The sequence below is a fragment of the Pseudophryne corroboree genome, chromosome 1 (genome assembly GCF_028390025.1).
Source record: "Pseudophryne corroboree isolate aPseCor3 chromosome 1, aPseCor3.hap2, whole genome shotgun sequence".
Lineage (NCBI taxonomy): Eukaryota > Metazoa > Chordata > Amphibia > Anura > Myobatrachidae > Pseudophryne > Pseudophryne corroboree.
In genome coordinates this window covers 1,125,607,212-1,126,760,644 of record NC_086444.1, presented here as the reverse complement: position 1 = coordinate 1,126,760,644, position 1,153,433 = coordinate 1,125,607,212, and the positions used below count along the sequence as shown (strand labels likewise).

The following is a 1,153,433-nucleotide window of genomic DNA, read 5'->3' as shown; positions in this document are numbered from 1 at the left end:
AGGGAGGGATGGAGCTGGAGAGATACAGGGAGGGATGGGGCTGGGGAGATACAGGGAGGGATGGCGCTGGGGAGATGCAGGGAGGGATGGCGCTGGGGAGATACAGGGAGGGATGGCGCTGGGGAGATACAGGGAGGGATGGCGCTGGGGAGATACAGGGAGGGATGGCGCTGGGGAGATGCAGGGAGGGATGGCGCCGGGGAGATACAGGGAGGGATGGCGCTGGGAGATACAGGGAGGGATGGCGCTGGGGAGATACAGGGAGGGATGGCGCTGGGGAGATACAGGGAGGGATGGCGCTGGGGAGATGCAGGGAGGGATGGCGACGGGGAGATACAGGGAGGGATGGCGCTGGGGAGATACAGGGAGGGATGGCGCTGGGGAGATACAGGGAGGGATGGCGCTGGAGAGATAGAGGAAGGGATTGCTCGGGGGAGACGCAGGGATGGTGCTGGGGAGATACAGGGAGGGATGGCGCTGGGGAGATACAGGGAGGGATGGCGCTGGGGAGATACAGGGAGGGATGGTGCTGGAGAGATACAGGGAGGGATGGGGCTGGGGAGATAAAGGGAGGGATGGCGCTGGGGAGATGCAGGGAGGCAGGGATGGCGCTGGGGAGATGCAGGGAGGGAGGGATGGCGCTGGGGAGATACAGGGAGGGATGGCGCTGGGGAGATACAGGGAGGGATGGGGCTGGGGAGATACAGGGAGGGATGGCGCTGGGGAGATGCAGGGAGGGATGGCGCTGGGGAGATACAGGGAGGGATGGCGCTGGGGAGATATAGGGAGTGATGGCTCTGGGGAGACGCAGGGATGGTGCTGGGGAGATACAGGGAGGGATGGCGCTGGGGAGATACAGGGAGGGATGGAGCTGTGGAGATACAGGGAGGGATGGTGCTGGAGAGATACAGGGAGGGATGGGGCTGGGGAGATACAGGGAGGGATGGCGCTGGGGAGATGCAGGGAGGCAGGGATGGCGCTGGGGAGATGCAGGGAGGGAGGGATAGGCGCTGGGGAGATGCAGGGAGGGAGGGATGGGGCTGGGGAGATGCAGGGAGGGATGGCTCTGGGGAGACCTAGGGATGGTGCTGGAGAGATACAGGGAGGGATGGGGCTGGGGAGATACAGGGAGGGATGGGGCTGGGGAGATACAGGGAGGGATGGCGCTGGGGAGATACAGGGAGGGATGGCGCTGGGGAGATACAGGGAGGGATGGCGCTAGAGAGATAGAGGAAGGGATGGCTCTAGGGAGACGCAGGGATGGTGCTGGAGAGATACAGGGAGGGATGGGGCTGGGGAGATACAGGGAGGGATGGCGCTGGGGAGATACAGGGAGGGATGGGGCTGGGGAGATACAGGGAGGGATGGCGCTGGGGAGATACAGGGAGGGATGTGGCTGGAAAGATACATGGAGGTATGGCGCTGGGGAGATACAGGGAGGGATGGCGCTGGGTAGATGCGGGGAGGGATGGCGCTGGGGAGATGCAGGGAGGCAGGGATGGCGCTGGGGAGATGCAGGGAGGGATGGCGCTGGGGAGATACAGGGAGGGATGGCGCTGGGGAGATGCAGGGAGGGATGGCGCTGGGGAGATACAGGGAGGGATGGCGCTGGGGAGATACAGGGAGGGATGGCGCTGGGGAGATGGAGGTAGGCAGGGATGGCGCTGGGGAGATGCAGGGAGGGAGGGATGGGGCTGGGGAGATGCAGGGAGGGATGGGGCTGGGGAGATGCAGGGAGGAATGGCGCTGGGGAGATGCACGGAGGGATGGCGCTGGGGAGATACAGGGAGGGATGGCGCAGGAGAGATAGAGGAAGGGATGGCTCTGGGGAGACGCAGGGATGGTGCTGTAGAGATACAGGGAGGGATGGGGCTGGGGAGATACAGGGAGGGATGGCGCTGGGGAGATACAGGGAGGGATGGGGCTGGGGAGATACAGGGAGGGATGGCGCTGGGGAGATACAGGGAGGGATGGGGCTGGAAAGATACAGAGAGGGATGGCGCTGGGGAGATACAGGGAGGGATGGCGCTGGGGAGATGCAGGGAGGGATGGCGCTGGGGAGATGCAGGGAGGCAGGGATGGCGCTGGGGAGATGCAGGGAGGGATGGCGCTGGGGAGATACAGGGAGGGATGGCGCTGGGGAGATGCAGGGAGGGATGGCGCTGGGGAGATACAGGGAGGGATGGTGCTGGGGAGATACAGGGAGGGATGGCGCTGGGGAGATGGCGGTAGGAAGGGATGGCGCTGGGGAGATGCAGGGAGGGAGGGATGGGGCTGGGGAGATGCAGGGAGGGATGGGGCTGGGGAGATGCAGGGAGGGATGGCGCTGGGGAGATGCAGGGAGGGATGGCGCTGGGGAGATACAGGGAGGGATGGCGCTGGGGAGATGCAGGGAGGGATGGCGCTGGGGAGATGCAGGGAGGGATGGCGCTGGGGAGATACAGGGAGGGATGGCGCTGGGGAGATACAGGGAGGGATGGCGCTGGGGAGATACAGGGAGGGATGGCGCTGGGGAGATACAGGGAGGGATGGCGCTGGAGAGATAGAGGAAGGGATGGCTCTGGGGAGACGCAGGGATGGTGCTGGAGAGATACAGGGAGGGATGGCGCTGGGGAGATGCAGGGAGGCAGGGATGGTGCTGGGGAGATGCAGGGAGGGAGGGATGGCGCTGGGGAGATGCAGGGAGGGAGGGATGGGGCTGGGGAGATGAAGGGAGGGATGGCTCTGGGGAGACGCAGGGATGGTGCTGGAGAGATACAGGGAGGGATGGGGCTGGGGAGATACAGGGAGGGATGGGGCTGGGGAGATACAGGGAGGGATGGCGCTGGGGAGATACAGGGAGGGATGGCGCTGGGGAGATACAGGGAGGGATGGGGCTGGGGAGATACAGGGAGGGATGGAGCTGGAGAGATACAGGGAGGGATGGGGCTGGGGAGATACAGGGAGGGATGGCGCTGGGGAGATACAGGGAGGGATGGCGCTGGGGAGATACAGGGAGGGATGGCGCTGGGGAGATACAGGGAGGGATGGCGCTGGGGAGATGCAGGGAGGGATGGCGCCGGGGACATACAGGGAGGGATGGCGCTGGGGAGATACAGGGAGGAATGGCGCTGGGGAGATACAGGGAGGGATGGCGCTGGGGAGATACAGGGAGGGATGGCGCTGGGGAGATGCAGGGAGGGATGGCGCCGGGGAGATACATGGAGGGATGGCGCTGGGGAGATACAGGGAGGGAAGGCGCTGGGGAGATACAGGGAGGGATGGCGCTGGAGAGATAGAGGAAGGGATGGCTCTGGGGAGACGCAGGGATGGTGCTGGGGAGATACAGGGAGGGATGGCGCTGGGGAGATACAGGGAGGGATGGCGCTGGGGAGATACAGGGAGGGATGGTGCTGGAGAGATACAGGGAGGGATGGGGCTGGGGAGATACAGGGAGGGATGGCGCTGGGGAGATGCAGGGAGGCAGGGATGGCGCTGGGGAGATGCAGGGAGGGAGGGATGGCGCTGGGGAGATACAGGGAGGGATGGCGCTGGGGAGATACAGGGAGGGATGGGGCTGGGGAGATACAGGGAGGGATGGAGCTGGAGAGATACAGGGTGGGATGGGGCTGGGGAGATACACGGAGGGATGGCGCTGGGGAGATGCAGGGAGGGATGGCGCTGGGGAGATACAGGGAGGGATGGCGCTGGGGAGATACAGGGAGGGATGGCGCTGGGGAGATACAGGGAGGGATGGCGCTGGGGAGATGCAGGGAGGGATGGCGCTGGGGAGATACAGGGAGGGATGGCGCTGGGGAGATATAGGGAGTGATGGCTCTGGGGAGACGCAGGGATGGTGCTGGGGAGATACAGGGAGGGATGGCGCTGGGGAGATACAGGGAGGGATGGAGCTGTGGAGATACAGGGAGGGATGGTGCTGGAGAGATACAGGGAGGGATGGGGCTGGGGAGATACAGGGAGGGATGGCGCTGGGGAGATGCAGGGAGGCAGGGATGGCGCTGGGGAGATGCAGGGAGGGAGGGATAGGCGCTGGGGAGATGCAGGGAGGGAGGGATGGGGCTGGGGAGATGCAGGGAGGGATGGCTCTGGGGAGACCTAGGGATGGTGCTGGAGAGATACAGGGAGGGATGGGGCTGGGGAGATACAGGGAGGGATGGGGCTGGGGAGATACAGGGAGGGATGGCGCTGGGGAGATACAGGGAGGGATGGCGCTGGGGAGATACAGGGAGGGATGGCGCTAGAGAGATAGAGGAAGGGATGGCTCTAGGGAGACGCAGGGATGGTGCTGGAGAGATACAGGGAGGGATGGGGCTGGGGAGATACAGGGAGGGATGGCGCTGGGGAGATACAGGGAGGGATGGGGCTGGGGAGATACAGGGAGGGATGGCGCTGGGGAGATACAGGGAGGGATGTGGCTGGAAAGATACATGGAGGTATGGCGCTGGGGAGATACAGGGAGGGATGGCGCTGGGGAGATGCAGGGAGGGATGGCGCTGGGGAGATGCAGGGAGGCAGGGATGGCGCTGGGGAGATGCAGGGAGGGATGGCGCTGGGGAGATACAGGGAGGGATGGCGCTGGGGAGATGCAGGGAGGGATGGCGCTGGGGAGATACAGGGAGGGATGGCGCTGGGGAGATACAGGGAGGGATGGCGCTGGGGAGATGGAGGTAGGCAGGGATGGCGCTGGGGAGATGCAGGGAGGGAGGGATGGGGCTGGGGAGATGCAGGGAGGGATGGGGCTGGGGAGATGCAGGGAGGAATGGCGCTGGGGAGATGCACGGTGGGATGGCGCTGGGGAGATACAGGGAGGGATGGCGCTGGGGAGATACAGGGAGGGATGGCGCTGGGGAGATGCAGGGAGGGATGGCGCTGGGGAGATACAGGGAGGGATGGCGCTGGGGAGATACAGGGAGGGATGGCGCTGGGGAGATACAGGGAGGGATGGCGCTGGGGAGATACAGGGAGGGATGGCGCTGGAAAGATAGAGGAAGGGATGGCTCTGGGGAGACGCAGGGATGGTGCTGGAGAGATACAGGGAGGGATGGGGCTGGGGAGATACAGGGAGGGATGGCGCTGGGGAGATGCAGGGAGGCAGGGATGGCGCTGGGGAGATGCAGGGAGGGAGGGATGGCGCTGGGGAGATGCAGGGAGGGAGGGATGGGGCTGGGGAGATGCAGGGAGGGATGGCTCTGGGGAGACGCAGGGATGGTGCTGAAGAGATACAGGGAGGGATGGGGCTGGGGAGATACAGGGAGGGATGGGGCTGGGGAGATACAGGGAGGGATGGCGCTGGGGAGATACAGGGAGGGATGGCGCTGGGGAAATACAGGGAGGGATGGCGCTGGGGAGATACAGGGAGGGATGGGGCTGGGGAGATACAGGGAGGGATGGCGCTGGAGAGATACAGGGAGGGATGGGGCTGGGGAGATACAGGGAGGGATGGCGCTGGGGAGATGCAGGGAGGGATGGCGCTGGGGAGATACAGGGAGGGATGGCGCTGGGGAGATACAGGGAGGGATGGAACTGGAGAGATACAGGGAGGGATGGCGCTGGGGAGATACAGGGAGGGATGGGGCTGGGGAGATACAGGGAGGGATGGCACTGGGGAGGTGCAGGGAGGCAGGGATGGCGCTGGGGAGATGCAGGGAGGGAGGGATGGCGCTGGGGAGATGCAGGGAGGGAGGGATGGGGCTGGGGAGATGCAGGGAGGGATGGCTCTGGGGAGACGCAGGGATGGTGCTGGAGAGATACAGGGAGGGATGGGGATGGGGAGATACAGGGAGGGATGGGGCTGGGGAGATACAGGGAGGGATGGGGCTGGGGAGATACAGGGAGGGATGGGGCTGGGGAGATACAGGGAGGGATGGCGCTGGGGAGATACAGGGAGGGATGGCGCTGGGGAGATACAGGGAGGGATGGGGCTGGGGAGATACAGGGAGGGATGGAGCTGGAGAGATACAGGGAGGGATGGGGCTGGGGAGATACAGGGAGGGATGGCGCTGGGGAGATGCAGGGAGGGATGGCGCTGGGGAGATACAGGGAGGGATGGCACTGGGGAGATACAGGGAGGGATGGCGCTGGGGAGATACAGGGAGGGATGGCGCTGGGGAGATAGAGGAAGGGATGGCTCTGGGGAGACGCAGGGATGGTGCTGGAGAGATACAGGGAGGGATGGGGCTGGGGAGATACAGGGAGGGATGGCGCTGGGGAGAAACAGGGAGGGATGGCGCTGGGGAGATACAGGGAGGGAGGGATGGCGCTGGGGAGATGCAGGGAAGGAGGGATGGGGCTGGGGAGATGCAGGGAGGGAAGGCTCTGGGGAGACGCAGGGATGGTGCTGGAGAGATACAGGGAGGGATGGGGCTGGGGAGATACAGGGAGGGTTGGGGCTGGGGAGATACAGGGAGGGATGGCGCTGGGGAGATACAGGGTGGGATGGCGCTGGGGAAATACAGGGAGGGATGGGGCTGGGGAGATACAGGGAGGGATGGGGCTGGGGAGATACAGGGAGGGATGGCGCTGGAGAGATACATGGAGGGATGGGGCTGGGGAGATGTAGGGAGGGATGGCGCTGGGGAGATGCAGGGAGGGATGGTGCTGGGGAGATACAGGGAGGGATGGCGCAGGGGAGATGCAGGGAGGGATGGCGCTGGGGAGAAACAGGGAGGGATGGCGCTGGGGAGATGCAGGGAGGGATGGCGCTGGGGAGATACAGGGAGGGATGGCGCTGGGGAGATACAGGGAGGGATGGCGCTGGGGAGATACAGGGAGGGATGGCGCTGGGGAGATACAGGGAGGGATGGCGCTGCAGAGATAGAGGAAGGGATGGCTCTGGGGAGACGCAGGGATGGTGCTGGAGAGATACAGGGAGGGATGGGGCTGGGGAGATACAGGGAGGGATGGCGCTGGGGAGATGCAGGGAGGCAGGGATGGCGCTGGGGAGATGCAGGGAGGGAGGGATGGCGCTGGGGAGATGCAGGGAGGGAGGGATGGGGCTGGGGAGATGAAGGGAGGGATGGCTCTGGGGAGACGCAGGGATGGTGCTGGAGAGATACAGGGAGGTATGGGGCTGGGGAGATACAGGGAGGGATGGGGCTGGGGAGATACAGGGAGGGATGACGCTGGGGAGATACAGGGAGGGATGGCGCTGGGGAGATACAGGGAGGGATGGCGCTGGGGAGATACAGGGAGGGATGGGGCTGGGGAGATACAGGGAGGGATGGAGCTGGAGAGATACAGGGAGGGATGGGGCTGGGGAGATACAGGGAGGGATGGCGCTGGGGAGATGCAGGGAGGGATGGCGCTGGGGAGATACAGGGAGGGATGGCGCTGGGGAGATACAGGGAGGGATGGCGCTGGGGAGATACAGGGAGGGATGGCGCTGGGGAGATACAGGGAGGGATGGCGCTGGGGAGATGCAGGGAGGGATGGCGCCGGGGAGATACAGGGAGGGATGGCGCTGGGAGATACAGGGAGGGATGGCGCTGGGGAGATACAGGGAGGGATGGCGCTGGGGAGATACAGGGAGGGATGGCGCTGGGGAGATGCAGGGAGGGATGGCGACGGGGAGATACAGGGAGGGATGGCGCTGGGGAGATACAGGGAGGGATGGCGCTGGGGAGATACAGGGAGGGATGGCGCTGGAGAGATAGAGGAAGGGATTGCTCGGGGGAGACGCAGGGATGGTGCTGGGGAGATACAGGGAGGGATGGCGCTGGGGAGATACAGGGAGGGATGGCGCTGGGGAGATACAGGGAGGGATGGTGCTGGAGAGATACAGGGAGGGATGGGGCTGGGGAGATAAAGGGAGGGATGGCGCTGGGGAGATGCAGGGAGGCAGGGATGGCGCTGGGGAGATGCAGGGAGGGAGGGATGGCGCTGGGGAGATACAGGGAGGGATGGCGCTGGGGAGATACAGGGAGGGATGGGGCTGGGGAGATACAGGGAGGGATGGCGCTGGGGAGATGCAGGGAGGGATGGCGCTGGGGAGATACAGGGAGGGATGGCGCTGGGGAGATATAGGGAGTGATGGCTCTGGGGAGACGCAGGGATGGTGCTGGGGAGATACAGGGAGGGATGGCGCTGGGGAGATACAGGGAGGGATGGAGCTGTGGAGATACAGGGAGGGATGGTGCTGGAGAGATACAGGGAGGGATGGGGCTGGGGAGATACAGGGAGGGATGGCGCTGGGGAGATGCAGGGAGGCAGGGATGGCGCTGGGGAGATGCAGGGAGGGAGGGATAGGCGCTGGGGAGATGCAGGGAGGGAGGGATGGGGCTGGGGAGATGCAGGGAGGGATGGCTCTGGGGAGACCTAGGGATGGTGCTGGAGAGATACAGGGAGGGATGGGGCTGGGGAGATACAGGGAGGGATGGGGCTGGGGAGATACAGGGAGGGATGGCGCTGGGGAGATACAGGGAGGGATGGCGCTGGGGAGATACAGGGAGGGATGGCGCTAGAGAGATAGAGGAAGGGATGGCTCTAGGGAGACGCAGGGATGGTGCTGGAGAGATACAGGGAGGGATGGGGCTGGGGAGATACAGGGAGGGATGGCGCTGGGGAGATACAGGGAGGGATGGGGCTGGGGAGATACAGGGAGGGATGGCGCTGGGGAGATACAGGGAGGGATGTGGCTGGAAAGATACATGGAGGTATGGCGCTGGGGAGATACAGGGAGGGATGGCGCTGGGGAGATGCGGGGAGGGATGGCGCTGGGGAGATGCAGGGAGGCAGGGATGGCGCTGGGGAGATGCAGGGAGGGATGGCGCTGGGGAGATACAGGGAGGGATGGCGCTGGGGAGATGCAGGGAGGGATGGCGCTGGGGAGATACAGGGAGGGATGGCGCTGGGGAGATACAGGGAGGGATGGCGCTGGGGAGATGGAGGTAGGCAGGGATGGCGCTGGGGAGATGCAGGGAGGGAGGGATGGGGCTGGGGAGATGCAGGGAGGGATGGGGCTGGGGAGATGCAGGGAGGAATGGCGCTGGGGAGATGCACGGAGGGATGGCGCTGGGGAGATACAGGGAGGGATGGCACTGGGGAGATGCAGGGAGGGATGGCGCTGGGGAGATACAGGGAGGGATGGCGCTGGGGAGATGCAGGGAGGGATGGCGCTGGGGAGATACAGGGAGGGATGGCGCTGGGGAGATACAGGGAGGGATGGCGCTGGGGAGATACAGGGAGGGATGGCGCTGGGGAGATACAGGGAGGGATGGCGCTGGAAAGATAGAGGAAGGGATGGCTCTGGGGAGACGCAGGGATGGTGCTGGAGAGATACAGGGAGGGATGGGGCTGGGGAGATACAGGGAGGGATGGCGCTGGGGAGATGCAGGGAGGCAGGGATGGCGCTGGGGAGATGCAGGGAGGGAGGGATGGCGCTGGGGAGATGCAGGGAGGGAGGGATGGGGCTGGGGAGATGCAGGGAGGGATGGCTCTGGGGAGACGCAGGGATGGTGCTGAAGAGATACAGGGAGGGATGGGGCTGGGGAGATACAGGGAGGGATGGGGCTGGGGAGATACAGGGAGGGATGGCGCTGGGGAGATACAGGGAGGGATGGCGCTGGGGAAATACAGGGAGGGATGGCGCTGGGGAGATACAGGGAGGGATGGGGCTGGGGAGATACAGGGAGGGATGGCGCTGGAGAGATACAGGGAGGGATGGGGCTGGGGAGATACAGGGAGGGATGGCGCTGGGGAGATGCAGGAAGGGATGGCGCTGGGGAGATACAGGGAGGGATGGCGCTGGGGAAATACAGGGAGGGATGGAACTGGAGAGATACAGGGAGGGATGGCGCTGGGGAGATACAGGGAGGGATGGGGCTGGGGAGATACAGGGAGGGATGGCACTGGGGAGGTGCAGGGAGGCAGGGATGGCGCTGGGGAGATGCAGGGAGGGAGGGATGGCGCTGGGGAGATGCAGGGAGGGAGGGATGGGGCTGGGGAGATGCAGGGAGGGATGGCTCTGGGGAGACGCAGGGATGGTGCTGGAGAGATACAGGGAGGGATGGGGATGGGGAGATACAGGGAGGGATGGGGCTGGGGAGATACAGGGAGGGATGGGGCTGGGGAGATACAGGGAGGGATGGGGCTGGGGAGATACAGGGAGGGATGGCGCTGGGAGATACAGGGAGGGATGGCGCTGGGGAGATACAGGGAGGGATGGCGCTGGGGAGATACAGGGAGGGATGGCGCTGGGGAGATGCAGGGAGGGATGGCGACGGGGAGATACAGGGAGGGATGGCGCTGGGGAGATACAGGGAGGGATGGCGCTGGGGAGATACAGGGAGGGATGGCGCTGGAGAGATAGAGGAAGGGATTGCTCTGGGGAGACGCAGGGATGGTGCTGGGGAGATACAGGGAGGGATGGCGCTGGGGAGATACAGGGAGGGATGGCGCTGGGGAGATACAGGGAGGGATGGTGCTGGAGAGATACAGGGAGGGATGGGGCTGGGGAGATAAAGGGAGGGATGGCGCTGGGGAGATGCAGGGAGGCAGGGATGGCGCTGGGGAGATGCAGGGAGGGAGGGATGGCGCTGGGGAGATACAGGGAGGGATGGCGCTGGGGAGATACAGGGAGGGATGGGGCTGGGGAGATACAGGGAGGGATGGCGCTGGGGAGGGATGGCGCTGGGGAGATACAGGGAGGGATGGCGCTGGGGAGATATAGGGAGTGATGGCTCTGGGGAGACGCAGGGATGGTGCTGGGGAGATACAGGGAGGGATGGCGCTGGGGAGATACAGGGAGGGATGGAGCTGTGGAGATACAGGGAGGGATGGTGCTGGAGAGATACAGGGAGGGATGGGGCTGGGGAGATACAGGGAGGGATGGCGCTGGGGAGATGCAGGGAGGCAGGGATGGCGCTGGGGAGATGCAGGGAGGGAGGGATAGGCGCTGGGGAGATGCAGGGAGGGAGGGATGGGGCTGGGGAGATGCAGGGAGGGATGGCTCTGGGGAGACCTAGGGATGGTGCTGGAGAGATACAGGGAGGGATGGGGCTGGGGAGATACAGGGAGGGATGGGGCTGGGGAGATACAGGGAGGGATGGCGCTGGGGAGATACAGGGAGGGATGGCGCTGGGGAGATACAGGGAGGGATGGCGCTAGAGAGATAGAGGAAGGGATGGCTCTAGGGAGACGCAGGGATGGTGCTGGAGAGATACAGGGAGGGATGGGGCTGGGGAGATACAGGGAGGGATGGCGCTGGGGAGATACAGGGAGGGATGGGGCTGGGGAGATACAGGGAGGGATGGCGCTGGGGAGATACAGGGAGGGATGTGGCTGGAAAGATACATGGAGGTATGGCGCTGGGGAGATACAGGGAGGGATGGCGCTGGGGAGATGCGGGGAGGGATGGCGCTGGGGAGATGCAGGGAGGCAGGGATGGCGCTGGGGAGATGCAGGGAGGGATGGCGCTGGGGAGATACAGGGAGGGATGGCGCTGGGGAGATGCAGGGAGGGATGGCGCTGGGGAGATACAGGGAGGGATGGCGCTGGGGAGATACAGGGAGGGATGGCGCTGGGGAGATGGAGGTAGGCAGGGATGGCGCTGGGGAGATGCAGGGAGGGAGGGATGGGGCTGGGGAGATGCAGGGAGGGATGGGGCTGGGGAGATGCAGGGAGGAATGGCGCTGGGGAGATGCACGGAGGGATGGCGCTGGGGAGATACAGGGAGGGATGGCGCTGGGGAGATGCAGGGAGGGATGGCGCTGGGGAGATACAGGGAGGGATGGCGCTGGGGAGATGCAGGGAGGGATGGCGCTGGGGAGATACAGGGAGGGATGGCGCTGGGGAGATACAGGGAGGGATGGCGCTGGGGAGATACAGGGAGGGATGGCGCTGGGGAGATACAGGGAGGGATGGCGCTGGAAAGATAGAGGAAGGGATGGCTCTGGGGAGACGCAGGGATGGTGCTGGAGAGATACAGGGAGGGATGGGGCTGGGGAGATACAGGGAGGGATGGCGCTGGGGAGATGCAGGGAGGCAGGGATGGCGCTGGGGAGATGCAGGGAGGGAGGGATGGCGCTGGGGAGATGCAGGGAGGGAGGGATGGGGCTGGGGAGATGCAGGGAGGGATGGCTCTGGGGAGACGCAGGGATGGTGCTGAAGAGATACAGGGAGGGATGGGGCTGGGGAGATACAGGGAGGGATGGGGCTGGGGAGATACAGGGAGGGATGGCGCTGGGGAGATACAGGGAGGGATGGCGCTGGGGAAATACAGGGAGGGATGGCGCTGGGGAGATACAGGGAGGGATGGGGCTGGGGAGATACAGGGAGGGATGGCGCTGGAGAGATACAGGGAGGGATGGGGCTGGGGAGATACAGGGAGGGATGGCGCTGGGGAGATGCAGGGAGGGATGGCGCTGGGGAGATACAGGGAGGGATGGCGCTGGGGAGATACAGGGAGGGATGGAACTGGAGAGATACAGGAGGGATGGCGCTGGGGAGATACAGGGAGGGATGGGGCTGGGGAGATACAGGGAGGGGATGGCACTGGGGAGGTGCAGGGAGGCAGGGATGGCGCTGGGGAGGATGCAGGGAGGGAGGGATGGCGCTGGGGAGATGCAGGGAGGGAGGGGATGGGGCTGGGGAGATGCAGGGAGGGATGGCTCTGGGGAGACGCAGGGATGGTGCTGGAGAGATACAGGGGAGGGGATGGGGATGGGGAGATACAGGGAGGGATGGGGCTGGGGAGATACAGGGAGGGGATGGGGCTGGGGAGATACAGGGAGGGATGGGGCTGGGGAGATACAGGGAGGGATGGCGCTGGGGAGATACAGGGAGGGATGGCGCTGGGGAGAAACAGGGAGGGATGGGGCTGGGGAGATACAGGGAGGGATGGAGCTGGAGAGATACAGGGAGGGATGGGGCTGGGGAGATACAGGGAGGGATGGCGCTGGGGAGATGCAGGGAGGATGGCGCTGGGGAGATACAGGGAGGGATGGCACTGGGGAGATACAGGGAGGGATGGCGCTGGGGAGATACAGGGAGGGATGGCGCTGGGGAGATAGAGGAAGGGATGGCTCTGGGGAGACGCAGGGATGGTGCTGGAGAGATACAGGGAGGGATGGGGCTGGGAGATACAGGGAGGGATGGCGCTGGGGAGAAACAGGGAGGGATGGCACTGGGGAGATACAGGGAGGGGAGGGATGGCGCTGGGGAGATGCAGGGAAGGAGGGATGGGGGCTGGGGAGATGCAGGGAGGGAAGGCTCTGGGGAGACGCAGGGATGGTGCTGGAGAGATACAGGGAGGGATGGGGCTGGGGAGATACAGGGAGGGATGGGGCTGGGGAGATACAGGGAGGGATGGCGCTGGGGAGATACAGGGTGGGATGGCGCTGGAGAAATACAGGGAGGGATGGGGCTGGGGAGATACAGGGAGGGATGGGGCTGGGGAGATACAGGGAGGGATGGCGCTGGAGAGATACATGGAGGGATGGGGCTGGGGAGATGTAGGGAGGGATGGCGCTGGGGAGATGCAGGGAGGGATGGTGCTGGGGAGATACAGGGAGGGATGAGCGCCGGGGAGATGCAGGGAGGGATGGCGCTGGGGAGAAACAGGGGAGGGATGGCGCTGGGGAGATGCAGGGAGGGATGGCGCTGGGGAGATACAGGGAGGGATGGCGCTGGGGAGATACAGGGAGGGATGGCGCTGGGGAGATACAGGGAGGGATGGCGCTGGGGAGATACAGGGAGGGATGGCGCTGCAGAGATAGAGGAAGGGATGGCTCTGGGGGAGACGCAGGGATGGTGCTGGAGAGATACAGGGAGGGATGGGGCTGGGGAGATACAGGGAGGGATGGCGCTGGGGAGATGCAGGGAGGCAGGGATGGCGCTGGGGAGATGCAGGGAGGGAGGGATGGCGCTGGGGAGATGCAGGGAGGGAGGGATGGGGCTGGGGAGATGAAGGGAGGGATGGCTCTGGGGAGACGCAGGGATGGTGCTGGAGAGATACAGGGAGGGATGGGGCTGGGGAGATACAGGGAGGGATGGGGCTGGGGAGATACTAGGGAGGGATGACGCTGGGGAGATACAGGGAGGGATGGCGCTGGGGAGATACAGGGAGGGGATGGCGCTGGGGAGATACAGGGAGGGATGGGGCTGGGGAGATACAGGGAGGGATGGAGCTGGAGAGATACAGGGAGGGATGGGGCTGGGGAGATACAGGGAGGGATGGCGCTGGGGAGATGCAGGGAGGGATGGCGCTGGGGAGATGCAGGGAGGGATGGCGCTGGGGAGATACAGGGAGGGATGGCGCTGGGGAGATACAGGGAGGATGGCGCTGGGGAGATACAGGGAGGGGATGGCGCCGGGGAGATGCAGGGAGGGATGGCGCCGGGGAGATACAGGGAGGGATGGCGCTGGGAGATACAGGGATGGATGGCGCTGGGGAGATACAGGGAGGGATGGCGCTGGGGAGATACAGGGAGGGATGGCGCTGGGGAGATGCAGGGAGGGATGGCCGCTGGGGAGATACAGGGAGGGATGGCGCTGGGGAGATACAGGGAGGGATGGCGCTGGAGAGATAGAGGAAGGGATTGCTCTGGGGAGACGCAGGGATGGTGCTGGGGAGATACAGGGAGGGATGGCGCTGGGGAGATACAGGGAGGATGGCGCTGGGGAGATACAGGGAGGGATGGTGCTGGAGAGATACAGGGAGGGATGGGGCTGGGAGATAAAGGGAGGGATGGCGCTGGGGAGATGCAGTGAGGCAGGGATGGCGCTGGGAGATGCAGGGAGGGAGGGATGGCGCTGGGGAGATACAGGGAGGGATGGCGCTGGGGAGATACAGGGAGGGATGGGGCTGGGGAGATACAGGGAGGGATGGAGCTGGAGAGATACAGGGAGGGATGGGGCTGGGGAGATACACGGAGGGATGGCGCTGGGGAGATGCAGGGAGGGATGGCGCTGGGGAGATACAGGGAGGGATGGCGCTGGGTAGATACAGGGAGGGATGGCGCTGGGGAGATACAGGGAGGGATGGCGCTGGGGAGATACAGGGAGGGATGGCGCTGGGGAGATGCAGGGAGGGATGGCGCTGGGGAGATACAGGGAGGGATGGCGCTGGGGAGATACAGGGAGGGATGGCGCTGGGGAGATATAGGGAGGGATGGCTCTGGGGAGACGCAGGGATGGTGCTGGGGAGATACAGGGAGGGATGGCGCTGGGGAGATACAGGGAGGGATGGCGCTGGGGAGATACAGGGAGGGATGGTGCTGGAGAGATACAGGGAGGGATGGGGCTGGGGAGATACAGGGAGGGATGGCGCTGGGGAGATGCAGGGAGGCAGGGATGGCACTGGGGAGATGCAGGGGAGGGAGGGATGGCGCTGGGGAGATGCAGGGAGGGGAGCGATGGGGCTGGGGAGATGCAGGGAGGGATGGCTCTGGTGAGACCTAGGGATGGTGCTGGAGAGATACAGGGAGGGATTGGGCTGGGGAGATACAGGGGAGGGATGGGGCTGGGGAGATACAGGGAGGGATGGCGCTGGGGAGATACAGGGAGGGATGGCGCTGGGGAGATACAGGGAGGGATGGCGCTGGGGAGATACAGGGAGGGATGGCGCTGGATAGAGGAAGGGATGGCTTTAGGGAGACGCAGGGATGGTGCTGGAGAGATACAGGGAGGGATGGGGCTGGGGAGATACAGGGAGGGATGGCGCTGGGGAGATACAGGGAGGGATGGGGCTGGGGAGATACAGGGAGGGATGGCGCTGGGGAGATACAGGGAGGGATGGGGCTGGAAAGATACAGGGAGGGATGGCGCTGGGGAGATACAATGAGGGATGGCGCTGGGGAGATGCAGGGAGGGATGGCGCTGGGGAGATGCAGGGAGGCAGGGATGGCGCTGGGGAGATGCAGGGAGGGATGGCGCTGGGGAGATACAGGGAGGGATGGCGCTGGGGAGATGCAGGGGAGGGATGTCGCTGGGGAGATACAGGGAGGGATGGCGCTGGGGAGATACAGGGAGGATGGCGCTGGGGAGATGGAGGTAGGCAGGGATGGCGCTGGGGGAGATGCAGGGAGGGAGGGATTGGGCTGGGGAGATGCAGGGAGGGATGGGGCCTGGGGAGATGCAGGGAGGGATGGCGCTGGGGAGATGCAGGGAGGAATGGCGCTGGGGAGATACAGGGAGGGATGGCGCTGGGGAGATGCAGGGAGGGATGGCGCTGGGGAGATACAGGGAGGGATGGCGCTGGGGAGATACAGGGAGGGATGGCGCTGGGGAGATACAGGGAGGATGGCGCTGGAGAGATAGAGGAAGGGATGGCTCTGGGGAGACGCAGGGATGGTGCTGGAGAGATACAGGGAGGGATGGGGCTGGGGAGATACAGGGAGGGATGGCGCTGGGGAGATGCAGGGAAGCAGGGATGGCGCTGGGGAGATGCAGGGAGGGAGGGATGGCGCTGGGGAGATGCAGGGAGGGAGGGATGGGGCTGGGGAGATACAGGGAGGGATGGCTCTGGGAGACGCAGGGATGGTGCTGGAGAGATACAGGGAAGGATGGGGCTGGGGAGATACAGGGAGGGATGGGGCTGGGGAGATACAGGGAGGGATGGCTCTGGGGAGACGCAGGGATGGTGCTGGAGAGATACAGGGAGGGATGGGGCTGGGGAGATACAGGGAGGGATGGGGCTGGGAGATACAGGGAGGGATGGCGCTGGGGAGATACAGGGAGGGATGGCGCTGGGGAGATACAGGGAGGGATGGCGCTGGGGAGATACAGGGAGGGATGGGGCTGGGGAGATACAGGGAGGGATGGCGCTGGAGAGATACAGGGAGGGATGGGTCTGGGGAGATACAGGGAGGGATGGCGCTGGGGGAGATGCAGGGAGGCAGGGATGGCGCTGGGGAGATGCAGGGAGGGAGGGATGGCGCTGGGGAGATACAGGGAGGGATGGCGCTGGGGAGATACAGGGAGGGAAGGGGCTGGGGAGATACAGGGAGGGATGGAGCTGGAGAGATACAGGGAGGGAAGGGGCTGGGGAGATACACGGAGGGATGGCGCTGGGGAGATGCAGGGAGGGATGGCGCTGGGGAGATACAGGGAGGGATGGCGCTGGGGAGATACAGGGAGGGGATGGCGCTGGGGAGATACAGGGAGGGATGGCGCTGGGGAGATGCAGGGAGGGATGGCGCTGGGGAGATACAGGGAGGGATGGCGCTGGGGAGATACAGGGAGGGATGGCGCTGGGGAGATATAGGGAGGGATGGCTCTGGGGAGACGCAGGGATGGTGCTGGGGAGATACAGGGAGGGATGGCGCTGGGGAGATACAGGGAGGGATGGAGCTGTGGAGATACAGGGAGGGATGGTGCTGGAGAGATACAGGGAGGGATGGGGCTGGGGAGATACAGGAGGGATGGCGCTGGGGAGATGCAGGGAGGCAGGGATGGCGCTGGGGAGATGCAGGGAGGAGGGATGGCGCTGGGGAGATGCAGGGAGGGAGGGATGGGGCTGGGGAGATGCAGGGAGGGATGGCTCTGGGGAGACCTAGGGATGGTGCTGGAGAGATACAGGGAGGGATGGGGCTGGGGAGATACAGGGAGGGATGGGGCTGGGGAGATACAGGGAGGGATGGCGCTGGGGAGATACAGGGAGGGATGGCGCTGGGGAGATACAGGGAGGGATGGCGCTAGAGAGATAGAGGAAGGGATGGCTCTAGGGAGACGCAGGGATGGTGCTGGAGAGATACAGGGAGGGATGGGGCTGGGGAGATACAGGGAGGGATGGGGCTGGGGAGATACAGGAGGGATGGGGCTGGGGAGATACAGGGAGGGATGGCGCTGGGGAGATACAGGGAGGGATGTGGCTGGAAAGATACAGGGAGGGATGGCGCTGGGGAGATACAGGGAGGGATGGCGCTGGGGAGATGCAGGGAGGGATGGCGCTGGGGAGATGCAGGGAGGCAGGGATGGCGCTGGGGAGATGCAGGGAGGGATGGCGCTGGGGAGATACAGGGAGGGGATGGCGCTGGGGGAGATGCAGGGAGGGATGGCGCTGGGGAGATACAGGGAGGGATGGCGCTGGGGAGATGCAGGGAGGGATGGCGCTGGGGAGATACAGGGAGGGATGGCGCTGGGGAGATACAGGGAGGGATGGCGCTGGGGAGGATACAGGGAGGGATGGGCGCTGGGGAGATACAGGGAGGGATGGCGCTGGAAAGATAGAGGAAGGGATGGCTCTGGGGAGACGCAGGGATGGTGCTGGAGAGATACAGGGAGGGGATGGGGGCTGGGGAGATACAGGGAGGGATGGCGCTGGGGAGATGCAGGGAGGCAGGGATGGCGCTGGGGAGATGCAGGGAGGGAGGGATGGCGCTGGGGAGATGCAGGGAGGGAGGGATGGGGCTGGGGAGATGCAGGGAGGGATGGCTCTGGGGAGACGCAGGGATGGTGCTGAAGAGATACAGGGAGGGATGGGGCTGGGGAGATACAGGGAGGGATGGGGCTGGGGGAGATACAGGGAGGGATGGCGCTGGGGAGATACAGGGAGGGATAGCGCTGGGGAAATACAGGGAGGGATGGCGCTGGGGAGATACAGGGGAGGGATGGGGCTGGGGAGATACAGGGAGGGATGGCGCTGGAGAGATACAGGGAGGGATGGGGCTGGGGAGATACAGGGAGGGATGGCGCTGGGGAGATGCAGGGAGGGATGGCGCTGGGGAGATACAGGGAGGGATGGCGCTGGGGAGATACAGGGAGGGATGGAACTGGAGAGATACAGGGAGGGATGGCGCTGGGGAGATACAGGGGAGGGATGGGGGCTGGGGAGATACAGGGAGGGATGGCGCTGGGGAGGTGCAGGGAGGCAGGGATGGCGCTGGGGAGATGCAGGGAGGGAGGGATGGGGCTGGGGAGATGCAGGGAGGGATGGCTCTGGGGAGATGCAGGGATGGTGCTGGAGAGATACAGGGAGGGATGGGGCTGGGGAGATACAGGGAGGGATGGGGCTGGGGAGATACAGGGAGGGATGGGGCTGGGGAGATACAGGGAGGGATGGGGCTGGGGAGATACAGGGAGGGATGGCGCTGGGGAGATACAGGGAGGGATGGCGCTGGGGAGATACAGGGAGGGATGGGGCTGGGGAGATACAGGGAGGGGATGGAGCTGGAGAGATACAGGGAGGGATGGGGCTGGGGAGATACAGGGAGGGATGGCGCTGGGGAGATGCAGGGAGGGATGGCGCTGGGGAGATACAGGGAGGGATGGCACTGGGGAGATACAGGGATGGGATGGCGCTGGGGAGATACAGGGAGGGATGGCGCTGGGGAGATAGAGGGAAGGGATGGCTCTGGGGAGACGCAGGGATGGTGCTGGAGAGATACAGGGAGGGATGGGGCTGGGGAGATACAGGGAGGGATGGCGCTGGGGAGAAACAGGGAGGGATGGCGCTGGGGAGATACAGGGAGGGAGGGATGGCGCTGGGGAGATGCAGGGAAGGAGGGATGGGGCTGGGGAGATGCAGGGAGGGAAGGCTCTGGGGAGACGCAGGGGATGGTGCTGGAGAGATACAGGGAGGGATGGGGCTGGGGAGATACAGGGAGGGATGGGGCTGGGGAGATACAGGGAGGGATGGCGCTGGGGAGATACAGGGAGGGATGGCGCTGGGGAAATACAGGGAGGGATGGCGCTGGGGAGATACAGGGAGGGATGGGGCTGGGGAGATACAGGGAGGGATGGCGCTGGAGAGATACAAGGAGGGATGGGGCTGGGGAGATGTAGGGAGGGATGGCGCTGGGGAGATGCAGGGAGGGATGGTGCTGGGGAGATACAGGGAGGGATGGCGCAGGGGAGATGCAGGGAGGGATGGCGCTGGGGAGAAACAGGGAGGGATGGCGCTGGGGAGATGCAGGGAGGATGGCGCTGGGGAGATACACGGAGGGATGGCACTGGGGAGATACAGGGAGGGATGGCGCTGGGGAGATACAGGGAGGGATGGCGCTGGGGAGATACAGGGAGGGATGGCGCTGCAGAGATAGAGGAAGGGATGGCTCTGGGGAGACGCAGGGATGGTGCTGGAGAGATACAGGGAGGGATGGGGGCTGGGGAGATACAGGGAGGGATGGCGCTGGGGAGATGCAGGGAGGCAGGGATGGCGCTGGGGAGATGCAGGGAGGAAGGGATGGCGCTGGGGAGATGCAGGGAGGGAGGGATGGGGCTGGGGAGATGAAGGGAGGGATGGCTCTGGGGAGACGCAGGGATGGTGCTGGAGAGATACAGGGAGGGATGGGGCTGGGGAGATACAGGGAGGGATGGGGCTGGGGAGATACAGGGCGGGATGACGCTGGGGAGATACAGGGAGGGATGGCGCTGGGGAGATACAGGGAGGGATGGCGCTGGGGAGATACAGGGAGGGATGGGGCTGGGGAGATACAGGGAGGGATGGAGCTGGAGAGATACAGGGAGGGATGGGGCTGGGGAGATACAGGGAGGGATGGCGCTGGGGAGATGCAGGGAGGGATGGCGCTGGGGAGATACAGGGAGGGATGGCGCTGGGGAGATACAGGGAGGGATGGCGCTGGGGAGATACAGGGAAGGATGGCGCTGGGGAGATACAGGGAGGGATGGCGCTGGGGAGATGCAGGGAGGGATGGCGCCGGGGAGATACAGGGAGGGATGGCGCTGGGAGATACAGGGAGGGATGGCGCTGGGGAGATACAGGGAGGGATGGCGCTGGGGAGATACAGGGAGGGATGGCGCTGGGGAGATGCAGGGAGGGATGGCGCCGGGGAGATACAGGGAGGGATGGCGCTGGGGAGATACAGGGAGGGATGGCGCTGGGGAGATACAGGGAGGGATGGCGCTGGAGAGATAGAGGAAGGGATGGCTCTGGGGAGACGCAGGGATGGTGCTGGGGAGATACAGGGAGGGATGGCGCTGGGGAGATACAGGGAGGGATGGCGCTGGGGAGATACAGGGAGGGATGGTGCTGGAGAGATACAGGGAGGGATGGGGCTGGGGAGATACAGGGAGGGATGGCGCTGGGGAGATGCAGGGAGGCAGGGATGGCGCTGGGGAGATGCAGGGAGGGAGGGATGGCGCTGGGGAGATACAGGGAGGGATGGCGCTGGGGAGATACAGGGAGGGATGGGGCTGGGGAGATACAGGGAGGGATGGAGCTGGAGAGATACAGGGAGGGATGGGGCTGGGGAGATACACGGAGGGATGGCGCTGGGGAGATGCAGGGAGGGATGGCGCTGGGGAGATACAGGGAGGGATGGCGCTGGGTAGATACAGGGAGGGATGGCGCTGGGGAGATACAGGGAGGGATGGCGCTGGGGAGATACAGGGAGGGATGGCGCTGGGGAGATGCAGGGAGGGATGGCGCTGGGGAGATACAGGGAGGGATGGCGCTGGGGAGATACAGGGAGGGATGGTGCTGGGGAGATATAGGGAGGGATGGCTCTGGGGAGACGCAGGGATGGTGCTGGGGAGATACAGGGAGGGATGGCGCTGGGGAGATACAGGGAGGGATGGAGCTGGGGAGATACAGGGAGGGATGGTGCTGGAGAGATACAGGGAGGGATGGGGCTGGGGAGATACAGGGAGGGATGGCGCTGGGGAGATGCAGGGAGGCAGGGATGGCGCTGGGGAGATGCAGGGAGGGAGGGATGGCGCTGGGGAGATGCAGGGAGGGAGCGATGGTGCTGGGGAGATGCAGGGAGGGATGGCTCTGGGGAGACCTAGGGATGGTGCTGGAGAGATACAGGGAGGGATTGGGTTGGGGAGATACAGGGAGGGATGGGGCTGGGGAGATACAGGGAGGGATGGCGCTGTGGAGATACAGGGAGGGATGGCGCTGGGGAGATACAGGGAGGGATGGCGCTGGATAGAGGAAGGGATGGCTCTAGGGAGACGCAGGGATGGTGCTGGAGAGATACAGGGAGGGATGGGGCTGGGGAGATACAGGGAGGGATGGCGCTGGGGAGATACAGGGAGGGATGCGGCTGGGGAGATACAGGGAGGGATGGCGCTGGGGAGATACAGGGAGGAATGGGGCTGGAAAGATACAGGGAGGGTGTCACAACTGAGGGCCTGAGCTGACGGAAGGCAGCCTCAGTTGTAGGGGCTGAGATGTACCGGAACCTGGGAGGTTGTATCAGACCCCTGGACATGTAAGTAACATGAAGAGAAACCGCCCGAAGGCGTGACCACGACAACTTGAGTAAAAGTCAATGATATTTATTTATGACAAACTCCATGCATCACAGTAGCAGTAAAAAGTAACATAAAAATCAGCAGAGAAATAATAATACAGTTCCTGGGTACTACAGGGTGGCAGGGGCCACAGAGCTCTGGTGGTATGAGACAGTTCTTATTATCTGCAAGTTGGAAAGTCCTTACCAGGCTCAACTGTAGCAATGAGGAAAGCCCAGGGTCGTACCAGCTGGTGTTCCAGGGAAAGCTGGACTGCTGTAGATAAAATGCTGCTGTGGGTACTGGTTAGAACCAGGCAGGTGTTGGCACGGAGTGGATACTGGCTGGAACCAGTTAAATAATAAATAAAGCTTGAGAGCGATGCAATGTAGATGAAATGTAGAATTTGAGAGCGGAGAAATAATAATACCGGTGGAGAGTGGTAAACTGCAGAAAGGACACCGGCCCTTTAAGAGAAGCTGTACACTGCTGGAAGCTGAGCTGGAAGCAGGTGATGTTGTAGCTGGAAACAGGTGAGTCCAGAATGGATCGGAGAGTCAGGCTACACCGCAGATGGAATGCTGGTGCGGGTCTCTATAGCAGAAGTCTGGAGACAGGAGCTGGAACCTGAAAGACATTCACAGAAGAGAGACAAACTGGAACTAGGTTTGACAACCAAAGCACTGACGCCTTCCTTGCTCAGGCACAGCATATTTATACCTGCAGCAAGGAAGGGGTTGGCTAGGCAATTATGCAAATCAACAATACAGACAGCAGATTGGTGGAAATGATCAGATGACAAAATCCAAGATGGCTGCGCCCATGCAGACACTTGGAGGGAAGTTTGTTTTGTAATCCATGTGAGAATTGAAGCAGCAATGGCGGCGCCGGCCACAGGAGACAGGAGACGCCAGACTGATGAATGCACATCCAAACCACGCGGGCACAGCGGAGGCCGCGGCTGACGTAATCGCCACTCTGAATGCAGAAGCTCAGGGACGGCGGCGGAGGCCGCGGGAGACGCCATGCCAAATGTATAAGGCGTTACTGTGACTGCGTCCAGAGAGACAGGAGAGGATGCGGGAATGTGCACATCAGGATAACAGATGGGATCCGGTCCTGGAGCGCTGAGCCAGCCTTAGGAGGCATCTGATAGGTAAGAAATGGCGTCCAGATACCCGGATCGTGACAGCACCCCCCCCCTTAGGAGTGGCCCCAGGACACTTCTTTGGCTTTTGAGGAAACTTGGAATGGAATCTCCGGACCAAGGCAGGAGCATGGACATCAGAAGCATTGGTCCATGAACGTTCCTCAGGGCCATAACCCTTCCAGTCAATAAGATACTGAAGTTGACCGTAACGGTGACGTGAGTCCAGGATCTTGGCTACTTCATACTCAACGCCTCGTTGAGTTTGGACTTTCGGAGTTGGAGGAAGTGAGGAATGAAACCGATTCAAGATTAGCGGTTTCAACAGGGAAACATGGAATGTCCTGGGTATCTTTAAGAAGGGAGGCAACTGGAGTCTGTAAGCAACAGGGTTGATGACTTGTTCAATTTTAAAAGGACCAATGTAGCGAGGTGCAAACTTCATACTGGGAACTCTTAACCTCAAATTCTTCGTGGATAACCATACCCGATCACCCACCTTGAGAGCAGGAACTGCTCGACGCTTCTTATCCGCAAACTTCTTGTACCTGAACGATGCCTTGAGCAGAGCTGATCGTACGCTCTTCCAGATATTGGCAAACTGATGCAAGGTGATATCCACTGCGGGAACAGAAGTTGCTGGAAGCGGTTGGAACTCAGGGACTTTAGGGTGGAATCCAAAGTTAGTGAAGAATGGTGTTGAAGCAGATGAAGAATGATACTGGTTGTTATGACAGAACTCGGCCCAGGGAAGTAATTGAACCCAGTCATCTTGAGAGGAGGACACATAGATGCGGAGGAAGGCCTCCAAGTCCTGATTCACCCTCTCAGTTTGACCATTGGTCTGAGGATGGTAAGCCGTGGAAAACTTTAGCTTGACTTGGAGGGCTTGACATAAACTTCGCCAGAATTTGGCTGTGAATTGAACTCCTCGATCTGAGATAATTTCTTCTGGAAGACCGTGGAGTCGAAAGATCTCTTGTATGAATATTTGAGCCAACTTGGAAGCTGACGGAAGACCGGTGAGAGGAATGAAGTGTGCCATCTTGGTGAACCGGTCAACTACCACCCAGATGGTATTAAACTTGTTGCACATGGGCAAATCTGTAATAAAATCCATCGACAAATGGGTCCATGGTCGACGGGGAACAGATAGTGGAACCAGTTGCCCCGCAGGCGACTGGCGGGATACTTTATGTTGAGCACACTTTGGGCAAGATGCAATAAACTCCAAAACGTCCTTTTTCAGAGTTGGCCACCAATAGGACCTAGAAATAAACTCCAGGGTTTTTTGGATACCTGTATGTCCGGCAAAGCGGGAAGCATGGGCCCAATGCATGAGCTTCTTCCTTAGTGTCGGCTTCACAAAACTTTTCCCTGATGGGGGCGTAGAGTCCATCCCTACCGTGGAGAATGCCAACGGACTTATAATAGGATGCTTGTCTGAAGACTCTGACTCATTTTCTTGCTCCCATGAGCGGGAAAGGGCATCGGCCTTGCGATTCTGAGAGCCTGGACAGAACTGGAGTTTAAAGTCGAACCTGGAAAAGAAAAGTGCCCATCTGGCCTGACGAGGGTTGAGACATTGTGCGCCTTTCAGATATAGAAGGTTCTTGTGGTCTGTAAGGATGGTGATTGAATGAGAAGCTCCCTCCAACAGATATCTCCACTCCTCTAGAGCGAGCTTGATGGCTAGCAACTCCTGGTCGCCAATGGCATAGTTGCGCTCCGCTGGGGAGAACTTCCGTGAGAAGAAACTGCAAGGATGTAAATGGCCATCTTTAGCCCTCTGAGATAACACCGCTCCTACTCCAACGGAGGAGGCATCCACCTCTAGGATGAAAGGAGAGTCGATGTCAGGCTGTTTCAGGACAGGCGCAGAGATGAACCTCTGTTTTAAAAGATGAAAAGCTTGCATGGCTTCTTCAGACCACTTGGACGGGTTAGCACCCTTCTTGGTGAAAGCAGTAATAGGCGCCACAATGGTGGAAAAGTCTCGTATAAACTTTCGGTAATAATTGGCGAACCCTAAGAACCTCTGGACCCCTTTGAGGGTTAAGGGTACCGGCCAATTCTGGATTGCTTGTAGTTTCTCAGGATCCATCTCTAGTCCGGAACCGGACACAATGTACCCTAGAAACGGAATGGACTTGACTTCAAAGACGCATTTCTCTAATTTGCAATAGAGATGATTGACACGGAGACGGGACAGAACCTCCTTTACCCAAAAACGATGTTCCTCTAAATTGTTGGCAAAAATGAGGATATCATCTAGATAGACCACGACATGACGGTATAGAATGTCTCTGAAGATCTCATTGACGAAATGCTGGAAGACAGCTGGAGCATTGCTCAATCCGAAGGGCATGACGAGGTACTCATAATGTCCGTCACGGGTGTTAAATGCGGTCTTCCACTCGTCACCCTCACGGATCCGGATGAGATTGTATGCACCTCTCAAGTCCAGCTTTGTAAAGATGGTAGCTCCGCTAACTCTGTCAAAGAGCTCAGTAATCAGGGGTAAAGGATAGCGGTTCTTGATGGTAATGTCGTTCAAACCTCTGTAGTCGATGCACGGCCGCAGACCACCATCTTTCTTTTTTACAAAAAAGAAGCCTGCGCCGGCTGGAGAAGAAGAAGGTCGAATGAACCCCTTTGCTAGGTTCTCTTTAATGTATTCCTCCATAGAATGCGTCTCGGGCAGAGACAATGGATAAGTTCGGCCTCGAGGTGGAACCTTCCCTGGAACGAGATCAATCGGGCAGTCCCATTCTCTATGAGGAGGAAGGATATCAGCAGAAGCTTTACTGAACACATCCGTGAAATCTTGATATGGAGGAGGTGGAACATCAGACGACCTGGGGGAGGAAGAACAGACAGGCAACACTTTAAACAAACATGTCTCAGCACAGGAGGGACCCCATGCCAGGATTTGCGTAGTCGTCCAATCAATTGTAGGATTGTGAAGACGGAGCCATGGAAGGCCCAGGACCACAGGATGTGTGGCTCTTGGAATCACTAAAAGTGAAATAAGTTCGGAATGAAGAACTCCCACTCTCAGACGAACTGGTAGAGTCCTTAGAGCAATAACTGTATCAAAAATTTTACTGCCATCCACGGCAGTTAAGGAAAACGAGGAAGGAAGTCTCTCGGTGGGTAGGGACCACCGTTTAACATAGGCTTCGGTAATAAAGTTCCCAGCTGCTCCGGAATCCAGGAGGGCAATGACGTTCTGATAACGTTGAGCAACTTGAAGCGAGACTGGGAGATTACAATCTTGAGGAGATGGAGAGGAGATCATTACTCCTAGCCGGCCCTCTCCTTGGCGAGCTAGGATTTGAAGTTTCCCGGACGTTTGGGACAGGCAAGAATAGTGTGAGACGGGGCTGCACAATACAGACAGAGAGACTCAGAGAGACGTCTTCGGCGCTCAGCAGGAGTTAAACGGGAACGGCCAATTTGCATGGGTTCATCTTTAGTTGGTGACAGTTGGCGAGGAGGAGCAGAAGATTTTGGAGCAGATGATCTTCCACGCTCAGTTGCTCTCTCTCTGAAACGTAAGTCAACTTTTGTACAAAGTGAGATTAGCTCATCTAACTTGGAGGGTAAGTCTCTGGTAGCTAACTCATCTTTAATACGCTCGGATAAACCATGCCAGAATGCAGCATACAGGGCCTCGTCGTTCCATGCCAGTTCAGATGCCAGGATCTGGAACTGTATAAGATATTGTCCTACAGTATGTGATCCCTGGCGTAAACGGAGAATCTCAGACGAAGCTGAAGTTACCCGGCCTGGCTCGTCGAAGATGCGCCTGAATGTTGACACGAATGCAGTGTAAGAAGATAGCAGGGTGTCGGACCTCTCCCATAACGGTGATGCCCAGTCAAGGGCTGAGCCACTGAGAAGTGAGATGATGTAGGCAATTTTTGTACGGTCACTGGGAAAATTGCCAGGTTGTAGCTCAAACTGAATCTCACACTGGTTGAGAAATCCCCTGCAGAATCTTGGAGATCCGTCAAATTTTGCTGGCGTTGGAAGATGAAGACGTGGAGCAGAAACGGGTAAGGTGGGTGGGGTTATAGTTGGAGTCACTGTGGTTGACGCCCCAGATGCGCCTGATCCACGGAGAGTTGTCTGAATCCCATCCAGCCGAGTAGAGAAATCCTGGAGACAGCGGATGATGTGGCCCTGTGCAGCCTCCTGATGTTCAAGTCGGGCTGCCAGTTCTTGCATCGGCCTGGCCGCTTGATCCTGGTCTCCGGCTGCATTCATTTGGTCAGTGCTTACTGTCACAACTGAGGGCCTGAGCTGACGGAAGGCAGCCTCAGTTGTAGGGGCTGAGATGTACCGGAACCTGGGAGGTTGTATCAGACCCCTGGACATGTAAGTAACATGAAGAGAAACCGCCCGAAGGCGTGACCACGACAACTTGAGTAAAAGTCAATGATATTTATTTATGACAAACTCCATGCATCACAGTAGCAGTAAAAAGTAACATAAAAATCAGCAGAGAAATAATAATACAGTTCCTGGGTACTACAGGGTGGCAGGGGCCACAGAGCTCTGGTGGTATGAGACAGTTCTTATTATCTGCAAGTTGGAAAGTCCTTACCAGGCTCAACTGTAGCAATGAGGAAAGCCCAGGGTCGTACCAGCTGGTGTTCCAGGGAAAGCTGGACTGCTGTAGATAAAATGCTGCTGTGGGTACTGGTTAGAACCAGGCAGGTGTTGGCACGGAGTGGATACTGGCTGGAACCAGTTAAATAATAAATAAAGCTTGAGAGCGATGCAATGTAGATGAAATGTAGAATTTGAGAGCGGAGAAATAATAATACCGGTGGAGAGTGGTAAACTGCAGAAAGGACACCGGCCCTTTAAGAGAAGCTGTACACTGCTGGAAGCTGAGCTGGAAGCAGGTGATGTTGTAGCTGGAAACAGGTGAGTCCAGAATGGATCGGAGAGTCAGGCTACACCGCAGATGGAATGCTGGTGCGGGTCTCTATAGCAGAAGTCTGGAGACAGGAGCTGGAACCTGAAAGACATTCACAGAAGAGAGACAAACTGGAACTAGGTTTGACAACCAAAGCACTGACGCCTTCCTTGCTCAGGCACAGCATATTTATACCTGCAGCAAGGAAGGGGTTGGCTAGGCAATTATGCAAATCAACAATACAGACAGCAGATTGGTGGAAATGATCAGATGACAAAATCCAAGATGGCTGCGCCCATGCAGACACTTGGAGGGAAGTTTGTTTTGTAATCCATGTGAGAATTGAAGCAGCAAAGGCGGCGCCGGCCACAGGAGACAGGAGACGCCAGACTGATGAATGCACATCCAAACCACGCGGGCACAGCGGAGGCCGCGGCTGACGTAATCGCCACTCTGAATGCAGAAGCTCAGGGACGGCGGCGGAGGCCGCGGGAGACGCCATGCCAAATGTATAAGGCGTTACTGTGACTGCGTCCAGAGAGACAGGAGAGGATGCGGGAATGTGCACATCAGGATAACAGATGGGATCCGGTCCTGGAGCGCTGAGCCAGCCTTAGGAGGCATCTGATAGGTAAGAAATGGCGTCCAGATACCCGGATCGTGACAGAGGGATGGCGCTGGGGAGATACAATGAGGGATGGCGCTGGGGAGATGCAGGGAGGGATGGCGCTGGGGAGATGCAGGGAGGCAGGGATGGCGCTGGGGAGATGCAGGGAGGGATGGCGCTGGGGAGATACAGGGAGGGATGGCGCTGGGGAGATGCAGGGAGGGATGTCGCTGGGGAGATACAGGGAGGGATGGCGCAGGGGAGATACAGGGAGGGATGGCGCTGGGGAGATGGAGGTAGGCAGGGATGGCGCTGGGGAGATGCAGGGAGGGAGGGATGGGGCTGGGGAGATGCAGGGAGGGATGGGGCTGGGGAGATGCAGGGAGGGATGGCGCTGGGGAGATGCAGGGAGGGATGGCGCTGAGGAGATACAGGGAGGGATGGCGCTGGGGAGATGCAGGGAGGGATGGCGCTGGGGAGATACAGGGAGGGATGGCGCTGGGGAGATACAGGGAGGGATGGCGCTGGGGAGATACAGGGAGGGATGGCGCTGGAGAGATAGAGGAAGGGATGGCTCTGGGGAGACGCAGGGATGGTGCTGGAGAGATACAGGGGGGGATGGGGCTGGGGAGATACAGGGAGGGATGGCGCTGGGGAGATGCAGGGAGGCAGGGATGGCGCTGGGGAGATGCAGGGAGGGAGGGATGGCACTGGGGAGATGCAGGGAGGGAGGGATGGGGCTGGGGAGATACAGGGAGGGATGGCTCTGGGGAGACGCAGGGATGGTGCTGGAGAGATACAGGGAGGGATGGGGCTGGGGAGATACAGGGAGGGATGGGGCTGGGGAGATACAGGGAGGGATGGCTCTGGGGAGACGCAGGGATGGTGCTGGAGAGATACAGGGAGGGATGGGGCTGGGGAGATACAGGGAGGGATGGGGCTGGGGAGATACAGGGAGGGATGGCGCTGGGGAGATACAGGGAGGGATGGCGCTGGGGAGATACAGGGAGGGATGGCGCTGGGGAGATACAGGGAGGGATGGGGCTGGGGAGATACAGGGAGGGATGGCGCTGGAGAGATACAGGGAGGGATGGGTCTGGGGAGATACAGGGAGGGATGGCGCTGGGGAGATGCAGGGAGGGATGGCGCTGGGGAGATACAGGGAGGGATGGCGCTGGGGAGATACAGGGAGGGATGGAGCTGGAGAGATACAGGGAGGGATGGCGCTGGGGAGATACAGGGAGGGATGGCGCTGGGGAGATACAGGGAGGGATGGCGCTGGGGAGATGCAGGGAGGGATGGCGCTGGGGAGATACAGGGAGGGATGGCGCTGGGGAGATACAGGGAGGGAAGGCGCTGGGGAGATACAGGGAGGGATGGCGCTGGGGAGATACAGGGAGGGATGGCGCTGGAGAGATAGAGGAAGGGATGGCTCTGGGGAGACGCAGGGATGGTGCTGGGGAGATACAGGGAGGGATGGCGCTGGGGAGATACAGGGAGGGATGGCGCTGGGGAGATACAGGGAGGGATGGCGCTGGAGAGATAGAGGAAGGGATGGCTCTGGGGAGACGCAGGGATGGTGCTGGAGAGATACAGGGAGGGATGGGGCTGGGGAGATACAGGGAGGGATGGCGCTGGGGAGATACAGGGAGGGATGGGGCTGGGGAGATACAGAGAGGGATGGCACTGGGGAGATACAGGGAGGGATGGGGCTGGAAAGATACAGGGAGGGAAGGCGCTGGGGAGACACAGGGAGGGATGGCGCTGGGGAGATGCAGGGAGGCAGGGATGGCGCTGGGGAGATGCAGGGAGGCAGGGATGGCGCTGGGGAGATGCAGGGAGGGATGGCGCTGGGGAGATACAGGGAGGGATGGCGCTGGGGAGATGCAGGGAGGCATGTCGCTGGGGAGATACAGGGAGGGATGGCGCTGGGGAGATACAGGGAGGGATGGCGCTGGGGAGATGGAGGTAGGCAGGGATGGCGCTGGGGAGATGCAGGGAGGGAGGGATGGGGCTGGGGAGATGCAGGGAGGGATGGGGCTGGGGAGATGCAGGGAGGGATGGCGCTGGGGAGATGCAGGGAGGGATGGCGCTGAGGAGATACAGGGAGGGATGGCGCTGGGGAGATGCAGGGAGGGATGGCGCTGGGGAGATACAGGGAGGGATGGCGCTGGGGAGATACAGGGAGGGATGGCGCTGGAGAGATAGAGGAAGGGATGGCTCTGGGGAGACGCAGGGATGGTGCTGGAGAGATACAGGGAGGGATGGGGCTGGGGAGATACAGGGAGGGATGGCGCTGGGGAGATGCAGGGAGGCAGGGATGGCGCTGGGGAGATGCAGGGAGGGAGGGATGGCGCTGGGGAGATGCAGGGAGGGAGGGATGGGGCTGGGGAGATACAGGGAGGGATGGCTCTGGGGAGACGCAGGGATGGTGCTGGAGAGATACAGGGAGGGATGGGGCTGGGGAGATACAGGGAGGGATGGGGCTGGGGAGATACAGGGAGGGATGGCTCTGGGGAGACGCAGGGATGGTGCTGGAGAGATACAGGGAGGGATGGGGCTGGGGAGATACAGGGAGGGATGGGGCTGGGGAGATACAGGGAGGGATGGCGCTGGGGAGATACAGGGAGGGATGGCGCTGGGGAGATACAGGGAGGGATGGCGCTGGGGAGATACAGGGAGGGATGGGGCTGGGGAGATACAGGGAGGGATGGCGCTGGAGAGATACAGGGAGGGATGGGTCTGGGGAGATACAGGGAGGGATGGCGCTGGGGAGATGCAGGGAGGGATGGCGCTGGGGAGATACAGGGAGGGATGGCGCTGGGGAGATACAGGGAGGGATGGAGCTGGAGAGATACAGGGAGGGATGGCGCTGGGGAGACACAGGGAGGGATGGCGCTGGGGAGATGCAGGGAGGCAGGGATGGCGCTGGGGAGATGCAGGGAGGCAGGGATTGCGCTGGGGAGATGCAGGGAGGGATGGCGCTGGGGAGATACAGGGAGGGATGGCGCTGGGGAGATGCAGGGAGGCATGTCGCTGGGGAGATACAGGGAGGGATGGCGCTGGGGAGATACAGGGAGGGATGGCGCTGGGGAGATGGAGGTAGGCAGGGATGGCGCTGGGGAGATGCAGGGAGGGAGGGATGGGGCTGGGGAGATGCAGGGAGGGATGGGGCTGGGGAGATGCAGGGAGGGATGGCGCTGGGGAGATGCAGGGAGGGATGGCGCTGAGGAGATACAGGGAGGGATGGCGCTGGGGAGATGCAGGGAGGGATGGCGCTGGGGAGATACAGGGAGGGATGGCGCTGGGGAGATACAGGGAGGGATGGCGCTGGGGAGATACAGGGAGGGATGGCGCTGGAGAGATAGAGGAAGGGATGGCTCTGGGGAGACGCAGGGATGGTGCTGGAGAGATACAGGGAGGGATGGGGCTGGGGAGATACAGGGAGGGATGGCGCTGGGGAGATGCAGGGAGGCAGGGATGGCGCTGGGGAGATGCAGGGAGGGAGGGATGGCGCTGGGGAGATGCAGGGAGGGAGGGATGGGGCTGGGGAGATACAGGGAGGGATGGCTCTGGGGAGACGCAGGGATGGTGCTGGAGAGATACAGGGAGGGATGGGGCTGGGGAGATACAGGGAGGGATGGGGCTGGGGAGATACAGGGAGGGATGGCTCTGGGGAGACGCAGGGATGGTGCTGGAGAGATACAGGGAGGGATGGGGCTGGGGAGATACAGGGAGGGATGGGGCTGGGGAGATACAGGGAGGGATGGCGCTGGGGAGATACAGGGAGGGATGGCGCTGGGGAGATACAGGGAGGGATGGCGCTGGGGAGATACAGGGAGGGATGGGGCTGGGGAGATACAGGGAGGGATGGCGCTGGAGAGATACAGGGAGGGATGGGTCTGGGGAGATACAGGGAGGGATGGCGCTGGGGAGATGCAGGGAGGGATGGCGCTGGGGAGATACAGGGAGGGATGGCGCTGGGGAGATACAGGGAGGGATGGAGCTGGAGAGATACAGGGAGGGATGGCGCTGGGGAGATACAGGGAGGGATGGCGCTGGGGAGATACAGGGAGGGATGGCGCTGGGGAGATGCAGGGAGGGATGGCGCTGGGGAGATACAGGGAGGGATGGCGCTGGGGAGATACAGGGAGGGAAGGCGCTGGGGAGATACAGGGAGGGATGGCGCTGGGGAGATACAGGGAGGGATGGCGCTGGAGAGATAGAGGAAGGGATGGCTCTGGGGAGACGCAGGGATGGTGCTGGGGAGATACAGGGAGGGATGGCGCTGGGGAGATACAGGGAGGGATAGTACTGGAGAGATACAGGGAGGGATGGGGCTGGGGAGATACAGGGAGGGATGGCGCTGGGGAGATGCAGGGAGGCAGGGATGGCGCTGGGGAGATGCAGGGAGGGAGGGATGGCGCTGGGGAGATGCAGGGAGGGAGGGATGGGGCTGGGGAGATGCAGGGAGGGATGGCACTGGGGAGACGCAGGGATGGTGCTGGAGAGATACAGGGAGGATGGGGCTGGGGAGATACAGGGAGGGATGGGGCTGGGGAGATACAGGGAGGGATGGCGCAGGGGAGATACAGGGAGGGATGGCGCTGGGGAGATACAGGGAGGGATGGGGCTGGGAGATACAGGGAGGGATGGCACTGGAGAGATACAGGGAGGGATGGGGCTGGTGAGATACAGGGAGGGATGGCGCTGGGGAGATGCAGGGAGGGATGGCGCTGGGAGATACAGGGAGGGATGGCGCTGGGGAGATACAGGGAGGGATGGGGCTGGGGAGATACAGGGAGGGATGGCGCTGGGGAGATGCAGGGAGGGATGGCGCTGGGGAGATACAGGGAGGGATGGCGCTGTGGAGATACAGGAGGGATGGCGCTGGGGAGATACAGGGAGGGATTGCGCTGGAGAGATAGAGGAAGGGATGGCTCTGGGGAGACGCAGGGATGGTGCTGGAGAGATACAGGGAGGGATGGGGCTGGGGAGATACAGGGAGGGATGGTGCTGGGGAGATACAGGGAGGGATGGGGCTGGGGAGATACAGGGACGGGATGGCGCTGGGGAGATACAGGGAGGGGTGGGGCTGGGGAGATACAGGGAGGGATGGCGCTGGGAGATACAGGGAGGGATGGCGCTGGGGAGATACAGGGAGGGATGGCGCTGGAGAGATAGAGGAAGGGATGGCTCTGGGGAGATGCAGGGAGGGATGGCGCTGGGGAGATGCAGGGAGGCAGGGATGGCGCTGGGGAGATGCAGGGAGGGAGGATGGCGCTGGAGAGATACAGGGAGGGATGGGGCTGGGGAGATACAGGGAGGATGGAACTGGAGAGATACAGGAGGGATGGCGCTGGGGAGATACAGGGAGGGATGGCGCTGGGGAGATACAGGGAGGGATGGCACTGGGGAGATGCAGGGAGGGATGGCGCTGGGGAGATACAGGAAGGGATGGCGCTGGGGAGATACAGGAGGGATGGCGCTGGGGAGATACAGGGAGGGATGGCGCTGGAGAGACACAGGGAGGGATGGCGCTGGAGAGATAGAGGAAGGGATGGCTCTGGGGAGACGCAGGGATGGTGCTGGGGAGATACAGGGAGGGATGGGGCTGGGGAGATACAGGGAGGGATGGCGCTGGACAGATAGAGGAAGGGATGGCTCTGGGGAGACGCAGGGATGGTGCTGGAGAGATACAGGGAGGGATGGGGCTGGGGAGATACAGGGAGGGATGGTGCTGGGGAGATACAGGGAGGGATGGGGCTGGGGAGATACAGGGAGGGATGGCGCTGGGGAGATACAGGGAGGGGTGGGGCTGGGGAGATACAGGGAGGGATGGCGCTGGGGAGATACAGGAGGGATGGCGCTGGGGAGATACAGGGAGGGATGGCGCTGGAGAGATAGAGGAAGGGATGGCTCTGGGGAGATGCAGGGATGGTGCTGGGGAGATACAGGGAGGGATGGCGCTGGGGAGATACAGGGAGGGATGGTGCTGGAGAGATACAGGGAGGGATGGGGCTGGGGAGATACAGGGAGGGATGGCGCTGGGGAGATGCAGGGAGGCAGGGATGGCGCTGGGGAGATGCAGGGAGGGAGGGATGGCGCTGGGGAGATGCAGGGAGGGAGGGATGGGGCTGGGGAGATGCAGGGAGGGATGGCTCTGGGAGACGCAGGGATGGTGCTGGAGAGATACAGGGAGGGATGGCGCTGGGGAGATACAGGGAGGGATGGCGCTGGGGAGATACAGGGAGGCAGGGATGGCGCTGGGAGATGCAGGGAGGGAGGGATGGCGCTGGGGAGATGCAGGGAGGGAGGGATGGGGCTGGGGAGATGCAGGGAGGGATGGCTCTGGGGAGACCTAGGGATGGTGCTGGAGAGATACAGGGAGGGATGGGGCTGGGGAGATACAGGGAGGGATGGGGCTGGGGAGATACAGGGAGGGATGGGGCTGGGGAGATACAGGGAGGGATGGCGCTGGGGAGATACAGGGAGGGATGGCGCTGGGAGATACAGGGAGGGATGGCGCTGGAGAGATAGAGGAAGGATGGCTCTGGGGAGACGCAGGGATGGTGCTGGAGAGATACAGGGAGGGATGGGCTGGGGAGATACAGGAGGGATGGCGCTGGGGAGATACAGGGAGGGATGGGGCTGGGGAGATACAGAGAGGGATGGCACTGGGGAGATACAGGGAGGGATGGGGCTGGAAAGATACAGGGAGGGATGGCGCTGGGGAGACACAGGGAGGATGGCGCTGGGGAGATGCTGGGAGCAGGGATGGCGCTGGGGAGATGCAGGGTGGGATGGCGCTGGGGAGATACAGGGAGGGATGGCGCTGGGGAGATGCAGGGAGGGATGTCGCTGGGGAGATACAGGGAGGGATGGCGCTGGGGAGATACAGGGAGGGATGGCGCTGGGGAGATGGAGGTAGGCAGGGAAGGCGCTGGGGAGATGCAGGGAGGGAGGGATGGGGCTGGGGAGATGCAGGGAGGGATGGGGCTGGGGAGATGCAGGGAGGGATGGTGCTGGGGAAATGCAGGGAGGGATGGCGCTGGGGAGATACAGGGAAGGATGGCGCTGGGGAGATGCAGGGAGGGATGGCGCTGGGGAGATACAGGGAGGGATGGCGCTGGGGAGATGCAGGGAGGGATGGCGCTGGGGAGATACAGGGAGGGATGGCGCTGGGGAGATACAGGAGGGATGGCGCTGGGGAGATACAGGGAGGGATGGCGCTGGGGAGATACAGGGAGGGATGGCGCTGGAGAAATAGAGGAAGGGATGGCTCAGGGGAGACGCAGGGATGGTGCTGGAGAGATACAGGGAGGGATGGGGCTGGGGAGATACATGGAGGGATGGCGCTGGGGAGATGCAGGGAGGCAGGGATGGCGCTGGGGAGATGCAGGGAGGGAGGGATGGCGCTGGGGAGATGCAGGGAGGGAGGGCTGGGGCTGGGGAGATGCAGGGAGGGATGGCTCTGGGGAGACGCAGGGATGGTGCTGGAGAGATACAGGGAGGGATGGGGCTGGGGAGATACAGGGAGGGATGGGGCTGGGGAGATACAGGAAGGGATGGCGCTGGGGAGATACAGGGAGGGATGGCGCTGGGGAGATACAGGGAGGAAGGCGCTGGGGAGATACAGGGAGGGATGGGGCTGGGGAGATACAGGGAGGGATGGCGCTGGAGAGATACAGGGAGGGATGGGGCTGGGGAGATACAGGGAGGGATGGCGCTGGGGAGATGCAGGAGGGATGGCGCTGGGAGATACAGGGAGGGATGGCGCTGGGGAGATACAGGGAGGGATGGAACTGGAGAGATACAGGGAGGGATGGCGCTGGGGAGATACAGGGAGGGATGGCGCTGGGGAGATACAGGGAGGGATGGCACTGGGGAGATGCAGGGAGGGATGGCGCTGGGGAGATACAGGAAGGGATGGCGCTGGGGAGATACAGGGAGGGATGGCGCTGGGGAGATACAGGGAGGGATGGCGCTGGAGAGACACAGGGAGGGATGGCGCTGGAGAGATAGAGGAAGGGATGGCTCTGGGGAGACGCAGGGATGGTGCTGGGGAGATACAGGGAGGGATGGGGCTGGGGAGATACAGGGAGGGATGGCGCTGGACAGATAGAGGAAGGGATGGCTCTGGGGAGACGCAGGGATGGCGCTGGGGAGATACAGGGAGGGATGGGGGCTGGGGAGATACAGGGAGGTATGGCGCTGGTGAGATACAGGGAGGGATGGGGCTGGGGAGATACAGGGAGGGATGGCGCTGGGGAGATGCAGGGAGGGATGGCGCTGGGGAGATACAGGGAGGGATGGCGCTGGGGAGATACAGGGAGGGATGGAACTGGAGAGATACAGGGAGGGATGGCGCTGGGGAGATACAGGGAGGGATGGCACTGGGGAGATACAGGGAGGGATGGCGCTGGGGAGATGCAGGGAGGGATGGCGCTGGGGAGATACAGGGAGGCAGGGATGGCGCTGGGGAGATGCAGGGAGGGATGGCGCTGGGGAGATGCAGGGAGGGATGGCGCTGGGGAGATACAGGGAGGGATGGCGCTGGGGAGATACAGGGAGGGATGGAACTGGAGAGATACAGGGAGGGATGGCGCTGGGGAGATACAGGGAGGGATGGCACTGGGGAGATACAGGGAGGGATGGCGCTGGGAGATGCAGGGAGGGATGGCGCTGGGGAGATGCAGGGAGGCAGGGATGGCGCTGGGGAGATGCAGGGAGGGATGGCGCTGGGGAGATACAGGGAGGGATGGCGCTGGGGAGATGCAGGGAGGGATGTCGCTGGGGAGATACAGGGAGGGATGGCGATGGGGAGATACAGGGAGGGATGGCGCTGGGGAGATGGAGGTAGGCAGGGATGGCGCTGGGGAGATGCAGGGAGGGAGGGATGGGGCTGGGGAGATGCAGGGAGGGATGGGGCTGGGGAGATGCAGGGAGGGATGCGCTGGGGAGATGCAGGGAGGGATGGCGCTGAGGAGATACAGGGAGGGATGGCGCTGGGAGATGCAGGGAGGGATGGCGCTGGGGAGATACAGGGAGGGATGGCGCTGGGGAGATACAGGGAGGGATGGCGCTGGGGAGATACAGGGAGGGATGGCGCTGGAGAGATAGAGGAAGGGATGGCTCTGGGGAGACGCAGGGATGGTCTGGAGAGATACAGGGAGGGATGGGGCTGGGGAGATACAGGAGGGATGGCGCTGTGGAGATGCAGGGAGGCAGGGATGGCGCTGGGGAGATGCAGGGAGGGAGGGATGGCGCTGGTAAGATGCAGGGAGGGAGGGATGGGGCTGGGGAGATACAGGGAGGGATGGCTCTGGGGAGACGCAGGGATGGTGCTGGAGAGATACAGGGAGGGATGGGGCTGGGGAGATACAGGGAGGGATGGGGCTGGGGAGATACAGGGAGGGATGGCTCTGGGGAGACGCAGGGATGGTGCTGGAGAGATACAGGGAGGGATGGGGCTGGGGAGATACAGGGAGGGATGGGGCTGGGGAGATACAGGGAGGGATGGCGCTGGGGAGATACAGGGAGGGATGGCGCTGGGGAGATACAGGGAGGGATGGCGCTGGGGAGATACAGGGAGGGATGGGGCTGGGGAGATACAGGGAGGGATGGCGCTGGAGAGATACAGGGATGGATGGGTCTGGGGAGATACAGGGAGGGATGGCGCTGGGGAGATGCAGGGAGGGATGGCGCTGGGGAGATACAGGGAGGGATGGCGCTGGGGAGATACAGGGAGGGATGGAGCTGGAGAGATACAGGGAGGGATGGCGCTGGGGAGATACAGGGAGGGATGGCGCTTGGGAGATACAGGGAGGGATGGCGCTGGGGAGATGCAGGGAGGGATGGCGCTGGGGAGATACAGGGAGGGATGGCGCTGGGGAGATACAGGGAGGGAAGGCGCTGGGGAGATACAGGGAGGGATGGCGCTGGGTAGATACAGGGAGGATGGCGCTGGAGAGATAGAGGAAGGGATGGCTCTGGGGAGACGCAGGGATGGTGCTGGGGAGATACAGGGAGGGATGGCGCTGGGGAGATACAGGGAGGGATGGTACTGGAGAGATACAGGGAGGGATGGGGCTGGGGAGATACAGGGAGGGATGGCGCTGGGGAGATGCAGGGAGGCAGGGATGGCGCTGGGGAGATGCAGGGAGGGAGGGATGGCGCTGGGGAGATGCAGGGAGGGAGGGATGGGGCTGGGGAGATGCAGGGAGGGATGGCTCTGGGGAGACGCAGGGATGGTGCTGGAGAGATACAGGGAGGGATGGGGCTGGGGAGATACAGGGAGGTATGGGGCTGGGGAGATACAGGGAGGGATGGCGCTGGGGAGATACAGGGAGGGATGGCGCTGGGGAGATACAGGGAGGGATGGGGCTGGGGAGATACAGGGAGGGATGGCACTGGAGAGATACAGGGAGGGATGGGGCTGGTGAGATACAGGGAGGGATGGCGCTGGGGAGATGCAGGGAGGGATGGCGCTGGGGAGATACAGGGAGGGATGGCGCTGGGGAGATACAGGGAGGGATGGGGCTGGGGAGATACAGGGAGGGATGGCGCTGGGTAGATGCAGGGAGGGATGGCGCTGGGGAGATACAGGGAGGGATGGCGCTGGGGAGATACAGGGAGGGATGGCGCTGGGGAGATACAGGGAGGGATGGCGCTGGAGAGATAGAGGAAGGGATGGCTCTGGGGAGACGCAGGGATGGTGCTGGAGAGATACAGGGAGGGATGGGGCTGGGGAGATACAGGGAGGGATGGTGCTGGGGAGATACAGGGAGGGATGGGGCTGGGGAGATACAGGGAGGGATGGCGCTGGGGAGATACAGGGAGGGGTGGGGCTGGGGAGATACAGGGAGGGATGGCGCTGGGGAGATACAGGGAGGGATGGCGCTGGGGAGATACAGGGAGGGATGGCGCTGGAGAGATAGAGGAAGGGATGGCTCTGGGGAGATGCAGGGATGGTGCTGGGGAGATACAGGGAGGGATGGCGCTGGGGAGATACAGGGAGGGATGGTGCTGGAGAGATACAGGGAGGGATGGGGCTGGGGAGATACAGGGAGGGATGGCGCTGGGGAGATGCAGGGAGGCAGGGAAGGCGCTGGGGAGATGCAGGGAGGGAGGGATGGCGCTGGGGAGATGCAGGGAGGGAGGGATGGGGCTGGGGAGATGCAGGGAGGGATGGCTCTGGGGAGACGCAGGGATGGTGCTGGAGAGATACAGGGAGGGATGGGGCTGGGGAGATACAGGGAGGGATAGGGCTGGGGAGATACAGGGAGGGATGGCGCTGGGGAGATACAGGGAGGGATGGCGCTGGGGAGATACAGGGAGGCAGGGATGGCGCTGGGGAGATGCAGGGAGGGAGGGATGGCGCTGGGGAGATGCAGGGAGGGAGGGATGGGGCTGGGGAGATGCAGGGAGGGATGGCTCTGGGGAGACCTAGGGATGGTGCTGGAGAGATACAGGGAGGGATGGGGCTGGGGAGATACAGGGAGGGATGGGGCTGGGGAGATACAGGGAGGGATGGCGCTGGGGAGATACAGGGAGGGATGGCGCTGGGGAGATACAGGGAGGGATGGCGCTGGAGAGATAGAGGAAGGGATGGCTCTGGGGAGACGCAGGGATGGTGCTGGAGAGATACAGGGAGGGATGGGGCTGGGGAGATACAGGGAGGGATGGCGCTGGGGAGATACAGGGAGGGATGGCGCTGGGGAGATACAGAGAGGGATGGCACTGGGGAGATACAGGGAGGGATGGGGCTGGAAAGATACAGGGAGGGATGGCGCTGGGGAGACACAGGGAGGGATGGCGCTGGGGAGATGCAGGGAGGCAGGGATGGCGCTGGGGAGATGCAGGGTGGGATGGCGCTGGGGAGATACAGGGAGGGATGGCCCTGGGGAGATGCAGGGAGGGATGTCGCTGGGGAGATACAGGGAGGGATGGCGCTGGGGAGATACAGGGAGGGATGGCGCTGGGGAGATGGAGGTAGGCAGGGATGGCGCTGGGGAGATGCAGGGAGGGAGGGATGGGGCTGGGGAGATGCAGGGAGGGATGGGGCTGGGGAGATGCAGGGAGGGATGGCGCTGGGGAAATGCAGGGAGGGATGGCGCTGGGGAGATACAGGGAGGGATGGCGCTGGGGAGATGCAGGGAGGGATGGCGCTGGGGAGATACAGGGAGGGATGGCGCTGGGGAGATGCAGGGAGGGATGGCGCTGGGGAGATACAGGGAGGGATGGCGCTGGGGAGATACAGGGAGGGATGGCGCTGGGGAGATACAGGGCGGGATGGCGCTGGAGAGATAGAGGAAGGGATGGCTCTGGGGAGACGCAGGGATGGTGCTGGAGAGATACAGGGAGGGATGGGGTTGGGGAGATACATGGAGGGATGGCGCTGGGGAGATGCAGGGAGGCAGGGATGGCGCTGGGGAGATGCAGGGAGGGAGGGATGGCGCTGGGGAGATGCAGGGAGGGAGGGCTGGGGCTGGGGAGATGCAGGAAGGGATGGCTCTGGGGAGACGCAGGGATGGTGCTGGAGAGATACAGGGAGGGATGGGGCTGGGGAGATACAGGGAGGGATGGGGCTGGGGAGATATAGGAAGGGATGGCGCTGGGGAGATACAGGGAGGGATGGCGCTGGGGAGATACAGGGAGGGAAGGCGCTGGGGAGATACAGGGAGGGATGGGGCTGGGGAGATACAGGGAGGGATGGCGCTGGAGAGATACAGGGAGGGATGGGGCTGGGGAGATACAGGGAGGGATGGCGCTGGGGAGATGCAGGGAGGGATGGCGCTGGGGAGATACAGGGAGGGATGGCGCTGGGGAGATACAGGGAGGGATGGAACTGGAGAGATACAGGGAGGGATGGCGCTGGGGAGATACAGGGAGAGATGGCGCTGGGGAGATACAGGGAGGGATGGCACTGGGGAGATGCAGGGAGGGATGGCGCTGGGGAGATACAGGGAGGGATGGCGCTGGGGAGATACAGGGAGGGATGGCGCTGGGGAGATACAGGGAGGGATGGCGCTGGAGAGATACAGGGAGGGATGGCGCTGGAGAGATAGAGGAAGGGATGGCTCTGGGGAGACGCAGGGATGGTGCTGGGGAGATACAGGGAGGGATGGGGCTGGGGAGATACAGGGAGGGATGGCGCTGGAGAGATAGAGGAAGGGATGGCTCTGGGGAGACGCAGGGATGGCGCTGGGGAGATACAGGGAGGGATGGGGCTGGGGAGATACAGGGAGGTATGGCGCTGGAGAGATACAGGGAGGGATGGCTCTGGGGAGACGCAGGGATGGTGCTGGAGAGATACAGGGAGGGATGGGGCTGGGGAGATACAGGGAGGGATGGGGCTGGGGAGATACAGGAAGGGATGGCGCTGGGGAGATACAGGGAGGGATGGCGCTGGGGAGATACAGGGAGGGAAGGCGCTGGGGAGATACAGGGAGGGATGGGGCTGGGGAGACACAGGGAGGGATGGCGCTGGAGAGATACAGGGAGGGATGGGGCTGGGGAGATACAGGGAGGGATGGCGCTGGGGAGATGCAGGGAGGGTTGGCGCTGGGGAGATACAGGGAGGGATGGCGCTGGGGAGATACAGGGAGGGATGGAACAGGAGAGATACAGGGAGGGATGGCGCTGGGGAGATACAGGGAGGGATGGCGCTGGGGAGATACAGGGAGGGATGGCACTGGGGAGATGCAGGGAGGGATGGCGTTGGGGAGATACAGGGAGGGATGGCGCTGGGGAGATACAGGGAGGGATGGCGCTGGGGAGATACAGGGAGGGATGGCGCTGGAGAGATACAGGGAGAGATGGCGCTGGAGAGATAGAGGAAGGGATGGCTCTGGGGAGACGCAGGGATGGTGCTGGGGAGATACAGGGAGGGATGGGGCTGGGGAGATATAGGGAGGGATGGCGCTGGAGAGATAGAGGAAGGGATGGCTCTGGGGAGACGCAGGGATGGCGCTGGGGAGATACAGGGAGGGATGGGGCTGGGGAGATACAGGGAGGTATGGCGCTGGAGAGATACAGGGAGGGATGGGGCTGGGGAGATACAGGGAGGGATGGCGCTGGGGAGATGCAGGGAGGGATGGCGCTGGGGAGATACAGGGAGGGATGGCGCTGGGGAGATACAGGGAGGGATGGAACTGGAGAGATACAGGGAGGGATGGCGCTGGGGAGATACAGGGAGGGATGGCACTGGGGAGATACAGGGAGGGATGGCGCTGGGGAGATGCAGGGAGGGATGGCGCTGGGGAGATACAGGGAGGGATGGCGCTGGGGAGATACAGGGAGGGATGGAACTGGAGAGATACAGGGAGGGATGGCGCTGGGGAGATACAGGGAGAGATGGCGCTGGGGAGATACAGGGAGGGATGGCACTGGGGAGATGCAGGGAGGGATGGCGCTGGGGAGATACAGGGAGGGATGGCGCTGGGGAGATACAGGGAGGGATGGCGCTGGGGAGATACAGGGAGGGATGGCGCTGGAGAGATACAGGGAGGGATGGCGCTGGAGAGATAGAGGAAGGGATGGCTCTGGGGAGACGCAGGGATGGTGCTGGGGAGATACAGGGAGGGATGGGGCTGGGGAGATACAGGGAGGGATGGCGCTGGAGAGATAGAGGAAGGGATGGCTCTGGGGAGACGCAGGGATGGCGCTGGGGAGATACAGGGAGGGATGGGGCTGGGGAGATACAGGGAGGTATGGCGCTGGAGAGATACAGGGAGGGATGGCTCTGGGGAGACGCAGGGATGGTGCTGGAGAGATACAGGGAGGGATGGGGCTGGGGAGATACAGGGAGGGATGGGGCTGGGGAGATACAGGAAGGGATGGCGCTGGGGAGATACAGGGAGGGATGGCGCTGGGGAGATACAGGGAGGGAAGGCGCTGGGGAGATACAGGGAGGGATGGGGCTGGGGAGACACAGGGAGGGATGGCGCTGGAGAGATACAGGGAGGGATGGGGCTGGGGAGATACAGGGAGGGATGGCGCTGGGGAGATGCAGGGAGGGTTGGCGCTGGGGAGATACAGGGAGGGATGGCGCTGGGGAGATACAGGGAGGGATGGAACAGGAGAGATACAGGGAGGGATGGCGCTGGGGAGATACAGGGAGGGATGGCGCTGGGGAGATACAGGGAGGGATGGCACTGGGGAGATGCAGGGAGGGATGGCGCTGGGGAGATACAGGGAGGGATGGCGCTGGGGAGATACAGGGAGGGATGGCGCTGGGGAGATACAGGGAGGGATGGCGCTGGAGAGATACAGGGAGAGATGGCGCTGGAGAGATAGAGGAAGGGATGGCTCTGGGGAGACGCAGGGATGGTGCTGGGGAGATACAGGGAGGGATGGGGCTGGGGAGATATAGGGAGGGATGGCGCTGGAGAGATAGAGGAAGGGATGGCTCTGGGGAGACGCAGGGATGGCGCTGGGGAGATACAGGGAGGGATGGGGCTGGGGAGATACAGGGAGGTATGGCGCTGGAGAGATACAGGGAGGGATGGGGCTGGGGAGATACAGGGAGGGATGGCGCTGGGGAGATGCAGGGAGGGATGGCGCTGGGGAGATACAGGGAGGGATGGCGCTGGGGAGATACAGGGAGGGATGGAACTGGAGAGATACAGGGAGGGATGGCGCTGGGGAGATACAGGGAGGGATGGCACTGGGGAGATACAGGGAGGGATGGCGCTGGGGAGATGCAGGGAGGGATGGCGCTGGGGAGATACAGGGAGGGATGGCGCTGGGGAGATACAGGGAGGGATGGCGCTGGGGAGATACAGGGAGGGATGGCGCTGGGGAGATACAGGGAGGGATGGCGCTGGAGAGATAGAGGAAGGGATGGCTCTGGGGAGACGCAGGGATGGTGCTGGGGAGATACAGGGAGGGATGGCGCTGGGGAGATACAGGGAGGGATGGTGCTGGAGAGATTCAGGGAGGGATGGGGCTGGGGAGATACAGGGAGGGATGGCGCTGGGGAGATGCAGGGAGGCAGGGATGGCGCTGGGGAGATGCAGGGAGGGAGGGATGGCGCTGGGGAGATGCAGGGAGGGAGGGATGGGGCTGGGGAGATGCAGGGAGGGATGGCTCTGGGGAGACGCAGGGATGGTGCTGGAGAGATACAGGGAGGGATGGGGCTGGGGAGATACAGGGAGGGATGGGGCTGGGGAGATACAGGGAGGGATGGCGCTGGGGAGATACAGGGAGGGATGGCGCTGGGGAGATGGAGGTAGGCAGGGATGGCGCTGGGGAGATGCAGGGAGGGAGGGATGGGGCTGGGGAGATGCAGGGAGGGATGGGGCTGGGGAGATGCAGGGAGGGATGGCGCTGGGGAGATGCAGGGAGGGATGGCGCTGGGGAGATACAGGGAGGGATGGCGCTGCGGAGATGCAGGGAGGGATGGCGCTGGGGAGATACAGGGAGGGATGGCGCTGGGGAGATACAGGGAGGGATGGCGCTGGGGAGATACAGGGAGGGATGGCGCTGGAGAGATAGAGGAAGGGATGGCTCTGGGGAGACGCAGGGATGGTGCTGGAGAGATACAGGGAGGGATGGGGCTGGGGAGATACAGGGAGGGATGGCGCTGGGGAGATGCAGGGAGGCAGGGATGGCGCTGGGGAGATGCAGGGAGGGAGGGATGGCGCTGGGGAGATGCAGGGAGGGAGGGATGGGGCTGGGGAGATACAGGGAGGGATGGCTCTGGGGAGACGCAGGGATGGTGCTGGAGAGATACAGGGAGGGATGGGGCTGGGGAGATACAGGGAGGGATGGGGCTGGGGAGATACAGGGAGGGATGGCGCTGGGGAGATACAGGGAGGGATGGCGCTGGGGAGATACAGGGAGGGATGGCGCTGGGGAGATACAGGGAGGGATGGGGCTGGGGAGATACAGGGAGGGATGGCGCTGGAGAGATACAGGGAGGGATGGGGCTGGGGAGATACAGGGAGGGATGGCGCTGGGGAGATGCAGGGAGGGATGGCGCTGGGGAGATACAGGGAGGGATGGCGCTGGGGAGATACAGGGAGGGATGGAGCTGGAGAGATACAGGGAGGGATGGCGCTGGGGAGATACAGGGAGGGATGGCGCTGGGGAGATACAGGGAGGGATGGCGCTGGGGAGATGCAGGGAGGGATGGCGCTGGGGAGATACAGGGAGGGATGGCGCTGGGGAGATACAGGGAGGGAAGGCGCTGGGGAGATACAGGGAGGGATGGCGCTGGGGAGATACAGGGAGGGATGGCGCTGGAGAGATAGAGGAAGGGATGGCTCTGGGGAGACGCAGGGATGGTGCTGGGGAGATACAGGGAGGGATGGCGCTGGGGAGATACAGGGAGGGATGGTACTGGAGAGATACAGGGAGGGATGGGGCTGGGGAGATACAGGGAGGGATGGCGCTGGGGAGATACAGGGAGTGATGACGCTGGGGAGATACAGGGAGGGATGGGGCTGGGCAGATACAGGGAGGGATGGCACTGGAGAGATACAGGGAGGGATGGGGCTGGTGAGATACAGGGAGGGATGGCGCTGGGGAGATGCAGGGAGGGATGGCGCTGGGGAGATACAGGGAGGGATGGCGCTGGGGAGATACAGGGAGGGATGGGGCTGGGGAGATACAGGGAGGGATGGCGCTGGGGAGATGCAGGGAGGGATGGCGCTGGGGAGATACAGGGAGGGATGGCGCTGGGGAGATACAGGGAGGGATGGCGCTGGGGAGATACAGGGAGGGATGGCGCTGGAGAGATAGAGGAAGGGATGGCTCTGGGGAGATACAGGGAGGCAGGGATGGCGCTGGGGAGATGCAGGGAGGGAGGGATGGCGCTGGGGAGATGCAGGGAGGGAGGGATGGGGCTGGGGAGATGCAGGGAGGGATGGCTCTGGGGAGACCTAGGGATGGTGCTGGAGAGATACAGGGAGGGATGGGGCTGGGGAGATACAGGGAGGGATGGGGCTGGGGAGATACAGGGAGGGATGGCGCTGAGGAGATACAGGGAGGGATGGCGCTGGGGAGATACAGGGAGGGATGGCGCTGGAGAGATAGAGGAAGGGATGGCTCTGGGGAGACGCAGGGATGGTGCTGGAGAGATACAGGGAGGAATGGGGCTGGGGAGATACAGGGAGGGATGGCGCTGGGGAGATACAGGGAGGGATGGGGCTGGGGAGATACAGGGAGGGATGGCGCTGGGGAGATACAGGGAGGGATGGGGCTGGAAAGATACAGGGAGGGATGGCGCTGGGGAGATACAGGGAGGGATGGCGCTGGGGAGATGCAAGGAGGCAGGGATGGCGCTGGGGAGATGCAGGGTGGGATGGCGCTGGGGAGATACAGGGAGGGATGGCGCTGGGGAGATGCAGGGAGGGATGTCGCTGGGGAGATACAGGGAGGGATGGCGCTGGGGAGATGGAGGTAGGCAGGGATGGCGCTGGGGAGATGCAGGGAGGGAGGGATGGGGCTGGGGAGATGCAGGGAGGGATGGGGCTGGGGAGATGCAGGGAGGGATGGCGCTGGGGAAATGCAGGGAGGGATGGCGCTGGGGAGATACAGGGAGGGATGGCGCTGGGGAGATGCAGGGAGGGATGGCGCTGGGGAGATACAGGGAGGGATGGCGCTGGGGAGATGCAGGGAGGGATGGCGCTGGGGAGATACAGGGAGGGATGGCGCTGGGGAGATACAGGGAGGGATGGCGCTGGGGAGATACAGGGAGGGATGGCGCTGGGGAGATACAGGGAGGGATGGCACTGGAGAGATAGAGGAAGGGATGGCTCTGGGGAGACGCAGGGATGGTGCTGGAGAGATACAGGGAGGGATGGGGCTGGGGAGATACAGGGAGGGATGGCGCTGGGGAGATGCAGGGAGGCAGGGATGGCGCTGGGGAGATGCAGGGAGGGAGGGATGGCGCTGGGGAGATGCAGGGAGGGAGGGATGGGGCTGGGGAGATGCAGGGAGGGATGGCTCTGGGGAGACGCAGGGATGGTGCTGGAGAGATACAGGGAGGGATGGGGCTGGGGAGATACAGGGAGGGATGGGGCTGGGGAGATACAGGGAGGAATGGCGCTGGGGAGATACAGGGAGGGATGGCGCTGGGGAGATACAGGGAGGGATGGCGCTGGGGAGATACAGGGAGGGATGGGGCTGGGGAGATACAGGGAGGGATGGCGCTGGAGAGATACAGGGAGGGATGGGGCTGGGGAGATACAGGGAGGGATGGCGCTGGGGAGATGCAGGGAGGGATGGCGCTGGGGAGATACAGGGAGGGATGGCGCTGGGGAGATACAGGGAGGGATGGAACTGGAGAGATACAGGGAGGGATGGCGCTGGGTAGATACAGGGAGGGATGGCGCTGGGGAGATACAGGGAGGGATGGCGCTGGGGAGATGCAGGGAGGGATGGCGCTGGGGAGATACAGGGAGGGATGGCGCTGGGGAGATACAGGGAGGGATGGCGCTGGGGAGATACAGGGAGGGATGGCGCTGGAGAGATACAGGGAGGGATGGCGCTGGAGAGATAGAGGAAGGGATGGCTCTGGGGAGACGCAGGGATGGTGCTGGGGAGATACAGGGAGGGATGGGGCTGGGGAGATACAGGGAGGGATGGCGCTGGAGAGATAGAGGAAGGGATGGCTCTGGGGAGACGCAGGGATGGCGCTGGGGAGATAGAGGGAGGGATGGGGCTGGGGAGATACAGGGAGGGATGGCGCTGGAGAGATACAGGGAGGGATGGGGCTGGGGAGATACAGGGAGGGATGGCGCTGGGGAGATGCAGGGAGGGATGGCGCTGGGGAGATACAGGGAGGGATGGCGCTGGGGAGATACAGGGAGGGATGGAACTGGAGAGATACAGGGAGGGATGGCGCTGGGGAGATACAGGGAGGGATGGCGCTGGGGAGATACAGGGAGGGATAGCGCTGGGGAGATGCAGGGAGGGATGGCGCTGGGGAGATACAGGGAGGGATGGCGCTGGGGAGATACAGGGAGGGATGGCGCTGGGGAGATACAGGGAGGGATGGCGCTGGAGAGATAGAGGAAGGGATGGCTCTGGGGAGACGCAGGGATGGCGCTGGGGAGATACAGGGAGGGATGGCGCTGGGGAGATACAGGGAGGGATGGTGCTGGAGAGATACAGGGAGGGATGGGGCTGGGGAGATACAGGGAGGGATGGCGCTGGGGAGATGCAGGGAGGCAGGGATGGCGCTGGGGAGATGCAGGGAGGGAGGGATGGCGCTGGGGAGATGCAGGGAGGGAGGGATGGGGCTGGGGAGATGCTGGGAGGGATGGCTCTGGGGAGACGCAGGGATGGTGCTGGAGAGATACAGGGAGGGATGGGGCTGGGGAGATACAGGGAGGGATGGGGCTGGGGAGATACAGGGAGGGATGGGGCTGGGGAGATACAGGGAGGGATGGCGCTGGAGAGATACAGGGAGGGATGGGGCTGGGGAGATACAGGGAGGGATGGCGCTGGGGAGATGCAGGGAGGGATGGCGCTGGGGAGATACAGGGAGGGATGGCGCTGGGGAGATACAGGGAGGGATGGGGCTGGGGAGATACAGGGAGGGATGGCGCTGGGGAGATGCAGGGAGGGATGGCGCTGGGGAGATACAGGGAGGGATGGCGCTGGGGAGATACAGGGAGGGATGGCGCTGGGGAGATACAGGGAGGGATGGCGCTGGGGAGATAGAGGAAGGGATTGCTCTGGGGAGACGCAGGGATGGTGCTGGAGAGATACAGGGAGGGATGGGGCTGGGGAGATACAGGGAGGGATGGTGCTGGGGAGATACAGGGAGGGATGGGGTTGGGGAGATACAGGGAGGGATGGCACTGGGGAGATACAGGGAGGGATGGGGCTGGGGAGATATAGGGAGGGATGGCGCTGGGGAGATACAGGGAGGGATGGCGCTGGGGAGATACAGGGAGGGATGGCGCTGGAGAGATAGAGGAAGGGATGGCTCTGGGGAGACGCAGGGATGGTGCTGGGGAGATACAGGGAGGGATGGCGCTGGGGAGATACAGGGAGGGATGGTGCTGGAGAGATACAGGGAGGGATGGGGCTGGGGAGATACAGGGAGGGATGGCGCTGGGGAGATGCATGGAGGCAGGGATGGCGCTTGGGAGATGCAGGGAGGGAGGGATGGCGCTGGGGAGATGCAGGGAGGGAGGGATGGGGCTGGGGAGATGCAGGGAGGGATGGCTCTGGGGAGACGCAGGGATGGTGCTGGAGAGATACAGGGAGGGATGGGGCTGGGGAGATACAGGGAGGGATGGGGCTGGGGAGATACAGGGAGGGATGGCGCTGGGGAGATACAGGGAGGGATGGCGCTGGGGAGATACAGGGAGGGATGGGGCTGGGGAGATACAGGGAGGGATGGAGCTGGAGAGATACAGGGAGGGATGGGGCTGGGGAGATACAGGGAGGGATGGCGCTGGGGAGATGCAGGGAGGGATGGCGCTGAGGAGATACAGGGAGGGATGGCGCTGGGGAGATACAGGGAGGGATGGGGCTGGGGAGATACAGGGAGGGATGGCGCTGGGGAGATGCAGGGAGGGATGGCGCTGGGGAGATACAGGGAGGGATGGCGCTGGGGAGATACAGGGAGGGATGGCGCTGGGGAGATACAGGGAGGGATGGCGCTGGAGAGATAGAGGAAGGGATGGCTCTGGGGAGATACAGGGAGGGATGGCGCTGGGGAGATACAGGGAGGGATGGAGCTGGGGAGATACAGGGAGGGATGGCGCTGGGGAGATGCAGGGAGGGAGGGATGGGGCTGGGGAGATGCAGGGAGGGAGGGATGGGGCTGGGGAGATGCAGGGAGGGATGGCTCTGGGGAGACGCAGGGATGGTGCTGGAGAGATACAGGGAGGGATGGGGCTGGGGAGATACAGGGAGGGATGGGGCTGGGGAGATACAGGGAGGGATGGCGCTGGGGAGATGCAGGGAGGGAGGGATGGCGCTGGGGAGATGCAGGGAGGGAGGGATGGGGCTGGGGAGATGCAGGGAGGGATGGCTCTGGGGAGACGCAGGGATGGTGCTGGAGAGATACAGGGAGGGATGGGGCTGGGGAGATACAGGGAGGGATGGGGCAGGGGAGATACAGGGAGGGATGGCGCTGGGGAGATACAGGGAGGGATGGTGCTGGGGAGATACAGGGAGGGATGGGGCTGGGGAGATACAGGGAGGGATGGCGCTGGAGAGATACAGGGAGGGATGGGGCTGGGGAGATACAGGGAGGGATGGCGCTGGGGAGATGCAGGGAGGGATGGCGCTGGGGAGATACAGGGAGTGATGGCGCTGGGGAGATACAGGGAGGGATGGGGCTGGGGAGATACAGGGAGGGATGGCGCTGGGGAGATGCAGGGAGGGATGGCGCTGGGGAGATACAGGGAGGGATGGCGCTGGGGAGATACAGGGAGGGATGGCGCTGGGGAGATACAGGGAGGGATGGCGCTGGGGAGATAGAGGAAGGGATGGCTCTGGGGAGACGCAGGGATGGTGCTGGAGAGATACAGGGAGGGATGTGGCTGGGGAGATACAGGGAGGGATGGTGCTGGGGAGATACAGGGAGGGATGGGTTTGGGGAGATACAGGGAGGGATGGCACTGGGGAGATACAGGGAGGGATGGGGCTGGGGAGATATAGGGAGGGATGGCGCTGGGGAGATACAGGGAGGGATGGCGCTGGGGAGATACAGGGAGGGATGGCGCTGGAGAGATAGAGGAAGGGATGGCTCTGGGGAGACGCAGGGATGGTGCTGGAGAGATACAGGGAGGGATGGGGCTGGGGAGATACAGGGAGGGATGGCGCTGGGGAGATGCAGGGAGGCAGGGATGGCGCTGGGGAGATGCAGGGAGGGAGGGATGGTGCTGGAGAGATACAGGGAGGGATGGGGCTGGGGAGATACAGGGAGGGATGGCGCTGGGGAGATGCATGGAGGCAGGGATGGCGCTTGGGAGATGCAGGGAGGGAGGGATGGCGCTGGGGAGATGCAGGGAGGGAGGGATGGGGCTGGGGAGATGCAGGGAGGGATGGCGCTGGGGAGACGCAGGGATGGTGCTGGAGAGATACAGGGAGGGATGGGGCTGGGGAGATACAGGGAGGGATGGGGCTGGGGAGATACAGGGAGGGATGGCGCTGGGGAGATACAGGGAGGGATGGCGCTGGGGAGATACAGGGAGGGATGGGGCTGGGGAGATACAGGGAGGGATGGCGCTGGAGAGATACAGGGAGGGATGGGGCTGGGGAGATACAGGGAGGGATGGCGCTGGGGAGATGCAGGGAGGGATGGCGCTGAGGAGATACAGGGAGGGATGGCGCTGGGGAGATACAGGGAGGGATGGGGCTGGGGAGATACAGGGAGGGATGGCGCTGGGGAGATGCAGGGAGGGATGGCGCTCGGGAGATACAGGGAGGGATGGCGCTGGGGAGATACAGGGAGGGATGGCGCTGGGGAGATACAGGGAGGGATGGCGCTGGAGAGATAGAGGAAGGGATGGCTCTGGGGAGATACATGGAGGGATGGCGCTGGGGAGATACAGGGAGGGATGGAGCTGGGGAGATACAGGGAGGGATGGCGCTGGGGAGATGCAGGGAGGGAGGGATGGCGCTGGGGAGATGCAGGGAGGGAGGGATGGGGCTGGGGAGATGCAGGGAGGGATGGCTCTGGGGAGACGCAGGGATGGTGCTGGAGAGATACAGGGAGTGATGGGGCTGGGGAGATACAGGGAGGGATGGGGCTGGGGAGATACAGGGAGGGATGGCGCTGGGGAGATACAGGGAGGGATGGCGCTGGGGAGATACAGGGAGGGATGGGGCTGGGGAGATACAGGGAGGGATGGCGCTGGGGAGATACAGGGAGGGATGGCGCTGGGGAGATACAGGGAGGGATGGGGCTGGGGAGATACAGGGAGGGATGGCGCTGGAGAGATACAGGGAGGGATGGGGCTGGGGAGATACAGGGAGGGATGGCGCTGGGGAGATGCAGGGAGGGATGGCGCTGGGGAGATACAGGGAGCGATGGCGCTGGGGAGATACAGGGAGGGATGGCGCTGGGGAGATACAGGGAGGGATGGCGCTGGGGAGATACAGGGAGGGAAGGAGCTGGGGAGATACAGGGAGGGATGGCGCTGGGGAGATGCAGGGAGGCAGGGATGGCGCTGGGGAGATGCAGGGAGGCAGGGATGGCGCTGGGGAGATTCAGGGAGGGAGGGATGGGGCTGGGAGATGCAGGGAGGTATGGCTCTGGGGAGACGCAGGGATGGTGCTGGAGAGATACAGGGAGGGATGGGGCTGGGGAGATACAGGGAGGGATGGGGCTGGGGAGATGCAGGGTGCAGGGATGGCGCTGGGGAGATGCAGGGAGGGAGGGAGGGATGGGGCTGGGGAGATGCAGGGAGTGATGGGGCTGGGGAGATACAGGGAGGGATGGCGCTGGGGAGATGCAGGGAGGGATGGCGCTGGGGAGATACAGGGAGGGATGGCGCTGGGGAGATGCAGCGAGGGATGGCGCTGGGGAGATACAGGGAGGGATGGCGCTGGGGAGATACAGGGAGGGATGGCGCTTGGGAGATACAGGGAGGGATGGCGCTGGGGAGATACAGGGAGGGATGGCGCTGGAGAGATAGAGGAAGGGATGGCTCTGGGGAGACGCAGGGATGGTGCTGGAGAGATACAGGGAGGGATGGGGCTAGGGAGATACAGGAAGGGATGGCGCTGGGGAGATGCAGGGAGGCAGGGATGGCGCTGGGGAGATGCAGGGAGGGAGGGATGGGGCTGGGGAGATGCAGGGAGGTATGGCTCTGGGGAGACGCAGGGATGGTGCTGGAGAGATACAGGGAGGGATGGGGCTGGGGAGATACAGGGAGGGATGGCGCTGGGGAGATGCAGGGAGGCAGGGATGGCGCTGGGGAGATGCAGGGAGGGAGGGATGGGGCTGGGCAGATACAGGGAGGGATGGCGCTGGGGAGATGCAGGGAGGCAGGGATGGCGCTGGGGAGATGCAGGGAGGGAGGGATGGGGCTGGGGAGATGCAGGGAGGTATGGCTCTGGGGAGACGCAGGGATGGCGCTGGGGAGATACAGGGAGGGATGGCGCTGGGGAGATGCAGGGAGGCAGGGATGGCGCTGGGGAGATGTAGGGAGGGATGGGGCTGAGGAGATGCAGGGAGGGATGGCGCTGGGGAGATGCAGGGAGGGATGGATGGCGCTGGAGAGATAGAGGAAGGGATGGCTCTGGGGAGACGCAGGGATGGTGCTTGAGAGATGTAGGAGGATCGTGTATCCAGCATGTTTGATCTGGGACGTTCACATTTACCCTACCCCAAAACTTTATCTAGTTGAACCTTTATTATATGAAGATGACATTATTATTCCTGTGCAGGACACATCTCCTATGCTGTATGTATACTGAATACCATCTCAAGACATTGTCTGCATAGGGATACTCCCCCGATGCAAAGAAACCACCAAATAGGTAAGAAAAGACCTAAACGCGGGATATACAGTGGTTGCAAAAAAAAAAAAAAACATTAAGTTACAAAGACTTGGATACCCCATATAAAAAACTATAAGGGGTGGCAGAAAAATAATTGAGTGGCATAGAACTATTTTATTTCTTTTTAAGTAACCTAACAGTGTAGTCGCAGCTGGTGGCAGGGGTGTTAAAAAGCATCTAGAATGTATTACACTCTATTATAGCCTAAGCGGCCCCCAGGCCCCCGGCCATTCACTTTCAATTTCCTATACACAAGTGTATTTAAATGTGCACATGACATTCATCCCAGGTGTATTGAGGTTTAACACCATGTTCTTGCGCTTACATTATTTGTGTTGTCAATGTGTTCAGTACCTATATATCTATACTGCCAACATTTTTTTATAGATATTAAAGGCAACATTTCTCATATTTGCCCTAAACACCATCTACCCTAGTTGGGAATCTGGCAGTGGAAATGCACCATTTCACTGTAGCTCCGCCTAGCACGCGGGGAAGAAGGAGGAAGGGGGTTGTTGGAGGACATTGGGGAGGGGGGCTGGCAATGATGGGTGAGTTCCACCACCTCTGCAGGACCACTTTAAGCACTGGCGACGGCTGTCAATTAATTTAATTAAATGGTGTCAATGAACACACGGATCGGGAGGAGAGGTGCCCCCCTACACAGCAGGAGCCCGGCGACAGCTGACTTCGTTGCCTCCCACAGTTACACCTTTGTATGTTTGCCTTTGTTGTGTAGGAATATAAGAAATATGCAGTTTAGCTCCTAATGGAGTACAGCATGCAGGGAAGGGTTTTGATGGGTGTACCATTCTAACACATAAAACAAACCATGTGGGTTTATACATACACATAAGCTGTTTTCTGTTAATTACTACAAACTTGATAAACTGCGATAAAACAAATTGAAATGTTTTGCCTGGAAACATTTGTGTTTAAACTTACAGTATGTCTATTTCTGCATTGCCTGCAGTTGCAACAACATGCCCTCATCAAACTTTGGCAACATTGGAACAAGCCAGTTATGCCACCTTAGTCACAAGTGGATATTTGACTGACATGGGTATGACTCAGTACTGCCCTTTCTTGTGTATGTTATTTTCTTGGTCACACGCAGTGCAAAAATACACCAAATATGCTGCATCTGTAATCTACACAATGCCGTACTTGGCATATACACAGCAAAGTGTACACATGTCTATAATCAGATTTGAAAACTTCTCACACAGGGTGGGATGTACTAAAGGAAAAATGCGGTAAAACCCCTGAAAAGAGGGGTTTTACAGCATTTTCAAATGTACTAAGACCCTACCGCCGGTATTTCGCCGTCCAGGGTATCGCCATCTCTGGTTGGCGATACCCTATAGAAGCCTATGATCTTCTTATCGCCGACCGCCGCAACCCGCCGCAGACCCCTCCCCCCGGTATACCTTCCTCCAGGCAGTCCTGGTACCGGAAGGTAATCTCCTCCTCCCCCTAGCAACGCCGCCGGAGGTCCTTCCGGCTGCAGGGGGGAGGAGGATGTGCCGTAGACAGCCTGCTGCTGCTTCCAGGCACGTGGGCAGTGTGGAGACCCCTGGGAGGTGACAGAGACTCCCCGCAGACTACCTCATAGGTATCGCGGGGGGGCCTCCGTCACTGCATTGCGATATTGACTGCATATGTTAGTACATCGGCGATGTATCTTAATACATCCCGCCCACAGTGATCTGTCCAACAATTCCCTGCCACATGGCCATCTTACCTGCATTTACCTCCACTAATCCATTGGAGGATAACACAACATTTACAATGCTCCTGACAAGATTTGTCTATCTGTCATACCCTTGGACATGTAGTGTAAGTTCATGAGTCTTACTTATAAGTGACTTTTGGAACGTTACTAACTACATCTGGCCTGAGCGGTGTGCATGTACTTTAGTTAGCACTGGCTCCCTAAGCAATATCTCTACCATTGGTGTTTATTGGTATTTTTCTTTCTGCCCTGAAAGAGATTTGATTAAAACACACATTTTTAGCTTTCCAGTTATGGCTGTTGAATAAGGAGAGCATCCCAGTGACTGCCACAGTACAGAGAGCATTTTAGTAACCACCATACAGAACATGGAGCATTTCAGCAACCAACATACAATACATAGAGCATCGCAGTGACCATCATACTGTACAGAGGGCTTCCCAGTGACTGACACACATTACAGAGTGCTTCCTAGTGACCACTATACAAAACACAGAGCATCTACATGAACTGTCATACAGTACACAGTGCACCTTACTATTAGCATTAAAATCCCAAGAGCATTTCTCTAGGTTCTACATACTGTAATACACAAAGCATCCCAGTGACTGACATACAGTACACTGAACAACCTAATGATTGGAAGATAATACAGAGAGCATCCCACTGACCACCACACACTACAGGTATACAAGTGTCACATACCGAATCAGTACAGTCTCCTGGTGCCTCCTAGCCAAATCACATTGCATATAAGAAATAATTTTGGCAAAAAAAATGTAAAAAATTAGCATTACACTAGCAGAGTCTCAAAGGACCTGCCATGCCAAGAGGGGCTGTTTAGCGCATCTGCAGCAAAGATGTATGAGAGCACATCTGGGGATGTGTATCACGTAACCCCCTGATAAATTGTCCTGTCTGGAAAACTCCTGATGTAACCTATGTCCAATCTGCCCCTGGTCATAGAATTACAGCTGGCATAACATACAGAGGGAGGAGTATCAGGTGTGGGTAGGATATGTTATAGCAGAGGTTCCCAAACTGTGTGCCGTGGCTCCCTGGGGTGCCTCGGGACACTTGCAGGGGTGACCTGAGTTGGTGGTCCAGGACCAATTCAAATTATTCATGGTCAATATAATAGGCAAAACCAGTGCTGGTGGCTGCCAATCATAAAATATGTGGCCAAACAGAAGCAAATCTTGTCCCTCACCACACAACTGACCCTAAGGATGACATATAAACGCAATCTTTTTAATGTAATATTTCTTTCTACATTTCTCAATAAGAAATTTTTGGCCTAGGGGTGCCGTGAATAAAATTCTGATATTCTAGGGCGCCGTGATTCAAAAAAGTTTGGAAACCACTGTGCTATAGTGAAGCTGGGATTTTTGAGAGAGAAGTTCACAAAGTTTGAGGAAGTTTCAAAGTTTTGAGCAGCACAGGAAGCAGGAGTGAGATATGGTTACCAGGGCCAGGAATAGGTGCAGTGGTTCTCAAACTCGGTCCTCAGGACCCCACATGGTTCACGTTTTCCATATCACACAGCAGCTGCACTGTGTATCACCATCTGTCACATTTTAAAAATCTACCGGTGACCTGCAAAACATGGACCGTGGTTTAGAGCAATGATTCCCAAACCTTTTTGAATCACAGTGCTGTAGAGTATCAGAATTTTTTTCACGGCACCCCTAGGACAACATTTCTTATTAAAAAATTCTGAAAAAATAAATTAAGTAAACTGTGTTTATATGTCATCCTTTGGCTCAGGTGTGCGGTGAGGGGCAGTATTTGCTTTGGTTTGTCCACATATTTTGTAATTGGCAGCTACAAGCTCTGGTTTTGCGTATAATTTGCCCATCAATTTAATTGGTCTTGGACCACCAACCAAGGGCACCTTTGCACGTGCCTGAGGCACCCCATGGCGTCACGACACCCAGTTTGGGAACCACAGGGTTAGAGGAAATCCAGATATTGTACTTGCTCTGCTGGACAAAAGGCCAGGAGTGCCTAACATATTGTAGGAGATATAATAAATGTTTTGTTTTATTTGTGTTTTCACTTATTTAGAGGCACAATTTCCTTAGTCTTCATTGTTTAAGTTGAATTTTGACATGGATTTTTTAGAACAACTATGAGCTGATACATACTGTACATTTCTTGTCCCTCTTACCCAAGATCCATCACTAGAAATTGTATGTGGCAATTTATTCGGCCCTGTCTCTATGCATTTAATGGGATGCACTTTAAAGCTTCCTGCTGTACTTTGAATGATAAAAGGATCCGTAGGTAAACTTCAACCAGAAGTGACAGACATTCCCAGCATCCCCTCATGCTAGTTTTATCTGTCTCCTAAACGTCTTTCATGGTGGAAAGAAAAGAGAGAGGAAAAAAAAAGCATTACACTTGACCCCATAACTATCTTTTAAAAGCTATGTAATCCAATATGCAACCAAATGTAAGCCCTCTGTATTCTGGTAAATAAAATTATATTTTCCTGTTGACACACAGATTGGGTATCTGCACACTCACTATGTATTTGTTTATTGTATTTCTTGTGAGTGTATGTGATTCATCACCATACATTCACTTGGCGAACCCCTTTCCTATATCATATATTATTAAATGTACTCAGGGGGTGCTGTCAACTACAGGGTATTGAAACTAGAATGTAAGAGGAAAGAAACAGAAGGAAATCTGTATTGTTGACGCACTAAGGAGATATGAATTTATTCTAAAATATAACCTTTATCTGATATGCATTAAAATAGAGTTGGATATCGTCCTGAACAGCAGTGAAACATAAGAGTTAAAATGACAGTACTAACAAATATGTGAAAAGACTGGAAAAATGTGAATAAAGAGTTAATAACGTGTCCACATGTGTTTCACGTCTAATTCTTAGGAGTTGCTGAGATGACTTATATATCAATAGTCTTTATCCAATATCAAAAAGGCTGTCACAATCTATGATGTTGGAACCCGCTATATTACATCAGTGGTCTAAATGTTTACTCTTCATGTGTGTATCTTCTTCACTCCATGAAGATTACCATCTGACGGGTACTCACAGGGCCGGATTAACAATGGGGCGGATGGAGCTGCAGCTCCAGGCCCCCCATTGAAAATAGGCCCACAGGATCTCCTGCAATACAGCCAGTGTTAACAGTAAAAAAAACACTGGCTGCATAGCGTTGTCCCCACAGAGGACTGCGCTTACCCCTCCACTGGTCCGGCTGCCGTGATCGGAGCTCAACCCCGATCAGGCAGCGTATGGTAACAGCACCCCGTGCAGCCAGTATCCCTGATGCTGCAGCCTGTGCTGGTGCTCGGTGGCTGGGCTCAGTCAGTGGGCAGGGCTGTGCAGCACTTCCTGATACTGAAAGCTCCGCCCACTGCATGACATCGTGCAGGGGGCGGGGCCAGGACTCGACACTGCTGCCATCCATGTCACACACTACTACGAAGGCAACATAGACACAACCCTATACTGAGCACTGTAGAGGCAGGAAAAGGTAAGAGAGAGAGAAGTAACATGGGAGGGAAAGTGAAAGGTGGAATGTAAGGAATGAGTGCAGTTGAGGAACAGTAATGCACCTGAGATAGACAGGTAGGTGATTAAGTTATGTTAGAAAAGTAAAGAAAGATACTGTGAGAGATTAGAAAAGAAGACAAGCATGTGATATGAGAGATTCAGAGATAGGCAGTTTTTGACCCTGTTTTAAAAAATGAGTAGGCCCTGCAGGACGTGCTGTGCAGTCAGTCTCTCACCGCTGGCAGCTATCTCATCCAATCGCTGCCTGAGACCAACGTCCTCCCCTCTCTGCCCACCAACGCACAGCATAACGTTCTACAATTTAAATCAGGTGTGCGTCGGGGGAGAGCTTGCTTCCCTTTGTCCCACACAGCATCTGTATCTGATCTGCCCTGTATCCATCCCGCACTGTATCCCACCCACACTGTGTCCTACCTACACTGTATCCCACCCACACTGTATCCCACCCACACTGTGTCCTACCCACACTGTGTCCTACCCACACTGTATCCCACCTGCACTGTATCCATCCCACACTGTAGCCATCCCACATTGTATCCCACCCACACTGTATCCATCCCATACTGTATCCCACCCGCACTGTATCCGTCCCACACTGTATCCATCCCACATTGTATCCCACCCGCACTGTATCCCTCCCGCACTGTATCCGTCCCACACTGTATCCCACCCGCACTGTATCCGTCCCACACTGTAGCCATCCCACATTGTATCCCACCCGTACTGTATCCCTCCCGCACTGTATCCGTCCCACACTGTATCCCACCCGCACTGTATCGGTCCCGCACTGTATCGGTCCCACACTGTATGGCAGATGATGCAGGAAGAGCTGCTCAAGAGGCTGTTGTGAACGTGAATGCGCAGGTGCAGCAGGTCAGTGTACCCATCCATTGTCTGCCCCTTCTACAGCTCAGTGTCCCCACCATTACTGATCCCCATCCCAGTGTCTCCCTGCGTTCCCTCCCCAAACAGCCCACTGCACCCATCCCAGTGCCCTCCCACCTAGAACCCTCAGTCCAGTCCAGTGGCGGGCTGGCCAGGGGGGCAGAGTGCCAGGTGCCCCCTGGGCTGTGCTATCGCTACAGGACGCAGCCTACTCCATTGCAAAAGGGCACAGGTGGTCCAGTGTGCGCGGCGGCAGCCATGTGGGCTCTCTTACTGTGTGTCCTGCAGGGCTACGGAAGCCCTGTAGGACACAATTAAAAGATACGCAATCTGTGATACGGCTGTACGCTGCTGTGCATAGGCGGCCATATCACACGAGGGGACTGTTTGCTATGGCTCTGTGCACTGTACAGCAAGTAGCGGGGGGCGGCGGCAGCAGAAGTGAGGTACTGACTGTGCTCAGTATATTAGTGACACAGCCACCATCCTGCTAGCGGCCTTGTCACCCTGACCCACCCTTCACAGATTACATAGGTGACCATGCCCCTATTGCTCATTAATACGCCCCCAGCAGGGTTAGGGCTAGTGTGTGTGGGGAGCAGGTGCAGGGTAGGGAGTGGTGTAGTGTGTACGGGGCGCGGGTGCAGGGTTAGGGGTAGTGTAGTGTGTACGGGGAGCGGGTGCAGAGTTAGGGGTAGTGTGTACGGGGAGCTGGTGCAGGATTAGGGGTAGTGTAGTGTGTATGGGGAGCTGGTACAGGATTAGGGGTAGTGTAGTGTGTACGGGGAGCTGGTGCAGGATTAGGGGTAGTGTAGTGTGTACGGGGAGCTGGTGCAGGGTTAGGGGTAATGTAGTGTATACAGGGAGCGGGTGCAGGGTTAGGGGTAGTGTAGTGTGTACGGGGAGCGGGTGCAGAGTTAGGGGTAGTGTGTACGGGGAGCTGGTGCAGGATTAGGGGTAGTGTAGTGTGTACGGGGAGCTGGTACAGGATTAGGGGTAGTGTAGTGTGTACGGGGAGCTGGTGCAGGATTAGGGGTAGTGTAGTGTGTACGGGGAGCTGGTGCAGGGTTAGGGGTAATGTAGTGTATACAGGGAGCGGGTGCAGGGTTAGGGGTAGTGTAGTGTGTACGGGGAGCGGGTGCAGAGTTAGGGGTAGTGTGTACGGGGAGCTGGTGCAGGATTAGGGGTAGTGTAGTGTGTACGGGGAGCTGGTACAGGATTAGGGGTAGTGTAGTGTGTACGGGGAGCTGGTGCAGGATTAGGGGTAGTGTATTGTGTACGGGGAGCTGGTGCAGGGTTAGGGGTAATGTAGTATATACGGGGAGCGGGTGCAGGGTTAGGGGTAGTGTAGTGTGTACGGGGAGCGGGAGCAGGATTATGGGTAGTGTAGTGTGTACGGGGAGCGGGTGCAGGGTTAGGGGTAGTATAGTGTGTACGGGGAGCGGGTGCAGGGTTAGCGGTAGTATAGTGTGTACGGGGAGCGGGTGTAGGGTTAGGGGTAGTGTGTACGGGGAGCTGGTGCAGGGTTAGGGGTAGTATAGTGTGTGTGGGGAGCGGGTGCAGGGTTAGGGGTAGTGTAGTGTGTACGGGGAGCGGGTGCAGGGTTAGGGGTAGTGTAGTTTGTACGGGGAGCGGGAGCAGGATTATGGGTAGTGTAGTGTGTACGGGGAGCGGATGCAGAGTTAGGGGTAGTGTAATGTGTACGGGGAGCGGGTGCAGGGTTAGCGGTAGTATAGTGTGTGTGGGGAGCGGGTGTAGGGTTAGCGGTAGTATAGTGTGTGCGGGGAGCAGGTGTAGGGTTAGCGTTAGTGTAGCATGTACGGGGAGCGGGTGTAGGGTTTGTGGTAGTATAGTGTGTGCGGGGAGCGGGTGCAGGATTAGGGGTAGTGTAGTGTGTGCGGGGAGCGGATTAGGGGTAGTGTATTGCGTGCGGGGAGCGGGTACAGGGTTACGGGTAGTATAGTGTGTACTGGGAGCGGGTGCAGGGTTAGCGGTAGTATAGTGTGTGCGGGGAGCGGGTGTAGGGTTAGGGGTAGTGTAGTGTGTATGGGGAGCGGGTGTAGGATTAGGGGTAGTGTAGTGTATGCGGGTAGTGGGTGCAGGTTTAGCGGTAGTATAGTGTGCGGAGAGTGGGTGCTAGAAGTAGTGTAGTGTGTACGGGGAGCGGTGCAGGTTTAGCGGTAGTGTAGTGTGTACGGGGAGCTGGTGCAGGTTTAGGGGTAATGTAGTGTGTACGGGGAGCGGGTGCAGGATTAGGGGTAGTGTAGTGTGTGCGATGAGCGGGTGCAGGGTTAGCGGTAGTGTAATGTAGTGTGTACGGGGAGCGGGTGCTGGGTTAGCGGTAGTGTAGTGTGTACGGGGAGTGAGTGCTGGGTTAGCGGTAGTATAATGTGCGCAGGGTGCAGGTGTAGGGTTAGCGGTAGTGTGTACGGGGAGCGGGTGCAGAGTTAGAGGTAGTGTAGTGTGTGTGTGGGGAGTGGGTGCAAGGTTAGTGGTACTGCAGTGTGTACGGGAGCGGGTGCTGGGTTAGCGGTAGTATAGCGTGTATGGGGAGCGGGTGCAGGATTAGGGGTAGTGTAGTGTGTACAGGGAGCGGGTGTAGGGTTAGGGGTAGTGTACTGTGTACAGGGAGCGGGTGCAGAGTTAGAGGTAATGTAGTGTGTACGGGGAGCGGGTGCAGGATTAGAGGTAGTGTAGTGTGTACAGGGAGCGGGTGTAGGGTTAGGGGTAGTGTACTGTGTACAGGGAGCGGGTGCAGCGTTAGAGGTAATGTAGTGTGTATGGGGAGCGGGTGCAGGATTAGGGGTAGTGTAGTGTGTACGGGGAGCGGGTGCAGGGTTAGGGGTAGTATAGTGTGTACGGGGAGCGGGTGCAGGGTTAGGGGTAGTATAGTGTGTACGGGGAGCGGGTGCAGGGTTAGGGGTAGTGTAGTGTGTGCGGGGAGCGGGTGCAGGGTTAGGTGTAGTATAGTGTGTACGGGGAGCGGGTGCAGGATTAGGGGTAGTGTAGTGTGTACGAGGAGCGGGTGCAGGGTTAGGGGTAGTGTATCGTGTACGGGGAGCGGGTGCAGGATTAGGGGTAGTGTAGTGTGTACGGGGAGCGGATGCTGGGTTAGGGGTAGTGTAGTGTGTACGGGGAGTGGATGCAGGATTAGGGGTAGTGTAGTGTGTACGGGGAGCGGGTGCAGGGTTAGGGGTAGTATAGTGTGTACGGGGAGCGGGTGGAGGGTTAGGGGTAGTGTAGTGTGTGCGGGGAGCGGGTGCAGGGTTAGGTGTAGTATAGTGTGTACGGGGAGCAGGTGCAGGATTAGGTGTAGTGTAGTGTGTACGGGGAGCGGGTGCAGGGTTAGGGGTAGTGTAGCGTGTACGGGGAGCGGGTGCAGGGTTAGGGGTAGTATAGCGTGTACGGGGAGCGGGTGCAGGATTAGGGGTAGTGTAGTGTGTACGGGGAGCGGGTGCAGGGTTAGGGGTAGTATAGTGTGTACGGGGAGCGGGTGCAGGATTAGGGGTAGTGTAGTGTGTACGGGGAGCGGGTGCAGGGTTAGGGGTAGTGTAGCGTGTAAGGGGAGCGGGTGCAGGGTTAGGGGTAGTATAGCGTGTACGGGGAGCGGGTGCAGGATTAGGGGCAGTGTAGTGTGTACGGGGAGCGGGTGCAGGGTTAGGGGTAGTGTAGTGTGAAAGGGGAGCGGGTGCAGGGTTAGGGGTAGTATAGTGTGTACGGGGAGCAGGTGCAGGGTTAGGGGTAGTGTAGTGTGTGCGGGGAGCGGGTGCAGGGTTAGGGGTAGTGTAGTGTGTACGGGGAGCGGGTGCAGGGTTAGGGGTAGTATAGTGTGCACGGGGAGCGGGTGCAGGGTTAGGGGTAGTGTAGTGTGTGCGAGGAGCTGGTGTGACTAATGAAGCTAATTGGAAACTTCAAATTATATTCTGTCTGTTTTTGTTTTGTTTTTTGTATCCTGGTTTTTACCATATTCGTTAATGCATATTTATTTTTTTTACATGGTAGTGGCATGTTAAAAGAAACTGAAAATGCATATTAGAAAAACCATAGCAGTGCATGCTCATTAATGAGTTTAGTCATAGGATAGTATTTTCTAAATGTTCTGGGGGGAAAATTTCCATGTGGATTGGACTGCCACCACTAACAGGTCTACGGATGGTGTGATGGTTAGCTTTGCTGCCTTACAGCACTAAAGTCATGGGTTTGATTCCCACCATGTCCCTAACTGCGTGGAGTTTGTATATTCTCCCCATACTGGCGTGGGTTTCCTCCCACAATCCAAATACCGTATATACCGGTACGTTAGCTCGCAGCATAAAAATAAACCATAGTTAGGTAAGTGGGTAGCTATGCCCTCCATGGTGCTAGCCACACCACACCCCCATATCGGTAGTCACACCCCCACCACGCTGGTCACACCCCCTGCAGCAGCGCACAATAGGCCCTCCATAAATTACAGCTCCAGGCCCATGAGGACCTTAATCTGGCACTGGGTACTCCCCCTTGTGCAGTAGAAATATGTGGACTATAGATTCAAATGAATGCACATATATCACCCAGTTTCAGATAAAATTATCTTTGAGTATATGTGGTTGCTTTAGTCTTTATTTCCCTATTGCTGTAGATATAATTCTCTACTGAAATACGGATCTCCAAGCATCAGGAGTCCTACACACTTACTGTCTATACCTTCAGAGGATCTATTATATGTGTGGGTTAAGTTGCTTCGGAGGTTATAATATTCCCCACTTTTATGGGAAACGGTCTACGTGTATATTAATACACATCGGTTCTGTTTTAATCTGTCAGGAGTATGGCTAGAAATTGCTTATATTAGGGGTATAGCAGCCCCAATTTTTCTTAGAAAGCAATCCACCTGTAGACGCAACTCATTTCCTGTGCGTCTGTAGTATATTAACACTGAGGATTATTATGTGTATCCTCAATTAATTATAGTGTATTTCTCATTTACATAATGATTTCCCATTAGTCAATGTAAATCACTGTTATGCCATTAAAGGAATAAACCTTATTTGATTGGTTAACAGTAACAGTGAGGTTAATGGTGGGGTATAACAGTCCAAGCTTTAATATAAAGTGACCCACATATATATTGGTTGTGGTAGCTTTAAGGAATAATTCCTATTTTTTGGCTACCAATATGTATAGAATAATAACTGAGAGGTATAGTACTTTTAATCCTTGTGTCACATAATTATTCTTAAATTGTTAGGCTTCAGGTATAGGGAAATTTATTTTTGTTTGTGTTAAATTTATTACATTCATCAAAAAAACCTTAGTTTATAAAGCAACCACTATATAGGGAGACCTGTTATAATTTTAGATCAGTGATAGTCCTAAAATAAAATTATGTATAGATATTGCGGGTATCTCAAAAAGTGTGTGTCATGATGTCATATATCCTGGCTGTCATTTATGCCACAGTCATAAAATTATAACTTTTATTAATGAGAATCACAACTTTAACATAGACTCTTTTGTTGGTAGTTGCTTCAATAATATCTTAGGACACGTAACTGTCCTCTGGCTCCTGTATGTTGCCAGTTCAATTGCTACAGTGTGTTGTGTTGTGTTCTGTGTATTGAATTGAGACATGCAGCTGCTACTGGCTTCTCAATGTTGCCAGTTTGTTACAATATTCCTGTCTCAGCTATCTGAATGTGTTACAATTATACACAGTTGCAACAATGCTCTATTACAACACTACTGATGTCTGTAGCTACCAGCACAGTGTCAAGGATTTGTAACACTTTACCAGCTATCATTAAGTATGTCCGTTTAAGCAGCTGGTATAGACTTAGCCGCAGCTTAATACAGTCTCCCTCTTCCTAAAGACTGTTAATGAGGACTATTAATTGTCACCATATTTAAATACATATATTTCTGGAGATTGGGCAATCAATGTCCCTTCATCTAATCTGTATATTCAGCCCTCTATGCTAAGATGTCCCTGTCACTCACGGCTAACAGCTAGTCTCCTATAATGATTCCTGTATTAGCATCATGACATTACACATAGTTTACAGCCCTCTGCAGTGAGTATCCTTATTGCTGCAGACTGCCAGCTAACATCCTATAATAATATCTTTGCATTGTAGCATTCACACACTAAACACATGTGGACACGCTGTGCCCTACACGCGTGTTTCACTGCGCTTGTTGCAGCTTCGTCAGGGAGCAAAAGCTTCCCTGACGAAGCTGCGACAAGCGCAGTGAAACACGCGTGTAGGGCACAGCGTGTCCACATGTGTTTAGTGTGTGAATGCTACAATGCAAAGATATTATTATAGGATGTTAGCTGGCAGTCTGCAGCAATAAGGATACTCACTGCAGAGGGCTGTAAACTATGTGTAATGTCATGATGCTAATACAGGAATCATTATAGGAGACTAGCTGTTAGCCGTGAGTGACAGGGACATCTTAGCATAGAGGGCTGAATATACAGATTAGATGAAGGGACATTGATTGCCCAATCTCCAGAAATATATGTATTTAAATATGGTGACAATTAATAGTCCTCATTAACAGTCTTTAGGAAGAGGGAGACTGTATTAAGCTGCGGCTAAGTCTATACCAGCTGCTTAAACGGACATACTTAATGATAGCTGGTAAAGTGTTACAAATCCTTGACACTGTGCTGGTAGCTACAGACATCAGTAGTGTTGTAATAGAGCATTGTTGCAACTGTGTATAATTGTAACACATTCAGATAGCTGAGACAGGAATATTGTAACAAACTGGCAACATTGAGAAGCCAGTAGCAGCTGCATGTCTCAATTCAATACACAGAACACAATACAACACACTGTAGCAATTGAACTGGCAACATACAGGAGCCAGAGGACAGTTACGTGTCCTAAGATATTATTGAAGCAACTACCAACAAAAGAGTCTATGTTAAAGTTGTGATTCTCATTAATAAAAGTTATAATTTTATGACTGTGGCATAAATGACAGCCAGGATATATGACATCATGACAGACACTTTTTGAGATACCCGCAATATCTATACATAATTTTATTTTAGGACTTTTACTGATCTAAAATTATAACAGGTCTCCCTATATAGTGGTTGCTTTATAAACTAAGGTTTTTTGATGAATGTAATAAATTTAACACAAACAAAAATAAATTTCCCTATACCTGAAGCCTAACAATTTAAGAATAATTATGTGACACAAGGATTAAAAGTACTATACCTCTCAGTTATTATTCTATACATATTGGTAGCCAAAAAATAGGAATTATTCCTTAAAGCTACCACAACCAATATATATGTGGGTCACTTTATATTAAAGCTTGGACTGTTATACCCCACCATTAACCTCACTGTTACTGTTAACCAATCAAATAAGGTTTATTCCTTTAATGGCATAACAGTGATTTACATTGACTAATGGGAAATCATTATGTGAATGAGAAATACACTATAATTAATTGAGGATACACATAATAATCCTCAGTGTTAATATACTACAGACGCACAGGAAATGAGTTGCGTCTACAGGTGGATTGCTTTCTAAGAAAAATTGGGGCTGCTATACCCCTAATATAAGCAATTTCTAGCCATACTCCTGACAGATTAAAACAGAACCGATGTGTATTAATATACACGTAGGCCGTTTCCCATAAAAGTGGGGAATATTATAACCTCCGAAGCAACTTAACCCACACATATAATAGATCCTCTGAAGGTATAGACAGTAAGTGTGTAGGACTCCTGATGCTTGGAGATCCGTATTTCAGTAGAGAATTATATCTACAGCAATAGGGAAATAAAGACTAAAGCAACCACATATACTCAAAGATAATTTTATCTGAAACTGGGTGATATATGTGCATTCATTTGAATCTATAGTCCACATATTTCTACTGCACAAGGGGGAGTACCCGTCAGATGGTAATCTTCATGGAGTGAAGAAGATACACACATGAAGAGTAAACATTTAGACCACTGATGTAATATAGCGGGTTCCAACATCATAGATTGTGACAGCCTTTTTGATATTGGATAAAGACTATTGATATATAAGTCATCTCAGCAACTCCTAAGAATTAGACGTGAAACACATGTGGACACGTTTATAACTCTTTATTCACATTTTTCCAGTCTTTTCACATATTTGTTAGTACTGTCATTTTAACTCTTATGTTTCACTGCTGTTCAGGACGATATCCAACTCTATTTTAATGCATATCAAATAAAGGTTATATTTTAGAATAAATTCATATCTCCTTAGTGCGTCAACAATACAGATTTCCTTCTGTTTCTTTCCTCTTACATTCTATTTTCCTGTTGAGACTTTCAATTTATTTATTTTATTTTCAGAAAACCTAAAATAGCACAATAATGCTAAATTGATCCAGTCAGGTGCAAAGTACTTCTTGTCATGAAAGGGCTGGCAAGCTCTGCTGTGCCGCCATGTTGTTCTTCTTTGCTTTGTTCACCTTCACCTTTCTCTGAAGGATGCAATGCACCATAGATTTGTACATGATAGGCAGAATGTCCTATACAAGCTCTTTTCTTCCAGCAGTCATTGCAAATACATACATAACGGTTATGTATGGTTAACCACACAGTGATAACTGAAACATTCATTAAACCAGCCATTGATGAGGTTCCTCAAGAATGGTCGCTGGTTAATTTGTGGGACAGTTCTGTAACCTGATACATTATATACTACCGTCTTTAATTATCTCATCATTCCTCTTTTCATGCTCTGCAGTACTTATACTGACTTTCAAGGTGACTGTTCATTATTGGAACAACATCAGTCTTTACTATTAGTGACACGTGTGATCCATCTCCTAGAAGTCCTCTCTGTCTGGTTTACTGTACGGCAGAGACGTTTTGAAAACTCTTAGAATATTTTATGGAGTAATCAATGAAAGAAAATGTACTTACCTGCAGCATAAACAAGTATGACTCAGGTTACAGTATATGTATTGTGATGGAAAATGTAAAGGTATCCAGATGATAGGTCAACAGTTTCTAAGTTGACAGTCAGTAGGTAGACACCATATGGTTGATGCATTAGGTCGACAGGGACAAAAGGCTGACACGTACAAAAAGTCGACAGATGAAAGATCGGCATGCTTTAGGAGTTACAGGTACAAAAAGTTGACAGATCCAAAAGATCGACATGACTGGTCAACACAAAAAGTTTTTGTTACATGTTTTCCCAACTTTTGCTTGATTTACTATCCAGATGGACTATGACTGGGAATAGTAAAAGTGTGGCAAGCAAAGCGAGCCCACAAGGGTACGTTTCCCCTGATTGTGGTCACATATGATGAAACATACAAAATGAAACCCAAAAAACATAAAAACTTGTGTCGACAATTGTCATGTCAAGCTTTTGACCATGTCTACCTCTTGTACCTATGACCTTATCAACTGTCTACCTTTTACCTGTCGACCTTTTGTCCCTGTTGACCTTTTAAACTTATCAAACTAATGCATGTTGACCATATGGGGTTAACCTAATGAGTGTCTACCAGAGCCGTAACTAGGTGTGTGCCGATGGTGCATTGCCCACAGCGCAAATGCACTGAGGCGCACCATCGGGCAACACACCCGCAGGGCCGCAATCTCCAGCCTGCCACACAGTCACTGCCGCTGGCGGCGCCGCCTGTGTCCAGCGTGCAGCGCCGCCTGTGTCCCGAGTCCTGACTCCCGCCTGTAACCAGTGTGCGGCGCCACATGTATCCCGACTCACGTCGGTGGTGCCCCCCTGTGTGTCGCTGGCAATGCTGCCTATATTCCAACTCCCGCTGGTGGTGCCCCCCTGTGTGCCGCTGGCGGCGCTGCCTGTAACCAGCATGCAGCGCCGCCTGTGTCCCGTCGCCCACCACCGGCGCTGCTTTTACAGTTAAGGATCTGGCTGCCGCTGCACTCACGCGGCTGTGATGCTGCTGCTCCGGAGAGATGGTAAGTATCAACTATTCTATCTATATATCTCTATCTAGCTATCTATCTATCCTGCCGTAATGAGTAAAAAGGGGGATGCTGCCTGCCGTAATGAGTAATAAGGGGGATGCTGGCTGCCATAATGAGTAAAAAGGGGGACGCTGCCTGCCGTAATGAGTAAAAAGGGGGACGCTGGCTGCCGTAATGAGTAAAAAGGGGGAGGCTGGCTGCCGTAATGAGTAAAAAGGGGACGCTGTCTGCCGTAATGTGTAAAAAGGGGACACTGTCTGCTGTAATGTGTAATAAGGGGGACACTGTCTGCCGTAATGTGTAAAAAGGGGGATGCTGTCTGCTGTAATGTGTAATAAGGGGGACACTTGCTGCCATAATGTGTAAAAAGGGGGATGCTGTCTACCGTAATGTGTAATAAGGGGGACACTGTCTGCCGTAATGTGTAAAAAAGGGAACGCTGTCTGCCGTAATGTGTAAAAAGGGGGACGCTGTCTGCCGTAATGTGTAAAAAAGGGGACGCTGTCTGCCGTAATGTGTAAAAAAGGGGACGCTGTCTGCCGTAATGTGTAAAAAGGGGACTCTGCCGTAATGTGTAAAAAAGGGGATGCTGTCTGCCATAATGTGTAAAAAGGGGACTCTGTCTGCCGTAATGTGTAAAAAAGGGGATGCTGTCTGCCGTAAGGTGTAAAAAGGGGGACGCTGTCTGCTGTAATGTGTTAAAAGGGGCTCTACCTGATGTAGTGGTGCTACTGTGCTGCGTAATTTGAATAATGGTGACTACTGTGCACCATTATATGAATTGGTATTATTTTGTGGCCACACCCCTTTCCCGTGAAGCTAAACCCCTTTTTTTTTTTGCACGCCTGCGGCGCGCACTGCCCCCGATTTACGTTGGCGGGGGGAGCGCCAATGCAGTTTCTTGCACACAGCGCTATGGCACTGGTGTCTACCTAGCCAGTGTTGACCATCTTTAACACCCACATTTAGACAGGAACTACAGTATTATCACTGTTGCAGTTACAAAAGAAATATTATGCAAGTTATTCATTGACTTCGCCCAAAATGTATGCATTCAGGGCCTGAGTCGCAGACAATGTTGATGCCACACGCAGTTGACTGATGTGAACATGCATCTCAGTTGCACAGCGCATACGTCCTGATTGTGAGCGCCAGGGGTGGATTGGGCCGCTGGGACTGCAGATAGGTGTGCTGGGCTTTGCCGGGTCTGTGGAGTCTCATCTCTCCCCCTGCATGATGTCTGCTATACAATAGCCAGCCGTAGTGGGCAGGTGAGATGTGTTATGGTGGGGGGCTATTGCACTGTGGTCCGCCAAAACCAAGGGTTCATATGAAGAGTGACTTAGGAGCAGGTATCTGGCGCATCCGCCATACACTGCAGTAATACTTTATTGCTTGTACAGTATATACATTGGCTAAAAGAACCTCTGAAATACACACTCCTTGTGCACAGCTTGTACAGACTGCTTATCTCATGATGGGGTAAATTTACTAAGATGGGAGTTCTAGTTAAGATGGGATGTTGCCCATAGCAACCAATCAGATTCCAGGTATTAACTTCTAAAAGGTGCTAGATAAATGAGAATCATATTGGGTGCTATGGGCTACATTCCATCAGAACTCCCATCTTATAATTTACCCCAATGTGTTCAGCTCTGAGAAGGGTACAGACCATGCAATTATCTGGCAAATGAGATGATCAGACAGACATTTGTATAATTTTGTACACGTACAATCTCCATGTATTGCAGATAAAACACGCTCATGATGGAATCTTCCCTCCCCCATTACACTTCTTTTGGAGGAGGAACAGCAAGGAAGACATACTGTATGCATACCTCCCAACTGTCCCGATTTTCGCGGGACAGTCCCGTTTTTTGGGGACTGTCCCGCTGTCCCACCCGCGGGCCGCAGTGTCCCGCGGTGGGGAGGGGGGCAGTTGGGAGGCTCTGTCTCTCGCTGCCCTGCTTAGCAGAGCAGCGGTGAATAGACGCTGTGCGCATGCGCACAGCGTCTATTCATTGGAGACAGAGGGAGAGGGTGCATGCCAGCGGCTCACAGAGCGCTGGGCATGCCCCTTCAGTGACGAAAACGGGGGCGTGGCTCGCAATCGCGGGTCCTCCGCGAAGCCACGCCCCATTTTCTTAGGCCACACCCCCCTTTTCGGAGTTCTATTTAAGATGGGATGTTGCCCATAGCATCCAATTAGATTTTACTTCTCATTTAGCCAGCACCTTCTAGAAGATAATACCTGGAATCTGATTGGTTGCTATGGGAAACATCTCATCTTAAATAGCACTCCCATCTTAGTAAATTTCCCCCATTGCGTCTGATTCAGAGGTGGATGTGCTGCCGATGTTAGCGGATTTGAGCAATCGCAGTGAGGATTTGATTGCAGAGGGATTGACGGTTAATGAGCATTTGTGGGAGGTAATGGGGTGGCGGGGGAGGGGGGAAGGGTTTATGGTGAGTCAAATACAAGTGTGTTACACCCATTACATGGGCATGTCTGAGCCTGTGTATGCAGTTACAATGGCTCTGATGGCTTACTTCCGGCAGGCAATCTGAGCAACCATAGGATTATTCAAATGATGGATGGTGAGACCAATGTGCATCCAATGGCAGTGTCGGACTGGGGCATGAAGGGCCCATCGGGGGAATGCAGTGGTAGGAGCCCACATACAGGGGTGTGGTCAGTATCCAGAAGGGGTGTGGCCAGCCACCACATTGGTTTGGCTAAACATTAGAGAGCGCATTGGCTGGGACCCTTGATAAATAAATATAGTAAATACTGCTAGTGCATACATGACAATGTACCAGATTAATAATACCAATGCAATGTAGAAAATAGACTTTAGTCCTGTGCAGTATAATGTAACATATGTATATGTATACAAGTACACAGTCTGGAACCTGATTCCTAGACAAAGAGGTGGGGGGCCCCGGGCAGAGGGGCGCCCGGGCGTTTCCCCTGTAATCCTGTGGGCCAGTCCAACCCTGTCCGATGTTGCTACTTTATGCGCCAGCAGCTGATCAGAGATGCCGTCGGTAAATGTCTTTTTGCAAATCCCCATGGCTGCGTCATTAGCATATTGGAGGTCATTCCGAGTTGATCGCTAGCTGCATTTGTTCGCTGTGCAGCAATGAGGCAAAAAAATGGCACTTCTGTGCATGCGAATGTGGTGTAATGCGCACGTGCGTTGTTCTTTTACAACGGCCGATGTAGTTTCACACAGGGTCTAGCGAAGTTTTTCAGGCACACTGCTGACTGCAGAGTGATTGACATGAAGTGGGCGCTTCTGGGTGGCAACTGATCGTTTTCAGGGAGTGTTTGAAAAAACGCAGGCGTGCCAGGAAAAACGCAGGCGTGGCTGGCCGAACAGCCCTGTCAAAACAGGAACTGAACAGTCTGAAGTCATCGCTAGCGCTGAGTAGGTATTGAGCTACTCTAAAACTGCACAAAAAAACTTTGCCGCCGGTCTGCGATCCTTTCGTTCGCACTTCTGCTAAGCTAAAATACACTCCCAGTGGGGGGCGGCATAGCATTTGCACGGCTGCTAAAAACAGCTAGCAAGCGAACAACTCGGAATGACCACCATTATCGCAGCACCGTTGCATCTGGAATCGCAGTCACAATGGGATTTGCATGCACCTCTGACAATATTACATGGAGTTTCTCATTTTTTGATGGTCAGTTTATTTTATTAACAATGAAAAAATTATATTTGTGCAAATAAAGAAGCAAAAACTTCCCTTAGACTAATAAACACAGAACGTGCGGCGCGCACACACTAGTTATATAGACTTCGTTGTGATATATTTTCTAGTAATGGCAGACTCATTATCTTCTTTTAAATGATTACTTCTGTTCCCATGTGCTAGCCTGTAAGTCAGATTTTATGAACTGATTTGACAAATGCCCTGCTCCAGTATGCTGTTACCTTGGCGTTTCATAGCAGAAAATCGCAATGATTCACTCAAGTGGAGATAACAAGGCCAAGGGTACAGATAATTCTGATATCATGTTGGAAATTGAAAATCACTTCAATAGAACACATGCAACAATGTACTGCTGCACAAAGAGCTCAAATATGTAATGCTTGCTGCCAGCTGCAACATACAGTAAATCAGATAATCCTCCATATAATGCATATAGATTACTCACATACCATATTTCCTGTGAGAAGCGTAAGTGATCAATGCCACTGTTTTTGCATAGGTATTGCTGTTGTGTTCATGTGCTTTGATTCAGTAAATTGATTCATGATTAATTTATGTTTTCTTTTCTTAATCCAGGGAATATCAAATACAGTAATGTGCAGAATCTTCTTTGTCAGACTCAGGTAACATACTCTGCACTATATAAATGTAAGGAGTGCTGTGCATATATTTATTACATTAATATATGGTGCCATGACTTACCAAAGACAGAGAAAATAGGAATTATCAACAATATATAGCTTATTATAAACTGAAGTTGTGTGCAAATAACTATGGTTCCACATGTGGCTGCAAAATGTTTCATATACAGTATTGCATGGGTGGGAACTTGGATTTAGGAGTTAATTCAATTGGTTACAAATTACTTGTGGCTGTGAGCTAGGGGGTAATTCAGTCTGGATTGCTGCAGTGGTAGCGATAGCAGTGTGAATCCCTTTGCGGAGTGCACCCTGGGAGCCCAGTGAGATGCTAACAGCATCTCTGGGCTGCGAATGCCTCTGCCTGATTGACAGGCAGAATCAGTCGCGGGAGGGCAGGGGGCGTGCCAACGACATAAGAACGCCATTTGGTGGGGCACGGTCTAAACAATGCAGGCGTGTCCGGACCATTGTGGGGGCGGGCCGCGGCAGCTGCATGACGTCACACGCAGCCGCTGCGACCTGGAACACGGTGGGTAGCCCCCTGCCAGCGAACAGGAGCTGCTCAGCCAGGGAGCTACTTGCCGGGTGCAAAAGCATAGCCGCCGTGCATTGCTTTTGCACCCATGCCGGGGGGGGGGAGGGGGGAGGTGGCAGAGCCAGACATGCGGGATGGACTAGTTTTATGCTGGACGTCCCCCCGCATGTCAGAGTAAATGATTGTAGATATGCTAAATTTAGCACATCTACGATGAGATCTGAATTGCCCCCTTAGTCCGCACTTATGGTATCTCCAGCCTTGTGGATTTTTGTGTGCAGCCCCATAGGACAGCGTACAAAAATTCATGGGGTACATTTACTAAGGTGGAAGTTTTTTTTAGAACGGCTGATGTTGCTCATAGCAATCAATCAGATTCTACTTAACATTTATCTAGCTGCTTCCAGAATATAATAGATAAAATCTAAAAAGCTCCCACCTTAGTAAATTTACCCCCATGTGTCTGGGGCAAAATTGGTCTGCAAGAGGGGGGAGTTGCTGTGCCATTGGTGGAGTTTCCACGCTAGTACAACGGCAACTCACTTCTCTTGTGTCTAATTAAATTGACCCCTTAGAGTATTCCCATCCATTCACACAGTGGAATGACTGGACAGTTGTGGGTTGGAAGACATTATTATTATTATTATTATCCTTTATTTATATGGCGCCACAAGGGTTCCGCGGCGCCTAATTACAGAGTACATAAATAATCAAACAGGAAAACAGCAACTTACAGTTGATGACAGTATAGGACAAGTACAGGGTAAATACACATAGTTACATCAGCAGATGACACTGGAATAAGTATCAGGTGGCAGAAGAATGCTGGATGTGGTGCAGTTGAAGATTATTAAAGTAAGACAAAGGATAAGCACATGAGGGAAGAGGGCCCTGCTCATGAGAGCTTACATTCTAAAGACATATCCTTCATATGGGTGTACTACGATTGGCCGGCTGTCGGGATCCCAGCCCCCAGCATACCAACACCGGGATCCCAACCTCCAGAATGCTGGCAGTGGGGTGAGCGCAAAAGAGCCCCTTGCGGGCCCGCTGCACTTGCCACGCTGCGGGCATGGTGGTGAACTATGCTGTCCACACTATTTATTCTCCCTCCAGGGGTGTCATGGACACCCCAAGAGGGAGAATAGTTGTCGTGATCCCGGCGCCGATATGCTGAGCGGGATCTTGACAGCTGGCATATCGAGTTCCTCCCCCTTCATAATCCTGAGAGAATTTAAACTACTAGGCTGTGTCAGAATACATTTAGGAACAAGGGTTAAAAATGTAAGTGGTGTCTCCTTTTTATGGTCTGATTTGCGTAGTCTTACTACAGTTAAGAGGGGAGTTTGGTGCTGAGTTGCTGGCTTATAATAGTGATTTCCTGGTTGGGGGGTCTCTAGCCTCTTTGGAAGTCCTCCACCCCCCTCCCTACCAGCTTATTGTAATTGTCAGCTTTATTGACAAAGACAGTGGCTGTCTTACTGTAGGTCTTGAGATGCTCTCTCCCCCCAATCCACAGGTATAGGCTGATTCTACCCTACTGGGGTCAGCAACACTTGGTGCAACTTTTTTTGTGAGTAATTGGCAGGTTGGAGACCTTGAGTTGTTGGCAATGGGATGGCAGTTGGCTCCCATCGAAACCTGTTATTGGATTATTTGGGCAAGATGATGATACTGTGTGTATGACCATTCTTTCTTTGACATTATATTTTTTACCTCCTTACAATAAATAATTAAATAAAACTGACTGTTTTCCATGCCAATGGGGTAAATTTACTAAGGTGGGAGATTTTTAGAACTGGTGATGTTGCCCATGGCAACCAATCAGATTCTACTTACAATTTATCTAGCTGCTTCTAGCAGATAATAGATATAATCTGATTGGTTGCTATGGGCAACATCACTAGTTCTAAAAATCTCCCACCTTAGTAAATTTCCCCCAATGTGTCTCAATGGGTGGGATTTACTAACCCAAAAGATGCAATCAAACCTCTTAAAACTAAAGTTTTTGTAGGTTTGCTGCAATCCCCATATGCATTACAGTGGTCCGCGCTGCAGTCCCAATAGGATTCTATAGGACTGCAATGTGCCAGTATGCACCAAGCTCCAGAAAGCAAAACTATCCGAAGCTTGAACCCAATAGGCAACGCCAATTATAGATGGTGTTGCCTGTAGATGCCTTCCCAGAAAGGAATCAAAAGGATACCTTTCTTTTCTCCCTCAGCTTGCACGTGCGCTGGCTAATGGCCTAATTTACTACTTTATGCCAACGAGAGATTCTGTTAAACTAATCTGAGTATCTGTACGCCCTCAATCTGACTCTTAGGTATGCAAAATTGCTCAAACTCTCTTCTGCACATGTGCTATAGGGTAAATCTGCATCCATATAAGAAGCTATGTCCAACTTAATGGCCCTACACGCTTGGCGATTTGGCAGATTTTGACGTCCAATGACATTATTGTTGGTCGATTTTTCATCAACGATTTTTAGCATACACACTAAAAGATTTTTATGGCCGATTTGGTTGATATGACATTACATTACATCGATATCGTCCAAATTGGCTTGCATGAATACACGATGATCGTCCAATGATGAACGTTTGCAGGGACGCTCATCGTTCATCATTGATGCATCCACACTCAATGATATGAATGATTTATCGTTCATTTTTTAACAATATCGTTCATATCGTCCATCAATATCGCCAAGTGTGTAGGCCCCTTTAGACTCAGGCCCTATATTTCAAAGACCACTAGATGTACAAGCGAAGATATTGAAATTTGTTTTGTTGTTTGCTGTTACAGGAAGTTCTAATAGGTATCTGCATGATTTGTGGAAATATTATTATTATTTTTGATCAGGCATTTCAGTAAAATTTATTTCCTTTTTAATATGCCAAACAATAGACCTCAGAAAACAAAGACTTTAAAATGTCATAAGAAATCAATATAGAAGTTTTGGGGATGAAACTACCTATATAACATCACATGTGCAGTTAGATGCTTTGACAACCTTAAACTTTTCCAATAAGTTTCATATTTCTCCAGTCTCTTACATTTGCAGAATACAGCCATCACAGTGTCATGATGTGGTGGTGGGGGGTAATTGGAACTTGCCTAACTCCCAGATGCCAGGAGAACTAGGTGAAAAACAAGTTACTCATACTGGAATGTGGAAAACAGTGATGTTGGGTTCATGAAGCTCATTGTTGGGGCAGCTCTTCTATGTATGATACGCTGAAGTGGTGCACATACAGATCAGAGTTACTTTGCTGGGGAAGTCTACTTTCAGCAATAGCTCTTATCTATACCACACCCCAGCAGAGAGGCAAGGATTTCCCAGACACAGAGCAAAGAAACACAGAGGGTAATTCAGACCGGATCGCTGCTGTACATTTTGCACAGCGGGTGATCATGTCCAAACTGCGCAGGCGTGTCGCAGGAGTACAAAGCGGATCGCTGCTCAGCGATGGGTTTGTGCAACAGAAGAGATTGACAGGAAGAAGGCATTTGTGGGTGTCAACTGACCGTTTTCAGGGAGTGTCTGGAAAAATGCAGGCGTGTCCGTGTGTTTGCAGGGGGGTTCCTGACGTCAATTCTGGTCCCGGACAGGCTGATGTGATCGCAGCGGGTGAGTAAGTCCTGGGCTGCGCAGAGACTGCACAAAATCTATTTGTACAGCTCTGCTACACATGCGTTCGCACACTTGCACAGATAAATACACTCCCCCTGTAGGTGGCTACTATCTGATCGCAGCAGTGCAAAAATCGCTTGCTAGCGATCAGGTCTGAATGAGGCCCACAGTTCAGATCAGAATAGATACAACAATATATATTCAGCAATCTGGTGTAATAATAAAATACTTCACAGATGGGTAATTAAGATAAAAAAAAATTGCATTAGAATCTAAAAAAAATTCATTCAGTTTCAACAAAACACTCTATTAGTGATAGTAAAGATTTTAGAGGTCTATCTCTACTGTATCTTTCTATATTTCAAAGATATTTACAGTGCACCAAAAAGCTAAGCATTCTATGCAAAATTAAATTAGATAATCACATATAAAGTAGCCTAAAGCATCCACTATCCCTAATCCAGGAAACAATTAACTAGCAGTGCAACTAAACACATTGATAGAAAGAGGAAATAATTAAGTGAACAGGTTCTTTATCAATAAATTACCGAAAGCTTGTAGTAAGGCCAGTTGGTACATGTAATAGCTGTAAGTTGGTGATAACACTAGCACAGGGAAGTCATCCATTCAGAGGATTAAAAAATATGTGTCTTACCTGCTTGTTAATTTCAGTGTATTTCTTGCATGTAGCCTGGCACAGCTGAAGGAATGTGACTGATCAAAACAGAGCAGCTATGGGGACTTCCTTATGAAGGCAAGGTGTAAGTGTCATTTGCCTGTCAGTCTGTGAGGGGGAGGAGGAGAAGGTTAAGGTATAAAATGACTGTGGCATTTATAGGTATGACAGACTCCGGAAAAGCTGGCCTGTGATTAAGGAGCTGATCAGTTATACCCCTTTCACACCAGCCTATTTTCCCGGGATGATCCCGGCAACAATCCGGGTGTACAGCTGGTGTGAAAGGGTCCCGGGACAAAATCCCGGGAACCATGCCTCGGCATTTCAACTCTGCTCTTGACCAGGGTTGAACCCGGGTTCAACCCGGCTCACTTTGCGGTCTGAACGGGAGCCAGGTCAATGCGTCCCGGCTCCCGTTCACTCTCTATGTACAGGCGGTGCTTGGAGATCATGTGATCTCTAGCGCCGCCCCCGCTGCGTCACCGCTGACATCAGCAACCCGGCAATATGCCGGGCTACTGACTGCGGTATGCAAGGTGTCTTACCCGGGAATGTCCCTGCATGATCCCGAGACCGTAATCCCGGGTAAAACCTGCAGTTTTAGGTATGAAAGGAATATCAGTGACAGGGCCATGAACATTTACTCTGCAATGGTTGCTGGGCAGGGATAAGGCCCGGCGCTACCCGCTCAGCAAAGGGATGCAGTGCAGGTAGGCGCCGGGCAGGAGATGCGCCTTCACTGCGTAATGCGCCTTCACTGCTCTGCATCCCAGCTGAAGTGCCGTCCTGTCCCGCCCTGCTGCTGCTGCTGCGCCTGCCCTGTCACACTGACAGGCAGCCGCAGCAGCGCCGGCAGCATGAAGCCTTCTCCTCTCTCCCCTGTGACAGGGAGAGGAGTGTCAGTGATCGGTCGGCTGAAAAGGGGCCGAGCTACACAGAACAAGGGGGCGGAGCTACACAGGATCATGCTATTGAAGATCTGGCCAGCATAACTGTGGTAAGTGGATGTAAAAAGAGTGAGAGAAAGTGTGTGTGTGTGTGTGTGTGTGTGTGTGTGTGTGTGTGTGTGTGTGTGTGTGTGTGTTTGTATTTATGTATATACTGTATTTATGTATGTGTGTATCTGTATGCAGAGCCGTAATGTGTAAAAAGGGACTCTGTCTGCCGTAATGTGTAAAAAGGGGACGCTGTCTGCCATAATGTGTAAAAAGGGGACGCTGTCTGCCATAATGTGTAAAAAGGGGACGCTGTCTGCCGTAATGTGTAAAAAGGGGACGCTGTCTGCCGTAATGTGTAAAAAGGGGATGCTGTCTACCGTAATGTGTAAGAAGGGGACTCTGTCCGCCGTAATGTGTAAAAAGGGGGACGCTGTCTGCCGTAATGTGTAAAAAGGGGGACGCTGTCTGCCGTAATGTGTAAAAAGGGGGATGCTGTCTGCCTTAATGTGTAAAAAGGGGGGCGCTGTCTGCCGTAATGTGTAAAAAGGGAAATCTGTCCGCCGTAATGTGTAAAAGGGGCTCTACCTGGTGTAGTGGCGCTGCTGTGCGGCGTAGTTTGAATAATGGAGACTACTATAATATGTAATATGAATTGGTATTATTTTGTGGCCACACCCCTTCCCCATGAAGCCACACCCCTAATTTTTTTGCGCGCGCCGCAGGCACGCAGTGCCCCTATTCTACATACAGGGAGGCCGCCAATGCCCTCTCTTGCACACAGCGCTAAAATGTCTAGTTACGGCACTGTCTGTGTGTAGGGCCGTAACTAGCGCTGCACAGGGTGTGTATGGGCAGAGAGTTCACATCCATAGGCTTACACGGATCTCCTGCAGCTCAGGGGCCCAAGAGGCCATGGTAACCCTCCGGCCCTGCATGTAAAGTATGGGAGGGCGCAAATTTATATTTTGCAGGAGGGCGCCGAACACCCTAGCACCGGCCCTTGCAGGGATGATCATGACTAAATAAGACTGTAGTGGAGACTTCCAGAGTCAGTGAGTGCTTCCACTACACAGCTCCTTTATCACAGTAGTCTGCGTTCAAAATGAATACATACTTTCAAATAAAAGTTTCTGGAGCTTCTGAAATGGAAGGTTACATTGTAGATGTACATATTAAAAGCCTAAAACAAAAGAAAGATCAATAGTCACCGCTTTTAGATCCCGTAAGGAACTCTCCTGCAAGGGAAAAAATTTGTCAGTTTTGCAAGGCAATTTGAGAGTGATCCGCAGCATTGTTGCACCTTGGGAGGTCAACGTCTGAGTCCACCAGATGAATCTTTCACTATAATGGCTTTTTTTGTTTTTTTTGTTACAAAGTGTGTATTACACTATGAAGTGTTTAAGGAAAAAAGAAGCAAAAATCAGGCATGATATTTCTTTGTATGGTACAAGTTATATAAAGTGAGGGAGACTTCTCCCACTGTTGTTTTTTTTTTTAATAAGAGTACAGTATGTGAGAATTAAGTAAATATCACTGGGCAGAACAGCAGCAGTGCCGTAACTAGACATTTTAGCGCTGTGTGCAAGAAACAGCATCGGCGCCCCCATAGTTAAAATAGGGCCAGTGTACGCGCAAAAAATATAGGGGTGTGGCTTTATAGGTAAGGGGCGTGGCCACAAAATAATTCATATTACACTGCACAGTAGTCTGCATTATTCAAATTACAGTAGCACCACTTATACACATTACTCCAGGTAGAGCACCTGTCACACATTACACTAGGTAGAGCCCCTGTCACACGTTATGCCAGGTAGATCCCCATTTTACACATTACTCCAGGTAGAGCCCCTATCAAACATTATGCCAGGTACAGTCCCCTTTTACACATTACAACATGTAGAGTCCCCTTTTCATATTAAGCCAGGTAGAGCCCACTTTTACACATTACAGCAGGTAGAGCCCCCTTTTACGCATTACAGCAGGTAGAGCTACCTTTTACACATTACGGCAGGTAAAGTCCCCTTTTACACATTACAGAAGGCAGAGTCCCCATTTTACACATTACAGCAGGCAGAGCTCCCTTTTACACATTACGGCAGGTAGAGTCCATTTTTACATGTTCCGGCAGGTAGTGTCCCTTTTACACATTATGGCAGACAGAGTCCCCCTTTAACACATTAAAGCAGGCAGAGTCCCCCTTTTAAACATTACAGCAAGCAGAGTTTCCCTTTTACACATTACAACAGGCAGAGTTTACCTTTTACACATTGAGTTAGGTATGCGCCAGGTAGAGCCCTTATACACATTACACCAGGCAGAGCAATATACATGTTACACCAGGAAGAGCACCTATACACATTATGCCAGGTAGAGCACTTATACATGTTATGTCAGGTAGAGCACTTATACACATTATGCCAGGTAGAGCCCTGTATACACATTATGCCAAATAGAGACAGAAACTACCCCCCTCCCCTCCATGAGACTGACTGAGGGCACTGACCTGCAGGGTGGGGGTACAGATACTGTCATGTGCACATGCACTATATTATAGTGCTGCACCTGCTGCTGGGGGCTGGGGTGGACTGTCCAATCTGCCTGGCTGCTCCGTTTCCGGGCTCTCCCTCCCACCGGAACACAAATCCACGGCTCCTTGTAGGGCACTGCATGTTTGTTGGGGGAAGGCTTGGAGAGACATCATGATGTCTGTCCCAAATATCAGGACAGAGGGAGGGGGCGGAGCTTACAGGCATGTGGCTGCAGCGCTGCCTGGATACAACTGCTAACAGTGAGAGAAAGAGCCGAGCACTCCTCTCCCTGGGCAGCTCTGCAGCTAGCTGGTGGGCAAGTAGTGTGGCAGGGTGGGTGCTGATGGAGGTTTTTCCGCTCCACATCGCATTGCGCTGTGGGCAAAGCACCATCCGCCCACACCTAGTTATGGCACTGAACAGCAGGTTTAAAGTAATGATTCCTATGATGTTTAGAAAAGAGCAAAGAAAAGCCTAGAGATTTAGTGAAAAGTTAAATAATAATGAAAGCTCAAACGAAAATGATTAATTTAAAGAAGAGAAAAAATGTTTTACATTTGAAAGTAAAGCACACAACACAGTAATGCTTCAGTTTTTAATTCTTGTGCTACAAATAATAATAATAATAATAATAACTAGCTTATTTACCTGGTTTCAACTGGGAAAAGGTATGCTGGGTGGCTGCAAATAACTGTCACAGTTTCCAAAACCCCCAGCAGGTAACATGTTCCAGATCACCCAGCAGGTACACAGGGAGAGTTCACCAGCTGTCACATTTTCCAGAGCAGAATGGTGATGCATTGTAAATGGCAGGGGGACATTTTGCCACATACTCTGAAACGAAGCAATCAATTACAACACTAATGTTTTTCTACAAATCTATGGACTAAGACAGTGGTGGCCAAACAGTCGATCGCGATCTGCCACCCATCCACCCGAGGCGAGGAGAGCGCAGCGCGTGCTTCTGCTGCCTGCGCCTTGCCTCTCAGTCTGGTCTCCGGCATTGACGGCGGAGTGTATAGCTCAAATCAGGTGCCGGTTCGTTCGCCAATGAGAGCTCGCGGACCGGCGCCTGATTTGAGATTAACACGCTGCCATCACCGCCGGAGACCAGGCTGAGAGGCAGGGCGGCAGGCAGGAGAAGCACGCGCTGCGCTCTCTACACAGCGGTGAGCAACACTGTCGGGGCATATGTGGCATTGTGGGGGCATATCTGTATCTGGCACTGTGGGGGCATATCTGGCACTGTGAAGGCATATCTGGCACTGTGGGGGCAAATCTAGCACTGTGGGAACATGGCACTGTGGGGTCATATCTGTATCTGGACTGTGGGGGCATATGTGGCACTGTGGGGGCATATGTGGCACTTTGGGGTCATATGTGGCACTGTGGGGGCATATCTGTATCTGGCACTGTGGGGGCATATCTGGCACTGTGGGGGCAAATCTAGCACTGTGGGCACATGGCACTGTGGGGGCATATATGTATCTGGCACTGTGGGGGCATATCTAGCACTGTGGGCACATGGCACTGTGGGGGCATATATTTCACTGTGGGGGCATATCTGGCACTGTGGGCACATGGGACTGTGGAGTCATATGTGGCACTGTGGGGGCATATGTGGCACTGTGGGGGCATATGTGGCACTGTGGGGGTATATCTGGCACTGTGGGCACATGGCACTGTGGGGGCATATCTGTATCTGGCACTGTGGGGGCATATCTGGCACTGTGGGCACATGGCACTGTGGGGGCATATCAGTTTCTGGCACTGTGGGGGTATATCTGTATCTGGCACTGTGGGGTCATATCTGTATCTGGCACTGTGGGGTCATATCTAGCACTGTGGGGTCATATCTGGCACTGTGGGGGCATATCTGGCACTGTGGGGACATATGTGTATCTGGCACTGTGGGGGCATATGTGTTTGAGGTTTTTACCTGTGGGGGCCAATGTGTTATTTTGTGCGAGACAGTCATTACACTCTGTGCAGCAAGGCTACGTCCCTTTTTTTGTTATACCACAGCCACTTTTTTGTTATACCACGCCCACTTTTTGTTATGCCACGCCCCTTTTTGGGGGCTATTATCCCACCTAGATAGATCACAAAAGCTTTTCAGCTTTCAAAGTAGATAGCCGACTCCAAAAGTCTGGCCACCCCTGGACTAAGAACTTTAATTTAGTATATGACATGCTATGCTCAGACAACGGCATCATAGAACTATTTCACTCATAAAAGTGGTCCTTCTTCTAATGATATATAGGGGAAGCATTCTATATCCCGGCTGTTGGGATCCTGGAGCTCAGCAAAACCGGCGCCGGGATCCCGACCGCCGGGATACTGACAACTATTGTACCTCTTGGGGTGTCCACGACACCCCTGGAGGCAGAATAAATAGCGTGGCACGCATAGTGAACCCCGTAAGGGGCTCTTTTGCACTTGCCCCAATGCCGGCATTCCAGCGGTCGGGATATCATAGTACACCTGATATATAGACTAGCTGATGTGCCCGGTTTTAACAGGGAAAAGGTTTCCTGTGTGAACATTTTACCTCTTTTCAACCCTGAAGGAGACAAATTTATAAAAATCACTGCTTAGTGGATGGCTGCAAATAACTGTCATAGTTTCCTGTCCACCCAGCAAGTGATCTGCAAATCTATGGACCAAGACCTTTAATTTGTTATATGTGCCCTGCACAGGCAACAACATCATAGAAATATGTCACTCATAAAAGTTGTCCTCCTGCTATTAATATATATGTTTAAGTTGTTTTAGATTTAAGGAGCTAAGCAAAATAGCTAATGCAAAGGTCTCATGTTGTTTTTGAAGATACCATTAAAAGTTATTTCGCAAGTTTTATAACATCATCTTTGTGGCATACTTGCCTATTTTTTAAAAGTAATTTCAGGGAGATTATAGATTGAAGTGCCATTAAGGGGGCATGTCATGCTCCTCCCAAAGGGCATGTCTAGCTCCACCTATGGACTTACCTATTGCCATTCAGAGGTGTGCCCTGCAGTGGCAGGTGAAAACTAAAGGACTAAGGGGTCTATGGGGCAGATGTATTAACCTGGAGAAGGCATAAGGAAGTGATAAACCAGTGATAAATGCAAGGTGATAAACGCACCAACCAATCAGCTACAATATGTAAATTTACAGTTAGGAGCTGATTGGCTGGTGCGTTTATCACCTTACATTTATCATTGCTTTATCACTTACTTATGCCTTTTCCAGGTTAATACATCTGCCCCAATGTTCTAATCCTTGGAGAGAGAGAAAGTGGACCAAGATAAAGTAACTTATGTTACAGGCTGGCAGAGCATACGCAGCCCACTCAGCAGGGAGGTGATGGGCTTAGGAGGTGCTTTCCCCATTCTGCTACGCTGCTGCTGCTGGCTGTCGCTGTGCCTGTCAAACTGTATGACAGGTATTGGTGCCAGCAGCGGGAAGCCGATTTCCCATATAGGTACAGCACACTCCCCCCTCTCTCCCCTCCTATGAACAACTGGACATATGTGACTGTAAGGGCACTATTACTGTGGGCATTATGTTTGGCACTACTACTGTGGGAGTTATGTGTAAGGGCACTACTACTGTGGGCATTATATGTGGCACATTATGTGTATAAGCAGGGGCAAATGCAGGATTTAGTCAGGGGGGCTTCTGTGTGTGTGTGTGTGTGTGTGTGTGTGTGTGTGTGTGTGTGTGTGTGTGTGTGTGTGTGTGTGTGTGTGTGTGTATGTATGTATGTATGTATGTGTGTGTGTATGTATGTATGTATGTATGTATGTATGTATGTATGTATATATTTGTAAAAATCCAAACAGTCCACTTCCTGGAACTTGCAGGGATAAACCAGCACACCTTTGCACATAGCCAAACACTTATTTAATCATCCTGTTAGCAGCACAAACATATAGCAGCATGGATATAGTCATTAACCTGAGTCATGTTTATGACTATATCCATGCTGCTATATGTTTGTGCTGCTAACAGGGTGATTAAATAAGTGTTTGGCTATGTGCAAAGGTGTGCTGGTTTATCCCTGCAAGTTCCAGGAAGTGGACTGTTTGGATTTTTACATATTAACTATTGCTGACCTTGCACCCACAGTGAACTTTTTTGAAGGAATCATGTGTGCGACCTTTTTGAAACTATATATATATATATATATATATATATATATATATATAAACAGTGCAATGAGGCGGCACTCCGGAGACTTTTCAAATAATTTATTGTATAGTAGCTCTCTGCATAGAGAATGTCCAGGGTGAGCTGCTGGCTGCGCATGCTCTGCCACAGCAGCTCCCTCCGTCCTCACAGTGACTGCCGCCATTCTGCTCCTGCCTCCCAGCCCCTGGTGGTATGTATAACATATACACTATGTATACTGTATATAAAGTTTGCGTGTTTTGTGTATGTATTTGTAGGTATGTAACTATGTAAATATGTCTGTTTGCTTGTGTATGTACGTATGAATTTGTGTGCTTTGTGTGTGTGTGTGTGTGTGTGTGTGTGTGTGTGTGTGTGTGTGTGTGTGTGTATGTATGTATATATATATATATATATATATATATATAACCTGCACAATGACCCGGCACTCCTGCGGTCCCCTCCGCCAACGAACAACTGCTCCTGGTGCCCTCCTCGTGGAGACGGTCCTCCCTCATACAAACAGTGCAATGAGGCGGCACTCCGGAGACTTTTCAAATAATTTATTGCAGTGTTCTACGTTTCGGGGACGCAGCCCCTTCGTCAGGATAAGTGTGTGTAACAAAAAACAGTGTTTAAATACCTGTATGAGATCACTCACGCCCGCTGCCTCCAGCATCGTCGCCCGGTTTCCGGCCGCGTCCTCCCGGTCCCACCGGAAATGACGTCACGCCGGCCCGTCCGGCTAACGCGCTGTGGCAAGGAAGAGGGAAACCATAGCAACATGTAAACAACACATAATATAAACATTAAGTCTGCTTCCATTCAACCATCGCATTATATGTCAAACATGGAAAAACAAGTGATCAATAAATAAATAAGACGATCTGATATATATAAAACTATACACATATACACCTTGTAATAATCAGAACGATATAAATGTGATGTATTTACTAATAGACAATATTAATGCAACAAGCCGCGGACTGCATTTTAAAATAAAAAATTAAGAACTTAGTGAACAAGAGTGACATAATAAATTAAAATATATCCATCAAGCTACCAAACTACTTTCATTGGGGACAGGATTAATTATTATCAATGCATATAGACCAAGGCACCATACTAACCCCAGTTTATACCGTGGGATCATATCACCCGCATACCGCACTGGATGCGTTGAGCACTTTTTCACGTGCACTTATCACCATTTGTATCACAGCACATTATTTATCCATCATGGCTGACACAAGCGACCCATTGCTGGAGGGTGCAATGCATTTCCTACAGTGTGATAATTCTGACACACTAAGTTTTAGTGAAGCAGAAGCAGAGAACATCTTATTTAAAACACCAGCATTTGATCCAGCGGTTGTGAACACTAGTGAGGACATTTACAGAGAACTTCTTAAACTTCATAAAAGAGAGATTGATTTTAAATATCATGGCATGACTCTGTCAGATTATTTTAGAGCCAAACAGATACCCCGTGGGTTTCGTGTTCATAACATGCCCACGATAGGGAGATATGACGTGACGTTCTGCAAAAAATGGATCTCGATCCTGAATAAATGTTCCATGGACTTACTATTATTAGTGATCGAGGAATCCGCACGCGAAATGAATATTGCCAAGCAAAAAATCACAGCTTTTGAAATAGAGCACAATATTACTAAACTTTCTCCACCAGAATGGCTCTCTAAACTGAATAGTGATCTGGAAAAATATACGACAGATCTCATTAAATTCAAAAAGCAAAAATTGGCACGCGTTCAGCAGGACTACGCGCAACATAGGGTTTACCTATGGCTTAACAGCAATAACCCCAGACAGAACCCACAGAGGCAACAACAATATAGGCGACGACAATCAAGACAGCAATACTCCAGCACGTCAGCCAGTGATGCCGATGAAACCCCGTCCAAAAGTGGCCAACAGACACAAGATGTCCCTTTAGGCGTACGCACCCGGGCCATACTGGCAGGCCGCGAGGTGCGCCCACGAGGAGAGGGGGGCAGACGTGGAGGAAAGCCAGGTCCCAAAGCAGGGACAAAGCCACCAAGGAGGGGTCGCAATTGATTATCAATCTTTCTTCCAAAGAACTAACACCTATAGAAACTAAGGTACTAAGCAAAGGTTTGTCCTTTATCCCTACCAGTTCGGTGGACCCGCTACAGTGGAAGATTGAATCGTACCGATTAACACGTTCACTTAAATTAAAGGAACACTATAACAAGAAGAATATGGACTCTAATCCGTTGATAGAATCTACCATTCCGGCACAGCTAAAAAAATTAAAAAAATCCATGTTTGAACCTATGTCACAAAACTCTTCTATTAAAACTTTTAGTAGAATGATGGACGGTCTTGGTGAAGAATCATGTGAGAAAATATGTGCCAATATATCCCGGGAAGAATCCGCAGCCCTGAGAAGTCTCGGTAAGAGACAGGATATTATTATCAGGAATGCGGACAAGGGGGGAGCCCTAGTGGTCCTTGATATTGATAAATACAAACATGAATGTACAAGATTACTGTCTGATACTGATACCTATGTTAGATTGAGCCAAGATCCCACTTGGCAATTTAAGAGGGAATTAGACAGCATGCTCAAAGAAGCAGTTGATCAAGGTATTATTACACAGTCTGTTTGTAAAGCCTTATCTAGTGAATTCCCTGTTGTACCTGTGTTTTACATAATTCCCAAGGTACATAAAGATCCCCTGGATCCTCCGGGACGACCGATTATTTCGGCCAGGGGATCGTTATGTGAGCCATTATCTGTGTACTGTGATGCCTTTCTACAGCCATGTATCCAAAACACCAGTACACACCTAAAGGACACCTCCATGTTACTCAGGAAATTTGCACAAATGGGTAAACTATCTGCACAGACTAGCCTCGCCACCATAGACGTTACGAGTCTATATACGTGTATACCACATGGGGCGGGGCTACAAGCTGTTAGAAGATTAATTACTAACAATCCACTGTATAAAGGTCCTGATGTTAATTTCTTTATAGCATTGTTAGAATTCTCCCTAACCCACAACTATTTTCTTTATGATAAGATCTTCTTTCTGCAGCGCACAGGTTGCGCAATGGGTTCGGCTGTGGCACCATCCTTTGCCAACTCATATATGTGGGAGGTGGAGTGTGATTTATTTCTACACAACAGTACAATATTTGACAGGATAAATCTATATTTTCGTTATATAGATGATATCCTGATATTCTGGATAGGCAGTCAGGATGACCTCAAATCACTAGTAGGTACACACAATGACACAGATAGTCCCATCAAATTGACCTTAACAATTGATGATAAAACCATCAACTTTTTGGATGTTTGTATCACGATTGATGAAGGAATGATCAACACATCACTGTTTGTGAAACCCACAGACAGAAATAATGTGTTGCGATATGACAGCTCCCACCCCAAATCTACGATCCGCAGTTTACCGTTCTCACAGTATTTGAGAGTGTGCCGTATTACTACTAAGCCACAGGAGAGGGAACAAGCCTTATTTAACATGACTCTAAAATTTTTAGATAGAGGCTATCCAATTAAACTGTTGAAGACGGCACGAAAGAGGGCATTGAGTCTCACAAGAGAACAGTTATTAGAACAAAAACCCCCTAAACAGCTACAAGGTCGATTTCCTTGGGTAACCCGCTTTAACTCTAGTAGTCACTATTTGACTAAAAGGACCAAACAAATCTGGCCCATTGTGGCCACTGATAAAGGGTTAGGTGAGGTGTTCCAATCTAAACTATTACCCAGCTATTCTAGAAATAGCAGTATACGAGATATTGTCATGAAGACCGACATTTCTCAATTTAATCAGGTTAAAGAACACTTTCTTAGCAGAAAAGCGGGGTGTTACCGGTGTAGTGGATGCACTACGTGCAGTTATATGACACCGGGAAATAAATTTTTGCACCCACATACTGGGAAATCATATAACATCAAACAGTGTTTATCGTGTGATTCGAAGTTTGTGGTCTACCTAATCACATGCCCATGCGGTTTATCATATGTGGGCAAGACGGATTGCGCTTTCAAGATCAGGATGGCACAACATAGGTATGCCATCCGTGAAGCTATAAAAGCAGGTGATAGCGAACAACCAGTTGCCCGTCATTTTGCTAAGAAACAACATAATATGGCCACACTTCGATATAAAATAATTGACCAGGTTCCCAACTCTCTAAGGGGTGGAGACAGATCCAGAAAATTACTACAATTGGAGTCCCGTTGGATTCATACATTAAATACCCTTGCGCCCAAGGGGCTAAATGAAGCCCTCAATTTAAGATGCTTTTTGTGAGAAGTCTGGTAAGCAAGTAGGTATCTCTGGGTTTTATTATAAAGGCGATGTAACAAGTATATGCATTGATAATAATTAATCCTGTCCCCAATGAAAGTAGTTTGGTAGCTTGATGGATATATTTTAATTTATTATGTCACTCTTGTTCACTAAGTTCATATTTTTTTATTTTAAAATGCAGTCCGCGGCTTGTTGCATTAATATTGTCTATTAGTAAATACATCACATTTATATCGTTCTGATTATTACAAGGTGTATATGTGTATAGTTTTATATATATCAGATCGTCTTATTTATTTATTGATCACTTGTTTTTCCATGTTTGACATATAATGCGATGGTTGAATGGAAGCAGACTTAATGTTTATATTATGTGTTGTTTACATGTTGCTATGGTTTCCCTCTTCCTTGCCACAGCGCGTTAGCCGGACGGGCCGGCGTGACGTCATTTCCGGTGGGACCGGGAGGACGCGGCCGGAAACCGGGCGACGATGCTGGAGGCAGCGGGCGTGAGTGATCTCATACAGGTATTTAAACACTGTTTTTTGTTACACACACTTATCCTGACGAAGGGGCTGCGTTCCCGAAACGTAGAACACTGCAATAAATTATTTGAAAAGTCTCCGGAGTGCCGCCTCATTGCACTGTTTGTATGAGGGAGGACCGTCTCCACGAGGAGGGCACCAGGAGCAGTTGTTCGTTGGCGGAGGGGACCGCAGGAGTGCCGGGTCATTGTGCAGGTTATATATATATATATATACATACATACACACACACACACACACACACAAAGCACACAAATTCATACGTACATACACAAGCAAACAGACATATTTACATAGTTACATACCTACAAATACATACACAAAACACGCAAACTTTATATACAGTATACATAGTGTATATGTTATACATACCACCAAGGGCTGGGAGGCAGGAGCAGAATGGCGGCAGTCACTGTGAGGACGGAGGGAGCTGCTGTGGCAGAGCATGCGCAGCCAGCAGCTCACCCTGGACATTCTCTATGCAGAGAGCTACTATACTCTCTGCAGCAGATCGCGGCATTTACTCTGTCTCAAAATTAAAAAGCTTTGCTCATCGGGGGGGGGGGGGGGGGGGTGTCCAGGTACTCGGAAACCCCCCCTGCAAGCGCCACTGATAAGGGACACTACTGGGGGCATTGTGTATACGAGGCACTACTGTGTAGCATATCGTTTATAAGGGGTGCTACTACGTGTCGTAACATGCATAACTACGTGTTTGTGTGGTATAATGTGAATCAGATTGTTATACTTTGTGGTGTAATTTGAATTGGGGGTACTGTTGTGTGGCCACGCTCCTTCCTTGTGAGTGGCACCGTCGAAGCACACTGTCCCTTTATTACACATGGGAGGGAGGTGGCAAAATGTTAGTTGAAAACCCTAGCACTTGCCCTGCAAGCTGTTTTTGAAAAATGACAGGTGCTGGTTGGTTAGTACTTTATCTTTGTCCACTTTATCTCTCTCCTTATATCTCTTAGCACATAGACCCCTAAGTGCAGTACTGGCTACACATTGACATTACAGCTACATTACATGGTTACATACTGACATCACAGCTACACTACAGACACTGACATCACAGCTATATTACATGGCAGGGCTGGATACTGACATCAAAGCTACACTTCATAGAAGACACTGACATCACAGCTATATTATATGGCAGGGCTGGATACTGACATCAAAGCTACACTACATAGTAGACACTGACATCACAGCTATATTACACAAAAGACTGGACACTAAAAGCACAGCTACACTACATGGTAGACACTGATATCACAGCTTTATTGCACAGCAGGGCTAGACACTGACATCACAGCTACTGTATATTACACAGCAGGGTTACAAACTGACATCATAGCTACACTACATGTCTAGACAGTGACATCACAGCTATATTACACAGCAGCACTGCATACTGTACTGACATTTAATAAGAAAACAGGAAAGTGTCTATAGCACTAGGAACGTCCTTATAACTAGAGTATTTAGAGTTAACCCTTTTATATTATGTTTAAATAAATACCATTGTTTATTTAAAAAATAGGAGTGCTACTACAGACAAGAAAAGGATAATTTAATACATATAAAGGGGGTATCCAACTAGCCGCGATAATGCAATCTGCGATCGCCACTGAAGTAATCACACCTATCTCCCCCAAAAAACAGCTTATTGCCAACTGCACACTCCCATTTCTCGCACCTATCCTATTCCAAAATGGCAAAAAATGGGATTTGAACGATAATTATAGCCGGCAGAACTAGAAATAAGTATAACAGAAAATGGGTAAATCTGCCTGTTCCCCCTAAAAAGCCAAACTAATATAGGAAAACATTACGGAAGTCTATTAGTGGCCATAATATAACTATTTGGTGTAATTAAATTGGATCAAATGGCTGTTATATGCAAATGATAGAAAACAATTATTTTTCAACAAAATTAGTGCTCTCATTAAATTTGGGGTACATAAAAATGGGTAGAAGTATATATTTGGGTAATTTTAGAGGACTCTAAAAAAAAAGTGGAAACAGACCAATTACTCCCACCTGCAAGTCTAAAAATATTTGTCCCACTCGTAAAGCACTCCAATATACCTGTCCCATAACTTTTACCCCAATTTTAATCACTTTGCATTTTTTGATCCCACAAATGATATGCTATTGTTGGCCAATTAAAAATAATTAAAAATATCTTACAGACCAATTAGTCATTCAGTGGGGTATCCCAGGGGTTCTGAACCAAATCCCCATATTTTTACCTTAAAATAGGGATTTTGCACTACTTATCACCTGCTCAGAGATGGTGAAGAGAAATCCACGATGAACCCTATGGAAACTTTTTGCCGATAACTTTGCAGCTATTTGGATAGTGAGACATTGCAAGTATGATTTAAAAAAAATCCCTGTTTTTATTGTGAGACTGCATTATCATAGCTAATTGGATACCCCCGAAAAAGAGAAAAGATGTCTGTAAAAGGTGACTGATAAATAAAACAGAAATTTTATTCAACAAATGGCTCAAATAGTTGAAAATGTATGTCAAATATATTTAAGAAAAAGCAGTGACATATTTATATTAAGACATAGTAGAAAATGAATAGAAAGAAATTGGTGATAATAAAATGTTTCCCAACTGTGTGACTGTCTTGTATTGAGTTTACTTTAAGGGGTTCTGTATACACTTAAAGAATGTTAAATGTAGATACAAGTGTATCTGAGTATAAATACTATACAGTGTTGTAATGCATTTATTCATTGTCGGCATATCTCCTATTTATTAGCCCAGATCTGTGACTTTGTGCTTCATTTGCTAACGCTGGGCGGATTCACATAACTGGGCGGAGTCACATAGTTGAGCGGACTGGCCTAATCTGGATCTGGGCTAATATATAGGAGATTAGGAGATAGCCATAGGAGATCCCTAATCTATATGTGAACAATACCTCACACTGTATTCTGGCCGCGATTGTGCAGACACAACTGCACCACATTAAGCCTCCGTCGTGGCTCCGCCCCCCCCTCGCCAGCCATTGGTGCCCACTCCTATGCAGGCCGCCCCCTCTCGCCAGCCATTGGTAACTACAAACTCCACTCCACACCCATGCAGCCCGCCCCCCCTCCCCAGCCATTGGTGCCCACTCCTATGCAGCCCGTACCCCCTCGCCAGCCATTGGTGCCCACTCCTATGCAGCCCGCCCCCCCTCGCCAGCCATTGGTAACTACAAACTCCAGTACATCCCCATGCACAACCACCAGCCTTTGGTACAAACTCCGCTCCGGAACCCCCCCCTCCTCCCCTCCGCAATCCCTAACCTATATGTGACCAACACCTCACACTGTATTCTGGCCGTGATTGTGCAGACACAACTACACCACATTAAGCCACCATCGCGGCTCCGCCCCCCTCGCCAGCCATTGGTGCCCACTCCTATGCAGCACGCCCCCCCCTCCCCAAAGTCCGTCCGCATGCAGCCCGCCCCCCCTTGCCAGCCAATGTTAAAAGCTCCGCTCCGGCACCCCCCCACTCCGCAATCCCTAACCTATATGTGACCAACACCTCACACTGTATTCTGGCCGCGATTGTGCAGACACAACTGCACCACATTAAGCCTCCGTCGCGGCTCCGCCCCCCTCGCCAGCCATTGATGCCCACTGCTATGCAGCCCGCCCCCCCTCGCCAGCCATTTGTGCCCACTGCTATGCAGCCCACCCCCCCTCGCCAGCCATTGCTGCATGCTCTGATGCGACCCCCCCCCCCCTCCCCAGCCAATGCTGCACACTACGCTCCGCCCCCCCCCCCCTATTCTGCCCACGATTGTGCAGACAACTGCAGCACATTAAGCCTCCCTCGCGGTTCCGCCCCCCCCTCGCCAGCCATTAGTGCCCACTGCTATGCAGGCCGCCCCCCGTCACCAGCCATTGGTGCACACTGCTATGCAGCCCGCCCCCCCTCGCCAGCCATTGGTGCCCACTGCTATGCAACCCGCCCCCCCTTGACAGCCATTGGTGCACGCTCCGATGCGCCCCCCCCCCCCCCCCCCTCGCCAGCCAATGGTGCACACTCCGCTCCGCCTCCCCCCCTCCGCAAATAACTAAGACTGTCACAGTGGCCGCGATTGTAACACATCTGAGGCTCGTGCTGGGGTTAACGGGTCGTAGCCTCTTGCAACGGTATTTTCTGTCTAACACCTTCCCTCTCTTTATCCTCTCCCTACCACCCTGCCTCTCCCTATCCTTTACCGATTGCACAGCGTTTCTGTACATTCCCTTTCTCCCCTCCCCTCCCCCCCTACGCCTCTCTATCTTTTCTCAAGCGGACACCATTTCTGTATGCCCTCTATACTGCCCTGTGTTTCTGATTCTGTTATCTACCAGCCTGTGTATGTCCAAAGGTGTGCAGGGGTTAACGGGGCGTAGCCCCAAACGACGGTGTGTGAAGAGCGCCCGTAGGGCGCGATGAATCACCTAGTTTCAAACAGTTCCGCATACACTGAAAGATAATCAAATGTTACAATTTATAGTTACAAGTGTATCTATTCAGGGGTATGGGTATCTGGGTCGACAGTGTCTAGGTCGATACCTATTGGTCGACAATGGATAGGTCGACACTAGAAATAGGTCGACACGAACAAGGTCGACATGAGTTTTTCATGTTTTTTGTGTTGTTTTCTTCGTAAAGTGACTGGGAACTCCAATTAGTGCACAGTGTCCCCTTGCATGGCTCACTTCCCTCGCCATGCTTCGGGCAAGATGCCTCGATGCGCTCGGCACAGGTTACTATTTCCAGTTTTAGTCCACATGGATCGTAAAGTATGAAAAAGTTCAAAAAAACTGTCGACCTTGTTCATGTTGACCTAATGGTCACGTCGACCTATTTCTAGTATTGACCTAGCCACTGTCAACCAATGGGTGTCGACCTAATGGGTGTCGACCTAAGTGGTGTCGACCCAGAGTCCGGATACCCTGTTCAGAGGGCTCTACAGTAGTTAAAGTTATGCAGGGTACACACTAGGCGATAAGTTGAACTATGTGCCTGATTCCAAAGGATCAGATCAACACATCGTTCAAATCATCCAGTGTGTACACACTATATCGCTGACAATGTGCGCTCCCGTGTGTCATCAGTGACATCCACTGTCGGCTATGGCTGCAGGTCCAATGGGTGACATTGGCAGCGAGGGCCAGTATGGCTCCTACCATCACTCTGTTGCTGCCGGCATCAGCAAATGTGTATGCACTGGCCAATGACGGCACTGCCCCCAGGTCCAGTTGCTGCCAATATTGCTGGGTACACCATCTAGTGTGTACCCAGCTTAAAGCTTGCTGGATCATATCTAAATGCCGCTGTATTCATCATTCTTCATCATTTTGTGAATTTGAGTTTAGGAAAACTTTTATCCTGAAATAATCGCCTTCTCCTTATTCAGCAGCAGTGTAGACTACTTACAACATTACTAAATTCACTGAAATAGCTTATATGTTTTATAATAACTGAATCACATTTTATGTGATCTTCCTGAATAAGTTTAATGATCTGCATGATCCCTTACAGCAGAGATTTTCAACCTTTTACAACTCGCGGCACACTGAACAAGATTTAAATATTGCCAAGGCACATTCAAATATAATGGTGATGCATGATGCGGTTGGTGTCCTAGGATGTCATGTCGCAGCTTCTCCATAGGTAACGCCTGAGCCACATCTGAGAAAGCCAGAAGAGCCCAACACTGCCTGGACCGAAAATTAGTACTGGCTCTGCAACCACTAAACCCACCAGTATTGATTGTTCCAGGGCCTCAGTAGCAGCAAAACACTGACGGGCCTGACTCTGCTTCTATGGCGGCACACCTGGAGACTGCTCAGGGCACACTAGTGTGCCACGGCACAGTGGTTAAAAAAAAACACTGCCTTACAGGATGGTCTGCTTAGATGAGCGCAGTGATCACCATGTGTTTAATGATACAGTGGAGTGATCTCTTTTGCTCCCTTAATTATCTTAACTATCATTTAACATTTCATGTCTCTCATACACTATATTCCATATTCATGTAGATCACATTGTATCTGATCTTCACCAATTACATTGAATAAGTCTGGTGACCAGCATAGTCCCTAAAAAGATGGTACAGCTATTTAAACCCGGGTTGGAGCCGTTCACAGTGCGCCCAGGTGCAGTGCCAAGGTTTGGAGATGACATCATCTCCAAGCACTGCAAACTCCTGGAACAGCGCACCGCCCAACCAGTGGTTGACAGGCGGCAGGTGGCGTGCGGGCACTGGCGGGCAGAGCGTGTTCGGAAGGATGCTGCCTCACTGGAGACAAACAGGGAGAGATTATAGCCTCCCCGCATGGTAAGTGGAGATGGGGTAAAATACGGAAAAGACTGGACCATATGGGGAGGCTGTAATCTCTCCATCCCTGGTGATGGCTGTCATGGGTGATGGGTTTTTGAGCCAATCAGCACATTGTAAACATGTTATCTAGGTCAGAAGACCTGGGTAACCCAATTCCACTGCAGCACACCTAGGTTTTTCACAGTTAAAATCCTGCTAGGTACCCGGGAATGATTCCTTGGTGACTAGAACCGGGTAGAGCTGTTTCCACTGACAAAAATCCCGGTTTGGTGTACATTCATGTGCAAAACCTGGGATTTTCATGTCAGTGGAAAAGAGGTACAAGATTGTCTAACTCTCTGTAGTATTGCAGCTATTAGTATTCAGCAATAAAATAACTATTGTTTCCATGATCAACTTGCAAATGACAAACACAGCATACAGGGGTTAGCAGCCAGGTCCCGGTCAGATGACAAAGATGATGCAGCCCAGTAAAACAGTCCTGGGGTGGAAGAAAGAAGCAGCCCTGGTTTGCATGCACACTGCAGATGAGGGAACCATCCGGATCCGTTGTTGCAGGTTGCCCAGTAAGGCCACCAGAAGTGCAAAGCCACCCCAGGTAAGTAGTATGTCACGCTTATGCCAGTGGTAGGGTGCCTCTCGCAATGTGATCAGCAGTACTGTATTTTCCAGTGCAGCACTGATTGAGAAGCAGGGGTCCTTGCCAGTTCCCGTCTCTGATGCTTCCTGGTTAGGTCAAGTCGTGTGTAACTGCAGTGGGTGGAGGATGCAGCGGGCTCAGGGTTGGGGCTTGCAGCTGGAGTCATGAGTTGGGGTCCTTTCATCCAGGCCCCACCACCTTCAACTCACAGACTCATGGCAGGGAAATCCAGTTTTTTTTTTATATACAATGCAGGGTAGAGGGAGACTCCACAGTAAATTGGGAGTCTCCTGCAGGATGCGGGAGGGTAGGCAACTATGCATTATGGACAATGCAAGATGATAGGAAAATAAAAATAATTAGTAAAGCTTTTTAATTAAATAAAGAAGCTGTTTGATTTGGGCTGTTATAGATTTTGTAGTGAGAAGGATTTTGCAGCTGTGTCAATTTCTCAGAATGTATCTTACATGGAGAACTGTTACAGAAACACAGTACAATGTTATGGGGGAATTAAATTGTGGGTGAAGGGTGTGCAGTGCCATTGCGGTGGCATTTAAACACTGGCACTGGCAGCCCGACTTGCACCCTTCGCCCGGCTTTTTCACACTCCATTTACAGAAAAGTACTTGCTACCCAGCAATTGAATACCCCTTATAATGTAACAATGATGAAGGAAAGTCATATGCTTGGTAGCATAGGGAGAGGAATCAGCAGTAGAAAGAAAAATGTAATAATGCCACTGTATAGGTCATTGGTAAGGCCTCATCTGAAATACTGTGCCCAGTTCTGGAGTCCATATCTTCACAAGGATATAAATACATTAGAGACTGTACAAACAAGGGCAACTAAAATGGTGCATGGTCTACTTCACAAAACGTACCTGGAAAAACTAAAAGAACTTAACGTGTCTAGTTTGGAGCAGAGAAGGGAAAAAGGGGACAGATAGAAACTGTCAAATATATCAGTTTTTTTTTTGTTAAAGTCAAGGAGGGAAACATTCTTCAAATGAAGAGAAGTATTAGAACACGAGTACATGGAGGGACGTACTGTAGAGTCAGGGGACATTTGAGGGAAAAAGGTGTTAGAGACTAATACACTAGAGCCATTTAAACATACTTAGGATAGTTATATGAATATCCTTACAAATAAATAATGATCAAATAAAGTTTGAGGTAACAATTAGAGATGAGCGCCTGAAATTTTTCGGGTTTTGTGTTTTGGTTTTGGGTTCGGTTCCGCGGCCGTGTTTTGGGTTCGAACGCGTTTTGGCAAAACCTCACCGAATTTTTTTTGTCGGATTCGGGTGTGTTTTGGATTCGGGTGTTTTTTTCCAAAAACACTAAAAAACAGCTTAAATCATAGAATTTGGGGGTCATTTTGATCCCAAAGTATTATTAACCTCAAAAACCATAATTTACACTCATTTTCAGTCTATTCTGAATACCTCACACCTCACAATATTATTTTTAGTCCTAAAATTTGCACCGAGGTCGCTGTGTGAGTAAGATAAGCGACCCTAGTGGCCGACACAAACACCGGGCCCATCTAGGAGTGGCACTGCAGTGTCACGCAGGATGTCCCTTCCAAAAAACCCTCCCCAAACAGCACATGACGCAAAGAAAAAAAGAGGCGCAATGAGGTAGCTGTGTGAGTAAGATTAGCGACCCTAGTGGCCGACACAAACACCGGGCCCATCTAGGAGTGGCACTGCAGTGTCACGCAGGATGGCCCTTCCAAAAAACCCTCCCCAAACAGCACATGACGCAAAGAAAAAAAGAGGCGCAATGAGGTAGTTGTGTGAGTAAGATTAGCGACCCTAGTGGCCGACACAAACACCGGGCCCATCTAGGAGTGGCACTGCAGTGTCACGCAGGATGGCCCTTCCAAAAAACCCTCCCCAAACAGCACATGACGCAAAGAAAAAAAGAGGCGCAATGAGGTAGCTGACTGTGTGAGTAAGATTAGCGACCCTAGTGGCCGACACAAACACCGGGCCCATCTAGGAGTGGCACTGCAGTGTCACGCAGGATGTCCCTTCCAAAAAACCCTCCCCAAACAGCACATGACGCAAAGAAAAAAAGAGGCGCAATGAGGTAGCTGTGTGAGTAAGATTAGCGACCCTAGTGGCCGACACAAACACCGGGCCCATCTAGGAGTGGCACTGCAGTGTCACGCAGGATGTCCCTTCCAAAAAACCCTCCCCAAACAGCACATGACGCAAAGAAAAAAAGAGGCGCAATGAGGTAGCTGACTGTGTGAGTAAGATTAGCGACCCTAGTGGCCGACACAAACACCGGGCCCATCTAGGAGTGGCACTGCAGTGTCACGCAGGATGTCCCTTCCAAAAAACCCTCCCCAAACAGCACATGACGCAAAGAAAAAAAGAGGCGCAATGAGGTAGCTGACTGTGTGAGTAAGATTAGCGACCCTAGTGGCCGACACAAACACCGGGCCCATCTAGGAGTGGCACTGCAGTGTCACGCAGGATGTCCCTTCCAAAAAACCCTCCCCAATCAGCACATGATGCAAAGAAAAAGAAAAGAAAAAAGAGGTGCAAGATGGAATTGTCCTTGGGCCCTCCCACCCACCCTTATGTTGTATAAACAAAACAGGACATGCACACTTTAACCAACCCATCATTTCAGTGACAGGGTCTGCCACACGACTGTGACTGATATGACGGGTTGGTTTGGACCCCCCCCAAAAAAGAAGCAATTAATCTCTCCTTGCACAAACTGGCTCTACAGAGGCAAGATGTCCACCTCATCTTCACCCTCCGATATATCACTGTGTACATCCCCCTCCTCACAGATTATCAATTCGTCCCCACTGGAATCCACCATCTCAGCTCCCTGTGTACTTTGTGGAGGCAATTGCTGCTGGTCAATGTCTCCGCGGAGGAATTGATTATAATTCATTTTAATGAACATCATCTTCTCCACATTTTCTGGATGTAACCTCGTACGCCGATTGCTGACAAGGTGAGCGGCGGCACTAAACACTCTTTCGGAGTACACACTTGTGGGAGGGCAACTTAGGTAGAATAAAGCCAGTTTGTGCAAGGGCCTCCAAATTGCCTCTTTTTCCTGCCAGTATAAGTACGGACTGTGTGACGTGCCTACTTGGATGCGGTCACTCATATAATCCTCCACCATTCTATCAATGTTGAGAGAATCATATGCAGTGACAGTAGACGACATGTCCGTAATCGTTGTCAGGTCCTTCAGTCCGGACCAGATGTCAGCATCAGCAGTCGCTCCAGACTGCCCTGCATCACCGCCAGCGGGTGGGCTCGGAATTCTGAGCCTTTTCCTCGCACCCCCAGTTGCGGGAGAATGTGAAGGAGGAGATGTTGACAGGTCGCGTTCCGCTTGACTTGACAATTTTGTCACCAGCAGGTCTTTCAACCCCAGCAGACCTGTGTCTGCCGGAAAGAGAGATCCAAGGTAGGCTTTAAATCTAGGATCGAGCACGGTGGCCAAAATGTAGTGCTCTGATTTCAACAGATTGACCACCCGTGAATCCTTGTTAAGCGAATTAAGGGCTGCATCCACAAGTCCCACATGCCTAGCGGAATCGCTCCGTGTTAGCTCCTCCTTCAATGCCTCCAGCTTCTTCTGCAAAAGCCTGATGAGGGGAATGACCTGACTCAGGCTGGCAGTGTCTGAACTGACTTCACGTGTGGCAAGTTCAAAGGGCATCAGAACCTTGCACAACATTGAAATCATTCTCCACTGCACTTGAGACAGGTGCATTCCACCTCCTATATCGTGCTCAATTGTATAGGCTTGAATGGCCTTTTGCTGCTCCTCCAACCTCTGAAGCATATAGAGGGTTGAATTCCACCTCGTTACCACTTCTTGCTTCAGATGATGGCAGGGCAGGTTCAGTAGTTTTTGGTGGTGCTCCAGTTTTCTGTACGTGGTGCCTGTACGCCGAAAGTGTCCCGCAATTCTTCTGGCCACCGACAGCATCTCTTGCACGCCCCTGTCGTTTTTTAAAAAATTCTGCACCACCAAATTCAAGGTATGTGCAAAACATGGGACGTGCTGGAATTGGCCCAGATTTAATGCACACACAATATTGCTGGCGTTGTCCGATGCCACAAATCCACAGGAGAGTCCAATTGGGGTAAGCCATTCCGCGATGATCTTCCTCAGTTGCCGTAAGAGGTTTTCAGCTGTGTGCGTATTCTGGAAAGCGGTGATACAAAGCGTAGCCTGCCTAGGAAAGAGTTGGCGTTTGCGAGATGCTGCTACTGGTGCCGCCGCTGCTGTTCTTGCGGCGGGAGTCCATACATCTACCCAGTGGGCTGTCACAGTCATATAGTCCTGACCCTGCCCTGCTCCACTTGTCCACATGTCCGTGGTTAAGTGGACATTGGGTACAGCTGCATTTTTTAGGACACTGGTGACTCTTTTTCTGAGGTCTGTGTACATTTTCGGTATCGCCTGCCTAGAGAAATGGAACCTCGATGGTATTTGGTACCGGGGACACAGTACCTCCAACAAGTCTCTAGTTGGCTCTGCAGTAATGATGGATACCGGAACCACGTTTCTCACCACCCAGGATGCCAAGGCCTCAGTTATCCGCTTTGCAGTAGGATGACTGCTGTGATATTTCATCTTCCTCGCAAAGGACTGTTGAACAGTCAATTGCTTACTGGAAGTAGTACAAGTGGGCTTACGACTTCCCCTCTGGGATGACCATCGACTCCCAGTGGCAACAACAGCAGCGCCAGCAGCAGTAGGCGTTACACGCAAGGATGCATCGGAGGAATCCCAGGCAGGAGAGGACTCGTCAGAATTGCCAGTGACATGGTCTGCAGGACTATTGGCATTCCTGGGGAAGGAGGAAATTGACACTGAGGGAGTTGGTGGGGTGGTTTGCGTGAGCTTGGTTACAAGAGGAAGGGATTTACTGGTCAGTGGACTGCTTCCGCTGTCACCCAAAGTTTTTGAACTTGTCACTGACTTATTATGAATGCGCTGCAGGTGACGTATAAGGGAGGATGTTCCGAGGTGGTTAACGTCCTTACCCCTACTTATTACAGCTTGACAAAGGGAACACACGGCTTGACACCTGTTGTCCGCATTTCTGGTGAAATACCTCCACACCGAAGAGCTGATTTTTTTGGTATTTTCACCTGGCATGTCAACGGCCATATTCCTCCCACGGACAACAGGTGTCTCCCCGGGTGCCTGACTTAAACAAACCACCTCACCATCAGAATCCTCCTGGTCAATTTCCTCCCCAGCGCCAGCAACACCCATATCCTCCTCATCCTGGTGTACTTCAACACTGACATCTTCAATCTGACTATCAGGAACTGGACTGCGGGTGCTCCTTCCAGCACTTGCAGGGGGCGTGCAAATGGTGGAAGGCGCATGCTCTTCACGTCCAGTGTTGGGAAGGTCAGGCATCGCAACCGACACAATTGGACTCTCCTTGTGGATTTGGGATTTCAAAGAACGCACAGTTCTTTGCGGTGCTTTGCCTTTTGCCAGCTTGAGTCTTTTCAGTTTTCTAGCGAGAGGCTGAGTGCTTCCATCCTCATGTGAAGCTGAACCACTAGCCATGAACATAGGCCAGGGCCTCAGCCGTTCCTTGCCACTCCGTGTAGTAAATGGCATATTGGCAAGTTTACGCTTCTCCTCCGACAATTTTATTTTAGGTTTTGGAGTCCTTTTTTTACTGATATTTGGTGTTTTGGTTTTGACATGCTCTGTACTATGCCATTGGGCATCGGCCTTGGCAGACGACGTTGCTGGCATTTCATCGTCTCGGCCATGACTAGTGGCAGCAGCTTCAGCACGAGGTGGAAGTGGATCTTGATCTTTCCCTAATTTTGGAACCTCAACATTTTTGTTCTCCATATTTTAATAGGCACAACTAAAAGGCACCTCAGGTAAACAATGGAGATGGATGGATTGGATACTAGTATACAATTATGGACGGGCTGCCGAGTGCCGACACAGAGGTAGCCACAGCCGTGAACTACCGCACTGTACTGTGTCTGCTGCTAATATATAGACTGGTTGATAAAGAGATAGTATACTCGTAACTAGTATGTATGTATAAAGAAAGAAAAAAAAACCACGGTTAGGTGGTATATACAATTATGGACGGGCTGCCGAGTGCCGACACAGAGGTAGCCACAGCCGTGAACTACCGCACTGTACTGTGTCTGCTGCTAATATATAGACTGGTTGATAAAGAGATAGTATACTCGTAACTAGTATGTATGTATAAAGAAAGAAAAAAAAACCACGGTTAGGTGGTATATACAATTATGGACGGGCTGCCGAGTGCCGACACAGAGGTAGCCACAGCCGTGAACTACCGCACTGTACTGTGTCTGCTGCTAATATATAGACTGGTTGATAAAGAGATAGTATACTCGTAACTAGTATGTATGTATAAAGAAAGAAAAAAAAACCACGGTTAGGTGGTATATACAATTATGGACGGGCTGCCGAGTGCCGACACAGAGGTAGCCACAGCCGTGAACTACCGCACTGTACTGTGTCTGCTGCTAATATAGACTGGTTGATAAAGAGATAGTATACTCGTAACTAGTATGTATGTATAAAGAATGAAAAAAAAACCACGGTTAGGTGGTATATACAATTATGGACGGGCTGCCGAGTGCCGACACAGAGGTAGCCACAGCCGTGAACTACCGCACTGTACTGTGTCTGCTGCTAATATATAGACTGGTTGATAAAGAGATAGTATACTCGTAACTAGTATGTATGTATAAAGAAAGAAAAAAAAACCACGGTTAGGTGGTATATACAATTATGGACGGGCTGCCGAGTGCCGACACAGAGGTAGCCACAGCCGTGAACTACCGCACTGTACTGTGTCTGCTGCTAATATATAGACTGGTTGATAAAGAGATAGTATACTCGTAACTAGTATGTATGTATAAAGAAAGAAAAAAAAAACCACGGTTAGGTGGTATATACAATTATGGACGGGCTGCCGAGTGCCGACACAGAGGTAGCCACAGCCGTGAACTACCTCACTGTACTGTGTCTGCTGCTAATATAGACTGGTTGATAAAGAGATAGTATACTACTAATATTATATACTGGTGGTCAGGTCACTGGTCACTAGTCACACTGGCAGTGGCACTCCTGCAGCAAAAGTGTGCACTGTTTAATTTTAATATAATATTATGTACTCCTGGCTCCTGCTATAACCTATAACTGGCACTGCAGTAGTGCTCCCCAGTCTCCCCCACAATTATAAGCTGTGTGAGCTGAGCAGTCAGACAGATATATAATATATATAGATGATGCAGCACACTGGCCTGAGCCTGAGCAGTGCACACAGATATGGTATGTGACTGACTGAGTCACTGTGTGTATCGCTTTTTTCAGGCAGAGAACGGATATATTAAATAAACTGCACTGTGTGTCTGGTGGTCACTCACTATATAATATATTATGTACTCCTGGCTCCTGCTATAACCTATAACTGGCACTGCAGTAGTGCTCCCCAGTCTCCCCCACAATTATAAGCTGTGTGAGCTGAGCAGTCAGACAGATATATATAATATTATATATAGATAATAGATGATGCAGCACACTGGCCTGAGCCTGAGCAGTGCACACAGATATGGTATGTGACTGAGTCACTGTGTGCTGTGTATCGCTTTTTTCAGGCAGAGAACGGATTATATTATGTACTCCTGGCTCCTGCTATAACCTATAACTGGCACTGCAGTAGTGCTCCCCAGTCTCCCCCACAATTATAAGCTGTGTGAGCTGAGCAGTCAGACAGATATATATAATATTATATATAGATAATAGATGATGCAGCACACTGGCCTGAGCCTGAGCAGTGCACACAGATATGGTATGTGACTGAGTCACTGTGTGCTGTGTATCGCTTTTTTCAGGCAGAGAACGGATTATAAATAAAAGTGGTGGTCACTGGTCACTATCAGCAAAACTCTGCACTGTACACTACTGAGTACTCCTAATGCTCCCCAAAATTAGTAAATCAAGTGTCTCTCTAATCTATTCTAATTCTAAACGGAGAGGACGCCAGCCACGTCCTCTCCCTATCAATCTCAATGCACGTGTGAAAATGGCGGCGACGCGCGGCTCCTTATATAGAATCCGAGTCTCGCGATAGAATCCGAGCCTCGCGAGAATCCGACAGCGTCATGATGACGTTCGGGCGCGCTCGGGTTAACCGAGCAAGGCGGGAAGATCCGAGTCGCTCGGACCCGTGAAAAAAAACATGAAGTTCTGGCGGGTTCGGATTCAGAGAAACCGAACCCGCTCATCTCTAGTAACAATATGGTTAGAAAAGGGGCAGACTAGATGGGCCAAGTGGTTCTTATCTGCCGTCACATTCTATGTTTCTCTGTCTGCATTTTATGAGCAAAAAAAATTTTTTTTTTAAATGAAAACAATGAAATCAATTGATATAATAAATTAATAAACAAGATATATTTAGATAGTTTGAGTTTGAAGGAGATGATGGAACCATTAGTACAGTAAATAATGAAATGTAGGCAGATCTTAGCCTGAACTGAAGATGTCACATTCATTTACTTAAAAATGTAAACATAGAACAAACTTCAGAATGACAAAGAATTATGGATAAAATATGAATACTCAAGGGACATGTACAACAGATGATATAGCAGAGATAGCAAACATTGGGTCCCAGTGAGAATATTCTGCCTTTTTCTGTTTCCCCTGTAACTAAGAGGATGGGGGAGGGGGGACGACATCATAATGCAATGTCCTAATTATTGAAAAGATTTCAAAGCTACTTTATACCTCCTGTACCTACATATCTTACTGAGTTCTTAATTCCCACGAGGCTGATTAAAATAATATATGATGGAACTAGATCGTTTAATATAGTAGTCAAAATTACACAGAGACAAGTGCAGGATAGTGTATAAAAAGATATGGAACTAAAACCCCTTCATGTCAGTCAATGGTGACTGTAACACCCTTCCTTCCCGCTATCATTACCTTAGCTTAAGACAGCAGATCATATGCTACGGGGAGGATAGAGGGTAATCACTAAGGAAATAGTAATAGATACAGGTTCCGCTGTATCTGTCAGGAGACAGGGCTATCAGTCACCTGAAAACGAAGTGTACACTACATTTGATTATATTCTGAACTAAAAGTGAGCTGTCTTGTTAATTTGCGATTCAGATGTCCATAGAGCAAAGCAAAGGAAAATGTTGTTTTTCTGTAGATATTTAATGTAATACTTGGATAAATCCTCATCTAGAAATGACAATCTTTGGTATGAATATTCTAGGATGTACAGACATCATTGCAAACCTTTTTAATTTAGCCCGTAGCAATAAAACATATCAATGCTCATTTTATTAGAGCGATTTTGGTGCAACTTTGTATTGCAAATTCAGAATCTGACATTAGTTTTCCTACAGTGGCTCTAATTTTTGAGATACATGACGATAAACACGAAAAACACAATAGATAAAATGAACCGTTCTACTGCCGAGTGTGATACTGGATCCTAGCGGTTAGTATGCTGGCGGTCACATGACCACCACCAGTATCCCGGCAATTAGAATGCTGTCAGGGGATGGGGTAATTATTTTAACCCTCCCCTGTCCCCTACCCTAACCTGCCTGGGGTGGTGGTTAGGGCTAAGATAGTGGGGGTGGGGGCTAGGGCCAAGTCTGCAGGGGTTTTGGCTAGGACTAAGACTTGGTGAGGTGGCGACTATGGCTACCCCCCTTCCCTAGTGCCTAACCCCAGGGGCGTAGCTAGAACTTGTGGGCCCCATAGCAAAATTTTGAAGCCCCCACCCATAGCTTCTATAGACAACTCTCTCCTCAGCGCTCCACTGGGTTGGGCAATCCTAATGATGCCCAGGGGGTGAGCTTACTGCCACTAATCATTTTAATTTATTAACATACCCATATTTCTTCAACTTCATATCACCATTAACTTATTCAGGTCACAGTCATTATACAGTATAATATCAAACAGCATTTTGAATGACATCAGCCAAATAAATAACCAAAAACAATTTTATTTTGAAGAATAAATTCAATCTTTTATTTAAAAAAAATCTTCAAAACTGCAGATTTTCTAAATAGAATCCAATACAGAAATAACCTGCAAAATATAAAGAGATGGTTATAAAGGTAATTTTGTTTACAGATTTTTAAATGTAATTTTACACAGTTTTGTTTATCTCTGATTAGTACAATGTCTTTGGCATATTAATGCATTTTGTCTGTGTTTTAATAATATTTAGGGGAAAAAGGGGGGAACCTGGATTGCACATCCTATTACTAAAGATATCAAGAGGCGCTATCATGCTGAGGCTTCTAATACTATGCTGGAGGAAGAGAGATGCTAAGAGTGTGCATCTGCATGTCTCTTCCCCCAGCATAGTATTAGAAGCCTCAGCATGATTGCCCCTCCTGATATCTTTAGTAATAGGATGTGCAATCCAGGTTCCCCCCCTCTTTTCCACTATATTTGTGTATATATTGTACACTGGAAGGCAAGGCTTCCTTCCTCTGGTATTGACACTCCTCCCATTCACCCTCAGGTGTTTTAATTAGCTGGGTTCCTGCATTTCAGATCACACATTGATAAGGCCCTATTTAGAGGTAAGTCCTGTATAAATTTATAGAATGTGATAATATTAGGGATGTTAGGGACCCATGTGATGAAGTCACCTGGCCGCGGTACATGGGCCCGCATATTTGCGCAAATGTGTGCTAAGAACTTCAATTATACTCCATGTTAATTGTGAGTGTTTATTTAAATTATTTTTATTATCAGTGTTCTTAGTGCTAAGAGTGTGCATCTGCATCTCTCTTCCCCCAGCATTTTAATATTTACTCAGACATTGCTTTCCATTCCTGAATCATCATCCACACTCCCCTCTCCCTAGCATAAATTAGTTAAACTTTTGGTTTAAAAAATATTCAACTCACTTGAAACTTTAAGTAGATAGGCATGTTTCCTGCAACGTTCTTCAAAATTTTTGAACTAAAAATGAGGAAACCTAAAGAAGTGAAAAACAATAAGAAATGTTTCTTGTTCTGCTATTTCTCTTAAGCATTTGTTGTAACATAATGGCATACCCCTTTCAGCCTGCCAGCTATGAACACGGGTTATTGGCACATGAGCAGGCATAACCCATGTTCATATGCGGTCTGAAATGTGCCAGTGGAAATATACTCGTGTTCAACGCGAGTCGATGCGACCCGTTTCCCGTTCACTGTGTGTGGACGGGAGGCGATTGGAGGTCATGTGATCTTCAAGTGCCACCTCCACCGCGTAACCGCTGACATCACCAACCCAGCAATATGCCGGGTTGCACACAGCGGCAGCATGGCGCCTGAGGCGGGTCACACCGTGGGAGCTCCCGTGTCAGGCTCCCGGGTGCGACCCGCCTCAGACGGTCTGAAAGTGACATAACAGGGTTGTAGAAATGAGGACTGCACAGGTTTTACTTTAACCACCCTTGGAGGGAGCTGATCCCACAGGTATGTAGGTAATTCAGGTGAGAGACAACCCCTCTGACCACAATACATAAAAATAAAATTTACAATATATTTTAAAAACTTACTTGAAATTGGAAGAAGTAGCTCAATATCCTTAAAAGTGCACAGTATTCAACCTTCAAATTTCAACTTTTGTAACTTTTAAACAGGCTGGCTTAAACACAATCAACCTAAAATGGAAGAGAAAAGCAATCAGGAATTCATTATGGTCTTAGCTCTTCCGTATGTTAAACATCTTCTCTACATTGTAAATACCAGTGCTGTTGGCTATGACATTCGATGTAATACTCACAAACTGAAAGTTGAAATATCCAAACTTACATTTTAACAAAAAACTCTCTTGAAACAAAACAGGAAGGGGCTGTAACCTAAAGAAGAGAAGTGACAATTAGAAATGCACTTGGCTTGATTATTCCTTTTTACACCCATTTCTGAATGTAGCTGGTTCTTTTCTATACATTTATGTATTAGATTCTTCTACATGTTAAGGCCACAAATTGTATACTGTAACTCTGGGTTGATTGCTAGCAGGAATTTGGGAGAATATTTGATTCACTGTCCATTTAGGAAAAGAGGGAACCTTGTTTAATAAGATTCCAAAACTGTTACATTTGTATGGAATTATGTAAATAATAAAGATGCAGCTATAAACAGACTTGGGAGAAAAAAAAAACTTTTAAAAAAGAACATAAGGGGGAAATTCAATTGTTTGAAAAGTTGGTTGGGTGTCTGTTTTTTCCTGTCTATTAGATACAGACACCCAACTGACTTTTCAAACATTTGAATTCCCCCCAAGGTGTATGTTAGTTCAGCTGAAAACGGTGTTAGTTCAACTTGAAACAGCATATTACTGTAGTACAACTGGAAACTTGTTAGTGAAACTTTCCAAATGTAAAACCTTCCCAACTCCCAATTAACTCTACACTTACATACAAGACCATTTTTTAGAAAGCGCGTCAGCGTTTTGCAAATGTTCTGCAAATTGTTCACAATGTTGTCTAAGTTCAGTTTCCTAGCTCTTTCATTTTCAATGCTAAGAACTTCAAGTCCTGATAGTCTTTGTTCCAACATGGTACCTTGTAAATAATTCTTAATCAATTTTAAATTAGAAAAAGATCGTTCTGTACTTGCTACAGTCACTGGAAGAGTTAGGAATAGTAGCAATGCTACGCACACATCTGGAAGTGTAGATGAAAGAGCGCTATTTTCCATCAGCAATACAGTAGGTGTGCAAGGTCATTCGCAGAGGATCTTCTGTGAATATCTTCCTGTAGTGCCGACCTGAAACTGAGGAGCTGACCAGGAAAGGCTGGTGATAGATCTTTCGGATATTTTTCCTGAAGATTTGATGCCGCTTTGAATAAATCATCATCCGATGTCAGTGCTAGTAGTATTTCAAACCTACTAAGAACCTGGTTTAATCCATTAAACTGGCATGAAAGCTGATGTGTTATGAGATCTAAACACTTGTAGAAAACAGTAATTTTAAACTGTTGCTCAGGATCTGCCAATCTCTCATCAACACACAACTCATCAAAATGACGCTTTACATTTCAAATTCTTTTGTTTTCAAAGTGGGTTGGAATGCCCCACTTTTCTGCAAGAGAGACTGAGTTTCGCTTGGCATTTTCAAAATTGTTCCAGTAAGTGGAATGGACCTCAGCAGCATTCTGTATTAGATGTGCTGCTTTGGACAAATCCATGTCTTTTGATTGAATCATTTTTGAAACAGAATTAACACTGTCCAAAATTTTTGTCTGCAGGACAACTAGAAATACAAATTGGAAAGATTCCATTTTTTTTTATGTTCATGGCATCATCTCTTTCCTTAGTTTTTTTTTGATAAGAGAATAATTTTAGATAATGCCTGCCTTATGTCTACAAAGTGAAAACGCAACGCTATCAGGTATTCATAGTGTGGTGACCTGCGTGTAGGACACAGTTTTTTCAGTGTGAGGGAGGATTCGCTAGTAAGAGAGGACAGAATTTCCCATCTCTTTATGCTTTCTCCAAAAAAGGTATACAGACTCTGTACAATATCAAAAAAACTGGAAATTTCTTTTATGTCAGACGCAGCATCTTGCAATACCAAATTGAGATTATGTGCTGCACAATGAACATAGAGAGCATTTTATTATTTTTGTAAAATTCTAGCCTGAACTCCAGAATAGATGCCACTCATTGTTGCAGCACCATCATATCCCTGACCATGGCATCTGTCTAGTTCTAGTCCTTTGCTCTCTATGCAGGCAACTGTGGGGGTAATTAAACAAGGAACACAAAACTGCAAAAATCGCAAAAATTGCGAAAATACGTAAAATCTGAGACAAAAAATAAAATTTCTGAGACAAAAAATACAACTTCGGAGACATAGCAAAAACTGCGTATGCACTACGAAAACTAGGCGTGTAGGGGGCGTACAAAAGGGCTGGACTCGCAAAAACTATGAGCAGGGGTGTGTTGTGAGCGTATGCAGATTTTAGATAGGCGGAGCATACACATTTTTTGCAACTGAACGCGCATTTGTGGTGTGCAGTTTCTGAGTGACTACAGGTCTAACCTAAAATCTGCACAAGCTGACCTCAGTTGTAGAATGTTGGATGTATACTGCAATCATAAACACCCAGCTGAAACAGCTCACACTGCTGACCACAATTCACTTTATTCAGCTGCATTAAAACTTCACAACATGTAAGGGAGCTTTAAACTATTTAACACATGTATAACTCTAAAATATGTTAGTAGTAACCTAGTAATTCTTTAAGTTAATAACAATGCTGGTTAGTCAATAACATACTTGTCTTCCTACAAACATGTACAATAACATTTACAAGCAAGATATAAATAAATATATATATATATATATATATATATATTTTTTTTTTTTTTTTTTTTGGTTAATGGCTTTTTGTTTAAAAGCTGTTTTTTTATGATTTAAAGCAACAAACAATTATTATCTTCAAAAATCATACCCACATACATGTGTAAGGTTTTTTTTTTTCCCTTAACAAAGAAACATATGTTCAATAACATCACCACAATAATTGTGATTTTGTGGACATTTTAATTAAGCACAACTTTTTTTTTATATTTTCACATTAAACAATAACATAAGGAATGTTAATGATAACAAATAAACATTAATATGTCATGTATGTAAACTTTCAACATAAAAAATTTTTTTTTTTTCCTTTTTCCGCCTGCGTTTGTGGATTCACCAGCGGAAGTAGCTCGTCTCATTGTTCGACGCATCCTGTCAGTAGGCATGGTTGGCTCAATGTTATGTGTGGCTGATGTTAAATTGTGACATCAGAAACCTTTACGCAAAAAATGCAACTAAGTGTAAGTTTTTCCCCCAAAAAATGCGGATTTTTAAATCTAATCGCAAAATTTGCAAATTTGACAAGTCCACCTTTTTTTGTAACATTAAATTAGTGTTGCAGATTTTCCATTTGGCCGTGCTTTCGCAGTTTTGCAATTGGTCGCAGTTTTTGCTAATTTGTACTTTTTACGATCCTTACTGAATTAGCCCTTATATCCTATTCTAGACCTGCAGCACTTTGGTCTTTAACAGGATAGAAACCAAGAAACACTTCATTTATATTAATATGGGTGGCTCTCTGATTCGCATCTCTGTCAACAGAAACATATCTGATGTTTTGACTCAGCTGATCTACCTTGGATATGTGCCGTGTTGTATCCATGATAACAGCATAAAACTGGGCCTGTTTTGTTTCTGTGACCATTTCATTCTGTACGTGTTTTGAAAGAATAGCTATCATTTCATTTTGAATTGTTGGACTTAAATAATTTACAGATCCTTGGGGTAACTCTAGAAGTTCCTTCAGAACTGGATCATAATGAGCAAGCAGCTCTATAATAGAGAAAATTCCCATTGTTAATTTGTCCTACTTGCTCTCTGTGACCACGGAATGCTAGGTTAGCCATTGACATAGTTAATGTGACATTAACAATTCTTTTAAGAACCTGTCATGAAAAGTTTTGTTCCCTTCTAATTTGATTTTCAGTTTGCTCATCAATGGTTCCCTTCCTTCTCCATTGATCATATACCATGCAGGCTTCAATATGAGCTTTGGAGCTCTCATGGACCTGAATTTTTGATGTCAGGATTTGACATTTCTGAATTCCTCTAGCCCAAGCTGGTTCAAAACCTTGCTTTTTACAGTCCCCAAACAACCAGCATGGTTCACAGTACACTGCATGTAATTTGGGGGAATAGCACAGCCAGGTAACTGGTAATGAAAGCCCTGTTTTTGTGATCCTCTCATAATAATGTGAAGAAAAGCATATTTTATTCTGACTATCTCTGGGAAATGGTCCAAGAGATCTACATGGGCCATGGGTAGTTATAAAGCGTTTTACAGTAGGATCAGTAATAGTAGCAGGATAATTAGCCCTATCAGTTACATATTTCCCAGCAGCAGTGTCACAATCTACAATAGTGCTGGTTGAAGTGCTGGCTGGTTCCTTATTGGTGGTCATCAATTCAAACTGTCCTGATTCTTGCTTTTCACTTTCTGGCAGGTTTTCTCCACTACTACACACGCTCATACTGCATTCTTCCTCTATTAAATCCTGATCTTACTGAGGAGTTTGGCTGGAAAGAATTTACTCCTGGGTTATTGTTCCACTGACAGGAGGGCTAAGACTGCCTGAGCTTGTCTACTCTACATCTTTTTCTGCTGAACTAATTCCAGGGATTTCATCTGTAACTTTAGCAGCAGTAAAAAAAACTGCTTATTTAAGGCATTTTTTTGAGCTTTCAAATTGTCTTCCCTTCTCTTTTTTCGTTTCTGAGCACCACTCTGATGTTGATAATTTGACATATTTTTTTTTCCCCTTTTCACCTTTTCTGTAAAATAAAGTATATATAATATAAGAGATGTTCTCTACAGGCCACAGTGTCTGTAAGTGGCTGCAAGGAAATGTACCTATACCTTGTATGTGTTGCACAGCACTGAGAAACATTCTGGGGTTTTATAAATAAGTGATAACTGTGGAGAGCATGGAAAGTAAAGCAGTCGCAGCACAGGCATATGAACATGAGCACAACAGACATACTTACCGACTTAGTGGCTGCTCTCTCCGGGAGAGAGCAGCCATGTCGGCTCAGCAGGGGGAGGGGCAGGGCAATGATGGGCAGAGGGGGAGGAGGCAGAACGTGAGTGGGACAGAGGCGGTACGGGGGCATGGTTGGCGAGGCATGTCATTTAAGCCACACACCCCACTCTGTAATGCCAATATTACAGGCATTATACTGCAGGGGGCGAGGCTATGATGACGCAATTTAACAAGAATTGCATCATCGACTGCCCACTTTACTCACTAAGTGTGCGGCCGGGAGACTTGCCTGCTCTTCCCGGGGAAGCGGGAGGGTCACCCGATTTTCGGGAGCCTCCCGGCCATTCCGGGAGAGTAGGCAAGTATGACAACAGAAAACCTGACAGGGCCAGGCAGGGCAGCCGTATGCAGTGTCGGACTGGGACATGAAGTTATAGGGGCCCATACTAAGGGGTGTGGCCAGCCTACAAAGGGGGTGTGGCCAGCCTCCACAGAGGCTTGGAATACACAATCATTTAGTGCAGTGTAATGCAGCATATCTACCATGTACAATACAAGTGCATAGTCTAGAACCTGATCCCTAGAGGAAGGAGTGGGCCCTCAGGCAGTGGGGCCTACCGGTGGTTTCCCTGGTACCCCTGTGGGCCAGTCCAACCCTGGCTGTATGTTAAAATACCTGTACTAATATGTTACCAATTTAGCACTGAAATAAGTTATTTAGAAAATCTGCTAACAGTTAACAACATGATGGCACTTTTGATGGCTTCAAATTGGTGCTATACCAACAAAGGGACTGATTCTGCGTTGGACACAGCCGCAAAACTGCACAGCATTGTAAAATCTCAGCCATCTGTGCATGCTTCAAATGATCAGAAGAAAAAAAGATTCCCTGTAGTGGGCACACACGGACTAGTATACTTTCTTAAAGTCAAATATCTTTATGATAGATGACCACAAATTCTAAAATGTAGCTTTTATTGTAATCATTAAAACATAAGTGAAATATGGTGCATGTGAAATAAATTGTGAAAAATTAAATAAAGTGAATTAAAAAGCTTGCCCACTGTAGTTATATATTTCTTCACCGACTCCAGTATCTTTAAACAATGTTTCAATATTTTGTAGCAATGCTAGTTGCCAGGTGTCTTGTAATGATACATTTGTATCTAGGAGTAAATAGCTCCTGAGTGTGATTTCATTGTACCACCACTGTTAATGTTTGCAGTGTGCGCATCACTGACTAATAATACACTCTGTTATAGATACTTTTGTGGTGGACCGTATAGTTTTCCAAAGTTCCTGCTGATGTTCAATATAAATACATAAATACATTTTTGCTGCTTCGGGGAACAATGTCCCTGTGCTGCTGTCCTTAATAAATGACTGTATGATGAATTGTGTGTGTTTAAATCTCTCCTTGCCTTAGGCTCCCCTTGTTCCTATCTGACAAAGGGATAGTCCACAAACAATTAGGGCTTATTCACATTCTCTCTACATACTGTGTGTGTATAGCATTGATATTGTGAGTGCTTCTGTATGGCAATGAACCGTATTTATAATTCCTATATCAACACCAATTGCACACACATAATGTGTTGTAAGGTTTTTATTATTATTATTATTATTATTATTATTATTATTATTATCCTTTATTTATATGGCGCCACAAGGGTTCCGCAGCGCCCAAATACAGAGTACATGAATAATCAAACAGGAAAACAGCAACTTACAGTTGATGACAGTATAGGACAAGTACAGGGTAAATAAACATAGTTACATCAGCAGATGACACTGGAATAAGTATCAGGTGGCAGAAGACTGCTGGAGTTGATGCAGTTGGAGATTATTAAAGTAAGAAAGGATAAGCACATGAGGGAAGAGGGCCCTGCTCATGAGAGCTTACATTCTAAAGGGGAGGGGTAGACAGACAGGGGTGACACAGATGGGGTACATGAAGAGTGTAGAACAGAGGGTTAGGATGAGATTTGGCTGGGTTTGGTGAAGAAGTGGGTCTTAAGAGCCCGTTTGAAGTTTTGTAGAGAGGTGGAGAGTCTGAGGGGGAGAGGTAGGGAATTCCAGAGAAGTGGTGCAGCACGTGAAAAATCTTGGAAGTAGGAGTGGGAGGAGGTGATCCGTAGGCAGGAAAGTCATCGTGCATTAGCAGAGCGAAGAGGACGTGTGGGAATGTAAAGGGAGATAAGATCAGAGATGTAGATGGGAGAGGAGTGGGTGAGGGCTTTGTAAGCGAGTGTGAGAAGCTTGAAATGGATTCTGAAAGGGAAGGGGAGCCAGTGAAGGTCTAGTAAGAGAGGAGAGGTAGACATAGTGCGTTTGGTGAGGAAAATGAGCCGGGCAGCAGCATTGAGGATAGATTGGAGTGGAGAGAGGTGTTTGTCAGGAATGCCAGTCAGGAGGAGATTACAGTAATCCAGTCTGGAGATGACCAGTGAGTGGATAAGAGTCTTAGTAGCATCCTGGGTCAGAAAGGGTCTGATCCTGGAAATATTTTTTAGATGAAAATGGCAGGTTTGTGAGGGGTGCTGACTGTGTTGTTTGAAGGAGAGGGAGGAGTCAAGGATTACTCCAAGACAGCGCACTTGGGGGCTAGAGGAGATAGTAGTGCCATCAATAGATAATGAGATTGTAGGAGGTGAGGTTATGCGGGAGGGAGGAAAGATGATCAGTTCGGTTTTAGACATGTTAAGTTTAAGAAAGCGCTGGGACATCCAGGAAGAGGTAGCAGAGAGACAGTTGGAGATACGAGTGAGGAAAGCAGGGGAGAGGTCTGGAGAGGAAAGATAGATTTGGGTGTCATCAGCATAGAGATGATATTGGAAACCAAAAGAACTAATGAGCTTACCTAGTGAGGACATATAGAGAGAGAAGAGGAGAGGACCAAGGACAGAACCTTGGGGTACACCTACAGTTAGTGGAAGTGAGGGGGAGGTGGAGTCATGAGAAGAGACAGAGAATGAACGGTCAGAGAGGTAGGAAGACAGCCAAGAGAGGGCAGTGTCGCGCAGACCAATGGATTGAAGGATTTGCAGTATAAGAGGATGGTCCACAGTGTCAAAAGCAGCAGAGAGATCAAGTAGAATAATTAGAGAGTAGTGTCCCTTAGATTTAGCAGCATGGAGGTCATTGCATACTTTTGTAAGGGCAGTTTCAGTGAAGTGGAGAGGACAGAAGCCAGACTGGAATGGGTCAAGTAGTGAGTGTGAGGAAAGAAAGGCAGTAAGGCGGTTGTAGACAATACGCTCAAGGAGTTTGGAGGCAAAAGGGAGGAGAGAGATGGGTCGGTAGTTGGAGAGAGTGTTTGGATCAAGGGTAGGTTTTTTAAGAATAGGAGAGATGAGTGCATGCTTGAAGGCAGAGGGGACAGTGTCTGATGAGAGGGAGAGATTGAGAAGGTGGGAAAGGTGGGAACAAGCAGAAGGAGAGAGGTAGCAGAGGAGGCGGGAGGGGATAGGGTCAAGTGGGGAGGTGGTGAGGGGACAGGAACGAATGAGGGCCATGACTTCCTCTCCAGTTGCATGGGAGAAAGAGGTCAGAGTAGGTGGGAGGGATGGGGAGGGGTGGTAAGGGATGGGTGAAAGCTGGCTACTGATGGTCTGGTGTGATGTGATGTCCTTACATATGGAGTCAATTTTGGATGTGAAGTAAGTGGCAAAGTCAAGAGCAGAGAGTGAGGAAGGGAGATGAGGTGGAGGTGGGCAGGGGAGTGAGTTGAGAGTGGCAAAGAGGCGCCGGGGGTTGGAAGACTGGGAGGAGATGAGGTTCTTAAAGTATGACTGTTTAGCAAGAGAAAGGGCAGCACTGAAGGATGAGAGCATAAGTTTGAAATGGAGGAAGTCTGCCTTAGAGCGTGATTTCCTCCAGTGTCGCATTTTTGCAGATATCTGGTGCATTTGGTGTGCCAGGGTTGAGGTGTTAATTTGCGAGGGTCAATAGTGGTTGGTGGAGCAACAGAGTCAAGAGCAAAAGTAAGGGATGCATTGTATATGGAAGTGGCTTGTTCAGGGCATGAGAGAGAGAGAGAATAGGAGAGAGAAGTGAGTCAAACAGGGAGGAAAGGAATGTGGTGTCAATAGTCTCAATGTTACGCTTAGTGATGGTAGCCTTAGGAGGTAGAGATGGGGAAGTCGAGAGAGATAGGTTAAAGGAGAGCAGGTGGTGGTCAGAGAGGGGAAATGGGGAGTTTGAAAAATCAGAAATATCACAGCGGTGAGTGAAGACCAGATCCAGTGAGCTCCCATTCACATGGGAGGGTGAAGAGGTCCACTGGGAGAGACCAAGTGAAGAGGTGAGGTTAAGGAGTTTAGAGGCAGGGGATTGTGTGGGGATGTCAATAGGGATGTTGAAATCGCCTAGGATAATGGAAGGAATGTCAGAAGAGAGGAAGTGAGGAAGCCAGGAAGCAAAGTTGTCGATGAATTTGGAAGCAACGCCAGGGAGGCGGTAAATGACAGCTACTCTAAGATGGACTGGTTGGAAGAGGCGTATAGTATGGACCTCAAATGTAGAGAATGCAAGGGATGGTTCTGGTGGTATGAGTTGGTAGGAGTAACTAGAAGGTAAAAGGACCCCAACACCAACCCCATGGCGACCCCCAGGTCGGGGTGTGTGTGTGAATACGAGGCCCCCAGCAGAGAGAGCAGCAGGAGAAGTAGTGTCAGAGGGCGTAATCCAATTTTCAGTAATGGCTAGTAGGTGGAGGGAGTTGGAAATGAAAAGGTCATGAGTGGGGACCAGTTTGTTACAAACAGATCTGGCATTCCACAGGGCACAGGATAGGGGGTATGAGTTTGTGGGAGAGATGTGAATGAGATTATCAGGGTTGCTGAAGCGATGAGGAGAGATTAACTTTGAGTGCAGGGATGATGAGAGAGTAGTGATGGTGCGGGTGCCAGAGCTAGGAGGGGAAACTGCAGGAGGTGGGTAGGGAGGGAGGTCAGTGTGATGTGGATGGGGGTGTGGGGAGGTGAAGGGGAAGGGAGAGAGGGAGCAGGGCTGAGTTGTGGGGTAGCAGGACCATGGGGTAGACGTGAGTGAAAGTGGGGTAACAGGAAAGGAGGGGAAAGTATACAGAGAGATGGAGGGGAGACAGAGGAGGGGAGGGAGCAGGAGGTGTAGGAGTCTATGGGGGAAGGATAAAGATGCATGATTAGGTAGACACTGAGTAATGTGGGGAGTATGAGAAAGCCTTGACATAGTGTTTAGTAGGTAAATAGGTTGAGGGAAAGTGGAAGTAGTAGTGGAGGCTGTAAGGAATTCAGAGTTGAAGAATTGCAGAAATGCAGATTAGAAAAGCAGTGTCGGCTCAGTGGGTGTAGATTTAGTATGAAATGAATCAGAAGTGTAGATAAAGTGGGTGTTGAGATGTATATGGACCGTATGTAATGAAAAGATTGTGAGGTTTAAGAAGCAATGGTGGTTCTGTAAGATTTTTTAGGTGTTTGTAGGTAAGATTGCATTGGTGCAGCTGTGCATGAAAAACAAAATTCCAATAATATAGATACAAGCATTTGTTGGTAAAATGGATGGTTTATGAAATGTCCAAGTAAGGTAGTTCCGTGCTATTTAATCAGATGCAACAATCAGGAGGTGAGTGGTCTGAAGAGTAAGTGACTCACATTTGTTATTAGTTCCTCTGGTTTCTTTGTTTTGTTCTGGTTTTTTTGTTACACATTCATCATCCAGCTTTTATTCACTATTAATGTTAGGACAGTTGTTTGTTCAATATGATGTTTAGCACGTATATTTTTCATGTGTGTGGTAGCGCAGTGTGTTTTAACTGTAATACTGCCTATATAATGCAGTTCACGCACCCACAGTGTAACTGGGACCTTTATGTGTCCCCTCAGTGTGGTGCTGCTCGCACACTGTGTACCAGGGAATCTTGAATAAACATAGGTCAATTTTAAAATTAGACCCGGATCTGGCCAAAGAACTGGGACCTAAACCATCCATGAGTTGGAGGAGAGCAAATAATCTAAGAGATAAAGTAGTTCACAGTCATTATAGCCCAAAGAATAAAATTACAAGAAAAGAGAGAGCGATCACATGGTCATACAGGTGTGGGGAGTGTAAGGCATGTGAATTCATGGAAAAAACAACGGAATTCAGGGATAAATATTGCAAAACAAACAAAATCAAGGATTATATAAACTGCAAGACATCAGGAGTAATATACTGCCTCACCTGCAGCTGCGGGAAAAGGTATGTCGGAATGACGACCAGACTCCTAAAACAGAGAGTGCTGGAACATGTAGGTTCCATTAGAAATTGTAAAAAAGACCACAATAAATTTAAACAATTAACAACAGTGGCCAAGCACTTCTATGAGAAACATGCGGGCAACACAACAGACATAAAAGCCTTCGGAATTGAACGAGTCCAATTGGGGGTAAGGGGCGGCAGCCTGGCCCAAGAATTGCTCAAAAGGGAAAGACGGTGGATGTTTTTACTGGATTGACTCCAACCTAATGGACTCAATGAACATATCAACTTCACAGCATTTTTGGAAGGATAGGACTGTAGGGAATAATCAGTAAGAAAATCATGTGGATGGTTAACGGGCAGGAGAAGAGACTTCTAGATCAAAAATAAAACAATGTGGTAGGGATGATCACTTAAAACTGGTCCATACTGCGATAGGCCAAAAGACCTAGACACATTGATACTTCAAGTTTATTTTAGTTTTTGTTTGCACTTTCACCTTAGTTTGGTTAGGATTTTAGTGTCACATTGTATCACAGTCTTGAAGTATAACAATACATACTCACCAGAACATACTAGGAGAAAGTATGACACACACTGGTTACAAATATATGTAACTCTTATAAGAATCACCATATCACTAGATATATGTCACAGGATTATGTACTGTGAATAATCAACACTTTTCTACTTAACAGGGGTACACACACACAGCACCAGTTTATGACATGATTTAGTTCGCTCACAAATCCCATCACCACATTATTTATTAACTTAAACCCAAATAAAGGGAAAGAAAGGATTCTCCCAGGGACATACGTCCAACATCAGACATTCACATCCCAGGAACCACAAGATGCAAATTCACTAATAATAACTTTAATAGAAACCATCTTCATATGAGTCCACCAATTATAGAACAAAAGAGATAGGATAAAATAAAAGGTTAAAGAGATATCTGAATAAGATATTCAAGAGAATTCAGACTGAGAAAGGGAGACAAATATTATAAAAAGTTGGTTGTAACATCCTAGAGTATAGACATGCAAACATACGCATCATTCTAAATATCCCTATTACAAAACTAATCCCAAGTGGAATGCTTGGTATAATGGATACATGATAATATACAGATGAATATTAGGGATATAATTCACGCTCTTCCTTGGGATTAGGTTATACCAAATCCATATAATATTAAATCATTTTCATAATAATATGGCTCCCCACAAAACTGGGACAATTTGTATTAATTAAAATCATGATTTCTAGACAATGGGCCAATTTACACCAAAATATAAACTAAGAATAGCCCATCACTGTCTATACACAAATAGAGATACAAATTAAAATACAAAATAACAAGATTATAATTCATAATCTATCAAATCCTTAACCAAGAAGATTAAATCTTGAAACTATTAGACATCCTGATTATATTCTAGACCACTTTCATTACTTATTTTAAAAAATATTGAAATATTGAAAATTGTATAATGAACTAATATTTGACAGGTCATCATAAAATACAGATGGTAATTGCTACAAGGGAGAGAAAATTTCCCTGAGGATATCAAGTCTTTATAATTTTAATATTGCAATCAGCAGCAATCAAAATATAAATAGAATATTGGATTTCTACACATAAAAAATGTTGATAGGTTACTGGACCTGTCAATCAAAATGAATGACGAATGAGGGACTGAGACAGGGGATATAGTTCCCTCAAACCCGGAAATCGGGTTTCCTATGATTAAACAAATGCGAAACGATCGTTAGGAGATCGGACGCAGATACTGTGTGTCCTATCCATTACCCAGCTTATAGGCCCTACACACATGCCGATATTCTGAAAGATATGAACGATCTCGTTCATAAATGAACGAGAACTCGTTCATATCTTTCAGTGTGGAGACTCCAGCGATGAACGATGCGCGGCCCCACGCTCGTTCATCGCTGATCTCCCGTCGGCTGTGCATGCAGGCCAATATGGACGATCTCGTCCATATTTGCCTGCACTTCAATGCAGCCGGGTGACGGGGGGAGTGAAGAAACTTCACTCCCCCCGTCACTGCCCCCCCGCCGCCGGGTTGCTCGTCGGCCGTATCGGCCGTCGGGCACCTCGGCGGCGCATCGCCGAGTGTGTAGGGCCCCTTAAGGCCCATACACACTTGACGATGCACACATCGTTAACGACTTCCCTTGAACAGCTGAGCAAACGACATGAGCATACACACTACCAACGACCAAAGACGAAAGACGAAAGACCAAAGACGAAAGACCATAGACCATTCATCGTTGAAGCATCCAAGCTGAACAGTTTATTAAAATAATGAGCTGGGAACAGGGCTGGTGAACAGTGGCTTGGTCGTTGGTCGTTGGTCTTTCACACCATACACATTCAAAGACGTCTCTGGTCGGTAACGACCATAGTGGAAATTGAGCATACATGCTCCACAGATAAGCAAGGGTCGTTAACGTCCCGCGGGGCCGCGCATCGGTGGTCGTCGGATGCATACACACTTGACTATATAATGAGCGACGTCGTTGATGAGGGCTGAAATGAACTACGTCGTTCATTTTATCGTCTAGTGTGTATGGGCCTTTAGCCACTGTTCAATTTTGCTGCCTGTCTACTAGTAGTGTTTATTTACTACAAGTGTCTGTGTTTATAATAGAAGCTGCAGCCGCCGCGGGTGCTATTGCTCATACACACCACTGGAAACGGCCTCTATTCAGTACACTCAGCCACGCGGGTGGTCTCACACACGAGAGCCGTGGTCAGTGGCTTTCCGCTGATACACGCGGCATGAGGGAGCTGAGGTCAATGCCGCTTTAGGGCTCCACTGTGTAAGATTTAAAGCGTGGGGGCCCCGTGAAACGGGTACACAGTGTGCGAGCAGCACCACACTGAGGGGACACATAAAGGTCCCAGTTACACTGTGGGTGCGTGAACTGCATTATATAGGCAGTATTACAGTTAAAACACACTGTGCTACCACACACATGAAAAATATATGTGCTAAACATCATATTGAACAAACAACTGTCCTAACATTAATAGTGAATAAAAAACCTTACAATACATTATGGGGGTCATTCCGAGTTGTTCGCTCGCAAGCTGCTTTTAGCAGCTTTGCACACGCTAAGCCGCCGCCTACTGGGAGTGAATCTTAGCTTTTAAAAACTGCGAACGAAAGATTAGCAGAATTGCGAATGGACACTTCTTAGCAGTTTCTGAGTAGCTCCAGACTTACTCGGCATCTGCGATCAGTTCAGTCAGTTTCGTTCCTGGTTTGACGTCACAAACACACCCAGCGTTCGCCCAGACACTCCTCCATTTCTCCAGCCACTCCCGCGTTTTTCCCAGATACGGTAGCGTTTTTTCGCACACACCCATAAAACGGCCTGTTTCCGCCTAGAAACACCCACTTCCTGTCAATCACATTACGATCACCAGAATGAAGAAAAAAGCTTGTAATGCCGTGAGTAAAATACCTTACTGCATAGCAAATTTACTTGGCGCAGTCGCACTGCGGACATTGCGCATGCGCATTAGCGACTTATCGCTCCGTTGCGAAAAAAAAATAACGAGCGAACAACTCGGAATGACCCCCTATGTATGTGCAATTGGTGTTGATATAGGAATTATAATTACGGTTCATTGCCATACAGAACAGAGCACTCACAATATCAATGCTATACACACACAGTATGTAGAGAGAATGTGAATAAGCCCTAATTGTTTGTGGACTATCCCTTTGTCAGCTAGGAACAAGGGGAGCCTAAGGCAAGGAGAGATTTAAACACACACAATTCATCATACAGTCATTTATTAAGGACAGCAGCACAGGGACATTGTTCCCCGAAGCAGCAAAAATGTATTTATGTATTTATATTGAACATCAGCAGGAACTTTGGCAAACTATACGGCCCACCACAAAAGTATCTATAACAGAGTGTATTATTAGTCAGTGATGCGCACGCTGCAAACACGGAGGTAAATTTTAACAGTGTTACTACAATGAAATCACACTCAGGAGCTATTTACTCCTAGATACAAATGTACCATTATAAGACACCTGGCAACTAGCATTGATACAAAATATTGAAACATTGGTTAAAGATACTGGAGACAGTGAAGAAATACACTGCTCAAAAAAATAAAGGGAACACTTAAACAACACAATGTAACTCCAAGTCAATCACACTTCTGTGAAATTAAACTGTCCACTTAGGAAGCAACACTGATTGACAATCAATTTCACATGCTGCTGTGCAAATGGAATTGATAACAGGTGGAAATTATAGGCAATTAGCAAGACACCCCCAATAAAGGAGTTGTTCTGCAGGTGGTGACCACAGACCACTTCTCAGCTCCTATGCTTTCTGGCTGATGTTTTGGTCACTTTTGAAAGCTGGCGGTGCTTTCACTCTAGTGGTAGCATGAGACGGAGACTACAACCCACACAAGTAGTGCAGCTCATCCAGGATGACATCAATGCGAGCTGTGGCAAGAAGGTTTGCTGTGTCTGTCAGCGTAGTGTCCAGAGCATGGAGGCGCTACCAGGAGACAGGCCAGTACATCAGGAGACATGGAGGAGGCCGTAGGAGGGGAACAACCCAGCAGCAGGACCGCTACCTCCACCTTTGTGCAAGGAGGAACAGGAGTAGCACTTTCAGCTCCAGCAAGCCACAAATGTGCATGTGTCTACTCAAACGATCAGAAACAGACTCCATGAGGGTGGTATGAGGGCCCGATGTCCACAGGTGGGGGTTGTGCTTACAGCCCAACACTGTGCAGGACGTCTGGCATTTGCCAGAGAACACCAAGATTGGCAAATTCGCCACAGGCACCCTGTGCTCTTCACAGATGAAAGCAGGTTCTCACTGAGCACATGTGAGTCTGGAGACGCCAAGGAGAACGTTCTGCTGCCTGCAACATCCTCCAGCCTGACCGGTTTGGCAGTGGGTCAGTAATGGTGTGGGGTGGCTTTTCTGTGGGGGACCGCACAGCCCTCCATGTGCTCGCCCGAGGTAGCCTGACTGCCATTAGGTACCGAAATGAGATCCCCAGACCCCTTGTGAGACCATATACTGGTGCAGTTGGCCCTGGGTTCCTCCTAATGCAAGACAATGCTAGACCTCATGTGGCTTTAGTGTGTCAGCAGTTCCTGCAAGATGAAGGCATTGATGCTATGGACTGGCCCACCCGTTCCCCAGACCTGAATCCAATTGAGCACATCTGGGACATCATGTCTCGCTCCATCCACCAACACTACGTTGCACCACAGACTGTCCAGGAGTTGGCGGATGCTTTAGTCCAGGTCTGGGAGGAGATCCCTCAGGAGACCATCCGCCACCTCATCAGGAGCATGCCCAGGCATTGTAGGGAGCAGTGCCGTAACTAGACATTTTAGCGCTGTGTGCAAGAAACAGCAACGGCGCCCCCCATATAGGGGCATGGCTTCATGGGAAGGGGCGTGGCTACAAAATTATGCCAATTCATACTATGCTGCACAGTAGTCTCCATTATTCAAATTACACCGAACAGTAGCACCACTTACACACATTACGGCAGGTAGAGCCCCATTTTACACATTACGACAGGCAGAGCTCCCTTAGACACAGTACAGCAGGTAGAGTCACCTTTTACACATTACAGAAGGTAGAGTCACCTTTTACACATTACCCTGGGGGAGAGAGGGATGGAGAGAGAGATATTGATTTTATACTGACATCCCTCCAGCCTAAATGCTGCAGACACAGGGGAAGACCAGCGGCGAAGCCTAATGAGGGACGGGAAGCTGCAGGCTGGGGTGCTGCTGCAGTGGTCAGTGTGAGCTTAGCTGGACTGAATGCTCCCTGACTGCCCGCCCGAACGCCGCAGCAACTCGTGGCACGGGGCACTGTGGGAGACAGTTGGGAAAGACGTCATCACGTCTCTCCCTTGCAGGTAGGAGGGAGGCAAAGCATCTGATTGGGCCAGGGGAGAAGGTGCTGCGTTGGTGCAGGTTGTGGGTGCGCTCAGCAGCAGAAGAGCTGAGCGCACACCACACACAGCAGGGGCAAACGCAGAATTTGTAAAGGGGGGTTTCCAGATTATATATTTATGAATCCATATCAGTAACGGCACTCGGAGTTGACATGAGACAAAGAAGATTTGTACTAGACAAGCGTTTTCAGGGCATGCAAACTGTTATTAAAACAACATAAATAATAATTGTGTGGTCTTGATTACATGGCGCATGCCCTGAAAACGCTTGTCCAATACAAATCTTCTTTGCCTCATGCCAACTCTGAGTGCCGTTGCTGATACTGATATGGATTCATGCTGATTATGCTATCAGTGCGCCGGAGTGCCTTTAATAAAGCAGTAACTACCTTCTTTATATAATATATATATATATATATATATATATATATACACACACAAACATACTGTCATATATCTATGTGTATATGTCTATCTTATACTGTGTGCCTCCCTTTAGTATATATATAGGGAGGCACACAGTATAAGATAGATATATACACATAGATATATGACAGTATTTTGTATATTTTATATATATATATATATACATATATATATATATATATATATATATATATTATACACGATATATAGAACAGGAGGGGGCAGGTAACCTGAAGTCAGCGCCGCAAGGGTCTGTCCATCTTTGCTGCCTTCATTGAGCCGGAGCCTGCCCCTTGAAGTCCTGTTAAGCTGGGAACACTGAAAAAGGAGGCAGCGGCGCTGGAACTGGGAGCACAGCAGAGTGTAGGTCAGCCCCGGTGAGAAGAGTGTAAAGGCCGCCCGGCGCCCAATAGAGAAAAATCCTTTGTGCATTGCTGTTTAGTGCCTGCCGCCACTGCCGGTTCTACCGCTTCCCCTGACGCCGGGTGCCCGAAGCTCCTCTCAGCCGTAGCACAGGAGAGCTTTGTTGAGCAGCACTCTCTATCTATAGGTGCTGCTGGCAGCGCCAATCACCGCTGCGGGAATCACTAAAGGAGACAGAGGCAGAGCAGAGGCGGATTTAGACTTCATGGGGCCCTAAGCAAGACACCAAGGGGAACCCCCCTTTCTCAAACAATCCTCATTGTGTGCTTGCAGTGTCTCACTGGCATGCCCCTTCCACAGCAGCGCGTTCCCCACTACACAACATCAATGCACTACACCCCCCATAGGCTACAATACTTTGCTGCACTACACCACCGCAGTACATCGCTACATTACATCACTACAGTACGCCTTCCTATACACTGCACTAGACCACTACACTACACCCCCCCCAATATGCTGCACTTTATCAGTACACGCCCCTAATACACTGCACTACATCACTATATTACATCACTACGCCCTCCTACATGCCGCACTACATCGCTACACCACATCACTACAATATGCTGCACTACATCCCCCTACTGTATATGCTGCACTAAGTCGTTACACCCCCCCATACTCTGCACTACATCCCCCTCCCCCAATATGCTGCACTACATCCCCCCTATATGCTGCACCAAGTCATTACACCCCCTTTTATACACTACACTACATTCCTCCTATATGCTGTACTTTCATTACACACACACACTGCATTAATCATTACACCCCCCCCCATTTGCCACATTAATCATTACCCCCCCCATATGCTGCATTAATAATTACCCCCCCATATGCTGCATTAATAATTACCCCCCCATATGCTGCATTAATAATTACCCCCATATGCTGCATTAATAATTACCCCCCCACATGCTGCATTAATCATTACACACACACACCCATTAACCATTCAACATACAGTAAATGTGCTACAGGCGCACTGCGGACACCCAGATCTCCGGAGTCTTACCCGGGCCGAGTGAGTCCTGGGAGGTAGGCTGGCAGCACATCCTTTCCCATAAGCTGAGAGCCTGAAGATCGGGATGATGCTCCTCACCGTTGTCTCGTCACCGGCGCTGCGGCGCACACACAGTGGGGAGGCCCGCAGGACGCTGGAGAGCAACCACGTGGAGAGCCAGTGTGTCCAAGGTTGTGCCTTCCTGCAGAGCCGCAATGGGTCCTAGGCCCCGCCGACTTCTGCCTAGGCGTTAATTGCTTTGCCGTAAATCCGCCACTGAGGCAGAAGTGTGTCCGTCTCAGGGGGGGTTTCTGCCTGCGTGCAGGAAAGCACTGCAGCTGCGGCCGGCGAGAGGCAGGAGGCAATTAAGAGTGGGCGGCGGGCAGCGGCCGTGCGGGTGATGCTGCCAGATGGTGCGCCCACAGTGCAGTTGCGCTGTGTGCAATGCCCCTCTGGCACACACCTAGTTACGGCTCTGGTAGGGAGATCATACAGGCACGTGGAGGCCACACACACTACTGAGCCTCATTTTGACTAGTTTTAAGGACATTACATCAAAGTTGGATCAGCCTGTAGTGTGATTTTCCACTTTAATTTTGAGTGTGACTCCAAATCCAGACCTCCATGGGTTAATAAATTTGATTTCCATTGATAGTTTTTGTGTGATTTTGTTGTCAGCACATTCAACTATGTAAAGAACAAAGTATTTCATAAGAATATTTCATTCATTCAGATCTAGGATATGTTGTTTAAGTGTTCCCTTTATTTTTTTGAGCAGTGTATATAACTACAGTGGCCAAGGTTTTTAATAGACTTTATTTAATTTTTCACAATTTATTTCACATGCACCATATTTCGCTTATGTTTTAATGATTACAATAAAAGCTACATTTTAGAATTTGTGGTCATCTATCATAAAGATATTTGACTTTAAGAAAGTATACTAGTCCGTGTGTGCCTACTACAGGGAATCTTTTTTCTTCTGATCTTCTATACTTACTTCATTCCTAGGAGCACCTCCCAACATGCAAAAGGTACATACCTGTACTACTGAACAGAAGGAAAAGGACATACACTACACATGAGAATATAAAATGAAAATAGGCGTCTGTGCGACTCTTCACTTACCTTGTAAACATACTTCAAATGAGCAGACCAGAGTCTCATGAGTATGCATCCATGTGTAGAAGTTGGCTGTAACAAGTTAGCAGGAAATTGGCTGTAACTTGGCAGGAAGTATTAGGATGCATGTTTTCATTACCATAAGACTATCATGGACTTATTTAAATTACATGTGTTTTCAGAGAGTGGAAACAGTATTCTGAGACCTTTTCAGATGCAGAAATTCCACCTAGCAGGGGCTGCTGTAAGTTAAGATACTAATGACGATGGGTGCTTGCTTACTCAGACACTTATACAGTGGGCAGGAAAGGCTAAGCAGCTAAGCATATGTGGTCACACTGACTCCCGATACACCAGTGACGTGCAGTGAGGTTAATGGCTGGGGAGGCACACATGGGGATGGGTCTGAATGCTGGGAGCCTGTCTCACCCCCTACTAACTGTAACTCTCCCCTCACTACCCTCAGCTACAGTGTCAATTGAGTCTCCTACCTCCATCCCTGAGTCTTCTCTTGCTGCTGCTGAGCTCTGACTACAGTGCACTTCCTGGTCACATGACACATCCAAGTGTCCATCAGTGCACAAGGCCCACCCCCACACTCAGAGGTATGCCTCTGTTAGCTCCCTTTCTGTGCAGCTTTACTGCACGTGGTATGGTCACGCCCCCAGCTCTGCAAGCAGTGTCAGACTGTAGCACTGAGGCAGAGCTGTTGCTGTCTTATCTCTCATTTTCCTGGAGCTTCAGGGAACTCCACACATCTGCTGAGTGTTAGCTATAAAAAGGATTACAATAAACACAGAAGATGTTTATGTTATACATGTTCGAGTCACATTATTATAACCACCAGCTAATAGCAACCACTTCAGAGCCCCATACACAGCAGGGTACACTGAACTGTCATGTTAGACACATGTCTGGTAGCCCCCAGGTTCATTGTGATAGTGAGCTGCTCCACTGTAGCGTGTCGGTCCTTAGTAGCCGACGTTAACCTCTCACATGAATGGTACTTGGTGCTCCGCATTTTTCACATCGTTTATTCACAATCGCGTCATTTGTCCAGTCACGATACACCGTCACAACAACAGCATATGAACAATTCACAAACTGCGCTGTATCAGAAATACTGCTGCCCTTGTCCCGAAAGCTAATAATCACCCCTTTTTGCAACTCGGATAAATTGCCCCTTTTACCCATGATGACAGCAATGAGTGATATGTGTGCAGATGGCCTATCGCACACCTTATATACCCACCAAGCCAGCGCACGACACGTAACGTACTTCAGGGGCTCCGCGCTGCCAACATCAAATGTAGGAGGTGGTCATAATAATGTGACTCGACTGTGTAAATATCTTTGTATTATTCTAATTGTTTTTATATAAGATCTGAAGTGTTTGAGCCTATCCTGACTGCGCGTCCCTGCGATACACTACATATTAGAGAAATTAAAAGAATCAGACACACAATGGGTACAGCTGGAGGTATACAACATTGCACTGTAATATACCATCATCATCATATGCTATATATTGTAAGGTACTACAGCATACCTCCCAACTTTAGCCTCATCCAGGGAGGGACATCATCGTGCACCTAAAATTAGGGGGCATGGCCTACTGAAAAGGGGGCATGGCCTCATGGCAAGGGCCGCGATCACAAGCCACGCCCCCAATTCCTTCATTATGGGGGCATGGGCAGCACTGAGAGACCTGATGGCCATGCCCCCTGTCCCTCTCTGCCGGGAATAAACGCTGTGCGCGTGCGCACAGCGTCTATTCACCCCTGCTCTGCTCAGAGCTGCGAGTGACAAAGGGGGGAACTCCCAACTGCTCCACCACCACGGGACACTGCGACCCGCGGGTGGGACAGACTGTGAAAAAGGGGACTGTCCCGCCCAAATCGGGACAGTTGGGAGGTATGCTACAGCAACAGTCACAGTACAGGCCTCCAAACACAATAGCATTTGTTGCAATTTTCATACCGTTTTGATATCAAGTTACATGATGTGAACCAACCAACAGTAAAACTTAATTCCTGGTCATTTATTTACAGGAAAATTATCAAAATCAACCCTCCCTGCTACCCACCACTCCCGTTTCATATTGTGGTAGTTAAAAGACCAGGCAGCTACCTATTGTCCTTTTCTGGGCTTGTGTTTAGCACTCTTGTTGCAAGTAAGAACAATCTGTCAAATATAAATATGTAGAATTATATATTCATGAAATGTACATTGCTGTACAATACAAAAAGTATATACAGTAGGCTACACTGTAGTGCACCAATGTCTTAATAGGCCAAATGTTAGTGGCAAAAAGCCATAATATGGTCCACAATAGTGTGCCCTAGTTTATTTAATGCCACATAGTACTTCCCCATGTGTATATAGTAGAGATGAGCGCCTGAAATTTTTCGGGTTTTGTGTTTTGGTTTTGGGTTCGGTTCCGCGGCCGTGTTTTGGGTTCGAACGCGTTTTGGCAAAACCTCACCGAATTTTTTTTGTCGGATTCGGGTGTGTTTTGGATTCGGGTGTTTTTTTCAAAAAACACTAAAAAACAGCTTAAATCATAGAATTTGGGGGTCATTTTGATCCCAAAGTATTATTAACCTCAAAAACCATAATTTACACTCATTTTCAGTCTATTCTGAATACCTCACACCTCACAATATTATTTTTAGTCCTAAAATTTGCACCGAGGTCGCTGTGTGAGTAAGATAAGCGACCCTAGTGGCCGACACAAACACCGGGCCCATCTAGGAGTGGCACTGCAGTGTCACGCAGGATGTCCCTTCCAAAAAACCCTCCCCAAACAGCACATGACGCAAAGAAAAAAAGAGGCGCAATGAGGTAGCTGTGTGAGTAAGATTAGCGACCCTAGTGGCCGACACAAACACCGGGCCCATCTAGGAGTGGCACTGCAGTGTCACGCAGGATGTCCCTTCCAAAAAACCCTCCCCAAACAGCACATGACGCAAAGAAAAAAAGAGGCGCAATGAGGTAGCTGTGTGAGTAAGATTAGCGACCCTAGTGGCCGACACAAACACCGGGCCCATCTAGGAGTGGCACTGCAGTGTCACGCAGGATGTCCCTTCCAAAAAACCCTCCCCAAACAGCACATGACGCAAAGAAAAAAAGAGGCGCAATGAGGTAGCTGACTGTGTGAGTAAAATTAGCGACCCTAGTGGACGACACAAACACCGGGCCCATTTAGGAGTGGCACTGCAGTGTCACGCAGGATGTCCCTTCCAAAAAACCCTCCCCAATCAGCACATGATGCAAAGAAAAAGAAAAGAAAAAAGAGGTGCAAGATGGAATTGTCCTTGGGCCCTCCCACCCACCCTTATGTTGTATAAACAAAACAGGACATGCACACTTTAACCAACCCATCATTTCAGTGACAGGGTCTGCCACACGACTGTGACTGATATGACGGGTTGGTTTGGACCCCCCCCAAAAAAGAAGCAATTAATCTCTCCTTGCACAAACTGGCTCTACAGAGGCAAGATGTCCACCTCATCATCACCCTCCGATATATCACCGTGTACATCCCCCTCCTCACAGATTATCTTCACGTCCAGTGTTGGGAAGGTCAGGCATCGCAACCGACACAATTGGACTCTCCTTGTGGATTTGGGATTTCGAAGAATGCACAGTTCTTTGCTGTGCTGCTTTTGCCAGCTTGAGTCTTTTCATTTTTCTAGCGAGAGGCTGAGTGCTTCCATCCTCATGTGAAGCTGAACCACTAGCCATGAACATAGGCCAGGGCCTCAGCCGTTCCTTGCCACTCCGTGTCGTAAATGGCATATTGGCAAGTTTACGCTTCTCCTCCGACAATTTTATTTTAGGTTTTGGAGTCCTTTTTTTTCTGATATTTGGTGTTTTGGATTTGACATGCTCTGTACTATGACATTGGGCATCGGCCTTGGCAGACGACGTTGCTGGCATTTCATCGTCTCGGCCATGACTAGTGGCAGCAGCTTCAGCACGAGGTGGAAGTGGATCTTGATCTTTCCCTAATTTTGGAACCTCAACATTTTTGTTCTCCATATTTTAATAGGCACAACTAAAAGGCACCTCAGGTAAACAATGGAGATGGATACTAGTATACAATTATGGACTGCCTGCCGAGTGCAGACACAGAGGTAGCCACAGCCGTGAACTACCGTACTGTACTGTGTCTGCTGCTAATATAGACTGGTTGATAAAGAGATGTCTATGTAACTATGTATGTATAAAGAAGAAAGAAAAAAAAACCACGGTTAGGTGGTATACAATTATGGACGGACTGCCTGCCGAGTGCAGACACAGAGGTAGCCACAGCCGTGAACTACCGTACTGTACTGTGTCTGCTGCTAATAATATAGACTGGTTGATAAAGAGATGTCGTAGTAGTATGTATGTATAAAGAAGAAAGAAAAAAAAACCACGGTTAGGTGGTATACAATTATGGACGGACTGCCTGCCGAGTGCAGACACAGAGGTAGCCACAGCCGTGAACTACCGTACTGTACTGTGTCTGCTGCTAATATAGACTGGTTGATAAAGAGATGTCTATGTAACTATGTATGTATAAAGAAGAAAGAAAAAAAAACCACGGTTAGGTGGTATACAATTATGGACGGACTGCCTGCCGAGTGCAGACACAGAGGTAGCCACAGCCGTGAACTACCGTACTGTACTGTGTCTGCTGCTAATATAGACTGGTTGATAAAGAGATGTCTATGTAACTATGTATGTATAAAGAAGAAAGAAAAAAAAACCACGGTTAGGTGGTATACAATTATGGACGGACTGCCTGCCGAGTGCAGACACAGAGGTAGCCACAGCCGTGAACTACCGTACTGTACTGTGTCTGCTGCTAATATAGACTGGTTGATAAAGAGATGTCTATGTAACTATGTATGTATAAAGAAGAAAGAAAAAAAAACCACGGTTAGGTGGTATACAATTATGGACGGACTGCCTGCCGAGTGCAGACACAGAGGTAGCCACAGCCGTGAACTACCGTACTGTACTGTGTCTGCTGCTAATAATATAGACTGGTTGATAAAGAGATGTCGTAGTAGTATGTATGTATAAAGAAGAAAGAAAAAAAAACCACGGTTAGGTGGTATACAATTATGGACGGACTGCCTGCCGAGTGCAGACACAGAGGTAGCCACAGCCGTGAACTACCGTACTGTACTGTGTCTGCTGCTAATATAGACTGGTTGATAAAGAGATGTCTATGTAACTATGTATGTATAAAGAAGAAAGAAAAAAAAACCACGGTTAGGTGGTATACAATTATGGACGGACTGCCTGCCGAGTGCAGACACAGAGGTAGCCACAGCCGTGAACTACCGTACTGTACTGTGTCTGCTGCTAATATAGACTGGTTGATAAAGAGATGTCTATGTAACTATGTATGTATAAAGAAGAAAGAAAAAAAAACCACGGTTAGGTGGTATACAATTATGGACGGACTGCCTGCCGAGTGCAGACACAGAGGTAGCCACAGCCGTGAACTACCGTACTGTACTGTGTCTGCTGCTAATATAGACTGGTTGATAAAGAGATGTCTATGTAACTATGTATGTATAAAGAAGAAAGAAAAAAAAAACACGGTTGGGTGGTATACAATTATGGACGGACTGCCTGCCGAGTGCAGACACAGAGGTAGCCACAGCCGTGAACTACCGTACTGTACTGTGTCTGCTGCTAATATAGACTGGTTGATAAAGAGATGTCGTAGTAGTATGTATGTATAAAAAAGAAAAAAAAACCACGGTTAGGTGGTATACAATTATGGACGGACTGCCTGCCGAGTGCAGACACAGAGGTAGCCACAGCCGTGAACTACCGTACTGTGTCTGCTGCGACTGGATGATAAATGATATAAAAAATATATATATATCACTACTGCAGCCGGACAGGTATATATTATATATTATATAATGACGGACCTGCTGGACACTGTCTGTCAGCAGAATGAGTTTTATTTTTATAGAATAAAAAAAACAACAACACACAAGTGAAGTCACACGACGAGTGTTTAACTTTTTCAGGCAATCACAATATAAGTATACTACTAACTATACTGGTGGTCAGTGTGGTCAGGTCACTGGTCAGTCACACTGGCAGTGGCACTCCTGCAGCAAAAGTGTGCACTGTTTAATTTTAATATAATATTATGTACTCCTGGCTCCTGCTATAACCTATAACTGGCACTGCAGTGCTCCCCAGTCTCCCCCACAATTATAAGCTGTGTGAGCTGAGCAGTCAGACAGATATATAATATATATAGATGATGCAGCACACTGGGCTGAGCCTGAGCAGTGCACACAGATATGGTATGTGACTGAGTCACTGTGTGTATCGCTTTTTTCAGGCAGAGAACGGATATATTAAATAAACTGCACTGTCTGGTGGTCACTCACTAGTAAACTCTCTGCACTCTCTACACTTCTACAGTACTCCTCCTAGTCCTAAGCTCCAGTAAATCTCTCTCTCTTATAATCTAAATGGAGAGGACGCCAGCCACGTCCTCTCCCTATCAATCTCAATGCACGTGTGAAAATGGCGGCGACGCGCGGCTCCTTATATAGAATCCGAGTCTCGCGAGAATCCGACAGCGTCTTGATGACGTTCGGGCGCGCTCGGGTTAACCGAGCAAGGCGGGAGGATCCGAGTCTGCTCGGACCCGTGAAAAAAACCATGAAGTTCGGGCGGGTTCGGATTCAGAGAAACCGAACCCGCTCATCTCTAGTATATAGTATGTGCCACAGCAGTGTCTCAGCCACAGTTCATAATAAGCCCCATAGTAATGTGCCCCAGTTTATTGTATCCTCCCTATATTATCTCCAACACATGTGCTATCTGCACCCTGTTCCATTTTAATAACTGTTATATAAACAAAACGGTATGCGGTCATCATACCGGCGTTCAGGATGCAAGCACTCGGAATACAGATGATGGCATTCTAACATCGATCTCACTGCTGGCACTGGAATCCCGACTGTTGGAATCCCAAATGTAAGTATGCCAGGGATGGGAAGGCTTAGGCTGTGGAAGAGGGAGGGGGGGGGTGCACTTAGTTGTAGGCTTAGTGGGCAGGATAGTGTAAGTCTGCGGGGAGGGAGGGTTAGGGTTAGGCTGTGGTGATGGGACAGTTAGGGTTAGGCTGCAGGAACGGGGGGGTGGGGGTTTAGGTTTAGGCACCAGCCATAGAGATTAAAGTTAGGCTGAAGGCGGGGAAGGTTAGGCTTAGGCTGCAGGGATGTAGGGTTAGGAGGTTAGGGTTAGTATAGGAGTTAGGGTTAGTTGTTGGGATCCTGCGAGTCAGGATGCTGCTATAGGTATTGTGACCACTGGTATCCCAGTACCAACCCAAACTGAGCTGTTGGTTCTTTTCATAGCAGAATTTTATACTAACCTACCGGTTGTCCTTTCCTGGGCTTGCTGTGTCTTTTACTCTTGTTGCAAGTGAGAGCAACATGTTAAACATAAATATGTAGAAATAAATATTCATTAAATGTATACTGTTGTAAAATAAAGGAAATAAATAGTCCACACTATAGTGGTGCCCCAATGTCATAATATGCACAACTCTAGCTCAAAAAATCAGTTTTGCTCATAGAAACGGTTCTATTTATGCCCCAAAAGTAAAGTGCTTTATTTCTTTTGATGCCCCATAGTAGAGTGCCTTTTTATACCTTATGAGAATAGTATTCTGCACCAGAAGTTCCTGACCCCAGTTCATATTAGAGTCCCATAGTAATGTGCAACTCCTATACAAGTGGTTTTTATCTGCCGTCAGTTTCTATGTTTATGTTTCACTGCTGACAATGGGGACCCAGCAATAGCCTTTCCGGCTGGTGCAAAGTCTTCCAAATGCAGCGTGTCTCCACTGAGTGAAAGTGCAATGTGCATTAGCCATTCTCTTGGTAGTGTTATGCTGCCAGCAACAGAGCGGATGATGTCGCAAAGGAAGTGAATGTAGTGGGACTTCCCAGGACAAGTGATCTTGGTGATTTATTAACATGCGGGTATAATGCTTACTACTTTGCCTCTTTACCAAGGCGAAGCAAGAAGCAGCAGCGCCGAGATGTATGAACAGCTCAGATGCTGAAGAGGGGGAGTGAAAACTCCCCCTACGGCGATCGCTGCTAGCTTACCCCACAGCATATCAGCCTAGTGCTAGTGTGCTGTGTCTGTCCCCAGCTGGCTCACTGCGCATTCCTGGAGTCTGGATACCTCCACATTAGCTGTAGAGATAGGGCAACACCACATGTAGCTGTCGAAATCGATAGCTGCAGGTGTCGGAACGGTCAGTGCTACTGACGGTTCATACACTGTAATATATTATAAAACTCACACTAATTCTACTTAGAAAGAGGCAATCAGGCGCACTTTTTACCAACTTTAAATAACCTGGATAAGGAAGATCTACAATGCTGCTCCCAATGAATAATCTGCAATTATTCAAACCGAACAAGAAATTACAATAATGTATACATACATGTGTACACAGGGAGCGCTAAATATTCATAATTATCTAATTTATTTAGACAATAAAAAATATAATGACAATGCACAATTTAATAATAATAACATATATCAATTAAAAAATTAAAAACCATATCAAATGGACATCTCTCGTGGAAATAAACAACTCAGTTGCTGGTGTTAAAGGGTCCAGATTAGGCTATTTAGCCAATAATTACTGAGCAAGTCCAGAATCCTAGTGTATCGTTAATGTCACCAGCAAGTAGCTTCTAACTGTTAAAAGATGTACTGTAGCAGTCCAATGCCACTTAAATTTAAGCTCACCGCTGTTGGAAGTGTTTCCAAACTCCCATCTATTGCTGTTCAGCGGTGTCCCCGTCTCCCCTACAGGCTTACCAGTGTGCGCTGATGAACCGTGGCCGCACAGCCGGACGTCTCCGGCAGTGATGTGGAGCCTGATTTGCAGACTGGGGGAGAGAGCTGGATGCAGGCAGCACAGAGCAAAGTGGTGATGGATAGATATAAGTTGATTTCCACAGAGGAATTGTAGGTTCCTTGACGCGTTTCTCCGCTATAGGTAGAGTAGCGGTTTCATCAGAAGGTATACTCAATGTCCACTTTGGAAGATATTTATACAGTGGCCATCCAATCAAAAGGCATTGTCCATTAAATAACAGGTGTAGAATAAACAGGTAATTACTTTGGTGCCTTATCCAGGATTTTGAAACACAATCAGTGTAAATAGAAATAAAACAACCTTTTTTATCATCAATCAAAAAGTCTCCTTATAGGGAGCTCCATTGAGTTAAAAAAGAAAGAATGTTTAAGATATTAAGAGCATAAAAATATTTATTAATATTCTATATATGGCATCGATCCGGAACATTGCACAATATACTTCAAAGGCAACCTAATATGATCATTTTGATCCAAGAGCTCTGGTGGTCTGGTGGGCTAATGCTGGAGAGCACCAATCTAGACAGATCAACCTCATAGGTTTGATTCCCATGACATTTTCTTAAAAACAAATGTGGGTCATTTTTTTCTTTTTTCTTTCTTATCTTATTATTTTGTTAACCCAAAAATTACTTCCGAGGAAAAAGAAAATATGAAAAGACTTTCTAATTGGCTACATTATTTATACCAGTTTGTGTTGTGAAGCAGACATAGCATAACTTAACATTGCACAATATAACCCAGTATATTTTCTTTATGACCAAGCATTCCAATAGCTTATTGGGCTAATTCAAGAGAGCACCAAAGTAGATGACTCAACCCTACAGGTTCGATTCACATATATACATTTTTTTAAAAACCGATACATACAAAATTGATATTTTGTTAATACCATATATTACATAGGATATAAGGAAAAATTAAAACAGGAAATTATGGGAGGAACCTCTAGTTAGATTTATTACACCATTCTAGGTTTTGATGCAGACATATCTTAAATTATATATATAGAGATATAATGAGGTAAATAGGTTTCCCAGATTATCGGGAGCTTAAAAGACAGAGAAGGAGAAAGAGCTTACTACTACTCCAATTTTGAGGTGATGCAAGGATTATTTGTACTAAGGAGAGCTAATTACATTGCATATGGTATATGAATACCATTTGTAGACATATGTATGTGTGTGTGTGTGTGTGTGCATGTAAGGCACAACTGTCGCCAAACACACACACACATACACACACACACACACACACACACACACACACACACATGACCATAACCAAACATGGAGGAGGAAGGTTGGCTAACTCTCGATGGAATCTAATGAAGCAAAAATAAAGGACTCTCGCTTGCAAGGTGAAGATGTACGAATTAACAATTTTTCTAATGGGAGGGCCACAATGATTCGTCAATAACTGGATATATTTAAACCAGCTAAGTCGAGCCATGTAAGAGGACAAACATCAGGGAACATTCAGATCTGATTAAATACGATACTTTCGTTAGATTTAGTGGGAAGGCCACAATGATTCGGCACTAACTGGATATATTTAGACCAGCTAGGTCGAGCCATATAGGTAGCACAACCATCAACAGGCACTCAAATCTGGTTAATTTCGATGTTTTCATTAAGACCTTGGGGGTAGAGAGTGCCCAAGGAAAATATCCAAAAGGCCTCCCGTTTGCATAACATGTTAAATCTGTCGCCACCCCTAGGGGTAATTTGTATAGGTTCAATACCTTGGATTTTGAGAGCACTCCTGTCACCTTGATGTTGATTCACTACATGTTTGGCTAAACTATGCAGACAAAGATGTTTCAAGACATTTCTCCTATGTTCCAAAAAGCGGATATTCAGACTACGTGTGGTTCGACCCACATATTGTAGTCCGCATTTACAGGATATCAAATAAACTACATAATCCGATCTACAATTAATGTAGGAAGCAATGGTGTAAGATAATCCTGATGTAGTGGAAGTAAATTGTTTGTTTACATCAATAAACTGGCACGTTATACATTTAAGTCTCCCACATTTGTAGCAGCCTTTTTTATTTCGTTTCAGTTCGCTCAGCCAGTCAGGCTCCTTAGTACAAATAATTTCATTCGTAGTGAAATGGCTTGGTGACAAGAGATTTTGTAAATTTCTAGCTTTTTTAAAAACTATTTTAGGTTGTCTTTCAAGGCAAGAAGATAGAATATTATCACCTTGTAAAATAAAGTAGTTTTTCTTTATGATTGAGCTCAACTGTTAATTCGTACATCTTCACCTTGCAAGCGAGAGTCCTTTATTTTTGCTTCATTAGATTCCATCGAGAGTTAGCCAACCTTCCTCCTCCATGTTTGGTTATGGTCGTGTGTGTGTGTGTGTGTGTGGCGACAGTTGTGCCTTACATGCACACACACATACATATGTCTACAAATGGTATTCATATACCATATGCAATGTAATTAGCTCTCCTTAGTACAAATAATCCTTGCATCACCTCAAAATTAGAGTAGTAGTAAGCTCTTTCTCCTTCTGTCTTTTAAGCTCCCGATAATCTGGGAAACCTATTTACCTCATTATATCTCTATATAATAAGATTTTACTTACCGATAAATCTATTTCTCGTAGTCCGTAGTGGATGCTGGGGACTCCGTCAGGACCATGGGGAATAGCGGCTCCGCAGGAGACAGGGCACAAAAAGTGAGCTTTTAGGATCACATGGTGTGTACTGGCTCCTCCCCCTATGACCCTCCTCCAAGCCTCAGTTAGGTACTGTGCCCGGACGAGCGTACACAATAAGGAAGGATCTTGAATCCCGGGTAAGACTCATACCAGCCACACCAATCACACCGTACAACCTGTGATTTGAACCCAGTTAACAGTATGATAACAACGAAGGAGCCTCTGAAAAGATGGCCCACAACAATAACAACCCGATTTTTGTAACAATAATTATGTACAAGTAATGCAGACAATCCGCACTTGGGATGGGCGCCCAGCATCCACTACGGACTACGAGAAATAGATTTATCGGTAAGTAAAATCTTATTTTCTCTAACGTCCTAGTGGATGCTGGGGACTCCGTGAGGACCATGGGGATTATACCAAAGCTCCCAAACGGGCGGGAGAGTGCGGATGACTCTGCAGCACCGAATGAGAGAAACTCCAGGTCCTCCTCAGCCAGGGTATCAAATTTGTAGAATTTTACAAACGTGTTCCCCCCTGACCACGTAGCTGCTCGGCAAAGTTGTAAAGCCGAGACCCCTCGGGCAGCCGCCCAAGATGAGCCCACCTTCCTTGTGGAATGGGCATTTACAGATTTTGGCTGTGGCAGGCCTGCCACAGAATGTGCAAGCTGAATTGTACTACAAATCCAACGAGCAATAGTCTGCTTAGAAGCAGGAGCACCCAGCTTTTTGGGTGCATACAATATAAACAGCAAGTCAGACTTTCTGACTCCAGCCGTCCTGGAATTATATATATATATATATATTTTCAGGGCCCTGACAACGTCTAGCAACTTGGAGTCCTCCAAGTCCCTAGTAGCCGCAGGCACCATAATAGGTTGTTTCAGGTGAAACGCTGACACCACCTTAGGAAGAAACTGGGGACAAGTCCGCAGTTCTGCCCTGTCCGAATGGAAAATCAAATATGGGCTTTTGTAAGACAAAGCCGCCAATTCTGACAATCGCCTGGCCGAGGCCAGGGCCAACAGCATGGTCACTTTCCATGTGAGATATTTCAAATCCACAGATTTGAGCGGTTCAAACCAATATGATTTTAGGAATCCCAACACTACGTTGAGATCCCACGGTGCCACTGGAGGCACAAAAGGGGCTGTATATGCAATACTCCCTTGACAAACGTCTGGACTTCAGGAACCGAAGCCAATTCTTTCTGGAAGAAAATCTACAGGGCCGAAACTTGAACCTTAATGGACCCCAATTTGAGGCTCATAGACACTCCTGTTTGCAGGAAGTGCAGAAATCGACCTAGTTGAAATTTCTTCGTGGGGCCTTCCTGGCCTCACCCACGCAACATATTTTCACCACATGTGGTGATAACGTTGTGCGGTCACCTCCTTCCTGGCTTTGACCAGGGTAGGTATGACCTCTTCCGAAATGCCTTTTCCCTTAGGATCCGGCGTTCAACCGCCATGCCGTCAAACGCAGCCGCGGTAAGTCTTGGAACAGACATGGTACTTGCTGAAGCAAGTCCCTTCTTAGCTCCCGAGGCCATTAGTCCTCTGTGAGCATCTCTTGAAGTTCCGGGTACCAAGTCCCTCTTGGCCAATCCGGAGCCACGAGTATAGTTCTTACTCCTCTACGTCTTATAATTCTCAATACCTTGGTTATGAGAAGCAGAGGAGGGAACACATACACCGACTGTTACACCCACGGTGTTACCAGGACATCCACAGCTATCGCCTGAAGGTCTCGTGACCTGGCGCAATACCTGTCCCGTTTTTTGTTCGGGCGGGACGCCATCATGTCCACCTTTGGTCTTTCCCAACGGTTCACAATCATGCGGAAAACTTCCCGATGAAGTTCCCACTCTCCCAGGTGGAGGTCGTGCCTGCTGAGGAAGTCTGCTTCCCAGTCGTCCACTCCCGGAATGAACACTGCTGACAGTGCTATCACATGATTTTCCGCCTAGCGAAAAATCCTTGCAGTTTTGCCACTGCCCTCCTGCTTCTTGTGCCGCCCTTTCTGTTTACGTGGGCGACTGCCGTGATGTTATCCCACTGGATCAATACCGGCTGACCTTGAAGCAGAGGTCTTGCTAAGCTTAGAGCATTATAAATTTGCTCTTAGCTCAGTATATTTATGTGGAGAGAATTCTCCAGACTTGATCACACTCCCTGGAAATTTTTTCCCTGTGTGACTGCTCCCCAGCCTCTCAGGCTGGCCTCCGTGGTCACCAGCATCCAATCCTGAATGCCGAATCTGCGGCCCTCTAGAAGATGAGCACTCTGTAATCACCACAGGAGAGACACCCTTGTCCTTGGATATAGGGTTATCCGCTGATGCATCTGAAGATGCGATCCGGACCATTTTTCCAGCAGATCCCACTGAAGAGTTCTTGCGTGAAATCTGCCGAATGGAATCGCTTCGTAATAAGCCACCATTTTTACCAGGACTCTTGTGCAATGATGCACTGACACTTTTCCTGGTTTTAGGAGGATCCCGATTAGCTCGGATAACTCCCTGGCTTTCTCCTCTGGGAGAAACACCTTTTTCTGGACTGTGTCCAGAATCATCCCTAGGACCAGCAGACGTGTCGTCGGAACAACTGCGGTTTTGGAATATTTAGAATCCACCCGTGCTGTCGTAGAACTACTTGAGATAGTGCTACTCCGACCTCCAACTGTTCTCTGGACCTTGTTCATATCAGGAGGTCGTCCATTTTCTTTGAAGACGAATCCTCATTTCGGTCATTACCTTGGTAAGGACCCGGGGTGCCTTGGACAATCCAACGGCATCGTCTGAAACTGATAGTGACAGTTCTGTACCACGAACCTGAGGTACCCTTGGTGAGAAAGGCAAATTTTGGGACATGGAGGTAAGCATCCCTGATGTCCCGGGACACCATATAGTCCCCTTCTTCCCGGTTCGCTATCACTGCTCTGAGTGACTGCATCTGGATTTGAACCTTTGTAAGTGTTCAAATATTTCAGATTTAGAATAGGTCTCACCTAGCCTTCTGGCTTCAGTACCACCATATAGTGTGGAATAATACCCCTTTCCTTGTTGTAGGAGGGGTAATTTTATTATCACCTGCTGGGAATACAGCTTGTGAATTGTTTTCAATACTGCCTCCCTGTCGGAGGGAGACATTGGTACAGCAGACTACAGGAACCTGCGAGGGGGAAACGTCTCGACATTCCAATCTGTACCCCTTGGATACTACTTGTAGGATCCAGGGGTCCTGTACGGTCCCAGCGTCATGCTGAGAACTTGGTAGAAGCGGTGGAGGGCTTCTGTTCCTGGGAATGGGCTGCCTGCTGCAGTCTTCTTCCCTTTCCTCTATCCCTGGGCAGATATGACTCTTATAGGGACGAAAGGACTGAGGCTGAAAAGACGGTGTCTTTTTCTGCAGAGATGTGACTTAGGGTAAAAAACGGTGGATTTTCCAGCAGTTGCCGTGGCCACCAGGTCCCATGGACCGACCCCAAATAATTCCTCCCCTTTATACGGCAATACATCTTTGTGCCGTTTGGAATCTGCATCACCTGACCACTGTCGTGTCCATAAACATCTTCTTGCAGATATGGACATCGCATTTACTCTTGATGCCAGAGTGCAAATATCCCTCTGCGCATCTCGCATATATAGAAATGCATCCTTTAAATGCTCTATAGTCAATAAAATACTGTCCCTGTCAAGGGTATCAATATTTTTAGTCAGGGAATCCGACCAAGCCACCTCAGCTCTGCACATCCAGGCTGAGGCGATCGCTGGTCGTAGTATAACACCAGCATGTGTGTGTATACTTTTTAGGATATTTTCCAGCCTCCTATCAGCTGGCTCCTTAAGTACGGCCCTATCTGTAGATGGTACCGCCACTTGTTCTGATAAGCATGTGAGCGCCTTATCCACCCTAAGGGGTGTTTCCCAACGCGCCCTAACTTCTGGCGGGAAAGGGTATACCGCCAATAATTTTCTATCGGGGGAAACCCACGCATCATCACACACTTCATTTAATTTATCTGATTCAGGAAAAACTACAGGTAGTTTTTTCACATCCCACATAATACCCTTTTTTGTGGTACTTGTAGTATCAGAAATATGTAACACCTCCTTCATTGCCCTTAACGTGTGGCCCTAAAGGAAAATACGTTTGTTTCTTCACCGTCGACACTGAAATCAGTGTCCGTGTCTGGGTCTGTGTCGACCGACTGAGGTAAATGGGCGTTTTACAGCCCCTGACGGTGTTTGAGACGCCTGGACAGGTACTAATTTGTTCGCCGGCCGTCTCATGTCGTCAACCGGCTTGCAGCGTGTTGACATTATCCCGTAATTCCATAAATAAGCCATCCATTCCGGTGTCGACTCCCTAGAGAGTGACATCACCATTACAGGCAATTTGCTCCGCCTCCTCACCAACATTTTCCTCATACATGTCGACACACACGTACCGACATACAGCACACACATAGGGAATGCTCTGATAGAGGACAGGACCCACTAGCCCTTTGGGGAGACAGAGGGAGAGTTTGCCAGCACACACCAAAACGCTATAATTATACAGGGACAACCTTTATATAAGTGTTCCTCCCTTATAGCATTTTAATATATATATTCATATCGCCAAATCAGTGCCCCCCCTCTCTGTTTTAACCCTGTTTCTGTAGTGCAGTGCAGGGGAGAGCATGGGAGCCTTCCCACCAGCATTTCTGTGAGGGAAAATGGCGCTGTGTGCTGAGGAGAATAGGCCCCGCCCCCTTTTCGGCGGGCTTCTTCTCCGGAGTCTGTGATATCTGGCAGGGGTTAAATACATCCATATAGCCTCAAGGGCTATATGTGATGTATTTTTCGCCATACAGGTATTATACATTGCTGCCCAGGGCGCCCCCCCCCGCGCCCTGCACCCTCCGTGACCGCTGTGTGAAGTCTGCTGACAACAATGGCGCACAGCTGCAGTGCTGTGCGCTACCTGATGAAGACTGAAAGTCTTCTGCCGCCTGGTTCCGGACCTCTTCAATCTTCAGCATCTGCAAGGGGGGTCGGCGGCGCGGCTCCGGGACGAACCCCAGGGCGAGACCTGTGTTCCGACTCCCTCTGGAGCTAATGGTGTCCAGTAGCCTAAGAAGCCAATCCATCCTGCACGCAGGTGAGTTCACTTCTCTCCCCTAAGTCCCTCGATGCAGTGAGCCTGTTGCCAGCAGGACTCACTGAAAGTAAAGAACCTAAAAACTTTTTCTAAGCAACTCTTTAAGAGAGCCACCTAGATTGCACCCTGCTCGGACGGGCACAAAAACCTAACTGAGGCTTGGAGGAGGGTCATAGGGGGAGGAGCCAGTACACACCATGTGATCCTAAAAGCTCACTTTTTGTGCCCTGTCTCCTGCGGAGCCGCTATTCCCCATGGTCCTGACGGAGTCCCCAGCATCCACTAGGACGTTAGAGAAATGTAATTTAAGATATGTCTGCATCAAAACCTAGAATGGTGTAATAAATCTAACTAGAGGTTCCTCCCATAATTTCCTGTTTTAATTTTTCCTTATATCCTATGTAATATATGGTATTAACAAAATATAAATTTTGTATGTATCGGTTTTTTGAAAAATGTATATATGTGAATCGAACCTGTAGGGTTGAGTCATCTACTTTGGTGCTCTCTTGAATTAGCCCATTAAGCTATTGGAATGCTTGGTCACAAAGAAAATGTACTGGGTTATATTGTGCAATGTTAAGTTATGCTATGTCTGCTTCACAACACAAACTGGTATAAATAATTTAGCCAATTAGAAAGTCTTTTCATATTTTCTTTTTCCTCGGAAGTAATTTTTGGGTTAACAAAATAATAAGATAAGGAGAAAAAAAAATTACCCACATTTGTTTTTAAGAAAATGTAATGGGAATCGAACCTATGAGGTTGATCTGTCTAGATTGGTGCTTTCCAGCATTAGCCCACCAGAATATCAGAGCTCTTGGATCAAAATGATCATATTAGGTTGCCTTTGAAGTATATTGCGCAATGTTACGGATCGATGCCATATATAGAATATTAATATATATTTTTATGCTCTTAATGCTGTTCTGAATAATGCAGGGTGGAGTGGGGTGAGTGGGAGATGGGCATGTTATATATATTTCTTCTTTATGATTCTCATGTACATACTAGCAACACAGTATCATTAGGATAGTGTGACTTAACTCACAGTCACAGCTCACCTTCAGTCAGTTTTCTGTCAGTTCTTTGAATGTCTCCACAGTCCACCAGTCTGCCGATCCTCCATTCACACACTGGTGCTGCAGTGCTGCTAGGAATGCTGGGACTCGAGGCTTGCAGATGGGGGCGGGGCGGGGCTGGGCTGGACAGTGAATACAAAGGGAGATTGCTGGCCCAGGTATGCTGGAAGTAGATGTGATGTCATCGCCCCTCCCAGTAGGCGGGCAGAAACTGCTAGGGGCAGGATGGATGAGGGGAGAAGACAGAAGGCTACAGGTTTTCTTGGGAGGAGGTGTGACCATCCCTCCCAGCATGCAGAAACAGGAAGTGCTGGCTGGCTGGCTGGCTGGCTGGAAGTGGAAGCTGCTTCTGCAAGGAATGACTCGGGAGCCCATGAGTCTGAAGTGAGAGCTTGGTGCATGGAGGTGGGCCCGGGGGCATGGCTAGAGGCTGCTGGGCCCCGTAGCAGCTGCACTCCCTGCACCTATGGTAGCTACACCCATGCCTAACCACTATCATCACCCTGATACTTACCTTTGGAATGTCGGAGGTCAGTGTTCCGACGCCAAGATTCTGAGTGGTTTTGGGATTCCAGCATCAGTCAATTAACTGTTGGCATCCCGACCACCGGGAGGTTGACCGCATCTCCTACTGCCAACCGATAGTGGCCAATCACTTATGTACGGAAGGAAAATATCCTAGAATGATCATGGCGTGAACACCTAGAATATTTGTACAGTATGTCTCACCTTCTAGAATGTTCCGGTAGATGCCCATACGCATGCGTTATACCTAAGTTCCTGATTGAAGGTATCCAATATCTTGATCTACAACCAATTTGGGGGAAAACTACTTTAATTTTTTTAATTCAGCAACCCCAAAATCCATAAATGCATTCAAATATCCTTGGCAACTAATAAAAAAATTTTTTTTTGGGCTGTACAATCAAAGCTTTTCATATTTATAGTGATTTCTAGCCCAAATTTGTGACATCACTCAAATGGGGAACACTGGGAAAGCTTTAGAACCTCTGTGATATAGTCTGGGATGTAATGGAAGCTTATTATGCTGCCTGGTAAAGAATCGCACCTCATCGGACATTACAAATGTGCGTCTATTTACCGGAACTCAGGCAATGTAGTGGCGTGCATATATTTCCCGTCTTCAATGTCTCAGATCCGATGTGTCGCGGTATTTAGACTAGAAAAAAACGTCCGATATTTACGGACCAACCGAAATGTGTCTTTTAGTGCAGGAGAACCACAGTGTCAGAGAAAGTCACCCATTTTTTCTCAAAAGTCCCATGATTAAAACAGCACACACCCTATAATCCCCAGTCCTCCAAGAAGCACAAGCAGTTTATGCTGATTTAAATGATACTGTATGCGGCATGGCTATATTCAGTGTGTAATTGCAACTTTATCTAATTATATTACAGTGTATGACTGGAATACACTGTAGCAGATCATTTTGTATGTAAATGCAGTTGCTATTCCACACAACATGCTGCTTGTGCGTCCTATTCACACTGCTTCATTTTAGAAGCAAAACAATGTGAATAGGACGCACAAGCAGCTCCTGCGGTTTAAAATTATATGCAGCATGCCTATACTGTATTCACAAGTACACACTAAATATAGCCATGCAACATATCACTTATATCAGCATAAGCTGCTTGTGTGACTTAGGTGGTCATTCCGAATTGTTCGCTCATTGCCGTTTTTTGCAACGGAGCGATTAGGTGGAAAATGCGCATGCGCATGGTACGCAGCGCGCATACATTAAGTAATTTAACACAAAACTTTGGAGATTTACACAAGCTCGAGTGACGTTTTTTCAACGCTCGAGTGATCATAGTGAGATTGACAGGAAGTGGGTGTTTCTGGGCGGAAACTGACCGTTTTCAGGGAGTGTGCTAAAAAACGCAGGCGTGCCAGGTAATAACGCAGGAGTGGCTGGAGAAACGGGGGAGTGGCTGGCCGAACGCAGGGCGTGTTTGTGACGTCAAACCAGGAACTAAACGGACCGAGGTGATCGCAATCTAGGAGTAGGTCTGCAGCTACTCAGAAACTGCAAGGAATTATTTAGTAGCAGTTCTGCTAATCTTTCATTCGCTATTCTGCTAACATAAAATACACTCCCAGAGGGCGGCGGCCTAGCGTGTGCAATGCTGATAAAAGCAGCTAGCGAGCGAACAACTCGGAATGAGGGCCTTAGTACATGCATTTGCATCTATGACGCATTTGTGTGTTTAAAAAATAAATAAAAAAACAAGTACAGTACGTGGAGTATTTTGAAATCATACACAGAATATAGGCATGTCACATATCTTTTGAATCAGCTGGAACTGCTTGTGCGACTTAGTACATTAATATGCCTCTAATACACATACGTACGTGGAGCATTTTTACAGATCAAAGGTTTTTGTTGTTATTTTTAAGTGTCAAAATATATTGAAAAGTATTTATTTATTGCAAATGTGCTTGAAAAGTGTACTTATAATTGATTTTTAACATTTTCATAACAAACTTGGCCAAAAAACACCTCTAAATTCTAAATTCTTTGAGAGTTTTAGAGCTGTTTTGTGTCCAACTTACAATATCGGACTTCATACATTGGCCCTCATTCCGAGTCGTTCGCTCGGTATTTTTCATCGCATCGCAGTGAAATTCCCCTTAGTACGCATGCGCAATATTCGCACTGCGACTGCGCCAAGTAATTTTACAATGGAGATAGTATTTTTACTCACTGCTTTTTCATCGCTCCGGCGATCGTAGTGTGATTGACAGGAAATGGGTGTTACTGGGCGGAAACAGGCCGTTTTATGGGCGTGCGGGAAAAAACGCTAACGTTTCCGGAAAAAACGCAGGAGTGGCCGGGGAAACGGGGGAGTGTCTGGGCGAACGCTGGGTGTGTTTGTGACGTCAAACCAGGAACGACAAGCACTGAACTGATCGCAGATGCCGAGGAAGTGTGGAGCTACTCTGACACTGCTAAGTAGTTTGTAATCGCAATATTGCGAATACATCGTTCGCAATTTTAAGATGCTAAGATACACTCCCAGTAGGCGGCGGCTTAGCGTGAGCAACTCTGCTAAAATCGCCTTGCGAACGATCAACTCGGAATGAGGGCCATTGGCTGAGTTGTATACTTAACACGGGCAAAACATCTGGGTCCAATTTTTTATCGGGCTCTCTACTTTAGAGCCGAAAGTGTCCAGAAAAGCCGCTTAGCGGGCACTGTTACATTAGCCAACTTTGCAAAATGCCCAATGTTTGTGGCAACAGCCGCAACAACAACGGGCATTTTGCCATTATCGGCTCCCATTACATCCAAGCCAAAGTATCTTAGTACTAGTTATCAGCCCATCAAAATGAACAACGTAACAGTAATGTCTGCACCAGTGGCTGTGTGCGCCCGAACGGAACACTTGAATTGCTCCATCGGCCACCATCTAGCATGAAAAATACTTGAATTCCCCCCATTGAGGTGAGAAGCAGCGTTTCCTTTTTATTATATAGGATGTGGAAAATACCTTTAGATAGATAAAGAAAAACTTTTAAATAAATTAGAATATTCTCACCAATATTTGTCAGGCATTACAAAATGTAGATTAAAAAATGAACAATGACAGGGTTCAACTGGTGTAAGTGCTTGTGGAATTTTCAGAAAACTGTTTTGCAAGTGAGAGAATTTACAGAATTCAATAGGTAGTGCACAGACTCCACATATCCTGAGCATATAAAACAATATCCCGTTATATCTTATGGAACGTCTACATGGACAGACTGCCCACGGAGGATGCAGCTACTAATACCCCTTTCAGACTTACTTAGCCGGGTCGCACCCGGGAATGTGTACACAGGTGCTTCCCAGGTGCGACATGGCTTGAGACCCCTTTTCAGACTTGTGGCCCGACTCGGGATGTTGCCGGGTTGGTGACGTCACCGCTGACGCTACCGGAGGCGGCGCTTAGAGATGATCATCTCCAAGTGCCGCCTCCTCCTATGCAGGGAACAGGTGCCGGGTCCCCGCGACACGGCTTACTCGTTCACACTGCACACATCCCGGGTCGTTTCCGGCTTCAACACAGGTTGCGACCTGGGATGAAATGCCGGGATGCTCAACCCGGGATATTGCTTTAGGACCCATTCAGACTAAACAAAATCCCGGGTTGATACGCGATCATGTGCAATAACCCGGGAAATGATTGCTAGTCTGAAAGGGGTATTACTGATGTTCAGGAATTGAGTTGTTTTAGCTACTGTAATTAAAGCTGAAACAAGATACAATATCTGATGTTATCGAAACAATAGAAAATATATGGGGCAAGGGTAATTGTACTGTAAGAGATATTAAAATCAGATGGAGAAAATAGGATTTTAATACCTACCGGTAAATCCTTTTCTCATAGTCCGTAGAGGATGCTGGGGATGCTTCAAGAACCATGGGGTATAGACAGGATCCGCAGGAGACATGGCACTTTAAGACTTTAAAAGGGGTGTGAACTGCCTCCTCCCTCTATGCCCCTCCTCCAGACTCCAGTTATAGGAACTGTGCCCAGGGAGACGGACATTTTGAGGAAAAGGATTTATTTAATTTAAACTAAGGTGAGATACAGACTAGCTCACACCTCAAACACGCCGTACAACATGGCATTCAACAACAACGCATGCAACGACATGAATAACGTCAGCAACAGTCTGACTTAACGCAACACAACATGTGTGTAACCAGGGCCGGTGCTAGGGTGTTCGGCGCCCCCCTGCAAACTCTAAATTTGCGCCCTCCCATATTCATTTGGCGCGCGCCGGGAAAAGGGGTGTGGTCTCACAAGTAAGGGGCATGGCCACACAGTAGTAAAATTACACCACAATGTAGCACAATCTTATTAATCTTATACGTAATGCCCCCCCCGTAGTAGTATCGTCCTTATACGTAATGCCCCACCCGTAGTAGTAGTAGCGTCCTTATATGTAATGCACCCCAGTAGTAGTAGCATCCTTTTACATAATGCACCCCCAATAGTAGTATCATCCTTATACATAATGCCCCCCGAGTAGTAGTAGCATTCTTATACATAATGCACCCACAGTAGTAGTAGCGTCCTTATACGTAGTGCACCCCCAGTAGTAGACGTGTCCTGATACGTAATACCCCCCAGTAGTAGTAGCGTCCTTATACGTAATGCCCTCCCGGTAATAGTAGCGTCCTTGTACATAATGCCCCCCCAGTAGTAGTAGCGTTCTTATACGTAGTGTACCCCAGTAGTAGTATCGTCCTTATACGTAATGCCCCCAGCCCCAGTAGTAGTAGCGTCCTTACACGTAATGGCCCCCCCAGTAGTAGCGTTGTTACACGTAATGCCCCCCTGTAGTAATAGCGTCCTTATACGTAATGCCCCCCCAGTAGTGGCGTCCATAGAGCGCGCGCACAGACATACCTCACACATACACACGCTTCTCTCTCACCCTCTACTTACCTAATCCAGTCTCCCTCTGTACAACAGCCAGGTCTGTGTAGCTCCGCCCCCTTATGGGCCGTTTAGCCACGCCCCCTGTCGTCCCGTATAGCTCCGCCCCCTTCTGTCCCGTACTCGGCGCTCTCACACAGATGAGATGAGGTGAAGGGAGGGAGGAGGCGTATCATGCTGCAGGTGCCCGCTGCCAGTGACTGTCACACAGTGACAGACACAGCAGTGGCAGCAGCAGCAGCAGGGGGGACAGGACGGCGCAGCAGGGAAGGGATGCAGAGTAGGGGAAGCGCCTATCCGTCCCATCGCCTCCCTGCACTGCATCCCTTCGCTGAGCGGGTAGCGCCGCCTCTATGTGTAACCATAACTAATAACTGCAGATACAGTACGCACTGGGATGGGCGCCCAGCATCCTCTACGGACTAAGAGAAAAGGATTTACCGGTAGGTATTAAAATCCTATTTTCTCATACGTCCTAGAGGATGCTGGGGATGCTTCAAGAACCATGGGGTTTATACCAAAGCTCTAGAACGGGCGGGAGAGTGCGGATGACTCTGCAGCACCGATTGACCAAACAAGAGGTCCAGGGTATCAAACTTGTAAAACTTCGCAAAGGTGTTTGTTCCTGACCAAGTAGCCGCTTGGCAAAGCTGTAATGCCGAGACCCCTCGGGCAGCCGCCCAGGATGAGCCCACCTTTCTGGTAGAATGGGCCTTCACCGATTTTGGTAATGGCAATCCCGCTGTAGAATGAGCTTGCTGAATCGTATTACAGATCCAGCGTACAATAGTCTGCTTGGAAGCAGGAGCCCCAATCTTGTTGGGAGCCCACAGGATAAACAGAGCCTCTGTTTTCCTAATTTGAGCCGTTCTGGTGACATAGATTTTCAAAGCTCTGACCACATCGAGAGACTTCGATTCAGCCAAGGCATCAGTAGCCACTGGCACCACAATAGGCTGGTTTACGTGAAACGATGAAACCACTTTTGGCAGAAATTGCTGACGAGTTCTCAACTTAGCTCTATCAGCATGGAAGATTAAATAGGGGCTTTTGTGAGACAAAGCCGCCAATTCAGATACCCGCCTTGCAGATGCCAAGGCCAACAACATGACTACCTTCCAAGTAAGGAATTTAAACTCAACATTACGTAAAGGTTCAAACCAATGAGATTGCAGGACATTAAGATTCCATGGTGCCACTGGGGGCATAAAGGGAGGTTGGATGTGCAGCACGCCTTTCATGAAGGTCTGAACTTCTGGAAGGGAGGCCAATTCTTTCTGAAAGAAAATTGATAAGGCCGAAATTTGTACTTTAATGGAGCCTAACTTTAGGCCCGCATCCACACCTGCTTGCAAAAAATGGAGCAAACGCCCCAGCTGAAATTCTTTTGTAGGTGCAGTCTTGGATTCACACCAAGACACATATTTCCTCCAAATATGGTGGTAATGCTTCGCCGTTACTGCTTTTCTAGCCTGAAGAAGTGTGGGAATGACTTCACTGGGAATAGACTTTCGGGCTAGGATTTGGCGTTCAACCGCCATGCCGTCAAACGCAGCCGCGGTAAGTCTTGATACACGCACGGTCCTTGCTGTAACAGGTTCTCTCGTAGAGGAAGAGGCCAGGGATCTTCTATGAGTGATTCTTGAAGATCTGGATACCAGGCCCTTCTTGGCCAGCCTGGAACAATGAGGATCGCCTGAACCATTGTTCTTCTTATGATCTTTATCACCTTTGGAATAAGTGGAAGTGGAGGGAACACATAGACCGACTGAAACACCCATGGGGTCACCAGCGCGTCCACCGCTATTGCTTGAGGGTCCCTCGACCTGGAACAATATCTCTGAAGTTTCTTGTTGAGGCGAGATGCCATCATGTCTATTTGAGGAATTCCCCAACGACTTGTCACATCTGCAAAGACCTCTTGATGAAGACCCCACTCTCCTGGATGGAGATCGTGTCTGCTGAGGAAGTCTGCTTCCCAGTTGTCCCCTCCTGGAATGAAGACTGCTGACAGAGCGCTTGCATGTTTCTCCGCCCAGCGAAGAACTTTTGTGCCCTCCGCCATTGCCGCTTTGATCTTTGTTCCACCCTGGCGGTTTATGTACGCCACTGCTGTTACGTTGTCTGACTGAATCAAGACGGGCAGACCGCGAAGAAGATGTTCCGCTTGCAGAAGGCCATTGTAAATGGCCCTTAATTCAAGAATGTTTATGTGCAGACAAGCTTCCTGGCTTGACCATTTTCCCTGGAAATTTTTCCCCTGTGCGACTGCTACCCAGCCTCGGAGACTTGCATCTGTGGTCACCAGGATCCAATCCTGAATCCTGAACCTGCGTCCCTCTAGGAGATGAGAACTGTGCAGCTACCACAGGAGAGAGATTCTGGTTCTGGAAGATAGGATTATTTTCCGGTGCATGTACAGGTGAGACCCGGACCACTTGTCCAACAGGTCCCACTGAAACACTCTGGCATGGAACCTGCCAAACTGAATGGCCTCGAAGGCCACCACCATCTTCCCCAGCAACCGAGTGCACTGAAAAATCGACACTCTTGCCGGTTTCAGAATCCGTTTTACCATGTTCTGTATTTCCAGAGCCTTTTCCACTGGAAGAAACACTCTCTGTAATTCTGTATCCAGAATCATACCCAAGAACGACAGCCGTGTTGTCAGAACCAACTGTGATTTTGGCAAGTTTAGGAGCCAACCATGTTGTTGCAGAATTGTCAGGGAGAGCGTAACGTTTTTCAGTAATTGCTCCTTGGATCTTGCCTTTATCAGGAGATTGTCCAAGTACGGGATAATTGTGATTCCCTGCTTGCGCAGGAGAACCATCATTTCTGCCATAACCTTGGTGAAAATCCTCGGAGCCGTGGACAGACCAAACGGCAACGTCTGAAATTGGTAATGACAATCCTGAACAGCAAACCTCAGGTAAGCCTGATGTGGAGGATATATGGGGACATGTAAGTAGGCATCCTTTGTGTCGACCGACACCATAAAATCCCCCTCTTCCAGACTGGAGATCACTGCTCGGAGAGATTCCATCTTGAATTTGAATTTTTTTAGATAGAAATTTAGGGATTTTAGGTTCAGAATCGGTCTGACTGAGCCATCCGGCTTCGGGACCACCAACAGGCTCGAATAAAAGCCTTCCCCCTGTTGTGACGGGGGTATCGTGACAATGACTTGATTTTGACACAGCTTTAGTATTTCAGCGCATACTACCTCCCTTTCTGGAAGAGAAGCTGGCAAGGCCGATTTGAAAAATCGGTGAGGGGGCACGTCTTGAAACTCCAATTTGTACCCTTGGGCCACTATTTCTAATACCCAAGGATCCAGAGCCGAGCAAACCCAGACCTGACTGAAGAGTTGGAGACGTGCCCCCACCGGTGCGGACTCCCGCAGAGGAGCCCCAGCGTCATGCGGTGGATTTGGTAGAAGCCGGGGAGGACTTCTGCTCTTGGGAACTTGCCACAGCCTGTGACCATTTTCCCCTTCCTCTTCCTCTCGTAGCAAGGAAGGAAGACCCTCATCCTTTTTTGTATTTATTGGGCCGAAAGGACTGCATCTGATAGTGAGGAGTTTTCTTTTGTTGTGCAAGAACATAAGGTAGGAACGATGACTTACCCGCGGTAGCCGTAGATACCAGGTCAGTGAGGCCGTCACCAAACAAGACACTACCGTTAAACGGCAGAGACTCCATAGCCTTCTTAGAGGCAGCATCAGCATTCCATTGATGAATCCACAATGCCCTCCTAGCCGAGACTGCAATGGCATTGGCCCTTGATCCCAAAAGGCCAATATCCTTAGCAGCTTCCTTTAGATAGGCTGCAGCGTCCCTGATATGACCCAGTGTCAAAAGCATGCAATCCCTGTCCAGGGAATCTATATCAGATGACAAGTTATCTGCCCACTTTTCAATAGCGCTACTCACCCATGCCGATGCAACGGCAGGCCTGAGCAGCGTACCTGTAGTGACATAAATGGATTTTAGTGTATTTTCCTGCTTACGATCCGCAGGATCCTTTAGGGCTGCCGTGTCAGGAGACGAAAGCGCCACCTTTTTGGACAGAGACGCGATAGAGCTTTGTCCACCGTGGGGGTTGACTCCAACTTTTTCCTGTCCCCAGAGGGGAACGGATATGCCACCGGATTTCTCTTGGGAACCTGTAACTTCTTGTTAGGATTTTCCCAAGCTTTTTCAAAAAGAGCGTTCAGTTCATGAGAGGGAGGAAACGTCACCTCAGGTTTCTTTCCCTTAAACATGCAGACCCTAGTATCAGGAACAGCAGGGTCTTCCGTGATATGTAATACGTCTTTTATCGCCACAATCATGTACTGAATGCTCTTAGCCAGTTTAGGATTCAATCTGGCATCACTATAGTCGACACTGGAATCAGAGTCCGTGTCGGTATCTGTATCCGCTATCTGGGTAAATGAACGCTTCTGTGAACCCGAGGGGGTCTGAACTTGCGATAATGCATCCTCCATGGATTTTCTCCATGTCTGGTTCTGAAACTCAGATTTATCTAATCTCTTATTCAACCGAGCCACATTTGCATTCAAAACACTGAAAACATTTACCCAGTCAGCCGTCGGCGGTGCAGACACGGTCACTCACCCAGTCTTTTCTGTCCCCACTCCAGTCTCCTCCTGGGAAGAGCACTCAGCCTCAGACATGTCGACACATGCGTACCGACACCGACAACCACACTGGGGCTATAGGGGACAGACCCACAGCAAAGTCTGTTAGAGAAACACAGAGGGAGTTTTGTCAGCTCACAACCCAATGCCTATCCCGGTACTGAAACGATTAAAATAATGCCTCAGACCTGTTAGCGCTTTTAAACTAATAAAACATCACCAAATTACTGCGCCCCCCACCGTTGTGCACCCTGTCACTTGTACAGCAGTGTAGGAGGTCAGGACCAGCGTCTCTGCAGCTCTGTGAAGAGAAAATGGCGCTGATTAGAGCTGTGAGGGCTAAGCCACGCCCCCTTAATGGCGCGCTTCAGCCCTACTATTTTTCAAATCTTTATACTGGCGGGGGTCTGGTTTTAATGCCCAGGCACTGTAAGCTTCTTTTGCCAGACTATTTATTGAGGTTTCATGCTGCCCAGGGCGCCCCCCCTGCGCCCTGCACCCTGTAGTGCCGCTGTGTGTGTGGGAGCATGGCGCACAGCGCTGCCGCTGTGCAGTACCTCAAAGCCGTCACTGAAGTTTTCTGATCTTCTTCTACTCACCCGTCTTCTGACTTCTGGCTCTGCAAGGGGGGTGATGGCGCGGCTCCAGGAATGAGCATCTAGGCGTACCTAGTGATCAAATCCTCAGGAGCTAATGGTGTCCAGTAGCCTAAGAAGCAGAGCCTTGAAACTCTCAGAAGTAGGTCTGCTTCTCTCCCCTCAGTCCCATGATGCAGGGAGCCTGTTGCCAGCAGGTCTCCCTGAAAATAATAAACCTAACATAAAGTCTTTTTCTGAGAAACTCTGGAGAGCTCCTCAGTGTGCATCCAGTCTCACTGGGCACAGAATCTAACTGGAGTCTGGAGAAGGGGCATAGAGGGAGGAACCAGTTCACACCCCTTTTATAGTCTTAAAGTGCCCATGTCTCCTGCAGATCCCGTCTATACCCCATGGTTCTTGAAGCATCCCCAGCATCCTCTAGGATGTATGAGAAAAGGTATTTTTGTTGATAAGATCTATGCTGATCTATTTGACCTTGGGAGGTATATAAGTTACTTGGAAAACTAAATGTTTCAAAACTGTGTAGAAATTCAAGATTCATGTTCCAACTGCTACACAATAATCTATAAAATAAATGGAAAAGTTAAGCCTTTCCTTCAGCACGTACTATGTTGATACATCTCCTCCAGACTGAGGGGGCAGTGAAAGAGAAGGTGAGGAGAAACTGGTGTGGGGAAGGATGAGAACATGTGTGGGATTCAGATTAAGGGGGTATTTAACAACGCCTGGAGAGAAATAAAGCACTAACCAATCAGCTCCTAACTGTCATTTTTTAAATACTGCCTGTAACATGAGAGTTTTGCTGGGTACAAACTAATAGATTTATCGTCCACTCCACTGAACGTGCAATATATCTGTAGTGCATCGGCCATACTTGCCTACTATCCTGGAATGGCCGCTCCTGTTCCCCCCCCCCCCGGCCCGTCCCCCCAGAAGAGTGGGCAAGTCTCCCAACCAGCCGCCTGCACCTCACCGCAGCCACACACCACCCTCCCGCAGCAGCCGGTGGGCCAATAACTCAATTCACGATGAATCGCGTCATTGTGGCCCCGCCCTCTGCCTCACAAAGCCGGGAAACGCGTTATTGTGTAGCGGGGGTGGGTCGGAACTGCGTATACACGTCGCCCACAATGCACACGCGCCGGGCAACGACCAGAAGAAAGTGATCGCTAGCGCGATCGCAAGAAGATTGACAGCGGGGAGGTGTTCCGGGGTGGATACTCACCGTTTTCCGGGCGTGGAGATCCGAACGCAGGTGTGTCCAGGCGTTTGGAGGGCGGTTGTCTGACATCAATTCCAGGACCTTCATCGCTGGATCCATCGCACAGGATAAGTAACTGCAGGGCTAGTCTTGTTCTGCACAAAACTTTATTAGCATAGCAGGGCTGCACAAGCGATCGCAGCCCTGCTATACTAAAATACACTCCCCCATAGGCGGCGTCTAGTTGATCGCACGAGCAGCAAAAAGTTGCTACATGCGATCAACTCGGAATGACCTCTATTGTAAGCACCATATTTAAACCAACTCTAGTGACTTTTTCATTGCTAGAACAACTCATTTCTATGGAATAGGATTATTCTCTGGCTCCAGATCCCACTTGCTCCTGCTTGGTACCTGCATTCCTTGCCCCACTCTGTTACAGTAAGTGCCTGACCTCCTGCAAGTATTCTGTTACACTTAGCATCTGCAGGGAGCCTGCAAGTGTCTGATTTCCTGCACATGCTCTGCTGCATTTGTGAAGGGGTGTCTAGGAGGGCCATGCGAAAAGCCTGCTACAGTGTAGGTGTGGTCAGGCACTTACCACACACCACTCGCTCTTACATTTAGGCTGTTGATGAGACTACAACACAGGTCAGATTCTTGTTGGACCCTGTAAAGAAAGGTGAAAGTGCCAAATAGGGATGACTTTCATGGGGTCAGTGAATAGTTATGATTGGAACTTTTGGTCTCAGACTGGTTACACTTTAGTGCGAATGACCAGGTGCAACCTTGATCTAAAACACTCATAGTGGAGGGGGTAAAAGGAAAACATACAATCACAGATTACGCACAAAACATGAATACACTCACCAGATGTAACCTTGTCCCCTTGCTGGGCGACTTGCGCTGTTCTTGCTACCTGCAATTAAACACAAAGACACAGCCCACCCACATGGCGATGATAAGAACTCCAGACTGGGTATAGTGTACTCCCTAGCACAGTACTCCTATACTTCCCAGCATATGCATCTACACAGACAATGCCATATTTCACACAATGCACTAATTATAACACAAGCACTTATGCCATTCCATGAGAATCCATTACTCACAAGCAGGTACCCTATCAAGAGCATACCTTTAATGGAGGCCTGACTGTATGCGATACAAGGATTTATCACAGCCTGCCTTTAATGGGGCCTGACTGTAGGGGGGGGCAAGGACTTACCAACAGCCTACCTTTAATGGGGCCTGACTGTGGGTGATGCGCTGATTACCGCAGCCTACCTTTAATGGGGGCCTGACTGCTTACAGCATAAGATGCACTACAAATGTGACTTCATACAGTGACTATAGAGCCTACTGCCTGCCCAGTGAGGGAATGATAATTTACATGGCCTCACGCCCTTTACACTTTTGCCTAGGTCCGACTAACATGGTAGCAACATCAACACCTCCAGGGCCTAGTGCTCTTTATCGCTGGGCCTAGTGCCTCCACATTCAATGCAACAATATCTATAGGGCTTAATACCTTCTGCACCACTGCCTAGTGCCACCTAATATGGGAGTCAGTCAATACTTACAGGGCCTAATGTCCTCTGCACCAGGGCCGGCTCCAGGCCTACTAGCACCCTGAGCGAGAAAATGTAAAAGCGCCCCCCCCCCCCCCCCCCATGCCGCTCCCGGAAAAGTGGGTGTGGCCTCTGGGAAAGTGGGCGTGGCCTCATAACTTCATATCATCAAACTATAACCATATTTTCACACAATTAGCAGCCTTACACATAGCCACAGTAGTGTTCCTTACACACAATGTCTCTAGTATAGTGCCAGATACACGACATGCCCCGCAGCAGTGCCAGCTACACATGACATGCCCCGCAGCAGTGCCAGCTACACATGACATGCCCCGCAGCAGTGCCAGCTACACATGATAGTGTTCACTTTTTAGGGCATGGTGCTGATCACAGGGAGGGCACATTTTTAAGTTAGGAGGGCAAAATGATGTACATACTGCTTGTTGTTCCCATACCTATATGACAAAGAATGGACAGTGCGCGCCGAAGGCGCGCAGCAAAAATTAAGGGGAGTTACTTCGTGGGGAAGGTACGTGGCCACATAATAGTGGCAATTTGCATTACACCACACAGTAGTGCAGCTAATACACACTGCACAAGGTAGAACCTCCTATACACTTTGCGCCAGGCACAGCACTGAGACACATTGCCTAGCCACAGACGCCTAGCAGGAACACTACATGACACGCCCCCCAGCAGTGCCAGCTACACGCGACAAGCCCCCCAGCAGTGCCAGCTACACGCGACAAGCCCCCCAGCAGTGCCAGCTACACGCGACATGCCCCCCAGCAGTGCCAGCTACACGCGACATGCCCCCCAGCAGTGCCAGCTACACGCGACATGCCCCCCAGCAGTGCCAGCTACACGCGACAAGCCCCCCAGCAGTGCCAGCTACACGCGACAAGCCCCCCAGCAGTGCCAGCTACACGCGACATGCCCCCCAGCAGTGCCAGCTACACGCGACATGCCCCCCAGCAGTGCCAGCTACACGCGACATGCCCCCCAGCAGTGCCAGCTACACGCGACATGCCCCCCAGCAGTGCCAGCTACACGCGACATGCCCCCCAGCAGTGCCAGCTACACGCGACATGCTCCCCAGCAGTGCCAGCTACACGCAACATGCCCCCCCCAGCAGTGCCAGCTACATAAATGGCCACAGAGTGCCAGATACATAAGTGCCCACACAGTGCCAGATATAAAAATGCCCACACAGTGCCAGATATGTCCCCACAGTGCCATATATAAAATTGCCCCCACAGTGCCAGATATGCTCCCACAGGGCCAGATACATAAATGCCCCCAGTGCCAGATACATAAATGCCCACACATTGCCAGATGCATAAATGCCCCCAGTGCCAGATGCATTATTGCCCCCCACAGTGTCAGATACATTAATGCCCCCAGTGCCAGATATGCCCCCACAGTGCCAGATATGCCCCCACAGTGCCAGATATGCCCCCACAGTGCCAGATATGCCCCAGTGCCAGATATGCCCCAGTGCCAGATATGCCCCCACAGTGCCAGATAAATAAATGCCCCCCACAGTGCCAGATAAATAAGTGCCCCCACAGTGCAGATATACCCCCACAGTGCCAGATACATAAATACCCCCACAGTGCCAGATACATACATGCCCCCACAGTGCCAGATACATACATGCCCCCACAGTGCCAGATACATACATGCCCCCACAGTGCAGATACATAAATGCCCCCACAGCGCAGATATGCCCCCACAGTGCCAGAAATGCCCCCACAGTGCCAGATACATTAATGCCCCCTCACAGTGCACAGATAAATGCCCCCCCCCCCCCCGCAGTGCCAGATAAATGAATGCCCCCCACAGTGCCAGATAAATGCCCCCACAGTGCCAGATACATAAATGCCCCCACAGTGCAAGATTCATAAATGCCCCCACAGTGCAGATATGACCCCACAGCAACAGATATGCCCCCACACTGTGCCAGTGCCCCCACAGTGCAGATATGCCCCCACACAGTGCCAGTGCCCCCACAGTGCAGATATGCCCCCACACAGTGCCAATGCCCCCACATAGTGCCAATGCCCCCACAGTGCAAGATTCATAAATGCCCCCACAGTGCAGATATGACCCCACAGCGACAGATATGCCCCCACACTGTGCCAGTGCCCCCACAGTGCAGATATGCCCCCACACAGTGCCAGTGCCCCCACAGTGCAGATATGCCCCCACACAGTGCCAATGCCCCCACATAGTGCCAGTGCCCCCACAGTGCCAGTGCCCCCACACAGTGCCAGTGCCCCCACACACAGTGCCAGTGCCCGGCCCCGACGATCCCAACATACCTGCGGCGACGCTGGGAGGGGACGTGCTGCTGTTGAGCCTGAGGGCCACCGACTGTTCCCGGCCGCTTGGTGCGCGCTGCGCGGCGTCAGACGCCGGCGCCGCGCAGCGCAGCGCACAGTTTTGAAAGGCCGGGGACGGCGGGGAGAGCTGCCTGCAGTGTACAGGGCCGGCTCCAGGTAAGACTATGGCGGCGCCAGCGCGCGGCGCCCATTAAGGGTGGCGCCCCGCGCGGCCGCTCTAGTCGAACGTGCCTAGAGCCGGCCCTGCTCTGCACCATGGCCTAGTGCTACTTACTATGGGAGTCAGTCAAAATCTACATGGCCTAATGCTTTCTGTCCAAGGGGGGAAATGCCAATTCCAATAGGGCCTATTGCCTTCTTATGCCTTCTAAGCCTAGTGCCCAACCTCAGAGTCCCATGCACCACAGGCCTAGTGGTCGAACCCTATTGGTGTAGGTGGGTAGTGGAATAGAACCAATGGACTTATTCTGGCTTAATAAATCCTGGCTTAGCCTTGCCCGCTGCATGGTCTTCGCTGGAGGTGAGACAACTCTCACCACCACCTCCAGGCTTCCTGTAGCCTTCACCAGAGGCAGGTTGTTCCCTACCACCTCAGGGCTTCCAGTAGTCTTCACCCAGGGAGCAGTCCTGGGGCTTCTGGCATCTTCACTGACTCCACTTCTGGCAAGCATTGGCTCTTTGATCTTTACCCGATGGGTGGTGGCCTGCTTAAGCTCTTTTACAATGGCCCCTGCCCTCCGTCTTCTCCAGCATCTTTTTTTCTTCATATTCCTATTTTTGCTCCCTCTCAACCGTCAGACAGACTTTCGGTGTCTGGCGCTGTCTATAACAGGCCAGTGTTCAGATCTCACAAAGCACCTGCTTCTCTACCAAGTACCATATGATAGAGAGGAACCACTGGTTACAAGTGCATGGACTCTAGTTTGGGATATCTATTTAGCTGGGGCTATCGCTGAGTTTCAGGTTCCAATTCCAGTTCTGCACTTCAGTATTCTGGTTTCAGGTCTGTGTCTGATTATAGTTCCTCATTTCTGTTTTCAGTTCAGAGTTTTGAGCTCTTGACTCCAGTTTTAGCTTATCAGGTCCTGAGTCTCTGTTGCCCATATGCTTCTGTTTTCCCAGTAATATGTTCCAGCTCCATGTTCCTGGGATCAGGTACTGAGGTTGATTTCTTCAGGATCATTTCCAGGTGCTATACTTTGGATTCCAGTTCTGTACTCTTGTCCAGTTCCTGTTCTAAGGGGGTAATTCCAAGTTGATCGCAGCAGGAATTTTTTTAGCAGTTGGGCAAAACCATGTGCACTGCAGGGGGGGGGGGGTTGGGCAGATATAACATTTGCAGAGAGAGTTAGATTTGGGTGGGTTATTTTGTTTCTGTGCAGGGTAAATACTGGCTGCTTTATTTTTACACTGCAAATTAGATTGCAGATTGAACTCACCACACCCAAATCTCTCTCTCTCTGAACATGTTATATCTGCCTCCCCTGCAGTGCACATGGGGGGTACTTCCAAGTTGATCGCAGCAGTAATTCTGTTAGCAATTGGGCAAAACCATGTGCACTGCAGGGGAGGCAGATATAACATGTGCAGAGAGAGTTAGATTTGGGTGGGGTGTGTTCAATCTGCAATCTAATTTGCAGTGTAAAAATAAAGCAGCCAGTATTTACCCTGCACAGAAATAAAATAACCCACCCAAATCTAACTCTCTCTGCACATGTTATATCTGCCACACCTGCAGTGCACATGGTTTTGCCCAACTGCTAAAAAATTTCCTGCTGCGATCAACTTGGAATTACCCCCCATGGTTTTGCCTAACTGCTAAAAAATTTTCCTGCTGCGATCAACTTGGAATCACCCCCTAAGTACCTGCCCTGTTACCAGATCTGCTTCATTCCTGGTGTTCCATAGATGAACAGAAATCTTATCAATCAGTCCAGTTTTAGTCCAGCTATAAGTATTTGTTTACAGATCTCAAACAAAAGATAATATAAGAACTGTTTTGTTTTGTAGTTTATTGGATAACATTGCTCAATCCTGTTTGGAGATATTACAGTTGTGTGATGGCAAACATGAAAGGCTTAATAGTACTGTGGCTGAGATTATTTTACAGTAATAATGCCAATAATTGTAGATGTACTGTAAACAAATCTGAATTCTATCCTTTGCCATCTGCAAAAGCATGTATAGAAGGCTACTGTAAGACCACATCAGAAGATTCCAGAAATGTACAGTATGTAAAAGAGATGAGAAGTGCCTTAAATGCAATTTATCTTGTTCCTGGAAAGAAAAAAATTAATGGTCGACCTCAGATTCTACAATTATTATTAGAGATGAGCGGATTCGGTTCTCAGAGAACCCCCCCCCCCGGACTTCACGTCACGATACCAGATCTGAGTCAGGCACGGTTTTCCCGCCTGACTCGGAAACCAGAACGACGCAAAACGTCATCATCCCACTGTCGGATTCTCGCGGGTTTGGATACCATATAAGGAGCCGCTCGTCGGCACCATTTTCACTCCAATTCCAGAGAATGCAGTGAGAGGACGTTTCTCCGTCCTCCGTGTATGTGCGGGCGGGAAAGTGGGGTGGCGATTATAGTGCTGTCTTGTGCTGCACAGTCCAGTGTAGTGTCTTATGCTGCATCAGTCAGTCCAGTGACCAGTCACAGTGGTGGTGTCCTCTGCTGCCATATGACCAGTGCTGCTGTATAAGTCCCTTACAGTGTTGCTGTGTTGTCATCATCCCGCTGTCGGATTCTCGCGGGGTTTGGATTACATATAAGGAGTAGCGCGTCCCCGCCATTTTCACTCAGGCAGAATGCAGTGAGAGGACGTGTCTCCGTCCTCAGTGGTAGTGTCTTGTGCTGCATCAGTCCAGTCACAGTGGTGGTGTCCTCTGCTGCCATATATGTCCAGGGCTGCTGTATAAGTCCAGTCCATTGCAGTGGTGCTGTGTTTTTCTGCATAAGTCCTTTGGTGGTGTCCCTGTGCTGCTGTATATGTCCAGTGGTACTGCCGAATAGGTCCAGTGATACTGCTGTATATGTCCATTTTTACTGCGATACATGTCCAGCGGTACTGCCGTATAATTCCAGTGGTACTGGCGTATACATCCAATGATCCTGGTGTATAAATCCAGTCCAGTGATACTGCCGTATATGTCCATTGATACTGCCGTATATGTCCAGCGGTACTGGCGTATAATTCCAGTGATCCTGCCGTATAATTCCAGTGATCCTGCCGTATAATTCCAGTGATCCTGCCGTATAATTCCAGTGATCCTGCCATATATTTCCAGTCTACACCTTGTGGCGCCCAGTGCGAAAGTTTCCACTGGCGCCTCCCCCCCCCCCCCCAGCAAAACAATTAGCGCGAGCCGGAGGCGCGTTTCAAAAATAGGGGCGTGGCTTCATAGGGGAGGGGCATGGCCACAGTTATGCCTCCAGATTTGCCCCAAGTGGTTGTGCCCCCCAGTTGATTTGCCCCCAGTAGCTGTGCCCCCTGTTGCTTTGTCCCCAGTAGTTGTGCCCTCTGTTGCTTTGCCCCATAGTTGTGCCCTCTGTTGCTGTGCCCCCTGTTGCTTTGCCCCCAGTAGTTTTGCCCCAGTAATTGTGCCCCCTGTTGCTTTGCCCCAGTAGTTGTGTCCCCTGTTGCTTTGCCCCAGTAGTTGTGTCCCCTGTTGCTGTGCCCCCAATAGTTGTGCCCTCTGCTGCTGTGCCCCCTGTTGTGCCCTCTGCTGCTATGCCCTCTGTTGCTTTGCCCCAGTAATTGTGCCCTCTGTTGCTGTGCCCCATTGCTTTTCCCCTAGTAGATTTGCTCCAGTAGTTGTGCCCCGTTTCTTTGCCCCCAGTAGTTGTGTCCCCTGTCGCTGTGCCCCCAATAGTTGTGCCCTCTGCTGCTGTGCCCCCTGTTGTGCCTTCTGCTGCTGTGCCCCCTGTTGCTGTGCCCCCTGTCAACACACACACACACAAAAATAATACCACTGCCCTGCTCCTGCTTCCCGACCACTGCTGCTCCGCCTGGCCGCCGCGGCTCCTCTCCATGGGAGAGACGTCATGACATCTCTCCCATAGCAGCGCCGCACAGACAATAGAGGTCAATCCTGACCTCTAGTGTCTGTCACTGGAGACGGCTGCAGCGGACGCCCACACAGCCCACGGCATCTGCTGCAGCTGGGAAGCGGGGTGCGGGTAGGCGGCGGTGCCTGCAGGGTGACTGCGGCTGCGCCCCCCAGGCCGCAGCTCCCTGGGCGCAGGCACTGCTTGTCCGCACCAAGGACTGCTCCTGATTCCAGTGATCCTGCCATATAATTCCAGTGGTACTGGCGTATAAGTCCAGTCCAGCGGTACTGCTGTATAAATCCAGTGATCCTGCCGTATAATTCCATATAAGTCCATATAATTCTGTATAACTCCATTCCAGTGGTGCTGCCATATAAGTTCAGTGGTGCTGTCCTGTGCTGTATATTATTTACTCCAAATAAAGGGGTTATTAATATTTAATCCAAATAATTTTCCCAGGGTTTGCCCTGTGTGGTGTAGAGGTACGCTCTCCTGTACCGCATAGTGTTATATAACTCCAGAAAAATAATGGAGAACAAAAATTTGGAGGATAAAACAGGGAAAGATCAAGAACCACTTCCTCCTAGTGCTAAAGCTGATGCCACTGGTCATGACATAGACAATGAAATCCCATCAACGTCGTCTGCCAAGGCCGATGCCCAATGTGATAGTAGAGGGCATGTAAAATCCAAAAAGCCAAAGTTCAGTAAAAAGACCCAATAACAGAAATGTAAATGGTCTGAGGAGAAACGTAAACTTGCCAATATGCTATTTACGAAACGGAGTGGCAAGGAACGGCTGAGGCCCTGGCCTATGTTCACGACTAGTGGTTCAGCTTCACATGACGATGGAAGCCCTCATCCTCCCACTAGAAAAATGATAAGAGTTAAGCTGGAAAAAGCACAGAAAAGAACTGTGCGTTCTAATATGGTATCACAAATCCCCAAGGAGAGTCCAAGTGTGTCAGCAGTTGCGATGCCTGACTTTCCCAACACTGAACGGGAAGAAGTTGCTCCTTCCACCATTTGCATGCCCCCTGCAAGTGCTGGAAGGAGCACCCACAGTCCAGTTTCTGATATTCAAATTGAAGATGTCACTGTTGAAGTACACCAGGATAAGGATATGGGTGTTGCTGGCGCTGAGGAGGAAGTTGATGATGAGGATTCTGATGGTGATGTGGTTTGTTTAAATGAGGCACCGGGGGAAACACCTGTTGTCCGTGGGATGAAGAAGCCCGTTGTGATGCTTGGACAAAATACCAAAAAAGCCACCTCTTCGGTGTGGAATTATTTCCCCACAAATCCAGACAACAGGTGTCAAGCCGTATGTTGCCTCTGTCAATCTGTAACAAGTAGGGATGTTAACCACCTAGCAACAGCCTCCCTTATACGTCACCTGCTGCACATTCATCAGATGTCAGTGTCAAGTTGTGAAACTTTGGGTAAGAGCGTAAGCAGTAAACTGACACCTAAATCCCTTCTTCCTCTTGTACCCAAGCTCCTGCAAGCCACACCATCAACTCCCTCAACGTCAATTTCCTCCTCAATCAGGAACATCAGTAGTCCTGCAGGCCATGTCACTGGCAAGACTGAGGAGTCCTCCCCTAACCGGGATTCCTCCGGAGGATCCTTGAGTTGTTCGCCTGCTGTTGCTGCCGCTGCTGTTGGGAGTCGATCGTAATCCCAGAGGGGAAGTCGGAAGACTACTTGTACTACTTCAACTAAGCAATTGACTGTCCAATAGTCCTTTGTGAGGAACATGACAGCAGTCATCCTTTTGCATAGTGGATAACTAAGGCCTTGACAGCTATGTTGGTGTTATACGTGCGTCCGGTATCCGCCATTAGTTCAATGGGACTTAGAGAATTGTTTGAGGTACTGTGTCCCCGGTATCAAATCCCATCTAGGTTCCACTTCACTAGGCAGGCGATACCGAGAATGTACAAGTGTCCTCAGTGTCCTAAAAAAAAGGTTGTACCCACTGTCCACTTAACTACGGACATGTGGACAAGTGGAACAGAGCAGACTAAGGACTATATAGCTGTTACAGCCCACTGGGTAGATGTATGGCCTCCCGCAGCAACAACAGCAGCGGCACCAGTAGCAGCACCTTGCAAATGCCAACTTGTTCCTAGGCAGGCTATGCTATGTATCACCGCTTTCTGTAAGAGGCACACCGCTGACAACCTCTTATGGAAACTGAAGGACATCCTTGCACAATGGCTTTCCCCAATTAGACTCTCCTAGGGATTTGTGATATCAGGCAACGCCACCAATATTGTGCGTGCATCACATCTGGGCAAATTCCAGCACATCCCATGTTTTGCACATACAATTAATTTGGCGATGCTGTCGGTGGCCCGAAAAATTGCGAGCCACTTTCGGCATTCAGCCACTGCGTGCCGAAGACTGGAGCTCCATCAAACACTCCTGAACCTGCCCTGACATCACCTGAAGCAAGAGGTGGTAACGAGGTGAAATTAAACACTCTATATGCTTCAGAGGATGGAGGAGCAGCAAAAGGAAATTCAAGCCTATACATCCACCTACGATATAGGCAAAGGAGGGGTAATGCACCTGACTCAAGCGCAGTGGAGAATGATTTCTATCTTGTGGAAGATTCTCCAACCCTTCGAACTTGCCACACGTGAAGTCAGTTCAGACACTGCCAGCCTGAGTCAGGTCATTCCTCTCATCAGGCTTTTGCAGAAGCAGCTGGAGAAATTGAAGGAGGAGCTAAGACGGAGCGATTCTGCAAAGTATGTGGGACTTGTGGATGGAGCCCTTCATTCGCTTTACCAGGATTCAAGTGTGGTCAATCTGTTGAAATCAGAGCACTACATTTTAGCCACCGTGCTCGATCCTAGGTTTAAAGCCTACGTTGTATCTCTCTTTCCGGCAGACACAAGCCTGCAGGGGTTCAAAGACCTGCTGGTGAGTAAATTGTCAACACAAGCAGAACGTGACCCCTCAACAGCTTCTCCTTCATTTTCTCCATCAACTGGGGCTGCGAGGAAAAGGATAAGATTCCCTAGCCCACCCGCAGGCGGTGATGCAGGGCAGTCAGGAGCGAATGCTGACATCTGGTCCGCACTGAAGGACCTGCCAACGATTACTGACATGTCTACTGTCACTGCATATGATTCTGTCACCATTGAAAGAATGGTGGACGATTATATGAGTGACAGCATCCAAGTAGGCATGTCAGACAGTCCGTACGTATACTGGCAGGAAAAAGAGGCAATTTGGATGCCCTTGCATAAACTGGCTTTATTTTACCTAAGTGCCCCCCCCCCCCCACCCCCACCCATCAGTGTGAACTCCGAAAGAGTGTTTAGTGCAGCCGGTAACCTTGTCAGCGATCGGCGTAGGAGGTTACTTCCACAAAATGGAGGAAGAGGATGAGGTCAACATCTTGCCTCTGTAGAGTCAGTTTGTGTAAGGAGAGATTGATTGCTTTTTTTTTTGGTGGGGCCCCATACAAACCAGTCATTTCAGCCATAGTCATGTGGCAGATCCTGTCGCTAAAATGATTGGTGTGTTAAAGTGTGCATGTCCTGTTTATACAACATAAGGGTGGGTGGGAGGGCCCAAGGACATTTCCATCCTGCACCTCTTTTTCTTCTTTGCATGTGCTGTTTGGGGCCCAGTTTTTTTTAAGTGCCATCCTGTCTGCCACTGCAGTGCCCCTCCTAGAGGGGCCAGGTGTTTGTGCCGCATACTTGTGTCGCTTAGCTTAGTCATACAGCTACCTCATTGCACCACTTTTACTTCTTTGCATGATGTGCTGTTTGGGTACTAGTTTTTTTAAGTGCAATCCTGTCTGCCACTGCAGTGTCATTCCTAGATGGGCCAGGTGTTTGTGCTGCACACTTGTGTCGCTTAGCTTAGTCATCCAGCTACCTCGGTGCAACCTTTTGTCCTAAAAACAATATTGTGATGTGTGAGGTGTTCATCATAGATTGGCAATGAGTGGAAATGAATGTTATTGAGGTCAATAATACCGTAGGATCAAAATTACCCCCAAATTCTGTGATTTTACCTGTTTTTATGTTTTTTTCAAAAACATCCAGATCCAAAACCAAAACACGAAATGGTGGTTTTGGCAAAACCAATCCAAAACCAAAACACGAGCGGGGAATTAGAACCAAAAGCAAAACACAAAACACGAAAAGTCCCCGCCGCACATCTCTAATTATTATTATTATTATTATTATTAAGCTTACAGATTCTACAGTTATCATTATTAACCTTACATAATACCCAATTCTATTGTATGTTATCCTTCCCTCCTACTCTGACCTTGCAGAATGATAAAACATTCAATTGGAGACAGATTTGCCTATGAGGGCGATTAAATATGATTTGAAAAAATGTTTATGCTTTTGTATTCGTATAGATTTGGCCTTATCTCTTTTGTTTTGTGAGCTATTACCTCTGTTTTGTATTATTTTTCAGTATGTCTCCTGATATTTGCTATTGGATGATTATTTCTCAACTTGTATCTCCCCTTTCTGTAAACCTCTGCCCCCCACCCACACTTTTTTTTTGTTGCTTTTTTTGTTCCTATAAAATCCTTTATAAAAATATTGAAGGTTGGAAAAAAAGTATCGCATAAAGAAAAGACAACACAGAAGCCATTGTTGCTGTTAGTTGTGTATGTTTATTTCATTTTATGAATAGAAATCACACAAAACAACTCACTAAACGTTGTGGCGAACCTGATGCCTCATTCATATTGTCAATGTGTTGTTTACTGTACAGTAATATAAACCCACATTTTTATTCCCAGTTCTCATCAAGTTTTTATAACTTACATTACTGCGCAGCCCAGGACTTACTCCCACAGTGCGACGAGAACAGGCTGATCGGGGCCGGAGCTGACGTCACACACTCTCCCTGAAAACGCTTGGACACGTCTGCGTATTTCCGGACACTCCCTGTAAATGGTCAGTTACCACCCACAAATGGCCTCTTCCTGTCAATCACCTTGCGAACGTCCGTGAATCAGTCCCTCGGATAGGAGTCCATCCGTGCTGTGTGTAAAAGTAATGTGATCACTAATGCAATCACTTTACTCCTTGCTTAGCGTTCGCTATCCATGTTACTGTGCATAAGTGATCATTAGACCACATGTACGAGTGGTCATTGCAGGTAGGATCCCTCGCCCATTAAGAATATAGGCTACAATGGCTAATGCCATCTTAACATGATGTTCGCTACCGGGGCTTGGTAAATTCGTCAATAATAATTTTTATTGATAAAAACAGCTACAAATGATGTAGTTTGGAGCTGGTTACATGCAATCCAAAACCCAAGTTCATTTTTTAAATCCGAGTTCCAAACTGACAACAGACCTGAGCCAGGACTCCGTTCTACTCAGAACCCTAAAATTATTCCCAACTGGAACTCAATTCAACTCAGAGCCCCTAAATTCGGGTGTGTTCATATTTCAGGAAAACCGAACCGCACATCTCTACCCTAAACATTTCCTAAGAACAGAATATTGTTTCATTCACTTCTAAGTAGAGGCATAATTACAATGTGACCGAAATTTAGTCATGTTATATAATGCTAATCTGTCCCTTCACACTTATCTTTACCCTATTTTTCTTTGCGTCTTCTCTAGTTCTCCACCATTATTCCTGTCATACGTCCGCTATACAAAATCATCTGACATATCATGTCTCATTTCCATGTATGTCTGTGTCATAATTCCCTCTGTTACTGCAGTTCCATTAAAACAAGAACATCTAACGGCAAAATCTAATATTCACACGTGTCTGCCATCATTTCCTCTATTAGTTCCTGTAATCCAAGATTATCTGATTGCAAACTCTGTATAATTTTAATGTCACACAAGACAGTTTAATGAGCGTTAAAAAGTTTTAAATTGAAAGATCACAGGCAACAATCTACATCTGCTATGTCCAAATGCTGTGTTCCCCATCTACCCTGGACAATCTGCCTGATCCAGTGATGGGGGCAATATCATTGTTGTACGCAGAGTAGCAATCTTTTACCACTACGATTGCATGTAAGGCGGACTGAGCCTGTGCCGCCGTGGTCTTCTGACGGTGGTTGCATTGAGGATTTATTTGCAAAGTGTTTGACAGTCAGGGAGCATTAGTGGGAGGTAACGAGGGAGTGGCGGCACTAACGCAGGTTTGTTGCAACAGTTTCAGGGGGTGTCACAATGCGACTGCAACCTCATACACGGTAAAAATGGCTCCGCCATCATACTTCCGATAGCCACGTGTATTCAGTGGTTGCGTCTTTGTATGTAAGTGGAGGATTAGAGATGTGAGTATGACTAGCCAGATGATATTGTGTGCTACCTGCTGCATTGTAATGAAGGATAGAACAAAATGTTGTTCCGTTGTTCATTACATTGGGCAAATTGTACCAGGAATCTTGCATGGTCCGGGACAAAGGGAATTTGGCCTGACCATCGACAAGATTGCTGGTCGGCCTGGTGTTTACCCATCCTAAGATGGTCACTTCTAAATCTAAAAGGCTTCTAAGAAAGAGTCGTATTGATAGTACATTCTGTAGCCTGAATTCATGATCAAGATTTCATTTTACCCTGCACTCTGTGTGTCATGAAATGCATTCTGTGGGCCTGGGTCGGGTGCTATTGGGTTTCCGGACACATCTCGCAGACTTCAGCATATTGCAAATGCGTTGTATAAAGCTATCGGCGACTGTGCATGAGTAGGATCAGGCATACACAGACATCGGTTACTATTTCTGTGAAATGTGCAGTTCTGTGTGGTCATTGGGCGGCATCTAAGCAGACGCACGGAACTGTTCCTTCTAGTTTTGAGCATGTACAGTAAGCCACCTTTAGTAGCGTGTGGGCGGAGAGGGTGCGCCTGTTTCAGACTGATCTTTTGCGCGCAGTATGGGTGCATATCCAAATACTAATAATAACAGTTGTGGCTGCAGAGGTCTGGACAACATTCCGCATGGCATACAATGGGTGGTTGCTCACATTAGCATAAGCCAGGGAGGAGGCAGCAAGGTCTACTATGCAGGGGGTGTGGCTCCACCAAGTGGGCAGTGCAGGGGGGGGCATGTGACTCATTTTCATCTTCATAGCCCCACCCCCACTGTGCAATGGCATGTTATTGTATTAAGTATTACAGTGTCACGGGTACACTATTGGGAATTTATAGCATGTTGAGGGCATGTATTATTTATTTATATCACCACAGGGTGTGAATATTTGCTTAGTGAGAGAGGCACTTTTTTTGACAATTATCATGGGCAACACTTGTATCTAATAATGATATTTGATAATCACTTTCCATTTAAACTGATTGTTCTTACCTTAAGACTACCTATATTTAGTAGGTAATCCAATTGATATTTTGCTATAAGTATCTATATTTTACACTGCTTATGAGCATGAACTACACCAATTATAACACATGCAAATTCATCCTCCAAAGCCTCAAAATCAAGTGGAGTGTGTTCACTTTATATTAAGACTTCATTTACCTTTTATGCAGTGTTGTGACAGCAAGATATTAGGGAAGAGAATGAAATAACAGTAATTACATCAAGCATACAGCATATGAAAGCCTGTCTGTTCACCTGCTTGCCTAAATATGGATATTTTCCCAACAGGACATTTCTAAAATGCAGCTGAACACATCAGCCGGTCCTGGAGACATAGCCACTATTTATACATATGCTTTGTTTCCGTAATTTACAAGCTAATAAAATATACTTCAACAGCTGTAAACTAGTATTTATTGTTCAACCCTGGAGATGAAGGTTACCTTCGCTCACTCAAACTGTAAGGCTAGGTGTCACAAGGGGCTGCAGAAACAGAAATTAGCAGCTAGAATTCACCAGAGAAGCCATGACAACTAACAACCACTATAAGCTACATCAATTCAAATGATTTGTGAACGAATATAACAATATTTACTCATCTCAGAACTAATGTGAAAAAGGGGGTTTTCTTTTCCCACCCTTTTCTCACGTTATTTTAATATCAGTAGAATGTACTAAGGGCAGTTGGGGGAGAATTAGAAAAAATTGCCCCCAGAAAGATACAGAAGGGAGCCCTGTGATAATAACAATATCTTGAGATAATGTTATCCAGGTATCCCTCCGGTTCCCTGACTCCTGCACAGCCTCCTCTGCTTGCTGACAGTGAATGCTGTGCTTGGATCTGGTCCCTGTGATCAGCCATGTGTGTCTGATGGACATACAGGCTGATCGCTGTGTAAAAAAAACACAAAAAAAACAAGTTATAAAAATATATTACCTACCAGCACCCAGGGACCAGTGATCTGGTTAGGGCAGCCCAGGTCCAAACTGCCCCCCCCCCCCTCCCTCCCCATTCCTTACCCATTGTAGACAGCATGTGGCTACTTGGGTGCAGGGAGAAAGAGGACTGACCTTGCTACTGCAGCAGACTCTCCCCAGCCCAGCACACGCTACTGTGTTGCACTGGTAGAGAGTGGCAGCTGCAGAAGCAGGAGGCAATAACGTTGCCGGCTGTCAGGATTCCGGCGGTCAGGATACCAACGCCAGAATCTCGACACCCGGTGAAATGCTGGCGGTCGGAATCCTGACTGCCGGACGGATCTCCCACTTTGGTGGTGGTCCATGCCACCACCTGAGGGGGAATAGATTAGTGTGGAGACTGAAGGTCACCACCAGGTCCAAAGCAAGCCCGTGAGAGGACACGCTGCACTCGCCACCAGTATTCCAGTGTCGGTCTGCTGAATGCCGGGATCCCGACAGCTGAGATTTCATACTGATTTCACAGACGCAATGTCCACTCTCTCCCTGCATGATGTGCGGGGGGGGGGGGGGGGGAGGGGGGGAGCAATCGCACTTGTTACCCCGGATACAATCCAATTTTCATGCACACACATCACATTGCCTAGTCTTGAGTGTGAATAGTCGCATGCCTGGCACAGCTAGTGCCATGATGCATATGAACGCTGCTATATCTGTAGATTCATGTAAGCTTTTATTGTACAAGTTTCACTATGGAAATATGGAATTCTCTCATCCCAATTCTGCACTGGTCATTTAGCACATTTTGCGATCTTTCTAATGCCACCCATAGGCGTTTCTATAATAGATGCAGTGTGTGCGGTGCACACCCTACACCCATATTTAATTAATTGCCTCTCTGGATTCTCACATCGCTGCTGCTGGAGAAATCACTCGTAAAATGGCGCTGCGGCTATTTTCCTGGTGATTTGCACATGTACAGTACAGGTTTGTCTCCGGTAACATGGTGGACGCCATGTTTTTGGAGACTCATGCATGCGCTCTAGTCTCTGGGAACACATCAGACACCTTGTTTCCAGCAACATGTGCATGTGCAGTGTCTACAGTGTGGCAGAGAGGAGTCCCCTCTTCTCTTAAGCCACTCCTGATGCCAAAAAACAAAGATGTAAAGACGGCGCTTCACTTCAAAGGTGCTGCAATCCACCAGACAGGATGGTCACCTGAATCCCAATGTAGTTCAATAAATGTTCTAATGTTTGCTGTGGTGCGCTCCCTGGGTTAAAGCAACAGTGTTCTTAATCCAATGAAGAGAATGTCCACAGTCACTATTTTCAAATGGAAGTTTGATCCGTAAAACTTCTGATGATTGATTGGAGGGACCTTCCACTGCCAGAGGGAATTCAAACAGCTAGCAACCCTTATCCGCTGACTGTCGCTGAAAATCCCGGGAAGTGACACCTCATGCGAGTTTGGGTGGGCAATTCTGACACCCCACAAGTTCTGGTCCGCTGGTCCGCCAATCTGTGGTGGATTTTAGATTTTTCATTTATTTGCCTATTTGCACATTCGTGGTTTTATTGCTAATTTGCATATTTGTGATTTTATGCCAATTGCACTTTATTTCATTGGAATATATTAAAAACTGTACTTCACTATATACTATTCTCTCCTTATATTTTTGGGGGTTCCCCATGTATTGGAGTGGTGAAGTATTGCTGAACAGAAGTTTTATGGATCAAACTTCCATTTGAAAATAGTGACTGTGGACATTCTCTTCATTGGATCAAGAACACTGTTGCTAGAACCCAGGGAGCGCACCACAGCAAACATTAGAACATTTACTGAACCCCTGATGCCACCATATATGTCCCAGCATTATCGGCTGGCACAGCTTCCTGCACAGTATGTTGTACCCCCTTTTCGTAATGTTTCTGCATCGATAGGATCAGTTGTGACTACAGCAGTGTAGCAGTCATCTTCTAGACCTTAGCCAATGGCGATTTCACTTTATCACAATATACAGTAGTTTATTGTTACGTTTACGTCCGTGTCTAGTTCAGTGACAAAATCTATAGTTATTGCTGATAAGCATCAACAAGAGTGAGGTAGTCTGTCTGTCTCAGCACCAGCCTATATGATGCTCTGAAAAGTGTAGCTACAGTATGTACAATATATGAAATTTCACAAAAAAGGTAATTTTTTTAAATAAGGGAGGATTTTATAACATTAACTATTTCACTGCATTAACCACTTGACTGGCATGGTCGCATCAGATGCGACCATGACTGCAAGTGCTTTATCTGACCTGGCCGCACAGGATGCGACCAGTCAGATAAATAGTGTTAGCAGTGGCAGGGAAGGGAAACCCCTCTGCTGCTGCTGTCAGGGGGACCGGAAGGTCCCTCTGCCTCCCTGCACTCTCCCCCACTGATTGCCATGCTGCCGATCACTGCTGATCGGTCAGCACGGCAGGACCCCCCTCCAGCAGCTGCAGACAATGGCAGCCGCTGGGGAAGTGTAAATTAACCCTCCCAAGCCACCCCTAGACCCCCCTGTATACCTGGAGGCTTTCCCGGCTTTCAAAATGAAAGACGCGATGGTCGCGATGTTCCGATGGTAGTGATGTTATTGATCGATGTTTCGATGTTTGGAAAATATAATTTCAAAAATAAAAATAAAAAATTTATTTTTGTTTTTTTAACTAAAATCATTTTGCATAGGGTTAAATTCATGTTCTTCACCTAATTCACAAGAAGAAGAAAAACTGACAATTTTGGAGCGTTTTTTTGGGGGGGGAAATCGTCAGTTAAGTGGTCAAAATGAAAAACCCTACAGTATTTCTGGGATTAATACTACTGTTATAGTTATTTCAACCACCCCAAAGACAGTGGAGAAAAGAGATTACTGTGTAAAATCCCTGAAAGTGCCTATAAGTGACCATTATAAAATGGGTGCTCCAATTAAGTAACAGACCAAATTTCCATGCAAGGTCATGTAGTCATTATCTTTATCCGGATAACATGCTACAGCCCCAAGATACCCAGGAAATTAAGGGGCTTTTTTAGACCTGATCTCTTCTCTGCAAATTTGCAGAGATCTGCGATCAGATAACCGCTGCCTAGACAGAGTGACAGACAGACAGACGTTTGCACATGGCTTGCAAAAATCTCAGCGATCGCCAGTCAGCTGCAAATCCGTTCGCAACTCACCCACCATCGAATGATTTTTCCAGTCTGTGTAGTCTATGCGTAGCCCAGGACCTACTCATACAGTGCGATAGAAACAGGCTAATCGGATGTTTGGGGGGTTCGGTTCTCAGGGAACCGAACCCGCTCATCTCTAGATTTAACCATAAGTAGAACCTTGATGCTTAGTGTGCCTTGGGGGCCGAGGTTGGGAAACAGTGATCTAGAGAGAGGAGGAAATCAGATGCATTACTGTCACATGGGATATGAGTGGCATGGTAATAGGAGCAAGGAAAAAGAAGTGATCAAGGAGAAGTCACGGAGGTAGGGTGCGGCAGAGGGTATAGTTTAATAGATCTACATTACAAAGGTCTACAGCCAATAGGTCAACCATGAAAAAGGTCCATGAAAAAGGTCGACAGGGTCAAAAGTTCAACATAAAAAAGGTAGACCGTAGTAAAGGTCGCCAGGGTCAAAAGGTCAACAAGGATATGGTCAACACAAAAAAAGGACTACACAATTTTTTTTGTCTTCTAATGTGTTTTTGAACCTGACAACCTTTTATACTGTCTCTTTTTCCATGTTGACCTTTTGTACCTGTCAACCTAATGCATGTCGACCATTTGGGGTTGAATTATTGACTGTCGACCTTTTTAATGAAGATCTAAAAAGTAAGTACTCAAGAGGTAAGTATGCACATACTGCATGATCAGCTGTGCGAGGTGGTGTTAGTATCTTGGAGTAGTTTTATTTTTATTAAACATAGTAATATATCACTTTTAAACAAGTGGTTTACACAAAAAAAATTGCTTGCTATTGTTTTAGTGACTTTTTTCATTTTTATTAATAAACAGTTTATATATTAACAGTTTCTTATATAGCACAGCAAATTCCCTTGCTACTGCTGACCAATGTAAAATAATGCCTTTCGGTTCAGTGATCTAACAAGTACAAAACATTTGTAAACATACAGTATAACTGCTGATTTGTAAAAAGAAATAGTTTAATATTGGTACATAAATTCAAGACTGCACAGAATTGCTTTTTGGCATCTTGTGGACCACGTATCCCGATGCCTAAAGATGTGACAGGTCCCTGGTGAATTACAAATTTACAGCCCCCAGATTTTGTCCTCAAGAAGTAGCTTGGAATATAAATTTGCTCCAAAAACGTGGCCCCAGTCAGTGTAAGATGCTGGAAGCTACTTCATGAAGCGATGGCTTGACATTCTTAAACTGATGAGACAGACCTCTGTGCACGCAATCTGTGCCCTGTGGCAGCCAGTCTAAAGGGAAGCTCTTATGGTCTTCAGCTGAATTAAATATAAAACTTGTGGACAGAGAAAGAAATTATTCTGCTTATTTCTATAAGATTCTAAACCATGACAGAAACATCTGTTAAGGCTTGTAAAATTTAATTTGTGATTTATAGGATAATATATACAGTGTACAGAAGGAAAGGGCACAAAGATAAAGCCATAGGCAGAGACTGTTTTGCTTAGCAGCAAACACAACTTAGAAAACAGCTTATTTAAAGGATACTGTATGTCATCAGGCGAGGTCTTTACATAAAATGTCTGGGTTTGTTAATAAGAGACAATCTCTTTTTTTTTGAGGGGGATGTACTGTAGTGAAATGTTCAATAATAACAATGTTGACATTCACATGTTGGTAAGGCTGCGGGGTGGTTTGGGGGGTATAGGGTTAGGCACCTAGAGGGAGGGCTAGGTTTAGGGATATGGGAAATATACTTACCAAAATGCTGGAAGATCACAGGTCTGACCCAGAAGTGATGGACACAAGACCATCGGGACCTATACAGCTGGGTACACAGTGGGTGATACAGCACATAGGGCGTACAGTTGGTGTGTCCACCCGATATGTTTGTGAATGGCGTCATTCAAACATATTGCGTCAGCTTCGCAGCACAGTCGATGGCCAATTTATTTGCAGATATATCGGCACATCCGGTGGTTTGTACAGGCAGCTTACTGGCCACCCGTACACTTGCCACGAGGACTGAAGACAAAACTGGGCAGGCACATTCAAATGCCCAACCAGCTGTGACATCAGGACGACACATCAAATGGCCAATCAGTAAGTGTAAATGCTTACCAGGATCGGCCGCACGGTCGGCACAATGGCGGGTCTGCTGATGTATTGTCCTAAGGTGTACCCAAGACGCCGCTTGAGCTGCCAGGACTAAATGTCAACATTCTAAAATTCCGACATTTCATCACTGTCTACATCAGTGGTTCTCAAACTGTGTGCCTAGGTACCCTGGGTTGCCTTGGGACACTTAACAGGATGCCTTGGATTAGTGGTCCAGGACCATTTCAAATAATTTATGGTCAATGTAATAGGCAAAACCTGTGCTGGTGGCTGCCAGTCATAACATATGTGGACAAACATAACCAAATCTTTTCCCTGACCAAACAATTGAACCTAAGGATGACATATAAACACAATTTACTTAATTTAATATTTATGTCTTTATTTCTCAATAAGAAACTTTTGGCAAAGGGGCACCATGAAAAATATTCTGAAATGCTAGGGTGCCGTGATTTGAAAAGTTTGGGAACCACTGGTCTACATGATGAATGTAGACATGGTTGACATTATAAACATGTCGACGCAGATGTCAACATTATGACTGTCGACATTTCTTACCCAACCCCTTTTTGGACCCAAGCTCCCTGTCCCTCTGCACTTCCAATCTGTCCCTATTTAGGCTCTGCTGTCTAAAACTAACATTTGCCTTTCAAATGCTTGTTGGACTCAAAACTGTACAGCAGCATCAGATCCATGAAGTACCTTGTTCTGTTTGTTGCTGTGTATAGAAACTTGTGTTTTATCATTTGTTTCACGAAGTTGAGACTGCAAAGGTCAAATTGTGTCCATGTTTGGAAATGCAAATGAACATTGATATCTATTAAACAACAAAAATGCCACAGTACAGCAGATGACAACCATTAGTCAGTTTGTGAGGCCTAGTGTCTAGTGAAACAGTGGTGACTGCTCCCTACTCCTAGTCAGTGTGCTCTTCATACAGGACTACGGGGTAAATGTATGAAGCAGTGATAAGAGTGGAGAAGTGTACCAGTGGAGAAGTTGCCCTTGGCAACCAATCAGCTGCTCTGTATAATTTGATTTTATGGAAATTATAAATGTTACGTCACTGCTGATTGGTTGCCAACTTGCCATGTGCAACTTCTCCACTGTCTCACTTCTCCACTCTTATCACTGCTTCATACATTTACCCCTACATGCCTTACATTATACCTCAGAATGACATCATTGAGCAACACTAAGAAGCCACTACTGTAAAATCCACACTGGTTAAATTCCTCTGGGACTTTAGAGTCCCTTTATTATAAATTAGAGATGTGCACGGCCCCCCATCTTTTGGTTTTGGTTCTAATTCATCATTGTGTTTTGGTAAATCCATCCTCGAGTGTTTTGGATTGGATTCGGATTTCAGTTTGGTTTAAAATCAATACAAAAATCATGTAATTTTTACAATCCAAATCCCAAAATTCAGATTTAAAATCCACAAAATTTGGGTGGATTTAGATTTCTGGAGAACCGAACCGCACATCTCTATTATACATACTGTATCTGTTAATGTATTAGTATATTCTTCTTTTAATGTACAGTATGAGCATCTATAATTTTTGTTTAGCGTCCTTTGATAAACCTTTTGGGTAAAAATGCAACACAAAAGCTATTTCTATTGTTATATACTGTAAAACTAAAATATCTAATTGAAAGTCACCTAGCCTTGAAGAGCTAGCCTTACAGTATATATTATTTTACATTTATATATTGTGTGCTACATAATTCTGTTTAAGTCAGCGCCAGTCGTGACCTAAAATACATAGACACTAAGTAGCATTGTGTTATCTACAGAAAAGAGCATTTCCTGAGCCTTATGTTATGTAGCTACAGATTGCATAATGCACGTTGCATAAAAAGTCACTTACTCGCCCGTCATTTCCCATCGTGGATAGGCACACGCAGTTTTGTCAGCCACTTCACACACAATGGCAGATTTTCACCTTCTTTAACCTTTTTTGTGCTAATAGGACACATGGATTATGTGCACTTAACATTCATTTGAATTGTGGCCTTTAAACTGTGATTGTCATCATTGAAGGCAAGCTCATGTGACTACAATTCATCCACATTTTTCCCAATGGGCCTAATTCAGAGTTGATCGTAGCAGCAAATTTGTAAGCAGTTGGGCAAAACCATGTGCACTGCAGGGGGGCAGATATAACATGTGCAGAGAGAGTTAGATTTGGGGGTGGTGTGTTCAAATTGAAATCTAAATTGCAGTGTCAAAATAAAGCAGCCAGTATTTTACCCTGCACAGAAACAAAATAACCCACCCAAATCTAACTCTCTCTACAAATGTTATATCTGCCACACCTGCAGTGCACATGGTTTTGCCCAACTGCTAACAAATTTGCTGCTGCGATCAACTCTGAATTACCCCCAATGTGGAGTGTTTTTAATGAGAACCCCCACTCCAACATGTAAAGCTAGGTACAGTACACACTTGTACAAACATACTGCTTTATACAATTACACTTACAATCAAAGGGGGTGACACCAAACTGTTGGCTCCTCCGCAGTGACCAGGAACCTGGTGCTGCACTGTGACATTATTGCGTAGTGCCTGGCTCCCCTGAGGAGGAGCCAGCAGTGCAGGGAGAGTCTCCAGCGGCAGCCCAGCATCTCCGGGAGTGCTGAGCATGCCCTCAGGGTGATGAAAGAGGGCATTCTGTAAGGCCACATCCCCTCCTTCTGAGGCCCTATTTTTGGTTATTGCACACAGAAGAATCACTGGGTGGCACCAACCAAGCATGACCACTACTAACACCTGAAAGTCCAGAAGAACATGCAGATTCATGTGTACACACTATTCCAATCTATCATTCAATCTGTGATCCTCATCTCTGAAAAGATTGTGACTGCAGGACCAGCAGTAGAAGTATTGGACAACAAGGCCTGTAGTGCCTGAACGCTTCAGATTTTGCCCAAGATTGTACTATGGCATCTGACAAATATTTGGAAGCCTATAAATCCTGATCTTCAGATGTGGTCAGTTTTCTTCTGACACAACATGGTAGTAGGCGCGTACACACTCTCAACATACTGTACTGTATAGATGTAGCCTCCGTTATCTTGACTGGCTGTGGCGTTTGTCCCGTTCAGGCATACGCAGCGTATCGGGGCGCAGGGAGGCACACCTAGTCACAGAGAGGCGTGCCCAATCGTACGGAGGCAGACAGAGCGTTTGGCGTTACCTTTATGTGTAATACCTGCGATCATCCACCAGATGTCGCTTTTTACAATCACCACTGCGCATGCGTGTGGTCTCCCGTAAACTACAATACTGAAATATATAGAAAGGACTACTTTACTAATGCGTCTCATTAGCTGCATACAGTAAATACTCATTACACTGCGTTATTTAATACAGTATATAGGGTACAGATGCAAATAGTATAGCATACAGTATATGATCCATTTACAGTACTTTATGAATATGTGAGCGTCCAAGTCCCGCAGACAAAACAACATAAAACCAGTAGTGTACACTGACGCAAATGGACGTGTTAGAAGTTCACTATTGCCTATTGAGATTAGGAATATTGTACAGTATGTTAGCGTCCTAATCCCGTAGTCATTACGGCATAATCAAAACCAATGGATTTATTCATCTGTCTTCCTATACTCATAGTCCGGGTTCGATTCCTAAAGTACGAATGCATGCTAGTTTTTTCCAGACACTTTATTATTATTTTTTATTCACATAAACCAGGGCAAAGCTGCAGGAGCGGTTCTACTGTTAAGGTTCTATGCACCGTATGGTACACATACAATTCTGTAGCAGGGCAGACTCAATTGAAATGGCTGCCACCTGTGACTCCTTGCCCCATGGAGTCCCTTGGCTACGGAGCAAGTAACAGCACAGATTTTGCAGGCTATGGGGCAATGCTGAAGGAACGTCACAATCCCCTAGCTAAAATACACAGGGGCGATAGGGATAAGCGAGGTCTATGCACATTACGGTACACCGGAGTCGATCGCATAGCACACTGGCAAAATGTCCGCCGCCCCTGAACCCCCACCACGTGGCAGCGCTTGGATATGGAGTGAGAGATGGCATAAGTTTTGCAGGTCACGGGGCAATGCTGAAAGAGCGTCACAATCCCCTAGCTAAAATACACAAGGGCGATAGGGATAAGCGAGGTCTATGCACATTACGGTACACCGGACTCGATCGCATAGCACACTGGCAAAATGCAAAAGCTTTTATACTCATTACCGCTGTGTATTTGCATTTAGCGTAAAGAATCGGTCCTGCAGATTTACTCTGATTTATGTGAAACCTGTGTGCACCCTTCCATTGAATGCATTAGGGAGAAAAAATAATAATATTAAAGTGAATGTCACGGGAACACATAAAAAAAAGGTTGGAATCCCCTCACCATTGGTGTTGGTTTATACCTTAGGGGACTCAGACGCTCAAACTTGTATTTCAAAAACACGGTATTTTCCACTGCCTCCCGCTAGCCCATCGTCCTTCCCCCCAGGAGCCTGCACAGGTCATGCAGTAGACAGGGAGGGAGTTCAGGTTATGTGCAATACACAAACGCAGAAGATCTACACTACTGTTTTGCTCAGTCAGAATACACTCATTTATACTCATTACCGCTGTGTATTTGCATTTAGCGTAAAGAATCGCTCCTGCAGATTTACTCTGATTTATGTGAAACTTGTGTGCGCCCTTCCATTGACTGTCTTACATAGAAAAAAAATAATATATACTGTAAGTGAATGTCACGGAAACACATTAAAAAAAAGGTTGGAATCCCCTCCCCATTGGTGTTGGTTTATGCCTTAGGGGACTCGGACGTTCATACTTGCATTTAAAAAGCACTGTATTTTCCACCGCCTCCCGCTAGCCCATCGCCCTTCCCCCCTGGGAGCCTGCACAGGTCAAGCAGTAGACAGGGAGGGAGTTCAGGTCATGTGCAATACACAAACGCTGTAGATCTACACTACTGTTTTGCTTAGTTAGTTGCATCAGAATACACTCATTTATACTCATTACCGCTGTGTATTTGCATTTAGCGTAATGAATCGCTCCTGCAGATTTACTCTGATTTATGTGAAACTTGTGTGCACCCTTCCATTGACTGTCTTACATAGAAAAAAAAATAATATGTACTGTAAGTGAATGTCACGGGAACACAAAAAAAAAGGTTGGAATCTCCTCCCCATTGGTGTTGGTTTATACCTTAGGGGACTCAGACGCTCATACTTGCATTTCAAAAGCACGGTATTTTCCACCGCCTCCCGCTAGCCCATCGCCCTTCCCCCCTGGGTGCCTGCACAGGTCAAGCAGTAGACAGGGAGGGAGTTCAGGTTATGTGCAATACACAAACGCAGAGGATCTACACTACTGTTTTGCTCAGTTAGTTGCGTCAGAATACACTCATTTATACTCATTACCGCTGTGTATTTGCATTTAGCGTAAAGAATCGCTCCTGCAGATTTACTCTGATTTATGTGAAACTTGTGTGCACCCTTCCATTGACTGTCTTACATAGAAAAAAAGTAATATATACTGTAAGTGAATGTCACGGGAACACATAAAAAAAACAAAAAAAGGCACTTCAGGACTCGAACGCTGGACCCCCAGCATGGGAGGTGGGAGCCTTCATCGCTAGCCCACGACGCCTCATGAGATATTCACAATTTCATGTGTAAAAGTACTGTAAAGAGCGACCCCTCCCCATTGGTGTTGGTTTATGCCTTAGGGGACTCGGACGCTCAAACTTGCATTTCAAAAGCACAGTATTTTCCACCGCCTCCTGCTAGCCCATCGCCCTACCCCCCTGGGAGCCTGCACAGGTCATGCAGTAGACAGGGAGGGAGTTCAAGTTATGTGCAATACGCAAACGCCGTAGATCTACACTACTGTTTTGCTCAGTTAGTTGCATCAGAATACACTCATATACAGTATACTCATTACCGCTGTGTATTTGCATTTAGCGTAAAGAATTGCTCCTGCAGATTTACTCTGATTTATGTGCAACTTGTGTGCACTCTTCCATTGACTGTCTTACAAAGAAAAAAAAATAATATGTACTGTAAGTGAATGTCACGGGAACACATTAAAAAAAATGGCACTTCAGGACTCGAACCCTGGACCTCCAGCGTGGGAGGTGGGAGCCTTCATCGCTAGCCCATGACGCCTCATGAGAGATTCACAATTTCATGTGTAAAAGTACTGCAAAGAGCGACCCCTCCCCATTGGTGTTGGTTTATGCCTTAGGGAACTCGGACGCTCAAACTTGCATTTCAAAAGCACAGTATTTTCCACCATCCCCATTATGCCTTAGGGAACTCAGACGCTCATGTACATGTATTTCAAAAGCACGGTGTTTATGCATTGTACATTCTTCCTTTTCCACAATTAGTTGCGTCTCCATACACAAACTTGCGTCTGCATACACAAGTGTTTTAACATGTTCATTTGTGTCTGTATATACTACAGTATTTACAGTATATTGAGAACTCTCACCGTCTGACCATTGGTCACCATCTATTAACATTACAGTCGTCACTGACCAATTGCCAGAGCTGTAGAAAAGTCCGCCGATATATGATCGAAAGTACTGGATTAGTGGAGCATTAGCCACCCAGTGGTGGAGATGTGTAATACATGCTGAGTATCTAGTATCGCCTCAACGCGCCTGCCCGTGATTAAACTCAGCAAGCTAAGCTATCGCCTTAGCGTGACTAAATGCCCGTCTAGGCGGAGAAATAGTCAAGATAACGGAGGCTACATCTGTATCTCATGAATGGGTTAGAAAGCAACTGTCCAATGATTGCATAGGTGTGTACCCATCTTCACTCATCACTATAAGTAAAGTTGTACTGTACTTTTACAGCACCAGACACAAGTGACACAGCACAGCACTAGACACAAGTGACACAGCACAGCACTAGACACACGGGACACAGCACAGCACCAGACACGTGACACAGCACAGCACCAGACACAAGTGACACAGCACAGCACTAGACACAAGGGACACAGCACAACACCAGACACAAGTGACACAGCACAGCACTAGACACAAGGGACACAGCACCAGACACAAGTGACACAGCACAGCACTAGACACAAAGGACACAGCACAGCACCAGACACAAGGGACACAGCACAGCACCAGACACAAGGGACACAGCACAGCACTAGACAAGGGACACAGCACAGCACCAGACACAAGGGACACAGCACAGCACTAGACAGAAGTAGCACAGCACTAGACACAAGGGACACAGCACAGCACTAGACACAAGTGACACAGCACAGCACTAGACACAAGGGACATAGCACCAGACACAAGGGACACAGCACAGCACTAGACACAAGGGACATAGCACCAGACACAAGTGACACAGCACAGCACTAGACACAAGGGACACAGCACAGCACTAGACACAAGTGACACAGCACACTTCAGGACTCTGCCAGTTGGGGTATTCCAGCTTCTACCAGATACACAGAGGTGCCTGTTAGAATAGTTACCATGCCATTTTAATTAAGTGACCCATTCAAACACTCTCCACCTTATGGCACTGATTCCCTACGGACGTGGAGTCGGCGGTAAATGAATAAAATTAGGTTTCCCAAAACAGGACAAGCCCTTTAATATATATGTTATACAGTATATGGAATTCCTGTATATATAAACATTACTTTTAGTGGTGTTCAGGATTATACATGTTTAAAAATAGGATACAGTTTGTCGACATTTATCATGTCAACATGAGAATGTCAACATGGCCATGCTTAGCATGTCGACATTCATTTTGGCGACACTGATGAAATGACAGCATTAGTATGTGGAAAATAAAGGCCCGGCGTTGCAGCGGTACAGGTGGTGTATTGTGGACCGGTGGTCAGCTGATGAGGAGTTCGGCGAACTCATGTGATAAAGAGGATCAGGAGGTGAGTAGGCTACCCCTATCCCTGGCCCTACTGTGAACCCTCCCCGTACTGCTTAACTCTCCCCCCAGCAACCTAAACCTCGGCTCCTGCTGCCTAATCCTAATGTTGGCAGTGTGTAGAATGCATGTCGAAATTTTTTCAGATATCAACATGGTCCATGTCGACACTTCAACAATGTCAACATCATAATTGTGGTGTCAACTTAATGGGGGGAATGTAATAGTGGGGCTGATGTATTAAGCCTGGGGAAGTGATAAAGCAGTGATAAGTTGAAGGTGATAACGCACCAGCCAATCGGCTACTGTCATTTTTCAAACCCGTAATGATTGGCTGGTGCGTTATCACCTTACACTTATCACTTCTTTATCACTTCTCCAGGCTTAATACATCTGCCCCAGGGTGTGAGAATCAGAAAGTGATATATTTTGTGAGAGTTCTCCTTCTTAAAGTGGCAATCCTTTACATGGCAAAACCAGGTTGCTTTGCCATGTAAATGATTGTCACTTTAAAAAAGCAGAACTCTCAGAAAATCTCTCACTTTCTGATTATTTTATTTATTTGATTGTTAAGGACACAATAAAGAATAAACATTTTCAATTCTGAAATATTAATCAATCGACACGTAAGAAGGATTAATGATAAGCCTCATTTCAGAAGGCAGACAAATGAAGAATGGCAATACGAGTTAAGTGGAGCCTTAGTGTTATTCCCTTTCTTGTTAGAATAATTAGGGTTTACAGTGGCACATGGGAAAGTACTGTATGTACATTGAAAAGAACATATAATGACATACAAGCAGCATTAAGAAGTACATTATATAGTACATTACAGACTCAATATATGTTTAATAGACCAATGCTGGGTGGAACAACGATTCTCCCACTCCGGAGATATATTTGAAACCAAAGGTTTTGTGGTTCTAAGTGGTGGGTCTCCGCACAATGACATTCATTATAAACTATGGAGAATTACAAATAGTATGTACAGGTAATAGTCATGATTTGTATTATCACTGATAGTAATAATGATTCCTGCCTTTCTTTGTAATGTACAGTACCAATATATTATACAGGGCCATAAACTAGATAATGTTTGCTAAAATGTCATCTTGTCAAAAGACAAGTATAACAAAAAACAAAACAAATAGAAAATACTGTTTGCAAATATATTATTAAAACAATACTGTAATAGTTATGAAATTGCTCATTATTAGAAAAAGTAAAAGTTAATAAAAACGATATATTTATTTTATTACACATAAATACAAGAAGAAAACAGTACTTATGCACAGGTTACATCAGACATAGCAATGTAATGGCAGCTCTAGGGGGGATCATTGTTCTCTCTATAGAGTATTGATTTTCTTTTGCATTTCTTTTAGTTTTACAATAGTTGTGATAACTTGTGAGGATAGCCGGAATTACTTCAATAGAGTGGAAACATGAAACTAGATAATCACACATGAAAAATGTACAATTGCAAACAGCCCTCATAGATGCCACGAAGTGAGTACATTATAATTAGAAACATTTTAGGACATTTAAGGGCAAATTCAGTAAGGATTGCAAAATTACAAATTAGCAAAAATTGCGATCAAAAGCAAAATTGCGAAAGCACGCCCAAACGGAAAAACTGCGACACTAATAGGCCCTACACACTGGCCGATATTCCTCAAAGATATGAATGATCTCGTTCATTATTGAACGAGATAACGTTCATATCTTTGAGGGTGGAGTCACCAGCGATGAACGATGCGCGGCCCCACGCTCGTTCATCGCTGGTGCCCCGTCGGCTTTACATGCAGGCCAATATGGACGATCTTGTCCATATTTGCCTGCACTTCAATGGAGCCGGGTGACGGGGGGAGTGAAGAAACTTCACTCCCCCCGTCACTGCCCCCCCGCCGCCGGGTCACCCGTCGACCATATCCGCCGTCGGGCAGCTCGGCGGCGGATCTTTATATGTGTAGGGCCCTTAAGTTAATTTAACAAAAAGAAGGTGGCCTTGTGAAATGTGCAAATATTACAAAAACTATCCTAATAATTGCAATTTTTGCGTACATATTACAAATGTACGCAATTTTTGCGTACATGTTTCTGATGTTGCATTTTCTGCTAACAACAGTGTTTATCCCTTAAAAATTGCACAACCTACTTTCCTGCACCCAAATTAAAGAAACTACTCAACAACTGTAAATCAATTCAATCATCACTTAATTGGTCAAATGATCTTGTGGTAATTTAGCAATTATTATCTTAAAGACACCATAGTGTTTTTCTTCAAACATTGATTAATGCCCATAACTGTGTTCAAATATATTCAACTAAAGAGAGTATGAATTCTAGCCTCTTAACCCTACACAACAGCAATTATTGGTATATGTTTTAAGAAACACACTTTTTTTGGAATCAAAATATTTTAATTCGGAAACAACAGTAACATTTTTAGCAAAAAAAAAAAGTGTTTTCTTGATTGTGAAGTGGTCAAACATTACATATTATTGTTTATTTGCTTTTATTTACATACCGTACTTTAAGGAATTATGTGTAAATATTTGTTTCAATAAGTATACAAATGGTATAGAATTTGCAAAACTTGAAAATAAAAAGATGGTGTTGCGGTTCTTCAACATATGTTTATGTGTGTAGCGCACAAATAAAATGTAAAAAAATAAAAAAAATGTATGTGGATATGTTTTGTTTAACAAAAAAATGTTGGTTGTTTAAAAAAAAAAAAAAAAAGATGTTATGAAGCTAAATGTCCTTCAGCAGATACTGTACTACTAAGCAAAATGCTTTTAAAGGTTATTTTACATTTGCTTCTATCAAATAGTGTGGTTATCAAACCTCGATTGTTAGTAAGTGTAAACACAAATCAGTTAGTAACATATATTTTCACAATCAACATGTGTTACAGAGTTAAACAATACATGTTTCTAAGTTCCATTACAGCTGAATGAAGTGATTTGTGGTCTGAGTTGTGGGCTTCTTCAGCTGGGTGTAATGAAGCTATGATTGCAGTATACATGCAGTCTACAACTGAGGTCAACTTGTGCAATTTTTAAGGTAAACCTGCAGTCACTCAGAAACTGCACATCAGAAATGTGCGATCTGTTGTAAAAATTGAAAATGCACCACCCACCGACCATCAGCATACGCCCACAACACGCCCCGCAACACGCCCCTGATCGTAGTTTTTGTGAGTCCTGCCCTTTAGTACGCCCCCTACACGCTTATTTTTCATAGTGCATATGCAGTTTTTGCTGTCTCAGAAATTATTTTTTTTCTCAGTTTTTGCTATTAAAGTTGCAGAATTTGCGTTTTTACGCTTTTTTTGCTAATTTTGCTGATTTGCAATCCTTGCTGAATTAGGCCCTTAATGTATTGCTGTTACGTGTGCTGTCTGCAGCTCTGTTTTGTCTGCTTAATTGCAGCTCTGTTCTGTCTGCTTAATTGCTGTAGCAGCACACCTGTTGGGAAATGCCTTGTTACTTTACTCCAGCATGTGGTTTCTTGTTAAAATCAGGAGCCTGGTGGATGTGCAGCAGCACAGTTGCACTGAGTTAGTAATTAAAGGGGGCTTGTCTGTACTGAACCATTGTCATTGGTTAGTGCTCCCTTTATATTTCCAGTCTGCCTATTATTCCATGCTGGTCATAGAATTGGGTTGCTGCGTGAGCCTTTGGCTCTCAGTATCAAGTCCCAGTCCTGTTGGAACACTGCTTATCTATAGTTATGCAGAATCCTTCTTTGTTTGTCCCTGCAATCAGTCCATTATTTATGTCCCTGTTTTATGTGTTTATGTGAGTGCATTGTGTGGTTCTTGTGAGAGACTGTCAGTTCCATTCTACTACAGTCTGTCTCTCAGGCCTCTCTGTGTACACAGTCTCAGCCCTGTCAGTCTGTCTTCAGACCAATCCCTTGTCTCAATATGTCCTTGTCTATCTTCTACACTGCTCCTTTGTGCTGGTATGGTGGTCGCCAGGAGTAACATCCACTGGCCTGGAGCATTCTGTGTTATGTCTGTTCTGCTTTCCCTCTCTGTATTCAGTTGTTATACACATCTGTGGTTGCCAGTAGCAATTACTGTGGGTTTGCAGAATTGCATGTTTATGTACCAGTTGATGTGTCTTATCCAGTCCTAATCCCACTGTGTGTTTTACTCCTGCCATTACCAGTATCTGCCAGTACAGCTTTATCTAGTCCTTGTCTAGTATGTGCGCATCTGTCCAGCTTTAACCCGCTCCATGCCAGGTGGGTGTCAACCCCAGCATATTTCCTTGCACTTGCCCAGCCTCCAATAGTTTCCTTGTCCACATTAAGACCTGGGATCATCTGAGTACTGGGTGGACCTAATCCACCTGGGAAAGGTGGCTGGTAAAGGTGAAGCTTTAGTACGCAGGAGACTTGAGGATTGCTGGCCTCGCACAACACTCCATCCAGATACATTCCCTGGATGATTTCTATCAACACTCAGTCCTGATATACTCCCCAGATCATAATTGCTTGTTTATTATATTCAATGAGGCAAAGCCCTATTGTAATGATATAATGGTACTGTCAATAAAAAAAACCTTGTATGCTGTTTTTGAGGTCCGTTCTGACTGTGCTCACCTGTGTGTACTAAATAAGTATGTCCTGACTGATTGTGTCATAGAATTATTATTAAGGGCAAATCTGTAGAAAAGGTGTAGTAAGACCAGAATTATACCCCTTTCTTACCAAAATCCTTGCTCAAGCCCGAATCATTGAACATGGGTTTCAAGTCATGTCACATCGGCTTGAAACTTGTTCATGCAGCAGGGTGGACTCATGTTATTACCAGGGCTTGTCCTCTACTGGCGCTTGGAGATGACATCATCTACAAGCACCAGTGAGCCTGCTTCTCATACAGTGTTAATGGGACTTGGGTCAGATTCATCTGCCCCCTAATCCAGGTTGTCCAGTGTCCAATGCATGTCGCTACCTGGATGGATTCCTAACCTACTCGACCCAGGGTGGTTTTCGGGGACCCTTTCACACCAAGACGTGACCTGGGTCAAAGCAGCATTGTGAAAGGGGAATTAAGGGATAAAATATCAGAAATATTAGAAGGTTATATTAATATTGCTGTTAAAGCATTAACCTTTGCTCACTGGAGATCATCATGATGTATGTGAAACTGTAAATTGTACAGTAACTGTGCACTTGAATTATACGTTATGTAACTTAAAACTGCACAGAACTACATTGTATTTTCTACAGTACATTGTTATTAATCTGTTACATTATCATTATACACGAGCAGTATTTACTACAGGTTGAGTATCCCATATCCAAATATTCCGAAATACGGAATATTCCGAAATACGGACTTTTTTGAGTGAGAGTGAGATAGTGAAACCTTTGTTTTCTGATGGCTCAATGTACACAAATTTTGTTTAATACACAAAGTTATTAAAAATATTGTATTAAATGACCTTCAGGCTGTGTGTATAAGGTGTATATGAAGCATAAATGAATTGTGTTAATGTACACACACTTTGTTTAATGCACAAAATTATTAAAAATATTGTCTAAAATTACCTGCAGGCTGTGTGTATAAGGTGTATAAGAAACATAAATGTATTCTGTGCTTAGATTTGGGTACTATCACCATGATATCTCATTATGGTATGCAATTATTCCAAAATGCGGAAAAATCCCATATCCAAAATACTTCTGGTCCCAAGCATTTTGGATAAGGGAGACTCAACCTGTATATACATATATTTATCAAGGGGCCCAGATCACGCAGTGGTTAGGCAAACCTCTTTGGCAGATGGCCACATCCCCTCTAGAGACTGACCACATACATGGGTCCCCATCACTGCATTTCCCTGGTGGGACCTTTATGCCCCAGTCCAAAATTGCGGATTGGCCATAGGGCTCACTAAGAAGATTCCTGGTAGGCCAATGTGTCTGTGGGACCTGTTTTGTGTGTTGTCTTGTGGCCCCCTCACATGACAGGCAGCCCACCGCACTCAGTACACTGCATTGTCCTCATCATTCTGTTATTCCAACTCTGCAGTACAGCAACTCCGCCATCCAGTGATGCTGTCATGGCTACACGGTATGTTATCCCTCTGGTGCTGCCCATGTTGGGCAGCTTCTACAAAATTTGAAAGGGCCACTTTTAGTTCCAAATCCGCCCCTGGTCTCATACACAACTGCAGCAAAAGACACAAGGAAGGCTGCAATTGCATACAATCATGCCCTATGATGATGGATCCCGCCCTCTCGACAGACCCAACTCCCTCATCAGGCCCCACCCCTATTAGGGCTGCTTCCATACATTTCCCAGGCTGGTTTTCCATCCCAATCTGCCTCTGAGCAGTCGTTTTCTGTTTTTTTTGTTTGTGCCGTCTGCGATGGAGAAGAATACTTATAGATGCACTTTATCCAAAGTAAAAAAAACAACATATATCCCAAATAAATCTTGATATCCCCTCACTCTCACAATGTGTTTTAGCAGAAAATTGAAAAGCTTTATTTAAAAAAAATTGGGATTCTAATAGGTTGGGATATTTATATTTATATATATTGTGACAATTACTTTATTGCGCAGTGCACCTCTGCAGTTTTTCCGGGTTCCAGTCACATGGTCGACTGCAGTTTTTCTGGGGTCCAGTCACATGGTCGTCAGTTACCATAGTTCAAGATGTCGACATCCTCATAATAGCACAGTGTCAACACCTGAGAAGTCACCATGTGACATGTCGAGATTCTCAGAATGTCGACAGCTAGATGCTGCCTGGAGGTTTAGGCTGCAGGTGGAGGTTAGGGTTAGGCTGTGGGGTGGGGAGGTTAGGGTTAGACTAAAATACTTACTGGAATGTCGCTTTTCAGGTGCCTGCAATGGGATCACCGGGAATGGTGTGTCGACAGTTTATCATGTTGACGTATTATCCGTGTAGACATAAATGTTGAAATGATCACTATTGACATGTTAGCATGTCAACAGTTTGCCCATGTTGACATTATTATGTCAACCTGATGCATGTCGACATAATTTCGACCAAACATACCTCACCCGATTTTCCCAACTCCTGTAAAACTAGTAAAACCGAACCCGCACATCTCTAAAAACTAGGCAAGATTTTAGTTTTCAGACGTCTCTTGGGAGTGGATTGTAAGCATGCACTTGAAACGAGCAGACTCCATACAGTAGGTGCTTTAGTACAAGACAAATTGTGCGGCACAATTCCAGTGGGTTGTATGAATGAGGCTTTCTGCATGGAGCACTTAGACTCCATTTAATAATTAGTTCTAAACCCTTTTTCACTTGTTTCTGATGCTAAATGACGCATTCTTATGTTTAGCAAAGGACAATAGTCTTACAGCAGTTCATCGCTGTTTCTGAAGAAACCTTCATGCCCTCTATAGATGCTGTAAGCAGTATGGTCCCCAGTGCCACCAATTGGGATCCAGCAAAGCTTTTCTGGAGCCCTTAGTGAAATGAAGCAGTGCCATATGATAGGATAAGTGTTTCCCCTTAATGCTATAGTAGGTGTCCCTACAAGCCATGTGTGATACCAGCCTTAGGTGTTTATGGCCAAAATGAATGCTCTCAATCTCTCCTTGACACAGTGCTTTGTTTCTCACTGGAGAATTAAAGTTTTCATTACTTTGTTTGACAGTAGCTAATGACTTCCAGATGAATTAATCAGGAACACCTGCAGTGACAGAACAGTCCATCACCAGGTCCCATAGCTGAATATGAGTAAGTGCCCAGAGATGCTTTTCTCGCCATTCAGTTTCTGCTCTCAATACGGCAGAGGCATTTTCTTAGCACACTCAGTTTTGCACATGCAACCTGGGCGCACATGCTCTACCAGCTCTTGTTCATGAGAGGCCCATTGGTGTAGGTGAACAGGCACTGAATAGTTTTGCCCATGTACAACAGACAGGACCTCATGATGTTTACTGATATTTCCCTGCTAGCACCTTTTCATAAAGTATAATGTTGGATAATTGTGTCAGAGCACAAGCTGGAAACTTCAATGTGTTAAAGCACAAGTTGGATACTTCTACATGTTGGATACGTCTACATGTTGAAGCACAAGTTGAATACTTCTACATGTTGAGCACAAGTTGGATACTTCTACATGTAGGAGCACAAGTTGGATACTTTTACATGTAGGAGCACAAGTTGAATACTTCTACATGTTGGAGCATAAGTTGTATACGTCTACATGTTGAAGCACAAGTTGAATACTTCTACATGTTGGAGCATAAGTTGGATACTCATATGCTTGAGTTCAAGTTGGATACTTCTACAGACTGGAGCACATTTTGGAAACTGCTATGAGTTATAGCACAAGTTGTACATTTCTGATTGACTATTTGGTATCCACCAAGAAAGATGGCAATATTAAATATAATGGTACACTAAGCTGGTCTTACACAGTTGAATCTTCTACATGTTGAAGCACAAGTTAAATACTTCTACACACTGGAGCACAAGTTGGATATTTCCACAGGTTAGAGCAGAAGTTGGAAGCTTCTACATGTCGAAGCACGAGTTGGTTTCTTCGACATGTTGGAGCACACATTGGATTCATCGACATGTTGGAGCACAAGTTGAATACTTCTACATGTTTGAGCACAAGTGGATACTTCAACATGGAGCACAATTTAGATATTTCTCCATGTTTGAGCACAAGTTGGATATTTCCACATGTTGGATCAGAAGTTGGAAACTTCTTCATGCTGGAGCACAAGTTGAATACGTCCACATGTTAGAGCAGAAGTTGGATACTTCTACATGTTTGAGTTCAAACTGAATACTTCTACATGTTGGAGCACATGTTGGAGCACAAGTTGTACACTTCAAAATGACTACTTGGTATCCACCAAGAAAAATGGAAATATTAAATAAAATGGTACACTAAGCTGGTCATACACAGTAAAATCTAATCATTATTAATTGAACTGTAAGTAAATGATAGCACCTGTGGGTGACAACGGAGTAACTATTCTCATACTGTATGTCTCAATCTATCTGCAACACACTCAGCAATTGTGTACATGTTAAAGTGAGGGAAGGTCTTTGACACATAATATAAAGGATAGTTTGTTTTTTATAAAATGCAATTGCAACACGTGTCTCATAGTTGAAAATGTAACAAACTTTATATAAAGTTAATCCCTAATTATACACATTAATTGCCATGCCTATGGCCAGATTTAGTTTGGTTTCTAGGCAGTAATAGTATAAATAGGAGATTCGTGTTTTGATAAAGTCTATGTTCCTTTCCTTTGGCACGGTCCCTGAGAAATGTTTCTTAGTCAAAAAAAGATATCTAGCATCATTATAAAATTCAAAAGGATTGTTTTATAATAGGATACAAATTATCATTGCGCATTTCATTTGTCTCCAGAGTCCTTACATGAAAATGACTAACCTACTTGTAACCATCAAGTGGAAACATTATTATAATAGCCTGGAGCTGTGTTTGGCATCTTAGAATAGGGATTTGAACATTGGCTTTCTGCGTGTTTTGCTACAGGGCTTAGCTTCTGTTCCAAGTACTGACACTGGTACTGTATGTGCTTTTCCTGCACAATACATACCTGCAGACAGAGGCGGATTGGCCATAGGGTTTACAGGGAAGATCCCCGGTGGGCAGATGCACCCGTGGGGGCCTGTTTTGTTTGAGGACATGTGGTCCTTTTTATAGACATAATGAATAAGATGCAAAATAATTTGCATATATGAAAATGACTTTGCCACTTAGCCTGTGATTGCAGATGATCTAGTGCAGTGGTTCTCAAACTCGGTCCTCAGGACCCCACACAGTGCATATTTTGCAGGTAACCCAGCAAGTGCACAGGTATATTAATTACTCACTGACACATTTTAAAAGGTACACAGGTGGAGCTAATTATTTCACTTGCAATTCTGTGAGGAGACCTGCAAAACATGCACTGTGTGGGGTCCTGAGGACCGAGTTTGAGAACCTGTGATCTAGTGCATAGGTTCTCAAACTCAGTCCTCAGGACCCCACACAGTGCATGTTTTGCAAGTCACCCAGCACATGCACAGGTGTATTAATTACTCACTGACACATTTTAAAAGGTCCACAGGTGAAGCTAATTATTTCACTTGTGAATCTGTGAGGAGACCTGCAAAACATGCACTGTGTGGGGTCCTGAGGACCGAGTTTGAGAACCTGTGATCTAGTGTATGCTCTGTCTGCCTGCTTGGCTGACATATAAGATTGAGTGAATAGTGATTGGGATACGGTTGGTGTAATAAGCAAGAAAATATGTCTTTCTAAAGAATGATATAGTTTCCTAAATTCTGAAGGTGTATCATATAATGTGCTCATAATATTTAATTTTATTTCTTTTTAACCTCCCCCTTGATGCTGGACATGCCCACTATCTGGAAAGTCTTGGGGGGAGGGTGCTGCTGCCATGGCCCATGGCTAGACCGTACACCTCTGATGCTGCCCATGTGGGGCCACTAGTACAAATTTTTCCAGGGCCGCTTTTTGTTCCCAATCCGCCCCTGCCTGCAGATCACAAAGTACTAACAGGTCATGTAAAACCAGGTAAACTGAGTCCCTGTTGTGCTAATGGCTTTTGCTCCCACTTAAGGACTCGGTTTTTAAATGTCCTTGGAGGAAGCAGCAGTGATCGCGCTGAGACCAAAAAAAAGTGGGTCCCAGGGACCCCTCACTTTTAAAAATTGGGGTCCTACCTGTCCTTTTCTGGGTCCCATCGGAATGAAGGTTTTAATTAGTCTTATTAATGATTCAAATATAAAAACACAAACTTGATTTGGACACTACAAAAGGGGTGCAAGGGGGAGGATGGGGTGACGATGCTGCTGGGCTGTGTAGCATACAGGACACCCCGCACTTTAGATGTAATTAGACATTTTGGTGACCTTGTGGCAGAAAGAGAATTGGTTCTCCCGCACTGACACTGAAAACTGCGACAGTGCGCGCCGAAGGCGCGCTGGAATTTTTTAGGGGCGTAGCTTTGTGGGGAAGAGGCGTGGTCACATAATAGTACCAATTCACATTATTCCACACAGTAGTGCCGCTTATACACATTGCACCAGGTAGAACCTCCTATACACACTGAGCCAAGGAGAGCACGTTATACACATTGCACCAGGCAGAGCACGTTATTCACATTGCGCCAGGCAGAGCACGTTATGCACATTGCGCCAGGTAGAGTACTTAACAATTATATGATTAAAAAACAGGACAACATTATTAAATAATACATTTTCTATATGTAATGGGTTTATGGTGCCGCTATAATAGAGCCCCAGACTGGATTTAGACACTACAAAAGTGTTGTGGGGGAGGGAGGGTGACAATGCTGCTGGGCTGTTATCATATCGGAAGTATGCATTCAGGATCCTGGCTGTCGGGATCCCAGCAGCGTAATACCGATGCCGGAATCCCGACAGCCGCCACAATACCAACGCTGGCATCCCGAGGAGATCAGGATCCCGGCAACGATATCCTGACAGTCAGGATCCTGAAGGGAAGTATGCACTGCCGCCACTGGTTTAGCGTGCGGGTGGGAAGGGGGGGGTTAGGATATGATGTTGGGGAGGTTAGGGTTAGGCTGCAGAGAGGGAGTATAAGTGTTAGGCACTAAGGGGGTGGGTTAGGTTTAGGCTGCGGGAAACGGAGGGTTAGGGGTGGGAGGTTAGGGTACCCTCTGCACTCGTCACTCTTGTCGGCTTTGCTGCGATCGGGATGCTGGTGTCTGTATACTAAATGCCAACATCCTGACAGACGACTTCGGACACTTGGTACAACCAATGGATTTGAGTCATCCTGCCTGTAATTTATGTGCTGACTGATCAACTTCAGTGACACTCACTGTGCTGGCTGCCTTTACAGTAACCAGCGGCAACCAGCAGTAACCAACAGCAACCAGCAGTAACCAACAAAGGCAGCCAGAACAGTGAGTGTCACTGAAGTTGATCAGTCAGCACATAAATTACAGGCAGCATGACTCGAATCCAGTGGTTGTATCAAGGGTCCTGTATGCTGCAGAGACCAGCAGCACTGTCACCCTCTCGCCTCACACCCACTCCATACCACAAAAATGTTGCGTTTAACACCTGTTTGCCGGCGCCATGCAGCCCCCATCTCCGCCATCCCACCGATATGAACAGCCCCCCAGCCGCCACCGCAAGTCCAGCTCACCATTCCGCACAGCACGCACAGTCCGCGGTCACCGGCGTTCAACTTCCCCGCAGCACAGTGTGTAGCGCGCCGCAGAGCCGTCCTTGCTCTCTGTCCGGCTCACGTGAAGCTGCAGCGGGTGATCGGCGGGAAGGGGGGGGGCCGTCCTCACTGTCTGTCCGGCTCCCTTGAAGCTCCAGCGGGTGATCGACGGGAAGGGGGGGGGGGGGCGTCCTCACTCTCTGTCCGGCTCCCTTGAAGCTGCAGCAGGTGATCGGGGGGGGGGGGGGGGGGGGAGAGAGAGAGAGAAGCCGTCCTCACTCTCTGTCCGGGGGGAAGGGGGGGCGGCCCGCGCAGCCACAAGAGGACTTAAACAAGATACAGGAAGCTTAAACAAGATGACCAGCTTCAGCGGAGCGCGTCCCCGGGGACCCACACAGTTTAGAAAAGTGAGTCCCCGGACCACAGATCAGGGTAAAATATGCGCTATAGCGCATATTTGCGAACACTGAGCAGTGATCAAGCCTTGGCCTATATTTCAGAGTGGACACTGTTGATCCGCCCAAGAGCATGTATACTGTAGGTGTAAATTGACTAATGTAATAAAATAATTTTCATGTATAAAAGTAACACATGGGATAAAGCTAAAGTTCTCTTCTGACTCTCCGTATTATTTTGAGACATAAATGAGACCGGTGGAATATTTGGGGAAAACTGCAAAACAGTTTATTGATGACGGGTAGGCCTTAAAGTGGTAGCAGGTTGGTCTTTAAGGTGACATGCAGATAATGGAGTATTAACAATGGGTACAGTTTGTGCAGAGTCATGGGCCCCGTGCCTCACACCCGCACACACAAATTGCTGCTAGTAGGCGTGGTTTTTGGTTCCACATCCCAACTCATCAGCAGCTCCGTAGCCTCATGCCATCAGTATCTCTTGGATCAGCCTGACCCACCACAGTCACTGCACAGCAGCTTTGGGGTGGAGGTCACTGGATCAGCCTGACCCACCACAGTCACTGCACAGCAGCTTTGGGGTGGGGGTCACTGCTGGACTGAGCTGTAAATTGTTCCTGGGGGGCGCTTGTGAGTGTTGCCCACGGACCAGTCATTTTTTAAAATGCCAGTGTGCAGACTATCAAAAAAGGCACATACGGTAATCATTAGCTACTCCTATAAGAGTATTTGCACATAATGAAAATCACAGTGGGGCTGGTTTGTAATTGACTCATGTTAACATAATGATCTTACATCAAAGCAAATCAAAAGACAGACTTCTAAGATTCTGGCCCTCATTCTGAGTTGTTCCCTTGCTAGCTGCTTTTAGCAGCATTGCACACGCTAGGCCGCCGACCTCTGGGAGTGTATCTTAGCTTAGCAGAATTGCGAATAGAAAATTCTTAGCAGTTTCTGAGTAGCTCGAGACTTACTCCTACACTGTGATCAGCTCAGTCCGTTTAGTTCCTGGTTTGACGTCACAAACACGCCCTGCGTTCGGACAGCCACTCCCCCGTTTCTCCAGACACTCCCGCGTTTTATCCTGGCACGCCTGCGTTTTTCCGCACACTCCCTGAAAACGGTCAGTTTCCGCCCAGAAACACCCACTTCCTGTCAATCACACTCCGATCACTTCAACGATGAAAATTCTTCGTTCGGACGTGAGTAAATCTACTAAGTTTTGAGCTAAAATACTTAGCGCATGCGCACTGCGTACCATGCGCATTTTCGCCTTAATCACTCCGTTGCGAAAATCGGCAACGAGCGAACAACTTGGAATGACCCCCTCTATTCCCAATGAGACTATAGCCATCTTCTCCATTCAGATCACAGTGGAAAATAATGTATCTACTTTGCAGGTAACAAGTCTTGTTTCATTTGAAGAATTATATAGGCTAAATGACAATTCTACTTAAAGTGTATTTTTATCTACCTCACTCCCCGTCCCATCTAGTACAACTATACGGGTCCAATACTTTAGACCATCAAGGGCCATGAGAACTCACCATTGCTCCATAAGCTGCAGCAGTAGGCAAATATTGCCTCAGTTAACAAATAACACATCATAGTTTTAATTTAAACTTTTCTGGGTTGCCAACGAGGGAACAACATAATTTGAAGCATCCATGAGGATGGGCTGACCACAGCCCTGCTTGTCGGTGAAAGCTAAATGTTAGCTAAAAAATACACTGGAATAATTCACTTTCTGCTGCGGGGTACACTGGGCTCCACAAGGATTAACATCGGGGTGTAGAGTAGGATCTTGAGCCGAGGCACCAACAGGCTCAAAGCTTTGACTGTTCCCAAGATGCACAGCGCCGCCTCCTCTATAACACCACCTCCCTGCACAGGAGCTCAGTTTGTAAGTTGGTGCCATGCAGTAAGCAGGCAATCAACATGGGGGCTGCTCTTGCAGCCCATATTATAAGCTGAATTTCAGAAGAAAAGAAGAAATTTGAAGACTTCAAGGGCTGCAGCTTTAATGAATGTCAGTCAGACATCCTCTGCTGCAGCTCCATCACTCCCCCAGCGGTGCTGTATACTCCTGTTCCCTGGTTGCCGGGTAACTACAGCGGAGGCTCCGGTGTCTTTCTTGGTCAGTCACACACACTCGCCGCTGCCCTCCGGGACCGCATGGCCGCAGGTACAAGGGGAGGTAAGGGGTCTCTTTGGCCTGCTGTTATCGTGATCCGGCACGGCCGTGGGAGGCGGGCCGCGCACGCTGGCTTGGACACTATAAAGGGCAGCCGCTCCACTAGCCATCGGGACACAGGGCACAGGGGGGGGGGGGGGGTTCTCTCTATAAAAACCCATTTTTATTATAGCCAGCGGTGCCCGGTGAGGAAGCCAGCAGGGTGATAAGGCCTAACCTGTAGCCCCTCCCCCAGCCCCAGGGCACCATTTGGGTAAATGTTCCCGCCCTGGAGCTGTATATCTCTCCCTCACTCCCTGTCAGCCGCCATTACACGGAGCTGTGCTGTTCCTGGGACTGCTGGGGCAAATCCTCCTCTGTAAAGCCACCTGCTCGCCAGCGCTATGCATTTTACAGGACACTTAAGTATTCTACCTGTCAAGAGACAGTGTTAGTTAAGAAAGAGTGCATACAGTCAGGGTTGTGGGGTACAAACACCCTGTGATATACATCCAGTTCCTACTGTGTTTTGTTATATCTACTATTTACATATATAGCTATACTGAGTATTACTTTGTATTGCTAGTCCAGTGCAGTTTTATGGTTTAGTATAATTTCTGCATTGTACACTTGTGACTATATATGTGTGTGTGCATGTAGCTGCTGCGTGGCTGCCGTCTCGTGTATTTCACTCAGCTTGCTACTCCTCTATTCTGTGATCTGAAGGGGCTAAGTGCGTCAGGTTTATTAACTGATATAGGTATTTCACAAGATATACTTGCTGTGTCTTGCATCTGCTGACCTTAAGTGGCTTTCCATTAAGGTTTTGTTTCTGCTGGCTATCGCTTCAGCTAGAAGGGTCTCGGATTTGGGTGCCTTATCCTGTAAGTCCCCCTATCTGATTTTCACCGTGACCGGGTGGTTCTTAGAATGCATCCGGGTGTCTTCCTTCCACCTTAATCAGGAGATTGTGGTTCTGGCTTTTAATTCTCCTGAGGTGTCATCTAAAGAGCGGCCTTTGGATGTGGTATGGGCTCTCCGTATCTATGCGAAGAGAACCTCCTCTATTTGGAAATCTGATTCTCTTTTTGTCTTGTTTGGTTTTCACAAACGTGGCTGGCCTGCTAACAAGCAGACCTTGGCCAGATGGATTAGAATGGTGATTGCACATGCTTATGTTCAGGCTGGTCTTCCAGCTCCTGCTAACATCAAGGCCCATTCTACTCGGTCTGTTGGACCTTCTTGGGCTAGCCGTGGTGCGACCCTAGAACAATTGTGCAAGGCGGCTACGTGGTCCTCAGTGAACACGTTCATAAGGTTGTATGCCTTTGATACATCCGCCTCCCAGGATGCTTCCTTTGGACGCCGGGTTCTTGTGCCTGCTACAGTGCGTCCCCTCCCATAAGGAACTGCTTTAGGACATCACCGATGTTAATCCTTGTGGAGCACAGTGTACCCCGCAGAAGAAAACAAGATTTATGGTAAGAACTTACCATTGTTAAATCTCTTTCTGCGAGGTACACTGGGCTCCACAAGGCGCCCACCCTGACGCACTTAGCTTCTTTGGGTTGGTATGGCATTAGCAGCTGACACCCTCTCCTAAAGTGAGTGTGTGGTGTATGTGGCTACTAGCGATTGTCGTCTCTGGTACCTGCTACTGCATTGGACTGGTTACCGAAACTGTGCTCCTGTGCACGGAGGCGGGGTTATAGAGGAGGAGGCGCTTTGCATCTTGGGAACAGTCAAAGCTTTGAGCCTGTTGGTGCCTCAGATCAAGATCCTACTCTACACCCCGATGTTAATCCTTGTGGAGCCCAGTGTACCTCGCAGAAAGAGATTTAACAACGGTAAGTTCTTACCTTAAATCTCGTTTTTAAATCAGTAAGGCCACAGACAGTCTGGAATGATTTTGACTGCCTGTAATGTGGGCAAAATGTTGGCAGGTTCTTTTTCCTTGCCTTCTTTCCTCATTCACCCACATTCCCTTTCCCTTGTACACTTTCTCTGTCCGGACCCATGACAGAAGTCCCAGCAGTCCCCCCTGATGGTGGCCCTGCCTGCATGCAATGGTATTTTAAGCTGAATTGCTCAAGTGTGACAGGAGAAAAGTTTAACCTTTCAATTCAATCTGACAACAGTGGAACAGCTTAGACTTTATAAACACTTATCTTGTCTAGTTGAAAACATAAAGACATTTAAAGCACCAGTGTCACACCACCCTAAAGCTGGCCACATGCACAAGAATACATTGGACAATATTAGGAAATGTAGTCAGTCTCACTACTGGTTCATTGGCAACAGTAAATAAAGGTTGTCTATTTTGGCCACCCGTGTGGCAGTCCAGTTGTCCACAGGCCCAGTCTAGTGCTCAGACTGAAGGACAGTATATGCCAGTGGTTCCCAAACCCGGTCCTCAAGGAATCCTAACAGTCCAGGTTTTAAGGATATCTATTATTGAGCACAGATGGTTAAATCAAATTGACTGAGGTATTAATTAAGTTACATGTCCAAGCATGGATATCCTTAAAACCTGGACTGTTAGGGTGCTTTGAGGATTGAGTTTGGGAAACTCTGGTACATGCTATATGTGAGTAGCATAACAGTGGTAGATTTTACCTAGGGGCTGCAGGCCCTTCCCCCAAGTAAAATATGTCAACCCAGTGACTGCACTGGCAGTGGCTTCCCATTGGAAGTACTCCTTGCTAATCATAACTGTACAGGCAGTCCGAGGTGGAGGTGTATTCTCCCCCTGGGACTGGCAGTCTGGACTGTGATAGCAGAAAGCTCTTACCATGGGAAGCCTCTCCCCTGTTTTCACAGCATTCCTTCCCAGCATCTAGGGTCTGCAGCTGAGGCAGTATCTAGAAGACAGCCGGCTTGTTTATTTGTGCACATCCATGCTATCGTGATCTCAAGAATGCGCATATTTGCAGACCGCACATAAAGAATCTTCAGACTACATCATTATCAGACTTTGAAAGGTGTTTTGCAAAGGATTGAGTCTACTGAAAAACCAATTCCTTACATGACACAACTTTAGTACTGTATTTTGGACTCTGAATATGGCCAAACTTATTTGCGGCCACACTGAGTGCATGAAAACAAATGGAATTCCACCTTTATTCAGAATTTTCTGTACCTTCGAGCCTCACTACCCTACTTGTAAAAGTAATTGTAATCACTATCAGCATATATTTGCCCCAGCCCATCACTGGTACAAAGGGTCCATCTGAAATCAGTCAGATCTCAGCGTACTCTCTGATTAGCCCAAAATTCTGTCTCCATGTTCCCATACTTATCCTACAGCGAACGACCTGTTGTCGCCCAGCTAAATCCATTTAGACACAAGTGAAAATCGTAGATCACAGATCCACAGAGCTGTGTAGGTCATTATGTCATTGAATAAAGTCCTATATGTTTAACAGTGTGTTAAAGAGATTTGCACAGTTTACAAGAATTAAGGACCAGATCTAAAATAAGCAATGTATTTTATTAAAAAAACAAAAACCTAGGGATTAAGAGAACATCATTTAAAATGGTTGCCATTGCTATAATTCTGCTTGCAGGACATCAACCATCATCATCCAAACTTTTCTCGACTTCTGGGACTTGCAATCACATTAATGCACCCACGCACTTCACATCTGACTTATTCTTTGCATTTCCAGATTGTTTTGGTCACTGCTGGGCACGCAAGAGTCATTTTGCTCTAACTGTTCAACCGTCTTCTCTTTGCTCGAACACTTCTCGGGCTCCATCGGTGCCGAAGAGATTTTATTTATTTTTGCAAATGCTTGGTCAATTTCAATGAAAGACTTGTTTTTCGTCTCAGGCAAAATGAAATAGAGATAGACGGCACCTACCAAGCAGATCGCGGCAAACACCAGGAAGCAGTAGTTGTCCAAACCATTCTGTAACGACAGGGAACCCAAGCAAATTACTGTAGAACAGGAAAAAAGTTTATGTATGTGCCTGCATTGTCAAAAAATTGTATTTGGGTTGTTTTTTAGTTAATACATATTCAGCATCTACAAGAAAGGCAATAAGGCCTATCAATGTAAAATGTAACATATATAGACATACTGTACAGATGTATCTGCGGACATCTTACACGCGATGCATACGCATCACGGTAAGAGAGCGGCGGCAAGTGTGTCGCTATTCTTACATGCGATGTCTATGCATGTGCGTGCACATCACATGTTAGATGAACGGGGACACATCTGTAGGAGCTTTATAAAGAGTTGGATGGAAAATTAGCATAAATGACTCCAAAACAGTGTACTCAAATATAATGTATTTCCTCCCATATGCAGAACCATACACATCAATACATCCATCGGCAGTATACTGAGTTAGATTAAGGGCACAGGGGGTGAATGCCTATGGTCCACTCCCTCCATGTTTCCCCTTGCCTGACCAGAGCACACTGCTGCACTGTGGCATTCAGTGGTGCCAAGGGCAGGGGGATACTCTTTACCCGCTGCCTTTCCCCTTCCCATTGCTGAAAGGGAGGACTGACTGCTAGTGCAGGAGCCACTCTCCCCAGTCCAGCACACTCTTCTGTGTGTTGGGGTGAGAAGCAGCTGCCGCAGCAGTCAGTCCTTTCTCTCTGCATGATACATGATCTCTCTGGGCATTATACACAGGTGCAGCAGTATAAACTCCTGGAACTTTGGTAAGTTTTGATCAGAGATGTGTGGAAAGAAAGGAAGACGAGGCACTGCTTCACCTGCCATAGACTTGATTCGAATATTTCACAGAAAATATTTCTAACAATTTTTTTGTATTTTTCATATACTTTATACAGTCAAAACTCTGGCACAAACGTTAGTATGACAGGAAAGTCTCTGCCTCACCCCACCGCACGTCACTGAAATTCGGCCATGCCCTCTCTACCAGGGTCCCGCAGAGCTGTAGGTGCCCTTGATGGCACTGTATAGTCCCGCAGTGAGGGTTGGGCAGATAAGCTCAGAGGGACCCCTCCCTGTTGGAGCTGCTCTGTCCCAGCTCTGGCACTGCTGGGAGAACTGCTGCTGGTAGACTGGCAGTGGAGAATGGAGACGAGCAGAATCAGACCTCGAGCTGCCCAAGAGGAGACTCCAGAGTCTGCCCCCTACTGCAGGATTGCAGGTAGAACTTGCACAGCTGCTGTCTCATGGAAACACGGGGTAAGGGGCACACAGCAGGCACAGCCAGAGGGGTGAAGGAGTTACAAGAGGGGTGGGAGTCACAGTGCCCTCCGGCCTTAGGCCAGTGAAGGTCATCATATCTGCCCCTGTATTATTCCTTGGCGACCTACAACTGCATATCCTTCTTCTTATAACAATAAACGGCAAATTCAGTATTCTCCAGTTTTAATGTATGCAAAAGCCATAGCAGATAAGGGCACATCTGCATACATACATGCATACATACATACATGTATATATGCAAAATTAAATTGCATTCTGGCTTTAAACAAGAACTAAAATTGCAGTTTGCTGACTATCTTACAGCCTTTATATTCATATATATTTTATATTTATATCTATTCATAGCTTTTATTTTAATTCATGAATATTATTTAAAAAAAAGATTTTGAAAAGTCTTTTTTTAACATAACAACCCTTGAAACCCCAAAACAATTGTTGGGAGTATAGCAACAGCTGGAAGGTGAATATTTATGGGAAGCTATACTGGAGGGACATTAGGTGGCGCTGTGTCCTATGCTGTGACTGTATTGTTTCCCTCTTTGGCCCTCATTCCATCGCAGCGATTTTCTGCTAATTGCGCATGCGCAATGTTCGCACTGCGACTGCGCCAAGTAAATTTGCTAAGAAGTTTGGTATTTTACTCACGGCATTACAAGGTTTTTTCTTTGTTCTGGTGATCGGAGTGTGATTGACAGGAAGTGGGTATTTCTGGGCGGAAACTGGCCGTTTTATGGGAGTGTGTGAAAAAACGCTACCGTTTCTGGGAAAAACGCGGGAGTGGCTGAAGAAACGGGGGAGTGTCTGGGCGAACGCTGGGTGTGTTTATGACGTCAAACCAGGAACGACAAGCACTGAACTGATCGCACTGGAAGAGTAAGTGTCGAGCTACTCAGAAACTGCACAGAAAAATCTTTTCGCAATATTGCGAATACTTCGTTCGCAATTCTGCTAAGCTAAGATACACTCCCAGAGGGCGGCGGCTTAGCGTGTGTACTGCTGCGAAAAGCGGCTAGCGAGCGAACAACTCGGAATGAGGGCCTTTGTTCTAAAAGTGTACTTTCTGTAAGACTCTTAGGGGTCAATCCATTTATGTGCGAGTTGCCTTGTGCGAGCTGTTTTCATGGTAAATTTACACTTGAATTGCATTTGTAATCTAATTACAAACTGACATTGATTTTTGGCATTTCTAATTGTATCTGTGATTTCTCAGGTGTATGCATTCATGCAAAGTCTTTCATGAAGCAAACTCGCTTTCGCAGAATAAGCTAAAGTTGGAATGCGAGAATAGGACAAACTCCCCTTTTATTGGTAATCCTGCATGTCATCTTACAGTAACTTACGCGTTTTACCTGTACTTGTCAGAGTAAATTTTACTCCACGATCTTCCCAGCATATTGTTGCTTGAATAAAGAAGCATAATCTGCAATGGGTTCGGGGCTGTAGGTGCCTCTAGCAACTCAGAAGTTATTACATTTAGCCCGCTGTGTTGTTCCAGAATGGAACATTGTGCCTATTGCATTAAACTTAATCGCCCCCTATTAGTGTACAACATTTTGTATTCATTATTTTTCAACAAATATTTGAGGTATCTGCAGACTTTTACGGTGTGTACACACGGTGAGATTTTTTCTTACGATTTTGACCTTGTAGTCAAAATTGTAAGAAAAGTGAGTGACCTTGCGAACCCAATGTGATGCCGTTCCGTGCGATGCGCTGTCCCGCGTGGTCGGCATCGCAAGTCTAGATAGACTGTGCAGGCAAGTAAATTTTGACTATCTCGTAGAAAAGATAGTCATAATTGACACTTCGTACATCTTCGATTTACACTTCGTAAATCGTACATAGTCAGTATCGCAGGCACAGTCATTATATGCTTGCAATACCGACTTAGTTCCTGTCGCACAGTGACAATCAGGGTTACCCCGAATCTCACCGTGTGTGTATGCACCTTTAGACTTTATTACATCTGCTTTTCAAGGGTAATTTCATTGTGTGGGGATAAAATGCCTATATAATAAGAATCTCTGATTAAGCCAATGCTCTTCCCCAAAAGCACCAATAAGGGGGTTGGGGGGAATAGATCGCACCATGGTGCCACCCATCCTGACACCAAAATGCTGACTCCTCCGCAATGACCGGGAGCTAGGTGCTGCAATGTGACATTATTGTGTATGGGGGCTTCCTGTCAGACCATGACCACTTCCTACAAGGCCATATCCCGTTTTCGCAGGGGGGTTGGTGATATTTGGCGCTCCAGGTGTCACTGCCACTGCTCTACCTTTTCATTATAACATACCACAACAATACAACTGTTCAAAATGAAAAAAGCACATTGGCTCCATCACTATTCTGTTAATAAATGTACTAAAAAAAGGTATTTACATAAGAGAATGGAAAACATCATATTGCATTATCGCAAAGGTCATTAACACAGTATCTCAAGACAATAATTAACATGACAGTGCCTGAAGGGAATTTACAAACATTTCTCTGTAAAACTGAAATATCCAATACATTGTACTTGTTCATAAGGTCATGAATGTTATCAGGAGGTTATAGAAGGACACACATGTTTTTTGCCAAGGGCTGAAAGTGTTCTCTGAGCTATGCCACACAATGACAAATAATAGAAGTATTTGGCTTTTAAATGTTGCAATCATTTCACTAATGTACTGAGAGGATTTTGTGCCACCCAGTAATTTATCCCTCCTAACAGAACTCATTGTGCGACATTCTGCAGAGTGCTATTTCATCCTCCTTTCTGAAGTCATTTATCTAGTTTTTTATAGCATACGCGCATTTCACCACCAGGATGTTTGTAATTGGGAGAAAGAACTTTGTAACTCTTTTCTGGTGGGTGCAGCCAGAGGCGTCAGAATGGGAAGGGGGGGGGGGGAGACAGACAAGCGGCCAGCATGCCCCCCAAATCATGAAATCATGAGAGGCGCAGGCACTGGGGAGGGGGAGCGCTTACCCCCAGATCACTGCGGAGACTCAAGTCCTACTTTAAAAAGTCTGCCGCCGCAGCGTCCTGCCCCAAGTCCTGTCCTAGCCGGCTCTTCACACACAGATACATTACTCAGCTCAGCATGGCCACGCCTCCTCACAGTAATGCATCTGTGTGAAGAGCCGGCTAGGACACGGGGCAGCACGTTGCGGCAGCAGACTCACAGAGTAAGAGGCTGAGCCTGCTCTTCAGCAAGCAGAATGCCTTTCTCTCCTACGCTGCAAGTGTGCTCCTCAGTGCCGCATGTTATGTCATCACGCCCGCCCAGGGGACATCTTCAGAATGTTCAACAACGGCCATGGAGAGCTGCAGCTGCGGGAGAGCCGGCCTGGAAAAGCAAAAATTCAGTCACCAGGGACCACCCCACATACCTGGCGTCATCCCAGCCAGAGATCCATCTCCCTCATGTTACACCCTATTCCTCTATGTTATGGGACTGCAAGTCCCAGCAGTATATATGGAACATGCTGAGACTTGTAGTTCCACAGCAGTACATAATGAAAACTAACATCACAGCCTGGATCCTGGCTGTCACCTGGGGGTTCAACCTATGTAGGGAAGGGTCCCACAGCACCCCCTACCCAGGGGCAGCCCTATTACGCATGTTACGTAGCTATGTAGAGCACCGCACATAGGGGGTCATTCCGGGTTGATCGTAGCCGCATGGCCGCTCAGGGCTATCACGGCCCGCTTGTCACTCCCCCCCCCCCCCCCCCGCAGAAGTGTAAAAGCATCACCCAGCGGCAATGCTTTTGCACTTTAGGAGTAGCTCCCCGGCCCGCAGCGGCTGCGTGTGACGTCATGCAGCCGCAGCGGGCCGCCCCCCCGTTCAGTCCGGCTATGCCTGCGTTGGGTGGACCAACGAAACAGCGGACAATCGCTGCCCTTCCGCTTCCCCCACGCCCAGCGACCGCCTCTGCCTGCGATCGTAGTGGCCCGACGGCCTACAACCGTCTGGCATGCGCCGGCGCACTGCGTTGGCTGGACCGCGCCCATGAAATGGCGGCCAAACGCCACCGTTCCGCCCCCCCCGTCCAGCGACCACCTCTTCCTGTCAATCAGGCAGAGGCGAACGTAGTGGCCCAACGGTCTTCGGCCGTCTGGCATGTGCCGCCGCACTGCGGCACCGGTGCATGCCCAGTTCTGACCCGATCGCACCGCTGCGATAAACTGCAGCGTGCGATCGGGTCAGAATGACCCCCATAGAGGGCTCTCTAGCTGCAACATGGAAGCCAGCTCAGCTGGCAGCTTGTGTCACACTGGAAACACTGCCAGTCTGCTCATTCATTAATGCTGCTAGGCGGATGTGGCTCCTCCCAGTGCATTCGCATGTAAAGTGCGACGCGGCATCATGACGTAATGCCGCACATTACAACAAGTTCAAACTGTTCTCAGGCCAGAATCCACCACCGCGTGGATGAGACATGTTTGAGCAGGGACGGGAGCGCATGCATTGACACCCATGAATCAGCACACACCACCGCCGCAGGGTAGAGACAGATAGGGACTTATTACAACCCCCGTGTGGGCCTCTCACCTGCTCTCTCCCTATCTCTCTCCCTGTGTGCTTCTCACCTGCTCTCTCCCTAGCCCTCCCCCATGTGCATCTCAGCTGCTCTCTTCCTACCTCTCCCCACCGTGTGCCTCTCACCTCCTCTCTCCCCCGTGTGCCTCTCACCTCTTCTCTCCCCCTGTGTGCATCCCACCGCTTTCTCCCGTGTGCCTATCACCTGCTCTCTCCCTATCCCTCCCCCGTGTGCCTCACTTGCTCTCTCCCTAGCCCTCCCCATGTGCCTCTCACCTCCTCTCTCCCCCTGTGTGCTTCTCACCTGTTCTCTCCCTAGCCTTGCCCCATGTGCTTCTCACCTGTTCTCTCCCTAGCCCTCCCCCATGTGAATCTCACCTGCTCTCTCCCTACCTCTCCCCCCGTGTGCCTCTCACCTCCTCTCTCCCCTGTGTGCCTCTCACCTCTCCTCTCCCCCTGTGTACATCTCATCGCTTTCTCCCATGTGCCTATCACCTGCTCTCTCCCTAGCCCTCCCCTGTGTGCCTCACTTGCTCTCTCCCTAGACCTCCCCATGTGCCTCTCACCTCCTCTCTCTCCCTGTGTGCTTCTCACCTGTTCTCTCTCTAGCCTTCCCCCATGTGTTTCTCACCTGTTCTCCCTAGTTCTCCCCTTGTGTGCCTCTCACCTCCTGTCTCCCCATGTGTGCTTCTCACCTGTTCTCTCCCTAGCCCCCCATGTGTCTCTCAACTGCTCTTTACCTAGCCCTCCCCCATGTACCTATCACCGGTTCTACCCCTGTTTACTCTGTCAGACACCTCCCCCTCTGCTTTTCTGACCCCAAACCCATCCTCGTTCTTGTGGGGGGCCCTTTCAAAATGTTGCTGTGGGGCCCACAAAGGGCTAGTTACGCACCCACCCCACACCTTTCATCTTCTAGGAGTCTTCCTACGGCAGCTCAGCTGTTCAGTAACAGCGGCCGCCGAGGAGCTCCTGCACAGTCAGTCTCACGGGACAGGGAAATCCTGCGAGACAGTGACTGCAAGCCGCCGGACATGGCCTCAGGAGAGGGGGGCGAGGACTTTGCCAGAAATCATAGGTGGGGGCCCCCGCAATCTATGTTGCCTGGGCACACACCACCCTTAATCCAACCCTGACCCGGAGGGCCCTTCATGCCCCAGTCTGACACTGGGTCCAACCCTGTGACCCCCTTGTCCTGTCCCTGCAGTACACTCACTCACCAGCATGCTTCCCAGCATTTTAACCATCTTGATCATCAGCTTCTCCTTCCTAGACAATTCCACTGACACTGCATCAAGCCACGCCCCCTCACTGATGCAGATCTGATAGCTCCTCCCCTTGTACTTTGTTTTGCAGTATTATTAGCCACAGTTCGAGCTTGTCCACAGCTCCAAGCAGTGTCTGACTATCACAGAGGGGAAGCAGATCATAGCTGTTTCACCTTTGGTCTGTGCCTGTCAGTCCCTGTATTTCCAGCAGAGCGCTGCAAACTTATTGAGTTTTGACTATACAAATTATGACGAAAATAAAAAGACGTTATTTATAAATAACAGAAATCTTCTTTGTATTATTGTAATCATTTTTAAAGTCACAACTTTGGAACATATTGGAGTACAGTATGACAGGTGAGGCTCTGCCACACATGCCTTTACCGATTTCACGTCACTGCTTTTAGTGCATAACCCTACACATCCCCTCCCGGTAGCCTAACTCTAACCTTCCCGTCCCACAGCATAACAATCTGGTCCCTGCAGAATGCCAACATTTCCTATTTCAAAATTCTTAATATATCGACACTCTGCAGACGCCAACACGTACAACATCATAACTGTTGATATTGTGGTTTGGAGAAAAGCAGGTAAATCATATGAAGAAAAGGCCACGCACCATTGCTAAAGCTTATGTGTTATGTTTGGGGTGGTTGGTCTGTCAGAGGCACAGGAATTACTGTCCAGGTGGAAGGAAAAATAGATTTAATAAAATATCAAGAAATCCTAGAAGTTAATGACCCGATGCAGCAAAGAAATTGAAACAGGGAAGAGATTGGATATTACTGCAAGACATCAATTCAAAGCACTGCAAAAGCAGCCAAAAAGCAGTTTTGGAATTAGTATACACAATCCCCAGGCCTGAATGTTATTGAAATCTGTTGGAAGATGTCAAACATGCATCGTATGCAGGAAGACTCAATACTAATTCTGATTTAGAAGAGTTTTGCACGGAAGGAAGGAAAAAAAGCCTTTAAAGTAAGCATAGAATGACTTTTAGCTGTTATTTATTGAAATCATTAAAATCAGCAAATAAGCATTAATTGTTCCAGACCCTGTAATACATCCGTGCAGAAGCCGGTTTGTGGGGCTTCAACATAGTTTGAATAACTGCCTCAGAGAATCCCTTGTCCCTCAGGAGTGAAGCTTCAAGAGCCACGCCATCAAAGCCAGTCTGGCCAGGTCCGCATAGACACAAGGGCCCTGAATGAGGAGATCTGGGCGTTGAGGAAGTAGAAGAGGACACTCTATTGATAGTCCCTGCAGGTCTGAGAACCAATGCCGTCTGGGCCACGCTGGAGTGACTAGAAGTAGTATCTTTTGCTTGAACTTCCGCAGTACCCTGGGCAGGAGTGACACTGGAGGGAACACGTATGGTAACTGAAAGTTCCATGGAATTGCCAGTGTGTCCACGAATGCCGCTTGAGGTTCCCTTGTCCTTGATCCAAAGACCGGAACCTTGTGATTGTGTCCATGATGTGCCATCAGGTCTACATCTGGTAGGCCCTACTTGTCCACTAGGAGTTGAAAGACTTCCAGATGAAGACTACACTTTCTGGTGTGAACATCCTGATGACTGAGGAAATCCGCTTCCCAGTTGAGGACTCCGGGGATGAACACTGCCGATATTGCTGGCAGATGGCGTTCTGCCCAATGGAGGATTTTTGATACTTCCAGCATTGTCATGCGGGTTCAAGCGCCGCCTTGATGACTTATGTACGCCACCGTGGTGGCGTTGTCTGAGTGTACTTGAACAAGCCTGTTCTGTACTAGGGGCAAGGCCAGTGTCAATGCATTAAATACCACTCGCAATTCCAGAATGTTTATCGGTAGGAGAGACTCCTCCCTAGTCCACCGACCCTGGAGAGAGTGTTGCTCCAACACTGCGCCCCAATCCCGCAGACTGGCATCCATTGTCAGGAGGACCCAGTTGGAGATCCAGAAGGGACGGTCCCTGCTCAACTGTTGGTCCTGTAGCCACCAGCTCAGTGACAAACGAACCTCCGGAGTCAAGAAAATCATTTGAGACCTGATCCGATGAGGCAGGCCATCCCACATGGAAAAGATTAACCTCTGCAGAGGGCAGGAATGAAATTGAGCGTATTCTACCATGTCGAAAGCAAACACCATGAGGCCTAGTACTTGCATCGCCGAGTGTATCGACACTCTGGGCGAGAGAGGAAATATCTGATCCTGTCCTGAAGTTTCAAGACTTTCTCTGAAGACAGAAACAATCGTTGGTTGTGTGTGTCCAGTAGTGCCCCCAGGTGCACCATGCTCCGAGCAGGGACCAGCGAGGACTTTTTCCAGTTGATGAGCCACCCATGGGCTTGTAGGAATTGGACCATCAGTTCCAGATGACTGAGGAGAACCTCTTGGGAGTTCGCCAGGATCAGCAAGTCGTCCAGATATGGCAGGATCCTGATTCTCTGACAGCGGAGAAGAGTCGTCATCATGGCCATGACCTTGGTGAAGATACGAGGGGCTGTGGCCAATCCAAAAGGCAGTGCCTGGAATTGATAATGTAGGTTGCCAATAGCAAACCGCAGATATTGCTGATGCGACATGGCAATAGGTATGTGCAGGTAAGCATCCTGTATGTCCAGGGATACCATATAGTCTTTGGGTTCCATGGCCAGCACTATAGAGCGCAGAGTTTCCATACGGAATTTGGATACTCTCACAAACTTGTTCAATGATTTGAGGTTGCGAATAGGCCGGAAGGACCCATTTGGCTTCGGAACTAGAAACAGGGTCGAATAATATCCCCTGCCTCTCTGAGACAGAGGTACCGGCACTACCGCTCCTGTATCCAGGAGGGATTGTACAACCAAGTGTAGAGCTTGCACTTTTAATGGATCCGCAGGGATAACCATTGTGCAAAACTGGCGACGGGGACAACTCTTGAAAGAGATTGCGTACCCGTGAGAGACAACTTCCTGCACCAAGGCATCCAAAGTGATCTTTAACCAGGCCTTGGCGAACTGCAGAAGCCGGCCTCCCACCCTGGGGTCCTCCAGTCATGCGGCAGGCTTGTCTTGTTTGGAAGCAGGCTGACGGGCTGCCCAGGATTGTTTAGATTTAGGCTTAGTGTATTTGGAAGCACGAGCCTGTCGCGGATACGCCTGACCCTTTGCTTTCCCTGGAGGTCGAAAGGAATGAAAGGTGGTACTCATAGCCTTCTGAGGAGATGGATTAGTACTTGGGAGAAACGCAGTCTTGGCAGTAGCCAAGTCAGTTACAATCTTGTTCAGATCCTCCCAAAATAGGATATCTCCTTTAAAAGGGAGAACCTCTAACGTCTTTTTGGAGTCCAGGTCCACCTTCCAGGACCTCAACCACATAATTCGACGAGCCAGGATAGACGTAGTAGATGCCTTGGCCGCCATTACACCTGCATCAGAGGCCGCCTCCTGAATATAGTGGGAGGCTGTGGTAATATAAGACAGATATTGTCTGAAAGTGTCACAAAAATCCTGGGGCAGCTCATCCTCAATTGCCTGAACCCATGCTTCAATTCCTTTCGCAGCCCAGGAGACTGCCATAGTGGGTCTATGTACCGCACCGATAAGAGAGTAAATAGATTTCAGGCATCCCTCCACACGCTTATCTGTCGGTTCCACCAGTGAGGTGACAGGCAGAGTAGATAACACCACAAGACGGGCGACATGAGAGTCCACCGGTGGTGGAGTTTCCCACTTGTTACTCAACTCTGCAGGGATAGGATAACGAGCTAGCATCTTTTTAGACAGGGAAAATTTATTTCCTGGCGACGACCAGCATTCCTGACGTATGTTAATTAAGTGGTGAGAATGTGGTAAGACTACCTTAGCAACCTTCTAACGTTTGAACTTATCAGGTTTCTTAGACGCAGTAGTAGGCTCGATGGGGGTCATTCCGAGTTGTTCGCTCGTTATTTTTTTTCGATGCGGAGCGATCAGTCGCAAACTGCGCATGCGCAATGTACGCAGTGCGCCTACGCCAAGTAAATTAGCACAAAAGTTTGGTATTTTACTCACGGCCTAACGAAGATTTTTCATTGTTCTGGTGATCGTAGTGTGATTGACAGGAAGTGGGTGTTTCTGGGCGGAAACTGGCCGTTTTATGGGAGTGTGCGGAAAAACGCGGGAGTGGCTGGAGAAACGGGGGAGTGTCTGGGCGAACGCTGGGTGTGTTTGTGACGTCAAACCAGGAACGAAACTGACTGAACTGATCGCAGTGTAGGAGTAAGTCTCGAGCTACTCAGAAACTGCTAAGAAATTTCTTTTCGCAATTCTGCTAAGCTTTCGTTCGCAATTCTGCTATGCTAAGATACACTCCCAGAGGGCGGCGGCTTAGCTTGTGCAATGCTGCTAAAAGCAGCTAGCGAGCGAAAAACTCGGAATGAGGGCCAATGTCATCATCTATTTAAAGATTTAGCTTAATAGCCTCCACTAGGTCAGGAACATCAACCTGGGTTGTAGATTCCTAATCAGAAGTCAGTGTCTGACGGATCAGTATATTCCCCATCCTCATCTGAAGAAATATCTGAAATATTAGTGGATTATGATGAAGAAATCGTCCGTTTAGACGACCCCTTGGCCCCAGAGGGGCGTGGGGCAGACTTTTGTCTAACCAAGGATTGATTTAATTGTCGTAATTGGGTAGACAGAGTATCCGCCCATGGCGGATTAACTACAGGGACAATATGTGGCTGCAATGGCAATGGAGCTCCCACAGGTGGTATAAGACGTGTCACAAGTGTACTCAGCATACTTGAAAATGCTGCCCAAGGTGGGTCCTGATTGACCACAGGTGCTGCAGGATGATTGGGTGTATGGCACTCAGCGCCTGAACCAGCAGCTAAAACTTCCCCCTCAAGTAAATCCGTGGTGCCAGTACTGCAGGATGCAGAAGCATCCGTGAATTTCCCGCCCTGTGTGGCAGACATTTTAAGTAATTTAGCATTAGAGCATTACAGTACAATATAGCCAGACAAACACAATACAGGTTGAGTCTCCCTTATCCAAAATGCTCGGGACCAGGCGTATTTTGGATATGGGATATTTCCGTATTTTGGAATAATTGCATACCATAATGAGATATCATGGTGATGGGACCTAAATCTAAGCACAGAATGCATTTACGTTTCATATACACCTTATACACACAGCCTGAAGGTAATTTTAGCCAATATTTTTTATAACTTTGTGCATTAAACAAAGTGTGTGTACATTCACACAATTCATTTATGTTTCATATACACCTTATACACACAGCCTGAAGGTCATTTAATACAATATTTTTAATAACTTTGTGTATTACACAAAGTTTGTGTAAATTAAGCCATCAAAAAACAAAGGTTACACTATCTCACTCTCACTCAAAAAAGTCCGTATTTCGGAATATTCCGTATTTTGGAATATTTGGATATGGGATACTCAACCTGTACCTGCAAAAAAAAACCTATGTTATGTGACAGTAAACACAGGACACGAACAGAGGATTTAAGCGGTATGAGGTGACTGAAACACACAGTAAAAATACCAAATTGTATATTCTGCGTAACACTATATATATATATATATACTGTATATATATATATATATATATATATATATATATATATATATATATATATATATAGATTGAATGGATGAAGCGGCACTCTGTCATGTTCAAATGTATTTCACACAAAGTGATCCAACGTTTCGGGGTCTATGCGCCCCTTTGTCAAGGTGAACAAAGTTCATCTTGACAAAGGGGCGCATAGACCCCGAAACGTTGGATCACTTTGTGTGAAATACATTTGAATTTGACAGACTCGGAGACATCTTGACAAAGGGGAGCATAGACCCCGAAACGTTGGATCACTTTGTGTGAAATACATTTGAATTTGACAGACTCGGAGTACCGCTTCATCCATTCAATCTATCCATCTTCATCTAAGAGGGCACCTGAGCATTGAGAGCTGGATGGGGGAGTGCCGGTCCTAGTAGACTTTGTATATATATATATATATATATATATATATATAGAGAGAGAGAGAGAGAGAGAGAATGCAGCTGCTCCGGCACTCCACAAAGTCCAATGCTGGACTGATGCTGCTCTGGTGCCCTCCCCAACCGGGAACAGGTGGTATGCAATGGAAGAAACGAGGCGGCACTCAGAGACTTTTCACTTCTATGCAGGGAGTCGGAATGGGGGGGGGGGGGGGAGCAAGGGGGCAGCTCGCCCCCCGCAAAGATGAGAGAGGCGCCTATCAATTGCACCAGAGGAGCGGCAGATGGTCAGGTCACGTGAAATACCGCTGCCGCACTCCCTGCTTCCTCATCCTCACTGGGGACCAGTGCGGGATGCACATTGTGCCACTTCCTCCCCCATACAGTGGCTCAGCCTCTGCACTGCGGTGGCTCCTTCGACAGTACTAGCCCAGGGTCGGGTCCTCATCAGGTGAGGCTTTCCTAGCCGATGCCTGTACTGTCCCTGTTCTTCGCTACGGGTCTCCTGGCAAGCCATCTGCACACAGGTAGGGGGATCACACTCACTCAGAGCTCCTCTGGTCCACGCTGGATCTTCCGCGCCGCCTCCTCAGCGGGATCACCAACAGCACCAGGGTCCTGATCATGAGGCACCGCTGCAGGCAGCCCTCACTCCAGCACAGGGGTCCTCCCAGCTCTCCTCCTCACAACAGTTCCTCAGTCAAGGCATTATGGGGAAAGGTTTTCCTGGTGAAGGGGATCTAGGCGCTGGTGACCCCAGCTAGCAATCAACTAGGGGTCATTTTCCCGGGCTTCTGGTGCTGCTGGCCACAGGGGAGTCTGCCTGAGGCTGCACAGACTGAGAGGCCCCAGGGAGAAAGGGTGTGGGGGTCACTACAGCCCTACTCTAGAATCCCATGGGGCTGCACCAGGCTTGCTGACTTTCTGGCTGGCTAGCCCATGTGGAATGGGGTAGCTGGGTCTGCATTACAGGGGGCATGGTCTCATTGGAGGTGAACAGTTCAGGGGTATGGACACCCGATCGCATCATCGCGGCTCCACCCCTGCTATTCAGTGCTCTGATTGGCGCCATTGAATAGTGGAGGAAGGACTGCAATGGCGTGATTCAGCACAGATTGCGTTCTCAGCCTCCCCGGACCACCCACTGTGAAGGACAGCTGTGGGGGTGAGGCTGGGTCTGGGAGTTTATGCTGTAGCATACCTCCCAACATCTGGTGGCTTTGACCCAGGACTCCATGCGCGGCGAAGCTGCGCGGCGCTGAAAAGGGGGCATGGCCTACCATAAAGAGTGCATGGCTTCACGTGAATGACGCAATCGTGAGCCACGCCTTCCATTTCCATCACAGTGGGGGCATGGCCAGTGCTCTGTGAGCTGCTGGCCATGCCCCCAGTCCCTCTGCCTCACTGGAATAGACGCTGTGCGCATGCTCACAGCGTCTATTCACCTCTGCTCTGCTCTGAACTGAGCAGAGCAGCGAGTGCTAGGGAGCCTCCCAACTGCCCCCCACCGCAGGACACTGTGGCCCGCGGGAGGGGCAGCAGGATGGACCCAAAAAAATGGTACTGTGCTGTGAAAATAGGGACAGTTGGGAGGTATGCTTTAGACTAGTCAGGTAGTGTATCTCTGGCTGCCCCCCCCCTCCTCTCTCTTTCTCCTCTCTCTCCCTGACACTGTCTCTCTGTCCCCTCCCTACACTCTCTCTCTTTGACATCATCTCCTTCACTCTCTCCCTCACTTTCTTCCTGACACTGTCTCTCCCTGGCACTCTCTCTCCCTGGCACTCTCTCTCTGTGACAATGGGCCAGATGCATCATCGCTTGGAAAGTGATAAAATGGAGAGTGAAAAAGTACCAGCCAATCAGCTCCGAACTGACATTTTTCAAACACAGCCTGTGACATGGAAGTTAGGAGCTGATTGGCTGGTGCTTTTTCACTCTCCATTTTATCACTATCCAAGCGATGATGCATCTAGCCCAATGTCTCTCCCTCTCTCAATGATGCTGCGTCTAGCTCTCTCTCCCTGATGGCACTGTCTCTCTCTCTCCCTGACACTCTGTCTCTCTCTTTGACACTGTCTCTTCCTCTCACTCCCTGACACTGTCTCTCCCTCACTCTCACTCCCCGTGACAGTCTCCCTCTCTCTCTGAGTATCACGCTCTCTCTGACACTGTCTCTCCCCGACACACTCTCTCTCTCTCTTTCCCTGTCACTTTCTTTCTCCCTTAAAGGGGGCACACACTAGGCAATTTTAGCCTAAAAAATAAACGATAACGACATAAATGTCGTTATTGTTTATTTTTAGGCTTATATCGTCCAGTGTGTATGGGGGCAATATCGGTGACCTATGGACGATGCGATCTCCCGCATGCCGTTCAGCAATCACCAATATTGAGCTGACATGTAGCTTAACCCGTCAATGTTGGGCTGTGCCGCGTGTTCTGGAATGCCAGCGGTAATGTCACTGATCGTTATCATTGAACGATAACGATCAGTGTGTATACACTATATCGTTGAACGCTATGTCGTTCAACGCCGGCATTTCCCCGTCACCTAGTGTATACCCACACCCTCTCTCTCTCTCGCTCCTATCTTTTGCTTATTCCCTTTTTTTTCCATGAAACCCTCTCTCTCTGTCTCCCTGACCTCCCTCTCTTTCTCGCACCCCTCTCTCTTTCTCTCTACCCCTGATACCCGCTTTGTCTTTCTTACTCTCTCCTGCCCCCCCGAGGGGCATTGAAGTGACAACAGCAGGGGTCAGGGGAGGCCCTGTCAACATATTTCTATGGGAACCACAAAGTTCTAGTTACGCCCTGCCTTATACCATCGTGCATCAGCCGCCTTGTCACTGCCTATCCTCCACTCCTCCCGCCTATCTCCCCCCTTCCCGCCACAGCCACCAAATATTTGCTGGACTACTGCCTACATGTGAGTGATGGCCTGGTAACCCGCCAGAGACCCTGCAGAACCGCTGCCTGGCCAGAGAGACAATGCAACCCCCTCCTGGAGACCTCCAGGTAACTGCTCTCCTGGGCACACATTCTGCTGCTGATTATATACTTCTCTCTCTCTCTCTCCCTATCTCTCTCTCTCCATGTGTCTCTCTCCAGGTCTCTCTCTCTTGCCATGTCTCTTTCGATTTTTGTTATGAGGTATAACACAGAGGGGGCGACATTTAGATATTTAGGGACGCCAAACTGAAACTATCTTGGCCCCCCCCAACCTAAAAATGTTCTGACGCCACTGCTTCTATGATATATTTGTGCAAATGGTGCAAATGGTCACATCAACGTTTCGGGGACCTGGTCCCCTTCTTCAGGATAACAGTGGTGCAAAACAAAAGTGTTTAAATAAGGTTGGAAACACTTACCCCCTGACCCTATTCAGTCACATGCTGCGGCGTTTCTCTCTGGCCGCCCGCTCAGGACTTCCGCCCCGGCTCACTAGCACCTCGACGGGACCGGAAGTGACGTCACGGGAGCGAGTCGCATCACCATGGCAACCGCTCGAGGCATACTCACTGTCTGAACGTCTCCTCCTGGTCGCGTCTCCCTCACTTCCGCCCAGACGTCCACCAGTACCGCGGGATCTGGAGCCACATCACGGAAGCCAGCTGCGTTACCATGGTAACGCTGTCTGCTGTGAGTAAACATAATACAAGACAATATGATAAGTGACAAAGTAAGATGACATGAACAGGTCAATGTGAAAGTGACATATCATAATAAAGTGCTGGTGCAAGCTACAAAGCAGTTGAGAACAACAATTAAAAACAACAATTAAAAACATCCAAAAGTGCAACAAGAAATGTACATAATGACACCTCTAGTATTATAATGACCTACTAATACATATCAAATATGGCAACAGCTTCCTAAAAACTCAAACATTTATTGGTGCCCCATGACTTATGGAGAAACGGTGAAAGCACGAGCGCATAGCGCCCATACTGCATAGCTTCACCTTTCTAGAATACTGTTGGCCAATTACTGCTGGAATGTTGACGGAAATCACAAAAAGTTAATTAACCCCAAATTTTCATTTAGACCCCCGGGTTTCAGAGTATTCAGCCTGTGGATCCACATGGACTCCTGCTGCAATAATTTTCGGCCCCTGTCGCCCCCCCGTATCGAATCAGGGACATGATCGAAGATGCGATGTTTGAACGTGGCCATGGAATGTCTGAATGTCACGAAATGTTTGGCCACAGGTTGATCGCCACTACCTGATGCCAAAGCATTTCGGATGGCCAGTCTGTGCTGGGCCATTCTGACTTTAAACTGGCATTCCGTCTTGCCAATGTAGTGCCGCCCACATGGGCAGATGATGGCGTAAATTACAAACTTCGTACTTCATGTGAGTGGCCATTTAATTTTGTAATTTTTCCCTGAAAAGCGGTGAGCTATGATGGTTCCCGGTGACATATGGGAACATGCTGTACAGCCAGTACATTTAAAACAGCCATTGCGCCTGGTCAAAAAGTGTGTGTAATTTACTCTAAGTTTTGCCATGTCAGTTTTGACTAAAATATCCCTGATACTTTTGCCTTTTTTGTAACTGGGCATAATACGCTTGTCATGTAGCATCTTCAGATCGGGGTCTGATGCCACTATTGGCCATAGCTGTCTAAGTTGGTGTTGCGTGTCCCTACTCGCCACATCATAATCACACACCCAGGGAATAATTTTGGACATGTCTCTGGTGCGCTTAGGCCTCACTAAGATGTCTTTCTGTGTAGCTTCTGCTTTCTGTCGGGCTGATCATACCAATGTCCGAGGATAACCTCTGGCCAGAAATCTGTGTTCCATTCATTCAACTGACTTGCCCTAATGGAGTCACTATTGTTGGCCCTGCAAACTCTCAAAAACTGAGAGAATGGCAGGCCCCTGATGGTAGATATAGGGTGAAAACTGTCATATCGCAGAATCGTATTGCAATCGGTGGGATTTCTATAAAGGCATGTGGTAATTTTGCCCTCCTGTAATTTGATTAAAATGTCAAGTAAACAGATTTCCACTGGGGCTGCTGGTCATCGTGAGTTTGGCTGGACTATCTGACTGGTTGTGTGATTCAATCAATGAACCCAACTCCTGTATATCACCACGCCAGAAAATCAACACGTCATCTATATAACGATAATAGACAAACAATCTGTTGGCAATGGCCTTATTAGCTAGAAATAATTCACGCTCTGTTTCCCACATGAAGGCATTAGTGAACGAGGGTGCCACGGAAGACCCCATGGCACACCCCGTTCGCTGCCTGTAGAACCTTCCGTCAAAGATGAAGAAATTGTGCGTCAGTGTAAACTGTAACAGCTCAATGAATAAATCAATATCTGGCCAAGTGTAATGCACATTCCCCACAATTAGACGTGGGGAATGTGCATTACACTGGGCCAGATATTGATTTATTAATTGAGCTGTTACAGTTTACCCTGACGCACAATTTCTTCATCTTTGACGGAAGGTTCTACAGGCAGCGAACAGGGTGTGCCATGGGGTCTTCCGTGGCATCCTCGTTCGCTAATGCCTTCATGTGGGAAACAGAGCATGAATTATTTCTAGCTAATAAGGCCATTGCCAACAGATTGTTTGTTTATTATCGTTATATAGACGACGTGTTGATTTTCTGGCGTGGTGATATACAGGAGTTGGGTTCATTGATTGAATCACACAACCAGTCAGATAGTCCAGCCAAACTCACGATGACCAGCAGCCCCAGTGGAAATCTGTTTTCTTGACATTTTAATCAAATTACAGGAGGGCAAAATTACCACATGCCTTTATAGAAATCCCACCGATCGCAATACGATTCTGCGATATGACAGTTTTCACCCTATATCTACCATCAGGGGCCTGCCATACTCTCAGTTTTTGAGAGTATGCAGGGCCAACAATAGTGACTCCATTAGGGCAAGTCAGTTGAATGAAATGGAACACAGATTTCTGGCCAGAGGTTATCCTCGGACATTGGTACGATCAGCCCGACAGAAAGCAGAAGCTACACAGAAAGACATCTTAGTGAGGCCTAAGCGCACCAGAGACATGTCCAAAATTATTCCCTGGGTGTGTGATTATGATGTGGCGAGTAGGGACACGCAACACCAACTTAGACAGCTATGGCCAATAGTGGCATCAGACCCCGATCTGAAGATGCTACATGACAAGCGTATTATGCCCAGTTACAAAAAAGGCAAAAGTATCAGGGATATTTTAGTCAAAACTGACATGGCAAAACTTAGAGTAAATTACACACACTTTTTGACCAGGCGCAATGGCTGTTTTAAATGTACTGGCTGTACAACATGTTCCCATATGTCACCGGGAACCATCATAGCTCACCCCTTTTCAGGGAAAAATTACAAAATTAAATGGCCACTCACATGAAGTACGAAGTTTGTAATTTACACCATCATCTGCCCATGTGGGCGGTACTACATTGGCAAGACGGAATGCCAGTTTAAAGTCAGAATGGCCCAGCACAGACTGGCCATCCGAAATGCTTTGGCATCAGGTAGTGGCGATCAACCTGTGGCCAAACATTTCATGACATTCAGACATTCCATGGCCTCGTTCAAACATCGCATCATCGATCATGTCCCTGATTCGATACGGGGGGGCGACAGGGGCAGAAAATTATTGCAGCTGGAGTCCATGTGGATCCACAGGCTGAATACTCTGCAACCCGGGGGTCTAATGAAAATGTGGGGTTAATTAACTTTTTGTGATTTCCGTCAACATTCCAGCAGTAATTGGCCAACAGTATTCTAGAAAGGTGAAGCTATGCAGTATGGGCGCTATGCGCTCGTGCTTTCACCGTTTCTCCATAAGTCATGGGGCACCAATAAATGTTTGAGTTTTTAGGAAGCTGTTGCCATATTTGATATGTATTAGTAGGTCATTATAATACTAGAGGTGTCATTATGTACATTTCTTGTTGCACTTTTGGATGTTTTTAATTGTTGTTTTTAATTGTTGTTCTCAACTGCTTTGTAGCTTGCACCAGCACTTTATTATGATATGTCACTTTCACATTGACCTGTTCATGTCATCTTACTTTGTCACTTATCGTATTGTCTTGTATTATGTTTACTCACAGCAGACAGCGTTATCATGGTAACGCAGCTGGCTTCCGTGATGTGGCTCCAGATCCCGCGGTACTGGTGGACGTCTGGGCGGAAGTGAGGGAGACGCGACCAGGAGGAGACGCTCAGACAGTAAGTATGCCTCGAGCGGTTGCCATGGTGACGCGACTCGCTCCCGTGACGTCACTTCTGGTCCCGTCGAGGCGCTAGTGAGCCGGGCGGAAGTCCTGAGCGGGCGGCCAGAGAGAAACGCCGCAGCATGTGACTGAATGGGGTCAGGGGGTAAGTGTTTCCAACCTTATTTAAACACTTTTGTTTTGCACCACTGTTATCCTGAAGAAGAGGACCAGGTCCCCGAAACGTTGATGTGACCATTTTCACAAATATATCATAGAAGTGAAAAGTCTCTGAGTGCCGCCTCGTTTCTTCCACTATATAAATATATATATATATATATATATATATATATATATATATATATATATATATATATGGGACCTAGACGCACCTAGCCCCTCAGGGTACAGTGATAGCAATATGTGATACAGGAGAATGGAATCCCACACAACAGCTACAGGCACACTCAGTGTACAATGCAGAAGTTGTTACTTATAAACAATAAAACTGCACTGGACTAGTAATCTACAAATAAAATGTATGAGTATAGATATAACTATGCACAGTAGTTACTGGATTTATATCACAGAATACTTGTACCAAATATTCAGATAGCAGTACACTTGTTCTTAACTAACACTGTCTAAAATAACATGTAGAGTACTTAAGTGCCTGTAAATGCACAGCGCTGATGAGACAGGCGGCTTTACAGAGGAGGCAGACCCTGCAGTCCCGGAGATCAGCCCAGCTAGTAGTGAAGATAGTAACATAGTATCTGAGGTTGAAAAAAGACAATTGTCCATCAAGTTCAACCTATTTGTGGTCTCCTATGCATGATGATTTGACTAAAATTTCTGACTGATGCTGCTGTCAGCCGTTGCATTTTATCCCTATTTATAGTAACTATAATGCATGACTATGCACCATACCCCTGGATATCCTTATCCATTAGGAATTTATCTAACCCATTCTTAAAGGTGTTGACAGATTCCGCCATTACAACTCCCTCGGGCAGGGAATTCCAAACATGTATTGTCCTTACCGTGAAAAAGCCTTTACGCCGTATTGTGCGGAATCTCCTCTCCTCTAACCTGAGCGAGTGTCCACAAGTCCTCAGTGTTGATCTAACCAAAAACAGGTCCCGCGCAAGCTCTGTGTATTGTCCCCTTATATATTTGTAGATGTTGATCATATCCCCTCTTAGTCTCCGCTTTTCCAATGTAAACATGCCTAGTCTTTCAAGCCTTTCCTTGTATCCCATCGTCTCCATGCCCTTAATTAGATGGCGCCAAAATCTCAGTCAGGGAGTGAGGGAGAGTGAAATGCAGCTCCAGGGCAGGAACACCAGCAGTAGATGGCTCCCGGAGCTGGGGGAGGGGCTACAGGTTAGCGCCTTATCCCCCATCGGGTACTGTTGAGCCTATATCCAACGGATTTTAGTAAATCCGACCTGTGCTCCCTTGCCCTGGTGGATATAGTGGGGTCCCTGTGTCCACGCCAGTGGCATGGTCCGTCTCCTGGGATCATGACTGGACAGCGATTAACCGGTAGGTGTCACCTGGCGGAACCTCTTTCCTCCTCCCTGATGTGCAGCCACGCGATCCTGGAGAGCGTCAGCGGTGGTGTGCCTGACGACCGGTGCGCCTCCGCTGCAAGTACCCGGGAACCCAGCCGTGGGGGTATGTAGCACTGTTGGGGAGGTGATGGAGCCACAGCACAGAATGTCATACTGACATAAATAATGCTGCGGCCCTTGATGTCTTCTTAAAAAGCTCTTTTCAGGGCTGCCTAGCGCAGTCCCACCTGTTAGTGACCTACACAGCAGGCACCCACTTACAAACTGAGCTCCAGTGCCTGGAGGTGGGGTTATAGAGGAGGCGGTGCAATGCATCCTGGGAACAGTCAAAGCTTTAGCCTGTTTGTGCCTCGGCTCAAGATCCAACTCTACACCCAGATGTATTCCCTGTGGAATCCCAGTGTACCCCGCTGCAGAAATTATTATTATTTTATTAAATGTATAATGTTTAAGTGTGTGTCCCCACAGACATTGTGTTGCTTATTTTCCCCTACACTACACATATAGTGAAACATGACATTTACCAGAGTAGCCCAATTTTGCATACAATTGTATAAATAAATAATCTAACATGGATCCCTAGCAGGAGTATGAGGTCAACTAATGTCAAACCCATCATACACCAATACATTTTGAAAAAACTCTAACTTTGCAAGACTTTTACCAAAGACCTCTGTCTGCCCTAACCTAATTGGTTTTTGCACGGAAGTCATAATCAAATGTGAGGTCACTGACTTGGGATTTTGAAGAAGAGGATCCATTCCAGAACAATATGAGGAGGGATGAGGAGTATACGAGTATTTAACCACTTCCTTACTGAGCCTACAGATGTATCCTCATACTGTCATCTAACCTAAATATGCTATGCAGCGTGAAATGACTGGCGCGGGGGAGCCACCAGGTTCCATGCAATTCTGCTTGCATTGGGCATCTTATTTTACAAAAAATGCATCTTAGTTTGAGATTCATACATGCTTCTGTGTATAAAAGTTAAGAAATAGTTAAAAATCCCTGGTTCAAAAAATACAGGGAAAAAATGTGTGTGGTTCCCATGTATTTTAAGAACCAGCACAGGGTTCCACTAGCAGGGGAGTAATGCCACAGCCAGGGGACACACTTGACGGGGTCCTGTAGCTGAAACATTCAGCCCAGGTCAGGGATTCCTGGAGAATTGGGGACCCCCAATAAAGGGGTCACCCCTCTCCAGGGCACCCAAGGTCTGTGCTAAAGCCCAGGGCTATCCTCGACACCCCTGGGATGTGAGGTTTGAGTTGATAACATTCAGTTTAAGTTTGAATAATAGTTTTTTACAGGACTACAGGTCCCAGCAAGTTTCTCTCACATGCCGGAGAACTACAAGTACCAGCATGCAAGTAATTGAAGGGCCCACTGGTACCTATAGTGCCCCCATGACAGTAAAACTTGAATACATACATGCACTCACATATACTCACCTTGTCCCTGGGGTGTTCTGTCAACTTGTCTATGTAGAATCTTCTAGATAGGTAGGGGCAAAAATCCATACTCACCTATCCCTGGTGTAGATCATGTCCTCTTCAGTCCAGGTAGGCATTCAAGTGGTTAAAAAAATAAATAAACCGAAACACCCGTTCTATGCCGAACAAGAGGAGCTTTATATGTATACACGTAGAGCTCCTCTATATAAATGCCGGGATCCAAGTAACTACTGTCATTAGGAAATCTGACAGCCAATCAGTGGCTGCTTCCATAGGAGCAGCCCACTAATTGGCTGTGAGCAGCCAGACTGTCAATCAACACTTTCCCCATTCAATTCAATGATGGGAACCGCAAGCAGGAATGTGCAGATGTCATTAATGATAAACATAATACAAAGAAGATACTAATGACACATATTCTGTTTCATAAGTATCTGCTTTATATTATTATATTATATTTACACTTAAATTTAGTTTAGGAGGCACCGATATTGATGCCTCACGTTGACATTGGGAAAGGGGCAGAAGCGTGGGGTGGAGCCAAGCCACTAGCACTAAAAGCCCATCGAAAATAGCTGTAAAAGCAGCACTTATAGAAGTGCCTCGGTGACAGGGACATGCTTTCAGTCCACATGAAAGCATGCCCCTTTCAGTGAGGCAGATATGATTGGACAGCGGATCCAACACTGGATACAAATGTCCAGTGATGGATCCACTGCCATCACTGGATGGAAAGCGGGCTATGCAGTGGGGACGTGGAGGGGACACGGCAGAGGTGCAATGTGCAATGGTTGGCGGTAGCGGGACCAGATGGGGATAGATGGCAGGGCAGCAAGCCTGAATCCAAGAGAATCTAGTCCCTGCCTGTCATCTTGCAGAGTTTGGCAACGAAGCAGTTCTAATTTAAAAAATGGCCCCTTAGCATAATTTTTTTTAATCTAAGATGGCCACTGCGAGCCATTCACGGCTCACCGCATCACCGCCCTGCCCCTCGGGACTAGCTTATCGAAGTCAGTGCGAGACAGCAGCTGACAGTCCCCTGGTGAGGAGGGAGTGTGCAAGATATCTTGAAGAAAGATGATGCCAGAAGCAGTGGTTGTGGCCATGCAAAAGAGCTTAAAGGCCCCCCCCCCCCCCCCGCCCCCATGTGAAGACAGAAGATGGCGAAAGCCCTGGAGAGGCGGCGGCCATGCAAAAGAGCTTAACGGCCGACCGCCCCTCAGTTAAAGAAAGAAGACAGAAGAGGCAGGAAGCCCTGGAGAGACAGTAGCCATGCAAAAGAGCTTAACGGCTGCTGCACCCAATTGAAGACCCTGTATAATAAACTTATTTTAAAACATTGTGTCTTGTATTTATTTAAAATACTAAGTTTTGGTTAAAAAAGGCAAACCCTATGTTGAGGGGGGGGTGTGAATCAACCAGTGCCTCGCCAGCCACTGACCCTCAATGCCCACTAATAACATTAGTGAGTTGCTAGACAAATCTGCACCTAAATATCTTGCGAGAGGGAGAAACTTTGATGCGGCAAATTACCTCACAACCTGCAGTATTACATTTAGTCCTAAGGGTGCTTTTGGCAAAACCAAAACCAATCACAGGGGTCTGCACTGCACTCGTCTCTAATAGATATATATATAATCCTTTATTTATGGGGTCTGCAGCGCCTTGCAGACTACATAAACAGAAACAATAATACCAGGACAAGAAAAAGGTGACAGAACATTACAGGACATGGACAAGGTTTATAAGCATTTCTGTTGCAGAAAAGATAGCACCCAAATCATCCCGAAATCTGGTGGCCCCCTGCAAAAGCAGGCAAGTCTCCCGATTTCAGGGGTCCCCGCCTGCCTGGCTGCCTACTTAGCGCGTAAAGTGGGTGGTCTGGGCAGGCGATGACGCGATTCTTGTTGAATCGCGTCATCATAGCCACGCCCCCTGCTGTATAATCTAGGTAATGGCGTCATTACACAGTGGGGGCGTGGCTTACATGACATGATTCCCACAGCCAAGCCCCCATTCCACCTCTGGCCCGCCCCCCTTTGCACAGCACGTCACAGCCCGCCCCCCTGCTGAGCCGACCTGGCTGCTCTCTCCCGGAGAGAGCAGCCATAAAGTCGGCAAGCATGACCAAAATAAGCGGCCAAACCAGAAAGTTTTATTGCTGCTGCTGCTCCTGGCAGGGTATCCAGATGATAGATTATCAGTTTATTAGTCAACAGTCAACAGGTCGACACCATGTAGTTGACAGGCATTGGGTCAACAGTGCTTAACTACTTAACTGACAAATTATTTTCTGAAAAATCATTTACAAAATGTTTTTTTTTAATGAGTGAATTAGTTGTAGAATGTGTATTTAACCTTATTCAAAATGATTTTAGTAAAAAAAATAATAATCTAGAAATGTTTATAAACCATGTCCATGTCCTGTAATGTTCTGTACTGTAAGTCACCTTTTCCTTCCTTTTCCTTGTCCTGTTCATATTGTCTCTGTCTATGTAGTCTGTAAAGCGCTGCGGGCCCCATAAATAAAGGATTATATATATATATATATATATATATATATATAAGTGATGAGCGGGTTTGGTTCCCTGAGAACCGAACCCCCCCACCTTCCCTCCTGAACAGCACGTCCCGAGCTCGGATCCGAGTCCAGCTTTGGGTTTTCCTGCCAGACTCGGAAACCAGAACGAGGCAAAACGTCATCATCCTGCTGTCGGATTCTCATGGGTTTTGGATTCCATATAAGGAGCCATGCGTCACTGCCATTTTCACTCCAGTCCTGGAGAGTGTAGCGAGAGGACGTGTCTCCTCAGTGTCTGTGTGGGAAAGTGGTGTGGCGCGTGGGGTGGTGACCTGCTCTTTTATGTCATTCCAGTGCTGTTTTGTGCTGCATCAGTCCAGTGGTGGTGTCTTGTGCTGCCATAAGTCCAGTCACAGTGGTGGTGTCCTGTGCTGCCATAAGTCCAGTGCTGCTGTATAAGTCCAGTCCAGTTCAGTGGTGCTGTCTTGTGCTGCATCTGTCCAGTCACAGTGGTGGTGTCCTGTGCTGCCATAAGTCCAGTGCTGCTGTATAAGTCCAGTTCAGTGGTGCTGTCTTGTGCTGCATCAGTCGAGTGGTGGTGTCCTGTGCTGCCATAAGTCCAGTGGTGGTGTCCTGTGCTGTCATATGTCCAGTGGTGCTGCTGTTTAAATCCAGGGGTACTGCCGTATAAGTCCAGTCCAGTGGTGCAGCCATATAAGTCCAGGGGTACTGCCGTATAAATCCAATCCAGTGGCGCAGCCGTATAAGTCCAGGGGCACTGCCGTATAAATCCAGTCCTGGGGTGCAGCCATAAAAGTCCAGGGGTACTGCCATATCAGTCCAGGGGTACTGCCATATAAGACCAATCCAGGGGTGCAGCCATATAAGTCCACGGGTACTGTCGAATAAATCCAGGGGTACGGACATATAAGTCCAGTGGTGCAGCCGTATAAGTCCAGGGGTGCAGCTGTATAAGTCCAGGGGTGCAGCCGTATAAGTCCTGGAGTACTGCCATATAAGACCAAGCCAGGGGTGCAGCCATATAAGTCCGGGGGTAATGTCGTATAAGTCCAGGGGTGCAGCCGTATAAGTCCAGTGGTACTGCCATATAAGACCAATCCAAGGGTGCAGCCATATAAATCCAGGGGTACTGTCAAATAAGTCCAGGGGTATGGCCATATAAGTCCAGTCCAGTGGTGCCGCCGTATAAATCCAGGGGTGCAGCCATATAAGTCCAGGGGTGCAGCCATATAAGTCCTGGAGTACTGCCATATAAGACCAAGCCAGGGGTGCAGCCATATAAGTCCGGGGGTAATGTCGTATAAGTCCAGGGGTGCAGCCGTATAAGTCCAGTGGTACTGCCATATAAGACCAATCCAAGGGTGCAGCCATATAAGTCCAGGGGTACTGTCAAATAAGTCCAGGGGTATGGCCATATAAGTCCAGTCCAGTGGTGCCGCCGTATAAATCCAGGGGTGCAGCCATATAAGTCCAGGGGTGCAGCCATATAAGTCCTGGAGTACGGCCATATAAGACCAATCCAGGGGTACTGCTGTATAAGTCCAGTCCAGTGGTGCAGCCATATAAGTCCAGGGGTACTGCCGTATAATTCCAGGGGTACTGTCGTATAAGTCATGGGGTACTGCTGTATAAGTCCAGTCCAGTGGTGCAGCTGTATAAATCCAGGGGTACTGCCGTATAAATCCAATCTAGTGGTGCAGCCGTCTAAGTCCAGTGATGCAGCCGTATAAGTGCAGGGGTACTGCCGTATAAGTCCAGTCCAGTGGTGTAGCCATATAAGTCCAGGGGTAATGCCATATAAGTCCAGTCCAGTGGTGCAGCCATATAAGTCCAGGGGTACCGCCGTATGAGTCCAGGGGTACTGTTTTATAAATCCAGGGGTACTGCCGTATAAGTCCAGTCCAGTGGTACAGCTGTTTACGTCCAGTGATGCAGCCATATAAGTGCAGGGGTACTGCCGTATAAGTCCAGTCCAGTGGTGCAGCCGTATAAGTCCAGGGATGCAGCCATATAGAGATGGGTCCACATTTATCTTGACCTTTATAAGGATTAACTGAGACTGGCCAGTCCGAGTTAATCCCCTGCTGTAATGACTTAATCCCCTGCTGTATTGTTCTCTGTATTGTATTGCAGCTGAGAACAATAGATGAAGGGTTTATGCTAATAAATCATGTTGTGCATAGGCGCAGAAAACTAGTCAAAATAACCGTGGACCCATCTGTAAATCCAGGGGTACTGCCGAATAAATTTAGTCCAGTGGTGCAGCCATATAAATCCAGGGGTGCAGCCATATAAATCCAGGAGTACTGCTGTATAAATCCAGTCCAGTGGTGCAGCCGTATAAATCCTGGGGTACTGCCATATAAGACCAATCCAGGGGGGCAGCCATATAAGTCCAGGGGTACTGCCGAATAAGTCCAGGGGTACGGCAGTATAAATCCAGTCCAGTGGTGCAGCCGTATAAATCCAGGGGTACTGCCATATAAGTCCAGTCCAGTGGTGCAGCCATATAAATCCAGGGGTGCAGCCATATAAATCCAGGAGTACTGCTGTATAAATCCAGTCCAGTGGTGCAACCATATAAGTCCTGGGGTACTGCCATATAAGACCAATCCAAGGGTGCAGCCATATAAGTCCAGGGGTACTGTCGAATAAGTCCAGGGGTATGGCCATATAAGTCCATTCCAGTGGTGCAGCCGTATAAATCCAGGGGTGCAGCCGTATAAGTCCAGGGGTGGAGCCATATAAGTCCTGGAGTACTGCCATATAAGACCAATCCAGGGGTACTGCCGTATAAATCCAGGCCAGTGGTGCAGTCATATAAATCCAGGGGTACTGCCGAATAATTCCAGGGATACTGTCGTATAAATCCAGGGGTACTGCTGTATAAGTCCAGTCCAGTGGTGCAGCCGTCTAACTCCAGGGGTGCAGCTGTAGAAATCCAGGGGTACTGCCGTATAAATCCAGTCCAGTGGTGCAGCCGTCTAAGTCCAGTGATGCAGCTGTATAAGTGCCGGGGTACTGCCGTATAAGTCCAGGGGTACTGCCGTATAAATCCAGTCCAGTGGTGTAGCCATATAAATCCAGGGGTAATGCTATATAAGTCCAGTGGTGCAGCCATATAAGTCCAGGGGTACTGCCGTATGAGTCCAGGGGTACTGTCTTATAAATCCAGGGGTACTGCCGTATAAGTCCAGTCCAGTGGTACAGCCGTTTAAGTCCAGTGATGCAGCCATATAAGTGCAGGGGTACTGCCGTATAAGTCCAGTCCAGTGGTGCAGCCGTATAAATCCAGGGATGCAGCCATATAGAGATGGGTTCACATTTATCTTGACCTTTGTAAGGATTAACTGAGACTGGCCAGTCCGAGTTAATCCCCTGCTGTAATGACTTAATCCCCTGCTGTATTGTTCTCTGTATTGTATTGCAGCTGAGAACAATAGATGAAGGGTTTATGCTAATAAATCATGTTGTGCATAGGCACTGGAAACTAGTCAAAATAACCGTGGACCCATCTGTAAATCCAGGGGTACTGCCGTATAAATCTAGTCCAGTGGTGCAGCCATATAAATCCAGGGGTGCAGCCATAAAAATCCAGGAGTACTGCTGTATAAATTCTGTCCAGTGGTGCAGCCGTATAAGTCCTGGGGTACTGCCATATAACACCAATCCAGGGGGGCAGACATATAAGTCATGGGGTACTGCCGAATAAGTCCAGGGGTACGGCCGTATAAGTCCAGTCCAGTGGTGTAGCCGTATAAGTCCAGGGGTGCAGCTGTATAAATCCAGGGGTGCAGCCGTATAAGTCCAGGGGTACTGCCGTATAAATCCAGTCCATGGTGCAGCCGTCTAAGTCCAGGGGTACTGCCATATAAATCCAGTTCAGTGGTGCAGCCATATAAGTCCAGGGGTACTGCCGTATAAATCCAATCCAGTGGTGCAGCCATATAAATCCAGTGGTACTGTCGTATAATTCCAGGGGTACTGTCATATAAGTACAGGGGTACTGCTATATAAGTCCAGTCCAGTGGTGCAGCCATCTAACTCCAGGGGTGCAGCTGTATAAGTCCAGGGGTACTGCAGTATAAGTCCAGTCCAGTGGTGCAACCATCTAAGTCCAGTGATGCAGCCGTATAAGTGCAGGGGTACTGCCGTATAAGTCCAGGGGTACTGTCTTATAAGTCCAGTCCAGTGGTGCAGCCATATAAGTCCAGGGGTAATGCTGTATGAGTCCAGGGGTACTGTCTTATAAGTCCAGGAGTACTGCCGTATAAGTCCAGTCCAGTGGTGCAGCCGTATAAGTCCAGTGTTGCAGCCATATAAGTGCAGGGGTACTGCCGTATAAGTCCAGTCCAGTGGTGCAGCCGTATAAGTCCAGGGGTACTGCTGTATAAGTCTAGTCCAGTGGTGCAGCCATATAAGTCCAGGGGTGCAGCCATATAAGTCCAGGAGTACTGCTGTATAAATCCAGTCCAGCGGTGCAGCCATATAAGTCCAGTGGTGCAGCCGTATAAGTCCAGGGGTACTGCCATATAAGTCCAGTGGTGCAGCTGTATAAATCCAGGAGTGCAGCCGTATAAATCCAATCCAGTGGTGCAGCCGTATAAGTACAGGGGTACTGCCGTGTAAGTCCAGTACAGTGGTGCAGTCGTATAAGTCCAGGGTTACTGCCGTATAAGTCCAGGGGTACTACCGTAAAAGTCCAGTGGTGCTGTCCTGTGCTGTATGTTATTTACTCCAAATAAAGGAGTTATTATTATTTAATCCAAATAATTTTTACAGGGTTTGCCCTTTGTGGTGTAGGGGTACGCTCTCCTGTGGAGCATACTGTTAAAAAACTCCAGAAAATTAATGGAGAACAAAAACTTTGAGGATAAAATAGGGAAAGATCAAGTACCACTTCCTGCTACTGCTGCTGCTGCTGCTGTTGTTGCTGCTGGGAGTCAATCGTCATCCCAGAGGGGAAGTCGGAAGACCACTTGTACTACTTCAACTAAGCAATTGACTGTTCAACAGTCCTTTGCGAGGAAGATGAAATATGACAGCAGTCATCCTGTTGCAAAGTGGATAATTGAGGCCTTGACAGCTATGTTGGTGTTAGACGTGCATCCGGTATCTGCCATTAGTGCAGTAGGATTGAGACAATTGATGGAGGTACTGTGTCCCTGGTACCAAATCCCATCTAGATTTCACATCACTAGGAAAGCGATTCCTGGACTGTACAGGGACATTAAGAAAAGTGTCCTCACTTTCCTGAAAAATGCGGTTGTACCCAGTGTCTACTTAACCACGGACCTGTGGACAAGTGGAGCAGGGCAAACTAAGGACTATATGACTGTGACAGCCCACTGGGTAGATGTATTACAACAACAGCAGTTGCATCAGTAGCAACATCCCCCAACGGCCAACTCGCTCCTAGGCAAGCTACGCTGTGTATCACTGGTTTCCGTAAGAGGCACACCGCTGACAAACTCTTACAGAAACTGAGGGACATCATCAAACAATGGCTTACCCCACTTAGACTCTCCTTGGGACCAATATTGTGCGTGCATTACATCTGGGCAAATTCCAGCACGTCCTATGTTTTGCACATACCATTAATTTGGAGGTGCAGATTTTTTTGAAAAATTACAGGTGAGTGCAGGAGATACTGTCGGTGGCCCGAAAAATTGCGGGCCACTCCTAGATGGGCCAGGTGTTTGTGCCGCACACTTGTGTTGCTTAGCTTAGTCATCCAGCTACCTCATTGCATCTCTTTTTCTTCTTTGCATCATGTGATATTTGGGGCCTAGTTTTTGAAAGTGCCATCCTGTCTGCCACTGCAGTGCCACTCCTAGATGGGCCAGGTGTTTGTGCCGCACACTTGTGTCGCTTAGTTAAGTCATCCAGCAACCTCGGTGCACCTCTTTTTTCTTTGCATCATGTGCTGTTTGGGGTCTAGTTTTTAAAAGTGCCATCCTGTCTGACACTGCAGTGCAACTCCTAGATGGGCCAGGTGTTTGTGCCGCACACTTGTGTAGCTTAGCTTAGTCATCCAGCAACCTCGGTGCACCTCTTTTTTTCTTTGCATCATGTGCTGTTTGGGGCTTAGTTTTTAAAAGTGCCATCCTGTCTGACACTGCAGTGTCACTCCTAGATGGGCCAGGTGTTCGTGCCGCACACTTGTGTCACTTAGCAAAGTCATCAGCTACCTCGGTGCAACCTTTTGGCCTAAAAACAATATTGTGAGGTGGAAATGAGTGGAAATGAATGTTATTGAGGTTATTAAAACTGTAGGATCAAAATTACCCCCAAAATCTGAGATTTTAGCTGTTTTTATGTTTTTTTTTAAAAATCATCCAAAACCCGAAAGAGTGGTTTTGGCAAAACCAATCCAGATCCAAAACACAAGCGGGGATCCAGATCCAAAACACAAAACGTGAAAAGTGCCCGCCGCACATCTCATATATTATATATTTTAGAGATGAGTGCAGACCCCTGTGATTGGTTTTGGTTTTGCCAAAATCACCCTTAGGGCTAAATGTAATACTGTACTATAGGCTTGCGAGGTAATTTGCAGCATCAAAGCTGCACCCTCTTGCACAATATTTAGGTGCGATTTGTCTAGCAACTCACATATGTTATTAGTGGGCATTGAGGGTCAGTGCCTGGAGAGGCACTGGTTGATTCACCCCCCCCCCCCTCCCCTCATCCCAACATAGGTTTCACCTTATTTAACCAAAACTTTATATTTTAAATAAATACAAGACACTATGGGGGAGATTCAAATGTTTGAAAAGACAGTTGGGTGTCTGTTTTTTCCTGTCTATTAGATAGGAAAAAACAGACTCCCAAATGACTTTTCTAACATTTGAATCCCCCCCAATGTTTTAAAATAAGTTTATTATACAGGGTCTTCACTTGGGTGCCGTTAAGCTCTTTTGCATGGCCACTGCCTCTCCAGGACTTCTTGCCTCTTCTGTCTTCTTTCTTTACCTGGGTGGGCGGTCGGCTCTTTTGCATGGCCGCCACCTCTCCAGGGTTTCCGCCATCTTCTGTCTTTACATGGGGGGGGGGGGGGGGGCCTTTAAGCTCTTTTGCATGGCCACAGCCTCTCCACTGCTTCCGGCATCTTTTTTCTTCAGGATATCTTGCACGCTACCTCCCTGCTGGTGGACTGCCAGCTGCTGTCTTGCACTGGCTTCGATAAGATAGTCCTGAGGGGCAGGGTGGTGATGCGGTGAGCCATGATTGGCTCGCAGCAGCCATCTTAGATTAAAAAAATTATGCTAAGGGGCCATTTTTTTAATTTTAAACAGGCAGGGACTAGATCCTCTTGGACTCAGGCTTGCTGCCATGCCAGTTATCCCCGCCGGGTCCCGCCACCACCAACCATTGCACCTCTGCCGTGTCCCCTCCACATCCCCACTGCATAGCCCGCTTTCCATCCAGTGATGACAGTGGATCCATCACTGGACATTTGTATCCAGTGTTGGATCCACTGTCCAATCATATTTGCCTCACTGAAAGGGGCGTGCTTTCATGTGGACTGAAAGCATGTCCCTGTCAACGAGGTACTTCTATAGGTGCTGCTTTTACAGCTATTTTCGATGGGTTTTTAGTGCTAGTGGCTTGACTCTGCCCCACGCTTCTGCCCCTTTCCCAATGTCAACGTGAGGCACCAGAAATACCAATTTTTTTCCCCAAACATTGAAACATCGGTCACCAACATAGGAACATCATGATCATCGGAAACATCGTGGCCATCGCAGCTTTCATTTTGAATGCCAGGACAGCCACCAGGTACACAAGGGGGACTTGGAGGGGTTCATTTATACATCCCCAGCTGCTATTGTCTACAGCTGCTGGGTGGGGGGTCCTGCCGTGTTGACCGATCAGCAATGATAGGAAGCATGGCAAACACTAGTGGAGGGTGCAGGGAAGCAGAGGGACCTTCCGGTCCATCTGAAAGCAGCAGCAGAGGGAAGTTTCTCTTCCCTGCAGCTGCTAACACTCTCTTTTTGACTGGTTGCATCCTGTGCGACCAGGTCAGATAAGACACTTGGTGTGGTCGCATCCAGGAGCGGATCTAGGCACGGGTAAGCACGGGACGCTGCGGCATGCGGGCGTGGCCTCAGCCACCCTGCAGGCGCCCGGCCTACCCGCATCCCGCACTTCGGTCTCCGTCTGCAGCAGGCGTCGTGGGCTGTGTGGGTGCCCACTGCAGCCGGTGCCATTGTCAGATGCTAGAGGTCATAACTGACCTCTAGTGTCTGTGCGGCGCTAAGGGAGAGACGTCATGACATCTCTCCCATAGAGAGGAGAGGGCGGCCAGAGATAGAGCAGCAGCAGCGGTCGTGAAGCAGGAACGGGGCTGGTGAGTATTGTTTGTTTCTTTTTCATCCACTAGGGGTCACTGGAGTACTCTTGGGATATGGACGGCTTCCACCGGAAGAAGGCACTGAATAAATTAATTTTGAGACTACTCCTCCCCTCCATATCCTGCAGCACTCCAGTGTTTTTTCTGTGCTCGACACAGTTAGAAGGCATAGTGGAGCTCGTCCACAAAGTATTGGAATTTTTTCTAAGTTTTTTTTTCTTCAATTTCCACGTCCTTTCCCCCCTTCTAACAGGCGTGGGTCAGGGACAGTGGAAGCGGCTGAGTAGCCGTGAGTGTCGGACCTCTCTGTAAAGAGCTCCCTCACTCCACTTGCAGGCTGCCTGCAGGAAAGCTGGACGGAGCTTGGATGAAAGCCCCGTCATAGACTTTTGTCACGGTCCAGGTATGTTGGGTTGGGGCGGTCAGCGCTTGCTGCCGCTCCACTGTTGGGGATTGTTGGGTACTCACCGCTGCCCGGAGCGCGTGTACATGGGCCGCTTCACGGTCCATGCGGCGCGCTCTCACTCTCCGGCTCCCAGCATCCTAAGAGACCGCTGTTCCCTGCGCAGCAGCAGCGCTGCTTGGCTACACAGACACGCCGCTATGCTGTGTGTGGCGGGCGGGAGCACGTGTGCATAGGCCGCTCCACGGCTCTATGCAGCATGCTCTCTGCTTCCGCCATCCGCCCGCAGCAGCCGAGGAGTTCCGTTGTCCGGGGTCTACAGGACAGGCCGCTCACACGGCCCTTTGCAAAACTTCCACAGGCCCAGACCCGGTGCTGTACACGGAGGTCGTGGGAGTGGGGGGAGACTTTAACAGTATTTGGCAGTGTCAAGCTTTTAGGAAAGACTTGGTGCTTAGTATGTTTAATGTTCTCCTGTCTGTTCCAGGTTTCCTATTTTACATCTCGGCTAAGAGTGGTACTAGGGGAATTTTGGGGTCAGTTTTCGTATTGCTGGCAGGCACTGCACTTGCCTAGATATATACCAGGAACTTTGGTGTTATTACTGAGTCGTGCAGTCTGTCTGTGTGGAGTTTGTATTGTCTGTCTTCATAATGAGTAAGACACCAGCAAAATCTAAGAAACATTTGTCATGTCATGTCTGTAAGAGTGTGTTGCCTGATGGATCCACCACATGTACAGCATGTGTTGTTAATACAGCCATAAATACGATTTCCATTCCAGAAGTAAAGCCAGCATCTCAGGACCCTCCATGGGCTTTACTTGCAGATGTATTAGTTGGTTTACAATCAGAGCTGGCCGCCTCTCGTGAAGAAAGAGAGGCGGCAAGATCTGAGTTTAAGATGAGACCATTTGAGTTACCTGGGGAGTCTCAAACTGGTCATAAGTCCACCTTGAGTGGAAAAGATAAGTTTCCTTTTCCTACTAATTTTCCTGTCTCTGGGATACTAGATCTCACTGAACAGGAGTATGAGGAGGGCGAAATAGAACAACAGTCAGAAGGTGACGACTTTGACAGCCCAGGTATTGACAATCTCATCAGAGCAGTTCGTCAGTCGCTGGAGTTTACGGAAACTGAGGAGCCACTGACGAATGATGAAGTAGTCTTTACTAAACGACAGAGATCTCCGATGTGTTTCCCTATCTCGGAATCTCTTAATAAAATGTTACTGGAGTCACGGAAAAATCCGGACAAACGGTTTTCTATTCCTCGTAGATTTAAATCGAGTTACCCGTTTCCAGAGGCCATGACAGCTACATGGGAGAACCCACCGTTGGTGGATTCATCCGTATCTAAACTTACGAGGAAGTTAACCATACCAGTACCAACTGCTACTACGCTTAAAGACCCTGCAGATCGTAAAATAGAGGCTATGCTAAGGTCCATGTATACAGCAACTGGAGTGCTGTTAAGACCTGGGTTGGTTGGCATTTGGGTTACTAAAGCTTTAATGGTATGGATAAAAGAGCTCAAATCGGCTCTGCAAGAGGATCATCTTATACTTCTCGCGGATCAAATCTGGGAAGCTGCTGAATATCTATGTACAGCTTCTACTGACGTCTGTCAGCTTACTTCTCGCCTGTCCTCATCGCTAGTCACAGTACGACGAGCACTTTGGCTGCGTTCGTGGCAGGCGGAGACGGAGGTTAAAAAAGGTATAGAGGCATTGCCTTATGATGGCGAGAAACTTTTTGGTCCTGAATTGGACAAATGGATTTCTGAGGCTACTGGAGGGAAGTCTGTTTTTCTTCCATCGCCTACAACTATACCTAAACGGAAATATTCTGGTCCGGCGTTCAAATCCTTTAGAACTCAGCCCTTTCGTGGGCAGGGAGGAGCAGTCACGCCGGGCAGAAGAGGTCGGGGACGTAGTGCCCGACAATCCAATGCACGTCGTCAAGACACCAAGACCACTAACAAACCAGTGGCATGACGGGCTCCCAGCCCATCTCGGATCTCCAATTGTGGGAGCACGCCTTCAGAGCTTTCAGGGGGCGTGGCTGCAGACGTCCACAGATGGGTGGATCCGCAATTTAGTATTAGAGGGTTACAAAATAGAGTTTGATTATCTTCCGACAGGAAGATTTTTCACGACAGGACTGCCTGTGTCGGACGACAAGAAAGCAGTTCTGCAGGTTGCCATTCAGTCTCTGCTGAATGCTGCAGTGATAATTCCGGTCCCTGTGCAGGAACAGGGGCAGGGTTATTATTCCAGTCTGTTTCTGGTACCAAAACCAGATGGCTCAGTCAGGCCAATATTGAACCTAAAAGGTCTCAATCATTACGTCACTTACCACAGATTCAAGATGGAATCTCTCAGGTCAGTAATTGCAGGGTTAGAGCCACAGGAATTCATGATTGCACTAGATCTCAAGGATGCGTATTTGCACATTCCGATCTGGCCACCTCACCAGAGTTTCTTAAGGTTTGCGATAAGGCGAGACCATTACCAATTTCAGGCTCTACCGTTTGGCCTCTCATCAGCGCCTCGGGTATTCACCAAGGTAATGTCCGTGATGACAGCTCATCTCAGGTCCCTAGGGGTAATAATTGTTCCGTATTTAGACGATCTACTCATAAAGGCTCCGTCTCAACAATTGCTTCTCCAACATGCCTTACTAACGTACAATGTACTAGTTCAGCACGGTTGGATAGTCAGTTTAAAGAAATCACATCTAATTCCGTGTCAACGACTTCAATTCCTAGGGATGATTCTCGATACAGTAAAACAAAGGGTTTTCCTGCCACAACAGAAAGTACAGGGCATTCGTCATCTGGTGCAATTAGTGCTCAAGCCACGCACAGTCTCAGTACATTTGTGCATTCGCCTTTTAGGCACAATGGTGGCGGCTTTCGAAGCACTTCAGTTCGGAAGATTTCACTCACGTCCGTTTCAACTGGAGGTGTTAGCACAGTGGTCGGGATCACATCTGCAGCTGCACCACAGGGTGAGGTTGTCACCACAAGTCAGGGTGTCTCTTCTCTGGTGGTTAAAAATACACAATCTATCTGCAGGGAGACGATTCGGCGTCGCGAATTGGATAATTCTGACAACAGACGCAAGTCTCAGAGGTTGGGGAGCTGTAGTTCAGAGTTATCGGCTCCAGGGCCTCTGGGCGGATCACGAAAGATCGCTATCCATAAATGTTCTGGAACTCAGGGCGATTTACAATGCTCTAAGACAAGCGGTGTACATGTTTCGTTTTCAGACTGTTCAGGTGCAGTCAGACAACGCGACGGCAGTCGCATACATAAACAAACAAGGAGGAACGAGAAGCCGCATGGCTATGCGGGAAGTAGCTCGGATCCTCAGATGGGCCGAATATCACCAGGTGATATTATCGGCAGTGTTCATTCCTGGAGTGGACAACTGGGAGGCAGATTTTCTCAGTCGTCGGGATTTTCATCCAGGAGAGTGGGCATTAAATCCAGAAGTATTTCAGATGTTGATCCAGAAGTGGGGTTACCCTCAGGTGGATCTAATGGCATCCCGCCACAATCATCAGGTGTCAAGATATGTGTCCAGAACAAGAGATCCAGGGGCAGTGGCGGTGGATGCTCTCACAGCCACGTGGCCATACAGCCTTGTGTATCTGTTTCCACCGTTTCCGCTGCTCCCGTTGGTGCTAAAACGGATCAAGAGAGGGTTCGTCACAGTCATTCTAATAGCGCCTCATTGGCCTCGGAGGGCTTGGTTCTCGGATCTCCTCGGGTTACTCGCAGACGATCCGTGGCCACTCCCACTACGTCCGGACCTGTTACAACAGGGTCCGTTCCTTTACCCCGATTTAGCGCGGCTGCGTTTGACGGGGTGGCTGTTGAAAAGGCCATCTTAAGGAAAGAGGGCATTCCTGAGTCTGTTATACCAACCATGGTACGAGCTAGGAAGCCGGTTACGGCAGCTCATTATTATAGAATTTGGCGTACTTATATAGGTTGGTGTGAAGCTCGGAAATTTCCGACATCGTCTTTTAAATTATCCCGTCTTTTGTTATTTTTACAAATGGGGTTAGATGGAGGACTACGTCTTTCCACACTAAAGGTGCAGGTATCTGCGTTGTCAATTTATTTTCAAAAGAAATTGGCCTCGTTGCAGTCAATACATACGTTTCTACAGGGTGTAAAGAGGATACAGCCTCCTTTCATTCCACCTACAGCACCATGGGACTTGAATCTGGTTTTAGATTTCTTACAGTCCGATTACTTTGAACCCTTACAACAAGTGGATATTAAATTTCTCACTTGGAAAACGATTTTTCTTTTAGCCTTAGCTTCGGCTAAGCGTGTTTCAGATTTGGGTGCCTTGTCATGCAAGTCACCGTATTTAATTTTTCATGATGACAGAGCGGAACTTCGGACGAATCCCGTTTTTCTACCAAAGGTAGTGTCGTCTTTTCACATCAATCAACCAATAGTAGTTCCTGTGTTAACAGGAGATTCTGGAACGTTGGATGTGGTTCGCGCATTGCGCATCTATGTTTCCCGAACGTCTACTGTGCGTAAGACAGATACGTTGTTTGTTCTCTATGACGCAGCTAAGAGGGGTTGGCCAGCCTCTAAGCAGACCTTATCCAGATGGATCAAACTGACTATACGTCAGGCTTACCTTTATGCTAAGTTACAGCCACCTACTTCAGTAACAGCTCATTCCACACGTTCTGTGGGGACGTCATGGGCAGCGAGTCGTGGGGCTTCTACGACACAGCTTTGCCGTGCGGCTACTTGGTCGTCAGTGCACACGTTTGTGCGCTTTTACAAGTTTGATACGTTCGCGGCATCAGCATCTAGCTTTGGCCGTTTAGTGTTACAAGTGCCAAACAGCTCTCCCGCCACGGAGGAGACTTTGGTACATCCCAAGAGTACTCCAGTGACCCCTAGTGGATGAAAAAGAAAATAGGATTTTGGTACTTACCAGGTAAATCCTTTTCTTTGAATCCATAGGGGGCACTGGACGCCCACCCAGAGCAGTTTACCTGTTTTAGGAGTCCAGTGGTTCTTATGGTAACACACTTTCACGACTGGTTTAAATTTAACAAGGGTTAATCAGTTATGGTGTCAACTGTTTAGTTGTCTGTTACGTTGTGTCAACTTTATTGTTGTCTGTGAGACTATATGTAATTCTCCTTTTGTCAATCTCTCTATCGATCCTGTTCGGCTCAGTAAAAAACACTGAAGTGCTGCAGGATATGGAGGGGAGGAGTAGTCTCAAAATTAATTTATTCAGTGCCTTCTTCCGGTGGAAGCCGTCCATATCCCAAGAGTACTCCAGTGCCCCCTATGGATTCAAAGAAAAGGATTTACCTGGTAAGTACCAAAATCCTATTTTTTTTGCATTTTTAAGCGGCGCTACTAGGGAGCACAACAAAAGGGGCACAACTACTGGGGGCATAACTACAGGGGCACATCTACTGGGGGTAAATCTACTGGGGGCACAATTACAGGGGGCACAACTACTGGGGACAAATCTACTGGGGGCACAACTACAGGGGGTACAACTACTGGGGGCAAATCTATTGGGGTACAACTACAGGAGGCATAATTACTGGGGGCAAATATACTGGGGACACAACTAGTGGAGGCAAATCTACTGGGGGTACAGCTACAGGGGGCACAGCTACAGGGGGCATAACTACAGGTGGCATAACTGTGGCCACACTCCTATTTTTTGACGCCATGTTTCACCCGCCAGGAAACTTATGACCTGGGCGCCACAAGGTCTAGAACCGGCCCTTGTCGCATCTGATGCGACCATACTAAGCAAGTGGTTAAGGACGACAGGAACAAATGGTCAACAGGTTCAAAAGATCATCATGACAACGGTTGACACACAATGGATAATGGGGATTCCACATGTTTACTCAACATTTGCTTGATCCATGTGGATATCTATTGGGAATAGTAATCTGTGGTGTGTGAAGCGGAGCGAGACACCATGGCCCTCATTCCGAGTTGATCGCTCGCTAGCTGTTTTTAGCAGCCGTGCAAACACATAGTCGCCACCCACGGGGGAGTATATTTTCGCTTTGCAAGTGTTCGAACGCCTGTGCAGCCGAGCTCTGCAAAAACATTTTGTGCAGTTTCAGAGTAGGTCTGAACTTACTCATCCCATACGATCACTTCAGTCTTTTTGGTGCCGGAATTGACGTCACACACACGCCCTGCAAACGCCTGGACATCCCTGCATTTTCCCTACCACTCCCAGAAAACGGTCAGTTGCCACCCATAAATGCCCTCTTTCCGTCAATCTTCTTGCGATCGGCTGTGCGTATGGATTCTTCGTTAATTCCATAGCTCAGCAATGATCCACATTGTACTCGTACAACGCACGTGCGCTTTGTGGTGCATACACATGCGCAGTAGTGACCTGATCGCAGCAAAAATCGGCAGCGTGCGATCAACTCGAAATGACCCCCCAATGCCCGAATCATGGTGAGCAAAGCTAGCCCGCAATGGAAGATGTTTGTACTGATAGTGGTTATATAACATGAAATATACAAGATTTAGCCAAAAAAAAAAAAAAAAAACTGTCAACCATTTTGTGGCGATCTTTTGACCCTATTGACCCTTTTAACCTGTCCACCTTACCCACTGTTGTCCTTTCACCTGTTGACCTTAGCCACTGTTGACCTTTCACCTGGTGACATTTTGTACCTGTTGACCTTAGCCACTGTTGACTTTTCACCTGGTGACCTTTTGTAGCTGTCAACCTTATACATGCCAATCTGTCGACCAATACATTGTCGATCTATTATACCACATCCTGCTGGCAGTTGAAAGTGGATGATCGTGTAAGTGAGGAAAGCTTTCAATATAATATATTATCACAGCTCTATAAGTTACTGGGCTATAAGGTTTGTAAATAGATAATCCCACAAACAAAAATAACAAAAATAACTGTACCCAACATCTGTGGGAGTGTAGATTAACAGTTAAGTATTAATAATTATCCTTGCTTCTCGATATCTATATATCCACAACAGGTGGTCTTTTTAGTGTAATAGGAAAATTGCTCATCTGTGGTATGAATTCTCCTCTTATCCAGTAATTATCCACAGGATATAGCTGGGAGTCATTCCGAGTTGATCGCTCGCTAGCAACTTTTTGCAGCACTGCGATCAGGTTAAAACTCTGCAAAACTGTGCACATGTGTATGCACTGCAATGCGCAGGCATGTCGTATGGGTACAAAGAGGATCGGTGCTGGGCGATGGATTTAATGAAGAATCCATTCGCCCAGCCGATCGCCAGGTGATTGACAGAAAGATGGCGTTTATGGGTGTCAACTGACCGTTTTCTGGGAGTGTTTGGAAAAACGCAAAGCGTGTCCAATCGTTTGCAGGGGTGTATCTGAAATAAATTCTGGGACCAAAAAGTCTGAAGTGATCGCAGCGGCTGAGTAAGTCCAGAGCTACTCAGAAACTGCAACAAACTTTCTCTTACGTCCTAGAGGATGCTGGGGACTCCGTAAGGACCATGGGGTATAGACGGGCTCCGCAGGAGACATGGGCACTATAAAGAACTTTTAGTATGGGTGTGCACTGGCTCCTCCCTCTATGCCCCTCCTCCAGACCTCAGTTAGATCTTGTGCCCAGAGGAGATAGGGTGCATTACAGAGGAGCTCTCCTGAGTTTCTCTGTTTAAAGAATTTTGTTAGGTTTTTTATTTTCAGGGTGCACTGCTGGCAACAGGCTCCCTGCATCGTGGGACTGAGGAGAGAGAAGCAGACCTACTTAAATGATAGGCTCTGCTTCTTAGGCTACTGGACACCATTAGCTCCAGAGGGAGTCGGAACGCAGGTCTCACCCTGCAGTTAGTCCCGGAGCAGCGCCGCCGTCCTCCTCGCAGAGCCGGAAGATAGAAGCCGGATGAGTATTAGAAGAAAAGAAGACTTCAAGGAGGCAGAAGACTTCAGATCTTCACTGAGGTAAGCGCGCAGCGGTAACGCCATTGCTCCCACACAACACACACAGAGTAGGCACAGATGGGTGCAGGGCGCAGGGGGGGGGGGTGCCCTGGGCAGCAATAAACCTCAAGGATGGTATATTAGACAATATTAGGCTGCGGAGGCAGTAAATAGATAAACCCCCGCCATTTTTGTAAATCAGAGCGGGACCAAAGCCCGCCGCTGGAGGGGGCGGAGCTTGATCCCTCAGCACTAACCAGCGCCATTTTCTCCACAGAAGCTGCAGAGACGCTGGCTCCCCGGACTCTCTCCTGCTGAACACGAATCAGAGGGCTGAAAAAGAGGAGGGGGGCACAATTATTAACGCAGTGAGTGGGAAAATCATGGGGGTAATTCTGAGTTGATCGCAGCAGGAACTTTGTTAGCAATTGGGAAAAACCATGTGCAATGCAGGGGGGGCAGATATAACATGTGCAGAGAGAGATAGATTTGGGTGTGGTGAGTTCAATCTGCAATCTAAATTGCAGTGTAAAAATAAAGAAGCCAGTATTTACCCTGCACAGAAACAAAATAACCAACCCAAATCTAACTCTCTCTGTAAATTTTATATCTGCCTCCCCTGCAGTGTACATGGTTTTGCCCAACTGCTAAAAAATTTCCTGCTGCGATCAACTTGGAATTACCCCCCATTAGTATAACATAAAAGCGCTATCTGGGTTTATTCCAGTGTCAGTTTGGCGCTGGGTGTGTGCTGGCATACTCTCTCTCTGTCTCTCCAAAGGGCCTGGTTGGGGATTTGTCCCCTTATAGTTATATCCCGGTGTGTGTGGGGTGTCGGTACGTGCGTGTTGACATGTTTGAAGCGGAAGGCTCGTCCAAGGAGGAGGTGGAGCAGATGAGTGGTGAGTCCCCGTCGGTGGTGCTGACTCAAGAATGGATGGATATGTGGCATATGTTAAATACAAGTGTAGCATCCTTACATAAGAGACTGGACAAAGCAGAGTCCAGGGAGACAACAGGGGGTCAATCCACGGATTGGACCGACTCACAGGGCCCTTCGGGGTCTCAGAAACGTCCCTTGTCACAAATAGTAGACACGGATACCGACACGGACTCTGACTCCAGTGTCGACTATGATGAAGCAAGATTGCACCCTAGGGTGACAAAAAGTATTCAGTGTATGATTATTGCAATAAAGGATGTTTTGCATATCACTGATGAACCCTCTGTTCCCGACACGAGGGTACACATGTTTAAGGAAAAGAAGCAAGTAGTAACCTTTTCCCCATCTCATGAACTTAACGAGTTATTTGAAAAAGCTTGGGAAACTCCAGATAAGAAACTGCAGATTCCCAAAAGGGTTCTTATGGCATACCCTTTCCCTACGCAGGACAGGGTACGTTGGGAATCCTCTCCCAGCGTGGACAAGGCGGCCCTCAAGGATCCTGCGGACCGCAGGCAGGAGACTACGTTAAAGTCTATTTATACACATACTGGTACCTTGCTCAATATATGAGAGACGTCCAAAGAGACATTGGATTGCTGAGTTCCAGAGCCAATGCCATGGCTATTTCTGCGAGATGATCCTTATGGACCCGACAATGGACGGGGGATGCGGACTCAAAAAAGCATATGGAGGTTTTACCTTACAAGGGTGACGTGTTGTTTGGGGACGGTCTCGCGGACCTGGTTTCCACAGCTACAGCGGGTAAATCTACCTTTTTACCTTTTGTTCCCCAACAGCATAAGAAAACTCCACAGTATCAGATGCAGTCCTTTCGGTCGCAAAAGTCCAGAAGAGGTCGGGGCTCCTCCTTCCTTGCCAGAGGTAAGGGTAGAGGAAAAAGAACACCTGCTTCGGCTGGTTCCCAGAAGCAGAAGTCCTCCCCGGCTTCTACTAAGTCCTCCGCATGACGCTGGGGCTCCCCTACGGGAGTCCGCACCGGTGGGGGCACGCCTTCGACTCTTCAGCCAAGTCTGGGTTCGGTCAGACGTTGATCCTTGGGCGATGGATATTGTTTCCCAGGGCTACAAGCTGGAATTCGAGGAGGTGCCTCCGCGCCGGTTTTTCAAGTCGGCCTTACCAGCTTCTTCCCCAGAGAGGGAAGTAGTGTTAACTGCAATTCAAACGCTGTGTCAACAGCAAGTGATTGTCAGGGTTCCCCTGGTCCAACGGGGAAAAGGATATTATTCGACCCTGTTTGTGGTTCCGAAGCCGGATGGTTCGGTCAGACCCATTTTAAATCTAAAATCTCTAAACCAGTACTTGAAAAGATTCAAATTCAAGATGGAATCGCCCCGAGCTGTAATATCCAGCCTGGAACGGGGGGATTTTATGGTGTTGCTAGACATAAAGGATGCTTACCTTCATGTCCCCATATATCCCTCTCATCAGGAGTACCTGAGATTCGCTGTACAGGACTGTCATTACCAGTTTCAGACGTTGCCGTTTGGGCTTTCCACGGCCCCGAGGATTTTCACCAAGGTAATGGCGGAAATGATGGTGATCCTGCGCAGGCAGGGAGTCACAATTATCCCATACTTGGACGATCTCCTGATAAAGGCGAGATCAAGAGATCAATTGTTGAAGAACGTGTCGCTCTCCCTGAGAGTGCTCCAACAGCATGGTTGGATTCTCAATCTGCCAAAGTCGCAATTGGTTCCAACAACTCGACTATCGTCCCTAGGCATGATACTGGACACGGAACGAAAGAAGGTTTTTCTCCCGTTGGAAAAAGCCCAGGACCTCCAGAACATGGTCAGAGACCTGCTAAAGCCAAAAAGAGTGTCAGTTCATCAATGCACTCGAGTTCTGGGAAAAATGGTGGCCTCCTACGAGGCCATTCCCTTCGGCAGGTTTCATGCGAGGACGTTTCAGTGGGACCTTCTGGACAAGTGGTCCGGGTCCCATCTACTAATACATCAGAAAATAACACTGTCCCCCATGGTAGCTCCAAAGTGCTCACCTTCTAGAGGGTCGCAGGTTCGGGATTCAGGACTGGGTTCTGGTAACCACGGACGCGAGCCTCCGAGGATGGGGAGCAGTCACCCAAGGAAGAAATTTTCAGGGACTATGGTCAAGCCAGGAGTCTTGTCTGCACATCAACGTGCTGGAATTAAGGGCCATATACAACGGCCTTCGACAAGCGGAGAGTCTTCTCCGCGACCTACCGGTTCTGATTCAATCAGACAATGTCACAGCCGTGGCTCATGTGAACCGCCAAGGCGGGACAAGGAGCAGAGTCGCGATGGCGGAAGCCACCAGGATTCTTCGCTGGGCGGAAAATCACGTAAGCGCTCTGTCAGCTGTCTTCATTCCGGGAGTGGACTGGGCATGATCTCCATCCAGGAGAGTGGGGACTTCATCAAGAAGTCTTTGCAGAGATAACGGGTCTCTGGGGAATTCCTCAAATAGACATGATGGCATCACGCCTCAACAAGAAGCTTCGGAGGTATTGTGCCAGGTCCCGGGACCCTCAGGCAATAGCAGTAGATGCCCTGGTAACACCATGGGTGTTTCAGTCGGTCTTTGTGTTTCCTCCTCTTCCTCTCATCGCAAAGGTTTTGAGGATCATAAGACAAAAAAGAGTACAGACAATACTCATTGTTCCAGATTGGCCTCGAAGGGCCTGGTACTCAGATCTTCAGGTCATACTCACAGAAGATCATTGGCCTCTTCCTCTCAGGGAGGACCTGTTGCAGCAGGGGCCCTGCATGTTCCAAGACTTACCGCGGTTACGTTTGACGGCATGGCGGTTGAACGCCGGATCCTAGCTGAGAAAGGTATTCCGGAGGAGGTCATACCTACTCTAATAAAGGCTAGGAAGGAGGTGATGGCGAAACATTATCACCGTATCTGGAGGAAGTATGTCTCTTGGTGTGAAACCAAGAATGCTTCTACGGAAGATTTCCATCTGGGCCGTTTTCTCCACTTCCTACAGACAGGAGTGGATATGGGCCTGAAGTTAGGCTCCATTAAGGTACAGATTTCGGCCCTATCTGTATTCTTTCAGAAGGAATTGGCTTCTCTCCCAGAAGTCCAAACTTTTGTGAAGAGAGTGCTGCACATCCAGCCTCCTTTTGTGCCCCCAGTGGCACCATGGGACCTGAACGTGGTGTTACAGTTCCTTAAATCACACTGGTTTGAACCCCTTCAAACGGTTGAATTGAAATTTCTCACCTGGAAGGTGGTCATGTTATTAGCCTTGGCTTCGGCAAGGCGGGTGTCAGAATTGGCGGCCTTGTCTCACAAGAGCCCCTACTTGATTTTTCATGTGGATAGAGTGGAATTGAGTTTTTGCCTAAGGTGGTGTCTTCATTTCATATGAACCAACCTATCGTGGTGCCTGTAGCTACAAGTGACTTGGAGGACTCCAAGTCCCTGGATGTAGTCAGGGCATTAAAGATTTATGTAGCCAGGACGGCTAGGATTAGGAAAACAGAGGCTCTGTTTGTCCTGTATGCAGCCAACAAGATTGGCGCGCCTGCTTCGAAGCAGACTTTGGCTCGCTGGATCTGTAACACGATTCAGCAGGCTTATTCTACGGCTGGATTGCCGTTACCAAATTCGGTAAAGGCCCATTCCACTAGGAAGGTGGGCTCTTCTTGGGCGGTTGCCCGAGGCGTCTCGGCTTTGCAGTTATGCCGAGCAGCTACTTGGTCGGGTTCAAACACTTTTGCTAAATTCTACAAGTTTGATACCCTGGCTGATGAGGACCTCGCGTTTGCTCAATCGGTGCTGCAGAGTCATCCGCACTCTCCCGCCCGGTTTGGAGCTTTGGTATAAACCCCATGGTCCTTACGGAGTCCCCAGCATCCTCTAGGACGTAAGAGAAAATAAGATTTTAAACCTACCAGTAAATCTTTTTCTCCTAGTCCGTAGAGGATGCTGGGCGCCCGTCCCAGTGCGGACATATTTCTGCAAGGCTTGTATATAGTTGTTGCTTACATAAGGGTTATGTTACAGTTAAGATCAGTCTTTGGCTGATGCTGTTCTTTGTTCATACTGTTAACTGGTTACGTGTATTCCAGGTTATATGGTATGTTTGGTGTGGGCTGGTATGAACCTTGCCCTTAGATTAACAAAATCCTTTCCTCGTATTGTCCATCTCCTCTGGGCACAGTTCTCTAACTGAGGTCTGGTGGAGGGGCATAGAGGGAGGAGCCAGTGCACACCCATACTAAAAGTTCTTTATAGTGCCCATGTCTCCTGCGGAGCCCGTCTATACCCCATGGTCCTTACGGAGTCCCCAGCATCCTCTACGGACTAGGAGAAAAAGATTTACCGGTAGGTTTAAAATCTTATTTTTTTGTGCCGTCAGCTGCAAAACCGTTCGCACACTTGCAAAGCGAAAATACACTCCCCCATAGACGGCGACTATCTGATCACAGCACAGCAAAAAGTTGCTAGCGAGCGATCAACTCGGAATGACCCCCTAAATGTAATGTTATTCACAGCGTACTACAAGGCATAATGAGCTGTAGATCCTGATGAAAGACATATGTGGCTGCTCATTCTATATAGTACTGTTTTCCTTCTGCATAGAAGGCTAGCTATACACCTGATTCTGTAGGGTCTTACATATAGTGACAGCTGAACTAATCATTATGCAGCTGTTCAGTCCCCATAACACTTCTGATACCATCCACCAGTGCGGGTAATCATCCGCACACCGACGGCATTCCTCCATCCTTGGACTTCATTATGATTTTTTAAGTACAGGGGAGTTCTCTGCTGATCACAAATGATCACCAGATAATGTATTTCTCTTTCAAACAAGGATTCAAAGAATGCACATTCTCTCTCCCATATAGTTTCTGGAAGAGGTGGAGCCTAATGACATCAATACCTCTCCCTTCATGATGATGGTGTTATCAAGCTCTGTCCCTCCAACTTTCAGCAACATAAACTATTAAGGAAAAGCTATTAGATTATCCAAGGTCATACATAGCAAATTGGTGGTGGTAGTGGTGGAACAGAGGAAAAATGATGTGCATGGCCAAGCCACGATGGCTGTATATCTGTCACTTGACAGATCACATGCATGTGATAGAGAAATAGGTAGAGAGAGATAAGGGGAGAGAGAGAGTGAGGTGAGGAAAAGAGAGGTAGAAGGATAGGGCGAGGAAGAGAGAGGAGTTGGAGGGAAGGAGAAAAAGAGGGAGAGAGGGATGGCATAGGGGAAAGGAAAAGAGGGATCAGGGAGAGCGTGTGAGAGGAAGAGAGTGAGAGAGAAGCAGAGAGAATGGGGGACAGAGAGATAGAAAGAGGGAGGAGAGAGAGAAGGAGAGAGAGAGGAGAGGGGGATGGGAGGGGGAGGGATAGGGAGTGGGGGGAGAGAGTGAGAGGGGGAGAAGAAGAGAGAGAGAAAGAGAAGGCAAGAGAGGGTGAGAGTGGGGGAAAGAAAGTAAGAGAAGGAAGAGGGAGAGGAGGGGGAAGAGGGAGAAGGAGAGAGAGAGATAGATAGATAGAGGGGTGAGATGGACAGAGAGAGAGAGTGTCATGATCCTGACTATTGTTCCCATATTTGTTGACTTACCTGTTCTCATATTTGGTGATCCTGCATCTTTTCTGCTCACTTGGATAAACAGCTTGCCAGTACCATGAGTTTCCTGAGTGCTGAGTTCTCTGCCTGGAAGGTGAGACTTAACAAGCTCCACCTGTGATGATTAACCTTCTTTGTGAATACTGAATTCAACAAGTCTTTCTATGCTGTGCCTACACAGCAATCATTGTTGTCATTATACTATATGCCTCTCTGACTCCACTGGTCACCAGATACATTCTCCACTGTGCTTGGCTCTCTGGAGTTTAGGCCTAAAAGTCAGCACCCTCTGTTCATTTGTAGAAGCTCATGCTTCAGTGTTTTTTTCGGCCTGCTAGGCCTCACTCCACATCAGAGCCAAACCTGGAGTACTGACATGACAGGATCTGATCACCTGACCTGGAGCTATCCAATCCTGTGCCAGCCTGAGACTCTCTGAATCACCTGATTCTGTTCACCAATCACCAAGGACCAGGAAGTATAAGTAAAGAGACTTGTGTTACAGAAGCTGCCAGTTCCTTGTGTTACACAGCTCAGTGTGCGCTTAGTAGCTGAGCTCCCTAAAAGGTAACACTATTACCTTAGTTCCTGTGAAACTCTGTTCTTTTGCTACCCAGTCCGGATTACAGTTGTTTTACCAGTTATATCCAGTATCAGTCTCATCTTAAAGACACAGCCGCAGTATTCTTCAGTCTCGTCTTAAAGACACAGCCGCAGTATTCTTCAGCCTCATCTTAAAGTCACAGCTACAGTTTTCAGTTATTCTTCAGCCTCGTATTAAAGTCACAGCTACAGTTTTCAGTTCTTCAGCCTTGTCTTAAAGTCACAGCTACAGTCTTCAGTTCTTCTTCAGCCATGTCTTAAAGTCACATGCAACAGTCATTGTTCTACTACAGTTGCATTTCAAGTTATATGTAGTACCAGCCAGGATTACAGTTGTGTTCCAGTTATACCGGTACCCCAGCCCAGTTCTCAGTCCGGTTCTCAGTCTCACCGGTAACCAGCCCTGCTCTCAGTCTCACTGGTAACCCATCCGGTTTAATGTCTTCAGTTCTCCTCCCATTTCTGCGCAATGCCAGAGGACCTATTTGATAGTAACCTAGAGTACACAAACACCTACTCCTGTGACAGTATATCTAGTTCGTTCTCACCAATACATTCACCATCCTGCTATCAACACCAAGTCCTTGGTGATCCAGTGGTTAGGATACGGCTCCCTCTGCCGAGGCCTGGTTTCGACTCCTGGTCACGGATTGCTCCTTGAGCTCTTTATCTCACTGATTCCCACAGACCATCCAATATACACACAGTCCTCCAGTTACTTGCATGGACATCACATACACGCCAGGTTCACAAAAACCACAGTCATTACAGAGAAGGGAGGCAGAGAGACATTAGGGGAGAGAGATGGGAAAGGAAGAAGGAGAAAGAGAGTGGGGTAGGAGGAAGTAGGGAGAGGGAGAAAGAGTGGGGTAGAAGGGGGAGAGGAATAGAGAGAAGGAGAGACAGAGAAACAGAATGGGAGAGAGGGTGAGAGTGTGGCAGAGAAAGTAAGAGAGGGGAGAGGTAGAGTGAGAGAAGGGCGAAGGAGAGGGAGGGTGAGATGAACAGAGAGAGAGGGGAGGCAGAAAGAGAGTAGGGTAGAGTAGTGAGAGAGGTGGGAAAGGAAGAGGGAGAGAGAGAAGGAGAGAGTGGAAAAGAGGGAAAGAGAGGGGTAGCTGCTAACAGGCTTTTTGAAACTCCTTTGTTTTATCTTAAAACTGTAGTACATTCTATTAAATGAGGCATGCTGAATTTTAATAACAGAACACACTCGGAGGAGAAAGGTTTGATAGCACCCACAACGTAATTATCTCCTTTTCTCTAATAGAAAATGAATCAGATTGTGCACATAAATACCATGTGGAGAGGAGTGATGCAATAGCAGGCTATGTAGGGCTGGGGTACACCGGTCATTTCTCTATACTTGGTAAATAATAATGATTACATGTGCAGATGTCCTCATTACTCGCCTTGATTTATTACATACTTACCTACCAGATAATTATCTCTTGCTGGTTAAAAATAGAAGAAAATCTCAGAAGGGCATTTGAGCTATTGAAGAAAAAACACAATTTAAAGACAGGTTGATCCCATTTGTAACAGTGCAAATTAACTAATCTCTCTGACAAGTGAAACATTCTGGGGATCTGAACGTTTTTTGTCCTTGACATTGACCACCTGTAGCTATTCATATCTCTTGTAATCTTGTATCAATCTGTACGTGCATTGTATGTAAAATTGCCCATACAAGCTGCTATTCTGCTGGGAATCTGGTCATTTTCACCTACTAAATGCATGAATAGGCGCAAACAGATCCCTCGTCCTGAAAATCTGATAGGAATTAGAAATGGGTACAAAATGTATTAATTTATATATTAACAGTTATATAAAAATCAGATTGGATAATATCATTGTATTTATGAACATTCTTATCCACTCTATGGACCTCATTTAGAGTTGGAAATAAATTCAAGTTGCAGCTTTATGTGTTCGCAGTGTTCTCTCTATTTTAGTGTGTATTCGTGACACTATTAGTTGTTAAAATATTTCCTGATAGTCCATGAGCAGTAGACTGAGGTTAATGATATGCTAAAATGGAATAAAGATATGTTCTCTAAAATTCTAGATAGAACCTAAAGTTTTAACAATGTTGTCACTTGGGGTTGCAATGGGGTCAAATTAAAACCTTACATAATACCAGCAGCAAGAAGAGAAGCAACAGAAGTTTCTAAAATGTTGGAGTCAACGGAGAAGTCTCATCCTCTTAGAACACAAACCAGAATAGACAGTACGCTTCTGCAATGACTTTCAGAACACTAATGAGCATGCACAGTGTTCTGAGCGTCTGATGCTGAAATATTCAAGAAAATGGCTCCTGATATGCCCTTGACTCCTATGGGCCCTACAAAGGGTCATCAAGAAAGAAACTGCATTTGCCACTTCTGATTGTTTATATCAGTGTTACTTTTTGGTTTACATGCCCATGGAATACTCCAAAACCGAATCCAGGGCTATTTTTGGTCCGGAACGCCGTTCCTGAAGCTTTTTTCTAAAATAACGTATCCAGGAACTGTAGTCTGGACCTTGCAGCCCTGTCTGCCCTGCTGTCACTGCTGCCTCTACTTCGGCGCTGCGCTTCCCCTGTCTGAGCCTGAGGGGAGGAGAGCGCACACCTCTCCTTCCCCTTGCTGTGTCCTATCTCCGGCGGCCAATCAGCGCTCACAGACTGGCAGCAGCAGCTCCTGATTGGTTGCCAGCCTGCGAGATTTGATTGGCTCAGAAGCTGGCGCCATATTTCAAATGAATGCCGCACCGGAGACGGGACACAGCGAGGGAAAGGAGAGACGCGCACTGCACTCTCCTCCCCTCAGGCTCAGACAGTTGAAATTTAAAGTGGAGCAGCGGACGGAGGGGTGAGCACTACTAGTGGTGGCATCGTTTAGCTGGCACTACTGGAGGGCAATTTGTAATTGGCAATACTGGGAGACAATGTGTAACTAGCACTACTGGGGGCAAAGTGTAACTGGCAAAACTGGGGGCAAAGTGTAATTGCCATTACTGGAGGGACAATGTGTAACTGGCAATACTGGGGGTAATGTGTAACTGGCAATACTGGGGGGCAATGTGTAACTGGCACTACTACGGGCAATGTGTAACTGGCAATACTGGGGATAATGTAACTGCCATTACATGGGGCACTGTGTAACTGGCACTACTGGGTGCATTGTGTAACTGGCACTACTGGGGGCACTGTGTAACTGGCACTACTGGGGACAATGTGTAACTGGCACTACTGGGTCACTGTGTAACTGGCACTACTGGGGGCAATGTGTAACTGGCACTACTGGGTGCAATGTGTAACTGGCATTACTGTGGACAATGTGTAAATGGCACTACTGGGGGCAATGTGTAAATGGCACTACTTGGGGCAATGTGTAACAGGCAATACTGGGGGACAACGTATAACTTGCACTACTGGGTGCAATGTGTAACTGACATTACTGTGCATATACGGCACAGCATAATGTGTGTATATATGGCACTGCTGGGGGCATTATGTGTTTAAAAAAAAAATTTATGCACCAATTGATGCCCCCCGCCCCACCTTGGTAGCTCCAACCACATCACCACCCACTAATGTCCACACTTCCTGAACCTGTTTTCCTACAAAAATAGCACTGACCTAAACAATATATTCTAAAACCTTGCTTCTGCATACATATCTCAATGTTGCAGTCTGCATCGCTAATCCTGACAAATACCCTATAGGGAAGTGTTTCCCATATTCAGTCTAACATAGCATGTTTTCCAGATCACATCTACTCACTACTGACTGACACATTTTAAAACATCTCCAGATGAAGCTAACTATTTAATTTGTGATACTGAAGAGTAGAGATGAGCGCCGGAAATTTTTCGGGTTTTGTGTTTTGGTTTTGGGTTCGGTTCCGCGGCCGTGTTTTGGGTTCGACCGCGTTTTGGCAAAACCTCACCGAATTTTTTTTGTCGGATTCGGGTGTGTTTTGGATTCGGGTGTTTTTTTCAAAAAACACTAAAAAACAGCTTAAATCATAGAATTTGGGGGTCATTTTGATCCCAAAGTATTATTAACCTCAAAAACCATAATTTACACTCATTTTCAGTCTATTCTGAATACCTAACACCTCACAATATTATTTTTAGTCCTAAAATTTGCACCTAGGTCGCTGGATGACTAAGCTAAGCGACCCTAGTGGCCGACACAAACACCGGGCCCATCTAGGAGTGTCACTGCAGTGTCACGCAGGATGTCCCTTCCAAAAAACCCTCCCCAAACAGCACATGACGCAAAGAAAAAAAGAGGCGCAATGAGGTAGCTGTGTGAGTAAGATAAGCGACCCTAGTGGCCGACACAAACACCGGGCCCATCTAGGAGTGTCACTGCAGTGTCACGCAGGATGTCCCTTCCAAAAAACCCTCCCCAAACAGCACATGACGCAAAGAAAAAAAGAGGCGCAATGAGGTAGCTGTGTGAGTAAGATAAGCGACCCTAGTGGCCGACACAAACACCGGGCCCATCTAGGAGTGTCACTGCAGTGTCACGCAGGTGTCCCTTCCAAAAAACCCTCCCCAAACAGCACATGACGCAAAGAAAAAAAGAGGCGCAATGAGGTAGCTGTGTGAGTAAGATAAGCGACCCTAGTGGCCGACACAAACACCGGGCCCATCTAGGAGTGTCACTGCAGTGTCACGCAGGATGTCCCTTCCAAAAAACCCTCCCCAAACAGCACATGACGCAAAGAAAAAAAGAGGCGCAATGAGGTAGCTGTGTGAGTAAGATAAGCGACCCTAGTGGCCGACACAAACACCGGGCCCATCTAGGAGTGTCACTGCAGTGTCACGCAGGATGTCCCTTCCAAAAAACCCTCCCCAAACAGCACATGACGCAAAGAAAAAAAGAGGCGCAATGAGGTAGCTGTGTGAGTAAGATAAGCGACCCTAGTGGCCGACACAAACACCGGGCCCATCTAGGAGTGGCACTGCAGTGTCACGCAGGATGTCCCTTCCAAAAAACCCTCCCCAAACAGCACATGACGCAAAGAAAAAAAGAGGCGCAATGAGGTAGCTGTGTGAGTAAGATAAGCGACCCTAGTGGCCGACACAAACACCGGGCCCATCTAGGAGTGGCACTGCAGTGTCACGCAGGATGTCCCTTCCAAAAAACCCTCCCCAAACAGCACATGACGCAAAGAAAAAAAGAGGCGCAATGAGTTAGCTGTGTGAGTAAGATAAGCGACCCTAGTGGCCGACACAAACACCGGGCCCATCTAGGAGTGTCACTGCAGTGTCACGCAGGATGTCCCTTCCAAAAAACCCTCCCCAAACAGCACATGACGCAAAGAAAAAAAGAGGCGCAATGAGGTAGCTGTGTGAGTAAGATAAGCGACCCTAGTGGCCGACACAAACACCGGGCCCATCTAGGAGTGGCACTGCAGTGTCACGCAGGATGGCCCTTCCAAAAAACCCTCCCCAAACAGCACATGACGCAAAGAAAAATTAAAGAAAAAAGAGGTGCAAGATGGAATTGTCCTTGGGCCCTCCCACCCACCCTTATGTTGTATAAACAGGACATGCACACTTTAACCAACCCATCATTTCAGTGACAGGGTCTGCCACACGACTGTGACTGAAATGACGGGTTGGTTTGGACCCCCACCAAAAAAGAAGCAATTAATCTCTCCTTGCACAAACTGGCTCTACAGAGGCAAGATGTCCACCTCATCATCATCCTCCGATATATCACCGTGTACATCCCCCTCCTCACAGATTATCAATTCGTCCCCACTGGAATCCACCATCTCAGCTCCCTGTGTACTTTGTGGAGGCAATTGCTGCTGGTCAATGTCTCCACGGAGGAATTGATTATAATTAATTTTAATGAACATCATCTTCTCCACATTTTCTGGATGTAACCTCGTACGCCGATTGCTGACAAGGTGAGCGGCGTCACTAAACACTCTTTCGGAGTACACACTTGTGGGAGGGCAACTTAGGTAGAATAAAGCCAATTTGTGCAAGGGCCTCCAAATTGCCTCTTTTTCCTGCCAGTATAAGTACGGACTGTGTGACGTGCCTACTTGGATGCGGTCACTCATATAATCCTCCACCATTCTTTCAATGGTGAGAGAATCATATGCAGTGACAGTAGACGACATGTCCGTAATCGTTGTCAGGTCCTTCAGTCCGGACCAGATGTCAGCATCAGCAGTCGCTCCAGACTGCCCTGCATCACCGCCAGCGGGTGGGCTCGGAATTCTGAGCCTTTTCCTCGCACCCCCAGTTGCGGGAGAATGTGAAGGAGGAGATGTTGTTGACAGGTCGCGTTCCGCTTGACTTGACAATTTTCTCACCAGCAGGTCTTTCAACCCCAGCAGACTTGTGTCTGCCGGAAAGAGAGATCCAAGGTAGGCTTTAAATCTAGGATCGAGCACGGTGGCCAAAATGTAGTGCTCTGATTTCAACAGATTGACCACCCGTGAATCCTTGTTAAGCGAATTAAGGGCTCCATCCACAAGTCCCACATGCCTAGCGGAATCGCTCCGTGTTAGCTCCTCCTTCAATGTCTCCAGCTTCTTCTGCAAAAGCCTGATGAGGGGAATGACCTGACTCAGGCTGGCAGTGTCTGAACTGACTTCACGTGTGGCAAGTTCAAAGGGCATCAGAACCTTGCACAACGTTGAAATCATTCTCCACTGCGCTTGAGACAGGTGCATTCCACCTCCTATATCGTGCTCAATTGTATAGGCTTGAATGGCCTTTTGCTGCTCCTCCAACCTCTGAAGCATATAGAGGGTTGAATTCCACCTCGTTACCACTTCTTGCTTCAGATGATGGCAGGGCAGGTTCAGTAGTTTTTGGTGGTGCTCCAGTCTTCTGTACGTGGTGCCTGTACGCCGAAAGTGTCCCGCAATTCTTCTGGCCACCGACAGCATCTCTTGCACGCCCCTGTCGTTTTTTAAAAAATTCTGCACCACCAAATTCAAGGTATGTGCAAAACATGGGACGTGCTGGAATTTGCCCATATTTAATGCACACACAATATTGCTGGCGTTGTCCGATGCCACAAATCCACAGGAGAGTCCAATTGGGGTAAGCCATTCCGCGATGATCTTCCTCAGTTGCCGTAAGAGGTTTTCAGCTGTGTGCGTATTCTGGAAAGCGTTGATACAAAGCGTAGCCTGCCTAGGAAAGAGTTGGCGTTTGCGAGATGCTGCTACTGGTGCCGCCGCTGCTGTTCTTGCGGCGGGAGTCCATACATCTACCCAGTGGGCTGTCACAGTCATATAGTCCTGACCCTGCCCTGCTCCACTTGTCCACATGTCCGTGGTTAAGTGGACATTGGGTACAACTGCATTTTTTAGGACACTGGTGAGTCTTTTTCTGACGTCCGTGTACATTCTCGGTATCGCCTGCCTAGAGAAGTGGAACCTAGATGGTATTTGGTAACGGGGGCACACTGCCTCAATAAATTGTCTAGTTCCCTGTGAACTAACGGCGGATACCGGACGCACGTCTAACACCAACATAGTTGTCAAGGCCTCAGTTATCCGCTTTGCAGCAGGATGACTGCTGTGATATTTCATCTTCCTCGCAAAGGACTGTTGGACAGTCAATTGCTTACTGGAAGTAGTACAAGTGGGCTTACGACTTCCCCTCTGGGATGACCATCGACTCCCAGCAGCAACAACAGCAGCGCCAGCAGCAGTAGGCGTTACACGCAAGGATGCATCGGAGGAATCCCAGGCAGGAGAGGAATCGTCAGAATTGCTAGTGACATGGCCTGCAGGACTATTGGCATTCCTGGGGAAGGAGGAAATTGACACTGAGGGAGTTGGTGGGGTGGTTTGCGTGAGCTTGGTTACAAGAGGAAGGGATTTACTGGTCAGTGGACTGCTTCCGCTGTCACCCAAAGTTTTTGAACTTGTCACTGACTTATTATGAATGCGCTGCAGGTGACGTATAAGGGAGGATGTTCCGAGGTGGTTAACGTCCTTACCCCTACTTATTACAGCTTGACAAAGGCAACACACGGCTTGACACCTGTTGTCCGCATTTCTGTTGAAATACTTCCACACCGAAGAGCTGATTTTTTTGGTATTTTCACCAGGCATGTCAGTGGCCATATTCCTCCCACGGACAACAGGTGTCTCCCCGGGTGCCTGACTTAAACAAACCACCTCACCATCAGAATCCTCCTGGTCAATTTCCTCCCCAGCGCCAGCAACACCCATATCCTCCTCATCCTGGTGTACTTCAACACTGACATCTTCAATCTGACTATCAGGAACTGGACTGCGGGTGCTCCTTCCAGCACTTGCAGGGGGCGTGCAAATGGTGGAAGGCGCATGCTCTTCACGTCCAGTGTTGGGAAGGTCAGGCATCGCAACCGACACAATTGGACTCTCCTTGTGGATTTTGGATTTCGAAGAACGCACAGTTCTTTGCGGTGCTTTTGCCAGCTTGAGTCTTTTCAGTTTTCTAGCGAGAGGCTGAGTGCTTCCATCCTCATGTGAAGCTGAACCACTAGCCATGAACATAGGCCAGGGCCTCAGCCGTTCCTTGCCACTCCGTGTGGTAAATGGCATATTGGCAAGTTTACGCTTCTCCTCCGACAATTTTATTTTAGGTTTTGGAGTCCTTTTTTTACTGATATTTGGTGTTTTGGATTTGACATGCTCTGTACTATGACATTGGGCATCGGCCTTGGCAGACGACGTTGCTGGCATTTCATCGTCTCGGCCATGACTAGTGGCAGCAGCTTCAGCACGAGGTGGAAGTGGATCTTGATCTTTCCCTAATTTTGGAACCTCAACATTTTTGTTCTCCATATTTTAATAGGCACAACTAAAAGGCACCTCAGGTAAACAATGGAGATGGATGGATACTAGTATACTTATGGATGGACTGCCGAGTGCCGACACAGAGGTAGCTACAGCCGTGGACTAACGTACTGTGTCTGCTGCTAATATAGACTGGATGATTGATAATGAGATGAAATCAATATATATATATATGTATGTATATATAATATCACTAGTACTGCAGCCGGACAGGTAGATAATATATTTATTAGGTAATGATGACTGATGACGGACCTGCTGGACACTGTCAGCTCAGCAGCACCGCAGACTGCTACAGTAAGCTACTATACTATAGTAGTATGTACAAAGAAGAAAAAAAAAAAAAAACACGGGTAGGTGGTATACAATTATGGATGGACTGCCGAGTGCCGACACAGAGGTAGCTACAGCCGTGGACTAACGTACTGTGTCTGCTGCTAATATAGACTGGATGATTGATAATGAGATGAAATCAATATATATATGTATGTATATATAATATCACTAGTACTGCAGCCGGACAGGTAGATAATATATTTATTAGGTAATGATGACTGATGACGGACCTGCTGGACACTGTCAGCTCAGCAGCACCGCAGACTGCTACAGTAAGCTACTATACTATAGTAGTATGTACAAAGAAGAAAGAAAAAAAAAAAACACGGGTAGGTGGTATACAATTATGGATGGACTGCCGAGTGCCGACACAGAGGTAGCTACAGCCGTGGACTAACGTACTGTGTCTGCTGCTAATATAGACTGGATGATTGATAATGAGATGAAATCAATATATATATGTATGTATATATAATATCACTAGTACTGCAGCCGGACAGGTAGATAATATATTTATTAGGTAATGATGACTGATGACGGACCTGCTGGACACTGTCAGCTCAGCAGCACCGCAGACTGCTACAGTAAGCTACTATACTATAGTAGTATGTACAAAGAAGAAAGAAAAAAAAAAACCACGGGTAGGTGGTATACAATTATGGATGGACTGCTGAGTGCCGGCACAGAGGTAGCTACAGCCGTGGACTAACGTACTGTGTCTGCTGCTAATATAGACTGGATGATTGATAATGAGATGAAATCAATATATATATGTATGTATATATAATATCACTAGTACTGCAGCCGGACAGGTAGATAATATATTTATTAGGTAATGATGACTGATGACGGACCTGCTGGACACTGTCAGCTCAGCAGCACCGCAGACTGCTACAGTAAGCTACTATACTCTATAGTAGTATGTACAAAGAAGAAAGAAAAAAAAAAAACCACGGGTAGGTGGTATACAATTATGGATGGACTGCCGAGTGCCGACACAGAGGTAGCTACAGCCGTGGACTAACGTACTGTGTCTGCTGCTAATATAGACTGGATGATTGATAATGAGATGAAATCAATATATATATGTATGTATATATAATATCACTAGTACTGCAGCCGGACAGGTAGATAATATATTTATTAGGTAATGATGACTGATGACGGACCTGCTGGACACTGTCAGCTCAGCAGCACCGCAGACTGCTACAGTAAGCTACTATACTATAGTAGTATGTACAAAGAAGAACGAAAAAATAAAAACCATGGGTAGGTGGTATACAATTATGGATGGACTGCTGAGTGCCGACACAGAGGTAGCTACAGCCGTGGACTAACGTACTGTGTCTGCTGCTAATATAGACTGGATGATTGATAATGAGATGAAATCAATATATATATGTATGTATATATAATATCACTAGTACTGCAGCCGGACAGGTAGATATATATTTATTAGGTAATGATGACTGATGACGGACCTGCTGGACACTGTCAGCTCAGCAGCACCGCAGACTGCTACAGTAAGCTACTATAGTAGTATGTACAAAGAAGAAAGAAAAAAAAAAAAACCACGGGTAGGTGGTATACAATTATGGATGGACTGCCGAGTGCCGACACAGAGGTAGCTACAGCCGTGGACTAACGTACTGTGTCTGCTGCTAATATAGAGTCTAGACTGGATGATAAATTATTGATAATGAGATGAAATCAATATAACATCACTAGTACTGCAGCCGGACAGGTACTATATATATTTATTATGTAATGACTGATGACGGACCTGCTGGACACTGTCAGGTCAGCACAGCACCGCAGACTGCTACAGTAAGCTACTATAGTAGTATGTATAAAGAAGAATGAAAAAAAAAAAACCACGGGTAGGTGGTATTCAATATTATATATATATATATATATATATATATATATTATATACAATTGTATATATATATATAATAAGAATTTACTTACCGATAATTCTATTTCTCGTAGTCCGTAGTGGATGCTGGGGACTCCGTCAGGACCATGGGGAATAGCGGCTCCGCAGGAGACAGGGCACAAAAATAAAGCTTTAGGATTAGGTGGTGTGTACTGGCTCCTCCCCCTATGACCCTCCTCCAAGCCTCAGTTAGGATACTGTGCCCGGACGAGCGTACACAATAAGGAAGGATATTGAACCCCGGGTAAGACTCATACCAGCCACACCAATCACACCGTATAACTTGTGATCTGAACCCAGTTAACAGTATGACAAACGTAGGAGCCTCTGAACAGACGGCTCACAACAAATAACAACCCGATTTTTTTGTAACAATAACTATGTACAAGTATTGCAGACAATCCGCACTTGGGATGGGCGCCCAGCATCCACTACGGACTACGAGAAATAGAATTATCGGTAAGTAAATTCTTATTTTCTCTAACGTCCTAAGTGGATGCTGGGGACTCCGTCAGGACCATGGGGATTATACCAAAGCTCCCAAACGGGCGGGAGAGTGCGGATGACTCTGCAGCACCGAATGAGAGAACTCAAGGTCCTCCTCAGCCAGGGTATCAAATTTGTAGAATTTTGCAAACGTGTTTGCCCCTGACCAAGTAGCAGCTCGGCAGAGTTGTAATGCCGAGACTCCCCGGGCAGCCGCCCAGGATGAGCCCACTTTCCTTGTGGAATGGGTCTTGACAGATTTAGGTTGTGGCAAGCCTGCCACAGAATGTGCAAGTTGAATTGTGCTACAAATACAACGAGCAATCGTCTGCTTAGAAGCAGGAGCACCCATCTTGTTGGGTGCATACAATATAAGCAGTGAGTCAGACTTTCTGACTCCCGCCGTTCTTGAAATATATATTTTCAATGTCCGGACCACGTCCAACAACTTGGAATCCTCCAACTCGTTAGTAGCCGCAGGCACCACAATAGGCTGGTTCAGATGAAACGCTGACACCACCTTAGGCAGAAAATGAGGACGCGTCCGCAGTTCTGCCCTGTCCGTATGGAAAATCAGATATGGGCTCTTATATGATAAAGCCGCCAATTCTGATACTCTCCTGGCTGAAGCCAGGGCCAGTAGCATGGTTACTTTCCATGTAAGATACTTCAGCTCCACCGATTTGAGCGGCTCAAACCAATGGGATTTGAGAAAATCCAAGACTACATTAAGATCCCAGGTTGCCACTGGGGGCACAACCGGGGGCTGTATATGTAGTACTCCTTTTACAAAAGTCTGGACTTCAGGAACTGAAGCCAATTCTTTCTGGAAGAAAATCGACAGGGCCGAAATTTGAACCTTAATGGACCCCAATTTGAGGCCCATAGACAATCCTGTTTGCAGGAAATGTAGGAATCGACCCAGTTGAAATTCCTCCGTGGGGGCCTTCCTGGCCTCACACCACGCAACATATTTTCTCCAAATGCGGTGATAATGTTGTGCAGTCACCTCCTTCCTGGCTTTTACCAGTGTAGGAATGACCTCTTCCGGAATGCCTTTTTCCTTTAGAATTCGGCGTTCAACCGCCATGCCGTCAAACGCAGCCGCGGTAAGTCTTGGAATAGACACGGTCCCTGCTGAAGCAGGTCCCGTCTTAGAGGTAGAGGCCACGGATCCTCCGTGAGCATCTCTTGAAGTTCCGGGTACCAAGTTCTTCTTGGCCAATCCGGAGCCACTAGTATCGTTCTTACTCCCTTTTGCCGTATAATTCTCAGTACTTTTGGTATGAGAGGCAGAGGAGGGAACACATACACTGACTGAAACACCCACGGTGTTACCAGAGCGTCCACAGCTATTGCCTGAGGATCCCTTGACCTGGCGCAATACCTGTCCAGTTTTTTGTTGAGGCGGGACGCCATCATATCCACCATTGGTTTTTCCCAACGGTTCACAATCATGTGGAAGACTTCTGGATGAAGTCCCCACTCTCCCGGGTGTAGATCGTGTCTGCTGAGGAAGTCTGCTTCCCAGTTGTCCACTCCCGGAATGAATACTGCTGACAGTGCTATCACATGCTCTTCCGCCCAGCGAAGAATCCTTGCAGCTTCTGCCATTGCTGTCCTGCTTCTTGTGCCGCCCTGTCTGTTTACGTGGGCGACTGCCGTGATGTTGTCCGACTGGATCAACACCGGCTGACCCTGAAGAAGGGGTTTTGCCAGACTTAGAGCATTGTAAATCGCTCTTAGCTCCAGTATATTTATGTGAAGAGACATCTCCAGGCTTGACCATACTCCCTGGAAGTTTCTTCCTTGTGTGACCGCTCCCCAGCCTCTCAGACTGGCATCCGTGGTCACCAGGACCCAGTCCTGTATGCCGAATCTGCGGCCCTCTAACAGATGAGCACTCTGCAACCACCACAGAAGAGACACCCTTGTCCGTGGCAATAAGGTTATCCGCTGATGCATCTGCAGATGCGATCCGGACCATTTGTCCAGCAGATCCCACTGAAATGTTCGTGCGTGGAATCTGCCGAATGGAATCGCTTCGTAAGAAGCCACCATCTTTCCCAGGACTCTTGTGCATTGATGCACAGACACTGTCCCTGGTTTTAGGAGGTTCCTGACAAGTTCGGATAACTCCCTTGCTTTCTCCTCCGGAAGAAACACCTTTTTCTGAACCGTGTCCAGAATCATTCCCAGGAACAGCAGACGTGTCGTCGGGGTCAACTGAGATTTTGGAAAATTCAGAATCCACCCGTGTTGTTGCAGCACTAGTTGGGTCAGTGCTACTCCGTCTTCCAGCTGTTCTCTGGACCTTGCCCTTATCAGGAGATCGTCCAAGTAAGGGATAATTAATACGCCTCTTCTTCGTAGAAGGATCATCATTTCGGCCATTACCTTGGTAAAGACCCGAGGTGCCGTGGACAATCCAAACGGCAGCGTCTGAAACTGATAATGACAGTTTTGCACCACGAACCTGAGGTACCCTTGATGTGAAGGGCAAATTGGGACATGCAGGTAAGCATCCTTTATGTCCAGGGACACCATAAAGTCCCCTTCTTCCAGATTCGCTATCACTGCTCTGAGTGACTCCATCTTGAACTTGAATTTTTGTATGTACAGGTTCAAAGACTTCAGATTTAGAATAGGTCTTACCGAGCCGTCCGGCTTCGGTACCACAAATAGCGTGGAGTAATACCCCTTTCCCTGTTGTAGGAGGGGTACCTTGACTATCACCTGCTGAGAAAACAGCTTGTGAATGGCTTCCAATACCGTCGCCCTGTCTGAGGGAGACGTTGGCAAAGCAGACTTTAGGAACCGGCGAGGGGGAGACTTCTCGAATTCCAACCTGTAACCCTGAGATACTACCTGCAGAATCCAGGGGTCCACCTGTGAGCAAGCCCACTGTGCGCTGAAATTCTTGAGTCGACCCCCCACCGCTCCTGAGTCCGCTTGTAAGGCCCCAGCGTCATGCTGAGGGCTTTGCAGAACCCTGGGAGGGCTTCTGTTCCTGGGCAGGGGCTGCTTGCTGCCCTCTCTTACCCCTTCCTCTGCCCCGAGGCAGATATGACTGTCCTTTTGTCCGCTTGTTCTTATAGGACCGAAAGGACTGCGGCTGAAAAGACGGTGTCTTTTTCTGTTGGGAGGGGGTCTGAGGTAAAAAAGTGGATTTTCCGGCAGTTGCCGTGGCCACCAGATCCGATAGACCGACGCCAAATAATTCCTTCCCTTTATACGGCAATACTTCCATATGTCGTTTGGAATCCGCATCATCTGACCACTGTCGCGTCCATAAACTCCTTCTGGCAGATATGGACATCGCATTTACTCTCGATGCCAGAGTGCAAATATCTCTCTGCGCATCTCGCATATAAAGGAAAGCATCCTTTAATTGCTCTATAGTCAATAAAATACTGTCCCTATCCAGGGTATCAATATTTTCAGTCAGGGAATCCAACCAGACGACCCCAGCACTGCACATCCAGGCTGAGGCGATGGCTGGTCGCAGTATAACACCAGTGTGTGTGTATATACTTTTTAGGGTAGTTTCCAGTCTCCTATCCGCTGGATCCTTGAGGGCGGCCGTATCAGGAGACGGTAACGCCACTTGTTTTGATAAGCGTGTGAGCGCCTTATCCACCCTAGGGGGTGTTTCCCAGCGCGCCCTAACCTCTGGCGGGAAAGGGTATAATGCTAATATCTTTTTTGAAATTAGCATTTTTCTATCTGGGTTAACCCACGCTTCATCACATACATCATTTAATTCCTCTGATTCAGGAAAAACTACAGGTAGTTTTTTCACCCCCCACATAATACCCCTTTTTGTGGTACTTGTAGTGTCAGAGATATGCAAAGCCTCCTTCATTGCCGTGATCATATAACGTGTGGCCCTACTTGAAAATACGTTTGTTTCATCACCGTCGACACTAGATTCAGTGTCTGTGTCTGTGTCGACCGACTGAGGTAAAGGGCGTTTTACAGCCCCTGACGGTGTCTGAGACGCCTGGGCAGGTACTAACTGGTTTGCCGGCCGTCTCATGTCGTCAACTGATTTTTGTAATGTGCTGACATTATCACGTAATTCCATAAACAAAGCCATCCATTCCGGTGTCGACTCCCTGGGGGGTGACATCACCATTATCGGCAATTGCTCTGCCTCCACGCCAACATCGTCCTCATACATGTCGACACACACGTACCGACACACAGCAGACACACAGGGAATGCTCTTATCGAAGACAGGACCCCACTAGCCCTTTGGGGAGACAGAGGGAGAGTTTGCCAGCACACACCCAAGCGCTATAATATATATGGGAACAACCTTATATAAGTGTTGTTCCTTATAGCAGCTTAAATATATCCAATATATCGCCAAAAAATGCCCCCCCTCTCTGTTTTACCCTGTTTCTGTAGTGCAGTGCAGGGGAGAGTCCTGGGAGCCTTCCTCACAGCGGAGCTGAGCAGGAAAATGGCGCTGTGTGCTGAGGTGAATAAGCCCCGCCCCCTATTTCGGCGGGCTTTCCTCCCGTAGATTTAGATGACTGGCATGGGTTAAATACATACATATAGCCTTAATGGCTATATGTGATGTATTCTTTTGCCATAAGGTATTAAAATATTGCTGCCCAGGGCGCCCCCAGCAGCGCCCTGCACCCTCCGTGACCGCTTGGTGTGAAGTGTGTGACAACAATGGCGCACAGCTGCAGTGCTGTGCGCTACCTTCATGAAGACTGAAGAGCCTTCTGCCGCCTGTTTCCGGACCTTCAATCTTCAGCATCTGTAAGGGGGGTCGGCGGCGCGGCTCCGGGACGAACCCCAGGGTGAGACCTGTGTTCCGACTCCCTCTGGAGCTAATGGTGTCCAGTAGCCTAAGAATCCAATCCATCCTGCACGCAGGTGAGTTGAAATTCTCTCCCCTAAGTCCCTCGATGCAGTGAGCCTGTTGCCAGCAGGACTCACTGAAAATAAAAAACCTAAAAAACTTTTCTAAGCAGCTCTTTAAGAGAGCCACCTAGATTGCACCCTGCTCGGACGGGCACAAAAACCTAACTGAGGCTTGGAGGAGGGTCATAGGGGGAGGAGCCAGTACACACCACCTAATCCTAAAGCTTTATTTTTGTGCCCTGTCTCCTGCGGAGCCGCTATTCCCCATGGTCCTGACGGAGTCCCCAGCATCCACTTAGGACGTTAGAGAAATATATATTAAACTGGTGGTGATTGATTATTAAACTGGTGGTCACTTCAGGACAGGTCACGTTGCAACTTGCAACTAGTACTCCGAGGCCTAAGCAGACAATCACAAAATATATTATTATACTGGTGGTCAGTGTGGTCACAACAATGGCAGTGTGGCACTGACTCTGGCAGCAAAAGTGTGCACTGTACGTTATATGTACTCCTGAGTCCTGCTCTCAGACTCTAACTGCTCCCCACTGTCAGTGTCTCCCCCACAAGTCAGTTAATACACTTACAGTCACACTATCTAATCTATAAATATCACTTCAGCAAGTAGTATAGTAGTATACAGTAGTACTCCTCCTAATAATGCTCCCCGAAAATACTGTGTCTCTCTCTTCTCTAAACGGAGAGGACGCCAGCCACGTCCTCTCCCTATGACTCTCAATGCACGTGTGAAAATGGCGGCGACGCGCGGCTCCTTATATAGAATCCGAGTCTCGCGATAGAATCCGAGCCTCGCGAGAATCCGACAGCGTGATGATGACGTTCGGGCGCGCTCGGGTTAGCCGTGCAAGGCGGGAAGATCCGAGCCTGCTCGGACCCGTGTAAAAAACCTGAAGTTCGGGCGGGTTCGGATTCAGAGGAACCGAACCCGCTCATCTCTACTGAAGAGATCTGTAAAACATGCACTGTTAGGTGTACCTGAGGACTGGAGCTGGGAAACACTGCCATAGGGTGCCTAGAAGCTAAATAACTTGACTACAATTTAAAAAAACAGTTTAGGTTATTAGAGTCTCATTGCCATTCATTAAGCTACTGTGGGGGTCATTCCGAGATGATCGCAGCTGTGCTAAATTTAGCACAGCTACGATCACTCACACTGACATGCGGGGGGACGCCCAGCACAGGGCTATCCCGCCCCGCTTGTCAGTGCCGGCCACCCCCGCAGAAGTGCAAAGGCATCGCACAGCGGCGATACCTTTGCACTTCAAGAGTAGCTCCCGACCAGCACAGCTTTAACGTGCTGGCCGAGAGCTACTCATCGCTCCCCGGCCCACAGTGGCTGCGTGTGACGTCACGCAGCCGCTGTGGCCCGCCCCCTGTTTGATCCGGCCACGCCTGCGTTGGGCGGACCACGCCCACGAAAATGGGGCCAAACGCCGCCGTTCCGCCTTCCCCCTTCCAGCGACCGCCCCTGCCTGTCAATCAGGCAGAGGTGATCATAGCAGCCCAACGGCCTTCTGGCATGCGCCAGCGCACTGCGGCGCCGGTGCATGCACAGTTCTGACCCGATCGCACCGCTGCGATAAAGTGCAGCGTGTGATCGGGTCAGAATGACCCCCTATGAGCTAGGGCTCTAGGCTTACTCTATTAGAACGCAGATACCAAGAAGACTTTTGTAAGCTTAATGCAATTACCCTGTTTTAATGGTTCATGATTAAAAAAATCTATTTATTTTTGCCATAGACACTTTCTCATAGATCTTGGAACAGTTCTGTCTTTTATAATAAGGGAGGAAGAACATCTGTTTATATTACTGCATTGGAGCTTACTACAGAGATAGCAGAAGCAGGGCTATCTTACCAGCAGAGTATGCCTTGGGCAAAGCAATGCACTGTGGACCCAAAACACTGATTCATGGGAACCAATAACAAACAAATCATAACACGCCCCTCCTGCTGTCCTGCACCATCTCTTCACATGCTTCCATACAGTGAATGGCTGTCAGCACTATGATTGGTAGATAGCTCCAGCCATTCACCAATCAGCATGCTGACAGCTATTCACTCTCTGGCTGTAGGCTGGGAGGCAGGTAGATATAGGGGGATGGGCTCTAGTCTGCACATTGTAATGAGAGGTGCTACCTTGCTGAGATTTATAGTACTTCACATAGAAAAAAGGGGGATATAGGTGCACTATGCAAAGGAACAGATCTAGGGGCAATTGCCCAGAGTGCTGCGGCCTGAGGACACAGCCGCAGTCACCCTGCCTGCCTACTCACCCTGTTAGCTCATTGTTGGAGGCAGTGCTGTGACCACAGCAGCTGCACCGGGAGATTACTAGCAGTAGGCAGGGAGTGAGACATTAGGATATTGGGTGTACTGAGACATACTTTGGTTACACCAAGCCATACCCCCAGGACATGAAGCTGCTGGCACAGGATGAGGTTCCGGAACCACAGGGACTGGGGATGCCTGGACACACGATACTGGAGAGAGGAATCTGGGCCCTGGGGGGAGGCCTTGGATTCAGACATATCTTGGAAAATAGAGAAAGCCGGTGAATACGTGGAGGGTGTGTTTGTGGGTAGCTGGGCTGCAGTAACACAGAAGGGCTATGGATCAAGGCAGGCCATGGAGGAGGCCATGGTTGGTGGTAACAATAGAATGGGGTGCCTATCGTAGCTTCAGGCTATCCTCTGTGCATATGGGCGCTTCCTGCATCACCTTGGGGAACACGTTCTACTGAGATTAGTGGCTCCTTCAGGAGGAGCTCATACTAACAACAGAGTTGGGAGGCTGGGCGCTATCACTGGGGCAGGGATTGCAGTGGGGTGGCATGTGTAAGGAGCAGGGATTGCAGGGAGGCATGTGTGGGGATTAGGGATTACAGGGCGGGGGCTTGTGTAGGAAGCAGGGGTTATGTGTATCTGGCTCTATACTGGGGGCATTATGGGGGTAATTCAGATCTGATTGCTGCTGTGCATTTTCGCACAGCAGGCGATCAGGTCCTAACTGCGCATGAGTATGCACCGCAATGCGCACATGCATCAGACTACAACAACGGGCAATGTCAGTCAGCAACGGGATGGTGATAAAAATCCGAACGCACCGGAGTTCGCAAGGTGATTGACAGGAAGAAGCCATTTGTGGGTGGCAACTGAGCGTTTACAGGGAGTGTCCAGAAAAATGCAGGTGTGTCCAAGCATTTTCAGGGAGGGTGTCTGTTGCAGCTCAGGCCCCGATCAGCCTCTTCACATCACAAGGTAGGAGTAAGTCCTGTACTGCGCAGAGACTGCACAAAGGGGATTTTTCCAGCTCTGCTTACATATGGGATCACACACTTGCATGGTGAATTTACACTCCCCAGGAGGCGTAGACTATCTGAACACAGGACAACAAACTTTGCAGCCCAGCGATCAGGCCTGAATTAGGCCCAATGTGTATTTGACACCATACTGGGGACATTATGTGTATCTGGCACCATATTGGGGACATTATGTGTATCTGGCAGTACTGGCAACATTACTGTATGTGTATCTGGCAGTACTGGGGCAGTAAAGTGGAGTAGGGTATAGAGAGGTCAGCGATGTAGTGTAGGGTATAGAGGGGTCAGTGATGTAGTGTAGCTTATAGAGGGGTCAGGGATGTAGTGTAGGGTATAAAGAGGTCAGAGATGTAGTGTAGGGTATAGAGTTATGATGTCGACATTGAACATGTCAGCATTTTATGAATGTCAACATGTTTGCAATGTCAACATGTACAATGTTGACATTCTCTACATACCAGAGGGTTCGGCTATGGAGGGGAGGTTAGGGCTAGGAACTGGGTGGAGAGTTATTGGTAAGGGCAATTTACAGCCGGAACTGCTGCAGGATGAGCCAGAAATCATCCTGACATCAATGGTAGACCCAAAAGACACTTTTGGAGCTTCCAGACCCACCAGACCACCTGAAATGTTTTGTCAACATTCTAATCATGTAGTGTTTTGACACTGTTCTTGTGTTACATAAAGTTTATAATGTCTTGCTAGCTGGGTCTGTTCACCCAGCTTCCATAGGGAACTAGATTTTAGTTTGTTTTGCATTGAAGAGTTTAGAAAAATGTTGTGGGTAGTAATTAATAACATACAGTATGTCTGGTGGATGGAATAGTTTGTACAGCATGTGAAAGCTTCCCTTTCCTCTCATACTACCCACACTACTATAACTTTCAGGTATATCTTCCTGAGGTCTATCCTATCAAATCTACTGACTTTCATACAGGGTCAATTATTGCCACTACTGTATATCCAACAACTATTTTGTTTGTTATCATTTGTTCACAAACATTTTATTAAAGCTTTGAACTTAACTCTAAACCCTACTCCCACTCATTCACTAGTACAGTTGCCCCCAGCCCCATCCCTGGAAATACTATCTTGCACACTGCTCCCATCTTTATTCTTGCTCTGAGTTCTCGGGGAAGATCCCCTCTGGGTGTCTAACTATATTCTTATCAACTGTAGATCAGCAGCACTCTCCTCATGAGTGCAGCACGTCCTTTCCTCTAGCTATAAGTTACATTGGCTCAGCTCCTTCCAAGGCTAACTGCTCAGTCACTTACTAACCTCTCTAAATTGCCGCTGTCCTACAGGTACAGCACGTGGCACAGGCAATATTTCTAAAAATAATTACTTGGATATCCATGCTTAATTTTTCCTGCTCAATATGCCAAACCCAAGCACACAGGTAACAGCAAACGGGCATACCTGGTGTGGGTGGCTTGTTATGTCATTTGTCAAGGGGCGTAGGAATGAAAATATTAATTGGGGGCAACAGGCCAAGGACTACTATAGTGCCTGGAGCCCCTTTTTCTCATGGTTGGTATCTCATTTTATGACGATTGTAACAGTGACTATAGATATATAAAGACACCCAATCCTACAATAACTTTTCGTCAGTGTTTCCGGGTTTGGCCAACCCTAGTTTCATTGTTTATTTTACTATAAAAATGCATTTATACATTATTAAATAGTTACAATTATTACTATCAGGAGGCATTCGATATGCCGGCTGTCGGGATCCCGGCGCTCAGTATACCGATGCTGGGATCCCAACAGCCAGCATACCAACAACTATTCTCCCTCTTGGGGTGTCCACGACACCCCTGGAGGGAGAATAAAATAGCGTGGTGGGCGTGGTGCGCGTAGCGTAGCGCACCACCGTGTCCGCAAGGGGCTCTTTTGCGCTCGTCCCGCTGCCGGTATGCTGGCGCTAGGTATCCCGGTGCCGGTATGCTGGGCACCAGGATCCCAAGAGTCGGTATAACATAGTACACCCATTACTATCAACTATCAATTAGTACAATGGGGGTCATTCCAATCCGATCGCACGCATCGGTTTATTGCTGTGGTGCGAACGGGTGCGGAATGCACATGCGCGGCGGGCGCAGTGCGTGTGTGTGACATTGCCCGGCGACAGGGGTCGTCGGGTTACATTGCGACTTACAAAGGAAGCGGTCGTAGAGCCGACCGCTAAGAAGATTGACAGGAAGGAGGCGTGGCTGGGTGGATCCGGGGCGTTTGGAGCCATTTTCGGGGAGTGGTGAGTATAACGCAGGCGTGTCCAGCAGAACGGAGGGCGGAGGAGTGACGTCAAAGCCGAGCCCATCATCGCTGGATCCATCGCACAGGGTAAGTAGGTATAGGGCTGGTCTTGTTCTGCTTGAAATTTTTTTAGCTTAGCAGGGCTGCACAAGCGATCGCAGCCCTGCTAAGCTAAAATACACTCCCCCATAGGCGTGTATTAGTTGATCGCAGCAGCAGCAAAATGTTTCTGGCTGCGATCAACTCGGAATGACCACCAATAGCTGTTAGAAAGATAGATAAATTCAGTTGTACATTGTCAAAAATTGCCTTGCCAACTTAGCCAATAGCTTTATTTGAACTTGTGAAACTTTTTTAAAATATAAATTGTTGTAGTATAACTACCAAATATTCTTTAATATAGTTTGCCCTAGTATACAGGTTGATTGACTAATTTATATAAAAAACTCTAAGTGTTCCATTCATAAACATTTAATAAATAGCCTGTATTGATGAGCAACTGTTCACTTTACTTGTACACTAAATTTGTTGTGATGTGTCCAGAAACAAACATTAGATACAGCAATTTAAATTTATAGCACATACCATTACCTGTGAGGCAGTTACTATAGATTTAAAAATACCTCCAATTAAATGAGATTAGGCTTTTAACGAAATCTTAATATAAAAGTTAATGAATAAGAAAAATGTACATATCACTTCATACCCATTTTCATTTAAGTTTATGGAGGTCTGGGGGGTAAAACATAGTCTTCGGCACCCAATGAAAATCATCTCCCAAGCAACTAACCTCTTCTTCACTGACCCAACCACAACCTGCTCAGTCAGAAGCAAACGCCACTTTGCATTTGCCTCAGCACTGTCAGATGCTCATTTAGAACTGAAATCTGAGCTTTCATATAGCAACTCGCTCACATATTGCAGAATTTATCCTCAAACATTTTGTCAGGAATCGGCGTTCAGTGGCATCTCACTTACCAGCGCGCTGGTGTGCAGGCCACCGGAGGTCACAGGCCTAGTCTGCGGCTGCATGAATGCTCTGTCTGCGGGCATGTGCCCATTGTCATTGTGTACCCCTGAAGTCCATCTAGTGTGTACCCACCATCTGTGCAGCATGGGCGCGGCCATGACACTTGCGGTCAGCTGACCTGTAAACACCCAATCCTGCGCTGTGTCTGCACACATGATTCAAGCATTCAATGCCTACTGACCAGGGGGTATAAATCCAGAACATCGGCTCAGTCTCATCGCCTTGAACAATGCGTCACATACAGTGTACAGTGTCTCCTGGCTCCAGTCTCCTATCTCCAGTGATTTCCTTGCTCCAGTGTCTCCGTGGAATTACAGGCTCCAGCCATCCTGCTCTGCCACAACTCCTTCCACAGTCAGCTTCCACCTCTGCATGCAGTAAGAGACTCTCTCCAGGTGCTACTTACCATTCTCACCTGTGTGTTGTTTATCTGCGTTCAGCACTGTGCTATTCTATTTGCCACTTAAAACAACCAGCTTGCAATTTGCAAACTGTATCCTGCTTTGGCCTTGCTTGGCTTTGTGGACTGTGTGAATCTACTGCTGTTGGTTTCCAGACCAATCTCCGGAGTTACTATTGCCTGTGTTCACTGTTATCAGCTGCATTACTATCGTTTGCATATTGTATCCTGTTACCATCGACTTCCAAGTCGACCATCGATGTTTGCCATCGGCTTACCGGCCGGTCATCACTGTTAATAATTTCACTGGTTTACGGATAATCAACTGTGACTGTTGTTATACCTCTGTCATCTTCTTTGTTCAAACCATCAGTATTGTTATTGTGACTGTTCATAACTCTGTGTGCTAAATAAATATCATTGCGCACATGAGCAGGAATCTTCTACAGCCTCCTATTTTTCTCCATCGTACCACCAATGATCCACTAGTGCCCCCTCCGGGTACAGACACAGTTACAGACCTGAGACATTTGTTCTAGGTAGCATTTTTAATTTATGAACTGCAATTTACTTACATTAGAGATGTATACTTACTCTAAATATTAATACAATGCACCAGAATATTATTAAAGTAGCTTTAGAAATGAACTACAACTACAAATCAATATTTTAACTAAAATATATTTACTGAAAACAATGTTGACTAAAAGAACCTCAAACTTTTACAGAAACATACAATTTTTAATAATTATAATGGTATGTGTGTTTTGTCCTTGCTTACATAATACACAATAGAAAAACAGCACTTTGCAGACAATTGTCCACAAAATGAATAGTACTGTACGGCTCAAAACCTTGACTCTTTTTGTACTTAGTATGTAAAAAAAATGCACTTCCATATGAAACAAAATGTTCTGCAGACCTCTTCTAAACAAGAAACCCCGATCGCCTCCCCCCCTCGCCTTAATGAGATACATCTATCTAAACTTGTATATATACAAATTAGAGATGTGCGCCGACCTATGTGTTTTGGTTCTAATTCATCATCATGTTTTGGTTTTGGCAAAACCTCCCTCAAGTGTTTTGATGGATTTAGGTTTGGTTTTAAATCGCTAACAAAAATTATAATCATTAATAAGAATCAAGAAAAACAGCTAAAATCATATAATTTTAGCAATCCAAAACTCGAAATCCAGATTTAAAATCAGAATTCCGGTAAGATTTGCCGTAAAATTCGAACCAGGACTTAGTTTATATTGGATCTTCTAAGGATATCCAGACCGGATTTTGCTTTGGTTTGGATTCACAAAATCGGGTGGATTTGGATTTCTGGAGAACCAAACTGCACAACTCTAGTAGAGAACTGATAGACAAGATCAAAATTTTACATATATAAATAATTACAGTGAGCAAATAACATGGAGAGACAACCAAAGAGGATCCTGCTCACAAAAGCTTACATCAAAAGAGGATATTGGTGGACAAAAGATTAGAACATTTGGCAGAGGCTGGGGAATTTGGAGTGGGAAGAAGTCTTAAATGAAATGTTTTAAGGGCACAATAAAATACTTTCTGCTGCTGAGTGTAATTTAGTGTGGGAGGGTATTCTAGCAGAAGTAAGTAATCCTAAAGGCTAGAGTGGAAAGTGGTAACCAGGAAGTACAAAAAAGGAGATATACAAAATTTATATTTAGGCGCTGTTATTTTTTGCTTCTCCTAGCAGCTGTAACGTATGAGGGGTAGTCAATCCGTCTCTGGACTTTTGCAAACAAGGAAAGAATATAAACAGCGCTTTTTGACACACTGATTCGTTAACACATACATTTAAACCACAATAAAAAGTTACACAGTTAAACATAAATTCATAAATACATAGAAATGAATGACGGAACTGATAACACATACCTAGCTGGATAATCTATATTGAGCATTTGACCTATATGTTTACTGACTGTCCATATATTTACCAGTTAATGGTGATATTCCACATTCGGACTTAATTCACTGGAGTCCACGATGGGTCTATTTTATTGAGACTGCTGCTATATTCATTCATTTCTATGTATTTATGAATTTATTTTTAACTTTTTATTGTGTATTAAATTTATGTGTTAATGAATCAGTATGTCAAAAAGCGCTGTACATATTCTTTCCTTGTAACCAGGAAGGAGGTGGGGAGGTCCAATAATTGCAGAGCAAAGTGAGCTGGAGGGAGTGTGTATAGAAATGAGTCTGGAGATGTATGGAGGCCTAGTAGAGTGCTTTGTAGTTTAGTGAGAGGACTTTGAAGAGGAAGCCAGTGAAGTGACTGGCAGTGGTGGACAGCAGATGCAGAGAGAAGAAAGAGGCAGCATTGTTAAAGGTGCAAGATGTTAGTTTGGAGGACCAGAGATGAGTCAATTACAGTAATCTATGCAGAAGGATGTGCAGAAAAGGGGGGCAGTCAATAATGTCAAATATAAGGTCTAAAAGGAGAATAGTAGATAAAAAGGAGGATGCTGTCATCAACCTTGGGTGATGGCAATTTTGGTGTAATGGAGAGGACGAAGGCTGGAATAAGTAGATCTAGGAGGCAGTGGGAGAAGAGGAAGGATGTGAAATGACTGTATGCACCCTGCTCAAGAAACATGGAGATGTAGGAAGAGAGGAGAAAGATAAGAGTAAGGGTCTATGGAGGATATGTTAGGAATGGTGGAAGCATGGTCCCAGAGGAGAAGCATGAGGTGATTAAGTTGGTAATGTAGGAGTGGACATCTGGAGCAAAGGACCAGATGAGGTGAGAGAAGATGGGATGAAGTGGTTAAGAGGAAGGCGGACAGTAGGAGAAAAACTTGAGAAGAACTTGAGACACAAGTGAAGGAAGACAAGGTTGAGGGGAAGGGGTGGAGGGAGTGGGATCTGAATGGCGGAGATTATCTTCAGTAGCTGACATATTCATATATTTTATAATAACATTACTGTAAGTGAATAGATTGCTGTGTTAATACCCTGTCCGTGGGCATGACATATATGTATCATTGTATGGTTTTACATTGTCATTTGTATTGTGGCCACATTTTGTAAAATAACTCCATAAGATTCATCTCTAGATTTAGTGGTTGCATCAGTTGGAGGAATTTGGCTGTATTTTTATGGGCATAAATGGGGTGGGGGGGGGGGGGGGTGGGGGGGAGAACTATTGAAGAGTATTTCAAATAAATAAAACCATTTTATTGGTTGCTGTGAATTGCATTACTTTTTTCCTACATACTAATTTTCCCCTTTGCTCTATCTGGCTTTTCCATGTGCCGTTACTTCTTCCAGCAGAATACAGTATATTATTTTCATCCAACTATAGATCTAAGATGAATCAGATTCATACAACACAGATCCGCTTTACATGTCAGATACCATATTTTTATTTAATGATATGTTCTGTGTGGATTAAAGATAATTGAAATTGAACAAAAGGCAACTGTGTTAACACAGTGCTCCGTCTTTATACCACCACTATAATACACAGGCCAAAACTGGCTTTGTAGCTTGAGTGGCATGACACAAAGGATGGGTCATAAACTAGTTAAAACATTTAAATGCATTTTTGTGAAGGGAATATACATCCTTGTAAACAAGGATGACATTATAAAGAGGAGGTCAGGTGTAAATAATGGTCGCTGTCAGTGTCTGCTGTAGAGGTGGGGCTGCAGTGCAGTTCAAAATTCAAATATGGGAGCCACACCAACTGCCAGTGAGTCCCAGTTGGCAGCGTTTGGAGTGGCAGTTGGTGCTGCCCCCCCTACTTGAATTTTGGACTGTGCAGCTGCCCCACGTCTGTAACCACCACTCGTCGTTGTCTATGAAGTCAACATCGTATTCTCAAGAACTTGCATTGCAACTCAGATAAAAGGTCCAGAACCTTTCGGACATGAACAGCTGTGCCCAGATATTTTGTGACATTGTGGCAGTTGTCTCTGCAGGACAAAAACTGATACTTGCACTTTTGGAAAGTCTCGCTTTCCCACTGGTAGACTTCTTGGGCCTCAGGTAGAGCTGGATCAAGTTGCGCAGATAAACCTGTCTATAAAAATACACAATTTGCAGACTATGAAGAGTGGTATATATCTTAAGATGCTTGCCACTGAGCATATAATGCACAATTAGTATTAGTAATTAACACTAAATGGTGTCAAATGCAATAATCATAGGTGTGCGCAGGAGGGGTTCCTGGTGCGCACAGGCACCCCCTAATGTCTGGCACCTTGATCTTACATGCCTGATATAGCGATCGCCGAGCAAGCTGATTACTGTCCCCTCTGCGCTGCACCCTGTCAGGACTGTATTACTGACCGGACGCCTGGGTTAATCAAGGGTGCCACTGCTACTGGCTTTCAAACTCCCAGCTCCACCTCCATGTACAAAAACAGTATGATGTGATGTGATTACCCGCCACACCCCCACCTCTCTCCTTCTATGCTATGTCAACGCCAGCCACTGATGAGGATCAGCAACATTGACACGTCACTCGTTTTTCCAGCAGCAGCAGTACTAGTCTGCGACTGTCAGTGTCAGTGAGTGGCTGACTTGTAAGTAAGCTGCTGCAGCTTGCAGAGGAAAGAGAGGGGGAGCCAGACCAGGCTGAGGAGGAGCAGTGTAATTGCAGTGAGTGCCATCAGGGGTGTATGTTTGGTGCACACCACAACATCTGACAATGTATCTGCTTTATTAGGATTGGTACAAGGGTAGACATTTTATATTGCGTTGACCATCAATAGATTGTGCTAGACACGCCCAAAAGGCGGTGCTAGACACACCCCTCCGACGGTGCACCCCCTAATAAAATGTGCTGCGCACGCCTATGACAATAATAGTGTTAGACACATTATGTGTCTTTTGCTAACAGTCCTTTACTTCAATGTATTACTTTGGGGATTGACTATTGTGTGACCCCAGATCCTAGTAAAACCTCACTTTATAAAATAGAGATCCCTAACAAGCCCTGCATCGTTTGTTCATCTTCTGTCAGATGATATATGGTCATTTTTCAAAAGAATGGGATAGGATTCTAAAAAGTAGGATGTAACAGTTGATAAAAAATTACATTCATTTAAACAACAGGAGGGCTTTATCAGTCTAGTCTTCAAAATAGTACAGAGAATAAAATCTGAAATTGTTAACAATAATAGTGGAAAATGTTTTTTATGAGATAAAAAGGATTATTAGTTGAATAAAATCAAATATTGGGGTAGCTTAATCAGCCTAAACATATGGCCATCTCAATGGATTGTAAAAGGGATATAGCCTTTAAAACAAGGTAGTACAGTACCTCTCTATTCTTTCTGTTGGACCACAAATAAATTTACAGTACAAATAAGAACACTAAAGAAAAAACAGCTGGCCCATTTTATGTATTGTTTAATGGGTATACCTCATTAAACAATAGCGTAACTTCCCGAAGTGGTACTTAAAAAGACTGTCAAAAAGATAAAATCTATGTAGCTTCAACAAAGAAGGGCAAAAGCGTGGCAGAAATGCAGAAAGGTGCCACAAAAAGGAGAAAATGTATTTCAGATGTTTTAAAATTATACACAATAATAAAATGTAATCATGTTAGAAGTAACAAAATAGTGTTAGTCAAACATAACTTTTCTTTGTCCCTTCTAATGCCTCTAAAGAGATCATTTTAATTATTTATCTAGGAGATAATCAATTTGTACATTTGTTCCAATGTAATATATTACAGTGTCTCCCAAAAATACATAAACGATTATAATATTCTTCAGTAAGGCCTATTATAGCAGGGACTAACATGTTAATTGCACGCCTCAGATTAAGCTAATTTTTTTAAATTTTCTAAATTGAAATATGTATTTAAAATTATAGTCTTATAAAAAAGATTCTACAGTGTTATTAAAATATTTGGAGAAGGGGCGTGGCTTGACTATGGAGGAGAGCAGTCGCAGCTTGGCATAGCTCCTGCTTCTTTACCATCTCTTTACCCTCCTAGCCCACTCAGACCCATTTTCCCGTCCCATCCCTCAGCTATTCCCACTCTCCCATCGTCCCTGCTACTATTACCCCATGGGCGCAGAATCGGGGAGCGTCTAGAAAGCTCCCGCAGATTGCGGCCCGTTAACAATCATTAAGCCGGGGCCTCGATTACACCACAGCCCCGCCGGATTTCCGGACTTCTGGACACACGGAGAAGACGGCTCCCTGGCTCACCTCTCGAGGGTCTAGCTGCCACCCGTGATCCCGACGACCGCTTGTCTAGCCGGACGGCTCTATCTGGGGAGCCGGAGTCTCCTCTCCCTGACGATGCGGCGGGACCTGGCGGCCATCTTCCTTCTCGCTGCGGCGAGATACGCTGCCGTGGAGCGCCGGAGACCCGAGGACGGAACACCTCCGCCACACATCCTCTGCCTCTGTTGTCTCTCCCCATCGCTGCCTGGGGACTACAGGACAGTACTGGAGCCGCTGCTCTGGCTCTGTGAAGGGCCCTACCGCTACACCACCACCGGAGAGCTAGGCTACCGGGCCGCAGCCTGTCACGCCTGAAGTTACAGGCGCCGACTCTCTGCCACAATTATCCGCTGAGGCGGCTGTCATCACCCCGGCTGGGGCACCCCCGTTCTGGCTCTCCTCCCAGTCATGAAGGAGCATTGAAACCAGGGCCCCTAATCTCGGCTATTGACTGCCCGGATTTCCGGTAGCCCCGTTCTGTATACAGCCAGACCCGCCTGACCTGCCAAGCAGTGCATACCCATCTTCCATACCCGGACGGGCCCTGCATGCACCAGTGGGGATTCTATCCCTACCATCCGAGGGCTTCTGCCTCTACTCCCCCCTCCCCCACGGTTCACGGGGACGGGCGGTCACCTTGCTCCGTTCCTGCCAAAGGAAAGAAAAAAGCACGGAGTCTGAGACGGAGGGAGACGGGAGCCGCACCAGCAACTCCACGGTGCGGTGAGGAATCCCCTGCCTCCCCCTAGCCGGATCGCTGCCTCTCCCCACCTGCCTTTACTGGCTCCTGGACTGCACCTCTACTACGAGGCTCTCACGCCTCACACCTCCTTTCCTCCTGGTGCATTGAAACCAAGATGAGAATGCACTGAAAGTATTTGTTTAATATGTGAGGCCCGCTACACCCTTCACTGCTTTGATTCTTTGTGATTGGCTACCTCATATCTATCCAGTTCTCTCTGCATGGAAAAGTTCCTGATTCCTCTGCCCGTGATGTCCGCAGGCACTACTCAGCACTCTCGAGACGACACCCCCTGTGGCGAATCATCCGACTCTGACCACTCGACTACACGCTCACTATCCCAGCGATCCCGCAAATCACGACCGCCTACTAAACAACCGAAGATGAAACACAAAGATCTGATAGCGGTCTTAGGCCCGCTTTAGATGAGAAATTAGCGGCATTAAAGATGCCATTGAGTCCTCTTCGACTTTGCTGAGTCAACATTCCACCCATCTAGATGAAGCAGAACAAAGAATATCGACCCTAGAGGATAATCTGGAAGAGGCACAACGTTCTCTACATGCTAAGCAGCTAGAGGTCACTGACCTATCGGAGAAGCTTGATGACCTCGAGAATCGCAGCATACGTAACAACCTGAGGGTCATAGGCATTCCTGAATCGGTGAAGGGTCGCGAACTCTTGGATCTCCTCTCATCAGGCATCCCGGAACAGCTATCTATGGATCTGAAAGGAGTTCCTCTTGTCATTGAGAGAGCCCATAGAATAGGACCCGAAAGAAGAAATCTTTCAGAACGCCCTCGCCCGGTCATCATGCGGATTCTGAACTATGCGGACAAATCGAGGCTTCTCGACCACTACCGTAAAGCTGCCAGCTTATACATCAATGGAGAACGCCTCCTCATCTTCCAGGACTTTTCCGCATTAGTAGCCGCTAAGCGCAGAGAATTTGCTCCTATCTGCAAATAGCTCTTTGACGCGAAGATCAAGTTTTCACTGCTCTACCCTGCCCACCTCAGGGTTTTTGAGGATGGTCGGCCACGTTTCTTTGAAGAACCTGAGGAGGCCAAACTGCACTTCACTATACCTGACACTTGATCACCATGTGACTATACCTGTTGTAAGCCCACCGCTGCTCGAGTCTGCATTCGGGCCTCACATACTGTTAATTAAGGAGTGTACTTGACATACACTCTTGATTTCTTGTTCACACCTCTTGTTGTCTAATGATGTTTCTGTTATTGATTATGTGTTTAGTTAATCTTACCTACCTAGGATGGAACCCCTTCCCCCCATTGGGGGACCCCCCCCCCCCGCTTGCTGGGACGGGGTGGGACCCTACTTTACTCATCATATTTTTTTCCTGTTCTTTTTCCCAGTAGGGGTGGGTTGACATGTCTACTGACACACACCCACACCCCCATGTAGACAGAGATACAACCACTACGTTACTCCGCATCGTTTCATGGAATGTTGAAGGCCTTAATCACCCGGTTAAGAGGAAAAAGGTGATCACTCACCTGAAGTGCATGTCTCCTCATATCGTGTTCCTCCAAGAAACCCACTGGTTAGATGATCCCAGACATACCCTTCGAGACCCTTGGATAGACAAATGTATCTCATCCTCATACCATTCTAAGTCTAGAGGGGTGGCGATATTGTTTCACTCTAATCTCCAATACTCTATTTTGAGGAAGCTACATGACCCTGAGGGTAGATTTCTGCTATTAGATGTATGTATTGACAATGTTGTTTATACCCTTCTCAATCTCTACGCACCCAACATCTCACCCGACTCTTTCTTTGCAGACCTTTTAACGACCCTTCTTACCTGAGGCAGACAGAATTTAATTGTCGGTAGAGACTTCAATTTAGTGGTCGACCCATCCATGGACAGATCCAGGGTAAGTGCTTCTGCCGCTACGACTCTCACACACCTTTTATCTTCCTTTTGCTCTCAGCTAGACCTTTTAGACCCCTGGCGGTTACTTCATCCCACTCAGAAAGACTATTCTTTCTATTCCCATCCTCATTCTTCTCACTCTCGAATTGACTACATTTTCACTGCCTCTCACCTCCTTTCCAAAGTCACCCACACCTCCATTGACAACATCATTATATCAGACCATGCCCCTATATCTCTACAACTAGCCATGACCCCTCGCAGCTCACCCCGCTGGTGCTTCCCTACATATCTGCGCCAATCTACTGACTTTCTCCTTCACATAAAGCAATCCTGGCTCAATTATGCTTCAGATAACAAGAATCAGTGCTTAGACTCACCGGTCTATTGGGGAGCAGCTAAGGCCGTCCTCCGAGAACATGTTATGTCATACACTCTCTCTAAACGAAAGAAGTTCTCTTCTCAATTACAGTCCTTGAGTACCACACTTACCTCAGCATATAGAAGTTACATTCAACATGATACCCCCGCCAACAAAGAAGCTTATCTCTCAGCCAAGCTTGTTTACGACACATTTCTCATGGAACGTGCCCAACTATCCTGCGATTATCAACGTAATAGACTCCACAGATGGGGCAACAAATCAGGCAAACTGCTGGCGAATCTGATTAAAGGTCCTCAAGCACGCACATGGGTATCCGCACTCAACAGCTCGGGCACGCTAATCACCGACCCCAAAACCATCTGCACTAAATTTAGGGAGTTTTATCAATCTCTATACACTAAGGGCCCTGACGACTTGGATGCCAACTTCTCCTTTCTGGAAGAGGCTGCTCTCCCCACTTTGACTCAGGAAGAGAGAGACTCTCTTGAGACTCCGATCACAGTGGAAGAAATTGTCGATATTATCAAGTCTCTACCGAATAACAAAAGCCCCGGTCCTGATGGCTTTGGCGCAGAGTTTTATAAAATGCTTCGTGATGAGCTAGCCCCTACTCTCACGTCTCTCTAAAACCATATTCTTACTTCCAAACAAACTCCACTCAGGTTTAACGAGGCCACGATTATAGTCATAGCGAAACCTGGAAAAGACCCTTCCCTACTTGGCTCCTACAGGCCAATTTCCCTCCTTAATCAGGACTTTAAAATCCTTACGAAATTGATGGCCAATAGATTACAACAGTGTCTCTCTCGCATTATATCACCTGCACAGCTGGGCTTCATTAGACATAGACAATCTGTACAGGGCATTAGGACCGCCTTGGCAGCCATAACGTACTCACGCTCTCATAACCTTATGGACAATGTTTTAATTAACCTTGATGCGGAAAAGGCCTTCGATAAGATTGCCTGGCCTCATCTCGCCAGAGTTTTGTCATACTAGAAATTTGGTGATAATTTTCGTGGCCTTGTTGACTCCATCTCGCAGATGACATCCTTCTTCTCACCTCCAACCCGCGACAATCCGTATGGGCATTACAGACCGCTATCACTCGTTTTTCCTCCTTTGCAGGGTTCTCGATTAACTTTGATAAATCAGAGGCATTGGCTATTTTTCCCCAGATTACTACAGGATGGGATACCCCTTTTCCATTTCGGTGGGCCCCCGCTTATATTACATATCTTGGAGTTACTCTCCCTTCTGACCCGGCTCGTCTTTACCCTGACAACATACACCCCATCCTCGCTAAAATTCAAACTGAATTGGCGTTGTGGCAAAAACTACCCCTTAATTTCATGGGTCGCTGTAACCTGGTAAAGATGGCTAGCTTCCCCAAACTGCTCTATGTCCTTCAGATGGTTCCTGTCATGTTCTCTAAATCTGACCTTTCCCTCATTAACTCATCATTAACTCATCTATCTCTAAATTCATCTGGACCAATAAACGACCCAGAATAAGCCTCTTCAAATTATCCCAAACGGTACAGAATGGAGGGCTAAATCTGCCGGACATAGAGCAGTACAATAGAGCTTGTCTTCTCCGTTTCGCAGTAGATTGGCTCAAGGGAACATCGATCTTTACTGATTCGCTGATTGATTCCCAACTCTGCGCCCCGTTGTCTCTTAGCTTCATCCTACATGCATCCAAATCTGACCTGCCGACTACTTCTCTAAACAATTTACTCCTAACATCCACTATGGTGGCATGGAAATTATCTAGAAAATCTCTAAAATTACAGCACACCTATTCCCTTTTTCTTCCTCTCCTGGGTAACCCATACTTTCAACAGGGTCAGGCCTAATATCCTTTCACTGCTTGGCACACTGCTGGTCTCACACGAGTCGGTGACTTCCTCGACTCTAGGTAAAAACCACTCTCCTTTACAGACGCTCTAGTCAAATATGACATTAACCCTAAACATGACTTCTACTTCTTTCAAGCTTCACACTATGTGCACTCAGTCCTCTCTCATTTCAGCTCATCAGACTTTGTTAACAGTTTGGACACGCTCCTACGCTCTGGGACATGCTCCATCTCATCTCTATATGCCCGTATTCGTATAGAACACATCCCCTCTACTGATTTGTCCCAAGTGCAGACATGGTCTTCTCGCATTCCTTCTATGTCCCCAGAAGCCATAATGGATAGTTTCACAACCTCCCTTAAACTTATTCCAGCAAGTCTATATCAGGAAATGTCCTACAAAATATTACATAGAGCTTATATCTCTCCGAAGAGGAGTCATATGATGGGCTTATCTGACTCGGCAAAATGCCTGAAATGCTCTGCGCCAGTCGCGGATCTTATGCATTGTTTTTGGCACTGTCCTCACATTCAGGCATTTTGGACTGAACTGCAGATATACGGCGCTGCCGAGTTGGGTCTGCCCTTCCGATGTACTGCCCCTTGGGCTCTCTTTGGTTACACCCTAGATCAACCCGACCTTTCCCCCCAGGACACAAAACCGATAGTGATTCTCTCAGCGGTAGGCAAGAAAGCCATTCTCCAGCAATGGATCTCTGACATCCCTCCTGTACTACCACTAGCTACCTCTAGACTCCCCTTCCTATTCACAATGGACTGGCTGGAAACGTCCCTGAATAAGGAACTACTAACCCCTGCGCTGTTTAAATGTTGGGGACGATTTATAAACAGGTTGCCCACCCTGACTAAATTGGCGGTTAAACAAAGTTTCCAAAGCACCACGTGGTATGGACATCAACTTTTATCTGATGGCCCTCCCATTTCCCTTCCCGTAACCATGAAATCCTCTCCACTTTGCTCCTCTGGCTTTCCTCTCTCTAATGCTACACCTTGTGCTGCTGCCTTCCTTGGCCCTCCCTTTCTCTTTCTCTTCCTTCTTCATTCTCTGTACGACTCTCCGCTGCCTACATAACCTCTCTTGCTTGGTTGATATCTCCATGGATGGGTCAGCGGTCTCCTCACCCTGGCAGGTATTGTTTTGTATTCTTTTGTTTTATTTGTTTTGTTCTGTTATTGTTTTGTCCTTTTCTCTTCTACGTTTGTCTTTTTGTTTCGTTTATTTTTAAGTTACACGTTCCCCGTCGGGGAGAACGTATTGATATGTTACTTGGTTTGTACTGTTTGTAACTTTATTTCAGCATCGAATGGATGTTAGATAGCTTTGAGGTTTGGCTTTTCCAGCACTTAGGTTACACTATCATCTACAATTTATTATGTTTTGTACTAAAAAAAATGTAAAAATGAGGATTTGTCTTAAATCATGCTGTTCACATGACTTGTAGATCTTGGGCCTTATTGGTCTCTATTTTAGCATAGGTATTGTACTTATTTCTGATGTGGATTGTTATATTTTCTGGACCTCAATAAAATAAGAATTTACTTACCGATAATTCTATTTCTCATAGTCCGTAGTGGATGCTGGGGACTCCGTAAGGACCATGGGGAATAGCGGCTCCGCAGGAGACTGGGCACATCTAAAGAAAGCTTTAGGACTATCTGGTGTGCACTGGCTCCTCCCCCTATGACCCTCCTCCAAGCCTCAGTTAGGATACTGTGCCCGGACGAGCGTACACAATAAGGAAGGATTTTGAATCCCGGGTAAGACTCATACCAGCCACACCAATCACACCGTATAACCTGTGATCTGAACCCAGTTAACAGCATGATAACAGAGGAGCCTCTGAAAGATGGCTCACAACAATAATAACCCGATTTTTGTAACAATAACTATGTACAAGTATTGCAGACAATCCGCACTTGGGATGGGCGCCCAGCATCCACTACGGACTATGAGAAATAGAATTATCGGTAAGTAAATTCTTATTTTCTCTAACGTCCTAAGTGGATGCTGGGGACTCCGTAAGGACCATGGGGATTATACCAAAGCTCCCAAACGGGCGGGAGAGTGCGGATGACTCTGCAGCACCAAATGAGAGAACTCCAGGTCCTCCTCAGCCAGGATATCAATTTTGTAGAATTTTACAAACGTATTTGCTCCTGACCAAGTAGCTGCTCGGCAAAGTTGTAATGCCGAGACCCCTCGGGCAGCCGCCCAAGATGAGCCCACCTTCCTTGTGGAGTGGGCATTTACAGATTTTTGGCTGTGGCAGGCCTGCCACAGAATGTGCAAGCTGAATTGTACTACAAATCCAACGAGCAATAGTCTGCATAGAAGCAGGAGCATCCAGCTTGTTGGGTGCATACAGGATAAACAGCGAGTCAGATTTCCTGACTCCAGCCCTCCTGGAAACATATATTTTCAGGGCCCTGACAACGTCTAGCAACTTGGAGTCCTCCAAGTCCCTAGTAGCCGCAGGCACCACAAATAGGTTGGTTCAGGTGAAACGCTGAAACCACCTTAGGGAGAAACTGAGGACGAGTCCTCAATTCCGCCCTGTCCGAATGGAACATCAGATAAGGGCTTTTTCAGGATAAAGCCGCCAATTCTGACATGCGCCTGGCCCAGGCCAGGGCCAACAGCATGACCACTTTCCATGTGAGATATTTTAACTCCACAGATTTAAGTGGTTCAAACCAATGTGACTTTTGGAACCCAAAACTACATTGAGATCCCAAAGTGCCACTGGAGGCACAAAAGGAGGCTGTATATGCAGAACCCCTTTTACAAACGTCTGAACTTCAGGGACTGAAGCTAGCTCTTTTTGGAAGAAAATTGACAGGGCCGAAATTTGAACCTTAATGGACCCCAATTTCAGGCCCATAGACACTCCTGTTTGCAGGAAATGTAGGAATCGACCCAGTTGAATTTCCACCGTCGGGCCTTACTGGCCTCGCACCACGCAACATATTTTCGCCAATTGCGGTGATAATGTTTTTGCGGTAACATCCTTCCTGGCTTTGATCAGGATAGGGATGACTTCATCCGGAATGCCTTTTTTCCTTCAGGATCCGGCGTTCAACCGCCATGCCGTCAAACGCAGCCGCGGTAAATCTTGGAACAGACAGGGTCCTTGCTGGAGCAGGTCCCTTCTTAGGGGTAGAGGCCACGGATCCTCCGTGAGCATCTCTTGAAGTTCCGGTTACCAAATCCTTCTTGGCCAATCCGGAGCCACGAATATAGTGCTTACTCCTCTCCATCTTATCAATCTCAGTACCTTGGGTATGAGAGGCAGAGGAGGGAACACATACCCTGACTGGTACACCCACGGTGTTACCAGAGCGTCTACAGCTATTGCCTGAGGGTCCCTGGACCTGGCGCAATACCTGTCGAGTTTTTCCCAACGGTTTATAATCATGTGGAAGACTTCTGGGTGAAGTCCCCACTCTCCCGGGTGGAGGTCGTGCTGAGGAAGTCTGCTTCCCAGTTGTCCACTCCCGGAATGAATACTGCTGACAGTGCTATCACATGATTTTCCGCCCAGCGAAGAATCCTTGCAGCTTCTGCCATTGCCCTCCTGCTTCTTGTGCCACCCTGTTTATGTGGGTGACTGCCGTGATGTTGTCCGACTGGATCAACACCGGCTGACCTTGAAGCAGAGGTCTTGCTAAGCTTAGAGAATTGTAAATGTCCCTTAGCTTCAGGATATTTATGAAGTGATGTCTCCAGGCTTGACCATAAGTCCTGGATATTCCTTCCCTGTGTGACTGCTCCCCAGCCTCGCAGGCTGGCATCCGTGGTTACCAGGACCCAGTCCTGAATGCCGAATCTGCGGCCCTCTAGAAGATGAGCACTCTGCAACCACCACAGGAGGGACACCCTTGTCCTTGGTGACAGGGTTATCCGCTGATGCATCTGAAGATGCGACCCGGACCATTTGTCCAGCAGGTCCCACTGGAAAGTTCTTGCGTGGAATCTGCCGAATGGGATTGCTTCGTAGGAAGCCACCATTTTACCCAGAACCCTTGTGCATTGATGCACTGAGACTTGGCTCGGTTTTAGGAAGTTCCTGACTAGCTCGGATAACTCCCTGGCTTTCTCCTCCGGGAGAAACACCTTTTTCTGGACTGTGTCCAGGATCATCCCTAGGAACAGAAGACCAGTCGTCGGAACCAGCTGCGATTTTGGAATATTGAGAATCCAATCGTGCTGCAGCAACACTACCTGAGATAGTGCTACACCGACCTCCAACTGTTCCCTGAATCTTACCCTTATCAGGGAATTGTCCAAGTAAGGGATAACTAAAATTCCCTTCCTTTGAAGGAATATCATCATTTCGGCCATTACCTTGGTAAAGACCCGGGGTGCCGTGGACCATCCATACGGCAGCGTCTGAACTGATAGTGACAGTTCTGTACCATAAACCTGAGGTACCCTTGGTGAGAAGGGTAAATTTTAACATGAAGGTAAGCATCCTTGATGTCCCGAGACATCATGTAGTCCTTCTTCCAGGTTCGCAATCACTGCTCTGAGTGACTCAATCTTGAATTTGAACCTCTGTATGTAAGTGTTCAAAGATTTTAGATTTAGAATCGGTCTCACCGAGCTGTCCGGCTTCGGTACCACAACAGTGTGGAATAATACCCCGTTCCCTGTTGCAGGAGGGGTATCTTGATTATCACCTGCTGGGAATACAGCTTGTGAATGGCTTCCAAAACTGTCTCCCTGTCAGAAGGAGACATCGGTAAAGCCGACTTTAGGAAACGGCGAGGGGGAGACGTCTCAAATTCTAATTTGTACCCCTGAGATATCACCTGAAGGATCCAGGGGTCTACTTGCGAGTGAGCCCACTGCGCGCTGAAATTCATTGAGACGGGCCCCCCACCGTGCCGGATTCTGCTTGTAAAGCCCCAGCGTATACTGAGGGCTTGGCAGAGGCGGGAGAGGGTTTCTGTTCCTGGGAACTGGCTGATTTCTGCAGCCTTTTTCCTCTCCCTCTGTCACGGGGCAGAAATGAGGAACCTTTTGGCCGCTTATCCACGAAAAGACTGCGCCTGATAATACGGCGTCTTCTCATGTTGAGAGGCGACCTGGGGTACAAACGTGGATTTCCCAGCTGTTGCCGTGGCCACCAGGTCTGAAAGACCGACCCCAAATAACTCCTCCCCTTAATAAGGCAATACTTCCAAATGCCGTTTGGAATACGCATCACCTGACCACTGACGTGTCCATAACCCCCTACTGGTAGAAATGGACTTAGACTTGATGCCAGTCGGCAAATATTCCGCTGTGCATCACGCATATATAGAAATGCATCTTTCAAATGCTCTATAGGCAAAAATATACTGTCCCTATGTAGGGTATCAATATTTTCAGTCAGGGAATCCGACCACGCCAACCCAGCACTGCACATCCAGGCTGAGGCGATTGCTGGTCGCAGTATAACACCAGTATGTGTGTAAATACATTTTAGGATACCCTCCTGCTTTCTATCAGCAGGATCCTTAAGGGCGGCCATCTCAGGAGAGGATAGAGCCCTTACAAGCGTGTGAGCGCTTTATCCACCCTAGGGGGTGTTTCCCAACGCACCCTAACCTCTGGCGGGAAAGGATATAATGCCAATAACATTTTAGAAATTATCAGTTGTTATCGGGGGAAACTTTCACTAAGAAGCTCAGGAGAGCCCCTAGTGTGCACCCTTCTCGTTCGGGCACAGAGATCTAACTGAGGCTTGGAGGAGGGTCATAGGGGGAGGAGCCAGTGCACACCAGATAGTCCTAAAGCTTTCTTTAGATGTGCCCAGTCTCCTGCGGAGCCGCTATTCCCCATGGTCCTTACGGAGTCCCCAGCATCCACTTAGGACGTTAGAGAAAATATATATAAAAAAAAAAATATTTGGAGAAGGATCAACAATTTTATATTGTTCGCTATTGATGTGCAATGCTTGTAAAGACCTCCATTGAACATGTGACATGCATTAGGGTAAACAAAACACAACTTTGGGTACTCTGTGTTTATTTAAAGTCATAAATAGTTTAAATTTCCACATACATTTTCTAAACATCTTTACAGAACAGTATGGGCCGAGTTTTCACACCCATCTATCCTGAAGTTTTAATGGAATCTGGGAACAATGTTTTATGTATGATAACAATCCCTGTTTAAATAAAGTCTTTTATTATTAATAGGTATAGTACATAGACAAGACTAAATTAGCAAAATGCCTTGCCTTCATTCATAATTTAAATTTATCTGTGAAATAGTGAGGATCAAGCTGAAGTGTGCGGCTGACAGTGGGGGAAATTTAGACCTGATCGTAGCAGCAAATTTGTTAGCAGTTGGGCAAAACCATGTGCACTGCAGGGGCCAGATATAACATGTGCAGAGAGAGTTAGATTTGGGTGGGGTGTGTTCAAATTTAAATCTAAATTGCAGTGTAAAAATAAAGCAGACAGTACTTACTCTGCACAGAAACAAAATAACCCACCCAAATCTAACTCTCTCTGCACATGTTATATCTGCCACACCTGCAGTGCACATGGTTTTGCCCAACTGCTAACAAATTTGCTGCTACGATCAGGTCTGAACAGTGTGCGGCTGACAAATGTGCAGGGCCGGTTCTGGCTGTGGTTGCGCCCCGGGCAAAACTATAGGGGCGTGGCTGCACACGGGGGCGTGGTCAGTAACGCCCCCATTTGTGCCCCCTGTAGCGCCGCTGGAATAATAATAATAAAAAAAAAAGTATACTTACTATCCCCATTCCTGATCCAGACCGCTGCAGACACCCTCGGCGCCGCTCCTCTCCTCAATCAGCATAGACACTAGAGGTCAAATATGACCCCTAGCGTCTGTGCCACAATGCTGTGCGGTGCGCGATGACGTCATCGCGCACCGTACAGCAAAGGTCCCCTCCACGAAGGGAAACTAGACGCATAGCGTCTGGTTCCCTTCAGAGCGGGGGACCAGCGGGGGGCACAGCGGCGGGGCTGACAGTGGGGGGCACAGCGGCGGGGGGGCACAGTATCGGATCTTGCCACGGTGTGGCGCCCTCCGGAAGGCGGCGCCCCGGGCAAAAGTCTTGCCCGTGGCAAGATCTGCTACTGCAAATGTGCCACTGTATAAGGACAATCAGTGCGTGTCCGTCAGCTTCTGCAGGTGCAGCCACGCTTAAGGATACTGTAGAACAAGTGGCTTTGCCTCCTGCCTCCCTCCTCCCGCCCTGTAAATACACTGCCAGGCTCCGAACCAGGTGCGGCAACAGTGATTAAAAGTAAACAAAATTAAGAAAATAAATAAATAATAATAATAAATTATAAAGGGTGCAATGGGATTTCCTTCAGGGCCCCCACATGCCACCAAGCCCTATAACAGCTTCATCCCCTGCACCCTGTATAGTTAGAGGGGCCGACCATGTCTGTCCACCTATGTCCCCCTCATCCACCCGTCTATGTCACCTCCCATGTGTCTGTCTATGCCTCCTACTGTCCGTCCCCCAGTCCATCTATGCCCCCTCCTGTCCGTCTGCCTGTCCGTCTATGCCCCATATAGTGCTATGTCTATCCATCTGTCCACCCATGCCCCCTCCCGTCCGTCCATCTATACTCCCATATGGTGCTCTATCTGCCCGTCTATGCCCCCTCCTGCCTGTCCATCTATGCCCCCATATGGTGCTCTGTCTGTCCGTCTGTTCACCCATGCCCCCTCCGATCCATCTGTCTATACTCCCTATATGGTGCTCTATCCATCAGTTTGTCTGTGTATGCTTCCTCTCATCCATCCGTCTATACCCCCATATGATGCTCTATCCATCCGTCTATACCCCCATATGGTGCTCTATCCATCCGTCTATACCCCCATATGGTACTCTATCCATCCATCTATACCCCCATATGGTACTCTATCCATCCGTCTATAGCCCCATATGGTACTCTATCCATCTGTCTATACCCCCATATGGTGCTCTGTCCATCCATCTATGCCCCCTTCCGCCCATCCGTCTATACCCCCATATGTTGCTCTGTTCCTCTGTCTGCCCATGCTCCTGTCGGTCCACCCCCTTCCCCCTCCTTCTGTCCATCTATGCCTCCACCCCCATCCTGTGATGTAGTCAAGTATTGTCTCTCCTGCTCCCTCCTTCCCTCTCTTTCTCGCCCCTCTCTCTCCCTAGCACTCTCTCCCTATCTTGCTCCTCTCTCTCTCCCTGACACTGTCTCTCTTTCTCTCATTCCCTCTTTTTCCATGAAAACCCACTCTCTCTTTATCTTTCTCCCACTCTAACTCTCTCCTCTCTCTCTCTCTCTTTTTCTCTCTCTCCACCTGACACCCTCTTTCTCTCACTTCCCTCTCTCTCCTGGCCATAAGAGACATTGCAGTATCAAAGACTAGTGTGTGTGTGTGTGGGGGGGGGGGGTATGGTTAGGGGGGTCTTTCAAGATTTTGCTCTGGGGCCCACAAAGGTCCAGTTACGCCCCTGTAGATAGAGATATATAGGTATCGGTGAAGCACTTGCAAATTGAGATTGGATTACTATATGTGACTGGCAACAGCCTTCATGATGTCACCCAGCTTCACTTCCAAAGACACATTCTAATGGTAAAACTGTCAGTTATTGCATGTATCTGCCAATATGACATTTTATAGTCTAAAGTAAACTTATTTGAGGTAAATAAATGGCCTAAAAATAATATTTCAGAGACAAATGGATGATACATAGATAATAGATACGATCGATCGATCGATCGATCGATCGATCGATCGATAGATAGATAGATAGATAGATAGATAGATTGATAAAAGATATCAGCTGTAAAATGCTTGCAGGTTGAGGTTTTTTTCACCCGAGTAGTCTGATCATGTGATTGGCTATCATCAGAAACAGCCTTGTAAAGTCACTTGGCTTTAGTGATAAAGGCAATGTTTGATATAGGCATGTGACTGATCAGCTGCAACTGCTAATACAACATATCACAATCTAAGGTAAGCTTATTTTAACCTAAATATTACATGGAAATAATGTTAGATTGCAAAACAGATATTAATGAAGAAAAGCATGCAGGTTGAAAATGATCATTTACATAGACAGATCATTTGACTGGCTAACGTCAAAAATAGTGTTTGTGATATCAGTCAGCTGTGGTACAAATGTCACTTCTTGGTGTAGAAATGTCAGCTATCATCTGTACAGTATCTGCTGATATGACATCTCTCTGTCTAATACAGGTTGAGTATCCCATATCCAAATATTCCGAAATACGGAATATTCCGAAATACGGACTTTTTGGACTGAGAGTGAGATAGTGAAACCTTTGTTTTTTGATGGCTCAATGTGCACAAACTTTGTTTAATACACAAAGTTATTAAAAATATTGTATTAAATGATCTTCAGGCTGTGTGTATAAGGTGTATATGAAACATAAATGAATTGTGTGAATGTAGACACACTTTGTGTAATACACAAAGTTACAAAAAATATCGGCTAAAATGACCTTCAGGCCGTGTGTATAAGGTGTATATGTAACATAAATGCATTCTGTGCTTAGATTTAGGTCCCATCACCATGATATCTCATTATGGTATGCAATTATTCCAAAATACGGAAAAATCCGATATCCAAAATACTTCTGGTCCCAAGCATTTTGGATAAGGGATACTCAACCTGTATCAGCATTTTGAAACAACATGCTATGTGTGGTATTCAGTTCTTTCACCCCCTTCCACACCCGTTCTGTTTCTCCTAATGGGCATGGTATAATAATTTCAGCTTGCTATCCCTGGGGTAGCGAGAGCACCCAACTCTTTGCGCAACTTAGGGGTACATTTACTAAGCAGTGATAAGAGCGGAGAAGTGAGCCAGTGGAGAAGTTGCCCATGGCAACCAATCAGCACTGAAGTAACATCTATAATTTGCATACTATAAAATTATACAGAACTGCTGATTGGTTGATGGGGCAACTTTACCACTGACTCACTTCTCCGCTCTTATCACTGCTTAGTAAATGTCCCCCTAAACCTGATTACTATGGGCGCTATATGTGCAATAACGGGGATCACTTTAGAATGGAGATTGGGTGTATATGTGTAAATAATACTTGTTGGACAGAGAAATAGATCAGTTGTGAAACGCATGCAGGTTCAGTTTAATTACCTCAGCAGGCTGATCATGTGACTGGCTATCATCATAAATAGCCTTTGCGATGTCACTACTTTGTATAATGTTATCACTTTTAACTAGAGATGAGCGGGTTCAGTTTCTCGGAAACCGAACCCCCCCGAACTTCACCCTTTTTACACGGGTCCGAGGCAGGTTCGAACCTTCCCGCCTTGCTCGGCTAACCCGAGCGCGCCCGAACGTTATCATCCCGCTGTCGGATTCTCGCGAGATTCGGATTCTATATAAGCAGCCGCTCGTCGCCGCCATTTTCACTCGTGCATTGGAGATGATAGGGAGAGGACGTGGCTGGCGTCCTCTCCGTTTATTGTTGAAGTTGATTGCTTTATTGCTTAATTGTGGGGAGGACTGGGGAGCAGCTGTTAGGAGGAGTACAGTGCAGAGTTTTGCTGATCAGTGACCACCAGTTTTTATCCGTTCTCTGCCTGAAAAAAACGCTCCATACCATATCTGTGCTCAGTGTGCTGCATAATATATCTGTGCTGAGTGCTCACACTGCTTAATTGTGGGGACTGGGGAGCAGCTGTATTATATAGCAGGAGTACAGTGCAGAGTTTTGCCGACAGTGACCACCAGTATACGTTGTCTGCCTGAAAAACACTCCATATCTGTGCTCAGTGTTCTGCTTTATTGTGGGGACTGGGGACCACCAGTATAATTAATATTATATAGGAGGAGTACAGTGCAGAGTGCACTGCTGTACCTACCTCTGTGTCGTCATCCATTAAGTATACTATCCATCTACATTCTATACCTGTGGTGCATTTTAGTTTTGCAGTTTGCTGACACAGTGACCACCAGTATACTATATATAGCAGTACGGTACGCCACTGCTGTACCTACCTCTGTGTCGTCATCCATTAAGTATACTATCCATCTACATTCTATACCTGTGGTGCATTTTAGTTTTGCAGTTTGCTGACACAGTGACCACCAGTATACTATATATAGCAGTACGGTAGGCCACTGCTGTACCTACCTCTGTGTCATCATCCATTAAGTATACTATCCATCTACATTCTATACCTGTGGTGCATTTTAGTTTTGCAGTTTGCTGACACAGTGACCACCAGTATACTATATATAGCAGTACGGTAGGCCACTGCTGTACCTACCTCTGTGTCGTCATCCATTAAGTATACTATCCATCTACATTCTATACCTGTGGTGCATTTTAGTTTTGCAGTTTGCTGACACAGTGACCACCAGTATACTATATATAGCAGTACGGTAGGCCACTGCTGTACCTACCTCTGTGTCGTCATCCATTAAGTATACTATCCATCTACATTCTATACCTGTGGTGCATTTTAGTTTTGCAGTTTGCTGACACAGTGACCACCAGTATACTATATATAGCAGTACGGTAGGCCACTGCTGTACCTACCTCTGTGTCGTCATCCATTAAGTATACTATCCATCTACATTCTATACCTGTGGTGCAATTTAGTTTTGCAGTTTGCGGACACAGTGACCACCAGTATATTATATATAGCAGTACGGTAGGCCACTGCTGTACCTACCTCTGTGTCGTCATCCATTAAGTATACTATCCATCTACATTATATACCTGTGGTGCATTTTAGTTTTGCAGTTTGCTGACACAGTGACCACCAGTATACTATATATCGCAGTACGGTAGGCCACTGCTGTACCTACCTCTGTGTCGTCATCCATTAAGTATACTATCCATCTACATTCTATACCTGTGGTGCATTTTGGTTTTGCAGTTTGCTGACACAGTGACCACCAGTATACTATATATAATAGCAGTACGGAAGGCCACTGCTGTACCTACCTCTGTGTCGTCATTAAGTATACTATCCATCTACATTCTATACCTGTGGTGCATTTTTGGTTTTGCAGTTTGCTGACACAGTGACCACCAGTATACTATATATAGCAGTACGGAAGGCCACTGCTGTACCTACCTCTGTGTCGTCATTAAGTATACTATCCATCTACATTCTATACCTGTGGTGCGCCTCTTTTTTTCTTTGCATCATGTGCTGTTTGGGGACTATTTTTTTTTTAAGTGCCATCCTGCCTGACACTGCAGTGCCACTCCTAGATGGGCCAGGTGTTTGTGTCGGCCACCTGTGTCGCTTAGCTTAGTCACACAGCGACCTTGGTGCGCCTCTTTTTTTCTTTGCATCATGTGCTGTTTGGGGACTATTTTTTTGAAGTGCCATCCTGCCTGACACTGCAGTGCCACTCCTAGATGGGCCAGGTGTTTGTGTCGGCCACTTGTGTCACTTAGCTTAGTCACACAGCGACCTTGGTGCGCCTCTTTTTTTCTTTGCATCATGTGCTGTTTGGGGACTATTTTTTTGAAGTGCCATCCTGCCTGACACTGCAGTGCCACTCCTAGATGGGCCAGGTGTTTGTGTCAGCCACTTGTGTCGCTTAGCTTAGCCATCCAGCGACCTTGGTGCGCCTCTTTTTTTCTTTGCATCATGTGCTGTTTGGGGACAATTTTTTGGAAGTGCCATCCTGCCTGACACTGCAGTGCCACTCCTAGATGGGCCAGGTGTCTGTGTCTGCCACTTGTGTCGCTTAGCTTAGCCATCCAGCGACCTCGGTGCAAATTGTAGGACTAAAAATAATATTGTGAGGTGTGAGGTGTACAGAATAGACTGGAAATGAGTGGAAATTATGGTTATTGAGGTTAATAATACTATGGGATCAAAATGACCCCGAAATTCTATGATTTAAGCTGTTTTTTAGGGTTTTTTGAAAAAAACACCCGAATCCAAAACACACCCGAATCCGACAAAAAATTTTCGGTGAGGTTTTGCCAAAACGCGTCCGAATCCAAAACACGGCCGCGGAACCGAACCCAAAACCAAAACACAAAACCCGAAAAATGTCCGGTGCACATCACTACTTTTAACCTACAGTAACTGTTAGATGGATGGATAGATAGATCCAGATGTGCTCCCATACACTTAGCATTTATATGCCATATTGCTCGAGACACCTGACAGACTGAGATGTTCTGAGATGAGTAGTTTACCATATTTTTTCAATTTTGCATCTTATTCGCATTGCAGATGCAGTGAAACACCACACAGAGTGTACTAGAGATGCTGGACGTGACTTTAACCACACAGGAATTAGTTTTAAATATATACAAAGTCACAGATGAAGCACAATATAACTTGGTGTGAGGAAAAGCCGCAGCCACTCGCATCAGAGCACTTCTTTCCCAGATTCAGACTCTGTCGCACACATCACATTGATCAGCTAGCAATGGAGTTCTGTTGCTCCCGGTTGTTTTATTTATGTGAATAAGATGCACATTTTGTAAAAGAAAGACATGCAGCTCGGCATCATGGCCAGAGACCTGGTGCCCGAGAGGGGCTATTTGACTAGAGATGAGCGCCTGAAATTTTTCGGGTTTTGTGTTTTGGTTTTGGGTTCGGTTCCGCGGCCGTGTTTTGGGTTCGAACGCGTTTTGGCAAAACCTCACCGAATTTTTTTTGTCGGATTCGGGTGTGTTTTGGATTCGGGTGTTTTTTTAAAAAAACACTAAAAAACAGCTTAAATCATAGAATTTGGGGGTCATTTTGATCCCAAAGTATTATTAACCTCAAAAACCATAATTTACACTCATTTTCAGTCTATTCTGAATACCTCACACCTCACAATATTATTTTTAGTCCTAAAATTTGCACCGAGGTCGCTGTGTGAGTAAGATAAGCGACCCTAGTGGCCGACACAAACACCGGGCCCATCTAGGAGTGGCACTGCAGTGTCACGCAGGATGTCCCTTCCAAAAAACCCTCCCCAAACAGCACATGACGCAAAGAAAAAAAGAGGCGCAATGAGGTAGCTGTGTGAGTAAGATTAGCGACCCTAGTGGCCGACACAAACACCGGGCCCATCTAGGAGTGGCACTGCAGTGTCACGCAGGATGGCCCTTCCAAAAAACCCTCCCCAAACAGCACATGACGCAAAGAAAAAAAGAGGCGCAATGAGGTAGCTGTGTGAGTAAGATTAGCGACCCTAGTGGCCGACACAAACACCGGGCCCATCTAGGAGTGGCACTGCAGTGTCACGCAGGATGGCCCTTCCAAAAAACCCTCCCCAAACAGCACATGACGCAAAGAAAAAAAGAGGCGCAATGAGGTAGCTGACTGTGTGAGTAAGATTAGCGACCCTAGTGGCCGACACAAACACCGAGCCCATCTAGGAGTGGCACTGCAGTGTCACGCAGGATGTCCCTTCCAAAAAAACCCTCCCCAATCAGCACATGATGCAAAGAAAAAGAAAAAGAAAAAAGAGGTGCAAGATGGAATTGTCCTTGGGCCCTCCCACCCACCCTTATGTTGTATAAACAAAACAGGACATGCACACTTTAACCAACCCATCATTTCAGTGACAGGGTCTGCCACACGACTGTGACTGATATGACGGGTTGGTTTGGACCCCCCCCAAAAAAGAAGCAATTAATCTCTCCTTGCACAAACTGGCTCTACAGAGGCAAGATGTCCACCTCATCTTCACCCTCCGATATATCACCGTGTACATCCCCCTCCTCACAGATTATCAATTCGTCCCCACTGGAATCCACCATCTCAGCTCCCTGTGTACTTTGTGGAGGCAATTGCTGCTGGTCAATGTCTCCGCGGAGGAATTGATTATAATTCATTTTAATGAACATCATCTTCTCCACATTTTCTGGATGTAACCTCGTACGCCGATTGCTGACAAGGTGAGCGGCGGCACTAAACACTCTTTCGGAGTACACACTTGTGGGAGGGCAACTTAGGTAGAATAAAGCCAGTTTGTGCAAGGGCCTCCAAATTGCCTCTTTTTCCTGCCAGTATAAGTACGGACTGTGTGACGTGCCTACTTGGATGCGGTCACTCATATAATCCTCCACCATTCTATCAATGTTGAGAGAATCATATGCAGTGACAGTAGACGACATGTCCGTAATCGTTGTCAGGTCCTTCAGTCCGGACCAGATGTCAGCATCAGCAGTCGCTCCAGACTGCCCTGCATCACCGCCAGCGGGTGGGCTCGGAATTCTGAGCCTTTTCCTCGCACCCCCAGTTGCGGGAGAATGTGAAGGAGGAGATGTTGACAGGTCGCGTTCCACTTGACTTGACAATTTTGTCACCAGCAGGTCTTTCAACCCCAGCAGACCTGTGTCTGCCGGAAAGAGAGATCCAAGGTAGGCTTTAAATCTAGGATCGAGCACGGTGGCCAAAATGTAGTGCTCTGATTTCAACAGATTGACCACCCGTGAATCCTTGTTAAGCGAATTAAGGGCTCCATCCACAAGTCCCACATGCCTAGCGGAATCGCTCCGTGTTAGCTCCTCCTTCAATGTCTCCAGCTTCTTCTGCAAAAGCCTGATGAGGGGAATGACCTGACTCAGGCTGGCAGTGTCTGAACTGACTTCACGTGTGGCAAGTTCAAAGGGCATCAGAACCTTGCACAACGTTGAAATCATTCTCCACTGCGCTTGAGACAGGTGCATTCCATCTCCTATATCGTGCTCAATTGTATAGGCTTGAATGGCCTTTTGCTGCTCCTCCAACCTCTGAAGCATATAGAGGGTTGAATTCCACCTCGTTACCACTTCTTGCTTCAGATGATGGCAGGGCAGGTTCAGTAGTTTTTGGTGGTGCTCCAGTCTTCTGTACGTGGTGCCTGTACGCCGAAAGTGTCCCGCAATTTTTCTGGCCACCGACAGCATCTCTTGCACGCCCCTGTCGTTTTTTAAAAAATTCTGCACCACCAAATTCAAGGTATGTGCAAAACATGGGACGTGCTGGAATTTGCCCATATTTAATGCACACACAATATTGCTGGCGTTGTCCGATGCCACAAATCCACAGGAGAGTCCAATTGGGGTAAGCCATTCCGCGATGATCTTCCTCAGTTGCCGTAAGAGGTTTTCAGCTGTGTGCGTATTCTGGAAAGCGGTGATACAAAGCGTAGCCTGCCTAGGAAAGAGTTGGCGTTTGCGAGATGCTGCTACTGGTGCCGCCGCTGCTGTTCTTGCGGCGGGAGTCCATACATCTACCCAGTGGGCTGTCACAGTCATATAGTCCTGACCCTGCCCTGCTCCACTTGTCCACATGTCCGTGGTTAAGTGGACATTGGGTACAACTGCATTTTTTAGGAGACTGATGAGTCTTTTTCTGACGTCCGTGTACATTCTCGGTATCGCCTGCCTAGAGAAGTGGAACCTAGATGGTATTTGGTAACGGGGGCACACTGCCTCAATAAATTGTCTAGTTCCCTGTGAACTAACGGCGGATACCGGACGCACGTCTAACACCAACATAGTTGTCAAGGACTCAGTTATCCGCTTTGCAGTAGGATGACTGCTGTGATATTTCATCTTCCTCGCAAAGGACTGTTGAACAGTCAATTGCTTACTGGAAGTAGTACAAGTGGGCTTACGACTTCCCCTCTGGGATGACCATCGACTCCCAGCGGCAACAACAGCAGCGCCAGCAGCAGTAGGCGTTACACGCAAGGATGCATCGGAGGAATCCCAGGCAGGAGAGGACTCGTCAGACTTGCCAGTGACATGGCCTGCAGGACTATTGGCATTCCTGGGGAAGGAGGAAATTGACACTGAGGGAGTTGGTGGGGTGGTTTGCGTGAGCTTGGTTACAAGAGGAAGGGATTTACTGGTCAGTGGACTGCTTCCGCTGTCACCCAAAGTTTTTGAACTTGTCACTGACTTATTATGAATGCGCTGCAGGTGACGTATAAGGGAGGATGTTCCGAGGTGGTTAACGTCCTTACCCCTACTTATTACAGCTTGACAAAGGGAACACACGGCTTGACACCTGTTGTCCGCATTTCTGGTGAAATACCTCCACACCGAAGAGCTGATTTTTTTGGTATTTTCACCTGGCATGTCAACGGCCATATTCCTCCCACGGACAACAGGTGTCTCCCCGGGTGCCTGACTTAAACAAACCACCTCACCATCAGAATCCTCCTGGTCAATTTCCTCCCCAGCGCCAGCAACACCCATATCCTCCTCATCCTGGTGTACTTCAACACTGACATCTTCAATCTGACTATCAGGAACTGGACTGCGGGTGCTCCTTCCAGCACTTGCAGGGGGCGTGCAAATGGTGGAAGGCGCATGCTCTTCACGTCCAGTGTTGGGAAGGTCAGGCATCGCAACCGACACAATTGGACTCTCCTTGTGGATTTGGGATTTCAAAGAACGCACAGTTCTTTGCGGTGCTTTTGCCAGCTTGAGTCTTTTCAGTTTTCTAGCGAGAGGCTGAGTGCTTCCATCCTCATGTGAAGCTGAACCACTAGCCATGAACATAGGCCAGGGCCTCAGCCGTTCCTTGCCACTCCGTGTGGTAAATGGCATATTGGCAAGTTTACGCTTCTCTTCCGACAATTTTATTTTAGGTTTTGGAGTCCTTTTTTTACTGATATTTGGTGTTTTGGTTTTGACATGCTCTGTACTATGCCATTGGGCATCGGCCTTGGCAGACGACGTTGCTGGCATTTCATCGTCTCGGCCATGACTAGTGGCAGCAGCTTCAGCACGAGGTGGAAGTGGATCTTGATCTTTCCCTAATTTTGGAACCTCAACATTTTTGTTCTCCATATTTTAATAGGCACAACTAAAAGGCACCTCAGGTAAACAATGGAGATGGATGGATTGGATACTAGTATACAATTATGGACGGGCTGCCGAGTGCCGACACAGAGGTAGCCACAGCCGTGAACTACCGCACTGTACTGTGTCTGCTGCTAATATATAGACTGGTTGATAAAGAGATAGTATACTCGTAACTAGTATGTATGTATAAAGAAAGAAAAAAAAACCACGGTTAGGTGGTATATACAATTATGGACGGGCTGCCGAGTGCCGACACAGAGGTAGCCACAGCCGTGAACTACCGCACTGTACTGTGTCTGCTGCTAATATATAGACTGGTTGATAAAGAGATAGTATACTCGTAACTAGTATGTATGTATAAAGAAAGAAAAAAAAACCACGGTTAGGTGGTATATACAATTATGGACGGGCTGCCGAGTGCCGACACAGAGGTAGCCACAGCCGTGAACTACCGCACTGTACTGTGTCTGCTGCTAATATATAGACTGGTTGATAAAGAGATAGTATACTCGTAACTAGTATGTATGTATAAAGAAAGAAAAAAAAACCACGGTTAGGTGGTATATACAATTATGGACGGGCTGCCGAGTGCCGACACAGAGGTAGCCACAGCCGTGAACTACCGCACTGTACTGTGTCTGCTGCTAATATATAGACTGGTTGATAAAGAGATAGTATACTCGTAACTAGTATGTATGTATAAAGAAAGAAAAAAAAACCACGGTTAGGTGGTATATACAATTATGGACGGGCTGCCGAGTGCCGACACAGAGGTAGCCACAGCCGTGAACTACCGCACTGTACTGTGTCTGCTGCTAATATATAGACTGGTTGATAAAGAGATAGTATACTCGTAACTAGTATGTATGTATAAAGAAAGAAAAAAAAACCACGGTTAGGTGGTATATACAATTATGGACGGGCTGCCGAGTGCCGACACAGAGGTAGCCACAGCCGTGAACTACCGCACTGTACTGTGTCTGCTGCTAATATAGACTGGTTGATAAAGAGATAGTATACTACTAATATTATATATACTGGTGGTCAGGTCACTGGTCACTAGTCACACTGGCAGTGGCACTCCTGCAGCAAAAGTGTGCACTGTTTAATTTTAATATAATATTATGTACTCCTGGCTCCTGCTATAACCTATAACTGGCACTGCAGTAGTGCTCCCCAGTCTCCCCCACAATTATAAGCTGTGTGAGCTGAGCAGTCAGACAGATATATAATATATATAGATGATGCAGCACACTGGCCTGAGCCTGAGCAGTGCACACAGATATGGTATGTGACTGACTGAGTCACTGTGTGTATCGCTTTTTTCAGGCAGAGAACGGATATATTAAATAAACTGCACTGTGTGTCTGGTGGTCACTCACTATATAATATATTATGTACTCCTGGCTCCTGCTATAACCTATAACTGGCACTGCAGTAGTGCTCCCCAGTCTCCCCCACAATTATAAGCTGTGTGAGCTGAGCAGTCAGACAGATATATAATATTATATATAGATAATAGATGATGCAGCACACTGGCCTGAGCCTGAGCAGTGCACACAGATATGGTACAGTATGTGACTGAGTCACTGTGTGCTGTGTATCGCTTTTTTCAGGCAGAGAACGGATTATAAATAAAAGTGGTGGTCACTGGTCACTATCAGCAAAACTCTGCACTGTACACTACTGAGTACTCCTAATGCTCCCCAAAATTAGTAAATCAAGTGTCTAAACGGAGAGGACGCCAGCCACGTCCTCTCCCTATCAATCTCAATGCACGTGTGAAAATGGCGGCGACGCGCGGCTCCTTATATAGAATCCGAGTCTCGCGATAGAATCCGAGCCTCGCGAGAATCCGACAGCGTCATGATGACGTTCGGGCGCGCTCGGGTTAACCGAGCAAGGCGGGAAGATCCGAGTCGCTCGGACCCGTGAAAAAAAACATGAAGTTCTGGCGGGTTCGGATTCAGAGAAACCGAACCCGCTCATCTCTATATTTGACGTGACTTGAGGAACTGTATAAATAAAAGGAAAGACAGACAGACAGACAGACAGACAGAGAGCTGGACATGTACTGTAGATATCAGTAGTAATATGCAGGCCAGTTTATATTTATTACTTTGGGGCCCGATTCAGACCTGATCGCTCCTCTCCGAATTTGCAGAGGTTTGCGATCAGATAGCCACTGCCTAGACAGAGTGAAAACCTGCCCTGTGCACGTCTGCGTACGCCTTGCAAAAATCTTGGCGATCGCCGGTCAGCTGCAAATCCGTTCGCGACTCACTCACCATCTAATGATTTTTCCAGTCTGCGCGTAGCCCAGGACTTACTCCTTCAGTGCGACAGAATCAGGCTGATCGGGGCCGGAGCTGATGTCACACACCTTCCCTGAAAACACTTGGGAACGCCTGCGTTTTTCCTGACACTCCCAGAAAACGTCCAGTTACCACCCCCAAACGCCCACTTCCTGTCAATCAACTTGCATACGCCTAGCAATCGAAAAAGTTTGCTGTTTGGCCTTGTGCATGCGTATTGCGGTCCGTACGCATGCGCTGTCGAATGATAATTGGCCACCTTGCGAATTCGCACAACAGTGATTAGGTCTGAATCGGACCCTTAGTATTGTAGGTTGTTCATGTCACAGAAAACATAATAGACAGCTCTGGGATGTCACTGAGCTTTGGTATTAAAATCATTGCTTTCTATACATATGTCAGTTATTAGTTGTACAGTGTCTGCTAATAGGACATCTTGCGGTGTAAGTTAAGCGTGTTTTAACCTAAATGTTTAAGGGATAGATCCATCATTTGGGTGTGGATCATAGGTTCGACCACACTTAGGTTGACAGTCATTAGGTTGACCACTATTGGTCGACAGTGACTAGGTCGACACCTGAAATAGGTTGACACAGTCAATAGGTCAACATGAACAAGGTTGACATGGAAAAAGATCAACATGGAAAAAGGTCGACATGAGTTTTTGAATTTGTTGGTGTCGTTTTCTTCGTAAAGTGACCGGGAACCCCAATTTGTGCACCGTGTCCCCTCGCATGGCTCACGAGCTTCCCATTTGTAATCCCCGAATCGTAGTCCACGTGGATCGTAAAGTATGAAAAAGTAAAAAAAAAAAAAAAAAAAAGTAAAGCATGTCAACCTAATGCATGTCGATTAATAGTGGTTGACCGAATGACAGATTTCTGCATACTGGATGTCACTCTGGGATCCATCCATACGGATGGAATGCCAGCAGTCATATGACCAACACTGGCATCACCCTCCCCCCTTATCCCCTATTCCTAACCCCCTCCTTCCCGCAACCTAAACCTAACTGTCCCTTCCTCGCAGCTAGACCTCCCCCAGCAGCCGAGACCTAACCTCCACCTCCCCCCTCCCTCCACGGTTTTCCAATCAGGAGTCCCGGCAGAGGTTGATTCTGGTGTGTTCGAACCATGGGCCTAATTCAGATCTGATCGCTCGCTAGCTATTTTTTGCAGCGCTGCGATAAGATAGTCGCCGCCTATAGGGGAGTGTATTTAAGCTGTGCAAGTGTGCAATCGCCTGTGCAGCCGCCCTGTACAAAAACAGTTTGTGCAGTTTCTGAGTAGGTCTGACCTTACTCATCCGCTGCGATCACTTCAGCCTGTTCGAGGCCGGAATTGACGTCAGACACCCACCCTGCAAACGCTTGGACACGCCTGCGTTTTTCCAAACACTCCCTGAAAACGGTCAGTTGCCACCCACAAACGCCTTCTTCCTGTCAATCTCTTTGCGATCGGCTGTGTGATTGGATTCTTGGATAAATCCATCGCACAGCAACGATTCACTTTGTACCTGTACATATATGCATGCGCAGTAGTGCCCTGATCGCTGCGCAGAATGTGGACATGTTGCTAGCACCTTCTAGAAGATAATAGACTCTATGGTTGCTATGGGCAACATCTCCACATTTGAAAATCCATACTTTAGTAAATATAAACCCTTAGGCGCACATTTGTTAACATTATTTTTACAAAAATAATGTGAAAACGGCAGAAAAAGCGATGCGGGACCCGGCTCCAGAGATCAGCTATGTGTGACCGATGGACACACAAGCTGATCAAAGTGTAAAAAAATTTTTTTTTTTTTTAAAACAGAACATACAGTTCTTACTGCTACAGGGAGCCGGTGTCCCCTATATGCTGCGATGTGACCCCGGTGCAGTAAAGTGATGCTGCACCGGGGCTCACCATAGCACACAGTAACCAGCACCCGGCAGCCCAGCAGGAGCAGCGTGGACCGTCTCCCTGGTCTGGTGAGCATATTATCCCGAGACGGGGAGGAAGGGGGGAGGGGCATGGCGCAGGGGGTAGTCATGATGGGGGGGGTCGACCTAGCGGCGGTAGTGGCGATGTCAGCGGGGGCAGCACATGCTCAGCAGGACATCTGGGTATTTTTTATGAACAATACCCCGATGATGCTGCGGAGTGTCATCGCAGGTACAGAGCGCATGCAATAATTGATACATCCCTGCGATGTAATCAATTATCGCAGTGCGAGTTTGGGCATTCAAGGATGCGTATGGTGATAAATAGGCCCCTAATTCTCTGTTCTTGCTTTTGATTGCATTTTAACTGCAGTACAGTGGTATTTAAAGCATACAAGACAGCGTAGGAGTTGCAGCTGGCGTGCAAGTGTAAATGTTTTGATCAAAATACAGTATGAACCAATTCCTCATGCTTTTATTTTGCTAGATACACACATACTTGTATTGGTGACAAGTGTCAACAACAATGGTTTCTCTGGTATTTTTACATAGGGCAGGCATTCCCAACCACGGTCCTCAAGGCACACTAACAGTGCAGGTTTTAGTGATATCCAGGCGTCACTGGGCTTCAGCACAGGTGACTTAATTAGTAGCTCAGTTATTTTGATTTAACCATCTGTGCTGCAGCCTAGATATAACTGGGAATGCCTGACATAGGGCATAATTGCAGTACATCTGATGCAATGCATAATACTGTATAGGGAAGAATGAGCACTACCACATTTCATAGATACATACCTCCCAACATGACCCTCTCCAGGAGGGACACAATGCTCAGCTTCTGGACTTCCCTCTTAATGTATGATTGCCATCACCTGTGCTGTAACACCTTTCTTATCCATTATCCTGTTGAACACAGGTGCCAGCAATCATAAATTAAGAGAAAAGTCCAGAAGCAGAGCATTGTGTCCCTCCTGTAGAGGGGCATGTTGGGAGGTATGTAGATCAGTGGCGTAACTACTGCCCCCGCAGTCCTCGCGGTGGCTTGGGGGCGAGGGGCTGCGGGGGCGCCACTGATTTACAGCAGACTGACATGCGGACGAGCGTCCGCATGTCAGTCTGCAGTCTCCTTCCCTCCGCCGCTTGTTGGAGGGACACGGAGGGCACACAGCGCGCCTACCTGTGTCCCTCCTGCTGCATCATCTCCGGCGGCCGCGGGTCTAATAGGGGGAAGTGCCGTCCGTGAGCTCTAATTGGCTCACGAACCGGCACTTCCCCCTATTAGACCCGCGGCCGCCGGAGATGATGCAGCAGGAGGGACACAGGAGAGACGAGCTGTGTCCCTCCAAAAAGCGACGGCGCGGGGGGGGGGTTAAATATCTGGCACTGGGGGCATATATGGCACGGGGGGGGGGGGGAGGGAGGAATATCTGTCACCGGGGCATTTCTGGCACTGGGGGGAATATCTGGCACTGGGGGGGGGGATATCTGGCACTGGGGCATATATGGCACTGGGGGGGAATATCTGGCACTGGGGGCATATATGGCACTGGGGGGGGGATATCTGGCACGGGGGGCATATATGGCACTGGGGGGAATATCTGGCACTGGGGGCATATATGGCACTGGGGGGGATATCTGGCACTGGGGCATATATGGCACTGGGGGGAATATCTGGCACTGGGGGGGGGGGTATTTGGCACTGGGGCATATATGGCACTGGGGGGAATATCTGGCACTGGGGGGGGGATATCTGGCACTGGGGCATATATGGCACTGGGGGGGAATATCTGGCACTGGGGGCATATATGGCACGGGGGGGGGAATATCTGGCACTGGGGGTATATATGGCACTGGGGGGGATATCTGGCACTGGGGGCATATATGGCACAGGGGGAATATCTGGCACTGGGGGGGAATATCTGGCACTGGGGGCATATATGGCACGGGGGGAATATCTGGCACTGGGGGGGAATATCTGGCACTGGGGGCATATTTGGCACTGGGGGGGAATATATGGCACTGGGGGCATATCTGGCACTGGGGGCATATGTGGCACTGGGGGGGAATATCTGGCACTGGGGGCATATGTGGCACTGGGGGGGTATATGTGTACCTGGCACATGGGGACGACGACTATATTTGGCACTGGGGCATGTAAGTACCTGGCACCGTGGGGGAATATCTGGCACTGGGGACATATGTGGCACTGGGAGCACAGCCCTAGCAACAAGGACTACCTCCTAGCAACGAGCATGACACCCAGTGCATGAAACACCTGGCAACGAGCATGACACCCAGTGCATGAAACACCTGGCAACGAGCATGACACCCAGTGCATGAAACACCTGGCAGCGAGCATGACACCCAGTGCATGAAACACCTGGCAACGAGCATGACACCCTGAGCATGAAAACCCCTGGCACCGTGCATGGAACCAAGAGCATGAAACCCCTGGCAACGAGCATGACACCCAGTGCATGAAACCCCTGACAACGAGCAGGTAATTGAAAAGTAATTAGAAGCCTTACTGTAGGACTTAATGTGTAATGGGCATTACGGTGTGTGGCATAATGTATCACGGACATTGCGGTGTGTGTCATAATGTGTCACGGGCATTACGGTGTATGGTATACTATATCGCGGGCATTGTGATATGTGGTATAATGTCTCAGGGTCATTGCAGTGTGTGGCATAATGTATCACGGACATTGCGGTGTGTGTCATAATGTGTCAGGCATTACGGTGTGTGGTATACTATATCACGGGCATTGTGGTATGTGGTATAATGTCTCAGGGTCATTGCAGTGTGGCATAATACATAACGGGCATTGCGATGTGTGGCATAGGGTATAACGGGCAGGGCATTGCGGTATGTGTCACAGGCATTACGGTGCATGGTATACTATATCACGGGCATTGTGGTATAATGTCTCAAGGTCATTGCAGTGTGTGGCATAATGTGTCACAGGCATTGTATGTGCTATAATGTATCGGGCATTGCAGTGTGTGGCATAATGTATCACGGACATTGCGGTGTGTGTCATAATGTGTCACAGACATTGTATGTGCTATAATGTATCAGGGGCATTGCAGTGTGTAGCATAATGTATAACGGGCATTGCGATTCCTGTCATAATGTGTCACAGGCATTACGGTGTGTGGCATAATGTGTCACAGACATTACGGTGTGTGGCATAATGTGTCGGGGGCATTACAGTGTGTGCATATTGTGTCGTGCATTATTGTGTGCGGCATAATGTCTAAGGGCCATTGCAGTATGTGGCATAATGTATACTGGGCATTACTATAAGGAGGAAAAATGACAAATAATGTAAGGGGCATGAATCAGGATTATTTTTCTTTCCTGTGGTGGCCAACGTATGGGCGTGCAGGTTGCAAAACTGGGGTATAAGGTAGTCTTTTCCTGCAAGGTCACGCCCCTTTATACGAAACCACGCCCACCACAACAAAACCACGCCCCTTTTTGGCGCGCGCGCATATTTATCCCTTTCTTGGTCCCAATTATGGAGCATGAAGGGGGGGGGGGGCGCCGAAGAATTTTTTGGCTTGGGGGAGAAAAATTTCTAGTTACGCCACTGATGTAGATATATGTGAATCCATTCAGTTATTCACAGCGAGTCTTGCCTGTCTCTGCTTTTGATTTGTGGTCATTTCTAGATCAGCTACAGTATATACAGAGCACTTTCTGTAAGCACTTTTATTTTCTATTAATATGTGCTTTTAGAACAAATGAGTAGGTTGTAGCACCTTTGAAGGTGAGAGAAACTCAGCCACACATCTTATTATCTGTAATTGAGTTGACGAATGATATATATTTGGGACATAAATTCTGTTTACGTTAAACAAAAGAGACGGAGAAGTGTTTTGTCCTCTAATCAGCCATTTTGTCTGAGTTGCACAGATTGCCTTCAGCCATTTGTCATCATAAATGTGAAAAAAGACCTTTGTTTTGTACAAAGGGAGAGCTAAAGGATTTTGATTAAATAATAGATACTGGTCTCAGCTATGTGTCAGATACAGGATCTGCAGAGTCCACTTCTATCATTAAACAGAGGTCACGCAGGATACTTACAGCTCAATACACTTATAATCGCCTGATTTCTATCTGCTGTTTAAAGTTGTATGAGGTACAATAACAACACTTACAGTATACCGCCTACACACGGTGCGATGCAGGGTAACGGCACATATTAACTATATTGTGGCCAGAGGCATGAACCTCCGATATAGTCAATATTGGCCCTGCCTGCACACTCCATTTTCTCCTTGCGATGCCGATCCCACGGAAATGCGCACTGCTGCATCACTATACAGCGCTATCACTGCTGCTTCCAAGCCAGTGACAGCCACTCCATCCACATCTGAATCAGGTCCCCTATGAAATCTTGTATGTTATAAGAAATGGTATACCCCTACAGAAAATGATGAAGGATTCTAGTAGTCACCTCATGTTGCTGTGGCAGTGGTGTGTATCTATAATTGGGGTAGGGGTGTGGTGTACAGGGGACTGTGTATGCATTTCTTCAACACTTACCTGTCTGGTGCCCCACGTCACTGGCAGCAGTACTATACAAATCACTGGGAAAATGGCACAGTGGGCATTTTCCTGGCATTTTGCACAATTAACATAGCTGTCCCATTTCTAAGGGGCCCTTTTATTAAATAATATTAAGCAGCGTGACCCAGCAGCCCCGGCAACAAGGAGCCGGCAGGGGAAAAGGGGGGGCGTGGCTGAGTGCTCACCTCCCTATGCAGCCAGGCAGATACGGCAGGGGGGTGAGAGCGCCGCTGCTTCAGCTGTCCTCTCCTGCTGGCAGGGGGAAGGGACAGCAATAAGGTGTCAGAGAGGCAGCTGGGAGACACAGGTGCACGCTGGGTCGGCGGGATGTGACAGGGACCGCCGCAATAACATGCCTGGGGAGGGGGAGTGTGGGCCACTGCAATAACATGCCCTTGGAGGGGGGTGCGGGGACAGGTGCAATGACTTGCCGCACCTGTCCATGCACAGACCGGCAATGAGGACAGAAATATCACTTTCTGAAAAACTGTCTCCACAAAATGAGCAGTTTTTTCGGAAGTGATACATTTAGGGGTAGCAGTAGTGGAAAAAGATTTGGGGGTGCTCATAGATAATAGGTTTAATAACAGTACACAATGTCAAAATGCAGCAAAAAAGGCAAGTAAAATCCTTGCGTGCATAAAACGGGGTATTGAGACAAGGGACGAGGATGTAATCCTGTCTGTATAAATCACTGGTACGTCCGCATCTGGAATATTGTGTTCAATTTTGGGCACCATATTATAAAATAGATATCGGGGAACTCGAAAGAGTTAAAAGGCGAGCTACTAAGCTGATTAAACGGTTAGAGACACTGGAGTACGAGGAAAGGCTCACTAGGTTAAATAGGTATACACTAGAAAAGAGGTGACTAAGACAAGACATTATTAATATCTTCAAATATGTAAAGGGTCAATACAAAGAGTTAGCAGGGGATTTGTTTATTAATAGAACTCTGTATAGGACACGTGAGCACTCACTGAGTCTAGAGGAGGGAAAATTCCGTACACAACGTAGGAAAGGGTTCTTCACAGTAAGGGCAATAAGGATTTGGAATTCCCTGCCAGAGAAGATAATAATGGCAGACTCTATAAATGCATTTAAATACGGATTGGACAGTTTTCTAGCTGAAAAAAGTATCCAAGGCTATAGCATTTAATATATTGACATTATGTATATGGGAGTGTTACGAAATATAGTAGTCAATAGGTACGAAAACCATTATTTCGGCTGGTGCACAGCTTAATACAGAATACAGGTTGAACCCAATGGGCTTTTTGCCTCTTTTCAACCTCATATCTATGTTACTATGTTACTGTTACTATTAGGCAGGGATGATAAATAAAAAAAAAAAATTGTGACTGAGAAGGCTGAGAATTGGATACTAAAAATGATGAATATGCCCCTTAGGCTCGAAATGTACAACATAAATTTTTAGAGGGCAACTGAGACAGAAATTATTTATTACATTATGATATAATAAGAAACTCCGCATGTCAGAGGCCAGCGCTCAGTGTGGGGGCAAAAACAAGGGACATTGTAAATACTGTATGAGTGACATTATGTCCCTTACAGTAGTATTATTATTATTATTATTATTATTATTATCCTTTATATAGTGGCACGAGGAATCTGCAGCGCCCAGTTACAGAATAAATAAATAAATAAATAAGCAAAACAAGAAAACAGGGGCAGATTTATTAAGCCTGATAAAGTGGAAGGTGATAAAGCACCAGCCAATCAGCTCCTAACTGTCATTTTCAAAACCAGCCTGTAACATGGAAGTTAGGAGCTGATTGGCTGGTGCGTTATCACCTTCCACTTTATCACTTCACCAGGCTTAATAAATCTACCCCACAGTGACTTACAGTTCAGGACAATGTAGGACAAGTACAGGGTATATTAACACTGAAATAAGTATGATGGTGGCAGAAAACAGAGGTATTTGGTGCCTTTAAAGGTATTATAGGGTAAAGGATGATTACAGTAATACCCCTTTAACACTCTCAAAAATATCCCGGGATATTGCACATGAACGCGCATCATCCCAGGATTTTTCTCAGTGTGAAAGGGTACAGGGACAATTTCACGGGACGAGCATCCCGGGATTTCATCCCAGGTCTCGACCAGGGTTGAATCCGGGACCGACCCAGGAAGCTGTGTAGTGTGAAGGGGCCCGTCCCGGGATTCACTACCCGGGACTGTTAAAAGGCCTCGGATTGGAGCTTTCTTGGGCTCAGAAAAGATGATGTCATCTTTCAGAGCCCAGGGGAGGGTCCTTGAAGCGTGGGAGCAAGACAGCATGGCGACCTGGACAGACCAGGAGGTAAGAGAGCTGCTCAGCATTAGGGGAGAGGAGGAAATAATGAGGCAGATCACAGGCACAGTGAAAGATGCAGTCATTTATAAAAACATATCCAAGATGCTTGAAGCCAGAGGAATTATCCGTACACAACACATGACTGCAGCAATGCTGTGAGCAGGCCCCACCCTCTTTGTTGAGTATTGTGACCAGGGCCGGCTCCAGGCCTAATAGCACCCTGTGTGAGAAAATTTCAAAGCGCCCCCTCCCATACTCTATGCGCTCCTGGGAAAGTGGGCGTGGTCTCCTGGAAAAGTGGGCGGAGCATCGCAACTTCATATTATCACACTATAAATAAATATATTTTCACACCCCCTTTACGCACACAATTAGCAGCATTACACATAACAGCTACAGTAGTGTTCCTTACACACAATGTCTCCAGTATAGTGCCAGCTACACATAATGTCTACAGTAGTGCAGTGCCAGATAGACATGACATGCCCCGCAGCAGTGCCAGCTACACATGACATGCCCCCCAGCAGTGCCAGATAGACATGATATACCCCCCAGCAGTGCCAGATAGACATGACATGCCCCGCTGCAGTGCCAGCTACACATGATATGCCCCCCAGCAGTGCCAGCTACACATGATAGTGTTCACTCTAGGATTGTTTTAGGGCAGGGGTGCTAATCACGGGGAGGGCACATATTTAAGTTAGAAGGGCAAAATGATGTACATACTCTAATGCTTGTTGCTCCGTTCAAAATCATGGACCTTGCGCGCCGAAGGCGCGCATCAAAAATTTAGGGGCGTTGCTTCGTGGGGAAGGGGCGCGGCCACATAATAGTGGCAATTCGCATTACACCACACAGTAGTGCAGCTAATACACATTGCACCAGGTAGAACCTCCTATACACACTGCGACAGGTAGAGCACGTTAGACACTTTGCGCCAGGCAGAGCACGTTAGACACTTTGCGCCAGGCAGAGCAAGTTAGACACTTTGCGCCAGGCAGAGCACGTTAGACACTTTGGGCCAGGTATTGCTCTGAGACACGGGAACACTACATGATATGCCCCCCAGCCGTGCCAGCTAGACACGACATGCCCCCCAGCCGTGCCAGATGCACATGACATGCCCCCCAGCCGTGCCAGATGCACATGACATGCCCCCCCAGCAGTGCCAAATGCACATGACATGCCCCCCCAGCAGTGCCAAATGCACATGACATGCCCCCCCAGCAGTGCCAGAAACATAATTGCCCCCACAGTGCCAGATACATAAATGCCCCCCACAGTGCCAGATACATAAATGCCCCCCACAGTGCCAGATACATAAATACCCCCCACAGTGCCAGATACATAAATGCCCCCACAGTGCCAGATATGCCCCCACAGTCCCAGATACATAAATGCCCCCACAGTGCCAGATATGCCCCCACAGTCCCAGATAGATAAATGACCCCACAGTGCCAGATACATTAATGCCCCCTCACAGTGCCAGATAAATGCCCCCACAGTGCCAGATACATTAATGCCCCCTCACAGTGCCAGATAAATGCCGCCACAGTGCCAGATACATTATTGCCCCCCCCAGTGCCAGATATGCCCCCACAGTCCCAGATAGATACATGACCCCACAGTGCCAGAAATGCCCCCACAGTGCCAGATACATTAATGCCCCCTCACAGTGCACAGATAAATGCCCCCACAGTGCCAGATAATTGCCCCCCCCCCCACAGTGCCAGATACAGTAATGCCCCCCCCCCACAGTGCCAGATAAATGAATGCCCCCCACAGTGCCAGATAAATTAATGCCCCCACAGAACCAGATAAATGCCCCCCACAGTGCCAGATAAATGCCCCCACAGTGCCAGATAAATAAATGCCCCCACAGTGCCAGATACATTAATGCCCCCCCCCAGTGCCAGATATGCCCCCACAGTCCCAGATAGATACATGACCCCACAGTGCCAGAAATGCCCCCACAGTACCAGATACATTAATGCCCCCTCACATTGCACAGATAAATGCCCCCACAGTGCCAGATAAATGCAGTGCCAGATAAATGAATGCCCCCCACAGTGCCAGATACATTAATGCCCCCACTGTGCTAGATAAATGCCCCCCACAGTGCCAGATAAATGCCCCCTACAGTGCCACATATGCCCCCAGTACCTGCTGTGCCGAGGGAGGGGGAGTGCTGCTGTGCGCGCCGCTGTCTGACACAGAACTGTGCGCTCTGCGGCGCCGGTGTCTGACATCAGACGCCAGCGCCGCATAGCGCGCACAGCTCACTATACAAGCGGGAGGACAGCAGGCTACAGGACAGGGCCGGCTACAGGCTCCGACATGGCGGCGCCAGCGCGCGGCGCCCTTTAAGGGTGGCGCCCTGTGCGGCCGCTCGAGTTGAACATGCCTCGAGCCGGCCCTGATTGTGACCTCATCTATGTGAGCCAGAAAAAAGGCCATTTCTAATGACATACATATGCATTTGCAGGGATAGCCTGGGATCAGTGTAAATGGGGCTGTCCCGGGTCGATCCCAGGTCTTAGTGCAGTGTGAAAGGGGTCAGTCCCGGGAATGCATACCGGGAAGTATCCCGGGAGTGACCCGGCTCTGTGAGTGTAAAAGGGGTATAAGTGAAGGAAAGGCACAAGTATGGAAGAGGGCCCTGCTTGTGAGAGCTTACATTCTAAAGGAGAGGGGCAGGTAGACAGGGGTGACATAGACCGGGCAGGCAGTGAGCGTGGGACAGAGGGTTGGGATGAGATTTGGCTGGGTTTGGTAAAGAACTGGGTATTGAGAGCACATTTAAAATTTTGTAGAGAGGTGAAGAATCTGATGGGGAGAGGTAGAAAATACCAGAGATTGGGAACATCACATGATCTTGGAGATAGGAATGGGAGGAAGTAAGGCAGGAGAAGAGGCGTGCAATTACGAAAGGATGAGAGTGAAAAGGGAGATAAGCTAAATGGCAGAGGAGTGGATAAGGGCATTGTGAGTGTGAGAAGCTGAAGGAGAGCCAGTGAAGGGCTCGTAATAGAGGGGAGGTGGACATAGTACATTTGGTGAGGAAGATGAGCCAGGCACCAGCATTGAGGATAGATTGGAGTGGAGAGAGGCATTTGTCAGGGATGCCACACACTGTAGGAGGAGATTACAGTAGTCCAGTCTGGAGATGACAAGTGAGTGGATAAGGGTCTTAGTAGCATCTGGGTGAGAGAGGGTCTGATACTGGAAATATTTTGGAGATGAAAATGGCAGGTATTCAGTGTTAAAGGGGCTTTCTAATTATTGTCAAACCCTCTGCAACATCCTACTTTCTTATATTGATAGTACAAACTCTTCTAGTAGTGTGGAGGCCAGTAAAATTAGCGAGATGTGTGTAAAAAAGTATTGTAACAAAGAGGTGCAATCGCTTGAAGTAAAATAACCATTCAGATATATACTTTATATATATATTGAAAAATAATGGTGTTCTTCGTTTTAACACTGGCCACAGGTCTGGTGGGCTGGTCCAGTCACACAGAGAGCCTGGAAGACTGTGCGCAGCACAGCTTCCAGCTCTGTGGTTTGTCCTCCCCCACCTCCCAAAGTGGCTGTTGTAAAGAAATATGAGGGCGTGCTGTGAGTACACGGCCCCCTGACTCGCGGCAGGCCACGTAAGCAGTGTCCGCGCACCCCTTTCACATCACGCACCCCTTTTACACATGCCCACACCTAAGGCGGGTGTGTACACGTGGATGCTAGGGCCGAAAAGTGGCCCCAGTCTCTCTCTAGCAGGTAGTGACATTAATGACAATGGCACTAACACAAACAGGGCATGTTGAGATTGTCTTGATATCGTTGTGGGGTTCTATGAAAATGATGCCAGCACGGCAGTTGTTGTTGCTTCATCTTTAGCAGTTTTTGGTCATCCATGTTTTGGTTGATCTGCAACTAATTTGGTTTCTTTAAATTTGGCAAGGAATTCAGCAACTGCACTGTGAGTAATGGGTGATCATTTGCAATAACACTTTCTCCAGATATCAAGACAATGAATAAAGATACGTTAAAACAAAGAAGACCATTGTTTTTCTTATGTAACTCTGTATCTGTTTGATATGTCACATGACTACCTTCCCAATTAAAAAATGAGAGTTGCATCCAACATAGCCGACTTCAAGATGGCTGCCGTAACTGGTGACATACACTAAAAAGGCCCTCCCCACACCTCCCCCTAGACACTGGATTAATATTTCCTTACTAATTTCCTTTTTATATGAGTATTTCCACACTTATAGACCGCCTTGTATATATATATGACCTCACACCCAAGAGTGGTATATCTATCTTATAAAATGGTCCTTGTTGTGACAAAATAGTTCTATGTGGAGATGATACAAAATAGGAGGACAAATACTTCAGAATAGGCTGTTTAGTTTGACTAATACAGTTAAATATTTATTCATTAAAAATAACAGCTTTAGGGGTCTTTTCGTGAAGCAGTGAAAATTGTGGAGAAGTGAGCTGGTGGAGAAGTTGCCCATGGTGACCAATCAGCATTTGATGTAACATTTCAAATTTGCATACTATAAAATAATACAGAGCAGATGATTGGTTGCTATGGACAACTTCTTCACTGGATCACTTCTCCACTCTTTTCACTGCTTCATGAATAGACCCCTAAGTGAATAAAACCCTCAGTGTTTGCTGATGCTGAAGTGGCTGCGCAGGGAAGGCCTTTTCAAATTCTTTGAATAGATCATCATTGTACAAGTCATGTTTGATGAGGTCTGATATGTGGTCATTTGAGTTATATGTTAAATTTGACATTTTGTGAAATTTTTCAGTAAGAAATGTGTGTCATAGTGATTCAGCGATGTGCTGCCGCCCTGTGAGTAGTGTCTCTGTGATAGCTGGAACTGTTTACACTTGTGGAGTGAGCAGTGGCTTTGTGATGATGTTTTGGTCTCAGTAGGAAGTAGGTCAGGCCTGAGGTGTGCAGTTGTTGGGAAATAATGCATGGCCATGTTTCTCTAATGTGTCCAATCATGTTGGTGAATTCTGTCTTAATATACCACACCATTTTATAAATATAGAGATTTATTCACATTAAACAGCACAGTAGTGTCCGTTATTCACATTACAGTGCACAGTAATGTCTGTTATTCACATTACACCATATAGTAGTGTACCTTGTACAAGTTACAACCCACAGTAGAGCCCCTTATACACATTACATCCCACAGTAGAGCCCCTTATACACGTTACACCACACAGTAGTGTACCTTAGTGATATGGGGGCATGACCGGTACTGATAGGGTGTCTGCATAAGGGGTGTGGCTAACATCATGGAGGGCATAACTACAAACATACATACATACATACATACATAAATAAATAAATACATTCACATACATTTAGACACTGACACAATTTTGGTTATTTTAGCTGTTTATCAAAACATATTTAAGTTACAGTTATATAATAAATATGGTTTTAAAGTGCAGACTATCATTTGAGTGTAGTCAAATCCAAATTGGAGGAAGGGTTTAGGAATTAGAGCTGTTTAATATGAAGCTTTTCTCGTTTACCGATGATCTCTCTACTTCATACCTTTCTCTTTCTCAGTAGCAGCAGATGGTAAGAGCCGGGTGGCAGCTCTGCGATGATGGTGAGAAGTCACAGCCCGAGGAATATGATACTCCTTGTATTTTCACATCATCTGGCTCACGTGCCCTCCCTTTTCTTGTGAGAGCTGCGCAGGGGAGATCCAACTCCCGGTACTGTATTTCTTCTGTATATCCTGCCTGCAGACAAGGGCTCTTAGGGCCATCTCTGAATGTGAAGCCCGATGTGCATGTGCAGCATTCCCTGTGGCTTAATCTAGCTATTGTGGTATGGCAGGGTCCTACCGGACAATGCCTATCAGCCCACTTTGGCATTTGCCACACTGCTCATGTCAGCGCTCCTTACCTGTCCCATCCTTATTACACCATTGGGTGGCAGAGTTAATAGGCAGGGCGTCGAATGGCCACTAGTACTGGCTGTGACAGGAATAGTTTTGACCCCTGGTGCACTTACTATTACATATTGTGGTGACGGTTTGTTCTGCCCATAGGGCACCTGCACTTTGTTTGATGTCTCCGGCCTCATCACTCTAGTTATGGCCCTGTGTCGATCAGTTGTTTAATATACAGGGGTGGGTCAGCGATGTGACCTGTGTTTTCAATTACTATTTCTTTACCTGGATTACAGGGAAGTTTGACCTCGATTAAGACAATCAGGAAATTTTCTCTTAAGTCAGTATTAACTTTGACATTTTCTTGTTACTTTAATAGTAAAAAAAAAAAAAGTGATTTATGGTAGACTTACCATGGTTAAATCTCTTTCTGCGAGGTACACCGTTTGCGGGCTTTCAACATAGTTTGAATAACCACCTCAGAGCATCCCTTGGCCCTCAGGAGTGAAGCTTCAAGAGCCACGCCATCAAAGCCAGTCTGGCCAGGTCCGGATAGACACAAGGGCCCTGAACGAGGAGATCTGGGCTTTGAGGAAGTAGAAGAGGACGCTCTATCGATAGACCCTGCAGGTCTGAGAAGCAATGCTGACTGGGCCACGCTGGAGTGACTAGAAATAGTATTTCTCTTTCTTGCTTGAACTTCCGTAGTGCCCTGGGCAGGAGTGACACTGGAGGGAACACGTATGGCAGCCGAAAGTTCCATGGACTTGCCAGTGCGTCCACGAACGCTGCTTGAGGATCCCTTGTCCTTGATCCGAAGACCGGAACCCTGTGATTGTGTCAAGACGCCATCAGGTCTACATCTGGTAGACCCCACTTGTCCACTAGGAGTTGAAATACTTCTGGATGAAAACTCCACTCTCCGGAGTGAACGTCCTGACGACTGAGTAAATGCGCTTCCCAATTGAGTACCCCGGGAATGAACACTGCCGATATTGCTGGCAGATGGCGTTCCCGCCCAATGGAGGATTTTTGATACTTCCAGCATTGCCATGCGGCTTCGAGTGCCGCCTTGATGATTTATGTACGCCACTGTGGTGGCGTTGTCTGTTTGTACTTGAACAGGCCTGTTCTGTACCAGAGGAAAGGCTAGTGTCAACGCATTGAACACTGCCCGCAACTCCAGAGTGTTTATCGGGAGGAGAGATTCCTCCCTGGTCCACCGACCCTGGAGAGAGTGTTGCTCCAACACTGCACCCCAACTCCGCAAACTGGCATCCGTTGGAGATCCAGAAGGGACGGCCCCTGCTCAACTGTTGGTCCTGTAGACATCAGCTCAGTGACAGATGAACCTCCGGAGTCAAGGAGATCATTTGAGACCTGATCCGATGAGGCAGACCATCCCACTTGGAAAGGATTAACCTCTGTAGAGGGCGAGAATGAAATTGAGCATACTCTACCATGTCGAAAGCCGACACCATGAGGCCTAGTACTTGCATCGCTGAGTGTATCAACACTTTTGGGTGAGAGAGCAAATACAGTATCTGATCCTGTCCTTGAGTTTCAGGACTTTCTCTGGAGACAAAAACAATCGTTGGTTGTGTGTGTCCAGTAGTGCTCCTAGGTGCACCATGCTCCGAGCAGGGACCAGTGAGGACTTTGTCCAGTTGATGAGCCACCCGAGGGGCTTGTAGGAATTGGACAGTCAGCTCCAGATAACTGAGGAGAATCTCTTGAGAGTTCGCCAGTGTCAGCAAGTCGTCCAGATATGGCAGGATCCTGATTCTCTGATGGCGGAGAAGAGCAGTCATCACGGCCATGTCCTTGGTAAAGATCCGAAGGGCCGTGGCCTGTCCAAAAGGCAGGGCCTGGAATTGATAATGTAGGTTGCCAATAGCAAACCGCAGATATTGCTGATGTGACATGGCAATAGGTATGTACAGATAAGCATCCTGTATGTCCAGGGATACCATATAGTCTTCGGGTTCCATGGCGAGCACAATAGAGCGCAGAGGTTCCATACGTAATTTGGATACCCTCACAAACTTGTTCAATGATTTGAGGTTGCGTATAGGCCGAAAGGATCCTTTTGACTTCAGAACTAAAAACAGGGTTGAATAGTATCCCCGGCCTCCCTGAGACAGAGGTACCGGCACTACCATTCCTGTGTCCAGGAGGGATTGTACAACTAAGTGTACAGCTTGCACGTATAACGTATCCGCAGGGATAACCGTTGTGCAAAACTGGCGAGGGGGACGTCCCTTGAAAGAGATTGCGTACCCGTGAGAGACAACTTCCCACACCCAGGCATCCAAAGTGGTCTTTATCCAGTCCTGGGCGAACTGCAGAAGTCGGCCTCCCACCCTGGGGTCCCTCAGGGGAAGGCCTGCCCCATCATACAGCAGGCTTGTCTTGTTTGGAAGCAGGCTGATGGGCGGCCCAGGATTGTTTAGATTTGGGATTAGTGGTTTTGGAAGCACGAGCTTGTCGCGGATACGCCTGACTCTGCTTTCCCTGGAGGTTGAAAGGAACGAAAAGTGGTACTCTTATCCTTCGGAGAAGAAGGATTAGTACTTTGGAGAAACGCAGTCTAAGCAGTCGCCAAGTCAGTCACAATCTTGTTCAGATCCTCCCCAAATAGGATGTTTCCCTTAAAAGGGACACCTCCAAGGTCTTTTTGGAGTCCAGGTCCGTCTTCCAGGACCTCAACCACAGAATTCGGCGAGCCAAGATAGATGTAGTAGACGCTGCCTTGGCTGCCATTACACCTGCATCAGAGGCCACCTCCTGAATATAGTGGGAGGCTGTGGTAATATAAGACAGATATTGTCTGGCAGTGTCAGAAAAATCCTGAGGCAGCTCATCCTCAATTGCCTGAACCCATGCTTCAATTCCTTTCACAGCCCAGGAGGCTGCCATAGTGGGTCTATGTACCGCACCAGTAAGAGAGTAAATAGACTTCAGGCATCCCTCCACGGGCTTATATGTCAGTTCCTTCAGTGAGGTGACAGTGGTGACAGGCAGAGTAGATGACACCACAAGACGGGTGACATGACAGTCCACTGGCAGTGGAGTTTCCCACTTGTTACTCAACTCCGCAGGGATAGGATAACGAGCTAGCATATTTTTAGACGACCAGGATTCCTGACGTATGTCAATTAAATGGTCAGAATGTGGTATGACTACTTTAGCAACCTTCTGACATTTGAACTTATCAGGTTTCTTAGACACAGTAGTAGGCTCAATATCATCATCTATTTGGAGAATTAGCTTAATAGCCTCCGCTACTGTAGGTCAGGAACATCAACCTGGGTTGTAGATTCCTCATCATAAGCAACTGTATCAGTGTCTGACGGATCAGTATATTCCCTATCCTCATCGGAAGAATTATCTGAAATATTAGTGGATTGTGAGGAAGAAATGGCCCGCTTAGATGACCCCTTGGCCCCAGAGGGGGGCGGGGTACACTTTTGTCTAACCAAAGATTGATTTAATTGTTGTAATTGGGTAGACAGAGTATCCGTCCAGGGCGGATTAACTACAGGGACAATATATGGCTGTAATGGCACAGGAGGTCCCACAGGGGACATAAGATGTGTCACAAGTGTATTCAGCATACTTGAGAACGCTGCCCAAGGTGGGTCCTGATTGGCCACAGGTTGACTGGGTGTATGGCACTCAGCACCTGAACCAGCAGCTAAAACTTCTCCCTCAGGTAAATCCATGGTGCCAGCACTGCAGGATTTCCCTCCCTGTGTAGCAGACATTATAAGGAATGTAGCTTTAGGGCATAACAGTACATTATAGCCAGACAAACACAATACCTGCAGATAACCCCCTATGTTATGTGTCAGGAAATACAGGACACAGAGGATTTAAGCGGTATGAGGTGACTGAAACACACAGTAAAAATACCAACTCATATATTCTGTGTAGCAGTATATATATATATATATATATATATATATATATAGAGAGAGAGAGAGAGAGAGATATAGATATATAGATATATATATATATATATAGAGATAGATATAGATATATATATATGGAACCTTGGCGCACCTAGCCCCTCATGGTACAGAATATAGAGATGAGCGGGTTCGGTTCCTCGGAATCCGAACCCGCCCGAACTTCAGCTTTTTTTACACGGATCCGAGCGACTCGGATCTTCCCGCCTTGCTCGGTTAACCCGAGCGCGCCCGAACATCATCATGACGCTGTCGGATTCTCGCGAGGCTCGGATTCTATCGCGAGACTCGGATTCTATATAAGGAGCCGCGCGTCGCCGCCATTTTCACACGTGCATTGAGATTGATAGGGAGAGGACGTGGCTGGCGTCCTCTCCATTTAGATTAGAAGAGAGAGAGTGAGATTGAGACAGAGACACTTGATTTACTGGAGCTTAGGAGTACTAGAGAGTGCAGAGTTTACTAGTGACTGACCACTGACCAGTGACCACCAGTGCAGTTTTATTTAATATAATCCGTTCTCTGCCTGAAAAAAACGATACACAGTGACTCAGTCACATACCATATCTGTGCTCAGCCCAGTGTGCTGCATCATCTATGTATAATATCTGACTGTGCTCACACAGCTTAATTGTGGGGGAGACTGGGGAGCAGTTATAGGTTATAGCAGGAGCCAGGAGTACATACATATTATTAAAATTAAACAGTGCACACTTTTGCTGCAGGAGTGCCACTGCCAGTGTGACTGACCAGTGACCTGACCACACTGACCACCAGTATAGTATACTATATTGTGATTGCCTGAAAAAGTTAAACACTCGTATAAAAAACTCATTCTGCTGACAGACAGTGTCCAGCAGGTCCGTCATTATATAATATATACCTGTCCGGCTGCAGTAGTGATATATATATATTTTTTATATCATTATTTATCATCCAGTCGCAGCAGACACAGTACGGTAGTTCACGGCTGTAGCTACCTCTGTGTCGGCACTCGGCAGTCCATCCATAATTGTATACCACCTACCCGTGGTTTTTTTTTTCTTTCTTCTTTATACATACTACATCTCATTATCATCCAGTCTATATTAGCAGCAGACACAGTACAGTACGGTAGTCCACGGCTGTAGCTACCTCTGTGTCGGCACTCGGCAGTCCATCCATAATTGTATACCACCTACCCGTGGTTTTTTTTTCTTTCTTCTTTATACATACTACATCTCATTATCAACCAGTCTATATTAGCAGCAGACACAGTACAGTACGGTAGTCCACGGCTGTAGCTACCTCTGTGTCGGCACTCGGCAGTCCGTCCATAATTGTATACCACCTACCCGTGGTTTTTTTTTCTTTCTTCTTTATACATACTACATCTCATTATCATCCAGTCTATATTAGCAGCAGACACAGTACAGTACGGTAGTCCACGGCTGTAGCTACCTCTGTGTCGGCACTCGGCAGTCCGTCCATAATTGTATACCACCTACCCGTGGTTTTTTTTTCTTTCTTCTTTATACATACTACATCTCATTATCATCCAGTCTATATTAGCAGCAGACACAGTACAGTACGGTAGTCCACGGCTGTAGCTACCTCTGTGTCGGCACTCGGCAGTCCATCCATAATTGTATACCACCTACCCGTGGTTTTTTTTTCTTTCTTCTTTATACATACTACATCTCATTATCAACCAGTCTATATTAGCAGCAGACACAGTACAGTACGGTAGTCCACGGCTGTAGCTACCTCTGTGTCGGCACTCGGCAGTCCGTCCATAATTGTATACCACCTACCCGTGGTTTTTTTTTCTTTCTTCTTTATACATACTACATCTCATTATCAACCAGTCTATATTAGCAGCAGACACAGTACAGTACGGTAGTCCACGGCTGTAGCTACCTCTGTGTCGGCACTCGGCAGTCCATCCATAATTGTATACTAGTATCCATCCATCTCCATTGTTTACCTGAGGTGCCTTTTAGGGTCGCTTATCTTACTCACACAGCTACCTCATTGCGCCTCTTTTTTTCTTTGCGTCATGTGCTGTTTGGGGAGGGTTTTTTGGAAGGGACATCCTGCGTGACACTGCAGTGCCACTCCTAGATGGGCCCGGTGTTTGTGTCGGCCACTAGGGTCGCTTATCTTACTCACACAGCGACCTCGGTGCAAATTTTAGGACTAAAAATAATATTGTGAGGTGTGAGGTATTCAGAATAGACTGAAAATGAGTGGAAATTATGGTTTTTGAGGTTAATAATACTTTGGGATCAAAATGACCCCCAAATTCTATGATTTAAGCTGTTTTTTAGGGTTTTTTGAAAAAAACACCCGAATCCAAAACACACCCGAATCCGACAATAAAAATTCGGTGAGGTTTTGCCAAAACGCGGTCGAACCCAAAACACGGCCGCGGAACCGAACCCAAAACCAAAACACAAAACCCGAAAAATTTCCGGCGCTCATCTCTAACAGAATATAGGGCGTAATTCCAAGTTGATCGCAGCAGGAATTTAGTTAGCAATTGGGCAAAACCATGTGCACTGCAGGGGAGGCAGATTTAACATGTGCAGAGAGAGATAGATTTGGGTGGGGTGTGTTCAATCTGCAATCTAATTTGCAGTGTAAAAATAAAGCAGCCAGTATTTACCCTGCACAGAAATAAAATAACCCACCCAAATCTAACTCTCTCTGCACATGTTAAATCTGCCTCCCCTGCAGTGCATATGGTTTTGCCCAATTGCTAACTATATTCCTGCTGCGATCAACTTGGAATTACCCCCATAGTGATAGCAAATTGCAATGTGTGTGATACAGGAGAATTAAATCCACACAACAGCTAAAGGCACACTCAGTCACATGTACAATGCAGAAGTTATTAAATATAAACAATAAAACTGCACTGAACTAGTAAAACTACATATTATAAATATGTATGAGTATAGATATAACAATGCACAGTAGATACTGGATGTATATCATGGAATACTTGTACTAAATATTCAGCTAGCAGTACACTTGTTCTTAACTAACACTGTCTAAAATTACATGTAGAATACTTAAGTGCCTGTAAATACACAGCGCTGATGAGACAGGCGGCTTTACAGAGGAAACAGAGCCCTGCAGTCCCGGAGGTCAGGCCAGCTAGTAGTGAAGATGGCGCCAAAATCTCTGTCAGGGAGTGAGGGAGAGTGAAATGCAGCTCCAGGGCGGGAACACCAGCAGTAGATAGCTGGGGGAGGGGCTACAGGTCAGCGCCTTATCCCCTATGCAGGTCCTCACCACCGGGTACTGTGGAGCCTCTATAAAACGGATTTTAGTAAATCCGACCTGTGCTCCTTTGCCCTGGTGGATATAGTGGGGTCCCTGTGCAGTGCAGTGTCCACGCCAGCGGTGCCATCCATCTCCCAGGACCGCGACCAGACCACGATTAACCGGCGGGTCCCATCTGGTGGACCCTCTTACCTCCTCCCTCATGTGCAGCCGCACGATCCTGGAGAGCGTCAGCGGTGGTGTGATTGATGACCGGTGCGCTTCTGCAGCAAGTATCTGGGACCACGGCCTCGGGAGTATGCAGCGCTGCTGGGGAGGTGATGGAGCCTCAACACAGAATGTCAAATTGACATAAATAGTGCTGGGGCCCTTGAAGTCTTCTTAAAAAGCTCTTTTCAGGGCTGCCTAGCGCAGCCCCACCTGTTAGTGACCTGCACTGCAGGCACCAACTTACAAACTGAGCTCCAGTGCCTGGAGGCGGGGTTCTAGAGGAGGCGGTGCAATGCATCCTGGGAACAGTCAAAGCTTTAGCCTGTTGGTGCCTCGGATCAAGATCCAACTCTACACCCCGATGTATTCCCTGTGGAATCCCAGTGTACCCCGCTGCAGAAAAAATAAATAACCACCATCGCCACTGACCCTCACTCTAGAAGCTTACTGAACAATGGGGGTCATTCCGAGTAGATCGCTCGCTAGCTAGTTTTAGCAGCCGTGCAACCGCTATGCCGCCGCCCACTGGGGAGTGTATTTTAGCTTAGCAGAAGTGTGAACGCGTGTGCAGCCGAGCTCTGCAAAAACAGTTTGTGCAGTTTAAGAGTAGGTCTGAACCTACCCAGCGCTTGCGATCACTTCAGCCTATTCCTGTCCGGATTTGACGTCATACACCCGCCCAGCGAACACCCAGCCACACCTGCGTTTTTTCAGCCACACCTGCGTTTTTTCAGACACGCCTGCGTTTTTCCAAACACTCCCTGAAAACAGTCAGTTGACACCCAGGAACCTGTCAATCTTCTTGCGGCCGCAAGTGTGAAGGAAAACTTTGCTAGAACATGAGCACAACCACAAAGAGCTATGTACCCATACGTTGCGCGTATGGGTACAAATGCAGTTTTTTCACCTGATCGCTACTCTGCGAAAATCGGCAGCGAGCGATCAACTTGGAATGACTCCAATGACAAGGACATTTTGACCAGGAAAACAAAAAAACAGGTTGAGTGGACAGAGATAAAGTACCAGCCAATCAGCCCCTAACTGCCATGTCACAGGCTGGGTTTGAAAAATGACAGATAGGAGCTGGTTGGTTGGGACTTTATCTCCGTCCACTTTATATCCATCCAAGGCTTAGTAAATAGACCCTAGATAGAGTAAAGTAAGTAAAAGTAAACAGAGTGCTCAGTCATTGCACCATAGAGAGAATCTGGTAAGTGGCTTACCGTGATCATTGATCCTGTATATGTCTGATGTACTGTATTACATTCAGTATGATTTACCGGCGGACAGGATGCCAGCAGTGGGGTGAGCGCAAAGAGTCCCCTGTGGGCTTGGTGGCTCGCTGTGCACGCCACAGAATCTATTCCCACTCTATGGACACCCACGAGTGGGAATAGCCCTGTTTCGCCGGGATTTCAGCTGGCGGGATTCCGGCGTCAGTGTCCTGACCATCAGGGTCCCCACAGCCACCAAATGAAACGCATCTTATATTACATAACCTGCACTTTGTTTGGGGCAGACTACAGCTTATTACATGCTAGATATGCCTCCTTCATGGGTTGCTGACTATCATTACAAAAGCAAACATATGGAAACCCCCGCTCAGAGGCGTAGCTAGGGTTTTTGGAGCCCAGGGCAAGATGGAAAATGGCGCCCCCCCAAAAAAAACAAAAAAAACAACAACCAGCAAAAGAAGCATGTGCGAGCGCCGAAGGCACGGGCGTCGAGAAAATGGGCATGGGCACACCCCAGAAGGGGTGTGGCCACTGAAAATGGCCCACAGTGCCAGTCACATTGCCTCACAGTGCCAGATACAATGCCCCACAGTGCCAGATACATGCCCCACAGTGCCAGATACATGCCCCACAGTGCCAGTTACATTGCCAGATACATTGCCCCACAGTGCCAGTTACATTGCCAGATACATTGCCCCACAGTGCCAGTTACATTGCCCCACAGTGCCAGATACAATGCCCCACAGTGCCAGATACATGCCCCACAGTGCCAGATACATGCCCCACAGTGCCAGTTACATTGCCAGATACATTGCCCCACAGTGCCAGTTACATTGCCAGATACATTGCCCCACAGTGCCAGTTACATTGCCCCACAGTGCCAGATACATTGCCCCACAGTGCCAGATCCATGCCCCACTGTGCCAGATATATGCCCCACTGTGCCAGATACATTGCCCCACAGTGCCAGATACATGCCCCACAGTGCCAGTTACATTGCCCCACAGTGCCAGTTACATTGCCCCACAGTGCCAGATACATTGCCGCACTGTGCCAGATACATGCCCCACTGTGCCAGATACATGCCCCACTGTGCCCCACTGTGCCAGATACATGCCCCACTGTGCCAGATACATGCCCCACTGTGCCAGATACATGCACCACTGTGCCAGATACATGCCCCACTGTGCCAGATACATGCCCCACTGTGCGCCCCCCCCCCCGGTCACTCACCGCCTGTAGTGTCTGTGAGGGGAGGAGAGCGCAGCGCCTCTCCTTTCCCTCACCGCTCCCGGTCTCCGGCGGCTGTGTGGCGCCGGTTCGCCAGCCAATCAGAGCTCGCGGACCGGCAGCTAATCAGGAGCTGGTCCGCAAGCTCTGATTGGCTAATGCCGGAGACCGGACACACGCAGCGTTGCTAGTGCTCTGGCGGCGGTGAGGGGAGGGAGAGACGCTGCGCTCTCCTCCCCTCTCATTTCGGCGTGATGGGGGCGAGTGGGGCATGATGCCCTGGTCGCCAGCGGCACCCCCCTCTCCTGGGCCTGCCAAGGCGCCCAGGGCACGTGCCCCACTCGTCCTACCCTTGTTACGCCTCTGCCCCCGCTACAGAAATCCTGCGTTTGCCCCTGTGCAGCATAATGTTTTCTATAAAGCCTTGAATTATACCATTCCTGGAATCAAGAATAATAACATACTGTAATCGCTTTTTACTTGAAAATGATGGATTTGTGTCACCATATGAGTAAGTAATTACCTGGATTATAGGAAAGAGAAGACCAACAGCAAAGTTGCTGATCCAATTCACTGAGCCTGCGACCATAAATGCAGCGGGGCGCTGAGACTGTTGGAAAAACTCTCCCACCAGGATGAAAGGAATTCCACCTTAAACAAGACAAAAATGATGGAGTTATCAGCAGAATTCCAAATCGTATAAAGCTGTGGTCATGCGGGAAACAGAGTAGAGAACTAGGTAAATAGGAGGCATGAGAACGTGTTTTATGGACTACAGCCTATCAAAAATATTCCTACAAAAGCACAGATTAGTGTATATCAGTGATGGGAAACAGGTGGCCCTCTGATCCCTCATCTGCTGCCTTCCTCTGCTCCCAATTGTAAAACTCAACCAAAAATGCAGGCGTAATATAAATATATTAATAACTATAGAAAATAACTGAAAAAACAAAGATATAATTAATATTGGGCCTAATTCTGAGTTGATCGCAGCATCAAATTTGTTAGCAGTTGGGCAAAACCATGTGCACTGCAGGCGGGGCAGAAATAACATGTGCAGAGAGAGTTAGATTTGGGTGGGCTGTATTCAAACTGAAATCTAAATTGCAGTGTAAAAATAAAGCAGCCAGTATTTACCCTGCGCAGAAACAAAATAACCCACCCAAATCTAACTCTCTCTGCAAATGTTACATCTGCCTCCCCTGCAGTGCACATGGGGGGTAATTCCAAGTTGATCGCAGCAGGAATGTTTTTAGCAGTTGGGCAAAACCATGTGCACTGCAGGGGAGGCAGATATAACATGTGCAGAGAGAGTTAGATTTGGGTGGGTTATTTTGTTTCTGTGCAGGGTAAATACTGTCTGCTTTATTTTTACACTGCAAATTAGATTGCAGATTGAACTCACTACACCCAAATCTATCTCTCTCTGCACATGTTATATCTGTCCCCCCCTGCAGTGCTCATGGTTTTGCCCAACTGCTAACAAACTTGCTGCTGCGATCAACTCAGAATTACCCCCAATGTCTATTTTAAATGTAACACCTGTTTAAAATGCCTGCAGGTATGTTACTATCAATAGATAGCTCTTTGATCAACTTTATAACTGAGATTAAGGGTGTATGCGGCCCATTTATAGATTAGAGGGCTGGCCATGCGCCTATGAGGATGTCCATCACCCTTTATACTGTATATGATCATTCCTAAATCATTATTAGCAGGAGCACTAGGGATGTCCATCGGTGGGTTATCCATTGATGGTCACCATCCATGGTACCATAGATGGATAACCTCGATGGTGTAAAACCATCTGTAAGGGAACCATCAATGGTTTTATCCATCGATGGTCACCCCTGCAAACTGTGGGCAGAGCTTCACGAGTGTCAGTGGCGGGGCTACGCTCCGTGCCCTGACATTTGGATGGGGGTGAGGGGGGCGGAATTCAGTAGCACTAAACCATCGATGGCAGGAAACCATCTGGTTCTCCCCCATCGATGATAAAAGTATTTGACATTGGCCATACACCATCGATTATTTCAAATCATCAATGGTCTATGGCCATCCATAAGGAGCACATAAAAAACCTAAACAATGGGGGTCATTCCGAGTTGATCACACGTAGCAACTTTTAGTTGCTCGTGCGTTCAACCTGACGCCGCCTGTGTGGGAGTGTATTTTAGCATAGCAGGGCTGCGAACGCTTGTGCAGCCCTGCTATGCTAAAAAAGTTTCAAGTAAAACAAGACCAGGGCTGCAATTACGGTGAGTATCCACCCCGGGACGCCTCCCGCCTGTCTGTCTTCTTGCGATCGCCGCTATGATCACATTTCTCACTGGCGTCCGCCATACATGGCCATTTCCGACCCGTTCGCACCGCAGCGAAGAACCGCTGTGTGCGAACGGGTCGGAATGACCCCCAATATACAGTAACATTTTTTTAGCAGTATATGCTGTTGCAACAAATGTCGAAACAGTTAATACAAGCAGACAGTAAAACAAGGGTATTATTGCTAGTGTGTTCATTTTTTATTTTATTCCTAGAGATTTAGAAGTTAGCAATTATTCATGAAGAGCACTTGAGATGCAAATTTGTATTTTATTACCACATTCTGCCAACATGACATGCTGAGGGTTGTAGTGCTCCATTATCAGTCTACTCATTACCTACAATACATATTTGGACTGGCTCATCGGTATGCGGTTAAAATACTGCCCGTCGGGATCCTAATACATATAACTCCACCGGAATACCGGCGAAGTAAGTGATTCCCCCTCTTTGGGTATCCACAACACCAGAGAGAATAGAGGGAGAATAGAACCTGTTGTGGGCAAAGCTCACCACCAAGTCCGCAAGAGGCTTCATTGCCCTTGCCCCCCTGCCGGCATTCTGGCACACGGGATGCCAATGTCGGTAAACTAACATTCGGCATTCCGTGCGACAGCATCCCATACTGATCCCGGCTCATCAGAAAAGTGTCCCAAAAAGCTATTTTCAGGTATTATATTGTCTCTCATTTTTAAACTTTCATTTCAATGTTGATAACCTAGTTGAAATCGATAACTGCCTATGGTTATTTTTGCTCATCCATATTACTTTCATGGAAATGGTAGCTAAATGTTATTGAAATGTTAATCAACCAGACTATAAATTATATATTTTATTTTGCACTTTAATACAATTATAAAAAAAAAATGTGAAAAAAAAAAATGTGAATAGCATAAATGGTGGATAAACGCACATAACACAGACAGAGGGCGGGATTCTAATCTTGCAGCTCCCCTCCTGCCCCCATCGCGCCCGCCGGCAGTATTCAAATGTTACTGCCGATGGGTGCGATATCACACAAGAGTGACCCCAATTAATTTCGCGGTTAACCGCAGACCGCAAAGTTCGCATCATTGGGTAGAATAGAGGAGCGCTCTCCTCCATTCTAGCCAGTGCACTCCTCCTGATTGACAGGCTAGGCGCTCACAGCCAATCAGGAGAGCGCCATGACGTGGCGCTCCCTGATTGGCTGGTGGGGCCTTCAGTGACAAGTCACGGGGGTCCTGGATTCGGGGAAAGGGGTTCCATGTGTAAACATGGAACCCCTTTAAGTGCGTGGATCGGGTTTCCGGTTTTATTATTTTATTCAAGACCCTGGATTACGTCGGATAAGAAGGGGGCAGATCTACACAGGATTGGTTGTAAGTATAATTTTTATATGACAGGTACCCCATGGATTCTACTTGACAAGGGGACCGAGGGGCTCTGTGGGACAATAGGTAAGTATGTGAGTGTGTAAGTGTGCATGTATGTAAATAAAAAGCTTTACTTTCACGGTGTGTGTTGTGTTTTTTGGGGGGTATTTTTGTTGTTGTAGAACTACAGGTACCAGCGGGCCCGTTATTTCCCTGCATGCTGGTACTTGTGGTTTTCCAAGTACCAGCTTGCGGGGAGGCTTGCTGGGACTTGTAGTTCTACAACAAAAAACAATATACTTATTTTTACACAAAGGCTATCAGCCTCCCATCCACCGCCCACGGATGGGGGGGGGGCAGCCTCGGGCTTCACCCCTGGTCCTTGGGTGCCTGGAGGGGGGGACCCCTTGATTTAAGGGGTCCCCACTCCTCCGGGGACCCCCGGCCAGTGGTGACTAGTTGGGGGGGGTTAGTGCCACGGCCGCAGGAACCTATATAAAAGTGTCCCCCAGCTGTGGCACTATCTCTCTGGCTAGTGAAGCCCGGTGCTGGTTTAAAAAATACGGGGGACCCCTACATCTTTTGTCCCCCGTATTTTTGGAACCAGGACCGGACGCAGAGCCTGGTTCTGGTTGTATAAATATGGGGGGACCCTACGCATTTTTCCCCATGTATTTTTACAAACAGGACCGGCTCAAAGAGCCCGAGGCTGGTTATACATAGGAGGGGGGACCCCACACATTTTTTTTTCTATATTTAACTCTTTAAACACTGCTCATAATGTACACAATGAAGCACTGCACGGATCTCACTGATCCGGCCGGCCTTCATTGTGTTATGTCCACAGCAGTGTTTTACTCATCACTCCCGTAAAACACTGCCCGACAATACGAATCACATCAACATCGGAACATAAGAAACAAGAAAACTCGGCAGCTTAGTAAATTACCGAAAATGGATTAAAAAAGTTGCAGTAAAATACGTCCGATAAAAATCGAGATTAAAATCCCATCAAATTGGCACAAACACGAATATTGGTAAATAAACCCCCTGGACGTTTTGGGAAAGTAGGCAAGTATATTTTAATCAGAATAAAACTTTATTGATCTAGGAAACAGACAATTTCTATTTTTGTGGTCAATGCAATTAAAATAGATGGAAGTAGTTTATTAATTACAGTATCTTCATTTGTATTATTTTAAAAAGATTTACGTCTAATGTATGTGTTTTGTTAGTGATAAAAGGTAAAGCAACTTTTATTTTCTTTGATTTGGCCAAACAAAAATGGGAACAAAAATGTTAGTTATAGAAACATTTACCATACTGTATATAAAGTAGAGATGAGCGGGTTCGGTTCCTCTGAATCCGAACCCGCCCGAACTTCAGGTTTTTTACACGGGTCCGAGCAGGCTCGGATCTTCCCGCCTTGCTCGGCTAACCCGAGCGCGCCTGAACATCATCATCACGCTGTCGGATTCTCGCGAGGCTCGGATTCTATCGCGAGACTCGGATTCTATATAAGGAGCCGCGCGTCGCCGCCATTTTCACACGTGCATTGAGAGTCATAGGGAGAGGACGTGGCTGGCGTCCTCCGTTTAGAGAAGAGAGAGACACAGTATTTTGGGGAGCATTATTAGGAGGAGTACTACTATACTGTATACTACTATACTACTTGCTGAAGTGATATTTATACTAGATTAGATAATAGATAGTGTGACTGTAAGTGTATTATCTGACTTGTGGGGGAGACACTGACAGTGGGGAGCAGTTAGAGTCTGAGAGCAGGACTCAGGAGTACATATAACGTACAGTCACAGTGCACACTTTTGCTGCCAGAGTCAGTGCCACACTGCCATTGTTGTGACCACACTGACCACCAGTATAATAATATATTTTGTGATTGTCTGCTTAGGCCTCGGAGTACTAGTTGCAACGTGACCTGAAGTGACCACCAGTTTAATAATCAATCACCACCAGTTTAATATATATATATATATATATATATAAAATTTTATATAATATATATATATATATATATATATATATAATATTGTATACCACCTACCCGTGGTTTTTTTTTTTTTTCATTCTTCTTTATACATACTACTATAGTAGCTTACTGTAGCAGTCTGCGGTGCTGTGCTGACCTGACAGTGTCCAGCAGGTCCGTCATCAGTCATTACATAATAAATATATATAGTACCTGTCCGGCTGCAGTACTAGTGATATTATATTGATTTCATCTCATTATCAATAATTTATCATCCAGTCTAGACTCTATATTAGCAGCAGACACAGTACGTTAGTCCACGGCTGTAGCTACCTCTGTGTCGGCACTCGGCAGTCCATCCATAATTGTATACCACCTACCCGTGTTTTTTTTTTTTCTTTCTTCTTTGTACATACTACTATAGAGTATAGTAGCTTACTGTAGCAGTCTGCAGTGCTGCTGAGCTGACAGTGTCCAGCAGGTCCGTCATCAGTCATCATTACCTAATAAATATATTATCTACCTGTCCGGCTGCAGTACTAGTGATATTATATATACATACATATATATATTGATTTCATCTCATTATCATCCAGTCTATATTAGCAGCAGACACAGTACGTTAGTCCACGGCTGTAGCTACCTCTGTGTCGGCACTCGGCAGTCCATCCATAATTGTATACCACCTACCCGTGTTTTTTTTTTTTCTTTCTTCTTTGTACATACTACTATAGTATAGTAGCTTACTGTAGCAGTCTGCGGTGCTGCTGAGCTGACAGTGTCCAGCAGGTCCGTCATCAGTCATCATTACCTAATAAATATATTATCTACCTGTCCGGCTGCAGTACTAGTGATATTATATATACTATGTGACAAGAACACTGGGATAGTGTTTGAGGGCAGGTATATTTGTCCCAGGTTCTTGTCTTACATGTTTTAGAAAATGTTAACTTCTAGGAAAAATGCTTTTTGTTTTGTCTGAACCTTTTCAGTTTGCTGTAAAAGCTGGGTAAAGGCTCTGAGAGAGAGATAAGGCGAGTTCTAGACATTGGGCCCAGTTCGGGTCTTTGGCCTCACAGAGGGCTAATCAGGGTTTCAGCTGTGTAAGAGTGTTATAGTGCTTCTAACCTGATTAGTATGGGCAGACTGCCTGGGAAGGCTGCAGGATCTGTGTGTGAGAGACACGCTTTCTGATGCAAGTAAGCTATACAGTATGTACTGAAGAACTCTGTGTTTTGTTTAGTGACAGTTAGGAATATCTTATGTTTAGTTAGTGCCGGACAGGCAAGGTATTTTTATTTTTGGGTTTTGTTTTATTTTCTGTTTCAATAAAACTGGCCGGGGTCAGTTGTACCAGAAACTGGACTTGTGTTGTTCCTCAGCTGCTGCGTGCGGCCATATTCCCCAGGAAAAGGCGCCTTGCACCCCTACAGTGTTACAACTTGGTGGAGAATGCGAGCACACCGTTCTGCGCATAAGTGAAAGCAGCAGCTTTGTGAGGCCTGCAGAAAACGGTGGTTTATGCAGATACAGCCCAGTGTGAAGTTACTGAGACTCACCCCTGAGGGTTTGATATATGTCCTGGGTGAAAGCAGCTACAAAGCCGCCTAAAAAATCTGTCGACATGGAGGATCTGCTTAAAGCCTTGCTGCAAGCTACAGCGGCTCAGCAGGAGGCCAACCGACAGCAGCAGGTGGCAATGGAAGAAAATAGGAGACAACAGCAGGTGGCAATGGAGGAAAATTGGAGACTACAGCAGGAGGCCAACAGACAGCAGCAGGTGGCAATGGAGGAAAATATAAGACAGCAGCAGGTGGCAATGGAGGAAAATAAGAGACAACAGCAGGCAGTTGTTGATGAACTTTACAGGCAACAGCGTCAGGATAGAGAGGCCTTAACAGAAGTGGTGCAGAGCCTTGCAGCCCGGATTGGAGATGTGGCCGTCAGTGCTCCGACCAGCTCTAGTTCTATACGGGCCAGTCACTTCCTGCAGAAAATGACAGAGGCTGATGATGTGGAGGCCTACTTGACCACGTTTGAAAGGACTGCAGAGCGTGAGAACTGGCCAAAAGCACAGTGGGCCAGTCTGCTGGCACCTTTCCTGTCAGGTGAGCCCCAAAAAGCTTACTTTGATTTAAGCCCTGCTGAGGCTCGGGACTATGATAAACTAAAGACTGAGATCCTGACCCGCCTGGGAGTCACGCTGTCAGTACGAGCACAATGGGTGCACCGTTGGCTGTACGCCATGGAGAAGCCTCCGCGCTCCCAGATGCACGACCTTATTCAGCTAACAAAAAAATGGCTACAGCCAGAGACATTAACTGGTCCCCAGATGGTGGAAAGAGTCGTCATGGACCGCTACTTGAGATCTTTGCCCATGGTCCTGCGCAAGTGGGTGAGCCATGGAAACCCGGGTACTGCTGACCAATTAGTGGACATGGTAGAGAGGTATTTGGCAGCAGAGGAACTACTGATGACCACCCAGCAACCCATAGATCCTCGACAGCGCCCTTCAGTAAAGACTGGTAAGACTGTTCCGTGGGAAAACGTTGCTGGGCGGTTAAGAGAACGCAAGGCTGGAGAGACTGTAAACACTGGCCCTGGAGACAGGCCAATGGGGCTAGAACGGTCTATGCTGCCCAAACGGGTTGATAATCGTGTGGTTAAATGTTTTAGGTGTGGTATGCCAGGTCATGTTATTGCCAATTGCCCAGTCACGCAAGAACCCATGCAATGTGATGCTGCCTTTGAATGTCGCAGAATGTCTTTCTTTGTTAGGTTAGCCTGTACTGTGGTACCTTCACCTGAGCTGGAAAAACAAATGTGTGATGTGTTCTTAGAGGGTAACCGGGTAGAGGCCTTGCTAGATTCAGGAAGTTTAGTTACCCTCGTGAAAGCTGGGTTAGTGAACCCCTTAAAGGTCCAGCAAATACCTATTGGGGTAACTTGCATACATGGGGATACCCAACATTATGCCACTGCTGAGGTGAATATAGAAACTTGTTGTGGGTCAGCAATGGTTAAAGTGGGACTGGTCCCTACCTTGGTGCATGAGGCCATAATAGGGAGGGATTTTCCTCATTTTTGGAAACTGTGGGAATCACGGTTATCAACAGATGTGAGAAGTAAAAAGCCAGTTGATAATACCGGTGATTTTATGGATGTACGTGGGTCTTCGGAACTTTCTGGCCCTTTGCCTTTTGCTAGTTTGGCTGGGGAAGTGACAGATGGGGAGTCCAGTGAGGACCCTCTTGCCGGGAACAGAGACATAGTAGTTAGAACTGAAAGCGTGCCTGACCTGGAGGTAAAGAAGGATCTGTTTGCGTCTGAACAGTTAAAGGATCCTACCTTAATAAAGGCTAGAGAGAATGTTAAGATTGTTAATGGGGAACCTGTGGTACCAGGTGACAGGGTTACGTATCCCCACATGGCCATCTGTAATGAGCTCTTGTACCACATTGTCAAAAGGGGTGAGGATGTGGTGGAACAGCTGGTAGTTCCCCAGCCTTATCGGAGAACGGTACTAGATTTAGCTCATAGTCACGTTACCGCAGGACATTTAGGGGCAGAAAAAACCACTGAAAGAGTTTTACAAAGGTTCTTTTGGCCAGGGGTTTATAAAGAAGTGTCTGAATATTGTTCTTCCTGTCCTGAATGCCAGTATCATGCCCCTAGACCCCATTTCAGGAGCCCACTAGTTCCCATGCCTATTATAGAGGTCCCGTTTGACAGAATAGCCATGGATCTCGTGGGGCCCTTGTTAAAGTCTGCTCGGGGCCATCAGTATATCCTGGTAATTATGGACTATGCCACTCGATATCCTGAGGCTGTCCCTTTACGCACTATCACAACCAAGGCGATAGCTAGGGAGCTGGTGCAGGTATTTAGTAGAGTGGGAATACCAAAAGAAATTTTGACTGACCAAGGTACTCCATTTATGTCAAGGATCATGAAAGAGTTGTGCAAGTTATTTAAGGTCACTCACCTCAGGACGTCCATCTACCATCCCCAAACTGACGGGTTGGTGGAAAGGTTTAATAAAACATTAAAAAGTATGTTAAAAAAGGTTGTTGAGAGAGATGGGAAAAACTGGGATTGTTTGTTGCCCTACTTGTTAATGGCCATCAGAGAAGTTCCTCAGTCCTCTACGGGGTTTTCTCCATTTGATTTGTTGTATGGTAGACACCCCAGAGGGCTGTTGGATATTGCCAAAGAGACGTGGGAAGGACAGCCCACTCCTTATAGAAGCGTTATTGAGCATGTAACACAAATGCAGGATAGGATTGCAGCCGTGGTACCTGTTGTCAGAGAGCACATGGAACAGGCCCAAAGTGCTCAACAGAGGGTCTATAACCGGAGTGCCAAGATACGATAGAGTTCTTGTTTTGGTACCCACTGTGGAAAGCAAATTCCTAGCTAAATGGCAGGGTCCATTTGAGATTAGGGAAAAAGTGAATGAGGTTAATTACAAAGTATACCAGCCGGGAAAGAGAAAACCCGAACAGATCTACCATGTTAACTTAATCAAACCCTGGAAAGATAGGTTGTCTCTGTCAGCGGAGCCTTGCCCTTCGGTGTCTTCACCCCGGTTGCTTCCCGCAGTGAAGGTGTCAGAGACATTATCAGCTGATCAGAACAATCAGGTTAAAGAATTTCTCATCCAAAATAGGGAGGTATTTTCAGAGCTGCCTGGCCGAACGACCATAATAAAACATGACATTGTCACAGAACCAGGGGTCAGGGTTCATTTAAAGCCATATAGGATTCCTGAAGCTCAGCGAGAAGCTATTTCTAAGGAAGTTAAAACCATGTTAGAACTGGGAGTCATAGAGGAGTCTAACAGTGAGTGGTCCAGTCCCATAGTGCTCATCCCGAAGCCCGACGGTAGCATACGCTTCTGTAACGACTTTCGTAAGTTAAATGAGGTGTCCAAGTTTGACGCATACCCCATGCCCCGTGTGGATGAGCTTGTAGAAAGGCTGGGAACAGCCAGGTTTCTCACCACATTGGACCTGACCAAAGGTTACTGGCAAATACCTTTATCTGATAGCGCCAAAGAAAAAACAGCCTTTTCGGTTCCGGAGGGGCTGTACCAGTATAAGATGTTACCCTTTGGGTTGCATGGGGCTCCAGCAACCTTTCAACGGGCGATGGATAAAATTTTGAGGCCCCATAGAAAATATGCAGCTGCCTATTTGGATGATGTGGTAATTCACAGTACAGACTGGGGGTCCCATTTGGTTAAAGTACAAGCAGTACTGGACTCAATCAGAGAGGCAGGGTTAACTGCTAACCCAAAGAAGTGCTGCCTCGCAATGGAGGAGGTCAAATACTTGGGCTTCACCATAGGCAGAGGTCTGATTAGGCCCCAATTGAATAAAGTTGATGCTATTCAAAACTGGCCTCGTCCAGTGAATAAAAAACAGGTAAGGGCTTTTTTGGGAATTACTGGGTACTATAGACGGTTTATTCCTAATTTTGCGACCACAGCGGTGCCGTTGTCAGACCTTACCAAAGGGAAGCAGTCAAATGTGGTGAAATGGAACCCTGATGCAGAAAAGGCGTTCCAAGCGTTAAAAGTGGCTTTGTGTTCACAACCGGTGTTGATAACACCAGATTTTTCAAAAGAATTTGTGGTACAGACAGATGCCTCAGAGGTAGGGATAGGTGCTGTGCTGTCCCAAACCAGAGATGGGGACGAACACCCTATCATTTATTTGAGTAGGAAACTCAATGAGCATGAAAAAAGGTATGCCATTGTGGAAAAGGAGGCTTTGGCCATTAAGTGGGCACTAGATACCTTGAGATATTACCTCTTGGGTAGACAATTCAGACTAGTGACAGACCATGCCCCTTTAAAATGGATGTATGTAAATAGAGGCAAGAATGCTCGTGTAACTAGATGGTTTCTAGCGTTGCAGGACTTTAAGTTTACTGTCGAACATAGACCGGGAACACAATTGGCCAACGCAGATGCATTGTCTCGCATCTTCTGTTTGGGGGCTACAAGTGTTCCGGCCCCTAGGTCGAAACAGGGGAGGGGGATATGTGACAAGAACACTGGGATAGTGTTTGAGGGCAGGTATATTTGTCCCAGGTTCTTGTCTTACATGTTTTAGAAAATGTTAACTTCTAGGAAAAATGCTTTTTGTTTTGTCTGAACCTTTTCAGTTTGCTGTAAAAGCTGGGTAAAGGCTCTGAGAGAGAGATAAGGCGAGTTCTAGACATTGGGCCCAGTTCGGGTCTTTGGCCTCACAGAGGGCTAATCAGGGTTTCAGCTGTGTAAGAGTGTTATAGTGCTTCTAACCTGATTAGTATGGGCAGACTGCCTGGGAAGGCTGCAGGATCTGTGTGTGAGAGACACGCTTTCTGATGCAAGTAAGCTATACAGTATGTACTGAAGAACTCTGTGTTTTGTTTAGTGACAGTTAGGAATATCTTATGTTTAGTTAGTGCCGGACAGGCAAGGTATTTTTATTTTTGGGTTTTGTTTTATTTTCTGTTTCAATAAAACTGTCCGGGGTCAGTTGTACCAGAAACTGGACTTGTGTTGTTCCTCAGCTGCTGCGTGCGGCCATATTCCCCAGGAAAAGGCGCCTTGCACCCCTACAGTGTTACAACATACATATATATATATTGATTTCATCTCATTATCATCCAGTCTATATTAGCAGCAGACACAGTACGGTAGTCCACGGCTGTAGCTACCTCTGTGTCGGCACTCGGCAGTCCATCCATAAGTATACTAGTATCCATCCATCTCCATTGTTTACCTGAGGTGCCTTTTAGTTGTGCCTATTAAAATATGGAGAACAAAAATGTTGAGGTTCCAAAATTAGGTTAAGATCAAGATCCACTTCCACCTCGTGCTGAAGCTGCTGCCACTAGTCATGGCCGAGACGATGAAATGCCAGCAACGTCGTCTGCCAAGGCCGATGCCCAATGTCATAGTACAGAGCATGTCAAATCCAAAACACCAAATATCAGTAAAAAAAGGACTCCAAAACCTAAAATAAAATTGTCGGAGGAGAAGCGTAAACTTGCCAATATGCCATTTACCACACGGAGTGGCAAGGAACGGCTGAGGCCCTGGCCTATGTTCATGGCTAGTGGTTCAGCTTCACATGAGGATGGAAGCACTCAGCCTCTCGCTAGAAAACTGAAAAGACTCAAGCTGGCAAAAGCACCGCAAAGAACTGTGCGTTCTTCGAAATCCCAAATCCACAAGGAGAGTCCAATTGTGTCGGTTGCGATGCCTGACCTTCCCAACACTGGACGTGAAGAGCATGCGCCTTCCACCATTTGCACGCCCCCTGCAAGTGCAGGAAGGAGCACCCGCAGTCCAGTTCCTGATAGTCAGATTGAAGATGTCAGTGTTGAAGTACACCAGGATGAGGAGGATATGGGTGTTGCTGGCGCTGGGGAGGAAATTGACCAGGAGGATTCTGATGGTGAGGTGGTTTGTTTAAGTCAGGCACCCGGGGAGACACCTGTTGTCCGTGGGAGGAATAGGGCCGTTGACATGCCTGGTCAAAATACAAAAAAAATCAGCTCTTCGGTGTGGAAGTATTTCACCAGAAATGCGGACAACATTTGTCAAGCCGTGTGTTGCCTTTGTCAAGCTGTAATAAGTAGGGGTAAGGACGTTAACCACCTCGGAACATCCTCCCTTATACGTCACCTGCAGCGCATTCATAATAAGTCAGTGACAAGTTCAAAAACTTTGGGTGACAGCGGAAGCAGTCCACTGACCAGTAAATCCCTTCCTCTTGTAACCAAGCTCACGCAAACCACCCCACCAACTCCCTCAGTGTCAATTTCCTCCTTACCCAGGAATGCCAATAGTCCTGCAGGCCATGTCACTGGCAATTCTGACGAGTCCTCTCCTGCCTGGGATTCCTCCGATGCATCCTTGAGTGTAATGCCTACTGCTGCTGGCGCTGCTGTTGTTGCTGATGGGAGTCGATCGTCATCCCAGAGGGGAAGTCGTAAGCCCACTTGTACTACTTCCAGTAAGCAATTGACTGTCCAACAGTCCTTTGCGAGGAAGATGAAATATCACAGCAGTCATCCTGCTGCAAAGCGGATAACTGAGGCCTTGACAACTATGTTGGTGTTAGACGTGCGTCCGGTATCCGCCGTTAGTTCACAGGGAACTAGACAATTTATTGAGGCAGTGTGCCCCCGTTACCAAATACCATCTAGGTTCCACTTCTCTAGGCAGGCGATACCGAGAATGTACACGGACGTCAGAAAAAGACTCACCGGTGTCCTAAAAAATGCAGTTGTACCCAATGTCCACTTAACCACGGACATGTGGACAAGTGGAGCAGGGCAGGGTCAGGACTATATGACTGTGACAGCCCACTGGGTAGATGTATGGACTCCCGCCGCAAGAACAGCAGCGGCGGCACCAGTAGCAGCATCTCGCAAACGCCAACTCTTTCCTAGGCAGGCTACGCTTTGTATCACCGCTTTCCAGAATACGCACACAGCTGAAAACCTCTTACGGCAACTGAGGAAGATCATCGCGGAATGGCTTACCCCAATTGGACTCTCCTGTGGATTTGTGGCATCGGACAACGCCAGCAATATTGTGTGTGCATTAAATATGGGCAAATTCCAGCACGTCCCATGTTTTGCACATACCTTGAATTTGGTGGTGCAGAATTTTTTGAAAAACGACAGGGGCGTGCAAGAGATGCTGTCGGTGGCCAGAAGAATTGCGGGACACTTTCGGCGTACAGGCACCACGTACAGAAGATTGGAGCACCACCAAAAACTACTGAACCTGCCCTGCCATCATCTGAAGCAAGAAGTGGTAACGAGGTGGAATTCAACCCTCTATATGCTTCAGAGGTTGGAGGAGCAGCAAAAGGCCATTCAAGCCTATACAATTGAGCACGATATAGGAGGTGGAATGCACCTGTCTCAAGCGCAGTGGAGAATGATTTCAACGTTGTGCAAGGTTCTGATGCCCTTTGAACTTGCCACACGTGAAGTCAGTTCAGACACTGCCAGCCTGAGTCAGGTCATTCCCCTCATCAGGCTTTTGCAGAAGAAGCTGGAGACATTGAAGGAGGAGCTAACACGGAGCGATTCCGCTAGGCATGTGGGACTTGTGGATGGAGCCCTTAATTCGCTTAACAAGGATTCACGGGTGGTCAATCTGTTGAAATCAGAGCACTACATTTTGGCCACCGTGCTCGATCCTAGATTTAAAGCCTACCTTGGATCTCTCTTTCCGGCAGACACAAGTCTGCTGGGGTTCAAAGACCTGCTGGTGACAAAATTGTCAAGTCAAGCGGAACGCGACCTGTCAACATCTCCTCCTTCACATTCTCCCGCAACTGGGGGTGCGAGGAAAAGGCTCAGAATTCCGAGCCCACCCGCTGGCGGTGATGCAGGGCAGTCTGGAGCGACTGCTGATGCTGACATCTGGTCCGGACTGAAGGACCTGACAACGATTACGGACATGTCGTCTACTGTCACTGCATATGATTCTCTCACCATTGAAAGAATGGTGGAGGATTATATGAGTGACCGCATCCAAGTAGGCACGTCACACAGTCCGTACTTATACTGGCAGGAAAAAGAGGCAATTTGGAGGCCCTTGCACAAACTGGCTTTATTCTACCTAAGTTGCCCTCCCACAAGTGTGTACTCCGAAAGAGTGTTTAGTGCCGCCGCTCACCTTGTCAGCAATCGGCGTACGAGGTTACATCCAGAAAATGTGGAGAAGATGATGTTCATTAAAATGAATTATAATCAATTCCTCCGTGGAGACATTGACCAGCAGCAATTGCCTCCACAAAGTACACAGGGAGCTGAGATGGTGGATTCCAGTGGGGACGAATTGATAATCTGTGAGGAGGGGGATGTACACGGTGATATATCGGAGGATGATGATGAGGTGGACATCTTGCCTCTGTAGAGCCAGTTTGTGCAAGGAGAGATTAATTGCTTCTTTTTCGGTGGGGGTCCAAACCAACCCGTCATTTCAGTCACAGTCGTGTGGCAGACCCTGTCACTGAAATGATGGGTTGGTTAAAGTGTGCATGTCCTGTTTATACAACATAAGGGTGGGTGGGAGGGCCCAAGGACAATTCCATCTTGCACCTCTTTTTTCTTTAATTTTTCTTTGCGTCATGTGCTGTTTGTGGAATGTTTTTTGGAAGGGCCATCCTGCGTGACACTGCAGTGCCACTCCTAGATGGGCCCGGTGTTTGTGTCGGCCACTAGGGTCGCTTATCTTACTCACACAGCTACCTCATTGCGCCTCTTTTTTTCTTTGCGTCATGTGCTGTTTGGGGAGGGTTTTTTGGAAGGGCCATCCTGCGTGACACTGCAGTGCCACTCCTAGATGGGCACGGTGTTTGTGTCGGCCACTAGGGTCGCTTATCTTACTCACACAGCTACCTCATTGCGCCTCTTTTTTTCTTTGCGTCATGTGCTGTTTGGGGAGGGTTTTTTGGAAGGGCCATCCTGCGTGACACTGCAGTGCCACTCCTAGATGGGCACGGTGTTTGTGTCGGCCACTAGGGTCGCTTATCTTACTCACACAGCTACCTCATTGCGCCTCTTTTTTTCTTTGCGTCATGTGCTGTTTGGGGAGGGTTTTTTGGAAGGGCCATCCTGCGTGACACTGCAGTGCCACTCCTAGATGGGCACGGTGTTTGTGTCGGCCACTAGGGTCGCTTATCTTACTCACACAGCTACCTCATTGCGCCTCTTTTTTTCTTTGCGTCATGTGCTGTTTGGGGAGGGTTTTTTGGAAGGGCCATCCTGCGTGACACTGCAGTGCCACTCCTAGATGGGCCCGGTGTTTGTGTCGGCAACTAGGGTCGCTTATCTTACTCACACAGCTACCTCATTGCGCCTCTTTTTTTCTTTGCGTCATGTGCTGTTTGGGGAGGGTTTTTTGGAAGGGCCATCCTGCGTGACACTGCAGTGCCACTCCTAGATGGGCACGGTGTTTGTGTCGGCCACTAGGGTCGCTTATCTTACTCACACAGCTACCTCATTGCGCCTCTTTTTTTCTTTGCGTCATGTGCTGTTTGGGGAGTGTTTTTTGGAAGGGCCATCCTGCGTGACACTGCAGTGCCACTCCTAGATGGGCCCGGTGTTTGTGTCGGCCACTAGGGTCGCTTATCTTACTCACACAGCTACCTCATTGCGCCTCTTTTTTTCTTTGCGTCATGTGCTGTTTGGGGAGGGTTTTTTGGAAGGGCCATCCTGCGTGACACTGCAGTGCCACTCCTAGATGGGCCCGGTGTTTGTGTCGGCCACTAGGGTCGCTTATCTTACTCACACAGCTACCTCATTGCGCCTCTTTTTTTCTTTGCGTCATGTGCTGTTTGGGGAGTGTTTTTTGGAAGGGCCATCCTGCGTGACACTGCAGTGCCACTCCTAGATGGGCACGGTGTTTGTGTCGGCCACTAGGGTCGCTTAGCTTAGTCATCCAGCGACCTAGGTGCAAATTTTAGGACTAAAAATAATATTGTGAGGTGTGAGGTATTCAGAATAGACTGAAAATGAGTGGAAATTATGGTTTTTGAGGTTAATAATACTTTGGGATCAAAATGACCCCCAAATTCTATGATTTAAGCTGTTTTTTAGTGTTTTTTTAAAAAAAAACACCCAAATCCAAAACACACCCGAATCCGACAAAAAAAATTCGGTGAGGTTTTGCCAAAACACGGTCGAACCCAAAACACGGCCGCGGAACCGAACCCAAAACCAAAACACAAAACCCGAAAAATTTCAAGTGCACATCTCTAATATAAAGTACCTTTACCCATCAACTAAATAACACCTGTGCGGTTTCCTAAATGTCGTTTCCTTCTCACACTCCGGCTGCTCGCTAATTATATGGGCAAAAAAGTAGAATTAATATAGTTATATATTGTATCTGCGTCATTGTGCTATTTTTTATTTTTAAACCAGGTTCGCATTCTACTACGTCTGAAAAATATTTGTGCTGCTCAGTCTACATTGTATGTTAATTCAGCACCGGCTGTTCCATAGAATAATAAGCAGACACTATAAGCACAGTATTGCAGTAACACAATATATTCAGGGACTGCTGAAGGTTAATTTGGTTATTTGTTTATTATTAATGTATTATGTTTAATGTGCACAGCACATCTTCAAAAGTGATAATAAATTATCTAGAAACGCATTACAAATATTCAGCCCTTTGCTATCACACTGTACTGCACAAGGGAAGGAGCGCAGCTCTGAACGGCTGCGCTGCGGGAAGACTCAGCGGCACACAGTGTTGGCGCTATGAGGGGCGTCCTGAGCCAGTGTCTAAATACCTGGTTACAGTCGCCAACCGGAGACTGAATCCTCAGGCTAGCGACAGAATCCGCAGTACACAGACGCTAACCGGAGACTGAATTCCCCGGCTAGCGACGGAATCCTCAGGCCAGTATAAAGAATTTGTGCGGGAAGACGCGCCATCTTTGGGAGGCGGAGCTTCTTCTCAGTGTGGACCCAGCAGAGTTCAGCGCTATTTTCCTGCCTGCAGCTCCTGTTCCACAGACTGCAGACGGTGATGGGGAAGTGCTGGGGGGAGGGGGGGGGGGGGAGGGGCAGCACCCCTTGCAGGGGATGCAGCACATGTTTGAGGCCATTAGAGATATGTTAAATATTGCTGACATGTCTCCTGAGCAGGTTGAGGAGGCTTACTTCGCAGACAATAGGAAAGCCTCGCTAACCTTCCCTGTGTCTAAAGTATTAAACGCTATTTGAAAAATCCTGAGTGAAAGGATTCCAGATCCCCAAAAGGGTTTTGGTTACATTCCCCTTCCCTAAGGAGGATAGAAAGGATTGGGAAAACCCACCCATAGTTGACGCATCTGTGTCCAGACTGTCAAAGAAGGTGGTTTTACCTGTCCCAGGATCTGCCGCGTTGAAAGAACCGGCATGGATTTCTAAAGCTATAGTAAAGTGGTCTGGCACGTTACTTGAGAAATTGGTTACAATTGCTAAAAGTGATGTTCTTACGTAACATACAGGATTCTGCGGGATTTACGGTGGAATCCATGAAAGACCTGGGTTCGATGGCTGCAAGAATATCTTCCATGTCTGTCTCAGCTCGTTGAGGACTGTGGCTGCACCAGTGGTCTGCCGATGCGGAATCCAGGAGAGGTGTAGAGACCCTACCCTACACAGGTTAGGCTCTCTTTGGGGAAGCGTTGGATGCTTGGATCTCCACGGCTACAGCGGGTAAGTCCCCTTTTCTTCCCTCAGCAGCTACTGCTACAAAGAAACCCTTTTCTTCACCTGCATCATAGTCCTTTCGGGTTACTAAACCGATAAAGGCCAAACCGTCCAACACCTTCTTTAGAGGTGGCCGTCCAAAATCCAAGAAACCTGCTGCGGTGGGTTCCCAACAGAAGGCTGCTTCAGGTACGCCAAAGTCCTCTGCATGACGGTGGACAGCGCGTCCTGGAGGTAGGGCAGGTGGGGGCGAGACTCAGACATTTCAGTCAAGTCTGGGTGTCGTCCGGCCTGGACCCCTGGGTTCTAGATTGTGTCCCTTGAGTACCGGCTGGAATTTCAAGATCTCCCTCCTCATCAGTTCTTCAAATCGGGCTTGCCAGCTTTGCCGGCAGACAGGGCTACCCTACAGGGAGTCATCCAGAAGTGGGTGGAGGGACTGGTCATTGTACCAGTCCCTTCACAAATGCAAAACACGGGTTACTATTCTAACCTTTTCGTGGTACCGAAACCGATGGTTCGGTCAGGCCCATTCTGAACTTGAAATCACTAAACCCCTTTCTGAGGGAGTTCAAGTTCAATATGGAGTCTCTAAGGGCAGTGATATCAGGTCTGGAGGAGGGGGAATTCCTGGTATCCCTGGATATCAAGGATGCGTATCTCCATATTCCGATTTGGCTGCCGCATCAGGCTTATCTACGATTCGCACTGTTGGACAGTCATTTTCAGTTCCAGGCCCTGCCATTCGGCCTCTCCACAGCACCGAGGGTTTTCACCAAGGTGATGGCGGAAATGATGGTTCTCCTCCGCAGACAGGGGGTGAACATAATTCCATATCTGGACGATCTGCTGATAAAGGCATTGTCCAAGGAGAAGCTGTTACGGTCCATAGCTCTCACGACCCAGCTTCTCAGGGAACATGGTTGGATCCTGAATTTTCCAAAATCACATTTGGAACCAACCAGGAGGCTGTCCTTTCTGGGAATGATCCTCGACACGGAGGTGCGTGCAGAGGGTGTTCCTTCCAGAGGACAAAGCTTTGGTGATTCAAACAATGGTCCGGGATGTCCTGAAGCCAGCCCGGGTGTTGATTCATCAGTGCGTTTGCCTTCTGGGGATGATGGTGGCCTCTTACGAGGTGCTGCAGTAGGAGATTTCATGCTCGGTTCTTCCAACTGGATCTCCTGGACAAGTGGTCGGGATCCCATCTTCACATGCACCAGAGAATACGTCTGTCTCCAAAAGCCAGGATTTTGCTCCTCTGGTGGCTGCAATTACCTCACCATCTCAAGGACCACAGGTTTGGGATTCAGGACTGGATCCTCCTGACCACGGATGCAAGTCTCCGGGGCTGGGGCGCGGTCGCTCAAGGGGAACCTTCCTAGGAAGGTGGTCAAGTCTGTAAGCCGGCCTGCCGATAAACATTCTGGAACTAAGAGCCGTCTACAACTGTTTTCTCCAAGCGGCCCATCTTCTGAGAAATTGGGACATTCAAGTGCAGGCGGACAACATAACGACAGTGGCTTGCATAAACCGACAGGGCGGAGCGAAGAGCACAGCTGCAATGTCAGAGGTACCAAGAATCATCCTCTGGGCAGAAAAACACGCATTGGCGCTGTCAGCAATCTTCATTCCAGGAGCAGACAACTGGGAAGCGGACTTCCTCAGCAGACACGACCTCCACCCAGGGGAGTGGGGTCTCCATCGGAGGTAACAGATCTTTGGGACGTACCCCAGATCGGCATGATGGCCTCTCGTCTCAACAAGAAACTTCAATGGTATTGTTCCAGGTCGAGGGACCCGCAAGCAGTGGCGGTGGACACCCTAGTGACTCCGTGGGTGTTCCAGTCGGTGTACATGTTTCCTCTACTTCCACTCATTCCAAGAGTTCTCAAACTCATAAGAAGAACAAGAGTTTAGGCGATCCTCATTGCTCCAGACTGGCCAAGAAGGGCTTGGTACGCGGATCTTCTGGATCTACTGCTAGAAGAGCCGAGGCCTCTTCGGGAGGACCTGCTGCAGCAGGGGCCGTTCGCCTATCAAGACATACCGCGGCTATGTTTGATGGCATGGAGGTTGAACGCCAGATACTAGCTCGGAAGGGAATTCCGAACAAGGTTATTCCTAACCTGATACAGGCTAGGAAAGTGGTAACGTCTAAACATTACCATCGTATTTGGAAAAAATGTGTATCTTGGTGTGAGTCCAAGAAGTTTCCTGCAGTGAAGCTTCAACTGGGTCGTTTTCTCCTCTTCCTGCAAGCAGGTGTGGATATGGGCCTGAGGTTAGGATCCATAGAGGTCCAGATTTCGGCCCTATCCATTTTCTTCCAAAAACAGTTGGCTTCCCTCCCTGAGGTTCAGACTTTTTTTGAAGGGAGTTCTGCACATCCAACCTGCCTTTGTGCCACCTACGGCGCCCTGGGATCTCAACGTGGTGTTGCAGTTCCTCCAGTCTGACTTATTCTGCGGTGGAATTTCACCTGGGATGTTTCCTGTTTTTTCTGCAGGCAGGTGTGGATGTGGGCCTACGTCTGGGCTCCATAAAGGTCTAGATTTCGACCTTGTCCATTTTCTTTCAAAAACAATTGGCTTCTCTCCCTGAGGTCCAGACATTTTTGAAAGGTGTTCTGCGCATCCAACCTCCCTTTGTGCCTCCCACGGCACCTTGGGATCTCAATTTGGTACTGCAGTTCCTCCAATCGGACTGGTTTGAACCATGACAGGAGGTGGACATAAAATATCTTATGTGGAAGACCGTCACAGTGTTGGCCTTGGCTTCAGCAAGAGGTGTGTCGGAGCTGGGGGCTTTGTCTCACAAGAGCCCCTATTTCATTTTCCACGAAGACAGCTGAACTCAAAACTCATCAGCAATTTCTTCCGAAAGTGGTGTCTGCGTTTCACATCAACCAACCTATTGTGGTTCCAGTTATCACCGACACTTCAGCTTCTTCAAAGTCTTTGGATGTTGTGAGGGCTTTGAAATCATACGTAAAGAGGACAGCTCATCACAGGAAATCTGACTCGCTGTTCGTTCTATATGATCCCAATAAAATTGGGTGTCCTGCTTTAAAGCAGACAATTGCACGCTGGATCAGGCTCACTATCCAGCATGCTTATTCCACGGCAGATTTGGCGGTTCCAAAATCTGTACAGGCCCACTCTACTGGGTCGGTGGGATCTTCCAGAGCGGCTGCCTGGGGGGTGTCTTGGCTTTACAGCTCTGCCAAGCGGCTACTTGGTCTGGTTCGAACACGTTTGCTGAGTTCTACAAGTTCAATACTTTGGCCTCTGAAGACCTTCAGTTTAGTCAGTCAGTTCTGCAGGAACCTCAGCACTCTCTCACCCAGTTGGGAGCTTTGGTACATCCCCATGGTACTAAATGGAACCCCTGTATCCTCTAGGACGTAAGAAAAAATAGGATTTTTTATTACCTACCGGTAATTTCTTTTCTCGTAGTACGGCGCCTGCCCGGTGCTTTGTTCTTCCTGCACTGTTAGTTGGTTAAGTATTGTTGGTTCAGCTGTTGCTGTTCCTGTTTATAATTGGGTTAGCATAGCTTTCCTCTGTATGTGTGTGCTAGTTCGGAATCTCACCACTATCTTTATCTATCCTTCTCTCAAAGTATGTCCGTCTTCTCGGACACAGTTTCCTAGACTGAGTCTGGAAGGAGGGGCATAGAGGGAGGAGCCAAGCGACACTATCATAATTCTTAAAGTGCCCTTGGCTCCTAGTGGACCCATTTATACCCCATGGTACTAAATAGAACCCCAGTATCCTCTACGGACTACGAGAATAGGATTTACCGGTATGTAATTAAAATCCTATTTTTTGCTGAATTTGGTTTGGTTAATTTTGAGAGGGCCACAGCTGACATCACCGTCATTTGGCTTTTGGCTAAACATAAAAGTGTGTTGTTCATTTTTATTTTTTTTATCTTATAAATGTTTATTAGATATTTAAGCAGATATACTGTATATGCATTGCGAAAAGATATGACAATGAATTTCAAATAGCGAAACAAATACAACTATATAAAAGGAGATCAGAACATTTACAAAATAAGGAGAGAACATTAAGACATGAATTTAATAAATGTTTTGGCAAATTCCATACTCTGAGATTAAAGTGTTTGTGGGTAATTGAGATAATTGGACATTTAGAACAAAAGTCTTAATAACTAGTATAAGGGATAAAAGAAAAGATAGAAGGAAAGGGGAAGGGGAACAGAGAAGTTTTACTTAGCGAGTCGGGGATAGGAGCATGGAGGTATAATTCAAGTTGTCATACTAAATGAGAAGTGTCAACTTAGACCCGGAAGGGGTATTTTATGATGAGAATACCAAGGCAGACAAATAGAATTTAATATCTTTACAGTTTTGCAGACTAGATATATATTTATTTTTTGCAACGAACCAAATCCTGTTTAAGAGATCCTGACGACTAAGGGCTTTTAATATTTTCCAGTTTCGGGCTATTTGGTACTTAGCTGCGCATGAAATGTGAAGGATCAGTTTATTAACTTCATTTGGGATTTGATCAATTGGAGCACAAAGGAGCAAATTAACTAGAGAGGGGGGTGTTGAAAGGGGAAGCAGTTAGCTTACCGACGGCCGGGAACCTTGCGGTAGATATACTGACGCCGGGATCCCGAAGAAGGACACTATCTAGCCGCCTACACACCTATGCCGAAAGGGAGGCCAGCATCACAATACCGACAGCCGGCATCCCAAACGTCCTGACAGCAGGACGTTCTGCCGAGCGCGCCGGGGGGAGGTTAGGTTTAGGCGTAAAAAGGGGGGTTAGGGGGAAGCGCAGGGAAGGTTAGGGACCGAGGAGGAAGGGTTAGGGTTAGGCACATAGAAGGGGAGGTTAGGGTAAGGCATTAAGTGGGGAGGGTTAGGTTAAGGCAGTGGGGAAGGGAGGGTTAGGGTTAGGCACCAAGCAGGGAAGGTTAGGGTTAGGCACCACAGGGAAGGGTTACGAACCCATAAGGGAGGTTTAGTAACATAGTAACATAGTATCTGAGGTTGAAAAAAGACAATTGTCCATTGAGTTCAACCTATTTGGGGTCTCCTAAATTTTTGACTGATGCTGATGTCAGCTATTGCACTTTATCCCTTTTTGTAGTAACTATAATGCGTGACTATGCCCCATAACCCTGGATAGCCTTATCCATTAGGAATATATCTAACCTATTCTAAAAGGTGTTGACAGATTCCACCATTACAACTCCCTCGGGCAGGGAATTCCAAACATGTATTGTCCTTACCGTGAAAAAGCCTTTATGACGTATTGTGCGGAATCTCCTCTCCTCTAATCTGAGCGAGTGTCCACGAGTCCTATGTGTTGATCTGGCCAAAAACAGGTCCCGCGCAAGCTCTGTGTATTGTCCCCTTATATATTTGTAGATGTTGATCATATCCCCTCTTAGTCTCCTCTTTTCCAATGTAAACATGCCTAGTCTTTCAAGCCTTTCCTTGTATTCCATCGTCTCCATGCCCTTAATTAGTTTAGTCGCCCTCCTCTGAACCTTTTCTAGCTCCAGGATATCCTTTTTGTAGTACGGTGCCCAGAATTGTACACAGTATTCAAGGTGTGGCCTCACTAGTGATTTATATAACGGGATTATAACACCCTCGTCCCTTGCATCAATTCCCCGTTTTATGCATGCTAGTATCTTATTAGCCTTTTTTGCTGCCATCCTACTTTGGGAACTGCTGCTTAGTTTGCTATCTATGAGAACACCTAAGTCTTTTTCCAGTACAGTATCCCCTAATGTTACTCCATTCAGTTTGTAGGTGTTATTTTTGTTCTTGCTACCACAGTGCATTACCTTACACTTGTCTGTGTTGAAGCGCATTCTCCATTTGGCTGCCCATGCTTCTAATTTAACTAAGTCATTCTGAAGAGATTCTGCATCCTCCTTTGTATTTATAGCCTTACACAATTTGGTATAATCTGAAAAAATTGACACCATGCTCTCTATATCTTCTGTTAGGTCATTAATAAAAATGTTAAACAATAGTGGTCCTAATACCGAGCCTTGTGGCACACCACTTAACACTTCAGTCCAATTTGAAAGCGATCCATTAACCACAACGCGCTGCTTTCTGTTATCTAACCAATTGTTGACCCAAGTGCATATAGTGCTTCCTAGCCCTATTTATTGTAGCTTATAGATAATTTGCATGTGTGGTACTGTGTCGAAAGCTTTGGCAAAGTCTAAAAAGATTACATCCACGTCTTTACACTAATCGAGGTTTGCACTTACTGTCTCGTAAAAACCAAGTAAGTTGGTTTGACAGGATCTGTCCTTCACGAATCCATGTTGATTCCTTTTAATGATTTTATTGGCTTCAAGGAACTTCTGAATACTATCCCTTAGAATACCTTCCAGTACTTTCCCCACTATAGATGTAAGACTAACTGGTCTATAGTTACCCTGTTCAGCTTTACTTCCCTTTTTGAATATAGGCACTACTTCCGCTATACACCAGTCTTTGGGAACCATACCTGATATAAATTAATCCTTTAAAGATCAAAAATAGCGGTTTTGCCAGTTCAGAGTGAAGCTCCATTAGAACCCTTGGGTGAATTCCATCGGGCCCCGGTGACTTATTAATCTTTAAATGTTTTAATCGGTCACAGACTACCTCCTCACTTAAATAAGTACCTATCTGTGGGATATTCTCATTATTGAGATTGTGTGTCAGTCCCTGAATTGGGTCCTCTCTAGTAAATACTGTTGAAAAAAATTCATTAAGTATGTCCGCTATGTCATTATCATTTTTGATTAAGACTCCCGACTTGTCTTTTACAGGGCTAGGGTCGGCAAAAGGTGAGGGTTGGGGGCCTACTAGGGTCTGTCAGTATTATGATGGATGGGATGGTACCTGATGGTATCCTGTTCATCGTCATTCATACTGATCCCGTGTTGAAACAGTGGCAATTTGATTTAACAAGTCTTGAACAGTGTTCCAAAATGAAGTGATTACTGGAAAACCCCACAATGTATAGCAAAAAGTGCCAATTTGGTCGCAGTTTCTCCAGCATTAGTTAGAGGTGCTAGGGTACATTTGATGCAAACGCTATGGAACTAGATACCATCAGGTATATACTTTGTAAAAGTTCTCCCGGGTCGCTACACTAAAGAACACTTAGAGATGGCCGTACATATAGAATCCCATTCTTCTGCATCAAGATGTTCTCCCAAATCTAATTCCCAGGCCTGCTCATGAGTCTCGAGTGAAGAAGACTCCAATGCCAATACAGAGTTATATAGGTGCGAAATAGTGCTATTGTCTGTTGGTCTATACATACAGAGGCTTGTAAATGGAGAGGGGATCCAAGGCATGTGAGCAGGGAATGAAGAAGAAATAAAGTGACGAATTTGTAAGTATTGGTAGTGGAGCGAGTTAGGGAACCCATGTTTTTTCTAAAAGTTGGCAAAGGTCTTGGGGGTAAAGTCCCTTACAATATGGTAAACCCTCGTAATGCCTGCCGAGACCCATGGATGAGAAATAGTAGAAGAAAGCCCAGGTTGGAAAGCTGGATTATTCCGTATTGGGGTAAGGCAAGATGGGTGTGTTGACAGCTTTAGTTTTTTATTAAGCTTTTCCCAAACATTGAGCATCAGTTGTAGAGATGAATGGAGGGTGGTGTTTATGGGGTAACCACGGTAGGTGGGAAATTGACGATGAGCCCACCAAATCACTTTCCAAATCGACCCATCTTTTAACATGTCGAGGAGTGTACCATGCGCCCATCTGACTTAACCGAGTGGCGTTATAGTACCGTTGGAGGATAGGTATTCCTAGTCCTCCATTATGTGTTTGTTTGGCAAGGATGTTCTGATGAATGTGTTTTTTTGTAGTTTCATATAAATTTACAAATTGAAGATTGAAGGTCATTAAGAGCAGGAGGAGGGACCTGTATGGTACCTCTGTATTACTCTAAGAGGGGAGGATAATTGGTTTTATAGAGGGAAATATAAGATTTGGTGATATGAACTTTGAGATATTTCAGTGAGGCTCTCCTCCATGTAAAATTAAAATTAAACTGTAAATGTTGTTTCGTACAGTCAGGAAGGTGCAGAGGTAGGGCCTCAGACTAAAGGTGCATACACACTGTGAGATATTGACTATCTCCGATTTTTACTTAGCTATTTCCCCTAAACTCCCCAGATCCCTGAACCACCAATATTGACTATCTTTACTTGAGATTTTGACTATGTGAGATTTTGACTAAGTGCCAATTTTGACTATACTATAGATTGTATGCAATATAGGCCCTCATTCCGAGTTGTTCACTCGCTAGCTGCTTTTAGCAGCATTGCACACGCTAAGCCGCCGCCCTCTGGGAGTGTATCTTAGCTTAGCAGAATAGCGAACGAAATATTAGCAGAATTGCTACTAAATAATTCTTTGCAGTTTCTGAGTAGCTCCAGACCTACTCCTAGATTGCGATCAGCTCAGTCCGTTTAGTTCCTGGTTTGACGTCACAAACACGCCCTGCGTTCAGCCAGCCACTCCCCCGTTTCTCCAGACACTCCCGCGTTTTTCCCTGACATGCCTGCGTTTTTTAGCACACTCCCGGAAAACGCTCAGTTACCTCCCAGAAACTCCCCTTTCCTGACAATCATTTACCGATCAGCAGTGCGACTGAAAAGCGTTGCACGAACACCAGCAAATCTACTAAGTTTTGTGTTAAATAACTTAGTGCATGCGCATTTAGCAACAAATCGCAGCATAGCGAAAATCGGCAACTAGCGAACAACATGGAATGACCCCCATAGTCAAGATTGACTTGCCTGCACATGGTGTGATTTGCACTAACTTTCCTTATGATTTTGACTATGTAGTCAAAATTTTAAGATTACATCGCTCCGTGTGTATGCACCTTTATTATGGTTGATCTTATATACCGATAAATTACCAAAAGAGGACAACTTGCGGAACAGATTCGGAAGAAGTGTACCGTTAAATTTGGTTTCTTTCCTGTCTGAGTTTAATGAGGTCCCCTTATGGATTGTTTTTGCTATTTATGGCTGCAACAATGTCCACCAGTTTTGGATTTTACTTGAGTGGCTCCAGGTTTGCAACTCCTTGGCGCACGGATTGAGTTTTAAGTGGTTTGACAAGAAACCTCTTTCTCCTTGAATTATTCTGAATTGTTGTTGTTTTGGAGATTTGCAGTGAATGCCTGTGTAATAAGAGCTTTATATTCAGGTGTGATTACCCTGGTGTAGCACCTGCTATTAATCATCAAAGCTGGTACAGTACATTTACTTGCACAGCTTGCTTAGCGTAGCAGACTGGGAAGATAGTTTGCCCATCAGTGCAGATGTAGATGTAGAGTGGGCATTGCATAATGCTTTCTTTTATATCATTCCGCAATTTACTTGCGGCAGTTAGATTTCACTATGGTATTTCATGGCAAGTATCAGATGGTTGCACCATTGAAATCAGCTCCAGAAGGTATGGTTATTTGGGATGATGTTTTAGTAAGTTAAAGCTATGTGCTGTGGAAATTACAGTGATCGAAGACTGGCCAGCTGGATGAGGGCAGCTGGGATTCCCTGGTGGCATCTGAGAACATTAGGATAGGCTCAGTGTATTTTTTGGGGGCATATTTGATCTGTGCCCAAATATGCTGGTGGTGCCTAGTTAGTTCATGCAGATGGCACTACTACAGTAAGAGCAAATATCAGTCTGGATTAGTGGATTAGGGCCCTCATTCCGAGTTGATCGCTCGCTAGCTACTTTTAGCAGCCGTGCAAATGCATTGTCGCCGCCCACGGGGGAGTGTATTTTCGCTTTGCAAGTGTGCGATCGCATGTGCAGCCGAGCGGTACAAAAAACATTTTGTGCAAAACAAGACCAGCCCTGTAATTACTTATCCTGTGCGATGATTCTAGCGCCGGAGGTCCCAGAATTGACGTCAGATACCCGCCCTGCAAATGCCTGGACACGCCTGCGTTTTCCCTACCACTCCCAGAAAACGGTCAGTTGACACCCATAAACACCCTCTTCCTGTCAATCTCCTTGCGATCGGCTGTGCGAATGGATTCGTCGCTAGAAGCATTGCACAGCAACGATGCTGTTTGTACCCGTACGACATGTGTGCGCATTGCGGTGCATACGCATGCGCAGTTTTCCATTTTTTTACCTGATCGCTGAGCTGCGAAAATCAGCAGCGTGCGATACCCCCCAGGTCAGGTATGGTTGGCAGTGTGTTTTTTCGGTAATCAGAAACTTGCTTTGGGTGGAGGGAATATACTAGATCAGTGATCTTGTGTGCATTTTTACTTTTTTCTTGGTGCACTCACATGTATTGATATGAATTTAAAACTGATGGGTTTCCTAATAATTGAATGGAGCAGTTGGATACCTAAAGATCTTTACAAAGGCACCTAGGGTGTTCTTCTGTTATTAATGCATTTTTGTTCTGGTTGGGGTTTGTATTGTTTGGGCTTACTCTGATACCTGCCCATCCTTTTCTGCCATCATGCAGTGTTTCTGGCTGATTAAGTTGTTAGATGACATACAACATTAGACATTCATCAACCATTAGGCGGTTTAGATGAACAGAAGGCTGCATAGGCCTAAAGTGGGTTAAACCTTGAGGTATAGGCTGGATTGTATTTATCTGAGCTGTTTGTAGTAGCCTATCAGATTTTGGCAGTGGTGTCACTAGGGCGGTACGGGCTGCACCGAGTGACCCCATCTGAGGGGGCGACACCAAAATAGTAGAGCTGCTGTGCTGTTTTGGTTTCACCCCCTCGTTGGGTAGCGGTGATGGCACGTGTCATCCACTATGCAGGTAAAGGCTGGGGGCTGCCCTGCAGCTTCTGGAGCACTGGGCAAGTCACACTTTATCGACAACAATTGTTTGTAATCGGGGGGAAAAAAATATCATGACATCGTTACTGTACAGTTGATATAATTGAGCTTTATAAGTAAATGATTATAATAAAAGCCATTTTAATTAAACAGAATATTAATTTGTAATAGTCCATTAACATAAATGAAAACAAATACAGCACAATGCTGATGTAACTCATCATGTTAATCCCTAGTGAGTATGTACTGCACACAATGTGCTCTGATACAGATAATAGTGACATGCTTTCAATTTACTTTAATGGAAGAAGAAGTGTCCAAAAGAAACAGGTCCCTAGGCAAATGCAAGGAGGTAAGTGTATGCATACAAATGGGAATGGTGAGATTGCACTTATCAAGCACAATGTTTTAATGCCAGTGGCAGGGTTGCATAAAAATCAGCTTTTTATTTTATTTAAAAAAATAAAATCAGATTTATTTGATTTAAATCAGTTTTTATTGATTTAAATCAGATTTTTTGGGATTTAAATAGGATTTTTTTATTAACTTTTTTTAAGTAAACTTGTTTTAGTAGTACACCTTGTTTTAGTAGTACATGAACAATTGAGAACAGTAACAAAATGAACACAGTAATAGAATACACTAAACAGTTGCATCTAGAAGTACAGTTAGACTCTGAATTTCACTGAATCAGTTGTTTGAGTCACACATGTACATGTCTTTGTCCACGTCCTCACATTTGTCCTCAACAGAAAATGCTCGGTAACATGCAACCAACTTAGCTGCTTTTTCATTTCCCAATCTATTGCGTGTTTTGGATTGTACAAAACCGTACGTTGAAAAACTCCTTTCAATTCCTGCACTTGATGAAACTGCGGTGAACATCTGCTTTAGAAGATTTACTACAGAAGTGTCTAACTGAAGTTGACATTTGTAGGACATCCACCAGGCTAGAGGAGATACTTGGCGTAAAGTGTCCACTTCAAACATGTATGGTGCAAATGGTTTCATGGATGCACGAAAGTTGATGATGACCGGCATAATTTGACTTTTTTTTATTATTGACATGAGCAAACTCAATTACAGTCTCAATTTCATCAGGACTAAGCTTTTTCCCCCCGTAGCTAGGATCAAGTAGATTAGCCAGCAAGTAGGCATCTGTGAGTGCAATTTTAGCTCTTGCCTTTGCCATCTTTACTACATTACTGTGGTGTCCAATCTCTTCAAGATCGTCTAACAGCTTCTGCCACACTTGTACGACCTAACTGATTTTGCAGTTGCATCTTTGTGCACGATCCAGGGCTACAGCTACAGGTTTCAGTTGAGCCAAATAATCTTCAGCACTCCGCTTAATACCTAAGTTATTAACTTTGTTAATAACTTCTTGTGGGATATCATCTTTGTTTTCATCACATACTCTAACAAGAATGGGCTAGGTTTTCAGAAAGGACTCCAAGCAGTCTGCTATAGTACTCCAGCGTACGTCACTTGGTAGTAAATACTTGGTAGAATCTCCTATACACCATCCATTATTCTCCCCAACTGAGCTAAAAGAAAAAAAGTACTGACCCCACCTACACGTCTCTTTCTAAGCAAAAGTTGTAGTTTTTTAACTTTTTGATTTAAATCATGATTTAATCATTTGATTTAAGTCATTGATTTAATCATTTGAGTTAAATCTAGCAACCCTGGCCAGTGGTAAGGGAGTTACATTATTATGACCACTAGCTAATAGCCAGAGTAACCGCTTTGGAGCCACATACGCAGCAGGGTTCGCTGAACTGACATTTTAGACACACGTCTGGTAGTACCCAGGTTCATTTTCACAGTGAGCTGCTCCACTGTATTGTGTTGTTCGGCCCTCGCACGCCTTCATAGCCAACATTCACCTCTCACATCAATAGCACGTGGTGCTCCAGTTTCCATGTCGGTCATTCGCAATGGTGCCTTTTTTCCAGTCACAATACACCTTCACCACAGCAACATGCAACCAGTACACAGACTGCGATGTGTCAGAAATACTGACACCCTTGGCCAGAAAGCCGATAATCCTCCTTTTTTGTAACTTGGATAAATCGCCCCTTTTACCCATGACAGCAACGAGTGATATGTGTGCAGACGGCATATGGCACACCTTATATACCCACCAAGCCAGCGCACGACACGTGACATATTTCATGGGCTACGCTGTACGCTGACTTTGTCAAATGTATGAGGCGGTCATAAAAATGTGACTCGACCGTATAAATCTAAAGTAACCAGTAACAGTGTCAATAGTAAATTATGTCACAATCCAGCAATTTTTGTGTAATCACCTCACACATTAATTCCCCTTTTAAATAGAGAAATATCTTTTTAGCATGCATCCAGAAATCTTTATATCCTTAATCAAAAACTCTATGAAGGGAAAACACGTACAGTATGGCTGCAAGTCACATACATGTCAGTCTGAAACACAGACACAGGGATTTATGTAATAGCTTGCGAGCTGCAGGATGTGCAGGAATTTCGGCGAGTCTGCCCGTATTTATAAAGCAGCAATCATTTACAAGACAAAACCAACCTAGTTTGACTTCTAAATGATTGCTGTCTGAAAAATACAGGCAGCCCCGCCAAGAAGGATGGCTGTTTGTGTTTAATGGATGTTACTGACAGATATGAACACTCAGCAAATTTCACTACCATAATTTATGAGATCAAATAGCTGTAACCACAGATATACAGGAGGAATATCTGCAGCAACCCACAGCGATAACGCACAGCTCAGTTTCATAAATATCAGTGTGAATCTTACTGCACCACAATCCCCATTATCAGTGGTGTAACTCCCACCCCCGCAGCCACTGCGGAGGCTTGGAGGCGCAGGGCTGTGCAGGTGCTGCCACTGATTGCTGATTGCTGCTGTGTGTGAGTTCGGGAAGGAGCTGGAGGGTGCAGCGCGCACCTCTCCTGTGTCCCTCCTGGTTCTCCGGCAGCAGCAGCGTGTCTGTCAATTGAAGTGCCGGTTCGTGAGCCAATGGACCAGCAGCCATGAGGGGCATAAGGGGGCACAGCCCTAGCAAAAAGCATTACGCCCTGGTAACAAGCATGACACCCAGCTCAATGAAATCAATGGCAACAAGCATTACCCCCTAGCAAGGAGCATGACACCCAGTGCATGAAACCCCTGGCAAGGAATGTTACCCCCTTGCAACGGAATTGACACCCAGCACATGATACCTCTGGCAACAAGCATAACACCTAGCGCATAAAACCCCTGGCAACAAACATGACACCCTGATCATGAAAACCCCTGGCACCGTGCATGGAACCAAGAGCATGAAACCCCTGGCAACAAGCAGGTAATTTAAAAGTAATTACAAGCCTTACTATAGGGCTTAATGTGTAATGGGCATTGCGGTGTGTGGCATAATGTATCACAGACATTGCATTGTGTGGCATAATGTATTACGGACATTGCGGTGTGTGGCATAATGTGTCACAGGCATTACGGTGTGTAGTATACTATATCACGGGCATTGTGGTATGTGGTATAATGTCTCAGGGGTATTGCGGTGTGTGGCATAATGTATCACAGACATTGCGGTGTGTGGCATAATGTATTACGGACATTGCGGTGTGTGTCATAATGTGGCACAGGCATTACGGTGTGTGGTATACTATATCACGGGCATTGTGGTATGTGGTATAATCAGGGGCATTGCGGTGTGTGGCATAATGTATAACGTGCATTGCGGTGTGTGGCATAAGGTATACCGGGCATTGCGGTATTTGTCACAGGCATTACGGCGTGTGGTATACTATATTGTGGTATGTGGTATAATGTCTCAGGGGTATTGCAGTGCGTGGCATAATGTATAACGGGCATTGCAGTGTGTGTCATAATGTGTCACAGGCATGACGGTGTGTTGTATATTGTATCATGGGCATTGTATGGGCTATAATGTCTCAGGGGCAATGCAGTGTGCAGCATAATGTATAACGGGCATTGCGATGCGTGGCATAATGTGTCACCGGCATTACGGTGTGTGGCATAACTGTGGTATAAGGTAGTCTTTTCCTGCAATGCCACACCCCTTTAAGCAAAGCCACACCCATTTCAGCAGGGCCTATTTTGCGACATGCGCGCAGATTCCTCACTTCACTAGTGGCAATTATGGGAGGGGGCGCCAGAGAATGTTCTGGCTTGGGGGAGAAAGATTTCTAGTTACGCCACTGCCCATTATGAAATGTTTACTGAATTTATCTATCCTGATATACGATTTTTAGCATTTTAAATACTCAAATAAATATTAACATATATGGGCATATGTAATAGGGTCTGACTTTGCCGGAGGTGTGGGAAGCTGGTCGCTCATCCTGAACATTTTTTTTTAAAGCTGCTATCATTTACAAGTTATGGTTTCACCTTGTGTATGATTGAAGCTTTAAAAAAAAACCTCAGAGATCGTCCGGCAGCAATGGATAATGGTGATCATTCTGACTTGATTGCAGCCAGCAACTTTTTGCTGCTGCTGCGATCAACTAGTCCATGCCTATGGGGGAGTGTATTTTAGCTTAGCAGGGCTGCGATCGCTTGTGCAACCCTGCTATTCATGCAGAACAAGAGCAGCCCTGGACATACTTACCCTGTGCCACGATCTCAGCAATGCTGGGGCCGGCTTTCTCCTGGACACGCCTGCATTTCTTCACCACTCCCCGAAAACGTCAGGCAACGGTCTGGTGACGCCCAGGAACGCCTTCTTTCTGTCAATCTTCTTGCGGTCGTCTCTGCGACCGCTTTCTTCGTTGTCCGCAACGTAACCCAGCGACCCTTGTCGCCGGCAACGACGCGCGTGCGCAGTGCGGCCGCCGTGCATGCGCATTCCGGACCCGTTCGCACCACAGCGACAAACCATTGCGTGCGAACGGGTCGGAATGACCCCCATTGCCCATTGGTGTGACAGTAAAATTAGCGATGTTGCTGTACCATAATTATCCATGATGTGTATGGCCACACACTGTGATTGCACTCTTTGGCAGTGTTGTCCAATTTGGGAGGCAGTCAATATACCGACGCCATCTGCAATACCGGCATCGCTGAGCTGAGATCAGGTGCCATCCTATGCTGATATGGGACACGTCTTGCACCTTTCTAGCTGCCCTTTGACAGAAAAGACAAATGCACAAAGCTGTGTGCCTCTTCAGATTCTTCCACCTCTCCACTAGAAAGCAGGCATGTACCTTAATGTTTACATGATGATAGACTATTCAGGTTCTGGGGTTCTAAAACGTACAAGTGGTGGCATTGGCCATAGCAACCAATTATATTCTATCATTTCTCTACTGCATTCTAGAAAATGATAGACTGAATCTGATTGGTTGCTAGGGGCAACACTACCACTTGTCTGCTTTAGAAGCTTTTGTAAACTCTACCCCTATCAGTCCTGTAGATGTGTTTGAACATAATAACATCTACTGAATGATTACAGGGATTTAAATAATTTTAGCAAATTAAATTTGGGCAGTAATTAAGACAAAGCTCAACGCCACCTGACACGGACACATCTATTAAATGACCCTACATTTCACATTTCACAGTTTGCAGCCACAAGAAATAGAAAGTCCAAGAATTCTTGTTATAAAGTAACTCTTAATTAGGGCAGCAATACATTCCCTGAGATCTATGCACATATTCGGCTAAAAGCTGGATTTATCATTACTCTAATAGAATGCTATAGATGCTTTCCGTCTGATGGACCTGACAAGATAATGAATGCAAGTGAGTGAATTGTATTTAATGTAGAAACTGAAGTTGTCAGGATTATTATAATAGGCATAGCTATCAAAGTGTGCGTTCAGTACAGAGCGGGGGAACTGTGCCTCTCTGGAGATATTTTACCTTGACATATTTTCTTTAATACATCCCCGAACTTGTCCCTTTACAAGCATTAGGAAAAGAGTTTACTAAATTCTGGTATGGAAAAGATCTTCAAATCTGGGAAATGCAAAATATACATGCTACATGTCAGTCATGTATGCAGTCAGGGCAGTAGAGAGCCTGGCTGTGCCCAGGTACTTTTCAGAAGGCGTGGCCTAATCACAGGAGGCGTGGCCATGCACCTTTAGAAAAAAGAAAAGAAAAAAAAATGGTATTTAACCGCATCCCTGGCCACACTGCAGCCAACCATACAGCACTGTGTGCTGGGCTGAGGAGAAGAGCTGCAGCTGCTGCTGTTGCCACGTAAAGTGGAGGGTCCCCAACTGGGCTCCTCCATCAGACCTGGGCCTGGGTAATCAGTACCATGAGTCCACGCCCCCATGACTCATGGCGCACCCCTCCGTGACGAGCGCGCAAGCAACGAGTGCCGGGCCAAAATGGAGCCCCAGTCCGTTACTGACAAAAGCCATCTGACTCATGTACAGCAGGTTTACTGAATGCAGAGCTGGACAATGGGGGTGATTCAGACCTGATCGTAGATGTGCTAAATTTAGCACATCTACGATCAGCTTCCCTGACATGCGGGGAGATGCCCAGCACATGGCTAGTCCGCCCTGCATGTCAGGCCCTACCCCACCCCTGCGGAAGTACAAAAGCATCACACAGCAGCGATGCTTTTGTACTTGAAGAGTAGCTCCCTACTGTCAAAGTCGAAAAATATAGCGACCTATGATGCCTTGTACTAACCCCATGCGCTTGCCCGCTGCACGTGCACATTCTCTCCCGTGCGTGCGCATATTCGCAGTTGCGTGACGGCGCCTCCACGGTCGTGCGCTCAGGCGCGTGGTATGTGCATTTACGGTAGAGTTTGTGTGCGTCTGGTGGGCGACTCGATCGTTACATATTTAATCCAAATAATGTATTTTATAGGTAATATTCCCTTTAATAATATCTGTAAGTATGATTAGTGTAACTGGTTCAGGGACAGAGAGATTCCTCTTTGCATGCTGGGAGGGCTAAGACAAAGGTTGGAGGGTAGTGTATGGTGTCCAGCTGTGGGGTATTGAAGGGGTGTTGTGCCTATGATAGTTCGGAGGGATTCGCATAGTTCCTGCTCATAGTTATGCACAGAAGTAGAAAATAAGATTAATTGCATTCCGAATAAATTACACATAAGTGCAGGGTAGGTAAATAGAATTCAGTCATTTCTTTCCCACAGACTGAATACAATAGCCTTATTTACACTAAGCTTTGAGATTCTATGAAGAGGGCTTACACCTTTGTTTATGAATAGAACCAGGTTTCTCTCCAGAATAATGAGTGCTGAGAAGTCAATTGTCTCAACTGAAGGTGGGGTAAACAAAGCCCAGAGACAGAGTTTGTTTGGAAGATCCAAAACAATAGCTTTCTTCAATATAATCAGACAAAGAGGAATATAGAATACTAACAAGTCCTAGCCATCGCTCACTTCTTGAACTAACCAATGATCCCAGGTGCAGTACATGTCCCACCCCCTAACCAATGGAAAGAGAGCACACAGTATCTATTGTAGTATGTCTTGAGTTAGTAAATAAATATAGCTTGCAATAGGCTTGGTGACACAAGACTCTGCAAGGTTTTCACACTGAAGGCTAGAGCCCTGGTCCAGGTTGCGCCGGCGAAGTCATTCCCACGTGTGTAAGTTTCTCTGTAACCAACTTATTCTCTGTTTTTATTTGCCACTCTCTCTCTCTCTCTCTCTCTCTCTGTTATTGTTTAGGATTAAGAAACTGTTGTATATTGTATAATTTCAGTTATTCTGTTTAGGTGTTTATGTTAGTGCTGTAGTGTATAAGCTGTAACTGTTTTCCCCTTTTACATACTAAAATCATCTAGATAAAGGTTTTGGAACCTTACAAGGTATTGTGTGTATCATTACATTGCTAAGGGTATTCAGAGCGTCTCAATCGCTCAAGCAGCTTTTATATTAACAAGGTTAAGAAGCGTTATATCATTACAGTAAAAGTATATCCCTTCATTGTGTTGCATACAAGGTTTACTGTGTGTCATCCTGTGAGCGTCTGCGCCGCTTGTGTTCCTCTGGTGGGCACAGCGTCCGCTACGCTAGTAGCGTAGCATTACGGTACTCGAACCGCCTATAGCGTGCTCGATACCCAGCGTAAGCCGTGAGCGAACGTGCCACTCGTGCGTCTCGACCATGGCCTAGCGTCTGCTACGCTAAGTGCGAACCCTTACGGTACCCCGTACGCCCATTGCGTACTGAGTCTCTTACCAATCTATAGTGAATGTTATAAGATAAATAATTGGCTTTATCAATTGGCCGCTCGTCCGTCCTCCACATATCCGCTCTAGCGAACACAAGCAGACTTTATCTGTCAGCAAAGGGCGGGAAGGCGTATCCCTTCGTATCCGTGTTGGTGGCGAGGGATACGGTAGTGCTGACTAGATAAGCGTCTGCATCGCTATGCTGTAGGAGTGCTGGTGGAATCCGGAACCGGAAGGTAAGAACAGTACGCTATTGTCTTTTAAAACTGTTTTATTTCTGTCTGATACACATTGCGTACGCAACACACGCACACACCTGCATTTTTCCTTTGTGTAATTTCACATCTCGCCTTCCTGTTTGCCATTTATCATTGATAACGTGCTGAGAAAGATTTGTTGCTATTGGTAGTTAAAAGTAAAATTAATACGTAAGGAAGTAATTTGTAAAACACGCACACGGCTTGCCTAAGATACAAGGAAGTTCTGTGTGGTGCTCAGTAAATGATTACAGTTAAATATCATTTGCATTGATAGAAACGTGTTACTTGTGTTACTGTGGACGTGTCTGGCCTGCGTACACGTGTCTCTAACAAAGGGCGGGACTAGCGTACGCAAGGGCTTATACACGTAGCGTATATTACGCAACGGAGCGAGTTCTCGTGAGGTACATTCATGAAAGTGACAGCGCGGTGGCTTGGGAGGCATCCCTTGTTAAATATTGAAATAAGAGCATTAGAGTATAGCAGACCAGGAGGTCACGGACCAGGAGGTCCAGAGACAGACCAGGAGGTCTAGGTACAGCGGACTAGGAAGTCCGCTATAGATAGAGTCAAGAAGCACAACCCCAGGAGGGTTGGTGCGATACCCATATAGGCCATTAAGCTCTGGCTGAAGGAATTCGCAGCCACAATTTTTGATTCCGTTGGTCGTTCCGCACATAAGATTAGTTGCTTATGTGCAGTACGATTGTACCGCATGTAATTGTGTGCATTAGTTTGTAACTTGACCCAGTACCATTTGCGTACGCTAGAGGGGTCATAAACGCTATTTGTACATTCTAACGTGATTTGTGTAATTTTTTATTTTAAGGGAGGTTCGCTGGTCACTCAGGAATTCTCCAGCAACTGATATTTACTGGGAAGGGTAAGTGCTCTTCGGATCACACCCACATGTTCCAGTAAATATAGGTTCAGGTTGCAGGGGCCCTAGGTTGAGTACGCCAGCGCTAAGGCAGTGTGTGGGCGTATTGGTCGACGTGGGCGAGTGAGTGAAGGTACTCGGTAAACTTTCACCGTCGGCCTACCCCGGACATCTTGGTTTTTGTAAGGGTTCGCTGAAGACCCTGATTTGGAGGTCAGAGGTAGTGAAAGCAACACCTGCAAAGATGGGGGCCAGTTGTTCAGGTAGGGGGCGATCAACCCTGGTTCAGGTTGATTTAGTAAACCGACCAATAGGGTCGGCAAGGTATATCATGTGTGAGAAATACGGTTCACACACAGAGGTTTTGTGCGATGAATGGGAAAGAATGACTGGGCATGACGGGGAAAAGTTCCCACGGGTAGGCAGTTTTAGCCCCAAGGTGTTACAAAATCTAAGGAGAAGGATATGTCTCATTAAATCTGCAAAGAGACGGATCAAATATTATGATTGTTTACTGTTATGGCAACGGGAAAGTGAAATACAAGGAGAATTAGCTTACACAGCTGACTCTCACTTTGGTAAGAAAAATATGGCAATGGGAGAGAAAGTGGTTACAGAGAATGGCACACTGGTGTATGATAAAAATGCACTTAGCAACTGTATTAATAATTATGGTAGTAGTAAATGTAACAATGATAAAAGTAAAACTGTTAAATGTACAACTGTTAACCTGTGCAAGTTGCACCCCATGTTAAACTTCCCTCAGGATTACAAGCAAGAAAGTGAGCCCAGCACGAGGTCGGCACCTTTTCCAGCAGCCATCATACAAGACATCCAGGTGGACGCGACCCAATCGGTAAAGGCAGTAGTCGAACCCCCTAACGGAGGGTCAGGTGAGGTCGTGTCCACAGGTACGTACGGTGTTATATATCACGCACAAACAAATGTACCTCATATTGTAGAACCAACACAAGATGATGTAGTTGAACTTAACCCTGTCGGGGTGATCGCAGTCCCAGATGGGAAGACTGACGCTCAGGGAATCATTCCCGCCAGGAGCAGTGCAATGCCCTGCCCCTGGTCCCGGACAGAATTAAGGACAATTATGTCTGAATTTCCTGATCCTAGGAGAGATCTAGTTGCATGTCAGAGGTTTATTAAAGAACTAGGAAACTCCACAGAACCCACCAACAAAGAGTGGCGGACAGTGCTGAGGGCATGTTTGCCTTCCAGTGTTAACCCTGCAGAATTTATTACTGATTGTAAATTAGACACAGAAGTACCTCGTACGGAGGAACACAATCAGGAATGTATTAAGCAGATCAACCAACAGTTAGGAGTATATTTCCCAGCCGTTGTCGAGTGGAAACATTTTTTCTCCATAAGACAAAGTGAGGGGGAAAGTACTTCTAATTATTTCAATCGAGCACTGCGAGTAATGGCTAGAGATACTAGGATCACGGACATTGAGAAAAATGCACAGCATAGAGATATAGCAGTTAAGGTATTAATGGATGGTTTACAGGAAGTGTTGAGAACAAGGGTACAGACCTCTCTACCTAACTGGAGAGGCGTCTCGGTGGCTGTCTTGAGAGAGTCTGCTATTGACCATGAATGGAACATCAAAAGACACCTGGAGTCACAGGGCAGTAAGCAAATGACAATCAGTAGACAAGCCCTGACAACGAAGCCACACCAGCTTAAGCCCCAAACCCCTGTGAGAAATTCAAATGTGATAGTTTGTTACCATTGTCACAAAGAGGGACATTTTGCACGAGACTGTAGAGTGAAAAATATACAAAAGTCATATAAAACCCCTAGGCAACGACATGAAAAATAAAATTGTAATCAGGTACCACATATGTAAAATTTTGAGCTACACCTATAATTTATGATCCGGAAAGTTGGTCATTTAACCTTGATAGTAAGCCTGAGGTTACAGGTAAGGATATTGGGAGGTCAGTCCCTTGTAGACACAGGAACGGCCGAGTAAACTTTGTAATTTATCTGTAAATGTTTCTTTTCCCCATCTCTGATGTTCATCGGCAGAACTCAAACATCACATAGCTACTTGGTCTTTGCAGAAGTCTACCTAACCCCAGTGTGACCTACCAACATCGGTGTGTCCTGGCCAGGCACAAAAGGGTGAAGTGTGGAAATACTGGTGGGGGAGACTGCGCAAAGATATCAATGGATGTGATGGTGTGACAGCCTGATGGTGAGCGGAAGATCTGACAATGTTTTTTTTTTGTTTGTTGTTTTAGGTAACATATATATGAATTGTTCTCTCTCTCGTTTGTTTTTTTTTTCTCTTTTCTCTCATGTTCTCATGCTTTACAGATGGTATGTCACACATCAGTTAGACAAATGGTAATGCAAGATTTTTGCTCCTTACAGAGAGATCGCAGATTTGGAAGGAATATTGTATCACCAGAATGTTTGTTTGGAAGACTGAGAGACAGACAGCACCTTTGAGATGACAACAGAGCAAGAAGAACAACAAGACTAGAGGACAAAAGCATCGTAACATTTTTCTTTCCCCTAAAATTATTTTTTGTACCCCCATTACAAATTTCTCTTTCTCCTCCTGTAAGATGGACTTGCCCCAAGAGACTGTGATCCGGATTTTCCAGTTGACCCTGTTGTTGACCAGAGCAGTCTGTTTCGGTGAGAGTACCATGGAGGTCGAGAAAGGATCTGGAATGGGTTCTGATGACCAGGATAGAGGCGTAAATTTCCAAGAGCAGCACAATCACCGAGTAAAGGCGAGTATCAGAAAGCGATCTGATAGCATTGACAATAGAAGGAATTGTGAAGGATTGTTAGCTGAAGAGAACTGCATCTGTAGGCATTGTGACAATATAGTTGAGGATGGGTGTATCAAGAAATGTCAGTCCAGTTTTAATGTCCACATGGACCGGCATCCATTGAGTGACTATCACTCCTTAGTGGGTAAAGTGTTAAATAAGTTGGGTGTGCTCACAAGTACCTCAAGGTCACAGCAAATCAGGGCTAGTACCATTCCCTTTAACTATAGGAGAGGTACTTGAGTTAAGTGGTGGGAGGCCGGTGGACAAGAGGTTTAATATCTCTAGTCCTCCTAGTTTGAAGCTCCACCAGTATCATGTGGATAGGTCGTTAGTATGCTTTAACATTTCCAATCCCCGAAAGCCGGGAAATTGGGAAGTGTCATGGAGTAATCAAACCATGACCTTTTCATACAGAGCCGATAGAAAGCCCATAGACACAGAGCTTATACGCCAGATAGCCGACAGTGGAAACTATTTCCGGTTTAGGTACACTCTAGGAAGTAGGACCATGCGAGTTGGAGAAGTATCACCAGGATACTGTGCACATATCGTACAACCGGATACATGTACTAGACAGATGGGAGAGTTAGGGTTAGGAGATTTCACATGGAAAATTTGTAACATGGTTATGTCATACTCCGTCCCATATGTTCTCCCCGATGATGCATATTTCATATGCGGGAGAAAGGCGTATAAGTGGCTTGCCCCAAACTCAGAGGGATTGTGTTACATTGGAAAAGTACTGCCTGAAGTAATGACTGTATCCCATATCAAAATGAAAGACATTCACCGCGGTGCCCAAGCTCCTTATACTAACACTCATCATGAGCACGTCGTTAAACGGCACCGGATAGAAAGGACAGAGCATCCGGCCTATGATCTGATCCATGAATCCACCGGGATTCAATTCCTGCTCGCGTTAGATATCACTCGTACCGCCAGAGGAGTGATAAATTATAGATATATATCTGCGCTAGCAAACTTGTTAGACAATATCACCGAAATGTATGACGACACGTTCAGGTACACTGGGAAAGAGTTACAAGCCTACAAAACAGAGCTGGTTCAACATAGGATGATTCTCAATTATCTCACAGCAGTGACAGGCGGGTATTGTGTCACCCTAGCAACTCAGTATGGAATAAAGTGCTGCACGTATATTACAAACAGCACTGAGGACCCGGCCGAGGTCATAGACCAAAAGATGGATGACATTTTGCAATTGAAGTGGGAGTTCCGAAGGAAACACAATCTTACACTCGCTGCTGTGGGTAATGAGCTGACCAGTTGGGTGTCATGGTTGAACCCACGAAATTGGTTCTCTGGTTTAGGAGAATGGGCCCAAGGTATTATAATGGACGTAGGGAAATTTATCTTGTGTATTCTGGGAGTCGTCATATTGGTTAGTCTGATATTTAGATGCGTTCGGGCTTTAACGAAGTGTAAAGGTAGTACCAGAGTGATGAGTCTGAGGAGCAAGGACACTGTAATAACAACAACTAATTTGATTTATGACCCAACGATAGAGACAATGTTGTGATGAAAATGTGATTCCACGGTCCGTTTCTTTCACCCGTTTCTCCTTTGTTTTCCTCCAAGGTACAAAGACATCCGCTTGGAAGAAGAATTTGACAACCTCTTTTATACAGACCATTGATGAACTATGTCACAGACCCCCAATATCCCTAGTGACTTTAACTTTTTACGAAAGCCCAATACTTTAGAGACTGTAATTTTATGGACACTGGAACAGCTTTTGCTCGCTATTTACAGCAAAAGCACCGAGAGACATCAGACAACATGTACATCAGACAAGACATCAGACAAGACCTCAATCGGCGACTGTTTATTTAAACTCACATAGTTTACGACTGCATTTATAACGATTGTTTCTTATCTTCATCTCTACAACCTCCAGGTAGTATCTCACATAGTCGACAGGTGTTTTTAACATAGTAGCATTCACATGTTACCCCCTTCATGTATCATCAACTAAATGTGCTCCCCCATTTGTTGCAACCAAAAGCCGAAAAGAGCTCGGTAGAGTTTGACAGCCCATCCACAGACCCTTGATATGGGATAAGAAGGATTCAAATGTATACTTCGCAATACCTCGAAGCTTGATTTAGAACACGTACGGCACGATGATACATGACCCCTCAGACATGGATTCATACTCACATGCTTTACTATCTCACTAGGTCATATCTTTCCCACCTTCTCCTCTCCTCCTTTTACGCAATCATAAAAAGGTATTTACATGATGACATATATTTTTCTGTTTGAATTGTTTAGGAAGTGGCAGTTATTGGTGACTGGCAAAGGGTGGACTGTCAAAGTCGAAAAATATAGCGACCTATGATGCCTTGTACTAACCCCATGCGCTTGCCCGCTGCAAGTGCACATTCTCTCCCGTGCGTGCGCATATTCGCAGTTGCGTGACGGCGCCTCCACGGTCGTGCGCTCAGGCGCGTGGTATGTGCATTTACGGTAGAGTTTGTGTGCGTCTGGTGGGCGACTCGATCGTTACATATTTAATCCAAATAATGTATTTTATAGGTAATTTTCCCTTTAATAATATCTGTAAGTATGATTAGTGTAACTGGTTCAGGGACAGAGATTCCTCTTTGCATGCTGGGAGGGCTCAGACAAAGGTTGGAGGGTAGTGTATGGTGTCCAGCTGTGGGGTATTGAAGGGGTGTTGTGCCTATGATAGTTGGGAGGGATTCGCATAGTTCCTGCTCATGGTTATGCACAGAAGTAGAACATAAGATTAATTGCATTCCGAATAAATTACACATAAGTGCAGGGTAGGTAAATGGAATTCAGTCATTTCTTTCCCACAGACTGAATACAATAGCCTTATCTACACTAAGCTTTGAGATTCTATGAAGAGGGCTTACACCTTTGTTTATGAATAGAACCAGGTTTCTCTCCAGAATAATGAGTGCTGAGTAGTCAATTGTCTCAACTGAAGGTGGGGTAAACAAAGCCCAGAGACAGAGTTTGTTTGGAAGAGCCAAAACAATAGCTTTCCTCAATATAATCAGACAAAGAGGAATTTAGAATACTAACAAGTCCTAGCCATCGCCCACTTCTTGAACTAACCAATGATCCCAGGTGCAGTACATGTCCCACCCCCTAACCAATGGAAAGAGAGCACACAGTATCTATTGTAGTATGTCTTGAGTTAGTAAATAAATATAGCTTGCAATAGGCTTGGTGACACAAGACTCTGCAAGGTTTTCACACTGAAGGCTAGAGCCCTGGTCCAGGTTGCGCCGGCGAAGTCATTCCCACGTGTGTAAGTTTCTCTGTAACCAACTTATTCTCTGTTTGTATTTGCCACACTCTCTCTCTCTCTCTGTTATTGTTTAGGATTAAGAAACTGTTGTATATTGTATAATTTCAGTTATTCTGTTTAGGTGTTTATGTTAGTGCTGTAGTGTATAAGCTGTAACTGTTTTCCTCTTTTACATACCAAAAACATCTAAAGGTTTTGGAACCTTACAAGGTATTGTGTGTATCATTACATTGCTAAGGGTATTCGGAGCATCTCAATCGCTCAAGCAGCTTTTATATTAACAAGGTTAAGAAGCGTTATATCATTACAGTATAAGTATATCCCTTCATTGTGTTGCATACAAGGTTTACTGTGTGTCATCCTGTGAGCGTCTGCACCGCTTGTGTTCCTCTGGTGGGCACAGCGTCCGCTACGGTACTCGGACCGCCTATAGCGTGCTCGATACCCAGCGTAAGCCGTGAGCGAACGTGCCGCTCGTGCGTTTCGACCACGGCCTAGCGTCTGCTACGCTAAGTGCGTACCCTTACGGTACCCCGTACGCCCATTGCGTACTGAGTCTCTTATCAATCTATAGTGAATGTTATAAGATAAATAATTGGCTTTATCACTACCAAAGCAGCTCCTGCGCGCTGGCAGGGAGATATCCGTCGCTGCTCGGGTTGCAGTGGCTGCGTGTGACATCATGCAGCCGCCGCAGCCCGCCCCTCCAATGGTCCGGTCACGCCTGTGTTGCCCGGACCGCGCCCCCTTAACGGCAGCCATACGCTGCCGGCCCATCCCATCCCGCCTCTGCCTGTCAGTCAGGAAGAGGCGATCGCTAGCCTAAGACAGCCGTCGGCTGTCTGGCATGCGCCGGCTCACTGCGGCACCGGCGCATGCGCAGTTCTGACCCGATCGCTGCTGTGCTAAAACGCACAGCAGCGATCGGGTCTGAATGACCCTCAATGTCTCCAGACAGATTCTGCATTTACTGTACATTGTGTCCTTCAGGTTTTAGCATTAATTGTCTAACTTGCAGAGATAAATAATGGCTTCTCACTCCTATTGGTTGTTTTCTGCTGCCTCTGGGTCACCTTGTTCTCTGGGACTACTTGTAAAAGACGCTTCTTTTCTGTCATTTTATTTAGTTAAAGAACTTTCACGTTCCTGTTCAGCCCACACTAGATAATTATTTTTTCTGTATAATGGAATGTCACTTTTGTTCACAAACCAATATAAACAAAGCTGTCTGAACTGTGTGTACTATTGCCCTGCAGAAATATGTGCTCAGACTAAAAGGCGAATATTTCACTTTTTATTTAAAATAAACAGAAAAAAATCTTTTTTGCATTTTTTGTTGGTGTCTAGCCAGAAAAGATACACTAAATATAATCTGCTCTCTAAGTTACATCCTTAGAGTCTCACTAACTTAAATCCAAATGGTTTGTTCGGGGCTCATTTATCATTAATCGCATATTCAATGTGATATGGACGCGATATTGGCACCAAGGATTGCATTGCGATATAAAATAACTTCAGGTAAATGTAGTAACCTGCACCTGCAAGGACAGGGGTCCAAAATAAGCCGGTCCCTGCGATGTGCTGCCAGGCTTCTTTGCACGCGTGGACCTGCTGACCACACATGTACAGCAGCCGTTTCCTGCGGGGGTTCCGGGGGAACTCTCCAGAACCAAATCCATGATGTGTAGCCTATAGGCTACAATGGGGGCTGTGGGGCAATCAACCCCAGTGCTGGACAGTCTTTACTGGTTTCCACTATAGCATTGCGTTCTCCTGCTGTCATAAAAATCTAGTGTATCTATGGTGGAGGTAAGGCATAAAACTGTGTGCCTCGTGCCTCTGCTTTATATACTGTATCAGGTGTTAAAGAAAAAAACTGAACACACAGAAATATAACAAAGTTTAACTGAATAAAAGGTCCCCAAAACCCTTGTCCAGCACTTTATCTACATTTATAAAAACCCAATACCACTGACTACTCACTGACTCATCATGAAATCTCCGGAACCATGAGGACTATGAATTTAAAATTTGGACAGTAGCTTTTTCTTGTGACGTAGGCATACACTTATAAGGGATTTTTCAAAAGTCCACCCCCAAAGGGGTGAAAAGGGGCAAAAAAAGCAAAATATCACTAACTGATTCACTGACTCATCATGAAATCTCCAAAACCATGAGGACTAGGAACTTGAAATTCGGGGGTGGTCTTCAGTATGCCGACTGTCGGGATCCCGGCGCACAGTATACCGGCGCCGGAATCCCGACAGCCGACATACCAACACTTTTTCTCCTCGTGGGGGTCCACGACCCCCCTGGAGGGAGAATAAAATAGCGTGGCGCGCGTAGCACGCCACCGAGCCTGCAAGGGGCTCATATGCGCTCGCCACACTGTCGGTATGCCGGCGGTCGGGCTCCCGGAGTCGGTATGCTGGTCGCCAGGAGCCCGGCTGCCGGCATACCATACTACACCCGAAATTCGGATAGTAGCTTTGTTTTGTGATTGTATCCCCCACTAAGAAGGGTTTTTTCAAAACTCCACCCCCAAAGGGGTGAAATGTGTGTTTTTCTTATATGAATTCTTCATTATCTAATAATCCAGAAAAGATTTGATTTGTTTTTTGCATACAAACGTTACCAAATTAAGTGCCTAAGTAGGTGTATATATTTTTAGCAGCATGTTAATCTAGGTTTAAAAACAATAATTTTTTTAACGATTCTTTTACCGACAATCTGTCGATTTTTGTTTCATTTTAAATAGGAGGATTATTAGGGGCTTCTTTAGCATCCACCAGAAACTGTCTTCATTCCGAGAATTCCTCTGATCCCATCAGACTACCATTTCCAGTTTAAATGGCTGCAGTTCCCAGTAAAGGTCTGCTATGCCATGACCAGTAACCAAGCTCAGTGGCAGAGTATGAAAGTGGCTGGTGTGGATCTGAGGAGTGACTGCTTCTCCCATGGCCAGTTGTATGTTGCCTGTTCCAGAGTCAGCTCCTCTGACAGCCTGGCCATCCCCCAGCCTGAAGGAAAGACTAAAAATGTAGTTTACCAGGAAATCCTTCAAAATTAAAGTTACACGCATGGAAGTACTTGAAATTCCATAGCTGAGCACCAGTATTCGGCTAGTAAACCATAAAATGAAGTCTTCATACTGCTTACTTCTTAATTATCCTGCATAGTTCATACTGAACTATATATATATATATATATATATATATATTCTGTTAATATTCTTTTTTATTATTTCTTCCTGCTTAATCTGTCGTACAGTAGTCCACAGTAATATGGCAAAAAGATCCTTAAAATTAACCACCAACTCTCTACAAACAAACAAATAAAAATTTGGAAATAGCCAGGACTACATTCCCTGCCAACTACAAGCAGACATTTTTGTCTTTATGTCCCACTAGTTGAATACCTGTGCTTCGCTATGGAGTTTCAAGTTCCTAGTACTCATGGTTCCGGAGATTTTGTGATGAGTCAGTCAGTCAGTCAGTCAGTCAGTCAGTGTATTTGTCTTTTTTCACCCGTTTAGGGGTGGACGTTTGAAAAATCTCTTTTTAGTGGGTGCCTACATCACAAAACAAAGCTACTGTCCAAATTTCAAGTTCCTAGTCCTCATGGTTCTGGAGATTTTGTAATGAGTCAGTCAGTGTATTTGGCTTTTTTCACCCGTTTAGGGGTGGGCTTTTGAAAAATCTCTTTTTAGTGGGTGCCTACATCACAAAACAAAGCTACTGTCCAAATTTCAAGTTCCTAGTCCTCATGGTTCCGGAGATTTTGTGATGAGTCAGTCAGTGGTATTTGGTTTTTATATATGTAGATTTGGACCACAAATCAAGAATACTTTGGGCCAGATGCATCATCGCTTGAATGGAGAGTGAAAAAGTGCCAGCCAATCACCTCCTAACTGCCATGTTACAGGCTGTGTTTGAAAAAGTGTCAGTTAGGAGCTGATTGGCTGGTATTTTTTCACTCTCCATTTTATCACTTCCAAACGATGATGCATCTAGCCCTTTATTTTAGTAGCATCAGCAGTCTGAGCAGAGGTTACTATTCATCGCTTGCAATACTCCTAACATGTATAAAGTAGTACAATTCTGTCATTGAGCCACCTGGAAGCAGGGTAATTAATATTGATCTTTAAGAAGCACATGTGATGTAATGCTCCTTTAAAGCGGCAATACGAGTAATGTTAACTTAAATGCTTGGGGGTAAATGTAATAGGGAACGGGTTTTTGCTGAGAATTTTAAAAGTGCCAATCATTTACATTACAATGCATAACCAGGTTGGTTTTGCCTTGTAAATGACTGTACTTTCAAAATACGTCAATTCTCAGACGAAATCCAGGACCTCCGACAACTTGGACCCATACTTACCTACCCTCCCGCATTCAGCGGGAGGCTCCCGTTTTTTAACTGAGCCTCCCGCTGCCCCGCAAACCATCCCTGTCCTCCCGGTTTTTCACTTTTTCTTTTCTAAGTACGGACTGCGCAGGTGCCTGTCCCAAAGTGACGGAGGCGGAGCCTGCACAGGATGAAGACTTGCGGATTTGGTACCCGTTAAGAGGAGCGGAGCACTCACACTGACAACAGGCAGCATGGTGGGAGGCTCTGATGGTGGTTTGTGGAGCAGGGGCACCCGCCAGCGGCTCAGCATTTGCGCTGTTACACGCCGCTGCCGGTCTGAGCAGAGATCGGGCAGCAGCAGGCAGGACAGCTCACACAGCTGAGCTGTGACTGCAGCGGGAGGAAGCACTAGGAGATGGCTACCAGTAATATAAACATGCTGCTCCATTTGGGCGGCCGCTGGCAGGGCAGCTCATTAGGCTGATATGAGCCGGCAGCAGCGGGGAGCGCCAGAGCGGATGCGCATCTGGCAATAGTAAAACCTGCCAGAGTGCGAAAGGGAGGAGGGGGGAGAAGGAGGAGAGAGGCTGCCTCTAACGTTAACTGGACCAGCTGCTGCCAGTAACAAATCTGGGCTCTGATCCTGGGTAAGTGCTACATGGATGCCCAGATGCAGCAGCTCCCCCTCCCTTGGGCACTGTGCTGTCAGCCAGCCATCGTGTCCCTCCTAGATCCTCCTGCCTATGTCCTGGGTCCGCTGGCCTCCCTCAGTGACACCCTGCAGCTCACCTCGATGTTGATTGGACACAATGTGGTGAGTAACCTGGTAGCCCTGTATGTGACCCCCTACCAGTGTGTGTGACCCCCTGTACCCCCTACCTGTGTGTGTGACCCCCTGTACCCCCTACCTGTGTGTGTGACCCCCTGTACCCCCTACCTATGTGTGTGACCCCCTGTACCCCCTACCTGTGTGTGTGACCCCCTGTACCCCCTACCTGTGTGTGTGACCCCCTGTACCCCCTACCTATGTGTGTGACCCCCTGTACCCCCTACCTGTGTGTGACCCCCTGTACCCCTACCTGTGTGTGTGACCCCCTGTACCCCCTACCTGTGTGTGTGACCCCCTGTACCCCCTACCTATGTGTGTGACCCCCTGTACCCCCTACCTGTGTGTGTGACCCCCTGTACCCCCTACCTGTGTGTGTGACCCCCTGTACCCCCTACCTGTGTGTGTGACCCCCTGTACCCCCTACCTGTGTGTGTGTGTGTGTGACCCCCTGTACCCCCTACCTATGTGTGTGACCCCCTGTACCCCCTACCTGTGTGTGTGACCCCCTGTACCCCCTACCTGTGTGTGTGACCCCCTGTACCCCCTACCTGTGTGTGTGACCCCCTGTACCCCTACCAGTGTGTGTGACCCCCTGTACCCCCTACCTGTGTGTGTGACCCCCTGTACCCCCTACCTGTGTGTGTGACCCCCTGTACCCCCTACCTGTGTGTGTGACCCCCTGTACCCCCTACCTGTGTGTGTGACCCCATGTACCTGTCTGTGTGAGACCCCATGTACCCCCTATCTGTGTGTGTGTGTGTGTGTGTGTGTGTGTGTGTGTGTGTGTGTGACCCCATGTACTCCCTACCTGTGTGTGACTCCATGTACCCCCTACCTGTGTGTGTGTGTGTGTGTGTGACCTCCTGTACCTTCCTACCCCTGTGTATGTCACCTTGTACCCCTATACCCCAGTATGTGTGACACCTTGTACCCCCCTAGTCCCCCCCGGGTGTTTGACACCCTGTACCCGCTACCTTTGTGTGTATGTCACCCTGTACCTCCCAACTCCAGTATGTGTGACATCTTGTACCCCCCTAGTCACCCCGGTGTTTGACACCCTGTACCCACTACCTTTGTGTGTATGTCACCCTGTACTCCCCCAACCCCAGTATGCATGACATTTTGTACCCCCCTAGTCCCCACGGTGTTTGACACCCTGTACCCGCTACCTTTGTGTGTATGTCACCCTGTACGTCCCAACCCCAGTATGTGTGACATCTTGTACCCCCCTAGTCACCCCGGTGTTTGACACCCTGTACCCACTACCTTTGTGTGTATGTCACCCTGTACCTCCCAACCCCAGTATGTGTGACATTTTGTACCCCCCTAGTCACCCCGGTGTTTGACACCCTGTACCTGCTACCTTTGTGTGTATGTCACCCTGTACTCCCCCAACCCCAGTACGCATGACATTTTGTACCCCCCTAGTCACCCCGGTGTTTGACACCCTGTACCCGCTACCTTTGTGTGTATGTCACCCTGTACTCCCCCAACCCCAGTATGCATGACATTTTGTACCCCCCTAGTCACCCCGGTGTTTGACACACTGTACCCGCTACCCTTGTGTGTATGTCACCCTGTACCCCCCAACCCCAGTATGTGTGACACCTTGTACCCCCCTAGTCCCCACGGTGTTTGACACCCTGTACCTGCTACCTTTGTGTGTATGTCACCCTGTACCCCCATCCCCCGTGTATGACACATTGTACACCCTCCAGCTTTGTGTGTCACCCTGGACCCCCATCCCCTCAACCCCAGTCTCAGGGGTAATACGGGTGATTATATTTTTGATCTGTGAGAGTGGTTACATTTGCTTTTTTATTGTAGTTTGTCCCCAACCTTCCTCTCCCTACTCATACCTTCTGTCCGTGGTTCCCAGTCAGCAACCACCAACTCCTCTGTCCCCTGGTCACAGCCCATCACACCACACCCTTTGCCCCCCAATCATAGTCCGTCACCCCAAAATCTCTACCTCACAGTCACAGTCTGGCACCCATAATCAAAAATATTGTCACCTCTGTCCCCCGGTCACAGAAAGCTCGGCCTCACAGTCACAGCCTGTCACCCCACACCCCAGTCTACCCCTGCTCACATGCTATCACCTCACACAATCTGGCACCCGCTCACGGTCGGTCACTCCACACATTTACCTACTTGACACAGTCCATCGCCCCACAATCTGTCCCCCAGTCACAGTCCGTCTACAACCTCTTTCCCCTAGCCCAGTGATTTCCAAACTTTTTTGAATCACGGCGCCCTAGAATATCAGAATTTTTTTCACGGCACCCCTAGGCCAAAATTTTCTTATTGAGAAATATTGAAAAAATATTATATTAAGTAGATGGCGTTTATATGTCATCCTTAGGGTCGGTTGTGTGGTGAGGGACAAGATTTGCTTCTGTTTGGCCACATATTTTATGACTGGCAGCCACCAGCACTGGTTTTGCCAATTATATTAACCATGAATAATTTTAACCGGTCCTGGACCACCAACCCGGGGCGCCCCTGCAAGTGTCCCAAGGCACCACAGGGAGCCACGGCACACAGTTTGGGAACCTCTGCCCTAGCCTGTTACCACACAACATCTGACACTTTTAAATGTATTTTATGTGAATATGGCATTTTATGGTATTTTATGTTCAATGTTTTATGTGGATGTGGTATTTTCAATGTATTTTTGAGGGCCTCGCTTTTTTAAATGTATTTTTATGTGGATCTGGCTTTTTTTTTTAAATGTATTGTTAGTATATCTTATGTTTTTAAAGTATTATGCGGATCTGGCTTTTTGTAACATATCTTTATGTGGATCTGGCTTTTTCAATGTGTGTATGGGTGCTGCATTTTCAAAGTATTTTCATTTGGATGTATCTTTTTTTAATGTAGGCCAGAGTTTTACATACTCCGCCATCCAGTCCAGGTTTTAAGGATAGCCATGCTTGAGCACAGGTGAATTAGGGACTAATTCAGACCTGATCGCAAAAGCAAAATCTTTCTCTAATGGGCAAAACCATGTGCACTGCAGGTGGGGCAAATGTAACATGTGCAGAGAGAGTTAGATTTGGGTGGGGTATATTGTTTCTGTGCAGGGTATATACTGGCTGCTTTATTTTTACACTGCAATTTAGATTTCAGTTTTTGAACACACCCCACCCAAATACTGTATATATCTCTCTGCACGTGTTATATCTTCTCCACCTGCACTGCACATGGTTTTGCCCATTATAGAACATTTTTGCTGTTGCGATCAGGTCTGAATTAGGCCCTTAGTTAGTAACTCAGTCAATTTGATTTAACTATCTGGATTCAAGCATGGAAATCCTGAAAACCTGGACTGTAATGTCAGAGTATGGGAAACTCTGATGGGACCCATAGTAGCGGTGTCATCAGTTTAAATTAAAGGTGATGAGATCAATCATCACTCTTCAAATCGATGGCGCGCCACTGTGGCTACATCTCAAGCTATTTTCTGCTGGCTGAGCACAGCATGCTGGGAGGAGGGATGGGATTATCTGCTAGGGGCACCAACAAAAATCTTGCCTAGAGCATCAAATTGTCTAGGACCATCTCTGCGGGTGGGGCTCTGATATATATGAGTGACAGCACTGCAGGGTACGTGAGTTGTTTTTTTTAGCTTGTTGTAGTTCCTCTCTGGAAGCCGGAGTGACAGAGAGAGGCGGGAGGAGAAGCAAGACAACCTCTGGGACTCAGGTGAGGGATCTATGAAGGGTGATATAATAGGTACTAGGTGATTCATCGCGCCCTACGGGCGCTCTTCACACCGTCGTTAGGGGCTACGCCCCGTTAACCTCTGCACGCCTTTGAACATATGCAGGGCGGTAGATAACAGAATCAGAAACGCAGGGCAGTATAGAGGGCATACAGAAATGGGTTCCGGTTGAGATAAGATAGAGAGGCGTAGGGGGAGAGAAAGGGAATGTACAGAAACGCTGTGCGATCGGTAAAGGATAGGGAGAGGCAGGGTGGTAGGGAGAGGATAAAGAGAGGGAAGGTGTTAGACAGAAAATATCGTTGCAAGGGGCTACGATCCATTATCCCCTGCACGGGCTTCAGCTGTGCTATAATTGTTATTATATGGAGTATTACCTGTTGTTGTTTTTTTATGGCAGTGGGTAAATATTGTAAGGGGGGAGGGCGTGCGATTGTCAAGGGGGCGTAGGCCTTTGTGAGGGCGTGCAGAGTGGCCGCAGGGCACAATGAATAACATAGTGTAGAGTGTAGTATATATTGCTAGTGTCTGCATTATGAAGTACCAGATGAGTAACAGCAATGCACTGTAGATAAGATACGAAGGTGCTGTGGCCACAGGTAGCAGAGCCGCTTATACACACAATGGCCACAGGTAGCAGAGCCGCTTATACACTCCATACCCACAGGTAGCAGAACCGCTTATACACACAATGGCCACAGGTACCAGAGCCGCTTATACACACAGTGGCCACAGGTAGCAGAGCCGCTTATACACACAATACCCACAGGGGGCAGAGGCGCTTATACACACAGTGCCCACAGATAGCAGAGCCGCTTATACATACAATACTCACAGGTAGCAGAACCGCTTATACACACAATACCCACAGGTAGCAGAACCGCTTATACACACAATACCCACAGGGGGCAGAGGCGCTTATACACACAGTGCCCACAGATAGCAGAGCCGCTTATACACACAATACCCACAGGTAGCAGAACCGCTTATACACACAATACCCACAGGTAGCAGAACCGCTTATACACACAATACCCACAGGGGGCAGAGGCGCTTATACACACAGTGCCCACAGGTAGCAGAGCCGCTTATACACACAATACCCACAGGGGGCAGAAGTGCTTATACACACAGTGCCCACAGGTAGCAGAGGGGCTTATACACACAATACCCACAGGTAGCAGAGGCGCTTATACACACAATGGCCACAGGTAGCAGAGCCGCTTATACACACAATACCCACAGGTAGCAGAGGCGCTTATACACACAGTGGCCACAGGTAGCAGAGCCGCTTATACACACAATGCCCACAGGTAGCAGAGCCGCTTATACACACAATACCCACAGGTAGCAGAACCGCTTATACACACAATACCCACAGGTAGCAGAGGCACTTAAACACACAGTGCCCAAAGCTAGCTGAGCCGCTTATACACACAATACCCCCAGGTAGCAGAGGCGCTTATACACAGTGCCCACAGGTAGCAGAGGTGCTTATACACACAATGGGCACAGGTAGCAGAGCCACGTGTACACACAATACCCACAGGTAGCAGAGCGGCTTATACACACAATACCCACAGGTAGCAAAGCCGCTTATACACACAGTGACCACAGGTAGCAGAGCCGCTTATACACACAGTGTGCACAGGTAGCAGCGCCACTTATACACAATGGGTACAGGTAGCAGTGTTGCTTATACACATAATGGCCACAGTATTAGTGTTTCTAATTAATCCAATGTCCATTGGTAGCAACTATACTCACAAAAGTTTGGAAAGGGGGTGGGTTCAGTGAGGTTCCTATCCGTGGGAATCACTTGTAGCGGCTGTGGATGGTGATTCGAGGTGCTACGTGTGGTGGAGAGTTGGGTGTGGGAGGGGGTCCAGAGGTGTTGTGGGTGGCGGAGGGGTGGGTGCAGGGGCATGGATGGCGTAAAGGGTGCAGAGGTCCTGTGGGTGGGGGAGGGGGAGGTGTAGAGGGGGCGCGGATGGGGAGTGTAGTTGCTGTTGGTGGGGGAGGGGTGGGGGAGGGGGACTGTGGATGAAGGAGGGGGTATGGAGGTGATGTGTGTGTGGGAGGGGCGATGTAGGGGTGTGCGTTTGGAGGTGCAGGGGGGGTGAGCTTAGGTGATGGGTTTCAGAAGTGCTGTGGGTGGGGGAGGTGTGGGATGGCACGGATGGGGGATGTAGATGTTGTGGATGGGGGAGGGGTGGATGCGGGGGAGCTGTGGATGGGGGAGGGAGTCCGGAGGTGGTTCGGGTGGTGGTCCATAGGTGTTGCGGGTGGGGGAGGGGCAGGTGTGGGAGGTCCGCAGATGTGGAGGGTGCCTGTAGATAATGCGGGCGGGTAGGTGCTGTGGTTGTGGGAGTGGCGGGGGTGTTGCGGGTGGGGTACGTGATCTGGATGGGGTAGGTGATGTGGATGTGCGGTAGCTATGGGAGGGGCGGGGATGGCACGGATGGGGGAGGGGGTCCGTGGGCGCTGTGGATGAGTGAGTGGTGGGTGTGGGGTTACGGCGGTTGTAGTGGGCCAGGTGTGCTGCTGCAGTGGGTGGGGGAGGGTGCCGGTGCAGGGATACCGCAGTTGGGGTAGGGCGGTTGGTGCAGCTGCGGCGGGTAGGGGAGGCGCAGGGGAGGGGGTGCGGCGGTGGGGAAGGGGCGGGTGTGAGGATGCTGGTCTGTAGATGCTGGTGGTGGAGGGGCAGGTGCAGGAGGCTGTGGATGAAGGAGGGGGTCTGGAGGTGCTGTGTGTGGGGGAGGGGCGATGTAGGGGGAGTTGGGGTTGCAGAGGGGGAGGTTGGGTGATGGTTTGTAGAAGTGCTGGGGGTGGGGGAGGTGTCTGTAGATGATGGGGGTGGGGGAGGTGCTGTGGGTGGGGGACAGGTGCGGAGGGGGGGCAGGGGCTGGAGCAGTGGTGGTGCAGTTGGGTGGTGGGAGGCAGCTGCTGGGGTTCCGAGGGTTGGGGAGGTGGTGCGGGTGGGGGAGGGGTGGGTGCAGGATGGGGCAGTTGCGGTGGTGGTGCGGGTTGGGTGAAGGGTGCAGCAGTGGGGAGAGGTGGGTATGGGGGAGGGGCAGGGTTGCAGTGGGTGGGGGAGGGGCGGGGGGTGCTGCAGGTGTGGGAGCTACGGGTGGGGGCGTGAGTGTCGCGGGTGGGAGCGGATGTGGGGGATGCGTTGGGTGCCGCAGGGGGGGCCAGCGGGTGTTGGTGCTGTGGGTGGGGGAGGGGGCAGAGTGCCACGGGTGGTGCGGGTGTTGGTGCTGCGGGTGGGGGAGGGGGTGGAGTGCCACGGGTGGTGGGTGGATGCGGTGGGTGTCGCGGGTGTTGGTGCTGCGGGTGGGAGTGCCACGGGTGGGGGGCGAATGCGGTTGGTTTGCCTCGGGTGTTGGTGCTACCGGTGGGGGAGGGGGCGGGAGTTCCGCGGGTGGGTGGCGCGGGTGTTTGTGCTCTGGGTGGGGGAGGGGACGGGAGTGCCGCGGGTGGTGGGTGGATGCGGCGGGTGTTTGTGCTACGGGTGGGGGCGGGAGCAGTGGCGCCACAACGTGGGTGCGGGCCGCACCCGGGTGTTACCCTCTGAGGGGTGACACCAAAGTGCCGGCTCCTGTCACAGTGCAGAAGCCAGCACTGCAGATTCAGCAGTGTCCGGGTGAAGGCCGTATGCCCCGACCCACAATGTGCCGAAAACGGGGGGTCGGGACGCGAAGCCACGCCCCCTTCCGCGAAGCCACACCCCCTTTTCACCCGCGACCGCGAGTAAGTGACGGGTGGATGCCGCGGGTGGGAGGCAGATGCGGGTGGTTGCCGCGGGTGGGAGGGGGGGGGGGGGCGAGTTGTGCCGAAAACGGGGGATCGGGACGCGAAGTCACGCCCCCTTCCGCGAAGCCACGCCCCATTTTCACCCGCGACCGCGGGTAAGTGACGGGTGGATGCCGCGGGTGGGGGTCAGATGCGGGTGGTTGCCGCGGGTGGGAGGGGGGGCGAGTTGTGCCGAAAACGGGGGTCGGGACGCGAAGCCACGCCCCCTTCCGCGAAGCCACGCCCCCTTTTCACCCGCGACCGAGGGGTAAGTGACGGGTGGATGCTGCGGGTGGGAGAGGGAGCGAGAGCAGCTGCCAGTGCTCAGCATGTCCCCCTGAACTCTGCAGCAGCCGCTAGTCTGTGAGGCGGGCAGTGTGAGTTCCGCTCACAGTCAGCGGCTGCGGTGTCACCAGAGAGAGTGTACGGGGAGAAGGGAGACAGGGGACTGGGCGGAGATGGGGAGGGGACTGGGCGGAGAGAGGGAGGGGACTGTTCCTGGCCAGATCTGTGCCTGTGACTCCGCCCAGCGTTACGGGCACAGAGTCACAGACTTGGGCAAATATATAGGAGATATTATAGTGAGTAGGGTATGCAGGGTGATATAATAGGTATATAGTGAGTAGGGTATGCAGAGTCATATAATAGGTATATAGTCATACTTGCCTACTGACCCTCTCCATGAGGGAGAAAATGCTCTGTTCCTGGACTTTCCTGGTAATGTATGATTGCCATCACCTGTGGTGAAACACCTTTCTTATCAACTAACTAGCTCACCACAGGTGATGGCAATCATACATTACCAGGAAAGTCCAGGAACAGAGCATTTTCTCCCTCATGGAGAGGGTCAGGTAGGCAAGTATGTATATAGTGAGTAGGGTACAGAGAGTATATACAGTATATGGATATTATATCACCCTCTGTACCCTACTCACTATATACATATTATATAACCCTCTGTACCCTACTCACCATATACGTATTATATAACTCTTTGCGGTATGCTGCTCTTCGTACTGTAGTTTTCACCTGCCACTGCAGGACACACTCCTTAGTGGAAACAGACACGCCCATGGGTGGAGCTAGACATGCCCCTTTGGCTGGAACATGACACGCCCTCTCAACGCGCTCCTTCAGTCTCCCTGAAACTACTTTTCAAAAGTAGGCAAGTATGCTTGGACCCTATTACATTTACCGCCTGGTGTTAAATAGCTTATGCCGCATCTGCTCAATTATTTAAACCATAATACCATAGTTATAAAACAATCACTCACTATTTGTATTTACATGTTGTTGTGCATTTCCTAATTTTTTTTTAAATATTTTATAGTAGATTCCAGCAGCTGTTATGAGCCTGTAAAATAAATAAAATCCAAGCCATGTTATTACATGTTTAGTTCTGGTTGGTTGAACTCATTATCACATCTCAGATACAATAATTGTATGGTTGGTGCTTGGGTTCTTTCCAGCTGATACAGCTTTCCAATCTGCAGGACAATGCTTACTACATGCAGTATTGTGGATACTGGGCCTGATTCTGTGCTGGGAATAAAGGCATACCTTCCAACATGACCCTCTCCAGGAGGGACAGAATGCTCTTCCCTCTGAATTTATGATTGCCCTCACCTGTGCTGCTACACCTTTCTTATCCATTATCCTGTTCAAAACAGGTGCCAGCAATCTTATATTAAGAGAAAAGTCCAGAAGCAGAACATTTTGTCCCTCCTGGAGAGGGTCATGTTGGGAGGTATGTAAAGAGGCTGATTCTGATGCCGATGTTGACGCAACTGAAAGATTATCGGAAGACTACGCATGCGCCATGACAACACTGCGCACATGCCAAGCTACTATTGCGATGCCGCTTGCAGTGAGTTTTTAATCACAGAGTGACTGACAGGAAAGGACTGCTTGAAGGAGGTAATGGGGAGTGGCGGCAAAAGTCGAGGCGTGTTTCTGCCTTCAGCTGCCATCTTGTACATACAGCAACATGGTGCCAGCGTCGCTACAGCCGCATCCAGTCTGCGTCACTGTAAACTCACTCAGGGAGTCGATGTTCCTCACTTTTGCATCAATGCTGCGTATGTGTATGCAGCAACTGCGTTGGCTCCGGTGGGCGTGGCTAGTCATTTCTGGGTGGCAGCTTCCCTTGCGTTGCTTAGCAAATCCGTAGCCTGAAAAATCGCAGTTGTGCAGGGTTTTGTGTACAAATGGGAATCAGGTGCAAAGTTATGCCTCCTACACACTCCTGCGAGTTGTCAGTGAAATCCTCTGGGGGCCACAGCAGCAGGGAGCTTCGGTGACCAGCAGGCCTCCATGAGCACCAATTCCTGCCCCTGGTGAGCATAATTAGCAGTGGGGAGGGGGGGTTGCCGCAGTGTGGGGGGACAGGTCACCGTAACAAGGGGGGGGGGGGGGTGCCCGGCGGTGGCAGTAGTGTCAATGGCAGCACTGGTGCATGGGGGTATTTTTTTATGAAAAATGCCCCAATGTGTCTGCAGAGTGGCAACACAGAGACAGAGCCTTCTCGCAAGCTCTGTCCATGCATGCGATTATTGATAGATCCGTGCAATGTAATCAATAATTGCATTGTGAATTGGGTCGGTTTTATCACAAGCTCATCCTCAGATGTGGATGGTGATAAAGCTGCCCCTAAGAGCCTACAATATTTCATAAAGTGCCTGGCCCTGTTACAAACGTGGAAACAATAGTATGTGTTGTGCATTTTTACGTATCATACAGTAGCTATTTATCCAGAGCCGGCCCTAACCAATATGATGCCCTAGGCAAGATTTTGGCTGGTGCCCCCTAGCACCACCACTGGTTCTGCCTCTGACCTTGCACCTCTTTCCCAGCACCATCACCCCTCACCCATAGCAGTCCTTGTACCCCCTATATTTTAAATAGGAACAGTTCGCACATTTGACGCACAGCCCAAAAAGGGGCATCTTCTTGCTGGGAAGGGGCATGGCCACACAATAGTAACCCCAATTCCAATTTCACCACACAGTACTGCAACTTTATTCACATTTTATCTTGCGATAGTGTCCATAATTCATATTACATCCCACAGTAGTATCACTTTACCTTATAAACGCTACTCCTCACAGTAGAGCCCCTTATTCACATTACATCACACTGAATTGCTCCTTATTCACATTACACCACACCTTATTGCTCTTTATTCACAGTAGACGACACAGTAGTGCCCTTTCTATATGCAACGCCACATAGTAGAGCACCTTATACACATAATGCCACACATTAGTAATGCATTTATACACAATTCCACACAGTAATGCCCCTTACACATAATAGACACATTAATGTCCTTAGAAACATAATGCACCTTACACATTATGACAACCTTTATTAATGCCCTTTTACGCATAATGTCCCTTACACATATGCCGCACATTATTAATGCCCTTATACACATAATGACACACATAGTGCCCCCTACACATTTGCTGCACATTATTAGTGCCCCTATACACATAATGACACACATACAGTAGTACCCTGTTACACATATGCCGCACATTAAAACTGCCCTTATACACATAATGACACACATAGTGGCCCTTTACACATATGTTGCACATTATTAATGCATTTTTACATGACACACATAATGCTCCTTACACATATTCCGAACACTACTGCACAACCAACCCACTCACGTGCACACAGCACTCACACTGCCACTAACACTGTGACCTCTGCCTCTGCTTGGATACAGATGTGTCCTCACAAATCTTGCATCAATGCTAACGTCGGGCACCTTTTTTAATGAAAATACATCTTACTTGCATTGCTATGTGGCTAGGATGCACAAGCAGCTTCTGCTGATTAAGCTGATATGCAGCATTCCTATATACTGTGTGAGACTGTGGCTGTATCTGCATATGAAATGCTACATACAGAATATAGGCATGCCACATATCATTTTAATCAGCAGAAGCTGATGATGCCCCTAGGCATATCAAATGCCCTAGGCAATTGCCTAGTGTGCCTATGACTATGGCCGTCTCTGTATTTATCAACCTACTAACACAGGGTATATCATCTATATCTGCTGCATTCATTAAGACCACAATGTGCACTGCCATCCCCATGACGCAGGACCTTGGGGTTGGCACAGACGCTGGCTCACGACATCTGCACTTGTATGTCAGATGGGTACGGTTCTGCATGTGTATACAGCCTGTATACTGGGTATGAGAAATGCTAATTTGTATATTTTACACAGCGCAAACAGGCGTAGGTCCTGTTCCACATCATTATTTCTTATTACATGTATCAATCAAAGATCTCACAATAAAATAATGTTATCCCGAGTTAAAGTTCATCATTTTCTGCACATTTGTACAATGTAGTAAACAAATGTTTTCAACAGATGATAAACTGCTGCTTATCGTTACTGGAAAAAGCCGTCTTAACGATTGTGTTTGATGGCTGTAACATAAATATTTTGTTATTATATTATTACATTATTTTTTATATAATTAGTACATACTGTAATAAAGGAATCGTCCTGATCACCAACATACTGTAAGTCGCTAGCTATAAAAAAAATGCTATACCCTAATTATAAATACATATCCAACTGTGAAATCAAGCATTCTCAAGACCAGCAAAATAATTCTAGATCAAGAATTAACTTAATCTGCAATATTTACAATGAAAGATAATGAAGGGCTAAAACAAATTATTACATGTAATGCTGTGGGGAGATCTTTGTATGGCATTAGTGATTAATTTATAATCCGTAATTCATTTACCTGAAAAAGAACTTTACAAGTGGTTAAATTAACTACGTGATTTAGTTATGAGTCATCCTTGAAAGGAGTAATTCTAATTAATTTGACTTCTTTTTCTAAACTTATTTTAGGCTTAGTGCAGGGGACCACCACAAAGACTCACAGAGATACTATATAAGGGCTAATTCATCATACCCCTTTTACACTCGCAAAAATATCCCGGGATATTGCACATGAACGCGCATCATCCCGGGATTTTTCTCAGTGTGAAAGGGACCAGGGACAATTTCCCGGGACGAGCATCCTGGGATTTCATCCCAGGTCTCAACCAGGGTTGATCCCGGAACTGTCCCGGGAAGCTGTGTAGTGTGAAAGGGCCCATCCCGGGATTCACTACCCGGGACTGTTAAAAGGCCTCGGATTGGAGCTTTCTTGGGTTTAAAAAAGATGTAATCTTTCAGAGCCCAGGGGAGCATTCTGGAAGCGTGGGAGCAAGGCACCTGGACAGACCAGGAGGTGAGAGAGCTGCTCATCATTAGGGGAGAGGAGGAAATTATGAGGCAGATCACAGGCACAGTGAAAGATGCAGTCACATGGTACTCCGTCGGCCATGACTGCAGCAATGCTGTGAGCAGGCCCCACCCCTCCCTTTGTTGAGTATCGTGACCTCATCTATGTGAGCCAGAAAAAGGCCATTTCTAATGATATACATATGCATTTGCAGGGATATCCCGGGATCAGTGTAAATGGGGCTGTCCCGGGTCGATCCCAGGTCTTAGTGCAGTGTGAAAGGGGTCAGTCCCGGGAATGCATACCGGGAAGCATCCCGGGAGTGACCCAGCTGTATGAGTGTAAAAGGGGTATGATGTGGTGGACATAAATCCCAAAACGCAGCATTGGATTCAGAGCGTAAACATTGATTGGCCATCCGACATCTGAGTTACTCTCCAGTTACTCAGGATGTCCGACAAAACTACACTGCCGGGGCCAGAAAAAAAGTGTCCAAGGATGTAGCCACTGGCTTCTGCACAACCACAAAATGGGACCAACGCTCCACCATTGTGTACCATGCATACATAGTTCTCCAACCTTCAGCAAACTGTGTGAAAATGAAACAGCGCCCTCTCATGTATCAGTTCCATAGATTGCGGGCAGCCTAACTGTTAATGGCATATACCACAGATTCTTCTCATTGGTCACACGGTCACACGCCCCTAGTCTGTGTGTGCAGCACTACAGAAAATGTGGTAACTGGGAATGCTGCATAAATATATGCTTATGATTTCCACAAGAAGGGAGCATTAAACAGGGATGATGGCGGTCAGAATACCGACCGTGGCGTCCCAATGGTGGGAAACCCGACAGGGGAAAGGTCATTATACTTACCTTTCCCCAATGCCCCCTAACCCTCTCTAACCGCAGCCTAAACCTATTTCCCTACCCCCCCCTAGAGGATAACCCCAACCCTCCCCAGTGGCACCTAAACCTAGCCCACCCTTCTTGCAGCCTAAATGGATGTTGCCCAGACCCGTCCCGCCCTGTGGTGTTGCTGGGGCGCCACACACATGGGTACCAAAGCGAGTCCTGATGATTTTTCCTAAAAATAATGACTTTAGGAATAATCATACTTGGGGTACCAGAAATAAAAAAGGGCAGCAATTTCTATGGAATCAGGGTGACTTTACAGGACTTTCCATTAATGTCTGAAGTATGTATTTGTTAAAAAAATAAAAATAAAAAAACAATTCTGAAGGAAATCATGATTTAAAATCAACTGATGAAATGAAATCCTAAGAATTCAACTCCAAAGGGGAAATTTACTAAGAATTGATTTTGGGTGAGAGTACAAATCACCTTTAATTGCCCATTATTGCCCTAATCACTGGGACAAAAATGCATCTTTATCTTTCAATGGTGTATGTTGTCGATTTTTGGTGTGTGCAAATTTAGTAGATTTTCGCATGGGAAGTCACTTCAGAAGTCACATTTGAATGCGCATTAATTTGCAGTAGAATGCCTCAAAAGTTGCATACCAGCACAAACCAACCAACACTTCAATTTGCTCCACAAGTTGTACCTCAAACCTCACCACAAGTCGCACCTTAATTCATATTACAAGTTGCTGAAAAGCGTCAAAATACCTATACACATTCTGACTGGTCAAAACATGCACATGCTACAGTGACATCACCATGTTATTATAAAAATGCCCCCAAATCACCCTGCCTGCTGCTTCGTCTGTTCTGCTTCTGCTATAGCATAACTAAACTCAGCTGGTTGAGAGCAGAAAGTGAGTGCTACAGGTAATTTGCTAGGCTTTTATTTGCATTCTGATTGGATTACCCATAATTAAAATGGTTTTCACGTGTTGCTATTTGGAAGTGGTACACTGAGGTGCAATTTATGTATGATTTTTGTGTGAAGTTAGGGCTTTTGATGTCAGCGACAAGATAGTGCAAAAATTCTGATTGCACGGGCGTTCGCACGGTGATTGACAGGAGGTAACTGACCGTTTTACAAGAGTTTCCGGAAAAACTGAGGTGTTACCAAGCATTTTCAGGGAGGGTGTCTGACGTCAGCTCCAGCCCTGATCAACCTGTTCTCATCGCACTGTAGGAATAAGTCCTGGGTTGCGCATAGACTGCACAAACTGGATTTTAGCAGCTCGGCATACACATGCGATCGCACACTTGCACGGCGACGACTATCTGAACGCTGGACAGCAAAGTTAGCAGCCCAGCGATCAGGTCTGAATCACCCCCTTAGTAAAAAAATTGGTTTACACATGTCAAGATGCTCAAAACAATCAGTGCATTGACTTCATGTGTGATTTTTATGCGATTTTGGTGTGAATTTGTGCGTATTGCAAAGATGATTCTTACAATGTTATTTTGATGATGTTTGTACCGATGGTGATTTGTCAAGATTTGGAGTGCGAAGTCGCATTTGTCATGCGACTTCCATGCAGATGAATCCTTAGTAAATTCGCGATTCAGAAATTTGCGGCTTTTTCGCAAAAAAAAAAAGTAGCAAATAGACCAAAATCAACCTTTGGTAAATTGCCACCCTAAGGGGTAGATTTACAGTACTTTAGCTTTTTAAACATACCAGTGGCGGTGTTGCCTATAGTGGCCAATAAGATTCCATCTATCATTTTCTAGAATACAATACAGAAATGACATTTCCAGTCTGATTGGTTGCTATGGGTAACACCTCCACTTTTCATTTTTAGAAGATTAGTACTGTAAATCTACCCCCAAATCTCTCTAAAATGATTCATCTGCATCCTGAGCCGACTCCTGATCCTGCTACTGTACATCTCTATCCCATACTTGCCTACTCTCCCAGAATGGCCGGGAGGCTTCTTAAATCGAGTGGCGCTCCCGGCCCCCTCGGAAGAGTGGGCAAGTCTCCCCCGGCCAAGCGCCCACCACCTGCAACCCCTCCGCATCCCCTAGCAAACCCTCGGCGGCGCAGTTCAAAGTGGGCGATCTGAGGGTCAGATGACACGATTCGCGTCATCCCGGCCCAGCCCCCTGCCTTGCAATGCCAATATTATCGGCATTGCTAGACAGGGGGCGGGGCAACGATGACATGATCATGTGGCCACACCCCCAATCCTGCCCCTAAACGTCATCCTCCATCATCACCACGCCCCTACTGCTCCGACCTGGCTCCGAGGAGGCAGCCAGATTGTCGGTAAGTATGCTCCGTGCAAACTGATTCCTTTGAAAGACATTGACCTTATATAAGATGCTATAAGAGTGCTGTCTTGTAGATGTAACAAGCCACATAACCACATTGGCAACAGAGAGGTGACAAAAAGAAAGTGCTTAATACTGCAGGGGGATCTCATCTTAAAAGCAAATGTCCCAGATCTCATTGCATGGTGCCCACTTTGAAGTGTTCCTGCAAAAATATTTCCTTTCATACCTCCTAGCTATTTCAGAGTCTTCGGAAATAATTTATTCCGTGACATTACGTCATTCACTTTCACATAAACTTATTTAATTTCTTCTTCTTCTTTGAACTCTATTTCTGACCATTTCAAATAATATTGTAGAAAATAATTACAAGCAATAAAAGCTATTAAACCGGACTGCTTGATGTCTGATTATTAACATGTCAAGCGGTGCTCTGTGGGGTTCTATGTCTTATACAGTACTTCGTTTAAATACACAGAACAATCAATTTATTATATTCTGAGGCCGGTGTGACAATTGTGCTTTGTAATGTAGTTTGGGCTATGACTATGAAACGTAATTATTTTCTCTGTCTAATTGCTTGTTTTGTGAGTGCATTTTAGTCAGGTGGTGAAAAGAGCATTTTTCATATTTTCCTGCCAAATGATTTCTATGGCAGAAGCACAAATCTATAATGCTGTAAAGAAAATTAATTTCTAGTAAATAAAGCATAGTAGATGGAGGAAAAGTATCTAATTGTAGTTTTGAATTTTAGGAGGTCGTTTGAAATTGAATGACTACTGTACATTTCATGATGTTACATATATTGTACGATAATTCAATATGTTTTGCTAGAATTATGATTAATGACAAAGGTACAGTTTATCTTGTACACAACACAATATGAAAACTCATGTGGCCTGCATCATCCAAAATGTGATCAGGCCTCCCTACCATCCCAATTTCAGTCTGGATCAGAGGCAATTGTCCCTCTATCCTGGGGTCGGCAGTTGCTCCAGCTTCAGAGATTAGGATATGTAGTATTAAATATACTTCCTCAGGTACAAGTAAAGTATACAGCATGCTCCCCTGTTTTACCTCAGAGCGGACTGAGACCCAGATTTATCAAGCCTTGGAGAGTGATAAATAGCACGATGATAAACCGCCAGCCAATCAGCTCTTAACTGTCATTTTTCAAACACAACCTGTGACATGGCAGTTAGGAGCTGATTGGTTGGTACTTTATCACCGTACAATTTATCACTCTCCAAGGTTTGATAAATCTGGGCCCAAATGTCTACTACAGAGATCTCATTCCATCTCATATCAGAGATGCTTGATTGATTTTTATAGTGGTCACGTATACCCCTTTAACACTACTGCTTTGACCCGGGTTATTGTCAGATTTATCTCGCTAGCTGTTCGGTATGAAAGGGTCTCTATCTCAAGTCCGACCCTTCTTGGAACAGTGTTCCAAATCCTGAGTCACACCCGGTGTTTTGGTCTGAAATAGGAATAATTCAGTTTTTCAAATACTCTCCTGGTGTCAGTGTTTCTTTCACTGATACCCCTTTCACAACAAAATCCCAGGTCCAACCTGGGATTTGGAACACGGTTCCAATCTGGGTCAGTCCTGGGATAGAGCCTATTTACACTGTAGCCCCTGCACCTTGTCTGCTAGAAAGAGTTAAGCTGGATACACACTATAAGGTATATCGTACAATGTAATGTTCCAACACGGATCAGATTGATAAACAGTATCATACACATCGTATAGTGTGTACATTCGATCCTGTGTTCCCGTCTGTCATTCAGTACTACACTTATAAAATGGAACTGATATAAGATGCATCCAATTAATTTTATAGGATAAGACCTGATCTCAAAATGCTTACTCTTCGGCCCTCATTCCGAGTTGTTCGCTCGGTAAATTTCATCGCATCGCAGCGATTTTCCGCTTAGTGCGCATGCGCAATGTTCGCACTGCGACTGCGCCAAGTAAATTTGCTATGCACTTAGTAATTTTACTCACGGCTTTTTCATCGTTCTGGCGATCGTAATGTGATTGACAGGAAATGGGTGTTACTGGGCGGAAACAGGCCGTTTTATGGGCGTGTGGGAAAAAACGCTACCGTTTCCGGAAAAAACGCAGGAGTGGCCGGAGAAACGGAGGAGTGTCTGGGCGAACGCTGGGTGTGTTTGTGACGTCAAACCAGGAACGACAAACACTGAACTGATCGCAGATGCCGAGTAAGTCTGGAGCTACTCAGAAACTGCTACGAGGTGTGTAATCGCAATATTGCGATTACTTCGGTCGCAATTTTAAGATGCTAAGATTCACTCCCAGTAGGCGGCGGCTTAGCGTGAGCAACTCTGCTAAAATCGCCTTGCGAGCGATCAACTCGGAATGAGGGCCTTCATCTCATTATTTGATTTCAGTAGTCTCTCTAGTCTGGAATATCACTGTTGCACTGCTTTGTAGAGCTAGTCGCATTGCAGCACCTACTTCCTACACTGCAATGAACACCCTTCATTCACCCAACTCATCTTACTGGCTGGTGCAGACACCATGTTGCTTCACAACACTGTGTGATTTGGCGGCAATATACAGTAAGCACACTTGTTTAAATCAAGGAACCAAAACATCACAGAGGATTTTTAGTTGTGCCTTGAATGTTTTACACTCAGTGTCAGACTGAGGCATGAAGGGGCCACCGGGGGAATGCATTTGTAGGGGCCCATTCTTAAGGGTGCAGCCAGACTCCAGTGGGGGCATGGCCATGTTTGGTTAACCATTAGGTGGTACATGGTAAATATATAATAAACCATAGTCCTGTGAAGGATAATGTAACATATGTATAATGCCTAATTCAAGTGCAGAAGGATAGTCTGGAACCTGATCCCTGATCAAATTCTGAAAATACTGTACACACCAAAATTGCAATTATCCTGTATTATCTGGGCCTTAGGAAGGTATCCAATTATGCACATAATTTTTTAAAAACCCTGCAGCATGGGTTTTTTTTCCGCAACCACAGGGAACTGGAGAAAATGAGCATTGGTGATTTCTATAGAAATCATTGCATATTTTTTTCTCGCAACCCCAGGGCACGTCTGATTTCTCCTAGTATCATTATTATTAGGAAAAACTGATGGGGTTTGTTCTGGACCCCCTACAGGCCCCTCCCCCTCCCAATTGGAAGTTTCTAGTTAGCTTAATTAGTCCTTAATTACTCACCATCCGAAGCGCTGTGTTCTTCCTCTGGATTCTGACAAGCTGGTCTTCTACAGCAGTGGTGTGTGTAAGTAAATTATGTGTGAGTGTGTATAAATGTATGTGAGACCCGTCAGGTGTTTGTTTGTGTGTGTGTGTGTGTGTGTGTGTGTGTGTGTGACCCCCGGTGTGTGTGTGTGACCACCCCATGTATGTGCCCCCCCATGTGTCCAGAGGCAGCAGCAGGGAGACCTACCTCTCTCAGCAGCCACCTCCGCAGTGGAAAGATGGAGGGGAGATGACTGGAGAGCCGCGGAGACCAAAGTATCCAACTTTTTTTTTTCTCGTCCTGCGGGGATTTTGGCCACAAAAAAAACTGCAACAATTTTTTCATTTTAATTGGATGCCGTGGGTATCGGGAGTACGCATACCCACGGAAATCCAAAATTAGAGGTCCGCAAGGTTTTTTTTTATGTCAAAACCTCACACCTAATTGGATAGTGTTGTATATGGTTTATTATTTATTTGAGTATATATGTTTATATTATCTGGGCCAGTGTCATTTGTAAAGTTCCTGAGAATGTTTCTTTTCCCTTTATGTTCTGAAAAGAATGATTCATTTCTTTCTTAAAGAAAATTTGTTTAGTTTTTTTTTTTAAAGCCAAATTCCGGGGACTCAACTTACTTTGACTGTGTGGTAGGTTCAGTTCAGAAATAAAATATATTGCTAGGATTTGTTTTTTCATTCTACTGAATTAAATGAGCTTCATCATCTGTCCTCAGAATTCTGTGATGTTTGCATCACTTGAGTTAATGATGAAATACTCTGACTCTTCTCTTAGTGCTATAGTGGATGCTGAATCTGATATTCTACCAATTGCTTCCAATCAAATTAAGCTGTTCCACTGCATATCATTTCTCCAGGCATTACTAGAGTGAGTTGAATTTTTATATTTTTAATGGGTGCATTCACAAGGACACTCAGCTTGTCCTTGCTTGCGGAACTGACCAACTATTTGCTACGTTCGTCTTTCAGAGGATTTTGCCTGGGAAATAATATCATCAAGCTTCAAGTTTTATTTAGTTCTGATATACAGGCATATGTCCATAACATTACACAAACAGGGTCATTTATATCAGTAGCATTTAGTATGCCAAAAATAGTTATTCCTGCCCCTTTATTTATGTACAGTGGAGATTTAACCCTGATCTCATACCCTAGTGACAGTATTCATTAAACAACATCCAGTTCTAGGGTTTATGATGCCTCCCCATCTGTATAATAATCCCTACACACTGAGAGATTTGAGTGATGTGCACGTTGAAGGATATGAGCGATGAACGATTTTTCAGGTAGTTTCTAGTAACGATTTGGAGCATACACACTGAACGATATATATTGTTCATTTTTGAGCAATATCGTCCATATCATTCTTAAATATCTACCAGTGTACAAACAATTTGGCAGTTGCTCAATCATACCTGGAGATAATTATATATCACCTGATATATAATTATCTCCAGGTATGATTGAGCAACTGCCAAATTGTTTGTCTGCTTGTGTGCAAGAGGCATTGAATTGGGAGCAGCATTTGGAAGGCATGCTGTTCCTTGTAGTGCCAATGGGAGATCCTGGGGGTGGCTCCTGGGTAAGTTAGCTCTCTGTCTGGAAGTGTTTTAGTAATAGCCTTTATCATGAGGCCTACTGTGACAAATGACATGGCTCTATGTGGGCACTGCTATTATGTAGGTTAGGACTGCTGTATCGGAGAAGCCGTGACGTAGCCAGCAGCTAAACATGTGTTTGCAAACATTTGTGACTAATTCTCTGAATTTTATTACCAGATAGGTTCAGGGATGGTTACAGGTAATTTTCAGTGTGCGGAAGGGAATTTAGGGGTAGGGATTTGCACCCCCTTCCTCTCTGTCTGTTGTATATCTACCAGTGTGTAGGGCACTTTAGTTCACACTTTGAACTTAAAGAGCATTCAGTTGCAATATGTGTACTAAATAAAATCAACCAATCAGAAACTTACTTTCTTTATCCACGTGCACTAGACAATAAAAGGTATTTAATGATTGGTATAGCTCCGCATGCAGTAGCACAGGCAGGATTTCTACAGGGAAAGGGGGAAGGGGGGGCTGAGTTCCTGAGCATTGCTCATTCACACAGACTTACCTCATTAGATCGAGATTAAAAGTATACATTTTTTTCACACTATACAATAAAAATGTACATGTAATGAAATTAGCTGCATCAATGTGTGCATGTCAGTACTATAGTAAGCTGTAGCAAAACACATTTGCCATACAGACAGGAGTTCTTGATAGAACATACAGGATGGACAGACATACTGACTGTGTTCAACTCACCTATTTTCTCCTCCGAATGAGGCAGCTACAGACTCCCTACTTCCTGGCATCTCTGGGGGGGTGCTGGCCACACCCAGATGTCATACTTCTAGGGGGTGACGCAAAATGATGGCTCATCCACAGTGATTGGGGGAGCCGGGTGCTGTACTGTGACATTATGGTGTCACAGAGGAGAAGCCGGCAGCGCAGGCAGAGTCTCTGGGGCAGTCCAGCATCTCTGTGAATGCTGGGCATGCTCCTGGAGTGATGAAAATAGGGGCATGCCACAAAGCCACACCCTTCCTGCGAGGTCACATCTCCTTGTTGCGCTCGCACCGAAGGTGGGCACAGAGGTACTATGTGGCACACTGGGTGTCACTGATCCCTGTTGGTGGGGGGCGTTTTTTTGTCATTGACGGTGGATGGGGGTTTCAGGCACGGTGGGCCCCTACAGTGCAGGGCTCTTGGGCAACTGTCCATTAAGCCCAATATAAGAGACTGTTCTGGTACCAGTAGAGAACTGTCAAAGTTATCAACTCAAGGAGATCTCACTCCCCCTACCCCTGAATGCTACATAGACGGTTAGGAAAAACTCCCTTAACCTTTCACTGCCTCTGGGATGCTGTCCTAAGATCAATGTGTCTCAAATCTGGTCACTGTGAGTACAAGGTGCTCTTTGATGCAGATCTTCTGGAATTCAATGATGCCAGGCAAATTTGGTTAATATGGGAGTAGTTATGTAATAGGCAAGGGTTATTGTGTACCTTTTGCTCAAGAAACACAGACCCTGGTGAGAAGTAAGCCGGGTACACACTAGCCGATGTGTGTACCCGGCGATATTGGCTGCAGTCAGGATACATACTTGCCGATGCCGGTGGGGAGGGAGCGACGTTGGGAGCGGGGGCGATGCTGCAGTCCTCGTTAACTTGGTCCTCCCTCGTCTGAACTGTTCAGATGAGGGAGGGGGTCATTAACGATGTGCAGGAGCGTGCATCGTTAACGATGTTGAGTGTACACACTAGACTAGATAGTAAAAGATATCGCCCAGAATGGCCCATCTGAGCAATATCTTTTCTTTTCTCGTCTAGTGTGTATGGGGCTTTAGTCTTATGCTGGTCATATGCCTATACAATATTGTGTACCAATGCATGATTTTGATGTATCGTATGACGCGTTGTGTGCGTATAGTACACTTTTTATGGACCCTTACAATGTGATGCACGGCCCTGCGGTTCGTACATCGCATCAACTGATCATACGTGCTGCACATACAGTATGATCAGTCCATCCAGGTACGGATCCATTGCGGGTGGTATCATAGATTGTACAGTGCAAAAGCACCATACAATCTATCGTATCTTGGGGAGCTGTTGGGGGGGGAGGGGGAATCGTAGTACGGCTCGCATCTAATGTGAGTCGTATAGGTGTATGGCCAGCATTAGATTCCAACTCATGGTGGGTTGTCACATTTGTTTACAAAGCCATCATCAAGCCTACTAGAAAACTCTGACTTTTCAGTGATAGGACTGGGTAGAATTTAGTTGCAGTTTTCGAGCTAAACAAACTACTGTTTTGTGTTCTACAAATTGTCATAATTATTTCTGCACAGTTAATCAGTTTTATTTATTTGTGGAGAAGCTTTCACTTCTTTGAACAAGAGCATGTAGAGTATATAATAAATATCTGCGTTAAGAAAGCCACATTAGTCATTGGAATCAAGGAATCAAACTGTACAGTGCATATTACTACACTAAGTTTCAGTAATTTCCATCCCTGGTTTATCTTTCACATTAGTTTTGCAAATACGGTATATATTCAAATGCACTAGAGTTAGAGTCTTTAGTGCAATATTATAGTCCCTTTTAATCAGGGGTTGTTTATCCAAGTAGGCAGGGGCGTATGGAGGGTGGAGTAGGAGGAGATGACTAGAAGAGAGGGAAGGGGTGACCACCACACTGCCTGCATGTTCCATGTCACTGATTGCAGTGCAGAGAGTCCAGTGCAGTGTAGTGTGGTGTGTTCTTAGGGAAGTGGGGAGGTTTGGAGGCTTGTCAGAAGATAGATGCTTCCTGGCTATCAGGTATCTGCATTCAGTGATCTGGAACATGCAGGCAGTGTGGGGGCCACCCCTTCCCTTTACTAAGTCCTTTCCTTCTACCCATGGAGGCCCAGCCTGTCAATCACATAGAAGCTCCGCCCCTCCAGGCTAGAACTAGGAGCTGCTCTGCTGCTGCCCTCTTGGTGAGAATTAATGTGTGTATACTGTGTGTTTATGTGTATATGTCTGTGTGTTTGTGTAAATGTGTTTGTAAATGTGTGTATACAGTATGTCCATGTGCATATGTGTGTTTATGTGTATACATGTATGTGTGTGTTTGTGTATATATCTTTGTATACAGTATCTGTGTATATTTGTGTTTGTGTGTGTATATATCTGTGTATATGTGTGTTTATGTATGTATGTATATCTGTGTGTATATTTGTGTGTGTATATATCTGTGTATGTTGGTGTTTATGTATGTCTGTGTATATCTGTATATTTGTGTGTATATATGTGTGTGTGTATGTGTGTGTGTATATGTGTGTGTGTTTATGTATATGTGTGTATATTTGTGTATTTATGTGGGTATACTATATATATATCTGTGTATATATCTGTGTATATGTGTGTGTGTGTGTGTGTGTGTGTGTGTGTGTGTTTATGTATGTCTGTGAATCTATGTATGTATGTGTGGTGGGTGGGGGCGCCGTAACATGGCCCTACCCCGGGTCTCATGTCTCCACGCTACGCCTCTGCAAGTAGGTGATACCTTATCTGAGCTATCAGTCAATGCAAGATACGTGCAGAGTCTAGCAAGCGAGCAAGTCTAGCAGATGTCGGAGAGGATTCCCAAGTTATCGTTCAGTGTATAAAGACAGTATGCTGTTTATGAATTGTAATGATTGTATATTAAATTGATGTATTTTTGTTTATTCTTTATATGCTTGATTAATAATCTTATGCTTCCCACTGGTGAGTTTTCTCTCCATCTGCATTATTTACTGTTTATTTGATTTATTTAGTATTCAGAAATACTTATTGGGGAGGGGCATTTACATCTTCAGACGTGATCATTTTAATAAGAGTGTTCCTGGTGATTTTCTTGTATATATTTTCATTAAATAACATGCCATGGTATTACCAGTCTCATCAATATCCCCCATAAAGTCTATATGAGTCCAGAGGCAAGCACGCACACATGGCCCATGCATCTAACCATGTAATCCGGCTCACTGCTGCATTCCTCATGTAGCCTCCTCTTTCAGTCTTTGTTTAACCACTTAACTGATGATTTTTTCCCCAAAAAACAGCTTCGAAATGGTCGTTTTTGTATGAGTAAATTAGGTGAAAAACATGAATTTAACCCTATCCAAAATGATTTTAGTTAAAAAAAAATATATATATATATATATATTTTTTCCCTCCCCAAACATCGAAACATCTATCAGGAACATTGCGACCATCGGAACATTGGGATCATTGCGACCATCACGGCTTTCATTTTGAAAGCTGGGACAGCCTCCAGGTACATGGGGGTGCTTGGGGGGGGGGGGGTTCATTTACACTTCCCCAGCAGCTGCTATTGTCTGCAACCGCTGGAGGGGGGTCCTGCCATGCTGACCGATCAGCAGTGATCGTCAGCACGGCAATCAGTAGGGGTGAGTGCAGGGAGGCAGAGGGACCTTCTGGTCCACCTGACAGTGGCAGTGGAGGAAAGTTTCCCTTCCCAGCCACTGCTAACACTGTTCAGCTGACTGGTCGCATCCTGTGCGACCAGGTCAGATAAAGCACTTGCAGGCATGGTCGCATCTGATGTGACCATGCCAGGCAAGTGGTTAAGGGTTCCTGGCCGCTTGGCCAAGATCTCCACAAGCATGTTAGGGCTCTGGCTCTCAGTCACCCTGTTCCAGCAGGCAAATGCCATGGAACCAGCAAGCTACACCCAATGGAGTGATGCCGTAAACATGTCCACACAGGTGTCAAAGTCGAAAAATATCGTGATTCACAATGCCTTGTACTAACCCCAATGCACATGCCCGCTGCTCGTGCACCCACTCCCCCGTGCGTACGCATCCCCTCAGGTTGCGTAAGGGACGCTCCGACGTCTCCTGCGCATGGAGATGTGTATTTACGGCGGAGTTTGTGAGCGTCTAGCGAGCGACTCGATAGCAACATATTTAACCTAAATAGTGTGTTTTATAGATAGTATTTCCCTTAACAATGTCAGAAAGTATGTATAATGTAAACGGTTCTTGGACAGAGAAATTCCTCTTTGCATGATACGAAGGGTCAGACAAAGGTAGAACGGTGATGTCTAGTATCCAGCTGTAGAGTATTTTAAATGTAACATTTCGGTGTTGGTTAGGAAGAGATTGTTCGCTCCTGCGTATAGTTATGTTTAAAAGTAGTTTATAGACATTTACTGTATTTGCTGTTCATTACCCATGCGGCGGGAATCCTGAGGATACCTCCCACCTGAGCAGTTGGAGAAAGACACAGCCCACCTGTTCGAACCCACCTATGACCTTTTGTTATAATGCAGAGACACATTCCTGTGTCCAATGACCTATAAGATTATAGGGACCATTGTATTGTTACTGTATGTTGTTTATATAAAGGCCACCATTGCTGGACCAGCACTCACTCTCTCTACAAAGGTTTTCAACACTGAAGGCTGAGGGCTGGTCCAGGACGCGCTTGCGAATCATTCCCATGTGTGTAAGTTTCTCTGTAGCCATGTTGTTATTCTTTATGTACGCCATTCGTTCTCATTTTGTTATCCTTTAAGTGTTTGCCATTTTATTCTCTTTGTGTTTATTCTGTTTGCGATCGTTCGCTATTATTCACATTTATTTCTTGTTATTCTGTTTAGATATTGATGTTAGGTCTGTAGTGTATAAGCTGTAACTGTTTTTCCCCTTTTTATACTAAAGTATCTTCTACGAAGGTGTTGGAACCTTACCAGGTCTTGTGTGTTTCACCAGTTATTGTATAGGGTTTCTGAGCGTCTCAATCGCTCAAACAGCTTTCATATTATCAAGGTCAATAAGCGTTACATTGTGGTAATATTACAGTACTAAGGTTTACAGTATAAGCATACCCTTACAGTGTGTTGTTAAACAAGGTTTACAGTGTGTCATTCAATGAGCGTCAGCGCCGCTCGTGTCTCACTCTCACGGCACAGCGTCCGCTACGCCAACAGCGTAGCAGTACGGTACTCGGGCCGCCTATAGCGTGCTCGATACCAAGCGTAAGCCCGTGAGCGTATGTGCTGCTTGTGCGTCGCGCCCACGGTTTAGCGTCTGCTACGCTAAGTGCGTACCCTTACGGTACTCCGTGCGCTGATTGCGTACTAGTCCATAATAAGTATATAGCTTATGTTCAAAGGTAAATAATATTTGACTTTATCAATTGGGGGCATCGTCCGGGCCTCCTCATATCCGCAGCCAACCGGAACCAGGCAGACTTTTATCCATCAGCAAAGGGCGGGAAGGTAGTATCCCCTGTATCCGTTTTTATGGTTGGGGATACGGTAGTGCTGATTAGATAAGCGTCTGCTCCGCTTGGTTTGTAGGGATGCTGGTGGGATCCGGAACCGAAAGGTAAGAACGTTAAGCTATTGTCTTTTTAAACTGTTTTAATTTCTGTTTGGTGCAAATTGCATACGCAACACACACACCTGTATTTTCACTTGTGTATTTTCACATATCTACTTTCCTGTTTGCCATTTGCATTGATAACGTGCTGAGAAAATTTGTTGCTATTTTAGTTAAAAGTAAAGAGTAATACTTAAGGGAGTAATTGTAAAAACACGCACGCAGCATAGAAGACACTGTGTGGTGTTTGGTAAGCGTTTATAGTGAAATATCGCTTACATTTATAGAAGCGTGTTATTTGTGTTACTGCGGACGTATCCGGCCTGTGTACACGTGTCTCTCACCGAGTGCGAGTCAAGCGTACGCGACGCAAAGGCCTACACACGTGGCGTAAATTACGCAACGTGCGTACAGATACACCCACTAGATACAAACCACACGATAGCATTGTTTTAGTAAGGCCATACGGAAGCCTCGAGATAATAGCACAATTTCTTTCAGTTTCCTAAAACTAGTTAAAAAAAAGATCCTTCTCTTGCTGCATCTCCTCTAGGATTAACCTGTGTTACCTGATTGAAAGTAATTTTCTGTACAGAAAAAAAAAATAATCAAAGTATATTTGAAGTGAAAGAAGCGTGTGTATGCAAGTGAATTTTTCTTTGGGTGAACCTTGAGAAAAATCGGGATCTCGTAGAAGTACACCCGTGAAGTGAAGCACGTGGTGGCATGGGAGGCATCTCACGTTAACAGTGAAATAAGGTAAAAGGAGCAAGTAGTGTTACAGCAGACCAGAAGGTCGCTAAAATCAGAAATCCGTTAAAAGTACCTATACGAAGTTCTGAAGACCCTGACTTAAGAAAAGTCAGAGGTAAGTGAGCGCAACCCAGAGGGGGGTTGGCGCAAAACCCATATAGGCCCGTGTTGAGAATACGCTCCGGCTGAAGGTTTCGCAGCCTAAACAACCGATTCCGCTGGTCGTAAGGCGGATAAGTAATAGTTACTTATACAAAGTGCGACTGTACCGCACGTAATTGTGTGCATTAGTTGGTTACCTTGATACCCATTCAGTTTTTGTGGTATCATAAACGCTATTTGTACATTCTAACGTGATTTGTGTAGGTTTTTTTTATTTTAAGGGAGGTTCGCTGTTCACTCAGGAATTCTTCAACAGCCAATACTTACTGGGGAGGGTAGCATACTCCCACACGCCCCAGTAAATAGCGGTTCATAGGAGCCCTAGGTTGAGTACAGCAGCGCTAATGCAGTTTCTGGGTGTATTGGTCAACGTGGGCGAGAGTGGGTGAAGGCACTCGTTGAGCTTTCACCGTTGCCTTACCTCAGGCAACTTGGTTTTTTTGTAGGAATTCGCTAAGAAGGCAATACCTGCAAATAATGGGGGCCAGTTGCTCAAGTAAGGGACGATCAACCAAGGTTCAGGTTGATTCGAGATATATAATGTGTGAAAAATATGGATCACACACAGAGGTTTTATGCAATGAGTGGGAACGTATGACTGTGAACGATGGAGAACAGTTCTCCAGGGTGGGCAGTTTTGATCCTGAGGTGTTGCAAAATTTAAGGAGAAGGATAGGTCTCATAAAATCCGGAAAGCAACGGAATAGACATTATAATTGTTTACATTTATGGCAACAGGAAAGTGAGATACAAAGGGAATTAACTTACACAGCTTGTTCTCACTTTAGCAGGAAACACATGGCAACTGGAGAAACAATGGCTACAGAGAATGGCATACTGGGATATGATGATAATAATGCACTTAGTAACTGTATTAACGATGATAAGAGTAAATGTAATAAATGTTATAAATGTAATAATGATAGAAGGAAAACTGATAAATGTACAAATTCTAACCCATGCAAGTTGCACCCCATGTTAAACTTCCCTCAGGATTACAAGCAAGAAAGTGAGCCCAGCACGATGTCGGCACCTTTTCCAGCAGCCATCATACGAGACACCCAGGTGGGCACAGCCCAATCGGTAAAGGCAGTAGTCAAGCCCCCTAACGGAGGGTCAGGTGAGGTCGTGTCCACAGGTAAGTACGGTATTGTATATCATGCACAGACAATTGCACCTCACATTGTAGAGTCAACACAAGGTGGTGTAATTGAACTAAATTCTGTCAGGGTGATCACAGTCCCCAATGGGAGGACTGATGCTCAGGGAGTCACTCCCGTCAGAGACATTGCTATGCATTGTCCCTGGTCCCGGACAGAATTGAGGACAATTATGTCTGAATTTCCCGATCCCAGGAGCGATCTAGCTGCATGCCAAAGTTTCATTAAAGAACTAGGTAACGCCACTGAACCCACTAACAAAGGTTGGCGAACAGTACTGCGGGCATGTTTGCCCTCTACTATTGACCCCTTGAAATTCATTTCTGATTGTAGGTTAGACGAAGAGAGACCTCTCACTGATGCATACAATCAGGAAAATGTTAAGCAGATAAACATTCAATTAGGAGTCCACTTCACAACTGTTGTCAAGTGGAACAAAATCTTCTCCATAAGACAAAAAGAAGGTGAAACTGCTTCTAATTATTTCAATCGAGCACTGCAAGTAATGGCTAGATACACTGGGATCGCGGACATTGAGGAAAATGTACAGCATAAAAAAGTAGCAGTTTATGTATTGATGGAAGGTTTAACAAAAGTGTTGAGAACAAGGGTACAGACCACTCAACCTAACTGGAGAAGTATCTCGGTGGCTGCATTAAGAAAGTCCGCTGTTGGGCACGATCGGAACATCAGCAAACACAGGGAGTCACAGGGGGGTAAGCTGATGACAATAAGTAAACTACCTCAGTCTAAGCCCCAGACCCCTGTGGGTAAGTCGAATATGATAAGATGTTATAGTTGCCAGGAGGGAAGATCATTTTGCACGAGATTGTATGTTTAAAGATGCACATAAGGTATATAAACCCCCTAGACAACGACATAACGCACGTAATTGTAAGCAGGGAACATATAGAAAAGGAAAAAAAATTTGAGCCGCACCTGTAATTTGCAGCCAGTGAAGTTGATTATTAGCCTTGATAGTAAGCCTGAGGTTACAGTCAATGTAATTGGGAGGTCAGTTCCTTGTAGACACAGGGACGGCCGGGTAAACTTTGTAATTTATCTTTAAATGTTTCCTTCTAAACTCTGACGTTCACCAGCAGAACTCAAACGTCACATGACTACTTGGTCTTTTCAGAGGTCTACCCAACCCCAGTATATCTTACCAGCATCGTTGTGTTTGGCCAGGCACAAAGGGTGGAGAGTGGAAATACTGGTGGGGGAGACTATGCAGAGATACCGATGGACATGTTGGTGTAAAAAGCCTAATGGTGAACGGAAATCCGACAATGTTTTTCTTTTCTAATTGTTCTCTCTCTTTTTGTTCTTTCATGTTTTACGGATGGTATGTCACACATCAGTGAGACAAATGGTAATGCAAGGATTATGTTCCTTACAGAAAGATCACTGATTTGGAAAGAATATTGTATCACCGGAGTGTTCGTTGTGGGAAGACTGAGAGACAGCACCTTTGAGATGACAACTGAGCAAGAAGAACAACAAGACTAGAGGACAAATTATCGTAACAAGTTTTTTTCCCCTTCAATTATTTTCTGTACCCCCATTACAACTCTTTCTTTCTCCTCCTGTAAGATGGACTCGCCCCAAGAGACTGCAGTCCGTGTTTTCCCGTTGACCCTGTTGTTGACCAGAGCAGTCTGTTTCGGTGAGAGTACCAGTGAGGTCGAGAAAGGATCTGGAATGGGTTCTGATGATTAGGATGGAGTCGTAGAATTCCAAGAGCAACACAATCACCGAGTAAAGGCAAGTATCAGAAAACGATCTGGTAGCCATGACACTAATAGACATTGTGAAGGATTGTTAGCTGAAGAGAACTGTATCTGTAGGAATTGTGACAACATAGCTGAGGACGGGTGCATCCAGAGATGTCAGTCCAGTATTAATATCGATATGGACCATCATCCATTAAGTGACTATCACTCATTAGTGGGTAAGGTTTTAAACCAAACAGAATGCTGGGTGTGCTCACAAGTACCTCAAGGTCATAGAAAGTCAGGACTAGTGCCATACTCTTTAACAATAGATGAGGTACTTGAATTAAGGGGTGGGAGACCGGTGGACAAGAAATTTAATATTTCTAGTCCTCCTAGTTTGAAGCTCCACCAATACCATGTGGATAGGTCCTTAATATGTTTTAACATTTCCAATCCCCGAAAGCCGGGAAATTGGGAAGTGACATGGAACAACCGAACCATGACATTCTCACACAGAGCCGATAGAATGCCCATCGACTCAGAGCTTATACGCCAAATAGCCAACGGTGGAAGATATTTCCAATATAGGTACACTCTAGGAAGTAGGCCCATGCGAGTTGGAGAAGTATCAACAGGATACTGTGCGCATATCATACAACCTGATACGTGTACTAGTCAGATGAGAGAGTTAGGGATAGGAGTTTTCACCTGGAAGGTTTGTAATATGGTGATGTCATTTTCTGTCCCATATGTCCTCCCCGATAATGCATATTTCATATGTGGGAGGAAGGCGTATAGGTTCCTTGCCCCAAACTCAGAGGGATTGTGTTACATTGGAAAAGTGTTGCCTGAAGTGATTTATGACCCAACAATCGAGACAATGTTGTGATAAAATGTGATTCCACGGTCCGTTTCTTTCACCCGTTTCTCCTTTGGTTTCCTCCAAGGTACAAAGACATCCACCTGGAAGAAGAATTTGATGACCCTTTATACAGACCACTGATGAACTGTGTCACAGACACCTAATGAGCTTTTAGAGACTGTAAATTTTTATGGACACTTGAAGAGCTTTGCTTGCCACTTACAGCAAAGATACAGTAAAGAGACAAGACATCAGACAAGACGTCAACAGGACACCCAAAGACGACCACATACATAACCATATGACTGCATTTATAACGCATGTTTCTTATCTTCATCTCTACTATCTTCAGGTAGTGACACACATAGCCGACAGGTAATATAGGCACATATATTAGCACTCACATATTCTCCCCCTTCATGTATCATCAACTAATGTGCACCCCCATTTGTTGGAACTAAAAGCCGAAAAGAGCTCGGTAGAGTTTGTTAGCCCACTTACAGACCCTTAATACGGGATGAGAAGGATTCAATGTATACTTCGCAATACCTCGAAGCTTATTTTAGAACACATACGGCACGATGATACATGACCCCTCAGACATGGATTTCATACACACATGCTTTTTACTATCCCACTAGGTCATACATTTCCACCTCCTCCTCTCCTCCCTACTCCCAATCATAATGAGGTATTTCATGGTAAAATATATTTTTCTGCTTGAATTGTTTAGATAGTGGCAGTTATTATTGACTGCCAAAGGGTGGACTGTCAAAGTCGAAAAATATCGTGATTCACAATGCCTTGTACTAACCCCAATGCACATGCCCGCTGCTCGTGCACCCACTCCCACGTGCGTACGCATCCCCTCAGGTTGCGTAAGGGACGCTCCGACGTCTCCTGCGCATGGAGATGTGTATTTACAGCGGAGTTTGTGAGCGTCTAGCGAGCGACTCGATAGCAACATATTTAACCTAAATAGTGTGTTTTATAGATAGTATTTCCCTTAACAATGTCAGAAAGTATGTATAATGTAAACGGTTCTTGGACAGAGAAATTCCTCTTTGCATGATACGAAGGGTCAGACAAAGGTAGAACGGTGATGTCTAGTATCCAGCTGTAGAGTATTTTAAATGTAACATTTCGGTGTTGGTTAGGAAGAGATTGTTCGCTCCTGCGTATAGTTATGTTTAAAAGTAGTTTATAGACATTTACTGTATTTGCTGTTCATTACCCATGCGGCGGGAATCCTGAGGATACCTCCCACCTGAGCAGTTGGAGAAAGACACAGCCCACCTGTTTGAACCCACCTATGACATTTTGTTATAATGCAGAGACACATTCCTGTGTCCAATGAACTATAAGATTATAGGGACCATTGTATTGTTACTGTATGTTGTGTATATAAAGGCCACCATTGCTGGACCAGCACTCACTCTCTCTACAAAGGTTTTCAACACTGAAGGCTGAGGGCTGGTCCAGGACGCGCTTGCGAATCATTCCCACGTGTGTAAGTTTCTCTGTAGCCATGTTGTTATACTTTATGTACCCCATTCGTTCTCATTTTGTTATCCTTTAAGTGTTTGCCATTTTATTCTCTTTGTGTTTATTCTGTTTGCGATCGTTCGCTATTGTTCACATTTATTTCTTGTTATTCTGTTTAGATATTGATGTTAGGTCTGTAGTGTATAAGCTGTAACTGTTTTTCCCCTTTTTATACTAAAGTATCTTCTACGAAGGTGTTGGAACCTTACCAGGTCTTGTGTGTTTCACCAGTTATTGTATAGGGTTTCTGAGCGTCTCAATCGCTCAAACAGCTTTCATATTATCAAGGTCAATAAGCGTTACATTGTGGTAATATTACAGTACTAAGGTTTACAGTATAAGCATACCCTTACAGTGTGTTGTTAAACAAGGTTTACAGTGTGTCATTCAATGAGCATCAGCGCCGCTCGTGTCTCACTCTCACGGCACAGCGTCCGCTACGCCAACAGCGTAGCAGTACGGTACTCGGGCCGCCTATAGCGTGCTCGATACCAAGCGTAAGCCCGTGAGCGTATGTGCTGCTCGTGCGTCGCGCCCACGGTTTAGCGTCTGCTACGCTAAGTGCGTACCCTTACGGTACTCCGTGCGCCGATTGCGTACTAGTCCATAATAAGTATATAGCTTATGTTCAAAGGTAAATAATATTTGACTTTATCACAGGTGAAACAGGTTTTTTCAGCAGTCTAGCCGAATGTCCATTCCCTAATATCCTAGGTGCTGGTAGAGATCAATATCTAAACACCAGACTGGATCTATAATACACATCTAGCTGAACTTGTGATTCTCACACCTTCCTTCCATGAAAGTCCGAGGGTGGTGATCTCTGCTTATTGGAGTAGCAGAAATAGGGGTTGGAGTTGGGAGGGAGGAAGGCCAGGTTCTGTGCATGTTCATCCATGCTGATTCCCTGCCACAGTCCTACGGGGGAACAATAGATGCTAAAGGAGTTAACCTTCCTCCAGATCTCCCAAAATTAGCCCCTTACATGATTCTGTATAGAACCCGATTTTGACCTCATGAAGCCCTAGACAAGATACAGGTTTGGGGGCCCCCTACCTCAAACAATCCTCGGCACTATGGGGGTAATTCAGACCTGATTACTAGGGTGCGTTTTTTGCATCCCCGCGATCAGGTAGTCACCGCCTACAGGAGGAGGGTATTTGCTGTGTGTAGGTGTGCGATCGCATTTGTTGGAGAGTTGCACAAACATGAGTTTGTGCAGTCTCTGCTCAGCCCAGGACTTACTCTTCTGCTGTGATGATCGGGGCCGGAGCTGACGTCAGAAACCCTCCCTCCAAATGCCTGGTCCCTCCTGTGTTTTCCTAGACACTCCTACAAAATGGTCAGTTGCCACCCACAAACGGCCTCTAGCTGTCAGTCACCTTGCGATCGCCCGTGCGATCACTTTTTTCGCACCATCCCGTCGCTATGCACCGATGCCCGGTGCAGTCGTCCGATGCGCCGGCGCATTCTAGTGCATATGCATGCGCAATACAGACCTGAGCGCCCACTGTGCGAAAACTCACAGCAGCGATCGGGTCTGAATTACCCCCAATATTTTAACATAACCAGTAAACTTCTCTTTAATTACAATTTATCAGATGGGTAAAAATTGTTACTATGTACAGTATATTGTCAATATGTACAGTATAAAACATTCTTCTCTCTAATGAGTCTGGTTTCTCTGACTCATAGTTATGGAATGAGATTTCATGAAAGCTTAGTAAGAGTCACTTTTATTATCAGAGTAGATTTATAATCTGCACCAAGTGAAATATATTTTATTCATAATATGGGATGATCTTCCCATACTATTTGAAGTATATATCACACATGCAGTAGTGATAGAAATTCTATTCAGTCATAGGGAAATGCTATCCTCCATATACTGCTATTACTGTTGTGTCACCCCAAAATAAATACTTCATTTTTATTATTCAAATCAATTCCCACAGATGCTTTTCTGTATATGTTATTAGTACAAGTAAAGTCCCAGAGGAAATCATTAATCCTGAGATCTAGTGATTTAATGCAGAAAACTAGAGAATTCTAACAATTTGAAGCTTAACTTGTATTTTTTAGAAAAAAATATCAGCATTGCAGCTGAGCAGATCTATGTAGTGTGTGGCTGCAAGAGGTCGGATGTGTGGCTGCACACTACATGGATCTACTGAACTGCAATGCTGATTATTATTTTTACAAAGTACCAGTAGCTTCATATAGTTCTCATAGTTTTTATGCAAGATCAAATAGCTCAATGAGTAGGGGGTTTGACTGGAATGCAACAGGTTATAGGTTTGAATCCTGGGTACGGCAATATATTGAAATGTGTTATTTAATAAAGGGTATTGTAACTGAATAACAACGAGCTCTCAAGTTAAGAGCATGAATGTGGTATAAAGAGGATTTGTGTCCAAATCCATTTTCTTGCATTGGTTATATATATATATTTTGTGTCACTTGCATACAGCCTTGACAAAAGCGCCCTGCTCGGCGCTGAAACGTTGGCGCAGCTATGTCATTTGTTTGACCACTTTGCTTAATACACGTGTTGTTATCAAGTCCTCGGAGTGCCGCCTGTTCTTTCAGGATTGAGAGTGGGTTGAGGAACACCCCACTCTAGGAGAACCTCATCTTTTTATATATATATATATATATTATCAACAGTCCAGTCGGCACTCCAATCAGCCAATTCATACGCTCAGGTGCCCCTTCAATGATATAAATATCCAATCCAACATAGACGGCACTCTTTTGTATTAAGACACTCATCAAATTTTTGGGGGGCGTCCGCCCTATCTTCAGGACAATACAAAATCTACAGCAAGAGACAGACATACTCACCCACATAAATAACCCCAGCCGAATCCGCTTACTCCAGAGCGGGAAGCAGATTCGGCTGGGGTCATCACCAAGCGCCACCTGTCCACACACAGTGAACTGGAAACAGGTCGCATCAACCCGGCTCCCGTTCACACCGCACAGCGAGCCGGGTTGGAATACCGAGATATTTTAACCCTGGCACCTTTCAGACCATACATGAACACGGGTTATGCGCGTTCATGTGTCAATAACCCGTGTTCATAGCGGACGGTCTGAAAAGGGTATAACCGCATCGGTATGATTTGTCAAACCGTCAGAATGTTATAGCAAATGCAAAAACCGCTCAAACATTCTTGTCCTTCAGAGCTGTAATGTAAATATTATTGTAAGGCTATTGAAGCAACATTGTATCCACTTACAGGGTGATCCATAGCATAGATGTGTGTATTTAGCTGCATAAAATAATGCAATGTCAACTATTTTTTATTTTTTATGTTGATAAGGACTTATGGTTTACATACTACTCCGATGCTGGGTGGACAGCGCTTACACAGAACCTGTTCTGCACATGTACAGAATGCGTCCTGCATTGTTGCTTGCAGTGGCCCAAGCTGAAGCACGTTTGATATTCTGTGGTCATTTTGGGGTTGGAGATAAGGACTGTTCTACAAGACTTGTTGCCCCCGCTTTGTATATGCGTTGAGGCTAGGGTATGAGCCTTCCAACGCAGATTTCCCGGCCCCGGCAGAGGAGTTCCGGAGGTCATTCTGAGTAAGCCTATGCTTATAGATGCGCAGTGGTTGCAACCATCAGTTCCAATGCTTTGTCTTTGGACGCAGCACAAGAATCTGCAATGTCGACAGGAGGCATCTTGTTTCTTCAGATGCCTCCTGCAGCATTATCATTCTGCCGCATCGATTCTGCGTCCAAAGACACAACAGCGATGATAACTGCACCCATCTCGGAATCGCAACTTAATAGCTTTGCACCCCCACACCTGGTTTTGTCATAATGTAGAAAACACTAATTCTATGTAGCTGCTAGAAGCAGTTGTCCCTTTGCTGATCTCAAATTCTTCTGTACAAACATTTCTCATTATAGCACTATTTAATGCTGTGTTAGTTTGTATTGCTGTGCTATTAATCCTAGAATGCTGGTTGCTATTGTAAGTTGTTTAGAGAGGGGTTAATCTAAAGCAGGGGTTCTCAAACTCGGTCCTCGGGGGCCCACACAGTGCATGTTTTGCAGGTAACCCAGAAGGTGCACAGGTGTATTAATTACTCACTGACACATTTTAAAAGGTCCACAGGTGGAGCTAATTAATTTACTTGCGATTCTGTGAGGAGACCTGCAAAACATGCACTGTGTGGGGTCCTGAGGACCGAGTTTGAGAACCTGTGATCTAAAGCATTTGTTTGTAAGTGTGTAATAATGTGTGACTTTCTCGTACTCAAGCAAGCACCTGTTTCCATGACTATTGTAATGTGCTGAATCGAGAGTACACTTTTCTGTGTGAAAACTTTCTCTGCGCCCCCTCACAATATTAATCACTACACAATGAAGTCATGCATCACTTCTGCTGCTAACATCTGATTAAAAGGCCTTCTAGACTCATTTATAGCACTGGGGCTGCACGTAAATGACAGGGCAGCTCTGCCAACGTGCTGAGGAAGCTGTACTGGGAACATGAGGGGCAGAGGTCAGGCTGCTTTCCACCTGCAGAGTACTTATAGGGATATTCAATTTGGGCCGAAGCTGGCGGGTGATAAGTATCGCCGCCAGGGGCTATTTAATTGGGCCCGATAAGCCGGCGCGTGCCGCGGCTTATCGGGGGTTTCGAATCACCTTCCTCCAGCAGGCGAAGTAAAATGCCCGATAACAGCCCTGTTTTCATCCGAAAACGGGGCTATTTCACCCGAAAACACACAGGTTTCACTGAACCTGTGTGTTTACGGGTGTAAATGGACTTGTTACTGGCCGAGCTATTTAAATAACCCGACCGCAGCACCCGAAGAAACATCAGGGTTTTTTACTCCCGGTGTCTCTTCGGGCCAAATTGAATATCCCGGTTAGATTGTAGTAGCAACACCCAGATGCCCCCTGTAAGATAGAGGACAAAGGGCCTAATTCAGATCTGATTGCTGGGCTGCAAATTACATTGTCCAGCGATCAGATAGTCGCCGCCCAGGGGGAGTGAGAATTCGCCCCATGTAAGTATGCGAATGCATGTGTACGCTGTGCGAAAAATCCCCTCAGTCAGCGGACAGCTGCAAAACTGTTTGCATTGCACTCACCATCTAATGTTTTTCCCATTCTGTGCGTGTGTGCAGTCTGTGCGTAGCTCAATACTTACTCTTACAGCATACCTCCCAACTTTTCAAACAGTTCAGGCAGGATCTGCCAGGTCGGAGGCGTGGCCGTGCTCGTAAAGGGGGTGGGGCTTCATCAGGAGCAGGCAGGGCTTCATCAGGAGGGGCAGGGCCTTGTCACACGACCCCCATTTTTCATCATTTTGGGGGCGTGCCCTGAGCAGCAGGGCAGCCCCCGCTTCACTTCCTGCTTTGTTTAGATGACGTGCGCATGTGAACGGCATCTAATTCAGTGATCACCAGCTGCTTTGCAGAGCAGCAGTGATCACAGGATCTCCCAACTGCCCCCCCCCCCCCCTTCCGCGGGACACTGTGACACGCGGAAGGGACAGCGGGACAGTGTCCGAATAGAGGGACTGTCCCACTGGAATCGGGACAGTTAGGAGATATGCTCCAGTGCGAAGAAATCAGGCTGATCGGGGCCGGAGCTGACGTCACACGCCCTCCCTGAAAGCACTTGGGAACGCCTGCGTTTTTCCTGACACTACCAGAAAACAGCCAGTTACCACCCACAAACGTCCTCTTTCTGTCAATCAACTTGCGAACAGCCATGCGATCAGAATTTTCACACCATCCTGCTGCTGTTTGGCGACGCGTGTGCGCATTGCGGTGCATACGCATGCCAGAGCCGGATTAAGGGGGGTCCCCGGGGGTAAGTACCCCGGGCCCCCCTTTTTAAAAGGGCCCCCCGTGTCCCCGCAACCCACCACAGATCGGATCGATCTGCGGTGCTGTGCTTCCGGCTCCCCCTGCACTGCCAGATACTTGTGGGGCCGCCGCGGCGCCACAAGCAGGGCGGGCAGGCTTGCGACGGCTCTCCCGCCTCCCATCTGCATTAATTATTAAAATAAGAGCGCAGGCGCCGCACGGCATGTAGGGCAGCCGGGTTGCGTTGTATTAAGGAAAGACAGCTGAGCGACGGCTCAGCTGTCCAGTAATCTGTAAAGAAGCAGCCTGCGGCTCAGTCATTGGCTGGGCGCGCAGGCTGCAGGAGAGGAGGATGGCTTATCGAGTGAGGGGGGTTGTGTGGAGCCAGTGCCCAGCGGACAGGAGCTGCTTGGAGGAGAGACAGAGAGAGAAAGGAACTCCCGCTCTCCTATTATATCAATGTGACAGCAGCCTGCTAACAAAGGAACAGTAAGGCTGGCTGTACTATTTTTTTTTATAAGTTTAGGTTCGGTGTTATTATACTGTATATATGCATTTATGTGTATATGTGTGAATACATATATATATATATATATATATATATTTATATATACACACATACATATATACATACATACAGGATATAGCTCTAGATATATCTATCTTGGAATGGCAGTGGCACACACGGTCATGCAAGAAACACAATGGTAAATGCATCTAAGTTTCGGTTTTATTAAAAAAGCATTTAACATTAAGTTTCATGCATAATCGTGTGTGCCGCCGCCAATGCATTCTATTTTATATTTACATTGGAGGGCACATGGGAACTATTTATGGTATATACAGATTGGAGTGCCAAACATACACTATATATATATATATATATATATATATATATATATATATATATATAGATATATATATATATATATAGATAAATGGCTGTATAGCAAACAGCGGCACTCAGAGACTGACAAAGCCAAATGAAAATAAAGTGCTGGTGCTTTTTATTCCATGTTGCAGGCTACATGATACAACGTTTCGGGGCGCACAGGCCCCTTCTTCAAGGTGAGCCAAAATACAGAGTGACAAGAAAACATAAAACAGTTACCTTTATGGTGAAGGAGACCCACGGATGGGAAGGACAGCAGCGTGCGGGGGAGCGTGGTGGTTCCGTCCCGAGTGTGATGACGTGTGTGCGCCGTGTGCACGTGATCCTCCTGCGCGTCACGGACCATCGCGTTGCCATGGCAGCCCGACGCCACGGTTGTCCTGGATGCTTGTGGCTGACGCGAGTGTCAGGGTCGCGAAGGAGGAGTGAAATGGGCTGGGAACGTGCAATGGTGCAAATTAGTGTTGCAGAGATGGAAGAAACATTTAAGATATAACGTCAAATTAAAGAACATGGCTGTCTGAACTGTTTGAAAGCGGCATCTATTCTTGCCTGATGTAAAGACGTCACTTGCATGTATAAAAAAATTACTATCGTGACAAAATGATCCCCAGAGGCTTCCGTATACGTAACGTCCCTACCATTGGGAGGTTTAATGCAGAATTCTGTGACCGCTGGACAGGAATCCTCAACAAATGCAGCATGGATCTCATGCTGCTGGTGGTGGAAGAAGCCGGCAGGGAACTAAAAGCGACCAGGGACAAGATCCAGTCCTTTGAGCAGCAACATCACGCATTACTCACCATGGAAAGCAATCAAACTGCCATTAAGAAGTTACAAACAACCTGTGACAATCACAAAAAAGAATTAATCAAATTCAAACGGACTAAATTACAAACAGTCCAGGAGGACTATGAAACAAATCGTGTCTACCGATGGCTCTCCGGCGGGGAACCTGGCGACCACAAACCGTATAACCATCGATCCAAATTCAGCTGGCGCAGACGCAGAGAAGAACGAACCAGAGGTAACGCAACTTCAAACAGCGACAGTGATTTTGCCCTGGCTGATACCGAAGGTCCCACGACACCTCAGGAGCCCCCTTTAGGGGCAAAGCCTGCCGCAGTGGCAGGCACAAAAACCAGAGGACGCCCACCCGCAGGGGACAACAAAACAAAAGGCTCCAAAAACAACAAGAAGGGAACATGATATATAATCTTTCAGACCGGGTTCTTACTGATCTGGAAATTCAAGTCCTTAACCACGGTTTATCATTTGTCCCCACTAATAAGTTTGATGATCTCACCTGGCAAACTGAACTTCATAAGTTCACCCGCAAACTCCGTTTGCACGAATTCTTCCACGAGCAGTCATCCCCAACCACTCCAGAACCGCATCAGAATTTCATTAACGCGGTCCGGAATTCTAAGTTTGATCCTCCCTCATCCAACCCGTCAATTAAAACCTTTACACGACTGTTGGACGATTCCATAACAAAATACACTAGTGCCGACCAGAACCATCATTATAATATGTCAAGATCTGAATTTAAGGCACTCAAAAACATGGGCACTTACAAGGACATTGTAATCCGCCCCGCCGACAAGGGGGGCGGGATAGTTATATTGAACCTGACCGATTATAAACGTGAGACATATCGACAATTGGACGACACAACGGTATACGAAGCACTGGCCACCGATCCGACCAAACAATTTAAAGCTGAAGTAGATACCATACTTGACACAGCATGCTCTACAGGCCTCATATCCAGCAAATTATGCAAGGCCCTCAAGCAAGAGTTCCCGGTAGTGCCACTATTATTTTTAGTACCCAAAATACACAAGAGTTTGGTCCATCCACCTGGCAGACCTATAATTTCTGCGCACAACGCACTTTATCAACCGATTTCTATCTTCCTGGACAGCATTTTGCAACCACTCATTCTGAAACAACCCAATTACATCAAGGACACCACCAGTTTTCTTAATCAACTTAAAACAGTTGGCACAGTACCTACGGGGACCATTATCTGCACGGTAGATATTTGCAGTCTCTATACGAGCATCCCACACGATCAAGGGCTAGCTGCAATGAGGGCATTTCTGATCCAATCCAATATGGACAGCTTGGATCATGGACTATTCCTTCAACTACTTGAATTAACACTGACCCGCAACTACTTTTTATTCGACGGGAAGTTCTACCGCCAACTAAACGGCTGCTCTATGGGGAGCAATGTGTCCCCCTCTTTTGCAAATGTGTTCATGCTAAAGGAAGAACAGGCAATGTTCTTTAACAGTGGTGAATATATACAGTACATATTATACTACTCCAGATATATAGACGACGTCTTTCTATTATGGACTGGCGGCAAGGAGAAATTTGAAATGTTTATCGCCAGTATCAACAACAGACGTTCACCTATTAAAGTCACATCCCAGAGCCATTCCAGCAAGTTAAACTATCTGGATGTGAATGTTCTTATCTCGAACAACAACATAAGCACTGAGGTATATCAGAAACCCACTGATAAGAATACCCTTCTGCGTTATAATAGCCACCATCCTATAGCCCTGAAACGGGGGCTACCGAAGTCTCAATACATCAGATCAGCCAGAATCACCAGCGATCCTGCCAAACTCGAAGCATCCTTAAAGAATGTAACCGAAAGGTTTAAAAGCAGAGGGTACAACAGTGGAACACTACGCGAATGTGAGCTGAAAACAGCAACAATGAATAGAGAAGATCTCCTGAAACCTAAATACAAGAACGAACAGGCCATTATACCATTTGTGTCACAATACAATACTTCCAGTGCTGTGGTTCCACGGGCCCTCAAAGCCCTCTGGCCTATTGTTACAACGGACAAAAATTTGACCGATTTACGGAATAAAAGGCCCATGATGTGTCACACTAAAGGAAAAAGCATAAAAGAGTACGTGGTCCACTCAGACATCACAGGGTTTGATTCCATACCAGCCCCCAACTTCTTAACCAAATCAGCAGGTTGCTATAAATGCCTAGGGTGTGAAACCTGTAAATTTATGATTACAGGCTCTAAATTCACATCCACCTCGACGGGAGCAACGTATAACATCAAACATGTGCTTACTTGCACAACAACACATGTTGTCTATGTAATCACATGCCCATGCAAGTACCAATACGTGGGAAAAACCATACGCAACGCCAGGGAACGCTTTGCATTACATAGATCTGCACTAAAATCAGCACTTTCAACCAAGAAGTCTGAACAACCGGTCGCCAGACACTATTTGGAAAAGCATCACACTTTAAAGGATCTACAGTTTCAAATTATAGATCATATACCTTCCAACTTAAGAGGTGGCGATAGAGCCGGCAATTTATTTAAACGGGAGGCTACGTGGATGTTCAAACTGGACACCGTCAGACCAAAGGGTCTTAACGACAGAATACAATGGAGCGTTTTTTAAAATAAACCCCCATATTCAAAGTCATCCATCCAAATGACCCTTCCAAATGTTCATAACTCAATACAGTCGGAAAAATTATCCATATACCTCTGGGTCAAAGACCACCTAATATGTCTCTAATCGGTTCAACTTAAGTGTTTCCTTGTATTTATCATTCCAATTTACTGCCATTGTTTATGTATTTTTATACATGTAAGTGACGTCTTTACATCAGGCAAGAATAGATGCCGCTTTCAAACAGTTCAGACAGCCATGTTCTTTAATTTGACGTTATATCTTAAATGTTTCTTCCATCTCTGCAACACTAATTTGCACCATTGCACGTTCCCAGCCCATTTCACTCCTCCTTCGCGACCCTGACACTCGCGTCAGCCACAAGCATCCAGGACAACCGTGGCGTCGGGCTGCCATGGCAACGCGATGGTCCGTGACGCGCAGGAGGATCACGTGCACACGGCGCACACACGTCATCACACTCGGGACGGAACCACCACGCTCCCCCGCACGCTGCTGTCCTTCCCATCCGTGGGTCTCCTTCACCATAAAGGTAACTGTTTTATGTTTTCTTGTCACTCTGTATTTTGGCTCACCTTGAAGAAGGGGCCTGTGCGCCCCGAAACGTTGTATCATGTAGCCTGCAACATGGAATAAAAAGCACCAGCACTTTATTTTCATTTGGCTTTGTCAGTCTCTGAGTGCCGCTGTTTGCTATACAGCCATTTATCTGCATTTACTACTCCAGAAGGCACCTGAGCAGTTTGTTTCACTTTGAGGAGAGTGCCGATCCGCCACCAGTCGCTATATATATATATATATATATATATATATATATATTATCTGTCTATCCAAAATCAGGCACTCACATGAAAGTAATGCAATGGGCCAAGGTGCTGGACCAAAGCAAAGAATAGTACTTACAGTGGCCATCATTTCAGTGTTATTTTTTAAATAAAACTGAAATGACGGACACTGGTTCCAGTACCGCTTAATTTACAGATAAGTGCTAAAGTGCCACCCTCCTGTATATACTGTATATGTGTGTGTGTGTGTGTGTGTATATATATATATATATATATATATATATATATGTGCATGTATATGAATTAAAGTTTATAAGTCTTATATATCATTGTTATCGTGTGTATGTGTATGTACAGCAGTACTCATATGCTCATATGCAGGGACGTAGCCAGAACTTTGGGGGTCATTCAGACCTGATCGCACGCTAGTTTTTTTTGCAGCGCTGCGATCAGGTCAGAACTGCGCATGCGTATGCACCGCAATGTGCAGGCATGTCGTATGGGTACAAAGCGGATCGTTGCTGTGCGATGGGTTTTACAGAGAATCCATTCGCACAGCCGCAAGGTGATTGACAGGAAGAGGGCGTTTGTGGGTGGCAACTGACCGTTTTCTGGGAGTGTTTGGAAAAACGCAGGCGTTCCCAAGCGTTTGCAGGGCGGGTATCTGACGTCAATTCCGGTCCCTGACAGGCTAAAGTGATCGCAGCGGCTGAGTAAGTCCTGGGCAACTCAGAAACTGAACAAACTGTTTTTGTACCGCTCGGCTGCACATGCGATCATACACTTGCACAGCTAAAATACACTCCCGGTGGGCGGCAACTATGTGAACAGCTAGCGAGCGATCAGATCTGAATTACCCCCTTTGTGCGCCCAATAGCACCATTTTGAAAGGGCCCCTGTCCTAATGCTTTAGAGACACCTCTCCTCAGTAGTTGGTAATATTATGCCCTAATTACATAGTAGTGCCTTAGTTAATTTTATGCCCCATAGTTTATTTTATGAACCATAGTAGTGCCCTAATTACATTATGCATAATTGTAGTACTGCCAGTACACATTATGCCACACAGTACCTCCAATTCATATTATAATTTATAACTTACAGTGTCTCCAGTTCATATTATGCCACATTACAGTGCTCCCTTACCTTTATAACTTCCACTACACACACCTCTTACTGAAAATGGAATGTGAAACAATCTTAGGGCCCCCCCGCCTTAAGTACCCCGGGCCCCCCAAAGCCTTAATCCAGCTCTGACGCATGCGCAGTAGTTTGATAATCACCTGCTGTGCAATAAGGCAGGTCTGAATCGGGCCCAAAGATTGCAGATGATTGCAGTAGCTTGTAGAAAAGATTTTGATGAAAAAGTCCAGGATATAAAGTAGAGTTCCTGTGTAACAATGTTTTTTCCTCATAAGCAGGATTATGTTTTCCTCATCATAAAACACTACCATCTTTCCAGCAACATAAATACAAATTGCTAACACAACGAAGCGCACACCGGGGGAGTGAGTCATTAAAACCGCGCGGTAGGCTCCACATCTTAATAATAGAGACAGAGGATACAATAATACAGTGAAAAGAAATAAATACAACAAACCATCCTCATTATCTGGTAAGCAGCGTGAGTTCAAAGGAATTATATAGGTGCTATTATGATATTTTCCTAAAGTCATCAGTGTCCAGTATATACTGAACAGAGAGAGCCACGACAGGGATCTTCAAAGCAGAATATAATTATTACTTCTATACTAAATGATTATTGCAGCACTATTGGCACTTAAAAAATACAATTAATTGACAACTAGGGGGAAATCGATTTTGACAGAGTTTACAAATTGCCCATAATCGCCCCTTATTGTCCCTAATCATCGGAACAAAAATTGTAAATTTACTAACAAGCGTGATGTCTTTTGCTAGAGTATGTGTTAGAATTTTGGCGTGTGAGATTTTTATGTGATTTTGCGGCTTTCTCATGGGAAGCCACTTTAGAAGTCGCACATGAAAGTGCTATATGTCGCGCTAGAATGCCTCAGTAGTCGCATGCCACCACAAGCCAACTCACACCTCACTTTCCCCATAAGTCACACCTCAATTCACACCACAAGTCGCCGTAAAGCAACAAAATCCCCAAACACATTCCGACCTGCTGGTTCTTGTGTTCTTCTTGGCCCTGGGCCCTTTCAGTCAGCTGGTGCAGAACACATGAAATCACCGCCTGCATCCAGGCTACCCCATAACCAGGGCCGGTGCTAGGGTGTTCGGTGCCCCCCTGCAAACTATACATTTGCGCCCTCCCATTTTCCTTTGGCGCGCGCCGGGAAAAGGGGTGTTGTCTCACAAGTAAGGGGCATGGCCACACAGTAGTACCTCCATTTAAAATTACGCCACAATGTAGCACAATCTTATTAATCTTATACGTAATGCCCCACCCGTAGTAGTAGCGTCCTTATATGTAATTCCCCACCCGTAGTAGTAGCGTCCTTATACGTAATGCCCCACCCGTAGTAGTAGCGTCCTTATACGTAATGCCCCACCCGTAGTAGTAGCGTCCTTATTTGTAATGCACCCCAGTAGTAGTAGCATCCTTATACATAATGCCCCCCCAGTAGTAGTAGCATCCTTATACATAATGCCCCCCGAGTAGTAGTAGCATTCTTATACATAATGCACCCACAGTACTAGTAGCGTCCTTATACGTAGTGCACCCCCAGTAGTAGACGCGTCCTTATACGTAATACCCCCCAGTAGTAGTAGCATCCTTATACATAATGCCCCCCCAGTAGTAGTAGTATCCTTATACATAATGCCCCCCCAGTAGTAGTAGCATCCTTATACATAATGCCCCCCCAGTAGTAGTAGCGTCCTTATACGTAATGCCCTCCCGGTAATAGTAGCGTCCTTGTACATAATGCCCCCCCAGTAGTAGTAGCGTTCTTATACGTAGTGCACCCCAGTAGTAGTATCGTCCTTATATGTAACGCCCCCAGCCCCAGTAGTAGTAGCGTCCTTACACGTAATGGCCCCCCCAGCAGTAGCGATGTTACACGTAATGCCCCCCTGTAGTAATAGCGTCCTTATACGTAATGGCCCCCCAGTAGTGGCGTCCATAGAGCGCGCGCACAGACATACCTCACACACACACAATTCACACATATATACACACACATACACACCCACCATACACACACTTCTCTCTCACCCTCCACTTACCTAATCCAGTCTCCCTCTGTACAGCATACAGGTCCGTGTAGCTCCGCCCCTTAAGGGCCGTTTAGCCACGCCCCCTACCGTCTCGTGTAGCTCCGCCCCCTTCTGTCCCGTACTCGGCGCTCTCACACAGATGAGATGAGGTGAGGGGAGGGAGGAGGCGTATCATGCTGCAGGTGCCCGCTGCCAGTGCCTGTCATACAGTGACAGACACAGCAGTGGCAGCAGCAGGGGGGACAGGACGGCGCAGCAGGGAAGGGATGCAGAGTAGGGGAAGCGCCTATCCGTCCCAGCGCCTCCCTGCACTGCATCCCTTCGCTGAGCGGGTAGCGCCGGGCCTGCCCATAACCTTCCTCTGCCACGGCTCAGAGCATAAAGTGAGAGCAGTAGGTAACTTGGGCTTTCTGCTGCGGGGTACACTGGGCTCCACAAGGATAGACATTGGGGTGTACAGTAGGATCTTGATCCGAAGCAACAACAGGCTCAAAAGCTTTGACCTTCTTCCCAAGATGCATAGCGCCGCCTCCTATATCACCCCGCCTCCGTACACAGGAGCTCAGTTTGTAGTTGGTGCTTGCAGTACAAGCATGTAACAGGCAGCTCTAGAAAAAGCTTTTTCTGAGGAAAAAAGAAGACTACAAGGGCTGCAGCAGAGGCACAGATTGTGCTGGATGTCAGTAGACATTGCCTGCTGCAGCTCCATCTCTCCCCCAGCTGCGCTGTACACTCCCGTGCCCTGGTTGCCGGGTACCTACAGCAGGAGGCTGCGGTTTTCTTCCAAGTTAGTCACACACGGCTGGGGCTCTCCGGGATCGCGTAGCCGCGCTTCGGGAGGTGGTAAGTGGGTCCTGCTTGCAGGACCTGGTCTTTATCGCGATCCGGCGTGGTCAGTGGGAGGCGGGCCGCGCGCGCTGGCGGTGGACACTGTGGCAGTACAGGCGATCCCACTAGATCACCAGGGCATGGGACAGGTCAGGTTTTCTCTATAAACCGTTTTATTAGAGCCCACAGTACCCGGTGGTTTTGCCAGCAGGGGGATAGAGCTTGGACCTGAAGCCCCTCCCCCAGGGCGCCATTTTCTGCAAATGTTCCCGCCCTGGAGCTGCATATCTGTCTCTCCCTAACTCCCTGGCAGTGTCTGCGGCGCCATTATCCCTCAGCTCACTGTTCCTGGGAATGCTTGGGCAAATCCTCCTATGTACAGCCGCCTGGTTGTCAGTGCTGTGACTTTACAAGACACTTAAGTATTCTACCTGCCTTTTTTAGTCAGTGTTAGTTAAGAAAGAGTGCACTTAGTCAGGGTTTCCTAGTACAATTACCCTGTGATATGCATCCAGATCTTACTGTGTACTGTTATATCTATTGTTATATAGCTGTGTAAGCTAGTTCGTGCAGTATTATGGTCAGTAATAACCTCTGCATTGTACAGACTGTGACTATTTGTGTGTGCATTTGATAGCTGAGTGGTGTCCATTTCGTGTCTTTCACTCAACCTGCTATCCCTATATTCTATAACCTGAGGGGGCTTGGTGCGTCAGATTTTAACTAATATAGGATTTTCACAAAGATATACTGTATTACGTATTTTTCTCTGTGATTTAGTCACCATATCTCTCCTTTATCTCTGCTGGTGCTGACTACACTGCGCAGGGGTTTGGGCTAGAGGTATTATGCTGCTGACAAATTGTACTGTGTTACCTGATACTGCAAGTTATATCATGTCTGCTTCTGAGGGTAACGGTTCTGGGGCTGAACACACTGCCGGTGTTACTGAAGCCGCAGATACCTATGAGGAGATTATAGCAGCTTTGGGCTCTGGTTCTGGGGGCACCTTGCCCCCCAGTGGGACAGTGGCAACGGGGGCAAATATTGACCCGCCATGGGCCGCTTTTTCCACGCTTCTGCATACGCTAGTTCATAAACTAACACCCCCTATGGGACCCCCAATGCCGGTGCAACCGTTTGTGGTCCCTGCAGCTAACCCGCCGTGGGCGGACGATTTATCTGCTCAAATAAAGAAGTTGAACCAGTCCCTGACTACTAAAAAGTCGGACCGTCGCTCGCCTACGTCCAAGGGGTCCTCTAAGCGAGCGCTTGTCTCCTCACAATCCACTGCTGTCACTGACACCTCGTTGGATGAAGACGGCACTTACACTGACCCTACAGGTTCTGACTCTCAGATACGGCTGATGGGGAGGGTGGTTCACATGTGGATGTTCCTGATGTTTTGGAGGCTATTCAGTTAATTTTACAGATTACGGATGATCCCGAGCCATCCGTTCCTCCTAAGAAACCAGATAGGTTCAAGCGTCAGAAGGTGATTAAACAAGTTTTACCTCACTCTGACCACCTAATTGATATACGTCAGGAACCCTGGGAAAACCCGGGTACGAAGTTTGTGCCTCAAAAGAAGATGCTGGCTCGCTATCCCCTTGCGCCGGAGCTGTCTTAGAATTGGGAAACGCCTCCTCCAGTGGACTCACATGTGGCTAGGATGGTGGTTTCCTCAGCTCTACCGGTCACCACCGTCACGTCTCTAAAAGAGCCTACGGATAAACGTGTGGAGGGTTGTCTGAAAGCAATTTACACCCTCACGGGTGCTGTACAAAGGCCCACTATTGCAGCTACTTGGGCTGCAGAGGCCATTGAAGCATGGGCCTTAGAGTTACATGCTGAAATCTCCTCTGACCATGCTAGACAATGCTTGTCTTATATTGTCACAGCTTCTCGTTATATTAAAGAGGCGGCTTCTGATGCCGGTATCCTGGCAGCCAAGGCCTCTACTACGTCAGTCCTGGCTCGCCGGATATTGTGGCTGAGATTCTGGTCTGTGGATCTGGACTCTAGAAAAACCCTGGAGGTACTCCCTTTTAAGGGAGATATTCTGTTTGGGGAGGATTTAAATAAGATTGTGGCTGTCTTGGCTACTGCCAAAACTGCCTGTCTGCCAAGTACTGCTCCTTCTGTGTCGAAGGCTAAAGGTACTTCCTTTCGCCCCTTTCGTCCTCCAGGTAAAGCAAAAGGTCAGGCGTACAACAAGCAGACCCGCACTTCCAAACCTGGTAAGCCTAAGCCCAAAAGAGCCTGGGCGGCCCGTCAGCCAGCTTCCAAGACAGATAAGTCTGCTGCATGACGGGACGGGCCTCCCTCTGGGGGATCCCAGGGTGGGGGGCCGGCTTCTAGGGTATACCCAGGAATGGTTGAAGACCACTTCAGTTGCCTGGGGTACGTGAAGTCGTCACTCGAGGTTACGCCATAACCTTCAAAAACCGACCCCCTCATCGATTTTGCCAGACAGACGTCCCGTTGGACAAGACAAAGGCAAACACTCTACATTCGGTGGTACAGACCCTCCTGGATACAGGAGTCGTAGTACAGGTGCCTCTTGCACAGAGGTGCCGGGGGTACTATTCTCCGCTGTTTCTAGTCCCGAAAACGAATGGGTCCTCCCGGCCCATTCTCAACCTCAAGGCATTGAACAGGTTTGTGAAGGTTTCCAAGTTCCGGATGGAAACCCTTCGCTCTATAGTTCTGGCCTTAGAACCTGGGGACTTCATGGTCTCCCTGGATATACAGGATGCTTACCTGCATATTCCTATAGCAGTGTATCATCAGCAATACCTGAGATTTGCAATTGGCAACTGCCATTGCCAGTTTTGGGCGTTACCTTTTGGTTTAACAATGGCTCCGCGAGTCTTTACAAAAGTCATGGCGGTGATGACGGTGGTACTCCGCCGTCAAGGGGTCAGGATACTGCCGTATTTGGACGACTTGTTAATCCTGGCAAATTCCCCAGAACTTCTCCTGTGTCATCTAGATGTGACGGTCCGGTTTCTGCAAGCCCACGGGTGGCTTATCAACTGGAAGAAGTCATCCCTGATCCCTGCTCAGAGCATGGTGCATCTGGGAGCACTATTGGACACTCACAACCAGCGGTTGTTCCTGTCTCAGGAGAAAGTCCTGAAACTTCAGGACAGGATTTGTTGCTTCCTATCTCGTCTGCAAGTGTCGATACATTCGGCGATGCAGGTGCTGGGCCTCATGGTGTCAGCTTAAGAATTCTCAGGAGATGATGTTATTATTTGCGCCAAAAAACAACTGCAGCTGAGGTCCCTTCTCAGGTTCCACTGAGAAAGAGAACATAAGAATCACTTCCTGTTTGCGTTCCACAAGAGAGCGGATGTTAACGGCATCAACTTCCGGTCGACGATACTTAGTGTTACGTCCGGATATGAATTGCTGTGAACAGTGTAAGAAAAACACACACTGGAGACGTACCAACGATGCTCCTATTTCCGGATTCATATGGAACGCAAGCTGTATCCAGGACAACTGTTTGGCGCACTTTCACACCAATTACGAACTCGGTATACCGGGGAGATTTCTGGGAAGTAGAGTATGATTGGGCAGTTTACATAAATACAAGACATATTAAAACAGCGAGATGGATTCCAAGGTTAAATATACAAAGGAAATCTAAATCGTTATCCATATTTTCTGTATGTCTCAATTAAGAAGATTTTGCTATTTTAGATATTAAAGATATTTTGTATATAGATTATGTTTAAAGAAGACGGAAATATATGAATTTGCAATGTAAGGAAATATTAATTTCGCGAGGATGAACAGTATAAAGATGTTTTTAGTGTATGGATAGGAATGCTGTACAGTGATTGGGTAGAAGTCACATGGTGAGGTGTATTTGGTATAAAACTGTGTACCAGGCTTACACACTCCACACCCTGAGGAAGGAAACATTTCCGAAACGCGTTGGTGATACCAGTTAGAGGGAGGACACATCCCCATCCATATGAGGAGTAAGATCATAACCCGTAATATTCACCTTTTTGTCCTTCTCAAAGGGATCTTTGGGGACTTTATTGGCAGAGTGGTTAATGTTCTGAGTTCCTTATGGAGTGGAGTGATGTAATCCCTGAACCTTTTTAAGTGTATTTTATGAACGGATATCTTTGTTTTATGAATTAAATCAATTTTTTACGAAGAATCCAGAATTCCTATCCATATTTTTATTGCAAAATCCCACTGGCTGATCTTTGGGAGTGATACACGTTGCAGTTATAAAGAAACCTTTGGATGAATATAGGGCATAGACCAATGGTGAGTTCATGACCATATGCGCTTTATAGATGTTGATGTGTATGCTAGAGGAAAAGATACCTTTATAAGAGGAAATCTCACCTGACGTCGGTGAGTAAGGTATATCCAAAAGCTATCTTCCGTTTCTTATAAAGGTGTAAGAATGTATGTCATGCTGACCCCAATTGTATAAAGAAAAGATACCTTGATAGGAGGAAGTTACGCTGCACAGCGGTGAGTGAGGTACATCAAACAAGAAATATTCTGATTGAAAATATTCCTGTTGGTGGTTTGAAGAATAACATCCATTGAAAGACTCTCTGCATTTAATTAATAACAACAGCGCTGGTGGTCCATTCCTTTTTGTTTGTTGCTCATGGTGTCAGCATTCGAAATGGTGGAGTACGCTCAATTTCACTCTCGCCCTCTCCAGAGGTTGATTCTAGCCAAATGAGATGGCCTGCCTCACCGGATCAGGTCTCAAATGATCTCATTGACTCCGGAGGTCCGTCTGTCGCTGCTCTGGTGGCTCCGGGACCAACAACTGTGCAGGGGACGTCCGTTCTGGATATCCGACTGGGTCCTGTTGACGACAGATGCCAGTCTAAGAGGTTGGGGCGCGGTGTTGGAGCAACACTCCCTTCAGGGGCGGTGGACCAAGGAGGAGTCCCTCCTTGAACCTAGCCCAGCATTTAATTCAGAACCGTCCTGTTCAAGTACAGTCAGACAACGCCACCACAGTGGCTTACATAAATCATCAAGGCGGCACTCGAAGTCGGCTAGCAATGAAGGAAGTCTCACGGATTCTACAGTGGGCAGAACGCCATCTACCGGCCATATCAGCAGTATTCATTCCGGGAGTCCTGAATTGGGAAGCGGACTTTCTCAGTCGTCAGGACGGGCATGCCGGCGAGTGGGGCCTCCATCCAGAATTGTTTCAACTCCTAGTGGAAAGGTGGGGCCTTCCAGACGTAGATCTGATGGCGTCTTGACACAATCACAAGGTTCCGGTCTTCGGAGCAAGGACAAGGGATCCTCAAGCAGCATTCGTGGATGCGCTGGCGGTACCGTGGAGGTTTCGGCTGCCGTACGTGTTCCCTCCGGTGTCACTCCTGCCCATGGTAATTCGGAAGTTCAAGCAAGAAAGAGGAATTCTGCTTCTCATAGCTCCAGCGTGGCCCAGATGGCACTGGTTCTCAGACCTGCAAGGCCTATCGTCAGAGCGTCCAATTCTACTTCCACAATGCCCAGACCTCCTCGTTCAGGGCCCCTGTGTCTACCAGGACCTAGCCCGGCTGTCTTTGACGGCGTGGCTCTTGAAGCTTCCGTCTTAAGGGCTAAAGAGTTTTCTGAGGTGGTCATTCAAACTATGTTGCGGGCCCGGAAACCGGCTTCGGCTCGGATTTACTATAGGGTCTGGCATTCTTACTTTGTTTGGTGCGCATCTACCGATTATGACGCTTCCAAGTTTAGTATAGCCAAGTTGTTGGCTTTTCTTCAGCAGGGCCTGGACTTATGCCTGCGTCTGGCCTCCCTCAAGGTTCAAATATCTGCCTTGTCGGTGTGGTTTCAGAGAAATATTGCGACCTTACCTGATGTGCATGCCTTTACTCAGGGCGTGTTGCGTATCCAACCTCCCTATGTCCCGCCTGTGGCTCCTTGGGACTTGTAGGTGGTTTTGGAGGCGTTACAAGAGTCTCCGTTTGAACCTCTTGGTTCAACTGACCTTAATTGGCTTTCCCTTAAGGTGGTGTTTCTGCTGGCTATTGCTCCAGCTAGAAGAGTGTCGGATTTTGGTGCCTTGTCCTGTAGTTCCCCATATCTGATATTTCACCGTGACCGGGCGGTTCTTAGGACTCATCCCGGCTATCTACCTAAGGTGGTTTCTTCGTTCCACCTTAATCAGGAGATTGTAGTTCCGGCACTTGTTTCTCCTGATCTGTCTCCCAAAGAGCGGTCTTTGGATGTGGTACGGGCTCTCCGTATCTATGTGAAGAGAACTGCTCCTATTAGGAAATCTGATTCTCTTTTTGTTGTGTTTGGGTTTCACAATCGGGGCTTGCCTGCTCACAAGCAAACTCTGGCCAGATGGATTAGAATGGTGATTGCACATGCTAATGTGAAGGCTGGTCTCTCTGCTCCTGATCACATTAAGGCCCATTCTACTCGGTCTGTTGGACCTTCTTGGGCGGCCCGCCGTGGTGCAACCCTTGAACAATTGTGCAAGGAGGCTACGAGGTCCTCAGTGAACACGTTCATTAGGTTCTATGCCTTCGATACCGCCGCTTCCCAGGATGCTTCCTTTGGACGCCTGGTTCTTGTGCCCGCTCCAGTGCTTCCCCTTCCGTAAGGAACTGCTTTAGGACATCCCCATTGTCTATCCTTGTGGAGCCCAGTGTACCCCGCAGCAGAAAACGAGTTTTATGGTAAGAACTTACCTTTTTTAAAACTCTTTCTGCAAGGTACACTGGGCTCCACAAGGTGCCCACCCTGACGCACTTAGCTTCTTTGGGTTGGTATGGCATTAGCCGCTGACACTTCTCCTGTCGGGAGAGTGTGGTGTTTGTGGCAACTGGCAGTTGTCGTCTCTTTTACTTGCTACTGCATTGGGCTGGTTAACAAAACTGAGCTCCTGTGCACGGAGGCGGGGTTATTGAGGAGGCGGCGCTATGCATCTTGGGAAGAAGGTTAAAGCTTTTTAGCCTGTTGGTGCTTCGGATCAAGATCCTACTGTACACCCCAATGTCTATCCTTGTGGAGCCCAGTGTACCTCGCAGAAAGAGTTTTAACAAAGGTAAGTTCTTGCCATAAAACTCGTTTTTATTAGCATTCTGATTGGTTAACTCTTAATAATAATGGTTTTCACATGTTTTTTGGGGATCCAGTTAGGATCCCGGAAGTCAAAATACCAATGCTGGCATCCCGAATAGGGTCTCCTGCCCGGTGCTAGAATCCCGACAGCCAGGATCCCAGACGTTCATCCACCGCCATGCTGGAGAGGTAAGCCGCAAGTGGGGTGGGTGGGGGAATTAAGGTGTAGGCTGAGGAGGGAGGGTTAGGGTTAGGCTGCGCCCTGGGGAGGTTAGATTTAGGCTGCGGGGGGTGATGGATGGGGTTAGGCTCGGGGAAGGGGGAGTTAGGTTTAGGCACTACAGGGAGGGTTAGGATTAGGCTGCGAGGGGGGGGTTGGTTTAGGCTACGGAGAGGGAGGGTCTAGGGGGCATTGGGTAAGGTAAGTTTACTTACTGTCAGAAATTCTAACTATCGGGATGCCGCAGTCAGTACTCTGACTGCTGGCATCCCGACCGCCAGCTAATCAATCCCAACCCATTTTTTGGAAGTGATGCATTGAGGTGTGATCTTTGTGTAATTTTGGTGGTTCTTTTAATGGATCAAAAAAATTGGTATCACTGTCAACACCTTCAAAAACACCAGTGCATTGATTTTGTGCATTGAAGTACGATTTAGATACGTTTTTGTTGTGAATTTGTGCACATTTGCAAAGATAATTCTTAGTCAATGTGCAATTTCCATTGATACTAATGCTTTTTTGATGACATCTGTACCGATGTTGATTTTTCGCAATTTGGAGTGCGAAGTCACATTTGACATGCAACTTCCATGCAAAATGATCCTTAGTGAATTTGTGATTAGCAAAATCGTGTCTTTTTCGCAAAAGAAAAAAAGGCAAATCGGACAAAATCATTTCACCATCTTAGAGATGTGTCCTCATACATCTTGCCTCAATACTCCATGCAGCAGGAGATGCCTGGCGTTAGTGAGCTGACAGGTCCTGTGCAACTCCGTTAGAGCCAGGTGCTTTTTTTTGCTGAAAAATTATATTTGGCATGCCTATAATCTGTGTGCATTTACAACTGTAACTGCTTTCTAGGAAAACACTGTAGCATATCATTTCATGATGCAGATACAGCTGCAGTCGCACACAGAATATAGGCATGCCACATATCAATTTAAACAGCATAAGCTGCCTGTGAGTCATGTTCGCACCATTTTGTGAATAAGACGCATTTTAATGAAAATATTAGCTCGAAAAGATGCTCTGTACTGGCGTGACTGGAAGGGCTATTTAACATGGCAAGAGGCTAGGTGTAAGTGAACACATCTGTAAAATAAATATGACATATGGTGAAATGAATGTGATACATGGTGAATTGAATATACAGGTTGAGTATCCCATATCCAAATATTCCGAAATACGGACTTTTTTGAGTGAGAGTGAGATAGTGAAATCTTTGATTTTTTGATGACTCAATGTACACAAACTTTGTTTAATACACAAAGTTATTAAAAATATTGTATTAAATGGCCTTCAGGCTGTGTGTATAAGGTGTATATGAAACATAAATGAATTGTGTGAATGTACACACACTTTGTTTAATGTACAAAGTTATAAAAAATATTGGCTATAATGACCTTCAGGCTGTGTGTATAAGGTGTATATGAATCATAAATGCATTCTGTGCTTAGACTTGGGTCCCATCGCCATGATATCTCATTATGGTATGCAATTATTCCAAAATACGGAAAAATCCGATATCCAAAATACCTCTGGTCCCAAGCATTTTGGATAAGGGATACTCAACCTGTAGTACATGATGCATACAGTCCCGCTATTCGGACACTGTCCCGCTGTCCCACCCGCAGGTTGGGAGAGCCTGTGATCATTGTGGCTCAAAGCAGCCAGTGATCAACGAATGTGCACGGCATCTAATCAGTGTGGAGAGATGAGCCAGGGGCTGGCCAGCTGCTCGGGGAGCACTGGGCATGCCCCCAATATGACAAAAACGTGGGTCATGCGGAAAGGCCCCGCCCACTCCTCCCGATGCGCTTTAGAAGCTACAGAAGTTGGGAGGCTTGCATGATGACATGATTATGAGATATGGTGAAATGAATATGATATATAGTGAAATGAATATGACACTACCACAGACGGCTCCCCTGTCTCCATCACTGCAGCCCTATCTCCCTCTATGGCCATGTGTCCCTGCAGCTCACTTTCCCTTTATACAGCAGCAATCTCTATGGCACTTTCCTCCTCTGGAGTCACTGTGTCCCCACAGCCTGCTCCTCTGTATCCCACAGCCATTCCTCCAGTCCTCTCTCCCCCTGCAGCCTCTAAGTCGGCTCTGCCGGCAGTCCGCTCCCCTGTACTGTCTGTCAGTATCCCCGCAGTCCTCACTCTCCTGAAGGCTATTGGGTGCTGTACTCCATCTCATGATTACATCATTTCTGCATTCCCATACTAAAGTATAAGTGATATCTCCTGCATACTTGTTTTATGAATGACCCTGACAATTTGTACAAAAGTTGATGAAAATTAGGTGATAAAGAATTATATTATATCCATGTCACTATATATTATATTCATCTTGCTATACATTATATCCATTTCACTATACAGTATGTTATATCTAGAAACCAACAATTAGCATAAGTCATATCCAGAAATCTGTTATGCTGAATTGAATGGGCTCTCATACTACCAAACACCACAATATATTCTACATGTTAAGTATGTTTTATTTCATTCAACAGTAAAGCATCTCCATTATCTGGTATAATGGACATGGGTGGTATTCATGTGACCTGCGGTCAGGAGTCCGACGGTCACATGACCTCTACCAAAATCCCGCCCCCTCACTATCCCGATGGTCAGCATGCCGACCAACAGGGACTATTTCCACTCTGCGGTTGCCACTGAGTTTGCAGCGTGGCGACCGCAGCGAGCCTGCAAGGGGCTTGCTGAACTCGCCCCTCCCCACCGGGATTCCAGCATTGGTATGCTGCTGGGATACCGGCGTTGGTATGCTGCCGGGATCCCGGCGTCAGTATGGTGACCGGTGGTCTCCTGACCGCCGATCAGCCATACTGAACCCAATGGGCATATTGCCCAATACAAATGTTTATTACCTATTTTCAGCTCTCAGTAGACATGAATGTTTTTTGTGATAAATACTGTAGCTATTGAAGACATTTTCAAGCAACTGACATCTGCTGTGCTGTAAACCATATTTACTGAAGAACAACATGAAAGGGCATAAATGAATAAGACGTCTATTTCTCTTGAAGGGTATTCAATGACCTTTTACACTACTATATTACATAACGCTACTTCATAATACCGTAGCTGATTTTTCAAGGTTCTTTTTCCTCTGATAAAAAATGCCAGCATGTTCTCTGGTAAACAGGTACACGTAATGCATATTACGTATAGTATGCCGTAGAATACAGTGTCTAGATCAGCAGTATGCTTGAAGCTGTTAATCAGAATTCACTCTTCCTATATCAGGTCAATCATATTGGTAAATGTACCCCAGTGTCCTCTAGTGTACAATAAATAGAGGCACAAAGTTCATCTGCTGCACCAGTGGCAAACGCAGGATTTCTAGAGGGGGGTTTCCAGATACAGTCCATTATCTCCCACTCTGCAGAACATTGGAGCCAGTGCGGGAGTCTGGGCGGGGGGCGTTTGAAGAACCCAGTAACGACCCTGGATATTAATGTAAACATTGGTCTTTTTATACACCGCATACTGTACTGAATACAGTATTAACATTTAACACTATAGATTGTCTATACTAGTATAGGTTGTATCAAGCATATTTAAATAATATAAACAAGAGAAGTGGTCAGGAAATGGTTAAATAAATAATAATAAATAATAATAAATACATAAACATAATACAACTAGTACTGCTCTTTCTAAGCACACATTCTCCCACCTCAACGTAAGGTTCCTGTCTCTTCTTCCTGGTAGCTACTCTCTGTTCCAGTGCACTGATTGAGGACTCAGATCCACACACACAGCAAGCTTGGTAGAAGAAGCTGCTACTGGGCATGTGCAGCAGCTCTGCACTGTCCCTTACACTGCATGATGTAGCGGTAGCTTTAGTAATCGTACTATATACCATTGCTGTTGTCATCATTTGAGTCACTTGCCAAGAAGACGGGGGTTTCCGGGCAACCAGAAACCCCCCTGCGTTTGCCTATGTGTGCATAATGAATATAGTATAATATCTTGTTAATGTATTAATAGGAGTTAACTGGCCACTTTTGGTGGTTGTTTGAACCCCACAAATTTCCTCTTTACAATCTTCCTGCACCAATGAGGCAGTACTGTAGACTTACAGTAGCACTGAGCTTTTAATCTCTTAATCATCATTATTCATTTAAAAAAGCAGGGGTTCATAAAGGGGGGCTAGGAAATGTACCCAGGCCTGTCTGGTAGAACAGATGGGGGCGGGGCCTAGCCTGCCAAGGGTGGGTAGCCATATCCTCAAGGCGGTATGATCGTCCGTGTTCCCTCCAAGAAAGAATGTTTCCTGCTAGGCATAAGAGGGAGATCTATTTTAACATCATCTTGGAATAGCAGCATGGTTTTACAATAAGAGTGCACTTAGACTTGCCACTACTGGTGTCTGAATATGCTTCATTATCTCACAGCCAGGATGGGGGGTGCGTGAAAGAAAGTCTTTTTGGAGGTGCTTTTTTTTTTTTGTAATCCTAGGGGATGTGTTAACCAGCCTACTTGTTCCCACTATGGTCAGTGAACCCAAAACTGCACATTCATTTATTAGTGGGAAACAGTCCAGGCAACCTAGAGCAGGCGCTGGTTGCAGCATTTGGGGAAGGGCTACAATGATCATTTTATTGACTTATTTAAGTATTGAGCTTTCCCATTCATTTCAACTATCCATTCATTTCAATGGGGATTCTACAATTAGTGCATATTCTGGAAATGGCATTAAAATAAATGGGCTATTGACAAGAAACAGAAAAATCAAACCCATGTAAACCTATGTAGTGCATACTGTATCAACGGCATGCAATCCGCATATCAAGTGCATATTAGATGCATGTACAATGTGGTCTGCACTTGCATTTGTTTATATAAACTTTATATGCATTTGAAGCACCAGTGGGTAAGAGTCCTAACTAGCGGCACTCTGCTGTAAGATTACTGTATACAGGCTGCGTGGATGTCAATGGCTGATGTTTCAATAAGGCTAAGCAGTAAGATTATAGAGGAGTGTGGTGTTGAACCATTGCTGACCGTCATCATGGATCCTGATTGATCAGCTAAACCAGGGGTGTCAAACTCAAATTCATCGGGGGCCGCATCAGCAGTTTGGTCCCCATCAAAGGGCCGGTTGTATCTGTAGGTCTATCCAAAATTTACCGCTCCACCTGCCTTATATGTGCCCAGCCATCTGCCCCCTTTTAAAGTGCCCAGCCATGTGCCCCCTTTTATAGTGCCCAGCCATGTGCCCCCTTTTATAGTGCACAGGTCCCCATTTTACACATTGCGGCAGGTACAGGTCCCCATTTTACACATTGTGGCAGGCACAGGTCCCCATTTTACACATTGTGGCAGGCACAGGTCCCCATTTTACACATAGCGGCAGGTACAGGTCCCCATTTTACACATTGTGGCAGGCACAGGTCCCCATTTTACACATTGTGGCAGGCACAGGTCCCCATTTTACACATAGCGGCAGGTACAGGTCCCCATTTTACACATTGTGGCAGGCACAGGTCCCCATTTTACACATTGTGGCAGGCACAGGTCCCCATTTTACACATAGCGGCAGGTACAGGTCCCCATTTTACACATTGTGGCAGGCACAGGTCCCCATTTTACACATTGTGGCAGGCACAGGTCCCCATTTTACACATAGCGGCAGGTACAGGTCCCCATTTTACACATTGTGGCAGGCACAGGTCCCCATTTTACACATTGTGGCAGGCACAGGTCCCCATTTTACACATAGCGGCAGGTACAGGTCCCCATTTTACACATTGTGGCAGGCACAGGTCCCCATTTTACACATAGCGGCAGGTACAGGTCCCCATTTTACACATTGTGGCAGGCACAGGTCCCCATTTTACACATTGTGGCAGGCACAGGTCCCCATTTTACACATTGCGGCAGGTGGTGGAAGGAGGGAGAGAGAGAGAAAGAGAGGAAGGGAGAGGGGCTGACTTACATTTGAAGCGGTTCTCGCCGCTCTTCAGCCGCCTCTCCCTCGTCTGCGCGGCTCCCTTCTCCCTCCTCCGACGGGGTTTCGTTGAATGACGCGTTTGCGCCGTGACGTCACGACGCAATCGCGTCATTCCGCGAAACCCCGCCCCCCCCCGAGCTGGGCACTCGGGAGAAGGGGGTTTCATGGCGGCGGCACCGCGGGCCATCAGACGAGGTCTGGCGGGCCGGATTTGGCCCGCGGGCCTTGTCTTTGACACCCCTGAGCTAAACAGTGTATCCAAGGTAAGTAGGTGCTATCTTTTTTTTTATATTTAGGGGGAGACATATCAAACTTTATAAAGTGGTTAAGTGGAGGTGTTGCTCATATAAACCAATCAATCAGATTCTCCCAATTCAACCAATCACATTCATTTCTCTAACGTCCTAAGTGGATGCTGGGAACTCCGTAAGGACCATGGGGAATAGCGGCTCCGCAGGAGACTGGGCACAACTAAAGAAAGCTTTAGGACTACCTGGTGTGCACTGGCTCCTCAATCTATGACCCTCCTCCAGACCTCAGTTAGAATTTTGTGCCCGGCCGAGCTGGATGCACACTAGGGGCTCTCCTGAGCTCTTAGAAAGAAAGTAATATTTAGGTTTTTTATTTTCCAGTGAGATCTGCTGGCAACAGACTCACTGCTACGAGGGACCTAGGGGAGAGAAGCGAACCTACCTACTTGCAGCTAGCTTGGGCTTCTAGGCTACTGGACACCATTAGCTCCAGAGGGATCGAACACAGGCCCAGCCTCGGTCGTCCGGTCCCGGAGCCGCGCAGCCGTCCCCCTAGCAGAGCCAGAAGCAAGAAGACGTTCCTGGAAATCGGCGGCAGAAGACTTCGGTCTTCATTAAGGTAGCGCACAGCACTGCAGCTGTGCGCCATTGCTCCCCAGGCACACCACATACTCCGGTCACTGATGGGTGCAGGGCGCTGGGGGAGGGTGCCCTGGGCTGCAATATAAGTACCTTACTTGGCAAATTAACACATAATATAGCCTTTAAGACTATATATGTGTAAAATCCCCTGCCATAACTGTATAAAAAAAGCGGGAGAAGCCCACCGGAAAAGGGGCGGGGCTATCTCCCTCAGCACACTGGCGCCATTTTCCCTCACAGCTCCGCTGGAAGGATCGCTCCCCAGGCTCTCCCCTGCAGTTCCAGACTACATAGGGTAAAAAAGAGAGGGGGGGCACTAAATTTAGGCGCAATCTGTGATATATAAGCAGCTATAAGGGGTAAAATCACTGTGTAGTGTGTATCCCTGTTTTATATAGCGCTCTGGTGTGTGCTGGCATACTCTCTCTCTGTCTCCCCAAAGGGCTTTGTGGGGTCCTGTCCTCAGTCAGAGCATTCTCTGTGTGTGTGCGGTGTGTCGGTACGGCTGTGTCGACATGTTTGATGAGGAGGCTTATGTGGAGGCGGAGCAGGTGCCGATAAATGTGATGTCACCCCCTGCGGGGTCGACACCTGAGTGGATGGATATGTGGAAGGAATTACGCGACAGTGTCAACTCCTTACATAAAAGGTTTGACGACATATCAGATGTGGGACAGCCGGCTTCTCAGCCCGTGCCTGCCCAGAAGTCTCAAAAGCCATCAGGGGCTCTAAAACGCCCGCTACCTCAGATGGAAGACACAGATGTCGACACAGATACTGACTCCAGTGTCGACGATGATGAGACTAGTGTACATTCCAATAGAGCCACACGTTACATGATTACGGCAATGAAAAATGTGTTGCACATTTCTGATATTACCCCAGGTACCACAAAAAAAGGGTATTATGTTTGGGGAGAAAAAACTACCAGTGGTTTTTCCCCCTTCTGATGAATTAAATGAAGTGTGTGAAGAAGCGTGGGCTTCCCCCGATAAGAAACTATTAATTTCTAAAAAGTTACTAATGGCGTACCCTTTCCCGCCAGAGGATAGGTCACGTTGGGAGACATCCCCTAGGGTAGATAAAGCGCTCACACGCCTGTCAAAGAAGGTGGCACTACCGTCTCCGGACACGGCCGCCCTAAAGGAGCCTGCTGATAGGAAGCAGGAGGCTATCCTGAAGTCTGTTTATACACACTCGGGTATTATACTGAGACCAGCTATTGCTTCAGCATGGTTGTGCAGTGCTGCAGCTGCGTGGTCAGATTCCCTGTCAGAAAATATTGATACCTTAGACAGGGACACTATATTGCTAACCATAGAGCATATTAAAGACGCAGTCTTATACATGAGAGATGCACAGAGGGATATTTGCCGGCTGGCATCTAAAATAAGTGCAATGTCCATTTCTGCCAGGAGGGGTTTATGGACTCGGCAGTGGACAGGGGATGCAGATTCTAAAAGGCACATGGAAGTTTTGCCTTACAAGGGTGAGGAGTTGTTTGGGGATGGTCTCTCGGACCTCGTTTCCACAGCGACAGCTGGGAAGTCAGCATTTTTACCCCATGTTCCCTCACAGCCAAAGAAAGCACCGTATTATCAGGTACAGTCCTTTCGGCCCCAGAAAGGCAAGCGGGTTAAAGGCGCGTCCTTTCTGCCCAGAGGCAGAGGTAGAGGAAAAAAGCTGCAGCATACAGCCAGTTCCAAGGAACAAAAGCCCTCTCCCGCTTCCTCTAAGTCCACCGCATGACGCTGGGGCTCCACAGGCGGAGCCAGGTACGGTGGGGGCCCGTCTCAAGAACTTCAGCGACCAGTGGGCTCGCTCACGGGTGGATCCCTGGATTCTACAAGTAGTATCTCAGGGGTACAAGCTGGAATTCGAGACGTCTCCCCCTCGCCGTTTCCTCAAATCTGCCTTGCCAACAGCTCCCCCGGACAGGGAGGCAGTGCTGGAGGCAATTCACAAGCTGTATTCGCAGCAGGTGATAGTCAAGGTACCCCTCCTTCAACAAGGAAGGGGTTACTATTCCACAATGTTTGTGGTACCGAAACCGGACGGTTCGGTGAGACCCATTTTAAATTTGAAATCCTTGAACACCTATATAAAAAGGTTCAAGTTCAAGATGGAATCGCTCAGGGCGGTTATTTCAAGCCTGGAGGAAGGGGATTACATGGTATCACTGGACATCAAGGATGCTTACCTACATGTCCCCATTTACCTTCCTCACCAGGAGTACCTCAGATTTGTGGTACAGGACTGTCATTACCAATTCCAGACGTTGCCGTTTGGTCTGTCCACGGCACCGAGGGTATTTACCAAGGTAATGGCCGAAATGATGATACTCCTTCGAAAAAAGGGAGTTTTAATTATCCCATACTTGGACGATCTCCTTATAAAGGCGAGGTCCAGGGAGCAGTTGTTGGTCAGGGTAGCACTATCTCGGGAGGTGCTACAACAGCACGGTTCGATTCTGAATATTCCAAAGTCACAGCTGGTTCCTACGACACGTCTACTGTTTCTGGGGATGGTTCTGGACACAGACCAGAAAAGGGTGTTTCTCCCGGAGGAGAAAGCCAAGGAGTTGTCGTCTCTTGTCAGAGATCTCCTGAAACCAAAACAGGTCTCGGTGCATCACTGCACGCGAGTCCTGGGAAAAATGGTAGCTTCCTACGAAGCAATTCCATTCGGCAGGTTCCATGCAAGAATCTTTCAGTGGGATCTGTTGGACAAGTGGTCCGGATCCCATCTTCAGATGCATCGGCTGATAACCCTGTCTCCAAGGACCAGGGTGTCTCTGCTGTGGTGGCTGCAGAGTGCTCATCTTCTAGAGGACTGCAGATTCGGCATACAGGACTGGGTCCTGGTGACCACGGATGCCAGCCTTCGAGGCTGGGGGGCAGTCACACAGGGAAGAAACTTCCAAGGGCTATGGTCAAGCCAGGAGATTTCCCTACATATAAATATTCTGGAACTAAGGGCCATCTACAATGCCCTAAGTCAGGCAAGACCCCTGCTTTAAAACCAGCCGGTACTGATCCAGTCAGACAACATCACGGTGGTCGCCCATGTAAACCGACAGGGCGGCACGAGAAGCAGGACGGCGATGGCAGAAGCCACAAGGATTCTCCGATGGGCGGAAAATCACGTGTTAGCACTGTCAGCAGTGTTCATTCCAGGAGTGGACAACTGGGAAGCAGACTTCCTCAGCAGGCACGACCTCCACCCGGGAGAGTGGGGACTTCATCCAGAAGTCTTTCAGCTGATTGTAAATCGCTGGGAACGGCCACAGGTGGACATGATGGCGTCCCGCCTCAACAAAAGCTAGAAAGATATTGCGCCAGGTCGAGAGACCTTCAGGCAATAGCTGTGGACGCTCTAGTGACACCGTGGGTGTACCAGTCGGTTTATGTGTTCCCTCCTCTTCCTCTCATACCCAAGGTACTCAGGATAATAAGACGAAGAGGAGTAAGAACTATACTCATTGTTCCGGATTGGCCAAGAAGAGCTTGGTACCCAGAACTTCAAGAGGTGATCTCAGAGGACCCATGGCCTCTGCCGCTCAGACAGGACCTGCTGCAGCAGGGGCCCTGTCTGTTCCAAGACTTACCGCGGCTGCGTTTGACGGCATGGCGGTTGAACGCCGGATCCTGAAGGAAAAGGGCATTCCGGAGGAAGTCATCCCTACGCTGATTAAAGCTAGGAAAGAAGTGACCGCAAACCATTATCACCGCATATGGCGAAAATATGTTGCGTGGTGTGAGGCCAGGAAGGCCCCAAAGGAGGAATTTCAGCTGGGCCGTTTTAGGCACTTCCTACAGTCAGGGTTGACTATGGGCCTAAAATTGGGTTCCATTAAGGTCCAGATTTCGGCTCTATCGATTTTCTTCCAGAAAGAACTGGCTTCACTACCTGAAGTTCAGACATTTGTTAAGGGAGTGCTGCATATTCAGCCCCCTTTTGTGCCCCCAGTGGCACCTTGGGATCTCAACGTGGTGTTGAATTTCCTAAAGTCACATTGGTTTGAACCACTTAAAACCGTGGATTTAAAATATCTCACTTGGAAAGTGGTCATGCTGTTGGCCTTGGCTTCGGCCAGGCGTGTGTCAGAATTGGCGGCTTTATCATGTAAAAGCCCTTATCTGATTTTCCATATGGATAGGGCGGAATTGAGGACTCGTCCCCAATTTCTCCCAAAGGTGGTTTCAGCTTTTCATTTGAACCAGCCTATTGTGGTGCCTGCGGCTACTCGTGACTTGGAGGATTCCAAGTTGCTGGACGTAGTCCGGGCCCTAAAAATCTATGTTTCCAGGACAGTTGGAGTCAGAAAGACTGACTCGCTATTTATCCTGCATGCACCCAACAAGTTGGGTGCGCCTGCTTCAAAGCAGACTATTGCTCGCTGGATCTGTAGCACGATTCAACTTGCACATTCTGCGGCTGGACTGCCGCATCCTAAATCTGTAAAAGCCCATTCCACGAGGAAGGTGGGCTCTTCTTGGGCGGCTGCCCGAGGGGTCTCGGCTTTACAACTTTGCCGAGCAGCTACTTGGTCGGGGTCAAACACATTTGCTAAATTCTACAAGTTTGATACCCTGGCTGAGGAGGACCTAGAGTTCGCTCATTCGGTGCTGCAGAGTCATCCGCACTCTCCCGCCCGTTTGGGAGCTTTGGTATAATCCCCATGGTCCTTACGGAGTTCCCAGCATCCACTTAGGACGTTAGAGAAAATAAGATTTTACTCACCGGTAAATCTATTTCTCGTAGTCCGTAGTGGATGCTGGGAGCCCGTCCCAAGTGCGGATTGTCTGCCATACTTGTATATAGTTATTGGTTAACTAAAGGGTTATTGTTGAGCCATCTGTTGAGAGGCTCAGTTATATTTCATACTGTTAACTGGGTATAGTATCACGAGTTATACGGTGTGATTGGTGTGGCTGGTATGAGTCTTACCCGGGATTCTAAATCCTTTCCTTATTGTGTCAGCTCTTCCGGGCACAGTATCCTAACTGAGGTCTGGAGGAGGGTTATAGAGGGAGGAGCCAGTGCACACCAGGTAGTCCTAAAGCTTTCCTAAAGCTTTCTTTAGTTGTGCCCAGTCTCCTGCGGAGCCGCTATTCCCCATGGTCCTTACGGAGTTCCCAGCATCCACTACGGACTACGAGAAATAGATTTACCGGTGAGTAAAATCTTATTTTTGTAATATACATAAATCTTAGCTGGAAGCTGATTGATTGCTAAGAGTACTTTCATTTAAATATGTGTAGTCCTTTATATCCACTAACTAAAAGCTGTTCCCTCCCATCTTCTGGTCTGCTGCTGAGTTATAAAATATCCCTAAGTGAACGCTGTTTATTACAGAATGTGGTTACTCAGAAAATGACACAAAAACTGTTAAATCTATGTTTCTGAAAAAGGAAAACATACAAATCCACACGATAATATTTCTGATGGCAAACTAGGTCAATGTGTTGCTTTTAGCTAAACCCTTTATCCTGCAGAGATGCTGATTTAGATTTTGCCCCGTGACATACATACACAATTCTGCTCACACAAAATATTTAATAGAAGTAATAACCTAATCAATTATACATTTAAGAAACTAACAAATAATGATTGGAAGAGAATTAATAGATGGTGAAAATTATAAAGAATGAGATTTGTCACATACTGAAACAGTGATGACGAAATCATAAACTATAATTTAATTATCAATAATTTCTAACAAAAAATAATAACAATTCCCCAAAACTGCTGTTGATGATTACTTTTTTCCCCAAGAATGGTGAATCTATTGTTGACCAAGGTTGGAAAATTTAAAACTGTAAACTGTTCCTGCAATCTATTTGTAATTGACCACATTACAGCTCAGCAGTCTTTTTTTTTTTTTTTTGCCTTTTAAAAAAAACAAAATCTGTATTCATTTTCAAATAATAATACAAGCAAGAAAGCAAATATGTCTTGTCAGGAAACATATACATAATGCAAGTGTGACAAAGATAAAACACACCAGTCGGTGAAATACCAAAATCAGCCATCGAGACATGGCGCAAAAGAGTGATACAGGTATAGCTCAAACAATATCAAAGAACTATGGTAGTAAAGCACCAAAACAATCAGTGACTGGTACTTAATAAGTAGTGGTACAGTTAATCAGTTACCGAACATAAACATGCTAACAGAAATCTATATCGGTTCAAGAGAAATAAGTACTCTGAGCAGCCAATAACTACAATGGAGTATGGTCCTAAACCTCAACAGAAGGAAAATAATAAAAAAAACCATATAATCTGCAATCCCATAGATTCATCAAATTACGATATATAATTTTTAAAGAAGAAAAAGAGGGGGGGTAGGGGGGTAAGGTAAGGAAGGGAGCACACACAAGGGGGGAGGGAAGGGGCAAAAGAGACATCTCATAGCATAACTTGTGATCCGTGAAATCTGAAATTTAAGTCCAGTATCACAGTTGTAAAAGAACATAGAAAGTATGAAAACCAAAAATCAGTGAGAAGGGTCAGAGTGTTGAGACTTCTAAAAGCCGTTTATGAAGAAACCATTCTGTGTGTTCAAATACTGAAAAAATTTGGGTTTGTGTGGTCTGATCACGTGAGTCAATATAAAGGCCCCATTTTTGTAAAAAGATTTAACTCCAGACTCCATATTTACCTGGGCTGATTGCCTATCAAAATACAAGATATGTAAAAGTTTCCCATGTACTTCCATCAGTTTTGGGGTGGAAGCCGAGAGTCAATGAGTTAAAATTATTTTTTTGGACACCGTGACCAATATGGTTAGAAACGGTAAAAATTTGCGGCGGGATGGTACTAGATCCCATTCATTAAAGTTTGCACATAGGCAGGTCAACGGTGAAGCTTCAACCCTCAAATCCAGTAAATGATTAATAAACGCTACGACTTTATGCCAGAAGTGACGAATCCGACCACATTCCCAAAACATATGAAAATAGGAAGCATTACGGTCATGACATTTGGGACATTCCCCTGATTGAAGTGGTTTAAATCTAGCGTGTTGGTTGGGGAAATGTAAGCTCTTTGGAGGGTACGTAGGTGAACCTCCTGCAAATATGGGGAAGTAAGCCATTTCATTACAAAAACACTGGGGTATATTTACTAAGGTCCCGATTTTGACCGAGATGCCGTTTTTTCTTCAAAGTGTCATCTCATTAATTTACTAAACTCAAATCACGGCAGTGATGAGGGCATTCGTATTTTTTGGGTAGTCCATGAAAATAATTACGAATGAATACACCATCGGTCAAAACGCGGCTGTTTAAGTATGAATCTCGGTCATTTACTAAGAAGTGCAAAGCAAAAAATAAATAAAACACTGCCGTGAAAAATTACAACTCGTAAAAAAGTGCTAAAAAAAAACAGACCTGCTTTTTTAATCCGTGATTGTATAGGCATGCAGGGATCCATGAGATCCGTGCATGTATATCAGTGGGAAGGGGTGGGAAAGTGGTTATTTTCTAAATAAAAATTGCGTGGGGTCCCCCCTCCTAAGCATAACCAGCCTCGGGCTCTTTGAGCCGATCCTGGTTGCAGAAATATGGGGAAAAATTTGACAGGGGTTCCCCCATATTTAAGCAACCAGCATCGGGCTCTGTGAAAATGAAAAGATATTGTTTTTAGTAGCAGTACTACAAGGCCCAGCAAGCCTCCCCCGCATGCTGGTACTTGGAGAACCACAAGTAGCAGCATGCGGCGGAAAAACGGGCCCGCTGGTACCTGTAGTACTACTACTAAAAAAATACCCCAAAAAAGACAAGACACACACACCTTGAAAGTAAAGATTTATTACATACATCCACACAAACATACAAACATACTTACCTATGGCCCCACGCAGGTCGGTCCTCTTCTCCAGTAGAATCCAAGGGGTACCTGTTGAATAAATTATACTCACCAGCTCCAGGGTCCCAGGCTCCTCGTAGCATCCATTTGTAATCCACGTACTTGAATAAAATAAAAAAACGGACACCCGAGCCACGCACTGAAAGGGGACCCATGTTTGCATGGGTCCCCTTTCCCCGACTGCCAGAAACCCACTCTGACTTCTGTCTAAGTGGGTTTCTTCAGCCAATCAGGGAGCTCCTGTACTGACTGACAGGCGGCACACGGCAGTGTTACAATGTAGCGCCTATGCGCTCCATTGTAACCAATGGTGGGAACTTTCTGCTCAGCGGTGAGGTCACTTTCGGTCAACCGCAGGGCAGAAAGTTCCCACCATTGGTTACAATGGAGCGCATAGGCGCTACATTGTAACACTGCCGCGTGCTGCCTGTCAGTCAGTACAGGAGCACACAGCCGATCAGGAGGGTGCTACAACGTGGCGCTCCCTAATTGGCTGAAGAAACCCACTTAGACAGAAGTCAGAGTGGGTTTCTGGCAGTCGGGGAAAGGGGACCCATGTGCAAACATGGGTCCCCTTTCAGTGCGTGGCTCGGGTGTCCGTTTTTTTATTTTATTCAAGTACGTGGATTACAAATGGATGCTACGAGGAGCCTGGGACCCTGGAGCTGGTGAGTATAATTTATTCAACAGGTACCCCTTGGATTCTACTGGAGAAGAGGACCGACCTGCGTGGGGCCATAGGTAAGTATGTTTGTATGTTTGTGTGGATGTATGTAATAAATCTTTACTTTCAAGGTGTGTGTGTCTTGTCTTTTTTTGGGTATTTTTTTAGTAGTAGTACTACAGGTACCAGCGGGCCCGTTTTTCCGCCGCATGCTGCTACTTGTGGTTCTCCAAGTACCAGCATGCGGGGGAGGCTTGCTGGGCCTTGTAGTACTGCTACTAAAAACAATATCTTTTCATTTTCACAAAAGGCTATCAGCCCCCCATCCGCAGCCAATTGGATGGGGGGGACAGCCTCGGGCTTCACCCCTGGCCCTTGGGTGGCTGGGGGGGGGACCCCTTGATTGAATGGGTCCCCACTCCCCCAGGGTACCCCGGCCAGGGGTGACTAGTTGGATTTTTGATGCCACGGCCGCAGGGCACTACATAAAGTGACCCCCGGCTGTGGCATTATCTGTCCAGCTAGTGGAGCCCGGTGCTGGTTTTAAAAATACAGGGGACCCCTACGCTTTTTGTCCCCCGTATTTTTGGAACCAGGACCAGGCGCAGAGCCCGATGCTGGTTGCTTAAATATGGGGGAACCCATGTCATTTTTTTCCCCATATTTCTGCAACCAGGATCGGCTCAAAGAGCCCGAGGCTGGTTATGCTTAGGAGGGGGGACCCCACGCAATTTTTTTTTAAGTTTTACAGTGTTTATTTAAAAAAAAAAAAAATGAACCCCAGCACGGATCACACAGATCCGGCCGAGATTCATTTTGAAAAGTCGGCAGTGTTTTGCTAATCACTGCCGTAAAAAACAGAAAAAAAACACGATTGACATCGACATCGGAAAACCCGAAAAGGCAAAATACGGCAGCTTAGTAAATTAGTCGTAATCAATTCAAAAAGTTGCAATTTTACACTGTCGATGTCATTCGTGATTGAACTTTGACCTTTTTCCGAAAATTACGAATGTTAGTAAATATACCCCATAGTGTGCACTAAATTGGTGGTAATCCGTAAGATGAAGTATGTCTTTATTCCATTGAGATAAGAGTTTATCTCATCTAGTATCAGTGGTAACCGACGTAAGAGCAGTATAAAGCTGTCTAATGCGTTTAGGACCCTGTTTATGAATATTCAGAGATACCTGCAAAGGACAAGATAAGCTTAATACTACCCCAGGTATTTTCTGACTACCAAGACTGAGCTGAGGTAATGACGGACTTGCAAATACATGTAAAAATGTGTGTGCGGGAGGTTAAACTTCTCCTGGAGGGTCGAGAATTGTAAGAGAGGGCCCCCAGGATTGAATATTTTGGAGGAGTCCTTCAAATCCTTCTCTTTCCAGACAAGAAAATTGGAGTTGGTAAGGGAGAGGGGAAATGCAGGATTACCCCACAATAGGATACACGGTGCGGTGAAACGGTTACAACTAAATTTTTTGTGTAAAACATTCCAAGCATAATAGATATCATGGAAAAGGGGATTGTGGAGTATGTGAGTTGGGATTGAGAAGACTTTGGACAATAAAAGAGCTCCAGGTGCATAAGGAGAAAAAAGTGCCTCATCTATGGCTGGGTCTGTGAAAAGGTTCCTGTCAAACAGCCAGTCAGCAGCACATCTAAATAAGGAAGCTAGAGAGTAGGATGCATAATCTGAAATACTTATCCCGCCCGCCGATTTTGGTGCCATAAGTTTGTGCAAAGCTATATATGTCTTCCTACCTTTCCATAAAAATGTTGTCATTATTGTACGCAAAACTGTAAGTCGCTTTTTGATAGGCCAATCGGGAGCATTTGCATTAGATAAAATAATTTCGGGAATACGATACTTTGAAGGGCAGCTACTCTACCTAGAAAGGATAATGGAAGCAACTTCCAGCTATCAAGAAGAGTTGTGATACGGGTCAACATGGGAGCAAAGTTTTCCTCAGAAAGTCTAGTCAAGTTAGTCGGAATCTGGATCCCTAGATAAGTAATTTTTGAACGGGCGAGCTGGAAAGAGAGATACGGAAGGGAGGTGGAAAGTTTATGGAGATAGGTTCCCAAGGGAAGGAGCTCCGATTTGGTGATGTTGATCCTATATCCCGCCCTTTCCCCAAAAGCTCCAATCAGTCCAAGTATTTCAGGGATAGAGGAGGCTGGGTTGGTGACAAATAGCAGCATGTCGTCAGCGAAGAGAGCGAGACGGAGATATACACCACCCAATCGGATTCCATAAAACTTATCCGACCGCCGCAGAGCAATTGCCAGTGGCTCCAGGGCTATGGCGAAAAGTAGAGGGGACAGGGGGCAGCCCTGTCTGGTGCCTCGACCTATCGTGAAAGGGGAGGAAAGTACTCCATTAAAAGATACCATAGTTTGGGGGTCAGAATATAAAAGCCTTAGAAGTGAAATGAAGGAATCTGGAAAGCCAAATTGAAAGTGGTTCCATTCGACCATGTCGAATGCCTTCTCAGCATCTAGGGGGAGGATTAGTGGGAGGTCAGAGGGGGGTAAATTGTTGGATATATGAATTGCAGAGAGTACTCGGCGAACATTGATTTCAGAATGTCGACCCGCTATGAATCCGGTTTGATCTGTATGAATAGTATGGGGAAGTAATAGTTTAATACGATCGGCCAGAATTTTGGTAAGTAATTTTATAGTCAAGATTGAGGAGCGAAATAGGACGGTAGAAACCAGGAAGCGATTTTTAGTAGTTTTTAGTATAGCTGTGTTAAAATGGAGAGGGAGGGATGCGGAGGAAAACAAAGCATTCAACACTTTGACTAGGGTATTACCTAAATGGGGGAGCAGAATTTTATAGAAATCCGCACTGAAACCGGCCGGCCCAGGCGCCTTATCTTGACCAAATAAACCTAAAATACGACTGATTTCTTCTAACATAATAGGATCCAGGAGCGTTTCTACCATGGAAGCTGGGAGACGTGGGACAGGAAGGTTGTCCCAAAAGGTAGGTGGCCAAGGTGAGTCCTCTTGTAACCTTGTAGAGGGAGGAGGGGAAGAGGCAGAATATAAAGCTTAGTAAAAGGATTTCATGATTTCTGAAATTTCCTGGTTAGTAGTGGTTAATACACCCGATGCGGTACGCAATGGGCGGGTAACCATCAGGGGGCGGGGACCATTAGGCAAATGCGTCAGTAATTTCCCTGTTTTATTACCAAACTTGTAATATTTATAATTTAAAGAAAATATATATCTATCCCCCATTAGTTTCAGAAATTCATCAAAATGTGTCCTAGCATCTAGGCACGACTGTCGGTTATGGGGCGTTGGAGAGGATTTGTATTGCTGAAAGGCTGTCGACGGGTTCCCTCTGAATTCCATATATTGGGAGGTGCATTTCTTATTTGTGGCAGAAACATAAAAAATAATATCACCCCGAAGGACTGATTTGGCCGTCATCCAAAACAGGAGAGGGTCATTATCGAAATGGGGTAAAGTGGCATTTTTAAAGGTCTCTCAAGCAGATTCTAAGCGTTGCTGGAATTTAAGAGAGTTCGTTAAGTGTGAGGGAAATCGTCACAATTTAGGAGACGTGGAAGTGTCTGGAAAGTGAAGGGTAGTTAAGACCAGGGCGTGATCGGAGAGGGCAATCGCCTCAATGTGTGAAATTGTCACCTGAGGTAGGAGACAATGGGCCAGCAATATATAGTCTATCCTAGAGAGGGTGTGGTGCGCGGCCTATAAACAAGTAAATTCCTTGTCTATATGGTGGAGGGCTCTCCATATGTCTACTGCTTGTAATCTCTCAGCCAAAAGAGGGACTCCTAACTCGGGCAAAGTAAGGAGAAGAAATCAAGTTTAGGTCACCACAGAATATCAGAGGTTCCAAAAAGCAATGGACACAGTTTGGAGAATAATATTTGAAAAATATATTTTGAATATATATTGGGAGCAAATACATTGCACAGTAAATATGGTTTATTCTGAATCTAAACTGATAAAATTACATAACGACCCTGTGGTTCAACTATGGAGGATACAATCATAGGCAAATGCAGGGGGGTTTCGGGTTGCACGGAAACCCCCATCCTCTTGGCTAGTGGCTAAAACTATGACAGCAATGGTATATAATACGATTACTAGAGCTGCCGCCATATCATGCAGTGTAAGGGACAGTGCAGAGCTGCTGCACATGCCCAGTGGTAGCAGCTTCTTCTACCAAGTTTTCTGTGTGTGGATCTGAATCCTCAATCAGTGCACTGGACCAGAGAGTAGCTACCAGGAAGAAGAGACAGGAGCCATACCATGAAGTGGGAGAATGTGTGCTTAGAAAGTGCAGTACTGGTTCTATTATGTTTGTGTATTTCTTTCTTTCTTATAGTATGCTTAACCTTTTCTTGACCACTTATCTCATTTATATGATTTAAATATGTTTAATACAGCCTATACTATAGACCATATACAGTGTTATATAGTCATATAGTATTCCATACAGTATTCAGTGTATAAAAAGACCACTGTTTACATTAATGTCAATGGTCGTAACTAGGTTCTTCTACCATTCCCCCAGACTCCTGCTCTAATGTTCCACAGAGTGGGAGATTGTGGATTGCATTTGGAAACCCCCCTCTAGAAATCCTGCGTTTGCCACTGACAATGTCATACGTAAATTATGTTTAATCAGTATTACTACCCCACTGGCTTAGGAGTTATACCTGCCAATTTAAGCAAGCCAGTTTTGCAGTCTCTTCCAGCGTCAAATGTGTTTCCTGGAGGAATGCCAGGTCAATATGTTGTTTAGTGAGATAAAGTACGACTTTACGTCTCTTGTCAGGGGAGTTGTAGCCTCCCACATTCCATGACCCCACCATTAAATCAGGCATTACTCAGAAGAGATTGCAAAAGGACGGTAGCTGAATCAAACATAGTTCGGATCAAGAAAGACATTTCTGCAAAAGAGTGGAGGGGGAAGGAGAGGGGGAGGAGAGAGACAGACAACGAAAAAGGGGGAAGGAGTGAACATAGAAATAAGCAATTGTACACAGCTATACAATGTCAGAGATAACAAAATCAAATAGAAAACAATGAGCAGAGCCCGGTGCTTTCAACTAGCAGGCATGTGAGAGCTGTATACCATCATCCAGCCCACACACGAATGCTATTAACCAAGCAAGAGAGTGGGGCGCTCCATCCGGCCACCCCGCCATATAAACACAGTAATATACAATAATATGACCTTAAAACAACAAAAATATAAACAGAAAGAGTTTCAGGGTGGACTGCCCAGCAGCAAAAAAGACCTGCAAAAAAGGGATAATGTAAAACCTGCGAGAGGATTCCAGGCTGCCATTAATGAGTCACAGGAAGATTAAGCATGTTATAAAGAACGGAAGTGTTCCCTGCACAGATAAACTTGGGGAGGAGTTTGTGAGTCAGAAACAAGAAAACCATGATACTGTAATCCAAATATGGGAGGACGTGGAGGGAGAAACCAGTGTCCGAGATGAGGAGTAAAGCTGATTAGGCCATAGATGAGGAATATGAGACTCCTGTCTCAAAAAGGAATTGAGGTTTGGGTAAACAGCAAACTAGAGGGGGAGAGTAAAACTACAAAGAGCTAGTGCATATGAGTGTTCAGGTGGCTGCAGCAGGAGGATCAGATATGTCTGAGTGATCACTTCTAGAGAGGTTGCGTAGATGAGCAGCGGCATCAGCTGGTGACAAAAAGTCTTTGTGGGAAGTGTCCTCATACAGGCCTATGCAGGGTATAACAGGCCAAACTTGCGGCCCTCTGACACCAGTTGAGAACATATAGGGGAAAATGATTTCCGGGCTCTGGTCAACTCCACGGAGTAATCCTGAAAGATGAATAACTTATTCCCTTCCCATTGGATATCCTTCACTCTACGGGAGGCAGACCAAAATGCTACCTTGTGAAGGTAGTTTAGGCAGCGAAAGAGGGTCACACGAGGCCGCTGCCTATTTGGGGTAGGGATCGGTCCCACTCGATGAACTCGCTCAATCACGAGATCCTGACATTCCTGTTCAATACCCAATAGTGATAGGAGGGTGATCCGTGTAAAATGAGCTAATGCAGTGCCTTTCACTGATTCTGTTAAACACACAAGGCGTATATTATTTCTCCTCGACCTGTTTTCAATATCATCTAATTTATTCTAAATTTGGTAGTTTTCAGATGTTAGTGATTTTACAGAATGATGCAGGCCCTCTATATCATGATTAGCAGCATGCAGTTGAGATTCAGTGAGAGTGACCCGCTGCTGCAGCTGCTGTGTGATATCTGATACAGCCTTGGAGAGGAGGGGGGCCATAGTGACCCTGATGGCCTACACAACATCACCATATGTGACATGGGCCTCTGGTGAGCGGCATACTTGGGAGGCAGTGGAGCCTGTGGCTTTCGCAGCCGTTTTCTTGTGTGCAGGAGTGAGCGCTTCTGAGGTGGTATCTGGTGTCATGTTCCCAGCCACTTGGCGATTCTCTATCCATGCCGAGGCTCCGGCTGGAGGCTAAGGTGCCGTGGTCACGGGCATCACAGGGGTCACAAAGCGATCCATTCTGATCGCGGAGGTAGCAGGTCCGATCCTGGGAGCTATGGAGGCTGTAAACAGCCTAGAAAAGGTAGTTTGCGGGGCGGCGGGAACGGAGCTCTCACAACAAGCTCCCTATCACATCCAGACTGGAACCAGAAGTCCAGCTCAGCAGTCACAGTGATCGCGCTGAGCCGGAAAAAAAAGTGGGACCTCTCACTTATAAAAATTAGGGGTCCTAACTGACCTTTTCTGTGTCCCATCGGAATGAAGGTTCTTATTAATCTTATTAATCTTATTAATGATTCAAATAAAAAACACAGACTTGATTTGGACACAACAAAAGTGTTGCAAGGGAGAGGAGGGGGTGATGATGATGATGCTGGGCTGTGTAGCATACAGGACCACTGCACCAGAGCTGTAACTAGACATTTTGGTGCCCTTGTGGCAGAAAGCCAGACCCTCAAATATTCGAAAGTATGGATATTGCACGCCGAAGGCGCGCACAAAAAAATTAGGGGTCTGGCTTTGTGGGGAAGGGGCTTGGCCACAAAATAGTGCCAATTCACATTATACCACACAGTAGTGCCACTTATACACATTGCACCAGGTAGAACCTCCATACACACTGTGCCAGGCAGAGCACATACACATTGCACCAGGTAGAGCACATTATACACATTGCACCAGGCAGAACCACCTATACACATTGTGCCAGGCAGAGCACGTTGTACACATTGTGCCAGGCAGAGCGCATTATACACTTTGCGCCAGGCAGAGCACATTATACACTTTGCACAAGGTAGAACCAGTATACACATTGTGCCAGGCAGAGCACGTTATACACATTGCGCCAGGTAGAGCACATTATACACATTGCACCAGGCAGAACCACCTATACACATTGTGCCAGGCAGAGCACGTTGTACACATTGTGCCAGGCAGAGCGCATTATACACTTTGCGCCAGGCAGAGCACATTATACACTTTGCACAAGGTAGAACCAGTATACACATTGTGCCAGGCAGAGCACATTATACACATTGCACCAGGTAGAGCACATTATACACATTGCACCAGGCAGAACCACCTATACACATTGTGCCAGGCAGAGCACGTTGTACACATTGTGCCAGGCAGAGCGCATTATACACTTTGCGCCAGGCAGAGCACATTATACACTTTGCACAAGGTAGAACCAGTATACACATTGTGCCAGGCAGAGCACGTTATACACATTGCGTCAGGCAGAGCACGTTATACACATTGCGCCAGGCAGATCACGTTATACACATTGCGCCAGGCAGAGCACGTTATATATATTGCGCCAGGTAGAACCACCTATACACACTGAGCCAGGCAGAGTACATTATACACTTTGTATGGGGAGCAGCTGCGGGCAGTGCGATTGGACGGGGAGAAGCTGCGGGCAGCGCGATTGGATGGGGAGAAGCTACCGGCAGTGATTTGATGGCAAGAGAGGCACTGAAATGGTATTATTGGCAGAGACGCACTGGTCATTTAGAGACAGCGTGTCCCGCGAGACCCCCTCATTTAAAAAATAAGAGTCCCTCTCTGCTTGTAGTGCGTAAAAACGCGCTAAAGCGCATATTTTGTGATCTTTGGGTGTAGTGGGAAGAGAGTGAGGTGGGTGTAGTGCGAAGAGAAAGAGGGGGTGTAGGGGGAAGAGAGAGAGGGGGGTGTAGGGGGAAGTGAGAGAGGGGTGTAGGGGGAAGAGAGAGACTGACTAAGAGGGGGGAGACGGACAGAGAGCGGGGTGACAGAGAGGAAGAGAAAGAGATGGACACAGAGAGGGGTGGGACAGACAGAGAGAGAGAGGGGGGATGGACAGAGAGAGAGGGGGGGGAGACGGACAGAGAGAGAGAGGGGAGAGATGGACAGAGAGAGAGGGAGAGACGGACAGAGAGAGAGAGGGGGGAGACGGACAGTGAGAGAGAGGGGGGAGACGGACAGTGAGAGAGAGAGGGGGGAGATGGACAGAGAGAGAGAGGGGGGAAGAGAGAGAGATTGGGTAGACGGACAGAGAGAGGGGGATAGACGGACAGAGAGAGAGAGGGGGGAGACGGAGAGAGAGCAAGAGAGAGAGGGGGGAGATGGACAGAGAACGGGGGGAGACGGAGAAAGAGAGAGGGGGAGATGGATAGAGGTGGAGACGAGGAAAGACAGGGGGGAGACCGAGAGCGGGGAGAGATGGAGGCAGAGGATAGGGAGTGAATGAGAGAGGGGCTTGTACTACTGTAGTATTGCTTTTTCCTACCTGGCCTGAAGACAGTGGTGTATACAATCTGTGGCTGCTACTGTGCATGGACATGGCTGCCAGTGCCTCTGCGCATCGCATTCCTCCCAGGGACTTTTGGCGCTGGGGATAGTCAGGACAGGGGTGTAACAGAAGTAGGCAAGGGCTGAGTGAGCGGCCCTAGTCCTCCCCTTTCAGCACGGTGTCCGTGTCAGCAGCAATAGAAGGGGAGTTTAGAATAGTAAAATAGGTAAGACACAGGCAGCATTTGAGTCTGGGGGGAGGAGAAGGAGAGTGGACCCTTTGCTGGCCGGGAGACAGGACCCGAGTGACTGGCTGTGCAGTGGCCGTCTTATTACACAGGCTCTGGGGCACTGGCGGCGGGCAGGCGAACAGGCACAGCGCTGGTGGCGGCATATAATGAGTCACTGAGACTCATTGTAATGCCGTCCCTGAACCAGCCCCACCGCGGGCTGTCCCTGAGATAGCCCCCCTCTCCCAACGCCACTTGTAACCGCTTAACGCAAAAGCTCCACCGTGAGATCATGGAGCAGGTTACCCACTGTCACAGAGGAACAACTCACCAAATCGCATAGAGCTGCCACGGAGCTGCGCTGTCCTGTCCGGACTGGCAAGCCCCACCTCCTGTTTTTAAAGCCTGCCGCCGGGCCGCCACGCCAATCAATCTGCCAGGCTAGGGATTGGCTGCAGCGGAGCGCGTCCCAAGGACTCACGCATGTTGGAAAAGTGAGTCCCTGGACATCAATACCGAGTAAAAAATACGCTATAGCGTGTTTTTGCGAACACTGAGTTATCTAAACACATAAACTAGGGATGGATTAGAAATCTATGGTTGCCAATCATTGCCATTCCCTACTCAATGCTTGTGGTTTTTCCATTTAATGTTGGGACTGCAATGGTCGTTAATCCTTGCATGCTAGTTTTAAATGGCTCATCCAATATTAACTATATGGTGTCCGCATAACATATTTGCCCATGCGCAAATTTCTAGCACTTACTGAGAATGTGCAATACATTACCATCAAAGGTGCTATTACAAGACATGTTGCTATGTTTTCAACACAAGCACTATTCAATGGCCATATTCCAAACAAAGCCAACAAGTGCTCGGGTGACCCATGGTGCTGAAGGGGAGTGACCACATGTGGGGGTGTGGCTACACCCCATGGTACTGTCTCCTCTGCTCTCTCCAGCCTCCAAACAGGCACCAGCTAGGCGTAAGCATGTAGCTTAGTATGTGCTTTGGGGCTTATCTTCTATGGGTCAGGGTGTTACTTGTTATGCCCCAATTTTGCTTCCATAAATACATAAGGGGAGAGGGGGGAGATTTGATGGTGTACACCGTCAGAACTTTCAGTAATACATACTTCATTATATCCGCCCTGGTAAAATTAGCAATAAGATAAATTTATAGGTATATTATTACTGCTGGTGTGTTAATACCCCACGTGGTGGGTACAGTAAAAAGACCATCATGTTAATTTATTTAAACTTTTTAATACATAAAATACTGGAGTCATTTTTGACTAAAACAAGGACTTCCTATTTTAGAAAGGTTCTACATAATTGATATGTGCCAAAATCATTCTCCACTGTAATTCTAAAAGAAATCTACAGAAGATAATGAAATATATTACTAATTAACAAAAAGCAATGTACTTCCCTTCTGAGCACCAGGATCTTTTTCCCATATATTTGTAATTGAAAGCTGTACATACAATGTATAATGGTGGGGGAATACATTTTGTCATCATGTCTACTGTTTTTATTTAGAACCAGTAATGCAAATAAATGAGGATATAATTATGGTAGTGCAGCATGTACGGGTTACACAGCAGTGCACTCACCTCTGACATTGGCTGTGTGTGATATAGAGGGTGACTGATCATTGTCAGAGGCTGAGAAGATTGAGAAACTCTTGTAACGCTTGATTTCGTGACACAGATAATTGTCCTTTTCTGTAGTAAATCAACCTAAGGACTCATTGTACGCTGTGCGGCTTGATCATAAAAGGTGATATTAACACCAGAATCAGTTCTGCAGGATAAAAGCGGACTACTCTTCAGTATTTCTTAATTAACCTACTTCATGACATACAGTACTAGGAATGCAGGGATGAATTGCTTATTACTGTATCTCCTACTGAGTGTCATATAAATGTCACCTTTCTGTGAACAGAAGCCCTGTAACTGAGCCCTTCTTATACCACCACTTTATCTATTAGCCGGGGACATTTTGATGGTAGCAACATCACTACTGCCTGATTCGATAGATTTGGATGGAATTTGGGAAAGCGATCACGTCATAAGATTTATTGAAACTGATGAACAATAATAATACTTCATGTCAGCTCTTTATAAATCAACAATAGCCATTAAGAAATATACCTGTGTTGCACAAAACACCCTGATGGGCCACCCAATTACTAAATAAATTACTAGCTTTCCCCTGTTGTATACCTCAGACCAGTGGTTCCCAAACTATTTTGAATCATGGCGCCCTAGAGTATCTGAATTTTGCTTCCCGGCACCCCTAGGCCAAAAGTTTCTTATTGAGAAATTTAAAAAGAAATATTAAATTAAGTACATTTTGAATGTCCTCCTTAGGTTCAAAAGTGTGGTGAGGGACAGGATTTGCTTCTGTTTGTCCACATATTTCATGATTGACAGCCACCAGCACTGGTTTTGCCAATTACATTGACCATAAATAATATGAATTGATCCTGGATCACCAATCCAAGGCACACCTGCAAGTGCCCTGAGGCACCCCGGGGTGCCTAGGCACCAGTGATGTGCGGTGAGGTAAATGGCTGAGGAGGCACTATCTTGAACCAGAGCCAGAGTTACCCATAATATATGAGCCCAAGGCTTCATGTGGGCATCATACACAGGTGCAGCAGTATATACTGCTGTAAATTTGGTGAGTTTTGATCAAATATGTGCAGAAAAGGTAGTCGGGTGGCAGTGCCTCACCTGCCATAGACTTTTTACTCCAGAGTTTTGACTACAAAAATTAGTAGAATAATACAAAGAAGATATATAATGTATTCTTTGTATTTTTCATATACTGTACATAGTCAAAACTCTGGCGTATACTGGAGTATGAGAGGAGAAGCTCTGCCTCACCTGCCTCACCTGACCACACGTCACTGCTAGGCGCACAGTTTGAGAACCACTGCCTTACATGATTTCGGTGATAGTGTGATGCTTGGTCATTTACTTTGGAGACTTTAGGATGTAGCGACTTACCTAGTGATTTACAATTTGGTAAATTTGGCAAATATGCAAGTGGCCAATTGTCATGTCAGTTTCTAAAAATAGCCCTTGTCTGCAAATTGCCCTTTACTACATCTTCATCTGTAGCTTCTTTCTCCAGCCATATATCCCCAGGTACTCCAAGGAATGGGGAACACCACTTAGCTGGCAACATAACTTGCCACAGTCCCCCAAAACCTAGCTCCTTAGGTATCCCTAGTCTTCTTCACCACAAACACTATGGGACAATATGTTTAGGGTTTAAAAATAACTTACTGCTGACTTCTGTGTTCACATGGAAAACATAAATTACCATATACTGTAACAGGACATTGCCAACCATTTATTATTAATTCTCTGGTACCTACCTAAGGGGCCAATGCAGAGTTGAACTTATGGTTGTTGCAGGGTGTATCTTCCATATTTTCCCACTGCGCCTGGCCGGAAACTGATGGATGATATGCGGGCATGGACAGTTGCACGTACTTCAGTCACATTGCTTAAGGTAAGGCGTTAGTATTAGGGACCTCCAGTAATAGAGCAGCCTTGAAGTGGCCAGGAGGCTTATTATATTTTTTGCAAAATATATGTAACCAAGATCTCTACATTTTCAATTACCATACAGTGTACAGGTCTTGTTACTAATAGCCCATAGGGTACATGGGAAAAACCCTTTTGTTTTTTTCTTAGCATTGAAATAAGTATCAAGTGGCAGAAAACCGCAGGATTTGGTACAGTTGAAGATCATTAAAGTAAGAAAAGGATAAACACATGAGGGAAGAGAGCCCTACTCGTGAGAGCTTACATTCTAAATTTAACTTACATTTAATTGCAGTTAACAAATAAGCAAGTATGTACAGTATTTGTGAATATGATTTTATATGTTTTAAATCTTTTAAAATGTGTTGCAAGAAAATGTTGACCTATGTTATTAAAACACAATTTGAAGCACATATTTTAAAGTTTAATTTCGCTGTTTTAAATATAACTTCAAAATGACAGGTATTAAGACAATCTAGCACAGTGTGGAGTCATGGGAACAATACCCTTAAACACTAATTAGGAGTGTGGAAGTTCCCTGAAATCTTTGGCATTGAAAAAAATAACTACTGTATACACTACAAACTAAATTCTGACCTTTCACCATAGGTGTGCGCAGGGGGGGTGCCTGGTGCGCACAGGCACCCCCTAATATCTGGCACCCCGATCTCACATGCCTGATGCAGCGATCGCCGAGCAGGCTGATTACTGTCCCCTCTGCACTGCACCCTGTCAGGACTGCATTACTGACTGAACGCCTGGGTTAATCAAGGGTGCCACTGCCAGCGGCTTTTAAACTCCCGGCTCCACCTCCATGTACAAAAACAGCGTGATGTGAGGTGATTACATCATGCTGCTCGCACGTCCACCTGCCACATGGCCACCTCTCTCCTTCTATGCTATGCCAATGCCAGCCACTGATGAGGATCAGCATGCACTCAGTGTTGCTCTTAGTAAGACAAATTCAATACTGGCAGGCGGTCGGCGGCAGCATTGACACGTAACGCGTTTTTTCAGCAGTACTAGTCTGCGACTGTCAGTGTCAGTGAGTGACTGACTTGTAAGTAAGCTGCTGCAGCTTGCAGGGGAAAGAGAGGGGGAGCCAGACCAGGCTGAGGAGGAGCAGTGTAATTGCAGTGAGTGCCATCAGGGGTGTTTGTTTGGTGCACACCACAACATCTGACAATGTATCTGCTTTATTAGGATTGGTACAAGGGTGGATACTTTATATTGCGTTGACCGTCAATAGATGGTGCTAGACACGCCCAAAAGGCGGTGCTAGACACACCCCTCCGACGGTGCACCCCCTAATAAAATGTGCTGCGCACACCAGTGCATATAGCCTGAGACTAGGGGTGTGCACCAGGATATTTTTCGGGTTTTGGTTTTGAATCTGGATCTCCTTCGTGTTTTGGATCTGGATTGGTTTTGCCAAAACCACCCTTGCGGGTTTTGGTTTTGGATCTGGATGATTTTTGAAAAAAATCATCAAAACAGCTAAAATAACAGAATGTGGGGGTGTTTTTGTTCATACAGTATTATTAACCTCAATAACATTAATTTCCACTCACTTCCAGACTATTCTGAACACCTCACACCTCACAATATTGTTTTTATCCAGTTTAGGCCAAAAGGTTGCACCGAGGTAGCTGGACGGAGCAGCAGCAGCCCTTTGATGTAAATACTGGGAGGACGAAATATTTTAAAAAATAATGTATTTAAAAAAAGACACATTAGGCAAGGCTCAAGATTTCAGTCCACAAAAAGATGATTAAGGCAAAGAAGAATAAAAAAAGACATTATTTTAGATTTTATTTATTTTATTTCAATTTATTTTAATTTATTTTATTTATTTAGAATCAAATTCTTCATTTCCTCCAAGACAGATACCGACCCCGCTGCGTTTATATCGCCGCCTGAGCCGCTTTCAAGCACCGCAAGGGAGCCGGGAGGCAAATTCCCCCTCCAGCTTGTATACTGGACGGTACAACTTGGCCCACACTTGGATGGTTATTCTGTACATTGCGCTGTGTAAGGACATCACACAGAGCACCTTAGGTCCAGGTGGACTTCTACAGACATCGACCCCGCCGCGCCTACATCACCGTCTGAGCCGCTTTTTAAGCACCATAAGTGAGCCGGGAGGTGAATTCCCCTTCCAGCTTGCATACCGGACAGCACAACTTGGCCCACACCTGAGTGGTTATTCTGCACATTGCGCTGTGTCAGGACATCACACAGAGCGCTCCAGGTACATACGGGGGGACGAAAAGTCAGCTCCCCGCTAATCTACAGTAAGGATTACAATACATTATCCAATACGAGACCCGTGAATTGGCGCAATACGGCTCAAAATTAAACAGCGGGTACGGTCTCATATCACTCAAACCAGCGGCGTTGATATATCAAGCTGGCTACCTGCTGGATATTAGTCATATGGGGAACCATATTTCATATTAGAACAAACGGCCTCCTTGTCTGCAACGTGCCGGTATCCACCTGAACCTGGTAATTATAAGCCATATACGTTAGCAATCAGTAATAACCTTATCATCTTGAGCAGCTCATAAAGCTAATTGCATCAAAATTCCGGGGACGCCCGGTATGATCCATTAGTTTTATTGTTATTTGAACATTTGCACTGATATATGGACTTGATTTTTTTAGTTTTTTTAAACTGTTCTGGTATAATTGATTGAGTAATGAAACTGAGTGTTATTTATATATATATATATATATATATATTAGATAATTGATTACATAAAGAGTATAAAATAACAAACAAAAGTTTGGTTTTAATAAATATTTTTTTATTCATTAATTGGACTCCTTGGCTGGTATATCTGAGATACAGTGCATATGGATATATGAGTGCCTCTATTAATTTCTTTTTGTTATGGGAACAATACCCTTAAACACTAATTAGGAGTGTGGAAGTTCCCTGAAATCTTTGGCATTGAAAAAAATAACTACTGTATACACTACAAACTAAATGCTGACCTTTCATATAGCCTGAGACTAGGGGTGTGCACCAAGATATTTTTCGGGTTTTGTGTTTTGGTTTTGAATCTGGATCTCCTTCGTGTTTTGGATCTGGATTGGTTTTGCCAAAACCACCCTTGCGGGTTTTGGTTTTGGATCTGGATGATTTTTGAAAAAAATCATCAAAACAGCTAAAATAACAGAATTTGGGGGTGTTTTTGTTCCTACAGTATTATTAACCTCAATAACATTAATTTCCACTCACTTCCAGACTATTCTGAACACCTCACAATATTGTTTTTATCCAGTTTAGGCCAAAAGGTTGCACCGAGGTAGCTGGACGGAGCAGCAGCAGCCCTTTGATGTAAATACTGGGAGGACAAAATATTTTAAAAAATAATGTATTTAAAAAAAGACACATTAGGCAAGGCTCAAGATTTCAGTCCACAAAAAGATGATTAAGGCAAAGAAGAATAAAAAAGACAATATTTTAGATTTAATTTATTTTATTTCAATTTATTTTAATTTATTTTATTTATTTAGAATCAAATTCTTCATTTCCTCCAAGATATCTTCGAAAGTTCACTATATGAGGGTGGAAAGTTTATTTATATGTATTTAATTTAAATTTATCTAATTTATAATTATTAATAATATTAATTTGAATTAATTACAATGTGGTGATAAGAATATGAGCTACCGTCACCACACCCTGAAATGGACGGAGCACAACTGGATGTATTCTGGGAAGATACAGCACAAACTATAAAAAAAAGTAAAATAATGTCTTCTAATTTTGGTGGACTGACAGAACAGCACAAAATATTAATTTAAATCTCTCTCTCTCTATCTATCTATCTATATATATATATATATATATATACACTTGTCCTTATGGATCGGCACTCCACCCCGAAAAATCAATAAAACTTTGTTGCTGTAACAAGTCCTGCAGTGCTGTTCCGTACATTCACACATTGCATAGGTGTGGTTCCACAAGCTGACTATATATACAGTATATATATATATATATATATATATATATATACACATACATACATATACAGTGCATCCGGAATGTATTCACAGCGCTTCACTTTTCCACATTTTGTTATGTTACAGCCTTATTCCAAAATGTAATCAATTCATTTCCCCTCCAAATTCTACACACAATACCCCATAATAACAATGTAAAAAAAGTTTTTTTTTTAGATTTTTGCAACTTTATTAAAAATAAAAAACTAAGAAATCACATGTACATAAGTATTCACAGCCTTTGCCATGAAGCTCAAAATTGAGCTCAGGTGCATCCTATTTCCACTGATCATTCTTGAGATGTTCCTACAGCTTAATTGGAGTCCACCTGTGGTAAATTCAGTTGATTGGACATGATTTGGAAAGGCACCTGTCTATATAAGGTCCCACACTTGACAGTGCATTTCTGAGCACAAACCAAGCATGAAGTCAAAGGAATTGTCTATAGACCTTCGAGACAGGATTGTCTCGAGGCACAAATCTGGGGAAGGGTACAGAAAAATATATGCTGCTTTGAATGTCCCAATGAGCACAGTGGCCTCCATCATCTGTAAATGGAAGAAGTTCGGAACCACCAGGACTCTTCCTAGTGCTGGCCAGCCATCTAAACTGTGCGATCATGGGAGAATGGCCCTAGTCAGGGAGATGACCAAGAACTAGATGGTCACTCTGTCAGAGCTACAGCATTCCTCTGTGGAGAGAGGAGAACCTTCCAGAGGACAACCATCTCTGCAGCAATCGACCAATCAGACCTGTATGGTAGAGTGACCAGACAGAAGCCACTCCTTAGAAAAAAAGCACATGGCAGCCTGCCTGGAGTTTGCCAAAATGCACCTGAAGGACTCTCAGACCATGAGAAACAAAATTCTCTGGTCTTATGAGACAAAGATTGAACTCTTTGGCTTGAATGCCAAGCGTCATGTTTGGAGGAAACCAGGCAACGCTCATCAGCAGGCCAATATTACCCCTTCAGTGAAGCATGGTGGTGGCAGCATCATGCTGTGGGGATTCTTCGTAAAACCCATCGCATAGCAATGATCCGCTTTGTACCCGTGCGATGCACCTGCACATTGTGGTGCATACGCATGCGCAGTTCTGACCTGATCACAGCGCGGGACAAACCTGTAATCAGTATTAAAGTGTGATTAACCAATCAGAGGCCTCAAGCTGACTGCGTAGATTTCCCATTATGATGGTTGACATTTTAAATGTGGAAATCAGAACCACATCTTCTGAAAACCTTCCTGGCCCACACTGAATAACTGCGAGAGAGAAGGCCTGATTCGAAGGTGGATGCAATGCACAGGTTTGCGCAGCTGGCCTATGTTCTTTGTACTAAGCCTGCATCAGAGATGCACGGTGCACGTGTGATGATGGCGGCAGTCCTAGTGAGGATCTGGACACAGAGTGATGGTCAGTCAAGGAGTGCTATAGGAGGTAATGGGGGGTTGTCTTGGGAAACGCAGGTGTGTCGCAGGCATTTAGTGGGTTCGAGACAGCCTGTGACTGCGTCTTTTGACATCCTAGTTCTGACACACATTCCGAGGAGCCATAGAGATGCTCAGAAGTTCCATGGTGTGACTGATGTGCATCTGATGTGGCGTCTTTGTACACAAGTGGTGGATCAGAGACGTAACCTGTGGGTGTCTCTGTAATATATACAGTGGCTGAGGCATTAGCTTCATTTAACAGCACCGCTGCATACAAAGATGTGGTAGCCATGGGATTTGTGTCCACCTCTGAATCAGGACCAGAGAAGGCTGGCCAGCCCTGACCTTTATCTCTCTCCCCACTCTATATTTGCCTCTTATTGCTGCGCCGACTCACCTGCCAAGCCGATCCCACCTATGTCTTCTCTTCCTATATCCTCTCAACAGTAGTAACAATATTTACACAGCAAACAACAAGCCAAAGCATCAACTTGAACACAATCTTCTCTTACCACCATGAAGTGGCTCTTATCATAAATCAGCAGTACACCAACGTGATTCTGGGGTTTATGTACAAGCCTTTGAGAGAGATAAAGTGGATGGAGATAAAGTACCAGCCAATAAGCTCCTGTCATTTTCAAACACAGCCTGTAATATGGGAGTTAGGAGCTGATTGGCTGGTACTTTAGCTCCATCCATTTTATCTCTCTCCAGTTTTGCCTTTCTGTGGGCGGTATTCAATTCTTTTCACCCTCTTCCACACCCGTTCTATTTCTGCTGGCGGGTGTGGTATCATCATTTCAGCGCCCTGACAATGTTAAATTCCTTTGTCGTATAAACAACCCTTAATGAAGTCTAAGAACACAGTACGCTGTTTACTTAAGAAGTACCGTAAGGGTACGCTAGTTGCGTAACGATCGCTTAGCCGTAGGCGAGACGCTCAAGCGTCACGTTCGCTCACGGCCCAGTGATCACAGGACAGCACGTTATTGGTGATGACTAGAGTAATGATTCGCTATGGCGTAGCGGACGCTCGAGACCACGAGGAGATCACCAGCGGCGCCGACGCTCACAACGCTATACCTTTATGTCTAAACCTTTTATCAATGAAATACACAGAATACCTTAATGTGAATACAGGGTGTAAGTGCAACCTTGTGTAACCTGACTAACTACAAAGCTGCTTGAGCGGCACCGACGCTCAAGTGAACACTTGAAACTATAGGAAATACACAGATACTGGTTTAGGGTTCAAAGCTTATTAACTGTATTATAACTAATATACTTGTAAAAAGGAATCACAGTACAAATGATACACTACAATATAACAGAGACTTCCTAACCGAATAACTATACAAGAAATACAATACAATACTATGCTGATCTAATACAATACAATACTAGTCAATGGGAGATACGAGAGAAAGAGAAGGGCGAGAGAGAGAGAGAGAGACGGAGAGAGAGAGATTGGCTCACGGAAAGACAATATGATTACGGAGAAAAACTTACGCACAAAGGGTATGATCGCATGCGCCTCTGGACATCCAGCTTCCCGATTATCAGCAATGAGAACCGTTTGATGAGAAGTGAAAGCTGGATGCCACAGGCCCGTCTTTTATGCTACTCACACAATGCAATCTAATGGTCCCTACAACCTCATTGTCCATTGGACGCAGGAATTCGGCTTCGCATTATAACAAAAGGTCATAGGGTGATTCATACAGGTGGGCTGTGACGATTTCAAACAGCTCAGGTGGGTGGGAAACTAGGTTTCCCGCCGCATACCTGAGTAAGAGTAAATAATAGTAATGGACATAAACTTCTTATGTCCATAACTATTCGCACGAGCGATTAATACGCTCCAAACCAACACCGGAATATTGCTATTTAAATACTCTTCCGATGGGTACCAAACACTACTGTATGACTCCTGTTAGACCCTTCCTACAATACAAAGAGGGATTCCTCCGTTCAGGGACATTCTATATTAACCAAACTTTCAGAATCTATCAAAGGGACCATGATCTACAAACTACATTAATTGTGGAAATATGTAACGATTGGGTCGCACGCTACGACTACATACTCCTTACCGTAAATACGCATACCGATGCGAGCGGGTGCACGCATCAGCGGGTATGCGCTATCACGGGAAAGCGCACGCATGCGCAGCGCGGACCAGCGTGAGGTGCAAATATGGCAGCGTGTATAGGGATATTTTTCTGACTTTGACAGTCCACCCTTTGGCAGTCAATAATAACTGCCACCTTCAAAACATTTCAAAAAGGAGAAAAATATAAGTCAGGGGTTAATTCATTTCCATGGTTGGGTAAGGAAGAAGAGAGGAGTAGGTGTGAAGAGGGTATGACCTAGTGAGATAGCAGAAGTATGTGTGTATGAGTCCATGTTTGGAGGGTCATGTATCATCGTGCCGTACGTGTGGTAAATCAAGCTTCGAGGTATTGCGAAGTATACATTTGAATTCCTTCTTATCCCGTGGTACAGGTCTGTGGATGGGCTGTCAAACTTTACCGAGCTCTTTTCGGCTTTTGAACAAAATGGGGAGCACATTTTAGTTGATACATGAATGGGGGAATATGTGATTGCTGATATCTGTGCCTGTATTCCCTATACTATGTGTGTCATTACCTGAGGGTTGTAGAAATGAAGAAAAGACATAATTACGGTAAATGCGGGGGTATTCTATGTCAGGGAAATGTACATCTGTTGTTGAAGTTTTGTTCGGTATCTGTTGAGAGTCGTCTTCTTTGCGCTGTATTGCTCCTTGGGCATGAGCAAATAGCTTTGTCAGTGCCATCAGATTTACAAAAAATGTTGGGCTAGCGTGAGTTTAAAAATACTAGGGAAACTGGGGATCCATGGCAAAGTTCATCAAAAGTCCATTTCTCAAGTGGTCAAAACTTCATCTTTGGTGCTTGTCTGTTGTCTGTATAGCGTCTCGTCAACTTCCTCGTCCAAGGGGGTCTTTGTATCTTGGGGAAAAGCAGAAAAACAGGTGAAAGAAACGGACCGTATAATCGCATTTTTCATCACATCCTGGTTTCTATCATTGGGTCATAAATCAAATCCAGGTTAATTACAGTTTCCTCACTCCTCAAGCTCATCACTTTTGTACTTTGTTTGCACCTCATTAAAGCCTGCCCGCATCTAAATATCAATCCAATAGATATAACAACACCTAAGATACATAGGAGAAACTTTCCAACATCCATTATGACTCCTTGAGCCCAGTCTCCTAAACCGGAGAACCAATTTCGCGGGTTCAACCATGACACCCAACTAGTCAGCTCATTACCTACAGCGGCAAGGGTGAGATTGTGTTTTCGGCGAAATTCCCATTTTAATTGGAGAATATCGTCCATCTTTTGGTCTATGACCTCTACCGGATCCTCGGTGCTATTTGTGATATACGTGCAACACTTTATGCCGTACTGTGTTGCCAATGTAACACAATATCCGCCTGTTACTGCTGTAAGATAATTAAGAACCATCCTATGCTGAACTAGTTCTGTTTTATAAGCTTGAAGTTCTCTTCCAGTGTATCTGAACGTGTCATCATACATTTCAGTGATATTATCTAACAAATTGGCGAGTGCGGAAATGTATCTATAATTCATCACTCCTCGAGCGGTGCGAGTGAAATCTAACGCTACCAGAACCTGAATCCCGGTGGATTCATGGATAAGATCAGAGACCGGATGCTCTAACCTTTCTGACAGTTGTCTTTTAACTCGGTGCTCGTAATGAGTGTGAGTATAAGGAGCTTGGGCACCCCGGTGTATGTCCTTCATTTTGTCATGTGTAACAGTCATCACTTCAGGCAATACTTTTCCAATATAACACAATCCTTCAGAGTTTGGGGCAAGCCACTTGTACGCCTTTCTCCCGCATATGAAATATGCATCATCGGGGAGAACATATGGGACAGAGAAGGACATTACCATATTACACACCTTCCAGGTGAACTCTCCTGACCCTAATTCTTCCATCTGCTTAATGCATGTATCAGTTTGTACGATATGTGCACAGTATCCTGGTGATACTTCTCCAATTCTCGTAATCCTATTTCCTAAGGTATACCTATACCGGAAAGATTTTCCTCTACTGGCTATGTGGCGTACAAGCTCTGTATCTGTAGGCATTCTATCTGCTCTGTGTGAAAAGGTCATGGTAAGGTTGCTCCATGACACTTCCCAATTTCCCGGTTTACGGGGATTGGAGATATTGAAACATAAGAGGGACCTATCCACATGGTATTGGTGGAGCTTCAAACTAGGAGGGCTGGAGATGTTAAACCTCCGGTCCACCGGTCTCCCACCACTTAGCTCAAGTACCTCCCCTAACGTTAAAGGAAATGGTACTAGCCCTGATTTGCTATGACCCTGAGGTACTTGAGAGCATACCCAACAATCTGTTTGGTTTAATACGTTACCCACTAAGGAGTGATAGTCACTCAATGGATGCCGGTCCATATGGATATTAAAACTGGATTGGCATTTCTTTATGCACCCATCCTCAATCAAATTGTCACAGAGCCTACAGATACAGTTTTCTTCAGCTAACAATCCATCACAATTTCTTCTATCGGATCGTTTTCTGATACTCGCCTTTGCTTGTTGGTTTGGTTGATCTTGGAAAACTACGCCTCCATCATCATAATCGGAACCCATTCCAGAACCTCTCTCGACCTCTATGGTACTCTCGCCGGAACAGACTGCTCTGGTCAACATCATGGTTAACATCAAAATCCGGATCACAGTCTCTTGGGGCAAGTCCATCTTTGAGGAGGAAATAGAGAAGAATGAGAAGGGGGAAAAAGAAATTTTAAGGGAGAGGGGATGGGAAGTGGAGAAAAACAATAAAAGGGGGAAGGGAGTCAACAACTGCTTTCGGTCTTCAAGGCTCAGGTGCCGCCTCAGTCCTCCTGGAACAGACACTCCAGTGATACAACCTCTACCGTCTGTTCCTTATCACGGGACTTCTCTGGATCAGCAACCTTTTTGCAGTGGGATGAATGGACCCAAGTCTCTCTCTCAGCAACCTTCAATGCTGTGGTGCTAGTCAATAAGACCTGGTATGGTCCTTCCCATCTATCAATAAGACAACCTGAGCGTAGAAAATTTCGTATCATTACATAATCCCCAGGTTCAATGTCATGACAATTACTATCTGGTAAATCAGGAATCACCAACTTCAGATTACCATTTTGATTCCTCAACTGCTTACTCATGTTAATCAAGTATTTTACAGTTACTTCATTGTTACATTTCAAATCATCCTGAGGGTTAATCATGACATGCGGTTGTCGACCAAACAGAATTTCAAAAGGGGACAGGTTAAGAGGGGACCTGGGAGTGGTTCTGATGCTATACAAAACAATGGGTAAAGCTTCTGTCCACGTCAATCCTGTCTCTGCCATTACTTTACTCAATTTATTTTTAATAGTGCTGTTCACTCTTTCGACCTTCGCACTCGCCTGTGGACGGTACGGAGTGTGCAGCTTGCTATCAATACCCATTAATTTACACATTCCTTGAAAGACATCACCGGTAAAATGGGCACCCCTATCACTTTCAATGATTCTAGGGATACCATATCTACATACAAATTCCTGTACAATTTTTTTAGCTGTAAACATAGCGGTATTTGTAGCTGCTGGAAATGCTTCGACCCAATTCGAGAAAACATCTATACAAACAAGTACATATTTCAAATTTCGACATGGGGGTAATTGAATGAAGTCAATTTGTATTACCTGGAAAGGGCCGCCGGCAGGTGGGATATGGGATGGTTCTGTAGGTATTGCTTTTCCAATATTCTTTCTCAGACAGGTAAGGCATGACATTGCTCTTTTACCCGCATGAGAGGAGAATCCTGGGGCGCACCAGTATGCTCTTACCAATTTGCACATTCCCTCCTTGCCTAGATGAGTCAACCCATGAGCTGCTTCAGCCAGACATGGAAGATATGCTCTGGGGGCCACTGGTTTACCATGTCCATCCGTCCAGAGCCCTGAGGACTCCTGGCCATATCCCTTTGCCTTCCAGACTGCTCTTTCCTGTGTGGAACACAAACTCTGCATCTCACACAACTTCTGTGTGTTGATGGTATTAAATACCATCAGTTGTGTGGTGTCTGTCTGTATGGGGGTAGCAGCTGCAAGCTTAGCTGCTTCGTCTGCTCGGCTGTTACCAAGTGACACTGGGTCTTGACTATATGTATGTGCTTTACATTTGATAACAGCCACTCTGTCGGGTTCCTGTATCGCTGTTAGAAGCCTTTTTATATAAGCTGCATGCGCTATCGGTGTACCAGCTGCCGTCATGAAATTTCTGAGGCGCCATAGGGCTCCGAAATCATGTACTACCCCGAAGGCGTATCTAGAATCGGTGTAGATATTGGCTGACTTACCCTTAGCCAATTCACATGCTCTGGTTAGGGCGACCAGTTCAGCAACCTGGGCTGAGTGAGGTGGACCTAGCGGTTCCGCTTCTATGGTGTCTTGGTCATCTACGACTGCGTATCCAGTACACAAGTCTCCCGAGTCTGACTGTCTATGACAACTACCGTCAGTGTAGAACGTGAGTTCTGCATCTTCCAGTGGATTGTCACTGATGTCAGGCCTTGCGGTAAAATTTTGGGTCAAATATTCCATACAATCATGTGCATCTTCCTTTGTATTAAATCCTCCTTCCCCATCACTCTCACCTTCCACCCTTTGTGTCTGACCAGGCACACCTGGGAGAAATGTTGCAGGATTTAATGCGCTGCATCTCCTTATGGTGATGTTTACTGGGGCCATTAATGCCAATTCCCATCTTGTAAACCTTGCTGATGAGACGTGTCTGGTTTGGGCAGAATTCAATAAGGCAGATACTGCATGTGGTGTATGGATTGTGAGGTTGTGGCCTAGCACGACATCTTCGCTTTTTGTCACTAGCAATGCTATCGCTGCAACGCTACGCAAGCATGTGGGAAGGGATCGCGCTACCGTGTCTAGCTGAGCGCTGTAGTATGCAACTGGCCTGCTGGCATCACCGTGTTTTTGGGTTAGTACACCTGCTGCGCAACCAGCACTTTCTGTTCCGTATAGTTCAAAGGGTTTCCCATAGTCTGGCATACCTAGTGCTGGCGCCTGCGTTAGGCACTGTTTGAGTCTCTCAAATGCTGTTTCGGATTCGTCTGTATGCGAGATCCTATCAGGTTTGTTTGAGGAGACCATTTCCTGCAAAGTTAACGCCAATATGGAAAACCCTGGGATCCAATTACGGCAATACCCACACATTCCTAAAAACGTCCTGATCTGTTGCTGGGTTTGTGGCAGTGTCATGTCTCTAATGGCTTGGATTCTATCAGCGGTCAGGTGTCTCAGTCCTTGTGTTAGACAGTGTCCCAAATATTTTACCTCAGGTTGGCATAATTGCAACTTGTCTTTGGAAACCTTATGTCCTGTGTCTGAAAGATGAAACAGGAGCTGTTTCGTATCCTTCAGGGAAGCTTCCAGCGAATCTGAACACAGTAGTAAATCATCTACATACTGTATCAATACTGATCCACTCTCCGGTTGGAAAGACTGTAAACAATCATGCAAAGCCTGAGAAAATATACTTGGACTATCTATGAAACCTTGGGGTAACCGAGTCCACGTGTATTGGACTCCTCTGTATGTGAATGCAAACAAGTATTGGCTGTCAGGGTGCAGAGGTACCGAAAAGAATGTGGAGCAGAGGTCAATAACAGTGAAAAATTTGGCAGTGGGAGGAATTTGCATTAGGATGACAGCTGGATTTGGCACTACGGGGAACTGACTCTCAACTATTTTGTTAATCCCCCTTAGATCCTGCACTAGCCTGTAACCCCTCCCCCCACTCTTTTTAACAGGGAAGATGGGACTATTTGCTGTGCTGGACGTTCTTACTAGAATGCCCTGTTGTAGCAAGCGCTCTATTACTGGGAAAACTCCTAACTCCACCTCTGGCTTCAGAGGATACTGTGGGATTTTTGGAGCTATCCTACCATCTTTTACTTGAACAACTACTGGAGCTACGTTTGCCATTAATCCAGTGTCCTGTCCATCTTTTGTCCAAAGTGACTCTGGTATCTGAGATGTCATCTCTTCTATTTGGGATGGATTCCTATTTGTCATAATGGGATGTGACATTAATTTTGATGGGGAGTCTAACATGTCTCGTACTTCCTGAGCGTGATTCTCAGGAATGTCCAAGAATACACCTTCAGGAGTACAATAAATGACGCAACCCATTTTACATAGTAAGTCTCTTCCCAGGAGATTGGTTGGTGCCGATGCAGCTAGCAAAAACGAATGCTTGGTATGCAAAGGCCCTATTGTAATCTCGGCTGGTTTGCTAACAGGGTAGTGCTGGACTACTCCTGTTACTCCAATGGCTGGAACTGTCCTACCAGTGGTTCTCATGCCCACTGTCGAATTTATCACTGACTTGGCCGCCCCTGTGTCTACAAGAAAGTTTAAAGTTTTACCAGCTACATTGATTGCAATCTCTGGTTCACTTCCAAGACTGGCAATCAATTTCACTGGCTGCAGATTACAGGTATGGCCACACCCCTATTGGGTATGCTGACCTCCCTGAATCCCGTTGGCAGCAACTACTTGTGGGGGAGTTAGCTGGGAACTACCAGAGGCATGCCAATCTCTGTTCGGGGGGTATCTTTTTGTTTCCCCTGTATGTGGCTCAAAACTCCGCCTCTGTGGACCCTGCTCCCAATGTCGTGTGTCGTGTCGTTGTCTAGGGGGTTGAAAAGATCTTTGTACACTCTTTGTTCTACAGTCTCGTGCATAGTGTCCCTGTTTGTTACAAGAAAAACATGTTATTACACTTGACTTACCCACAGGATTCGGTGGTACATACGCAGGCTGCCTTGTGGTCAGCGCCTGTATACTTACTGACATCAACTTATCACTTTGCGACTCCCTGTGTCTAGTGATGTTTCTGTCGTGATCAATAGCAGCCTCTCTCAATGTGGACACCGACAGACCTCGCCAACATGGTTGCGTGGTCTGAACCCTAGTCTTTAATGTTTCCTTTAAACCATCCATCAGTACAGATACTGCTACTTCTTGGTGGTTTGGGTTGGTCCTAATGTCTTCTATTCCAGTGTACTTTGCCATTTCTAATAGTGCCCGATGAAAATATTCTGTTGCCGTTTCGGACTCTTTTTGTCTAATGGAGAATATTTTGTTCCATTTAACAATGGCTGGGAAATACTCCTTTAGCTGTAAATTTATCCTTTTTACATTATCCTTGTTGTACACGTCTGTAAGCGGTACATCTTTATCTAGTCCACAATCGGCTAAGAATTGAACTGAGTCGACATTTGAAGGTAAACAAGCTCTTAGCAGTATCTGCCAATCCTTGTTGTTGGGTTCTACAGTGTTACCTAGATCCCTGATGTATTTTTGGCTAGCAACTAAGTCTTTCCTGGGGTCAGGAAATTCGGACACTATTGTTCTTAATTCCATTCGGGAAAATGGAGTGTACATGGCAATGTTCCTTATGGGAGTGGCTCCTGATACATCTGTTTTCCCATTGGGAACTGCTATTACTCTAACAGGGTTAACTCTAACAACCTCATTCTGTGTAGATTCTACAACTTGTGGTGAAATTGTTTCAGTATAATGCATGGTGCCGTACTTACCCGTTGACACGACCTCACCTATCCCTCCGCTAGGGGCCTTCGCTAATCTCGTGGGTGTTGCTGTGCCTACTGTGGTCTCTGCTATGGTGGCCGCTAGAGAGAGAGCTGAAATTGTTGCTGGATCGTCTTCTTGATCACACTCCTGAGGAAAGTTCAAAACAGGGTACAACTTGCACGGGTTAATACTTGCATGAGTTACTTGTTTAACATCATCAACATTTACAGGGTTACTAAGTGTTTGTGTTTTACAACCCAGTGCGTTTCTCTCCGTAATCAACTTCTCTCCTGCTATGTATGGTGGTGGCGGGGCTGTGGCTATCAGTTTCCTGACTGCCCCAGATCCCGCCGCCAGAGCCAAACCTCTCTGTATCTCACCTTCCTGGTGCCATAACTGTAAATAATCATGATGCTGAATTCGTCTCTTTGTTGATTTTATGAGACATATCCTCCTCCTTAAATTTTGTAACACTTCTGGACTGAAGCTACCTATTCTTGGGAATTTCTCCCTGTCTTGTACAGTCATTCTCTCCCATTCATCACATAAAACCTCTGTGTGACTTCCGTATTTTTCACACATGATGTACCTTGCCGACCCGACTGGTCGGTTCTCTGAATCAACCCGAACCGAGGTTGATCGCCCCCTACCTGAACAATTGGCCCCCATAATCTGCAGGTGTTGCTTACTACTCCTTTGATCTTTATATCACGGTCTTCAGCGAACCCTTACAGCAAACCAAATTATTCAAAATAGGCCGGCGGTGGCGGTTTACCGAGTACCCCACTCACTCGCCCACCTCGACCAATACGACCTGATCACACCGATATGGTGCTGGCGTACTCGATACAGGGCCCTACCAGAAACCTTCTGTTTACTGGAACATACGAGGGTTACCCGCAGGACACTTACTCTTTCCAGTAAAGGTGGGGTTGTTAGATAGTTCCTGAGTGACCAGCGAACTTCCCTTTAAAAATAAAAAATTACACAAATCACGTCAGAATGTACAAATAGCGTTTGTGACCACTTTACTCTAATGGTATTAGGTCAGATTACTAACTACTGCACACAATTACGTGCGGTACAATCGTTCAGTACATAAGCACTACCTGTTATGTACTGAGAGATCAATGGAATCGAAAATTGCGGCTGCGAATTCCTTCAGCCAGAGCTTCCAATGGCCTATATGGGTTTTAGCACCAACCCCCGGGGTTGTGCTTCTTGTACCTTTATAGCGGACCTTCTTGTACCTTGTGACCTCCTGGTCTTGTTCTGTACGACCTCCTGGTCTGACCTCCTGGTCTTGTATACTGGTCCGCTATACTCTAATGCTCATATTTTATTTAACCAAGGATGCCTCCTTAGCCACCGTATATGTCACTTACACGTATGTCCTACCCGATTTCTTTTTGGTTCAACCTCTAAGTTATATAAACTTATGTAATAAAAACACACTCACTCAACACATGTACACTTTCGTTTCTATATCTATTTCTGCGCAGAAATTTTCTTTAGCCCAGCTGTGTTACCAATTAGGAGCAGGATCTGTTAAACTAAATTTCAAATTTTCCAAAAATAGATTTGCGTTATTTACCGCGTCGCGTTACTTATCGCCTTTTCACAACTTGAGCTACGTGGGCGTAACCGGACGCTACGTTGCGTAATGTACGCTGCGTGCGTCTGCCTTTGGATTGCGTACGCTAGTCTTTGTTAGAGACACGTGTACGCAAAACAAAAGATCCACCGTAACACAATTTCTACTTTTATCAATGTAGATGATCCCTGATCATCTACCGCACACCACACTGACTGCCTTATCTCCCAGACAAGCCGTGTGTTGGTCTATACTTTAACTATTACCTCTACTATGAAATAACAGCAAATCTTTTTTAGCACTTTCTATCAACTATAAAAATTGGCAAACAGGAATAGTGATATACGAAATTGAAAAAGAAATGCAGATATATATGTATGCGTGCATGTATACGCAAGACAGAAGAGAAATAAACAGTTTTAAAGGACACAAGCGTTTTGTTCTTACTTCCGGTTCCCGGATTCCTTCAGCACTCTTTATCTAAGCGAAGCAGACGCTTATCCCGTCAGCACTGCGAGACAACCTCCCACCCTTTGCTGGGGGATAATGTCTGCTGATCTACCTAGTGCAGATATGAGAAGGATAGGACGAGTCCCCAATTGACAATGTTAAATTCCTTTGTCGTATAAACAACCCTTAATGAAGTCTAAGAACACAGTACGCTGTTTACTTAAGAAGTACCGTAAGGGTACGCTAGTTGCGTAACGATCGCTTAGCCGTAGGCGAGACGCTCAAGCGTCACGTTCGCTCACGGCCCAGTGATCACAGGACAGCACGTTATTGGTGATGACTAGAGTAATGATTCGCTATGGCGTAGCGGACGCTCGAGACCACGAGGAGATCACCAGCGGCGCCGACGCTCACAACGCTATACCTTTATGTCTAAACCTTTTATCAATGAAATACACAGAATACCTTAATGTGAATACAGGGTGTAAGTGCAACCTTGTGTAACCTGACTAACTACAAAGCTGCTTGAGCGTCACCGACGCTCAAGTGAACACTTGAAACTATAGGAAATACACAGATACTGGTTTAGGGTCCAAAGCTTATTAACTGTATTATAACTAATATACTTGTAAAAAGGAATCACAGTACAAATGATACACTACAATATAACAGAGACTTCCTAACCGAATAACTATACAAGAAATACAATACAATACTATGCTGATCTAATACAATACAATACTAGTCAATGGGAGATACGAGAGAAAGAGAAGGGAGAGAGAGAGAGAGAGAGACGGAGAGAGAGAGATTGGCTCACGGAAAGACAATATGATTACGGAGAAAAACTTACGCACAAAGGGTATGATCGCATGCGCCTCTGGACATCCAGCTTCCCGATTATCAGCAATGAGAACCGTTTGATGAGAAGTGAAAGCTGGATGCCACAGGCCCGTCTTTTATGCTACTCACACAATGCAATCTAATGGTCCCTACAACCTCATTGTCCATTGGACGCAGGAATTCGGCTTCGCATTATAACAAAAGGTCATAGGGTGATTCATACAGGTGGGCTGTGACGATTTCAAACAGCTCAGGTGGGTGGGAAACTAGGTTTCCCGCCGCATACCTGAGTAAGAGTAAATAATAGTAATGGACATAAACTTCTTATGTCCATAACTATTCGCACGAGCGATTAATACGCTCCAAACCAACACCGGAATATTGCTATTTAAATACTCTTCCGATGGGTACCAAACACTACTGTATGACTCCTGTTAGACCCTTCCTACAATACAAAGAGGGATTCCTCCGTTCAGGGACATTCTATATTAACCAAACTTTCAGAATCTATCAAAGGGACCATGATCTACAAACTACATTAATTGTGGAAATATGTAACGATTGGGTCGCACGCTACGACTACATACTCCTTACCGTAAATACGCATACCGATGCGAGCGGGTGCACGCATCAGCGGGTATGCGCTATCACGGGAAAGCGCACGCATGCGCAGCGCGGACCAGCGTGAGGTGCAAATATGGCAGCGTGTATAGGGATATTTTTCTGACTTTGACAGCCCTAACCCTTTACGCAGCTAAACCTGATTACTATGGGTACAATATGCGCGATAACGGGGATCACTTTAGAAAGGAGATTGGGTGTGATATATCATTTGAATACCACACTAGTATATGTCTCATGAGGTTCCAAGCTATTCTTAGTACACACAGGCGGTCACCACTTTGTTAAGAGTATTTGCACAACAATAGTAACAGCACTGTAGCAGCGACATCAATCTGCCAAAGATCCATTAAAAACCTTTAAGCCTAGATGCAAATAAGGATTTTTCTACTGTATTTTGCCCTTATATGATTAAAATACATTCATTATTTCTCACGAGCCTCACAAGCAGATTTCAGATCAATTCATTTGTAAAAGAGTACAAATAAGTATATGCCAGCCAGTGAATAGGTTTCTCATATGCAGCCAATGCTTTTGAGCAATTAAACAAATATGGAAATATATAAAAGTCTTTATGGGGCTAATTCAGAGTTGATCGTGGATGTGCTAAATTTAGCACAGCTACGATCAGGCACACTGACATGCGGGGTGACGCCTAGCACGGGGCGCGGTAGGGAGCTGCTTGTCGCATCCCAGGTCGCAGCGGCTGCTTGTGATGTCATGCCCCCACAGTCCAGGTCCGCCTGCGTTGCCCGGACGGCGCCGCCCAAAACGGCGGCCCAACGCCACCGGCCCACCCCCTCCCGCCCAGCGAACACCTCTGCCTGTCAATCAAGCAGAGGCGATCGCTAGGCTGAGATGCTGTTTGTATCTCTAACATGCACATGTGCACTGCGGCGCAAGTGCAGTTTAGACCTGATCAGCCGCTGTGCAAAAACGTACAGCAGCAATCAGGTCTGAATCAGCCGCCATGTACGCAGGAGACCATCTCCTACCACAAACCGGGAGCAAGTAAATAGCCTCCTAAATGTGCAGTTTCACCAACTTGAGTCTGGCCAATGCATCTTCTGCATTCATTCTTCAATACAACACTGGTTTGTGGTGGGTGGTATTCAGGTTGCCGGCGGCCGGGCTCCTGGCGACCACCATACCGGTGCCGGCATACCGACATCTTTTCTCCCTCTTGGGGTCCACGACCCCCCTGGAGGGAGAATAAATAGCGTGGCGTGCGTAGCGCACCGCTGTGCCTGCAGCATGGCGAACGCAGCGAGCCTGCAAGGGGCTCATTTGCACTCGCACAGCTGTCGGTATGCCGGCGGTCGGGATTCCGGCGCCGGTATGCTGGTCGCCGGGACCCCGACCGCTGGCAAACCATACTACACCCGTTTGCTGTAGCACCAATAGAATTACTTAGCAATTAGCCATCCAATGAACCATTGAATAATGCAGGCCTCTATGACATCACTATGACAAGGTCAGGCATATCTCTAATGATCCTGTGGACACTGGACCTCCTTAACTGTATGAAAGCTGCCGTTATAAACCTTTTAGCAAGTGCCCACCAGGATTTCCATTGAACAGCAGAAACAAGAAGCAGAAAGTATATTAAAATAGTGAATACATTTAATAAACAAAAACAGATCCATGTACCTACAACACATTAAAACAGCTTACATTGAATAAACTGGGCTGATTCTGAGTATGGAGTAAAGCAGAAAAAGTAAGTAACTTTGTACTGGAACAAACCATGGGGCAGATGTATTAAGCCTGGAGAAGTGATAAAGCAGTGATAAATGCAAGGTGACAATGCACCAGCCAGTCAGTTCCTAGCTGTCAATTTACATATTGAAGCTGATTGGCTGGTGCAGTATCACCTTGAATTTATCACTGCTTTTTCACTTCTCCAGGCTTAATACATCTGCCCCCATGTTACTTACTGTACAATGCAAGGGGTGCAAAGACATTTTATTCTACATTTATTTTTAGTTGTAGGGTAAATACTGCCTGATTCTACATATAACTCATGTGGACAGCTTGATTTTTCACTGCAGTCTAGATTTTGAATATGGACACCCTCCTCTAAATCTCTCTGCACATATTATATCTCCCCACGTACAATGCAACAAGGTTTTACTAAGGTGCATAGTTACTTATCTCACTTTGCTCTCAGCCCATAGGTATATAAAGGGCAATACACATGGGGGAGATTTCCCCAGTGCTAGATCGCTCAGCACACATCTCTCCCCCGCTCAGCACACAGCGCAATGTGTGCTGAGCGCCGAGCGAGTGGGGGGGTGGGGCGCTGATTTCACCCAGTGGTAAAATGAGCGACCTGCTAGATTGTGCCTGCATACAGGCCAATCTAGCTGTAGGGGATACACACAGAGAGATCCGTGCTTATCTTCTAAGCAATCTAGTTAGATTGCTTAGAATTTAAGCATGGATCTCTCCGTGTGTACCCCCCTTAACAGTCCAGAAATATAAGTCGCCTGTTACAGTATGTCGCCTCTTCCCTTCGTTTTCCTGCCACTCAGGAGAGTAGACAATTAGGATCAAACTGGACACCAGCCTTATCGAAAATAATTAGGCTCTGATGGATTGACCCATCCTTGGACTTCCTCAGGGGAAGGAAACACAGGTCTCCTTACTGTAATTGCTCTGGTATATACTGTAGTAAACATGTGCCAGTGGAGTGTGCTGGAGACCGCACATTCTCTAATGAGCAACTTCTAACCATGTGCAATTAGTAACAAGTGTAACAGTTGCACATGATTATTACTGTAGATGCTCATTACAGTTTATGCAGTCACCCAATGGCAGTGCCTGTCAATGCAAATAAGGATACGATCATTAATTCCCTATATAACAGTTAAGGAGCCTATTATCATTTTTTTTTTGCAAAGCAGTCATTTACTGTGTGTGCTGTAATACAATAATTATGTGCAATATATATATTTCCATTGGATGCCTGTTTTCTTTATGCTCATTTGCATAATTAGCACCTGAAAACAAGAGAGGTCAAAAAACACTGAGCAGTTAATTAAGTGATTTTATGTGTTTTTTTATTTTTGTGGTTTTGTAACTGTTCTTGTACCAAATGTTTTTATTATAGATATTGTTATTTTAATCCTTTTTACACTAACCTCATTTTAAATACTGTAATGTAATAATGCACTAATTGCCACAATCAACAGCAAAAGAAGCCTAACTAACTCAATCTGAGACTTCTGCACTAGATTATATAACGTTCTGGTCCAAACAAAAGAAAAAAACAAAAGAAAAAAAAAATATATATACACTGCTCAAAAAAAAATAAAGGGAACACTTAAACAACACAATGTAACTCCAAGTCAATCACACTTCTGTGAAATCAAACTGTCCACTTAGGAAGCAACACTGATTGACAATCAAATTCACATGCTGTTGTGCAAATGGAATAGACAACAGGTGGAACTTATAGGCAATTAGCAAGACACCCCCAATAAAGGAGTTGTTCTGCAGGTGGTGACCACAGACCACTTCTCAGTTCCTATGCTTTCTGGTTGATGTTTTGGTCACTTTTGAAAGCTGGCGGTGCTTTCACTCTAGTGGTAGCATGAAACGGAGTCTACAACCCACACAAGTGGCTCAGGTAGTGCAGCTCATCCAGGATGGCACATCAATGCGAGCTGTAGCAAGAAGGTTTCTGTGTCTGTCAGCGTAGTGAACAGAGCATGGAGGCACTACCAGGAGACAGGCCAGTACATCAGGAGACGTGGAGGAGGCCATAGGAGGGCAACAACCCAGCAGCAGGACCGCTACCTCCGCCTTTGTGCAAGGAGGAACAGGAGGAGCACTGCCAGAGCCCTGCAAACTGACCTCCAGCAAGCCACAAATGTGCATGTGTCTACTCAAACGATCAGAAACAGACTCCATGAGAGTGGTATAAGGGCCCGACGTCCACAGGTGGAGGTTCTGCTTATAGCCCAACACCATGCAGGACGTTTGGCATTTGCCAGAAAACACCAAGATTGGCAAATTCGCCACTGGCGCCCTGTGCTCTTCACAGATGAAAGCAGGTTCTCACTGAGCACATGTGACAGACGTGACAGAGTCTGGAGATGCCAAGGAGAACGTTCTGCTGCCTGCAACATCCTCCAGCATGACCGGTTTGGCAGTGGGTCAGTAATGGTGTGGGGTGGCATTTCTTTGGGGGGCCGCACAGCCCTCCATGTGCTCGCCAGAGGTAGCCTGACTGCCATTAGGTACCGAGATGAGATCCTCAGACCCCTTGTGAGACCATATGCTGGTGCGGTTGGCCCTGGGTTCCTCCTAATGCAAGACAATGCTAGACCTCATGTGGCTGGAGTGTATCAGCAGTTCCTGCAAGATGAAGGCATTGATGCTATGGACTGGCCTGCCCGTTTCCAAGACCTGAATCCAATTGAGCACATCTGGGACATCATGTCTTGCTCCATCCACCAACGCCACGTTGCACCACAGACTGTCAAGGAGTTGGCAGGTGCTTTAGACCAGGTCTGGGAGGAGATCCCTCAGGAGACCATCCGCCACCTCATCAGGAGCATGCCCAGGCATTGTACGGAGGTCATACAGGCACGTGGAGGCTACACACACTACTGAGCCTCAAAAGTTGGATCAGCCTGTAGTGTGTTTTTCCACTTTAATTTTGAGTGTGACTCCAAATCCAGACCTCCATGGGTTAATAAATTTGATTTCCATTGATAATTTTTGTGTGATTTTGTTGTCAGCAAATTCAACTATGTAAAGAACAAAGTATTTAATAAGAATATTTCATTAATTCAGATCTAGGATGTGTTATTTTAGTGTTACCTTTATTTTTTTGTGAAGTGTATATACACACACAGTATATGTGGGATGAACACAAGCCATGGCAATCCAAAATTGAGCTGTTACCCAATCAAGAAATTTGGTAATTTGGTTATTGGCATAAGGTCACGTTTCAGGTCCATGTTAGACCTATTTTCAAGCACATATAAGAGGACTCCATAGTTAAAGGGTTAATAATATAAGCTTACAATGGTGCCCACCGATCTCCTCATTCATTCAAATAAACAATATAGGCAAAAAAATCAATGTAAGATGTCTCAAATTTTGTGAATGAGTGCACATAAGCAGTTAACCATATTGCATCAATGTAAGCAACATACTTTGTAACAAGAAAGTATCACAATTAAATATATCAATATGGCAAACAAAATAATTTCAGATAGCAACACTTTATTACAATCTGGGAGTAATGACAGCTGCATAATATTAAAGGAACTTTCAAGAACCATATTTGTAATGTATAACATTCAACTGAGAGCACAGGTAAAGTCAGACAGTGCTATTGTGAGATGACATAACTAAATAATGAATGGCACAGTAAACATATTACAATAACAACAAAAAGTTGAAGGGTAAGCTCTTAAATATCACAAACGTGAGCATACAGTATAAGTCAGAACACCAGCAAAATGGTTGTTCCAAAGTAATAAAACTAGAACAGCTAAGATGGGCTTACGTTCTCTTTGTTTTCTGGCAAACAATCGCTGCAAAAGCTGCTGCTTTTCTTTACATCCTGGAATTCCTTGAAAAAGACCCCAGTGCAGGGGTGGAAACGCGTTGGAAGCAGGGACATTGAAAACTTGGGCAGCTGGGCGTGACTGCGACTGATGAGACCCAGATAAGCTGATCCAGCGTGGTGATAACATCGGTGGGAGCCCGGGACTCACATTACACGTGCTGTGACTGAACTGCTTTGTCAGTTCGCTGCTTCTGGTAATTTCATTATAAATCGCAGGCATTAAGGCTAACACTTGTTTTGTGTTGTTATGTGTGAAGCTTTTATGTGATTTTTATTGTGACATTTTATTGTACCATTTTAGATACGATATTCTATGTATTAAAATTCAAAAACTGTACTTCACTATATCCAATTCTATTTTATTTTTTGGATGGATACGAATTGAATAATTGAGAAATCGGAGGATTAGTGACAAAGGAAAATCATTTTGAACAGTAGCGCCAGATAAGTTTACCTTCTTGTTTTGTGTATATTGCTTTTCTTTACTGTATGTCAAGGGCGAGCCATTGTGTTGTTGAAAGTTTCAACTCACACATTTCAAATCACACAATATATTGTGTGGCAATATAAGCAAAGATGTGCTTATGAGCAGCTGATTCAGTGTGGGACTGGAGGGATCTGCCCACACAGGGAAAGAAAGGCAGTTATGACCACACTCAGTGGTGCTAAGAGAGGGGGAGAGTAGGTACTTATTACTCGATCCCAGGTCTGTTGGAGGGGCCCAGTGGGGGCCCTGGTCTTTACCCCACTACCTGGCATTAGCAGCTCTTCTCCCCAACCTACCACACACTGCTGTGTGCTGGGTTGCAGTTTGACCAGGGAAGTGCTTACAGTACAATTTTTTCTGTATTTTATTCTAAGGACCTCCTGGATTATGCCATGCCCCCCTGAAAAGTACCTGAGCCCGACTAGGTTCTCTACTGCCCTGAACACACCTAGAAGCAGCCTGTGGAGACAGTCAAAGAGGCAATCAAAGAATTCAAAAAAGAAAAGAAATGTCCAGTTTGTGGTGCACCGAAAGTTACACATTAGCTAAAATATAACCTTTTATTAGTATTCTGAATAAAAAGGTATTAATAAAAAGCGAAAATTCAATTAAAAAAGTGATAGAGTGTCAAAAGAAATTAAAAAAAGTGTGTTAAGAACATGTTATATGTGAAAAGACTCCATAGAATTCTTCTATAACTGATTCAATAGGTGGAGAAGGATCTGTGTTTAATTTATTTGTGTATTAAAATCTAATTTCAAACACAGTAACGTCTCCAGAACGTATTAATAGCTGTTGGATCCAGGGTACATTATGGGCTCATCTTTTTGCATGTAACTATACACTTTATAATATGCCCTACTGGGTAGAGTTCATAGTGTCCCCATAGAAGTGTCATACATCATAGTCTCTAACCTCACAGTTGAAGAGAATTAGCCAGAAATGGCAATTTCTATGTATAATGAATTTACAGGTACTAAAACCCACTGCTCAACCACATATGAATATGTCTGAATTCTAAATATGTATTTAAATCATAATTCAAATGTTATTATAAACTGCTCCACATTGGGGGCTTAGATTCCCTCCTATTTCGTAAAATGTGTGGCACAGACAGTGGATTAGAGATGGACATCAATGGTCCATGTCCATCTTCATTGGAAAGACATGCTCTCAGCACTTTAGCAAAAAAATACCTCCCTGATCATTCGTCCGGCTGATAAAGGCGGGGCAATTGTTCTGCAAGATGCTGCTGATTATGAAAAAGAGATTCACCGCCAACTAGCAGACACTACTGTATATAAAAAGTTGAAGGATGATCCTACCCCGTCTTTTAGAAAGCAGCTAGTAGAAATTCTGACTCTAGCCCATGATGCGTCATTGAGTGATGATAAAGTTTTATCTGCATTGGTACCTTCACACCCGGTCACTCCAATATTGTACACACTCCCGAAAATACATAAGGGGGTTAGCCCACCCCCCGGTAGACCAATAATCTCGGCACGTGGTTCTTTATTTCAGACAATATCAGTGTGGCTTGATTCAATATTACAACCCATTGTTCAGAGGCATAGACATTTCCTTTTGTATAGCACTATGCTACTTAACAAACTTGCACTATTAAGTAACTTACCGGATGATTTGTGGTTAATCACTGCAGATGTTTAAAGTCTATATACAATAATTCCACATAAAGTGGGAATTGCTGCAGTGGGAGTGAAGGTGTCAGATTGTGTTTGGGCTGTGTCCCCGGAGGGGGCGCTAGTGGGTCAGTGGAGGTAGATGGGAGAAAACGAGGAGGCTGGATAACGTTCCTGCGCATGAGCGCAATGGTATTTTATTTGGCAGATGATATAACACAGAATGGTAGCAGAAACAATAATAACAGATGAATAAAGTCAATCACTCAGTATGATAACTGAAAGTCTATGGCAATGGATGACAGATGACTTGAGAAAATAATATCCGGTAATATATAAACAGAAAAACAAGTGTTTGTGAAATGGTTCTGGTTTGGAAACCAGTGCAGGTTTTAAAACAGGAAACTTAGGCAGCAAGGTGTAGAATGGCAAACCTGAGCAGAGGCAGGAGTCTGACTTCACAGTGCAGGTGATGAGGCACTGGCAGCAGCAAGCTGTATCACAGGTGGAGGAATGAAACACACCTGGAGTCAGTCTTCAACTGCAGGCTGAAGCACACAAGGTGGTGATGAGTGTGAAGCCTTATTTGCAGGTTGCAGGTATTGCTGGGCCTTGAAGTTCCACGGAGCTGTGCAGAGTAACCAGGAGTACAAGTTCTTAAGCAGAGAACCAGGAACACAGGAGGAACAGGAACAGATCCTTTCACATGGGTCGCTGGAGAGACACAAAGTCCAGGATGCCTGCAGACTGATCCTGCAGTCTCTTATGTACCCCATGGTGCACAGGGATTGGATGAGTGAAGGAAAGTGGGTGCGGCCAAGCACCGGATTGGCCGCAGTATACTGGCTGTTTACAGACTGTCATGGCGGCGCCCACGCTGCGGCCTAGCAGGGACGCGGCGCGCTACATGCCCGCTGTCTCAGGAGTGTTCCCAGGCCCTTGATGATGTCCCATGGCAGGGGCATAGGTGACAGGTGACCGCAGGGAGCCAGGACGGAGTCCGCAACGGCGGACGGATGTCAGCCTGGTAAGTCGATTCCTGACAGTACCCCCTCCTTTAGGGGTGGACACCGAACACCCACGTGGCTTGGAGGGATGAGTGCTGTGGAAGACACGGACCAACCTAGGAGCATGGACATCGGACGAATTCACCCAACTTCTCTCCTCTGGGCCATAACCGGACCAATCGACCAGGTACTGGAGACGTCCATACCGACAACGGGAGTCCAGAATTTTGTTGATCTCGAATTCCACGCCCCGCTGAGTTCGAACCTTGGGACCTACTGGAAGAGTATTCTGAAAGCGGTTTAGGACTAGAGGTCTGAGGAGAGAAATATGAAAAGCGTTAGGTATACGAAGGGAAGATGGTAACTTTAATTTATAGGCCACTGGGTTGATGACTCTTTCGACAGGGTAAGGACCAATGAAGCGTGGTGCAAACTTCATGGATGGGACCCTGAGACGGAGGTTACGGGTTGATAGCCAAACCTTGTCCCCAGGTTTCAAATGGGGAACCGCACGTCTCTTGCGGTCGGCAAAGACCTTGTACCGACTGGAGGCCTTTTTGAGGGAAACGTGAATTTTTCTCCAAATAGATGAAAACTGAGTCAGAGCAGTAGTGGCAGCAGGAACATCCATATGAGGGAGCTCTTGGAAATCAGGTACACGGGGATGTTGCCCATATACTGCAAAGAATGGTGTCGTTTCAGTGGCAGTATGGTATCGAAAGTTGTGGGCAAACTCGGCCCATGGGAGCAGATCGAACCAGTCATCCTGGGAAGATGAAACATATAATCTTAAAAAAGTCTCAAGTTCTTGATTGACCCTCTCTGTCTGCCCATTCGTCTGAGGATGGTATGAAGATGAAAACTTCAGTTTGACCTGCATGGCAGAACAGAGGGCCCTCCAAAACCTCGCTACAAACTGTACCCCCCGGTCAGATATTATTTCAGAGGGTAAACCATGTAAGCGGAAAATCTCCCGTAGGAAGATTTGGGCAAGTTTTGGGGCAGAAGGGAGACCCTGGAGAGGAACAAAATGAGCCATCTTGGTGAATCTGTCCACTACAACCCAAATGGTATTATGTCCTTGAGAAGGAGGAAGGTCGGTGATAAAATCCATGGACAGGTGTGACCAGGGACGACTAGGGATAGACAGTGGTTGTAACTGACCTGCTGGAGACTGACGAGGAGTCTTGTGCTGCACACATTTAGGACAGGATGCCACGAAATCCTGGATATCCATTTTCATCTTTGGCCACCAATATGTAGCAGAAAGGAACTTGAAGGTCTTCAGGACCCCAGGATGACCAGTGAACTTGGATTGATGGGCCCAAGATAGCAACTTGGGACGGAGATCTGGGGAAACAAAAGTCTTACCAGGAGGAGGAGCTGGGGAGACTTGAGATGCAGCGAAAACCACGGGACTCAGGATGGAATGTGGCACTGAGTCAGATGTTCCTTCTTCAGATTCCATGGATCGGGATAACGCGTCAGCTTTCACATTCTGCGAACCTGGGCGGAAATGAAGCTTGAAATTAAAACGTGAGAAAAACATAGCCCACCTGGACTGGCGAGGGTTAAGGCACTGAGCTGCCTTTAAATATAGCAGGTTTTTATGATCCGTGTAGATATTAAACGGATGTTTGGCCCCTTCTAGGAGATATCTCCATTCCTCGAGAGCCAGCTTGATCGCCAGTAGTTCTTGATCTCCCACGGAGTAGTTAGCTTCTGCAGGAAGAAACTTTCGAGAATAAAATCCACAAGGGTGGACTTTCCCATCGGATCCCTTCTGGGAGAGAACAGCTCCAACCCCAACTGTAGAGGCATCTACCTCCAACTCGAATGGTCTGTTGACATCTGGCTGAGACAGCACTGGAGCAGACATAAAGGCTAGCTTGATCTTCTGGAAGGCTGCCAAGGCTTCTTCTGACCAGTTGGAATGGTCTGCCCCTTTCCGAGTCAGGTTGGTAATAGGAGCGATGAGAGTGGAGAATCCTCGAATAAATTTTCTATAGTAGTTGGCGAAACCCAGGAATCGCTGGATAGACTTGAGAGAGTTTGGAATGGACCAATTGGCAATAGCTTCCAATTTTGTCGGGTCCATCTGAAGATCCGATCCGGAAATTATATAACCCAGGAAGGGTATAGAGGGGACTTCAAAGGTGCATTTAGATAGTTTCCCGTAGAGCCGGTTCTCACGAAGACGTCGGAGAACTTCACAAACTTGTAGACGATGAGATGGAAGGTCTTGGGAGAAGATAAGGATATCATCTAAGTAAACAACGAGGTACTTATACAGGACATCACGAAAGATTTCGTTCACAAAGTGTTGGAACACTGCTGGGGCATTACTCAACCCAAATGGCATTACCAGGTATTCATAATGGCCATCTCGAGTGTTGAAAGCTGTCTTCCACTCGTCACCACTCCGGATTCTGATGAGATTATAGGCACCGCGGAGATCTAACTTGGTGAAGATGCGGGCTCCTTTAACTCTGTCAAATAATTCGGTAATGAGTGGTAATGGATAACTATTCTTGATAGTAATGTCATTGAGACCCCGATAGTCAATGCACGGACGCAGTCCTCCATCCTTCTTTTTAACAAAGAAGAAACCTGCACCAGCGGGAGATGATGACGGACGGATGAATCCCTTCTGAAGACTCTCTCTGATGTAATTACTCATCGCCTCAGTTTCAGGAACAGACAACGGGTAGGTGCGCCCCCTAGGTGGCTTCTTGCCAGGAAGGAGATCGATGGGACAATCCCATTCCCTATGGGGCGGCAGGATATCAGCAGCCTTTTCACAGAAGACGTCTGAGAAGTCTTGATAAGCTGCTGGGAGACTTGACTGTGTCTTTACTTCGGTAGACTTAATGGGACACACTTGGGCTAAGCAGGATTGATGACAATGTGAACCCCATGAGGTAAGCTGCAACGTTGACCAGTCAAACTGTGGATTATGTAGCTGGAGCCAGGGCATGCCCAAGACAATCTCCTGGGTGGCTTGAGGGATGACCAGGAACTTGATCAGTTCAGAATGGAGAAATCCAACTCCCAGAACCACTGGAACAGTTTGATGAGAAATGTTCCCCTTGGAGATTCGACTACCATCCACAGCAGTAATGTAAACTGGACAAGAAAGTTCACAGGTAGATAGGCAAAATTTATTTACCGCAGCTTGGGTGATAAAGTTTCCTGCAGCACCGCAGTCCACTAATGCTGACGCAGACTGGAGCCCAACTGGAGTCTCTAGCATCACTGGAAGGATGAGGTCTTGTTGAGAAGGAGCTTGACTGAAAGATCCTAACTTGACTCCTCCCTTACAAGTCAGGATCTGGCGTTTCCCGAACGCACCGTGCAGGAGTTAATCTGATGGCCCGCAGCAGCACAGTATAGGCAGAGTCTCTCACGTATTCTTCTTGCCCGCTCTTCAGGAGTTAGGCGGGACCTATTTATCTGCATAGGCTCGTCAGAAGAGGGAGACTGGAACTGTACAGAAGGTATGAACCTTGATCTGCGTGGCTCACTCCGAGCGCGTTCATTATTGCGTTCGCGGATGCGAGAGTCCAACTTAATGCACAGGGAGATCAAATCAGACAGTTGAACAGGAATGTCACGGGTCGCCAGTTCATCCTTGATCCGATCCGAGAGTCCGTGCCAGAAAGCTGCTACCAGAGCTTGGTTGTTCCACTGAACCTCTGCAGCCAACGTCTGGAACTGGATGACATATTGTCCCATGCTTCGGGTACCTTGACGAAGTTGGATCAGGTCTGCCGAAGCTGATGTCGCACGACCAGGCTCGTCAAAGATCCGTCTGAAGGTTGACACGAAGTCTGTGTAGTTGTTAATCAGAGGGTCAGCACGTTCCCACAGAGGAGACACCCAACTCAGAGCAGATCCAGAGAGTAAGGAGATGATGTAGGCAACCTTGGATCTTGGCGTGGGGAAATTATGTGGCAATAACTCAAACTGTATTTCACATTGATTGAGAAACCCGCGACATAACTTAGGACTGCCATCATACTTGCTCGGCACGGGCAGATGCAGACGTGACACTGGAGCTGATGCAGCCGGCATAGAAGAACTCACAGCACTGGCAGGTGCTGGAGTAACAGAAACAGTAGGAGAGAGTACACTAGGCAGGGATTGCTGTAGTGTATCTAATCGGGAGGACATCCCTTGCAGGAATTGAAGCATCTGCTGCTGCGCAACCTCTTGACCATCCAGACGGGAGACCAGATTTTGCAAGGCCTCTGACCCCACACTCCGTCCACCATCCGAGTCCATCGATCCTGGACTTACTGTCAGATTGTGTTTGGGCTGTGTCCCCGGAGGGGGCGCTAGTGGGTCAGTGGAGGTAGATGGGAGAAAACGAGGAGGCTGGATAACGTTCCTGCGCATGAGCGCAATGGTATTTTATTTGGCAGATGATATAACACAGAATGGTAGCAGAAACAATAATAACAGATGAATAAAGTCAATCACTCAGTATGATAACTGAAAGTCTATGGCAATGGATGACAGATGACTTGAGAAAATAATATCCGGTAATATATAAACAGAAAAACAAGTGTTTGTGAAATGGTTCTGGTTTGGAAACCAGTGCAGGTTTTAAAACAGGAAACTTAGGCAGCAAGGTGTAGAATGGCAAACCTGAGCAGAGGCAGGAGTCTGACTTCACAGTGCAGGTGATGAGGCACTGGCAGCAGCAAGCTGTATCACAGGTGGAGGAATGAAACACACCTGGAGTCAGTCTTCAACTGCAGGCTGAAGCACACAAGGTGGTGATGAGTGTGACGCCTTATTTGCAGGTTGCAGGTATTGCTGGGCCTTGAAGTTCCACGGAGCTGTGCAGAGTAACCAGGAGTACAAGTTCTTAAGCAGAGAACCAGGAACACAGGAGGAACAGGAACAGATCCTTTCACATGGGTCGCTGGAGAGACACAAAGTCCAGGATGCCTGCAGACTGATCCTGCAGTCTCTTATGTACCCCATGGTGCACAGGGATTGGATGAGTGAAGGAAAGTGGGTGCGGCCAAGCACCGGATTGGCCGCAGTATACTGGCTGTTTACAGACTGTCATGGCGGCGCCCACGCTGCGGCCTAGCAGGGACGCGGCGCGCTACATGCCCGCTGTCTCAGGAGTGTTCCCAGGCCCTTGATGATGTCCCATGGCAGGGGCATAGGTGACAGGTGACCGCAGGGAGCCAGGACGGAGTCCGCAACGGCGGACGGATGTCAGCCTGGTAAGTCGATTCCTGACAGAAGGTTCCATGTCACTGTGTCATATTGAGATTATTTTGCTGTTATTGGAATTGATTCTTAAGAATAATTTCTTTATGTTTGACAACAGTTATTACCTACAGCTAACTGGCTGCGCTATGGGGTCCTCGGTGGCAACGGCGTATGCAAATATGTTTATGTTTAAAATTGAGGAAGCACTGTTTTTTAGTGATCATAATATTTTCTCTGATATTCAATTTTATACTCAATTTATTGACGACCTCTTGATCTTTTGGAGTGGGTCCCAGGATAAATTTGTCAATCTGATTGAATCTCATAATCTGTCGAATAATCCAGTGAAACTCACGTATACTATGAGCCAGGAGGTAATTGACTATTTAGATGTGCGTATTTTAAAGAACAACAACACATTGGTGACTACCTTATTCACCAAAACTACTGATCGGAATTCATTACTTGAATTCCAAAGATGTCATCCACGTGGCCTAAAAATGAAGCTTCCCTACTCCCAAATGGTACGAGTCCACAGACTCAACAGTAATATTGATAGAACTATTGATCATCTTGATATTATGATTGTGTTAGGGTCTCCTGCTCTGTGCTGCCACGTCGTCATGGCAACCGGTAGACAAGTGCTAGCGGAGTAACCTGAGCGTAGCTGATACTCCGGTTCGGGTCTTTTGCTGTGCAGTGGTTACAGGCTCTGTGCACGGCAGGGGATCCGGTGCTGGTTTTTGTGCTCACAGTCTGTGAGGTCTGAGTGGGGCGTGGACAGCACCTGCTATATAAACCCTCTTCTCAGGTTAGGCAGATGCTGCTGAATCTTTGTTGGTTAGTCAGTTCCTGAAAGCTAGCTAGTACTGTGTAACTTTGTATTTGTTTGTTGCTTACTGCAAATAGGCCTTGGGATTTGGTATTACACTCTGCCAATCCAGACCTAGCAGTAAGACTGGAGTCAGTCGTTTAACCTGCTGGGGTTCTTTTGCTACTCTGTGAACCTAGCAAGTTTGCGGCTGTATTCTCAGACTTGCCTGCCAAAATCCTTTCTCACTGTGCAAGGTGTTCAGGTGTCAGTTTAGTGGCAGTAAGCTGAACCAGTGCACTGCAAGTGAGGACTAGGATTGTGGAGACTCTCCTTGTGTCTATTATTCCATCTCTGACCAAGGAGTTTACTGCCACACCCGTTGGTAACCCTTTAGGGTTTTGCTGTTGCCCTTAGCAACAGCATTTCGGGTTCTCTACGTATTAAATCACTACATCTTGCTTCTTTCCATCTGAGCATTCCTAATACTAGGGAGACACCCAGTTTCTTAGCCTTTGAGCTTCTCTGTTCACTTTGTGTTTATTTTGTTACCCTATCACCTTCTGTGTATGTAATGTCATATGCCCCAGTCTGTCTGTGAGTTCATTTGTTTTGCATCCATCACCGTTCAGACACCAGTACATTCCTGCTGGCACTGGTGCGCATAACATATTCAGCAGCCTAATACTCCTGTTGAAATTTTGTGGGAATATGGAGCATACCCCTCAAAATACTTTGCAACAGGTGGTCAATCAGGTGCAGGTCCTGACTCAACAATTTAATGATTTGTCCATTAAAATGCACACCTCGCAGGCCGCTGGCGGAGCTCCCGCAGCAGCAGTACCTTCAGGGGTTAAGGAGCCGAAAGTAAATCTCCCGGATCGTTTTTCTGGAGATCGCTCGCAGTTCTTTTGTTTCAAGGAGAGCTGCAAGCTATATTTCCAGCTTAGGCATCAGTCTTCTGGGTCGGATATTCAGCGGGTGGGCATAGTGATTTCCTTGCTACAAGGAGACCCACAGGTCTGGGCATATGGGTTGCAGCCTGACTGTCCGTCGCTTAAAAGTGTTGATGCATTTTTTACGGCACTGGGCATGTTGTATGATGACCCTGACAAGACGGCCTCAGCCGAGGCTCAGATTTCGATCCTTAAGCAAGGGCGAAAGCCAGTTGAGGTTTATTGTACGGAGTTTCGGAGGTTGGCCCATGATACCCAGTGGAATGACCCAGCCCTGAGACACCAGTACCGAAGAGGTCTTTCTAACCAGTTAAAAGACCAACTGGTACAATATCCCTTGCCTGATAGCTTGGATCAGCTCATGCAGTTATCCATTCGGGTGGATAGACGGCTGAGAGAGCGCAGGCTTGAAAGGGAGACCGAGGTTTCCTTCTTTCCCAAGGGAACCTCAGACTCTGAGGAATTTTCCGAGGAGCCTATGCAGATTGGGGCTACCCGCCTCTCCTCGCGTGAGAAGACGCGGAGGAGACAGCAGGGGTTATATTTGTACTGTGGGAATAAAGGTCATGTGGTAGTATCATGCCCAGAAAAGCCGGAAAACTTCAGGGCCTGAGGGTGATGGGAAATATCCTGTCAGGCCAGAAGTCAGAATTTCCCAAGAAGACTTTTATCATTCCGGTGACCTTGAAGATCCTCGGTCAAGCTGTCAAGACTGAGGCCTTTGTGGACAGTGGGGCCGACGGGGTTTTTATGGACCGCCAATTCGCCCTGAAACACTCTGTTCCCTTAGTACCCTTGGCATTGGAAATTGAGATCTGTGGGTTAAACGGGGAACCATTATCCCAGGGTAAAATTACCTCTTGCACTAGCCAGATTTCTTTGTTTATTGGAGCCACACACTCTGAAAAATTGTCCTTTTATGTGACTGTCTGTACTTTTGCCCCATTGGTGTTGGGGTTACCCTGGTTAAGGGCCCATAATCCTCAGTTTGACTGGGTCTCTGGGGAGATTCTTAGTTGGGGTACTGATTGTTTCAGGAGTTGCTTGAGCCTTCCAGTCAGGCTTTCGCAGCTAAGTTTGCCAGGATTGCCAGGATGTTATGCAGATTTTGCGGACGTGTTCTCCAAAAGAGTTGCAGAGGTACTACCTCCCCATCGCCCCTATGACTGTGCCATTGATTTGTTGCCGAATGCTAAGCTTCCCAAGAGCAGGTTGTACTCCCTGTCACGTCCTGAGACTCAGGCTATGGCAGAGTACATTCAGGAGAACTTGGCTAAGGGATTCATCAGACCTTCACAGTCTCCAGTTGGGTCGGGGTTCTTCTTCGTGGGTAAAAAGGACGGTTCGTTGCGACCCTGCATCGACTTCAGGGAATTGAACCGTATCACGATTAAAAACTCATACCCACTGCCTCTCATTTCGGTCTTGTTTGACCAGCTTCGTACTGCCACCATTTTTTATAAGATTGACCTATGCGGTGCGTACAATCTAATCCGAATAAGAGAGGGGGATGAATGGAAGACTGCCTTTAATACCCACTCAGGGCATTATGAATATTTGGTGATGCCTTTTGGGCTCTGTAATGCCCCGGCAGTCTTCCAGGACTTCATGAACGATGTGCTCAGGGAATATTTGGATAGATTCTTAGTTGTATACTTAGATGACATCCTAATCTTCTCCCATTCCCTGGAGGAACATCGGAAGCATGTACGCTTAGTCCTCCAGAAACTCAGAGACCACCGGCTTGGGGCGAAGCTGGAGAAGTGCGAATTTGAAGTTCAGCAAATCGCATTTCTAGGATATATTATCTCCCCAGAAGGTTTCCAAATGGAGGGTTCCAAGGTACAGGCAGTCCTGGATTGGGTGCAGCCCACTAGTTTGAAGGCGCTTCAGCGTTTTCTGGGCTTTGCGAATTTTTATAGACGATTTATCGCTGGATTTTCGTCTATAGTGGCGCCCTTGGTGGCACTCACTAAGAAAGGGGCGGATGTTGCTCACTGGTCTTGTGAGGCCAAAGCGGCTTTTGCCCGTCTCAAAAGGGCATTTGTCTCGGCCAAGGTGCTGCGACACCCAGATCCAGAGCGTCCTTTTGTGGTGGAGGTGGATGCCTCTGAGATGGGTATTGGGGCAGTGCTCTCTCAAATGGGGGTGTCTGATAATCGCCTTCATCCCTGTGCTTACTTTTCCCGTAAATTTTCGCCTGCCGAGATGAATTATGACGTGGGTAACCGGGAATTGTTGGCTATTAAGGATGCACTCGAGGAGTGGAGACACTGGCTTGAGGGGGCTAAGTTTGTGGTCTCAATTCTCACCGACCATAAGAATTTGGCATATTTAGAGTCAGCGAAGCGCCTCAATGCCAGGCAGGCACGATGGGCTTTGTTTTTTGCTCGCTTTAATTTTTTGATAACATATCGCCCTGGGTCAAAAAACATCAAGGCTGATGCGCTCTCGCGGAGTTTTGCTCCAATCCAGGAGACCACCGAGGAGCCATTGTCCATTGTGTCCCCATCATGTATTAAAGTGGGCATTACCCAGGACCTCTTGTCATTAGTCCTTAGAGCACAGGAGCAGGCTCCTCCAGACCTTCCGGTATGTCTTTTATTTGTGCCTCCTAGGTTAAGACAGCGAGTGTTCCTGGAATTCCATGCCAAGAAGTCGGCAGGTCACCCAGGTATTGCCAGAACTCGGGAGTTGCTATCTAGGGCGGTGTGGTGGCCCTCGTGGCTAGGGATGTGGATCAGTGGGTTCGGGCATGTGACATCTGTGCCCGAAATAAGACTCCTAGAGGGGTTCCTGTTGGCCCATTACATCCACTCTCTATTCCATCTAAGCCATGGACCCACATTTCAATGGATTTTGTGGTGGACTTGCCCAAATCCTCGGGGATGACAGCCATCTGGGTTGTCGTTGACAGGTTTTCGAAGATGGCGCACTTCGTTCCATTGGTTGGGCTGCCATCGGCCAGACGCCTGTCTGAATTATTTATGCTGCATGTTGTGCGCCTCCACGGGTTGCCACTTGATGTGGTCTCTGACCGCGGATCTCAGTTTGTGGCCAAATTCTGGAGGGCATTTTGTTCCGATCTCCAGATTTCTGTCAGCTTGTCGTCAGGCTACCATCCGCAGTCTAATGGGCAGACTGAAAGGGTGAACCAGTCCTTGAAGCAGTTCCTCAGGTGTTATGTCTCCAAGTGTCAGACTGACTGGGTTGCTCATCTGTCCATGGCGGAGTTTGCCTATAACAACGCGGCTCACTCTGCTACAGGGATCTCTCCCTTCCTTTGTGTGTATGGGCATCATCCTAAGGCCAATTCTTTTGACCCCCTGGACTCCACGCCTGGTGGTTCCTCTGTGGTTTCGGTCCTTAGAGGTATTTGGAGAAAAGTGAAGAAAGCCCTTGTGTCTGTGTCATTAGTGACCAAAAGGGTTTTTGATAAGCGGAAAAGACCCTGCAGCTTCAAATTAGGAGACTTCGTCTGGTTGTCTACCAAGAATTTGAAGTTGAGACAGCCATCTCATAAGTTAGGCCCCCGGTTCATCGGTCCTTATAAGATCACTAGGGTTATCAATCCGGTGGCATTTCAGTTAGATCTACCCCGTTCTTTGGGTATCAATAAAACATTTCATTGTTCCCTTTTAAAACGGGCGATTAGTAATCCTTCCAGTGGAAGACCTTCCCCTCTTCTGATACGTGGCCAGAGGGAGTTTGTTGTTGAAAGGATTCTTGACTCCAAGATGGTAAGGGGTCGGCTGTCATTTTTGGTGCACTGGAAGGGGTATGGCCCGGAGGAGCGGTCGTGGGTGCGCAGTTGTGATCTTCATGCCCCCAGACTGTTACGCTCTTTCTTCTCGCAGTTCCCCGATAAACCCGGTGGTTGGGGTTCTTTGACCCCTCGTCAGAGGGGGGGTACTGTTAGGGTCTCCTGCTCTGTGCTGCCACGTCATCATGGCAACCGGGAGACAAGTGCTAGCGGAGTAACCTGAGCGTAGCTGATACTCCGGTTCGGGTCTTTTGCTGTGCAGTGGTTACAGGCTCTGTGCACGGCAGGGGATCCGGTGCTGGTTTTTGTGCTCACAGTCTGTGAGGTCTGAGTGGGGCGTGGACAGCACCTGCTATATAAACCCTCTTCTCAGGTTAGGCAGATGCTGCTGAATCTTTGTTGGTTAGTCAGTTCCTGAAAGCTAGCTAGTACTGTGTAACTTTGTATTTGTTTGTTGCTTACTGCAAATAGGCCTTGGGATTTGGTATTACACTCTGCCAATCCAGACCTAGCAGTAAGACTGGAGTCAGTCGTTTAACCTGCTGGGGTTCTTTTGCTACTCTGTGAACCTAGCAAGTTTGCGGCTGTATTCTCAGACTTGCCTGCCAAAATCCTTTCTCACTGTGCAAGGTGTTTAGGTGTCAGTTTAGTGGCAGTAAGCTGAACCAGTGCACTGCAAGTGAGGACTAGGATTGTGGAGACTCTCCTTGTGTCTATTATTCCATCTCTGACCAAGGAGTTTACTGCCACACCCGTTGGTAACCCTTTAGGGTTTTGCTGTTGCCCTTAGCAACAGCATTTCGGGTTCTCTACGTATTAAATCACTACATCTTGCTTCTTTCCATCTGAGCATTCCTAATACTAGGGAGACACCCAGTTTCTTAGCCTTTGAGCTTCTCTGTTCACTTTGTGTTTATTTTGTTACCCTATCACCTTCTGTGTATGTAATGTCATATTCCCCAGTCTGTCTGAGTTGTTTTGCATCCCTCACCGTTCAGACACCAGTACATTCCTGCTGGCACTGGTGTGCATAACAGATTGAAAAGTTTGTGATGAGAGGGTACCGTAGACCGTTTTTAACTGATACTAAGAAGCGGGTTCTGGCTATTGACAGATGTGATCTTCTTAAGCGGGCCACTAAAGATAAGGTTAGTAATAAGCTTCCATGGGTATCCCAATATACGACGGCGTCTCCAATGGTCAGAAAGGTTTCTAAAAAACTTTGGCCACTTATTACCTCAGATTCGGAGATTGGATTAACTGACTATTCACTGATGCCCTGCTATTCTAGGGGGAGGAATTTACGAGATATTCTCGTTAAAACTAACTATTCTTCACCATTAGTCTCTATTAGAAGTCATTTTTTGACTAACAAAAAAACAGGGTGCTTCAGATGTGGATGTGTAACCTGTGGCTTTTTGTTATCGGGGGATACATTTAATCATCCCCAGACTGGTAAACCTATTGAAATTATGTATCACTTGACATGTAATAGTTGTTATGTAATATATCAACTGGTGTGTCCATGTGGATTGTCGTATATTGGCAAGACACAAACCAAATTTAAGGAAAGGATGGCAAATCATCGCCATGCTATTAGATCAGCTCTGGAAAATGGATCTAGTGATCAACCAGTAGCAAAACACTTTGGGACAAAAAGCATCCACTCTCCACTCTGAGATATAGAATGATCGATCAGGTTCCCCCTAATAATTGAGGTGGTAATCGCAGTAAAGCTCTGCTGCAAAGAGAAACATATTGGATATCGAAATTAGATGTTGTGGCTCCCCGTGGTCTCAATGAGTCAATTTATTTTGCTTGTTTTTTATAGTAACTCTTTATAATAATAGTATGTGCCACCTGAGAGGTCAGAGACAGGAGTTCCCTCCTGCTGTGCTCTTATCTCAGTTGTGCCACAGTACTTCTTTATAGGCGTTTTGATGGATCATCTTATTGAGTATAATTGAATGACATGAATAATGTTATTTATCTTGAGCACCATTTACATGTTTGCTTAAGATCAAATATTCATTGAAACACAGTGACCTAATGACGAATATGATCATTGTGAATACATCGATATAGCTATGTATATGTGATCTGATATTATATGAGTTTGTCTAAGTGTGGTGAATACGTTACCTCTAGGAATTATGTTAATACTATTATGGTCATCAATGTCTATAGTGACTGTAGGATAATGCATATATTACGAAAGATATTTGTTGAATCCTGTGCCGCTCATGGTTGCTTGGCAACTGCTGATGTGATGGTTCACGTGGTGTGCGGCGTAATGACGGTATTGTACGCGACTAAGGCGGCATGTCGTCATCAACAATGGACTAACTGAAAGCAGCGATAGCTGTTCACTATGCACGTGGTGATGGTGGAGGGTATATTTAGGTAAGTTTGTATTCATTGTGTTAGATTCTTGAAAACAGTCAATAAACTGAAACGTTGACTTTGAAGGTTTGCTACCAGTATCGCTCGTCTGTGCCCGTATCCTGAGTGCCGCATGGTTGGTGAGATTGTTTACATTATTTATGCTGGCACCGGATCAAGTTGCCTATGCTTATGTGAGTGGCGGACCTTTTCGTATATATATATATATATATATATATATATATATATATATATACACAGTATATACAACAACAATTCCAAACATTTGTTGTTTAAATAAATAAGAATTTACTTACCGATAATTCTATTTCTCATAGTCCGTAGTGGAATGGAATGGGGAATAGCGGGCTCCGCAGGAGACAGGGCACATCTAAAAAAGCTTTTAGGTCACATGGTGCGTACTGGCTCCTCCCCCTATGACCCTCCTCCAAGCCTCAGTTAGGTACTGTGCCCGGACGAGCGTACACAATAAGGAAGGATCTTGAATCCCGGGTAAGACTCATACCAGCCACACCAATCACACCGTACAACTTGTGATCTGAACCCAGTTAACAGTATGATAACACAAACGAAGTAGCCTCTGAACAGATGGCTCACAACAACAGTAATAACCCGATTTTTGTAACAATAACTATGTACAAGCATTGCAGACAATCCGCACTTGGGATGGGCGCCCAGCATCCACTACGGACTATGAGAAATAGAATTATCGGTAAGTAAATTCTTATTTTCTCTAACGTCCTAGTGGATGCTGGGACTCCGTCAGGACCATGGGGATTATACCAAAGCTCCCAAACGGGCGGGAGAGTGCGGATGACTCTGCAGCACCGAATGAGAGAACTCCAGGTCCTCTTTAGCCAGAGTATCAAATTTGTAAAATTTTACAAACGTGTTCTCCCCTGACCACGTAGCTGCTCGGCAAAGTTGTAATGCCGAGACTCCTCGGGCAGCCGCCCAGGATGAGCCCACTTTCCTTGTGGAATGGGCCTTTACAGATTTAGGCTGTGGCAGGCCTGCCACAGAATGTGCAAGTTGGATTGTACTACATATCCAACGTGCAATCGTCTGTTTAGACGCAGGAGCACCCAACTTGTTGGGTGCATACAATGTAAACAACGAGTCAGATTTTCTGACTCCAGCTGTCCTTGAAATATATATTTTTAATGCTCTGACAACGTCCAGTAACTTGGAGTCCTCCAAGTCGCTAGTAGCCGCAGGCACCACAATAGGCTGGTTCAAGTGAAATGCCGAAACCACCTTAGGGAGAAATTGAGGACGTGTCCTCAATTCTGCCCTGTCCGAATGGAATATCAGATATGGGCTTTTGTATGACAAAGCTGCCAACTCCGAAACTCTCCTGGCTGAAGCCAGGGCCAACAGCATGGTTACCTTCCATGTAAGGTATTTTAAATCTACCGATTTTAAAGGCTCAAACCAATGAGATTTGAGAAAATTTAGAACCACGTTCAAATCCCACGGTGCCACTGGAGGCACTATTGGGGGTTGTATATGTTGTACACCTTTGACAAAAGTTTGTACTTCAGGCACTGACGCCAATTCCTTCTGGAAGAAAATTGATAAGGCCGAAATTTGAAATTTAATGGACCCCAATTTGAGGCCCATAGACAATCCTGCTTGCAGGAAATGTAAGAATCGACCCAATTGAAATTCTTCCGTTGGAGCCTTCTTGGCCTCACACCACGCAACATATTTTCTCCAAATGCGGTGATAATGTTGTGCGGTCACTTCTTTCCTGGCTTTAATTAAAGTAGGAATAACTTCCTCAGGAATGCCCTTCTCTTTTAGAATCCGGCGTTCAACCGCCATGCCGTCAAACGCAGCCGCGGTAAGTCTTGGAACATACAAGGTCCCTGCTGAAGCAGATCCCTTCTTAGAGGTAGAGGCCACGGATCCTCCGTGAGCATCTCTTGAAGTTCCGGATACCAAGTTCTTCTTGGCCAGTCCGGAGCTACCAGTATTGTTCTTACTCCTCTTTTCCGTATAATTCTCAGTACCTTTGGTATGAGAGGCAGAGGAGGGAACACATACACTGACTGGTACACCCACGGTGTTACCAGAGCGTCCACAGCTATTGCCTGAGGGTCTCTTGACCTGGCGCAATACCTGTCCAATTTTTTGTTGAGGCGAGATGCCATCATGTCCACCTTTGGTTTTTCCCAACGGTTCACAATCATGTGGAAAACTTCTGGATGAAGTCCCCACTCTCCCGGGTGAAGGTCGTGTCTGCTGAGGAAATCTGCTTCCCAGTTGTCCACTCCCGGGATGAACACTGCTGACAGTGCTACGACATGATTCTCCGCCCAGCGCAGAATCCTTGCAGCTTCTGCCATTGCACTCCTGCTTCTCGTGCCGCCTTGTCGGTTTACGTGGGCGACTGCCGTGATGTTGTCGGACTGGATCAACACCGGCTGACCCTGAAGCAGCGATTTTGCCAGGCTTAGAGCATTGTAGATCGCTCTTAGCTCCAGTATATTTATGTGAAGAGACGTCTCCAGGTTTGACCACACGCCCTGGAAGTTTCTTCCCTTTGTGACTGCTCCCCAACCTCGTAGGCTGGCATCCGTAGTCACCAGGACCCAGTCCTGTATGCCGAATCTGCGGCCCACTAACAGATGGGCAGTCTGCAACCACCACAGGAGAGACAACCTTGTTCTCGGTGACAGTGTTATCCGCTGATGCATGTGCAGATGCGATCCGGACCATTTGTCCAGCAGATCCCACTGAAATGTTCGTGCATGGAATCTGCCGAATGGAATCGCTTCGTACGAAGCCACCATCTTTCCCAGGACTCTTGTGCATTGATGTACTGACACAGTTCCTGGTTTTAGGAGGTTCTTGACAAGTTCGGATAACTCCCTTGCTTTCTCTTCCGGGAGAAATACCTTTTTCTGAACCGTGTCCAGAATCATGCCCAGGAACAGCAGATGTGTTGTCGGGGTCAATTGAGATTTTGGAAGATTTAGAATCCACCCGTGTTGCTGAAGCACTACTTGTGTTAGCGCTACACCGACTTCCAGCTGTTCTCTGGACTTTGCCCTTATCAGGAGATCGTCCAAGTAAGGGATAATTAATACGCCTTTTCTTCGTAGAAGAACCATCATTTCGGTCATTACCTTGGTACAGACCCGAGGGGCCGTGGACAACCCAAACGGCAGCGTTTGAAACTGATAATGACAGTCTTGTATCACGAACCTGAGATACCCTTGGTGTGAGGGGTAAATCGGGACATGTAGATAAGCATCTTTTATGTCCAAGGACACCATGAAGTCTCCTTCTTCCAGATTCGCTATCACTGCTCTGAGTGACTCCATCTTGAACTTGAATTTCTTTATGTACAGGTTCAAGGATTTCAGATTTAGAATAGGCCTTACCGAACCGTCCGGTTTCGGTACCACAAATAGTGTGGAATAATACCCCTTTCCCTGTTGTAGGAGGGGTACCTTGACTATCACCTGCTGAGAATACAGCTTGTGAATGGCTTCCAAAACCGACGTCCTTTCTGAGGGAGACGTTGGTAAAGCAGACTTTAGGAACCGGCGAGGGGGAGACCTTTCGAACTCCAGCATGTAACCCTGAGATACTATCTGCAGGACCCACGGGTCCACTTGTGAGTGAACCCATTGATTGCTGAAAATCTTGAGTCGACCCCCCACCGTTCCTGAGTCCGCTTGTAAAGCCCCAGCGTCATGCTGATGGCTTTGTAGAAGCCGGGGCGGGCTTCTGTTCCTGGGCAGGGGCTGCTTGCTGCCCTTTCTTACCCTTTCCTCTGCCTCGCGGCAGATAAGACTGTCCTTTTGGTCGCTTTTTATAGGAGCGAAAGGACTGCGGCTGAAAAGACGGTGTCTTTTTCTGTTGGGAGGGGGTCTGAGGTAAAAAAGTGGATTTGCCGGCAGTTGCCGTGGCCACCAGGTCCGAAAGACCGACCCCAAACAATTCCTCTCCTTTATATGGCAATACTTCCATATGCCTCTTGGAATCCGCATCACCTGACCACTGTCGCGTCCATAAACTTCTTCTGGCAGATATGGACATCGCGCTTACTCTTGATGCTAGAGTACAAACATCCCTCTGAGCATCTCGCATATAAAGGAAAGCATCCTTTAATTGCTCTAGAGTCAATAAAATACTGTCCCTATCCAGGGTATCAATATTTTCAGTCAGAGAATCCAACCACACTACCCCAGCACTGCACATCCAGGCTGAGGCTATTGCCGGTCGCAGTATAACACCAGTATGTGTGTATATACTCTTCAGTGTAGTTTCCAGCCTCCTATCTGCTGGATCCTTGAGGGCGGCCGTATCAGGAGACGGCAACGCCACTTGCTTTGATAAACGTGTGAGCGCCTTATCCACCCTAGGGGGTGTTTCCCAGCGCGCCCTAACCTCTGGTGGGAAAGGGTATAATGCCAATAACTTCTTGGAAATTAGCAGTTTTCTATCGGGGTTAACCCACGCTTCATCACACACGTCATTCAATTCCTCTGATTCTGGAAAAAATACAGGTAGTTTTTTCACCCCCCACATAATACCCCTTTTTGAGGTACCAGCAGTATCAGAGATCTGCAAAGCCTCCTTCATTGCCGTGATCATATAACGTGTGGCCCTATTGGAAAATACGTTTGTTTCTTCACCGTCGACACTAGATTCATCTGTGTCGGTACCCGTGTCGACTGACTGAGGTAAAGGACGTTTTACAGCCCCTGACGGTGTCTGAGACGCCTGAACCGGTACTAACTGGTTTGCCGGGCGTCTTATTTCGTCAACTGACTTTTGTAATGTGCTGACATTATCACGTAATTCCATAACTAAAGCCATCCATTCCGGTGTCGACTCCCTAGGGGGTGACATTACCATCATCGGCAATTGCTCTGCCTCCACACCAACATCGTCCTCATACATGTCGACACACACGTACCGACACACAGCAGCCACACAGGGAATGCTCTAATCGAAGACAGGACCCCCTAGCCCTTTGGGGAGACAGAGGGAGAGTTTGCCAGCACACACCAAAAGCGCTATAAATGTATATAAACAACCCTAGAAGGTGTTGTTTACTATATATGCGCTCTTAATATATAAATATCGCCAATTTATGCCCCCCTTCTCTTTGTTACCCTGTTTCTGTAGTGCAGTGCAGGGGAGAGACCTGGGAGCCTTCCTCACCAGCGGAGCTGAGCAGGAAAATGGCGCTGAGTGCTGAGGAGAATAAGCTCCGCCCCTTTTTCGGCGGGCTTTTCCCCGGTTTTTAAGAAACTGGCCTGGGTTAAAATACATACATATAGCCTTAATGGCTATATGTGATGTATTTATTTTGCCACTAAAGGTAATTATATTGCTGCCCAGGGCGCCCCCAGCAGCGCCCTGCACCCTCCGTGACTGAGTCAGTGAGCCGTGTGACAACAATGGCGCACAGCTGCCGTGCTGTGCGCTACCTTCAAGAAGACTGAGGAGTCTTCTGCCGCCTGCTTTCCGGACCTCCGTTCTGCCGTCTCTTCAGCGTCTGTAAGGGGGATCGGCGGCGCGGCTCCGGGACGAACCCCAGGCTGACCTGTGTTCCGACTCCCTCTGGAGCTAAGTGTCCAGTAGCCTAAGACTCCAATCCATCCTGCACGCAGGTGAGTTGGAAATCTCTCCCCTAAGTCCCTCGATGCAGTGATCCTGTTGCCAGCAGGAATCACTGAGATTGAAACCTAAAAAAAAACTTTTCTAAACAGCTCTTTAGGAGAGCCACCTAGATTGCACCCTCTCGGACGGGCACAAAAACCTAACTGAGGCTTGGAGGAGGGTCATAGGGGGAGGAGCCAGTACGCACCATGTGACCTAAAAGCTTTTTTAGATGTGCCCTGTCTCCTGCGGAGCCCGCTATTCCCCATGGTCCTGACGGAGTCCCAGCATCCACTAGGACGTTAGAGAAAATGTGTTTAAACTGGACCTGTAAAGCCTATTTCTGATATTATTATTATTATTACATTTTATATATAAGGCGCCACATGTGTTTCGCAGCGCCGTACAAAGGACAGTACAGGGAGACAGTACAGGGATACACTACAGTTATCAGTTCATTTATTTGGATAGAAATGAGCCGGTTCAGTTCTCAGAGAACCAAACCCACCTGAACTTTGGCATCCAAGCTGGGATCCGAATCCGGCTCAGTACTTCACGTCTTACTCGGATCCCAAAGCAAGGTCGAACTTCATCTTCATGCTGTCGGATTCTCGCAGGTTTTGGATTCTATATAAGTCCCCGGTGATTGGCGCCATCTTCACTCCGGCTGTGGAGAGTGTACTGGACGGATGTGTCCGTCTCAGTACTGTGTTGTCTGGCGTGGGGCAGGTGCACTTTCTCTGCTGTATCTGAAAGGGGTGTACTGTCTGCTGTATCTGAAAATTGTGCTCTGTCTGCTGTATCTGAAAGGGGTGCTCGCTCTGCTGTATCTAAAACGGGTGCTCTGTCTGCTGTATTTGAAAGGGGTTCTCTCTCTGTCTGCTGTGTCTGAAAGGGGTGATTTGTCCATCCATTCAGGGGCTCCGCCCAAGTGTAAAATTAAAATAATAAAAGCGAAAAACAAATAGCCTAAAATTATAATTATTAAATATATATATATATATATATATATATATATATATATATATATATATATATATTAGAGATGAGCGGGTTCGGGTGTTACTTGGTTTTACCCGGATTTACTCGGTTCTCAAAATGGCATCTTATTGGGTATTCAAAACTCGAGACATCCGTGAGCGAATAAGATGCCGTTTTGAGAACCGAGTAAATCCGAGTAAAACCGAGTAAAACCAAACCGGCTCATCTCTAATATATATATATATATATATATATATATAAATATATAAACTTTTTTTTGTGCTGTACTCCAGTGTACTATACAATTTTTATTTTATTTTCATAAGTACTGTGACACTCCCAGTCAGACCGCAGTATTTTATTTCCTACTCATACACATATTGTGCGACTCTGTTCATGAAGTTAAACCGCAGTTTGTAATAATATATATTTCTGACTCATTTGTGCGACACTGTAACCGCTGGTGTGTGATATAAAAAAGAATACATATTTTTGATTCATTTGTGCAACACTGTAACTGCAGTGTGTGATATAAAAAATAATATAAATATATATATATATATATTTAAATTAATATTTTGTGCTGTGTCATCCCAGTATACATCCAGGGACTGCAGCTGCTCTGTCCATCTAGGGGTGTTCTGTCAGTCCACCCAAAATAAAAGACATCTTTTTAAAATATTTTGTGCTGTATCCTCCCCAGTATACATTAAAAGGTGTACTCTGTCCATTTCAGGGTGCTGTGTCTGTAGCTCATGTTCTTATGTTATAACTTTTTGTCCTATTTTCATAATACTTCTTATCACCACATTGTGATTAATTTAAATTAATATTAATAATAGTTATACATTAACAACATTTAAATTAATATAACTAATCTTCTGCATGTCAAAGATATCTTTGAGGAACAGAAGAACTTGAGCCAAAATAAATTAAAATCGAGATTACAGCATCTAAAATATTGTCTATTTTTTATTCTTCTTTGCCGAATTCATCTTTTTGTGAACTGAAATTTTGAGCCTAGCCTAATGCGTCATTTTTTTAAAAATACATTCACCTTAAATATTTTGTGCTGTGTCATCCCAGTATACAGCTAGGGACTGCAGCTGCTTCGTTTATCTTCCATAACAGACTTCCTGGCCTTCCTGCAGCCGATGTAGCATCTTCGGATGCAGAGTGCAAATCCACTATGCCGGCAGGAGGCATCTTTTTCCCCTCAGGTGCCTCCTGCTGTATTAGCATATTTTCACTTCGCTGCTGCATCCAAAGGGGTGGTCTTCAGTTTGCCAGCTGTTGGGATCCCAGCGCACAATATGCCAGCGCCAGAATCCCGACAACCGGCATACCGACACCCCACCCCACCCCATTGGGAGTCCACAACCCCCCTGGAGGGAGATTAGATAGCGTAGCACGTGTACACCACATCCAAAGATGTAGTAGATATATGAATGGCATCAGGGGAGCCACAATCCTTTTGGATGGGGGGGGGCAAGAAACAATGTTATTCTGGCATGGATAAGATGCTAAAGGCTATTGCTATTAAATTGTAACTAAAGAAAAAAAAGGAGACAGATTTTAGGGGAAAGGCCCTTATACCCCCACCTCAGAAGGCATTCTATAGGGCACATTCTCCCCTCTCACAGCACCCATCTCCCCTCACAGCACTCCTATCCCCTCACAGCACTCCTATCCCCTCACACCACCCCTCTCCTCTCTTAGCACCCCTTTCCTCTCCCAGCACAGCAACCCAATTCCATCACAGTACAGGATGACTTTACTTAAGAGTTAAATCCAGCTGTGACTGCCTTTGCTTTTCCTGGCTCCTTGCTGTGCAGCGCAGCTTTACTTGGTGGCTGCAGTCTGCTGGAGGCGGAGCCATGAGTTAAAACTCTCAAACTCTGCACAGGCCTGTGGGAGAAATTGCTGTAGCCGAGCATGCTTCTAGTACAGAATAAACCTCTGCGCATGTGCAGCAGATGATTCTGACTGCTGGCCAATCAGAGCTGAGCCGTCATCCAGCCCAGCAAGCACTGTGAATGAGCTGGCCAGGAGGCTTGGCTGGATGGAGCAATGGACGAGTGTACCAATCCGCTGCTGGGCCTAGGCTTGAAATACCTCTAGACATTTGCCTATTTTGCTTATGACCGGCTCTGGGTGGGAGAACAAGATAGATTTAGTGACCTTGTGCAAAACAAGCTAGGGTAATACAGTAAATACCTTATTTATACTCTGATGAAAACACAATCCACAAATTCACACCCTTTGACTATACTTACCTCACCACCACCATTTTCCCAGAGCTATGCACATACGCTATAGACATTTTGCCAATGTCTTCTCAGTACATGCTGTACACTGGCCAGCTCCTCTTTAGCATCTTGAAGTGCAGATTGTACTGCCCTGTTGGTGTCACAATGTGACATCACATGTGCAGGGGCGGAGAAAGGTCAGGACTGAAAATTGTGTACTGCAAACTGCAAAGCTAAAGCAGGAATCTCTTCTGATGGCACAAGACTTTAGTTTCATATAGAGATGTGCAGTTCTGTTCTCCAGAAATCCGAATTCACACAAATTTTGTGGATCCGAACCAAAACTCATTCCAGATCCCCTGAGAGGATACGATCCGAACCAAGTCCTGGTTTGGTTTTCCTCACAGTTCATAATTAAGATTTTAAATGCAAATTTGGGGTTGTGTATTAGAAACAAATTATGTGATTTTAGCTGTTTCATCGATTTTTAATAATGATTATAAATTTGTTTAATTGCTTTTTAAATCGAACAAAAATCTGAATCTGAACCAAAGCACCTGAGGCTTTGACAAAAATGAAAACAACACCAAAACACAATGCACATTTCTAGTTTCATACTCACCAATTATTGTTGATATGCCAAGTACTTAAGTACTTAACTATAAAACAACCAGAGCTCCTCTCCGCTCTAGGGTGGTCATTCCGAGTTGTTCGCTCGTTGCCGATTTTCGCTATGCTGCAATTTGTTGCTAAATGCGCATGCGCATGGTACGCAGCACGCGCATGCGCTTATTTATTTAATTAAAAACTTAGCAGTTTTGCTGTTGTTCGTGCGGCGCTTTTCAGTCGCACTGCTGATTGGTGAGTGATTGACAGGAAAGGGGCGTTTCTGTGTGGTAACTGAGTGTTTTACGGGGTGTGTGCTAAAAAACGCAGGCATGTCAGGGAAAAAACGCGGGAGTGTCTGTAGAAACGGGGGGAGTGGCTGGCCGAACGCAGGGCGTGTTTGTGACGTCAAACCAGGAACTAAACCGAGCTGATCGCAATCTAGGAGTAGGTCTGGAGCTACTCAAAAACTGCAAGAAAATATTTAGTAGCAATTCTGCTACTCTTTCGTTCGCTATTCTGCTAAACTAAGATACACTCCCAGAGGGCGGCGGCCTAGCATTTGCAATGCTGCTAAAAGCAGCTTGCGAGCGAACAACTCGGAATGAGGGCCATGATAAGGCAAGATTAGGTAAGTCGTTTTGACATTTTCCCCTTTGGAGAATGTGCTACTGTATGTTATTACATCTCTATAAGCATAAGTGCTTGTGCTTCTTGCTGAGAAATCACTATTTGCAAACAGACTGCAAGATATGAGATGGAAATAAACCTATCTCTCAGCAGAGCCGGCCTTAGGCATAGGCAAACTAGGCAAATGCCTAGGGCATTTGGTATGCTTAGGGGCACCAGCGGCTTCTGCTGATTAAAATGATATGCGGCATGCCTATATTCTGTGTGTGATTGCGGCTGTATCTGCATACAAAATGTTACGTTGCAGGATATTCCTGGAAATCACTGTAATGTAGCATTTCGTATGCAGATACAGCCGCAGTCGCACACAGAATATAGGCATGCTGCATATCATTTTAATCAGCAGAAGCTGCTTGTGCATCCTAGCCACATAGTTATGCAAAAAAAGATGCATTTTCATAAACAAAAGGAGCCTGACGTTAGCAGAGCTGCCAGCTGACTCATGCCAGGCATTTCCTGCAAAACTAGCAAAGGTGCTAGGGGGCACCTACCAAAATCTTGCCTAGGGCATCATATTGGTTAGGGCCGGCTCTGTCTCTCAGTATAATTGGTAAAGGGAATTGAGACTAAGTGAGTCACCGTTGGCTAACACACATAACCGATAAGAGCTTACGCGCATTGAAGTTCCCAGTATAGGATTTCCCCAGAAAGCAGAATATACTATGAAAATACTACGTGTTATTGATATTGATACACTGATTCTAAGATTATCAAGGGGGGCCTGTTAAAATGTTCTCAAGCATACTTTAAGGATTCATTGCTGGGTTTTAAGGGCTTTCAAAATATATTTGAACTGCCAGACTCTGATTTTAAAAATATCCACAAGGCAGACTTTGGCTTCAGTCCTAGGATCACACAGCAAATTGCATGTCAGTCCCTCTTGGAGTGTTACGTGAGAAAATAAACCTTGCACTAGATTTTGGGTCTAACTAATATGAGAAAGACATTCCTATTCTGTTTCCTGCAGAGCGTTGGGAGAGTGATATATTGAATATCACAAAAGCTTCCAGCTGCACTGGAAAAACTGCCATTACAAGCTACTGTAAGCTGCAGCAGACCATTTCCTGCAATATCGCTTTGCGTCAGAGAGAATGCATCCCCATAGCTATTAGGCTTTTAATTGCTGGTCAGGCAACAGTTTCTGGCCATTTAGATTTCTCCTACTATGAAGCCACTCCCCCTTTTTCGGCGAGTCACGATTCCTGAGATCCAGTCTTTAGGTCGACAGTAACTAGGTCGACCACTATTGGCCGACAGTAACTAGGTCGACAGGGTCTCTAGGTCGACATGTTCTAGGTCGACAGGTGTTTTTCACAATTTTTATCTTTTTTTGACCTTTTTCATACTTAACAATCCACGCGGACTACGTTTGGGAATAGTAAGTAATCTGTGCCAGCACAGGTTCCCAGTCGCTGTACGGTGAAAATGACACCAAAAAAAAACATCAAAAACTCATGTCGACATTTTGACCTACACCATGTTGACCTAGAGACCCTTTCGACCTAGTTACTGTCGACCAATAGTGTATAGTTTGATGTATGAATGCCTAGAAAATCCCCAAATGGTGCCCAGGGATGGACTACACAGCTGCATATAACAATGATCTTATCGGAGACTGCGTCCCAATACTCAGTGCAAAGTAAATTCATAGCTTACTCTATCACTTTACTCCTGACTTCAGACCCGGCAACGCATGTGTAAATAACTTGCAATGGCCATTATAGTCGGTTCAGCCCTCTGGAGAGGGATTGCAAGATCCTGCTCCAGCCAGGAGTCCAACATAGGAAAAAGCAGGCCAATGCCATCTGGAATGACATTACCCACCATAGACAAGTTCTGAGAAGCTCAGCTTTCTGGATCTTGTAAGTAGCTGCGGCGAGTGTCGTTGGTTACAGGCAGGAGATATTTCTTATATCTCATGCTTTTAAGGTTTGATCCATTTTTGTGCAAGTTAGTTCTGCCTTAAACATGGAGAAACAGTTGTTTGATAAATACACTCTTAAGGGGAAATATATCAAACCTTCTAATGAGTGGAGAACATGCCCACAGCAACCAGACAGCAAATACAGTAGAGATCATTAATCTAGTACCGTCTACAAAATGATAGCGAGAAACCGATTGGTTACTGTGGGTGCTTTCTCCACCCGTCCTCTTCAGAAGGTCTGATACATCTCCCCCAAATAAATGTACATCGTCTTTCCTTTGACTGACTAAGCATTACAGTGAACGTTTGACCCATACATCAGTATGTAAGGCTCCAAGTTACAGCTTATTAATAATTACGTTCAGCCTTACTCACAAACTATGTTAATTTTTGTCCTAATCTTACTCTGACTGCAGAACCGTTCAGATAAAAATAGCTCAGCCAGTATTCTAATCCCCCATATAAAGCTGCCCTGCAGAGCCAGCCTAATCCACAGTATTATCACTCGAAACACATAGAGCCCGGTAACGCTTCATCTGCTGGAGATAAACAGTGATTGAGATTCAGCTGCTGTGAGAACCTGTAACACCGCTTTCACAGCATAGTTTTCATTGGCTGATTTTTTATTTTTTGGTGGGGGAGGGGTTTGCATGGAGGGTTTAAAACATCCAGCACAAGTGTGACAATGGGGCTCAAACCTTCTCCCTTCTCTGTACAAAGGATTTTCAAAACACTTGTACACAGAAGAGGAAGAACGTCCATTAGATGCACTCTATTAGAAAGTGTATCCAACCAACAATTGCAAGGGCACACCTAAGGGAAAGAGACACCAGTGACTTTGAGGAAAGGGTGAATTATGGGGATTTTTGGTAGTAATGAATCTTCTTGAAAATTTAAATTTTAATGAGCAGCAGTGTTTAAATACAGAGATGAAAGTCTGAAAGATATTGGCAACAAGGGGGAACTGAAATCTACACATTAACTATATTATCAGTATTAAGTGCATTATAAAAATATCATGTGAATGAATCTCATAAACTAACAATCTAAAGGACTAAATAAGGGACATAAGCCACAAAGTTGGAGTTTCAAAGAGAAAATGTCATCAGTTTTATGAAATCATCTGGAAAGCCTTCATAATACAGATATTTTACTACTGTTGCTGCTCCATTGCAGCCAGGTCTGTAAAACTGTTAGCTGACTGTTAAGTAGCATACTATCCATGTAAGAGCACATAGCATGCCAGTCCATGTAACACCAGCACTCAGTCTGACAATACCAGGGAGCATTTTCATATAACTATATCATTTTCACCACCCGCTTGCTCCTGAGCAGGGGCATTTAAGCACACCATGGCGCTGGCTGACTCTGAGTTACATGCATAGTGGCTGTAGTTGCAGGCAGTCGCTGGACGCCAGATATACTACCTCATTTCCTCCTGACGACCGAATATTAAATATGTTCAAAATCCTGAATCTGGCAATTTTAATATGGTTAATCGTCCCAATCCCCCTGCGGATCAGCGATCATCGATGGCCACTGATTGGCAGATCCAGTCGGTGGATTGGCGTTTCCGGCAGGGTCGGGGATACATCTTGATGTATGGGGGCCATTATCCCAATGCAAGATTCCATTCAACTAATGCCAGGATCTGTGCACCTGCAAGTGGAAAGCTGTGCCGCCTTTGATGTTCTGTAAATCATTAGTATCAGGACATGCACCCTGCTCTAGATGCTAGAGATCCATCAGAAACATGCTTCCCTTCCCCATATCCGCATCTCAGTATTGCACTGAGCTTTAGATACACGCCCATGACCCTCCCATAACACACCCACCAGTCAGGACAGTGCGATCGCATTGTCACCGCCCACATCCCGTCCAATTTCACAGAAAGACAGAACCTTCCGACTCAGAATAGGATTGGTATACACAAACATGCGTGAATTTGCAGCTGCCCATGCCCTGTATGCATAAAGTTGCCATTAGCATCAATGCACAAAGAACCATTTGACTCTACCCTCGTGACTAGTATTGTCTGAGCACATTACATTCCATGGAATAAAAAATCATTCCAGGAACGAATCATTCACATCTGGAAATCAGGGACCGTTCGACACTATACATTTTCTCTGCAGTTCACGTTTTGACTTATTATTGCTATAATTAAATTACTGGAAGTTCTTATGCAATCACTTAATGAAAACAATTTAATGCAGCTAATTATAGTAATTAATATATGCTCAAAGTTTGAATGACATTAGCAAGGTTTAATTTTTCAGGTCAAAATATCAGCCAGGTGGCAAAAAGACATGCAAATAGGATAAGAGCATACACAGCATAATTAGCTGTCATAGTTATTAACAGTATATCTGCTTATATCAGCAGCCCAAGCACAATAGAGCAAGTATCTCTTACCTGGTCCAATACAAAACGCAGCAATTACCCCCAGAATACACACAATGCTGCAGTAAGGGAGCCACCATGCGCGGTCCTGTAAGTAACACAGATCACAAACAGATAAATATTGGCAAAAGCAGATAAAAACACAAAAGGCAATATCATAGCATACCTACAGGTAGAACACAAGTTACTCATATATAAACTGCTAGTAGACGGATGAGTTTAAAATTGGATAATAACAAGGCTCATTAAACTATATCTCTAAGCCTTTGCTGTGGTATCCGGTAGAACAGTCGACAGTAAACATGTCAACATTTATAAGGTTGATACCACAATGTTGTCATTAGAACATCAACATGGTTCAAACTGTCGACCGGTTCACAATGTTGAAATCTGAAATGTTACCATTTGAAATGTCTATATTCTGAGGATAGTGATAGAGATACACACTGCTGGGAGGGTTAGAGTTACGCTGCAGGGTGGAGAGGTTAGTGTTAGGCACTAGGGGAATTGTCAGGCACGAGGGGGAGGGTTAGGGTTAGGCTGCATGGTAGGGAGGTTAGAGTTAGTCACTAGGTGGAGGGTTAGATTTATGCACTAGGTGTAGGGTTAGGATTAGGTGCTAGGGGGAGGGTTAGGCTGCAGGATGGGGAGGTTAGGGTTAGGCATTAGGTGGAGGGTTACGGTTGTGCACTAGGCATAGGGTTAGGCATTAGGTGGAGGGTTAGGGTTGTGCACTAGGCATAGGGTTAAGCATTAGGGGAACGATTAGGGTTATGCACTAGACGTAGTGTTAGGCATTAAGAAAAGGGTTAGGGTTAGGTTGCAGAGTAGGGAGGTTAGGGTTAGGCACTAGGGGGAGGGTTAGGCTGCGGGGTGGGTTAGGGTTGGCACTAGGGGGAGGGTTAGGCTGCAGGGTAGGGAGGTTAGGGTTAGGCACTAGGGTTAGGCTTCGGGAGGGGAGAGTTAGGGTTTGGCACTAGGGCAAGGGTTAGGGTTAGGCTACGGGGTGTGGAAGATTAGGGTTGGACACTAGGGGAAGGGTTATACTGCGGGAGGTGAGGGTTAAACACTAGGGGCAGGGTTAGGGTTAGGCTGTGGGGTAGGGAGGTTAGTGTTAGGCACTAGGGGCAGAGTTAGGGTTAGACACTATGCGCAGGGTTAGGCTGCAGGATAGGGAAGTTAGGATTAGGTACTTTGGGGAAGGGTTAGGTTTAGGCACTAGGGTGAGTATTATGGTTAGGCACTAGGGGGAGGGTTAAGGTTAGGCAGTAGGGGGGAAGGTTAGGGTTAAGCAGTAGGGAGAGGTTTAGGGTTAGACACTAGAGGGAGGGTTAAGGTTAGGCACCGGGGGGGTTAGGCACTATGGTTAGGCACTAGGGGGAAGGTTAGGGTTAAGCATTAAGGGGAGGGTTAGGGTTAGACACTAGAGGGAGGGTTAGGGTTAGGCACTAGGGGAAGGGATAGGGTAAGGCACTAGGGTGAGTATTATGGTTAGGCACTAGGAGTAGGGTTAGGGATAGACACTAGGGTTAGGCACAAGGGGGAGGGTTAGGGTTAAGCACTAGGGGGAGGGTTAGGTACTAGGTGGAGGGTTAGGCACTAGGGGGAGGGTTAGGGTTAAGCACTGGGGGGGTTATGGTTAGGCACTAGGTGGAGGGTTAGGGTTAGGCACTAGGTGGAGCATTATGGATATGAATTTGGGATAGGGGGTGAAATATTGTGAAACTTCAGCATCATAGGTCTGCTCCAGAAATGACTCTCACAGCACCACCAGGACCCAGGAAGGAGACACTTAAGCTGCCACTGCCACCAGTAGAGGGTAAGAATCCACAAGACCACCAAGGACAGTTTGTTGACTGGTCATGTCGATTTATCATAAGGGTAGACATGATGACTGTCGACAAATCATACCACACCATTTTCTGCATCTTGGTGTCCCCCTGTTTTAATGTGAAACAGACATACTCCCAGATGTAACACTGCGGGCAATGGCAAGAATTCTGCCATGTACAATAGGCAATAGATTTAAAGTGGAAATTTGTTTTAAGCAAAGTCTACCTGGTTTAGCCGTGAATAATTTGTAGCATTACATCGCCAAAATCTCACCACTGCCCATGCCTCGTTGGCTATTCCATTTGGGCCATAGCCCGCGGCAGTATGGGGATGAAATCTCTGTATGCCTCTACAGTGCTCAACTGTCACATTCCTGATCCATGTGTAAGGGGCGCAAATACCATTGAACCTTAATGTGACCACACATTAGTGCACATGCGCAGTACAGGAAAGCGCATTTTTATGGGCTACATCCATCTGTATATCAAGCCGGAAATATATACATAGGGGTAAATTTACTAACATTCGTGATGCAGACGATTTCAGCCGACATCAATCTCGGCTGACATCGGCCGTTTGAGATTGCAACTTTTTGGGAAAAAACACGGTAATTTACTAAACTACCGTGTTTTTTTAATTTCAGTTCTCCAATGTCGATGTAATTCGAATTGTCAGGCAATGTTCTATGGGAGAGAATAGTAAAACACTGCCGGACATGACACAATGAAGCCCGGCCAGATCAGTGAGATCCGTGCAGGGCTTCAATGTGTAAAGTATTTAAATAGTTAAAATTAATTTAAAAAAAATGCGTGGGGTCCCCCTTCCAAACCAAAACCAGCCCCTTTGAGCCGATCCTGATTGTTAAAATACTGGGGAATAATTGCGTAGGGGTTCCCTTTTTTCAAAAACCAGCCCCAGGCTCTTGGACCGGCTTGGTTCCAAAAATACGGTGTAAAAAGGACATAGGGGTCACCCACATTTTTTAAAACCAGCATTGGGCTCCACTAGTCAAGATAATGCCACAGCCCGTGGATACATTTATATATCGGTTCCTGCAGCCGTGGCATCACCCCTTCCCCCCCCCCAGGCACCCAGGGGCCAGCGATGAAGCCCGGGGCTTTGGCCACTACCCCTGGGCTGTGGGTGTTGACTTCATAGCTTGTTTGTGTAAAAATAAATATTGTCTTTTGCTGTGGAACTACAAGTCCCAGCAGGCCACCCCCCACATACTGGTACTTGGAGAACCACAAGTACCAGCATGTGGGGCATTAAAGGGCCTGCTGGTACCTGTAGTTCCACATCAAAAGAAGTATTCAAATAAAGACAATACACACCCACCCACAAGAGTGACCTCAATTAACCTTGCGGTCTACCGCAGACCACAGGTTCCCACCATAGGCGATAATAGGGATTTAATTCCCCATTACTGCCTATGCGCTCTGCTTCATTGGCAGGCCAGGAGCGCACAGCCAATCAGGAGAGTTCTATGACGTGGCTGGCAGGTCCCCAAGTGACAGGAGTCACGAGAGGTCCCGGCATTCGGGGAAAGGAGGTCCATGTATATCCCCTTAAGTTGCGTGGACTGGGTTTTCTGCTTTTTCTTTTTTTTAACCCCTGGATGCATACATGGAACGAAGAGGACCGATCTACACCAGATTAGGTGAGTATAATTTTTATTTTTACAGGTACCCTAAGGATTCTACTGGACAAGGGGATGTGAATGGTGGCGTGGGATGTAGATAAGTATGTGTAAGTGTGTGTATGTATTTGAGTGTGCAAGTGTGATTTATTAAAGTTGTACTGTCACGGTGTGTGTGTACTGGTTTTTAAAATACTGGGAACCCCTACGTATATTTTCCCTGGTATTTTAACAACCAGGACCAGCTCAAAGAGCCAGGGGCTGGTTATGCTTAGGATGGGGACCCCGCACAATTTTCTTTTTTCATTTTTAACTATTTTACTACAATTTTAAATAGAGAAGAAGCATACACGGATCTCACTAATCTGTGCATGATTCTCCAAACACACCAGCCAGAAGCAGGTCTATTTGAAAATTGTATTTGTGTATGAATTCCATGCTTTTCCGGCAGTGTATGGCTATTGTCAGCATTGATTTGCTACAAATGCACTCATTTATCTACCACCATTCATAGGTGCATGCCCACATGAAAACACACAAGTGCCCCTAGCCAACTTCTATAAGGAACATCTGACCTACCTGGTTTCAGACGCATCTTTCAACCAATACCTGTGCACCGTACACTGACCTTGACATCTTCTCCCATCTGTACATACTGTATGCTTACCATAAAAATAGGTACAGCTTCTTATTGACCTGTAGTATGTGTGTAGATGCTTTTCTACACTTGTCAGGTACCATGGCTTAATGATTGCCTAATCCATTTGCTCTCTACTGGCTGGATGATGTCACCACAGCCCAAAAAACATAACGTCTGCTTCACCCAAACGAAGGGTCTAATTCAGACCTGATCGCTAGGGCGCATTTTTTTGCATCCCTGTGATCAGGTAGTCATCACCTACAGGGGGAGGGGGTAGTCGCTGTGCAGAGGTGCGATCGCTTTTGGAGAGAGCTGCACAAACAAAAGTTTGTGCAGTCTCTGCACAGCTCAGGACTTAAGGGGGGTACTCACGGAGCGATCGCTGCTTAAAATCTAAGCAATCTGACTAGATTGTTTAGATTTTAAGCCTGATCGCTCCGTGTGTACCCCCTACAGCGATAGCGATGCGCAGCCCTGCGCATCACTATCGCTGGTGCTAGATTGGACTGCCGTGCCGTGCCAATCTAGCGGGTCGCTCATTCACCCGCTGGGTGAAATGAGCGCCCCACCCCCGTCTCCCCCGCACGCTCAGCACACATCGCGCTGTGCTGAGCGGCAGGAGAGATGTGTGCTGAGCGGTTCGCTCAGCACACATCTCTCCCGCATCGGCCAGTGAGTACTGGCCTTTACTCTTCCACTGCGATGATCCGGCCCGGAGCTGACGTCAGAATCCCTCCCTTCAAACGCCTGGACACGCCTGCGTTTTCATGGACACTCCCTGGAAATGATCAGTTGACTCCCACAAACGGCCTCTTCCTGTCAATCTTTCGTCGTCCATCCCGTCGCAGTCTGGCGCTCCCCGTTGCTGGTGGGGCCTCGCGCCTGTGCATTGCGGCGCCGGCACACAGCAGTGATCGTGTCTGAATGACCCCCAAAGTGCAGTTACTTCAAAACACCTTAACATTGATGGGATATTGCAAACATCTATTTAATTATTGGACTCATGTTTAGGATGAGCTCTAGGCTAAATTATTTGGTGATTAAAAACTAAGGGACTCATTGATTAACGAGTGATAAAACTCATTGTGAATGCTAAAACTCGTTGCATAGATTAATGGTGCGCCAACCAATCAGGTCCTGACTGTAGTGTTTGAAAAATTACAGTTGGGAGCTAATTGGCTAGAGAACCATTTTTCATAGGCAACAAGTTCTATCATTCACAACAAGTTTTATCACTCATTGATAAATGGGCTCCTAAGAGCTATAGCAACAAATTGTATGTTAATAAAAGCATAAAATCCTCACCTGGAAAGTCAGCAATAAAGTCAATACTGTGAAAAACACCGTCATCAGCCCAAAGCCGCCAATCAGAAGAATCCTCCGGCCAAGCTTTTCAACTGTCATGCCCTGGTTTACACAAGAGAGAGACCAACAGATATTACAGATAATGGATGTAATAAATGAGGTAATATTATCTACCATATAATTACTGTAGTAATATGACATCCCACAATATCTCTGAACAACTGTTGCGGAAGGAAAACAGGCTCTAAATTGGGATTGGATAAAGGAATATATATGAATATGTCTCTTTACTTACAGTATAGGTGGTAAATGATGTCTAAACTAGTTAAGAGTATTTGCAGAATAAACAGATGTTAAGAAAAGTACTGGGGATAGGGGGTTATATAGAGATGGACGCAGATTGCTGCATATGCAGCAAGATCTGCGTCCATCTCCTCACATGCCGCCTAGCATGTGTGTGACGCCACCTCATGATGTGTCCGCAATTACATTGGACGCATCGAATTAAGATTGACCACTGGCAGCGCAGCCTGGCTGCACTGTCAGGCTGTCCTCTGGCATATTTTTCATCGGAGCCACCTCAAATACGCTCCCAGCATGCCCCTATTTGGCCCGCCATGCCTGTGAACGCTGCATCATTGCCCCCCACCCCCCCAAACACGGTCGGCCCGCCGCTGTCAATCATCTTGCGGCCGCATCCTGGAAAGGGTCGCGCACGCACACTGCTGCCAGTGTGAGTGTGCAGACCAGTTGGACGCGGCTGCTGTGTGTATACCCGCGGCTGCGTCGATCTCTGAATGAGCCCTATAATGCATGAACAAAACCTGTGCTTTATAAATGTGTCATACTGAAATTATGTCAAAATTATGGAAGTGTAATCCTGTGATTGGTCTACATAGCTGGGGGTATAAAATCTGATGGATGCCATTCTGAAGGTACCATATGCATACAGTATGTATCATGCTGTAATAGGGCTGAATAGCGGCCTGTGCCAGCCCAGCTCTCTGAGCACACAATGTTATGATCTCAAGCAGAGGGGACGGGGACGGTAAGTACAGCTCTAACCAGAGTGTCCCGAGGATGCTCTGATTGGTTGTACAGATGGCATAGTGTCTGACTGGAGCGTCCAAACAATGCTGCAGCAGAGCCACCGCTATCCAGGTGCGGATCATGACTTCTCCTATAGGGAAGGCGGTTTTAAAATTAATCCAGACTCCTCCCCTTTCCAGTTCTGTCCGCTAGGCCCTAGTGATACACCATACATACACTACTAACACACACAGAAACTAGTGATACACCATACATACACTACTAACACACACAGAAACTAGTGATACACCATACATACACTACTAACACACACAGAAACTAGTGATACACCATATATACACTACTAACACACACAGAAACTAGTGATACACCATACATACACTACTAACACACACAGAAACTAGTGATACACCATACATACACTACTAACACACACAGAAACTAGTGATACACCATATATACACTACTAACACACACAGACACTAGTGATACACCATACATACAGACACTACTAACACACACACAGACACTAGTGATACACCATACATACACTACTAACACAGACACTAGTGATACACCATACATACACTACTAACACACACAGAAAATAGTGATACACCATATATACACTACTAACACACACAGACACTAGTGATACATCATACATACACTAATAACACACACACAGACACTAGTGATACACCATACATACATACATACATACATACATACACTACAACACAGACACTAGTGATACACCATACGTACACTACTAACACACACAAACTTACACACACATACATACACCATACATACACTAATAACACACACACAGACACTAGTGATACACCATACATACATACATACATACATACACTACAACACAGACACTAGTGATACACCATACATACACTAAAACACACACAGATACTAGTGATACACCATACATACACTAACACACACACACACACACACACACACACACACACACACACTAATGATACACCATAAATATACTACTAACACACACACACACACACACACACACACACACACACACACACACACACACACACACACAGACACTAGTGATACACCATACATACACAAACTTAAACACACAGACACTAGTGATACACCATACATACACTAAACACACACAGATACTAGTGATACACCATACATACACTACTAACACACACACACACACACACACACACACACACACACACTAGTGATACACCATAAATACACTAACACACACACAGACACTAGTGATATACCATACATACACTACTACCACACACACACAGACACTAGTGATACACCATACATACACTACTAACACACACACACACACACACACACACACACACACACACACACACACACACTAGTGATACACCATACATACACTACTAACACACACAGACACTAATGATATACAGCACACACAACCCCTAGTAACACTCCATGCACATACATCGGTATATTTGTTCAGGTTGCCCATACTTATCCAGGAGGTAAAACATTTTTTTAGAAACACTGAATAGAAATTGGTTATTGATAAATAGTTTGACACATAAATAGTTACAAGTGTAATACGTTTTGCACCCACTCACCACCATAGAATATAGCTTAGTCCATTAATTAATGTATATATATATATATATATATATATATATATATTAGTATTTCAGGCTGAGGTAGCAATGGGCTGGTAGGTGAAGGGGTGCCTGTGTATGAGGTGTCAGGGTGCCGCCTTTTTCCTGGCTGTGATTGGGGAAGGGTGGACAGACTCATTTCCTCTCTCCCCTTCCCGCAGGCAATGGAAAGTTTGGTTTGTGAAGAACTTTGGAGTGTGAACTCCCCCCTCACCCTCTCCTAACTCTGCCGCCATTTACGTACTAATGGGTTATTAGCATTTCACAGTGCAGGAAGGTGGATATAAGGCCGGTGCCCCCCTTCCATGGACAGCTATAGCAGTGACCTGTGCCAAGCACACACCACCTCTGGGATAGGCACCTCCACACTGACCTCCAACTGAGGAAAGATCCTGGTTGAGTGCTGCTACCATGCTCCACAATCCGGTCTTCCCTGGCTTTGGGCACCACCTGGTTCTTGCGGTTTCCGGTCTAGGCTCCGGAGTCCGGTGTAGTCAGACATGGCTGTGGCGGCGCCGGCATCTGCTCCGCAGCTGAAGGAGCAATCAAGGCCGCGGCACACAGAGAGTTGTGTTGCTGCTGCCGCTGGTAGCAGTGGCCGGAACACACTGGGTGGTCCCACACTGCGCTATCTCAGCTGATCTGACTCAATGCGCATTGCGGTGCATATGCATGCACAGTTCAGACCTGATCGCAGGCTGTGAGAAAACGCAGCTTAGCGATCATGTCTGAATTACCCCCTAAATGCTTGCTCCTGCTCAGTGACAGGAATTGGGTGCTGCACTGTAACATTATGTGCAGCACCCGGCTCCTGTCACAGTGTAGTAGCCGGCAGTGCAGCCCTCGCATCTCCTGGAACCCCAGAGTGATGGAAACAGGGGTCAGGACGCTAAGCCATGCCCCCTCCCACAAAGCCATGCCCTCTTATTGCAGCATGCACCATAGGCGCCCTGTATATTATGGTGAACTCATTGAGGTGAGTACAGAGCCCTGTGATATATATACATACACACTATAACTATTGCAGGTTTTCACAGAATAAGAAAATGATCAAACAGCATGTTGTGGTGTACAAAAAAAAATGTAAATCAAAAAGTGAATGTCATTCAAACAACTCTCATCTAATTAGAAAGAGGATATAATTATAGTATTTTGACGTACAATACAAAGGCAGCATAATAAAGAACAATAACCACGCAAATGTCAATTTGTTACAGACTGCTGAAGCTTGAATTCATTCATTGACAGTGTTACACATTTACTAGGCGCTAGAGAAAGAAAGACTATTCCTGGAGATGGATGTGTAGTAGAAAATCAATGTAGTGGAAAAAAGGAGATTGAATTTTTTTTTAATACCAAAATAAAGTAATAAGTGGAAAATCTAGATAAAAAACAAGGCATAGATGAAAATTAAGATTGTTTTGCTCATTTTATGTCCAAAACATACCGGTAAAATGTGTGTGTGGTCCGGTGCCAGATGAAGGAATGTGGGGGCCCCAGGACATCTACATTGGGGGGGCCCTTCCAATATGGCCCACACACCGGCTGCTTGCCCCCCTTCCTGGTACTCAGCAACTCCCGTGCTTCCAACTGCAGCTGGGACAGGCTGCCACAGCTCAGGCTGTATATAGTGCAGGGAAAAGCAGCTCCCGAGTCCCTTCATCAGTGGCACGGACACGATGTGTCATGTGCCACTGATGAGGGGACTCAGGAGCTGCTCTGCTCCGCGCTGTATGCAGCCTGAGCAGCGGCAACCCACTCCATTTATAGGGTCGGATTACACTGTGTGGGTTCCCCAGGATGACCGCACCTATTGCCCCTCCTTCAATCCAGCCCTGGTGAGGTCTCTAACATGTAGAAAAATAATGTAACCCCCCCCCGAAAAAAAAAAAAATCCTTTGCTTTAAATAAATACCCCCACTACATTTTTAAAACACCTATGGCCTGATTCAGGGGTCTATTAATGAAGTTGTGAAAAGAGTGGAGAAGTGAGCCAGTGGAGAAGTTGCCCGTGGTAACCAATCAGCTTTACAAAAAGATTTATCAGGCACAGTCTATGAAATTATACAGCTGATTACGTTTAATTGATATCTATATATATATATATATATATATATATATATACAGTTTCTATAATTTATATGATGATAGATAGATAGATAGATAGATAGATAGATAGATAGATAGATAGATAGATAGATAGATAGAATTTAGCTTGGTATGGATTAGAGCACCTAATAGTGCTTTCAAAGTGCTTTATTGTTTTATAATTGTGATGAGAAAAATATACATATATACAGTGCAAAATAGTGTATCTAAAACCTATATATCCTTATCAGAAGTAGATTCTAATTTAATTAGGAAAATACCTGTTCACGTTTTATCCGTCCCCAGAAGTAATAAGGATTTGTCAGTGGAATATGTACTTGTGGTACTATTGGCTATTATATACAGGGGAGCAGTAGAAACAGAGATTATCCTTCAGGTCTTCTTATGTTTTCTATAAACTACTGTAACTCTCGGACATTTCATGCAGTAGCAGCTCTTGCCACGGACAAGCAGGCTTTTTGCCCGGGGCGCTGCTACCCCGACGGCGCCGCCGCCGCTGTGGCAAGAGCCGCTACTCCTGATCCCCACTCTCTGCAGCAGAGGCCGCGGGCTGTGTGGGCGCCTGCTCCAGCCGGCGTCGCTAATTGACGCTAGAGGTCATAATTGACCCCTAGTGTCAGTGCGGCGCTGCTATGGGAGAGACGTCATGACGTCTCTCCCATAGAGAGGAGCCGGCGGCCGGAGACAGCAGCGGCAGTGGTCCGGAAGCAGGAGCGGGTCTGGTAAGTATTGTTTTTTTGTTTGTTTTTCTTGTTTGCAAGCGGCGCTACTACAGGGGGCACAACTACAGGGGGCACTACTACAGAGGGCACTGCTATGAGAGGAACAGCTACTGGGGGCAAATCAACTTGGGGCACTGCTACTGGGGCAAAGATACGGGGCAAATCTACAGGGGGCAAATCTACTGAGGGCACAACTGCTGGGGGCATATCTACAGGGTGAACAGCTACTGGGAGCAAATCTATTGGAGGGCAAATCTACTGGGGGAACATCTACTGGGGGCACAACTACTGAGGGCACAGATACAGGGGGGCACAAGTACAGGGGGATAACTGTGGCCATGCCCCTTCCCTATGAAGAAGCCACACCCCTATTTTTGACCGCACGCCTTCAGCGTGCACCAACTCTCTTTTACCGTGGGGGGGGGGGAGGGGGGGCGCCACAGGAAACTTTCACCCTGGGCACCACAAGGTCTAGAACCGGCCCTGATATCATGTATGAGACAGGTCCACAGACCTATGTCTATGTAAGCTCCTGCTGTGCGTTGCTCCATTCTATGCATAATTAGTCAACATTGCTTTGTGTTTAAACTATATAACTTCTGTCTGATTGGCTCAAACATATGGACACAAGTGCTATAGATCTCAATTACACCAATCTGTAATGGTTGCACTGTGTTACTGTATGTCATGGTGGGCTAGCACTGTCTCTCGGCTGGGGTACTGCGTATGTGGCAGGGAATTGCATCTATTTAAACTGTATTATTTTCAGGCAATTTTGTATCCAAAACTAATTGTTCTGTCTGATACGCATTGTGGCAGTCATCAGTAACACTGTTTGAAACAGAATTTATCAATGTATTGTACACAAGCTGAAAAGGATCCAGCTGAGCTTGAAACCATTGTCTTATTCACAAAACCTCAAGGGCACAAATCTTGAAGATATACGCAACTTTGTACCCTGATAAGATTGTGTTATTGTATCACCAAGCTAACTGTATTATGTAATGTTAGTCCTCACCACAATTTGTCGTGATTGCACTGGTTTACCATCACAGTAGCATGAAGCATTAGGTGTGAATTCATTGCTCAGTGAAATTTAGGAGAATAATCTTCTAATATAGCACTTTTGATACCATAATTTTGTGCTCCCATAACAATCGTGGTTATCTCAGTTTATTAATACTCTGTAATTTATACCTCGGTCATAATCTATACAAAATGTCACCTCAACAGCCACCAGAAGCCCTCGTCATTAGCCGACATCAGAGAACATGGTGTTTTCCTTTTTTAATCTTATCAGCTTTTGCAATTAGAGGAAATCTTCCTGAAGCTGTCACTAGGAGCCACAGATAAGGATGGACCCACTTGCCGGCACAAGGTAACTGTACTTTGGATGCAGGGTGTGCAGTGTGGGCTCCCCTACACCCAGGGGTCCAGATACACAGCAGACCCTACACCCATTATAAATATGCTTATGGGTTTTGGAACAAGGAAGAAAAGATTGGTCTTAGGTGGCGCACTAATACAAATGATTTTAAATTTAAAATATAACTTTTATTTCATATACTTAAAAAGCCTGTAAATGTTAAATATTAAAATGAATTAAAGGACAAGTGAAGACAAAGTGCAACCTGTGATTATTAAAAAACCACACACTACACCCACTATGCTGTGCAATGTCTCTACATAAAATACTTCAATTATTGTGTACAATGACCTCGATTATGAGTATGCGTGCTTATCAGAGAAACAAAAGTTCCACCTAAGTGAACCACAATTCTGTCAATCAATTTAATATGATATGGGCTCCTTAAGTGTACTGTAACATGTATGTTGTTAGACGTTAGATCTGATAGGGTAGACCGAATAAACTCAATATGTCCCAATTAGCTCCTTGCCTGTCAAAATTGTGACTACATCATCCGATGTTCCCACAATATTCGCTATACCACTATCCTTCTTGATACTAATTGATCTCTTTATATTAACACATAATGCTGTATCACCACTGATGAGCATCAATCAAATTTGTACTGACAATTATATAAAAGTCCAATTGTTAGAAACTTTTGCGCTATATTATAAATTTATATGATATGGCTGACAAAAATAACAGACTCCTAATGAATTAAAAATATTTAATAATATATGAATAATCACAAATCATAAAACAAGACCGGTCTTAGTAGTTTAAACATCTAAGATGACAAGTATATATACTTTCCAATAAAAGGAGGTGGACTTAAGCATATTCTGTGCACAGAGGTGTAAAAACTAGCTCTATAGCTAAATGACTTAATTTAAAAAGTCAAAAAATAAGAATTTACTTACCGATAATTCTATTTCTCGGAGTCCGTAGTGGATGCTGGGGTTCCTGAAAGGACCATGGGGAATAGCGGCTCCGCAGGAGACAGGGCACAAAAGTAAAGCTTTTACAGGTCAGGTGGTGTGTACTGGCTCCTCCCCCCATGACCCTCCTCCAGACTCCAGTTAGGTACTGTGCCCGGACGAGCGTACACAATAAGGGAGGATTTTGAATCCCGGGTAAGACTCATACCAGCCACACCAATCACACCGTACAACTTGTGATCTAAACCCAGTTAACAGTATGATAACAGAGGAGCCTCTGAAAGATGGCTTCCTAAACAATAACCCGAATTAGTTAACAATAACTATGTACAAGTATTGCAGATAATCCGCACTTGGGATGGGCGCCCAGCATCCACTACGGACTCCGAGAAATAGAATTCTCGGTAAGTAAATTCTTATTTTCTCTATCGTCCTAAGTGGATGCTGGGGTTCCTGAAAGGACCATGGGGATTATACCAAAGCTCCCAAACGGGCGGGAGAGTGCGGATGACTCTGCAGCACCGAATGAGAGAACTCCAGGTCCTCCTTTGCCAGGGTATCAAATTTGTAAAAATTTACAAACGTGTTCTCCCCTGACCACGTAGCTGCTCGGCAGAGTTGTAATGCCGAGACCCCTCGGGCAGCCGCCCAAGATGAGCCCACCTTCCTTGCGGAATGGGCCTTAACAGATTTAGGCTGTGGCAGGCCTGCCACAGAATGTACAAGTTGAATTTTGTTACAAATCCAACGAGCAATCGACTGCTTAGAAGCAGGTGCACCCAACTTGTTGGGTGCATACAGTATAAACAGCGAGTCAGATTTTCTGACTCCAGCCGTCCTTTAAATGTATATTTTTAAGGCTCTGACAACGTCCAACAACTTGGAGTCCTTCAAGTCGTCTGTAGCCGCAGGCACTACAATAGGCTGGTTCAGGTGAAACGCTGATACCACCTTAGGGAGAAAATGCGGACGCGTCCGCAGCTCTGCCCTATGTCGAATGGAAAATTAAATAAGGGCTTTTATAAAACAAAGCCGCCAGTTCAGATACTCTCCCGGCCGAAGCCAGGGCCAGTAACATAGTCACTTTCCATGTGAGATATTTCAAATCCACATTCTTTAGTGGTTCAAACCAATTGGATTTGAGGAAATCTAAAACTACATTTAGATCCCCCGGTGCCACCTTAGGCACCACAGGAGGCTGTATATGCAGTACTCCTTTGATAAAAAACTGGACCTCAGGGACTGAGGCCAATTCTTTTTGGAAGAATATTGATAGGGCCGAAATTTGAACCTTAATAGATCCCAATTTGAGACCCATAGACAATCCTGATTGCAGGAAATGTAGGAAAACGACCCAGTTGAAATTCCTCCATCGGAGCACTCCGCTGCTCGCACCACGCAACATATTTTCGCCAAATACGGCGATAATGCTTCGCGGTGACTTCCTTCCTTGCCTTTATCAAGGTAGGAATGACTTCTTCTGGAATGCCTTTTCCTTTTAGGATCTGGCATTCAAACGCCATGCCGTCAAACGCAGCCGCGGTAAGTCTTGAAAAAGACAAGGACCCTGCTGAAGCAGGTCCCTTCTCAGAAGTAGAGGCCACGGATCGTCCGTGACCATCTCTTGAAGTTCCGGGTACCAAGTCCTTCTTGGCCAATCCGGAGCCACTAGTCTTACTCCTCTTTGCCGTATAATCCTCAATACCTTTGGTATGAGAGGCAGAGGAGGAAACACATATACCGACTGGTACACCCAAGGTGTTACCAGCGCGTCCACAGCTATTGCCTGCGGATCTCTTGACCTGGCGCAATACCTGTCCAGTGTTTTGTTGAGGCGAGACGCCATCATGTCCACCATTGGTTTTACCCAACGGTTTAATAGCATGTGGAAAACTTCTGGATGAAGTCCCCACTCTCCCGGGTGAAGGTCGTGTCTGCTGAGGAAGTCTGCTTCCCAGTTGTCCACGCCCGGGATGAATACTGCTGACAGTGCTATCACGTGATTCTCCGCCCAGCGAAGGATCCTGGCAGCTTCTGCCATTTCCCTCCTGCTTCTTGTGCCGCCCTGTCTGTTTACATGGGCGACTGCCGTGATGTTGTCCGACTGGATCAACACCGGTCTTCCTTGAAGCAGAGGTTCCGCCTGGCTTAGAGCATTGTAGATTGCTCTTAGTTCCAGAATGCTTATGTGAAGAGACTTTTTCAGGCTCGACCACACTCCCTGGAAATTTCTTCCCTGTGTGACTGCTCCCCAGCCTCTCAGGCTGGCATCCGTGGTCACCAGGATCCAATCCTGCATGCCGAATCTGCGGCCCTCCAATAGATGAGCCTCCTGCAACCACCACAGAAGGGATACCCTTGTCCTCGGCGACAGGGTTATCCGCAGGTGCATCTGAAGATGCGACCCTGACCATTTGTCCAACAGATCCCTTTGCATGGAATCTGCCGAAAGGGATTGCTTCGTAAGAAGCTACCATTTTTTCCCAGGACTCTTGTGCATTGATGTACAGACACCTTTCCTGGTTTTAGGAGGTTCCTGACCAGGTCAGATAACTCCTTGGCTTTTTCTTCGGGAAGAAAAACCTTTTTCTGAACTGTGTCCAGAATCATCCCCAGGAACAGCAGACGAGTTGTCGGCATTAATTGGGATTTTGGAATATTCAGAATCCATCCGTGCTGCTTTAGCACCTCTTGAGATAGTGCTAAACCCATCTCTAGCTGTTCTCTGGACCTTGCCCTTATTAGGAGATCGTCCAAGTATGGGATAATTAATACGCCTTTTCTTTGAAGAAGAAATATTATCTCGGCCATTACCTTTGTAAAGACCCGAGGTGCCGTGGACAAACCAAACGGCAGCGTCTGAAACTGATAGTGACAGTTTTGTACAACGAACCTGAGGTACCCCTGGTGTGAGGGGTAATTGGAACGTGGAGATACGCATCCTTGATGTCCAAGGATACCATAAAGTCCCCTTCTTCCAGGTTCGCTATCACTGCTCTGAGTGACTCCATCTTGAACTTGAACTTCTTTATGTACAGGTTCAAGGACTTCAGATTTAGAATAGGCCTTACCGAGCCATCCGGCTTCGGTACCACAAAAAGAGTGGAATAATACCCCTTCCCTTGTTGTAGAAGAGGTACCTTGACTATCACCTGCTGAGAATACAGCTTGTGAATGGCTTCCAAAACCGTCTCCCTTTCTGAGGGGGACGTTGGTAAAGCAGACTTCAGGAAACGGCGAGGTGGCTCTGTCTCTAATTTCAACCTGTACCCCTGAGATATTATCTGCAGGATCCAGGGATTTACCTGCGAGTGAGCCCACTGCGCGCTGTAATTCTTGAGACGACCGCCTACCGCCCCCGAGTCCGCTTGCGAAGCCCCAGCGTCATGCTGAGGCTTTTGTAGAAGCCGGGGAGGGCTTCTGTTCCTGGGAAGGAGCTGCCTGTTGCTGTCTCTTCCCTCGTCCTCTGCCTCGTGGCAGATATGAATAGCCCTTTGCTCTCTTATTTTTAAAGGAACGAAAGGGCTGCGGTTGAAAGGTCGGTGCCTTTTTCTGTTGGGGAGTGACTTGAGGTAGAAAGGTGGATTTCCCGGCCGTAGCCGTGGCCACCAAATCCGATAGACCGACCCCAAATAACTCCTCTACGCATCGCCTGTCCACTGTCGTGTCCATAAAGCTCTTCTGGCCGAAATGGACATAGCACTTACCCGTGATGCCAGTGTGCAGATATCTCTCTGTGCATCACGCATATAAAGAAATGCATCCTTTATTTGTTCTAACGACAGTAAAATATTGTCCCTGTCCAGGGTATCAATATTTTCGATCAGGGACTCTGACCAAACTACCCCAGCACTGCACATCCAGGCAGTCGCAATAGCTGGTCGTAGTATAACACCTGCATGTGTGTATATACCTTTTTGGATATTTTCCATCCTCCTATCTGATGGATCTTTAAGTGCGGCCGTCTCAGGAGAGGGTAACGCCACTTGTTTTGATAAGCGTGTTAGCGCTTTGTCCACCCTAGGAGGTGTTTCCCAGCGCTCCCTAACCTCTGGCGGGAAAGGGTATAAAGCCAATAACTTCTTTGAAATTAGCAGTTTTTTATCGGGGCACCCCACGCTTCATCACACACGTCATTTAATTCTTCTGATTCGGTAAAAACTACTGGTAGTTTTTTCACACCCCACATAATACCCTGTTTAGTGGTACCTGTAGTATCAGCTAAATGTAACATCTCCTTTATTGCCAAAATCATATAACGTGTGGCCCTACTGGAAAATACGGTTGATTCGTCACCTTCACCACCGGAATCAGTGCCTGTGTCTGGGTCTGTGTCGACCGACTGAGGCAAGGGGCGTTTTACAGCCCCTGACGGTGTTTGAGGCGCCTGGACAGGCACTAATTGAGTGTCCGGCCGCCTCATGTCGGCAAACGACTGCTTAAGCGAGTTGACGCTATCCCGTAATTCCACAAATAAAGGCATCCATTCTGGTGTCGACCCCCTAGGAGGTGACATCCTCATATTTGGCAATTGCTCCGCCTCCACACCAATAACGTCCTCATACATGTCGACACACACGTACCGACACACAGCAGACACACAGGGAATGCTCTATACGAAGACAGGACCCACTAGCCCTTTGGGGAGACAGAGGGAGAGTCTGCCAGCACACACCAAAAAGCGCTATATATGACAGGGATAGCCTTATGATTAAGTGCTCCCTTATAGCTGCTTTTATATTAATATATTGCCATTTATTTTGCCCCCCCTCTCTGTTATACCCTGTTTCTGTAGTGCAGTGCAGGGGAGAGACCTGGGAGCCTTCCTGACCAGCGGAGCTGTGACAGAAAATGGCGCCGTGTGCTGAGGAGATAGGCCCCGCCCCTTTTTCGGCGGGCTCGTCTCCCGCTATTTAGTACATTTAGGCAGGGGTAAATATCTCCATATAGCCTCTGGGGCTATATGTGAGGTATTTTTAGCCTTTTTAAAGGTTTTCATTTGCCTCCCAGGGCGCCCCCCCCCCCAGCGCCCTGCACCCTCAGTGACTGCCGTGTGAAGTGTGCTGAGAGGAAAATGGCGCACAGCTGCAGTGCTGTGCGCTACCTTAAGAAGACTGCAGGAGTCTTCAGCCGCCGATTCTGGACCTCTTCTTGCTTCAGCATCTGTGAGGGGGCCGGCGGCGTGGCTCCGGTGACCATCCAGGCTGTACCTGTGATCGTCCCTCTGGAGCTTCATGTCCAGTAGCCAAGAAGCCAATCCATCCTGCACGCAGGTGAGTTCACTTCTTCTCCCCTCTGTCCCTCGTTGCAGTGATCCTGTTGCCAACAGGAATCACTGTAAAATAAAAAACCTAAGCTAAACTCTCTAAGCAGCTCTTTATGAGAGCCACCTAGAATTGCACCCTTCTCGGCCGGGCACAAAAATCTAACTGGAGTCTGGAGGAGGGTCATGGGGGGAGGAGCCAGTACACACCACCTGACCTGTAAAAGCTTTACTTTTGTGCCCTGTCTCCTGCGGAGCCGCTATTCCCCATGGTCCTTTCAGGAACCCCAGCATCCACTTAGGACGATAGAGAAAAATGGACCAAGTGTAGCTGCTGGTAGAACCCGTATAATAAATGTTTCCAATAGACAGTCACTTTGTATCAAAGTTCCTTTGAATGTAATAATCCAACATAGGTCAGTAAAATGAATGAGAGCCGTTTTCAACCGGAATCTTACGTGAGGTGTGAGCAAGTAGTATCAGCAGGAGTACATCCCGACGTCCACCACACTGGCTTCTAGCTGCGGGGAAAACGGCACCTGTACTGGCGCCTGCTACAACCTGTCCTGCTCGGTCTGAATGCTCCACAGGTCTCCACCTCTACGTGCCGTTTGCGGGCACCGGTGAGCGGCTCCTCTCCACTCAAGAATAAACAACCAGCAGATGAATGCTGCGGCCGGTATGTACTACGGGTCTAACTCCAGCTGGGGTCCAACAGTTCAGCCTCTGACGCGTTTCGCTCCTCCCACAGGGGCTTCCTCAAAGAGGAAGCCCCTGTGGGAGGAGCAAAACGCGTCAGCAGCTGAACTGTTGGACCCCAGCTGGAGTTAGACCCGTAGTACATACCGGCCGCAGCATTCATCTGCTGGTTGTTTATTCTTGAGTGGAGAGGAGCCGCTCACCGGTGCCCGCAAACGGTACGTAGAGGTGGAGACCTGTGGAGCATTCAGACCGAGCAGGACAGGTTGTAGCAGGCGCCAGTGCAGGTGCCGTTTTCCCCGCAGCTAGAAGCCAGTGTGGTGAACGTCGGGATGTACTCCTGCTGATACTACTTGCTCACACCTCACGTAAGATTACGGTTGAAAACGGCTCTCATTCATTTTACTGACCTATGTTGGATTATTACATTCATTGGAACTTTGATACAAAGTGACTGTCTATTGGAAACATTTATTATACGGGTTCTACCAGCAGCTACACTTGATCCATTTTTTTGACTTTTTAAATGAAGTAATTTAGCTATAGAGCTAGTTTTTACACCTCTGTGCACAGAATATGCTTAAGTCCACCTCCTTTTATTGGAAAGTATATATACTTGTCATCTTAGATGTTTAAACTACTAAGACCGGTCTTGTTTTATGATTTGTGATTATTCATATATTATTAAATATTTTTAATTCAATAGGAGTCTTATTTTTGTCAGCCATATCATATAAATTTATAATATAGCGCAAAAGTTTCTAACAATTGGACTTTTGTGGTTAATTGCACTTGGGTGGCCCAGTGCAATTTGATTGACCTGCTAACCCCAGGTCATTAACTTTTTGCAGCTGATTGTTATTATATCCAAAAGGTTTTTTTTTATAGCATTTGATATTAGCGCCTGATATAAAAGGTTTTTTCAATTATATAAAAGTACAATGTTGGTCAGCATTTCCAGACTCTGCTGTCAGTGCTGTCCCATATGGTGCATTGTACTGTATTGTAGAGTGCTGTTCTTGTAATTTCCTTCTACAAATAACTATTGTCAGCTTGCCCAATCGTATAGATAATCTGGGGACAGAACTATTGTACCTGGCTAGCGTTCTCAGTCTCTGCTGTCAACGCAGCCTCATGCAATGTAATTGTACTGGTATAGCACACAATACGTAACTTTCAGTGCCCTCTTGTTTGTTGCTGTTGGCAAATTGCTTATTCAAACAGCGTGAATGTAATAAAAATTCCTCATGTGGCTAGCGTTCTCAATCTCGGTTGTCGACGCTGCCTAGTATAGCGCTATGTATCCATCTGGGCACAATAATTCTGGTTAAATCCCCTCTTGTTAATTACTGTTGGCAAGTAACCTGTTAATGCAACTTTATCTGGGAATACAGATCAAAAATTAATAAATTGTCAGTATTCTGCTCGATTTCTTATTAACAGTGAGAGTTGTCCTAGTAATTAGTAATGTGGGAGAGAAAAGGGTGTTTTAGTATCAGCGTGTTTTAGATCAGGTTCAGGAGCTAATTAGGATATTCCATACACAAGCGATGCACTAAAAAATAATATTGTGAAATAAGCTTAAATAAGCTTTATGTGCTAAATACCCCTCCTGTATATCTATATGATTTCAATCATCATAGTTCACAGAATCCAGGCCAGCAGCTTACTGCAGTATTTGTCATGCAGGTTTATGTATACACTCTATCCCTAATACCCCTTTCACACCGCAGCTTGTACCCGGTAATTTGCCATTTTTACTGGATTCCTAAACGGTTCGAGCTGCGATGTGAAAGGGTCACCTTCAATTTACTGTTTACAAAATACCGGTATTTTGAACCGGTAAAAAAGCAGGGTCCTACCCGTTTCAGACCCGTTTAATTGTGCAGTGTGAAAGGGTCTGAAACGGTATTTGCAAGCCCCAGAAGGTGATAGGCTGTCTCTATGTGTGATCTCACCAGGCAGTAGCAGGAAATAAACATTTAAAATGACAACCACTGTTTTGTATGGGTGAAACGGGTTCAGTGTGAAAGGTACCAAAACGGTAATGAAATGGTAATATACTGGTTACAACATGCGATGTGAAGGGGGTTTAACTGCTCAGACCCGTTTTAAGAACCGTTTAAAGAACCGTTTCAAAAGCAGGTTTTGCGATGTGAAAGCCGCATAAGTGTATCAGAGGATGTTGTGACAGGCTTTAATTATGCACAATATATTTCACAGCTTTTAGTCTGCGGTTGCAGGCTGATACACTGGGATTTCAGACTGTTACATATTATCAGGCTGTGCTACAGTGGCGTGCGGTGAGGTCAGTGACTGGTGAGGCACTACAGCCATAATGTCCGCCGAATCCTGCCGATGACCCCTATCGCCGACGAGCTAATGCCCGCTACTGCCCCTGTGGCGATGCCTGCTGCCACCGCAAATGGCTTACAAACTCGCCCACCATCAATTGACCCAGCCCTCCGTCACTAATTTGCATCTCAGTCCGATGCCACCACTGCCACCAATGCCCGCTGCCTGCCTGCTCATTATACTTGTGATATATAGTACATTTTTATAGACAAAAAATAATTAGTGTTTGGGACTGGGAAGGGAGTGGGAGAAGGACATGAATGCGATTTTGTTGTCCAGGGCTTCCATTAGTCAAATTACGACGCATAGTAGCGCCACTTACACAAATTACGCCAAGCAGAGCTCCCTTTTACACATTATGGCAGGCAGAGCTCCCTTTTACACATTACGGCAGGTAGAGTCCCCTTTTACACATTACGGCAGGTACAGCCTCTTATTACACATTACGGCAGGTAGAGATCCTTTTTTTACATTATGGCAGGTACAGTTACCTTTTACACAGTACGGCAGGTACAGCCCCCGATTACACATTACAGCAGGTAGAGCCAGTGGCGGAACTAGCGAGCGGTGGGCCCAGGTGCGACAAAATGCTTTGGACCCCCCCCCATCCCGTCCAAGTCCACCCCCTCACCCCTAGAGAGGATCTGGTGAGGGGGACCTGCTCAGGGCCAGGGAAATGGATACCTAGCAACAGTGCCGTAACTAGACATTTTAGCGCTGTGTGCAAGAAACGGCATCAGAGCCCCCCCCCTTTACGTTAAAACAGGGGCAGTGCGCGCAGCAGGCGCGTGCAAGAGATATAGGGCGTGGCTTCGTGGGGAAGGGGCGTGGACACAAAATAATACCAATTCTTATAACTGTGCACAGTAGTCTCCATTATTCAAATTACGCCGCACAGTAGCACCACTACACCAGGTAGAGCCCCTTTTACACATTACGGCAGACAGCGTCCCCTTTTTACACATTACGGCAGTGTCCAGCTTTTTACACATTACGGCAGACAGCGTCCACCTTTTTACACATTACGACAGACAGCGTCCCCTTTTTACACATTACGGCAGACAGCGTCCACCTTTTTACACATTACGACAGACAGCGTCCCCTTTTTACACATTACGGCAGACAGCGTCCCCTTTTTACACATTACAGCAGACAACGTCCCCCTTTTTACACATTACGGCAGACAGCGTCCCCTTTCTACACATTACGGCTGACAGCGTCCCCTTTTTTACACATTACGGCAGACAGCGTCCCCTTTTTACACATTATGGCAGACAGCGTCCCCCTTTTTACACATTACGGCAGACAGCATCCCCTTTATACACATTACGGCAGACAGCGTCCCCGTTTTAGACATTACGGCAGACAGCGTACCCTTTGTACACATTATGGCAGACAGCGTCCCTTTTTTTTACACATTACAGCAGACAGCGTCCACCTTTTTACACATTACGACAGACAGCGTCCCCGCTAACTTTTAGATTGTAACTTCCTTTCCTTGCTTTGTCATGTGCCTGTGTATGTGGGGGGGTTGTCTCCGAATAAACTTTTCATACTGAATTGTGTGTATAACTTTCTTCTCTAACATGCTAGTATAATAGACTTTATTCTATTTGATTTGCAGCGCCAAGCATAGCTGCAACTAGAACATTCGGTACCCTGTGCCAGAAAGGGAATTGGTGCCCCCCTAATATTTGAAACAGGGATAGTATGCACTGTATCACTTTATCTCTTCAACTGTCACCACTGTGAAATGTACACTTGCAGCATGCAGCAATAAGGTCCACTGCCACCAATGACGTCTGACACGCACAGTGTCGCCAAGACACCAAATTACAGTATATACATATTTTTAAAAACATGCACATACGTTACATTTAGTTCATATATTTACTGTACATTTAACATAGGGTATGAGATTTTAATACAGGCATTTTAAACAGGGGGTTACGCTGGGATGATAGAACAGTGAGCTTCAGACACAGTTACCTGAATAGTATTATTATCTCATTATATAATGTAAAACAGTCACTCATAGAGAACCTGGAAGGACAATGTAAATGTACTGTAGTGTAGTGTACTATAGTGTACTGTAGTGTAGTGTACTGTAGTGTAGTATAGTGTACTGTAGTGTAATGTAGTGTACTGTAGTGTAGTGTAGTGTGTAGGCAGCCACTTACCTGATTTCTTCTTCCGGCGCTGCTGTAGGCTCCTGATCTGGCGCTCCCTCGGTCTGTACATTGCACTGCAGGCCAAGAGGAGCGGGGGGCCGCAGCAGCTCAGCAGTCAGCACGGGGGCCCGGAGACCGGGAGAGGAGCAAGGCCGTTGAGCACAGGGTAGACTAAGAGAGCGGGGGGGGGGGGGGGGCTGAGAACACTGGGGCTAAGGGAGCGGGGGGGGGGTTCACGGGAGCGCGGCTGAGTTCGCGAGGGTTAAGGGTGGGGGGGGTAGACAGCGCAGCACACAGAGGCTCCCGCTGGTCCTGCACGAGCGGAGTGGGGATATGCGTCCACTCGGAATGGGGGCATCTGACATTGCCCATCCGTTCCACTTCCAGCCCACCCCCTGCCACTGTCCAATGATTGACAGGGGTGTGCCTTGATGTGAGCTCAAGGCACAGCCCCTGTCAATGAGGCAGATCTGCTGGTGCCGCATTTCTTTCAATTTTTAATGGGCTTTTCCAGCCCGTGATTTGGCTCCACCCCCTACCCGCCCCCCTCTTCAGACACTTTATTATTGTTACTGGGAGGCAGCGCTCTCGCTGCCTCCCATAGAGATTTAGCTAAAATAATACAAAGTATAATGTATTATTATCTTTGTATTATTTTAATCATTATGACAGGGGAGGCACTGCCTCCCCTGCCTCCCCTGACTGCACGTCCCTGCTGTGCTATATATACACACTTTATCCCTAAATGTATCAGAGTGCTATAACAAGCTTTAATTATATACAATGTGTTTCACAGCTTTTAATCTGCAGCTGCAAGCTGATACACTGGGATTTCAGACTGTTACATATTATCAGGCTGTGTTATATATACACACTTTATCCCTAAATGTATCAGAGAATGTTGTAACAAGCTTTAATTATATACAATGTGTTTCACAGCTTTTAATCTGCAGCTGCAAGCTGGTACACTGGGATTTCAAGCTGTTACATATTATCAGGCTGTCAGTATTGCACAGTCCTATATATGCAAATTAATATGCAGTGTGTTAAAGTTCTCTGCTGCTGCGTGATAGCTTAATGGCCCTTAATCGCGGGTGCAATGTTCAGCTTAAGATATTCATTCTATGGTTTGTAATCACACTTTGCACCTATAATATAAGCCTAATCATGGTCCCCTATTGTCTAAAGTTCATATTCCTCAAATCATATTCTGAATAAAGCACATATCATTGACAAGCACATTTTAGTAAAGCATGTGGGTGAGGTGTGAATCGCCAACACGTGTTTCATAGTTAGTTTCCACAGGGCTCTGTGTGGCAGCACCCCCAGTTGATACACAAGACAAGGAATTGTTATGAATTGTAAATTGGGGTTTCTTCACTGTTCAATTTAGAATACGGTACTAGTGCAGTAGTTTTCCCATCCCCCCCTTTTCCTTTGTAAAATAAATATGCTTATGACATCTTAACTACCTGCAACATCAACAATCAACAAGACATTCCACCTAAATCTGTTCTAAGCCCCCAGTAATCATGGGGTCTATTTACTAAGCCTTGGACGAAGATAAAGAGGAAAATGTACTAAGCAGTGATAAAGGTGAAGAAGTGACCCAGTAGATAAATTGACCATTGTTATGTCCTGATGTACATTTCTTTACTTCAATGAATCATGCAGTATGAAGATTATGTATTTTATATCTTATTGGTAAGTAGTACTTGCATGGTTACAGATAGACATCAACTCCACATGCTGCTCTCCTTCTCCTTACTCTCCTTCTACTTCCTACTTCCTTCTACTTCCTGATCACATGTTCATCTGTGCAGCCAGATTCTTAAAGGTACACTACCTCATCTAGCTAATGCACATAAACTATCTTCATAGATACTACATCTCCCCCTTCCTTTCATATATGTAAATTAATATATTTCTTTAAAACTCATAAAATTGATTTTACGTTCAACCAATTAAGCATACAACAATATGCTGACTGAATTTGAGCATGAACATTAACCAGCAATATACAATACACATTAAACTGGAAAAGATTTTTGAACAACAAATTATGAGCTTTAAGATGAAAGTCATATCTGCTCAATAAGCCTTGTAGGAGGTTTAATGACTCTGCCTGCTTTCGTCTGAGTATATGATCCTTCTCTCAAAGGAACAGACACATTGGAATCACTTGGTGCTGAGGATGTTATAGGTGGTATGTTGACATCATCTTGACTTGGTGCATCAGAAGATAAGGATAGGAGTATCTTCTTGAAATGGGACACATTCCTTGTCACAGTGTGATGGTCATTTCCTGCAACAACCATTGCTCCTTTCCTTTTCACTACAGTCAGTGGACTTGGGTGAATAGCAGTCATGTCCTTACATACTACTTTTTGTTTCACCAGAACACGATCTCCTTCTTGTAAGTCCGAAACAATAGCTCTCCTTTTCCGGTCATTGGCAGAGTCTTTCTGTCTAACCTGATGATCTCTAGCTGAAGGAGTCAAATGGATTTCTGGAAGAGTAGGTCTGATTACTTTTCTTTGAAACATTAAAGTCTGAGGAGGGACATTTGTTGTGGAATGAGGCACTGAGCGATATTGTCTGAGAAATTGATTTAGAGATTGTTGAATTGGAATTCGGGATACTTTATAAATCTTTATTTGCTTTCCCAGATTACGCATGAAACGTTCAACAAGACCATTAGCCTGTGGCCACAGGTGAGTGATTTTTTGATGTCGATTTCCAAAATGTTTCATGAATTTGCTGAAATCATCACCTTGAAATGGTGGACCATTATCAGTCTTTATTGTTCCTGGAATTCCATAAGTGGTAAATATTCTATCCAACGCTGGTAAGACAGATGTGGCAGATGTTGAATATATTATTTCAAGAACAGGATATCTTGAATATTCATCCACAGCCACTAGTATGTATTTACCATTGTATAATGGTCCATAGAAATCAACATCGACATTTTCCCAGACATTGTCAGGTAGATTAGTCATCCGCAATGGTTCACTGCTAGTTTGCGTAGAAGGAAGGGTGCATGTCATACAGTTACGGATTTCCAATTCAACAAGTTGCTCCATGGAGGGAAACCATACCTTTTCACGTAAAAGTTGTTTGGTCTTTACGATTCCTAAATGACTGGCATGGGCAATATCAATTACCCTCTTTCTCAAAACAGCTGGAATAACAATTTTGTCACCTCTGAGAATGATTGAATCATCATGTACAGTAAGTTCTTGACAATGTTTATGAAGTGTTCGGAATTCTTGTTCCTCATCAGTTGAAAGTAAAAACTGTCCCAGTCGCCAATCATTGGAAATAATGCAGTGTTTTACTGCTGACAAAACTTTATCTGAGGAAGAAGCCTCTCTGATGTTGGTACTAGTAAGTGAATCAGGAATTGAATTGTTAATAATAAAGTTCACATATTCCTCCACGGAAGTAGACTGCGATATGTCAGAAGGCAGAGGATGTCTGGACATGTAATCTGAGGGATTGTCAGCAACAGCTCTATGAATGATGGAGAAATTGTATGCCTGCAAACGTAAGCCCCATCGCTGTATCCTAGCTGGTTATTTGGATTTTGGATTTCCAAAAAGTGTCACTAGGGCTTGATGATCAGTCTGGATGGTAAAGTCAATGCCGTATAGATAGAGATGAAAGCGTTCACAACCCCAGACTACTGCAAGAGCTTCCCTTTCTGGTTGAGAGTAACGTTTTACCACCTCTGTCAAACTGCGACTTGCACATGCTACAATATGATGATCCCCATGTGTATTCACCTGAGTCAAGATAGCTCCGAGCCCCACAGGACTGGCATCCACAATAAGTTCTGTTTTCCAGTCAGTGTTGTAATATGACATTGTGACACTATCCTGCAGACATCGTTTTATGTCATCAAATGCTTGCGATTGAGAGGAAGTCCATATGAATTTTGTATTTTTCTTTGTGAGTTCCCTAAGTGGGGCAGTCAGAGTAGCGCAATTTGGAATGAATTGGGAGCAATAGTCATCCCAAGAAACGACTTGACCTCACCAGCATTTGCAGGTTTGGACATATTTGTGATAGCCTGGACTTTTTGTGGATCAGGACCAACTCCATCTTGAGAAAAGATATGCCCAAAAAATTTGAGCTTCTGTTGAAGAAAGACACATTTATCTTTATTCAGTGTTAAGTTTTTGGCTTTAAGACACTGCAACACTTGACGCAGAGCTACATCATGTTCCTGGCGTGTTGCTCCAAAAACCAGGATATCATCACTGTAATTGATGGCATTTGGAACTGACTGTATAACCTGATGGATAGCATTTGAAACACCTCTGCTGCAGATACGATTCCAAATGATAGCCGTTTGTATCGTCGTAACCCAACATGAGTTGAGAATGTTGTTATTTGCCGTGACTCTTCATCAAGTTCAAGTTGATGATAACCTTTATTTAAATCCAATTTTGAAAAGAAACTTGCATCTGTGAGTCGATGTATGATATCATCCATAGTAGGAGTAATATGGCGCTCTCTTTTAATGGCAACATTAGGACGACGCATATCAACACATATTCTCACTGCATTTGGTTGACCTGGTTTGGGCACTACCACAATAGGGGATACCCATGATGTCTGACCAGATACCTTTTCAATTATATCTAAGTCTTCAAGGGCCTGAATTTCTTCTTACACTTGCTTCCTTATGTTGATAGGAATACGCCGATGTTATTGAGCAATTGGGATCAATGTGTAGATGAACTTGATAGTCTTTAAGTTTTCCAATGCCATGAAAAAGATGATCATACTACCGTAGTAAAACATCCACATCACTTCGTAGTGGTTTTGGGTCATGTAGGACGGGAGTGAGATTGGGAGGGTCATGTAAGACATGAGCGGAATCATGAGTGTGTGCCACAATTTGTATAAGACCCAACTCTGATGCAGTATCCAATCCCAAAAGATTACCTCTTGCATACTTAGTGACATAAAATACAGCTTTAGTCATTTTGTCATTTTTGCGTGCAATTATGTCAAAAGAACCCTTTAGTGGAAGAGGTCGTTTATTACCATAGGTGAATATTTTCACAGATGTTGGATTCAAAATTACTCTGCCATGCAGCTTCTTGAAACTGGTAGCATCCATTACATTTACAGAAGCACCGGAATCTATGAGAAAGTCAACAGAAGTGTGTTCTAGAATGATGGCAGTTTTTGGACTGACCTTGTTTTTTCCAACTTGATGAATCATGTACATAAATCCTTCTGACTTGTCATCACTGTCAGATGATTCTGCAGGCGGATCCACTGTAGACAGGGCCGTCTTTTCGTATGGGCTCAATGGGCACTTGCCCAAGGGCCCCACGAGTATAAGGGCCCCAGGCTGATAGCTGAGGGTCCCCTCTTTCCAGCGGTACTAGATTTTTGAAAATCGGCCCTGGGGAACCTGAGATATCTGATGTCAAAGCAGTGGTCCCCATCCAAGCCTGTTAATTGCTCTTCCCAGACAGATATCTCAGGTTCTGTTTGACTTAAAGTTTTTCTGAGGGTATACTCCAAAAGCTGTGACTCTCCCCTTTTGGTGTGCACTGGCAGCTTGTCTCTACTATGCCCATAACCAGAGATATCAGCCTTCAAGCAGCTGGTCCCTGCTCCAGCATCACACGCCTGGTATACAGTTTTATATTTTCGTTGGTGAATTGCTCTGGCTCCTTATCTCTGATACCCAGGTACCCAGTACCTCCTGACAGGTGGGACACTCTAGTTTGTTTTACACCATTCAAAGCTAATAAATCTATTTGCAGGAACTTTAGATATCTGCAGTCAAGCAAGCTGCCCTCCCACCACAAAATTATAAATATTAAACCCACTCCACTATCTACCCCTCCCCTACATTTTAAACACCTGCTACCACCCTGGAAGTCATGTATCAGGGTCCCCTTCATCCAGCACAATACCCCCTTCTACAGTTTAGTGTTCTCCCTCTCACCCCTTCTCCCATCATCTGTGCAGTAAAGGAGTAATAAGCAGAAATTACTGCTCCACGTCCTACATGCTGAGTGGAAGATAGAACACCCCCTACCGCCGGCAGGACATCAAAACTGCCGCTGATATCACCCCCCCATCCCTACCGCTGAAGGGTGTATAAGGGCCCCAGTGCATTGCTGTGCCCAGGGGCCTACACTGTTGTTAAGACGGCCCTGACTGTAGAATGTTGATCCACATAACAAACTGTCTTTCGCCTGGATTTAAACTGCTGTGAAGATTGTCTAGATGTAGACTTGATTTTCTTAGATTTACAAACAGAGGAAAAGTGATTAATTTTGCCACATGCAGTGCAAATTTAACCTGTGGCAGGACAGTCTCCTGAATGTGGATAGGAGCGTCCACACCTGTAACATGATCTAGATTTCCCTGTCTCCAGAATGGTACTTGTGTCAGTGTGTCATTTATTGCACACTTGCAGCTGGGTCATGCCCCTCTCCATGTCTTTAGCATGTGTTTCTGAAAGTTCTAGACTTCTAGCATATTGCTGCAGCTCAGTCAGCGTCATTTCAGATTTAAGAGCATGTCTGCGCAACTTTCCACATGTGCCAAATGCAATTAGCTGCTGCTTAATTTCATCCTCTACATCATGGGTCTTCAACCTGCGGCCCACCAACTGCTATGGAACTGCACATCCCAGCATGCCCTGCCACAGTTTTGCTATTAAGGCATGCAAAAACTGAGCAGAGCATGCTGGGATGTGTAGTTCCACAACATCTGGAGGGCCACAGGTTGAAGACCCATGCTCTACATCATGGAACTGACAAGTTTTGGCAAAAATCCGTAATCTAGTAATGTATGCATCAACAGATTCAGTTTGCAGTTGCATAGCTGTCCTGAATAGGTATTTTGAATGTGACAGGCTGCATTTTGGGGCAAAATAGGCAGTCAGAGAGTCCCTGTATTTGTTATAATCCCTGGTGTCTGCCTCTGGCAAAGTATCATACAGTTCATAAATCTTGGAGCCAGCACTGAGAAGAAGCATGCTTTTATTTTTGCTATCAGAAGTAACCCCCATAGCTTCAATATAGTGATCAAACTGGGCAAGCCATTTTCTCCATAACTCTGCTGTATGAGGGGCATCAGTATGCAGAAACTGAGGGATTAATGCTAGCATGTCAGCCATGGTGACTAAGAGGAATGTACAGTAGCTGAGTGGAAGTAGTTAAAAGTTTATACTCGTCGCCAGTTGTTATGTCCTGATGTACATTTCTTTACTTCAATGAATCATGCAGTATGAAGATTATGTATTTTATTTCTTATTGGTAAGTAGTACTTGCATGGTTACAGATAGACATCAACTCCACATGCTGCTCTCCTTCTCCTTACTCTCCTTCTACTTCCTACTTCCTTCTACTTCCTGATCACATGTTCATCTGTGCAGCCAGATTCTTAAAGGTACACTACCTCATCTAGCTAATGCACATAAACTATCTTCATAGATACTACACCCATGTCAACCAATCAGCTGCTCTGTATACTTTTATCACATGCAAATGATAACTGTTACATTAATGCTGATTGGTTGCCATGAGCAACTTCTCCATAGGCTCACTTCACTCTTTTCACTGCTTAGTACAGTGGTTCTTAACCTAAATTCGATCAAATTCCAGGGGTTCGGTGAGTCAGTCTCAGGGGTTCGGCGGAGGTGTGTATCCATTTCGTTCACCAGGGTTGCCAGGTGCATTAATATACTTTTGGCATTCACACAATACTTTTCTGGCATTTTCAATGTTTCCCCATAAGAAACTGAAGGCTATTGACGAATGGCAAAAAATGTCATACATGGCACGACCTGGCAGCCCTGCCGTTCACCCCACGCGTATGTTTCGTGACGTCACGCTCAGCATGGCCATCATTGGCTGCTCGCTTGGCCTTAATATCTGTGCTGCAGGCAACTTGTGACTGTCGTAATTGTACGTCATTTGTGATTTCCTTTTTAATATTCCAATCCCTTCGTACAATGTTGAGCAAAATAAGAAAGTGGTCGGACGAATACGTACAATATGGATTCACGTGTATAACGGAATGTGATGGAAATCAGCGTCATCAATGCATGATTTGCAATGCCAAGTTGAGCAATTCTAGTCTAGCACCGGCAAAACTAAGGGAACACTTCCTAAAGCTGCATGGAGATGGGAAATACAAGAACCCAACGCTTGCTGAATTCAAGGTGAAGAGAGCCAGATTTGATGAAAGAGCTACTCTGCCTGTTCTCGGCTATGTACCTATCGATAAACTGATCTTAACAGCATCATACGAAGTTGCAGGGCCGGTTCCGGGGCTTCTTGCGCCCCGGGCGGCATTAGGGGGCATGGCTTCATACAAGGGGCGTGGTCAGTTACGCCCCCTGTACTGTAGTAGGATGTGCGGTGCGCGATGACGTAATCGCGCACCGCACAGCAAAGGTCCTCTCCACGAAGGAAAACTAGACGCTAAGCATCCAGTTCCCTTCGTGGAGAGGACCTTTGCTGTGCGGTGCGCGATGACGTCAACGCGCACTGCACATCATTACAGTTAAGGTCCTCTCCAGGAAGGGAAACTAGACGCTACTGCGAAGTTGCGTACCTGATCTCAAAGCAGGGAAAACCACACACCATTGGTGAAATGCTCCTAAAACCAGCTGCGTTGAAGATGGCGAATATCATGCTGGGAAAAGCTGCTGAAAATAAGTTGTCCCAAATTCCTCTTTCAAATGACACCATCAGCAACAGAATAGAAGACATGAGCAATGACATCTTGGCTCAAGCAGTTGCAGATCTGATTTCAAGCCCAGCAAAATTCAGCCTCCAACTCGACGAGACCACCGATGTTTCCAATCTAAGCCAGCTTGTTGTATCTGTGCGCTATGTGAAAGACGACATGATAAAGGAAGATTTTTTATTTTGTAAGCCTCTTACAACAACAACTACGGCAGCCGACGTGAAGAAACTTGTGGATGACTTCTTCAGAGACAACAATCTTTCATGGGATATGGTTTCTGCAATTTGTTCGGACGGAGCTCCAGCCATGCTGGGACGAAACTCTGGTTTTGGTGCGCTGGTGAAAGTCGCTGCACCACACATTGTTACGCACTGTGTTCTGCACAGGCATGCGTTGGCAACAAAAAACTTGCCCCCAAAACTGGCAGATGTATTAAAAATTGTAGTAGAATGTGTGAACTTTGGCCCTCATTCCGAATTGATCGCTAGCTGCCGTTGTTCGCAGCTCAGAGTTCAGGCTAAAAATTGGCTTTTCTGCGCATGCGTATGGGCTGCAGTACGAATGCGTAAAGTACTTTCACACAAAACTATGCAGTTTTACACAAGGGCGAGCAACGCTTTTCTGTCGCCCTGTTGATCGGTGAGTGATTGACAGGAAGTGGGTGTTTCTGGGTGGTAACTGGCCGTTTTCAGGGAATGTGCTAAAAAACGCAGGCGTGCCAGGCAAAAACACAGGCGTGCCAAGGGAAACGGGGGAGTGGTGGCCGAACGCCCTGTGTTTGTGACGTCAAAGCAGGAACTAAACTGACTGAAGTGATCGCAAGGTAGGCGTAGGTCTGGAGCTGTTCAGAAACAGCATGAAAATTTTTACGAGCAGTTCTGCTAACCTTTCGTTCGCATTTCTGCTAAGCTAAGATACACTCCCAGAGGGCGGCGAGCGAGCGATCAACTCGGAATGAGGGCCTATGTGCGAAATAGTACTCTAAAGCACCGCATCTTCAAAGAGCTGTGTAATAAAATGGTCTCCAAATTCTAGGTACTTCTGTACCATTCTAACATTCGGTGGTTATCCCGGGGAAAGGTGCTGAATCGTGTTTTTGCCATGCAAGTGGAATTACTGTAACCCTGTTTTTGCAAGAGCACCAACATTGTCATGAAGATTGCTTTCAAAAATTCTGAGTTCATTCTCATTTTGGTGTACATGGCCGATATCTTCGATGCTCTCAATCATCTCAATCAACAGATGCAGGGGGGTGGAGTCAACATTATCAAAGCGGAAGAAAACCTGAAGGCTTTTCAAAAAAAGCTGCTGTTATGGAATCGACAAACAGAGAATGATAACTTCGCAAACTTTCCCCTGCTGGACGACTGTGTAAGTAAGATCGAAGATGAGTTTGGAATCGGAGACATTTCTGTACCCGGGGAACTAAAGCCAGCAATTGTCATGCACTTAGATGAGCTTGCAAAGTATCTCGATGGATACTTCCCCACCAGAGAGTCATATCCAGCACGGGTGAGACAGTCGTTCACGTTTAGTGTTGCGACAGCAGATGTCAGTTATTTATTTATTTATTTATTATTTATTTCTTATTATTTATGTCAATGATGAGTACCTCTACGAAATCATTGAACTTCAGCAGAGCCAGGTTCAACAGCCACTCTTCAGAACAACAACGCTCTCAATGTTTTGGTGTCACCAAATTGTACCGTACCCTTTTACTCATACCATTTGTTACAATGTATCTGCGAGCAATCCTTTTCGAGAATGGTAGACATAAAGATGAATAAAAGGAACAGACTTTGTTTTGCGAAAATGATATGAGAGTGGCACTTGCCAAGGTGAAGCCGCGCATTTCTGAACTTGTCTCTAAAAGGCAACAGCAAAAGTCACATTGATTTGCAGTAAATATTCATTGAGTTATGTTTTTGTGTGACATTCATGTCTTGTTGGTTTTGTTCTTTGAACATAGTGATTTTATGTGCAACTGATGCATGGTTCATTTTGTGCACTAATAAAATATATATCTCTATGTTTTGAATTTGAAAAAAAAACACATTTTATTTTTCCAACTATGAAGGGTTCGGTGAATGCACGTATGAAATTTGCAAGGTAGAACCAGGGCAGTAAATACATTGGCCCTCATTCCGAGTTGATCGGTCGCAAAGCGAATTTAGCAGAGTTACACACGCTAAGCCTACGCCTACTGGGAGTGTATCTTAGCTTCTTAAAATTGCGACCGATGTAATCGCAATATTGCGATTACAAACTACTGAGCAGTTTCTGAGTAACTTCAACCTTACTCTGCCTGTGCGATCAGTTCAGTGCTTGTCGTTCCTGGTTTGACGTCACAAACACACCCAGCGTTCGCCCAGACACTCCCCCGTTTCTCCGGCCACTCCTGCGTTTTTTCCGGAAACGGTAGCGTTTTCAACCACACGCCCATAAAACGCCGTGTTTCCGCCCAGTAACACCCATTTCCTGTCAATCACATTACGATCGCCGGAGCGATGAAAAAGCCGTGAGTAAAAATACTATCTTCATTGTTAAATTACTTGGCGCAGTCGCAGTGCGAATATTGCGCATGCGTACTAAGCGGATTTTCATTGCGATGCGATGAAAAATACCGAGCGAACGACTCGGAATGAGGGCCATTGTCTTTGACTTTCTATTGCTACTCTGAGAGCCTATTAAAATAGGATTTTAATACCTACCGGTAAATCCTTTTCTCTTAGTCCGTAGAGGATGCTGGGGATGCTTCAAGAACCATGGGGTACAGACGGGATCCGCAGGAGACATAGGCACACTTTAAGACTTTGATTGGGTGTGAACTGGCTCCTCCCTCTATGCCCCTCCTCCAGAAACCAGTTTAAGTAACTGTGCCCAGGGAGACGGACATTTAGAGGAAAGAATTTATTGTTAAACCACGGTGAGTATCTTACCAGCTCACACCTCAGTATGCCGCAGAACGTGGCATTCAATAGAACACCAGCCAACGGCTTGAAGAATATGCAGCAATACGCTGACATAAAGCGGAACACAACCTGTGTGTGTGTGGAGATGTGCCCTGTACTACAGGGCACATCGTTACGGCGACGGGTGTCCGGTGCAGGGATTAGACTTTTCCCTGCACTGGACTTACAGCGGCGGCGGGATTTGAAATCCGGCGCCGTCCGCGAGCCAATCGCAGCTCACGGGGCGCCGGCCAATAAGAAGCGGGCTCGGCGAGCCAATCGGCGCTCGCCGCGTCACAGGCCCCACCCCCGGCGACTGACGTCAGACGGTGCGCGCGGAAGAGCGCAGGAGAAGACGCCGCGAAGAGAAGAAGACGGCCGTTTGAAGAGGAGCTCCGGTGGCCGCTGAAGAGGCCAGAAGACGTCGGCCTGCAGGAGGAAGATGTACAGCGGCGGCTGGACGCCGGGGAGCGGAGGTGGCGCCGCTGGCCAGGACGGGTCAGCGGCAGAAGAGGACGCCGGAGACCCCCGGATCAGGTGAGGCCTCAGTGAGGCTACTCTCACCCCCTCCCCTTTTCCTCCCTAGACCATCAGGGACGGGCATTAGGCCCGGGGGCACAGTGCAGGCACTAGGCCTGTGGCGCAGATAGGAGTTTGGGGGTCACCATTAGATTTGGTGGTTTGGGCACTAGGCCCAAGCCACCTAAACGGCGCAGTAGGCGGGCATTAGGCCCGAGCGGCAATCCAGGCAATAGGCCTGTGGGGGCATTAGAGGGCATTAGGCCCTAGTTCAGTTTGGCGGCCGCTAGGTATATAATAAGGTGACCCTGGGCACTAGGCCCAGGTCACCCAACGGGCAACAAGTTAGGCGGGCGCTAGGTCCGTGGGTGAAGTCAGGCCTCCGGCCAGTGTGCAGTCAGGGGGCGCTAGGCCCAGTGAATAAGTGCCCCCCCCCCCCGAAGTGAATAAAGGTGGCACTGGGCACTAGGCCCAGGCCACCCTGAGGTGTTTAGGTAGGCAGGTCCGCTTGACCTGAGCCCCATAGAAGGAAGTGTACAGGAGGTGGGCAGGCTGTGTGGCGCCCACCCCCTTCCAGCGGTAGGTAGGGATTTAAAGGGACAGCACCGTGGGATCTTGTAATCCGATATTGTGATGTACGTTGTTACCGTGCAGGGCAAAGTGTCTGTTTGTTTCAAGTTTGTGCATAGTTGTGTTGCACCACCCACACGAGCTAGTTTGAGGGCTCTGTTTATGTAGCTAGTGTAGTGGACGCACACTAGGGTAGTTCTTGGCCCTGCACGGCTGTTTTCTCTTTACCTCCTTACAGGGACCTGTAAGTGGAGAAGATCGGAGTGCAAGACTTGTGACGGTGAGTAGCATCCGTGTACATTTGTCCCTTGTCTGTCCCCGAGCGCCGGAATAGGGATTGCTCACGGACGTGAGAATCCCCTTCATCACACTACGCGCGAGAGTGCGAGTGTGTGAAATCTGGGTGGCTGAGGCTTTGTGCCAGTGATGACCTTTCACCCAACCGGTGAAGGTCGCCGTCACCCCTGGGGTATCCCCTTTTCCGGTGGAAGAAGGGTTGATACCCCCCTTAAGGTAGACTATTTTCTCCTCAGCTCGGTCGTCGGTCAGCTCCGAGAGGGAATCGCCGTGTCCGGATCCGACTGAAGATTGCCAGGTCCATTGAAGGTTCCGGTACCTGAAGGTGAGAGAGAGCGGCGCCTGGTGAGTACCGAAACTACACCTGCACGGCAGCAGGCACCACCACACGCACCGCTGCCCCTCTTACATTTTGGCGTAGTCGGCAGGATCAAGGATACAGGATCACGGACACGATGTGGAACGCCACCAAGAAGACCTCCCTGTGGACGGCTCCGGAACAGACTCAGCCCCGGACGTGTGCGGACCAGAGCGACTGGGTGACGGTGTCTGGGGCAGACCTCCTGAAGATGGTGCAGCAGTCGGTCCAGCGTGAAAAGGAAGAGCGCCAGGAGAAGGGGCGCAAGAAGGCCGCTGTGACGCCCTGCAAGAAATGTCGGCAAACGGGGCACTTTGCCAACGAGTGTACTTGGCGAGAGACGTCCCCAAAGAAGGTGGTCCAGGAAGTGGACCGAAGACGTCAGAAGTGCCAAGCGAAGAAGGAGTCCTGGTGTTTGCTCTGCGGAAACTACGGGCATGAGCATAACCGTTGTCCCTGGGATGAAGAGTGGAGCCAAGACGAGGTTGATTTCCAGTGTGAAAGCTGTGGAGATCCCCGACATCGGCTCCTGGAATGTCCATGGACTGAAGACAGGACAGACTACGAGGCCACGGTGAAGCAGCTGACGGAATCTCGTCAGCAGCTTTGGGACCGGGTGGCTGCAGAGCCCGTGTGTGCGCTCTGCAAGGCGAGAGGACATGCACTTCCCGATTGTCCGTGGAATGAAGACAGGATGATTGCGGATGGTCGTGCCCAGAGATGGGAGGAGGAAACCAGGGAAATGGAGCGGAAGACCCTACTTGAAATTAGTTCGCAGGTGCCCATTTCCTCTGAGCCGGAACCAATGGGTGAAGATCCCTCAGTGAAGGAGGTGGCCAAGGAACCCGTCTTGGAGAAGGTGGTAGTGGCCCTGCCTTGTTGGAAGTGTCGGCGACCAGGACATGCGGCCAGTGAGTGCCCCTGGGAAGATGCCGCGGACCTACTCTGTCCCAAGAAAGCGACCCCAGTAACGAAGGATCCTTTCCCGCATCAGGCGGAGGTGGACGACTGGGAGGAGAAGAAACCACGTTGTGAAGAAAGGCGTGAAGACCCAGTGACGAGGATGTCCGGAATCTCCCCGCGTTGGGACCGTCCACGACCAGGACGTGCGGAACAGGTGTGTCCGGGTACCTAGAGATACCAGCGGAAGCGAAGGAGTACGCTGAGGAAGTAGAGATGCCAGCGGAAGAGAAGAAGCACGCTGAGGAATTACAGATGCCAGCAGAAGAGAAGTACGCTGAGGAATTAGAGGTGCCAGCGGAAGAGACTAAGTACGCTGAGGAAGAAAATAATACCCTAGTCCAGGTATCGTGGAGGAGGACTCGGACTATGGTGAGATATCCGCCGACGAATCCCTCCAAGAGCAGATGGAGGACGACTCGGACATCGGAAGTGCCGACGAGTGGGACTGGCAGGATCGGGTGGAGTCGTGCTCCCAGTTGATTGCCCTCCATGAAGAGGAGGAGCTAGTCCTGGAGCAAGAATACCTGCCGGAAGTGCCGAGTTGGACGGACGTACGGGGAGAGGATCGTGATGCCGTGGGAGGACCCATTCCAAAGGAAGACATAGGACCTTTGGAGATGCCCCACGAGGAAATGCGACAGATGGTGGCTGTTGCCCGGGAGGAAATGGATGCCCCGGAGAATTCCGCTGTTGGGTGGTGGTCGGTAGCACACCCTAAAGACAGGGACGATGTCCCAGACGATATGGGAGGTCAAGAGTGGGTGACTGTTGTCCCCGTGGAGGAAGATTCCCCTTGGTGGCCAACGTCGAGCGACCGTGAGGAGATGCCACACCCCCAGAGGATCCGCCGATGGAGGTCAGGAGGTAAGAAGAGGAACCCGGAGCTGGAGGTGGAAGGATGTAGGGTCACGGTCTGTCCGGGCTGGACCCTCGAACACAACCTCGCCGGAGGGACCTCGGAATTCCCTGACCCGCGGACGATGGACGTCGCGGAAACCTTTGTAGGGACTACAAAGGAAAAAGGGGGGGGAAATGTGGAGATGTGCCCTGTACTACAGGGCACATCGTTACGGCGACGGGTGTCCGGTGCAGGGATTAGACTTTTCCCTGCACCGGACTTACAGCGGCGGCGGGATTTGAAAATCCGGCACCGTCCGCGAGCCAATCTCGGCTCGCGGGGCGCCAGCCAATCAGAAGCGGGCGCAGCGAGCCAATCGGCGCTCGCCTCATCACAGGTCCCGCCCCCGGCATCTGACGTCAGACGCCGGGCGGGAGCTAAAGAGACCGCGCGCGCGGAAGAGCGCAGGAGAAGACGCCGCGAGGAGAAGAAGACGGCCGTTTGAAGAGGAGCTCCGGTGGCCGCTGAAGAGGCCAGAAGACGTCAGCCTGCAGGAGGAAGATGTCCAGCGGCGGCTGGACGCTGAGGAGCGGAGGCGGCGCCGCTGGCCAGGACGGGTCAGCGGCAGAAGAGGGCGCCGGAGACCCCCGGATCAGGTGAGGCCTCAGTGAGGCTACTCTCACCCTCTCCCCTTTTCCTCCCTAGACCATCAGGGACGGGCATTAGGCCCGGGGGCACAGTGCAGGCACTAGGCCTGTGGCGCAGATAGGAGTTTGGGGGTCACCATTAGATTTGGTGGTTTGGGCACTAGGCCCAAGCCACCTAAACGGCGCAGTAGGCGGGCATTAGGCCCGAGCGGCAATCCAGGCAATAGGCCTGTGGGGGCAATAGAGGGCATTAGGCCCTAGTTCAGTTTGGCGGCCGCTAGGTATATAATAAGGTGACCCTGGGCACTAGGCCCAGGTCACCCAACGGGCAACAAGTTAGGCGGGCGCTAGGTTCGTGGGTGAAGTCAGGCCTCTGGCCTGTGTGCAGTCAGGGGGCGCTAGGCCCAGTGAATAAGTGCCCCCCGAGGTGAATAAAGGTGGCACTGGGCACTAGGCCCAGGCCACCCTGAGGTGTTTAGGTAGGCAGGTCTGCTTGACCTGAGCCCCATAGAAGGAAGTGTACAGGAGGTGGGCAGGCTGTGTGGCGCCCACCCCCTTCCAGCAGTAGGTAGGGATTTAAAGGGACAGCACCGTGGGATCTTGTAATCCGATATTGTGATGTATGTTGTTACCTAGCAGGGCAAAGTGTCTGTTTGTTTCAAGTTTGTGCATAGTTGTGTTGCACCACCCACACGAGCTAGTTTGAGGGCTCTGTTTTTGTAGCTAGTGTAGCGGACGCACACTAGGGTAGTTCTTGGCCCTGCACGGCTGTTTTCTCTTTACCTCCTTACAGGGACCTGTAAGTGGAGAAGATCGGAGTGCAAGACTTGTGACGGTGAGTAGCATCCATGTACGTTTGTCCCTTGTCTGTCCCCGAGCGCCGGAATAGGGATTGCTCACGGACGTGAGAATCCCCTTCATCACACTACGCGCGAGAGTGCGAGTGTGTGAAATCTGGGTGGCTGAGGCTTTGTGCCAGTGATGACCTTTCACCCAACCGGTGAAGGTCGCCGTCACCCCTGGGGTATCCCCTTTTCCGGTGGAAGAAGGGTTGATACCCCCCTTAAGGTAGACTATTTTCTCCTCAGCTCGGTTGTCGGTCAGCTCCGAGAGGGAATCGCCGTGTCCGGATCCGACTGAAGATTGCCAGGTCCGTTGAAGGTTCCGGTACCTGAAGGTGAGAGAGAGCGGCGTCTGGTGAGTACCGAAACTACACCTGCACGGCAGCAGGCACCACCACACGCACCGCCGCCCTCTTACATGTGTATAAACACAACCAATAACAGCACAACGCATGCCATGGCATGAACATCATCAGCAACAGGCTGACTTAAACACAACACACCATGTGTGTAAACATACCCAATAACTGCAGATACAGTACGCACTGGGATGGGTGCCCAGCATCCTCTACGGACTAAGAGAAAAGGATTTACTGGTAGGTATTAAAATCCTATTTTCTCATACGTCCTAGAGGATGCTGGGGATGCTTCAAGAACCATGGGGTTTATACCAAAGCTCTAGAACGGGCGGGAGAGTGCGGACGACTCTGCAGCACCGAATGACCAAACAAGAGGTCCTTACCCGCCAGGGTATCAAACTTGTAAAACTTCGTAAAGGAGTTTGATCCCAGCCAAGTAGTAGCTCGACAAAGCTGTAATGCCGAGACCCCTCGGCCAGCAGCCCAGGATGAGCCCACCTTTCTAGTAGAATGGGCCTTCACCGATTTCGGTAACGGCAATCCTGCCATAGAATGAGCCTGCTGAATCGTAGTACAGATTCAGCGCTCAATAGTCTGCTTGGAAGCAGTAGCCCCAATCATGTTGGGAGCCCATAGGACAAAACAGAGCCTCTGTTATCCCAATATGAGCTGTTCTGGCGACATAGATTTTTAAAGCTCTGACCACATCGAGAGACTTTGATTCCGCCAAGGTGTCAGTAGTCACTGGCACCACAATAGGCTGGTTTACGTGAAACCACTTCTGGCAGAAATTGCTGACGAATTCTCAACTCCGTTCTATCAGCATGGAAGATTAAATAGGGGCTTTTGTGAGACATAGCCGCCAATTCAGATACCCGCCTTGCGGATGCTAAGGCCAACATCATGACTACTTTCCAAGTAAGAAATTTTAATGCAACCTTACGTAGAGGTGCAAACCAATGAGATTGCAGGAACTGCAACACCACATTAAGATCCCCTGGAGCCACAGGGGGCACAAAGGGAGGTTGGATGTGTAACACGCCTTTCAAGAAGGTCTGTATTTCCGGAAGGGAAGCCGAAAGAGAATTGATAAGGCTGAAATTTGTACTTTAATGGAGCCTAACTTTAGGCCCGCATCCACACCTGCTTGCAAAATATGGAGCAACCGCCCCCGCGGAAAATCTTCCGTAGGAGCTTTCTTGGATTCACACCAAGACACATATTGTCTCCAAATATGGTGGTAATGCTTTGCCGTCACTTCTTTTCTAGCCTGAAGAAGTGTGGGAATTACTTCACTGGGAATACCCTGGAGGGCTAGGATCTGGCGTTCAACCGCCATGCCGTCAAACACAGCTGCGCTAAGTCATGATACACGCACGGCCCCTGTTGTAACAGGACCTCTCGAAGAGGAAGAGGCCAGGGACCTTCTATGAGCAACTCCTGAAGATCTGGAGACCAGGCCCTTATTGGCCAGTCTGGAACCAATGAGTATCGCCTGAACCCTTGTTCCTCTTATGATCTTTATCACCTTGGAATGAGTGGAAGTGGAGGGAACACCTAGACCGATTGAAACACCCACGGTGTCACCAGGGCGTCCACCTCTATTACTTGAGGGTCCCTCGACCTGGAACAATATCTTTGAAGTTTCTTGTTGAAGCGAAACGTCAACATGTCTATTTGAGGAATTCCCCAACGACTTGACACTTCTGCCAAGACCTCTTGATGAAGACCCCACTCTCCTGAATGTAGATCGTGTCTGCTGAAGAAGCCTGTTTCCCAGTTGTCTACACCAAAATGAAGATTGCTGACAGAGCGTTTACATGCCTTTCCGCCCCGCGGAAAACTTTTGTGGCTTCTGCCATCTCCGCTCTGCTCTCCGATACGCCCTGGCGGTTTACGTACGCCACTGCTGTATGTTGTCCGACTGAATTAAGATGGGCAGACCACGAACAAGATGTTCCAGAATGTTTATGTGCAGACAAGCTTCCTGGCTTGACCATTTTCCCTGGAAATTCGTTTCCCCCTAAATGACTGCTCCCCAGCCCTGGAGACTTGCATCCATGGACACCAGGATCCCAGCCTGGATCCCGAACCTTTCGTCCCTCTAGGAGGTGAGAACTGAGCAGCCACCACAGGAGAGAAATTCTGGTCCTGGAAGATAAGATTATTTTCCGGTGCATGTGCAGGTGAGACCCGGACCCCATGTCCAATTGGTCCCGCTAAAAAACACTCTGGCCTTTAACCTGCTTACTGAATGCCCTCGTAGGCCGCAACCCTCTTTTTCATCAATGGAACGTATTGATGGATTGACACTGTTGTAGATCTGACCCAACTCTGGATCTTCAGAGCTCTTTCCATTGGAAGAAACACACTCTCAACAGTTCTGTATCTAACATTTTTCCCAACGCCGACAACCGCGTCGTTGGGATCAACCGTGATTCTGGCAAGTTCAGGAGCCAACCACCTTGTTGAAGATCCGTCAAGGATAAAACAACGTTTTGCACCACTTGTTTCTTGCCCTCCCCGTACGCAGGAGAGCGTCCCATTACAGAGTAATAATGCTTTTACTATTGAAGGAAATCATTATACCGCCATCACTCCGGTGAATTGGCACTGACAATCCTTAATAGCAAACCCAGGTAAGCCTAATGCGGAAGAACCGTATTTAGACCCTCTTTATCCTTTAACAGATTGGAGATCCCAGCCCCGAGAGATTCCATCTTGTAGTTCAACTTCTTAAGTAGAAATTGTTTGGAATTGTTCTGACCAGGCCTTCCGGCCTCAGAAGCACGAAAAAGCTTGATTAACAGCTTCTTTTTTTTTTGTGACCGGGACAGCAGGACAATGACCTGATCCTGACCTAGTATGGCGTTGCATACTACCTCCACGTCCAGAGGAGATTTTGAAAAATCAGTGAGGGGAATCGTCTGGAAACTCCAGTATGTCCCCCTTCGGACTCTATTCTTAAACTCACTGGTCCATGTGCGTTCCAGAACTGACTGAAGAGTATTAGACGTGGTCCCACCGGTGTGAGCTCCCGCAAGATAGTCCCAGCGACATGCGGTGGATGTGGTAGAAACAGAGCATGATTTCTGCTTGTGCGAACTTGACAAGGCTGCTGACCTCTTACCTTTTTCACCTTCCTCTACCTGCAAAGAAAGGGAAAACCATATCCATTCGGTCGAAATGACTGCATCCTACAAAAATGCATCACCAACCGTCGTGTTGGAACATAGGTCAAGAAGGTAGACTTACCAGTGGTATCTGCCGAGATCAACTTAACAAAGCCATCCCCAAACCAGGTTTCACCTTCATAGGGAAGATACTCCAGTTCTTCTCGGAGTCAGCCTCAGCATTCCATTGGTGAATCCACAATGCCGTCCTAGTCGAGACCGCCATGGAAGTGGCCCGCGAAAACAAGAGTCCTATATCCCTTGTAGTCGCATGGCAGTATGCTGCAATGATATAGACATGACTCTATTTAAGTTGTATACAACTACTCCCCCATGCGCATGTAATGCAAGTATAATCAACGTACATGCGGACACATACTTAGAGTATCACATATCTTCCTGCATACGATCCTTTGTGACAGGGCCCCGTGCCGAACAGGGGGTGACTCTCACCTACTATCCCTTGAGAAGGAAAAACTTTACCTCAGCATTCATTATAAATATCTCTATATACATATATATATATATATATATATATACCTTCCAATGCACCTATGCACACATACATACATGTATATATATATATATTAAAAAACAAATGAGAGAGGCGCCCCTAGTGCAATATAGACAGTACGATATACCTCCACCAAGAACACCCTAAGATTAGAGGTGTACCGTGTAAAGTGGTCTCATAACCACTTTTAATCAACGTTTCTCAGAAATCAAAACCGTTCCCCGCTTCTGGCAGTGGACTCCTGGATGTAGTGGTCACGTCTGTATTTACGGTCTCAAACCGTATAATGCAAAGGATGAAGAGTAGAACAAACCATAGTGTAATACAGTTTAAAAAAAAAAAAAACATTTACCATTACACAAAAATAGTTGCCGTACCATATAATAAATATAAAACAGCTTATCTGATAGCAGATGTGTTAGTCCGTCACTCAACGCGTTTTGTCCGTTGCTGTACTGCAGGACTTACACTATGGTTTGTTCTACTCTTCATCCTTTGCATTATACGGTTTGAGACCGTAAATACAGACGTGACCACTACATCCAGGAGTCCACTGCCAGAAGCGGGGAACGGTTTTGATTTCTGAGAAACGTTGATTAAAAGTGGTTATGAGACCACTTTACACGGTACACCTCTAATCTTAGGGTGTTCTTGGTGGAGGTATATCATACTGTCTATATTGCACTAGGGGCGCCTCTCTCATTTGTTTTTTAGAATTTATTGAAGATCTGCCGGAACAGCGGATCGTTTGGAGAACAGGCTGCCACCCCAGAAGATATAGGAGAAGTGCTCGGGACATTTTAAAGATCTATTGCAAACTGCATGAACTTTTAGAGGAAGGTCCTTTGCGCCAATTATCACTCTTTTTATTACCATATATATATATACACACACACACACACACACACACACACACACATATATATATCTACATATACATATCCAATACGTATAAATATTTGTCAGGAACAGCAAGGTCCCTAGTGACGTTAATAGTCTAATGTGTATGAAAAGGTACTGAATGCCAATTTTTGAGCATCTGATCAAGAAACATTGTGGTCGACCTAAGAAAGATTTTCGAGTCGATCTCATGGAGTAGTAACTGGGCAAAATAAAATTTTTGCTACCCTAAGGGGTCTGAGAGAAATCCATTCTATGAATATGGCTCCCTCTATAAAAATGATCACGTCTGTGATCGTGTCACAGACCTATATAATCTTACTATACATACATATTACATATAGGTATAGCTTTATCCGATATGCATCACATTATCATGTCCATATCCACCCAGTCAGATATTGTTGGTGCCGACAGGGACACCCCGCTCGTCTGTGTCTCCCATATAGTTTTCTCTTGGAAAAAATATACCTCTACTGACATGTTGACATATTTACAAGTACCATTAGGAGTCGACAGCACCGACATAGTCATTCCCTTTGTGGCAGAGCCCTCAGCCTCAAATATGCCGATACACGTGTACCAAACACCCACCGACATTACACTGGCTATAAGGGATAGACCCCAGTACATTCTGTCATGGAAACACAGAAGGAGTTTACCAGCTCATTTCCCCCAGCGCCCATGATATAGTGTTTTTATTTCACTTATATTACACCAAACCACTGTGCCCCCCCTCGTTTTTCACTCTTAACCCTACAGCAGTGTTTAGGAAGGACCAGCGTCTCTGTGAGGAGAAAATGGCGCTGGAGAGAGCTGTGAGGCCTAAGCCACGCCCCCACACCGGCGCGCTTCAGTCCCGCTCAAAGCCACATATTTATACTGGCGGGGGTCTGTATTTAGTGCCTAGGCACTTTAAATACTTATTTGCCAGTGTAGACCTCAGTCTTCATGCTGCCCAGGGCGCCCCCCCTGCGCCCTGCGCCCTGCACCCTGTCAGTGCCGCTGTGTGTGTGGGAGCATGGTGCGCAGCGCGACCGCTGCGCGTACCTCAACACTGAAGTCTTCTGCTGTCACTGAAGTCTTCTGATCTTCCTATACTGACCCGGCTTCTGTCTTCTGGCTCTATGAGGGGGGTGACGGTGCGGCTCCGGGAACAAGCAGCTAGGCGCACCAAGTGATCGATCCCTCTGGAGCTAATGGTGTCCAGTAGCCTAAGAAGCAGAGCCCTTGAACTCAGAAGAAGTAGGTCTGCTTCTCTCCCCTCACTCCCAATAAACCTAACATAAAGTCTTTTCAGAGAAACTCAGTAGAGCTCCCCTGTGTGTGACCAGTCTCTCTGGGCACAGAATCTAAACTGGAGTCTGGAGGAGGGGCATAGAGGGAGGACCCAGTTTACACCCAATCAAAGTCTTAAAGTGTGCCTATGTCTCCTGCGGATCCCGTCTATACCTCATGGTTCTTGAAGCATCCCCAGCATCCTCTAACGTTCTATAGGATGCTGGGGACTCCGTAAGGACCATGGGGATAGACGGGCTCCGCATGAGACATGGGCACCCCAAAAAAGACTTTAGGTCTGGGTGTGCACTGGCTCCTCCCTCTATGCCCCTCCTCTAGACCTCAGTTTGTTTGTTTGATACTGTGCCCAGAGGAGATGGGTGCACTACAGGGAGCTCTCCTGAGCTTCCTGTCAGAAAGTATATTTGTTAGGTTTTTTATTTTCAGGGAGCCTGCTGGCAACAGACTCCCTGCATCGAGGGACTGAGGAGAGAGAAACAGGCCTACTTCTGTGAGTTTCAAGGCTCTGTTTCTTAGGCTACTGGACACCATTAGCTCCAGAGGGATTGGTATGCAGGTCTCAACCTCGCCGTCCGTCCCAGAGCCGCGCCGCCGTCCTGCTCACAGAGCCGGAAGATAGAAGCCGGGTGAGTATGAGAAGAAAAGAAGACTTCAGAGGCGGCAGAAGACTTCATGATCTTCACTGAGGTAACGCACAGCAGTAAAGCTGTGCGCCATTGCTCCCATACACCTCACAAACCGCAGTCACTGTAAGGGCGCAGGGCGCAGGGGGGGCGCCCTGGGCAGCAATAAAACCTCTCCATTGGCAAAATAAGTATATACATGTACAGATGGGCACTGTACATGTATATAACAGAGCCCCCGCCTGTTTTCAGGAATTTTGAGTTGGACAGAAGCCCGCCGCCGAGGGGGCGGGGCTTCTCCCTCAGCACTCACCAGCGCCATTTTTCTCCACAGCACAGCGCTGAGAGGAAGCTCCCCGGACTCTCCCCTGCTAATACACGGTGATAGAGGGGTTTTAAGAGGGAGGGGGGGACACAAATTTGGCGGATATAAAGTATAAACAGCACTACTGGATAAACATTTAGTGTTTTTTTTCCAGGGTCATATAGCGCTGGGGTGTGTGCTGACATACTCTCTCTCTGTCTCTCCAAAGGGCCTGGTGGGGAAACTATCTTCAGATAAGAGGTTCCCTGTGTGTGTGGGTGTCGGTACGCGTGTGTCGACATGTCTGAGGTAGAAGGCTCACCTAGGGAGGAGGGGGAGCGTATGAATGTGAGTACTCCGTCGGCTGTGCCGACACCTGACTGGATGGATATGTGGAATGTTTTAAGTGCTACTGTGAACTTATTGCACAAAAGATAAGACAATCTGAAGCTAAGGAACAGTCAGGGAGTGAACCCATGTCTGTCCCTATGTCGCCGGGACCTTCAGGGTCTCAGAAGCGCCCACTATCACAGATAGGAGACACAGATACTGGCACGGATTCGGACTCCAGTGTCGACTACGATGATGCAAAATTACAGCCAAAAGTGGCTAAATGTATTCGATATATGATTATTGCAATAAAAGAAGTGTTGCATATCACAGAGGAACCCCCTGTCCCTGACACGAGGGTACACATGTATAAGGGAAAGAAGCCTGAGGTAACTTTTCCCTCCTCACATGAGTTACACGAATTATGTGAAAAAGCGTGGGAATCTCCAGACAAAAAACTGCAGATTCCCAAAAGGATTCTTATGGCGTATCCGTTCCCGCCAACGGACAGGATACGGTGGGAATCCTCCCCTAAGGTGGACAAAGCGTTGACGCGCTTGTCAAAAAGGATAGCGCTGCCATCCCAAGATACGGCTACCCTCAAGGATCCTGCTGACCGCAAGCAGGAGGTTACCTTGAAATCCATTTACACACATTCTGGTACATTACTCAGACCGGCAATTGCGTCGGCCTGGGTTTGTAGCGCTGTAGCAGCATGGACAGATTCCTTATCAGCGGAAATTGAGACCCTAGATAAGGATACTATTTTATTGACCCTAGGCCATATAAAGGATGCTGTCTTATATATGAGAGATGCTCAAAGAGACATTAGTTTACTGGGTTCCAGAATAAACGCTATGTCAATTTCTGCTAGACAAGTCCTCTGGACCCGGCAGTGGACAGGTGATGCCGACTCAAAAAGACATATGGAGGTCTTACCTTACAAGGGTGAGGAATTGTTTGGGGAAGGGCTCTCGGACCTGGTCTCCACAGCTACGGCAGGTAAATCAAATTTTTTGCCTTATGTTCCCTCACAACCTAAGAAAGCGCCACATTATTAAATGCAGTCCTTTCGTTCAAATAAAAGCAAAAGAGTACGTGGATCGTCCTTTCTTGCCAGAGGTAAGGGCAGAGGTAAAAAGCTGCACAGCACAGCTAGTTCCCAGGAACAGAAGTCCTCCCCGGCCTCTGCAAAATCCACCGCATGACGCTGGGGCTCCGCTGAGGGAGTCCACCCCAGTGGGGGCATGTCTTCGACTTTTCAGCCACATCTGGGTTCACTCACAGGTGGATCCCTGGGCAATAGAAATTGTTTCTCAGGTATACAAGCTGGAATTCGAAGAGGTGCCTCCTCGCCGGTTTTTCAAATCGGCTCTACCGACTTCTCCCCTAGAAAGGGAGATAGTGTTAAATGCTATTCACAAATTGTGTCTTCAACAAGTGGTGGTCGAAGTTCACCTGCTTCAGAGAGGGAAGGGATACTACTCAACCCTGTTTGTAGTTCCGAAACCGGGCGGTTCGGTCAGACCCATATTGAATTTAAAATCCCTGAACCTATACTTAAAACGGTTCAAGTTCAAGATGGAATTGCTCAGAGCGGTCATTGCCAGCCTGGAAGGGGGGAGATTTTATGGTATCTCTGGACATAAAGGATGCATACCTTCATGTCCCCATTTATCCACCTCACCAGGCGTACCTGAGATTTGCGGTACAGGATTGTCATTACCAATTTCAGACGTTGCCGTTTGGGCTTTCCACGGCCCCGAGGATTTTCACCAAGGTAATGGCGGAAATGATGGTGCGTCTGCGCAAGCAGGGTGTCACAATTATCCCATACTTGGACGATCTCCTCATAAAAGCGAGATCACGAGAGAAGTTACTGAACAGCGTGTCACTTTCATTGAAGGTGTTACAGCAACACGGTTGGATTCTCAATATCCCGAAGTCACAGCTGGTTCCTACTACTCGTCTGACCTTCTTGGGCATGATTCTGGACACAGACCAGAAAAGGGTTTTTCTTCTGATAGAAAAAGCTCAGGAACTCATGACTCTAGTCAAGAACCTATTGAAGCCAAAACAAGTGTCTGTGCATCATTGCACTCAAGTCTTGGGAAAAATGGTGGCAACATACAAAGCCATTCCCTTCGGCAGGTTCCATGCAAGGACTTTCCAATGGGACCTATTGGACAAGTGGTTCGGGTCACATCTACAAATTCATCAGCTGAACACCCTGTCCCCCAGCGCCAGGGTATCTCTCCTGTGGTGGCTGCAGAGTGCTCACTTTTTGGAAGGCCGCAGGTTCGGCATTCAGGATTGGATCCTGGTGACCACGGACGCGAGCCTCAGAGGGTGGGGAGCAGTCACACAGGGAAGAAACGTCCAAGGACTTTGGACAAGTCAAGAGACTTGTCTTCACATCAACATCCTGGAACTGAGGGCCATATACAACGCCCTATGTCAAGCGGAGAACTTACTTCGCGACCAACCAGTTCTGATCCAGTCAGACAACATCACCGCAGTGGCTCATGTAAACCGCCAAGGCGGCACAAGGAGCAGAGTGGCAATGGCGGAAACCACCAGGATTCTTCGCTGGGCGGAAAATCATGTAAGCGCACTGTCAGCAGTGTTCATTCCGGGAGTGGACAACTGGGAAGCAGACTTCCTCAGCAGAAGCAGTAGACGCCCTAGTGACACCGTGGGTGTTCCAGTCGGTCTAGAAGCAGTAGACGCCCTAGTGACACCGTGGGTGTTCCAGTCGGTCTATGTGTTTCTCCTCTTACTCCATACCCAGGTGTTGAGAATAATAAGAAAGAGAGGAGTGAGAACAATTCTCATTGTTCCAGATTGGCCACGAAGGAACTGGTATCCGGATCTGCTGGAAATGCTCACAGAAGATCCGTGGCCTCTTCCTCTAAGACAGGACCTGTTACAACAGGGGCCATGTCTGTTCCAAGACTTACCGCGGCTGCGTTTGACGGCATGGCAGTTGAACGCCGGATCCTAGCGGAAAAGGGAATTCCGGATGAGGTAATTCTTACTCTGATAAAGGCTAGGAAAGACGTGACAGTGAAACATTATCACCGGATATGGCGCAAATATGTTTCTTGGTGTGAGGCCAGGAATGCTCCTACGGAAGAATTCCATCTGGGCCGTTTCCTTCACTTCCTACAGACTGGAGTAAATTTGGGCCTAAAATTAGGCTCCATTAAGGTTCAGATTTCGGCCAGATCCATTTTCTTTCAAAAAGAATTGGCTTCTCTCCCAGAAGTACAGACTTTTGTGAAGGGAGTGCTGCATATTAGGCCTCCTTTTATACCTCCGGTGGCGCCTTGGGACCTTAACGTGGTGTTGAGTTTCCTTAAGTCGCACTGGTTTGAACCACTTCAAACGGTGGAGTTAAAATATCTCACTTGAAAGGTGGTCATGTTATTAGCCTTGGCTTCGGCTAGGCGAGTGTCGGAATTGGCGGCTTTGTCTCATAAAAGCCCCTATCTGGTTTTCCATATGGGTAGGCAGAATTGCGGACCCGTCCTCAATTCTTGCCTAAGGTGGTGTCATCTTTTCATATGAACAAACCTATTGTGGTGCCTGTGGCTACACGAGATTTGGAGGATTCCGAGTCCCTTGATGTAGTCAGGGCCAGTGGCAAACGCAGGATTTTCGTGGGGGGGTTTCCATATATGTATGTATCTATGTGTGTGTGTATATATATATATATATATATATATATATATATATATATATATATATTCACACACACACACAGCATAGTCATTTTGGTAATTATTGAGTAGCCAGCACAAAGCACGAGCTATATATATATATATATATATATATATATATATATATACCCACACACACAGCAATCTGTACATAGACATACTGTACAGTAGTATACTTGCAAACACAGCAGACAGTACATATATCTACATGCTAGCACAGTGTACATGCACACACAGTATACATGCACACAGCATCTATACACGCCATCCATACATCCACAATAAATACATACACACACACACACACACACACACACACACACACACACACACACACACACCATACATACATAGTATACATGCACACAGTGGCCCTCATTCCGAGTCGTTCGCTCTGTAATTTTCTTCGCATCGCAGCGTTTTTCTGCTTAGTACGCATGCGCAATGTTCGCACTGCGACTGCGCCAAGTAATTTTGCTATGAAGATAGTTTTTTTACTCACGGCTTTTTCTTCGCTCCGGCGATCGTAATGTGATTGACAGGAAATGGGTGTTACTGGGCGGAAACACGGCGTTTTATGGGCGTGTGGATAAAAACGCTACCGTTTCCGGAAAAAACGTGGGAGTGGCTGGAGAAACGGAGGAGTGTCTGGGTGAACGCTGGGTGTGTTTGTGACGTCAAACCAGGAACGACAAGCACTGAACTGATCGCAGATGCCGAGTAAGTCTGAAACTACTCTGAAACTGCTAAGTAGTTTGTAATCGCAATATTGCGAATACATCGTTCGCAATTTTAAGAAGCTAAGATTCACTCCCAGTAGGCGGCGGCTTAGCGTGTGTAACTCTGCTAAAATCGCCTTGCGAGCGAACAACTCGGAATGAGGGCCCGTATACATACATACATACATACATACATACATACATACATACATAGTATACATACAGTATACATGCACACAGCATACATACATACATAGTATACATGCACACAGTATACATACATAGTATATATACATACATAGTATACATACATACAGTATACATGCATACATAAATACATACATACACAGCATACATACATACATACATACACACACACACACACACACACACACACACACACACACACACAGTATACAAGCACACAACATACATACAGTATACATGCACACAGCATACATAAACATACATACACAGTATACATGCACACACCCATTAACAGGAAGCACAGCCCCCACCCCTGCACCTATACACATGCTACTCACAAACTGATGCAGTAATTGGTACAGCATTTAATGTACCTCACCTGGCCAGCACAATTTATTATAAACTACACCTCCTTCGCCAGGCTGCTGTGCTGCATAATCACTGTGAGAGACGAAGACAGCAGCCACTGCTTCCCCTGGCTCTGTCTCAAAGCCCGATGTACTGCCTGTGAGGAGCTGCCTGCTGCCGCTGCAGCTCCCCCTACAGGCACCAGCAGCCAGCTTCTCACTGTCACTCGGACACACACAGTGTAAGGAGGACGGAGCTGCTGCAGCCTGAATAGCTTCTCCTAAAAATGAACTACCTGTAACTCGGACAGCAGCGCAGATGGATCGGCGGCCAGGGGTGGTTTCTAGGTACTCAGAAACCCCCCCTGCGTGCGCGCCTGGGGCTTTGAAAATTTATGTGGCCAGAACGGCTAGAGTCAGGAAAACAGAAGCACTGTTTGTCCTATATGCAGCCAACAAGGTTGGCGCCCCTGCTTCGAAGCAGACTATTGCTCGCTGGATCTGTAACACGATTCAGCAGGCGCATTCTACGGCTGGATTGCCGTTACCAAAATCGGTCAAGGCCCATTCCACTAGGAAGGTGGGCTCGTCTTGGGCGGCTGCCCGAGGGGTCTTGGCACTACAACTGTGCCGAGCTGCTACTTGGTCGGGTTCAAACACCTTTGCAAAGTTCTATAAGTTTGATACCCTGGCTGAGGAGGACCTAAGATTTGCTCATTCGGTGCTGCAGAGTCATCCGCACTCTCCCGCCCGTTTGGGAGATTTGGTATAATCCCCATGGTCCTTACGGAGTCCCCAGCATCCTCTAGGACGTTAGAGAAAATAAGATTTTAAACCTACCGGTAAATCTTTTTCTCGTAGTCCGTAGAGGATGCTGGGCGCCCGTCCCAAGTGCGGACTACTTCTGCGAGACTTGTATATAGTTTTGCTTACATAAGGGTTATGTTATAGTTTCATCAGGTTGGACTGATGCTACGTTGTTTTTTCATACTGTTAACTGTATAATAGATACACACAAGTTATACGGTGTGATTGGTGTGGCTGGTATGAATCTTGCCCTTGGATTAACAAAAATCCTTTCCTCGTACTGTCCGTCTCCTCTGGGCACAGTTTCTCTAACTGAGGTCTAGAGGAGGGGCATAGAGGGAGGAGCCAGTGCACACCCAGACCTAAAGTCTTTCTTGGGGTGCCCATGTCTCCTGCGGAGCCCGTCTATCCCCATGGTCCTTACGGAGTCCCCAGCATCCTCTACGGACTACGAGAAAAAGATTTACCGGTAGGTTTAAAATCTTATTTTTCCCTTTACACTCCACTGCACTATAGACAGCTGCATCTCTTTCCACACCTTTAGGACGGGTGGTCTTCAAGTTGCCGACTGTCGGGATCCCGGCGCACAGTATACCGGCGCCGGAATCTCGACAGCCGGCGTACCGACAGTTTTTCTCCCTCGTGGGGGTCCACGACCCCCCTGGAGGGAGAATAAATAGCGTGGCGCACGTAGCGCGCTACCGTGCCCGCAGCAAGCCCGCAAGGGGCTCATTTGCGCTCACCACGCTGTCGGTATGCTGGCGGCCGGGCTTCCGGCGCCGGCATGCTGGTCACCGGGAGTCCGGCCGCCGGCATACCATACCACACCCCTTTAGGACAGTGTCCTGATGGGATATCAAACATTATGCATGAATGAATTAATCAATCAATGCTGCACATTTTTCTATAGCAAGAGACTCGTTTACAATTTTACATTAATGTTCAGAATGCATGCAGAAAATGATGTATACAAAAATAACAGGATTAATTTATAAACAGGCAACATTAAGGGGAAGGCAACATGCCGCCCTCCAGCTGCTGTGGAACTATGCATCTGAGCATGTCCTGCCACAGTTTAGCATGCCCTCACATCAAATCTGTGGCAGGCCATGGTGGGATGTGTAGTTCCACAGCAGCTGGAGTGCCGCTCTTAAAAATATATACGCAAATATTGTACAAGTGAGACTTTGCTATGCCTCCAGAGTCCATAACTGCCTCGGTCGAGCCCCCCACCCCCCCAGACAAGCCAGGGACCAGGCAATTACTACCCGCTTAGCCCACCTCTCTCACAACCCCTCCTGAACTCCAGGCACGAGGGGCAGAATCATTCAAGTCTGCACAGGCACATATGTGAGCATCCGCTTTCTGGAGATTGCCAGAACAATTAAATACAAGATACTCCCGGCGAACTGAAGTAGTATTAGCTAGTGATGAGCGGGTTCGGTTTCTCGGAAACCGAACCCCCCCGAACTTCACGCTTTTTACACGGGTCCGAGGCAGACTCGGATCTTCCCGCCTTGCTCGGTTAACCCGAGCGCGCCCGAACGTCATCATCCCGCTGTCGGATTCTCGCGAGGCTCGGATTCTATCGCGAGACTCGGATTCTATATAAGGAGCCGCGCGTCGCCGCCATTTTCACACGTGCATTGAGATTGATAGGGAGAGGACGTGGCTGGTGTCCTCTCCGTTTAGAATAGAAATAGATAGTGAGAGTGAGACACTTGATTTACTGGAGCTTAGGAGTACTCAGAGAGTGCAGAGTTTACTAGTGACTGACCAGTGACCACCAGTGCAGTTTTATTATTATTTAATATAATCCGTTCTCTGCCTGAAAAAAAACGATACACAGTGACACAGTATACCATATCTGTGCTCAGCCTCAGTGTGCTGCATCATCTATGTATATCTGACTGTGCTGAGTGCTCACTGCTCACACAGCTTAATTGTGGGGGAGACTGGGGAGCAGTTATAGCAGGAGTACATATATTTAACAGTGCACACTTTTGCTGCCAGAGTGCCACTGCCAGTGTGACTGACCAGTGACCAGTGACCACCAGTATATTGTGATTGTCTGCCTGAAAAAGTTAAACACTCGTCGTGTGGTGTTTTTATTCTATAAACGCATTCTGCTGACAGTGTCCAGCAGGTCCGTCATTATATAATATATACCTGTCCTGCAGTAGTGATATATATATATTTTTTATATCATTATCATCCAGTCTATACTAGCAGCAGACGCAGTACGGTAGTCCACGGCTGTAGCTACCTTTGTGTCGGCAGTCGCTCGTCCATAATTGTATACCTACCTGTGGTGGTTTTTTTTTTTTTCTATCTTCTTCATACTAGTAGTTAACTTTAGGAGTCTGCAGTGCTGACAGTGTCCAGCAGGTCCGTCATTATATAATATATACCTGTCCGGCTGCAGTAGTGATATATATATATTTTTTATATCATTATCATCCAGTCTATATTAGCAGCAGACGCAGTACGGTAGTCCACGGCTGTAGCTACCTCTGTGTCGGCAGTCGCTCGTCCATCCATAATTGTATACCACCTACCTGTTGTGGTTTTTTTTTTCTATCTTCTTGATACTAGTAGCTTACTTTAGGAGTCTGCAGTGCTGACAGTGTCCAGCAGGTCCGTTATTATATAATTTATACCTGTCAGGCTGCAGTAGTGATATATATATATATTTTTTATATCATTATCATCCAGTCTATATTAGCAGCAGACGCAGTACGGTAGTCCACGGCTGTAGCTACCTCTGTGTCGGCAGTCGCTCGTCCATCCATAATTGTATACCACCTACCTGTTGTGTTTTTTTTTTTCTATCTTCTTGATACTAGTAGCTTACTTTAGGAGTCTGCAGTGCTGACAGTGTCCAGCAGGTCCGTCATTATATAATATATACCTGTCCGGCTGCAGTAGTGATATATATATATTTTTTATATCATTATCATCCAGTCTATATTAGCAGCAGACGCAGTACGGTAGTCCACGGCTGTAGCTACCTCTGTGTCGGCAGTCGCTCGTCCATCCATAATTGTATACCACCTACCTGTGGTGTTTTTTTTTTTTCTATCTTCTTGATACTAGTAGCTTACTTTAGGAGTCTGCAGTGCTGACAGTGTCCAGCAGGTCCGTCATTATATAATATATACCTGTCCGGCTGCAGTAGTGATATATATATATTTTTTATATCATTATCATCCAGTCTATATTAGCAGCAGACGCAGTACGGTAGTCCACGGCTGTAGCTACCTCTGTGTCGGCAGTCGCTCGTCCATCCATAATTGTATACCACCTACCTGTTGTGTTTTTTTTTTTTCTATCTTCTTGATACTAGTAGCTTACTTTAGGAGTCTGCAGTGCTGACAGTGTCCAGCAGGTCCGTCATTATATAATATATACCTGTCCGGCTGCAGTAGTGATATATATATATATTTTATATCATTATCATCCAGTCTATATTAGCAGCAGACGCAGTACGGTAGTCCACGGCTGTAGCTACCTCTGTGTCGGTAGTCGCTCGTCCATCCATAAGTATACTAGTATCCATCCATCTCCATTGTTTACCTGAGGTGCCTTTTAGTTGTGCCTATTAAAATATGGAGAACAAAAATGTTGAGGTTCCAAAAATAGGGAAAGATCAAGATCGACTTCCACCTCGTGCTGAAGCTGCTGCCACTAGTCATGGCCGAGACGATGAAATGCCAGCAACGTCGTCTGCCAAGGCCGATGCCCAATGTCATAGTACAGAGCATGTAAAATCCAAAACACAAAATATCAGTAAAAAAAGGACTCAAAAATCTAAAATAAAATCGTCGGAGGAGAAGCGTAAACTTGCCAATATGCCATTTACCACACGGAGTGGCAAGGAACGGCTGAGGCCCTGGCCTATGTTCATGGCTAGTGGTTCAGCTTCACATGAGGATGGAAGCACTCAGCCTCTCGCTAGAAAAATGAAAAGACTCAAGCTGGCAAAAGCACAGCAAAGAACTGTGCGTTCTTCGAAATCACAAATCCACAAGGAGAGTCCAATTGTGTCGTTTGCGATGCCTGACCTTCCCAACACTGGACGTGAAGAGCATGCGCCTTCCACCATTTGCACGCCCCCTGCAAGTGCTGGAAGGAGCACCCGCAGTCCAGTTCCTGATAGTCAGATTGAAGATGTCAGTGTTGAAGTACACCAGGATGAGGAGGATATGGGTGTTGCTGGCGCTGGGGAGGAAATTGACCAGGAGGATTCTGATGGTGAGGTGGTTTGTTTAAGTCAGGCACCCGGGGAGACACCTGTTGTCCGTGGGAGGAATAGGGCCATTGACATGCCTGGTGAAAATACCAAAAAAATCAGCTCTTCGGTGTGGAAGTATTTCAAAAGAAATGCGGACAACATTTGTCAAGCCGTGTGTTGCCTTTGTCAAGCTGTAATAAGTAGGGGTAAGGACGTTAACCACCTCGGAACATCCTCCCTTATACGTCACCTGCAGCGCATTCATCATAAGTCAGTGACAAGTTCAAAAACTTTGGGCGAGAGCGGAAGCAGTCCACTGACCAGTAAATCCCTTCCTCTTGTAACCAAGCTCACGCAAACCACCCCACCAACTCCCTCAGTGTCAATTTCCTCCTTCCCCAGGAATGCCAATAGTCCTGCAGGCCATGTCACTGGCAATTCTGACGAGTCCTCTCCTGCCTGGGATTCCTCCGATGCATCCTTGCGTGTAACGCCTACTGCTGCTGGCGCTGCTGTTGTTGCTGCTGGGAGTCGATGGTCATCCCAGAGGGGAAGTCGTACTCGTAAGACCACTTTTACTACTTCCACCAAGCAATTGACTGTCCAACAGTCCTTTGCGAGGAAGATGAAATATCACAGCAGCCATCCTGCTGCAAAGCGGATAACTGAGGCCTTGGCATCCTGGGCGGTGAGAAACGTGGTTCCGGTATCCATCATTACTGCAGAGCCAACTAGAGACTTGTTGGAGGTACTGTGTCCCCGGTACCAAATACCATCTAGGTTCCATTTCTCTAGGCAGGCGATACCGAAAATGTACACAGACCTCAGAAAAAGACTCACCAGTGTCCTAAAAAATGCAGTTGTACCAAATGTCCACTTAACCACGGACATGTGGACAAGTGGAGCAGGGCAGGCTCAGGACTATATGACTGTGACAGCCCACTGGGTAGATGTATGGACTCCCGCCGCAAGAACAGCAGCGGCGGCACCAGTAGCAGCATCTCGCAAACTCCAACTCTTTCCTAGGCAGGCTACGCTTTGTATCACCGCTTTCCAGAATACGCACACAGCTAAAAACCTCTTACGGCAACTGAGGAAGATCATCGCAGAATGGCTTACCCCAATTGGACTCTCCTGTGGATTTGTGTCATCGGACAACGCCAGCAATATTGTGTGTGCATTAAATCTGGGCAAATTCCAGCACGTCCCATGTTTTGCACATACCTTGAATTTGGTGGTGCAGAATTATTTAAAAAACGAGAGGGGCGTGCAAGAGATGCTGTCGGTGGCCAGAAGAATTGCGGGACACTTTCGGCGTACAGGCACCACGTACAGAAGACTGGAGCACCACCAAAAACGCCTGAACCTGCCCTGCCATCATCTGAAGCAAGAAGTGGTAACGAGGTGGAATTCAACCCTCTATATGCTTCAGAGGTTGGAGGAGCAGCAAAAGGCCATTCAAGCCTATACAACTGAGCACGATATAGGAGGTGGAATGCACCTGTCTCAAGCGCAGTGGAGAATGATTTCAACGTTGTGCAAGGTTCTGCAACCTTTTGAACTTGCCACACGTGAAGTCAGTTCAGACACTGCCAGCCTGAGTCAGGTCATTCCCCTCATCAGGCTTTTGCAGAAGAAGCTGGAGACATTGAAGGAGGAGCTAACACAGAGCGATTCCGCTAGGCATGAGGGACTTGTGGATGGAGCCCTTAATTCGCTTAACAAGGATTCACGGGTGGTCAATCTGTTGAAATCAGAGCACTACATTTTGGCCACCGTGCTCGATCCTAGATTTAAAACCTACCTTGGATCTCTCTTTCCGGCAGACACAAGTCTGCTGGGGTTCAAAGAACTGCTGGTGACAAAATTGTCAAGTCAAGCGGAACGCGACCTGTCAACATCTCCTCCTTCACATTCTCCCGCAACTGGGGGTGCGAGGAAAAGGCTCAGAATTCCGAGCCCACCCGCTGGCGGTGATGCAGGGCAGTCTGGAGCGACTGCTGATGCTGACATCTGGTCCGGACTGAAGGACCTGACAACGATTACGGACATGTCGTCTACTGTCACTGCATATGATTCTCTCCCCATTGAAAGAATGGTGGAGGATTATATGAGTGACCGCATCCAAGTAGGCACGTCAGACAGTCCGTACTTATACTGGCAGGAAAAAGAGGCAATTTGGAGGCCCTTGCACAAACTGGCTTTATTCTACCTAAGTTGCCCTCCCACAAGTGTGTACTCCGAAAGAGTGTTTAGTGCCGCCGCTCACCTTGTCAGCAATCGGCGTACGAGGTTACATCCAGAAAATGTGGAGAAGATGATGTTCATTAAAATGAATTATAATCAATTCCTCTGTGGAGACATTGACCAGCAGCAATTGCCTCCACAAAGTACACAGGGAGCTGAGATGGTGGATTCCAGTGGGGACGAATTGATAATCTGTGAGGAGGGGGATGTACACGGTGATATATCGGAGGATGATGATGAGGTGGACATCTTGCCTCTGTAGAGCCAGTTTGTGCAAGGAGAGATTAATTGCTTCTTTTTTGGTGGGGGTCCAAACCAACCCGTCATTTCAGTCACAGTCGTGTGGCAGACCCTGTCACTGAAATGATGGGTTGGTTAAAGTGTGCATGTCCTGTTTATACAACATAAGGGTGGGTGGGAGGGCCCAAGGACAATTCCATCTTGCACCTCTTTTTTCTTTCATTTTTCTTTGCGTCATGTGCTGTTTGGGGAGTAGTTTTTGGAAGGGCCATCCTGCGTGACACTGCAGTGACACTCCTAGATGGGCCAGGTGTTTGTGTCGGCCACTTGGGTCGCTTATCTTAGTCACACAGCTACCTCATTGCGCCTCTTTTTTTCTTTGCGTCATGTGCTGTTTGGGGGGTGTTTTTTGGAAGGGCCATCCTGCGTGACACTGCGGTGCCACTCCTAGATGGGCCAGGTGTTTGTGTCGGCCACTTGGGTCGCTTATCTTAGTCACACAGCTACCTCATTGCGCCTCTTTATTTCTTTGCGTCATGTGCTGTTTGGGGGGTGTTTTTTGGAAGGGCCATCCTGCGTGACACTGCAGTGCCACTCCTAGATGGGCCAGGTGTTTGTGTCGGCCACTTGGGTCGCTTATCTTAGTCACACAGCTACCTCATTGCGCCTCTTTTTTTCTTTGCGTCATGTGCTGTTTGGGGGGTGTTTTTTGGAAGGGCCATCCTGCGTGACACTGCAGTGCCACTCCTAGATGGGCCAGGTGTTTGTGTCGGCCATTAGGGTCGCTTATCTTAGTCACACAGCTACCTCATTGCGCCTCTTTTTTTTCTTCTTTGCGTCATGTGCTGTTTGGGGAGTAGTTTTTTGAAGGGCCATCCTGCGTGACACTGCAGTGCCACTCCTAGATGGGCCAGGTGTTTGTGTCGGCCACTTGGGTCGCTGAGCTTAGTCATCCAGCGACCTCGGTGCAAATTTTAGGACTAAAAATAATATTGTGAGGTGTGAGGTATTCAGAATAGACTGAAAATGAGTGGAAATTATGCTTATTGAGGTTAATAATACTTTGGGATCAAAATGACCCCCAAATTCTATGATTTAAGCTGTTTTTTAGGGTTTTTTGAAAAAAACACCCGAATCCAAAACACACCCGAATCCGACAAAAAAAATTCGGTGAGGTTTTGCCAAAACGCGTTCGAACCCAAAACACGGCCGCGGAACCGAACCCAAAACCAAAACACAAAACCCGAAAAATTTCCGGTGCTCATCACTAGTATTAGCCCCACTGTCCTTGCTCAGACTGTTTAAGAATATATTATGTTTAATATGATTTTAGTAAATTCATGTAAATTACTCTTGCAAGTATTTATTTATGAAAATAACTAAATTGACAGCAATTAGCATATTCACCATAATACAGTAAGATGACTTTGGGGAAGCTCACTAACCGAAACTGCTGCATAAACCAAAAAATAGTTGAGAAACAAAATCATAAATTGAATCAACATTATTTTGTGCTAGTACATACTGTAAGTTTATCAACAAATAAATCTCTGTAATAATCCAACTGTACACTGACCCAGATCAGCCAGAAACTCGTTCAACTTTCAACTTAAACTAAGGGGGTAATTCTGAGTTGATCGCAGCAGCAAGTTTGTTAGCAATTGGGCAAAACCATGTGCACTGCAGGGGGGACAGATATAACATGTGCAGAGAGAGTTAGATTTGGGTGGGGTGTGTTCAAACTGAAATCTAAATTGCAGTGTAAAAATAAAGCAGCCAGTATTTACCCTGCACAGAAACAAAATAACCTACCCAAATCTAACTCTCTCTGCACATGTTATATCTGCCCCCCCTGCAGTGCACATGGTTTTGCCCAACTGCTAACAAACTTGCTGCTGCGATCAACTCAGAATTAGGCCCTAAAGGTATATAATCAATTGTGGAGCTATAAACGTGTGGCTGGGACAAGGCTGCCCTTACACTTAGGCACACTCAGTACTAAGTGCATTGTGTATAATTTTTAATTGATGAAAGTGACCAAGTACATTTTTAAATATACATTGCAGGCCTACTGCAGCCATGAATGCATGTTATAATGATGTACTGTACCTTTACAATGTACCATGACTTCAATGGTTCCCTGTGCCGGGTGTATCTAATGCCATACATGGATGCATGTTATAATGATGTACTGTACCTCCACAATTAACCATGACTTCACTGGTTTCCTGTCCCAGGTATAACTAACGCCAGAGATGAATGCACGTTATAATGATTTACAGCCGTGGCCAAAAGTTTGGAAATTATACAAGTATTGGTTTACACAAAGTTTGCTGCTTCAGTGTTTTTAGACCTTTTTGTCAGATGTTACTATGGTATACTGAAGTAAAATGACAAGCATTTCATAAGTGTCAAAGGATTTTATTGACAAGTACATTAAGTTTATGCAAAGGGTCAATATTTGCAGTGTTGGCCCTTCTTTTTCAAGACTTCTGCAATTTGCGCTGGCATGCTGTCAACCAACTTCTTCGCCACATACTAAATGATGGCTGCCCATTTTTGCCTAATCAATGCTTGGAGTTTGTCAGAATTTGTGGGTCTTTGTTTGTCCACCCACCTCTTGAGGACTGACTGCAAGTTCTCAATGGGATTAAGTTCTGGGGAGTTTCCTGTCCATGGTCCCAAAATTTAGATGTTTTATTCCCCGAGGCACTTAGTTATCACTTTTGCCTTATGGCAAGGTGCTCCGTCATGCTGGAAAAGGCATTGTTAGTCACCAAACTGTTCTTGGATGGTTGAGAGAAGTTGTTCTTGGATGAAGCAGCAAACTTTGAGAAAACCAATACTTGTGTCATTCTCAAAACCTTTGGACACAGCTGTACTGTACCTCCGCATATAACTAATGCCAGAGATGGATGCATGTTATAATGATGGACTGTACCTCCACAATTTACCATGACCTCACTGGATCCCTGTGCCGGGTATAACTAACGTCAGAGATGGATGTACAGGTATGTTATAATGATGTACTGTGCCTCCACAATTTACCATGACATCACTGGCTCCCTATGTGGGTACATCTAACGCCTGAGATGAATGCATGTTATAATTATGTACTGTACCTCCACAATTTACCATGACCTCAGTGGTCCCCAGTACCGGGTATAACGAACACCAGAGATAGAGCTAGCTTGCGTCAAAGAGCTTCTCGTCACTTGCAAAATTGACCATGGTTATTACCAAATAAATCTGTGAGTTCTCCTTGTTAGACTGAGAGAAGTGGACCTGCTGTCTTCCCCAGATACAGAATTTGTCCAACCTCCATTTTTTTAATAGACGGAAAGGGGCTGATTCTGGGTCCCATGTGCTGCGACCGCTTTAGTTTCTTTTGACGTAGTTGCATACCTGACTATATGATAATGCCAGTCCCAGCCCCTCCTTGGTATAAAAGTGTGTGTGTGACTGTGCCAGGACTGAGATACCCACTTTGAGCATCTTTAGACACTGTAATACCACCGGTTGGTTATTACATTGTAATAAATTTGGAGCCAATCAGATGCTTATCAGGCATTTATCCATCATGCAATATCATCAGGGAGGCGTCTGATTGGCTCCAAATTTATTCTGCAACAGGACAATGACCCTAAACATACAGCCAATGTCATTAAGAACTATCTTCAGTATAAAGAAGAACAAGGAGTCCTGGAAGTGATGGTATGGTCCCCAAAGAGCCCTGACCTCAACATCATCAAGTCTGTCTGTGATTACATGAAGAGACAGACGGATTTGAGCAAGCCTACATCCACAGAAGTTGTTTGGAACAACCTCATAGAAACATACAATTTGATGGCAGATAAGAACCACTTGGCCCATCTAGTCTGCCCCTTTTTTACCATATTTTTATCTCAAACCTTATTTGATCCTTATTTCTTTGTAAGGATATCCTTGTCTATCCCATGCATGTCTAAATTGCTCTACTGTCTTAGCCTCTACCACCTCTGATGGGAGGCTATTCCACTTGTCTACTACCCTTTCTGTGAAGTAGCTTTTCCTCAAATTTCCCCTGAACCTACCTCCCTCCGGTCTCAGTGCATGTCCTCGTGTCCTATTGCTTCTCTTCATATGAAGAATGTTTCCCTCTTGGACTTTGTTAAAACCCTTGATATATTTGAAAGTTTCTATTATGCCCCCCCTTTCCCTTCTCTGCTCCAAACTATACATATTGAGATTTTTTAGTCTTTCTGGGTATGTTTTTTGATCCAGGCCATGCACCATTTTAGTTGCCCTCCTTTGTATAGTCTCTAATGTATTAATATCCTTTTGAAGATATGGCCTCCAGAATTGAACACAGTATTCTAGATGAGGCCGTACCAATGACCTATACAGTGGCATTATTACTTCTTTCTTCCTTCTGCAGATTCCTCTCCCAATGCAGCCAAGTATCTGAGTAGCCTTCCTCAATGTTTTGTTACATTGCTTACCTGCCTTCTTTAAGTCACCTGAAATAGTGACTCCTAGATCCCTTTTCGTCTCAGTAGTTTCCAGTATAGTGCCATTAATACTATAGTTGAAATTTTTGAGACCCAAGAGCATGATTTTGCATTTTTTAGCATTAAACTGTAATTGCCACACTCTTGACCATTCCTCTAGTCTACCTGGATCCTCAATCATTTGTTTTAACACACCTGGTGTGTCTACCCTGTTGCATACCTTTGTGTCATCTGCAAAAAGGCATACTTTTCCTTTAATGCCATTTGCAATGTCACCAGTAAAGATATTAAAAAGCACTGGTCCAAGAACAGATCCCTGGTGTACTCCACTGGTACAATTCCCCCCTTGTGAATGCACTCCATTTACTACAACTCTCTGTTTTCTATCCTGCAACCAAGATCTTATCCATTCAACAATCTTAGTATCCAATCCCAAGCATTCAAGTTTATTTAGCAGTCTGCGATGTGGAACAGTGTCAAACACCTTACTAAAGTTTAGCTAAGCTATATCCATGGCTCCACCTTTATCCATCACTTTAGTCACACAGTCAAAAAAGTCAATAAGGTTTGTTTGACATGATCTCCCCCCAGTGAATCCATGCTGTTTGGGATCCTGTAAATTGCTGGATTTGAGATAATTTACAACACTTTTAAGAGTGTTTCTATCAATTTCCCTACTACTGATGTAAGACTCACTGGTCTGTAGTTGTTTGCCTCTTCATTGCTTCCACTTTTGTGCAGTGGGACTACGTTCGCTCTTTTCCAGTCCTCTGGAATTACTCCTGTAGCTAATGACTGGTTGAATAATTCTGTTAATGGTTCTACCAGCACCTCTTTAAGCTCTTTTAATATCCTGGGAACCTCCCTGCCGAGTTCATTCAAAAACTGTGTGCAAGTGTACCTAGAAGAATTGATGCTATTTTGAAGGCAAAGAGTGGTCACACCAAATATTGATTTGATTTAGAATTCTCTTCATTCATTCACTTTGCATTTTGTTAATTGATAAAAAATAAACAATTAACACTTCTATTTTTGAAAGTATTCTTACTCTGCATCATTTTTCCACCATTGATAGTAAAGTTCAAAGTAGATTTATTAAGCAATCACCATCAACGCATATACATCAGGGGTGTCAAACTCGTGGCCCACAATCTGCATGTGTCCCCTTCTGCAATCTTTTGCATCCACGGTGATGTTTCCTCGCTGTGTGAATGCCCACTGGCATCCATAGACTGAGTCATGACCAGTGGCAGTGTGAAGCAGCCAACAGGCAGCCTCGGAGATCTGACAGACAACCGCAGCCCTTACAGCAGGAGCCCTGATAGCACTATGTGTAGCAGGCACTATACTGGGGGGCATTATGTGTAACTGCCAGTATACTGGGAGACAAGTGTAACTGGGACTATACTGGGGACATTATGTGTAACTGACCCTATACTGGGAGACATTATGTGTAACTGCCAATATACTGGGGGACATTAATTGAAACTGACACTATACTGGGGGCACTATGTAACTGTCACTATAATGGGGGCATAGAAATATTCAGAAATACGGAATAATCCATTATCCAAAATGTTTTCAGTCCCAAGCATTTTAGATAAGGGATACTTGACCTGTGTATATATATATATATATATATATATATATATATACGAAAGGGAGTCTGGCACTCCAAATAACAAAAATAACTGCGGCCGGTGCCCTCACATGTAGGATGAGATGTAGAGGAACGGCGTGCGGCACTCAGCCCAAAAGACCACAGCAGAGTCAAGTATGCGTAACAACGTTTCAATGCATCCGCATTGTCGTCAGGTTTATTGAGAATAACAAGACAAACATACCTTATATCACTGTGCCACCCACGTGAAGAAGCAACATCGGCTTCCGGGAACGGGACCACGCACCCGACCGGCGGCCGTATCTGATGACATCATCAGAAACATTCAAAGTGCACACCCCCACCAGGAAATCAAGCTGCCATGGAAACAAAAAAAAACAAATGCTCAGTGTGCATAACGCAGAGCTACAGAAAGGCTATTGCAGCCGCATACATTTACAAAATATCATGAAAGAAATGAATGCAGTTAATAAAATGTGAACATATACAAGATGCAACCTAAAAGGAAACAGAATGATATTATAAAAAGCAAGCATAATTAATAGACTCATTAAGACCTTTAGGAATAATGACATCTAAACGTATGATCCAGCGTGTCTCACATTGCAGTAGCTTACGCCCCCGATCACCACCACGTTTGGAAGGTGGAATATGATCGATCATACGGTATCTGAGACTATTTAAAGGATGTTTAAATTCAGAGAAGTGCCGTGCCAAAGGCTGGTCACTTTTACCAGTTTCAAGAGCATGACGTATGGCAGACCGATGCGCCGTCATGCGCTCTTTGAATTTGCGCTCAGTTTTACCCACATAGCTTAGACCACAGGGGCATAACAACTGGTAAACCACATAAGTGGAGTTACATGTAAGTAAGTGGTGTATTTTAATCTTGTTACCCGTGTGCGGATGACAGAATGAATTACCTGCAATCAAAAATTGGCAAGTTACACATGTACAACGAATGCAGCCAGTTTTTTTAGAAGCAGAAATGGTTTTCATGAGAGGTGCCACATCTGTTTTAACCAGAAAATCGCGCAGATTGCGACCTCTTGAATAACAAGGCATGAGTCTATGTTGTTGTAACGGGAGTGATAAGTCAGACTCAACAATTGGCCATAATTTTTTTGAAATGTGATTAATAGTGGGGGAAGCTGGATTAAATTTATTAACCCAAGGAATCCTGGGTCTATCAAGATCATTACGGGCACGATGTGAGTGCAAAAGTGTATTTCTGTCAATCCTCAACACTCTCTCCTTAGTGGCTAGTAATTCCTTACGGGAATAACCCCTGCGTATGAATTTTTCTATCAACATATCAATCTGTGCCATTGAAGTCTCAATCTGGTTGTTGATACGATGTATACGTATCATTTGTGAATAAGGGACACCTCTAATGAGGCTTTTGGGTGACAACTCTGAGCTTGCAAAAAAGTGTTACGGTCAGTTGGTTTAGTGTAAACAATGGCACAGATTGATATGTTGATAGAAAAATTCATACGCAGGGGTTATTCCCGTAAGGAATTACTAGCCACTAAGGAGAGAGTGTTGAGGATTGACAGAAATACACTTTTGCACTCACATCGTGCCCGTAATGATCTTGATAGACCCAGGATTCCTTGGGTTAATAAATTTAATCCAGCTTCCCCCACTATTAATCACATTTCAAAAAAATTATGGCCAATTGTTGAGTCTGATTTATCACTCCCGTTACAACAACATAGACTCATGCCTTGTTATTCAAGAGGCCGCAATCTGCGCGATTTTCTGGTTAAAACAGATGTGGCACCTCTCATGAAAACCATTTCTGCTTCTAAAAAAACTGGCTGCATTCGTTGTACATGTGTAACTTGCCAATTTTTGATTGCAGGTAATTCATTCTGTCATCCGCACACGGGTAACAAGATTAAAATACACCACTTACTTACATGTAACTCCACTTATGTGGTTTACCAGTTGTTATGCCCCTGTGGTCTAAGCTATGTGGGTAAAACTGAGCGCAAATTCAAAGAGCGCATGACGGCGCATCGGTCTGCCATACGTCATGCTCTTGAAACTGGTAAAAGTGACCAGCCTGTGGCACGGCACTTCTCTGAATTTAAACATCCTTTAAATAGTCTCAGATACCGTATGATCGATCATATTCCACCTTCCAAACGTGGTGGTGATCGGGGGCGTAAGCTACTGCAATGTGAGACACGCTGGATCATACGTTTAGATGTCATTATTCCTAAAGGTCTTAATGAGTCTATTAATTATGCTTGCTTTTTATAATATCATTCTGTTTCCTTTTAGGTTGCATCTTGTATATGTTCACATTTTATTAACTGCATTCATTTCTTTCATGATATTTTGTAAATGTATGCGGCTGCAATAGCCTTTCTGTAGCTCTGTGTTATGCACACTGAGCATTTGTTTTTTCGTTTCCATGGCAGCTTGATTTCCTGGTGGGGGTGTGCACTTTGAATGTTTCTGATGATGTCATCAGATACGGCCGCCGGTCGGGTGCGTGGTCCCGTTCCCGGAAGCCGATGTTGCTTCTTCACGTGGGTGGCACAGTGATATAAGGTATGTTTGTCTTGTTATTCTCAATAAACCTGACGACAATGCGGATGCATTGAAACGTTGTTACGCATACTTGACTCTTTGCTGTGGTCTTTTGGGCTGAGTGCCGCACGCCGTTCCTCTATATATATATATATATACACTGCTCAAAAAAATAAAGGGAACACTAAAATAACACATCCTAGATCTGAATGAATGAAATATTCTTATTAAATACTTTGTTCTTTACATAGTTGAATATGCTGACAACAAAATCACACAAAAATTATCAATGGAAATTTATTAACCCATGGAGGTCTGGATTTGGAGTCACACTCAAAATTAAAGTGGAAAAACACACTACAGGCTGATCCAACTTGGATGTAATGTCCTTAAAACAAGTCAAAATGAGGCTCAGTAGTGTGTGTGGCCTCCACGTGCCTGTATGACCTCCCTACAATGCCTGGGCATGCTCCTGATGAGGTGGCGGATGGTCTCCTGAGGGATCTCCTCCCAGACCTGGACTAAAGCATCCGCCAACTCCTGGACAGTCTGTGGTACAACGTGGCGTTGGTGGATGGAGTGAGACATGATGTCCCAGATGTGCTCAATTGGATTCAGGTCTGGGGAACGGGCGGGCCAGTCCATAGCATCAATGCGTTCGTCTTGCAGGAACTGCTGACACACTCCAGCCACATGAGGTCTAGCATTGTCTTGCATTAGTAGGAACCCAGGGCCAACCGCACCAGCATATGGTCTCACAAGGGGTCTGAGGATCTCATCTCGGTACCTAATGGCAGTCAGGCTAAATCTGGCGAGCACATGGAGGGCTGTGCGGCCCCCAAAGAAATGCCACCCCTCACCATTACTGACCCACTGCCAAACCGATCATGCTGGAGGATGTTGCAGGCAGCAGAACGTTCTCCTTGGCGTCTCCAGACTCTGTCACATCTGTCACATGTGTTCAGTGAGAACCTGCTTTCATCTGTGAAGAGCACAGGGCGCCAGTGGCGAATTTACCAATCTTGGTGTTCTCTGGCAAATGCCAAACGTCCTGCACGGTGTTGGGCTGTAAGCACAACCCTCACCTGTGGACGTCGGGCCCTCATACCACCCTCATGGAGTCTGTTTCTGATCATTTGATTAGTCACATGCACATTTGTGGCTTACTGGAGGTCATTTTGCAGGGCTCCTCCTTGCACAAAGGCGGAGGTAGCGGTCCTGCTGCTGGGTTGTTGCCCTCCTATGGCCTCCTCCACGTCTCCTTGTGTACTGGCCTGTCTCCTGGTAGCGCCTCCATGCTCTGGACACTACACTGACAGACACAGCAAACCTTCTTGCCACAGCTCGCATTGATGTGCCATCCTGGATGAGCTGCACTACCTGAGCCACTTGTGTGGGTTGTAGACTCCGTCTCATGCTACCACTAGAGTGAAAGCACATTAGCTTTCAAAAGTGACCAAATCATCAGCTAGAAAGCATAGGAGCTGAGAAGTGGTCTGTGGTCACCACCTGCAGAACAAATCCTTTATTGGGGGTGTCTTGCTGATTGCCCATAATTTCCACCTGCTGTCTATTCCATTTGCACAACAGCATGTGAAATTGATTGTCAATCAGTGTTGCTTCCTAAGTGGACAGTTTGATTTCACAGAAGTGTGAATGACTTGGAGTTACATTGTGTTGTTTAAGTGTTCCCTTTATTTTTTTGAGCAGTGTGTATATATATATATATATATATATATATATAGAACCGGATTAAGGAGGGCCCTGGGGGTACGTACCCCAAGCCCCCCTCTTTAAAAGGGCCCCCCGCCTCCTGCCATTCCGATCTGTGCCGCGCTTCCGGCTCCCCAGTCCCGACTGCACTGCCTGACTGCCGTAGCGCTGGCGACACATATTATTACAGGGCAGCTGAGCGACAGCTCAGCTGCCCAATAGCGTGTGAAGTAGGCAGCCTGCTCAGCAATTGGCGGGTGGGGGCGCACAGGCTGTAGGAAGGAGGAGGTGGCAGCATGTGGAGCCAGCACTGCCACTGAGCAGAGGTCCAGCAGAGGCTGGCTGTGTGGCTGTGGTGTCCTGTTGCTATCAATTAAATTCACATTTTAGTCTCTGGTTCATATATATATATATATATATATATATATATATACTGGATTTATGTGTATATTTAAATAAGTGTACCTATATATGTGTGTGTGTGTGTGTGTGTGTGTGTGTGTGTGTGTGTGTGTGTGTGTGTGTGTGTGTGTAAATATATACGGCATATACTGTATGTGTGTGAGCTTATATATATATATATATATATATATATATCTCATGTACAGGTCCGGCACTCAAACTGTCCATGTCCAATACGATAAAACTGCAGGCGCGTATCCCAAAATAGGGAAGGCTCTGAAAGGCTTTTGTAAGTAGAGAAATAGTATATTCAATAATCACATAGTATCCATCAATGTTTCGGTGTGTCGTACACCGTCTTCAGGATGACAAACAAATATTACAAAAAAATGACCCCTAATCACACACCGAAATGTTGATGGATACTATGTGACTACTGAATATACTATTTTTCTACCTACAAAATCCTTTGAGTGCCGTCCCTATTTTTGTCTATATATATATATATATATATATATATATATAAATATATTCATCTGCCTGCCTCTTTATAAGGTGCCCCACTGTCAGAAGTGCCCCGGGCCACCCATACCCTTAATCCGGTTCTGTATATATATATATATATATATATATATATATAAGAACTGGTCAGTAGCACTCCTTATTTGGAACAATATATATTCAATGAAGCACTTTGAGATTGGTGCGTATGTTGTCCATTATTAGCTCTGTCATAGTGGCAGTGTTTGGATTACTTTTTTCTGCCTATAATGCTATAAGTGTACAGTGGGGTTTTATGTATATATCTATATAGGTGTATGGTGTATATATAGTGTATTTTGTCTCTTTTTTGTATTTTGTTATATAAGGATTACATGTGATTGCCCCCAGCTGGGAATCTCCGAGACGCGCTGCGGGTGGACACCCAGCGATGACGTCATTTTCACTGAGCCGGGACGGGGGTATATAGGGGAGTCATTGTTTAACTGTTATTTGTCCAGATGAAAAAGTTTGATTATAAACTTTTAAACGTTGACACGCTCAGGTGGATTCCTGTGTTTCTACTTAAGCCGTGAGTGCCGCCCGTCGTACACTGCTACATATATATATATATATATATATATATATAGAGCAGTGTACGACTGCTATATACTGCTATATAGTGTACACTGCTCTATATATATATATATATATATATATATATATAATGCGTCTGTGGTCTGGCTCTCCCAGTTGTCGCTTTAAATTTTATATATGTGTATATTTATACAAGTAAAGTTACACAGATAGGTATACCGTAGGGACACAAGTGAGTTACATGTACGTCTAGTCAGTCAATGTTCAGGAGTTCAGCAGGCGGACAGCTTGGGGAAACTTTTGAGGCTTCTGGTGGATCTGGCGGGGACAGCCCTGTAACGCCTGCCTGAAGGAAGCAAGTTAAACATGCTGTGGCCGGGGTGTAGCTGGTCTTTTACTATCTTCATTGCCCGCTTTTTAGCTCTGGACAAGTACAGGTCCTGGACTGAGGGAAGGTCGGCCCCGATGATCTTCTCTGCGGTTCTGACCACCTTTTGGAGCCTGCATATGTCCCTCGCGCTGGCGGAGCTGTACCATACGAGTATCGAGGAGCACAGTACCGACTCCACAATCGCGGAGTAGAAGAGGAGCAGGAGCTTCTGTGGGATGTTGAACTTCCTTAGTTGCCTGAGGAAGAACAACCTCTGCTGCGCTTTCCCAACAGTGGCGTCAGTGTTGGACCCCCATTTAAGGTCCCTGGAGATTGTGGTCCCTAGAAACTTGAAGGAGTAAACTAGCGATACCACACTGTCAGCAATCGTTAGCGGAGGTGCACTAGATGACTTCTTCCTGAAGTCCACTATCATCTCGACAGTTTTGAGGGGGTTGAGCTCAAGGTTGTTGCGGATGCACCACTGGGCCAGCCGGTCTACTTCCTGTCTATAGGCCGATTCGTCCCCATCCTTGATGAGGCCGATGACGGTGGTGTCATCGGCGAATTTGATGATCCTTACTGATTGCGCCTCTGAGGTACAGTCATTTGTGTACAGGGAGAAGAGCAGGGGTGAGACGACACAGCCCTGAGGGGCCCCTGTACTGATGGACCGCGCTTGAGAGGTGAATTCCCCCGCTTTCACCACCTGTGTCCTATCTGTCAGGAAGTCTATTATCCAGGAACAGGTAGCTTCTGGAACCCCTAGGCGAAGTAATTTGGGGTGGAGGATGCTGGGGACGATTGTATTGAAGGCCGAGCTGAAATCGACAAACAGGACCCTCGCGTAGGTACCGGGAATGTCTAGGTGCTGTAGAATGTAGTGCAGGCCCAGGTTGACTGCATCCTCGACACACCGATTCGAGCGATAGGCGAACTGCAGGGGGTCCAGTTGGGGGCCAGTCACAGTTTTCAGGTGATTCAAAACCAGACGCTCGAACGTTTTCATGACCACAGACGTCAGTGCTATCGGCCTGTAGTCGTTCAGGTTCGTGATAGTGGGTTTCTTGGGGACCGGGACTATAGTAGACCTTTTGAGGCAGGAAGGGACTTTCTGTAGCTCCAGCGATTTATTGAAGATCTTGGTGAATATGGGGGCGAGCTGACCCGCACATGCTCTTAGGGCAGATGGTGACACTCCGTCAGGACCCGGAGCTTTCCTGGTTTTGGTCCTTTTGAACAATGCCTCCACCTCTTCTTGGGTGACTTGCAGTGCCTGGGGTTGGCCGTCGGTGTTCGGGGCATCGTAGAGGTGATTGTTTGGGTTGCAGGGGACTTCTTTTGCGAACCTGCAATAAAAGTGGTTCAGTTCATCTGCAAGGTCTTGGTGCATGGCGGTGGACTTTGATGTTTTCCTATAGTTGGTTATGGATTGCATTCCTTTCCATACAGATACGGGGTCATTGGTGGAGAGATCGTTTGTCAGCTTGTCCGAGAACCGCTTTTTTGCTAGCCTAATTCCTTTAGTCAGAGAGTTCCTAGTACGGTTGTATAGTGCTCTGTCACCGCTGCTATAGGCCTCCTCTTTTAACATGTGCAGAGAGAGATAGATTTGGGTGTGGTGAGTTCAATCTGCAATCTAAATTGCAGTGTAAAAATAAAGCAGCCAGAATTTACCCTGCACAGAAACAAAATAACCCACCCAAATCTAACTCTCTCTGCACATGTTATATCTGCCCCCCCTGCAGTGCACATGGTTTTGCCCAACTGCTAAAAAAAATTCTGCTGCGATCAACTTGGAATTACCCCCCATGTGCACTGCAGGTGTGGCACATATAATGTGCAGAGAGGGTTAGATTTTGGTGGGTTATATTATTTCTGTGCAGGGTAAATACTGGCTGCTTTATTTTTACACTGCTATTTAGATTTCAGTTTGAACACACCCCACCCAAATCTAACTCTCTCTGCACATGTTATATCTGCCCCCCACCCCACCCCGCAGTGTACATGGTTTTGCCCAACTGCTAACAAATTTGCTGCTACGATCAGGTCTGAATTAGGCCCTACATGAATTCATGGCTTATTAAATCTAATTGGAACTTTTAATACCAATGGTGCATGCTCTTATGTGGTCTTATTGACCATAACCTGGATATTATTGGAACATATAATGTGTCCCCTGCACTCCACATATGACTTATCCTGGACGTGAGTGCGGAGTACAAGAAGATATATAAAATGGCCCCTGTATAACCAGATAGAATCACAGCTAAATACTTTCTGCCACATAAATTCTATCATTCCACTTCTGTAATCCAGGCTTGCCTACCCTCCCGCATTCAGCGGGAGGCTCCCGATTTTTAGGTGAGCCTCACGCTGCCCCGGAATCCTTGACAGCCCTCCCGGTTTTTAAAGGCTCTGAACAAAGATGTGGATTGCGCATGCGCGAGTCCGGAGCAGTCGGGGGGCGGGGCCAGCACAGGAGACTTCATACCTAGCTGTAGTAGCTGGCCACCGCAGGGTTGTGTGTAGCAGCGGCCGACATGAACACTGCGGCAGGCCTCTGCTTCTCTGTGGCCTGCCCCTCCCACCACTCTCACAGCAGCAGTAGCTTCCTCTTCCTGCTCCTCGCCTCTCACTGGGGGTCTCTGCATGTGCTGCCTCCCACACTGTCCCGGGGTCAGCCTTTACAGGAAGAATCAAGGTAACCAGGTGGGTGCTGGGGTTATCCTGGGGGAATGTAGGCTGCGTGTAATATTATCTGATCTACTCTGTAATCTAGTAATGGGTCCAATTGGGGGGAGGAGAGGAGGGAGACCTGTGTATAATTCACATTAGTGTGGTACTAGCTGTAAAATGAGGGGGGGGGGGGTCTATGTGCTGTATACTATAAGTAATGTGATGTGGGGGAGGGTATCCGTGTCTGCTGTGTTTAATGTAATGTACTGGGTGTAATATGGGGGTGGGGGGCTGCGTACTGTATGCCAGTGGAGGAGGAGGGGGTGGAGGAGGGAGCCGCAGCAGCGCTATGTAATTGGTAATTAGTGGAGGTGCTGCTGCTGTGTTCCCTCTCCTTTACCATAGGCTGTCTTCCGCCGTTGTGAATGCTGGGATGCGCTTCCCAACATTCACAGCGGCGGAGGGCAGCCTATGGTAAAGGAGAGGGAACGCAGCAGCAGCACCTCCACCAATTACATAGCGCTGCTGCGGCTCCTGAGTCCCCCTCCCTCCTCCTCCTTCCCCCCTGCCAGAAGCTGCACGAGGAGCCTGAGCCAGCATAAACAGTAAGTATATCTATTCTATCTATCTATCTATCTATCTATCTATCTATCTATCTATCTATCCTGTCTGCCGTATTGTGTAAAAAAGGGGACGCTGTTTGCCGCAATCTGTAAAAAATGGGACGCTGTTTGCCGCAATCTGTAAAAAATGGGACGCTGTTTGCTGCAATGTGTAAAAAAGGGGACGCTGTTTGCCGCAATGTGTAAAAAAAGGGATGCTGTTTGCCGCAATGTGTAAAAAAAAAGGGGACGCTATTTGCCGTAATGTGTAAAAAGGGAGACGCTGTTTGCCGTAATGTGTAAAAAAGGGGATGCTGTTTGCCGTAATGTGTATAAAAGGGGACGCTATTTGCCGTAATGTGTAAAAAGGGGGACGCTGTCTGCCGTAATGTGTAAAAAAGGGGACGCTGGTTGCCGTAATGTGTAAAAAAGGGGACGCTGTCTGCCGTAATGTGTAAAAAAGGGGACGCTGTCTGTCGTAATGTGTAAAAAGGGGACGCTGTCTGCCGTAATGTGTAAAAAGGGGGACTGTCTGCTGTAATGTGTAAAAGGGGCTCTACCTGGTGTAGTGGCACTACTGTGCAGCGTAATTTGAATAATGGAGACTACTGTGCACCGTAGTATGAATTGGTATTATTTTGTGGCCATGCCCCTTCCCCATGAAGCCACACCCCTATATATTTTCGGCGCGCCTACGGCGCGCACTGCCCCTATCTTGCATGTGGAAGGGGGGGGCGCCAATGCCATTTCTTGCACACAGCGCTAAAATGCCTAGTTACGGCACTACAATCCTGTACCAGTGTATATAGATTTTCTATTTCTCGTCTCTTCTCACAAATGTACACGGTTTATAGTATACCTATGTTAGTGCTCTTTTTTTCTTTTTTCTTTTTTTTTGCTGCTTTTAGTACTACTGTATAATTTTCATTTGCTATTGCAGGACACTCCCCTGAGTGGCAATAAATATGCCCATAGGTAGAGCTGGACACGCCTTTTGGGCGGAGCATGACACACCCCTCAACGTCACAATCTGCTCCCACTTGGAATCTCCCTGAAACTAGTTTTCAAAAGTAGGCAAGTATGCTGTAATCTCATGTATGATTAAATGTTTATGCCAAACTAATTCAAACTGAAGCCACACACTCTGCATGCTGACAGCAACCTGAATGTCAATTGAACTGGTGATGTTGAAATCTAGAATGTAAGGAAACAGTAAATAGAATGTTTGCTGAAGCGCTAACAGACACAGCTGATGTATGAGTGTGTCACTTTGAGACAAGTAATGGGATTTTCCCACAGAGCTCAGACAATGTAAATGATATAATCATTTTGAATGTCATGGGATGCTAAGTAGCTTTGAAAAGCTTTGATGTTGACAGTTTACAAACTTATTAACACAAGATACTGGATACTATATAAAGTATATCACAGATCACAGGGCCACAGAATAGAATTATGCATAAAGTCACTGAACCAAGCTAATAAGACTTTTGTTTGATTGTTACACTAGCCACTGTATTGTGGGTTTTTATTTACAGTTAACTGAGGAATATTTTTTCCAAAAGCCGTTTAGAAATTGTCGGGTTTCTTTTATAATTGAATTAGGTTATTATTTAAATATACATTGTGCAAAACTATTTTTTTTAAAAACAAACACCAAATCGAATATTAAAAAAAAAACACCATTGGTGAAAACATCGATGGTTGAAACATCGTGACCATCTATTATCGGAACATCGTGACCATCACAACTTCCATATTTAGACATCAGGTCCTCAGCTTGCCCTGGAGCCCCCCTGGAAGGTGAGGGACTGTTTTTGTAACATTTCTCCAGCGGCTGGATGGGGGAGTACTGCCAGGCTGACCGATCAGCAGTGATCAGCAGCATGGCAGGCACTGAGAGGGGAGGGAACCAGGAAGCAGAGGACTCTGACAGCAGCAATTGCAGGAAGCTTTCCTGCTGCTGCACAGTGGGCTTTCTGACTGGTCGCATCAGAAGCCTCCATGTCAGGGAAAGCCCAGCCCGGTGTGGTCGCATCTGATGCGACCATGCCAGGCAAGTGGTTAAAGCAGATGTTAGTGCAAGGATTTCCAGAACCCGTGTGTATGTTCTCTATGATACTGTACTTGATACAGAGCAATGTGGTCAAACAGAATCATTATGTCAATTTGTCTAGACCTCAGTCAAAATCGGTAATGTATTCATACTATTTTATTAGTTTACTTGACAATGATTAAATTAAAAAGTAAGTGCACTCTTATTTTGAACTATTGTGGATATTATTGGGTTTTCCTACTGGAGCTACACTGGGTAAGCACCCCAGGCTGATGTACCTAATTTCATATGGATTTTATATATATATATATATATATATATATATACACACATATATATATATATATATATATAACTTCCACACATCTGGCACTCCCAGTGGTAGCAATGAAACATATACTTGTCAAGGTGCACTCCTTAGGGGTTAGCATATTCCATCCATATGCATCCGAAATAAAGGTGGCACTCCTGGACTCAACATTTTTGGGCACTTACCCCTGTGTGTGTGTGTCCTGATCTTGGGGGGAGGTGCCCCGAAACATTGATTAAACACAGCTTTTGTTTCACTTGGAAAAGAGTCGAGGAGTGCGACCTTTATTTCAGATGTATGTATGTATATATATATATATATATATATATACACACACACAGAGTGATTCAAAAGTAGCAGTACACCCTTTTGTTTCAAAAACTGTGCAGGAAATGGGAAAACTGAATTCTCCAGTAAGGTATGGGTGAGGTGGGTTATGTTTTAGGGTTTGTACCGAACATGGGCACCATCTTGAAATCAGCCATCTTGAATCTAAGTCAGTTTTTCAAATGGAAAGAGGGGATTGTGACATGTCAAACAACATCAGAATTTGCTGAAAAATGTATTGCTGCAAACAGATATGAAATAAATATCCATCAGGTGTTTAATTCACACATTAATAAGGGCTCTATTGGAAGCTTAACTATTTTTGGATGGCGTGGATTTCCTGTCCAGGGAGGTACCCAAGAATGTTTTTGCTTGTTAAACGTTATTTGGTGTCCATTATACACCGCAAACTATGGTACGCTGCTTAACATGGGAATTTAAAAAAATTGTTATTGAATTAAAAAACGTTATCACACTATTGCTACCTTCTTTTTCTCCATACATGTAATATATGAATGGGAGAAGTCTTATACCAAAAGGGAAACTTTTCAAGTACCATTGAGACACAGAAGGAAAAGAAGACTATTGGAGAGAGAATTGATTATCATTATATGTGATCTTGAACAGGATATTATTATCCGAATATTATATTAATATACACAAGATATCATCATCTGGTTATTATACCATATATACAGAATGCCATCTTATTCTGTCTATACCCTTATTTCTTTTGCGCCGGTCTATTTTCGAGTGTTATCACAATGGGGGTTAGTCATCCAGGGCACAGCAGGTTAGCCTTGGTCATTAGTTGTAGCGGCAGTGGGCTTCTCCCGACACACGCCTGACTCTTTGCACAGCCTGCGTCTCTTGCGCTCGACTCCCGGCTCCTGGATCAGGGCTTCCGATTCTCCACTACTAAGCACTGTAACATAGGGGTCATTCTGCCTGTGTCTCTCCCCAAATGCATTTCAGCTACACGCTATAGACTCATATTTTGGTTTAATTTCAATTCCATTGTCGTGTTTTAGTTTTGCAAAACCACCCTCAAGTGTTTTGTGTCGGAAGCCGAAGCTACAGATGTGTCCCCTTGGTTTGTTGCTGCAGGAGGTCGCTTACCGTGGCTTTATCACAATGCATGCCACTCCTCCCACAGTCTGTTGTCTTCTAATAATTGCGGAAGCATGTGCATGCACGTTCCCGCTATCACCGGCAACTAATAATTAAATAAAGTAAGGGTAGCTGGAGCATAGCTTCCCGTTACCACTATTAACGGACCTCCACCATCTACCTCTGTAAGTTGCAGGTAGCGGAAGCATCACTCCTCTGCTATCTGCGTATGCATGGAAGGACATTAGTTTTGTGTAGCGGGAGCGTGCGTACACGCGTACAAGCGTGCTGTACCTGGAATTTTCTACGTTTTATTTGGACACATCTGTAGGGTTTGGATTTCTTGAAAATAAAAACTGGAGGTGTGCATGTACTCTCATGTTTTGTGCTTGCCAAAACCACCCTCAGTGTTTTGTTTTTGTTTTTCGGTTTTGCCAAAACCATTCACAAGTGTTTTGGATCATATTGAGGTTTGGTTTTGGATTTCTTGAAAATGTATAAAAACAGCTGAAATCATGCAATTTTGACCTATTTTTGTTCCTACAGTATTATTAACATCAACAACAATTTTGATCATGTCACAGCTCACAGTATTGTTCACCAATATTGGCCAAAAGCTGCAGCAAGCTGGTTGGCTAAATGAGCTGACAGAGCAACGGCACAAACACACGGCAGTTACTTTATAAGAATTTTGCACATCTATTAAACACTGCGGCACAGCAGTGGCAGGCAGGATGGCAGTTTAATAAGCTATAGTACATGACCCCATAGAATGCTTTCATTAATCAAGAACTAAATCAAAGGCCCAGGGCCAGTACAGGGAAATGGAGGTAGAGTATTTTAATACTATTTATGTAATGGAATCTAAGTTAAGTATGGATTTGATTGATTGATTGATTGATTGATTGATTGATTGATTGATTGATTGGTGATTACACCATTAAGAATGGAGAAGCAGTTATAGTTATATTAAAGAAAATACCTGGGCCTGGCAAACATGTAGTGTGGAAGAAGCCAGCTAAAACATGTCATTGATAGCTTGACTTGATTGATTGATTGATTGATTGATTGATTGAATGATTGATTATTGATTTGATTAGTGGTGTGCACCACTAAGAATGGAGCAGCAGCTATAATTATAATAAAGAACATACCTGGGCATGGCAAACATGTATTGTTGTAGAAGAAAGGTAAAGCATGTCATTAATGGCTTGATTTGCATGATTATTGATTAGTGGCATGGTGCACCATTAAGAACGAGGAAGCAGTTATAATTATAAATAATTACCATAAATAAAGAGACCTGGGCCTTGCAAACCAGAAGACCAACAAAACTGCCCTAGTAAACTACAGCCCAGTAAAGTACAATAAAAAGAAATGGTGCATGATAGAATTGTCCTTGGTGCCTTCCCATCCACCCTTATGTTGCACTATATATTAAAAAGAACTAGCACAGTTTAACAAACCAAGCACTTCAGCAACAGGGACTGCCACTTTTCTGGCTGAAGTGCTTGGTTTGTTTGGGCCCCCACAAACCAAGGTACCAATGGGCTCTAATGCTGATCACTCAAAAGGTTTCTGGCTGCGCTAAAGACTCTTTGTGCGACATAGTGCATCTGTTCAAAGTTGTGTAGGGCAGCTACCTGGTCATCTGTACACACCTTTACAAAATTTTACTTTGGAGTAATTGGGCATAAAATTCTGCAAGCAGTTTCTTCTGATATTCCCACCCCTGATTAGCTTGCTTTGGGAGATCCCAGAGTAATGGCGTCCCCCAGATTGACAATAGAGGAAATTGGATTTTTTACTCACAGTAAAATTCCTTCCTCGAAGTCCATCTGGGGGATGCTTAGATTCCTTCCTATTTGTCTGGTTTGTACCAGTTTCTTTGCACATTATCATTATGGATTGTATTTTAGTACTTTTCTTTCTTCCTCTGGGCGGCTTTGCTAAACGTAGACTGAGGAGGGTAAGAGGTATGAGGGGTTATGTAAGAGGGGGGTCAGCTGATTGTTTAGTGCCTGACTCCAATAGGTCAGATACATAACCCAGAGTAATGGCATCCCCAAGATGGACTTCAAAGGAAGGGATTTTACGGTGAGTAAAAAATCCACAGTTTCATCCTCCTCATTCATCATCAGTCCTCCTCTCCCTGATTATCATTCCTCCTCCTCCCCTTTTTTTTATATATATTCTGTTTTTATTGAGAACAATGAAAAATTAAAAAATACACACCGTTTCAACATCGGTAAACATATAATGGACCAGAGGAAAGAAAAGGGGACATTGCATACATAGTCTTTGTAAGCTCTTACAATAGATCTGACAGATTACTTCATCTTGTAAAAGTAAAAGTCCATTATGAAAGAAAAAATAAATGTTAGTATCAAGTCCAGGTGAAACGGTACACATTCCAAAAATAAAATACAACAAAATTTAGACATAAAGAAGGGGGGACAAGAGGAGGTGGGGGAGGGGAAAAGGTGTTAAAAAGAGTGAAGAGAAGGGTGGGAAATGGAAGGACAGGAGAATTGGGTCTACACCGAGGTATCTCATATAAAGCAAAGCAAAACTTTCACTGTAAGAGGAAAGAGGGAGATGGAGGTACGCAGCCTCCTTTACTGCATTAAGAATATATAATCTTTATAGGAAGCTGAAATTTTATAGGTTAACCAGGGAAGCCATGTGGCGGTAAAGTCGACTGTCTTGTCCCTGGAAGCTAAGAGTGTATCTATCTTCCATGGCCATATAATAATCTATCCTAGAAAACCACATTTTATGTGTGGGAGGGCTAGTGGATCTCCACAGAGCAGGTATCGTGGCTCTAGCTGCATTACACAAATGTCGCATCAATGAAGATTTATAATCTGATAAAGCCATAGAGGAGTGATTTAACAGCAAAAAGGCTGGGGTGGAGGGGATAGTGATGTTAAGCATATCTTGGGAAACTGCTATGACGTCATCCCAGTAAGTTTTCCACCATATATGTAGTAATGAACCCAAGGCAGTACAACACCTCCAACATTTGGCTGAAATTGTAGGATAGATGGCATGTAGAAGGGTGGGATGTCTGTACCATCTTGTCAGTATTTTGTATTGCGTTTCTCTGATCTGAATACAGACGGAACTGCTCTGGGTCTTGAGAAAGATGGCATCCCATTCCTTGTCGGAATATTCAGGTCTCTCTCCCACTTTGCAGCATAATAGGGAAGGGTGTGGGTATCGGGTGTACGTAGCAGTTTGTATAAAGGGGATATTGTGTGAGTGGGGTTAACAGGGGCCACACAGAGTCTCTCAAATTGTGTCAGCTCTATAGAAGCCTGTGGAAGTCTGTTATCTGAATTCAAGAAGTGTCTGATCTGTAGGTATTTCCAGAAGTCAGTTTGTGGGATGTTCCATTTAGATCGAATATCCTCAAATTGTTTGACCCCAGATATATACACCAATTGTCCAACTCTAAAAAGTCCCTCTATTGCCCAAGTATGAAAGTGAGAAAGAGAAATACCTGGTAGAAAATCTGGATTACATAAAAAAGAGGTTAAAGGTCCAAAATCAGAACAAATATATGGACAGCGAAGTATAGTTTTCCAGAAAGATAGTGTGGGGGAGATGGTTGGGTGTAATGCAGGTAGTTTAGGCATGGAGGGAAGCCATGGGAAGATTTCAGGATACTGCTGTGTGTAGAGGCCCTCCAACCCCACCCACTGCTTAATTTCCCGACTCCTGGTCCAGTCCAAAATTCTATTGAGCAAAATTGCATTGTAGTAATTCTTGATATCGGGAAGTTGAAAGCCGCCTCGTCTAGTCGATCTTGTCATATTGGATTTACTTATTCTCGGTCTCCTACGGGACCATATGAATTGTTGTATAAGGAGCTGTATGGACCTGAACCATGAGTCCGGAACTAGTATTGGTAGCATCTGGAGAGTATATAGCAGTTTGGGTAAAGTGTTCATTTTAATCACGCCCACCCTACCCAGCCAGGATAGATGTCGGAGCTGCCAGCTACAATAATCAATTCGTATAGCTCGGAGGAGTGGTAGGAAATTCAAAGATAATAAACGTGTCAGATCATGGGGTATCTGAACCCCCAAGTATGTAATATGTGAGGGATTCCAGAGAAATGGGAAGGAACGTTTCAACATAGCCACTGTATTTGGAGGCGCTGAGATGTTCAGAGCGTTAGATTTGGATGTGTTCACTTTAAAATTAGAAAGGGCACTATACGTGTCTAGCTCTCTCATAAGATGTGGAAGAGAATGGGTGGGATTTGTGATCAATGTCAATAGGTCATCTGCAAATAGTGCTAGTTTATATTCTCTATCCACAATGAGCAAGCCTGATATAGAATTGTTGGATCTAATAACCCTAGCCAACGCCTCTATGCAGAGGACAAAAATTATAGGCGACAGAGGACATCCCTGTCTCGTCCCATTACTGAGAAAGAGTCAGAGAGCCATTAATACGGACTCGTGCCATCAGTGATGTATAGAGAGCCATAATCCTGTCCAATGCCCGCGGACCGAGTCCAATATGCTCCAGAACCGACCTCATAAAACTCCAACTAACCCTGTCAAATGCCTTTTCGGCATCTGTTGACAATAAAATGGTAGGGATTCGTCCGCGCGAGGCAAAATGTATCAGGTTTAAAATTTTAGTCATATTGTCTTTTGCCTCGCGACCTGGAACAAATCCTACCTGATCACTGTGTATGAGGGAAGGAAGAAGTTCGTTAAGTCTAGTTGCCATCAATTTTGCAAATAGTTTTACATCAACATTAAGCAGAGATATGGGTCGGTAACTGGAGCATACCGAGGGATCCTTCCCATGTTTGGGGATAACTGTTATTTGAGCTTCAAGGGACTGTTTGGAAAAATTGGTGTTTGCTGAAATGGAATTAAAAGCTTGAAGAAGGTTGGGAGCTAATAAGTCTTTAAACATCTTGTAGTAGCTGGATGGAAAGCCATCAGGGCCGGGGCTCTTACCCTGGGGCATAGACAATATGGCAAGTTCCACCTCTTGTAAGGTAAAGGGTCTCTCTAACGAAAGTATCTCAGATGGTGCTATAGTTGGGTAAGCAACTTTCTCCAAGTAACACTTGGAGCGGAGTATATCCAAGAGGGGGTCTACATCTGGAGAGGGCTCAACTAGATTATACAACTTCGAGTAATAACTTTTGAAGCAGTCTGCTATTTCGGGAGTTTTAAAGCAAAGAACACCTCTATCGTTTTTTATATAATTAATAAACAGAGACGCTCGTTGTGCCCTTAGAGCTTGGGCCAAAAGACGTCCCGGTTTGTTACCCCATTGGTAGTATTTATTTTTACATTTGCGTATGGAAAGTTGGGTGTTGTCGTTGAGAAGTTTGTTTAAATTCATCCGAGCTGCAGTCAACTCCGTAAATTCCACCTGGGATAAAGATGATTTATGTAATGTCTCTAACAAATTGATTTGTTGTAATAGTTTGTTTATTTGGGCTGATTTTTGCTTCTTCATAAGGGAACCTAGCTGAATAAGTTTGCCTCTCAAGGTGCACTTATGCGCTTCCCAGAGAATAACTTTTGAGACCTCATTGGTATCATTATTTTCAAAATATTCAGCAAGTGCTCTATCAATCTCAGCTTTACAGAATTTATCATGTAAAAGTTTTTCGTTAAGTCGCCAAGTCCACTGGCATATAGAATGCAATGGCACTGATATTGTCATAAAGATCGGGGCATGATCCGACCATGTTATCGAACCTATGGATGTTTCAACTAAAAAAGGAAGATGTCTGTAACTTATAAATAAGTAGTCTAGACGAGAATAAATTCGATGTGGGTTGGAGTAGAACGTGTAGTCTCTTCCAGTCGGGTGCATAGCCCTCCAGGAGTCAACCATTTGTAGCTCATGAAAAATCTTTTTGACCTGGCGATGTTTATGTTTAGAAAAATTAGGGGTACCTGAGGAGGTGTCGAGGGACGGGTCCATGGACCAATTAAGATCTCCCCCCAAAATAACAAAACCTGTGATAAAAGAGTCTAGTTGCAGGAGATGTGACCGAAAGAAAGACAATTGACCCTGATTGGGCGCAACGTATAGTCCCGTGTGAAGATTTTACAGTTTACAACTAACATCCTCCCTGGTACTGGTCTATGGACTGAAACGTCAGAAATTTGCAGATTTTTAGAGAAAAGAATTGCTACACCCTTTGACTTGCCACCCAGATTGTTGCAATAATAAGCTAACGGGAATCTATGTTTAACTAGTGAAGGGCTGCGTGCAGTGATTTTAAAATGCGTCTCTTGAATCAGGGCAACATCAACTCTATCTGACCACAGAGAACGAAGTAAGTTGGATCTTTTTTCTGGGAGGTTAAGACCCTTAGCATTGATCGATGAGATTTTTAATTTACCTGGTACTGTCATAAGTAAAAAGGAACTTCAGAACAAGCAATTGCCCCGGGCCTACCCAAGAAAACAGAGAAAGAGAGAGAAACAGATATGAAAGGAAAAGATCAGGGAAATAAAACAGGGAAAACAAGAACACGAACCTTAATAGTAATTGAACACCAGTCATGGGAACTCTGGTATAAGAATACCAGAGATCCAAAGGGCACAGTGGCCTAATGCGGGTAAGGGGCAAGGGAGTCATCCCTAGGGGCCCTGAAAAATATCCAAAGTTATTATAAACAAAAGTCACACAGATTATCAGTATATTGTAAACATATTATAGAAATAGGTATAGCTATGTGTATCAGTATAAACGACAATTGTGACAGGGGAAACAACATCTAGAACCTCAAGAATCTAATCTGGATAAAGTAAACAAAAACTGATAGGTATAATGTCAACCTATGATGTAAGAAAAAAAACCACAGCAACATTATTATTCGGCATAGGAAGAGTGCAGTGCACCAAAAGGTACAGCTATTATACGGATTGTCACCAGCTATCCCTAGAAAAGGTCTGTCAGGTGGCGACTGCGTCTTGGCTTAATGCGTTTGCGGTAGGGCTCTTCTTTCGGGAGTGATGGACCTCTGTACATGAGGAATTATTCCCAGATGATTGTGGTGGTTGTAGGTCAGGCACAGTGAATTCCCAGTTGGGGATAGGAAGATTCGGGAGACCAAGTCCAGCACAGAATGAGGAAAGATCAGAATGGGTGGCCAAGGTGTGTAATCTCCCAGATGAGACTTGAAGGCTAAAGGGAAAGCCCCAGCGATATTTCAATTGGCGTTTCCGGAGTTCATCCGTGAGAGGTTTCAAAGATCTTCTTTGTTGGAGGGTATGCCATGACAAGTCCTGAAAAATATGTATCGTACCGTTGAAATCCATTCCGTCTAATTGACGCACTTTGCGCATGATGTCATCCTTTTGGGAATAATAGTGCAGACGGCATATAACATCTCGTGGGCGATCAGCAGATAGGCTTTTCGGCTTTAGAGCGCGATGAGCTCTATCAAACGTTATCGGGTTAGTAGGGCTCGTTCCCAATATTTCGTTGAATATTTTTGTGAGGGCGTCTATCAAACTCGTCTGAGGGACATCCTCTGGTAAGCCTCGAATCCGGATATTGTTTCTTCTCCCTCTGTTGTCCAGGTCTAATACCTGAGAGCTGAGTGAACGAATCTCGGTGGATTGGGCCGTGATGATATCTGTAATGGATTTCACATAGGTTTGGGTGGAGTCCTGTTGTCCTTCCACGGATGACACATGGTCAGAGAGCTGCGAAATGTCCTGCCTGACAGTTGCTAATTTCCTACGTATAGTATCTTGAAGATCCTGTTTGGTTGGAAGGTTCCTCATGAACTGAAGAATATCGTGGAGATCTGTGTCACCTTTATGCTGTGGGTGAGGAGATACAGCCATGGGAGACGGCTTCAGAGAATTCGAGGGGGTAGAGGAGGGGCTTGAAGCAGAAAGATCATCAGGGAGTTTGGATGGAGTGGGTCTGAGGAATGGTCTCATATCTGCTTGCGACATGGTCTCGGTAACGGAATGAGCAGTTCCTTTTTGAGCAGATTTTTTGCGCCTGACCATTATGTAGTTAGAGAAGAAGAGTAAAAGGTGCCATATGTCTTGTCGTGTAATAGTTGAGTGTTTGCATAACACTTAAAGAAGTGCCCCTAGTACAGTGACTCCCAGTGGGTTGGCTTTAACAAGTCATTAGGCTAATAATGGTATCACGTGTGGTGCAGAAGGAATATCTACTAACCCTTTCATCAAGATCAAGTAGGTATCAGGAAGGTGGGAACCATGGCAAATCTCCACCGTAATTTTCCTTCAGATAATGTGGGATCCGTTACTGTATCTTAGATAGATGAGAATCGTATAATAAGACAGCTGGGTACAGTGTGACCACTAGAGGGAGCTCCGACGTCACACATAAGAAAAGTAGAAAAAGAAAATGGTGGTATTCATATGGCATTAACCAGTGAAAATGATGCAGGCTCACCAGATTTAATGTAAAACTCAGAAGGGGTAAGTCACTTAATAGTGAAGCACAGTGTTTAGCTCTCCTGAGGGAGATAATGTGAAATAAGCCAGCAGGGGCTCAAGGTACACGTGACATCACTTCCAGATGCAGTGGCTGAATATGATGGGGAAAGAGAAGGGGGGGGGGGGGAAGCTTCAGGGAAGTCTGCTCCGGACTCCCTCACCTCTCCCACCCACTAATAATGCGGTGCGTCTGGGGCCCAGGTTGTGTAGTGAGAGGCTGGGAGCGAGGTCCTGGCTGCAGTCAGCTGACTCCCAGCGGGGCGCCTCACCTCCCGGCTCCCACTGAGGGAGGGAAGATGGCCGCTGCTACCCGCAGGCCCAGGCAAGCTCCGTCGCAGGGATAGTGTAATCAGCTCACCAGAGCGCTGGGCGGCTCTTGCGGTCCTAGGTAAGGGTAGACGCAATGTCCCGGCTCACAAGCGGCGCCGTCTCAGGGAGGAGAGATCCCGCTGTTGATGCGGCACTTCCGGAGTCACGGGACGGGCTGGTAAATCGAGGCCCCGACTTTGAAAGGCGAGCAGGTCACAACCCGCAGGGACCGTGAAAACAGTCCCCCAGCTCCGTGACCTATCCCACCCCCCAGCGGAGGTACAGGCTGACCAGGAGAGTCGACGTGGGGCTGCTGGGCACTGTATTGCTGGTCAGATTAGGCTTTATCTGGGGAGCCTCTGCACAGCACGTCCGCCCTGGTTGTTCGCCAAGACACGCCCCCCCTCCTCCCCTTTTAACTTGCTTGGCCGATTATTTTGGCTCCATGAGCCGGCAATTATCACATGCATCTCCTTGAAATAAGTTTTTGACATGCTGTGACCTCTACATCACAGGAGTTGCAGTTACTTAATTTGTTCACCCCACACTACCATGTGCAGTGCACTCTGACTTTGTTAGAATGCAATAATCAAAATTATATTTTGCTCATTAAAACTGCGTGATTCAAAAACTACTGTAGTGATGAAGTTTATTTTGTCAAACAAGAAACCCCTGCATCCAATCTCGTATCCCCTACTGCTGGTGTCCTGCACATACCAAATCTCCTCTGCTACTTTCATTCATCCAGTTTAGTTCAGAGTGTGCAGTGCTAACCCATGAGGCACCATGGTTTGGGTGGACACATAGACTGCTGTGTTAGATGGCCATCCTGTTTATGCCCTCTTTGGCTACCATCACACCACAGGCCCCAGGTTGCCCACTTCAAAACTTTACTCCATCACACCCTAACTATATGGTCATGTTGTAAAAAATGGCCAATTTATTCCTTTCATCATCCTCAATTATTTTACTGTGGGGTAACCCCGCTTTCCTCTCCCGTCTCCCTCCACACATGCCATTGATCTGGTCTAAACTCGGGATCTTACTCCTAAACTCCTTCCCATCTGCTGGAATCTTTCCTCAATATGAAGACCCGATGAAACTTCCTGACTTTACTAGGGAGCAGTACCACCAGTACCTGCAGTTTAGAAACCTTTGATGCAGACCTGTCTGTGAATTTGAGCGTCTATTGCAGCGGCACCTGTAGTGCTCACTCACTGCCACAGACCTGTATGCACAGATTAGAGACTGCGGCCACATCAGCAGGTGCAGGGACAGATACCTGAGGACACGGCGCTGCATGTACACAGCGAGGGATTTCTGTTACTAGGTGCAGCCTGTATTCACCGGGACAGCAGGGACAGCTTCTGCTCCAGTTTCTGGGCCTGCTTGGACAGCCATGCTCGGCACTGTAGCCATTTGGCAGTGGAACATACACAAATCATTGATTGCGGGTAAAGGCGTCAGGTTCCGCCCACAGAGCATTTGAGCTATGTGCGGGGCACCGGCAGCACCACCCTAGTTACTGTTTGTACCCCTTAAGTAGCCTCTGAATAGGGGGCATGACCTCAGCTGTAGAGGTGTAGCCTCATGATGTGTCCCTTGTTTTCATAACTTTAGGGGCATGCTCAATGCTTCCCGAGCCACTGGGCTTCCCCCAGACCCTTTTCCCTGCGCTGTTTAGATGCCATGCACATAGCATCTATTCAGTGACCATCCAACTGCTTTGCTGTGCAGAGCAGTGGCAATCAAATGCTCCCCAACCTTTCCCCCCGCCTGTGGGACACTGCAGCCCATGGGTGCCACAGTGCCCAAATAGCGGGACTGTCCCTCTGAATTCAAGATTGTGGGAGGAATGCATTTATGGATATATTATAAAATATCTGACTTTTCCCCAATTATGGGGTATATTAAATTAGGGTCGAAAACTGCCATCTGTCGAAAAGACGGCAGTTTTTGACTTTTTAAGGTCGAATAGTGATTCGACCTATTCAGTCCCATCAGTTTTTATTCGACAAGTCGTGGGATTCAACTTGTCGAATAGTACGTGAATCGGCGGTATAGCTGCCGATTCACGTACTTTTCAGTGAAACGGGGCCAAATTTGACAGGATTTGGCCCCGTTTCCGACCATCTCAGTCCGACATAAAAAAAAGTCGGACTGAGATATGGGACCCAGAGGAGTAGAGGGGGGGGGAGCCACGGGGAGACGGGGGACAGCCTCAGGGCATACAGGAGAGAGAAGTGCTACAGGACAGCGCTGCAGCAGGATGTCACACAGCCGCGCCATTCACGGCAGCGTCCACCCGGCTCCAGCAAGTGAGGTCACGCTTGCTGGAGCCGGGTGGACACTGCCGTGAGGTCTGGCGGTTGTGAGACATCCTTCTGCAGCACTGCTGTAGCGCTGCTCTCCTCCGTCTGGCCGTCGCTGTCCCCGCTGGCTATTTATAATAAGCCAATTAAACAGGTTCACTTCTAAATATAATAACCAACTACTGTAGTTGTACTGGTCACCCTGGGCATTAGTGATCAGAGCAATAATGTAGTGTAGTAATTACAGTGATGGAAACTAATGGAACCCTCAGGGTCACTTTACAACCACGAAAGGGAAAGTTCAACACAATAAAGAGTCAGTTTTAAATAAACTGAACACATTGTCCACACTCTCCACCACCACTGTTAACCTCCTCACTGCGGAGGATGGGCGGGTCTCGCCTCCCTCTCCCCAAATGTACATAAATGCTATGGTAAGTTCTACTTGTCCTCTACAGTGACAGGAGGAGGAAAACAAAAATACAATTAATTCTGGAAGAGACTGCGGGGATTCAGAAGGTGCATGGTGACTTCACTAAAAAGTGGTGGCATACCTCCCAACATGACCCTCTCCAGGATGAACAGAAATATCTGCTCCTGGACTTCCTTCTTAATATATGATTGTCATCACCTGTGCTGAAACACCTTTCTTATCCATTAACCTGTTCCAAATAGGTGCCGGCAATCATAAATTAAGAGAAAAGTCCAGAAGCAGAGCATTATGTCCCTCCTGGAGTGGGTCATGTTGGGAGGTATGTGGTGGTGGGGGCTTTCAGTTACTCTATCTTCCCCATCATACAGTGTAGAAAGATGGAAGCACCTTCATTGGACAGAAAGAGTAACCCACTTTCAAACATTGTGCCCCATTTGAAGTCAATGTGTTGTTATATATATATATATATATATATATATGTCAATGTGTTGTATAGAGAAAAACACCTTACGGAGCAGGTGTGGCGAGTGCAAATGAGCCCCTTGCGGGGGAAATGACTGCCTGAATCTTCTGGATTTGGTTATAAACCTCTATATCTATATACAGTGCATTCGGAAAGTATTCACAGCGCTTCACTTTTTCAACATTTTGTTATGTTGCAGCCTTATTCCAAAATGGAATAAATTTGTTTTTCCCCCTCAAAATTCTACACACAATACTCCATAATGACAGCAGGAAAAAAGTTTTTGGGAAATTTTTGCAAATGTATTAAAAATAAAAAACTAAGAAATCACATGTACATAAGTATTAACAGCCTTTGCCATGAAACTCAAAATTGAGCTCAGGTGCATCCTGTTTCTACTGATCATCCTTGAGATATTCCTACAGCTTAATTGGAGTCCACCTGTGGTAAATTCAGTTAATTGAACATGATTTGGAAAGGCACACACCTGTCTATATAAGGTCCCAATTTGTGGGAGTTCAGAATATTGTTTGTCAGCTTGTTCAACCTGTTTATTGGCCCATAACAGGTACACCTGGAGGGTATGCTAGTCTTTGTAGTGCCATAATAAAGGATTCTGGGGTGCCTCCAGGTGAGTTGGCTCTCAAGTTAGAAAAATATTGGTGTATGACCCAAAGTGGCGCTATCATTATGTAGCATAGGAACCACCAGAATAGAGACGCCTTGCTTTTGCTGGTGGCTTACTACATATGTTTGCAAAGGTATGTAACTAAGATCTCTGCATTTCTATTATCATGTAGGATGCAAGTCTCTTTGCTGGCCCATTGCAGTGTACTGAGGAAACTTGTTCTGCTTTGTCTAGATCAGTGGTTCTCAAACTCGGTCCTCAGGACCCCACACAGTGCATGTTTTGCAGGTAACCCAGCAGGTGCACAGGTGTATTAATTACTCACTGGCACATTTTATAAGGTCCACAGGTGGAGCTAATTATTTCACTTGTGATTTTGTGAGGAGACCTGCAAAACATGCACCGTGTGGGGTCCTGAGGACTGAGTTTGAGAACCTGTGGTCTAGATTAACCCTTCCCTTACAGGCACCTATGATGGAACAAAAAAATGATTGAGCAATTACCATTCTGTACCTCCGAACATGACCCTCTCCAGGAGGGACACAATGCTCTGCTCCAGGACTTTTCTCTTAATGTATGATTGCCGGCACCTGTGTTGAACAGGTGAATGGATAAGAAAGGTGTTTCAGCACAAGTGCTGGCAATCATAAATTAAGAGGGAAGTCCAGAAGCAGAGCATTCTGTCCCTCCTGGAGAGGGTCATGTTGGGAGGTATGTATTTGTAAGGTTAAGAACCTGATTTCATCTGGGCAAATCAGGGGGGTTCTCTGCGGAATGAATCCAAGACATAACAACTCATCTTTGTATACTGTAGTCAGGATTTAAATGAGCTTCAAGTAGGCAATTATAAATATATGTGGCTTCCATTCATTTCTTATCTTATTTTAGGCATAAATTAGGTTCTAAAAAAGTATTTCTGGAGGCAAATGTAAAAGTTAAAAATATTTGGGGTTTCAAATATGAGTTGCCAGGTTTTTACTTTGCTGACTTTGTGGTCTAACTTATAATTTCCCTCTTAAACATTAAATGGTCCATGCTCGTTTGTGCTGTAAAGCTATACACTATACATTTTAAGGACTGAGAACTTGGGAAAGGTGAGTTCCTACTTGCTTACTTTGTAGATTAAGCGTGGCATTCAATTCTTTCCACCCCCTTTCCACACCCGTTCTGTTTCTGCTGACGGGCATGGTATAATCATTTTAGCTCGCTACCCCTGGACTAGCAAGGGTGCCCAACTCTTTACACACTAAACCCGATTACTATAGGCGCAATATGCGCGATAACGGGGATCACTTTACAAAGGAGATTGGGTGGGATATATCATTTGAATATCGCCCTAAGACTCTGAAAGAATCCAAGGGGGGCGTCCAGGTGGGAGGTACTGGGATTTGTGCTATTGTACAGTGGGGGTGTGGTCATGATGACATTTTACCAGTAAGGTAGATAAGATATGGGAGTATATTTAACGTTCTTGGAGAACTCCCCAGGAGAACTCCCCTACTCCCCTTAATTTAAATATTGTCCCAGAATTGTAGGCAATTCTCCTACTGCCAACCCCTTATCATTCACAGTGGATAGTACGGCTAGTCCAATTCACTGCAACATCATATACCCATGAATCACATTATTTTAGTTGCAACAAAAAAAGAACATAGCAGTCTTTATCCAAAGACCACAATGACTTTATGAGACAAATCAATATTAATTTCTCCCTAGAGATGTAACAAAAGTTCACAGGCTGCAGAATGTTCTCCTCACACAAAATGACATGCTGCGTATTGTACGCAAGAGAAAATAAAGAATGACTTTCATGAACTTTTGCTTAGTTGTGGCTGGAAACATCTGAGGAACAGTGATACATACATCAGGCCAGGTAAAAGAATACAATACAGTGATTTGTTTTGTTGGTGTCTCTTTATCTTCATTACTGTAAATGTTAGTTCACATAGAGGGTTGGAGGGAAATCAGCCTAGAGAATGTGCTCCCGCATTGTATGTATGGGAAAATAATGTGTATACTTGTCTTGTAGTGCGTCCGTCCCTGTCTGCATGCTTACTTTGCTGCTCACCCTCATCAACAGTGAGTCATTCCAACAGGCAGTACTTGGTGCACTTACACCTGGAGAAAGGATTATCTGTGCTTACGTCCAGCTCTGCTAAGCCCACAGTTGCATCCATGCACCCTCACTGGGAACTGTCCTTATGAGAATACCCAGTTACTGCCAAGTTATGTCCCTTCAGTGGTAAATGAAGATGCAGTTGAAATGCGTATGTCTATGCATAACCTGTACTTGTGTGCACAGTATGTAGTATGTGCAGTGCAAAAACATGCAAGATAGCCCCACATATGGGCCTGATTCAGGTCTAGTCGCTATATGGCCATGAAGCATGTGTAGTTTAGGTCCTGTAATTCCCTCTATCATTTTCTGATATCAAGAGTGATATCCTTAAGTGTTATCAAGATAAAGCCCAAAGTGGAGCGAAACGCGTCAGTAAACAGCATTAACCTTTAGTTTAACTCTGGACCTCATCCTATAAACATTGGAGATAGCCATTAGACACACTACAGACCGTAGCCTAAACAGGATACACCGGTACTACATCCACCAGCTTTATATTCCTACATTGTCCTGGGGTGAGAGCCTCAGCCGGCTTAGACCCACCGAGGACAATGCCGCCGATGCAAGGCAGCTGGTAAGGTGACGTGGGTCTGTGAGAGAGGCCAGTGGAAACAACTTCGGTCTGCTCACACCTGCTGATAACAACGTAGCTGAAAGGAATCGGCCAGTGTAGTAACACGGATCCGTAGAAGCAGCTTGCGGTAAGCTCTCCTAGTGCCATTACAGTGGATATACAAATTGTGTGAATAGCAAGACATCTAAAGCAATACTACCTGTATGGGTTGTTATAACATCTGCCGTTTATACGACACCATAAAGGAGCAGAGACCGTGGTAGCCATTGCGAACTGGAGCTGGTGATCAGTACTGTATATTCTTGTATATGCCCAGTGTACGATTTGAGATATACAAGAGAACTTATACAAAGAAGTGCAGTATAGTGCTTAATTTATATTAACTTGATCTTCTTACAACGTGTTTTTTCAATATATTTTTTTTTAAATAGAGTAATTTTTATTCAACAGCATATTAAAGATACAGACATTTCAGTATACACTGGGAAGCACAGTTGGAATAGCACGATATTCTGAGTCATACTTTTTTTTCCAATGGTATACATATACGAATGACATTCCCCGTATTACTATTCCTGTGCAGTCTTCCCGCAATATACATACTTTCTGAAGTCTGTAAACAGGTCATGATTCACATACTTAACATTTTAAATATTTTCTCCCCAAACCTTTATTGTAATTACCCCGTCTAGTAGGCCGTATATAGCCCACAACCCCACTACCCCCGAACAGAACCCTCTGAAACAAACTCAAGCCTAGTCAAGCTAAGGTGTGTATGGTGTGGTGTGGCAGCTAGATAGTTAAACAACTGCGTTAAAGGGGAGATAAAGGCTCGGCCCAGCGCCCCAGGGCCCAAATATCGCTTCGCAGCGAGAGTCGGTACCCTCTAAATTTGAAGGGCAAGGGAGGAGTATGTGGAATTGATCCAGGGAGACCATATCTTCTCGTATTTGGTAAGGGCATTATATTTCATATATACATAACGTTCTTTTAATAGGGTATCGTTTACCAAACTTTTGAAAGCAGGTATCGTGGGAGGACGCGGGGCCATCCATGTCCGCGCAATACACACCTTTGCAAGAGCGCACACACTGCGGGCATACATGCTTTTACCATCGGGACCCAGAGTCAGAATCGCCCACCCCCAAAATACAAAATCTCGGAGTCAGCAAACCTCTCGGTATCCCCGTATGTTCCAGAATCGACCCGACCCCAGCCCAGAACACCTGCAGCAACGGGCATTCCCATGTGAGGTGCCAGAATGTGCCTCCGGCAGCCCCGCACTTGGGGCAAACATCAGCACTATCAGACCTAAATCTGGCCAGCCTGCTCGGCGTCATGTACGATCTATGCAGAATGAAAAGCTGTATCAGCTGAAACCGCAGCGATTTGGTGACCTGGCTCGGATTGCCCAGAGCGCCCTCCCAGTCTTCCCCGTCTATGGGACCCAAGTCACACTCCCAGTTCTCCCGAAGATTCGAGAGCGGGTCTGCATGTATTGTTTGAAGAAGGTACGAGTAGGTGAAGGAGATCACCTTGACTCGACCCAGTGAATGTAGAAATGTTTTTATGGGGAAGGGGAGGAGCGCCGGGGGAGAATCTCCGAACTGCGCCTGCAAGGCGTGCCTGAGCTGTAAAAATCTGTAAAAGTGAGAGTTCGGGAGTCCAAACTCCTCCTTTAATTGCTGAAATGATTTCAATGAACCATCACTATATAACTGGGACAGTGAGACTATCGAATATGGAGCCGACACCTCCCCGCCCTCTAGAGACCTCAGTTCACTAAGCAATGTGGAGTGCCATAGGGGAGTATCCGGGTCCATACCCTCGTACCCAAGCAGGCCCTTCAATGCTAGCCATATCTTCATAGCCTGAAAGACAATAGGAGGTGAGAATCTAGAAGGGTTTCCCCCCACCAGGACCTGTGCCGGGGAAAGAACTGGGTAATAGCACCGAAGGAACGCCCAACCCAGTCCAGTCCCCTCCCTTCCTCGAAGCCACATACCGATATGTGATAGCTGAGCAGCATAGTAATACAGTTGGAAGTGGGGCAAGGCCAAGCCGCCGTCCCTTTTTTGTCTGGTGAGGGTGGTTAATTTTATTCTAGATCTTTTATTGGCCCATATCAAGGACGTCAGGACACTATTTAATTTCCTGAAGAAGGCTGGAAAGATGTATACAGGGGACTGCAAGAGAACATACAATAGTTTAGGCAAAACTACCATTTTAATGAGGCCGACCCTGCCCGTCATTGTCAGTGGAAGCTTACACCAAGCTCTCGATTTGCGCACTACTGTCTGTACAAGAGGGTCAAGGTTTAAGGGCACAAAGTCTGATGGGTCGTTGGTAATTAGAATCCCGAGGTACTTAAACTGGACTGTCCAACACAGCGGTAGGGATATTTTCGGAACCTGGGGAGGGAGCCTATAATGGGCATAATAAATGAATGATTTGGACCAGTTTATGCGGAGACCCGAATACCCACCGAAGGTCTCAATGACCCGCAACACAGTGGGCATCTCCACCGCGTAGTCTCGAAGGAATAACAGCAAGTCATCCGCATAAAGGGCTATTTTATCGGTGCAGGAACCCGTATCTATTCCCCCAATGTCCGGGTGCGACCTGATCAAGCAAGCCAGGGGCTCTATGGCTATGGCAAACAGGGCAGGAGAGAGGGGGCATCCCTGTCTGGTGCCCCGTGTCAAAGGGAAGGAGGAGGAAATGTAGCCGTTCACCAGGACCCTGGCGCGTGGATTCTGGTATAGCAATTTGATCCATTGAATAAAGTTTGGGCCAAAGCCCATGTTCCTCATGACTCCCCACAGGTAAGGCCACTCAACGCTGTCAAATGCCTTGGCTGCATCCAGTGAGACCACAGCCGCGTCCGAGGGGAAGTCATGAGGAGCCTGCAAAATGGTGTACAGCCTGCGCAGATTAATGGATGTGGATTTCCCAGGCATGAAGCCGGTTTGATCCGGATGAATTATAGATTCAATTACTAGGTTGAGCCGGACCGCAAGAATTTTCGCCAGGATCTTGGCATCGGTGGGGATAAGGGAGATCGGCCTGTAGGACTCCAACAGCTTGGGGTCCTTACCAGGTTTTGGAAGCATTATGAGAATCGCCTCGGACATTGAGGGGGGAAGGCTGTTAGCGGCAAACATCTCAACATACGTGTCAAGCAGCTGAGGACCAAAGAACTCAATGTAATGTTTATATAGTTCCGTGGGAATACCGTCACTACCCGGGGATTTGCCACTAGGAGACACCTCCACCGCCGACGTCACCTCCTCCAGGGTCAGAGGCGCGTCCAAGGCGTCCCTAGCCTCAGGGGAGAGTTTAGAAAGGGGAATATTTGTCAGGTACAGGTCTAAGTCCTCCGTGGAACATGTCAGACGACTATCATATACCTCCCTAAAGTAACTGAGGAACATCTGTGCGATGTCAGGGGTGGTATCTACCGTGGAGCCGTCGGAGTCAAGCAGCTGCGCTATCGTGGTCCCAGGTCGGTCATAATGCACTAAGTGAGTCAGCAAACTACCTGGTCTGTCCGCCTGCATATAGATGTTAGTGGCCCTAAACAAGAGGGAACGTGCATTTTTGTCTGAAAGGTGAGCCAGCCAGGCCTCCTGAGCCACCAGCCAGCGGGCTTTCAGCGCAGGGGTACCCTCAGTCAGGTATCGCGTCTCCAGATCCCTACACTCAGTCTCAAGCTGTCTTTCCGTCGCCCTGCGAGCCACCTTGCAGGCAGCAATTTTGCCAATCAATGTACCTCGCAAATACGCTTTGAATGCATCCCAAACAACCGGGGCCGGGGCCGATCCCACATTATCCGCAAAAAATCCCTCCCATGTGGGCGCTAAATCCGGGCAATCGCCCAGCTGGGCCAGCCAAGATGGATGCAGCCGCCAATATGACTGTCCCCTCTGACAGTCCCCATCTATTGACAGCACCAGGGATGAATGATCGGACACCCCCCGTGCTTCGTAACGGACATCCGTCACACCAGGCAGAAGCCCAGGCGAGACCAGGGCCAGGTCGATTCTGGAAAAAGAGCCATGTGTACCCGAATAACAGGAGTATTGCCGAAGATTAGGATTCTGAATCCTCCAGGCGTCTACCCACTGCATACTATCTAGAAAATCTGCGAATTTAGATCCAGATGAAATTAAGCCGCCCCCCGCCCCTTGATCTCAAGGAGCCCTCCATCTGTCCAAAGAGGCATCCAACACAGTGTTGAAGTCCCCCAGGCAGATGACAGGGGTGTGGGGGGAGGAGGCAACAAATGAGGCGGCCTTTTGCAGGACATCATATGAAAACGGGGGGGGAACATACACAGACAATAGGACAAAATTACGTGAGAACAGTTTACATTCAATGAACACGTATCTACCGTGTGGATCTGTATTTACCCTGATCATCTCAAACTGTACAGTCCTCTTTATCATTACCGACACCCCTTGGGAATAAGAGGAGTGCGAGGAATGATACGCCCACCCCACCCAAGGCCTGCGGAGCGACAACAGCCTATTTCCCTCCAAGTGGGTTTCGCTTAGACAAATGATATCCGGGCCATATTTCTTGATCATTTTAAATACTAAGGATCGCTTTACTTTGTTGTTGATGCCCCGGACATTCCACGCCAAGATTTTTAAGGGAGGCATGTCGGCCAAGTTATCAACAGGGGCACAACACTCCTAGCAACCGCCCATCCACCTGGCGCTCCGCTCACGTAATCATGTCGTCCGCAGGCCCCGGACCCCGAGCCGAACCCCTGAAAACAGTGCGACCCCACCACACCCTCTGAATAACAAGTATATAGGCTTCGTAAATTCAAAACATATAACAGAAAAACTGCTGAGAGGCCAACAGCGGCCCCCAAACATCCCCCCACCCCGTATACCTCCCCGAACTGTGGCATACCCATATCCCTAACCAAACTTTAGCCCTGGAGATCCCAAAGCCTACGGCAACACTGTACTAGGCGTACAGATCAAAACAACCCCAATACCAAAACCTTTATGCGTTTATACGTTTATAACACTTCTCAGCAAAGTCCATAACCACTAAACGAGAGGAAGCTCCCTGGACTTATACTTGCGGAATGTAGGCCCATAGAGAAGGGCGACCCGATGTCAGTCTGGAGCCAGCTGGCGAGCCCCCGGAGTATATCTGTCCAACCAGGAAGCCGCTTCCCTGGGCGAGCTGAAGAATTTGGTCTCCCCGTCTGCCACCACACGCAACCTGGAGGGAAACAGCATCGAGTAGGATAGATTCAGGTCACGAAGGCGTCGCTTTATGGGAAGAAACTGGGCCCGGTCTTTTTGAACGTCCACTGCAAAGTCCGGAAATGCCGACACCCGGATTCCATTCCGGATCAGGGGGCCCTTCACGCGTCCCAGGCGCAGGACAGAGTCCCGGTCCTTGTAGTGCAGGAATTTTGCTATAAAAGTTCGTGGTGGGGCGCCTGGGGGTAAAGGCCGGAAGGGCACGCGGTGAGCCCGCTCCACTGCAAACTGAGAGTAAAGGATTCAGCACCGTATGCCTCTTTTAGCCAGGACTCCAAGAAATCTTCGGGGTGTGCCCCCTCTTCCTTTTCGGGGAGGCCTACGAACCTCACGTTATTTCTGCGGAGTCTGCCCTCCATGTCCAGGAGTTTGGTTTGCAACGTCGTGACTTGTTGTGTAACTGCAGACACCGATCGTTGTAAAGGGCCGCTGAGGTCTTCCAAGTTGGAGACCCTTGTCTCAGTTTCGCCCACCCTCTCCCGCACTCGCTGGACGTCCTGTCGCAGCAGTGATAGATCACACTGCACCTTCTCCATCTTGTCCGACAGACGTTGTTCACTGGCCGCTATGGCCTCCAGGACCTGCTGGATGGAAGGAGCAGATGGCTGTGTATTCGCCCCCGAGTCGGCCCCGGCCGATGTATCTATTCTGGCAGGGGGGAGAGCTTAGGAGATGACTGCGTCGACTGGGTTGCAGGCTGTCGAGCAAACTTCTCCAGTTTAGCCGCGGCCGCACTCTGGCCGCCCCTCACCATCGTATTAAGGCCCAGCAATACTCAGAGTCCCGATATTCAGTGTCAAGAAGTATATGCAGTATCAGTAGCACGCCAGGCACTGGGATAGCCAGCTGTTATATTGAAGGGAGAAGGGGGACCAGGGGAGTCCAGTGGTATAAATAAATATGTCCAGTGTATGATATTCCAACAGTATAAGCAATAGGCAGGGCAGCTGGGACAAGTTCTAATCCTCCAGCCCAGTACAATCTTCACCCACACTGCACCCTGCTGTGAGGAGAGACACAGGGAGCTGCAAGTAAGATGGCCGCCCAGCACACAGATTTCCCCTTCTTCCCTCCCTGCACCAGCCTTCAGGGGAGCAGGATAATTTATATGTGGAGCCCTGGGGGTGCAGGAGTGGGGTGCCGCTCTCCTCCGGTACCGCTGGCCGCCTCGGGTGCGCGATCGTGTGCGCGCGCGCACGCGCCCGGCGGAGCTCCAAAATCGAGGCCGGGGACTGAATTGCGGCCTAGGCCCGGAGTCCGGGCGGCCGCTGGCGCGAGCCGGGAGCGCTCGCACGGATCCACAACGGTGCCTGCCGCTTCCCCAGTGCCGCCAGACAGGAGAGGAGTCCAGGGGAGACCACAAAAAGAGCCCCAAGATTGATACAGGATTAATATCCAGGGAGCTCCTCGATCCTGCTGCCTAGTCCCTTGCCGCCGTGGCCACGTGTTTTTTCAATATTTACAATACAATCCAAGAGGATATCCTTTCAGGGTAAAATATACATAGGATATTGATTATATTTTTATATATATGTCTTTTTATGTTGTTTTTAAAATGGACACTTGGTGGTAATGTTTTATGCAGATACAGAATTCTAAAAATATTGTGGAATAACATCTTTTATTGTAAGATATTAGTATAAATAAAATCATTGGGTAAGTCCCTAACACTAACTATAGGGGTTCAGGTCCGGGGGGCAGGACACCCCAGAGCCACCCAGCCAGACAACCCCAGGGCATCGCAAGAGTGATACAAATAAAGAGTTAAGGAGGTAGGAGCAGCTGCTGCTGCATGTGTGAGTAATGTGAGGAGTAAAAGAAAATAATGTGAAAGTGTTACATATATAATTAAGGTGTGCAAATTAGGGACTTACCCAATGAGAGGCTACCTTGATGCGGTGGGTAAGCTCATAGCCCTGGCCAGGTATATGCTAAATGCCTCTGGTTATTACAGGTTGAGCTAGTGTGAGACAGTGCACCTGCTACTTTTTCCCTCTGTACATTGTATTAAGTCTCAAGCAGAGTAGCACCTCATTACCTAATTAAGGTGTGCAAATTAGGGCCCCCTTCCCTTTGTTATCAATCTATATGGAATCTTTACACACAGATATCATCTTTAAGCGTTGAGACTGGCTACATAAGGACTGAGATTCTCCGCTGCTTTGGATACAATCCACCTGGTATTATACTATCACTGGCGTTTCTATAATGGGTGCAGTGTGTGCGGTGCACACGGACCACTGAGTCCACAGGGGGCCCCCACCGCACACGCTGCACCCATTTTCTAAATACTTACCCCTCCGGAGTCCCGTGTCGATGTCCACGGCGGTATTAAATCTCTGTGAAATTTTCACGGAGTTCTGCGCATGCGCAGTAGAGAAATCTCAGGGAAAATGGCCACCGCGCCATTTTCCTGGAGATCTGCACATGCGCAGTAGAGTCTGAGCGCTCTAGTGCTCAGACTCTCAGCGCTTCCAGCAGAGAGGAGGAAGCCCGAACGGAGGAGGCTGCACCCAGGCCTCCTCCTCTCTTAAAGCGCCCCTGTATACTATCCACTCATGTTACATTTCTATTGGAGGTGATTTACAGTGCAGGTTCACTCTTAAGATAGCATCAGTGAATTATATTTGTTGGAGTAATTTTTCAACATTTGGTGTCCTTTTAATTTATATTTTACGCCAGTAATTTTTACTTGCTAACTGCAAACCCCCGGGAGGTTACTAACATTATTGTACAGTATGTGAATAAATTGTGTTTACATTTTAAAATCTGGTTGTGCACATGTATTATTAAGCTCCCAAAATCCTGTTAACAAACAGATTCTGGAATCCATTAAAAATAAAATAAAAATAGTCACTGCTTCTTGGTAAACTTTCATATTATCCACAAATACAGCCATTATTATATAATAATTGTACCTACAGTCCTGTATATGTAACCTTTATGCAGAATAGCATATCACTCCCTCTGGGTAATACATACAGTACAGATATATAGAAAATTGTACCAGCTTAGAAACAACTAGCTTTGTATTCATATTTTTATACTGTACACCATGGGGTTCATTATTTAAGGAAGGGACACAGAAAATACTATGATTTTATAATGACATTTTAGAAACATTTTAAAATTTTACTTACGGATACAATAGAAGCCAATATCTCAATGCCACCTGTGGACAGGGTAATGTAGGGAATTGTATGAGGCTCGATTCCGGCTTCCGTAAATATACTGTTTGTGTAAAACCAAATCTAAAAGACATCAGAGTAGACAGATCAAAACAGAGCACATACTTTGAAAAATACAGTTAACAGATTACCACAATCTTAACATGTACATCAAAATTATGTTTATTGTAATGCAGGTAGACACAATAAGTACTGATGAAAAGGAAAACTACTGTAAACAAGTTTCTTTCAGACAAGTTACAAATGTTCAATGTGCATTCCACGCGTAGCACGGTACACATCAAGCCGGTAATCAGGTTCCTCCCAAACTCTTTGTAGCATGTGGGGCTCAATTTTAGTGATGGCTGCTCTTCTGCACATGCAGGTCAACCAGCACCGTTGCAAGTGATGATACAAATATGCGATTATCAAATCTGGCGATGTTTGTGTTCCCTGGCATAATATAAGGCTGGAGTGGAGGCTGAGCAAGAAGCTAGGAGGCTTTATGAAATTCCTGCACATGAACAGGCTAAGGCAGGATCGGGTTATATAGGCTGGGTGCTAGCTTAAGACCGACTATATCAGATACCAGGCCAGAAGTGGATATGCTGGTTACTGGGCTGGGACCGGCTAAGATGGTTACTGGGCTGGGACTGGCTAAGCTGGTTATCGGGCTCAGACCTATTAAGCTTGAACTGGTGTAGTATTAACCAGGCTGGGTGGTAATGCTGGTAGCCGAACTGGAATCTCAGGAGTCAGGGGACATGGCTGAAAAGCAACATTGCACTCTCAACCTGTGAATGCATCAGGAAGGCATTTTATTCCCCTTGCTGTGTTGGGATTGGTGGTCTGGATTACATGTCCAGATCCTGTTGTGCCATTGGTGGTTCGGTGGTCAGCTGATCTAGTCCAAGAAGGCAGCGCCCAGCAGACAGAGTCGGCGGGAGAAACAGCGAAGAGAATGCCAGGAACAGACTCTACCCAGACACAGGAGTAGCGGGCAGCCATCAGAGAGCTGCAGGAGCGTTGAAACCCCACCGGAGGAATGATGCCAATCTTACAGGTAAGTGATGGGATAACTGCTGCTGGGACCTGACAGCGATCCATGATAAAACCCCACAAAAATATATCAAATGGTGTGAGATTTGGGGAATTTGGTGGCCAACGCAGCAGTTCTTAATTAGCCGCAGCTGCACAGGTAATACATCTTTGTGGCAACCGGTCATTGAGGTGGCCCCAAACAATGTGACGGTAATGAGGAGGGGCACCAACCAGTTGAAAGAGGATGTCAGGCCTGTGTTATTCCTGCTGCGGGAGGAGCCATAGTTCCAGCATGTCAAGGTCGGTAGCTCCTGTCACAGTGGCTTCAACGAAGGCCCATAATTCTTTTGATTAGAAATGCACAGAATACATTGAAAATTGGGGGAATCATGTTTGTATTGCAAGAACGCATGGGGATTTTTAGTACCCCAAATTTTGGAAGTGAAAAGAGATGATGTTGCCCATAGCAACCAAACAAATTCTGTCTATCATTTCTCTATTGCATCCTAGGAAACGATAGACAGAATCTGATTGGTTGCTATAAGCAACATCACCTCTTTTCACTTTTAGAAGCTTTAGTAAATTTACCCCTTTATGTTTATTCACCTTCCCTGAAGTTTGGAATGCTGCTTTGTCACTAAAAAACAACTTTCCAGGGAAACCGTCCTCTTCTATTAGCCCGAGCAGATTGTCACAGAAAGACGCTTGCCAGTCTAAGGGGTACATTTACTAAGCAGTGATAAGAGCGGAGAAGTGAGCCAGTGGAGATATTTCCCCATCAACCAATCAGCAACTCTGTATCATTTTATAGTATGCAAATTATAGATGTTACTTCAGTGCTGATTGGTTGCCATGGGCAACTTCTCCACTGGCTCACTGCTGCGCTCTTATCACTGCTTAGTAAATGTAACCCTTAGTCACTGTTCTTCAGAGCTTGCAAAATCTGCAGACGTTAGGCTCTCATTTGCAAACATGTCCGCAGAAGCCAACATACAGTTTTCTGTGGCACACAAAGTTCTCTGCCTCCTCGGTAGGTGGATTTTGGGAGCTCCTTGCTAAACTTGCCTGGACATACTCCAATGCTACTTTCCCTACTGATGAATGCCTAGTCGATTTTCAATTCCAGTTGCAGCCGCTGTCTTGAAATTGTGAATACCACCTCCAAAATGACTTACCGCAGAATCAAACTGGGAATATAATTTTTGCTTACTGGCACATTCAACTATCTCTGTTATGATAATTGGTTATAATATAAAGTCACTTTGGTAGTCATTTATGACACTGAGACCATCCTATAACTCAGGTTTTCCCAAACTTGGTCCTCAAGTTACCGTAACAGTCCATATTTTAAAGCTATCCATGCTTGTACACAGATGATATACTCAAACTGACTGGGGTACTAATTACTGTAAGTCACATGTGCTTAAGCACGGATATCCTTAAAAGCTGGTCTGTTACGCAGTCTCGAGGACAAGTTTACGAACCACTGCTATAATGCGTATACAGTACACTAAAACAGCAAATAGGGGAGTTACAATGTATCCTTTATCCACAAAGTATTATCTGCTACACAGCATCCAATAAGAGACAGCATCACCTTCCCACCAGAAAGCAGGAAAGAAGAATTCCTTCGGAGGGTAGACTAAATTTCAGGGCTGGATGGAGAATTTGGAACAGGAGAATGGAGGAAAGAACAAATGATGGGATGGGGTCAGAGACAAATGACTGACTGAAGAAGCGCTATGAAGTAGAAACAAATTACTGCTGAGAGGTGAAAGAAGTGGTCAGGAATGGAAAGAGGAGGGAGAGCGTGACACAAAGAGAGCAAAAACGAAACAAATTGGAACTCAAAACTGGCTCAGCTCCAGAACTTTGAAATCCTCTATTTCACACAGTATTGCTTTAGGCAGAGTCTGAGATGAAAGCAGCAATTTGTATTTATTTAACTTTATACATGGTTTAATATAAAATGTGTCTGAAGAGCCAGAGCTGATCTGTGCACAGGCCTCCACCCACCCCCTCCCCATCATGTTAATGCTGCTGTCTGTCAATCAGGCCGAGGTGATGTGTGGGTGAGATCGCAAGGCCCGTACTGCGTACAGGCAGAACAGACCTAGAGCAGCCACATATTCCTGATAATCAGGAATCTGCGTGCAGACAGAGACAGAGATCAGGCCTGCTGTACGATCAGGATTTAATAAAAATTACAGAACATACTTACTTTTAGTGTAGAGATGGTCAGTATGGAAAAATAGGAACATGCAAGGACATAAATTTCATGGAACAGTCCATGGAAATCAGGGATGGACCATTTGAAAACTAACATGACTATACGCTACTCTCATACCTCCCAACATTTTGTTTGATAAAGGAAAGACACATAGCGTGGCACAACCACTTGGTGCCGGAAAGGAGTGTGGCCTATTGGAAAGGGTGTGTGGCCTTGCGTGGATGATGGCGATCATGAGCCACTCCCCCAGTCCCTCTGCCTCACTGGAATAGACGCTGTGCGCATGCGCACAGCGTCTATTCACTGCTGCCCTGAGCAGAGCAGCGAGTGACAGGAGCCTCCCAACTGCCCACCCCACCCCCACCGCGGGACACTGTGGTCCGTGGTAGGGACATTGGGACAGACCCCCAAAAAAAGGGACTGTCCCGCAAAAATTGGGACAGTTGGGAGGTATGTACTCTTATCAGGAGAAGTGTCCTTTATCCTAACACTATTACATCCTAGTTAGGTAGGTAGCTCTTCCACAAAAGCACACTTAGAGCACAACAATGATTCTTCCATGGGGAAAGTGGCATTATATCTTCTGTATTCTCTATGTATCACATTATTACTTGCAGTTTTCTTTATGTATCACATTATTACTTACTGAATTCTCTTTGTATTACATTGTTACTTACTGTATGCTCTTTGTATCACAATGTTACTTACAGTATTCTCTATGTATCACATTGTTACTGTATGCTCTTTGTATCACATTATTACTTACAGTATTCTCTGTGTAACACATTATTACTTACAGTATTCTCTGTGTATCACATTATTACTTACAGTATTCTCTGTGTATCACATTGTTACTTACAGTATTTTCTGTGTATCACATTGTTACTTACAGCATTCAGTCCGCAGAGCTGGTAACTAGCCATTGTTATAATAACGGTTATGAGCTGCCATCTCACTGAGCGCATCTTGAAAAGTTCAACTACAGACACTAATTGCGTGTTCCGCTGTTTCCTTGTCTCCGCTAGAACTTCTTCTATATCCTGAGAAACGTCCTTTCTTCCCAGGAATGTTCGGAAAGCTGAAAAATAAAGACAGATCTTAATTACCAATGGCAGTTATTGCAACATTCCTATAGGGTTAAAGGCCATTCTGTTGCAGCATACTGTGTATATAGATATGGTATCTCTTAGGGGGTGTGGTTCGTTGGGTCGACAGTCATTAGGTTGACCACTATTGGTTTACAGTGACTAGGTCGACACATGGAATAGGTCAACACGGTCATTAGGTCAACGTGGATAAGGTCGACATGGAAAAAGGTCGACATGAGGTGTTTTTGTTTTTCTTTTTTTGGTATCGTTTTCTTTGTAAAGTGACCGGGAACCCCAATTAGTGCACTGTGTCCCATCGCATGGCTCGCTTCGCTCACCATGCTTTGGGCAAGACGCCTTGCTCCGCTACCACTGCGCTCGGTACAGGTTACTATTCCCAATTGTAGTCCACATGGATCATAAAGTATGGGAAAGTTAAAAAAGAAAAAGAAATGTGAAAAACTCATGTCGACCTATTCATGTGTCAACCTTTGCCATGTCGACCTAGTGACTGTGTCGAACTAATGACCATATCAACCTAATGCATATCAACCAATAGTGGTTGACCTAATGAGTGTCGACCTAAAGACCGGATACCATCTCTTAGGTATAATGCAGGAAGAGCAGATTTCCCTGATACATCCCATACCTGTGTCAGGAGGTGGCACTTTGCTGTGGTAGTAAGGCAATGCATTTGGACTCTCTGGCTCAGCTCCCAAAAATTTGCATTTGCGTGCTTATTTTGTTATTATGTGCTTCCCAGGGGTGGTCTTCAGTATGCCGGCTGTCGGGATCCCGGCGCACAGTATACCGGCGCCAGAATCCCGACAGCCGGCATACCGACACTTATTCTCCCTCGTGGGGGTCCACGACCCCCCTGGAGGGAGAATAAAATAGCGTGGCGCGTGTAGTGCGCCACCGTACCCGCAGCGTGGCGAGCGCAGCGAGCCCGCAAGGGGCTCATTTGCGCTCGCCACAATGTCGGTAAGCCGGCGGTCGGGCTCCCGGCGCCGGTATGCTGGTCGCCGGGAGCCCGACCGCCGCCATACCGTACCACACCCGCTTTCCAGCACCACGTTCCATTCTGTGCAGTCATGTGAAATTAATTGCGGAACACTGACAGTATCATGTGCTTTGTAATACAGTATCATGTGCTTTGTATCATGCATTGTTGGAGCACTTAGCGTGCACTGACCTCCACTTTTCTGGCATTGCACTTCATTGCATAAAACCTACGGCCCACTCAGCTTGTATGCAGTACAGGCAAAGCATTCGTCATAGCGATTAATAGGTCTCTATTTTATGGTCTACTTACACTGCATTCACCTTTATGTACAAAATATGTGACCACATACTGTACCAATGGGAAGAAGTTACCACTGTCTGTGAGAACACACCTTAAGATTCCTATTTTCTAAAACATGATCTTGAGTGTGTTGTGTTTCTTGTTTGATTTTGCTGTGCACATGGTGGGTGTCAAGACTGAGGTTTGTGGTGAATCCGAGTTGTGAGATAAAGAGTCGGTGGTGCTTTTAAACAATAGCCGAGCCAGTCGTATAAAAGTCCTTTTCATAGATTTATTGATGAAAAATACAATAGCCAGGCACAACTGAAAAAGCCCTGAAGGTTGACAGGCTGGGGCACTCGTGGTGTCACAAATACCAAGATCCGGTCTGTTAAAGGAGTCCGGAGGGTGCAAACGGTGTGGCAACGAGACAGAAGGCGGCAAACTGTAGGTCTCACAGCAGGACGGAATCTGCTCAGGAAATGAGGCTGGACTAAGATCTGTGGAAGTTGTATCAGCTGCTGGGATGAGCTTTGAAGCACAGGACTGCAAAGGGACTAGGATATAGCTCTTTAGGGTAGACGATGCACTAGCACTTGCTGCTTGAGCAGAGGCCAGCAAAATAACCCCTGATGCCTCCTGATTGGCCAGTGGCAGCAGCAGTCAACAGACGATTGGAGCAAACAAGTCACCGGAGGAAAATCCAAAATGGCGACGTGGCACTTCCGGTTTTCAAACAGACCCTTGGCCCAAATTCAAGATGTCGGCAGTGGCACTTCTGGTTTTCAAAACGGACCCCCTACTGAGTCCTTTAGACTCCTGACAGCCTTTCAGCCACTCTCGCCCGTCACCAGTACCCCATGCCACCTCCAGATGGCACCCGTCAGAGCGCGTGAACCGGTAAGTCCAGACACGGGAGCGTCCCTGCAACCCGGACCATGACAGTGTGAAAGCAAGCACACACCTAAGAGTGATTGGAGAGCTGCACACATCTGGCACATATGACAAGCTACATAATGGAGAGGCAGGACGAGGACAGAAAGAGGTGCTATGACGTACAGTAGGTCGAGTGCAGTAACGTCCTTTTTACACAAATATGACTCACGCAGACCCACAAGAACGCCCATATACACTTGTTGGGAGGTGTATCTTTTCCTCCTAGTACATGTCTGTTGCAACTAAACGCTGATGATAATGATGATAATGACTTATGGTAAACCTGATTTACAAGAAAGGTGTGCTTCTCAAGCCCTGGCATATAGCTATGGACTAACAGTGGGTATTCATATTAGTGTCACAAAACAAAATAAATAATGAAATCAAACCAACATGACAGCTGTCTCCCACCTTTTAGAAAGAAGTGCACTCCAGTACTCTCTCCTGCTCCAGTACTGAAGCCATGGAGATTTACCAAGATGGCCTCCGCAACCTTCACTGTGCATGGGCATCCCTGTGGCATCTTACAATCTGTGACTGTGTGATGTACTGTATGGATGTGCAGCACATGTTCCTCCAAGGGAGGTACTGTAGTACCACAGCTATCACAACTGCCATGACCGCTGTCTCTGGTGACATAAACATTTTACATGTGTAACTGCTGTTACCACTGACAACTGCCTTTATCCTAAACAACCTCTGAATCAGCTAAAGGACAAACTGGCCTAAACTCCATTTCACATACCGCTAATGCCTATCAATCTACATCAATAGGACATATCAACACCCTCCTCACTCCCCACCAGAGGGGGAGAATTAACGAGAGTCCCCCTGTGGTGTGATACATATTGCTGGAACGCAATGTTTACTGGGTATGATGAAATAATATGTTTATGTTTTTTGAATCTTATGTCTGTACAGTATTTGCCAAACATTTTATTAATGTAACCCAATGTGTAGTGATAATATCTTAAATATTTATATTTAATGTAGTTAGATATAGGATGTATAGACATTGTATATATATATGTGATCAGAACTGGGAAAATTGTGTTTCAATGTGTTAAAACATGTGCAGTTTATAACATAGGGTTAATGTCTTCAATGCCCAAGTGCAGTGAGGGATATGTAGAGTGTGCAGCAGTGGACTGAGCGGGAGACATACGGGGAACTAACAGTAAAAGCTATAAATAGCACAGCTCCGTTCTGAGAGGGAGAGACTCCTCTGAGGTAATCAGACTGAAAACAGCTGTGCTCCTGTCCTGTCACCTCAGCAGGGAGCAGGGTGCTGTGGTTACCTGATTTACAGCATGGAAGGATCAAGAGCCTGCCCCTTGTTAAGTCCTGTCTGAGTGAACTGCTCTGAGAAGGGAAGTCGACAGTGATCAGCTGAATGGGCAGTGCTATGTCTGGGGGAGCAGCAGAGCTGTAAATACAGACATCCAGGTAAAGGAATAGTGGGTAGCAGTAAACTAGCCACAGAAAGCTGGATCAGAAGGCAGATTTAGAAGTGACAGCTACCCAGAAACAGGAGAGGAGGTCAGGCTGAAGAGACATTGAACACAGGCTGCAGTTCCTGGATGTTTTCAGCCCACACAGAGGATCCAGCTAGTAAGTTAAAGCAGACACAACAACACTGTATAAAATTGCAGCCACAGTTAGTTACACAGTAAGCAAAGCTGTAACTTAACCCTGCATCACTAATTAAGGTGGTAACACCAGGAAAAGTGATTTATTAAAGGAGCTACATCAATGACAGCTGAAGTGAGTCCGTATTACACACTGGAGAGGAGATAACTTTAGCTCTATTACTAGTAGTGGACTTGCAGCATTCCAGTCATATATTGTATAGCCTGAATGAGGTATCAACGACTACGGGCTAAATAACTTCAAGTACCAGACTGGTATTTCATATTTGCAGGAGCACAGCCATAACTCATAGACCAATAGAATATATATCACCGTTTCAGTAAACTCTTAGGATCTTCTAAGAGCTGCCCTCTAGACTAAGTCAAATTCTGAGCACTTTTTAGACAGCTAGACAGCAAGTGGGATATATAAAAACAGAACAGTGGTTACCCTGAAACTGAGATTTGTCACAACTGAGGGCCTGAGCTGACGGGAGGCAGCCTCAGTTGTAGGGGCTGAGATGTACCGGAACCTGGGAGGTTGTATCAGACCCCTGGACATGTAAGTAACATGAATAATAACTGCCCGAAGGCGTGACCACGACAACTTGGATAAAAGTCAATGATGTTTATTATGACAACTCCGCAACACAGCAGCAGTAAAAGAAAACGTAAAAGTCAGCAAAGAATAAATACAGTTCCTGGGTACTACAGGATGGCAGGAGCCACAGGGCACTGGTAGTGTGAGATAGTTCTTATGATCTTCTAGATGGAAAGTCCTTACCAGGCCCGACTGTAGCAATGGAGATAACCCAGGATTGTGCCAGCTGGTGTTCCAGGAAAAGCTGGGTTGCTGAAGATAAAACAGCTGCTGTGGATACTGGCTGGAACCAGACTGTTGTTAGCACGGAGTGGATACTGGCTGGAACCAGTTAAATAATAAATGAACTTGGGAGCGATGAAATATGAACTGAAATGTAGAACTTGAGAGCGGAGAAATAATAATACCGGTGGAGAGTGGTAAAGTGTAGAAAGGACACCGGCCCTTTAAGGGAAGCTGTACTCTGCTGGAAGCTGAGCTGGAAGCAGGTAATGTAGCTGGAAACAGATGAATCCACAATGGATTGGAGAGTCAGGCTACACCGCAGGTGGAATGCTGGTGCGGGTCTCTATGGTGGAAGTCTTGAGACAGGAGCTGGAACCTGGAAGACAATCACAGGAGAGAGACAAACAGGAACTAGGTTTGACAACCAAAGCACTGACGCCTTCCTTGCTCAGGCACAGTGTATTTATACCTGCAGCAAGGAAGGGATTGGCTAGGCAATTATGCAGATTATCAATACTGAGAACAGATTGGTGGAAATGATCAGCTGACAGAATCCAAGATGGCTGCGCCCATGCAGACACTTGGAGGGAAGTTTGGTTTGTAATCCATGTGGTAATGAAAACAGTAATGGCGGCGCCGGCCACCGGAGACAGGAGGCGCCAGGCTGACAGATGCACATCCAACCACGCGGACACAGCGGAGGCCGCGGCTGACGTAATCGCCACTCAGACACTCTGCATGCAGAAGTTCAGGGACGGCGGCGGAGGCCGCGGGAGACGCCATGCCAGGTGTAATATGGCGTTTACTGTGACAGCGTCCCAGAGTGACAGGAGAGGATACAGGAATGTACACATCAGGATAACAGATGGGATCCGGTCCTGGAGCGCTGAGCCAGCCTTAGGAGGCATCTGATGGGTAAGAAATGGCGTCCAGATACCCGGATCGTGACAGCACCCCCCCCTTTAGGAGTGGCCCCAGGACACTTCTTTGGCTTTTGAGGAAACTTGGAATGGAATCTCCGGACCAAGGCAGGAGCATGGACATCAGAAGCATTGGTCCATGAACGTTCCTCAGGACCATAACCCTTCCAGTCAATAAGATATTGTAGTTGACCGTAACGGTGACGTGAGTCCAGGATCTTGGCCACTTCATACTCAACGCCTCGTTGAGTTTGGACTTTCGGAGTTGGAGGAAGTGAGGAATGAAACCGATTCAAGATCAGCGGTTTCAACAGGGAAACATGGAATGTCCTGGGTATTTTTAAGAAGGGAGGCAACTGGAGTCTGTAAGCAACAGGATTGATGACTTGTTCAATCTTGAAAGGACCGATATAGCGAGGTGCAAACTTCATACTGGGAACTCTTAACCTCAAATTCTTCGTGGATAACCATACCCGATCACCCACCTTGAGAGCAGGAACTGCTCGATGCTTCTTATCCGCAAACTTCTTGTACCTGAACGATGCCTTGAGCAGAGCTGATCGTACGCTCTTCCAGATATTGGCAAACTGATGCAAGGTGATATCCACTGCGGGAACAGAAGTTGCTGGAAGCGGTTGGAACTCAGGGACTTTAGGGTGGAATCCAAAGTTAGTGAAGAATGGTGTTGAAGCAGATGAAGAATGATACTGGTTGTTATGACAGAACTCGGCCCAGGGAAGTAATTGAACCCAGTCATCTTGAGAGGAGGACACATAGATGCGGAGGAAGGCCTCCAAGTCCTGATTCACCCTCTCGGTTTGACCATTGGTCTGAGGATGGTAAGCCGTGGAAAACTTTAGCTTGACTTGGAGGACTTGACATAAACTTCGCCAGAATTTGGCTGTGAATTGAACTCCTCGATCTGAGATAATTTCTTCAGGAAGACCGTGGAGTCGGAAGATCTCTTGTATGAATACTTGAGCCAACTTGGAAGCTGACGGAAGACCGGTGAGAGGAATGAAGTGTGCCATCTTGGTGAACCGGTCAACTACCACCCAGATGGTATTGAACTTGTTGCACATGGGTAAGTCAGTAATGAAATCCATCGACAAGTGGGTCCATGGTCGACGGGGAACGGATAGTGGAACCAGTTGCCCCGCAGGCGACTGGCGGGATACTTTATGTTGGGCACACTTTGGGCAAGATGCAATAAACTCCAAGACGTCCTTTTTCAGAGTTGGCCACCAATAGGACCTAGAGATAAACTCCAGGGTTTTTTGGATACCTGTATGTCCGGCAAAACGGGAAGCATGGGCCCAATGCATGAGCTTCTTCCTTAGCATCGGCTTCACAAAACTTTTCCCTGATGGGGGCGTAGAGTCCATCCCTACCATGGAGAATGCCAACGGATTTATAATAGGATGCTTGTCTGAAGACTCTGACTCATTTTCTTGCTCCCATGAGCGGGAAAGGGCATCGGCCTTGCGATTCTGAGAGCCCAGACAGAACTGGAGTTTAAAGTCGAACCTGGAAAAGAAAAGTGCCCATCTGGCCTGACGAGGGTTGAGACATTGTGCGCCCTTCAGGTATAAAAGGTTCTTGTGGTCTGTAAGTATGGTGATTGAATGAGAAGCTCCCTCCAACAGATACCTCCACTCTTCTAGAGCGAGCTTGATGGCTAGCAACTCCTGGTCGCCAATGGCATAGTTGCGCTCAGCTGGGGAGAACTTCCGGGAGAAGAAACTGCAAGGGTGTAAATGGCCATCTTTAGCCCTCTGAGATAACACCGCTCCTACTCCAACGGAGGAGGCATCTACCTCTAAGATGAAAGGAGAGTCGATGTCAGGCTGTTTCAGAACAGGCGCAGAGATGAACCTTTGTTTTAAAAGATGAAATGCTTGCATGGCTTCTTCAGACCACTTGGACGGGTTAGCACCCTTCTTAGTGAAAGCAGTAATAGGTGCCACAATGGTGGAAAAGTCTCGTATAAACTTTCGGTAATAGTTGGCGAACCCTAAGAACCTCTGGACCCCTTTGAGGGTTAAGGGTACCGGCCAATTTTGGATTGCTTGTAGTTTCTCAGGATCCATCTCTAGTCCGGAACCGGACACAATGTACCCTAGAAACGGAATGGACTTGACTTCAAAGACGCATTTTTCTAATTTGCAATAGAGATGATTGACACGGAGACGGGACAGAACCTCTTTAACCCAAAAACGATGTTCCTCTAAATCGTTGGCAAAAATGAGGATATCGTCTAGATAGACCACGACATGACGGTATAGAATGTCTCTGAAGATCTCATTGACAAAATGCTGGAAGACAGCTGGAGCATTGCTCAATCCGAAGGGCATGACGAGGTACTCATAATGTCCGTCACGGGTGTTAAAGGCGGTCTTCCACTCGTCACCCTCACGGATCCGGATGAGATTGTATGCACCTCGCAAGTCCAGCTTTGTAAAGATGGTAGCTCCGCTAACTCTGTCAAAGAGCTCAGTAATCAGGGGTAAAGGATAACGGTTCTTGATGGTAATGTCGTTCAAACCTCTGTAGTCGATGCACGGCCGCAGACCACCATCTTTCTTTTTTACAAAAAAGAAGCCTGCGCCGGCTGGAGAAGAAGAAGGTCGAATGAACCCCTTTGCTAGGTTCTCTTTAATATATTCCTCCATAGAATGCGTCTCAGGCAGAGACAACGGATAAGTTCGGCCTCGAGGTGGAACCTTCCCTGGAACGAGATCAATCGGACAGTCCCATTCTCTATGAGGAGGAAGGATATCAGCAGAAGCTTTACTGAACACATCCGTGAAATCTTGATATGGAGGAGGTGGAACATCAGACGACCTGGGGGAGGAAGAACAGACAGGCAATACTTTAAACAAACATGTCTCAGCACAGGAGGAACCCCATGCCAGGATTTGCGTAGTCGTCCAATCAATTGTAGGATTGTGAAGACGGAGCCATGGAAGGCCCAGGACCACAGGATGTGTGGCTCTTGGAATCACTAAAAAAGAAATAAGTTCGGAATGAAGAACTCCCACTCTCAGACGAACTGGTAGAGTCCTTAAAGAAATAACTGCATCAAAAATTTTGCTGCCATCCACGGCAGTTAAAGAAATGGACGAAGGAAGTCTCTCGGTGGGTAGGGACCACCGTTTAACATAGGCTTCGGTAATAAAGTTCCCAGCTGCTCCGGAATCAAGGAGGGCAATGACGTTCCGATAACGTTGAGCAACTTGAAGCGAGACTGGGAGATTACAATCTTGAGGAGATGGAGAGGAGATCATTACTCCTAGCCGGCCCTCTCCTTGGCGAGCTAGGATTTGGAGTTTCCCGGACGTTTGGGACAGGCATTAATGGTGTGAGACGGAGCTGCACAATAGAGACAGAGAAACTCGGAGAGACGTCTTCGGCGCTCAGCAGGAGTTAAACGGGAACGGCCAAGTTGCATGGGCTCATCTTTAGATGGTGACAGTTGACGAGGAGGAGGAGCAGAAGATTTTGGAGCAGATGATCTTCCACGCTCAGTTGCTCTCTCTCTGAAACGTAAATCAACTTTCGTGCAGAGTGAGATTAGCTCATCTAACTTAGAAGGTAAGTCTCTGGTAGCTAACTCATCTTTAATACGCTCAGATAAGCCATGCCAGAATGCAGCATACAGGGCCTCGTCGTTCCATGCCAGTTCGGATGCCAGGATCTGGAACTGTATCAGATATTGTCCTACAGTACGTGACCCCTGGCGTAAACGGAGAATCTCGGATGAAGCTGAGGTTACCCGGCCTGGCTCGTCGAAGATGCGCCTGAATGTTGACACGAAGGCAGTGTAGGAAGATAGCAGGGTGTCGGACCTCTCCCATAACGGTGATGCCCAATCAAGGGCTGAGCCACTGAGAAGAGAAATAATGTAGGCAATTTTTGTACGGTCACTGGGAAAATTGCCAGGTTGTAGCTCAAACTGAATCTCACACTGGTTGAGAAATCCCCTGCAGAATCTTGGAGATCCGTCAAATTTTGCTGGCGTTGGAAGATGAAGACGTGGAGCAGAAATGGGTAAGGTGGGTGGGGTTATAGCTGGAGTCACTGTGGTTGACGCACCAGACGCGCCTGATCCACGGAGAGTTGTCTGAATCCCATCCAGCCGAGTAGAGAGATCCTGGAGACAGCGGATGATGTGGCCCTGTGCAGCCTCCTGATGTTCTAGTCGGGCTGCCAGTTCTTGCATCGGCCTGGCCGCTTGATCCTGGTCTCCGGCTGGATTCATTAGGTCAGTGCTTACTGTCACAACTGAGGGCCTGAGCTGACGGGAGGCAGCCTCAGTTGTAGGGGCTGAGATGTACCGGAACCTGGGAGGTTGTATCAGACCCCTGGACATGTAAGTAACATGAATAATAACTGCCCGAAGGCGTGACCACGACAACTTGGATAAAAGTCAATGATGTTTATTATGACAACTCCGCAACACAGCAGCAGTAAAAGAAAATTTAGAACTTGAGAGCGGAGAAATAATAATACCGGTGGAGAGTGGTAAAGTGTAGAAAGGACACCGGCCCTTTAAGGGAAGCTGTACTCTGCTGGAAGCTGAGCTGGAAGCTGAGCTGGAAGCAGGTAATGTTGCAGCTGGAAACAGATGAATCCACAATGGATTGGAGAGTCAGGCTACACCGCAGGTGGAATGCTGGTGCGGGTCTCTATGGTGGAAGTCTTGAGACAGGAGCTGGAACCTGGAAGACAATCACAGGAGAGAGACAAACAGGAACTAGGTTTGACAACCAAAGCACTGACGCCTTCCTTGCTCAGGCACAGTGTATTTATACCTGCAGCAAGGAAGGGATTGGCTAGGCAATTATGCAGATTATCAATACTGAGAACAGATTGGTGGAAATGATCAGCTGACAGAATCCAAGATGGCTGCGCCCATGCAGACACTTGGAGGGAAGTTTGGTTTGTAATCCATGTGGTAATGAAAACAGTAATGGCGGCGCCGGCCACCGGAGACAGGAGGCGCCAGGCTGACAGATGCACATCCAACCACGCGGACACAGCGGAGGCCGCGGCTGACGTAATCGCCACTCAGACACTCTGCATGCAGAAGTTCAGGGACGGCGGCGGAGGCCGCGGGAGACGCCATGCCAGGTGTAATATGGCGTTTACTGTGACAGCGTCCCAGAGTGACAGGAGAGGATACAGGAATGTACACATCAGGATAACAGATGGGATCCGGTCCTGGAGCGCTGAGCCAGCCTTAGGAGGCATCTGATGGGTAAGAAATGGCGTCCAGATACCCGGATCGTGACAAGATTTTGTTTAAAGAAGGGATTAATACCCTTGGATACTACTATATAAAGATCTAGGAGCACGTCACTGACTACAAATGTTGGATATTAACTGATATACAGAGATTATAGTAGAACATCAACTAATTGTAACTTTATTTAATTCAACTCAGCAAGGGAGAACTACAGTGTAATTGAACCCGGGTTCATCAAACAATAAAGAACCATCCATAATAAACAAATTTGTGCACCAACGAGAGTATGGCCAACAACGAAACTTACAAATGATTTAATTCTTAATATTTTAATTATTTCTGTATTTTAGAGTTTCATAGACTACAAGAGTAGTAACGTTGGTACAGCGCGTGAGTGTGGGTTTGTGTGAGGTAGTATATCTTATTGGGTCCAGGACCGTTTTAACTTGTGAAATAAGGGTACAAACTCAAGGGTGCTGGAGGGAGTTATAGCAAATAAATGTATTATTATTTATTCAAGCTTTTATATCAAACAAGTTTCTGTACTCTATATATTTATTGAAATGTGACTGCATCCAAATGTAATACGTATATCAATAGCTTTTGTGGTCATTTTTATATGCTGGCCATGGGAGTTCATTAGCTAATAATTGTTTACAAGTTAATGCTTTATTATTATTCTGTGCCAGTCTATGGAGGATGTCGGTCGAAGAGCAAGTTCCAGCTTAATAAATTCTTCATATTTATTTTTTCCTTGTGTCAATTTAATTGACTGAGTGTACTTATTTGCTAATGGTATTAGGGTTTCCCAAGACTGCCCTATTATTAGAAATAACACAAAACTTGGGTGGAGGCATAGCCACAATCAACTGAAAAATAAAATTGTGAGTGTAGTTTTGTTTACCACGTCCCATCTTACAGGTGAGCAAGTGTTACATTAGCCTTATTCAGACCATCTAGAATATATAGCTCCCTACTGTTAACTTGTTATGCCAATGTTTTCTATTTAGAAACTTCTTTCTTAACTGGGGATTTGAACAGGTGCAATGATGGAACAATTACACCATGGCCACAGTTCCAGGCATAAATAAGTCCAACCCCCCCCCCCCCCCACACACACACACACACCTCCACCTCCACCTGAGGCAGAGTTAGTGCTGCACCTGATTCCCAGTACCTCTGTCCAGTTCGGCCATACCAGCAGGACCAAGGACGCTCGGGACATCAGTCGATCAGCGCTCACCAAGCCATACTCCTGTAGCGCCAGGTTTCTAAATCCACGCCCAGGACAACTACCATTGTGCACACAGAGCCACAACTACTATAAAGTAAGCTAACAAATTTCACTGCAATCTGAGGAGTCAGCCCCCAGTGAGCACGTTGTTACAAAGGGTGATTTACATTGTGTAAAAATATATGGATTAAGACTACTCCATGTTATACTTCCGTTGGAATTTGCTATTCACCCTCCTCAAAATTCCACTGCTTCTGGTGTGAGATTAATTTGTTTTTCGTTTGTGCCTATCTTCATATGACAAATAAAGCCATCGCCTACTAGATTAATAAATTTCTCCTGTCAGCTACACTAACACTAAATAGCAACTCGGAATAAGACTAATCAACTCAAATTGGCTTTGCTACAAAAATAACCATTGTATTCGGGACTCTGCCCATAATAATGTACTGTATTTATGTTGCAAATGTGCACAGGAGATTTTATTAATCATTGACTAATAAATTGATTGATTTCATCTTATTAACCTTTGTATGCTGTAAACCATAAGCTCGTTTTTTTAAAATTCCTTCTGTGATGTTGCCTTAACGATGGCACAGTGCCAGAGTCTGTCTCCTGTGCTCTGCCATTTTCAACCTGGCATCAGTCAGGTTGGGTCATTATGACCCGGGCAGATTTCACTTGTGTGTATTTTTTTGTAATGTAATGCAACGTTACCAAACTTCTCAGTAGCTGGAGTTAAGACCCCTCACTTCTTGTTTTTCACCACAGCTTAGTTGACGTGCAACCTCACAGGGAGATAGACGTGCGCAAACGTCAAAAAGGTAAATATGACTCAATGTTACAATTTCGAGCCAAATTAGTGTAGTGTTTATTGTTTATGTTTTTTGTTATTTATAGGTTTTTCTTAAAAATGGATCGCGAGGAACATGAAAGGCAACGTATTTGATCTTTTTTAGAGGTATCTGATTCAGAAAGAGAATCGGAGATTTCCTTGGAGAGTCTTCTGAGGAGCCACCAGCAAAAGTTCAAGGTGGACGGAAAAGATATCAAGTTTGTTCTGCTAAAAAAGATCGCAAGACCACCGCAAGACCACCCACACATGCACAATCTGTAACAAGTTTATTTGCCCCGAACATATTGTTCCATACTGCAGCAAGTGTGCTGATATGCTGCAAGAAAGTGATTAGTATAAAGGTGGGTACACACTAATAGATATATCTGCAGATCAATTGATCTGCAGATATATCTATGTACGGATCGAGCAGTGTGCTGTGCATACACACTGCCCGATCCGTCGGGGGACTGACGTCCAGTTCAGCTGTCAATCACCGCCGGCCGCCGCAGCATGTGTACGGGCGGTCGGACGACCGCCCCGTACACACACAGCGACGCGCCAATATATCGTTAGATATATTGGCCGTCGGCTGTGCTACGCGGCCGACGCGATACGTCTGTGAACGACGGAGTTCACAGACGTATCGGCCGTACACACTGGCCGACGGTCCCGCGATATATCGGCCGTTCAAGAGAACGGCCGATATATCGACCAGTGTGTACGGGCAATAAGACTGCATTTATTTCCCAAAGATCTCGTATTCACTTACACCAAAACGTAAAATTTATGTCAAAAAGTTTACTTTTATCTGGTTTAATAACAGTGAGACTAAGGATGTCTATTTTTGTTAATTATTTTCATAGCTTTTCATAATAGTAAAATAAAGTTCCTAAGATGACTTCTAAGGTCTTTTATTTCACATAAATAACTTTTTTAAGAGTCTTTTAACTAAAATATACTGATGGATTTACAAATCTTTGAAAAAAAATAAGAAATGTGGGGTTAAATATTTCAGGGTAATTTTGACCCACCTGACTGCCGGTGTAACAATTTTCTACCGTACTGACGCCGGGTTAAGAAGACATCACTGTAAAGATGGCTCCACCTGCAGAAGTATAGAGGAAGGTTCTCCCCTTAACCAATGGACTGTGTGTAATGCACACTCTGGAGCTAATTCAGGTTGGATCACAAATCGCGTTCAAACTGGAATTATTACGATCGCCCCACGGGCTCATGTGTAGCACCTGTCCTGCACATGCGCCTGAACTTTCTGTGAGGAGGAGGCCAAGAAAATGCAATCGCCTCTGCCTGTCAGTCAAGCAGAGGCAGTCCTGGGGCAGAGGGGGTGGCAACGCTCCGTTAACAGGGTGGAGATGGAGCATTGCGGGGGCGGTGCGGCATGAACAGGGGGCGGAGGTGGCCAAAAGGGGGCATGTCGGGGGCATGGCCACGGCAACTGCGTCACATCACACGCAGCCGACGCGATTGAGAACATGGTGGCGGGCCTCCTGCCGGCGCAGCTAAGCTGCGCCAGCAGGAGGCTTACTCAGTTTCTGCTAACAAGCAGAAATTGCGATGCGTTCGCAATTTCTGCTTGTTGAGCGGGGAAAGGCTCCGGTCAGCATGCTGGGCGGCCTTGACCAGCGATGGGTGGCCCCCAGCATGCGATCCAAAGGAGTGCAAATTCTGCTAATTAGCAGAATTTGCAATCCTTACTGAATTAGGCCCTCTGTACCAATTATAGATACGACACTGCCCCTCACCATAAAGTTTAACCAACACTAGGACTTACAGCTTGGACTGGTTTACCTAGGGCCTGATTCATGTTTGTAAGTAAAGCAAATTATCAATCAACTGGGCAAAACCATGTGCATTGCAGGTGGGGCACATGTAACATGTGCAGAGAGAGTTAGATTTGGGTGGGTTGTGTTCAAACTGAAATCTAAATTGCACTGTAAAAATAAAGCAGCCAGTATTTACCCTGCACAGAAACAATATAACCCATCCAAATCTAAATATCTCTGCACGTTACATCTGCCCCACCTGCAGTGCAACATGGTTTTGCCCCATTGCTTGATAATTTGCTTTACTTAGAAGAATAAATCAGGCCCTTTAAGAGGAGGAACAAACGGGGTGGGATTCCCTCAGAAAAGCCGCAGCGAGCTCCTATGCCAGCATTGGTGCCTTGTCATTGCAGAAATGAATCTGGGCAGCACAAGGCAGAATTGTCTAGGGGAATCAGGAATAGGCCTACTACCACAATGTAAGCAGTGGGTGTAATGAGTGAAAGTGAGCAAAACTTTACTGCGTAGAGCAACAAGTCCCAGCATAACCTGGCAGCCCTTAACTGCCAGTGCTGATGCTACAGATACTAAGATGCTATCATGCTTATGTCTTCTGAATCTGATGCTTGGAAAAATACACGTGCTTACATGGGCTGTCAGTGTCAATGCTATAAGTTAACTTCATTGTGTTAATAAAGTTTACTGTAGCAATGCATGAATGAACTTCATTGAACAGTGTAGTCCATTCATAACTGCCATGGGACCTATTAGAGAGGTTTTCTCAGGCTCCAGACAATCTGATTGACTGTTTGCTAACAGGAACCTTCTCATTCATTTCACCACAGCTCCACTAGGAACAGCTCCTTTATATTCCAACAGGTCTTTCTTTCTTCCTTCCTTTCTTCCTTCCTTTCTTTCTTTTCCTTTCTTTCTTCCTTTCTTTCTCTTCCTTTCTTCCTTCCTTTCTTTCTTCCTTCCTTTCTTTCCCCCAATGGCTGCCGCTGTCAGTCACCTTGCAGACGCAAGGCATAGGGTCATGTATGAGCACTGTGGCTGGTGCATGTGCATAAACCACCTTAATGCAGACGCACAGCTGCGTTCGGGTCTGAATGACCCCAATGTTCCTATGCTGAAGCACTAAACATCAGGTACAGGTAAATATTAGAATATCTACTATATAAAATTACATTTCAGCAACAAGACTTGGCAGCGAATCACCCTCAAGAACATTCAAAAGCATAGACAAAGTCACTTGGAAAAAGTTGACTACAAAGTATTGGCCTACTTTCATTCCTAACCCCTGTGGAATAGAGAAAGATCAGAGGACACTTTAATGAAAAGTCTGCCGTAGAATTAAAGCAGAGCAAGTCTGGTCTCTGTGGAGCAAATCTGTGCTGACACAGTGACTTCTATAAAGAGAATAGGTAACTCCATTAAGAATTAAATCATAATGGACATATATGAAACATTAAGGTATAATACAGTATTCAGTAATATACCGCAGCTATTATTCAGTAATACACCAAGGTTAAATAGTTGCGTAGCAATTTCCCAGATTTACCTGCTAAGCCATTGGGTCTGACCCAGCCTGAATAGAGGAACATTCTGACATAATGTGAACTAGGGTACTATGGTTCATAAAAGACAGAAACGCACTAATATGGGAAATAACATTAGCTAGGGCACTACTATGGTCACAAAATAAATAGGACACTACTGTGGGACATAACATTAACTAGGGCAGAGGTTCCCAAACTGTGTGTCGTGGCTCCCTGGGGTGACTCGGGACACTTGCAGGAGTGCCCTGGGTTGGTGGTCCAGGACCAATTCAAATTATTCATGGTCAATATAATAGGCAAAACCAGTGCTGGTGGCTGCCAGTCATAAAATATGTGGTCAAACAGAAGCAAATCTTGTCCCTCACCACACAACTGACCCTAAGAATGACATATAAACGCCATCTACTTAATGTAATATTTATTTCTAAATTTCTCAATAAGAAATTTTTGGCCTAGGGATGCCGTGAAAAAAATTCTGATATTTTAGAGCGCCGTGATTCAAGTTTGGAATCCACTGAACTAGGGTACTACTATGGTCAGAAAATAAACTAGTGCACTGCTGTGGAAAATAACATTAACTAGGGCACTACTGTGGGAAATAACATTAACTAGGGCACTATTGTGGGAAATAACAATAACTAGGGCACTACTGTGGGAAATAATATTAACTAGGGCACTACTGTGGGAAATAACAATAACTAGGGCACTACTGTGGGAAATAATATTAACTAGGGCACTACTGTGGGAAATAACATTAACTAGGGCACTATTGTGGGAAATAACAATAACTAGGGCACTACTGTGGGAAATAACAATAACTAGGGCATTACTGTGGGAAATAATATTAACTAGGGCACTACTATTGGGAAATAACAATAACTAGGGCACTACTGTGGGAAATAATATTAACTCGGCCAGTACTATAGTTCAGAAAATGAACTAGGGTACTACTGTGGGAAATAACAATAACTAGAGCACTATTGTGGGAAATAACAATAACTAGGGCACTACTGCGGGAAATTACAAAAACTAGGGCACTACTGTGGGAAATAACAATAACTAGAGCACTATTGTGGGAAATAACAATAACTAGGGCACTACTGTGGGAAATAAGATTAACTAGGGCACTACTGTGGGAAACAACATTAACTAGGACAGTATTGTGGGAAATAACAATAACTAGGCCAGTACTATGGTTCATAAAATGAACTTGTTATGTTCCCCATACCCGGAAACCCTGGAGATTGGGTGGCAACAGAAGAGTTCCGGGTACAGATGCATGAAGCTGCGACAGAACTGGGATTTGCAGCAATACCTAATGGGAATCCTGACTCTGTTGTCTCTCCCAAGGCGTTAACCGAGACAGAGAGAAAACAAGGGGAAAACTAACTAAGACAATAAACTAGTATATGTGCGGCGCGGCCGCCAACAAAACTGTAACCAAGGTAATGCTGCCCGAACACCAAACACGACACCGTTGTAATTCGGCAAGGACAGCAATAGCGGAAACCTCAGCAGAGAAACACATAAGCCAGAAAGCAAGAACAAATACGGCCGCAGCCGCTACGCACAACACCGGTAAATGTGCCCGCAGAAGGAACAGGAACCCCAAGGCTGCAGATACAGGACAACTAGACTGGAAGGCTGGATAAGAATTCCAATGATCAGGCTCCGGACACCAGGACTCAGGATACAGGATTAACTGGCTGCACAGGAACAATCCAGGGGCAGGACACAGCTCCACAGGAAGCCGACAGGTTCTCACTGAAGGTAGGAACGCAGGTGGAGAGTAATGAACTCCGGATTCTGTCAGAACTGAGCACACAGGATTCCAGCTGGATACCACAAGGAATATAATAGCACCAACACAGGATTCCACTATCAGACAGGGCCTGGACACAGATGCAATACTGGACATGAAACTAACCAGGAACATACAAGTATGACAACAAACTTCTATCACCAGCTCAGGATGCAGGGCCAGCTGAGTAATAAAGGAAGCATGCCCCAATCAGGATAGCTGGAAGCCAGGCACAAGGTAATGGCCTAATTACTGGCAGGTGAGGCTGAACACATAGGAAACAGGCTGCAATTACACAGACTCACCACCGGCGGCCAACAACAGAACTCTAAACAAGTACATGAGAAATCCTGGCATGCAAACAGAAATATAACATGAAATACATGAACAAAATGCAAAACAAGAATGAGCCACTGCCGTGGCTCATAACAGAACTAGGGCACTACTGTGGGAAATAACATTAACTAGGGCACTACTGTGGGAAATAACATTAATTAGGGCATTACTGTGGTCAATAACATTAACTAGGGCACTACTGTGGGAAATAACATTAATTAGGACACTGCTATGGTTCAGAAAATGAACTAGGGCACTATTATGGGGTATAAAAGTAACAGCTGATGTGGAGAAGTGTTTATCTAGAAGAATTGGTACAGAGTCTCCCTCAAAATGTTGCTTTGGGGCCCACAAAATTCTGGCAATGCCCTTGTGAGGAACATTTAATACAGTACTTACTGTAGTCTGTCACAGTGGTTAATATAAAAGATTCAGATGGCAAAGAACAACATATTACTTATGCTTGTACTGAATGCGCTCTGGCCTGTGAAATAGAAGTTGTGTTAACTAGAGGACCGCAAGTCTACATATATAAAGTACGTAGGGTAATAAGGTTATTGACTTGATTTAATAAAACATTCAGGGTGAGACTGATTTAGTTGATAGGTGCCATTACACAGCGGGTTATTGTTTTTGCTCACTGCCCAATAGAGAAGTAAGGTTATCCTCCCATAATTATCCACAATGTGCATAGCCACACTCCAAGAGAGACTCAACTGGAAGTTAATTCAGTTTCTCCCTCCGACTGTAAGGGTGTGGTATGATATGTGGACAGCATAATGTCTACATGAGCATGTAAGAATGTCACTGTGGCCCAATGGGGACTGACCTGCTCCTGACGGCTGCAGCGACTCAAATGCGGCTTCAGGGTTCTGTGGTCATGTAAACATCACTTCTGGTGGAGTAATCTGATGCTACAGTATTCTGGTAAATACAGTCCCCCTATCCCTAATCCATGTACAGTATACTGAGTGCTGTGCACTGGCGTATCTATAATGGGTGCAGTGTGTGCGGTGCACACAGGCCCCTGGGTCCAGAGGGGGCCCCCTCCGTACACACTGCACCCATTTCTTCTATACTTACCTTTCCTGCGTCCATCGGCGACTGTGTGTGGGCCCCCTCCTCTCCCGTAGCCGTCACCGCCGCTGCTAGAGCACTGAGCACTAGAGACTCTGGCACAGTGCCAGAGTCTACCGCGCATGCGCAGGACTCCGGAAAACCGGTGCGGCTGCCATTTTTTGGAGTTATGCGCATGTCCTGTAGACTCTGTCACTGTGCCAGAGTCTCAGTGCTGAGAGCGCTAGCAGTGGCAGTGACGGCTACAGGAGAGGAGGGGGCCCACACATGGAATCTGCATATGTGTCCCCTCCTCTCTAGAAATGATGCAGGCAGGGGTTAAAGTGTGGGGGGGGGGGGAACGAGGTGGAACTTAGTTCCACCACCTGTAATGGTATGGGGAACTAGTTCCACCTCCTCTATTTCTCTGCACAGTAATTCCAACAGAAAAGCCGTCTCCATCACCTATGTCAATAGATGATGCAAGCGGCGCTAGTGTTACTGATGAGCCACAGCCACCTCCCCCTTCCTCAGGTCCTAGTGGCTCTATGGTCCTCCTCCATCTACAGCCCACCCCTCCTGGTACTCACACATGCCGTGTCTGTTAGATGGTTGGGTAAATGAGTTCCACCTGCTCTCCAGGACCACTTTAAGCCCTGGCCACAGGTGCTGTGCATACTGCTTAGTATGCACAGCACACCAATAATACTTTCATTATAAACATTTCCTCCCCCATAACACACCCTAATTTACACTCCAGTATACACAGTCCCTCTCCCTCCTCCACACTACCCCTCAGTATACACAGTACACCCATATTCCGATATTGTTGGGGGAAATTTAAAACTGTTTGAAACAAATTAAATTTATATTCACTTTGTAAATGTTGATTAGATTCTTACAGCATTACCTACACCAGTTCTTAAAAAGTTACAGTATTATCCTCCTATGATAGATGTGTTTGAACCCGTGACACAAGTTTGAAAATCGATAACGCCATACCTAATGATGCAAATAGTTACATACACATCTTATAATACCATACACACTGTATGTATGCTACCATAATAATGTAAATATACTTCATAATATGAGGAAGCCTCTTTTGATAAGAAAACCTTAGTGCAAATGTCCCACTTGTGACAACAGAATGCCCCTGAATGATGACAGTTTTTGCACAGCTAGATGCCATCTATGTCCATTGGTAACCAATGGTTTGGTTTTGAACCAAAACACCTGGTTAGTAAATTTACCCCCCGAAGTGGACTAGTCAAAATACTGTCTTGAGTTCAGCTGAGCTGCTGTGGCAGGACCTTAAACAGGTAAATCATGGTTGAAAACCCTGCAAAGTGACTGAATTAAACCAATTCTGTGAAGAAGAGGTAGCTAAAATACCTCCACACTGATGTCAAAGTGTTATATGTTCTGTCTGTTATTTTGCTTCGTTCCCCAGCAGTATGTTCCTCTACCACTAGGGGTCACCAGGGAGCTTATTTGCGTGCCGTAGTTCTGGATTCTGCCTCTGTAGGTCTGTCTTGGAATTGTAGTCAGGTATCAGGTAATCTGATTTAATTACCAGCACGGAAAACACCTGGTTCCTGGCCTATTTAATACCCCGGGGCGCAGCATTCAGGGCTGGGTCATTGATGTTGTCTGCCTGAGAGCTGGAGGCCAGTGTTAGTACTGTGGATAGCATTCTCATGTTTCTTGTTTCATTCTTGTATTTTGTGATTCATTTTTGGACTCCAGGGTCAGTTGCAGGTCTGCAACTCTTCAAGATCTTCACCTGTTCAGGTTGTCCTTCTGTTATTAAATCTGAACATTTGTTGCTCCTTATTCACATCAAGACCTCTGTTTATCTGCATGTGACATCCCTGCATATACCGTACCAGCTTGTTTGCTTTCTGCCATAATTCTGGACTTCAGTTTACTTTTAAAGTTTTAATTCATACCAGTTACCTGTCCTATCAGTTATTCATTCATGTTATCAGCATCTGCATTTCAAGTATCCCTGCTCCTGTGACCATCTGTTTGTCAAGCATTATTTCATATCACTGGTTTATCCGCACACCCCTGTTTCTTGTGAGTACCTGTAATAAACTTAATTTCTGCTGTGGGGTACACTGGGCTCCACAGGGAATGACATTGGGGTGTAGAGTAGGACCTTGATCCGAGGCACCAACAGGCTCAAAGCTTTGACTGTTCCCAGAATGCATAGCGCCACTTCCTCTATAACCCCGCCTCCATGCACAGGAGCTCAGTTTTGTAGTTGGTGCCATGCAGTAAGCAGGCATACAACCAGGGCCGTCTTTTTTTATGGGCTCAATGGGCTCTTGCCCAAGAACCCCAGGAGAATAAGGGCACTAGGCTGATAGCTGAGGGTCCCCTCTTTCCAGGGGTACTAGATTTTTGAAAATCGGCCCTGGGGAACCGGAGATATCTGACTGAAAGCAGTGGTCCCCAACCAAGCCTGTTAATTGCTCTTCCCAGCCTGTTATCTCGGGTTTTATCTGACTTAGAGTATTTCTGAGAGTATAATCCAAAAGCTGCGACTCTCCACTTTTGGTGGACACTGGCAGCTTCTCTCTGATATGCCCAGAAACAGAGATATCAGCCTTCAAGTAGCGAGTCCCTGCTCCAGCTCCACAAGCCTAATATGCAGTTTTAGATTTTCGTTGGTGAATTGCTTTGGCTCCTGAACTGTGTTCCCCAAGTCCCCAGAACCATCTGAAAGGTGGGACTCTCTAGTTTTTTATCCCATTCAAAGCTAAGAAATATATTTTCAGGAACTTGAGATATCTGCAGTCAAGCAAGCTGCCCTCCCACCGGAAAATGATAAATATTAAGCCCACTTCACTATATACCCCTCCCCTACATATTAAACACGCCCTACCACCCTGGAAGTCATGTACCAGGGCTTCTTCATTCAACCCAATGCCTCCTTCTACAGTTTAGCCCCATCTGTGCAGTAAAGGAGTACTTAGCAGAAATTACTGTTCCAGGTCCTACATGCTGAGCGGAAGATAGAACACCCCCTACCGCCCGTGGGACATCAAAGCTGCGCTGATAGCACCCCCCACCCCAACCACTGGAGGATGTGTAGGGGGCCCAGTGCATTGCTGTGCCCAGGGGCCTACATTGCTGTTAAGACGGCCCTGCATACAACAGGGGGGCTGCTCCAGCAGCTCTGAGAAGAAGCTTTTAATGAAAGATGAAGACTTCAAAGGCTGCAGCAAAGACACTGACTGTGTTAGATGTCAGTCAGACATCTCCTGCTGCAACTCCATCACCTCCTCCAGCAGCGCAGTATACACCTGCGCCCTGGTTGCCGGTACTTATAGCGGAGGCTCCGGTTTCTTCCAGTTACTGTAGTCACACACACACTACCGCTGTTCTCCTGGATCGCGTGGCCGCACTCCGAGAGGAGGTAAGTGGGTCCCCTCGGCGGGACCCGCTGTAAATCGCGATCCCGCGCGGCCGGTGGGATGCGGGCCACGCGCTGGTGTGTACACTGTGGCAGTACAGGGACCCCACTAGACCACCAGGGCAAGGGCACAGGTCGGTTTCCACTCATAAACTGTTTTTATAAGCCCACAGTACCCGGTGGTGAAGTCCAGCAGGGGTATAAGGCTTTGACCTGTAGCCCCTTCCCCAGCCCCAGGGCGCCATTTAGAGTAAATGTTCCCATCCTGGAGCTGTATATCTCTCTCTGGCAACCTCCATTACCAATTTTGAGCGGTACCTTTTGGTTTGACCACGGCTCCGCAAGTCTTCATCAAGGTCATGGCGGTAATGACGGCTTTGCTCCGCCGTCAAGGGGTCAGGATCCTACTGTACATGGACGACTTGTTGATCCTGGCAAATTCCCCTGAAATTCTCCTATGCCATTTGGATCTCACTATCCACTTTCTGCAAGCCCACGGGTGGCTCATCGACTGGAAGAAATCTTCCCTGATCCCGGCTCAGAGCATGGTGCACCTGGGGGCGTTGTTGGACACTCACAACCAGCGGTTGTTTCTGTCTCAGGAGAAAGTCCTGAAGCTTCAGGACAGGATTCGATGCCTCATATCTCGTCCGCAAGTCTCGATACATTCGGCAATCCAAGTGCTAGGCCTCACGGTGTCGGCTTTCAACATGGTGGAGTACGCTCAATTCCATTCCCGCCCTCTGCAGAAGTTGATTCTTGCCAAGTGGGACGGCCTGCCTCACTGGATCAGGTCTCAAATGATCTCCTTGTCACCGGAGGTCCGTCTGTCACTGAGCTGGTGGCTTCAGGACCAACGATTGAGCAGGGGTCGTCCCTTCTGGATCTCCAATTTGGTCCTTCTGACGACAGATGGCAGTCTGAGAGGTTGGGGCACGGTGTTGGAGCAATACTCCCTTCAGGTTCGGTGGACCAAGGAGGAGTCTCTTCTCCCGATAAACATTCTGGAATTGCGGGTAGTGTTCAACTCATTGAACTTGGCCCAGCATTTTATACAGAACAGACCTGTTCAGGTACAGTCGGACAATGCCAACATGGTGGCGCACATCAATCATCAAGGCGGCACTTGAAGCCGCATGGCAATGAGGGCAGTATCAAGGATTCTTCAGCAGGCGGAACGCCATCTGCCAGTCATATCGGCAGTATTCATTCCGGGGGTCCTAAACTAGGAAGAGGACTATCTAAGTTGTCAGGACATACACGCCGGAGAGTGGAGCCTCCATCCAGAAGTGTTTCAACTCCTCGTGGACAGGTGGGGCTTCCCAGATGTGGACCTGATGGCGTCTCGACACAATCACAAGGTTCCAGTCTTCGGAGCAAGGACAAGGGATCCTCAAGCAGCGTTCGTGGACGCACTGGCAATTCCATGGAACTTTCAGCTGCCATACGTGTTCCCTCCGGTCTCACTCCTGCCCAGAGTAATAAAAAAGTTCAAGCAAGAAGGAGGAATCCTGCTTCTGATCACTCCCGCGTGGCCTAGACGGCATTGGTTCTCAAACCTTCAGGGTCTCTCGATAGAGCGTCCCCTTCTGCTTCCACAGCACCCAGCTCTCCTTGTTAAGGGCCCCTGTGTATATCAGGATTTAGCACGGTTGGCCTTGATGGTGTGGCTCTTGAAGCTTCCGTCTTGAGGGCCAAAGGTTTTTCTGAGGCGGTCATTCAAACTATGCTGAAGGCCCGGAATCCGGCTTCTGCTCGGATTTACCATAGGGTCTGGAATTCTTACTTTGCTTGGTGCGCATCTAACAGTCATGACACTTACAAGTTTAGTACTGCCAAACTTTTGGCCTTTCTACAACAACTCCTGGATTTGGGCCTTCGTCTGGCCTCCGTCAAGATTCATATTTCTGCCTTGTCGGTTTGCTTCCAGAGGAAAATTGCGACATTACCTGATGTACATACATTCACTCAGGGTGTGTTACGGATTTAACCTCCCTATATCCCACCTGTGGCCCCTTGGAACTTGTTTTGTTCATACGTTTGTAATTCCAGTCATCAGGACACAGAGACATGTGAGTTCACTGCTGTGCTGTTTATTCCCTTACCAACTCCAGGCACACTGCACACTGGACCACCCACTACCCAGCATCCCCCTGGTCCCAGGGACCATCACTGAAGATTCAGGCTTACACAGATCAGTAAGGGAGTGTCTACAAATATTAAGCATTTTAATACACTAACATCACATCCTCTTTTCTTTAAAGATAAGCCCTATACGCTTCAATGCAACAATTAACAACGTCATATTAAGAACATCATCTAACACGTTTCAATGAGTCTCTCAGGTCTGCGTATTTCCCTTTTGGGTCTTTCATACACAGTCTGTGTTTCATCGACCATGTTGGACCTTTCTAGAATCGTGGTTTGTTCACCATTATCAGGATCATCATACATGTCAGATGAAGGGTATTCTTCAGTCATGTTGTCTTCATTATGGTTAGGTTGAGATCTTAAATCCACCCGATTTCTTCTTACTTCTGTTCCATGCTCTGTACGTATAGTATAAGATCTTGGTGCTACTTGTGCTTGCACAATACCTTTCTGCACCCAAATACCTTTCCCGTGATCTCTGAGACGGACTTGGTCACCCGATTTTAGATCAGATAAGATTTTTGCTCGCCTGTCATGGAACAGTTTCTGTTTCGCCTGTTGACGTTCCTTACTCAGTCTGACCAACGCTGAGTTATGTGTATTAAGCAGTTCATCATGTATCGGGAGATTTGCTCTAATCCTCCTTCCCATCAGCATTTGTGCAGGAGAAAGTCCATTCTGTAAAGGTGTACTGCGGTAGATTAAAAGACTTTTGTAGAAATCTTCTTTACCTTCTTGAGCTTTTTTCATGAGACTCTTTACAGTTTTTACTGAACTTTCCACCAACCCATTTGAGCGTGGATAGTGGGGACCTGACGTAGTATGGACAAATTCCCACTCATCAGCAAATTGTCTGAATTCAGCACTGGAAAACTGAGGACCATTGTCAGTGAACACTTCCATAGGAACACCATGCCTTGCAAAGATTGACTTCATGCAATTGATTACGGCTTTACTAGTAGTTGTATGTAGTGTCTTCACCTCAGGGTAGTTAGAGTAATAATCAGTCACGACAATGTACGTTTTCCCATTACAATCAAACAAATCTGCACCAACTTTCTGGTATGGTCTCTCTAGCACTGCGTGAGGACTCAGTGGCTCGACTTGTTGTTTCGGTCTATATGCAAGACATAATTCACATGTAGCTGTAGTCTGTGCTATGTCTTGGTTCATTCTTGGCCAATACATAACTTCACGCGCTCTCCACTTACATTTTTCTTCTCCTAAGTGGCCTTCATGTATCTTGCACAGCATAGTTTTTCTTAGTCGTGCAGGTATGACAAACCTATTGCCTTTGTAAATAATACCATCGACAACTGTAAGGTCACTGCGGTACATCCAATAATCATGGATAGACAGCGGGCACGCATGTTTTTCTGCTGGCCAACCTTTCAGAATGATATCTTTCAACACTTTCATTGTGTCATCTGTCTCAGTTTCTTTCCTAATCTGTTCTTGTCTTGCAAGAGACACTGGTAGAGAAGCTACGATCAAATTAACATAGGCTTCTATCTCTTCATCCATCAGACTTTTGGAACCTTCACTTTTGTCCACAGCACGAGAAAGTGTATCAGCAATGTACATGTATTTGCCGGGACAATACAGCAAGTGTACATCATATTTCTGTAGTCTGATAAGCATTCGTTGAATTCTCATGGGACAGTCATGTAATGATTTAGTCATGATAGCTATCAATGGCTTGTGGTCAGTTTCCACTGTAAATGTTTGACCATACACAAACTGATGAAATCGCTCACATGCATATGTGATCGCTAGAAGTTCTTTTTCTATCTGAGCATACCTTGTTTCAGCACTTGTCAGTGCTCTTGATGCATAGATTACTGGTTGCCATGTATCCTCATGTTCTTGTAACAGCACTGAGCCTAGGCCAAATTGCGAAGCATCTGCTGAAATTCTTATTCTTTTCGCAGGATCAAAGAATTTTAGCACTGGTTGCTCTGTAATGATCTGTTTCAAGTTTTGCCAACTTTCTTCTTGTTCATGTGACCACATCCACACGTTATCTTTGTCCAACAACCATCTAAGGGAGGCTGTTCGTTCAGAGAGTTGAGAAATAAACTTTCCTAAGTAAGTAGTCATTCCTAGGAATCTTCTGACGTCGTCTTTGTTGTTAGGACGTTCCATGTTCACTATGGCTGATATTTTCCTTGGGTCTGGTTTTACACCTTGATCCGAGACCACATCGCCCATAAAGGTAAGTGTATTCACGCCAAATTCACATTTGTCCTTGTTTAGCTTCAGATTCACTTTCTTGACAAGTTCCATTACTTGTCTCAATCTAGAATCATGTTCTTCCTTTGTAGATCCCCAGACAATAATGTCATCCATCATTGTCAACACCTGGAATATGTTCAAAAATCATGTGTATATTTTTGTGATATACTTCTGGAGCAGACAATATTCCATATGGTAGTCGAAGAAATCTGTATCGACCTTCTGGTATATTAAATGTACAAAGCTTTGAGATGGCCTCATCTAGCTTCATTTGCCAGAATCCTGAAGATGCGTCCAATTTATTGAACCATTTTGCTCCCGCAAATTGCGACATGATTTCATCTCTGGTTGATAGTTTGAAATGTTCTCGTTTAATAGCTTTGTTTAAATCTCTGGGGTCTAGACATATTCTGAGTTGTCCATTTTTCTTTGGAGCTTACCCATTCAGTAGGCTCATCAACTTTCTGTATCACACCCAAGGTTTTCATGCGATTTAACACTTGTTTCAGTTTTTCTCTCAGCGCAAACGGCACTTTTCCACAGGGGTGTATCACTGAAGAAACTTGCCTGTCTATATTTATATTATGCTCTCCAGGCAAACAACCTAGACCTTCAAACAAGTCTCTGTATTCTGTAAACATCGATTTGCAGTCATCTTCTACTTGTGATGTCACCATAAAAACTTTCTTTAGCAAGCTTAGTTTCTCACAGGAACTTAATCTTAGAATTGGTTGCACATTTTTATCCACAATCAGTAGAGATGTTTTAAACTGTTGTCCCTTATATTTCAGTGTCACTAAGCATGTACCTTTCACAGGAATTTCCTCCCCAGTGTACCCTGTAACTTTCACTTTGGCTGGATGAATTTTAGGTTTTACTCTAAAAGTCTTATAGTCTTGAAATTATATTAAATTCACCTGCGCACCAGTATCAAGCTTAAAGGGAATGACAATCTCGTTCACAGTTAAAGGGACAATAATCCATTCTTTCTTATCTGCACTGCAAAGTTCAATGCAATCCACAAAGAATTCATCTGTTTGTTTAACAGCATGCACTTTGGTTGTTTTACTTTTAATTTTACAGCATTTGGCAAAGTGATTAAGTCTACCACATTTCATGCAGGTTTTACCATAAGCAGGGCACATTTTAGGATTCTGAGCATTTCCACATCTACTACACATTTCCTTATTAGACTGTGGCTTAGACTGCTTCATTCTTGAGAATGGAGGTTTGCATGGCTCTGCACATCAGCTTCCTTGTGTAACTTTTTGGCTTGAAATCTAGTTATTTCTGCAGATCTACACATAGTCACTGCCTTTTCTAGTGTTAGGTCTTGCTCTCTCAGCAATCTCTCTCTGAGTCCATTATCAGGTAATCCACAGACAATACGATCTCTAATCAGTGAATCCTTTAAATCACCAAACTCACAGGTTTTACTGAGTGATTGCAGCTCTGTAACATACTGATCAAATCCATCTACAGACTTCTGATCACATGTGAAAAACTTATATCTTTCATAAGTCACATTTTTCCTTGGCACAAAGTAATCTTCAAACTTTTGCATTATAGAAGATAGCACCACCTCATCAAACTAAAAACTATTATAAATGTCCAGCACATCCTCTCCTATCACATGGAGGAAAATGGATGCCTTCGTTTTGTCAGCCTCTGAATCAGCTCCACATGCAGCAAGATATATATTAAACCTTTGCTTAAATATTTTCCAGTTTTCAGACAAGTTACCAGACATCAGCATGCCGGTTGGAGGAGCCAGTTTATCCATAGTTACTCACTGTTTGAAGATAGGAGCACACGGCAGGCTTTGCAGAACAGAGTATCACAGCCACAGACTTCTGCAAGATTCTTTCACAATCTGAGAGCACTAGCAGTCCAAGTTAAACTTCTTCTGACACCATGTTTTGTTCATACGTTTGTAAATCCAGTCATCAGGACACAGAGACATGTGAGTTCACTGCTGTGCTGTTTATTCCCTCACCAACTCCAGGCACACTGCACACTGGACCACCCACTTCCCAGCATCGCCCTGGTCCTAGGGACCATCACTGAAGATTCAGGCTTACACAGATCAGTAAGGGAGTGTCTACAAATATTAAGCATTCTAATACACTAACATAACAGGACTTGTCGGTGGTTTTGGAGGCCTTGCAAGGGTCTCCGTTTGAACCTCTTGAATCTGCAGACCTTAAGTGGCTTTCTCTTAAGGTGTTGTTTTTGCTGGCTATTGCCTCTGCTAGACAGGTGTCGGATTTGGGTGCCTTATCTTGTAGGTCACCATATCTGATTTTTCACCGTGATCGGGCGGTTCTTAGAACACGTCCCGGGTATTTACCTAAGGTGGTGTCTTCTTTCCACCTTGATCAGTAGATTGTGGTTCCGGCCTTTGCCTCTCCTGAATTGTCTTCCAAAGAGCGGTCTTTGGATGTGGTACGGGCTCTCCGTATCTATGTGAAGAGAACTGCCTCCATCAGTAAGTCTGATTCTCTCTTTGGCCCTCATTCCGAGTTGTTCGCTCGCTAGCAGCTTTTAGCAGCAGTGCAAACGCTAAGCCGCCACCCTCTGGGAGTGTATCTTAGCTTAGCAGAAGTGTGAACGAAAGGATCGCAGCATTGCTACAAAAAAAATGTGCAGTTTCAGAGTAGCTGCAGACCTACTCCTACATTGCGATCACTTCAGACTATTTAGTTCCTGTTTTGACGTCACAAACACGTCCTGCGTTCGTCCAGCCACTCCCCCGTTTCCCCAGCCACTCCTGCATTTTTAACTGGCACGCCTGCGTTTTTACACCCACTCCCCGAAAACGGTCAGTTACCACCCAGAAACACGTACTTCCTGTCAATCACTCAACGATCAGCAGTGCGACTGAAAAGCGTCGCTAGAGCTTGTGTAAAACTACATCTGCTTTTGTGAAAGTACGATGCGCGTGCGCAGTGCGCCCCATACGCATGCGCAGAATTGCCGAATTTTGACCTGATCTCTGCGCTGCGAAAGAAAGCAGCTAGCGATCAACTCGGAATGACCCCCTTTGTTCTGTTTGGTTTTCACAAATGTGGCTGGCCTGCTAACAAGCAGACCTTGGCCAGATGGATTAGAATGGTGATTGCACATGCTTATGTACAGGCTGGCCTTCCAGCTCCTGCTACCATCAATGCCCATTCTACTCGGTCGGTTGGACCTTCTTGGGCGGCCTGCCGTGGTGCGACCCTTGAACAATTGTGCAAGGTGGCTACGTGGTCCTCAGTTGAACACGTTCATAAGGTTTTATGCCTTTGATTCTTCCGCCTCCCAGGATGCTTCCTTTGGACGCTGGGTTCTTGTTCCCGCTACAGTGCGTCCCGTCCCATAAGGAACTGCTTTGGGACATCCCCAATGTCATTCCCTGTGGAGCCCAGTGTACCCCGCAGCAGAAAACAAGATTTATGGTAAGAACTTACCATTGTTAAATCTTTCTGCGAGGTACACTGGGCTCCACAGGACGCCCACCCTGACGCACTTAGCTTCTTTGGGTTTGTATGGCATTAGCCGCTGACACTCACTCCTGTCGTGAGAATGTTGTGTATGTGGCTACTAACAGTTGTCATCTCTTTTGCCTGCTACTGCATTGTACTGGTTAACAAAAACTGAGCTATGTGCACGGAGGCGGGGTTATAGAGGAGGCGGTGCTATGCATTCCGGGAACAGTCAAAGCTTTCAGTCTGTTGGTGCCTCGGATCAAGATCATAGTCTACACCCCAATGTCATTCCCTGAGTAGCCCAGTGTACCTCGCAGAAAGAGATTTAACAACGGTAAGTTCTTACAATAAATCTCGTTTTTGTGTTCACTGCCATCGCCAGTCAATTGTGGTTTCTCAGTTACCCTGGGGAGTTTGTAACAGAGACTGATTCTCAGTTATTGGAAGCATTTGGTTGCAGTTGTTGCAGCTAAAGATGACAAAACCAGTTGTTAAGTTTAGGGAGAAAAATCCTTTTTCACATAGTGATATACCTGTAGGTGTTGGATAATCAGTGGCGTCCAAGGCGGGTGCGGGGGGTGCCACCTAGAAGGGGGTGACACCAATCTGGGGGCTCCTCCACAGTGACAGGAGCCAGGTACTCTAGTGTGAAATTCTGCTATAGCACCTGGCTCCTGGTATAGCAGAGGAGCTGACAGCGCTGCAGACAGTCTCCGGGGGCAGCCCAGTACAGCCCTGCATCTCTGGAGATGCTGGGCATGCCCCCGGAGTGACGACCCGCGAGGCCATGCCCCCTTTCTTTGCAGTCAAAGATCCTTTTTTGCCGCGAGCGCACCTCCGGTGTGCTGGCATATCAAGGGTGTGCACCAGGTGTAGCCAGAGGAGAGAAACTTCCTTAATCTTCCTGAGCTCATGCTGCAGGAAGACTGATTCATTTAAGGAAAAATCACTGGTACTTGTTCCGAGACCCTGGGGGCAAAAATGCATTAGCACATTGTAGTCTAGAGGGTACATTCACAGAAATTATCGGGAGAGGAATCCGTAGGATCCCTTCCTGCGGCTGCCCACCAACACATTCACGGCCAGACATTGTTGCCTGCATCGTAGTGCAGCAATTGGTCGAGGCTGAAAGTAAAGTGACCACGGATCTTCTGATCTCTGGGGCAGGCTCCTATTCCGGCAACAACGTAATAATACACCCAAGTGAAAAAGGATTCCGTACTGCTGTGAAATTGCTGACATAACTCGGTTAATGAAACATTTCCCCTTAAGTACCCAAAGATAAGTGGACATCTTTACCTCTTTAAAGACCAGACCAATTTATTATTATAATTATTTTTTTTTATGGTTTGATTTTGTATATTAAAACAGATCACTTTTTATATTCTTGAGGCTAGCTAAACCCACACCTGTTTTCAAGTTTTAATTACTTGGATTTTTTTATTACATATTCTCTACTACACAGAGGACAATATTTTTTTTTCATACCGAGAGATTAACACATAGTTAAGTTCAAATGAAATGCTTTTGTTTTCAAATGCTTATATTTTTTTTGTTTGCAAGATCAGAGTTGAATATAATTTGATTATGAAAGATCACAACAGCTTAAAACAACTCATGATTTGTTCTAAGGATAATCTGTTAATTATGATATAAGTTTTCTGTGAAAAGATACAATCTATATGTTAGAAGACATTTCCACTATATTTTCCTGTGACTAGGGAGATCTATTTACCAATGGAAGGAGAGCCTTAAATCCAACTAAAAATAGGATTTTAATTACCTACCGGTAAATCCTTTTATCGTAGTCCGTAGAGCAGGCTTTTTCAAACAGTGTGCCGTGCACACTAGTGTGCCGCGACCAGTTGCAAGGTGTGCCACGGAGCCAGAGCAGCTTCCTGCACCTTCAGAGTCAACTGTTGGCCCGGGCTCTTCTTAGAGGATCAGTCGTGCTCTGGCAGTGACGTATGCTTTGAAGACGCGGCTGTGTGATATCATAGGCAGAGCCGTAACTAGGTGTGTGCCAGCGGGGCATTGCACACAGCGCATTTGCGCTGAGGGCGCACCCGCTGGCACAAACACAGGGCCGCCAGCGCCAGTAGCTGATTTAGCGCCAGGCGCTGCTGTTTGCTGCTGCCTGCACCTAAGTGCTGCAATTATCGTCCCTGCAACCCCTCCCCAGTCTGAGTCAGACACCTGCGCGGATTGCCGCTTGGAAAACCCGCTGACCATACTGACGGCGGGCCGGACGCACTATACCCCCTGCAGCTCAGCGCTATCTCACAGCCAGGGCCGGATTTACAGCTCAGCTGGCCCTGCTCAGGAGGTCACCTGGCTCCTAGCGGCTGTAGATGATCGAGAGATCTCCGGACTGCTAACTGCAGGGGAGATTCGTGTGATCACTGGGACAGGAACATGATGGTCAGCCCTGGTAGGAGAGAAGTCTGCGCGGGATCGCTTAGCTGGGGGTGAAGTGAATTGTGGACTGCAGCAACTCTCAGCAGCGTCTCCTTTCTGCACGGAGCCAGAAGTGTGATGTGGGAGCTCCCGGCCACAGTAACACACACTACACTACAGCGCAGCAGAGTATATGCTGGAAGAAGCAAAGAGTGCTAAAACCACCATAATCAGTCAGCAGTGGCCAGGGATTGGGAGATGTAGTCCAGAAAGTGCTGTGGCAGCCAGGCCACAATCCAGTCAGCGCAGGGAAGTGGGGGGAGCTGTTACAAAGAGCACCCAGCCTGGTATGTATGAGGCTGCAATGTCTCTCAACATTCTGTCTGCCGTAATGTGTAAAAAGGGGACGCTGTCTGCCGTACTGTGTAAAAAGGGGGACGCTGTCTGCCGTAATGTGTAAAAAGGGGGACGCTGTCTGCCGTAATGTGTAAAAAAGGGGACGCAGTCTGCCGTAATGTGTAAAAAGGGAAATCTGTCTGCTGTAATGTTTGAAAAGAGGACGCTGTGTGCCGTAATGTGTAAAAAAGGAGGACGCAGTCTGCCGTAATGTGTAAAAAAGGGGGACGCTGTCTGCCGTAATGTGTAAAAAGGGGACGCTGTCTGCCGTAATGTGTAAAAAGGGGACGCTGTCTGCCGTAATGTGTAAAAAAGGGGGACGCTGTGTGCCGTAATGTATAAAAAGGGGATGCTGTCTGCCGTAATGTGTATAAAGGGGACACTGTCTGCCATAATGTATAAAAAGGGGATGCTGTCTGCCGTAATGTGTAAAAAGGGGACTCTGTCTGCCGTAATGTGTAAAAAAGGGGACGCTGTCTGTCGTAATGTGTGAAAAGTGGACACTGGCTGCCGTAATGTGTAAAAAAAAGGACGATGTCTGCCGTAATGTGTAAAAAAGGGGACGCTGTCTGTCGTAATGTGTAAAAAGGGGACTCTGTCTGCCGTAATGTGTAAAAAAAAGGACGCTGTCTGCCGTAATGTGTAAAAAAGGGGACCCTGTCTGCTGTAATGTGTAAAAAGAAGATGCTGTCTGCCGTAATGTGTAAAAAGAGGACGCTGTCTGCCGTAATGTGTAAAAAGGGTCTCTACCTGGTGTAGTGGCGCTACTGTGCGGCATAATTTGAATAACGGAGACTACTGTGCACCATTATATGAATTGGTATTATTTTGTGGCCACACCCCTTTCCCGCGAAGCCATGCCCCTATATTTTTTACACGCGCCTACGGCGCGCACTGCCATTGGTTTACATTAGGGGGGGCGCCGATGCTGTTTCTTGCACACAGCGCTAAAATGTCTAGTTACGGCACTGATCATAGGTCACGGCTGCCACATCTCACCACCCAGCCAGCTCACCCACCCACACACACACACACACACACACACACACACACACACACACATCTTCCAGTTCCTGCATGCATACACAGCTTTCCTTGCCCACCCACATCGACACCTGCCCACCCGCCCGCCGCTCAGTATTCGCAGCACTCCACTATGAGCAATCCCTGCCACTGAGGGACAGGGAGGATGACAGCTGACCGATAGGGGCTAATATTTGTTATTTTTTTTCTCCTGTGGGGAACAATAGGATTTATGTGGGGAGAATAAGGATTTATGGATTTATGGGGGGGGGGGGGGGGGGGAACAATGTGAATAATTTATGTGGGGAGCAATAGGATTTATGTAGGGAGCAATATGATTTATGTGGGGAGCAATGTGATTGTTTTTTTCTGTGCAGGCCAATGTATGCGTGGATTTTTTTTTACTATGAGGGCCAATGTGTGTTTTTTGTTTTTTTTCTGTGGGAACTGATGGTGTGTCTTGGCAATTTTAAAATATTGTTATGTGTGCTACGAGTAAAAAAAGGTTGAAAAACACTGCCGTAGAGGATACTGGGAATCCATTTAGTACCATGGGGTATAGACGGATCCACTAGAAGCCTTGGGCACTTTAAGAATTTGCGCTGGCTCCTCCCTCTATGCCCCTCCTACCAGACTCAGTCTAGGAAACTGTGCCCGAGGAGACGGACATACTTTGAGAGAAGGATAGATAATAAAAGTGGTGAGATTACGAACCAGCACACACAGAACAATAGAAAAGCCATGCTAACCAAGCTTGAAACATGAACAGCAACAGCTGAACAAACCAGAATACTTAACAAAGTAACAGTGCAGGAAAAACGAAGCACCGTGCAGGTACCCAGTACCCTCTATGGACTACGAGAAAAGGATTTACCAGTAGGTAATTAAAATCCTATTTTTGATTATGTCCTAGAGGATACTGGGAATCCATTTAGTACCACGGGAAAGTACCAAAGCTCCCAAACCTGGTGGGAGAGTGCTGAGGTTCCTGCAGAACTGATTGAACAAACTGAAGGTCCTCAGAGGCCAAAGTATTGAACTTGTAGAACTATACAAACGTGTTCGAACATGACCAAGTAGCTGCTCGACAGAGCTGTAAAGCCGAGACACCCCGGGCAGCCGCCCAAGAGGAACCCACCGACCTAGTAGAGTGGCCCTGTACAGATTTTTGAACTGGGAATCCTGCCGTGGAATAAGCATGCTGGATCGTGAGCTTGATCCAGCGTGCAATAGACTGCTTTGAAGCAGGACACCCAATTTTATTGGGATCATAGAGAATGAACAGCGAGTCAGACTTTTTGTGACAAGCTGTTCTCTTTAAATACACCTTCAAAGCCCTCACAACATCCAAATACTTTGAAGCAGCAGAGGTGTCCATTACACCCGGAACCACAATAGGGTGGTTGATGTGAAAAGCGGACACCACCTTAGGAAGAAATTGCTCACGAGTTCTGAGTTCCACTCTGTCCACATGGAAAATTAAGTAGAGACTCTTGTGAGAAAACGCCCCTAGTTCCGACACACGTCTTGCCAAGGACAATAGTGTGATGGTCTTCCATGTAAGATACTTTACATCAACCTCCTGTAATGGTTCAAACCAGTCCGATTGGAGGAAATGCAGCACCAAATTGAGGTCCCAAGGTACCGTAGGAGGCACAAAGGGAGGCTGGATGTGCAGAACACATTTCAAGAACGTATGGACCACAGGGAGAGAAGCCAATTGTTTCTGAAAGAAAATGGACAAGGCCGAAATCTGGACTTAATGGAACCTAGGCGTAGGCCCACAACCACTCCCGACTGCAGAAAAAGCAGGAGACGTCCCAGATGAAATTCCACCTTAGAATATTGTCTGTTTTCACACCAAGAAACATACTTCTTCCATATACGGTGGTAATGTTTAGACGTTACCCCTTCCTGGCTTGGATCGTAGTCGGGATGACCTTACCAGGAATCCCTCTCCTGGCTAAGATCAGCCGTTCAACCTCCATGCCGTTAAACGTAGCCATGGTAAGTCTTGATAGACGAACGGGCCCTGTTGCAGGAGATCCTCACAAAGAGGCCACGGATCTTCGAGGAGCATCTCCAGAAAGTCTGCGTACCAGGCCCTTCTTGGCCAGTCCGGAGCAATGAGTATTGCTTGAACCTTTTCCCTTCTTATTCTTTTTAGAATTCTTGGGATCAGAGGAAGTGGAGGAAACACGTACACCATCTGGTAGACCCATGGAGTTGTCAGAGCATCTACCGCCACTGCTTGTGGGTCCCTTGACCTGGAACAATACCGCCTGAGCTTCTTGCTGATGCGAGAGGCCATCATGTTTATTTGTGGATATCCTCACCGACATGTCAAGCAACTAAACATTTCTGGGTGAAGGCTCCACTCCCCCGGGTACAGGTCGTGTCTGCTGAAGACGTCTACTTCCCAGTTGTCTACTCCCAGAATGAAGACCGCCGTCAACACCACGCCGTGTTTTTCCGCCCAGAGGAGAATTTTTGACACCTCTGACATTGCTGCTCTGCTTTTCATTCCGCCCTGTCGGTTTATGTACGTTACCACTGTTACATTGTCTGACTGGACTTGATAGGACTGATTCCATAGTAGGGATGAGGCCTGCAGAAGGACGTTGTAGATAGCCCTGAGTTCCAGGATGTTTATTGGAAGGACAACTTCCTGACTTGACCATTTTCCCTGAACTGCACCCCCTGGAAGACTGCTCCCCAACTTCTAAGGCTTGCATCCGTGGTTAGCAGAATTCAATTCTGAATCCCGAACCTCCAACCCTCAGCGAGGTGAGAAATCTGTAGCCACCACAGAAGGGAGATCCTGGCTCATGGCGACAGATGGATCCTCTGGTGCATGTAAGATGTGATCTGGGCCATTTTTCCAATAGATCTAGCTGGAAGGGCTTCGCATGAAACCTTCCGTACTGAGGCGCCTCATGAGATGCCCCCATTTTCCCCAGAAGGCGAATGCACAGATGTACCGAGATCCGGGTTGGCTTCAGAACAGCTCAAACCATTGACTGGATTTCTATAGCCTTCTCCACAGGAAGGAACACTCTCTGAGATCCCGTGCCCAGTATCATTGCCAGAAAGGAAAGTCTCTGCGTTGGTTCCAGGTGAGATTTTGGTAAGTTCAGAATCCACCCATGATCCAGGAGTAGTGTGGTTGAGAGGTGAATACTGTCCATCAACCACTCCCTGGACGGTGCCTTTATCAGAAGATTGTCCAGGTATGGAATTATTTTCACTCCCTGCTTGCGGAGTAGAAACATCATCTTTGCGATCACCTTGGTGAACACTCTCGGTGCCATGGAGAGACCAAGTGGCAGGGCCTGGAACTGGTAGTGACAATCCTGCAGTGCAAACTGTAGATAAGCCTGATGAGGCGGCCAGATCGGAATGTGAAGGTACGCATCCTTGATATCCAGAGACACTAGGAATTCCCCCTCCTCCAGACCTGAGATCACCGCTCTCAGACTCCATCTTGAATTTGAACACTCGTAAGTATGTGTTCAACGACTTGAGGTTCTAAACTGGCCTTACCGAACCGTCCAGTTTCAGTACTACAAATAGGTTGGAATAATATCCCCTGTTTTGCAGGTGGGGTGGAACTGGAACAATGACATGAGTCTGTACCAGTTTTTGAATGGCGTCCTGTTAGGTTATACTTGCTTCCTGTGAAACTGGTAAGCCTGATATGAAGAATCTGTGAGGTGGCAGCTCCTGAAACTCCAGTCTGTAACCCTGGGAAATAAGATCTATGACCCAGGGATCCTGGCATGATCTCCAGATGTGACAGAAAAATTTTAGTCAGGCTCCCACCTGCCGGTTTTCTAGGCATCGCAGTCCACCGTCATGCTGAAGGCTTTGAGGAAGCAGAACTTGTGCTCTGTTCCTGTTAACCTGCAGTTGCTGGCTTTTGTGGTTTACCTCTAGCGCCTCTGGTGGCTGTAGTAGAACCTCTGGTTTTGCCCTTAAACTTGGCAGTCTGAAAGGACTGTAGATTAGGTCCTGAGTAAGCCTTCCTGGTTGGGGGAGCTGCAGAAGGAAGATACATGGACTTACCCGCAAGTAGCTTTGGAGATCCATTTGTCTAGTTCATCTCCAAATAAGGCCTCTCCTGTGAATGGTAGGCCTTCCACGCCTTTCCTGGAGTCCGCATCGCAGTCCACTGGTGTAGCCATAAGCCTCTGCATGCAGACACTGCCATAGCAGTGGTGCGTGCATTAAGTAAGCCTATTTATTTTCTGGCATCCACCATAAAATTTGCAGAGACCTGTATACAGTATGTTGCAAGAGTAAAATAATGTTCCCCTTAGGCAAGATACCTAACCCCTCAATTAGGTTACCCGACCATTTTGCGATGGCCTTAGTAATCCACCCACATGCTATAGTGGGTCTCTGTGCCACCCCGGCAGCTGTATACAAAGATTTGAGTGTATTCTCAATTCTACGATCAGCCGTATCTTTTAGGGAGGCTGCAACAGGGACAGGCAATACAATTTTCCGTGACAGCCTGGACACTAATGCATCCACTGTCGGTGGATTTTCCAATTTTTTTTCCTATCCTCAGGAGGAAAAGGAATAGATGATATCAACCTTTTAGATATTTGAAATTTCCTATCAGGATTAACCAATGTTTCTTCAAACAGGGTATTTAGTTCCTTTGACACAGGAAAAGTGGCGGAGGATTTCTTTTTGACATTAAAATAAGATTCCTCAGTCTCCTCTGTCACCTTATCAGGATATGCAAAACCTCTCTAATAGCTTCTATGAGAGCCTCTTTTCCCTGTGACAGAGTAGCCTCCCCCACCTCTGCATCCACTTCCCCCTCCTCCATGTCTGACCCCTCATCATCAGAGTCAGACTGCAGGATATGGGCCAAAGGATGCTATTGCGGACAAATGGCAGGGAACTGAGATGCTGTTCTCATTGCGGGACAATTTAGTGGAAATATTGGAGATCATTCCCCTAATGGAATTCAGCCAAGCTGGTTCTGCTCCGCTAGCCTTAGAGGGTGTACTGCATTGAGTACACTGCAGTGAACCCCCTGGAGAAGAGGAACACTGTGCCTTACAAGAAACACACTCTTTGTGTGGCATACTGTGACAGTACACACACACACACACACACAGGAATAGGTTAAAAGCACAATTAACCCACAAAGAGCCCAACCAGAGCGACACAGAGATAGCCTGGAGCCAGCACACAGGGCCCTTACTGCTAATGCCAAGCTTAGCCATGTCGCAGACCAGGCTTGGACTGGCCCACAGGGGTACAGGGGAAACCACCGGTGGGCCGCACTGCCTGGGGGCCCACCTCCTGCTCTAAGGATCAGGTTCCAGACTGTGCACTTGAATTATAAATTATACATATGTTACCTTATACTGGACTATGGTGTAATTTCTACAGTGCATTGCTGTTATTAATATGGTACGTTATCATGCAAGCCGCAGCTGTATGTACTAAATTTAATGAAAAGGCACAGATGTTGCACTCTCTAATGGTTACTCAAACCAATGTGGTGGAAGGCCACACCCCCTCTGCAGACTGGTCACACCCCAAAACATGGACCCCTACCACTGTATTCCCCCGGTGGGCCCTACATGCCCCAGTCCGACACTGTCGCAGACTAAGTACCCAGATTCGGGACCTAGTATACTAGTAAGTGCTCCATCCCTGCTATGACACCCTGGTACTGCTAAGGTAATCTGAAGTCTCTCAGGAGAAGCTGCACGTCCCTGTCAGTCAGCGTCTGTGTCCACTGCAGAGGGAAAATGGCGCTGGTGAGCTGCTGGATCTGCTCGTAGTGAAGCCCCGCCCCTACAATGGCGCGCGGTCTTCCTGCTTATTTTATACTGGCTGAGGTAATTTTTATGCTTAAAATGGAGTCCGTCGCCTTTTAAGTCTGTAATGCTAGTCTGGGTACTGTGTACACTCGAAGTGTACTTAGACTCAGTTTGCTCCCTCAAAAGCGGTGCATCCGCACTGTGTACTGAGTCCTGAGACTCCGCCGCCCCCATAGAAGCCGTTCGTCTCTGGACCCTTATGCCGCCATAATGGCTGGCGACCTGCTAACCGGGACGCCGGCTTAGTACTCACCACTCCTCTTTCTTCTGGCTCTGTTAGGGGTGGTGGCATGCTGCGGGAATGTACGCTTGCCGTGGTGGGGTGTGCGAATAGTTCCCTCAGGAGCTAGTGTCCTGTCAGCGGGGAAAGGACCATTAACCTCCCCCCCCCCCCCCCCCATCCCAAGTCCCACGAAGCAGGCAGGCTGATGCCATCCAGTCCTGCCTGAAAGTAACAAACATATAAAATAAATGCAGAAAACCCTTCAGGAGCTTCCATGTGATGTGACCGGCTCCTCTGGGCACATTTTCTAAACTGAGTCTGGTAGGAGGGGCATAGAGGGAGGAGCCAGCACAGACTATCAAATTCTTAAAGTGCCCAAGGCTCTTAGTGGACCCGTCTATACTCCATGGTACTAAATGGATTCCCAGTATCCTCTAAGACGTAAGAGAAATATATCTTATAGCTTCCTCATGCAAAGGGCTTTATCCACAATGCCGCACAATGGGCCCTAATACCCCGTGGGCCATACGGGCGTATTTGCAAACTTCCACTGGCTTGTGTTTCAGTGCTGCAGCAATCAAAGGCCAGCAAGGGCGTAGCTACCATAGGTGCAGGCAGTGCAGCTGCTATGGGGCCCAGAGCTGAGAGGGGCCCACCTTCCTTGTCAAAGTTACATATGTTACATACATTTCTCATACGTCCTAGAAGATGCTGTGGTCCACTTCAGTACCATGGGGTATAGATGGCTCCGCAGGAGCCATGGGCACTTTAAGACTTTTCAAGGGTGTGAACTGGCTCCTCCCTCTATGCCCCTCCTCCAGACCTCAGTTTAGAAAATAAGAATTTACTTACCGATAATTCTATTTCTCGGAGTCCGTAGTGGATGCTGGGGTTCCTGAAAGGACCATGGGGAATAGCGGCTCCGCAGGAGACAGGGCACAAAAGTAAAGCTTTCCGATCAGGTGGTGTGCACTGGCTCCTCCCCCTATGACCCTCCTCCAGACTCCAGTTAGATACTGTGCCCGGACGAGCGTACACAATAAGGGAGGAATTTTGAATCCCGGGTAAGACTCATACCAGCCACACCAATCACACTGTACAACCTGTGATCTGAACCCAGTTAACAGTATGATAACAGGGGAGCCTCTGAAAAGATGGCTCACAATAACACTAACCCGATTTAGTTAGCAATAACTATGTACAAGTATTGCAGATAATCCGCACTTGGGATGGGCGCCCAGCATCCACTACGGACTCCGAGAAATAGAATTATCGGTAAGTAAATTCTTATTTTCTCTATCGTCCTAGTGGATGCTGGGGTTCCTGAAAGGACCATGGGGATTATACCAAAGCTCCCAAACGGGCGGGAGAGTGCGGATGACTCTGCAGCACCGAATGAGAGAACTCCAGGTCCTCTTTTGCCAGGGTATCAAATTTGTAGAATTTTACAAACGTGTTCTCCCCTGACCACGTAGCTGCTCGGCAGAGTTGTAATGCCGAGACCCCTCGGGCAGCCGCCCAAGATGAGCCCACCTTCCTTGTGGAATGGGCATTTACATATTTTTTGCTGTGGCAAGCCTGCCACAGAATGTGCAAGCTGAATTGTACTACAAATCCAACGAGCAATAGTCTGCTTAGAAGCAGGAGCACCCAGCTTGTTGGGTGCACACAGGATAAACAGCAAGTCAGATTTCCTGACTCCAGCCGACCTGGAAACTATATTTTCAGGGCCCTGACAACATCCAGCAACTTGGAGTCCTCCAAGTCCCTAGTAGCCGCAGGTACCACAATAAGCTGGTTCAGGTGAAACGCTGACACCACCTTAGGGAGAAACTGGGGACGAGTCCACAGCTTTGCTCTGTCCGAATGGACAATCAGATATGGCTTTATGAGATAAAGCCGCCAATTCTGACACTCGCCTGGCCGAGGCCAGGACCAACAGCATGGTCACTTTCCATGTGAGATATATCAAATCCACAGATTTGAGTTGTTTAAACCAATGTGATTTTAGGAATCCCAAACTACGTTGAGATCGCCCAGTGCCACTGGAGACATCAAAAGGGGGTTGTATATGCAGTACTCCCTTAACAACTTCTGGACTTCAGGAACTGAAGCCAATTTCTTTCTGGAAGAAAATCGACCGGTCGAAATTTGAACCTTAATGGACCCCAATTTGAGACCCATATACACTCCTGTTTGCAGGAAATGTAGGAATTAACCTAGTTGAAATTCTTCCGTGGAGCCTTCCTGGCCTCACACCATGGAACATATTTTCACCTAAGCGGTGATAATGTTGTGCGGTCACCTCCTTCCTGGCTCTGACCAGGGTAGGGATGACCTCTTCCGGAATGCCTTTTTCCCTTAGGATCCGGCGTTCACCCGCCCTGGCGTCAACGCAGCTGCGGTAAGTCATGGAACAGACATGATTCTTGCTGAATCAAGATCCTTTCTAGTATCTCTTGAAGTTCCGGGTACCAAGTTCTTCTTGGCCAAACCGGAGCCACGAGTATAGTTCTTACTCCTCTCCTTCCTATCATTCTCCATACACTGGGTATGAAAGGCAGAGGAGGGAACACATACACCGACTGGTACACCCACGGTGTTACCAGAGCGTCCCAGCTATTGCCTGAGGGTCTCTAGACCTGGCGCTTCATGTGAGACGCCATCATAACCACCTTTGGTCTTTCCCAACGGTTTACAAACATGTGGAAACTTCCAGATGAAGTTCCCACTTTTCCGGGTGGAATTCATTCATGCTGAGGAAATCTTCCTAGTTGTCCACTCCCGGAATGAACACTGCTGACAGTGTTATCACATGATCTTTCGCCCAGCGAAGAATCCTTGCTGTCATTGCCCTCCTGCTTCTTGTGCCGCCCCGTCTGTTTACGTGGGCGACTGCCATGATGATGTCCTACTGGATCAGCACCGGTTGACTTTGAAGCAGAGTTCTTCCTAGGCTCAGAGCATCGTAAATTGCCCTTAGCTCCAGTATATTCATGTGGAGAGAAATCTCCAGACTTGACCACACTTCCTTGGAAATTTCTTCCCTGTGTGACTGTTCCCCAGCCTCTCAGGCTGGCATCCGTGGTCACCAGAACACAGTCCTGAATGCTGAATGTGCTGCCCTCTAGAAGATGAGCACTCTGCAGCCCCCACAGAAGAGACACCCTTGTCCTTGGAGACAGGGTTATCCGCTGCTGCATCTGAAGATGCGATCCGGACCATTCGTCCAGCAAATCCCCCTGAAAAGTTTTTGCGTGAGATCTGCCGAATGGAATCGCTTCGTAAGAAGCCACCATTTTTCCCAGGACTCCTGTGCATTGATGCACTGATACTTGGCCTGGTTTTAGGAGGTTTCTGACTAGGTCGGATAACTCCCTTGCTTTCCCCTCCAGGAGAAATACCTCTTTCTGGACTATGCCCAGAATCATTCCTAGGAACAGCAGACGTATCATCGGAAAACAGCTGCGATTTTTGGAATATTTAGAATCCACTCGTGCTGTCGTAGAACTACTTTTGATAGTTCTTTTCCGACCTCCAACTGTTCTCTGGAAACTTGCCCCTTTCAGGATATCGTCCAAGTAAGGGATAATTAAGATGCCTTTCTTCTTTTAAGAATCATCTTTTCGGCCATTACCTTGGTAAAGGCCCGGGGTGCCGTGGATAATTCAACGGCAGCGTCTGAAACTGATATTGACAGTTCTGTATCACGAACCAGAGGTACCCTTGTTGAGAAGGGCAAATTTGGACATGGAGGTAATCCTTGATGTCCAGGGACACCATATAGTCCCCTTTTTTCCGGTTCTCTATCACTGCTTTGAGTGACTCCATCTTGATTTGAACCTTTTTATGTAAGTGTTCAAAGATTTCAGATTTAGACTATGTCTCACCAAGCCGTCTGGCTTCAGTACCACAATATAGTGTGGAAGACTAATACCCTTTTCCTTGTTGTAGGAGGGGTACTTTGATTATCACCTGCTGGAAATACAGCTTGTGAATTTTTTCCAATACTGCCTCCCTGTCGGAGGGAGCCGTTGGTAAAGCAGGCTTCAGGAACCTGCGAGGAAAAAATGTCTCGACTCTCCAATCTGTACCCCTGGGATAATACTTGTACGATCTAGGGGTCAACTTGCGAGTGATCCCACTGCGCGCTGAGACTCTTGAGACTACCCCCCCACTGGTGGAGGGCTTCTTTTCCTGGGAAGGGGCTGCCTGCTGCAGTCTACTTCCCTTTCCTCTATGTCTGGGCAGATATGACTGGCCTTTTGCCCGCTTGCCCACATGGGAACGGAAGGATTGAGGCTGAAAAGACAGTGTCTTTTTCTGCTGAGATGTAACTTGGGGTAAAAAGGTTGGATTTCCCAGCTGTAGCCGTGGCCCCCAGGTCCGATGGACCGACCCCAAATAACTCCTTCCCTTTATACGGCAATACTTCCACGTGCCGTATGGGATCTGTATCACCTGACCACTGTCGTGTCCATGACATCTTCTGGGAGATATGGACAACGCACTTATCTTGATGCCAGAGTGCAAATATCCCCCTGTGCATCTCGCATACATATATATAGAATGCATCCTATTAAATGCTCTATATCAATAAAATATTTTTAGTCAGGGAATTCGACCAAGCCAACCCAGCACTGCATCTCCAGGCTGATGGCGATCGCTGGTCGCAGTATAACCACCGTATGTGTGTATATACTTTTTAGGATATTTTTCCAGCTACCTATCAGCTGGCTCCTTGAGGGCGGCCGTATCTGGAGACGGTAACGCCACTTGATAAGCGTGTGAGCGCCTTTTCCACCCTAAGGGGTGTTTCCCAACGCGCCCTAACTTCTGGCGGGAAAGGGTATAACGCCAATATTTGCTATCGGGGTAAACCCACGCATCATCACACACTTCATTTTATTTTATCTGATTCAGGAAAAACTACAGGTAGTTTTTTCACTCCCACATAATACCCTTTTTTGTGGTACTTGTAGTATCAGAAATATGTAACACCTCCTTCATTGCCCTTAACGTGTGGCCCTAATGAGGAATACGTTTGTTTATTCACCGTCGACACTGGATTCAGTGTCCGTGTGAGGTAAATGGGCGTTTTTTTTTTTTTTTTTTTAAAACCCCTGACGGTGTTTCTGAGACGCCTGGACCGGTACTAATTGTTTGTCGGCCGTCTCATGTCGTCAACCGACCTTGCAGCGTGTTGACATTCTCACGTAATTCCCTAAATAAGCCATCCATTCCGGTGTCGACTCCCTAGAGAGTGACATCACCCTTACAGGCAATTTCTCCGCCTCCTCCAACATCGTCCTCATACATGTCGACACACACGTACCGACACACAGCACACACACCTGGAATGCTCTGACAGAGGACAGGACCCCACTAGCCCTTTGGAGAGACAGAGGGAGAGTTTGCCAGCACACACCAAAAAAACGCTATAATTACATAGGGACAACCTTATATAAGTGTTTCTCCCTAATAGCATCTTTATATATATATTTATATCGCCAATTAGTGCCCCCCCTCTCTGTTTAAACCCTGTTTCTGTAGTGCAGTGCAGGGGAGAGCCTGGGAGCCTTCTCTCCAGCCTTTCTGTGAGAGAAAATGGCGCTGTGTGCTGAGGAGATAGGCCCCGCCCCTTTTCCGGCGGGCTCGTCTCCCGCTCTTTAGTGAAGTTTGGCAGGGGTTAAATATCTCCATATAGCCTCTGGGGGCTATATGTGAGGTATTTTTAGCCAGTATATAGGTTTACATTTGCCTCCCAGGGCGCCCCCCCCCAGCGCCCTGCACCCTCAGTGACTGCGTGTGAAGTGTGCTGAGAGGAAAATGGCGCACAGCTGCAGTGCTGTGCGCTACCTTTAGAAGACTGCAAGGGTCTTCAGCCGCCGATTCTGGACCTCTTCTTACTTCAGCATCTGCAAGGGGGCCGGCGGCGCGGCTCCGGTGACCATCCAGGCTGTACCTGTGATCGTCCCTCTGGAGCTGATGTCCAGTAGCCAAGAAGCCAATCCATCCTGCACGCAGGTGAGTTCACTTCTTCTCCCCTCTGTCCCTCGTTGCAGTGATCCTGTTGCCAGCAGGACTCACTGTAAAATAAAAAACCTAAGCTAAACTTTCTCTAAGCAGCTCTTTAGGAGAGCCACCTAGAATTGCACCCTTCTCGGCCGGGCACAAAAATCTAACTGGAGTCTGGAGGAGGGTCATAGGGGGAGGAGCCAGTGCACACCACCTGATCGGAAAGCTTTACTTTTGTGCCCTGTCTCCTGCGGAGCCGCTATTCCCCATGGTCCTTTCAGGAACCCCAGCATCCACTAGGACGATAGAGAAAATGTGCCCAGACAGACTGGATGCACTCCAGGGGAGCTCTACTGAGTTTCTCTGAAAAGACTTATGTTAGGTTTTTTATTTTCAGGGAGGACTGCTGGCAACAGTCTCCCTCCTTCGTGGGACTTCCTGAATAGTTTCATGGCTCTGCTTCTGGCTGACAGGACACCATTAGCTCCTGAAGGGTACTGAATGCTAGCTGCGGCTATGTGCTCACTCCCACAGCTCGCCGTCACCCCCCTCACAGAGCCAGAAGTCAGAAGACAGGTGAGTGTACAAGAAGATGGATCTTCATCTTGATGGCTAAAAGGTACTGCGCAGCGGGCGGGAACGCTGCGCGTCATGTTACCTGGTAACACAGGCACAGCAGGGCGCGGGGGTAGGGGGGGGGGTGCCCTGGGCAGCATGAAACCTACTCAAAACTGGCAGATAAGGGACATAAGATGCTGAGGCACAGTCCTACCTCCGCCAGTATAAAAACTTAGTTTTAAAAGATCTGAGGGGAAATGCGCCATTTAGGGGGGGCGGGGCTTCCTCCTCAGGCAGCCAGCACACAGCTCAGTGCCATTTTCTCTCCTTGCAGGCTGCAGAGAAGAACGCTGGTCCTCCTCCACTTCTGAACCAAGTATCAGGGTGCAAAACAGGGGAGGCACAGTGTAATTTGGTGCTATATTGTGAATTTAATATTATAAAAGCGCTACAGGTCTGTGGGCATTTTGTGTTTCACAGGATTTTTATAACTGGCGCTGGGTTGTGAACTAGCAAATCCTATCTGTGTCCTTCTGACAGATTTTACTGTGGATCTGTCCTCTATAAGTCCTCGAGTGCCTGTGGTGTGGTTGTGCACGTGTGTGACATGTCTGAGGCAGGGAGCTCTTCCCCTGAGGGAGCCATTTTAGGGACACAGAGTTGTAATGTGGAGGCGCTGCCGGCACACCACGAGCCTGAATGGGTGAAAGAATTACGTGATAGTGTGAATCATATCAGTAAGAGATTAGATAAGTCTGAGTCTCATGCAGAAAACTGGAGAAAATCAGTGGAAGATGTGATTTTTCATAGTTCTGCTTTTTCATCCACGGGAGAAACCTCTGGGTCACATAAGAGACCATTTGCACAAATTGTACAAACTGATACTGACACGGACTCTGATTCCTGTTTCGACACTAGTGATTCCAGGGGAATAGATCCTAAATTGGCAAAAAGCATTCAATACATGACTGTTGCTATAAAGGAGGTCTTGGGAGTTACTGAAGCCCCTCCTGTACTTCAGGAGAAGGCTTATTTTTATAAAGAAAAGAAAATTAATGTAACGTTCCCTCCTTCTCATGAGCTTAATACTCTATTTGAGGGAGTTTGGGTATACCCTGGAAAGAAATTTCAGATTCCCAAAAGGATTCAGGTTGCTTATTCTTTCCCGGCAGAGGACAGGAAAAGGTGGGAGTCACCCCCCGTTTTAGACAGTGCCCTGTCACGGTTAACTAAAAAGGTGATTCTCCCTGCACCTGGGACGGCTTCACTAAAGGAGCCGGCAGACCGCAAGTTGGAGACTACGTTAAAATCTATTTATGTGGCCAATGGTACACTGCTCAGGACCACCATTGCTTGCGCGTGGGTGAGTAGTGCTATCAAAAAATGGTCAGATAACTTGGCATCTGAAATTGACACGATAGATAGAGACGAGATACTCCTAAAGTTTGGTCATATCAAAGATGCTGCTGCATACATGCTAGAAGCCATGAAAGATATTGGGCTCTTGGGTTCAAAAGCCGCTACCATGGCAGTCTCAGCTCGGAGGGCGTTGTGGATTCGCCAGTGGAATGCTGACGCAGATGCCAAAAGAAATATGGAGGCTCTCCCGTATAAAGGTGAGGCCTTGTTTAGAGATGGGCTGGATGCTTTAGTCTCTGCGGCTACTGCAGGTAAGTCGACATTCTTGCCTTATGCTCCTGCACCGGCGAAAAAGACACATCACTCTCAGATGCAGTCCGTTCGGCCCAACAAATACAAAAAGGGTAAAGGTTCCCCTTTCTTTGCAGGTAGAGGGAGGGGAAGGGAAAAAAATCCACAGCGTCTCCAGGATCGCAGGAGCAGAAATCAACCCCAGCTTCTGCCAAATCTGCAGCACGACGCTGGGGCTCCCTTGCGGGAGTCCGCTCGGGTGGGAGCACGTCTGAAACATTTCAGTCAGATCTGGGCTGGACCCATGGGTCTTGCAAATAGGGTCCCATGGATACAAACTGGAGTTTCAAGACGTCCCCCCAAGCCAATTTTTCAAATCAACCTTGCCAGCTTCTCTTCCAGACAGTGAAGTAGCAACAGCTGCAATTCAAAAATTATGTCAGGATCAAGTCATTGTCCTGGTTTCCTTGTCACAACAGGGAGAAGGTTTTTATTAAAGCCTCTTCGTAGTTCCGAAGCCGGACGGCTCGGCCAGACCAATTTTAAACCTGAAATCTCTGAATCTCTACATGAAAAGGTTCAAGTTCAAGATGGAATCTCTGAGGGCAGTGATTTCCAGTCTGGAGGAAGGGGACGTCATGGTGTCAGTAGATATAAAAGAGGCTTACTTACATGTTCCCATTTATCCTCCTCACCAAGCTTATCCGAGATTTATAGTACAGGATTGCCATTACCAGTTCCAGACGTTGCCGTTCGGACTCTCCATGGCGCCGAGGGTGTTCACCAAGGTGATGGCAGAGATGATGGTCCTCCTTCGACAACAAGGAGTCAATATAATTCCTTACCTGGACGATCTCCTGATGAAAGCGAGATCCAGGGAACGGTTGGTGCAGAACATTGCACTCTCCCTGTCAGTACTCCAACAACACGGTTGGATCATGAATTTTCCAAAGTCGCAGTTGGAACCAACGACAAGATTGTCCTTTCTGGGGATGATACTGGACACAGAAGTTCAGAGGGTATTTCTTCCAGTAGAAAAAGCGCTGGAAATCCAGAGAATGGTCAAACAAATTTTGAAACCAACGAGAGTGTCGATTCATCAATGCATTCGGTTGTTGGGAAAGATGGTAGCGGCCTACGAGGCCATACAGTTTAGCCGATTCCATGCCAGAGTATTCCAGTGGGACCTGTTGGACAAGTGGTCCGGATCCCACCTACACATGCACCAGAAGATAATCCTGTCCTCCAAAGCCAGGATTTTGCTCCTGTGGTGGCTACACAGTTCTCACCTATTAGAGGGATGCAGGTTCGGGATTCAGGACTGGGTCCTAGTAACCACGGAAGCAAGTCTCCGAGGCTGGGGAGCAGTCACACAGGGAAAAAGTTTCCAAGGAAAGTGGTCAAGTCAGGAAACCTGTCTTCACATGAACGTTCTGGAATTGAGAGCCATTTACAATGGCCTTCTACAAGCGGTGCATCTTCTTCAAGATCAACCCGTGCAGATCCAGTCGGACAATGTAACAGCAGCCGCGTACATAAACCGGCAGGGCGGAACGAAAAGCAGAGCGGCAATGGCAGAGGTGACAAAGGTCCTCCTCTGGGCAGAGAGACATGCAAGAGCTCTGCCGGCAATTTTCATTCCGGGAGTGGACAACTGGGAAGCAGACTTCCTCAGCAGATACGATCTCCATCCAGGAGAGTGGGGCCTCCACCAAGAAGTCTTCGCAGAGGTGACAAGTCTTTGGGGAGTTCTTCAAGTAGACATGATGGCATCTCGTCTCAACAAGAAGCTTCAGAGATATTGTTCCAGGTCGAGAGATCCTGAAGCAATAGCAGTGGATGCACTGGTGTCACAGTGGGTGTTTTTCGGTCGGTGTATGTCTTTCCTCCACTTCCAGTGATACCAAAAGTTCTCAAGCTCATAAAAAGAACAAGGGTTCGAGCGATCCTCATTGTCCCAGACTGGCCAAGGAGGGCTTGGTATCCAGATCTTCAGGAGTTGCTTATAGAAGATACTCGGCCTCTTCCTCTTCGAGGGGACCTGCTTCAGCAGGGGCCGTGCGTGTATCAAGACTTACCGCGGCTACATTTGATGGCATGGCTGTTGAGCGCCGGATCCTAGCCCGAAAGGGTATTCCCTAAGAAGTCATTCCCACTCTGGTTCAGGCCAGGAAAGGAGTAACGTCTAAGCATCACTACCGTATTTGGAGAAAGTATGTGTCTTGGTGTGAATCCAAGAAGGCTCCTACGGAAGAGTTTCAGCTGGGACGTTTTCTCCATTTTCTGCAGTCAGATGTGAATGCGGGACTAAGATTGGGTTCAATCAAGGTCCAGATTTCGGCCTTATCAGTTTTCTTTCAAAAACAATTGGCCTCCCTTCCAGAAGTTCAGACGTTCATGAAAGGGGGTGCTGCTCATCCAACCTCCATTTGTGCCTCCGGTGGCACCATGGGACCTTAATGTGGTGTTGCAGTTCCTTCAATCGGATTGGTTTGAACCTCTACAGGAGATAGAATTGAAGTTTCTCACTTGGAAAGTGGTCGTGCTATTGGCCTTGGCATCCGCAAGGTGGGTGTCTGAGTTTGTCTCACAAGAGCCTTTACCCGATCTTCCATGAAGATAGGGCAGAGTTGAGAACTTGCCAACAATTTCTTCTAACAGTGGTTTCGTCTTTCCATATAAACCAACCTATTGTGGTGCCAGTGGCTGCTGACACCTTCACTGCGTCAAAGTCTTTTGATGTGGTTAGAGCTTTGAAAATTTATGTCGCAAGAACAGCTCGGATACGGAAAACAGAGGCTCTGCTTGTCCTGTATGCTCCCAACAAAATTGTATGTCCTGCTTCTAAGCAGACCATTGCGTGCTGGATCAGAGGGACGAGGGCAATCCTGTCGTGGAATGGACGATTCAGCACGCCCATTCCACGACAGGATTGTCGATACCGAAGTCGGTGAATGCCCATTCTACTAGAAAGGGGGGCTCATCCTGGGCGGCTGCCCGGGGAGTCTCGGCATTACAACTTTGCCGAGCAGCTACTTGGTCAGGGTCAAACACGTTTGCAAAATTTTACAAGTTTGACACCTTGGCCGATGAAGACCTAAAGTTTGGTCAATCGGTGCTGCAGGGTCATCCGCACTCTCCCGCCCGTACTGGAGCTTTGGTATAACCCCATGGTACTGAAGTGGACCCCAGCATCTTCTAGGACGTATGAGAAAACAGGATTTTAATACCTACCGGTAAATCCTTTTCTCCTAGTCTGTAGAGGATGCTGGGCACCCGACCCAGTGCGTTCTTTACCTGCAGTTATTAGTTTTGTAGTTACACAAGTGTTGTGTTACAATTATTTTCAGCATGTTGCTGCAATTGTTCATGCCCGTTGGCATGTGTTATGTTGAATGCCATGTTGTGCGGCATGGTTGAGGTGTGAGCTGGTATGAATCCCACCGTTAATTTAAAAGTAAATCCTTTCCTTGAAATGTCCGTCTCCCTGGGCACAGTTCCTATACTGAGGTCTGGAGGAGGGGCATAGAGGGAGGAGCCAGTTCACACCCTTGAAAAGTCTTAAAGTGCCCATGGCTCCTGCGGAACCGTCTATACCCCATGGTACTGAAGTGGATCCCAGCATCCTCTATGGACTAGGAGAAAAGGATTTACCGGTAGGTATTAAAATCATGTTTTTTTTTTCGCCATTGGGGCCTGCAAGATATCTAGGTATGCCCCTGGACCTGCTCATTGTAATGTGGTATAAAATGAACTGGAGGGCATTTTAATGTTATTTAATATGAACCGGGGCACTGAAATGAGGCACAACATGAATGGGGAGCACTATATATCATAAAGTGAATTGGGGGTACTGTGCGGCATTATGTGTACCGGCAGCTGTGAAATGTGACATAGGGTGAACTTAAGCACTACTGCAATTTTATAAAAGAAACTAGGAAACTACTATGGGGCATAACATTAAATAAGGCTTTACTATGGTTCGGAAAATGAACTAGGGCACTATTATAGGGCATAAAATTAATAACTTCTGCAGAAAAGTATCTCTCAAGAAGCATTAGGATGGGGGCCCCTTCAAAATGTTGCTATGGGGCCCACAAAGTTCTGGCTACGCCCCTGAAGGCCAGGAGAAAACACTAGTATATGCACCTGGTTCAGCTCAGGACCATCCACAAGGGGATTCTGTGGTAAAGAATCATAGGGGGGGTCATTCCGACCCGACCGCATGCAGCACTTCTTCGCAGCCGTGTGAACGGGTCGGAAATGCACGTGTGGCAGCCGCATTGCCATGCGCATTGTTGCCCGGCGCCAGGCAGCGACACCACTACCGTAGAAAGCGGTCACAGCAGCGACCGCAAGAAGATTGACGTTTTCGGGGAGTGGTGAGTCCAACGCAGGCGAGTCCAGGCGTTTGGAGGGCGGATGTCTGACGTCAATTCCGGGACCTGCATCGATGGATCGATTGTACAGGGTAAGTAACTCTTGCCCTGTTCCTCTTTTATAGAAAACGTTTTTTTGCATAGCAGGGCTGCACAAGCATTCGCAGCCCTGCTATGCAGAAATACACTCCCCCATAGGCTGCGTTTAGTTGATCGCACGGGCAGCAAAAAGTTGCTACGTGCGATCAACTCGGAATGACCCCCTAAGTCCACATTGTAGGTCGCACATTTTTCCAAGCCAAATATTTAATGGTATAGTGAAGTAAACTATAAATGATGTGAATGGCGATATAGTAAAGGGCCGTACACACGGGGAGATTTTCCCAGAGATGTGTGCTGAACGATCTAGCACAGAACGCTCAGCACACATCTCTCCACCCACTCAGCACACAGCGCGATGTGTGCTGAGCGAGGGGGAAGGGGGGGACGCTCACTTCACCCAGCGGTGAAATGAGCGACCTAACTAGATTTGGCCTGCATGCAGGCTATTCTAGTACCGGCGATAGCAACGCGCGGGGCTGCGCATCTCTATCACTATGAGGCATACAGACGGAGAGATCCGTGCTTAATTTCTAAGCAATCTAGTCAGATTGCTGAGAAATTAAGCATGGATTTCTCTATGTGTGCCCCCCTTAAGACTTACTAAATGCCTCCTGGTTATCAACTTTCATGAATACTTTAAAAAGTACCCCTATCTTCACTATTGCATGTTATCCTATGTTCTGGAGCCTTCTCTTGTCTGATGATCATTATTAAACACTGACCTCCACACTTATTTCTGATTTATTTATTTGCCCTATGCTGCTATTTCTCCTATACAAACACATAGCTGAGCAGATGACAATCTAAACACTTTGTCACTATTTTTTTTTTATACTATTTATTTTTTTTAAACAGTACATGACGGAAAGATCCACCGATCATAAAATGTAGGCTACACACAACCCTATAAAGGGGAGTCCTGGAAATACGGACAATCCCACACTATAAAAGAACAATGGCATGCAGTAAATTGTACATTTTCCTATAGTATAAAACAATAAGAAACAAAAAATAAAACCGTAATCTACTGGCAGATAGTAACTAAAGATAAAGAAAACCAAAGAAGATAAGAATTGACTCAAAAAGCAGTAAAGGATAGGGGAAGCAGAAGAGGAGATGAGAAAAGGATAGAATATAACAAAGTTATCTGGTGAACCCTTACCATACTGTAGAGGTGAGGCATGGAAAGTAAACCAAAGGTTCCATACCTGCTGGTATGACGAACCAAAGTATTATGCAAAAGTGATTGGTAATATATTCCAAAGAGGAAACGTACCATAGCCTGCTGACTAGAGAGCTTGTGGTGGAAGGTTGAGGAGATTTTCAGTGCTTGGCTATTAGGAGTTTAGAAGCATTACACAGGGGTTAAAGTGAGCAGGAACGGGGCAGAACTGCGTACCATCAGTTCCATTTGGAGTTCCATTTGGAACCAATTCCGCCTCCTCTGGCCCACCTAACCCAGGATGTTAGCCCGGCATCGCAGGGAAATGCCAGACACCCGCTGAGATTTTGTTACCAGCAAGTGCCACTGCTGAAGTCTGGCTTCCATGTCTCGTAGTGTGCACTATGGGAGAGATGTCATGACATCTCTCCCATAGCTCCGAGGAGCATAAGCCAGGCGGACTGCAACAGTCAGATGTAGGAGTGGGACTTAAGGTAAGTATTGTGTTTTTTTTTTTGTGTAAGGGGCATTATTAATATGGGGCTTTACCACTGGGACAATACTAATGAGGATACTTCTAATGTGGGCACTACTACAGGGAGCATTATCACTGGGAGCATTATCACTGGGGACACTACTACAGGTGGCATTACTACTGGGGGAATTTTTACTGGGGGCACTACTAATGGGGGCATTGCATAAGGGGCACCACTACTGGGGGGACTGCATAAGGGGCAACACTACTGGGGGGACTGCATAAGGGGCACTGCCACTATGGGCTCTGCATAAGGAGCACTACAACTGTGGGCATTGCATAAGGGGCACTACCACTACAGTGGGCATTGCATAAGGGTCACTAACACTATAGTGGGCATTGCATAAGTGGCACTACTGTGTGGCCATTATGTGTACTAGGGCACTCCTACTGTGGGCATTGTGTAAAAGGGGCACTGCTGTGTGTCATAACATGAATAAGGGACACTACTATGTGGTGTAATGTGAATCAGGGGCACTATGTGCGGTGTCATGTGAATAAGATTGTACTACTGTGTGGCATAATTTGGATTGGGTATACTATTGTGTGACCATGCCCCATTATTTTTGAGACCATGAATCTTAATTTTTTAGATCATTCCCCCTTTTTTTGATACCATCCCCCTTTTTATTGCACGTGCCTGTGGCGAGCGCAGTTCTTTTGTTGAATGAACACGAGGGATTGAGTTCCACAAACAGCCGTTCCGATGAAAATGATGGTGGTGGTGTGGGTGCATATGCAGTCATGCTGCGTATGCAGAGTGCATGTGCTATTCCCTTGCCAGCTATGCAATTAGATTGCGATCGCAATGCTGGCCGGGACTTGGCATGCTGGGCGGCCCCCATAATGCAATCACAAGCAGTAGCAGATTCTGGGGGAGATGTACTAAGCAGTGAAAAGTGTGGAGAACTGAGCCAGTGAAAAGTTGCCCAAGGCATCCAATCAGCATTGAAGTAACATTTACAATTTGCAGATTATAAAATTATACATAGCAGCTGATTGGTTGCCATGGGCAAAGTCTGCACTCGCTCACTTCTCCACTCTTATCACTGCTTAGTACAACTCCCCCTCTGCTATACTGAATCTGAATAGGGTCCATGAGCAGCTTCCAGCTGTCAGATTTGAGCAGTCAAGGATGACACTATGGAAAGCTGAGATTTCACTTTGTCATTATTAATGTATGCCTTAGATGTGATTTTTAGCCTTACCAGCAACCCAGGGTGCACCCCGCTCTCAGAACTGCATACACCTGTTTAGTTTTACAAGCAGAATGCAGGAAAATTTCCCAAAACAGTACAGGGAAAACATACAGGGGGAAAAAAAAACCCCGAAAGGAAAGCTCCTACTTACATTACTAATGAACTGAAAACACTACAACACAACCTGGAGAGCTCGTTACAAATTCAGTCACAAATTGTACACAAGTTGTTAGATAATTAGTGTTCCACAGAGGACAAGTGTGCTTGATGTGGAGAGAAGAAAAATAGCTTTTATTTTTTTTTCATCGTTGCACGCTTCATTGAATTGTCCTATCGACGGCAAAATGGAGAGAAGACGATGACAGGAAGAAAATAAATTGCATTGTCAAGTAGAGAACACCAGACAAAAGAGAAGAGGAGGTAAAAAAGAGAAATACAGGTAATAAGAGTAAATTATGATCATTCTTTGGTACTGGTGTTTAGTCAGACAGGAGGACGGCCACTGTGTTTTAGCTGCTGAGAATGAAGCTGATATTTTATTCATTTTTTTTTTTCCAGCAGCAACATCAAGGGGGAATATGATGGTGACTGACACTCACTTTTCATGGGGGAATAAAAGGGTCTTGTGACTCCTGACACATGGATTGAGCATGAAACTAGTGTATGCAGCACTGAAACTGCATATATAAGATCAAAGCTGCCATATACAAATTGAGTGTGTATTAATTATTTTTTCAATATATTTTTCAAAGTAAAAATGTAATGTGTAGAGAGCCGTATTAGCGATTTCCATATACATGTAAGAGAACAAGGTTTGCATGCCTGTCATTATCTTTGAACATAGAAGAGTTACATTAATTTGGTTTTCACCAGGTATGCTGTTCTGTAGCTTAATGGATAGGAAATAGTTGCTTATGAATTACAGTAGAGGCTAGGGGGAGGGGTAGACAGAATGAAAGGTAGACAGCGCTGAATAGAATAATTTTTTTCCTATGTTGTAGCATGACGAGTCCACAAGAGCAGAGTGTGGATAGAGAAGTATCACTGGGCACCATGGTGATTGCACTCCTGAACTGGCTATAGGGCAGTGATGTGGAACCTTTGGCACGCCAGCTGTTGTTGAACTACACATCCCAGCATGCCCTGCTACAGTTTAAGCATGACCAAATAGCAAAACTGTAGCAGGTGATGCTGGGATGTGTAGTTCAACAACAGCTGGAGTGCCAAAGGTTCCCCATCACTGCTATAGGGGCTTATTCAGGTTTATTAGCAAACTAAAATAAAAGTTAGCAATTGGGCAAGACCATGTTGCACTACAGATGGGGCAAATGTAACGTGCATTGAGAGTTAGATTTGGGTGGGTTACGTTGCTTCTGTGCAGCGTAAATACTGGCTGCTTAATTTCTACACTGCAATTTAGATTTCAGTTTAAACACACCCCACCCAAATCTAATTCTATCTGCACATGTTATATCTGCCACAACTGCACTGCACATGGTTTTGCCCAATTGCTAACAAACCTGAATAAGTCCCATAGTTCTGTCTCTGAAGACACATTAAATGCAAGGCCACTAATATAGGAGCCAATAGGGATTAGTTCTAATGCACTTTTTCTCACTGAAACAAAATCCAGTTTGCAGCTGTTGGATCATTGTATAAAGCATTTCACAATTTCCCAACGAAGAAATTGGGACAGATTTGCAGCACTCTGATCTAGAGGTCAATGACCCCAAGGTGTAGATTTACTAAAGTTTTAAAAATGAAAAGTGGAGGCGTTGCCCATAGCAACCAATCAGATGTTAGCTATTATTTCTCTACTGCATTCTAGAAAATGAGAGACAAGAGTTGGGGTCTGCATACATAACCTATTGTAATGAAGGGCCCCACAATTCTAGGGGCCTTCGGAAGAAGCAGGTGGCGGTCTAATTGAATTCCTCCCTATGTGAGAGCCACAAATCCCTTTCACCAATTTTGTTTGATAACTAAAGCTTGTGTACTATGACTATCATTGCTTATTATTTTGCTGGCTTATAATGTTGTTTAAATACGGTGTAGAGGAAGTTAGTTTACAGAACAGCTCCCCCTACAGTTCAATCTCTGCTGTTTGTTAGCTGCAGGCTTACAGTAGCTACCATTAGGTCTGTCTGCAATTAGCCCAACCGTAACATGACAGCCATGCGCTCTGAGCCGCCGCAGCCCCTTCATCCTATAATTCCCCATCTGCCCAATCCTCCTGAGTGCTTTACCGCTGCCTTCCACCCATAACAAATATCCTGACCGCTGGGAGGAAGAGTGTGCCCATTCTGAGGCCGCTCCCCCGCTCCCTTTCACAGCACTGTGCAAGATGTCATAACGTCTTCTCCCCCGGTGCAGGACACAGGAGCTGAAAAACGGAAGAGAGCAGGCATCGGCCATCGGGTAAACACTCAGGGCGGCTTCCACCCCCACAGCTTCCCGCCCTGTGTGCCTCACTACCCTACTTACGGCCCTGTTACTCGGGTAAAAGCCACAGCTCAGTTTAGACTGACCAGTGCTGTTTTCCTGCCACATCACAAAACGCACGCCCTTGGGCTCCATGCCAGTAGAAGAAGTGGCAGATGAGCGGTTAAGAAAAGCACACTTGCCAATTCTTCCTCAATGTCAGGGATACTCACTGAAGAGTCTAGCAATCTCCCAGCTTCCAGGGCAGGTGGGTACAACACTATTGATGAAACACTTGGATAAAGAATAAGAACGAAGTGTGTTACAATAAATTGTGCAGCACACTGATGGCTAGAGCTGCATGTACTGTTACTGCTTTGGGGCTTATTTGAAGTTGAATGTAAGTATAATTCCTCTCAGTCGGAGTAGTACATGACCTTTTCAGCTTCGTGGTCATAGGTGCTGCTTTCACAATCTCCCTGAAACATACTTGCCTACTCTCCCCGCAGCTGCGGGATGCTCCCGATTTTTGAGGTAGCCCCCCCCCCGCTAGTGATGCGGGCAGGATGGAGACACTCTCTCCCATATTTGCGGGTCCGTGGGGAGAGGAAGGGGTTTAAATTACGCGAATTGCGTAATTTTAGCCCCGCCCCCTTCCCACGGACCCACAAATCGCATAATTTTCCAGATGTGGGGGTGGAGCTTGATGATGTCACAGCCCGGCCCCACCCCCCGAAATCTCCTGCATCGGCTCCTCTCTGGGCTTCTCCCGGAGAGGAGTAATTGAAGGTAGGTAAGTATGCCCAAAATAGTTTTTCAAAAGCTGGCAAGAAAAGTGTAGATTCCTGAGACTGGAAAATTTGTGACATATGAACTCTATGACACCATCAGGGTTTACGGTGTAAGTATTCACAGGCGCCCAGGTGTTTATGGCACAGGTCTTCAACCTGTGGCCCTCCAGCTGATCTGGAATTACATATCCCAGCATGCCCTGCCACAGTTTTACTATTAAGGCATGCTAAAACAGAGGCAGGGCATGCTGGGATGTGTAGTTTCACAGCAGCTGGAGGGCCACAGGTTGAAGACCTATGGTTATGGTAAACAGCCGACAAATGGATTCTACAGGGCTAGGTGTCATGGAGAAATACGTCGCCACCACCCACCAGGCAAACAAAGGGTTACAAAGGCAAATCAGATCACTGACAAAGTAACAATTGTTTTGGCAAAAGCACGACACGCAAATAATAAAATCAAATTTATGAACACGTCAATGCAAAAAAGACACACAAACATTCTAAATAAATAGTTACCTAACTAACTGAGATGCCCGTCAGCAGTTAATAATTATAGAAATAATTGCACTTCTTCAAGCGGATGAAAGAAAAAAAAAAAGCCAAGGGCCATTTTAATCCTTGTCACATCTTATTCTTAATCAAAAATATGACATAGCAAATATGGCTCTTCTCTCTTTTTTCTTTCCTTCTGCCGCTTGTGAATGTCAAGTGAAAGAGAAAAGATAAATTGAGTCTATTTCATCAATCAGGGAGAGATCTTGAAGGATGCAAATGAAGGATGAAATGGGTAAACACGGCAGAGGCTAATGGCTGCCGGCACAGGAAGGACAGCTCATTTCTGTCCAGCCGACCAAACCCTTTATTCTATCTCATTTATTTATCTCTTTTATATATTTGCCCAGATCTGTGATTCTGTGACTCAGTGTATAACGCTGGGCGGGGACTGTAGTACACTATGTGATTCATCGTGGCTTGCGGCCACTATTCACGCCGTTGCAAGGAGCTACGCCCCCTTGACATTGCACGCCCTTTGGCCATGCAATATTGAACCACTAACACAATTATGATTGCAGGTAATACTCCACATAATACAAATATAGCACGGACTACGGGGTTCAGGGGGCGTAACTTGTTGCATAAAATACAAAGATTTTACGCACAACGGGCGTGCAGGGGTTAAGGGGGTATAGCCCCTTACGACGGTGTGAAGAGCGCCTGTAGGGCGCTATGAATCACCTAGTTTTTTTATAACTGCGCTACAAAGGTACAGAGCTGACTTTCAGCAATTACAAAGTACACAAAGTGAATACAGTAGGTGTTTGTCATGTGTGCAGTTGTTGGTGGCAATATATACATTCTTATCACATAATAGCCAATCCTCATGGGTTCAGCAATAGTCAGCATGGCATAGGTTGGCTGCAATATGCAATATACCATATAATAAAATAATAAACATTTGCAACAACAAAAGCTGCAACCAGCCTATGGGGCTAAGGGCCTGATATAGAGGAGGGTGCAATGCCAATGTTTATGTAGCTGAGCGATTATTTACTACTGTGCATTTGGAAATATTCCAGAAAACACCCACGGCGCATGCATTAACCTGAATGTACATAGAGATGACTGTTGCATACGAGTAACTTGCAATAGAGCTTGCAGCACACAACCATGGGTGTTCCCAGGCAGTGACTAGGAGGCACAGTCATCACTATGGGAGTGCGCACTGCACCCGGATGTCACTCTCAGAGGGGATGACAGCAACATGCTGGCTCCTCCACAATAACCAGGAATTGGATGCTGCACAGTAACATTATCTGCAGCTCCTGGCTCCTGTCGCTGAGAATGTGTTGGCAATGCAGCCAGCATCTCTGGGAATGCAAAACACGACTGGAGTTATGGCAAAGAGAGTATGCCATGAGATCATGCCCCTTCCCACAAGGCCACTCCCTTTTTTGGTCACATGTGCCCCACCCTGTGATGCCTCTCTGAGTGTTCACAAATTAGGCCATTTTATGGGAGTCTCATGGACATGTAACTAAACGTGTCTTTGTTCAGGGCTGTCTTTTGGTATGGGCTCAATGAGCAGTTGCTCAAGGACCCCGGGAGTATAAGGGCCCTAGGTTGATAGCTGAGGGTCCCTTTTTTCCCATAGGTACCAGATTTTTTTTAAATCAGCCCTGGGGAACTGGAGATATCCGATTTCAAAGCAGTGGTCCCCATTCAAGCCTAACTGCTCTTCCCAGCCAGATATCTCGGGTTCTGTCTGACTTAGAGTTTTTCTGATGGCATACTCCAAAAGCTGGAACTCTCCCCTTTTGGAGGACAGTGGCAGCTTGTCTCTACTATGTCCAGAACCAGAAATATCAGCCTTCCAAGCTGCTAGCCCCTGCTCCAGCTCCACATGCCAGGTATGAAGTTATATATTTTCATTGGCGGATTGCTCTGGCTCCTGAACTCTGATCCCCAAGTCCCCAGTACTTCCTGAAAGGTGTTTTTTTTTCCTATTGAAAGCTAAGAAATCCATTAACCGGAGATATCTGCAGTCAAGCAGGCTGCCCTCCCACTGGAAAATGATGACTATTAAGCCCACTCCACTATGCACACCCCACCTGCATATTAAACACCCCCTACCACCCTTGAAGTCATGTACTGAGGCCTCTTCATTCAGCTCAATGCCCCCTTCTACAGTTTAGTGTTCTCCCTCCTGCCCCATCTCCCTCCATCTACATGCTGAGTGGACCCCCCCCACCGCTAACAGGATTGTCAAATCTGTCGCACCCCTACCGCTGGAGGATGGGTGAGGGCAGGGGTGGATCCAGAAAAAAATTACAGGGGGGCACCATGACAGAGGAAATGAGGGGGAGGTACTTTAGAGTGCACATAGGACGCACGTGCTCCAGAAAAGTGGGTGTGGCCTTGCAACATAGGTGTGACTTCAAAGAGAGTGCCATATCCATGAGGCAGTGGGTGACGCCACAGAATGTGACATGGGGAGGTTGTTCGTGACATAGTGGATGACGGGGAGAGATATTGGGTGACAGGGAGAGGCAGGCAGGAGGGAGAAGTGATGGGGAGAAACAGTGGGAGACAGAAAGGCAGTGGGTGACAGGGAGAATGTGACGGGGAGAGGCAGTGGGTGATGTCAGGCAGAGAGTAAAAGGCAATGGGTGACAGGAGAGAAAAGTGATGAGGAGAGATAGTTGGAGACAGAAAGGCAGTAGGTGACAGGCAGTGGGATCTATATATGGGACACCGGTCTAGATGGGAATGGGGCAGAGAGATGGTGGTGGGAGGGGGAAACACTAGGCTGTAGAAGGGGGTACACTGGGCTGAATGAAGGGATGTTCTTGCTGAGGGGCAGTGAGATGGGGGCATGGGGCTGTGAGAGGGGAGACACTGGGCAGGCAGGGTGGTAGATACTAGGATAAGGGAGTTAGTGAGATGGTGGGGGACACTGGGCTGGATTGGGGGGCCCAGGGCACTATGAATGGGGAGGCACTTGGCAGGATGGGAAGGGGGCAGTGAAAGGGCTAACACTGGGCTGGTGAGGAGGGATCAGTATGTCTAGACTCACTGGGAGGTTCTAGATGGGAGAGCAGGGAGATGGGAACAGTGGGCTGGTTGGGGAGGGAAGGGGAAACATTGGGATGACAGGGTGGGAGATACTGGGGCTGGGGGCAGTAATGGTGGGGGCACCAGGCTGGAGAAGGGGGCAGACACAGAGAGCACTGGTCTGCTGCTGTTTCTGTCTGGCCCTGCACATGCGGGTGCCGCACCGCACACTCACTCAGTAGCCCTTCCCCAGTGTCCCTGCACCCTACCTGCTTCCTTGGTCCCCAGCTCAGCTCAATCACCCCTGCACTGCCAACTCTGTGCAGGGATCTGTCTCCTGGTGGCGGGTCCGGCTTGCTACATCACTCCGCCGAGTGATTTGTCTAACAGGCGGCATTGGCGGCTCTCACTCCCCCACTCCCCCGCAATCATTGTTCTGCATAGCCCCTCCTCCCCCGTGGACTAGTGCAGCAAGGGCGAGGGTGACACTAAAGTCCGGATTAAGCACAGCCCGCAAATCAGAATGCAGGAGGCGGAGCTGGGCTGATCGTTCATAGCTAAGCTGCTACAGGAAGGAGGGACTGACAGCCGACAGCCTCATCTTGATATGTGCAGTGCAGCATTGAAAAAAAGCACCTCCTAAATGACACGGGGGGCACGTGCCTTGGTGGTCCCCCCCTGAATCCGCGTATGGGTAACGGCCCCAGTGCATTGTTAAGATGGCCCTGCCTGTTTTCCCAGACGCAGATCCACAGCCACAGAGGCTGGTGCAAATATCAAATCCTCTGTCCAGGAAGAAACTCCCTGGAGTTGTCCTGTCTCTAAAACCCTTTTTATCATTTCACTAAGATCACTCCAGAAAATAAAGTCGTGCCTTGGCAATGCTGCGGAAATCTCGTCGACAGTGCACCTAAGGCAGGTGTTGAATGCCCTCAGAAAGCTGTTCCATCTCGCTCTACAAGTATGCTTTGGTAGACAATCAGTGCCCTTCCTGTAAAACTGTAGGGAATACTAAACGCCCCTTTTGAGGTTGTGTGATTTCAGACTGTCCCCCAATACTAGGAAGTGAAACCCCCAAACGGGACGAGTCACTAGTAAATGCATAGACTGCATTATAATGATTACTGGCCTAGCCCACAAAACCATAGCTCCAACAGTTCAGGGGACACATCCAAATTTTGATTTGATGCAGATGACACGAATAAAGCATTTAGGATGTTTTCATTGTAAAGTGAAGAATAATGTGTACTTGTCACTTCTCGTAAGAGTTACCATGACAACAGATAAACTGAATATGTACCTGTGTCTGAGAAACATCACATTAGTAGTGGCATACTGTACCTTTCTCCGCTCTCTTGGTGTCTTGTTTTTCTAGTAGAAGGTATCGTGGACTTTCTGGGAAGAACGGTAATATGGCTATTTGTATAACTGAAGGGATCAGAATAAATCCAAACAAGCAGGGCCACCTGGACTCCTGAAACATGGAAAAGGCAGGGTTACCCAACGAGCGGACAGCAATAATTTATTTCTCTGCTGCTAACAGGAAAAATAAGTCTGAAATATCCCCTGTGACCGGAGACATTGCGCATTGCACTCTACAATCCTCCAACAATCAACTCAAGGCTTTCCTGTCTACTCAAGCATTTCCCTTTAGTATCTCCTTGCTTTTCTGTTCTTCATTGTTTCTCAACTGTATTATGGACCCAATTCAGAGCTGATCGCTGTTGTGCGAAATCGCACAGAGGACGATTATCGAATGGTTGCGCATGTGTATGCACCGCAATGCACAGGTGTCAGCCCAAACAGCGACAAAATGCGCGGAAATTTTGATCGCTTGGCGTATGCAAGGTGATTGACAGGAAGAGGCCGCTTGTGGGTGGTAACTGGCCGTTTTCTGGGAGTGTCAGGGAAAACGCAGGCGTTCCCAGGTGTTTTCAGGGCGGGTGTGTGAAGTCAGCTACAGACCTGATCAGTCTGTAGGAGTAAGTCCTGGGCTACGTACAAACTGGAAAAACCATTAGATGGTGAGAGTTTGCAGATGTCCGCTGTCTGGCGATGTTTTCAGACGGAGTATGCATACATTCGCACACTTGCACGGGGCGGGTTTTCACTCTATGGGCGCAGGCTATCTGATCGCTAATGGTGAAGCCTAGCATTGCAGGAGGCTAAAGACTGCTGAGCAAGGGTAATCGTATGAGCGCCACCTAGTGCCGCCTGTAGCCCTTGTACAGTGTTGTCCTCATAACACATGCCCAGACTTCTGCGTCACTTAGTCCAGGTATCCTCTCCGAATCATAACAACCACATAGTATTGTCCCTTATTCATGGTATGATACACATTTGTGCCCCTTATACACAAAGCCCACAGTAGTAGCACCCCAAATACACATAATACGCACAGCAGTAGTGCGCCTTATACAATGCCCCCAGTAGTAGTGCCCCTGTAGTTGTAGTGCCCACAGTGCTTATGTAGAGCCCATAGTATTGGTGCCCCTTATACAGTGCCCACAGTAGTAGTGCCCCTTATGTCCCCAGGAGTGATGCCCCTTAAAAAGTGTCCCCTATGTAATGTCCCCAGTAGTTATGCCCCCACTAGATATGCCCCCAGTAGATATGTCCTCTGTAGTTATACCCCCTGTTGATATGCCCACAGTTGGTCTGCCCCCAGTAGTTTTGCATCCCAGTAGATATGCCCCCAGTTGGTTTGCCCCCAGTAAATATTCCCAGAGTAGTTTTGCACCCCAGTTGATATGCCCCAAGTAGTTTTGCACTCCAGATGCTTTGCCCCCCAGTAGATATGCCCCCAGTAGTTTTGCACCCCAGTAGATATGCCCCCAGTTGGTTTTACCCCAGTAGATATGCCCCCAGTAGTTTTGCACTCCAGTAGATATGCCCCCAGTTGGTTTTCCCCCAGTAGCTATGCCCCAGTAGTTTTGTACAGCAGTAGATATGCCCCCAGTAGTTTTGCACTCCAGTACATATGCCCCCAGTTGGTTTTCCCCCAGTAGATATGCCCCAGTATTTTTGTACAGCAGTAGATATGCCCCCAGTTGGTTTGCACCCCAGTACATATGCCCCCAGTTGGTTTGCACCCAAGTACATATGCCCCCAGTTGGTTTGCACCCCAGTAGATATGCCCCCATTTGGTTTGCACCCCAGTAGATATGCCTCCAGTAGTTTTGAACCACAGTAGATATGCCCCCAGGTTGTTTGCCCCCAGTTGGTCCCCCTGCCCCCTTAGTAGCGCCCCTTACACACACACACAGTAAAAAAAAAACCACAGTACTAATTTGCCCCGCTCCTGCTTCTGGACCGCTGCCCTCCGCCTGGCGACCGCTCCTCGGAACTATGGCAGAGATATCATGATGTCTCTCCCATAGTGCACTCTGCAGGACTCGGTGCTCAGCTGTGAGCCCCCGCCTCCAGCTGCTGCTGAGAGGAAGGAGCCGGACGCTCACTGGTAACACAATCTCAGCGGGTGCCCGGCATCTCCCTGGGTTAGGTGAGCTGGAGGAGGCGGAACTGCGTTCCTGCTCCACATAGAACTGACGGAACACAGTTCTGCCCTGTTCCTGCTCACTTTAACCTCTCCATAGAATACATACAGCACATACACAGATGCTGAGAGAGATAGTGATTAATACTGAACACTAAACAAACTGACCAATATAAATGATGGTATAAATCTGACTACATTAATGCAGAGTAAGAGTAGAGAATTACAATAAGAGTACGTAACAAGAAAATGGGTAACAATTATGTAATTGTGCGCAAATATACAGAATAAGAACAGACTATAAATGGCCATCACTAGTACCAGCATTTACACTTTACACTGTACCACACACTGGCTACACATGACAGAGAATATATGGTTCTATTCCGTACATACTCCCCTTTTGTACCCAGCTGACGACCAGAAACGCTTATTTCTCTGACACAGAGAAACATTCAAGAGTGTCTGTCTCTGTTAGTTTGGAGAGAGATGTATAGATTGCTACAGGGGGGGCTGGGATCTGGAAACGCCTCTGGAATACACACGAACCCTTACCGAGCTCGCTTCACTACAAATAGGGGAGGTCTGGAACCGTCAGGGGGTACAGTCACTTGGAAATCTATATCATATGGGCATAATCAAGTCTTTTCAACAACTCCAGGAGGATTACAATATTCCTACCTTTTATTTCTATCAATTTGCAGCTTCCCCCCCTTCTGTTCAGGGACTCTCCAGTTCGTGAATTATTTTCTAATATTCAAAACTGTACTATTTCAGTAATTTACTCGGCTCTGCTTCGTGCCTATCATGATGTAGCCCTTCCATCTTAAATCTAAATGGGAGGTTGATTTAGGGCCCATGTCAGATGAAATTTGGGAAGATGAATTGGGTGCCTCCAGACTGGCAACCACAACAGTCAGATATCAACAGGTGCATCTTTTTGTTTTTTTACACAGAATCTATATCAATACAGAGAGGTTAATGAGGTTTGGAGGAAGAACGGACTCTAGGTGTCCAAAGCGTACTCTGTCTGAGGGCACCTTTTGGCACATGCTCTGGTCCTGTCGAGTGGTACAGTCATTTTGCCAGGATATACTTAAGATTATGGTTTCTACTGGAATACCTGCAGATGCATTGTCCCCTCTTGTATGTATCTTGGCGGTGATAGATGAGGAGTTGCTGGATGCCCCCTCCAGATGATATACTATCAACCTGTGTGCTCTTGCAAATGTTTCAGTGGCCCGCTCCTGGATGGCCTCTACTGGCCCTGATATTAATTCATGGATTGCCCTCATAAATTCTACAGTGGCACATGAAAAATTTGTGTACATGTCAAGAAAAGCCATCAATACATTTTTATAAGATATGGGATAGATGGCTGTCTTCACCTTATGCTAGGGGTGCTAACATCAATATAACTCAAGTTGCTAGATCTAATACTTGATAGTATGTTATTGGAATAAACATTACAGCTAGGATATTACTATAAATGTACAGCATATTATTTCTATGGTATCATTTTCAATTAATGTCGCCAAACACCAATGTTATTTCTTTTTCTTTAAATCTTGGAATATGTGTATACCCTAACAATAGTTCAATATGCTATTGCGTGTTTATTATATAGGGTATCATTGTTGATAATGTCTTTGAATGTAATGCTTTAATGTTTTGGTTTTTTGTACTAAAATTTTGTTTTAAGTAACAATAAAAATTATTGAATTTAAAAAAAAAGAGTGTCTGACAGGACCGAGAGCTGCATAGAACATATCTTTGCTATAAGCAAACTAACAATGACCTGCGAACAAGGACAATCAGCCACCAGCCGCAATAATTTTATTAACATGTACTCGTACATCCCTGGGGGAGGGGGGGGGGTGATGTATCAAACAGTGAAAAGAGTGGATCATTGGAAAAATTGGCATTAATAACCAATCGGCTTTGAGGTAGCGTTTATCAAGTACTTTCTATAAAATGATAGTTAGAAGCAGATTGGTTGCTATTGGCAACTTATCCACTCTTTTCACTGCTTGATACATCACCCCCAATATTTCACAAGAAGAAAAAAGGCAGCATGGCCACCTCACATGGGGGTAGTGACTGTGACATGATAGGGTTTGTTTAGCACTTCTGTGGCAATAGGGTATCATCTCTGTGTAGAATAAGTGGGCACTACATACAAGAAAATATAAATGACAATGTATTAACGTCTCACTGGTCCAGCCAATTGCTAGGCAACCAGGACTGTCTGCATCCACACTGCCTGTTGGTCCCGGCTGTATGCTTCCTTTGTTTGTGCAGCCATTCAGCTGCAGTGTAATTAATTACAAGGAGTCTGTCTCCATTCTGGAGTTCTGATTGGCTCCCTGAACAGTTACAGGGATCTAATGCATTGCTGGTTATAGCTTTTACCCTAAATGAAGCATCCTGCCCTGCTGCTGTTTGTCCTGTGTAAACTCAGCCAGATTCTGCTTGCTAATATCCAGCACCTTGCTTCTGCCTTTGGATATTTCAGTCTGTCCCCAGCCCCTGCTCTGACTTGTGCCTGTCTTGTCTCTCTACTCTTGTCTACTCTTTATTTCTGGACCTGGGTTTCAGCTTACTAGACTCCTTACCTTGCTTACAGCTAATACTTTTAACAGTTTATTTGCCTACAGCCTCCGAATTAATGTCTGTTTCCCACCTCAGCCCATTCCTTGTGTGCTCACGTAGTTTCTACACCGACTGCCTTGTCCTATACAGTACATAAGTCCTGGCAGCATCCAAGTACCGAAAGAACTTCTTTCGGCTGTTATAGGTGAAGCTCCTCAAAGTCGGACATTGGGAGTTGTGTGGTTATCTAGGTGTGCCCTAACAATGGAGCCTCAGGACTGTGGCCCACTTGCATATATACAATGGGTACAGTGCCAAAATAAATAAAATATACACAGATGTGAAACCAGAGCTTAGGGAGGGGTCTACTACTGTGTTCTGCCTTCACTATGATGTTTTTTTAACCAAATTCAGACAGACAGCATAACCACCTCTACTTTTCAATAATCCCAAACAGATGTGACGATCTGAAGAATGGTATTTATTATGCAATAGAGGAAACTGGTAAAACTGTAAAAATACAAATAATGAAATTCAATTACAATATGCAAAGGTAGGATGCAATGCAAACATAACATGCAAGATGTGGAAACATGAACTAACTGCTGTATGCAAACATAAAAATTACCCAGAATACCCTGAGAACCTGCTATGGTGAGCTGTGAGGTTCACAATTAAGCTACAGTACTAGATGATGCTGATAACATAAATGACTGTATACAGAAGCAAGATGTATGTGCTGAAGGCATGAAACACAGAAATAAGAGATAGATAGATATAGTGTGTGTGTGTGTGTGTGTGTGTGTGTGTGTATACAGTATATATGTATGTGTGTGTGTATATATATGTATACCCCCTTGGGGAACCAATTTCACGTAAGATTTAATCGAATTAATGAATTTTCAAAACTAGTGTATCCTTCTCCACCCCTTTCTAAAGGGAGTTTATTAAATTAAAACTTCTCACACCTGGTATGAGCAAGTTCTCTGTCTCAAGAATCATATTCCTCTAATTTACCAGGTTACACACGCATATGAAATTGTGGTAGACCTGTGTATTTGAACTTGTTATCCAAATCCCTGAATCATAAGGTATGTGTTTCAATCTACTAGCACATTAACCAATTTATATAAAGGCTGTTACGTTATATATCTCTAATTAGTGAATATTAATAATTTTTGTTAGGTCACATACCTATTTGAACTTGCGTTCAGGCCTGTGCGTTTGAACTTGTTATTCAAGCACTTCACGATAAGGTATGTGTTCAATGTACAGATATATTAATTTATTTGTTATTATTGAGCCCAGTGTTATGCAGAATATGTTATTAATTGTTGTTAGTACTAAAAACGTATATTTCCCCAATTAGGCTTAATCTAACTTTCACCTGTGTACCCCACCGGTGTGTGGATTTTTCAAGTATCCAGAATACGTAATTGCCATTTCATTGATGCACTAACAGTATTTATCAAGCACTAGAGGTATGCCATATGTAATTATTATGTTCTTGTGATGATGAACTCCTCTTTATGTGTCTATTTCTTTCTCTTTGGTATAATTGTGAATTCTTTGTTCTGAGATTGTATCACATAATTGTTTTCCATGGATATGTTAAGATCATCCTCCTTGTATGTTATAGCATATGTGTATGTATATTTTTTCCTCACATATTTATATATATATTTGTATATTTTGCCAATGTTTTAAGTTCTGTCTTGCATTTTTCCTCGTTTATTGACATGTTCCTTCATATTATTGTTTTAATCAGGATAAGATTCTGATATAAATATTTTATATATATTTTTAGACATACCCCTGATGAAGTCTTAGAGTAAGACGAAACGCGTTGGGTTATTTGTTCATAAACATCAAATCTCCGAATTGTCAAAGGAGAAGGAGGAATCTATCAAAGTTATTTCAACTGGTCCTCTGTACTATATGGTGTTATCTGCAAGAAGAGATACTATGCCGTTTTGTATCATTGCTTTTATGTTGTAATAAATTTTACATGGAACATGTTAAATGTGGTTTTATGCTCACGAATTAGGAGTAAATATCTTAGGGAGACTGCTGTTTTTCCCCCATTGAATATTGGGTGGAAAAACAACCCAAGTGCGCCCATTCCTCTACTTGCACATATATATATATATATATATATTAGGGATGAGCGGGTGCGGTTCTCAGAGAACCGAACCGTACCGAACTTCACCATTCGAGTCTGGTTCCGAGCCAGGCTCGGGTTTTCCCACCTGACTCGGAAACCAGAACGAGGCTGTCAAAGTCGAAAAATATCCTGATACATATGCCTTGTACTAACCCCTCATGCACATGCCCGCTGCGCGTGCACACGCTCTGCCGTGCGTGCACATATCCACAATTTGCGTAAGATCGCTCCAGCGATCACGCACGTGGTATGCGCATTTACGGTAGAGTTTGTAAGCGTCTAGCGTGCGACTCGATCGTAGCATATTTAACCCATATAGTGTGTTTTGTAGTAAATATTCCACTAGACAATGTCAGCAAGTATGTTTAGTTTAAACTGTTCCTGGACAGAGAGATTCCTCTTTACATGATAGGAAGGGTCAGACAAAGGTTGAAAGGTGGTGTTTAGTATCCAGATGTAGGGTATTTTAAGAGTAACATTCCGATGCTAGTTAGGAAAGGATCGCTCGCTCCTGCGTATAGTTATGTGCAAAAGTAGTTTATGAACATATATTGTATTTGCTGTAAATTACACATGCGGCGGGAATCCTGAGGATACCTCCCACCTGAGCAGTTGGAGAAAGACACAGCCCACCTGTTCAAATCCACCTATGACCTTTGCTATAATGTGGAGACACATTCCTGTGTCCAATGAACAATGAGATTATAGGGATTGTATTGTGAATGTATGTTGTGTATATAAAGACCACCATTGCCTGGCCAGTCACTCACTCTCTCTGAAGGTTTTCTCTCTGAATGCTGAGGGCTGGATCCAGGACGCGCTTGCGAATCATCCCCACGTATGTATATTTCTCTGTAGCCATTTTGTTATCCATTTTGTTCGCCATTTGTTCTCATTGTGTTCTCATTCTGTTCGCTCTTGTTTGCGATCGTTCGCTATTGTTCATGTATATTCTGTTATTCTGTTTAGATTTCCCTGTTAGTTTGTAGTGTATAACTTGTATTGTGTTTCCCCTTTTTCTCTAAAACAATCCACGGCAGTGTTAGAACTGCTGCGGTTTTAAATCCAACCCAGGTCTTGTGTTTTCACTGTTTATTGCAAAGGGCTTTTCTTAGCGACTCAATTACTCAAACACCATACACCTTGTTAAGGTTTCTAATAGTTACATCATTACAGTACTTGGTTACTAAGGTTTAGAGTATAAGTATATTCTCACTGTGATTTATTAGCAAGTTTTAAAGGTTATCCACTGTGTGTGCGCCCGCTGTGTGTGATCCGTACACTCAGCGCGGCATGTGTATGCCAAGTGTGTACCACGTGCAGGACTCTGTACGCAAATAGCGTACAAAGTGCGTAGCACGTGCACGTGGTCTAGCGGCCATAACGGCTCCACGGTATTAGTACATAGCTTCATGTTTAAAGGTAATAATTGACATTATCAATTGAGGGCTCGTCCGGTCCTCCTCATATCTGCAGCCTAGCAGGACAAGGCAGACTTTTATCTATCAGCAAAGGGCGGGAAGGTAGTATCCCTGTTAGCCGTTTGGTGGTCGGGGATACAGTAGTACAGTAGTGCTGATTAGATAAGCGTCTGCTCCGCTTGGTTTGTAGGGATGCTGGTGGGATCTGGATCTGAAAGGTAAGAACGTAAAACTATTGTCTTTTAAATCTGTTTAAATTTCTTTGTTTTCAACTGCGCACGCAACACACGCAACACACGCACGCATTTGTATTTTATCTGTGTATTTTCGCATATCTACCTTTCTGTTTGCCATTAGCATTGATAACGTGCTGAGAAATTTGTTGCTATTTCGTTAAAAGTAAAAAGTAATATTTAAGGGAGTAATTGTAAAGCACACACGCAGCCTGACCCAGTTATAAAGGCTTATACAGGAGATACTGTGTGGTGCGCTTGGTAAGCGATTATAGTTACATATCGTTTACATTTATAGAAGCGTGTTATTTGTATTGCTGCGGACGCATCCGGCCTGTGTACTCGTGTCTCGGACCACGTGCGAGATTGCGTACGCAACGCAGAGGCCTACACACGTGGCGTGTTTACGCAACGTGCGTACAGATACGCCCACTAAATACAAATCACACGATAACATTGTTTTAGTTTAAGGGATACGGTAGCCACGCGATAATAGCACAAATTTGTTCAGTTTCCAAAATTTTAGTTTAAAAGATCCTTCTCTTGTTGCATCACCTCTGGGATTAGCCTGTTTCAACTAAATGAAAGTAATTTTCTGTACAGAAAAATCAAAGTGTATATGAGTGAGCAGGAGTGAGTGTGAAAAATAAAGTTTTTTTGTGAACCCATAATTCGGGATCCCGTCGGAGACCACATCAGGTGAGTGGACACTTGGTGGCGTGGGAGTGGCTTTCTCACGTTAACATTGTATAAGGTATAAAGTAGAGATGAGCGCCTGAAATTTTTCGGGTTTTGTGTTTTGGTTTTGGGTTCGGTTCCGCGGCCGTGTTTTGGGTTCGAACGCGTTTTGGCAAAACCTCACCGAATTATTTTTGTCGGATTCGGGTGTGTTTTGGATTCGGGTGTTTTTTTCCAAAAACACTAAAAAACAGCTTAAATCATAGAATTTGGGGGTCATTTTGATCCCAAAGTATTATTAACCTCAAAAACCATAATTTACACTCATTTTCAGTCTATTCTGAATACCTCACACCTCACAATATTATTTTTAGTCCTAAAATTTGCACCGAGGTCGCTGTGTGAGTAAGATAAGCGACCCTAGTGGCCGACACAAACACCGGGCCCATCTAGGAGTGGCACTGCAGTGTCACGCAGGATGTCCCTTCCAAAAAACCCTCCCCAAACAGCACATGACGCAAAGAAAAAAAGAGGCGCAATGAGGTAGCTGTGTGAGTAAGATTAGCGACCCTAGTGGCCGACACAAACACCGGGCCCATCTAGGAGTGGCACTGCAGTGTCACGCAGGATGGCCCTTCCAAAAAACCCTCCCCAAACAGCACATGACGCAAAGAAAAAAAGAGGCGCAATGAGGTAGCTGACTGTGTGAGTAAGATTAGCGACCCTAGTGGCCGACACAAACACCGGGCACATCTAGGAGTGGCACTGCAGTGTCACGCAGGATGTCCCTTCCAAAAAACCCTCCCCAAACAGCACATGACGCAAAGAAAAAAAGAGGCGCAATGAGGTAGCTGTGTGAGTAAGATTAGCGACCCTAGTGGCCGACACAAACACCGGGCACATCTAGGAGTGGCACTGCAGTGTCACGCAGGATGTCCCTTCCAAAAAACCCTCCCCAAACAGCACATGACGCAAAGAAAAAAAGAGGCGCAATGAGGTAGCTGTGTGAGTAAGATTAGCGACCCTAGTGGCCGACACAAACACCGGGCCCATCTAGGAGTGGCACTGCAGTGTCACGCAGGATGTCCCTTCCAAAAAACCCTCCCCAATCAGCACATGATGCAAAGAAAAAGAAAAGAAAAAAGAGGTGCAAGATGGAATTATCCTTGGGCCCTCCCACCCACCCTTATGTTGTATAAACAAAACAGGACATGCACACTTTAACCAACCCATCATTTCAGTGACAGGGTCTGCCACACGACTGTGACTGATATGACGGGTTGGTTTGGACCCCCCCCAAGAAAGAAGCAATTAATCTCTCCTTGCACAAACTGGCTCTACAGAGGCAAGATGTCCACCTCATCTTCACCCTCCGATATATCACCGTGTACATCCCCCTCCTCACAGATTATCAATTCGTCCCCACTGGAATCCACCATCTCAGCTCCCTGTGTACTTTGTGGAGGCAATTGCTGCTGGTCAATGTCTCCGCGGAGGAATTGATTATAATTCATTTTAATGAACATCATCTTCTCCACATTTTCTGGATGTATCCTCGTACGCCGATTGCTGACAAGGTGAGCGGCGGCACTAAACACTCTTTCGGAGTACACACTTGTGGGAGGGCAACTTAGGTAGAATAAAGCCAGTTTGTGCAAGGGCCTCCAAATTGCCTCTTTTTCCTGCCAGTATAAGTACGGACTGTGTGACGTGCCTACTTGGATGCGGTCACTCATATAATCCTCCACCATTCTATCAATGTTGAGAGAATCATATGCAGTGACAGTAGACGACATGTCCGTAATCGTTGTCAGGTCCTTCAGTCCGGACCAGATGTCAGCATCAGCAGTCGCTCCAGACTGCCCTGCATCACCGCCAGCGGGTGGGCTCGGAATTCTGAGCCTTTTCCTCGCACCCCCAGTTGCGGGAGAATGTGAAGGAGGAGATGTTGACAGGTCGCGTTCCGCTTGACTTGACAATTTTGTCACCAGCAGGTCTTTCAACCCCAGCAGACCTGTGTCTGCCGGAAAGAGAGATCCAAGGTAGGCTTTAAATCTAGGATCGAGCACGGTGGCCAAAATGTAGTGCTCTGATTTCAACAGATTGACCACCCGTGAATCCTTGTTAAGCGAATTAAGGGCTGCATCCACAAGTCCCACATGCCTAGCGGAATCGCTCCGTGTTAGCTCCTTCTTCAATGCCTCCAGCTTCTTCTGCAAAAGCCTGATGAGGGGAATGACCTGACTCAGGCTGGCAGTGTCTGAACTGACTTCACGTGTGGCAAGTTCAAAGGGCATCAGAACCTTGCACAACGTTGAAATCATTCTCCACTGCACTTGAGACAGGTGCATTCCATCTCCTATATCGTGCTCAATTGTATAGGCTTGAATGGCCTTTTGCTGCTCCTCCAACCTCTGAAGCATATAGAGGGTTGAATTCCACCTCGTTACCACTTCTTGCTTCAGATGATGGCAGGGCAGGTTCAGTAGTTTTTGGTGGTGCTCCAGTCTTCTGTACGTGGTGCCTGTACGCCGAAAGTGTCCCGCAATTTTTCTGGCCACCGACAGCATCTCTTGCACGCCCCTGTCGTTTTTTAAAAAATTCTGCACCACCAAATTCAAGGTATGTGCAAAACATGGGACGTGCTGGAATTTGCCCATATTTAATGCACACACAATATTGCTGGCGTTGTCCGATGCCACAAATCCACAGGAGAGTCCAATTGGGGTAAGCCATTCCGCGATGATCTTCCTCAGTTGCCGTAAGAGGTTTTCAGCTGTGTGCGTATTCTGGAAAGCGGTGATACAAAGCGTAGCCTGCCTAGGAAAGAGTTGGCGTTTGCGAGATGCTGCTACTGGTGCCGCCGCTGCTGTTCTTGCGGCGGGAGTCCATACATCTACCCAGTGGGCTGTCACAGTCATATAGTCCTGACCCTGCCCTGCTCCACTTGTCCACATGTCCGTGGTTAAGTGGACATTGGGTACAACTGCATTTTTTAGGACACTGGTGAGTCTTTTTCTGACGTCCGTGTACATTCTCGGTATCGCCTGCCTAGAGAAGTGGAACCTAGATGGTATTTGGTAACGGGGGCACACTGCCTCAATAAATTGTCTAGTTCCCTGTGAACTAACGGCGGATACCGGACGCACGTCTAACACCAACATAGTTGTCAAGGACTCAGTTATCCGCTTTGCAGTAGGATGACTGCTGTGATATTTCATCTTCCTCGCAAAGGACTGTTGAACAGTCAATTGCTTACTGGAAGTAGTACAAGTGGGCTTACGACTTCCCCTCTGGGATGACCATCGACTCCCAGCGGCAACAACAGCAGCGCCAGCAGCAGTAGGCGTTACACGCAAGGATGCATCGGAGGAATCCCAGGCAGGAGAGGACTCGTCAGACTTGCCAGTGACATGGCCTGCAGGACTATTGGCATTCCTGGGGAAGGAGGAAATTGACACTGAGGGAGTTGGTGGGGTGGTTTGCGTGAGCTTGGTTACAAGAGGAAGGGATTTACTGGTCAGTGGACTGCTTCCGCTGTCACCCAAAGTTTTTGAACTTGTCACTGACTTATTATGAATGCGCTGCAGGTGACGTATAAGGGAGGATGTTCCGAGGTGGTTAACGTCCTTACCCCTACTTATTACAGCTTGACAAAGGGAACACACGGCTTGACACCTGTTGTCCGCATTTCTGGTGAAATACCTCCACACCGAAGAGCTGATTTTTTTGGTATTTTCACCTGGCATGTCAACGGCCATATTCCTCCCACGGACAACAGGTGTCTCCCCGGGTGCCTGACTTAAACAAACCACCTCACCATCAGAATCCTCCTGGTCAATTTCCTCCCCAGCGCCAGCAACACCCATATCCTCCTCATCCTGGTGTACTTCAACACTGACATCTTCAATCTGACTATCAGGAACTGGACTGCGGGTGCTCCTTCCAGCACTTGCAGGGGGCGTGCAAATGGTGGAAGGCGCATGCTCTTCACGTCCAGTGTTGGGAAGGTCAGGCATCGCAACCGACACAATTGGACTCTCCTTGTGGATTTGGGATTTCAAAGAACGCACAGTTCTTTGCGGTGCTTTTGCCAGCTTGAGTCTTTTCAGTTTTCTAGCGAGAGGCTGAGTGCTTCCATCCTCATGTGAAGCTGAACCACTAGCCATGAACATAGGCCAGGGCCTCAGCCGTTCCTTGCCACTCCGTGTGGTAAATGGCATATTGGCAAGTTTACGCTTCTCCTCCGACAATTTTATTTTAGGTTTTGGAGTCCTTTTTTTTCTGATATTTGGTGTTTTGGATTTGACATGCTCTGTACTATGACATTGGGCATCGGCCTTGGCAGACGACGTTGCTGGCATTTCATCGTCTCGGCCATGACTAGTGGCAGCAGCTTCAGCACGAGGTGGAAGTGGATCTTGATCTTTCCCTAATTTTGGAACCTCAACTTTTTTGTTCTCCATATTTTATAGGCAGAACTAAAAGGCACCTCAGGTAAACAATGGAGATGGATGGATTGGATACTAGTATACAATTATGGACGGACTGCCACGGTTAGGTGGTATAAAAAAACCACGGTTAGGTGGTATATAATACAATTATGGATGGACGGACTGCCTGCCGAGTGCCGACACAGAGGTAGCCACAGCCGTGAACTACCGCACTGTACACTGGTTGATAAAGAGATAGTAGTATACTCGTAACAACTAGTATGACGACGGTATAAAGAATGAAAAAAAAACCACGGTTAGGTGGTATATATTATAATACAATTATGGTTGGACGGACTGCCTGCCGAGTGCCGACACAGAGGTAGCCACAGCCGTGAACTACCGCACTGTACACTGGTTGATAAAGAGATAGTAGTATACTCGTAACAACTAGTATGACGACGGTATAAAGAATGAAAAAAAAACCACGGTTAGGTGGTATATATTATAATACAATTATGGATGGACGGACTGCCTGCCGAGTGCCGACACAGAGGTAGCCACAGCCGTGAACTACCGCACTGTACACTGGTTGATAAAGAGATAGTAGTATACTCGTAACAACTAGTATGACGACGGTATAAAGAATGAAAAAAAAACCACGGTTAGGTGGTATATATTATAATACAATTATGGTTGGACGGACTGCCTGCCGAGTGCCGACACAGAGGTAGCCACAGCCGTGAACTACCGCACTGTACACTGGTTGATAAAGAGATAGTAGTATACTCGTAACAACTAGTATGACGACGGTATAAAGAATGAAAAAAAAACCACGGTTAGGTGGTATATAATACAATTATGGTTGGACGGACTGCCTGCCGAGTGCCGACACAGAGGTAGCCACAGCCGTGAACTACCGCACTGTACACTGGTTGATAAAGAGATAGTAGTATACTCGTAACAACTAGTATGACGACGGTATAAAGAATGAAAAAAAAACCACGGTTAGGTGGTATATATTATAATACAATTATGGTTGGACGGACTGCCTGCCGAGTGCCGACACAGAGGTAGCCACAGCCGTGAACTACCGCACTGTACACTGGTTGATAAAGAGATAGTAGTATACTCGTAACAACTAGTATGACGACGGTATAAAGAATGAAAAAAAAACCACGGTTAGGTGGTATATATTATAATACAATTATGGATGGACGGACTGCCTGCCGAGTGCCGACACAGAGGTAGCCACAGCCGTGAACTACCGCACTGTACACTGGTTGATAAAGAGATAGTAGTATACTCGTAACAACTAGTATGACGACGGAATAAAGAATGAAAAAAAAACCACGGTTAGGTGGTATATAATACAATTATGGTTGGACGGACTGCCTGCCGAGTGCCGACACAGAGGTAGCCACAGCCGTGAACTACCGCACTGTACACTGGTTGATAAAGAGATAGTAGTATACTCGTAACAACTAGTATGACGACGGTATAAAGAATGAAAAAAAAACCACGATTAGGTGGTATATATTATAATACAATTATGGATGGACGGACTGCCTGCCGAGTGCCGACACAGAGGTAGCCACAGCCGTGAACTACCGCACTGTACTGTATCTGCTGCTAATATAGACTGGTTGATAAAGAGATAGTATACAATACTACTAATATACTGGTGGTCAGGCACTGGTCACCACTAGTCACACTGGCAGTGGCACTCCTGCAGCAAAAGTGTGCACTGTTTAATTTTAATATAATATTATTTATCATGTACTCCTGGCTCCTGCTATAACAACCTGCAGTGCTCCCCAGTCTCCCCCACAATTATAAGCTTTATATACAATACATTGATGTGCAGCACACTGGGCTGAGCAGTGCACACAGACTGAGTCACTGTGTGACTGTGTATCGTTTTTTTCAGGCAGAGAACGGATATATTAAATAAAACAAACAACTGCACTGTCTCTGGTGGTCACTGGTCACTGTGGTCGTCAGTCACTAAACTCTGTCTGCACTCTCTTCTAATCTACAGTATCACAGCAATCTCTCTCTCTCTCTCTCTTCTAAATCTAATCTAAATGGAGAGGACGCCAGCCACGTCCTCTCCCTATCAATCTCAATGCACGTGTGAAAATGGCGGCGACGCGCGGCTCCTTATATAGAATCCGAGTCTCGCGAGAATCCGACAGCGTCATGATGACGTTCGGGCGCGCTCGGGTTAACCGAGCAAGGCGGGAAGATCCGAGTCGCTCGGACCCGTGAAAAAAAAAGTGAAGTTCGTGCGGGTTCGGATTCAAAGAAACCGAACCCGCTCATCTCTAGTATAAAGGAGCAAGGTAGCAAACAGCAGACCAAAAGGTCGGCGAAAGTCAGAAATCTGTTTAAGGTAAGTAATGAAGTTCTGAAAACCCTGACTTGAGAAAGGTCAGAGGTAGTGAGCGCAGCCCCGGGGGTTTGCGTAGTACCCATATAGGCCCGTTTTGAGAATACGCTCCGGCTGAGGTTTCGCAGCCTAAACAACCGATTCCGCTGGTCGTAAGGCGGATAAGTAATAGTTACTTATACGCAGTGCGACTGTACCGCACGCTACTGTGTACATTAGTTAGTTCACCTTGATACCCACTAAATTTGCTGCGGGATCATAGATGCTAATTGTACAGGTAAACGTGATTTTTGTAGGTTTTTTTTATTTTAAGGGAGTTTCGCTGTTCACTCAGGAAATCTCCAACAACTGATATTTACTGGGAGGGGTAGCATACTCCCACACGCTCTCAGTAAATAGAGGTTATAAAAGATCCCGAGGTTGGGTACTACCGGCACTGTAAACAGGATACGGACACAGGGCTGGTGTATAGGCCAATATGGGCGTGAGTGGGTGAAAGCGCTCGGAGAACTTTCACCGTCGCCTTACCACTGAGTAAGTTGGTTTTTGTAAGGGTTCGCTGAGAAGGCAATACCTGCAAAGAATGGGGGCCACTTGCTCAAGTAGGGGACGATCAACAAGGGTTCACGTTGATATTTGTCGGCCCAAAGGGTCGGCGAGGTACATAATGTGTGAGAAATATGGATCACACGCAGAGGTATTGTGCAATGAGTGGGAACGTATGACTGTGAACGATGGGGAACAGTTCCCTAGGGTAGGCAGTTATAATCCTGAGGTTTTGCAAAATTTAAGGAGAAGGATATGTCTGATTAAATCCGGAAAGCAACGAATTAGACATTATGATTATTTACAGTTATGGCAACAGGAAGGTGAGATACAAAGGGGATTAGCTCAAGCAGCTGGTTCCAACCCTATCAGAAAACTGATAGCCACAGCACCACCACCACCATACAAAACAGGAGAGAAAATGGCTACAGAGAATGGCATACTGGTATATGATAAAAGTGCACTTAATAAATGTATTAATGATAAGAGTAAAGTAGATAAGTGTATTGATGCTAATACTAACCCGTGCAAGTTATATCCCATCCTAAACTTCTCTCAGGACTGCGACCAGGAAGATGAGCCCACAACGATATCAGCACTCTCTTTAGCAGCCACCATACAAGAGACTACAGTGGGCATGGCCCAACCAGTAAGAGGAGTAGCGAAGGCCCCTAGTGGAGGGATAGGTGAGGTCGTGTCCACGGGTAAGTACGGAACTGTACATTATGTGGAAACAATTACACCTCACATTGTAGAAGAAACACAGAGTGATGTAATTGAACTTAATCCTGTCAGGGTGATCGCAGTCCCAAATGGAAAGACTGATGCTCAGGGAGTCACTCCCATCAGGAACATTGCGATGCACTGCCCCTGGTCCCGGACAGAATTAAGGACAATTATGTCTGAATTTCCTGATCCCAGGAAAGATCTAGCCGCATGCCAAAGGTTCATTAAAGAACTAGGTAACGCCGCCGAACCCACTAACAAGGATTGGCGGACAGTACTGCGGGCATGTTTGCCCTCTCCTATTGACCCTTTGAAATTCATTACTGATTGTAAGTTAGATGAAGAGAAACCTCTCACTGATGCTTACAATCAGGAAAATGTTAAACAGATCAACCTGCAGTTAGGAGTATATTTCCCAACTGTTGTCAAGTGGAACAAAATTTTCTCCATTAGACAAAAAGAAGGGGAAACGGCTTCTGACTATTTCCATGGGGCATTAGAGGAAATGGCTAGGTACACTGGAGTTGTAGACATTGAAGAAAATGTGCACCATAGAGAGGTAGCGGTGTCCGTATTAATGGACGGTTTAAAGGAAGTGTTGAGAACTAGGACACAAACCACTCAACCTAACTGGAGAGGTATGTCGGTGGCTGCTTTGAGAGAGACAGCTGTCGAGCATGATCGGAACATCATTAGACACAGGGAGTCACAGGGCGATAAGCTGATGGCAGTAAGTATACAGGCCCTTACAACAAGGCCACCTTAGCCTAAGCCCCAGACCCCTGACGGTAAGTCGTATGTGGTAAAGTGTTATAACTGTCAGAGGGAAGGACATTTTTCACGAAACTGCACCTATAGAAACCCACATAAGGTATATCAACCCCCTAGACAACAACATGACACACATAATTGGGATCAGGGACCGCAGAGGAGGAGTTATGAGCCACATGCAGGGGAAACCAAAAAGGTACCCACCAAGGAGAGACTGGTAGGTCTCTAAAAATTCTCTGTTACCCCCCTCACATATTGTAGCTGCCAACGCGCTGCGGGAAGGCCACAACTTACAATAGGGGTCAGGCCACACCTGTAGTCTGCAGCCAGTGAAATTAATTGCGAGCCTTGGAAGTGAACCCGAGGTCACAATTGATGTAGCTGGTAGATCACTACCTTTCCTTGTAGATACGGGGGCGGCCAAGTCAGTGTTAAATTCAACAGTGGGTATGAAAACCACTGGTAAAACAATTCCAGCCATGGGAGTAACATGAGTAGTACAACACTACCCTTTAAGCAGACCAGCAGAGATTACGATAGGGCCTTTGCAGACCAAGCACTCCTTTTTGCTAGCTACATCGGCTCTGACTAATCTACTTGGGAGAGATTTACTGTGCAAGATGGGGTGCGTCATATATTGTACTCCTGGAGGTGTGTTCTTAGATATACCCGAGAATCACGCTCAGGAAGTGCAGGATATGCTAGACTCCCCTCAAAGGTTAATGTCACACACTGCTGTTACAGACAGGTGTCCATCCAAGGTAGAGGAAATGATCTCCCAGATACCGGAGTCACTTTGGACCAAGGATGGACAAGACACTGGATTGATGGCAAATGTAGCTCCTGTAGTAGTTCAAGTAAAAGATGGTAGGATAGCTCCAAAAATCCCACAGTATCCTCTGAAGCCAGAGGTGGAGTTAGGAGTTTACCCAGTAATAGAGCGCTTGCTACAACAGGGCATTCTGGTTAGGATGTCCAGCACTGCCAATAGTCCCATCTTCCCTGTGAAAAAGAGTGGGGGGAGGGGTTACAGGCTAGTGCAGGATCTAAGGGGGATCAACAAAATAGTTGAGAGCCAATTCCCCGTAGTGCCAAATCCAGCTGTCATCCTTATGCAAATCCCTCCCACTGCGAAATTTTTCACTGTTATTGACCTCTGCTCCGCTTTCTTTTCGGTCCCTCTGCACCCTGACAGCCAATATTTGTTTGCATTCACATACAGAGGAGTACAGTACACCTGGACTTGTTTACCACAAGGTTTCATCGACAGCCCAAGTATTTTCTCACAGGCTTTGCACGATTGTTTACAATCCTTTCAACCTGAGAGCGGATCAGTATTAATACAGTATGTAGATGACTTACTGCTGTGTTCTGATTCACTCGAATCGTCCTTGAGAGACACGAAACAGCTTCTGTTTCATCTTTCTAATACGGGACACAAGGTTTCAAAGGATAAGTTACAGTTATGCCAGACCAAGATAAAATATTTGGGACATTGCTTGACACAAGGACTGAGACACCTCACCGCTGATAGAATACAGGCGATTCACGACATGACTCTGCCACAAACCCAGCAACAGATTCGCACTTTCCAAGGAATGTGTGGGTACTGCCGCAACTGGATCCCAGGGTTTTCCATACTAGCCTTACCTTTACAAGAGATGGTCTCATCAAACAAACCAGATCGGATTTCGCACACAGATGAGTCCGAACTGGCATTTGAGAGACTCAAACAGTGCCTATCGCAGGCACCAGCATTAGGTATGCCAGATTATGGGAAACCCTTTGAACTGTACGGAACGGAAAGTGCTGGGTGTGCAGCAGGTGTTTTAACCCAGAAACATGGTGATGCCAGCAGGCTGGTAGCCTACTACAGCGCTCAGCTAGACACCGTAGCACGATCTCTCCCCACATGCTTGCGAAGTGTTGTAGCGATAGCATTGCTAGTGAGTAAAAGCGAAGATGTAGTGTTGGGACACAACCTGACCATCCATACAGCTCATGCAGTGTCAGCCTTACTGAATTCTGCCCAAACCAGACACGTCTCATCTGCACGGTTTACAAGGTGGGAATTAGCACTAATGGCCCCTGTAAACATCACCATAAGGAGATGCAGCGCACTAAATCCTGCAACGTATCTCCCAGGTGTGCCTGGACAGGCACAAAGGGTGGGGGATGAGAGTGATGGTGAAGGAGGATTTAGTACAGACACTGACACACATGATTGTATGAAATATTTGACCCAAAATTTCACTGCAAGGCCCGACATCAGTGACAACCCACTGGAAGGTGTAGATTTTACTTTTTACACTGACGGTAGTTGCCACAGACAGACGGACTCGGGAGACTTGTGTACTGGATACGCAGTCGTAGATGACAAAGGTACCATAGAAGCGGAACCCCTGGGCCCACCTCACTCAGCACAAGTTGCTGAGCTGGTTGCCCTAACCAGAGCGTGTGAATTGGCTAAGGGTAAGTCAGCCAATATCTACACGGATTCTAGGTATGCCTTTGGAGTAGTACATGATTTCGGGGCCCTATGGCGCCTCAGAAATTTCATGACGGCAGCTGGCACACCCATGGCGCATGCGACCCACATCAAAAGACTTCTAGCAGCGATACAGGAACCTGACAGAGTGGCTGTTATCAAGTGTAAAGCCCACACATACAGCCAAGACCCAGTGCCACTTGGTAAAAGCCGGGCAGACGAAGCTGTAAAATCAGCAGCCAGTACCCCCATACAGACAGACATCACACAACTGATGGTATTCAATACCGTCAACACACAGAAATTGAGTGAAATGCAAAATTTGTGTTCCCCACAGGAAAAGGCAGTCTGGAGGTCAAAAGGATATGGCCAGGAGTCCTCAGGACTCTGGACAGATGGACAGGGTAAGCCAGTGGCACCCAGAGCATACCTTCCAAGTTTAGCTGAGGCCATGGGTCTGACCCATCTAGGCAAAGAAGGTATGTGCAAGTTGGTAAGAGCCTACTGGTGCGCGCCAGGATTCTCTTCTCATGCAGGTAAGAGAGCAATGACATGCCTCACCTGCTTGAGGAAGAATATTGGAAAGGCAATACCAACTGAACCATCCCATATCCCGCCAACGGACGGCCCTTTTCAGGTAATACAAATTGATTTCATACAATTGCCACCTTGTAGAAATTTAAAGTATGTATTGGTTTGTATTGATGTGTTTTCAAATTGGGTTGAAGCGTTCCCCGCTGCCACAAATACTGCTGTGTTTACTGCAAAGAAAATTGTTCAGGAATTTGTGTGCAGGTATGGTATCCCTAGGATAATTGAAAGTGATAGGGGTACCCATTTTACAGGTGAAGTCTTTCAGGTAATGTGCAAATTAATGGGAATTAATAGTAAGCTGCATACTCCGTACCGCCCACAGGCGAGTGCAAAAGTGGAAAGAGTAAACAGCACTATTAAGAACAAGTTGAGCAAAGTGATGGCTGAAACTGGATTGTTGTGGCCAGAAGCTTTGCCACTTTTACTGTACAGCATCAGAACCACTCCCAGGTCCCCTCTTAACTTGTCACCCTTTGAGATTCTTTTTGGTCGACAACCCCATGTAATGATTGACCCCCAGGATGATTTGAAATGTAACAATAAAGTAACCGTAAAGTATTTGGTTAAGATGAGCAAGCAGTTGAGGAATCAAAACAGCAATCTAAAGCTAGTGATTCCTGATCTGCCAGACAGTAATTGTCATGACATTGAACCTGGGGATTATGTAATGATTCGCAATTTTCTACGCTCAGGTTGCCTGATTGACCGGTGGGAAGGACCGTACCAAGTCTTACTGACCAGCACGACAGCATTGAAGGTTGCCGAAAGAGAGACTTGGGTCCACTCGTCCCACTGTAAGAAGGTCGCTGACCCAGAGAAAGCCTGTGACAAAGAGCAGAGTGTGGAGGAAACCATATCACTGGAGTGTCTGTTCCGGGAAGGTTGAGAGGCAGGACTGTTGTCACGACACCTGAGCACAGAGAACTACAGGATCAGAGGAGGATGTCGCGCCAAGTTTTCTTTCCCTCCTAATTATTTTCTTTCCCCCATTACAACTCTTTCTTTCTCCTCCTGCAAGATGGACTTGCCCCAAGAGACTGCATTCCGTGTTTTCCTGTTGACCCTGTTGTTGACCAGAGCAGTCTGTTTCGGTGAGAGTACCAGAGAGGTCGAGAAAGGATCTGGAATGGGTTCTGATGACAAGGATGGATTCATAGAATTCCGAGAGCAACACAATCACCGAGCAAGGGCGAGTATCAGAAAACGATCTGGTAGCCATGACACTAAGAGACATTGTGAAGGAGTGTTAGCTGAAGAGAATTGTATCTGTAGGAATTGTGAAAACATAGTTGAGGACGGGTGCATCCAGAGATGTCAGTCCAGCATTAATATCAACATGGACCGTCATCCATTGAGTGACTATCACTCATTAGTGGGTAAGGTTTTAAACCAAACGGAATGCTGGGTTTGCTCACAAGTACCTCGAGGTCATAGAAAGTCAGGACTAGTGCCATACGCTTTAACGATAGATGAGGTACTTGAATTAAGGGATGGGAGACCGGTGGACAATAAATTTAATATTTCTAAGCCTCCTAGTTTGAAGCTCCACCAATATCATGTGGATAGGTCCTTAATATGTTTTCTCTGACGTCCTAGTGGATGCTGGGAACTCCGTAAGGACCATGGGGAATAGCGGCTCCGCAGGAGACTGGGCACATCTAAAGAAAGCTTTAGGATCACCTGGTGTGCACTGGCTCCTCCCCCTATGACCCTCCTCCAAGCCTCAGTTAGATTTCTGTGCCCGACGAGAAGGGTGCACACTAGGGGCTCTCCTGAGCTCTTTGTGAAAGTTTTAGTTTAGGTTTATTATTTTCAGTGAGACCTGCTGGCAACAGGCTCACTGCATCGAGGGACTAAGGGGAGAAGAAGCGAACTCACCTGCGTGCAGAGTGGATTGGGCTTCTTAGGCTACTGGACATTAGCTCCAGAGGGACGATCACAGGTTCAGCCTGGATGGGTCACCGGAGCCGCGCCGCCGTCCCCCTTACAGAGCCAGAAGAGCGAAGAGGTCCGGAAAAATCGGCGGCAGAAGACGATCCTGTCTTCAGATAAGGTAGCGCACAGCACCGCAGCTGTGCGCCATTGCTCTCAGCACACTTCACACTCCGGTCACTGAGGGTGCAGGGCGCTGGGGGGGGCAGCGCCCTGAGACGCAATAAATCGATAAAAAAACCTTATATGGCTAAAATAAATGCATCACATATAACTCCTGGGCTATATGGATGCATTTAACCCCTGCCAAAACATACAGAAAAAGGATGATAAGGACGCCGAGAAAGGGGCGGAGCCTATCTCCTCAGCACACTGGCGCCATTTTCCCTCACAGCTCAGTTGGAGGGAAGCTCCCTGGCTCTCCCCTGCAGTCACTACACTACAGAAAGGGGTTAAAAAAGAGAGGGGGGCACAAATTAGGCGCAGTATATAACAATACAGCAGCTATAAAGGGAAAAACACTTATATAAGGTTATCCCTGTATATATATAGCGCTCTGGTGTGTGCTGGCAAACTCTCCCTCTGTCTCCCCAAAGGGCTAGTGGGGTCCTGTCCTCTATCAGAGCATTCCCTGTGTGTGTGCTGTGTGTCGGTACGTTGGTGTCGACATGTATGAGGAGAAAAATGATGAGGAGACGGAGTAGAGTGTCTGAAATTGTGTTGTCACCCCCTAGGGGGTCGACACCTGAGTGGATGTACTGTTGAAATTGCGTGACAGTGTCAGCTTTGTATAAAAGACAGTGGTTGACATGAGACAGCCGGCTACTCAGCTTGTGCATGTCCAGACGTCTCATACAGGGGCCCTAAAGCATCCGTTACCTCAGATACAGACGCCGACAGGGGTACTGACTCCTGTGTCGACGGTGAAGAGACAACCGTGATTTCCAATAGGGCCACACATTGCATGATTGAGGCAATGGAAAAAGTTTACACTTTTCTGATAATATGAATACCACCAAAAAAAAGGGGTATTATGTTTGGTGAGGAAAAACTTCCTGTAGTTTTCCTGAATCTGAGAAATAAAATGAGGTGTGTGATGATGCGTGGGTTTCCCCCCGATAACAATTGATATTTTCTAAAAAGTTATTGGCAGTATACCTTTTCCCGCCAGAGGTTAGGGTGCGTTGGGAAACACCCCCTAGGGTGGATAAAGCGCTCACACGCTTGTAAAAACAAGGGCTCTACCATCTCCTGAGATGGCCGCCCTTAAGGATCCTGCTGATAGAAAGCAGGAGCGTATCCTAAAATGTATTTACACACATACTGGTGTTATACTGCGACCAGCAATCGCCTCAGCCTGGATGTGCAGTGCTGGGTTGGCGTGGTCGGATTCCCTGACTGGAAATATGATATCCTAGATAAGGACAGTATATTATTGCCTATAGAGCAATTAAACGATGCATTTCTATATATGCAGGATGCACAGCGGAATATTTGCCGACTGGCATCAAGTATAAGTGCGTTGTCCAATTATTCCAGTAAAGTGGTCAGGTGATGCGGATTCCAAACGGCATTTGGAAGTATTGCCTTAAAAGAGGGGATGTACCCCAGGTCGCCTCTCAAAATAAGACGCCGTATTATCAGGCGCAGTTCTGGTTGGCAAGCGGACAAAAGGGTTCCTCTTTTCTGCTCGTGACAGAGGGAGAGGAAAATGGCTGCAGAGATCAGCCAGTTCCAAGGAACAGAAACCCTTTTCCGCCGCTGCCAAGCCCTCAGTATGACGCTAGGGTTTTACAAATTCAGGCACGGTGGGGTCCCGTTCTCAATGAATTTCAGTGCGCAGTGGGCTCACTCGCAAGTAGACCCCTGGATCCTTCAGATAATATTTCAGGGGTACAAATTGGAATTCGAGACGTATTCCCCTCGCCGTTTCCAAAAGTCTGTTTTACCGACGTCTCCCGCTGACAGGGAGGCAGTTTTGGAAGCCATTCACAAGCTGTATTCCCAGCAGGTGATAATCAAGGTACCCCTCCTGCAACAGGGAACGGGGTATTATTCCACACTATTGTGGTACCGAAGCCAGACGGCTCGGTGAGACCGATTTTAAAATCTAAAATCTTTGAACACTTGCATACAGAGGTTCAAATTCAAAATTGAGTCACTCAGAGCAGTGATTGCAAACCTGGAAGAAGGGGACTACATGATGTCTCGGGACATCAAGGAGGCTTACCTTCATGTCAAAATTTACCCTTCTCACCAAGGGTATTTCAGGTTATGGTACAGAACTGTATCAGTTCGGACGCTGCCGTAGGGATGGTCCACGGCACCCCGGGTCTTTACTGAAGTAATGACCGAAATGATGATATTCCTTCGAAGGAAGGGAATTTTAGTTATCCTTTACTTGGACGATTCCCTGATAAGGGTAAGATCCAGGGAACAGTTGGAGATCGGTGTAGCACTATATCAGGTAGTGTTGCGGCAGCACGATTGGATTTTCAATATTCCAAAATCGCAGCTGGTTCCGACGACTTGTCTTCTGTTCCTAGGGATGATTCTGGACATAGTCCAGAAAGAAGGTGCTTCTCCTGGAGGAGAAAGCCAGGGAGTTATCCGAGCTAGTCAGGAACCTCCTAAAACCGAACCAAGTCTCAGTGCATCAATGCACAAGGGTTCTGGGTAAAAATGGTGGCTTCCTACGAAGCAATCCCATTCGGCAGATTCCACGCACAGTGGAACCTTCTGGACAAATGGTCCGGGTCGCATCTTCAGATGCTTCAGCGGATAACCCTGTCACCAGGGACAAGGGTATCCCTCCTGTGGTGGTTGCAGAGTGCTCATCTTCTAGAGGGCCGCAGATTCGGCATTCGGGACTGGGTCCTGGTGGCCACGGATGCCAGCCTGCGAGGCTGGGGAGCAGTCACACAGGGAAGGAATTTCCAGGGCTTATGGTCAAGCCTGGAGACATCTCTTCATATAAACATTCTGGAACTAAGGGCCATTTACAATGCCCTAAGTCAAGCGAAACCCCTGCTTCAGGGTCAGGCGGTATTGATCCAATCGGACAACATCACGTCAGTCGCCCACGTAAACAGACCGGGCGGCACGAGAAGCAGGAGGGCAATGGCAGAAGCTGCAAGGATTTTCGCTGGGCGGAAAATCATGTGATAGCACTGTCAGCAGTGTTCATTCCGGGAGTGGACAACTGGGAAGCAGACTTCCTCAGCAGACACGACCTTCACCCGGGAGAGTGGGGACTTCACCCAGAAGTCTTCCACCTGATTGTAAACCGTTGGGAAAAACAAAAGGTGGACATAATGGCGTCCCGTCTAAACAAAAAACTAGACAGATATTGCGCCAGGTCAAGGGACCCTCAGGCAATAGCGGTGGACGCTCTGGTAACACCGTGGGTGTACCAGTCAGTGTATGTGTTCCCTCCTCTGCCCCTCATACCAAAAGTACTGAGAATCATAAGAAGGAGAGGAGTAAGAACTATACTCGTGGTTCCGGATTGGCCAAGAAGGACTTGGTATCCGGAACTTCAAGAGATGCTCACGGACGAACCGTGGCCTCTACCTCTAAGAAAGGACCTGCTCCAGCAAGGGCCTTGTCTGTTCCAAGACTTACCGCGGCTGCGTTTGACGGCATGGCGGTTGAACGCCGGATCCTGAAGATCCCTACCCTGGTCAAGGCCAGGAAAGACGTAACCGCAAAACATTATCACCGCATTTGGCGAAAATATGTTGCGTGGGGTGAGGCCAAGAAGGCCCCTACAGAGGAATTTCAACTGGGTCGTTTCCTCCATTTCCTACAAACAGGACTGTCTATGGGCCTAAAATTAGGGTCCATTAAGGTTCAAATTTCGGCCCTGTCGATTTTCTTCCAAAAAGAACTGGCTTCAGTGCCTGAAGTTCAGACATTTGTAAAAGGGGTACTGCATATACAGTCTCCTTTTGTGCCTCCAGTGGCACCTTGGGGATCTCAATGTTGTGTTGAGTTTCCTAAAGTCACATTGGTTTGAACCACTCACCACTGTGGACTTAAAATATCTCACATGGAAGTGACGAGTTAGCCCTGGTTTCAGCCAGGCGGGTGTCAGAATTGGCGGTTTTATCATATAAAAGCCCTTACTTAATATTTCATTCTGAAAGGGCAGAATTGAGGACTCGTCCTCAAATTTTCTACCTAAGGTGGTTTCTGCATTTCACATGAACCAACCTATTGTGGTACCTGCGGCTACTAAGGACTTGGAGGATTCCAAGTTGCTTGACGTGGTCAGGACCCTGAAAATACATGTTTCCAGGACGGCTGGAGTCAGAAATTCTGACTCGCTGTTTATCCTGTATGCACCCAACAAACTGGGTGCTCCTGCTTCTAAGCAGACGATTGCTCGTTGGATTTGTAGTACAATTCAGCTTGCACATTCTGTGGCAGGCCTGCCACAGCCAAAAATCTTAAAATGCCCACTCCACAAGGAAGGTGGGCTCATCTTGGGCAGCTGCCCGAGGGGTCTCGGCTTTACAACTTTGCCGAGCAGTTACTTGGTCAGGAGCAAATACGTTTGTAAAATTCTACAAATTTGATATCTTGGCTGAGGAGGACCTGGAGTTCTCTCATTCGGTGCTGCAGAGTCATCCGCACTCTCCCGCCCGTTTGGGAGCTTTGGTATAATCCCCATGGTCCTTACGGAGTTCCCAGCATCCACTAGGACGTCAGAGAAAATAAGAATTTACTTACCGATAATTCTATTTCTCGTAGTCCGTAGTGGATGCTGGGCGCCCATCCCAAGTGCGGATTGTCTGCAATACTGGTACATAATTATTGTTACCAAAAAATTCGGGTTATTGTTGTAGTGAGCCATCTTTTCTAGAGGCTCCTCTATTATCATGCTGTTAACTGGGTTCAGATCACAAGTTGTACAGTGTGATTGGTGTGGCTGGTATGAGTCTTACCCGGGATTCAAAATCCTTCCTTATTGTGTACGCTCGTCCGGGCACAGTATCCTAACTGAGGCTTGGAGGAGGGTCATAGGGGGAGGAGCCAGTGCACACCAGGTGATCCTAAAGCTTTCTTTAGATGTGCCCAGTCTCCTGTGGAGCCGCTATTCCCCATGGTCCTTACGGAGTTCCCAGCATCCACTACGGACTACGAGAAATAGAATTATCGGTAAGTAAATTCTTATTTTAACATTTCCAATCCCCGAAAGCCGGGAAATTGGGAAGTGACATGGAACAACCAAACCATGACATTCTCACACAGAGCCGATAGAATGCCCGTAGACTCAGAGCTTATACGCCAAATAGCCAACAGTGGGAGATATTTCCAATATAGGTACACTCTAGGAAGTAGGACCATGCGAGTTGGAGAAGTATCACCAGGATACTGTGCACATATCATACAGCCTGATACGTGTACTAGACAAATGAGAGAGTTAGGGATAGGATTTTTCACCTGGAAGGTTTGTAATATGGTGATGTCATATTCTGTCCCATATGTCCTCCCCGATGATGCATATTTCATATGTGGGAGGAAGGCGTATAAGTGGCTTGCCCCAAACTCAGAGGGATTGTGATTGGAAGAGTGTTGCCAGAAGTAATGACCATTACCCATGAAAAGATGAAAGACGTTCACCGCAATGCTCAAGCTCCTTACACTCACACCCATTACGAACACATTGTAAAGAGACACCTTATAGATAGGACAGAGCATGCAGCCTCTGATTTGATCCACGAATCCACCGGGATTCAATTCCTACTCGCGCTAGATATCACCCGTACCGCCAGAGGAGTTACAAATTTTAGGTATATAACTGCGCTAGCGAACCTGATAGACAATATCACCGAGATGTATGATGACACCTTCAGGTATACTGGGAGAGAATTGCAAGCTTACAAAACGGAACTGATCCAGCACAGGATGGTTCTAAATTACATCACAGCAGTGACAGGCGGGTATTGTGTCACCCTAGCAACTCAGTGTGGTGTAAAGTGCTGTACGTATATCACAAACAGCACTGATGACCCAACCGAGGTCATAGATCAAAAGATGGACGATATCTTGCAATTGAAGTGGGAGTTCCGAAGGAGGCACAACCTTACCCTTACTTCTGTGAGTAATGAACTGACCGGCTGGGTATCATGGTTGGACCCACGGAATTGGTTCTCAGGTTTAGGAGAATGGGCCCAAAATGTTATCGTTACTGTAGGGAAATTCCTCTTGTGTATCCTAGGAGTTGTCATAATGATTGGTTTGATATTCAGATGTGTTCGGATTTTAATGAATTGCAAGCGTAGGACCAAATTGATGAGTTTGAGGAGCGAGGGCATTGTAACAACAACTGGTTTAATTTATGACCCATCAATCGAGACAATGTTGTGATAAAATGTGATTCCACGGTCCGTTTCTTTCACTCGTTTCTCCTTTGTTTTTCTCCAAGGTAAAAAGACATCGACTCGGAAGAAGATTTTGATGACCCTCTATACAGACCACTGATGAACTTTTTCACAGACATTTGATGAACTTTTAGAGACTTTAACTTTATGGACACTTGAAAAACTTTGCTTGCCATTTACAGCAAAGATACAGCAACCCGGACAAGACATCAACAAGACATCAACAAGACATCCAAGGACAATCACATACGTTATCATATGAATGCATTTATAATGCATGTTTCTTATCTTCATCTCTACGATCTTCAGGTAGTGACACACATAGTCGACCGGTAATATAGGCACATATATTAGCACTCACATATTTTCCCCCTTCATGTATCATCAACTAATGTGCACCCCATTTGTTGGAACTAAAAGCCGAAAAGAGCTCGGTAGAGTTTGTTAGCCCACTTACAGACTCTTAATACGGGATAAGAAGGATTCAATGTATACTTCGCAATACCTCGAAGCATATTTTAGAACATGTACGGCACGATGATACATGACCCCTCAGACATGAATTTCATACATACATGCTTTTACTATCCCACTAGGTCATACATTTCCCACCTTCTCCTCTCCTCCCCACACCCAATCATAAATAGGTATTTCACGGTATTATAGATTTTTCTGCTTAAATTGTTTAGATAGTGGCAGTTATTGTTGACTGCCAAAGGGTGGACTGTCAAAGTCGAAAAATATCCTGATACATATGCCTTGTACTAACCCCTCATGCACATGCCCGCTGCGCGTGCACACGCTCTACCGTGCGTGCACATATCCGCAATTTGCGTAAGATCGCTCTGGCGATCACGCGCGTGGTATGCGCATTTACGGTAGAGTTTGTAAGCGTCTAGCGTGCGACACGATCGTAGCATATTTAACCCATATAGTGTGTTTTGTAGTAAATATTCCCCTAGACAATGTCAGCAAGTATGTTTAGTTTAAACTGTTCCTGGACAGAGAGATTCCTCTTTACATGATAGGAAGGGTCAGACAAAGGTTGAAAGGTGGTGTTTAGTATCCAGCTGTAGGGTATTTTAAGAGTAACATTCCGATGCTAGTTAGGAACGGATCGCTCGCTCCTGCGTATAGTTATGTGCAAAAGTAGTTTATGAACATATATTGTATTTGCTGTAAATTACACATGCGGCGGGAATCCTGAGGATACCTCCCACCTGAGCAGTTGGAGAAAGACACAGCCCACCTGTTCAAATCCACCTATGACCTTTGCTATAATGTGGAGACACATTCCTGTGTCCAATGAACAATGAGATTATAGGGATTGTATTGTGAATGTATGTTGTGTATATAAAGACCACCGTTGCCTGGCCAGTCACTCACTCTCTCTGTAGGCTTTCTCTCTGAATGCTGAGGGCTGGATCCAGGACGCACTTGCGAATCATCCCCACGTATGTATATTTCTCTGTAGCCATTTTGTTATCCATTTTGTTCGCCATTTGTTCTCATTGTGTTCTCATTCTGTTCGCTCTTGTTTGCGATTGTTCGCTATTGTTCATGTATATTCTGTTATTCTGTTTAGATTTCCCTGTTAGTTTGTAGTGTATAACTTGTATTGTGTTTCCCCTTTTTCTCTAAACAATCCACGGCAGTGTTAGAACTGCTGCGGTTTTAAATCCAAACCAGGTCTTGTGTTTTCACTGTTTATTGCAAAGGGCTTTTCTTAGCGACTCAGTTGCTCAAACACCATACACCTTGTTAAGGTTTCTAATAGTAGTTACATCATTACAGTACTTGGTTACTAAGGTTTAGAGTATAAGTATATTCTCACTGTGATTTATTAGCAAGTTTTAAAGGTTATCCACTGTGTGTGCGCCCGCTGTGTGTGATCCGTACACTCAGCGCAGCTTGTGTACGCCAAGTGCGTACCACGTGCAGGACTCTGTACGCAAATAGCGTACAAAGTGCGTAGCACGTGCACGTGGTCTAGCGGCCATAACGGCTCCACGGTATTAGTATATAGCTTCATGTTTAAAGGTAATAATTGACATTATCAAGGCAAAACATCATCATCCCTCTGTCGGATTCTCGCGGGGTTTGGATTACATATAAGTGGCCGCGCGTCCCCGCCATTTTCAGTCCGGCATTGGAGAGTGTAGAGAGAGGACATGTCTCCATTCTCTCAGTGTCCTCAGTGTCCGTGTCTTGTGCTGAATCAGTCCAGTCACAGTGCTTGTGTCCTCTGCTGCCATATGTCCAGTGCTGTCCAGTGGTGGTGTGTTGTGCTGCTGTATAATAAGTCCCTTATCTTGTTGCTCTGTTGTCCTGCATCAGACCAGTGGTAGTGTCCTGGCCATCAGTCATTCCAGTGACCAGGCAGTCACAGTTATATACACTGCTGCTATATGTCTACTGCTACAGTATTATAATAATAATAATAATAATAATAATAATAACAACAAGTCCCTTACAGTGTTGCTGTGTTGTGCAGCATCAGTCCAGTGGTAGTGTCCTGTCCATCAGTCATTCCTCCAGTGACCAGGCAGTCACAGTGGTATACGCTGCTGTTATATGTCCACTGCTGCCATATAATAATAACAACAACAACAAGTCCCTTACAATGTTGCTGTGTTGTGCTGCATCAGACCAGTGGTAGTGTCCTGGCCATCAGCCATCAGTCATTCCTGTGCCGCATATTGTGTTATATAACTCCAAAAAAATAATGGAGAACAAAAATTTGGAAGATAAAATAGGGAAAGATCAAGAACCACTTCCTTCTAGTGCTGAAGCTGCTGCCACTAGCCATGACATAGACGAGGAAATGCCATCAACGTCGTCTGCCAAGGCCGATGCCCAATGTGATAGTAGAGGGCATGTAAAATTCAAAAAGCCAAAGTTCAGTAAAAAGACCCAAAAAAAGAAATTTAAATGGTCTGAGGAGAAATGTAAACTTGCCAACATGCCATTTACAACACGGAGTGGCAAGGAACGGCTGAGGCCCTGGCCTATGTTCATGACTAGTGGTTCAGCTTCACATGATGATGGAAGCCCTAATAACTGAGGCCTTGACACTTATGTTGGTGTTAGACGTGCGTCCGGAATCCGCCATTAGTGCAGTGGGATATAGACAATTGATGGAGGTATTGTGTCCCCGGTATCAAATCCCATCTAGATTCCACTTCACTAGGCAGGCGATACCGAGATTTTGCCATTTAATTCAGTGATTTTGCCTTTTAATTCCAGTGATTTGAACGTATAATTCCAGTGATTTGGACGTATAATTCCAGTGATTTTGCCATTTAATTACAGTGATTTTGCCATTTAATTACAGTGATTTTGAATTACAGTGAAAAGTTACAGTGAAAAGTGTCATCGTGTCTGACACTGCAATGCCACTCCTAGATGGGCCAGGTGTTTGTGCCGCGTCGCTTGGCTTTGTCATACAGCAGCATCTGTGCACCTTTTTTTTTCTGCTACATGTGCTGTTTTGGGTCTAGTTTTGGGGGTAATTTTGATCCTATAGTATTATTAACCTCAATAACCATAATTTCCACTCATTTCCAGTCTATTCTGAACACCTCACACCTCACAATATTATTTTTAGAACTAAAATTTGCACCGATGTCGCTAGATGACTAAGCTAAGCGACCCAAGTGGGCGGCACAAACACCTGGCCCATCTAGGAGTGGCACTTCAGTTACAGACAGGATGGCACTTAAAAGAATAGTCCCCAAACAGCACATGATGCAAAGATAAATAAAAAAGAGGTGCAAGATGGAATTGTCCTTGGGCCCTCCCACCCACCCTTATGTTGTATAAACAGGACATGCACACTTTAACAAACCCATCATTTCAGCGACAGGGTCTGCCACACGACTGTGGCTGAAATGAATGGTTGGTTTGGGCCTCTACCAAAAAAGAAGGAATCAATCTCTCCTTGCACAAACTGGCTCTACAGCGGCAAGATGTCCACCTCATTCTCATCCCCCGATTTCTCACCCCTTTCACTGTGTACATCCTCCTCCTCACAGAGTATTAATTCGTCCCCACTGGAATCCACCATCACAGGTCCCTGTGTACTTTCTGGAGGCAATTGCTGGTAAATGTCTCCACGGAGGAATTTATTATTATAATTCATTTTGATGAACATAATCTTCTCCACATTTTCTGGAAGTAACCTCCTAAGCCGATCGCTGACAAGGTGACCGGCTGCACTAAACACTCTTTCGGAGTACACACTGGAGGGGGGGGGGGGGGGGGGCGGCAACTTAGGTAAAATAAAGCCAGTTTGTGCAAGGGCCTCCAAATTGCCTTTTTTTTCCTGCCAGTATACGTACGGACTGTCTGACATGCCTACAGTGATGCTGTCACTCATATAATCCTCCACCATTCTTTCAATGGTGACAGAAGACGACATGTCAGTAATCGTTGGCAGGTCCTTCAGTCCGGACCAGATGTCAGCACTTGCTCCTGACTGCCCTGCATCACCGCCAGTGGGTGGTTTTGGAAATTTTATCCTTTTCCTAGCAGCTCCAGTGGCGGTAGAAAATGAAGGAGGAGCTGTTGGCGGGTCACGTTCCGCTTGACTTGACAATTGTCTCACCAGCAGGTCTTTGAACATCTGCAGACTTGTGTCTGCCGGAAAGAGAGATACAACGTAGGCTTTAAACCTAGGATCGAGCACGGTGGCCAAAATGTAGTGCTCTGATTTCAACAGATTGACCACCCGTGAATCCTGGTTAAGTGAATGAAGGGCTCAATCCACAAGTCCCACATGCCTAGCGGAATCGCTTCGTTTTAGCTCCTCCTTCAATCTCTCCAGCTGCTTCTGCAAAAGCCTGATGAGGGGAATGACCTGTTTTAGGCTGGCAGTGTCTGAACTGACTTCACGTGTGGCAAGTTCAAAGGGCTGGAGAACCTTGCACAACATGGAAATCATTCTCCACTGGGCTTGAGTCAGGTGCATTCCCCCTCCTTTGCCTATATCGTATGCAGATGTATAGGCTTGAATGGCTTTTTGCTGCTCCTCCATCCTCTGAAGCATATAGAGTGTTGAATTCCACCTCGTTACCACCTCTTGCTTCAGCTGATGGCAGGGCATGTTTATGAGTGTTTGCTGGCGCTCCATTCATCGGCACGCGGTGGCTGAATGCCGAAAGTGGCCCGCAATTCTTCGGGCCACCGACAGTATCTCCTGCACACCCCTGTCGTTTTTAAAAAAATTCTGCACCATCAAATTAATTGTATGTGCAAAACGTGGGACGTGCTGGAATTTGCCCACATGTAATGCATGCACAATATTGGTGGCGTTGTCCGATATCACAAATCCCTAGGAGAGTCCAATTGGGGTAAGCCAATCTGCGATGATGTTCCTCAGTTTCCGTAAGAGGTTGTCAGCTGTGTGCCTCTTATGGAAAGCGGTGATACAAAGCGTAGCCTGCCTAGGAACAAGTTGGAGTTTGCGAGATGCTGCTACTGGTGCCGCTGCTGTTGTTGCTGCGGGAGGCCATACATCTACCCAGTGGGCTGTCACAGTCATATAGTCCTTAGTCTGCCCTGCTCCACTTGTCCACATGTCCGTGGTTAAGTGAACAGTGGGTACAACTGCAGTTTTTAGGACACTGGTGACTCTTTTTCTGACGTCTGTGTACATTCTCGGTATCGCCTGCCTAGAGAAGTGGAACCTAGATGGGATTTGGTACCGGGGACACACTACCTCAAGCCATTCTCTAAGTCCCTGTGAACTAACGGTGGATACCGGACGCACGTCTAACACCAACATAGTTGTCAAGGCCTGAGTTATCCGCTTTGCAACAGGATGACTGCTGTGATATTTCATCTTCCTCGCAGAGGACTGTTGGACAGTCAATTGCTAACTGGAAGTAGTACAAGTGGTCTTCCGACTTCCCCTCTGGGATGACGATCGACTCCCAGCAGCAACAACAGCAGTGCCAGCAGCAACAGCAGCAGTAGGCGTTCCACTCAAGGATCTATCGGAGGAATCCCAGATAGGAGAGGACTCATCAGACTTGCCAGTGACATGGCCTGCAGGACTATTGGCGTTCCTGTCTAAGGAGGAAATTGACATTGAGGGAGTTGGTGGAGTGGTTTGCAGGAGCTTGGGTACAAGAGGAAGAAGGGATTTAGTTGTCAGTGGACTGCTTCCGTTGTCACCCAAAGTTTTTGAACTTGTCAATGACTTCTGATGAATGCGCTCCAGGTGACGTATAAGGGAGGATGTTCCTAGGTGGTTAACGTCCTTTCCCCTACTTATTACAGCTTGACAAAGGCAACACACGGCTTGACACCAGTTGTCCGCATTTCTGTTGAAATAATTCCACACCGAAGAGGTGATTTTTTTTTTTGTATTTTGACCAGGCATGTCTATGGCCTTATTCATCCCACGGACAACCGGTGTCTCCCCGGGTGCCTGACTTAAACAAACCACCTCACCATCAGAATCCTCCTTGTCAATTTCCTCCTCAGCGCCAGCAACACCCATATCCTCATTCTGGTGTACTTCAACAGTGACATCTTCAATTTGAATATAAGAAACTGGACTGTGGGTGCTCCTTCCAGCACTTGCAGGGGGCGTGCAAATGGTGGAAGGAGCCACCTGTTCCCGTCTGGTGTTGGGAAGGTCAGGCATCGCACCCGCTGACACATTTGGACTCTCCTTGGGGATTTGTGATTTAGAACGCACAATTCTTTGCTGTGCTTTTGCTAGCTTAACTCTCTTCATTTTTCTAGCGGGAGGATGAGTGCTTCCATCCTCATGTGAAGCTGAACCACTAGCCATGAACAAAGGCCAGGGCCTCAGCTGTTCCTTGCCACTCCGTGTCGTAAATGGCATATTGGCAAGTTTACGCGTCTTCTCAGATGATTTTAATTTAGATTTTTGGGTCAATTTACTGAACTTTTGCTTTTTGGATTTTACATGCTCTCTACTATGACATTGGTCATCGGCCTTGGCAGACGACATTGATGGCATTTCATCGTCTCTGCCATGACTAGTGGCAGCAGCTTCAGCACTAGGTGGAAGTGGATCTTGATCTTTCCCTATTTTACCCTCCACATTTTTGTTCTCCATTTTTTAATGTGTGGAATTATATGCCAGTAATATATCTGGAATTAGACAGCAGTAATGTCCGGAATTAGATACCACTTGACAGATATCAGATACCACTGTGACTGGAATGATGATGACCTATGCACAGTGACAGGACACTACCACAGCACCCTACAGCAGCAAGATGCAGCACAAGACACTGGACTATTAGTAATGTACTGTAGTATACTGAGCACCACAATGCAGCACAAGACAATAAGCAGTGATACTGTGCACTGATGAGGATAATATGGAGAACTGACACTGAGCAGCAAGATGCAGCCCTGGACTATTAGTAATGTACTGTAGTATACTGAGCACCACAATGCAGCACAAGACAATGAGCAGTGATACTGAGCACTGATGAGGATACTAGAACTGACACTGAGCAGCAAGATGCAGCACTGGACTATTAGTAATGTACTGTAGTGAGCACCACAATGCAGCACAAGACAATGAGCAGTGATACTGAGCACTGATGAGGATACTAGAACTGACACTGGGCAGCGAGAACAGTTCTGGACTATTGTACTGTAGTATACTGAGCACCACAATGCAGCACAAGACAATGAGCAGTGATACTGAGAACTGATGAGGATACTAGAACTGACACTGAGCAGCAAGATGCAGCCCTGGACTATTAGTAATGTACTGTAGTATACTGAGCACCACAATGCAGCACAAGACAATGAGCAGTGATACTGAGCACTGATGAGGATACTAGAACTGACGCTGAGCAGCAAGATGCAGCCCTGGACTATTAATAATGTACTGTAGTATACTGAGCACCACACAATGCAGCACAAGGGGATCATTCCGAGTTGTTCGCTCGCTGGGAGTGTATCTTAGCTTAGCAGAATTGCTAATGAAAGGTTAGCAGTTCTGCTATTAAATATTTTCCTGCAGTTTCTGAGTAGCTCCAGACCTACTCCTAGATTGCGATCACTGCAGACTGTTTGGTTCCTGGTTTGACGTCACAAACACGCCCTGCGTTCGGCCAGCCACTCCCCCGTTTCCCCAGACACTCCTGCGTTTTTGGCTGGCACGCCTGCGTTTTTTAGCACACTCCCGGAAAACGCACAGTTACCACCCAGAAACACCCACTTCCTATCAATCACTCACCGATCAGCAGAGCGACTGAAAAGCATTGCTCGGCCCTGTGTTAAATTGCATAGTTTTGTGTGAAAGTACTTAGCGCATGCGTCCTGCGGCCCATACGCATGCGCAGAACTGTCGGTTTTTAGCCTGATCGCAATTCTGCTAAAAACGGCAGCAAGCGAACAACTCGGAATGACCCCCAATGAGCAGTGATACTGAGCACTGATGAGGATACTAGAGCTGACACTGAGCAGGAGAGACACACTACTAGTATTACTGAGCAGCAATAAGTGAGCAATGCTGAGCACTAATATTGAGATTTCCACTGAGAGAACGTAGCCACGTCTTCTCCGCTCTCTCTACAATGCACGAGTGAAAATGGTGGTGACGCGCGGCTCTCTATATGGAATCCGAATCTCGCGAGAATCCGACAGCGGGATGATGACATTTTCCCTCGTTCGGGTTTTCTGAGTCAGGCGGGAACAATCGAGCCTGCCTCGGACCTGTGTAAACCACGTGGAGTTCGGGGGGGTTTGGTTCTCGGATAACCGAACCCGCTCATCTCTAATGACACATAGCTGAGCTTCCATCCTATACAGCCTAGGAAGTACAGAAGAGGGGAAGACAGGGAAGGAGTTATAGCTTTGGGTATCATCGGTGTAAAAGGCTTTACTGGATAATGAATGAGCAAATTAGATCCTGAACTGAAGAGCTGAATAGTAAGAAAAGCTGGATGCGGTTAGCATTATGTGGTACCCGACACCACTCAGAATCCCCGGCGCTAGAACATCACCCTCCAACATCCCGTAGGTAAGTATCTGGGTGATGGTTAGGGAGAGGACCCGGGGGTGTGTGTTTGTGTTAGGGTTAGGCACTAGAGGGGGGGGGGGGGTTAGCCAAGTCTTATCCCTAGCGACCACCCCCAGTGTCTTAGTCCTAGCCCCCACCTCCCGAATCTTAGCCCTAGCCTCCACCCCAGGTAGGTTAGGGCAAAGGGCAGGGGAGGGATAAAATAATTACCCCATCCCCTGTCGGCATTCTAATTGTCACACCAGCATTCCGACCACCGGTATAATATAGCACACCCAGAAAAACCAGAGCTGAGAACAGAGCTTTGTGGAGCACCAAATGACAGTGGGAGTGGAGCATGTGTAAGCTGTAAAACAATAAGTATAGGTCGTATACAAGCCAGTGAAGTGAAGGCTGAGCAGAAGAACAGGGTCATCATCAGTGTCAAAGGCATCAGCGATATCCAGAGATATACATGAGGAAGTGACCCATGTGCTTTGCAGGAAGTAGATAACTGATCCCATGTTGCTCCCCTGCAGTCACTCCCATTTATACAGTATCTGCCTTGTTGCTGCTGAAACACTACTGTGCTGCTGTGACTATATAATAAAATACCAGAGTGCTATTTTTGTAAAATAAAATATTTGGGGTGTAACAAAGTTTTCCCAAATCTCTTTTATTCCCTTGAATTGTACTTTGTTGGTGATTCTTCCCTTTGTATTGAGCAGAATATTTTGCAGTAGAACATCCCTTCAATTATGCCCTTAATCTGTATCACATTTTATGTCAAGGCAATTGCTGTTGCTATGATTAATTTGTTAGCCATGCTGCAAATTACATTACCACTCAGGTACTTTACAGCAGTAAAGTAATAATAAATTGAAATTAACATTTGACCTATAGATTTCTAACGTGCACCAACTAGTAATTATGTTAACAGTAGCTTTTGTGTTTTAAAACTCTTGGCTTGTTAAACGGTGACCTGAGCTTTTAAGACGTGTTTTAATTTTCACACATTTCCGATCTGTTAAGTTTGGATACAATAATTGGGTTTTTATATTCTTTGTGAAAATCATACTGTACTTGTTTTATATTCTACATGAACACATTAACACATCTCACACTGTGCTAATTCTGTTTTTTAGTACTGCAAAATCCTTTTATTTATTCAAGCATGTATAAGCATTTGTGAGGTTCTCTTATCTTTTTCATTCTCAGCATCTGCTGTAAAGATACCAGACAATGGGGGTAATTCCAAGTTGATCGCAGCAGGATTTTTGATAGCAACTGGGCAAAACCATGTGCACTGCAGGGGAGGCAGATATAATATGTGCAGAGAGAGTTAGATTTGGGTGGGGTGTGTTCAATCTGCAATCTAATTTGCAGTGTAAAAATAAAGCAGCCAGTATTTACCCTGCACAGAAATAAAATAACCCACCCAAATCTAACTCTTTCTGCACATGTTATATCTGCCTCCCCTGCAGTACACATGGTTTTGCCCAGTTGCTATCAAAAATCCTGCTGCGATCAACTTGGAATTACCCCCAATATAATTTTCAAAGAACCTATAGTTTTTCTTTTTCTTTTTTTTCATCTACAGCACAGAAATGAAAGAATGAAATATTGATTAAAACTGTCATGTCATTTGGAATTAGGCCAGACAGCCATTCAAGATTTCCCAGTGAGAGTATATTTCCTGTTCGGTTCAATGGACAATGCATTTCAGTTGACGCTTATATCCCACTGATATGAATGGGAAAAGCTCCAGTAAATAGATGCTAAGTGGAACTAAAAGTCCCAGCAAGATCTGTCCAGTATGGTCCACTGGAATATGTAATTACGCAATGTTACCTATTTCTTCACAGAAAATATAAAAACAAGCCCTGCTGTCTACAAAGCCTTACAGCATATAATATTTTTCCAGTAGGTGGGGGTGGAGGCCAATACATTCTTAGCCAATCATAAATGTTTACTATGGGGGTCATTTCGAGGTGATCGCTAGCTGCCATTGTTCGCTTCGTAGCGATCAGTGGAAAAAATGGCTAATCTGCGCATGTGCATGTTCCGCAATGTGCACGCGCGTCTTACGGGTACAAAGTCCATTGTAGTTTTGCACTGGTTCTAGCGACGATTCCAATCGCACAGCCGGCCGCAAGGAGACTAACAGAAAGAGGGCGTTTCTGGGTGTCAACTGATCGTTTTCAGGGAGTGCTTAGAAAAACGCAGGCATGGCAGAAAAAACGCAGGCGTGGCTGGGCGTTTGCTGGGCGGGTATGTGACGTCAAAAGCCGTCCCTCTGTCGTTAGAATCAACGCACATGAAGAGTAACTACAGGGCTACTCTTGTTTTGCACAAAACGATGTTGTAGGCGCTCTGCTGCACAAGCGTTCGCACTTCTGCAAAGCTAAATTACACTCCCCAGTGGGCGGCGACAATGCGTTTGCACTGCTGCTAAAAACTGCTAGCGAGCGATCAACTTGGAATGACTCCCAATGTCAATATCTCTTGTGATTGGTTGAGCTTTCACTACTGATTTCAGTGGATATGTACTAACAAATCATTATGGGGTAAACTGCACATTTTGTTTGTAGAATACTTCATGTAGCTTTTAAATATTAAAAGAAAGAGATTAATTTATCAAAATGGGCCAGATGGAGAGGAATAGCTACAGTAGGTGCATGCCAGTCAAGGAGCTCAGTCTCATTGTGGTGCAGAACTAAACAGAACTGGGGGTTTATTTACTAATATTCGTGCTTGTGCCGTTTTTAAGGGAGTTTGATCTCGAATGGTATCGGGTGCATTTTCCTGCAACTTTTTGAATCCTGATATGGTAATTTACTAAGCTGCCGAGTTTTCAACATTCGTATTTTCCGATGTCGATGTGATTCGTAATGTCAGGCAGTGTTTTACGGGAGTGATTAGTAAAACACTGCCTGACAGAACACAAGGATTCCCGGCCGTATCTGTGAGATCCGTGCAGGGCTTCATTGTGTGCATTCTGAGAAGTGCAGAATGGGTTAAAAATGTTAAAAAAAAATTGCGTGGGGTCCCCCCTCCTATGCGTAACCAGCCTCGGGCTCTTTGAGTCGGTCCTGGTTATAAAAATACAGGGGAAAAAAACCTGACTGGGGTTCCCCCATATTTAAACAACCAGCACCGGGCTCTGCGCCTGGTCCTGGTGCCAAAAATACGGGGTTCAAAAAACGTAGGGGTCCCCTGTATTTTTACCACCAGCACCGGGCTCCACTAGTCAGAGAGATAATGCCACATCCGTGGGACACTTTTATATTGGTCCCTGCGGCCCTGGCATTAAATCCCCAACTAGTCACCCCTGGCCGGGGTACCCTGGAGGAGTGGGGACCCCTTAAATCAAGGGGTCATCCCCCCTCCAGCCACCCAAGGACCAGGGGTGAAGCCCGAGGCTGTCCCCCCCATCTGTGGGCGGTGGATGGGAGGCAGATAGCCTTTTGTGTAAAAAAAGAATATTGGTTTTAGTAGCAGAACTACAAGTCCCAGCAAGCCTCCCCGCAAGCTGGTACTTGGAGAACCACAAGTACCAGCATGCGGGGGGGAAACGGGCCCGCTGGTACCTATAGTTCTACTACAAAAAAAAATACCCAAATAAAAACAAAACACACACACCGTGAAAGTAAAAGTTTAATTCACATACATGCACACTTACATACACACATACTTACCTATGTTGACCCGAAGCACTCGGTTATCTTGTCCAGTAGAATCCAGGGGTACCAGTAAATAAAATTATATTTACAGAGAATCCGGGGTAGATCGGTCCTCTTCTTAAAAGTTATAATCCACGTACTTGGCAAAAAAACAAACCGCTCACCCGACCCATGAACTGAAAGGGGATCCATGTTTACACATGGATCCCCTTTCCCCGAATGTCGGGACACCCCCGTGACTCCTATCAAAGAGGGTCCCTTCAGCCAATCAGGGAGCACCACGTCATGACACTCTCCTGATTGGCTGTGGATACAATGTAGCATAGCGGCGCTACATTATATCCAATGGTGGGAACTTTGCGGTCTGCGGTAGACTGCAAGGTTAAGTGGGGTCACTCTTGTGGGTGGGTATATATATATATATATATTACACATACCTGCGCATATACATACACACCCACCCACCCATGGAAACCCCCCTCGCTAAATCCTGCGTTTGCCCCTGTCCTGTACACACAGGCAGATGCCAGACATACTGGTATGGGCTGTGCTGTAAAGCTGATGTGAAATGTCTATGAGCAACATCGTTCATAGACATATCGGCTGTATGCGTGAGACGATGATCCAGCATAAATTGTTTGTTGGCTGTACGAGCGATATATCGGCAAGTGTATGTCCAGTCTTTAGATCAGGCTTTTTCAACCAGTGTGCCGTGGCACACTAGTGTGCCGCGACCAGTTGCAAGGTGTGCCTCGGAGCCAGAGCAGCTTCAGAGTGAACTGTTGGCTCAGTTTCTTCTTAGAGGATCAGTCGTGCTCCGGCTGTGACGTGTGCCTTGAAGACGCGGCGGTGTGATATCATAGGTCACGGCCGCTGCGTCTCACGACCCAGGCAGCCCACCCGACTGCATACACATCTTCCAGTTCCTGCCTGCATACACAGCTTTCCTTGCCCACCCACATCCACACCTGCCTGCTGCTCAGTATTCGCAGCACTCCACTATGAACAATCCCCACCACTGAGGGACAGGAAGGAGGACAGCTGACCGGTAGGGGCTAATATTTGTTGTTGTTTTTTTCTCCTGCGGGGAACAATAGGATTTATGTGGGGAAAATAAGGATTTATGGGGGGAACAATGTGAAGAATTCATATGGGGAGCAATATGATTTATGTGGGGAGCAATGTGATTGTTTTTTCTGTGTAGGCCAATGTCATACTTGCCTACCCTCCCGGAATGGCCGGGAGGCTCCCGAAAAACGGGTGACCCTCCCGGCCCCCCGGAAGAGCAGGCAAGTCTCCCGATATCCGCGGGTCACCCCCTGCCCGCCGCCCATTTAACGAGTAAAGTGGGCGGTCCGGGCAGGCGATGACGTGATTCTTGTTGAATCGCGTCATCGTAACCACGCCCCCTGCTGTATAATGCCGGTAATCGCGGCATTACACAGTGGGGGCGTGGCTTAAATGATGCGGTCCAGAAGCCACGCCCCTGTTACGCCTCTGGCCCGCCTCCGTTACGCCTCTGGTCCGCCCACCTGACACGTCACCTCACTGCCCGCCCCCCCTGCTGAGCCGACGGGCTGCTCTCTCCCGGAGAGAGCAGCCCAGAAGTCGGCAACTATGGCCAATGTATGTGTGGATTTTTTTTTACTATGAGGGCCAAAGTGTGTTTTGTTTTTTGTTTTTACTGTGGGGAACTGATGGTGTGCCTTGGTAATTTTAAAATATTGTTCGGTGTGCCGCGAGTAAAAAAAGGTTGAAAATCACTGCTTTAGATATATTGATTCAGAACAAAGTGCAAATATTACTATATTTCTGTAAAGAATGAATTTATAGTAAGGAGGCTCTTTATGCTCTTGCAGGGGGGTTGGGGCCAGGTGTCCGGCGGTCGGGATCCCAGCGGTATTGCCCATACTATTGTGCATTTATGTGAGCCTGTTGCTGCTTGTTTTGTCACATGTGACTGTTACAACAATGACATGGACCGAGTTCTCCACTCCGGTAGTTACAGCAGACAGCGGCCTCTCACCAGGCTGCCACGTGGATGTGCTCGCTGCCTGGAGCTGGAATAATAGCGGCATTGGCATTCTTATTTTATGTGCTGCTAAATTACTTGATTTCATGTCACAATTCTAACACCTACTCAAGTTACTGACATGAAGTCAATTAAGGCTTAGTTAATTAAGATGTATGGGGTGACATATTCCATTCTACATACATTATTGTCAGGCTGCATGATTTAACCTTTCACATATTTTGACAAATTACTCCCACTGGATATTGCTTGACTGACAAACACACCTATGGATTTCTCTTTTTCTAGATCGCTACCAGCATCATCATCATCTTATCTCTTCATGACAGCATTTTATGGAATGTTTTTGTAGTGATGAAATTCAATAGGATTACAGCAAAAATACATTGGGGCTTATTTAATATTATCATTGGTGGTCTAATGACATAACTGCTAATCACTGTTTGGCTGCACTACACACTCATTTACATAACACTGCTAACCACTGTTTGTCAGCATTGCGCACCATTACATAACAATGCTAACTACTGATTGGCTGCTAACAGTGCTAATCATTAATTGGCTGCAATGCACGCACCATTACATACTGTAACACTGCTAATCACTGATAGGCTGTAATCCGCGCACCATTACATAACAATGCTAACCACTAATTGACTGCTAACACTGCTACTCACTTATTGGCTGCAATGCGCACAATATTGCATAACACTGCTAATCACTGATTGGCTGCAATGCGCGCACCACTATACAGAGCTGGGTACACACTAGACTGACTTATCTAATGACTGGTAAGTGCATACACCAGTGCTTAAAGTGGTCCTAGAGAGGTGGTGGAACTCACTCCCCCCCCCCCCCCCCTCCCCGGCACCTAGTAAACAAAGGGACTGCACACATTGCAAAAAAGGGACATGGTCTTAAAAAGAAAGGGGCGTGGTCAGACAATAGTATTCTCCATTCACATTTTGCTGCTGAGTAGCAAATTCTTTTTCACATTACACCACATCGTAGTGTCCCTTGTTCATGTTAAGACACACGGTAGTGCCCCTTTTACGCATTGTCCACAGTAGTGCCCCTTATACACAATGCCCACAGTAGTAGTGCCACTAATCACATAATACCCACATTAGTAGTGCCTCTTATACAATGACCACAGCAGTAGTGCCCCTTATGTCAGGACTCTGTCTGCAAGCATTTGTGAAGTATGCATTTGTTAAGGATGTATTTTAAGGGTGAAGTTCGAACCGGAACTGAAAACCATCTCTCCTTTCATCACAGGTAATAATACCTTCATCATGCTTGTATATCTGAGTTTATCATCTCTCTCTGGCTACACTTTCCACACCCCAAGAAAGTTTGTCTGCAACTGTCTGTGATCTGTTTTCAATGCAAAATCCTCTCTGTTAATTAGTTGAACTTCTGTTTGCACACCTCCCCCTTTGCCAGCTGATATAGTTGTAGCATTTAAGAGCAAGGGCCCACATTCCGAGTTGATCGCTAGCTGCCGTTGTTCACTGCGTAGCGATCATTTAAAAAAATGGCAAATCTGCGCATGTACCGCAATGCGCACGCGCGGCGTACGGGTGCATAGAGCATTGTGGTTTTACACAGGTTCTAGCGACGCTTTCAGTCGCACTGCCGGACGCAAGGAGATTGACAAGAAGTGGGGGTTTCTGGGTGTCAACTGACCGTTTTCTGGGAGTTTTTGGAAAAACATCAGGCGTGGCCGGGCGTTTGCTGGGTGGGTATCTGACGTCATTACCATGTCATTTGTCGCAGCAATCATCGCACAGAATAAGTAACTACAGGGCTGGTCTTGTTCTGCACAAAATGTGTTTGCTGCTGCTCGGCTATACAGGCGTTCGCACTCCTGCAAAGCGAAAATACACTCCCCCGTGGGTGGCGACTATGCGTTTGCACGGCTGCTAAAAGTAGCTAGCGAGCGATCAACTCGGAATGAGGTCCAATATCCTCAAGGCCTGAAGTCAGGACTTGGGCTGCAAGCATTTGTGAAGTATGCATTTGTTAAGGATGTATTTTAAGGATGAAGTTAGAACCGGAGTTTGAACTGGATTTGGACTACGCTGGAATCTCTAATTAAACTAGTTCCCCAAACACTGCAACTCAGGATCATTATGTGGCCTCACCTCACCTCTGCCATGAGAACACCAGTATCAATGCCTACTACTCCTCTGCCCGAGAACATCATGACTGCCCCCGGGCCTACCCCTCAAGCTGAGCAGGAAACTGAGGGACATGAGCATCAGGACCAGGCTTAGCAGGGTCATTTCCATTGGACATTAGTGTGCACCCCACATTCTCAAACCCACCCGCACTGTTCCCGTGAGACCAGGACATTTATAATTTTCGCAAAATAATGTTATTACAGTTTCCTACAAAAGTGTTTTTCTCTTCTTTTTCTTTTTACAGCGTACTTCCACCCCACTGTGTGCTATTCCTGTAATGTTTACCTCCACTGATTCCAAACCCTGCCAGCAGCAACCTACACAGTGCACCCCAGATGGCTGCATCGGATGGTTGCTCCGTGGGCAGGGTGTGCTTCATTTGTATCTTTCCATGCAGGGTATAGCAGCCTCCTACACACATCATCAGTTTTCCTATACATGCACTTGGCCCTTGTATGGCTCATCTCCCACAGTGTAAACTTTGTAGTGTGCCCAACAAGACTGCCTTATCTGGTGCTTTTGTGGAGGGGATGAAAAATACATGGACCTGATGGTTTTGTTGGAACCCTACTCTGAACTTTAGGACTCTGCAATCTCCCCATTTTGTGTTATCCATTCTAGGGGTAGACTATTCCACCCTGGGTAATCCTACGCAGTGCACCCAAGATGGCTGCCGCACCTGTTACCTTGTTAGAGTGCAATACACAACCCTTGGAAGTTATTACCCAAAATGCCTACACCAATCCTGCATTATTCTTTCAGTGTGCTCAAGGTTTTCTTTTATGTCTGTGTGGTTTATCTATTGCTGTATTACTCAAATCTTCTGAATTATGTGCATTGTTTTGATGTCTGTAAAGTGCCTTGAGTCCTGTTGGAGAAAGAGTGCTATATAAATAAAAGTCTTATTATTAGTATTATTATTATTATTATTATGCAATGCCCACTGTAGTGGTAGTGCCCCTTATGCAGAGCCCATAGTAGTGGTGCCCCTTATACAGTGCCCCTTATGCCCCCATTAGTATTGCCCCCAGTATTAATGCCCCTTTGGTAATGCCCCCTGTAGTAGTGCCCCTAGTAATGCCCCCTGTAGTATTGTCCCAGTACTAATGCCCCTTTGGTAGTACCCCCTGTGGTAGTGCCCATAGTAATGCCCCATGTAGTATTGCCCTTTTGGTAGTGCCCCTAGTATTGCCCCTTTGATAGTGCCCCTAGTAATGCCCCCTGTAGTATTGCCCCTTTGGTAGTTCCCCTGTAGAAGTGCCTCAAGTAATGCCCCTTGTAGTATTGCCCCTTTGTTAGTGCCCCTATTAATGCCCCCTGTAGTATGGCCCCTTTTGTATTGCCCCTAGTTAAGTCCCTTTGGTAGTGCCCCTAGTAAAGCCCTTATACAAACACGCACACACACAAAAAAACCCCAATAATTACCTAAATCCCACTCATGTCTCTAACCGCTGCTGTCCATCTGCTCTGGCATCTGCTCATCGGAACTATGGGTGAGATGTTATGACATCCCTCCCATAGTGCACGCTGTGGGACTCAGGAGCCGGAAGCCGGAGCTCAGAAATGAACTCCTACCTCTGGCTGCCACTGTGGGGAGGGAGCCGGACGCCCGCTGGTAACACAATCTCAGTGGGCATCTGGCATCTCCCTGCGGCGCCGGGTTGACATCGGGATAGGTGAGCTGGAGGAGGCGGAACTGGTTCCATCTCCAAATGGAACTGACGGAACGCAGTTCCGCCCCGTTCCGGCTCACTTTAACCTCTGGCATACACACTTACCAGTAGTCTGCCCGATGTGTTGTGCCTAACATCACAACTGGGCGGGTATTTACATGTGCCCACCCAGTTGAGATTTCAGTCACTAGCAGCCCCTGCCACAGGTGTACGGGCAGACCGCCCATACACACAGTCAGATGCACTGATATTTCTGTAGATATATTGGCCATCGGCTGTGCTGCACGGCTGGCACGTTATATCTGAACGACCTTGATCACAGACATATTGGGGGTACATGCCCGCTGTCGAACTCTCAATATATCAGCCATTCGATTGAATGGCCGATATATCACTCAGTGTATACCCAGCTGAACACTGCTAAGCACTGATTGGCTGTACTGTGCGTACTATAATAATAAACCCTTCTAATTTTGTAAATGTTACTACATTAAATACAGTGCTACAGCATGAGAGCTGTGGCATTACCCTTACATTAGCATAAGTTCTAGTGCAAGTTAGGCAATAAATAGCAGGGAGTATGAGTTTTATATACTTTATTCAGGTAAATAGATTAACATACAGAGGATGAACCTCAGTAGCTCTAATACAGACTGGTATGTATAGCTATATAGGTAAGAAGACTGAAGTAGCTAGATATTCTGCAAATGCATGTAAATTAGATATCAACATAATGTACTTGCCTGTTCCTGCGGGAGACGCACGATTTTCTCGGCACCCTACAAAGTGTGGGCACTCCTCTCGCATTCTGCCCACTTCCTAATGATGTGGGCATAATGCAAAGATAAATACAGTGCATCTGCAATTCCTGTGGAGGGTGTGGGGCCTAATTATGCAATTCTGTGGTAACTGCGTCATTTTAGCCCCATCCCGTATGCAAATAGGATCCAATCACTGCAATTTTTCTTTTGAGGTGGTAGGTCCAAATGATGCGATTAGCCTAGCCCCGCCCACATCACCACCCACATGCTTTAGCTATCTGGGAATCTCCTGGAGAGGAAATATTCTATGTAGGTAGGTATGGGTAACAATGCTGAAGTAGGATATACTGGCAATGCTTGTAAATAAGCTGTACAGGTAATAGGGCTGAAGCAGTGATTTGCACACTGATAGCAGAGTCCAAAAACAAGCCAAGACCAGGAATTCCAGAATAACCCACCCAAAGGTCAGGATACCAGATAATCAGTCTGGAATAAGCAGCAGACTCAGTAAATGCAGTGCAAGCACTAGATGCCCAACAAGAGCTTCTCCCAGCTCTGATGCAACAGGTCCCTCATAAACGATAACATTAAATGCTGATCAGGGACAGCTGGAGGGGGATCACCCCAGAGTGGCCATGCTCAGGCAGCTGAACAAATGCTCACTGAGCCTAATCAGGGAGAACAGACACCTCAAAGCTTATCGCTACTGAAATCATCTACAGCACAGGTTCTCAAACTCGGTCCTCAGGACCCCACACGGTTCATGTTTTGCAGGTCACCTGTAGATTTTTAAAATGTGACAGTTGGTGATACACAGTGCACCTGCTGTGTGACATGGAAAACGTGAACTGTGTGGGGTCCTGAGGACCGAGTTTGAAAACCACTGATCTACAGGAATGTAACACCCCAAATCCCTGACACTATGGGGGGAATTCAATTGGACTTGAGGTTTAGTCCGCATAATACCCTTGCGCCCGATTTTGGATTACTGCAGGTATGCGCTTTCCCGATACCCGCGGTATCCAATAAAAAAACATAACTGCATGTTGAGTTTTCAGCTTTGAAAACCCTGCTGTGCGAGAAATAAAAAGAAATAATGATACTTACTGGTCTGGGGGTCTCCCCACCATTATCCCACTGGGTAGGAGGCTGCTGGAGGTGAGGGGGCTCCTGGGAGGGGAAGTGGCTGGTGGAATATGTAGTTCTCCCTGCTGCTGCCTCCCGGGGGGAATCACATACACACAAGAGGTGTCACATACACAGTGGGACACATACACAGTGGGACGGACACACACACACACACACACACACACACACACACACCCCCCCCCCCCCCCCAGAAGACCAGCTCCCAACGCTGGATGAAGAAGACTGCTTCGGAAGGTGATTGGTTGTCTAATTAAGCTAATTGGAAACTCCCAGTTGCTTAAATAGTTCTTGGGGTGGGGGAGCTGCAAGGGTGCCAGAGCAAGTCCCGGTGATTTTTCCTAAGAGTAAAGATTTTAGGAAAAATCAGACTTGCTCTGGGGGTGTGTGAAAATAAATGCTGTGATTTCTGTGAATAGAACAGTACGGCTACGAGGGGGGTGGGGTGTTAAATCTACCTCACTCATCTGAATTTTCCCTGATGGTTGGAACTCTTTTAACCTGGCAAAAATATATACTTTTGGGGGGTATTCTTGGGAACTTATTCATGAAAATGAAAACATGAAATGCCCCAGCTCATTATCCAGCATCTGTCTGTGGGCTGACAAGTTGAAATTACATATAAGTGATGTCTCCGTTCTATCACATGTGATCTGTAACTTCTACTGTAAAGGTAAAATGTGACACTTATCACAGCCAAAAGATATTATGAGCTAAATGAATATAAAATGATCTTTTCTGAAAATGTTGAACTAAGGGGGTCATTCTGAGTTGTTCGCTCGTTATTTTTTTCTCGCAACGGAGCGATTAGTCGCTAATGCGCATGTGCAATGTCCGCAGTGCGACTGCGCCAAGTAAATTTGCTATGCAGTTAGGTATTTTACTCACGGCATTACGAGTTTTTTTCTTCGTTCTGGTGATCGTAATGTGATTGACAGGAAGTGGGTGTTTCTGGGCGGAAACTGTCCGTTTTATGGGTGTGTGTGAAAAAACGCTACCGTTTCTGGGAAAAACGCGGGAGTGGCTGGAGAAACGGAGGAGTGTCTGGGCGAACGCTGGGTGTGTTTGTGACGTCAAACCAGGAACGAAACTGACTGAACTGATCGCAGATGCTGAGTAAGTCTGGAGCTACTCAGAAACTGCTAAGAAGTGTCTATTCGCAATTCTGCTAATCTTTCGTTCGCAATTTTGATAAGCTAAGATTCACTCCCAGTAGGCGGCGGCTTAGCGTGTGCAAAGCTGCTAAAACTCGGAATGACCCCCTAAGTGTATTAGTCATGCTATACAAATAACCTCAATTTCTGAAGTGAGATTTGCTGTACTATTTCCTTGGTTAAGGGAGAATGAGATATCAGGTATATAAAGGAATAGTTCTTAGAGAATAAATCACAGACTATATTTACCTGGTTTCACCTTACGTGGAAGTATATTAGGAAAAATAATATCTCTGGTATCACTGATTCCTTCAGTCAAAACAGGTGATATTTATATCAACGATTTAGCAATATGGACATATGAGTTGAGTTGACTAAGGGCCCATTTCAGAGAAGTACGTTAATGCAATTGCAACTTTCTCCTCAACGCAACTGCTAATATCAGCAAGTGAAGCTGCCACCCAGAAAAGAGACGCCCACTGGAGTTATCACAACTCATTCGCAATTGCGTACACATACACAGCCTATATGCAAGAACAAGGAACATTGGGGGGTCATTCAGAGTTGATCGCTCGCTAGCAGTTTTTAGCAGTCGTGCAAACGCTATGCCGCCGCCCCCTGGGAGTGTATTTTAGCTTAGCAGAAGTGCGAACGAAAGGATCACAGAGCGACTACAATTTTTTTTTTGCAGTTTTAGAGTAGCTCCAGACCTACTCAGCGCTTGCGATCACTTCAGACCATTCAGTTCCGGATTTGACGTCACAAACACGCCCTGCCACGCCTGCATTTTTCCTGAAAACGGTCAGTTGACACCCAGAAACGCCCCTTCCTGTCAATCACTCTGCGGCTAGCAGTGCGACTGAAAAGTTTTGCTAGACCTTGTGTAAAACGACATCGGCCGTTGTGAAAGTACGTTACGCGTGTGCATTGCGCCACATACACATGCGCAGAAGTGCCGTTTTTTTGCATCATCGCTGTGCAGCAAACATTTTCAGCTAGCAATCAACTCGGAATGACCCCCATTGGGCTTAAGTGTAGCCCTATGGCTGCGCAGACTGGACTCGGCAGTAGCCACCATGTTTTTGTACGTTAGAGGTCGTAGTTCACATCAGATACACGCCCCGATAATGGCCATAACACTCCTGCATTTTTGCTGCCACTCCCAGTTAACACCCCCAGTCACTTACTGTCAATCACTTTGCAATGAAATTCTCTTTGCATGTGGGTTTGCAGCAGCACCTTGATGCATGCGCAAAGTGATCGCAGCACATGCGTAGTCTGCCGATAATCGCTCAGTTCCGTGGAACATCGGTTTGCGTCCATCTCTGAATCAGGCCCTAAGTTCCTAGACAAAATCATTAGTCACATTTCTTACCTGTCCAAATATCTCTGGCAGACCCAACACTTGACCAGTGAAGACTCCCACACAAATCAGTATTGCAGTGATCTGACCCAGCGACCCTCGGATTCTCTTTGGTGAAATCTCATTAAGATACATAGGGAGAGTGCTGAGAGCTATTCCTGGAGCAAAATGAAAAATGAGTTTTCAGAAAAAGTTCTCTTCTATAGTATCTACTATTATTATAACAACAAATGTACCATATATGGTAAAACAGATTCACAATGTGATAGCAAAATAGGGGTATACATCATTCTAAATAATTTCCATTCATAATCAGTAGCGGATCTTGCTACGGGCACATGGGATTTTTGCCCGGGGCGCCGCCTTCCGGAGGGCGCCGCCGCCGTAGCAAGATCCGCTACTGATGGTGCCCCCCTGTGCTGTGCTGTCACAGCTGTGTGGTGCGCAATGCGCTGCACGGCAGTGTGGGAGCGGCACATAGACACTAGGGGTCATAATTGACCTCTAGAGTCTATGCTGTGCTATGGGAGAGACGTCATGACGTCTCTCCCATAGATCAGAGGAGCGGCACCGGCGGCCGGAGATGGAGATGGAGGTAAGCAGCGGTCGGGAATCAGGAGCGGGGATGGTGAGTATTAATTAATTAATTTTTGTTTTGTTTTGTAAGTGGTACAAACGGGGGCACAAGTCTACAGGGGGCACAAACGAGGGCACAACTCTACAGGGGGCATACCTGACCATGCCCCTTTATGAAGCCACACCCCTATTTTTGCCCAGGGCGCCACAAGGGCTAGAACCGGCCCTGTTCATAATGATACAGATGTGTTCTCATACAACTAGTCTCAATATGCCATATGATGTGAGACGCCTGGCTCAGTGAGATGCTCAGGAACGAGCAGCATACAGTCCTTTTTGTTTACATTTTGTGACTTATTTGCATTGCAGATGCAGCAAAACACCACTTACAGTTTACCAGAGACGCCAGGCTGTGACTTCAACTGCATAGGAATTATTTTTAAACACATTCAAAGTCGCATATGAAGCACAACGGAACTTGACGTGAGAAAAAGCTGCAGCCGTTGCATCATAGCACTTCGTACGCAGATTCAGACTCAGTCGCATTGGTGTAGATCATTAGATCTACACTAAAAAGGTCTATAGTCAATAGGTCGACCACTGGTTGACATGTATTAGGTTGATAGGGTCAAAAGGTCGACAAGGTCAAAAGGTCAACATGGAATAGGTAGACAGTAGAAAAGGTTGATAGGTTCAAAAGGTCGACATGGAAATGGTTGCCACAAAAAAGGATAACACAATTTTTGTTTTGTTTTTTGGGTGTCACTTCTCTGCCACAAAAAAAAGCCCTATTAGTTTACCGTGCCCCCTTGCATGGCAAGAAATCTTCTCGTATGGTTACTATTCCCACTAGTAGTCCACATGTATGAAAAAGTAAAAAAAAACTGGAATAAAAACAAACTTTGTCATGTTGACTTTTTGGACCTGTTGCCCCTTTGATCTGTCTACCATTTAAATGTTGTCCTATGACCAGGGGTTAAAGTGTGTGTGTGGGGGGGGGGGGGGGGACGAGGTGGAACTGAGTTCCACCACCTGTAATGGGCAACCTCCATTGCCCTGCACAGTAATTCCAACAGAAAAGACCACCCCATCATCTGCGTCAATTGATGATACAGGCGGCACTAGTGTTGCTGATGAGCTGCAGCCAGCTACTCCTTCCTCAGGTCCTGGTGCCTCCATGGTCCTCCTCCAAGGGTTCCACCAACTCACCAGGATCACTTTTAGCCCTGCCTATGACCATGTCGTTCTAATGCATGTCGACCATTAGTGGTTGACCTATTGACTGTAGACCTTTTTAGTGTAGATCTACAGACCGGATACAGATGTACAAATGACACACATGAAATTGATCAGTGTAATCTAGCAGAGTAGTTCTGTTGCTTCCAGTTGTATTATTGAAGACGCACATTTTGAGCGAATATGATGCTCTGTCCGGCCAAGTTTGTCATGACTGAAGCCACAGTGTATCAGGACACAACTGTATTAGCCATTTACAAGAAAAGTATTTATATAGCTAAAGTTGAGTGTAAAAATAATCGGCTACTATGGGTCTTGGAAAAAGAAAAAGTCCTCAGCAAAATATTTCTATAAATAATTCTATGTAGCCGTACCTAAAACTTGTAGTGTTTCCTCAGCAAGGTCATATACAGCACAGTCTTTGTTATTTACGCTAGTGACTCTTATTAATTATTATTATCAGTTATTTTATTTATATAGCGCACACATCAGTACTTTACAGAGACTATTTGGCCATTCACATCAGTGTAGCTTACAGTCTATATTCCTTACCATATGCACACACATTCTTGCTAGGGTTAATTTTGTTAGAAACCAATTAACCTACCAGTATATTTTTGGATTGTGGGAAGAAACCGGAGTACCCGGAGGAAACCCACACAAGCACGGGGAGAATATACAAACTCCACACCCTAAGGCTGTTAGGCAGTAATGCTAACCATTACACCATCCGTTCTGACTCATACGCACTGTCTATTTGGAGACAGTTAGCCAAAGACTGCCGAGTCTATTTATTAATACTCAGCACTAATGCTGGGTACACACTAGAATGACTTGCAAATGAGTGATGTCCTTAAAGATTTCCCTTGAACTCCCCGGTAGCTCCCTGGCACACCTTGACAAACGATATAGGGGGTTATTCAGACATGATTGCGGTTGTGCGAATTCACAAGCCGAATGATTATCGATTGACAGCGCATGTTTATAGAGATGAGCGCCTGAAATTTTTCGGGTTTTGTGTTTTGGTTTTGGGTTCGGTTCCGCGGCCGTGTTTTGGGTTCGAACGCGTTTTGGCAAAACCTCACCGAATTTTTTTTGTCGGATTCGGGTGTGTTTTGGATTCGGGTGTTTTTTTCAAAAAACACTAAAAAACAGCTTAAATCATAGAATTTGGGGGTCATTTTGATCCCAAAGTATTATTAACCTCAAAAACCATAATTTACACTCATTTTCAGTCTATTCTGAATACCTCACACCTCACAATATTATTTTTAGTCCTAAAATTTGCACCGAGGTCGCTGTGTGAGTAAGATAAGCGACCCTAGTGGCCGACACAAACACCGGGCCCATCTAGGAGTGGCACTGCAGTGTCACGCAGGATGTCCCTTCCAAAAAACCCTCCCCAAACAGCACATGACGCAAAGAAAAAAAGAGGCGCAATGAGGTAGCTGTGTGAGTAAGATTAGCGACCCTAGTGGCCGACACAAACACCGGGCCCATCTAGGAGTGGCACTGCAGTGTCACGCAGGATGGCCCTTCCAAAAAACCCTCCCCAAACAGCACATGACGCAAAGAAAAAAAGAGGCGCAATGAGGTAGCTGTGTGAGTAAGATTAGCGACCCTAGTGGCCGACACAAACACCGGGCCCATCTAGGAGTGGCACTGCAGTGTCACGCAGGATGTCCCTTCCAAAAAACCCTCCCCAAACAGCACATGACGCAAAGAAAAAAAGAGGCGCAATGAGGTAGCTGTGTGAGTAAGATTAGCGACCCTAGTGGCCGACACAAACACCGGGCCCATCTAGGAGTGGCACTGCAGTGTCACGCAGGATGTCCCTTCCAAAAAACCCTCCCCAAACAGCACATGACGCAAAGAAAAAAAGAGGCGCAATGAGGTAGCTGTGTGAGTAAGATTAGCGACCCTAGTGGCCGACACAAACACCGGGCCCATCTAGGAGTGGCACTGCAGTGTCACGCAGGATGTCCCTTCCAAAAAACCCTCCCCAAACAGCACATGACGCAAAGAAAAAAAGAGGCGCAATGAGGTAGCTGACTGTGTGAGTAAGATTAGCGACCCTAGTGGCCGACACAAACACCGGGCCCATCTAGGAGTGGCACTGCAGTGTCACGCAGGATGTCCCTTCCAAAAAACCCTCCCCAATCAGCACATGATGCAAAGAAAAAGAAAAGAAAAAAGAGGTGCAAGATGGAATTGTCCTTGGGCCCTCCCACCCACCCTTATGTTGTATAAACAAAACAGGACATGCACACTTTAACCAACCCATCATTTCAGTGACAGGGTCTGCCACACGACTGTGACTGATATGACGGGTTGGTTTGGACCCCCCCCAAAAAAGAAGCAATTAATCTCTCCTTGCACAAACTGGCTCTACAGAGGCAAGATGTCCACCTCATCTTCACCCTCCGATATATCACCGTGTACATCCCCCTCCTCACAGATTATCAATTCTTCCCCACTGGAATCCACCATCTCAGCTCCCTGTGTACTTTGTGGAGGCAATTGCTGCTGGTCAATGTCTCCGCGGAGGAATTGATTATAATTCATTTTAATGAACATCATCTTCTCCACATTTTCTGGATGTAACCTCGTACGCCGATTGCTGACAAGGTGAGCGGCGGCACTAAACACTCTTTCGGAGTACACACTTGTGGGAGGGCAACTTAGGTAGAATAAAGCCAGTTTGTGCAAGGGCCTCCAAATTGCCTCTTTTTCCTGCCAGTATAAGTACGGACTGTGTGACGTGCCTACTTGGATGCGGTCACTCATATAATCCTCCACCATTCTATCAATGTTGAGAGAATCATATGCAGTGAGAGTAGACGACATGTCCGTAATCGTTGTCAGGTCCTTCAGTCCGGACCAGATGTCAGCATCAGCAGTCGCTCCAGACTGCCCTGCATCACCGCCAGCGGGTGGGCTCGGAATTCTGAGCCTTTTCCTCGCACCCCCAGTTGCGGGAGAATGTGAAGGAGGAGATGTTGACAGGTCGCGTTCCGCTTGACTTGACAATTTTGTCACCAGCAGGTCTTTCAACCCCAGCAGACCTGTGTCTGCCGGAAAGAGAGATCCAAGGTAGGCTTTAAATCTAGGATCGAGCACGGTGGCCAAAATGTAGTGGTCTGATTTCAACAGATTGACCACCCGTGAATCCTTGTTAAGCGAATTAAGGGCTGCATCCACAAGTCCCACATGCCTAGCGGAATCGCTCCCTCTTAGCTCCTTCTTCAATGCCTCCAGCTTCTTCTGCAAAAGCCTGATGAGGGGAATGACCTGACTCAGGCTGGCAGTGTCTGAACTGACTTCACGTGTGGCAAGTTCAAAGGGCATCAGAACCTTGCACAACGTTGAAATCATTCTCCACTGCACTTGAGACAGGTGCATTCCACCTCCTATATCGTGCTCAATTGTATAGGCTTGAATGGCCTTTTGCTGCTCCTCCAACCTCTGAAGCATATAGAGGGTTGAATTCCACCTCGTTACCACTTCTTGCTTCAGATGATGGCAGGGCAGGTTCAGTAGTTTTTGGTGGTGCTCCAGTCTTCTGTACGTGGTGCCTGTACGCCGAAAGTGTCCCGCAATTTTTCTGGCCACCGACAGCATCTCTTGCACGCCCCTGTCGTTTTTTAAAAAATTCTGCACCACCAAATTCAAGGTATGTGCAAAACATGGGACGTGCTGGAATTTGCCCATATTTAATGCACACACAATATTGCTGGCGTTGTCCGATGCCACAAATCCACAGGAGAGTCCAATTGGGGTAAGCCATTCCGCGATGATCTTCCTCAGTTGCCGTAAGAGGTTTTCAGCTGTGTGCGTATTCTGGAAAGCGGTGATACAAAGCGTAGCCTGCCTAGGAAAGAGTTGGCGTTTGCGAGATGCTGCTACTGGTGCCGCCGCTGCTGTTCTTGCGGCGGGAGTCCATACATCTACCCAGTGGGCTGTCACAGTCATATAGTCCTGACCCTGCCCTGCTCCACTTGTCCACATGTCCGTGGTTAAGTGGACATTGGGTACAACTGCATTTTTTAGGACACTGGTGAGTCTTTTTCTGACGTCCGTGTACATTCTCGGTATCGCCTGCCTAGAGAAGTGGAACCTAGATGGTATTTGGTAACGGGGGCACACTGCCTCAATAAATTGTCTAGTTCCCTGTGAACTAACGGCGGATACCGGACGCACGTCTAACACCAACATAGTTGTCAAGGCCTCAGTTATCCGCTTTGCAGTAGGATGACTGCTGTGATATTTCATCTTCCTCGCAAAGGACTGTTGAACAGTCAATTGCTTACTGGAAGTAGTACAAGTGGGCTTACGACTTCCCCTCTGGGATGACCATCGACTCCCAGCGGCAACAACAGCAGCGCCAGCAGCAGTAGGCGTTACACGCAAGGATGCATCGGAGGAATCCCAGGCAGGAGAGGACTCGTCAGAATTGCCAGTGACATGGCCTGCAGGACTATTGGCATTCCTGGGGAAGGAGGAAATTGACACTGAGGGAGTTGGTGGGGTGGTTTGCGTGAGCTTGGTTACAAGAGGAAGGGATTTACTGGTCAGTGGACTGCTTCCGCTGTCACCCAAAGTTTTTGAACTTGTCACTGACTTATTATGAATGCGCTGCAGGTGACGTATAAGGGAGGATGTTCCGAGGTGGTTAACGTCCTTACCCCTACTTATTACAGCTTGACAAAGGGAACACACGGCTTGACACCTGTTGTCCGCATTTCTGGTGAAATACCTCCACACCGAAGAGCTGATTTTTTTGGTATTTTCACCTGGCATGTCAACGGCCATATTCCTCCCACGGACAACAGGTGTCTCCCCGGGTGCCTGACTTAAACAAACCACCTCACCATCAGAATCCTCCTGGTCAATTTCCTCCCCAGCGCCAGCAACACCCATATCCTCCTCATCCTGGTGTACTTCAACACTGACATCTTCAATCTGACTATCAGGAACTGGACTGCGGGTGCTCCTTCCAGCACTTGCAGGGGGCGTGCAAATGGTGGAAGGCGCATGCTCTTCACGTCCAGTGTTGGGAAGGTCAGGCATCGCAACCGACACAATTGGACTCTCCTTGTGGATTTGGGATTTCGAAGAATGCACAGTTCTTTGCTGTGCTGCTTTTGCCAGCTTGAGTCTTTTCATTTTTCTAGCGAGAGGCTGAGTGCTTCCATCCTCATGTGAAGCTGAACCACTAGCCATGAACATAGGCCAGGGCCTCAGCCGTTCCTTGCCACTCCGTGTGGTAAATGGCATATTGGCAAGTTTACGCTTCTCCTCCGACAATTTTATTTTAGGTTTTGGAGTCCTTTTTTTTCTGATATTTGGTGTTTTGGATTTGACATGCTCTGTACTATGACATTGGGCATCGGCCTTGGCAGACGACGTTGCTGGCATTTCATCGTCTCGGCCATGACTAGTGGCAGCAGCTTCAGCACGAGGTGGAAGTGGATCTTGATCTTTCCCTAATTTTGGAACCTCAACATTTTTGTTCTCCATATTTTAATAGGCACAACTAAAAGGCACCTCAGGTAAACAATGGAGATGGATACTAGTATACAATTATGGACTGCCTGCCGACTGCAGACACAGAGGTAGCCACAGCCGTGAACTACCGTACTGTACTGTGTCTGCAGCTAATATAGACTGGTTGATAAAGAGAAGATGTCTATGTAACTATGTATGTATAAAGAAGACTGAAAAAAATCCACGGTTAGGTGGTATACAATTATGGACGGACTGCCTGCCGAGTGCAGACACAGAGGTAGCCACAGCCGTGAACTACCGTACTGTACTGTGTCTGCAGCTAATATAGACTGGTTGATAAAGAGAAGATGTCTATGTAACTATGTATGTATAAAGAAGAATGAAAAAAATCCACGGTTAGGTGGTATTACAATTATGGACGGACTGCCTGCCGAGTGCAGAGACACAGAGGTAGCCACAGCCGTGAACTACCGTACTGTGTCTGCTGCGACTGGATGATAAATGATATAAAAAATATATATATATCACTACTGCAGCCGGACAGGTATATATTATATATTATATAATGACGGACCTGCTGGACACTGTCTGTCAGCAGAATGAGTTTTATTTTTATAGAATAAAAAAAAAAAAAACACACAAGTGAAGTCACACGACGAGTGTTTAACTTTTTCAGGCAATCACAATATAAGTATACTACTAACTATACTGGTGGTCAGTGTGGTCAGGTCACTGGTCAGTCACACTGGCAGTGGCACTCCTGCAGCAAAAGTGTGCACTGTTTAATTTTAATATAATATGTACTCCTGGCTCCTGCTATAACCTATAACTGGCACTGCAGTAGTGCTCCCCAGTCTCCCCCACAATTATAAGCTGTGTGAGCTGAGCAGTCAGACAGATATATAATATATATAGATGATGCAGCACACTGGCCTGAGCCTGAGCAGTGCACACAGATATGGTATGTGACTGACTGAGTCACTGTGTGTTAGAGATGAGCGCCTGAAATTTTTCGGGTTTTGTGTTTTGGGTTCGGTTCCGCGGCCGTGTTTTGGGTTCGAACGCGTTTTGGCAAAACCTCACCGAATTTTTTTTGTCGGATTCGGGTGTGTTTTGGATTCGGGTGTTTTTTCAAAAAACACTAAAAAACAGCTTAAATCATAGAATTTGGGGGTCATTTTGATCCCAAAGTATTATTAACCTCAAAAACCATAATTTACACTCATTTTCAGTCTATTCTGAATACCTCACACCTCACAATATTATTTTTAGTCCTAAAATTTGCACCGAGGTCGCTGTGTGAGTAAGATAAGCGACCCTAGTGGCCGACACAAACACCGGGCCCATCTAGGAGTGGCACTGCAGTGTCACGCAGGATGTCCCTTCCAAAAAACCCTCCCCAAACAGCACATGACGCAAAGAAAAAAAGAGGCGCAATGAGGTAGCTGTGTGAGTAAGATTAGCGACCCTAGTGGCCGACACAAACACCGGGCCCATCTAGGAGTGGCACTGCAGTGTCACGCAGGATGGCCCTTCCAAAAAACCCTCCCCAAACAGCACATGACGCAAAGAAAAAAAGAGGCGCAATGAGGTAGCTGTGTGAGTAAGATTAGCGACCCTAGTGGCCGACACAAACACCGGGCCCATCTAGGAGTGGCACTGCAGTGTCACGCAGGATGTCCCTTCCAAAAAACCCTCCCCAAACAGCACATGACGCAAAGAAAAAAAGAGGCGCAATGAGGTAGCTGTGTGAGTAAGATTAGCGACCCTAGTGGCCGACACAAACACCGGGCCCATCTAGGAGTGGCACTGCAGTGTCACGCAGGATGTCCCTTCCAAAAAACCCTCCCCAATCAGCACATGATGCAAAGAAAAAGAAAAGAAAAAAGAGGTGCAAGATGGAATTGTCCTTGGGCCCTCCCACCCACCCTTATGTTGTATAAACAAAACAGGACATGCACACTTTAAGCAACCCATCATTTCAGTGACAGGGTCTGCCACACGACTGTGACTGATATGACGGGTTGGTTTGGACCCCCCCCAAAAAAGAAGCAATTAATCTCTCCTTGCACAAACTGGCTCTACAGAGGCAAGATGTCCACCTCATCTTCACCCTCCGATATATCACCGTGTACATCCCCCTCCTCACAGATTATCAATTCGTCCCCAATGGAATCCACCATCTCAGCTCCCTGTGTACTTTGTGGAGGCAATTGCTGCTGGTCAATGTCTCCGCGGAGGAATTGATTATAATTCATTTTAATGAACATCATCTTCTCCACATTTTCTGGATGTAACCTCGTACGCCGATTGCTGACAAGGTGAGCGGCGGCACTAAACACTCTTTCGGAGTACACACTTGTGGGAGGGCAACTTAGGTAGAATAAAGCCAGTTTGTGCAAGGGCCTCCAAATTGCCTCTTTTTCCTGCCAGTATAAGTACGGACTGTGTGACGTGCCTACTTGGATGCGGTCACTCATATAATCCTCCACCATTCTATCAATGTTGAGAGAATCATATGCAGTGACAGTAGACGACATGTCCGTAATCGTTGTCAGGTCCTTCAGTCCGGACCAGATGTCAGCATCAGCAGTCGCTCCAGACTGCCCTGCATCACCGCCAGCGGGTGGGCTCGGAATTCTGAGCCTTTTCCTCGCACCCCCAGTTGCGGGAGAATGTGAAGGAGGAGATGTTGACAGGTCGCGTTCCGCTTGACTTGACAATTTTGTCACCAGCAGGTCTTTCAACCCCAGCAGACCTGTGTCTGCCGGAAAGAGAGATCCAAGGTAGGCTTTAAATCTAGGATCGAGCACGGTGGCCAAAATGTAGTGCTCTGATTTCAACAGATTGACCACCCGTGAATCCTTGTTAAGCGAATTAAGGGCTGCATCCACAAGTCCCACATGCCTAGCGGAATCGCTCCCTTTTAGCTCCTTCTTCAATGCCTCCAGCTTCTTCTGCAAAAGCCTGATGAGGGGAATGACCTGACTCAGGCTGGCAGTGTCTGAACTGACTTCACGTGTGGCAAGTTCAAAGGGCATCAGAACCTTGCACAACGTTGAAATCATTCTCCACTGCACTTGAGACAGGTGCATTCCACCTACTATATCGTGCTCAATTGTATAGGCTTGAATGGCCTTTTGCTGTTCCTCCAACCTCTGAAGCATATAGAGGGTTGAATTCCACCTCGTTACCACTTCTTGCTTCAGATGATGGCAGGGCAGGTTCAGTAGTTTTTGGTGGTGCTCCAGTCTTCTGTACGTGGTGCCTGTACGCCGAAAGTGTCCCGCAATTTTTCTGGCCACCGACAGCATCTCTTGCACGCCCCTGTCGTTTTTTAAAAAATTCTGCACCACCAAATTCAAGGTATGTGCAAAACATGGGACGTGCTGGAATTTGCCCATATTTAATGCACACACAATATTGCTGGCGTTGTCCGATGCCACAAATCCACAGGAGAGTCCAATTGGGGTAAGCCATTCCGCGATGATCTTCCTCAGTTGCCGTAAGAGGTTTTCAGCTGTGTGCGTATTCTGGAAAGCGGTGATACAAAGCGTAGCCTGCCTAGGAAAGAGTTGGCGTTTGCGAGATGCTGCTACTGGTGCCGCCGCTGCTGTTCTTGCGGCGGGAGTCCATACATCTACCCAGTGGGCTGTCACAGTCATATAGTCCTGACCCTGCCCTGCTCCACTTGTCCACATGTCCGTGGTTAAGTGGACATTGGGTACAACTGCATTTTTTAGGACACTGGTGAGTCTTTTTCTGACGTCCGTGTACATTCTCGGTATCGCCTGCCTAGAGAAGTGGAACCTAGATGGTATTTGGTAACGGGGGCACACTGCCTCAATAAATTGTCTAGTTCCCTGTGAACTAACGGCGGATACCGGACGCACGTCTAACACCAACATAGTTGTCAAGGACTCAGTTATCCGCTTTGCAGTAGGATGACTGCTGTGATATTTCATCTTCCTCGCAAAGGACTGTTGAACAGTCAATTGCTTACTGGAAGTAGTACAAGTGGGCTTACGACTTCCCCTCTGGGATGACCATCGACTCCCAGCGGCAACAACAGCAGCGCCAGCAGCAGTAGGCGTTACACGCAAGGATGCATCGGAGGAATCCCAGGCAGGAGAGGACTCGTCAGAATTGCCAGTGACATGGCCTGCAGGACTATTGGCATTCCTGGGGAAGGAGGAAATTGACACTGAGGGAGTTGGTGGGGTGGTTTGCGTGAGCTTGGTTACAAGAGGAAGGGATTTACTGGTCAGTGGACTGCTTCCGCTGTCACCCAAAGTTTTTGAACTTGTCACTGACTTATTATGAATGCGCTGCAGGTGACGTATAAGGGAGGATGTTCCGAGGTGGTTAACGTCCTTACCCCTACTTATTACAGCTTGACAAAGGGAACACACGGCTTGACACCTGTTGTCCGCATTTCTGGTGAAATACCTCCACACCGAAGAGCTGATTTTTTTGGTATTTTCACCTGGCATGTCAACGGCCATATTCCTCCCACGGACAACAGGTGTCTCCCCGGGTGCCTGACTTAAACAAACCACCTCACCATCAGAATCCTCCTGGTCAATTTCCTCCCCAGCGCCAGCAACACCCATATCCTCCTCATCCTGGTGTACTTCAACACTGACATCTTCAATCTGACTATCAGGAACTGGACTGCGGGTGCTCCTTCCAGCACTTGCAGGGGGCGTGCAAATGGTGGAAGGCGCATGCTCTTCACGTCCAGTGTTGGGAAGGTCAGGCATCGCAACCGACACAATTGGACTCTCCTTGTGGATTTGGGATTTCGAAGAATGCACAGTTCTTTGCTGTGCTGCTTTTGCCAGCTTGAGTCTTTTCATTTTTCTAGCGAGAGGCTGAGTGCTTCCATCCTCATGTGAAGCTGAACCACTAGCCATGAACATAGGCCAGGGCCTCAGCCGTTCCTTGCCACTCCGTGTGGTAAATGGCATATTGGCAAGTTTACGCTTCTCCTCCGACAATTTTATTTTAGGTTTTGGAGTCCTTTTTTTACTGATATTTGGTGTTTTGGATTTGACATGCTCTGTACTATGACATTGGGCATCGGCCTTGGCAGACGACGTTGCTGGCATTTCATCGTCTCGGCCATGACTAGTGGCAGCAGCTTCAGCACGAGGTGGAAGTGGATCTTGATCTTTCCCTAATTTTGGAACCTCAACATTTTTGTTCTCCATATTTTAATAGGCACAACTAAAAGGCACCTCAGGTAAACAATGGAGATGGATGGATTGGATACTAGTATACAATTATGGACGGGCTGCCGAGTGCCGACACAGAGGTAGCCACAGCCGTGAACTACCGCACTGTACTGTGTCTGCTGCTAATATATAGACTGGTTGATAAAGAGATAGTATACTCGTAACTAGTATGTATGTATAAAGAAAGAAAAAAAAACCACGGTTAGGTGGTATATACAATTATGGACGGGCTGCCGAGTGCCGACACAGAGGTAGCCACAGCCGTGAACTACCGCACTGTACTGTGTCTGCTGCTAATATATAGACTGGTTGATAAAGAGATAGTATACTCGTAACTAGTATGTATGTATAAAGAAAGAAAAAAAAACCACGGTTAGGTGGTATATACAATTATGGACGGGCTGCCGAGTGCCGACACAGAGGTAGCCACAGCCGTGAACTACCGCACTGTACTGTGTCTGCTGCTAATATAGACTGGTTGATAAAGAGATAGTATACTCGTAACTAGTATGTATGTATAAAGAAAGAAAAAAAAACCACGGTTAGGTGGTATATACAATTATGGACGGGCTGCCGAGTGCCGACACAGAGGTAGCCACAGCCGTGAACTACCGCACTGTACTGTGTCTGCTGCTAATATATAGACTGGTTGATAAAGAGATAGTATACTCGTAACTAGTATGTATGTATAAAGAAAGAAAAAAAAAACACGGTTAGGTGGTATATACAATTATGGACGGGCTGCCGAGTGCCGACACAGAGGTAGCCACAGCCGTGAACTACCGCACTGTACTGTGTCTGCTGCTAATATATAGACTGGTTGATAAAGAGATAGTATACTCGTAACTAGTATGTATGTATAAAGAAAGAAAAAAAAACCACGGTTAGGTGGTATATACAATTATGGACGGGCTGCCGAGTGCCGACACAGAGGTAGCCACAGCCGTGAACTACCGCACTGTACTGTGTCTGCTGCTAATATAGACTGGTTGATAAAGAGATAGTATACTCGTAACTAGTATGTATGTATAAAGAAAGAAAAAAAAACCACGGTTAGGTGGTATATACAATTATGGACGGGCTGCCGAGTGCCGACACAGAGGTAGCCACAGCCGTGAACTACCGCACTGTACTGTGTCTGCTGCTAATATATAGACTGGTTGATAAAGAGATAGTATACTCGTAACTAGTATGTATGTATAAAGAAAGAAAGAAAAACCACGGTTAGGTGGTATATACAATTATGGACGGGCTGCCGAGTGCCGACACAGAGGTAGCCACAGCCGTGAACTACCGCACTGTACTGTGTCTGCTGCTAATATATAGACTGGTTGATAAAGAGATAGTATACTCGTAACTAGTATGTATGTATAAAGAAAGAAAAAAAAACCACGGTTAGGTGGTATATACAATTATGGACGGGCTGCCGAGTGCCGACACAGAGGTAGCCACAGCCGTGAACTACCGCACTGTACTGTGTCTGCTGCTAATATAGACTGGTTGATAAAGAGATAGTATACTCGTAACTAGTATGTATGTATAAAGAAAGAAAAAAAAACCACGGTTAGGTGGTATATACAATTATGGACGGGCTGCCGAGTGCAGACACAGAGGTAGCCACAGCCGTGAACTACCGCACTGTACTGTGTCTGCTGCTAATATATAGACTGGTTGATAAAGAGATAGTATACTCGTAACTAGTATGTATGTATAAAGAAAGAAAAAAAAACCACGGTTAGGTGGTATATACAATTATGGACGGGCTGCCGAGTGCCGACACAGAGGTAGCCACAGCCGTGAACTACCGCACTGTACTGTGTCTGCTGCTAATATATAGACTGGTTGATAAAGAGATAGTATACTCGTAACTAGTATGTATGTATAAAGAAAGAAAAAAAAACCACGGTTAGGTGGTATATACAATTATGGACGGGCTGCCGAGTGCCGACACAGAGGTAGCCACAGCCGTGAACTACCGCACTGTACTGTGTCTGCTGCTAATATATAGACTGGTTGATAAAGAGATAGTATACTCGTAACTAGTATGTATGTATAAAGAAAGAAAAAAAAACCACGGTTAGGTGGTATATACAATTATGGACGGGCTGCCGAGTGCCGACACAGAGGTAGCCACAGCCGTGAACTACCGCACTGTACTGTGTCTGCTGCTAATATATAGACTGGTTGATAAAGAGATAGTATACTCGTAACTAGTATGTATGTATAAAGAAAGAAAAAAAAACCACGGTTAGGTGGTATATACAATTATGGACGGGCTGCCGAGTGCCGACACAGAGGTAGCCACAGCCGTGAACTACCGCACTGTACTGTGTCTGCTGCTAATATAGACTGGTTGATAAAGAGATAGTATACTACTAATATTATATATACTGGTGGTCAGGTCACTGGTCACTAGTCACACTGGCAGTGGCACTCCTGCAGCAAAAGTGTGCACTGTTTAATTTTAATATAATATTATGTACTCCTGGCTCCTGCTATAACCTATAACTGGCACTGCAGTAGTGCTCCCCAGTCTCCCCCACAATTATAAGCTGTGTGAGCTGAGCAGTCAGACAGATATATAATATATATAGATGATGCGGCACACTGGCCTGAGCCTGAGCAGTGCACACAGATATGGTATGTGACTGACTGAGTCACTGTGTGTATCGCTTTTTTCAGGCAGAGAACGGATATATTAAATAAACTGCACTGTGTGTCTGGTGGTCACTCACTATATAATATATTATGTACTCCTGGCTCCTGCTATAACCTATAACTGGCACTGCAGTAGTGCTCCCCAGTCTCCCCCACAATTATAAGCTGTGTGAGCTGAGCAGTCAGACAGATATATATAATATTATATATAGATAATAGATGATGCAGCACACTGGCCTGAGCCTGAGCAGTGCACACAGATATGGTATGTGACTGAGTCACTGTGTGCTGTGTATCGCTTTTTTCAGGCAGAGAACGGATTATAAATAAAACTGGTGGTCACTGGTCACTATCAGCAAAACTCTGCACTGTACTGAGTACTCCTAATGCTCCCCAAAATTAGTAAATCAAGTGTCTCTCTAATCTATTCTAAACGGAGAGGACGCCAGCCACGTCCTCTCCCTATCAATCTCAATGCACGTGTGAAAATGGCGGCGACGCGCGGCTCCTTATATAGAATCCGAGTCTCGCGATAGAATCCGAGCCTCGCGAGAATCCGACAGCGTCATGATGACGTTCGGGCGCGCTCGGGTTAACCGAGCAAGGCGGGAAGATCCGAGTCGCTCGGACCCGTGAAAAAAAACATGAAGTTCTGGCGGGTTCGGATTCAGAGAAACCGAACCCGCTCATCTCTACTGTGTGTATCGCTTTTTTCAGGCAGAGAACGGATATATTAAATAAACTGCACTGTGTGTCTGGTGGTCACTCACTATATAATATATTATGTACTCCTGGCTCCTGCTATAACCTATAACTGGCACTGCAGTAGTGCTCCCCAGTCTCCCCCACAATTATAAGCTGTGTGAGCTGAGCAGTCAGACAGATATATATAATATTATATATAGATAATAGATGATGCAGCACACTGGCCTGAGCCTGAGCAGTGCACACAGATATGGTATGTGACTGACTGAGTCACTGTGTGTATCGCTTTTTTCAGGCAGAGAACGGATATATTAAATAAACTGCACTGTGTGTCTGGTGGTCACTCACTATATAATATATTATGTACTCCTGGCTCCTGCTATAACCTATAACTGGCACTGCAGTAGTGCTCCCCAGTCTCCCCCACAATTATAAGCTGTGTGAGCTGAGCAGTCAGACAGATATATATAATATTATATATAGATAATAGATGATGCAGCACACTGGCCTGAGCCTGAGCAGTGCACACAGATATGGTATGTGACTGACTGAGTCACTGTGTGTATCGCTTTTTTCAGGCAGAGAACGGATATATTAAATAAACTGCACTGTGTGTCTGGTGGTCACTCACTATATAATATATTATGTACTCCTGGCTCCTGCTATAACCTATAACTGGCACTGCAGTAGTGCTCCCCAGTCTCCCCCACAATTATAAGCTGTGTGAGCTGAGCAGTCAGACAGATATATATAATATTATATATAGATAATAGATGATGCAGCACACTGGCCTGAGCCTGAGCAGTGCACACAGATATGGTATGTGACTGACTGAGTCACTGTGTGTATCGCTTTTTTCAGGCAGAGAACGGATATATTAAATAAACTGCACTGTGTGTCTGGTGGTCACTCACTATATAATATATTATGTACTCCTGGCTCCTGCTATAACCTATAACTGGCACTGCAGTAGTGCTCCCCAGTCTCCCCCACAATTATAAGCTGTGTGAGCTGAGCAGTCAGACAGATATATATAATATTATATATAGATAATAGATGATGCAGCACACTGGCCTGAGCCTGAGCAGTGCACACAGATATGGTATGTGACTGAGTCACTGTGTGCTGTGTATCGCTTTTTTCAGGCAGAGAACGGATTATAAAGTAAACTGCACTGTCCTCACTAGTAAACTCTCTCCACTCAGTCTCTACACTTCTACAGTAACAGTACTCCTCCTAGTCAGCTCCAGTAAATCTCTCTCAGTCTCTTATAATCTAAATGGAGAGGACGCCAGCCACGTCCTCTCCCTATCAATCTCAATGCACGTGTGAAAATTGCGGCGACGCGCGGCTCCTTATATAGAATCCGAGTCTCGCGATAGAATCCGAGCCTCGCGAGAATCCGACAGCGTCATGATGACGTTCGGGCGCGCTCGGGTTAACCGAGCAAGGCGGGAAGATCCGAGTCGCTCGGACCCGTGAAAAAAAACATGAAGTTCTGGCGGGTTCGGATTCAGAGAAACCGAACCCGCTCATCTCTACGCATGTATATGGATCGTAGTACGCAGACACGAGGGCAAACAACAAAAAAATCCAGCAACTTTTTTGATTGCTAGCCGTACGCAAGGTGATTGACAGGAAGCCAGCGTTTGGGCGTAGTAACTGGATATTTTATGGGGTGTCAGCAAAAACGCAGGCGTGGCCAAGCGTATTTAGGGAAGGTGTGTCCAGCCCCAATCAGCCTGATTCTATGGCACTGTGGGAGTAAGTCCTGGGCTGCGCACAGACTGGAAAAATCATTTGATTGTGTGTGAGTTGCCAAAGGATTTGCAGCTGACCGCCGATCGCCGAGATTTTCACAAGCCGTATGCAGATTTGCATGGGGCGGGTATTGTCTGGGTGGCGGCTATCTGATCACAGACCTCTGTAAATTCGATCAGGTCTGAATAACTCCCATAGTTCAATACACAAAAGATACATCTTAAAGATCTTGCAAAAGATCTAGGAGTGGCCACATCCAGGATCATGCTGTCATTAGCGATACAGTAGCTTCAGGTCTTCCCTGCAGCAGGGAAGATCTAAAGATACGACAAATGACCCGCAGGCCGCACACGGATTGTTATTGTTAGTGAAAGGTACACAATTTGCCCTTTTACTAATGATAATAAGAATTTACTCACCGGTAATTCTATTTCTCATAGTCCGTAGTGGATGCTGGGAACTCCGTAAGGACCATGGGGAATAGCGGGCTCCGAAGGAGGCTGGGCACTCTAGAAAGATTTATGACTACCTGGTGTGCACTGGCTCCTCCCACTATGACCCTCCTCCAAGCCTCAGTTAGGACACCGTGCCCGGACGAGCAGACATAATAAGAAAGGATTTAGAATCCCGGGTAAGACTCTTACCAGCCACACCAATCACACCGTACAACTCGTGATACTATATCCAGTTTGACAGTATGAAAACAACTGAGCCTCTCAACAGATGGCTCAACAATAACCCTTTAGTTAACAATAACTATTTACAAGTATTGCAGACAATCCGCACTTGGGATGGGCGCCCAGCATCCACTACGGACTACGAGAAATAGAATTACCGGTGAGTAAATTCTTATTTTCTCTAACGTCCTAGTGGATGCTGGGAACTCCGTAAGGACCATGGGGATTATACCAAAGCTCCCAAACGGGCGGGAGAGTGCGGATGACTCTGTAGCACCGAATGAGAGAACACCAGGTCCTCCTCAGCCAGGGTATCAAATTTGTAGAATTTTGCAAACGTATTTGCCCCTGACCAAGTAGCTGCTCGGCAAAGTTGTAAAGCCGAGACCCCCTCGGGCAGCCGCCCAAGATGAGCCCACCTTCCTTGTGGAATGGGCCTTTACAGATTTTGGCTGTGGTATGCCTGCCACAGAATGTGCAAGCTGAATTGTACTACAAATCCAGCGAGCAATAGACTGCTTAGAAGCAGGAGCACCCAGCTTGTTGGGTGCATACAGGATAAACAGCGAGTCAGATTTTCTGACTCCAGCCGTCCTGGAAACATATATTTTCAGGGCCCTGACAACGTCTAGCAACTTGGAGTCCTCCAATTCACTAGTAGCCGCCGGCACCACAATAGGCTGGTTCAGGTGAAACGCTGACACCACCTTAGGGAGAAATTGGGGACGAGTCCTCAACTCTGCCCTATCCATATGGAAAATCAGATAAGGGCTTTTACATGATAAAGCCGCCAATTCTGACACTCGCCTGGCTGAAGCCAAGGCTAATAACATGACCACTTTCCACGTGAGATATTTCAGATCCACGGTTTTAAGTGGCTCAAACCAATGCGATTTTAAGAAACTCAACATCACGTTGAGATCCCAAGGTGCCACTGGAGGCACAAACGGGGGCTGAATATGCAGCACTCCTTTTACAAAAGTCTGAACTTCAGGTACTGAAGCTAGTTCTTTTTGAAAGAAAATCGACAGAGCCGAGATCTGTACTTTAATGGAGCCTAGTTTTAGGCCCATATCCACTCCTGCTTGCAGGAATTGCAGAAATCGACCTAGTTGAAATTCCTCTGTTGGGGCCTTATTGGCCTCGCACCATGCAACATATTTTCGCCATATACGGTGATAATGCGTTGCCGTAACATCTTTCCTGGCCTTAATAAGCGTAGGAATGACTTCTTCCGGAATACCCTTTTCCTTCAGGATCCGGTGTTCAACCGCCATGCCGTCAAACGCAGCCGCGGTAAGTCTTGGAACAGACAGGGCCCCTGCTGTAGCAGGTCCTGTCTGAGCGGTAGAGGCCACGGGTCCTCTGAGAGCATCTCTTGAAGTTCCGGGTACCACGCTCGTCTTGGCCAATCCGGAACCACGAGAATTGTGTTTACTCCTCGCTTTCTTATTATTCTCAATACCTTTGGTATGAGAGGCAGAGGAGGGAACACATAAACCGACTGGTACACCCACGGTGTCACTAGAGCGTCCTGTAGGAGCAGGGATTTTGCTTGACTTAGGGCATTGTAGATGGCCCTTAGTTCCAGAATATTTATGTGAAGGGAAGTCTCCTGACTCGACCATAGTCCTTGGAAGTTTCTTCCCTGTGTGACTGCCCCCCAGCCTCGAAGGCTGGCATCCGTGGTCACCAGGACCCAGTCCTGTATGCCGAACCTGCGGCCCTCTAGAAGATGGGCACTCTACAGCCACCACAGTAGAGACACCCTGGTTCTTGGAGACAGGGTTATTAAGCGATGCATCTGAAGATGCGATCCGGACCACTGGTCCAACAGGTCCCACTGAAAGATTCTGGCATGGAACCTGCCGAAGGGAATTGCTTCGTAAGAAGCCACCATCTTTCCCAGGACCCGCGTGCAGCGATGCACTGATACCTGTTTTGGTTTCAGGAGGTCTCTGACTAGAGATGACAACTCCCTGGCTTTCTCCTCCGGGAGAAACACTTTTCTCTGGACTGTATCCAGAATCATACCCAGGAACAGTAGCCGTGTCGTCGGAACCAGCTGTGACTTTGGGATATTCAGAATCCAGCCGTGCTGGTGCAGCACTTCCTGAGATAGTGCTACTCCCACCAACAACTGTTCCTTGGACCTCGCTTTTATTAGGAGATCGTCCAAGTACGGGATAATTAGAACTCCCTTTCTTCGAAGGAGTATCATCATTTCCGCCATAACCTTGGTAAATACCCTCGGTGCCGTGGACAGTCCAAACGGCAGCGTCTGGAATTGGTAATGGCAATCCTGTACCACAAATCTGAGGTACTCCTGGTGAGGATGGTAAATGGGGACATGCAAGTAAGCATCCTTGATGTCCAGGGATACCATGTAATCCCCCTCGTCCAGGCTTGCAATAACCACCCTGAGCGATTCCATCTTGAACTTGAATTTCTTTATGTATGTGTTCAAGGATTTCAAATTTAGAATGGGTCTCACCGAACCGTCCGGTTTCGGTACCACAAATAGTGTGGAATAATAACCCCGGCCTTGTTGAAGTAGGGGTACCTTGATTATCACCTGCTGAGAATACAGCTTGTGAATTGCCGCTAGCACCGCCTCCCTGTCTGAGGGAGCAATCGGCAAGGCAGATTTTAGGAACCGGTGGGGTGGGGACGCCTCGAATTCCAGCTTGTACCCCTGAGATACTATTTGCAGGATCCAGGGATCCACCTGTGAGCGAACCCACTGATCGCTGAAATTTTTGAGGCGACCCCCCACCGTACCTGGCTCCTCCTGTGGAGCCCCACCGTCATGCGGCGGACTTGGATGAAGAAGCGGGGGAGGACTTTTGCTCCTGGGAACCAGCTGTTTGGTGCAGCCTTTTTCCCCTACCTCTGCCTCTGGACAGAAAAGACCCGCCTTTTCCACGCCTGTTTTTCTGGGTCCGAAAGGACTGAACCTGATAAAACGGCGCCTTCTTAGGCTGTGAGGGGACATGGGGTAAAAATGCTGACTTCCCAGACGTTGCTGTGGAAACTAGGTCCAAGAGACCATCCCCAAATAATTCCTCACCCTTATATGGTAACACTTCCATGTGCTTTTTTGAATCTGCATCTCCTGTCCACTGGCGAGTCCATAAGCCTCTCCTAGCAGAAATGGACAATGCACTTACTTTAGATGCCAGTCGGCAGATTTCCCTCTGTGCATCTCTCATATATAAGACTGAGTCTTTTATATGGTCTATGGTTAACAGGATCGTGTCTCTGTCTAATGTGTCAATATTTTCTGACAGTTTATCTGACCATGCAGCGGCAGCACTGCACATCCAAGCTGACGCAATAGCTGGCCTAAGTATAATGCCTGTGTGTGTATATACAGACTTCAGGATCGCCTCCTGCTTTCTATCAGCAGGTTCCTTGAGGGCGGCCGTATCCGGAGACGGTAGTGCCACCTTTTTAGACAAACGTGTGAGCGCTTTATCCACTCTAGGGGGTGTTTCCCAACGTGACCTATCCTCTGGCGGGAAAGGGAACGCCATTAATACCTTCTTAGGAATTACCAATTTTTTATCAGGGAAAGCCCACGCTTCTTCACACACTTCATTTAATTCATCTGATGGGGGAAAAACTACGGGTAGTTTTTTCTCTCCAAACATAATACCCTTTTTAGTGGTACCTGTAGTTATATCAGAAATGTGTAACACCTCTTTCATTGCCTCAATCATGCAGTGAATGGCCTTAGTGGGCATCAGGTTTGACTCATCGTCGTCGACACTGGTGTCAGTATCAGTGTCGACATCTGGGTCTGCTTGAGGTAGCGGGCGTTTTAGAGCCCCTGACGACCCATGCGACGCCTGGGCAGGCACGAGCTGAAAAGTCGGCTGTCCCACATTTGGCATGTCGTCGATTTTCTTATATAAGGAGTCTATACGTGCACTCATTACTTTCCATAAGCCCATCCATTCAGGTGTCTGCCCCGCAGGGGGTGACATCCCTTCTAAAGGCATCTGCTCCGCCTCCACATCATTATCCTCATCAAACACAGCCGTACCGACACACCGCACACACACAAGGAATGCTCCGAATGAGGACAGGACCCACAAAAGCCCTTTGGGGGGACAGAGTGAGAGTATGCCAGCACACACCAGAGCGCTATATAATGCAGGGACTAACTGAGTTATGTCCCCTATAGCTGCTTTTTATATTATATATATATTGCGCCCAAATTTAGTGCCCCCCCTCTCTGTTTTTACCCTGTTCTGTAGTGTAGACTGCAGGGGAGAGCCAGGGAGCTTCCTTCCAGCGGATCTGTGAAGGAGAAATGGCGCCAGTGTGTCTGAGGGAGATAGCTCCGCCCCTTTTCCGCGGCCTATTCGCCCGCTTTTTTCTGGATTCTGGCAGGGGTATTTACCACATATATAGCCTCTGGGGCTATATATTGTGGTATTTTTGCCAGCCAAGGTGTTTTTATTGCTGCTCAGGGCGCCCCCCCCCCCAAGCGCCCTGCACCCTCAGTGACCGGAGTGTGAAGTGTGCATGAGGAGCAATGGCGCACAGCTGCAGTGCTGTGCGCTACCTTGGTGAAGACTGATGTCTTCTGCCGCCGTTTTTCCGGACCTCTTCTTGCTTCTGGCTCTGTAAGGGGGACGGCCGCGCGGCTCCGGGACCGAACACCAAGGACTGGGCCTGCGGTCGATCCCTCTGGAGCTAATGGTGTCCAGTAGCCTAAGAAGCCCAATCCGGCTGCAAGCAGGCGAGTTCGCTTCTTCTCCCCTTAGTCCCTCGCTGCAGTGAGCCTGTTGCCAGCAGGTCTCACTGAAAATAAAAAACCTAAAACTATACTTTCTTTCTAAGGGCTCAGGAGAGCCCCTAGTGTGCATCCAACCTCGGCCGGGCACGAAATCTAACTGAGGCTTGGAGGAGGGTCATAGTGGGAGGAGCCAGTGCACACCAGGTAGTCATAAATCTTTCTAGAGTGCCCAGCCTCCTTCGGAGCCCGCTATTCCCCATGGTCCTTACGGAGTTCCCAGCATCCACTAGGACGTTAGAGAAATATTGATCCGATGTATTGAAATCGTGCAATCATCCCTAGAATTGTCCTGGTGTGTAACCAGTAGAGATGAGCGGGTTCGGTTTCTTTGAATCCGAACCCGCACGAACTTCACTTTTTTTTTCACGGGTCCGAGCGACTCGGATCTTCCCGCCTTGCTCGGTTAACCCGAGCGCGCCCGAACGTCATCATGACGCTGTCGGATTCTCGCGAGACTCGGATTCTATATAAGGAGCCGCGCGTCGCCGCCATTTTCACACGTGCATTGAGATTGATAGGGAGAGGACGTGGCTGGCGTCCTCTCCATTTAGATTAGATTTAGAAGAGAGAGAGAGAGAGAGATTGCTGTGATACTGTAGATTAGAAGAGAGTGCAGACAGAGTTTAGTGACTGACGACCACAGTGACCAGTGACCACCAGAGACAGTGCAGTTGTTTGTTTTATTTAATATATCCGTTCTCTGCCTGAAAAAAAACGATACACAGTCACACAGTGACTCAGTCTGTGTGCACTGCTCAGCCCAGTGTGCTGCACATCAATGTATTGTATATAAAGCTTATAATTGTGGGGGAGACTGGGGAGCACTGCAGGTTGTTATAGCAGGAGCCAGGAGTACATGATAAATAATATTATATTAAAATTAAACAGTGCACACTTTTGCTGCAGGAGTGCCACTGCCAGTGTGACTAGTGGTGACCAGTGCCTGACCACCAGTATATTAGTAGTATTGTATACTATCTCTTTATCAACCAGTCTATATTAGCAGCAGACACAGTACAGTGCGGTAGTTCACGGCTGTGGCTACCTCTGTGTCGGCACTCGGCAGGCAGTCCGTCCATCCATAATTGTATTATAATATATACCACCTAACCGTGGTTTTTTTTTCATTCTTTATACCGTCGTCATACTAGTTGTTACGAGTATACTACTATCTCTTTATCAACCAGTGTACAGTGCGGTAGTTCACGGCTGTGGCTACCTCTGTGTCGGCACTCGGCAGGCAGTCCGTCCAACCATAATTGTATTATATACCACCTAACCGTGGTTTTTTTTTCATTCTTTATACCGTCGTCATACTAGTTGTTACGAGTATACTACTATCTCTTTATCAACCAGTGTACAGTGCGGTAGTTCACGGCTGTGGCTACCTCTGTGTCGGCACTCGGCAGGCAGTCCGTCCATCCATAATTGTATTATAATATATACCACCTAACCGTGGTTTTTTTTTCATTCTTTATACCGTCGTCATACTAGTTGTTACGAGTATACTACTATCTCTTTATCAACCAGTGTACAGTGCGGTAGTTCACGGCTGTGGCTACCTCTGTGTCGGCACTCGGCAGGCAGTCCGTCCAACCATAATTGTATTATAATATATACCACCTAACCGTGGTTTTTTTTTCATTCTTTATACCGTCGTCATACTAGTTGTTACGAGTATACTACTATCTCTTTATCAACCAGTGTACAGTGCGGTAGTTCACGGCTGTGGCTACCTCTGTGTCGGCACTCGGCAGGCAGTCCGTCCAACCATAATTGTATTATAATATATACCACCTAACCGTGGTTTTTTTTTCATTCTTTATACCGTCGTCATACTAGTTGTTACGAGTATACTACTATCTCTTTATCAACCAGTGTACAGTGCGGTAGTTCACGGCTGTGGCTACCTCTGTGTCGGCACTCGGCAGGCAGTCCGTCCATCCATAATTGTATTATAATATATACCACCTAACCGTGGTTTTTTTTTCATTCTTTATACCGTCGTCATACTAGTTGTTACGAGTATACTACTATCTCTTTATCAACCAGTGTACAGTGCGGTAGTTCACGGCTGTGGCTACCTCTGTGTCGGCACTCGGCAGGCAGTCCGTCCAACCATAATTGTATTATAATATATACCACCTAACCGTGGTTTTTTTTTTCATTCTTTATACCGTCGTCATACTAGTTGTTACGAGTATACTACTATCTCTTTATCAACCAGTGTACAGTGCGGTAGTTCACGGCTGTGGCTACCTCTGTGTCGGCACTCGGCAGGCAGTCCGTCCAACCATAATTGTATTATAATATATACCACCTAACCGTGGTTTTTTTTTCATTCTTTATACCGTCGTCATACTAGTTGTTACGAGTATACTACTATCTCTTTATCAACCAGTGTACAGTGCGGTAGTTCACGGCTGTGGCTACCTCTGTGTCGGCACTCGGCAGGCAGTCCGTCCATCCATAATTGTATTATATACCACCTAACCGTGGTTTTTTTATACCACCTAACCGTGGCAGTCCGTCCATAATTGTATACTAGTATCCAATCCATCCATCTCCATTGTTTACCTGAGGTGCCTTTTAGTTCTGCCTATAAAATATGGAGAATAAAAAAGTTGAGGTTCCAAAATTAGGGAAAGATCAAGATCCACTTCCACCTCGTGCTGAAGCTGCTGCCACTAGTCATGGCCGAGACGATGAAATGCCAGCAACGTCGTCTGCCAAGGCCGATGCCCAATGTCATAGTACAGAGCATGTCAAATCCAAAACACCAAATATCAGAAAAAAAAGGACTCCAAAACCTAAAATAAAATTGTCGGAGGAGAAGCGTAAACTTGCCAATATGCCATTTACCACACGGAGTGGCAAGGAACGGCTGAGGCCCTGGCCTATGTTCATGGCTAGTGGTTCAGCTTCACATGAGGATGGAAGCACTCAGCCTCTCGCTAGAAAACTGAAAAGACTCAAGCTGGCAAAAGCACCGCAAAGAACTGTGCGTTCTTTGAAATCCCAAATCCACAAGGAGAGTCCAATTGTGTCGGTTGCGATGCCTGACCTTCCCAACACTGGACGTGAAGAGCATGCGCCTTCCACCATTTGCACGCCCCCTGCAAGTGCTGGAAGGAGCACCCGCAGTCCAGTTCCTGATAGTCAGATTGAAGATGTCAGTGTTGAAGTACACCAGGATGAGGAGGATATGGGTGTTGCTGGCGCTGGGGAGGAAATTGACCAGGAGGATTCTGATGGTGAGGTGGTTTGTTTAAGTCAGGCACCCGGGGAGACACCTGTTGTCCGTGGGAGGAATATGGCCGTTGACATGCCAGGTGAAAATACCAAAAAAATCAGCTCTTCGGTGTGGAGGTATTTCACCAGAAATGCGGACAACAGGTGTCAAGCCGTGTGTTCCCTTTGTCAAGCTGTAATAAGTAGGGGTAAGGACGTTAACCACCTCGGAACATCCTCCCTTATACGTCACCTGCAGCGCATTCATAATAAGTCAGTGACAAGTTCAAAAACTTTGGGTGACAGCGGAAGCAGTCCACTGACCAGTAAATCCCTTCCTCTTGTAACCAAGCTCACGCAAACCACCCCACCAACTCCCTCAGTGTCAATTTCCTCCTTCCCCAGGAATGCCAATAGTCCTGCAGGCCATGTCACTGGCAAGTCTGACGAGTCCTCTCCTGCCTGGGATTCCTCCGATGCATCCTTGCGTGTAACGCCTACTGCTGCTGGCGCTGCTGTTGTTGCCGCTGGGAGTCGATGGTCATCCCAGAGGGGAAGTCGTAAGCCCACTTGTACTACTTCCAGTAAGCAATTGACTGTTCAACAGTCCTTTGCGAGGAAGATGAAATATCACAGCAGTCATCCTACTGCAAAGCGGAAAACTGAGTCCTTGACAACTATGTTGGTGTTAGACGTGCGTCCGGTATCCGCCGTTAGTTCACAGGGAACTAGACAATTTATTGAGGCAGTGTGCCCCCGTTACCAAATACCATCTAGGTTCCACTTCTCTAGGCAGGCGATACCGAGAATGTACACGGACGTCAGAAAAAGACTCACCAGTGTCCTAAAAAATGCAGTTGTACCCAATGTCCACTTAACCACGGACATGTGGACAAGTGGAGCAGGGCAGGGTCAGGACTATATGACTGTGACAGCCCACTGGGTAGATGTATGGACTCCCGCCGCAAGAACAGCAGCGGCGGCACCAGTAGCAGCATCTCGCAAACGCCAACTCTTTCCTAGGCAGGCTACGCTTTGTATCACCGCTTTCCAGAATACGCACACAGCTGAAAACCTCTTACGGCAACTGAGGAAGATCATCGCGGAATGGCTTACCCCAATTGGACTCTCCTGTGGATTTGTGGCATCGGACAACGCCAGCAATATTGTGTGTGCATTAAATATGGGCAAATTCCAGCACGTCCCATGTTTTGCACATACCTTGAATTTGGTGGTGCAGAATTTTTTTAAAAACGACAGGGGCGTGCAAGAGATGCTGTCGGTGGCCAGAAAAATTGCGGGACACTTTCGGCGTACAGGCACCACGTACAGAAGACTGGAGCACCACCAAAAACTACTGAACCTGCCCTGCCATCATCTGAAGCAAGAAGTGGTAACGAGGTGGAATTCAACCCTCTATATGCTTCAGAGGTTGGAGGAGCAGCAAAAGGCCATTCAAGCCTATACAATTGAGCACGATATAGGAGATGGAATGCACCTGTCTCAAGTGCAGTGGAGAATGATTTCAACGTTGTGCAAGGTTCTGATGCCCTTTGAACTTGCCACACGTGAAGTCAGTTCAGACACTGCCAGCCTGAGTCAGGTCATTCCCCTCATCAGGCTTTTGCAGAAGAAGCTGGAGGCATTGAAGAAGGAGCTAACACGGAGCGATTCCGCTAGGCATGTGGGACTTGTGGATGCAGCCCTTAATTCGCTTAACAAGGATTCACGGGTGGTCAATCTGTTGAAATCAGAGCACTACATTTTGGCCACCGTGCTCGATCCTAGATTTAAAGCCTACCTTGGATCTCTCTTTCCGGCAGACACAGGTCTGCTGGGGTTGAAAGACCTGCTGGTGACAAAATTGTCAAGTCAAGCGGAACGCGACCTGTCAACATCTCCTCCTTCACATTCTCCCGCAACTGGGGGTGCGAGGAAAAGGCTCAGAATTCCGAGCCCACCCGCTGGCGGTGATGCAGGGCAGTCTGGAGCGACTGCTGATGCTGACATCTGGTCCGGACTGAAGGACCTGACAACGATTACGGACATGTCGTCTACTGTCACTGCATATGATTCTCTCAACATTGATAGAATGGTGGAGGATTATATGAGTGACCGCATCCAAGTAGGCACGTCACACAGTCCGTACTTATACTGGCAGGAAAAAGAGGCAATTTGGAGGCCCTTGCACAAACTGGCTTTATTCTACCTAAGTTGCCCTCCCACAAGTGTGTACTCCGAAAGAGTGTTTAGTGCCGCCGCTCACCTTGTCAGCAATCGGCGTACGAGGTTACATCCAGAAAATGTGGAGAAGATGATGTTCATTAAAATGAATTATAATCAATTCCTCCGCGGAGACATTGACCAGCAGCAATTGCCTCCACAAAGTACACAGGGAGCTGAGATGGTGGATTCCAGTGGGGACGAATTGATAATCTGTGAGGAGGGGGATGTACACGGTGATATATCGGAGGGTGAAGATGAGGTGGACATCTTGCCTCTGTAGAGCCAGTTTGTGCAAGGAGAGATTAATTGCTTCTTTTTTGGGGGGGGTCCAAACCAACCCGTCATATCAGTCACAGTCGTGTGGCAGACCCTGTCACTGAAATGATGGGTTGGTTAAAGTGTGCATGTCCTGTTTTGTTTATACAACATAAGGGTGGGTGGGAGGGCCCAAGGATAATTCCATCTTGCACCTCTTTTTTCTTTTCTTTTTCTTTGCATCATGTGCTGATTGGGGAGGGTTTTTTGGAAGGGACATCCTGCGTGACACTGCAGTGCCACTCCTAGATGGGCCCGGTGTTTGTGTCGGCCACTAGGGTCGCTAATCTTACTCACACAGCTACCTCATTGCGCCTCTTTTTTTCTTTGCGTCATGTGCTGTTTGGGGAGGGTTTTTTGGAAGGGACATCCTGCGTGACACTGCAGTGCCACTCCTAGATGTGCCCGGTGTTTGTGTCGGCCACTAGGGTCGCTAATCTTACTCACACAGCTACCTCATTGCGCCTCTTTTTTTCTTTGCGTCATGTGCTGTTTGGGGAGGGTTTTTTGGAAGGGACATCCTGCGTGACACTGCAGTGCCACTCCTAGATGTGCCCGGTGTTTGTGTCGGCCACTAGGGTCGCTAATCTTACTCACACAGTCAGCTACCTCATTGCGCCTCTTTTTTTCTTTGCGTCATGTGCTGTTTGGGGAGGGTTTTTTGGAAGGGCCATCCTGCGTGATACTGCAGTGCCACTCCTAGATGGGCCCGGTGTTTGTGTCGGCCACTAGGGTCGCTAATCTTACTCACACAGCTACCTCATTGCGCCTCTTTTTTTCTTTGCGTCATGTGCTGTTTGGGGAGGGTTTTTTGGAAGGGACATCCTGCGTGACACTGCAGTGCCACTCCTAGATGGGCCCGGTGTTTGTGTCGGCCACTAGGGTCGCTTATCTTACTCACACAGCGACCTCGGTGCAAATTTTAGGACTAAAAATAATATTGTGAGGTGTGAGGTATTCAGAATAGACTGAAAATGAGTGTAAATTATGGTTTTTGAGGTTAATAATACTTTGGGATCAAAATGACCCCCAAATTCTATGATTTAAGCTGTTTTTTAGTGTTTTTGGAAAAAAACACCCGAATCCAAAACACACCCGAATCCGACAAAAATAATTCGGTGAGGTTTTGCCAAAACGCGTTCGAACCCAAAACACGGCCGCGGAACCGAACCCAAAACCAAAACACAAAACCCGAAAAATTTCAGGCGCTCATCTCTAGTAACCAGCATAACAATCTGCGTTGCCGCTTATCACAGTGAAGACCCTGCTGTGGGGTTGTCTCTCCTTCACCAGCAGGGATGCCATTGATAGGTCACAGTAAAATGCTGATGCATAACCAGCTGGTCTGGGTGCAAATGTGCACAGTGGTAACATCAGCTCACAGGCCACCCTGATACCCATTTAAGACACCCCACTTAAACGTCTTGTTGGTTCATTTGATGTCACTTAAAACTAGTGATGAGCGGGTTCGGTTTCTCGGAAACCGAACCCCCCCCAACTTCACCCGTATGGCTCGGTTAACCCGAGCCATACTCGGATTCTCCCGTATGGCTCGGTTAACCCGAGCGCGCCCGAACGTCATCATCCCGCTGTCGGATTCTCGCGAGATTCGGATTCTATATAAGCAGCCGCGCGTCGCCGCCATTTTCACTCGTGCATTGGAAATGTTAGGGAGAGGACGTGGCTGGCGTCCTCTCCGTTATTGTTGAACTTGATTGCTTTATTGTTTAATTGTGGGGAGGATTGGGGAGCAGCTGTATAATATAGGAGGAGTACAGTGCAGAGTTTTGCTGATCAGTGACCACCAGTTTTATCCGTTCTCTGCCTGAAAAAAACGTTCCATATCTGTGCTCACAGTGTGCTGCATATATCTGTGCTCACACTGCTTAATTGTGGGGACTGGGGAGCAGCTGTATTATATAGCAGGAGTACAGTGCAGAGTTTTGCTGACAGTGACCACCAGTATACGTTGTCTGCCTGAAAAACACTCCATATCTGTGCTCAGTGTGCTGCTTTATTGTGGGGACTGGGGACCACCAGTATAATATTATATAGGAGGAGTACAGTGCAGAGTTTTGCTGACCAGTGACCACCAGTATGTAAAATATAGCATTACGGTACAGTAGGCCACTGCTGTACCTACCACTGTGTCGTCATTAAGTATACTATCCATCTACATTCTATACCTGTGGTGCATTTTAGTTTTGCAGTTTGCTGACACAGTGACCACCAGTATACTATATATAGCAGTACGGTATGGAAGGCCACTGCTGTACCTACCTCTGTGTCGTCATTAAGTATACTATCCATCTACATTTTATACCTGTGGTGCATTTTAGTTTTGCAGTTTGCTGACACAGTGACCACCAGTATACTATATATAGCAGTACGGTACCTGAAGGCCACTGCTGTACCTACCTCTGTGTCGTCATTAAGTATACTATCCATCTACATTCTATACCTGTGGTGCATTTTAGTTTTGCAGTTTGCTGACACAGTGACCACTAGTATACTATATATAGCAGTACGGTACCTGAAGGCCACTGCTGTACCTACCTCTGTGTCGTCATTAAGTATACTATCCATCTACATTCTATACCTGTGGTGCATTTTAGTTTTGCAGTTTGCTGACACAGTGACCACCAGTATACTATATATAGCAGTACGGTACGGAAGGCCACTGCTGTACCTACCACTGTGTGGTCATTAGGTATACTATCCATCTACATTCTATACCTGTGGTGCATTTTAGTTTTGCAGTTTGCTGACACAGTGACCACCAGTATATATAGCAGTACGGTACGGAAGGCCACTGCTGTACCTACCTCTGTGTCGTCATTAAGTATACTATCCATCTACATTCTATACCTGTGGTGCATTTTAGTTTTGCAGTTTACTGACACAGTGACCACCAGTATACTATATATAGCAGTACGGTACGGAAGGCCACTGCTGTACCTACCTCTGTGTCGTCATTAAGTATACTATCCATCTACATTCTATACCTGTGGTGCATTTTAGTTTTGCAGTTTACTGACACAGTGACCACCAGTATACTATATATAGCAGTACGGTACGGAAGGCCACTGCTGTACCTACCTCTGTGTCGTCATTAAGTATACTATCCATCTACATTCTATACCTGTGGTGCATTTTAGTTTTGCAGTTTGCTGACACAGTGACCACCAGTATACTATATATAGCAGTACGGTACGGAAGGCCACTGCTGTACCTACCTCTGTGTCATCATTAAGTATACTATCCATCTACATTCTATACCTGTGGTGCATTTTAGTTTTGCAGTTTGCTGACACATGGACCACCAGTATACTATATATAGCAGTACGGTACGGAAGGCCACTGCTGTACCTACCTCTGTGTCGTCATTAAGTATACTATCCATCTACATTCTATACCTGTAGTGCATTTTAGTTTTGCAGTTTGTTGACACAGTGACCACCAGTATACTATATATAGCAGTACGGTACGGAAGGCCACTGCTGTACCTACCTCTGTGTCGTCATTAAGTATACTATCCATCTACATTCTATACCTGTGGTGCATTTTAGTTTTGCAGTTTGCTGACACAGTGACCACCAGTATACTATATATAGCACTACGGTACGGAAGGCCACTGCTGTACCTACCTCTGTGTCGTCATTAAGTATACTATCCATCTACATTCTATACCTGTGGTGCATTTTAGTTTTGCAGTTTGCTGACACAGTGACCACCAGTATACTATTTATAGCAGTACGGTACGGAAGGCCACTGCTCTACCTACCTCTGTGTCGTCATTAAGTATACTATCCATCTACATTCTATACCTGTGGTGCATTTTAGTTTTGCAGTTTGCTGACACAGTGACCACCAGTATATATAGCAGTACGGTACGGAAGGCCACTGCTCTACCTACCTCTGTGTCGTCAAGTATACTATCCATCCATACCTGTGGTGCATTTCAGTTGTGCGCAGTATATATAGTAGTAGGCCATTGCTATTGATACTGGCATATAATTCCACACATTAAAAAATGGAGAACAAAATTGTGGAGGTTAAAATAGGGAAAGATCAAGATCCACTTCCACCTCGTGCTGAAGCTGCTGCCACTAGTCATGGCCGAGACGATGAAATGCCATCAACGTCGTCTGCCAAGGCCGATGCCCAATGTCATAGTAGAGAGCATGTAAAATCCAAAAAACAAAAGTTCAGTAAAATGACCCAAAAATCAAAATTGAAAGCATCTGACGAGAAGCGTAAACTTGCCAATATGCCAAGGAACGGCTGAGGCCCTGGCCTATGTTCATGGCTAGTGGTTCAGATTCACATGAGGATGGAAGCACTCATCCTCTCGCTAGCAAAATGAAAAGACTTAAGCTGGCAAAAGCACAGCAAAGAACTGTGCGTTCTTCTAAATCACAAATCCCCAAGGAGAGTCCAATTGTGTCGGTTGCGATGCCTGACCTTCCCAACACTGGACGGGAAGAGCTTGCGCCTTCCACCATTTGCACGCCCCCTGCAAGTGCTGGAAGGAGCACCCGCAGTCCAGTTCCTGATAGTCAAATTGAAGATGTCACTGTTGAAGTACACCAGGATGAGGATATGGGTGTTGCTGGCGCTGGGGAGGAAATTGACAAGGAGGATTCTGATGGTGACGTGGTTTGTTTAAGTCAGGCACCCGGGGAGACACCTGTTGTCCGTGGGACGAATATGGTCATTGACATGCCTGGTCAAAATACAAAAAAAATCAGCTCTTCGGTGTGGAATTATTTCAACACAAATGCGGACAACAGGTGTCAAGCCGTGTGTTGCCTTTGTCAAGCTGTAATAAGTAGGGGTAAGGACGTTAACCACCTCGGAACATCCTCCCTCATACGTCACCTGCAGCGCATTCATCATAAGTCAGTGACAAGTTCAAAAACTTTGGGTGACAGCGGAAGCAGTCCACTAAATCCCTTCCTCTTGTAACTAAGCTCCTGCAAACCACACCACCAACTCCCTCAGTGTCAATTTCCTCCTTACCCAGGAAAGCCAATAGTCCTGCAGGCCATGTCACTGGCAAGTCTGACGAGTCCTCTCCTGCCTGGGATTCCTCCGATGCATCCTTGAGTGTAACGCCTACTGCTGCTGGCGCTGCTGTTGTAGCTGCTGGGAGTCGATCGTCATCCCAGAGGGGAAGTCGGAAGACCACTTGTACTACTTCCAGTAAGCAAGTGACTGTCCAACAGTCCTTTGCGAGGAAGATGAAATATCACAGCAGTCATCCTGCTGCAAAGCAGATAACTCAGGCCTTGGCAGCCTGGGCGGTGAGAAACGTGGTTCCGGTATCCACCGTTAATTCAGAGGCAACTAGAGACTTGATTGAGGTACTGTGTCTCCGGTACCAAATACCATCTAGGTTCCATTTGTCTAGGCAGGCGATACCGAAAATGTACAGAGACCTCAGAAAAAGAGTCACCAGTGTCCTAAAAAATGCAGTTGTACCCAATGTCCACTTAACCACGGACATGTGGACAAGTGGAGCAGGGCAGACTCAGGACTATATGACTGTGACAGCCCACTGGGTAGATGTATTGCCTCCCGCAGCAAGAACAGCAGCGGCGGCACCAGTAGCAGCATCTCGCAAACGCCAACTCGTTCCTAGGCAGGCTACACCTTGTGTCACCGCTTTCCAGAAGAGGCACACAGCTGACAACCTCTTACGGAAACCGAGGAAGTTCATTGCAGAATGGCTTACCCAATTGGACTCTCCTGGGGATTTGTGACATCGGACAACGCCAGCAATATTGTGCGTGCATTACATCTGGGCAAATTCCAGCACGTCCCATGTTTTGCACATACATTGAATTTGGTGGTGCAGAATTATTTAAAAAACGACAGCGGCATGCAAGAGATGCTGTCGGTGGCTCGAAGAATTGCGGGCCACTTTCGGCATTCAGCCACCACGTACAGAAGACTGGAGCACCACCAAACAGTCCTGAACCTGCCCTGCCATCATCTGAAGCAAGAGGTGGTAACGAGATGGAATTCAACCTTCTATATGCTTCAGACGATGGAGCAGCAGCAAAAGGCCATTCAAGCCTATACATCTGGCCACGGTATAGGCAAAGGAGGGGGAATGCACCTGACTCAAGCGCAGTGGAGAATGATTTCAACGTTGTGCAAGGTTCTGCAACCCTTTGAACTTGCCACACGTGAAGTCAGTTCAGACACTGCCAGCCTGAGTCAGGTCATTCCCCTCATCAGGCTTTTGCAGAAGAAGCTGGAGACATTGAAGGAGGAGCTAAAACAGAGCGATTCCGCTAGGCATGTGGGACTTGTGGATGGAGCCCTTAATTGGCTTAACCAGGATTCACGGGTGGTCAATCTGTTGAAATCAGAGCACTACACTTTGGCCACCGTGCTCGATCCTAGATTTAAAACCTACGTTGTATCTCTCTTTCCGGCAGACACAAGTCTGCAGAGGTTCAAAGACCTGCTGGTGAGAAAATTGTCAAGTCAAGCGGAACGTGACCCGTCAACATCTCCTCCTTCACATTCTTCTGCAACTGGGGGTGCGAGGAAAAGGCTAAGAATTCCGAGCCCACCCGCTGGCGGTGATGCAGGGCATTCTGGAGCGAGTGCTGACATCTGGTCCGGACTGAAGGACCTGCCAACGATTACGGACATGTCGTCTACTGTCACTTCATATGATTCTCTCACCATTGTAAGAATGGTGGAGGATTATATGAGTGACCGCATCCAAGTAGGCACGTCAGACAGTCCGTACGTATACTGGCAGGAAAAAGAGGCAATTTGGAGGCCCTTGCACAAACTGGCTTTATTCTACCTAAGTTGCCCTCCCTCCAGTGTGTACTCCGAAAGAGTGTTTAGTGCAGCCGCTCACGTTGTCAGCAATCGGCGTACGAGGTTACTTCCAGAAAATGTGGAGAAGATGATGTTCATCAAAATGAATTATAATCAATGCCTCCGTGGAGACATTCACCAGCAGCAATTGCCTCCACAAAGTACACAGGGACCTGAGATGGTGGATTCCAGTGGGGACGAATTAATAATCTGTGAGGAGGGGGATGTACACAGTGAAAGGGGTGAGGAATCGGAGGATGATGATGAGGTGGACATCTTGCCTCTGTAGAGCCAGTTTGTGCAAGGAGAGATTGATTGATTGCTTCTTTTTTTGGTGGGGGCCCAAACCAACCAGTCATTTCAGTCACAGTCGTGTGGCAGACCCTGTCGCTGAAATGATGGGTTCGTTAAAGTGTGCATGTCCTGTTTATACAACATAAGGGTGGGTGGGAGGGCCCAAGGACAATTCCATCTTGCACCTCTTTTTGCTTTCATTTTTCTTTGCATCATGTGCTGTTTGGGGACAATTTTTTTGAAGTGCCATCCTGCCTGACACTGCAGTGCCACTCCTAGATGGGCCAGGTGTTTGTGTCGGCCACTTGTGTCGCTTAGCTTAGTCACACAGCGACCTTGGTGCGCCTCTTTTTTTCTTTGCATCATGTGCTGTTTGGGGACAATTTTTTTGAAGTGCCATCCTGCCTGACACTGCAGTGCCACTCCTAGATGGGCCAGGTGTTTGTGTCGGCCACTTGTGTCGCTTAGCTTAGCCATCCAGCGACCTCGGTGCAAATTTTAGGACTAAAAATAATATTGTGAGGTGTGAGTTGTTCAGAATAGACTGGAACTGAGTGGAAATTATGGTTATTGAGGTTAATAATACTATGGGATCAAAATGACCCCCAAATTCTATGATTTAGGGGTATATGCAATTCACGGCGAATCACGGCAAATTATCGCCGTTTTTTAATTCGACACAATTCGACAGGTGAATTCCGGCAGGTGGCTGCCGGAATTCACCATATTCAATGAAAAACGGATTCGACATTCCCGCGGGCGAAAAACGTCCGATTTGCCGGATTTTGCCGCAATTTTAAAAAACGGGAAAAAATGGCGTGGCATCCCCCCTCCAAAGCATAACCAGCCTCGGGCTCTTCGAGCTGGTCCTGGTTCTAAAAATGCGGGGAAAAATTTGACAGAGGATCCCCCGTATTTTTAAAACCAGCACCGGGCTCTGCGCCTGATGCTGGTGCAAAAATACGGGGGACAAAAAGAGTAGGGGTCCCCCGTATTTTTCACACCAGCATCGGGCTCCACTAGCTGGACAGATAATGCCACAGCCGGGGGTCACTTTTATACAGTGCCCTGGGGCCGTGGCATTAAATATCCAACTAGTCACCCCTGGCCGGGGTACCCTGGGGGAGTGGGGACCCCTTCAATCAAGGGGTCCCCCCCCCAGCCACCCGAGGGCCAGGGATGAAGCCCGAGGCTGTCCCCCCCATCCAATGGCTGCGGATGGGAGGCTGATAGCCTTGAGAAAAATGACAAGAATATTGTTTTTACCAGTAGTACTACAAGTCCCAGCAAGTCTCCCCCGCAAGCTGGTACTTGGAGAACCACAAGTACCAGCATGCGGGAGAAAAACAGGCCCGCTGGTACCTGTAGTACTACTGGAAAAAAAATACCCAAATAAAAACAGGACACACACACCGTGACTTGTACAACTTTATTACATACTGCCGACACACACATACTTACCTATGTTGACACGAAGCAGTCGGTCCTCTTCTCCAAGTAGAATCCACGGATACCTGAAAATAAAAGATAATTATACTCACCTTCCAGCGTCCAGAGATACATCCACGTCCATAAAATAATCCAGGTACTTGGCAAAAAAACAAAACGCAATGACCCGATCCTGCGGACTGAAAGGGGTCCCATATTCACACATGAGACACCTTTCCCCGAATGTGCCGGGACCCTACGTGACTCCTGTCAGAGGTCCCTTCAGCCAATCAGGAAGCGCTACTACGTGGCGCTCACCTGATTGGCTGTGCGCTGTCTGTGCTGTGGCACAAAGCCAAAGCCTCTCCATTATATTCAATGGTGGGAACTTTGCCGTCAGCGGGGGGGTTACCCGCGGTCAGCCGCTGACCGGCGGGTGACCCCACCGCTAGCCGCAAAGTTCCCACCATTGAAAGTAATGGAGAGGCTTTGCGATGCGCTGTCAGCTCAGACGCACACAGAGCCAATCAGCAGAGTGCAAGGACGTTGCACTCGCTCATTGGCTGAAGAGACCTTTCTGTGACAGCTGTCACATAGAGGTCTCTGCATTCGGGGAAAGGTGTCTCATGTGTGAATATGGGACCCCTTTCAGTCCGCTGGCACGGGTATTTGCGTTTTGTTTTTTTGCCAAGTACCTGGATTATTTTCTGGACGTGGATGTATCTCTGGACGCTGGAAGGTGAGTATAATTATCTTTTATTTTCAGGTATCCGTGGATTCTACTTGGAGAAGAGGACCGACTGCTTCGTGTCAACATAGGTAAGTATGTGTGTGTCGGCAGTATGTAATAAAGTTGTACAAGTCACGGTGTGTGTGTCCTGTTTTTATTTGGGTATTTTTTTTCCAGTAGTACTACAGGTACCAGCGGGCCAATTTTTCTCCCGCATGCTGGTACTTGTGGTTCTCCAAGTACCAGCTTGCGGGGGAGGCTTGCTGGGACTTGTAGTACTACTGGAAAAAACAATATTCTTGTCATTTTTCTCAAGGCTATCAGCCTCCCATCCGCAGCCCTTGGATGGGGGGGGGGACAGCCTCGGGCTTCACCCCTGGCCCTTGGGTGGCTGGGGGGGGGACCCCTTGATTGAAGGGGTCCCCTCTCCCCCAGGGTACCCCAGCCAGGGGTGACTAGTTGGATATTTAATGCCACGGCCGCAGGGCGCTGTATAAAAGTGACCCCCGGCTGTGGCATTATCTGTCCAGCTAGTGGAGCCCGATGCTGGTGTGAAAAATACGGGGGACCCCTACTCTTTTTGTCCCCCGTATTTTTTGCACCAGCATCAGGCGCAGAGCCCGGTGCTGGTTTTAAAAATACGGGGGAACCCCTGTCAATTTTCCCCCCGCATTTTTAGAACCAGGACCAGCTCGAAGAGCCCGAGGCTGGTTATGCTTTGGAGGGGGGACCCCACGCCATTTTTTTCAGGGATTTTACCATTCCATCCAAAAAATAAATAAAAAAAAATTATTTTTAAAAATATATAAATAATACTTGGGCCTCCAAAAAAGACAAACCAAGTACCTAATCCCTTCTAATATAAATAGATATGATATTACCAAGAAAAAAAAACACAAAAAAAACATGTTTTACATTTTTTTTATTAGTTTCACCCTCCAAAGTGTTGCGGATTGAAAATGACGAATTTACTGTCTAAAAGCACTGTTGTCGAATTTCCAAACTTCCATTGAATAGACTTTGGTCGAATTGCAGCATGTGTATCATTGCAAAAAAGTCGAATTTGTCAAAAGTCGAATTTCAAAAAGTCGAATTTTGAAAGTCCGTTTTTTTTGTCGGAAAGTACTGAATTGCATTGTCGAATTTTTTTTTTGGCGAAAAATTCCCGAAATTCGACAATTTCGGGAATTCGACCGCAATTGCATATACCCCTTAAGCTGTTTTTTAGGGTTTTTTGTAAAAAAACACCCAAATCCAAAACACACCCGAATCCGACAAAAAATTTTCGGTGAGGTTTTGCCAAAACGCTTCCGAATCCAAAACACGGCCGCGGAACCGAATCCAAAACCAAAACACAAAACCCGAAAAATGTCCGGTGCACATCACTACTTAAAACCCACAATAATTGAAATGTAAATGATAAAACAAATTAAAAACATACAGTATGTATCTTTGAAATATATAAGCAGCTCTCCCTGGGACAAGACCTTTATATGCAAGACCTTTATATGCATCAGTAAACTTTCAGATTACTTTTGTTTTCTTTATAATATTAATAATAAAAGATGCATTATACTTTACAGCATTAACATTGCATTTTTTGCATTTGGCCATCAACCATCAATGGTTAGTAAATATGAATGGACTGCAACCTATGATCAATGTATTGAGCCATCAATGGTTTTTATTAGAGACGAGCGCCGGAAATTTTTCGGGTTTTGTGTTTTGGTTTTGGGTTCGGTTCCGCGGCCGTGTTTTGGGTTCGACCGCGTTTTGGCAAAACCTCACCGAATTTTTTTTGTCGGATTCGGGTGTGTTTTGGATTCGGGTGTTTTTTTCAAAAAACCCTAAAAAACAGCTTAAATCATAGAATTTGGGGGTCATTTTGATCCCAAAGTATTATTAACCTCAAAAACCATAATTTACACTCATTTTCAGTCTATTCTGAATACCTCACACCTCACAATATTATTTTTAGTCCTAAAATTTGCACCGAGGTCGCTGTGTGAGTAAGATAAGCGACCCTAGTGGCCGACACAAACACCGGGCCCATCTAGGAGTGGCACTGCAGTGTCACGCAGGATGTCCCTTCCAAAAAACCCTCCCCAAACAGCACATGACGCAAAGAAAAAAAGAGGCGCAATGAGGTAGCTGTGTGAGTAAGATTAGCGACCCTAGTGGCCGACACAAACACCGGGCCCATCTAGGAGTGGCACTGCAGTGTCACGCAGGATGGCCCTTCCAAAAAACCCTCCCCAAACAGCACATGACGCAAAGAAAAAAAGAGGCGCAATGAGGTAGCTGACTGTGTGAGTAAGATAAGCGACCCTAGTGGCTGACACAAACACCGGGCCCATCTAGGAGTGGCACTGCAGTGTCACGCAGGATGTCCCTTCCAAAAAACCCTCCCCAAACAGCACATGACGCAAAGAAAAAAAGAGGCGCAATGAGGTAGCTGTGTGAGTAAGATTAGCGACCCTAGTGGCCGACACAAACACCGGGCCCATCTAGGAGTGGCACTGCAGTGTCACGCAGGATGGCCCTTCCAAAAAACCCTCCCCAAACAGCACATGACGCAAAGAAAAAAAGAGGCGCAATGAGGTAGCTGACTGTGTGAGTAAGATAAGCGACCCTAGTGGCCGACACAAACACCGGGCCCATCTAGGAGTGGCACTGCAGTGTCACGCAGGATGTCCCTTCCAAAAAACCCTCCCCAAACAGCACATGACGCAAAGAAAAAAAGAGGCGCAATGAGGTAGCTGACTGTGTGAGTAAGATAAGCGACCCTAGTGGCCGACACAAACACCGGGCCCATCTAGGAGTGGCACTGCAGTGTCACGCAGGATGTCCCTTCCAAAAAACCCTCCCCAAACAGCACATGACGCAAAGAAAAAAAGAGGCGCAATGAGGTAGCTGACTGTGTGAGTAAGATAAGCGACCCTAGTGGCCGACACAAACACCGGGCCCATCTAGGAGTGGCACTGCAGTGTCACGCAGGATGGCCCTTCCAAAAAACCCTCCCCAAACAGCACATGACGCAAAGAAAAAAAGAGGCGCAATGAGGTAGCTGACTGTGTGAGTAAGATAAGCGACCCTAGTGGCCGACACAAACACCGTGCCCATCTAGGAGTGGCACTGCAGTGTCACGCAGGATGGCCCTTCCAAAAAACCCTCCCCAAACAGCACATGACGCAAAGAAAAAAAGAGGCGCAATGAGGTAGCTGACTGTGTGAGTAAGATAAGCGACCCTAGTGGCCGACACAAACACCGGGCCCATCTAGGAGTGGCACTGCAGTGTCACGCAGGATGGCCCTTCCAAAAAACCCTCCCCAAACAGCACATGACGCAAAGAAAAATAAAAGAAAAAAGAGGTGCAAGATGGAATTGTCCTTGGGCCCTCCCACCCACCCTTATGTTGTATAAACAGGACATGCACACTTTAACCAACCCATCATTTCAGTGACAGGGTCTGCCACACGACTGTGACTGATATGACGGGTTGGTTTGAACCCCCACCAAAAAAGAAGCAATTAATCTCTCCTTGCACAAACTGGCTCTAAAGAGGCAAAATGTCCACCTCATCATCATCCTCCGATATATCACCGTGTACATCCCCCTCCTCACAGATTATCAATTCGTCCCCACTGGAATCCACCATCTCAGCTCCCTGTGTACTTTGTGGAGGCAATTGCTGCTGGTCAATGTCTCCGCGGAGGAATTGATTATAATTCATTTTAATGAACATCATCTTCTCCACATTTTCTGGATGTAACCTCGTACGCCGATTGCTGACAAGGTGAGCGGCGGCACTAAACACTCTTTCGGAGTACACACTTGTGGGAGGGCAACTTAGGTAGAATAAAGCCAGTTTGTGCAAGGGCCTCCAAATTGCCTCTTTTTCCTGCCAGTATAAGTACGGACTGTGTGACGTGCCTACTTGGATGCGGTCACTCATATAATCCTCCACCATTCTTTCAATGTTGAGAGAATCATATGCAGTGACAGTAGACGACATGTCCGTAATCGTTGTCAGGTCCTTCAGTCCGGACCAGATGTCAGCATCAGCAGTCGCTCCAGACTGCCCTGCATCACCGCCAGCGGGTGGGCTCGGAATTCTGAGCCTTTTCCTCGCACCCCCAGTTGCGGGAGAATGTGAAGGAGGAGATGTTGACAGGTCGCGTTCCGCTTGACTTGACAATTTTCTCACCAGCAGGTCTTTCAACCCCAGCAGACTTGTGTCTGCCGGAAAGAGAGATCCAAGGTAGGCTTTAAATCTAGGATCGAGCATGGTGGCCAAAATGTAGTGCTCTGATTTCAACAGATTGACCACCCGTGAATCCTTGTTAAGCGAATTAAGGGCTCCATCCACAAGTCCCACATGCCTAGCGGAATCGCTCCGTGTTAGCTCCTCCTTCAATGTCTCCAGCTTCTTCTGCAAAAGCCTGATGAGGGGAATGACCTGACTCAGGCTGGCAGTGTCTGAACTGACTTCACGTGTGGCAAGTTCAAAGGGCATCAGAACCTTGCACAACGTTGAAATCATTCTCCACTGCGCTTGAGACAGGTGCATTCCACCTCCTATATCGTGCTCAATTGTATAGGCTTGAATGGCCTTTTGCTGCTCCTCCAACCTCTGAAGCATATAGAGGGTTGAATTCCACCTCGTTACCACTTCTTGCTTCAGATGATGGCAGGGCAGGTTCAGTAGTTTTTGGTGGTGCTCCAGTCTTCTGTACGTGGTGCCTGTACGCCGAAAGTGTCCCGCAATTCTTCTGGCCACCGACAGCATCTCTTGCACGCCCCTGTCGTTTTTTAAAAAATTCTGCACCACCAAATTCAAGGTATGTGCAAAACATGGGACGTGCTGGAATTTGCCCATATTTAATGCACACACAATATTGCTGGCGTTGTCCGATGCCACAAATCCACAGGAGAGTCCAATTGGGGTAAGCCATTCCGCGATGATCTTCCTCAGTTGCCGTAAGAGGTTTTCAGCTGTGTGCGTATTCTGGAAAGCGGTGATACAAAGCGTAGCCTGCCTAGGAAAGAGTTGGCGTTTGCGAGATGCTGTTACTGGTGCCGCCGCTGCTGTTCTTGCGGCGGGAGTCCATACATCTACCCAGTGGGCTGTCACAGTCATATAGTCCTGACCCTGCCCTGCTCCACTTGTCCACATGTCCGTGGTTAAGTGGACATTGGGAACAGCTGCATTTTTTAGGACACTGGTGACTCTTTTTCTGAGGTCTGTGTACATTTTCGGTATCGCCTGCCTAGAGAAATGGAACCTAGATGGTATTTGGTACCGGGGACACAGTACCTCCAACAAGTCTCTAGTTGGCTCTGCAGTAATGATGGATACCGGAACCACGTTTCTCACCACCCAGGATGCCAAGGCCTCAGTTATCCGCTTTGCTGTAGGATGACTGCTGTGATATTTCATCTTCCTCGCAAAGGACTGTTGGACAGTCAATTGCTTGGTGGAAGTAGTACAAGTGGTCTTACGACTTCCCCTCTGGGATGACCATCGACTCCCAGCAGCAACAACAGCAGCGCCAGCAGCAGTAGGCGTTACACGCAAGGATGCATCGGAGGAATCCCAGGCAGGAGAGGACTCGTCAGAATTGCCAGTGACATGGCCTGCAGGACTATTGGCATTCCTGGGGAAGGAGGAAATTGACACTGAGGGAGTTGGTGGGGTGGTTTGCGTGAGCTTGGTTACAAGAGGAAGGGATTTACTGGTCAGTGGACTGCTTCCGCTGTCACCCAAAGTTTTTGAACTTGTCACTGACTTATTATGAATGCGCTGCAGGTGACGTATAAGGGAGGATGTTCCGAGGTGGTTAACGTCCTTACCCCTACTTATTACAGCTTGACAAAGGGAACACACGGCTTGACACCTGTTGTCCGCATTTCTGTTGAAATAGTTCCACACCGAAGAGCTGATTTATTTGGTATTTTCACCAGGCATGTCAACGGCCATATTCCTCCCACGGACAACAGGTGTCTCCCCGGGTGCCTGACTTAAACAAACCACCTCACCATCAGAATCCTCCTGGTCAATTTCCTCCCCAGCGCCAGCAACACCCATATCCTCCTCATCCTGGTGTACTTCAACACTGACATCTTCAATCTGACTATCAGGAACTGGACTGCGGGTGCTCCTTCCAGCACTTGCAGGGGGCGTGCAAATGGTGGAAGGCGCATGCTCTTCGCGTCCAGTGTTGGGAAGGTCAGGCATCGCAACCGACACAATTGGACTCTCCTTGTGGATTTGGGATTTCGAAGAACGCACAGTTCTTTGCGGTGCTACTGCTTTTGCCAGCTTGAGTCTTTTCATTTTTCTAGCGAGAGGCTGAGTGCCTCCATCCTCATGTGAAGCTGAACCACTAGCCATGAACATAGGCCAGGGCCTCAGCCGTTCCTTGCCACTCCGTGTGGTAAATGGCATATTGGCAAGTTTACGCTTCTCCTCCGACAATTTTATTTTAGGTTTTGGAGTCCTTTTTTTACTGATATTTGGTGTTTTGGATTTGACATGCTCTGTACTATGACATTGGGCATCGGCCTTGGCAGACGACGTTGCTGGCATTTCATCGTCTCGGCCATGACTAGTGGCAGCAGCTTCAGCACGAGGTGGAAGTGGATCTTGATCTTTCCCTAATTTTGGAACCTCAACATTTTTGTTCTCCATATTTTAATAGGCACAACTAAAAGGCACCTCAGGTAAACAATGGAGATGGATGGATACTAGTATACAATTATGGATGGACTGCCGAGTGCCGACACAGAGGTAGCTACAGCCGTGGACTATTGTACTGTACTGTGTCTGCTGCTAATATAGACTGGATGATAATGAGATGTAGTATGTATGTATAAAGAAGAAAGAAAAAAAAACCACGGGTAGGTGGTATACAATTATGGACGGACTGCCGAGTGCCGACACAGAGGTAGCTACAGCCGTGGACTATCGTACTGTGTCTGCTGCTAATATAGACTGGTTGATAATGAGATGTAGTATGTATGTATAAAGAAGAAAGAAAAAAAAACCACGGGTAGGTGGTATACAATTATGGATGGACTGCCGAGTGCCGACACAGAGGTAGCTACAGCCGTGGACTACCGTACTGTACTGTGTCTGCTGCTAATATAGACTGGATGATAATGAGATGTAGTATGTATAAAGAAGAAAGAAAAAAAAAACCACGGGTAGGTGGTATACAATTATGGATGGACTGCCGAGTGCCGACACACAGGTAGCTACAGCCGTGAACTACCGTACTGTGTCTGCTGCTAATATAGACTGGTTGATAAAGAGATGTAGTATGTATGTATAAAGAAGAAAGAAAAAAAAACCACGGGTAGGTGGTATACAATTATGGACGGACTGCCGAGTGCCGACACAGAGGTAGCTACAGCCGTGGACTACCGTACTGTACTGTGTCTGCTGCTAATATAGACTGGATGATAATGAGATGTAGTATGTATAAAGAAGAAAGAAAAAAAAAACCACGGGTAGGTGGTATACAATTATGGATGGACTGCCGAGTGCCGACACACAGGTAGCTACAGCCGTGAACTACCGTACTGTGTCTGCTGCTAATATAGACTGGTTGATAAAGAGATGTAGTATGTATGTATAAAGAAGAAAGAAAAAAAAACCACGGGTAGGTGGTATACAATTATGGACGGACTGCCGAATGCCGACACAGAGGTAGCTACAGCCGTGGACTACCGTACTGTACTGTGTCTGCTGCTAATATAGACTGGATGATAATGAGATGTAGTATGTATGTATAAAGAAGAAAGAAAAAAAAACCACGGGTAGGTGGTATACAATTATGGATGGACTGCCGAGTGCCGACACAGAGGTAGCTACAGCCGTGGACTACCGTACTGTACTGTGTCTGCTGCTAATATAGACTGGATGATAATGAGATGTAGTATGTATGTATAAAGAAGAAAGAAAAAAAAACCACGGGTAGGTGGTATACAATTATGGATGGACTGCCGAGTGCCGACACAGAGGTAGCTACAGCCGTGGACTACCGTACTGTGTCTGCTGCTAATATAGACTGGTTGATAAAGAGATGTAGTATGTATGTATAAAGAAGAAAGAAAAAAAAACCACGGGTAGGTGGTATACAATTATGGACGGACTGCCGAGTGCCGACACAGAGGTAGCTACAGCCGTGGACTACCGTACTGTGTCTGCTGCTAATATAGACTGGTTGATAAAGAGATGTAGTATGTATGTATAAAGAAGAAAGAAAAAAAACCACGGGTAGGTGGTATACAATTATGGATGGACTGCCGAGTGCCGACACAGAGGTAGCTACAGCCGTGGACTACCGTACTGTGTCTGCTGCTAATATAGACTGGTTGATAAAGAGATGTAGTATGTATGTATAAAGAAGAAAGGAAAAAAAACCACGGGTAGGTGGTATACAATTATGGATGGACTGCCGAGTGCCGACACAGAGGTAGCTACAGCCGTGGACTACCGTACTGTACTGTGTCTGCTGCTAATATAGACTGGATGATAATGAGATGTAGTATGTATAAAGAAGAAAGAAAAAAAAACCACGGGTAGGTGGTATACAATTATGGATGGACTGCCGAGTGCCGACACAGAGGTAGCTACAGCCGTGGACTACTGTACTGTGTCTGCTGCTAATATAGACTGGTTGATAATGAGATGTAGTATGTATAAAGAAGAAAGAAAAAAAAAACCACGGGTAGGTGGTATACAATTATGGACGGACTGCCGAGTGCCGACACAGAGGTAGCTACAGCCGTGGACTACCGTACTGTACTGTGTCTGCTGCTAATATAGACTGGATGATAATGAGATGTAGTATGTATAAAGAAGAAAGAAAAAAAAACCCACGGGTAGGTGGTATACAATTATGGATGGACTGCCGAGTGCCGACACAGAGGTAGCTACAGCCGTGAACTACCGTACTGTGTCTGCTGCGACTGGATGATAAATAATGATATAAAAAATATATGTATATCACTACTGCAGCCGGACAGGTATATATTATATAATGACGGACCTGCTGGACACTGTCAGCAGAATGAGTTTTTTATTTTATAGAATAAAAAAACACCACACAAGTCACACGACGTGTGTTTAACTTTTACAGGCAGACATTCACAATACAATATAGTATACTATATACTGGTGGTCAGGTCACTGGTCAGTCACACTGGCAGTGGCACTCCTGCAGAAAAAAAGTGTGCACTGTTTAATTTTAATATGTACTCCTGGCTCCTGCTATAACCTAACTGCTCCCCAGTCTCCCCCACAATTAAGCTGTGTGAGCACAGTCAGATATTATACATAGATGATGCAGCAGCACACTGGGCTGAGCACAGATATGGTATGTGACTGAGTCACTGTGTATCGTTTTTTCAGGCAGAGAACGGATTATATTAAATAATATAAAACTGCACTGGTGGTCACTGGTCAGTCACTAGTATAACTAACTAATACTATCAGCAAAATTCTGCACTCTCTGTCTGAGTACTCCTCCTAAGCTCCAGTAAATGAAGTGTCACTGTCTCACTCTGTCACTAGTATAACTAACTAATACTATCAGCAAAATTCTGCACTCTCTGTCTGAGTACTCCTCCTAAGCTCCAGTAAATGAAGTGTCACTGTCTCACTCTCACTCTCCTATCTATTTCTTCTCTAAACGGAGAGGACGCCAGCCACGTCCTCTCACTATCAATCTCAATGCACGTGTAAAATGGCGGCGACGCGCGGCTCCTTATATAGAATCCGAGTCTCGCGATAGAATCCGAGCCTCGCGAGAATCCGACAGCGTCATGATGACGTTCGGGCGCGCTCGGGTTAACCGAGCAAGGCGGGAAGATCCGAGTCGCTCGGATCCGTGTAAAAAAAGCTGAAGTTCGGGCGGGTTCGGATTCCGAGGAACCGAACCCGCTCATCACTAGTTTTTATGTCATTGTATTCTCACCATCCATGCTGCCTTCGATTGAGACTATAGATGGTTAGCCATTCGCTAGACAGCCCTAGAAAGTGGACATTTTCAAAAGATTTGTGCATGTGTATTGTGTAATAGAGAAGACTCCCAGAGACATACTGCTCTGCCAGATAGGAGGGGCCCCCCTGCTGGTACACCTCCACTGACAGCAGCCTGGTAGCTGGGTTAAAGGTTTGATCAGTGTACAGCACTTTATCTGAGCAACAAGTTATTTGAGTACCGTTCTTGGGAAATATTTATCCTATCCAGGATATTCTTAGGGAGTCTATATATCATCCCTTATGGGCTCATTACACATGCTACTGTAGTTTCTGAATGTGTTATGTAATGGTCCTATTCAATAATATTCAACAAACATTTGCTTGCAAGAGCCAATGGGGCAGATGTATTAACCTGGAGAAGGCATAAGGAAGTGATAAACCAGTGATAAGTACAAGGTGATAAATGGAACAGCCAATCAGCTCCTAAATATTAGTTTACATATTGGAGCTGATTGGCTGGTGCATTTTTCACCTTGCATTTATCACTGGTTTATCACTTCCTTATTCTTTCTCTAGGTTAATACATCTGCCCCAATGTATCTTCAGATGGCACTGTTTTTCAAAGCCCTGCTCCATCCTATGAGAAGGAGGCCCAGGGTTGCGTAGAGGGATCCAAGTGGATCCCTCTGCCCAGGGCCGGATTGGCCAGTGCTCTTACCGGGGAGGTCCTCGGTGGGCCGAGTGGCGTGCGGGCCCGCCTCTCATATGTGGTTCCGCCCCCCACGTGTCACGCTGTGCCGCGGCCACCAGCAGCTGCTGTAGGGAGCACAGGCCCTAACTGTGGAGGCGGAGGCCAGCAGGAGAGACTGTGTAGCCCCGGGTCCCGCAGCAGAGCCGGCCCCAGCCATAACGCAAACTGGGGCCGACTTTGACTTCTGCTGGTGCTGGGCACAGTGGGGCATATCATTACTCCAGCGCCACCATCGCCTCTCCCGGGCTACAGTCTGCAGCTTGCAATGGGGTTTTAAAAAGGGGGCGTGGTCACGTGGGGTTCCGTGATTAGACCACGCCCCCAACTTTGCCTGGGGTCAAGTGATCATCTGTGTGTCCCGTACCCTGCCTGGTAGCTGCCTGCCTCCATCCCTCTGTGCTGTGGGGACCTGGAGGTAACATTTGACTTATATGTATGTATGCATGCATTCATACATACATATATGGGCTTGTGTGGAGGGTGGTGACTCCAGGGAACAGGGGGTGGGTGGGTGGGTGTGGTGAATGGGATGTAACAGGATGTGTGTATGTGGGTGGTAACTTGGTGGGTAACAGGCTGTGTGTGTGGTGATTTGGGGGCTAACAGGCTGTGTATGTGAGGTGACTGGTATGTAGCATGCTGTGTATGTGAGGTGACTGGGATGTAGCATGCTGTGTATGTGAAGTGACTGGGATGTAGCATGCTGTGTATGTGAAGTGACTGGGATGTAGCATGCTGTGTATGTGAGGTGACTGGGATGTAATAGGCTGTGTGTGTGCAATGACGGGATGGGGTAAAAGGCTATGCGTGTGTGTTTGGGGGGGGATGGCGGGAGCAGGCTGTGTGTGAGGTGACACACCGTGACAGGAGGCACTGTCAGATCCAGGGGGGCGGATGCACACAGACATGGGCCCGTTCCACCCCGCATGTCATTTATAGTGTTCTGTGAAGTGTCACCCCCCCCCAGTGTTCTGTGAAGTGTCACCCCCCCCAGTGTTCTGTAAAGTGTCACCCCCCCCCCAGTGTTCTGTGAAGTGTCACCCCCCCAGTGTTCTGTGAAGTGTCACCCCCCCCAGTGTTCTGTGAAGTGTCACCCCCCCAGTGTTCTGTGAAGTGTCATCCCCCCCCAGTGTTCTGTGAAGTGTCACCCCCCCAGTGTTCTGTGAAGTGTCTCGCCCACAGTGTTCTGTGAAGTGTCACCCCCCCAAGTGTTCTGTGAAGTGTCACCCCCCCAGTGTTCTGTGAAGAAGTGTTTCATCCCCCCCAGTGTTCTGTCAAGTGTGTCACCCCCGAAGTGTTCTGTCATTGTACCAACCCCCCCAGTGTTCTCTCACTGTGTCATACCCACCTCTGTGATTTCTGTCGCAGTCAATGTGTCACCCCCCCCCCCTTCCCGTCTGTGTTCTGTGTCTGTACAGGTCAGGGCCATAACTAGGTGTGTGCCGATGGTGCCTTGCCCACAGCGCAAGTGCAGTGAAGGCGCTCCATCTGGCAGCACACCCCTACCTACGGCTGTTTTATTCAGTGATGGAGTAGTGAAATTTCTGCTGTCCGCTGGCGCCTGCCTCTGTAAGCGACGGGGAGCACACCATTTGGTGTTACCCGTCGTGTGGTAATCTGGCTGTGAGCTCCGCCGCCATCTCTGAAGTGGAGAGGGAGCGCTCCTTCAGCCGCCTGGTGCCGTATAGGAGCCGCCGCTGCCTGTACTGTGACACCCGCCGCAGCCTGAGCACTGGAGAGGGGACTGTGAGCGCCAGTAAATGAGTGTCTGCGCCTGGTAGTCCTGGATGCCGCATCGCCATAACAGGTAACTTGAGACACACATACACACACACGCACACACACACACACACACACACTCACTCACTCTCACTCTCTGTTGCTGTGATATGTAACAAAGGGTGACTCTGCTGCTGTAATGTGTAAAATGGTACTCTACGTGCCGTACTGTGTAAAATACCTGCCTAATGTGTAAAAGGGGACTCTACCTGCCGTACTGTGTAAAAGGTAGCTATGTGGACACGGCCCTTCCCCATAAAGCCACACTCCTATATTTTGGCGCACGCCTACTGCGCGCATTGGCCTAGTTGTATATTTGGGGGGAGGGGGCGCCGATGCTGTTTTTTTTGCATACAGCGCTAAAATGTCTATTTACGGCACTGGTACAGGAGCCTCACCCCTCCACGCCACGCGGGTCAACCTGCCTCACAGGCACCATGAAGAAGCCCTGCCCCTATAAGTAAAGTCTAGATCCACCACTGGTATAAGTCTGCTCTGACTGACCTCTGCCTGCACTGCGCTCCCGGCCACCACCAGACTGTAATGCCAGCCTGTCTGCAGGGAGGGGGGAAGAAGCTGGAAGAAATGGTGACATGGAGCCTGCCCTGATTGCAGCAGTCAGACAGATCTCCATGTACCACTATCAGGTACTGCAGTTTGCAGGACATTTTTTTAAAGATTGAGAGCTGCATGGGGGGGTGTAACCGTATGCAGAAGAGGAATACTCTCAGTTCAATTTCCTCCAGCCCACTTTGCCCGGCCATGAGAATTCTTTAGTGCAGCGCTGCAGTGTAGCCGCAGCTCCTACACAAATAGAAGGGACGGTGGGCAGGTGGCGCTAGACTTATACCCTTAGCCCACCTCTCCCAGTCCCCCTCCAATGGTGCTGGACTGTGGAGGGAATAAGGAGCTGGTGGCGCACTGAGAGCAGACACCACTGAGAGATGAGGCAAGTGGGGTGGGGGTGACATTTATTATGTGTAAAAGGGGCACTGCTTCCGTGGACATGTGTATAAGCAGCACTGCTACAATGGCCATTATTATGTGTATAAGCAGCACTGCTACCATGGGCATTACGTATACAAGCGGTACTGATACCGTGCCAATTATGTGTATAAGTGGCACTCTTACTGTGGGCATTATTATGTGTTTAAGCAGCACTGCTACCGTGGGCGCAGGCTCTGTTACTGTGGGCATTATTATGTGTTTAAGCAGCACTGCTACCATGGGCGCAGGCACTATTACTGTGGGCATTATTATGTGTTTAAGCGGCAATGCTACCCTGGGCTTTATGTGTTTATAAGCGGCACTGATACTGTGGTCATTATTATGTATATAAGAGTCACTGATACTGTGCCCATTATGTGTATAAGTGGCACTGATACCATGGCCGTTATGTGTATAAGCGGGACTGCTACCATTGGCATTATTATGTGTACAAACAGCACTGATACCGCACTGATACCGTGCCAATTATTATGTGTATAAGCGGCACTGTTACCTTGGGTATTATTATGTATATAAGCGGCACTGATACTGTGGGCATGTGTATAAGGGGCGCTACTCTGTAGCATAGCGTGAATATGGGGTACTACTCTGTGGTGTAATATGAAATAGAGGCACTATGTACAGTGTAATGACAATAAGGGGGAAATTCAAATGTTTGAAAAGTCGGTTGGGTGTCTGTTTTTTTCCTGTCTCTTAAGGCCCGTACACACTCTTGAACGGTCGATATATCGCGGGTCCGTCGGCCAGTGTGTATGGCCGATACGTCTGTGAACTCTGTCGTTCACAAACGTATTGCGTCGGCCCCGCAGCACAGCCGACGGCCTATATATCTACCGATATATTGGCGCGTCACTGGGTGTGTGCGGCCGTCGGCCAACCTCCCGTACACATGCCGCAGCGGCCGTCGGTGATTGACAGCTGAACTGGGCGGGCGTGTGTACACGCCCGCCCAGTTCATGACGTCAGTCCCCGACGGATCGGGCAGTGTGTATGCTCGACACACTGCCCGATCCGTCCATAGATATATCTGCAGATCAATTGATCGGCAGATATATCTACCAGTGTGTACCCACCTTAAGATAGGAAAAAACAGACACCCAACTGACTTTTACAATTGAATATCCCCCTAAGAGTGTGCTATTGTGTTGCATAATTTGTATTGGGGGTACTATTGTGTGGCCACGCCCTTTCCATGTAATGCCGCACACCTTTTTTGTGACGTGCGCCTTCTGTGCGCACTGTTCCTTTAGACAGTATGGGGGTTAGGGCAAAATTTGTTGTTTACGGGGGGGGGGGGGGGGGGGGTGCCTAACACCCTACCATCGCCTCTGCCCCTGCTTAATGGGAGGGGAGTCGGTGGCGGGGGAAATGAGTTCCACCACCTCTCCAGAACCACTTTAAGCCCTGGTAGGGACAGCCAACACACAAAGAGGAGGGGAATGGGGTAGAAACTGTATATACGAAACTGGAGACAAGAAGGCTAACAGAAGGTGAAAGACAGGCAGGTGATTGATAGATGAAGGCATACACACATGGGTAACAGACAGCAGAAAGTGGAACAATTGTCAAAGCATGATGAAGCGAATTGCTCAGAATTGTTCACCCAGTGGAAATGCAGTAAAGCTAGGATCAGGTGGTACAGCAGTAAGCTGTGCCCCCTATTTAAACAGGGTGGCTGCGTGCTTCCAATTGTGGCTGTCCCATTGGCGCAGAAGCCCTGCATCAAGTGACTGGCCGAAGCTTGGCAGGTAAAAGGGGAGAGAGGCAGAAACTGTGCAGAAGGAGAAAGGCAGAAGGTGGTCAGTGAATAGACAGAAGGAAACATGCATAAGGGAAAATTATATAGGTGTGAAAATGAGAAAAGAGAGGCTGGGAGAAACATGCAGTAGATGGACTGAGAGGGAGGAGGAGACGCACGGAGAAGATGGACTAAGAGTGCGAACATATGCAGAAGATGGACTTAGTGGGGTAGATAGACTAAGGGGTTAATTCAATTCAACGCGGATTGGATAGCATCGGTAGGGAGCTTCTGGAGCTATTCAATGCAGCGCGATGCTAAGTCTGAGAATACCCGTATTCCCGGACTAAATAAGGTGTTAAGTCGTGAGAACGGGCATTCTCCGGCTAAACTGCCTCGCCGTGGTGCTGTTTGCTCAGCGTTAGGTCACAAAGCAGCATTGTGGACCTAGTTTTGTTGAATTCCGGCTCGCACCCTTAGAAGGGTGCAAGAAGAAATCCTCTAGTCAGTGACAGCATTGCTCTGAATTGAATAGCACCAGGAGCTCCCTCCCAGCGCTATTCAATCCGTGTTGAACTGAACTGACCCCTTAGAAGCAGAGAAAAATGAAGGGGATGGACTGAGATAGGAGTGTGCAGAGGATTAAATGTCACCCCAGTATTAATTTCTTAACTACTCCTGCTACAACACAATACTTTCTAAACTTTTAATGTGTTAGGTCCAGCTAATTTGACATGCTCTGCCTTTTGTTGGTGTAACTCCGCCTACATTACATTTTTAAGTAAGCCCGCCTACTTTGATATTGGCTCCGCCTACAGTTGGTTTGGTGCCGCCCACATGAGGCCACTTCTAGAAACTTTTCCAGGGCCACTTTTGTTTCCCAATCCGTCCCTGCCTCTGCCGCTGTCACACAGAGCGAACTTTTGGCTGTGCATATCAGTGTTAGGGATCATGGGGACTGCTGTTTTTTCAGAGCAGCTGGCCCCAGCCCGGAGCAATGCTGAATTGCCCTGGTAACAAAGGATCCCCCCACAGCAACTCTGGCTCCTGATGATGAACAGGTTTCTAAAAGAGTATTAATTCATCTGTTTCTGTTGTATGTAACAGTTTACTAAAAGGCCAGTAAAGGTAATAACAAAGGATAAAAGAGGTGTACTTGCCATGTAATATATGTTATTATATACAAAAAATATCAGAACATTCTAAACTAAGGTTTTCATTATGGAGAACGTATTCATCTCTATGCACACCAGACTTGCAACCAATAACACTATATAAGGATACTACAAAGAACTTTTCAAACTCAACAGATGGGAATAGTTTGAAATGTGGTAGATAACAATGTCACAGACATTTCCAGACAATATAACTCTTGTTATCAGGGGCAGATTGGGAACTAAAAGTGGCCCTGGAAAATATTGTAGAAGTGGCCTCACATATGCAGCACCAGAGGTATACTTTGTAACCATGGCGGCAGCACCACCCCTCACATGTCAACAAACAAAACAGGCCCCACATGCACATTTGCCCACCGGGAATCTTCCCTGTGAGCTCACATGACTAATCCACCCCTGCTTGTTATAACACTAAGGGGAACATTTACTAAGCAGTGATAAGAGCGGAGAAGTGAGCCAGTGGAGAAGTGCCCATGGCAACCAATCAGCACTGAAGTAACATCTATAATTTGCATACTATAAAATGATACAGAGCTGCTGATTGATGGAGCAATTTCTCCACTTGCTCACTTCTCCGCTCTTTTCACTGCTTAGTAAATGTCCCCCTAAAACTCTTAGCTTTGAAGCCAACGGAAACCTGGAAGTCTCGCGAGACTTGGGAACCCGGAAGTCACGGCAGCACCTGGCGGTCCCACAGGTCCCCGCTCCGGTTGTACATTGCCATACACGCCGTGGAAGCAGGGAACCTAGACAGGACAATAAGGAGGGACAGACTATACAGAGGCGCAGCAACAAAATGGATAACACCATTGGCTGAGACCTCGGAGTTAGACGCCAGTGCCGGGAATGGCACCATCGCACACCGGAGGGGTGAGTACTGTACCTGGAGGGTCGGGATGCCGGCTCTCTAGAACAGAGACCCTTACATCTATTGTATCACAGCACCTGTCACTGACCTAGGTTGGGGGTGTTGTGAACTCGGGGGTTCTCCCGATGGTAGGGGAGAGGAACCACAGTTGGGTCGGAACAGGTATGGCTTGATATAGGTCTTCCTCATACAGGACTCTGACAGTAAAGCTTGGTGAAAATATTAAGAACTATATTGCAGGAAGAGAGCAACACAATGTCACATAGCAGAGAAGGAACGTATGGAGGGAATGTCCAGGCCTATAGGAGAACTTGTAAGCAATGTTAAAGATTCCAGGAAAATAAGTACTTGTGAGTGTTGGTACAAGATAATGGTGACTGAAGAACTTGTGAGTGATGTTTTTAAAAATACTGATGATTTGAAGAACTGGTGAACGGTGGTTAAAGACTCTGATGATTTGAAACACTTGTGAGCGGTGGTTGCTGATGATTTGTATGACTTGAGAGCGATGATTAAAGACACTGTAGAACTTGGGAGCGGTGTTTAAAGACACTGATGACTTGTAGAATTTGAGAACAGTGTTTAAAGACACAGATGACTTGTAGAACTTGAGAGCGGTGTTTAAAGACACAGATGTCTTGTAGAACTTGAGAGCGGTGTTTAAAGGCACTGAAGACTTGTAGAACTTGAGAGCGGTGTTTAAAGACACAGATGACTTGTAGAACTTGAGAGCGGTGTTTAAAGACACTGAAGACTTGTAGAACTTGAGAGCGGTGTTTAGCCCGCAGCCCACGCTGACTCCAAGAAGCACTGGTGACTGGATTGGAGAGGAACACACCAGCCGCCATATACGTTGGAACTGTGCAGCAACTGGCACCTGGAAGCGCCGGAGACACTAGGGTACGACTGCAGAGAGACTCGCCGGGAACAAGAGCACTGGCATCCACTTCAGGGGAAAAGACGATACTCAGGCACCGAGGCGCTGCCCGGCGTCTGCCTTTGAATCTCCCGCCTCCGCTGGATTGGCGGAACAGTCTGATGACGTCACCTGCTCCCCGCCCACGTGATGCCGGGTGTCATGGCGGCGCCCCTGCCCGGGGAACCGCCGGGAGCCGCGCCAGCCAGGCGCCAGAGCCCGTGGACCATCGAAGGTGGAGGCCGCAACACAGACCAGCAGGCACGCAGGGGTAAGCGCTGTGAACGCGGCCGCCTATGGCGTGTGACAGTACCATTGTGCAACAAAGGAACATAGCACTTTTACTGGAACCAGCATTTGGAACCTATTTGATCATGACTATTACATACTAACTTTCAGCTACAAATTCCGACTATATTTCACAGTCTGTGTCATCAGCGTCTGGACTTTGATCCTAATTGTGATCCATCACCTGTGTGCTAACAATCGCTGTTATTTTATCATTTGCTATTTGAATGCATTATACTCTTTATGCCTGAGCACTGTGTCTCAATAAAAGGCATAGCTATACACAGCGCTTATCTGTCACATGTTTCCTTACTAACCCTAGGAGGTGAGCGCAGGTTCCACTTCCTCAGTAATCGCATTTGTGAATTTAGCAAGATATGTTTTCAGAAAACCTTGTATTTTTATTTAAAAAAATAAAGTAAAAAGATCAAAAAATACTTTTGTAAAGTGTCTGCCTATTATATTGTACAAAAATGATATCCATGTTTAGCTATACAACATAAAATGGATGGAAAGAAAAATACCTCCATCGAGTCCCATTATAAAACGACCAATAATGACCATTTCAGGAGCTCCTGCAAGGTTTGCTAGCGACATCAATAAGGACGCTACAATTGCAAAGAGATTGTTCAGGAGTAATGTTCTTTTCCTGCAATACATATAAACCGAGCAATGGTAAGAACATGTAATACTTATCTCCATAGTCTCTAAAACATATTTATTAAAAATCCAATATGATTACAGTCCTAGAGGCATAGGAGCCTTGAGATTTCAAAATGAGATAACTCATCCCTTCCAGAGACATTATATTTAGGTAGAGTTTTTCGGTTGTGATTACATTGTTCCGTCCTGAAAATGCCATTTTAGTATAAAGGCAAATATTAAATTATCACAAAAATATTTTTTTCTCAACTGAATTATTACATTCTTGAGAAAAATAAAATAATGTACAGATAAAATACACTAACACACTGTATATATTTAACATCAGAAATTTTTTTGAAATAAATGTACACACAATTTGTTTTAATTCTTGGTGATTTTATCTCTAATAAATACCACTGGCCTATGAGTTTTGGTGAAATTTGGGCATTTTAAGCAAATCTTTTAAAACTGTAAAAACACTCTCTAAAAATAGAGATCCTCCAATAAACGGGAACAGTAAAAGTGAAACGCGCCTATTCCAATGTGTTGTCAGTCTTTACCAGCTATGGGGCTCTGTAATGCATCATGCCTTAAAGCACATGCTCCGAAAGTGAATGCAGCAAATGTGCCTATGTAGACATGTAGTCATTCTCACCTTACCACCATAGAGGAGACACTGGGGGTGGTAGGTGGTAGACTGGGGAAAGGGTGTTCTCATGACAGCAAAGTTCAGTGAGAATTTGTTCAAGTAAATACAACTCATGCTATGGACACAGCCGGCCTTAGGCATAGGCAAATGCCTATGGCATTTGGTATGCTTAGGGGCACCAGCAGCTTCTGCTGATTAAAATGATATGCGGCATGCTTATATTGTGTGTGTGACTGTAGCTGTATCTGCATACGAAATGCTATATTGCAGTGTATTCCTAGAAATCACTGTAATGTAGCATTTCGTATGTAGATACAGCCACTGTCGCACACAGAATATAGGCATGCTGCATATCATTTTAATCAGCAGAAGCTGCTTGTGCATCCTAGCCACATAGTAATGCAAATAAGATGCATTTTCATAAACAAAAGGCGCCCGACGTTAGCAGAGCTGCCAGCTGACTCATGCCAGGCATCTCCTGCAGAACTAGTGGCGGTAATAGGGGGCACCAGCCATAATCTTGCCTAGGGCATCATATTGGTTAAAGCCGGCTCTGTATGGACACACCTTATAACCATATAAATAATCTATGGCTCATGGTTTAGATTATCAAGAGTAATGACACAAATAGTAACAAATTACATATTTATTGTACACTGAAAGCCAGAGTAGATACATCACGAGTAAGTTACAGCTGCAATATCTTTTGATACCACTAGATGGCGTATGTTCTCAACATGAGGTGTATGTTGGAAAGGAAGGTGAACCTTTATAAGTTTGGATATGATTGGATATAGATTTGATGCTGCATGCTGTATATATAATTGTTATAATTGTGAGGTCCTTGATTGTGACCAGCTCATCCTATGCTGTAATATATAAGCTTTGTACTGTGCCTTTTTGCTCACTGCCTATCTTATTGACCCCTTAATTAATTAATTAATTAATTAATTAAATATACTGGTGTATCTTGACATGAGGTTAATGAACGAAAAGTGAAACCTTCAATAACCATGTCACTTCTCAGACTTAAAAAAAATCTATATATCATTAATGCCTCTAACAGACAGGACAATATATATATATATATATATATATATATATATATATACACTGATCAAAAAAATAAAGGGAACACTAAAATAACTAGAGATGAGCGGGTTCGGTTCCTCGGAAACCGAACCCCCCCGAACTTCACCCATTTTACACGGGTCCGAGGCATACTCGGATTCTCCCGTATGGCTCGGTTAACCCGAGCGCGCCCGAACGTCATCATCCCGCTGTTGGATTCTCGCGAGATTCGGATTCTATATAAGGAGCCGCGCGTCGCCGCCATTTTTCACTCGTGCATTGGAAATGATAGTGAGAGGACGTGGCTGGCGTCCTCTCACTTTGTTTCAGGGGGCTGCATATCTTTATTCTGGGGACCAGCAGTATTATAGGAGGAGTACAGTGCAGAGTTTTGCTGACCAGTGACCACCAGGATTATACGTTGTCTGCCTGAAAAACGCTCCATATCTGTGCTCAGTGTGCTGCATATATCTGTGCTCACACTGCTTTATTGTGGGTACTGGGGACCAGCAGTATTATATAGGAGGAGTACAGTGCAGAGTTTTGCTGACCAGTGACCACCAGTATACGTTGTCTGCCTGAAAAACGCTCCATATCTGTGCTCAGTGTGCTGCATATATCTGTGCTCACACTGCTTTATTGTGGGTACTGGGGACCACCAGTATATTATATAGGAGGAGTACAGTGCAGAGTTTTGCTGACCAGTGACCACCAGTATTATACGTTGTCTGCCTGAAAAACGCTCCATATCTGTGCTCAGTGTGCTGCATATATCTGTGCTCACACTGCTTTATTGTGGGTACTGGGGACCACCAGTATATTATATAGGAGGAGTACAGTGCAGAGTTTTGCTGACCAGTGACCACCAGTATTATACGTTGTCTGCCTGAAAAACGCTCCATATCTGTGCTCAGTGTGCTGCATATATCTGTGCTCACACTGCTTTATTGTGGGTACTGGGGACCACCAGTATATATTATAGGAGGAGTACAGTGCAGAGTTTTGCTGACCAGTGACCACCAGTATTATACGTTGTCTGCCTGAAAAACGCTCCATATCTGTGCTCAGTGTGCTGCATATATCTGTGCTCACACTGCTTTATTGTGGGGACTGGGGACCAGCAGTATATTATAGGAGGAGTACAGTGCATAATTTTGCTGACCACCAGTATATAATATATAGGAGTACGGTTCAGAAGGCCACTGCTCTACCTACCTCTGTGTCGTCAAGTATACTATCCATCCATACCTGTGGTGCATTTCAGTTTTGCACAGTTTTCTGACCACCAGTATATAATATATAGCAGTACGGTACAGTAGGCCACTGCTCTGCCTACCTCTGTGTCGTCAAGTATACTATCCATCCATACCTGTGGTGCATTTCAGTTTTGCACAGTTTGCTGACCACCAGTATATAATATATAGCAGTACGGTACAGTAGGCCACTGCTCTACCTACCTCTGTGTCGTCAAGTATACTATCCATCCATACCTGTGGTGCATTTCAGTTTTGCACAGTTTGCTGACCACCAGTATATAATATATAGCAGTACGGTACAGTAGGCCACTGCTCTACCTACCTCTGTGTCGTCAAGTATACTATCCATCCATACCTGTGGTGCATTTCAGTTGTGCGCAGTATATATAGTAGTAGGCCATTGCTATTGATACTGGCATATAATTCCACACATTAAAAAATGGAGAACAAAAATGTGGAGGGTAAAATAGGGAAAGATCAAGATCCACTTCCACCTCGTGCTGAAGCTGCTGCCACTAGTCATGGCCGAGACGATGAAATGCCATCAACGTCGTCTGCCAAGGCCGATGCCCAATGTCATAGTAGAGAGCATGTAAAATCCAAAACACAAAAGTTCAGTAAAATGACCCAAAAATCAAAATTAAAAGAGTCAGAGGAGAAGCGTAAACTTACCAATATGCCATTTACGACACGGAGTGGCAAGGAACGGCTGAGGCCCTGGCCTATGTTCATGGCTAGTGGTTCAGCTTCACATGAGGATGGAAGCACTCATCCTCTCGCTAGAAAACTGCAGTGCCACTCCTAGATGGGCCAGGTGTTTGTGTCGGCCACTTGGGTCGCTTAGCTTAGTCACACAGCTACCTCATTGAGCCTCTTTTTTTCTTTGCATCGTGTGCTGTTTGGGGACAATTTTTTTGAAGTGCCATCCTGTCTGACACTGCAGTGCCACTCCTAGATGGGCCAGATGTTTGTGTCGGCCACTTGGGTCGCTTAGCTTAGTCATCCAGCGACCTCGGTGCAAATTTTAGGACTAAAAATAATATTGTGAGGTGTGAGGTGTTCAGAATAGACTGGAAATGAGTGGAAATTATGGTTATTGAGGTTAATAATACTATGGGATCAAAATGACCCCCAAATTCTATGATTTAAGCTGTTTTTGAGGGTTTTTTGTAAAAAAACACCCGAATCCAAAACACACCCGAATCCGACAAAAAATTTTTCAGGGAGGTTTTGCCAAAACGCGTCCGAATCCAAAACACGGCCGCGGAACCGAATCCAAAACCAAAACACAAAACCCGAAAAATGTCCGGTGCACATCACTAAAAATAACACATCCCAGATCTGAAAGAATGAAATATTCTTATTAAATACTTTGTTCTTTACATAGTTGAATGTGCTGACAACAAAATCACACAAAAATGATCAATGGAAATCAAATTTATTAACCCATGGAGGTCTGGATTTGGAGTCACACTCAAAATTAAAGTGGAAAAACACACTACAGGCTGATCCAACTTTGATGTAATGTCCTTAAAACAAGTCAAAATGAGGCTCAGTAGTGTGTGTGGCCTCCACGTGCCTGTATGACCTCCCTACAACGCTTGGGCATGCTCCTGAATGAGGTGGCGGATGGTCTCCTAAGGGATCTCCTCCCAGACCTGGACTGAAGCATCCGCCAACTCCTGGACAGTCTGTGGTGCAACGTGGCGTTGGTGGATGGAGCGAGACATGATGTCCCAGATGTGCTCAATTGGATTCAGGTCTGGGGAACGGGCGGGCCAGTCCATAGCATCAATGCCTTCGTCTTGCAGGAACTGCTGACACACTCCAGCCACATGAGGTCTAGCATTGTCTTGCATTAGGAGGAACCCAGGGCCAACCTCACCAGCATATGGTCTCACAAGGGGTCTGAGGATCTCATCTCGGTACCTAATGGCAGTCAGGCTACCTCTGGCGAGTACATGGAGGCTGTGCGGCCCCCCAAAGAAATGCCGCCCCACACCATTACTGACCCACTGCCAAACCGGTCATGCTGGAGGATGTTGCAGGCAGCAGAACGTTCTCCTTGGCATCTCCAGACTCTGTCACGTCTGTCACATGTGCTCAGTGAGAACCTGCTTTCATCTGTGAAGAGCACAGGGCGCCAGTGGTGAATTTGCCAATCTTGGTGTTCTCTGGCAAATGCCAAACGTCCTGCACGGTGTTGGGCTGTAAGCACAACCCCCACCTGTGGACGTCGGGCCCTCATACCACCCTCATGGAGTCTGTTTCTGATCGTTTGAGTAGACACATGCACATTTGTGGCTTGCTGGAGGTCATTTTGCAGGGCTCTGGCAGTGCTCCTCCTGTTCCTCCTTGCACAAAGGCGAAGGTAGCGGTCCTGCTGCTGGGTTGTTTCCCTCCTATGGCCTCCTCCACATCTCCTGATGTACTGGCCTGTCTCCTGGTAGCGCCTCCATGCTCTGGACACTACGCTGACAGACACAGTAAACCTTCTTGCCACAGCTCGCATTGATGTGCCATCCTGGATGAGCTGCACTACCTGAGCCACTTGAGTGGGTTGTAGACTCTGTCTCATGCTACCACTAGAGTGAAAGCACCGCCAGCTTTCAAAAGTGACCAAAACATCAGACAGAAAGCATAGGAGCTGAGAAGTGGTCTGTGGTCACCATCTGCAGAACAACTCCTTTATTGGTGGTGTCTTGCTAATTGCCTATAATTTCCACCTGTTGTCTATTCCATTTGCACAACAGCATGTGAAATTGATTGTCAATCAGTGTTGCTTCCTAAGTGGACAGTTTGATTTCACAGAAGTGTGATTGACTTGGAGTTACATTGTGTTGTTTAAGTGTTCCCTTTATTTTTTTGAGCAGTGTATATATATATATATATATATATATATATATACATATACCACACACACTATACATGACTTTTAGATACATAAAAAAGTACTGTACAGCATACAATAGCCTACATCGTTATCTTTTCACAAATAAGCATGTCGGACTCAAACAAACTACTATAGGTCATAACTGGGCCTCTATCCATTTACTAGTAAAGGCAAACTGCAGTTCAGGGAGTCAATGCCATTTGTGTGCAATGGAAATTGGAATAGCTCCTCAAAAACAGGATTGTGGGTGACATGCATAACATTTAACAAGAAAAGAACCATGGACGATAGCATTAGTGGAAATTAAGCATGTAGTGTATGATATCTGTCCTGTCCTGGATCCATTTACAAGTCAGTGTTTTTATTACATAACAGTTAGGCTCTACTGGCTATACTGATAATAGGATTTTAATTACCTACCGGTAAATCCTTTTCTCGTAGTCCGTAGAGGATGCTGGGGTCCACATTAGTACCACGGAGTATAGACGGGTCCACTAGGAGCCACTAGCACTTTAAGAGTTTGAGAGTGTGGGCTGGCTCCACCCTCTATGCCCCTCCTACCAGACTCATTATAGGAACTGTGCCCATGGAGAAGGACAACTTCGAGAGAAGGATTTTACACAGATACTGGCGAGATTCAAACCAGCTCACACATACAAGGCAAACCAAGTTAACCAGCTTGAAACCTCAGCAACGGCTGAACAGGATTACTTAAGTATACTTAACCAAGTAACCCCTCAGTACTTAACTAAGTAACAAATGCAGAAAAACGAAGCGCTGGGCGGGTGCCCAGCATCCTCTACGGACTATGAGAAAAGGATTTACCGGTAGGTAATTAAAATCCTATTTTCTCTTACATCCTAGAGGATGCTGGGGTCCACATTAGTACCATGGGGATGTACCAAAGCTCCCAGAACGGGAGGGAGAGCACGGAGGCTCCTACAGAACTGATTGACCAAACTTAAGATCCTCAGAGGCCAAAGTATAAAACTTGTAGAACTTAGCAAACGTGTTCGACCCAGACCAAGTAGCCGCTCGGCAAAACTGTACAGCCGAGACACCCCAGGCAGCCGCCCAGGAAGAACCCACCTTATGAGTAGAGTGGGCTTTAACCAATGTAGGACACGGCAATCCTGCCTTAGAATATGCATGCTGGATAGTGAACCTGATCCAGCGAGAGATAGTCTGCTTAGAAGCAGGACACCCAAGTTTCTTGGGATCATACAGGACAAAGAGTCAAATTTTCTGTGACGAGCAGTCCTCTTCACATAGATTTTCAGAGCCCTTACAACATCCAAGGACTTTGATGAAATTGAGGAGTCAGTAGCAACTGGCACCACGATAGGTTGGTTGATATGAAATGCCGACACAACCTTTGGAAGGAAGTGCTGATGTGTCTGGAGCTCAGCTCTATCTTCATGGACGATCAAGTAGGGGCTCTTACAAGACATAGCCCCCAACTCCGACACACGTCTATCAGAAGCTAAGGCCAACAGAGTGACAGCCTTCGACGTGAGAAACTTGACCTCAACCTCCGATAGAGGTTTGAACCAATCCGATTGGAGGAACTGTAACACCACGTTAAGATCCCAGGGCGCCGTAGGTGGCACAAAGGAAGGCTGGATGTGCAGAACCCCTTTCAAAAAGGTCTGAAACTCAGGGAGGAAAGCCAACTGTTTCTGTAAGAAAATGGATAGGGCCGAAATCTGGACCTTTACGGATCCCAACCGCAGGCCCATATCCACACCCGCTTGCAGGAAGAGTCCCAGTTGAAACTCCATCGTAGGAAACTTCTTGGATTCACACCAAGAAACATACTTTTTCCAAATGTGATGGTAATGTTTAGACGTTCCTCCTTTCCTAGCCTGTAACAGAGTAGGAATAACCTTGTTTGGAATCCCCTTCCGATCTAAGATCTGGCGTTCAACTTCCATGCCGTCAAACTTAGCCGCGGTAAGTCTTGATAAGCAAATGTCCCCTGCAGCAGCAGGTCCTCCCGAAGAGGAAGAGGCCTCGGCTCTTCCAGCAGTAGATCCAGAAAATCCGCGTACCAAGCCCTTCTTGGCCAGTCTGGAGCAATGAGGATTGCATGAACTCCTGTTCTCCTTATGAGCTTTAGGAATCTTGTAATTAGTGGAAGTGGAGGAAACACGTACACTGACTGGAACACCCACGGAGTTACCAGGGCGTCCACCGCCACTGCCTGCGGGTCTCTTGACCTGGAGCAATACCTCCAAAGTTTTTTGTTGAGGCGGGATGCCATCATGTCTATTTGAGGAACCCCCCAAAGATTTGTCACCTCCGTGAACACCTCTGGATGGAGACCCCACTCTCCTGGATGTAGATCGTGTCTGCTGAGGAAGTCCACTTCCCAGTTCTCCACTTCCAGAATGAAGATTGCTGACAGCACCACCGCATGCTTTTCCGCCCAGAGGATGATTTTTGTTACCTCTGACATTGCAGCTCTGCTCTTCGTTCTGCCTTGTTGGTTTATGTAGACACTGTCGTCACATTGTCTGACTGAACCTGAATGGCCTGATCTTCCAGAAGATGTGCCGCTTGTAGAAGACCATTGTACACGACTCTTAGTTCCAGAATGTTTATCGGAAGACTGGATTCCAAGCTTGACCACCTTCCTTGGAAGGTTTTTCCCTGAGTGACTGCGCCCCAGCCCCGGAGACTTGCATCCGTGGTTAGAAGGATCCAGTCCTGAATCCCAAACCTGCGGCCCTACAGAAGGTGAGGCATTTGTAGCCACCAGAGGAGGGAAATCCTTGCTTTCGGCAACAGACGTATCCTCAGGTGCATGTGTAGATGAGAACTCGACCACTTGTCTAGGAGATCCAATTGAAAGGATCAAGCATGGAACCTTCAGAGCCTGAAGACGAATGCACTGATGAATTGATACCTGGGCTGGCTTCAGGACATCCCGGACCATTGATTGTATCACCAACGCTTTCTCCACCGGTAGAAACACCCACTGCACTTCTGTGTCGAGGATCATCCCCAGGAAAGACAATCTCCTTGTCGGCTCCAAATGTGACTTTGGAAGGTTCAGGATCCAACCTTGGACCCTGAGCAGATGAGTCGTGAGAGCAATGGACTGCAACAGCTTCTCCCTGGAAGATGCCTTTATCAGCAGATCATCCAGGTATGGAATTATGTTCACTCCCTGTCTGCGGAGAAGAACCATCATCTCTGCCATCACCTTGGTGAACACCCTCGGTGCCATGGAGAGACCGAATGGCAGCGCCTGAAACTGATAGTGACTGTCTAACAGTGCAAATTTGAGATAAACCTGGTGTGGATGCCAAATCGGAATGTGGAGATACGCATTCTTGATATCTAAGGATACCAGAAACTCCCCCTCCTCCATACCTGAGATCACCACTCTCAGAGACACTATTTTGAATTTGAACTCCCTTAGATAAGGGATTAACGATTTCAAGTTCAAATTTGGTCTGACTGAACCATCTGGTTTTGGTAACACAAAAAGGTATGAATAGTAACCCACGTTGTGTATATGAGGTGAAACTGGGACAATGACCTCTGACCTTTTCAATTTCTGGATAGCTTCCAGTAGGACAGTTCTGTCTGTCAGTAAAGCTGGCAAGCCTGATTTGAAGAATCGGTGAGGTGGGGTCTCTTGAAACTCCAGTCTGTACCCTTGGAACACAATATCCAGTACCCAAGGATCTAGGCCGGACGACACCCAGACGTGGCTGAAACGTCTGAGTCTCGCCCCCACCAGCCCGTCCTCCAGGCTGTGTGGTCCACCGTCATGCTGAGGATTTTGAGGTACCAGAAGCAGGCTTCTGGTCCTGGATGCCTGCGGGTGCAGGCTGTCACAACTGAGGGCTGGTGCTGACCAGGGGAAGCCTCAATTGTAGGGGCTGAGGTATATGTGAACCTGGGAGGCAGTACAGGGTTCTTAGACATGCAGGGAACCTTTACCACAGATGCCCGAAGGTGTGACCACGACAACATAGGAAAGTTCAAAGGTTTTATTGAAACTCAGCTCACAAGCATATGTCGGCAGTTAGCAATATTAAGAACAGCATATAAGTCACAGTTCCTAGGAGTTCATATAGGCAGTCTCTAGGTGTGGTATAATTTTTTTTAAATACAATTTTTATTGTTCAAAGATAAAGGAGTATACAATCAGAGGATACATCGTCAATTACATACAGAGCATGAATCCAAGAGTACAAAGACTTTTAACATGAAAATCAATTCCAAGTACTGCGCATTAATTTAAGGAGAAACGACAACAAATGCGGTGCAGATTGGGCTTCAAATTGAGGATCCAGTTACAGTTATCCACACAAAACTGGGACAATTACGTAGAATAAAAATAATTTTGAAAAGGATAAAGGAAGAAAGAAAAATATAGAAAAAAAAAGAAAGAAAAACAGAAGACAATGAATGTGAAGGGGAGGGAAGGAGGAGGGAAGGGGGGGGGGAGGATCTAATCTTTATTATCGGAAGAGGGTTGAAACGGATCATAATCACCTAAACAGAGTTAACTAGTAGACCAATGTTGAGTGGGATTAGGAGTTTGCAACAATACGCAAATGATGACAGTCCGTATTTTCGTACACTTTCATAATTCTGTCTTGAGTAGACGAGTCTAAAGAATGCATGAATGGGGACCATTTGGTGTAAAATCGATCAACATGTTTATCCATATCGGGAAAGGTACTATATCTATCAAAGTAAAGTAGTTGTAAGAGTTTTAATTTCAATTCTTGCAGGGAGGGAGAGGAGGAGGAGATCCAATGAGTAAGAATGATTTTCTTTGCAAGTGTCACAATGGTGGCCAGCAATGGAATATAGGGAGAGAGATCTCTGTTAGGGAGCCAATTTTTAAAGTTTGCACATAGACAGGCTAATGGGTCAGGGAAAACATGTGTGGAAAATAAAGAGTTTAGGTACACAATTATTTTATTCCAAAAGCGTTTTATTTTCCCACATTCCCAGAAACAGTGGAAAAAATTAGCGTGAAAGTAATGACATTTAAAACAGGAGCCTGATGTGTCTGGAATCATATGACTTCTTTGAGTAGGGGATATGTAAGCTCTATGCAATGTTCTCCAATGGACTTCCTGAAGGTAGGAGGATTTCAGGAATTTCAGGGTTTTAGAGCTATGTTCAGTGAGAATCGAGGGGGAATCAATGTCAGGGATATCTTTTTGCCAGGTTAATGTCAGTGATTGCAATGATTTCGTATCGGAGGTCGGTAATAATAAAGTATAGATAAATTTTATACGATAGGGAGAAGAATTTAAAAGACGTAGCAGAGAATTAATGGGATCAATTGAATTTAGATGTCTTGTTTTAGGATCCAGCGAAAAGACGAAGTGCCGTGATTGTAAGTACATGAAGAAGTTAGAGGTGTGTAGGGAAAACTGTGTTTGAAGAGTAGAGAAAGACAGTATATGGCCTCCTGGGTCAAAAACTTGGGAGGTAAGTGAAAGGCCTTTATCTTTCCATGTGTGGAATATAGGGTTGGATAGCGAAGGGTGAAATGAAGGATTACCCCAAAGTGTGTTATATGGAGAAGAAGTCGGGTTTCTTGTTAATTTTTTATTAATAGAGATCCAAGATGAATAAGTGACTTGAAACATAATATGGTGCAAAATATTAGAAGGAATATCGGATTTTTTGGAGTGAAGAAGGGCACTTGGAGAGTATGGACTGAAAAGAACTGAGTCTAAAGAAGATGAAGTGTAAGTAGATTTAGAAAGAAGCCAGTCTGAAATGTATCTGAAATGGGTCGCTAGAGTATATAATTTTAGGTTTGGAAGGGACATATCTCCGTGAGATTTGTGAGTCTGTAGTTTGTGGAAAGCAATTCGAGGGCATTTGTTTTGCCATATAAATCGAGAGGTAATCTGATCAAAGCGTTTCAAGTCGGAAGTAGAAAGACCAATTGGAAGCATTTGGATTAAGTAAAATATTTTAGGAAAAATTATGCTTTTAACTACCGCTATTCTTCCAATGATAGATAATGGGAGATTTAGCCAGGAGTCATATAGTGAGGAGATTTTGGAGAGAGACGGGGTAAAGTTTAGTTTGTACAGAGAGGAGAGATCTGAGGGAATGCGTAAGCCTAAATATTTAATTTCTGTTTTGAGTAATGATGAGATGAGAGGGTTTGTGGAAATTTGAGTGAGCGTGTTAGGACCTTCTAATTGTAGGATTTCTGACTTAGTCATGTTTATCTTGAATCCTGCTTGAGCGCCAAAATGAACTATCAATGAAAATAAATTAGGTAGAGAAGTAGAGGGGTTAGACAGAAAAAGTAATAGGTCGTCCGCGTATAAAGCAAGTTTTAATGGGATATTACCGACTTGAATACCATGAATGTTAGGGGAGTTTCTGATAGAGATTGCCAGTGGTTCAATAGCGATGGCGAAGAGTAGTCGAGGAGAGGGGACAACCCTGATGTGTACCTCGAGAAACTGCGAAGGGAGTAGATAGGTGACCATTACAATACAGCTGTGAGAATGGAGAGGCGTATAGGGACTGGATAATCGAAATAAAGGATAGGGGATAACAGAAAAGTCGCATGGATCGAAAAAGGTGCGGCCATTCCAAGAGGTCAAATGCCTTTTCTGCGTCTAAGGCTAATACAATGTTATCTGATGAGGTAGGGTGAATTTTCAAATGTTGGATTACGGAAAGAACTTTGCGGACATTAGTCACAGAGTGGCGGCTCCAGATAAACCCGGATTGGTCTGGATGAATTATGTGAGGGAGAGAAAATTTTAGACGGTCAGCTAAGATTTTTGCAAAAATTTTATAGTCTGAATTTAATAGAGAAATTGGGCGATAGGAGCTTGAAAGGGAAGGGTCTCGTCCTGGTTTCAAAAGAACTTTGATTGCAGCTCTATTAAAATATAGGGGAATGGATTTGGAAAGAATTATTGAATTAAACAATGCCAAAAGGTGCTTATCAATTTTGTCAATTAATAATTTATAAAACTCATTAGAAAAGCCGTCCGGGCCTGGAGCTTTATTAGGTTTCAAGTGGGTGATAGCTGAACGAACTTCTTCTAGTGTAATGGGTTTGCCCAAAGAAACAAGAAATTCAGAGGGAATTTGGGGTAAAGGGGGAAAAGACCAAGGTTGGGGGAGCTCAGCAGAGGGGGGAGAATGACCGGAATATAATGTTTCATAAAATGATTTTATGATAGATGCTATTGTTTGGGGGTCATTAGTTAAGGACCCATCAGGAAGCTTTAGTGGATGAACTATCATGGGAGGAGAGGTACCTTTTAACATATTTGTGAGGAGCTTACCTGTCTTATTTCCAAATTTGTGGAACCGGTAATCGACTTTAAATTTATATTTGTCACCCATCAGAGAGAGAAATTCGTTAAACTGGAGTTTTAATGTTAAATATGAAGATTTATTAGACTGGGAGGGATGGGATTTGAAAACTTGAAAGGCTGTGGATAGAGCACGTTGTATTTCTAAATAAGATTTAGCATATTTTTTCTTTAAGGCCGAGGAGTATGAAATAATATTGCCCCGAAGGACCGTTTTGGCAGCTTGCCAAAATATAGGGGGGTTTAATATTGAGTGTTGTTCATTTGAAAAGTAAAAGGAGTCCCAAGACGCCTGTAGTGAGTCACAAAATTTTGTAGAGTTAGAAAGGTGAGAGGGAAATCTCCATTGGGGGGTTAGGGAATGAGAGGGACGTAAAATGAAAGAAAACCAAATTAAAGCGTGATCAGAGATAATAATGGGTTCAATGGCTGAGTCTGTGACTGAGGGAAAAACTGGTGGGAGATAAACACATAATCGATTCTAGAAAATGTATCGTGGGCGGAGGAATGGCAAGAAAATTCTCTTTCTATGGGGTGAAGTGCACGCCATATATCAATTAGTTGTAAAGACTCAGAAAAGGTAGGTATACCGAGTTTAGGAAGGAGTTGGGGGTTCCTAGAAGTGTTAGAGCGGTCTAAATAATTGGAAGAAACTAAGTTGAAATCACCACAAACAATGAGGTTATCATTAGAGAATGGGGTTAATTTAGCCAGTAGCAGCTGAAAAAAGGATTTTTAGTACGTAGCAGGAGCGTAAATATTGCAAAGGACCATAACTTGTGAATCAATAGAAAGATTGACGATTAAATATCGGCCGTTGGGGTCTATGTCAGAGGACTGTATTGTGATATTGAGATTACGTTTTGCTAGGAGGACAACACCTCTAGATTTAGAGTTAAATGGGGCTGCCGCTACGAGGGACCAGTGTGACATCTGCAATTTCATGGATTCCTGAAGAGTCAAGTGAGTTTCCTGCAGAAATGCTATATTTAAATTCATCTTGGATAAATACATGAGGATTTTGCGACGTTTAGCCGGGGAATTAATTCCACCAACATTCAGAGTGCCAATTTTTAGGTCAAACATTTAAATAACCATGAGAGGAAGAAAAATACAAAGATCAACCGAATATCAAACGATCGGATCCGAAAGAGGGAATAGGAAATGGGGATAGGGGGGGGGGGGGCATGGGAAAAATACGGATACATACAAGAAAATTTGGTTAACGTTTGGCAAGCAAACATACTTCCGGGCCAAAAATTCAAAATAATAACTGAAATTATTCTAAACATCACTACTAGTCCGGAGCAGTGCTCCAGATGATTTCCCGACAACGGCAACTGGGGATAGTTACACTATATATTATGGTAGAGCTAGACTAAGATATGTAACAGTAAGTGTATGATATAATAAGAAACATACTGATTTTAGATAAAAACATCAATAAGTGTAAATATTGTGATAATCACAAAAGAGTTATAAGGTATCCTGACCACAAGAATTGACATGCAGGAATATATAATGAATCTAGAACCATGTAGGACACTGACCAGCATGTTGAGGATTATCACAAGATTTAAAGCACAATAAAACTTTTCTAGTTTAAATGAGTTAAACAAGAACAAATGGGGGGGGGGTGATCCCTAATGTAACAAAAGTATCAAAAGTATGGGGTGGACCTGAAGATCAAGTGTCAGGGGTAGGGGCGGCATCTGCGATGTCATCGCGGTCATCTGTAGGCCCCTCTTGGAGGAAGGACGCTGCGTCTTCTGGAGTGGAGAAATCCAGGTGTTTGTCTCCATCGTAGATTCGAAGTTTCGCTGGATAGAGTAAGGAAAACTTACGCTTGGCAACCACCAGTCTTGAACAAATTGGGTTAAAGGCCTTCCTAGCTCTCGATAATTCGGCAGAAAAGTCTTGGAATATGAGTAGACGGTTGTTCTCCCATTGGAGTGAACGAATCTTTCTTGACGCAGTCCAAATGGCAACTTTGTGAAGATAGTTGAGGCAACTGAATAGGGTAACCCTAGGGCGACCTTCAACAGAGCGGGGCAGAGGGCCAACACGGTGCACGCGTTCAATCACTAGGTCCTTACAGGAGTCAGCAATACCAAGGAGGGTAGGGAGAGTCACCTGGACAAAATGAGAGAGTTCCTCTCCTTTTACTGATTCAGGAAGGCCTACCAGCCTTATATTATTTCTTCTGGACCTGTTTTCTGCGTCGTCCAGCTTCATCCATAACTGATAGTTCTCTTTTTCAAGACGTTTGACACAGCCCTGCACATCAGCCATATCATGACAGAGACCACCAATTCTATTCTCGTTAACAGAGACTTTATGCGAGAGATGTTGCAGTTGGAGTGAGATATCTGAGACTGCTTTTGACAACAGTGGAGATACAGCCTGAGTTATGGCTTCTGTCAGGTCCGCATACGTGATAGGTGAATCAGAGGATCGGCTAGTTGGAGTGTTACGTGAGGGAGATTGTGATGCAATTAATTTTTGGGGGGCTGGAGATGAAGGGGGGTAGTAATGCCAGGAGCCACGGTAGAATTAGCTCTCCTTTTCTCTTGTCTAATAGGGAGAGAGGAGGGTGGTGCCGAGGCTGCAGGGATGGGGGAGAGAAAACGGTCCATTGACAAAAGGATGCGAGGGCACAGTTAATAAAACACCCCGTTAGTATAATGAAAAGAGGCTGGGTGGCGTAAGGAAAAGGCCTGTTTGTAGAAGCTAAAATAAGGTAGTCTGAGAAGGAGTGATTTGTTATGCAGGCCTTGCTGTGTTTTATCCGCAGAGATGATCTGTAAACGATTGTGAAATATCAAGAGCGTGCAGCCAAGGGGCTCCGGGGGGGGTGCTCAGTCTGTGCAGTTTATAACTCTGCGTGTGCAGCTGTTATAGATTGTTACCAAGCTGAAGAAGCCCAGCGACAGCGAGGAGAGGCAGTGTAATAAAAATCGCCCTGCTGCGGTTGCTATGGATACCGCACCTGAATGTGTTCGTGAGGCGCCTGGTTTCTGTCCGTCCTCGGGGTAATCTGCCGGCTCACGTGGGTGTAGGGAGCGCTGCAGACCGTGGCGTTCGGTCTGGGACACTGAACGCTCCGAGAGGGTCACTGCAGCGACGCGCCGGCTGGCGGGAGTTTCTCGTTGCAGGAGGGCGGCTCGTCGCGGACACTTGAAGCCAGCGGGAACCCGCGGGACGGGTCCGTTGAGGCTGTGGGGAGGATACTGGCTCTTGGAGACTGAGAAATCAGTCGATATAGCGGTGCCGGAGTCGGGAATCACCGGAGCTCTGCTGTGGAGCGTCCTCACAGCATGAGGCCGGAACCGGAAGTCTAGGTGTGGTATAATTAAGCACAGTCTTAAAGGACTTGGAGATGATATGTCCTTACCAACACCGATGCACTGGGTAGCTGATGGGAAACAGAAGCTGATGACTGAACTGCCGGGAAATGCCGGATAGAACCGACACAGGTGGTGAGCTGTGAAATGGTGTCAGATACCAGTGTAATGGAAGATCAGATGCAGAAACTCTGGTGATGCTAAAGATCGATGACAGAGCACCGATGGTGACTTGGGATCGATGAGGGAACACCAATGGTGACTTGGGATCGATGACGGAACACCGGTGGTTACTGGAGATCGATGGCGGAACACCGATGGTTACTTGGGATCGATGGCGGAACACCGATGGTTACTGGAGATCGATGGCGGAACACCGATGGTTACTGGCAGGGCAGAGCACCGCTGGAAGCTGGAAGCCGGTGTCGGGGAACTGCCAGTCACAGGGTGCAATGGTGAGACACTGCAGAGTCAGGCTGTACTGCAGAGAAAGTCCATGGGAGGACTACACACTGGAATTACTGAAGACAATTGAAGCACTGACATCTTTCCACCCCAGGAACAGGATATTTATACCTGCTGGGAAGCAGGGATTGGCTGGCTGATTAAGCAGAGTCTAGAGTGCAGCTGCTGGATAATTAGGTAGAAACCAGAGTGCAGCTGATAGTCTGAAAGGTAACATGTGACTAGGAAAACATGGCTGCGCCCATGTTAGCTTTTGGAGGGAAAGATTGTTTATAACTTGAATGTGAGCTTTAACCATAAAGCTGCCAGACTCACAGTAAAGAGATTTGAGACAATGAGATGCAGCGTGCTGCATGCAGACAGTGCAGATGGAATCCCGGCTTGGAACGCTGGGACAGTCTCAGGAGGCATTTGGAAGGTAAATACTGGTAAGGAATTACTTGGATCGTGACACAGGCTTTTTGAATTTTGCCTGCCCACCTCTAAAGAAGGTGGTAGGAGCATACTTGCCTACCTGACCCTCTCCATGAGGGAGAAAATGCTCTGTTCCTGGACTTTCCTGGTAATGTATGATTGCCATCACCTGTGGTGAGCTAGTTAATGGATAAGAAAGGTGTTTCACCACAGGTGATGGCAATCATACATTACCAGGAAAGTCCAGGAACAGAGCATTTTCTCCCTCATGGAGAGGGTCAGGTAGGCAAGTATGGGTAAGAGGCTTGGACTTTTTTGTCTTAGCGGTCCGAAAGGAATGCGATGCCGATGAAGAAAGAGGTTTCTTCGTAGAAGGTGCAGCTGAGGGAAGAAAAGGTGACTTACCCGCGGTTGCCGTGGAAATCCACGCATCCAATAATTCCACAAATAGAGCCTGACCTGTGTATGGTAGGTTCTCCACACTTCTCCTGGATTCCGCGTCTGCAGACCATTGGCATAGCCAGAGTCCCCTGCGAGCTGAGACAGACATGGAAGATATCCTTGCAGTCAGCGTACCCAGGTCCTTCATGGATTCCACCATGAATCCTGCAGAATCCTGTATGTTACGTAAAAATAATTCAATGTCACTTCTATCCAGTGAATCCAAATCCTCTAGTAATGTGCCTGACCACTTTACTATAGCTTTAGAGATCCATGCGCAGGCAATAGTAGGCCTCAACCCCCCCCCCCCCCCCATGAAGCAGTGTATTTGAGCGTAGTGTCAGTCTTAAGATCAACCGGTTCTTTTAACGCAGTAGATCCAGGGACAAGTAAAACCACCTTTTTCGACAGTCTGGAAACAGATGCATCAACTATGGGTGGGTTTTCCCATTTTTTCCTATCTTCCTTAAGGAAGGGAAAAGCAACCAGAACCCTTTTTGGGATCTGGAATTTTTTGTCTGGGTTTTCCCAGGATTTTTCAAATGAAGCGTTTAATTCTTTAGACGCAGGGAAGGTTAGCGAGGCTTTCTTATTGTCTGTGAAGTGAGCCTCCTCAACCTGCTCAGATGTTGTGTCAGCAATATTTAACACATCTCTAATGGCCTCAATCATTAGATGCCCCCCCTCCTTAACCAGGGATGCCACCCCCCTCAGCACATCCCCATCACCGTCAGCCGTGTCAGAGTCGGTATCCGTGTCATCTTGCATAATCTGGGCAAGTGCACGTTTTGTGGGTATATGCTAGGGGATTTCGAAGGAATAGGGACAGAACCTGACCAAACCGCCATCGATTTCTTTAAAACCTGAATTTCAGTCTCAGTATGAGCTACCCTAGTAGAGATCTAAGAGATCATACCCTTAAGAGAGGTCAACCAATCAGGCTCATTAATAGAGATCTGAGATAATACATTACATTCCTGTGCACATGGAATGGATTCCTCCTGAGAGGAAATGTCCTCTACAGCTTAAGAGACAGAGTCCCTAGACATGGCTATGTGAGACAACAACACACACACACACACACACACACACACACACACACACACACACACACACACACACACACACGGAATTGTCAGACACAGTTTCCCCCCAAGTATGCCACAGAGAAACACAGAGATTGGAGCCAACCCACACACAGCGCTTTTCTAGGTAGAGGCAATACCACTACCTGGCGCTTACTGTGTACCTTAATAGACTACACAGTGTTTACACAGCCTCCCCCCCTTCTACAACCCCCTAGTACCACACAGGATAGCTGGAGTTGCTTGGAGGGACAGCTCTCCCTGTCAGCGTCTCTGTAGAGGATCTGCAGGCAGGAAAATGGCGCTGAACGCTGCTGGGTCCGCTCTGAGGAGAAGTTCCGCCCCCTTAACATGGCACTGCTTCCCGCTCTTCAGTGTTTTATACTGGACTGAGGATTGTTGCTGGCAGTGTAACCGCGGTCTCTGACAGGCTTGCAACCAGTGTAGGGTATAGGCGCTGGCTCAGGGCACCCCTCACAGTGCCGCACTATGTACCGCTGAGTCTCCGGAGCGCAGTTAATACTGCACTCCTACCCTGTTGCCGCCATCTTCACACCGGCTCCCCGCTTGTCAGGGGTGACTCACTCGCCACTGGAATCTTCTAGCTCTGTAAGGGGGTGGCGGCATGCTGCGGGAGTGAGCAGTCGCCTGGGGGCGGCTAACGATCATCACCATCAGTCAGCGGAGATAGTGGCTCAGACCTCGCAGGGCGGACACTACTCCTCCCCTTAATCCCACGAAGCAAGGAGGCTGTTGCCAGCAGCCTCCCTGTGACCAAATGACTCTTAGAAAAAAAATAAAACTTAAGAAGCTCTAGGAGCTCCCCTATCTGTGACCGGCTCCTCCGGGCACATTTTCTAAACTGAATCTGGTAGGAGGGGCATAGAGGGAGGAGCCAGCCCACACTCTCAAACTCTTAAAGTGCCAGTGGCTCCTAGTGGACCCATCTATACCCCGTGGTACTAATGTGAATGCCAGCATCCTCTAGGACGTAAGAGAAATGTTGTGCTTGATTGAGCAATCCAAACAGTACTTGTTGCATGTAGGATTCAAACATCTTTATTTCCCATAACAAATATTGATACATCTGGAACATCATGATGAAGCATGTACGCATTACTGACCAGTCTGATGTTACAGTGGGGGTGTAATTGCAATATTTGCCCTGGAGGGACAGGAGACATAACTGAGTGGCCCATAGTATGTGTTTTACGGGAACATTAGAGGGCTGTTGTTGATATATAAGCAGAACTGTATTTTCATATGGGCTCAATGGGCAGTTTCCAAAGGGCCCCAGGAGTATAAGTGCCCTAGGCTGATAGCTGAGGGTCCCCTTTTTCCAGGGGTACCAGATTTTTGAAAATAGGCCCTGGGGAACCGGAGATATCCGACTTCAAAGCAATGGTCCCTATTTGAGCCTGTTAATTGCTCTTCCCAGCCAGATTTCTCGGGTTCTGAATGTCTTAGAGTTTTTCTGATGTTATACTCAAAAGCTGGGAGTCTCCCCTTTCAATGGACACTGGCAGCTTGTCTCTACTATGCCCAGAACCAGCGATATCAACCTTCCAGCAGCTGGTCTCTGCTCCAGCTTCACACGCTTGGCATGCAGTTTTATATTTTCGTTGGTGAATTGCTGTGGCTTCTTAAATTTCCAAGAACTAGAGATATCTGCAGTCAAGCAAGCTGCCCTCCCACCGGAAAATTACAAATATTAAACCTACTTCACTATCCACCCCTCCCCTGCATATTAAACACCCCCTACCCTGGAAGCCATGTACCAGGGCACCTTCATTCAGCCCAATGCCCCCTTCAGTTTAGTGCCACATCTCCCACCATCTGCAGTAAAGGAGTAATTAGCAGAAATTACTGCTCCTGGTCCTACATGCTGAGTGGAAGATAGAACACCCCCTAACACCCTTGAAGAATCAAAGCTGCCGCCGATAGCACCCCCCACCCCTACCACTGGAGGATGGGTAGGGGCCCCAGTTCATTGCTTTGCTCAGCGGCCTACACTGCTGTTAAGACGGCTGTGTTCTGAGATACTGTAGAGAAAATAGCTTTCTGAGATCCACTAAATAGCTAAGATATATCTGTATACACTGCCGTGTACTCTGAATGCAGCCTGTAAAGATACCCTATTCCTATTCAGGGAGCAGGCCCTCACCTGTAAAACTATCAGCGACTTTGGGGTAAATTTCTCCAAGCAAGCGTCTCCTATTTAACGTCCACTGTGCTTTCTGTGTAGCTTTTATATATTCATTAGAGATGCACAATACATTTTAATACATAGAATACAGTACACAAAAGTGGAACATTCAAAGCTTCATTGCATATGCTTTAGTTAGAGTTGTGAATTGCAGTAGATGGTAATTTGCAAAGTAACTCCTGTGTGCCAATTTTAATAACAGAAAAGGAGACCCTTCATCTCCTGAACTCATGTAAAAAGACCCATTCACTTACCTCCCTAGACGGTTCACCATTGGTATCACAATCAGAGCCCCTACAAGACCTCCAATGGCAAAGATTGATACAGTAACAGACCACAGTATAGATATAGAGCCGCTACTCATTGTCTGATTGTATCTGGATGACCAGCTTTCATTGTATAATTGGCGTATGTACTGCAAAGAAATATAAAATGTAGCATTACATAGAGTACACATGGCAGAGGTTAGAGAGGACACAGCTCTTGCAAATGATCAATCTAGAGGTGAAAATGTAACCTTTACATTTCTATGTAATTTCTGTTTCTGGGGGAGATGTATCAAGTCTTGCGCAGAGCTAAAGTGGAGAGAGATACAGTACCACAACCAATCAGCTCATTTTTCAAACACAGCCAGTAGCATGGCAGAAGTTGATTGGTTGGTACTTTATCTCTCCATACTTAAAGCTTTCAGACATCTAGCCTTATCTAATTTCCAGACAAATAATAGTAGAATATTTTATTTTTCTGTATTTCTCTTCTGTTGAGGAAAAATTAAACTTCGTCCCTCCCAAGAAGATCTATGTCCACACGGTGACCACCAGTACACTGATGGACTATGTTTTCTGCTTCAAAGTGATTTCGTAGTGATTTCTGGTTCAAAGTATAATCTTATGGAGAGAGCCCTAATGCCAGCTGTTCTACAGAAGGATGCATATCTAATGGCTGGGTTATGAGTTATTTTATCATGTTAACGCAATTCTGGAAGTAACTGTGTAGATATTTATGTCTTTGCAGACTGGTAAAGTCTTTAACTCTGATGCTATTGGGACGATTACCAAGACCCCATTTAGTTTAAAGCCCTGATGGGTTTATGGCAATGGAGATGTTAGCCAAAGTGAGTCCATCTTGGATGAGTTAATGATGTTGATGCCATAGATGCGGTACTGGAGTACATGATTAAATATATTGAAGTAAAGGAAATGCTTCAAATGCTTGGAAATTATTGGATATAGATAAGATGCTGCATGTATATAGATAGGTAATTAGGTCGTGGCTCTTACTTGTAACCAGCCAACCTTGCTATAAGACATACACTGTAATAAAGTGTCATGTGATTGTGCTTTCCTGTTTCCTGTCTGTAGAATATGCTTAGATTAAAATGATGAATGACTTTTTGAAATAATTTAGTTTTGGTTAATGATGAAATCTTGACACTTTCGCTGACAAGTTTCTAGCCAGGAGTTGGGAGGTACTGGGAGAAACCCATACTCTGATATTAAAAGAGCCTAAAGAAAAAATAAAGATTGAAAAAAACTACAATCTGATGCAAGAAGACAGCATGTCAAAGCAAAATAAGAGATTTTTCTTTTTCTTTAGAAACTTAGCCAAGAGCCATCTCCTTGACTGTTCCAGAGACTTCTGCTCAAGAAACAACTATGGTTACTAAGAATAGTCTTAAATGATTAAGAAAGTAAGTGGTAAAGAGTTTGGTTAAGGGCAAATGGGCATGTCACTTGATTCTTCTGAGTAGACTAAGGTTGACTCTCATTGATCATAGAAATGTGAGTGTTCACATCAAGGAATGCTAATATACTGTATTCTATGCCGTTATCTGACCACTTTTATGCCCAGAATCAGGTCTGGAGAAAAGATATCAGACCTGGAATAGCCCCTGCTGTTGGTGGACTTAAGCCCTGCATCCCTGTGATGTCAGCCATCAATCACCGGGAGGGCAGGGAGCTGGGGAAGAGATTGGAGGCCAACACATCTACCAGTCAGACAGGTAAGGGGCTGCCACTGCTTTTATGGATAAATGGTTAACCCAGAGAAAAAAACACTGAAAGATAAAGATAAGGGATGAATAGAGGCTTTGTGCCACTAAATTAAAATTTTGATTGCTATATCCATTGTAGAAAAATGGGACATAGGTTGATTTCAAGTAAAACAGGTTCTATCACTGGGCAATCTTTCAGTGAAGTGCATAGACATTTGCAAATACCTATATATCATAGCGCGGGCAAGCATCAGACAAGAGCTGTATCTACAGCCCCCTGGAATATGGAAGAGTTGGACAAATCTTTGTGCACATATCCAAATAGCAAGTTTTAACATACAGCACATACATGGAAGTATTTATAGAGATGTGCGGCTGGCACTTTTTGTGTTTTGGTTCTAATTCCAGTTTCTTGTTTTGGTTTTGGCTTGCTTTTGCTAAAACCACCCTTTTGTGTTTTGGTTTTGGTTTTGGATGTGGATGATTTTTGAAAAACAAACATAAAAACGGCTAAAATTACAGAATTTGGGGTTAATTTTTATCCTACGGTATTATTAACCTCAATAGTATTCATTTCCACTCATTTCCAGTTTATTCTGAACACCTCACACCTCACAATATTGTTTTTAGGCCAAAAGGTTGCACCAAGGTTGCTGGATGACTAAGCTAAGCGACACAAGTGGACAACACAAACACCTAGCCCATCTAGGAGTGGCACTGCAGTGGCAGACAGGAGGGAAGATATTAAAAAAGGCCCCAAACAGCACCTCATGCAATGATGTAGAAGAGGTGCAATGAGGTAGCTGTGTGACTAAGCCAAGCGACACAAACAATTGGCCCATCTAGGAGTGGCACTGCAGTGGCAGACAGGAGGGCAGATATAAAAAAAAAGGCCCCAAACAGCACCTCATGAAAAGATGTAGAAGAGGTGCAATGAGGTAGCTGTATGACTAAGCCAATCGACACAAACAATTCCCACTGGAATTATACAGCAATATCACTGGAATTATACGGCAATATCACTGGAATTATATGGCAGTACCACTGTACATATACGGCAGTATCACTGGAATTATATGGCAGTACCACTGGACATATACAGAAGTGTCAGACAGGATGGCACTTTAAAAAAACTTGTCCCCAAACAGCACATAATGCAAAGAAGAAAAAGAGGTGCAAGATGGAATTGTCCTTGGGCCCTTCCACCCACCCTTATGTTGTATAAACAGGACATGCACACTTTAACTCACCAATCATTTCAGCGACAGGGTCTACAACACGACTGTGGCTGAAATGACTGGTTTGTTTGGGCCCCCACCAAAAAAGAAGCAATCAATCTCTCCTTGCACAAACTGGCTCTACAGAGGCAAGATGTCGACCTCATCCTCATCCTCCGAATTCTCACACCTTTCACTGTGTACATCCCCCTCCTCACAGAGTATTAATTCGTCCCCATTGGAATCCATCATCATAGGTCCCTGTGTACTTTCCGGAGACAATTGCTGGTAAAGGTCTTCCTGGAGGAATTTATAATTCATTTTGATGAACATCATCTTCTCCACATTTTGTGGAAGTAACCTCCTACGCCGTTCGCTGACAAGGTTACCGGCTGCACTACACACACTTTCGGAGTACACACTGGAGGGGGGGGGCAACTTAGATAAAATAAAGCCAGTTTGTGCAAGGGCCTCCAAATTGCCTCTTTTTCCTGCCAGTATACATACGGACTATCTGACATGCCTACTTGGATGCTGTCACTCATATAATCCTCCACCATTCTTTCAATCGTGACAGAATCATATGCAGTGACAGTAGACATGTCAGTAATCGTTGGCAGGTCCTTCAGTCCGGGCCAGATGTCAGCTTTCGCTCCTGACTGCCCTGCATCACCTCCAGTGGGTGGGCTAGGAAATTTTATCCTTTTCCTTGCAGCCCCAGTGGTGGGAGAAATTGAAGGAGGAGCTGTTGACGGGTCACATTCCACTTGAGTTGACAACTTACTCACCAGCAGGTCTTTACACCTCTGCAGACGTGTGTCTGCCGGAAAGAGCGATACAACGTAGGCTTTAAAGCTAGGATCGAGCACGATGGCCAAAATGTAGTGCTCTGATTTCAACAGATTGACCACCCTTGAATCCTGGCAAAGCAAATGAAGAGCTCCATCCACAAGTCCCACATACTTAGCGGAATCGCTCCATCTTAGCTCCTCCTTTAATTTCTCCAGCTGCTTCTGCAAAAGCTTGATGAGGGGAATGGCTTGACTCAAGCTGGCAGTGTCTAAACTGACTTCACGTGTGGCAAGTTCAAAGGGTTGGAGAACCTTGCACAAGACGGAAATCATTCTCCACTGTGCTTGAGTCAGGTGCATTCCCCCTCCTTTGCCTATATCGTAGGTGTATGTATAGGCTTTAATGGCCTTTTGCTGCTCCTCCATCCTTTGAAGCATATAGAGTGTTGAAGTCTACCTCTTTACCACCTCTTGCTTCAGTTGATGGCAGGGCAGTTTCAGGAGTGTTTGCTGGTGCTCCAGTCTTCTGCACACAGTGGCAGAATGTCGAAAGTGGCCCGCAATTTTTCGGGCCACCGACTGCATCTCCTATACACCCCTGTCATTTTTCAAAAAATTCTGCGCCACCAAATGAATTGTATGTGCAAAACATGGGATGTGCTGGAATTTGCCCAGTTGTAATGAACGCAAAATATTGGTGGCGTTGTCCGATATCACAATCCCCAGGAGATTATAAGTGGGGTAAGCAAATGCGCAATGATGTCCCTCAGTTTCCGTAAGAGGTTGTCAGTGGTGTGCCTCTTATGGAAAGCGGTGATACACAGCGTAGCCTGCCTAGAAACGAGTTTGGATTTGCGAGATGCTGCTACTGGTGCCACTGCTGCTGTTGTTACTGCAGGAGGCCATACATCTACCCAGTGGGCTGTCACAGTAATATAGTCCTTAGTCTGCCCTGTTCCACGTGTCCACATGTCCATGGTTAAGTGTATAGTGGATGCAACCGCATTTTTTAGGACACTGTGGACACTTTTTCTGAAGTCTCTGTGCATTCTTGGTATCGCCTGCCTAGTAAAGTGGAACCTAGATGGGATTTGGTACCGGGGACACAATACCTTCATCAATTGTCTAAATCCCACTGCACTCATGGCGGATACCGGACGCACATCTAATACCAACATAAGTGTCAAGGCCTCAGTTATCTGCTTTGCAACAGGATGACTGCTGTCATATTTCATCTTCCTCACAAAGGACTGTTGGACAGTCAATTGCTTAATTGAAGTAGTACAAGTGGTCTTCCGACTTACCCTCTGAGATGACAATCGACTCCCAGCAGCAACAACAGCTGCGGCAGCAGCAACAGCAGCAGTAGGCGTACCACTCAAGGATCCTTCAGAGTAATCCCGGTTAGGAGAGGAATCGTCAGTCTTGCCAGGGACATGGTGTTATGAGCCACGGCAGCTCATTCCTGTTTGAATTTTGCTCATGTATTTTATGTTATATTTCTGTTTGCATGCCAGGATTTCTTATGTACTTGTTTAGGGTACTGTTGTTGGCCGCCTGTGGTGAGTATGTGTAATTGCAGCCTGTTTCCTATGTGTTCAGTCTCACCTGCCAGTAGTTAGGTCATTACCTTGTGCCTGGCTTCCAGCTATCCTGATTGGGGCGTGCTTTCTTTATTACTCAGCTGGACCTGCATCCAGAACTGGTGATAGAAGTAGATTATTGTACCTGTATGTTCCCGGTTAGCTTCTTGCACACCTGTTCCTGGTCTCTGTCAGCTGTTCCTGGTCCTTGTCTGTAATTTCTGGTTCCAGTCTGAACTCCTGGTACCCTGGTCCTGGTTCCTGTTTGGATCGTGTCCAGTCAAGAGTCCTGTTTGGTTTCCAGTTCTGTTGGCCAGTCCTTGGAACTCCCCTGTGTCATTCCCTTGCGGTATCATGAGTCTGTAGCTCTGCGGCATTCTGCGTCAGAGGCCACATCGTTATTACTTTTCCGTTGTGCTGTGACCTGGAGACTTTGACTATTCGATTCTTGACCACATCTTGCCAGCCAGTGTTCAGGTTTTCGTGGAGTATCCACGCTAACAATTCTTTATTTATGTTTATATCTTTAACATCCCTGAGCATTGTTTCTCTCACTGTTTATTTGCTTATAACATCTAAAACCATTGTTGGTCTCATTATCACTCATGCATTGGTGTTGCAGTGTTAGTTAGGTTCCCCCCTACTCACTCGCAGTCTCGGGTGGTGCCTTGTAACTTTATTAGACAGGGGGGCATCGGAATTTGGGTGGACCTAATTCGCCCATTCAAACGTAGCTGCCGTGGGCACAAGAACTTTAGCACTGCAGGCACCATCCAACCACTAAGAGGGGTAACGGAGTCAGGGGTAGAGCATGAGTTGCTGCGGTCATTCATACTGGCCACTGCTTCACTCATGAGTACCGGAACTCCCTAGTTGTCACATATTCAGCAGAGTTACAGGTACTCAGTCTGTAACACATGGCCTGCAGAACTACGGACGTTCATGGCTGAGGAAGAAGTTGACGTTGAGTGAATTGGTGGTGTGGCTTGCAGGAGCTTGGGTAGGTGTCAGTGGACTGCTTACGCTCTTACCCAAAGTTTCACAACTTGACAAGGACTTCTGATAAATGCGCTGCAGGTGACATATAAGGCAGGATGTTCCTACGTGGTTAACATCCTTACCCCTAGTTATTACAGATTGACAGAGGCAACACACGGCCTGTTGTCCGGATTTGTGGAGAAATAATTCCACACCGAAGAGGTGGCTTTTTTGGTAGTTTGCCCAGGCATCACAATGGGCTTCTTCATCTCACAGACAACAGGTGTCTCCCCCGGTGCCTCATTTAAACAAACCACATCACCATCAGAATCCTCATTGTCAACTTCCTCCTCAGAGCCAGCAACACCCGTATCCTCATCCTGGTGTACTTCAACAGTGACATCTTCAATTTGAATATCAGAAACTGGACTGTGGGTCCTCCTTCCAGCACTTGCAGGGGGCGTGCAAATGGTGGAAGGAGCCACCTCTTCCCATCCAGTGTTGGGAAGGTCAGGCATCGCAACCGCCAACTCGCTTGGATTCTCCTTGGGGATTTGTGATACCATCTTAGAACGCACAGCTCTTTGCTGTGTTTTTTCCAGCTTAACTCTTTTCATTTTTCTAGCGGGAGGATGAGGGCTTCCATCGTCATGTGAATTTGAACTAGTAGTCATGAACGTAGGCCAGGGCCTCAGCCGTTCCTTGCCACTCCATGTCGTAAATGGCATATTAGCAAGTTTACATTTCTCCTCAGACAATTTAAATTTCTTTTTTTGGGTGTTTTTACTGAACTTTGGCTTTTTGGATTTTACATGCCCTCTACTATCACATTGGGCATCGGCCTTGGTAGATGACGTTGATGGCATTTTGGCAGACGACGTTGATGGCATTTCATCATCTATGTCATGACTAGTGGCAGCAGCTTCAGCACTAGGAGGAAGTAGTTCTTGATCTTTCTCTATTTTATCCTCCAAATTTTTGTTCTCCATTATTTTTTTGGAGTTATATAACACAATATGCGGCACAGGAGCACTGGACATATGGCAGCAGAGGATACCACTGTGACTGGTCACTGGACTGACTGATGGCTGATGCACAGGACACTACCACTGGTCTGATGTATGACAACACAGCAACACTGTAAGGGACTTCTTACTATTATACAGCAGCACTGGACATATGGCAGCTGAGGATACCACTGTGATTGGTCACTGGAATGACTAATGCACAGGACATTACCACTGGTTTGATGTAGGACAACACAGCAACACTGTAAGGGACTTGTTATTATTATACAGCCGCACTGGACATATGGCAGCAGAGGATACCACTGTGACTGGTCACTGGAATGACTGATGGCTGTTGCATAGGACACCACCACTGGACTGATGCAGCACAATACACCACCACTGAACTGATGCAGCACAACACAGTACCCTATACAGCAGTTCTGAACATATGGCAGCAGAGGATACCACTGTGACTGGACTGATGCAGCACAAGACACGGAGACTGAGAGAATGGAGACACGTCTTCTCTCTACATTCTCCAATGCCGTAGTGAAAATGGTGGGGATGTGCGGCTCCTTATATGGAATCCAAATCCTGTGAGAATCCGACAGCGGGATGATGACGTTTTGCCTCATTCTGGTTTCCGAGTCAGGCGGGAAAACCCAAGCCTGACTTGGATCCGGACTAGGGTAGGGAGGTTCAATAGGGTTCGGATCTCAGGGATCCGAACCCGCTCATCTCTAATTTTTATATATCTTCATCGGAAGTTTCATGGCAGGATCTGGTTGGCTACATTGCCATCACAGAGAACTACTGTATTCTGTTTTATGGGATTGTCATGGGAGTGTTGTGGGCTTGTATCTTCAGTTCCGTGCTATTCTGAGTCATGTATCTGGAGAAAGGAATCCTGTTTCAGGTGGATCTCTTGCATTTAGCATGGGGCTGGTGGAAGTGCTGATACTGGTGGCAGTTGTGCTGTCGGTGTAAAAACAGTATACGGAGTGGTTTCCCACTTGAAGCCGCATGGATCCTCAAAATAGCCCTATGGAATCTCCTGAAAGCGTAAGGTGGTAAATCAGGCGGTTTCAGGCAAACGCCACCACTTTACGCCCCAATCAGAATCAGCCCCAGATCTGTACATAAAAAATAGTGGTGTGGGAAAATTATTAGACTGCAAACTAAAAGAAAAAAAAAACAGTTTCACATCGAAACATTTCACTGTTATAAAGAGCTGGGCAAGACTTTCACTGTTTAGATAAAAATACCAACTACAAGTTACAACCAATCGAAAGAAGGATTAAGAAATGCTCTAAAACTCAATTGAAGACTGAAGTTGATCATTCACAGTGGAGAAAGAGAAAAAATTATTGTTTGACTTAAAAAAAAAAACGTGTTGAAACTCTTAAATTTTTGCTGTTTCCTGCATAATTTATTCCTCAAGTTTTCTTAGTCATTCCTGCAAATATAAGAGATGCAAAACTATTTCAAAGTTATTAACCTGTAGTTTAAGAAAGTTAGAGTCAGCTGCAGTAGCGGATCTTGCCACGGGCAAGCAGGACTTTTGCCCGGAGGGCGCCGACACCATCCGGAGGGTGACGCACCATGGCAAGATCTGCTACTGCTGTGCCCCCCGCTGCCCGCTGTGTTCCCCGCTGGTCCCGCTGGTTCCCCCCTGTGAAGGGAACTAGACGCTATGCGTCTAGTTTCCCTTCGTGCAGAGGACCTTTGATGTGCGGTGCGCGATGACGTCATCGCGCACCGCACAGCATTGTGGGACTGACAGACGCTAGGGGTCATAATTGACCTCTAGTGTCTGTCTATGCCAGATCCGAGGAGAGGAGCGGCGCCGGCGGAGGTCTGCAGCGGTCGGAAGCGGGGATAGTAAGTATTATTTTCTTTTTTTCTTTTTCAGCAGCGCTACTCTACTGTACAGGGGGCGCAACTGACCACGCCCCCTGTATGAAGCCACGCCCCTATTTCCAGCCCGGGGCGCCAAAAGGGCAAGAACCGGCCCTGGTCAGCTGTTAGTTGTAGGTTGCCAGCTAGATCTGTAGTGAGAAGTGCTGCAGTCATAGGGGGTCCTTCAGGTCTGATCGCTGGGCTGCTAATTTTGCAGTCCTGCGTTCAGGTAGTCGCCGTTTCCAGGGGGAGAGTATATTTGCCGAATTGCCGTGCAAGTGTGCGATCCTATGTGTATGCCGAACTGCTAAAATCCACTTTGTGCAGTGTGTGCGCAGCCCAGGACTTACTCCTACAGTGTGATCACATCAGGCCGATCGGGGCCGGAACTGACGTCAGACATCCTCCCTGAAAATGCCTGCGATTTTCCGGACACTCCCAGTAAACGCTCAGTTACCACCCACAAACGGCTTCCTCCTGTCAATCACCTTGCGAACGCCCGTGCAAACTGATTTTTTGTACCATCCCGTTGCTGACCAGCAATGCCCTTTGTTGCTGTCCAATATGCGTGCGCACTGCGGAGCATATGCCTGCACAGTTAGTACTTGATCGCCCGCTGTGCAAAAACGCACAGCAGCAATCAGATCTGAATGACCCCCATAGTTATTTAACAGTTTCACAGAAAGCAAATTTGTATGAGAGATTTGGGAGAAACAAAAAATGTACTAAGGCACAGCAATTCATTTTCTGTGTAGACTAGGAGAGAGAGAAAAGAACAGATGCCAGCGTCCCAGAACAAAGAGACTCAGCTCTTGGCAAGAAGTAACACAGCTGTTAGAGGCAAATAGACTCAATTCCAACCTTATTAAGAAGTGACAAAGTTATTAAGACAACATATTTAGACATTTTTAACACTATTCTTTCTATACACCAGTATGAGATGATGCCTATAACAGTATAAACTAGAAAAAATGAAATTGAATGATGAGATGCATCCCCAGTATTGATGTGTGTTATTGCTTATCTTTTCCAGAGCAAGGGTAACTGGCTTTCTCTAAGGAGAAAGTGGAGTGTGGTCAATCTGAACTCATGCTTGTGGGCACCAGGGCAGTCATGCATGTTACTAGCATTACCTGTCTCTGTATATACCCCTATTGCTGAAATTACGAGGTATGAACCTGTCTCTGTATATACCCCTATTGCTGAAATTACAAGGTACGAAGGTTTTCATGACTATGCCAATGGTCAATGGGCCTGATTCAGGTTTGTAAGCAAAGCAAAAAAGCACACAACTGGGCAAAACCACTTTGCACTGCAGGTGGGGCATGTGTAGCGTGCAGAGAGATTTAGATTTGGATGGGGTGTGTTAGAACTGAAATCTAAATTGCACTGTAAAAAATAAAACTGTCTAACATTAATTTGTGCGCTACATGCAAAAGCAGCCAGTATTTACCCTGCAGAGAAATAAAATAACCCACCCAAATATAAATCTGTCTGCACATGTTACATCTACCCCACCAGCAGTGCAACGTGGTTTTGCCCAGTTGTGTGCTTTTTTGCTTTGCGTATAAACCTGAATCAGGCCCAGCGTTTGTCAAGTGAGGGTTTTTAAGACTTTGGGCCTGATTCAGACCTGTTTGCAGCAGCAAATTTGTTAGCAGTTGGGTAAAACCTGGGCCCTCATTCCGAGTTGATTGTTCGCAAGCTATTTTTTGCAGCGCTGCGATCAGATAGTCGCCGCCTCTAGGGGAGTGTATTTTCGCTTTGCAAGTGTACGAACGCTTGTGCAGCCGAGCGGGATGAAAAAGTTTTTTGCAGTTTCTGAGTAGATCTGAACTTACTCAGCCCTTGCGATCACATCAGCCTGTCCAGTCCTGGAATTGATGTCAGACACCCGCCCTGCAAACGCCTGGACACGCCTGCATTTTCCCTACCACTCCCAGAAAACGGTCAGTTGACACCCATAAACCCCCTCTGCCTGTCAATCTCCTTGCAATCGGTTGTGCGAATGGATTCGTCGATAGAAGCATTGCACAGCAATGATGCTGTTTATACCCGTACCATTGCGGTGCATACGCATGCGCAGTAGTAACCTGATTGGTGCGCTGCGAAAATCTGCAGCATGCGATCAACTCAGAATGACCCCCCATGTGCACTGCAGGGGGGCAGATATAGCATGTGCAGTGAGAGTTAGATTTGGGTGGGGTGTGTTTAAACTGAAATCTAAATTGCAGGGTAAAAATAAAGCAGACAGTATTTACCCTGCACAGAAACAATATAACCCACCCAAATCTAACTCTCTCTGCACGTTATATCTGCTCCCCCTGTAGTGCCAGTGCCGTTTCTTGTGGCGGGCAAGCCGTGCAACCGCACGGGGCGCCCGCCGCGACACTTTGCGGGTCCTTATCTCCCCCTCTTCCCGAGCACTCCTGCTCGGGGGGCGGAGTTTTGCGGAATGACACGGTTGCGTCGTGACGTCACGAAGCAATCGCGTCATTCCGCGAAACCCCTCCCCCCGAGCAGGAGTACGCGGGAAGAGGGAGGAGGAGCAGACAAGCTGGAAGGAGGAGGCGGCTGGCGCGAGGAAGGAGAGGTGGCCCAACTCGAAGAGCGGAAAGATCCTCTTCATGTGTAAGTAGTCTCTCTCTCTCCCCCCCTCCTTCCTTCTCCCTCCCCCCCCCACTTAGCACTTGCCTGCGTAATGTGTAAAATGGGGACTCTTGCCTGCCGCACTGTGTAAAATGGGGACACGTGCCTGCTGTAATGTGTAAAATAGGGACTCTTGCCTGCCGCACTGTGTAAAATGGGGACACGTGCCTGCCGTATTGTGTAAAATGGGGACACGTGCCTGCCGTATTGTGTAAAATGGGGACACGTGCCTGCCGTACTGTGTAAAATGGGGACACTTGCCTGCCGTACTGTGTAAAATGGGGACACTTGCCTGCGTAATGTGTAAAATGGGGACACGTGTCTGCTGTAATGTGTAAAATGGGGACTCTTGCCTGCCGTAATGTGTAAAATGGGGAGCGTTGCCTGCCGTACTGTGTAAAATGGGGACACTTGCCTTCCGTACTGTGTAAAATGGGGACTCTTGCCTGCCGTACTGTGTAAAATGGGGACACCTGCCTGCCGTAATGTGTAAAATGGGGACACCTGCCTGCCGTAAGGTGTAAAATGGGGACACGTGCCTGCCGTAATGTGTAAAATGGAGACTCTTTCCTGCCGCACTGTGTAAAATAGGGACTCTTGCCTGCCACACTGTGTAAAATGGGGAGACGTGCCTTCCGTAATGTATAATGTGCATTCTAATGAGGCCACACCTCCTTACCGTGAGAGCGCACGTCTTCGGCGCGCGCATGTTTTTTCTTTTTATAGCTATGGGGGGGGGGCACATTTTTTTAATCAAATGGGGGAAGGGGGGCGCATTTTGGAATCTCGCACTGGGAGCCAATACAGCCCTGTGTAGTGCACATAGGCCCTCATTCCGAGTTGATCGGTCGCAAGGCGAATTTAGCAGAGTTACACACGCTAAGCCTACGGCTACTGGGAGTGTATCTTAGCTTCTTAAAATTGCGACCGATGTATTCGCAATATTGCGATTACAAACTACTTAGCAGTTTCAGAGTAGCTTCAGACTTACTCGGCATCTGCGATCAGTTCAGTGCTTGTCGTTCCTGGTTTGACGTCACAAACACACCCAGCGTTCGCACAGACACTCCCCCGTTTCTCCAGCCACACATACTGTACCTCCAATGTTCTTTTCTTTGCATATCAAAAATTGTTAGAACTAATTGGTACAAAAACATATTTTCTGAAGATGGCATTGTAGTTGATTTGAAAAGACATTTGTTACAATGGATTACAGTATTTTATTTATTTATTTACAGTTTCCTATATAGCGCAGCATATTCCGTTGCGCTTTACAATTGGAATCAACAGTGATAAGACAAACTGGGTAATAACAGACAGACATAGAGGTGGGAAGGCCCTGCTCGCAAGCTTACAATCTATACTGTAGGTCTGAAAATATAGACAGTGCCGTAACTAGGCATTTTAGCGCTGTGTGCAAGAAACGGCATTGGCGCCCCCTGTGTAAAACACGGGCAGTGCGCGCCGCAGGTGCGCGCAATTTTTTTAGGGCGTGGCTTCATAGGGGTGTGGTCACAAAATAATACCAATTCATACTACGGTGCACAGTAGTCTCCATTATTCAAATTACGCCACACAGTAGCGCCACTACACCAGGTAGAGCCCCTTTTACACATTACAGCAGACAGTCCCCCTTTTTACACATTACGGTAGACAGCGTCCCCCTTTTTACACACATTACGGCAGACAGCGTCCCCCTTTTTACACATTATGGCAGACAGCGTCCCCTTTTTACACATTACGGCAGACAGCATCCCCTTTTTACACATTACGGTAGACAGGGTCCCCCTTTTTACACACATTATGGCAGACAGAGTCCCCATTTTTACACACATTATGGCAGATAGAGTCCCCTTTTTACAAATTACAGCAGACAGCGTCCCCCTTTTTGCGCATTACAGCAGACAGCGTCCCCCTTTTTACGCATTACGGCAGACAGCGTCCCCCTTTTTACACATTACGGCAGACAGCGTCCCCCTCTTTACACATTACGGCAGACAGCGTCCCCTTTTTATACATTACGGCAGACAGCGGCCCCTTTTTATACATTACGGCAGACAGCGTCCCCTTTTTACACATTATGGCAGACAGCATCCCCTTTTTACACCTCCAGCAGCACTGTCCTGGCAGGCACCCTGATTGTTGGCCTCAGTAGTCAGTACTGCTGGAGGTGAGGCCAACAATCAGCGTGTGTGGGGGGGGGGGGGATGGGTGCCTGCCAGGACAGTGCTGCTGGAGGTGAGGCCAACACTGGCAGGCACACTGTCAGTGACGTCTTAGTGTGGTTACTGATTCATTCATCAAGTGCCGATTGCCTGTCCTGCCCCCCCCCCCCGCTCCCTGGAGGGCACATACCACAGGGTCAGGCTCTGCCTGTTTGGATCGGCACCTCTTCTCTCTGTGTGGCCGCTGGGGAGCTGGCTGGATGTGAAATCCAGTCCACTCGGTCCACACCACTATACGCGCTTAGCCTGTCCCGCAGCGGCGCAGCCCGCTCCGTCTCCTGGCCTCCATGCGCTGCTTCCTGCTGGTCACATGCACACTACAGGAGAAGGGAGGGGGGCTACTCTGGGCGTGAGCCAGCTCTGGTCCCAGCGGCAGCTGTCAAATCAGCGTGCACTGACAGCCTGCTGGGGCCGGCCCGGCACAAATGGAAAAAAAGAATAAATCCTCTGCCGCTAAGTGTGTGACACTGCGCACTATGTGCTCCCACCGCAAGTGCGCTGTGTGCAAGGCACACTTAGCACACACCAAGTTACGGCTCTGCATATAGATATAACAAATTGCTGTGCCAGAATACACATTTTATATAGGTTTGAATTAGTGAAGATAAGAGTAAGCAAAGGATTTGTTCTAACAAATTAATAAATTGCAGGGAATAGTGGGAAAAGGAAGCACTATACTTCAAATGACCTATACAAACAACAACGTGGAATGTCCCAATCATTTTCTATGGGAGAATAATCAGATCATTCTGTTTTTACTGTAATGACGGGGGAACACACACAATAGTTATACAGTATCTTACATTTTAAAAAGATTTTATAGCACATGCAGTATAAAATATTAATATGGTTACTTTAGAATATCCTGTGCAAATAGTATCTATTATGGAGAACTTAACCCAATGGGTTGATATAAATATTATGCAGTAAAGTTTAAAATTTGCTTAATAGTGCACAAAATGTTTCTTTAGAAAACTTTTTGTCATTTTTTATTGAAGGATTGCAGATCATATGTTACAGAGGACGGAGCATAGTCACTGGTAAACTGATCAAAATGAATATAAGTTTGAAAAGTCCAGAGACAGTGAAGGAAAATGGCTTCACTGTATTTTATTTTATTGTATTATACTTATTTTCGGATAAAACCGGATGTACACATGACAAGCCCAATAAAAGAAATTCAATGAGAGTCATTGAAAAGTTTAAGAACCTCTGGGCTATAGAGATAAAATATTTAGCTTTATCTTTGTTAAGCATTACAAAGTATAGTATTGATAATGAAAATGGGCAAGGTTCAATTGATGTAGTCACATGGGATATTTTTTGTGTCCGCACTTGGGGCCTAATTCAGATCTGATCGCAGCAGCAAATTTGTTAGCTAATGGACAAAACCATGTGCACTGCAGGGGAGGCAGATTTGGGTAGGTACATTGGTGTGTCCACCGCCGGCCGCTGCAGTGGCAGCCATCGTGCAAAAAAAAACACAGCAAAAATGGCAGTAGGACTTTTGTCTCCGAAACATGGCGGGCGCCATGTTTCCGGAGACCTGCACATGCGCAGTAGACTCCGGCATATTGCCAGAGCCTACGGTGCCGTGGAGAGGATGGGGCCCACCCAGAGTGTGAACACGGGCCCCCTCCTCTCTTAAGATGCCCCTGGGTGCAGAGGCAGAACTCTGGGAGGCAACGGAGTCATCTGCCGCCGGGCTCCTGCTCTGAAGGGGGGCACCTCTCCTCCCATTCTGTGACACCATTCTATTAAGTTAATTGATAGCTGTTGCTGTCTTTTCAGTGGCCGACTTCCTCACTGGTCCCTGCACTTTACAAATCACACCCTCTTTATTATACTGAATATACACATATTACAAGTGTCACACGCAGGATTAGAAACCACAACCTATTACACTGGAAGCAGACACCTTACTGATTAAGCTGTTTGCTCCTGTATAGGAGATATGAGAATTTTAACTATATGAAGTTACTTTTCTGGCAATTACACGTAACTTCATATAGTTAGAATTCTCATACTTCCTCTACAGGAGCAAATGGCTCCATCAGTAAAGTGTCTGCTGTTAGTGTAACAGGTCATGGGTTCTAATCCTGGGTATGACTGCTAAGAAATGTGTGATTTAACATAAAAGACAATTAAATGTATAAATAGTAAATACAGTATATACATTTCTCTCAGAACACTCCACACACACACACACACACACACACATACATATATTTATCTTAATATAGGAAATAGGGGGGCACCAATATTTATCTTGCCTCCGGGCAACTGTGACAAACCTACGCCACTGCCCTGGGTGAGTTATATTGTTTCTGTGCAGGGTAAATACTGGCTGCTTTATTTTTACACTGCAATTTAGATTTCAGTTTGAACACACCCCACCCAAATCTAACTCTCTCTGCACATGTTATATCTGCCCCACCTGCAGTGCACATGGTTTTGCCCATTAGCTAACAAATTTGCTGCTATGATCAGATCTGAATTACCCCCTAGGTTTTGAAGATGCCTCCTATTGGTGTTTTTGAGGCACACATTGGTTCTTCCATATATCGTTACATAGTTATTAAATAACCAAAAGTAAATCAATGTTGACACAAAAGATGGATGCAATTTCTGATCTCATTGAAATAACAGGAAATATACAATCATTTTTAGTTGATATTGTGCTACCAAACTAATAAAATTCGGATGGTGTGAAGTTGTTTTATGTTGCTGATATAATGGATAGATATATTGTTGAGTTTAATTATGTGATTGGGTTAGGGATGATCATCAGTTTGCGCACGATCGATTATTACAATCAATGGGGTAACTGCAAGTGACCATCAATGATAGCAAATGATACAATGGAAGACAATAGATGGTTTCACCCAGTGAAATTTTTGTAGAAAAATAGGTTCCAGAACTTCCGTGGGTGGGCAGCGGTGGCGGAGCTGTGGGGCAATGTGGGAGGACCTACAGTACAGTGGGCAGGGCACCTTTGTAAGAATAAAGCCTTTTCCTATGTAAGAATAAAGAATTTGTGCACGCCGCAGGTACGCGCCCAAAAAAGAGTGACGTGGCCTTGCTGTAAGGGGCGTGGCCTAGCTGCAACAGGCATGGCCTTTCAGGAAAATACTACCCTATACCCCAGTTTTGAAAAACGCATGCCCAGACATTGGCCACCACAGGGAATATAAAAATCCTGATTCATGCTCCTTACATTATTTGTCATTTTTCATCCTTACAGTAATGCCCCATACACAATATGTCACAGACCGTAATGCCCATTACACATTATGCCACACATATAATGCCTATTACACATTATGCCACACACCGTAATGCCCATTACACAATGACACATAATAATGCCCATTACACCATTTGCCACACATTGTATCGCCCATTACACAATATGACACACACCGTAATGCCCATTACACAATATGCCACACACAGTTATGCCGCACACACAATAATGCCCCTTACAAAATATGCCCCACAGTAAGGCTTCTAATTACTTTTAAATTACCTACTTATTGTCAGGGGTGTCATGCTCATTGCCAAGGGTTCCAGGCTCATTGCCAGGGGTTTCCCTGCTTGTTGCCAGGGGACTCATACTTATTGCCAAGGGGTTTCCATGTTTGCTGCCAAAAGTCTCATGCTCGTTGCCAAGGGGTTTCCTGTTCGTTTCCAGGGGTCTCATGCTCATTGCCAAGGGGTTTTGCTGCTCACTGCCAGGGGTCTCATGCTTGTTGCCAAGGAGTTTCTTGATCATTGCCAAGGGTTTCAGGTGTGCTGCCAGGGGTCTCATGCTCATTACCAAAGGGTTGCCTGCTCATTGCCAAGGGGTTTCCCTGCTCACTGCCAGGGGTCTCATGCTGATTGCCATGGGGTTTCTTGCTCATTGCCAAGGGTTTCATGCCCGCTGTCAGGGGTCTCATGCTTGTAGACAAGGGGTTTCACTTCTCACTGCCTCTACAGAGAGCACCAGGGGCTGTGGGGAGCTGCGTAAAAATAGCCCCCGTAGTGGCTTGGGAGCACCGTTGGCTGCGGGGGAGCCTGCAGTGTTAAAAAAAGCCCACCCAAAATGCCCACGGTGGAGCAGAAGACAGACACTAGAGATTCTACCTGATATTAGGGGCTATTTCTATGCAACCCCTGCACCAGCCAGCCCACATAAAAAAAGCTTTCAGCACCAGCAGCTAGGACGTTCCAGAACACCATTCCTGGTGTCATCAGAACCTGGGTGCAGGACTTAGTGGGTTCACCCTAATGGGGCACCAAATAGGGAAAAAAAAAACATTAAGGTGACCTGTAGCATTGATGGTGGATAATCATTCTGCTATCGACGGAAAGCTATCTAATGTTGCCATTTAACTATTGATGGCCAACACTAGATTGATGGCCAACACTAGGAAGGTACATAAACTAAAAGTTGAACTTTTTAAAAATGCATTCTAAATTAGAGAAAACTGTTTTAGAATTCAAGACTCATGGCTTATCTACCTTCACAAGGATGTCCAATACTGAGTCACAGCACTGAGGTCATGGGTTCGATTCTAACTTTGGCCCAAACTGTGTGAAGTTTATATATTCTCCCCATACTTGCATGGGTTTTGTCCAGGTACTCTGGTTTCCTCCCACAATCCAAAAATATACTGCAGGTTAACTGATTCCTGGCAAAAAAATAACCCCTAGTGTGTAAGTGTCTGCGTGTACATGGGCAGTCAAGATGGGCCAAGTGGTTCTTACAGTGTCTGCCATAAAAACTTTTTATGTCTAAGGAAAAAGGGGTTACGGCCATTAGGTCACTAGGTTGACATGGTCACTAGGTCGACATGGAAAAAGGTCAACATGAGTTTTTCACATTTATTTTATTTTTTTGAACTTTTTCATACTTTACGATCCACGTTGACTACAATTGGGAACTGTAACCTGTGGCGAGCGCACGGTGCACTAATTGGGGTTCCCCGTTTTTTTACGAAGAAAACAACACCAAAAACAACTGTCTCACTTTTTATATGTCGACCTAGTACATGTCGACATATTGACCATGTCGACATACTGCATGTCAACCAATAGTGGTTGACCTAAGTCGACCTAAGTGTGGTCGACCTAATGACCCATACCCGGAAATAGTGCTACTTAAGTTCTACTTCAGCAATTACTCATTTATAATCACTAGATGAATACCCGTGCTTCGCTACGGAATTTCAAGTATAACTTGAAACTATAACTAATTTAACTTAAAACAGGACACACTCCGCTCGCCGTTGCCAATCTTTGTCAGGCCGCACCTCCGGGCGAGCCTTCCTCAGATTGATGCTGTCAAAAGGATGGCGCTGAGGAGAAAAATCCGCCTCCTTCTCTGCCCCGTCCCTCCTCTGATGCTGCCCTGTTCAGTGCTGTAAATGCTGGGTGAACAGGCCAAGATCCGCATGTTAAATATGTAAGGTTTGCAGGGATAGGCTGGCTCTATTCCAAAGGGCCCTAGGTCTCCTTGCTTAGCTTCTCCGCCTGTCTCCCGCAACCCGCCTGAGCCGTCGCCTCTGAAGGGACTCTGAACACCACATTCCCTCCCACACTGCAACGATCTCAGGTCTCCGAGTCCCGCCGGCGCCTGTCTCCCACCGCCGCCGCATCTGCAGGGGACTCGGGAGCGCTGCTGCCAGCTCCTGGGTCTCTGCCTCTCTCTGCCTTGACACTCATCCTGCGTGGAATCTGCCCTGGATGCCGGATCACTCCCCCCCCCCACACACACAATTCGGGAGAGACGTGATGAAGTCAGCCGTCTCGCCCTGCCCAGCTTACTCGGTCTCCCACACTGCCCTGCGCCCTGCCCAGCGCTGCGAGGAGCTGCTAGCTTTAAGAGGAGAAGGACATTTGGGCAGGCTGCAGTTTTCCATCCCCTTTGACTTTGTGAGTTAGCAGCACTGCTGTGCCACATATGCATATAGACATTTTATTTTTCACCCCTTCTTCTCACCTCATGCTGAGGGGGACTGAACTTGGACCAAAACTGCATCGGGAGTGTCACTATGCATCTCAGCGACCCCGAAAACTATGGATTTTTACATGTCAACCCCACCCCTAGGGGTGTTAGGGGTGTCTTACCGCCACAGTATTTTTAAAAAAAAAATTGTAAGTCATACAGGTTGAGTATCCCTTATCCAAAATGCTTGGGACCAGAAGTATTTTGGATATCGGATTTTTCCATATTTTGGAATAATTGCATACCATAATGAGATATCATGGTGATGGGACCTAAGTCTAAGCACAGAATGCATTTATGTTTCATATACACCTTATACACACAGCCTGAAGGTCATTTTAGCTAATATTTTTAATAACTTTGTGCATTAAACAAAGTGTGTGTACATTCACACAATTCACTTATGTTTCATATACACCTTATACACGCAGCCTGAAGGTCATTTAATACAATATGTTTAATAACTTTGTGTATTAAACAAAGTTTGTGTACATTGAGCCATCAGAAAATAAAATTTCGCTATCTCACTCAAAAAATTCCGTATTTCTGAATATTCCGTATTTCGGAATATTTGGATATGGGATACTCAACCTGTATTGTGTACCAAGTTTGGTGCATTCCAGAGTTATGCTGGAGCATACACACACACACACACACACACACACACACACACACACACACACACACACACACTCCAGCCCCCCAAGCTGATGGGGGCTGAACTTGGACTGAAACGGCATCGGGAGTGTCACTATGCATCTCAGCGACCTGAAAGCTATGGATTTTTACGTGTCACCCCCTTCCCACCCCCACCACTAGGGGTCCTAGGGGTGTCTTACAGTATTTGCTTCTAGATTGTACAGTAAATCATATGTGTACCAAGTTTGGTGTAAATTGCTCCAGGCATTCCAGAATTATGCTGGAACATACATACACACATACATCCATTTTTATATATATAGATTGCAATTGGTGAATTAATTAATTGGATACTTGAGAACAGTATGATGAAAATGATGCAGGAAGATTTGGAGACATAGAGAAAGCCGTTGATTTCCTAAGCAGTTCCCCACAGGTTTCAGATTGTAAGCTCATGTGGGCAGTAGCATCTTTACCTTCGGTTTCTAGTCTTTGGGCCTAATTCAGACCTGATCACTAGGCTGCGTTTTCTCACAGCCTGCGACCAGATCTGAACTGCGCATGCGTATGCACCGCAATATGCAAGCGCAACAGACTGCAGCAATGGGGCTCGCTGGGCAGCGACGGGATGGTGCAAAATTTCAGAACGCCGGGCGATCGCAAGGAGATTCCATATACAAGATTTAAGCCCTTCTTTACACACACGGCGCAACACACAGAAATACGTCCCTTATTTTCTTTCTTTTGGATGTCAAACTTCCTCCTCGTACTTCTTCTAGTGAAAAAGGTCTCTGCTCCGTATGTTCCGAAAAAATATGAAAAACAAAAACAACCACCAATGTGCAGTTTCTTCTTATTTACAAATAGTCTCTGTATACAATGTCTCTATAATAAGATACAAGCTTCTGCGTACCAAGATTCTTATGAACAAATATCGTTATATGGCTTAAAGGTATCTTTTATCCTCTTTTTTCTTTTAAACTCGTGTTAACTTGACCACATGATGTGACAACTTGAAAAAAATATTTGAGTGAGGGATAGTCCAATTGGGAACGTACCCAAAAACTCACACATTAAGTGCAGACCGTAAACACATCTAGGTATCTTTGGGGTATAATGCACTGCGTACCCGAACTCACAATGTATGACGTGGGATGACTCCTATAAAGGTATCTTTCGAAGACAGTGATTCGGTGTTCCTTTCTCCACTCAGAAATCTCATGTGTTCAGTGTAAATATATAAAAAAAGAAAAAATGCAATTTTCGTGCAGTATGTTTAGATAAATTAATGTGAAAAAATGATAGGTGCTCAGGAAGTAAGTCCTTCACCACTTTCCTTTATATGAAGGATTCACCGTGAGGTGTGAAGAAGAAAGAGACAAATTTGACAAAAAGTAGAGGGAGTCGACTGGGATGCGTACCCCAACACTCACACAGGGAATGCTGATTATAAACACATCTGGGTATCTTTAAGTCAATTTATATGGCGTACCCGAACTCACACTATGAACTGTGTGGTGATTCTCATAAAGGTATCTTTAGAGGCCCAGTTATTTTCAACCAATGGATCTTCAACCATTAATATAGTCGCTCAGGAAAGGAAAAGAAATAAAACAGAAAAGAAAAAATGTGTAGTAGGTTCTAAAAGAAGATGAACTTGATACTATCAGTCAAGCGGAAGCGTACCCCACTCACACTAAACGGAAGTGATATATACACATCAAGGTATCTTTAGATGTTTCTAATGTTGAAAAATGCATTCAAACCGGAAATAGGTGCCCAAAAGAGAAGCTGGTCATAGGGGAATGCGTACCAACACTCACAGGAACAGTGAAAGGATCAAACATATCATGGTATCTTTAACATGTGTAGTTTCCACATATATTTCGTACCCCAACTCACACTCTGTAGTGAAATGCTGCTCCTATCAAGGTATCTTTTCCAAATGGTCAGTAGAATGCCCCCTTCTCCAATTTATATCCTCCAAAAGCAGTATGTATCCACTATTTGTTCCATAAAAACCAATGATTTATTTGAACAGCACAATTAAAAAGTCCACAGTCAGAAAAAACAACTGTCCCAATAAAAAAAACCCACATAAAATAAAATAAAAAAGGTTTTCCAGATAAAATGGATGTTGGCTACTCACACTCTTGAGGCAGTATCAACGCGTTTCGGTCATGTGACCTTTATCAAGATAGTGTGGAGTGTGCAGGAGCCAAATATTTAAACTAAGAGTAGCCAATGGAATTCCTACAGGAAATGACATCATATAATTGATACAAATATGTCTAAAAATCACATTTCTGCATAATCAAATTCTAATTGATCGTAAGATCTATTTAGCTCAAATAGAAATAATGTCCATCTTTTTATAAACAGCCCCCCTTGGGCAACATTCTATGGCTTAAAACTTGTCCTATTCATTTAATTACGTTGGCCGGAAATACCCGGCCGCCAAGCCTCCTGGGAAATGTAGTCCGTTCTTATATGTCCAAATTAGTTTAGCAATACTAAATAACCGGAAATGACGTTGTACCGCTATGTGCAACCGGCCTCCGGGACTGATGGGAAGTGTAGTTCCTCTGTGTTCTGCATAGTTTGACCATTTAGCATCCGATCACTGATTCCGTGACCGGAAATGACGTCGCGCTACTGCAGATGCTCGACTTCCGGGGCTGATGGGAAACGTAGTTCTCTGATGTTCTGTGTTTCCCATCAGCCCCGGAAGTCGAGCATCTGCAGTAGCGCGACGTCATTTCCGGTCACGGAATCAGTGATCGAATGCTAAATGGTCAAACTATGCAGAACACAGAGGAACTACACTTCCCATCAGTCCCGGAGGCCGGTTGCACATAGCGGTACAACGTCATTTCCGGTTATTTAGTATTGCTAAACTAATTTGGACATATAAGAACGGACTACATTTCCCAGGAGGCTTGGCGGCCGGGTATTTCCGGCCAACGTAATTAAATGAATAGGACAAGTTTTAAGCCATAGAATGTTGCCCAAGGGGGGCTGTTTATAAAAAGATGGACATTATTTCTATTTGAGCTAAATAGATCTTACGATCAATTAGAATTTGATTATGCAGAAATGTGATTTTTAGACATATTTGTATCAATTATATGATGTCATTTCCTGTAGGAATTCCATTGGCTACTCTTAGTTTAAATATTTGGCTCCTGCACACTCCACACTATCTTGATAAAGGTCACATGACCGAAACGCGTTGATACTGCCTCAGGAGTGTGAGTAGCCAACATCCATTTTATCTGGAAAACCTTTTTTATTTTATTTTATGTGTTTGTTTTTTATTGGGACAGTTGTTTTTTCTGACTGTGGACTTTTTAATTGTGCTGTTCAAATAAATCATTGGTTTTTATGGAACAAATGGTGGATACATACTGCTTTTGGAGGATATAAATTGGAGAAGGGGGCATTCTACTGACCATTTGGAAAAGATACCTTGATAGGAGCAGCATTTCACTACAGAGTGTGAGTTGGGGTACGAAATATATGTGGAAACTACACATGTTAAAGATACCATGATATGTTTGATCCTTTCACTGTTCCTGTGAGTGTTGGTACGCATTCCCCTATGACCAGCTTCTCTTTTGGGCACCTATTTCCGGTTTGAATGCATTTTTCAACATTAGAAACATCTAAAGATACCTTGATGTGTATATATCACTTCCGTTTAGTGTGAGTGGGGTACGCTTCCGCTTGACTGATAGTATCAAGTTCATCTTCTTTTAGAACCTACTACACATTTTTTCTTTTCTGTTTTATTTCTTTTCCTTTCCTGAGCGACTATATTAATGGTTGAAGATCCATTGGTTGAAAATAACTGGGCCTCTAAAGATACCTTTATGAGAATCACCACACAGTTCATAGTGTGAGTTCGGGTACGCCATATAAATTGACTTAAAGATACCCAGATGTGTTTATAATCAGCATTCCCTGTGTGAGTGTTGGGGTACGCATCCCAGTCGACTCCCTCTACTTTTTGTCAAATTTGTCTCTTTCTTCTTCACACCTCACGGTGAATCCTTCATATAAAGGAAAGTGGTGAAGGACTTACTTCCTGAGCACCTATCATTTTTTCACATTAATTTATCTAAACATACTGCACGAAAATTTAATTTTTTCTTTTTTTATATATTTACACTGAACACATGAGATTTCTGAGTGGAGAAAGGAACACCGAATCACTGTCTTCGAAAGATAGCTTTATAGGAGTCATCCCACGTTATACATTGTGAGTTCGGGTACGCAGTGCATTATACCCCAAAGATACCTAGATGTGTTTACGGTCTGCACTTAATGTGTGAGTTTTTGGGTACGTTCCCAATTGGACTATCCCTCACTCAAATATTTTTTTCAAGTTGTCACATCATGTGGTCAAGTTAACACGAGTTTAAAAAAAAAGAGGATAAAAGATACCTTTAAGCCATATAACGATATTTGTTCATAAGAATCTTGGTACGCAGTATCTTATTATAGAGACATTGTATACAGAGACTATTTGTAAATAAGAAGAAACTGCACATTGGTGGTTGTTTTTGTTTTTCATATTTTTTCGGAACATACGGAGCAGAGACCTTTTTCACTAGAAGAAGTACGAGGAGGAAGTTTGACATCCAAAAGAAAGAAAATAAGGGACGTATTTCTGTGTGTTGCGCCGTGTGTGTAAAGAAGGGCTTAAATCTTGTATATGGCATTTCTTGTTTTAAATGTGGTGACATTTATATAAGCCTTTTAACATCTTGGCTGCATTGCGCCTATTTTAGTCCGCTCTCCAAACCCAATTGATCTTGATCGCAAGGAGATTGACAGGAAGAGGGCGTTTGTGGGTGGCAACTGACCGTTTTCAAGGAGTGTCCGGGAAAACGCAGGAGGGACCAGGCATTTGGAGGGAGGTATTCTGACGTCAGCTCCGGCCCCGATCATCGCAACAGCTGAGTAAGTCCTGGGCTGAGCAGAAATTGCACAAACTGATGTTTGTGCAGTTCTACTACAAATGCGATCGCACACCTCCACACACTCAATACCCTCCCCCTGTAGCAGTGACGTGCGGTGGGGTGAGGCAGAGCCTTTCCTGTCATACTTACGTTGAAACCAGAGTTTTAATTGAATAAAGTATATGAAAAATACTAATAATTTGTTTGAAATATCTTCTTTGCATTATTCTAGTAATTTTTATAGCCCAAACTCTGGAGTAAAAAGTCTATGGCAGGTGAGGCAGTGCCTCACCTCATTATCTTATCTGCACATCTCTAATCAAAACTCACCTAATTTCCAGGAGTTTATACTGCTGTACCTGTGTATAATGCCCAGATGTGCCCTTTGGCTTTTATATTGCATGGAAATTTGGCTCTGGGGATAGTCAGTGCCTCCTGAGCCATTTACCTCACCGCACGTCCCTGCCCTGTAGGCGGCGACTACCTGATCGCAGGGATGCAAAAAATGCACCCTAGCGATCAGGTCTTAATTATCCCCTTTGTATGTAATTTTTTGTGTCATAATCTCCTCAATATAATATGTTGGTGCTATAATAATAATAATAATAATATAATAAAATAATAATAATAATAATAATAATAATCTTAAGGTACACATACTTCAAATCAGTACATCTTATTGAATGGTTGCAATTTTTTGTACAGACTTTCAATACACCAGTACACTCTTTTAGACCGCACTGTTGCCTAAAGGGACCTACACACGGTGCAATATATCTTCCGATATAGACTATATAGTCCATATCGGAAGAAAATATAGTGCATATCGCATAGACTGTGCAGGCAGCCCAACATTGACGATATCGGTGGTGACGGGCTCCGGCCACATTGAATAGTCAATGTCGGGCATTTCCTGCATTGCACCGTGTGTACCCAGCATAAAAGACTACACAACATCGGTGCAGAATTATTCCTTATTATTTTATAGAAAAAGAGCTAATGCTTATGATATCAACATATAATCTCAACCCGCTGTGCTATACATACTTAGTACTTACTGATGCAGGTGCATTTACAACAGATAAATTGTAGCCATATAAGAAGGATGATCCCAGGGCACCAACGAGAGAGGCCATGACAAGATTCCATGTGAAATCCTAGATAAAAAGGGAATACTGTAAATGGCACAAAATAAAAATAAGAAGCTTTAGCAACATCATGGGGTATATTTACTAATGTTCGATTCTGGGTTTTGGGTGATTTTGAATTCGAGCTTGCATTTGCAGATTTACTAAAGGCAAAATCGAATGTAAAATTGAATAAAAAAATAAATCCCACTCAAAATCGAAAATAGGCAAAACATCGGTACTTTCACATAGACAAATATAGGATCCCCTGAATTACTAATACCACTTTTACGCCAAAAGCCCAGGTCTGACCCAGGATTTGGAACACGGTTCCAAGCTGGGTCAGACCCGGGACACTCCCCATTTATACCGCAGGCGGATCTGCACCGTTTACACTGCACCCGGGTGCAGTGTCTTGTGGGCCGGCTCTTAGAGATGATGTCATCTCCAAGCTCCGGGAAATCCTGCAGACCGGTACTCCAGAGCGTAACGCTGGGGGCAAGCCCAGCAATCTGGAAGCTGCTGTGCTGCCCCCAGCCTCCGGCGTTTCCAGGCACCCAACACGACGCTGCTGTCTGCATAGACAGCATGTGCCGTGTCCCCAGCCGCTGCATGGCAACCAGCACGGCGCCGCTGTCTGCATAGACAGCGTGCACTGTGACCCCCAGCCTCCCGCCCGCCGGACACTGCTGTACGGGAGGTTTGTCATGCTGTAAATGGGTGCCGGGTTGGCTGACACGGCTTACCCATTTACACCGTCTCCTATCTGGGTCTTACCCATGTCCAACCCTGCGTACAAGCCGGGTTGGATTCCCAGGAAAATGGACCCGGAGTTTAGGAGAAGGACCCTTTTACACCGCCTGCAGTCCCAGGGTTTTGCGTGATCCCATGCAAAATCCCGGGATATTTCAGGTGGTGTAAAAGGGGTAACATTCGAATTGAAAGTAAAAAAAACAAAATCGAACTACAAATCCCCCAAATAATAGACTAATAATAGACAGGCGATTTTAGACAACATTCTGTTCACTAAACCTTCATTATGATGTCTGTAAAAGTTGAGATGACGGACGCTATACCGATGTTTTTGCAATTAGCCCATGCGCCAAAGTCTAATAGCAATGTCACTTGCAGCGTTTATCTCTACAAGACTTTTGGAAAGAAAAGCAGCGAATTATACTTACGATAATTCCATTTCTTTGAAGTACTTCATGGCAGCCATACGATGGGTTAACGACCCATTACCCTAGCATAGACAGGAGGTTCTTTCTTCTAATACATGCCCACTTTGGCTATATGAGTGCGCCCCTCCCCCTATTCCCTGTCTTTTGAGTGTCTCCGTTATGTCTAGAAGAAAAACACTCCCACAGGGTGGGTAATTCGTGGGCTGCCATGAAGTACTTCAAAGAAATGGAATTATCGTAAGTATAATTTGCTGCTTTCTTTTACTTACTTCATGGCAGCCATACGATGGGATATACCAAAGCTGGATTATGGGAGGGACTCACACAAAACAAAACAAAACATTTGATGCTTAATATTTAATTAGACCAAGGCCTGTTGTAGGACCTGGTTACCAAAGTGAGCTTTAACAATATCCAAAGCACAATGCCCAGAGAAGGTGTGTACAGATGACCACGTGCTGCTGCACATATATCTTCAATCGCCACCTGCACATTCCTAGCCCATGAGACAGAAACTGCCCTAGTCGAGTGTGCCTTGATATTCTCCAGAACTTCACGACCATCTCCTTGATATACGAACGTGAGCAGCTCTCTTATCCATCTCGCAATGGTTTGCTTTGTCGGCACACACCCTTTGCGCGACCCAACAGATACTAGGAACAAACTCTTCTCTTTCCTGAAGGATTTTACTCTGTCCAGATAAATGGTTATTGCCCTAACCAGATCTAAAGTATGCAACCTGCATTCCTCATCATTCTTTGGTTGAGGGAAAAAAGCTGGTAAGATGATTTCCTGATTGATATGAAAGGTTGACACGACTTAGTCAGGAAAGACGGGTTTGTTCTCAACACAACCTTATCAGATAATATTCTTAGATATGGCTCTTCTACCCACAGAGCTTGCAATTCTCCAACTCTCCTTGCTGAAGTAACGGCCGTAAGGAAAACTACCTTCCAAGTGAGAAACTTCACACCAACCTCTTGTAACGGCTCGAATGGATGCTGCGTCAAAGCATTTAAAATTAAATTTATATCCCAGGGCGGCACTATCAACCTAACTCTTGGTCTTATTCTTTTCATGGCTTGACAGAGCTTCTTAATTAACTCATCCTGAAATAATTTTCTGTCTAACAGAACACTCAGAGCCGATATATGCACCTTGAGAGTTGAAAACTGCCAAACCCTTGACAAATCCGTCATAAAGAAACTGCAGAACTTGTGCGGTTTCAGCCTTCAACACATCAAACTTATCTTCCGACCAGACAATAAAAGCTCTCCATATTTTATAATAAGCGTCTGAAGAGACCTTATTCCTGGCTTTTAAAAGTAACTGAACAACCGATTCGGACAGACCCTTGCTTTTAGTAAACTCCGTTCAATTTCCAAGCCGTAAGCTGAAGACTCTGCGGGTTTGGGTATTCTAGAGGCCTTGATGCAACAGCCTCCGGACTACCGGTAATCTCCACATTTTTTCCACCGACATGTTCTGTACTGTTGGAAACCAAGTCTTTCTCGGCCAATAAGGGACTACTACAATTACTTACGCTCTCTCTTCTCTGATCTTCTTCAGTGTTCTGGCTATGAGAGGAAAAGGAGGAAAGACATACCCCAGTCTGAACTCCCACACTAGAGACAGGGCACTCCTTCTGACGTTGGAAGGTAATACCTTGAGAAGAATCTAGGCAGCTTTGCGTTGAGGTCGGTAGCCATGAGATCTATATCGGGTTGCCCGAACCTGTCTACTATACTTTTGAATACTTGAGTACTTAACTCCCACTCCCCGGACTGAACTTTATTTCGACTTAGATAATCTGCCAACACGTTGTCTACGCCTGGAACATGTAGAGCCGTCAGGGACTTCAAATGTTGTTGTGCCCACTGCATGATGTACGAGACTTCCAACATGATTGTTCGACTCTTTGTCCCACCTTGGTGATTCAAATAAGCCACTACTGCCGCATTGTCCGAGAAGACTCTTAGATATTTCCCTACAAGTTGATCCCGAAATTCACATATGGCCAACCACACCGCTCTCATTTCGAGCTGGTTTGACGAATAACCTGCCTCTGTCAGGAACCATTCTCCTTGACAACTTTGCCTCTGCAGATGAGCACCCCAACCTGTTAGACTTGCGTCCGTAGTTAAAACTACATACTGGGGCTCCATCAGTGACACACCTTGCTCGTATGTTTGACCGATCTTCCACCAGGACAGTGAATCTTCTTGAATATTTCAGGGTGTTCCATTGCAACACTCTCATTCTCCACCTTGCCACTGCACAACGCCTATCGTGGAAGATATCATCCCTAATAGACGCAATGCTGTGTGAAAAGGAACCTTGTCCTGTCTTTGAACAGAGTGGATCAGCTCCTGTATCTTCGTATGCCTGTCCTCTGAAAGCATGACCACATACTGCCGCGTATCTATTAGGACACCCAGAAATTGAAGAACTTGTGTCAGTTCCAAATGACTCTTGCTCCAATTCACTAGCCAACCGTGAATTTGCAGAAAGGCCAAGGCTTGATCTAACATTTGCTGTACGTCTCCTCTTGAACTCGCCGCTAAAAGAACATCGTCGAGGTATGCCCAAATAGTTATCCCTTTTTCTCTGAGGCAGGCTATCAGGGTTACCAATACCTTTGTAAACACCCTCGGTGACGACGTGTGGCTGAATGGCAGACACGTGAACTGGAAATGCCTTCCTCCTATGCAGAACCTTAGGAACTTTCTGTCTTTTCCCCTGATTGGAATATGGAAATATGCATCCTTGAGATCTATTGACGCCAAAAAATCTCCCTTCCTTATTCCCAATAGGACTGACTTTAGCGTCTCCATATAAAATGTTCCTTTCTGTATTCTTTGATTGAGATCCCTCAAATCTACAATTGTTCTGAAGCTACCTGAGGACTTCTTCACTAGGAAAAGACGAGAATAGAATCCTCTCTTTCTCTCTACGACTGGAACCTCCTCCACCGCTTTTGAGGAGCATAGTGATTGGAGACTTTCTTCTAAGGCAGCCAACTCTTGAACTAAAGATGGTGTTCTTGACTTTACAAATTTGTCCCTTTTTGGAATTGCCGTGAACTCGAGATGGTATCCTTCTGGAACAATATCCAGAACCCATCTGTCGGAAATATTTGCCTGTTACTGGGCAGTGAATTCTGAGATTCTGCCCCATACCGGTGTTGATGTAAGGGGACATACACCGTCATTTCCTCTTACCACTTCTTCTATGTCCTCTTCGAAAGGACTGACGTGTCACACCTGAATTATATATGTCCTCATACTGACGTTCGAATTGATCTGCATAAGGACGGCCAGGCCTGTACTATCTTGCTTGCCTAAATTGCTGCTTTGAAGATGAAGCTGCATACCTGCCATGATTATCCTGTGGCAATCTCACTGACTTTCTACCTGACATCCTCTGAATCATAGTCTCCAGCTTATTTCCGAACAATGATCCCTCATAAGGAAGCGTAACTAACCTATTTTTAGAATGGACATCCGCTGCCCAAGATCGCAACCACAGCGCTCTCCTGGCCATAATACCTGAGGTCATTGATTTTGTGGAATATTCCAGAACATCAAGTGACGCCTCACAGATATACTCCACTGCTCTCTGTATAATACTCAAATTTTTTGAAAGACAATTTCTAGAAACACCATCTTGCACATCTGTCTGCATCGCAGAACACCATAACCTCAAGGCTCTGGACACAGAGGCTATGGCCACACCAGATTTTAAGGACACAGATGTAGAAATATGCAACCTTTTCAGAGCATTTTCCATCCTTTTATCTATAGAGTCTTTCAACACGCGCTATCTTCAAGGGGTGTCGTGGTTCCAGTTGCTACCTCCGCCACCGGCGCATCAACTTTAGGAATACCACAGCACGTAAGGAACTCCTTATCCACAATTGGATACATATGGTTTATTCCCTTAAAACTGCCAACCTTTTTATCCAGCTGCAGCCACTCCTTACGAATGATGTCCTTTACCACCTTGTGCACAGGAAAGGACCTCGCTTTCTTTGTCCTATCCTCAAATAAAGGATCTTGTTCGCCTTCCTGAACAGATTCCTTATATTTCATTGTCTTGTAGATGTTTTAAAGCATGACATCCACCAATTCGGTATTAAATGACCTGTCATCATTCTGAACCTGTCCAGATTCTACACTGGAAACCTTATCCCAATCATCCTGCAGTGATAAATATGGGGACTCTTCATCAAAATCTAGACTAGACTGCGACCCAGACCGTTTAGGCCTGTGCATAAATTCTTCCTTAGTAACAAAGGATTTTTTCATCCACGCCATCAGTTCAGTGAGCTGATCAGAAGCTTTCACTGGTACACTGGGTGCAGTTTTCTCCATGCAATTACTACATATAGCATCCTCCTGATTCACAGAAAAGAACTGATTACATGCAGTACATTTTCTAGCCACATTCTTTCTCTTGCATAATTTCTTTTTTGCAGAGAATATATTCAAAGAAAAGAAAATATACCTAATCACCTAACTATCTAAAAGCAAGAATATACATAAGTAGTCCTCTATGAGGACTTACCTTGGCTGGACCTTATCACGTGATTTATGGGACACAGGCTCACCATGCTTCAAAATGCTGACATGCACTTTCTGTTACGATCCTGATGCTCAGGACAGGGGAGATCTTATGTAGTGAGTCCTGAGCACCAAGACGGAATGCTGGGATTGGGAAATGGGAAGGAAATAGCCCCTAGCACCCTACCTCCGTTGTCTTACCCGTGTTATCAATTCACGCCTGAACGACTATGGTTTCTTGGGCCCATGGCAGCCGCGTTTGAAGGGCGGATTAGGTCTGCCCAACTCCGATGCCCCCTCAGGTCTTAAAGAGAGACAAGGCGTGAACTGAGACAGGGTAATAACGAGGGGACCTCTAACTGAAACAACCACGCTAGGGGCTATAAACTACCTAAAAACTAAACGTATGTGCGGCACGCCGCCAAAGGAAAAAGAACTACAAAGAAACCACTGTCCACTCCCCTACACGGCACCGCCGAGTTCCGGGGAGGACAGTGAAAGCGGAAACCTCCGCAAATGCACCAATTCACAGTAAAGTAAACTCTAAGCGGCATAGGCCGCAACACGCGGCAGAAGCCGCTACTCACGAAACCGGGCGAGAACCCCAGATGACAAACAGGTTCGCAAGGACTAGAAGGATTCCCAGGACCGGCTTCGGACCTCCAAAGTACCAAAGGGCAGGGAGCAAGATCCACCAAACACGGCTGACAGGAACAGAGTTCTGCAAGGCAGGAACAGCATACAAGAAGCTATCACCGGCGGGGCTGCAGTGTGCTGGCTCACATAAAAAGGCCCTGCTGGCCAATAACAGGAGGGCCAGCAGGACCAGCCCCCAGACCCTAATTACTAGTTGCCGTGCAGCTGCCCTGCTGCACGAGCAACCTAATTAACTATTCTTAGCAATGGGGAACGCGGTCCACCTGTGGCGTCGCCGTTGCTATGCACCCGGCGGCCCTGCACGCACGGCATCCTGCGTTGCCAGGGACCCGGCGGCTATCGTGCGCACGGCGTCCTGGCGTTGCTAGGCGCCGTGCGGGGGACAGGGAAGGAGGGAGGCGCGGCGGCCGTGACCGCTGCTCAGTCAGGGCACGGCTGAAGACCGCCGTGCCTATCAGTACCCCCCCCTTGAGTAGGTGTTAAAGAACCCCTAGAACCAGGTTTCTGAGGAAACTCCTGAAAGAAAATCCTCTTCAACTTGGGAGCATGTAAATTCTTATCCAACACCCAAGATCTTTCTTCAGGGCCATAACCTTTCCAGTGGACCAAAAAATAGAGCCAACCCCGAGAAAGCTTAGAATCTAAAACCTTCTCCACCAAGAACTCTTGTTGCCCCTGAACATCCACCGGAGATCTACCCTGGGAAGTCCTCCGAGGAAATCTCCTGGAAGAAAAATACTGTTTCAAAAGAGAACAGTGAAAAGTATTGCCAATTTTGAGAGATCTCGGCAAGCGTAGCCGAAAAGCAACTGGGTTGACCTTCTTAATGATAAGGAATGGTCCAATAAATTTGGGTCCCAATCTAGCCGAAGGTTGTTGGAGCTTGATGTTGTGAGTGACAACCATACCTTATCTCCCACCTTAAAAGTGCAAGGACGTCGGAGCCTATCAGAAAATGTATTTTCTCGGAAGGCAGCTTTTCTCAAGGCAAGGTGCACCTTTCTCCAAATTGTTCTGAGATAGGAGGTTAAGGTCAACAAGGAGACTGGAGAATGAGGTAAAAAAAAAGAGTTGGCTCTAGGATGAAAGCCAAAGACTGAAAAGAATGGGGACTCCTTGGTGGAAGAATGACAAGAGTAATTATAAGCAAATTCGGCTAACGGAAGAAATTCAGACCAATCATTCTGGAGTTTGGCCGAATACAACCGTAAATACTGTTTTAATGACTGGATAACTCGTTCGGTTTGTCCGTTAGATTGTGGATGGTACCCAGATGTTAAAGAGAGTTTCATATTTAATGAGGCACAAAAACGTTTCCAGAAACGAGCAATGAATTGCTGACCCCGATCAGAGACAATATCCTTGGGCAACCCATGGAGCCTGAACACATGACGGAGAAACAAGACTGCCAACCCTTGAGCAGAGGGTAATCGGGGAAGAGCAATGAAATGAGCCATCTTACTAAAACGATCTACTACCACCCAAATGACTCGAAATCCGGCTGAAAGAGGAAGGTCCACCACGAAATCCATGGATATATGTGACCATGGCCTGAGAGGAACGGCTAAAGGTACGAGTTGCCCGATCGGCAATGAACGAGAAACCTTATGCCGTGCACAAACCTGACAGGAATGGACAAATTCCCTTACATCTTTAGAAAGACTAGGCCACCACACCGAGCGAGAGACTAACTCCAAGGTCTTAGTGATACCTGGATGACCAGAGACTTTGTTGTCATGAAACTCAGCTAAAACAGTGCCTCTCAGAAATTCAGGGACAAAGAGACGATCAGCAGGAGTCGGTTTAGGAGCCTGCTGTTGAAGCTGGACTAACTGAGTAAATAAATCCTGTGTGAGGCCTGCCCGGATGACAGATGATGGAACTATGGGGGTAGTAGCAGGATGGTTATTGTGAACCGGAAGAAAACAACGTGACAGGGCATCAGCTTTAGTATTTTTGGAACCGGGCCTGAAGGTGATAATAAACCTGAAACGAGTAAAAAACAATGCCCAACGTGCCTGCCGAGCATTAAGCCGTTTAGCTGACTCAATATACTGCAGGTTCTTATGGTCAGTAAACACTGTAATAGTATGCCTAGCTCCCTCCAGCCAATGCCTCCACTCCTCGAAAGCCCATTTAACTGCCAGCAATTCTCGATTACCAACGTCATAGTTGGATTCTGCGGAGGAGAATTTCCTGGACATGAAAGCACAAGGGTGTAATTCCTGAGACTCCGGATCTTCCTGAGATAGGATATCCCCCACTCCAACCTCTGAGGCATCTACCTCGACTATAAAGGGGAGCTCCGGGTTAGGGTGCCTGAGAACAGGAGCCGAGACAAAGGCCTTTTTTAAGGCCCGAAAGGCAGACTCGGCTGCAGGCGACCAATTGGAAGGGTCCGCTCCTTTTTTAGTCAATGCTACTATAGGAGCGACCAAATTAGAAAAGATTTGAATGAACCGCCTATAATAGTTTGCAAACCCTAAAAAGCGCTGAATTGCTTTTAAATTTGTGGGTTGCGCCCAATTAAGGATGGCCTGGAGTTTTTTCGGTTCCATGAAAAATCCCTGGGGAGAAATAATATACCCCAAGAAGGACACTTCCGTGATGTGAAAATCACATTTCTCTAGTTTTGCGTATAAATGATTCTCCCGTAGTTTTTGAAGAACCAGACGCACATGGGTAATATGTTGTTCCATAGACTCAGAATAAATCAAAATGTCGTCTAAATAAACGACAACGAACATTCCAAGAAAGTCACGAAGAACATCATTGATGAGGTCTTGAAATACCGCAGGAGCATTTGACAGCCCAAAGGGCATCACGAGGTATTCATAATGACCCGACTGTGTGCTGATCTTATTCTGATGAGATTGTAAGCTCCTCTAAGATCGATTTTTGAGAAGATAACGGCAGAGCGTAACTGATCAAAAAGTACTGAAATCAAAGGCAAAGGGTAGGTGTTCTTAACAGAAATTTTATTTAGAGCCCGAAAATCAATACATGGTCTGAGCGACCCATCTTTTTTCTCAACAAAAAAGAATCCTGCACTCAAAGGAGATTTCGAAGGCCTAATGAATCCTTTTTTCAGGCTTTCCTGGATATAATTATCCATAGCCGTGGTTTCTGGCCCGGAGAGGGCATATAATCTCCCTTTAGGTAAAGTGGCCCCGGGAACTAAATCTATAGCGCAGTCATAGGACCGATGGGGAGGCAGAACGTCCGCATTACCCTTGGAGAACACATCAGCAAAATCCTGATATTCCAGAGGAATAAGTTCTGGGGTAACTGCTGCAACCCGGACAGGATGGGAAATACACTCCTTAACACAAAAAGGACCCCATTGGGAAATCTCCCCAGACCGCCAATCTATGGTGGGATTATGAAAGGCAAGCCAGGGGTGACCCAAAACTACTGGAACTGCCGGACAATGTGTAAGGTAAAATTCTATTTCTTCTGAATGTAGGGCCCCCACTGTCAGCAATACTGGAGGTGTGCGGTGAGTAATAACCCCATTGGAAAGCGGACCCCCATCCAAGCCGTGCATGGTGATACGTCTATCTAAGGGTATAAGTGGAACGCCTAAAGCCTTAGCCCAAGCTAAATCCATAAAATTTCCTGCAGCTCCACTGTCGACGAAGGCCGACACCAACGAACTGAGGCTGCCAAAGGAAATCTTTACCGGAACTAATAGAGAATTATTAGAGGAGATTAACTGCAGACCCAAGTGAACCCCCTCACAATTCACTTGGTCAGAGCGTTTCCCGGCTTGTTCAGGCAGTTACGTGCGATATGTCCCTTACCACCACAATACAAACAAAGACCAGAACTTAACCTTCTGGTTCTTTCCTCTGGGGACAGCCGGGAGAGACCCATTTGCATGGGCTCCTCGACGTCCTCAGGAAAAGTATATACACATGGATTAGGCCTAAAAGTTGTTCCTCTTTCAGCCCTCCGCTCTCGGAGACGACGATCAATTTTAATAGCGAGCTCCATGAGTTTGTCTAGAGTCTCTGGAGCGGGGTACTGAAGGAGACTGTCTTTAATCACTTCCGACAGTCCGAGGCGAAACTGACTGCGCAGGGCCGGGTCATTCCAGCCACAGTCGTTCGACCAACGGCGAAATTCGGTACAATACACCTCTGCTGGATTTTTGCCTTGCTTAAGGGCACGCAGGTGACTCTCAGCTGATGCTTCTCTATCTGGGTCGTCATATAAGAGGCCTAAGGATTTAAAAAAGGCGTCTACTGATAACAAAGCAGCATCATCCGCGCTTAGCCCAAACGCCCAGGTCTGTGGATCACCCTGAAGTAGAGACATCACAATCCCGACCCGCTGAGACTTAGTACCAGAGGAACGGGGCCTTAAACGAAAATAAAGCTTACAAGCTTCCTTAAAATTAAAAAAATCCTTTCGGTTACCCGAAAAACGGTCAGGTAAATGCATCTTTGGTTCTGGAACCATACTCGAGGAGGCTCGCAAAAGATTTTCCTGCGATCTCACCCGAAGAGTAAGGTCCTGAACCATCTGAGTTAATTCCTGTATTTGGTTAACCAAAAGCTGACTGGGGTTTGGCCCTAAACTTGCCGGATTCATGAGGCCGAATTTCTAGGCCCACCAATACAACGGAAAAAATTAAACCCCCTTTTTTTTTTTTTTATGTAGGCCGGTGATAATGTTACGATCCTGATGCTCAGGACAGGGGAGATCTTATGTAGTGAGTCCTGAGCACCAAGATGGAATGCTGGGATTGGGAAATGGGAAGGAAATAGCCCCTAGCACCCTACCTCCGTTGTCTTACCCGTGTTATCAATTCACGCCTGAACGACTATGGTTTCTTGGGCCCATGGCAGCCGCGTTTGAAGGGCGGATTAGGTCTGTCCAACTCCGATGCCCCCTCAGGTCTTAAAGAGAGACAAGGCGTGAACTGAGACAGGGTAATAACGAGGGGACCTCTAACTGAAACAACCACGCTAGGGGCTATAAACTACCTAAAAACTAAACGTATGTGCGGCACGCCACCAAAGGAAAAAGAACTACAAAGAAACCACTGTCCACTCCCCTACACGGCACCGCCGAGTTCCGGGGAGGACAGTGAAAGCGGAAACCTCCGCAAATGCACCAATTCACAGTAAAGTAAACTCTAAGCGGCATAGGCCGCAACACGCGTCAGAAGCCGCTACTCACGAAACCGGGCGAGAACCCCAGATGACAAACAGGTTCGCAAGGACTAGAAGGATTCCCAGGACCGGCTTCGGACCTCCAAAGTACCAAAGGGCAGGGAGCAAGATCCACCAAACACGGCTGACAGGAACAGAGTTCTGCAAGGCAGGAACAGCATACAAGAAGCTATCACCGGCGGGGCTGCAGTGTGCTGGCTCACATAAAAAGGCCCTGCTGGCCAATAACAGGAGGGCCAGCAGGACCAGCCCCCAGACCCTAATTACTAGTTGCCGTGCAGCTGCCCTGCTGCACGAGCAACCTAATTAACTATTCTTAGCAACGGGGAACGCGGTCCACCTGTGGCGTCCCCGTTGCTATGCACACGGCGGCCCTGCACGCACGGCGTCCTGCGTTGCCAGGGACCCGGCGGCTATCGTGCGCACGGCGTCCTGGCATTGCTAGGCGCCGTGCGGGGGACAGGGAAGGAGAGAGGCGCGGCGGCCGTGACCGCTGCTCAGTTGGGGCACGGCCGAAGACCGCCGCGCCTAACACTTTCACAGTGTCAGGGAACATAAAATCTTACCTTGCTTGCAGCCCACTGACTCCAGCTGAGCAATCACTTCCTGAAACTCCAGCTGATCAATCACTTCCCACTTGAAACTGACATGTGATGAAAACAAGTGAGCTTTTCTTGGCACTGACGCCGCTCACTACCTCCTCTGGTCCCCGCACATGCGCAGACCGGTGCCGCACTGACTACCAGGACCATCCATGGGAGCCGCGCTGCCGCTGTGAGCTCCCGGCCCTGACGCCGCTCACTTCCACCTAGGCACAGTAAGGGAGTTACATGCAGCCTTCCATGTAACATCCAGAAGCTGCGTCACCCCCGTAAGCATACGGCCCTGACGCCGCTCACTTCCGCCCGGCTATTGGAGGATCTGTAACGAACGGCTTTCCGCCCCCAGAAGCCGCGTCACCATAGTGAGCTTCCAGCACTGACGCTGCTCACTTAACTGAATACCACAGGCTTGTACGTACTCCGAATTGCCATATTCACTATAAAAAGGGCCTATAAACTAATTTAGGAGCCCCAAACAGCGGCACCGCCGCACTACAAAAATAATAAACCTACTTCTGTCTATACTACTAGGAGACAGGAAAAAAGACAGGGAATAGGGGGAGGGGTGCACTCATATAGCCAAAGTGGGCATGTATTAGAAGAAAGAACCTCCTGTCTATGCTAGGGGAATGGGTCGTTAACCCATCGTATGGCTGCCATGAAGTAAGTAAAAGAAAAATGTGTTACAATATAAAAAAACAATAGCTCTAGATGTAAGTAAGAAACAATTGTACCTTTGTAACACAGTATAACACCCAAGGGGCAAGTATTTGGAAAATATTAGATAAACACTGGCACGTGATTAAGATGGATCCAATTCTTGGGGAAAAGGTTCCAGATAAACCAGACTTAGTCTTTAGGAGAGCAAAGACATTAAAAAATGATCTGGCACCGAGTGAGTTACCTCCATTATCCAAGCATTTGAATATGGGGGTTAATACCTTCTTGCAGAAAAATGAAGGTTTCTATACCTGTGGCTGTTGCAAAATGTGTTCACATGGGCTAGCAGGAACGGAAATTTTTAAAGATAGCTCTGGGAAAAATGAACAGAAAGTGAAGCGTTATATTAATTGTAATAGTACTTTTGTAATATATATGTTAATCTGTAATTGCGGGAAAAAATATATTGGTAAGACCAAGAGAGTACTTAAATTGCAGATTCTTGAGCATTACAGAAATATTAAAAATAAACTTGACAATCATAGCGTTCCTCGCCATTTTAAAACATGCCAGAATAGTAATCCTCATTTGATGAGATTTATAGGGTTATTAGAACAAGTGGTTCTAGATCCTAGAGGAGGTGACAGATTGAAACTTTTAGCTAAACGAGAAAGTTACTGGATATTGACTTTAAATACGCTGTCACCTGCCGGATTAAATGAGTGGTTTGATATTATCCCGTTTATCAAATAAATTGACATGTCAGGAAAGGTGTTAGCTATTTATTCCTGGGAGTCAATTCTAGCTTGCTATCCCTAGCAGTGGTATGGTTTTATTTTTTAAAAATTATCACTACAATTTTATTCATTATCACTGCTATGTTTTACTTATTTTATTATGGTTCTTTTTTATGCCTGTAAAAATAGTTTTTAAATGTTTGTTATATATGTAATTTTATGTATAACGTTATGTGCACCTTTGCAGTTGTAATGAACATCAGAGGAAAAGGTGTTTCAGCATTTGTGAATGAAAAGGTGTTTAGCATCTGTGATTGATGTATATAACATCACTCCCCCGTGGTTGGGATTGGTCCAGTGGAGTTGAAATAGAGAGACTGAGCTATGCTTGGCCAGCCCTCTGACGAAGTCCTGAGTGACGAAACCAGTAGGGGCGTGGCCTAGCAGGAGGATCTTTGTGCAGCCGAGAACTTGAAGCACCTTTCACAGACGGTGAAGTCCGGTATTGATCTTGCACTTGTTATACTTACGGTGGTTTATACCGCCGCTTGTGGTATGTGTTCTTACCTCATGTGTGTCGAATTTTAAAACTAATATGCACTATGGAGCGTTCCTTTTCTTCCATTTAAATACAGAATTCATTACCAACTGTGGGTATTGGTGTCCAGTGGAGCTGCCGATTCAAAGAATCTTGGTGCTTAAGGGGATATATTGGAATCCATTTGAAAGCTTGGACATTCACCTTTTTTACAGCTGAAACTGGGAATTGTGGTTCCACAGTAAAACACTTGCAAAGAGGACTGGTATTTGCGCATAAACTGTTTTCTGTTGTAAATTATATATATATATATATTAGAGATGTGCACTTGAAATTTTTCGGGTTTTGTGTTTTGGTTTTGGGTTCGGTTCCGCGGCCGTGTTTTGGGTTCGACCGCGTTTTGGCAAAACCTCACCGAATTTTTTTTGTCGGATTCGGGTGTGTTTTGGATTCGGGTGTTTTTTTCAAAAAACACTAAAAAACAGCTTAAATCATAGAATTTGGGGGTCATTTTGATCCCAAAGTATTATTAACCTCAAAATCCATAATTTCCACTCATTTTCAGTCTATTCTGAATACCTCACACCTCACAATATTATTTTTAGTCCTAAAATTTGCACCGAGGTCGCTGGATGACTAAGCTAAGCGACCCTAGTGGCCGACACAAACACCGGGCCCATCTAGGAGTGGCACTGCAGTGTCACGCAGGATGGCCCTTCCAAAAAACACTCCCCAAACAGCACATGACGCAAAGAAAAAAAGAGGCGCAATGAGGTAGCTGTGTGAGTAAGATAAGCGACCCTAGTGGCCGACACAAACACCGGGCCCATCTAGGAGTGGCACTGCAGTGTCACGCAGGATGGCCCTTCCAAAAAACACTCCCCAAACAGCACATGACGCAAAGAAAAAAAGAGGCGCAATGAGGTAGCTGTGTGAGTAAGCTAAGCGACCCTAGTGGCCGACACAAACACCTGGCCCATCTAGGAGTGGCACTGCAGTGTCACGCAGGATGGCCCTTCCAAAAAACACTCCCCAAACAGCACATGACGCAAAGAAGAAAAAAAGAGGCGCAATGAGGTAGCTGTGTGAGTAAGATAAGCGACCCTAGTGGCCGACACAAACACCGGGCCCATCTAGGAGTGGCACTGCAGTGTCACGCAGGATGGCCCTTCCAAAAAACACTCCCCAAACAGCACATGACGCAAATAAAAATGAAAGAAAAAAGAGGTGCAAGATGGAATTGTCCTTGGGCCCTCCCACCCACCCTTATGTTGTATAAACAGGACATGCACACTTTAACCAACCCATCATTTCAGTGACAGGGTCTGCCACACGACTGTGACTGAAATGACGGGTTGGTTTGGACCCCCACCAAAAAAGAAGCAATTAATCTCTCCTTGCACAAACTGGCTCTACAGAGGCAAGATGTCCACCTCATCATCATCCTCCGATATATCACCGTGTACATCCCGCTCCTCACAGATTATCAATTCGTCCCCACTGGAATCCACCATCTCAGCTCCCTGTGTACTTTGTGGAGGCAATTGCTGCTGGTCAATGTCTCCACGGAGGAATTGATTATAATTCATTTTAATGAACATCATCTTCTCCACATTTTCTGGAAGTAACCTCGTACGCCGATTGCTGACAAGGTGAGCGGCGGCACTAAACACTCTTTCGGAGTACACACTTGTGGGAGGGCAACTTAGGTAGAATAAAGCCAGTTTGTGCAAGGGCCTCCAAATTGCCTCTTTTTCCTGCCAGTATAAGTACGGACTGTCTGACGTGCCTACTTGGATGCGGTCACTCATATAATCCTCCACCATTCTTTCAATGGTGAGAGAATCATATGCAGTGACAGTAGACGACATGTCCGTAATCGTTGTCAGGTCCTTCAGTCCGGACCAGATGTCAGCATCAGCAGTCGCTCCAGACTGCCCTGCATCACCGCCAGCGGGTGGGCTCGGAATTCTGAGCCTTTTCCTCGCACCCCCAGTTGCGGGAGAATGTGAAGGAGGAGATGTTGACAGGTCGCGTTCCGCTTGACTTGACAATTTTGTCACCAGCAGGTCTTTGAACCCAAGCAGACTTGTGTCTGCCGGAAAGAGAGATCCAAGGTAGGTTTTAAATCTAGGATCGAGCACGGTGGCCAAAATGTAGTGCTCTGATTTCAACAGATTGACCACCCGTGAATCCTTGTTAAGCGAATTAAGGGCTGCATCCACAAGTCCCACATGCCTAGCGGAATCGCTCCCTTTTAGCTCCTCCTTCAATGCCTCCAGCTTCTTCTGCAAAAGCCTGATGAGGGGAATGACCTGACTCAGGCTGGCAGTGTCTGAACTGACTTCACGTGTGGCAAGTTCAAAAGGTTGCAGAACCTTGCACAACGTTGAAATCATTCTCCACTGCGCTTGAGACAGGTACATTCCACCTCCTATATCGTGCTCAATTGTATAGGCTTGAATGGCCTTTTGCTGCTCCTCCAACCTCTGAAGCATATAGAGGGTTGAATTCCACCTCGTTACCACTTCTTGCTTCAGATGATGGCAGGGCAGGTTCAGGCGTTTTTGGTGGTGCTCCAGTTTTCTGTACGTGGTGCCTGTACGCCGAAAGTGTCCCGCAATTCTTCTGGCCACCGACAGCATCTCTTGCACGCCCCTCTCGTTTTTTAAAAAATTCTGCACCACCAAATTCAAGGTATGTGCAAAACATGGGACGTGCTGGAATTTGCCCATATTTAATGCACACACAATATTGCTGGCGTTGTCCGATGCCACAAATCCACAGGAGAGTCCAATTGGGGTAAGCCATTCTGCGATGATCTTCCTCAGTTGCCGTAAGAGGTTTTCAGCTGTGTGCGTATTCTGGAAACTGGTGATACAAAGCGTAGCCTGCCTAGGAAAGAGTTGGCGTTTGCGAGATGCTGCTACTGGTGCCGCCGCTGCTGTTCTTGCGGCGGGAGTCCATACATCTACCCAGTGGGCTGTCACAGTCATATAGTCCTGACCCTGCCCTGCTCCACTTGTCCACATGTCCGTGGTTAAGTGGACATTGGGTACAGCTGCATTTTTTAGGACACTGGTGACTCTTTTTCTGAGGTCTGTGTACATTTTCGGTATCGCCTGCCTAGAGAAATGGAACCTAGATGGTATTTGGTACCGGGGACACAGTACCTCCAACAAGTCTCTAGTTGGCTCTGCAGTAATGATGGATACCGGAACCACGTTTCTCACCACCCAGGATGCCAAGGCCTCAGTTATCCGCTTTGCAGCAGGATGACTGCTGTGATATTTCATCTTCCTCGCAAAGGACTGTTGGACAGTCAATTGCTTGGTGGAAGTAGTAAAAGTGGTCTTACGAGTACGACTTCCCCTCTGGGATGACCATCGACTCCCAGCAGCAACAACAGCAGCACCAGCAGCAGTAGGCGTTACACGCAAGGATGCATCGGAGGAATCCCAGGCAGGAGAGGACTCGTCAGAATTGCCAGTGACATGGCCTGCAGGACTATTGGCATTCCTGGGGAAGGAGGAAATTGACACTGAGGGAGTTGGTGGGGTGGTTTGCGTGAGCTTGGTTACAAGAGGAAGGGATTTACTGGTCAGTGGACTGCTTCCGCTGTCGCCCAAAGTTTTTGAACTTGTCACTGACTTATTATGAATGCGCTGCAGGTAACGTATAAGGGAGGATGTTCCGAGGTGGTTAACGTCCTTACCCCTACTTATTACAGCTTGACAAAGGCAACACACGGCTTGACAAATGTTGTCCGCATTTCTGGTGAAATACTTCCACACCGAAGAGTTGATTTTTTTGGTATTTTCACCAGGCATGTCAACGGCCCTGTTCCTCCCACGGACAACAGGTGTCTCCCCGGGTGCCTGACTTAAACAAACCACCTCACCATCAGAATCCTCCTTGTCAATTTCCTCCCCAGCGCCAGCAACACCCATATCCTCCTCATCCTGGTGTACTTCAACACTGACATCTTCAATCTGACTATCAGGAACTGGACTGCGGGTGCTCCTTCCAGCACTTGCAGGGGGCGTGCAAATGGTGGAAGGCGCATGCTCTTCACGTCCAGTGTTGGGAAGGTCAGGCATCGCAACCGACACAATTGGACTCTCCTTGTGGATTTGGGATTTGGAAGAACGCACAGTTCTTTGCGGTGCTTTTGCCAGCTTGAGTCTTTTCAGTTTTCTAGCGAGAGGCTGAGTGCTTCCATCCTCATGTGAAGCTGAACCACTAGCCATGAACATAGGCCAGGGCCTCAGCCGTTCCTTGCCACTCCGTGTGGTAAATGGCATATTGGCAAGTTTACGCTTCTCCTCCGACAATTTTATTTTAGATTTTGGAGTCCTTTTTTTACTGATATTTGGTGTTTTGGATTTTACATGCTCTGTACTATGACATTGGGCATCGGCCTTGGCAGACGACGTTGCTGGCATTTCATCGTCTCGGCCATGACTAGTGGCAGCAGCTTCAGCACGAGGTGGAAGTGGATCTTGATCTTTCCCTAATTTTGGAACCTCAACATTTTTGTTCTCCATATTTTAATAGGCACAACTAAAAGACACAGAGGTAGCTACAGCCGTGGACTACCGTACTGTGTCTGCTGCTAATATAGACTGGATGATAATGAGATGAAATCAATATATATATATATATAATATCACTAGTACTGCAGCCGGACAGGTATATAATATATATTTATTATGTACTAATGACTGATGACGGACCTGCTGGACACTGTCAGCTCAGCAGCACCGCAGACTGCTACAGTAAGCTACTATAGTAGTATGTATCAAGAAGAAAGAAAAAAAAAAAAACCACGGGTAGGTGGTATACAATTATGGATGGACCAGCGACTGCCGACACAGAGGTAGCTACAGCCGTGGACTACCGTACTGTGTCTGCTGCTAATATAGACTGGATGATAATGAGATGAAATCAATATATATATATATATAATATCACACTAGTACTGCAGCCGGACAGGTATATAATATATATTTATTATGTACTAAAGACTGATGACGGACCTGCTGGACACTGTCAGCTCAGCAGCACCGCAGACTGCTACAGTAAGCTACTATAGTAGTATGTATCAAGAAGAAAGAAAAAAAAAACCACGGGTAGGTGGTATACAATTATGGATGGACCAGCGACTGCCGACACAGAGGTAGCTACAGCCGTGGACTACCGTACTGTGTCTGCTGCTAATATAGACTGGATGATAATGAGATGAAATCAATATATATATATATAATATCACACTAGTACTGCAGCCGGACAGGTATATAATATATATTTATTATGTACTAATGACTGATGACGGACCTGCTGGACACTGTCAGCTCAGCAGCACCGCAGACTGCTACAGTAAGCTACTATAGTAGTATGTATCAAGAAGAAAGAAAAAAAAAGAACACGGGTAGGTGGTATACAATATTATATATATATTATATACAATTATATATATATATTATATATATTAAACTGGTGGTGATTATTATAAACTGGTGGTCAGGTCACTGGTCACACTATCAGCAACTTGCAAGTAGTACTCCTAAGCAGACAATCACAATATATATTATACTGGTGGTCAGTGTGGTCACAATGGCAGTGTGGCACTCTGGCAGCAAAAGTGTGCACTGTACGTTATATGTACTCCTGAGTCCTGCTCTCAGACTCTAACTGCTCCCCACTGTCAGTGTCTCCCCCACAAGTCAGATATACATTATACAGTCACACTATCTATCTATCACTTCAGCAAGTAGTAGTACTCCTCCTAAAGTACTCCTCCTAATGCTCCCCAAAATTACTACTGTGTCTCTCTCTACTCTAGTCTCACTCTCTATAAACGGAGAGGACGCCAGCCACGTCCTCTCCCTATCAATCTCAATGCACGTGTGAAAATGGCGGCGACGCGCGGCTCCTTATATAGAATCCGAGTCTCGCGATAGAATCCGAGCCTCGCGAGAATCCGACAGCGGGATGATGACGTTCGGGCGCTCTCGGGTTAACCGAGCAAGGCGGGAAGATCCGAGTCGCTCGGACCCGTGTAAAAAAACATGAAGTTCGGGCGGGTTCGGATTCCGAGGAACCGAACCCGCTCATCTCTAATATATATATATATATATATATATATATATACTGTAAATATATATTAAGGATTCATCATAGATGATAAATTCGGTCTGTGTCTTAAACGGCAACAATCCGATACAGCATACATCAATTCTGCTTAAACTTTTATTACGCTTATATACAGTATATATATATATATATATATATCAGATATAAAAGGCGGCACTCAGAGACTTGACTTGTGCAAAACAAACTTTTAGTGCAAAAACTGCAGGTTACAGCATCAACGTTTCGGGGCACGTAGCCCCTTCACCCGAAACGTTGATTCCCAAGTGTGCTAAATTGGTTGAATGTTCATTCATATAATCTTCCAAGATGAACCCATAGGTATAGACTGCAAATTGGAGAATTCTTATAAATAATGTTTCCCGGGGCCCTGTAACAGATACAGTTTCCCATCACAAGAGAATCACCCAAACAAGAGGCCCAAGGCCAAATAGTACTAGTTATTGGTTTATTATCACAGGTTTTAGACATACACATTAACAAATTTGTACAGAGATAACATTTGCATATCAGTGAGATATGTCCAGAATATGAAGTTGGCAAGTTAGATCCTCCCTCACCTTAACAAGGTGTGAGCTCAATAGGGAGAATCTTCACAAACTGGATTGCTAACTCGTGACTGACAGAACCTACGCGTTTCGTATAATCAACTTCATCAGGGATGGTTGATGGAGCTCATCAACTAATAGGTAGTGTGCATATATAGGTGTCCTTGAAAGCACCTGGATATACTAAAAAGCTTTTACATCCAGATAGATTTAATGAAACTTGCAAAAATTTGTCATAATGGTATAGCAAGAGTTAAAAAAGTTTTTTTTTCTTTAGTGTCAAAGTCGAAAAATATTGCAGAACACACTACACGTATAAACTGCACACACATGCCCACTGCGCGTGCACTTGTTCTGCCGTGAGTGCACATATCCGCAATTTGCGTATGGTCGCTCCCGCGTGACCGGCGCATCGGCGCGTGGTATGGGTATTTACGGCAGAGTTTGTGTACACATGGAGAGCCATCAAAACACATTACATATTTAATCCAAGTAGTGCACAATGTACACATAGTCTCCTTGCACCACATCAGAAAGTTATAGCTGTTTAAATGGTTGCAGAACAAAGGGATTCACCTTTACAGGATAAGAGGGGACAGACTAAGGTTATAAGGTGGTATTTGGTATCCAGCTGTAGGGTATTTTAAGGGAAACATTCCGGTGTTGGTCTGCGGAATATCGCATGTTCCTGCGGATAGTTATGTGCAGAAGCAGAATATAGATATAAACTGTATTTACTGTATATTATGTATGCGGCGGGAATCCAGAGGAGACCACCCACAAGAGCAGTTGAGAAAGACATCGCCTACCTTTTCAAATCAACCTATGACCTCTCCTGTACTGTAAAGGTGCATCCCTGTGTCCAATGGACAAAGGGATTACAGTATCCATTGTATTGCTTTTGGAAGACTTGTATAAATAAAGCCTGCTGCAGAGCGGCCAGTCACAAGACTCACAATGTTATCTATTTGATTACGGAGGACTGGACCAGGAAGCGCACGCGAATATTCTCACGTATGTACATTGACTGTAGCCATTATTCTGTTATATATATTGTTTGTATTGTAGTGTATAATTTGTATTGTAAACCCCCTTTCAGAAATAATCCACTGTGGTGTCGGAACCCAGCGGTTAATCACAATTGGTGTTGTGTCCTCATTGCCCTGCTAAGGTTTAAAGTGTACTATTATTGCATAGCATTGCTGTAGAAGGTTTAAAGTGTATCTCTGGGTGTGTACGCGCTGAAAGTACTTTGTACCGTCAGCGCGGCGTGTGTACGCAAAGTCCGTACACTGTACGGGACTCTGATCGCAAATAGCGTAAAAGGTGCGTAGAGTGTGAACTAAGTATTGCGGCCGCAGTGGCTAAAGGTTTAAAGTGTATTGACGGTGTGTTTAAGGTATAGCTTTTATTCCTGTAAAGATCATCGACATTATCAATTGGGGGCATCGTCCAATTTTCCACATTTTTACTGCTTAACAGGTCACAAGCAGACATAATCTATCAGCATAAGGGTGGACGGGGGATCCTACGTATCCTTTTCTTGGTCGGTGGATATACTGAAAGCCCTACTTAATTGCTGATTAGATGGTGTCTGCTCTGTATGGTTTGTAGAGATGCTGGTAAGAACTCGTAAGGTAAGCAGGTAAAAAGTTATTTAAAATCTGTGAATTTATTTTTGGCGCCAAATGCGTACACAACAAAAGCGTACACCCATACCCTGTGCATACTCTCCCACATTGTTGCCATAACATTCAGATTACTAGATTCGTAATATAAACAAAGGAAGTAAGTGTAAAACACAAACGCAGTCTGGCCTAGTTATAAAGGTTTATACAGAAAAGAAACTGTGTGGCGTGTTAAGTGAGCAATTATAGTTAATATTGCTCACATTTATAGAAATTGTATGATTTGTGCTATTGCGGACGTACGGTTTTTTACACGTGTCTCGGACAAGGTACAGAACTGCACACGCGGCGTAAGCACGGTTGTGTGTTTACGCAAATTGCGTAAGAATACGGTCGCTAAGTACAAATTACACAATAGTTCGTTTAGTTTAGAGGTGACACAGTAGCCACGTTACAATAACACAAGATTGCCCAGCTTCCAAAGTTTAGTATAAAACCCTTATTTACTGTATTGCCTCTGGGAGTAAAGCTGCTTGTCTGAATGATAATTTTCTGTACAGAAAAATAAAGTACATTTGAGTGAGCGAGTGCAGGAGTGAGTGGATACTGAACCCAAGAACTAAGTGAACAAGGTGGACTAAAGTGGTCTAAGTGTGCACACTGTGTTAGTAGAGATCCGGTGGCGTAGGGTTCGCAACCCTGCGTTATTAAGAGTGGACTAAAGTGGTCTTAGTGGACTGAGTGGTGTCCCATACAACTCTGAGGTGGTCTACTTAGTGGTACTAAGTGGTCTACAACAATCGTAGGGCATATAGATAACTAGTATCTATAGGCTGTGCTATTGCATCACACGTCCGTTTGTTCTGCACAGAGCAACGTGATATTATTGTATCATCTGTGGAAGAGCATATGCAGACGTGATTGTATAGACAAAGGGGTTTTTCTTTGAAAACTTCGGGAAATCTCCCTGGTGGGCTTCACTGGAAAGGGTGAAAAATAGTTATCTAATTTCTCTGTTTTTCACCCTACAAACAATTCCAGTGAAAGAAACCGAAAAGGAAATTTTCACTGCCTCTCTCAGGAAAATATTCCAAACAGAACTTCCACCGAAAGAAATTACGGTGTAAGGTCTGATAGGAGCCCTAAGCTGGGTACATTGCCTTCGCTATCAACAGTGTATGGTAGTACTGGCCAGCGTGGGCGCGAGCGAGTGGAAGGCGCTCAGGTATACCTCCACCGTCTACTTATATTGAGTATTTTGGCGTTTGTGGGAATTTTTTAAAAGGTGTTAGAAGAGACCCACAAATATGGGAGCCAGTTGCTCAAGTAAGAGACGTTTAAACAGGGTTCAGGCAGAATCGTGGCCAAAAGGCTCCGCAAGGTTAATCATGTGTGAAAAATATGGTTCACACACAGAAGGTTTATGCAATGAGTGGATATGTATGACTAACAATGATAGGGAACCATTCCCTAGGGTGGGCAGCTTTGAACTAGAGGTACTGCAGAATGTAAGCAGTAGAATATGTCTTCTTAAATCCAGAAAACAAAGGATTAGACATAATGATTGTTTAAAATTATGGCAACAGGAGGGGGATATGCAAAGAGAACAAATTCGTAAAACAGGTTCAAGACCTAGCGGGAATGAGAACACAAACACACCAGTGTCGACACAGGTCGAAGGGGAAGAGATGGCTACAGTCAATGGTATATCCGTAAATGATAGTAGTATGCAAAAACAATGTATTAACCCTAATTTTTGCAAGATGTATCCTGTTTTGAAGTCTTTTCAAGGTTATAGGTCACAAGAAGATGAAGGATCCAGCCAAATTCCAGCTCTCCTCCAAGCAGTCATTTTGCAGGAAACTCAGGTGGGACCTGTCCAACCAGGTAGAGCAGTAACAGTATTCCCCAATGAAAGAACTGGTGAAGTCACAGCTACCGGTAAGTATGAGACAGTTCATTGCACAGAAACAACAACACCACACAGTAAACAGATTAGGAACGGAACGGTAGGATTACACCCTGTCTTGGAAATAGTAACTCCCAATGGGGGAACCGATAGTCAGGAAGTAGTCCTCACCAGGAATAATGCAATGTATTGCCCGTGGCCCAGAGATGAGCTGCGATCAATGATTTCAGAATTCCCCGACCCTCGGAAGCATTTAGCCAGATGTCAGAAATGTATCAGAGATCTGGGTAATGCGTATGAACCGACAAAAACACACTGGCGGATAGTTTTGAAAGCGTGCCTACCCCCTAATATTGACACCCAAAAATTTACCACTGATTGTAGGCTAGAGTCGGATAGTCCTATGACTGACAATCAGGAAAATATAGAACGAATTAATAGGCAACTAGAGTTGTGTGTCCACTGAGTGGAGAAGAATTTTCTCCATAAAACAGAGGGAAAATGAATTGACATCTGAATATTTCCATCGGGCCCTGCAAATAATGGATAGATACATGGGGGTATCAGACACAGGGAACGATACGAATTACAGGAAGGTAGCTGTCTCTGTGCTAATGGACGGACTCAATAAGACAGTGAGGGACAGAGTACAAACATCTTTGCCTAGTTGGAAAAAGGTCACAGTAGCTTGTCTTAGAGAATGTGCGATTGAACACCATAAGAATATTGCTAGGCGTAGAGAACTGCAGGAGGAGAGGCTGAGGATTGAAAGAATACAGGCCCTTACACCAAAGTCTCATCAACCTAAACCCCAAAACACGGATAGTAAGAAAGGACCTAGGATATGCTACACTTGTAGGAAGGAAGGGCATTTTGCCAGGGATTGTAGGAGTAGTAGAACACATAGCCAATATAGACCCCTAGACAGAGAAAACAAGCCACGTTATTAAACACATAGACGGGATCAAGGGACATATAGTAAGGAATCACGATACAATATAGAAAAACACAGATTCGGTTAATGGAAAGAACAGAATAAATGTAACTTTACCATTTTGACAGAACTTACTGGGATTAGGAGGAGGCCTCTAAACTTCTGCTTCTCTCTCTAGCAGAAGTGACCTCTAAATAACTTAACAGGAGTTTTGTTAGAGATGGTAAACATATTGAGCGCTCCCAACCAGGAAGCACAAAATATGTTAGATATCCACGAAGACTAATGTTGCATTTTCACTGCTTTAGATGCATGTCCATCACAGGTAGAGGAAATTATCTCAAAGATACCAGGTTCCCTATGAACTTAGAATGGACAAGACACTGGATTGATGGCTGGGATAGTCCCAGTAGAGATATAACACACATAGAATTTTTTTTAAGGTGAACAGACCGATTAGGGAATCATTCCCCGTAGTGCCCAATCCAGATGTCAAACTTTGTAAAATCTTCTTTGCCTTTACAAACTTACCTGTTACTAAACCCTGTGATTTGTCTTCAAAGTTTCCTCTTCATTTCTTACGTTCACAGACAGGATTACAGTTCAAACGTCACATGCCTACTCGGTCTTTTCAGAGTTCTGCCCAAACCCAGTATATCTCACCAGCATAGGGACACCAGTATCAGTTTGCCTGGCCATGCACAAAGGGTGGAGAATGGGAATTCTGGTGAAGGGAGACTGTGCATAGATACCGATATACATGATGGTGTGACAGCCTGATGGTGAACGCAAATCTGACAAATTTTCTTTTTATTATTTCCCCTCTCTTTTCACTTTCCAAAGATGGTTCACTTCACACAACAGTTAAACACATTGAAATGCAAGATTTATGTTCCCTACAGAAAGGTCGGTGACCCGGAATGAACCCGTTACAAAGAGCAGAGTGTAGAGAACATCGTATCACTGGAGTGTCTGTTCCGGGAAGGTTGAGAGGCAGTACTGTTGAGACGGCACCTGAGCGCGGAGAACAACAAGACCAGAGGCGGTTGTCGCACCAGTTATTTTTCTTTTCTCCATCCCCCACTACCCTCCTTCTCTTTCTCCCCCTTCTTGTTTCCCTTCTCTTCCCTTAACAAGATGGACTTACCCCAAGAGACTGCGTTCCGGGTTTTCCTGTTAATCCTGATGCTGACCAGGACAGTCTGTTTCGGTGAGGGTCCCATAGAGGTCGAGAAAGGATCTGGAATGGGTTCTGATGGCGGGGATGGATTTGTAGAATCTCAAGAGCAACACATCACTCGAGCAAAGGCGAGTATCAGAAAGCGATCTGGTAGTCAGGGAGCTCGGAGGCACTGTGAAGGGTTATTGGCTGAGGAAAATTGCATTTGTAAGAATTGTGAGAACATAGTCGAGGATGGGTGCATCCAGAGATGTCAGTCCAGCCTTAATATCAACATGGACCGTCATCCATTGAGTGATTACCACTCACTAGTGGGTAAGTTCTTAAACCAGACAGAATGCTGGGTGTGCTCACAAGTACCTCGAGGTCAGAGCAAGTCAGGATTAGTACCGTACCCTTTAGCAATAGATGAGGTACTCGAATTACGGGGTGGGAGACCGGTGGACAAGAAATTCAATATTTCTAGGCCCCCTAGTTTGAAGCTCCACCAGTGTAGATAGATCCTTATTATGTTTCAATATTTCCAATTACCGAAAACCGGGAAATTGGGAAGTGACGTGGAATAACCAGACAATGACCTTTTCGCACAGAGCTGATAGGATACCCATAGACTCTGAACTTGTACGCCAAATAGCCAACAGTGGAAGGTATTTTCGGTATAGGTATACTCGAGGAAGCAAGACCATGTGGGTTGGAGAAGTATCACCAGGGTACTGTGCTCATATCATCCAGCCCGGTACTTGTACTGAGCAGATGGGAGAACTAGGGATTGGGTTTTTCACTTGGAAAGTTTGTAATATGGTAATGTCATATTCTGTCCCCTATGTTCTCCCCGATGATGCCTATTTCATATGTGGGAGGAAGGCGTATAAGTGGCTTGCCCCGAACTCAGAGGGATTGTGTTATGTTGGAAGAGTGTTGCCAGAGGTCATGACCATAACCCATGATAAGATAAAAGATGTTCACCGCTCAGGCTCCTTATACTCATACTCACTATGAACACATCGTCAAGAGACACCTCATAGAGAGGACAGAACATGTAGCCTCTGATTTGATCCACGAATCCACCGGGATTCAATACCTTCTCGCATTAGACATCATCCGTACTGCCAGAGGAATTATAAATTATAGGTATATCCATGTGCTAGCGAACTTGATAGATAATATCACTGAGATGTCTGACGACACCTTCAGGTATACGGGAAGGGAGTTACAAGCTTACAAGACGGAACTCATCCAGCACAGGATGGTCCTTAATTATATCACAGCCGTGACGGGTGGGTACTGTGTCACTTTGGCAACTCAGTATGGTGTCAAGTGCTGTACGTATATTACAAACAGCACTGACGACCCCACAGAGATTATCGATCAAAAGATGGATGATATATTGCAGTTGAAGTGGGAGTTCCGGAGGAGACACAACCTTACCCTGACCGCTGTGGGTAATGAGCTGACCGGCTGGGTCTCATGGTTGAACCCACGAAATTGGTTCTCAGGATTAGGAGAGTGGGCTCAAAATGTTATTATGAGTGTAGGAAAGTTTCTCCTTTGTATCCTGGGAGTCGTCATAATTACTGGTTTGATATTTAGGTGTGTTCGAATTCTGACGCGGCGCAAGCACGGCACAAATTTGATGAGTTTAAGGAGCGAGGGCATTGTTATAGCAGCAGATTTAATTTACGACCCATCCATAGAGACAGTGTTATGATAAGGATTGCAAATGAATTCCATGGCCTGTTTCTTTCACCCGTTTTTCCTTTGTCTCCCCCTCTGCCCAGATACACCCATCCGGAAAAGACATCAGCCCTACCCAAGAATGTTTATGAAAATGTTATGTGAACGTATTTTAGATATGTGTCTTATCTTCATCTCTACAACCTTCAGTTAATGACACACATAGTCGACAGGTGATATCCACATATACTAGCCCTCACATATGTTCCCCCTCCATGTATCATCAACTAAATGTGCACCCCATTTGTTGGAACAAGAAGCCGAAAAGAGCTCGGTAGTGTTTGTCGGCCCACTTACAGACCCTTAATACGGGATAAGAAGGATTTAATGTATACTTCGCAATACCTCGAAGCTTATCTAAAACGTATACGGCACGATGATACATGCCCCTCAGACATGGATTCATGCATACATGCTTTTTTACTATCCCACTAGGTCCTACATTTCCCGCCTACAACTTTCCTCCGACCATCCAATCGTCTGTAGATATTATATTGATATTTTTATGTTTAGTGATTAGATAGTGGCAGTTATTGGTGACTGCCAAAGGGTGGACTGTCAAAGTCGAAAAATATTGCAGAACACACAGCACGTATAAACTGCACACACATGCCCACTGCGCGTGCACTTGTTCTGCCGTGAGTGCACATATCAGCAATTTGCGTTTGGTCGCTCCCGCGTGACCTTCGCATCGGCACGTGGTATGGGTATTTATGGCAGAGTTTGGGTACGCATGGAGAGCCATCAAAACACATTACATATTTAATCCAAGTAGTGCACAATGTACACATAGTCTCCTTGCACCACATCAGAAAGTTATAGCTGTTTAAATGGTTGCAGAACAAAGGGATTCACCTTTACAGGATAAGAGGGGACAGACTAAGGTTATAAGGTGGTATTTGGTATCCAGCTGTAGGGTATTTTAAGGGAAACATTCCGGTGTTGGTCTGCGGAAGATCGCATGTTCCTGCGGATAGTTATGTGCAGAAGCAGAATATAGATATAAACTGTATTTACTGTATATTATGTATGCGGCAGGAATCCAGAGGAGACCACCCACAAGAGCAGTTGAGAAAGACATCGCCTACCTTTTCAAATCAACCTATGACCTCTCCTGTACTGTAAAGGTGCATCCCTGTGTCCAATAGACAAAGGGATTACAGTATCCATTGTATTGCTTTTGGAAGACTTGTATAAATAAAGCCTGCTGCAGAGCGGCCAGTCACAAGACTCACAACGTTATCTATTTGATTACGGAGGACTGGACCAGGAAGCGCACGCGAATATTCTCACATATGTACATTGACTGTAGCCATTATTCTGTTATATATATTGTTTGTATTGTAGTGTATAATTTGTATTGTAAACCCCCTTTCAGAAATAATCCACTGTGGTGTCGGAACCCAGCGGTTAATCACAATTGGTGATGTGTCCTCATTGCCCTGCTAAGGTTTAAAGTGTACTATTATTGCATAGCATTGCTGTAGAAGGTTTAAAGTGTATCTCTGGGTGTGTACGCGCTGAGAGTACTTTGTACCGTCAGCGCGGCGTGTGTACGCAAAGTCCGTACACTGTACGGGACTCTGACCGCAAATAGCGTAAAAGGTGCGTAGAGCGTGAACTAAGTATAGCGGCCGCAGCGGCTAAAGGTTTAAAGTGTATTGACGGTGTGTTTAAGGCACAGTATAGCTTTTATTCCTGTAAAGATAATCGACATTATCATTAGACAATAAAGCCTTCATAGTAGGATTCACAAGTGGATCAGAAGTGCTTGTGCAGCAAACAAATGTGTGATGGTTTCAGAAACCTACCTATTAGTTGATGAGCTCCATCAAAGCTATTGGGATCTAAAAGCCTAAATTGGTTTTATAACTAATATATCCATATTGCTGCATGACCATTTGTATATATTCCAACTTCGTACTTGGTCCTGCCTTTATTACTGAACTACCCCCGATGAAGTCGACTAGACGAAATGCGTAGGGTCTGTCAGTCACGAGTTAATAATACAGTTTGTGAAGAGTCTCCCTGTTGAGCTCACACCTGTGAGCTCAATAGCCAATGTGCTGTGAGCTGTTAGCATATTGCAGAAGTCTGGTCCCATCAGCTGCTGATCACAGGACTGTGGTCACCGGAGGGTCGTGATGTCATAGACCTCCACCCTAATGCGTTTTGTCATGTATTTCGTGAGAGGGTTGTTCAACCCTCAACCCTGTTGGTGGTCAACGGCGGGAGTTGTAAATCCATGGGGCCCTGTGATGGTGATCCTGTATCTGCTGGGAGTATTGATTGTGAAATCTTGTGGTAACCAGCCCACACTGGTTACATAAGGGTGAGAGTAGTATTGGTTTTATAGTACACAGTGACTAATTTTATGTGTTACATTGAAATGTTTATGCACTATGGAGAGCCCCCCTTTATGCCTTTTTCATTTAACAGAGATTATATATATATTTAGATGTGAAAACAAGGTTGATTGCCACTTTAAAAATAATGTGCAGACCTGCACAAAGTCCCGATTGCGGCTATTACATGTAGCCCATCACCTGTATCATTTTTACCACAAGTCTATTAGACAAATCCTTGTTTTGACCTTGAATAGATTTATTTACATGATTTATGTCACCCACGAGGTGAACTGTTTTTCAAAGTAAACATTATGTATTTTGGACAAAGTCTCACATGAGCAAATAGTTTCTGCAAAGCTGGAGATTGTCCTGGTCTCAGGGATACAAAGTTGGCAAATCACTTTGTCTCTGTCACCCTGGCACTGGATTAGAGAAATAAAACCAAACGTTCTGCTGAGTGAACCATATGACTTGCTCATCTCTCCCCTGATGCATAGCGAGTTCTACACCAGTTTCTGCAGTGTGTCTTGTATGACTTTTCCCTGTGCATGGCCACAACAGTGGCATCCACACAGATTTGCCGGATTCTGCCACTTACATTGGCATTGGCGTATCTGTAATGGGTGAAAGGTGAGCGGTGCATACGTGCCCCTAGGTCTAGGGGCGCCCACATTGCACAACCTGCACCCATAAAATGATGCTTAGTCCTCCAGAGTCCCACTGCAGCCAGCGCAGCAGAAAAAAATCACCAGAAAAATGGTGTGGCGGCCATATTCTCTGAGATTTGCGCATATGCACTAGAGATGTCCCTGGGAACAAAGAGCAGGCACCATGTTCCCGGAGACCTTTGCAGTAGACTTTAGCACAAAGCTATAGTCTACAGCCATGACAGAGAGCAGGGGGCTTGCACAGAGCCTGGACATGGGCGATCTCTTTTCTTAAAATGCCCCTGACAGAGCTGGGAAGCATGTACAGTGCAGTAAGGGCATGATTGCGCCATTGTAAACATAAGCAGACTGGGAAAGAGACGTACTTTCTTTGATGTGTGGCAGGCATTAACCAGATGCACATATTACAGGTGCTAACAGGATCGCATATCATGAACATTTTGCTCTGAACTCTGAATTGGCCTTAAAGTAATTTATTTTTTTTTTACTTGTAATAAAATCATTTTCAGAAACAAAATAAATAACTAGTACCCGTCTCACACTGCAATCCCGGGTCTAGCCCAGTTCACTGAATACAGGTTTTAAGCTGTGTTACAGTGGCTTGAAACCTATTTACACTGCAGGCTGAACCCAGGAAATTGCTGAGGCTTCTCCTCTGCCGGTGCTTGGAAATTACATCATCTCCAAGCGCCAGTGAGCCGTCAATCCATAGAGTTTGAATGGGACTGGATTGCTGACCAGATGACACTGTCCCGTAACCCGAGTCCTTCCTGGTAAAAATGCCAGGGCACTTGAACCGAGTTATTTTTTAAGGACCCTTTCACACCAAGCCACGACCTGTATTAACCCAGCAATAACCTTGGTCAAAAGCTTGGGGCTAAAAGGGTAAAAGTAATACAGAAGAAGCTTTTTCCATTCACTGCTCAATACAGGTACTGTAGAAGAGTGCAGCTTAAAAAAAAAAGCTTGTAAGTCACCCGCATTGAATACGCCTCTCCTTTTCCAAGTATTGCTATTAGTCACCCATAAATATAGGGATTTTAGTATCAAATCTGTATGCAAAGGCATGTACCGTTTCCTTCTGCTTACTATTCACACTCAGCAGCCTTGTAGCAACTCTCCAATATAGCCTTAGGATAAAGTCTGTTTAATAGGAGCAATTAAAACTTACAATGACAGGTTACTTTACAGATCTTTATCTGTCAAAGTTCTGTTGGTTGATTTTCTACCCGTGATGGCTCATGGCTATATGTATATGGAATAGAGATTCATCACATGTATGATAACTACTACTTCTACTAATTTGTTGCATGTTACATGTATTAAGTACTTAATGCCCCTTAGGAGGATATGGAAAAATACAGTCTACATACTATATTTATCTTTTTTCATGTCAGCTTTGTTTCATTTGAAATTGAAGGCTGTAGGGCAGTGGTTCGCAAACTTTTTTGAGTCACGGCAACCTAGAGTATCAGATTTTTATTCACGGCACCCCTAGGCCAAAAAAGTTTCTTATTGAGAAATTTATAAAAAAGTCTTAAATGACGTTAATTGTGTTTATATGTCATTCTTAAGTTCAATTATGTGATGTGGGACAGGATTTGCTTCTGTATGTCCATATATTTTATGATTGCCAGTCACAAGCACTGCTTTTTTATATTACATTACCATAAATAATTTGTATTCCTGGACCACCAACCCAGGGCAGCTCTGCAAGTGTGCCGAGGCACAACAGGGTGCCATGGCACACAGTTTGAGAACCACTGCTGTAGGGTGTTCTGTAGGGTTTGGAAATTCAGATTCATTTAGCAACTTTGATACAATTTTACCAAATGTGCAACACAAATATGACAGTAAAGTATCATAAGTAAGGTACAGGACATCTATAAAAAAAAAAAAAACGTGCCTTCTCTACAGGAATGTCAATGGGACTGCCAAATTTGGTCAAGTTTCCCAAGAGAGTTGGAAGTAGGCAGGATTGGGGTTGTCATAACGGGATTCACGCTTATAAAAAGGAAAGGATTAGGGAAATACTAGTGTCTAGCTAAAATCGTGTGATTTTTTTTGCAATCCAAAACCTGAAATTTGGATTTAAAATTTGAATTCCAAACCACAGGAAGATTCGAATCGGGACTCAATTCGGATTGGATCTCCTCGGGGTAGCCATACCAGATTTTGAACCTGTTCGGATCCACAAAATTTGGGTGGTTATGGATTTCTGGAGAACTGAACCACACATCTCTAATTAATAGCTAACTTGCCCATAACGCGTGTATATGGACATCTATTGAAACTTTGTAGACGATGAGACATGCAAATATTCTAGGGGTTCACTCTGCAATCATTCTAGAATATTTCTGCCTCCATATATGTGACAGGTCGCCGGCAGTTGGTAGAGTTAGGCAGTTAGCGTTGTCTATGGTGTTTTTCTTGCTTCTCGTCTGTGTTTCTCAAAATTTAGATGCAATCTAGCAAAACCGATGTCATATTCGGAATCAGCACCATAAAAATACCCCAAAATCACTCTTTATAAGATTGGCAATAAAATGAGTGTTGCCTAGTGTTATTACAGATTCTAGAAAGTCACACTGGATGTTTGGGGCATCTCTGAAAATCCTCAGCTTCTTGGTAACTTGATCCAGAGCCGCACTCAATTGCTGATGTTCATGGCATTGAGCGAAAACTCTAAAAGCTCTTATGCCGTATGTTTTAAACAGTGCGAACATAAACTTTGTTGCGATTGAGACGCACGGTATCAGAACTTGGAAGAGTGCTGTGCATTTTTGGGCAGTGGCTAAAGATACACCCAGAGATGGTACTTCTTACAAGGGTGTTATAAGACGGTTGCAGGCGTGTCATTGAATTGGTTGTGTTCACAGACACTTAATCGCTCACACTGGAGTGCAAACTCAAGTGTATAATCTGCACTTGCCATAAGGCCGATGCACGTAGTGACACACCAGCCAGTATTACAGTGTCTACAGACACTGACAGTGAGGTTCTCAGTCCTTGCACATGCATAAGCATAGATATTCATCTGGGAAGGACTTTGTAATGGAATTTGCATAAAATCACAGATGGACAACCGCAAATAGATAAAGCTGTGTGCACTTCTGTATCCACCTCTAAATAAGGCCTATAATGTGATTACAATTAAATCAGAGTTCTTGTCACATGAGATCACAACAGCAAACAAAAGCCCAGCTCAGCTTTTCCGTGGAGATGCTTTGTAAGCTACCATGCCTGCAGCCTGATGAAACCCTTTCCAAGGCAAGATGCAATGTGTTTGTAAATTCTTTGCAGATAAAGTATCCACCAATCGGGCTGGAATCTCCACAGTGCCATCAAAGGAGTGCCAAACTACCAAGCCTGCCAGTGTAAGCCATCTGTTATCCTGGACCAGCTTGACCAATGGATGTAAAGGACATTGCTGAAATTGCCCAAATGTTGCATCCCACTACCTCTGATCTGGACCCGGCCTCTACCAAGCTCCTAATAGGGTGTATGGACATAATTGGCCGTGTATTTGCAAAAATTATTCAATGCGATCTACAGACAGGAAATTTTCCTGAACCCTTAAAGGCAGCAATTGCTAGACCTCTTCCTTAAAAACCTGATTTAGATACTGACTGCATGACCAACTACAGACCGGTTTCAAATTTTTTCTTTTCTAGGAAAAGTTATTGAGAAAGTGGTTGCAAATCAACTGGAAACCCGCCTGACAACCCATGATATTTATGATCCATTCCAATCAGGTTTCAGGAGAAAACAGCACACTGAAACAGCCCTGGTGTGTGTGTTAAATGATCTTCTGATGGCAAGAGACAGAGGTGACTGTTCAATCTTAATCCTTCTGGATCTCTCTGCAGCATTTGATATTGTGGACCATAGGATTCTGATTGAGTGCCTGAAAAATTTCTGTGGACTGGTTGGCACAGTCCTTAGCTGGGTCAAATAATTTCTCACCAGCAGGTCACAGAGAGTTTTGTCACCTGTGACACTGCCATGTGGTACCCCACAAGGTTCTAGACTATCCCTCATGCAGTTTGCAGTATACATGCGACGCCATGGCCTGGTCTACCACTGCTATGTAGATGATACACAACTGTACCTGTCCTTTGCTCCGTTTACTGAGAACCCAATAACAACCTAAAATGGCTGTCTAGCTGAGTGCCAAGAGTAGATGAGCTTCAGTTGGCTGAGACTCAATCCTGATAAAACAGAGGTCCTTATGATAGGACCCCAACATTAAAGGACAAGACTGCAGCATAACCAATCAACTGGACTTACACTTGGGGATTCAGAATTACAAACCACTGATCATATGCGGAATCTTGGCCATTGGCGTTTCTATAATGGGGGCTGTGTGTGTGAGGCACACGGGCCCCCAGGTCCAGGGGGGCCCACCCCGCACACAGTGCACCCATTTGCTTAATACTTACCTCTCTGAAGTCCCCCGTCGAAGCCATCCCTTTTTCGGCAGCGCAATAAAGTTTGAACACTAGGGGGAACAAACGCTATTGCGCCTGCTGAAAACCCCATAAAGATGGCATGGCGGCCATTTTTCCAGAGTTTTGCGCATGCGCAGTAGCAAAATCTTCAGTGAAATGGCCGCCGCGCCGTGTTCCCGGAGGTTTGCGCATGCGCAATAGAGTCTGGTCTCAGACTCTATTGCCGCTGCGGAGAAGGATGGCATCGCGGGGGACCCAGTAGAGGTAAGTATTAAATGCTGTGCCTCGGTCAGAGAGGAGGGGGCCCCTGAAGCAGAAGGCTGCACACGGGCCTCCTCCTCTCTTAAAACGCCCCTGATCTTGGCTTTTCCTGGATGGTGGCTAGACACTTAAACACCAGGTATCAGCCACAATCAAATCCTCATTCTTTCATCTGAGGAACATAGCCAGAATCAAGCACTTAATTCCCTCTGAAGATCTGCCAAAAGTCATACATGCATTTGTATCATCTCAATTAGACTACTCCAATACCTTGGTCTCTCAGCAAAAGAATTGCACCGCTTACAGCTGGCACAAAATGCCACTGTCAGGCTGTTAACCAAACAGCCCCGTTCCAGCCACATAACACCCATTCTCTACTCACTCTACTGGCTGCCTGTAAGATGGCGAATCGACTTCAAGATTGGCTTACTGACTTTCAAAGTCCTACATGACCAGGGCCCAAGTTACGTGAAGCAGCTTCTGATTGCATACTGCCACACTAGATTACTACGATCTGTTGATGAAGGACGTTTAACAGTAACTAGAACCTCCAGTAATTTATCTGGGGGTCGAGCTTTTAGCCATGTGGCTCTGACTCTATGGAACTCACTTCCCCGCACAGTGTGAGAGACCCCAACTATAGAATCCTTCAAAGACAGACTGAAGACTTTCCTGTTTACTTAAGCATCTCTATAAGTGTCTCTTTAGTATCTCCATGCTTCTGTATTTTATGAAAAGCTTTTCTGTACTTCATTGTTTCTGTACTGTATTATGTTAATTCTGTTAAGTGCCTTGAGTCCTATTAGAGAAATAGCGCTATATAAATATTATTATTATTATTATTATTATTATTATTATGGTAATTTTAAAGGTACTTTTTCACCATATATATTTAATTAGCCATACAAACAGCAGATGGCTCTTATAGGCAAAGTTTTTATGTGAAAAAGTGAAGTGAGTACAGCAAGTTTCAGAGGAGAAGGTCAAGGCTGCGGGATAGTGTACGTGCTGGGAAGAGCTGCTTATTTTTTATAGAGTAGACCTGGAATAATGATTCAGAGGAAGAAAACAGCAAAAAGAATTAGAAATACTTGCGTAAATGGCACGTTTATGTGGTTCACTTTGGCTACAGATTTTGGGGGTTATTCAGGTCGCATCTCTCCCATCCTGCATGTGCGTGCGATTGGGTCGTATTAACTGCGAACGCCTCTGCCTGTTCGTGGGGCAGGCGGGAGCATTTGTTGACCATTGCGGGGGTGGCGCAGGGAAAAAAGGGGGTGTTAGCGGCATTTTTTGGGGCTGCTGCATTTCGTCACATGCAGCCACTCTGATTGAAAAAATGGCGATGGGACTCCTGCTGTCACATCCAAGCTGCGCCGGCAGAGGCTTCCCTAGTTTCGGCGACCAAGCACTAATTGCGGTGCAATCGCAATTAGAGCATTGTCGCAGTTGGTGGGCAGTGGGTAGCAGGCACCCTTGCCCTGCGATGGGCGGCCCCCAGCATGCGAATGGAAGGATTACAGATTTTGCTAAAAAGCTGAATCGGCAATACTTACTGAGTATGGTCCATTATTAGTTGTTTTCAAAGATCACACAACATCTATACACAGAGGCCCAAACAGAGAACCAGTGCTGGTGAGCCAGACCCTAATTGGTTTCCGTAACCATGGGCCTAATTCAGATCTGATCGTAACAGCAATCTTTTTCTCTAATGGGCAGTGCAGGTGGGGCAGATGTAACATGTGCAGAGAGAGTTAGATTTGGGTGGGGTGTGTTCAAACTGAAATCTAAATTGCAGTGTAAAATAAAGCAGCCAGTACTTACCCTGCACAGAAACAACATAACCCACCCAAATCTAACTCTCTCTGCACATGTTACATCTGCCCCCCCCCCCCCCCCCCCCCTCCCCCTGCAGTGCACATGGGGGGTAATTCCAAGTTGATCGCAGCAGGAAATTTTTTAGCAATTGGACAAAACCATGTGCACTGCAGGGGAGGCAGATATAACATGTGCAGAGAGAGATAGATTTGGGTGTGGTGAGTTCAATCTGCAATCTAATTTGCAGTGTAAAAATAAAGCAGCCAGTATTGACCCTGCACAGAAATAAAATAACCCACCCAAATCTAACTCTCTCTGCAAATGTTATATCTGCCCCACCTGCAGTGCACATGGGGGGTCATTCCGAGTTGTTCGCACGCAAGCTGCTTTTAGCAGCTTTGCACACGCTAAGCCGCCGCCTACTGGGAGTGAATCTTAGCTTATCAAAATTGCGAACGAAAGATTAGCAGAATTGCGAATAGACACTTCTTAGCAGTTTCTGAGTAGCTCCAGACTTACTCGGCATCTGCGATCAGTTCAGTCAGTTTCGTTCCTGGTTTGACGTCACAAACACACCCAGCGTTCGCCCAGACACTCCTCCGTTTCTCCAGCCACTCCCGCGTTTTTCCCAGAAACGGTAGCGTTTTTTCGCACACTCCCATAAAACGTCCAGTTTCCGCCCAGAAACACCCACTTCCTGTCAATCACATTACGATCACCAGAACGAAGAAAAAACCTCGTAATGCCGTGAGTAAAATACCTAACTGCATAGCAAATTTACTTGGCGCAGTCGCACTGCGGACATTGCGCATGCGCATTAGCGACTAATCGCTCCGTTGCGAGAAAAAAATAACGAGCGAACAACTCGGAATGACCCCCATGGTTTTGCCCATTAAAGAAAGATTTTGCTTTTGCGATCAGGTCTGAAGTAGGCCCCATATCCCCTGTTCTCTTACCTCCCATTTGCACAAACTTATACACAACTAACTTTTAGTGAGAAAGTGACAATGCTATATCGAGAAAAAAACATACAGATACCAAGTACAGATGTATGAATGTAATTACAATGCATGCATCAATGATTTGTAGCCCTCATTCCAACAATGAGGGCTCCATGTTACTGCTGTACCCTATATTTTGGGGTGTGGATCATAGGGTCGATAGTAACTAGGTCGACAGTCATTATGTCGACCACTATTGGTAAAGTGACCGGGAACCCCAATTAGTGCACCATGCCCCCTCACATGGCTCGGGCAAGGTTGCTATTCCCAATCGTAGTCCATGTGGATCGTAAAGTATGAAAAAGTTCAAAAAATTTAAAACTCATGAAGACCTTTTTCCATGTCAGCCTTGTTCATGTCGACCTTCTGACATGTCGACATATAGACCATGTCAACCTAATGCATGTTGACCAATAGTGGTCGACCTAATGAGTGTCAACCTAAGTGCAGTCGACCCAAACACCGGATCCCATACTTTCTTACAGGTTACAACAAATGTAGACGTGCTTTTACAATGTTCTATCTTTTTTTTTTTTTTTTTAAACCCCCACAAAGTAGTAATGTGATCATTTACCTTTTTAGGTTTCCCTTCCTTCACTTTTATGGGTGTGCCCATTATAGCATTTTCTTTCTCCTATTAAAAAACGACAGCATTAATGAGTTGTAAGCAAAAACATAACTTACCTATTTACTACATAGATACAATGTCTTGCCTCAGGTGAAGTTTGATAAAGTAAAGGGCAGATTTAACCACAAGTGATATTCTTGTTATCACTTGTTGCTAATCTTAAATGGTGCTCCAGCCAATCAGCTCCTTACTGTCATATGTTTGAAAAATAATAGTTATGCCAGGTACACACCAGGATGGCATTGGTGCGATACGTTGTTTCCAGGCAAATCAGAATGACATATCATCCAGATCGTGCAGAGTATACCTGCGATCGCGTGCTCCTGCGGGTCGGTTGCAATATCTTCTGATTAATCAGAAGACATCATTAACGATGCCATGCTGATAAATCATAGAAGGCAGAGTATTCAATAGAAACACCAGTCGAAACCAACTAGAAATTACCTATATGATGCTAGCGTAATACAACAGGTATTCTCAATGTCTAGGCTAAAGTAGGAGCCATAGAGTTAGCTAATAAAACCTCAATCAATAAATATGAATTGTTCCTTTCTTTCAGCTGAATGGCCCAAATCTATATGGGCGCAGCTTGAGTAAGTAAAGTCTGAGACTGGCCAGCATTCCGTACCTTTGGCAATCTCGGACTCCATTACACCCCGCCAAATGTCTCAGGAAGACCCAACAAAAATTCTCTCCTAAGTGCTGGATTCATGCATTCCCTTTGAAAAGTCCAAGCCTTAATTTTCCAAACACACCAACGGTAACCATCTTTATAAGCATTGTAATGTATTGCTTAACAATATGATGTGTGAATACATGCCTAATAGAATATGGGGTGTGTCCCACAGAAAAAAGAGAAAATGCAGATGTACACTCTATACTACTGTACTAAGCACTGCTAATCAGAATAATTATAATAAACTCTGCAATCTAACAGAGCAAAATTCAGGCGCTAACCATAATTTTGGGCAAAAACATGAGCCCACCAGCCCCGGCCAGGTGATCTCATCTGGTGGGTTCCTAACACTAAAGATCAAGTCCAGGGCATTGAACCCCCCGGGTCATCACAGGCCAATGAGGCATCACAGTAGTGAGAGGTTTAACTGTTAATAAGTGTTACATAAGTAAGTCTTACATAAGCAGCTATGTGTTAAGCGTGTTTCATAGGCGAGTAGTAATAATGAGAATTTTAAAAGGTGTCACATTGGTAGAAAAAAGTGCTAGATTAAGCACTATAATGCTAAAAGGGTGTTAGAGTAAGAACTATAATATGATGCTCCAAAGAAGCCAGGTTACACCAACCCAGAGGACCCCGTACCCCAAACTCGTCCCTAAAACTGACAAATTGTATATATGTAACTCTGTAGAAAGTGTAAAAGTCAAATTGCTATCTAACAAATATTTAAAATGCCAGCTCTAATATATACTGTGGACGCCTGCGCATCTTATTACCATGTGCTATGAATGTGCGCTATATATCGCAAAAACACTACATCCCATAAGAGGAAACAATACACCCACACATTATCTGAGTTTCAAAGCTCATTGATGTATATATTTGTTATTAAAAGGATATGTATTCAATATATCACAATGTACAGTATATATATATAGTTACATGGTTACAATTTATACAGTAAGCAGTTATTACAAACTAATTCATTATAGACACGGCCAGCAATACAATTACCATATTTTGCTCAAATAAAGTCTCCACTCCATATCACTCTCTCTCTCTCTCAGTAAAATCATGCAGCCACTGGACAGACATCATCTCCACCATCATCTGGGACAAGAAGCGCCATCTCTGTCTGTGTGTGTGTGTGTGTGTGTGTGTGTGTGTGTGTGTTCAGCAATACACTGAGTCTCTTGGGGGCATATACAAATCTCTTGTTACTGGTCTAGGGGAGGGAACTTTCTCATTCATGATGAGTCATTGGTCAGTTCATATGCAAGCCTTGAAGACATCAAAAGGGCTGGCCTGAGTTTCCTGTCCATCACATGCTTTAAATTGAATGTCCATTGTTCTCATCAGAATTGTGGCTTTATATTCCTACATTCAATCATAACTAATCATGGCAATGTGCTACAACTTAATAACAGGCATCAAATGAATCTACACATTAATCTGGTTACTTTGACACCAAGCACGACATGTCCATCTTGCTCCGCTCCAATAATAAACATACATGACGTTACTCCATTATATAATTTAAAACATTATGATGTCTGGTGCTTGATATGTTCAATTTATGTGCTGCATGAAATATGTGTCGAATCTATCTTTATGGCATGTCTGTGTAAATGCATATGTTACCATATATTGCTGTGTTCGCTACCCTTACTTGCAAGCATAGCGACTCATAATGTGTGGAGTCTGTATGTTCTCTCTATGTAATATTTGTGACTTCGACAAAAGTTAAACCAGCGATCCATGCTAATTAAAAACACCCCAGGGCAGGTGGGGGGCATGCTAATCCAAGATGAAGGAGTCTCGGTCTTCAATTGTACACATATAGACTATATGGGGGGACCTTGGGCTGCACGCCCTAATTACAAAGATACAAAGATAATAAGAAGTGCTATCATGCTGAGACTTATAGTTGCACACAGACAAAACAAAATGCAGATGCACACTCAATAGTACTAAGCACTGGTAATCAGAATAATTCTAATAAACTCTGCAATCACAGTGTAGAAGAGTTGTAGGTTTTTGCAGTTATTTAAGAAGCATTAAGCATTGTTATAGACCTGGGCACAACAAGTGTACATTACAGTACATCCGCTACAAGTTTCACAGTTCTACATTATCACATTGGATATTTCTGTTCTGTGTTCATTCCAGTGCAAATTGCTAGCCCTAATTCATTACTGTGATTGTACTATTACCTTTGAGAAAGCTATAGAGTAACATTAGGAGAGCTATTAGTGATGCTGGGTTCCTGAGTTTCTAGTTCATACTGTGTCCATTTACATTTCTTTTACTCTCAATGTATATTGCTCACAACAGGGCACCACAGCGGGTGATGATAGGAAACTATATTTCAGTATTCATTGTTAGAACAGTGAGGTGTGTGTACTTATGATTTATGCTGTTTGGACATTATGTTTGTTATCCATTCTCTTATTGTGTTGTTTTATGGGCTACACTGCTCTAGTTGTCCTACTCTCCTGTCCTTCATTAAAATAAACATATCAAGGAGTTCTCTGAGTTAGGGGGTATTCAATTAGCTCTGACAATTACACAACTATCAAAATCACCTTCCTGCATATTCCATTGTGGCCATTATCACCTGTTTTTAAGGCATTTTTTCCAATGTCTTTTTACTTCTTTTTTTTAAAAATGGACTGCGTTTTTGCCGGCGCAGGTGTGAAAACATATGGATTCAGCGATCCACGTTTTATGCTCCTGATGAATGTTTCGCCTAGGCAAAAAAATGGCCCTGCTATTGCATAGGACGAACCTCCATTCACCCTAAAAAATTGCAAAAAGTGCTATTTTTTCACCTAGGTGAAAGAAACTGCACTAATTGAATACCCCTTAGTGTGATGGTGTACGATTTAGATTAATCGTTACCAGGACATACCATTACAATAGGCATTGGAAGAATTTTCTGTTATGCTGAATTTAAATCTTAATATTTTCATCTCAGGTGTCACTGTCACCTTAAACAGTAATATTACTTGGAGAACTGCCACTCCTAAATTATTACTTCGCAAGTGAGAATCATTTGACTTTCTCCTTAAATATTATATACTATATGTCATATATTATATGTGTGTTGAATTGTGTACCATAATTTTATCATACTATAATTAAAAGTTAAGTTTTAGTTTTTCAAGCGTGCCCCAACACAGAGTCTCTCTATTTCCTTTGTAACTTTGACACGTACTATTGACTCTGGGTGCACCACCAACAACAGTAACTCCTTAAAGACCGATACAGGCATTTCTTATGTATATGCACTGTTGGTTCACAAGGGACAAATTTTATAAGAGCCCATTACAAAGAAAAATTTCTTTAGGGTCCTGTGCGGCACCAAATTGACCTTCTCCATGGCATTATGTGTATAAGGTGCTCTACTATGTGGCATTACGTATAGAAAGGGCACTACTGTATGGTCTAATGTGAATAAAGGGGGTAATTCCAAGTTGATCGCAGCAGGAAATTTTTTAGCAGTTGGGCAAAACCATGTGCACTGCAGGGGAGGCAGATATAACGTGTGCAGAGAGAGATAGATTTGGGTGTGGTGAGTTAAATCTGCAATCTAAATTGCAGTGTAAAAGTAAAGCAGCCAGTATTTACCCTGCACAGAAACAAAATAACCCACCCAAATCTAACTCTCTCTGCACATGTTATATCTGCCCCCCTGCAGTGCACATGGTTTTGCCCAACTGTTAAAAAATTTCCTGCTGCGATCAACTTGGAATTACCCCCAAAGAGCAATATGGTGTGGTGTAATGTGAATAAGGAGCAATTCAGTGTGATGTAATGTGAATAAGGGGCTCTACTGTGAGGGGTAACGTTTATAAGGTAAAATAATACTACTGTGTGATTTAATATAAATTATGGACACTATCGTATGATCAAATGTGAATAAAGTTGCAGTACTGTGTGGCGTAATTGGAATTGGGGGTACTATTGTGTGGCCATGCCCCTTGCCAGCAAAAACACACCCCTTTTTGGGCTGTGTGCCAAATGTGTGAACTGTTCCTATTTAAAATATTGGGGGTACAAATACCAAAATAAGGACTGCTATAGGTGAGGGGTGATGGTGCTAGGAAAGAGGTACAAGGTCAGAGGCGGAACCAGCGGTGATGCTAGGGGGCACCAGCCAAAATCTTGCCTAGGGCATCATATTGGTTAGGGCCGGCTCTGGTGGCACCAGAAAGTACTATAGTGATCATCAATCTTTTTAGATTTCACTTCTTTCATGTTTATGGGGGCTTCTATTTTAGCATTTTCTTTTTCCTAATAAAAAACAAAAAACAGCATTATTTAGTTCTTCTGTAGGCAAAACGTGTAAACATACAGCAAAGATAATATTTCTCAATCTCATGTGCAGTTTTGCCAAACTGGCATCAAAGTCCTGAATCTAACTCATTCTCTTCACAAAGTGAGATTACATATTTCATTGTGGTACTGGAAAAAAAGAACATTCCACAGGCCATTAACAACAGTGAAGCAATCTAGAGCCGTGAGCGCTGAGTCAGGCCCAAGTCCCAGTGCAAACAGGTCCTGCGCATATCTGCATGCTGGCAATGGTCCTCAGAACCTGTTCGCACTGGGACTTGGGCCTGACTCAGCGCTAATGCTACGCTTCGCCAAGAAGGAGGCGCATAGGAGTGGTGATAAAATCAGGTATAGACAGACCAGGAATACCCTAACTAGGGAGATCAGGGCAGCAAAGAAACGCTACGCTGACAAGCTTGTGACCAAATTCTCAAACAATGACCCTCGATCACTGTGGAAGGGTCTGAAGGCTGCCACCAACTGCAAGGGTTCCACTCCCTGCTCCAGCTCTAGCCAACAGCTGGCAGAGCAACTGAATGGCTTTTACTGCAGATTTGAAAAGTCCCATGATGCTAGCAACACTCCCACTCATCCTGACACAGTGCTGGTGGCTATGGCGGATGCAACCCCTTGCTCTCAGGGTACCCTGTCCACTCTTCAGGTGGAGGCAGTTGAGGTGGCTAAGCTGTTTAGAAGGTTGAAGCCCAGGAAGGAACCTGGCCCAGATGGCGTGTCTCCATCCACTTTAAAAACATGTGCTGAACAGTTGACCCCGGTCTTCACAGCCATTTTCAACCTGTCATTTGGAAATTGTGTGGTCCCAGCTTGTCTCAAGCGCTCGCTCATTATTCCAGTACCAAAGAAATCTTCAGCTCACGGCAACCTGAATAATTACAGGCCGGTTGCACTAACTTCGGTGGTGATGAAGATGCTGGAATGACTGATACTGAATCATCTGAAGTCCACAGCAGGTACCGTCCTCGACCCTCTGCAGTTCGTCTACAGGGCAAACAGATCAGCAGAAGATGCGATGAATCTGGGTCTGCACTTCATTATGCAGCATCTGGATTCGTCAGGTGTCTATGCTAGGGTTCTGTTTGGGGACTTCAGCTCTGCATTCAATACTATTAATTCCAGGCATTCTCCGTCCTAAACTGCGCAGCTCAGGGGTACCAGAAACGCTATGTTCCTGGATGGTGAATTTTTTAACAAACAGGGAACAACGGGTCAAGATGGGTAAATTCACCTCTGGCGTTAGGACGACTAGGGATGTGTTCTTTCCCCCTTCCTATTCTCACTGTAAACCAATGACTGCATTTCTGAAGACAAATCTGTGAAACTCCTCAAATTTGCAGATGATACTGTACCATGCTCATTGGACTCATCAGAGACGACGAGGAGTCGGCTTATAGGAGGGAGGTTATGCGGCTGGCCACCTGGTGCAAGGCATTCAATCCAGAGATAAACACTAAAAACAGTTGAAATGATTGTCGACTTCAGGAAACACTCCCCTCCAATCCCCCCCACTCACAATTGCAGACAATGTAGTAACTGTGGTGAAAACCTTCCGATTCCTGGGGTCCACAATCTCCAATGATCTTAAGTGGAAGTCTAACATCGAGGGAATTCTGGGGAAAGCCCAGCAGAGACTGTTCTAACTACAAGAACAAAAAAGGAGCGACCCGGCACTGGTCATACAAAGATACACATTTAATATGAAAATACCAAAATTGGACGATTTTACATATAAACCCTCAAATCTGTGTCCAGTTTGGTGGTGCGCCCAGAGCCAGGAAGAGTACATGTCAAAAAGGGGAGAAGAAAGAAGGCTCTTGTGTGGGCGCACTCTTAATTAATCTAATTAACTTATAATAATTATCCAATTAGTCATAAGTAATGCTGATAAAACATAACTTTATTGCGATATTCCTTAAAATCAGTGTAATTGCCCATTGTAGAAAATATGATCCAAGGTAAGTTCCGTGCACATTGGATTGGATTGAGAAAATATATAAAATGTTCTGGTCCTGCCTCAGGGAGTGAGATAAGAAAGGATGTAGACACTTCAAAGTCGTACATCCATTTCAACCCGACCAGTACAGACAATCTGTATTAATGAAACCACTATATGGTCAATAGAGTAGTAAGTCTGTCAGGGTTAAACTTTTTGACAAGGCAGTACACAATTCATACTGCTTGTCAGGAAACTGCACAATTGTTTTGAAGACCTATATCTATGTATATACTTGGAGGGCTAATGTTGGTCCTTCAGATTGACCTTTATACAATCTCAGAGGAAAGTTAATGAAAATTTAGAAACAAGTGGTGATGCCGCTGTTGGTGTCACATACAGCACATCATACGAAATGATTGATAATCTACAACACTGGGTATTCCCTGTGAGTCTCCTCCTCAAGTACTGACCCAGCCCAACACTGTTTCGCTTCCAAGATCGTACGAGATCGGGCATTAGCAGTGTGGTTTGATAGTAGAGAAGGTGGGTCAGACTCCAATGAGAGTGCACCTAAATAAGAGGATGTGACAGTTTGATCACAAGAATAAAAGTGTGGATCTGCTTTCTATGTTAGGCAGGAGACATCAAATCCCACACTGTGGTATTGTGCCCCCTGGATCATAGATGAGAGTCCACGGAAATGAAAGTAGTGAAAAAAATTAGAGACCTCACAAATTTGCTTGTGACATAAAATGGAGTAATCTTAAAGTTTAGGCTGAAGGAGTTACTAATAAAGTATACTATAGGTCTGTGTGGTTATGCTCATCCGTGACATAAAGATATTTGAACAATTTTTCCTTTTATCAGCTATGCAGAATGCCTGAATACATAGGAGAGAGGCCAATGTTACTATAATGGCCAAGTGGATGACTGTGTAACCAAAAGGACACACATTTAATGTTAACTATGATCGGGCCTATCAGGGCTCCGTGAAGTTAACCACAGATGTATCGGTTAGTACAAGGTGCAATCAGTGCCGGATTAAAGGGGGGGCCCAGGGGGTACGTACCCCCGGGCCCTGATCTCTCAAGGGGCCCCCCAGCTGGAGCTGCTGTCTAGGAATGATTCTGCCCGTCTCCAGGCACCACAACCTTCACCATCACTCCCAGCGCTGCTGATGGCAATGGAGCCTGGGGAGAAGTAAACTCGTCCCCAACGATTGCACCGCTCATTTGCCCATCGTCCTTCAATGGGCTACGTACTGACTTTTCCTGAAGCCACGTAGCCAACAGCAGTAGCATCACGGTTCTCTCCCTCCTCCCCAAGCAGCAATGGCACCTCCTCCTCCCCTCACATGCTTGCAGTCATGATGACCAGGCTCCGCGGCACCTCTCAGGTCGTAGGTAGAGAGGTATGGTTGCTGCCTTAGCCCATCAGACTCATCCACCGCTGGTTGTTACAAGATAAATCACTGTGACCGGGCGCTGCTATGATGCGTTAATCGATAGCAGTGCGCACAGTCACGGCTGTCCCCAACTCCCACTCCCGCTTTCGTCAGTCTCAACCTGGCAACTCCACCTCCTGCCCCTGCAAAATCAGCAAAGCATGAGGAGTGCTGCCCTTACATGGAACCTCACATCCCAGATGAACAACCCCCAGCCACAAACATTCCCCCAAAAAGTTACAAGTGAGTGCCATCATGATTTAAAAATGTATAAGGGGTGTGTGTAGGGGAGGGGTGATAGGTATATATTTATATAAGGGGTGTGTGTGATAGGGGGCTATTTACATATGTATATACGGGGTGTGTGTGAGAGGGGGTGATAGCTATATAAGGAGTGTGGGTGGTGATAGGCATAAAGTATATAGGGATGATTAATATAAAATATACAAGGGGAGTACACAAAATTACAATACAGTATATACTATATACGAAAGAAGACATAAATACACTATATATATATATATATATATAAAATATATTCTTGTAATGGTCCGTCATTGGATGTGTTTTATATACCACAGCTGCTGCAGGCTTTGAATTTGGAGGGCAGCCGGCACGTAATCCCTTGTAGTCCCCAAGTGCCAGAGCGATGTATATCTCTCTGTCTCTATGTATGTATAGGATCTGGGGAGGAGGCACAGACACAGTGGGCACAGCCTTAGTACAGCACTGATATGAGGGAGAGGGCTCCCCTGTTTTACGTGCCCTGGGCCCCCCGAAGGCTTAATCCGGCCCTGGGTGCAATCACAAAAATGCTGCAGCTGGGAAAGTGAACCAGCTAGGCCTAAAAACAACAATCACACTGAGTACAGAGTAAATTTCTAAAGGATACAGGTGCAAATCATATATAAGTCTAAGTATGACTGCGTTCAAATATGCACTTATATGCTGCGGCTAGAGGCGATAGATCCGCTGTAGCCAAACACAGTAACAGTAATAACAGGTAGATCACTGATATTAATGCAAATAGCTGAATCCAAACAAAAAGTAGGAATGCACTTTCATGTGCTGCGGCTGAAATCAGCGGATCAGTTATAACCGGGTGATAGAAATTCCTGACCTGAGTATACTCAAGAGTGAAGTGCAGTTTCCTGTGCTGCGGCTAGAACCGATGAACCCGCTGTGACTGGATTGGAAAACGCGTTTTGCCTCGTAGGGCTTGCTCACTTCCTGGGAACTGTAAATTGAAGTTAAAACACCAATGCAGCAGAAGATAAATTGAAGAACACTGGTGATGCTGGGGATCGATGACAGAGCACCGATGGTGACTGAAGATCGATGATGGAACACCGATGGTGATGGTGACTGGAGATCGATGATGGAACACCACTGGAAGCTGGAAGCCGGAAGCCGGTACTGGATCACTGCCAATTGCTGGATGCAATGCTGGGACAAAGACATCTTTCCAGCCCAGGAACAGGATATTTATACCTGCTGGGAAGCAGGCATTGGCTGGCTGATTACGCAGAGTCCAGAGCGCAGCGGATAGGATGAAGCAACAACATGTGACTGGAAAAACATGGCGGCGCCCATGTTAGCCTTTGGAGGGAAAGTGTGTTTGTAATTCCATGTGGGAACAACAACAATGGTGGCGGAAGCCGCGGAGGGCAGAGGACGCCATCTTTGAATATTCCACATGAGAAATAGTAGTAATGGCGGCAGAGGCCGCGGAGGGCAGGAGACGCCATCTCTGAATATTCCATATGAGAAACAGTAGTAATGGCGGCGGAGGCCGCGGAGGGCAGGAGACGCCATTCTTGGAATCTAAACTTATGAGGCTGCCGTGACATCGCTGCGGGATCACAGGGAGGAGATGTGAAGTGAAGACATCAGCGTCCCACACGCTGACAACGCAGATGGGATCCCTCCCTGGAATGCTGGGCCAGCCTCAGGAGACACTTGAAAGGTAAATACTGATGTCCAGTTACCCAGATCGTGACAGCACCCCCCCCTTTAGGAGTGGCCCCAGGACACTTCTTAGGCTTAAGAGGAAATCTGACGTGGAAATCTCGGACCAATTTAGGAGCATGGACATCCAATGCATCAGTCCAGGAACGTTCCTCAGGGCCATAGCCCTTCCAATCAATCGGGTACTGGAGATAACCGTACCGGAAGCGTGAATCCAGAATCTTGCGACCTCATACTCGACACCATGTTGGGTCTGAACTTTAGGTGCAGTGGGGAGCGCAGAATAAAAACGATTCAGGATCACTGGTTTAAGGAGAGAAATATGAAATGTCCTGGGAATCTTCAGGAATGGAGGTAACTTGAGCTTATAGGCAACTGGCTTGACGACTCGCTCAATCTGGAAAGGACCGATATAGCGAGGAGCAAACTTCATACTTGGGACTTTCAGTCTTAGATTTCTGGTAGACAGCCAGACACGATCACCAGGCTTGTGAGCAGGAATTGCTCTACGCTTTCTATCCGCAAACTTCTTGTACCTTGAGGACGCTTTTAGGAGAGCTGCCCGGACATTCTTCCAGTTTTTGGAAAACTGGTGAACCGTGATATCAGCTGCAGGCACAGATGTTGCAGGAAGTGGTTGAAATTCTGGAACCTTGGATGGAACCCGTAGTTGGTGAAGAATGGCATAGAAGAAGATGAAGAATGGTACTGATTGTTGTGACAAAATTCGGCCCATGGAAGAAGATGAACCCAGTCATCTTGAGAAAAGGATACATAAATCCGGCGGAAGGCCTCCAAGTCCTGATTCACCCTCTTGGTTTGCCCATTGGTTTGGGGGTGATAAGCAGTAGAGAATTTTAACTTGACTTGGAGTGCCAAACACAGAATTCGCCAGAATTTGGCTACAAATTGGACACCTCGTTAACAGAAATTTGGTTTGGTTCCGCACAGGAAAAATGTGGTAATGATGAACATAGATTAATACACAGATTGTAGAAAACTGTTCAGGGAATGACCAACGATACTAAGTTTAAATTTAAAGATTCTTAATGAAGACATCTAAATAATTATTTGAGTTGGTGGTGCTCCCAGAGTCAGTAATGGTTAAGCAAAGAGAAGAAAAAAGAAAGACTCTGTGTTGGGGCACGCTTAGAAATTTGAAATAAGTTTATTAAAACTTAACATTTAATTAATAACGAATAAAAGTAATGAGGAGTTTGATACAAAAAAATTGTTCAAGAACACAAAGTAAACATATATATTGACAGAAAATCAGGATAAGCCTGATACAAAATTATGGGCACCTGTGGTGAAAAATATACTGAAAAACATAAAAAATTACAAAAAATTTATATTATTAAGGTGCCTGAGTTAATCAAAATTCAAAATTGGAGTAGAGGTAAATGATATGTACATATAATCACCGCAGTGATAATTGTAGGTAAGCACCTAGTCTAAAACCTCATGAGAATAGATGAGAGGCACAAGATGAAGAATGGTACTGATTGTTGTGACAAAATTCGGCCCATGGAAGAAGATGAACCCAGTCATCTTGAGAAGAGGATACATAAATCCGGCGGAAGGCCTCCAAGTCCTGATTCACCCTCTTGGTTTGCCCATTGGTTTGGGGGTGATAAGCAGTAGAGAATTTTAACTTGACTTGGAGTGCCAAACACAGAATTCGCCAGAATTTGGCTACAAATTGGACACCTCGTCAGAAATTATCTCTTCAGGGAGACCATGTAGTCTGAAGATCTCCTGGATGAAGACTTGAGCCATCTTGGGAGCTGACGGAAGACCGGTGAGAGGAATAAAGTGAGCCATCTTGGTGAACCGGTCAACTACCACTCAGATGGTATTGTACTTTTTACTTTCAGGAAGATCTGTAATAAAGTCCATTGACAAATGGGTCCAAGGATGGTGAGGAACAGACAGAGGAACCAGTTGCCCAGCGGGCGACTGGTGAGGTACCTTGTGATGGGCACACTTAGGGCAGGATGCAATAAATTCTGTAAAGTCCTTTTTTAGGGTCGGCCACCAGTATGATCTGGAAACTAATTCTAAGGTCTTCTGAATATCCACGTGTCCGGCAAAGCGAGAGGAATGTGCCCATTGCAAGAGCTTCCTTCTGAGAGCCAGTTTTACGAGGCTTTTCCCTGGTGGGGGCATAGAGTCCATCCTCACTGCGGAGAATGCCACTGAATCAATAATGAGACGCTTGTCAGTAGATTCAGACTCTTTTTCTTGCTCCCAGGAGCGGGAAAGAGCATCAGCCTTGCGATTCTGTGACCCTGCACAAAACTGAATTTTAAAGTCAAACCTGGAAAAGAAGAGTGCCCACCTGGCTTGACGAGGATTGAGACATTGGGCGCATTTCAAATACAGGAGGTTCTTGTGGTCCGTCAGAATGGTGATAGTATGGGAAGCTCCCTCCAGCAAATATCTCCACTCTTCTAGAGCGAGTTTAATAGCCAAAAGTTCTTGATCGCCAATGGCGTAATTGCGCTCGGCAGGAGAGAACTTTCGTGAGAAGAAGCCACAAGGATGTAAGTGGCCATCATTGGCTCTTTGAGACAGGATTGCACCGACTTCAACGGAAGAGGCATCCACCTCCAGGGTGAAGGGCGAGCTGGTATCTGGCTGTTTCAGGACTGGAGCAGAGACAAACTTTTGTTTCAGAAGATGGAAAGCTTGAGTAGCTTCTTCCGGCCACTTGGAAGGATTGGCACCCTTTTTGGTAAGGGCGGTGAAAGGCACCACAATAGTAGACAAGTCCCGAATAAACTTCCTGTAGTAGTTGGCAAACCCTAGGAATCTCTGGACACTCTTGAGTGTTGTGGGTATCGGCCAATCACGGATAGCTTGGAGTTTCTCAGGATCCATCTCTAGTCTGGAACCGGACACAATGTAACCTAGAAACGGAATAGATTTGACTTCGAAGACACATTTCTCCATCTTACAATAAAGATGGTTGGCATGGAGACGAGACAGGACTTCCTTGACCCAGAAGCGATGTTCCTCTAGAGCATTAGCGAAGATGAGAATATCATCGAGGTAGACCACAACATGTCGGTAGAGGATATCTCGGAAGATCTCATTCACGAAGTGTTGAAACACAGCTGGAGCGTTACTGAGTCCAAAAGGCATGACGAGGTACTCGTAATGTCCGTCACGGGTGTTAAATGCGGTCTTCCACTCGTCACCCTTCCGGATCCGGATGAGGTTGTATGCACCCCTCAGGTCTAACTTAGAAAAGATAGTGGCTCCACTGACATGGTCAAACAACTCGGTGATAAGAGGTAGAGGGTACCGATTTTTCACTGTGATGTCGTTCAACCCACGGTATTCAATACAAGGTCGCAGGCCACCGTCTTTCTTCTTTACGAAGAAGAATCCTGCGCCAGCTGGAGAGGACGAAGGCCGGATAAACCCTTTGGCAAGGTTCTCTTTGATGTATTCCTCCATTGAGTGGGTTTCAGGTAGAGACAACGGATACGTGCATCCCCGAGTTGGAGTCTTCCCTGGGATGAGATCAATAGGATAATCCCACTCCCTATGAGGGGGAAGAATACCTGCGGAGGACTAACTAAAAACGTCTGTGAAATCTCGGTATGGAGGAGGCGGAACATCAGAAGACTTGGAAGAAGATGTACACACTGGAAGTACTTTCTGAAGACAGGTCTTGGAGCAGAAAGGACTCCATGCCAGGATATGCGTAGTACCCCAATCAATTTGAGGGTTATGGAGAGGAAGCCATGGAAGGCCTAAAACCACAGGATGTGTGGCTTTTGGAATTACCAGGAAAGAAATCAGTTCGGAGTGAAGAGCTCCTACCTTCAGACGGATAGGCAGGGTCTTGGAGACAATGACTGCATCAGAAATCCTGCTGCCATCCACGGTAGTCAAGGATATGGAAGACGAAAGTCTCTCGGTGGGTAGGGACCACCGCTTAACGTATTCCTCAGTCATGAAGTTCCCAACTACTCCAGTGTCCAACAGAGCAATGAGGTTCCTGAAGCACTGAGCAGCTTGAAGCGAAACTGGAAGATTACAATCACATGAAGCTGGAGAGGGATTCATTACTCCTAGCCGGCCCTCTCCTTGGCGGGCTAGGATTTGGAGTTTCCCGGATGCTTTGGGCAAGCGTTGATGACATAGATGTTCAGACAGACGTCTTCTATGCTCTGCAGGCGACAGACGAGAATGGTTAATCTGCATGGGCTAATCCTTGGGCGGAGATGACTGACGAGGAGAAGGAACAGTAGAATTCTTAGGAAATGTGGACCTTCCTCGCTCAATTGCCCTTACACGGAACCGCAGATCGACTTTGGTGCAGAGAGATATGAGCTCGTTTAATTTTGGAGGTAAGTCTCTAGTAGCGAGCTCATCCTTGATTCGTTCGGATAACCCATGCCAGAAGGCTGCATAAAAAGCGTCATCATTCCAGGAAAGTTCAGACGCTAGGATCTGGAACTGAACCAGATATTGACCGACTGTTCGTGTCCCCTGACGTAGCCAGAGGATATCAGAGGAGACTGATGTCGGCACACTGGACGCCCCTGAACCACGGAGGGTTGTTTGTATCCCATCCAGCCGAGAGGAGAGGTCCTGGAGACAGCGAATCACATGGCCCTGTGCAGCCTCCTGATGTTCAAGCCAGGCTGCAAGTTCTTGCATCGGCCCGGTCGCTTGGACCTGGTCTCCGGCCGGATTCAATAGATCAGTGCTTACTGTCACAACTGAGGGCTGGGGCTGACCAGAGGAAGTCTCAGTTGTAGGGGCTGAGGTGTACATGAACTTAGGAGGCAGTATAGGGTTCTTGGACATGCAGGATACCTTTACCACAGATGCCCGAAGGCGTGACCAAGTTTAAGATGTTTATTAAACACAGTTCACTTGCACATTTACAGTTCAAGGAAGACAGAGGTGCTCAGCAATATGGAGTTGAAGCATAATATTAGCAAAACAGTTCCTTAGCAACAGGAATAATAGGATGCTGTTGAGAATGGTATCAAACTATACCGTCTTGGAAGACCTGGAGATGATAAGTCCAGACAAACAGCTACCCGCTGTATTGATGTTATGCGTAGGGAATGATCAGTAGATGACACACTGGAAGCTGGAGATGCTGATAGAATGCTGAATGAGATGAGCACTTGTGAACTGCCAGGAATGCCTTATGGAACCGACACAGGTGGTGAGGGTGCTACTGAACTCACTGACGAGAGTTCGCAGGAAGGAGCACCAATAGAGAACTGTAAATTGAAGTTAAAACACCAATGCAGCAGAAGATCAATTGAAGAACACTGGTGATGCTGGGGATCGATGACAGAGCACTGATGGTGACTGGAGATCGAGGATGGAACACCGATGGTGACTGGAGATCGATGATGGTACACCGATGGTGACTGGAGATCGATGATGGAATACCGATGGTGACTAGAAATCGATGATGGAACGCCGATGGTGACTGGAGATCGATGATGGAACACCGATGGTGACTGGCAAGGTGAAACACCGCTGGAAGCTGGAAGCCGGTACTTGATCACTGCCAATTGCTGGATGCAATGCTGGGACACTTGCAGAGTCAGGCTGCGCCGCCAGATGGTAGCTGGTGCGGGTCTCTAGTGGAGCTGAATACAGGAGTTGGAAAACCTGGAACAAAGCTAAACCTCCACAAACAGGAGAGACTTGTATCACTGGGTATGACAACCAAAGCACTGACATCTTTTCAGCCCAGGACCAGGATATTTATACCTGCTGGGAAGCAGGCATTGGCTGGCTGATTACGCAGAGTCCAGAGCGCAGCGGATAGGACGAAGCAACAACATGTGAATGATAAAACATGGCTGCACCCATGTTAGCCTTTGGAGGGAAAGTGTGTTTGTAATTCCATGTGGGAACAACAGCAATGGCGGCGGAGGCCGCGGAGGGCAGAGGACGCCATCTTTGAATATTCCACATGAGAAACAGTAGTAATGGCGGCAGAGCCCGCGGAGGGCAGGAGACGCCATCTTTGAATATTCCACATGAGAAACAGTAGTAATGGCGGCAGAGGCTGCGGAGGGCAGGAGACGCCATCTCTGAATATTCCATACGAGAAACAGTAGTAATGGCGGCAGAGGCCGCGGAGGGCAGGAGACGCCATTCTTGGAATCTAAACTTATGAGGCTGCCGTGACATCGCTGCGGGATCACAGGGAGGAGATGTGAAGTGAAGACATCAGCGTCCCACACGCTGACAACGCAGATGGGATCCCGCCCTGGAACGCTGGGCCAGCCTCAGGAGACACTTGAAAGGTAAATACTGATGTCCAGTTACCCGGTTCGTGACAGGATTACTCTCATATTCAGATCTCTACTTGTGTATTTTAGTCATACGTCACATGTTCTTCTTCCTTTATGTTTTTTCTTTTTGTTATATTATATGCTGTATGGGAGCTGTAGCTATCGGAAACCAATTCCTTGTGTATTGTGTATTTTGTACTGATATACTTGGCAATAAACTGATTCTGAAAGCCATCACAGGGGGCACATGTGCCGCACCATATAAACACCCAAAACACAAGGATTGAAAGAGTGGACGGTTTCATCCATCCATCAACAGATCACTCTTTCAGTGTTATAGACATTACTGGGCGGCAACTGGGTGGGTACCATGCGATTTGTGTGGAGCTGATCTGTCTCCTGGGAGGGTCCTGGGTCTGTAGGCCGACTACTGTGCACATTGTTAGCTTGTGCAGATGGGACACCTATTTGTCAGGGATCTTTTGCACTCAGCATAGTGTCGGTGCAAGTTCAGATAATAAGATTGACAGCTGCGGACAGAATATCAGTGGGCAGCGTGGCCATCCGCATGTGGTTGTGCGATAGTCGCCATTGACCTGGGGGATACTTGTATTAACATAAGGTAGTGAGTAGGCTGCCGCTGCCCGTTGGTGAACCTTCTGCAGATGCGTCAGCCGCATGGTGCAAATATAATGCAATGTGTTGTGTTTCGCACAGGGATGTTGGCCGCCCTCCACAATGGGGCTGAGGCAGAGTGAGTAGAACACCAGTTTGCAATACACATCTTGCCTAAATTTGCACAGAAACCAAATACACATCTGTAAGGACCATGTACACTCAATGCACATCCAAGCGCAGGTTACGTACATCATACCTTCATATTAAATCTTACGTAAAGAGAGGCGGCACAAGGGGAGTATGAGGCATTCTCAGGTAGGACATGCTCTGTAAGGCCATGGTCATGCAAATGCGAGCCATGCAGACCAGCAAGCATTGAGTATACTGCAGGCAATGATGATGACTTGGAGTACATCAGGCCCATATTCTGTTGATGTGTAGCTGGATACATCTATTGATATGTACAGTTCTTATGTACGTATATATGCTATGTTTCCATGCACTGTTTCTTTTGAGTAGTTTATGCCCTTTCTAGCAACTCTGCCCTGACCCCAATGGGTCTGAGTGCTCAGGCAAATGGACTTCACTGAGTGGAGAATGCACGTTTAGGGAAGTGCTCCTGGTATACGTATCTGTGGTCTGGACAAGATTCTTACACGTCAAAACATTGATGCCTTTGCTACAGTATGTTCCTCAAAGCATTCCTGAACAATGTTTGTAGTGTGGCAGGGCGCATTATCCTGCTGAAAGAGGCCACTGCAATCAGGAAATACTGTTGCAATGTAAGAGTGTACTTGGTCTGCAACAGTTTTTCAGTTAATAGTATGTGTCAAAGTAAAATCCACATGAATGCCAAGACCCAAGGTTCCCCAGCAGACCACTGCCCAGAGCATCATACTGCCTTTGCCAACTTGCCTTCTTAGTATAGTGCATCCCAGTGTCAGCTCTTCCCCTTTTAAATGACGCACCCCCACCTGACCAGGCCACCTCCTTCCATTGCTCCATGGTCTAGTTCTGATGCTCACGAGTCCATTGTAAGCAGAGGCGGATTGGCCACAAGGCCTACAGGGAATATTCCCGGTGGGCCGACGGCCCCATGTGGCCTGTTTTGTTTGAGGACATGTGGTCCTTTTTATAGACATAATGAATAAGATGCTAAATAATTTGCATATATGAAAATGACTTTGCCACTTAGCCTGTGATTGCAGATGATCTAGTGTATGCTCTGTCTGCCTGCTTGGCTGACATATAAGATTGAGTGAATAGTGATTGGGATACGGTTGGTGTAATAAGCAAGAAAATATATATTTCTAATGAATGATATAGTTTCCTAAATTCTGAAGGTGTATCATATAATGTGCTCATAATATTTAATTTTATTTCTTTTTAACTTCCACCTTGATGCTGGACATCCCCACTATCTGGAAAGTCTTGGGGGGAGGGTGCTGCTGCCATGGCCCATGGCTAGACCTTACACCTCTGGTGCTGCTCATGTGGGGCCACTAGTACAAATTTTTCCAGGGCCGCTTTTTGTTCCCAATCCGCCCCTGATTGTAAGCACTTTCGATAGTGGACAGAGGTGAGCATGTGCACTCTGACTGGTAGGCAGATAAGTAGCATCATCAGTGCTTAGAGGTCTCACAGGGACTAGGGGCCCGTCAAAACAGTTACTATTTATACATTTAAAAACAAAAAGAAATGGCAGCAAGCATGTGGCAGCACAAGTCAGGAAAAGAGGTTAGCAGACTTTATTTCAACTTGGTATCCGTGTCCATGTGAATACTGTAATACGGATAACAAAAACACAAAATGGAAGCTGAAAAATCAAGGTTTTATGATAAAAGTAGCATTGCATTGAAATGTATTTTCTAAATGTTTGAAGAGATTTTGTATTTTGCAGTAACTTCCGTATTTTATGAAGTAATATATACAGATGCCAGTGAATCACGATAGACTGTGGTTAGCTAGTTTCAGTAGATTAGAGAAGTGAGAACTTTACAGCTACAGTATGTTAACATTCTATATGATATTATAGTCATAAGCATGAGTTTGGAAGCCTTCAATTAGGGGACTATATCTTAATATTTGATTGGCTTATGTTAAAGACAAATTTGGTAAATAAGAACTGTATAATCAACGTAACATCAGCTTGCAATTCTGATTTTGCTTGCACTGTATGGACATATATAATACATTTACAAGGAGACTTCATCATGTATTATAAAGTGTAAATGATGGCATAAGCTCTGCTTCCCAAATGTATGCCTGCGAATTTGATATGGAGATGGACGCTATGGTGGCCCCAAATAACTGGAAGCCTAGGGGCCTGGCTATGGGTTAATATGGCCCTGAGGCCCATACGCAGCAAGCTGCAGTGCAGTGTGTGTTTTGACGGGATCAGTACGAGATCCCAGCGGTCGGGATCCCGGAGGTCAGGAGACCGACGCCAGGAGACCGGCAGCCGGGATCCTGGTGGTGAGCGCAGCGTGTCCCCTCGTGGGTTCGCTGCACTCACCACGTTTCGAGCCTGTTGGCAACCTTTGGCGACCACAGGTTTCTATTCCCCTCCGGGTGGTGGCGTGGACCACCACCCAAGAGGGGTAACCAGCCTGCGGTCAGGACTCCAACCGCCGGTATGTTAGCTGGTGTCGGGATTCCGGAGTCGGTATCCTGACCACTGGGATCCTGACAGACATTGACTGCCTCCCATTTTGACTCCTTTTTTTCATAGCCAATATTAATTTTTTCAGCAATTTGTGTTACAGTAGCACTTCTGTGATATAGGACCAGATGGGCTAGCCTTCACGCCCCATGTACATCAGTGAGCCTTGGGCGCCCATGACCATGTCGCCTGTTCACCAGTTGTCCTACCTTGGACCACTTTTGGTTAGTAATGACCACTGCATACTGGGAACATCCCACAAGACCTGTCATCTAACTATCACAATATGACCCTTGATACTTACACTTGCCCATTTTTCCTGCTTCCAACACATCACACTGGGTGCAGGGCCAGATTAACAATGGGGCGGAAGTAGCTACAGCTCCAGGCCTCCACATAAAAATAGGCCCATCATCATGGCAGCATAATGATAACCACCAGCCACAAACTTGGCCACACAGTCATAAATCATAAATCATAAGCATTAAAACAGTTTTTCTATTTTTCCTCAGAAATGTATGCAATTTTTGTATTTTCTCATATGTCCTAGAGGATGCTGGGGACGACATCAAGACCATGGGGTATAGACAGGATCCGCAGGAGACATGTGCACTCTACAGTCTTTTCAATGGGTGTGAACTGGCTCCTCCCTTTATGCCCCTCCTCCAGACCTCAGTTTTAGAAATGTGCCTAGGCAGACTGGATGCACTCTGTCACAGCGCCGCCGCGGTCTCCATACTTACCCCTCCGGGCGCGCTGGGTCTCCGTGCGGCCGTCTCGCTGGCGGTTCCCGGCGTCCAGCGCTCCGTCTGGCCAGCGTGTGCGCTCGACGTCCACGGGAGGTGCGGGTGACGTCATCGGTACCTCCACCAATCAGGCCCTGGCGGGAAGTTCAAATTCATCGTTGCTGCGACTGTGGTGGTGATCTCCAGAGCTCCCGTTACCTCCGTGCCTCAGCATCTCCGTGCTTCCCAGCACCTCCGTGCCTCAGCATCTCCGTGCTTCCCAGCACATCCGTGCCTCAGCATCTCCGTGCCTCAGCACTCAGCACCTCCGTGCCTCAGCATCTCCGTGCTTCTCAGCATCTCCGTGCTTCCCAGCACCTCCGTGCCTCAGCATCTCCGTGCCTCAGCATCTCCGTGCCTCAGCACCTCCGTTCCTCAGCACCTCCGTTCCTCAGCACCTCCGTTCCTCAGCACTCAGCACCTCCGTGCCTCAGCACCTCCGTGCCTCAGCACTCAGCACCTCCGTGCCTCAGTACCTCCGTGCCTCAGCACTCAGCATCTCCGTGCCTCAGCATCTCCGTGCCTCAGTACCTCCGTGCCTCAGCACTCAGCACCTCCGTGCCTCAGCACCTCCGTGTCTCAGCACCTCCGTGCCTCAGCACTCAGCACCTCCGTGCCTCAGCACTCGGCACCTTCGTGCCTCCAGCACCACTGTGCCTCCAAGCATCTCAACGTCTCTAAGCGCCTCAGCGCCTTCAAACACCTCAATAACTCTAGCATTTCGGTGCCTCCAGCACCTCAGTGCCTCCAGCACCCCAACATCGCTCACAGTAAGCTTTTGGTACTCTCCACCAATTCATCAGCACCTTTACAAGTCTTGTCTTTCAGGAGACCTTCAAGCATTCACCCGTGCCTCCTGCCTACCGTCCTAATCCTGTATGAGGAAGACCTACATCCGGCCATCTCTACTGCGACCCAGTAGCGGTTCCTTTTCCCGGTCACCGGAAGAAACCTCGAGTCCACAACACTTTCAAACCAGGTCAGTGATACACTCTGTGGAGCTCTACTGAGTTTCTCTGAAAAGACTTATGTTAGGTTTTTTATTTTCAGGGAGATCTGCTGGCATCAGACTCCCTGCTTCGTGGGACTGAGGGGGCAGAAGCAGAACCAACTTCCTAAAGTGTTTCATGGCTCTGCTTCTGGCTGACAGGGCACCATTAGCTCCGGAAGGGTACTGAATGCTTGCCGTGTCTAGATGCTCACTTCCACAGCACGCCGTCATCCCCCTCGCAGAGCCAGAAGTCAAAAGACAGGTGAGTATGAGAAGAATGATCTTCAATCAAGTAAGTGACAACTGAGGTGTGGAGTGGCTGGCGGGAGCGCAGCGCGCCATTGCTGCCCACACACACAGGCACTGCAGGGTGCTGGGCACGGGGGGGGGGGGCCCTTGCCAGCAAGATAAATACCTCAAAACTGGCTAAAAGGGGGCATACGATGCCACGGGCACAGCCCTGCCCCCGCCAGTATAAATATTATGTAGTTTACTGAGTGTAAGGACGCGCCATTGTGGGGGCATAGCTTCTTCCTCAGGCAGCCAGCACACTACTCAGCGCCATTTTCTCTCTCTCCTCAGGCTGCAGAGAACACGCTGATCCTCTCTTCCACTTCTGACAAGTACAGGGTGCTATTAAGGGGGGGCACAAAGTGATTGTGGTGCATTTGATAGTGTATATTACTATTTAAAAGTGCTGTTGACCTGTGGACGTTCTGTGTTCACAGGCAATACTGGTGCTGGGTTTGTGAACTGGCTGCTCCTATCCTGTGTCCCTCTGACAGATTTTACTGTGGGTCTGTCCCCAAAATAAGTCCCAGAGTGTCTGTGAGTGTGCTGTACATGTGTGAGGCATGTCTGAGGCAGGGAGCTCCTCCCCGGAGGAAGCCATTTTAGGGACACAGAGTTGTAATGTGGTGGCGCTACCGGCACACCGAGAGCCTGCATGGGTGAAAGAGCTACGTGACAGTATGCATCTGATTAACCGTAGATTAGATAAGTCTGAATCTAAGGCTGCATGCTGGAGAAAATCTGTGGAAGATGTGATTTTTCAGGATGCTGTTATTCCTTATGCGGGCGGCCCCTCTGGGTCACTTAAGAGACCATTTGCAAATGTTGTAAACACTGATACCGACACGGATTCTGATTCTTGTGTTGACGATAGTGAATCCAGAGAGATAGATCATAAATTGGCAAAAAGTATACAATATATGATTGTGGCTATATGGGACGTGTTGGAGGTTACAGAAACCACTCCTGTACCTCAGGAGAAGGCTTATTTATGTAAGGAAATGAAATCCAAAGTCACGTTCCCTCCTTCACACGAACTAAATGCTCTGTTTGAAGGGATGTGGGTGAATCCTGATAAAAAATGTCGTATTCCCAAAAGGATTCACATAGCTTATCCTTTCCCGGCTGAAGACAGGAAAAAATGGGAGTCACCCCCTGTGTTAGACAGTGCACTTTCCAGGTTGACAAAGAAGGTAATTCTCCCTGCTCCTGGCACAGCTTCTCTTAAAGAGCAGACAGACCGCAAAATGGAAACGACATTGAAATCCATTTATGTTACCAATGGTACACTGCTCAGGCCCACTATTGCCTGCGCATGGGTGAGTCGCGATATTGGAAAATGGTCAGAAAGCGTGTCATCAGAAATTGACATGATTGATAAAGGTGAGATACTCCTTAAGTTAGGGAATATCAAGGATGCTGCCGCCTACATGCTGGAAGCAATGAAGGATATTGGACTCTTGAGTTCACAAGCCGCTACCATGGCAGTATCGGCTAGGCGGGCGTTCTGGATTCGCCAGTGGATGCAGATTCCAAAAGAAACATGGAGGCTCTCCCATATAAAGGTGAGGCCTTATTTGGCGATGGCCTGGATGCGTTAGTCTCGGCGGCTACCGCAGGTAAGTCGACATTTTTGCCCTCTGCGCCTGCACCGGCAAAAAAGACCTATCACCCGCAAATGCAGTACTTTCGGCCCAATAAATACAAAAAGACGAGAGGTTCCCCCTTCTTTGCAGGTAGGGGAAGGGGAAAGAAGCCCACACCGGCTCCAGGTTCCCAAGAGCAGAAGTCTACCACTAATTCTGCCAAATCCCCAGCATGACGCTGGAGCTCCCTTGAGGGAGGCCGCTCGGGTGGGGGCACGTCTCAAACTCTTCAGCCAGGATTGGATTCTGTCTGGCCTTGATCCCTGGGTGTTGCAAATAGTATCCCAGGGATACAAACTGGAGTTTCAAGAAGTTCCCCATGCCGATTTTTAAAATCGACCTTTCCAGTTTCTCCGCCAGAGAGAGAAGCAGTAACAGCGGCAATCCAAAAATTATGTCAAGACCAGGTCATAGTTCTGGTACCGTTGTCACAACAAGGGCGGGGGTTTTATTCAATCCTCTTGGTTGTTCCGAAGCCAGACGGCTCGGTCAGACCGATCCTAAATCTAAAAGATCTGAATTGCTACCTAAAAAGGTTCAAGTTCAAGATGGAATCACTTCGGGCGGTGATTGCCAGTCTGGAGGAGGGGGACTACTTGGTGTCGGTGGACATAAAGGATGCTTACCTGCATGTTCCCATTTATCCTCCTCACCAGGCTTATCTGAGATTCGCGGTTCAGTCTCTCCACGGCGCCGAGGGTATTCACCAAGGTGATGGCGGAGATGATGGTCCTTCTTCGTCAGAAAGGAGTCAATATAATCCCTTATCTGGACGACCTTCTGATAAAGGCGAGATCAAGGGAGCAGTTGTTACAAAACATATCAGTCTCCCTGTCAATACTCCAACAGCATGGGTGGATCATTAATTACCCAAAGTCACAGTTGGAACCGACGACAAGGTTGTCTTACCTCGGGATGATTCTGGACACAGAAGTTCAGAGAGTATTTCTTCCACTGGAAAAGGCTCTGGAAATCCAGAAAATGGTAAAACAGATATTGAAACTATCAAGTGTGTCGATCCATCAGTGCATTCGGTTGTTAGGGAAGATGGTGGCGGCCTACGAGGCCATACAGTTTGGCAGGTTCCATGCCAGAGTATTCCAGTGAGACCTGTTGGACAAGTGGTCGGGGTCACACCTATACATGCACAGAAAGATAATCCTGTCATCAAATACCAGGATTTTGCTCCTGTGGTGGTTACATAGCTCTCATCTGCTAGAGGGAAGCAGGTTCGGGATTCAGGACTGGGTCCTCGTAACCACGGATGCAAGTCTCCGAGGCTGGGAAGCAGTCTCTCAGGGAGAAAACTTCCAGGGACGTTGGTCACATCAGAAAGCCTGCCTTCACATAAACGTACTGGAGCTAAGAGCCATTTACAACGGCCTTCAACAAGCGGTACATCTTCTTCAAGACCGTCCCGTGCAGATCCAGGCGGACAATGTAACAGCAGTCGCATACGTAAACAGGCAATGGCAGAGGTGACAAAAATACTCCGCTGGGCAGAAAAACATCTACAAGCTCTGTCGGCAATATTCATTCCGGGAGTAGACAACTGGGAAGCAGACTTCCTCAGCAGACACGATCTCCATACAGGAGAGTGGGGCCTCCACCAAGAAGTCTTCGCAGAGGTGACAAGTCTTTGGGGAGTTCCTCAAATAGACATGATGGCGTCTCGTCTCAACAAGAAGCTTCAGAGATACTGTTCCAGGTCGAGAGACCCTCAAGTAGTAGCAGTGGATGCACTGGTGACCCAGTGGGTTTTTCCGTCAGTGTATGTCTTCCCTCCACATCCGCTGATCCCAAAAGTACTCAGGATCATAAGAAAAACAAGGGTTCATTGCCCCAGACTGACCAAGGAGGGCTTGGTACCCAGATCTTCAGCAGTTGCTCATAGAAGATCCTCGGCCTCTTCCTCCTAGGGAGGACCTGCTGCAGCAGGGGCCATGCGTGTACCAGGACTTACCGCAGCTACATTTGACGGCATGGCTGTTGAGTGCCGTATCCTAGCCAGGAAGGGTATTCCCAAGGAGGTCATCCCCACCCTTATTCAGGCCAGAAAGGGAGTAACGTTGAATAATTACCACCGTATTTGAAGAAAATATGTGTCTTGGTGTGAATCCAAGAAAGCTGCTATGGATTGGGATCAATCAAGGTCCAGATTTCGGCCTTATAAGTGTTCTTCCAAAAACAATTGGCCTTTCTTCCAGAGGTTCAGACCTTCGTGAAAGGGGTTCTGCACATCCAGCCTCCATTCGTGCCTCCAGTGGCACCAGGAGACCTTAACGTGGTATTGCAGTTCCTTTAATCAGATTGTTTTGAGCCTCTACAAAAGATAGAGTTGAAGTTTCTCACTTGGAAAGTGGTGATGCTTTTGGCTTTGGCATCCACACGGCGGGTGTCTGAATTGGGGGCCTTGTCTCACAAGAGCCCTTACCTGATCTTCCATGAAAATAGGGCAGAGTTGAGGACTCAACAACATTTTCTTCCGAAGGTGGTTTCATCTTTCCACATAAGCCAACCTATTGTGGTGCGAGTAGTTACTGACACATTCACTGTTTCAAAATCTCTAGATGTGGTTAGAGCTTTGAAAATCTATGTTGCTAGAACAGCTCGTATACGGAAATCAGAGGCTCTGTTTGTCCTGTATGCTCATAACAAGATTGGCTGTCCTGCTTCCAAGCAGACTATTGCACGTTGGATCAGAAATACGATTCAGCAAGCTCATACTACGGCAGGATTGCCGTTACCGATGTCGGTAAAGGCCCACTCCACTAGGAAGGTGGGCTCATCCTGGGCGGCTGCCCGGGGGGTCTCGGCATTACAACTTTGCCGAGCAGCTACTTGGTCAGGGTCAAACACATTTGCTAAATTCTACAAGTTTGACACCTTGGCCGATGAGGACCTAAAGTTTGGTCAAGCGGTGCTGCAGGGTCATCCGCACTCTCCCGCCCATACTGGAGCTTTGGTATAGACCCCATGGTCTTGATGTCGTCCCCAGCATCCTCTAGGACATATGAGAAAATAGGATTTTGATACCTACCGGTAAATCCTTTTCTCCTAGTCTGTAGAGGATGCTGGGCGCCCGACCCAGTGCGTACTTTACCTGCAGTTTAGTTATTAGAGTTACACAAGTTGTGTTATCTCGGTTTCAGCATGTTGCTGGAATTGGTTCATGCCTGTTGGCGTGTGTTATGTTAAATGCCATGTGTGCGGCATGGTTGAGGGTGTGAGTTGGTAGATATCTCACCACTAGTTAAGTAATTCCTTTCCTCGAAATGTCAGTCTCCCTGGGCACAGTTCCTACAACTGAGGTCTGGAGGAGGGGCATAGAGGGAGGAGCCAGTTCACACCCAATGAAAAGTCTTTAGAGTGCCCATGTCTCCTGCGGATCCTGTCTATACCCCATGGTTTTGATGTCGTCCCCAGCATCCTCTACGGACTAGTAGAAAAGCATTTACCGGTAGGTATCAAAATCTTATTTTTATGTACCTAGGAAAACAGTGGAGCTGATAGTGTAGGAGGTGTATACACCCACGGGGCTCTGGACCCACCCACATGGATCACAGCTCCTCTGCATCTCACAGTAGGCCCTTGAACATTTTAAGCTCCAGGCCCATGTGGACCTTAATCCGGCTATGCCTGGGTGCCACTGGTTTCTGCCAGTTCTGAGCTGATGACACTGCTGCACATCTTCTGATTTCGAAGGGAAGTAAGCATGAGGTGTCTTTTATCTGATGCACTAAGTTCCAGTGCTGACCACTGCGTCAACATTGCCCGTTTCTTTGTGCTTCAATGCTGAGAAATAGAGCCAGGTACTTATCCATCATGCAACACTATCAGGGAGACATCTGATTGGCTCCAGATTTATTCTGCAGCAGGATGAAGACCCCAAACATACAGCCAATGTCATTACATAGTAACATAGTATCTAAGGTTGAAAAAAGACAATTGTCCATCGAGTTCAACCTATTTGTGGTCCCCTATGCACGATTATTTTGTATAAAATTTTGACTGAAGTTGATCACTGCCGTTACGTTTTACCCCTCTTTTTTTATAATAACCATAGTGCGTGACTATGCCTCGTAACCCTGGATAATCTTATCCATTAGGAATTTATCTAACCCATTCTTAAAGGTGTTGACTGAGTCGTCCATTACAACTCCCTCAGGCAGGGAATTCCAAACACGTATCGTCCTTACCGTAAAAAAGCCTTTACGCCGTATTGTGCAGAATCTCCTCTCCTCTAACCTGAGCGAGTGTCCACGAGTTCTCTGTGTTGATCTAACCAAAAACAGGTCCTGCGCAAGATCTGTATATTGTCCCCGTATATATTTGTAAATGTTGATCATGTCCCCTCTTAATCTCCTCTTTTCCAGTGTAAACATGCCTAGTCTTGCAAGCCTTTCCTCGTATTCCAGCGTCTCCATACCCTTAATTAGTTTGGTCGCCCGCCTTTGAACCTTTTCTAGCTCCAGGATATCCTTTTTGTAGTAAGGTGCCCAGAATTGTACACAGTATTCAAGGTGTGGCCTCACAAGTGATTTATATAACGGGAGTATAATACTCTCGTCCCTAGCATCAATTCCCCGTTTTATGCATGCTAATATCTTATTAGCCTTCTTTGCTGCAGTCCTACTTTGGGTACTACTGCTTAGTTTGCTATCTATGAGGACACCTAAGTCCTATTCCAGTACAGAATCCCCTAATTTTACCCCATTTAGTAGGTAGGTGTTATTTTTGTTCTTGTTACCACAGTGCATTACCTTACACTTGTCTGTATTGAAGCGCATTCTCCATTTCGCTGCCCAAGCTTCTGAAGCGACTCATCATCCCCCTCCGCATTTATAACTTTACACAATTTGGTATCATCTGCAAAAATTGACACCATGCTCTCTAGACCTTCTGTTAGGTCGTTAATGAAAATATTGAACAATAGCGGTCCTAATACTGAGCCTTGCGGCACACCACTTAGCACTTCAGTCCAAGTTGAAAAAGATCCATTAACCACAACGCGCTGCTCCCTATTATCTAACCAGTTTTTAACCCAAGTGCATATTGTGCTTCCTATCCCTGATTCTTGTAGCTTGTAGATAAGTCTCATGTGTGGTACAGTGTCGAATGCTGTGGCAAAATCTAAAAAGATTACATCCACCTCTTTACCCTGATCTAGGTTTGCGCTTACTGTTTCATAAAAGCCAAGTAAGTTGGTTTGTCAGGATCTGTCCGTCATAAACCCATGTTGATTCCTTTTATTGACTTCAAGGAACTTCTGAATACTATCTCTCAGAATACCTTCCAATACTTTCCCCACTATAGATGTAAGACTAACTGGTCTATAATTACCTGGTTCAGCTTTACTTCCCTTTTTGAATATAGGCACTACTTCCACTATATGCCAGTCTTTGGGAACCATACCTGATATTACTGAATCCTTAAAGATCAAAAACAGCGGTTTTGCAAGTTCAGAGTGAAGCTCCAATAGAACCCTTGGGTGAATACCATCGGACCTGGTGACTTATTAATCTTTAAATGTTTTAATCGGTCACAGACTACTTCTTCGCTTAAATAAGTACCTATCAGTGGGATATTCTCATTATTGAGATTATGTGTTAGTCCCTGAATTGGGTCCTCTCTAGTAAATACTGTTGAAAAAAACTCATTTAGTGTGTCCGCTATGTCATTATCATTTTTGCTTAAGACTCCCAACTTGTCTTTTAAAGGGCCTATACTCTCCTTCTTTAATCTCTTGCTATTAGTGTATTTAAAGAATTTTTTGGGATTCGCTTTGCTTTCCTTTGCTACTAGTTTTTCAGTTTCTACTTTAGCCGCTCTTATTTCCTTTTTGCATATTTTGTTACATTCCTTATACTGCTGAAATGACTCTGCTTCCCCGTCAGATTTGTATTTTTTTAAATGCTCACCTTTTCTTGCCGATAAGTTCCTTTATCTTTTTGTTAAGCCACATCGGTTTATGATTTTTATACCTTTTTTTGCTGCTTGTAGGAATAAATTTGAGTGTATTTTTAGCTAGCAGGAATTTTAGTACCTCCCATTTCTCCGTAGTATTTTTTCCTAAAAACAAACCTTCCCATTCAATATCCCTGAAAAATACCCTCATCTTTTCAAAATTAACTTTGCTAAAGTTTAGAGTCCTAGTTGAGCCAGTATAGGGCTGTTTATGAAAACTGATATTGAATGTGACCATATTGTGGTCGCTGTTTCCTATGGGTTCCCCTACTATAATACCTGACACCAAATCCCCATTGTTTGTTAATACCAGGTCTAAGATTGCATTGTACCTAGTTGGTTCCTCAATTAGTTGAACTAAGTAGTTATCATTAAGTGTGTTTAAAAATATATTGCCCCTAGCAGTATCACATGAATCGTTTTTCCAGTTTATCTCTGGATAGTTAAAATCTCCCATCACTACTATGTCTCCTACTCCTGCTGCTCTTTCAATTTGCTTTAGTAACAATTCCTCATCAGATACGTTGATACCAGGCGGCCTATAGCATACACCCAATACTAACTTTTTTATTCCTTTTTCCCCGCATGCAATTTCTACCCATAATGTCTCGACAGTGTCTACAGTCCTCTCCTGAATATCTTCCCGTATATCAGGTTTTAAAAACGGCTTTACGTAAAGACACACCCCTCCACCCTTTTTATTTAGTCTGTCTCTCCTAAACAGTGTATAGCCCTCTAGATTGACTGTCCAATCATGAGATTCGTCCCACCAAGTTTCAGTAATGCCTATAATATCATACTGTTTGCTTGCTGCAAGTATTTCTAGTTCGCCCTTTTTTATCAGTAATGCTTCTAGCGTTTACATACATACAACTAAGATAAGTATTTTCCCTTTCGTTAGGGACATCTTTCACCTTATGTAGCAATGATGACCTGTAATCGTCATTGATTAGTGCTTTGGTAAAATCTCTTTTAGTACCCATGTTAGTAACCTTACCGCCTGCTCTTACCATCCCCCCAACTTCTCCCCCATTTCGTTTACTACCGCCATCCCCACTATTCTCACTGCATGACCCGTAGTTTCTAGCTAAACCCTCCCCCAGGCTCCTAGTTTAAAATCTCCTCCAACCTTCTAACCATCCTTCCCCCCAGCACCGCTGCCCCCTCCTCAGTCAGGTGCAATCCGTCACGACAAAAGAGATGGCGCCTGACTGAGAAGTCCGCCCAGTGTTCCAGGAACACAAACCCCTCTTTCCTGCACCAATCCCTAAGCCACACATTTACCTCCCTAATCTCCCTCTGCCTCCCTGGACTAGCGCGTGGCTCGGGTAATATTTCGGAGAATATTACCTTACATGTCCTTGCCTTAAGTTTCTTTTCTAAGTCCCTATAGTCTTTCTTAAGGACATCCCACCTTCCGCTAACTTTGTCATTGGTGCCAACGTGCACCAAGACCGCCGGGTCTTTCCCAGCCCCTCCCAACAATCTATCTACACGGTCCACGATGTGCCGTACCCGAGCACCTGGGAGACAACAGACTGTACAGCTATCACGGTCCCGGTAGCAGATTGCCCTATCTGCCTTCCTGATGATAGAATCCCCCTACCACCACCATCTGACTAGGTACCTCACTATCTTTTATCCCAACTGCGCCAGAGGGACCGCTCCTCAGGATGCTAGAGGGAGCAGTCTCCTCCGACACCGTTATTTCTTCACTATCATCCTCCGATTCCTCGTCCAGTCGGGCAAATTTGTTCGGGTTTGATAGTTCGGAGATGTCGAGCCTCCCCCCTCTTTTTCTTCCTTCTAAATGTGACCCAGCTGGCTACCTGATCATCATCCTCTTCTACCAGTGACCCCTCCACCGTTCTGTCTAAACTTCGCTTGAGATTGTGAATCTCCCTCAGTCGTGTAACGGTTTGCTCTAGATCAGTTACCTGGGCTTCCAGGGCAACCGTTCGCACACACCTCGTGCAGATGTAATCACACTTGGCCAGTAGCTCCAGGTGTGCATACATCTTGCACGACATGCACTGAGTGAGGTCCCCAATCACAGCCCCTCCCATATTGTTTGTAAGGTCTAACTCCCTGTTACTCTCAAAGAAAAAGAAGCAAAAAGAAAAAGTAGAAGACAAACAATCTCACTTATACAATAATTAAGCTGGCTTATACTTATCTATCTTTGTGCGGTTCTTGGTCCTTCACTTTTATGCAACCGTAGTACTCCAGTGCCCCCTCTGAGTGGGACCTCTCCTGCGGCACCGATACTCCACTTAGCAGTTGCAGTTGTTCCAGCTCACTGCACCTCCTTTTCACTCGGCTTCCAGCTCCTGCTTTTGCTGTTACCAACTCACACAGAGGCGGAACTACCGCCAGTGCAACCAGTGCGTTGCACTGGGGCCCGCCTCTGTCCAGGGGCCCAAGCATGTAATGAGTCAAACTGACTCATTACATGCCGCTGTGCGCTGCGGGCAGCGGTTGCCCGCAGCGCACAGCCGCCCAGAGATGAGGAGCAGCGGTACGGGGGAAGGAGGAGGAGGGAGGTGGAGGAGGGAGCCGCAGCAGCGCTTTACTACTGGTGGAGGCGCTGCTGCTGCTGCCCCTCTGCTTCACTATAGGCTGTCTTCCGAGAACAGCCTATAGTGAAGCAGAGGGGCAGCAGCAGCAGCGCCTCCACCAATAACCCAGCGCTGCTGCGGCTCCCTCCTCCACCTCCCTCCTCCTCCTTCTCTCCTGCTGCCCGGGAATCATCTGAGGCTGCACCGAGGAGCCTGAGCCAGCGGAGAGGGTAAGTATAATTCTTCTTTCTTTCTGTCCTTTCTTTCTTTCTATCTTTCTTTTTCTTTCTTTCCTACAAAAAAGGGGGACTGTGTGCCGCAATGTGTAAAAACAGGGAATCTGCCTGCCACAATGTGTAAAAACGGGGAATCTGCCTGCCGCAATGTGTAAAAAGGGGGAATCTGCCTGCCGCAATATGTAACAAGGGCATGCTGTCTGCCATAATGTGTAACAAAGGCACGCTGTCTGCCGCAATGTGTAAAAAGGGGGAATCTGCCTGCCGTAATGTGTAACAAGGGCACGCTGTCTGCCGTAATGTGTAAAAAGGGGACGCTGTCTGCCATTATGTGTAAAAAGGGCACGCTGTCTGCCGTTATGTGTAAAAAGTGTACGCTGTCTGCCGCTATGTTTAACAAGGGCACGCTGTCTGCCGTTATGTGAAAAAAGTGTACGCTGTCTACCGCTATGTTTAACAAGGGCACACTGTCTGCCGTTATTTGTAAAAAGTGTACGCTGTCTGCCGCTATGTTTAACAAGGGCACGCTGTCTGCCGTTATTTGTAAAAAGTGTACGCCGTCTGCCGCTATGTGTAACAAGGGCACGCTGTCTGCCGCTAAGTGTAACAAGGGCACGCTGTCTGCCATTATTTGTAAAAAGTGTACGCTGTCTGATGCTATGTGTAACAAGGGCACGCTGTCTGCCGCTATGTGTAACAAGGGCACACTGTCTGCCGTTATGTGTAAAAAGGGCACGCTGTCTGCCGTTTTGTGTAAAAAAAGGGGACGCTGTCTGCCGTAATGTGTAAAAAGGGGATGCTGTCTGCTGTAATGTGTAAAAAGAGGAATCTGTCCGCCGTAAGGTGTAAAAGGGTCTCTACCTGGTGTAGTGGTGCTACTGTGCGGCGTAACTTGAATAATGGAGACTACTGTGCACCGTTTTATGAATTGGTATTATTTTGTGGCCACACCCCTTCCCCACGAAGCCACGCCACTATGGATTTTTGCGCGCGCCTACGGTGCGCACTGCCCCTGTTTTGCATGCAGGGGTGGGGCTCCAATGCTATTTCTTGCACACAGTGCTAAAATGTCTAGTTACGGCACTGTTGCTAGGTATCCACTTCCCTGAGCAGGTCCCCCTCACCAGATCCTCTCCAGGGGTGAGGGGGTGGACTTGGATGGGATGGGATGGGGGGGCCCAAGCCATTTTGTCGCACATGGGCCCACCGCTCGCTAGTTCCGCCACTGAACTCACATACACTTACAAATCCAAGCAACACTTTAAAATACAAGCCCTTACAATGAGCGATACAAGCCCTTACAATGAGCAAGTACAAGCCCTTACAATGAGCAACTACAAGCCCTTACAATGAGCAACAAGAAGACAGGACACTATGAATTACCCCCCGTATACACACCCTTGATGAAATACTTTGAGCCTTCCCAGACTGCACCTCTCTAGAAAGATAAGCATCTTCCATTTAAAAAAACAACAAGTTTTCCTCTTTTTTTTTAAATTTATTTTGTTGCTATTACTATTTAATTCACCTTTTATTGATTGTTTGTCTAGGAATCTCCTATTTTAGGACCTCATTAAGGTTTAGTAGCAGAATCTGCTAAATAACAGAATCTGCTACTGCTTCCTGTCACATGCTGGAGGCCGCCCAGCACAGGGCAAGAACGCCCAGCATGCAAAGTGTCGCTCAGCTATGTGATCGCAAATCAATTGCAATCACGTAGCAGAATGAGAAATTAAGGTAGACCCCCTGCACACGGAGCATGGCTGCATATGCTGGCGCAGCCCAGCCATCTTGTTCTTTGCAGTCATGTCACGCAGCCACCCTGAAAACAGTCCGGACATACCTGCAAGGTCCATACCACTCCCCCAAAACACCACGTCAACATCCCCGACGGCTGCTGCTGTCAGTCATAGTGCTATTGCATCCTTCCTGGATGTGATCGCACTGAGGGCCTAATTCAGACCTGATCGCTAGGCTGAATTTTTGCACAGCCTGCGATCATGTCTGAACTGCGCATGCGTATGCACCACAATGCGCAGGCGCATTGGTCCACAGCGAAGGGGGATCGGCGGCCAGTGACGGCATGTGCGAGAAAAGAGATCGCACGGGCGATCGCAAGGTGACTGACAGGAAGAGGCCATTTGTGGGTGGCAACTGACCGTTTTCAGGGAGTGTCCGGAAAAACGCAGGAGGGACCTGGTGTTTGAAGGGAAGGTGTCTGACGTCAGCTCCGGCCCCGTTCATCGCACTGGAAGAGTAAGCCCTGGTCTGTGCAGAGACTGCACAAACTCCTGTTTGTGCAGCTCTCCTGCACATGTGATCGCATCTCTGCACAGCGATTACCCCCTCCCCCTGTAGGCGGCAACTACCTGATGGCAGGGATGCAAAAAATGCACCCTAGCAATCAGGTCTCAATTAGGCCCTGAGAAAGATTGTGCACAGGCGCCCCGGGCGGCATTAGGGGGCGTGGCTTCGTACAGGGGGCGTGGTCATTTACGCCCCCTGTACAGACTGAAATGATGTGCGGTGCGCGATGACGTCATCGCGCACCGCATAGTAAAGGACCTCTCCACGAAGGGAAACTAGACGCGTACGCGTCTAGTTTCCCTTCCCAGCGGCAGCGGGGGGCAGCGGCCAGCGGCAGCAGCGGGGGGCACACAGCAGCAGCGGATCTTGCCCTGGTGCGGCGCCCTCCGGAAGGCGGCGCCCCGGGCAAAAGTCCTGCTTGCCCGTGGCAAGATCCGCTACTGATTATGAAGCATGAAGAAACAGAGGTCCAAGAGGCAGGCACTCCACTGGTCAGACAAATATCATGACTGAAACCTCAGATTGATGTCGTGATATTTGTCTGACCAGTGGAGTGCCTGCCTCTCGGACCTCTATTTCTTCATGCTTCATATATATATATATATAAAAATCATTATTTGTGGACAGTTTTTTTTTAAATTACTTTTTAGTGTATATATATATACTTATATAAGTGTTTTTACCCTATTCTATGTCATGTGACTATTTATATATAATTTTATACAGTTCAGCATTGGATGCTATTTGTTATATAAGCAGTACATCTTGGGAAATATACAAAATAATTTATTTCATATATACAAGTGCCTTTAGTCTGTGAATGCACCATGGCAATTGGGATGATAAGCGCAAATAGTCATAGTTTCTCATCTTTTGGTATGGATTAATGGGTAACGGGGAGCATACTGCTTACATTTATTTGTATCCACACAGACAGAAATTGACATATTGCTGCTAGACATACATAGAAATATTTTGTTTTGATACAATAGAGTTTATAATTAAATATGAGCGCATGAACATGCCAAAAAAAAGATATAAAACCTACCAGTTGGCTGACTCCGTTTTCCTGTTTCATTGTGCAATGTCCCCTTGTCCTGTTTCTCCAAATGCTATAAAGCAATCTATGAGTGTACCTGAAAAGACAAAATATACTTCAATCATTAAACACATCTCCTTTTATTGGCTCCAATGTTATAGAATTTTTTTTTTATTAAGATAAATCATTAACAACGAATAATTGATTTATAAAACAATTCACTTTATAAACAAACACTGGCAGTTATGCAATGCACTAGTGAAAGTTCACCTCTGTTATTTGAGAACAATGGGGGTAATTCCAAGTTGATCGCAGTAGGAATTTTTTTAGCAGTTGGGCAAAACCATGTGCACTGCAGGGGAGGCAGATATAACATGTGCAGAGAGAGTTAGAGTTGGGTGGGTTATTTTGTTTCTGTGCAGGGTAAATACTGGCTGCTTTATTTTTACACTGCAATTTAGATTGCAGATTGAACACACCACACCCAAATCTAACTCTCTCTGCACATGTTATATCTGCCTCCCCTGCAGTGCACATGGTTTTGCCCAACTGCTAACCAAATTCCTGCTGCGATCAACTTGGAATTACCCCCAATGTGTTGTGTTTGCAGCAGTTTGCCAGTTACAAATAGTGATGGTTTAAAAGGGTAACCTAACTTTCTCCAAATGTCCATACAATGGGGTTGATGTACAGTATCAAGCAGTGAAAAGAGTGCAAAAGTTGCCTATAAAAAAGCAATGAGCTTCTACCTATCACTTTATTGAATGTACTTGATAACTGCGAAGTTAAAGCTGATTGGTTGTTATGGGAACTTCTCCACTGATCCACTTCTCCATTATTTTCGCTGCTTGAAAAATCAACCCCTATATTCTCCATAACCTAATTAGTGATGCAGAGGTGTAACTGTGGGAGGCAACGGAGTCAGCTGCCGCCGGGCTCCTGCTCTGTAGAGGGGCACCTCTCCTCCCCATTCCGTGTGGTCAGTGACACCATTCAATTAAATTAATTGACAGCCGTCGCTATCTCTTCCTCCCTCCATCTTACAAGCCACACACTCTTTATTATAGATACACATTTTACAAGTGTCATACCCATGACCTATTGCACTGGAAGCAGACACCTTACTAATGAAACAAATTGCTCCTGTATAGTAAGCATGAGAATTCTATCTATATGTAGTTACTTCTCTGACAATTACAAGTAACTTCATAGAGTTCCTATACAGGAGCAAATATATCCATTAGTAAGGTGCCTGCTTCCAGTGTAATAGGTCATGGGTTCAAATCCTGGGTATGACTCTTGTAAAATAATTGTCAGAGAAATAATCAGCATTGTGAGTGACTGAGCAGATCTACAAATAGCTCTATCAGTAATGTGTCTGCCTTTAGTACAACATGGGCTCTAATCCTGGGCATGCTAAGAAATGTGTGATTTAAAATATATATACAGTATGTAATTTTTTTTAAGAACTCTCTCTCTCTATATATATATATATATATATATATAGTTCCGCCGTTGCTAAAATTGTCTTTATTCATTTTAGTTTTGAACAGTCACGCTAGACTACAGCAGCATTGCCTTATCCTGATGACGGGACCTCAGCAGGTCCAGAAACGAGCCGTTGATAAACAGACAGGCTGCTAATTATAACATGCTGTAATGATTTGCTTTCATCTTCTCAAGATTTAAATGATTTTAGATCATTACTGAAGTGACGTGCAGATGCTATTTTAGCAACAGCGGAACTATTGAAATATAGCACAAGCACACAGTCACTTCATCATTACAATATGGGAGTGCTGGATTTCTTGGATATATATATATATATATATATTAATACAGAGTGTGAGCACATACACACACGTATAGAATCTCCAACAGTCTGCCTGCACGCTGTCACTTGTATCCGCTGTCGTCCACCCCTTTCACCTGTCTCCACACAGGGAAATAAGTATCTAAAAGAAATAAAGTCGTGGGGGGCGCCAATAGTGCATTAAAAGAGTTACAATTTATTAAAACATCATACACCGTGAATCAGATTCAGTGCGTACCAGAGAAGGCGGTACAATCACCGCTTATAAAATCATATAAGAACAATCATGAAGGACAAATTCACCACTGCATGCTGATGGGTTTCACGTCCATCCACAAGCCACGCCCCTACGCGTTTTGTCACAGGGACTTCGTCCGAGGGCCTTCTCTGGTACGCACTGAATCTGATTCACGGTGTATGATGTTTTAATAAATTGTAACTCTTTTAATGCACTATTGGCGCCCCCCACGACTTTATTTCTTACATATATATATATATATATATATATATATATATAGGCGGCACCAATATTTATCTTGCCTTGGGTAACTGGGACAAACGTACGCCACTTTAGTGATGCATGACAAAAAGCTCCACACCAAACCATGCAGCACAGCAAATGGCAGCTTTGGCATAGACAGGACACCAGCTCAACATTCTTTTGTACCCCCACAGTAAGGAAATAGGGATGCGAGAAAGGACACCATGATTCATTCTTCACTTCAGATCCAGCAGTGCATGGGGTCGATGTTCTGCTGCAAAATAAATTTGGAGCCAATCAAACGACTGCCTGAAGTTATTGCATGATGGATAAGTACCGGCTTGTTTTTCTCAGCATTGAGGACACCATTAATCCTGACCAAATCACCAACTCCATTTGCTGAAATGCAGCCCTAAACTTGCAAGGAACCTCCACCATGCTTCACTGTTGCCTGCAGACACTCATTATTGTACAGCTCTCCAGTCCTTCACATTTTGACTCATCAGTTCGGAGCACCTGCTGCCATTTTTCTGCACCCCAGTTACTATGTTTTTATGAGTAATTGAGTCGCTTGGCCTTATTTCCACTTCGAAGTAATGGCATTTTGGATGCAATTCTTCCATGAAGATCACTTACGCATTGCACGTTTGTACAGGGTAAAATGCAACCACACTAAGTATGCAGCCTAATTGTAAAGAACGCATTTTGATTGACAGGAAGTCACCGTTTGTGGGTGGTAACATGGCGTTTGTGGGGAGTGGTTGAGAAAACACAGGCGTGTCATGCCCATTTTCGGGGGCATGTATCTGACATCATCTGCGAATGCTGCGTTCAAAAACACAACTGTTGAACCAGATGGTGAATGGACTGGAACTGGGTGATGGACGGACTGGAACCGGATAGTGACTGGATTGGAACCAGATGATGACTGTACTGGAACCAGATGGTGACCGAGCTGGAACCGGATGGAATAGTAGAGTCTATTAGATAACCAGACTGAACAGGAATAGTAATAGCAGAGTCTATTAGGCAACAAGACGAACTGGAATAACGGACTGTAACCATACTGATACTGATATCAGGGAGCTCAGCACAGAGCTGTTACTTTAGGAGAAGTGACGCTGTACTGGGAATATGGGAGTGGACAGGAAGCTCCCTTTATAGGTATAAGTTTTCCCTAACTGGATGCTGCAGAAAGCTGACTGGAATCATGTGACAATTCCAAGATGTCTGCACCCATAGTCTGGCAGTATGTGCTGCTTTCAGTTCATCCCTTGCACAGCTGCTGACTGACTGACTTGTAAAAAAAAAATGGCATCACTTTTAATTGATTCCGGTCACCTCCGTTTTATTAATCAGCAGAGCACATATTGGAGTTTGCAAACCCCACAGTGCAAAATTGGCAACAATATTAGGCAATAATCCAAATGACATTGACTTTATTACTTTTGTGCATTTTGGGAAACGTAGGTGGCAAATAACCAACATCTTCCAAATGTATCAAGTGTTACGCTGTAGGAGATATGGATTCGTTAGTAGTATGCTGAATGCCTAGATTTCATCTCATATTTCTATGACTATTTGTATAGTCAAACTGGACACTTATCTTGGTGCTTGGACTAAGCAACTGAGATCGGTTTATGGGGTAACTGTATCAAACCTTGGAGAGAGATAAAGTACCAACCAATCAGCCTTTGCCATTTTACAAGCTGTGTTTTCAAAAATGACAGGAGCTGATTTGTTGGTACTTAATTTCTCTCCACATTATCTCACTCCAATCTTTGATACATCTCCCCCCTACGAGTGCAAATCTAACTCATATACACGTACAAATGTCTTGTGGTTGAAATTACATAATTGCTATTATAATCTCATAGTCCAGTGGTTCCCAAACTGATTGCCATGGCACCATGTGGTTCCTCTGGGTACTTGCAGGGGTGCCCTGAGTTGGTCTTGGACCAATTCAAATTATTTATGGTCAATGTAATAAGCAAAACCAGTGCTGGTGGCTTCCCTTCAAACAATATGTGGACAAACAATAGCAAATCCTGTCACTCACCACATAACTGAACCTATGGATAACACATAAACACAAATTACTTTTGGCCTAGCGGTGCCATGAAAAACATTTTGATACTCTAGAGTGCCACGATTTAAAAAAGTTTGGGAACCACTGTCATAGTCAGGATCCGGTCACGTGACCGGCACTCGAGGTCCCGGCGGGCACCATGCCAACGCCGGGATCCCGCCCGCTTATTAGCCCGACTGTCAGGGACTATTCCCACTCCTGGGTGTCCACGACACCCATAGAGTGGGAACAGAACCTGTGGCAAGCGCAATGAGCCCGCAAGGGGCTTCGTTGCACTTGCCCCCCATTCTGCTGCCAGGATCCTGGGGCTGGTATGCTGACCGCCAGGATACCCAGCACCGGTCTCCCAGCCCCAACCCATCATAGTCACATACTGTAAAGTTTATACCTTGGGATAAAAAATAACTTTTTAATAGTACAATCTATTAACTGCATGAGAAATAGGTCGTGTAGCAACAGTAAAGTCTTAGAATGTACAAATGGCACCATCGGCTATTTTGCCCTATTTTCACAGTGTGGAAGTGTAGTTAAAGCATATACTGTAGACATAAACAAAACTCTCAGTGTATGATAGTAAGTAGCAATAAATTGAAAGATATCTATCTATATATATATATATATATATATATACATACAGTATATATATATAAATGTGAAAGCCCTCACTCACTCACTCACTCACTGACCGACTCATCCCTAATTCTCCTACTTCACAATATGTTAGGAAGCTGAAATCCACAGGTGAGCCGCGGTCATCTGAGGTGGCTCCATCGCAAACGGGCACTCCTGACGTGACTAAGCAATCCGTCCGCCTAGTCACACCGGGAATGAACAGAGATGCTCCCATTCAGAGCGTCTCTGTCAGGGAGCGCGGATGGAGGCACTCTCCATTCAAGTGAATAGGGCGCGTCTCCGTCACGGCGGGTGCTCCTCGGTTAATGCCAGGAACCATGGATTAAAATGTACTTACATTATGACGTCTCAAATTTACATTTCTATAGATTCACCAAATTACTAACACTCATGTATATGTACAACCATGAAAATCAGAAACTCCCGTGCGAAGAACGTGTAGAACAGCTAGTTCCATATATTACATTTCTTTTGTTTACTATATACTGTAGTCACTTTTTGTTAAACAAGATGTAATATTAATTTAATGTAATTTCACTCTGATTTACAACCTAATATAGCAAAAAACAGGGGCGTAGCCAGAACTTTGTGAGCACCATAGCAACATTTTGAAGGGGCCCCCGTCCCAATGCTTCTATAGAGACACTTCTCTGCAGCAGTTGTTAATTTTATGCCCTATAATAGTGCCATAGTTCATTTTCTGAACGATAGAGCCTTATTTAATGTTATGCCCCATAGTAGTGCCCGAGTTTCTTTTATGAATCGCAGTAGTGCTTAAGTTCACCCTATGTCACATTTCAGAGCTGCCAGTACATATTATGCCACATAGTACCCCCAAATTCACATTATGATATATACGTTCATATTGTGCCTCATTACAGTGCCCCGATTCATATTATATAACATTAAAATGCCCTCCAGTTAATTTTATACTACACTGCAGTGAGCAAGTCCAGGGGCATACCTAGATATATTGCAGGCCCCAAGGAAAAAGTTTGAAAGGACCCCTACGTACCACCCAATGGTGGAAAATGGATATAACACAGGCAACTTTGACAGGGAAGGTGGGCCCCTCTCAGCTCTGGGCCCCATTGCAGCTGCACTCTCTGCACCTATGGTAGCTATGTCCTTGGCAAAAAATAAAAAAATAAATGACTGTTATATTTGCCCACTAAGGGTTTTTTCACTACCTCTCAATTAATTAATGGGTATCAGATCGTTCAATGTATTTTTTCAAGTTTAAAAGGTCAGAAGAGAGCAAATTCAGTAAAATGATAACCATATACTGTAGGTTCTTATCTTACAACAGTTTAGAGAAATGGAACCTTTGGCATTCCGATAACCTTACCAATACTGTAATTGTGAGGTTATCATCACTGGAACTCAATAAAAAATTACCAGCATTGCTGCTGTGCCAGAACTGTCTATGTAGTAAACACAGTTTGTTCACTAGTTCTAATGTTGACTTTTGGACGTAATAAAAACACAAATGTTCATGGGCACTGTAGGGGAGAACACAGAATAGGCCACGTGCAGAATGAGCCTTTTCGCTACTATGTAACAATAAGTCACTGTGCCATTTGAGGACAACTGAAGATTCACAGCTTGATGGTGTGTAATAAATAGAAATAGAAATATTACAGAAAGGTATATAAAATATGGTGTGCGTTTAAGATACTGCCCGTCGGGATCCCTGTGGTCGCAATACCGATGCTGAAATCCCGACCGGGGTACAATGCCGCCACTGGAATACTGGCGAGGTAGGTGATTCTCCCTCTGTGACACCCATAGAGGGAGAATATAACCTGTGGCGAACAAAGCAAGCCACCGTGCCCGCAGCGAGCCTGCAAGGGGCCTTAATGCGCTCGCCCTGCTGCCGACATTCTGGTGGACGGGATGCCACTGTCGGTATAGTGACAGCCGGCATCCCGTACGCTGGGTTCTCATACCAGTTCAGAAAATATATACAATATTCAAAAAATTATGGATATATGTTTAGAGATAAAGAAAGTACACCCATTGTCTGAATATCATTTACCTCTACCAACATCCCAGTCAATTTTGCTTCATATCTTCCTTGGATTCCTTTGCTAGCTTGCCGATGTGTTTATACTATAGCCTGTGGTCTAGCCTGCTAAAGCCCTATTACGGGTGTGGTTAATCAAATCGACAGTGTCTAGGTCGACCACTATAGGTCGACAGTCACTAGGTCGACATGGATGGAAGGTCGACAGGGTTTCTAGGTCGACATGTGCTAGGTCGACAGGTCTAAAGGTCGACATGAGGATTTTTTTTTGTGTCGTTTTCTTCGTAGAGTGACCGGGATCCCAAATTAGTGCACCGCTTCGCTCGCCATGCTTCGGGCATGGTGCCTTCGCTCCGCTACCGCTTCGCTCGGCACACTATACCGTTCCAATCGTAGTCCACGTGGATCGTTAAGTATGAAAAAATTAAAAAGAAGAAAAAAAAATGTGAAAAACTCATGTCAACCTAGCACATGTCGACCTAGAAACCCTGTCGACCTTCCATCCATGTCGACCTATAGTTGTCGACCTAAACATTGTCGACCTAGACACTGTCGATCTTCAGACCGGATCCCCCCTATTACAGTCTCTGAGGTTTTGGACTAACGTTAGTCCAAAGGTGCAAATCTAGGAGGAACAAATATAGGAACAATTTTGTTTTAGACTAATGACAGACCAAACTGCAATTACCCCACCATAAGAGTCTGATACTGAAATGCATTTTTTGTCTAAACCAGTTGTACTCCATTTATACCATAAGTAAAGGGAGCGTGACCTAAAAACTAATTGTTATAGAAATGCACTTGTTATTATAAGTGAGTGGAGGAAACGTCACACATTGGTGGTCATTCCGAGTTGTTCGCTCGTTGCCGATTTTTGCAATGCTGCGATTTGCTGCTAAATGCGTATGCGCATGGTACGCAGAGCGCATGTGCTAAGTTATTATACACAAAACTTAGTAGATTTGCTGGTGTTCGTGCAACGCTTTTAAGTCGCACTGCTGATCGGTGAATGATTGACAGGAAAGGAGCGTTTCTGGGTGGTAACTGAGCGTTTTCCGGGAGTGAGCTAAAAAACGCAGGCGTGTCAGGCAAAAACGCGGGAGTGGCTGGAGAAACGGGGGAGTGGCTGGCCGAACGCAGGGCGTGTTTGTGACGTCAAACCAGGAACTAAACGGACTGAGCTGATCGCAATCTAGGAGTAGGTCTGGAGCTACTCAGAAACTGCAAAGAATTATTTAGTAGCAATTCTGCTAATCTTTCGTTCGCTATTCTGCTAAGCTAAGATACACTCCCAGAGGGCGGCGGCCTAGCGTGTGCAATGCTGCTAAAAGCAGCTAGCGAGCGAATAACTCGGAATGAGGGCCAATGCTCATTAAATCCATGTTAATTAAGAGCCAGTGACTAGTGATGACATACGCATGGATGACTACCGTCTGTCATTGTGAAATTAAACTATTTTTTTTTTTTAAATTAACTATTTTAGGTAGATTTCAAAGCACAATTTAATGTTTGGAAAGAATAAACTAACTTTGACCTCAGAAATAGTTTAACCCTAAAATATAAGCAAACAATAATCAGCAAAAAATGCAAACAAAATGAATCCAAAAACATAGAACCTAACTACAACATGAAAAGTTTATACCTGTCCTAACTTACATTTTTATGTGTTTTCACAGTATTAATTTATGGAAGTCGGATCACCCAGAGAAAACCCACTCAAACAAGGGGAAAATATAAAACTCTACACTGAAGCACTATGACTGGGAAATGAATAGCCTCAGTGCTGTCAATCAGAAATGCTAATCCCTTCCACCAACAGGTTTGCCCATGACTTATTTTCCTTTAAAAAGTCTTTTTGCTTGAAAGTAACAGGCAGAGAATTTCAGAAGTAGAACTTTCTGTTTTTTGAACGGGTGAAGTGGTAGAGAAGAGGCTTCTTTTGTTTTGAGAGATACATGTTGATTATACTCTATCCTGATGGGTTGTGCATTCCGCACAAGGCAGAGTGTTACTATTCTCTTTTGCTCCTCTAAACAAGCACTACTCCAGCTTCATAATTGTAAAGCACAATGGAATTTCCTGCGCTGCATAAGAAACTATTAATAAATAAATAAATAATAATAATAATAATAATAATACATAAATAATACTTCAGGTTGAGTATGGTCCTCAGCATCAGCCTAGGTTCATAGAGGAAAATGTAACAAAGTTTGTAAAGAAAAAAGTGGATAATGTATCAACCAATCAGCTCCTAACTGCCATGTTACATGGTGCATTTGAAAAATAACAGTGAGAAGATGATTGGTTAATATTTTATCTCTCCAGGCTGTGATAGATCTCCCCTCTGTTGTTTGTTTCCTTGCCCCCTCAATTCATGGGTGGAGTAGTCTAGGAACTTAAAAGTAGCATGCAAACCTGATCAGACTGGTACCGTGGAAAGGGAGTTAATGCACCAGGGACTCTGAACACCCTCTTGGTGTTCCTCAGCGTGTAAGTCAACATAGTGATTTCACTAAGCCTGTCTTGTAATGGCATGGTGAATTTAATGAGAAAGTGAATTATACGGTACAGTTCTGATGTAAAAAAACAAACCATAGGTCACATTAGACACATTTTCTAGCCCTCGTGAAAGTGTCACACATTTTTTAAGTGCTGTACTTTATATGTGAAAAATGGACAGTGAGCAAGCGAACATTGAGCTATCATGGACAAAGGGGGTAATTCAGAGTTGATCGTAGATGTGCTAAATTTAGCACATCTACGATCATTTTCTCTGACATATGGGGGGACGCCCAGCACAGGGCTTGTCCGCCCAGTATGTCACTGCTGCGATCCAGTCTGAATTACCCCCAAAGAACGGACTTCCACTGAAATCTAAACACAAGCAAATGAACAGATATTTTCTTTTGTGAATATTAATGATACACATTTAATACATTATATCTCCTTAATCATTCCTAATCTTATGCTGGGCATACACTATACAATTACCTGCCAAATAATCTGCCAGATTTGGCTGTAAAGAAAATCTGGTAAGGATGCGAACAAATGACAATCGAACATTTTCTCCCAAACACTGGAGAATAATCATTATGGTAGACTTACCATTGATAACTCTATTTCTCCTAAATCCACAGGATAAACATTGGGATATGAGGTAGCGACAGTGGATTGGCACTAACGATCAAAGCTTTTTGGCCTCCCAGAATGCACCGGGCCCATCACCTTTATGCCCGCCTCCTGGCTCAGGAAATTCAGTTGTTATCCAAAAGCTCAAGGCAGGAGCATCACAGAGAGCCCTAATCAGGATAGAAGAATACACATGCACACCCTTCCGTACAAGAAGGAATAGGTTAGTATGTGAAAGGATCCTCAAATCAGGTGCATCAGTGTAGGATCCCTGTGGATCCTGTGGACTTAGGAGAAATACCGTTATTAACGGTAAGTTCTTACTATAACGTATATTTCTCCGGCAGGGTCCACAGGTTATCCACAGGATAACATTGGGATGTCCCAAAGCAATTTAGTGGTGAAGACGCTCCTGATTGGACTGGAGAATCCTTCACTCTAATTCAGCGTCCTGAGAGGCAAGGGTATCCACTGCATAATGTCTAATGAATGTGTTAATGGAAGACCATGTGGCTGCCTCACATATCTGCTCTGCTGAAGCACCATGTTGTGCTGCCCATGATGGACCTACCTTACGAGTAGAGTGAGCCGAGACATTAGCCGGAACAGAGAGATCAGCTTGAGAATATGCTTCTGAAATAGTCATCCAAAGCCACCTCGCCAGTGTCTGTTTATCAGCAGGCCATCCTCTTTTGTGAAATCCATAGAGAACGAAGAGAGAATCTGTCTTTCTGATGGCACTGGTACGATCTACGTAGATCCTTAAAGCACGGACTATGTCCAACGATGCATCTCCCGCAGAAAGGTCCAGCCTTTGAAAGGCCGGGACTACAATTTCTTAGTTAAGGTGGACTTTAGACACCACCTTAGGAAGATACCCAGATTTGGTTCTCTATCTGGATGAAAATTCAGAAAAGGAGGGTGACATATTAATGCCCCTAAATCTGAAACTCTTCCAGCTTAAGCAATAGCCAGCAGAAAAAGAACTTTAGCTATCAGCCATTTAAGATCCACTTGCATTAGTGGTTCAAATGGAGCAACTTAAAGTGCCTCTAGGACTAAATTTAAATCCCAAGGCACTGTAGGAGGAACAAAAGGAGGTTGAATGCGCAGTATTCGATGGAAAAAAGTGCACACATCCTGTAGGTTAGCAATTTTCTTTTGGAACCATACAGTCAATGCTGACGCACTCTCAAGGAAGCCACCTTTAAACCTTTATCCATTCCTGCCTGAAGGAATGCTAAGACCCTGGAAACTCGGAAAGACCTAGGGTCAAATTTCTGTTCACTGCACCATTGAATATAGGCTTGCCATAGTCGATGATAAATGCGAGCTGAGGAAGGTTTCCTTGCTCTGAGCATTGTTTGAATTACCTGTTGTGAGAATTCTCTTGACTTCAAGGTGGAAGTTTCAAGAGCCACGCCGTCAAAGACAGTCGATCCAGGTGTCTGTGATAACAAGGACCTTGAGACAGTAGATCTGAACGTTAAGGGAGTAGGAATGGAGCATCCATGGACATCCTCTGCAGATCTGTGTACCAATGTCTAATGGGCCATGCCGGAGCTATTAGTATTACGGCACCCCTTCCTTGTTTTACCTTTCTCATCACCCTGGGTAACAGAGCGATTGGTAGAAACACAACTTACAGATGAAAGTCCTATCTCACATACAGGGCATCCACAAAGATCGCTTTGGTATCCTTTGATCTTGACCCGTATGCGGGAACTTTGTTGTTCTGACGGTGCGCCATAAGATCTATCTCTGGCAACCCCCACCTGTTTACCAGGGTCTGGAAGACCTCGGGGTGTAGAGCTGATTAGTTTGCATGAATGGCGTGTTGACTGAGAAAATATGCTTCCCAGTTTAGAACTCCCGGAACAAACACTGTGGACAAGGCTGGATGATGAAGTTCTGCCCACTTTAACATGTGACTTACCTCCTTCATTGCATTCCTCCCTGATGGTTGAGGTATGCTACTGCCGTGGCTTTGTCTGAGCGGATCTGAACTGGTTTCCCCTGAAGGATGTCCTTTGCCTGAATCAGTGCCATGTATATGGTCCGGAGTTCCAATATATTTATTGGCAGGCAACTTTCTTCCTTGGTCCACTGCCCCTGGAAACAAATCCTTCCTGACACCGCTCCCCAGCCCTGAAGGCTGGCATACGTTGTCAGAATTTCCCAATCTCATATCCAAAATTGTCTCCCTTTGTCCAGATGGGATGTCTGTATCCACCAGGCTGATGACTGCCTTCCAGAGTTGTCTGATGAAAATCATTCCATTTGGTAAGGATCAGATTTTGCAGAGGCCTTGAATGGAACAGAGCATACTCTACCACAGGGACGTGCAGTCAGGGGAGGCAGGGGAGGCAGTGCCTCCCCTGTCAGTAATGACTAAAATAATTCAAAGAAGATACTTATAACACATATTCTGTCATAAGTATCTTCTTTAGTCGTTATATTATTTTAATCATTTTTAGTGTGTCCAAAAATAGTATTTAATGTGTTTCGGAGGCACCGCTCTTGGTGCCTCCTGCTGTTGGTGTGAATGGGTCGGAAGTGGGGGGCGGGGCAAAGTATCGGGCTGTAAAAGCTCATTAAAAAAAGCCCTGTAAGCGGCACCTGCTGGAAGTGCCTCTATGACAGGGGCGTGCTTACAGCCCATATGAAAGCACGCCCCTGTCACTGCGTTTGATATGATTGGACAGTGGGCAGGGCGGGGGAGTGGCTACCCGTCCCCAAACCACCTTGCTTCCCGAAGCCGGCTACCGCGAGCGCCTCTCCCTCCCCTCCCGTCGAGCTTACACTAATGACAGGCGAGTGTTAGCCACCCCCACCCACCCACCCGAGCTTACACACATGGCGGACGATAGTTTCCGCGCTGGCCCGCACTGAACTGAAGTATACAGCGGCGGGATTACGCATCATATGCAGGGCTGCAGCGGAGATCCTTTCTCCCTCCCACGGCTGCCCACCGCCGACTGTCACACAGTGACAACCGCGGTCAGGTGAATGTCTGTAGGCTGCACCTAGTGCAGCCTATACTGCAAGCATTGGCTGGCACAGGAGGTGCGGCGCCCCCCCCCCCCCCCCTCCGCAAACCGATCGCCCCCGCAAACTGATCCTCCACAAACCAATCGCAGGCCTCATCCACCCTGGTGTCTCAGCCATGCTGGACTGTGCAGGGAAGAGATGGGAGGAGGAGCAGGACACATCACTTTCATTCAGGCTGTCCAGGTGTATGTCCAGTGTGAGCTGTAAAGAGGTGAGATCCTTCATTTTATTCTAACTTATACTGTACTTGCCAAGTCCCCACCACTACTCCCATCCTGCCCACTTCTTCCCACCACTACTCCCATCCTGCCCACTTCTTCCCACCACTACTCCCATCCTGCCCACTTCTTCCCACCACTACTCCCATCCTGCCCACTTCTTCCCACCACTACTCCCATCCTGCCCACTTCTTCCCACCACTACTCCCATCCTGCCACCCCTTCTATTACTTCCTGCTTGCCCCCTACTCTGCATAGGATACAGTAAAGTTCCCGATGAACAGTCGATATACTGACGCCGAAATCCTGAAGGACACCACAAGCCCGGTGTCAAAATACTGACAGCCGTATTCACGAATGCCCTTTTAGTGGGACTCGCCAGTGTCCTGCCGCAGGAGGGGGGAGGGGGGGGGGTCAGGTTTAGGCATGAGAAGGGGGGTTAGGCATAGGGTGCGGGGACGGGAAGGCTAGGGTTAGGTACCGGGGATGGAGGGTTTGGTTTAGGTAGCGGGGAAGGGAGGATTAGGGTTAGGCACCACCAGGAGAGTTAGGTTTAGGCACCCACAAGAGAGGGGTAGGGTAGGGGGCATGGGATAGTTAGGGTACTTTACAGGGACCTGTCGGCATCCCATCAGTCAGTACTAAACCCCTCTACACTACTATTACTCCCATCCTGTCCCCCTGCTCCGCACTACTATTCCCAGCCAGTCCCCTGCTCTCCACCATGACTACTCCCATCCTACCCCCTGCTCTCTCTACCATCTCCTCATAGTTATAATTTCTCCTATCTCCCCATATTTCTCCTCTCTCTTTCCTATACATTTTTAAAAATTTACAATATATTAGCCTCCTGCTCTTTACATGTTTGATGAGCAGGCAGGATGCGGGCATTGGCAGCGGAATCGGACTGAGATGGGGACCGGGATGTTGGCGGTTATTTTGTAGGCCATTGGCGGAGGCGGTGGCAATACCGGCATTGGCTCAGCGGTGGTAGGAGTCATTGGCGGGACTCGGAGGACATTATGACTGCAGTACCTCACCAGCCCCTGACCTCACCGCACACCACTGCTCTACCATGTCGAATGTTGACACTATCAATCCCATCACTCGCATTGCTGCATGAATGGATACCTTTCGACTGAACTTTGGCTATTTTGTTCAGAGGTAAAGTTACTCTCTAAAGGTTCGAATCCAATACAGCCCCCAAGTGAGTCATCCGCTGTTACGAACCAGATACGATTTTGCCCAATTTATAAGCCAACCGTGCTTCTGCAGACACTCAATTGTCTGTTGCAGATGATACAGAATCAATTCCTAAGACTCTGCCAGGATTAAAAGATCATCGAGGTATGGAAAAATTCTTATCCCCTGCTGGCGGAGATAAGGTGCCATTACCACGATAATCTTGGTAAATACTCTGGGGGCTGTGGCCAATCCAAATGGAAGGGCCTGGAACTGAAAATGCTGTTGGTGGATAGCGAACCTGAGATAGCGCTGATGGGACAGGGCTATAGAAACATGTAGGTAAGCATCCTGGATATCCAGGGATACCATAAAATCCCCTGGCTCCATGGCCAAAATGATATAACATAAAGTATCCATATGAAACCGAGGCACCTAAATTCAGCACTTAGAGATTGAGTACGGACAGGAACAACCCATTTGGCTTCTGAATTAGAAACCCTGTCATTGGAGTAAAAACCCTGTCATTGTTGTGTAGGATGAACTGGAATGATTACTCCTGACTGAAGTAATTTCTGAACTGCCTCTTGCAAAGCCTTGGCCTTCGTCTCTACTAAAGACAGGCTGATACAAAAAAACCTTTGAGGCGGGTGTTTCTTGAAAGTAAATGCATAACCGAGAGAGGACCGCACCATCAGCTGATAGCTTATCTTCTGTTTTAGAAGCCGGTCCTCTGGTAGCCCAATGCTTTTTAGTCTTACCAGACTTCTTGTTGTTAGCCACCGCGACCACACTGTGACGCGCCGGCTCCTGGCCGTTGCTAGGCAACGGGGCCAGGGTGTCACTTCCGCTGCCGGGCGTCCTGGCCATGCCGGTTCCCTGGCAACCGGGGACAGCAGGCAGCTGCTTTCAGTCCCAGCTGTTACTAAGCAGCCGGAACGCTCTGTGTAAGCACGCCAGATCACAGATGGCGCAATTAAGGACCGGGGGGTTGGGCTGCTTGAGGCTCCCATGATTGGGCCTTTGGGCCTTTTTATGGGAGCTAGGACAGTGCATCCCCGCCAGTGATAGCTTCCTGCAAGCCTGTTCCTGGTCCCTGTCTGCAGTTCCTGGCTCCAGTAAGCTGTTCCTGGTGTCCTGGTCCCGGCCTCTATTCAGATTGTGTCCAGTTAGGTGTCCAGTTCGGCTTCCAGGTTTGTTGGTCAGTCTCTGGAACTCCCTTGCATCCCGGTGGTGCCTGAAGCCGTCCCTTGTGGTGCCGTGAGGCTGTGGTTCCTCTGCATCCTGCGTCAGAGGCCACATCTTTATTATCTTTTTCTTGTGTTATTTCTGCAGAGGCTTCCACGCAGTTCTTTTACTATTTAGCGATGGGGTTGCTTTTTCATGGCTTGGCCACAATACTTTGGTTACTTCTCTGGTAGCGACAGTGTCGCATTTTGTGGGTCTTCCCGCTTCCCTTAGTTTTTGTGCTTGGGTTCTGGTGGCAGCGCTGCACATAACTTGTTTATTATTTTCTCGTTTTTGTAGTCTTTGTTAGCTTTAGCCAGCTTTCCCCTTATTCACTCGCAGTCTCGGTTGGTGCATTGTTACCTTATAAGACCTGGGGGCATCGGAGTCTGGGCAGACATAATTTACCCACTCAAACGCAGCTCCTAAAGGCAGAAGACTAGCTCTGCAGGCACCATCCGACCACTGGGAGGAGTAACGGAGTCAGAGGTAGAGTAGGTGTAGCTGCGACTATCCATCCCTAGCCGCAGCTCCAGACATGAGTTCTGGTACTCCACAGTAGTCACCAGAGTTCCAGTAACTTGTTTCCTAACAGTTGTTTTGGGACTGTTTGCCATCACCTTTTCCATTTGCTTTCCCTTGGGGCCGAAAGGGCCGAAAAGGTGTAATTTTAGGCTTGAATTTGTATATTGAAGGAAATTTCACCTTCTTGGAGTCTGCTTCTGACTCCAAAATACTGTTTCATTCTTTACCAAAAAGAATATCTCCAGTAAAAGGTAAAGACTCCAAAACCTTTTTGGATTCTGAATCAGCTTTCCATGTACGTAGCCAAATTGCTCTGTGAGAGGCTACTGCTGAAGCTGATGCCTGAGAGGCAATAGTACCTTCCAAAAACTTCACAGCCTGTTTGATATGTGTAACATGGGATTTTTGCTCTCTAGATGCCATTGAAAGATCCCTTTCCAATGCATCAGCCCAGGCAGCCACTGCTTTTGCCATCCAGGCTGAAGCCATGGCTGGTCTTATGATTGCCTCACACAGGGAAAAAATGTTTTGTAGAAAACCATCAACTCTCCTATCCATGACATCATTTAATGATGTTGAAGGCAGAGGTAATGTAGATTTTCACACTAATCGAATTATATGTGTATCTATTTTGGGGACCACCTCGCTCTTTAAACAGTTCCCAGCCAGAAGAGGATAATTGGAATTCCATTCCCTTCGCATTCTAAATTTCTTACTGGGTGTAGCCCAAGCCTCTTCCATAATTTCCGTCAGCTGTTCTGACCCAGGAAACTCAGTCCTAACTGTTTTGGGACGTTTAAACACAGGTGGCTTGGATTTTAATACAGGCTCTGCTGATTCTTCTAAGGATAGAATGTCCACTGAGCTGAGACCTTCCTCCTCATCTTCGTATGCAGAACCAGAGTGTAATGAGTCTTCATCCTCTGACAAATCCTTATCTGAAACATGTGTAGACTATGAAGATGTTGTTTCATGTCTATGTTATTTACTTACCACTTGCCTTTCAGCCTGTTTTTGTTGAGAGGCTTCTGCTTTCTCTGCTGGGTGTGATAAACCCCAGTTGGAATGCTGCATGTAAGGGTTAATAGTGTACCCTATCCCTGGTACAGAAGTTGGAATTATCCACTCAGCTATACTGTATAATGTCTGTGCAGATGTAGCCCATGGGGGTTCTTGCACCTCTGTCTGCCTTGGATTTTTCAAGAGACTTAGGTGAAAGCTAAAACAGTTTACACACAAGCCATTCTCAACCAGATCCTAAGAGGTTAACCCAACTTTTGCAAGACAAACATGACATGAGTGTTGGTGCTGCTGTGAGTGTATTTTCCAAACCCTTGCTGCTCTTAGAGATGATAAATAATCACACACTTGCACAGTGTACTACACAATTTGTGACTGTAATCACTTAAAATTTTGTTAAAGTGACATACAAACTGACCCTACCCTGCTTGGCACCAGAATTGAGGATCGGAATAGACAGAAAAAAACAGACAAAATTATAGTAAAGTCAGCAATCACACTAGCGATCAGTCACAGGTTTTACATTAGTATAATAAGCAATATAAGCACATAATCAACTGCAAATACATTTCAAGTATGTAGGAGAAACGTACTACTGCATTACCTTATATAGGATTTAACCGTATTCAGTCGCATAGTGAAAGAAAACAACAGTAATAATTATCATACTCATATGCATTAAGCACTTATCCAACTATTCATACTCAAAAGGTAGATAGAGACTTAGGGGGTCATTCCGAGTTGATAGCTAGCTGAAAATGTTTGCTGCACAGCGATGATTCAAAAAAAATGGCACTTCTGCGCATGCGGCGCAATGCGCACGCGCTAAGTAATTTTACAACAAACAATGTCGTTTATCACAAGGTTTAGCAAAGCTTTTCAGTCGCACTGCTGGCCGCAGAGTGATTGACATGAAGTGGGCGTTTGTGTGCGTCAACTGACCATTTTCAGGGAGTGTTCGAAAAAACTCAGGTGTGCCAGGAAAAATGCAGGCGTGGCTGGCCGAACGCAGGGCGTGTTCTTGACGTCAAAACAGGAACTGAACAGTCTGAAGTTATCGCAAGCGCAGAGTAGGTCTAAAGCTACTCTGAAACTGCACAAAAATATTTTGTAGCCGCTGTGCGATCCTTTCGTTCGCACTTCTGCCAAGCTAAAATACACTCCCAGTGGGAGGCGGCATAGCATTTGCACGGCTGCTAAAACCTGCTAGCGAGCGATCAACTCGGAATGACCCCCTTAGTGCTGTATTACTCTTGCTAAGTAGAGTGGGATAAAGGGAGACTCACCCCGCTACCAGGACCGAGCAATACGGTAGCAAATGCTGAGTGGATCCAGCTGCTAATAGTGCACACAACCACTCCGTGAACCTACAGTGAACACAGACGCCCACGAAATCACTGACGCACCAGCCACACAGCTGCCTATGCTGCAACTGGATCCTCTTAGATACACAGCGTCTCAGATGGAAGCAGGAAAACATGGCAGGAGACTCGGAGGAAACTGTTCATGAACTGGGGAGAGGGGTGACCAGGGGAGCATCTGACTCCCCACTGCTGACATCAACCCTAGGGATCACGGCCTCATACTATTCCTGGAGCCTATGATCCCTAAGGCCCAGCACTGGTGCACCCTAGCTGGCAGCCGCATCAGCGACTGTTTGGTAGTCTCCTTCCAAAACAGTGCGGCTGTGTCCGCGTTCCCCCTCTAAGTGGAACCAATGCTTTATCTCCTCCCCATGCTCCAGCCACAGCCTGGTAACGTCTGCTGGACTTGCTAGTATATCCGACACAGATGCATTCCGAAACAGCACTGTACTCATGGGTAAGCATTGTCGCAACCCAGTGGGGAGTTGTTGAAGCGACTCTTTCTAAGGTACGTAAAAGACACTTTTTAGAAAGATCACTCAAGAAAAATAGTAAGACTAAAAATAAAATAAGAAAGCTTATGGCTGCTAAAAAACAGCAGCCCTCTTGACCGTGGTCAGGCTCCTGCCGCACCAAACAAAAAACTGATTTGCCTGAGCCAGGAGGCGGGGATATATGGACAGGGCCATTGCATGCTGGGAGGCCGAAAGCTTTGACCGTTTGGTGCAAATCCACTGTCGCATCATCATATCCCAATGTTATCCTGTGGATAACCTGTGGACCCTGCCGGAGAAAGAAACAGCAGCAATAATTTACAGACTCATGTGCATTTGGCACTTATCCAACTATTCATACTAAAAGGTAGATAGAGACTTAGTGCTGTATCACTAAACAGGGAGACTTTACCCCGCTTTCAGGATCGATCAATATGTTAGTGAATGCTGAGTGGATCTAGATGCTATTAGTGTGTCACACTCGGCTGGAAATGAGGATCCGGTGACTGAGGTTTGCCTGAGGAAGTGGACACTTGCGAGGGAAGAAGATGAGGTGGCTGGATGTAATTCCTACTCATGGGTCAGGAGCAATGGAAGTGGAGGCTACCGAGATGAGATAGTCACTGTAAATAATGAACTGCGGGTGATAATCTGTGACTTGGAAAACCGAAGACTCTGAGCTTTGGCTTGAATAATGAAGCTGAGGAGCACTGAAGATGAAGGACTGTGAACGGTGAGCCGTGGCTTGAATAACGAGGCTGAAGAACACTTGAAGATAATGAACTGTGGTTTGAAAGACGAGGTTGAAGAACACTGAAGATGAAGGACTGTGAACGGTGAGCTGTGGCTTGGATAATGAGGCTGAAGAACACTTGAAGATAAAGGACTGTGAACGGTGAGCTGTGGCTTGGATAACGAGGCTGAAGAGCATGGTAACTTTCGACGACCAAGATCCTTGAAGAATCAATATTACAGAGTATGCCCCTCTCAGATGGTATCAGGTTAGGGACGGCGGGACTGCTGCAATCAGAAAGACCGAGGCAGAGCAAAGCTGGAGAGTAAGCAAGGTACCGAAGTAACCTGGGAGCACAGGGCTGGAGATCCTACACCTAAGTAGTAACTTGAAGCACTGGCACTCATAACCTGAACCAGCTCCCTTTTAAGAGGAGAGATCTACCTGGATTGGCTGGACAGAATGAGCCTGTGCAATAGGTTCAAGCTTTGGTCTCCAACATGGCCGCCCCTGTGCAGCAGACACATTTTAGTGTTTACCACCAGAACTCCCCCTGGCCTCTCCGGAAGCTGCTCCCTAGTGCCAACAAGCCCGCTGCAGCAGCCTCCGGCTACTACGAGCTGACCTGCCAGCATCTCCTCACTGCCGCACACACCCATCGCAGCAGCCCAGCACCGCCGCTGCCCACCAGACACCTGAGCGGTAACTGCCGTGGCTCCGATCGTACAGTAAGGCTCCGGGACGTGACAGTACCCCCCCCCCCCCCTTTGAGGGTGGACTCCGGACACCTTCGTGGTTTGTTTGGATACCTGGCATGAAAGGCTCAAATTAGTCTTGGAGCGGGGACATCCTCTGGAGATACCCAAGACCTCTCCATATCCTTTCCAGACAATAAGATATTGGAGACGACCATACCTCTTCCGAGAGTCGAGGATCTGGTGAATTTCAAATTCATTTTCTTGAGCAGACCGGATTTTAGGAGTCTTAGGCAAAGCAGCCCGAAATCGGTTGAGAACTAGAGGTTTCAAGAGAGAAATATGGAATGCGTTCTGAATTTTCAAATGGGATGGTAGTTTTACCTTGTAAGCTACTGGGTTTAAGACCCTTTCGATTGGGTATGGTCCAATAAACCTGGGTGCGAATTTCTTAGTAGGCACTCTCAATCTCAAGTTATGGGTAGAGACCAAAACATGATCTCCCGGTTTGAGATCTGGAACAGCCCTCCGTCTTCGATCGGCAAAAGTCTTGTATCTCTTAGATGTCTTAAGCAAAGCCTGGTGTACTTGTTTCCAAGTCTTGGTGAACTGTCGTAATACCAGCTCTGCTGCAGGAACCTCAAGTGTTGGAAGATGTTGAAAATCAGGAATCCTCGGGTGATACCCGTAATTTATGAAGAATGGAGTAGATTTGGTAGCGGAATGGAAAAGGTTATTATGGGAAAACTCAGCAAATGGAAGATAATCCAACCAGTCGTCTTGGGAAGAGGACATAAACAGACTTAGGAAGGTTTCAAGATCCTGATTCACTCTTTCAGTCTGGCCATCTGTCTGAGGATGATATGCAGAGGAAAAATTTAGTTTTAATTTAACTCCAAGGGCTGAACAGAGTAATTTCCAGAACCTGGCTATGAACTGTGGTCCTCGATCTGATATGATCTCCTGTGGTAATCCATGTAGTCGGAAGATCTCTGTTATAAATAATTTTGCCAGACAAGACGCTGTTGGAAGGCCAGGGAGAGGAACAAAGTGTGCCATTTTAGAGAAGTGGTCCACAATGACCCAGATAGTGTTTAGTCCTCCAGAAGCGTGTAAATCAGTTATAAAGTCCATAGAGATGTGTGTCCACGATTTTTGTAATATCGGCAAAGGGTGAAGTAAACCAGGAGGAGAACCCTTATGACTTTTATGCTGTGCGCATTTTGGACAAGCGGCTATAGTTTCCTGCACGTCAGTCTTGAGAAGAGGCCACCAGTAAGAACGCTGTAAAAATTTAAGAGTTTTGAGACCCCCTGCATGGCCCATAAAAGGTGATGTATGAGCCCAAGTCAGTAACTTTTTATGAAGATTCGGAGCAACAAAAGTTCTTCCTGGTGGGGGAATTTGAGTTGTATGAGTTGCGGAGAAAGAAATGGGATCCAAAATGAATTGTTCTCCTGTGCAATCGGCAGAGGCATCGGAACTTAGGGAGCGTGAAAGGGCATCCGCTTTTCTGTTAAGCGAACCTGGACGGTAGCTGAGTGTAAAGTTGAAACGGGAGAAGAATAGAGCCCATCTTGCTTGACGTGGATTTAGACATCGAGCTGTTTGCAAGTATAGGAGGTTCTTATGATCAGTGGTTACTGAGATTGGATGTTGTGCTCCTTCCAACAGAAATCTCCACTCTTCAAAAGCCAACTTAATTGCCAGTAGTTCTTGTTCCCCAATGGTGTAATTCTGTTCAGCAGGAGAAAATCTTTGTGAGAAATATGCGCATGGATGGACTTTTTATCTTTGAAGAGCTGAGATAAAACTGCTCCCACACCCACAGTGGAGGCATCCACCTCCACAAGGAAAGGACGACTAAGATCAGGCTGACGAAGAATTGGGGCAGTTTTTTTTTTTAAAGAAAAGGCCTCCAAGGCCCCCCTAAGGACCACTTCACGGGATCTGCTTCCTTTTTAATTAAAGCGGTAATGGGAGCAATGATGGAAGAGTAATTCTTCATAAATTTTCTGTAGAAGTTGGCAAAACCAAGAAAATGTTGACCCCCTTTTAGAGTGGTTGGAAACGACCAATCCTGAATCGCTTGGACCTTGGCCGGATCCATCCGTAACTCCTCTCCTGAGATAATGTAGCCAAGAAACGGGATTGAGGACTCTTCAAAGGTACATTTCTCCAACTTGCAAAACAATTTATTCCTCCTCAGACGCTCAAAAACTTCCTTGACTTGAACACGATGGGTCTTGAGATCTCTGGAAAAAATTTAAATGTCATCCAAGTATACCACCAAGCAGTTGTAAAGAAGATCCCTGAAAATCTAATTTACAAAGTTTTGGAAGACTGCTGGGGCATTACACAAGCCGAAGGGCATTACCAGGTATTTGTAATGCCCATCCCGGGTATTAAATGCGGTCTTCCATTCATCTCCTGAGTGGATGCGTATCAAATTATAAGCTCCTCGCAGATCCAACTTGGTGAACACTGTGGCTCCCTTTACTCGGTCAAATAACTCTGGGATCAGTGGCAAGGGGTATCTGTTCTTAACTGTAATCTCATTAAGACCCCTGTAGTCGATACAAGGTCGTAAACCTGCGTCTTTCTTTTTAACAGAAAAGAACCTTGCCCCAGCCGGAGAGGAAGAAGGCCATATAAACCCCTTATCCAAATTCTCCTGAATATATTCAGACATTGCTCGCATCTCTGGGAGAGATAGGGGATAAGTCCGACCTCAGGGAGGGGTCTTGCCAGATATCAGGTTGATAGGACAGTCCCAAGTTCGATGCGGAGGTAAAGTGTTGGCTCCTTGCTTACTGAAGACATCCGAGAAGGACCGGTATTCTGTGGGAAGACTGGAAGAATTTAGCGTGCGAAGAGGACTCACTGTAGACAAGCAATGTCGGAAGCAGAATCCTCCCCAGGTGAGTACAGGAATCGTTTGCCAGTCTATATGTGGATCATGCTTCTGTAACCATGGTAATCCCAGGATTAGTTTGTGAGAGGCTTTAGGAATTGCGAGGAAAGTTATGTTCTCTGAGTGAAGAGCTCCAATCTTCATTTTAAATGGTACTGAACGACAGGAGATTATCCCTTCGGGAATATAACTACCATCCACCACAGTGACAGAAATAGCCCATTCCAATCAAACTGTTTGTATTTCGGCTCGTTTGACTAGGGCAGCTGTAATGAAACTTTCGGCGGCTCCTGAGTCGACTAGCGCAGTGATGGGAAGAGATGATGAAGGAAGCCCTAAACGAGTGAGAAGTAGGGAGGCCAATCCCGGGATTGGGATCGGCGGGATCCCGGGATTTAGGCCCAAAAACAAAGCTCCAATCCCGGGGATTGAGGGATCAGCGTTGAGCGTCCTCAAGACGCTCAGACGCTGCCCGGCTCCCTCCTCCTGTCTCCCCCTGCGTAGCGTGACCTGTGCCTGTGAGGTCACGCTGCGCTGTCAGCAGCCGCAGAGCCGGAAAGTACGCCGGACTTCACCCGCCACCTCGTCCCGGCTCCCCCTGCATTCACCCGCCGCCTCCACCCGGCTCCCCAGCACTCACCCGCTGGCTCCCCAGCACTCTCCCGCCTGCTCCCCTGCACTCACCCACCGGATCTTCCTCACCCGCTACCTCTCTGTGCAAGTTTGTAGGGTTTTTTTATGTCTGCAAGGTGGGTGGGAGGGGAGGGGCGGGGCGACGGCCGGACACAGTCTAAAGCCAATCCCGGGTTTTCAATCCCGAAACCTGGAATTGAAAAAATGGCCTGGGATTGGCTTCCCTAGTGAGAAGAACAGATTCTTTCCGGGTGAGTAATTCTATGGGATCTCCTAGCTTAACCTCTCCGGCACAAGCTAGGAGCGGGTGTTTCCCGGACGTTGACTGCAGAACTTAACGAAGTGATCCGTACTGGCTGACGGACCAAGTCCCCGACCTCTCCGGAAGCTGCTCCCTAGTGCCAGCAAGCCCGCTGCAGCAGCCTCCGGCTACTACGAGTGGACCCGCCAGCATCTCCTCACCGCTGCACACGGACCCATCACAGCAGCCCAGCATCGCCGCTGCCCGCCAGACACCTGAGCGGCAACCACCGCGGCTCCGATCATACGGTAAGGCTCTGGGACATGACAGTATATCCGCGGTAGCGTTGCCTCCCGAAGCCTGATCACCTGTCGGATCCATGGGGCCAGTGCTTACTGTCACGCTCGGCTGTAAATGAGGATCCGGCGACTGAGGTTTGCCTGATGAAGCGGACACTTGCGAGGGAAGAAGACGAGGTGGCTGGATGTAATTCCTACTCATGGGTAAGGAGCAATGGAAGTGGAGGCTACCGAGATGAGATAGTCACTGTAAATAATGAACTGCGGGTGATAATCTGTGACTTGGAAAACCGAAGACTGTGAGCTGTGGCTTGAATAACGAGGCTGAGGAGCACTGAAGATGTAGGACTGTGAACGGTGAGCTGTGGCTTGGATAACGAGGCTGAAGAACACTTGAAGATAATGAACTGTGGTTTGAAAGACGAGGTTGAAGAACACTGAAGATGAAGGACTGTGAACGGTGAGCTGTGGCTTGGATAACGAGGCTGAAGAACACTTGAAGATAAAGGACTGTGAACGGTGAGTTGTGGCTTGGACAACGAGGCTGAAGAGCACGGTAACTGTCGATGACCAAGATCCTTGAAGAATCAAGATTACCGAGTACGCCCCTCTCAGATGGTATCAGGTTAGGGACGGCGGGACTGCTGCAATCAGAAAGACTGAGGCAGAGAAAAGCTGGAGAGTAAGCAAGGTACCGAAGTAACCTGGGAGCACAGGGCTGGAGATCCTACACCTAAGTAGTAACTTGAAGCACTGGCACTCATAACCTGAACCAGCTCCCTTTTAAGAGGAGAGATCTCCCTGGATTGGCTGTACAGAATGAGCCTGTGCAATAGGTTCAAGCTTTGGTCTCCAACATGGCCACCCCTGTGCAGCAGACACATTTTAGTGTTTGCCACCAGAACTCCCCCTGGCCTCTCCGGAAGCTGCTCCCTAGTGCCAACAAGCCCGCTGCAGCAGCCTCTGGCTACTACGAGCGGACCCACCAACATCTCCTCACCGCCGCACACGGACCCATCGCAGCAGCCTAGCACCTCCGCTGCCCGCCAGACAACTGAGCGGTAACCGCCTTGGCTCTGATCATACGGTAAGGCTCCGGGACATGACATAGTGTAAACAACTGCCCTGTGAATCTACAGTGAACACAGACACCCAAGTGAACACAGACGCACCAGTCATACAGCTGCCTATGCTGCAACTGGGTCCTTTTAATACACAGCGTGAGACGGAAGCAAGAACTCAGTTCATGGCAGGAAATTCGGAGGAAACTGGTCATGAACTGGGGGAGGGGCGACCAAGGTACCGTCTTACTCCCCACTGCTGACATCAACCTTAGGGATCGCGGCCTCATACTACCCCTGGAGCCTATGATCCTTGAGGCCTAGTGCTGGTGCACCTGAGGTGGCAGCTGCGTCAGTGATTGTTCGGTAGTCTCCATCCCAAAACAGTGCGGCTGTGTCTTGTGTTTCCCCTACAAAGCAGAACCAATGCCTTACCTTCTCCCCATGCTCCGTCCACAGCCTGGTAACATCTGCTGGACTTGCTAGTACATCCTACACAGATGCCCACTGAAACAGCACTGTACATGTGGGTAAGCATTGTCGAGACCCGGCAGGGAGTTGTTGGAGCGACTCATTCTAAGGTACTTATAAGACGCTTTTTGGAAAGATCGCTCAAAAAATAGTAAGTATACAAATAAAATAATAAAAAGCTTATGGCGGCTAAAAACCAGCAGCCCATTGACCATGGTTCGGCTCCTGCTGCACCAAACAAAAAGCTGAATTGCCTGAGCCAGGAGGCGGGGATATAGGAGACGGCCCCGATGCATCCTGGAAGGCCAGAAGTTTTGATCGTTGGTGTTAATCCACTGTTGCTACCTCATATCCCAATGTTTATCCTGTGGATAACCTGTGGACCCTGCAGGAGAAATGGACAAAGCCTGTCATTCAGACAGATTGATTAAATCACAGATGTAACCAATTTGTATGAACAACAGGTTTTGTCCATTTTTCAGTGTTTGGGAGCAAAAGGGTCAATTGTCATTTGCTCTCATCCACTAACAGATTTTCATTCCAACCAGTCAGATCTGGCAGATAATTGTATAGTGTATTAGATATATTAGATATATATTGTATAGTGTATTAGATGTGCAAATTGCCTCAAATTACGCTATTGGCAGGATGACGTATGTTTCACCAGTGGCTTGTTCACATCTGAGCTTAGATGTGAACAAGCCTCTGTGAAACGTCTGTCATTCAGCCAACAGCACCATTTGATGCATTACTTCCAGGAATCCTGTCAGCACAACAGGACCTGACAGCACAAGGAGAGGCAGCCCCTGCACAGAGATCCAGCTGCAACTACCAGTCACCCACATAAACAGTGATGCATTCCAGAGACACTCCTTGCAGTTATTCAGTGCACTCTCTCATCCAGCTGGTGGTCTTTTCACACCACTGCAATGTTTATAGCACAACAGTGGTAAAGGGGAAAGTAGACAGGTCAGTAGAAGCATGCAATCTCTCTTTTTCCTATCCCTGCCCAACAGTGTCACAACTTCATTAACCCATTCACCGTGGACTGCTGCACACGGATTAAAAGTAGCAGTGGCACTTGTACACTGTGATGGGGTTATCTTTCTCTATAAAGATACACAGAAGCCTTACCAATGCATGCAATCATATATGCCTAACAAACAATGCTGGACACAAAGAAACTTCTTAGTCAATGCAAAGTTATAGATGTAGCACAATTAATGCTGAAAAATGAAAATGTAGTGTTTATTTATATTGCAGCGGAATCTTCACAAGCTCTTGTGTAAGAAAAGTTAATATGGAATTCTTTGTATTTTGTGGTCTGTGAAGAAATGATTGAAACAAACTGATGCTTCTGTATATGGCTGCCAAACTCTCCCATGATATTTTGCTTATCTCTAACCCTTATCCAAGTATCATTGGCAAAACGATTGCCTTATTAATGGGGTATACAGTACAATGTTATTGAAAATTATTTGGAGTTGATGGATTAAAAATAAAAATACCCTGGATTTTTGTATCCTGAATTACTATTTACCTTTATATTACACCTAACCACTCTGTGCTGACTTACTGTAGAAAGTGAAAGACAAAGTATCCTCTCAAAGTATCCAATCCTATCCAGATTGGAGAAGTACTGTAGTTATTATTATTATTACATTTTATTTATAGGGCGCCACAAGTGTTTCGCAGCGCCGTACAACGGACAGTACAGGGAGACAAAACTTAGCATAACAGTAAATAAATAACAAAAATGGAGTGCAGGTAACAAAGAGCAACACAATTCTCAAAACATAATACAGCTTAGATGTAAGTAGCGAAGGAGTAATCATTGTACTACTTGGGGCTGGCGGCCATAGATAGAGATGAGCCTTTACCAGCAGGAGAAAAAGCAGGTAAAGATGGTCGCTGAGTGAAATGTGTCAAGAAGAGAGCTTAGACAAGAGGAAAGAGGGCCCTGCTCTGAAGAGCTAACAATCTAGTGGGGAGGGGCAACAGACAGATGACATGAGGTGCAAGCAAGCAGGTAGAAGCCTGATGGTGGTATGCGAGCAAAGCAGAGATGTCCAAGGCATGGGGCAGGGGGATGGAGGAGCAGCCTAAAGACTAGGTTATGCATTAGAGGGGTACGCTTTGATAAATAGGTGGGTTTTCAATGCCCGTTTGAAGCTTTGCAAGGTCGGGAAGAGTCTAATGGAGCGGGGGGAGCGCATTCCACTGAAGGGGTGCAGCACGGGCAAAATCCTGAACTCGTGCATGGGAAGCAGTGACCAAGGCAGAGGAGAGGCGACGGTCATCAGCCGACCGTAGTGGGCGGGAGGGAGTATGAAGGGAGAGGAGGTTGGAGATGTAGGGAGCAGTGGAATTAGAGATGGCCTTGTATGTGAGGGTGAGGAGTTTGAAGATTATTCTTTAGGGGAATGGGAGCCAGTTATCTGTCTATTTGAACAGAATAGAACAGAAGTATCGCGCTCTGTATTTGGAATTACCGGATATACAAAATTTAAATATTTTTAATATAATATGTTGTTTGTTTGTGTAATTATTTTCTTTAATACTACTATTTTATCATAATACAATAAAGGTTATATTTTAAATAATTACACTAATCAAATGAGTGCACCAAGAAGGAGTATTTCTTCTCGTCTGTCCTCATAAGACCAGGGGGTAAATTTACTAAGATGGGAGTTCTATTTAAGATGGGATGTTGCCCATAGCAACCAATCAGATTCCAGGTATTATCTTCTAGAAGGTGCTAGATAAATGAGAAGTAGATTCTGATTGGTTGCTATGGGCAACATCCCAACTTAAATAGAACTCCCATCTTAGTAAATTTACCCCCATGATTTTTTAAGTGTGACAATTGGTGATACACAAAGCACCTGCTGGGTGACCTAGAAAACATGACCTGTTTATACTAACTCACTACATCTGGGGTCATGTCATATCATATATTGCTGCAAAGAAAAAGAAACTTATGCATGGGATCACTACCGCAGCTAAGTCAGTCTTCGCTGCTTAGTCCACCATGTTAGCACACCTGTCTGATGCCAAAAGGTTGGTGTATAAGGATGCTAAATTGGCCTATGACACCTTGCGTACTGAACAAGCACAGCTGAACCTAACTTACCAGAAGAATAGATATTTTAGATGGGGCAATAGGCCCGGCAAATTGCTGACAAATTTAGTTAGATCCTCAATCATGGCCAAACATATTAATTCGATTCGCACATCCAGTGGTACTCTTAGCACCAAGCCGGAGGATATTAGTGAATCTTTTCTAAAGTATTTTGAGGAGCTATATTTGGCTCTGACTGACTCACCAACTAGGGGGATGGACTTTTTGTCTCATGCCTCTCTCCCTAACGTAGACTCAGACGATAGAGAAGAGAATACCTTACCTCGCCCACATCTGATTTGGAAGTGGAATCGAATATTAAGTCCTTACCTAAAGGCAAGACGCCTAGCCCTGATGGCTTTTCTGGGTCCTATTACAAACTTCTCCTACCTCAAATTGTCCCTTATCTTACCAAATTATTTAATTCTATTCTTAGTGGTAGCCAGGCCCCATTGCACTTCAACGAAGCCAGAATGATAGTACTCAAACCTAATAAAGACCCGGCATTAGTGGCCTCCTATAGGCCAATATCCTTATTAAATCAGGATTTTAAAATATTTTCTAAGCTCACTGCCTTCTGCCTTCAGTTGATTCTGCCTAAACTCCTCCATCCTGCACAAATGTGGTTTTTGAAAAATCGACACTCGGTGCATAATGTCCGCTCATTGTTGGCTGCGTTATTCCATACTCACTAGGGTAAGGAAAGATATAATATTGTGCTCAGTTGCGATGCCGATAAGGCATTCGATAGGATGTCCTGGGCTCATTTGAATCACATTTTTTCACACCAACGCTTCAGACCTGAGTTTGCACATATTTTTAATACCCTATACCACCAACCCAAGAGCTTCATGACAATTAACTCCATGAATACCCGCTCATTGGGGTTTATTTACTAAGATTCGTAATTTCCGTAAAAAGGTCAAAGTTCAATCACGAATGACATCGACAGTGTAAAACTGCAACTTTTTGAATTGATTACGATGGATTTACTAAGCTGTCGTATTCGGGTTTTTCTTTGCTTCCGATGTCGATGTCATTCGTGTTTTTTTACCTAATTTTACGGCAGTGATTAGCAAAACACTGCCGTTTTTTTTTACAATCAATCTCGGCTGGATCTGTGTGATCCGTGCTGGGGTTCGTATTTTTTTTTAAAAAAATTAAACAATGTAAAATTCCAAAAAAAAATGCGTGGGGTCCCCCCTCCTAAGCATAACCAGCCTCGGGCTCTTTGAGCCGATCCTGGTTGCAGAAATATGGGAAAAAAAATGACAGGGGTTCCCCCATATTTAAGCAACCAGCATCGGGCTCTGCGCCTGGTCCTGGTCCCAAAAATACGGGGGACAAAAAGAGTAGGGGTCCCCCGTATTTTTAAAACCAGCACCGGGCTCCACTAGCTGGACAGATAATGCCACAGCCGGGGGTCACTTTTATACAGCGCCCTGCGGCCGTGGCATCAAAAATCCAACTAGTCACCCCTGGCCGGGGTACCCTGGGGGAGTGGGGACCCCTTCAATCAAGGAGTCCCCCCCCCCCAGCCACCCAAGGGCCAGGGGTGAAGCCCGAGGCTGTCCCCCCCCATCCAATGGGCTGCGGATGGGAGGGCTGATAGCCTTTGTTGTAAAATAAAAGATATTGTTTTTAGTAGCAGTACTACAAGTCCCAGCAAGCCTCCCCCGCATGCTGGTACTTGGAGAACCACAAGTACCAGCATGCGGCGGAAAAACGGGCCCGCTGGTACCTGTAGTACTACCACTAAAAAAATACCCAAAAAAAGACAAGACACACACACCGTGAAAGTATAATTTTATTACTTACATACACACATACATACATACTTACCTATGGCCCCACGCAGGTCGGTCCTCTTGTCCAGTAGAATCCAAGGGTACCTGTTGAATAAATTATACTCACGAGATCCAGGGGTCCAGGCTCCTCGGCAAATCCAGGGTTAATCCACGTACTTGCCAAAAATAAAAAAACGGTGTCCCGACCACGAACTGAAAGGGGACCCATGTTTGCACATGGGTCACCTTTCCCCGAATGCAAGAAACCCACTTTGCCTTCTGGCTAAGTGGGTTTCTTCAGCCAATCAGGGAGCGCCACGTTGTAGCACTCTCCTGATCAGCTGTGTGCTCCTGTCTTCACTGACAGGCAGCACACGGCAGTGTTACAATGTAGCGCCTATGCGCTACATTGTAACCAATGATGGGAACTTTCTGCCCTGCGGTTGACCTAAAGTGACGTCACCGCTGAGCAGAAAGTTCCCATCATTGGTTACAATGTAGCGCATAGGCGCTACATTGTAACACTGCCGTGTGCTGCCTGTCAGTGAAGACAGGAGCACACAGCTGATCAGGAGAGTGCTACAACGTGGCGCTCCCTGATTGGCTGAAGAAACCCACTTAGCCAGAAGGCAAAGTGGGTTTCTTGCATTCGGGGAAAGGTGACCCATGTGCAAACATGGGTCCCCTTTCAGTTCGTGGTCGGGACACCGTTTTTTTATTTTTGGCAAGTACGTGGATTAACCCTGGATTTGCCGAGGAGCCTGGACCCCTGGATCTCGTGAGTATAATTTATTCAACAGGTACCCTTGGATTCTACTGGACAAGAGGACCGACCTGCGTGGGGCCATAGGTAAGTATGTATGTATGTATGTGTGTATGTAAGTAATAAAATTATACTTTCACGGTGTGTGTGTCTTGTCTTTTTTTGGGTATTTTTTTAGTGGTAGTACTACAGGTACCAGCGGGCCCATTTTTCCGCCGCATGCTGGTACTTGTGGTTCTCCAAGTACCAGCATGCGGGGGAGGCTTGCTGGGACTTGTAGTACTGCTACTAAAAACAATATCTTTTATTTTACAACAAAGGCTATCAGCCCTCCCATCCGCAGCCCATTGGATGGGGGGGGACAGCCTCGGGCTTCACCCCTGGCCCTTGGGTGGCTGGGGGGGGGGGACCCCTTGATTGAAGGGGTCCCCACTCCCCCAGGGTACCCCGGCCAGGGGTGACTAGTTGGATTTTTGATGCCACGGCCGCAGGGCGCTGTATAAAAGTGACCCCCGGCTGTGGCATTATCTGTCCAGCTAGTGGAGCCCGGTGCTGGTTTTAAAAATACGGGGGACCCCTACTCTTTTTGTCCCCCGTATTTTTGGGACCAGGACCAGGCGCAGAGCCCGATGCTGGTTGCTTAAATATGGGGGAACCCCTGTCATTTTTTTTCCCATATTTCTGCAACCAGGATCGGCTCAAAGAGCCCGAGGCTGGTTATGCTTAGGAGGGGGGACCCCACGCAATTTTTTTAGCAAAAATAAGCACTTTCACACCCCTTCCCACTGATATACATGCACGGATCTCATGGATCCCTGCATGCATCTCAAATCACGGATAAAAAAAGCAGGTCTGTTTTTTTTTAGGACTTTTTTACGAGTTGTAATTTTTCACGGCAGTGTTTTGTGTTTTTTTGCTTTGCACTTCTTAGTAAATGACCGAGATTCATACTTAAACAGCCGCGTTTTGACCGATGGTGTATTCATTCGTAATTTTTTACCTGAACTAGCAAAAATTTACGAATGCCCTCATCACTGCCGTGATTAGTGTTTAGTAAATGACCGAGATTTACCGAGATGACACTTTGATGAAAAAACGGCATCTCGGTCAAAATCGGGAGCTTAGTAAATATACCCCATTCTGTCTACACAGGGATAAGAGGCAGGGATGTCCTCTCTCCCCGCTCCTTTTCAATTTGGCGCTGGACCCTCTTCTCAGTTGGCCTCTTCGGAGATTACATTTTTAGCTTTCGCTGATGACATTTTACTTTATTTCTCAAACCCTAAAAGATTGATCCCGCTTTTAACATCCCTATTAGATATCTTTGAACTAGTGGCAGGATTTCAAATCAACTATACAAAAACAGAAGCCCTAGCTTTTTTTCCACAGGCCAAGTTGGGGTGGGGGGGCCTCCTTTCCCTTTAAGTGGGCTCCGGAAAACTGTATCACTTGTTTGGGTATAAAATTGAATTATGACCCTTTGTTTTCCAGAACACTGGCAGACATGGCAAAATTGGCTCATTTGCCACTGTCTTACATGGGCAGAAGTTATTTGTACAAAACGATTTACTTCCCCGGCTTCCTTTATGTTCTCCAAATGCTCCCTACAATCCCCCCTAAACGTGCTTTGTCACTGTTTGACAAGGCTTTGTCAAAATTTGTTTGGGCAGGTAGGAGACCTCGTTTCTCTCTTTTTAAACTACGGCAACCTAGAGAAAGGAGTGGTGTTAATCTGCCTTGCCTGCACACCTACTCTCTAGCGGCTAACTATAGGATTGCCGTAGACTGGATAACCGGTTCTAATACTTACACAATACGAAACTTAGTACAGGCTTTCCTCTCGTATTGGAATCTAACAGCTCTCTTACACACTCCCCCCCCCCCCCCCCCCCCCAAGCCTTACCATCATTGGTCACCAGCAACATATTGTTGCATTCCACATGTATGGCACGGAGGGCAATTCATCGCACCCTGGGAGTGTCTCCGTATACTTCGGTCTTTTTGCCATTGTGGGGTAACCCCAATTTCACACCGCAGAAAACATTGCCCATATTTAGAATCTGGCATAGAGCCGGTCTCAGCTTGATCCACCACTTTTTACATACGGAATCTAGGGCTGTACTTACTAGTTCTCAATTACAGGAGAAATTTCCCAATATAGTTATTCCTCTTTTTCCATACTGAAAGGTGTCCAGTTATATCCATGGTGTGTTGTCACGACTGACTTTTAACGATAGGGAATGCAACATGGACAGGGTCTTTATGTTTATCCCCGGGAAGCCTCTTTCCAACCTCAATTATATACTCCTACGCACTAGAGATGAGCGGGTTCGGTTTCTCTGAATCCGAACCCGCACGAACTTCATGTTTTTTTCACGGGTCCGAGCAGACTCGGATCCTCCCGCCTTGCTCGGTTAACCCGAGCGCGCCCGAACGTCATCATGACGCTGTCGGATTCTCGCGAGACTCGGATTCTATATAAGGAGCCGCGCGTCGCCGCCATTTTCACACGTGCATTGAGATTGATAGGGAGAGGACGTGGCTGGCGTCCTCTCCATTTAGATTAGGGTTGAGAGAGAGAGAGAGAGATTGACCTGAGGCTGTGATACTGTAGAAGAGAGTGCAGAGTTTAGTGACTGACGACCACAGTGACCACCAGACAGTGCAGTTGTTTGTTTTATTTAATATATCCGTTCTCTGCCTGAAAAAAACGATACACAGTGACTCAGTCACATACCATATCTGTGTGCACTGCTCAGCCCAGTGTGCTGCATCAATGTATATATATATCTGACTGTGCTCAGCTCACACAGCTTATAATTGTGGGGGAGACTGGGGAGCACTGCAGTGCCAGTTATAGGTTATAGCAGGAGCCAGGAGTACATAATATTATATTAAAATTAAACAGTGCACACTTTTGCTGCAGGAGTGCCACTGCCAGTGTGACTAGTGACCAGTGACCTGACCACCAGTATATATAATATTAGTAGTATACTATCTCTTTATCAACCAGTCTATATTAGCAGCAGACACAGTACAGTGCGGTAGTTCACGGCTGTGGCTACCTCTGTGTCGGCACTCGGCAGCCCGTCCATAATTGTATATACCACCTAACCGTGGTGTTTTTTTCTTTCTTTATAGTCATACTAGTTACGAGTATACTATCTCTTTATCAACCAGTCTATATTAGCATCAGACACAGTACAGTGCGGTAGTTCACGGCTGTGGCTACCTCTGTGTCGGCACTCGGCAGCCCGTCCATAATTGTATATACCACCTAACCGTGGTTTTTTTTTCTTTCTTTATACATACATACTAGTTACGAGTATACTATCTCTTTATCAACCAGTCTATATTAGCAGCAGACACAGTACAGTGCAGTAGTTCACGGCTGTGGCTACCTCTGTGTCGGCACTCGGCAGCCCGTCCATAATTGTATATACCACCTAACCGTGGTTTTTTTTTCTTTCTTTATACATACATACTAGTTACGAGTATACTATCTCTTTATCAACCAGTCTATATATTAGCAGCAGACACAGTACAGTGCGGTAGTTCACGGCTGTGGCTACCTCTGTGTCGGCACTCGGCAGCCCGTCCATAATTGTATATACCACCTAACCGTGGTTTTTTTTTCTTTCTTTATACATACATACTAGTTACGAGTATACTATCTCTTTATCAACCAGTCTATATTAGCAGCAGACACAGTACAGTGCGGTAGTTCACGGCTGTGGCTACCTCTGTGTCGGCACTCGGCAGCCCGTCCATAATTGTATATACCACCTAACCGTGGTTTTTTTTTCTTTCTTTATACATACATACTAGTTATGAGTATACTATCTCTTTATCAACCAGTCTATATATTAGCAGCAGACACAGTACAGTGCGGTAGTTCACGGCTGTGGCTACCTCTGTGTCGGCACTCGGCAGCCCGTCCATAATTGTATATACCACCTAACCGTGGTTTTTTTTTCTTTCTTTATACATACATACTAGTTACGAGTATACTATCTCTTTATCAACCAGTCTATATATTAGCAGCAGACACAGTACAGTGCGGTAGTTCACGGCTGTGGCTACCTCTGTGTCGGCACTCGGCAGCCCGTCCATAATTGTATATACCACCTAACCGTGGTTTTTTTTTCTTTCTTTATACATACATACTAGTTACGAGTATACTATCTCTTTATCAACCAGTCTATATATTAGCAGCAGACACAGTACAGTGCGGTAGTTCACGGCTGTGGCTACCTCTGTGTCGGCACTCGGCAGCCCGTCCATAATTGTATATACCACCTAACCGTGGTTTTTTTTTCTTTCTTTATAGTCATACTAGTTACGAGTATACTATCTCTTTATCAACCAGTCTATATTAGCAGCAGACACAGTACAGTGCGGTAGTTCACGGCTGTGGCTACCTCTGTGTCGGCACTCGGCAGCCCGTCCATAATTGTATATACCACCTAACCGTGGTTTTTTTTTCTTTCTTTATACATACATACTAGTTACGAGTATACTATCTCTTTATCAACCAGTCTATATTAGCAGCAGACACAGTACAGTGCGGTAGTTCACGGCTGTGGCTACCTCTGTGTCGGCACTCGGCAGCCCGTCCATAATTGTATATACCACCTAACCGTGGTTTTTTTTTCTTTCTTTATACATACATACTAGTTACGAGTATACTATCTCTTTATCAACCAGTCTATATATTAGCAGCAGACACAGTACAGTGCGGTAGTTCACGGCTGTGGCTACCTCTGTGTCGGCACTCGGCAGCCCGTCCATAATTGTATATACCACCTAACCGTGGTTTTTTTTTCTTTCTTTATACATACATACTAGTTACGAGTATACTATCTCTTTATCAACCAGTCTATATATTAGCAGCAGACACAGTACAGTGCGGTAGTTCATGGCTGTGGCTACCTCTGTGTCGGCACTCGGCAGCCCGTCCATAATTGTATATACCACCTCACCGTGGTTTTTTTTTCTTTCTTTATACATACATACTAGTTACGAGTATACTATCTCTTTATCAACCAGTCTATATATTAGCAGCAGACACAGTACAGTGCGGTAGTTCACGGCTGTGGCTACCTCTGTGTCGGCACTCGGCAGCCCGTCCATAATTGTATACTAGTATCCAATCCATCCATCTCCATTGTTTACCTGAGGTGCCTTTTAGTTGTGCCTATTAAAATATGGAGAACAAAAATGTTGAGGTTCCAAAATTAGGGAAAGATCAAGATCCACTTCCACCTCGTGCTGAAGCTGCTGCCACTAGTCATGGCCGAGACGATGAAATGCCAGCAACGTCGTCTGCCAAGGCCGATGCCCAATGTCATAGTACAGAGCATGTCAAATCCAAAACACCAAATATCAGTAAAAAAAGGACTCCAAAACCTAAAATAAAATTGTCGAGGAGAAGCGTAAACTTGCCAATATGCCATTTACCACACGGAGTGGCAAGGAACGGCTGAGGCCCTGGCCTATGTTTATGGCTAGTGGTTCAGCTTCACATGAGGATGGAAGCACTCAGCCTCTCGCTAGAAAAATGAAAAGACTAAAGCTGGCAAAAGCAGTAGCACCGCAAAGAACTGTGCGTTCTTCGAAATCCCAAATCCACAAGGAGAGTCCGACTCCAATTGTGTCGGTTGCGATGCCTGACCTTCCCAACACTGGACGTGAAGAGCATGCGCCTTCCACCATTTGCACGCCCCCTGCAAGTGATGGAAGGAGCACCCGCAGTCCAGTTCCTGATAGTCAGATTGAAGATGTCAGTGTTGAAGTACACCAGGATGAGGAGGATATGGGTGTTGCTGGCGCTGGGGAGGAAATTGACCAGGAGGATTCTGATGGTGAGGTGGTTTGTTTAAGTCAGGCACCCGGGGAGACACCTGTTGTCCGTGGTAGGAATATGGCCGTTGACATGCCTGGTGAAAATACCAAAAAAATCAGCTCTTCGGTGTGGAAGTATTTCACCAGAAATGAGGACAACAGGTGTCAAGCCGTGTGTTCCCTTTGTCAAGCTGTAATAAGTAGGGGTAAGGACGTTAACCACCTCGGAACATCCTCCCTTATACGTCACCTGCAGCGCATTCATAATAAGTCAGTGACAAGTTCAAAAACTTTGGGCGACAGCGGAAGCAGTCCACTGACCAGTAAATCCCTTCCTCTTGTAACCAAGCTCACGCAAACCACCCCACCAACTCCCTCAGTGTCAATTTCCTCCTTCCCCAGGAATGCCAATAGTCCTAGATGGGCCCGGTGTTTGTGTCGGCCACTAGGGTCGCTTATCTTACTCACACAGCTACCTCATTGCGCCTCTTTTTTTCTTTGCGTCATGTGCTGTTTGGGGAGGGTTTTTTGGAAGGGACATCCTGCGTGACACTGCAGTGACACTCCTAGATGGGCCCGGTGTTTGTGTCGGCCACTAGGGTCGCTAATCTTACTCACACAGCTACCTCATTGCGCCTCTTTTTTTCTTTGCGTCATGTGCTGTTTGGGGAGGGTTTTTTGGAAGGGCCATCCTGCGTGACACTGCAGTGCCACTCCTAGATGGGCCCGGTGTTTGTGTCGGCCACTAGGGTCGCTTATCTTACTCACACAGCGACCTCGGTGCAAATTTTAGGACTAAAAATAATATTGTGAGGTGTGAGGTATTCAGAATAGACTGAAAATGAGTGGAAATTATGGTTTTTGAGGTTAATAATACTTTGGGATCAAAATGACCGCCAAATTCTATGATTTAAGCTGTTTTTTAGGTTTTTTGGAAAAAAACACCCGAATCCAAAACACACCCGAATCCGACAAAAAAAATTCGGTGAGGTTTTGCCAAAACGCGGTCGAACCCAAAACACGGCCGCGGAACCGAACCCAAAACCAAAACACAAAACCCGAAAAATTTCCGGCGCTCATCTCTACTACGCACACCCTATGCTAAATATAGACAGTGGTACTGTGGGCTTACTGAAATGGTGTATGGTGTTTCCTACAATGTCTATGAAGCGAATCTTAATTCAAACATACAATTGATTTCTATGTCTTATTTTACCCCAAAATTGACGTTTATTATTGGTGAGGCCTCTTCCTCTAACTGCTATAAATGTGGTGCCGCAGAAACGGATATTGCACATTGCCTCTGGGACTGTCCCCAGGTACAAGCCTTGTGGCGAAGGCTCCAGGACAATGTTTCTGCCCATTTACGGATAAAGTTTACATTTGATAAAATATGGGCTTTATGGGGGGGGTTTACTCTAAGGAGGCAATGGGCGAATTATCTAAAGGTAATTACATACTCTTTATAAAACTAGATGCGGACACTAGAAAAAAATATTTTATTGCAATGGATATCCCCAGATCCAGCACCTATTGCTCTAATCCACCCTAGAATTGCCTTTCTGTTCTCTATGGACTGGGCTGAGACCTCTTTATGCAAAGAGAAAAGAACAGAAAAGTTCTTCGATATTTGGCTCCCCTATGTTTTAACTTTGTCTACTGTTCTGAAAGACGCTGTGCAGAATAGTTGTTGTGACACTTCCTGGTATCATCTGCAAGTACTCGATAGTGGACCACCTTTCTGATTTGGGTTGATTTATTGTTCTGTTCGGAGCTCTGTTTTTCATGTCTGGGTTACTGTGTCCCATTAACTGCTCACCTGTGGGGTTACTCTGCTCAATACCCACAGAGTTCTTGTAACTGGTTTATTGGACTCTGCTATGGTGACTATACCTGTCACTGTATCCTTATGCAGTGTATGTCTTTTTCTATTTTGTGCAGTATACTTTTGTTATATTTCCATCTGGTGTTGTTTGTTCTCCAAGAGGATGAACATGTCTCTATTACCATATGTTTTTCCTGTCAATTAACAGTCTTGGGAAAAAAAAAAAAAAAAGAACTGATTTAAATGTATTAAAAAGTTTTTTGGGGTTAAAGGCTTGAGCAGAGATCAGAGTTTGGACATATGTTTGTTTGGCAGTGTCCAGGACATTACAATAAGAGTGGTAAACAGTCTTATATCTGAAGAAGTCCCTTGGAATTCAAGATTTATGTCACTGATGTTCAACTTTCCATGTGAGTTTTTGTAGGTGTCTTGTTAATTTAGAGTGCCACGGTTGACATCTAGACCTACGTGGAGTGTGGTGGGTAGCTGGGGCAACTTCGTCAAGGGCTATTTCTAGAGTCTGGTTCAGGTGTGATACAGCAGTCTCAGGAGAAGTAAATGAAGAAATAGGTGAGAGCAATTATATACTATATATACAGTTTGTAAATCTTGTACAATATCAGGTACTAAACTGTATGTCCAATCAAAATTAAATCTGATTTGGACCATCAACTTTTATTTTCCTCTTAAATACTTTTCCATTGATGCTAATCTACTATGACATTATGACAGTAAGGGAAGACTGCCTTTTTTAAAACATGAAATCCCTGGACATATAGTACAACTACTGATTTTTTTGTGCTTTTCTTTCTAGATGCTGTTTGTTTAGTTGAATGTTGTCTGCGTGTAAGTCACAGACAGGATACATTTTATTACTGCTTTTTAGCGTGAGTAAAAATATTGTTCTATTATATGCTTTTTATTGAATCTCTAATGTGAGCTGAACCACGTGAGCAAAATATCCAAGTCTAAAATTATTCCAGAAATAATGAGTAGCTGAGCCCCAATGTGCTTCAAAAACGAGACAGCTAATTAATTAGTTCTGTATTCTTGAAAGAGCATAATACGTTTGATTTATAAACATGAGAACTTAATTAGTAGTTTTTAATTCAAAGTTTCCAAGGATAATGTTCCGGATTTATCTGGTGTTATTGCGACAACGTCTGGGTGTCTTCCACACTGGCTGGAAAAGTTTGTTCTACACGAAAATACATTTGTAGCAACTGAAAAGTAATATATGTAATATCTGCTGTAAACACAATTTGTATATTTAACACAGTCCTGGTCCGTGCTGTCTCTCCTGTAGCAACGGTTCTGAGTGCCTATGCAAATGCTGTAGGTAGCTGTTGGCAACTGCCGGCTTCTCTGATCCACTAGCTGCATTTGAAGGTGCAGCATCGGATCCACATAGTGCAACAGCATCGTGACCATCAGACATTTAAGCAAAACACTGGTTGCTCAATGGGGATAATTCAGAGTTGATCGTAGCAGCAAATTTGTTAGCAGTTAGGTAAAACCATGTACACTGCAGGTATGGCAGATATAACATGTGGAGAGAGAGTTAGATTTGGGTGGGTTATATTGTTTCTGTGCAGGGTAAATACTGGCTGCTTTATTTTTACACTGCAATTTAGATTTCAGTTAGAACACATCCCACCCATATCTAACTCTCTCTGCACATGTTACAGCTGCCCTACCTGCAGTGCAAATGGTTTTGCCCAACTGCTAACAAATTTGCTACTGCGATCAACTCGGAATTACCCCCAATACCGCTTCTGCAGCCAGTAGATCTGCATTCGAAGCCACAGACATTGGCTTCGGCATGAGTCTATATTGAGCACCGGTCCCTTTCTCTTCCATGAAACGCCTGCTGCAGTCTGGCCCACATGAGAAGTAAACAAATAAAGGTGAAGGTGACTATTCCTAATTGTGCGGCAGCCACATGACGCACAAGCAGCATAGTGCATTTTGTGAGTGGATATACTGAAAATTTTCCCCATGAAGGTTAGACATTTGAATGTGAAGGTTAGCTCTTGATAGACATGTCTTATTTCAGTTTCAGGTATTCTATAACTAAGGGGGATATGTACTAAGTCTTGGAGAGTGATAAAGTGGAGAGAGATGAAGTACCAGCCAATCAGCTTCTAACTGCCATGTTACAGGCTGTGTTTGAAAACTGACAGGAGCTGATTGGCTGATACTTTATCTCTCTTCTACTTTATCACTCTTCACGGCTTAGTACATCTGCCGCTAAGTCACAGAAATCAACAGAAATTCTACAAGTAAAAAAAAATAATCTGGTTTTATCTTTCAGTTTTTCTCGTGCATTCTCTGTGCCGGAATGATCTAATCACAAACGCATGAATTGTGATTACGCCAATTACCAGATCTTACCCAAAGTGGAAAGAACACTGCATTTATATTAGAAATGAGATACAGTATATACAGAAATGAAGTAAAAAAAATAACTGTATATGAAACAGTAAAGTTTCAGCTGCAGCTCTGTTCATCTCCAGCTGTCGTGGCTCTAGTTTTCTTCCTTTACCTGGATCTCTCCTGCTCTGGGCAAAACGCCAGAGAGGTGTGTGAGAGGAAAATGAAATTATTGAGACTCCCACTGAAATATCCCCCTCCCCAGTCCACTCACTGTGAGAAATAAAAGCACTTTATGTGTTGGAAAACTATGGTATTTGCTTGCCAAGTGCTGATATTAAGTGCAAAGGCCACCTAATGTCTTCAGATACTCTAAACCAGAGGTTCTCAAACTCGGTCCTCGGGAGCCCACACAGTGCATGTTTTGCAGGTAACCCAGCAGGTGCACAGGTGTATTAATTACTCACTGACACATTTTAAAAGGTCCACAGGTGGAGCTAATTATTTCACTTGCGATTCTGTGAGGAGACCTGCAAAACATGCACTGTGTGGGCCCCCGAGGACCGAGTTTGAGAACCTCTGCTCTAAACTAGAGATGAGCGGGTTCGGTTTCTTTGAATCCGAACCCGCACGAACTTCACTTTTTTTTCCACGGGTCCGAGCGACTCGGATCTTCCCGCCTTGCTCGGTTAACCCGAGCGCGCCCGAACGTCATCATGACGCTGTCGGATTCTCGCGAGGCTCGGATTCTATCGCGAGACTCGGATTCTATATAAGGAGCCGCGCGTCGCCGCCATTTTCACACGTGCATTGAGATTGATAGGGAGAGGACGTGTCTGGCGTCCTCTCCATTAGAATAGAGATAGATAGATTAGATAGAGAGAGATTGTGCAGAGTCGCAGACAGAGTTAGTTTACCACAGTCAGTGACCAGTGCAGTTGCTAGTTAACTTTTATTTAATATAATATATCCGTTCACTTCTCTCTGCTATATCCGTTCTCTGCCTGAAAAAAAAAACGATACACAGCACAGTCAGTCACACAGTGTGACTCAGTCTGTGTGCACTCAGCTCAGCCCAGTGTGCTGCACAGTCATCAATGTATAAATTAAAAGCTTATAATTAATTGTGGGGGAGACTGGGGAGCACTGCAGGTTGTTAGCAGGAGCCAGGAGTACAATTATATTAATTAACAGTGCACACTTTTGCTGCAGGAGTGGTGACCAGTGCCTGACCACCAGTATAGTATTGTTGTATACTACTAATATCTCTTTAAATATCAACCAGTCTATATTAGCAGCAGACACAGTACAGTGCGGTAGTTCACGGCTGTGGCTACCTCTGTGTCGGCACACGGCAGGCAGTCCGTCCGACCAGAATTGTATTATTTATTATTATATACCTACCACCTAACCGTGGTTTTTTTTTCATTCTTTATACCGTCATAGTGTCATCCTAATTGTTACGAGTATACTACTATCTCTTTATCAACCAGTGTACAGTGCGGTAGTTCACGGCTGTGGCTACCTCTGTGTCGGCACACGGCAGGCAGTCCGTCCGACCAGAATTGTATTATTTATTATTATATACCTACCACCTAACCGTGGTTTTTTTTTCATTCTTTATACCGTCATAGTGTCATCCTAATTGTTACGAGTATACTACTATCTCTTTATCAACCAGTGTACAGTGCGGTAGTTCACGGCTGTGGCTACCTCTGTGTCGGCACACGGCAGGCAGTCCGTCCGACCAGAATTGTATTATTTATTATTATATACCTACCACCTAACCGTGGTTTTTTTTTCATTCTTTATACCGTCATAGTGTCATCCTAATTGTTACGAGTATACTACTATCTCTTTATCAACCAGTGTACAGTGCGGTAGTTCACGGCTGTGGCTACCTCTGTGTCGGCACACGGCAGGCAGTCCGTCCGACCAGAATTGTATTATTTATTATTATATACCTACCACCTAACCGTGGTTTTTTTTTCATTCTTTATACCGTCATAGTGTCATCCTAATTGTTACGAGTATACTACTATCTCTTTATCAACCAGTGTACAGTGCGGTAGTTCACGGCTGTGGCTACCTCTGTGTCGGCACACGGCAGGCAGTCCGTCCGACCAGAATTGTATTATTTATTATTATATACCTACCACCTAACCGTGGTTTTTTTTTCATTCTTTATACCGTCATAGTGTCATCCTAATTGTTACGAGTATACTACTATCTCTTTATCAACCAGTGTACAGTGCGGTAGTTCACGGCTGTGGCTACCTCTGTGTCGGCACACGGCAGGCAGTCCGTCCGACCAGAATTGTATTATTTATTATTATATACCTACCACCTAACCGTGGTTTTTTTTTCATTCTTTATACCGTCATAGTGTCATCCTAATTGTTACGAGTATACTACTATCTCTTTATCAACCAGTGTACAGTGCGGTAGTTCACGGCTGTGGCTACCTCTGTGTCGGCAGTCGGCAGGCAGTCCGTCCATCCATAATTGTATTATTATTATAATATATACCACCTAACCGTGGTTTTTTTATACCACCTAACCGTGGCAGTCCGTCCATAATTGTATACTAGTATCCAATCCATCCATCTCCATTGTTTACCTGAGGTGCCTTTTAGTTCTGCCTATAAAATATGGAGAACAAAAAAGTTGAGGTTCCAAAATTAGGGAAAGATCAAGATCCACTTCCACCTCGTGCTGAAGCTGCTGCCACTAGTCATGGCCGAGACGATGAAATGCCAGCAACGTCGTCTGCCAAGGCCGATGCCCAATGTCATAGTACAGAGCATGTCAAATCCAAAACACCAAATATCAGAAAAAAAAGGACTCCAAAACCTAAAATAAAATTGTCGGAGGAGAAGCGTAAACTTGCCAATATGCCATTTACCACACGGAGTGGCAAGGAACGGCTGAGGCCCTGGCCTATGTTCATGGCTAGTGGTTCAGCTTCACATGAGGATGGAAGCACTCAGCCTCTCGCTAGAAAACTGAAAAGACTCAAGCTGGCAAAAGCACCGCAAAGAACTGTGCGTTCTTTGAAATCCCAAATCCACAAGGAGAGTCCAATTGTGTCGTTTGCGATGCCTGACCTTCCCAACACTGGACGTGAAGAGCATGCGCCTTCCACTATTTGCATGCCCCCTGCAAGTGCTGGAAGGAGCACCCGCAGTCCAGTTCCTGATAGTCAGATTGAAGATGTCAGTGTTGAAGTACACCAGGATGAGGAGGATATGGGTGTTGCTGGCGCTGGGGAGGAAATTGACCAGGAGGATTCTGATGGTGAGGTGGTTTGTTTAAGTCAGGCACCCGGGGAGACACCTGTTGTCCGTGGGAGGAATATGGCCGTTGACATGCCAGGTGAAAATACCAAAAAAATCAGCTCTTCGGTGTGGAGGTATTTCACCAGAAATGCGGACAACAGGTGTCAAGCCGTGTGTTCCCTTTGTCAAGCTGTAATAAGTAGGGGTAAGGACGTTAACCACCTCGGAACATCCTCCCTTATACGTCACCTGCAGCGCATTCATAATAAGTCAGTGACAAGTTCAAAAACTTTGGGTGACAGCGGAAGCAGTCCACTGACCAGTAAATCCCTTCCTCTTGTAACCAAGCTCACGCAAACCACCCCACCAACTCCCTCAGTGTCAATTTCCTCCTTCCCCAGGAATGCCAATAGTCCTGCAGGCCATGTCACTGGCAAGTCTGACGAGTCCTCTCCTGCCTGGGATTCCTCCGATGCATCCTTGCGTGTAACGCCTACTGCTGCTGGCGCTGCTGTTGTTGCCGCTGGGAGTCGATGGTCATCCCAGAGGGGAAGTCGTAAGCCCACTTGTACTACTTCCAGTAAGCAATTGACTGTTCAACAGTCCTTTGCGAGGAAGATGAAATATCACAGCAGTCATCCTACTGCAAAGCGGATAACTGAGGCCTTGGCATCCTGGGTGGTGAGAAACGTGGTTCCGGTATCCATCATTACTGCAGAGCCAACTAGAGACTTGTTGGAGGTACTGTGTCCCCGGTACCAAATACCATCTAGGTTCCATTTCTCTAGGCAGGCGATACCGAAAATGTACACAGACCTCAGAAAAAGAGTCACCAGTGTCCTAAAAAATGCAGCTGTACCCAATGTCCACTTAACCACGGACATGTGGACAAGTGGAGCAGGGCAGGGTCAGGACTATATGACTGTGACAGCCCACTGGGTAGATGTATGGACTCCCGCCGCAAGAACAGCAGCGGCGGCACCAGTAGCAGCATCTCGCAAACGCCAACTCTTTCCTAGGCAGGCTACGCTTTGTATCACCGCTTTCCAGAATACGCACACAGCTGAAAACCTCTTACGGCAACTGAGGAAGATCATCGCGGAATGGCTTACCCCAATTGGACTCTCCTGTGGATTTGTGGCATCGGACAACGCCAGCAATATTGTGTGTGCATTAAATCTGGGCCAATTCCAGCACGTCCCATGTTTTGCACATACCTTGAATTTGGTGGTGCAGAATTTTTTAAAAAACGACAGGGGCGTGCAAGAGATGCTGTCGGTGGCCAGAAGAATTGCGGGACACTTTCGGCGTACAGGCACCACGTACAGAAAACTGGAGCACCACCAAAAACTACTGAACCTGCCCTGCCATCATCTGAAGCAAGAAGTGGTAACGAGGTGGAATTCAACCCTCTATATGCTTCAGAGGTTGGAGGAGCAGCAAAAGGCCATTCAAGCCTATACAATTGAGCACGATATAGTAGGTGGAATGCACCTGTCTCAAGTGCAGTGGAGAATGATTTCAACGTTGTGCAAGATTCTGATGCCCTTTGAACTTGCCACACGTGAAGTCAGTTCAGACACTGCCAGCCTGAGTCAGGTCATTCCCCTCATCAGGCTTTTGCAGAAGAAGCTGGAGGCATTGAAGGAGGAGCTAACACGGAGCGATTCCGCTAGGCATGTGGGACTTGTGGATGCAGCCCTTAATTCGCTTAACAAGGATTCACGGGTGGTCAATCTGTTGAAATCAGAGCACTACATTTTGGCCACCGTGCTCGATCCTAGATTTAAAGCCTACCTTGGATCTCTCTTTCCGGCAGACACAGGTCTGCTGGGGTTGAAAGACCTGCTGGTGACAAAATTGTCAAGTCAAGCGGAACGCGACCTGTCAACATCTCCTCCTTCACATTCTCCCGCAACTGGGGGTGCGAGGAAAAGGCTCAGAATTCCGAGCCCACCCGCTGGCGGTGATGCAGGGCAGTCTGGAGCGACTGCTGATGCTGACATCTGGTCCGGACTGAAGGACCTGACAACGATTACGGACATGTCGTCTACTGTCACTGCATATGATTCTCTCAACATTGATAGAATGGTGGAGGATTATATGAGTGACCGCATCCAAGTAGGCACGTCACACAGTCCGTACTTATACTGGCAGGAAAAAGAGGCAATTTGGAGGCCCTTGCACAAACTGGCTTTATTCTACCTAAGTTGCCCTCCCACAAGTGTGTACTCCGAAAGAGTGTTTAGTGCCGCCGCTCACCTTGTCAGCAATCGGCGTACGAGGTTACATCCAGAAAATGTGGAGAAGATGATGTTCATTAAAATGAATTATAATCAATTCCTCCGCGGAGACATTGACCAGCAGCAATTGCCTCCACAAAGTACACAGGGAGCTGAGATGGTGGATTCCAGTGGGGACGAATTGATAATCTGTGAGGAGGGGGATGTACACGGTGATATATCGGAGGGTGAAGATGAGGTGGACATCTTGCCTCTGTAGAGCCAGTTTGTGCAAGGAGAGATTAATTGCTTCTTTTTTGGGGGGGGTCCAAACCAACCCGTCATATCAGTCACAGTCGTGTGGCAGACCCTGTCACTGAAATGATGGGTTGGTTAAAGTGTGCATGTCCTGTTTTGTTTATACAACATAAGGGTGGGTGGGAGGGCCCAAGGATAATTCCATCTTGCACCTCTTTTTTCTTTTCTTTTTCTTTGCATCATGTGCTGATTGGGGAGGGTTTTTTGGAAGGGACATCCTGCGTGACACTGCAGTGCCACTCCTAGATGGGCCCGGTGTTTGTGTCGGCCACTAGGGTCGCTAATCTTACTCACACAGCTACCTCATTGCGCCTCTTTTTTTCTTTGCGTCATGTGCTGTTTGGGGAGGGTTTTTTGGAAGGGACATCCTGCGTGACACTGCAGTGCCACTCCTAGATGTGCCCGGTGTTTGTGTCGGCCACTAGGGTCGCTAATCTTACTCACACAGTCAGCTACCTCATTGCGCCTCTTTTTTTCTTTGCGTCATGTGCTGTTTGGGGAGGGTTTTTTGGAAGGGACATCCTGCGTGACACTGCAGTGCCACTCCTAGATGGGCCCGGTGTTTGTGTCGGCCACTAGGGTCGCTTATCTTACTCACACAGCGACCTCGGTGCAAATTTTAGGACTAAAAATAATATTGTGAGGTGTGATGTGTTCAGAATAGGCTGAAAATGAGTGTAAATTATGTTTTTTGAGGTTAATAATACTTTGGGATCAAAATTACCCCCAAATTCTATGATTTAAGCTGTTTTTTAGGGTTTTTTTAAAAAAACACCCGAATCCAAAACACACCCGAATCCGACAAAAAAAATTCGGTGAGGTTTTGCCAAAACGCGGTCGAACCCAAAACACGGCCGCGGAACCGAACCCAAAACCAAAACACAAAACCCGAAAAATTTCCGGCGCTCATCTCTACTCTAAACACAGCTCTGACACATCTATGGATTCCTGCACACTGGGAAACCTCAAAATAAAGCCCCCCTCCAGCAAGCACTCATAGCTCACAACATGCAAAACCTGCTGTAAATTCTCTCCCATAGCAAAAACCAAACACAACTCAAACAAGATGGGCCACCTGTCCTCAATCATGACCATCCTCCCACCCAAATACTAGACCAACGGAACCCACAATATAGCAGCTGGAGGCTCCCCTGCCTGCTGCGCCCCATGTAACCCGCAGTTGCCATTGCCCTAGATTAAGCCTTTGGGGTGCTCAAAGCACTTATGACACTTCCGGGCCCACCTCCACTTGTCTTTCAGCCTGCCTACACTCATCATCTGTCCCAATCCCACTAAGGGTCTGCACAGTGCAGCAGTGGGCTCTGGCTGGGGGGCCCCAAGAGTGGGGAGCCCCCTGTGCCTACCTTAATCTGGCTTTGTTTCAGGAACATCACCTACTTTCCCACTCAAGTGCAATATGGTACAATAAATCATTCCAGCTCTGCACTCATAACAGTCAGAGCTAATATAGTGTAATGAATTGTATTGGAGGAGAGACAAGAGTGGGAGAGGGACATGGTAGGAGAGGAGAAACACACAGAGATGGGGAGAAAGGGGGACAGACATGGAAAACTGGGATACAGAGAAAGCAGAATGGCAATGCTGGACACAAGAAAATTATACACGTATCTGGGCATATATCTTCATATATTATATACTTAAAGAGAACTGAAGGGGGGGGTGCGAGAACAGGAGCAAACAGAGACTGGGGGTGGAGTGGGTCAAGAGAGAGTAATAATGGGTGGTTGGAGGAAGAGAGGGAGAGAACAAATGGTGGGAGAGGAAAAATGCAATGGTGGTTAAAGAGAGAAATTGGGGTGGTGGGGAACTAGTGTGAATGAAGAAAACCAGAGCATGCCTAAGAAACCAGTGTAGATTTGGAGAACATTTGAAATCTACATTATACAGTATGACAACTTCATCTATTGTACTATGCCTACCTACTAATTAAACCTGCGTAGAATGGAAGCCAACTACAGTATGTTCAAAAGTACCCAAAGCGTTAAGACAAATGAACACAAATTTAAAAAAAACTGACAACAGAACTAATAATAATAACCATCAATTGTTAGATGTAAAAATGTAGATATCTAGTCTCCTATAGGCTATGATTAAATTGTGTTTCTGATCCTTTTAAACAGAATACTTTTTTTTTTTTGCTATGCAATATACAGCATGTGATAATAAGGTTCTATATTATAATAAGGTTCTATATCTATATTGGGCAGTACAGATGGTGTAATGGTTAGCATTACTGCCTCACTGAGGTCATGGGTTCGATTCTCAATATGGTCCCAACTGTGAGGAGTTTGTATATTCTCCCCGTGCTTGAGTGGGTTTCCTCCGGGTACTCCTGTTTCCTCCCACAATCAAAAATATACTGGTAGGTTAGTTGGCGCCCAACAAAAAAATTAACCCTAGCGTGAATGTCTGTGCGTGTACATGTGGTAGGGAAGATAGATTGTAAGCTCCACTGGGGCAGGCACTGATATGAATGGGCAAATATTCTCTCTGTAAAGCACTGCGGAATATGTGTGCGCTATATAAATAACTGGTAATTATAATAATAATAATAATAGTTTTGTCTGTACTCACCACAACCCCAGCCTCAGCTCCCTCTTAGCACAGAGCACAGGAGCGAAATCACCAGAAGAGGCCAAACTCCAATACCCTATCTTTTATAAAGCTGCAGAGTAACAAGTATCACATGCTTCTGGATAATATAATTTTCTCATTATTGCATACGGACTATAATTAGTTATTCAATGCGAGCTATTTCCCAACGCAGTCTCTTGACTAGGGAGGAGGAATTGTTGCACTGCTCATCACAGTGTGTCTGGAAGGTCATTTATTGTTGAGTAGTAAAAAGATTAACAACCACTGCAGCGGATGCATTAAGTATTTGAAATATTAGCAATATTAGACAACCAGTGTATTAAGGTGTCCATATTTGCCGGTGCCTATGCTTTTGTTGTGGCTGCTGTAATTGACTAGTGAATCTTAACAATAAGTATCATAGTTAAATAGAATGATGGGAAATGTGAAACTGTTTTATGCTTTTCGCTGATGGATCTGCTATCATTATGCAAACATTATTTTCATGATTTGCTATCAAAGAGAATGGCATATAAATAACAGTAATAGAATTTACCAGTCACCGCACATTAAGTTGGAGGCAGCTATTCTTCATCATAGTAAGTGCTTTCACACAACACTTATTTTGGTTTGTGAATTCTCCTCATTACTTACTTGTTATTGTGCTGTTATTTTTTACTTCAGCAAAGCTTTTAGCACACTTAGGGGCTGAGGTGGCCCAAGGAGCTGCAGCAGCTGCGTTTCTTTGCGGTGGTCTGTTTGTGATGTTATGCAAATGCCGCTACTAATCCCCGTCCTGGTGTATATCGGTGCACATGACTGTGCAAGGGGTGAGACGCCCTCTGTGAGCTTCTGTAAATGCTGTAATGTCGCCTGGTGCCTCTTTAGACAGCACCATCAGTTGCACCATTGAAACCTGCACCATTTCTATGGCAGGTACAGATATTCCATCTGAGTATGGACTCCAATGTGAACCATAGTAAAACACTATAGCGATACGCCTGCTTCTGTTTAACCACCTCCCAGTTACTGCCCATAAACTCCCAACACTTTCCCAAGACATTCCTACTATCTGCATCTCAATCGCAGTGGCTCCTTTGTGCATGCACTGTGTAATGAATGTGCCTCTGTGCATGCACTATGTAATGCATGTGCCTCTGTGAGTGTGCTCTGTGTAATGCATGCACCTCTGTGAGTATACTCTGTGTAATGCATGCACCTCGGTGAGTATTCTCTGTGAAATGCATGCACCTCTATGCTCTGTGTAATGCATGTGATTCTGTGAGTATGCTCTGTGTAATGCATGCGCCTCTGTGAGTATGCTCTGTGTAATGCATGCACCTCTTCTGAGTGTGCACTGTGTAATGCATGCGCCCCTGAGTGTGCACTGTGTAATACATGCATATCTGAGTGTGCACTGTGTAATGCATGCGTCTCTGTGAGTATGCTCTGTGTAATGCATGTGGCTCTGAGTGTGCACTGCATACCTCCTAACTGTCCCGATTTTCGCGGGACAGTCCCGTTTTTTGGGGACTGTCCCGCTGTCCCACCCGCGGGCCACAGTGTCCCGCGGTGGGGGGGTCAGTTGGGAGGCTCTGTCAATCGCTGCTCTGCTTAGCAGATCAGCGGTAAATAGACGGGAGTCAGAGGGAGAGGGAGCATGCCAGCGGCTCACAGAGCGCTGGGCATGCCCCCTCGGTGATGAAAATGGGGCGTGGCTCGCGAGCGTGGGTCTTCCCGCGAAGCCACGCCCCATTTTCATAGGCCACTCCCCTTTTTCGGGAGCTCCACAAAACAACAAAGTTGGGAGGTATGGCACTGTGTAATGCATACACCTCTGTGGGTATGCACTGTGTAATGCATGCACCTCTGAGTGTGCACTATGTAATGCATGCGCCCCTGAGTGTGCACTGTGTGTAATACATGCATATCTGAGTGTGCACTGTGTAATGCATGCTTCTCTGTGAGTATGCTCTGTGTAATGCATGTGGCTCTGAGTGTGCACTGTGTAATGCATACACCTCTGTGGGTATGCACTGTGTAATGCATGCACCTCTGAGTGTGCACTGTGTAATGCATGCGCCTCTGTGAATATGCTCTGTGTAATGCATGTGCCTCTGTGAGTATGCTCAGTGTAATGCATGCGCCTCTGAGTGTGCACTGTGTAATGCATGCACCTCTGACTATGCTCCATGTAATACATGCATCTCTGAGTGTGCACTGTGAAATGCATATGTCTCTGTGAGGATGCTCTGTGTAATGCACGCATCTCTGAGTGTGAACTGTGTAATGCATGCGGCTCTGAGTGTGCTTTGGTTAATGCATGCGCGTCTGTGAATATTCTCTGTGTAATGCATGCGCCTCTATGCTCTGTGTAATGCATGCGATTCTGTGAGTATGCTCTGTGTAATGCATGCGCCTCTTCTGAGTGTGCACTGTGTAATGCAGGCGCCCCTGAGTGTGCACTGTGTAATGCATGTGCCTCTGTGAGTATGCTCTATGTAATGCATGTACCTCTGTGAGTATGTTCTGCGTAATGCATGCGCCTCTGTGCGTATGCTCTGCGTAATGCATCTGCCTGAGTGTGTACTGTGTAATGCATGCGCCTCTGAGTATGCTCTGTGTAATACATGCATCTCTGAGTGTGCACTGTGTAGTGCATGCACCTCTGTGAGTATGCTCTGTGTAATGCATCTGCCTAAGAGTATGCTCTGTGTAATGCATGCACCTCTGTGAGTATGCTCTGTGTAATGCATGCGCCTCTGTGAGTATGCTCTGTGTAATGCATCTGCCTAAGAGTATGCTCTGTGTAATGCATGCACCTCTGTGAGTATGCTCTGTGTAATGCATGCGCCTCTGAGTGTGCACTGTGTAATGCATGCGACTCTGTGAGTATGCTCTGTGTAATGCATCTGCCTAAGAGTATGCTCTGTGTAATGCATGCACCTCTGTGAGTATGCTCTGTGTAATGCATGCGCCTCTGTGAGTATGCTCTGTGTAATGCATCTGCCTAAGAGTATGCTCTGTGTAATGCATGCACCTCTGTGAGTATGCTCTGTGTAATGCATGCGCCTCTGAGTGTGCACTGTGTAATGCATGCGCCTCTGTGAGTATGCTCTGTGTAATGCATGCGCCTCTGAGTTTGCACTGTGTAATGCATGCACCTCTGTGCATTATAGCCATAGCACAATGATTCTATGTTTCAGAGGTAAATTTCGCATTAGGCACATGAGTCACGTGCCTAGGGGTGCCACTTATAAGGCTGTGGCTCATGGATGCTTGTTTTAGTACTGTCAGCAGTGGTTGAAATGAAAATTTTGAAGTAGGGGTATGGAAAAGTGAAGGTTGTAATGGAAAAAGGGGCGTAACCACTCAAAGAGGGTGTGGTCACTCAAAGAGGGTGTGTCCATAAGTGTAGTGTACCACACCATATACACATTATGCACCACAATAGTAGGACCCCTTATACTATCCAATACTGGTGCCCCTTACACATTATCCCACACGGAATGAGCCAAAATGAACATTATGCCACACTGAATGAGCCAAAATTCCCACAGAATGAGCCAAAATTCACATTACTCCACATGGAATAAGCCAAAATTCACTATATGTCACACGGAATGAGCCAAAATTCACAATATGCCACACAGTATGAGCCAAAATTCACAATATCCAACACAGTATGATCCACAATTCAGGGACAGGGAGAGTGACAGCAGGGACAGGGAGAGTGACAGCAGGGACAGGGAGAGTGACAGCAGGGACAGGGAGAGTGACAGCAGGGACTGGGAGAGTGACAACAGGGACAGGGAGAGTGACAGAGGGCCAGCAGGGGAACATTACCTGATGAGATGAGCAGCGGCTGTGCGGAGGTGTAGTCGGCAGCGGCAGAGGAGTCCATGGGCAGCAGTGGTGGCAGCGGTGCCGCGGTGGTGAGGTCCCTCTGGCGGCGGACGGCTGTGACCAGTGGGCAGCAGAGAGCCCCACAGGTCTGGTGCTCTACACAGCCACCTAATCGGGCCAGGCAGGGACAGGAGCAGCATACTTAGTGCTGCAGGCTGGCCACTTCTCTCGCTCCTGCTGCACACTCTTTAATTTAAAAAGAAACAACTTCAGGGTTCAGTGGAAAGAAGTGCTGGTATGCCATACCGCTGCATACCAGCCCGCTTCCACCACTGACTGTATGATATTTACTTGTAAATACAATATTTCCACTTTACTGTTCTGTACGCAATTTTGAATGGAGCTGTCATACTTAGCAAATATGTGTGCATTAGGTGATTCATCGCGCCCTACGGGCGCTCTTCACACCGGCGTAAGGGGCCCCTTAACACCCGCACAACTTTGAGGTGTGCAATAGTTGTATTGCTGTTGCAAACGGGGTCTGTACATACCGTGAGAGGTGGAGGGTTGGCTGTGGGGGGAGGATGGAAATGGTCTAGGGGATAGGAAGGTGCTGTGTGTGAGGGAGGGGTGGGTGGTGGAGAGGTGGGTTCAAAGGGGGTGCACCGTATGGCAGAAGGGTTCATAGGTGCTGCTACTGGGGGAGGTGCAGGTGGTTGAGGTTCAGGGGTAGAGATTGTAGTTGCTAGGTTTTGGGGGGTTGGGGGTGTATTGTGGAGGGTGGCGAAGGTACTGTGATTGGTGGAGTGGTGGTTGCAAGGGGTACATGGATTGGGAATGGGGTCACCGAGGTGCTATGGGTGGTGAATGGCCGGGTGTGAGCTAGATAGTGGATGATGGCCGGTGTCTGTATATGCTGCGGCCTAGGGGTGAGGGATGCGGGAGGGGACTGGAGGTGTTGTGCTTGGGGGAGATGTGGGTGCGGGGGCCAGGGCGATGGGGGAGGGTGTCCGAAGGTGCCATGGGTAGGGGAGGTCCACATGGGGTGGGTGGGTGGATGGGGGAGGGTATTGGGGGGGGGGGTGCAGGGGAGGGGGGAGTGGGGTAGGCAGATGGCAAGGTGGTCTGGGGGTGCAGGGGGTGGTGGAGGGGTTGGGTATTTGGGGAAAGGGGGGCCAGGTATGGAGTTACCTCAGTTGGGGGATGGCCTTGTGAGGTGCGGCTGCTGTTACACGGCCGGCTGCATTATGGTCCGCCCTGTGTGAAGTGCGGCATGCCTCCACACTGTGTGGCAGCGACAGGTGATTTTATTGCGGGTCAGGCGGTCGTGTCCCCAATCATGCAGTCTGGCTGTCATCATGGCAGGCATAGTGTTTTCCCCGCAGAGGAGCATGGGGCGGCCTTAGGTTGCAGACGGAGGGAGCTCAGTCGGCGCAGCAATGGGGATTGGTGAGTGTGGCGTCCTGTCGCCATCCTGCTGCACATGTTCTGCTTCACTTGCCAACCAGCATGGCACCCCCCTGTCAGTATGCGGCAGGTGGTGATATAGGGGAGCATGAGGAAGCGTCCCCCGGCGTGGGGGGGGGGGGGGTGTAAGCCGCCAGCCACGGTGTCTACCCAGGAGGGGAGCGGCACCTGACCACCTGCTGCTTCCAAGTAACAGCTGTGTTCTCCTCCCTGCTGCTGCTGGCAGTACCTGTCGCTGCTGCTACCGCTGGCCATGGTCACCTCCCTATTCTTTAGGTAGTGCCACTGGGCATCTTGTACCTGACTCTGCTGCTGCCACAGGCCATGGTGTAGCTCCCTGCAGATGCAGATGACTCCACCCAGCGTTGTGACTAGAGATGAGCGCCTGAAATTTTTCGGGTTTTGTGTTTTGGTTTTGGGTTCGGTTCCGCGGCCGTGTTTTGGGTTCGAACGCGTTTTGGCAAAACCTCACCGAATTTTTTTTGTCGGATTCGGGTGTGTTTTGGATTCGGGTGTTTTTTTCAAAAAACAGCTTAAATCATAGAATTTGGGGGTCATTTTGATCCCAAAGTATTATTAACCTCAAAAACCATAATTTACACTCATTTTCAGTCTATTCTGAATACCTCACACCTCACAATATTATTTTTAGTCCTAAAATTTGCACCGAGGTCGCTGTGTGAGTAAGATAAGCGACCCTAGTGGCCGACACAAACACCGGGCCCATCTAGGAGTGGCACTGCAGTGTCACGCAGGATGTCCCTTCCAAAAAACCCTCCCCAAACAGCACATGACGCAAAGAAAAAAAGAGGCGCAATGAGGTAGCTGTGTGAGTAAGATTAGCGACCCTAGTGGCCGACACAAACACCGGGCCCATCTAGGAGTGGCACTGCAGTGTCACGCAGGATGTCCCTTCCAAAAAACCCTCCCCAATCAGCACATGATGCAAAGAAAAAGAAAAGAAAAAAGAGGTGCAAGATGGAATTGTCCTTGGGCCCTCCCACCCACCCTTATGTTGTATAAACAAAACAGGACATGCACACTTTAACCAACCCATCATTTCAGTGACAGGGTCTGCCACACGACTGTGACTGATATGACGGGTTGGTTTGGACCCCCCCCAAAAAAGAAGCAATTAATCTCTCCTTGCACAAACTGGCTCTACAGAGGCAAGATGTCCACCTCATCTTCACCCTCCGATATATCACCGTGTACATCCCCCTCCTCACAGATTATCAATTCGTCCCCACTGGAATCCACCATCTCAGCTCCCTGTGTACTTTGTGGAGGCAATTGCTGCTGGTCAATGTCTCCGCGGAGGAATTGATTATAATTCATTTTAATGAACATCATCTTCTCCACATTTTCTGGATGTAACCTCGTACGCCGATTGCTGACAAGGTGAGCGGCGGCACTAAACACTCTTTCGGAGTACACACTTGTGGGAGGGCAACTTAGGTAGAATAAAGCCAGTTTGTGCAAGGGCCTCCAAATTGCCTCTTTTTCCTGCCAGTATAAGTACGGACTGTGTGACGTGCCTACTTGGATGCGGTCACTCATATAATCCTCCACCATTCTATCAATGTTGAGAGAATCATATGCAGTGACAGTAGACGACATGTCCGTAATCGTTGTCAGGTCCTTCAGTCCGGACCAGATGTCAGCATCAGCAGTCGCTCCAGACTGCCCTGCATCACCGCCAGCGGGTGGGCTCGGAATTCTGAGCCTTTTCCTCGCACCCCCAGTTGCGGGAGAATGTGAAGGAGGAGATGTTGACAGGTCGCGTTCCGCTTGACTTGACAATTTTGTCACCAGCAGGTCTTTCAACCCCAGCAGACTTGTGTCTGCCGGAAAGAGAGATCCAAGGTAGGCTTTAAATCTAGGATCGAGCACGGTGGCCAAAATGTAGTGCTCTGATTTCAACAGATTGACCACCCGTGAATCCTTGTTAAGCGAATTAAGGGCTGCATCCACAAGTCCCACATGCCTAGCGGAATCGCTCCCTTTTAGCTCCTTCTTCAATGCCTCCAGCTTCTTCTGCAAAAGCCTGATGAGGGGAATGACCTGACTCAGGCTGGCAGTGTCTGAACTGACTTCACGTGTGGCAAGTTCAAAGGGCATCAGAACCTTGCACAACGTTGAAATCATTCTCCACTGCACTTGAGACAGGTGCATTCCACCTCCTATATCGTGCTCAATTGTATAGGCTTGAATGGCCTTTTGCTGCTCCTCCAACCTCTGAAGCATATAGAGGGTTGAATTCCACCTCGTTACCACTTCTTGCTTCAGATGATGGCAGGGCAGGTTCAGTAGTTTTTGGTGGTGCTCCAGTCTTCTGTACGTGGTGCCTGTACGCCGAAAGTGTCCCGCAATTCTTCTGGCCACCGACAGCATCTCTTGCACGCCCCTGTCGTTTTTTAAAAAATTCTGCACCACCAAATTCAAGGTATGTGCAAAACATGGGACGTGCTGGAATTTGCCCATATTTAATGCACACACAATATTGCTGGCGTTGTCCGATGCCACAAATCCACAGGAGAGTCCAATTGGGGTAAGCCATTCCGCGATGATCTTCCTCAGTTGCCGTAAGAGGTTTTCAGCTGTGTGCGTATTCTGGAAACCGGTGATACAAAGCGTAGCCTGCCTAGGAAAGAGTTGGCGTTTGCGAGATGCTGCTACTGGTGCCGCCGCTGCTGTTCTTGCGGCGGGAGTCCATACATCTACCCAGTGGGCTGTCACAGTCATATAGTCCTGACCCTGCCCTGCTCCACTTGTCCACATGTCCGTGGTTAAGTGGACATTGGGTACAGCTGCATTTTTTAGGACACTGGTGACTCTTTTTCTGAGGTCTGTGTACATTTTCGGTATCGCCTGCCTAGAGAAATGGAACCTAGATGGTATTTGGTACCGGGGACACAGTACCTCCAACAAGTCTCTAGTTGGCTCTGCAGTAATGATGGATACCGGAACCACGTTTCTCACCACCCAGGATGCCAAGGCCTCAGTTATCCGCTTTGCAGTAGGATGACTGCTGTGATATTTAATCTTCCTCGCAAAGGACTGTTGAACAGTCAATTGCTTACTGGAAGTAGTACAAGTGGGCTTACGACTTCCCCTCTGGGATGACCATCGACTCCCAGCGGCAACAACAGCAGCGCCAGCAGCAGTAGGCGTTACACGCAAGGATGCATCGGAGGAATCCCAGGCAGGAGAGGACTCGTCAGAATTGCCAGTGACATGGCCTGCAGGACTATTGGCATTCCTGGGGAAGGAGGAAATTGACACTGAGGGAGTTGGTGGGGTGGTTTGCGTGAGCTTGGTTACAAGAGGAAGGGATTTACTGGTCAGTGGACTGCTTCCGCTGTCACCCAAAGTTTTTGAACTTGTCACTGACTTATTATGAATGCGCTGCAGGTGACGTATAAGGGAGGATGTTCCGAGGTGGTTAACGTCCTTACCCCTACTTATTACAGCTTGACAAAGGGAACACACGGCTTGACACCTGTTGTCCGCATTTCTGGTGAAATACCTCCACACCGAAGAGCTGATTTTTTTGGTATTTTCACCTGGCATGTCAACGGCCATATTCCTCCCACGGACAACAGGTGTCTCCCCGGGTGCCTGACTTAAACAAACCACCTCACCATCAGAATCCTCCTGGTCAATTTCCTCCCCAGCGCCAGCAACACCCATATCCTCCTCATCCTGGTGTACTTCAACACTGACATCTTCAATCTGACTATCAGGAACTGGACTGCGGGTGCTCCTTCCAGCACTTGCAGGGGGCGTGCAAATGGTGGAAGGCGCATGCTCTTCACGTCCAGTGTTGGGAAGGTCAGGCATCGCAACCGACACAATTGGACTCTCCTTGTGGATTTGGGATTTCGAAGAATGCACAGTTCTTTGCTGTGCTGCTTTTGCCAGCTTGAGTCTTTTCATTTTTCTAGCGAGAGGCTGAGTGCTTCCATCCTCATGTGAAGCTGAACCACTAGCCATGAACATAGGCCAGGGCCTCAGCCGTTCCTTGCCACTCCGTGTGGTAAATGGCATATTGGCAAGTTTACGCTTCTCCTCCGACAATTTTATTTTAGGTTTTGGAGTCCTTTTTTTTCTGATATTTGGTGTTTTGGATTTGACATGCTCTGTACTATGACATTGGGCATCGGCCTTGGCAGACGACGTTGCTGGCATTTCATCGTCTCGGCCATGACTAGTGGCAGCAGCTTCAGCACGAGGTGGAAGTGGATCTTGATCTTTCCCTAATTTTGGAACCTCAACATTTTTGTTCTCCATATTTTAATAGGCACAACTAAAAGGCACCTCAGGTAAACAATGGAGATGGATACTAGTATACAATTATGGACTGCCTGCCGACTGCAGACACAGAGGTAGCCACAGCCGTGAACTACCGTACTGTACTGTGTCTGCAGCTAATATAGACTGGTTGATAAAGAGAAGATGTCTATGTAACTATGTATGTATAAAGAAGACTGAAAAAAATCCACGGTTAGGTGGTATACAATTATGGACGGACTGCCTGCCGAGTGCAGACACAGAGGTAGCCACAGCCGTGAACTACCGTACTGTACTGTGTCTGCAGCTAATATAGACTGGTTGATAAAGAGAAGATGTCTATGTAACTATGTATGTATAAAGAAGAATGAAAAAAAACCACGGTTAGGTGGTATACAATTATGGACGGACTGCCTGCCGAGTGCAGACACAGAGGTAGCCACAGCCGTGAACTACCGTACTGTACTGTGTCTGCAGCTAATATAGACTGGTTGATAAAGAGAAGATGTCTATGTAACTATGTATGTATAAAGAAGAATGAAAAAAAATCCACGGTTAGGTGGTATACAATTATGGACGGACTGCCTGCCGAGTGCAGACACAGAGGTAGCCACAGCCGTGAACTACCGTACTGTACTGTGTCTGCAGCTAATATAGACTGGTTGATAAAGAGAAGATGTCTATGTAACTATGTATGTATAAAGAAGAATGAAAAAAAACCACGGTTAGGTGGTATACAATTATGGACGGACTGCCTGCCGAGTGCAGACACAGAGGTAGCCACAGCCGTGAACTACCGTACTGTACTGTGTCTGCAGCTAATATAGACTGGTTGATAAAGAGAAGATGTCTATGTAACTATGTATGTATAAAGAAGAATGAAAAAAATCCACGGTTAGGTGGTATTACAATTATGGACGGACTGCCTGCCGAGTGCAGAGACACAGAGGTAGCCACAGCCGTGAACTACCGTACTGTGTCTGCTGCGACTGGATGATAAATGATATAAAAAATATATATATATCACTACTGCAGCCGGACAGGTATATATTATATATTATATAATGACGGACCTGCTGGACACTGTCTGTCAGCAGAATGAGTTTTATTTTTATAGAATAAAAAAAAAAAAAACACACAAGTGAAGTCACACGACGAGTGTTTAACGTTTTCAGGCAATCACAATATAAGTATACTACTAACTATACTGGTGGTCAGTGTGGTCAGGTCACTGGTCAGTCACACTGGCAGTGGCCCTCCTGCAGCAAAAGTGTGCACTGTTTAATTTTAATATAATATGTACTCCTGGCTCCTGCTATAACCTATAACTGGCACTGCAGTAGTGCTCCCCAGTCTCCCCCACAATTATAAGCTGTGTGAGCTGAGCAGTCAGACAGATATATAATATATATAGATGATGCAGCACACTGGCCTGAGCCTGAGCAGTGCACACAGATATGGTATGTGACTGACTGAGTCACTGTGTGTATCGCTTTTTTCAGGCAGAGAACGGATATATTAAATAAACTGCACTGTGTGTCTGGTGGTCACTCACTATATAATATATTATGTACTCCTGGCTCCTGCTATAACCTATAACTGGCACTGCAGTAGTGCTCCCCAGTCTCCCCCACAATTATAAGCTGTGTGAGCTGAGCAGTCAGACAGATATATATAATATTATATATAGATAATAGATGATGCAGCACACTGGCCTGAGCCTGAGCAGTGCACACAGATATGGTATGTGACTGACTGAGTCACTGTGTGTATCGCTTTTTTCAGGCAGAGAACGGATATATTAAATAAACTGCACTGTGTGTCTGGTGGTCACTCACTATATAATATATTATGTACTCCTGGCTCCTGCTATAACCTATAACTGGCACTGCAGTAGTGCTCCCCAGTCTCCCCCACAATTATAAGCTGTGTGAGCTGAGCAGTCAGACAGATATATATAATATTATATATAGATAATAGATGATGCAGCACACTGGCCTGAGCCTGAGCAGTGCACACAGATATGGTATGTGACTGACTGAGTCACTGTGTGTATCGCTTTTTTCAGGCAGAGAACGGATATATTAAATAAACTGCACTGTGTGTCTGGTGGTCACTCACTATATAATATATTATGTACTCCTGGCTCCTGCTATAACCTATAACTGGCACTGCAGTAGTGCTCCCCAGTCTCCCCCACAATTATAAGCTGTGTGAGCTGAGCAGTCAGACAGATATATATAATATTATATATAGATAATAGATGATGCAGCACACTGGCCTGAGCCTGAGCAGTGCACACAGATATGGTATGTGACTGAGTCACTGTGTGCTGTGTATCGCTTTTTTCAGGCAGAGAACGGATTATAAAGTAAACTGCACTGTCCTCACTAGTAAACTCTCTCCACTCAGTCTCTACACTTCTACAGTAACAGTACTCCTCCTAGTCAGCTCCAGTAAATCTCTCTCAGTCTCTTATAATCTAAATGGAGAGGACGCCAGCCACGTCCTCTCCCTATCAATCTCAATGCACGTGTGAAAATGGCGGCGACGCGCGGCTCCTTTGACAATGCTAAATTCCTTTGTCGTATAAACAACCCTTTATGAAGCTAAGAACACTGTACGCTGTTTACTTAAGAAGTACCGTAATGGTACGCTGTTGGCGTAACGATCGCTCGGCCGTAGGCGAGACGCTCAAGCGTCACGTTCGCTCGCGGCCCAGCGATCACAGGACACGTTATTGGTTATGTCTAGGGTAATGATTCGCTATGGCGTAGCTTACGCTCGAGACCACGAGGAGGTCACCAGTGATGCAGACGCTCACAACACTATACCTTTATGTTAAAACCTTATACCAATGAAATACACTGAATACCTTAATGTGAGTACAGGGTGTAAGTGCAACCTTGTGTAACCTGACTAACTACAAAGCTGCTTGAGCGTCACCGACGCTCAAGTGAACACTTAACACTATAGAAAATACACAGATACTGGTTTAGGTTCCAAAGCCTATTAACTGTATTATATCTAATATACTTGTAAAAGGGGATAACAGTACAAATGATACACTACAATATAACAAGGACTTCCTAACCACAGAACTAAACAATAAATACAAAAAGACAATACTACACTGACCTAAATGCAATACAGTACAATACTATAATACTATGAGAGATATAAGAGAAAAGAGGAGAGAGAGAGATAGAGAGAGAGAGAGAAATTGGCTCACAGAAAGACAATGATTACGGAGAGAAACTTACGCACAAAGGGTATGATCGCCTGCGCCTCGATATCCAGCTCCCGGCTATCAGCAGATAACCGTTGATGAGAGTGAGTGAAATTGGATATGGTCGGCCTGCCTATTTATGCCCCACACACAATGCAATCTCATAGTCCCTACAATCCCATTGTTCATTGGCCGAAGGAATTCGGCCCTGCATCATAACAAAAGGTCATAGGGTGATTCATACAGGTGGGCTGTGACGATTTCCAACAGCTCAGGTGGGTGGGAAACTGGGTTTCCCGCCGCATACCTGAGTATGTGTAAATAATAGAAATGGACATAAACTTCTTATGTCCATAACTATTCGCACGAGCGATTAATACGCTCCAAACCAACACCGGAATATTGCTAATTAAATACTCTTCCGATGGGTACCAAACACTGCTGTATGATTCCTGTTAGACCCTTCGTACGATATAAAGAGGGATTCCTCAGCTCTGGGACATTGTATTTTAACCAAACTTTCAGAATCTATCAAAGGGACCATGATCTATAAACTACATTAATTGTGAAAATATGTAACGAATGAGTCGCACGCTACGACTACATAAACTCTACCGTAAATACGCATACCGCGCCTGCGAGTGCACGCTATTGCGGGTATGCGCCTCCACGGGAGAGCGTACGCACGCGCAGCGCGGACCAGTGTGCGGTGCAAATATGGCAACGTGCATTGAGACATTTTTCTGACTTTGACAGTCCACCCTTTGGCAGTCAATAATAACTGCCACAAAACATTTAAGGAGAAAAATGTAAGTCAGGGGTTAATTGATTTCCATGGTGGGGTAAGGAAGAAGAGAGGAGTAGGTGTGAAAAGGGTATGACCTAGTGAGAGAGTAGAAGCATGTGTGTATGAGTCCATGTTTGGAGGGTCATGTATCATCGTGCCGTACGTGTGGTAAATCAAGCTTCGAGGTATTGCGAAGTATACATTTGAATTCCTTCTTATCCTGTGGTACAGGTCTGTGGATGGGCTGTCAAACTCTACCGAGCTCATTTCGGCTGTGGTTGTAACAAAATGGGGAAGCACATTTTAGTTGATGATACATGAATGGGGGAGGTATGTGGTTGCTGATATCTGTGCCTGTATTCCCTATCGTCTATGTGTGTCGTTACCTGAGGGTTGTAGAGATGAAGATAAAGAACACTTACGAAAAATGCAATGATATTCTATGTCAGGGAAATGTACATCTGTTGTTGAAGTTGTGTTCGGTATCTGTTGAGAGTCGTCTTCTTTGCGCTGTTTTGCTCCTTAGGCATGAGCAACAAGCTTTGTCAGTGCCATCAGATTTACAAAAATGTTGGGCTAGCGTGAGTTTAAAAATACTAGGGAAACTGGGGATCCATGGCAAAGTTCATCAAGTGTCCATATTTAAAGTTGTCAAATCTTCTTCTTTGGTCAATCCGTTGTCTGTATACATCTCGTCTCGTCAGCTTCCTCGTCCAAGGGGGTCTTTGTATCTGGGAGAAAAGCAGAAAAAAACAGGTGAAAGAAACGGACCGTATAATCGCATTTTCATCACATTCTGGTTTCTATCATTGGGTCATAAATCAAATCCAGGTTAATTACGGTTTCCTCACTCCTCAAGCTCATCACTCTTGTACTTTGTTTGCACCTCATTAAAGCCTGCCCGCATCTAAATATCAATCCAATCGATATAACGACACCCAAGATACATAGTAGAAACTTTCCAACATCCATTATGACTCCTTGAGCCCAGTCTCCTAAACCGGAGAACCAATTTCGCGGGTTCAACCATGACACCCAACCAGTCAGCTCATTACCTACAGCAGCAAGGGTGAGATTGTGTTTTCGACGAAATTCCCACTTTAGTTGGAGAATATCGTCCATCTTTTGGTCTATGACCTCTACCGGATCCTCGGTGCTATTTGTGATATACGTGCAACACTTTATGCCGTACTGTGTTGCCAATGTAACACAATATCCGCCTGTTACTGCTGTAAGATAATTAAGAACCATCCTATGCTGAACTAGTTCTGTTTTGTAAGCTTGAAGTTCTCTTCCAGTGTATCTAAACGTGTCATCATACATTTCAGTGATATTATCTAACAAATTGGCGAGTGCGGAAATGTATCTATAATTCATCACACCTCGAGCAGTGCGAGTGAAATCTAACGCTACCAGAACCTGAATCCCGGTGGATTCATGGATAAGATCAGAGGCCGGATGCTCTAACCTTTCTGACAGTTGTCTTTTAACTCGGTGCTCGTAATGAGTGTGAGTATAAGGAGCTTGGGCACCACGGTGTATGTCCTTCATTTTGTCATGTGTAACAGTCATCACTTCAGGCAATACTTTTCCAATATAACACAATCCTTCAGAGTTTGGGGCAAGCCACTTGTACGCCTTTCTCCCACATATGAAATATGCATCATCGGGGAGAACATATGGGACGGAGAAGGACATGACCATGTTACAAACCTTCCAGGTGAAATCTCCTGACCCTAATTCTTCCATCTGCCTAATGCACGTATCACTTTGTACGATATGTGCACAGTATCCTGGTGATACCTCTCCAACTCTAGTAATCCTATTTCCTAAGGTATATCGATACCGGAAAGATTTTCCTCTACTGGCTATGTGGCGTACGAGCTCTGTATCTGTAGGCATTCTATCTGCTCTGTGTGAAAAGGTCATGGTGTGGTTACTCCATGACACTTCCCAATTTCCCGGTTTTCTAGGATTGGAGATGTTAAAACATAAGAGGGACCTATCCACATGGTATTGGTGGAGCTTCAAACTAGGAGGGCTGGAGATGTTAAACCTCCGGTCCACCGGTCTCCCACCACTTAGCTCAAGTACCTCCCCTAACGTTAAAGGAAATGGTACTAGCCCTGATTTGCTATGCCCTTGAGGTACTTGAGAACATACCCAAAAATCTGTCTCATTTAACACGCTACCCACTAAGGAGTGATAGTCACTCAATGGATGCCGGTCCCTATGGTTATTAAAACTGGATTGGCATTATTGTTACCGAGCCTACTGATACAGTTTTCTTTTTTGAGCTAACAATCCTTCAAAGAAAATGTTTACAGGTAACATGGTTGTTAGATCGTGCCCGGTACTCGCCTTTGCTTGGTGATTGGGTTGCTATTGGAAATTTACACCTCCGTCTCAGTCATTAGAGCCTTTCTGGATCCTTTCTCGACCTCACTGGTACTCTCACCGAAACAGACTGCTCTGGTCAACATCATGGTTAACGGGAAAATCCATATCGCAGTCTCTTGGGGCAAGTCCATCTTACAGGAGGAGAAAAGACGAAATTTGTAAAGGGGGTATAAGAAAACAGTTTGAGGGGGGGGGGAGAACTCGTTACGATAATAAGTTCTCTCGTCTTGTTGTTCTTCTTGTTCTGCTGTCCTCTCAAAGGTGCTGTCTCTCAGTCTTCAAAAACGATCATTCTGGTGATGCAATATTCCTTCCTAACCGACGATCTTTCTGTAAGGAGCAAAAATCTGGCATTACCATTGGTCCAACTGAGGGGTGACATACCATCTTTAAACCATGGAAACATGAGTGAGAAGAGAGAGGAAATAAAAAAACAAAAGAGATAGAGAACAATTCATGTGCATATATACATTACATAACTCGACAATAACCATCAATAAGAAAAGAGAAACAAAGCATTTTTAAACATTGTAAGAAAACATTGTTAGCATTAGAAAAACATTGTCAGACTTATTAGGCTGTCATATCTATGTGTCTAATGGTCTCCCTGAGCAGTCCCTTCCCACCAGCACCTGCATTACTCCACTGTCTGTATCTGGCCAGAAATACATTGTGGCGGAGGTCATGCTGGGGTTTGGTAGACTTCTGCAAGGACCAAGTGGATATGCAATGTGTGAATTCTTACCACTACTAGTCAGAGATGGGGATAGAGAGAGGGAGAGAAAAACATTTTTCACAAATACATTTACAACTTTTCACCTGGTCATTCCTGTGTCTTTAGTGAATGACCTCCCACTTCATTAACCGTTACTTCAGGCTTGCCTCCATTCCTAATAATCACCTTTCCTGCCTATGTGATCCTTGATTATAATGGTGTGTATTGTAATTTTGCTCATTTCTTGGTCTAGGGGGTCTAACTTTATGTGGGTTATTACAGTTGCTAGCACAATGCCCTTCTCTCCTACACTGATAACAAATCCTGGGCTTCCTCCACGTGTCCATGACCTGAGGTTTTGGTTGATTTGATGCCTCCTCAAACGCTCGGATGCTCATCATCATCAATCGTTTCCCCTGTACTTCCCTGATTCCTTGGATTTTATGATTATGGTGTTGTCTTTCTCTTGATCTACAATCTCTTGCAATGTGTCCCTTTTTATGACAATTGTAACAGATTTCCATATCTGGATTTCTCGCAGGGGTGTGTGGCTTTTGTTGGGGTGGTCTTGTGGTTTGGGCCTGTATATTTGCTGCCATTAACTTATCTCTTAGTGACTCTCTGTACCTGGTGATATTCTGGTCATGATTAATGACGGCCTCTCTTAGTGCGGCCACCGAGATCTCTCTCCAGTTTGGGTTGGTGGTCTGTACCCTTGTTTTTAATTCATCCTTTAAACCATTCATTAATACCTTAACCGCTATTCCTTTATGTTGTGCATTTGTCTTGATGTCTGCGATCCCAGTGTTTCTAGCCATTATTTGCAGTGCTCGATTGAAATAATTAGAAACATTTTCCTTTTCGTTTTGCCTTATGGAGAAAATTTCATTCCACTTGACAGTGGTTGGGAAATATATTCCTAACTGTCGGTTAATTTGCCTAATACATTCCTGATTGTGTTCCTCCATACAGGGTACCTCCGTGTTTAATTTACAATCAGCAATGAATTTTTCAGGGTCAACACTGGAGGGCAAACATGCCCTCAGCACTGTCCGCCACTCTTTGTTGGTGGGTTCTGTGGCGTTTCCTAGTTCTTTAATAAACCTTTGACATTTGGCTAGATTTTTCCTCGGATCAGGAAATTCAGACATAATTGATCTCAATTCGGTCCGGGACAAGAGACAGCGCATTGCACTGTCCTTGACGGGAATGATTCCCTGATCGTCAGTCTTCCCATTGGGGACTGAGATCACCCTGGCCAGATCGAGCTCAGTTACATCATCTTGTGTTGGTCTTACAATATGGGGTACATCTGTTTGTGCGTGATATGAAACATTGTACGTACCTGTGGACACGACCTCACCTGACCCTCCGTTAGGGGGTTCGATTATTGCCTTTACCAATTTTGTCGCGTCCACCTGGATGGCTTTTGTGATGGTTGCTGGAAGAGGTGCTGACATCGTTCTGGGCTCACTTTCTTGTTTGTATTCCTGAGGGAGGTTTGACATGGGGTGCAGCTTGCACAGGTTAATAGTTGTACATTCAACAGTATTACAATAATCATTGTTACATTTATTACACTTATTCTTATAATCTATATTACAGTTGCTAAGAGCGTTTTTATTGTTCACCCTTGTGTCTTTCTCTCCGCAATCAACCCCTCTCCTGATGTCACTGTCTCTCCTCTCAAGATAAGAGTCAGAAAAGTCAATAGACTCTTTTTGTAATTCACTTTCCTGTTGCCATAACTGTAAATATTCATAATGTTTATTTTGTCTCTTCGTTGGTTCAATGAGACTTATCCTCCTCCTTAAATTTTGTAACACTACTGGACTGAAGCTACCTATTCTTGGGAATTTGTCCCTGTCTTGTACAGTCATTCTCTCCCATTCATCACATAAAACCTCTGTGTGACTACCGTATTTTTCACACATTACATATCGTGCCGACCCAACTGGTCGGTTCTCTGAATCAACCCGAACCGAGGTTGATCGCCCCCTACCTGAACAAATGGCCCCCATAATCTGCAGGCGTTGCTTATTCCTCCTTGGATCTTTATCTCAAGGTTTTCAGCGAACCCTTACAAACAAACCAAGATGTCCTTGGGCAGGCCGGCGGTGGTGGTTTATCAAGTACCCCACTTACTTCTCGCCCACGTTGGCCAGTACTGCAATCACTGTAACCAGAGCTGCTGTACCCAACCTAGGGCCCCTGTGAACCTTTATTTACTGGGGCGCGTTCCCCAGCAAGTATCGGTTGTTGGATAGTTCCTGAGTGACCAGCGAACTTCCCTTCCAAAAATAAAAAATTACACAAATCACGTCAGAATGTACAAATAGCGTTTGTGACCACTTTACTCTAATGGTATTAGGTCAGATTACTAACTACTGCACACAATTACGTGCGGTCCAATCGTTCAGTACACGAGCACTACTTGTCATGTACTGAAAGATCAATGGAATCGATGTTTCCGGCCGCGATTCCTTCAGCAAGAGCTTATGGCCTATATGGGTTCTGCACCAACACCCCAGGCGTTGTGCCACTGGACTTTTATAGCGGACCTCTTTGTCTATTTTACCTGTTACCTTATGACCTCCTGGTCTGTTACCTTATGACCTCCTGGTCTTGTTACCTTATGACCTCCTGGTCTTGTTACCTTATGGTCCGCTATACTCTAATGCTCAAATATTATTTAACCAGGGATGCCTCCCTAGCCACCGTATATGTCACTTACACGTGTGTCCCTTGACGAGTACCCGGCTTTCCTTTTGGTTCCACCTTAAAGTTATATAAACTTTTGTATACAAAACACACTCACTCAACACATGTACACTTTTGTTTCTATATCTATTTCTGCGCAGAAATTGTCTTTAGGCCAAAAGTGTTACCAATTAGGAGCAGGATCTGTTAAACTAAATTTCAGATTTTTTTTTTTTTTCCAAAAATAGATTTGCGTTATTTACCGCTTCGCGTTATCTACCGCTGTGCGTTACTTATCGCCTTTGCGCTAATTCTCGCTTTGCGCTAATTCACCTTTTTCGTGACTTGAGCTACGTGAGCGTAACCGGACGCTACGTTGCGTAATGTACGCTGCGTGCGTCTGCCTTTTGGATTGCGTACGCTAGTCTTTGTTAGCGACACGTGTACGCAATGCAAAGATCCACCGTAACACAATATATACTTTTATCAATGTAAATGATCCCTGATCATCTACCGCAATCCACACTGACTGCCTTGTCTCCTAGACAAATCGTGTGTTGTTCTATACTTTAACTATTACCTTTACTATGAAATAACAGCAAATCTCTTTTTAGCACTTTCTATCAACTATAAAAATTGGCAAACAGGAATAGTGATATACGAAATTGAAAAAGAAATGCAGATAAATGTATGCGTGCGTGTATACGCAAGACAGAAGAGAAATAAAACAGTTTTTAAAAGACACAAGCGTTTTGTTCTTACTTCCGGTTCCCGGATTCCTTCAGCACTCTTTATCTAAGCGAAGCAGACGCTTATCCCGTCAGCACTGGGAGACAACCTCCCACCCTTTGCTGGGGGATAATGTCTGCTGATCTACCTAGTGCAGATATGAGAAGGATAGGACGAGTACCCAATTGACAATGCTAAATTCCTTTGTCGTATAAACAACCCTTTATGAAGCTAAGAACACTGTACGCTGTTTACTTAAGAAGTACCGTAATGGTACGCTGTTGGCGTAACGATCGCTCGGCCGTAGGCGAGACGCTCAAGCGTCACGTTCGCTCGCGGCCCAGCGATCACAGGACACGTTATTGGTTATGTCTAGGGTAATGATTCGCTATGGCGTAGCTTACGCTCGAGACCACGAGGAGGTCACCAGCGATGCAGACGCTCACAACACTATACCTTTATGTTAAAACCTTATACCAATGAAATACACTGAATACCTTAATGTGAGTACAGGGTGTAAGTGCAACCTTGTGTAACCTGACTAACTACAAAGCTGCTTGAGCGTCACCGACGCTCAAGTGAACACTTAACACTATAGAAAATACACAGATACTGGTTTAGGTTCCAAAGCCTATTAACTGTATTATATCTAATATACTTGTAAAAGGGGATAACAGTACAAATGATACACTACAATATAACAAGGACTTCCTAACCACAGAACTAAACAATAAATACAAAAAGACAATACTACACTGACCTAAATGCAATACAGTACAATACTATAATACTATGAGAGATATAAGAGAAAAGAGGAGAGAGAGAGATAGAGAGAGAGAGAGAAATTGGCTCACAGAAAGACAATGATTACGGAGAGAAACTTACGCACAAAGGGTATGATCGCCTGCGCCTCGATATCCAGCTCCCGGCTATCAGCAGATAACCGTTGATGAGAGTGAGTGAAATTGGATATGGTCGGCCTGCCTATTTATGCCCCACACACAATGCAATCTCATAGTCCCTACAATCCCATTGTTCATTGGCCGAAGGAATTCGGCCCTGCATCATAACAAAAGGTCATAGGGTGATTCATACAGGTGGGCTGTGACGATTTCCAACAGCTCAGGTGGGTGGGAAACTGGGTTTCCCGCCGCATACCTGAGTATGTGTAAATAATAGAAATGGACATAAACTTCTTATGTCCATAACTATTCGCACGAGCGATTAATACGCTCCAAACCAACACCGGAATATTGCTAATTAAATACTCTTCCGATGGGTACCAAACACTGCTGTATGATTCCTGTTAGACCCTTCGTACGATATAAAGAGGGATTCCTCAGCTCTCGGACATTGTATTTTAACCAAACTTTCAGAATCTATCAAAGGGACCATGATCTATAAACTACATTAATTGTGAAAATATGTAACGAATGAGTCGCACGCTACGACTACATAAACTCTACCGTAAATACGCATACCGCGCCTGCGAGTGCACGCTATTGCGGGTATGCGCCTCCACGGGAGAGCGTACGCACGCGCAGCGCGGACCAGTGTGCGGTGCAAATATGGCAACGTGCATTGAGACATTTTTCTGACTTTGACACCTTATATAGAATCCGAGTCTCGCGATAGAATCCGAGCCTCGCGAGAATCCGACAGCGTCATGATGACGTTCGGGCGCGCTCGGGTTAACCGAGCAAGGCGGGAAGATCCGAGTCGCTCGGACCCGTGAAAAAAAACATGAAGTTCTGGCGGGTTCGGATTCAGAGAAACCGAACCCGCTCATCTCTAGTTGTGACTCCGCCCAGCATTAGCCACACAGTCACAGAGTGACAGATCTGGGCTAATATGTATATATGATAATTAAAAACAAAACATCATAGCTCATGTCTTGCTTTATTTTTATATTAAACTGGCAATCATCAAATGAGGGCTTATGCTTTTGTGTATAGGGAGTCACAACCTGACTCTCAAGTCCACCCCTGATGTTATCCTTCCCCTTATTATACAACACTCTGACTAGTTCTTTGAAGCAACAACACTTTTTGGGGTGTATCGCCTAACTGTCCACAAGTTGGGATGAAGGTCCAAACACACAGAAAAGCGTGGAAGTCCCCAAAAATCGTACCGTCACGTCTAAGTTGGACGGTGCATTTAAGCTGTTTTGAGAGCTGATGGGTTTTTTTTTCACTGTCATGACAATCAAATCAAAACAGTCTTTGTTGCACTTACATATGTGTCCACTTACAGCTTTGCTATCTTGCTCAATTTGGCACAACATGCAAAGCAGGGACGTGCAGTCAGGGGAGGCAGTGCCTCCCCTGTCATTACTGTTAAAAAATAATACAAAGAAGATACCAGGGACGTGCAGTCAGGGGAGGCAGGGGAGGCAGTGCCTCCCCTGTCATTACTGTTAAAAAATAATACAAAGAAGATACTTATGACACATATTCTGTGTCATAAGTATCTGCTTTAACCTTTGTATTATTGTAATAATTTTTATCGGCTTTAAAACTGAGTTATATGTGTTTAGGAGGCACCACTCACAGTGCCTCCCGCTGCCAGTGTAAAGGGCAGGAAGCGGTGGGCGGGGCCAAGCGTTCGGCAATGAAAGCCCATAAAAATAAGGTAGATGCTAGATCCAAGGAGCGTGGCAAGCGAAGCGAGCCCGCGAGGGTACTTTTCGGGCACCCTGTTCGGCTGTAGCTCCTCCCCCTGATGACGTAGCTCCTCCCCTTGAAACGTCAGAAGGTCCCTTCTCCCACTACGAAATAGAACCAACCCTGCTACTGCTGGCTATGCTGCAGCAGACATGTCAGACTGTGACATGTCTGCATTCCCGGCCAGACAGCAGCTGAAAGGGGTGGGTGCAGCGGCTGCAGCTTACAGCATCCATCGCCGCTGCACATATTCAGTAAAATAAGGGAGGGGAGGGGCGGGGGCGGACATATGTAAATAAAAATAAATTGCCTTCGCTCCCTCGATTTCAGCGAAGCCACTGCCCAATTGTATCTGCATGTGAGAGGGACGTGCTGAAAGCGGCACTTCCGTTAGGTGCCGCTTCAGCTGCTTATTTTAATGGTTGGTTCTATTTCGGAGTGGGAGAAGGGACCTTCTGACGTTTCAAGGGGAGGAGCTACGTCATCAGGGGGAGGAGCTACGGCCGAACAGAGTGCCCGAAAAGTACCCTTGCGGGCTCGCTTCGCTCGCCACGCTTCGGGCTCGGTGGCTCGCTCCGCTTCGCTCGCCACCTGATTACTAAAGGTAATAGTTAGTGGCGTGGACAGTTGAGCAACTATCCCGCTGGCCTAGCTCCTCCCCCTTGTGTCGTGGCTCCTCCCCCGGACGGAAAAGGTCCCTTACGCCCCTTGGATCTAGCATCTACCGCAGTAGTAGTGCCTGATGCCCGTCCCTTCCCTATTTGTATGGCTGCTCCCTCCCCTGGGACCAGCCACCAGTCTCCTGCATCTGTATGTACCTACTCAATACCCTCCTGAGGCTCCACCCCCTCACGGCAGAGGCCACACCCCTTTCCTGCTCTTGTTGGGAAGATCCGATTCCTTCCCAGCCAGCTCCGTGGGGTGAGCCAGGCAATACAGTATATAGACAGTGACTGCAACCTCCCACAGTCAAAAGTAAGTATCTGTGGGGGATGGGTGTGTTTTTTTTATACATGGGGGCTGGTGTATATATTAATATTAGCTAGGGGTGTTGTGTTAGTATTATCTAAGGGAGTGGGTTGGTAAATAGTATTGTGTGGGGTGGGGGTTGTATCACTGTCATGGGGTTGTGTACTATCTTGTATTATAGTATGCTGAAGTTACTTGAAGATGGTGTAATGTGTGTGTGTGTGTGTGTGTGTGTGTGTGTGTGTGTGTGTGTGTGTGTGTGTGTGTGTGTGTGTGTGTGTGTGTGCGTGGGTGTGGGGGGGGGTTAGTAATGTTTTGTGAAAGTTGAGGAAGTGTATGTATTATTGTTGTCTATATACTGTACATACAGAGCACATTTTTTTTTATTTTATTTTTACACACACACACACGGTATGCGGTTAAAAAAACGATTGTCGGGATCTCAGCTGTTTCAATACAGACATCGGGATCCCAACATACTGCCACTGGAATACCGGCGAGGTAAGTGATTCCCCCTCTGTGTGTGTCCATGACATCCATAGAGGGAGACTAGAACCTGTGGCGAGCGAGACTCAACACTGAGCCGGCAATGTGGTGAGCGCAGAGAGCTTTGTTGCGCTCGCCCCCCCTCTGCCGGCATTCTGGCTACTGACATTCGGCATCCCATGCAACGGAATCCCATACCGATCCCACACAAAGGTATATTCAGCAAGGAGGGGGTCTGTGTGTCCTCTCCATCCAGGCCCCATCTCTCTAGCCGGTGGTGCAATTGAGTAGACTCTGGTGCTGCCCTAGAGTCTACTCACCAGCTTTTCCCAAAAGTCAATTGTGCAGGTTTCTGAGGGAGGATGGGTGGTAGGTGAAGGGTTACCTCTTCTGTCTTTGTACATATTACTTTTTATATGATCAGTTTCCTTATAATAATTACAGTGTAAAAGTGAATATTTCTATTTCCCTAGTGAAGGGTTAAAACATGCTTTATGAACTCTTATGTGTTTGCAATGGATGCTGCTGCCCTGTGTTAGATGCCTTTGTCTCTCATACAGATACCAGGCTTGTGTGGGTCTGGCATCCAAGGTCAGCTCTCTACTAGATGAAACCTGCTTTTTCTACTTCTGTGTGTTACTAAAAGATCCTTTGTTAAGTTTCGTCTGATGCAACATATATAACATCTGCCTGGCAACTGCTATATCCAATTATGTTATGTCAAGTATTAACCACCCCTACGTACCCCACCCAGGCACCTACCCCTAAGCCAATGAGCCCTTTTACACTTGTCAGTTCCACCCATATGCATTGTCTTATATACTCTTGTTAACTTTATAATAAACAGTGTGAATTTTAACTGCTTGTCTGTGCATGTACCTTGTGGTTAAAAGTTTACACTCCAGACGTCTGTAAGGCCATCACATCGAGGGTTAAAGAAAATAAGGTCAAATCCATTCAGCTGGGGGTTATGTCCGGGATTCAGTGATCGTCCCCGAATAATAAAGATAGAAGATTTATTGTCTGTCTTTGCTATGCGGGATTGCGGTCATACACTGAAGCTGAATCCGTGTCAGTGTTCCGGGAACACGTGACAAGGTAATATTTAAGTCCGGGACTTAATATTACGAAGTTTTTAAAACAGGTATCAGGGATACCATAGAATCTTTAATGTCTGGGACTTAAAGATACGTCTGAGAAGGGACCAGGGGTCCGAGCGCACTTCTCCAAAGACGTTAGTATCTGGGATACTTAAAATAGACCTGGGAGTCTATACGTAACGTAGAGAATACCCCGATTTGATCGCCTATATATTTTTGTATGTTTGTAGTGAGATAAGTTCTTATATTTGGTCCAGACGGCTGGTAAGTTTTCGTCTGCCAGATATCTTTACTCAAACACTTTTCTTGCTTCCTGTCTAAAACGCTGTATTTTTTCTGACATCTTGTACGAAGGTAAGCGTACCCGTCAAAAGATTTCATGTTCTCATTATACAGATAATATTGTGATATTGTCAATGACTAATTAACTGGTGTTAGCTAATGCATGCATAGAAAGTTTTTGTAAATTGCATTTTTTTTGTTGTGAAATTTCATAGAAAGTCTTTTTGTTGTGAAATTGCATAGAAGGTTTTTTTTGTAAACTGCATTTTTGTTGTGATATTGCATAGACAGTTGTTGTGGGTTGTTGTGGAAATTGCGTAGAAAGCTGGTGTAGATTGCATTTTTACTATGGGAGGGACCTATGTATAAGTAGAGTGTCGTATATTTTAGATAATTTTCTTTTAAAAGTTGTACTGTTGATTTATATTACTGTCTGACAATGGGCTCTAGTCAGAGTAAAAAAACTGCATATCCCCCGCCCCTCCCTGGTGAGACATGCAGGATGTATGTTGCCCGTAACTCTACCTCAGAGTATTATTTAGTTAACCCATGGGTGGATAATTTAGCGGGATGGACAGAGAAAGCAGGACGGGACCCATTCCTACGGGAAGGCAGTAATTACCTTTTCTATATGGAGATTTAAGAAAAAATGTCAGTTTCCAATAGCACAGAAGCGAAGCTGCAGAGGAATTGTAAGTCTTTGAAATCCCTCTCGCCCCCCCCCCTTTTGCATTCCAATGTATCCTGCGCTCAGAGACACAAATCTCTTGGCAGCAGTAACCCTTTCACACTAAATGGGATCGCTTCCAACTTCACTGCTGGAGGGTGCGTCCACTAGCTCTATCCCTAACGCACCAATAACCCAGAGTTTAGATAATAGTAAAACACTGTCCCAAGCCCACCATTACCCTCGATGGCTGTATATCTTATTTACGCAAAACTTGCAAAGGACGCAGCTATACACATATGAAGGAAGTTTTTTTTTTTTTTGCCTGTGTTTTTTTGCCTGTCGCTGTAGCTTGTAAAAAGAAACCTGCGCCCACTCATAACTATCAGAGCTCCAGACGCTTTGACAGACAGAACCAACCCCGCAGTCAGGGAACATTCCAAAGACCCCGCGCACTGACGGGGCCCGGAGGAGGGTATCCCAGCCTTTATTCAACTCTCCCGTCATAGTGAGATTCACCTCTGCTGCCACTTATTATAAATGGAAGTAAAATTCCCTTTTTAGTGGACAGCGGTGCAGCAGCCAGTGTTTTGTGTTCTGACTTATGCAATACCCCCTCTCACCAGAAAAGATAGAAGGTCTCCGCCCCATGATACAGCAATTCTTACAACAGGGTATCTCAGACATATTGTATCACCATACTGTACTCCTGTGAACCCTGTTGCCAAAGCTGATGGTAGTATGGGATTTGTACAGGATCTCAGAGCGATCAATCAGTTAATTGTCCCAATTGCACCAATTGTTCCAGATGTAAACTCACTCATTTCTGCAATCCCTACAGATGCTGCGTTCTTCTCTTACAGATTTTCTGAGTGTTGAAGAATGCCTTTTTTTCAGCATACCTGTAGATTCACAGACACAATTACTTTTGCCTTTTCTTTTGAGGGTGAACAACTTACCTGGTGCAGATTATTGGCGCACCTGTTGTCTCCAGGCCACATTGAGGCCCTGGCAACCTCACCATGGTTCAGTCCTGCTACAGTATGCAGATGATCTGCTGCTCTGTAGTAAAACTGAGGAGGCCTGCCGAGAGGATGGTGTTTCATTACTAAACTGGCTTTGTGAATGTGGACACAAGGTGTCCAAAATAAAAATGCAATGGTGTAAAAAGCATGTTGATTACTTAGGTTTTGTGCTCACTCAGGGAGAGAGAAAAGTCAGTCCACAATGCATGCAGTCTGTATTGGGCCTGGTCACCCCAACTACCCAGAAGGAACTACTGTCCTTCCTGGGTATGGTAAATTACTGCAGACAGTGGATATCTGATTGCTCTTATTGTGATAACATTTTGAGACAAGCCACACTGAAGGACAAACCTAAAACTGTACAATGGTCACAAGAAATGTTAACTGCATATGAAAGTTTAAAATGTATGTTGATGAAAAGTCCGGCACTTGGCCTCCCCAGTTATGTACTACCTTTCCATCTATATGCAAGGGACAATTGTAAAACCATGGCGGGGGTGCTCACACAGTTTCATGGAGGGAAGTTGCGCCCCGTGGCATTTTTTTTCCAAAGTCATGCCAGTGTCTGTGCAAGGTATGCCTGCCTGCCTCAGGGCTTTGGCAGCCTGTGCAATGGTTGCAGAAATGGCCACTACCCTCACTTTAGGCCACATCACAGTACTCCACACCACACATGATGTCCTGGCAATACTTAAAGGCTTACACACACAGTACATGTCAGCACAACGCCTTAGTGGATATGAAGTACTCCTTTTGAGTAACCCTACCCTTACCATTAAGTACACTGCTAGTTCTTCTGGCCCTGCACCCATTCTCAATGCCCTTTTAGGCTTGAAAGGTCCCGAGGATGAACCACCCGACCTACATGACTGTGCTGCTTCCATTGAAGCTGAAACCTCTCCCAGACTTGACATGTCTCCCGTTCCCATACCAGGCGCAGACATAGTGTTTGTTAACGGCTCCTGTAGTAGGCCCAGTGACAATGCATACCAGGCTGGCTATGCCATTGTCACCCTCCCTGATACTGTGTTGGAGACCCTACCAATGCCTTGTCGGTCCGCGCAAGCTGCAGAGCTCATTGCGCTCACTGGAGCATGTCCCTCCCTTGACAACGTCCATCTGCTCACTCAACTTCAAGCTGCTGCGACTAATACTGATCTCTCCGACTGGACTTACCCAATTCTGCAGAAAAAATCCTAAATCAGGATTAATCTGCAAAGAGGGGAAACCCTGTATACCCCAGTCCAGTGCCCCTTTGCTCGTTGCCCAGTGCCGTGGTGTTGGTCACCGTGGTGAAGCCACAACACTCCTCCTACTAACCAGTGATTTTTATGTTACTAATGCCAAATCACTTGTGGACCAGTATGTTAGCAGATGCATCACTTGCCTCAGGAACAACCCTAATAAAGCTAAACACCAGCATCTTGAATACCCCACAGAAAACTCTAGGTTACTCCCCATTTAAAATACTAATGGGCAGGCCTTTTCCCACACCTTGGGCTAAGAAACCATTAGTAATACAGGAGGGAGATCTAGAACTTATCAGAGAAGAGTATGTCAGGTCCCTGATAACAAAACTGAATGAAATTGAACATGAGGTTGTTTGTAAAAACCCTTTTGAATCCACAGGAACCTACACACCCCTTTAAAGTCGGAGACAGAGTCGTGGTGAAGGTGCTCCCCAGGAACAAGAGCCCAGGAGACTTCACCTATGGTCCAGAGACAGAGGTCGTAGCAGTTACCCGAACAGCAGTCCTGACAGAGGAAAGTCCTACCTGGATCCATGCATCCCGAGTAAAAAAAAGGTTCCTAGACCAGACCTAGAGAGGGAAGCAAGTGATTCCAGTGAGGTACGAACCGGGGCAGACAGCCCTGACCTCCCACCTAGCGAAGAAAGAAGAACAGAAGAAGATGAGGAACCTGTCCCCTATCTTTATCCTGGGGACTACCTTGATAGCCCTACTGGCCCTCACTCACCACACAATATGTGAGGTTGATATTACACAGACTAATGGGATCCCCACCTTGTGGTACAATTCCTCCAATACACACGTAGCCACATATATCCTTGACTATTTTATGTTCCCCAAAATTGCTGATGACAAATATTATATACAACAAAGGAGGAAATCAGGAATGTCTGAGACAGTATATATTTGTGTTACTGACGAATGGTACTATGACAATAGATATTATGGATCTAATTGTAATTCCTGGGAAGCTGTGGGGTGGAATACAGGAGTAGATTGGAAATATGGCCCATCGTTTGCAAAGAATAGATGGAGCAAATATGGAGTACCCCTACTTTCTAGACTATCCATTCATAAGATGGATGAAGGCCCAAATTCATACAGGTTTAGACTAAACATAGTGAACCCTAGCAGAAGCGACAATGAGACTTATGTACTTGGTATATGGTGGCAAGCAGGGTATTATAGTGCAAGGCAAATGTTTTATTTATGGGATATGTATAAAAACCCAAAATACCAGCCTAAAATTGCTCCCCAAAACAAACCTTTAAAGCCCCATATTGCCACTTTTAAAGATATGGTGGCTATTACTAACCCTACCTTTGAAGACACCCTAGCTATTGAAACTGGTTTCTCTGACATTAATTTTTGGTTGGAATGGATGAAGTATAGTGCTAACAAACACAATAAAAGCAACTGTTATGTCTGTGGCAAATCTAGGCCCCACCTAGGTACAGTGCCCCTTAATATACCCCTAGAACAAGAAAATTGTTTTTTTTCAGCCTTTTTAATGACACCAAAACAAATGACAGTCAGTGCGAAATGTGGAAAAGGGAATATCCCATATTGTCAAAAAATCCCAACCCAGGAAGCACCATAACCATATATCCTGGAAACTACACTTGTTATACATCTAACACCACAACAGGGAGAAATTTAAAAACCTTCCCACCAGGGTATTGTGCAAATAAAAGAACAACTGTTTTAGTCAACCAAACTAGATCATTAGGCGACATTTATTACATATGTGGGAAACTGTAAATAAAAACGTAGCCTGGATTAATTATATATATTATAATCAACAAAGATTTGTTAATGATACCAAAGATGCTCTTAAAGGTATAGCTGAACAGCTAGAAGCCACTTCCCAAATGACATTCCAAAATAGAATGGCCCTTGACATGATCCTAGCAGAAAAAGGCGGTACATGTGTTTACATTAGTAAGGTGGAAGGCTGTTGTACATATATTCCTGACAACACTGGTCCCAATGGTAAGGTTACTTTAGCCATAAACAAGTTAGAAACCTTATCCATAGAACTTAAGAAAAATTCAGGTATTGATAACCCATGGAGCCAATATTTTGGATGGTTTGAAAATTGGAAACTGGCTCTTGTGCAAATAAGCATATTCATACTTGTAACTTTAATTCTTGTAGGCATTATAGTTTATTGTGTAATTCCCTGTGGAAAGAAACTTACCTCCAAAGGCATTGATAAGGCCCTGATGTATTATGACATAACCACCAGTCCTGTCACCTCCTCTGATAGTAAGGGACCCGACGATTATGTCCAATATCTCAAGAACTGGAGAAACAAGAAAGGAGCCTCACTCAAGAATCATGTCATATAATAATCATGATTCTAAGAGGGGATTGAAGGGTTACCTCTTCTGTCTTTGTACATATTACTTTTTATATGATCAGTTTCCTTATAATAATTACAGTGTAAAAGTGAATATTTCTATTTCCCTAGTGAAGGGTTAAAACATGCTTTATGAACTCTTATGTGTTTGCAATGGATGCTGCTGCCCTGTGTTAGATGCCTTTGTCTCTCATACAGATACCAGGCTTGTGTGGGTCTGGCATCCAAGGTCAGCTCTCTACTAGATGAAACCTGCTTTTTCTACTTCTGTGTGTTACTAAAAGATCCTTTGTTAAGTTTCGTCTGATGCAACATATATAACATCTGCCTGGCAACTGCTATATCCAATTATGTTATGTCAAGTATTAACCACCCCTACGTACCCCACCCAGGCACCTACCCCTAAGCCAATGAGCCCTTTTACACTTGTCAGTTCCACCCATATGCATTGTCTTATATACTCTTGTTAACTTTATAATAAACAGTGTGAATTTTAACTGCTTGTCTGTGCATGTACCTTGTGGTTAAAAGTTTACACTCCAGACGTCTGTAAGGCCATCACATCGAGGGTTAAAGAAAATAAGGTCAAATCCTTTCAGTAGGCTAAAATGTAGCCTAGAGCACAGTGCCACCGTGCACCGGCCCTGCTCCCAGCAACACCTGGAGCCCTGATAACAGAGTAGTAACCCCAGCAGCCTGCGGCCCTGTACAGGTGTAGCTAGGAAGTGCTGAAGGATGAGCAGCCCTGCCACAGGGAGCAGTTTTGTTGTTTCCTCTCTCTGTTACCGGTGGCAGCGGGGGCTGGCTGGGATTTGCGGGGGAGAGTGGCGGGTACTTTACTTTGACATGGGCTAAGCTCATCGGGGACCGGGCTGTACTGCTTATGTTCTATGGTGTACTGCCAACATGCTCTCCTTAGTATCACCCTCTCCCTTTCACCCTCTACTGTCACCCACTGCTGTCACCCTCTACCTGGCATCACCCTCTTCCTGTCACCCTTTCCCTGGCATCACCCTCTTCCTGTCACCCTTTCCCTGGCACCACCCTCTCCCTGGCGTCACCCTCTCTCTGGTGTCACCCTCTTCCTGTCACCTACAGCTGGCACCATCTCCATGTCACCAGCTCCGTGGCATCACCCTATCCCTGTCACCTACTGCTGTCATCCTTTAACTGACATCACCCTCTTCCTGTCACCTACAGCTGGCACCCTCTCCATGTCACCCTCTTCCTGTCACCAGCTCCGTGGCATCACCCTATCCCTGTCACCTACTGCTGTCATCCTTTAACTGACATCACCCTCTTCTTGTCACCATCTCCCTGGCGTCACCCTCTTCCTGTCACCAGCTCCCTGGCATCACCGTCTCCCTTTTACCTACTGCTGTAAAACTCTCCCTGGTGTTACCCTCTTCCTGTCATCCTCTCCCTGGTGTCACCCTCTCCCTGTTACCCACTGCCTCTCTCTGTCACCCTTTACCTGTCACCGTCTATCCGTCATCCTCTCCCTGTCACCCACTGAATCTCCTCTGCATCACTGTCTCCCCATCACCATCTCTCTCCTGTCACCCACTGCCTTTCCAAGGCATCACCCTGTCCTGATCACATGGATACAGCATTCCCATTGAGGCCATGCCCCTTGTTGTGAGGCCACACCCTCATTGCAAGACTACTCCCACTTTTCCAGGAGCATGTGTGACTTTGGCGCATGCAAGGACAGTGGTGGCAGCGGGCATTGACTCGGCGGCGGTAGGTTTTATCAACAAGGTTCGGCGGACATTATGGCTGCAGTGCCTCACCAGCCACTGACCTCACCGCACGCCACTGATGCAAAGCACGGCTAAGCTGTTTTTCACGAGTAGCGAGTGGATGGATTTAAAAATTTCTGTTTGCCATAATAGAATATGTATAAAGTAACATATTAATAAAGAAGCAATGTGAACTATCTGTGTGCACTGTAAACTCAGACAGAGATGATGGCTGAATGAGCGGATCTCACAGATGCCTTCTAACGTATCATTTATCTGCTTCAGACAGCCAATATAATTAAATTTCAAAGCCCCGTGTCTAATAGCTACCATGCTGGGACTACTACTATATGAAATCGAATTATATTGTCAGGCTGAAGCAATGGAATGCAGAGCTGCTCTGGGATCACACCATTCACTGTGATGTAAAAGCAATTTTTAAAATCAATTTTTAGAAAGCCTTAGGGCTTATTTGTGCATGATAATATAATGGCATACAGTATGTTATATATGGGATGATGAATATACCGTATTGAGTTTTTTGTATCTGACCCACTTTTTATATATTTTAATTAGCACATATGTACTTTAGATATGTGCAAATCGCTGCATTCCAAAATAGATGCTAAAATGAAAGGAGATAGAACTCGTTAACAATCAGACATAAATTAGAATTAATTGATGGGGGGAGGGGTGTTGCAGCTAAGTGACAGTCATAGAAATGTCAGAGACCCCAGGGTGAGGGGAGAGCTGTCTGGGTCCATACCATACGTGCCTACCTTGCTGCACCCTCCCCCGGGAGATGGCAGCGTGGTAGGCTAATGGGGGCATGGCCAGCAGCAATGGGGCCAGTCTGGGGGCGTGACCGGCGGGGGAAGTGGGCAGTTCAGGGGCGTGGCAGCACGAACACATCATTGTGGCCCCCGCCCCCCACTAGACAGTGCCGAGAAAACGGTCACTGTATAGCAGGGGGCAGAGCTATGATGACGGCATCTGAGAGGTGGGTGTGGGGGACTGCCTGGGAAAGTGGTAGACTTGCCCAACTCCTGCATCTGTATGTACCTACTCAATACCCTCCTGAGGCTCCACCCCCTCACGGCAGAGGCCACACCCCTTTCCTGCTCTTGTTGGGAAGATCCGATTCCTTCCCAGCCAGCTCCGTGGGGTGAGCCAGGCAATACAGTATATAGACAGTGACTGCAACCTCCCACAGTCAAAAGTAAGTATCTGTGGGGGATGGGTGTGTTTTTTTTATACATGGGGGCTGGTGTATATATTAATATTAGCTAGGGGTGTTGTGTTAGTATTATCTAAGGGAGTGGGTTGGTAAATAGTATTGTGTGGGGTGGGGGTTGTATCACTGTCATGGGGTTGTGTACTATCTTGTATTATAGTATGCTGAAGTTACTTGAAGATGGTGTAATGTGTGTGTGTGTGTGTGTGTGTGTGTGTGTGTGTGTGTGTGTGTGTGTGTGTGTGTGTGTGTGTGTGTGTGCGTGGGTGTGGGGGGGGTTAGTAATGTTTTGTGAAAGTTGAGGAAGTGTATGTATTATTGTTGTCTATATACTGTACATACAGAGCACATTTTTTTTTATTTTATTTTTACACACACACACACGGTATGCGGTTAAAAAAACGATTGTCGGGATCTCAGCTGTTTCAATACAGACATCGGGATCCCAACATACTGCCACTGGAATACCGGCGAGGTAAGTGATTCCCCCTCTGTGTGTGTCCATGACATCCATAGAGGGAGACTAGAACCTGTGGCGAGCGAGACTCAACACTGAGCCGGCAATGTGGTGAGCGCAGAGAGCTTTGTTGCGCTCGCCCCCCCTCTGCCGGCATTCTGGCTACTGACATTCGGCATCCCATGCAACGGAATCCCATACCGATCCCACACAAAGGTATATTCAGCAAGGAGGGGGTCTGTGTGTCCTCTCCATCCAGGCCCCATCTCTCTAGCCGGTGGTGCAAGTGAGTAGACTCTGGTGCTGCCCTAGAGTCTACTCACCAGCTTTTCCCAAAAGTCAATTGTGCAGGTTTCTGAGGGAGGATGGGTGGTAGGCTAAAATGTAGCCTAGAGCACAGTGCCACCGTGCACCGGCCCTGCTCCCAGCAACACCTGGAGCCCTGATAACAGAGTAGTAACCCCAGCAGCCTGCGGCCCTGTACAGGTGTAGCTAGGAAGTGCTGAAGGATGAGCAGCCCTGCCACAGGGAGCAGTTTTGTTGTTTCCTCTCTCTGTTACCGGTGGCAGCGGGGGCTGGCTGGGATTTGCGGGGGAGAGTGGCGGGTACTTTACTTTGACATGGGCTAAGCTCATCGGGGACCGGGCTGTACTGCTTATGTTCTATGGTGTACTGCCAACATGCTCTCCTTAGTATCACCCTCTCCCTTTCACCCTCTACTGTCACCCACTGCTGTCACCCTCTACCTGGCATCACCCTCTTCCTGTCACCCTTTCCCTGGCATCACCCTCTTCCTGTCACCCTTTCCCTGGCACCACCCTCTCCCTGGTGTCACCCTCTCTCTGGTGTCACCCTCTTCCTGTCACCTACAGCTGGCACCATCTCCATGTCACCAGCTCCGTGGCATCACCCTATCCCTGTCACCTACTGCTGTCATCCTTTAACTGACATCACCCTCTTCCTGTCACCTACAGCTGGCACCCTCTCCATGTCACCCTCTTCCTGTCACCAGCTCCGTGGCATCACCCTATCCCTGTCACCTACTGCTGTCATCCTTTAACTGACATCACCCTCTTCTTGTCACCATCTCCCTGGCGTCACCCTCTTCCTGTCACCAGCTCCCTGGCATCACCGTCTCCCTTTTACCTACTGCTGTAAAACTCTCCCTGGTGTTACCCTCTTCCTGTCATCCTCTCCCTGGTGTCACCCTCTCCCTGTTACCCACTGCCTCTCTCTGTCACCCTTTACCTGTCACCGTCTCTCCGTCATCCTCTCCCTGTCACCCACTGAATCTCCTCTGCATCACTGTCTCCCCATCACCATCTCTCTCCTGTCACCCACTGCCTTTCCAAGGCATCACCCTGTCCTGATCACATGGATACAGCATTCCCATTGAGGCCATGCCCCTTGTTGTGAGGCCACACCCTCATTGCAAGACTACTCCCACTTTTCCAGGAGCATGTGTGACTTTGGCGCATGCAAGGACAGTGGTGGCAGCGGGCATTGACTCGGCGGCGGTAGGTTTTATCAACAAGGTTCGGCGGACATTATGGCTGCAGTGCCTCACCAGCCACTGACCTCACCGCACGCCACTGATGCAAAGCACGGCTAAGCTGTTTTTCACGAGTAGCGAGTGGATGGATTTAAAAATTTCTGTTTGCCATAATAGAATATGTATAAAGTAACATATTAATAAAGAAGCAATGTGAACTATCTGTGTGCACTGTAAACTCAGACAGAGATGATGGCTGAATGAGCGGATCTCACAGATGCCTTCTAACGTATCATTTATCTGCTTCAGACAGCCAATATAATTAAATTTCAAAGCCCCGTGTCTAATAGCTACCATGCTGGGACTACTACTATAAGAAATCGAATTATATTGTCAGGCTGAAGCAATGGAATGCAGAGCTGCTCTGGGATCACACCATTCACTGTGATGTAAGAGCAATTTTTAAAATCAATTTTTAGAAAGCCTTAGGGCTTATTTGTGCATGATAATATAATGGCATACAGTATGTTTATATATGGGATGATGAATATACCGTATTGAGTTTTTTGTATCTGACCCACTTTTTATATATTTTAATTAGCACATATGTACTTTAGATATGTGCAAATCGCTGCATTCCAAAATAGATGCTAAAATGAAAGGAGATAGAACTCGTTAACAATCAGACATAAATTAGAATTAATTGATGGGGGGAGGGGTGTTGCAGCTAAGTGACAGTCATAGAAATGTCAGAGACCCCAGGGTGAGGGGAGAGCTGTCTGGGTCCATACCATACGTGCCTACCTTGCTGCACCCTCCCCCGGGAGATGGCAGCGCGGTAGGCTAATGGGGGCATGGCCAGCGGCAATGGGGCCAGTCTGGGGGCGTGACCGGTTGGGGAAGTGGGCAGTTCAGGGGCGTGGCAGCACGAACACGTCATTGTGGCCCCCGCCCCTCACTAGACAGTGCAGAGAAAACGGTCACTGTATAGCAGGGGGCAGAGCTATGATGACGGCATCTGAGGGGTGGGTGAGGGGGGCTGCCTGGGAAAATGGTAGACTTGCCCAACTTTCCGGGTGGCCGGGAGGAACACTCGATTTTCGGGAGCCTTCCGGCCATTCCGGGAGGGTAGGCAAGTATGGTCCATCCATCACCAAGCTGGCAGGAAGAACATGATATTGTCCGTTCCTGTATACAGCTTTGCTGAAGGATATATGTCCTGGATTTGAGTGTAGATTGATAGATTTTTACTAAAAAGGTCTACAGTCAATAAGTGTACCACTAATGGTAGACATGCATTGGGTTGACAGGGTCAAAAGGGCGACATAGAATAGGTAGACAGTAGGAAAGGTCGACAGGGGTCAAAAGGTAGACGTGAAAATGGCCGACACAAAAAAAGGTAGACACAAATTTTTGGGGGGTTTTGTGTGTGTTTTGTCACTTTTCTGCCACAAACAAGCCCTATTAGTGTGCTGCGTCCCCTCGCATGGCTCGCTTCTGGCAGGTAACTATTCCCAATGGTAGTCCACTTGGAAGGTAATGTATTAGAAAATCAAGACAAAATGTGAAAAAGTGTGTCTACCATACTTCGTATTGCTCTGCCGTATCGTGCAGCTGACCAAACTTCCCTGCACTAATGAGGCCACAGTATAGCAGATGGAAATTAAGATGGCTGCAGGTGGATGTTCTGTCATTCTCCTAATTCCCAGTAGGTGGAGCATCAGTGGCGGATCTTGCCACGGGCAAGCAGGAATTTTGCCCGGGGCGCCGCCTTCCGAAAGGCGCTGGCGCCATCCGGAGGGCGCCGCACCGTGGCAAGATCCGCCACTGCTGCCCGCTGTGTCCCCGTCCGCCTCCGCTGCCGTCCCCGTCCCCATCCCCGTCCCCGTCCGCCTCCTGAAGGGAACTAGACGCTATGCGTCTAGTTTCCCTTCCTGGAGAGTAACTTTGCTGAGCGGTGCGCGATGACGTCATCGCGCACCGCACAGCAAAGGTCCTCTCTACGAAGGGAACTAGACGCATAGCGTCTAGTTTCCCTTCGTGGAGAGGACCTTTTGCTGTGCGGTGCGCGATGACGTCATCGCGCACCGCTCAGCATTCAAGCGGCGCTTTTAATGTACAGGGGGCGTAATTGACCACGCCCCCTGTATTAGGCCACGCCCCATTTCCTGCCCGGGGCGCAGAGCGCCCCTGAACCGGCCCTGTGGAGCATGGACTTACAGGGGTACTACATAACTGGCACCATAGGGTCTATTAATGAAGCAGTGAAAAGAGTGGAGAAGTGAGCCAGTGGAGAAGTTGCCCATGGCAAACAATCAGTTTTGAAGTAACATTTATCAAGTGTATTCTATAAAATTATACATAGCAGCTGATTGGTTGCCACGGGCAACTACTACACTGGCTCACTTCACTGTTTTCACTGCTTCATGAACAGACAATTTTTCTTCAGCAGACACCTGTTCACCCACAGAAAGTATGTATAACCTATAAGTGGTGCAATGATGCACTCTGCTGGCTACTAGTATGTAACTGTATCTGGATCTTTCAGTTATCAAGTAAACTAAACCATACAGTGCAAACATCACCTCCCTTTTACATGCATAAACGTTAGTGATGTGCACCGGACATTTTTCGGGTTTTGTGTTTTGGTTTTGGATTCGGTTCCGCGGCCGTGTTTTGGATTCGGACGCGTTTTGGCAAAACCTCACCGAAATTTTTTTTGTCGGATTCGGGTGTGTTTTGGATTCGGGTGTTTTTTTCAAAAAACCCTAAAAAACAGCTTAAATCATAGAATTTGGGGTTCATTTTGATCCCATAGTATTATTAACCTCAATAACCATAATTTCCACTCATTTCCAGTCTATTCTGAACACCTCACAATATTATTTTTAGTCCTAAAATTTGCACCAAGGTCGCTGGATGGCTAAGCTTAGCGACACAAGTGGCCGACACAAACACCTGGCCCATCTAGGAGTGGCACTGCAGTGTCAGGCAGGATGGCACTTCAAAAAAATAGTCCCCAAACAGCACATGATGCAAAGAAAAAAAGAGGCGCAATGAGGTAGCTGTGTGACTAAGCTAAGCGACCCAAGTGGCTGACACAAACACCTGGCCCATCTAGGAGTGGCACTGCAGTGTCAGGCAGGATGGCACTTCAAAAAAATTGTCCCCAAACAGCACATGATGCAAAGAAAAAAAGAGGCGCACCAAGGTCGCTGTGTGACTAAGCTAAGCGACCCAAGTGGCTGACACAAACACCTGGCCCATCTAGGAGTGGCACTGCAGTGTCAGGCAGGATGGCACTTCAAAAAAATTGTCCCCAAACAGCACATGATGCAAAGAAAAAAAGAGGCGCACCAAGGTCGCTGTGTGACTAAGCTAAGCGACACAAGTGGCCGACACAAACACCTGGCCCATCTAGGAGTGGCACTGCAGTTTTCTAGCGAGAGGATGAGTGCTTCCATCCTCATGTGAAGCTGAACCACTAGCCATGAACATAGGCCAGGGCCTCAGCCGTTCCTTGCCACTCCGTGTCGTAAATGGCATATTGGCAAGTTTACGCTTTTCCTCAGACGCTTTTAATTTTGATTTTTGGGTCATTTTACTGAACTTTTGTTTTTTGGATTTTACATGCTCTCTACTATAACATTGGGCATCGGCCTTGGCAGACGACGTTGATGGCATTTCATCGTCTCGGCCATGACTAGTGGCAGCAGCTTCAGCACGAGGTGTAAGTGGATCTTGATCTTTCCCTATTTTACCCTCCACATTTTTGTAATTTTGTTCTCCATTTTTTAATGTGTGGAATTATATGCCAGTATCAATAGCAATGGCCTACTACTATATATACTGCGCACAACTGAAATGCACCACAGGTATGGATGGATAGTATACTTGACGACACAGAGGTAGGTACAGCAGTGGCCTTCCGTACTGTACTGCTATATATACTGGTGGTCACTGTCAGCAAACTGCAAAACTAAAATGCACCACAGGTATAGAATGTAGATGGATAGTATACTTAATGACGACACAGAGGTAGGTACAGCAGTGGCCTTCCGTACCGTACTGCTATATATACTGGTGGTCACTGTGTCAGCAAACTGCAAAACTAAAATGCACCACAGGAATAGAATGTAGATGGATAGTATACTTGACGACACAGAGGTAGGTACAGCAGTGGCCTTCCGTACCGTACTGCTATATATACTGGTGGTCACTGTGTCAGCAAACTGCACAACTGAAATGCACCACAGGTATAGAATCTAGATGGATAGTATACTTGACGACACAGAGGTAGGTACAGCAGTGGCGTACCGTACTGCTATATATACTGGTGGTCACTGTGTCAGCAAACTGCAAAACTAAAATGCACCACAGGTATAGAATGTAGATGGATAGTATACTTGACGACACAGAAGTAGGTACAGCAGTGGCCTTCCGTACCGTACTGCTATATATACTGGTGGTCACTGTGTCAGCAAACTGCACAACTGAAATGCACCACAGGTATAGAATCTAGATGGATAGTATACTTGACGACACAGAGGTAGGTACAGCAGTGGCCTTCCGTACCGTACTGCTATATATACTGGTGGTCACTGTCAGCAAACTGCAAAACTAAAATGCACCACAGATATAGAATGTAGATGGATAGTATACTTGACGACACAGAGGTAGGTACAGCAGTGGTCTTCCGTACCGTACTGCTATATATACTGGTGGTCACTGTGTCAGCAAACTGCAAAACTAAAATGCACCACAGGTATAGAATGTAGATGGATAGTATACTTGACGACACAGAGGTAGGTACAGCAGTGGCCTTCCGTACCGTACTGATATATATACTGGTGGTCACTGTGTCAGCAAACTGCACAACTGAAATGCACCACAGGTATAGAATCTAGATGGATAGTATACTTGACGACACAGAGGTAGGTACAGCAGTGGCCTACTGTACCGTAATGCTATATATTATATACTGGTGGTCAGCAAACTGTGCAAAACTGAAATGCACCACAGGTATGGATGGATAGTATACTTGACGACACAGAGGTAGGTACAGCAGTGGCCTTCCGTACCGTACTCCTATATATTATATACTGGTGGTCAGCAAAATTATGCACTGTACTCCTACTATATACTACACAATGCAGCACAGATATGGAGTGTTTTTTCAGGAAGACAACTTATACTGGTGGTCACTGGTCAGCAAAACTCTGCACTGTACTCCTCCTATATAATACAGCTGCTCCCCAGTCCCCACAATTAAGCAGTGTGAGCACAGATATATGCAGCACACTGAGCACAGATATGGAGTGTTTTTCAGACAGACAACGTATACTGGTGGTCACTGTCAGCAAAACTCTGCACTGTACTCCTCCTATATAATATTATACTGGTGGTCCCCAGTCCCCACAATAAAGCAGCACACTGAGCACAGATATGGAGTGTTTTTCAGGCAGACAACGTATACTGGTGGTCACTGTCAGCAAAACTCTGCACTGTACTCCTGCTATATAATACAGCTGCTCCCCAGTCCCCACAATTAAGCAGTGTGAGCACAGATATATGCAGCACACTGAGCACAGATATGGAGTGTTTTTCAGACAGACAACGTATACTGGTGGTCACTGTCAGCAAAACTCTGCACTGTACTCCTCCTATATAATATTATACTGGTGGTCCCCAGTCCCCACAATAAAGCAGCACACTGAGCACAGATATGGAGTGTTTTTCAGGCAGACAACGTATACTGGTGGTCACTGTCAGCAAAACTCTGCACTGTACTCCTGCTATATAATACAGCTGCTCCCCAGTCCCCACAATTAAGCAGTGTGAGCACAGATATATGCAGCACACTGAGCACAGATATGGAGCGTTTTTCAGGCAGACAACGTATAATACTGGTGGTTACTGGTCAGCAAAACTCTGCACTGTACTCCTCCTATATTATACAGCTGCTCCCCAGTCCCCACAATTAAGATATAAGCAAGCACAAATATTTGCATCAACAATGAATAAACGGAGAGGACGCCAGCCACGTCCTCTCCCTAACATTTCCAATGCACGAGTGAAAATGGCGGTGACGCGCGGCTGCTTATATAGAATCCGAATCTCGCGAGAATCCGACAGCGGGATGATGACGTTTGGGCGCGCTCGGGTTAACCGAGCCATACGGGAGAATCAGAGTATGCCTCGTACCCGTGTAAAATGGGTGAAGTTCGGGGGGGTTCGGTTTCCGAGGAACCGAACCCGCTCATCACTAATAAACGTGTATCAAGAAAGATGAATCCAGTTTATATAAGATTAGGTATCTAATGTCTGACAATATAATACAATAAATGCAGGGCCGGTGCAAGGATTCTTAGCACCCTAGGCAAAACTTTGGTCTACTGCACCTCACCACCACCACCTCCCTTTCCAGCCAGGAAAGGATAGAGGGATAAAGGTGTGTGAAGGCAGTATTGTCACCAGCCAGGCTAGGCTCCAGCCACAGGGTGGGATGCACTGGGTTCAGTATGATATACCGTGGCTGGGATACCGGTCGTCAGTAAACCGACAGCGTCATCCTGGCCACCAGTATGTTGGCAGCGAGGTAGAAAGCCCCTTTCGGGCTCGCTGCGCTCGCCACACTGCGGGCACAATGGATCGCAGCACTCACCACAACTTATATTCTCCCTCTAGGGGTATTGTGGATACCTACAGAAGGACAATAGCCAGTGTTGCTGATATTCTGGCATCGGTATTTCACCACTTGTCGGGATTCTGGCGTCTGCATTGTGATCGCCAAGATCCCAACTGGCGGTATTGTAACCGCTTCCCGATGCTTCTGTGTAACCAGTTCTGTCACAATCACACTCACCTGAGTCCATATGGTGCTGCTCCGGGACACTCTGCTTATAACGGGGTCTCCCGTTGGTTCCCCATGCTTCCACAAAGAGTTGCAGGGATGGACGAGCCTGGTGATGCCGTGACACAGGATCTGGGCACATGAAGGGTGAGGGGGTGAAACGGGACATGAGGGTGGGAGGGGAGGAGGGACACAGGACCTGGGTACATGAGAGGAGGTGACAAGGGAACTAGGTACTTGAGTGGGCAAGGGATGACATGGGACATAAGTGGGGCAGGAGAAGGAGAGACACAAAACCTAGGGACATGAGGAGGGGGAGGTGACACAGGACCTTGGGGGTTGACACAGGACCTGGGCACATGAAGTGGGAAGGGGGTGACACAAGACATGAGGGGTTGAGGGGAGGAGGGACACAGGACCTGGGGGCATATGGGGGGTGGGTTGTGTGACACAGGACTTAGGGGGATGACAAAGGTTCTTGTCACATGAGGGAAGGGGGTGGAGGTACACAAGACCTGGGGGCATGAGGGGGGATTAACCCAGGACGTGGGTTTTTTTTACAGACCCTTGGCACAGGAGGGGGAAGGTGGTGACATAGGACATGGGAGGAGTTTGGACACAGGACCTAGGCACATGAGGGGGAATGACACAGGTCCTAGGCACATGAAGGGGGAGGCGGTGTCACTGGACATGATAGAGACATGAGGTAGGTGGAGAGGGGGAGGAAGGACACAGGGTATGGAGACATGAGGGGGGAACACAGGACCTGGGGGGTTTTCACGGGACATTGGCACATGAGAAGGAAGGTGGTGACACAGGACATGGGTGGAGAGGGGGAGTTTTGGACACAAGACGGTTGGCACATGAAGGGGAATGACACAATACCGGGGCACATGAGGGAGGAGGGGGCATCACGAGACATAGGGACATGACGGGGGTGGAGAGGGGGAGAAGGGACACCGGACCTGGGGACATGAGAGTACAGGTTACATGATACAGGACGTCGCACTGTGCCGGCGGTCCAGCGCTGGAGCGGGGTCGGCTCTTCTCTCACCTCTGAGTAGTTTCTCCTCCTCCGCCAGGCGGCTCTGGCTCTTATCTAGCGCTTTGTAGGAGGCTCTGGTCAGGGCGGTTTGCCTATGTTTGTTTGGCGGTAACTCAGCAAACTACAAGCTGACACCGCTGGCCGGGTACCGCGTCTGTGCATGCGCTCCGTCCGCCTCTCTCTTTGGTGCCAGTGAGGCTGTCAGCGCTGCGCCCTCTCTCCCTGGTGCTGAACTTTGTGGCTGGGAGTCACGTGTGCCTGAGTCCCACCATCAGGGTAGCGTCTAGTTTCTCTTCCTGCTAAGGATCAGCTAGCTGGTCAAACACACTGCTCTGCATTATGCCCGCCAGTAGAACACTGGTCTTTCAGAGACATCTTTCTTTTTTTCTTCCAGGCAGCCTCAGCAGGCCGCCTCATCAGGTCCCGGCGCCCATAGGCAGCTGCCTAAAGCTGCCTAGTGGTAGCGCCAGCCCTGAATAAATGATAAAGGATTTTTGACTCCTGTCCTTGTAAAAGTAACCTTCCACCATGTGCTGATCAGGAATGAAAAAGAAAGTGTACATCTCTTCAAATATGCATATTACTCTAGAGATGTTTTATATGTTCTGCACATCCATTTATACACACATACGTGCTGTGCCTGAGTGTGCGCCTTCCGCAGGTATTGCTTCTAGTACTTTATGCAAATACCGCTACATTCCTTGGTATTCCTGTACGAGATGCCTGGTGCGCAGCGGTGTTCCTGCATGAAATGCCTGGTGTGCGACCGTGCTCCAGTACAAGATGCCTGGTGTGCAGTGGTGTTCCTCTATGAAATGCCTGGTGTGCGACCGTGCTCCAGTACAAGATGCCTGGTGCGCAGCGGTGTTCTTGAATGAAATGCCTGGTGTGCGACTCTGCTCCTGTCTGAGATGCCTGTTGCGCAGCGGTGTTCCTGTATGAATTGCCTGGTGTGCGACTGTGCTCCTGTATGAGATGCCTGGTGCGCAGTGGTGTTCCTGTATGAATTGCCTGGTGTGCGACCGTGCTCCTGTATGAGATGCCTGGTGCGCAGCGGTGTTCCTGTATGAATTGCCTGGTGTGCGACCGTGCTCCTGTATGGGATGCCTGGTGCGCAGCGGTGTTCCTGTATGAATTGCCTGGTGTGCGACCGTGCTCCTGTATGAGATGCCTGGTGCGCAGCGGTGTTCCTGTATGAATTGCCTGGTGTGCGACCGTGCTCCTGTATGAGATGCCTGGTGCGCAGTGGTGTTCCTGTATGAATTGCCTGGTGTGCAACCATGCTCCTGTATAAGATGCCTGGTGCGCAGCGGTGTTCCTGTATGAACTGCCTGGGGCGCAGCGGTGTTCCTGCATGAGATGCCTGGTGTGCGACTGTGCTCCTGTACGTGATGCCTGGTGCATTGCCGTGCTATGACTCTGTGAGTATGGAATCTGGACACACATGCCGTGTGACTTACATGCATGTACAGAAAAAAACTCCACTCCACTGCGTTCAACATCGCTGCTGTGTCCAACTCAGGGCCTGACCCAGGGAGTTAAAAGAGATCCATGCCCATTTTAACAGTTAGTGATATTATTTATTATTTATTTATTAACAGTTTCTTATATAGCGCAGCAAATTCTGGAGCGCTTTACAATTAGAGATTGGAGATATTATGGATTACTGTTAAAAAGTAATCAATGATATCCATGTGGTGTTTGTAAGGAATGTACAATGCAATTACGGGGGTGTATGCATTTTTTTATTAATATTATTGCTGGTCACTGTTTGTTTTGACTTTATGTCTAAAATAAAATTCAATAAATGAGTTGACTCACGGTCTAGCCAGTATCAAAGCAGACAGCATGTGTTCTACAAAATAAGTGCAATCTGCTCTATTATACCCCTTTCAGGCAGAAAAAACAACCCAGTAATTTCCGTGGGTTTTTCCTGGATCTTACATGGGTTGCCAGCTGTCTGAAAGGGTCCAACCCGGGATTTTAGAAATGGGTTGCAGCAAACAATGCTTATTGGCTGAGCTGGCATAGCACTGTCGCCTGACGTCACAATTGTGCTGCAGGGGAGACAGAGGGGGAAATTTACTAAGCTCCCGATTTTGACCGAGATGCCGTTTTTTCATCAAAGTGTCATCTCGGTCATTTACTAAACACTAATCACGGCAGAGATGAGGGCATTCGTAATATTTAGGAATTTCAAGTGAAAAATTACGAATGAATACACCATCGGTCAAATTACGCCTGTTTAGATATGAATCTCGGTCATTTACTAACCATTCGTAATTGTATTTGCTGCCGTGAAAATGCATTCGCGGCCGCGAAAAATTACACATCGTAATTTTTTCCTAAAAAAAAACGCGCCAGCATTTGAAAAGCGTGTTTACATGTGTACTCAATTATCCATTACTCACACCTGAATGTTTGGCCCTATAAAAGTGTTCCAGGCACATTTAGAATTTCTCTCACTCTGAAATGGCGGCTGTGGTGTGTGGCAATGATTTTTTGTTTGCTGTGGGATACCTTAGACTGCTCCATGAGGCTTCCAGGAATCAGGGCCAGGTAAGTGAACATGGTCAACAGGTTGTCCAGGTACCGCGGAGGCTGCGCCAGCCTCGTTTTTTTAGAGGGCGTTTAAACTTAAATGCATTGTCCGATGATAGGGTCATACAGATGTTCCGCCTAAATAGAACCAACATTTTCCACCTGTATGACCTTGTCAAACTGGGCATAGACCCTGAGACAGCACGCTCTCGCTCTGTCTCAGGCCTACACAAACTCCTGGCTGTGTTACACTTTATGGCTACTGGGAGCTTCCAGGCTGTTGCAGGCGACGTCATTGGTATCTCACAGCCCACCTTTTCCAGATATTTGATTCAGGTGAGTCTAAAAATACATAGGCGGTTATGTCTAAGTGTTGCTTCTGTAAGTACAAACAACACAGTATTGTAGAGAATATCTAACATGACACTCACCTTAGCTTGTTTAATGTCCACTCAGGTTTTGGATGTGTTGGAGCCACACATTAATGCCTCAATCTGCTTCCCTACCGAGGAGTCGGAGTGGAGTGCTGTCAGGGTAGCTTTCTATGAGCTTGCTGGCATGCCCAATGTGCTGGGGGCCATAGATTGCACACACGTTCAGCTGAGATCACCTAGGGGCCGTCAATATATATATACTAATAGACATCTGGCACAATCAACTAATGTCCAGGTGGTCTGTGATGCAAACTTAAAAATTATGAGTGTTGTTGCAGGTTACCCTGGTGGCTGCCATGACTCCTTCATCCTCAGTCAGTCATCGCTCTTCGATAAATTTGAGGAGGGACAAATGCCTGATGGCTGGCTGTTGAGTATGTTTAAAATGTTTTGTGTGTATGTCTTTTAACCACAAACTCGAGTTTTGAGTAGGTGAAAGAATAATCTAACATATGTACTAATGTTGACTATATCTGTTTTTCAGGTGATGGGGGTTACGGCTGCTACTCTTGGCTCCTTACTCCATTGTCCCAACCTGATTCTCCTGCTGAACACAGTTACAATCATGCACATAAGGCTACGCTGAATGTGATAGAAAGATGTTTTGGTGTGCTGAAGTCACGGTTTCGGTGTCTGGATAAATCTGCAGGCCTTTTGTTGTATAGTCCCTCAAAGGTGACTAGAATTGTGTTTTGCTGCTGTTTTCTCCATAATCTGTGTTTAACCCAACATCTGGCACATGATGAGGGAGAAAGCAGTCAGCAAGCAGAGGAGTTAGACCCATCTGGTGACAGTGTGAGTACATATGTAGGGAGGCAGGTACGGCAAGAAGTGATCCTGCGCTATTTTTCTGGTAAGTTTTAGTAGGCTGTAATTATCCTTGACTAAACACTTTGCACTACTTTCTATTGTGTGTTTTGTTACTTACTGTTTGTTGTTTATAGTGGTGTGTACATTGTACTTAGTTTATGCTAAAAATACATTTTCAGTCATTACCCATGAAAAACATACATACATACAGAGCAGCTTCGACAATGTTTGAGACGGACACAGGAAGTTGTGTGTTTGTCAAATACAAATTTTTATTTAGAAAATCACATTGGGGTTATTTTTTCCACTTGTGTGTGCTGGGTGCTGTGCTTTGTGCTGGCTCACTGGCACGTGCTCTGGAGGAACGCCGAACAGGGGAGGTTACTGGCGTTTGGATAGGGGTCGTGGTCCCCGAGCTGGAGGTTACTTAGTGAGCTCCCATCAATGTAATATTGCTGCTCAAATTATTAATGCTAGCAATCAGTTGAGTGTTGGTTGCAGTGTGGCTGGCTACAATCCGGGATAACGACTCATTCACAACCTGGTTGTGCTGAATGAGCTGAACGAGTGCCTGCTGATGGCGCTGTTGCTCATCTATGATGCGCGTTAAATGAGCAAGCATTTGGCTGTTGTCAGCCCTTATTTGCTCCATTGAGGTTGCCATTCGCCCTACTTGTACAATCAGTCTGCCCGAGTTGCGACTAATGCGCGGTAGATGATGGGGCAGACTGGCAAGGTGTTGGGTATGTGCGGTCAGGCTGGCATTGCTTTGGGCCTGTTGGCTTGTCCAACTGGCCCAAAAGTCATCTGGTATTTGGGTTGGTGGTGGAGCTTGTGCCAGTTGAGGACTGATGGAGGCTTGGGGGATATCCTGCAGCTGTATTGGCTGGCTTGGGTCAACAGGTGTAAGTTGCAGTGTGATGGTTGCCTGTTGGTCTTGTCCCTGCTGGTCCACGTCGGCCATCAAGCTGGGCTCTGTATGGGGTGGCCAACATGCAATGTTTATTTGTCAATTTTTGTTTAGGCTACTTCTACACATTACTACATTCATAATACTCCATTTGTATAGTTTTTGGCGTTGATTTTCAAAACTTATAATGTTTTTTGTCTGCAAAAACATATATACCAACACAGGCGGCCACATAGACAGATTTGCATAATCCTCACCTAACTACCTCCCCTCCACAGCATTACAGTGTTATATCACCTCCCCTGACCACGATATAGACTGCTTACCTGGATAGTCCAGAGGAGCGGAGCAAGTAAGCCGTCTACATACTGGACAGGGGAGATGTGTGAACACTATAATGTTGTGGATGCTGTTTTTGTTTTTGTATTTTTTTGGATTTTTATTTTAATGTGCACGTGTGTGCCCAAAATTTAACCAAATGTCTGTTATTTATTAAAAATGATGTTGGTGAGATCAACCACTAAGACCTTTAAAAATAAAACATTTTCACCTTTAGCAATTGAAGACGTAACATCACATTGCTTGTTATGGAAAACATGTAATCTCAAAACCAACTAACAACATATTAACTGTACTGTGTAGATTATTGCCTATGTGTTTAATTTCTGTTTTTACTCACCAGATAACTGAGGTGATCGGGGCTCATCACTCTGCGAACTCGCCAATAGTGCCAGTGGTGGCTGGGGTGACACTGCCGAAATGCGTCGCCTGGGTGGGGATGATGGAGCCGCAGATTCCGTGCCAAGACGCCGTGTGTTACTTGGCCTCCTGGGTAAGTGTCCCGAGCCGTGTGATGGGCGCCTTACAGGAGGTCGGCTTACAGAAGCAGAACCTATGTGAAAATATAAACATTAATATTTTGTACTTCTATGTGTTTTCAGAATATGTGACTACAGTGAAGTCTTACCTGCAATCCCAGCCTCATCCTGACTTGTCTGAGGCCTGTCTGGCCGGCTGGTCTGTGGGACTGTTGAAAAAGTGGAGCAAACATTATTACCATGCTTTGTGTAAAAATAACCACTGCAAAGCCTTAGTGTACTGTAACCATCTATTAGGTATTGGATAAACAAATATTTTCTGATTAAGAGCTTCAAGCATCATTAATTTGTGTTGTATATCCAAATGTACATGATGTTGCACACAATAAATCTGTTACATTTGAAAATGATGCCTCAGATATTGCAGAGATTGACTACTTGCAAATGTTTCCAAAATGTAATGTTGAAATAATTGCACCGTTTTTCAGAAGTAACTAAATCAAAAATTCATTTTTAAATAAGCATACAACACAGATGTCCAAGCAATATCGCCAAAAAAAACTTTAAAAAAAAAAAAAAAACACAGCCATTGCACCTGTTTTTGCGCAATATTAAATTTACCAAACAGCCAATGCAAGGTGAAAAAAGCAAATTCTAAACACAAACACACCTTAAGGGTGCATAGGCCTGCAATATCTGATACACAATTTATGCATCCTTTACCCTTTAAAAATGATATTTACAACATTTAGAGGACATTTTTAAAAAAATATAACAAATCAAACTTACCATCCTGCGTGGGTCGGTCCGAATCCCGGACATGAGTAGCAGACACCACTTCTGCAGGAATCAATGCCCGCACAGGCTCCTCCCAGTCCCGATAGGTTGCCCGGAAAGGGGGGCCACCTCCGGTTTTTCGTGCAGATTTGGCCTCTTTGGCCATCTTGGCCTTGACACGCCGCTTTATATCATAGAACCTCTTGCGGCACGTGTCCTCAGTCCGCGTCACCACACCCTCACTATTCACGGCAACTATTACTTGCCCCCACAGGACAGACTTCCTGCGGGAGGACACCTTGCCAGCATCCTGACCAAACAATTGGCGATGGTGCTTCATCAGCTCACGCACCAACGCCATGTTTTCAGCATAGCTGAACTTAATATTCCTGCCAGTCTTGGTAGTGGTGCGTGGCTGCGGAGCCACAACACCATCACTATCACTGGAAAATACAGCAACAGGCACCCCCTCCTCCTCCTCCTCACTAACCTCCTCCCTCTCACTACCCCCCTCCACCTCACTAACAGCCTCCACCTCACTACCAGCCTCCACCTCACTACCAGCCTCCACCTCACTACCAGCCTCCACCTCACTACCAGCCTCCACCTCACTAACCTCCGCCACCACACTGACCTCTGAGTCTGACATGACAAACGACAAAAAACACTGAAAAATCAAAACACAAAACACACTCCTCCACTACTCCTACTACTACACACCACACAGCCAACACACACGCTCACTCACTCACTCACAAACAATGACAAAAGACTGTAAAAAAAAAACAAGGACAAAAAAGTAGACAAACTGTGAAAAAACAATACTACAAATATGACAAGACTACTTACACACACAGTACAGCACTCAACAATCACCAAACTCCTCTCCAAATCCACCAAAAACTCCACCAAACTCACCAACTCCAAATACACCTTCCTCTCTCCTCTCCACTAGCTAAACCCACGAGGTGCGGTGTGTTTGGGGCGGTTTTATAGTAATATGCACAGACACTCCTCCTTCACGAATACAACCAATCACGGCCGCGTGACGAAAACGAAACTTAGGACTAAAAACGCGGCAGCAATTTCTAAATCACTGCCGTAACAGACATGTGACGCAGTCGTAAAAAAAACCAAAAACCCGGCCGCGAAACAGCAAACGCGGCCGCAATCTACAGCAGAAAAGCACGAATGACATCGACATCGGAACAAACGAAAAACACGAATACGACAGCTTAGTAAATTAGTCGTAATCAATTCAAAAAGTTGCAATTTTACACTGTCGATGTCATTCGTGATTGAACTTGGACATGATTCTGGAAAATACGAATCTTAGTAAATTTACCCCAGAGTGTTATGAAGACTACTCAGTGCCCTGGGTTATAAGGTGGGAACAGGTGACGCTCACGCAATTATCCCTTGCCCAGTAGTCTTTTAGCCTCCTGCGATGCTAGGCTTCTCCTATAGCAGCCGCCTTTCCAGGGTGAATTAGATCCACCCCGTACTCAGATGCTCACAGGTTTTATGTATGGACATGGTGACTATTGGAGGCTGGGCAAGAGTAAATGCAGTACTGTGAGACATCACAGGACAGCCTTGATAACCCTGCCCAATACTCAGACAGGAATAATAAACAAATTGTACACAGGTGCAACAATGCATAGGGTGATATTATAACAAACACTCAAAGAATATGAAGTGCAACAATGCACAGGGTGGTACAATAATGAATGCTAATGATATGTAAATGTAACAATGGATGATATGAGCAACTTAGCTAAATACAGTATAAATGCAACAATGCACAGGATGGTATAATAATCCAACACAGATGGTATGTAAATGCAACAATGTACAGGATTATATAAGCAACTAAATATCAATGGATAATAAATGCAAAATCCCAGGACTTAAACTGTCTGATGTGGATTCTGAAGAAGCCTGGAATTTGGAACTGGAACAGAACCCCCTTAAGGGAAGCAAAGATCCAGAAACACTGAAACTGAGACCGGCTTCAGAGCAGGATTACACTGTGTGCAGTGATAGCAGGCTTGGCAACTGGAACAGACAGCATTAACTGCACAGATTCTAGATTACACCAAGGACAGAGACCGGACACAGGTACAAACAGGAAACAGGAAGCTATAACCAGCCTCAGGTGAAGGGCAAGCTGGGTAATAAAGGAAGCAAGCCCCAATAAGAATGGCTGGAAAGCCAGACACAAGGTAATGGCCTAATTATCTGACAGGTGAGACTGCATAGGCCACACATACAGGAGACAGGCTGCAGTTACATAGACTCACCAAAGGCGGCCTGCAACAGTACCCCAAACAAGTACATAAGAAAACCTGGAATGCTAACAGAAATACAACAGACTCACAACATAAAAACATAAACAGAGTGCAAGGTGCATTCGCAGCTTGTAACACGGAGAGAGACAGCATGGCGCACTGGAATTAGGAAGAGATCAGGGAGCTGCTTGCTGTTAGAGGGGAGGAGGAGATCTGGAAGCAGATCACTGGGACAGTGAAGGACGCCACAGTGTACACCAACATTGCCAAGATACTTACCTCAAGGGGCATTGAGTGGACACAACAGCAGGTAGTGAATAAATTGAAAGCTCTCAGAAAATTTGACAACAAAGTTCACGACCACAATGTACACCAACATTGCCAAGATACTTACCTCAAGGGGCATTAAGCAGACACAGCAGCAAGTAGTGAATAAATTGAAAGCTCTCAGAAAATTTTACATCAAAGTTCACGTCCACTACAGGAGGAAAAGTGGTGCTGCTAGAATGGAGTGGGGGGTTTACTATGATCAGTGCAATCAAGTTTTTGGCAATTCTGCACTGGTTAATCTCATTGCCATTTCATCGTCCAGTTGTGCATCCTCCCAAAGCGCTACCCCATAGAACAGCCAATCCATTCCACCGACACCACCAATGTTGTGTGATGACATCACTAAGATCAGCGACACTGATCCTATGGCTGCTGTGTGGGACCCAGTCACCAATACTATCGAGGTTGATGCCAGTGGAAGCAGCACAGAGACTCCGGCAAGGACACTGACTTATGCGCAGACTGAGACCCCAAAGTTGGGTAGGAACAGTAAGTATTGTTTTACTTTACACACATTAAAGATTTTTGTTTTATTTAAAATCCAGTATATAGTATGGGCCATAGTCCACAATGATGTTGTTTGCACTTGTTATTATTTTTAAATACTGCGTTATACATTCAGTTCCTGACTGTCATGTAGTTCAACAATATCAGAAGGCCACATTAGCTGTTGCACCATTTAGGAGTAATAACGACTGCTAACAACATCATAGGCTGGTTACACACCTGCACGCTAATAGCGTGATTTATCCTTTAGAAAGGATAAATCGTCCATAGCATGCAGTGTTTGTACAATTGCGCACTTCCATAACTCACACATGATATCTTTGTCTTGACCGATACTCAAAATGTACATATTGCAGCTTGAAGCTAGGAAGCACATATATGCTGACATCACTGCTATTTGTTTTTTTTAAATAGGTTTTTTTTACCTCCATTTCTAGTCTTTGACGTACCTGAACGGAAGAAAAAAATCTTCAAAGATGGAGCAAGTTACACGCATAATGACAAGAGTCCTGGTCAATCAGCTGCGAGATTCCGATGCTGAAATGCAGGCACATGAGGATGCCCGACTCCAACACTTTTTTGAGAACAAGAAAGAAATACAAAATTAATTTCTCACGCAACTTGTGGGTATGCATGAACGCATTTCTAGGGAAAACGGAGAGGCACAGATGTCCTTTCTTAACGGTCTGGTGTCTAGAGTACACAATCCACATCCTCCACACCCTTATCCAGTGTATCCTCCTCACTATTCTGAGAGTAATTTTTCCAACTACCAGCATCATAGCAGAGGCATGCAGTATGTGGAAACAAACCCCTCGAATCCACCTAATGCTACTCCACAAGGCACTGTGCATAATAGTCCAGATGGCGCAGTGCATAGTTAATTTTTCACACGGCACTGTACGTAGCAGTCCACATGCCACTGTGCATAATAGCCAAGATGGCACAGGTAATAATCCTCCACATGGCACTGTGCATACTTACCCAGATAGCACAGGGAATAATCCTCCACATGGCACTGTGCATAGTTACCCAGATGGCACAGGAAATAATCCTCCACATGGCACTGTGCATACTTACCCAGATGGCACAGGGAATAATCCACCACATGGCACTGTGCATACTTACCCAGATGCACAGGGAATAATCCTCCACATGGCACTGTGCATAGTTACCCAGATGGCACAGGAAATAATCCTCCACATGGCACTGTGCATACTTACCCAGATGGCACAGGGAATAATCCACCACATGGCACTGTGCATACTTACCCAGATGCACAGGGAATAATCCTCCACATGGCACTGTGCATAGTTACCCAGATGGCACAGGGAATAATACTCCACATGGCACTGTGCATACTTACCCAGATGGCACAGGGAATAATACTCCACATGGCACTGTGCATAGTTACCTAGATGGCACAGGGAATAATACTCCACATGGCACTGTGCATACTTACCCAGATGGCACAGGGAATAATCCACCACATGGCACTGTGCATACTTACCCAGATGGCACAGGGAATAATACTCCACATGGCACTGTGCATAGTTACCCAGATGGCACAGGAAATAATCCTCCACATGGCACTGTGCATACTTACCCAGATGGCACAGGGAATAATCCACCACATGGCACTGTGCATACTTACCCAGATGCACAGGGAATAATCCTCCACATGGCACTGTGCATAGTTACCCAGATGGCACAGGAAATAATCCTCCACATGGCACTGTGCATACTTACCCAGATGGCACAGGGAATAATCCACCACATGGCACTGTGCATACTTACCCAGATGCACAGGGAATAATCCTCCACATGGCACTGTGCATAGTTACCCAGATGGCACAGGGAATAATACTCCACATGGCACTGTGCATACTTACCCAGATGGCACAGGGAATAATCCACCACATGGCACTGTGCATAGTTACCTAGATGGCACAGGGAATAATACACCACATGGCACTGTGCATACTTACCCAGATGGCACAGGGAATAATACTCCACATGGCACTGTGCATACTTACCCAGATGGCACAGGGAATAATCCACCACATGGCACTGTGCATACTTACCCTGATGGCACAGGGAATAATACTCCACATGGCACTGTGCATAATTAATTAGATGGAACAGGGAATAATCCACCACATGGCACTGTGCATACTTACCCTGATGGCACAGGGAATAATACTCCACATGGCACTGTGCATAATTAATTAGATGGAACAGGGAATAATCCTCCACATGGCACTGTGTATACTTATCCAGATGGCACTACTCATAACCGTCCACTGGGCAGCACTTCTTACTGACAGTTGTAGACATTTATGTTCTTCCAATTCAAGTTTGCTGTACAGTTATGCCTTCTATTTATGTGTCTAAAGAGGCAAATAGTATTTTTTCTTCGTCTTTTGTATTTTTTTGTAAATGTTCATGTGTATTATGCACTTTACAGGCCTGTCAAGTGCCCAGGCCATAACTGTCCGTTACCTCAGCCACTTCTACAGATTGTGGGGGTGTATGTTATGTTGACTCTATGCACATTATGCCTTCTATATATGGGGCTTATTCAGACCTAATCGCCACTGTGTGTGTTCACACAGCGATCAGGTCTGAAGTGCGCATGCCGATAGCTGTCGTAACTAGAGATGAGCGCCGGAAATTTTTCGGGTTTTGTGTTTTGATTTTGGGTTCGGTTCCGCGGCCGTGTTTTTGGTTCGACCGCGTTTTGGCAAAACCTCACCGAATTTTTTTTGTCGGATTCGGGTGTGTTTTGGATTCGGGTGTTTTTTTCCAAAAAACCTAAAAAACAGCTTAAATCATAGAATTTGGCGGTCATTTTGATCCCAAAGTATTATTAACCTCAAAAACCATAATTTCCACTCATTTTCAGTCTATTCTGAATACCTCACACCTCACAATATTATTTTTAGTCCTAAAATTTGCACCGAGGTCGCTGTGTGAGTAAGATAAGCGACCCTAGTGGCCGACACAAACACCGGGCCCATCTAGGAGTGGCACTGCAGTGTCACGCAGGATGTCCCTTCCAAAAAACCCTCCCCAAACAGCACATGACGCAAAGAAAAAAAGAGGCGCAATGAGGTAGCTGTGTGAGTAAGATTAGCGACCCTAGTGGCCGACACAAACACCGGGCCCATCTAGGAGTGGCACTGCAGTGTCACGCAGGATGTCCCTTCCAAAAAACCCTCCCCAAACAGCACATGACGCAAAGAAAAAAAGAGGCGCAATGAGGTAGCTGTGTGAGTAAGATAAGCGACCCTAGTGGCCGACACAAACACCGGGCCCATCTAGGAGTGTCACTGCAGTGTCACGCAGGATGTCCCTTCCAAAAAACCCTCCCCAAACAGCACATGACGCAAAGAAAAAAAGAGGCGCAATGAGGTAGCTGTGTGAGTAAGATAAGCGACCCTAGTGGCCGACACAAACACCGGGCCCATCTAGGAGTGGCACTGCAGTGTCACGCAGGATGTCCCTTCCAAAAAACCCTCCCCAAACAGCACATGACGCAAAGAAAAAGAAAAGAAAAAAGAGGTGCAAGATGGAATTGTCCTTGGGCCCTCCCACCCACCCTTATGTTGTATAAACAAAACAGGACATGCACACTTTAACCAACCCATCATTTCAGTGACAGGGTCTGCCACACGACTGTGACTGATATGACGGGTTGGTTTGGACCCCCCCCAAAAAAGAAGCAATTAATCTCTCCTTGCACAAACTGGCTCTACAGAGGCAAGATGTCCACCTCATCATCACCCTCCGATATATCACCGTGTACATCCCCCTCCTCACAGATTATCAATTCGTCCCCACTGGAATCCACCATCTCAGCTCCCTGTGTACTTTGTGGAGGCAATTGCTGCTGGTCAATGTCTCCGCGGAGGAATTGATTATAATTCATTTTAATGAACATCATCTTCTCCACATTTTCTGGATGTAACCTCGTACGCCGATTGCTGACAAGGTGAGCGGCGGCACTAAACACTCTTTCGGAGTACACACTTGTGGGAGGGCAACTTAGGTAGAATAAAGCCAGTTTGTGCAAGGGCCTCCAAATTGCCTCTTTTTCCTGCCAGTATAAGTACGGACTGTGTGACGTGCCTACTTGGATGCGGTCACTCATATAATCCTCCACCATTCTATCAATGTTGAGATAATCATATGCAGTGACAGTAGACGACATGTCCGTAATCGTTGTCAGGTCCTTCAGTCCGGACCAGATGTCAGCATCAGCAGTCGCTCCAGACTGCCCTGCATCACCGCCAGCGGGTGGGCTCGGAATTCTGAGCCTTTTCCTCGCACCCCCAGTTGCGGGAGAATGTGAAGGAGGAGATGTTGACAGGTCGCGTTCCGCTTGACTTGACAATTTTGTCACCAGCAGGTCTTTCAACCCCAGCAGACTTGTGTCTGCCGGAAAGAGAGATCCAAGGTAGGCTTTAAATCTAGGATCGAGCACGGTGGCCAAAATGTAGTGCTCTGATTTCAACAGATTGACCACCCGTGAATCCTTGTTAAGCGAATTAAGGGCTCCATCCACAAGTCCCACATGCCTAGCGGAATCGCTCCGTGTTAGCTCCTCCTTCAATGTCTCCAGCTTCTTCTGCAAAAGCCTGATGAGGGGAATGACCTGACTCAGGCTGGCAGTGTCTGAACTGACTTCACATGTGGCAAGTTCAAAGGGCATCAGAACCTTGCACAACGTTGAAATCATTCTCCACTGCGCTTGAGACAGGTGCATTCCACCTACTATATCGTGCTCAATTGTATAGGCTTGAATGGCCTTTTGCTGCTCCTCCAACCTCTGAAGCATATAGAGGGTTGAATTCCACCTCGTTACCACTTCTTGCTTCAGATGATGGCAGGGCAGGTTCAGTAGTTTTTGGTGGTGCTCCAGTCTTCTGTACGTGGTGCCTGTACGCCGAAAGTGTCCCGCAATTCTTCTGGCCACCGACAGCATCTCTTGCACGCCCCTGTCGTTTTTTAAAAAATTCTGCACCACCAAATTCAAGGTATGTGCAAAACATGGGACGTGCTGGAATTTGCCCATATTTAATGCACACACAATATTGCTGGCGTTGTCCGATGCCACAAATCCACAGGAGAGTCCAATTGGGGTAAGCCATTCCGCGATGATCTTCCTCAGTTGCCGTAAGAGGTTTTCAGCTGTGTGCGTATTCTGGAAAGCGGTGATACAAAGCGTAGCCTGCCTAGGAAAGAGTTGGCGTTTGCGAGATGCTGCTACTGGTGCCGCCGCTGCTGTTCTTGCGGCGGGAGTCCATACATCTACCCAGTGGGCTGTCACAGTCATATAGTCCTGACCCTGCCCTGCTCCACTTGTCCACATGTCCGTGGTTAAGTGGACATTGGGTACAACTGCATTTTTTAGGACACTGGTGAGTCTTTTTCTGACGTCCGTGTACATTCTCGGTATCGCCTGCCTAGAGAAGTGGAACCTAGATGGTATTTGGTAACGGGGGCACACTGCCTCAATAAATTGTCTAGTTCCCTGTGAACTAACGGCGGATACCGGACGCACGTCTAACACCAACATAGTTGTCAAGGCCTCAGTTATCCGCTTTGCAGCAGGATGACTGCTGTGATATTTCATCTTCCTCGCAAAGGACTGTTGAACAGTCAATTGCTTACTGGAAGTAGTACAAGTGGGCTTACGACTTCCCCTCTGGGATGACCATCGACTCCCAGCAGCAACAACAGCAGCGCCAGCAGCAGTAGGCGTTACACGCAAGGATGCATCGGAGGAATCCCAGGCAGGAGAGGACTCGTCAGAATTGCCAGTGACATTGCCTGCAGGACTATTGGCATTCCTGGGGAAGGAGGAAATTGACACTGAGGGAGTTGGTGGGGTGGTTTGCGTGAGCTTGGTTACAAGAGGAAGGGATTTACTGGTCAGTGGACTGCTTCCGCTGTCACCCAAAGTTTTTGAACTTGTCACTGACTTATTATGAATGCGCTGCAGGTGACGTATAAGGGAGGATGTTCCGAGGTGGTTAACGTCCTTACCCCTACTTATTACAGCTTGACAAAGGGAACACACGGCTTGACACCTGTTGTCCGCATTTCTGGTGAAATACTTCCACACCGAAGAGCTGATTTTTTTGGTATTTTCACCAGGCATGTCAACGGCCATATTCCTACCACGGACAACAGGTGTCTCCCCGGGTGCCTGACTTAAACAAACCACCTCACCATCAGAATCCTCCTGGTCAATTTCCTCCCCAGCGCCAGCAACACCCATATTCTCCTCATCCTGGTGTACTTCAACACTGACATCTTCAATCTGACTATCAGGAACTGGACTGCGGGTGCTCCTTCCATCACTTGCAGGGGGCGTGCAAATGGTGGAAGGCGCATGCTCTTCACGTCCAGTGTTGGGAAGGTCAGGCATCGCAACCGACACAATTGGAGTCGGACTCTCCTTGTGGATTTGGGATTTCGAAGAACGCACAGTTCTTTGCGGTGCTACTGCTTTTGCCAGCTTTAGTCTTTTCATTTTTCTAGCGAGAGGCTGAGTGCTTCCATCCTCATGTGAAGCTGAACCACTAGCCATGAACATAGGCCAGGGCCTCAGCCGTTCCTTGCCACTCCGTGTGGTAAATGGCATATTGGCAAGTTTACGCTTCTCCTCCGACAATTTTATTTTAGGTTTTGGAGTCCTTTTTTTACTGATATTTGGTGTTTTGGATTTGACATGCTCTGTACTATGACATTGGGCATCGGCCTTGGCAGACGACGTTGCTGGCATTTCATCGTCTCGGCCATGACTAGTGGCAGCAGCTTCAGCACGAGGTGGAAGTGGATCTTGATCTTTCCCTAATTTTGGAACCTCAACATTTTTGTTCTCCATATTTTAATAGGCACAACTAAAAGGCACCTCAGGTAAACAATGGAGATGGATGGATTGGATACTAGTATACAATTATGGACGGGCTGCCGAGTGCCGACACAGAGGTAGCCACAGCCGTGAACTACCGCACTGTACTGTGTCTGCTGCTAATATATAGACTGGTTGATAAAGAGATAGTATACTCGTAACTAGTATGTATGTATAAAGAAAGAAAAAAAAACCACGGTTAGGTGGTATATACAATTATGGACGGGCTGCCGAGTGCCGACACAGAGGTAGCCACAGCCGTGAACTACCGCACTGTACTGTGTCTGCTGCTAATATAGACTGGTTGATAAAGAGATAGTATACTCGTAACTAGTATGTATGTATAAAGAAAGAAAAAAAAACCACGGTTAGGTGGTATATACAATTATGGACGGGCTGCCGAGTGCCGACACAGAGGTAGCCACAGCCGTGAACTACCGCACTGTACTGTGTCTGCTGCTAATATAGACTGGTTGATAAAGAGATAGTATACTCGTAACTAGTATGACTATAAAGAAAGAAAAAAAAACCACGGTTAGGTGGTATATACAATTATGGACGGCTGCCGAGTGCCGACACAGAGGTAGCCACAGCCGTGAACTACCGCACTGTACTGTGTCTGCTGCTAATATATAGACTGGTTGATAAAGAGATAGTATACTCGTAACTAGTATGTATGTATAAAGAAATAAAAAAAAAACACGGTTAGGTGGTATATACAATTATGGACGGGCTGCCGAGTGCCGACACAGAGGTAGCCACAGCCGTGAACTACCGCACTGTACTGTGTCTGCTGCTAATATAGACTGGTTGATAAAGAGATAGTATACTCGTAACTAGTATGTATGTATAAAGAAAGAAAAAAAAACCACGGTTAGGTGGTATATACAATTATGGACGGGCTGCCGAGTGCCGACACAGAGGTAGCCACAGCCGTGAACTACCGCACTGTACTGTGTCTGCTGCTAATATAGACTGGTTGATAAAGAGATAGTATACTCGTAACTAGTATGACTATAAAGAAAGAAAAAAAAACCACGGTTAGGTGGTATATACAATTATGGACGGGCTGCCGAGTGCCGACACAGAGGTAGCCACAGCCGTGAACTATCGCACTGTACTGTGTCTGCTGCTAATATATAGACTGGTTGATAAAGAGATAGTATACTCGTAACTAGTATGTATGTATAAAGAAATAAAAAAAAAACACGGTTAGGTGGTATATACAATTATGGACGGGCTGCCGAGTGCCGACACAGAGGTAGCCACAGCCGTGAACTACCGCACTGTACTGTGTCTGCTGCTAATATAGACTGGTTGATAAAGAGATAGTATACTCGTAACTAGTATGTATGTATAAAGAAAGAAAAAAAAAACACGGTTAGGTGGTATATACAATTATGGACGGGCTGCCGAGTGCCGACACAGAGGTAGCCACAGCCGTGAACTACCGCACTGTACTGTGTCTGCTGCTAATATAGACTGGTTGATAAAGAGATAGTATACTCGTAACTAGTATGACTATAAAGAAAGAAAAAAAAACCACGGTTAGGTGGTATATACAATTATGGACGGGCTGCCGAGTGCCGACACAGAGGTAGCCACAGCCGTGAACTACCGCACTGTACTGTGTCTGCTGCTAATATAGACTGGTTGATAAAGAGATAGTATACTACTAATATTATATATACTGGTGGTCAGGTCACTGGTCACTAGTCACACTGGCAGTGGCACTCCTGCAGCAAAAGTGTGCACTGTTTAATTTTAATATAATATTATGTACTCCTGGCTCCTGCTATAACCTATAACTGGCACTGCAGTGCTCCCCAGTCTCCCCCACAATTATAAGCTGTGTGAGCTGAGCACAGTCAGATATATATATACATTGATGCAGCACACTGGGCTGAGCAGTGCACACAGATATGGTATGTGACTGAGTCACTGTGTGTATCGTTTTTTTCAGGCAGAGAACGGATATATTAAATAAAACAAACAACTGCACTGTCTGGTGGTCACTGTGGTCGTCAGTCACTAAACTCTGCACTCTCTTCTACAGTATCACAGCCTCAGGTCAATCTCTCTCTCTCTCTCTCAACCCTAATCTAAATGGAGAGGACGCCAGCCACGTCCTCTCCCTATCAATCTCAATGCACGTGTGAAAATGGCGGCGACGCGCGGCTCCTTATATAGAATCCGAGTCTCGCGAGAATCCGACAGCGTCATGATGACGTTCGGGCGCGCTCGGGTTAACCGAGCAAGGCGGGAGGATCCGAGTCTGCTCGGACCCGTGAAAAAAACATGAAGTTCGTGCGGGTTCGGATTCAGAGAAACCGAACCCGCTCATCTCTAGTCGTAACCCTGTGACCGCCTCTGCCTGATTAACAGGCAGAGGCGGTCACTGGGTGGGAGGGGGTGGGTCGGCAGTGCTTGGCCGCCATTTAGGGGGCGCGTGCCCGAACCGTTGGAGATGCAGGCCGCGGCAGCTGTGTGATGTCACACCCAGCCGCTGTGACCCGGGCAGCGATGAGTAGCTCCCTGCCAGCACGCAGGAGCTGCACTGATAGGGAGCTACTCCTACAGTACAAAAGCATCACCACTGTGCGATGCTTTTGTACTTGTACGACGGGGTAGGGCCTGACATGCGGGCGGACTAGCCCTGTGCTGGGCGTACCCCCGCATGTCAGGGAAGCTGATTGTAGATGTGCTAAATTTAGCACATCTACGATCAGGACTGAATCACCCTCTATGTGTCTAATGGGCCTAATTCTGAGTTGATCGCAGCAGCAAATTTGTTAGCAGTTGGGCAAAACCATGTGCACTGCAGGTGGGGCAGATGTAACATGTGCAGAGAGAGTTAGATTTGGGTGGGGTGTGTTCAAACTGAAATCTAAATTGCAATGTAGAAATAAAGCAGCCAGTATTTACCCTGCACAGAAACAAAATATCCCACCCAAATCTAACTCTCTCTGCACATGTTATATCTGCCTCCCCTGCAGTGCACATGGTTTTGCCCAATTGCTAACAAAATTTCTGCTGCGATCAACTCAGAATTACCCCCAATGTCTACACACATTATGGCCTATTTATGTTCAAAGTAGCATTTTAAACTGTAAAGATGTTATATTTAAAGTGATGTGAGGTAACATGTACATAACTTTTTCATAAACAATAAAACCAAACTTCTTTTAAAAAACAATAAAACCAAAACTTTTTTGCCACATATCTCTTGTATCCTCTACTGTGTCATAGTAGTTAAGTTAGCAGTGAGGGTGTTACGGATTTCCTCAGCACTGCCGCCACTTCTCTCACCCTCGTAGGCTGCTGCTTCTACCGGAGTATCGCACAGTTCAGAGTCCACAAGATTTCACTCCGGTAAAAAGTGTTCTTTCTGTATCTCACAAAAGTTGTTGAGGATACAGGAAGCAGCAACCACATCCGGCACCAGATTGATGGCAATGTCATTGCACTTTAGTAGACACCGCCAGCGCCCCTTCAGTCTCCCAAAGGTGTTCTCCACCACCATCCTGGCCAAGCTGAGAGTGTGGGTGAAATGCTCTTGTTCCAGAGAGAGTGGGAGATGCTGTATGAAGCCCTTGATGAGCCATCGCCTCAAAGGGTATACCGTATCTCCAATAAGGTGTACCGGGATCTCCACCCCATCAACAAACTTTGATTTCTGTAATGGGAAAAAAAAATAGGCATTTAATACCTACCGGTAATTCCTTTTCTCGTAGTCCTTAGTGGATACTGGGGAAAGTACTTTAGTACTGTGGGGTATAGATCGGGTCCATTGGAGCCTGGCACTTTAAGAATTAGTGTGTGCTGGCTCCTCCCCTCTATCCCCCTCCTAGCAGACTCAGTCTAAGAAACTGTGCCAAGAGGAGACGGACATACTGTGAGCAGGATATATACATAACTAGTGGTGAGGTAACGAACCAACAAACAACCAACAGTAACAGATAGCAGAGCTAACCAGAACAAAGGATAGCAATGCTAACAACAACAATTGACAGCAACAGAAGAACGAACCAAGAACAATTACAACCCTGTAAGCAGGAATTCGAAGCTCTGAGGCGGGCGCCCAGTATCCACTATGGACTAAGAGAAAAGGAATTACTGGTAGGTATTAAATTCCTATTTTCTCTAACATCCTAGTGGATACTGGGGAATATACTTTAGTACTGTGGGGAAGTCCCAAAGCTCCCAGAAAGGGTGGGAGAGTGCTGAGACCCCTGCCAAACCGCCTGACCAAACTGAAGGTCATCTGAGGCCAAGGTGTCGAACCTGTAGAACTTCACAAATGCGTTTGAACCAGACGAAGTAGCTGCACGGCACAACTGTACGGCGGAGACACCCCGGGCAGCCGCCCAGGAAGAACCCACAGACCTAGTGGAGTGGGCCTGGATAGAACTTGGCAGCGGCAATGCTACCGAAGAATAGGCTTGTTGAATCGTCAACCTGAGCCAACGAGCAATTGACTGCTTAGCAGCAGGACTACCAATCTTGGTAGCATCATAAAGGACAAAAAGCAAGTCAGATTTCCTGTAACGAGCTGTCTTCTTTTTCATAAAGTTTCAAAGCCCTCACTACGTCCAAGGACTTTGGAGCAATGGATGTGTTAGCCAGTACTGGAACCACTATAGGTTGATTCACGTGAAAGGCCGACACCACTTTTGGCAAAAACTGCGGGCGAGTCCTTAGCTTAGCCCTATCCTCGTTAAATATCAAATAAGGGCTCTTACAGGATAAGGCCCCCAATTCTGACACGCATCTTGTAGAGGCTAATGCCAGCAACATGACAGTCTACCAAGTGAGATTTTTCAATTCCACCCTTTGCAAAAGTTCAAACCAGTCCGACTGGAGAAAAGTCAAGACCACATTGAGATCCCACGGAACCGTGGGAGGGACGAAGGGTGGTTGAATGTTAAGAACCCCCTTCAGGAATGTCTGTACTTCCGGCATAACCACAAGCTGTTTCTGGAAGAAGATGGAGAGAGACGAAATCTGGACTTTAAGAGAGCCCAATCGTAGGCCCATGTCTACCCCTGCATGCAGGAAGAGTAGGAAATTACCCAGTCGAAACCCCACAGTAGAATATTTTCTACTCTCACACCAATTAACATATATTTTCCATATACGGTGGTAATGTTTTGATGTAACCACCTTCCTGGCCTGGACCATAGTAGAAATAACCTTGGAGGGGATACCTTTTCTGGGTAGAATTTCCCTTTCAACCTCCAAGTCGTGAAACATAGCTGCTTTAAGTCTGGTTAGACGAATGATCCTTGCTGAAGGAGGTCCTTGAGAAGCGGCAGAGGCCAGGGGACCTCCAGAGATATCGTCAGGAGGTCTGTATTCTATGCCCGTTGGGGCCAATCCGGGGCAATCAGAATTGCCTGAACTCTTTCCCTTTTGAGTCGTTTAGTACTCTGGGAATGAGAGGGATTGGTGGAAACAGGTATACAAACTGGTAAGTCCACGGTGCTGTCAGAGCATCGACTGCAGCAGCCTGCGGATACCTTGTCCAGGAACATTAACAACGGAGCTTCTTGTTGAGACGAGAAGCCATCAGGTCTATCTGTGGACAGCCCCACCTGTGAATCAGTTGTTGAAAACACCTGAGGATGAAGGCCCCATTCTCCTGGATGGAGGTCGTGCCTGCTGAGGAAGTCCGCTTCCCAATCGTCCACGCCTGTAATGAAGATGACCAAGATGGCCCTTGCATTGGCCTCCGTCCAGAGGAGTATCCTGGACATCTCTCGCATTGCAGCCCTGCTTCTTGTTCCTCCCTGTCGATTTATGTATGCCACCACCGTGGCATTGTCCGACTGCACCTGGATGGCCTGATTACGGAGAAGAGAGGAGGCCTGCAGGAGAGCATTGTAAACTGCCCTAAGTTCCAATACATTTATCGGGAGTGCAGATTATTGACTTGACCACATCCCTTGGAAATGGGCCCCTTGGGTCACAGCCCCCTATCCTCAGAGGCTGGCATCCATTGTCAGTAGTATCCATGACTAGATACTGAAGCACTGACCCTCTACAAGGTGAGGGACCTGCAGACACCATAACAGGAAATCCGTGTTTTTGGCGACAGAGTTACCATCTGGTTCATGTGTAGGGGAGACCCTGACCATTTGTCCAGCAGATACAGCTGGAATGGACGGGCATGAAACCTGCCATACCGGATGGCCTCATATGAGGCCACCCTTTTGCCCAGTAAGCGGATGCAAAGATGAATCGAAATCTTACGGTGCCTGTGATAAAGCTAAATATTTATCTTATTTAAAACCCTTTAAGAGGCCTAAGAACACTGTACGCTATTGACGTATGGAGTACCGTAAGGGTACGCACGTTGCGTAGCAATCGCTTAGCCGAGGTCGAGACGCTCAAGCGTCACGTTCGCTCACGGCCAAGAGATCACAGGCAGGCACACTATTGGCTGCCGACTAACGTAATGGTTCGCTATAGCGTGGCGGACGCTGTATCGGGAGCGGGCCGCTCGAGCGATACTAACGCTCGCGAGAATACGCTGTTGGTATCGGGCACACTATAGGTGAGCGACTACCTTAATGCTACGCTATCAGCGTAGCGGACGCTCGAGACCACGAGGAGATCACGAGCGGCGCAGACGCTCACAATGTTAAACCTTTAAATCTAAACCATAAACAATATAATATGCTGTAAAACCTTAGTGTAGAGATAGGGTGTAGATGCAACACAGTGTAACCTTATTAACTTAAAAGCTGTTTGAGCGTCACCGACGCTCTGTGAATACTTAACACTATAAGAAATACACAGATACCGTGCTTAGGGTCCAACGCCTAATATATATATTATGAATGTTATACTTGCAAAAGAATTAATACAATACAAGTCATACACTACAATATAACATAGACTACCTAACCAGATAACTACACAGGAAATACAATACAATACTATTACGTTTAAGAGAGTACGAGAGAAAGAAGAGAAGAGAGAGAGAGATAGAGAGAGAGATATGGCCCATAACAACAAGAAAGACAATATGATTGCGGAGAAAACTTACGCACAAGGGGAACGATCGCATGCGCCTCTGGACATCCAGCTCACGATTTTCAGCAATGAGAACCGTTGAAGAGTGAGCTGGATGTGATCGGCTTGTCTATTTATGCCCCACACACAATACAATTCAATGGTCCCTACAATCTCATTGTTCATTGGACACAGGAATTCCTCCTCGCATTATAACAAAAGGTCATAGGTTGATTCATACAGGTGGGCTGTGACGATTCCCAACTGCTCAGGTGGGTGGGGAACTGGGTTTCCCGCCGCATGGATAAGTAAGTGCAAATAATAGTAAATGGACATAAACTTCTTATGTCCATAACTATTCGCACGAGCGATTAATCCGCTTCAAACCAACACCGGAATATTGCTAATTAAATACTCTTCCGATGGATACTAAACACCACTGTATTACTCCTGTCTGACCCTTCGTATCAAACAAAGAGGGATTTCTCTGTCCATGAACATGCTACATTAACTAAACTTTCAGATTCTATCAAAGGGACCATGATCTACAAAATACATTATATGGTGAAAATATGTAACGATTGAGTCGCACGCTACAAACACATGAACTCTACCGTAAATGCACATACCGCGCGCCCGCGGGTGCCCGCAACAGCGAGTATGCGCACGCACGGGAGAGCGCACGCATGCGCAGCGCAGACCTGTGTGAGGTGCAAATATGGCAGTGTGCATCGTGATATTTTTCTGACTTTGACAGTCCACCCTTTGGCAGTCAACAATAACTGCCACTTCCTAAAACATTTCAAAACGAGAAAAATATATGTCAGGGGTTAATACATTTACATGGTTGGGTAGGGGAGGAGAGGAGAAGGTAGGAAAAAGGTATGACCTAGTGCGATAGCAGAAGCATGTGTGTATGAATCCGTGCTTGGGGGTCATGTATCATCGTGCCGTACGTGTTTTAAATCAAGCTTCGAGGTATTGCGAAGTATACATTTGAATTCCTTCTTATCCCGTGGTACGGGTCTGTGGATGGGCTGTCAAACTTTACCGAGCTCTTTTCGGGTTTTTTTGAACAAAATGGGGAGCACATTTTAGTTGATGATACATGAATGGGGGAATATGTGATTGCTGATATCTGTGCCTGTATTCCCTATACTATGTGTGTAATTACCTGAAGGTTGTAGAGATGAAGAAAAGACATAATTACGGTAAATGCAGTGGTATTCTATGTCAGGTAAATGAACATTTGTCGGTTGAAGTCTTGTTCGGTGTCTGTTGAATGCAGTCTTCTTTGTGCTTTTGCCCATAAGGTGCGAGCAAAAGCTTTGTCAATGTCCATAGATTTACAAAAGTGTTGGGCTAGCGTAATTTTAAATTTTCTAGGGAAACTGGGGATCTATGGCAAAGTTCATCAAAAATCTGTGTATCAGGTTGTCAAAACTTCTTCTTTAATCCATCTGTTGTCTGTATATCGGCTCATCAAATTCCTCGTCCAAGTGGGTCTTTTTACCTTGGAGGAAAACGGAAAAACAGGTGAAAGAAACGGACCGTAGAAATCGCATTTTCATCACATCATTGGGGTATATTTACTAAGCTCCCGATTTTGACCGAGATGCCGTTTTTTCTTCAAAGTGTCATCTCGGTCAATCTCGGTCATTTACTAAACACTAATCACGGCAGTGATGAGGGCATTCGTAATTTTTTGCTAGTTCAGGTAAAAAATTACGAATGAATACACCATCGGTCAAATTACGCCTGTTTAGATACGAATCTCGGTCATTTACTAAGCAAAAAAACACAAAACACTGCCGTGAAAAATTACAATTCGCAAAAAAGTCCTAAAAAAAAACAGACCTGCTTTTTTTATTCGTGATTTGAGATGCATGCAGGGATCCATGAGATCCGTGCATGTATATCAATGGGAAGGGGTGGGAAAGTGTTTTTTGTTGTTAAAAAAAATTGCGTGGGGTCCCCCCTCCTAAGCATAACCAGCCTCGGGCTCTTTGAGCCGATCCTGGTTGCAGAAATATGGGGGAAAAAATGACAGGGGTTCCCCCATATTTAAGCAACCAGCATCGGGCTCTGCGCCTGGTCCTGGTCCCAAAAATACGGGGGACAAAAAGAGTAGGGGTCCCCCGTATTTTTAAAACCAGCACCGGGCTCCACTAGCTGGACAGATAATGCCACAGCCGGGGGTCACTTTTATACTGCGCCCTGCGGCCGTGGCATCAAAAATCCAACTAGTCACCCCTGGCCGGGGTACCCTGGGGGAGTGAGGACCCCTTCAATCAAGGGGTCCCCCCCCCCCAGCCACCCAAGGGCCAGGGGTGAAGCCCGAGGCTGTCCCCCCCCATCCAATGGGCTGCGGATGGGAGGGCTGATAGCCTTTGTTGAAAAATAAAAGATATTGTTTTTAGTAGCAGTACTACAAGTCCCAGCAAGCCTCCCCCGCATGCTGGTACTTGGAGAACCACAAGTACCAGCATGCGGCGGAAAAACTGGCCCGCTGGTACCTGTAGTACTACCACTAAAAAAATACCCAAAAAAACACAAGACACACACACCGTGAAAGTATAATTTTATTACATACATACACACATACATACATACTTACCTTATGTTCCCACGCAGGTCGGTCCTCTTCTCCAGTAGAATCCAAGGGGTACCTGTTGAAGAAATTCTACTCACCAGATCCAGTGGTCCAGGCTCCTCGGCAAATCCAGGGATAATCCACGTACTTGAATAAAACAAAAAAACGGTTGCCCGACCACGAACTGAAAGGTGACCCATGTTTGCACATGGGTCACCTTTCCACGAATGCCAGAAACCCACTTTGCCTTCTGGCTAAGTGGGTTTCTTCAGCCAATCACGTTGTAGCACTCTCCTGATCAGCTGTGTGCTGCTGTCCTCACTGACAGGCAGCACGCGGCAGTGTTACAATGTAGCGCCTATGCGCTACATTGTAACCAATGATGGGAACTTTCTGCTCAGCGGTGACGTCACTTTAGGTCAACCGCAGGGCAGAAAGTTCCCATCATTGGTTACAATGTAGCGCATAGGCGCTACATTGTAACACTGCCGTGTGCTGCCTGTCAGTGAAGACAGGAGCACACAGCTGATCAGGAGAGTGCTACAACGTGGCACTCCCTGATTGGCTGAAGAAACCCACTTAGCCAGAAGGCAAAGTGGGTTTCTGGCATTCGTGGAAAGGTGACCCATGTGCAAACATGGGTCACCTTTCAGTTCGTGGTCGGGCAACCGTTTTTTTTGTTTTATTCAAGTACGTGGATTATCCCTGGATTTGCCGAGGAGCCTGGACCACTGGATCTGGTGAGTAGAATTTTTTCAACAGGTACCCCTTGGATTCTACTGGACAAGAGGACCGACCTGCGTGGGAAGTTAAGGTAAGTATGTATGTATGTGTGTATGTATTTAATAAAATTATACTTTCACGGTGTGTGTGTCTTGTGTTTTTTTGGGTATTTTTTTAGTAATAGTACTACAGGTACCAGCGGGCCAGTTTTTCGGCCGCATGCTGGTACTTGTGGTTCTCCAAGTACCAGCATGCGGGGGAGGCTTGCTGGGACTTGTAGTACTGCTACTAAAAACAATATCTTTTATTTTACAACAAAGGCTATCAGCCCTCCCATCCGCAGCCCATTGGATGGGGGGGGACAGCCTCGGGCTTCACCCCTGGCCCTTGGGTGGCTGGGGGGGGGGACCCCTTGATTGAGGGGGTCCCCACTCCCCCAGGGTACCCCGGCCAGGGGTGACTAGTTGGATTTTTGATGCCACGGCCGCAGGGCGCAGTATAAAAGTGACCCCCGGCTGTGGCATTATCTGTCCAGCTAGTGGAGCCCGGTGCTGGTTTTAAAAATACGGGGGACCCCTACTCTTTTTGTCCCCCGTATTTTTGGGACCAGGACCAGGCGCAGAGCCCGATGCTGGTTGCTTAAATATGGGGGAACCCCTGTCATTTTTCCCCCCATATTTCTGCAACCAGGATCGGCTCAAAGAGCCCGAGGCTGGTTATGCTTAGGAGGGGGGACCCCACGCATTTTTTTAAAAAAAATTACATTGTTTACTTTAAAAAAAAAAAAAAAAAACCCAGCACGGATCACACAAATCCGGCCGAGATTGATTGTAAAAAAAAACGGCAGTGTTTGATAATCACTGCCGTTATATTAGGTAAAAAAACACGAATGACATCGACATCGGAAGCAAAGAAAAACACGAATACGACAGCTTAGTAAATTAGTCGTAATCCATTCAAAAAGTTGCAGTTTTACACTGCCGATGTCATTCGTGATTGAACTTTGACCTATTTTCGGAAATTACGAATCTTAGTAAATATACCCCATTGTTTCTACATTTGGGTCATAAATCAAATCCATTGGAATTACAATTTCCTCACTCTTTAAACTCATCACCCTGGTACTTCGTTTACACTTCGTTAAAGCCTGACCGCATCTAAATATCAAGCCAATCGTTATGATAACACCTAAGATACATAGGAGAAACTTCCCAACATCCATTATGACTCCTTGAGCCCATTCTCCTAAACCAGAGAACCAATTTCGCGGGTTCAACCATGACACCCAACCAGTCAGCTCATTACTCACAGCAGCAAGGGTGAGATTGTGTCTCCTGCGAAATTCCCACTTCAGTTGGAGAATATCGTCCATCTTTTGGTCTATGACCTCGACCGGGTCCTCGGTACTATTTGTAATATATGTGCAACATTTCACGCTGTACTGCGTTGCCAGTGTGACACAGTATCCACCTGTCACTGCCGTGAGATAATTGAGAATCATTCTATGCTGAACTAGTTCTGTTTTATAAGCTTGAAGTTCTCTTCCAGTATACCTAAACGTGTCATCATACATTTCTGTGATATTGTCTAACAAATTTGCGAGCGCAGATATGTATTTATAATTCAACACTCCTCTGGCGGTGCGAGTGATGTCTAACGCGATTAGAAACTGAATCCCGGTGGATTCATGGATCATGTCAGAGGCCGGATGCTCTGTTCTTTCTATCAGGTGCCGTTTAACTACGTGCTCGTAATGGGTGTGAGTATAAGGAGCTTGGGCAACACGGTGTATATCTTTCATTTTGGCATGTGATACAGTCATTACTTCAGGCAGTACTTTTCCAATATAACACAATCCTTCAGAGTTTGGGGCAAGCCACTTATACGCCTTCCTCCCGCATATGAAATATGCATCATCGGGGAGAACATATGGGACGGAGTAGGACATAACCATATTACACATCTTCCATGTGAAATCTCCTAACCCTAATTCTCCCATCTGTCTAGTACACGTATCAGCTTGTACGATATGTGCACAGTATCCTGGTGATACCTCTCCAACTCTCGTAATCCTATTTCCTAGGGTATACCTATATCGGAAAGATTTTCCTCTACTGGCTATGTGGCGTACAAGCTCTGTATCTGTCGGCATTCTATCTGCTCTATATGAAAAGGTCATGGTTTGGTTACTCCATGACACTTCCCAATTTCCCGGCTTTCGGGGATTGGAAATGTTAAAACATATGAGGGATCTATCCACATGATATTGGTGGAGCTTCAAACTAGGAGGACTGGAGATATTAAACCTCCTGTCCACCGGCCTCCCACCACTTAGCTCAAGTACCTCCCCTATCGTTAAAGGAAATGGTACTAGTCCTGATTTGCTATGACCTTGAGGTACTTGAGAGCATACCCAACAATCTGTTTGATTTAACACACTACCCACTAAGGAGTGATAGTCACTCAAGGGATGCCGGTCCATGTGGATATTAAAACTGGATTGGCATTTCTTGATGCACCCATCCTCAACTACGTTGTCACAGAGCCTACAGATACAGTTTTCTTCAGCTAACAATCCTTCACAATTCCTTCTATGGTCAATGCTATCGGATCGTTTCCTGATACTCGCCTTTGCTTGTTGATTATGTTGTTCTCGGAAAACTACGCCTCCATCTCTGTCATCAGAACCCATTCCAGAACCTCTCTCGACCTCCATGGTACTCTCACCGGAACAGACTGCTCTGGTCAACATCATGGTCAACAGGAAAATCCGGATCACAGTCTCTTGGGGCAAGTCCATCTTATAGGAGGAAACGAAGAAGAATGAGAAGAGGGAAAAATAATTTGAGGGAGGGGGGATGGGAAGTGGAGAAAAACAATAAAAGGGAACAGGGAATCGACAACTGCTTTTGATCTTGTGATTCTCAATGCTCAGGTGCCGCCTCAGTCCTCCTGGAACAGACACTCCAGTGATACAACTTCCTCTACCGTCTGTTCCTTATCACGGGACCTCTCTGGATCAGCAACCTTCTTACAATGGGACGAATGAACCCAAGTCTCTCTCTCGGCAACTTTCAATGCTGTAGTGCTAGTCAATAAGACTTGGTATGGTCCTTCCCATCTGTCAATAAGGCAACCTGAGCGTAGAAAATTCCGTATCATTACATAATCCCCAGGTTCAATGTCATGACAATTACTATCTGGTAAATCAGGAATCACTAACTTCAAATTATCATTTTGATTCCTTAGCTGTTTACTCATATTAACCAGGTACTTTACAGTCACTTCATTGTTACACTTCAAATCATCCTGAGGGTTAATCATAACATGCGGTTGTCGACCAAACAAGATTTCAAAGGGAGACAGATTAAGAGGGGACCTGGGTGTGGTTCTGATGCTGTATAGTACAATGGGTAAAGCTTCTGGCCATGTCAATCCTGTTTCTGCCATAACTTTGCTCAGTTTATTTTTAATAGTGCTGTTCACTCTTTCCACCTTCGCACTCGCCTGTGGACGGTATGGAGTGTGCAGCTTGCTATCAATTCCCATCAACTTACACATTCCTTGAAAGACATCACCTGTAAAATGGGTACCCCTATCACTTTCAATTATTCTAGGGATACCATATCTACATACAAATTCCTGCACAATTTTCTTAGCAGTAAACATAGCGGTATTTGTGGCCGCAGGAAATGCTTCGACCCAATTTGAGAACACATCTATACAAACAAGTACATATTTCAAATTTCGACAAGGGGGTAATTGAATGAAGTCAATCTGTATTACCTGGAAAGGGCCGCCTGCAGGTGGGATATGAGATGGTTCTGTTGGTATTGCCTTTCCGATGTTCTTTCTCAAACAGGTAAGGCATGACATTGCTCTCTTACCTGCATGAGATGAAAATCCTGGGGCGCACCAATATGCTCTTACCAACTTGCACATTCCCTCCTTGCCCAGATGAGTCAGCCCGTGAGCTGCCTCAGCTAAACATGGGAGATATGCTCTGGGGGCCACCGGTTTACCTTGTCCATCCGTCCAGAGTCCTGAGGACTCCTGGCCATATCCCTTTGCCTTCCAGACTGCCTTTTCCTGTGTGGAACACAAATTTTGCATCTCACACAACTTCTGTGTGTTGATGGTATTAAATACCATCAGTTGTGTGGTGTCTGTCTGTCTGGGGGTCCCAGCTGCTAACTTAGCTGCTTCGTCTGCTCGGCTGTTACCAAGTGATACTGGGTCTTGGCTATATGTGTGTGCTTTACACTTGATAACAGCCACTCTGTCGGGTTCCTGTATCGCTGTTAGAAGCCTTTTGATGTGAGCTGCATGCGCTACCGGTGTACCAGCTGCCGTCATGAAATTTCTGAGGCGCCATAGGGCTCCGAAATCATGGACTACCCCGAATGCGTATCTAGAATCGGTGTAGATATTGGCTGATTTGCCCTTAGCCAATTCACATGCTCTGGTTAGGGCAACCAGTTCAGCAACCTGGGCTGAGTGAGGTGGGCCTAGCGGTTCCGCTTCTATGGTGCCTTGGTCATCTACGACTGCGTATCCAGTACACAAGTCTCCCGAGTCTGACTGTCTGTGACAACTACCGTCCGTGTAGAAAGTTAGATCTACATCTTCCAGTGGATTGTCACTGATGTCAGGCCTTGCGGTAAAATTTTGGGTCAAATATTCCATACAATCATGTGTGTCTTCCTTTGTGTTAAATTCTCCTTCCCCACCACTCTCATCCTCCACCCTTTGTGCCTGTCCAGGCACACCTGGGAGATATGTTGCAGGATTTAATGCACTGCATCTCCTTATGGTGATGTTTACGGGGGCCATTAGTGCCAATTCCCATCTTGTAAACCGCGCTGATGAGACGTGCCTGGTTTGGGCAGAATTTAGCAAGGCTGACACTGCATGTGGTGTATGAATTGTGAGGTTGTGACCTAGCACTACATCTTCGCTTTTCGTTACTAGCAATGCTATCGCAGCAACGCTTCGCAAGCATGTGGGGAGGGATCGCGCTACCGTGTCTAGCTGAGCGCTGTAGTATGCTACCGGCCTGCTGGCATCACCGTGCTTTTGGGTTAAGACGCCTGCCGCGCAACCAGCACTTTCTGTTCCATACAGCTCAAAGGGTTTCCCATAGTCTGGCATACCTAATGCTGGTGCCTGCGTTAGGCACTGTTTAAGTCTCTCAAATGCCATCTCGGACTCGTCTGTATGCGAAATCCGCTCAGGTTTGTTTGAGGAGACCATCTCCTGCAAAGGTAACGCTAGAATGGAAAACCCTGGGATCCAGTTACGGCAATACCCACACATTCCTAAAAATGTTCTGATCTGTTGCTGGGTTTGTGGCAGAGTCATGTCTCTAATTGCTTGAATTCTATCAGCGGTCAGGTGTCTCAGTCCTTGTGTTAGACAGTGTCCCAAATATTTTACCTTAGTTTGGCACAATTGCAACTTGTCTTTGGAAACCTTGTGTCCTGTGTCTGAAAGATGAAACAGGAGCTGTTTCGTATCCTTCAGGGATGCTTCCAATGAATCAGAACACAGTAGTAGATCATCCACGTACTGTATTAATACTGATCCACTCTCTGGTTGGAAAGACTGTAAACAATCATGCAAAGCCTGGGAAAAGATACTTGGACTGTCTATGAAACCTTGTGGTAATCGAGTCCATGTGTATTGGACTCCTCTGTATGTGAATGCAAACAAATATTGACTGTCAGGGTGCAGAGGTACCGAAAAGAAAGCGGAGCAGAGGTCAATAACAGTGAAAAATTTCGCAGTGGGAGGGATTTGCATAAGGATGACAGCTGGATTTGGCACTACGGGGAACTGACTCTCAACTATTTTGTTAATCCCCCTTAGATCCTGCACTAGCCGGTAACCCCTCCCCCCACTCTTTTTCACAGGGAAGATGGGACTATTGGCAGTGCTGGACGTTCTTACCAGAATGCCCTGTTGTAGCAAGCGCTCTATTACGGGATACACTCCTAACTCCACCTCTGGCTTCAGAGGGTACTGTGGGATTTTTGGAGCTATCCTACCATCTTTTACTTGTACAACTACTGGAGCTACGTTTGCCATTAATCCAGTGTCCTGTCAATCTTTAGTCCAAAGTGACTCTGGTATCTGGGATGTCATTTCCTCTACTTGGGATGGAGTCCTAATTGTCATAATGGTATGTGACATTAATTTTGACGGGGAGTCTAACATGTCTTGCACTTCCTGAGCGTGATTCTCAGGTATGTCCAAGAATACACCTTCAGGAGTACAATAAATGACGCACCCCATTTTGCACAATAAGTCTCTTCCCAGGAGATTAGTCGGTGCCGATGCAGCCAGCAAAAAGGAATGCTTGGTATGTAACGGCCCTATTGTAATCTCGGCTGGTTTGCTAACAGGGTAGTGCTGGACTACTCCCGTTACCCCTATGGCTGGAATTGTCTTACCAGTGGTTCTCATGCCCACTGTCGAATTTATCACTGATTTGGCCGCCCCTGTATCTACAAGAAAGTTTAATGATTTACCAGCTACATTGATTGCAATTTCGGGTTCACTTCCAAGATTTGCAATCAATTTTACTGGCTGCAGATTACAGGTATGGCCACACCCCTATTGGGTATGGTGACCTCCCTGAATCCCGCTGGCAGCAACTGCTTGTGAAGGGGTTAAATGGGAACTACCAGTGGCTTGCCAGTCTCTGTTCGGGGGGTATCTCTTTGTTTCCCCTGTATGTGGCTCATAACTCCGTCTCTGCGGACCCTGCTCCCAATGTCGTGTGTCGTGTCGTTGTCTAGGGGGTTGATATGAGTTTTGTGAATTTTTCACTCTACAGTCTCGTGCCATGTGTCCCTGTCTATGACAAGAAAAACAAGTTACCACATTTGACTTACCCACAGGGTTTGGTGATTTATACAAAGGCTGCCTTGTGGTCAGGGCCTGTATACTTACGGCCATTAACTTATCACCTTGGGACTCCCTGTGTCGGGTGATATTCTGGTCATGATCAATAGCTGCCTCTCTCAAAGTAGCCACCGACAGACCTCGCCAACATGGTTGCGTGGTCTGTACTCTTGTCTTTAATGTCTCTTTTAACCCATCCATTAGTACAGATACTGCTACTTCTCGATGGTTTATGTTTGTTTTAATGTCCTCTATACCTGTGTACTTTGCCATTTCTAGTAATGCCCTGTGAAAATATTCTGCAGCAGTTTCTGACTCTTTCTGTCTAATGGAGAAAATCTTGTTCCACTTAACTACCGCTGGGAAATACTCCTTTAACTGTAAACTTATTCTTTTTACGTTATCTTTGTTGTACACATCTGTAAGAGGTACATCCTGATCTAATCCACAGTCAGCCAAAAATTGAGTTGCGTCGACATTTGAGGGTAAACATGCCCTCAGCAATACCTGCCAGTCTTTGTTATTGGGCTCTAAAGTGTTCCCTAGGTCTCTGATGTATTTCTGGCTGGCAACTAAGTCTTTCCTAGGGTCAGGGAACTCAGACACTATGGTTCTTAATTCCATTCGGGAAAATGGGCTGTACATGGCAATGTTCCTAACAGGTGTGATTCCTGTCGTGTCAGTTTTCCCATTTGGCACTGCTATTACCCTAACAGGATTAAGTCTACTAACATCACTCTGTGTAGGTTCTACAGCCTGTGGTGAAATGGTTTCAGCGTAGTGTATGGTGCCGTACTTACCTGTAGATACGACCTCACCTATCCCTCCGCTAGGGGCTTTTGTTACTAATCTCGTGGGTGGAGCCGTGCCTACTGTTGTCTCTGCTATGGTGGCTGCTAGAGAGAGCGCCGATATTGTTGCCGATTCGTCCTCTTGATCACACTCCTGGGGAAAGTTCAAAACAGGGTACAACTTGCACGGGTTAATACTTGCATTGGTTAACTTATTAACATTTACACAGTTGCTAAGTGTTTGTTTGTTACACCCTAATGCGTCATTCTCCGCAACCAATTTCTCTCCTGATATGTATGGTGGCGGCGGGGCCGTCGCTATCAATTTCTTGATAGGATTAGATCCTGCCGCCAAAGCCAATCCTCTCTGTATTTCACCCTCCTGTTGCCATAACTGCAAATAATCATAATGTTGGATTCGTCTCTGTTGATTTAATGAGACATATCCTCCTCCTTAAATTTTGCAACACTTCTGGGCTAAAGCTACCTACTCTTGGGAATTTCTCCCCGTCATGCACTGTCATTCTCTCCCATTCATCACATAAAACCTCTGTATGTGAACCATATTTTTCACACATTACGTACCTTGCCGACCCGACTGGTCGGTTTACTGAATCAACCCGAACCGAGGTTGATCGCCCCCTTCCTGAACAATTGGCCCCCATAACTTGCAGGCGTTGCTTTCACCACCTCTGACCTTATTTCAGGGTCTTCAGCGAACCCTTACAAAAACCAAAATGTTCACGATAGGCTGACGGTGGCGGTTTACCGAGCACCCCACTCACTCGCCCATGCCGACCAATACGACCCACACACTGCCTTAGTGCTGGCGTACTCGACCCAGGGCCCCTATGAACCTCTATTTACTGGAACATGCGAGGGATATCCGCAGAACACTTACTCTTTCCAGTAACTATTGGTTGTTGGACAATTCCTGAGTGACCAGCGAACTTCCCTTCAGAAAATAAAAAATTACACAAATCACATCAGAGTGTACAAATAGTTTTACGACCGGGTTTGTACACAAATGGTACTGGTCAGATTAACTAATGTACACAATTACGTGCGGTACAATCGTTCAGCACATAAGCAACTAATCTTATGTGCTGAGCGACCAGTGGAATCGAAAATTTCGGCTGCGAATTCCTTCAGCCAGAGCTTTATTGGCCTATATGGGTTTTGCACCAACCCCCTGGGTTGTGCCCTTTTCTCTTTTATGGCAGACTTCTTAGTCTGCTGTACCTGGACCTCCCGGTCTGTAGTATGACCTCCTGGTCTACTATTCTCTACTGCTCAAATTTTATGTTTAACCAGAGATGCCTCCCTAGCCACCATGCACGTCACTTACATTTTATTATTATTATTATCCTTTATTTATATGGCGCCACAAGGGTTCCGCAGCGCCCGATTACAGAGTACAAATGCACATAAAAAATAGGAAAACAGTGACTTACAGTTGAATACAATATAGGACAAGTACAGGGCAGCTAAGCATAACTACACCAGTAAACATAGAGATAAGTTCCAGGTGGTCAAAAAACTGTGGGATCTGGGCGGTTGAGGATTATTAAAGTAAGAAAAGTATAAGCACATGAGGGAAGAGGGCCCTACTCGTGAGAGCTTACATTCTAAGGGGAGGGGTAGACAGACAGGGATGACACAGATGGGGTACATAGAGAGCGTGGAACAGAGGGTTATGTTGAGATTTGGCTACGTTTGGTAAAGAAATGGGTCTTAAGAGCCCGTTTGAAGTTTTGTAGAGAGGTGGAGAGTCTGAGGGGGAGAGGTAAAGAATTCCAGAGAAATGGAGCAGCACGTGAAAAATCTTGGAGATAGGAGTGGGAGGAAGTAATCAGAAGACCGGAGAGACGGCGTGCATTAGCAGAGCGAAGAGGACGGGTGGGAGAGTAAAGGGAGATAAGGTCAGAGATGTAGATGGGAGAGGAGTGGGTGAGTGCTTTGTAAGTGAGTGTGAGAAGTTTGAATTGGATTCTGAAAGGGAAGGGAAGCCAGTGGAGGGCCTGTAGGAGGGGGGAGGTAGACGTAGTGCGTTTGGTGAGGAAGATGAGCCGGGCAGCAGCATTGAGGATAGATTGGAGTGGAGAGAGGTGATTGTCAGGGAGGCCAGTTAAGAGGAGATTACAGTAGTCCAGTCTGGAAATAATCAGTGAGTGAATAATGATCTTAGTGGCATCCTGTGTGAGAAAAGGTCTGATTCTAGAAATGTTTTTGAGATGAAAATGACAGGTTTGTGAGAGGTGCTGAATGTGTGGTTTGAAGGAGAGGGAGGAGTCAAGGATTACGCCAAGACAGCGTACTTGGGGGCTAGGGGAGATAGTTGTGCCATCAATGGATAATGAGATTGTGGGAGGTGAGGCTGTGCGGGAGGGTGGGAAGATGATCAGCTCAGTCTTAGACATGTTGAGTTTAAGAAAGCGCTGAGACATCCAGGAAGAGATAGCAGAAAGACAGTTTGAGGTACGAGTGAGGAGAGCCGTGGAGAGATCAGGGGAGGAGAGGTAGATTTGAGTGTCATCAGCATAGAGGTGATATTGGAAGTTAAAAGAACTAATGAGTTCACCTAAAGAGGACGTATAGAGAGAGAAAAGGAGAGGACCAAGAACAGAGCCTTGGGGGACACCAACAGTTAGTGGAAGTGGGGGGGATGTAGCATCATGAGAGGAGACAGAGAAGGAACGATCAGAGAGGTAGGAGGACAGCCAGGAGAGGGCAGTATCACGCAGACCAAGAGAGTGAAGGATTTGCAGAAGGAGAGGATGGTCCACAGTGTCAAAAGCAGCAGAGAGGTCAAGAAGAATAAGCAGAGAGTAGTGGCCCTTAGATTTGGCTGCATGGAGGTCATTGCAGACTTTTGTGAGGGCAGTTTCAGTGGAGTGGAGAGAACGGAAACCAGACTGGAATGGGTCAAGCAGTGAGTGAGAGGAAAGAAAGGCAGTGAGGCGATTATAGACAATACGCTCAAGAAGTTTGGAGGCAAAGGGGAGGAGAGAGATGGGTCGATAGTTGGAGAGAGTGTTAGGATCAAGGGTAGGTTTTTTAAGAATAGGGGAGACAAGAGCATGATTGAAGGCAGAGGGGACAGTGCCTGATGAAAGGGAGAGATTGAGAAGGTGGGCAAGATGGGAACAGGCAGAAGGGGAGAGGTAACGGAGGAGGTGGGAGGGGATAGGGTCGAGCGGGGAGGTTGTGGGGGGGGAGGAACGGATGAGGGCCATGACTTCCTCGCCAGATACATGGGAGAAAGATGTCAGAGTTGGTAAGAGGGAAGGGGAGGGGTGGCAAGGGATGGGTGGTGGCTGGTTGCTGGTCTGGTGGGAAGTGATATCCTGACGTATGGAGTCAATCTTGGATGTGAAATAAGTGGCAAAGTCAAGAGCAGACAATGAGGAAGGGAGAGGAGGTGGTGGTGGGCAGAGGAGGGAGTTAACAGTGGCAAAGAGGCGCCGGGGGTTGGAAGACTGTGTAGAAATGAGGATTTTGAAGTATGATTGTTTAGCAAGGGAAAGGGCAGTACTGAAGGATGAGAGCATGAATTTGAAATGGAGGAAGTCTGCTTTAGAGCGTGATTTCCTCCACTGTCGCTCGGCAGTACGTGAGCATTTTTGTAGGTATCTGGTGCATTTGGTGTGCCAGGGTTGAGGTGTTGATCTGCGAGGGTGAATAGTGGTTGGCGGAGCAACAGAGTCAAGGGCAGAAGTAAGAGATGCATTGTATAGGGATGTGGCTTGTTCAAGGCATGTGAGAGAGAGAAGAGGAGAGAGAAGGGAGTCAAACAGGGAGGACAGGGATGAGGTGTCAATAGCCTCAATGTTACGCTTCGTGATGGTAGCCTTAGGAGGGAGAGATGGGGAAGCAGAGATAGATAAGTTGAAAGAGAGCAAATGGTGGTCAGAGAGGGGAAAAGGGGAATTGGAGAAATCAGAAATATCACAGCGGTGAGTGAAAACCAGATCCAGTGAGCTCCCGTTCACATGGGAGGGTGAGGTGGTCCACTGGGAGAGACCAAGTGAAGAGGTGAGGTTAAGGAGTTTAGAGGCAGGTGATTTTGTGGGGTTATCGATAGGGATGTTGAAATCACCTAGAATAATGGAGGGAATGTCAGAAGAGAGGAAGTGAGGTAGCCAGGAAGCAAAGTTGTCAAGGAATTTGGAGGGAATGCCAGGTGGACGGTAAATTACAGCAACTCGAAGATTAGTTGGTTGGTAGAGGCGTAATGCATGGACCTCAAATGTAGAGAATGTAAGAGAAGGTTCTGGAGGTATAAGTTGGTATGTGTAGCTTGAGGGTAAAAGGATCCCAACACCACCCCCATGGCGACCCCCGGGTCGGGGTGTGTGTGAGAATGTGAGGCCCCCAGCAGAGAGAGCAGCAGGAGAAGTGGTGTCATGAGGAGTAATCCAGGTTTCTGTAATGGCCAGGAGGTGCAGGGAGTTGGAAATGAAAAGGTCATGAGTGGGGGTCAGTTTGTTGCAAATAGATCGGGCATTCCAGAGTGCACAAGATAGGGGGTATGAGTTTGTGGGAGAGATGTGAATGAGATTATCAGGATTGCTGTAGCGTTGAGGTAGGAGTAATTTGGAAGGAGAAGATAAAGAGGGTGTGATGATGGTGCTGGGGCCTTGGCTAGGAAGGGAGACTGCATGCGTGAAACAGGGAGGGAGTGCAGTTTGATACTGGTGGAGGAGAGGTGAGGAGACAGGCAGAGGAGGGAAAGAGTAGGGTTGAGCGGTGGGGTATAAGTGGTGTGAAGGGGCAGAAGTGAATTGCAATGGGGAAACAGAAGAGGGGTAGGGAGGCAGACAGAGGAGAGGAGGGAGGATGAGATGTAGGAGACTGTGAGAGAGGGATAGAGGTGGTAACAGGGGACAGAATAAAGGAATAGAAGGACAATGAGTAAGGGGGGTTGCCAGCCTGGCCATAGTGTGGATGGTGTGTAAACTGGTAGTGTAATGAGAATAGGGGGAGGAGTGGTGGCTGTATGAGAGAGCAGTGAAGTTTGCAGAAAGAAATACGATTTGCAAGTAATTAAAATGATGTTAATATCTACAGATTACCAGTAAATCAAATATTTGTTGATGTTAGATGGAAAATTATACAGTGTTGGCAAACCACAAGTCAGTGTTATTTCATCAAATATGCTTCTCAATTAAACATTTGTTTTCCAGGTATTTGCAGGGTCAGAGTAAAAGTTGTATTGCAGGTTTTTTGCAGAAAGTGAATGTTTAGTGTCCGGGTAAGTGAGGTTTGGAGAATAGGTGTGTACATACATTTGTAGCTGCAGTCCAAGGTTTGGTGGATTGTGTTGATTTGTTTTTGTTTGGAGTTTCCATGCAGTTTCCGTCCAGTTAAAGTCCAGTATAAGTGCCAGACGAATCCCTTAGAGATTTTCTCCCTTTGAGATCTTTCTCCACACAATGATTCAGCTACGCTAAAATCAGCTAAACTACACACCAATATAAAGCCCAAACATGTGTATGTAAGCACATTGATTGATTGGACCCTCCCCTAGCCCATCACCCATTTGGGGCAATAAAACTTAAACAAACAAATAATGTGTAGGGATGAAACCATTACACATTCCCCAAATAACTACAAATAAAACTTGGATAAATCTGCTAATATTTAATACACTAGTGACTAGACATACCTATGGCTAAGCATTCAGGATATTCCTATGTGATAATTAGCAGACTCGGTACAGCTTGCTGGGTATTGTTGTTCCACTAGACATACCTATGGCTAAGCATTCAGGATATTCCTATGTGATAATTAGCAGACTCGGTACAGCTTGCTGGGTATTGTTGTTCCACTAGACATACCTATGGCTAAGCATTCAGGATATTCCTATGTGATAATTAGCAGACTCGGTACAGCTTGCTGGGTATTGTTGTTCCACTAGACATACCTATGGCTAAGCATTCAGGATATTCCTATGTGATAATTAGCAGACTCGGTACAGCTTGCTGGGTATTGTTGTTCCACTAGACATACCTATGGCTAAGCATTCAGGATATTCCTATGTGATAATTAGCAGACTCGGTACAGCTTGCTGGGTATTGTTGTTCCACTAGACATACCTATGGCTAAGCATTCAGGATATTCCTATGTGATAATTAGCAGACTCGGTACAGCTTGCTGGGTATTGTTGTTCCACTAGACATACCTATGGCTAAGCATTCAGGATATTCCTATGTGATAATTAGCAGACTCGGTACAGCTTGCTGGGTATTGTTGTTCCACTAGACATACCTATGGCTAAGCATTCAGGATATTCCTATGTGATAATTAGCAGACTCGGTACAGCTTGCTGGGTATTGTTGTTCCACTAGACATACCTGGTAAGAGAACAATGAGATATGAGGTTACTTCATAGTTCAAGCAAATTGATCACAAAAGAAGTCCAGTATAAGTGCCAGACGAATCCCTTAGAGATTTTCTCCCTTTGAGATCTTTCTCCACACATGTATGTACCTCTGCGAGAACTCGACTTCTTGTGGTTCAACCTGTAAAATTGTATAAACTTATATATACAAAACACTCACTCACCACACGTACACTTTTGCTTCTATTTCTATTTCTGCGCAGAAATTTTCTTTAGACCAGATGTGTTGTGAATTTGGAGAAGGATCTGTTAATCTAAATTTCGGACACTAAAATAGATTTTGCGCTATTTATCGCCTGATGCGCTACTTATCGCCTGTTGCGCTACTTATCGCCTGTTGCGCTACTTAAAAATCAACTGTCGTGTGACTTGAGTTACGTGGGCGTACCCAGATGCTCCGTTGCGTAATTTACGCTGCGTGCGTCGGCCTTGGCGTACGCGAGTCTCAGCCCTTTGTTAGAGACACGTGTACACAAAACCAATGTCCACCGCAACACAACTAACACTTTTATCAATGTAGATGATCCTCGATCGTCTACCGCGCAACACACCAATCTCTCCTTTTACCTTTAGGTAGAGCTGCGTGTGTGCTTTTACACTTTATCCCTTAACGCATTACTTTTACACTTTAACTATGGAATAGCGACAAATCTCTCTTAGCACGATTTATCAATTATAAAATGGCAAACAGGAGAGTGATATATGAAAATACACAAATGAAAAAGAAATGCAGATATGTGCGTGTGTACGCAAGACAGAAATAAACAGTTTTAAAAGACACTAGCGTGTTGTTCTTACCTCCGGTTCCGGATTCCTTCAGCACCCTTTACTAAGCGAAGCAGACGCTTATCCAAACAGCACTACGAGGAATATGACCTCCCGCCCTTTGCTGCTGGATAATGTCTGCTGAAATTACCTAGCAGAGATATGTGAAGGACAGGACGAGCCGCCAATTGATAAAGCTAAATATTTATCTTATTTAAAACCCTTTAAGAGGCCTAAGAACACTGTACGCTATTGACGTATGGAGTACCGTAAGGGTACGCACGTTGCGTAGCAATCGCTTAGCCGAGGTCGAGACGCTCAAGCGTCACGTTCGCTCACGGCCAAGAGATCACAGGCAGGCACACTATTGGCTGCCGACTAACGTAATGGTTCGCTATAGCGTGGCGGACGCTGTATCGGGAGCGGGCCGCTCGAGCGATACTAACGCTCGCGAGAATACGCTGTTGGTATCGGGCACACTATAGGTGAGCGACTACCTTAATGCTACGCTATCAGCGTAGCGGACGCTCGAGACCACGAGGAGATCACGAGCGGCGCAGACGCTCACAATGTTAAACCTTTAAATCTAAACCATAAACAATGTAATATGCTGTAAAACCTTAGTGTAGAGATAGGGTGTAGATGCAACACAGTGTAACCTTATTAACTTAAAAGCTGTTTGAGCGTCACCGACGCTCTGTGAATACTTAACACTATAAGAAATACACAGATACCGTGCTTAGGGTCCAACGCCTAATATATATATTATGAATGTTATACTTGCAAAAGAATTAATACAATACAAGTCATACACTACAATATAACATAGACTACCTAACCAGATAACTACACAGGAAATACAATACAATACTATTACGTTTAAGAGAGTACGAGAGAAAGAAGAGAAGAGAGAGAGAGAGAGATAGAGAGAGAGATATGGCCCATAACAACAAGAAAGACAATATGATTGCGGAGAAAACTTACGCACAAGGGGAACGATCGCATGCGCCTCTGGACATCCAGCTCCCGATTTTCAGCAATGAGAACCGTTGAAGAGTGAGCTGGATGTGATCGGCTTGTCTATTTATGCCCCACACACAATACAATTCAATGGTCCCTACAATCTCATTGTTCATTGGACACAGGAATTCCTCCTCGCATTATAACAAAAGGTCATAGGTTGATTCATACAGGTGGGCTGTGACGATTCCCAACTGCTCAGGTGGGTGGGGAACTGGGTTTCCCGCCGCATGGATAAGTAAGTGCAAATAATAGTAAATGGACATAAACTTCTTATGTCCATAACTATTCGCACGAGCGATTAATCCGCTTCAAACCAACACCGGAATATTGCTAATTAAATACTCTTCCGATGGATACTAAACACCACTGTATTACTCCTGTCTGACCCTTCGTATCAAACAAAGAGGGATTTCTCTGTCCATGAACATGCTACATTAACTAAACTTTCAGATTCTATCAAAGGGACCATGATCTACAAAATACATTATATGGTGAAAATATGTAACGATTGAGTCGCACGCTACAAACACATGAACTCTACCGTAAATGCACATACCGCGCGCCCGCGGGTGCCCGCAACAGCGAGTATGCGCATGCACGGGAGAGCGCACGCATGCGCAGCGCAGACCTGTGTGAGGTGCAAATATGGCAGTGTGCATCGTGATATTTTTCTGACTTTGACACCTGAGCACCGAGCGGACCATAGCCTGTATTGTCAAGGCCTTGTCTAATGGAAGGAACACCTTCTGAGACACAGTGTCCAATATCATTCCCAGGAACTGAAGTCTTTGTGATGGTTTCAGGTGAGATTTCCGGAAATTTAGGAGTCATTAGGTTGATACTGTGAAGCAGACGTTCCCTGGACATCGCCTTTATCAGGAAATCGTCCAAGTAGGGGACTATGTTGACTCCCATTCTGCGCAATTGCAGCATCATCTGGGTTCAGAGATTTGAGGTTCAAGATGGGTCGAACCGAACCGTCCGGTTTCAGAACAACAAACAGACTGGAGTAAAACCCCTGTTTATGTAATGGAGCAGGTAATGGGACAACAACCTCTGTTTGTAGTAGTTTTTGAATGGCGTCTTGCAAGGTAACCCTTGACTTGAAGAATCTGAGAGGAAGTAGTGCTTGAAACTCCAACCGGTATCCTTGTGATTTGAGGTCCCTCACACAAGGTTTCTGGCAGGACAGTGCCAGACCTGGGCAAAGTGCTGAAGTAGAGCACCCACCTGGAAGTCGCCTTGCTGCTGGGGCCAACCGTCACACAGAGGGCTTTGTGGATGAGGATCCGGAGGACTGATCCAGAGATCCAGCGGCCGCTGACTTACTGGACTTACTGCGAGATCCTCTTGCAGCATTGGAGGCACCTCTGGCTCTGCCTCTGAATCCTGCCACACGAAAGGACTGCAAAGAGGGCCCAGGGTAGGGACATCTAGAAGGAGGTGCAGCAGACAGCAGATAGGTAGACTTACCCGCCATTGCCTGAGAGATACACTTGTTCAGCTCCTCTCCAAACAGGGCATCTGCGGGCCGAGACTGCCATAGCCATAGTACGGCCATTGATGAGACATAGGGGGTCATTCCGAGTTGATCGCTAGCTGAAAATGTTCGCTGCACAGTGATGATGCAAAAAAAACGGCACTTCTGCGCATGCAGCGCAATGCGCACGCGCGACGTACTTTCACAACGGCCAATGCAGTTTCACACAAGGACTAGCGAGGCTTTTCAGTCGCACTGTTGGCCGCAGAGTGATTGACATGAAGTAGGCGTTTCTGGGTGTCATCTGACCGTTTTCAGGGAGTGTTCATAAAAACGCAGGCATTCCAGGAAAAACGCAGGCATGGCTGGGAGAACGCAGGGTGTGTTTGTGACGTCAAATCCGGAACTAAACAGGCTGAAGTGATCGCAAGCGCTGAGTAGGTCTGGCGGTACTCTGAAACTACACAATTTTATTTCGTAGTCGCTCTGCGATCCTTTCGTTTGCACTTCTGCTAAGCTAAAATACACTCCCAGAGGGCGGCGACTTAGCGTTTGCACGGCTGCTAAAAACAGCTAGCGAGCGATCAACTCAGAATTACCCCCATAATTCCTTAACGGCTTCACTCATAAAGTTAACCGCATCCTGGATATGGTGCAGTAGGGTAATGATCTCCCCCTGGGGCAGAGAGTCAAACACACTCACTATATTATCAGACCATTTTACCATGGCCCTAGAAATCCATCTACAAGTAATAGTGGGCCGCTGAGCTACGCCCACTGCAGCATAAATTGATTTGAGTGTAGTCTCAATTTTACGGTCAGCTGGGTCTTTGAGGGAGATAGCCCCAGGTACAGGCAGTACAATCTTATGTGACAGCCTGGACAGTGAAATATCCAATGACGGGGGATTTTCCCAAACTTTTCTGTCCTCTGCAGGAAAGGGAAAGGAATTCAGTAGCCGTCTAGGGGTAATGAATTTCTTGTCAGGGTTTACCCACGCCTCCTTAGACAGGGAGTTTAGCTCCTTTGAAACAGGAAAGGTGACAGAGGATTTTGGCTGTACATTAAAATACAATTTCTCTTCTGGCTCTGCCTCCTTATCTTGTATGTTGAGGACCTCCCTAATGGCATAAATTAGGGCCTCAACTCCAGGGGACAGAGAATTATCCTTGTCCATCTCCAGCTCTGCCTCATCCAGTACCAGCAAGTCAGTCTCAGAGTCAGACTGGAGTGCCTGTGGAAGCGTGCGTTTATGAGAGACCACCAGAGGGGGCTGAGGAGCCTGTCTGTGGTCAGCAGCCTTAACTAGGAAATCGTCCATAGACTGTTTTAGGGTCTGCCATTCATGCTTAGCCGTAGCTAACTCAGTATAAATATTAGTAATCATTGTTTTGAATGATTCTAACCATTCAGGTTCCTGCATAGCACTGCCCTGTGAAGGCAAAGAACACTGGGTACACAGTAAAGATCCCTGTGAGAAAGGTATAAACTTAGTGTTACATGAGGGATACACAGATTTTTCCCCAGACATTCTTACAGCAGAAAACACAGAGTTAATAAGCAACACAGTTAATGTACATACACAGCAACCCCAGACAGCCATATATGGAGTGACACAGAGAGGATTGGGACCAGCCAGTAGCGAATCTTGCCACAGGCAAGCAGAACTTTTGCCCGGGGCGCTGCCTTCTGGAGGGCGCCGGTGCCATCCGGAGGGCGCCGCACCATGGCAAGATCCACTACTGTGCCCCCCGCCGCTGTGCCCCACGTTGGTCCCCCGATGTGAAGGGAACCAGATGCTACGCGTCTAGTTTCCCTTCGTGGAGGGGACCTTTGCTGTGCGGTGCGCAATGACGTCATCGCGCACCGCAAAGCATTGTGGCACAGACGCTAGGGGTCATAATTGACCTCTAGTGTCTATGCTGATCCGAGGAGAGGAGCGGCGCCGGCGGCTGTCTGCAGTGGGGATAGTAAGTATACATTTTATTTTATTTTTTTTCTCTTCCAGCGGCGCTACAGGGAGCACAAATGGGGGCGTAACTGACCACGCCCCGTATGAAGCCACGCCCCTATTGTTTTGCCCGGGGCGCCACAAGGGCAAGAACCGGCCCTGGGACCAGCACACAATACCACAGCCCAAAGCAAAGCAAAGCTGGGTATATTTATCTGATTGTAATGTGCACAGCGGTGTAACCACTGAATAAACGCTCCACCCTTCCTATCAGACTCCCTGGTACCTGCACAGTGTGGTTCAGTGGCCTTTGGAGCAGTGTCAGCGTGCAGCCTGTAAGCAGCAGCAGGAAATGGTGCCTTCCAGCCTCTGGTCCCGCTCTCCAGGAAGCCCCACCCCCTCAATGGCACGCGGTCCCTATAAGATTATACTAGCTTCTACTGTGCAAAATGTGTAAAACAGAGAATAATAATCCCCCTGTTTGTCATGAGCCAGTGTGGGTTTGTGGCGGGCACTACAGCACGAGGCCTGTGACCACAGCACCCTTATGCCGCCATTGTCACCAGGGACCTGCTAACCAGGACCCCAATGTAACACTCGCCGCACCGCGTCTGATCTTCGGCATCTGTTGGAGTGGCGGCATGCTGCCGGTGTGGGCTCACACTCTGTGAGTGTGAGAAACAGCACCTCAGGAGCTTAGTGTCCTGTCAGCGGGGATACAAACCATTAACTCTATATTAAGTTGGTTCAGTTCTCCCCCTAAATCCCACAATGCAGGCAAACTGGTTGCCAACCAGTGCTGCCTGGAAAAAAAAAAACTAACATAAAGTCTGAAGAAAACTCTGTGGAACTCCAGAGAATGCACACGACTCCTTGGTCACATTTTTCTAAACTGAGTCTACTAGGAGCAGCATAGAGGGGAGGATCCAGCACACACTAATTAATTCTTAAAGTGCCAGGCTCCAATGGACCCGATCTTTACCCCATGGTACTAAAGTACATTCCTCAGTATCCACTAGGTCGTTAGAGAAATATTAATATATAGTATAGGTGGCATACATAATGTTCAGGAAAGTACAGGGAATAATTAGGAATACCAACGATCTAATCCTGACATGGGTGAGGTAAGTATCCTAACCCTCCCACCCCTCCCCTACAGCCTAACCCTTCCTTTCTGCAGTTTACCCATACCTACCCCCTTGGTGACTATCCCTACCCTCCATCCATACCCACCTTCAGGGTCAAGGCTTGGAGGATCTTCACCGCAAACCTTTCCCATATTCCATGGTGAAACACAACAGGGGTGTCAAACTTGCTGCCCTCCAGCTGTTGTGGAACTACACATGCTAGCATGCCTTGCCACAGTTGCAGCATCCCCAAATAGAAAATTTGTGGCAGGGCATGCTGGGAGGTTTAGTTACACAACAGCTATAGTATAACACCCCTGCTACACAACATAAGAGGCTGGCCCTATACCATAATTGCAATCTATTGTATTAGTATTTTGCTGTGAAAAATATAACCCATCAAAAGAGATATAGGAGGTCATTCCGAGTTGTTCGCTCGCAAGGCGATTTTAGCAGAGTTGCTCACGCTAAGCCGCCGCCTACTGGGAGTGAATCTTAGCTTCTTAAAATTGCGAACGAAGTAATCGCAATATTGCGATTACACACCTCGTAGCAGTTTCTGAGTAGCTTCAGACTTACTCGGCATCTGCGATCAGTTCAGTGCTTGTCGTTCCTGGTTTGACGTCACAAACACACCCAGCGTTCGCCCAGACACCCCTCCGTTTCTCCGGCCACTCCTGCGTTTTTTTCGGAAACGGTAGCGTTTTTTCCCACACGCCCATAAAACGGCCTGTTTCCGCCCAGTAACACCCATTTCCTGTCAATCACATTACGATCGCCAGAACGATGAAAAAGCCGTGAGTAAAATTACTAAGTGCATAGCAAATTTACTTGGCGCAGTCGCAGTGCGAACATTGCGCATGCGCATTAAGCGGAAAATCGCTGCGATGCGAAGATTTTTACCGAGCGAACAACTCGGAATGAGGGCCATATTTACCTCTCTAGGGAACAACCAGCCATGTTGATTCTCCTCTGCAATCTGAAACAATTCAGAGTTGCCAAGTACCCGGGAATCATGAGCACGACCCAGCCAGCCGATGAAGACATCTGTGAAACTGAACAGTATACATATTAGCTGTGTTTAACAATACACATCATGGGCCCAGCATATGACTCACATTAAAACACACCATACTACTTACCAATACTTATGGTCCACTAAAGCCTGCAGGATGATGGAGTGCCAGCCTTTTCGGTTGTAGTAATCGGCTGGGTTGTCTCTTGGGGCAATAATGGGTATGTGGGTCCCATCTATGGCTCCAGCACACTGAGGATATCCACGTCGCAGGATACCTTTTATGTTACCATCCAGCCGGTCACCTTGTGGTAAGGAGATGAAGCGGTGGTAAAGGGTTTCCGTCAAAGCCTGGGTCACTTCCCGCACTAGTACACACACTGTCGAACAGAGCCGGATTAACGGCGGGGCGGAAGTCCCGATGCCCCCACACACTGTCCTCACAACTGCAAAAAAACATTGAAGTAGGAGTACAGCATTTACCTGTCTCCTCTCTGTCCTCCTCAGCAGCTGAGACGTTCCATTACAGCTGCGGCCGCCGAGGAGCTTCACTGACTGCAGTGTGAAGTCTCGCGAGATTTGACATTATCTCGCGAGACTGCTGTGAGTGAAGCTTCTTGGCGGCAGCAGCTGTAATGGAACGTCTCAGCTGCCGAGGAGGATGGAGGGGAGACAGGTAAATGCTGTACTTCTACTCCGATGTTTTTTTTGCAGTTGTGAGGACAGTGTGTGGGGGGCCCACAAATTTGTTGCCCAGGTGCCCCCACAGACCTTAATCCGGCCCTGTCGTTTAATATGCCAACACCGAACAAGCAGGAGATGGTGCGGTATTCTCCCGGTGTTGCATACCACCACAACAAAATCGCCAGTCTCCTGCACGTCTTGATGGTCTTGCAGTAGTTGGTGCTTCCCCTGGTGAGTGCTGGAGTGAGAAGTTCCAGCAGGTAGTAAAATGTAGCACGTGACATCCAAAAGTGTGCCATCCAATGCTCTGGCTGAAAAGCTTCCACGGGTGCTCAGAAAGCTTGTCCATGCCTACGGTCTCTGGTCCACAACGATCGATGAGTCGTGCTGGTAAATCTCAGAGTAGATGTAATGTTACCCAAAATCAGGGCTCTCCTTCTGCGCAAATACAGGCGTCGAGTATTAGCCCTCTCCACCAGAAAAGCTCCCCCCTTCTCTTGGCGTAAGACTTTGCTAGGTAGCACAGTGCAAGCAGCTGCATCAGGCTCTCATGTGCTGTGTGAAACAGCAAAAAACAGCAAGAACTCAGGAACTCCGGGCTACTCAGCAGTAACTCGTCGGCCATGGTTAATGCAATGCAGTGAACAGTCACCACCCACTTCTCCTGACCTCATCTCTCTGTGTCATAGGGGAGGATTAGGGTTTGGCACAAGGTGGGAGGGTTAGGGTTAGGCACTAGGATAAGAGTTAAACTGTGGATTGGAAGCTTAGGGTTAGGCACTGGGGGAGGGTTAGGCTGTGGGAGGGGAATTTAGGGTAAGGCACTAGGGGTATGGTTAAGCTGGCCATACACTAGACCAATTTTGATCAAGCCATCCAACTAATTGTTTGATTGGAATGAAAATCTGATAATGGATGGGAGAAAATTACTATCAACCATTTGCTCCTAAACCCTGGAAAACAGACAAAAACTGTCATTCAGAAGTTGTTTTAATCAGGTATATTTAATCTACCTGCCTGAACGAACATTTTTATCTGTTTACCAGTGTTATGGAGCAAACCAATGATTGTCATTAGCTCCCATTCATTACCAGATTTTCATTCCAACCAACCAACCAACCAACCAACCAACTAATTGGAGGTTGGATTAAATTTGGTCTGGTGTATTACCAAGAACAATGGATTAATATTTACTTACATTAAGACGTCTCAAATGTACAACTCTATAGTTATACCAAATTATTAACACTCATCTATATGTACAACCGTGAAAATCAGAAACTCCCATGCGAAGAACGGATAGAACAGCTAGTCAATTATAATCGCAGAATTTGAAGATCTTTTGTTCTATACAAGACAAATCCCTATCCCAATCTTTACAGTTCCTTATTTCTTTAGAGTTTAACTAGCTCTTCTATTGTCATCTTGTATAAATTATATATTGGAGTACTCTTATACTGAGAGTACAGGTTTTAACGATATCCATGCTTCAACACAGGTGGCTTAATTAGTACTTCAGTTAATTTCATTAAACCATCTGTGCTCAAATATGGATAGTCTTAAAATATTGACTACTATGTTGCCTTGAGTTTAGGAACCACTGCTGCGGTGGATAATGAATTTTAGATGTTTAATTGTTTCAATCTTTCATCCTCCTCTTGAAGGACATAAGGCCCTTTCACATCTCCATTGCCGGATCCCACTCGGGATTGGAAATGGGTACTTCCCTTGTGGGATCCAGCATTGGAGCCTAAGATCTGGCTTCCCGGCCCAGCATTATGCCGGGTCGGGTTGCCAAAGCAGTGGGGGGCGTAGCCGGCATCGGTGGTGGAGGTGGTGCTGGGAGATGAGCTCACCTCCGAGCTGCCTCTTCCAATGTAGTGAACGGGTCCCGTTCACACTGCCACTGACCCTGTATTCAACCCGGGAATAACACTTCTTATAACCCGGGTTGAATTACCGGGTCAGGCGACCCAAGAATTCTCCATGGGCCCTTTCACATCGCACAGTGACCCGTGTCGACCCGGCAATATACCGGGTCGATACCGGGTTATTTGTGCGATGTGAAAGGGGTAATAGGTACAGATGGAGAAAGACAAAGTAGAGAAACTCTTGAGAAAGATAAAGTGGAGAGAGATGAAATAGCAACCAATGAGGTGTAAAGTTCGGTGGCCTGACAAGTAATGGAGTAGGACGTGTTCTCCTAGCTCCCCAGCCGACAATATCCTTATTATATCCTGCACCCCCTAAGTGACTGTATAAGTGGCCCTGTGCGGCTTTATGATTATCTGCTGCCCGACTTGGACCTCATTTCAAGTAAAATTGGAGCCCGGTGTCCCTGCTGGGAACGTTAGAAAAACTGATTTGTTCTGACCTGCATGAGGCCGGCGCCATCTTGGATGGTGCTGCAGGGGAGCTGTGCCACTCGTCTCCCTCCCGGCGTTCCTGAAGTGCCCTGCGACCGGAGAGTGGACGCCGCGGGGGCCCCGCCACCTGCATAATACACCCTTCTGCTTCGTTTCCCCGCCGGACGTCCAGGGCGCCTGTCGCGGCCGTGAAGCCTGTGTGAAGCCGCCGGGCGCCATCTTGCGGTTGGCGGGCCGCATACACGGAGCTCCGCCACCCGCCCCTGACAGCCCTGTGATAGATCTGAAGCGGCCAGTGCGCCGAACGCTGACCACCCCCGCTGCCTGCTACAGGGGCCCTTGTCCCTGGGGGGCTATAACATTAACTGGGCTATCTGTGGGGTTTCCGGGCGCCATCTTGGGGTTGGCGGCAGGCTCAGTTTTGCTCCTGTCCAAACCCCTCCTGCAGGAAGTGTCTGTTACATGCAGCATGGGCAGCTGGACCTGACTGGAGGCTGGTGAAAGATAATAAGAGGACCTGCATTGTTCTGCCTCGGGAGGGTACTGTCTGTACAGGTGGGAAACTGCCAGACTCCCTGATTCAGACCACAGCTTCCAGGTTCATAGTGCCGACACGCAGCAACACTGCCAGGAACATTGGTCCTTTTATATATATATATTTGTCCTGCGTCTCCTGGCCCTCACACAGCGGGTTGGTGCCTGCGCCCCCTCTCTCTGCCTACATTGCTTGGATATATAACTAGTCGAATACGGCGGCATTGTGTTATCCAAAATGGTGAAAGGCCGCTGACAATGCTAAATTCCTTTGTCGTATAACCAACCCTTATGAAGCTAAGAACACTGTACGCTGTTTACTTAAGAAGTACCGTAATGGTACGCTATCTGCGTAGCGATCGCTCAGCCGTAGGCGAGACGCTCAAGCGTCACGTTCGCTCGCGGCCCAGTGATCACAGGACACGTTATTGGTTAAGTCTAGGGGAAAGATTCGCTGTTACGTAGTGTACGCTAGAGACCACGAGGAGGTCACCAGCGATGCAGACGCTTACAACACTTTACCTTGATATTAAACCTTATACCAATGAAACACACAGAATACCTTAATGTGAGTACAGGGTGTAAATGCAACCTTGTGTAACCTGACTACCTACAAAGCTGTTTGAGCGTCACCGACGCTCAAATGAACACTTAACACTATAGTAAATACACAAATACTGATTTAGGGTTCCAAAGCCTATTATCTGTATTATATCTAGTATACTTGTAAAAGAGTAACACAGTACAAATGATACACTACAATATAACAAAGACTTCCTAACCAAACACCTAACTAAGGGATAAACTACAATACTATCCTGGTCTAACACAATACAATACAATACTATAAAGTTTAGTCTAGGGGAGATATGAGAGAAAAGAGAAAATAGAGAGAGAGAGAGATAGACACAGAGAGAGAGAGAGGAATTGGCTCACAGAAAGACAATGATTACGGAGAGAACTTACGCACAAAGGGTATGATCGCCAGCGCCTCGATATCCAGCTCCCGATTATCAGCAGATAACCGTTGATGAGAGAGTGAGTGCTGGATGTGGTCGGTCTGCCTATTTATGCCCCACACACAATGCAATCTCCTAGTCCCTACAATCCTACAGTTTATTGGACACAGGAATTCGGCCCTGTACTGTAACCAAAGGTCATAGGTTGATTCATACAGGTGGGCTGTGCTGATTTCCAACAGCTCAGGTGGGTGGGGAACTGGGTTTCCCGCCGCATACCTGAGTATGTGCAAATCATAGAAATGGACATAAACTTCTTATGTCCATAACTATTCGCACGAGCGATTAATACGCTCCAAACCAACACCGGAATATTGCTAATTAAATACTCTTCCGATGGGTATCAAACACTGCTGTATGACTCCTGTTAGACCCTTCGTGCAATACAAAGAGGGATTCCTCCGCTCAGGGACATTCTATCTAAACCAAACTTACAGAAACTATTGAGGGGAACATGATCTATGAAATACATTAATTGTGAATATTTGTAACGAATGAGTCGCACGCTACGATCACATAAACTCTACCGTAAATGCGCATACTGCGCGTGCGAGTGCACGCTATTGCGGGTATGCGCTTCCACGGGAGAGCGTACGCATGCGCAGCACGGACCAGTGTGCGGTGCAAATATGGCAGTGTGCATTAAGACATTTTTCTGACTTCGACAGTCCACCCTTTGGCAGTCAATAACTGCCACAAAACATTTAAGGAGAAAAATGTAAGTCAGGGGTTAATTGATTTCCATGGTTGGGTAGGGGAGGAGAGAGGAGAAGGTGTGAAGAGGGTATGACCTAGTGAGAAAGTAGAAGCATGTGTGTATGAGTCCATGTTTGGGGGAGTCATGTATCATCGTGCCGTACGTGTGGTAAATCAAGCTTCGAGGTATTGCGAAGTATACATTTGAATTCCTTCTTATCCCGTACTAAGGGTCTGTGGATGGGCTGTCAAACTCTACCGAGCTCATTTCGGCTGTGGTTGCAACAAAATGGGGATGCACATTTTAGTTGATGATACATGAATGGGGGAGGTATGTGGTTGCTGATATCTGTGCCTGTATTCCCTATCGACTATGTGTGTCATTACCTGAGGGTTGTAGAGATGAAGATAAAGAACACTTATGGAAAATGCAATGATATTCTATGTCAGGGAAATGTACATTCGTCGATTGAGGTCTTGATTGGTGTCATTTGCTTGGAGTCTTCTTCTTTGTGCTTTTGCTCATAAATCGTGAGTAAAGCAATCAACGTCCATGGATTTACAAAAAAATGTTGGGCTAGCGTGATTTTAAAGTTCCTAGGGAAACTGGGGTACCCATGGCATTGTCCATCAAAATCTTGTATATCAGGTCGTCTGCTCTTCCTCTTTCCATCTTTCCGTTGTCGGCCCCTTGGCTCATCAAATCCTTCGTCTACGTGAGTCTTTGTACCTCGGAGGAAAACATAGAAATGGGTGAAAGACGGACCGTATACTCATTACATCATTACGTCATGGTTTCTAGCATTGGGTCATAAATCAAATCCAGGTTAATTACAGTTTCCTCACTCCTCAAGCTCATCACTTTCGTACTTTGTTTACACTTCGTCAAAGCCTGCCCGCATCTAAATATCAATCCAATCGATATAACGACACCCAAGATACACAGTAGAAACTTTCCAACATCCATTATGACTCCTTGAGCCCACTCTCCCAAACCGGAGAACCAATTTCGCGGGTTCAACCATGACACCCAACCAGTCAGCTCATTACCTACAGCAACAAGGGTGAGATTGTGTTTTCGACGAAATTCCCATTTTAATTGCAGAATATCATCCATCTTTTGGTCTATGACCTCTACCGGATCCTCGGTACTATTTGTGATGTACGTGCAACACTTTATGCCGTACTGTGTTGCCAATGTAACACAATATCCGCCTGTTACTGCTGTAAGGTAATTAAGAACCATCCTATGCTGAACTAGTTCCGTTTTGTAAGCTTGGAGTTCTCTTCCGGTGTATCTAAACGTGTCATCATACATTTCAGTGATATTATCTAACAAATTGGCGAGTGCGGAAATGTATTTATAATTCATCACTCCTCGAGCGGTACGAGTGAAATCTAACGCTACCAGAACCTGAATCCCGGTGGATTCATGGATAAGATCAGAGGCCGGATGCTCTAACCTTTCTGACAGGTGTCTTTTAACTCGGTGTTCGTAGTGAGTGTGAGTATAAGGAGCTTGGGCACCACGGTGTATGTCTTTCATTTTGTCATGTGTTACAGTCATCACTTCAGGCAATACTTTTCCAATATAACACAATCCTTCAGCGTTTGGGGCAAGCCACTTGTACGCCTTTCTCCCGCATATGAAATATGCATCATCGGGGAGAACATAAGGGACGGAGAAGGACATGACCATGTTACAAACCTTCCAGGTGAAATCTCCTGACCCTAATTCTTCCATCTGTCTAATGCACGTATCAGTTTGTACGATATGTGCACAGTATCCTGGTGATACCTCTCCAACTTTAGTAATCCTATTTCCTAAGGTATATCGATACCGAAAAGATTTTCCTCTACTGGCTATGTGGCGTACGAGCTCTGTATCTGTAGGCATTCTATCTGCTCTGTGTGAAAAGGTCATGGTAAGGTTGCTCCATGACACTTCCCAATTTCCCGGTTTTCTAGGATTGGAGATGTTAAAACATATGAGGGACCTATCCACATGGTATTGGTGGAGCTTCAAACTAGGAGGGCTGGAGATGTTAAACCTCCGGTCCACCGGTCTCCCACCACTTAGCTCAAGTACCTCCCCTAACGTTAAAGGAAATGGTACTAGCCCTGATTTGCTGTGACCCTGAGGTACTTGAGAGCATACCCAACAATCGGTCTTGTTTAATACGTTACCCACTAGAGAGTGATAGTCACTCAATGGATGCCGGTCCATATGGATATTAAAACTAGATTGGCATTTCTTTATGCATCCATCTTCAACCAGATTATCACAAAGCCTACAGATACAATTTTCTTCAGCTAACAATCCATCACAATTTCTTCTATCGGATCGTTTTCTGATACTCGCCTTTGCTTGTTGGATTGGTTGATCTTGGAAAACTACACCTCCATCATCATAATCGGAACCCATTCCAGAACCTCTCTCGACCTCTATGGTACTCTCGCCGGAACAGACTGCTCTGGTCAACATCATGGTCAACATCAAAATCCGGATTACAGTCTCTTGGGGCAAGTCCATCTTTGAGGAGGAAATGGAGAAGAATGAGAAAGGGGAAAAAGAAATATCAAGGGAGAAGGGATGGGAAGTGGAGAAAAACAATAAAAGGGAGTGGGGAGTCGACAGCTGCTTTCGATCTTCAAGGCTCAGGTGCCGCCTCAGTCCTCCTGAAACAGACACTCCAGTGATACAACCTCTACCGTCTGTTCCTTATCACGGGACTTCTCTGGGTCAGCAACCTTTTTGCAGTGGGATGAATGGACCCAAGTCTCTCTCTCAGCAACCTTCAATGCTGTGGTGCTAGTCAATAAGACCTGGTATGGTCCTTCCCATCTATCAATAAGACAACCTGAGCGTAGAAAATTTCGTATCATTACATAATCCCCAGGTTCAATGTCATGACAATTACTATCTGGTAAATCAGGAATCACCAACTTCAGATTATCATTTTGACTCCTCAACTGCTTACTCATGTTAATTAAGTACTTTACAGTTACTTCATTGTTACATTTCAAATCATCCTGAGGGTTAATCATGACGTGCGGTTGTCGACCAAACAGAATTTCAAAAGGAGACAGATTAAGAGGGGACCTGGGAGTGGTTCTGATGCTATACAAAACAATGGGTAAAGCTTCTGGCCACGTCAAACCTGTCTCTGCCATTACTTTACTCAATTTATTTTTAATAGTGCTGTTCACTCTTTCGACCTTCGCGCTCGCCTGTGGACGGTACGGAGTGTGCAGCTTACTATCAATACCCATCAACTTACACATTCCTTGGAAGACATCACCTGTAAAATGGGTACCCCTATCACTTTCAATGATTCTAGGGATACCATATCTATATACAAATTCCTGCACAATTTTCTTAGCTGTAAACATAGCAGTGTTTGTAGCTGCTGGAAAAGCTTCGACCCAATTCGAGAAAACATCTATACAAACAAGTACATACTTCAAATTTCTACATGGGGGTAATTGGATGAAGTCAATTTGTATTACTTGGAAAGGGCCGCCGGCAGGTGGGATATGGGAGGGTTCTGTAGGTATTGCCTTTCCAATATTCTTTCTCAGACAGGTAAGGCATGACATTGCTCTTTTACTAGCATGGGAGGAGAATCCTGGGGCACACCAGTATGCTCTTACCAATTTGCACATCCCCTCCTTGCCTAGATGAGTCAGCCCGTGAGCTGCTTCAGCCAGACATGGAAGGTATGCCCTGGGGGCCACTGGTTTACCATGTCCATCCGTCCAGAGCCCTGAGGACTCCTGGCCATATCCCTTTGCCTTCCAGACTGCTCTCTCCTGAGTGGAACACAAATTCTGCATCTCACACAACTTCTGTGTGTTGATGGTATTGAATACCATCAACTGTGTGGCGTCTGTCTGTATGGGGGTAGCAGCTGCAAGCTTTGCGGCTTCGTCTGCTCGGCTGTTACCAAGGGATACTGGGTCTTGGCTATATGTATGTGCTTTACATTTGATAACAGCCACTCTGTCGGGTTCCTGTATCGCTGTTAGAAGCCTTTTTATATACGCTGCATGCGCTATCGGTGTGCCAGCTGCCGTCATGAAATTTCTGAGCCGCCATAGGGCTCCGAAATCATGGACTACCCCGAACGCGTATCTAGAATCGGTGTAGATATTGGCAGACTTTCCCTTAGCCAATTCACATGCTCTGGTTAGGGCGACCAGTTCAGCAACCTGGGCTGAGTGAGGTGGGCCTAGCGGTTCCGCTTCTATGGTGTCTTGGTCATCTACGACTGCGTATCCAGTACACAAGTCTCCCGAGTCTGACTGTCTGTGACAACTACCGTCCGTGTAGAACGTGAGTTCTGCATCTTCTAGTGGATTGTCACTGATGTCAGGCCTTGCGGTAAAATTTTGGGTCAAATATTCCATACAATCATGTGTATCTTCCTTTGCATTAAATCCTCCTTCCCCATCACTCTCACCTCCCACCCTTTGTGCCTGTCCAGGCACACCTGGGAGAAATGTTGCAGGGTTTAATGCACTGCATCTCCTTATGGTGATGTTTACGGGGGCCATTAATGCCAATTCCCATCTCGTAAACCTGGCTGATGAGACGTGTCTGGTTTGGGCAGAATTCAATAAGGCAGATACTGCATGTGGCGTATGGATTGTGAGGTTGTGGCCTAGCACGACATCTTCGCTTTTCGTCACTAGCAATGCTATCGCCGCAACACTACGCAAGCATGTGGGGAGGGATCGCGCTACCGTGTCTAGCTGCGCGCTGTAGTATGCAATTGGCCTGCTGGCATCACCGTGTTTTTGTGTTAGTACACCTGCTGCGCACCCAGCACTTTCTGTTCCGTATAGTTCAAAGGGTTTCCCATAGTCTGGCATACCTAGTGCTGGTGCCTGCGTTAGGCATTGCTTGAGTCTTTCAAATGCTGTTTCGGATTCGTCTGTATGCGAAATCCGATCAGGTTTGTTTGAAGAGACCATTTCCTGCAAAGGTAACGCCAATATGGAAAACCCTGGGATCCAATTACGGCAATACCCACACATTCCTAAAAACGTCCTTATCTGTTGCTGGGTTTGTGGCAGTGTCATGTCTCTAATGGCTTGGATTCTATCAGCGGTCAGGTGTCTCAGTCCTTGTGTTAGACAGTGTCCCAAATATTTTACCTTAGTCTGGCATAATTGCAACTTGTCTTTGGAAACCTTGTGACCTGTGTCTGAAAGGTGAAACAGGAGCTGTTTCGTATCTTTCAGGGAAGCTTCCAGTGAATCTGAACACAGCAGTAAATCATCCACATACTGTATCAATACTGATCCACTCTCTGGTTGAAAAGACTGTAAACAATCATGCAAAGCCTGAGAAAATATACTTGGACTATCTATGAAACCTTGGGGTAATCGAGTCCACGTGTATTGGACTCCTCTGTATGTGAATGCAAACAAATATTGGCTGTCAGGGTGCAGAGGTACCGAAAAGAAAGCGGAGCAGAGGTCAATAACAGTGAAAAATTTGGCAGTGGGAGGAATTTGCATTAGGATGACAGCTGGATTAGGCACTACGGGGAACTGACTCTCGACTATTTTGTTAATCCCCCTTAGATCCTGCACTAGCCTGTAACCCCTCCCCCCACTCTTTTTAACAGGGAAGATGGGACTATTTGCTGTGCTGGACGTTCTTACTAGAATGCCCTGTTGTAGCAAGCGCTCTATTACGGGAAAAACTCCTAACTCCACCTCTGGCTTCAGAGGATACTGTGGGATTTTTGGAGCTATCCTACCATCTTTTACTTGTACTACTACTGGAGCTACGTTTGCCATTAATCCAGTGTCCTGTCCATCTTTTGTCCAAAGTGACTCTGGTATCTGAGATGTCATCTCTTCTACCTGGGATGGGTTCCTATTTGTTATAACGGTGTGTGACATTAATTTTGATGGGGAGTCTAACATGTCTCGTACTTCCTGAGCGTGATTCTCAGGGATGTCCAAGAATACACCTTCAGGAGTACAATAGATGACGCAACCCATTTTACATAGTAAGTCTCTTCCCAGGAGATTGGTTGGTGCCGATGCAGCCAGCAAAAAGGAATGCTTGGTGTGCAAAGGCCCTATTGTAATCTCGGCTGGTTTGCTAACAGGGTAGTGCTGGACTACTCCTGTTACTCCCATGGCTGGAATTGTCCTACCAGTGGTTCTCATGCCCACTGTCGAATTTATCACTGACTTGGCCGCCCCTGTGTCTACAAGAAAGTTTAAAGTTTTACCAGCCACATTGATTGCAATCTCTGGTTCACTTCCAAGACTAGCAATCAATTTAACTGGTTGCAGATTACAGGTATGGCCACACCCCTATTGGGTATGCTGACCTCCCTGAATCCCATTGGCAGCAACTATTTGTGAGGGGGTTAGCTGGGAACTACCAGAGGCATGCCAATCTCTGTTCGGGGGATATCTTTTTGTTTCCCCTGTATGTGGCTCAAAACTCCGCCTCTGTGGACCCTGCTCCCAATGTCGTGTGTTGTGTTGTTGTCTAGGGGGTTGAAAAGATCTTTGTACATTTCTTACTCTACAGTCTCGTGCAAAGTGTCCTGGTTTGTTACAAGAAAAACATGTTATTATACTTGCCTTACCCACAGGATTCGGTGGTACATACGCAGGCTGCCTTGTGGTCAGCGCCTGTATACTTACTGACATCAACTTATCACTTTGCGACTCCCTGTGCCTAGTGATGTTTTTGTCATGATCAACAGCAGCCTCTCTCAATGTGGACACTGACAGACCTCGCCAGCATGGCTGCGTGGTCTGAACCCTAGTCTTTAATGTTTCTTTCAAACCATCCATCAGTACAGACACTGCTACTTCCCGATGGTTTGGGTTGGTCTTTATGTCCTCTATACCAGTGTACTTTGCTATTTCTGTTAGTGCCCGGTGGAAATATTCTGCTGCCGTTTCGGACTCTTTTTGCTTAATGGAAAATATTTTATTCCATTTAACAACGGCTGGGAAATACTCCTTTAGTTGTAAATTTATCCTTTTTACATTATCCTTATTGTATACGTCTGTAAGCGGTACATCTTTATCCAATTGACAGTCAGCTAAAAACTGAGTTGCGTCGACATTGGAAGGTAAACAAGCTCTTAGCAGTACCTGCCAATCCTTGTTGTTGGGCTCTACAGTGTTACCTAAATCCCTGATGTATTTTTGGCTAGCAACTAAGTCTTTCCTGGGGTCAGGAAATTCGGACACTATTGCTCTTATTTCCATTCTGGAAAATGGGGCGTACATGGCAATGTTCCTTAGGGGAGTGGCTCCAGACACATCTGTTTTTCCATTGGGAACTGCTATTACCCTTACAGGAGCAATTCTAACAGCATCTTCCTGTGTAGATTCTACAACTTGTGGTACAATGGTTTCAGTGTAGTGCATGGTGCCGTACTTACCCGTTGACACGACCTCACCTATCCCTCCGCTAGGGGCTTTCACTAATCTCGTGGGTGTCGCTGTGCCTACTGTGGTCTCTGATATGGTGGCCGCAAGAGAGAGAGCTGAAATTGTTGCCGAATCGTCTTCTTGTTCACACTCCTGAGGAAGGTTCAAAACAGGGTACAACTTGCACGGGTTAATACTTGCATGAGTTATTCGGTTAACATCATTTACATTTACAGGGTTACTAAGAGTTTGTGTTTTACAACCCAGTGCGTTTCTCTCCGCAATCAACCTCTCTCCTGCAATGTATGGTGGAGGAGGAGCTGTGGCAATCAGCTTCCTGACCGCCCCAGTTCCCGCCGCCAGAGCCAAACCTCTCTGTATCTCACCTTCCTGGTGCCATAACTGCAAGTAATCATGATGCTGAATTCGTCTCTTTGATGATTTTACGAGACATATCCTCCTCCTTAAATTTTGTAACACATCTGGACTGAAGCTACCTATTCTTGGGAACTTGTCCCTGTCTTGTACAGTCATTCTCTCCCATTCATCACATAAAACCTCTGTGTGACTACCGTATTTTTCACACATAATGTATCTTGCCGACCCGACTGGTCGGTTCTCCGAATCAACCTGAACCTGGGTTGATCGCCCCCTACCTGAGCAACTGGCCCCCATCGTCTGTAGGTGTTGCTTAGTCCTCCTTGGATTTTCTGTATCAAGGTTTTCAGCAAGCCTTTACAGACAACCAAATTACTCCACAGTAGGCCGGCGGTGGCGGTTTACCGAGTACCCCACTCACTCGCCCACCTCGACCAATACGACCTGATCACACCGATATGGTGCTGGCGTACTCGATACAGGGCCCCTATGGAACCTTCAGTTTACTGGAACATATGAGGGTTACCCGCAGGACACTTACTCTTTCCAGTAAAGTTGGGGTTGTTAGATAGTTCCTGAGTGACCAGCGAACTTCCCTTCCAAAAATAAAAAATTACACAAATCACGTCAGAATGTACAAGTAGCGTTTGTGACCACTTTTCTCTAATGGTATGAGGTCAGATTTACTAACTACTGCACACAATTACGTGCGGTCCAATCGTTCAGTACGCGAGCACTATTTGTCATGTACTGAAAGATTAATGGAATCGATGTTTCCGGCTGCGATTCCTTCAACCAGAGCTTGTATGGCCTATATGGGTTCTGCACCAACACCCCAGGCGTTGTGCCACTGGACTTTTATAGCGGACCTTTTTACCTTATGACCTCCTGGTCTTGTTACCTTATGGTCCGCTATACTCTAATGCTCAAATATTATTTAACCAGGGATGCCTCCCTAGCCACCGTATATGTCACTTACACGTATGTCCCTTTACGAGTACCCGACTTTCCTTTTGGTTCCACCTTTAAAATTGTATAAACTTTTGTATACAAAACACACTCACTCAACACATGTACACTTTTGTTTCTATATCTATTTCTGCGCAGAAATTGTCTTCAGGCCAAGTGTGTTACCAATTAGGAGCAGGATCTGTTAAACTAAATTTCAGATTTTTCCAAAAATAGATTTGCGTTATTTACCGCTTCGCGTTATTTATCGCTGTGCGTTAATTATCGCTTTGCGCTAAAATCCAACTTTATCACAACTTGAGCTACGTGGGCGTAACCAGACGCTACGTTGCGTAATGTACGCTGCGTGCGTCTGCCTTTTGGATTGCGTACGCTAGTCTTTGTTAGCGACACGTGTACGCAATGCAAAGGATCCACCGTAACACAATATATATTTTATCAATGTAGATGATCTCTGATCATCTACCGCAATCCACACTGCACACTGGCTGCCTCGTCTCTCGGACAAGCCGTGTGTTGTTCTATACTTTAACTATTACCTCTATTATTAAATAACAGCAAATCTCCTTTTAGCCCTTTCTATCAACTATAAAAATGTGGCAAACAGGAATAGTGATATACGAAAAATGAAATACACAAGTGAAAAGAAATGCAGGTATATATGCGTGCGTATGCAAGACAAAAGAAAAAAAATAAACAGTTTTAAAAAGACACAAGCGTTTTGTTCTTACTTCCGGTTACCGGGTTCCTTCAGCACTCTTTACCTAAGCGAAGCAGACGCTTATCCCGTCAGCAACTGCGAGACAACCTCCCACCCTTTTGCTGGGGGATAAAGTCTGCTGATCTACCTAGTGCAGATGTGAAAAGGACCGGGCGAGCCCGCAATTGACAATGCTAAATTCCTTTGTCGTATAACCAACCCTTATGAAGCTAAGAACACTGTACGCTGTTTACTTAAGAAGTACCGTAATGGTACGCTATCTGCGTAGCGATCGCTCAGCCGTAGGCGAGACGCTCAAGCGTCACGTTCGCTCGCGGCCCAGTGATCACAGGACACGTTATTGGTTAAGTCTAGGGGAAAGATTCGCTGTTACGTAGTGTACGCTAGAGACCACGAGGAGGTCACCAGCGATGCAGACGCTTACAACACTTTACCTTGATATTAAACCTTATACCAATGAAACACACAGAATACCTTAATGTGAGTACAGGGTGTAAATGCAACCTTGTGTAACCTGACTACCTACAAAGCTGTTTGAGCGTCACCGACGCTCAAATGAACACTTAACACTATAGTAAATACACAAATACTGATTTAGGGTTCCAAAGCCTATTATCTGTATTATATCTAGTATACTTGTAAAAGAGTAACACAGTACAAATGATACACTACAATATAACAAAGACTTCCTAACCAAACACCTAACTAAGGGATAAACTACAATACTATCCTGGTCTAACACAATACAATACAATACTATAAAGTTTAGTCTAGGGGAGATATGAGAGAAAAGAGAAAATAGAGAGAGAGAGAGATAGACACAGAGAGAGAGAGAGGAATTGGCTCACAGAAAGACAATGATTACGGAGAGAACTTACGCACAAAGGGTATGATCGCCAGCGCCTCGATATCCAGCTCCCGATTATCAGCAGATAACCGTTGATGAGAGAGTGAGTGCTGGATGTGGTCGGTCTGCCTATTTATGCCCCACACACAATGCAATCTCCTAGTCCCTACAATCCTACAGTTTATTGGACACAGGAATTCGGCCCTGTACTGTAACCAAAGGTCATAGGTTGATTCATACAGGTGGGCTGTGCTGATTTCCAACAGCTCAGGTGGGTGGGGAACTGGGTTTCCCGCCGCATACCTGAGTATGTGCAAATCATAGAAATGGACATAAACTTCTTATGTCCATAACTATTCGCACGAGCGATTAATACGCTCCAAACCAACACCGGAATATTGCTAATTAAATACTCTTCCGATGGGTATCAAACACTGCTGTATGACTCCTGTTAGACCCTTCGTGCAATACAAAGAGGGATTCCTCCGCTCAGGGACATTCTATCTAAACCAAACTTACAGAAACTATTGAGGGGAACATGATCTATGAAATACATTAATTGTGAATATTTGTAACGAATGAGTCGCACGCTACGATCACATAAACTCTACCGTAAATGCGCATACTGCGCGTGCGAGTGCACGCTATTGCGGGTATGCGCTTCCACGGGAGAGCGTACGCATGCGCAGCACGGACCAGTGTGCGGTGCAAATATGGCAGTGTGCATTAAGACATTTTTCTGACTTCGACACCGCCAACAAAACGCGGCGGCGGGCGCAATGGAAAAGTTTGTTCGCAACCCCGGTCCCCAACAACAGAGGAGGGAAACTACACAAGCTGAGTCTCCGCCCCCCTCTCCTGCATACAGCTCTGCCTCAGCAGAACCGCCTGATGCTGCTTTACAAAGAGTGTTGGATGCCGTGACAGCTAGCGAGGCCCGTTTGGCCGATAAAATTGGGCAGGTGCAGTCTGATCTCTCCATTATACATCAGGACCTACAACGGGTGAGAGAGAGGGTGGGTGAGGCCGAAACCCGTATCTCCAATGTCGAGGATACTGTCACCCCGCTGGGACGGCGTACTGATATTTTGGAGTCTCAAATGACTGATGTGCGCAAAAAACTAACGGATATGGAGGGACACCTACGTCGCAATAATGTCTGTTTCATAGGCTTGCCCGAGAAGGAGGAAGGCTCATCTCCTGATGAATTTCTAGAGGAGTGGCTTCGGAAGGCATTTGGACCCGAGGAATTCTCGTCTCATTTCACCATAGAATGAGCTCATAGAGTTCCGATGCGCCCGTTGCCTCCGGGGGCTCCGCCCCGTACCTTCATCGCCAAGTTCCTCCACTTCCGCGACCGGGACACTGTTCTGAAACTTGCTCGCACGAAAGGCCCTCTAAAATGGAACGGGTCGCCAATATCGGTCTTCCCAGACTTTGAGGTGGAGGTGCAGAAAGATAGAGCTCAATTTCTCCCTGTTAAGAGGAGACTCCGGGAACTTGATTTGCCATACGCCATGCTCTTTCCATCACGATTACGAGTGGTAGCTGATGGTGAAACCAAATTTTTTGCGGCTCCTCGAGAGGCGATGATATGGCTGGATAGACGCTTCCCGGCGAGACGGGCTCTTGCTGATCCGTGATTATTTCCTGTGACTGTGGTTGCAAGAGACTTTATGGACAGGATAAGATTATTTGCATATATACTGGGGGGATGAAGGATGTGGAAAATGTTTAAATGTCGAAGAACTGCTTCCTGAGGATGTGAGGGCGGTGGGGGGGATAATTACTTACCAGGTCTTCTGTCTTGTTATCCTTCTCATACAAGCCAATTAATATACTTATGTTGCTAGGATGTGTAGGTTGGGAGAGATGGGGGAGAGGAGGGATATATTTGTGGTCCGAATACACCCGATGGTATATTGCTCTTGAATCTCGGGGAGTGACTTTGTATGCTTCGCCCCTTTTTCTATCTTGTGGGGGTGACTTAGTCTAAAGGCTGGGGATGCTTTGTTTTGTTGGTGTTTCGTTTTTTTTATTTCTCTTCTTTCTTCCTAAGGGTCATTATATTTTTGGCTTCACCCAGAGGGTAACGAGTTGTGTGCTCTGGGCTTGAGCCGGTGTTAGGTTAAGGGATCCAAGTATGCTGCAGGTTGGGAGTAGTGTACAGGGTGGGGGGAGGGGGGAAGTTAACGGTTACGGTTGTTTCTGGTATGGATGTTCCGAATTTGAGTGTGTGTGGCTTACGAACCTATTCATTGAGCGGTGGTGCCTTGTACTTGTTTGCAGAGAAGATGGATCTGGCTGGCTGCGGGCTGTAGCCTCTATTATGATCAAAACGACCCCACATGGTTGGACTTAGGATAGTGTCATGGAATGTGCGGGGACTCAATGACAAAATTAAGAGATCTCTGGTACTTAGACAAATTATGCAGTATGCCGCTGATGTGATATGTCTTATGGAGACCCACCTGGTGGGCAGCAAGACCCTAGCCATTAAGAGACCTTGGGTAGGATGGGCATTCCATTCTACACACACTTCTGCCTCCCGGGGGGTCTCTATCCTCGTAAAGAAGACTGTTCCCTTTGTGATGGAGTCAGTACAAACGGACCCATGGGGGAGATATGTGTTTCTAAAGTGTAAGATCCACTGTACCCCTCTGCTTTTACTGTCCGTGTATGTGCCTCCCCCGTACTCCTCCGATGTCCTGAAAAGGGTTGCAGAGTTTATGGCCTTGTCACCGGGTATACCCGTGGTTTGTGTGGGGGATTTCAACAATGTATTAGATAAAGCGATGGATAGATTATCTACTAATCCCTCTGGTCCACATTCTGGTAGAAATTATTTTGCGGATGTTGTCTCGGGGCTGGGTCTGGTTGATCCCTGGAGACTGAGACATCCATCTGTTAAACAGTATTCATGCTTCTCACATTCCCACTCCTCGTTCTCTAGGATTGACCTGGCTCTTTTATCGAGCGATCTGATTCCTAGGGTCCGGGATAGCAAATATGAGACTAGGGGTATATCGGATCACTCCCCTTTAACACTGACCTTGGATTTTAATTGCTCTAGAGGCCAGGCAGTGTGGAAGTTTAATCCGTTTTGGCTGGTACATATGGGAGATGGCTCCGATTTGGTGACTGCATGGCGGGAATTTTTCGAGCTAAACAAAGATGGGCAGTCTATCTCTAATTTATGGGATGCGTTCAAGGCCTTTTTGCGGGGAACCCTAATTAAACGAGTGGCTAACTTTAAAACCTTTTTCAGGCACCGGGAGTCCGAATTAGAGACCAAAAGTGTTGCTGCAGAGGCACAATATTTACAGGACTGCTTGAATAGTTCCAAATCTGCATGGTTGACGGCTCAGGGGGAGTGGAGGGAATGTCTAATGGATAAGACTCAGCATAGACTCCTCTTCTCCTCTCACGCCTTTTACGCCTCCGGGGATAGGCCGGGATCTTATTTAGCCTCCCTGGCACGGGGTGAGAGATCCGCTAACACCGTAGTTGAAATAGAGGCCTCAGACGGTACCACTGTGTCGCAGACCCCACAGATTGCGTCGGAATTCATGTCGTATTATAGGCGATTATATAGCTCTAAACTAGACTGCACCCCGATGCAACTAGACGAATATCTACAGACTATACAGCTCCCCTTGCTAACTTGTGAGGCGCATGACTTCCTCGAGGCACCTATTTCACCAGAGGAGATTGCGGATGCGATCAATGCTGCCCCCAATGGGAAGGCTTCAGGGCTCGATGGCATACCGTCTGAGCTATATAAACGCCATTTAGATTTTTTTGTCCCCCAATTACTTGAGCTATATAATCAGATATTCACACAGGAATCCCTCCCATTATCTATGGCGGAGGCATTGATTATTGTCCTTCCGAAGCCCGATAAGGACCATAGGAAGGTTGATTCTTATAGACCTATCTCCCTTCTACCGACCGATATTAAAATTCTGGCCAAAATCCTGGCGTGTAGATTAAATAAAGTCATTACGCAGATCATACACCCAGATCAGACGGGATTTATGCCTAATAAGTCAACATCCATTAATCTCAGACGATTATTTACCCATCTCCAGGTCCCCCGTGAGGCACCCTCATCCATAGTAGTATCATTGGACGCCGCTAAGGCATTTGACTCCGTGGAGTGGGAGTACTTGTGGAGTATCATGCACAAGTTTGGTATAGGCCCCGGCTTTATCAAATTCGTCCGCTTGATGTATTCCTTTCCCATGGCTAGAGTGGCGGTGAATGGCTTTGTGTCACATTCCTTTCCATTGTCTAGAGGTACTCGTCAGGGATGCCCATTGTCCCCTACTCTATTTGCTATAGCCATTGAACCCCTTGCATGTCTTCTGCGAGCGAACCCTGAAATTGTTGGATACACCGTGGGCACCAGGGAGGAGAAAATAGCTCTATATGCCGATGACATCCTGCTATTTGTGGATCGCTATGCTGAGTCTATGCCTAAGATTTTAGATATTATTAACGAGTTCGGCTGTTACTCCGGGCTCCTGATCAATTGGGAGAAATCCTCCATTATCCCGTTTCAGGGCGAGGTCCCTGACTCCCCATTGGCTGTTCTCCCGCTAAGATGGGTGAATTCCTTTAAATATCTGGGCATTTGGGTATCCAATGACCCTCATAAATTTACTTCCCTTAATATTACACTGCAAATATCTTATCTTCGCAATAAGGTGAAGGTTTGGGGGAAATTGCCCCTGACAGTTACAGGGAGGGTTAACATGGTGAAAATGGTTTTTCAGCCCAAACTCCTGTACATACTACAACAATCCCCAATATATATCCCCCAGAAAACTTTCAAACAGATAGATGGTTTGATATCCTCTTTGGTATGGGCTAGTAAACGGGCACGGCTGAAACTTAATACTTTGACCAGGCACAAAACCTCAGGGGGGCTGGCTCTTCCCAACTTTCGTTTTTATTACTTTGCAGCACAATTAGCACATCTATGGGAATGGGTTAATGATTCTGACACTTCAAGTCTGCACTCACAGTTGGTATTGCAGGAGTATCCAGGTGGCTCCCCACTGAGACTGCTTCTCTGTGGAGGCGTCAAAATGTCGGCACTACCACTCATTAAACAATATCTTACTATTTGGAGGCTGGCGCATCGGATAATGCAGGGGCAGGGCATTGACCCTGACACTCCGCTGGACAATAAATATGGATTGCCGGAGTTGTGTCAGCTTCAAGTCAGGGAGGTGTGGGAACCATGGGGAGTAACTTCACTGGGGCACTTATACACTGACGGGTTTTTTAGATCCTTCCAGCAGATTCAACAGGAATTTAGCGTCCCCTCTGCGTATTTTTTTCGCTTCCTTCAATTGCGACATGCTATGTCTGCCCAATTCCCCGATGGCCCGCCGGCGCTTACTGATTCACCGGTCAAATTGCTGTTGCAGACGGTGGGATCCGGTCATTTAGTCTCCAAAATATATGGCCGTTTACTTCAAATGCATCATATAGACCCCCTTAGTGCCCTCAAGACCAAATGGGAAACTGATCTAGGTCCAGTGTCGGATGATTTGTGGGAGGGTGCAGTCTTTCAACATCATCTGTCCGATATCAACAAATTCAGTTGTTCGTGCTACACAGGGTATATATGTCCCCCCTGAGACTGTCACATATAGGGGGATCCCATAGTTCAAAGTGTCCCAAATGTGGCAGTCTGGGAGCAGACTTTTGGCATATGATATGGCTATGTCCCTTGGTGTCGAGTTTTTGGGAGGAGGTTATACGTGCCATAGTTGGTACGGGTATCCCCTCTTCCGTACTTACACCTATCTCTTGTATATTAGCAACTATAGATGAGGAAGCTCTAGATCCGCCCAGTCGACGCTATGTTATAAACCTCTGTGCTCTGGCCAAGGTTTGTATAGCCAGACTTTGGATGGCTAATGAAGCCCCAGCGCTACAATCCTGGATTGCGCTGGTTAATACATCCGTCGCTCATGAAAAATTTGTATATCTGGCCAGGAATGCGGAAAAAAAGTTTATTGCTATTTGGGGAAAGTGGATGAGCTCTCGCTATTTTGCTTCACGGATGAATACTGCTGAACCCTAGATTTATTTAACTGTCTGATATGAGTGGTCTCTGTGTGGGATCTCTGGGATGAGTGGCCCGTGGTCGGCCGGATTCAAAGGCACGATAATGCCATGACAAAAGATAATACAATGTGTGTTTAATATAAAAGAATAATGGGTCACCACTGCTTTATTGCTATTTATGACTATGAATGGGATACCTAATACCACATCACACTAAGCTTCCTATGTAATACCGTAAGCATGTTGTTGATTTTATTGCACTCTATCTGTTTAAGAGTTTTAGTCCAGTAGATGTATGTACGTTATGTTTGCCTTTGGCAATGTTTAAATGTTAAAGCATTGAAAAAAACAATAAAAACTTATTGAATTTAAGAAATAGCAACCAATGAGCTCCTTAATGTAATTTTTCAAACACAGCTTGTAAAATGGCAGTTACAGTATAAGTTGATGGGTTGGTACTTTATCTCTCTCCAAGGTTTAATACATCTCCTAATTAGAGTCTGCATTTGTGTGTGGCATATACATGAGGCTATTGCTAATTATTTTTTACCAGATGCACATACATAAATGTGCCTTTTATTTTGCTTATTTCACTCCTGCACTTTTGATGCAACTGCTTCCAAATCTAAATGAATCCCATTATGTTCAAGTAAACTTATAGGGGTTGATGTATCAAGCAGTGAAAACAATAGAAAGTGGGCCAGTGAAGATGTTACCCATAGCAGGGTTTAAGTAAGCACTTTTTAAGGGCATTTTATGCAGTGATAGGTAGAAGCGGACTCCTACTGTAAGTCATAGACCATCCATCTGAGTACCTTTGCAGATAACCTCCATATGGTGAGACTGTATAAGCAGAAATAGCCAGCATGGCCCTCGTAGAAGTTTTAAAAAAAGCTCTCTATTCTAAATATACTAAATATATATTATAAATAAACACCATTTTAAACATAGTCCTGCACCTTGACGACAGGGCTCTATGCTGCCCAGAAACATTGGTGTCATGTGGTTTAAATAGAGATATTTTTAAAATAGTGTGAGTGCTCTGCTGGTTACTTCTGTTAGCTCTAAATTCAATAAAGAGTGTATCTAATAACTGTATTTGAAGTAGCATCGTTGTTAATGCCCCTTACATTTGAATTACAGGTTGAGTATCCCTTATCCAAAATGCTTGGGACCAGACGTATTTTGGATATCGGATTTTTCCGTAGTTTGGAATAATTGCATACCATAATGAGATATCATGGCGATGGGACCTAAATCTAAGCACAGAATGCATTTATGTTACATATACACCTTATACACACAGCCTGAAGGCAATTTTAGCCAATATTTTTTATAACTTTGTGCATTAAACAAAGTGTGTCTACATTCACACAATTCATTTATGTTTCATATGCACCTTATACACACAGCCTAAAGGTCATTTAATACAATATTTTTAATAACTTTGTGTATTAAACAAAGTTTGTGTACATTGAGTCATCAAAAAACAAAGGTTTCACTATCTCACTCTCATTCAAAAACGTCCGTATTTCGGAATATTCCGTATTTCGGAATATTTGGATATGGGATACTCAACCTGTATAACATCTTGTCCTCAAAAGGAATTATTTTTATTTTAATGGACATTTCTTCCTGCAGACATAAGGCTGTGCGATGGGGTCCAATGTTGCCCCATCGTACGGCAATGTCCTTATGTTTGAGGTAGACATTTTCTTTTCAAAAGCAAGCATTGCAGAACACATCAAATATTACATGCGCTGTGAGAAGCATCTGAAATCAGTTCTTGAGATGCACAATGCAGGAATCCATAGACTTTCTTGATGTTACGATTAAGGTTAATAACAATAAGCTAGACGACAATGTCTTTGCAAACTCACAGATTGTAATATCTTATTGTCACCAGCTTTTACCCCAAGCTGTTACAGAAGGGATTGCCATATTCCAAATTACTAAGTGTGTGTAGGATAAGTAGCAACGAGATAGATAGAAACATAGACACATAATTTGACGGCAGATAAGAACCACTTGGCCCATCTAGTCTGCCCTTTTTTTAACCATATTTTTATCTCAAAACTTATTTGATCCTTATTTCTTTGTAAGGATATCCTTATGTCTATCCCATGCATGTTTAAATCGCGCTACTGTCTGATGGGAGGCTATTACACTTGTACACTACCCTTTCTGAGAAGTAATTTTTCCTCATATTTCCCCTGAACCACCCTCCCTCCAGTCTCAGTGCATGTCCTTGTGTCCTATTGCTTCTCTTCATATGGAGAATGTTTCCCTCCTGGACTTTGTTAAAACCCTTGATATAGTTGAAAGTTTCTATCATGTCCCCCCTTTCCCTTCTCTGCTCCAAACTATACATACTGAGATTTTTTTAGTCTTTCTGGGTATGTTTTGTGATGTAGGCCATGCACCATTTTAGTTGCCCTTCTTTGTACAGTCTCTAATGTATTAATATCCTTTTGAAGATATGGCCTTCAGAATTTAACACAGTATTCTAGATGAGGCCGTACCAAAGACCTATACAGTGGCATTATTACTTCTTTCTGCTGCTGATTCCTCTCCCAATGCAGCCAAGCATCTGACTAGCCTTCCTCATTGCTTTGTTACATTGCTTACCTGCCTTTAAGTCACCTAAAATAGTGACTCCTAGATCCCTTTCCTCCTCAGTAGTTTCCAGTATAAGGCCATTAATACTATATTTAGCCTTTGGATTATTGGGACCCAAGTGCATGATTGTGCATTTTTGGGCATTAAACTGTAAATGCCACACTCTTGACCATTCCTCTAGTCTACCTAGATCCTCAGTCATTTGTTTTACCCCACCTAGTGTGTCTACCCTGTTACATACTTTCCCTTTAATGCCATTTGCAATGTCACCAATAAAGATATTAAAAAGCACTGGTCCAAGTACAGATCCCTAGGGAGCTCCACTGGTAACATTTCCCTCCTGTGAATGCACTCCATTTACCACAACTCTCTGTTTTCTAACCTGCAACCAAGATCTTATCCATTCAATAATCCTAGTATCCAATCTCAAGCTTCCAAGTTCATTTAGCAGTCTGCGATGTGGAACAGTGTCAAAAGCCTTACTAAAGTCTAGATAAGCTATAGCCACGGCTCCACCTTTATCCATCACTTTAGTCACACAGTCAAAAAATACTGGTAAACAACTCTGCGCTAATTTTATCTATCAGGCTTTAAAATAAAGTGAAGTCACATGTACACATAATATTTTATTTAATAAACGATCACGTTGATCAGTATATACTATACAGTATAATATAAAAATCACCATATAAAAGTTCATCATTAAAAATGTATATATATATACACAAAACTTCATGCCACTTTACATGTATTAATAAACATAACACATTATAATCCTATTTCTAATGCCGGCTCTTTAAATAAATCTGAATGGAGGTGAATCAAATCGTTTTCCTAATCTGAAATAGGAATGATGAATGACACCTCACTGCAATACCGCAGTGTATGGAAGAGATATCCTTGTTCTCTAAAGTTATAGACCTGGAAAATCCTCAAAACATCCCTTAAAAGGTGAAGAGAGAACAAGTATTGGACCTATTAATCACCACTTGGCCAGTCATGCATTGGTCTCAGCAGACCAGTATACAAATAGCAATTGGTTCCAGAGTGCCCAGACAAGCCGTCTGTGAATGAAATATGCTCACACAAGCATAATTGACACTCGGCAGCTGAATATATTTAAATTCTTTCCATTAAGGTTTGATTTTTAAATTAACCTATTCACTATTAGCGCCATGAGACATTTTTGCAAAACACAGTAAAAAAAAGTCAATAAGATTTGTATGACATGATCTCCTCCCAGTGAATCCATGCTGTTTGGGATCCTGTAAATTGCTGGATTTTAGATAATCTACAGCTCTTTCTTTTAAGAGTGTTTCCATCAATTTCCCTACTACTGATGTAAGACTCACTGGTCTGTAGTTGTTTGCCTCTTCCTTGCTTCCACTTTTGTGCAGTGGGACTACGTTCGCTCTTTTCCAGTCCTCTGGAATTACTTCTGTAGCAAATTAATGGTTGAATAATTCTGTCAATGGTGCTACCAGCACCTCTTTAAGTTCTTTTAGTATCCTTGGATGTATCCCATCTGGCCCCATATATTTGTCCACTTTCAGCTTTGAGAGTTCTGTTAGGACCTTCTCCTCTGTAAATGTACTTGTTTCATTTTCTTGAATATCCCTGCAACTTAACTGTGGCCCCTTCCTCTCTCTTTCAGTAGTGAGTACTGAGCAAAAATAATTATTAAGATGATCTGCTATTATATTGTCTCCCTCAACAAGACTCCCAGTCTCTGTCTTTAGTTTTATAATTCCGCCTTTTGTTTTTCTCCTTTCGCTTATATACCTAAAAAAAAGTTTTGCCTCCTTTACCCACTGACTGGGCCATTTTCTCCTAAGCTTGTGCCTTTGCACATCTGATTACCTTCTTAGGGGTAAATTTACTAAGATGGGAGTTCTATTTAAGATGGGATGTTGCCCATAGCAACCAATCAGATTCTACTTCTCATTTATCTAGCACCTTCTAGAAGATAATACCTGGAATCTGATTGGTTGCTATAGGCAACATCCCATCTTAAATAGAACTCCCATCTTAGTAAATTTACCCCTTAGTCTCCTTCTGTCTAACAAGATATATCTCTTTGTCTTCAATATTTTGTCTGCTTATATTTCCTAGAGATGAGCGGATTCGGTTTTACTCGGATTTACTCGGTTCTCAAAATGGCATCTTATTGGCTCACGGATGTCATGTGTTTTGGATAGCCAATCAGATGCCGTTTTGAGAACCGAGTAAATCCGAATAAAACCGAATCCGCTCATCTCTAATATTTCCTAAAAGCCATCTTTTTTTCTTTCACAATATTTGCTACTTCTTTCGCAAACCACATTGGCTTCCTTTTCCTTGTGTTTTTCCTAACACTTTTGATACAAAGGTCTGTTGCCTTTAATATTGCACTTTTGAATTTTTCCCACCTCTCCTGCACTGCTTCCAAATTCCTCCACTCTGCCAAAGAATTGCTTACACATTTTCCCATCCCTACAAAATCAGCCTTCCTAAAATCCAGCACCTTTGTTTTTGTATGGGATGAGACAGTCTCTGTCTTTATGCTGAACCGTACTGCTTGATGATCACTGGATCCCAGGTTTTCACCCACTTTTACATCCGATATTCCATCTCCATTTGTAAGTATTAAGTCTAATATTGCGTCTTTCCAAGTGGACTCCCTCACCAATTGGTGGAGGGATGCTCCCTGAAGGGAATTTAAAATGTCTCTACACCTAGTGGAACTAGCAACAGACACATCCCAGTTTACATCAGGAAGCTTAAAGTCTCCCATGATTAATTGATTATTACCTCTCTTTTTAATGCCATTTTAGTTATGTCCTGCAATAGGTTCTTGTCCAGTTCTTCTTCCTGTCCTGGTGGCCTGCATATCATGCCAATATGAATAATCGACTTCTCCCCTGTTTCTATGAAAGGGCCTCAGTTTTTTCTTCAGTACTTTGTATTAAGGTAGTATTTATGCTTTTTTTTTTACATACATTGCTACCCCTCCTCCGATTTTTCCCATTCTGTCCTTCCTAAATAAAGTATATCCCGGTATAACTATGTCCCAGTCATGACTTTCATTGCACAATGACTCTGTAATTGCCACAATATCTAGATCATCCCTTGCCATTATTGCAGTTAGTTCTGGGATTTTATTTCCTAAGCTCCTAGCATTTGCACACATAGCTTTTAGAGTTTTGTTTGTGCTTTTCCTTTTCCTAGCTATGTTCTTCTCTCTGCCTATGTTTATTTGGTTTTGATCCGAATTATCTTCTGTTGCTGTGGATATGCTTTTATTCCCTTTGCCTGCAGAAACAATACCTCTGTGTTGGGGGAGCAGATTGCGGTATTCCTATTTGGTTCACAGCCCCCCTCTGTTAGTTTAAATAGTTCTTGATGAAACTTCCAAACTGTTCAGTTAGTATTCTCGTTCCCCTTGAAGATGGGTGCTAGCCGTCACTTTTGTATAAGCTCCTATCTTGCAAGATGGTGTGACTATGGCCTATAAATCCAAATCTCTCCTCATTGCACCATGGGGGTCATTCCGACCCGATTGCTCGCTGCAGTTTCTCGCAGTGCAGCGATCGGGTTGGAACTGCGCATGCGCCGGTGCATGCCAGCCGTCGTTATCTAGCGATCACCTCTGAGGCAGAGGTGGTCGCTGGGCGGGTGGGGGCTGGACGGCGGCATTAAGCTGCCGTTTAGGGGGCACGGTCCAGCCAATGCAGGCATGGCTGGACCATTGGGGGGGGGCCGCGGCAGCTGCATGACATCACACGCAGCCGCTGCGGGCCGGGGAGCGACAAGTAGCTCCTGGCCAGCATGCTAAAACTGCACTGGTCAGGAGCTACTCTTAAAGTGCAAAGGCATCACTGCTGTGCGATGCCTTTGCACTTCTGCAGGGAGGGGGGTCAGCACTGACATGCGGGGCGGACTAGCCCTGTGCTGGACGTCCCCCCGCATGTCAGTGTGAATGATCGTAGCTGTGCTAAATTTAGCACAGCTACGATCAACTAAGAATGACCCCCCCATGTCCTTAGCCAAAACATTTAAGTTTCTGATGCGATGAGTTCTGTCTTCCCCTCTGTGTACTGGCAATACTTCTGAAAAAGTTACAGTGGTTGCCACCTGCTTCAGAGCAGTCCCTAACTTCCTAAATTCATCTTTTATGGCCATGAGTTCAGCATTAGCCAGGTCATTTGTCCCTAGGTGGACAATGACATCCACCTCCCCATCTTTTCTTGCTGCCTTCCCAATTCTTAGCATGCGCTTTTTATCTCTTGGAGCTGTGGCTCCAGGTAAGCACCTTACTTGTTTCTCTACTTTATTTGCATTTCCCAGATGTATTCCTCTAATAATGGAATCTCCCAAGAGAAGTGCAGTCCTTTTTGGAGATGCAATTTTCCTGTTCCTTATCCTGTTCCTATAGTTAGTAGATGTCCCCAAATCCTCCTGTTCTGTAGTGCCTTTATTTGTTGTATCTTCCAGCCCTGCAAGAGTAGCATATGAGTTTTGCAGTGTCACAGCTTGTGGGAGGTGTCTGTGTCCCTCTGGAAATCTCTGGCCTTGAGAGCCCACAGTAGTCCAGGCAGAATGTCTTCTGGTGGCTCTCTGAGGCAGTGGAGGCCACAAAGACACAGACATCCTACAAATCTCAGCATGCAGTTTAGCTATCTCCTCCTTCAGCAGATAAAATTGCTCAGATTGGACAGCAGCTGAGTCTCCACAATTCCTTTTTCAAAACAAATGCATTACATCCATTGCACTGCACTAGCCCAAACATTGTATCAGATGTTAATGGGATCAGGGGCGGATCCAGAAGAAAATGATAGGGGGGGGGGGGGGCACCATGGAAGGGGCAAGTACATTTGCGTGCGGCTTCGGTGCATTTGAGGTGGCGCTTCTTATACAATGCCCACAGTTGTAGCGCTCATTATGCAATGTCCACTGTACTGGTAGTGCCCCTTATATAGACCCCATAGTAGTGGTGCCCCTTATGCAATGCCCGTATTGCCCCCAGTAGTAATTTTGCCTGTATTAATGTCCCCAGTAATTTAGCGCCCTAGTAGTTATGCCCCCAGTGGTAATGCCCCTGCAGTTATGACCCCAGTAGTTTAGCCCCCCGACCTTTAGTTTAGCCTCCCAGTGGTAATGCCCCCAGTAGTTTGTCTGCTTGTAGTTTAGCCACCATTACAGATGGAGTTCTGTCTGTGCCTGGGCCTATCACCGCGTCTGGGGTGCGCACATGTCCGTGACACGCACACGCCCCATTCACTGGAATGAGAGCGTCTGTGTGCACTCCCGGCGGGCTAAGCGGCGACCAATCAGACAGAGAGTGCCCCATAGAGGTACTGTGCCCCACGGCGCGCGCGCGCCAAAAAAATGGGTGTGGCCAATTAAAATGGGACGTGAAACATAGACATATGCCCCCAATAGTGCAGTGCCAGATCCACAATTGCCCCCACAGTGCCAGATCCACAATTGAGCCCACAGTGCCAGGTATACAAATGCCCCCACAGTGCCAGGTATACAAATGCCCCCACAGTGCCAGATCCACAAATGCCCCCACAGTGCCAGGTATACAAATGCCCCCACAGTGCCAGATCTACAAATGCCTCCACAGTGCCAGATCCACAAATGCCCCCACAGTGCCAGGTATACAATGCCCCCACAGTGCCAGATCCACAATTGCCCCCACAGTGTCAGATCCACATTTGCCCCCACAGTGTCAGGTAATACCTGACACTGTGGGGGCAATTGTGGATCTGACACTGTGGGGGCAATTGTATACCTGACAGGTATACAAATGCCCCCACAGTGCCAGGTAAACAATTGCCCCCACAGTGCCAGGTATACAAATGCCCCACAGTGCCAGCCAATTGCCCCCACAGTGCCAGGTATACAATTGCCCCCACAGCAGCCAGTGCTGCAGCTGCTTACCGCTGCTGCAGCTCCTCCTCCTCCGGGCTCTGGCAGTGTGGGACGGGTGAGTCAGGAGAGGAGATCACCTGCCAGCGCGGCTGTGTCTGGCGCGGCGGCGTATAGCGGACTTCGTTCAAACCAGCCGCCGGTTCGTGAGCCAATCAGAGCTCGCGGACCGGCGGCTACTGATTGGCTGCCGGTCCGCGAGCTCTGAATGGCTCACGAACCGGCGGCTGGTTTGAACGAAGTCCGCTATACGCCGCCACGCCAGACACAGCCACGCTGGCAGGCGTTCTCCTCTCCTGACAGCTGAGACACACTGCCGCCGGACTGAGCGGCAGCATGTCTCAGTGACACAAGCGGGGGCGCTGTGCAGGGAGACGGGCGCCCGCTGGTAACACAATCTCAGCGGGCGCCCGTCATCTCTCTGTGCGGCGCCGTCGCTGGGGGGGACGGAGGCCACAAATGACAGGGGGGGCACGGGCCCGAGTGCCCCCCCCCCTGGATCCGCCACTGAATGGGATTGCAAATATTTGTGTTCCTGTTTGTGTATTATAAAACTCACCTTTTTCTGTATTCTAACTCACTTGCTGCTGTGTGATAAACAGTTGGATGAGATGATTACTAGATTACTACGTTTTATAGCGCATGGTTATGACCCAATTTCCTTACATTAATATCACAAAGAGGGTACTACTGTAAACCTAGGGAGAAAACTTTGCTAACTAAAAAGAGATAAACTACCAAAACCAAATCATACAGTATGGCCCACCAGATGGAACACTGCCTGCAATTAAACCCATAAAGCAATTAAAAGCTTTTAGCCAATAATTGCATCAAAGACCTCCTTCGAATGATAAAAAACAATCATGCCTTGTTATTCACAAGATAAAACCATTAGGGACTTTGTGGTACTGATATCACCATTTTTGGTATATGCAAGCCAGCAACCTTCTTGGGTGCCCCTAAGGCAAGTTCTATTAAATGTACAAGATGGGTAACCTGCAGTTATATGCTGACAGGACACAAATGCAAGCATCCTTATTCTGGCCATGTCTTTAAAATTTGCCATAGATTAATTTGTATCAGCTATTACATTGTAAATGCCATGATTTGCCCATGTGGCAAGTTTATGTAGGCAAAACAGAATGGCAATTTAAAGAGAGGATGGCAATGCACAGATCATCAGTACATGCAGCCATCCTCTCTGGCACAGATGAACAACCTGTTGCTAGGAATTCTACCCAAGCTGGTCAGTCCCTAAAATCTATGAAGCACATAGTCATTGATCACATGTCCTTAATAGAGGAGATGATCAGGGAAGATTGCTTCTCCGAAGGGGAACCAGATGGATCTTCCTCTTGCAGTGGCCGCTAGGGGTTTATGTGACATTTTGGGGCTACAGTGCTATCATAGTGTTACATTCTAGTTTTTTAGTGGCAGAACAATGCACTGAGGGCTAATCAATATCATCAACATTTAGATAGTGCCAGCATATACTATAACACTTTATATACTAACTAATCCAACCTCACCAGAAACACCACTATGGGTGGTCTACAGTAGCTCTACCAAATTTAGCTACACTATATGCTGGCACTCACCCTTAAAAAAACAATCAAAATATTACAATCCTGTACAACACTGGTAACAGTAACCCACTAGTGGCAGTTATTTTCAACCTGTGTCACACTGGTGGCAATTAATACAAGACTGAGCCTTACCTGATGCCATGTAGAAAAACTCCCCCAGGTCAATGTTTCCTCACTTCCTTCTCATTCTGGAGCTGCGGCTACATTAGCCTATTACTGGCCATGTGCTCTTCCTTCTCTGAAAGCGGAGAACCAATCAGTATTCGGGAGGAAGTAAACTAAGTACGATCAGCCAATATCATCTGCTGAGGCCGATCTGTTGTCATAGTGTGTACCCAGCATAAGTATCATGTTATGTTACTGTAGGTGAGGGGGTTTTCTTTTACATCAGTAATGGAAGCTTACCCTGGGATTTAAGAGTTTTAAAACTAAAGCACATCACCAAAAGCCTGGAAGCAGTGGCGGCTTCAGAGGTGGGGCTGCAGCACGGTCCAAAATTCAAGTAGGGGAGCCACGCCCACCCCAAACACTGGCCAGGACTCACTGGCAGTTTGTGTGGCACCTCTCTTTGATTTTGGACTGCTCTGCAGCCCCACCTCTGGAGCCGCCACGGTTTGGGGTCTATTTACTAAGCCTTTGATGGAGATAAAGTCCACATGGATAAAGTACCAACCAATCGGCTCCTAACTTACATGTCACAGACTGGGTTTGAAAAATGACAGGAGGCGATTGGCTGGTATGGGATGTTGGTGGAGGTCATGTGACCGTCTGTCACATGAATACCACCCGTTCTTACCTATAGTCATATCCCTGTGTTATATGTACATACTAGCTGAATACCCCTGCTTCGCTACGGTAGTCTCTGTGTTTTATTTTCTGGACAACGAGATATACCAAAAGTTAACTGGTTAGTTTATCACATATGATCAGCAATTAGACTTACAACAGGACATGCTGCACCCACCGCTGCCAATCTTTGTCAGGCGGCACCTCTGGGCGGGCCTTCCCCAGATTGAAGCTATCAAAAGGCTGGCACTGAGGAGAATAATCCGCCTCCTTCTCTGCCCCATCCTGCCTCTGATGCTGCCCTTCTCAGCGCTGCAAATGCTTGAATTGGGTTGGGTATGGAATGGTGGCGGTTGGGATGTCGGTGGTCAGATGACTGACCGCGGCATCCCGACAGTGAGAATCCCAACAGTGGACAGGGTAAGTATTTTACCCCTCCCCTAACCATCTGGGAGTGTCAGATACGGATAACCCCCCTCCCCTAGTGCCTAACCCCCACCTTCGGGATTTCAGCTGTCGGTGATCCGGTGCCAGTCTCCTGCGGGCTGTCGGGATTATGGCGTCGGTCACATGACCTTTGGTATCCCGATCACTGGGATACCAAACACAACCAATTCAATTAGCTGCAGGTTGCACCATGCAGCCTCTGATCCTGGGTAAACATCCCGAAGCGATTTGTATTAGTGGCCCACGATAAACCTCCAATTATCCCCAAGTTGCATTTTTGCTTGTGTTTTCAGAAGCAGAAATCTGCATTACAGTAAGTGCTGCGTCAGGGTTAGTCGCAAGTTGATTGTATGCATTTATTGAATAACCCCTTTAGCAGATGCTGCAAAGTACAATTCACGGCTAACTGAATCTCTTCCAAAAAAAGTGTATGTTTGTAAACTAAATAGGAATTTAATACCTACCGGTCTTGTACTTTAGTACCATGGGGTATAGATCGGGTACGCTGGAGCCTGGCACTTTAAAACTTTTAGTGTGTGTATGTGTGTGCTGGCTCCTCCCCTCTATGCCCCTCCTAGCAGACTCAGTCTAGGAAACTGTGCCCGAGTAGACGGACATAATCTGAGAGAAGAACAAAACAACAGCGGTGCGGCAACAAGCCAACACACAACCAGAACAAAAAGGAGGGCACTAGCCAGAAAAGAAGATCGCAACCCAACCCAACTCAGATAGCACAGCTATCCCAACCAGAAAATGGGACTGCAACACCGGTCCAACCCAATACTTACACAGGTAAACAGGAACGAAGCACTGAGGCAGACGCCCAGTATCCACTACGGACTAGGAGAAAAGGAATTACCGGTAGGTATTAAATTCATATTTTTTCTTACGTCCTAGTGGATACTGGGGTCTTGTACTTTAGTACCATGGGGAAGTCCCAAAGCTCCCAAACGGGGAGAGTGCTGAGACCCCTACAAAACTGCCTGACCAAACTGAAGGTCATCCTTGTCCAAGGTATCGAACCAATAGATTTTAACAAACATGTTTGAACCAGACCAGCGCAACTGCAAGGCCGAGACACCCCGGGCAGCCGCCCAAGAAGAGCCCACAGACCTCGTCGAGTGGGCCTGAATAGACGTCGGCAAAGGCAGAGCCGCCGAAGTATACGTCTGTTGAATAGTCAACTGAAGCCAACGAGCAATAGATTGCTTAGAAGCAGGCCGAACAATCTTGGAGGCATAATAAAGGACAAAGAGAGAGTCAGATTTCCGTTGACGGGCTGTCCATTTGACATACAGCTTCAGAGTCCTGACCACATCCAAGGACTCAGGACCAACGGAAGCGTCAAACAACACTGGAACCACAATAGGCTGATTCAAATGAAAGGCTGATACTACTTTAGGCAGAAATTGTGGACGTTTTTTTAAGTTCCGCCCTGTCTTCATGAAAAATTAGATAAGAGCTCTTACAGGATAAGGCCCCCAATTCAGAGACATGCCTGGCAGACGCCAGTGCCAATAACATCACCGTCTTCCAGGTGAGAAATTTCAACTCCACCCTATGTAAGGGTTCAAACCAATCCGATTGGAGGAAGGACAGAACCACATTGGAGGTCCCACGGAGCCGTGGGAGGAACAAAGGGCGGTTGTTTATGAAGAACACCCTTCAGGAAAGTCTGTACTTTGGGTAACACGGCAAGTTGTCTCTGGAAGAAAATAGAGAACGTCAAGATCTGGACTTTGATGGAGCCCAAACGTAGGCCCATATCCACTCCCGCTTGTAGGAACAGTAGAAAACGACCAATTTTGAATTCCACAGGAGACACCTTTCTACTTTCACATTAGGAAACATACTTTTCCAGATATGATGATAATGCTGTGATGTAACCACCTACCTGGCCTGGACTATGGTGGAAATAACCCTAGAGGGAAGACCTTTCCTTACTAGTATCTCCCTCTCAACTTCCAAGCCGTCAAACATAGCCGCTGGCTAGGAGGTCCGAGTACCACGTCCTTCGAGGCCAATCTGGGGCAATCAGAATTGCCAGAACGCTTTCCCTTTTTAGCCTTCTTAGTACCTTTGGGATTAGCGGTAGAGGAGGAAACAGGTAGAAAAACCGGTACGTCCATGGAGCCGTCAGCGCGTCCAATGCAACAGCTTGCAGATTCCTTGTTCTGGAACAGTAATGGCATAGCTTCTTGTTGAGACGAGAAGCCATCAGATCTATCTGCGGACAGCCCCACTGGTGGATTAACTGTTGAAACACCTGGGAATGTAGGCCCCATTCCCCCGGATGGAGGTCGTGCCTGCTTAGAAAGTCTGCTTCCCAGTTGTCCACCCCTGGAATGAATATGGCCAAGATGGCCCTGGCCTTGGGTCACCGCTCCCCAACCCCGGAGGCTGGCATCCGTTGTCAGTAGAATCCACAAGTGGATATTGAAACATCTGCCATCTACCAGGTGAAGAATCCGAAGCCACCACAATAGAGAAATCCGGGCTTTTGGAGATAGGGTCACTTCCTGATGCATGTGCAGGTGACAACCCGACCATTTGTCCAGCAGATCCAGTTGAAATGGCCGGGCATGGAACTGGCCATATTGGATTGCCTCGTCCAGTATTTTGATGCAAAGATGTATAGACATCTTGTGAGGACAGAGTACCGAACGGACCATAGCCTGGATGGTCAAGGCTTTGTCCATTGGGAGAAACACTCTTTGAGATACCATGTCCAGTATCATTCCCAGGAACTTAAGACGTTGAGTCGGTTCCAGGTGAGATTTCTTGAAATTGAGGATCCACCCATGATACGTGTGTAGGTGGGTAGTCAGAGCGATGCTGTGTAGCAGACATTCCCTGGACACCGCCTTTATCATGAGATCGTCCAATTAGGGGACTATGTTCACTCCCATTATGCGCAATTGCAGCATCATATCCGCCATGACCTTTGTGAAGACCCTCGGAGCTGTGGATAATCCAAAGCGTAAGGCCTGAATCTGGAAATGGTTTTCCAATACGGCGAACCTGAGGTAAGCCTGATGAGGGGGCCACATAGGAATGTGAAGGTAAGCATCCTTGACATCCAGAGACACCAGGAGCTCCCCCTCCTCCAGAGCGGACACCACCATCCTCAGAGACTCCATCTTGAATTTGAACACCCGCAGATATGGGTTGAAAGACTTCAGATTCAAGATGGGGCGCACCAAACCATTTGGTTTGGGAACGACAAAAAGACTGGAGTAAAACCCACTGTTGCGTAACGGAGGAGGTACAGGAACTACCACCCTTGATGCAAAAGTTTGTGAATAGCCTCCTGCAAGGTAAATTTTGCTGCGGGTAAAGCTGGTAAGCCCAACTTGAAAAACCTGTGAGGAGGGAGCGTTTGAAATTCCAGCCGGTATCCATGGGAAATGAGGTCCCTCACCCAAGGATCCCGGCAGGACTCCGCCCACACGTGGGCGAAGTGTTGAAGGCGAGCACCTACCTGAAAGTCGCCTTGTTGCTGGGGCCAACAGTCACGCGGAGGGTTTAGCTGCCGGGGATCCGGTGGTTTGGTCCAGGGAGACGGCAGGAGCAGGTTTACGTGACTTACCACGAGATCCTCTGGAGGTGGTGGAGACCCAATGGCCCCTGCCTCTGAACCTTGCCACATGAAAGGACTGCAAGGAGGGTCCGGTGTAAGAACGTCTAGCAGGTGGCGCAGCCGGCGGTAGGTAGACTTACCCGCCGTTGCTTGGGAGATCCACTTATTCAATTTGTCTCCAAACAAGGCATCACCTGTAAAGGGAAGATTTTCCACACCCTTTTTGGAATCAGCGTCCGCCACCCATTGACGGAACCATAGAGATCTGCGCGCTGAGACTGCCATAGCAGTAGTGCGGCCATTGATCTTACACAACTCCTTTATAGCTTCGCTCATCAAATTCGCAGCATCCTGTATATGTTGCATCAAGGTAACTACCTCATCTCGGGGTAGAGAGTCTAAACCAGAGGTTCTCAAACTCGGTCCTCGGGGGCACACACAGTGCATGTTTTGCAGGTAACCCAGCAGGTGCACAGGTGTATTAATTACTCACTGACACATTTTAAAAGGTCCACAGGTGGAGTTAATTATTTCACTTGCGATTCTGTGAGGAGACCTGCAAAACATGCACTGTGTGTGCCCCCGAGGACCGAGTTTGAGAGCCTCTGGTCTAAACCATCAATAACATTATCAGACCACTTTACCACAGCCCTGGAGATCCACCCGCAAACTAATGTGAGTCGTTGTGCTGTGCCTGCTGCCGTGTAAATGTGCTTGAGCTTTGTCTCAATTTTACGGTCAGCTGGCTCTTTTAGGGATACAGCCCCCGGAACAGACAGTACCAATTTCTTAGACAGTCTGGATACAGATGTATCGACCGCCAGGGGTTTTTTCCCAGACCTTCCTATCCTCCACTGGAAGGGGAAAGGTAGATAAAAACGTCTGAGGAAGTAAAAAATTTTTATCAGAATTTAACCAAGCCTCCCTGGCCAGGGAGTTTAATTCTTTTGACACCGGAAAGGTAGCAGAACTCTTGGGTCTAACATTAAAGTATAACGCCTCATCTGGTTCCGCCTCCGGATCCGGTATGTGAAGGACCTCCCTTATAGCAAAAATATGGGCCACCACCCCAGGGGACAGAGAGCTGTCCTCCTCCATATCATCATCATCCACATTTGGCTGATCAGAATCAGACTGGAGAACCTGTGGCAATGAACGTTTGTGGGAAACCCCTAGAGGGGGCTGCAAAACCTTTTTAGAATCTGCTGCGTTTGCCACACAATCAATTGAATGTTTTAACACCTGTCTCTCTCCTTTAGCAGCAGCTAGTTCAGAAATTACATTGTGAATCATGCTCTTAAAGCTATCCAACCAGTCAGGTGTCTGTGAGCTGGGTCTTTGAGGAGACAATGAACATTGCTCACACATGAGAGACCCCGCAGAAGACGGGGTAGAATTACAAGCAGCACACATAACCAAGTCTTGAGACAGCATACAGGAAACTACAGTGCAGCCCTTTGCCCAATACCCCACACAGACCCCAGACAGCCCTGTGGAGTGACACAGAGGAGCGGACCTGTTTCAAGTGTGAAACAATGTGTATGTACTAGTAGTGCAGTGGCACAACCGCTGGCGAGCTCCCCCCTGTCTATGACCCCCTGGAACCAGTGTATACAGCCTGTAACAGCATGGGTCCTGGAGGAGCAGCGTGCATGCAGCCTTTGATGTCCGCAGCAGCAGGAAATGGCGCCTTCCCGTCGCTGATCCCGCTCCGGGAAGACCCGCCCCTTGTAATGGCGCGCGGTCCCTCACAATATTATACTGGCCACAAGTATAAAACACTGCATTTTAGTCATGAACAGTCAAAGCCTTAACAACAGTGAGCACTGTAGGGAAATAACCCTGAGCCACTTATGTCTGCGGCGGGCACCGCAGCTCTGATCCCGTGACCGCCGCGTGACTTGCTGCCAACACTGCACCGGGGACCTGCTAACCTGGACCCCGGTGTAACACTCACCGCACCTGGTCTTCGGCATCTGTTAGAGGGTGGCGGCTAACTGCTGGTGTGGTCACACAAACGGACGATGAGTGATCATCATCTCAGGAGCTCAGTGTCCTTTCAGCTGGGATTACGAACCATTAACCCTCAGGAGGTTGGTTCAGTCCCCCCTCTAAGCCAAGCAGAGTTACCTGAAAATAAGAAACTTAAAAGAAAAATCTCTGGAGCTGCAGAGAAGTGCATTTCTATACCGAGTCTGGTAGGAGGTGCATAGAGGGGAGGAGCCAGCACACACACACACTAAAAGTTTTAAAGTGCCAGGCTCCAGTGGACCCGATCTGTACCCCATGGTACTAAAGTACAAGACCCCAGTATCCACTAGGACGTAAGAGAAAAGATGTTTTTGCATGTTTCCGGTTGCCTTTGCTAAAGTGATTGTGCATTATCCCTGGTACTGGGAAACCTCAGTAAGCACAGAAGGCTGCTTCTGCACAAGATGGCAAACGAGTTAGACACAAGGCCAGTTATTCAGTGTATATTCTGTACAATACTATAACGTTGCTCTGCAATATAATTTACACAATGGTCACATTGGTACATAAATTCTTCTTTACTAAATGTTAGCATATTAGTGATAGCAGCTGCAGCAGCTTTGCATCTTACTGCCACAACAGCACCAGTGGTGGAATTACTGTAGGCGACAGACTCTTACTAATCATTACACCAATATTTGCACACAACCTAAGCAGTGGATTGAGCAATCTATTGTAATGTATCCAGGATTGCTTCTACAATACAAACACAAACCTCTGCAGTTATAACAGAATAAAGCGTGCTGTAAGAAAAACACTGAAACAATAATTACTGTGGAATAACAAATAATGGGGGTGATACCGAGTTGTTCGCTCGCTAGCTGCTTTTAGCAGCATTGCACACGTTAAGCCGCCGCCCTCTGGGAGTGTATCTTAGCTTAGCAGAATTGCGAACGAAAGATTCGCAGAATAGCGAAAAGAAATTTCTTTGCAGTTTCTGAGTAACTCCAGACACTCCCGCGTTTTTCCCTGGCACGCCTGCGTTTTTCCGCACACTCCCAGAAAATGGCCAGTTTCCACCCAGAAACACCCACTTCCTGTCAATCACACTACGATCACTTCAACGAGGAAAAATCTTCGTTCGGGCGTGAGTAAATCTACTAAGTTTTGTGTTAAAATACTAACCGCATGCGCACTGCGAACCATGCGCATTTTTGCCTTAATCGATCCGTTGCGAAAATCGCCAACGAGCGAACAACTCGGAATGACCCCCAATGTGCGAGAATTTAAGACATAAAACAAATACTTTCATAAGAAACATCAGTCTCAAATTGTGAATGTCTGAACCCTTCCAAGGCTCGCTTAGAATTATGGGACACGCCTAATGAGAACATGTTTAGATAACAAAGTTTAGTTACAAAGGGGAAGAATTGTGAATAAAATGTGTTTGCTGGCGTGTGATTGGGCAGAGCTATCTGGCTGCAACAGAAACGTAGAGTATGTGCCAATGTGATTCCGCTGTAGACTCTCAGAATGCTATTTAGCCTGGAGGGGCACAAAAAGAAGCCATAGAGCGAGATACTGTATGCAAACAAGGGCTTATGTCCTGATGTGGGAATCCCTTTTTCAGGTAAGTGTAAACTACCTTTAGATGACATTGCCCCCCAACTAAGGGCAAACTAACTTTGGATGATATTGCCTTGCGGTGCGGATACACAAGCTGAACACAAGCCTGCTGTTAGGGTCTCCTGCCCTGTGCTGCCACGTCGTCATGGCAACCGGGAGACAAGTGCTAGCGGAGTAACCTGAGCGCAGCTGATACTCCGGTTCGGGTCTTTTGCTGTGCAGTGGTTATAGGCTCTGTGCATGGCAGGGGATCCGGTGCTGGTTTTTGTGCTCACAGTCTGTGAGGTCTGAGTGGGGCGTGGACAGCACCTGCTTTATAAGGCCTCTTTTCAGGGTAAGCAGATACTGCTGAATCTTTGTTGGTTAGTCAGTTTCTGAAAGTTAGCCAGTACTGTGTAGCTTTGTATTTGTTTGTTGCTTACTGCAAATAGGCCTGGGGATTTGGTATTTCACTCTGCCAATCCAGACCTAGCAGTAAGACTGGAGTCAGTCGTTTAGCTTGCTGGGGTTCGGTTACTACTCTGTGAACTTAGCAAGTTTGCGGCTGTATTCTAAGACTTGCCTGTCTAATCCTGTCTCACTGTGCTAGGTGTCAGGGGTCAGTTTAGTGGCAGTAAACCGAACCTGTGCACTGCAAGTGAGAATTAGGATTGTGGAGAATCTCCTTGTGTCGATCATTCCATCTCTGACCAAGGAGTTTACTGCCACACCCGTTGGTAACCCTTTAGGGTTTTGCTGTTGCCCTTAGCAACAGCATTTCGGGTTTTCTATGTATTAAAACACAACATCTTGCTTTTCACATCTGAGCAGTTCTAATACAAGGGAGATACCCAGTTCCTTAGCCTCTGGGCTTCTCTGTTCACGTTGTGTGTATTTTGTTACCCTACCACCTTCTGTGTACGTTATGCCATATTCCCTAGTCTGTCTGTGAGTCCATTTGTTTTGCATAACAGTTCAAACACCAGTACATTCCTGCAGGCACTGGAGTGCATAACAGTCCTGACACCAGTACTTTCCTGCAGGCACTGGTGTGCATAACATATTCAGCAGCCCAATACTCCTGTTGAAATTTTGTGGGAATATGGAGCATACCCCTCAAAATACGTTGCAACAGGTGGTTGATCAGGTGCAGGTCCTGACTCAAAAATGTAATGATTTGTCCATTAAAATGCACACCTCCCAGGCTGCTGGCGGAGCTCCCGCAGCAGCAGCACCTGCAGGGGTTAAGGAGCCGAAAGTAAATCTCCCGGATCGTTTTTCTGGAGATCGCTCGCAGTTCTTTTGTTTCAAGGAGAGCTGCAAGCTATACTTCCGGCTTAGGCCTCAGTCTTCTGGGTCGGAGATTCAGCGGGTGGGCATAGTGATTTCCTTGCTACAAGGAGACCCACAGGTCTGGGCATATGGGTTGCAGCCTGACTGTCCGTCGCTTAAAAGTGTTGATGCTTTTTTTACGGCACTGGGCATGTTGTATGATGACCCTGACAAGACGGCCTCAGCCGAGGCTCAGATTTCGATCCTTAAGCAAGGGCGAAGGCCAGTTGAGGTTTACTGTACGGAGTTTCGGAGGTTGGCCCATGATACCCAGTGGAATGACCCAGCCCTGAGACACCAGTACCGAAGAGGTCTTTCTAACCAGATAAAGGACCAACTGGTACAACATCCCTTGCCTGATAGCTTGGATCAGCTCATGCAGTTATCCATCCGGGTGGATAGACGGCTGAGAGAGCGTAGGCTTGAAAGGGAGACTGAGATTTCCTTCCTTCCCAAGGGAACCTCAGACTCTGAGGAATTTTCCGAGGAGCCTATGCAGATTGGGGCTACCCGCCTCTCCTCGCGTGAGAAGATGCGGAGGAGACAGCAGGGGTTGTGTTTGTACTGTGGGAATAAAGGTCATGTGGTAGTATCATGCCCAGAAAAGCCGGAAAACTTCAGGGCCTGAGGGTGATGGGAAATATCCTGTCAGGCCAGAAGTCAGAATTTCCCAAGAAGACTTTTATCATTCCGGTGACCTTGAAGATCCTCGGTCAAACTGTCAAGACTGAGGCCTTTGTGGACAGTGGGGCCGACAGGGTTTTTATGGACCGCCAATTCGCCCTGAAACACTCTGTTCCCTTAGTACCCTTGGCATCGGAAATTGAGATTTGTGGGTTAAACGGGGAACCATTATCCCAAGGTAAAATTACCTCTTGCACTAGCCAGATTTCTTTGTTTATTGGAGCCACACACTCTGAAAAATTGTCCTTTTATGTGACTGTCTGTACTTTTGCCCCATTGGTGTTGGGGTTACCCTGGTTAAGGGCCCACAATCCTCAATTTGACTGGGTCTCTGGGGAGATTCTTAGTTGGAGTACTGATTGTTTCAGGAGTTGCTTGAGCCTTCCAGTCAGGTACTCGCAGCTAAGTTTGCCAGGATTGCCAGGGTGTTATGCAGATTTTGCGGACGTGTTCTCCAAAAAAGTTGCAGAGGTACTACCTCCCCATCGCTCCTATGACTGTGCCATTGATTTGTTGCCAAATGCTAAGCTTCCCAAGAGCAGGTTGTACTCCCTGTCACGTCCTGAGACTCAGGCTATGGCAGAGTACATTCAGGAGAACTTGGCTAAGGGATTTATCAGACCTTCACAGTCTCCAGTTGGGTCGGGGTTCTTCTTCGTGGGTAAAAAGGACGGTTCGTTGCGACCCTGCATCGACTTCAGGGAATTGAACCGTATCACGATTAAAAACTCATACCCACTGCCTCTCATTTCGGTCTTGTTTGACCAGCTTCGTACTGCCACCATTTTTTCTAAGATTGACCTACGCGGTGCGTACAATCTAATCCGAATAAGAGAGGGGGATGAATGGAAGACTGCCTTTAATACCCACTCGGGGCATTATGAATATTTGGTGATGCCTTTTGGGCTCTGTAATGCCCCGGCAGTCTTCCAGGATTTCATGAATGATGTGCTCAGGGAATATTTGGATAGATTCTTAGTTGTATACTTAGATGACATCCTAATCTTCTCCCATTCCCTGGAGGAACATCGGAAGCATGTACGCTTAGTCCTCCAGAAACTCAGAGACCACCGGCTTGGGGCGAAGCTGGAGAAGTGCGAATTTGAAGTTCAGCAAATCGCATTTCTAGGATATATTATCTCCCCAGAAGGTTTCCAAATGGAGGGTTCCAAGGTACAGGCAGTCCTGGATTGGGTGCAGCCCACTAGTTTGAAGGCGCTTCAGCGTTTCCTGGGCTTTGCGAATTTTTATAGACGATTTATCGCTGGATTTTCGTCTATAGTGGCGCCCTTGGTGGCACTCACTAAGAAAGGGGCGGATGTTGCTCACTGGTCTTGTGAGGCTAAAGCGGCTTTTGCCTGTCTCAAAAGGGCATTTGTTTCGGCCAAGGTGCTGCGACACCCAGATCCAGAGCGTCCTTTTGTGGTGGAGGTGGATGCCTCTGAGATGGGTATTGGGGCAGTGCTTTCTCAGATGGGAGTGTCAGATAATCGCCTTCATCCCTGTGCTTACTTTTCCCGTAAATTTTCGCCTGCCGAGATGAATTATGACGTGGGTAACCGGGAATTGTTGGCTATTAAGGATGCACTCGAGGAGTGGAGACACTGGCTTGAGGGGGCTAAGTTTGTGGTCTCAATTCTCACTGACCATAAGAATCTGGCATATTTAGAGTCAGCGAAGCGTCTCAATGCCAGGCAGGCACGATGGGCTTTGTTTTTTGCTCGCTTTAATTTTTTGATAACATATCGCCCTGGGTCAAAAAACATCAAGGCTGATGCGCTCTCGCGGAGTTTTGCTCCAATCCAGGAGACCACCGAGGAGCCGTTGCCCATTGTTTCCCCATCATGTATTAAAGTGGGCATTACCCAGGACCTCTTATCATTAGTCCTTAGAGCACAGGAGCAGGCTCCTCCAGACCTTCCGGTAGGTCTTTTGTTTGTGCCTCCTAGGTTAAGACAGCGAGTGTTCCTGGAATTCCATGCCAAGAAGTCTGCAGGTCACCCGGGTATTGCCAGAACTCGGGAGTTGCTATCTAGGGCGGTGTGGTGGCCCTCGGTGGCTAAGGATGTGGATCAGTGGGTTCGGGCATGTGACATCTGTGCCCGAAATAAGACTCCTAGAGGGGTTCCTGTTGGCCCACTACATCCACTCTCTATCCCATCTAAGCCATGGACCCACATTTCAATGGATTTTGTGGTGGACTTGCCCAAATCCTCGGGGATGACAGCCATCTGGGTTGTCGTTGACAGGTTTTCGAAGATGGCGCACTTCGTTCCACTGGTTGGGCTGCCATCGGCCAGACGCCTGTCTGAATTATTTATGCTGCATGTTGTGCGTCTCCACGGGTTGCCACTTGATGTGGTCTCTGACCGCGGATCCCAGTTTGTGGCCAAATTCTGGAGGGCATTTTGTTCCGATCTCCAGATTTCTGTCAGCTTGTCGTCGGGCTACCATCCGCAGTCTAATGGGCAGACTGAAAGGGTGAACCAGTCCTTGGAGCAGTTCCTCAGGTGTTATGTCTCCAAGTGTCAGACTGACTGGGTTGCTCATCTGTCCATGGCGGAGTTTGCTTATAACAACGCGGCTCACTCTGCTACAGGGATCTCTCCCTTCCTTTGTGTGTATGGGCATCATCCTAAGGCCAATTCTTTTGACCCCCTGGACTCCACGCCTGGTGGTTCCTCTGTGGTTTCGGTCCTTAGAGGTATTTGGCGGAAAGTGAAGAAAGCCCTTGTGTCTGTGTCATTAGTGACCAAAAGGGTTTTTGATAAGCGGAAAAGACCCTGCAGCTTCAAATTAGGAGACTTCGTCTGGTTGTCTACCAAGAATTTGAAGTTGAGACAGCCATCTCATAAGTTAGGCCCCCGGTTCATCGGACCTTATAAGATCACCAGGGTTATCAATCCGGTGGCATTTCAGTTAGATCTGCCCCGTTCTTTGGGTATCAATAAAACATTTCATTGTTCCCTTTTAAAACGGGCGATTAGTAATCCTTCTTCCAGTGGAAGACCTTCCCCTCTTCTGATACGTGGCCAGAGGGAGTTTGTTGTTGAAAGGATTCTTGACTCCAAGGTGGTTCGGGGTCGGCTGTCATTTTTGGTGCACTGGAAGGGGTATGGCCCGGAGGAGCGGTCGTGGGTGCGCAGTTGTGATCTTCATGCCCCCAGACTGATACGCTCATTCTTCTCGCAGTTCCCCGATAAACCCGGTGGTAGGGGTTCTTTGACCCCTCGTCAGAGGGGGGGTACTGTTAGGGTCTCCTGCCCTGTGCTGCCACGTCGTCATGGCAACCGGGAGACAAGTGCTAGCGGAGTAACCTGAGCGCAGCTGATACTCCGGTTCGGGTCTTTTGCTGTGCAGTGGTTATAGGCTCTGTGCATGGCAGGGGATCCGGTGCTGGTTTTTGTGCTCACAGTCTGTGAGGTCTGAGTGGGGCGTGGACAGCACCTGCTTTATAAGGCCTCTTTTCAGGGTAAGCAGATGCTGCTGAATCTTTGTTGGTTAGTCAGTTTCTGAAAGTTAGCCAGTACTGTGTAGCTTTGTATTTGTTTGTTGCTTACTGCAAATAGGCCTGGGGATTTGGTATTTCACTCTGCCAATCCAGACCTAGCAGTAAGACTGGAGTCAGTCGTTTAGCTTGCTGGGGTTCGGTTACTACTCTGTGAACTTAGCAAGTTTGCGGCTGTATTCTAAGACTTGCCTGTCTAATCCTGTCTCACTGTGCTAGGTGTCAGGGGTCAGTTTAGTGGCAGTAAACCGAACCTGTGCACTGCAAGTGAGAATTAGGATTGTGGAGAATCTCCTTGTGTCTATCATTCCATCTCTGACCAAGGAGTTTACTGCCACACCCGTTGGTAACCCTTTAGGGTTTTGCTGTTGCCCTTAGCAACAGCATTTCGGGTTTTCTATGTATTAAAACACAACATCTTGCTTTTCACATCTGAGCAGTTCTAATACAAGGGAGATACCCAGTTCCTTAGCCTCTGGGCTTCTCTGTTCACGTTGTGTGTATTTTGTTACCCTACCACCTTCTGTGTACGTTATGTCATATTCCCTAGTCTGTCTGTGAGTCCATTTGTTTTGCATAACAGTTCAAACACCAGTACATTCCTGCAGGCACTGGAGTGCATAACAGTCCTGACACCAGTACTTTCCTGCAGGCACTGGTGTGCATAACACCTGCGGAGAATGATATTGCCTTGCGGTGCGGATACACAAGCTGAACACAAGCCTGCGGAGAATATCTTTCCGGAATTTGCACTGCGCATGCACCAGACCTGAGCACACACAAATATGGGCATTGCAGAGCAGAAGACCTTTTTGGTGAATCCCCGCTAGAGACTAGAAAAACTGTAAACTGGGCTGTTATGGGTGTTATCACTAGAGATGAGCGCCTGAAATTTTTCGGGTTTTGTGTTTTGGTTTTGGGTTCGGTTCCGCGGCCGTGTTTTGGGTTCGAACGCGTTTTGGCAAAACCTCACCGAATTTTTTTTGTCGGATTCGGGTGTGTTTTGGATTCGGGTGTTTTTTTCAAAAAACACTAAAAAACAGCTTAAATCATAGAATTTGGGGGTCATTTTGATCCCAAAGTATTATTAACCTCAAAAACCATAATTTACACTCATTTTCAGTCTATTCTGAATACCTCACACCTCACAATATTATTTTTAGTCCTAAAATTTGCACCGAGGTCGCTGTGTGAGTAAGATAAGCGACCCTAGTGGCCGACACAAACACTGGGCCCATCTAGGAGTGGCACTGCAGTGTCACGCAGGATGTCCCTTCCAAAAAACCCTCCCCAAACAGCACATGACGCAAAGAAAAAAAGAGGCGCAATGAGGTAGCCGACTGTGTGAGTAAGATTAGCGACCCTAGTGGCCGACACAAACACCGGGCCCATTTAGGAGTGGCACTGCAGTGTCACGCAGGCTGTCCCTTCCAAAAAACCCTCCCCAATCAGCACATGATGCAAAGAAAAAGAAAAGAAAAAAGAGGTGCAAGATGGAATTGTCCTTGGGCCCTCCCACCCACCCTTATGTTGTGTAAACAAAACAGGACATGCACACTTTAACCAACCCATCATTTCAGTGACAGGGTCTGCCACACGACTGTGACTGATATGACGGGTTGGTTTGGACCCCCCCCCAAAAAAGAAGCAATTAATCTCTCCTTGCACAAACTGGCTCTACAGAGGCAAGATGTCCACCTCATCATCACCCTCCGATATATCACCGTGTACATCCCCCTCCTCACAGATTATCAATTCGTCCCCACTGGAATCCACCATCTCAGCTCCCTGTGTACTTTGTGGAGGCAATTGCTGCTGGTCAATGTCTCCGCGGAGGAATTGATTATAATTCATTTTAATGAACATCATCTTCTCCACATTTTCTGGATGTAACCTCGTACGCCGATTGCTGACAAGGTGAGCGGCGGCACTAAACACTCTTTCGGAGTACACACTTGTGGGAGGGCAACTTAGGTAGAATAAAGCCAGTTTGTGCAAGGGCCTCCAAATTGCCTCTTTTTCCTGCCAGTATAAGTACGGACTGTGTGACGTGCCTACTTGGATGCGGTCACTCATATAATCCTCCACCATTCTATCAATGTTGAGAGAATCATATGCAGTGACAGTAGACGACATGTCCGTAATCGTTGTCAGGTCCTTCAGTCCGGACCAGATGTCAGCATCAGCAGTCGCTCCAGACTGCCCTGCATCACCGCCAGCGGGTGGGCTCGGAATTCTGAGCCTTTTCCTCGCACCCCCAGTTGCGGGAGAATGTGAAGGAGGAGATGTTGACAGGTCGCGTTCCGCTTGACTTGACAATTTTGTCACCAGCAGGTCTTTCAACCCCAGCAGACTTGTGTCTGCCGGAAAGAGAGATCCAAGGTAGGCTTTAAATCTAGGATCGAGCACGGTGGCCAAAATGTAGTGCTCTGATTTCAACAGATTGACCACCCGTGAATCCTTGTTAAGCGAATTAAGGGCTCCATCCACAAGTCCCACATGCCTAGCGGAATCGCTCCGTGTTAGCTCCTCCTTCAATGTCTCCAGCTTCTTCTGCAAAAGCCTGATGAGGGGAATGACCTGACTCAGGCTGGCAGTGTCTGAACTGACTTCACGTGTGGCAAGTTCAAAGGGCATCAGAACCTTGCACAACGTTGAAATCATTCTCCACTGCGCTTGAGACAGGTGCATTCCACCTACTATATCGTGCTCAATTGTATAGGCTTGAATGGCCTTTTGCTGCTCCTCCAACCTCTGAAGCATATAGAGGGTTGAATTCCACCTCGTTACCACTTCTTGCTTCAGATGATGGCAGGGCAGGTTCAGTAGTTTTTGGTGGTGCTCCAGTCTTCTGTACGTGGTGCCTGTACGCCGAAAGTGTCCCGCAATTCTTCTGGCCACCGACAGCATCTCTTGCACGCCCCTGTCGTTTTTTAAAAAATTCTGCACCACCAAATTCAAGGTATGTGCAAAACATGGGACGTGCTGGAATTTGCCCATATTTAATGCACACACAATATTGCTGGCGTTGTCCGATGCCACAAATCCACAGGAGAGTCCAATTGGGGTAAGCCATTCCGCGATGATCTTCCTCAGTTGCCGTAAGAGGTTTTCAGCTGTGTGCGTATTCTGGAAAGCGGTGATACAAAGCGTAGCCTGCCTAGGAAAGAGTTGGCGTTTGCGAGATGCTGCTACTGGTGCCGCCGCTGCTGTTCTTGCGGCGGGAGTCCATACATCTACCCAGTGGGCTGTCACAGTCATATAGTCCTGACCCTGCCCTGCTCCACTTGTCCACATGTCCGTGGTTAAGTGGACATTGGGTACAACTGCATTTTTTAGGACACTGGTGAGTCTTTTTCTGACGTCCGTGTACATTCTCGGTATCGCCTGCCTAGAGAAGTGGAACCTAGATGGTATTTGGTAACGGGGGCACACTGCCTCAATAAATTGTCTAGTTCCCTGTGAACTAACGGCGGATACCGGACGCACGTCTAACACCAACATAGTTGTCAAGGCCTCAGTTATCCGCTTTGCAGCAGGATGACTGCTGTGATATTTCATCTTCCTCGCAAAGGACTGTTGAACAGTCAATTGCTTACTGGAAGTAGTACAAGTGGGCTTACGACTTCCCCTCTGGGATGACCATCGACTCCCAGCAGCAACAACAGCAGCGCCAGCAGCAGTAGGCGTTACACGCAAGGATGCATCGGAGGAATCCCAGGCAGGAGAGGAATCGTCAGAATTGCCAGTGACATGGCCTGCAGGACTATTGGCATTCCTGGGGAAGGAGGAAATTGACACTAAGGGAGTTGGTGGGGTGGTTTGCGTGAGCTTGGTTACAAGAGGAAGGGATTTACTGGTCAGTGGACTGCTTCCGCTGTCACCCAAAGTTTTTGAACTTGTCACTGACTTATTATGAATGCGCTGCAGGTGACGTATAAGGGAGGATGTTCCGAGGTGGTTGACGTCCTTACCCCTACTTATTACAGCTTGACAAAGGGAACACACGGCTTGACACCTGTTGTCCGCATTTCTGGTGAAATACCTCCACACCGAAGAGCTGATTTTTTTGGTATTTTCACCTGGCATGTCAACGGCCATATTCCTCCCACGGACAACAGGTGTCTCCCCGGGTGCCTGACTTAAACAAACCACCTCACCATCAGAATCCTCCTGGTCAATTTCCTCCCCAGCGCCAGCAACACCCATATCCTCCTCATCCTGGTGTACTTCAACACTGACATCTTCAATCTGACTATCAGGAACTGGACTGCGGGTGCTCCTTCCAGCACTTGCAGGGGGCGTGCAAATGGTGGAAGGCGCATGCTCTTCACGTCCAGTGTTGGGAAGGTCAGGCATCGCAACCGACACAATTGGACTCTCCTTGTGGATTTGGGATTTCGAAGAATGCACAGTTCTTTGCTGTGCTGCTTTTGCCAGCTTGAGTCTTTTCATTTTTCTAGCGAGAGGCTGAGTGCTTCCATCCTCATGTGAAGCTGAACCACTAGCCATGAACATAGGCCAGGGCCTCAGCCGTTCCTTGCCACTCCGTGTCGTAAATGGCATATTGGCAAGTTTACGCTTCTCCTCCGACAATTTTATTTTAGGTTTTGGAGTCCTTTTTTTTCTGATATTTGGTGTTTTGGATTTGACATGCTCTGTACTATGACATTGGGCATCGGCCTTGGCAGACGACGTTGCTGGCATTTCATCGTCTCGGCCATGACTAGTGGCAGCAGATTCAGCACGAGGTGGAAGTGGATCTTGATCTTTCCCTAATTTTGGAACCTCAACATTTTTGTTCTCCATATTTTAATAGGCACAACTAAAAGGCACCTCAGGTAAACAATGGAGATGGATACTAGTATACAATTATGGACTGCCTGCCGAGTGCAGACACAGAGGTAGCCACAGCCGTGAACTACCGTACTGTACTGTGTCTGCTGCTAATATAGACTGGTTGATAAAGAGATGTCTATGTAACTATGTATGTATAAAGAAGAAAGAAAAAAAAACCACGGTTAGGTGGTATACAATTATGGACGGACTGCCTGCTGAGTGCAGACACAGAGGTAGCCACAGCCGTGAACTACCGTACTGTACTGTGTCTGCTGCTAATAATATAGACTGGTTGATAAAGAGATGTCGTAGTATGTATGTATAAAGAAGAAAGAAAAAAAAACCACGGTTAGGTGGTATACAATTATGGACGGACTGCCTGCCGAGTGCAGACACAGAGGTAGCCACAGCCGTGAACTACCGTACTGTACTGTGTCTGCTGCTAATATAGACTGGTTGATAAAGAGATGTCTATGTAACTATGTATGTATAAAGAAGAAAGAAAAAAAAACCACGGTTAGGTGGTATACAATTATGGACGGACTGCCTGCCGAGTGCAGACACAGAGGTAGCCACAGCCGTGAACTACCGTACTGTACTGTGTCTGCTGCTAATATAGACTGGTTGATAAAGAGATGTCTATGTAACTATGTATGTATAAAGAAGAAAGAAAAAAAAACCACGGTTAGGTGGTATACAATTATGGACGGACTGCCTGCCGAGTGCAGACACAGAGGTAGCCACAGCCGTGAACTACCGTACTGTACTGTGTCTGCTGCTAATATAGACTGGTTGATAAAGAGATGTCTATGTAACTATGTATGTATAAAGAAGAAAGAAAAAAAAACCACGGTTAGGTGGTATACAATTATGGACGGACTGCCTGCCGAGTGCAGACACAGAGGTAGCCACAGCCGTGAACTACCGTACTGTACTGTGTCTGCTGCTAATATAGACTGGTTGATAAAGAGATGTCTATGTAACTATGTATGTATAAAGAAGAAAGAAAAAAAAACCACGGTTAGGTGGTATACAATTATGGACGGACTGCCTGCCGAGTGCAGACACAGAGGTAGCCACAGCCGTGAACTACCGTACTGTACTGTGTCTGCTGCTAATATAGACTGGTTGATAAAGAGATGTCGTAGTAGTATGTATGTATAAAGAAGAAAAAAAAACCACGGTTAGGTGGTATACAATTATGGACGGACTGCCTGCCGAGTGCAGACACAGAGGTAGCCACAGCCGTGAACTACCGTACTGTGTCTGCTGCGACTGGATGATAAATGATATAAAAAATATATATATATCACTACTGCAGCCGGACAGGTATATATTATATATTATATAATGACGGACCTGCTGGACACTGTCTGTCAGCAGAATGAGTTTTATTTTTATAGAATAAAAAAAAAAAAACCACACAAGTGAAGTCACACGACGAGTGTTTAACTTTTTCAGGCAATCACAATATAAGTATACTACTAACTATACTGGTGGTCAGGTCACTGGTCAGTCACACTGGCAGTGGCACTCCTGCAGCAAAAGTGTGCACTGTTTAATTTTAATATAATATTATGTACTCCTGGCTCCTGCTATAACCTATAACTGGCACTGCAGTGCTCCCCAGTCTCCCCCACAATTATAAGCTGTGTGAGCTGAGCAGTCAGACAGATATATAATATATATAGATGATGCAGCACACTGGGCTGAGCCTGAGCAGTGCACACAGATATGGTATGTGACTGAGTCACTGTGTGTATCGCTTTTTTCAGGCAGAGAACGGATATATTAAATAAACTGCACTGTCTGGTGGTCACTCACTAGTAAACTCTCTGCACTCTCTACACTTCTACAGTACTCCTCCTAGTCCTAAGCTCCAGTAAATCTCTCTCTCTTATAATCTAAATGGAGAGGACGCCAGCCACGTCCTCTCACTATCAATCTCAATGCACGTGTGAAAATGGCGGCGACGCGCGGCTCCTTATATAGAATCCGAGTCTCGCGAGAATCCGACAGCGTCATGATGACGTTCGGGCGCGCTCGGGTTAACCGAGCAAGGCGGGAGGATCCGAGTCTGCTCGGACCAGTGAAAAAAAACCATGAAGTTCGGGCGGGTTCGGATTCAGAGAAACCGAACCCGCTCATCTCTAGTTATCACATTGGTAAAGTTCAGAGAGGGGTTGCCAATGGAATTGCAGATACTCAGAACTGTGCAAATTTGCTTTCTCTGACGTCCTAGTGGATGCTGGGAACTCCGTAAGGACCATGGGGAATAGACGGGCTCCGCAGGAGACTGGGCACTCTAAAAGAAAGATTAGGTACTATCTGGTGTGCACTGGCTCCTCCCACTATGACCCTCCTCCAGACCTCAGTTAGATTTCTGTGCCCGGCCGAGCTGGATGCACACTAGGGGCTCTCCTGAGCTCCTAGAAAGAAAGTTTATTTTAGGTTTTTTATTTTACAGTGAGACATGCTGGCAACAGGCTCACTGCAACGAGGGACTAAGGGGAGAAGAAGCGAACCTACCTGCTTGCAGCTAGCTTGGGCTTCTTAGGCTACTGGACAACATTAGCTCCAGAGGGATCGACCGCATGGAACTGGCCTTGGTGTTCGTTCCCGGAGCCGCGCCGCCGTCCCCCTTACAGAGCCAGAAGCAAGAAGAGGTCCGGAAAATCGGCGGCAGAAGACTTCGGTCTTCACCAAGGTAGCGCACAGCACTGCAGCTGTGCGCCATTGCTCCTCATGCACACTTCACACTCCGGTCACTGAGGGTGCAGGGCGCTGGGGGGGGGCGCCCTGAGGGCAATATATGACACCTTGGCTGGCAAATCTACATCATATATAGTCCTAGAGGCTATATAGATGTAAAATTACCCCTGCCAGTATTCCAGAAAAAGCGGGAGAAAGTCAGTTGAAAAAGGGGCGTGGCTTCTCCCTCAGCACACTGGCGCCATTTTCTCTTCACAGTGCAGCTGGAAGACAGCTCCCCAGGCTCTCCCCTGTAGTTTTCAGGCTCAAAGGGTTAAAAAGAGAGAGGGGGGGGGGGGCACAAAATGTAGGCGCAATATTGTATATACAAGCAGCTATTGGGAAAAATTCACTCAATATAGTGTTAATCCCAAAATTATATAGCGCTCTGGTGTGTGCTGGCATACTCTCTCTCTGTCTCCCCAAAGGGCTGTGTGGGGTCCTGTCCTCAGTCAGAGCATTCCCTGTGTGTGTGTGCGGTGTGTCGGTACGGCTGTGTCGACACGTTTGATGAGGAGGCTTATGTGATGGCAGAGCAGATGCCGATAAATGTGATGTCGCCCCCTGTGGGGCCGACACCAGAGTGGATGGATAGGTGGAAGGTATAAACCGACAGTGTCAACTCCTTACATAAAAGGCTGGATGACGTAACAGCTGTGGGACAGCCGGATTCTCAGCCCGCGCCTGCCCAGGCGTCTCAAAGGCCATCAGGGGCTCAAAAACGCCCGCGCCCTCAGATGGCAGACACAGATGTCGACACGGAGTCTGACTCCAGTGTCGACGAGGTTGAGACATATACACAATCCACTAGGAACATCCGTTACATGATCCCGGCAATAAAAAATGTGTTACACATTTCTGACATTAACCCAAGTTACACTAAAAAAGGGTTTTATGTTTGGGGAGAAAAAGCAGGCAGTGTTTTGTTCCCCCATCAAATGAGTGAATGAAGTGTGAAAAAGCGTGGGTTCCCCCGATAAGAAACTGGTAATTTCTAAAAAGTTACTGATGGCGTACCCTTTCCCGCCAGAGGATAAGTTACGCTGGGAGATATCCCCAAGGGTGGATAAGGCGCTCACACGTTTGTCAAAAAAGGTGGCACTGCCGTCTTAGGATACGGCCACTTTGAAGGTACCTGCTGATAAAAAGCAGGAGGCTATCCTGAAGTCTGTATTTACACACTCAGGTACTAGACTGAGACCTGCAGATAGTGCTGCTGCAGCGTGGTCTGTAACCCTGTCAAACAGGGATACTATTTTGCGAACATAAGACGTCGTCTTATATATGAGGGATGCACAGAGGGATATTTTGCCGGCTGGCATCCAGAATTAATGCAATGTCCATTCTGTCAGGAGGGTATTAGAGACCCGACACTGGACAGGTGATGCTGACTTTAAAAGGCACATAGAGCCTTATAAGGGTGATGAATTGTTTGGGGATGGTCTCTGGGACCTCGTATCCACAGCAACAGCTGGGAAGAAAAATTTTTACCTCAGGTTTCCTCACAGCCTAAGAAAGCACTGTATTATCAGGTACAGTCCTTTCGGCTTCAGAAAAGCAAGCGGGTCAAAGGCGCTTCCTTTCTGCACAGAGACGAGGGAAGAGGGAAAAAGCTGCACCAGTCAGCCAGTTCCCAGAATCAAAATTCTTCCCCCGCTTCCTCTGAGTCCACCGCATGACCCGGGGGCTCCACAGGCGTAGCCAGGTACGGTGGGGGGCCGCCTCAAAAATTTCAGCGATCAGTGGGCTCGCTCACAGGTGGATCCCTGGATCCTTCAAGTAGTATCTCAGGGGTACAAGCTGGAATTCGAGGCGTCTCCCCCCCCGCCGTTTCCTCAAATCTGCCTTGCCGACAACTCCCTCAGGCAGGGAGGCTGTGCTAGAGGCAATTCACAAGCTGTATTCCCAGCAGGTGATAGTCAAGGTGCCCCCACTTCAACAAGGACGGGGTTACTATTCCACACTGTTTGTGGTACCGAAACCGGACGGTTCAGTGAGACCCATTTTAAATTTGAAATCCTTGAACACATACATAAAAAAATTCAAGTTCAAGATGGAATCGCTCAGGGCGGTTATTGCAAGCCTGGAGGAGGGGGATTACATGGTATCCCTGGACATCAAGGATGCTTACCTACATGTCCCCATTTACCATCCTCACCAGGAGTACCTCAGATTTGTGGTACAGGATTGCCATTACCAATTCCAAACACTGCCGTTTGGACTGTCCACGGCACCGAGGGTCTTTACCAAGGTAATGGCAGAAATGATGATACTCCTTCGAAAAAAGGGAGTTTTAATTATCCCGTACTTGGACGATCTCCTTATAAAGGCGAGGTCCAAGGAGCAGTTGTTGGTCGGAGTAGCACTATCTCGGGAAGTGCTACAACAGCACGGATGGATTCTATACATTCCAAAGTCACAGCTGGTTCCTACCACACGCCTGTTAGGTTCCTGGTGCTCAGAACAAGGGAGATGTTCATGAAGTGAGTCCAGAGCACCAGGACGTAATGCTGGGAAAGGGGAATGGAAAGGGAATAGCCCCTGGCGCCCTAACTCTGTTGTCTCACCCGTGCTATCGGAAATCCCTTGCGAGACTATGGTTTCTTGAGCCCTTGGCAGCCACGTTTGAAGGGCGGATTATGTCTGCCCAACTCCGGTGCCCCCCGGTCTTAATAAGAGACAAAGGGAAATCCGAGGCAGAATGATAACAAGAGGACCTCTAACTAAGCAAACAGGCCAGGGGCTACAAGCTAACTAAAAACCTAAAGTATGTGCGGAGAAACCGCCAAAGGAAAAGAACAACAAAGGAAATGCTGATCACACGCCGACACAATACCTTTGTGTACCGGCGGTGACAGCATAAGCAGAACCCTCTGCAAAACACCAGGGACAGAAACAATAATGGAATACAGCGGCCTAGGCCAACGGACGCGGGAGAGCCGCTACTCACGGAACCGGTACGAATACTGGCAAACGGACAGGAACTTCTAATGCTGCCGACACCGACTCTCAGAACTGGAGGACAGGCAGAATCCCAAACGACAGACCGGTGGACACCAGGAAGCCAGAAGACTTGACCAGGGACAGGCAAAGCCACTGGAACTCAGGGCAGGAACGCCTCACAGCAGGACACGGGATCAGACACAGGAATCGACACAGGGACTGACACAAGAATCAACACAGGGACTGACACAGGAATCAACACAGGGACTGACAGGAACCAGCTCACACTTCAAGCAGACTGCAAACCAAGGAATATCACCAGCATCTGTGAATTGCAGTCAGCCAGCATATAACAGAGAGGCCTAATTAATAATCCCATGCAGCTGCCCTGTTGCATGATTCCAACTGACAAGATGCAATTAGCAGCCAGGTGAGGCTGAACACATGGGAACAAGCTGCAATTACACAGACTCACCAGCGGCAGCAGACAAGAGTATTCTAAAACAGAGCAACAGGAAATCCTGGCATGCAAGACAACTTTATAAACATAAAATAGGAATGAACCACTACCTGTGGTTCATAACAGTATCCCCTCCTTAAGGGTGAGCTCCGAGCACCCCATGACACCCACGGGGAACATAAACAGAAGTATAACATGAAATACAGAACAAAACTGCAAAACAGGAATGAGCCACAGCCGTGGCTCATAACATTACCCCCCCCCCCTTGAGGAGGGGTCAAAAGACCCCAAAATTCAGACTATCCAGAACAAGGGATACAAAAAAAAAAAACCTGACACACTGGTCTAACAGACAGGAAAACAAAAAACAAGCTGTAGCAACAACTTGTAACAGTGCCCTCCCCTTGATGGTGGCCACTGGACACAAGACAAGGAAAAAAAAAATCTCTTTTTTTTTTTTTTTTTCAAGGCAAGAGTCAAAAATTATTTCTTTTTCTTCTTCTTCTTTTTACAAAGCTCTTTAGGTCTGACCAAGGTAATTCCCCAAACATTGTCTGAACTGATGGTACCACCCAGCAAGGCTGCGTTCAAATCAGAGACAGGTCTCTTACCCTTGGGAGCTGAATTTTCTGGTAAAGTACTATTATTAGAAGAAGAAGTCAAAAAAGCACATCCTGCAGTCAAAACAACGGGCTGGGACTCTTGTGCCGAGTTTACAGTATTTGGTGGACTCTCAGCAGACAAGACGGGTGACTTAAAGGAACCTGAACCAATTTCTTTGGAACCATATCTTTTAACAATTGCATCACAGAATGCTAGGGGATCCTGAAGAATGGGCTCTTCAGCTTTCATTAGGCTGGTCGCCCACTCAGAAGGCTCTCCTCTAAAAGAATAAATCAAATAGAGCCCAAGGTTTTCTGAAGTGATGCCCAGAAATGGTCTAGACAACATAATAGTGTAATAGTGTTTGAAAAGCGCCAGAAATTGGGCGAAGTCCCCATCAAAGGTTATGGATGTTGAGATATCAGAGTCAGGATCTGTTTCCTTCTCATCTGACTGACTGGAGTGCTTTGCTAGGACCTGGTCACTATTGACCTTACTCGAGGCTGAGACTCTCTGAACCCCACCCGGGGCTGAGACTCTCTGAACCCCACCCGGGGCTGAGACTTTCTGAACCCCACCCGGGGCAGTGACTTTCTGAACCCCACCCGGGGCATTGACTTTCTGAACCCCACCCGGGGCAGTGACTTTCTGAACCCCACCCGGGGCAGTGACTTTCGGGAACCCCGCTGGGGCAGTGACTTTCGGGAACCCCGCTGGGGCAGTGGCCTCCGGGAACCCCGCTGGGGCAGTGGCCTCCGAGAACCCCGCTGGGACAGTGGCCTCCGAGAACCCCGCTGGGACAGTGGCCTCCGAGAACCCCGCTGGGGCAGTGGCCTCCGGGAACCCCGCTGGGGCAGTGGCCTCCGGGAACCCCGCTGGGGCAGTGGCCTCCGGGAACCCCGCTGGGGCCAGCACCTCGGATTCTTTTACTGGGACCGGGCCGTTGGCCTCCCTGACTGGGATCGGGCCATCGGCCTCCCTCTCTGAGTCGATAATTATCGAAAGTTCTCCCGGGACTATGACTTCCGGGACTTTTGCTGAAGCAATAACGTTCAGATCCTCCACTAATGCTATGCTTCTTAAGTTCTTTCCTGGGGAAGCGACTTCTAGACCCTTCTTTGGGGCTGCGTCTCTCGAGACCCCACTTGGGGATATTACTTCAAAGATCCCTTCTGGGGTTTTGCTTCTCGAGTTCCCCTCAAGAACTATGGTTTTAGAGACCCTTTCTAGGGTTGCGCTTTTCAAGTCCCTACCTGGGGTAACAGCTTCTGAGACCCCTTCTGGTATGGACACCTGAACTATAATATTTGATGTCCCTCTATAAGCTAGGGCATCGGGTACCGCTCCAGCGCTCTGGGCATCGGGTACCGCTCCAGCGCTCTGGGCATCGGGTACCGCTCCAGCGCTCTGGGCATCGGGTACCGCACCAAGAACCCGGGCTACGGGCACCGCACCAAGAACCCGGGCTACGGGCACCACTCCAGGACCCTGGGCTACGGGCACCACTCCAGGACCCTGGGCTACGGGCACCACTCCAGGACCCTGGGCTACGGGCACCACTCCAGGACCCTGGGCTACGGGCACCACTCCAGGACCCTGGGCATCGGGCACCACTCCAGGGACTTGCAACTCCGCTTCCACAGGAACCTCAAGAGAGAGAAACATTCTCTTTTGATTCCTGAATCTATAATGGGGCTCCCCTGCCCAAGGACCCCAATTATAGGACAGAGAGCCTTTTTGTGTGGGTTGTGTGACAAGTACCTCTGCCACAGTAGAGACAGGAGTAGGTCTTGTATTATGACTCAACTTGGCCAGAGGGCAAGACTCGTCACCACACTTTGGCTTGCGCAACTCACAGGTCTGCAGATAATGGCCTAAACCCCCACAATATAGGCATAAGTTTAAGTTTCTGCGACGCAGACGCTCCTCTTCTGAGAGCCTGGGCCGCAGAAAACTTTTAAACCTTTTCTCTTCAATTAAACCAGAGGATTCTCTTGTCACCATACTGTGAACAAGAGTCTCTTTAGAGATAGATGTACTCTCAACGACTTCTGGCAAAATGAGCAAGATTTTAGTCAGAAGGTTTTGCAGTTGCTTTAGGGATTGCTGCAAAACTTCTAGTCGCTCTGGTCTCAAAGCACTGAATACAGAGTTCAGGGCTGCGAGAGATGCCTGCAGGGCTTGCATAGTAGACATAGGAGGATTTAAAACTAGACAAGACAAGGCAAGGCAAGGCAAGGCAAGGTAAGGTAAGGCAAGGCAAGGCAAGGCAAGGCAAGACTAAATTTTGCTAAACAAAACAAGACTTTTTTTTTTTTTTTATTCAAACACCGGACTGGATTCTAAACACCGGACTGGATTCTAAACACCGGACTGGATTCTAAACACCGGACTGGATTCTAAACACTGGACTGGATTCTAAACACTGAATTCTAGACAGGACTGGATTCTAAACACCGGATTGGATTCTGCACACTGAATTCTAGACAAGACTGGATTCTAGACTAGACACTGGACTGGGCCAAAAAAGAAAAAAAAAATTATTTCTTTTTTGTGGTATGGCTGGTGATAATGTTAGGTTCCTGGTGCTCAGAACAAGGGAGATGTTCATGAAGTGAGTCCAGAGCACCAGGACGTAACGCTGGGAAAGGGGAATGGAAAGGGAATAGCCCCTGGCGCCCTAACTCTGTTGTCTCACCCGTGCTATCGGAAATCCCTTGCGAGACTATGGTTTCTTGAGCCCTTGGCAGCCACGTTTGAAGGGCGGATTATGTCTGCCCAACTCCGGTGCCCCCCGGTCTTAATGAGAGACAAAGGGAAATCCGAGGCAGAATGATAACAAGAGGACCTCTAACTAAGCAAACAGGCCAGGGGCTACAAGCTAACTAAAAACCTAAAGTATGTGCGGAGAAACCGCCAAAGGAAAAGAACAACAAAGGAAATGCTGATCACACGCCGACACAATACCTTTGTGTACCGGCGGTGACAGCATAAGCAGAACCCTCTGCAAAACACCAGGGACAGAAACAATAATGGAATACAGCGGCCTAGGCCAACGGACGCGGGAAAGCCGCTACTCACGGAACCGGTACGAATACTGGCAAACAGACAGGAACTTCTAATGCTGCCGACACCGACTCTCAGAACTGGAGGACAGGCAGAATCCCAAACGACAGACCGGTGGACACCAGGAAGCCAGAAGACTTGACCAGGGACAGGCAAAGCCACTGGAACTCAGGGCAGGAACGCCTCACAGCAGGACACGGGATCAGACACAGGAATCGACACAGGGACTGACACAGGAATCAACACAGGGACTGACAGGAACCAGCTCACACTTCAAGCAGACTGCAAACCAAGGAATATCACCAGCATCTGTGAATTGCAGTCAGCCAGCATATAACAGAGAGGCCTAATTAATAATCCCATGCAGCTGCCCTGTTGCATGATTCCAACTGACAAGATGCAATTAGCAGCCAGGTGAGGCTGAACACATGGGAACAAGCTGCAATTACACAGACTCACCAGCGGCAGCAGACAAGAGTATTCTAAAACAGAGCAATAGGAAATCCTGGCATGCAAGACAACTTTATAAACATAAAATAGAAATGAACCGCTACCTGTGGTTCATAACAATGCCTACTGTTCCTGGGGATGGTTCTGGACACAGAACAGAAAAAAGTGTTTCTCCCGCAGGAGAAAGCCAAGGAGCTGTCATCTCTAGTCAGAGACCTCCTGAAACCAAAACAGGTATCGGTGCATCACTGCACACGAGTCCTGGGAAAAATGGTAGCTTCTTACGAAGCAAAATTCTATTCGGCAGGTTCCATGCAAGAACCTTTCAGTGGGACCTCTTGGACAAGTGGTCGGGATCGCATCTTCAGATGCATCGGCTGATAACCCTGTCTCCAAGGACCAGGGTATCTCTACTGTGGTGGCTGCAGAGTGCTCATCTTCAAGAGGGCCGCAGATTCGGCATACAGGACTGGGTCCTGGTAACCACGGATGCCAGCCTTCGAGGCTGGGGGGGCAGTCACACAGGGAAGAAATTTCCAAGGACTTTGGTCAAGTCAGGAGTCGTCCCTACACATAAATATTTTGGAACTGAGGGCCATTTACAATGCCCTAAGTCTGGCAAGGCCTCTGCTTCAAAACCAGCCGGTACTGATCCAATCAGACAACATCACGGCAGTCGCCCATGTAAACAGACAGGGCGGCACAAGAAGCAAGATGGCGATGGCAGAAGCCACAAGGATTCTCCGATGGGCGGAAAATCACGTCTTAGCACTGTCAGCAGTGTTCATTCCGGGAGTGGACAACTGGGAAGCAGACTTCCTCAGCAGACACGACCTACACCCGGGAGAGTGGGGACTTCATCCAGAAGTCTTCCAACTGTTGGTAAACCGTTGGGAAAGGCCACAGGTGGACATGATGGCGTCCCGCCTAAACAAAAAACTAGATATTGCGCCAGGTCAAGGGACCCTCAGGCGATAGCTGTGGACGTTCTAGTGACACCGTGGGTGTACCAGTCGGTTTATGTATTCCCTCCTCTGCCTCTCATACCAAAGGTACTGAGAATAATAAGAAAACGAGGAGTAAGAACGATACTCGTGGTTCCGGATGGGCCAAGAAGAGCTTGGTACCCAGAACTTCAAGAAATTATATCAGAGGACCCATGGCCTCTACCGCTCAGACAGGATCTGCTACAGCAGGGGCCCTGTCTGTTCCAAGACTTACCGTGGCTGCGTTTGACGGCATAGCGGTTGAATTCCGGATCCTAAAGGAAAAGGGCATTCCGGAAGAAGTCATTCCTACGCTGATAAAAGCCAGGAAAGAAGTAACCGCAAACCATTATCACCGTATTTGGCGAAAATATGTTGCGTGGTGTGAGGCCAGGAAGACCCCAACAGAGGAATTTCAGCTGGGTCGTTTTCTGCACTTCCTACAGTCAGGGGTGACTATGGGCCTAAAATTGGGTTCCATTAAGGTCCAGATTTCGGCTCTGTCGATTTTCTTCCAGAAAGAACTGGCTTCACTGCCTGGAGTTCAGACATTTGTAAAGGGAGTGCTACATATTCAGCCCCCTTTTGTGCCTCCTGTGGCACCTTGGGATCTCAACGTGGTGTTGAGTTTCTTAAAATCACATTGGTTTGAGCCACTTAAAACTGTGGATTTGAAATATCTCACGTGGAAAGTGGTCATGTTATTGGCCTTGGCTTCGGCCAGGCGTGTGTCAGAATTGGCGGCTTTGTCATGTAAAAGCCCTTATCTGATTTTCCATATGGATAGGGCAGAATTGAGGACTCGTCCCCAGTTTCTCCCTAAGGTGGTATCAGCTTTTCACTTGAACCAACCTATTGTAGTGCCTGCGGCTACTAGGGACTTGGAAGATTCCAAGTTACTGGACGTAGTCAGGGCCTTAAAAATTTATATTTCCAGGACGGCTGGAGTCAGGAAAACTGACTCGCTTTTTATCCTGTAGGCACCCAACAAAATAGGTGCTCCTGCTTCTAAGCAGACTATTGCTCGCTGAATTTGTAGCACAATTCAGCTGGAGCATTCTGCGGCTGGATTGCCGCATCCTAAATCAGTAAAAGCCCATTCCACGAGGAAAGTGGGCTCATCTTGGGCGGCTGCCCGAGGGGTCTCGGCTTTACAATTTTGCCGAGCTGCAACTTGGTCAGGGGCAAACACGTTTGCTAAATTCTACAAAATTGATATCCTGGCTGAGGAGGACCTTGAGTTCTCTCATTCGGTGCTGCAGAGTCATCCGCACTCTCCCGCCCGTTTGGGAGCTTTGATATAATCCCCATGGTCCTTACGGAGTTCCCAGCATCCACTAGGACGTCAGAGAAAATAAGATTTTACTCACCGGTAAAGCTATTTCTCGTAGTCCGTAGTGGATGCTGGGCGCCCATCCCAAGTGCGGATTGTCTGCAATACTTGTATGTAGTTATTGCCTAACTAAGTGTTATTGTTGAGCCATCTGTTGAGAGGCTCAGTTATATTTCATACTGTTAACTGGGTATAGTATCACAAGTTATACGGTGTGATTGGTGTGGCTGGTATGAGTCTTACCCGGGATTCAAAATCCTTCCTTATTGTGTCAGCTCTTCCGGGCACAGTATCCTAACTGAGGTCTGGAGGAGGGTCATAGTGGGAGGAGCCAGTGCACACCAGATAGTACCTAATCATTCTTTTAGAGTGCCCAGTCTCCTGCGGAGCCCGTCTATTCCCCATGGTCCTTACGGAGTTCCCAGCATCCACTACGGACTACGAGAAATAGATTTACCGGTGAGTAAAATCTTATTTTTAGATACATCTTTTGCATCTAATATAGATCTGGAGCAAGTGCTCACGGATAATGACAATGGTATTCAAGCTACTGTATGCATATGGGCAAATATATACACATTTTCACGTAGAGCATTATAGTGTTTGTGTCCATGCCGTAGAGCAGGGGTGGACAGACTCGCCCATGTGCAGTCTCCTTGCGGCCAAACGGGACCTTGTGTGGCCGTAGGCTTAGTGATATCCGCATTCACGCAGTCTGGTATAATTGCTCCCTACTTCAGCAATTTGTAAGTGTGTATTAGTATTCCCAAAGGCTCAGCAACCCAGACATCCAAGCAGCATTGCTGGGTGCCTACTGTTTCTGCAATTAATAACAATGTGTAGCATATTCAGTCTCTTCAAAAGGATTGGGTTCTGGGAGCATTATATGATTTGAACTAAATGAAGGAAGGCTTTATTTTCAAAACGCTACAATGCTTAATTAGAAAAGAATGTTAAGAAGGAAATATTACACAGTACATACAGGCAAACAATCAAATTAAAAACAGAACAAAACAAACTTAACAATTAACACGCAGCCGAGGGGAAAGGTAAATAAATTGGGTTTACTTACAGTAGCCACCTGGACATATGGTCAGATTATTGAGAATGACACACACTGGTCAATGTCGGGAGATTTTCAAGTTAACCGACAGATCGGGTGATCGTAGGTGCGGGTGTGGATCATTAGATTGACAGTGTCTAGGTCGACCAATATAGGTCGACAGTCACTAGGTTGACTGGGTTTCTAGGTCGACATGAGTTTTTTTGTTTTATTTTTTGGTGTCATTTTCTTCGTAGAGTGACCAGGAACCCCAATTAGTGCACCGTGTCCCCTCACATGGCTCGCCATGCTTCGGGCAAGGTGCCACGCTTCGCTCGGCACAGATTACTGTTCCAATCGTAGTCCACGTGGACCGTTATGTATGAAAAGGTTCTAAAAAATAAAATAAAAAATTGAAAAACTCATGTCGACCTAGTGACTGTTGACCTAAACATCATCGACCTAGACAGGGTCGATCTTCAGACCGGATCCCGTAGGTGCATATTTGGGGACAAGATTTCTCTGATTTACTGGTGAAACGCAGAGACTCTCATTCATACACACTATACAATAAATCAGGCCAATCACCCAATTATTGGCAAAACGGACCAATAATTGTATAGTGTGTACATTCAAGTGCAGTTAAAGGCTGTAGATCAGGAGTCTTCAACCTGTAGCCCTCCAGCTGCTGTTGAACTACACATCTCAGCATGACCTGCCTCAGTTTTAGCATGCCTGAATAGCAAAACTGTGGCAGGGCATGCTGGGATGTGTAGTTGAACTGCAGCTGGAGGGCCTCCGGTTGAAGACCCATGCTGTAGATGCATCTAGGTGTGGAACATGCACTCTTGCGCATGGACACAACGGACATCCTTATTTCCGGTTACACATCTTCCATTTGCAGCCCCCACTGTGCTTGGGACTGTGCATTGCAGTATAATACGGAGATGCAGACGATATACACACCCGCTCTGACATTATTCTGATTGTGAGTTACACAGATCTGGAAACAAGCACAGGTGTGCAGACACATAAATGCTTATGTACGAGTACATATGGACAAGTTTTACAGTCATCTATAGTTTTACAGTTGTCTACTCCCGGAATGAAGATTGCTGACAGCGCCAGTGCGTGTTTTTCTGCCCAGAGGGTGATTCTTGTTACCTCTGACATTGCAGCTCTGCTCTTCATTCCGCCCTGTCGGTTTATTTAAGCCACCGTCGTTACATTGTCTGACTGCACTTGAATGGCCCGATTTCTTAGAAGATGGGCCGCTTGGAGAAGACCGTTGTAGACGGCTCTTAGTTCCAGAATGTTTATCGGCAGGCCGACTTCCAGACTTGACCACCTTCCTTGGAAGGTTTCCCCTTGGGTGACTGCGCCCCAGCCCCGGAGACTTGCATCCGTGGTCAGAAGGATCCAGTCCTGAATCCCGAACCTGCGGCCCTCCAGAAGATGAGGTAATTGTAGCCACCAGAGGAGTGAAATCCTGGCCTTTGGCGACAGTTGCATTCTCTGGTGCATGTGTAGATGAGATCCCGACCACTTGTCCAGGAGATCCAGCTGGAAGGACCAAGGATGAAACCTCCCGTACTGCAGAGCCTTGTAGGAGGCCACCATCTTCCCCAGAAGGCAAATGCACTGATGAAGACACACCCGGGCTGGCTTCAGGACATCCCAGACCATTGTTTGCATCACCAATGCTTTTTCCTCTGGAAGAAACACCCTCTGCACTTCCGTGTCGAGTATCATTCCCAGAAAGGACAACCTCCTGGTTGGTTCCAAATGTGATTTTGGAAGATTCAGGATCCAACAGTGTTCTCTGAGCAGATGGGTCATGAGAACAATGGACTGTAACAGCTTCTCCTTGGATTATGTTCACCCCCTGTCTGTGGAGGAGAACCATCATCTCTGCCATCATCTTGGTGAATACCTTCAGTGCTGTGGAGAGGCCGAATGGCAGGGCCTGGAATTGGAAATGACAGTCCAACAGTGCGAATCGGAGATAAGCTTGATGCGGCAGCCAAATCGGAATGTGGAGGTACGCATCCTTGATATCCAGGGATACCAGGAATTCCCCCTCTTCCAAACCTGATATCACCGCCCTTAGAGACTCCATTTTGAACTTGAACTCCCTCAGGAAGGGGTTTAGCAATTTTAAGTTCAGAATGGGTCTGACCGAACCATCCGGTTTCAGTACCAGGAAAAGGTTTGAATGCAAACTTTGTTTTGCATATGGGGTGGGACTGGTACAATAATCTGTGCCTCCACCAACTTCTGGATGGCTTCCTGTAGGATAGCCCTGTCTGCCAGCAAAGCTGGCAAGCCTGATTTGAAGAATCGGTGAGGAGGGAGATCTTGAAATTCCAGCCTGTACCCCTGGGACACAATATCTTGCACCCAGGGATCCAGGCCGAACGACACCCAGACGTGACTGAATGCCCGAGTCTGGCCCTCACCGGCCCCCCTTCCAGGCTGTGCGGTCTACCGTCATGCTGAGGACTTTGGCGTGCCTGAAGCAGATTTCTGTTCCTGGGAACCCACAGCAGTAGGTTTCTTGGATTTTGTCCGACCTCCCCTAAAAAGGTGTTGGACGGTATGGCCTTTCTTGGCTTGGCAGTCCAAAAGGACTGTGATGCAGCTGAATTAAAGGGTTTCTTCACGGCAGGTGCAGCTGAGGGAAGAAAAAGAGACTTACCTGCTGTAGCCGTGGAAATCCACGCATCCAACGCTTCCCCAAAAACAGCCTGACCTGTGTAAGGTAGGGTCTCCATACCTTTCCTGGAATCCGCGTCGGCAGACCACTAGCGTAGCTAAAGTCCCCTACGAGCGGAGACAGACATGGAAGATATCCCTGCAGCCATGGAACCCAGGTCTTTCATGGATTCCACCATAAATCCTGCAGAATCCTGAATGTTACGTAAAAACAATTCAACATCACTTTGATCAATTGTATCCAAATCCTCAAGTAACGTGCCTGACCACTTTACTATAGCTTTGGAAATCCATACACTGGCAATAGTGGCACGTAGTATTGCCCCTGAAGTTGTGTATATGGATTTGAGCGTAGTATCAATTTTGCGATCAGCTGGCTCTTTTAAAGCGGTAGATCCTGGAACAGGTAAATACACCTTTTTTGAGAGTCTGGATACAGGTTTTCTCATTTTTTCCTATCCTCCTCAGGGATGGGGAAAGCCACCAGAACCCTTCTAGGCATCTGGAATTTTTTTCTCTGGGTTTTCCCATGCTTTCTCAAATATAGCATTTAATTCTTTGGACGCTGGGAAGGTCAGTAAGGTTTTCTTATTGTCAGTAAAGTAAGCCTCCTCAACCTGCTCAGGTGTTGTATCAGTAATATTCAACACATCTCTAATAGCCTCTATCATCAACTGCACCCCTTTTTCAAGAGATGCTGTCCCCCGCAACACATCCCCATCACCGTCTGCCATGTCAGAATCGGTATCCGTGTCATCTTGCATAATCTGTGCAAGAGCACATTTGTGGGAACATACAGTGGGGGGCCCTGAGGTAACAGAACCGGACCAGACTGCCATAGAGTTCTGTAAAACCTGAGTTGCAGATTCATTCTGTGCAACCCTAGTAGAAATCTAAGCAGCGATCCTGGGACCCTGACAGGCTTGGAGGTCAGTGTAGGGTGTAAGCGCTGGCTCAGGGCGCCCCTCACAGAGCCGCACTATGTACCACTGCGCTCCATGTTGCCACCATCTTCACACCGGCTCCCCGCTTGCAAGGGGGGCCGGTGACTAACCTTACTGATCTTCTGGCTCCGTAAGGGGGTGGTGGCATGCTGCCGGGGTGAGCGATCCCCTGTGGCGGGGAACGTTCGAGCCCCTCAGGAGCTCAATGCCCTGTCAGCGGAGATAGTGGCTCAGACCCCGCAGGGCGAACACTGCTCCCCCCCTTAGTAACAAGAAGCAGGGAGGCTGTTGCCAGCAGCCTTCCTGTAAAATAATAAACTCTAAAAAATAACTTTACTAGAGAAACTCTGGAGAGCTCCTCTATCTGTGACCGGCTCCTCCGGGCACATTTTCTAAACTGAGTCTGGTAGGAAGGGCATAGAGGGAGGAGCCAGCCCACACTCTCAAACTCTTAAAGTGCCAATGGCTCCTAGTGGACCCGTCTTTACCCCATGGTACTAATGTGGACCCCAGCATCCTCCAGGACGTAAGAGAAAATATGTTTTTGCATGGTTCCGGTTGCCTTTGCGAAAGTGATTGTGCATTATCCCTGGTACTGGGAAACCTCAGTAAGCAAGCACAGAAGGCTGCTTCTGCACAAGATTGCAAACGAGCTACACACAAGACCAATTATTCAGTGTATATTCTGTACAATACTATAATGTTGCTCTGTAGTATAATTCACACAATGGTCACATTGGTACATTAATTCTTCTTTACTAAATGCTAGCATATTAGTGATAGCAGCTGCAGCAGCTTTGCATCTTACTGCCACAACAGCACCCGTGGTGGAATTACTGTAGGCGACAGACTCTTACTAATCATTACACCAATATTTGCACACAGCCTAAGCAGTGGATTGAGCAATCTATTGTAATGTATCCAGGATTGCTTCTACAATACAAACACAAACCTCTGCAATTATAACAGAATAAAGCGTGCTGTAAGAAAAACACTGAAACAATAATTACCGTGGAATAATAAATAATGAGCGAGAATAATGTCAGACATAAAACAAATACCTTCATAAGAAACATCAGTCTCAAAGTGTGAATGTCTGAACCCTTTCCAAGGCTTGCTTAGAGCTATGAGACACGCCTAATGAGAACATGTTTAAATAACTTACAAAGGGGAAGAATTGTGAATAAAATGTGTTTGCTGGCGTGTGATTGGGCAGAGCTATCTGGCTGCAACAGAAATGTAGTCCGTGCCAATGTGATTCCACTGTAGACTCTCAGAATGCTATTTAGCCTGGAGGGGCACAAAAAGAAGCCATAGAGCGAGATACTGTATGCAAACAAGGGCTTATGTCCTGATGTGGAAATCCCTTTTTCAGGTAAGTGCAAACTACCTTTAGATGACATTGCCCCCCAACTAAGGGCAAACTAACTTTGGATGATATTGCCTTGCGGTGCGGATACACAAGCTGAACACAAGCCTGCGGAGAATATCTTTCCTGATTTGCACTGCGCATGCACCAGACCGGAGCACACACAAATATGGGCATTGCAGAGCAGAAGACCTTTTTGGTGAATCCCCGCTAGAGACTAGAAAAACTGTAAACTGGGCTGTTATGGGCGTTATCACATAGGTAAAGTTCAGAGAGGGGTTGCCAATGGAATTGCAGATACTCAGAACTGTGCAAATTTGCTTTTAGATACATCTTTTGCATCTAATATAGATCTGGAGCAAGTGCTCACGGAAAATGACAATGGTATTCAAGCTACTGTATGCATATGGGCAAATATATACACATTTTCACGTAGAGCATTATAGTGTTTGTGTCCATGCCGTAGAGCAGGGGTGGACAGACTCGGCCACGTGCAGTCTCCTTGCGGCCAAACGGGACCTTGTGTGGCCGTAGGCTTAGTGATATCCGCATTCACGCAGTCTGGTATAATTGCTCCCTACTTCAGCAATTTGTAAGTGTGTATTAGTATTCCCAAAGGCTCAGCAACCCAGACATCCAAGCAGCATTGCTGGGTGCCTATTGTTTCTGCAATGAATAACAATGTGTAGCATATTCAGTCTCTTCAAAAGGATTGGGTTCTGGGAGCATTATATGATTTGAACTAAATGAAGGAAGGCTTTATTTTCAAAACGCTACAATGCTTAATTAGAAAAGAATGTTAAGAAGGAAATATTACACAGTACATACAGGCAAACAATCAAATTAAAAACAGAACAAAACAAACTTAACAATTAACACGCAGCCGAGGGGAAAGGTAAATAAATTGGGTTTACTTACAGTAGCCACCTGGACATATGGTGAGATTATTGAGAATGATACACACTGGTCAATGTCGGGAGATTTTCAAGTTAACCGACAGATCGGGTGATCGTAGGTGCGGGTGTGGATCATTAGATTGACAGTGTCTAGGTCGACCACTATAGGTCGACAGTCACTAGGTTGACAGGGTTTCTAGGTCGACATGAGTTTTTTTGTTTTATTTTTTGGTGTCATTTTCTTCGTAGAGTGACCAGGAACCCCAATTAGTGCACCGTGTCCCCTCGCATGGCTCGCCATGCTTCGGGCAAGGTGCCACGCTTCGCTCGGCACAGATTACCGTTCCAATCGTAGTCCACGTGGACCGTTATGTATGAAAAAGTTCTAAAAAATAAAAAAAATTGAAAAACTCATGTCGACCTGTCGACCTAACACATGTCGACCTAGTGACTGTTGACCTAAACATCATCGACCTAGACAGGGTCGATTTTCAGACCAGATCCCGTAGGTGCATGTTTGAGGAAAAGATTTCTCTGATTTACTGGTGAAACGCAGAGATTCTCATTCATACACACTATACAATAAATCAGGCCAATCACCCAATTATTGGCAAAACGGACCAATAATTGTATAGTGTGTACATTCGAGTGCAGTTAAAGGCTGTAGATCAGGAGTCTTCAACCTGCAGCCCTCCAGCTGCTGTTGAACTACACATCTCAGCGTGACCTGCCTCAGTTTTAGCATGCCTGAATAGCAAAACTGTGGCAGGGCATACTGGGATGTGTAGTTCAACTGCAGCTGGAGGGCCTCCGGTTGAAGACCCATGCTGTAGATGCATCTAGGTGTGGAACATGCACTCTTGCGCATGGACACAACGGACATCCGTATTTCCGGTTACACATCTTCCATTTGCAGCCCCCACTGTGCTTGGGACTGTGCATTGCAGTATAATAAGGAGATGCAGACGATATACACACCCGCTCTGACATTATTCTGATTGTGAGTTACACAGATCTGGAAAGAAGCACAGGTGTGGAGAGAAAGGTGTGCAGACACATATATGCTTATGTACGAGTATATATGGACAAGTTTTACAGTCATCTATAAATCAGGCCAATTGATGGATTTTTAAAGTGCCACAATTTTCTAAATTTATCAAAGAGCATACTGTTTGTACACGGTCTACAAGGAGAAAAGGACTACTGCATTAATGCCACCACTGTTTTGATGAACACTGCCCAACTTTAAGAATGGAGCAGCATACAGTAGATTATACTGTATGTAATGATCCATGTACAATGACCAAGACAGAGAAGTCACATATAAGGAAATACAGTAAAATGTTTTTCTGCTGTGAACCAACGCAAGGTGCGGAGAGCAGTGACAGATGGGCTGCCCCAGGGAGAGCTATACAGTTATTCAGTGCATATTTATTTAGGTCAAATGCACTGAGAATTGTATTTTTATATTTTCAAGGGAGTCTCTTCTCCTTTCCAAAAGCCTTCTAGTAATACTTCTAAGTATCTTTCATCTAGCAGACATTGGCCATTTCCTCTAATAACGCCAGATGTCTTGTGCAATAGTTACGTCCATGCTCTAGTGTTATTGCAGAGCATGTACACAGAACTGTACTTGATTGCCCAATCAGACAGTCAAAGTAAGCAGTACAGGGCAAAAGAAAGTGTGCAACATATGAACAAGACAATATCCCTTAACATACATGTGCACATCATGAATGGGGTTTTATGAATGTTTAGTTTCTCTCTATTGAAAACAGTGTTTACCAAACTTGGTCCATCTGGTGCCATAACAGTGCGTGTTTCCAAGGTATCCCCAGTAATAATTACTACAAGCTGTAGCTTTGTTGTGTTGGCCAATTAACACACCTGTGCTCCAGATAGATAATCTGGAAAACATGCACTGTTAATGTTCCACGTGGACCGGGATTTCACAACACTGCTATAGAGGCATTACATGGGGATGCAGTTAGCATGCTGGTGGTCATGTGACCACTGGCAGAACACCGAACACTGACATTCCGAAGGTAAGGATCTGGGTCACAGTTAGGGTTAGGACTGGGTGTTGAAGTTGTGCTTTCTGCTTTCCATATTCACAGAGGGAAAAAAGATAATTTGTTTGATTCAGCAAATAATCAGTAACTGCTTTATGTTACAGTTCTTGCTGTAACATAAAATGTGACAAAGAGATACTGTCTAGGAAGAACAAATACTGACTAGGAGTAAAGTAGGGCAAACACATGAACGGTGGAACTGCTGACCGACCTACCTGATGATAATAATTGAGCACAAACGATAATGTTCATACACACTACTAAACAATCATTGTTCCTATCTGAACTATATGCCTGTCCAGAGGATCGTGAGCTACCAGTCCTATTCATGCATACACTGTAGGATCATTTGGACACAATGTACACCGGCAACCAAATACCTTTCAGTTAAACCACATCTGCCATGCAGCACGGCTGATGTGATATATTGGTACTGTACGGCACTGATAGATGAATTGGGTGTATACTCTTAAAGATGGTCGCTATGAAATATTGTTGATCGACAATCTGTCGACTAGTGTGTATCCAGCAGTAGAAAACGTCAATTATTACCAGGTTAAGAATCAGCAGCAGGCAGATGTATAATTCTGTGATTGGCTGTAGTGACTGTCAATCACTCTTTATGATCAGTAAACAGGCAGCTTTCACTTGAAATCCCCACAGGCAACATTCACTTATGCAATACCTGTGTTAAGTTTAGATTGGGGCCATGTACCACCAGCATCACAGCATATGTAGGACTCGTGAGTCTGGTTATAAAAAGCAGTTTTCCTTCACTTTCCCAGGGAGGACAAATGAAGCGAAGAGGCTGGGAGGGAGCTGCATTACAGGAGAGTGCTGGGGGATTGGAGAATGGAGAGTGGGCACCTAGCGCAGGAAATAAGAAACCAGGACTGGAAGCCTCTGCAGATCAGCAATGCATTTTTTCCGCTGTCCCATAATACAGCTTTTTCCCCAAAATCTCCTGTCAAATGAACGTTTCTAGGCCTCTTTTTCCATGTTTTATATTGGAGGATCAGCATAAAACTGCCCGGCCTGATTCAACTGTCCAATTACCAGACATACAGCAGGTGAGAAATTCAAATAAGGCAATAACAAACCCTTCAGCAGATTCATAGCCTATGCCTGGGGTTCCCAACCATGGTCAAGGTTGTAAGGCTATGAACACAGGTGACAATTAGTGTCTCAGGTATTTAGCCATCTGTGTTTAAGCATAGATATAAAAAAAAACCTGAACTGTAATACCTCTTTCACACCGCCAAAGCCGGGGGACACCCGAGGCCCTGTACACGGATCCAACACAGTGCAACCTGGCTTTGACCCCTTTCACCCCTGCTGGGTGCAGCCACATCAGCGCTCCCGTGCCCTTGGGTGACACTTAGAGATGACATCATCTCCAAGCGCCAGCTTTCCCATAGTGGGAACGGGTCCCGCGTTGGATCGACCAGGGTTACCCGTTCACACTGCACAGCGAACCGGGTTATTTCTCTTGCCCCCCTCTACACTGCACAAAAACCCAGGTTGCTGCGCTTTCACGTGCAATAATCTAGTTATTTTTGGTAGTGTGAAAGGGTATTAGTATGCCTTGAGGACCAAGGATGGGAATCACTGGCCTAGGCAGAGACTGCACAATGCATGCATTTTCCCCTGTAGCATGCTCCAATTAAGCAAACCTAATACTCCTGCAAAGGTCCTAAGATCAGAGTCAGACGAGGCGCCTGTACTCACAGCGTAGGCACATAGTGGAAGTTTATTGTTCACATCTTTGGTTAGTGAAGACAGAGATGATGCGATTTCCAGTGTCACCAGACAATCCTGAGACCTGTGATTAAGTACTGGGAATTTCTTAGTAAATAAGCTGTATAACATGCCCATTAATGCCACTTGTAAGCATACAATTACTTAAAAGTGCTGGAATGGTTAATAACCTGTTTAGTTATAATCAGAAACAGATTTAGGCCTTGCACACACAGATGTTCACACAGGTTTATCTAAAGTCTATTACCGCATTTTGATACTTGTAATCCCATTAAAAAAAAAAAAAAGACAACACAAAGCCATTTTCAGACTAGCACTCGCTTCACATCACCACCAATGTGTTCTGTAGTGATGGGAAACCTTATATTGCATAAGGCAATGGGAGCTCTCAATAAGCAAGCTTACCTGCAATATAACAAAAAATACAAAACGAGGAAGATTGGCCTCGCAGCTGCATTCAGAATGGATTGTAGTGGTGAGAGTCTCATTTTGGGAAGACCAGTTAGGAGACAAATGCAATAATCAATGCGGGAGACAATGAGAGCGCGGATTACAGTTTTAGCAGTGTCTTGTGTAAGGTATGATCGTATTTTGGATATGTTTTTTTGACGCATGTAAAATGATTTTGAGACAGATTGAATGTGGGGAAAAAAGGACTGATCAGAGTCAAGGATGACACCTAGGCAGCGAGCTTGTGGGGTAGGGTTGTCGAGTTTTCAACAGTGATAAAAATATCAGGTTGGTACCTACTATTGGCCGGTGGAAATATAATTAACTCTGTTTTTGAAATATTAAGTTTGAGATGGTAAGATGACATCCAAGATGAAATGGCAGAAAGGTATTCAGTGACACGGCGCAGTACAGATGGTGACAAATCAGCAGAGGATAAGTAGATTTGAGTTACTGAAATACAAAAGAGCTGATTAGTTTACCAAGAGATGAGGTATAGATCGAGAAAAGCAGAGGACCGAAGACTGAGCCTTGTGGTACTCCAACTGAAAGATAGCGAAGAGGAGGTGGATTCAGAGAAGCAAACACTGAAGGAGTGATTAGATAGGTAGGATAGGAACCAATAACAATTTAAAATAACATGAATCACACACTTCCACAGATAGTCAATATTAATGTGCTTACTGGTTTACAGAGGCCAATTTAATTTGATTTTGATTTTATGTAACGTTTATGTATCTATTTAGTCTCTGTGAGCCAGAAAGTACCTGTCCTACTCCGAATTTGTAGCAGTTATTTGTAACACAAATATTCCTTGACCATATCACAATCCAAGCACACAGTAAAACTTGAGTAAGCTAAACTTCTCCATGGGGTAAGATATTATTATGTCCACAGGACTCCCGAAGATTGTTTCCACTTATTAGTGTAAAAAAACTTCTCATCCGCAAGCAGTCTGTTTAGACAACAGCAATTTATTAGAGCGTACTTACTCCTCGGTTAATAGGTCAGCAGTCTGTTAGTAGCATGCTAAGTCCTTGATTATAAAGTAAACAGTTTGTTATGGCGTATTTATTCCTTTATCAGTGTTTAAAACATGGCCATGTACTATACTATATTAAACACAGATTACCACGTCTTCCTCTGTGAATGCTGGTCTACTCACTCCCGGCTCTGGTTGCCAATTCCTTTAGAGGAGCCATATCTGGAGGTCCATATCCAGTTCCACAGCGATGGGCAACAGGTTTAGTACGTGTAATGATCCACTGGTATCACAATAGAAACACGTTTCTCCAACTGTATAATCTCTCGGCGGATTCCTCAGTCTGATTCTGAGTGGATCTTTACACGTACTAAACCTATCAATCAATATAACATTGCAGTATTGCAGATGAGAAAAGTTTTTTTTACACTAATTTGTGGAAACAATCTTCAGGAGTCCTGTGGACATAATAGTATCTTATCCACATAGAGAAGTTTAGCTTACTCAAGTTACTGTATGTGCTTGGATTGTGATATGTCAAGGAATATCTGTGCTACAAATAAAGGTGGGTACACACACTAATAGATATATCTGCAGATCAATTGATCTGCAGATATATCTATAGACGGATCGGGCAGTGTGCGATGCATACACACTGCCCGATCCGTCGGGGATGGACGTCATGAACTGGGCGGGCGTGTACTCCCGCCCGCCCAGTTCAGCTATCAATCACCGCCGGCCGCTGCAGCATGTGTACGGGCAGCCGGCTGGTTGCCCGTACACACACAGCGATGCGACAATAGATCGGTAGATATATTGGCCGTTGGCTGTGCTGCGGGACTGAGTTCACAGACATATCGCCCGTACACACTGGCCGACGGACCCGCGATATATCGGCCGCTCAATAGAACGGCCGATATAACGGCCAGTGTGTACCGACCTTAACTGTGTTACAAATTCGAAATACAACAGGTAATTTTCAGCTCACAGAGACTAGATAGATACCTAAAGGTTACATAAAAATAAAAAAATAAGATTTTAAACCTACCGGTAAATCTTTTTCTCGTAGTCCGTAGAGGATGCTGGGTACTCCGTAAGGACCATGGGGATAGACGGGCTCCGCAGGAGACATGGGCACTTTAAGAAAGACTTTAGGTCTGGGTGTGCACTGGCTCCTCCCTCTATGCCCCTCCTCCAGACCTCAGTTAGAGAAACTGTGCCCAGAGGAGACGGACAGTACGAGGAAAGGATTTGTGTTAATCCAAGGGCAAGATTCGTACCAGCCACACCGTATAACTTGTTATATACTAACCAGTTAACAGTATGAAAACTACATAGCATCAGTCCAAGACCGATGAAAAACTATAACATAACCCTTATGTAAGCAAAACTATATACAAGTCTTGAAGAAGTAGTCCGCACTTTGGGACGGGCGCCCAGCATCCTCTACGGACTAGGAGAAAAAGATTTACCGGTAGGTTTAAAATCTTATTTTCTCTTACGTCCGAGAGGATGCTGGGGACTCCGTAAGGACCATGGGGATTATACCAAAGCTCCCAAACGGGCGGGAGAGTGCGGATGACTCTGCAGCACCGATTGAGCAAACAGGAGGTCCTCCTCAGCCAGGGTATCAAACTTATAGAACTTTGCAAAGGTGTTTGAACCCGACCAAGTAGCAGCTCGGCATAGCTGTAGTGCAGAGACCCCTCGGGCAGGCGCCCAAGACGAGCCCACCTTCCTAGTGGAATGGGCCTTGACCGATTTTGGTAACGGCAATCCAGCCGTAGAATGCGCCTGCTGAATCGTGTTACAGATCCAGCGAGCAATAGTCTACTTTGAAGCAGGGGTGCCAACCTTGTTGGCTGCATAGAGGACAAACAGTGCTTCTGTTTTTCTGACTCTAGCCGTTCTGGCCATGTAAATTTTCAAAGCCCTGACTACATCAAGGGACTCGGAATCCTCCAAGTCTTGCGTAGCCACAGGCACCACAATAGGTTGGTTTATATGAAAAGATGACACCACCTTAGGCAAGAATTGAGGACGGGTCCGAAATTCCGCTCTATCCATATGGAAAACCAGATAGGGGCTTTTATGAGACAAAGCCGCCAATTCCGACACTCGCCTAGCCGAAGCCAAGGCTAATAACATGACCACCTTGCAAGTGAGATATTTGAAGTGGTTCAAACCAGTGCGACTTAAGGAAACTCACCACGTTAAGGTCCCAAGGCACCACCGGAGGTATAAAAGGAGGCTGAATATGCAGCAATCCCTTCTGGGAGAGAAGCCAATTCTTTTTGAAAGAAAATGGATAAGGCCGAAATCTGAACCTTAATTGAGCCTAATTTTAGGCCCAAATTCACTCCAGTCTGTAGGAAGTGAAGGAAACGGCCCAGATGGAATTCTTCCGTAGGAGCATTCCTGACCTCACACCAAGAAACATATTTTCGCCATAAACGGTGATAATGTTTTGCTGTCACGTCCTTCCTAGCCTCTATTAGCGTAGGAATGACCTCATCCGGAATACCTTTTTCCGCTAGGATCCAGCGTTCAACCGCCATGCCGTCAAACGCAGCCGCGGTTAGTCTTGGAACAGACAGGGTCCCTGTTGCAACAGGTCCTGTCTTAGAGGAAGAGGTCACGGATCTTCTGTGAGCATTTCCTGCAGATCCGGATACCAGGTCCTTCGTGGCCAATCTGGAACAATGAGAATTGTTCTCACTCCTCTTTTCCTTATTATTCTCAACACCTTGGGTATGAGAGGAAGAGGAGGAAATACATAGACCGACCGGAACACCCACGGTGTCACTAAGGCGTCTACAGCTACTGCCTGAGGGTCTCCTGACCTGGCGTAATACCTCTGTAGCTTTTTGTTGAGTCGGGACGCCATCATGTCTATCTGGGGCAGTCCCCACTGACTTGCAATCTGTGCGAAGACTACCTGATGAAGTTCCCACTCTCCTGGATGCAGGTCGTGTCTGCTGAGGAAGTCTGCTTCCCAGTTGTCCA

At 46.7% G+C, this 1,153,433-nt stretch overlaps 2 protein-coding genes, 2 long non-coding RNA genes and 1 pseudogene across 7 annotated transcripts; 2 read left to right on the top strand and 3 right to left on the bottom strand.

The window, feature by feature from the left end:
• Positions 1–208,434: 208,434 nt before the first annotated feature.
• SLC2A9 (solute carrier family 2 member 9) lies at positions 208,435–932,765 on the bottom strand. Of its 4 annotated transcripts, none has more exons than XM_063923114.1 (14): positions 932,678–932,765; positions 896,848–896,907; positions 857,455–857,553; positions 830,711–830,871; positions 809,178–809,302; positions 751,917–752,062; positions 699,395–699,527; positions 634,867–635,054; positions 630,679–630,789; positions 532,504–532,605; positions 527,099–527,174; positions 338,518–338,645; positions 260,020–260,080; positions 208,803–208,874 (listed from the first exon to the last, which is right to left on the bottom strand). In XM_063923114.1, the coding sequence occupies exons 1-13, from the start codon at positions 932,705–932,707 to the stop codon at positions 260,045–260,047; spliced, it is 1,395 nt and encodes a 464-aa protein (XP_063779184.1). In that variant the 5' UTR covers positions 932,708–932,765; the 3' UTR covers positions 208,803–208,874; positions 260,020–260,044. The 4 variants fall into 4 exon arrangements, with proteins under 4 accessions (XP_063779164.1, XP_063779174.1, XP_063779184.1 ...); XM_063923122.1 differs by having other exon boundaries at positions 208,857–208,874; positions 260,024–260,080; XM_063923094.1 differs by lacking the exon at positions 260,020–260,080 and having other exon boundaries at positions 208,435–208,874.
• LOC134927976 (uncharacterized) lies at positions 638,527–648,832 on the top strand. Its single transcript, XR_010177796.1, has 3 exons — positions 638,527–638,896; positions 647,913–647,965; positions 648,042–648,832. It is a non-coding gene; the product is annotated as an uncharacterized LOC134927976 (long non-coding RNA).
• Positions 691,414–705,623, top strand: LOC134927979 (uncharacterized). The gene is made up of 3 exons (XR_010177797.1): positions 691,414–691,725; positions 705,327–705,397; positions 705,511–705,623. It is a non-coding gene; the product is annotated as an uncharacterized LOC134927979 (long non-coding RNA).
• LOC134949786 (5S ribosomal RNA) lies at positions 904,291–904,409 on the bottom strand (annotated as a pseudogene).
• Positions 932,766–1,030,933: 98,168 nt separating the features above from the next.
• Positions 1,030,934–1,144,026, bottom strand: LOC134927969 (uncharacterized). Its single transcript, XM_063923130.1, has 5 exons — positions 1,143,962–1,144,026; positions 1,106,988–1,107,093; positions 1,032,549–1,032,608; positions 1,032,261–1,032,473; positions 1,030,934–1,031,646 (listed from the first exon to the last, which is right to left on the bottom strand). The coding sequence occupies exons 2-5, from the start codon at positions 1,106,995–1,106,997 to the stop codon at positions 1,031,099–1,031,101; spliced, it is 831 nt and encodes a 276-aa protein (XP_063779200.1). The 5' UTR covers positions 1,106,998–1,107,093; positions 1,143,962–1,144,026; the 3' UTR covers positions 1,030,934–1,031,098.
• Positions 1,144,027–1,153,433: the final 9,407 nt, after the last annotated feature.

Excerpts from the sequence above, each read along its gene's own strand:
- LOC134927969 (XM_063923130.1), bottom strand. Across the intron at positions 1,032,474-1,032,548 it reads GGATGAGGCTGGGATTGCAG|GTTCTGCTTCTGTAAGCCGA; the intron begins GTAAGACTTCAC and ends ATTTTCACATAG. Across the intron at positions 1,031,647-1,032,260 it reads CCGATCACCTCAGTTATCTG|AGCCCAGCTTGATGGCCGAC; the intron begins GTGAGTAAAAAC and ends CACCCCATACAG.
- SLC2A9 (XM_063923094.1), bottom strand. The coding sequence starts at position 932,707 with ATGAAACAGGAAAACGGAGTCAGCCAACTG. Across the intron at positions 752,063-809,177 it reads TATAATGGGACTCGATGGAG|GAATAGCTCTCAGCACTCTC; the intron begins GTATTTTTCTTT and ends ATTTTGCTCCAG. Across the intron at positions 527,175-532,503 it reads CTTTATTGCTGACTTTCCAG|GACCGCGCATGGTGGCTCCC; the intron begins GTGAGGATTTTA and ends TGTTACTTACAG.